Raw genomic sequence first — 1,153,433 nt, forward strand, 5'->3', positions numbered from 1 at the left:
CGGGGTTCTAGCTCTTCATTCTCAGCTGCACTGCCTGGACTGTGTTCCCAGCCAGCCCATCATGCACGGGAATTGGGCCTCAGATTTGATTTCTCGTCCCTGCCCGGCTGATCACAAAGCACACCCTGCTCGGGTTTCCAGGGCATTTTCTCGTCCCAGCTTCTCTTTCCCAGATCCTCCGTCTGCATTGGCTGAGGGCTTCTCTGTGCTCCTCACCCTGCAGTGAGCATTCAAATAGGATGACGGCCCTATTTTTAAGCAAAGAAAACAGCCTTCTGCAGGAGAACTGAAATGAGATGAGGAATACAGGGCTGGACCAGCCAAGTGCCCTTTTTAAAAGGATGAAAATAGAAAGTCTGAATTTTTTTGTTTGTTCGTTTGCTTAATAAGTAAAGAAGAATCTATACCGTCAGCCACTCGCCAGGGCTAAAATAGTTTTATACAAGTTATAGCTGGGGTCCTCTGAGGAAGGGGGCAGCCCTTTTGGCACCTTAGCTGGAAAACAAATTATTCCAGGTCTAGTGCCCAACACCCCCCACCCCGCCCCCAGGGAAGCACTCAGTGGAGCTTCCTGCTGATCCGCGTCCAAACTGTTGGGCCCACGCCACTGCATTATCCCTGCAGAGGCCAGCATGGTTCACTCCCTGACCCCACCGGAACTTCAGAGAGCCTTCTGAAGCTCCCGAGTACTCCTCACTCATGTATTCACTCCACCGCCATTTTCTGAGCACCCTCCAGATGCCAGGCACAGTTCTAGGCCCCAGATGTGCAAGCTGAACTTCCACATGGCCCCGGATTGTGCACTGCTGCTGGGAAGGTAAAATGCTGCAGCCGCTGTGGAAGACAGCATGGCAGTTCCTCAGTCATTTACAAATAGAAATTTCCACTGGGCGTGGTGGCTCACGCCTGTAATCCCAGGACTTTGGGAGGCCGAGGCGGGCAGATCACGAGGTCAGGAGATCGAGATCATCCTGACCAACATGGTGAAACCCTGTCTCTACTAAAAATACAAAAATTAGCTGGGTGTGGTGGTGGGCGCCTGTAGTCCCAGCTACTCTGGAGGCTGAGGCAGGAGAATGGCGTGAACCCGGGAGGTGGAGCTTGCAGTGAGCCAAGATCACACCACTGCACTCCAGCCTGGGCGACAGAGCAAGACTGTCTCAAAAAAAAAAAAAAAAAAAAAAAAAAAAAAGGTGGAAGCGACCAAAGTGTCTATTGATAGCTGAATGGATAAACAAAATATATGCGTATGTGGCATACACACACAATGAAATAGGATTTAGCCTTCACAAGAAAGGAAATTCTGACCCATGCTGCAACATGGATAAACCATGAAGACATTAGTGAAAGAAGCCAGACACAAAAGGACAAATACCGTATGATTCCACTTACATGAGGGATCTAGTGTAGTCAAATGCACAGAGACAGAAAGCAGAATGGGGGTTGCCAGAGCTGGGTCTAAGGGGAAATGGACAGTTACTGTTTTATGGGTACAGAGTCTCGATTTGGGAAGATGGAAAATCCTGGAGATGGATGGAGGTGATGTTTGCACCACAATGTGAATGTACTTAATGCCACTAGCAGTACACTTAAAAACGGTTAAAATAGTAAATTGTATGTTATGTGCATTATATCACAATAAAAATAATTTAAAATGAATTATATAAATAAAAACCACAGTCCTGGATCTCAAGGCTCTCCAAGTCTTGTGGCTCTGGGCAATTGTCCCCAGGGCTCGTCTGGCACTTGCACAACCACTGTTGTCCACAGGAGTGATGAAGGAAAATACTACAATTTTTATTTATACTTACTTTTATCTCATCTTTTACAGTATCTGTATAGAACTTATGAGTACAATGGCTTGTGGTCATACTTCATAGACAAATAAATGGGCCATCATCAGGAGTGCCCTAAAAGTTCCTTTCTGATGGGGATGAGTGATAGAAAGGAATGTGGAGCCCCCGTCCTGGTGGATAGGCTTTTGTGGAGAGCCGGGGGATGCCCCCAGAATTGGAATCGTCTCCTCCTTACCGTGGGGAGGGTGGTGGCAGGTTCGGGAGTGTCATCATCCAAGATGTGCTAATGACCACAAGTAGGCAGTGAAGTTAGGGCCCGTGGTCCACCAGGCCATCAACCCTGCACTGGGAAGGCCATGCAGGGGTCTAGAAACAGCCCACCACAGGACCTCACACCAGCACTGGCTCCCAGATCCCCTTCCCTTTCTTCAAAAAAGATCATGGCTTCTTTTAGAGCCTTTTCCCCCTGTTCCTGGGACTGCTTGTCACTCTGCAGAACTGCGGGCAGCTGAGCCTGGCACAGCCACTGTGGCTAATACCACTGCCTGGGGCCAGCCTTGCCTGCATGGGCTCTCTCTCTACCAGGATTAGAGTCTGCCATTAGACACCTCACTGTGGTAGACCTTCCTACAGCCCCACTCAGAAGGAACTTGTGTCACGCTTTTCCAGGACAGTGCCGAGTGTAGCTGTCAACCATCCTTTCCACTGTCCCTCAGCAGGGTCCCACACCAGCCACTGACAAGCCTCTATCTTGGATGAGGTCCAGCCCCACCTTGGAGGGAGGGGAATTTGCTGAGGCTTCCAAGGAAGATGCTCTTCTTTGATCTGGGAGATACTTTGCTCAGTAGCTGCGAAGTCCAGAACTTCTATAGCCATCCTCTCCAGAGAACACAGCTGACAGCAGGGAAGCCGGAGTGAATACACAGAAGGCAATCAGGTTCTTGATTTTGGAGCAGCCAAATCAAAGCATCCCTGAGGTCTGCCTTACTACTGGATTCCAGTTCCACATGCAAATGAATCCCAAACTCTTTTAGAATTCAGTTTGAATTTATTATTTGCACCAAAAGCATCCTAATTATACACTGGCTATTTGATTTGGGTCCTGTTTTTTTTCTTGCTGGATTTGATAGACCAGGGAACTCTCCATGGACTTCTCTCAGGTGGAATTATTTTCAGCAGAGCATGGAGTGATGTGTTGGCCTGTGCTCTCCATTTTCTCTCAGAAGCCAGTGAGTTCTGTGAACACAAAATGTCTGAGACAGATCTCAGTCAATTTAGAAAGTTTATTTGGCCAAGGTTCAGGATACATCTGTGACACAGCCTCAGGAAGCCCAAGGTGGTTGGGGGTATAGTTTGCTTCTATACATTTTAGGGAGACACGAGACATCAATTAGTATGTGTAAGATGTGCATTGGTTTGGTCCAGTAAGGCAGGACAACTTGAAGTGGGGGCTTCTAGGTTAGAAGAAGATAAGAGACAAAAGGTTGAATTCTTCTGAGTCCTTGACCAGCCTTCCACTGAATACACAATTTAGTCTGGCTCAGCGAATCTGCATTTTTACATAAACAGTAGGGGAGAGGGAGCAATCAGATATGCATTTGTCTCAGATGAGCCTCAGAGGGATGACTTTCAATGGAATGAGAGGAAGGTTTGCCCTAAGCAGTTCCCAGCTTGACTTCTCCTTTTGGCTTAGAGATTTGAGGGTATTTTTGTTAATTATTGTAGATGAGATTATTTTCTTGATTTTTTTTTTTTTGGTCACTTCATTGGTAGAGAAACACTACTGATTTTTGTATGTTGATTTTTGTGTCCTGCAAGTTTACAGAATGTAATTAATCTAACAGTTTTGGTAGAGTCTTCAGGATTGTCCTATATTTAAGATCATGTCATCTGCAAACAGAAACAATTTAACTTCTTCCTTTCTTATTTGGATGCCTTTTGTTTCTTTCTCATACCTGAGTGCTCTGGCTAGGACTTCAGTACTATGTTGAATAGAAGTGGTGAAAATGGGCATCCCTGTCTTGTTCCTGATCTTAGAGAAAAAGGTTTGCTCCAATGGTGAATAGGATGATGTTAGTGAAACAACATAGTTCCCTTGACCCTTTTGTGGGACTCGCAAAGGGGTTGGCTCATTTACTCAGCCCACAGTTCTCAACCCCTCATGGGAGGGGGAGCATCCAGGTGAGCAGGTGCAAGGGCCAGGACAAGTGCTTCTGGGTGCCAGGAGGAGTAGAACTCTTTGCGGCCCTGCAGCAGCATCTGGGGGATACCTGCAACCTTCAAAGCCCCAGAGGGTGTGTGTTACAGTGTGCTTTTTCAGCTTTGGCACACTGTATGGCTTACATGTTTAACAGCTCAGTGGAGGGTCAGTGTGACAGCCTTTTGCACTCACCCCCTTGGTATGCAAGTTCTTGTCTTGTCCAGCATCTAGCAAAAATCAGGTCACACAGGTAAATTGAAGGGTGGTGAATGTGGAGAATGTTACTGAGCAGTGGAAGTGGCTCTCAGTGGGATGGGAGCTGGAAAGGGGATGTAGTGGGAAGGTAGTCTCCTCCTGGAGTTCAGTCGTCCCCAGCTGAACTCTTCTCTGAAGTCCCACTGTCAAGCTGTCCCTCTGAAGTCAAGCTGCTTCTCTCTGCCCACTGCCCAGTGGAGCCTGGGGATTTTATGGGTACAGGATGTGGGGCTGGGAAGGGTGGGGCAGGGTGGGGCAGAGTGGTTTTGGAAAAGGCAACATTCGGGCAGGAAAACAGTTATGCATTTCTCACTTGGTCTGCAGGTCCAGGCTTGAGGGTGGGGCTTCACCAGGGACCCTCACTTCTCTGCCCAGTATTTCCCTGCCTCCTGTCCATATCATTAGCTGTGGGCTTATCATATATTATCTTTATTTTGTGGAAGTACATTCTTTTTATACCTAATTTATTGAGAGTTCTTATCATGAAAAGTTGTTAAATTTTGTCAAGTGATTTTATGCATCTATTCAGATGACTGTATGGTTTTTGTCCTTTATTCTGTTAATGTGGTATATCATATTTATTGATTTCCCTATGTTAAACCATATTTATGTAGCTGCCCAATGAGTTCATCTTGCCCGCTGCCTAGACAGAGCTGATTTATCAAGACAGAGGAATTGCAATGAAGAAAGAGTAATTAATGCAGAGCTGGCTGTGCGGGAGATGGGAGTTTTTTTATTACTCAAATCAGTCTCCCTGAGCATTTGGAGATCAGAGTTTTTAAAGATAATTTGGTGGGTAGGGGCTTGGGAAGTAAGAAGGGCTGATTGGTCAGGTGGGAGATGGAATCAAAGGGGGTCAAAGTGAGGTTTTCTTGCTGTCTTCTGTTCCTGGGTGGGATGGCAGAACTGGTTGGGCCAGATTACTGGTCTGGGTGGTGTCCACTGATCTATCCAGTGCAGAGTCTACAAAATATCTCAAGCACTGATCTTAGGAGCCAGAGGCTGCATGACCCCTGAACCATAATTTCTAATCTTGTAGCTAATGTGTTAGTGCTGCAAAGGCAGACTGGTTCCCAGGCAAGAAGGGAGTCTTTTCAGGAAAGGGCTATTATCAATTTTGTTTCAGAGTCAAACCATAAACTGAATTCCTTCCCAAAGTTAGTTTTGCCTATGTCCAGGAATGAACAAGGACAGCTTAAAGGTTAGAAGCAAGATGGAGTCTATTAGCTCTGATCTCTTTCACTGTCATAATTTCCTTAGTTATAATTTTTGCAAAGGTGGTTTCACTTACATCTCAGGGATAAATCCCACTTGACCATGGTGAATGATCCTTCTAATGTGCTATTGAATTCAGCTTGTTAATATTTTGTTTAGGATTTTTGCAGCTATGTACATCAGAGATATTGGCCTGTAGTTTTTTTTTATTGTAGTGTCCTTGTCTGGCTTTGACATCAGGGTAATGCTAGCCTCACAAAATGCGTTTGTAAGTACTCTCTCTTCTTCAATTTTTTGGAAGAGTTTCAGAAGGACTGGCATCAGTTTTTCCTTAAATGTTTTGTAGAATTCAGCAGTAAAACCATCAGTTCCTGGGATTTTCTTTGATAGGAGACTTTTTTATCACTAATTCAATCTCTTTTCTTGTTACTGGTCCACTCTGATTTTCTATTTCTTCATGATTCTGTTGTGGTAAGTGGCATGTTTCTTGGAATTTATCCATTTATTTTAGGTTACTCAATTTGTTGGCATGTAACTGTTTATAGTAGTACCTTATGATTCTTTGTGTTTCTGTGGTATCAGTTGTAATGTCTCCTCTTTCTTTTCTGGTTTTATTTATTTGAGTCTTCTCTCTTTTTTTCTTTGCCTAGCTCAAGTTTTGTCTGTTGTGTTTATCTTTTCAAAATATTAACTCTTGGTTTTATTGATCTTTTCTATTGTTTGTTTAGTCTCTTTTATTTATTTCTGCTCTAATCTTTATTATTTTCTTTCTTCTACTAACTTTGGGCTTATTTTTTTCCTACTTCCTTGAGGTATAACGTTAGGTTGGTTTATCTGAGATCTTTCTTTTTTGATGTAGGTTTTCATTGCTACAACCTTCCTCGTTAGAATTGCTTTTGCCGTATCTCGTAAGTTTTGGTATGCTGTTTCCATTTCTGTTTGTCTCAAGATATATTTAATTTTCATTTTTAATTTCTATTTTAATCCATTGGTTGTTCAGAAGTATGTTGTTTAATTTCCATATATTTGTAAATTTTCCAAAATTCCTCCCATTATTAATTTCTAGTTTCGTACTATTGTTGTCAGAAAAGATATTTGATATGACTTCAATCTTTTAAAATTTGTTAAGACTTGTTTCACGGGCTAACATATAATCTATCCTGAAAAGTGTTCTGTGTGTACTTGAGAAGAATGTGTATTCTGATGCTGTTAGGTGTAATGTTGCATATGTCTGTTAGGTCCATTTGGCTTAAAATGTAATTAAAGTCCAATGTTTCCTCATTGATTTTTCTCTCTGAATGATCTGTCCATTCTTGAAAATAGGGTATTAAAGTCCTGTACTATTATTGTGTTGTAGTCTATCTCTCCCTTCTGATCTATTTATATATTTAGGTGCTCTTGTGCATATATATATATATTCCCATTAGGTGCATACACACACACATACACACACACACAACTGTTATATCTTCTTGATGAATTAGCCACATTATTACTATATAGTGACCTTCTTTGTCTGTTTTTATGGTGTTTTGCTTAAAGTCTGTTTTATCTAATATAAATATAGCCACTCCTGATCTTTCTTGGTTTCTATTTGAATGGAGTTATCTTTTTCCATCCCTTCACTTCCAATCTATGAGTAACCTTAAAAATGAAGTGAAAGTGAGTCTCTTGTAGGCAGCATATAGTCGTGTCTTTCTTTTAACCTATCCATTCAGCCACTCTATATCTTGTAATTGGAAAATTTAATTCACTTATATTTGAGATAATTATTGTTAAAGACTTGGCTGGGTGCGGTGGATCACGCCTGTAATCCCAGCACTTTGGGAGGCCGAGGCGGGCGGATCGTGAGGTCAGGAGATCGAGACCATTCTGGCTAACATGGTGAAACCCCGTCTCTACTAAATATACAAAAAATTAGCTGGGCGTAGTGGTGGGCACCTGTATTCCCAGCTACTTGAGAGGCTGAGGCAGGAGAATGGTGTGAGCCCAGGGGGCGGAGCTTGCAGTGAGCCGAGGTTGCACCACTGCACTCCAGCCTGGGTGGCAGAGTGAGATTCTGTCTCAAAAAAAAAAAAAAAAGACTTACTATTGCCTTTTCGTTTATATTTTTCTGGTTTTTTGTAGATCCTTTGTTTCTGTCTTCCTCTCTTTCTGTCTTCCTTTGTGATTAAATAATTTTCTATAGTGGTATCCTTTGATTCCTTACCATTTATCTTTTTATGTATCTACTATAGGCTTTTGCTTTGTGGTGGCCATGAGGCTTACATAAACCACCCTTTATACTCTGGTCATTATTCATCCTTCTGATTTCAACACCACTTCTGTCTACACATGAACCCAAGTCCAGCCACAAGAGACAAATAATGGTAGGGAGAAATTAGATTCTGTGCATTTACTTGGGGCAAAGGAAAGAAACAAACACCATGATTTCAAGCATCTCTATTACTCTCACTCAATTTCCCATAGCTGCCTCATTTTATATCTCACCAGTCTCTCTATTAGTAGATACAAGGAACATTTTAATGTTTTCTTATATCTCAGCCAATTGTGTTCACAGGATGCTTCTTCCAACACTGTGATCTTTAATCTAATTAATAGGCTTAAGCCCCATTTTTATTTTCTCTTGTCTTGTCCTGCATTTGTTCTGCTTTTGTTCTATCAATCAAGTTACTATGTAGAAAGTCACTGAACTAACCGCAGCGTATTCTTCTCCAGCGCATATATCCTGGTGTCATTTATCTTGCTGTTGCTCTTTCACCTCATTTCTTTCAAGAATTACGTGAACATTCACATGTGTTAAATTAAAAATATATACAACCTTGTAACAGGGAGTTATCATTTGCATAAAATACTGCCACCTGACAGGCTTGTAAGCCATTACAGACAAGACAGGACTTAAACATGAAGCTCAAGGCTGCCTTGTCATGCACAGCAGATGTCTCCTGCAAAACTCACTGTAAGTCAAAAATACTACAGTTTGGGTCATGCTGGAAATGCATAAAAGGATGGTTTTTTTTTTTCCTCAACAAACTGGTAGTAAGTTGTTTTCTACAATTAATAATGCTTACAGAAATATTAATTACTTGTGGCCGGGCGTGGTGGCTCACGCCTGTAATCCCAGCACTTTGGGAGGTTGAGGCAGGTGGACCACAAGGTCAGGAGTTCAAGACCGGCCTGGCCAACATGGTGAAACTCTGTCTCTACTAAAAATACAAAAATTAGCCAGGTGCAGCAGCGGGCGCCTGTAATCCCAGCTACTTGGGAGGCTGAGGAAAAGAATTGCTTGAACCCGGGAGGCAGAGGTTGCAGTAAGCCGAGATTGCGACACTGCACTCCAGCCTGGGTGACAAACTGAGACTCTGTCTCAAAAAAAAAAAAAAAAAAAAAAAAAATATATATATATATATATATATATAAATTACCTGCAAAGGTAGCTCCAAGTTTAAATTGTGGCAATATTTTCTTAGGCAGGTTCTAGCTAACTGACAGCTTGCCTCTCCATAGGAGTGGCCCTTAAATCACATGATCTTTCTTGTGAGATAATTGGATCAGGGGTAAAAGTTCAATTCAAGCCTAGCCAATCAAATTCTCTCAAAGTGGCTTGGTAATCAAAATAGCTTTGTCTCTCAAAGACAGGGAGACTCAGTCAATTAGCCCTGAGAGACCAGTCAGGAAGGAAATATAGACTGAAGCCTGCCGTTTTGGGCCAACCAAGACAGAACCATGTGCATGGGTGTGATCTGAGTCTGGGCAGCAGAGAGAGCAGAAAAAAGCAGTTTGGCAGCAATAATGAAAGGGGAGAGGAAGATGCCAGAGCACCTTACCCAAGCTCACCTGCAGTTACTATAGTTAGAATCCAAAAATACTCTTTTATTCTAACTATAAATCCTGCATTACTTAGGCAGTCACACTGGCTAGTATGACTGTGTGCATCAGTGATACATTGGATGATGCTTTAGACAGTGAAGCACAAACATCCAGTGGCCTCTTATCCACTCATCTTTCTTGACACTAGAAACTTCTCCCAGGCCGTCAGCTTTACTCACTCTGCCTTCTTTTTTTCTTTCTTTCTAATTTACCAGCTGTTCATGAATGGCCTCTGGAGAAGCCTTTAGTGACACACTGCCAATTGTCTTCTATGAAAAAGCCCAAGTCCTCATGATGGGAATTTCCAAATCTTAGTGCACTCATGCCTCAGTTCTAATTAACAGAATTTTAAAGTTCAAAGGAACTTTATATGAAAGGACCATATGGCCCAAATTTACAAGGTAATCCTCACATCAAATATTCTGTTTAATTTGCAATGAATCTATTCGCATTTTTGTTTCAGAAAAATGTTTCCCTTCAGGCCAGCCATGGTGGGTCACACCTATAATCCCAGCACTTTGGGAGGTCAAGGCAGGAGGATTGTTTGAGCCCAGGAGTTCAGGACCAGCCTGAGCAACATGGCAAGACCCCATCTGTACAAAAAAAAATCTTTAAATTTCAGGTGTGGTGGTGTACATCTGTGGTCCCAGCTACTCGGGAGGCCGAGGCAAGAGTGATATGGTTTGGCTGTGTCCCCACCCAAATCTCATCTTGAATTCCCACATGTTGTGGGAGGGACCCGGTGGGAGAAAATTGAATAATGAGGGCAAGTCTCTCCCGTGCTGTTTTCATGATACTGAATAAGTCTCACGAGATCTGATGGTTTTAAAAAAAGGAGTTCCCCTGCAAGTTATCTCTCATTTTCTGGCTGCCGCCATCCAAGTATCATGTGACTTGCTACTCCTTACTTTCTGCCATGATTGTGAGGCTTCCGCAGCCACGTGGAACTGTAAGTCCAATTACACCTCTTTCTTTTGTAAATTGCTCAGTCTTGGGTATGTCTTTATCTGCAGCATGAAAATGGACTAACAAAAAGAGGATCACTTTAGTCCAGGAGTTTGAAGCTGCAGTGAGCCATGATTGCACCACTGCACAACAGTCAGGGTGACAGAGTGAGACCCTGTCTAAATAAAAAATATTCCCCTTCCTTCTCCTGAGGATCAAAGAATAAGTGTGGACCCAGTAGCTAATCTCAAGAAGCTTACAGCCTAATGGAAGATTAAACAAGTACATCTTAGTCAGGATTCCTCAGGTTACAAATGACAGAAACCCACGTAAACCAGGCTGGACAAAGAGAGGAACCCATTGGCTCAAGGAATCCAAGGATAGTTTAAAGATTCAATCTGACAAAAATGCAAGAACTCATCAAGGAATCAGAACCAACTGGGTTCTCCATCCAGACTCTTCCTCTGCATACACCAGTGAGGTTTAATTTATTACTAATAAAATGGGAGGATAATGTCTACCTTAGACGTCTGGGGTAAAGATTACATTTTAAACACCTCGAGGAAGTGCTGAGAATCATGCAAGGAAGGAGCTCAATAAATGTCTCTATTTTCTCTTATAGATGTTCCACAGTACTTGTAAAACACTGAGCACCAAAATGCAGCAAATCCCAGGAACAAAGAATTTGTTACCGCATATACTTTAGGTAGGATGAAATGGAAAATGGAAAACTGAAGAAAAGGGGGAAAACAGAGATAAAGAAACTTTTGAGTAATTAGGGAGAATCTTCCAGGCATCTTCCAGTCCAACAGAGATATTCTTTCTTCAAAAACCAAAGCGGTATATTCAATTTCTCCCCATCCCAGGAAAGTTGCAGGAAATTATCTTGAAGAAAGTGTTATCAAAAAGGAAACCACACTTCCTAAATTTCCAACAGTTGCACAATAGCTAAAGTATTAAAATGGAATATGTAGAGCTAGAAAAATAGGAATACATTTATAATGCCTATGGATCTGAGTTAGAAAACTTTTATAGATTCAAGAATGAATTTGGAACCACTTAACTGAGAACTCTCTGGAATTAGCATATAAAAAATAAGCAAGTATTCTGAAATCAAGAAGCATGGACTGAAGCTGATTAGTACATTAGGAGTAGAAAAACTCATGAAGATTAACGTGGATGCAAAAGGGCCCAGAACAAAACTGCCTCCACCATCCACAGCTAAGGATTCACCAGTAACCTGATAAAGAAAGATCTGAAGGAAATAATGTGAAATGATGAAAAACACATTTTTTAAACTGTCAAAGGTGCTAATTAGAATATTTTTTTAAAAACTGAAATGTCTAAATGAAAACATGTAATATAAACTTGTACACACAGAGAAAGCTGTTTAAATGGAGTATGCTAAAATAATAACAATGGTCTGTTTGTAGGGTGGCACTATAGACAACTTGCTCTTCATTTCTTTTCTGTAATGAATATGCATTACTCTTCATTAAAAAAGATTTTAGGAATAGACAGTTCTCAAAAGAAGATATACAAATGGCCAACAAACATATGAAAAAATGCTCAACATCACTAGTGATCAGGGAAATGCAAATCAAAACCACGATACAATACCACCTTTCTCCTGCAAGGATGGCCATAATCAAAAAAATCAAAAAACAGCAGATGTTGGTGTGGATGCGGTGATCAGGGAACACTTCTACACTGCTGGTGGAATGTAAACTAGTACAGCCACTATGGAAAACAGTGTGGAGATTCCTTAGAGAATTAAAAGTAGAACTACCATTTGATCCAGCAATCCCATCACTGGGTATCTACCCTGAGGAAAAGAAGTCATTATACAAGAAAGGAACTTGCACACGCATGTTTATAGCAGCACAGTTCGCAATTGCAAAATCATAGAACCAACCCAAATGTCCATCAATTAATGAGTGGATAAAGGAACTGTTGTATATATATACAACGGAATACTACTCAGCCATAAAAAGGAATGAATTAACGGCATTTGCAGCAACCTGGATGAGACTGGAGACTATTAATGTTAGTGAAGTAACTCAAGAATTGGAAACCAAACACCACATGTTCTCACTGATATGTGGGAGCTAAGCTATGAGGATGCAAAGGTATAAGAATGATACAATGGACTTGGGGACTTGGGGGGAAGAGTGGGAGGGGGTGAGGGAAAAAAGACTACAAATAGGGTGCAGGGTATACTGCTCGGGTGATGGGTGCACCAAAATCTCACAAATCACCACTAAAGAACTTAGCTGGGCGCAGTGGCTCAGGCCTGTAATCCCACCACTTTGGGAGGCCAAGGCGGGTGGATCACCTGAGGTCAGGAGCTCGAGACCAGCCTGGCCAACATGGTGAAACCCCATCTCTATAAAAATACAAAAAATTAGCTGGGTATGGTGGTAGACACCTGTAACCCCAGCTACTTGGGAGTCTGAGGCAGGAGAATCGCTTGAACCTGGGGAGGTTGCAGTGAGCTGAGATTGCACCATTGCTCTCCAGCCTGGGTGACAAGAGCGAAACTCTGTCTCAACAACAACAACAACAACAAAAAGAAAAGAACTTAGTCATGTAACCAAATACAACCTACCACCTGTACCTCAATAATCTATGGAAAAAAATAAAAAAATAAAAAAGTTATAAGGGAGGTAGTCAAAAAAATAAAAAATAAAAATAAAATAAAGTTATAAGAGAGCTAGTCAAAAATAAAAGAAAATAAAAAGAAAAAGGAATACAGTATAAGTAATGGGATGTCACTTCTAATAGTAGGTTACAAAAAGACTTCCATCTTGAATTTTTTCTTGCTTTCTTGCTTTGAGGGAAGCCAGATGCCACATTGTGAGCTACCTTTTGGAGAGGTCCATGTGGCAAGGAACTGAGGGAGTCCTGTGATCAACAGCCAGCAAGAAACTGGACCCTAGTAACAGCCACATGAATGAGTGTGGAAAAGGACACTCACCCATCCAAGGCTTTGGATGAAAACCCTAACCTTTGCTGATAGCTTGACTAAAACTTTAAGAGATAATTTGAGCCAGAGAAAACCCAACTAAGGGCCAGGCATGGTGGCTCATGCCTATAATCCCAGCACTTTGGGAGACCAAGGTGGATGAATCACCTGAGGTCAGGAGTTTGAGACCAGCCTGGCCAACATTGTGAAACCCCATCTCTACTAAAAATACAAAAATTAGCCCGATGTGGTGGCATGTGCCTGTAATTCCAGCTACTCGGGAGGCAGAGACAGGAGAATTGCTTGAACCTGGGAGGCAGAGGTTGCAGTGAGCCGAGATCACACCACTGGACTCTAGCCTGGGTGACAGAGTGAGACTCCGTCTCAAAAGAAAAAAAAAAAAAAACCAACTAAGCTGTGCCCAGATTCTTGACCCAAAGAAACTATAAGATAATAAATGTTTGCTATTTTAAGTTGCTAAAAAAACAAAACAAAACAAAAACTACTTTAGGAAAATGTTTTAAAATTACTTCTGTCATTGCTAAGACAGGGACATGGAAAATCAGACTGAAGTTTCAAAAAAAGTACCCAGAACATAAATTTGAAGGCACAACATTCTAACTAACACCTACTGGGTGTTCCAGTGGCCAGGCACAGTGTAGAGAGAGGGCTTAGTGTAGAGGACCAGCACATTTCATCTTCACAACGACCCCACAGGTTGATGCTATGGCTCCCCCCTATGCTATAAAAGGATAAAGTGAGGCACAGAAAAGGGAGTGATGTGCTCAGGGTCACCCACCTGGGTAGAGGCACAGCCAGGACGTGGACTCAAGTCCATCTGACCTGGGAGAACACACCCTCTAAACCTCTACTGGGGCAACTCACTCCATCAAAGCCCATCGGTTCACATGAGATGTTCCATTAAAACTATTGCAAAAAATCATTCATTCAATTCTCATGAGAGTCCTGGGGCAGGTACAGAAGCTATGTCTCAAAGAAGTCAGGCTACTAGACCACACTCACACAGCTGGTAGGGGTATAGCACTCATGTAGCCCTCCTCTTTCTACACTGTGGCCACAACACTCATCACCAGGAGAGCTGGCATTCCAACTGTGCTCTTCCCACCCAGGATCAGGACTTTTGTTCAGGAAATTCAATAGCACATTCAACAACTCTCCACAAAGCACTGCCCCGGGGGCTGATCACCAGGGATCCAAAGACAGAGCTTTGTCAATGTTCCTCTTTCAAGGGGCACACATTCTGTTGGGTTACACACATAAGGCACACACAGTCATAAGGTGATATGACAATGATTGTGATGATGGCAGCTGTAAGATTTACATGTTTTCCATGGAAGACCCAGGAGAGTGCCCAAGAGGTCCAGACAATAAGAAAAGAAGCCTGTTAGACTCTGTTGCAAGCCAGCAACAAAGATTGATTCTCTTGTTGAATTGAAGACAGTACCCCAAGCGTCTGTAAACAGAACACAAGGAAGAGATTCAGCTAAACATGGAATCCAGAGGTGCATTCTTCCTTGCTCCACCTCCCATCCTCCCCTGTAATCCGGTTAGCACCCTGTTAATCTTAGCTTTGTTCATTGGTAAGTGCATTTTAGCCTATGGGATATGCATGCATAATGCTATGCAGAGCACAAGCATGGGAGCCAACCTTCTTTCTGATGTTTAGACTCCTCATTCCTGACCTCATGCTCTAGAAGGGCCAAATGCAGCTGTTCCTCAGTGGTACTGAGTCAGATCTGTGGTTAGCCCACAGGATGCTGATCCAGATGGGTAGAGAGGAAAGAACAAGGACACCGGGAGCTGGGCTCCTGATTTCAATTCTGTTCGTGACTGGGTTATCTGCCCTCCCTATACCTTTTACTCCCTTTTCCAAAATAAGTGGTCTTGAATATTGGACTCACTAATTTTATAATTGGAATTAGTCTTAGAGCTGGCTGCCTCCTATATTGAATGCAAGAGAAAACCAAAATATAAAAGAGTCAAGCAAAATACTCAAAGCCACATAGGGAATTAGGGATACCCTTTCTATTAATTCTAAGTGGACACTGTCTGGGTGTAAAGGATCCCATTCTAGGGATTACTTCCAGGACGAGAAGCAGAAATGGGTTGAGGAGCCATGGCTTCACCTGCAGCTCAGGGAAACCTGGTCACTGGGGGGCCCAGAGGTCAAAGACGTATACTTCTCCTTCCCTGCTCTGCCCTCACCACCCTTGTTGTGATTGGCCCCTTTCCCCTGCACATCTCTAGCCAAGTTTCCTGCAGTAAATTCAAGCAAGGAAATGCTGATTTCTGGCTTGAAGGAATAAGGGAAGATTGTGTAGTCTGCAAAGCTAAAAGTGACTCCGCCAACCAGAAATCAGGTCTCAGCAATGTCATCTGTTGTATGGAACAGAACAATGAAAGCCTCAGTTTCTTTTCAGTGAAATAGGACTAATGTTTGCCTTATTCACCTTAGAGAGTAGCCTGTTAAATAGAAACTTATTCTGACACTTGACAAAAAGATAAGGAAGACTTTATTCAAGACCACTGCAACAGAAGTCATCTCTATGCAATAGGGAAGAGAGTGGGCTCAACTTCAAATATAAGGACAAAGGGGCTTGACAGACAAGAAGCAGGGTAAAGGGTGGGGAAGCATGGGGTTCAGTGGATGGAAAATTACTCAGAAGAATATCAAGGATCAGGGGGTTCTTGCTAAACTCACCTAGCAGGATTCTTGTTAAAGGCAGGCCAAGGACTTAGACCTCAAAGTTGGGTGATGAGAAACTTGATCAGATATCAAGGGTAGTGAGAGCCTTACTAAGGCTGGGCTGGGCAGGTAAAGGACAGGACAGGGGCTAAGCTCAAGGCCTGGTCAGAAGGAGAGGTCAGAGAGCCCAATCAAAGTTTGGCCAAGGAGAGAGTCTTCGTCAAGCCACAGGAATCAGCTGAGACTCTCACTGTAACATGCATGCTAGGAAACTGTAAAGAACAATTCTTATAACTTTGCTATATATATCTTACAGTCATTTGCTATGAGGATTATTTAGAAATAATTTGTGTTTAATAGCTGGTTAAAATACAGTTGGTATTCCAAGTGTAATCAAACCAAACACACAAGATACAAACCCTGGAAGCTCTGAGAAAGGAAGGATTTCACAAGCCAATAATGTTATGACCATCTGATTAACTGCTTTTAGCCATCATCACAGCTAACAGCCAGGTAGTCAGGGACCACTGGGAAGCTGGTCCTATCTAGGCATCTGAGTGATGAGCCCAGCCAGTCACTGGCAAGACCCTTGGGATGAGTCCCACTTCACAGCTGGGGAGGTGGCTCAGGGTTCAGCCCACACAGAGCTGTGTTAATCAATCCTGTACTTCCAGCCTGAGGAAGAACAAAAGGAGGAATAACTCAGAGAAGAACTTTCTCATCCTGTATCAATGTCTTCCTGCTCATTTTAAAGACTGCTGTTTAATAACTGCCAAGAATTTAGGAGGTGATTTTGAATTCTTTCACAGATTTGAGAACATCACTAAGAAAACAGATCACCTGGACCAGATGCAATGCTGCATTTAATGCACTTTTATTCATCCAGGAAGCTTTGAAATGTGCCCAGCAATACAGCAGCAGATGAATTTAAAAGGTCCAGAACCCAGAACCCAGAGAAGCAAACTAAATCTGAGCAAGGGCAGTCATTGGTCAGGGGTAGGCACTAGGCTCTGCAAGTGTGCCGATGGGGTCATCGGTCCAATACACCACCACGCAGACCACACAGGTGTGAACCAATGGAGCCCTTGGCCATTCTTCCACCTGGCACATTGGACGCAGATCTGCTCAATAAGCCATGTGCTTTCCTCACTGTGCAACTTCTCCCTTTAGACTTCTCAAACATGGATGCCTGGTAGAAACAGAACTGCCTGTTATCGTATCTTTGGGAAATTCAAAATTACTAAAGATTACAGATGCATTAACACCATAACGCAAACCACTCACACAAAAATAGGAGGTAAAAGATAAAGTTTTGTTCTAAATGAAGCCCCTCCTTATTCCCCAAACCCAAGGAAAAATTTCTCGCCCAAGCATGTGATATGCTGCCAGTCTTCTTCTGAGCACGTTCAGTTTATCGTGTCCTGGGGTTATTTCTGTGCTTGCCTCACCCGCCCACTCTACCACTTTTCTTTCAGGGCCCATGGAGCCCTTCTGAGCCAATCAAGACTTAGGTTCTGCTGGCTCTGGATGCAGCCTCAGAATCCTCAATCACTTACCCAGGCAGACACAGCCAGTGAGCCAGAACTGGCACAGAAAGAACTCAATCTGTTGCCATCCCGAGTCTAGACAAGGAGGCAGGGAAAGCCTCGTACTGACTTTGTTTTTATCCCCCTTGGGGCCACAGGAAACGGTCTCAACACTATTCATTTGCCTGCCTTTGCCTTAAGTTCTCACCTGCATTCAAATAAATAAATAAATAAATAAATAAATAAGCCAAATCTTCTTATCAAAAGCAAATAGAGCTTGGGAATGCTCTAATCCAAATGTCCTAATCTTTCTGAGAAGAGAGCATACAGCCAGATCCGGAGGGGCCACCTACCCCGCTTCCCCCTTGCTCACTTTATTCCTGCAGGACACGAGAGCTGCTCTCTCCAGAGGGTAAGGGAGGAGGTGCCAGCCAGCTTCTCCAACAGGTCAGTGTGGTCACCTTTTGGGAAACCCTTGACAGAATTCCACCTTCACAGATATCTAATCCTATAGAGCTATGGTTCCCCCAAAGATTTTGGATGTGAACAGTGGGGGCTCTTGTTTATCCTCCAGAGTGAACCCACCAGGGGTTTTCAAAGCAGAGCCTCAGCAGTACCGGATGCCACCTCACTTCTGTAAGGAGGAAGGATGTGGGGAAGCCCCGGACCATATAATGGGTATGAATTCCTACTGGGAAATGCTTTTTCTTCTAGATGTAAAATATCCAAAAGAGACTGTGATCCTCCTCTAATAGACATCCATGAAATAACCTGTGCGATCTATTGAAAGCATGTTCTCTGTACTGAACTTACAGGTGGAGGCTGGCGGCTCTTGGTCTAATAGAATCAGAATCATCTGGAGGGCAAGGATGGGAACAAAAGAGGCTTACGCTTTTTGAAATAGTTTTGAGCACTGAAGAGTTGATTCCATTAAACCGCTGAGTCTAATAAAAGGAAACTCCCTTCAAAAAGAGGCAACACAAGTATTTATATGAAAGGGGAAAAAATACATCCCTCAGGAACTAAGCAATAAACACATGTAAAAATGTGATAAGGAGACATTAAAAAATCACTGTGTTACACTCAGCTAGTTTCAATGACTTTAGTACTACACAAACAGGAACAAATCCGTGGATCAAGAACAAACCCCAGGCTGCCAGTGCACTTTCCAACTAGCAAAGCCAGAGTGCTGTCTCAAGAGGCAGTGTCTGGAGCCTGAGAATCCAAGTCCACTCAGTGTGTTGAGATGGCCTGGCTGTCCTTCACAGTCAGAGGTCACCTGGTTCCAGTGGTTTAGCAGGGCAGAGTGCCCAGGAGCTGCCAGCCCTGATGCCAGAAGTGGGGAGCTGCTGTGACCAGATACAAGGTCAAACAGGCAGTGATGCAGAGTAGGAGCAAGATTGGGTTTAGAAACCAGAACCTGGGGACCGCTGTGAGGGCAGAGCCAGCAGGGCCAGCAGGCAGGAGGCCAGAGAAGCAAAGAAGCTTGCCAGCCAGGCCACTGTACCTGCTGGGGTGGTATTTGGTTATGGCAGGATCTTTCCAGAGGCATGCTCCACCCCACCCTACCCTCAGACCCACTGCCTCTGTTCTTGAAGACACCTGACTCCACACCCAGGACCTGCAAGGGGTCATAGAGAGGAGGACCTGCCAGCTGCCTCTCTATGTGGGGTGGGAGCAGCTGACACAGGGACCGCTCTGAGGAGGAGCACGGAGGCCCACAGCCAGTCCAGACACCCACTGATCCAGGGGCAGTGAGAGCAAGTTGGTGCGACCACAACCTCTGTCACCTGAGGCCAGTGGTTTACAACTGGACACAATTTTGCCACCCCTTTTCCCCACCCCCCATTTGACAATGTCTGGAGGGATATATGGTTGTCACAACTTGGAGGCACAATGGGCCTCTGGTGGCTACAGGCCAGGATGCAGCTAATACCTTACAATGCACTGTATGGCCCCCACCACAAATAATATCCGGCCCTACACATCAATAGTGCTGACACTGACGAAGCCTGCCTTACACCAACCAGTAGGTCATGAAATGTTTCAGATGCAAAATGGTGCTGCACTTCACACATAGTGAGGACATTGCTGGAAGCCTCTGCCTTCCTAGAATTTCTTCTTTGATTTCCAGATATCCCGTAAAGCTGTGCGAATGTCCCGATTCTCAATCATACTGTGAAAAAAGTGATCTGGAGGGTCTCGAGACCCGGCTGACTGCTTCTATTTCACCCACCAGACTGTTTCCATACACGTGGGGGGAGATACCCCGAAGAAAACCAATTTAGGAGAAATGAATATGAATTATTCACTCCCCTTACAATGAAAAAAAGAAAGCTGCAACTTGACTAAACAGGGGCCGTTACCCTTTGAAAGATATCTTCCCTTTTGTCTGATTCAAAGTAGCCATTTTTCATGTAAAATATAAGCTAACCGGGGAAATTACATTTCTACTCTTTTATAATACAGATTAGAAAGATGAAGAGAAATCTGCCATAAACAATAGAAAAAGCCATTATTCAGATGAAGAGCAGCCTGCAGGAGGCCAGTTTGCTGGAGATGCAAGACCTGTAAGCAGCAAGTGGCTCAAGAGCAATAATTCTCAGGCTGGGCTACACATTAGAATCACCTGAAAAGCTTTAGAAGCACCTGCCAAAGCTCAGGCCACACCCCTGAATAATTATATTAAGATAAAGACCGGGTTCTCAATAGCTTGCATCAGAATCCCTGGCTGGCTTGTCACAGCTCAGCCGGCTGGCCCACCCCAGGGTCTCCACTCTGTAGGTGAGGGTGGAGCCTAATAAGTTGCATTTCTCTCTCTCTCTTTTTTTTTCCTTTTTTTTTTTTTTTTGAGACGGAGTCTCGCTCTGTCACCCAGGCTGGAGTGCAGCGATGCAATCTTGGCTCACTGCAACTTCACCTCCTGGATTCAAGCAATTCTTCTGCCTCAGCCTCCTGAGTAGTTGGGACTATAGGCACGTACCACCATGCCCAGCTAATTTTTGTATTTTTAGTAGAGACAGGGTTTCACCGTGTTGGCCAGGCTAGTCTCAAACTCCTGACCTCCGGTGATCCACCCACCTAAAGTGCTAGGATCATAGGCGTGAGCCACCGTGCCCGGCCATAAGTTGCATTTCTAAAAGTTCTCTGGTGCCTCTTGTGCTGCTGGTCTGGAAACCTCACTTTGAGACCCACTGCTCTCGGGGAGAGATCCAGGTATTACAGGAAAGGGGTCCCGATCCAGACCCCAAGAGAGAGTTCTTGGATCTCACACAATAAAGAATTCAGGGCGAGTCCACAGAGTAAAGTGAAAGCAAGTTTATTAGGAAAGTAAAGGAATAAAAGAATAGCTACTCCATGGAGCAGCCCCGAGGGCTGCTGGTTGTCCATTTTTATGATTATTTCTTAATGATATGTTAAACCAGGGGTGGATAATTCATGTCTCCTTTTTTAGATGATATGGGGTCACTTCCTGATGTTGCCATGGCATTTGTAAACCGTCATGGCGCTGGTGGGGAGGGTAGCAGAGGATGACCAGAGGTCACTCTCATTGCCATCTCGGTTTTGGTGGGTTTTAGCCAGCTTCTTTGCTGCAACCTGTTTTATCAGCGACGTCTTTATGACCTGTATCTTGTGCAAACACTTATCTCATCCAGTGACTTAGAATGCCTTAACCATCTGGGAATGCAGCCCAGTAGGCCTCAGTTCATTTTACCTAGCTCCTATTTAAGATGGAGTTGTCTGGTTTACATGCCTCCTCAGGAAGATGGATTTGAGGTTTCCTCCTGTCTCCTTGTTTGGTGGTCCTATGATTTGTGAAAAAAAATACATTTGGGGCCCCAAAATCACTCAGCTAAAGGGAAGAGTCAAGCTGAGAACTGCTTAGGGCAAACCTGCCTCCCATTCTATTCAAAGTCACCCCTCTCTCACTGAAATAAATGTATATCTGATGGCCTCCTTTGGAGAGGCTAATCAGAAACTCGAAAGAATGCAGACATTTGTCTCTTACCTACCTATGACCTGGAAGCCCCCTCTCCACTTCCAGTCATCCTGCTTCCAGTCATCCTGCCTTTCCAGACAGAACCAATGTTCATCTTGCGTATGATGACTGATGTCTCACGTCTCCCTAAAATGTGTAAAACAAAACTATGCTCTGACCTCCTTGGGCACATGTCATCAGGCCCTTCTAAGGCTGTGTCACAGGTATGCGTCCTCAACCTTGGCAAAATAAACTTTCCAAATTAACGGAGACCAGTCTCAGATATTCGGGGTTCACAGATAAACCTGTTTCTCTGCTGCAACCCAGTGTCTTGGTGTATTGCCTTGCTCTGTATATTGGGCAATGGTACTTGTTATTGTTACAAAGTAACATCACGCATAAGGTGAGGTGACTGATAGCAATAGCACTGGGGGCAGCACTAGGGCAAATGTTTGAAGTTTAGTGGTAAGATGCTCGTTTATTAGGAAAAAGGACTAGTGATCTATGACTCTGATAATATTGAAGAGGTGTTACAGAAGTGGCACAATGTGTGAAATACAGATATAATGCAAAGATCTAGGCATTCCTGACCAGGTGCACTTGCTGAACCTCAGTTTACCCAGCTACAAAATTGTTGACTGAGATCTCTTTCAAGGTCCTTTCCACTCTCATCTTCAACAATACATGTGTATATTGAGATGTTAAAATAATCGACTTTTTTGAAAGCAAGCCATGCTTGTTTTAAACACATTGGGAAATTCAAAGGGACATCAGTAGTTATCTTTAAATGATATTACCAATGATACAAGTTTCTTCTTTATTCTGTCATATAATTTTGCAAATTTTGCAAAAAGTGATATGTAGTATTTTTATAAATCAGAAAAAATTAACTACAGCAAACACACATACAAATACAGAAATATCAGTGTCCAAGATACACAGAAACAAATCATGTGAGAAGGCCACAGATGATTTGGGATTGCTAATGAAGTTCTTCTCCAAGTGATATCCCAAATTGATAAAACGTGTAAATATCAATGCCTGAAGGCTCAATAAGATGCTAAAAGAAATGAGTTTATTCTATTTTCTAGAATACAAAATTGGTTTTTCTCTTGCCTTGAAGTCTGAAATCATGCTGTGTTCTATCTTTCCCACCAGCACTTTTAGCAGGCTGTGGATGTGACTGAACTCAAAGCACACGACACTACAAGTTTTTTTTTTTTTGAGACGGAGTCTCGCTCTGTTGCCCAGGCTGGAGCACAGTGGTGTGATCTCGGCTCACTGCAAGCTCCGCCTCCCGGGTTCACGCTATTCTCCCGCCTCAGCCTCCCGAGTAGCTGGGACTACAGGCGCCCACCACCACGCCCGGCTATTTTTTTTTTGTATTTTTAGTAGAGACGGGGTTTCACCGTGTTAGCCAGGATGGTCTCGATCTCCTGACCTCGTGATCCGCCTGCCTTGGCCTCCCAAAGTGCTGGGATTACAGGTGTGAGCCACCGTGCCCGGCCAACACTACAATTTAAATACGGTGTTTTGGAGTAAAATAAAAACTAAGCAGAGACTACCTTGTCTGGCCATGACAGAGTAACTGGTGTCAGATGTACCTCCTTGCTATAAATAGGTGTTATGGACTAAACGTTTGTGTCCCAACCTCAAAACTCATAGCCTTAATCGCTAATGTGATGGTATTTGGAGATGAGACCTTTGGGAGGTGATTAGCATTAGATGAGTTTCTGAGGGTGGGGCCCTGATGGATAGGATAAGTGCCCTTAGAAGAACAGATACCACAGGGCTTGCTTCCCTCCACACACATACACAAACAAGAGGTCACCACCTACAAGTCAAGAAAAGAGGCTGAAAAATAAAACCTATCTTGCTAATATCTTGATCTTAGACTTTCTAGCTTCCAGAGCTGCAAGAAATAAAATTATATTGTTTAAGCCATGCCATTTACAGTATTTTGTTATAGCAGTTTTGTTACAGACTAAGATAACAGCTAGCCACGACACTGAGCAAAATGTATGTGGCAACTGTTTTGAGACAGTAGACAAGAGGCAATGCAGGAGAGTAACCCATGAGAGACAAGAAACATACCAGGTAAGCTGCACATTTTCTAGGAGCAATTTCCAGAGTTCAATATGGGAAGTGAAGTCCAAACCCTGCAGGGCTAAGAAGTTTGGGGTTGCCAAGACAATTGGAAGTTGTGGGGAACATGCAAGGAGAGAGGAAGTGGGAGCTCGCCTCTGGTTCTTTAGCAACAGCTGGACTCAGCATACACAGAATAAGCCTGCGAAATTTAGCAAAGAGCTAGGAGATGAACAAGATGCTGTAGGTTACACAGAGCCAGGCATCTAACAATCGGAAAAAAGGTCACAGACAGGGAAAGGGGCAAAATCAGGGTGTACCCCATGGTGCTAGATTGGAATTGGAGTGGTCATTATGCACTGATGCATATACGCATGTATTCATGTATGTGTGTGTGTGTGCACGCATGTGTGTCTATGCACAAATACACATATATACACACACAGAATATCTATAAAAATAAACATATTGGCATACATATGTGCTCGAAGTATATGTATTTGTATGTTTATGTATATGCATGCATGCATTTCTTAGCTCTGTCCACTGAGAAGATCTAGAATCAGTGACACACCAGTAGCAACGAGCATATCTGCTGTTTAGATTTTGGCTTCTAAATACCATTCTTCACTAAAAAGAACAAAGAATCCTAGGCTGATCTCAGGGATGGGACAAGTAAAATACAAATAAGACTGTGGCATCATATTGTACCAGAAAGCAAGAAATTGCTCAAAGAATGATGGGGACATATCAAGAGGACATAGGAGCCACACAGAGCTTTCAGTGACTAAGTCTGTGACAATTTGAGCACCAAAATTTATAATATTAGTAATGGTTAGTAACTCATCAAATAAAATAAGAATACATGAGTCCGTAAACAAGTAGATGAATACATACAGTAAGCAAGGAAAAAAAGAAAAGCTTTTCCCTTCTGCCAAGTGCCAACTAATAAATATAAAGGCCTTAGGGGGGTTAGAAAATCATCAATGAGTGCTAAAACTAGTGGATAAAAGTTGCAGGTGGTACAGGATATTTACATAGTCTCAAGGTATCTCCCTTTACATTGCCTATTAATTTCAAAGGAAAATGGTAAGTTTACATAGAGAAAGTTGGCAGATTCTACCTTTGCCAAGTGATCAAACTTAACGTCGCACATATTGAGACAAACAAATATCACATGCCTTCTGATATTATGTGCTATGAAAGACAGAGTACTGTTTCTTGTGTATTTCTGCTAAAACTGCTGAATCTGAATATGAACGTGGGAAAACATCAAACAAACCTCAACTGAGAAAGTCCATAAAATAACTTGAAAATATCTAAGGTCAAGGAAATGATAAAAAGGACAAGAGACTGCTTCAGATTAAGGGAGACTAAAGAGACATGAAAACTGAATGCAAGAGTGGTCCAGAACTGGGTCCAGGCCTTGGGGAAAAAACTACAAAGGACATTGAAGGAATGATAAATATGGACTGTGGTTTAGATAATAGTATTATATCAATGGCAAGTGTCCTGAATTTGTTAATAGTACTGTGATAATGTAAGAGAATGTCTTGCTCTTAGAAAATACACACTGAAGAATTTAGGGGTAAAAGGGAGTGATGTCTCCAACTTACTTTCATATGGCTCAGAAAAATATTGTTAATAGATAGGTAATGATAAATCAAATGAGAATAAAATGTAAACAATTGGTGAATCTGGGTAAGGAGGTATTGGATAATTTTTGTATCGTTTTCTTTTACTTTAAAGTCTGAAATTATTCAAACTAAAGAGTTACCAGAGAACTTGTCATCACTGGAAGGAACAAGAGCTTCCCTCAAAAACATGATTCAGACTGCCAGTCTCATCCTCTAAGCCATGAGTCCCTGACTCCCCAGCCACGGACCAGTACCAGTTTGTGGCCCATTAGGAACCAGGCCGCACAGCAGGAGGTGAGTGGTGGGTAAGTGAACAAAGCTTTATCTGCATTTGCGGTCACTCCCTGTCGCTCACATTACCACCTGAGCTCCGCCTCCTGTCAAATCAGCAGTGGCATTAGATTCTCATAGGAGCACAAACCCTACTGTTAACTGAGCATGCAGGGGATCTAGGCTGCCCTCTCCTTATAAGAATCTAATGCCTGATGATCTGTCACTGTCTCCTATCACCTCGAGGTGGGACAATCTAGTTGCAGGAAAACACGCTCAGGGTTTCCACTGATTCTATATTATGATCAGTTGTAGAATTATTTCATTATATATTACAATGTAATAATGATATAAATAAAGTACACAATAAGTGTAATGCATTTGAATCATCCCAAAACCATCCCCCTACCCTGATCCATGGAAAAATTGTCTTCCATGAAACCAGTCCCTGGTGCCAAAAAGGTTGGGGATCATTGCTCTAAGCTCACTTCCACCAGTGAAACATGGTACCCTGCACATGGCTGGTTGCTCAGGATGATCTAGGGAACTGAATACTAACTGGTTATAATACACCCAGTGCATAAGCCCAGGAGAATAATTAAAGGCAGGTCACACACTAACATTCCCTTCCTAACCCCTGCACATTAACCCACTGAGTAAGAATGTACCACTTCCTGGTCCGCCATAATATCAATTATCCATTCTCTGGTCACTTAGCCTGTGACATACTGAGATACTGGGTGTGACAAATGTTAGTAAACTGAGAAGTGGTGTCTGTGTGTGTGTGGGGGGGTGCATGCACGTGTGCAGTAATAGTTGTCATTTTCATCTACTAACCATATGCAATAATGCAACAGAGGGGTGAGCTTTTGGAAATCAGGGAATATGTCTTCCTTTTGGAATCCTACATAAATCCTCTCACAGCATCTGGCACACACGAGGCATCCACGAGACACCCAGTGTGGTGTGGAAGAAAGCTGAGTCAGAAGACCTGGAGTTTACTGGCCAATGTTCTCCATGTGGTCCGGGACTTCTTACTTTACCTCTCTGGACTCCAATTCAGTTCCATCAAGCACACACTGGTGCTGTCTGTAGCCAATCTTAAAAGTAGTGTCTGAGGCCGGGCACAGTGGCTCACGTCTGTAATCCTAGCACTTCGGGAGGCCAAGACAAGTGGATTATTTGAGGTCAGGAATTCAAGACAAGCCTGGCCAACATGGTGAAACCCCATCTCTACTAAAAATACAAAAATCAGCCGGGCGTGGTGGCAGGCACCTGTAGTCCCAGCTACTTGGGAGGCTGAGGCAGAAGAATTGCTTGAACCCAGGAGGAGGAGGTTGCAGTGAGCCGAGATCACATCACTGCACTCCAGCCTGGGTAACAGAGCGAGACTCTGTCTCAAAAAAAAAAAAAAAAAAAAGTAATGCCTGAAGAGTTATTTTATCAGTCAAGTTTTAATCAAAGGAGCAGAAACATTTTGAGTATTTTGGATTAAGGGATTTATAGGATGAGGCTTTACACAATTGTGAGAAAAGCTGAAGAAATAAAGTTCCGAGGGGAAGTTGGTAGATCAGAGAAGAGTCATTCCCCAGCTCCTAAGAAAAACTCCAGAGTGTGCAGAGAAGGTCACGGAAAGCTGCAGCCTTTGCACTGAGTTTGCATCCATCAGTAGGGCCACCAGTCAAGAGCTTGATACAGAGCAGAGGAGGGCAGAAATCAGCTGAACTCTGCTGGAACCTCACAGCCTCTAACCAGGACAGTCTTTAAAGAGTCCTACTGGCAGCTTCATTTCCATCTCTGTCACAGCTGCCCGCCAAGAGAGACAGACCCCCACTCAAAGCTTGGTTCCAATGTGGAGACTGATGATGCACACACAACAAGCTGGTATGAAAAAGTTTATTGCTCACATAATTGAGCTCTCTGGGGGGAGTAGGCAGGCCTCCCCAGCAGGCCTGACATGGCTTGAGGGATCGGGGAACCTCTTCCCCGATCGGGGGTTTTATGTGGTTAGGGGGTGGGGCCAGCGGGGAGCTCCTTTTATAGCACAGGCAAAGGCTTGTGTGGTTTGAATTTCCTGCACTAAAGGGAAAGAGAAGTGGGCTTTTCCATCAGCTTGTCCAGCTACGGGGATCAAAAAGAAGAGGGAGGAACGAGGCTTAGAGCTGTCAGCAGTCAAACATCAAAACATGGAGACACATCAAAACATGGAGACAGACTTCTCATTATAACCTTCAGATCTCACAGAAGTATCTCTTCACCAACTTTCACTTGGGGCCATACAGGAAGGAAGAGTCTAAAAAACATAACTTCAGTTTAGCCAAGTTAACCCCATGCAGAGACACCACAGATATCGCTAGGCAAGTCCATGATTAACCAGAGCCAGTTTTGTTAGATTGGGAACATCCTATGGCCCACTAAACTGAAATTCGTTATTGAATAATACAAAATACAGAATAGAAGAAAACTCGTCTTCAGCTTGGCTCTTGAAATATACAACTCTTCCCTTAATTTGCAGTATAAAATAACATCCACCATATCCTGGGCAGGAAACAAACCTTGCCCTCTCCACTCACTGATCTCTATCAAGAGGACCATTTGCAGTGGCTGATGCTTACGGGGATTGCTGAAAAGATACACCAAGGCTGCCTATCCAGTTCTCAAGCTTTTCCCAATTTTACCCCTGGATCATGCCAGCTTGTCAGGGAGCTGCACACTTGGCCATTGTCCTGCCTCCTGTGATGGATTCATGGCAGCCACCTATTCTTTTCTATTTCTCCTGTCAAGAGGTGGAGTCAATTTCCCATTGATATAGGAGCTAGAAAGTAATTATTTAGGCAGATAGGAAGGGCAATAGAGTCCTTGGCGAAATTTCCCTTTTAACGAAAAGCAGCCCCCAAAATCATTTCTTTTCTAACAAAGAGCAGCCTGAAAAATCAAGCTGCAGACATAGACAAGCAAACTGGAAGTTTGCACAGGTGAATGCTGGCAGCTGTGCCAATAGAAAAGGGCTACCTGGGGACCAGGTATGTTCAACATGGAGGCTCCATCTTCCCTTTTCTTTGTAACCATGTGTAAAGTAAGAGAATAGGCAACATGGTGCCAGCCAGGTAGAGAATCCATGTGCATAATAAAAGATTAGGGTGGGGTAGCCAGATTTTCACGCACTATGCAAATGACACACCTAGTTCTAACCAATTTTTTGCGCCTTATGCAAATGGCACACCTTGTCCAAACAATCTTTCATGCCCTATGTAAATCAGACACCACCTCCTCAAGCTAATCTATAAAACTTGCTGCATTTCACCACGGAAGCAGCAACCCATTTTTCTGGGACCCTTCTCTGCTACAGAGAGCCCTGCTCTTCTCTTTGCCTATTAAACTTCCACTCTGAGCCTCACCCTTTGTGTGTCCATGTCCTACTTTTCCATGGTGCGAGGCAACGAATCTCAGGTATTTACCCCAGACAACAACGCCATTTCACCATTCTCTTGAATCTGGACTAACCTCACAATGTGTTCTTACCAATGGAATGTGGTGGAAATGATGTAAAATTTCTGAGGCTGAGCCTTAAAACACCTATGCCTTTCCCTTCACATCCAAGAGGATGGTCCTCTTGGAACCCTGCTGCTGTGTGATGAGAATCAAGGCATGGAACCCCAGCCCACAGCTGACAGTGGTGTGGGAGGGAGCCATGCTGCATGCTCCACATCCAGTTGAGCCCATGGATGACACCACCTCGCCACTGCCTGGCTGAGCCCAGTCCAACCCACAGAATTGGTAGAGATCATAAATTGGACTGGTTATACTAAGTCACTAAGTTTGGGGCAATAACCAAAATGTCCACTACCCCCTCAATGCCACCCACCCCCTTTGTGGGATCTTTCACTGAAATATGCTTTGGTATTGGGTCATCTGCTAGCATTGAAGGATACTTCAATGAGAGACTGGCTTTTATACAAGGTCATTTCTGTCTCCAGCAGAGCTGCTTTCAAGGACAAAGTTTGCAACAGCCAACACTGTTGCTTTGTGAGCACCTGAAGCAGAAATTCTTCTCAGGTGTCAGCCATAGAAAAGGCTAGGCATCTCCTAAACAACTCAGCTGTACACCCGTATTTATCGTACTGTCTTTTTCCCTCTCTGCTTTGTGAGCTAGGAAGTTTGGAACCACACTAATGAATCTCGCTTCCATTAGCAGTGAACTAGCCCTCTATAACTTCATTTTTTTTTCCTTCTTAAAATTTTCCTTTTCTTGTTTTCCTCAACTGCTCTTCCTGCAGCTTGCATTTCTTGCATTTTTGGAAGTTACATCAAACTCTCTGTGGGCTGAGGCAAGATATAAATAAAATGTAGAGAAAACACAGTTGAATAACCATCAAAATGTGAACCTCTAAATTTGCCATTCCACATTTCTCTATAAAATGTCATAAAGTGACATTAAAATAAGAATATAGAAAAATGAATGATGTCTTGTCTACCATGGGGGCAGAAAAAGGAATTCTGTGGTTCTGTTGGTAAACCTGCTCCCAAGATCACCTTTCAGAAACTCTGATCTGACTCTGTTGCTCCATATTTTAAAAGCCTTCAGTGATTAGAAGATGCAAGGGCAGAATGATGGCCCCCAGAGTTGCTCATGTCCTAATCCCCAGAACCTGTGGATATCCTATGTGACACGGCAAAGGGGAACTGAAGTTGCAGACGAATTAATGTTACTAATCAGCTGAACTTAAAATAGGAAACTATCCTGCATTATTTCAGTGGCCCAATGTACTCTTAAGGGTCCTTAGAAGTAGAAGAGAGAATCAGAGAGAGACAGTGTGAAAAGGACTCAACCCAAAAGCAACTCAAAGTTGTGGCATTGAAGAGCATGGAGGGGGCCCTCCGCCAAGGAAGTCAGCAGCCTCTAGAAGCCGGGTAGGGCAAGAAAAGAGATTCTCTCCTTGAGCCTCCGGAAGGACACAGCCCTGCCAACACCTTGATCTCCACCCCAGGAAACCCATCTCAGACTTCTGACAGCCAGATTGGTAGATCATAAAATTGTATTTCTTGAGCCACTAAATTGTGGTAATTGGTTACAGCAGTCATAGAAAACTAATACATGAGATAACGAACAAAGAGTAGGAATGCACCCAGGACTTTTTGTAACCCGCCTAACTTTCCCACCTCATCTCTGATCCCCTTGCCACCCAACTATTCTCCATCCTGTCCCATTCAATGCCCACTGGGCCACTCGGGCTTCCATGTCTGGCTTTTCCTCCCCACTCTTATTCTAATCTGTCTACCTGCTAATCACCTATTCACCAATTCAGGCCCAGCTTGATGGTCACCTCCACCTTGGAGCCCTCCTTGATTCCTTTCCTGTTTCACCCATCGCTCCAGGCTATGCAGAAAGAGCCCCTGGCTGAGAGCACCCAAGTGTTATATTGTTCTATCAGCATTATGGGTTTTTCTGTAGCCCTCCCCAGAACCAACACTTTGAAGGCAAGGACAGTGTCTTGATCCCCTTTGTTTTCCCAGTGCCTGGCTCTTTCTAGATTCCTTATGAATGCGGCCGTAATAGGACAGAATGGAATTGAACAAAAACACAAGAACACACCCACAGTACCCACATTGGCAGATCTTTCACCGTCTGTAAAAATTGTGTCAACGGGGTCAGGAGGCTGGCCCCGCCACCAGATCACCTGGACTCCCTCCAGCTCTGCCACCGCCAGCTGTGGGCAAGTTCCTGGGTGTCTCTGTGCCTTTGTTTCCTGCCTTATAAACCCAGGGGTGGTAGGAAGCAAGCATCTATGTTTCAGAGTTGCCAGAATAAAATGCCAGGATTAAGCACTCAATAAATGCTATGTATTATTATTTATTGCCTACTAGACAAGTCTCCATTTTTACCAAAGTCCAAAAATGACACATTTCAGCTTTTGCCACCAATGGAGAGAAATGTTTTTGCCACCATAAAGACCTGCCCTATTGCTTGCAGAAGTGCTTCTTCCCTTTTTAGATCCTCTCCTCTCCCAATACATATTTCAGGCTTCAACACTCCTCGTCATTGGATGCAGTTTGCTACACACCTCGGGAGTCCTGGAATATGAAGTTCATGGAGGCAGAGAGCAGCCAACACATTGCTTTGAAATCAAGAGGCTTGAAGGGCAAACTAGGGCCACAACTGAGTTCACAGACAGATCACCGACGAAATATGCTAAAATACAGATTCTGAGCTCCTCCGCCAACACCCCAGAAATTCTGATTCCAAGGAGCGGGGCGAGGCCCAGGAATCTGCACTTTCAACAAGCTTCACATGAGATTCTGGTGCAACGTGCATCCATGGAGCACATTTAGAGAAACACTGAACCGTGATCTTAAATCCTTTCTTGCTGGATATCTTAATAGAATTCATTCCGGAAGCCTAAATGCCAAAGAATCCTGACTCCCTCCTGAAATTCATAGAAGACAGCAGGTGCACCTACCTACTTGCCTGCCTCTGCTACCCTTCTTCTGAAACAGCGGCCACACTTGGCCTTTGGCACTTAGCCCTCCAACACAGAGTGTAGTGGTGGTGGGATCACCAGCCAAAGCCCCCGGCCTTTCTGCTCAGCCAGCTGGCATTGCTTTCTCCCAGGCTGGTGCCCTGCAGAGGCCACCATTCACTCCTGCTCCCAGCTGGGCAGAGCACACCCTCTGAGCCCAAGGTTTTCGGCTTTCCATCCCTACATGTGCTGCCCCACCCCCTCCTAGCAAATCCCTTTATTTCATTCCAGCTGATGTCAGTTTCCGTTGCTTGCAAACACCTGAACCAGTGCAATGCAGGGTTTGTGACCTGGTCCCAAGAGGAGGAACCATGGGCAGGAGGCTGACACGTGTTTGCCAAGTAAGGGCTTCCCAGGGAGGGCTGTCTCCAAAACAGGCATGAAAAAAAAAAAAACACCGTGTCCTGTTCTAGGCTTCTACAACAACACCTATCAATATTCCAGCTGCTTTTGGATGATTTAACATGAAAGAGCAGCCCTCCAAGGCAATGACTTGCCTCTTGTGAGCAGCATTTTAAGAGGATAAAAAGCACCCAGAGAGCCAGAGTGACAATGGGTGGCAATAAGAGAATTGTGGAAAAAAATAAAAAGCAGATTGTAATTCTTGTGGTGCCTTGAGCCAGAGCTTACCAAGGCTGCAGGCAGGTTGGAACCCCAAGAACCTTTCCTAGGTTTAGATTCCATGTGGTCGGTGCCACTTGGTGACGGCAGGAGGTGACTCAGGAAGAAGACACCCAGGAGGTAGAACCCAGTAGGAACAGTCCCTGCCCGTGGGAACCAGAGTGGGCTTTTGGAACTCTGTGGGGATAAGGAGAGAAGGAGTCCACCCTCCTCAGTGTCACCCACAGAAACACAGAAAGTCTGATGGAGCAGGAGGTGGCCTCTCTTGGACCAAGTGCGGCGAATTCATTCCATAAGCAGGTTCTTCCTGAACTCCTACTTCCCACCAGATGCTGTCCTGGAACCTTGGAATACAACTGGGAAGACAAAAATGAGTCCCATCTGCTAATTAGGATGGTTATCATTTTGGTTTTGTTAGAAAAGAACAAGAAAATAACAAGTGTTGACAAGGATATGAATAGTAGGAATGGAAAATGGTGCAGCTGCCACGGAAAACATTTTGGTGGTTCCTAGACAAGTTAAACATAGAAAGAATTACCATGGGACCCAGCAGTTCAATTTCTAAGTATATACCCAAAAGAATTGGAAACAGGTATGCAAATAAAAACGTGTACATGAATGTTGATAGCAGTATTATTCACAATAGTCAGCCTAGATGCCCATCAACAGAAGAGTAGATAAATAAAATGTGGCACAGGCATATCACGGGATATTCTTTGGCCATAGAAAAAAATAAAGTCCTGACACAGGCTGCACCATGGATGAAGCTTCATAACAAGCTAAGTGAAAGAAGCCAGATACCAAAGACCTCATATTGTCTGATTCCATGTATATGTAATATTCAGAATAGGCAAATCCATTGAGACAGAAAGTAGATTGGTATTGCCAGGGGCTGAGGAGAAGACTATGGAGGTTGGGCGAAGGTGACTGCTAAGAAGTACAGGGTTTTGTTTTGGGTGCTGAGAATGTTCGGCAACTACATAGAGGTGATAGTTGGACAATATTGTCAATGTGCTAAGTGCCACTGAACTGTACACTTTTAAATGGCTAAAATGGTAACATTTATGTGTATTTTACGACAATAAGAAAAAATGGCTGGGCGTGGTTGCTCACGCCTGTAATCCCAGCACTTTGGGAGGCCAAGGCAGGCGGACCACTTGAGGCCAGGAGTTCAAGACCAGCCTGGCCAACATGGTGAAACCCTGTCTCTGCTAAAGATACAAAAGTTAGCTGAGTGCGGTGGTGCATGCCTGTAATCCCAGCTACTCAGGAGGCTGAGGCACGAGAATTGCTTGAACCTGGGAAGTGGAAATTGCAGTGAGCTGAGATGGCGCCGCTGCGCTCCACCGTGGGCAAAAGAGTAAGACTCCATCAGAAAGAAAGAAAAAAAGAAAGAAAGAAAGAAAGCAAGAAGGAAAGAAAGAAAGAAAGAAAGAAAGAAGGAAGGAAGGAAGGAAGGAAGGAAGGAAGGAAGGAAGGAAGGAAGGAAGGAAGGAAGAAAGGAAACTCTCCTGGCCAGAGCTTACAATTTAAAGAGAGAAACAAAAAAGGAGCCAACCATGATGATCTCTGTGTTAAAGGCATCAGCAGGGAAGACCAGACACCCCCACGCCAACAGAAAAGGGATTCATAGCTTGAATATGGGGAGGTGTCAGCCAAGAAGACTTCTTGGAGGCAATGTTATCAAAAATGGAAAGGAAATATTGGAGTTAACCAGACTGGGTCACGGAAATGCAGGTAGGAGGTGTGGAAAAGGCTGCGGGGGAATAAGGTGGGGAGACTTTGGCAGGTATAGAGGCCCAGGGGCCCGAGAGCCTCAACATCTTCCAGGAGATTTGGAGGCTACAGAGTGCCGGATGAGGAGTGTCAAGGAACAAGGTCCCTGGTGTGCTGGGACCAAGCACAGCACAGCTCTGTGTGCAAATATCTTCTGGACAAGACGTCTGTCCATTCTCACTGGCTGTCCAGTCTCAGCCAGCCTTGGAACAGAGGAGAACTGTCTGAGAAGCGTGTGCAGAAGCCAGAAGAACATTCTCATCTTTTCAGCACCTCTGCTCTTGTTTTCCCACCCATGCCCTTGTCTTAGGGCACAGAGCGTAGAAACAGGAAGAGGGGCGATCTCTCAAAGGAACAAATGACACAGGGACTCAAATCCTGATGGAGTGCTGCCGACTCATTCAGATACAATCTCTACTCTACAGGTAGGAAAACTGAGGCTCAGGGCTTTTCAAAGATTTTCTCAGAGTTATGTGGGTCATGAGTGGTGGGGCAGGGACTCAACCCCAGACAGCCTGAGCTCAGACCTGCGTGCCCAGCACACAGGGCCAGCTGGGGGATGGAGGTAAGAGAAAAGGAGAATGAAGTGGGCACCCTCCCTTGACCCTACCCCCCAGAAGGCAACCCTGGTGCCCATGAAGGCTTTGCCTTCCCCTCCATCACCTTCAGGCTCCCCTGAAAGGCCAACATTCAGCTGTCCTGCAGGACCTGGCCCTAGCGGCTGCTATTTCCCCCCACAGGGCTTCCCTTCTCCGATGCTAAAATACAGATTCTGAGCTCCTCCGCCAACACCCCAGAGACTGTGATTCCAAGGAGTGGGGCGAGGCCCAGGAATCTGCACTTTCCTGCCAGGGAAAGCGAGGCAGGCTTCCTGGAGGAAAGCCATATGAGCTGGGACTTGGTATTTGAGTAGAATTTCCCCAGCTGCACTAGGGGGTGGTGGGTGGTGGAAGATGGAGAATCAGAGGAGGGAACAGCATGTGCCAGGCCACAGAGGCAAGCTTGTTTTGGGAGTGGCGAGCAATTCAACTCTCCCTTGTGTGTCCTGGTGGGCCTGTCTCCTCACACAGGGGCTCTGGAGAGCCAGAGTGAAGGGCCTTGCTTCTAAGATCAGGCAGGAATTTCCCAGGGTCCTGGAGACTTTCTGCTGCCCTCAGAAGCATTTGCTGCTCTCAGGAGCTCTGAGACGCCGTCATGATCAGCTGTTCCAGCGCATTTGGATCTGCATGGCCTCAGAGCATTAACAGAGCTTCCTAAGGTCACACGCAACTTCTGCCTTTCCTGTCTAGGGCAGGTCCTGACCTCCAGTGCTTCCCAACAGAGATGCTCTCTGCACAGGGCAGATAAATTATCTTTAGAAAATTTGAAATTATTATGAATCTACAGAGGCTTCAATCGAGTTAAAATAATGAAAGCAGCAATAATGCTGTAATTATTTAATTAGGGAAAGAAATGAAAGATAAGAACCTTTATCTAAGACTTCAAAACACAAATGAGAAATTCACCCTAGATATTAGGTAACTTAGATCTCCATCCTTGAGCCAGAGGGTCCAGTCGTTCTGAATTGCTCGTCGCTCCCAAAACAAGTTTGCCTCTGTGGCCTGCCACATGCTGTTCCCTCCTCTGGTTCTCCATCTCCCCCCACCCACCACCCCCCAGTGCAGCCGGAGAAATTCTACTCAAATACCAAGGCCCAGCTCACATGGCTTTCCTCCAGGAAGCCTGCCTCGCTTTCTCTGGCACAACAGGCAGCTCCCTCCTGTAGCAAGAACACACCAGGACCCTGGTGTGTTACTGTGCTGTCTTGTTGGCACCTACCTTTCAGGCTCCTGGTGAGAGGAAGCCCTTTTGAGATAAAGATGGACTCCTCTTTGTTTTCCCCATACCTGGCATTGCCTGGCACACAGAAAACACCCCACCCACAATTGCTGAGGTGAAAAAGCCAGGGCTTCTGAAGAGGGGACAAGATTTTCCAACTATAAGATGGTTATAGAGCAAACTGGAGCCCGAGTGTGTACTCCAGTTCAAAGCTTTGACTCGAATGCTCTATGTGGAATGATCAGATTTGGTAGGTAAAGAAAGATTGGCAAAGTTCTACAGGTCTAGCTAAGCAGGAGGCAGAGCAGGTTCCTGCCCTCAGGGAGCTCACATTCAGTAGGGAGCAGGTACAGACAGGCAGCAAAATAAATATAGAAGAATTTTTGGAGAGACAAAGCACCTACGTGTGCAGACACTGAGCTACAAACTGGAGGTAGAGAGGTAATAACGACCTTACCCTAAAAGAGATTATCATCTACTGAGGAATCCATAATCCTTCTTACGAAAAATTAAATTATCCCCCTGACTCCAGATGCCGACTTCTCAAACCAAAGTGCAGGCATGTGAAAACATAACTTTTAATTTTTCTTACTTGAACTTAATTTCTATCTTAAGCTCCATCCACCAGTGGCATGAATGTAACTTTAGAGAGTTCAGGTTAAGCCCAGTTGATTCGAGGACCCCTCACTGCCCTTTCTCCTCAGAGTAGCATCTAAATTCAGGGAGGAGGGTTTATATTGGGTCAAGCAAAGGAGGAGGGAGGGGAGGGGTCCTTGGTGTCATCTGTCCAATTGACAACTTTTATGATGTCCTCATTCCCTCTAGTCACCGATCATTGGCATTGATTTCTGCTAGCACTGATGAGACATCTTCAGGGGCATCTGGGCTGCCAGTAAGTTTCAACAAGGTCAATGTGATGCCTTCTCACCCCAGCCTCCAGGACTCTTCAATCAGTAGCCATCTCCATCTCCATCCCTCTTTCAGTAGGGTTGCCAGATTTAACAGATAAGAATACAGGACACCCTGAGTTTTATCTGGCAACTTAATCTTTCAGGGACTCCAGAGGTTTGGGGGATTCTTTTCCAGTGTTCTGGGGCTTCATAAATGAACCCCTGTGGGGCATTCTCAGATCTGCTCTGCCCGGACTCACACGGCACCCCATCTACCCTCCGGCCACTGCACCCCATCTACCCTCTGGCCGCTGCACCCCATCTACCCTCCAGTCACTGCACCATTCATGGATGGAGGACTAGGCCTTCGCTGCTTCCCTGGGCCCAGCAAAGCAGTGGGACTCAGGCTTCTCTGGTGGCTGCATCCTCCCCCACTCCCCTCTCACCCCAGTGGTATTTACCAGCTGCTCAGGGTGGGGAGGGAAGACAAGGAACATGCCCACTTCACCGTTCCACACTAGTAGCAAACTCTGTGTTTCTCCCTCTGATTCTCCCCGGCTAGTGTCCAGTGAAAGATTTTTTCTTGTCTAGAGCAAGAAAATTGGCCCTTTGGGTCCTCTTCATGAATCCTATTTATCTTATATATTCACCTCAACTTTTGAAATAAAAGATGAAAATTGACTCCCCATTTTCTTTGCATTTTGGCTAAACTAACAGGGGAGTAGAAAAATATTGGGAAAAAGGAATAGGAGTCTTTGAGGTGTTAGCACTGTTTTGTATGTTTATTGCAAGAATAGTTTTTTAAAATATATACTTTAATTTCTAGGGTACATGTGCACAACATGCAGGCTTGTTACATAGGTATACGTGTGCAATAGTGGTTTGCTGCACCCATCAACTCGTCACTTACATTAGGTATTTCTCCTAATGCTATCCCTCTCCCAGCCCCCCACCCACCAACAGGCCCCAGTGTGTGATGTTCCCCACCCTCTGTCCAAGTATTCTCACTGTTCAATTCCCACCTATGAGTGAGAACATGCGATGTTTGGTTTTCTGTCCTTGTGATAGTTTGCTGAGAATGATGGTTTCCAGCTTCATCCATGTCCCTGCAAAGGACATGAACTCATCCTTTTTTATGGCTGCATAGTATTCCATGGTGCATATGTGCCACATTTTCTTAATCCAGTCTATCATTGATGGACATTTGGGTTGGTTCCAAGTCTTTGCTATTGTGAATAGTGCCGCAATAAACATACATGTGCATGTGTTTTTATAGTAGCATGATTTGTAATCCTTTGGGTATATACCTAGTAATGGGATGGCTGGGTCAAATGGTATTTCTAGTTCTAGATCCTTGAGGAATCGCCACACTGTCTTCCACAATGGTTGAACTAATTTACACTCCCACCAACAGTGTAAAAGCGTTCCTATTTCTCCACAACCTCTCCAGCATCTGTTGTTTCCTGACTTTTTAATGATCGCCATTCTAACTGGCATGAGATGGTATCTCATTGTGGTTTTGATTTGCATTTCTCTGATAACCAGTGATGATGAGCATTTTTTCACGTGTCTGTTGCCTGCATAAATGCCTTCTTTTGAGAAGTGTCTGTTCATCTCCTTTGCCCATTTTTTGATGGGGTTGTATGTTTTTTCCTTGTAAATTTAAGTTCTTTGTAGATTCTGGATATTAGACCTTTGTCAGATGGGTAGATTACGAAAATTTTCTCCCATTCTGTAGGTTGCCTGTTCACTCTGATGGTAGTTTCTTTTGCCGTGAGGAAGCTCTTTAGTTTAATTAGATCCCATTTGTCTATTTTGGCTTTTGTTGCCATTTGCAGTAGTATTTTTTATATTAATCTATAAATGTGTTGAAATTCATAAGACTGCATACCAAAAGAAAAAGTCGATTTTATTGATCATAATTTTTTAATTTTAAAAAATTTTAATAGATGAATTGTATGGTATATGAATTATATCTCAAGCTGTTTTTAAGAGTTTTTGAAAATTCAACACTCATTTATGAAAAATATTATTAGCAAACTAGTAATATGAGGTATTCTCTTAGTCTTATAAAGATTCCCTTTAAAAAACACAAAAAAGGCATATTTAATAATGAATTATTAAAATTTCTTTCTTGAGATTAGAAACAAGATAAAGGTGCCCACTACTGTTATTTCATTAACTTTGTACGAGAATTTCTGGCTAGTAAATTAAGTCAAGAAAAAATAACTGCATGAGAGTTAGAAATACACATATTGGGAATAAACAAATGAATCAACACAAACTATTAGAATAAATGGACTTTGCAATATAGTTAGATATAAAGTATATATACAAAAGTCAATTGTATTTCCATGTATGAGAAAAAAGTAATAGAAAATGGGATTTTTTAAATTACCATTTATAAGGACATCACAAGACTTTGAATGCTAAGAGTATTTTAAAACTATGAAAAATATCTACACTAAAATTTTTAAATCATACTTAGATACATTAAGTAAGAACTAAAAATATGGAGAGATATACCAACTTTATAAGCTGGAAATCTCAATGTTGAAAAGATGTCATCTGTCCCAAACTGATGTATATTTACGATAATCTCAATTAAAATTCCAATACACCTTTTGTGAACACTGACAAGCTGAATCTAAAATATATATGGAAATGCAAATGGCCAAGAATAACTAAAGTAAATTCTAAAGGAGAAGAACTCTGTTGGGGGACTTATATTCCCTGATACTAAATCATATTATGAAATTATATTAATTAAGACAGATGGTATTGTCACAAAAATAGACAAATAGACCAATGGAAAAGAACATAGTTCAGAACCAGATCCACGCATATAGAGAGGCCTAATTTGTGATTCTGTTATGCAATGAGAAAAGAAAGAGTTTTTCAGTAAATGGTGTGGGGTCAATTGGATATGTATATGTCAAAAAAGAAGAAGAATATTGATTATACCCTTGTCTCCCACCATTTAAAAAAAAGTTTTTCAATGGATTGTATATATCAATTTTAAAGATAAAGCTTCCAGAAGACAACCTACAATATTTTTATGATTTGCAGGTAGAAAAAATATATTTTAAAATTATACACAAAGTTCTAAAAATCAATGAGAGACTGATTCATTTGGGCTGCATTAAAATTTAAAACTTCTGTTAAATCAAAAGACGCTGTTAAAAGAATGAGAAAGCAAGCTACAGAGTGGGAGAGGATAAATGCAATACACATATCTGTGCAAGGACTCATTTCCAGAATATGCAAAGAATGTCTACAAATCAATAAGAAAAAAAACCCAATTGAAAAATGGGCAAACACCTTGAACAGGCACTTCACAAAAAAGATATCCAAATGGCTAAGAAGCATGTGAAATGTGGTCCATTTCACTTGTCAATTGAGAATGGGAAATTAGCACCACAATAGTATACCAATACACATCCATTGAAATGGCTAAAATAAAAAAGACAAACATCATGAATGTAGATCAACTGGAACACTCATACACTGCTCATGGGAACATAAACTGTTACCATCAATTTGGAAAAGTGTTTGACTCTATCTTTTAAACCTGAATATATACAATTGTTATATTGTATGATTGCCAATTTCATTCCAAATTAAATATTCAAAAGAGATGCCTATATATTTTTACTAAAGATAAGTACGAGATTATTCATAGCAGCACTTTTCACAATGGCCCCAAATGTTTAACAATCCAAATGTCCACCTACAATATAACAGATACATTATGATACATACATACAATGTAATCCGTTGCCATATTAAAAGTGAATAATCTACAGCTAAATAAAACAACATGCATGAATCTTGCAAAAGTAATGTTCGGTGAAGGAAAAAACAAGAATACTGCTGTGGTCTGAATTTGTCCCCCAAAATTCACATGTTAGAAAGTTAATCCCCAGTGCAACAGTACTGAGAGGTGGGACTTAATGGGAGTTGTTTAGGTCATAGAGGCTCCACCCTTGTGAATGGATTGATGCTGCCATAGAAAGGGCTTGTGGAAGTGGGCTGGCATTCTCTCTCTATCTTCTGCTCTTCTGCCATATGAGAACAGCTTCCCTGGAGGATGCAGCAATGAGGTTTCCTCTTGGAACCAGAGACTGAACCTACTGGCACACTGATCTTGGACTTCCCATACTGTAGAACCATGAGAGAATATGTTTGTGTTCTGTATAAATTATCCAGTCTCAGGTATTCTGATATAGTAGCACAAAATGGACCAAGACAAATATTGTGGTGGTTTCAGGTCCACATAATTATTTGGCATACCCTTCAAAAAGTAGGACCTAAGTCCTCTCCCCTTAAGTGTGGGCTAGACTAGCAAATAGAAGGAAAGTGCAAGTGACAGTTCAAGACATTGGAGACTAGATCATAAAAGACACTGAAAATCCCTCTTCTCACTCTCTTGTATTGGTTCATGCTGAGATCAACCAGCTGCCATGTTATCAGCAGTCTTAGGAAGATGTGCACATAACAAGGAACTGAGCCCTCCAGCCAATAGCCATATGAGCTAAGCTTTTCAGAGTATTTCTTCCAGCCCCAGGTAAGCCTTCAGATGACTCCGGTTCTGATGGACATCTTGACTGCAACCTTATGGAAGACCCCAAGCCAGAACTGTCCAGCTAAGCAGCTCCTGAATTCCTGACCCTCAAAAACTGAGATAATGAATGTTGTATTAAACTACTAGGTTTGAGGGAGTAATTTGTCACACAACGACAGATAACTAATATTATACATACTACATTATTACATCTGTAAATTTCCAAAACAGGCAAAACAAATCAATGGCACTTGAAGTGAGGACAATGGTTATAATTGTGAATATGCAGTAATGGGATGGGGACATGTGAAAAGCCAGCTCCAAAGACGGCCATCATCACTGCCCCATTTCCTGTGCACACATGGTGCCCCCTTCCCTGGGCTGACTTTGTGACTTGCTCTGACTGTAGAATGCATCAGAGAGGACACTGTGCCAATCCTGAGCCTGCCAGAGGCCTGGAAGCTTCCACTTTTTCACTCTATGGAGAAGATAGCTGGCATACTGTTATGAAGCTCAGGCTAGTGCACTGAATAATGAGGACCTGCAAGGAGAAAGGGAGACCACATGGAGAAGCGCTGAGGCGCCAGACATCTGCACAAAGCCTTCTTGGGTGTGTATAGCAGTGGAGATTAGCTGCTAACTGAATGCATCTGGTTGATTTACCCAAACAACACTAGATACAGCAGAAGAACGGATCAGCTGAGACCTGCCCACATTCCTGAGCCACAGAAGAATTAGAATAAATAAACAGTGTTTGTTTTAAGCCACAGAGTTTTGAGGTGGTTTGTTATGCAGCAATAGATAACTAAAACAGGGCCTAATGGGGTTGACGGGGTTCTCGTAATTTTCCACTTCTTAGTCTGTGTGTTCATCTTATGAAAATACACAGATCTGTACGCTGTATGCACAGATGCACTTTTCTGTATGTTATACTTCAGTTAAAAAAACCTCTAAAAACCTATCAATCTGCTTATTTATTTATTTACCCATTCATTTACTCATTCATTCACTTAGTATCCTGGCACACAGGTGTTCAAAGTCCTACGAAGAAGTATTTCAGAACATAGACAGTGGAAACGGGAAGAAGGAACTGAAATTTACAATAAATCCTAAAGGTTAAACATGAGCTTGTTAGATGAAGGGGAGAATGGAACATTCCACATGGAGCCCTGTACAAGAGCATCCTGTACAAGAGCCCTGAGGTAGAATAGTTCTCATTCTATTCAAGACATCAGGAAAGGTCCACATTAATAGATAGGGCAGAAAGGTGAACACCGGAGTGACCAACCACCCCAGTTTTCCCAGCATTGTCCCAGTTTTAGCAGAGAAAGTCCCATGTCCCAGGAAACCTCTCAATTTCCAGCAAACAGGGGCAGCTGGTCTCCCTAGAGGCTGGAGATGCAGACAGGGCCATAACAACTGAGGCTGAACATGCAGTGTCTTCTAGACTATAGAAAGGATGTTGGTCTTTATTCTAGGAGCTGAGGATTTAAGCAGACAATGGGATAGTGGTATTATTTCTCCCCTTAAAGAACTAATTTGGATGACTGCTGATTATGTGTGGACTTGATACTTTCCTATTCACCCCTGAGTTAATTGGTGAAAAAGCACTGATATCACAGACACACCTCTGGCCACAGTTGCTGCCTGTAACATCTATAAAAGGGGGGTTGTTATGAGGAACCCAGGAGCCACTACTGTCTACCCCCTAAACACTCATCTGCCCCCAAAAATTTACCTCTCATCTCCCATTATCTCTTCCAGCTGCTTTTCCAATTAGGAGATGGGCTTGGTTGACACCAGGCCAGTGACAGCCCTCAGGGGCCATTCCAACTGCTTCTCACTAAGGGTCAGCAAAATCTTCTTTGTAAACCTCTTATAAGTATGAATTTTCCAAAGACCTCTTTTACTAACAAACTCGAGCAAACCAAAACAAACCAATAACTGTGTCAGCAGCATGGTGTTGAAAAGAGCATGGTACTTTCAGTCCTGGTTCCATCATGTGCAACAAGTATGTGTAGTCTTGGAAATACCCCTGGGTTTAGTATTGTTATCAGTAAAGCTGAGAGAATAATCGTAATAGCTGCCCTGCCTCTGTCACAGAGATGCTGCAAGGGATAAATCACATGATGATATTTGGCCAACTGCAAATCACAAGACAACTGCTACTCTAACCAGTCATAAAATGGGGACAATGGTTTATCCCGCTTAGGGTTATTGTATGGATTCTTCCATGTTTTATATCAGGCACTTACTAGGTACTGGGAACACAGTCTGTGTGGGTTATAACAAAGTCTCTGTCTTCCTGGAGCTTACATTCTAGTGAGGAAGACAGATAGTGAACAAATATATACCTTAATGTCAGGCAGTGATAAATGAAAAGGTGTGGTAAAGAGATAGTGAATCATGGAGTGATGAAGGCAGTTGGCTGCATGTTCAGGAAAGTCTCAGTGAAACATATTTATGTTTACATTAGACAGGTACAGAAATGAAGAGAGACTGTGGGTAAAGCGAAGAATGGGGATCTGCATTTCAAGCAACAGAAGTGACAAATACAAAGGCCCTGTGGCAGGAATAGAAGGAAGACAAACATGGCTAGGCCACATAAGCAACATGCAGGAGAGTTCTCAGAGGTGGGCAAGGCAGCAACCTGTGGGTCTTCCTATCCAAAGTAAGAAGTTTGCATGTAAATCTGAGTGTGTTGGGAAGCTTTTGGGGTTTGGGAGTTGGACAAGAAATGATGCAATTGGATTACATATTTTGAAAACAGGCTTTGGCTGCTGTGCAATGAACAGATGGGAACATGAGAAAGGGGAAAAGAGTGGAAGTAAGGAAAGCAGCAAGGAGGTCACTGCAGAAGTCTCAGCAAAAGACAAAAGTAACAGTGAGGGAGGGAAGGCAACATAGTCCAAAGGGCAATGCATTCTACATGCAGCACTGATGGGAGATGCTGACAGATTGGGTGATGATTTTGAAGTAAAGTCAACAAGAGCCACACCACTTACTGATATTTAGATAAAATAATGCATGAAAATCATTTCACACAGTGGCTGGCATACAAGCACTTAATGTGCTATGATAGTTGTTCACCATAATTATTATTTATTTTTATTACGACCAAGCTGGAGACTAATGACAGGTTCTTGGGTTGGCAGAGCTGCTGGAAGTCTCCATTCTCTTGCCATCACCCACAATTTCAAACTTGCACTGACCTATCCATGCCACAGACCTCACTTTCCAGCTGTATGGCAAACCCAGTGCTCCTCTCCAGCAAGGCAGCTGTTTCACTTGGACCTCCAGGAAGCAGGAAGACAGGCTCTTTGGCCACACCTGGAGGCAACACCCATTGTTACCTGTGGGATCTGCCGCTGCTCTTCATGATCTGGACAGACTTCCTTCCCTCACAATTTGAAGTTTAACCCTTTCTCCTGCCCCAGCGTTCAACCCCCTACAGGGTCTGCTCCCAGGTCCTCTGTGAGACCCTCCCCACTCGCATCCCATAGGGCGAGTGAGCCTGATGCTGCTCCCACCTCAGAATAACTCAGCAGCCCAGTTGTGCCTGCTTGAGGTGCTAGGGTCTTTCACAGCTCACAGCTCTCCCTCCTAGCTCCACTTTAGAATCACGTGGGGAACTTTTTAGAACACATTGATGCCTAGCCACTTCTGGGATGACTTAAATCCAAGTCTCTGAGGGAATGAACTAGACATCCATGTTGGCATTTAAAGGCTTTTCCAGGTGATACTAATGAATAATCAGATACATTATTGTGGCTTTGCTTTTAAGATGCTGAGATTCTCAACATACTCTAAAAGGGAGGCAGAATTCCTGCCAGGGAAACAGCTTTTCATGAGGGTCTTGAGTACAGATGCTCATTTAACTCAGCAATTGTCAGAAGCACATAGAAGAGTTTTTACAAAGAGCATGTTATGGGGCCAAGAAACCAGCTTTCCTTTCTTTTTCTTTAACGCTGGAGAAGGCTTTGACTGCACTATCCAAAAAACAGAGGTCCTCAACTTCACAAATGAGAAATACGTGTGTAAACTGCAACAACAGCTTGAGTGATACGGACAAAAGCTAAAAACTTGCATTGTTATGTAAATATGTCAGTAGATTCGGCCAAACTACAAAGATGCCAAAAGAAGCATACAAAATGGAAAGTTATCAAATTACTATAAATGATTTCCAGACTAGAATTCTTTTATTTTTATTTGAGACAGTCTCCCTCTGTCGCCCAGGCTGGAGTACAGTGGCATGATCTCAGCTCACTGCAACCTCTGCCTCCCGGGTTCAAGCAATTCTCATTCCTCTGCCTCCCAAGTAGCTGTGATTAGAGGCACGCACCACCACGCCCAGCTAATTTTTGTATTTTTAGTAGAGACGGGGTTTTGCCATGTTGGTCAGGCTGGTCTCAAACTCCTGGCCTCAAGCAGTCCCCCCACCTTGGCCTCCCAAAGTGCTGGGCTTACAGGCATGAGCCACCACACCCGGCCAGACTAGAATTCTTGACATATAACAGGTGCTTAATAAGTACTAGTGACCGGGTGAGTGAATGGGATTGAAGCAATTCTGCACACTCTCATAGAAACACACAAACTACTGTCAGAAGCTTTAGCAGTTTCACAGACCTTTGAAGTCCCAATCACCAGGCCTATGGGTCTCAAGTTAAAACTCAAAAAAGACTATGGCTCCAGTGAGCAGGAGCCTGCCCTTCACATCCTATAACACCAGCTCCAAGCACATACCTGGCTTGCTGGATGAAAGAAAGAACCCTGCCCCAGCCATTCATTTGACCTTCTGGCAAGGGATTATGATTTCCACAGTTGTCAAGCCAATTCTGCTGGAGTCCTGTTCTTTTTTTCCGAGGAAATATTAAGAAGTAACCTGTAATCTAGATGAGCTCAACAGGTAAGAGAATGTGGCCCAATGAACTCATCCTGAGCTTTAAAATGCTTAGCAGCTCCTGCACCTGGTGAGCCAGCTCACATCTGGGAAACATTTACACACTTATTTCTCACTTTGGAAGTCGAGGACCTCTTTTCATTGGGTAATGCAGTCAAAGTCTTCTCTAGAGTTAAAGAAGGGGATAAGGAATGCTGGTTTCTTGGCACTATAACATGCTCTTTATGAAAATATTTTATATGCTTCTGACAAGTCATCAGGGCAGCTGAGAATGACGTCACCTGGCCACCCTTTAATCCACAAGTCTCAGCAGCAGAAACATGTCATGCACATGTGGCAACAGAGCCGAGAGTGTGATGAGGTCCAAACAGAATGTTTCTCTCTGAAAGTGCTTGAGACAGAAGTCAGGGCTGCCTCAATACTGTATGACATTCTGCTGGGCTTGTTTTTAAAAGCTTTATGAAATGCTTTGGGGATGTCCAAACCCAGGTATGGACTTTCTTTAAAGTCATTTTTGAAACATGAGTGAATGTTAGAGTAGCAAAAAGCACAGCTATTCTACACTCCATGTATCTCATGTTGCAACATCCACTCTAGGAAAGAACCAAAAATTCCCACTGTGCTGCTACTGCCACTCCTACTACATCTACTGCTAGTAGAAACAATTAGAATAGAGAGGGACATTCTCCTGAAACACCTTCTCCTATTTTCCTCCCCAGATGTAATCACTGCTAACTATTGCTGTGTACCTTTTTATTAAACATTTACAAACATAGATCACTACATCTACAAATGCGTAGGGTTCTTTATTATGTAAATACTATGTCTATTTATTTGCAACGTGCCTTTTTATCATCTTGACGATATGCCAGAAGACCTTCCCCGGTCATTACATATAGGGTAAATACTAAGAATCGCAATTGCATGGTCAAAAAGGTTGCACCTATTTTCACTTTCAAAGATAACATCAAATTGACCTCCAAAAAGTTCCAAAGCCCTGAAGTAACCACTTGGCAAAATAGCACACAGCTCTGGTAAGCCGCTTAACCTTTCTGTGCCTCAGTTTCCTGACTTGTGAAAAGATGATTAGTAATCCATCCACTGCCTATATCCCAGGGTGGTTGTGAGAACCAAGTCAGACCAAATATGTGTCTGTACTGTGAAATGTACAACACAAAGTACAAATGTTAGGGATTACTCAACGAGAGACTTCAAAGGCAGCTGGCAGCTTCACAGATGGGCTGGGCAGGCCAGAGCACAGCCGCCTGCTCGTAGTTTGGGCATTTGGAAATCACAGCACTATGTTGTCACTGGCATTGTTTAAGGAGCACCAATCCTCCTCAACTGCAGAAAGAACAAGCACAGGCTCAGCCAGGCATACAAATTGCAGGGCTCCCTTCATATATTCAGAGCATGTATACTTGGCATTAATTTGAAATAATACATTGCACTTCTTATCAGGGTAAAGGACATTGTGCATTTTGGTATTATCTTGAAGTTAATTTGAGGCTTTAAGTATTTAAGTGTTTGATAACTTGTAGTCTGAAAAGATGAAACACGAAAAGAGCTATAGATTGTATTTATCTCCAGGTAAGATTCAGAAAGCTCCCCCCTGCCCCAAATAACACTGACTTTTTAAAAGAAGTATTGCTTAAAGTTCATTTTTTGGCAATTGATTCTTTCAGAATGAAGATGCTCAATCCAAGAGGCAAAAAAGTCACTTGTGAATAGCTTCCTATTCTATGAAATGCCTGGGTTGGAGCAAACACTTGGTGATTTCTGCAAGTGTGAAGGATGCATATTTGTAAAATGAACTATTAGCATCTTAGAACCTAACCCTGTCACCTCTTCATCCCATTTTAGCAGAGCCCTTACTCCGCAACATGGTTATCCTGCCAACAAAATGTGCCAGGGAGCTGCTTCTCCTGTTGGAAGGCACATCTTTTGTGTTGTTTCCTAGGAGTGACGATCTCCATAAAACACTCTTCTCTTCCCAGTCAGGTACCCTTTGTACAGTTCCTTCATACATTCAGGAGAGCTGACAGCCCCTTGAGTGTAAGTAGGGCAGGGATTTGGAGAAAAAAATGCATGTTTTTGAAACATGAAAAGACAGTTGGGGACACATTCACAAATGCTGCCCCATTCCATGGAAGGATAGATTTGGACCAGAGAGGGCAGTACCGTGAATGCCAACTGAGACATAAGACTTGATTTGGTCAGAAGGGGGGCTGCTGATTACCTTTAAGCAAAAAGAGCAGTGACATAATCAGAGCTGGGCTCTAGGAAGAGAAATCTGCTAGGGTAATATGGAGAACAGCTGAGAAAGGAAAAATTTAGAAGCAGGCGATCAGGTGGAATCTCACGGGGATGCTCGCTGATGCATGATTAGAATGGGGCTGGTTAAATAAATAATGATGCATTGCTCCTCTGTCTGCAGGACCATTCCCAGCAGCCTTCAAACATGCTGTAATTTCCAATATGCAAGGGGGAGGGGAAGGCCCATTGGCCTCAGAGGAAAAAAATTTAAAAGATCAATTAGACAACAAGCAAATGAAAAACATGAAAATGCGCCTTTCTACTGGGAAACCTAACATCAATGATTCGGTGTCAGGCAAACAACATCATCTTTCCTAATACTGTTGTGATGTGAGCTTTATTGGTACCGTCATTTTATTTGCACCTAATGAATCATTTGATTCGTTTTTAGAGTTGTATATGAGCTATCAACATGAGAATTTTCTACTCTGTTCCATGTTTGTATATATATAGTGTAATTATAATAAGAGAATGTAAGTCATCAAACTCCTCGACCTGTCAGCTCCTGCAACCATTGATCCTCTGTTGTTGCTTTACACAAAATTCACGACCAGAGATATCTCAGTGGCAAGGTCCAATTCCCCACCTTCCATTTCCTCTGGCCTTCATTCCCATTGGACGTTCACTTCAGGCTTTCCTCAAGGTCACCAGTGACCTTCTAGCTGCCAAGCTCCATGATCTCATCTCAACCCTCATCCTACTTGAGTCATCAGCAGCATTTGTGTCTGCTGATCCTTCCTTCTCCAGGAGCTGCTTTCTCCTCCTGCCTGCTGCTGACCTGGCCCCTCTCCATTCTCCTCCTTCTCTCTGCTGCTCCTTCCCAGGCTCCTCTGCTGGTTCCTCTTTCTTTTTCAACCTCTAAGCTTTGGAGAACTCAGTCTTCAGACATCTCCCCTCTATCTGTATTCACTCCCTAGGTAAGAAGGTCCATCATGTGCCAATGACTCCCACGTTTATAACTCTAGCCCAGACATCCCAGAACTTCAGATTTGCATTTCCATTTGTCATTCATCCTCTCCATTTGCATACAAAACGGGCATCTTCAGCTCAAAACGTCCAAAACCAAACTCCCGATTTCCCGCCGTAAATCTGTTCCTCCTGCAATGTTCACAGCCCCGTTAAAGGGCAGCAGCATCCTTCCTACTGCTGGGGTCAAAAGCCTTGGGGTCATTCTGTCTCTTCTCTCTCTCTCCCACCTCATGTCCAGTCCACCAGCAGATCACCCAGATCTTCCTCCAAAATTAATCCACAATCCCATCACTGCTGGCCCTTTCCACAGCAACACCTGAGCCATGCCACCCACACCAGACCCCCGGGTTATTGCAAGAGCCTCCTGCTGGTTCCCTGGCATCTGTCTTTGACCCCTGCAGTCTCTTCTCAACAATTCAAAAATGTAAGTCAGATCAAGTCATTCTTTGCCCAAGACCTAACCAAGTCTTTCCATTTTACAGAGAGAGAGAAATAAAAAAGTTTTTACACTGGCCTACAGAGCCCTCTGTGACGTGGCCCCAGGCTGACCTTTTTAAAAATTATGATAAAAAACACATAACATAAAACTTACCATCTTAACCATTATTAAGTGCACAGTTCAGTAGTGTTACATATGTTCGCACTGTTGTGAAAAAGATCTCCAGAACTTTTTCATCTTGCAAATCTGAAACTCTGGACCCATTAAATAGCTTCCTTTCTTATCCTCCCCCACCCCCTGACAATCACCATTCTACTTTTGATCTTTACAAATCTAACTTCTCTAGGTACCTCACATACGCAGAATCATACAGTGTTCGTCCTTTTGTGACTGGCTTCTTTCACTTACCCTGGGGCTGCCTTTTTAATTCCTCTACTTCTCTCCCCCTTGCTCAGTCCACTCTGGCCATATGGTCCTTCTGGTTGTCCCTGCACCACACCAAGTATACCCTCTGCCTCAGTGTGTGCAAGCCAGCTTGCACCTGCTCCATCTGACTCACAGAGATTATAAGCATCTCTTTCCTACTGCACATTCAGTGACCTCATGTTGGTGGCTAGAAATCAGCCTTGGAGGGAATGTTTATATCCTAGAAATCAACAAATGTTGCAAATAAGGCCTTTTTTTTTCCAGAGAGCTGGTTGTTAGTCATTTGCCAGCACATCACTCCGTTGCCTAGACGAGCCTTCCCTGATTAGTCCGCTTACCTCTTCACTTCTTTTATGTCTCTGCTCAAATGTGCCAACTCTAGAGGGGTCCTCTCTGACTACACTATAAAAATAGTAACCACTACAGGCTCCCCTTTCCATTTCCCCTATATTAATTGTTCACCACCTGACAAACTATGTAGTTAGCAGTTTGTTGATTGATTGTCTGTCTCTTCTAGAATGCTACCTCCACAAAGACAAGGACTTTGTCTTGCTCACTACTTTATCTCCAGCACCAAGAACCACACCTGGCATGGTGAAGGTATTCAGTAAATATGTGTTGAATGAATAAACAATGCATTTTAATGAATTATTCCATAAACATATTAATTTTTAAGTCACAATTCAGTACACTGAAATATTGCACAGTAAAAGAGTAAAATAGATGGATCTATATATACCGACATGAAAAGACATCTAAGATTTAAACAGCAAGTTGCTAAATGTCAAAATAATGTGTACAGTGTGTTTACATATACACACATATACTTAGAAAAATATCTAGAACATAGAAGTCTATCACATTTTAATCTTGTATACTTTTAGAATGGGATTTCTAAAACAATGAGCATGCATCACTTTTGTTTTCCCAAATTTCAAATCTGTAAAAGCAAAAAAGAAAAAAAAGAAACCCACTATATTGCAAGCTCCATGAGTCATATTTCTTTGAACATCTTTAGTGTCTAGAAGCTTCCTGGTAAACAGTAAGTGCTCAAAGATGCTATGGAATGGATGACTTCAAGAGAGAGGGAACACAGCCTGAAGTCAGGAGGAAGGGAGGGGCCAAGTGGCACAGGATCTAAAGTGGGGGGTGAACTGGCAGCCCCACGAGTCCGTGAGGGGACACATGGGACTTGAAGGATGAGGGAAAGTAGGTGACAGGCATGTGCTCACTTACGAGCAGGTGTTGGACATCGCCTGAGTACCAACCTCGTGCTGAGCACCATGCTGGTATCTGGGGGCCAGAGGATGAAGAAGGCCTGGTGCAACCAGGCCCCACAGATTTCCATGCCATGGGTGGAGCATAAAACAAAAAACAAGTGAGCTTGGGAGGGAAAACAAGGGGCTTCCTCCTTTGAAAAGTGTTGCACTTACAGAGAGCAGACTTGAGCCACACATGCAGCAAGTAGCCAGTACTTGGAGAGGGAGCCTGTGTGTTTGGCCTCAGTGTCCTCCCCACCATGGGGCTCATCCTTGCCAGGACTCACTGCTCATCCTTAGCGTGGACAAGGTGGCTACCATATTGAATCTTAATTTAGGATTCAAGACCATTAACTTGGAAATGCCTCTTAACCAGCCGAGTAAGTTTACAACATGAGAAATGGACAGAACTAGACACAGACAATAATGCTTTTCTTCTTGGGAAATCAAACTGTTTATTCTTGTCCTGGGTCCCTGATGGCACCCTATTGCACACACCATTATCTACACAGTCAATTTAGGAGACATTTATCTTCTATTTTAAGAAATCATAATAACTTATGGGAATGAAAAAGATTGGGCATACTTCATTATGTGTTTTCCCTCAATTAATTGGAGATCTCAGTGAATTAATATTTTTAAAGGTATAGGTCTTTCTTCTGACCTGGATTTACATTGGGTTTTCTCAAAATTAGTCAGTAGATATCAAGATAAAAATCAATGATACATGGTAAAAAAAATTATATATTACTGCATTTTAAAGTTTTCCCAAGTCAATTGTTTAAACCATTATAACTTGTTAAATATAAAGAACTTTTCTACTGTTTTTAATGACTTTCTTTCTAGAAAGGTGATGGATACGACAGTAAAAGTCCTAAGATAGGCAAAACAAGCTTGATTCTGCAACTAACTAGCTGGGTAACTTAAAGCAAGTCATACGACTTCTCGACAACTCATTTCCTCATCTGTAAAAATGGTTAGAATAATTATCCCCTCCCAGGCTGTTGCGAAGGTTACTAATGTACTTTATAAAATCCCATGACAAATTTTAGCAAGAGCAATTATGACTTGTGTTCATTTGTTATAGAAAATAGTTTTAGTTGTATAGATGCGTTATTAAAAATCACTGTGTCTTAAGCTTGTTGTAACTACCAGTGATGCATATATTCCTACAACTTCTGCCAAATAACCTTTAAGAAAAAGCCAACAGGCAAATCATATTTACTTTCCTGAGTGACCTCAATCAACCTTCATGTTTTCTTCTCCTGATGTTTTGTCAATTCCTACATTCATCATACAAACATCTCTCACGTGACCCTGGTATGTACTGCATTCATGGCTAATTTTCAGGTATTTTGATATTCTTTAGAGCAAAGAATACATGAATAAGATGGAAAGGCAAGAGCCTGTCAGGCAAAAACACAGAAGTCTACTCAGGAACCCACAGCCTCCATGGCTTCTTTGGTGGGTAATTGAATGTGTAAAAGATGGCTTAAGAGCTTGGATTCCATGAAAGGGGATTTTCTCTCACCCTTAACAAAAGATTTCCATTCATACAATTTTGTTCTAAAGCAAAGCAGCCCTATGTTTATGAGACAAGCAAAAAAGTGAAGACAAATTGGGAAGAATGGCATCGTCAGTGCTCCAGAGATGTAGGGGGGATGGCATGATGACAATGAGCCTTCCATCCTTTTGGCAATGTAACCCCATTTACTTTTTTGAAGGAATAAGAACTGTGCCCCACATAAGCACCCACTTCTTTTTCTCTCTACTAAACCTTTCACCTTGTCTCCTTGCATCTTTCTTTTTTCTGCTTCCAAAATTTTTAGCCTCAAAATCCAAATGGTTCAGAGAAGAATTAGAGGCTGATAAAAGGGAGCCATGGGGATGAGGTGCAGAGAAGAGACACTGTAGAATCTTGAGTTGTTCCCGCCCTCCTGACATCTTTATTTTGTCATTTCCGTTAACGTCAGATCTCGTCTATTTTCCCAATTAGGTCTTAGCTTGTACTTGAGATTCTCTTCTGAAAAGGTTACAGTGCACTTGCGTATTAAGGAGTTTAAATGATCTACACTTCAGCAAAATGTTCATCTTTAAAAGCGACCCTCTTGTCCTTGGCCTTCATACTAAATCATACTAAACCAAGGTAAGGATTAAAATTCAACTGTTTCCACCAGTGCTTTCTTTAATGAGAAAAACAAAACTAGGTTTGAAGTGGATTAAATAACTCATTTGATGTCACTCAAGGTGAAGCTGGAACATGAGGCACTCACTAGAAGCAAGTGCATGTGCTTAGGCTTGAGGCTTCAACTCTTTCAGCATTTGGTGACAGGTTGACCCTGTTGCTCTGTTGACCAGACTAGAAGCTCCCGAATGGCTCAGACTTGCTATCACTTCTTGTATCAGCAATATACAGGATCACAGGATATGACACCTTAGGGAATATCCACAGAGTCCAAACTTTAATGTGTTTGGGAATCATCTGGGGAGTTTGCTCTAAATACAGAAAGCCTCCTTCATTAGGTCTGGGAATAGGCAGGGCACACCAGAATTCCAGTGCACAAGTCCTGCATGTGATACTGGTGGAGAAACCCTGTGGAAAGCCCTGAATGATAGGATGGCAGTTTTCAGGTACGGATGCACTTCCCCCATCCCACAGCCTCCAATGTAATCAGTGCCTTAGAAACATTCCACACTCAGGATCAATTTATAAAGAAAACAAACCCAGCAGGAAAAGGAACTTCATGGTATGAACCCTTCCCAGGTTTTAAGCATCACTATCACCTTCCTTGCCTCATACTTCTTTACACAGGACTTGACGTATTAGAAGGATATCTTACCCATCTATTTATTTCATCCACACACAGATTCCCTGTCAGGGCTTCAGAACAGAAGAACTGAACTAATTTTAGTAAATCAAAATGTCATCTCTCAATCTTGCCTCCCAGCCTGGCTTCTTTCAGAAGACTTGGGATGTTTGAGGGCTGATGAAGGGCAGCAGTCAGCAGCTCCAAAACACATCACAGTGGAAGCCAAACTTTGGGAAGTACCATACCTGCAACCCTGAAGAGATGTAGCTCAAAAGTGGGCAACCCTCTTGCTTAGGGACTAGAAAATTTCCCAAATGGATGTGATTAGCCATTAAACATTGGACCAGTGACACAATTTATAATTGCATAAAAATTCATTTGCAATGTGTTGAATGAGCAAACCCTTCAGCTGTGCTTTATGGTGTGTTGGGACTTCTTGAGGTCTGACTGTGCTACGAAATGTGCCAAATGCATGAAATGAACAAAATGCATTCACAATAGGGACCGAGAGGGACAGGCACTCAAATCTTTGCCTGTCACTGACTCACTGTTGGGATGCCCGAGGCTGTGGGTTCCAATCACCAGCCTTTAGAGTTCTTTCCACAGTGACTCCTGCACTTGATACTTCCTAGGATCAAAAGTACGTCCGTGTGAGGTGGTTTGTTGCAATATAATTATTAAACGAAGGGCACACACTTTTTCAAAGCCAATCAAAGTCGCCTCTTGTCTGAGATTTTTCCGGTGTGTTCTTGACAAAAGATCTGAAAGGAGGAAAAACAAATGTACTGGCTCCTAACCTGCTCACATCTCAGGACAGAGATTCACAGACACCTGGCTGGCTTCTCTACAGCTCCACTTTCATGCACATGTGCATGCTCTCTCACTCGCTCGCTCTCTCTCTCTCTCTCAAAAAGAAGGAATCCCTACTGCTCTTTCTGAATAACAGGACGACCTTGATCTAAGGCTCCATGGTACTTGTTCCTCTTATGAGAATGACAATCATCCTTTAAACAACATGCCAAAAGATCAAAGATCTGTGTGGCACTTTACTCAAATCAGAATGTCGGTTCCTGGGGGTATGAAATGCACTTTTCATAATTCCTACTGACAACGCTCTGACTAGATGAGTTTGTCCTCCCCACCCTGGTGGATTTGCTCTAGGGAGAGCTCCTGGAAGCAGAACGGAGGGACCATATACCTTCTGCTCAATGAAGACAACCCCCACTAAGAGTATCAGGCTTAAGTGCGTTTGTCTGCAAGTTGAGCCTCTCAAAGTGGGATTTCACTAAATCAGTGTTAATCCCATTTACATAATCCAGTACTTGGGGCTTTCTAAAGACTGTGATTTAGTACAAGGCTGCTCTGGGGTATTAAACGGGACCCCAGTAAAAGGGAACTGTTGATGTCAACATCAGCTTTGGCACCTAAGAGCCTGTTCCTACAGCAAATGGACTTCCTACACACCCACTCTTAGGTGGGTTAGCGAGTGAGAAGGATACAGAGGTGATTCATTCTATTGCAGCTCACACACTCAAATGCCTATTAGAAACAAAGGAAAAGGAAATGAGGGAAGTTGGCCTGTTTGGGACAGTGGTAAACTTGGTAAGGCAGGTCCCATCCAAAAGGATGAGAAGCTATGGAGCTCCATTCAATGCTACCGTGCAAGATGGCAGCCCTGAGCTGTCAGACTTTCTAGTTTTTCCAAAGAAAAGCCAGAAATTTGTGTTTTAGGAGAAAGCCACTATATATTTTTCTTAATCAACTTAATGTGATGCATGAATATAGCTTAAAAATCAAAGGCTTATAATAACACTGGTCTTTGACCCCTCCCTCTCCAAACACAATTCCCATTCTCAGTAACTACCACTTTCAATACTTTTTTCTGGTATTTTCTTCACTATAACTAAACATTATGCTTATGCTGCTCTTAAATTAGTTATTCTAAACATTACCTATTTACTCTCTGCATTCACAGAGGTGGAATTTTTTTAGCTCTTATTGCACCCAACCTTCCCAATACAGCCATGCCCCCTTTTGGGTGAGACTTCGCCCGAGGCTCTTCAGCTCTGCTGCCTCCAGCTGTCACCATGGGGCTTCCCTATACCTTTCTGCTGAGCTGGATCCCTGTCTTCTGGATTCCATGTTTTTCTCAGATGTCATTTTGCTGGAACATATTTCTGATGACTTCCTAAAACGGCTAGTTAGGAGGTAAATTTTTTGAGGCCTTGCCTGTTTGAAATGTCTTTACTCAACTCCCACACTTGACTGGGAATTTGGCTGGCATATTTCTGCATTGAAAATGATTTTTCTTTAGAATTTTGAAGGCATCTCTCTATTGACTTTCAGTTTCCAGGTTTGCCATAGAGAAATCTGATACCATCTGATTCATGTTCTTTGTGTGTGTCCTGTTTTACTCTCTGCAGACCTTAGGATCTTCTCTTTATGCATAGTGTTCTGATATTGCACGGTGACAGAGAGAGGTAGAAGTCAGACTACTGGGGTCTAAAATCTGGCAATGTCACTTCTAGTTGTGTGACCTTGGACATATAACTTAACCTCACTAGGCCTCTGTAAATGAAGATAAATGCCCTTTGTGTAAAGTGGTTGTGCACATTAATGAGATAATACATCAAAGCCCTTAGAACAGTGCTTGACATGTGGTCAGCAATAAATGAGCATTTGATTTTGTGACCATTGATACTATCATCTCATTCTTTGTTCCAGCTGGGCCTTCTAGCACAGTGGTTTGTGCCCCTCTTGAATTATCTTTGATAGCTTCCTCCCTCTATTTTGTCTCTTCTTATTTCTTGTCATTCTTATTAGGCAGATACTGGACTCCTGGATTCTTCCTCCCCTACTCCCATGCTTTCATAGTTTTCATTTCTTTTTTATTATTTTTCTACTTCCTGAGATATTTCCAGGCCCTTCATTCCCTATTTGATTTCCACTGATTTCATTGATGGCTATTATACTTTCCATCTCCAAGAGCTCATTCTATTTCCAGTCATTTCTTTTCCATTCACATGTTGCTCTTGGTTTCTGGATGCAGCATATTCTGTCTTTGAGAACAGCAAGTTGACTTTTGTTGACATTGTCTTCTGATTTCTACAGTCACATCTCCTCAAGGTTCCTTTCTTCTATTTATTTGTTTTGTTCTCTCTTTCTTAGCGGAGAATTTCTACCTCAAAGTTCTGGCCATCCCTGGCTGTTTATTCATATACGAGAGGAAGGTCCTAAAAGGCTGAATGGACCTTCACGCTTATGAGTTGTCTCTGTTGACTGGTGGGCTTCACCCCAGGTGATCAAGCCAGAGCCCTTTCCATTTCCCTAGGGTAGAATCTTCCAGGGTCCTACCTGGGGGACACAGTCTAGCTGCAACATTCCAGAGGCAGAGTTGGGGGTAGGAGCTGGGGGTCCCAGGTTCAAGATGCAAACTTCCATTGAACCCCCATGTTTAATCCTGCACCTCGACTCTGCCTTCTGAAGTCCAATGCTCTCCATTTTAATACCTTTAGAGAATGCACTTTCTAGCTGTCTAGGGGACCAATGGTGCCAGTATCGGCTTCCCACCAATCCCACTTGCCACTCTTCCACCTCCTGCCCCTCACATCCTAGGGCCTCCTGGTGCTGTGCCTGTCAGGGCTTTCTGCAGGGCACTTTGGCTGTGTCTCCCAAGCCTGCCCTCCATAGGCACATTAGGCTGCAGCTTCTTTTGCTCTAAGTCAATTTCCACTCCTCCATCCACTTTCTGTGTCCAGAAAAAAAAAAAAGAAATCCTGGTGTTTAAAGATTGCCAACTAATTCAAATTTTATCATGTTCTTTGGCACAAGTGAAGAACAAAAAATGTGTCAGCAGGTCGCAAGCAGCCCCCGGTCAGTTGTTAGCTCAGGACAAGGCAGTGATTCTTGAAGTATGGGACACTTCCACCCAATCCCACCCATCGTAAGAATGACTCAAGATGTCAGTAAAGATACAGATTTCTAGACTCTGCCGCAGACCCACCTAAACCAGAAGCCCTGTGAGTAGGGCCCAGGAATCTGCATTTTTAACAAGCTGTCCTGGGAGGTTTTGATGTGAGTGGCCTGGAATCTGTCCTATGATGATCAATTCTCCTCAGAGGAGAGTCAACCTGGAGCTGAGCCTGGAGGCCCCATCCTAAGGCCAACAACTGCTCACCTGTTCGTAAAAGATGGCCTCCTGATTAGACCTGCTTAGTCTCTGGCCAGCCAGCATTTATGCACTGAGTCTATTTGACACTGGCCTCCCTGGGTAGTTCTTGTGCACCATGAGCTGTAAGGCATAACCCAGTGATCCTTTGCTTCCATCAAGGCAGACAGTAGGAGGTCTAGTCAATGCTCTGCTTGGCCCCGCACTGGAAAAGCTTTCAGCAGCAATGAGATAAACGCCATCTTTAGCAGCACCCTTAGAACAGGTGAGTGCATCAACAAGCTCATACCGGAGAGGAAGGAAGTCTGGATGAACACCACACACACAGCAAGAGGAATGGGCTGTACCAGTTGACAGGTACCCTTAGAGAGTGTGCCGTTGAATTACGATTTCCAAGAGAAGAGGTCTACAGCAGAAGATGGATGGTGCGATGTAAAACAAATGTTTCTGAGCAACAGAATGCGCCCAAAGCCACCTTAGGACCTCCACCAAGACTGGAATCAGAGGGAGGGAGGATTAAAAGGAGACGGAGGATCACTGCCCTGTCTCTTTGGGCTTCCTGGTACCTGGAACAGCCCGGTGGATGAGCCAGCCTGAGGACCAGACTTTAGAAGTAGCTCCCAACCAAGGCAGTGCTTCTGAGGACATCTGCAGAGATGGTCAACTAACTTCCCCATAGGACCCCACCATGGCACGAGGGAATGAGCACGAAGCAGAAGGCCTGGCTCCAGGTGGAAAACCAACTCCTTGACTTCCCTGTAACTCAGCCTCTTCCTCTAGTAAATGGGGTCTCATCACCTGTTGCAGGGTCTGTGAGCCTTCCCAGGTCTACACCCCGCAACCTTTTCGAGGATGGCTGTCTTTTCTCCCCAGCAGCGTATTTCACTGCGCTGAGGACACAGTCTGTCTCCATAACTTCTGCACGCCCAGGACTTAACACCGCGTGGCCTTTAGCAGGTGTTCTATGAATGGTTTTTATTGACATGTTAATTAATATGCCGGGCTCGGTGGCTCACATCTGTAATCCCAGCACTTTGGGAGGCTGAGGCAGGTGGATCACTTGAGGTCAGGAGTTTGAGACCAGCCTGGCCAACACGGTGAAACCCCATCTCTACTAAAAATACAAAAATTAGCCGGGCATGGTGGTGGGCGCCTATAATCCCAGCTACTTGGGAGGCTGAGGCAGGAGAATCCCTTGAACTTGAGAGGTAGAGATTGCAGTGAGCTGAGATCATGCCACTGCACTCCAGCCTCAGTGACAGAGTGAAACTCCGTCTTTAAAAAAAAAAAAGGAAATAAACTGAAACCTGTTTGGTAACCTCATAACAGTTAAATGCACATGCCTTTCCATCCAGCAACTCCATGCATTCCAAGATATTTGGAGAGGTTGTTCACACAGCCTTGATAGTAAAGGTGAAACATTGGAGACCTCCTAAAAGTCAACCAGTAAAAATTGACCAATTAATTAAGATACGGCCATGCTAGGGAACTCTGTGCCACAATCAAAATGAATGAGGTAACTCTCTGTTCTTACTGGGAAGGGTACCCCTATGGTATCATCAGGAGAAGACCATTATTGTTAGTAAATAGACAACTTTGTTAAAAAATTAAAAGAGTATGTGCCCAATATAATATATGTAAGTTTCTATGCATAGAAAAACTTCTAGAAAAATAGAGATTATCCCCGGAGAATGTAGTTAATAGCAAGATGGGTGGTAAAGTAGTATACTTTCATTTTTTTATTAGAATGTTCTGATTTTATAATTTTTTTAAATCCCCAATCCCCTATTAAAATGCAGATTTCTATGGGGAAGGGTCATTCCATGCTGCCAGGCAGCAGCTTGGCTGGAACCCAGGTGAGTCATGGAAGTGGGTATTTATTAGGCCAATGTCTGAGAACCAGCCCCAGGAGCCTGGGAGCAGCCTGCAATGGAGGGGCTCAGCCACAGAGTCCACTCAGTCTTTTACAGATGGGGAAACTGAGGCCCGGAAGGAAGAAGGATTTTCACAGGAAAGTAGGGACCAAATCCACATGGCAAGGAGGCTCTGACCAGAGCCATTCCCCACCTGCAGACCAGAGCACAGCAAGAGTCGAACAGCAGGATTTGTGGAGTGCTGCCCCAGCAGCCTGGACTTCTGTCGTGGATGGACAGTGACACATCTTCAGCCAGTTGCAGTCACGCTGGGTCCTGCCTCTACCACAGCATTCACTCTCTCAAGGTGGCTGCCCATGCACAGCATATCAAAACCAATGGACCAAACTGTAAAAGAATTGGCCCAATATCCATCTCATGTTTTCCCTTCCAGAATGTTGACATTACTTTATATTTTTCAACATCAGAGTGTCTACTAGGTCAGAAGAATTTAAAGCCAGTTACATCTGGGCCGCTTGATACTAGGGATAAAAGCAGTTTCCATTACATAATGAAATCCTTGGCTTTCCCCATCCAGAGCCACAGCTCCCCTTCTAGTTGATTGAGCTGCTGACTGGCACATGAATACTGTATTTAACTAAAATCAACAAGGACCAGGAGGTATAGGATTTTGCCTGCAATTCCAAGCAATCTGCTGACCTTTCTCTGACACTACTTACTATATTTTAGTGTCGGAATCAATTGAACGGTGGGTTCTAAAGAGAGCAAGTGAATTCATTTGTGCTTTGGGAAAAGGCAGCCCCAGCGATCCTCATCCATCACTGTTAGATGGAAGGGGAAATGCCTTAAAGTGGCTCGTTTTCTTTCAACTGCAATATGCCAGCAGAGCACATAAGGATTCTATAACATGCAGCAGTCACTGTGATTCATCCTCATAAGGCAGTGTCTGGGCCAAAAGAGAATGTAAATCTCAGAGAATCACCTTCTTCTGCTGAGTAAGTGGATAGGGCCATTTGTCCTCTAGGTACCAACCATGTAAGGGGCACAGTGCCCTCTGGTGGTAGCTGCTTTTTCCTGCGCTGCGCAATTGTACGCTCCTCCTACCTGCCCCATGGAAGAACAAGGCGGCTCTGTTCAGAGCATCCCATGGCTGGGTGGCTTGGGGAGTGGGGAGGCCCACAAGACTGTATGTGCTGGGTGAACCTCACAGGGCCTGAGGAAGAGAGTCTGAAATTGACAGTGAAGCAATCAACCTTAAAAAGTATGGCAGAACAGGCCAGTAGGTGCAGGTCTAGCTCCTGTGGGTTGTGCTGAAAAATGGCAACCAACCATCCAGGCAAGAGGCTCTACAGAGTTCTGATAACCTCCTCTCCAGACCTGCTGAAACAATATGGAGAAATGCCCAGCCAAGAAGAAAGACAGCACTGCCTGGTGGAAGAACATGGGCTTGGAAGTCAAAGAAGCTGGATGTGGGGCCCAGCTCAGCCACTTGCTGGTTGAGTGACAGAGGACAAGTAATTTACATTCTACAGTCTGCAAATCCGTTTCTTCATCTGTGAAATGGGAGGGAAGAAATCCTACCTCAAGAGGTCATTATCCAAACAAACAAGACAATCTGCGTAATGGCTCATGGCAGGGTCTAGCAGAGAACAGGTGGTTGTCAAGTGGCAAGTGTGGCTGAGAGTGGGCTGCAATTCAGTGCCCTGTGTTCTATTCCTTTTTTGTAGAATTTATCATTATTATTATTGTTTTATTTTTCCATAAGTTATTGGGGCACAGGTGGTATACTTGGTTACATGAGTAAGTTCTTTAGTGGTGATTTGTGAGATTTTGGTCCACCTATCACCCAAGTAGTACACACTGCACCACATTTGTATTATTTTATCCCTCACCCCCCCTCACTCTTCCCCCCAGGTCCCCAAAGTCCATTGTATCATTCCTATACCTTTGCGTCCTCATAGCTCAGCTCCCACATATCAGTGAGAACATACAATGTTTGGTTCTCCATTCCTGAATTACTTCACTTAGAATAATAGTCTCCAATCTCATCCAGGTCACTGCAAATGCTGTTAATTTGTCCCTTTTTATGGCTGAGTAGTATTCCATCATATATATATATATATATACACACACACATACATACATACAGTTTCTTTATCCATTTGTTGATTGATGGGCATTTCGGTTGGTTCCACGATTTTACAATTGTGAATTGGGCTGCTATAAACATGTGTGTGCAAGTATCTTTTTCGTATAATGACTTCTTTTCTTCTGGGTAGATACCCAGTAGTGGCATTCCTGGATTAAAGGGTAGCTCTTTAAGGAATCTCCACACTGTTTTCCATAGTAGCTGTACTAGTTTACATTCCCACCGGCAGTGTAGAAGTGTTCCCTGATCACCGCATCTATGCCAACATCCGCTGTTTTTTTTATTTTTTGATTATGGCCATTCTTGCAGGAGTAAGGCAGTGTCGCCTGATGGTTTTGATTTGCATTTCCCTGATCATTAGTGATGTTGGGCATTTTTTCATGTTTGTTGGCCATTTCTACATCTTCTTTTGAGAATTGTCTCTTCATGTCCTTAGTCCACTTTTGGATGGGATTTTTTTTTTCTTACTGAGAAGATTTTCCCCCACTCTGTGGGTTGTCTGTTTACTCTGCTGACTGTTCCTTTTGCTGTGCAAAAGTTCTTTAGTTTAATTAGGTCCCAGCTATTTATCTTTGTTTTTATTGCTTTTGCTTTTGGGTTCCTGATCATGAAATCCTTGCTTAAGCCAATGTCTAGAAGGGTTTTTCCAATGTTATCTTTAGAATTTTTACAGTTTCAGGTCATAGGTTTAAGTCCTTAATCCATCTTGAGTTGATTTTTGTATGAGGATCCAGTTTCATTCTCCTACATGTGGCTAGCCAATTATCCCAGCACCATTTGTTGAAAATGGTGTCCTTTCCCCACTTTATGTTTTTGTTTGCTTTGTCAAAGATCAGTTGGCTATAAGTATTTGAGCTGATTTTGGGGTTCCCTATTCTGTTCCATTGGTCTATGTGCCTATTTTTATACAAGTACCATGCTGTTTTGGTGACTATGACCTTATAGTACAGTTTGAAATCAGGTAGTGTGATGCCTCCAGATTTGTTCTTTTTGCTTAGTCTTGCTTTGGCTATGCAGGCTCTTTTTTGGTTCCACATGAATTTAGAATTGTTTTTTCTAATTCTGTGAAGATGATGGTGATATTTTGATGGGGATTGTACTGAATTTGTAGATTGCTTTTGGCAGTATGGTATTTTCACAATATTGATTCTACCCATCCATGAGCGTGGGATGTGTTTCCATTTGTTTGTGTCATCTATGATTTTTTTCATCAGTGTTTTGCAGTTTTCTTTGTAGAGGTCTTTTGACTACTTCGTTAGGTATATTACTAAGTATTTATTTATTTATTTATTTATTTATTTTTGCAGCTATTGTAAAAGGGGTTGTGTTCTTGATTAGATTCTCCACTTGGTCACTGTTGGTGTACAGAAGAGCTATTAATTTGTGTATGTTAATCTTATATCCAGAAACTTTGCTGAATTCTTTTATCAGTTCTAGGAGCTTTCTGGAGGAGTCTTTAGGGTTTTCAAGGTAAATGATCATATCATCAGCAGAGAGTGACAGTTTGACTTCCTCTTTACCTATTTGGATGCCCTTTATTTATTTCTCTTGTCTGACTGCTCTGGCTATGACTTCCAGTACTGTGTTAAAGAGGAGTGGTGAGAGTGGTCATCCTTGTCTTGTTCCAGTTTTCAAAGAAAATGCTTTCAACTCTTCCCCGTTCAGTATTATGTTGGCTGTGGGTTTGTCACAGATGGCTTTTATTACATTAAGGTATGTCCCTTGTATGCCGATTTTGCTGAGAGTTTTCATCATAAATGGATTCAGGTTTTTGTCAAGTGCTTTTTCTTCATCTATTGAGATAATCATGTAATTTTTGTTTTTAATTCTGTTTATGTGGTGTACCACATTTACTGACTTGCATATGTTAAACCATCCCTGCATCCCTGGCTTGAAACCCACTTGATCATGGTGGATTATCTTTTTGATATGTTGTTGGATTCAGTTAGCTAGTATTTTGTCAAGGATTTTAGCATCTATGTTCACCAAGGATATCAGTCTGTAGTTTTCTTTTTTGGTTATGTCCTTTCCTGGTTTTGGTATTAGGGTGATGTTGGCTTCAGATAATGAGTTAGGGAGGGTTCCTTCTTTCTCTACCTGGTGGAATATTGTCAAAAGGATTGGTACCAATTCTTCTTTGAATGTCTGGTAGAATTCTGCTGTGAATCTGTCTGGTCCTGGACTTCTTCTTAGTAATTTTTTAATTACCATTTCAATCTCACTTCTTGTTATTGTCTGTTCAGGTTATCTAATTCCTGATTTAAGCTAGGAGGGTTGTATTTTTCCAGAAATTTATACATCCCTTCTAGGTTTTCTAGTTTATGTACATAAAGGTGTTCACAGTATCCTTGAATAATCTTTTGTATTTCAGTGCTTTCAGTTGTAATATCTCCTGTTTCTTATTGAGGTTATTTGGATTTTCTCTCTTCTTTTCTTGCTTAATCTTGCTAATGGGCTAACAATTTTATTTATCTTTTCAAAGCACAAGCTTTTTGTTTAATTTATCTTTTGTAATTTTTTTTGTTTCAATTTCACTTAGTTATGTTTTGATCTTGGTTATTTCCTTTCTTCTCCTGGGTTTGGGTTTGGTTTGTTCTTAGTTCTCTAGTTCCTTGGGGTGCGACCTTAGAATGTCAGTTTGTGCTCTTTCAGTCTTTTTGATGTAGGCATTTAGTGCTATGAACTTTCCTCTTAGCACTGCCTCTGCTGTATCCCAAAGGTTTTGGTAGGTTGTCATTATTGTCATTCAGTTTGAAGAATTTTTTAATTTCCACCTTGACTTCGTTTTTGACCCAATACTCATTGAAGAGCAAGTTATTTAATTTCCATGTATTTGCATGGTTTTGAAGGTTCCTTTTGGAGTTGATTTCCAGTTTTATTCCACTGTGGTCTGAGAGAGTGCTTAATATAATTTCAATTTTCTTAAATTTATTGAGGCTCATTTTATGGCCTATAATATGGTATATCTTGGAGAAAGTTCCATGTGCTGTTGAATAGAATGTGTATTCTGCAGTTGTTGGATGAAATGTTCTGTATATATCTGTTAAGTCTACTTGTTCCAAGGTATAGTTTAAATCCATTGTTTCTTTGTTGACTTTCTGTCTTGATGGTCTGTCTAGTGCTGTCAGTGGAGTATTGAAGTCCTCCACTATTATTGTGTTGCTGTCTCTCATTTCTTAGGTCTATTAGTCATTGTTTTATAAATTTGGGAGCTCCAGTGTTAGGTGCATATATGTTTAGGACTGTGATATTTTCCTGTTGGACAAGGCCTTTTACCATTATATAATGTCCCTCTTTGTCTCTTTTAACTGCTGTTGCTTTAAAGTTTGTTTTGTCTGATATAAGAATAGCTCCCCCTGCTTGCTTTTGGTGTCCATTTGCATGGAATGGCTTTTTCCACCCCTTTACTTTATGTGAGTTTATGTGAGTCATTATGTGTTAGGTGAGTCTCCTGAAAGTAGCAAATGGTTGGTTGGTGAGTTCTTACCCATTCAGTGGTTCTGCATCTTCTAATGGAGCATTTAGGCCATTTACATCCAATGTTAGTATTGAAATGGGAGGTACAATTGCATTCATCATGCTCTTTGTTGCCTATATGCTTTGGTGTTTTTGTTTTGTTTTTGCTTTTTAACTTGTATTTTTGTTTTATAGGTCCTGTGAGATTTATGCTTTAAAGAGGTTCTGTTTTGATGTGTCTCCAGGATTTTTTTCAAGATTTAGAGCTCCTTTTAGCAGTTCTTGTAGTAGTGATTTTGTAGTGGCGAATTTTCTCAGCATTTGTTTGTTTGAAAAAGACTGTATCTTTCCTTCATATATGATGCTTAGTTTCACTGGATACAAAATCCTGGGCTGTTAATTGTTTTGTATGAGGAGGCTGAAGATACAGCCCCAGTCTCTTCTAGCTTGTAGGGTTTCTGCTGAGAAATCTGCCGTTAATCTGATAAATTTTCCTTTATAGGTTACCTGGTGCTTCTGTCTCACAGCTCTTCAGATTCTTGCCTTTGTCTTAACTTTGGATAACTTGATGACAATGTGCCTAGCTGATGATCTTTTTGTGATGAATTTCCCAGGTGTTCTTTGTGCTTCTTGTATTTGGATGTCTAGGTCTCTAGCAAGGCCAGGGAAGTTTTCCTCGATTATTCCCCCAGATATGTTTTCCAAACTTTCAGAATTATCTTCTTCCTCAGGAACGCCAATTAGTCTTAGGTTTGGTCGCTTAACATGATCCCAGACTTCTTGGAGACTTCGTTCATATTTTCTCTTTTTTTTTTTTTTTTGTCTTTGTTGGATTAATTCAAAGACCTTGTCTTCAAGCTCTGAATTTCTTTCTTCTACTTGTTCATTTCTATTGCTGAGACTTTCCAGAGCATTTTACATTTCTAAAAGTGTGTCCAAAGTTTCCTGAATTTTTTATTTTTTCTGTAAGCCATCTATTTCCTTGAATGTTTCTCCTTTCACTTCTTGTATCGTTTCTTGGGTTTCCTTGCATTGGGCTTCACCTTCCTCTGGTGCCTCCCTGATTAGCTTAATAACTAACCTCCTGAATTCTTTTTCAGGTAAATCAGGGATTTCTTTTTGGTTTGGATCCATTGCAGGTGAACTAGTGTGATTTTGGAGGGTGTTGAAGAGCCTCATTTTGCATATTACCAGGATTGGTTTTCTGGTTCTTTCTCACGTGGGTAGCCTCTGTCAGAGGGAAGGTCTAGGGCTGAAGGCTGCTGTTCAGATTCTTTTGTCCTATAAGGTATTCCTTTGATGTAGTACTCTTCCCCTTTTCCTATGGATGTGGCTTCCAGTGAACTGAGCTACAGTGATTGTTATCTGTCTTCTGGGTCTAGCCACTCAGCAGGTCTATCCGGCTCCGGGCTGGTACTGGGGGTTGTCTGCACAGAATCCTGTAGTATGAACCGTTTATGTGTCTCTCAGCCATACCACTGCCTGTTTCAGTGGATTTGGCAATGTCGGGGGTCGGGGGGGGGCGGGCGGCGCAATGAACTCCGTGAGGGTTCTTAGCTTTGGTGGTTTAATGCTCAGTTTTTGTGCTAGTTGGCCTCCTGATAGGAGGTGGCACTTTCTAGAAAGCATCAGCTGTAGTAGTGTGGAAAGGGATCAGCAGTGGACAGGGCCCTAGAACTCCCAACATTATATGTCCTTTGTCTTCAGCTACCAGGGTGGGTAGTGAAGGACCATCAGGTGGGGGCGGGGTAGGCATGTCTGAGCTCAGACTCTCCTTGGGCGGGTCTTGCTGCAGCTGCTGTAGGGGATGGGGGTGAAATTCCCAGGTCACTGGAGTTGTGTACCTAGGAGGATTATGGCTGCCTCTGCTGAGTCATGCAGGTTGTCAGGGAAGTGGGGAAAAGCCAGCAGTCACTGTCCTCACCCAGCTCCCATGCAAACCGAAGGGCCGGTCTCACTCCCACTGTGCCCCCGAGTCCCCAACAACCCCTAGTCTGTTTCCAGGTGGTGGGCGAGAGGGGCTTGAAAACTTGCCCCAGGCTACCCAACTCCCAGCTGTGAAAGAAAAGGGCTTGGTTCTTCCCCTTCTGTGGAGTCTGCACACTGGGTTTGTACCCTCCCCCAAGTTCTGGCCAGGAGGCTTCTCACCCTATTCAAATTGTTACAAAGTTCAGCTAGAGCCTTCCTTCTCCCTGTGAAGTTTTGCTCCCTGCTCCTCTGGCCACCCTCCTGATGGAACCCTGTGGTGCCAGCAGGAATGACCTGCTTGGGGACCCAGCAAGCTCCTAGGGCCTTTCTGCTGCTTCCTCTACCCCTGTATTTCACTCGGCTCTCTAAACTGACTCAGCTCCAGGTAAGTAGGAAACTTCTGCAAACAGACCTTCAGCTTCTCCAGCAGGGGTGTGTGTTCAGAAGAGGAGGGTCTCCCTTTCCCATTTCCTCAGTTGAAGTAGTCACAGTATTTGGGGTGTCTCCCAAGTCCTACAGGAGCAGTCTGCTTCCTTTAGAGGGTCTGTGGGTCCTCTCGGGATTGCTGAGTTCTTCTTGCAGTCGATCTGGAGCTAAAATTCACAATGCGAGCCTTCACACGCTGCTCTGTCCAGAGCTGCAGTCTAGTCCTGCCTCCCGTCCACCATGATGATCCCTGTTTTCTTTTTCATTTTTTTTTTTTTTTGAAACGGAGTCTCACTCTGTCGCCCAGCCCTGGAGAGCAATGGTGTGATCTCGGCTCACTGCAACCTCCTGGGTTCAAGAGATTCTCCTGCCTCATCCTCCCAAGTAGCTGGGATTACAGGTGAGTACTGCCACGCCCAGCTAATTTATATATTTTTAGTAGAGATGAGGTTTCACCATGTTGGCCAGGCTGGTCTCAAACTTCCGACCTTGTGATCCATCCACCTCAGCCTCCAAAGTGCTGGGATTACAGGTGTGAGCTACCACACCCGGCTGATGATTCCTGTTTTCTATTCTTTAAGCAACTTGATGAGACTATGGAAGATAACGGGCACTTTAAAATCACAGACGTGTATAATAAAGTCATGCCTCTAAAGATGAGGTCTAAAAGTCTGAAGAACGTGATATGAACCATTATGCATGTTCTTTATTTTTCCTTTCCCAGTTTTCCCACCGCTTTCCACATCTCATTCTAAAATTAAGAGACCTCAATAGCTCTTTTTAGAAGACTCTCACAAATTACTTTTCAGAGGAGAATTTCATATTTTAGACAACCCTACTTGCTCAAGTTAATCCAGAGCATTTCAAAGAGTCAAGGTCATCAACTATGTGCCCACCAATCTTAAGTTGCAAATAGCAGCTGTTCTATAGGAGTCATCTATTTGAACACTGAACTCACGTGTATAAAATTTATTGTTAGTGCCACGAAAACATATAATGGTTTGCATCTTAACTGGGGTGGTAGCTACACCAATCTATACATTAATAAATTGTATAGAGGCCAGGTACAGTGGCTCACACCTGCAATCCCTGCACTTTGGGAGGCTGAGGCAGGCAGGTCACTTGAGCTCAGGGATTCAAGACCAGCCTGGGCAACTTGGTGAAACCCTGTCTCTACCAAAAATACAGAAACTTAGCTGGGCGTGGTGGCATGTGTCTGTGGTCCCAGCTACTTGGGAGGCTGAGGTGGGAGGATTGCTTGAGCCCAGGAGGCAGAGGTTGCAGTAAGCCGAGATGGTACCATTGCACTCCAGCCTGAGCAACAAAGCAAGACCCTATCTCAAAAAAAAAAAAAAAAAAAAAAAAAAGCACAGAAACACACACACAAATGAGTGTGTATAAAACTGGTGAAATCTGAATAATAATTGTAATATTATTCTAATAATAGTACCAATAATTGTTAATATGGTATGATCTGAATTATACCAATATTAACTCTCTGGTTGTAATATTGTATTTGAATTTTCATTAGTGGATACTGGTTTAACTGTACATGAAAGTTCCCCCATTCATGTTTTTGCAATTAATTGTGAACCTGTAATTACTTCAAAATAAAAAGTTAAAGGAATAACATACCAATGGGTTTGCTCTAACATACAGTTACTTATAGGCATAATAACTATTCTATGCTGAGGTAATAAGAATTATTAACAGCTGTGAACATGAGTTATTATAATTATTACTTTTCATACTCAAATACGATGCTTTCCTCCAGCATCTTTCATATTTCCTCAATTTTAAGTTTCAGTATTTTTATATTTTAACTCCCTTGAAATCAGGATGAGTCTGATAATGGATAGCATGTCATAGTTTAATTAGCAGCATTCTTCTTTCTTTTTGGCACAGGCAAAGATTCTCTCCATGATGAAACCCTAGCCAGGTTCCTCTGAGCACCCTTTTCAATGAGGCCTCAACCTGAGCCCATGAAGACTGGAAAACACTAACATAGTTTCCAACAACTCAAGCTTACATCCCTAAAATGACCCTATCCCCCTTTAAAGTTCCTGCCTGAGAAAACTCAAAGCTGCCCCCCCAATTTTCTGTTTGTTCCAGCCATCAGCTGAGGATAGGGCCTCTGTCTCCCAGTCTCCATGGAAGGATCGCATTGTCACGTCCATAATTGCCAGCCAGCAGACACAGCTGGCCTGGTTGCATTTACACCAACTGAACCTTTGTACTTCCACTTCCTTGACTCCACTGAGCCCCCACTCACCCCTTCCCCACTCCCTCATTCTCCCTTTAAAACTCCCAGTCACCTCTGTACAAATCCAAGTTGTACATGTTGGATTTCAGTTCACACTGGACTCATTTTCCTATTGCCATAGTTATTACTGATTAAAACCTGTCTTTACCACTTTAACTCAGGTCCAGCTTTATTTATATTTGACAGTGTATAAAATAGTGACGTATCTTCAACTGATGGCATGCTGGAGTCCATGGCATGTAATGAATGTGATGGTCATTAGTGCCATTTACCCAACATTGGGTAAATATCTACCCCTTCTCCTGGATATGTGGTGCAATTGCCCTTGACTGCCCTACAGAAACTCACTGTGGCTGTGGGATTGACTTTGGGCAACAAAAAGTGGGCAGAAATTATGCTCCTTCCAGAATAATTCTTTCAGTACCTGTGATCTACATGTCCTTCAGTTACCATCATGGCCAGCAATGTCACTGTTGGTAGGGGCTCGGTCAGCCCATATTCCAGAGGAAAGGAAGTAAGGACAAGAGCCCCAGGTGCCCAAAAGGAACAGGAAACATGAGCAAGAAACCAAATCTTTACTACCCTGAGGCACTGAGAAGGGAATGTTGTTACTGCAGCATAGCTTAGCCCATCCTAGCTAATGAAGTGATGTTCAATGTGGGCCATTTCCCCTTTTATGGTTGATTCTCATTATCCAAGGTGGTTATGGTTTATAAAGTCACCACAAACACTGAATTAGCAAATTAAAACACTGAATCATCACCCACAGGGGAAATACAGGGTTAGGTAGCTGCAAGCCTGGGGTCACAATATGTTCATCAACTGATCAATATATAACCTTGTTTTGGCCGGGTGTGGTGGCTCATGCCTGTAATCCCAGCACTTTGAGAGGCTGAGGCGGGCAGATCAGTTGAGGTCAGGAGTTCAAGACCAGCCTGGCCAACATGATGAAACCCCATCTGTACTAAAAATACAAAAATTGCCGGGAGTGGTGGCAGGTGCCTGTAATCCCAGCTACTCAAGAGGCTGAGGCAGGAGAATCTCTTGAATCTGGGAGACAGAGGTTGCAGAGAGCCAAGATTTTACCACTGCACTCCAGCCTGGGCAACAGAGTGAGACTGTCACAAAAATAAAAAATAAAAAATAATTTGTATATATATATATAAAACCTTGTTTTCAGTGCACTTCTATTTAAAGACGCCTTATTTATTACATATTGTTGATTCAGTAACATTAAACTCAGCCAACTCAAGCCTGTAAAAGCTTATCTAATAACATATTCTCTCTGTGAGGCACAGCACAGCTTCTTGTGCTTAAGAACACTCACCAGCACTGTTGGCACTCTGCTTCGGGGCCATTTTAAACAGTAAAATCACCAAAAAAACACAAAGGTGTGAAAAACATGGCACTAGATAAACCGTGGAAAAGTCACTTGTTTACAGATGACAGCTGAAACAAGAAGGCAGAGCATCGCCTTGCTTGACCTCAGCTGAAAACACGCATGTCAGGTGTCTCAGATTTAAGCAACTCTGCATACATTTTTCTGCAAGTGACCACAAAAGCACATGAGTATTGATTTTGGTGAATTTGCAAATATTGAATCTGTGAGTAATGAAGTTCAACTGTGCCAGAAGTTCAGCAAGTGGGTCTTTGTAGACCCTGGATATCCCTGAGATTCTTTCAGAGAGTCGGCAAGATCCAAACAATTTCATGGTGCTGCCACGATGCAATTTGACTTTCTCCATGCTGACATTTGCACTGATGGTGTAAAATGGTGGTGGGTAAAACTGCAGGTGCCTTAGCGACCACGGAAAGCCATGGTATCACATCCAACTGTGCTACTCATCATTGTGTTCTTCACCACCCTGCACTCACAGAAAGGGAAAAAAGCCAGTTTCACTCAAGAAGTTTCTTGATGAAGTAAAAATCATGAATTTTATTTTGTCTCTACCAATAAAATCACACCTTTTAATACCCATTGTGACAAAATTGAGAACTACATGTAAAATATTTCTACTGCCTGCCATAGTACCATAGTTGTCTTGAATAAAATATCTTGTGCAATTATTTGAGTTGTACACTGAACTAGCCATTTTTTCATAGAACACTGCTTCTATTTGAAAGAATCTGACAAACTATGGTTATTCAGACTGGTAAACGATGGGAACTTCCTCCAGAGTGAATGAGGTAAGTGTGTCACTTCAAGGAAAATAACTGATATTATGCATTGTCAATGATAAAATTCAAGCTTTCAAGTAAAAATTAGATTTTGGAAAGTTTGCATATGCTACCGTGAGCTGTACAGCCTTCTAATATTTAAATACTTCCTAATGTGATCAGGGCTGATATTAACAAATGTAGTTGGTGATTGTGTCTAACGAAATGCATCAACATTTGGAAGAGCTGCCTAACTTAGGAAACTAGTATCTTCCAACTGGTTAGTTCATGATGTTACAAAACCATGCATTGGTAAAAGGCCTATTCAAAATACAAGATAGAAAAATTGTTTTTAATATAGCCAAGAATAATAAGTTCATCAATATCATTCTTTATTCCACATTGTATCTAACTTTTGGGAAACTATTACTTTCAAGTTTTTTTTTTAATTAAAAATTTTTTTTTTTTTTTTACTATACTTTAAGTTCTGGGATACATGTGCAGAATGTGCAGGTTTGTTACATAGGTATACATGTGCCATGGTGGTTTGCTGCACCCATCAACCCGTCACCTACATTAGGTATTTCTCCTAATGCTATCCCTCCTCTTGCCCTCAACCTCCTGACAGGCTCCAGTGTGTGATGTTCCCCTCCCTGTGCCCATATGTTCTCATGATTCAACTCCCACTTAAAAGTGAGAACGTGCAGTGTTTGCTTTTCTGTTCCTGTGTTAGTTTGCTGAAAATGATGGTTTCCAGCTTCATCCATGTCCCTACAAAGGCCATGAACTCATTCTTTTTTATGGCTGCATAGTATTCCATGGTGTATATGTGCCACATTTTCTTTATCCAGTCTATCACTGATGGACATTTGGGTTGGTTCCAAGTCTTTGCTATTGTGAACAGTGTTGCAGTAAACATACATGTGCATGTGTCTTTATAGTAGAATGATTTATAATCCTTTGGGTATATACCCAGTAATGGGATTGCTGGGTCAAATGGTATTTCTAGTTCTAGATCCTTGAGGAATTGCCACACTGTCTTCCACAGTGGTTGAACTAATTTACATTCCCACCAACAGTGTAAAAGCGTTCCTATTTCTCCAAATCTTCTCCAGCATCTGTTGTTTCCTGACTTTTTAATGATTGCCATTCTAACTTGTGTGAAATGATATCTCATTGTGGTTTTGATTTGCATTTCTCTAATGACCTAAATTTCTCTAAATGTAATGATGAGCATTTTTTCGTATGTTTTTTGGCCACATAAATGTCTTCTTTTGAAAAGTGTCTGTTCATATCCTTTGCCCACTTTTTGATGGAGTTGTTTTTTTCTTGTAAATTTGTTTAAGTTCCTTGTAGATTCTGGATATTAGCTCTTTGTCAGATGGATACATTGCAAAAATTTTCTCCCATTCTGTAGGTTACCTGTTCACTCTGATGATAGTTTCTTCTGCTGTGCAGAAGCTCTTTAGTTTAATTAGATCCCATTTGTCAATTTTGGCTTTTGTTGCAATTGCTTTTGATGTTTTAGTCATGAAGTCTTTGCCCATGCCTATGTCCTGAATGGTATTGCCTAGGTTTTCTTCTAGGGCTTTTATGGTTTTAAGTCTTATATTTAAATCTTTATCCATCTTAATTTTTGTATAAGATGTCTAAGGAAGAGGTCCAATTTTCTGCATATGGCTAGCCAGTTTTCCCAACACCATTTATTAAATCGGGAATCCTTTCCCCATTGCTTGTTTTTGTCAGGTTTGTCAAAGATCAGATGGTTGTAGATGTGTGGTGTTCTTTCTGAGGCCTCTGTTCTGTTCCATTGGTCTACCTATCTGTTTTGGTTACTGTAGCCTTGTAGTACAGTTTGAAGTTAGATAGCGTGATGACTCCAGCTTTGTTCTTTTTGCTTAGGATTGCCTTGACTATACGGGCTCTTTTTTGGTTCCATATGAAATTTAAAGTGGTTTTCTCTAATTCTGTGAAGAAAGTCAATGGTAGCTTGATGGGAATAGCATTGAATCTATAAATTATTTTGGGCAGTATGGCCATTTTCACGATAGTGATTCTTCCTATCCATGAGCATGGAATGTTTTTCCATTTGTGTCCTCTCTTATTTCCTTGAGCAGTGGTTTGTAGTTCTCCTTGAAGAGGTCCTTCACATCCGTTTTAAGCTGGATTCCTAGGTATTTTATTCTCTTTGTAGCAATTGTGAATGGGAGTTCACTCATGATTTGGCTCTCTGTTTATTATTGGTGTATAGGAATGCTTGTGATTTTTCCACATTGATTTAGTATCCTGAGACTTTGCTGAAGTTGCTTATCAGCTTAAAGAGTTTTTGGGCTAAGACAATGAGCTTTTCTAAATATACAATAATATCATCTGCAAACAGATATAACTTGACTTCCTCTCTTCCTATTTGAATATCCTTTATTTCTTTCTGTTGCCTGATTGCCCTGGCCAGAACTTCCAATGCTATATTGAATAGGAGTGGTGAGAAAGGGCATCCTTGTCTTGTGTAGTTTCTCAAAGAGAATGCTTCCAGCATTTGCCCATTCGGTATGATATTGGCTGTTGGTTTGTCATAAATAAGTCATATTATTTTGAGATACGTTCCAATACCTAGTTTATTGAGTGCTTTTAGCATGAAGGAGTGTTGAATTTTATTGAAGGCCTTTTCTGCATCTATTGAGATAATCCTGTGGTTTTTGTCATTGGTTCTGTTTATGTGATGGATTATGTTTATTGATTTGCATATGTTGACAAGCCTTGCATCCCAGGGATGAAGCTGACTTGATCGTGGTGGATAAGCTTTTTAATGTGCTGCTGGATTCGGTTTGCCAGTATTTTATTGAGGATTTTCGCATCGATGTTCATCTGGGATATTGGCCTGAAATTTTCTTTTTTTGTTGTGTCTCTGCCAGGTTTTTGTGTCAGGATGATGCTGGTCTCATAAAATGAGTTAGGGAGGAGTCTCTCTTTTTCTATTGTTTGGAATAGTTTTAGAAGGAATGGTACCAGCTCCTCTTTGTACCTCTAGTAGAATTCAGCTGTGAATCTGTCTGGTCCTGGGCTTTTCTTGGTTGGTAGGCTGTTAATTACTGCCTCAATTTCAGTACTTGTTATTGGTCCCTTCAGGGATTTGACTTCTTCCTGGTTTAGTCTTGGGAGGGTGTATGTGTCCAGGAATGTATCCATTTCTTCTAGGTTTTCTAGCTTATTTGCATAGAGGTGTTTATAGTATTCTCTGATGGTAGTTTGTATTTCTGTGGGATCAGTGTTGATATCCCCTTTATCATTTTTTATTATGTCTATTTGATTCTTCTCTCTTTTCTTCTTTATTAGTCTGGCTAGTGGTCTATTAGGTTAATCTTTTCAAAAAACCTGCTCCTGGATTCATTGATTTTTTGGAGGATTTTTCATGTCTCTTTCTCCTTCAGTTCTGCTCTGATCTTAGTTATTCATTGTCTTCTACCAGCTTTTGAATTTGTTTGCTCTTGCTCCTCTAGTTCTTTTCACTGTGATGTTAGCGTGTTGATTTTAGATCTTTCCGGCTTTCTCATGTGGGATTTAGTGCTATCAATATCCCTCTAAACACTGCTTTAGCTGTGTCCCAGAGATTCTGGTACATTGTGTCTTTGTTTTCATTGGTTTCAAAGAACTTATTTATTTCTGTCTTAATTTTGTTATTTACCCACTAGTCATTCAGGAGCAGGTTGTTCAGTTTCCATGTAGTTGTGTGGTTTTGAGAGAGTTTCTTAACCCTGAGTTCTAATTTGATTGCACTGTGGTCTGAGAGACTATTTGTTATAATTTCCATTCTTTTGCATTTGCTGAGGAGTGTTTAACTTCCAATTATGTGGTCAATTTTAGAATAAGTGCTATGTGGTGCTGAGAAGAATGTATATTCTGTTGATAGGGGGTCGAGAGTTCTGTAGATGTCTAATAGGTCTGCTTGGTGCAGAGCTGAGTTAAAGTCCTGAATATCCTTGTTAATTTTCTCTCTCATTGATCTGTCTAATATTGACACTGGGGTGTTAAAGTCTCCCATTATTATTGTGTGAGAGTCTAAGTCTCTTTTTAGGTCTCTAAGAATTTGCTTTATGGATCTGGGTGCTCCTGTATTGGGTGCATGAATATTTAGGAGAGTTAGCTCTTCTTGTTGCATTATTCCTTTACCATTATGTAATGCCCTTCTTTGTCTTTTTTTTTTTCTATCTTTGTTGGTTTAAAGTCTGCTTTATCAAAGACTAGGATTGCAACCCCTGCTTTTTTTTTTTTTTTTTTTTTTTGGCTTTCCATTTACTTGGTAAATCTTCCTCCATCTCTTTGTTTTGAGGCTATGTGTGTCTTTGCACGTGAGATGCACGTATTCTCCTGAATACAGCACACCAACGGGTCTTGACTCTTTATCCAATTTGCCAGTCTGTGTCTTTTAATTGGAGCATTTAGCTTATTTACATTTTAGGTTAATATTGTTATATGTGAATTTGATCCTGTCATTATGATGCTAGCTGGTTATTTTGCCCATTAGTTAATGCAGTTTCCTCATAGTGTTGGTGGTCTTTACATTTTGGTATGTTTTTGCAGTGGCTGGTACTGGTTTTTCCTTTCCATATTTAGTGCTTCCTTCAGGAGCTCTTGTAAGGCAGGCCTGGTGGTGACAGCATCCCTCAGCATTTGCTTGTCTGTAAAGGATTTTATTTCTCCTTCACTTATGAAGCTTAGTTTGGCTGGATATGAAATTACGAGTTGAAAATTCTTTTCTTTAAGAATGTTGAATATTGGTCCCCACTCTCTTCTGGCTTGTATGGTTTCTGTAGAGAGATCTGCTGTTATTCTTTGGGATCTTCCCTTTGTGGGTAACCCAACCTTTCTCTCTGGCTGCCTTTAACATATTTTCCTGCATTTCATCCTTGGTGAATCTGACAATTATGTGTTTCAGGGTTGTTCTTCTCGAGGAGTATCTTTGTGGTGTTCTCTGTATTTCCTGAATTTGAACGTTGGCCTGTCTTGTGAGGTTGGGGAAGTTCTCCTGGATAATATCCTGAAATGTGTTTTCCAACTTGGTTCCACTCTCCCTGTCACTTTCAGGTACACCAATCAAATGTAGGTTTGGCCTTTTCCCACAGTCTCATATTTCTTGGAGACTCTGTTCATTTCTTTTCTTCTAATCTTGTCTTCATACTTTATTTCATTAAGTTGATATTCAGTCTCTGATATCCTTTCTTCCACTTAATCGATTCAGCTATTGATACTTGCCTATGCTTCATGAAGTTCTCGTGCTGTGTTTTTCAGCTCCATGAGGTCATTTATGTTCTTCTCTAAACTGGTTATTCTAGTTAGCAGTTCCAGTAACCCCTTATCAAGGTTCTTAGCTTCCTTGCATTGGGTTAGAACATGCTTCTTTAGCTCAGAGGAGTTTGTTATTACTCACCTTCTGAAGCCTACTTCTGTCAATTCATCAAACTCATTCTCCATCCAGTTTTGTTCCCTTACTGACGAGGAGTTGTGATCCTTTGGAGGAGAAGAGGCCTTCTGGTTTTTGAAATTCTCAGCCTTTTTGCACTAGTTTTTCCTCATCTTCGTGGATTTATCTACCTTTGATCTTTGATGTTGGTGACCTTTGAATGGGGTTTTTGTGTGGTCGTCCTTTGTGTTGATGTTGATGCTATTGCTTTCTGTTTGTTAGTTTTCCCTTTAACAGTCAGGCACCTCTTCTGCAGCTCTGCTGGAGTTTGCTGGAGGACCACTCCAGACCCTGATTGCCTGGGTATCACCAGCGGAGGCTGCAGAACAGCAAAGATTGCTGCCTGCTCCTTCCTCTGGGAGTTTCATCCCAGAGGGGCACCTGCCAGATGCCAGCTGGAGCTCTCCTATATGAGGTGTCTGTCAACCCCTGCTGGGAGGTGTCTCTCCATCAGGAGGCATGGGCATCAGGGACCCACTTGAGAAGGCAGCCTGTCCCTTAGCAGAGCTTGAGCATTGTGCTGGGAGACCCACTACTCTTTTCAGAGCCGTCAGGCAGGAACATTTAAGTCTGCTGAAGCTGCGCCCACAGCCACCCCTTCCCCCAGGTCCTCTGTCCCAGGGAGATGGGAGTTTTATCTATAAGCCCCTGACTGGGGCTGCTTCCTTTCTTTCAGAGATGCCCTGCCCAGAGAGGAGGAATGTAGAGAGGTAGTCTGGCTACAGCAGCTTTGCTGAGCTGCAGTGGGCTCCACCCAGTCCGAATTTCCTGGCAGCTTTGTTTACACTGTGAGGGGAAAACCGCCTACTCAAGCCTCAGTAATGGTGGACGCCCCTCCCCCCACCAGGCTCGAGCATCCCAGGTTGACTTCAGACTGCTGTGCTGGCAGCGAGAATTTCAAGACAGTGGATCTTAGCTTGCTGCGCATCATAGGGGTGGGATCCACTGAACAAGACCACTCAGCTCCCTGGCTTCAGCCCCCTTTTCAGGGGAGTGAATGGTTCTGTCTCACTGGCATCCCAGGTGCCACTGGGGTACAAAAAACTCCTGCAGCTAGCTCTGTGTCTGCCCAAATGGCCACCCAGTTTTGTGCTTGAAACCCAGGGTCCTGGTGGTGTAGGCACCCGAGGGAATCTCCTGGTCTTTGGGTTGTGAAGACCATGGGAAAAGCATACTATCTGGGCTGGATAGCACCATCCCTCACAGCACAGTACCTCATGGCTTCCCTTGGCTAGAGGAGGGAGTTCCCCAACCCCTTGCACTTCTCAGGTAAGGCGACACCCCACCCTGGTTCTGCTTGCCCTCCATGGGCTGCACCCACTGTCTAATCAGTCCCAGTGAGATGAACCAGGTCCTCAGTGCAGAAATCACCTGCCTTGTATATTGGTCTCACTGGGAGCTGCAGACTGGAGCTGTTCCTATTCGGCCATCTTGCCCAGGAATCTACTGTCCAGTTTTAATATAGTATAAAAGGAGAATATTCATACTTATCTGAAGAGACTATTAGAATAGTAGTCCTTTTTCCAAGTACACACCTCTGTGAAACCAGATTTTCCTCATATAGTTCAACCAAATATATCACAACATATTACCTGAAGAAGAAGCTATGAAAATGTAGCTGTCTTCTATTAAGCCAGACATTAAAGAGATTTGCAAGCTGGGCATAGTGGCTCATGACTGTAATCTCAGAACTTTGGGAGGCTAAGGTGGGAGGATCACTTGAGCCCAGGAGTTCAAGACCAGCCTGGGCTACAAAGCGAGACCCCATCTCGCCATCTCTAAATAAAAATAGAGAGAGAGAGAGATTTGCAAAAATGTAAAACAATGCCACTCTTCTTGCTTTCTTTTTCTTGGAAAATACAATTATCTTTGATGAGGACGTCATTTTTGTGAACAGCAATGGCTTTGTTATTGTTATTTTTAAATTAATTAATAAACTTTTTAACATCTCAGTTATAAGTTTTAATGTGGTACATCTCAATAGATGTAACCACCTTAACAAAGGTTTTCTGGGTTCTCAATAACTTTTATGAGTATTTTAGAACTGCTGCCCATGCCATATCCTTCTTAGTCAATACCATCATCATTCCATATACACACTGAGCTTTCCATTGGCTGCAAGAAGAAGGTTCCAGTTCTCACCTCCCAACCGAGAAAGGATAGCAGAGAGAAGCTAGGTGCTTGCAGAACTGGAGGCCCTGGAGACAAATTCTCAGCCTTGAGGCTTTCATACCAAATGGGCTTTGCTTATCTAAATCCGCACAGAACACTAGAAGCCATGTAGCAAACTACTTTATCCACACCATGGAGAGAACCTTGGTCTTCACAGGTAAAAAGTCTCTGAAAAGCCATAGACAGCAGTCCTTGAGGGCCAATGAAAGGAGGATTTCCATGCCATGTCCTCACCCTAAGCTATCTCATCACCCTACTAACTTCCAACTTCTATCTTTAGAAAGATTTCTCAACATTGTACTGTCAGGCTGTCAAATCTCTTTCTGTTACCCCAGTGAAAAGGCAATAGAAATGGAAGACCAGGCCAGGTGTGGTGGTTCACACCTGTAATCCCAGCATTCTGGGAGGCCAAAGTGGGCGGATCATTTGAGGTCAGGAGTTTGAGACCAGCCTGACCAAAATGGTGAAACCCCGTCTTTACTAAAAATACAAAAATTAGCCAGACGTGGTGGTGCACACCAGTAATCCCAGCTACTTGGGAGGCTGAGGCAAGGAGAATCGCTTGAACTCGGGAGACAGAGGTTGCAGTGAGCCAAGATTGCACCACTGCACTCCCGCCTGGGAGACAAAGTCAGATTGTGTCTCAACTAATTCACTAAATAAATAAAGAAGTAAATAAATAAATAATTAAATAAAAACAAAACAATACCAATACCCAAAACCTGAAAATCCATTTCAGTTGTTAATGAAGTCTCCCCAGCCTCTGCCAAAAAGAGAATGGCATTGCCTGGCACTCCATAAGATGAGCAAACTCTCAAATTCCACTCCTCAAGGCAGCCACACCCTCCAAAGCCTCTTGCCTTTTTTATCAGGTTTTTCCTGCACGTTTCTTCTCCTTCCTCCCTCATAAAAAAAACCCACCAGCTCCTCTTGGCTTTAGGGCTCTATCTTTTCTCTGTATCTCTCCCATTTTCCTACATAATTCAGTCTCGTTTTCTTCCCTTCTCTTCTTCACTCATTACATAGATCAATACAGATCAATGAAACAGATCAATGCAACAGAAACCTCAACACAAAAGTATCAGAGACTCCCCCTTTGAAGGAGAATGAGATAGGCTGAGAATACTAATATGCAAATCTTTTTGGACAAATCACTTTCTTTTCTAACAGACAAATGGCATGCAACTCCAAAGTCTTTTATATTTTTTAAGTGGTTACCCATGAAAGGTGTTTCTAAATTTGGATTTCTTAAATGAAATTCAGCCCCGTATCAGCTTTTACTGAGGGCTCTGCTTCAGTATTTTTCTTGACAGTATTGCTTCTCTGCTATTTCCTGTGCAAATAAGCACTTGGAATTTTCAGGGACAATGCTTTGTCATTAATGCATTGTCAGTGTTGTCTTGAGTTGTTGTCGTTTGGGCTTGCTGCTATTATTCCGTTTTAATTAGAAATCTTTATTAGTTTGACTTCATCATTATCACTTTAATTTCTTGTGAGCTATTTGGTTTGTTATATAATGAGATGCCTATTAGCATCCATAGCATTTTTGGCCCATAATTTTTCAGTGCTCAGATTTAGGACAATGTGTAATGGTACAAATATGAACCCTTCAAACTCCTATTGCTAAGATTTGTGAGATGTTATTATAGATAATTATATAATGATAAGTATGCCACTTCTATTATTTTGTTGTTATATAAATAATCCCCTTGGAATGTCTTTGAACAGTGAAATTTTCTGGATGTTAGAAATGTTTCTTCAGCCGAGAAGTTGGAACAGGGCAGTTGGGAGTCACAGAGTTTGTGTCCCAAATAACTGATGTCAAAAATGTTTTAGATGCAATGATTTGTAGCATATGTTGCTAATTGCTAAATCAAAATCTCTGGTCTGAATTTTCCTAAGCCCTGGTCCCATATATTCGCCATGTTCCAAAAGCAAACCCATCATTTCCCCAATAAAAACCATCTTCCCTCTCCCCACATCTAATTGACCCTGTATAGCTATTCCAGTCTCAAGAGACAGCATGTACAAGTCACCCACTTACAGACCTGGCTCCTTCCTCTTCCCCAGTCTAAGTCCCATGAGTTCTGTCTCCTAGATATTTCTTAAACCCGTCCTTTTCTCCCCACCCCATCCTTTTCACAGGGTCATCATGGGCCACTTCATCCTAGCTCTTGTCCAACACCTCTCAGTCTCTATGCCAGTGTATCTGCTTCCTAGGGCTGCCATAACCAAGTACTGGATGGCTTAAAATAACAGAAATTTACACAGCTCTGGATGCTTGAAGTCTGAAATCAAGTTGTTGGCAGGGCCATGGTCTCTCTAAAGTTTCCTGGGGAGAATCTGTTTCATGCCTCTCTCTTAGCTTCTGGTGTTGCCAGCAGTCCTTGGTATTCTCGGCTTGTAGATGCGTCACTCCAGTTTCTGCTTCTGTCATCCCACAGCTTTCTCCCTACATGTCTCTGTGTCTTCTGCTCTTATAAGGATATCAGTCATAGTGGATTAAGGGCCCACCCCACTCCAGTATGACTCCATCTGAACTAATTACATCTGCAAGAATCTTACTTCCAAATAAGTTTGCATTCTGAGGTTCTGAGAAGAGCATGCACCTTTGGGGAGTCACCATCTGCTATGGTTCAAATGTGTCGCCCAAAGTACATGTGTTGGAAACTTAATCCCCAGTGCAACAGTGTTGGGAGATGAGGCCTAACAAGAAGTGATTAGGTCATGAGGGCTCAGCCCTCACAAACAGGATTAAAGTCATTATCACTAGAGTAGGTTAATTATCACAAGAAAGGGTTGGGTGTAAAAGTGAGTTCAGCCCCCTCTAGCTTCTGGCTCCCTCACACATTCTCTTGCCCTCTCGCCTTCTGCTATGGACTGACACAGCACAAAGGCCCTTACCAGATGCCAGCCCTGGATCTTGGACTTCTCAACCTCCAGAATTGTAAGAAATAAATATCTGTATTTATAAATTACCAGGTCTGTAGTTATTTTGTGATAGCAGCAAAAAATGGACTAAGACACTCTCCAACCCGGAGCACCCATGACTGCAACTTCCTCTGACCAAAGGATAGGGGTGTCCTTGCTGTTTCCATTCTGGTTTGAAATCCAGTCTTCAACAAGTACTAAATTTCCATATGCAATTAGGTCTGTTTCCAGGTTTTTCTACTCTGTTCCATTGGTCAGTCTACCTAGACATGTACCAATTCCACACCATTTTATTTGTAGAGGCTTTATGATATGTTGTAATGTTTTACTTTTAGAGGCTTTATTGTACATTTAGCCTGTGCTCCCCACCCCTGCTGCTCATCTTCTTCCAGGTTCTCCTAGTAAATCTTCTGCATTTGTTGTTCTAAATAATTTTTAGAAGGTACTTGTCAAACTCAAATTAAAACAATAACTAGTGCTGATTTCTCTGGTTTATTGTGGTCAGAGAATGCTAGTTGTATTATTTGTTTCTTTAAATTCATTTAAATCTTTTTTTATGGGATGATTTGATCCACTTTTTAAATGTCTTATGTATTTTAAAATAAAGTGTCATATATATATATATATATATATATATATATATATATATATATATATATGATTTACCTTACACACGCTAATTAGATCTATCATATTCTCATTAACTTTTTTGTCCATGTGATATTCCTGCAATTGAGAGAGGTGGATTCTAATATTAATGTATTTAACAACTTCTTCTTGACTTTCTCATTGATTCTGCTTTATCAGTAAAGCAGAGGTTTATTACTGGATGCCTAAATATTAATAACTGTAGTATCTTCATTGTGAAGATTATAAACTATGTTTATCTCTTAAAATGCTTTCTGATCTGAATTCTACCTCACCAGATACCAATCTTTCTTCCTTGAACTTTTATCCTTTTTATTTTATTTATGTATTATTTTACATAGTATAAGTTTGTCTGTTCTTTAATTGTTAATGTCTCTGAATCTCTTCATTTTAGGAGTGTCTTCTATGTAGAGCATTGTGCTGAATTTTTGTTTGGTAGCCAAAACTCTAAATCTTTTTCTTTTAATAGGGTAAGACTTTCTCCTTCTCCTTCTCCTCCTCCTCCTTCTCCTTGTTCTTCCCCTTTCTCTCTCTCTCTCTCTCGTTCACTCTCTCAATCATTTTCTTTATTTTTCTTCTTTCTTGATGGGGTCTCACTATGTGGCCCAGGCTGGTCTCTCGGCCTCAAGTAATCCTCCTGCCTCAGACTATCAAAGTGCTGGGATTACAGGCATGAGCCACCACACCTGGTACATTTGCTATTATTATCAGTATATTTTGTCTCAGTTCTGTTATATTATATGCTTATGAGTATATATACAGATACTCCTTGACTTATGATGGAGTTATGTCCAGATAAACCTATAATAAGTCAAAAATATTGTTAAATTGAAAATGCATTTAATACCAAAGAATACCCACAGAAAAGTCAAAAAATTTTAAGTTGAACCATTACAAATTGGGGACCATCTATAAATACGTATATATGGGCCAGGCGAGGTGGCTCATGCTGTGATTCCAGCACTTTGGGACGCCGAGGTGGGTGGATCACTTGAGGTCAGGAGTTAGAGACCAGCCTGGCCAACATGGTGAGACCTCGTCTCTATTAAAAATAGAAAAATTAGCTGGGCATGGGGGCACATGCTTGTAATCCCAGCTACTTGGAAGGCTGAGGCAGGAGAATTGCTTGAACCCAGGAGGCAGAGTTTGCAGTGAGCTGAGATCATGCCATTGCACTCCAACCTGGGCAACAGAGCAAGACTCCATGTCAAAAAAAAAAAAGTGTATATGTATATGCATGTGTGTATATACATATATATGTGTGTGTATATATATATGTATGTATGTACACACACATTTACATGTATTTTTAAATATACATAACAGTCTTCCAGTATATAGTCTTTTTTTTAGAGACACGGTCTTGCCATGTTACCCAGTCTGGTCTTGAACTTCTGATCTCAAATGATCCTCCTGCCTCAGCATCCCAAACTGCTGGGATTGTAGGCGTGAGCCCCCACACCCAGCCCTCAGTATATAGTCTTTTTTATTTTTTTTATCTTTCTACTCTTTATTTTTAATCTTTTGGGATTCAGGAAGGTTTGTATTTTTGTACAAGTAGTTACTTTTATGCTAGTACCATTTTATGATACTTTGGTCTCTCCTCTTGTGACTTTTATTTATTGATTGCCTACTATTTTAAAAATATTAAAATTAGCTAGTAGTCTCTTCTTTACACTCTCATTCTTCTCCCTAGCTTCTAATATGAAATATCATTTTGCTCCCAGTTAATACCAATAAGTCCAACAATGAGCTTATCCTTTTCTTCATAAATGCTTCCCATTTTTGATAGCTGTACAGCATCAATATGGTGAGAGACCTGGGCTACCTCTCTCCTTATAACCATGAGTTATATATTTAAGCTCGCCAGCAGTCCTTTTGCCAATGTCCCTCAGTCATTTTAGTTGCCCACAACTCTTTCTCCATTAGAGCAAGGCTCAAGGTAACAATTGCCCTAAGTTCTTGCATATTCATGAGAATTTGTCTGCGGCCGTATTTATCCTTGAAAGAGAGCTTGGCTGGATATAAAATTATTGGTTCACATTTTCTTTCCTTGGGTATCTTAAATATGTAATTCTGTTGCCTTCTGGTATGAATTGTTGCTGTTGAAAAGTCTGATTACAATTTGAGTGTCTCTCCCTTAAAATGACTTGACTTTTTCATATGAATGTCCAAAGATTATTTTCTTTTTCCTGTCATTTTACATATTTTTATTAAAAGTCCTTAAGTTTTTTTCTCGAATATAGCCATTCTGTGTCAATGTAGACACATTGTTTGCCCTTTCAACTTTCAGTTTCAAGTGATTTATTTCAGGAAACTTTTCTTGCAAATTTTATAAAACATGGCCATGTAGACACATTGTAGGGGCCCCTTCCAAGGTCTTGGAAGGGGACAGTACAAGTGCTGGTCCCTGATGCTGAGGCTTTGTAATAAACCCACCTCTGTGGGGCCATCAGGGTTAATACTTCTAATTTCTATACTTCAGTAAGCTACTATTTTATTGAACAGTCCTTTCCTGGGGAACTCCTCTAAATCCTCTGCATCCTAAATTGTACCAAGAGGCAATTATGGCCAAGGGCTACCTCTTACTAAGCTGCAAAAATTTTAAACAGTAGGAGCATAATATACTCCAGGAGTGACTGTTTTCCCACACCTCTGATGGTCATGCTCTCTCAGGGCTCTGTGTCTTTGGGCATCTTTAAACAGTGGCTCCAAGTCAGTGGATGTTTATTGAGAGGTCAATTATGCCCAGCACTGTACTAGTCACATATGAAAATTAGTTAATGGGAATAAAGTATATGGAACAATGTCTAGCACAGAGTAAATCATTGTTATTATTATTACTCTGAACAGACATAAAGGCTGATCCCAAGACATTGAGCGTCCTGAGCGACCAGTATTGGTATTCGCTACCTTTCCAATCTGACCCCCGGACCCTCTGCCTGCTGTGGACATTCAGACTTCTTTTCCATTATCTCCTGTAGTCTATTCTACTTTTTTTGTAATCACGCCCTTATTTGTTGCTGGAAAACCACCTCCACCAAACTCTCATTCCTTGTTATTGGAAGAGACATGGCCTCATCCCAGCTCCAAGGGAAGCACATGAGGTAAATCTCAGCCAATCCGTGAAGATCACATTGTTTTGGGCACAGTAATTGATTGAAGGATGAACACATGACCAATCAGAAGCAACAAGATGTAACAAGATGTCTTTTAGCTATCCAAGGAAAGATATACTATTTTCTGCTGAGAGAATTCAGGGTCTGACTTGCACACGTATGTTTATAGTAGCACAATTAACAATTGCAAAGATGTGGTACCACTGACTAAGTGCCCATTGACTGAATGGATAAATAAAATGTGGTGCATATACACCATGGAATACTACTCAGCCATTACAAGCAACGAAATGATGTCTTTCTCAACAACCTGGATTGGAGCTGGAGGCCATTATTCTAAGTGAAATAACACAGGAGTGGCAAACCAAAAACCATATGTTGTCACTCATAAGTGGGAGCTAAACTGTGAGTAAGCAAAGGCATACAGAGTGGACTTAGATGCTCAGAAGGGGGAGAGTAGGAGGGGGACTAAGAATTTTAAAACTACACATTAGGTACAATGTACACTACTCAGATGACAAGCGCACTAAAATCTCAAAATTCACCGCTCTATAATTCATCCATGTAACAAAAACCACTTGTACCCCAAAAGCTATTGAATTAACATTAAAAAAATTAAAATAAAATGTTTCACCCTCAAACTCACAACCATTTAAAAAAAAAAGGGCCAGGTGCAGTGGCTCACGCCTCTAATCCCAGCACTTTGGGAGGCCGAGGCGGGCGGACCACTTGAGGTCAGGAGTTCAAGATCAGCCTGGCCAACACGGTGAAACCCCGTCTGTACTAAAAATACAAGAATTAGCCAGGTGTGGTGGTGTACGCCTGTGATCCCAGCTACTCAGGAGGCTGAGGCAGGAGAATCGCTTGAACCCGGGAGGCAGAAGTTTCAGTGAGCGGAGATGACACCATGCACGCCACCCTGGGCAATGGAGCAGGACTCCATCTCAGGAAAAAAAAAGACAGAGAGAGAGACAGAGAGAATGCAAGGTCTGGAGCTGTTGCAGCCCCTCTGTGACATGAGAGAAAAGACTGTCTGGGATGAAGCCCATAACTGAAGTCAAACAATAAGAAGTAGAAACACAGGGTCTGGACATTTTTTGATGAATGTCCAGATGGATACCTAAAGCTATGCCTGGCTCTCACTCATGTGAAACAATAGATTCCTTCTATCTTCAGCTGGTGGGTGTTGGGGTTTGTTATTTACAACCAAAAGTATTAAGTGGCACACAATTTGCTCTTGTTTTCTGTTAATTTTACTATTAAAGAACACTGAAATATCCCTCTGTAAGACACTGGGGATTTTAGCTAAAGTTAAAAGGTTGAGACACAGCCGCACACTCTGCCCCTCTCTCTGCCTTTATCAGCTCAGAAACAGAGCTCTGAGATAGCAGTGTCAGAGGATCTAGGAGCTGACTTCACTCTCCCCATAAATTTTCTTTCCCACATTGTCTTGCCTTATAGAAGCCTGAAAATACTCTCTTGTCTTGTCACTATAGAAGATTTATGGTTCTTTGTTAAAATACTACTTAAGCAAGGCCCCTAAGCCACTGCCTTGAGAAAGAAATACTTTTGAAGTGAGGCCTCTCCCCCATGATGGGTAGAACATGCATTAACAAAACTTTTTCTTTTGTTTATCTGACTTTTGCTTTCAGGAAAGCATCTCAGCTAAGAACCTATAAAGGGAAAGGAAAAAAATTATGTTTTCTCCCTACACTATCTTCTGTGTGTCTCCATAATGTTCCACTTTTCTACCTTTGTTCAGCTTAATCCTTCTATCTGGGATGGCCTTTTGCTCATTCCTGCATATCTGAAATTCTCTTCATTTTTCCAGAGTTTAGGTCAAATGATGCCTTTTCTATAAGGAATTTAGTAAAGTCTTCAGGGAAGATGAGGCATCAGCTCAGCAACTGACTCCCAAATGGTTTAAGAGACCAATGTTCTGTGTGTTGCACTTGTACCTTTCTTATAACTGTGTAACTGTTTTGAATTTTTCATAGATTCAAAGAGTGTAAGCTCTTTGACAGACTTGTCATCAATAGAGAGACCTTCACAACCATATTATTAATATAATAACACTCGGTCAGGCGCAGTGGCTCACGCCTGTAATCCCAGCACTTTGGGAGGGCGAGGCAGGTGGATCACGAGGTCAGGAGATCGAGACCATCCTGGCTAACATGGTGAAACCCTGTCTCTACTAAAAAAAATACAAAAAATTAGCCGGGCGTGGTGGCGGGTGCCTGTAGTCCCAGCTACTTGGGAGGCTGAGGCAGGAGAATAGCATGAACCTGGGAGGTGGAGGTTGCAGTGAGCTGAGATCCTGCCACTGCACTCCAGCCTGGGTGACAGAGCAAGACTGTGCCTCAAAAAAAAAAAAAAAAAAAAAAAAAAAAAACATATATATATATATATATATATAAACATTCTTCCTATTGGGGTGGATTTGAAATGGCCCAAAACATGTCTGTTCTCTTAGACAAGGTAGATGGGCCCCTTGTCAAATGCGCAAAGTATTCAGGATTTATCCGCATTCCTCACACACAGTAGGTACTCCACAGATGCTTTTTGAATGAATGAATGAACAGGGATGGGTTCTACACACAGGCATCAATCCATTAGTTGTGTTTGGAAATCCATAAATCATTTTTCTATTTTATGTGATGTAAGAAAAGATTATTAGTGTTCTAGGGTCTTATCCCTCCATTCAAATAGGAGAGTAAAAAGGAGATTTTTTATCAACTGAAATAACTTTGCTTCCTCACTATGTAACGGGATAATTGAAGATGCACGCAAGAATAATGGATTCTTGATGAAAGAAAGGGATGCATGAAGAGAGCCTGATATCATTGCACAGTGACAAGAGCAGCAGTTATTTATCAGAAAAATAAATTGGATTTGCTTGGCTCGTGGCACTGCCCCATTGTGATGCTAAGTACACCTTTGCAGCAACTCGTCTCGTTCTCCTGGGCCTCCCTCTGCTTTGTCTTCTCTCATTTGTTGGTGCTTCTTGCATCAGATGGCCCCTCTGCCTGACCCTATGTACGAGTGCAATGAGGTATACGGGCGTAAAACCCGCCAACTCCATCACGGGTATCGCACCTCAGAAAACAGAAAATTCCCACTCTTTGAGTAACCAGCAGGAGATCATACTCAGCCTGGGCGCTGCAGGGCTGACCTCAAATTCTAATTCCACTTAGAAAGCCTTGACTCTGACTACTGTCTCAAAAAGGTGCTGTCAAAGTGCCTGGCAGGGAACTCTCACCCCGTATCTCATGTTGCAGAAAGAGAATTACATCAGGAGTTCAAAAGACCCCATATCCGGTCCCATAACAGTGCTTGTATGACTTTGATTAATTGTTCAACATCCCCAGGTTTCAGGCTGCTGATCTGGGAAGTGGATACAGCATTAACAGCCCTAAGTTCTTCACAGAGTCATAGTGAGGGTCAAATGTATGTGAAAATGCCATGAAAGAAAAGCAGCTTCCAGTACTCAAAAAAATCTATCAATATGTAGATGCTAGAGCAGTAGTTATAGAGGCATGAGACATCACAGCAAAGATAAGATAGAATTGATTAAGGAACTTTGCACCAATCTCCAGATGAAATGGAATGGTGGCCCTCCGCCGAGATGAGCCTGGCCCTCCCCCATGTCTGTGGTTGATAGTATCACCAAGAAGGTGTTTATTGGACAAAGCTGTATAACATAAAGTCTAATTTTAGCATACATTAATTTAACCTGCATCTCCAACAGGTAACATCTGTGGCATCTGGTGATGTTTGGGACAACAGAGAGGTCATCTATGGAAATGGTGTGTGGTGTCTTCATTTCTCTCCCCATCTAGGAAGACATGGCTCTTGGCATCTTTTCTCACCTGCTTTTACATTCTGCTCGGTTGTGGCTCTCCCTCTTTTGCGTATTTTCTCTTTCACTACTTTCCTGTCTTCAAGCCACAGACACACTTAGACACCCCCTGCACAGAAAGTCAAACCTCTGCAGTGCCACCTTTGCAAGCTGAAGGAGTCTCCCCTTCCTTTCCCCATCCCTTAGGTGCGTGTTCCACAGTCTAAACATTCTGCCTCCTCAGTCTCTGGATAGCCTTGCACCAGAACTGCTTCCTCAAAGCCCCCACTGACCTCCTCACCTCCTCATCAGGTGGTCTTTCGCCCTCACCGTCCTTGACCCTGCTGACCAGCCACCCCTTTCCTGGTGCTTCCCCTTCCCATGAAGCACCCTGTGCTCCCCTCTCTGGGCGTTCTCCCAGCTTTCTCAACTGGACTTCTTCTCTATCTTCCCCCATGGCCTCCTAAGTAGAGAGCTGTCCCTTGGCCCAGCTCTTTCCCACTCTCTCCATGTCGACTTTCTTTGACCTTCTGAGACCTCCTAGTCCCCAGCTAGCACTCTCTGAAGAGGACTCCAGCGCGTGAACTCTCCTGGCTCACTGCCAGCTGTGTGGAGTGTCTCCCGTGTGTCCTAACCTGTGTGTGCCAGCAGACACCCCTGCTCACCATCAGCCCACTGAGATGCTTATGCCCCTCACACCGCCTTCTACCTCGAACTCTATATTTCTATCAGGTGAGCCAACATCCTTCCAGCCACCCAACCGTGGAGTTACCTGCGGTCCTCCTTGCATTCTTTGCCAGCCCTGGAAATTATTTCATTCTTTTTGCTGCGAATCATGCTCAAGCCATTATTGCAGTTCTCCCAAACACTAACCTTCCAACTGCCTTGCCTCCCACCCCAAGTATCTCTCTTTTTTCTTCTTTTTTCTTTTCTCCCCCAAGCCTGTCTTGCAAGACTGCAAGTGCAGCTTTCATATGAGGTGTCAGAAATTAAAGCAATTCATCACAACCTCTGAAGTGTCTATTTTTTCTAACACAACTGCCTGGTCCATCTTCCTAAATTATAACATACAATTCCCAAATTCAAAAGCTACTGTCAGCCCCCACAGCCACTTCTCACATTGCTCTGTGTAGAGTTCAGTCTCCTTCTCTTGGCATCTGAGCCCCTTGTAAGTCTTGTCCCAGCCATTTTTGCAGCTTTATTTCCTACTCCCCTTCACATGGACTGCATATTTCCTCATAAATGGAGTATCTGCCACTACCCAAGCAGGCCCTGGACTTCCCTACCTCTAGGCCTTTGCTCACACAGGTTCTTCCCGAAGTACCCTTCCTCACTTTCCATCTCTATTTGTCAAAATCATTTGAGGCCCAGCTCTAATCCACCTGCCAGGAAGCCTTCCCAGATTCCTGCTTTTCTGTCATGCTCATTAAAACCATGGGCATACATGCCCCATCTTTTCACTAAACTATAAATTCCTTTAGAGAGCAGGCCATACCTCACCCACTGATGAATGAGTGCCACCCAGCCCATGCTACCGATGCAATAATTATTTGCTCTGATAAATTCATTTGCTGAAATAAAATCTCCTGGAGTCAATTCAAAACCTCCCCTGAAATTAACCTTGATCCCTTTCTTCCAATGTTCTCAAATTTTTCTTAGACCTAAATTTCCTCTTTTGAATTATCTAGGTAGACTTGCTAGGTGTCCGGTGACCACAACATCCATCTTGAAACTTCAGGAAAGAATAATAATCCAATTCAGATGAAATAATAGAATAATGTTACATGAAGGGATGTTTGAACTATAAAATGCCCAAAGGAGAAATGCTGCTTGAATATTTAATTAGCAGTGATGCAAGTGATATGGTTTGGCTGTATCCCCACCCAAATCTCATCTTAAATTGTAGTTCCCATAATCCCCACGTGTTGTGGGAGGAAATTTAATCACGTGGTAGGGGGCGGTTACCCTCATGCTGTTCTCGTGATAGTGAGTGAGTTCTCACGAGATCTGAGGTTCTCATAAGGGGCTTTTCCCCCTTTTGCTCTGCACTTCTCCTTGTTGTCACTATGTGAAGAAGGATGTGTTTGCTTCCCCTTCTGCCATGATTGTAAGTTTCCTGAGGCCTCCGCAGCCCTGCGGAACTGTGAGTCAATTAAACCGCTTTCCTTTATAAATTACCCAGTCTCCAGTATTCTTTATTAGCAGCATGAGAATGGACTAAGACAGTAAGAAACTGAAGGAGCCACAAGGAGAGCCACTCCTCCTGACATTTCAGTTCCCTGAAAGCTTGGGGTCTCCTGTTTCTATGGCCAGGGAAAGAGACAATTCATTTCCAGTGTAGAAATAGAAGATTTGCTAAAGTAAAATGAATTGGGCAAGTCGGCACATTGATAGGGTAGAGAGAGCCAAACAGACTCTGAACGGGACCAGCTTCAAGAGCGTGCAACTTGGGCAGGCGTGCACAGCCCAGTGCTCAGAACAGAGCACTGGCTTAATGCTTGACTGTTGCCATCTTGAAATTTCTAATTTTTGAACAAAGACCCCACATTTTCATTTTGCACTGGGCCCCACAGATTACACAGCCAGTCCTGGTCTGGGCCTTTGATGTCAGTCAGAGGACTGAAGGATGAAGAAGCACTGAGGAGGTGATATCAGTGAGCTGCCACATATCTAATGTCACTTGATTAGCACGGAGGGGAATTCTTGCCCTAAGGAAAAAAGTTACATATTTGCTAAAAAACGTGATTCAAGCTACTGCTCTTCTCTTTTGTAAGCCAGCCTGTGAAGACATTATAGGAAACTTTCTTGTCTAGAGGAGGGAGGAGTAGAATTTCCATTCAACTAAAGGTTTCCATGTGGAATCACAAGACCAATTAAAAGTTATAATATGCAAATGTCTCTGGCATGTATGCTCATAAATGTGTTTACAAATACTCCAGGGTGGCATGTCTTGACTGCAAATTATGCAGCCTCTAGTCTTTTGGAATATTTCTCAAAATTTCCTTTCAGAAAATGGCATTATATGGCCATAAATAGCTTACATCCACAACCTGCAAGTTTCCTTCAGTGGAATGTCTTAGTAAGGGATCATGTATGTCTATCACACCTGTGAAAGCATTTTTCTGTTAATTAGAAGAGCTAAGAAACCTACATTTTCTAGGCAAATGCCTGAACTGGAGAAACTACAGGGTTTAACTACAATATTTGTCTTGTGACTCATTTTGGCTTTGACAGTTTGACTACAATAATTATCACTTTCTTAGGCAATATTTAATGAAGATAATAAGATAATCCTGTGCACTACTGCACTTTCTCATTGAATCTTTTTAATCCATTATAGTAATGATAGAAAAAAAAAGTGAAGTTGTTATTAAGCTAACTCAAGACTGAATTTTTATATACGTTACCAAAAAAAAAAAGGTGCTTCATAATATATAATTTTAAAGTGCAGATATACCATATTTATTTGTGTAGTGGGATTTTAAAAGTTATCTGAATGAAAACACTAACATTCTCTTTTGGGGTGATGGGAGCTTGCTCTCATTATTTAGGAAAATATCTTGATCAGCTTCTTGTGGGGTTGAAGGAAAGATCCTCTCACTCAGGTTGACTTAGAACAAGTTAACAAGACACAGGTGAGCTGCTCTGTATGGGGGAGTCAAGGAGACGAGAGAAGCCAGGAGAGAAAGGTTGAAGGAGAGCACCCCAGGGACTTTGAAGCAGAGAATGGCTATTATAAGATTAAATTTCAAGTTGCAAATCAATTCTGTCTCCCCAACTTTCCTTCAAGTCCACCACCCCTACACATGCCTCCAGTGTGAAAATCAAGGGAGGGACAGAGTTATGCACTCAGAGTGGCTGTGAGCAGACAGACCCTTGGGGCCTGCCACAGCAAAAACTGGGATTTGCTGAAACCTCGGGGAACATGTCCAGATCCTGGGGCTGCCCTGAGTTTCATATGGCCTCTCCTTCAATATTACCTCTAATTTTCAAAAAGAAAATATGTTCCCCAGGAAATTCTCCCCAGTGAATTTTCTTTTTTTTTTAAGATGAAGTCTTGCTCTGTCATCAGGCTGGAGGGCAGTGGTGCGATCTCGGCTCACTGCAACCTCTGCCTCCCGGGTTCAAGCAATTCTCCTGACTCAGCCTCCTGAGTAGCTGGGATTACAGGTGCACGCCACCACCTCCAGCTAATTTTTGTATTTTTAGTAGAGGCGGGGTTTCACCATGTTGGCCAGGATGGTCTTGATCTCTTGACCTCGTGATCCACCCATCTCGGCCTCCCAAAGTGCTGGGATTACAGGTGCGAGCCACCGGGCCCAGCACTTTTTTTTTTTTTTTTTTTGAGACAGAGTCTGTCTCTGTTGCCCAGTCTGGAGTGCAGCGACATGATCTTGGCTCATGCAACCTCCACCTCCTGGGTTCAAGCGATTCTCCTGCCTCAGCCTCCCGAGTAGCTGGGATTACAGGCGTGCACCACCACATCTGGCCAATTTGTGTATTTTTAGTAGAGATGGGGTTTCACTATGTTAGCTAGGCTGGTCTCAAACTCCTGACCTCAGGTGATCTTCCTGTCTTGGCCTCCCAAAGTGCTGGGATTACAGGCATGAGCCACTGCACCCAGCCTGTTTTTAATGATTAGAGAGATCTACTATGACTGTCAACGGAGCTTCCCACTCCTGCTCTACCTCTCCCCCAAGGGAAGACTTTATCTTGAACAAGCCCACAAAAGATGAGAGAGGAAATGGCCCCCACCTCTGCAATGGGTGCCTTCTCTTCTCACTTTCTCAGTAGGAACTTCAAGCTGGTTAGATTTTCTGTACTCCCAAGCCCTATGGAAAAACTCTGCAAGAAACTGGGGGGAGAGCAACCACCAGCATCTTCTTCACTCAGGGTTAATTAAAGTCCTTAAGGCTCAGTCTTTCCTTCTCCCTTCTTCCCCAGCTGCTCCCTGGAAATCTTAAACACACTCACCGAGTGGGCCCTCTTCCTCAGCTTCCTCTCAACCACCCCATATTTAAAATGTGTTTTTTGAGCACCAACTCTGATTAAGGTACAGACCTAAGGCAGTCTTGCTTAAAAGCAATTTTTTTTTCCTTTTTAGGAAGAAATGGCTGAAAGAAGAGAAAAATATTGGAAAACTCACCCACTAGAGTAACTGTACTAAATAATCTTATCACTGTAACTTGCAAACAGCCTGAGGCTAAGGCCCCTTGCTCTAAACACCCATGACTCACCACCCACTGGTACACTCTAAAATCACCTCCTCTACATTTCTGGATGGTTCCTCTCTCTAGGGTCTGGGAGATGATGACCAAGTCCATTTCACTCCAAAACTGCATAACAAGATAGCCTGAGGTGAAATGGGTGGCTGAGGGTTTTTTGTACCTAGATGAAGAGAAACTGGGAAACTCGTTTCCATGTGTGAACAGTTTTCTTCCTGAGTGGGATGTGCCTGAATTTGCATTTTGATGTAATCTCTTCTTAGTTCTAGGGAAACGTGCCAAAGGTCCGTACGAAATCCATGGAGCAAAAAGACTTTACCAGAAAGGAGGGGTTTGAGAAAATGTGGCTTTGGAGTGCCACGTAGCACTGCATAATCATCCCAGATGCTGTTATTTTTGTGGGCAGAGCTGCCAACTCCGCAGGGTGTTGGTGCTAGGAAGGCATTTCCCTCCTAAGTGATGGTTGAAACTGCCTTTTGCCCATTCTTTCGTGTCTTACAGCGCTGCAAGTATGTTCTTAGAGCAACTGTTGGACCATGAGGATGGGATGTCGAGGTCTAGAGGAAGGATACACAAGGGTCGTTCCTCACCTCACCCCAACAGGGGAGACTCACCAAGACTCCAGGCTTACCTCTCCCAGCCAAGCCTGGAACAAAGGCAGGATTTAAGACCAGGTAACCCAGCTTGGAGAAACGTATGCATTTCCTGTGGCTGGCAGTGGGGCAAAACAGTGGCCCTAAAGAAATCAAACCTGGGTGGACTCCTGACTCAGGTGAGGGGGGGAAATGTCCTCCTAGTCCTGGGGTCCAGGACCAGTTTGGCTTGGAAGCGCACAGCTGTGAGACAGAAGCATGCTGGGAGCCCAGGTCGGGTGGGGCTGAGAGGACCTGTGCAGGGGTTGTATATGACATTGGATTGCCTATGGGCAATCATAAGGGTCAATCACAGGGGTCAATCATAGGAGTTGCCTATGATCATGGATCACTCAATATTTTTCTGGAAGTCGGAAATTGGTCTTTGTTGTGCTGTAGGACCTAGAGGAGCCCATGGGAAAACCCAGCTCAGCCCTTGTACGAGTTTCCTATTGCTGTTGAAACAAATGACCACAAACTTAGTGACTTCAAAGAATACAAATTTACTCCTACACTTTTTTAGGTCCAAAGTCACCATAAGCTGTCTCAGAGGGCTGAAATCAAGGCCTATGTGTCTCCTAGAGGCCTTAGAGGAGAATTTGTTTCTTTGTATTTTCCACCTGCTAGGGGGCTCCTGCATTCCTTGGCTCATGGCTGCCTGACACCGACTCTGCATCCACAGTCACATCTCTTCTGACTCTCACCTTCACGCCTTATGAATATGTTGGGCCCACCTGAATAATCCACGGAAGTCTCCCCAAGAAAAGATTCTTAACCACATCTGCAGAGTCCCATGTAAAATAATCGTTTCAGCTTAACAGTGAATCATTGTTTAGTATAAGAGGACCCAAATATTGCATGGGGCATACTTATACTAAAAATTTGTCATTGTTTATGTGATATTTGAATTTAATCAGACATTGTGTATTTTTATTTGCTAAATCTGGAAACCCTTGAGGAAATCACAGAAATAGTCTGGAAGCATCTGGAAAAGAAGGTACTTTGAGGGAGCTAATGTCCTACAATGAAGCCATTAGACAGTTTTGCTTGTGCAATTTACATTATACAGGATTCATCAGTTTTATAAATTACATTCATAGTTTCCTGAACACTTTATTTCCACATTAATATTTTTCTGATCTTAATTGTATTGTCTTCTGTAACATAGGCTTTTCTGCATTTTGAAATTTGCCCAGTTTTACCCAGATACTAAATACATATTTCAAAAATGTGATTCCAACGAACATATCCAGTTGATTTTTTTTATTTTCATAAAGCAAAATAAAGACACCACCTGTTGCCTTTTATAAACAGATGTGTAGCCCCTACAAACTTCTGAAGGAACCATTTACTGTGGAATTCCTCTTGGTCATCAGGAAGATCAAGACAATATGACTAACCAGCTAGGTTCCTTATGCATCGGAAAATTCCCAGAGATCTTTTACAAAATGCTATGATTCTTCAAAAAGCATTATAGCCTGGGTATTGAAAAGAGTTTCAAGTAAATTGATACAGCAAGGAAGCTTCCCTATGCAGTGGGTAACCAGAAGGGTGAACAAGCCTATGGTGATGATTGACATCGTTTTTGAAGAGGTTTGAGCTCTTCCTTGAATTACACAATAACCTGAGCTATCTAGACCAACCCTGTCCAATAGAAGTAACTTTAGCCACACACGTAATTTGAATTTTCTAGTAGCCACATTTTTAAAAAAGTAAAAGGAAACAGGTGAAGCTCATTTTAATGATGTATTCTATTTTACTCAACATATCTGGAATATTATTCCTATAACAAGTAATCAATATAAATAATATTAATGAGACATTTTTACATTTTCTTTTTCCCACTAAGTGTTAGAGATCCAGGTTGTATTTCATACTTCCAACACATTGCCAGTGCTCCAGAGCCACATGCAGCTGGCGGGCTCCATATTGGATAGGGCAGCCCTAGATTACACCAAACACCCAACCAACACAGTACATTTTCTAAACACAGAAGCCCAAGCAAGCCAGGCACTGGTGCTGATGTATGCCATTAGATTACAGAATTCTAAAAAATCAGGGAACTTTTTTTTTTTTTTTTTTTGAGACAGTGTCTCGCTCTGTCGCCAGGCTGGAGTGCAGTGGTGCAATCTCGGCTCACTGCAACCTCCGCCTCCCGGGTTCAAGTGATTGTCCTGCCTCAGCCTCCCCAGAAAAAACCAGGGAACATTTTAAAATCCAAAACAGTTACCCCATTTGTTTCCATTGTCATCCCTTCACATATGGAAGATGAGTGCTCCGACGCACAAAGGCAATTAATTGCAATCAAGGAATTAGGAGAAAACACTATGTTAATTTATTCCTTTACACCTACAGGAAGAGAGATGCAATAAATTCAACAGCCCGAGGCTGAGGATGAGAAAAGTCATCTTTTTAAAAAAGAACAAGTTTCTAACCTGCCTCAAACATAAAATAGCTCTCAGTCCTGTGACAGTGACAAGATATGGCATTTTAAAGCTTCTGGAAGAAATTGAAGTTTGGGGTCCCGGGGACCAAAAGCCCTAGAGAAGAGGGGCTCAGGGGGAACCCTTGACCTTCCTGGATGATGGCATCTGGGAAGAAGAGTAACATGGGACCACTGGGGAGGAAAAAATGGCTTCTGTTCCCTAGATGGCTCATGAGTATGAGCCTGCACTGTCCTCCCAGGAATGAGACTGTCCGACACTCTCAGACACTTGGGAGACTTGAGGCCATGGCTGGGAGGGTGAGTGGATGACATATAAGGTATTCAGTGAAACTCCTTTATCACAGAAAACCAGTTGTTCCAGTCAGACCCATACCTGGAATTTTTACCAAAGCCTCTCTGTTAATGGCATCCACCAGGGAGGACGCTGGTGTCCAGTTTAAGCAAGCACTTAGCTTTGCTTCCACGTGGCAGTACCTGTATATAAGAATTCACTGAAGTGTCAAACAAATGCTCCCAAGTCTACAGTTCACATATTCCATCTTGAGGTTAATAAAATATGCCTTCGAAGTCGGAACAGTTTCTTTGGAGACAATTTCTTTGGAGACAATACCTTGAGGCGTGAGGGTTTTCACCATGTACAAGATCACTTGAGCAGACTTAGAATCATAGCTATTAGAGCATTCCTACAATGGTAACAGGAACAGAACTCCCATGGTACTTATTTGAGGGAATCTCCACGTTCCATAGAAGAGAGGCTGGTCTAACTTCTCAGATATCCTTAGATGCCATGACTTGTGTTCCTGGTCTGAGTGCCTCTTGCCAATGTATGTGACATTTTGGACTCATTTCCATGTTTCTTACCAAAAAAGTTAACATTAACTGAGCTGCCAGCAACATTCTGAATATTTAGGTCTTCAAAGCACCAATTTGTGTGGGCAGGGGCACAGATAATTAGCATTACAACTGCTGGCTAACATCCTGCTCTGTAAGATCTAAAGGTGTCATCTGCCTAGTGATAACAGCTGCATTATATTTAAATAATAACATGGAAAATAGAAGCTTCTCACCCAGAAGGCTCTTCACCATGAGATGCCATCTCCAGGTCCCCTTCTGTCCCAGGAAAAGAGGCCAGTGTCAAATCACTGAGCCTAATCATTTAGAATACATAGCTTTCTTTTGGAAGATTTCTGTTGAGGGTGATTTTTGAAAGAGGAAGTACAGAAATAGGATTCATTGACTCCAAGCTTCTTCTTGTAGCAATATGGCCTCCAAAGTTCATGGAGTAATCTTCTCTTCGCAGTTGGTTTTGGGGCATAGAAAGAGTTGCAGCCTTTCCTGGCTTTACACCATCCTAATCTTAGGAAGACTTCTGACTCCGGGTGGAGCTGGTTGTACACTGACTCATGGGCCTTGATTTTGGGAATGAAAGCCACTTACATTGGTGCTTTTAGCAACTTCCCAGGGACTCAAACTGCTATAGTCTAAAGGGAAATAAATGCCTTAGCCTGCTGCCATGGCTGCTACCGTGCACCAGAAAAACCTAGTGAGTAGGACATGGAGCTGCTACTTTTCCCAGGGAACCACCCAGCTTTTTAAGGCATCTAATATAAAGTCAGAGAATGAGCTAAGTCAGAGCTACTCCAGGTGTGACCCAGGGACCCACAGCTTCAAGATCACCCGAGAGGATGTTAGAAATGGGAAATCTCAGGTTCCAAGCCAGACCTGCAGAGTCCATCTTAACAACTCTCCAAGTGACTCCAATGCTCACTAAAGTTTAAGAAGCACTGAAGCACTGGGCTAAGTTACAGGTTCATGGCTTCTCTTCCATAAAACATTAAGCCCTAATATAATCAGCTTCCTGGGAAAAAAAAAAGTAAAACAAATATTCTTTATTTCTATGTATTCATTCAAGATTTGGTTGGGGCCAGGAGAGGTGGCTCACACCTATAATCCTAGCACTTTCGGAGGCCAAGGCAGGCAAATCACCTGAGGTCAGGAGTTCGAGACCAGTGTGGCCAACGTGGTGAAACCCTATCTCTACTAAAAACACAAAAATTACCCGGGTGTGGTGGCGGCCATCTGTAATCCCAGCTACTTGGAAGGCTGAGGCACAAGAATTGCTTGAACCCAGGAGGTGCAGGTTGTAGTGAGCCGAGATCACACCTCTGCACTTTAGCCTGGGTGACAGAGGAAATTCTGTCTCAAAAAAAAAAAAAAAAAAAGAATTGGTTGACAACCACTATATGTCAGGCTATGCTAGACGTGGAGATGCCATGAGAGCCCACCCTGCTCATGCCCGGTGATGGCTGTACAACACTGTGAATGCACCTGATGCCATTGAATTATACAGTTAAAAATGGTTAAAACCGGGCGGGAGGGGGAATTATATGGCAAGGCAAAAGGAAAAAAAAAAACCCACAGTCTAAAAAGAAAAAGAAAGAATCAGAACCCGACTCAGGTATACCCCTAATGTTTGAATTATCAGATAAGCAATGTAAAATAACTACAAATATTTTCTGAAGGACTCTAATGGAAAAAGTAGACAACATGCAAGAACTGATGGTAAATGTAAGCAGAGGGATAGACATTCTAAGAAAAATCAAAAGGAAATGCAAGAAATTTTTTAATTGCTGTTAGAAAAATGAAGTTTTTTTTTTTTTTGAGACAGTCTCATTTTCTTTTTTTGAGACACAGTCTTGCTCTGTCAGCCAGGTTGAAGTGCAGTGGTGATATCTCAGCTCACTGCAGTTTCCATATCCTGGGTTCAAGCGATTCTCATGCCTCAGCCTCTGGAGTAGCTGGACTTACAGGCACATGCCACCACACCCAGCTAATTTTTGTATTTTTAGTAGAAATGTGTTTCACTGTGTTGGCAAGGCTGGTCTCGAACTCCTGGTAATCCACCCACCTCGGCCTCCCAAAGTGCTGGGATTATAGGCGTGAGCCACCACACCTGGCAGAAGAATATTTCTGATGGGCCCCTCAGAAGACTGCACATGGTCAAGGAAAGAAATCAGTGAGCTTGAAAATAGGTCAATAGAGATTTCCAAACTGAAATGCAGAGAATGAACAAAACAAAACAAAACAGAACATCTGAGAACAATGGGATAATCTCAAAAGGTGTAACAAAGACACAATTAGAATAAATGGAAGAAAGAGAAAATGGAGTGGAAGAAATATGTGAAGTAATAATGGCCAAGAACTTTCCAAAATTAATGACAGACACCCAATCGCAGATTCAAAATCTCAGAGATCATCAAGCAGAATAAATAACAAAAAACTATACCTAGGCATATCATATTCAAACTACAGAAAACCAAAGACAAAGAGAAAACCTAGAAATAAGCCTGAGGGAGGAAAAAAAAACCAAACACACACACTTTACCTACAGAGGAACAAGGATAAGAATTACAGCAGATATACATCAGAGACCATAAAAGCAAGAGAGAATAGAATGAAAAATTTTCTGTTGAAAGGGTAAAATAAATCCGCCAATCTAGACTTCAATATTTGAGAAATTATCCTTCAAAAGTGAAAAAAATAAAGATTTTTCCTATAAATGTAAACTGAGAAAATTCATCACCAGCAGACCTGTCCTGCAAGAAATATTAACAGATTTTTTTTCAGGCAGAAGAAAAACGATATAGGTCAAAAACTTGAATCTACACACGAAAAAAGGAAAAGCACTGGAGAAGAAATAAATGCAAGTAAAATAAAATCTTTTTCTTATTTCTAATTGATATAAGTAATAACTATTTGTTTGAAGTAATATTAACAATGTATTGGGTGATTATAGCAAATGAGTAAGTGAAATGAATGATAGCAATGTCTCAGTATGGTAGGGAGAAATTAGGAATTCACTTTTATAAGATACCCTTACCACACATAAAGCAGAATAATTTTATCTGAAGGTAGACCTGGATGATATTGTAAACTCTGAGAGCAACCACTAATTTTTTTTAAAGGTGTGTAATGATATCCTGAGAGATTAGATAAAATAGAACCATATAAAATCTTCAAGTAAAATCAGAAAAGGCAGAAAAGAAACCCCTGGCAATGAACAGAAAATAGTTATAAACATGACTGACATTAATATTAACCCAAATATAGCAATAATCATAAAGATGAATTGTTTAAATATTATAATTAAAAGACAGACTGTCAGAGGACAAAAAGACACAAGTATATATTATCTGTATGAAATTGACTTTAAATATAAAGTTCAATGTAAAAGTATAGAGAAATACAGACCATGCTAACACTATTCTAGAGAAAGCAGGAGTTTCCATTCCCTGCAAGCCACTGAATAACAAAGAAAAAGTAATGAAAAATTTAAAAAATAAAAAAGAAAGTTGGATTAGCTATATAAACTTCTAACGAAGAAGATTTTAGAACAAGGAAAGTTTTTAGTGATACTACATAATGATAAAGGGGTCAATTATCTAAGAGGACAGAACAATCCTTAATGTGTATGCACTTGACAACCAAGCATCAAAATACACAAGGCAAAAATGGATATAAATGAATAGAGAAATATAACAAATCCATTACTATAGTTGGAGAGTTCAATACCTTCCTCTCAGTAATTGATACATCAAATAGATAGAAAATCAATAAGGATATAGTAAACCTAAACAATACTACCAATCAACTTGAATTATCAGTTAATTTGATTTAATTGCCATTTATAGAATACTCCATCAAACAACAGCAGAATACACATTCTTCTCAAACTCACATGGAGTATTCACCAAGATAGATACATTACGGGCCACAAAACACACTTTAACAAATTTCAAAGAACAAAAATAATATAAAGTGTATTCTTAGACCACAAAAGTATTAATCTAGAAATTAGTAATAGAAAGATAGTTGGAAATCCTTAAATATTTGGAAATTAAGCAACACACTTCTAAATAATGCATAGGTACAAGAGGATGTGTCAGGAGAAATTTAAAAATATTTTGAACTAATTGAAACTGAGACTACAACTTGTCAAAATTTGTGGAATGCAGTAAAAGCAGTGTTTAGAGGAAAACATATGGCATTAAATGAATGTATTAGAAAAGAATAAAGCTATAATATCAATAATCTAAACTTCCATCTTAGCAAACTAGAGAAGGAAGTACAGTTTAAATCTAAAGAAAAGAAAAATGAATAATAAAAATTGGAGCAGAAATCAATAAAGTCAAAAATAGGAAAAATAATAGAGAAAATTCTATGAAGCCAAAAGCTGGCTCTTTGGAAAGAGCAATAAATTTGATAAACCTCTAGCCAAGCTAACCAAGAAAAAAAAAGAAGACACAAATTACCAGTATCATAAATTTAAAAAATTTCATCACTACTGGTCTCATGGATATTAAAAAAGATAACAAAAGGAGACTACAAACAACTCTTTCTATGCCCACAAACTTGATACTTTAGATGAAATGAACTCATTCCTTGAAAGGTACAGACTACAAAAATTCACACGGAGGTATAGGTAGCCTGAATAGCCCTATATCTTTCAAAGAAATTTAATCAATAATGAATAAGCCTCCACAAAAAAGCACCAATTCAGATAGCTTCATAGGTGAATTTTACCAAATATATAAGGAAGAAATAATGCCAATTCTCCACAATATCTTCCAGAAAATAAAAGGAGTAAGATCACTCCTAATCATTCTATGAGGCCAGTATTACCAAAATAACAAAATCATATAGTAAAAACATTACAAGAAAGGAAAATTACAGACCAATATTTCTCATGAACATAGACTCAAAAATTCTCAAAAAGTATTAGCAAATCAAATCAACAACATATAAAAGAATTCTGTTTCACAACCAAGTAGAGTTTATTCCAGGCATGCAAGGCTGGTTCAATATTTGAAAATCAATGTACTCCACCACATCAACAGACTACAGAAGAAAAATTATATGATCATATCGATTGACACAGGAAAAGCATTTGACAAAATCTGATACCCATTCATGATTTTAAAAAAAATAACTCTCAGCAAATCAAATCAAGAACTCAATCCCTTTTATAACAGCTGCAAAAAATAAAATACTTAAGAATATACTTAACCAAGGAGGTGAAAGATTTCTACACGGAAAACAACAAAACACTGCTGAAAGAAATCATAGATAACACAAACAAATAGAAACACATCCCATGCTCATGGATGGGAAGAATCAGTATTGTGAAAGTGACCATACTGCCCAAAGCAATCTACAGATTCTATGCAATTCCCATCAAAATACCATCATCATGTTTCACAGAACTAAAAAACAATCCCAAAATTCATATGAAACCAAAAAAGAGGCTGCATAGCCAAAGCAATACTAAGCAGAAAGAATAACTCTGCGATCATCACATTATCTGACTTCAAATTATACTACAAGACAAAACAGCATGGTACTGGATAGAAATAGGCACACAGACCAATGGAACAGAATAGAGAACCCAGAAATAAAGCCAAAAACTTACAGCCAACTGATCTTCAACAAAGCATACACACACAAAAATTGAGGAAAGGATACCGTATTCAATAAATGCTGCTGGGAAAACTGGCAAGCCACATTAGAAGAATGGATTCCCATCTCTCACCTTATACAAAAATCAACTCAGGATGGATCAAAGACTTAAATCTAAGACCTGAAACCATAAAATTCTAGAAGATAACATCAGAAAAATTCTGGACATGGGCTTAGGCAAAGAATTCATGACTAAGACCCCAAAAGCAAATACAACAAAAGCAAAAATAAATAATGGGACCTAATTAAATGAAAAAGCTCCTGCACAGCAAAAGAAATAATCAGCAGAGTAAACAGACAACCCACAGAGTGAGAGAAAATATTCACAAACTATGCATCTAACAAAGGACTACTATCCAGAATCCACAAGGAACTCGAACAAATCAGCAAGAAAAAAAAAAAACAAATAATCCCATCAAAAAGTGGGAAAAAGACATGAATAGACATTTCTCAAAAGAAGATATATAAACAGCCAACAAACATATGAAAAAATGCTCAACATCATTAATCACGGTAAATGCAAATTAAAACCATAATGAGATACCACCTTACTCCTGCAAGAATGGCCATAATTAAAAAGTCAAAAAACCATAGATGTTGGCATGGATGTGGTAAAAAGGGGATACTTTTATGCATCTGGCGGAAATGTAAATTAGAACAACCACTATGGAAAACAGTATGGAGATTCCTTAAAGAACTAAAAGTAGGACTGTCATTTGATCCAGCAATCCCACTACTGGGTATCTACCCAAAGGAAAAGAAGTCAGTATATGAAAAAGACACAAGTGCATGCCTATTTAGAGCAGCACAATTTGCAGTTGCAAAGATATGGAACCAACCTAAGTGCCCATCAACCAATAAGTGGATAAAGAATATGTGATGTATATACACCATGGAATACTACTCAGCCATAAAAAGGAATGAAATAATGTCTTTTGCAGCAACTTGGATGGAGCTAGAGGCCATTATTCTAAGTGAAGTAACTCAGGAATGGAAAACCAAATATCATATGTCCTCTCTCATAAGTGGGAGCTAAGCTATGAGGATGCAAAGGTATAAGGATAATATAATAGACTTGGAGGACTCAGTGGGTAGGGGAAAGGTTGGGAGGGGAGTAAGGGATAAAAGACTACATATTGGGTGTAGTGTACACCGTTCTGGTGACAAGTGCACTAAAACCTCAGAAATCACCACTAAAGAATTTATCCATGTAACCAAAAACAACCAGTTCTCCAAAAACTATTGAAATTTTAAAAAAAAAATACCTCTCAGCAAACTAGGAATAGCAGAGAACTTCAATTTGATAAAGTACATCTACAAAAGTCTATAGCTAATATCATACCTAATAGTGAGAAACTGAACACTTTCCCCCTAAAACCAGGAACAGCTTAATATAGATATAGATGGTTACATATAGCAACATTTATAAATGTGTACATACATGTGTACATATTTATATTTCTATATGTAACCATCAGTATATATACATCTGCTGCTCTGTCAGCTGAGAGGGTATAAGAGATGACACACCAGTAGCAAGAAGCACAACTAACATTCAAATTTTGGTTTCTAATATCATTCTCCAGTGAAATAAAACAGGGCTCTTTAAGACATGGTTGGTTTTAGGGCTGGGTCAAGAAACACACAAGATGAGCCTGGAGGAACCTGTAGTGCAAAAAAGTACTAAAAAAAAAAAAAAAAAAATGAAGAATGCAGGTGTGTCAAAGAGACACAGGAGCCAACTGAAAGAGCACCCAGTGGCCAGCACTGCAAAAATGTGAACAAAATAAATAAAGTAGCATTGGATTATAACCCGAAGTATAAAATGAATATGCAGCATTCATATCAATGTAAAAAGAAATGACTGAATATATAAATAGGAAAGAATAGACAAAGCTTCCATTCAAAAGAATTCTAAATAACTTATGTGGATGCTCTGCCCTTAGGGGAGGGGCGTAACTCCTCACTCCTTAAGTGTGGGCTGCATATGGTGACTTTCTGCTAAAGAGCACAGTAGGGAAAGGGAGAGAATTGGAAAAACCTGACAAACATGACCTCAGCCAGGTGATCAAGATCAATATCAACAGTGAGAAGTCATGTTGATAGTATGTACACTTGATGTGAGAATCTTATAATCTTAATAAAGAGGGGAACTAAGTTCCTATACCATCCTTGCAATGATTCTGTAAATCTGAACTATTCTTTAAAAAATTTAGTTTAAAAAAGAATCAAAGGGACAGGAAAACCCAAGGTCAAAGTTCAAAGAACTCACACAACTCTGAAATCCAGCCAACTCATTTGCAAAAAAATAAAAAATAAAAAGTCTATCAAGTTAATTAAGAGTGACAAAGAGTTTTAGCATCACGCACACCATAATGCTTATGCTGAACTTGATTCTGAGCTAGATGGGCTTAAGTGTATCAAATTATAGGCAAGGTGCTGATACATACCATGCTGTTTAAGAATCAGGTGGAGTGGGGATAATATCTTAATAGAATGAGGAACTTGTTTTTTAAAATGCTAAATCGGAACATGGAAGCCCAGATATTTATGCTGGCCAAATCCAAACAGTGATGGGAAAAGAGAATCCCAAACATTTTGCTGCTAATTTGTGGCATTCTTGTAACTAAATTGAGCAGTTTAAGGAACACCAGGGAAGAAAGATAAATAATAAAAATGGACCTAAGGAGATTATAAACTGAGCCAGGCACTAATTAGCCCCCTCACCCCTAACACTTGACATTGCCCCATCGCCCCTCCCCACAGATTTACACCACAGCACCCGCCTCCCTGACAGCCACTCTCTGCTCCAGAGAGAAGGGTCACGCCAAGGCCTAAGAGCTCCACCACTCAGGGAACATTCCAGCACATGGCAGGGCTCTGCCAGCATGTGATGCCAACCAGAGGCCAGTTCAACTCATCTTTCTTGGACACCATTCCTTGCTCAAGGGGGTCTTGGGAATAGCCCTCTTGCTAGGAGAGCATTCACGTTAGGTGGGAAGTTTCTTTTTCACTCCAGAAACATTAATTAAGTATTATGTGCCAGGCACTAGTCTGACACTGGTGCTATCAAGAAAATAATCTAGGACACCTACTTTAAGAAAACCATGCAGTGGAGGAGGCCATCATGTCAACACACTGTACAAGAGAGGTGCTTCCAAGAGCAGAAGGCCTCGAGCTCTGCATGGGGAGCAGGGATGGCTCCATCAAGCCAAGAACATCTCAGATCCATGCACACATGGATGTATAATCCACAATGAAAGCCCGATGAAGGATAATGAAAAATAGGAAGCAATGGTACAGGGTGGAAGTAATTGGGTCCAGACACTAAGAGAAAAAGGAAGGAAAAGGAGAAACAAGTGATCATGTGAGCTGGAAGGTGAGTGAGAAGGCTTCCCTTCAGCTGTGACGGGCACCTGGGATGTAAGTAATCATGGATAAAAGGCACAGATGATATTCCATGTGGGCAACATGGGGAGCAGGGCCTGAATTAGCACTGCCTGAGGGCATGAGGGAGAGGAGGAAGAGGACAGAAGATCAGTGCAGACTTGAGCATCATGGAGAGCACCGTCCAGCTCAGAGGGGCCTCGGGAGAGCTGGGAGAGGCCAGGGCTGGGACTCAAGTCCGCACTGGCATCCACCCCAGACAGACTCAGAACCCTCACCAGGTACACAGGTGGACTCAGCCCCTGAACAGCCTCTTGGTACTGCATGGGAAGCCAAGACGGGCCCAAACTTTCAGGTCACTCCAAGGAAAGCAAAGATGACCCACTCCCAGCCACTAGAGGCCAACTTTGCAAAAGCTCCTAACCAAAGGTCAGAACAAAATAATGCCAGGTGACATCCTCACTTTAGAGGTGATTTTCCACAGTCATAGAGTCCCTTTGCGGGAGGGGGCTTCAAAGTCATCGGATTGGTCACCTATTCTTGCAGAAGGTGGAAATGTTAATGACAAAGGCATGCAATGTGACAAACAGAGAAGGAAATGGCCAGTCTCCGCTCCAGCCCTGCTCTCTGGCATGTCACCTACCCGGTGACAGGTACTTTAGGGGGTGCTGGAATATAACAGGGGATAAAACAGACAAAAATTTATGCCCTCCCAGAGCTTATATTTTAATGACATCTATAAATTGCAGATACCGCTAGTGCCTCCTTTATAGAATTGTCATAAAGTTAAAGTAAGTCATGTACCGCCACAATGATTGCTTGATGGTGAAAGAAAAATATCCCCAAGGCTGGTATATATTCTCTGTAACTGGGACTCAACAAACAGGGGAGCTGGTGATTGGATCCCACTGGGCTTCACTGCTGGAGCACCTTACTCCTGTGACCCCACTGGCTGCACTCCCACCCCACCAGCCGTTACCTTCCCGGACTCCTCTCCAAATGTATTCCCGCGCATCCTAGGAGCCCCGCAATCCCTTTCTCAGCCAGCTTGCATCAAAAAGAAACCTTTTTTTTTTTTTTTTTTTTTTTTGAGACTGAATCTCCCTCTGTCGCCCAGGCAGGAGTGCGATGACACAGTCTCAGCTCACTGCAACCTTTGCCTCCCAGGTTCAAGCGTTTCTCCTGCCTCAGCCTCCCAAGTAGCTAGGACTACAGGTGCCCACCACCACACCCAGCTAATTTTTGTATTTTTTGTAGAGACGGGGTTTCACCGTGTTAGCTAGGATGGTCTCGATCTCCTGACCTCGTGATCCACCCACCTCGGCCTCCCAAAGTGCTGTGATTACAGGCGTGAGCCACCGAGCCTGGCCGAAAACATTCTTTAGCAACCAAAAAGAAAAAAATTTGGTGTTTTGCCCATAACGTGTCATTTTTTTAAGTAGCCTTCCTTTATAGACACTTCCATTTACACCCTGTAGGTTTTAAACAAAGATAATTAAATGGCTCTTTCAAGGCAAAGACCAACTGGTGTGATAGAAAATTATAGTTAAGCACAAGCTTCTAATTGAAATATGCAACTTACCAGACCAAGTACCTTTTGCCAAAGGCAATAGCTGCTGAGTCCATTTTCACCATCAAACATGGGAACTAAATAGCTGAAGGACCTTGAACAAGTCCAAAAGGTGATCTCATCCAAACACACTTGCAGGACTTTCTCTGCGTCCTCACTTTCAAGCATTGGGTGCCTCGAAGCAATGCAGCTTCGAAGTCTTAAGCTTCTTGTCTGGGCAAATCGCCAACCCAAAGGCCCGGCAAGGAGTTTGTTTGTAAAGGTGAGCTCCTGCTGGCGGTCACAGGACGCTTCAGCTACGCTTTCCTGCTTTGTTCTGGAGAGAATGCCAGGCCTGGGACCGACAGTTCCAAGAGAAGGGCTCCTGGGAGTTGAGGCCCAGCCAAAAGAAGCCGTGTGTGCAGGTGAGCATGACGAGGACAAGCACAAGGCCACCGCACCCATGCTCCGTCCCTTGTCTTGTTCCTCATTTGCAAAATTCTCCAGCTCAGCTGGGACTCACAACCCAACCTTCCCCACTGATCGCTCTCTGCTGTATGTTCCCAAATGCTCACACCTGTTCCTGCTGGCAATGATGAACTTCACCTGAGCCCTGTGTCCCAGAAAAGAAATCCTGCCCCCATCGATGCTTTTGCATTAGGGGAGGTGGCTCGCTGCAAAGAGCCACCCTTCTGCATAAGATTTAAATAAACAACCCCTTGTTTATCTGTGACAAAGCCAGACACAGACCCTCACAGACACAGAGAATCCTGATTCTCTGTCTCATAAACGATCAGCTGAACTCTTCCTCCCCACTGACCAACCTGGACAAAAATGCCCACGGACTTGACTTGAGCAGATGTTCCTCAGGCTTCTCTCCCCAGGCCCCTACAGTTTGGTTTAACCTTGAGCATTGGAGCAACAAACAACCCCTTCTTAACGGCCCCTCATGAGAATCAGCTGACCTCATGGAAAAGTATTCCTTGATGCGCTGTCAGTCATCGGGCGCTGGATCCACTGTCATTCACACACCCAGTTCTTTCTAACCTTGTTTACTCCTCCCTGTAAAAGAAAACCATTTTTCTGCTTGACCTTAGACAGCTTGCAGAGCTCATGGTTGGAGTATTCTCTTTATTACAATAACCCCCACCCCTCCATTGCAGTACCCCCCTCCTCCTATTACAATAGCCCCCTCCCCCTGTTGTGATAGCTCCCCTCCCTCTCTTGCAATTGTCCTCTTCTTAGTCCATTCAGACTGCTATAATAAAAGACGGTAAACTGGGTGGCTTATAAGAGAAACGCATTTCTCCCAGTTCCAGAGGCTGGAAAGTCCTATATCAAGGTACCAGCAAATCTGCTTTCTGGTGAGGGCCCATTTCCTGGTTCAGAGCTACTAGTGCCTTCTCACTGAGCCCTCATTTGGCAGAGGAGATGAGGGAGCACTCTGTGGCCTATGTCGTAAGGATACTAATCCCATTCATGAGGGCTTTGCCCCCATGACCTAATCACTCCCCAAAGACCCCACTTACCGATACCATCACCTTGGAGGTGAGGATTTCAAATAGGAATCTGGCAGCAGACAGAAGAGTTCAGACTATAGCAGTCCCCTTCTTCTTAGTCCAATCATCCTAAAGAAGGTCTCATTACAGTCAGGTCTCTTCCTACCTAAATCCAGATGCTAATCTGGATTTCTACCTGCCACGCTAGTTCCCATCTTCCACACGCCCTTTCTGTCAGCCTCCCTTGTCCTTGATGACCTGGAAAGATCTGATGTACCTTCCATGACTCAGCTCACCTACTCCTTAGAGCCATCCCTGAATACCCCACCTCCCCAACTCAGCCCAATGGAAAGTGGATGGTTAATACCCAGGTTGGGGGTCTGGCCGACCATGGTACCAACTATTGCATTTTTGTAAGGGCACACAGCCTCAAGCAGGTCTTTTCACCCCTCAGAGCTGAGCCTTCTCCTTTATAAAATGCTGTTAAAGATGCTTTCCCCCTGGAGGAGTAAATGGCCATGAAACCCAAAGCCAGCAGACACCTTGGGGCTTCCCAGTGCCTCCTGGCTAGTGGTTTACACACGGTGGGAGCCTGACAGGACAATAATGATAGTCTATTTTGTCGATTTGTTATGCACTTGCCTGAGTTAAGGCTGCATAAACTCATTAAAATATCCATTTTAGGCCGGGCACAGTGGCTCACACCTTTAATCCCAGCACTTTGGGAGGCCGAGGCGGGTGGATCACCTGAGGTCAGGAGTTCGAGACTACTCAGACCAACATAGTGAAACCCCATCTCTATTAAAACTGTAAATATTAGCTGGGCGTGGTGACGGGCGCCTGTAATTCCAGCTACTTGGGACGCTGAGGCACGGGAATCGCTTGAACCTGGGAGGCGGAGGTTGCAGTGAGCTGAGATGGCGCAACTGCACTCCAGCCTGGACAACAGAGCAAGACTCTGTCTCATCAAATAAAATATCCACTTTAAAAACTATTGTTGGTTGGTGCCATAACTCACTGTGGTAGCACTATTAACTGCTCCTTCATAAATGCACTATGTATACAAAGTCTTTCCCAGCATGAGATCTATGGGGAGGAAAAATTCTGGAAGATGTTCCAAGATGGACAAAGGTGACCCCTCATCTTACGCTGAAGCCAGAGAAATTGAGGGGCTTGCCATGTTCACATCACAATAACCAGGGTCACGGATATGCCTCTAAGGTAAGTTTTACTTGGCTAGCACTGTTTTTGTTTTCTTATAAAATATGGTTTTTCAAATTTTATTTGTATCCATTTAAGGGGTAGTAGTAAAGTCTGAGCTTTTAGTGTAACCATCACCCAAACAGTGTACTTCATACCCATTAAGTAATTTCTCATCTCTCACCACCCCCACCCTTCTGAGTCTCCAGTGTCTATTACTCCGCAGCCTGTATCCATGTGTAGACATCACTTAGCTCCCACTTATAAGTGAGAATATGTGGTATTTAATTTTATGTTTCTGAGTTGTTTTGCTTAAGATAATAGCCTCCAGTTCTATCCATGTTGCTGCAAAATACATGATTTTATTATTTTTATGGCTGAGTAGTATTCCATTGTGTACCATACTTTATCTAATTATCCATTGACATACACTTAGGTTGATTTCTTATCTTTACTATTGTGAATAGTGCTGCAATAAACACATGAATACAGGTATCTGTTTGATACAACGATTTCTTTTCCTTTGGGTAGATACCCACTAGTGAGATTGTTGAATCAAATGTAGTTCTGTTTTTAGTTCTTTGAGAAACCTCCATACTATTTTCCATAGAGGTTGTGCTAATTTACATTCCCACCAACATCTCTGCATCCTCCCCAACATCTGACATTTTTTTATTTTTGAATAATAACCACTCTATTATAAGATGGTATCTCATTGTGGTTTTAATTTTCATTTCTCTGATGATTAGTGATGTTAAGCATTTTTTCATATATTTGTTGGTCATTTGTGTATCTTCTTTTGAAAAATGTCTATTCACGTCCTTTGCCCAGTTTTTAATTGGGTTTATTTGTTTTGTTCTGCTTGTTGAGTTGCTTGAGCTCCCTGTAAATTCTGGATATTAGTCCCCTGTCAGTTTCATAGTTTGCCAATATTTTCTCCCATTCTGCGGGTTGCCTGTTCACTTGGTTGATTATTTCTTTTGCTGTACAGAAGCTTTTTAGTTAATAATTAAGTCTGATTTGTCTATTTTTGGTTTTGTTGCTTGTGTTTTTGAGGTCTTAATCATGAATTATTTGCCTAGACCAATATCCAGCAGAGTTTTCCCTAGGTTTCCTTCTAGTATTTTTACAGTTTCAGGTCTTACATTTAAGACTTTAATCCATCTTGCATTGATTTTTGTATACTTTGAGAGACAGGGGTCCAGTTTTAGTCTTCTGAATATGGCTGTCCAGTTTTTCTAGCAGCATATGTTAAAAAGGATGTCCTTTCCATAGTGTTTTTGTCACCTTTGTCAAAGATTGGTTGGCTGAAGATACATGGCTTTGTTTCTATTTGTTTCTGTTGTTCTTTATTCTGGTCCATTGGCCCATGTGTCTATTTTAATGCCAGTACCATGCTGTTTAGGTTACTACAGCCTTGTAGTGTAATTTAAGTTAGGTAACGTGATGTCTCCAGTTTTGTCCTTTTTGCATGGCATTGCTTTGGCTGTTTGTGTTTTCTTATAAATCTGAACTTGAGCAATCTCAATTCTGGTGGGCTAATCATTCAAATGTATGTCCTCTATTGTTCCACAGGCCCAACATCCACTGACTTACCCCCACCAGATCCCCATGGTTGGCATCTGCAGGTATCCTGTGGACATTTTAGCTTATGACTTCAAATCAGGTCTCCTGCCTCTTCAATCAGTGGCTTTGCTGTGAGACATGATGTCCCTGGCTGGCTGGGAACACCTTCACCTGTTACTCAGAAGAGCTCTGCACCAAGTCTGCATTGCAGGCCAAGAGAATCTATCAGGTGCTCAAGAAATTCATTCAGAAGTCCAACATGCAAAAATTCATTTAACTTCAAAAGCATGATTTTCCTTTCTGACATAGCCTTTCTACTTTTAGAAACATATCTTAAGGAAATATGGTCCAAAGAAAATGTGTATAATGATGTTCATCAGAATGAATTGAATACCCCAAAAAATGCAAACAATTTAGACGTCTAGCAATGTGGCACTAAGCACATAATTTATAGCCAATCAGAAACTATATTGCCATTAAAAATCATATCTATGCTATAATCTGATACATGTTTAATAACATATTAATAGCACATATTTAACTGGGAAAAAATTGCAGTAGATCCAGTTTGCTTAGATTCCTGATTCCCCCACCTCAGGGGCCTTGGCTGCTTGCTCAATGGGAGTCCCAGCTGCTGCCACCATGACCTAGTTTCCTGCTGCCTCAGCCTCCCCAGGCAAAGGCTGGGCTCAGGCTCAGGCCCCACTGCTCCATCAATAAACCCATATAGGCCATGGAACTGCCCACCACTCCCAGGCCCAGATGAAGCCCTGGGCCATGGGGTGGGAGCTGGTTTTACCAATGGCTCCCTGTAGAGGGTGGCAACAAAGCACAGAAATGCCAGGAAGCCGATATACCATAGGGCAAAATTTGACCAATAAGAGGCAAAAGATCAGAAAGAGGCTTGGATAAGAATCCCTCCCTCCCAGTCCCTAACCAACTGTCAAAAGACAGCCAGCTGAGTGTTCCTGCAAAGTTCTTGAAAGCTCAATAAGGTACCACATCATATTTGGTTTTTGTTTTTTCCTGCCTCCTTCCCTTTCCCCTCACCGTTGTTGCCCTGGGATTGCACTTCCCAGTAAAGCCTTAGCAAATAAGCTGGGTGTCTGGACTAAAACAAAAATCTAATAAATATTATACATGTATATATATACACACACATGTGTATGAGGGAGAGAGAGAATTGGGGTCATGGATGATTTTTATTTCATTTTACATTTTAAATTTTAATAAATTTTAATATTACATTTATAATATTTAAAGTTTATCCTTATGAGTGTCATCCACTGCAAATTTTAACCACCCCAACAGAGGTAGCCAACTGAGAGCTGGAGAGAACAGTCTTCAAAATTGTCCTCACTTCTCACACCAAGTGCAAGTTTGAGGAGATTCCCAAAACCACCCTCAGGTTTGAGAATTCTCTAGAAGAACTCATAGAACTCACTGAAAACTGTTACATTCACGGTTATCATTTACTACAGATAAAGGATACAAAGTAAAATCAGCCAAGGAAAGAGGATCCTGAGCAGAGTGAAGGAAAAGTCCCTTCAAGTGTGGAATTTCTGTTGTCCTCGCCCTGTGGACTTGTGGACATGCACACTGTGTGATGAAGATATACACAAAGTATTGCCAGTTAGGGATGCTGACCCATGTCTCAGTGTCCAGAGTTCTTACTGGGACTCCATCGTGTAGGCATGAGTGGTTGTCCATGTAGCTGTGATCTCAGTCTCTAGCTCCCTGGAGGTCGACTGATAACATGTGGCTCAAAGCTCCCAGCCTACATCACATTGTACTCTCTGGCTTAGCCTGAGGCTCCCAGGTAAACAAAGACACTTGCAGCAGGCATGGCATTCCAAGGGCTTAGAGATGACCTCCTGGAAGCTGAGGCCAGGCCTATTTTGGGGCATCATTAAACTCTACACTACACAACCCTTTAAAATTCCTCACTGGTCCTCCACTATCTTCACATCAAAGGCAAATCTTTGCAGACCTCTCTATGATCTGGCCATCTCTTTGGTCATGTGCCTCCTTCCCTCAGCCCACACGTGTCCCTCTCTTTCCATCATGGGCAGTTGTATGTTCAAGCTGTCTCTTGTTTCCAAGCCCTTGCACAGTCTATTTCCTTTGCCTGGAAACCTGGCTAATCCCAGCTCAGGCTTTGACACACTAAGGGTCTGCATGCTAAGCCTGGGATTCTTAGACCCATAAGACTCTCTTCTTCCCAGTAGGCCATTTCTCAGGCAGCAGCTCTCATGAGGTGATTTTTAAAAAAATATTGTTTATTTGGGGAAAATAATACCAGAAAGCAAAACAGTGCTGGTGACGGAAGCAAAACATCTAAGAAAGGATGGTTCTTGGCTAGAAGGTGGAAGTGTGGGATAGATTAAAGAGGAAAATGTTGGACATGGCAGAGCTCCATTTCTACACCTGTTATGACTTTACTCTTTTTCTGGAAAAGCAATTCATGAGTTGATTCAACAAGAAGTCCTACCACTGCAAAAATTATAGATTGAGTTAAAGAACAAACTTTAGTGGTATTTAAAATAACAGTTAACTTATGGTATGTCAATATGCAGAGAAAACATGTGATGGTCGATGGACTTCAATAATCTGTTTACTTAACAAAGTCTTCTTAAAACCCCTTGTTTTAGGTATTTCCCCAAGCTCTTTATAAATCACTTTCCAAATTACTTATTACTCCTCTGAGCAATTCTATAAGGTTAGTTCTCTAAATGTCCTCCATTTCATATGAGGAAACTGACTCACAGAGAATTTAAGTAACTTGCCCAGGGTCACACCGCCTGTAAGTAGGAAACCCAGATGGACATATGCGTTCTGATTCTACAGTAATGTTAAAACCCTAGATACGAACGCCAAGACACCAGGAAGTGAGATTCATTTGTTCACAGCTATATTCCCTGTTATTAACATAGTTTTTGATCACTAATAGATAATCAAAGGTTTGTTAAGAAGATTAAACATTTTTAAATGTCCATTTATTAATTAATCACACTGATGGTCTAATATGTGGAACATTTAATAGACATTTGAAGATATTAAATTATTTGCCCAGGTAAAAGGATTCCATAATTTTGAAAATGTCTTGTGGATGTGAGGGAAAGTAAATGAGTTAGACTCAGGGAAGGGATTCATGCAAAGGAAAAGTCTGAGAGCCCACTCCTTCTAGCAAGTAAGTGCTGGCAGATGGCTTTCCAGCGTGAATATAGCTAGGATACAATTAAATAAATTGCTTGTTGAATTCTTGAGTATACAGTCAGGTTGTTAATCAAGGCCCATAAAGCTTAGGTCAAGAGAATCACAGAATTTCAAAGATGCAACTGACCTTAGAGGTCATCACATTTAATTTTCTCATTTTGCCTGCGATTTTCACAAAAAGAAACCAAGACCTAGCATATCCAAGTGGCTGGCTCATGACGCTCCCTTTACGTAGAAATTGCCTCCCTCCCCTCCCCAGGGCATCCTGGTCTAATACATCCTACAAGGCTCTTCTCAACTCTCGTCTACCACATGTGGTCTTTCCTGTACCCACAAAACCATGAGAAGCCATCTTATCTCCTTCTATCTCCCATAACACACAGTTTGTAGTGCTCTTTAATTAGTTATTTTCAACAGCTGAGTATGTGTTTAATTTCCCCAGATAGGTGTAAGGCTAAACAATTATTTGTGGAGTGAATGACTGCACACTCCATGCTGTCTGGCACTGCAGCGCACACCTGGTTTCATACTCAATGACATGCCAGCTCAGGCACTTGCCCAGGGATGGGGCCCAGAGAATGCTTTGTGTGCGAACTTTCACTTATCTGGGAAGTAGGTCACTGTGGCTAACATCCCAAGCTCTAGAACAGACTGCCTGGATTCACTCCTTTTTTCCATCATTAACTAGCTGAGTTATTTTTAGGCATTTGCTGCATTTCACTGTCCTCTTGGTCTGTAAATGGGGATAATAACAGTCCCTACCTCATAGGGCTTTCATGAGGATTAAGTGGATGATGTTATTATGTAAAGCACTTAGAACAGTATTTAGCACAATGCAAGTGTTCAATAGATGCTAGCAAATATAATTATTAATTTCTTGTTGTGTCTAGAATAAAGCCTGGCATATAGTACGTGTATAATACATGGTACCTGCTATTCATTCCCTTGGCATCTGGAATCTGTCACTAACCTTCAGAAAAGAAAATTTCAAATTATCAGAAGGACAAAGAATTCAGAATAGACTAATGAAACTGTACCTCAGACAGTAGTCAAATAACCAGGCAAGGGGTAGAAAGGCCCATCTGCGCAGGAAGAAATGTGTATAACTACTACAGACTTTAAAATTCCATAAAGTTGCATGAGCAATTAAAACACATTAGGGACCAATTCCATATTTGCTCCCAGAATGAAATAGCATAATTGTGTCGCTACACTAATATCATCATTTCCATTTAGCTGAAAGAGTTCTCAGGTCATAAACACAATGGTTTTTCATTCTACCATGGCCAACTGCTATGAGCATAACGGAGTCCTAATGACCCAGCCAGCTTAATCAAAGCAAGGAATTTTCTTTCCAGAAGCTTCTGTCATGTGAATTGTATGATCTTAACTTAAAATTATGGCACTGCCCAAACACAAAGCAATATTCATTCACCTTTATGAAGCTCTTGGCTCTGAAGATTTAAAACACTCTGAGCCAAGTACTTAGAATTCAGGGAAACAAGAGTTTCATCAGAGTTACATCATGGGGTGATAATACTTACGAAGAACTGATCATCTTTCCTGCCCTGTAACCACATTTCACAGATGACGAAGAAGGATTTCACCTTCTGCCTTTGACATCAGCATCTTTTCTCACATTATAAATATTAGTCTCAGGCTCTTGTGGGCCCTGGTAAAATGACAAGATGCCCAAATTTGTCATGTTTCTTCCTCATTTTTATATTTCCCAAATTTTGGCAAATGTCTAACCAACAGCCTTGCCAACAGCCATGGGGTCAGTGAGACCTAAGAGATGGCCACATCCTCTACTTCTTCCTTACATCAGGCTCTGATATAACAGCTAAATATGTGACTTTGGGAAGGTCTTGAAGTCCAAGTTTACAATTCTGCTTGGCATGTGAGCAGCACTTGCTGTTGAAAGACAGAAAGAGAAGTGCTTGTCAGAAATAACTTCTTTAACAGGACATTTCTTGAAAAGAAATAAGACCATTTAATCCCATTGTTAAGCTATACTATAAGGGTCACTGCCTTCTTCTCAGGTAGGAAAATTTCATTACAAGAGACATTCTTGATGTATGTCGGTCTGAATTTTATTTGAAGATAATTCTGCACTTGTAGAAAATCTCTTTCTTCTTCCTTGAAGAAAAAGCAGCCCTGCTGTACTCTGCCACTCTTGCTAAACAGGAGGGATGTCACGAATTGCTTTGGAGTTTGACAGGAACCTGAACTTCCTGTGAATAAGATCATTATTAGAAGAATACAACTGAATAGGAAATGAATTCAAACAGGCTAAGGATGCATCAGCCTCAACTGGTTGAGTAAATTATGGCAGTCATACAATGGGACATTACCAAGCTATTTAAAAGAATGAGGCAGTTCATGAACTGATATAGAATGTTCACCAAAACAATATATTACTAAGTGCGAATAGACAGGCTATAAATTGTGGGTACAATAAGCCATTATCTGTGTGTGTGTGTGTGTGTGTGTGTGTGTGTGTGTGTGTCTGTATGTGCATGCATTTAAAAAGGAAATATATATGCCTATGCTTATATATGCATAGAATTTCAATGGAAGAATACATTAGAAATTGCTAACAGTGGTTATCTATGGAGGTAGGTAACCAAGAATCTAGTGCACTGTAGTAAAAGGGAGACTTACTTGTTAACTATATACTTCATGTATTTTTGCTGAGCTATTGTATTCTATTCAGAAAGCAAGAGTATGAGTTATATTTTTTAAAATAAAGATGATTCTACAAATGATGTTAGAACAGCTGCCATCTGTATGCCAAAATAAATAAATCTTGACCTATATAAATGTTAACCCAAAATTAATCAGAGGTTTAAATGTAAAAATACAAAACTATAAAACCATTAGATTTAAAACCTAGGAGGAAAATCATCAAGACCTGAGGTTAGGTAAAGACTTTCTTGAAATGACACCAAAATCATGATTCACTAAAAAACATCGATAAATTGGACTTTATTAAAATTAAAGACTTGTGGTCATCCAAAGGTATTGCCAAAAAAATAGAGACAAGCTATAAACTGGAAGAAAACATTTACAAATCACATATTCAACAAAGGATTTGCATCTGGAATATATACAAAACTCTCAAACCTCAACAATAAGAAATCAAACAACTCTTGTCTGGGTAGGAAGAAAAAAATAATCAGAAAAAAAGAAGAAATCAAACAACTCAATTAAAAAAAAATAGTTTTAGAGACAGGGTGTCACTATGTTGCCCAGTCTTGTCTTGAACTCCTGGCCTCAAATGATCCTTCCACCTCAGCTTTCCAAAGTACTGGAACTAAAGGCATGAGCCATCACACTTGGCCCTCAATTTTTTCAAAAACGGGAAAAGGACTTGAATAGGTACTTCACCACATACTAAATAAGGATGGTAACTTAGAGAAATACAAATTAAATCATGATAAAATACTGCTATAAACCTCTCAGAATAACCAAAATTTTTAAAAATACTGACAACATCAAATACTGGAAAGGATGCAGAGCAACTGGATCTTTCCTGCATGGATGATAAGAACACAAAATGGTATAGCCACTCTGGAAAACAGTTTGGCAGTTTCCTATAATGGTAAACATTGACTTACCATATGACCCAGCAATCCCATTTCCAGGTGTTTGCCCTAGGAAAAAAAGAAAACACACAGTTACACAAAAATCTGTACAAAGGTGTGGTGGCTCACATCTGTAATTCCAGCACTTTGGGAGGCGAAAGTGGGAGGATCACTTGAGGGCGGGAGTTCAAGGCCAGCCTGGGCAACATTTTTCATATCTACAAAAAAATAAAAATGTTTAAAAACTTAGCCAGGTGTGGTGGCACGTGCCTATAGCCCTAGCTACTTCAAAGCTGATGAGGGAGGATCACTTGAGCCTAGGAATTCAAGGTTACAGTGAGCTATGATCATACCGCTGCACTCCAGCCTGAGTGACAGAATGAGAACCTGTCTTAAAAAAAAAAAAATCTGTACAAAAATATTTATAGTAGCTTTATGTGTGACATCCAAAAGCTAGAAACAATCTAAGTGTTTTGCAGTAGGCAAATAGATAAACAAAGTGTGATACAACCATACAATGGCCTATCACTCAGCAGATTTTTTTTTAAAGCAAATTATTGATAAATGGAACAACACTGATGAATTGCAAAGACAGTATGCTGAGTGATATGGTTTGGCTGTGCCCCCACCCAAATCTCAACTTGAATCGTAGCTCCCAGAATTCCCACGTGTTGTGAAAGGGACCCAGGGGGAGGTAGTTGAATCATGGGGCGCTGGTCTTTCCTGTGCTATTCTTGTGATAGTGAATAAGTCTCATGAGAGCTGATGGGTTTATCAGGGCTTTCCACTTTTGCTTCTTCCTGATTCTCTCTTGCTGCCACCATGTAAGAAGTGCCTTTCACCCTCTGCCATGATTGTGAGACCTCCCCTGCCATATGGAACTGTAAGTCAAATTAAAGCTCCTTTTCTTTCCAGTCTCAGGTAAGTCTTTATCAGCAGCATGAAAATGGACTAATACACTGAGTGAGAGAAGCAAGCCTCAAAAGCTCACATGTTGTATGTGACCATTTATTTGAAATTCTCAAAAAGACAAAACCAGAGTTATGGAAAATAGGTCAGTGGCTGCCAGGAATGATAGGTGAGTGGAAGTTGTCACTACAGAAGGATAGGATGAGGGCATTTTGGAGGGTAAGGAATCTGTTCTGTATCTTGATTGTACTGTTTAAATGAAGATACACATGTGTTTAAACTCAGAGAACTATACAGCAAAAGAAAAATAGTAAGTTTACTGTATGATAATATTTTTAAATTAAGTTGAAAAAGAGGAGGGTGACTTTCAACTTCCAAAAACAGTAGAGTAGATTGGTGGAATCAAGCTACTATTATAATGTTCCACATTATATATGAAGTAACAAAAAATTGTCTAAGTTGATAGTGATAAGTTAAAGACACAAAATGCAAAATGTCGTCCCTGGAGAAACTACTACAAAAAATTAAAATAGACATAGCAAAAAGGCTTAAAAGGAACCAAAAATAATATCGTATTTACCCAAGAGAAGGTAGAAATGGAGAAACAGAGAAACAAAAAGCAAATGAAACAAACAGAAGACAAATAGCAGAATTGCATACCTAAATCCAACCTTACCCCTAATTATATTAAACGTAAATGGACTAAAAGTTCTAATTTAAAAAACAGAGGTTTCTCAGACTGGATAAAAAACTAAGACTCAAGTACAGGCTGTCTACACAGGACACACTTTAATACAAAGACATAAATATGTTGAGTGTGAAAAGATAAAAATAAGGTATACCCTACAAACACTAATTACAACAAAGATGGACTGGTTATACTAATATCCAATGAAATAGATTTTAAGATGAAAAGCATTACCAAAGATAAAAAGGAGCATTTTATAATGACAAAAGTCAACATATCAGGGAGGAATAATATGTTTACAATTGTGTGCCTAATAATAGAGATAGAGCTTCAAAATACATGAAGCAAAAACTGATTGAAGAAAAGAGAGAAATAGAGTCACAATCAGAGTTTTGGACACTTTAATTCTCATCTTTAAGTAATTGATAGAACGATTAGAAAAAACCTAGCAATAATATAGAAGATCTGAATGACAACACAAAATCCCCTGGCCTAAGTGACATTTACAGAACACCACAGCTAATAGCTATGAAACACATATTCTTTGCAAATATACAGGGAATATTCATGAAAATAGACCATATGGTGGGCCATAAAGCAAGTCTCAATTAATATTAAAAAGTAGAAATCTTACAGAGTATGTACTATGGCCAAAATAAAAGTAAATTAGAAATTTACAAGTCTCAAGTACTGGAAATTAAATAATGAACTTCTAAATAACCTGTCATTCAAAGAATAAACCACAAGACTTAAATCATTTCAGATTTTATCTTACAAATCTAGAAAAAGAAGAAAAGAGTAAATCCAAAGTAAGTAAAAAAATTAAAAAAGAACTGAAAAAAGAAGATAACACAGACAATGAAGAAAATAAAGTCAAAAATTGGTTCTTTGTAATATAAAGAAAAAGGTACTAAGCACTAGTAAGACCATTGAAAGAAAAAAAGAGAAATCAATCTCTAGAAACAGGAGCAAAGGAGGTGATATCACTGTAATTCTTACATACACCAAAAGAACAATAAAAAAATTATAAATAAATTATGTCAATAAATGGAACAACTTGGAAAAAATGAACAGATTTGACAAACACAACTTATTAAAATTAGAATGAGATGAAATATAAAATTAAATTTGTTATTAAAAAAAAAAAAGTAAATGCCACCCCAGATATCTTCACTGGTGAATTCTAGCAAATGTTAAGGCCAAAATAATGCCAATCTTACGCAGACTCTCTGAAAATAGAGAAATAAGGACAACTTTTCAATTCATTTAATAAGACAAGCATAACTTTGATTTAAAAATCTAACATAAGAAAAAATATTATAGACTAATATCCCTCACATATATGCATTCCTAAAACATTAGCAAAGTATATATATCATTATATATTGCTATATATAACAAGTAACATAATAACTATATTTGTAATGTATGACTTTATATTATATATACTATGTATACATATTTTATATATCTAACATCTAATATATTATTATGTTATCTATATATTACATATGCTATATATAATGTTAGTATAGCATATATTTAGCTATATAATTATGTTATATTATATAGCTAAAACATAACTATATATTACAGTCAAACATATTACATATATTACATTATGTATTTATGTAATAAAATATTACATATAATGCAATACTATTTGGCAATAAAAAAGAACCAACTACTGAATCAAACAATGTGGATGAATCTAACATACATTATGCTGAGAGAAAGAAGCCAGATACAAAAGTTACATCAGTCCATTTTAATTAAATTCTAGAACAGGCAAAAGTAATCTAAGGTGAGAAATAAATCAGAAAAACAATTGCTTGCAGGGGTGGGGGTAGGGATTCACTGGGAAGGGGCCTAAGGGAATCTTCTGGGGGAGATGGACATACTCTACATCATGATAGGGACATATTATTGGTTTATCCCTTTGTCAAAATTACAGCTAAGATTTGTATGGTCCACTGTTTGTAAATATTACCTCAAAAAACAGTAAAAAGTAATTGAGTGTGTGGAGAGTGAGTGAAGATATCAATTTTTAAATTATGACTGAATGTTCCTAATTGTTGAAACTGCGTGATGAGTACAAGAAGGTTCAATATAACATTGTATTTATTCTGTATATGTCTTAATCCATTCTGGCAGCTGTAACAAAAATACCATAAACTGAGTGGCTTATGAAGAACAAATATTTATTTCTCACAATTCTGGAGGCTTGGGAAGTCCAAGATCAAGGTGACAGGACATTCAGTGTCTGGTAAAGGCACAACTCTCAGCACTAATCATTTCCCAAAGGTCCCAGTTCTTCATATCATCACCTTGGAGGTTAGAATTTCTATTTTATTATTATTATTATTATTATTATTATGAGACAGGGTCTCACTGCGTTACTCAGGCTGCAGGGCAGTGGCGCAATCATGGCTCACTGTAACCTTGACCTCCCAGGCTCAATCGATTCTCCTGTCTCAGGCCTCCTGGGTAGCTGAGACTACAGGCACGCATCACCATGCCCAGCTTACTTTTTGTAGAGACTGAGTATTGCCATGTTGCCCAGGCTGGTCTTGAACTCCTGGACTCAAGCGATCCACCCACCTCAACCTCCCAAAGTGCTAAGATTACAGACGTGAACCACCATGCCTGGCCAGTGTTAGGATTTCAACACATGAATTTCAGGGGAACACGAACATTCTTATCATAGCAGTATATGTTTGAAATTTGGCATGATAAAAGCTAAAATAAAGGTTTATGTCAGGATGTATGGTTATTAATGGATGATTTTTAAACTTTACACACACAAAATATGGCACCCCTGGCTCTGATGGTAGAAGCATGGGGAATGAACTTGCGGTAAGCAGTGGCACTCACTTGCTCCCTTACTTGTTCCCTATGTCTCCTTAGATCTTCCAACTCTCTAGGCACACCAGACACTTGTCAACGACCACAGAATTGTCCATCTCCCCACACTTTCCTCTCCTCCTCCTTCACATGGTTGAATCCTGCCAAAGCTAATTCAATCCCACGTCTTCCTGAGGACTTCTCTAACCACTCACCATTCTCCACCAGGAGATGTTGCTTGTAACTTTCCATGACACTCACTTGATATTTAAAACATGTTGTCTAGTAAAGCTAAATTTCTTTCATTAAGTTTAATAGTTCAAAAAACAGACACTAACTTTAAAAACTGTCAGAATCTCAGACCAATATCCTGAAGTATTCCCCCATGTTTTCTTCTAGTAGTTTCATAGCTTCAAGTCTTACACTTAAGTCTTAATTTATTTGAGTTGATTTTTATATATGGTGAGAGTTGGGGGTCTAGCTTCATTCTTCTGCACATAGATATTCAGATTTCCCAGCATCGTTATTGAAGACACTGTCTTTTCCCCAGTGTGTGTTCTAGGTAAGACCTCAAGACCACAAAAGCAAAATAGACAAATGGGGCTACATTAAACTAAAAACCTTCTGTCCAGCAAAGGAAACAATCAACAGAGTGAAGAGACAACGTGGGCGAAAATATTTGCAAACTATTCATCTAACAAGGATTAATATCCAGAGTATACAAAAGACTCAAACAACTCAAGAGTAAAAATAATAATACTACAATTTAAAAATGGGCAAATGGGGCCAGGCATGGTGGCTCACGCCTGTAATCCTAGCACTTCAGGAGGCCGAGGTGGGCAGATCACCTGAGGTCAGTAGTTTGAGACTAGCCTGGCCAACATGGTGAAACCCTGTCTCTACTAAAAAAAAAAAAAAAAAAATATATATATATATATATACACACACACACACACACACACACACACACACACACAAATTAGCCAGGCTTGGTGGCGGGCACCTGTAATCCCAGCTACTCAGGTGGCTGAGGCACAAGAATCGCTTGAACCCAGGAGGCAGGGGTTGCAGTGAGCCAAAATGACACCACTGCACTCCAGCCTGGGTAACAGAGCGAGACTCCGTCTCAAAAAAATGAATAAATAGCCTGGGCGCAGTGGCTCACACCTGTAATCCCTGCACTTTGGGAGGCAAGGTGGGTGGATCACCTGAGTTCAGGGGTTCGAGACCAGCCTGGCCAACATGATGAAACCCTGTCTCTACTAAAAATACAAAAAATTAGCTGGGTATGGTGGTGTGTGCCTGTAATCCCAGCTACTCAGGAGGCTGAGGCAGGAGAATCGTTTGAATCCAGGAGGCAGAGGTTGCAGTGATTGCGCCACTGCAGTCCAGCCTGGGCAACAAGAGCAAAACTCTGTCTCAAAAATAAATAAAAAATTAAAATGAAATAAATACATAAAAATTAAAAAATTTAAATGGGCAAATGATTTGAACTGACATTTCTCAAAAGACAACATACAAATGGCCAAATATATGAAAAAATGTTCAACATCACTAGTCATCATGGAAATGCTAATCAAAATCACAAGATATCATCTCATCTCAGTTAGAATGGCTATTATCAAAAATACAAAAAATAAAAACACTGGCAAGGATGCAGAGAAAAGGAAACTCTTATACGCTATTAGTAGGAATGAAAATTAGGATAGCCATTATGGAGAACAGTATGGAGGCACCTCATAAAACTACAAGTAGAACTACCCTACAATCCAGCAATCCTCCTAGTGGGCATTTATCCAAAGGAAAACAAAAATCACCATAGAATGGAATACTATTTCGTCATAAAAAAGAATGAAATCTTGTCACTCACAGCAACATGGATGAACTTGGAGGACATTATGTTAAGTAAATTAAGCCAGGCACAGAAAGATAAATACTGCATGTTCTCACTCATATGTAGGAACTAAAAAAGTTGATCTCACAAAACTAGACAGTAGAATAGGGGTTCTTAGAGGCTGGGAAGAGTAGCGGGTAGGGGGGACAGGGAGATGTTGGTTAAAGGATACAAAATTACAGCTAGACAGGAGGGGTAAGTTCTAGTGTTCTGTAGCACTGTAGGGTGATTATAGTTAACAATAATTTATTGTATGTTTTTAAATCACTGGAAGAGATGATTTTGAACACACAAAAATGATAAATATGTGAGGCAACGGGAATGTCAATCACCCTGATTTGATCATTATGCATTGTATGTATTGAAATATCACTCTGTGCCCCATAAGCATGCACAATTACTGCGTGTCAATTAAAACTTAAAAAAAATCAAAAAAATTGTCAGAATCTTCATATTCGGGGTAGAAAATTGCCAATTTGTTTTTGACAAACACATTGGTGAATTCTCTCCTTAAGCAAAGATAGCTGCCTTTAACCTGTGCTGGAGAGGAAAGATCATAACGCAGGAGGTTTTAACAAGTAACAAGAATCTCCTACCTTCCCCTTGGTTCACCCTAATGCTATAGTAAAAATTCACACACACCAGCAGGGAGTGGAGGAGCTGGGTCTGTGTCCACCCTCATAGCCCAGGTTGTGGGGGAGAGAAGAGCAGGAAAAATGGAACCTAGATGGCAGAGTCAATCAAGATGAATCTCTGAATTCTGCTCCTCCTCAGGGTTTCTTTATTTTCTTTTCTGTGATAGATAAGCTTTGGCTAAAACAGCTTATAAAGTCTCCAGTTATTTTCTGATAATATGAAGTGTTCCACATTGGTACATAAAATATTAATCACTCCCACTTCTAAAGCTGACGCACGCATCAAACCTTTCTAAACACGCTTAGCGAGCACCCTTAGCTCCCGCATTGTCCTCAGCCTACACTCAGCTTTCGGAAACAAAAAACAAAAAGTACCAAGAGAAAGAAACGCTTTTATTGTGCTCCCATCAAGCCTCAAAATGTATATAGATGTCTTAGGGAAAATATGAAATACATTCCCATTTTCATGTTTTAAAACTTTCTGGAACATTATGCATATAGGCAGTCCTCATTTTGCCTATGTCATGGTCTAAATGTGTCCCCCAAAATTCATGTGTTGGAACTTAATCCCCATTGCAACAGTGTTCAGAGGTGGGGCTTAATGGGAGGTATTTTGGTCATGAGGGCTCTACCCTCATGAATGGATTAATGCTGATTTTAAAAAGGATTGCCAGAGTGGCTTTGCTCTTTTCCACTCGTCTGCCATGTGAGGATACAACTTTGGTCTCTGCTTGCCCTTCCACCTTCTACCATGTGAGGACATGGCCCCAACAGATACCAGATGCTACCACCTTGATCTTGGACTTCTCAGCCTCCAAAATTTTGAGAAATTAATTTCTTTTCATTATAAATTGCCCAGTCTGTGCTATTCTGTTATAGCAGCACAAAACAGACAAAGACAGCATAGTACTGTGTAACTGAAACTTGTGCATATCAGGACCATGCAAAAGCAAGACTGCCTATGCCCTTACTTAGTAATTTATGACTGCCTAAAATGAGAAGCAAAGGGACTATGTGATTAATGACAGTTGTGTAAAGTTACTTCTCTCATCCCTTTCAAAGCCCTCTCAAACAACATCAAGAAAAAAAATAGAGGGAAAACATCTTCTTAAAAGGAACAAGGAAAGAGCCACAACACCAAAGTATGAAATGATGCATACCTGAAAAATACCATAAAATCTGTCTAAAAAGGGGAAGATGGACAAGAGATAATGCATGTCTTCAACTTTAAGATACTCACAAATGTCCACGGAAGTTACTGTTGCAGTCCTGAGAGGCTACTCCATTCATTAACCTTTGATTAGATCTTTTGAATAGGGTAGGGCATGAGAAAAGCAAACTGATCAATAGTCAAAAAGAGGTCAATGTTAAGGAGAAACCATGGTGAGACACAATTTTCATTATCGAGGACATGGCATCTGAATTGAAGTATATTGCCAGGAAAAAAGAGGAAAGAGATACAGCCATTATCAGATGATAAAACAGAGAGGCTATGACTAAGGACTTTATAAAAGCTCCACTAACGTTTTGGTTGCTGAAAATTGAAAGACTACTTCTTCATCTCAAAGATATCACAGGCAACCTGATTCTCTGATAAAGGAGATCAAAGAGATATAAAGATTCAGAATAATATTACAAGAAATCAGAAGAAGATAAGCTAGTTGGAAGAGCTAAGAAAAACATGGAAGAGAAAAAAAATAAAAACATTTATAAATTCAAAATCATATTGGAAACAATCAAAATTAGTATTCAGAAACATAGCAGGGACAAAACAAAATGCAAAAAATAAAGCTATCAACTGATGAGACTGCTGCCTTCTAGTAATACAGCGTAGCTTAGGTCAGATTGACCTTTATGTTTATGTAGTAATTATAAACATTGAACAAAATATTTTTACAATGTTTGAAGGCATTGGAGAATAACCAAAATTAGGTAGAAACTTTAGGTAATTCAACCCTTGAAAGAAAGGAATTGCACTTGTGTAACCCATGTTTATATTGCCTTTCCTGCAAGAGCATTCCCACTTTCCATAACGACAGTCTGGTACATTTCAAGCAGAAAGCTGTAAGACTATTGGTAAGAAGAGGTAGAGGAGAAATTTGGGGTTGTTAGGGTCACTAAAAATTAAAGAGGAAACCCAACAAAGAAGGGAGGCACAGAAAAGGGAACCCCTGTGTCTAGAAAAAACTCCCCTCCAAATCATTGGCTGGCCTTGAATTGCATTAGCAAGAAGTGAGACTATCAGTAGCAGAAAGGAAGCAACGACAAAAAGCCAAAAGGAGCTTAAGCAGAGATTTCAGCAGCTGCCTCTCTCAAAGGAAATGGAGTTTGGGAGTTGAGTCTCACCAGTTAGAAAGACTTGGTAATCACTTGAGGGTTTATGTTAAAGACCAGAAAGACCACACCGTGAAAGTAAAGCTCATGTCCCAGGACTAAAATATTTGTCCTAAGACTAACGGCAAAATTGAAATCCATCACTCTAGCAGTATCTAAAATCGAGCCCATACAAAGCCTAAGTCAAGCCTATGAAATTCAAAGTGATTTATCAGTAATCTAACTACTTACTGTAACAAAAGTCAGCACTCTTTAGAGAAACACAGAATACAGATTCTCTAAAATGTATTAATACAAATTAATAAAAATATTAATAAAAATGCCAATATCCAATATTAATAAAAATAAGAAATGTAATTCATAGTCAAAAGAAAAAAATCAGTAAGTAGAAACAGAACTACAAAATCTCAGATGTTAGATTAGCAGAAAATGACTTCAAAATAGCTATGATAAATACGTTAAAGAATCTATAAAAGAATTTCTCACCCTTGGCACTACTGATATTTTAGACTTACTAATTCTTTAACATGCGAGGGGCTGTCGTGTGCCTGGCAGATGTTCAGCAGCATCCCTGGTCTCTACCCCTTGATATGGTTTGGCTCTGTGTCCCCACTCAAATCTCACCTTGAATTGTAATAATCCCCACATATCAAGGACAGGACCAGGTGGAGGTAATTGAATTGTGGGCATGGTTCCCCCCATGCTGTTCTCAGGATAGTGACTGAGTTCTCACAGATCTGATGGTTTTATAAGCATCTGGCATGTACCCTGCTGGCACTCATTCTCTCTCCTGCCACCCTGTGAAGAGGTGCCTTTCTCCATGATTGTAAGTTTCCTGTGGCCTCCCCAGCCATGTAGAACTGTGAGTCAATTAAACTTTTTTCCTTTATAAATTACCCAGTCTCAGGTATTTCTTCACAGCAACGTGAGAACAGACTAATACACCCCTAGTTAGTACTTTCTCAGATATGATAACCAAAAAATGTCTTCAGACATTATTAAATGTTCCTTGGGGAAGGAAATTGTCCCTGGATGAGTACCACTGGTATATAGGAAAAGAACTACATAACAGATGAAGAGGTAGGGAATTTTAGGAATGACATGGCACGTATAAAAAAGAAAGAAAGAAATTCTGGAATTAAAAATACGGTATCTAAAATTTTTCAGTTGGATAATATTATTGAAAAATTTTTGGATGGAATAAGTAGATCTGCCTGAAGACAAAAAATTATCAGTAACATAAAGCAAGTCAATAAAATCATCTAACCTAAAGCACAAAGAGGGAACAAAATTGCAAAACATGACCAAAGCTTTAGTGACTTTTGGGTCTGTACCATGCCATTTAACATACCTGTAATTGACATCTCTAAAGAAGAGAAGCAGAGAAAGGAGCTGAAAAATGTTTTGGAAAAATATTAACTGAAAATGGTCCAGATTTTGATTTATAAAAATAGCAATTTCCTAATCCAAGAAGTTCAGTAGCCCCCAAACAGGATGAATACAGAAAAAACTACACTTAGACAAAATTGCAGTCAAACTGCTGAAAATCATAAGCAAATTTTTTAAATCTTGAAAGAAGAAAAAAAGATACATACTACACACAAAGAAATAATGATAAGAATGACAGCTGAATTCTTACCAGAAATAATGGAGGCCAGAATAAAGATGTCATTGAAATGACATCTTAAAAGAGCTGAGAGAAAAAAAATCTCTCAAACTGGAATTCTGTATCCAGTGGAAATACCCTTCTAAAATGAAAGTGAAATAAAGACTTTTTCAGATGAATCAAAAATGAGAATGTCATTTTTGTCAACAGCATACCTACAAAACAAAAAATACTTAAAGTTTTTCAGACTGAAGGAAAATGAAACTAGATAGAAATTCATATCTAAAGGCAGAAATGCAGACTACTATCAGGAAGTGTTGATTATATGTATTGGCATAAAGGACTTATTTTTCTTAAATTATTTAAAAGTTAATTCGCTGTTTATAACAAAAATTAAGACACTGTAGTATCAGATTTATAACATAAATAGAAATAAAATATATTACCACACTATCACAAAGGATAAGAGATAAATTGAATTACTCAGTTTTATGTATTTATATAACAGCAGTTTATATAAAAACATAAAACATTTTATATTCAGCTTATATCTGAAGCTGTGTGATAAATTAAGATTGCATACATCATTTCCTAGAACAACCATGAAAAACACATTTCTAGATAGAGGTATCACTAACGAGCCAATAAAGGAGATAGAATGAAATACTACAAAATACTAAGTTAATGCCATAGAAAAGTTGAACAAAATACAAAAATTAGCTGGGTGTGGTGGCACACACCTGTAGTCCCAGCTACTTGGGAGGCTGAGGCAAGAGAATCACTTGAACCCAGGAGGCGGAGGTTGCAGTGAGCCGAGATTGCACCACTGCACTCCACCCTGGGGGACAGAGTGAGACTCCATCAAAAAAAAAAAGAAAAGAAATAGAAGAGCCAAAATACAAAGAAGAGTCAACAAATAGCAAATAAATGGAGGTTGTGAATGTTAAACTCAACAGTATCAATAAGTACATTAAATATATATGAACTAAATACCCTAATTAAGAGGCAGGGATTGTCAGACTGGATTAGAAAGCAAGATTCAACAACAAACCGTTTACAAGAAAACAACTTTAAATATGAAGACATATACAGATTGAAAGTAAAAATATGGCAGGGAAAATTCCATGCATACTTTAAGCATGAGAAAGATGGCATAGCTATATTAATATCGGACAAAATAGACTTCAAATCAAGGATAATCAGATACAAAGAGGGACCTATGTTTTTTCAGTCGAGGTCTCACGCATGTCATCCCAGCTAGGGTGCAGTGGTAGGATCATAGTTTACTGTAATCTCAAAATCCTGGGCTCAATCTACCCTCCTGAAAGAGGGATATTTTAAAATGATAAAGGAGACAATTCATCGAGAAGAAATAACAATCCTTAAAAATGCATGCACTTATAAACAAAGCTTTAAAACATATGAAGCAAAAATTGAAAGATATAAACAGAGAAAAGAGAAATCCACTTCTACATTACTTTTTTTCCCAGACCATCACTTAAAAAACCCACATCCTATAATAAGCAATAGGGAACTGTATTAAAAGCATTCTTTGTGCCAAGGACCTTATATGCATTATTTCCTCTTCTTTGCTGGAGTGCTCATTGGGCAGTAATCCTGTGCCACCTTCTAACAATCCTTATATTGTTACTCAGTTAAGTTCATTTGCTAATTTGCCAACATATTTATTGGCTAACACTATGTGTGGTCATTATTATGTAATTTCTCACTTACACAGTTTTCTTATCTCCCCTTCTAGTATAGGAGTCAAGATTCTTGAGAACAAGGACCTGTCTTCCCCACCTCCCAAATTATTTCTCTTTTCATCTATCACAGAGTTTAATGCACCATCTGGAGCATATTAAGCTCTCGAGGGTGTTTGATTCACCATTTATTGCTGTCTCCTACTAGCCTCCTCCAGGAAATAATCTAATTCCAGTCCAACTTGAAGAAGGGAGTCTCATTAGCTTTTGGATTATAAATTATCATTCAGTCTGTTGGACCTGAGCACAGCAATGGACACTATACATATGACATCAATGACAGGATGTCTTTCGTGGCAAGGGACGGGGAAAGGACAGAGAGGAACTTGGGTAAGCCAGTCTGAAGTAGGCTGGAGGGAGAGAAGAGACATAAGTGAGTGGGGAGGACTTCTGATAGGGACTCTCACCCACCACCCCTCCCTAACTATTACCTCTTCTCATTGTACAGCTTTTATGGAGCCCTGCCAAGCAATAAGCAGTGTCCAAAAGTACTACCATGGGGGTGGGTTGAGCTCTGCCAAGTGCCATGGAGATGGCAATGAGGACAGACTATTCAAGCACCATCAACTTTATCAACCCCTAAAGTTATTCTACAGATATACCAACAGCCGCAAAGATGACTGTAGAAGGATAGTCACTGAAACACTGAAGTAATTATGACAAAACTAGAAATTTTCATTCCTATCAATAAAAGAAAGGTTAAATAAATTATGAAACAGACATAATGGAGTACTATACATTCATCAAAAAGAATAAGTGGCTGAAATAAAAAGAGCCCCCAAAATATTATTAATTGAAGAAAAGCAAAGTGGAGGTCAGTTTTAGAATATGGTCATCTTGAAATAAAAATTTAAAATATACATGTATAAGATTAAAATATATATTTTGGAATCTATAAAATCTATTATTTTTAGTATATTATGGAATGTGTATGTGTGCATATATATTTATAACTTATATTCCAGAAGGATATATAGAAAAGCATATATATAACAAAATGGTGACTTCTGGGGCATGGGGATGGGACTGGGAATTAAACGAAGATGTATTTTTCATCATTAACCCTTATTTAATTTTTTACTCAATTTATGTGCTATTTTAATAATTTTTTAAAAATTGAATAATTTTTTTTTGTTGCAAACAGTTTAGCTGGAGGACCTTACAGAAAAATTCTACTAAAAACCCACTGATTTAACATAAGAGAATAAGGCCATTGGAACTCAGGGACTTCTGTAATCTGTTCCAAGTCCTGGAGGCAGTTAGAGCAGAACTGGGCAAAGAACCCAGATCTTGCTCCACTATACCACATTTCAGCCGTTAAATATCAGTATCACCTGCCAGCATACTGCTCTTAAGGTCAACATTCATGAAGTGTATACGATACCCACGGGAATTTCTTTTTTTAAAAAAATTTGGGTGGGAATGGAAAATGGAAAACAGTTTGGCAAGTTAAACCTGGAACGCCTCTGTATTCCAGCAATTCCACCTCTGGGCATATACTAAAGAGCAATCAAACCATAGGACCACCCGAGCACTTCTACAGGAAGGTTCAAAGCAGCCTTATTACCAACAGCCAAAAAGTAAAAATGACCCAAACATCCAGCATATCAGACAATAAAAAAGAAGTACTGATACATGGCACAATGTGGATGAACCTTGAACACATGCTAAGTGAAAGAGGCCAACACAAAGGGCAACATATTATATGATTCTATTTACATGAAATGTCCAGAATAGACAAAGCTCTAATGAGAGAAAGTAGACTCATGGCTGCCTAGGGACTGGGGATAGGACAGTAATGGCTGGGGGCATAGGTTTTCTTTTAGTTATATTCTAAAATTAGCAATGAACTCATTACGAATATCAGAATATTAGTAATAAAAATATTCTTCGATTGTGGTAATGGTTGCACAAATTGTGAATATACTTAAAGGTATTGGATTGCCCATGTTAAATGGGTGAATTGTGTGGTATGTGAATTATATTTCAATAGACTGTTAAAATTAAAATCTTGGTTCTGGAACTTTCCATAGGCCTGAGAGAAAGGGTAGAAAAGGGGATTCTACCAAGAATGAAAAGGATGACTGGCTCAGACCAAGGCCCTGAGACTTAAATGAGCAGCTCTTCTTTACCCCTTTCTGCCCAGGGAGATGGAAGAGGAGGGAGCCAGACAGAAGGGATGGGAAGAGTCCTGAGAAGACCAGCAGGCCACATTGGGAAGCTGGACCATGAGGGGCTCAAGATTGCAGCTGCAGTTATCAAAAAGCGACAATGAGACCAGGCCAGAAAATGGACATCCACCCTGATTCTACATTATGGGTACCACCTCTTAATACTGTTAAAATGGCAATTAAATTTTAACATGAGTTTTGGAGGGGACATTCGAACCATAGCATGAAGTAATGACAAATTGTGTTACATAATGGACGGATCTGCTCTCCACAGGGGACTTGTTAAAATTCTTATTTCCTCTCACATACATGTCTTTCCCATTAAATACAAATCAACTAGGGATTTTTCCACGAATTTTAACACTCTTCTAAATATCTATTTCTGTGATGAGTTCAAAGAGTAGAAAGACGTTTTGGAGCTTTCTGAAATCCAACACATCTAATGACTTTTAAATGTATCTTTATGGCTTTACTTTTAAGAATCAGAAAAACACATGTTTCTGGAATGACCTTTATTTATTTATTAATTCAAATGTCCATGCCCTGTTTGCAATAGATTGATTCCAAATTCATACAAGACAAAGCTAACAGTGTGCTTAGCTGTGTAACCCTGGACAAGCTATTTATTGCTCTAAGTCCCTGCTATTCTATAAAATGGAAATGAAAATGCCACATACTTGATGAAGGTGTTTCACAAATAAGGGATGTATGGAAGCATTTAACCTACAGCTGGCACAGTGGATTACACAATAGAAGTCACCTGTCATATTAGTTTATCTCTATAGAAAAGAGTTAGTGGAAGAAGGAGCAAGGATTTGAACTCATGGTGCCTAACTTCAGCTCTGTAGCTCTGAAATTTGTTACACTTTCTGTAGAGAAAATGAAGCCCTCAGCACAATGCCTAGCAATTGGGAAACATGCAATAAATCATAGTGACATGGTGACTATGTTCATGAACCTGGCCCTACTCTAGGCAGGGATTTACAACTGTACCAAAATCAATGTGCAAATGTGCTAAGACCCCAAAACAAAAAAAAATGCTTCAGATTATGAATTATGGAAGAAAGATGGCTAACTAGAGACACCTGGCATTCACCACCCCAAACAAGAACCAAGGCAATTAATAAACAGCTAAGGGAGAGTGCTGACATACAGCAGGGGAGTAGAGATGCACCCGTGGTGATTGGAAGTTCAGGAGGGCAACGTGGAGCCCCATATCCTCTGCCTGGATCAGATTTGCCTGGGGTCAGGAGGGCCTTCCCATTGCTGAGAAAAGGCAAGTAGAAAATCCCCACCAACCCTCCTTGCCACCACAAATACCTATAGTGCTTACAAGAATCTCCATGGTCCTCAAAATCCTTAAACCCACTTTGGAGAGCTGCTGGGAATTCATACAGCCACACTGCCCTAGATTAGGAGCACAAGGTATGCATTCCCCACTCCAATCCACTCCTGTGAACCAAGCAACTATAGCACAGCACCATCTTGAGACCAGAGCCACTTTTAGGGTACACCCTACTCTGGAGGCCAGTGCACCTCTGGAGCACTAGGGCTCTGTCTTCATTCCACCAAGCCCACACAAGTAGCTGAATGCCACAATCCTAGCTGCACAGAGCTTGGGCCCAGGATTGGCTGTGACTCTGGTTTTGCAAAGCAGGGGAACCAACCTCCACCACCACACTACCAGCCAGAGGAACAGTCTGCCAGTACTACCTAGAGAGAACATGCTCTTGAGCCAGCCAAGCCACTGCATGCTATCTCCCAAGCAGGAGAGGCCCCTGAGCCTCTGAGCAGCTGATATGCCCCACAGCCAGGAGGTTGGTTATATCCCCATGCTCAGGATTTGCAAAACAACTCCAAAGTGCTACACTACAACAGACAAGACGTGGCCTGCCCAATGGCCCTGTTCCCCCAGTAAGGACCTGAAAGACAGCCCCATGGCTCACCCCTGGTGGACATGCTGCAGGCTGGCCAAGTAGCCCTGCACCTGCATACTGAGCCTGAGAAAGTGCTCTGTGCCTATCATTGGCCTGAGAAATCACTCTGTGCCTGCCATGAGCAGACATGTCCCCAGGCCAGCCAAGCAGCCACGTGTCCATGTCCCAAACCTGAGAATAGCCCCATGGGCTAGCTGTAGCAGACACGCCCTTAGGCTGGCCAAGTAGCTGTGTGCTTGCATCCAAGACCTGAGAAACAGCCCATGAGCCACTCCTGGTACACACACACACACACACACACACACACACACACACAAACACACACACACCCAGGACATCCAAGTAACTCTGTGCCTATGCTTTCTGCCAGAGTAACAGGGCTGTGTTCCCAACCCAAGTGAGCCAGATCCTAAGTTGGCCAACCCATCATGTGCACACATGTACTCTTGACCTGTTGACCTGAGAAACAGCCTGGTGAGCCCATCTCTGGCAAAGCCACATCACCATCACCTACAAACTCTATCAGCCTAAGCCACTGAGAAACTTGCAAACACCATTAATGTGTGTTACAATTGAAGAAACTATACAGAGACTACACTACTGTGTTCACCTAGAACAAAGGTGAATGCACTGCTGCAAACTAACACCCCAAGACCCATTCAGACAAATAAATCTTTCCCTATAAAACCCACTTATAAAATTGGAAGAGGTGACTCTTCCACTAGAAGCATAGAAGTCAACACAGGGACACATTAACCATGAAAAAGCAACAACAAAAAAGCCACCTTCAAAGGAAAACAATAATTCTCCAGCAATGGACCCTAATCACAAGGAAATATATGAAATGCCAGAAAAAGAATTCAAAATAATAATCCTAGGGAAACACAGTAAGATAAAGGGAACATAGACAATTCAGTGAAATCAGAAACACAATTCATGATTTGAATGAGAAATTCAACAAAGCAATAGATATAAAAACAGAAATTCTAGAGCTGAAGAATTCAATGAGTAAAATTAAAAGTACAGTCAAGAGCTTCAGTAACAGATGAGACCAAGCAGAAGAATTTCTGAACTTGAAGACAGGTCTTGTGAAATAGCACAGGCAGACAAAAAGAAAAGAATAAAAAATTATAAAGAAAGCTGACAGAATTTATGGGACATCATTAAGCAAACAAATATTCATATTATGGTCATTGCAGAAGGAGAGGAAAAAGGAAAAGGTAAGAAAAAACACATTTAATGAAATAATAGCAGAAAGCTTCCCAAGTCTTGGGAGATATATGGATATCCAGGTCTAGGAAGCTCAACGAATTCCAAATAGACACAACCCAGACAGGGTCTGTCTGAGGCACATTATAGTCAAATTGTCAAAAGTCAAAAAGATAGAAAGAATTATAACAGCAGCAAGGAAAACATATCAATCACATATAAGAGAATTCCATTAGACTAACATCAGATTTCTCAGCAAAACCCTTACAGGCCAGGATAGAATGGGATTATATATTTAGGATACTAAATGAAAAAAAAAAACCTGCCAGCCGAGAATGTTATACTCAAGAAATCTATCCTCCAAAAATGAAGGACAAATAAAATATTCCACAGAGAAGCAAAAACCAAGGAAATTTTTTACCACCAGACTGGCCTTAAAAGAAATGTTGAAGGGAGTCTTACATCTGGAAGTGAAAAGACAATGATGATCACCATGAAAACATGCAAAACTAAAAAACTCACCAGTAGAGCCAATACACAAGAAAAAGAAATCAAACCTGTCACTGCAGAAAGCCACTCAGCCACAAAAATAAACAATAGGATATCAGGAGCCTGAGACACAAGAATCACTTAAACCCAGGAGGCAGAGGTTGCAGTAAGCTCAGATCACACCACTGCACTTCATCCTGGGCAACAGAGTGAAACTGTGTCTCAAAAACAAAAATTAATTGTAATTTTAATTTAAAATAAAAATAGAAAAGGAAGTAAGAAACAAGGGATATACAAAACAACCAGAGAACAATCAATAAAATGACAGGAGTAAGTTCTCACCTATCAATAATAACCTTGAATGTAAATGGATTTAATTCCTTATTTGAATGACATAGGTTAGCTGAATGGATTTTTAAAGGACCCAACTATATGCTGCCTGCAAGAAATTCACATCACCTGTAAAGACACACATAGACTGAAAGTGAAGGTTGGAAAAGATATTCCATGCAAACAAAAACCAAAAGTAAGCAGAAGTAGGTCTGCTTATAACAAACAAAACAGACTTCAAGTCAAAAGCTATTAAAAAGAGACTAAGAAGGACACTATATAATAATAAAAAGATCAATTCAGCAAGACAGTATAACAATTATAAATACATATGCATCCAACAATGAAGCACCCAAATATATAAAGCAAACATTATTAGATCTAAAGGGAGAGACAGACTCCAATACAGTAAGAATTGGGGACTTTAACACCCCACTCTCAGCATTAGACAGATCGCCTTGACAGAAAATCAACAAAAAACATTGAATTTGAACTTCACCATAGACCAAATGGACTTAAAAGACATTTATGAACATTTCAGCCAACAGCTGTAGAATACACATTTTTTTAATCAGTACATGTAACATTCTCCAGAATTGACTATATGTTAGAACACAAAACAAGTGTCAAAATATTTTTAAAAATTATATCATATCAAGTATCTTATCTGACCCCAATGGAATAAAACTAGACATCAATAACAAGAGAAGTTTTAAAACTAAACAATTTCATAGAAATTAAACAACAGGCTCCTGACTGACTAATGGGTGAAGAACGAAATTAAGAATAAATTTTTAAAATTCCTCAAGACAAAATAGAAACACAACATACAAAAACCTATAGGACAGAGCAAAACCAGTATTAAGAGGCAAGTTTACAGCAATTTACATAAAAAAACCAGAGAGATTTCAAATAAACAATCTAATGATGCATCTCAAGGAACTAGGTAGAAAAGGAAGAACCATCCAAACTCAAAATTAATAAACACTAGGAAAGCAAGAACAAATGAAATTCAAAATTAATAAAAGGAAAGAAATAATACAAATCAGAGCAGAAATAAATGAAATTGAGACTCAAAAATACAATAGATCAACCAAACGAAAAGTTGGTTTTTTAAAAAGATAAGCAAAATTGGCAAATCATTATCTAGACTGAGAAGACCGGAGGAAATCCAAATAAATGAAATCAGAAATGAAAAAGGAGTTAACACAATGGATACCACAGAAATACAAAGGATCATTAGTGATTACTATGAACAACCGTATGCCAATAAATTTGAAAACCTAGAGGAAATAAATAAATTCCTGGACACATACAACCCACCAAGATTGAACCAAGAAGAAACAGAAAACCTGAAAAGACCAATAACAAGTAATGAAATTGAATCAGTAACAAAAAGTCTTACAACAAAGAAAAGTTCAGGATCGACAGATCCATCACTGATTTCTATCAAACCCTTAAAGAATTAATACCAATTATTCTCAAACAATTCCAAAATATTGAAACAGAGGGAATTCTTCCTAACTCATTCTATGAGGTCAGTATAATACCAAAATCAGACAAGGGCATAACAAATAAAGAAAACTACAGGCCAATATCCCTAATGAACATAAACACAAAAATCCTAAACAAAATACTAGAAAACCAAATCCAACAACACATCAAAAAGATAACACACCAGGACAAAATGGTATTTATTCCAGGAATGCACGAATGGCTCAACATGTGCAAATCATTAATGGAATATATACATCACATTAATAGAATAAAGAACAAAACCATATGATCATCTCAATAGATACAGAAAATATTTTGTTAAAATTCAACATCCTTTCATGATTAAAAAAAACTTGATAAATTAGGTTTAGAAGAAAAGTGACTCAACATAATAAAATCCAAGTATGACAAACACACAGCTAACATCTTACTGATGGAGAAAAGCTTTTATAAGAACTGGAATAAGTCAAGGATGCCCACTTTCATCACTATTATTCAATATAGTACTGGATGTTCTAGCCAGAGCAATTAGGCAAGAGAAAGAAATAAAGAACATCCAAAATGGCAAGGAGGAAATCGAATTGTCCCTGTTTGCCAAGAATATAATACAATCTTATACATAAAAAACCTAAAGACTCTACCAAGAAAACACTTAGAACTGATAAACAAATTCAATAAAGCTGCAGGATGCAAAATTAACTAACAAAATCAGTAACATTTCTATACATGAAAAACAAACTAGCTGAAAAAAGAAATCAGGAAAGCAATCTCATTTACAATAGCTACAAAAAATAAAATAAAATACCTAGGAAAAAATTTAACCAAGGAGGTGAATAACTTCTACAAGAAAGATGACAAAACACTGATTTAAAAAATTGAAGAGGACACAAACAGGTGGAAGGACATCCAATACTCACAGATTGGAAGAATGAACAGTGTTAAAATGACAATACTACCCAAAGCAATCTACAGATTCAATGCAAATCCTATCAAAATACCAATGCTATTCTTCACAGAAATGGGGAAAAAAAGTCCTAAAATTTGTATGGAACCACAAAGACCCCAAATAGCCAAACCAAACCTGAACAAAAAGAATAAAGCTAGAGGTATCACACTCCCAGACCTCAAAATACACTACAAAACTGTAGTAGTAACAAGCACAGCATAGTACTGGCATAAAAACATACACCTAGACAAATGGAAAAGAATAAAGAACCCAGAAGTTAATCCACATATCTACAGCCAACAGATTTTTGGCAAAGTTTCCAAGAACACTCATTGGAGAAAGGACAGCCTCTTCAACAAATTGTACTGTGAAAACTAGACATCCATATGCAGAAGAATTAAACTAGATGCCCACCTCTCACCCTGTACAAAAATCAACTCAAAGTTGATCAAAGACCTAGATGTAAGACCCAAAATGATAAAACTACTAGAATAAAACATAGGAGAAATGCTTCAAGAGATTGGTCTGAGAAAAGATATTATAAATAAGACCTTAAAAGCAGAGGCAACAAAAGCAAACATAAATAAATGGGAATATATCAAACTAAAAAGCTTCTGAGCAGCAAAGGAACCAATCAACAGAGTGAAAAGACAACCTACAGAATAGAGAAACTATTTGAAAACTATTCATCCAACAGGGGATTAATATTAAGAAAATAGAAGGAACTCAAACATCTCAACAGCATAAAATCAAACAATCTGATTTAAAAACGGGCAAATGATCTGAACAGGTATTTCTCAAAAGAAGATATACAAATGGCTAACAAATACATGAAAATATGTTCAGTGCCACTAATCACCAGGGAAATCCAAAACAAAACCACAATCAGGTATCATCTCACGCCAGTTAGGACGGCAATTATCAAAAAAACAAAAAATAACAAATATTCATGAGGATGTGGAGAAAAGGGAACTCTCATACTCTGTTAGTGCAGCTGTAAACTAGTATAGCAACTATGGAGAACAGTATGGAGTTTCCTCAAAAAGCTACAAATAGAACTGCCACATAATCCAGCAATTTCACTACTGGAAATTTATCCAAAGGAAAGGCAATCATTATATCAGTGACACATCTGCACTCCCATATTTATTACAGCACTCTTCACAATAGCCAAGATATTAGATCAACCCAGGTGTCTAACAACAAATGAATGGATAAAGTAATTGTGGTACATATACATAATGAGTTACTATTCAGTCATTAAAAAAAATAAAATCCTATCATTTGCAGCAACATGGATGGAACCGTAGGACATTATATTAAGTGAAATAAGCCAGGAACAGAAAGATAAACACTGCATGTTTTCACTCATACGTGGAACCTTTAAAAAGTTGATCTCATAGAAGTAAAAAGTAGAACAGAGAATACTAGAGGCTGAAAAGGGTGGGAAGGAAGGGGTGTATAGAGAGAATTATATTGAAGGATATAAAACTGCAGCTAGATAGGAGGAATAAGTTCTAGTGTTCTCTACTGCTGCAGTATGACAATAATATATTTTATAGTTAGCAACAATATATCTTATAGTTTCAAATGGTGAGAAGGATTTTGAACATTCCTAACACAAAGAAACGATAAATGTTTCACATGATAGATATGCTAATTTCCCTGATCTAATCACTATACACTAGATGTATCAAAACATCACTATGTAACCCATGAATATATGTAATTATTATTTGTCCATTAAAAAGATAAATTTTTGAAAGAATTATGAATCATGGCCCTTTTGCTCCCCCTTTCTCTTAGTTTTATGAAGTCAAATAAAAACTTGGGAGGAAGGAAACAGTTGTTCTAATTATTAGTTATAATCATGCTAAGTGGAGAGAGATGTAGGACATTCCGGAGAATGTGAGCATTCTTAGTTACAATAACAGAACTGCTACTCCCCAAAGGAAGCTAAGGGGAGTCTGCAACCATCATGATTCTAACATGTAAGCCCTCTTTAGATAAGCTAATATTCAAAACCATTTTTTTAACTCAGCAATTTCTGCCTGCTTTTTATTTTGAAATGTTGACAAAACACCAATTTGGAGATAGTCAACAATCACAAAAAAAATTAGACATCATTTACCATTTTTTCACTGTGCTATGGCCATCTCTCAATGATTGTGAACAAGAATGAAGCTTTATAAGAAAAAAAAGACTAATAGTGCTATAGTTTGAATGTGTTCCCCAAAGTTCATGTGTTGGAAAATTGATCCCCAATGTGTGGGGAGGTAGGTCCTAATGAAACTTGATCCCCAACATGTGGGGAGATAGGTCCTAATGTTTGGGTTATGGGGACACTGCCCTAGTGAATGGATTAATGTTGTAACTGCAGCAGTGGGTTCCTTATAAAAGGATGAGTCTGGCCCCTTCTTTGTCTTTTGCCCTCTCTTTGCCCTTCTGCCATGCTGTGAGGCAGCTAGAAGACACTCACCAGATGCTAGCCCCTTGAACTTGTACTTCCCAGCCTTGAGAACCATAAGCCAATGAATTTCTATTCATAATAAATTACTCATCTGTGGGATTCTGTTATAGCAGCACTAAACAAACCAAGACAAAGAGCGCTTTTTTAAAAAGAAGAGTTAGCTCTCTCAAGGGTCAGAACACATAGGTTTCTGAAACCTAGAAGCCTAGTAGCATACATCAAGTCGTTTCCTGCTCCCAGAACCCTGAAATGCTCCCCTTTACTTGACAAGTGCCTAGTACCACGTGGCTACTGTTTACTGAGCTACTGAGCACTCACTATGTGCTAGGCAGTACTGTAATAAATGCTTTCTTGTCATGGTTCTTACCACCCAGTCACAGTGTTAACTAAAGTCAGAACCAGGATGCAGACTCATGCTGGTTTGATTCCAGTGCACGTGTCCTTATGGCTCCACCCCAGGGCATAGAACTGCGTGTTCTGCCTCATTTCCTATTATTAGGTATCACTTCCTAGCAGCATCCCAGGCTTTCCCGTCGCAACCTCTTGCTTCTGCTGTTCTGTCTGCAAAAATGCTACCTCACCACTGAGTCTGTGGAAAGCTGATCATCCTTCAAAATGAGACCATGTGACTCCCTTCAGAGAGACAATTTTGCAATCCCCCCATTCTCTGTGTGTCCACACCTGCTTTTCTACATGTGTTAACACCTGGTAGCTTCTTGACAAAACCACAGAAGTATTTGGAGGCTCATGGTGTCCTGGAAAGTGCCAGGACCTTCCCAAAAGAGTTTGAATCCTATTCGTGATCTGTGTTCACTATGTGAGCTTGAGTAAGTTCCTTAGATATCCTGTATATAAAGCAGGCCCACCTGGAAGTGTTCCCATGAGTTCTAATGAGAGACCACCTATGTGGCCCTCACTTCCTTCCCCTTCCCCACTGAGAGCACTTCTCATTATCTGCCTCACCTAGTAGTGAGTTGGGTATTTCTCTTGCTACCTGTATTAAATTGTGTAAGATACATGCATAGGTCATAGATCAGTCATTGTGTGTTTCCTGCTTAACTCCATATGTAGCAGGGCCTCTATTACTACCTATCAAATTGAATGAAATGCACATCTCCCCCAGCATATGGAGTAAAACACTTAGATCTCCCTCATTTATTCAATCTGGATCTCAGAATATACATTCTTAATGGGGTAAGAATTATTCGGAGTTGCTAACTTTCAGAAATAGTCTTCACATGGAACCTATAAACCTTTAGCAGGAAGCTGCATTTATGTAAATATGTGATGAATTGAAAGATTTCAGTGTATATTTTATTTTTTTTTTTACTTTTTTCTTTCTTCTCCACCCCATGGTTCTTTAGCAGTATATATTTTAAACAATGTTTCCAAGCAGAGTTCCTATGACAGCGCAGGATAGATTGGATTTAATTTTTAATATTCTGTTCTTAGTTATTAAGGACACCCCACTCTGCCCCAGCATCTCTGGAGCTACCAGCATAGAGAAGCCAAGCAGAGAAAGGAAGAGAGCATGATTCCCAGATTCTTGGTCAATGTTAACTCTCACCAGCTGTGGAATATTACACAAGTGAATAAATTCATCTAAGCCTTTATTTCCCATCTGTAAAATGAGGATAATAATAGCACTGTTCTTGCAGCAATGCTGTAAGAATTCAATTAGAAGCCGTACACAAAATCACTTGCTAATATGTCAGAAATATGATGCTAATGCTAATTATTGGTGAGGCACTATTGCAGTTCACCATAGTTCTGAGCTTCCTGAATACCTAGTAAATAGGGAAAGCCAGAGTTTACATAGTTTTTAGTGTTTAGTAAACTTAACACTTCAAGTGTTAAGAGGAAGCTTAACAGTTCTTTGAAAAAGAAACTTTAACCCTCTATACACAGAGAAATTTGTCCTGTGGATACACACAGGAGACTGGGAATTTCCTAATGAATGATGTATTTGGGGCCATTTTGGAAGGAACAAAGACCTTCTTCCTGGGAATGTTTTTCACAGTGATACCTGGTAAAAGTTGAGGGTACAATATTGGATTGCCATTCAGTAAAGGAGTTCCTTGGCAGTCAGACTTTTTGTTTCTTGCAAAGCCCTTTCTTGGGCTTCAGAATTTCTCAGTATCAGAGAATGGCTTCATTATCTATAAATCTTCCACATGGTAGAAGAGGGTGGGGGAGAGAAAAAAAGAGAGCGAGAGCTCATTTTCCTTCAGGTGTCAGCCTCACCTATCATAGGGCAGAGAATCAAGCATCCATGATTCCCTATAACTATCTTATTTGACAAGCTGGAAGAATATTAAAATCTTTACTAGAATATAGCACTTCACCAAGAGAAAAATCCCTAAGTAAAATGCTTTCTTGCTCCAAAGTAAATTATTAAGTCACAAATTTATATCAATGAGCACAAGTCTCCTTTGCCTAATGCTCAAATGTTTAGCAAATATGTGTTGGGCATCTATTATGGGCCTAACAATATTACTATTGATAAGAAGCATATAATAAAAATAATAACAAACACTTACTGGATGCTTTCTATGAGCCAAAAAACAATTCTGGATATTCTTGGTCTTAAAATATTGACATATCTCTCTCACACACACACACACACACACACACACACACCTCTGAGCTGTGGAATTCATTCAGGACTCAGGAACAGCCTCTTCTCCAGGCACTCACTCCCAACAGTGGCTTTCTCCTGGATTGTGGGCAGTGAGTCCTTCCTCCTTGCCGTTTTCTCTCACGTGATGAGGCAACACCACATGGATGCAGTGTCCTTCCCCCAGAGAAAAAGCTGTTCCCTTGTCTAAGCACAGTGACTTCAGACTGGAAGAACCAGACTGGAGGCAGCCTCCCAAGGGACGAGGTACCATTCTGGGCCACCAGCAGGCTCTGGGGTGCCCATGGAGAGAGTCTCACTCACCTGGTTGACCATACAGGTCCAGGGCAGACAGAAGTGTCTGAGGTCCTGAAGGGAAAGACCGACACCCTGTTGGAGCCATACTCTGGGGATGCAGAAACCTTTCCTCTTACTCCCATCAGCCCATAGAGGGCAGGGGTCCTGGTGTCTGCCCTTGCAAAAGGAGCAAGGAGATGCTGATGGCTGAGATGGTAACCTTGAGAAGATAGGGATGTGCCTTGTAGCACCAAGGCTGGCATGGCCAGTCAGCACCATCCAAAATCACTGCAGGAAAGGAGGACACGTTCAGGAAGGAAAGGTGAAGGACTGCCCGTGTTGGGAAAACACAGATTCCAGCATTGGCCCCACATCCCTTCAAAGCGCATACCTACACTTGAGAATCTCATTTAAGTCAAATATCACAAACATGCACTCACGTGTCTGGAATCTTCCTTTCTATTGGAACTGCCTGTTGAAGTCATCAGCCTCTCTCTTGGACAGTGATGGTGATGGCTACTTCCTAATTGCTCCCCCACCCCACCCATTCTCTGCACTGCAGCTAGAGGGAGAATTCTAGATTGCAAACCTGACTTCATTGCTGCTGCATTTGAAATAAACCCATAGAGGTTCCCCAGCATCTCAGGATAAAGGTGGAATCCCATAAGGATTTCTAAGGCCCTACCTGATCTCTTCCTGCCAACATCCCAGGCTTTGGTTCCAGAGTTCTTCTTTTCACCCTCAGACCCTCAATCTTCCACAGTTTCCTTCTGAACTCCCAAATCCAGGCCTGGCATAAGCCTCATCCACTCCTTCCCCCACTTGTCTAACTCCTGTCTTCTCACCCCTCAAGCCTCTGGGTCCCATCAGTGGAGAATCTCCGCATCCTCATGGGGTCTCTTACCATGAACTTGTCCACTGTTTCTAAGGCCTGGCCAGCTGTAGACAGTGACAGCCCTGTGGTGAGCCCAGCATGGGCTCTTACTGGAGGCTCAGGAAGTTGGCAGAATGAACATATTAAAGACTGGAGGCAGAAGATGTCAAAAGATGGTAGGCAGAAGACCACCCAAGAAGCTAGCTCCCAACCGAATCTAGACCAACACAAGAGTAGCTTCAAGGGCTATTAAATGGCCATCCCAGATCAACCAGCTCCTCACCTCTTCCTGAGGCCAAACGAACCACAGGCACAGCTTCTGAGAGAGTGCAAGATGAGGAGGAACTCACCAGAGTTCTTGCACCTGGTCGCAGTCACGTTCTTCTCTGATTGTGCTCAACAGGAACATCTGTCTCCCCCTTGGTGCTGCCTCTTCCTTTGAGATAAGTGCTGTGATTGTGTTTTATTTCTGTTTTTATTTTTTTTGAGAAGGAGTTTCACTCTTGTCACCCAGGCTGAAATGCAGAGGTGCGATCTCGGCTCACTGCAACCTCCGCTTCCCGGGTTCAAACGATTCTCCTGTCTCAGCCTCCCGAGTAGCTGGGACTACAGGTGTGCACCACCACACCCGGCTAATTTTTGTATTGTTAGTAGAGATGGGGTTTCACCATGTTGGCCAGGTTGGTCTCGAACTCCTGACCTCAGGTGATCCGCCTGCCTCAGCCTCCCAGAGTGCTTGGGATTACAGGTGTGAGCCACCACGCCTGGCCTGTGATTGTGTTTTAAACGCAGGCACACTGTAGATGCAGAGTATCTTCCCTCATAAACACTGATAGACATGCACAGGACGATACAATGCATATTCTAGGCTCCTATGGCCTGGGTCCTACTGGGGGTATTTTCCCCATATTTCTGAAATAGAGTCATTTTTCCTTTAGGGACGTACAGCTCAGTGCATCTGTCACTGCTGGGTTTAGGTCATAATCCCAAATAACTGTGCAGCATAGCTTGCAAAGTACCAACTTCTCAGCATTTTGATGTTGAGGGTGTACTAAAGTGAAAATAATGGAATTGAAAAGCTGTAGCTTTAACTGTAATCAGCCGAATCCACCTCCCTTCTCCAGACACCCACCGGTGTGAAACCTCCAGTGCAACACTTTACACCAAACTCAGCAAGCCCCACGAAGCTCACTGGGGAGCCAGAGGAAAATGGATCGACTCCCACTATGAATATGATCAAAAAAATCTGAGCAGAAAATACAAACAATGCTTTGTTTCCATACAAAACTTAGCCCCTGGGGAAATTACACTTAGATGATTTATGGAATGTGGGTCTTTAGCTGTATTACACTTTGCAGTGCCGACAAAGACAACAATAATGTATAATTGATTCCACTTGGATCTCAGAGAGTCAATAAAGGACTTTGTTTATCCATAATTTTGTTGGGCAAATCTCCCAGATGGTACTGAAATGTTGCATTTTTAAGATGTTGAGTTTGGTCCAGGAGGATCATAAATTATAAAGATAATGTGTCTTTCGTATCGTTACAGTCATCTAATCGTAATCACAATTATAGTCACTGTGAAATCTAACTACATTCTATTTTAGTATTACTGTCGACATTTTTAAAGCTTCATTTATTTAAGAGGCAGAAGTCAACATACGGGCTTCCGTAATCCCAAAGCTCCATTTGCTAATGCAAGGTCAAATTTATAAATTAAAACCTTTCATGAAAATAAAAATGTTATATTCTTATAATAGGAATCAGCAGTACAAATATACACTCTTCAGTAGGTTTTAGGTTCACTTTCTCACTCCATAGTAAGAGGCTTTAGCTACTACATTCGTAGGAAACTAACATTTTATCTCTGCAACAATTTTCTACTTTCCAAAACATGTAATTTGTGCTTTCATTAAAGATAAAATTGTTTCTCTCTCTTATTGTTGCATCACACAAAAATATTTAAATAGAGAATCACAAAATTGGGAAGGGCAGGTTTGGAATGGCATGACTTAAATATAAGATTCTGGCTTATGAGATGCCTCTGGAGGGCCCTGGTGGGTGCAGCTCCCCGGGCCAGGCAGGCCTGCCAGTGCCACTGAGACGGGTGCACCAGCATGGCCCACGTGATTCCCTCCCGAGGGAGCGACAGGACCTGCATATTAAGACACTGTGGACAGAGAAAGCAAACAGTACTTTCAAAAACAAGCCCCTGAGTGGAAAATTACCCTGGCAGAAGTTCCAGATTGCAGGCATTGGCTTATAATTGAGCTGCTTCTCCTGAAGACAACCCCCTCTCACCTGTTCCAGGTGAGAGGCCTCAGGGATTTAGGTATCAAAGAATGGTTAATGATTCTCTCAAGTAATGGCAGGAAGCCCAGCTGGCTTCTGAACAGAGGGGAAGAGACGGGGGCAAGGGAAGGACATAGAAGAGACTAGGGCAGCAGTTCCGAAACTCTAGATGCCTCCGAATCACCTGCAGGGTTTGTTGATACCAAATTGCAGGGCTACACCCCCACAGTCTGCTCCATGGGTCTGCGATGGGGCCCGAGTATTTGCATTTCTAATGAGTCCCCACAAGCTGCAGCTGCTGCTGGCTTCAAAACCACACTTAGGGAAGCACAGCGCTAGGGCCTGCTTACTCCAACTGTGGTCCTTGGACCAGTGGCGTCAGGATCACCTGGAGACCTGCTGGAAATGCACAATCTCAGGCCCACCCCACACCTATCATTCAGAAGCCACAGCATAACAAGATTCTCCAGGTGGTTCGTGCACACATTAAAGTTTGTTAAGCGCCATACTACATAATTTAACGTCCTTCCCACTCCTGGATTCAATGACAGTATTGCACTGCATAATGATGTTTCAGTCAACAACAGGCTTTGTACATGACAGTGCTCCCGTGAGATTCTCACACGGCTGAAAAATTCCTATTGCAAATACTTGCCATTGTGTTACAGTTGCCCACAGTATTCAGTACAGTAACTTGCCGTCCAGGTTTGTAGCTGTGAAAGGAAAATATCTCAGGCCCCCAAAATCACTCAGGAAAACCCCAGCCAGGAACTGCTCAGGGCAAACCTGCCTACCATTCTACTCCAAGTCACTGCTCTGCTCACTGAGGTAGATGCATATCTGATTTGTCTCCTTTGGAAAGGCTAATCAGAAACTCAAAAGAAGGTAACTATTTGTGTATCACCTGTCTGTGACCTGGAAGCTCCCTCCCCGCTTGGAGTCTTCCTGCCTTTGCCTCAAGTTGTCCCACCTTTCCAGACACACCCGTGTACTTCTTACATATATTGATTGATGTCTCATGTCTCCCGAAATGTATAAAACCAAGCCGTGCCCTGACCACCGTGGGCACATGTCGCCAGGATGTCCTGAGGCTGCGTCACAGGCACATCCTCAACCTTGGCAAAATAAACTTTCTAAACTCACTGAGACCTGTCTCACATTTTCGGGTTTCACATAGCCTAGGAGCACTAGGCTGTACCGTATGGCCGATGTGCGGAGTAGGCTATACCTGTCTGTATAAGCACACTTGACGATGTTCATACAATGTCAACATTTTGCCTAATGATGCATTTCTCAGGATATATCCCCATTGTTAAGCAACACATGACTATAATTCCACGTCCACATGACTCCTGATGTGTGTGTGTTTGTGTGTTCACGTGTTTGCAGGTGAGGAAAATAGGGTGTGGTTTCCCTTTAACCTCTGATTTACTTCTCTTTCTCACTCCCTCTCCCACTAATAATGTACTAAAATAAGGGTTTGCATTCCGTGCCAGCACAAAGCATGCAAATTAGTGCTGAGCTGGCTGTACCATCAGAACAACCTGCCCATCTGAGATACGCCCTGACCCTGTGCCTCAGAGCAAGTTGGCAACTGTCTTGACTCATTGATCTTTTTGCCGCAGTGTGGTCTAGGTCAAGGCCTTGTACACAGTTGGTGCTCAATAAGTGTTTTTGGGTCGATTGAGAGACTGCTGGCCAAGGACAAGTGGTGAAACACACAGCACCTGCTTGTGCTATAATACTTTCCACATTCTCATCTCCACAGCCAATCCCCCTCTTTCCCAGGAACCATGCAGATCCCAGCCCAGCCTCCCCAGGCTTAGCCTGCTCCTGGATTTCAGGCCAACAGCTCCTTTCCAGAAAGTCTCTGGAGAGCCTCTGGTTCTATACCCCCACAGCCTGGATGCTGGGGCCCCAGCCTGTCTAGAGCAGGGGTCGGCAAGCTTTTCCTACAAAGAGTTAAATGGTTAATAGTTCAGTCTTGGTGGGCCATACAGTCTCAGTTTTGTGCACCTACTCCACCCAGCTGATTTTGCTCAAAATTATCCAAAGACAATACATAAACAAGTAGTCATGGCTGTATTCTAAGAAAACTTTCCTTACGGACACTGAAATGTGAAAGTCATATAATTGTAATGTATTGTGCAATATTCTTCTTCTGCCTTTTCCCCACTATATAAAAAGGTAAAAGCCATTCTTATCTTACTGGCTGCACAAGAAACAGACCCGATTTAGCATCTAGACCATACTTTGCCCTCTTCTAGAGGCTAAGGGCGAGGTTAAGATGACATCCTGGCTCTGTCTCTGACTCACCGTGGAATTAAACCACCTGCCTAACCTCTCCCTAGCACCCACCTCAGAGGGCTGCAGTCAAGGTCAACTGGGAGGGTGCTTATGAAGCCTGTGGCCTGTAGTGAATGTCCCATCAACGTTGGGGTAGTTGTTGTTGTGGCCAAACTCTAGAATAAATCAATGGAAACAAGGATCAGGAAAAGACCAGGATGCACCAGTCAGGAAACAGAACCCTTCTGATAAGCACCAAGGGGGATGTGGACCCTTCCGAGGAGACTGAGGTCTCCCCAAAGTGCCCCACTTGAAGGGTCTTTGAGGACAGTGAGATGCCTGCCCAGTGGGCACCAGGAAGCTGCCAACTTCCCAGGAGTTACATGGGCAAAACCAGCACTGCAATGTGTTGGAGAGCATGAGGACGTACGGAGGGCGCTACTGTGGGCAGGGCAAGCTCCACTCCCAACCTTGACCTGGAGGTGAAAAAGAGCCACAGAGTCCCTAGGAGGTTGGGATGTGGGCCTGACTCTCCCACTTAGAAGCCTTATGACAAGCAGGGAATGGGGCCTCAGTTTCGTCATCTGTAACATATTTGTTAGTTGGTCTAACAGATACTTAACTGAATACCTACTCTGTGCCAGGTAATGTGTCAAGCACTATAAACACAAATGTATCTTTTACAAAGACAGATGAGCTAGAAAGATAGAATAGGTGGGTAGAGAGATCAGTCAATTGATTGATCGGCCACTGATCGATACTAACAGCTGTCATCAGAAACTTTGCTTAGGAGAATACTTTCATTAGCCTCTTGAGTTGGGCAAGGTGAGGCCCAAATGCCAGGGGGCCAGCCAGAAGAGGGGGGATCTCCAGCTGGCTGCTGTGAGGTGGCAGGCAGACACGGACCCCTTCCTGCAGGAATCATTCTGCAGCTTTGAAGGGGCCCACTCTTGCCAACTGGACCACAGAGTCAGACCATATAAGGAGATCACAAGTGTGGAAGAGAGGTCACAAGTGGACAGAGTGGGCCACTTCAAAGGGGCAGAACAATTCTGCACGGACCCCTGCAGGAAGGAGTCCGTGTTGCCAGATTGTCCAAGTTTTTAAAAGAAACTAGAATTCCAGATTTTCATGTGCAGTGAACCAAATGTTAAAATTGGCCTCTATTTCAAAAATGTTCAAATGCTATGGGCCAAAGAAGGCACACCTGTGAGCCACACGTCTCTTTCCTGGAGCCCACCAGTTCGTGATCTCCGATTAGAAACAGGCAGCAAAACAAAGAAATCGCTGAACCCCTGCTGCACAGGAAATGTGGAAAGGAGAACAGCCTGAGGGCGAGTGGCAGGGGAGGGAGAGACAGGAGAGACAAGGAGGCTAATGGGGCGGGTCCAGGGCGCCTTGGCCTCGGGCTCTGAAGGACAAAGATGGCTCCTGCTTCCCGTGACATCAACCCCCTTATCCCCAGCCAGACTTAGAGTAGATTGGCCTTGTGTGAGTGGTCTGGACAGAGACCCAGAAAAGGGGCCGAGTACAACCCCTGAGGCAGGGAGGGCTGGGAGCTGAGGGGAGAGGATGGCCATGCGGTGGCTCACTCAGAACCCTGAAGCCCCTTGGGAGTGGCAAAAACAGCCTAGGCAGGAAATAGGGGGCTCATGTCCATTTAATCTCAAAGGACAGGGTCACTCCAGCCTATGGCCAGTTAAACAGAGGATAGCAAAGTCCAGCCCAGTCCTCAAGGAATATTTTAAGGGAGACAGATGAGGCTTTGTGGACCTCAGCATCAGATAAGTAGCCAGGCGCCATCACGCATGCCTGCAGTCCCAGCTACTCCGGAGGCCTGAGACAAGAGGATCACTCCTAGCCCAGGAGTTCCAGGCCAGCCTGGGAAAAAGCAAGATCCTCATATCTGAAAAAAAAAAAAAAAAAGATCACATAAGGAAGCATTTTACTGAGCAGCTCCTATGTGCCAGGTATTTGCACGTCAGAACTTTGACCCTCACAGCACTGTGGGGTGGAGAGTGTTACTCTAGTGCATCCATAAAGCAAGCCAGGAGCCGACGCTTGGATAAGGAGCCTTGTAAAAAGCAGACACAGGAATCCTAGCCGGGTGTCGGAGGTCCAAGTCCACCTTGCTACTTAGCCTCCTGCAAAGTGTGATTTGATAGGAGGAGTGGTTGTTGCTGTTGTTGTTGTGTTGTCATTGTCTCAATCCAGCCCTATCTAGAGAAGAGAGACAGTGTCTGGTCACCAACAAAGTATACCTAAAAGTGAAGAAAGTGCAAGAGCTGCTGCCTGATGGCTCACGCACCAAGGTCTCCCGGCCCTTCCCATCACTCTGTTCACTGGACAAATCTTTCTGGGGAGCAGAGAACAAGCCTGGAGTCCAACTTTGTGAGGGTGAAGCCCCATGTTCCACTTTTATCTTCTGGATGACCTCAGACATATCGTTTAACCTCTCTGAGCCTCAGTTACCTCATCTGTGAAATGGGAATAATACCACCTTCTATCTTGAAAGGTTATTTTTGTGAAAGGTTATGTGAAAGAGAATATGAAAGTCTACATCAGGAGCTGGGCATGGTGGCATGTGCCTATAGTTCCAGCTACTTGGGAGGCTGAAGCAGGAGAATAGCTTGAGCCCAGGAGTCAGAGGCTGCAATGAGTCATGATCCCGCCATTGCACTCCAGCCTGGCTGGCAGAGCGAGACCCCATCTCTAGAAAAAATAAAAAACCAAAAGAAAAAGAAAGTTCTACATCAAGGATGCTTTGTGCTTCTGTTGGGTTTTGTCACCATGGCTACTGGTGATAACATGTGCAGTTCCCCACGGACTTGGGCATCAGGGAAGGAAGCTCTGACTCTCTTCCACTGTTGGGACCTCCTCGTGTGGTCTGACTCTGAGTCATCACATCGAGTCACCTGCCCTCCCCCTGGATGACCTAATCACTGGCCTTTCAGGTGACCCCACCATGGAGTAGTGGCTGTTGGGATCTCAGAGAACTGGAGCCACTTGAAGGACTGAGCAGCCTTCTCTGACATTCGGGGCACTACACTCCTGCTTCTGCTGAACTCTCCGTTTCATTCCACGTGGACTCCAGGGTGGGCCCCTGCTCTCTGCTGCCCCACTGACCTGCACCTGCCCAGTGTTCCAATTCCCCACGACCTACTGGAGCACACACATGACTATGTGGAATTCTGCATTGGCTAGAACTTGCCTACAAGAAGACATGGGACATTCACCTGGGCAGTGCCTCTGGCTTCTTAATTCAAACAGTATCCAACACTGGAGTTTGAGAGCAAAGAATGAGGAAAACAGGACTTGGTCTTTGCTGTGCTTATGGGTAAGGTTCTGCCCATTACCATGGTGTCAACTTTGAGTGGAAATCCCACGTGCCTCTCCAAGAAGACACCACTTACACACACACATGCCATCATCCTTATGGCTCTCAGCAACAATGTCACATGCACTGATGGCAAACATATCTAATGTTTAAATTTCTCACTTTTTAAATTTATATATTTATTTATTATTTATTTTTGAGACAGAGTCTTGCTCTGTTGCCCAGGGTGGAGTGTGATGGTGTGATATCAGCTCACTTCAACCTCTGCTTCCCGGGCTCAAGCAATTCTCCTGCCTCAGCCTCCCAAGTAACTGGGATTACAGGTGCCTACCACCATGCCTAGCTAATTTTTGTATTTTTAGTACAGACGAGGTTTCACCATGTTGGCCAGGCTGGTCTTGAACTCCTGACCTCAAATGATCCACCCACCTCGGCCTCCCAAAGTACTGGGATTACAGCCGTGCGCCAGCATGCCTGGCCTAAATTTCCCACTTTTTAAATGTAAGTACATCTACTGGTCCTGTATTTTATGACATCTTATGATCCTACCCACCCTGAACCATGTTCTGGACAGCAGAGGGGTGGCAGGTGCCAAGCACTGTGAGTCCAGTGTTGGGAATTTCTATCAAGCCCCAAAACTATATGAGGAGAGGGACTACAGGGGTACAGTTGCAGGAATGTGTGGGGTGCCTGGGCATTGCCCACCTTGTTCACAGTCTGTCTGCCTTGTCAAGGCCAACCAGCTACCTGCACACACATGCTGCAGCCGCTAACATTAAAATAAAAGGTATTTGTCTTCACATCGCCTCAAATCATTGCTCATAGTACATGTGCCACACTGGGAATCATTGGCCCACACTAAAGAGTGTATAATTCGTCAGTTGCACTCCCTTCTTTTACTAATTTTGCAATTTAATTTTTACAAAATTAACTTTCCTTGATATGATCCATCCTTTATATACCTAAGGAATAGGCATTACTGCTTTAAATTAAATATAATTTTGAAACATGCCACCTGGATGCCACCATCCCTTAAGTCCTTTAAACTACCTTCTCTTAGAAACAACGTGACATTTTAGCTGAACATAAGTGTCTTTTTTTTCCAACTGTAAATAAGCATTTTATGCTCTCCAAAAATCAAAACGATATTTTTACTGTTATGATTTTATTATGCTCCTTTATAGGGTAGTTTGCTTTTGTGAAGTTAAAGAATGCAGTGAAGTGGAAACTTGTAACAAATAGGGCATATTGGAACTGGGCTGTGTGTTTTAAATTTTCCATTCATTTAATTGGGGAGAAAAGTGTGTGTTTGTTTGGATATCTAATTATTGGGAAAGGAGAGGTTCATTTGTCTGAGTTAATATCCCTTAACCAAGTTAAAAATTAGCATACATCTCTTTAATTATACCTTGAAGTGACAGCATCATGCATCAGCCACTCACTCAGGCCCATTTTCCGCAGTTCTCATCCACCTGATCCTGGAACAGGGACGGGAGGGAGTGTCCTGCCCACCTGCCCCCTACCAACCCTCCCCACACACACACTGCCCTGTTGCTGGAGGGACATCCCCACCCCATCGCTGACTCAAAGCCCCCATGACCTTGTGTGACCAGTCCCCTCGGTGTGCTCGGCCTCTCTGACTTTCTGGTGGCCTAAGGAGGCACAGGCATCGCTCCCAAGTCAGACCCTGCACCTGCCCCTGCTCTGCCTGGGTAGATCCCACTCCTGCTCCCCTGTAGGCTTCTGCTAATCTCATGGACTAGTTAAGAGCCCTCTAGTCCACCCCATCCCCGTCCTGACTCCCCACTCCTCATCATTCACTTCCACAGCCTCGCCTCTCTCCTAATTACGCATTCAATGACAACTAGATGCTGTACTCCATGAAGGCAGAGGCCTTTTCTTCATTCTCTCTCGAATTCATGGCGTATCCTTAGTGCTTGTGTGTTGCTTGGAGCATAGCTGTGTTCAATAATTGTCTACTGAGTGAAAGAATGAATGAATGAATGAATGAATGAATGAACAGAAAATGGCAAATTTGTGAATGCTTGTGAGCTCTCCCCTGTGACATTACTGGGCCCATATTTGATTTCAGAAGCCGAGCCACATGGAAACCCCTGTGGACCCAGTGAATGCACCCCCTGGAGGCTGAGAAGAGAGGGGATCTCTCCAGCTGTAGGAGTACATGTCAATTTCTAAGCACATCATCTGAAGATTTCATTCATTCACTGCTTCTTATTATTGCCAAAATCAAATGGTCTGTAGCTTAAATGTCCGACAATTGAGAAGTGGTTGAGGAAATAGTAGAATTGCAATGTGCTAAGTTGCTATTTAAAATTATGTTTATACAGAGCTTATAATAACATGAGAAATTGCTTATAATATTAACAAAAAACCAAATAGTCTATGCTGTGCAACATTATATGAAGACTTTGATGGCAAATGCATATTTTAAAACTCACAGGATTCTAATATAATGCAAGAAGAAAATAGCAAGGAGGCTGATTGTTTCTGGGTGATGAGTTTAGGATGCTTGTTTCTTCTTTCTGCTTCTCTGTATTTACCAGATTTTCTACAGTGAGCATTTATTACTTTCATATTATGTAGAAAGAAATCATAATGCTTTTTCTTCCCAAAGAGAAGAGGATCTATAGTTGCCTCTACTCCCACAGCCAGCTTAGAATTGCCATTTTTTATTTTTCCAAGGATGGCCTCCTGGTGACATCTGTGTCCTGGAGGCCTTCTCATTCCTGGGGGGCGCGGCAGGGGTGGATTTGCACCACAGAGGAGTCCAACCAGCTCACATAGACTGGCTGGAGGCCCCACGCCTCACTACAGCCACTCCCTTTCTTTTTTTTTGAGACAGGTCTCACTATGTTGCCCAGGCTGGAGTGCAGTGAAGTGATCATGGCTCACTGCAGCCTCAACCTCCTGGGCTTAATCGGTCCTCCCGCCTCAGCCTCCCGAGTAGCTGGGACCACAGGTGTACATCACCACATCCAGCTAATTTTTCTATTTTTTCTAGAGATGAGGTTTCGCCATGTTGCCCATGCTGGTTTTGAACTCCTGAGCTCAAGCAATCCGCCCGCCTCGGCCTCCCAAATTGCTGGGATTACAGGTGTGAGCCATCACGCCCGGCTAACCCCTTTTCCAACATGCCCATGTGCTTGAGTGTGGGGACTGAGTTTCCCCATCATCTGAGTCAGGGGTGGCACCAGCAACAGCTCGTACCTATGTTTTGCCTGTTAATTATTCAGGCCCTGGTGTGGCACTGCAGCCCACATTTCACTTCCAAAGTGTTTGGAAATCAATAACTAATTTATATAGAGTTCTCTTAGAAATAGGTACTATTTTCCATCTCATTAAAATGCAACTTGAAATGAAGCCATGCCTGCCACTGGGATTCGACTCTGGTTGGCCTGTCTCACCCATGGGATAGAGTGTCCAATGGGAGAGGATGAAGAGGGTCACCAGGCCCCACTCAGAGGTGGGAAATGAAAGGCAATTGGGCAGAAAGTCCTACATGCTTGGCCCAATAGCAAAGCCCCTGTGGTCACAGCCGAGGGACCATTCTGAGTCCAGCATGGTGGCTCTCGCTTAGGAATTTTTCGGTGTGCCTAGGTGTGAATTCATTTCAGGAATTAGAGTAACCAGTGATAATTGTGTATGTGGGTGTGTGTGTAGAAAGGATTTTTCAAGATCCTACTGGAGGTCCTCTGATAGCCAGAAACACCCAATGCTATGCGGTTCTTACGGTTCATGTGCCCCCTAATGCACCTGCTGGATTGGATGCCCAAGGAAACCAGCATATATTCATAGACTTCCTGCAATGTTTCATTTTTAAAGAAAAATCTTTAAGGTTTTAATAGGTTTTATTTAACAGCATGTAAAACATTGGCATCATGGGTACAAGATCTCTCTTTAAATTGCTTATTGAAACATCAATCATTTGAGTTCACAAAGATAGGATAAAAAATTTATTAAAATACCATCTAGTTAGAAAAGCACTGGAATGCATCTACCCCAAAACTCTCAGTGCACATTTTCTTTGATTTGTTGATATTTCTGAAACCCAGCAACTAACTTGCTTTGACAAGGGGCCAGGTAATGTTCTCAACCTGGTCCCAGCATCTCTCTCACTAGGTCCCACCCGGCCAGTAAACTCAGATACACTGTCACCTCCTCCCATGCTCCAAATGGAACTGGGGGCTTTGTTCTCTGAATTTCTTTGTTCTCCATCTTCATCTTTAACCCTCTGACTCTCCTGAGGGGTGCGTGTGGACCCTCCACCACATCACCCCTTTTGCTGACATTACACAGTGGGGCAAGGGGTCTCATCTTCAGGCTGGTTTCTGGGAAGAGGACAGGAAGGGAAAAATCAATGTTCAGAAAAGAGATGGTGAGACCATCAAGTTGAAGTATAAATTGAAGGAGGGAGAGGCTGTGAGGTCTTCCTGGAAAGGCAGCATGGGGCCACTTTTGAGAGTCCTTGAATGCAACATCAAGGCATCTGTACTTTATTCTGCAGGTAACAGGGAGCCACTGATGGTGTCCCACCAGAACAGTGAGGCGATCAGAGCTTTAGTCTCAGAAGATCTTGCAATAAAGTTTAGAGCTGGAAGAAACCACCCCTTCCCTCCAACTGGAAATCGAGTCACCTTATTTTAGATCCTTCTGGTTTCTTCTACTTTTTCTGTTTATGGAGACTTCTTTCTCCCCTGTGGCATGGCTTCTCTGTCCTAATGGGTCTCACCATTCTGCTGGCCTGCCAGCTCCTTGTGGGCAGGGTTTGTGCCGAACATACCTCCCCCAACAAGCACCTAGGGCAGCAGTTGGGGCCACTGGTGTTGCCTGTCTGACTTATTTCATAAAGGATTCAGGGTACACTGTTCATAGTCAAGAAATTAGATGAATGCATGGACAAATGAACAAATAAAGGAACAAATGAAGTCTTGAGGGAATGGCAGCACTAACTGTCCTGGAGGCCTGTGCCTCTCCGGCAGCCCACAGGGGCCACAGGTGGACATGCCCTGGAACCTCTGGGTGAGAGAGATAGGGGATTGTAGGCCTAAAGAGGAGGAGATTCCTGGACTGCTGGGACTGAGGGGCCCCTTTTAGAACAGAATGTGATGGCCGGGCGCGGTGGCTCATGCCTGTAATCCCAGCACTTTAGGAGGCCAAGGCGGGTGGATCATCTGAGGCCAGGAGTTCGAGACCAGCCTGGCCAACATGGTGAAACCCCCTCTCTATTAAAAATACAAAAAATTAGCTAGGCAAGGTGGCGGGCGCCTGTAATCCCAGCTACTCGGGAGGCTGAGGCAGGAGAATCACTTGAACCCGGGAGGCGAAGGTTGCAGTGAGCTGAGACCATGCCACTGCACTCCAGTCTGGGGAATAAGAGCTGGACTCAATCTCAAAAAAAAAAAACAAAGAAAAAAGAAAAAATAAATAAATAAAACAGAATGTGCCCACTTGTCACTGGGCACCAAGTGAATCTGTCCCACCCACCCTGGTGGCCTGTATTCTCACTGCGTCCCTCGACACCTTGGTCATCCTCCCCACCTCTTCCCTTAAGAGCAGCTTATGCAAAGAACATTACAGCAGAAGGGTGGCACCCCAGTCAGGTCACCTCCCTGGATCACGCCTCCCAGGACCACACTCCCTTAGAAAAACAGGAGCAGTTTTTGCTTAGACTCAGCCAAAGTCCACGGAGGTCCACTGAGTGGATTCTTTTCCAGCTAAGCTTTTGAACACCAGTCTATCCCACACCCAATTCCGAGGCAGTGTTTTTTCTGCTCCTTCAAACACCAGTCTATCCCACATCCAATACCAACATAGTGTTTTTGCTGCTCTTTTGAACACCAGTCTATCCCACCTCCGATACCGAGGCAGTGTTTTTTCTGCTCACAGTACTTATTCCAGGTAAACTGGACCCTTTGGGTGAAAGAGCATTTTTAGAAATTCCACCTCCATACAAATATTATTGAAGAAACTGAACTGAGAAGAAATATGATGTGTATTAGAAAGATAAGCAGGTAATGGGTCTCCAAGTTAAGTCTATTTTTACAAATAGCCTGTACCCAAGGCTCTTTATTTATGATACTGAAAAGCACACTATTTGGAGAGCTGTAATAACTTTGCAGTGTAAAGGATGGTAATATGTAGCATGATTTGCCTGCCATTACATTATTTGTACTGTATAAATACAAAATTTCAGAATCAGATATGTTATGGGGAATCATTACACTTCTGAAAGTGTGACTGACCTTTCCCTAAATATATCAAAAATGGAATCATTTCTGAGTGTGCATAATTGAAAACAAAGTTTATGACGCAGTAGATGTCTACAAATATCAACAGAAATTTAAAAGAACTGTGTCAAAATTTGTACTTTGTATATTACGCTCAGAAAAGCAGCTCTGCTGCATATGTCTGTTGTTCATGTGCTAGATGGTACTGACCCCTTTTGCAGATGGATAAAATTGGTGGACAGGAAGGTCTATAGGGTTTGAGATGGATGGGGTCACCATGTACAGCCATGCAGGTTGTGCACTGAACAACTGCAGGAGGCCTCTTTTTCATTGAGAATGATGTGGAAGGCACCTGCTGGAGCTGCATAGTGAACAACCCACACAACTGTCAGGAGTGAGCCGTCACCTTGAGGGAGAAGTAGAATCTGCCTGTGCACCCCCAAAGAACATAGCCAAGAATGAAAACAAATTTCAAATCTTAGAAAGAATTGCCTACCCATCAGAACCACCTTCAGTTCATTCTTTCTTTCTTTCACTTATTTCAAGTTGTGAATTTCCCCCACAGAACTTTCACAGGGGCTGCCAGGAGATTCCTGCATCCAATGAGCGAACACGGCTCCTCCGTCTGCTGCCACTCCGGGGTCTGGGATGTTGCCAGGAAGCCAGGAAGTGTTTCTTGTGCCTCATTGCTCCTGGGCACATCTTCCTTTGACTCTAATGTTTGTGGGTTGGAACACTTGCGCCTCCTGATGAACAATCAGGAGGGTTATTTTTCTGGCCAGGTTTGGATTTACATTTGAGAAAAGGCTCCCCCACCGCCTCCCCTGTCATAAGTGATGGCTTCCTAACTCTAACTAACAGAACATTAAATGGTTTCTTGAGAGTTGCCCCTGCTAATAACCTAGAACAACTCAATGAAATGTGCTCCTGTTTTAGGCCCAGTAAAAACAATTCACTTCCAACAAATGATTTAGAACTGACAAAAAAAAAATCTTGAAAATAAAACAGAAATGAATAAGCAATGAATTGACACTTTTCGTTTTAAAAAATGTCCAATTGGGTAGGGCTAGGCTCTGGGGATCCCAACCTTCATAGAACAAAGACTATCTCTTTGGGAGTCCCCCAGTCTGGAGCTGGGTTAATTTAGCATTGGGGATTTCTTTGCTGATTCTTTCCTGCCTAACTAGTATTTAATACCATCACATACAGCAAATAATTGCAAGAACTTGAGTCTTTTCCAGAGAAAAGAAGCTCAGACAATTTAGACATTAGAAAACAAGACCTAAGAGAAAAGTTTGATGGAATTAAGACTATTTCACCCAGAGAAGAAAAAGACTGTGTGATGGTTCACTAATTGTGGCAAGTTTATTAGAAGTTATTTTACATAGGATACTGACCATCTGGTCTCCCTTTCCTGAGCACAGAGAGAAAATGATTTTCAATTGCATTGAGAAGGATTTAGATTGGAAAATAAGGAAGAATTTCCAGATGATTAAGGTTATTAAATGCTGATTGCAGAGACAGGCTATAGATTCACCTTTTTGGAAATAATTCAAGGGACAACGACTCGTCCATCCAGGCTGTTTTAGGAATAGTCTGAGCAGGAAGTAAGATAAGTGAAATTATCTCTTTGAAGTGCCTTCCAGCTCTATTTGTTGTGCTAAAAGTGCCTCTTGCAAGAGTTTACATAATTTCTAGACTTCGAAACATTCTTACTGTCTATCTTCTATGCACGATTCCTAGGGCCAGAAAGGGGGAGATAAAAAGGTGTAAATTTCCCAAGCAAAGATCTGGTTCTGGCCTTGCCTCTGTTGAAGGTGAATAATGGGGCCTGCAACATGTCATGAGCTGTCTAAGCCCCAGGCTCCTATCCAGAACTCACCATATGCACCGGTGGTGATTTTTATTCCTCCAGCCTTCTATTTTATTTTATTTTTATTTTTATTTTTATTTTTATTTTTATTTTGAGATGGAGTCTCGCTCTGTTGTCCAGGCTGGAATGCAGTGGCACGATCTCGGCTCACTGCAAGCTCCACCTCCTGGGTTCACGCCATTCTCCTGCCTCAGCCTCCCGAGTAGCTGGGACTACAGGCGCCCGCCACCATGCCCCGCTAATTTTTTTTGTATTTTTAGTAGAGACGGAGTTTCACCATGTTAGCCAGGATGGTCTTGATCTCCTGACCTCGTGATCCGCCCGCCTCAGCCTCCCAAAGTGCTGGGATTACAGGCATGAGCCACCGTGCCCAGCCTCCTCTAGCCTTCTTTTCCCTTTTATTGGGATATGAAAACTGCTTCACTAATTACAGGGAAGGGTGCATGGCTCAGGTTGGACAAGTCATAACACCCTGTTCCTCTGTCTACCATGACTGGTCCAGAAGGGGGCATGTAATTCAAGGTGCCAAGAAGAGCTCTTTCCCCAGAGTGCTGTACCTGAAAGTGCTCTCTTTCTGGAGGCAGGTTAGCCAGGATGGGAGTCCATGGCTTCCTGAAGCCACAGCCCCATAATCTGGAGACAGTTGTGAGCCTATGAACCCAAGAACCTGTGATAGGCTGGAAGAATAAATGCACAAAAAGAACTCTCAGGCCTTCAAGTCAACCCTCCAGCCAGCCCTCCCTTGCCAACCCTATATATCCTTCAGTTTTATGAGTAGGTAGAATACTGTATTCCTTTTTTTTTTCCTTAAGCTAATATGAGTTGGTTTCTGTCATTTGCAATCAAAGGTCCTGATTAATATGGGATAGGAATGAGGTCCCAAGGATGCAGGTGCTAGCAAGAACAAAGGCACAGGAATACAGAGCTAAGCTGTTCTGCATTAGAAAATGATGGCAATATCTACTTATCCCTCAGAGGAAGAGAAGAGAGAAAGGGGGCAGGAAAAGGAGGGAGAAGAGGAGCTTGGAAGATGACAGAAGGCAGGGTACTGCCCCTCGTGAACCAGCAGAGGGGCCAAGAGGGCTCTGAAGATCAACAACACAGAATATATGATTTTAGAATGCTTGCTGCACACCATGCCTGTGATTATTCCCCATGACCTGTAATCTTGCAGAAAAGCTCTGCTCCATGGAACCAGCTTGTAATCACGGTAGTTGGAAGGTAGATGATGAATCAAGGAAAAGGGCCCAGGGTCACAGTTGGCCTCTCCACATGGTAGAAATAAGGAACAACGACAAGAGGCACAGCGTGTAGACCTTTGAGGCAGGACCCACTCCAGGCACTACAGAATTCAAAACCCCTTCCTTTGAGTCCTGCAAATGGCATGGCTTACCTACTCATGAGGAAGTCAGACTCAAAGGGAGGGGTTTTGATTTCCACAGGGCGTGGAATGGGTATCTGAGTTGCTGTTCGCTAGATGCCACGGGACCTGGAGACCTCAGAAGACATCTGGATTACAAAGGAATAAGTCTTATGATCAGACGAGACGTCAAAATGTGGACCAGATTACCTCTTCGGGTGTTATTATTGAGTCTACTCTCAGAAAGTTCTGTGTAGGCAAGTAAACAACATGTTTTCCTTGATGAAATACTGCTGCAGAGTGATCCAGGATCTAGACATGAGGGTCCATTAACAATGGTTAAGCTAGGCCTTTCCCATTTTGCATGGGGTGTTTTATAAACAGTGAATATGCAACAACAAGGAAAGGCTTTCCCCAAGTCTCTCCGGGAGCTGATCAGGAGTCAGGGATCGAACAGGGATAGTGAACAGGACAGCGTCAGTAAAGCAGACACAGTAATTGCACTTAAGTTGTGGGATGGAAGGAAGTAGCTTCCAGAATGGAATTGATCTGGACTAGACTTACCCAGAGCACTGTTTTAAGGCAGAAGCTACCTTTTTAACATGCTAAACTTATTCTGAAACTCCTTTACTGTTACATTTTAACAAAAAAGATTTAATGCGGGAGAAGCTAAACTTCCATTAAGTCTTCCAAACACTCCCGATTCATATTTACTAATAATTGATGATTTCCAAAAGCTCATTTCTGCAATCAAGAACAGGCAGCACAGCAGGCGAGATGCTGTGCACGGAGCAATCTCCGTGAATAATTGCCTGTCTGCACGGCTTCTTAAAGAGAAACAGCAAGCTTACCAGATGATGCTTGGGCTTGTTGTTTAACCTGAACATAGAAAGCAGAAAACTGGGCTTGAGAAAAATGCTTTTAGACTTTCAAGTTTACATGAAACTTGGGAGCCTTAACCTCTAGAGAGGGGCTTAAATGGATCAATGGACGCCCTGAAACTTTGCATCAGACGTTTTTGCATGTCTCTTCTGTCTTTTTTCTAGGAAGAGATGTGTAGGGGGAATATGACCCCCTAAACATTTAAGAACCGCTAAATAAATGTTCTTTCACTAGCACTGTGCGACAGAACTTTCTGGAATGATGAAAATACTTTATATCTGCATTGTTTAAAATGGTAGCCATTAGCTAAATGTGGCTATTGAGCTTCTGAAAGTTGAGCTTATTGGCCGGGCGCGGTGGCTCACGCCTGTCATCCCAGCACTTTGGGAGGCTGAGGCGGGCGGATCACGAGGTCAGCGTACCGAGACCATCCTGGGTAACACGGTGAAACCCCGTCTCTACTAAAAATACAAAAAATTAGCCCGGCGTGGTGGTGGCGCCTGTAGTCCCCGCTACTCGGGAGGCTGAGGCAGGGGAATGGCGTGAACCCAGGAGGCGGAGCTTGCAGTGAGCCGAGATCGTGACACTGCACTCCAGCCTGGGTGACAGAGCGAGACTCCGTCTCAAAAAAAAAAAAAAAAAAAAAAAAGAAAGAAAGTTGAGCTTCTTGAGCTTATGACTAGTGCAACTGATGAATCAAATTTTTTATTTTATTCATTTTAATTAATTTGCATTTTAAAAGTCAAAACTATAAGGATAAAGAGTAGATGAGTGGTTGCCAGGGGTTGGGAGTTGGAAGAAGGCTGACTACAAAGAAATGAGAGGATATTTTTGTGAGATGGAACTTTTCTGCATCTCCAATATAGTGCTGGGTACTTGACTTCATGCATGTGGCAAAGTCAATGGAAATGTACACCAAGAAGAGTGAATATTCTAATCTGCAAATTGAAAATCAAAAATTTTTTTTCAGACAGGGTCTCACTATGCTGGCCAGCCTGTCTTGAATTTCTGGACTCAAGTAATCCTCCCACCTCAGCCTCCCAAGTAGCTAGGATTACAGGCATGTGTCACCACACCTGGCTGAAAGCTAAATTTTAAAAGATTTAGTTGGCTACATGTGGTTAGTGGCTTCTGTATTGGATGTGCAGCTCAAGACCATCACTTTAAAAAACTTACATATATATGTACCAGCAGCCATTTAGCTGGACTTTCCTATCAGATTCATTAGCTTACAAACTGTTCCCCAAACCATCACCTTAATCAAAGGTGTTCCTAACTCACTAATAAGTGCAACACACTAAGTGCAGGATGTTGACTCTCTGCCCATTCCCTGCATCCCTACTAAGCGCAGCGCTCCTTGGTTACTGTGAAGTCAGGCACAGCAATCTCATGAGAAGCCTAATGCCAGCATCCCAAGTTCCAAATTCCAATCTTGGGACCAAGCCGCTGCCTTCACACTGTCCAGAGACTCCTCCAGGCAGTGGGACAGGCAAGGTGACCTGAGTGTGCATGAAGGGTCCCTACTCAGAAGCAATCCTGAGCTCATAGGCTCATGTTAACCCTTTCAAACACAAGTCCACGCCTTTTCCTTATGACCCTTTATTAGTTTCCTAGGGCTTCCCTGACAAAGTGCTAAAAACTGGATAGCTTCAAACAACAAAAAATTGATTCTCTCATGGTTCTGGAGGCCAGAAGTCTGAAAGCAAGAGGCCAGCAGGTTGGTTCCTTCTTGGGGACTCAGAGGGAGAATCTATTCTATACCGTCCTTCTAGCTTCTGGTGGTTGCTGGCAGTCCTTGGCATTCCTTGGCTTGTGGCTGCATCCCTTCTACTCTGCCTTTGCCTTCACGTGGCCTTCTCCTCTCTGTGTCTCTCTGAGTCTCTGTCTCCAAGTTTCCTTCTTCTTTTTAGGACACCAGTCATTGGGTCATTGGGTTAGGGCAGGGGTCCCCAACCCCCGGGCCATGGATCGGTCCATGGCCTGCTAGAAACCGGGCCCTGCAGCAGGAAGTGAGTGGCAGGCAAGAAAGCAAAGCTTCATCTGTATTTACAGCTGCTCTCTATCACTCGAATTACCGCCTGAGCTCCACCTTCTGTTACATCAGCAGCAGGAATGGATTCTCACAGGTGCGCAAACCTTATTGTGAACTGCACATGCCAGGGATCTAGGCTGCCAGCTCCTTGTGAGGATCTAATGCCTGATGACCTGTCACTGCCTCCCATCACCCCCAGATGGGGCCATCTAGTTGCAGGAAAACAAGCTCAGGGCTCCCACTGATTCTACGTTATGATGAGTTGTTTAATTATTTCATTATATATTACAATGTAATAATAATAGAAATAAAGTGCATAATAAATGCAATGTGCTTGAATCATCCCCAAACCATCCCCCAACCCCATTCCATGGAAAAATTATCTTCCAAGAAACTGGTCCCTGGTGCCAAAAAGTTGGAGACCACTGAGTTAGGTAGGGCCCATCCTAACACAGTATGACCTCATCTTAATGACATCTGCAAAGGCCCTGTTTCTAAAACAAGGTCATATCAATGGGTCATATTGATGGGTACTTGAACATATCTTTTTGGGGGCCGCAATTCAATCCACAAGAGACTCCAATCATCATTGGGGCAGAATCCTTTCCCCTACAGTGGAGCAAACAAGACCAGGTGTGGCTTCATCTCTGACCATCTTTAATTTCATTTGTGTATGTATGTGAGTGTGAGTGTGTGTGTGTGTGTGTGTGTGTGTGTGTTTTCCTTTGCAGCATTTTTACCAGTGTGAGTGTCCTGTTCATGGCAACAGCAGTGGGATGTGGCCAGTGTTCACCTGAGCCCTTAACATTAAGGAGGGACGGGGTGTGGTGTCCCTCATGTCTGTGGCCCTCGAGTTTGTTGGCAGAACACTGGGCACATTGAAACATGTGACACGATGGAGGAAGAGAAACTGGATTTGATTCTTATTACAGGTTACGTTAAAGGAGGAACTTAGGTTTTTAAGTCTTAATTTCCTCATTAGTCACGTGTAAATGTCATGCCTCCTTCACAGGGTTGTTTTGCTCATTAAATAATCTACATATGGAGCACTGAGTAGCTAATTGATCAATGTTACTTTCCAAATACATTCTTTTCTGACTATTTTCGTTTTTCCACACACATAGAAGCCTTATAATATAAAAAGAATTTCTATTTAATATAAAAATGCAGACAAGTAAGAAGAGTAAATTAAAGTATCTGTAATTTCCTCACCCAAAGATAATTATTATTTAAATGTGGGCATGTTTCCTTAGTCTTTTTAAATGCATATATTTACACACACTATTTCTGCAAAATTGGTTTCATTCTGTACATATTTGTTTTGTAGCCACGTTCCCTTAACAAGATCATACATTTTCATATTTAATTAAATGGTCTTCTAAAGCATGGTTTATATTGGCTGCGGGGTAATTAATCATGGATAGAACATAATTTCTTCAATGACAACGCTCTTGTCTGCCGTTTTGCCTGTTCCCAATTTTTCACGATTTTAAACAATATGGTGAGACACATTCTCACAGATACAACTTTGGGGATCTCCCTGATTATTCCTTTTGGAAAAGTTACAGGAAGTAGAATTACTTAACTCCATTTTTGGTTTTTTATGTTTGTTTGTTTGTTTGTTTGAGACAGAGTCTCGCTCTGTCGCCCAGGCTGGAGTACAGTGGCACAATCTTGGCTCACTGCAACCTCCACCTCCTGGGTTCAAGCGGTTCTCATGCCTCAGCCTTCCCCGAACATCTGGGCTTACAGACACCTGCCACCACACCCAGCTAATTTTTGTATTTTTAGTAGAGATGGGGTTTCACCATGTTGGCCAGGCTGGTCTCAAACTCCTGACCTCGGGTGATATGCCTGCCTCAGTCTCCCAAAGTGCTGGGATTACAGGCATAAGCCGCCACGCCTGGCCTTAACTCCACTTTTGAACTGAGCCTTTTATAACTTGGCCTTCTCTCCTTCCCTCTTCCTCTTCATCTCCACTAATAACCTTCCCCATTTATTTCACGGAGGGCACCAAAGCAGTCAGAAGGGGACTTCTTTATCACCTTTGACCAATTAACCCCACAACCTACCTTCCTCTGGACCCAAACATTGTTCGGCCTACCCCCTTGTGCCAGGGCAACCCCTCCACCTGGGTCCCAAGTCCCCACCTCTCTTGCCTACTCCAGGAGGCAGCTCCTCCAATTCTCCCCTTTCTCTCCTGCATCTTCAGTGTTTTTCTCTCTGCTAGATCTAGATGGTCCCCCGCACCACACAAACATGCCGATTTATCTCCCAGATTCCTTCCCTAGTGCTGCCACAGCAAATCGCCACACACCTAGTCACTTCAAACAGCATAAACAACATTCATTACCTTACAGTTCCGGAGGTCAGAGGTCCAAAATGGGTTTTACTGGGGTAAAATCAAGGCAGGGGCAGGGCTGCACACCTCCTGGAGGCTCCAGGAAGAAGCTGTCTTCCAGTTGCTTGCACCTCCGCAGGCTGCCCACATTGCCATCACCTCTACATAGCCCCTGGTTCGTGGCCACATCTCAAAGCCAACAGTGGATCACCTTCTAGTCTCTCTCCAACTCTGACTTTCCTGCCTTTCTTGTAAAGGTTCTTGTAATTACCTTGGGCTCACCTGGATAATCCAGGAAACATCCCCATCACAAGATCCTGAACTTCATCCCATGTGCAATGACCCTTTTTGCCATGTAAGCTAACAGACCGGCCCTGGGGATTTGGATGTGAACATTTTTGGGGGGCCATTATCCTGCCGATCAATCCCGCTTCTTTTCTCTCTGTGCCCTCTCTGGTGGTGGACTTTTATCCCACCAGAGTCCTGCACTTTCTGAGGTCACCAGTGATCTCCATGGTGCCACACTCAACAGGCAAATCTTGGAACGGCTGTGACCCAACATCTGCTACACTGGATCAGCTGGTCACTGTCTTCTTCATGAAACTCTTTAGCATTGGGGATGCCAGAATTCCCTGGTTTCCCCTTTACTCACTTGCTGCTCCTTCTCAGTCTCTCTTACTCAACCCTCCCCTTCCTCTTGACCATTAAACAAATACCCCAGGACATACTTCTTCATCTGCGTGTCTCCCTGGATGACCTCATCTGGTTCTAAGACATCATATATTTACTGAGCACACCCAACTCCATATTTCCAGTTTCAACCTCTCCTCTGGGCTTCCAGACTCATTGGCACAAGTGCCCCTTTGACATCTTCCTTTGGATTCTACTAGTCCTCTCTGATTTGAGATATCCAATACTGAACCCAAGGTTTCTCTACCTCCACCTGCTCAGCATGCTATTCACACCTCAGTAAAGGGCGCAGCACACCCAGATGCTCAGGCAAAAAGCATGAATTCATCTTGACTCTGCTCTTTCTCTCTAAACTAAGCTGTATTAGCAAGTCCTGAAATTGCATCCCTACACTGACCTCTTCCACTTTGCGGTTCTCCTCCCACTGTCCCCTTTTTCCTGGGCTACTGCAGGTACCTCCAGTTTACCTGGATTACTGGTCTCCCTGCTTCAGTCCTGCTTCACAGTCTGTTTTCCATGCAGAAGCCAGAATAATCTTTAACTTTTAAAATCAGATCATGTCATTTCTGTGCTCAAAACCCTGCAACAGGAGCATGTGCAAGATAGGGACAGTGGCTCATGGATTTCAGGCAGGGATTAAAGGACTTTCTGGATGAACAATGAATGCATAGAAGATTCAGTGCAGTGTTAGTTCTGGGGGGGCACTGGAAGTGTTGCAGGAAGTAAGCTGGAAACTAGATGATGCCAGTCTGAGACTAAAATAAAGACTTAGGAGAATCCCAGAAATGGGGCCAGACAGTGACTCAGAGCCTTGGCCGGGCATTAGAAACAGCCCAAGATGGTTTTGACAGTACTGAAGGCCTGGGACCGCCCCAGATTCTTTAAGTCAGAATCTATCTCTGGGTATCAGTACATTTTGAATCTCTCAAAGCTAAGCATGATGGTGCACACCTGTAGTCCCAGCTACTCACGAGGCTGAGGCAGGAGGATCACTTGAGCCCCACAGTTCAAGGCTGCTATGTGCTATGACCATGCCTGTGAATAGCCACTGCACTCCAGCATGGACCACACAGTGAGACCCTGTCTCAAAAAACAAAACTAAAATCAACTCTTCACATGATTCTATAATGAAAACTGAGAATATGGGAGGATGTGGATGGGGTGAGTAGCAGGAAAAGATGGAGATGACTGGACATGAAAAGATGAAGCAGCTGAGAGGCCTTAGTGTCAGAAGTCATTTATGTGGACACTGAGGTCTTCATGATGCTGCAGGGCACAGAAATCCAGTTCTAATTACAGACTCCTTCTTGAACTGATCTCCTAGGCATTTTGTAGAGATAAGGTGGGCAGGTTGTGGTGATAGCTGGGAGTGTCGTCTTACCAGGGGCACATGGTCCTCCTAGGGTCTCCCTCAAATTCTTCCGTGGGCAGTGCGCAGCGCAGCAGTGGGGTGACCTAAATTGGATCACTCTGAGCTCTGGAGCCTTTTTTATGTCTGTGTTAGACAGAAAAATGTCCCCTCTCCACCCAATGATGTCCACATCTAAATCCCACATACGGTGAATATATTATGTGGCAAGGGGGAATTGAAGTTGTAAATTACATGATGGTTGCTCAGATAGTTTGGATGTGTGTCCCTTGCAAATTGCGTTAAAATGTGATCCCCTGCAAGGCTGGTTCAACATATGCAAATCAATAAACATAATCCATCATATAAATAGAACCAAAGACAAAAACCACATGATTATCTCAATAGATGCAGAAAAGGCCTTCAACAAAATTCAGTAGCCCTTCATGCTAAAAACTCTCAATAAATTAGGTATTGATGGGACATATCTCAAAATAATAAGAGCTATTTTTGACAAACCCACAGCCAATATCATACTGAATGGGCAAAAACTGGAAGCATTCCCTTTGAAAACTGGCACAAGACAGGGATGCCCTCACTCCTATTCAACATAGTGTTGGAAGTTCTGGCCAGGGCAATCAGGCAGGAGAAAGAAATAAAGGGTATTCAATTAGGAAAAGAGGAAGTCAAATTGTCCCTCTTTGCAGACGACATGATTGTATATTTAGAAAACCCCATCGACTCAGCCCAAAATCTCCTTAAGCTGATAAGCAACTTCAGCAAAGTCTCAGGATACAAAATCAATGTGCAAAAATCACAAGCATTCCTATACACCAATAACAGACAGAGAGCCAAATCATGAGTGAACTCCCATTCACAAATGCTTCAAAGAGAATAAAATACCTAGGAATCCAACTTAAAAGGGATGTGAAGGACCTCTTCAAGGAGAATTATAAACCACTGCTCAATGAAATAAAGGATGACACAAACAAATGGAAGAACATTCCATGCTCATGGATAGGAAGAATCAATATCGTGAAAATGTCCATATTGCCCAAGGTAATTTAGAGATGCAATGCCATCTCCATCAAGCTGCCAATGACCTTCTTTACAGAATTGGAAAAAACTACTTTAAGGTTCATATGGAACCAAAAAAGAGCCCACATTGCCAAGACAATCTTAAGCCAAAAGAACAAAGCTGGAGGCATCACGCTACCTGACTTCAAACTATAGTACAAGGCTACGGTAACCAAAACAGCATGGTACTGGTATCAAAACAGAGATATAGAACAGAACAGAGCCCTCAGAAATAATGCCATGGCCAGGCGCGGTGGCTCATGCCTGTAATCCCAGCACTTTGGGAGGCTGAGGTGGGCGGATCACGAGGTCAGGAGATTGAGACTGTCCTGGCTAGCATGGTGAAACCCCGTCTCTACTAAAAATACAAAAAATTAGCCAGGCTGGTGGCAGGTGCCTGTAGTCCCAGCTACTCAGGAGGCTAAGGCAGGAGAATGGCGTGAACCTGGGAGGCGGAGCTTGCAGTGAGCCGAGATCATGCCACTGCACTCCAGCCTGGGTGACAGAGCGAGACTCTGTCTCAAAAAAAAAAAAAAAAGAAGTAATACCACACATCTACAACCATCAGATCTTTGACAAATCTGACAAAAACAAGCAATGGGGAAAGGAATCCCTATTTAATAAATGGTGCTGGGAAAACTGGCTAGCCATATGTAGAAAGCTGAAACTGGATCCCTTCCTTACACCTTATACAAAAATTAATTCAAGATGGATTAAAGACTTACATGTCAGACCTAAAACCATAAAAACCCTAGAAGAAAACCTAGGCAATACCATTCAGGACATAGGCATGGGCAAGGACTTCATGTCTAAAACACCAAAAGCAACGGCAACAAAAGCCAAAATGGACAAATGGGATCTAATTAAACTAAAGAGCTTCTGCACAGCAAAAGAAACTACCATCAGAGTGAACAGGCAACCTACAGAATGGGAGAAAAATGTTGCAATCTACCCATCTGACAAAGGGCTAATATCCAGACTCTACAAAGAACTTAAACAAATTTACAAGAAAAAAATCAAACAACCCCATCAAAAAGTGGGTGAAGGATATGAACAGACACTTCTCAAAAGAAGACATTTATGCAGCCAACAGACACATGAAAAAATGCTCATCATCACTGGCCATCAGAGAAATGCAAATCAAAACCACAATGAGATACCATCTCACACCAGTTAGAATGGCAATCATTAAAAAGTCAGGAAACAACAGGTGCTGGAGAGGATGTGGAGAAATAGGAACACTTTTACACTGTTGGTGGGACTGTAAACTAGTTCAACCATTGTGGAAGACAGTGTGGTGATTCCTCAAGGATCTAGAACTAGAAATACCATTTGACCCAGCCATCCTATTACTGGGTATATACCCAAAGGATTATAAATCATGCTGCTACAAAGACACATGCACACGTATGTTTATTGCGGCACTATTCACAATAGCAAAGACTTGGAACCAACCCAAATGTCCATCCATGATAGACTGGATTAAGAAAATGTGGCACATATACACCATGGAATACTATGCAGCCATAAAAAATGATGAGTTCATGTCCTTTGTAGGGACATGGATGAAGCTGGAAACCATCATTCTCAGCAAACTATCGCAAGGACAGAAAACCAAACATCGCATGTTCTCACTCATAGATGGCAATTGAACAATGAGAACACTCAGACACAGGGTGGGGAACATCACACACTTGGGCCTGTCAAGGGGTGGGGGGAGGGGGGAGGGATAGCATTAGGAGATATACCTAATGTAAATAACAAGTTAATGGGTGCAGCACACCAACATGGCACATGTATACCTATGTAACAAACCTGCACGTTGTGCACATGTACGCTAGAACTTAAAGTATAAAAAACAAAAATGCGGACAGTAGAAAATTTTTAAAAAAATGTGATCCCCATATGTTGAAGATGGGCGTAGTGGAAGGTGTTTGGGTCATGGGGACAGATCCCTCATGAATGGCTTGGTGCTATCCTTGCAGTAATGAGTGAGTTCTTGCTCTATTAGTTCACACAAGAGCTGGTTGTTTAAAAGAGCATCATGGCACCCCTCCCTCCCACTCTTGCTCCTTTCCTCAGCATGTGACACGCCTGCTCCTTCACCTTCCACCATGACTGGAAGCTTCCTGAGGCCCTCATCAGAAGCAGATGCAAGCACCATGCTTCTTGTACAGGCTACAGAACTGTGAGCCAGATAAACCTCTTTTCTTTATAAATGGCCCAGCCTCAGGTATGTATTTATAGCAAAACAAAATGGACTAATACAGTTGCTAATCAGCTGACTTAAAAAATAGGGAGATTATCCTGAATTCTCTAGGGGGGACCAAGGTAATCACAAATGCACTGGGTTAAATAGTGCTCCCCCAAAATGCATGCCCACTGGAGCCTCAGAATGTGACCCTATGTGGAAATAGGGTTGCTGCAAATCTAATTAGTTAAATTAAGATGGGGTAACGTGCATTAGGGTGGCCCCTAATCCAATGACTGCTGTCTTTATCAGAAGAGGAAACAGGAAACACAGACACATATAAGGAGAACGTCATGCAACAACAGAGGCAGAGATTGCATTTATGCTGCTACAAGCCAAGGGCTGCCAAGGATTGCTGGAGGCCACCAGAAGCTAGGAGAAGGCCACTCAAGCCTCTGGTAGGACCACCTCTGCTGAAACCTAGATTTCAGGATTCCAGGCTCTAGAGCTACGAGAGAATAAACTTGTTTTAAGCCACTTAGTTTGTGGTACTTTTTTTTTTTTTTTTTTTTGAGACAGAGTCTTGCTCTTGTCACCCAGTCTGGAGTGCAGTGGTGTGATCTTGGCTCACTGCAACCTCTGCCTCCTGGGTTCAAGTGATTCTCCTGCCTCAGCCTCCTGAGTAGCTGGGATTACAGGCGCACATCACCACACCCGGCTAATTTTTGTATTTTAGGTAGAGATGGGGTTTCACCATGTTGGCCAGGCTGGTCTCGAACTCCTGACCTCAAGTGATCCACCTGCCTCGGCCTCCCAAAGTGCTGGGATTACAGGCATGAGCCACCGCATCTGGCCATTTTGTGGTACTTTATTAGTATGGCTGCCCTTGGAAACTAAAGGGTCCCTATGTGTGGAAGAGGGAGGCAGAAGAGTCACGGGCAGAATGATGTGGTGTGACAAAGACCCCGCTGAGTGCTGCCAGCTTTGGAAATGGAGGGAGGGCCCAAGAGTCAAGAAGTGCAAGGAGCGTCTAGAAACAGAAAACCGGAAAAGGGAAGAAGGCAGATTCTCTCTGGAACTTACGGAAGATTTGCAATCTTGCCAACACCTTGATTTTGGCCTACTGAGACACATTTTGGACTTTGTCTTACAAAACTGTCAGATGATACATTTGTGTTGTTTAAGCCACTAATTGTGTAGTAGTTTGTAATAACAGTAGTGGAAAACTAACTCAATATCAAAAAGAAAATTTACCTTATTCTATCAATTTTTGGTTTAACTTGGCTATTTTTTTAATATACAATTTTTTTTAGAAAGCCAACTCTCTTATATTTTCTTTCATGTTTCTATCCTTTCCTATTATGCTTAGAGCTCCTCACCATGGAGATGAGATAAATGCTGTCTTTTCTTTGTTTTTCCTGATTTCTTTTCTTTTCTTTTTTTTTTTTTTTTTTTTTGAGACGGAGTCTCTGTCACCAGGCTGGAGTGCAATGGTGCGATCTCAGCTCACTGCAACCTCCGCCTCCCAGGTTCACACCATTCTCCTGCCTCAGCCTCCCGAGTAGCTGGGACTAAAAGTGTGTGCCACCACTCTCGGCTAATTTTTTGTATTTTTAGTAGAGACAGCGTTTCACCGTGTCAGCCAGGATGGTCTCTACCTCCTGACCTCATGATCCACCTGCCTAGGCCCTGATTTCAGTTTTTACATTTAATTTTATAATTCAGTAGCCCTTAACATTCCCTTCTTGTTGCAGATACTTTGGGAATCTGATGAAAACCACAGATGCCCCACCTATAGAACACAGATACATACATGTATAATCTGTCCACTAATATTTGTGGGTGGAGCAGGATGTTAAATCGTAAGCAGATCTCAATCAGAGTGCGGAGAAATGTTCTATCTGGGTGAGAAGAGGCGATTTCAATCAGCTGGCGTGCGGGTGGGACATCTGACAGGAACATTGAAGGATGGAAGAACTCTGGTGGCCACAGGTGGGAAGGAGCTCCCCAAGAAGAGAAAGGGATGAGCCAAGGCAGGAAGGGTATGTACGTTCCACCTGCTGTGACTGGGCCAGGGTACCTGAAGGCAGGCTGCAGAGGTAAAGGGTGTCTCGTGCACCTGTTTCTGATCTGACCTTGGTCCAGCCCAACACCTGGATGACCAAGAAGACATTATTCTGCAAAAAAAGTCAAGAGAGATGCTAGGCCCTGAGGAAGATCAGGAACTTTGGAGGAAAGAGCTCAGGAAGAGAAGCACTGAGTGTTGATATTGGAGAGGTGGAGAAAATGATCTGATGTGATGAAATGCTAAAGGAACAGTAACACCTTGCCCGGAATGCTTTCTTTCATAAGTTCCATTTGGATACATACAGTGACCTGCAGGGAAAAAAATGGGAAGGCATTATTTCTAACAAGGCTTTTTTACAGATAATGATTCAGACAAAGGCACAGAGAGAAGTTAAGCAATTTGTTTAAGGCCGGCGATTTGTAGAATTATATTCCCACAGAGTAAAGGGGGAGAATAGCAGCATATCTATGACCAGCATTGATAGAATTTATAAGTGTATGGACTTTTGGGAAGCTTTAAGCATTCTTAAAAGTGATTCATATCGTTCACATGACAAATAAAAACACTGAGATTCAGGAGGGGTAAGTAACTCATCTAAGACCACAAAGCTATTAGAACCAGACTCAGTCCCAATTCTCAGGAATTCTTAGCATTGCAAAGGGCATGTTACCCTAAGCAGTTTTGGCAAAGTTTGCCAATGACATAGTAGAATTTGGCACTGAATCCTGCTTTGGGTTCAGAGCAGCTTTATAAGAAGCCCAACAGATACTATGCTTGACTGGGTCCCTCTGACTGGTGAGCAAACCATTTCCTTTTGTATACTCTATTGAGATCAGGAAAATTTTAATGTGGTCCACTCCTGGGAAATAAGGCATCTAATTACCACCTTCACATAATGACATCTTGTGGCTTGGGGCCCTCTCTATGGCACACAGACCTGTTGTGGTCCCAGCTTAATCTGTGGTCCAGCCTCATCTCCCTTCACTCTGAACCACGCGCCTGAGCCCCAGCGACATAGAATCCCATGCCATGCCCACGCCCACCAAGTTGGGATGACCCAGGGCCTTTGCGCGTGCTGTGTGTGTTCCCTGGTCCCTGCTTTCCCCTGCCCTGCCAGCGAAATCCTACCTCTTCAAGACTCATCATTTAAAAACCCATCTTCCACACCCATGTTCATAGCAGCATATTTATAAGAGGTGGAAACAACTCAAGTGTCCATCAACTGATAAAGGAGTATGTACGATGTGGTCTATCCATGCGACGGAATATTATTCAGCTGTAGAATAATAGAAAGGATGGAAATGCTGAGGGTTGCTACAACACAGGTGAACCCTGAAGACACGATGCTAAGTGAAATAAGCCAGTCCCAACAGGACAAACCCTGTGTGAGTCCACTGACAGGAAATCCCTAGAGGAGTCAAATTCATAAAGGCAGAATGCAGAATGATGGCTGCCAGGGGCTGGGGGGAGGGAGAATGTGGTTTAGCGGGTATAGAATTGCAGTTTTGCAAGATGAAAAAGTTCTGGAGATGTGAATATACTTAATGGTACTGGAATGTGCACTTAAAATGGTATATTTTGTTATGTGTATTTTATCACCACTTTTTAAAAACTATTTTTAAAAACCCTATCCTTGCCGGGCGAGGTGGCTCACACCTGTAATCCCAGCACTTTGGGAGGCCAAGGCAGGTGGATCATGAGGTCAGGAGATCGAGACCATCCTGGCTAATATGCTGAAACCCCGTCTCTACTAAAAATACAAAAAATTAGCTGGGCGTGGTGGCGGGCACCTGTAGTCCCAGCTACTCGGGAGGCTGAGGCAGGAGAATGGTGTGAACCCGGGAGGCGGAGCTTGCAGTGAGCTGAGATCATGCCACTGCACTCCAGCCTGGGCGACAGAGCGAGACTCTGTCAAAAAAACAAACAAACAAACAAACAAAAACCCTGTCCTTTATAAAGGCTTTCTTGAGTCCCCATAAGGAGTGAGCTACATCCCACTTCGGTATCTGACCACAGCCCTCTGGGCACACTGACCATGGACACCAGGTAACTACTTACTGAGGTGTTTCCTTCTTCTGCAAATGGCAGGCCTCTTGAGGGAGCATGGCCTGACACTGACTGGTCTGTATAGCCGCACACTCCAGCATGGCTCCTGGTTTATGGCTAGGGCTCCACACATCTTTGCTTACCAATGAGGACTCTAAGTAGGATGTTACCATGAGGCATCCAGCCTTCCCCGGCTCTTTGATAGAATCACAGATCCATGAAGACATCACCTGATGCCTTGACAACTGACAGGTCATTTATAAAGAATTGGCTTTATAGATTAAACACTTTCCCCTTGAAAAATGGAGATAAATATGAAAACGTTGTGCATCCTGAAGCAATCGCATGATTTACAGGGACATCAACGAGAGCTGCGTCCTGTCCAGCTCAACTTTGCATTGTCGGCATCTAATTCTCCTCCATAGCCTTCCTCCCCTGATTGGGATCTGCAACCCAGGAGCCTATAAATATTGTGGTAGCATATGACCAGGGGTGTCAGAGATGTCAGCTGTGGGGATAAAAGTGTCTGTCTAAGAGGCTTGAGGATGCATCACAGTGAAGGATGGACTGGAGACAGGATGGCGAGTGGTAATTACAGGGCTGGGGTTTGGGATGCAGAAGCAGAGGCAGCTTTGGAGGGCAGGAGGAAGGAAGAGGCTGAAGAGCTGCTGAGGCCAGGCATCATCCCTGGGCCTTCCTCCTCCTCCAGAATATCTGGCAGCTGTTTGCTGTTCTCAGTGCTTATGCTTTGGACCTGGTATCAAGGATGTCATTGACTCTTAACCCGAGTCCTAGCACATATTCATAGTTCCCTAACCCTATGCCACATCCCTCCCACCCCCATGGTCAACTATCTGGCCTCAGATTGGGATATGAAGTGGGGCAAGTGCTCCAAAGAGGGTGTGGAGGGGGCTAATCAGTGGAAAGTGGGTGAAGGGTTTGGAGTTCAATGTAAATGAGAATCTGAGAACCAAGGTTTCACAAAAGGTCTGGCAGGATTCATAGGGAACCTCCTGGGGGAATGAGACTTTAAAAAAGGTCCAGAGCTGGGCACAGTGGCTCACACCTGTAATCCCAGCACTGTGGGAGGACAAGACAGCAGGATCACTTGAGGCCAGGAGTTTGAGACCAGCCTGAGCAACATAGCAAGAGCTCATCTCTACAAAAAATGAAAAACATAGTTGGCATGGTGGTGCACACCTGTAGTCCCAACTACTCAGGAGGCTGAGGCAGGAGTATCATTTGAGTCCATGAGGTTGAGGCTGCAGTGAGCCATATTGGCGTATTGGCACCACTGCACCCCAGCCTGGATGACAGAGTAACAATTGTAACTCATGTTGATTGAACACTTGTTCAATGTCAAGCACTGTACTAAGCACTTTTTAACGGACTATCTCATTTAATCCTCCAATGACTCTACAGAGTATATCCCATGATCTCCACTTTCCTATTAAGGACATTAACACATGGAGAGGTCAGGTGACCTGCTCAAGGACCTGTGTGATGTCAAGATAAGGACAAATGTGGAAAGGCTGCATGGCCGCCATCATAAACCAAGATAAAGAGCCTCAACCCTGAGCCAAGTCACCGTGAAAACATGCTAATGGTCACCAGACATGGGCCAGCGATTGTAGTCATCACCAGGAGGCACATGGTCAGAAGCCAGAACTAAAATATCATCTAGGTATCAAGCACTCATGATACCTTGGTAAAGGGGGCAGGGGAGGAAGTGGGATCAAAGTAGGTTGGCTTCTCTGGTCCCTGTCCCAAGACGACAGCTTCTGGCAGTGAGGCTGAGCACACTGCACGCAGGATGCCTAAGGGACACTGAACAGCTGCTGCCGCCACGGAAGATTGACTCCTACCCCAGGTCCATTCCCGCACACTCCAGAAAAATTTGGGCCACACAGAGAGAGTGTCCTGATCTGGTAGCTCATTCATCTGTGCCCTTTTAGAAAGGGAGAAGACAGTGCCCTGGGAGGAATCCTCCACCTGCCTCTTCTCCAGGATCTGTGATGAAATCCACCTGAAATTCACAGACTTAATTTTTAATGACCACTCATTAAACTTGCAATGAAAAAGATCAAGTGCATTGTAAAGTAGATACTGGGGAAAATATACTCACTTTGATTATTTTAACCCTGGGGATAGGCCATGTGGGTGAAGCCCACACTGCATTTAGCACTCAGCAGATTTTCTGTGGGTCCCACTTCAGGCCAGGCACTGTGCTTGGCACTGGGGCGGCTTTCATGTCAAAGAAGACATGGGCTATGCGCTCAGTTTCAGGAGGTAGGCAAACAGGTCAATCAGTCTGCAGTAAGACTGCAGGAAGCCCCATGGTGGGAATGCACCCGGGGCTCTGCAGGAGCACAGCCCAGCTTTGCTGTCTGGCTTGGGTGTACCCAGAAGCCAATCCTAAGACTGGAATTAGGTCGGGCGTGGTGGCTCATGAATGTAATCCCAGCACGTTGGGAGGCCAAGGGGGGCGGATCACCTGAGGTCAGGAGTTTGAGACCAGCCTGGTCAACGTGATGAAGCCCCTTCTCTACCAAAAATACAAAAATTAGCTGGGTGTGGTAGCACATGCCTGTAATCTCAGCTACTCAGAAGGCTGAGGCACAAGAATCGCTTGAAGAGGCAGAGGTTGCAGTGAGCTGAGATCAAGGCAGAGGTCACAGTGAGCTGAGATCGCGCCACTGCACTCGCCTGGGCAACAGAGTGAGACTCTGTCTCAAAAAAACAAAAAGACTGGAATTGAAATGCAAGAAGCTACCCAGGAGGCTCCAGGTATGCTGTAGGAGAGTGAAGAAATGAGACGAGGAAGAGCACGTTATCAGCCAGCTCCCCCATGAGATGGAGCGTCATCCTGCTGGGAACTCCAGGGGCCAGTGTAGAATACCCACCTCTGAGTTATCCACTGGAGGACCAGGGAGCTGGGGTGTTTATGTGCCAGCTCTCACCAGTTGCCAGATGAACCTGCCCCCAAAGGCCTTTAATTCCCTGGCACTTCTGACCTGCCATGCAGGTGGCAAGCAGAATCCCTCAGGCCATCAAAAGCTCATGCAGGCCCTGGGGGGCTGGCTGGTGAGCACTGGAGTGCTAAAAGTGAGTGGGTACGTGGGGCCCTCATGGGGTCTGGCCAAGGGCCACACACCTCCCAGGGTTTATTTTTAGGGGGTTCGTCTTGCTTCTCAAACAAGACAATAAACCTGACCAAGGACAAAGGCCACTCGTACGCCTCTCAGCATCCAGCCACACAGCATTGCCACACGCTTGACCGATACCCTATGCCAAGATCAGGAAGTTTATATGGATAACAATCTCGCCAACAATTCTCATGGTGTGAGATCAACTCAGTTTTACAGAGAAGGAAACAGACTCAGAGAATCAAGCCTGCTGCATGTGAGCTGTCGGTGTTATGCACAACACATCCACAGGGCATTCTATTCATGTGGATTTCTACATGGATAGAGCCTCCTAGGGTTGTGCAGTGTGCAGCCTGTGCAACCATACACAGGGGACCCACGTGAGAAAGGTTATGCCACTTGCCAAACGTCCCACTACTAAGAAGGGCAGAGTGGAATCCTCACCTGTCTGCTCCAAAGCCTGACTCCTAGTCCTCAGCCTCTTTGCAACCACAGCCTGGGGAAAGCGCTTCATAAATGCTTAAAGACAGCACAATGCTCCAAAAAAAAAAAAAAAAAAAAAATCTTAACTCTTTTAACTCTTTCAGTCTCAGTCCCTGGGGACGCCACTGAGTCGTTTAGCTTCATGGCTTAAAGGATCTGCTCACAAAACCAAGAAGAAACCAGACCCAGCCAGGGGGAGGCATGAGTCATGCCAGGCAGAGGGAAAGAAACAAGCAAGAATCAGAGATGGGGAAGTGGGCCCAAGAAAAATGCAGAGCTCTTTAGAAGACAACAAAAAAGCCAAAGCCATTGGAAGGCAAATGGATACAGAGAGAATGAGGGAGGCTTAGAAAAACAAATCCCACAGCATCGCAAGGAACTCAGGGCCCCATGAATGTAAGGGATTTCTTTTTGACTCTGGCTACCTGTAAATACACCTCCCTTGAGGCCATCGCTGGGGTGGAGGGCCTGGTCAGAGGTGTGCAGGGTGATCCTGGGGACCTGGCCACAATTCCACATTAATGTCTCTCTGGCGAGAAGTTGAAGCAGAATCTAGCCCAATTCCGATGGAGGATCTGAGGCTCTCTGCCGCAGGGCGGGTGCCCAGTGCTGTGGCCAAACAGGAACACTGTTGCCAAGAACAGAGGCTTGTCTGAGCCCAAACCAACACCCCCTCCTGCTCCCCTGGGGAAGACCCCTGCTCTTGGCTTCTAGGGCCCCCACTCTGGGGTTTCCTTCCAATTCAGTGAGGGCCCCTGAGACTCTGCACCCCACCCCTCTGCTTATCTCAAGGTCTGGACTTCCCTTCTCTTTCCTACTTCATCAAGTTCTTCTGCATCAGCATGCAGGCCCTGCACTTGCAATTCATTCCTATGCTCTGTCTCCATCTCTGGCCTGCTCCAAACAAGCTCCGAGCCCCACAACCCCAGCGAAGTCATTCTTATCAAGGCCACACTGGAGCTCCATGTGGCCGAGTCAGTGGTCCCTGCTGTGTGCTTGTCTTACCTTCTCAGCCCCCTTCCCCACGGTGGACCACTCCTCCCTGCTGAAACACTTCTCCCCTGGCTTCTAGGACCCCACCCTTTCCGGGGCTCCCTCCTGGTCTTTTGAGTGTGCCTCCTCAGCTCCCTGAGCTGGCTCCCCCGGCCCCTTTTTCTGGCTCTAATTGATGGCACACGTGGACTCCGCTTGGGACCTCCTTCCTTTCCTCTCCACACAGTTCTCCCAGATAATCTCATCCTGTCTCCAGGCTCCAAATGCCATTGATTGTACTCTGTCGTCCCTCTCTCCTGCCCCCACCTCCTCCTGGAACTCCAGACTCCTTGATCCAACTGCCCATTGACATGGCCTAACAATGATCTCAGGCTGAACAGGGTCAAACAGAATTTTTTATTTCCCTCCCTTACCCACAGCCTGTGCCTTCCTTCATCCTGGTGACCTCCACTACCAACCACCAGCCTCTTAAACCAAGCATCTCAGAGGCCTCGTGGAATCCCCTCTTTGCCTCCCTCCCCACTTGCAGCTCATTACTGAGTCGTGTTATGTCCCTGGCTACCACTGTGAGCCAAGCCATCCTACTCTCCGGAAATCTCTAGCCTAACAGATTCCTACCTTGATTCCTGGTCCTCTTCAGTGTACTCTCGATAAAGAAATCGGAGGCTTTTTTAAAAAAAACATCAAATATGTTACCCTCAGCCTAAAACCCAAGACTTGCCACTACATTTAGAATACAACCCAACCCTCTAGATCCCCTATGCCTGTCTACCTCTCAGCTTTGATCTGCCCCCCCTCTGCCCTTGTTCACATCTCTCCGGCGATCAGCTGTGTTTATCCCTTAAATACACCGACTTTATTCCTCTTGGTGGGTCTTGGCTCTCCCCAGGACCTCTCCTCAAAATTTACGCCTGCCATCTTATTTTAAATGTCCTCTTTCCAACCTACTCTCTCTCTTATCTCCCCTTATTTGAATTCTCTGCAGAACCTTAATGCTGTTTCCTTTGCTTTCTTGCCCATGGCTCGGAGCAGTGACTGCAGTAGTCACCGAGAAGCATTTGAGTGAATTAAGAATGAACGAATGGTTGAATTGACCCAAACAATGGGCCTTGAAGTATCTTTCAGAAATGGGTATCCCCAAGAGTCTTCTGAGAAGTAAACCACCCACAAAGACAATGAGATGACGATTCTTCTATCCTCAAAGACAAATGAGAAAATGAAAGTCATGTCCAGAAGTCCAGTTAAGGGGCAGTCCCTGCTACTTCTAATCCTTCTAGTTCCTCCTCTACATCAACCTCATCATTTCCATGAGAACATTTTACACCAGTGACACCAGCAATGACAGAGAAAAATGGTCCCAATTTACAATCCTCAGACTCAATCTTCAAAGAAATGTTTATTTCCACCTTGACCCTTGACTCTCATCGCTGGCCACTAAACGCCATGCAATGAGCAATCGCTTGGCAGTCGTGCCACACTGGTCAGCTGCCTAGGTGTTCCTTCACCCAGAATTTGAATTTTGATCAGTCACTTTGCTATTATTATGTGTCAGGACTATATTTTCATAAGACAACCAATTTGAAGTCAGAAGTATAGGTCCTAATGTAGAGTTTTAAAAAATGTACCAACACCATAAGGGTTTGTGAACCTCTATCAGATAATAATCAGAAGTCAGGGTGGCCCAGAGCTGTGCAAAGTCAAAACTTGGTGCTATTGTTGTTCAAATGGGTAACTCTATGTGTTTGTAAAAAGCACAGTCTAATAAGGAAAGGACTGGGCTAACGAAAGGGGAATATGCAGGGCTTTCTCTGCTAGAGGTAGGTTTTGCCCTTTGGTGTCAGCTGATGCTCTCAGACCCCACGTAACCTACAGCTATAGCCTACAGACCTTCTCCCTAAAATTCTGACTTTAAAACTAATGCATTTTATCATATGTGTTGGCTTAAAGCCTGATGAAGATAGCATGATTCATGTTACGCTAAATATTAATAACCACCTTCTCCCCATCATTGCACTTTACATGAGGATTTTGTGACTTAAAGATGAGCATTTCAATGCAGCCACAAGCTCACTGCTTTACGTGGGAAATCTCTCCTGAGGGTAGGGCCACCCCTGAATGGCTTAACGTTCAGGTGATTTACTGTGCCAACAACAAGAATCTTGTTTAGAAGGCTCTTAGGCTGGGCGCAGTGGCTTACACCTGTAATCCCAGCATTTTGGGAGCCCAAGGTGGGTGGATCACTTAATGTCAGGAGTTCGGGATCAGCCTGGCCAACGTGGCGAAACCCCATGTCTACCAAAAATAAAAAAATTAGCCAGGCGTGGTGGTGTGCGCTACTCAGGAGGCTGAGGCATGAGAATTGCTTGAAACCAGGAGGTGGAGGTTGCAGTGAGCCGAGAACATGCCACTGTACTCCAGCCTGAGTGACAGGGTGGGACGCTGTCTTAAAAAAAAAAAAAGAAACTTCTTTGCTGCCCCTGTGAAGCCCTCGTTGCTTCTTGCCAAGTGAGACCTGCCTGCACCCTTCCCACCTTTCCAGATCCATCCCATCACTCTCCACCTTTCCTTCCCACCCCACACTGAAGCTGTACTAGACACAGACTGATTTGTGTCTTCTTAGCTTTCCTCACATCATGTTCTCTCTTCTTGTAAGGTGTTTCCTCTCCTGCCTCACTTTCCCCATCAGTGCCCTTCCACTTACCCCCCAAAGCATGACTTCACCACCTCTGGCAAGTTTTCCACAACCCGGGACTTTGCTCCAGGCCCCCTCTCTGCAGTCACCACACCCGGTGCATGCTCTGGGTTCCCAATAGACTATTGACTGGTCCACCTTCCCCAGCTGGTTGTGACATCTTTGAGGGCAGGGGCAGGGTGGTTTCTGGCACATAGCAGTCATTCAACAAATGCCAATTGAATGAATCCTGAATGAATGAATGAGACAGGGCCTGTTTTACAGTTATTGCCACTAGGCTTTTCTTTTCTTTTCTTTTCTTTTTTTAACAAAATGCCTGCTCTCATGATGTGGGCCACAGGAACCATAGACAAGAAGTCGGTGTCCAAGCCTGGGTGTAGCATTAGAAGGGAGGTAGATTAGCTCTCAGAGGCCATTGTGGAGGTGGGCACAGGAATCAAAAGGAGAAACTGCCCTTATGATGCTGATATGGTTTGGCTGTGTCCCCACCCAGATCTCATCGTGAATTGTAGCTACCATAACTCCCACGTGTTGTGGGAGGGACCCTGTAAGAGATCATTGAATTATGGGGGTGGTTTGCCCCATATTGTTCTTATGGTTGTGAATAAGTCTCACGAGACCTGACGGTTTTATAAGCGGTTTCCCCTTTCACTTGGCTCTCATTTTCTCTCGTCTGCCGTCATGTAGGATGTGCCTTTTGCCTTCTGCCATGGTTGTAAGGCCTCCCCAGCCGCATGGAACTGTGAGTCCGTTCAACCTCTTTTCCTTTGTAAATTACCCAGTCTTGACTATGTCTTTATTACCAGCGTAAGTATGGGCTAAGACAGATGCCAAACATGGAAGGCTCTCACTTGAGTTTCAGTGAGGAAAACAAATTTTCCGACATACCTACATTTGTTCAAAGGTGCCACAAGTAGAGACAAAAGAAGGAAAGGACTGGTAAAGGAATTTGAAAGCAAAAGGCTAAAAAACTCAGATATTTAAAAATAATAACTGAATTAAAGAAGAGCTGCCAAGATATATGAATAGCATGAACTGATGAGGAGCCATCCATAGACCCCTCAGTGCGGTTGCACCTGAGCAGGGACCTACTGGTGGCAGGAGCTTCCCTCTAGGGGGAGTAACAAGAGAACTCTCCATTCACCTCGTTAGCTTTAGGGCTGTACTGAGGATCAAAAGCCAATGGACATCTTCAAGTTCCTGAAGCTATAAGAAAAAGGTGAGACTTATCTACCACCTAGGGGGCCAATATATATGTCAACAGGCCCTCACAGGGGTACAAGCTAGATATTTCCTAACTGAGCTTCTCATGTGCTGGGTATTAGACATCAACTTCGCAGATACAGAAACTGAATCTAGGGTTGACATGAGGAATAAATTAACGTTAACCAAATTTCCAAGAGGTGGATGAATGCATCAAACAATATACATGTTCATTTAAGTCAAGAAATAAAATAGGGGCTGGGTGCAGTGACTCATGCCTGTAATCCCAGCACTTTGGGAGGTCGAGGCGGGCAGATCACCTGAGGTCAGGAGTTCAAGACCAGCCTGGCCAACATGGTGAAACCCCAACTCTACTAAAAATAAAAAAAAGTAGCCAGGTATGGTAGAACATGCCTGCAATCCCAGCTACTTGGGAGGCTGAGGCAGGAGAATCCCTTGAATCTGGGAGGCGGAGGTTGCAGTGAGCCAAGATCGTGCCACTACACTCCAGCCTGGATGACAGAGTTAGACTCTGTCTGAAAAAAAATAAAATAGGAAGTAGCCTCCATGAATATCCATGACTATGGATCTGTGCATACTTTCCCTGGAGGGGAATCTGCAAGGGAGGTCACGTGGTCAATTGGAGGGCACTGGGGAGCGCAGAGTGAAGCGGACGTTGCTGTTCCAGCTGCCATAAAGAGAAGGCCTGGGCGCTCTACCAGCCAACGCTCCCATGTCTACAGTAAGGCGGGGTTGAACCCACTCCTTAGAAGCGTAGATTGGAGTGGACCCATCCTGGCTCTCTGTCTGCACCTTCTCTAGCCCATCTCCCTTCCTCAGACTGGACATGCTGGATTAGGTTTAGGACTTTTGGCGATAATACTCAAATTTGTTGGTGTTACATTTCCAAAAGCCAGCGGTCCCCAGCCTTTTGGGCACCAGGGACCACTTCTGTGGAAGACAATTTTCCCACGGAATGGGGGGCAGATGGCTTCGAGATGATTCAAGTGTGTTACATTTATCATTAGATTCTCATAAGGAGCACACAACCTAGATCCCACGCATGTGCAATTCACAACAGGGTTCCTGCTCCAATGAGAATCTCATGCTGCGGCTGATGAGACTGGGGAGCTCGGGCGGGAGTGCTGGCTCACCCGTCGCTCTCCTCCTGCTGTGTGGCCCAGTTCCTAACAGGCTACAGACCCATAACCAGTCCACGGCCTGGGGGTTGGGGACTCCTGCCAAAAGCCATATTGCAACAAAGACTTGAGTGAAGGCAGCTTTGGGGGAAGGTGATCTCAGGAAGCACAAGAAGAAAGTGAGGAGAGTAGAGCCAAGGAAGAAAGAAATAAGTCTATGAAGGTTCATTAATGAGCAGGGTGTGCCTGTGGTCCCCACGCAGACCCATCTGAGACACCACACGAAGCATGCCCAGTAGAGCTTTTATCCATAGATTCTCTTCCCCACTGGGTGACGTTTAGTCCTTGGGGAATTTACTCTCCACTCCACTTCCAAATTGTGCCATGTGCGCCTAGGCAAGCTTCAAGATGCCAAAGAAGGCTTTCAAGCAAGGGGAAGAGAGAAACCAGAGCACAAGGCTCGAGCTGTCAGGTCACAAGCGGGGTGTCTGCAGAGGCAAGTGAGTTCACGTGGGCCCACAGCCCATGCTACAACTGGGAATTCTCAGATCTCTTGGGCCACACATTTACAATGAGCTAAATTGCTCTAAAAATGGAGAACTGTCTGATAATTGATTCTTTTTTTAATTCCCAGGAGGAGTCATCTCCTAATGACCTCTGCTGAGGCCCCCAGCTCACGATCACTTGGCACTCCACCAAAGAATTCAACCCCAAGAATTAAAATCATATTCTATGAAAAGATTGTTCTCTTTTCATAATTTGTGCATTCACTGTGGCATATAAATGATTCATAACTTGATTTTCCCACCTGTCACAAAATATGAATTTTTCAGTTCATTTTAAAGATTAAATTTTAAACTTAAATCAGTCCCTAAAAAAGCAGAGTATTATTTAAAATAATTTTTCAATTCTTTTCTATTTTAATATAGAAATTAACAGAGATATCAAAGATTTAAGATTTTATCTTTTTATGCAATATCTTAGCATTAAATATTTATTATTAATGAAAACCAAAAAATTATTAATTATCCCTAAATTACAATCAAGCCAAAATTTCCCAAATTAAGATGTGATACTAAAACAAACACTTACCACTCTTTTCAGCTGATAATATAATTACAGAGACAGTCAAACTGCTATTTATGTAAAGTGTTCATTCAACCATACCATAAACCATTAATTTTTAGGGAAAGCTTAGTTGCCAAGTTCTTGGCTTATGCTTGAGCATCTAGAATTTTTTTTTTTTTTTTAGATGACGTCTTGCTCTGTTGCCCAGGCTGGAGTGGAGTGACACAATCTCAGCTCCCTCCTGCAACCTCCGCCTCCCAGGTTCAAGCAATTCTCCTATCTCAGACTCCCAAGTAGCTGGGATTACAGGCGCACATTACCAGGCCCGGCTAATAGAATATATTATTTGCCCCTCTACCCACTGTAGCAGCAAATGATGGTGACAAAATTTCGGGCATCTGCTACCTCTAACTGGAATGCAATTATGGATGGACTGTACCATAAGTAAAAGCCATATTTGAGAGCCAGTGTTGCTGGATATAAGATCCTTGCCTTACTATTCCCCCCCATCAATTTCTTAAATATGTGCTCCATTTTCTTCTGGCATGAAACACTGCAGTTAAAAATTGTGAAGATTATCTAATTTTTTTAGATTATCTAATTATCAAAAAGCAAAGGTCAAGGGGAATTGTGAGAGCAGCTGTTGAAATCAGGAGTGCTTTAGTCAGCTCCAGCAACTGGTGACTGCAGGGGGCCTATGGAAGGAGGGTCAGAAGGGGCCGGAGCAACCCAAGTCCTGAGAACCCCCAAACGTCCTTCCGAGCTCTCTTTTAGCACAGAGGAGACACTTCAGACGATGAAATAAAAACTGACAAAGGCAGAGATAATCGAGACAAAGAGATGATCCAGACCACAGGGAAGGGGAATGGATCCGGAAAAGCTCCGTAAGCAAGCTGTTTAATACACAAAAACTGCATGATGAAATAACCTGTACAACAAACACCCATGACATGGGTTTACCTATATATGTAACAAACCTGCACATGTACCACCAAACCTAAAATAAAAGTTAAAAACAAAACAAAACAAAACACAAAACAATGCACGAAAGCAAGAGAGGCAGAAGTTCTGTGGAGTTAAAACGGTTTTCCTAAATGGGAGGTTTGGGAGAACTAATTTCACTTAAAAATAACCACAGATGAGTATCGAGATCAAATGCCGTACAAAATGACTATAAGAAAAGGAGAATGAAGGCCACAGTAAACACTCCTACAGACCATCAAAGCATGCCAGGAAGATGTGACCACAGAACAGAACCAAATTAACCAAATCAACCTACTCATTCAAAATGAGTTACAATGACACAACATATGAGTCAAACAACATTTGGGAAAAGTTGAAAATGAGAGAACAGAACTCCTGAAAGAATTCGAAGTCAAAGAGAAGTTTATAGCAAAATTGAAGAATAAATTAGAAGGAACACAAGAGTGAATGAACAAAAGATAATGCCTGAAAAGAAAGAGTAGATTAAAAAAAGATAATTTTACATTTAAAACAAATGAACAAATATAAAAAGATTTGAGAAAAAGAAACAAGTATTAAAGATAGGCAAAGAAGATTAAACATGTAGATAGCAGGAGTCCCTTAAGATAATAATCAAAGCAAAGGAAGAAAACAAATATTAAAAATATAATTCAAGAAAAATTCCCTGAAATTAAAAATAAAGATGGGAAACTACATATTGAAAAAGCATACTGCACATCTGAGACTACCAAGTCAAAATGACCAACGCAAAGGCAAAGTCTAGTAGAATTGCTGAGTTAAAAAAATAAAAACATAAGATTTTGTGTGTCTAGAAAAAAAAGAACATGGGATATGTAAGGGAAAGAAAATTGGGGCTGGGTGCAGTGGCTCTTGCCTATAATCCCAGCACTTTGGGAGGCCAAGGTGGGCAGATGACCTGAGGTCAGGAGTTCAAGACCAGCCTGGCCAACATGGTGAAACCCCATCTCTACTAAAAATACAAAGAGGTTGGAGGGAGTAGCTAAGATGGCCAAATAGGAACAGCTTCGGTCTACAGCTCCCAGCGAGAGTGAGGCAGAAGATGGGTGATTTCTGCATTTCCATCTGAGGTACCGGTTCATCTCACTAGGGAGTGCCAGACAGTGGGCGCAGGTCAGTGGGTGCGCGCACCTGCGCGAGCCGAAGCAGGGCGAGGCATTGCCTCACTCGGGAAGCGCAAGGGGTCAGGGAGTTCCCTTTCCTAGGCAAAGAAAGGGGTGACGGAAGGCACCTGGAAAATTGGGTCACTCCCACCCAAATACTGCGCTTTTCCGACGGGCTTAAAAAACTGTGCACCACGAGATTATATCCCTCACCTGGCTCCGAGGGTCTTACGCCCACGGAGTCTCGCTGATTGCTAGCACAGCAGTCTGAGATCAAACTGCAAGGCGGCAGCGAGGCTGGGGGAGGGGCGCCTGCCAGTTGCCCAGGCTTGCTTAGGTAGACAAAGCAGCCGGGAAGCTCGAACTGGGTGGAGCCCACCACAGCTCAAGGAGGCCTGCCTGCCTCTGTAGGCTCCACCTCTGGGGGCAGGGCACAGACAAACAAAAAGACAGCAGTAACCTCTGCAGACTTAAGTGTCCCTGTCTGACAGCTTTGAAGAGAGCAGTGGTTCTCCCAGCACACAGCTGGAGATCTGAGGACGGGCAGACTGCCTCCTCAAGTGGGTCCCTGACCCCTGACCCCGAAGCAGCCTAACTGGGAGGCACCCCCCAGCAGGGGCAGACTGACACCTCACACGGCGGGTACTCCAACAGACCTGCAGCTGAGGGTCCTGTCTGTTAGAAGGAAAACTAACAAACAGAAAGGACATCCACACCAAAAAACCATCTGTACATCACCATCATCAAAGACCAAAACTAGATAAAACCACAAAGATGGAGAAAAAACAGAACAGAAAAACTGGAAACTCTAAAAAGCAGAGCACCTCTCCTCCTCCAAAGGAACGCAGTTCCTCACCAGCAATGGAACAAAGCTGGACGGAGAATGACTTTGACGAGCTGAGAGAAGAAGGCTTCAGACGATCAAATTGCTCCGAGCTACGGGAGGACATTCAAACCAAAGGCAAAGAAGTTGAAAACTTTGAAAAAAATTTAGAAGAATGTATAACTAGAATAACCAATACAGAGAAGTGCTTAAAGGAGCTGATGGAGCTGAAAACCAAGGCTCGAGAACTACGTGAAGAATGCAGAAGCCTCAGGAGCTGATGCGATCAACTGGAAGAAAGGGTATCAGCGATGGAAGATGAAATGAATGAAATGAAGTGAGAAGGGAAGTTTAGAGAAAAAAGAATAAAAAGAAACGAGCAAAGCCTCCAAGAAATATGGGACTATGTGAAAAGACCAAATCTACGTCTGATTGGTGTACCTGAAAGTGACGGGGAGAATGGAACCAAGTTGGAAAACACTCTGCAGGATATTATCCAGGAGAACTTCCCCAGTCTAGCAAGGCAGGCCAACATTCAGATTCAGGAAATACAGAGAACGCCACAAAGATACGCCTCGAGAAGAGCAACTCCAAGACACATAATTGTCAGATTCACCAAAGTTGAAATGAAGGAAAAAATGTTAAGGGCAGCCAGAGAGAAAGATCGGTTACCCTCAAAGGGAAGCCCATCAGACTAATAGCGGATCTCTGGGCAGAAACCCTACAAGCCAGAAGAGAGTGGGGGCCAATATTCAACATTCTTAAAGAAAAGAATTTTCAACCCAGAATTTCATATTCAGCCAAACTAAGCTTCATAAGTGAAGGAGAAATAAAATACTTTACAGACAAGCAAATGCTGAGAGATTTTGTCACCACCAGGCCTGCCCTAAAAGAGCTCCTGAAGGAAGCGCTAAACATGGAAAGGAACAACCAGTACCAGCCACTGCAAAATCATGCCAAAATGTAAAGACCATCAAGACTAGGAAGAAACTGCATCAACTAACAAGCAAAATAACCAGCTAACATCATAATGACAGGATCAAATTCACACATAACAGTATTAACTTTAAATGTAAATGGACTAAATTCTCCAATTAAAAGACACAGACTGGCAAATTGGATAAAGAGTTAAGACCTATCAGTGTGCTGTATTCAGGAAACCCATCTCACGTGCAGAGACACACATAGGCTCAAAATAAAAGGATGGAGGAAGATCTACCAAGCAAATGGAAAACAAAAAAAGGCAGGGGTTGCAATCCTAGTCTCTGATAAAACAGACTTTAAACCAACAAAGATCAAAAGAGACAAAGAAGGCCATTACATAATGGTCAAGGGATCAATTCAACAAGAAGAGCTAACTATCCTAAATATATATGCACCCAATACAGGAGCACCCAGATTCATAAAGCAAGTCCTGAGTGACCTACAAAGAGACTTAGACTCCCACATATTAATAATGGGAGACTTTAACACCCCACTGTCAACATTAGACAGATCGAGACAGAAAGTCAACAAGGATACCCAGGAATTGAACTCAGCTCTGGACCAAGTGGACCTAATAGACATCTACAGAACTCTCCACCCCAAATCAACAGAATATACATTTTTTTCAGCACCACACCACACCTATTCCAAAATTGACCACATACTTGGAAGTAAAGCTCTCCTCAGCAAATGTAAAAGAACAGAAATTATAACAAACTATCTCTCAGACCACAGTGCAATCAAACTAGAACTCAGGATTAAGAATCTCACTCAAAACCGCTCAATTACATGGAAACTGAACAACCTGCTCCTGAATGACTACTGGGTACCTAACGAAATGAAGGCAGAAATAAAGATGTTCTTTGAAACCAACGAGAACAAAGACATAACATACCAGAATCTCTGGGACACATTCAAAGCAGTGTGTAGAGGGAAATTTATAGCACTAAATGCCCACAAGAGAAAGCAGGAAAGATCCAAAATTGACACCCTAACATCACAATTAAAAGAACTAGAAAAGCAAGAGCAAACACATTCAAAAGCTAGCAGAAAGCAAGAAATAACTAAAATCAGAGCAGAACTGAAGGAAATAGAGACACAAAAAACCCTTCAAAACATTAATGAATCCAGGAGCTGGTTTTTTGAAAGGATCAACAAAATTGATAGACCGCTAGCAAGACTAATAAAGAAAAAAAGAGAGAAGAACCAAATAGACGCAATAAAAAATGATAAAGGGGATATCACCACCAATCCCACAGAAATACAAACTACCATCAGAGAATACTACAAACACCTCTATGCAAATAAACTAGAAAATCTAGAAGAAATGGATAAATTCCTCGACACATACACTCTCCCAAGACTAAACCAGGAAGAAGTTGAATCTCTGAATAGACCAATAACAGGATCTGAAATTGTGGCAATAATCAATAGCTTACCAACCAAAAAGAGTCCAGGACCAGATGGATTCACAGCCGAATTCCACCAGAGGCACGAGGAGGAACTGGTACCATTCCTTCTGAAACTATTCCAATCTATAGAAAAAGAGGGAATCCTCCCTAACTCATTTTATGAGGCCAGCATCATCCTGATACCAAAGCCGGGCAGAGACACAACCAAAAAAGAGAATTTTAGACCAATATCCTTGATGAACATTGATGCAAAAATCCTCAATAAAATACTGGCAAACCAAATCCAGCAGCACATCAAAAAGCTTATCCACCATGATCAAGTGAGCTTCATCCCTGGGATGCAAGGCTGGTTCAATATACGCAAATCAATAAATGTAATCCAGCATATAAACAGAACCAAAGACAAAAATCACATGATTATCTCAATAGATGCAGAAAAGGCCTTTGACAAAATTCAACAACCCTTCATGCTAAAAACTCTCAATAAATTAGGTATTGATGGGACATATTTCAAAATAATAAGAGCTATCTATGACAAACCCACAGCAAATATCATACTGAATGGGCAAACGCTGGAAGCATTCCCTCTGAAAACTGGCACAAGACAGGGATGCCCTCTCTCACCACTCCTATTCAACATGCTGTTGAAAGTTCTGGCCAGGGCAATTAGGCAGGAGAAGGAAATAAAGGGTATTCAATTAGGAAAAGAGGAAGTCAAATTGTCCCTCTTTGCAGACGACATGATTGTATATCTAGAAAACCCCATTGTCTCAGCCCAAAATCTCCTTAAGCTGATAAGCAACTTCAGCAAAGTCTCAGGATACAAAATCAATGTACAAAAATCACAAGCATTCTTATACACCAACAACAGACAAACAGAGAGCCAAATCATGAGTGAACTCCCATTCACAATTGCTTCAAAGAGAATAAAATACCTAGGAATCCAACTTACAAGGGATGTGAAGGACCTCTTCAAGGAGAACTACAAACCACTGCTCAAGGAAATAAAAGAGGATACAAACAAATGGAAGAACATTCCATGCTCATGGGTAGGAAGAATCAATATCGTGAAAATGGCCATACTGCCCAAGGTAATTTACAGATTCAATGCCATCCCCAACAAGCTACCAATGACTTTCTTCACAGAATTGGAAAAAACTACTTTAAAGTTCATATGGAACCAAAAAAGAGCCCGCATCGCCAAGTCAATCCTAAGTCAAAAGAACAAAGCTGGAGGCATCACACCACCTGACTTCAAACTATACTACAAGGCTACAGTAACCAAAACAGCATGGTACTGGTACCAAAACAGAGATATAGATCAATGGAACAGAACAGAGCCCGCAGGAATAACGTCACATATCTACAGTTATCTGATCTTTGACAAACCTGAGAAAAACAAGCAATGGGGAAAGGATTCCCTATTTAATAAATGGTGCTGGGAAAACTGGCTAGCCATATGTACAAAGCTGAAACTGGATCCCTTCCTTACACCTTATACAAAAATCAATTCAAGATGGATTAAAGATTTAAACGTTAGACCTAAAACCATAAAAACCCTAGTAGAAAACCTAGGCTTTGCCATTCAGGACATAGGCATGGGCAAGGACTTCATGTCTAAAACACCAAAAGCAATGGCAACAAAAGCCAAAATTGACAAATGGGATCTAATTAAACTAAAGAGCTTCTGCACAGCAAAAGAAACTACCATCAGAGTGAACAGGCAACCTACAAAATGGGAGAAAATTTTCGCAACCTACTCATCTGACAAAGGGCTAATATCCACAATCTACAACGAACTCAAACAAATTTACAAGAAAAAAACAAACAACCCCATCGAAAAGTGGGTGAAGCACATGAACAGACACTTCTCCAAAGAAGACATTTATGCAGCCAAAAAATACATGAAAAAATGCTCACCATCACTGGCCATCAGAGAAATGCAAATCAAAACCACAATGAGATACCATCTCACACCAGTTAGAATGGCAATCATTAAAAAGTCAGGAAACAACAGGTGCTGGAGAGGATGTGGAGAAATAGGAACACTTTCACACTGTTGGTGGGACTGTAAACTAGTTCAAGCATTGTGGAAGTCAGTGTGGCGATTCCTCAGGGATCTAGAACTAGAAATACCATTTGACCCAGCCATCCCATTACTGGGTATATACCCAAAGGACTATAAATCATGCAGCTATAAAGACACATGCACACATATGTTTATTGTGGCATTATTCACAATTGCAAAGACTTGGAACCAACCCAAATGTCCAACAATGATAGACTGGATTAAGAAAATGTGGCACATATACACCATGGAATACTATGCAGCCATAAAAAATGGTGAGTTCATGTCCTTTGTAGGGACATGGATGAAGCTGGAAACCATCATTCTCAGTAAACTATCACAAGAACAAAAAACCAAACACCGCATATTCTCACTCATAGGTGGGAATTGAACAATGAGATCACATGGACACAGGAAGGGGAACATCACACTCTGGGGACTGTTGTGGGGTCGGGGGAGTGGGGAGGTATAGCATTAGGAGATATACCTAATGCTAGATGACGAGTTAGTGGGTGCAGCGCACCAGCATGGCACATGTATACATATGTAACTAACCTGCACATTGTGCACATGTACTGTAAAACTTAAAGTATAATAATAAAAAAAAACAAAAAAAAATACAGAGGTTGAGACAGGAGTATCACTTGAACCTGGGAGGCGGAGGTTGCAGTGAGCCGAGATCATGCCATTGTACTCCAGCCTGCCCGATAGAGCGAGACTCTGTCTCAAAAACAACAGTAACAACAACAACAAAAAATTAGATAATCTTCACAATTTTTAATTGCAGCCTTTCATGGCAGAAGAAAATGGAGCACATATTTAAGAAATTGAAGGGGAGGAATAGTAAGGCAAGGATCTTAGGATCTTATATCCAGCAACATTGGCTCTCAAATATGAACATAAATTACTCTGAACATGCAAGAACTCAATAGTGTTCTTGCTGGGCGCAGTGGCTCATGCCTGCAACCCCAACACTTTGGGAGACCAAGGCAAAAGGATCACCCGAGGCCAAGAGTTTGAGACCAGCCTGGGCAACATAGGGAGACTGTTTAAAAGAATTTTCTTTTTTATTGAGATGGAGTCTCCCACTGTTGCCCAGGCTGGAGTGCAGTGATGCGATCTCGGCTCACTGCAGCCTCCGCCTCCCAGATTCAAGTGATTCTCCTGTCTCAGCCTCCTCAGTGGCTGGGACTACAGGCATGTGCCACCAGGCCTGGCTAATTTTTTTTTTTTTTTGTATTTTTAGTAGAGATGGGGTTTCACCATGTTGGCCTCAAGTGATCATCTGACCTCAAGTGATCTGCCTGTCTCAGCCTCCCAAAGTGCCAGTATTACAGGTGTGAGTCATTGGCACCCAGCCTAAAAAAAAATTTAATTAGCCAAGCATGGTGGTGCATGCCTGTAGTCCCAGCTACTCAGGAAGCTAAGATGGGAGGATTGCCTGAGCCCAGGAGTCCAAGCCTGCAGTGAGCTGTGAGCTTGCCACTGCACTCCAGCCTGGGCAACAGAACGAGACTCTGTCTCAAAAAAAAAAAAAAAAAATTAAAACAAAACAAGAAAAGAGTGTTCCCACAAGCTCTTCCTGAGGAGTCTAATAGAGATTGAGCCTCAGACCCCTAAATGGTCAGAGTCACCAGCACAAGGACTGGTGGTGTACGTTACATTTATTGTTCCCCATAGAACTATAACAAAGTGAGGGCTCTCTAAGGAAATTAAAGAGATGAAGGAAGAACCTAGAGATTAAAAGATACTTAAAAGACAAATCAAAAATATTTTAAATGTAAGACTATAATATGTACAGAGTCTTTCTGGGTGATAAAGCATGTATGTAGAGTCTATTTGGGTGATAAAAAATATTTTTAAAAAGCACAAGAAAGTCATTCCTATAAAAATCAGCATAGTGGTTGGTTATGGGGCTGGAGACAGGGCTGTGAGGAGGACAGGTTCATGGATGAAGGGGCTTCTGGACTGGCTATCAGAGTTCTATTTCTTATTTCTTAGCTTGAAGGTGTTTGCCTTATAATAATTCACTAAGCCATACATTTGATTTGTGAAGTTTGCTGGATTTGTCATTTATTTTACAATAAAAAAGATTTAAAAGAAAAACAGAAGCAAAGATTTACTCCATGAGGACAACTTTGTTTTTGAAAGCCAAAACTTAATTTGTCTTATGTTCTTTTCTAGAGTTTATAACATAACTATTTCTATAAAACAAAGGAGGAAACAAAACCTCTTAGAAACTTGTATCCCATATCAGAATGAACACACAATGATCTCCTTGCTCAGTTTCACAGGGCTCTGTGTGGCTGTTCCAGTCTGCAGAACAGAGAAATTCACCCACACACCTCCTTCTCTCAGAACAGAATTAAGTCACGTTTCTTCAATAGAACAAAAATGTACTTCTCCATTTTCTGCTTGAGACTAACAGAGAGACAGTCTGAGATTCTTCAGTTTCCTTAGAAAAGTATAGCTCAGCTTGGTAACTTAAGGTCATCCATGCTGGGTTGGACTTGAGCTAGCCAAGGGCTCCCTGGCTCAAATTGATGAATGAGTCTAAGCAGGTTTGAGCATACCTTTGCACTCTGAGACGTCTTGGCTCTGCCTGAGCTCTCCTGCCATGCCCTTGAGCTGGATACTTCCATTGGCACCTTGTTTAAGAGCTGCTAGTGCCAGTCATTTAGTAAACAGACGTCAGGGCCCTCCAAATATGTTAGACTTGAACTTTGACTCCCCAGACCCACCAGGGAGGTCAAAAACAGCCCCTTGCATTTCTCAAGGACAAGGAAACCAGCAGAAATGTAAGATGTAGGTCTGCTTTTTTGAAGTCAACAGCACTTTCTGCATTTGTGCTAACCTAACCTCATCCAAATGGGTAGTACTGGTGGTGTCTGCCTATGTACATTTCCCTGCTGGTGCGGCCCTTCCCCAGCTGCAGTGAGTCTAACAGTGAACTTGAAAAATAATGAGAATCTCTAATCTTGTCACTGGAAAATGGAACTATACCTTTAAGGCATACCTGAAAAAGGTCAGGATGCTGGGCTCTGGGAGCTTCCGGACTGTGGGTGGAACCCAGGCCTCCCGCCTTTCCAGAGCCCCGGCCTGCAGTACAAGCCTACACAGCAGAGGCCCTCAATACATGCTAATGTGCAATAATAAATAGATACTCTATGGCACATATTATAAATGTATATTTATGTACATATATCAATGATAATATGTAATGTTAAGGTGTGGGTTCTGCCTTGGAGAGTAAGGGTGTCTAGTTGGGCTGAGGATCCTCCCACACAGGCAGTAACCAAGAAACAACTGAACACTGAGCTACCTCACCCGCCCCTTGCCTGCCGTTCTGTTGCGGGAAGTCAGGGACCCCAAACGGAGGGACCAGCTGAAGCCATGGCAGAAGAACGTGGATTGCGAAGATTTCATGGACATTTATTAGTTCCCCAAATTCATACTTTTATAATTTCTTATGCCTGTCTTTACTGCAATCTCTAAACATGAATTGTAAAGATTTCATGGACACTTATCACTTCCCCAATCAATACCCTTGTGATTTCGTATGCCTGTCTTTACTTTAATGTCTTAATCCTGTCATCTTGTAAGCTGAGGAGGATGTATGTCGCCTCAGGACCATGTGATAATTGAGTTAACTGCACAAATTGTAGAGCATGTATGTTTGAACAAATATGAAATCTGGGCACCTTGAAAAAAGAACAGGATAACAGCAGTTGTTCAGGGAATAAGAGGGATAACCTTGAACTCTGACCACCGGTGAGCCGGGTGGAACACAGCCATATTTCTCTTCTTTCAAAAGCAAATGGGAGAAATATCGCTGAATTCTTTTTCTCAGCAAGGAACATCCCTGGGAAAGAGAATACATGCCTGGGGGTATAGGTCTATAGATGGCCCCCCAGGTGTGGCCGTCTTTTATGGTCTGTAGACTGTAGGGGTGAAATAGACCCGTCTCCCATAGCACTCCCAGGCTTATTAGGAAGAAGAAATTCCCGCCTAATAAATTTTGGTCAGACCGGCTGCTCTCAAAACCCTGTCCCCTGATAAGATGTTATCAATGACAATGGTGCCCGAAACTTCCTTAGCAATTTTAATTTCACCCCAGTCCTGTGGTCCTGCGATCTCGCCCTGCCTCCACTTGCCTTGTGATATTCTATTACGTTGTGAAGTACGAGACCTCTGTGACCCACACCTATTCGTACACTCCGTCCCCTTTTGAAAGTCCCTAATAAAAACTTGCTGGTTTTGCGGCTTGTGGGGCATCACGGAACCTACCGACATGTGATGTCTCCCCCGGATGCCCAGCTTTAAAATTTCTCTCTTTTGTACTCTGTCCCTTTATTTCTCAAACCGGCCGATACTTAGGGAAAACAGAAAAGAACCTACGTGACTATCGGGGCAGGTTCCCCAATACCGTTCCACACGCCTGCTGCCGGCCCCGCCATGCTCAGTGCTCTTGAGGCCTTTCTGATCCTATGATCTGCCAGACTCATTCCCGCCTTTGCACTTGCTGTTCCCTCAGTTCTAAATGGTCTCACAACACTCTACACACACGACACACACCACACACACTACACGCACCACACACATTACACACACCACCCAGGTTTTGCAATCCTCCTCTTTGTCATGATTCAGGGCTCAGCTCAGTATGTCATCACCTCCCAGAGGCTTCCCTGAAAGCCCCCAGCTAAAGCATGCACACACACACACCACACCAAAACCACACACATACACCACACACACCATACACACCACACACAACATTCACACACACACCATATACAACACACACAACACACACACCATACACACACATCATATACCACATACCACTCACCCACATGCACACACCACAGATATGCTGCAACACACAGCACACACACCCCACAACATACCACTCAGCACACAAGACACCATAACACACATACACCATATATACACACACCACACACATACATACACAACATGCACACAGCACACTTACACACACACACACACACACCCGGATTTTCCCCTTTATGCAGTTTCATTTTCTCTCTGGCACTTACCAGCTGCCGGGATCTGGCTGATCTATTTGTTCACTGGTTTATTTCCTGTCCCCCACTGGAGGACAAACGCCCTCAGAGCAGGCATCCCTCCACTGTCATATCCTGAACTTCTGGAACACGACCAGGCTCCAAGAGCTGTTCAGGGAACCAGAAGTTGCAGGGAGGCCCCTGACCTTTGCCGTCACCATCCCCACTCCCATCCTCAAGTCCTCACCCCCCTTACAAATCCCACAGCCAGGGCTTGTGCTGAGCAGCAAAACTCAGGGATGGGATTCCCTTTGCCCAGTTCTCCTGTCAGTCTAGGGGACCTCTCTTCTCCTCCCTGATTCAGCACACACCTTCCCTTTGTACCTGCTACCAGACACTGGCCTCTGTCTTTCCAAACGTCATAGCTTAGTGTCTCCACATGAGATGGCGAACCTTGACAGGTGCATTGAGGGCGTGTGCTCAAGAAAAGGGCAGGGAGGAAGCAGGAGGTGAGGACACTAGGGCAAGAAGTGGTGTCCCTGGAGACAGAGCAGCCTCCCCTGATCCTGGAGACCCCTGGAGCAGGAAAACCCCCACAGACCTGTCCCACTTGCAGGCAAGAAGCTGGCGTTTAGTGCCTCCGTGCCCATCAGTCAATGGCCTCAGCCTGGGGTGGGTGGAGACGAGCTCCCATCCAGCCAGGACAAGATCTGCCAATGGGGGGCAGCCAGAGCTCGCTGCAGCTGGGGATGCCGCCCTGGCAGGGAAAGTTACCTAGGCAGGCTCCACGGGCTTCCACCTGTAGTGTTTAGGTTCATACAAACGCCCAAAGGGCCGTGGACATCAAGCATCCCCCTGCTTCCTGCTGGGGAAGCCCCTCAGGAAAGGAAATACTGAGGGGGTAGCCCTGCCCCAGTGGAGCCCAAGAGAAATATGCAGCCCAAATCGCTATCTCACATCTCATGCATTAGAAGCAAGTGTTCAATAAATGTTAGTTCCTAGCTGTCGGCGTGGCCGCTGCAGCAGGGAATAAAGAGGCCTGGTCTCCCCACCTGCTCTCCCAACCCAAAGCCAACCCTGCAGGCTTGGCAGCCTTGTCCGCTCACCTTCCCATGGGGTGCTCAGCTCAGAGAACAAGATGGAGGAGACCCCTTTTCCCTGCAGCGCATCTGCTCTGCAACGGGCTCTTTTCCAAGCAGCAGGAGAGCCCGGAGCTATAGATTTGATAGCCTTAGGAAGTTCCATTCAGGTGGTGCTGTTCTCGCAGAATTTCTTCATTACTATTTTTACTTGTGGAAAGAAAATCAAGCATGCCTAAAATACACCAAAAGCACCTGTTTCATAAACCTGTTTTATTCCACTGCTTAAAAAAAAAAAAGAATGAACTTCAGAAAATGAAGATCCCTTTTTAAATCTGGATTCATCCAGAATAGGAATTCTACACATAGTGCAATTATTAGATAATTTAAATAGTTTGAAATTTTAATTTTTATAACATTATCACAACCTGGTATGTGTCACAGGTCAACCTTGGAAAACATTCATGGGTCCACCTGGGGGTGGGGTGCGGGTTCCTCATAACTCAGTGAGTTCAAGTGGAGTGTGGCAGAGGCTGAAAGAATTCCTTCCAAAGTCTGCCCCAGAGGGAGTCTAACTCACCCGGAGGGCCTTGCCTGTTACCTGCAGCCAGGTCAGAGGGGCAGCCAGGAGCCAGGAGGGCACAGGCACCATTTTGTTCAAGGTTTATCTCCCTGTATCCACAGTTCCGAGACCGCGCCGGGGCCCAGCATGTTCCTGGCCCTCTCCTGGTCCTTGTCATGGCCGAATGGCTGGAGGCAGGCAGCCCCCAGCCCTGCTGCCTTGGCCACGTCCTCCTTATCTGATTAGAACCCCTCTATGTATGGTCTTGCCCCTCCAATCCAGCAGAATGCACTTTCTAACGCATGGCTTTGTCAAGCGTGCCACTTTCTGCTTAAAACTCTCCTGGCTCTGCCTGCTTCTAAGACAGAATCCAGATGTCTTAGCCTGGTCCCCAGACCTTTCAGGGTGGATGCTTCCACACTGACCCTGTGAATGGTCCCCACTAGAGACTGCAGGTACCTGTTGTGAACATACACATGTGCATGCACACATGTGTACACACACCCATGCATGCACACATGCACAGCTTCCCACTGCCAGTCTGCGTCTGTGCTGTTCGTTGCTGGTGGAGCTCATTTCTTCCTCCCCACAGGTGCTTTTTCTTTTTTTCTGTTTTAGACGGAGTCTCGCTCTGTCCCCCAGGCTGGAGTGCAGTGGCACCATCTTGGCTCACTGCAAGCTCTGCCTCCTGGGCTCATGCCATTCTCCTGCCTCAGCCTCCCGAGTAGCTGGGACTACAGGCGCCTGCCACCACGCCCGGCTAATTTTTTGTGTTTTTAGTAGAGACGGGGTTTCACCGTATTAGCCAGGATGGTCTCCATCTCCTGACCTCGTGATCCGCCCACCTTGGCCTCCCAAAGTGCTGGGATTACAGGTGTGAGCCACCGCGCCCTGCCCAGGTGCTGTTTCTTCTTTGCTCATTCATTCATTCATTCATTCATTATTTCTGCAGCCCCATTACCACTGCAGGGCTGGGCCCCTACAAACCCCTCCCCTGCAAACTCCTCCCATGTCCCCTCCCTGCTTCTCAGCCCTGCCTCGCCCTCTTTGGGGCAAAAGCCCTGCAGAGGGCATAGTGTCCACGGTGTGGGACGGGAGAGGATTTGAAGTGTGCACATTAATGAGCACTTCTTTCTTCGGGTAGTCAGGCCTTTATTTTTTGTTATCTTGAATTTGTGGCAAGTAATACTGGTTCTCCTTCCTAAAAACAACTTATTTCTTTTTTCATTTTAAGAAAAAGATTAAGCAAGCGATATTGGATGTGCCCAAAGTCCTTCAGATGGTGGAACAGTGGCTCGTTTTCAGACTCATGGCCCCAGCTGTATCTACTCTACCTTGCATGCACACCTTTCCACTGTAGCTTTTCCTAGTCTCTTGTTCCCTCTGGACCAGGAGCTCCCGGGGGGAGGCAGAAACATCTCTTGGCCATCATTGTGTCCCCAAGGCCTGCGATGCCCAGCACTCAGTGCACTGTACACTCAGTTCCCACCTGAGCTGGGCCCTGTGTGCTCCACAGCCTCCTGCTAGGCCTGGTTGTGCATCTGGCTTGGCCCAAAAGTGACTTCCTCATTTCCTGTGGTCCGGTCCTGGTTCCTGGATGACAGCCAAGCAGGGAGCAGTGTGTTTACCTGCCTGCATCTGGCTGTGGTCCTGCCTCAGATGTTCTCATGACTCCACCGCTGACCTTGGGTCCCCTGGGTGGCTCTGCAGCGCCTGATTCAGGGCCCAGCCATGGAACCAGAAAGACAGAGCCCAGTAACGGGTTTGCGAATATATTTGAAGGTCCTTGGCGTGTTCTCTTCTGGGAAAAGGTCTGGGAGTGGGTGCCCTGTGATGCTTACTTTCAGATGGCTTGTCCAGGTTCAAAAAAAGGTTAATTGGGATTGCTACGTATTCTCCACTGTCAATCAGCTGCTCCCTTACATGGGCCAGGTCAGCTGGTGCCCAGGGCAGGGCACTTGGGCTTGTATCTCTCCGTGCCATACACAGCCCCTGCAGCACCCAGAAGGGAGGCCGAGTTGCTCAAGACCCCCATTTATTCAGTCCTTCCTTCCTTTCTTTAGACATTCATTCCACAAACACCTTAACCCATTTCCCGGATTCCAGTTTTTTCCCTCCGCAGTCTATCTTCCCTACTGCCACCAGGGTGAGCTCCCTAAGGCATAGTTTCAGATTGTGCTACTCCCTGGGCTCAGTGATCTCAGACCCCAACCCTCTGGCCCCATATCCTGCCACTCACTGTCCACCTACCCCCATCCTCCAGTCCCAGGCACTGAGCACTCTGCCAACAAGGACCGTTCCTTCTGCCTGGAATGACGTGTTTCCATCACGCCCGCCCTTGCCCCCAGAGGTCACCTCTTGGTCCACTTTCCCCAGTTCCTCCAGCTAGTAGGAGTTTCTCTTTCTTCTGGACACCTTAAGCCTGCAGTCATGTCCGAGGAGGGGAAAGGTGTGGGTTTGTGTGTTGGACTTCCTTGAATCACACCTCTGGAGCCTGCCCCCAGTGTGCCTTCTGATGTATCAGCAGAACCGTGGGATGAATGTTAAGATCTGGCACGCAGTAGGCACTCATCCAACCATGGGAAGATGGGAGGTCTGGCACACGGTAGGAACTCATCCAGACTCTGGCAGTAACTGGGAAGCTTGGCATGTTCACAAGGACCCTCCTGGGTAAAGGAATCAGGCTCCGAGGCTCTGAAGAGGAAGCTGCAGCAGCTGTGGTTTGAACCTTCAGATGGTGACAGCCAGACCCTGGAGTATGGCCAGCCCCCAGCTCTGCAGCCCCCATCCTGTCCTTAGCCTTTGGGATGGCTCTGGGTGAGGATGTACGACAGAGGGCAGCCTCACAGCTCCTGTGCAGGGGACTGCAGAGTCAGCAAGGAGAAACGCCAGCCATGTGTACTGAGCACCTACGATGTGCCAGTGCATTCTTTTTTGTTGAATCTTTCCAACCATCCTACAAGGCAAGGATTAGTTCAGAATTGGAGACTGAGGCTGAGACTCATTCATTTAAGGTGTTATGATTAGGAGGTGGCTGAACTTGGAGCCTCCTGACATCTGTTTGACCCAAGCCCTGCAATTTTATAGTCATGGCTTTTTTCTACCGTTAGTGCATAAACTCAGTTCAAATAGTTTTAAGAAAAAAGGCCAGGCGTGGTGACTCACACCTGTAATCCCAGCACTTTGGGAGGTTGAGGTGGGCGAATCATGAGGTCAGGAATTCAAGACCAGCCTGGCCAATATGGTGAAACCCTGTCTCTACTAAAAATACAAAAATTAGCCAGGCATAGTGGCGGGCGCCTGTAGTCCCAGCTACTCGGGAGGCTGAGGCAGGAGAATCGCTTGAACCCAGGAGGTGCAGGTTGCAATGAGCCGAGATCGTGCCACTGCACTCCAGCCTGGGCGACAGAGATTCTGTCTCAAAAAAAAACACAAAAAACAAAAAACAACAACAAAAAAAGTCATGCGTGTTTCATGTAACTGAAAAGTCCACGGAAGAGAGTGTCTTGTTCCTTCAGGTCCATCAGAAACTCTAAACTGAGTCAATAGATGGGTCCCTGAATTAAGTGCTGGGCCAAGAACAATGGCATTCACTGATTGCCAGGACCTGGGTCATGAGACAACCCCTAGCAGGCAGTGGGAAGGGGAGGGTCTGTCCCTCCTGAACTTCTTGGACTGGGAGTAGGGGAGGGTGGATGTACTAGTTTCCTGGAGCTTCTAGAATAGAATATCACAGACTGGGAGGCTTAAACGACAGAAATCATTTTCTCACAGTTCTGGAGGCTGGAGGTCTGAGATCAAGTTGTGGGCAGATCGAGTTTCCTCTGAGGCCTCTTCTCCTTGGCTTGTAGATGGCCACCTTCTCCTCACATGGTCTGTATGTGTGTGCAGCCCTAGTGTCTCTATGTGAGTACAAATTTCCTCTTTTTCATTTGTAGAGACAGGATCTCACTATGTTGCTCAGGCTGGTCTCAAACTCCTGGCCTCAAGTGATCCTCCCACCTTGGCCTCCCGACGTGCTGGGATTACAGGTATGAGCACCTGGCCCAGCCCTAAATTTCCTCTGCTTGTGATGACATCAATCAAATTGGATTAGTGCTCACCCATTTTACCTTAATGACCTCTTTCAAGGCTCTATCTCCAAAATACAGTCACACTCTCAGGTACTGGGGATTAGGACTTTAACATATGCATTTTGGGGGGACATCATTCAGCCCATAATAGTGGATCCCCAAAGAACAATCAGGATGGTGTTACCAAAAGAGGAGTGAGTGGGGACACAGTTACAGTAGGCAGCCACTATAATTCGCAGAGCTCAGAACAGTAGCAACAGTGAGTGCTCCCAACCAGAGATAGGAAGGATCACTTCTGCCTAAGTTTAAAAGGAAGAAACTGAGAATACCAGAATTTGCTGGCTAGAATTAGGGACCTCAGAGATCATCTACACCAGTCCCACATGACAATCGCAGCTCCCATGAAAGCACTGGCTCTGGCTTCCCTGGCCTCTGGTTCTTTCCTTATTATGTTCATAGTTTCCTCTATCTCTCTGGTCACATAGAGTGTATTTATAACACTGTTTTCAGGCCTCTGTCTGCTAATTCCATCATCCTTGTCATTTCTGCATTTGTTTCTACTGACTTTTTCCCCTGGTTGGGGGCCATATTTTCTGGCATCTTTGCATGGCTAGTAATTTTTGACTGGATGCTAGACATTGTGATTTTACATTGTTGTGATTAAACACTGCTGTACTTCATTCCAGCATGCAGCAAGTAACTTGAGCTCAGTTTCATTCTCTTGAGTTGGCTTTTAAGTTTTATTACTTACCAGAGTAGCCTTTGGTTTAAAGCTGTGATCTTTTGGAGGACTTTGCCTGATACCCTCTATATTGTGAGGTATTTCCACACTGGCTGGAGGGAACATTGAGTACTGTGTGAGTTTTCTGAATTATTCCAGGCCTGGTACTCTCTGGTGTCCTTTCTGCTGCCAGCCTCACGGAGCTTCACTCCACAGATGCAGAGATCAGCATTCAGACAGAGACTTAGGGTGGCCCTTCTGCAGAACTCTGGTGTTCTCTCTTTGGGTGAGCAGCTCCCTCATCCTGGGTACTCTGACCTGCGAATCCTAGTGACTTCGCTTCTCTGAACTCCATTATCTTTTTCCACCCAGTGAGACTCAGGGTTCAGTTGAGTTCTCCCTCCTGTGCGCAGCCCAAAGCTGCCTCCAGGAAGGAAGCTGGGCAACCACAGGGTGCACCTCAGTTGTTTTACTCCTTTCAGGGATCACAGTCCTGCACCACCTGATGTCCAGCGTAGGAAAACCATTGTTTCATCCAGAGTCCTTACCTGGGCTAAGCTCTGCTACCATTATTTCATTAAATCTTCACAACACCCTAGAAGTCACACTATCTTAAAAATGAGGAAATCTTGCCAGTCAGAATGGCAGTGATTAAAAAGTCAAGAAACAGTAGATGCTGGTGAGGCTGTGGAGAAATAGGAACACTTTTACACTGATGGTGGGAACGTAAATTAGTTCAACCATTGTGGAAGACAGTGTGGCGATTCCTCAAGGACCTAGAACCAAAAAATATCATGTGACCCAGTAATCCCATTGCTGGGTATATACCCAAAGGAATAGAAATCATTTTACTATAAAGACACATGCACACATAATGTTTATTGCAGCACTATTTACAATAGCAAAGACATGAAACCAACCCAAATGTCCACCAATGAAAGACTGGATAAAGAAAATGTGGTATATACACAACACGGAATACTATGCAGCCATGAAAAGGATGAGATCATGTCCTCTGCAGGGACATGGATGAAGCTGGAAACCATCATCCTCAGCAAACTAACACAGGAAGAGAAAGCCAAACACCACATATTCTCACTCATAAATGGGAGATGAACAATAGGAACACATGGACACGGTGGGGGCCAGACAACACACACACCAGGACCTGACAGGGGGCCAAGGGGAAGGAGAGCATTAGGACAAATATCTAATGCATGAGGGGCTTAAAACCTAGATGAAAGGTTGACAGGTGCAGCAAACCACCATGGCACATGCATACCTATGTAACAAACCTGCACGTTCTGCACATGTATCCCGCAACTTAAAGTAAAATTAAAAAAAAAATGAGGAAACTTAAGAGTGGCCAGGTAACTGTCTCAGAGTCAGACAACCGCTAAGGTCTTCAACACATTTGTTTCTATGAACTCTCCCTGGCACTGTCCTGGACCCAGAGGCCCAGATGTAGAAGGTATGAGAGCATCCAGGCTCCAGGGACAAGGCCTTGCAACCAATATCCAGGCCTCCTTTCACTTCAGAATTCTCCTCCTGCAGATGTCCTGGCTCCCAGTTCCAGAGCTCCTTTCTTTGTGTACACAGTGTGGGAAGGACTGCTTGGTCTGCATTTATAGTCACCATCACATTTGCCCATAAGGCACACTGACGCAGCACACAGCAGTCTCTATTTAACAGCATATTTGCTCAATGAAACTGATTGAAATTTAACACGTAGGGTCTGCCTTAATGATCTTCTTGGAGAATGCTGAGCAGTGCACCTGGAGTGTGGAGGCAGCGTCCAGGCTATTAGAGTGAAGCCAGTCAAGGTGGCTGCTTCTCAAACTGATTTTTCAATCTCAAGCTCCTCCTTCCTCCACTTTGACTTTATTTTACCAAGGATTTCAAACATGGAGAAAAAAGTAGAAAGATGAAACACTCATAGACCCATATCTAGACTGAGCAATTTTGCTTCATCTTGTTTATTCCTGTAGTATTTTAAATAACAAATACAATGACGGTTCACTTCTAAATACTCCAGCATGCAGCTCTAAAATTTAAGGATCTTTTCCCACCTAACCATAACAACTATTATTATACTTAACAAAATAAAAAAAATACATCATCTAACACCAGTCCATAGTTCAAACCACCTCTTGCCCTTGACATTTTTTTAGTGTTGGATAATTAAAGCAGTTTCCAATTAAGGATAACACAGTGCATTTAAATGTTGTATTTCTTTTCTTTTCTTTTTTTGAGATGGAGTCTTGCTCTGTCACCCAGGCTGGAGTGCAGTGGCGCGATCTCGGCTCACTGCAAGCTCCGCCTCCCGGGTTCACGCCATTCTCCTGCCTCAACCTCCTGAGTAGCTGGGACTACAGGTGCATGCCACCATGCCCGGCTAATTTTTTCTATTTTTAGTAGAGACGGGGTTTCACCATGTTAGCCAGGATGGTCTCGATCTCCTGACCTCATGATCCGCCCACCTCGGCCTACCTAAGTGCTGGGATGACAGGCGTGAGCCACCGCGCCCGGCCAAATGTTGTATTTCTTACATCTTTTAAAATCTAGAACAGCTCTTCTCCACTGGCCCCTTCTTGCTCTATAATATTGACTATTGAAGAGACCAGACTACTACCTGAAAGAATATTCTACCTTCTGGCTTTGTTTCAGTGTCTTTTTTTTTTTTTTTTGAGATGGAGTTTCACTCTTGTTCCCCCAGGCTGGAGTGCAATGGCACGATCTCTGTTCACTGCAACCTCGGCCTCCCGGGTTCCAGTGCTTCTCATGCCTCAGCCTCTTGAGTAGCTGGGATTACAGGTGCCTGCCACCATGCCCAGATATTTTTTTTTAGTAGAGATGGGGTTTCACCACGTTGGCCAGACTAGTCTTGAACTCCTGACCTCAGGTGATCTGCCCATCTCGGCCTCCCAAAGTGCTCAGAGTTACAGGCATGAGCCACGGTGCCTGGCCTGTTTCACTGTATTTCTTATGGTGTCACTTGTTCCTCAACCTCCTCTATTTCCTGTAAGCACGAAGTTGGGTCTAAAGTCTTGAATATACACTTTTGGGCTGGGTGGCATTGTGCATTGTGACTACATGCCTGGTCATCCAGTATGATGCCCAGATCTCCCACTGAATCCAAGAGGCAGTGGGCATAGGCCTTGTTCCTCTCCTTTCAAAGGGCAAAAAATCTGTGGTCAGGCCCCTTTTCCTGCATAAAATCTCCACATCCCTGTTCCATTCTCATCTCTCCCCACCGACTGAGAAACATGCCCCATTGACTCACTGTGCCTTCTGGTACCTCCACCAGGCAAGATTTTGCTGAATTTACCTCCTGAATTTGCAGTGCACATGTGTGAAATTTTTTGGAATTAAAAAAATTAAAACTGTACTTTTCAAGATTTAAAACTGTAATATTGATTGTGTTCTTCATGGCCCCAAAGCAAGATTCTGTTGTATCTTGGAGGAGGGGGGTCACTACTCTGAAATCCCAGTGATGGGCAGCACTGAGCAACTGAGAGCCTCAGCATTCTTGGGCTTGTTCACACCCACAAGCTTGGCACAGATCCAAGTCCTGCAAGATGCCTGGGAGGGCAACTGAGACCTGTGGCCCAGCCACATTGACTCAGGAGGTAAAAATGTCAACAGGCCACAACCTCCAGGGCTCCTGGAATTGGAGACGAAGCCAGTTCTGAGCTTATGCAACCATAGGACAGTGAGAGAGGGCCATGGACTCGATTTAGAGCCACAAGATGAGAGCACTGCTGGAGCACCGTGGGGATGCTGACAAATCTTCTCAGGGCTTCAAGGACCGTGGCTACAGGTACATCTCAGCCAAACTTGGGCACATGTTGCAATCAAGGGACTGAAGCTACAACCACCTGGCCCGTGGTCCACCTGGAGTTTTGTTTTGTTTGTTTTTGAGATGGAGTCTCACTCTGTCACCCAGGCAGGAGTGCAGCGGTGCGATCTTGCTTCACTGCAATCTCCACCTCCTGGGTTCAAACAATTCTCCTGCCTCAGCCTCCTGAGTAGCTGGGACTACAGGTATGCGCACCCACGCCCAGCTAATTTTTGTATTTTTAGTACAGACAGGGTTTCTACTAAAACCCTGGTTGGCCAGGCTGACCTCGAGCTCCTGACCTCAAGTGATCTGCCTGCCTCAGCCTCCCAAAATGCTGGCTGGGATTACAAGCATGGGCCACTGTGCCCGGCCCCACCTGGAGTTTTAAAATTCTGATTTATAAATTTATTATATGACAGTCTACCAAAAGTATGCAAATCCGGCACTACACTTATTTATGCATTCAGTGAGTCACCTTTATCTGAGTGCAAGTGGCAACTGTTCTAGAAAATGGGAACCATGAGGTTATCAAAGAACCTGGAGGTAGGGTCAGATGAGGAAGCACATCATTATGATGTCTTACACATGCAGTCATGTCTCCTCTTATAATCCTAAGACTCACCTGTGAGATTCCTATTACAGCCCCTAGTTTACATGTAGGAATATCAGAACCCCAAGGTTTAGAAACAGAACGGCCAGAAACAGGAGGAGGATGGCCATGCAGCTGGGCGTGGCAAGGCCAGGCCTCCCAAGTCTGCATGACTCTTAAGCTCCTGGCCATTCGTTACAGCACGCCATCTCCAATGCAGAATCACACCAACAGAACTGAAACTGCACATTAAAGAGAAGGCGAGTGTCACCAAAATCTGTTTCCCAGGCTTCTTTGCAGAATTCCAAATTCCTAGCACGACCAATAAGGCCCTTCTTCTACCTCTGCAGCCTCAATTTATGTCACTTTCCTGTTGTTCCCTATGCTTCGGCCATCCTGGCCTTTCTGTGCTCTGAAGGAGTGGTGCTCCTTCCTAAACCAGGGCCTTTTCACGTGCTGTTCCCACTCCAGTTCACCTAGCTGGTTTCTGCTTATCCTTAAAGTCTGGGTTTATCTTATTTCCTCAAGGGAGGCCTCCCTGCTCTGGAGCAGGTCAGGCCACCATGTCCTTTACCGTAGAGCACCCTACTTGTCCTGGACAGCACCTTCACAGATGCTTCTCCTTCAAGGGGTCAGAGTCACCAGGCCACCACTACAGCGCCTGAGCCCCGGAGGTTTCTGATTTCCACAGAAAGCTTCAAGTGCATGCTGTGTGTGAGTGAGCCTGGCCACTTCCTCTGTGGGACTTCAGTTCCTTATCAGTAAAACAGAGCCCGTGGCTTTCCATGAATGTGGGGTTGACTTACCAGAATGCTCAGGTCCCACGTTATCCTCTTGAACGCAGCAGCTTTCCTCTAACCCACGAAAATGGAAAAGCTCCTGTGCCATTCCCAAATACTTATTTAATCTGCATTCTGGGTGGCCCCTAGGGCAGGTGACGGGCATTCTCTACCGCAGGATGGTGCCCCACCTGGTCCTCCCCAGGCCCTGTGGCCATCCTGGCCACCTCCCTGTGGGCTCTCCCAGCCCTGCTGTTCAGCACTGTCCCTACCTCACAGAGGTAGGGACCTCTTTTTCTTACCTTCTTCCTTTTCTTACCTTCGTTCCTCCAATCCCTGACGGCCCCCAGACCTACTGTAGTTGTCTCTGTGTCTTCGGAGAGAAGACACCCCATTAATGTGCCATGAAACCAAATTTATTCCATTTAAAGGGCTGCCTTCATTCGGAGGCTTTGTCCATGTCTTGGTTTTAACCTCTCTTTTCTGAAATTACAGTAAAAATAAATAGGTGTGTGTTGCTTTAACTTTTCCCTTGGAGAAATCTGAAGCCCCCACCTTTTACTGTCATGGGAAACACCAGGGCCTGAGAAGAACTCCCACCTCGGGCGAGGATGCCGTTCCTGAGCCCCACGCGTGGCCTGGGCTTTCCTTTCCCTACTTCTCTCTTCCCCCGACTTCAGCAGATCCTGAGTCCCACAACTATTCTAGCATTAGCTTCTGCAAGCCCAGCTGGGCTGAGGTTTCTGCGGCTGCTTCCTCTTGGTCTCTCTGGAAAACTCCACTCATTCAGCACCCAAGCAAGAGGTCACCTGTCTGGAACGCACTCCCTCGGCAGCGCTGTGCCACCTCTTTCCACCCCATTTGAGTGGCCGGCACTTACCTGTGCTGTTTGTTACCTGACGTGTCCCTTCTCCCACCTACCAGGCAGTTGGTGCGGCGCTCCCAGCACACTCGGGCAATGAGTGGGCAGGCGCTCAGGTAACGTTTGTCGAATGAATGAATGAGCCACGTGCTCAGGAGGACCCTTTCCAGAGCCTCTGCTGGTTTGTTCTGCTCCGGGACTCTCCACCAGGGAGAAATCCGAGCTGGGGACCTCGCACCACCAGGCTCCGGCCTAAGCCCGCGCCTTGCAAGCCGCCCGTTTCCTACCTCCCGTAGAAACCCCCCGTCCGTCCCGCCCCCCTAAGGGCGCACCCCTCTCACGGCGTGAGCGCCAGCCCCGGGAGCTCCAGGAACTCAGGAGAACCCCGCGGGGGTGCCCGGGTGCGGAGCGCGGGGCTGGGCGCACTGGGACAGAGGAAGGGGAGCCCCGGCGACCGCGGGGTCGGGGCCCAGGGTCCGCGCCGAGGGCGGGCGCAGAGCCCGCGGCCGTCCCGCCTCCCGCCGGCGCTCCCGGCCTTTCCCATCCGGCCCGCGACGCTCCGCCCGCCCCGTCCCACATGACGCCGCCTCCGCCGCAAACTTTTTCCTCCCCATCCTGTCGCGGCTCGAAAGGAATGGAAAATGGCGGCCTAGACGCGGAGTTTCCTGCCCGACCCGCGGCGGCTCCGGCGGCGCCATGACGCGCTGGGTGCCCACCAAGCGCGAGGAGAAGTACGGCGTGGGTGAGCAGCGCCGCCGCCGCCGCGCCTCTCGCCCCAAGCCCAGGCTCCGGCGGGGCGGGTGTGCCGGGCGCCTGTTGCCGCCGCCCCGAGCGGCCGCCGGGCCGGGGAGAGGCGCTTCCGCCCGCGCCCGCGCCGCCGCCCCGCTCGCAATGCCCGGCGACCCCGGCCGCCCCGCGCCCCCGGCGGCGTCAGCTCCAGCCCCGGGGATGCGGGTCGGGAACACGAGGGGGTGGGGTGGGAATGGGGGCGGGCGCGTCCCTCCCTAGGGTGTCCCCTCCGACGCCCGCTCCTCTGGACCTCTGCCGTGGAGCCCCCCGGGCTACCCCCAACTCCCCGGCCCCGGCCGCTGCTATCTGCGCGGCTGGGCCCGTCAGGGAAGCCCAGGGGTCACTGTCTCGCGGCGGCTTCTGCTTCTTGGATGAACTTGCGTCCCGCGTCCGGGCTCTGGGTGGGCGGGCTCAGGTCGGCGCGGTCCCAGCGGATAATTCCGCCCTTTCCCGGCGGGGAGGAGGGGGCGCGACCTGGGTGGCCAGCGCCCCTTGCCCCTCGGCGGTCTCGCTGGGGACCGTGTGGGACCTTGGAGAGAAGGCGAGCGGCCGAGCGCCCCAGTGGCCCCAGGCCTGGAGACCCTTCCGGGAGAGCGGGGGCCTGTTTTTGCTCCGCGGCTCTTTGTCGCTTCCGAGGGGGGATGGAAGGAGTCGGGTTGCAAGTTTACATTTCGGACCCGAGTGCGCATTCCTGAGAGGGAGGCTTTCCCTTGCGGCTGAATAGACGGGCCCGTCCGCGTGGGACCCGCATCCTTGCGCCCCGGGGACCCGCAGCCGGTCGCCGAGGCCTGCGGACGCCCACCTCTTCGTGATCTGCGCGCCTGGTGTCGGGACTGGGCCGTGGCTACTCTCCTGCTCTCCCGGGTCCGGGATCTTCCCAGTTGGTTTTCGGGCTTGCTATTCCCCGTCCCACCATCCACAGACATCCTTGACCGCCTGCCTCATCCAGGCCACTCGACCCGACTGGGAAGACCTTTGGTGGTCTCGCCTCCCACAGCCCAGGCTGTGTCCTCCAAGGGCACCGTCTCAGCAGCAGCCCCGCGCCCATTCTGTGCCTGGCCCGTGCTGGACCTGCCCGACCCTCTGCTGGTGTGGTTCGAATCCTGGCTCTCTGACTTTTGGGAAGCGCCCTGGCAGCCCTTGTCCCCGGAGCGCTCTCCTTTCTGTGAACAGTTGCTTCTCTCTGCTGTCAATGACTTACAGTATGCCCTGACCACGGAGCCAGCTGGACAGTGGTCACGGGGACAGTCCTGGGACAGCCCTGGGTCCTACCGGGCCTGCACTTAGCTTGTTCCACATGCTGGGAGGCATAGGGGGCCTCCTTGCTTCAGGACCATTATGACTGAGCTTCCTCCCCATCTCCCCATTTTGCAGATGAGGAAACTGAGGCCCAGACACATTCACAAAAGTGCAGGAGAGCTCATCTGACTGCAGACTCAGTGTGTAACCTGCACCCTGTGCACCACCTAATGGATTCAGTCTGGGGCACTTGGCACGGGCCTTCAGTCTGCATCAGAGGCGAGAGGTTCGGGGTGGATATTCCACCTGAGAATGCTTGGGTTGTGGCGACAGTGGGGGTCCCTGCGGGGGTAGTGTGTAGAGGAGAGAGCTGAGGACTGACTCCCAGGGAACCTAGCACCAGCACACGCAGAGAGAGAGGAAGAGGTGGATAGGCAGGAGAGGCAGGAGGCTGGCAGAGGAGCAGGCATCCCATAGCCCTGGCCCTGCTGAGGAAGCAACTTAGGTGCCCATGGCCAGGGTGCAGTAGTGGCCATTGGGGGTGTAGTGGGGGCCATCGGGGTGCAGTGGGGGCCATCACTGCTCCCATTCTACAGAGGCAAGGAAGAGGTGGATTGCTTGCCTGAGGTCACATCACCAGTAAGTGGTGCCTCCTGGGTGTGAAGTGTGGCCGCCCTGGGTTCAGCTGCCACAGTGTCCTGTGCTTGCCTGCAGATGGGGAGGGCTTCTCTTTGGGACGCCACATTTTAAGAGACCTTGTTACCCTTCGTCTGCCCCCAGAGAGACCTGGATGGTGTCAGTTAGGATCCTATAGTGTAGCTGGATGGTCTGGAGAAGACTGAAAAGAATGTTCGTAGATGGGAGAACGGGGTCTCCTTGCTGGGGAGGAGGCTGAGGGCCAGAACAGGGCGGTGCGCTTGAGTCTCACACCTTCCAGAAGCTTCACCAGCGCTCATGGTGGTGACTTCTAACATCACACCTCTTGCTAATACTTTGGTTTTAAGAAAACTCCATGTTTGATTATTAAGAAAAAATAAATTTAAAAAAGTTAAAAAAAGAAAAAATAGAAAACTGTTGGAAAATTTTAAAAGGCGAAAAGTATCTGGGATGGTTTTGCCAGGAAATGCTAGGAAAGATGTGAAGGGCTGAAGGTAGAGAAGAGAGTGGCTGCTGTGCTTCCTCTCACTGGGTGCAGATGACAGCTTGCTGGGTAGACAGTAATGAGACAGCACCACTCCATCGGCATCCAGAGGCACTTTAACCAGAGTCCCCCATCAGGGAGGGTGGGAGGGGAGCTGAGCATGAGCGCAATGGGGCCATCCCAGGCTCCCCACTTGTCTGCAAGTGTGCAGTGGGAGGATTTTAGTGGTTCTCACGAAGGATGCTGACTGGGAAGGATGTAGGTGCTGGGATGTAGGGATTTATTGCCAGTAGGTGATTGGCTGTTTCCACCTAAGGGAAAATTACTGGAGGACCCCTCCACCATCCTTACCAACTCCAGCATTTTTCGGAGCTTAACAACAGGGCTGTGTTTCCCTGGAGGCGCTCTGGTGGCTCTGTGGGTGGACCACACTTCCACTCTGGCCACTTGGCCCATGAACGAATCACGAGGGGTAAGAAAATGATAAAACTCCATCTCATTTGGAAACATGAATCACAGCTTATTGTTTGCAAGTACTTGGAATCTGTTAGAAGCATTGTTTGTAAATGAGATACTTCAGTTGTATATTTATTTTGTAAAATTGGGAAAGGAGTAAACAGCTGATCTGGGGTTCCTTCTGCAAAGGCAGGAAATGCTGGTTCCTCCCAATTCATTCCACTGGGGGCTGCCTGTGAAATTTACCAGCCCGCGTTTCCCCCTTGGTTTTGAGTTGGTGGGTCATGTTTACGGGCCTGGCATATTAACAGGCATAAACCTTGACTCAGCTGTCACACTGGCCAGATGATCTTTTCTCTCACAGCCCAGTAGGCAGTTTTATGTCCCGACGTCAATAAAATTATGTTGCCATGGATCCTGTTCCTAAGATTAGGTGAAAAGATGCAGTATGTTCTAGAATCACACGTGAGGACCATGTGCTCACTCACTCACATCTCAACAATGGTGTTGAAGGCAGAATAATGGTCCCCAAAAAGGTCCACGCCCTAATCCCCAGACTCTGTGAATTCAATATGTTACATGGCAAAAGGGACTTGGCAGATGTGATTCAGGTTACTTGGAATTCGTAGATGGGAGATTATTCAGGACCATCCACGTGGGCACAGAGAACTTTGGCTGTCAAAGTTGTGAAACAGGCAGTCAGAAGATCCTATGTTTGGAAGCACAGTTGCTGGCCCTGAGATGTAGGGGCTCACTTGCAAGGACCAGAGAGAGGCCTCAGGGAGCTACGGGAGGCCCCTAGCTAATGATCGGCAGTTACAAAGAATTGGATCCTGCCAACACCCTGAATGAGCTTGGAAACAGATTTCCTCCCCAGGGCCTCCTGCTAAGAGCCCAGCCAGCCAACACCTTGATTTTGAGACCCTGAGCTGCTGGGCGTGTGGCCTGTGGAACTGAGATAATACATTTGTGTGGTTTTAAGCTGGCTGGGTTGTGGGAATTTGTTACGGCAGCAGTGGAAAACTAATACAGATGATGGGAGAGAAGCTTGCAGGGTGAGGCTCTCTTGCACCCTTGAGATCTGTTACTAAGTTCATTGAAGGTAGTGAACCCAAGTGTGCTCTTCACTTTGGCCACTTCCAAGTGCAGCTCTCAAATGGGATGGGGCATTGGCACTGCTCTTACTCATAATGGGACCCTTGAGCAAATTACTCATACTTTCTTAGCCTTGGTTTTCTCATCTGTGAAGTGGAACCAAGCCTGCTTGCTGCCGAGTCGTGAGGACTCGCTGAGATGATGTTGGCAGAGAATTTAGCCCTGCGTTTAAGATATGCCAAGTACTCAACGAAGCGTTGCTTTTGTTAACTTTTTATTTAATAAAGCATAAAGTTTAGAAACATAGTGACAAGTGACTTCTGTGTGCGGTTAACGGGTTGCTGGAAAAATGCCTTTCTTCAAAAGTTGGTTTCTTGATAGTGTGTTTTGCTTCCTAATTGGGGTAGAAGTCACATTTGCTCAGTGTGAGGAGCCTGACTTGCGTGCCTTCACATTAGCTCTAAGCAATGATAATTGCTAGGAATAGTGTGATATCCAAATAAATTTGGGAGCGTGGGAGTTGATGAGAGATCTCTTTTGTTATCTAGAGTAGCAAGCAAGCTGCTACTTTGGGGAAGAAAAATTAGATTTGATCATAAGTAAATAGAAATGCAGGCATTTTCATTCACTGGAATTGCAGCAAAACCAAATCAGGGCATATTATATTTCTACAAACCTGATTTTACTTTGGAAACATAAGAAATTTAAATTTATTTCTATGCCATTGTTTGCCTAGGATACCAGACATCTGATCAGGATTGTCTTAGTGTGTGTCAATAGTTCTGTCTCTTTATCACCTCTGTGGATGCAGGTAGTGAAATGGGGAGGAAGAAATAGGCCACGTGGTGTCCTTTGCTGGGTGTGGCGCTGACGCCCCAGGGCCATCGCTGTAGCAAGCGCACACTTGTACGCTGTTCCCACCCTCCTTCCCTCCCTCCCTTTTCCCTTCTTTCTTTTCTTCCTCTCTGTACTTTGTATTTTCAGATGATTGCATTAAACTTTGTATTTTCAGATAATTATAGCCAAATGCGGGTGTAAAATATAATTCAGGGAGATCATGAGTAGCCATTACTAGTTTCACCTAAGGTTACGTCTTGTAAAGCTGTAGTACAGCATCACGACTGGGATATTGACATCGATAGTCAAGGTACAGAACATTTCCAGCACCACAAGCACCACGCCTACCTCCCTCCACGCCTTTCTCCCCTCAAATCCTGGCCACCCTTTGCCTGTTCTGTGTTTTTATAATATTGTCCTTTAAAGAGTGTTCCGTTAGTGAAATTGCATAGGAGGTAAGCTTTCGGGATTGGCTTTTTTCACTCAGTATCTCTCTCTGGATATTCATCCGGGTGTTGCTTCTTTTCTTTGCTGAGTATCATTTCATGGTCTGGATATGCCCCAGATTAACTGTTCACCTGTCGAAGGACATCTGAGTTTGGCTGTGACAAATACAGCTGCTGTCAACAAGCACATACAGGTTTTAGTGTGAACCTAAGTCTTCATTTTCTGGGATAAATGCCCAGGAGTGCAGAGGCTGAGTCGTCTGGTAGTTGGATGTTTAGCTTTTTAAGAAACTGCCAAACTTTCCTGGAGTAACTGTGCCAGTTCACATTCTCACCAGCAGTGTATATGTGATTGTAGATTTCTCGGAATCCTTGCCATCATTTGTCACCGTCCTTATTGCTTGTGTAGGTGTGTAGTTGTCTGTCATTGTGGTTGGAGTTTGCATTTGCCTTGGTTTCATTTGGGAGCCAGCGTGCAGCTCCCTGTGCTGCTGCGGTACAGGAGAAGGCAGCCCACCCAGGGGGTGCTGGTGGGAGCGCTGTATGAGCGGGTCCACTGAGCTGTGAAATTGTCCAGTGTATTCAGGGAAGGACTTTGATCCAGTTTGAAGAGACATCATGGAGTGGAAGGCTGACCGGGCACATGCACCAGTGTGGAGACCACGGTTAACACCAGGTGGTCGCTTGTCAAGATGCGGTTGTCAAGATGTTCACTTTTCAAACCCTTCAGTGCATCCGGAAGGCCTTCAGGGAGGAAATGAGGAGGCGCCCGAGGAGGGGTCAGAGTTTGAGTTTTAGCCCTGACAAGGCCACTGTTCATGCATATGACCCAGGGTGAGTGTTTGAACCTCTTCCAGCCTGGTTTCTGCGTTTTTAAGCAGCGATGTTCTGGATGGTACTGTGGGCTTTGCTTCACTGAGGTTGGGCTGATGGGAGTTGACAGGAACTAATTAATGTATCTTAAGGCAGTTTGGAAACATTGTTATGCAAATGGATTGCATTTGCCATCAGCCACTGTTCCTCAATTTGCTTTTATTGATATGATGGGAAGTGCTTTGGAGCTGACGTTGAAATCACAGTGTGGAATTTGTGTGTTAGTTGACTGGAGCTACCATAACAAAGGACCACAAGACAGGGTGGCTTAACCAACAGGACTGTGTTTCTTCACAATTCTGTAATGCCGGAGTCAAGGTGTTTTGGTGGTTGGTTTCTTCTGAGACCTCTCTCCTTGGGTTACAGACAGCTGTCTTCACCCTGTCTTCATAGGGTCTTCCTTCGGTGTGTGTCAGTGTCCTCATTTCCTCTTCTTACAAGGCCACTATGGCCAGCCTCGGTGGCTCACACCTGTAATCCCAGCATTTTGGGAGGCTGAGGTGGGCGGGTCACCTGAGGTCAGGGGTTAGAGACCAGCCTGGCCAATATGGTGAAACCCCATCTCTAGTAAAAATACAAAAAATTAACCTGGTATGGTGGCGGGCGCCTGTAATCCCAGCTACTGGGGAGGCTGAGGCAGGAGAATCACTGGAACCTCGGAGGCGGAGGTTGCAGTGAGCCAAGATTGCGCCATTGTACTTCAGCCTGGGCAACAAGAGCAAAACTCCATCTCAAAAAAAAAAAAGAGACCGGGCGCGGTGGCTCACGCCTGTAATCCTAGCACTTTGGGAGGCCAAGGCGGGGAGATCACGAGGTCAGTAGATCGAGACCCTCCCGGCTAACACGGTGAAACCCTGTCTCTACTAAAAATACAAAAAACTAGCCGGGCGTGGTGGCGGGCGCCTGTGGTCCCAGCTACTCGGGAGGCTGAGGCAGGAGAATGGCGTGAACCCGGGAGGCGGAGCTTGCAGTGAGCCGAGATCGCGCCACCGTACTCCAGCCTGGGTGACAGAGTGAGACTCCATCTCGGAAAAAAAAAAAAAAAAAGAAAGAAAGGACACTAGTCATGCTGGATAAGGGCCTACCCTACCGTAAAGACCACACTTTGACTTAGTCACCTCTTTAAATTCCCTGCCTCCAAATACAGTCACACATCCAGGATGCTGAATTTCTGAGGTTAGAACACTGACATATGGATTTGGAGGGACACAGTGTAGCCCATAACAGTATGATTTTGATAACATAAGACTTTTCATCTACAGTTTCCCTCTGTCTTTAGTGGCCTTTGAATTTTTTTTTTTTTTTCCTGCAAGCCCATGGGTCCCTGGTGCTACTGGACTCGAGGGAGGTAAGGAGCTTTCTAATGGGACTCCAATTTGTTTCTGTTCAGATCTGGAAATTCCTTGTAATCAAATTAGTGACAGAACAATGCAATCAGGTAGTTTGAGATCCAAACAGGAACTTCAGAGCAGTTCTTTAAGTGTGATCATTCTCCTGTGAGTGTGGCTCAGTCTCTGAGCTCAACCTACCTGGGCTTAAGCTGCATTTAGCATTAGGATATTCACACATCCTGCTTGGACTTAATTCCAGTTTCTTACCATTTATGTTTTTGTAGCATGAGTAGGGCAGCCTCATATTGGCTCTGGAATCCCAGTTGGACAGTGATGGCAAAACCCGGGCTTTGGTGCTGGTGTCACACACTTGGTGACCCAGGGCTGTCCCACACAACTCCAGGGGGCACTGTTCTTCTCCACAGCCCACGAGGCTGGCTTCTGTCCTCCACTCGCACCTTGCGTGGCCCTCCGTGGCCTTGGGCCGTCAGAAAAGCGCTTTAATATCAGGAGCTCATGGGGCAAGGGAGGGGGCTTGGCTCGTGACAAATAAATGACACCGGGCTTCTTGATGATGACTTACAAGCTCAGTTTTGGCCTGCCACTCTGCAGTTATCCACATGCCCACATGCACGTGGGAAACTGAGTATCCACGCAGGCACTCCCTGTCTTCAAAAGGCAGATGGTTTCACCCCAGACAGATGTCTGTCAGTTCGTTGAATTTTCATTTGGGTGCCTTGAGGAGAAAAAGATGCTTTCTCTTGGCATATAGTGTGTGCTGTCAAAACAGCTCAGGTTAGGGGTCATAGAGATCCGTCTTTGAATATCAGCCTGGTGTCTTATTAGGCATGTCACCTTGGGGGTTATTTACCTTAAGCCTGAGTTTCTCCTTTGTAAAACTGGTGATAACACCAACCTCTTTGGGCCCTTCTGAGGAGAAAGAGATAACCTAGCCCAAACCGGGCCCATGGTCTGTGCTTGATAATGTTAGTTTCTTTCATCCTTTATTGATTGCTTTGTAAGTAGAAGGCTGTGTTGCTTGGGACTGAATCTCTAGCTTAATTCAGGCTCTCCCCAGCCCTGCTGCATGGGCCCCATTGCTTCTGTAGCCCCTGCCTGTTGCAAAGTGCTGGTCAGAATTTTAATGTTAGCTCTGAGGTTAGATCAGGGACTGTAGTTCTTATTGATTGCTGGGGGGTCCTGAAGGGACAGGATGAAGGCAGATCTCTACATCTCTCATCAGAAATGTTACCTTGAGTCTTTATCTAGATGCAGTTGCTGTTTAGACCTATGATTTGTTGCTGCATCTCCTGAGGAGTGTGATGCAAGATTTTTATGCCATCCTGAGTGATTTGTTTCAGTTTTAAATTTTATTTTATTTATTTATTTTTATAGACAGGCTCTTGGTCTACTGGCCAGACCAGAGTGCAGTGATGCGATCATAGCTCACTGCAGCCTTGAACTCCCAGGCTCAAGTGATCCTCCAACCCTGGCCTTCTGAGTAGCTGGGACTACAGGTCTAGCTAATTAAAAAAAACTTTTTTAAGGAGATTGGGAGAGGGTCTTGTTATGTTGCCCTGGTCTCAAACTCTTGACCAAAGTGCAGGGATTAGAGATGTGAGCCACCACACCCAGGGGAGTGATTTAACTTAATTGGTTACACTAGGTAAACTTAGGTGTATTTATGTAACAGTCATGATTTCCTTTCTGACTGTTAGCTAGCTGCTGTAACAAACAGCCCCAACATTTTGCTGGCTTCATACAATACAAGTTTGTTTTTCATTTGTGTCAAAGTGGGCGGTGGGGAGGGTGAGCAGGGGCTCTGCTCTGCCCAGCCATTCAGAGTCTCTGGCTCCTTTGACCCTGCCAGTCTGCCCTCCACTGCCCTTCCCCATTCAACCTGTAGATGGGGAAAGAAAGAGATGAGGATGGTGCATAGATTTTCTTTCTGGCCTGGTCTGGGGGTGGTGCCCATCCCTTCTGCTCACATTTTCTCACCGTGACCTGAGTCTCTGGTCAGACCTGCAGCAAGTGGGGTGGGAAATGTAATCTGACTGTGTGCCTCGCAGGAAGAGGAGAATGTGGATTTGGTGGTCTCCTCCACGTGTTCCTATTGATGCTTATTTTCCATTACCAGGAAGAATGTTAGTCTGGACTCTTCAGCTTCATTGGCGTTGAGCATAGAGGTTGTACATCCTCAGGACTTTCACCCTGAAAGTCACTTGGCAGAACAGATGTTCATGTCCCTATAAAGACGGAAGTGATGCCAAGGACAGACGCCGCCTTTTTCCTTGGGGTGTATTTTGCTACTTATGTCCTATAGATTTCAGGATATTCTTCAGGGTATACCAAGCCCGAGAGCAGTGCTGCTTTCTCAATGTGTCTTTTTCTTTTTTGGGGGCGGGGGGGGGATGGAGTCTTGCTCTGTTGCCCAGGCTGGAGTGCAGGGGCACAATCTTGGCCCACTGCAACCTCCGCCTCCTGGATTCAAGCAGTTTTCCTGCCTCAGCCTCCCAAGTAGCTGGGATTACAGGTGTGCACCACCGCATCTGGTAATTTTTTGTATTTTTAGTAGTAACACGGGGTTTAGTTACTAACACGGGTTAGTAACACGGGGTTTCACTGTGTTAGCCAGGATGGTCTCGATCTCCTGACCTCGTGATCTGCCCACCTTGGCCTCCCAAAGTGCTGGGATTACAGGCGTGAGCCACCGTGCCTGGCCTCAGTGTGTCCTGTCCTTTTCATATCTGTCTGGCTGTTCCTGTTCCCACCATCCAAAAACACATGCACACCCCAGGCCCCTTTCCTGTGCTGTTTAATTCTTTTGGCCTCAGAAGGCTGTGTACTAAAGCTTGCTAATGAGAACCGTGTCTTTGTTTTTAAGTGTTTTTTGTCTTTATAGAATGGAATCTCTATATTCTGAAATAACTCTTGTCTATGAGTATGTATGCAATGAGAAAGGCTATAAAGTTAAATCAAGGAGAGCAACAGTGACTTAAAAGTTAGGCGTTGGGACACTATGGTGTGGAGTTTAGAGCACTGGATTGACAGCCTGAATAATAGGGTCTGGTATTCCTGGGTACAGCACTTAACTGCTGCCACCTCTGCCCTCCCTGAGCCCCAGGCCCCTTACCTGGAGTTAGGGCATATCCTAGCACATCTGTGCATCTCAGCTCTGCCCAGGGGAGAGAGCAGGACCGTGTGTGTGGAAGAGCTTTGAGAAGAGAAAGTACTACTTAGTGTTGGGTTATTCATGTTAAACTATTATACAGTCAATATTAACTTCTTATAGAGAAAATATATGATTTCTGGTGATTGTTTTAAATTGGAAAAGGACAGTGTGGCATTGTGAGTTTCACTTTCCTCAAAGTTTTATGATTTTTATTTTACTTACTAGTAGACAAGTTTTCTAGTAATTGATTATGTTGTGAGTAGATGAACATCTTGCATAAGCAGCTAGCCTGGGCTGCTGTGTAACCTATGTATAGAGACGAATGGTGATGAAGCCTGTATGTTTCAGCCTCGGTTAGGAAACCTTCTGTCCTAAGCCACAGAAAAGTTAAAGAAGACTCTGCCTCGAAATAACTCATTTCTTCCCTCCCTTCTCCCCTTCTTCCCTCATTCCTTCTGTCCTTTCTTCCTCCCCTCCTTCCTTTCCTCCTTCCTTTCCTCCCCTCCTTCCTTCTACCCCTCCTTTCCTTCCTTCCCTTCTTTCTTCCTTCCTTCCTGTTTGCTTGCCAGCCCTGTTCTTAGACATTGGTATCTGGAGCTGCCCTCATGGGGTTTATAGTCTGATACAGCCAACTCTTCCATATCTGAAACTCTCGAGGCCAGTGGTGTTTCAGAATTCCAGTTTGTCACAGTGCAGAGAGACAGGTGGGAGCTGTGTGAGGCCAGCGGTGTTTCAGAATTCCAGTTTGTCACAGTGCAGAGAGACAGGTGGGAGCTGTGCGAGGCCAGCGGTGTTTCAGAATTCCAGTTTGTCACAGTGCAGAGAGACAGGTGGGAGCTGTGCGAGGCCAGCGGTGTTTCAGAATTCCAGTTTGTCACAGTGCAGAGAGACAGGTGGGAGCTGTGCTTGTGGCTCCTGTGCCAGACACCCCGAGCAGCTCTGGGCAACACCCTGGAGTCGAGCATATTGATTCTGCTGCCATGAGCGTGTGAACATTCACAGCACGAGGGAAGCCATCCGTAATTAGCTCCTCTCCGCTCAGGTTAGACTTTTGCAGTTAAATGAATTACAGAAATCTCTTTGGGTTTGGGAACTTTGTGGGTATTTCGGGCTTGTGGGTAATGAACTGTCGATGTTGTATTTTTTCACAGCTCAACCAACATATTCAGGTTTTGTCTTCTCAGGGCCTGTCATTCATTCTGGTTCTCTGATCAGATTTCCTCAGACTGTGGGTGCCTGCAGCCAGCCCGGAAGCCCTTTAAAATGCCCTTCGTGGCCATCCTGGCCTCATTCCCAGATCCACTCCTGTCCAGCTGGGTGCCTGGCTGGTCCCCGGTCACAGTCTGCAATTCCCACTCCCCTGCCTCAGCTTCACAGGGTCTGTGGCTGATCCGAGTCAGGCCCTGGGCACTGCTGGCCTCATCACATTGGCCTCCGGACCCCTTCTGGAAGAGACTTATCCCTTTGTTCCACCCCGGGCTGTGGGGACAAGATTTTGCGAGAGCTGAGGGCCCAGTGAGAATGGTCTTGAGTCCTTAGGGCCTGGGAGCCCTAGGTGGAAGTGGGAAGGAGGAGGAGGAGAGTGGGGAGGAGATGTGAGGACTAAGCGCACCCAGGGCCAGTTTAAGAGGTCAGGGTCGAGGACATTAGAGGCCTGTCTCCCCCAGGCGCATAAAGCTGTGAGTTTTCCTTCTTCAGTTCCTTAGGCAGAACCCCTAAAGCAGATTCTGGGGTGATGGAACTCTGGGTATGAGTTCTTGTTAGCCAGGCATAGTTAGGAGCTTGGGCCTGCATCTGGACGAGAGAGACTCAGCTGTGCCCATTGAGAGCTTGTGCTGCCTGCAAAGTGACCTGCCTGAGGCTCATTGCCTGGTCCCTGTGAATATTAAGTGGCTTCAACACAAAGAAGGGACTTCCAGGGGAGGCTGCCCGGGATTGCCAGTGCAGTGGGGCTCCGCTGATGCTCAGGATCACCAGCGTGCAGCGGGGACTCCACTGATGCCTGGGATTGATTGCCAGCATGCAGCGGGGACTCCACTGATGCCTGGGATTGATTGCCAGCATGCAGCGGGGGCTCCGCTGATGCCCGGTATCCACCAGCGTGCAGCGGGGGCTCTGCTGATGCCTGGGCTTGCATGCCGCTGCCGCTGCCTACTGGTGCGTGGCGGTAGCCGCCTGTGCCCAGCTGGTGTGCTTGTCCAAGGTGATGACGGTACTTTTTATTGCACAGAGTTGCTGGAGAGTTGAATGACCTGGGTCATGTCAGCACAGTTTCTCAGTCCCTGCACTGTTGACATTCTGGGCAGGATAATTTTTCACCCTGGGGAGCTGTCCTGTACCTTGCTGGATACTTAGCAGGGCCTGCCCAGTAGATCCCGGTAGCAGGATCCCCCTCCAGCTCTGTATGTTCTTCAGATGATTTGGGGATATCACTGGTATTTTAATAAGTTCTAGAATTTCCCCCATTGACATTGCCAGGATGTCAAGCCAGGATGTCTCAGCCATTGCCAACTGTCCCGGGGGTAAGTGGGGCGGGATGGCCTAACTCATGGTAAACACTCAACAGCTGCTTACTGTTACTAATGATACTGTGTTATTAGCAGCAAAGTCAGCGAAGTCACTTCTGTATATTTGGGAAGAAAAGCTAGAAACCCCAACGACTTGGTCTGGCAGGGTGTGCAGGTGGGCACGGAGGATTCGGACAGGTGGGCACGGAGGATTTGGAGGAGGAGAAAGTCAAGGTGCAGATGGGCACAGAGGATTTGGAGGAGGAGAAAGCCGAGAGGGAGTGTGGGGGCCCTTCGGCCAAGCTTCTTGGCTGTCTAAAGATCATTAGGAGCTGGCTGTGTTTCATTCTCCTTCTGAGAGACAAACATGAGTTTCTCTTGAGGCCAGGAGTGATGTGCAGATGAACACGAATTGTGTGGCTCATCCCAACATGTCCTTTAAGAAACCCCATGCAGGCTGCTTAGAGACCTTCCTAAACGCAGGAACTCAAGCATTTGCTTCTTGGAGTTTTATTTGCTGGAATAAAGGCACTTATCAACCTCTTTTTTATTTTTCGAAAATAATAACTTATTTTCTTTAACATAATTGACTTCACCAGAGGCAAATACCGATTTAGCAGGAAGGAAATGTGATTATTTTCCTTTCTAATTGCTGTGCTTCTATTAACTTCACAAGATTTGTTTTCAAGTCCTCCTAACGTCATAAGTGTTTTCCTGACAATTTTTCAAAGGCAGGAATCGTCCTGTTCCTCCAGGCACCGTGGCCAAGTGGCCAGATTTCTTCACATTATTCTTGGGGGTTGTTGCTTTGAGAATCAGCCCAGTGAGGCCAAGGGGAAGGGGAGGTGGGGGTGTGTGCAGGAGGCCTGAGACTTAGGTGACCCCGATGACGGTCTGTGCTATTTCCATACTCAGGCTCTGTGGCCGTCAGCCCGTTGCTCTGAGGGACAAAAGCTTTCTTATCCCAACCCAGGCTGGATGACCCCCCGATCCCGCGTTGCTCTCTGCAGTTCTGCGACATGCTTCCCCTCCAGTCCCCCTGGGGGCAGGTGGTGGCTCCGTGTCCCCTGCTAGACGGAGGGCCCTCGAGGGTGAGGCCTTAATCCTGTTGCTTTCTCTCTTCCCAGCACCTGCTGTGGTCCCTGGCACACCTTGCCGTACATTGAATGAAGGCAAAGGGAGAGATTTCATCATAGCAAAATGTCATGAACTGCCTGGAGAACCATGAGTTTTCTGTTGGTGGGGAGTTACGTCTTGGAGGGGGCACCACTTCCAGGACTAAGGCAGTGTCGGCTCAGCTCGAGAATGCAGTGGGTGACGGGGTCAGCAGCCCTAAAACTCCCTCCACCCCGGCTGTGGGAAGCACCCACTGGGGGCTCCATCCCGATGGGCTTCCTGAGCTAAAATGGGTGCTTTGTCCATGCTGGATAAATATGTGGCGATGTTGGTGGGTTGGGCAAGTCAGTTACACGACTCTGTATGTTCTTCAGATGATTTGGGGATATCACTGTTATTTTAATAAGTTCTAGAATTTCCCCCATTGACATTGCTACAAGGCAATTAAATTAAATTAAAGTTCCTTCTTAATAAAATGTTCCAGTAAAACACTTTCCTAGTCCCCTTGTTGATACGTTTGTCTGCAGTGACTGGATTAGCTGGCGGGAGAATAGAAGAAAAGTGGATTTTGAAGGGAGATTGTGCTTGAGTCACGCTTCCAGCTCCTAGTCATTGTGGGACCCCAGTGGGGCTCCCCAGAGCTTTCGGGTCTTGATCATCTGTAAAATGAGGGTCCTGCCACCAGTCTTTTCTGCTCCCAAATGCAGTAATGAAAAGCCAATGAAATCAAAGTATATAATATATATGCTAAAGTACTTTGTAATTATAAAGCATTAAACAGCTAAAAGGAATAATAAATTCTGTTCAGAGCACAGATTGGCAAGCTTTTTCTGCAGAGATCTAGAAAATAAATACTTTAGGTTTTGCAGGCCAAGAGGCAAAATGGAGGATACTATGTTAAGACATTAAACCTAGAACTACCATCTGACCCAGTGATTCTTCTCTTAGGTGTGCACCCAGAAGAAGTAGAAACAGTTCACATAGGCTGGTCCGAGTGCAGTGGTGTTTACAACTAGCTGATCACAACCAGTTACTGATGTCATTGTTCCTTCTCCACTCCCACTGCTTCACTTGCCTTTACAAAAAGTTCAGGCCGGGCACGGTGGCTCACACCTGTAATCCCAGCACGTTGGGAGGCCGAGGCGGGCAGATCACCTGAGGTCAGGAGTTTGAGACTAGCCTGGGCAACATGGTGAAACCCCGTCTCTACTAAAAATACAAAAACAATTAGTTGGGCGTGGTGGTTCGCACCTGTAATACCAGCTACTGGGGAGGCTGAGGCAGGAGAATCACTTGAATCTGGGAGGCAGAGGTTGCAGTGAGCCGAGGTCGCACCATTGCACTCCAGTCTGAGCAGAAGAGTAAGACTCTATCTCAAAAAAAAAAAAAAAAAAAAGTTCAAACAAGTAGTTATTTACAATTGTTCGTAGCAGCATTAGTCACAATACTTAAAAGGTGGAAACAATTCAAATGTCCATCATTGGATGAATGGATAAACAAAACATGGTATGTCCCTATAATGGAATATTATTCAGCCATGAAAAGGAATGAAACACCGATCATGCTACAGCATGGGTGAACCTTGAAAACATGCTAAGGGCAAGAAGCCAGTCACAGAGGGACATACATGATTCTATTAATAGGAAATGTGATTCTGTTTATATGAAATGTCCAGAATAGGCAAATCTGTAGGCACAGAAAGCAGATTAGTGGTTGCCCGGGACTAGGGGAGGGCGTGATGGGGAGTGGCCTCTTAGTGGGAGTGTCAGTCTGTTTGCATTACTATAAAGGAATACTTGAGGACGGGTGAGAGAGAGAGAGACAGAGATTTGTTTGTTTGTTTATTTGAGATGGAGTCTCGCTCTGTTCCCCAGGCTGGAGTGCAGTGGCGCGATCTCAACTCACTGCAGCCTCCACCTCCTGGGTTCAAGCGATTCTCCTGCCTCAGCCTCCCGAGTAGCTGGGACTATAGGCATGCACCACCTGCCTGGTTAATTTTTGTATTTTTAGTAGAGATGGGGTTTTGCCATGTCGGCCAGGCTGGTCTCAAACTCCTGACCTCAGGTGATCCACAAGGCTAGGTAATTTATAAGAAAAGAGGTATAAGGCTGGACACAGTGGTTCATGCCTGTGGCCCCAAAACCTTGGGAGGCCTAGGCAGGCTGATCCTTTGAGCCCAGAAGTTGGAGACCAGCCTAGACAACATGACAAAACCCCATCTCTACAGAAAATTTAAAAATTAGCCAGGCGTGGTGGCACACACCTGTAGTCCCAGCTATTCAAAAGGCTGAGGTGGGAGGATTATGTCCCTGGAGCCCAGGAAGTGGAGGTTGCAGAGATTGCATCACTGCATTTCAGCCTGGGTGACAGAGTACGACCCTGTATCAAAAAAAAAAAAAAAAAAAAAAAAAGGAAAGAGTTATAATTGGCTCATGTTTCTGTAAGCTGTACAGGAGTCATGGTGCTGGCATCTGCTTCTGGAGAGGCATCCGGAAACTTCCAATCATGGCAGAAGGGGAAGGGAGAGCCAATGCATCACAGGACAAGAGCAGGAGCAAGAGAGGGGAGGAGCTGCCACACTCTAGTCCAGTCTAGACCACACACTGGTCTAGAGTCTTAGAATCTTTTAGTTTTAGAATAATGACCATTATTTTTGTAACAACCAGTGTCTCGGGAACTCACTGAGTAAGAACTTGGTCCTCACCAAGAGGATGGTGCGAAGCCATTCCGGAGGGAGGCGCCATGATCCAAATCCCTCCCACAAGGCCCATCTTCAACATTGGGGATCACATTTCCACAAGAGATTTGGAGGGGACAGACATCCAAATGGTATCAGTGACTTTGGGGTTTCCTTATGCAGTGATGAAAATACTTAAGAACTAGACAGAGGTGGTGGTTGCACAACATTAGGAATGTACTAAATATTACACACTACTAAATTGTATACTTTAAAATGGTTAATTTTCTGTTATGTTAGTTTTACCTCCTTTAAAAAAAAAGATGAGGACCGGGTACGGTGGCTCACGCCTATAATTCCAGCACTTTGGAAGGCTGAGGTGGGCGGAGCACCTGAGGTTGGGAGTTTGAGACCAGCCTGACCAACATGGAGAAACCCCATCTCTACTAAAAATACAAATTAGCTGGATGTGGCAGTGCATGCTTGTAATCCCAGCTACTCGGGAGGCTGAGGCAGGAGAATTGCTTCAGCCCGGGAGGCGGAGGTTGCGTTGAGCCGAGATTGTGCCATTGCACTCCAGTCTGGGCAACAAGAACGAAACTCCATCTAAAAAAATAAAATAGAATAAAAGATGGGAACCATTCTTAGCTTATGGGCAGTATAAAGCTAAGCTGTGGGCCACATTTGGCCCATAGGCTGTAGTTTGCTGACCTCTGGTCTAGAGTCTTAGAATCTTTTAGTTTTAGAATAATGACCATTATTTTTGTAATAATATTGTATGCTAGTTATTAAAAGATTGCAAACTATATTAAAGTTAAAAGGATGTAAAAAACTTAGGCATGGCTGGGTGTGGTGGCTCATGCCTGTAATCCCAGCACTTTGGGAGGCCGAGGTGGATGGATCACCTGAGGTGAGGAGTTTGAGACCAGCCTGGCCAACATGGTGAAACCCCATAACTACTAAAAATACAAAAATTAGCCGGGTGTGGTGGCAGGTGCCTGTAATCCCAGGTACTCGGGAGGCTGAGGCAGGAGAATCGCTTGAACCCGGGAGGCGGAGGTTGCAGTGAGCCGAGATGGCACCACTGCACTCCAGCCTGGGTGACAGAGCAAGACTCTGTTTCAAAACAACAACAAAAACAATAAAAATCCTAGGCATTCTCCAAGCAATCTGCCACGGAGAAAGGAGCGCCATTCTCGGCATCTCTCTCCATGTGCGATGGTCCGTACCCTCCCCCTCCCCACTTCATACACAGAAACCTAATCACCAAGGTGATGGGATTAGGATATGGAGCCTTTGGGAGGTGATTAGGTCATGAGGGCTGAGGGTCCTTCTAAAAGAGGCCCCGGAGAGCTTGTTCCTTCTACCCTGTGAGGACACAGTGAGAAGGTGCCTTCTATGAGCCAGGAAACAGGCCCTTGCCAGACACCAAATCCACCTGCCCCTCAGTCTTGGACTTTCCCAGCCTCCACAACTGTGGGAAATGAATTTCCATTGTTTGTAAGCTGCCTGGTTTATGATATTTTGATATGGCAGCCCGAACAGAGGTAGATACCATGTGTAGAGAGAAACAGGCAGAGAAATAGGAGAGTTGAAGGGTACCCCACCCTCCTTGATTTCTAGTTGAGGAAATGGAGGCTGTGAGTGCTGGAACTGAGCGGGGGGACTTGAGTGCTGGAACTGAGCAGGGGGAACTGAATGCTGGAACTGAGCAGGGGGAACTGAATGCTGGAACTGAGCAGGGGGAACTGAGTGCTGGAACTCAGTAGGGGGAGGCTGTGAGTGCTGGAACTCAGTAGGGGGAGGCTGTGAGTGCTGGAACTCAGTAGGGGGAGGCTGTGAGTGCTGGAACTCAGTAGTGGGAGGCTGTGAGTGCTGGAACTCAGTAGGGGGAGGCTGTGAGTGCTGGAACTCAGTAGGGGGAGGCTGTGAGTGCTGGAACTCAGTAGCGGGAGGCTGTGCATGCTGGAACTCAGTAGGGGGAGGCTGTGAGTGCTGGAACTGTCTCTGGGGAGCCCTGTCTGGAGCCTTAAAAAAGGCAAACGGCCCTTGAAACGGCAGGGTGGGGAGAGTTGACCAAAAGGTTAAAAAGCAATTTAACAGAAATCCAACTCTTCAGGATTCTTGCTTCTTCCACCGTGTTGCCTCCAGAAGAACAGAAAATGAAATCTCATTTTGCAGTTTTCGTCTGACCAGCAGTTACCATGGAGGGCCAGGTGTGGTCAAGGGCTCTAGAACGTTTGTCTGCACAGTTTCCCTCTTTGATCTCTGTGATTTATAGACAGGCACTTAAAGGTGGGATTAATGTGTAAAGAGCCTTCAGAGTGAAGGATCTAAGTCCCTGGAAATGAAGGATTGGATGAAAGTGTTTCTTAAGGACAAACTTTTAATAATTGTGGCATACATACTGTAGCATTAGTACTTCCATTGTACAAACTCAGTATTTGACTTACCTGCCAAAGTCTACTGCTTACCTGCACATAGGTGCATCAGCTTTGCAGATTCTTTTTAAATGTGTCAACCCACGTTTTTAAAAACTGGTTTAGAAAATTCTCACTGGGCTTCCCGCCTCTATCACTGATCTAGTCATGATTCATCTTATGGCTGGGAAAGCATCACTAGCCTGGAGAAACTGAACGGTGGTGTTGAGTCTTGTTTTCAGTTTTTATTAGTATTTCCTGTTTCATACAGCCCACCTTTCTGGGCAATAAGCCTAACATACCATAGGCTGATTTTCTAAAACACTTTTATTTATGCACACACACATATACATGTAGTTAGAGCTGGGTGAAGTCCTGCCAGTAACCAGACCTGCTTTTTCATTTTATCCATCAGATCTCTTGGTGTCTTCTCTTACTACTCAGGGTACTCATGTGAACATTTTTGTTTTGTTTTGTTTTTTGAGACGGAGTCTCGCTCTGTTTCCAGGCTGCAGGGCAGTGGCACGATCTCAGCTCACTGCAAACTCTGCCTCTCGGGTTCAAGCAATTATCTTGCCTCAGCCTGCCAAGTAGCTGGGATTACAGGCGCCCACCACCACGCCCAGCTAATTTTTGTGTTTTTAATAGAGACGGGATTTCACCATGTTGGCCAGGATGGTCTCGATCTCTTGATCTCGTGATCCGCCTGCCTCGGCCTCCCAAAGTGCTGGGATTACAGGCGTGAGCCACCCTGGCCGGCCTTATGTGAACATGTCTAAACACATACACACACATTGCAGAGTCTGTGTGTGTGTGTGTGTGTGTGTGTGTGTGTGTGTGTGTGTGTGTGCGCCTAGGTGCATCTGCAGAAATAGGTCTACAACTCCAGGCTATAGCTGGAGAATCTCCAGGATGGGCTTATGTCACAGTAGGGTGTGATGTGGGGTGTGCCTGCTATGTGTGTTGGGTGGGGTTGGAGTGGGATGGGTTGAGCTGGTAACACTGAGAATCTTTGGCCCTGAGCTCCATAAACTGAACCCGTGAGGGAGGTGCCTAGCTGGGTGCAAACTCCTTAATTCCTGTTTGACTTTGGCCCAGTTAGTTAACCGCTCTGAGCCTCAGTTTGCACATCTGTAGGGTGGGGATAAATAGTACTTGCTTCCTGTGACTGGAGAAAAGAGTGATGTGATAGGGGTAAAATGTTCAGCATCGTGCCCGACACCTGGTAGCCACCTGCTACATGGGAGTACCATCGGGGCACCATGTAAGCCTGAAAATTGATCCGGTGACAGAGCCACCGAAGTGTTTTGTCTTCTGTTTTCTTTTCTTTCTTTCTTTTTTTTTTTTAAATACTAGAGAGCTGTTAAGAATCATCAGATTTCCACATAAAACACTTGATGTTTGCTCTCAGCTCGAAAATAGGTACAAACGTCAGTGTGAATTGAGATTTCCAGGAAAAGTAGACAAAAGAAAAAAAAGAACTTTGAACAACATTTTCCCGTAAGTATTTTCATATATTTACATGTCAACTTAAGGGAAAACACAACTACTTATCTTGCAGTTTTACGACTGTATCACTTAATAAACATTCTATGCCAGAGGAGGTTATGGGTTGAGTCCCCTGAAAAGACAGGTTGAAGTCCTAACCCTTAGTGCCTCAGAGTGTGACCTTACTTGGAAATGGGGTCATCACAGATGTAATTCGTTAAGATGTGGTCATACTGGATTAAGGTGGGCGTTTAATCCAATATGCCTGGTGTCCTTGTTAAGAAGAGGAGGGACACGTGAGAACTCAGCCAAGTGAGGATGGAGGCAGAAGTGGGCGTTACACGGCCGCAAGCCAAGGAGTGTCCAGCAGCCCGTAGGGCTCCCTGGAGCTGGAAGAGGCAAGGAGGAAGTCTCCCCCAGAGGGTTTGGAGGGAGCATGGCCCTGTAGGCACCTTAATTTCTGACATCTGGCCTCTGAAACTGTGAGAAAATAAATATCTGTTATTAGAAGCCACCAAGCTTTGGTACTTTGTGTGGCAGCCCCGGGATACTGACACAGTCGTAGAAATGCAGTTGAGACACAGGGGAAAAAGTATTTCTGTTAGTGGGCAATTGAGAAGGAGAGACTTGTAGGCTTTTAGTGCTCACTTCAGACCATTGGCGCCCTGCATCTTGTCTTATCTCCAGTCATTGAGGAAATAAGGCTCAGAACAATTGTGCTCCGGTGTATTTTGCGTCGTCTTTTTAGAAGAAAACTGCCTAGAGAGTGCGGTGGTGACTACCACGCCAGGTGTGTGACCATGATAGCAGATTTCCGTCTCTGATCTGCTTTTTCTTTCAGTTTGGATTTGATGTGAATGTTGTTGACCAGAACTGGAGGTGAGCAGGAGAGAATTAACTGCCTTCCGTCCAGAGGGACTAGGCATTGAAATGTGCATTCCAGATTCCCCTGGAGCAGTGAACTTTGGAGTTAGAGGCCGAGCTGATGATCTCTTCCTTTCTTTCCAAAGAGGATGTCCGTGAGTTACTGTCTCATTCTTTTTTTTTTGAGACAGGGTCTCACTCTGTCGCTCAGGCTGGAGTGCAGTGGCCATCTCGGCTCACTGCAACCTCCGCCTCCCGGGTTCAAGCGATTCTCCTGCCTCAGCCTCCCGAGTAGCTAGAATAACAGGTGCCCATCACCATGCCCAGCCAATTTTTGTATTTTTAGTAGAGACGGGGTTTCATCTTGTTGGTCGTGCTGGCCTCGAACTCCTGACCTCAGGTGATCCGCCCACCTCGGCCTCCCAAAGTGCTGGGATTATAGGTGTGAGCCACCGCGCCCGGCCTGTCTTCATTCTTTCACGTGTTCATTCAGTAGACGCGTAGTCAGAGCTGCCCACGTGGCGACACCCTCCCTAGGCGTTAAGGACTCAGTGAAGAACAACACCAGCTTGGTGTCCACCCTTGGGTTGCTGTGGCTGCCTAGCAGGAAGGACTTGGGGCCAGGCAGTTACCATGCTCGGCGGAGAGGTGAGTGGTCTCAGGGAAGACACCTGCCGTGCAGGTGAGGGGCACCTACCCAGGTGCCACCTGGTCTGCGAACGCCAGTGAGGGGTGTATTGTTTCTGGACTCTGACAGACATACTGAAGATACTCAGGGGAAGAGGGGCTAAGTGTTCTCAGCAGTGGGAACGGCACATCCTAGCCTCGTGTCGCTCGTTGGAGAAGCTGAAAAAATGAAACATGCACAGAGTGAAGGCGTTCAGCAGAGTGAGAATAAGCCGTGAATGGGAGAAAGGACTCGGAGCCTCCCAGGTCGAATAAGGGCCTGGAGGAACAGCATGAGCTCGTGGGACCCATCTCCCTGGGCTCTTGCTGTGGGCCAGGGTTCAGCCTGATGAGCTGCTGAGAGCCGTGTCCACGGCTGGTGTCCATGCGTCCCAGGCCCTGCCCCCAGGGACTTCAGTGGAGCCCGCAGCCTGACTCGTAAACTTGCTCAGTATTCTTAAGCCTCCAGCTTAAGATGTGGTCATGCTAGATTAGGGTGGGCCTTTAATCCAGGATGCCTGGTGTCCTTGTTAAGAAGAGGAGGGACACATGAGAACTCAGCTGTGTCCTGAGAGCTGTGTCCTCGGCTGGTGTCCATGTGTCTCAGGCCCTGCCCCCAAGGGCCTCAGTGGAGCCTGCAGTCTGACTTGTGAACTTGCCCAGTATTCTTAAGCCTCCAGCTTAAGGTGTGGTCATACTGGGTTAGGGTGGGCCTTTAATCCAATATGCGTGATGTCCTTGTTAAGAAGAGGAGGGACGCATGAGAACTCAGCCATGTGAGGATGGAGGCAGAAGTGGGTGTTACACGACCACAAGCCAAGGAGTGGAGGCTCTGGGGCAATTTACCACCCAATTTACCAGAAACTAAAGAGAAATGGGCTTCCTTTCTTCCTCTCCTCTATTTCTAAGCGTTATTTTGTACAATCACCCCATAGCCACTGTTGGCGTGAGCCAGGAGGCTTGATCTGTTGGTCTAGACTGGTATTACAGTTAAGTATTTAATCAGGTCACTTTCAGAGGCTTGGCGGGAGGCCTTTAATCTCTTGGGCATTTTCACATGTCTCATTTGACGAGGGCCTCTCTGTCTAGAAAGACTGTAGGCTGGAGGCAGAGCTTCCAGCCGTGTTTAGATCCATCAGGTACAGGTGGAATTCCATGGAAGCTTATTTGCATTGGAATTGATTCTGCAATCCAGGATCAGAGCCTCTTATGGGCTACATTCCATTGACCTGGAATCCCAGAGGGTTAAGAGATGGTTTGCAGTTGGACTGATCTGGGGATGAACCATTTTCCCCAGATTGCTGGTTGTAATTTTTGGAATTTACCTCACCCTCTATGCTTTGGTGTGCTCACCTGTAAACTGGGGAGAAAAGCAATTGCTACCCCTTAGTGTTTTCATGAGGATTCAGTGTTGACACCCAGGAGATATTATCATTTATTGGACTTTGCTCCCTAATCTAGTAGAGAAGTGGACCACAGGGTGACAGTTAGGAGCTTCAGAGTGTTTGCTGTTGGCCAGAGAAGGGGCCTGGGGCTCAGTACTCATGGTGGAGTCTCTGGGAAGCTTCACCAAGGAGGCTCCTGGCGAGCCTTGGAGGACGCCGAGGATGTGGAGGGAAGCAGAGGGAGAGCGGCAGACTGGGAGGAGCCTGAGGGAGGCGCTACCTGGGCTCCAGCTTCAGATGCATGGGAGAGAGGTTGGGTGAGGGCCAGGAGTGCTCAGGCCCGTTTAACAGGTAGGACTTTTGTCCTGAGAACCTCAGGATGGAGGGACCATTGCGGGGAGGGGCAGGGGAAGCAGGCGGGAGGGCACTTCAGGGCACAGTTGTTTAAGTTCATGAATCAGTTGCATGATTTAAAAACAAAATAATGAAGGTGAGAGTCACATAACATGTAGCTAACCGTTAACAAGAACAATTCAGTGGCATTTAGAAGGTCACAGTGTTGTGCAGCCACCGCCACTGCGTAGTCCAAGACATTTCTATCACTCCAAAGGAAAGCCATGTACCCATTTAGCAGTTTCTTCTTTTTTTTCCTCTTCCCCCAGCTCCTGGCCACCACCAAACTGTGTTCTGTGTCTCTGGATTTATCTGTCCTGGTTAGTTCATAAAAATGCAGATCCCACGTGTGTGGTCCTTGTGTCTGCCTTCGTCCATTTAGCGTGCTTATCCACACTGTGGCATGGATTGCTGCTTCATTCCTTTCTGTGGTGGAATAGCATTCTGCTGTATGAGTAGACCACGATTTGTTTGTCCGTTCCCCTTGTGATGGACTTGTGGGTTCTTTCCACCTTTTGGCTCTTGTGACTGGTGCTGCTGGGAACATTCATGTCCACATGTGTGTTTGAGCAGGTGCTCAGTTCTCTTGGGTATGGACCTCGGAGTGGAATTGCGGGGTCACGTGGCACTTCTGTGTTTCATTTAGTTGCACGATTCTTGGACACAGCAGCAAAGGCTGGCTGAACTTCCTCTGGCCCAGGCCTGCACTACGTGCTTCACTTCTTACCTCCCTGAGCCTTCCCCGTGACCATCGGGGTGGGGAACAGGTGCCCTTCCCGGGTGGGTTGGCATGGGCGCCGGTGGTCCTCTTGGCCGCTTTGCTGTTCTGTCTCCTTAGAGGGGATGCAGCGCCTCCTCCTGCATTTCCAGGGCTGGCCCTCTCCAGCCTTGTGAGACTGGAGATTCTGATTCTGTGGTTGAAGGCCTTGCATGGGCAAGGCCTGGCCTGGGGTCACTGGCCTCGTGCACAGGAGTCCAGGCCAAGGCAAGGTTTTGCCAAGGTTGGCATCTAAGACATGTAGAGACAAAGCTGCCTGTGCTGCCCCGATTGCATTAGCCATGGCAGAGAAGTGTGGACATCAGCACAAGGACTCGGGGCCCAGTCCCTGGTTTTCTCTAGGTGAGTACCCCCTACTGGGTTTTTGGCTATTTGGACATCAGGTGGTTTCTGACAGTTTTGAGATGCTTGACCTGAGGACATGAAAGGGGAGCTGATAGAGGACGGACTCCCTGTCTCTTCATCAGATCCTGCAAGGGCCCATCTCCCCTGCCCATGGGCAGTGCCAGCATCAGATTCCCTGCGTCGAGGATGGGGGCCCCAGGAAGCCAGTTTATTTTGGAGTTGGGAATTCTCTTGGGCTAGTTGCTGCACGCCCACCGAGCCAGGTCTCTGACCCAGGAGGGATGGAGTATCTCGGAAATAAGATCTGGGCAGTATAATCCCAGAGGATGGTGGGTGGGAGAGACAACAGTGTGTTTTCACTGCAAGCCTCTCATGAGCTTAGACTTGGAGAGACATGGATAGAAGCCAGGGGGAGAAGTCCAGACGGGATACTTTCACTTTCTATAAAATTAAAATGAATACCATTCCAGGCTGTCCTGGAGGAGCATTTGCACGCTGTGCAGCTGTGAGGTTTGGAGGGGTGAAGACACCAGGATGCATGGCTGATCCTTCTCTGTGTGGAAGTCTGTCTTGGAGCAGTGGGTGGTACCTGGTCTGGTGGCACCGGGGGAAGCGAGGCCCAGAAGTGCAGGTTCAGGAGCCCGAGCTGAGCTGAGCACAGGGAACACAACAGTGTGTTTTTGCTGGAAGCCTCTCATGGGCTCAGACTTGGAGAGGCATGGATAGAATCCAAAGACAGAAGCCCCCACTGGGGTTGGGGTGGGGCCTCATCTGTTGAATGGGGTGGTCGACTTTCCAGGAGTTTTCCAGCTCCACATTCCCATGTATTTCAGGGAAGCCATTCTGAAGCGGGAGGTGGTACAGCACAGAGTTTATGCAGTCAGGCTCTGGCGGACGGCCTTCCTGTCACTTCCAGGAACCAATGTGTCTTCATCTATCGACTGAGGATATGCGTGGCCCCTGCTCTCCCTGGGCTTCGGGAGGATGCAGAGTCACTGGAAAGTGCTTAATCTTGTGCCTGGTACAGAGTACCTGGCATTATTATTAGCCCAGCCAGCTCAAACTCAATCTCCCCTTCCAGAGGTTACTTAGAAAGGTAACAAAGAATTGTCAGGTAGTAGAAAGGCATTAAGTCTTTTGTTAGCAAGATGGAATAAAAGTGGGCCACTGAGACAGTTCATAGAATATTGATGGAGACGCTGATGACTCCTGAGATGCTACGTATTGGATGTGTGGATTCTGGAAGGTTGAGGATAGTCAAAGCTGAACTCCAGAATCAGTATTCAGAGTGCTTGATTATCTGAGCCCACAGGCCTAGCATTGAAGGAACCTCCTGCAGGCTAAATGTGAAGTTTAAAATTAGGGACTTGGATCAGCTGATGACTGCAAAATAGCAGAGAAGGGCCTTCAAAGCCATGCTGGGGCGGGGTGTGTTGGCATGCGCCTAGTCTCAGCTATGCCGAAGGCTGAGGCAGGACGATTATGAGTTCAAGCCCAGCCTGAGCAAAATAGTAAGACCCGTGTCTCCAAAAAACAGAACAAACAAAAATCCTGTCCTCCCGGGAAGACCTAGAGATTGCTTTTGACTAAACCCAATCAACAGGCTGATAGGATTTCTCGAAAAGTAAAATTAGCACCATTCCAGGCTGAACTGGAGGAGCATTGGAACACTGCAGCTGTGAGGTTTGGAGAGGCGGAGACACCAGGATATGTGGCCGTGTGGGACTCTGTCTTGGAGCAGCGGGTGGGACCTGGTCTGGTGGCACCAGGGGAAACAAGGCCCAGCAGTGCAGGTTCCAGAGCCCCTGTTGAGCTGAGCTTAGGAGGCCCTTTGTGGTAGGTAAGGGGTGGACCGTCGCTGAAGTACCACGGCCCTCACTGGTAGAGGTGGGCGCACTGGGCCACTGGCTGATGCACAGGGCACAGGCGACTGCAGAATATCTCCAAGTCCCTCTCCGCTTGACATTTGGTTCAATTACTGCCAGACTTGGGGGAACTTTCCCTCACCGCAGGTGCCCAGAGTTCAGATCAGGCCAAGAACTGGGCCCAGTGTCACCGTCAGCTCCTGGCCAACTCCTCCCCTCCTGCTCTGGGGTCTCTCGTATATGTGTCCTTCAGTCCTTTTTCCATAGGTTGGCCTGGATATATGTGGAGGAGTCTGAGGCATTTTTGAGCTTGTGGAGGAGGACTGGGAGGACCTTGGCTTTGGATGTCTGGACAAGCAGAAGGCCCAGGGCCAGGGCCTTGATGTGGGGACCTTCCTCTGGGAGGCTGCCAATGTGGCAGGGCTTCCCACAATCAGGACAGATTCTGTGGAGGTGTTGAGATTTGCAGCTCTTGTGGGTGCGTTGAGGTGAAAGTACAACTTTATTTTAGGGGAAACAAATGTTTCTGATCAAAATGGTTAATGTTTGTGCTGTGTAGTAGATGCCTACAGCGGCAGCCTCTCCCAGTGGACACCTTTCGTTGGGTGAAGCTGTTACTGTAAGTGCCAAGATGAGAAATGATACTGTCTGTCCTTAAGGATTTAACTTTTGCCACTGTCAGAGGGGTAAGGAAGAAGCCAGCCTGGGCCCTTCGGTGTCCTCTAGAGCTGGGTTGCCTCCTGCCTGTAAAAGTTAAACAATGTAAGAATGCACAAGGATTCTGTAGAGCTCCCTGTACTTCCTGGGTTTTGCATGTGGCATTTGCTGAGGGTTCCCTGTCCTGCCTGCTGGCCTAGGGAGGGGGTAAAAAGATGGAGGAAGCAGGACATTGATTTTGGAGTGCCCTGAGTCAGCCCCCCGGATGAGCAGGAGGACATACATGCAGGGCAAACGGGAGGTTCCGCCCCTGGAAATGATGAGGTGTGTATTCCTTCTGCTTCTCTTTGAGGCATTGATGTTTTGTGGGAGGAGGGAGACATTTGCTGAGGGGCCATTTGAACCTCTCCAACATGAATTCTCCATTGATCTTATAATAGTGAATTTGAAGCTATTTTAATCTTTTTTTTGAGACAGAGTTTCGGTCCTGTTGCCTAGGCTGGAGTTCAATGGTGTGATCTCCACTCACTGCAACCTCCGCCTCCCACGTTCAAGTGATTCTCCTGCCTCAGCCTCCCAAGTAACTGGGATCACAGTCACCCACCACCATGCCCAGCTAATTTTTGTAATTTCTCAGTAGAGATGAGGTTTTGCCATGTTGGACAGGCTGGTTTCGAACTCCTGACCTTGTAATCTGCCCTCCTCTTGGCCTCCCAAAGTGCTGGGATTACATGTGTTATCCACTGCACCCAACCTATTTTACTCTTAAAACTCAGATTTTTTTTTTTGAGACTAAGTTTCACTCTTGTTGCCCAGGCTGAAAACTCAAATTTTATATATAGTATTTCTATTGTCTTTAGTCTAAACAGGATCTAGATTTTTATTACCAAAACAAAACAGCCTGGCACCTGCCTTGTCATTTGTGCTTCTGAGAAAGGGGCACCGTTGATGTTGAGTCAGAACCTGTGTGACAAATGCTACGCTCAGGGGTAGCCTTGAGTGTGACCCACGTGCTGTGGGGCTCGCCCCGACACCACTGGGGCTCTGTTGCAGGCTCCCACCTTCGGAGAGAAGCCGTGCACCATTCGACTCACTTTTTCATAATCGTAACACTTGGTCGTTTAGAATCCAAAGCTGATAAATTCTGCAAATACCCAAAGACGAGTTATAACATTATCTTTAAAAATCACTGATACCTGACATGGAGCCATACATTTGGAGCAAGACTGGGCAATCTCTTTAAATCCACATTGCAGGTTTTTTGTTTTGTTTTTTTCCTGTTGAAAAGATGTGTGTCAACTTAACCTACTTTCGTACCTGCTGTGAGTCTAACTTTGTGCATGGCTTGCTAGCACAGCTAGTCACAGCCTATTTGGAATTTACGAGTTTTTTTTTTTTTTTTTTTTTTTTGTCTTCTTGATAAAGCCCTGTGCACATAGGGTAACAATAAGGATTATGGAAAGTATAAAACTAGGCCGGGTGCGGTGGCTCACGCCTGTAATCCCAGCACTTTGGGAGGCCAAGGTGGGCGGGTCATGAGGTCAGGAGACCATCCTGGCTAACACGGTGAAACCCTGTCTCTATTAAAAATACAAAAAATTAGCCAGGCATGGTGGCAGGCGCCTGTAGTCCCAGCTACTCAGGAGGCTGAGGCAGGAGAATGGTGTGAACCCAGGAGGCGGAGCTTGCAGTGAGCGGATCACGCCACTGCACTCCAGCCTGGGTGACAGAGCGAGACTCCGTCTCAAAAAAAGAGAGAAATATAAAACTTTTTTTGGAATGTAGACTATTATATCATAACCACATAAAAAGCCTCAATTAGGATGTTGCTGATTTTTATCTAGAGATTGTCCATGAAGAACTCCGTGAAGTTGGAAGAACAGCTGTAAATATTAATATACTTTGCTTAGTGATTGTGTGGCTTTAATCTACACTGTGTTCATGTGTGCTGGGTTTGTGCAGCCCCCTGCAGTAGGGCCGGAAGTTGGAGATCATAATTGCTCTATGCCAAATCTTGGCTGGCAGCCCCCAGAGGAGTTCTGGCTTGCATCCATGTAGGAGGGCCTGGGAGATGCAGATTGGAGGCTTGTTCTTTAAAGGCCCAGTGGGGGTCTGGCCTGCCCTGCCCTCTGTGCTGCTGCTGGGACGTCCAGCCAGGCTGAGCCACATCCTTGAGCTGTCAGAGAGTGATGATGTCCTCTTCTCTCAACCTGGAATGCACCTTCCTCACCAGCAGCTCTTCCTTCCTTCCGCCTCTCTCCTTTCCTTCCTGTGTGTTCTGCTGTTTGCCTAACTTCTCTCTATCCCTTGGATACTTGCCTTCCTGTGGTTAAGGTGCCCCTACTCTGAGCTGTCCCAGCATCCTGTGAATCAGAGGGCAGTGCTGAATACTGCCTTGGGATCGCCTGGTTCCTGGGCCATCTCCACCATCTAACTCCATGAGGATAAGGGCAGCATCTGCCCTGCAGGCATCTACTGCCATCCTTGCCACAGGGCTGGTGCTTAGTAAATATTTGTTGAATGGACGAGGCTGAAATGTGTAAACTGCATGAACTTTTTAAAGATTTGTGTGAGCACTGTTGCAAAATGTTTGAAAGTAGGGCTGTTCTGGAAAACAGTGGCATTTTTTAATTTTTTTAGACAAGGCCTCACTTTGTCATCCAGGCTGGAGTGCAGTGGCACAGTCATAGCTCACTGCAGCCTTGAACTCCTAGGCTCAAGTGATCTTCCCACCTCAGCCTCCCCAGTAATTGGGACTACAGGTGCACACCACCATACTTTGCTAATTTTTAAACATTTTGTACAGACAGGGTTTTGCTATGTTGCCCAGGCTGGTCTCAAATTCTTGGCCTCAGCTCAGGTGATCCTTGTGTCTCAGCCTCCCAAAGGATTGGGATTGCAAGCGTGAGCCACTGTGCTTGGCTGTAGACTTTTTGTGTTAAAAGGCCAGAAAGTAAATATTTTAGGTTTTGTGGGCCATCATGGTTTCTGCTGCAGCTACTCAGCTCTGCCATTGTAACACAAAAGCAGCCACAGACAGTGCATAGGCTCATAAGCATGGCTGTGTTCCAATAAAACTTTATTTATAGACAGTGAAATTTGTATATACTCTATAGTTTTTGCATGTCATGAAACATTCTTATTTTGATTTTTTCCAAAGTATTTAAAAACATAAAAACCATTCTTAGCTCACAGGAGTACAAAAACTGGTGACAGTGAGATTTGGCTTCTAACCTGTAGTTTGCCCACCTCTGGTATTGGTTCAAAGTATTTCATGACAAAGACTCCCATTTATAAAGAATGCAAAACATTAGTGTAAAATCAGAGAAAAATGATCAAACTTATTGGGAGAAGTAGATTCCCAAACTGTTCCCTGGTGAACATGTGTGCTTACTTCTTTTTCCTTTATTTTATAAAATTGTGGCAAAACATACATACCATGAAATTTACTGTCTTAACCATTTTTAAGTGTACAGTTCAGTGGTATTAAGGACATTCATGTTGTGCAAACAGCAGCACCATTCGTCACCGGAACTCTTTTCATCTTCCCCAAAGCAACTCTGTGCCCATCAGACACTAACCCTCCCTTCCCCCTCTTCCTAGCCTCTGGCAGCCACCATTCTAGGAACGAATCTAGGAACTTCATAATCAAATGGCATTTGTCATTTTGTGAGTGGCTTATTTCACTTAGTTTAGACGACTCTAGGAACTTCATAATCAAATGGCATTTGTCATTTTGTGAGTGGCTTATTTCACTTAGTTTAAAGCCCTAATGGTTCACTGTATTTTAGCATATGTCGTAATTTCCTTTCTTTGTAAGGCTGAATAATATTCCATTGTTTGTATATGCCAGTTTTGCTTATCCATCCATTGCCAACGGATACTTGGGTTGTCTCCATGTTTTAGCTCTTGTGAATAATGCTGCTATGAACATGGGTGTACAAATATCTCTTCAAGACCCTGATTTCACTTATTTTGAGTGTGTACCCAGAAGTGGAATTGGTAGGTCATATAGTAATTCTATTTTTAGTTTTTTGAGGGACTGCTGTACTGTTTTCTATAGTGGCTCTATCTGTTTTACATTCCCACCACTAGTACACAGGGGTTTGAGTTTCTCCACACTTGTTTTTCTCCAACACTTGTTATTTTCTGTTTTTTTTTTTGTCTTCTTTTTAATCATAGCCATTCTTATGGGTGTGAAGTGGTATCTTACTGTCCTTTTGATTTTCATTTTCTTAAGGGTTAGTGATGTTGAGCTTTTTTTTCATGAGCTTATTGATCATTTGTGTATCTTTTTGGAGAAATGTTTATTCAAGCTCTTTGCCCATTTTTAATGTTTCTTTGTTTTTATTGAGTTGTAGGAATTCTTTATTCTGGATATTAAGCCCTTAGTGGATATAGGATTTGGAAATATTTTATCCCATTCTGTGGTGTTGCCTTTCTACTCTGTTGATAGTCTCCTTTGATACACAAAAGTTTTTAATTTTGATGAAGTCCAACTTCTTTATCTTGTTATTGTTGTTTTCTGTGCACTTGAGGTCATATCCAATAAATAATTGCCAAATCCAGTGCCTCGAAGTTTTTCCCCTGTTTCCTGCTAAGAGTTTTACAGTTTTAGCTCTTGTGCTTAGGCCTTCTGTCCATTTTGAGTTAACTTTTGTGAATAGTAGAAGAGTCCAGCTTCATCTTTTTTTTTTTTTTTGAGATGGAGTTTCACTCTTTTCGCCCAGGCTGGAGTGCAATGGCACGATCTCAGCTCACCACAACCTCTGCCTCCTGGGTTCAAGCTATTCTCCTGCCTCAGCCTCCTGAGTAGCTGAGATTACAGGCATGCACCACCACGCCTGGCTAATTTTTTGTATTTTTAGTAGAGACAGGGTTTCTCCATGTTGGTCAGGCTTGTCTCAAACTCCCGACCTCAGGTGATCCGCCCGCCTCAGCATCCCAAAGTGCTGGGATTACAGGCAAGAGCCACTGCGCCCGGCCTGGCTTCATTTTTTTGCTTGTGAATATCCAGTCTTCAGCCATTTGTTGAAACCATTTATTGTTCTTTCCCATTGAATGGTCTTGGCTCTCTGTTGAAACCGTTTGACCTTATACGTGAGGATTTATTTCCGGGCTCTCTATTCTCTTCTATTGGTCTCTGTATATCTGTCTTTACGGCAGCTGTTTTGATTGACACTTTTGATTATGAGTTCTTTCTTAGTCCATTTGTGCTGCTAGGACAACATACATGAGACTGGATAGTTTATAAATAACAGCAATTTATTCTCATAGTTCTGGAGGCTGGGAAGTCCAAGATCAAGGCACTAGCAAATTCTGTGTCTAATGACGGCTGCTCCCTGCTTCCAAAATGGCACCTTGCTGCTACATTCTCCAGAGGGGATGAACACCGGAGGGGATGAAGACAGGAGGGGATGAACACCAGCGGGGATGAGCACCGGAGGGGATGAACACAGGAGGGGACGAACACAGGAGGGGATGAACACCAGAGGGGATGAGCACTGGAGGGGATGAACACAGGAGGGGACGAACACAGGAGGGGACGAACACCTGAAAGGATGAACACGGGGGGACGAACACTGGGGGGGCGAACACCTGGGGGGACAAACACCGGGGGGGATGAGCACCGGAGGGGACGAACACCGGAGGGGATGAACACCTGAAGGGATGAACACGGTGGGGGGATGAACACCGGGGGGGGGACGAACACCGGAGGGGACGAGCACCGGAGGGGATGAACACAGGAGGGGATGAACACCGGAAGGGATGAACACTGTGCCCTCACATGGCAGAAGGGATGCAAGGGAAGGAACCCCCTTCCTTAAGCTCTTCTATAAGGGGCCTGATTCCATCCGTGAAGGTTTCATCCTCCTGATTTAGTCACCCCTCAAAGTCCCACCATTTAAAACGATGACATTGGCTATTGAGTTTCAACACATGAATTCTGGGGGACATCAGACCATAGCAGTAGCTTTGTACTAAATTTTGAAATCAGGAAGTGCAAGTCCGCTAGCTTTGTTCTTTTTCAAGATTGTTTTGGCTATTCAGGGTCCTTTGAGATTTCATCTAAATTCTAGGATGAATTTTTCTATTTCTGCATGTACCTGTTTACTTTTGCTGTATTTCTTAGGCTGGTAGGTTAAGGGACATCAGTGTTTTTACTTTAACTTAAAGTTATCTTTTAATTTTTCTCTCGTTTGTAGCAGCTTGATTTAGTAATCACTCACCTCAGGTGATCCTCCTGCCTCGGCCTCCCAGAGTGCTGGGATTACAGGCGTGAGCCACCGCGCCTGACCCAAAATACCTATTTTAGAAAACAAACTCTTCAGTCCAGATGAGTCCGAGTCGTCACGAGACCAGTGTTCTGTGATGGGCTGTAGTTCAGGGAAGTGGATTAGTGCTGCTGCTTTCATTCCTTTGGATGCTTTGGTTTGGTGTTTGTTAATCCCAGAAGTCAGATTATTAGGCCTTTCTGTATTTGGGTCCCTCTCTCGGCAGCTGTAAGTGTGACGCATGTCCCCAATGAAGGAGACTGCTTCCTTTGTCCTTTGAAGGCCACGCCTACCTTGTTGCCTGAATAGGAGCCTCCATGAGCTGGTGGCTGCATTTAGCCCTGAGTTGGGGCTGGCATTGGGAGAGTCTAGGGTAAGACAGATTTGGAGGAGAAGCAAGAAGGAGAAGGGTGCAACTCCTCTCTAGTGCCTTTCCAACCTTTGAGAATTGTTTTTCACAAATGATGTTTTTGCCTCTAATCTGGTTATTTCTTTGTAGTCTCAGTAATGGATAAGAAATTTGCCCTGTGAATTAATCACGGTTTACAGGGATGATGGCAGAATCAAAGTATTTGGGGATTCAGTGATTTGCCTTGCTTTGTAATTTTGGTTTAATTTGCAGTTGGGAGTTGATTGAGAATAATTTGGAATAAAACTGTTCTAGAAGGAAGACATCCATGCAAACCATTCTGTTTATTCTTTCAAACCAGGTGGTTTTCCATATTAGATGACAGGAGTCTGCAGCACTTCGTACTCAATATTCAGAGTATGTGTTTTATTTATTTTGTGGAGACAGGGTCTCTGTCACCCAGGCTGGAGTGTAGTGGTATAATCTCGGCTCACTGCAACCTCTGCCTCCCGGGTTCAAATGATTCTCCTGCCTCAGCCTCCCAAGTACCTGGGATTACAGGCGCCTGCCACCATGCCCGGCTAATTTTTGTATTTTTAGTAGAGACGGAGTTTCACCATGTTGGCCAGGCTAGTCTCGAACTCCTGACCTCAAGTGATCCACCCACCTCAGCCTCCCAAAGTGCTGGGATTATAGGCGTGAGCCACTGCGCCTGGCCCAAAGTACCTATTTTAGTAAACAAACTCTCAGTTCAAATAAGTCAGAGTGCCTTTTTTTGTAGTTGGCCAGGGTTTGTGTAATTAGTTTATCAAGTAAAATTTGACTTGTATTGACAAGAACTGGAGTTGTGATAGCAAACAGTAATTGCTAACTCTATCTTATCAGGGAAATCAAAAGCGTCTATTGAATTACAGTGACTCTATTATATTGCCCTGTAACCTCACCAAGATGATTCTTCGGAGGATGATTAAATGTAGTCATGAATCCATATATATGAGAAAGCAAACAGATGGATAAACAACCAAAGTAATTATCATCTGTACATTCACATTTTTCCATCACAATATTTCAGGGACCTGCTGGTCCAGAGTCATCTGTTTGGTCATTGTCTGGGAGGATGACATTCTTCATAAAATGTGCTCGGTTGGTTTATCTGCCGTGCAGTGTTACCAGAGGGCATTTCAGCTGTTTAAACTCCCAGAAAGTGTTGGTAGCTTCCTTGTTTTTATTGGTGTCTAGTGGACACAGGGGACAAGAGTAAGTTTGATGGGATGTATCCTGTGGTTATGAGAGGAGATGCTATACTGTGTAAAGAAACCTCTAAAAACCAGTTTAAAAAGATTGTTTTATGGATAGATTGCATTACCTAAATTCTGATGAAATATTTCATTTCATGGTGCTAGTTTTAACTTTAGTCTTTTAAAACACAAAAGTAAAACCAATCCAACAACAAAAACATCTTCAAAACCGCAGTTAAACAGCATCTGTGGGCCGGGCACAGTGGCTCATGCCTGTAATCCCAGCACTGTGGGAGGCCAAGGCGGGCGGATCACGAGGTCAGGAGATCGAGACCATCCTGGCTAACACGGTGAAACCCTGTCTCTACTAAAAGTACAAAAAATTAGCCAGGCGTGGTGGCGGGTGCCTGTAGTCCCGCTACTCGGGAGGCTGAGGCAGGAGAATGGCGTGAACCCGGGAGGCGGAGCTTGCAGTGAGCCGAGATCGTGCCACTGCACTCCAGCCTGGGCGACAGTGCGAGACTCCATCTCAAAACAGACAAAACAAAACAAAACAAAACAAAAAAAACAGCATTTGTGGATTGTACCTGTCTGAGTAGTGTATAATCACCTTTCCTAGACAACTTTGCCTTTCTCAGCCCGCCTTTGCAGGTGAGGTGCTCAGACTTAAAAGTCCCATGGGAAGATAATTTTGCCAATTATTCTCTTTTAAGCTGCTTTGTTTAAAGGATTCTAAAGTCACATCATGAGGAGGGGAGAGCCAAGAGGGTGTCGGATGTGTGTTGTCACTCTGATATTTGCTCTTTTTCTTTTTTTTTTGAGACGGAGTCTCGCTCTGTCGCCCAGGCTGGAGTGCAGTGGCACGATCTCGGCTCACTGCAAGCTCTGCCTCCCGGTTTCACACCATTCTCCTGCCTCAGCCTCCCGAGTAGCGGGACTACAGGCGCCCGCCACCACGCCCGGCTAATTTTTTGTACTTTTAGTAGAGACAGGGTTTCACCATGTTAGCCAGGATGGTCTCGATCTCCTGACCTCGTGATTCACCTGCCTCGGCCTCCCGAAGTGCTGGGATTATAGGTGTGAGCCACCGCGCCCAGCCGATATTTGCTCATTTTCTGAGTGTTTTGTGAGTCCTGAGGAATGAGCTCAAGGAGGAGATGGGTTCATTCCTTCTTCTAGGTTTCTTTTCGAGTGGGGTGAAGCTCACTTTTAGTTTCAGGTGGAAGCTGTGCACTGGATTCATTTGGGAGCAGGTTGGCAGGTAGAACAGTAGAATAAATCGTGAAGACCTACAAGCGTTAGAATGCGAGAGGAATGGATGGAGCTGCTCCTTCCTTCTGATTTGCAGGAAGTTTCCTTAATGGAACGAGCCAGCCCCGAGGGAGCCGAGCCAGCCCCGAGGGAGCCGTCATCTGGGACCCTGGGATCTGCGATGCAGCAGAGTTCCATTATCCCGTTTATTTTTACTGTAAATACACTCAATGTTACACAAATTCATTAAAAGATAAGCATGATCTGTCCTGTTGGGAAGCTTCTAATGGAAAGTAGGGGATAGCTGATGATTCCTCTGGATGGGCGTTTATTTGCAAGATGTTTCTTTCCAGAAAATGCTTAACTAGATTACATGTTTCATGACCTCAGTATAAATTCTTTTAGTTTTCCTGACCTTTTGTGATTTTAGTTACTATCCTAAAATATATTGATTTCTTTTTCTTGTTCATCTAGAAATGATCATTAAAAACAAACAAATAGGCCGGACGTGGTGGCTCACGCCTGTAATCTCAGCACTTTGGGAGGCTGAGGCTGGTGAATCATTTGAGGTCAGGAGTTCAAGACCAGCCTGGCCAACATGGTGAAATCCTATCTCTACCAAAAAAAAAAAAAGCCAGATATGTTGGTGTGTGCCTGTAATCCCAGCTACACTGAGGCAGAGGCAGGAGAATCATTTGAACGTGGGAGGCGGAGACTGCAGTGAGCAGAGATTGTGCCACTGCACTCCAGCCTGGGTGACAGAGAGAGACTCCATCTCAAAAAATAAAAACAAACAAATGAAAGGTTTAAGACCTTCTTTGAACCTGACTGCCTTACTTTCTTTGGCAAGCTAATTTTTCTGAGGTCAAGAGAGTAGGTGCTGGAACCAAACTGCTTGGGATCAGATCCTAGACCTAGCACTGGTTGACCTGAGGCAAGTTAATCTCTGTGTGCAGCCTTTCTGTTAAATGGGAGTAGTAATAGTGGTTGTAGCATAAGATTGAGGTTAAACGAGTAAGTGTATGTAAGCACCTACTGAATGCTATTTAAGTTAATGCAATCATTCAGTGGATTTCGGCTAAATTCATGCATTCAGTAAATATTTACCCTGTGCCTGCAAAATGACTGCTGTGTGCTTGGCCCTGGGATACAATAGGGACTGAAGTAGATATGGGGGATTGGCAAGTAAGTAGGCAGCCACAAGACAGCTGTGAATGGTAGGAGGGAGAAAGGACTACCAAGGGAGGCTTCCTGGAAGAAGCGGCTTTTTAAATAGGTGCTTTGAAGAGATTAGATATGAGTTAATGAGATGAAGAGGGGTAGGAAGGAGTAGCATCAGTTTAGCTGAGGGCCCTGAGGTGCAAGAGTGCACAGACCACTGAAGTTCAGTCTGGGTGAGTCGAGGCGAGGCTGGGTGCCAAGCAGGGTCGTCCCAAGCTGTCTGGAGGAATTTGGACTTAATGCTCAGAGCAGTGGCTGGTGATTGAAAGGTTCAGAGTGGATGATTCTTGAAGGGTCCAGAGCTATATCAGATTTTGTTGCAGGAAGAGTTCATGGGCAGTGGTTTGAAGAACGGGAAGGAGAGGAGACAGGTGATGGGGAGGCATGGCAGCCGTGCAGGGGAGGTGATGGGGCCTGAGTGGGGTTGATGGTGGTGGGGGTGGGGAGGAGCCAGTGGGTTTGAGAATATTAGGAGGATAAGGAGTGCCATGTCCTGACTGATTGGTTGTAGACGAGGGGAGGGAAGTGTCTAGGCCTGGATGCAGGGGCTGCTGGTCTCCGGTGGTCCTGGAGAAGGATGAACTCAGGGTACAGTTCTTCCCCAGCACTGGGCACAGGGTGCAGGGCTGTGCCCGTGGTAGACAGTAGGAAATGCTTGCTGCAGGAAGCCCTCAGCACGCAGAGCCATGTGTGGTCTCTGAACCTTGCAAGCGGACCTGCCGAGGCAGCTGTTGGGTGGCTGGAGCAGTTTACGCAGTTGGGAGTCAGCACGAAGATGCGTATGGAAGCCTCCAGAGATGACCTGTGTGGGAGGGTTTGGAAAGTGAGGAGAAGCTGAGGAGCTGGAGTCCCAAAGAACAACTGCGCAAAGGACTGAGATGGAGGAGACCGGGGAGCGGAGGCCCAGGGAGGACACCAAGCCTGAGGAGGAAGTGACTGGGAAGGAAAAGAAGGAAGAGTGTCATTGCTAGGGTGCCCTCGGCTCTGCAGGGCACGTATCAGTGGCGAGGTGGATTGGGGCTCGTGTGGGCAATGTCGCCACAGAGACTTGGCTGCAAAAAGACAAGAGAGCTCTCAGTAAGAAGCTGGAGAGGGTGTTATCAACAGCTGTGTAACAGATCACACCAAAACCTAGGAGCTGAAAACAATGTTTTTGTTTTTGAGACTGATCCTCTCTCTGTCACCCAGGCTGGAGTGCAGTGGCAGAGTCTGGGCTCACTGCAGCCTCTGTCTCCCGGGTTCAAACGATTCTCCTGCCTCGGCCTCCTGAGTAGCTGGGATTACAGGCGTGCACCACCATACCTGGCTAATTTTTGTATTTTTAGTAGAGACGGGGTTTCACTATGTCAGTCAAGCTGGTCTCCAACTCCTGACTTTGTGATCCGCCTGCCTCGGCCTCCCAAAGTGCTGGGATTACAGGTGTGAGCCACCGTGCCTGGCCAGAAAACGTTTTTTATCCAGTTTCTGTGTGGCTTAGCTGGGCCCCCAGCTCAGGCCCTCTGAAGGGCTGTATTTAAGGTGTCCACGGGGGACAGAGTCATTTCAGGGTCTTACTGGAGGAGAATCAGCTTCTGAGCTCACATGGTGGTGTTGGCAGGATTCACTTTCTTGGTGGCTGTTGGCAGAGGGTACTTGCATTTCCTTCCCACGTGGGCCTCTCCATAGGGGCAGCTCATGTAGGGCTGGTTTTGTCACAGCAGGTGAGTGGGAGGCAGAGGGTGCAGCGGAGAGGGGGAGAGGGAAAGAGGGGAGAAGGGGAAAGAGAGAGAGAGAGAGGGAGAGAGAGAGAGAGAGTGCACACAAGGCAGAAGTCAGAGCCCTTTTGTAACTGAATCATGGAAGTGACAGCCCATCACTGGCAGTATTTTATTGGCTAGAAGTGAGTCACTAGGTCCAGCCCATACTCAACGGGATCATTTTTATGGATTTTCTTTTAGGAAATGAATGGAGTGAGTCAAATACTCTTTACCTGTGGACATGCTCAGCTGTGCATCTGGTTTTGCTGCCACCGGCCTCTTTTTCCAGTCCCAAGAAACACGTGTTCATGAATCCACTTGGGTGCAGGTGCACATACTGTATGGCTGGCGGTCGTGAGCAGTTTCTTCGAAGTTTCTGGCACTTTGCTGATGCAGGCAGTTCAGTGTCGGAGTGGCCAAGAGCAGGGGGTTTTGGGCACACCTCTGCCGTGCATCTCATGATTGCCGCAGTGCTTTATTGAGCGTAACAACTTGGAATGCTCAGGTGTGGTTTGCGGCATTCACTTGCTGATGAACGTTCATAGGCAGAGACGCTCTGGACTCTTTTTAAACAGCTTTCTCGAGCAGTTACTCACATACCATGCAGGGTATCCACTGTAAAAGTCTGCCATTCAGTGGTTTTTGGCATATTACATTAATTTTTTAAATTTATGGGAAAAATATATATAACATAGAATTTTCCCCTTTAACCCTTTAAAAATGCACATTTCATTGGCATTAAATACATCTACAGTGTTGTGCTACTCATTCTCTGTTTCCAAGACTTTCACCGTCCCAGACAGAAACTTTGTATCCGTTAAAAGCTAATTCTTGGCCAGACACGGTAGCTCATGCCTGTATTCCTAGCACTTTGGGAGGCCGAGGTGGGTGGATCACTTGAGGTCAGGAGTTCAAGACCAGCCTGGCCAACATGGTGAAACCCCATTTCTACTAAAAATACAAAAATTAGCTGGATGTGGTGGCGGGCACCTGTAATCCCAGCTACTTGGGAGGCTGAGGCAGGAGAATCGCTTGACCCGGAAGGCGGAGGTTGCAGTGAGCTGAGATCGCAGCACTACACTCCAGTCTGGGCAACAGAGCGAGACTTCATCTAAAAAAAGAAAAAGCTAACTTTCCATTCCCTGTCCCCTCAGCCTCCGTTAACTTCTAATCTATTATATTTTCTGTCTCTGAATTTGACTACTCTAGGAGCCACATAGGAACGGAATTGCACAGTATTTGTCCTTTTGTGCCTGGCTAATTTCGCAGAGCACAGTATCTTCCGGGTTCATCCATGTCACAGCACACGTCAACACTTCCTTGCTCTGAAGAATATTTCACTGTATGCATTAGCCACATTTTGTTTAATTTGTTCATCTCTTGATGGACACTTGTGACATGGTTTCTTCCCAGCATTTGACTGTTGTGAACAACTTGTCCACTCTTTGCTGGAGGAAGTGCGTTAGTGCCCATCTCACGGTCACAGCGGACAGGCTCACTTCTTGGATCAGACGCTCATTGTGAAGCAGATCAATGCAGTGAGAATGCAGGTCTGATCCTGTCCCCCCATCCCTGGCCCATGACTGGGGAGAGATGCGGTCCAAGGACTGGTACCTGGAGGCTTGGCAGCAGCATGCCCTCCTTCCTCCTGCTCTTTGCCTCAGTCTTTGCGTGCAGAAATGGGATTGCTGTTAGCCCTATTTCATAGGGTTGATATGGGATGATGTGGTATTCCATGGTGTTTCTGGTCTTTCTCAGGGCAGAATAAAGTTTACCTCTGCCATGATGATGGTGGTGCTGGTAATGTGGTTGATGATGGTGGTGGTTGGTAGTACTACTGTTGGTGGTGATGGTGGTGGTTGGTAGTATTACTGTTGGTGGTGATGGTGGTGGTTGGTAGTATTACTGTTGGTGATGGTGGTGGTTGGTAGTATTACTGTTGGTGGTGATGGTGGTAGTTGGTAGTATTACTGTTGGTGGTGATGGTGGTGGTTGGTAGTATTACTGTTGGTGGTGGTGGTGGTGGTTGGTAGTATTACTGTTGGTGGTGATGGTGGTGGTTGGTAGTATTACTGTTGGTGGTGGTGGTGGTTGGTAGTATTACTGTTGGTGGTGATGGTGGTGGTTGGTAGTATTACTGTTGGTGGTGGTGGTGGTGGTTGGTAGTATTACTGTTGGTGATGGTGGTGGTTGGTAGTATTACTGTTGGTGGTGGTGGTGGTGGTTGGTAGTATTACTGTTGGTGGTGATGGTGGTTGGTAGTATTACTGTTGGTGGTGATGGTGGTGGTTGGTAGTATTACTGTTGGTGGTGATGGTGGTGGTTGGTAGTATTACTGTTGGTGGTGATGGTGGTGGTTGGTAGTATTACTGTTGGTGGTGGTGGTGGTGGTTGGTAGTATTACTGTTGTTGGTGATGGTGGTGGTTGGTAGTATTACTGTTGGTGGTGATGGTGGTGGTTGGTAGTATTACTGTTGGTGATGGTGGTGGTTGGTAGTATTACTGTTGGTGGTGGTGGTGGTGGTTGGTAGTATTACTGTTGGTGGTGGTGGTGGTGGTTGGTAGTATTACTGTTGGTGGTGGTGGTGGTGGTTGGTAGTATTACTGTTGGTGGTGATGGTGGTGGTTGGTAGTATTACTGTTGGTGGTGATGGTGGTGGTTGGTAGTATTACTGTTGGTGGTGATGGTGGTGGTTGGTAGTATTACTGTTGGTGGTGATGGTGGTGGTTGGTAGTATTACTGTTGGTGGTGATGGTGGTTGGTAGTATTACTGTTGGTGGTGATGGTGGTGGTTGGTAGTATTACTGTTGGTGGTGATGGTGGTGGTTGGTAGTATTACTGTTGGTGGTGATGGTGGTGGTTGGTAGTATTACTGTTGGTGGTGATGGTGGTGGTTGGTAGTATTACTGTTGGTGGTGATGGTGGTGGTTGGTAGTATTACTGTTGGTGGTGATGGTGGTGGTTGGTAGTATTACTGTTGGTGGTGATGGTGGTGGTGGTGGTAATACTGCTGGTGGTGATTGTGTTGGTAGTACTGATGTTGCTGGTGAGGGTGATGAAGGTGGTAATACTGTCCAGCCGGGCCTTTTGAGGGCATCTGGATGAACCTCTTTTTTACGTGGGGTGGGGTCGGGATAGGCACCCTGAAACAGGGCCCTCAAAATGCTCCAGGCCACAGATGGAGAAGGAAAGTTTCCCGATGTGGGGTTGCAGGGTCAGGTATGCTGAGCCAGAGGCACTGCTTCCCAGGAATCCTCACCTCTCGGAGCCTGTGATGCGGGCGCCCAGCTGTGCAGCTGCCATCCAGCCTGGATCCCAAGCTTCCCCTCCCTGGAATCATTGTGAGCTGCTCTGATCCTTTGGGCTGGATTTTCCATCCTCTCCCTCAAAGGGAACCTTGCCCCCTATGCCTTTCCTGAGGTTGGGGATATGTGTGCTGGGCCTGGCCCAGGGTAGTACTGGGGTTGCGTGAGAAGGCAGGTCTGGAGCTGGTTGTATGCCTGGGCCCCGCAAGCTGGGCTTTCAGAATCCCTTTCAGTGGCCCGGGCCCACCCCCTGGACCCTGTTCCCTTTGTAACTGAGCTTTCGTCTTTGCTTTGGTTCCCTGGCCACCCTTCGGGATCCTGGCCTCCCCTTTCTGGGAGTGGTGCACGTTCTGCTGGGGGGAGGTGCATCCTGCCCTTGCTGCCTGCCTGGCACTCTGGGTTCCCCTCTGCACTTGTTTGCTGATCCATCTCCATTGATTCCCGAAGGTGTTTATTGAAGGTGACCTGGGTTGGGGGACATGGGGTTAACACACCCAGCTCCTGCTCTCCTGCAGCCCTCTCCCTGTGGGGAATGGGGAGCCGCAGGACAGCCCCTAAGCTGTCTAGTGCCTCTGGGGATTCCAGGAAGGCACTTCTTGGTTGGACATGTTGCTTGACAAGTGCAACCCAGGCAGGATTTCGGCTCCCACGTGTCCCTTCAGCCCTGAGCCTTTGGCAGTGAACACACCTACCAACTATACATGGCAGTCCAAAGTGGGTAGGTGTGTGAGGGAGGGTTGGTCCTATGATGAGACCCATTCTTGTGAATTCCTTTTTCCCAGGGCATCAGTACATCCCCTGCTTAATTTCAGAGCAGCAAGGGCAGAGCTGGGACATGGTTGGATCTCTCTGTGATGAGAGCATCGGGTGTTGAATGTCCTTTCTGTGCTATAACTATAAATTCATGTTAGACAGCAAAATGTAGGCGTTTGACTGATGCAGGAAGGATCTGGAGGGGAAAAGTATTACTCAAGAATATTTCACCTAAAAAGGACTTTGTGACAAGGTTTGCTTGTGACAGTCCTTGTATGATATTGGGTGATATTTCTTGTGACTTTTGTTTTGACATGTCTCTGGCTGGTTTTATGAGGGCTATTTGGGGAGCACCAAAGGGAGAGTGGCCAGAGAGGCAAAGCTCTGTCTGGCTCTCGATGGGAGGGCTGTGCTTTTTTAGAGTGTGGAGCCGCGTGTTATGCAGCATGCAGTGTTGTGGCTAGGGACAGAAGCTGGGTCAGAAACATTAGCCCCCCAAAGCAGGTTTCTCCCACCTTCTAGACCTGCGTCTTTGAGGAGCCATCTAACATCCTCTCTAAGCCTCATTTTTTTTTTCCATTTGTGAAATGGGAATGAGTAGTAATCCCTCCCTTGTAAAGTTTTTGTGATAATGAAATTAGATAAATTAGGTAGTCCACGAGAAGCAGTCAGTGGCTGTTCCATGGTAAGGGGCTAATAGCTCTCATTACAGCTTTTCCTAGTTGTGTTATTTGGAGAGCAGGTTCCTAATTCGAGTTCGCCACAGCTTATCTGTGTCATGTCTTGTCTCCTCTTTGGGTGGCAGTTCTTACCTGGGATCTTGGGTGGTAAATATTGGTTTGTTGGTCTGGATTGACTGGATGATTGGAGGTCTGGTCTGTGCTTGCCTGCAGGGTCAGCTTAGCCTAGCTGTGACATGTAAAGGCTCTCTCTCCTTTAGACTGGGGTTCCATTCATGGGATTAATGGAATTGTTATTTCATCTTGTCTCAAGGGCTTTCTGGAATAAGGGCAATGGGGCCTTTGACAGTGCCCAGAATTGTCACTGTCCCTTTGAAGCAAAGGGAAATCGGTTGCAGAGAGAGGGACTCTGCAGCCTTTGTTGTGGACGCAGCAGTACAGTTACTCTTTGTTTGGGATGTGCTGGGAGTGCTGTTCTCAGAGCAAGGCCACATGATGCCTGGAGGTGGGGCGGCAGCATGCCCTCCTTCCTCCTGCTCTTTGCCTCAGAGTCTTTGTGTGCAGAAATGGGGTTTTTGTTAGCCCCACTTCATAGGGTTAATATGGGATGATGTGAGGAAATGCGTCAAGTGTTCGTTGGAGTTTCTGGTCTTTCCCAGGGCAGAATGAAGTTTAACTCTACCATGATGATGGTGGTACTGGTGATAGCGGTGGTGCTGGTGATGTTGGTGATGTTATTGTTGATGATGGTGGTTGGTAGTATTGCTGTTGGCGGTGATGGTGGTGGTGGTAACATTGCTGGCGGTGATTGTGTTGGTAGTATTGATGTTGGTGGGGGTGGTGAAGGTGGTAGTATTGTTGGTAGTAGTAGTATTGGTGATGGTGGTGGTAGTATTGTTTTTGGTAGTGTTTTTAGTATTGATGATAGTGGTGGTAGTGTTGTTGGTAGTATTGTTGGTAGTGTTAGCATGGTTGTTGGTGGTAGTATTACTGGTAGTAGTGTTGGTGATAGTGGTGATGGTGGTAGTATTGGTAGTGGTGGTGGTAATATTGGTGATGGTGGTAGTATTGTTGGTAATATTAGTGATAGTGGTGGTGGTAGTATTGTTGGTAGTATTGGTAGTGTTAGTAGTGGTAGTATTGTTGGTAGTATTGTTGGTGATAGTGGTGATGGTAGTATTGTTGATAGTATTGGTAGTGGTGGTGGTAGTATTGGTGATGGTAGTAGTATTGCTAATATTAGTGATAGTGGTGGTGGTAGTATTGTTGGTAGTGTTGGTAGTATTGGTAGTAGTGGTAGTATTCGTAGTATTGTTGGTGATAGTGGTGATGGTGGTAATGTTGTTTTTGTTGGTATTATTGCTGTTGGTAGTATTGTTGGTGATGTGTTGGTGGTGATTGTGGTGGTGGTAGTATTGTTGGTAGTGTTTTTGGTAGTGTTGGTGGTGGTATTGTTGGTGGTAGTATTGTTGTTTGTAGTATTGGTGACAATGGTAGTAGTAGTAAGTATTGTTGTTGGTATTACTAGTATTGAGGCAGAAGAATAGAGCCTGGAGGCAGAAGACCTAAGGACTTCCTAGAACTAAATCAAATGGAAACACGCTGTGACAGGAAATAATCTCTTCATTTACATTGGGTGTACACTGAGTAAATGACTATGTAACTTTACTTCAGCCTCTTCATTTTTTTTTTTTTTGAGATGGAGTTTCACTATTGTCACCCAGGCTGGAGTGCAGTGGTGCGATCTCGGCTCACTGCAACCTCCGCCTCCTGGGTTCAAGCGATTTTCCTGCCTCGGACTCCTGAGTAGCTGGGACTACAGATGTGTACCACCAGGCCCAGCTAATTTTTGTATTCTTAGTAGAGATGGGATTTCACCATGTTGGCCAGGATGGTATCAATTTCTTGACCTTGTGATCCGCCCACCTCGGCCTCCCAGAGGGGTGGGATTACAGGCATGAGCTACCATGCCTGGCCAGCCTCTTCGTTTATATAGGGTGTACACCAAGTAACCAATGGTGGTGGTAGTATTGTTGGTGATACGGTAGTATTGTTATTGTTGGTAGTGTTGTAGGTGATGGTGATGGTAATAGCATTGTTATTGTTCATAGTATTGTAGGTGATGGTGGTGGTGGCAGTAGTATTGTTATTGTTGGTTGTATTGTTGGTGATGGTGGTGGTAATATTGTTACTGTTGGTAGTATTGTTGGTAGTGTTGGTGATGTGGCGGTAGTATTGTTGGTAGTGTTGGTGATGTTATTCTTGGTAGTATTGTTGGTGATGGTGGTGGTGGTAGTATTGGTGGTAGTATTGTTGGTGATGTATTATTGGTAGTGTTGGTGTTGTTATTCTTGGTAGTACGGTTGGTGATGGTGGTGGTAGTATTGGTGGTAGTGTTGTTGGTGATGTAGTATTGTTGGTACTGTTGGTGATGTTATTCTTGGTAGTATTGTTGGTGATGTAGTATTGTTGGTAGTGTTGGTGATGTTGTTATTGGTAGTATTGTTGTTGTTGGTAGTATTGTTGGTGATGTGGTAGTATTGTTGGTAGTGTTGGTGATGTTGTTATTGGTAGTATTGGTGGTAGTATTGTTGGTGATGTGGTAGTATTGTTGGTAGTGTTGGTGATGTTATTCTTGGTAGTATTGTTGGTGATGGTGGTGGTGGTAGTGTTGGTAGTATTGTTGGTGATGTGGTAGTATTGTTATTGTTGGTAGTATTGTAGGTGATGGTGGTGGTGATAGTATTGTTATTGTTGGTAGTATTGTTGGTGATGGTAGTGGTAGTATTTTTTGTTGGTGGTATTGTTGGTAGTATAGTTAGTGATGTAGTGTTGGTGGTGGTAGTATTGTTGGTGCTGCTGGTGGTGGTAGTATTTTTGGTAGTGGTGGTAGTATTTTTGGTAGTGGTGGTAGTATTTTGGTGATGGTTGTGAAGTATTGGTGATGGTGGTGGTGGAAGTATTGGTAGTAATTTTCGTAGTGTTGGTGGTGGTGGTATTGTTATTGGCAGCGATGGCAGTGGAGGTGGTAGTGGTGGTAGTACTGTTGGTAGTATTTTTAGTAGTGTTGGTAGTGGTGGTATTGGTGATGGTGGTGGTGGTAGTGTTGTGGTGTGGTGTGGTGGTAGTGGTGATGGCAGTGGAGGTGGTAGTGGTGGTAGTATTGTCAGTGATGGTGGTTGTGGTAGTATTGTTGGTAGTATTTTTCATAGTGTTGGTAGTGGTGGTATTGGTGATGGTGGTGGTGGTAGTATTGTTATCGGTGGTGATGGCGGTGGAGGTGGTGATGGCAGTGGAGGTGGTAGTGGTAGCAATATTATTGATAGCAGTTTTGGTAATGTTGGTGGTGGTAGTACTGCTGATGGTGGTGGTGGTGGTAGTATTGTTAATCAGTGGTGATGGCAGGGGAGGTGCTGGTGTTAGTACACTGTCATCAGTGGAGCTCCCATTTTTCAGCTGAATGCCTTCGTGGCATAGGCCTCCTGGGAATGAGTGTGGGTAGAACGTCCCTCATTTGTGGTTGAGATTTTTCCCTGGAGCTGTGTTGGTGGGGGAAGCCTTGTTCCACGTGTGTTGGGGTTAGAGGGTGTGTGGCTGCTCAGTGGTCAGCTTTGATGTCACCTGAAACATGTTACAGGTGAGTCAGGTGGAGCATTGGGGAACTGCAGGGAGAGGAGTGTTTTCTGATGTCAGAGCCGATGGAGCTTTAAAAGCTAAAAATGAAACAAACAGAAAATGTGGAGAGATGTTCAGTAGTTTGCTCGGTACATTTTTAAAACTTCCGAGTGGTCCTGTGTGTTGGGTGTCATGGTGGACACACTGTCGTGGGCGCTTTCTGGGCAAAGTCTCCCCTGCCTGCCCTTTATCCTTGTGTGCTTTCGTCCTGCCCAGCAGCACCTCTGTAAGCAAGCAAACAGGGTTTTATAGCCTCTTGCTGAGTATTTCTCATCTCTTGCTAAGTATTTCTACTGTGGTGCAAAAGCAATCTTATTATGTGTTGCTGTATTTTTATAGTCAATTGAAATGACTATTAAAATATAACATTGCTCATCAGGCTCAGAGCAGCACTGCTGGAGAGGCCTGCCCTTGCAGATGAGGCAGCTGAGTCCTGGAAAGAGAGGCCTTCTTGGGAATCACAGCCGATGCAGGGGCCTGAGGCCTGGGCTGCTATGTAGGACCCTCCACAACCTCAGAACAGTCCTGGGCTCTGCTGTCACATCTTGAAATGTTTTTTCTATTTTCTTTATTGTGGCAAGATATATATAACCTAAAATTTCCCATTTGAACCATTTTTAGGTGTACAGTTCAGTGGCGTTAAACACACTGACGTTGTTGGGCAACCATCACCACCATCCATTGCCAGAACTCTTTTCTTCTTCCTGAAGACAGACTCTGTTCCTATTAAACACTAACTCCCATTCCCTCCTCCTCCCAGCCCCTGGCAGCCGCCGTGCTATTTTCTGTCTCTATGCAAGTGACTACTCTAAGAACTTCGTGTAAGTAGGATCACACGCTTCTGTCCTTTTGTGACTGGCTTATTTCACTCAGCACAATGTCCTCAAGGTTCATCCACATTGTAGCATGTGTCAGAATTTCCTTTTTTAGGTGTGGGTAGTATTTCATTATATGTACATACCACGTTTTATCCATTCATCTGTTGATAGACATTTGGGTTGCTTCTGCCTTTTAGCTATTGTGAATAATGCTGCTGTGAACCTTGGTGTACAAGTTTCTGTTCAAGTCCCCGCTTTCAGTTATGTTGGTATTGCCTGATCATATAGTAGTTGTATATTTAACTTTTGAGGAACTGCCAAACGGTTTTTCCGCGGCTGCACCATTTTACATTCCTGTGACCAGTGCACAAGGGTTTCTGCTGCTTCAGATCCTTACCAACATTTGTTATTTATTTAAATAATAGCCATCCTAATCATCTCCAAATGTATCACAGTTTTTGTTTTTTGTTTCTTTTTTCTTGAGATGGAGTCTTGCTCTGTTGCCCAGGCTAGAGTCAGTGGTGCATTCTCAGCTCACTGCAACCTCTGCCTCCCAGGTTCAAGTGATTCTTGTGCCTCAGCCTCCCAAGTAGCTGGGATTATGGGCATGCACCATCATGTTCGGCTAAATTTTGTCCTTTTTGTAGAGAAGGGGTTTCACTATGTTGGCCAGGCTGGTCTCAAACTTCTGGCCTCCAATGATCCGCTCACCTTGGCCTCCCAAAGGGCTGGGATTACAGGCGTGAGCCAGTAATTTATCATAATTTTTGAACAAAGGCCTTTACATTTTCATTTTGCCTTGGGCCGTGAACATTTTGTAGCCAGTCCTGCTGGGAACTGATGCAGCCTGGGTGTTCTGTGGAGCCCCGCCCATGTTCGGGGCACAAGGGTTTGGCCAGGTGTCAGTTTAAGCTGCTGGGGAAGACAGGCTGGCGCTGTCTGGGGTTAAAGGTGGTTCCCAGAAGGCCCAGATCTGGGGCAGAGTAGCTCTGTGTGCAGTGAGCTGGCAGGCAGGAGGGATGGCTGTCTTGGCTTCCGCTGTTTTATTTAGTGCCTTACCTAGAATCTGTATTCCTGCCGAGTGGTCACGTTGCACAGGGGCTGTGAGCAGTTCAGTGGCTCACTCTGTGAAGGGCGGCTTACCACACACTTTTTGGGTGCTCTCTAGGGAAGGAAAATTTATCAAGCAGTTAACTAAGGAAAGATTCGTTTGTGTCCTCTGGGAACTGACACTGCACACTAGCTGGCTCAAATAGTGGTGTTGAGGGTAGCCTTTGGGTGAGACCTGTCCATATGCCTGTTAAAACAGATGACAAAGGCAGGCAGCCCAGGTCTGGTCAAGTCGGGAGCCTTGGCTCCCTCCTCCAAGGCTGTGCTGGGATGGACTCTCTGCCACTGTTCAGTTTCGGTCTGCAAGTATGGAAATGCCCGCGTCTCTGCAGCCGGCGCATCTGGGCCAGGCCCAGGCTGCCACTGTGCAGTTGCTGATCTGCCTGGGAACAAGAGGGCTATGTCTGGGCCGCCTGTGCCTCAGAAGAGCTCATCAGCAGTCAGCATCTGAGGTGTGCAAACACATCTGAGCAGACTTCTCCCTCCAGAGCTCTGCCCCGTTGGGACTTCTGGAAGCCTGAGATTTCACCAGCAGAAGGTCCTGTGTGTCCTGACCTTTAGGATCTGAGAGTGACTTCGTACCTTCTTGTGCTAAGGCCTACAGCCTACGAGCATCTACCCTCTGTCTAGTTAGAAGTGACTGTACCAGGTCCTGGTGCAGCTGAGTGAGTGGGAGGAGAGGGGCTCAGGAGGGGAGCACAGGAACAGGAGCTGGGCCCGGCTGAGCTGCTCAGTGGGAAGATGGCAAGACACTGCAGATCCTTGCTCCCCGCCCACGTGCCTTGCTGGGAGAGAAAAGCAGCTCCTCAGCTCGCACTGGGGCCGTCTTAAAATCTAAGCAAATGTTTATTGTGCACATGTAGGGTGGCCCCGGCTGGATGGACCTTCATATGCAGGAGCTAATACACACTCACCAGGGACCCCTTTGCTGTCATCCTCCCATTTCATGGAGGGAGAAACTGAGCTTCACAGAGTTTGTGTTGCTTGTCAGGGCACAGAACAGGGGTTTGGGACCGAGTCCATGTCTTGATTCCAGAGGCTGAGTGCTTGGCTCAGAGGGAGGGAGTGGCCAGGCTGGTCTGCAGAGTTCCAGAGATTTTGCCTGAGCAGTGGGGGGCCACCAGCCTTGAAAATGGGCATTCTCTCTAGGGTCCTAGAGGAGGCTCAGGCCAGAGCCCACAGGGAGGAGGCAAAGTGCTTTGTCACCTGAGAAGCCCCCACATTGGAGGGAACATGGGCTCTCCCTGGGCACAGGCTGCACCCGACGGGGGAAAGCGGGGAAGGGGTCTCTGCAAGGGGGTCCTCTCCAGCAGCCTGTGCCAACAGGCACTAGGCTTTATTGTTTTCCTCACAGAGGGCTCGATTGGTTTTTAATCTTCAATTTTACTTTTTTATCAAAGCTAAATAATGTAACAACGACAGAGGAGGAATTTCAAGCAACTACAAAGAAACCAAATATTTTTTGGCGAGTCCCTGGCGTGGCTGCCTTTCCCTGTCTTCTCCCTCCTGGTTGCAGTATGGACAGAGGTGTCACCCTTCAGGCTTGGGGACGGCACTGGGCTGCTGGCTCACCTGAAGATGCCTTTGGCATGTGCAACTTCTCCAAAAGTGCAAACGCCTCCCATCAAAGTGGAAATTCCATGGGCCAAAAACAGATTCACAAAACAGTTCACGCTGGAATGTTCAATCCAGCCTTATTTATTTATTTATCTTCGTTTTTATTTTTTTCAGAGCCAGAGTATCACTCTGTCACCCAGGCTTGACTGCAGTGGCACGGTCATAGCTCACTGCAGCCCTCAACTCCTGGGCTCAAGTGATCCTGCCTCAGCCTCCCAAGTAGCTGGGACTGCAGGTGCCCACCATCATGCCTAGCTAATATATTTCGTTGTAGATACGGAGTCTTCCCATGTTGCTCAGGCTGGTTTCGATCTCATGGGCTCAAGTGATTCTCCCACTTCAGCTTTCCAAAGTGCTGGTTTTACAGGTGTGAGCCACTGTGCCTGACTGCAGCCTTATTTATAATAACTCAAACCTGGAAACAAATAACTCAAATGTCCATCAACAGGAGAATGGATAGACACATTGTGATGTGTTGATATGATGGAATACTATTCAACAATAGAAAATAACAAACTACTGATACAACACCATTCATGTGGCTCAAAATGTTGAGCAGAAGAAGTCAGACATAAAGGAGCACATAGGATTCCGTGTATTTGAAGTTTAAGCATTGACCGTTATTTATGACTTATCTATGGTAATAAAAATTAGAAAATGGTGTTTTGGGAGAAAAATCTCCTAGAGAGGGGCTTGAGGGTACTTTCTGGATCTCTTCCTATCTTGGGTGTACACGGCGTATAGAATTATATAAAAGTCACTGAGCTGATCACCTAAAGACTGTGTGTTTTATTATACCACTAACATACATGTGAGTGTATACATGTAGATGGATGTGAGCATATTTATGTCTGTATATATGCCCATTTGTTACATGGCTCATGGTGTTGAACTTTTTTCTGTAGTTAGAGATATTGGATGTCATGGTCCACGGTCTTTGTGTAATACGCAGGAATGTTGCTGCTTTGGCTCCGTAATTTTAAACTCACAGGGTTTGTTGGGGCTTCAGAAGCCAGCCATACAGAGGGTAGGTTGACAGGGAAGTCACAGCTCATGGAGACCAGAGCAGGGACTCTGTTTTGGCATTTTGGCACAATGGGTATTCCCACATCTGTACAGAAGGTGATCGAGAGGTGATGATGTCTTGATTTACAGGACCGGAGGCTGGGTATTCTGGAGCCGTTGGTGGGGTCAGGGCTCTGTTAGGTAAAGCAGGTAGGTTTTCTCTAGAAGGCTGAGTCCTTTGGGCACCTGGGTATTAGTATACTAGAATATGTGCCACAGGGCTCTATGACACCTTCCTGATTCTAGTGGGTTGGGGACCTATGAGGAATCTTCTTCATTCTGAGGGAGGCGCTGCTTAGTTCTTGCTGTTTCACTCCGCTCAGATGTGTTCAGGGGAGGGTCACTGCTGAGTGTTTTTGTGTCAAAAAGAGTCGAACTCTGTGAAATATTTGAAGAGATTTATTCTGAGCCAAATATGAGTGACCATGGCCCGTGACACAGCCCTCAGGAGGTCCTGAGAACATGTGCCCCAGGCGGTCGGGGTGCAGCTTGATTTTATACATTTTAGAGACGCATGAGACATCAATCAAATACATGAAGAAATACATTGGTTTGGTCCAGAAAGGCGGGACATTCCAAAGCAGGGGCTTCCAGGCTGTAGGTGAATTTAAACATTTTCTGGTTGACAATTGGTTGAGTTTGTCTAAAGAACTGGGATAGATAGAAAGGGAAAGTTCAAGTTAAGATAAAGATTGTGGAGACCAATGTTCTTTTGAAGTCTTACAGTGGGTGCCCTTAGAGACAATAGGTGACAAATGTTTCCTATTCAGATCTTAATCTTTTTAGGGTCTGGAATAAAAAGATCTAGCTATGTTAATAGAGATTCTTTACAGATACAAGTTTTCCCCCACAAAACAGCTTTGCAGGGCCATTTTAAAATATGGCAAAGAAACATGTTTTGGGGTAAAATATTTTGATTTTCTTCTTTGTCTCATAATGTTATGCCAGAGTCAGGTTGGAAAGTAAATCACGATATATAGGGTTATATAAAACCCATCTGATGAGAATTTATGATTTGTGGGGCATGACTTCCCAGACCCCTTAGACACGAATTTGGACTAGATAAAAAAAATCAGAGTTTAGCCCACACATGGAAGGGGAGACCCTCTGACGTGCCAGGCTGCATCTTCCCCAGGTGGGCCCTGGATCAGAGCCAGCGTGACCTCCTCAGTCTTTGCTGCTGCTTACAGCTCCTTGAGGGTGTGTATAGCTGCCCTGGGGAGGATCGTTAGCACCATTTGTTCAAGTGAAATAGAGTGTGCTTTGTTTCTGGACATAGGGGTTGGATCTCCAGGACATGCCTACCTGGTTAGACTGTTGGAAGTTGTCTTTGCTAGTCAAGATCCTGGTCTGCTCTTTAGTTTCTTTCTTTTTTTTTTGAGTCGGAGTTTTGCTCTTGTTGCCCAGACTGGAGTGCAATGGTGCAATCTCGGCTCACTGCAACCCCCGCCTCCCGGGTTTCTCCTGCCTCAGCTTCCAGAATAGCTGGGATTACAGGCATGCGCCACCATGCCCGGCTAATTTGTATTTGTAGTAGAGATGGGGTTTCACCATGTTGGTCAGGCTGGTCTCGAACTCCTGACCTCAGGTGATCCGCCCGCTTGGGGCTTACAGGCACGAGCCACCGCATTTATTTGCTTGAAGTAAGTACAAGCAAAGCCGCAGTGGTTTCCAGTGGGTTTAACATTCAGGTAATAGTTTTACTGCCTTGACTTCCTCTATTTATTTATTAAGTGATTCACTCAGTGAGCATTTGTGGCACTCCAGGTGCCAGGCACTGTTAGGCATGGCTGCTGAGATGGAGAAGATGCAGGTGTGAGGTACAGAGAGGTCAAGGGGTCACCAGCCATGTGGTATTGTAGTGGGGGCATGGCACAGGAGGCTAGAGGAGGGGTCCTCAGTGGTGGCTGCACTTGAGAAGCCTTTATTGGGCACCTGCTATGTGACAGGCACGGACAGCAGTGAGCAGTCGCCTGGCGGTATATTGTCGGGATGTGCAAGGCTGCTGTTGAGCGCTCACATGAGGCCTCTGACTGTCGTGGGGGAGTGGCAGGGAAGGGTTTCATCCAGAGGTGATGGGGACCTGGAGAGCCAAGCTGGGGAGAGGTAGGGCTGTGGACCAAGGCCTGAAGTTGGAGGGCGCATGGGGACTCTGGTTTGGTTTGGCAAGAACTCATCTGTTTATATTTGCATAATGACAAAGCCTCTTCTGGGATGATTGGATGATTGCTGGCTTTATTTGTGAATTATAAACAGACCTACCCTCAAATATATATATATATATATATATACACACACACACACACAGACACATATATACGTATATATGTGTATATACACACACACACACACACATAGATATATACGTGTGTATATCTATACGTATAGATATATACATGTAGATATGAACCCAATAGAAAAAAAAAAAGAAATAAGATAGTTGCTGCTAGTTGTGGATAAGGCATACAGAGATATTTTATTCCGAAGAAAGATATTAAAATGTCTTTTACTGTGTCTATCAGTTCAGTTAGAATGTGAGGAAAGGCTCTTTTGTATATTTCTTTTCACATTCTTATCTTCACCATCCCTCCCACCTGTTTCCAACCAAAAGCCAAAAAGAAATATTGAATAACAAATGATGGTTCCTCTGTCTCACCAGGCCCAGCTAGCTCTGTTTCCTTAATTAGGTAGATGACTCCTTGATTCTGTTACCCAAACATTGCATGAAATACTGCCTCAGGGGATTCTACTGGCAGAGCCACAATCTTTCTGTTCCTAAGAAAGATATGAACCCAAAAGGAGTGACTTGGTGACTTTGAAAGTGGTGTCCTTTTTAGAAATGTGGGGTGGGGCCAGGCGCGGTGGCTCACACCTGTAATCCCAGCACTTTGGGAGGCTGAGGCGGGCGGATCACTTGAGGTCAGGAGTTGGAGACCAGCCTGGCCAACATAGAGAAGCGCTGTCTCTACTAAAAATACAACTCTGTCTTCCCCAGTGAAACTCAGCACCCATTAAACACTAACTCACTCCTTCGTCCTCCCAGCCTCTGGCAACCCCCTTTCTTACTTTCGTTTCTTACTTGTCTCTGAGTTTGACAACTCGAGGAAGAGGAACCTCATGTAAGTGGAATCGTACTGTATTTGTCTGTGACTGGCTTATTTCATGCAGCATAATATCTTCAGTGTCTTCAAGGTTCACCCGTGTTGTAATGTGTCAACATGTCCTTTCTTTTAAGGCCGATGGATATTCCACTGTATGTATGTGTAACATGTTGTTGAGTAATTTACCTGTTGATGGAAACTTGGGTTAGTTCCACTTTTTGGCTGTTGTGAATAATGCTGCTGTGAACATGGATGTGCAAATATCTATTCCAGACCTTGCTTCTGGTTCTCTTGGGTAGGTATCCAGAAGTGGAATTGCTGGATCTCATGGTAATTTGCTGCTTTCCACAGCAGCTACACCATTTTGGAGCCCACCAGTAACTTGCAGAGTTCCAGTTTCTTCGTGTCCTTACCAAGGTTGTTATTTTCTGTTTTGGTTTTTGCTTTTTTTATTTTTTTGAGACAGGGTCTCACTCTGTCACCCAGGCTGGGGTGCAGTGGTGCGCTCTCGGCTCACTGCAACCTCCGCCTCCCGGATTCAATCCATTCCCCTGCCTCAGTCTCCCAAGTAGCTGGGACTACAGGCATGTACCACCATGCCCGACTCTTTTTTTTTTTTTGAGATGGAGTTTCGCTCTTGTTGCCCAGGCTGGAGTGTAGTGGCACAATCTTGGCTCACTGCAACCTCCGCCTCCCCGGTTCGAACAATTCTCCTGCTTCAGCCTCCCAAGTAGCTGGAACTCCAGGCGCGTGCCGCCATGCCCGACTAATTTTGCATTTTTAGTAGAAATGGGGTTTCTCCATGTTGGTCAGGCTGATCTCTAACTCCTGACCTCAGGTGATCCACCCACCTTGGCCTCCCAAAGTGCTGGGATTACAGGTATGAACCACTGCACCCGGCCAGTTTTGGCATTTTTTTTAGTAGAGTTGGGATTTCACCATGTTGGCCAGGCTGGTCTCTAACTCCTGACCTCAAGTGATCCACCTGCCTCAGCCTCCCAAAGTGCTGGGATTACAGGCATGAACCATGGCGCCCAGCCCCCAGGAATTCTTTATATATTCTGGATACCATTCCCTTAACAGATAGGGGATTTGTAAATACTTTCTCCCCTTCTGTAGGTTGCCTTTTCTCTCTGTTAATAATATTCTTTAATGCACAAGAGTTTTTAATTTTGACGAAGTCTAACTTAGCTATCTTTTCTTTTGTTGCCTGTACTTTTGATATAATATCCAGTAAATCATTGCCAAATCCAGTGTCATGAAGTTGTTCCTCTGTGTTTTCTTCTAAGAATTTTATAGTTTTAGCTCTTATGTTTAGGTCTTTCATCCATTTTGAGTTAATTTTTGTGAATGATATAATAATCCAACTTCATTTTTTTTTGCAAGTGGATATCCAGTTTTCCCAGCACCATTTGTGGAAAAGACTGTCCTCTCCCCATTGAATAGTCTTGGCATCCTTGTTGAAATCATTTGACTTTCTATGTGAGGGTTTACTTTTGAGTTCTCTGTTCTATCCCATTTGTCTGTATATTTGTCTTTATGACAGTACTACACTGTTTTGATTACTGTAGCTTTGTAGTAGGTATTGAAATCGGGCCTCCAATTTTGTTTTTGTTTTTCAAGATTGTTTTGGCTAATCTGGGACCTTTGAGATGGGTTTTTCTATTTCTGTGGAAAGTGTCATTGGGATTTTGATAGGAGTTGCACTGAATCTGTAGATCGTTTCGGATCAGCATTGACATCTTAACAATATTAAGTCTCCCACTCCATGAACACAAATATTTTTCAGTTTGTTCATGTCTTTTATTTCTCTCAGCAACATTTCGTTAGTTTTAGTTTACAAGTCTGTACCTCCTTAAGATTATTCCCAAGTATGTTATTGCTTTTATTCAGTTCATCTTTAAAAAAATATTAGAGACAATACTTTTAATAACACCATTATAACCAGGCTCTAAGAAACTTCCTTCCCTCTCTTCCCTCCCTTCACTTCCGTCCTTTCGCTTCCCTCCTCTCCCTCTCCTTCCCTCCCTTCCCTTCCCTTCCCTTCCCTTCCCTTCCCTTCCCTTCCCTTCCCTTCCCTTCCCTCCTTCCTTCCTTCCTTCCTTCCTTCCTTCCTCCCTCCCTTCCTCCCTTCCTTCCTTCCAAGGCCTGCTGTGTGCCAGGTGTTTTTAGATGATTGCGAAAAATAAGATGCAGATTTTGTCCTTGAGAGGCTCACAGTCAAGTGGAAGAGGCACAGGTGATTAAATGGTGGCAGTGTGATACAGTAAGTGCTACCATTCAGGCTCATCTCTCTAGGAGGCTCTAATCCAGCCTAAGGCATTTGCCCCCAGACAAAAGCAGTGGAAGGATTTTACTACAGGTCGTAGAAGCTTGGTGATGGCGTGGCTGCCAGTTTGATTTTGAAGATAGAGTTTAGGAAACCCAGCCTCCAGCTCCAAGTGGGTGCCATCTAAAGCTGCCTGATGAATTTATCCTTTTATTTGTGGCTACTGGGATCACATTCTCGCTAGTAGTACAGTGGGTAATGTTGGGTACTGAGCCGTTTGCAACAATACAGTTGACTTGTTCTCCATCTTCACCAAGTTGCTATAAACGGCTGGTCTCTGCCCCAGGGTCAAGTTGAAAGGGTGTGTATAATGTTCTGTTTCTCTCTACATGGTGTTTCCTGAATGGCTCAGTGAAAGGTTGTTCCTTGGAGACCTAGCTTAGGCTGATTTCCTCTCTGGGGTTACATCTGGCTTATCTCCTCTCTCCAAGCCCAGCTCAGTGTGGACCAGCGCAGGGGCCTATGGAGGCTTAGGAAATGCAAGGTACCTGCATGGACCAGGCAAACGTGTAGGGTGTGTGAAGTTCGAGACCAGGCGGATGGCCCTAGGGTGAAACCCTGTAGGAGCACAGACAGGGAGGGCCCTGGCATTGGGCCGTGTGAGGACGTGGCCTTTGTTTTCCCCAGCCCTGAGAAGATGCATACCATTGAAAAGCGTTTCCAACTGAAGGCAAGAGAAAGGAAATGAGAACACAGAGCAATTAATTTTCACAAATTGACTTTAAAAGAATTAATTAACGTTTAAGTTGCTACTTGAAGTCTTGAAATCATGTTTCAGTGGTGTGTGAGACAGAGAGTGACTGAGCCGAGTTGATTTCAAGGAGTAACGTATGGCCACCCCTGGCCTTTGATGCTTTGGGGAGGCTATGGACCTGAGCACTGATGGCAGGTGGGCTATCTCCTTAGATCAAAAAGACCCACAGCAGAGCTGGCAAAGCTAATATTGTGTTTCTCTTTCTTACTGATTAAGTCTCAGCCTCTGTATCTTTTTGCAGAGGGCAAGAGCATTTTGAAGACGAACAAATGCTACAGCTTTTGCTTTTCCTCTTTCAGACTGCATGAGGAAGAGTACTTTGGGATCTGGTTAAATTCAGTGCATTTTTATTGAGTGCCTGCAAGGTATGGTTTTAGCTACTGTGGGAAATCCAATGATTAATAAATATTTACCTCCCTCAAGGAGTTTGTGTCTGATGGGAGAGACAGACTTACAGATGAGCAACTCTACAAGGTTGTGGGGTGGCACAGAGTGTACAGGGAGTTCAGAAGGAAGCCATTCATTTAGGTCTGCGTGTAACTTCTTCTTGGTAGGGGGAGAAATAATTCTGTTAGGGCCTGGAAAAGGCTGTGGAATTAAAGGCAGGCCTTGTAGACAAGTGGGGCAGTCGGAGGCGGAGGGAGGAAGGATTTTCAGCTGCAGAGGAGCGTGTGGCAGGCCTGGCAGGGCAGGTGGAGCCGAGGAGGGTGAGGGGGCTGAGATGAGATGGAAAGATGGGTTGTGTGCTGGAGAAATGAGCCATCATTCAGAATGCTCGGCGAAATGGTCCCAGACTTTGGAGTGAGAGTTCAGGAAGGTAACTGGTGATGGAGAGAAGGGAAGACAGTCTGTACATCTCACCGAGGGGTGATGAAGTCTTGGGCCAGGCAGTGTGGAGTGGTGAGATATCCTGGGAGGGAAGTCCCAGGATCCCAGGGCTGCCATCAGCTCACTGTGTACCTTGAGCCAGTCACAACGCCCCTGTAGACCTCTGTTTTCATCTGTGAAGTGGGCTGATGGGCTTACTATGTTTTTTCTCAAGTGAGAGTAGTCAAGTTGTTTTTTTTGCTTTTCCCTGAATGGGTGTTACATTTCATTAAATGTTTTCTCTGCATCAGTTGAGATGATATAATAATTGTATGTATTTATGGGGTACACCTTCATGTGGTACATATGAAGTATGGTGATCAGATTAGGGTAATTAGCATGTCTCTCATCTCAAATGTTTATCATTTCAGTATCTTCCTTCCAGCCATTTAAAACTGTATGGTATATTATGGTTAACTATAGTCATCCTAAGGAGCTATAGATCACTAGAACTTAATTCTCCTATCTAGCTGTAATTTCGTATCCTTTAGCAAATTTCTCCTGTCCCCACTTCCCCCCTACCCTTCTTAGGCTCTAGTATCCTCTGTTCTCCTTTTTACTTCTATAAGCTCAGTTTTTTTAGCTTCCACCTATGAGTGAGAACATGTGGTGTTTAACTTTCTGTTCCTATCATATTTCACTTAATGTCCTCCAATTCCATCCATGTTGTTGGGAATGACAAGATTCTATTTTTTTTAAATGGCTGAATTGTATTCCATTATGTATATATACCACATTTTTTTGTATCCCTTCATTTGTTGTTGGACGCCTATGTTGATTTTCTTTATTCATCTGTGTGGGACACCTAGGTTGACTGCGTATCTTGGGTATTATGAATAGTGCTGCAAGAACCTTGGGGTTGCAGATGTGTCTCTGATACACTGATTTCCTTTCCTTTGGATAAATGCCCAGTGGCGGGATTGCTGGGTCATGTGGTGGTTTTATTTGTAGTTTTTTTAAGGAACCTTCATATTGTTGTCTATAATGGCATATTCCCACCGAGTGTCTAACAGTTCTCTTATCTCTGCACCTCACTGGCATTTGTTATTTTTTTGTCTTCTTGATACTAACTATCCTAACTGGGGTGAGATAATACCTCATTGTGGTTTGGTTTGCATTTTCCTGGGCAGCTTTTTTATAGACAATCAGGAGACTGAACAGAGGTGATCGCAATACCTTTTTAGGTCTCTGATAAGGCACAGCTGCATGAGGCATGAGTGCAGCCTGTTAATTTTTTATTTTAGGGAAAAGATCCACTCACTGTAGGCTGTTTCACACTCTCCTAGAAAAAGAAAAAAACAAAAAACCAAAACATCATCCAAGCAAAGAACTTGGCGCTTGGTTTATCTCTGTCTCTTTTCCCACTTAACATCTCACACAATGTGTCTAGCTTCTACGCTGGAGTCTGCTGTCCAGGGTTGAGAAATTCATGTGGACCTGAAGATGCTCATTGGCAGCCAGGCCATTATAAAATGAAGATGGACTCGACCAGGGAGAATGTAGTAGGCATTCAGCCCACCACCCAGAGGGAGGCTGGTGCTACCCTTGCCAGGATGTGAATGGGACGCCATGAGCTTGTTCTCTATGGAGTTGTTCCCAGACCCTAACAGATCAGAAAATTGAAGCAAAACTGAGCGATCAGCAAAAAGGCCACCATCTTTGTAGTACGTCATATGTCAGGTGACAACATCTTAGATGCCATTTGTCATCCTCATCCTTCTTAAAGGAGACAAGAAGTCGTTGCCCTCAACCCCTAAGAAGGGGCAACTGTGAAAGGCCAAATAATCAGAATAAAGGATAGCCTCTCACATTACATACTTTTGGATTCATTTAAAAAAATTCCCTACATGGTTCTTGTTTTTCTCATGTCACTCAAGAATTGGGAACCACAGCCCTGGACTTGTCTGGGTTTAGGTGCCTGCAGTGGAGACCCCAGTTCCAGAGTCAATCAGTGAACCACAAAGTACCACTTTCAAATTGCTTTTCACACACCTCCTTGTACTAATTTCCTATTGCTGCTGTGACGAATTGCCACAAACTCGGGCTAAGATACGAGATTCAGCGTCCTAAAGTGTAGGTGTCAGTGGCCCATGCTCCCACGGGGCTGTGGGGGAGTCTGCGCTTCCTCACCGCTTCCAGCTTCCAGAGGCCACTGTGTTCCTCGGCTTGTTTTGCCTCTTTCTTGCATCTCTTTGACCTCCTCTGCTTCTGACTCTGACCCTCCCGTCTTCCTCTTATAAGGACCTTTGTGATTACATTGGGCCCACCTGGATTGATCCAGGATTAACGCTCATCTCAAGATCCTAATTTTTTCTTTTTGTTTTTGAGACGGAGTCTCGCTCTGTTGCCCAGGCTGGAGTGCAGTGGTGCGATCACGGCTCATTGCAACCTCTGCCTCCTGGGTTCAAGCGATTCTCTTGCCTCAGCCTCCCGAGTAGCTGGGATTACAGGTGCGCACCACCACGCCCGGCTATTTTTCTTGTAATTTTAGTAGAGACGGGGTTTTGCCTTGATAGCTAGGCTGGTCTCGAACTCCTGGCCTCAAGTGATCTGCCTGCCTCAGCCTCCCAAAAGTAATCCCCCCAAAGTGTTGAGATTACAGGCATGAGCTGCCACACCCGGCCAAGATGCTGAATTTCATCACCCTCGCAGTGCCCCTGTGGCCGTGAAAGCTTTTGGAGTCGTCTTTGGAGGGCTGTTACTCTATCTGCATCCTTCCGCTCCTCTCTCCTACTCCCTTGTCAAATACCCTTGCAAGGCTGGCTTTTAATTTGTCTTCATATATGGGATTATTTAATCATTAGTCCTAAAATGAACAAAGGGCTAGGGGCTGGGCATCTGGGGTTGTGATCTTGACTGGGTTGCATGATTTGGGGCCATGTGCATAACCCCTGAGGCTCTTTTTTTTCTTACCTACAAAATCATGGGTTGTCTGGCTCATTTCACAGTTAAATGTGAAGTTTCCATATCCATGTATGAGATTTCAATCACTGCTTTCCACTGTCTGCTTTAGGGATTGGGGAGTAGGGTATTTAGAGGTGAAACAGGAAGAAAGGAATTATGTGTATGTGCTTTACAAATTCACAGGTGCTTGAATGTATTTACCCTTGATGTGCTCATTTTATTTCATTTCTATGATTTTTGACGTGTTTATTTTTCCCACGTCTAGAACAGAATAGGTGTGCTGGCAGGGATGCTGTTAGGAACTGTGATAGATGTATTTATGGTTCCTGAAGGTTTACGAATACGGTCATGCTGAGCTGGGGAAGTCCAGCCTCTGCCCTGGGCTTCCTTCACCTGATGCAGTTATTTCTTGTTAAAGATTCACTGTAAAATGCCAAATAAACTTAATAACTAACTAATAACCATCTTTGTCAGTTGAGGACACTTACATTTTATGAATTTTGGGGAAAATATAGGAAGATACCTGAGGAAATAGAATTTTCAATATCATAGGTCTAGCTTTTGATATTACAGAATTTTTGTGCACATGTGGCAATGTGCTTGCTTTGGCTTTCTAAAAAGAATTCAGGTAGCGGTAGACATCTTGATAGCAGTAAAAAAAATACAACCAAAAGGAAGGCCTTCACCGTTACCTGAGTGTTCACCATGGACCCCATTGTGCCAGATCCAACAGGGGCATCATTTTCTCTAAGACACAAAACACACACGCAATTCTACGAGGTCAGTATCCGGTCCTTATTTTGGCCATTGAAAACCTGAAGATAGAGCAGATCGTTTGCCAGAGGGCAGGCACCCAGGGGCTCGGGGAGGGGTGCTGCCCTACCCACTTTAGCTGTCTGTAGAGACCATGAACGTGAACACCAGGAGGCTGCGTGCGCCTGAAATTCTGGACTTTACAGCCTGAGGTGCAGCTCAGGCAGCTCAGGTTTATGGAGGCCATTCCTTGTACGGCTAAGCACCTTCCTGTCCTTGGAGGTGTGGGCAGGAAATGTTGAAAGGTGGGTGGCTCTGCCCTCTGGTGGCTTTTCTTTAGTTGGGGATGTCTTAACACACACATCTGAAATAAGACTGGCTCATGCAGAACAAGAGATGGGAAGCTTTGCGTGGTGCCAGGGCTGTTTGGAGGAGCGGAGTTAAAAGATCAAACACAGACTTGGGTCTGGCTTTCGTGATGAGGTGCACCCAGTGGGAAGGCCCAGCTGGCGAGGGAGAAGTTGGTACCCAAAGATGTGGGCTGGACTGGCTTCTTTCCTTCAGTAGAAGCAAGGGCCCAGGGAAGGGAGTGTGTGGTGGGAAGGTACGGTGGCCCGTGCTTGCCAGAGGAGTTTGCACATGACATGGTTTAATTTTAGAGAATTTTAGAGGTGTGCCACAATGCAGGTGCCTTTTGTGCATAGCCTCGCCTGGCTGGGCTGTGCAGGATGGATGGATGAGAGCTTTGATCCGCGATTTTGAAGATGAGTTTTATATTGAATGCTATATCCTATTAGGTAGAGGCTGTTGGGTAGGAGGAACATTAATATATATTTTTTTAAATTGAGAGTGGGCTAGTTGAATACTTTTTGGGCCTTAAACACTTTGTAGCATCCTTTTTACACCTGTGACTGCTGCCTTTATTCCATAATGCATGAGCAAAAGTGTGGTTGGAATTTAATGGTGTGACTTTTTAGGGGCTTATGTAGGAGCACTATGATCCTTTTGCAAAATAGGAGCAGCTTTATGTCAGGATAAACATGGGATTTCAGACATTTCTTGCTTATCATTGTCAGTTTTAAGGATTTCTTCTAACACAGGACATATTTTTGTCTACTGTGATTGTAAAATCTATTGGCTTAATATCAACATTGCTATATGATAATTTTTTTATTAATTTGGTTTCCAAAGAATATTCACTCCATGTGCAATTGATTCATAGGCAGATAAAAATCTATTAGTGGAAATAAAAGATAGTATTGAAGTGTCAATCAAAATACTGTTAACAATGTCTTCTTATGTCACTTATGGTCATCTGGTGTCATGGGTAGTTATGAATTTCTCCTCCTTAAACTATTGACCCTTTATATTTGTCTGAAAGAAAAGGTCACTTCTGTGGGTATCAGAGAGGATGATGCAGGCAGCGACTGAATGTATTTCAATATTAAAAACAACAACATTAAAACAAGCCAACACGACTCAGCATGGTCACTTCTATCTTTACTATTACTAATATATTTCCCCTTTTTTCATCACAGCTTTTTATAACTATGATGCCAGAGGAGCGGATGAACTTTCTTTACAGATCGGAGACACTGTGCACATCTTAGAAACATATGAAGGTGCGTATGCATCTTGGTATCTTTTCTCTTACATTTTGGGCAGATGGCACACCTTCTCAGTGCCTGCTGGGCAAAGCATTCCTCTGTTACAGACACATAAGACAGTCATGCTTCCTTCTCAGGCTCCCTTTTCTTGCAGATGGATACTGTTTCAGGTAAGGGTAGTAGTGAGGCTGTTGTTTAATACTTTCTGAAGGTGAACTTAAAACTGAAATTCCCATTTTTAAACTCCTTGGCTCCTTATTTTCAAGCATGTGTAAATCTTTTTTTTTTTTTTCCTTTTGAGACAGAGTCTTGCTCTGTCGCACAGGCTGGAGTGAGGTGGTGTAATCTCAGCTCACTGCAACCTCTGCCTCCCAGGTACAAGTGACTCTCATGCTTTAGCCTCCCGAGTAGCTGGGATTACAGGTGCCCGCCACCATGCCTGGCAAATTTTTTTGTATTTTTAGTAGAGACTGCATTTCACCCTGTTGGTCAGGCTGGTCTCGAACTCCTGACCTCAAATGATCTGCCCACCTCAGCCTCCCAAAGTACTGGGATTACAGGTGTGGTCCACTCTGCCTGGCCAAGTGTGTATAAATCTTGATTGTTAACAGTTGACCACTTGATAAAAAATAGGTTTAAGATAGTTTACTTCGTTGTTTTGAGACAGGGTCTTGCTCCATCGTGCAGGTTGGAGTGCAGTGGCACAATCAGAGCTCACCGCAGGCAGCCTCCCCATCTTGGGCTCAAGCAGTCTTGCCACCTCAGGCTCCCAAGTAGCTGGGACTACAGGTGCATGCTGCCACACTCAGCTAATTATTTATATTTTTTGTAGAGACAGGATTTCACCATGTTGCCCAGGCTGGTCCTGAACTCCTGAGCTCAAGTGATTTGCCTGCCTCAGCCTCTCAGAATGCTGGAATTACAGGCGTGAGCCACTGTGCCTAGCCTGCTTCATTGTTTTGATGTGTTTGATGTGAACTAAGATTTCTTCTTTTAATGTCCTCACTTAGATTTGTTAGCAGTATATGTCTCAGAGGAACCCCAATTTTCATCCTTTCCTTTTTTTTTAAACCTGTAATCCCCATTTTCTTGGGATGAACAGAGATTTATCATAGTTATATGGGATGCCGTCCAATGAAGCAATATTTTTTTTTGTTTTTTTTGAGACGGAGTTTTGCTCTTGTTGCCCAGGCTGGAGTGCAATGGCGCGATTTTGGCCCACCACAGCCTCTGCCTCCCAGGTTCAAGCGATTCTCCTGCCTCAGCCTCCTGAGTAGCTGGGATTACAGGCATGTGTCACTGTACCCACCTAATTTTGTATTTTTAGTAGTGACGGGGTTTCTCCTTGTTGGTCAGGCTGGTCTTGAACTCCCAACCTCAGGTGATTTGCCCGCCTCGGCCTCCCAAAGTGCTAGGATTACAGGCATGAGCCACCGTGCCCGTCCTGAAGCAATTGTTATAATTATCCAATAAATAAACTATTGGTGACAGTGGTTTTCCAATGTCCTTGGCTTTTCAGACAATTTGTTTTTATATTTTGTGTTTGCAAATAATTTGAGCATGCCATATTTCATTTTATGCTGTGGTTATTGTTGCACAGAAGGGAAGAAATGATGGGCTTGATTTTTTAAAGACTGTTCAGATCTGGAGGTTTTGGTGAGATTGTGTTTTCTTATTGTTGTCGGCTTAATTTCCTGCTTGAAAGGGTGGTTCCCATATAGCATATGAATAAAAAGGATAATTTCAGTAGAAAAACTGCTTTTTCACAGAGGTTTTTTAGCAAAACCCTTCCACATGGGAGGTTGGGGGTGAGAGGGGAAATTGAAGACATCCCGTAGTAATCAGCAAATTGAACTTCCAACTTGAAATCCACTTTACAAGGAATGAAGTATGCCCAGCTTCCTGCTCGAGGCAAACTGTGACCAGCTCCTGGTAGACTCCTCTGAGAAACACAGACCTACTAACAGATCCATGTTCATGGCCCTTATTTCCCCATCTGATGCATGCTGTACCTTCCCTAAAAAAGTCCTGTCTGAAAAAAAAAATCGACTTTAGTGGCCTCTGCGTGGAAGCCAGTGCAGCTCTGCAAAAACCAGCCCCAGTCCTTAAGCGGATGAGTAGTTGTGATGGGGTCTTCTGCTTGTTTTCCGTGTTTACAGCTGACAGCTGTGTTCCCTTATCTCCTCTCAGTATATACTGCATGTGTCTGAGAGGAGACAGAGAGAAATTAAGTAGAGGTTAAGGATCAAACCGCTCATCTCAGACACTTTTCTGATTTGAAGGGAAATGCTCTTGTATCTTGTTTTACTTTTGCTGCCGGTCAGTTGAAGTTGAAATCCTGGTTAATAAACACTGGGCAATGATGTCATTCCTGAATAGTTAATGATTTCCTGTGGCCCCTGGGCCTGTGGAGACTGCATTTTTGTTCTTTGCTTCATAAGAGGAATGCGTGTGTGGTGGTGGTTTTTTTTTTTTTGAGATGGAGGCTCGCTCTGTCGCCCGGGCTGGAGTATGGTGGTGCAATTTCAGCTCACTGCAACCTCTGCCTCCTGGGTTCAAGGGATTCTCCTGCCTCAGCATCCTGAGTACCTGGGATTGCAGGTGCCCACCACCATGCCCAGCTGAGGAATGTGTTTTTTAAACAGTGGACTCCTCGGGCATGTCAGTGGTCCTTGTAATACGTGTAACTTCAAAAATATCTGATTGCAGGCATTTGACTTTTTGGCTGACATCATGATAAGAGATCTACAGTGAACATTAATTTTCTGGGCTAGTCATTCTTTCTAGATTCTGATGAAAATATTTCAGTCTTTGTAAAGACTCTTTAGCATAAAATGAATTTCCGTTCCTTGACAACTAACTTTTTGGTTTTAATCTGAATCTAATCAGAGAAATGCATTTGGAGAAGTATTAATAGTTTTGACTTTGGGGAGTGTGGTGACTTTTTGTCATTAAATAAAAAGAGAATAATGTACTTCCATTTGTTTTCCAATATCTTCCTCTTGTTTTATCTAAATTTCATGGCTTGTATTAGAGTCTGGCATTTTCTTTTTCTTTCCTTGGCTCTCCTTTTCCTCTAAGATGACTTTTTGGTTTAGCAAGTTTGATTTTCTTTTTTTCTATGATCCTTTCCAGGATATTACAGAGCTTGCTCCAGAGGCTATAATTTCTAGATGATAAATCTTTATTTTAGGGTTCAAAGACTAAATTTACCTTCAAGTTGTGGTTAATTTCTCTTTCTTGAGCTCACGAAGGCTTACAGCATAGAACAAAGAAAATGAGCTTTCTAGCTCATGGTGGAAGTGGAAAGAGCTTTGAGAGCTCATTCGTGCAGACCCCTGCCTTTAAACAATGTCCTACCTCCAGATAGGAGAGGTGAGGCCAGGCCCCAGTGTTGATTGAGTGACTCTTGTCTGGTCAAGGGCGTGCCAATCCTGCTGTCGACTCGTTTCCATAGGGTCCCCAGGGCTTCCATAGCGTCCCCAGGGTGAGATGCTGCACCAGAGGCAAGCTGCAGGCATTGCCCAAAGTTGAGGAAATTGTCCTTTTGATTCAGCCACATTCAAACTTAATTTATTCAACTCTTTAAAAGGGATAGTGATGCATTTTCTTCTAAAATGACTAGACCGCCATTTTCCTGTGCTGGACTGTGTCCTCCCCGAGTTTGGGACCTGTGTCTTGCCTGTATTTGCCTGTTCCCTGGGTGGATGTCTCTTTTTTTGGAGCAGGTTGGTTGACTACGTGGAGGCCACTTGCAAGCCGTGCCAGGGAGAAGTTAATTCTGTAACAGCTGTGAATCTTTCTCCTTCCAGCCTCATCCCCTCTTTGCTGTGCCCCAGAGCAGCCAGGTAATCGTTCCGTTCTGTTCTCTTACTCTCCGGTGCAAAACCTCTGCCGGGACATCCTCTCTCCTTCATGCCGAACTCTGTCATGCAGCAGGGTTTGTGGTGTGACCCCTACTTGTCTTAGGGCACTTCCAGTTTCTGAGCTCATGGAGGACAGAGATTGGGTCTAATCTCTTTCTGTATTTGTGGCACCCAGTGTGGTCTCTGGTACATGGTGTGCGGGCTCACTTTGTTGAAGAAATAGTGCATGCCAAAAATCGTGGGGAGGAAAACCATGGTTTTCATTTTGCTTAGGAAGGCCATTAGAAGAGGAATCGACTGCCTATGAACATTAAATAAAGACACAAAACTCCTTGCCTTTCATGCCTACTGCTTGGCCCTTCCTCCTCCTGCCTCCCATAGAAAACCTTTCTACTGTGTGTGAAGTGGCCTCTCGTTTGCCTGTGTTCTCGTGCTGTTTGGTGTGCATCTGTTTTTAACAGATGTAAGTGTGTCATTATAGTCTTGTTCTGTTTTTTATTTTCCCTCGTGCTCCATTTAAAATGCACTGTGTTCTCTGTGTCCCTTTAGTCCATGGCTCTAACTGCATCGTGTGCACATTTCATGTTTTACTAACTGCCTGCCTCCCCGGGTATGAGCACTTAGGTTGTCCCCGCTTCCCACCACCCAAGATCAAGCTGCCCTGAGCATCCCATGTCCATCTCACTCTGCAGGGCACACAGATGTCTTTGGGCTGCGTTCCCAGGAGGGGGTTGCTGGGTCTTGGGTGTGGAGATGTAGACTTTGGATAAGCAGGGCCTGCTTCTCCCAGGCTGGTTGCCGCAGTGGACACTGCCACCCACGGTGACCAGGGGCTTCCTGCATCCTGCAGTGTTCTGCCTTCTACCACTCTTAACTGTGTACTTTTCATTTCTCTGACTATTATTAAACTGAAGCATCTCTTCATACATGTTGAGGTCTTATGGGTTTCTTCTATACATAGTTTATAAACTTTGCTCATTTTCTTTCTTTTCTTTTTTTTTTTTTTGAGATGGAGTCTTGCTCTATTGCCCAGGCTGGAGTGCAGTGGCATGATCTCAGCTCACTGCAACCTCTGCCTCCCTGGTTCAGGTGATTCTCAGCTTCCCGAGTACCTGGTATTACAGGTGCACGCCACCACGCCCAGCCAATTTTTTTTTTTTTAGTAGAGACGGGGTTTTGCCATGTTGGCCAGGCTAGTCTTGGAACTCCAGACCTCAAGTTATCTGCCCTCTTCGGCTGCCCAAAATACCAGGATGACAGGAGTAAGCCACCACTCTTGGCCTCATTTTCTTACTATACTTAGTTGCTGTCTTTTTGTGTCTCTGTATTATTTCCTTATGTATTCTAAGACGTTAATCTTTGTCAGTTTCAGAAAAGAAAGGACATATTAATGTTGAAAATGCAGGAAGACTATAATAGGATAAAGGACAGTTGTTGAAACTGAGTACACAGCTTTGCATAACTCATTCAACTGACCTTTCTTTTTCCTTTTTGATATATGAGCACTGTGTCATAGATGGGCTTTGATATATGAGCACTGTGTCATAGATGGGCGCTGATACTGGGCCAGCTTATCAAAACCACTGAACTTGACAATATGGCTATCAGGAGATAATCCTTCAAATGTGTGGCTGAAGTCTAGGCATTTTGTATCTGAGGTTCCCCCAATCAGTCTGTTGAGTCTCCAGTCAAGAGAGTGAAATGAGTTCAGTTCATCATAACTGGGTCTTAGCAAAACCTTTGCCAGAGTCCTGGCAGTTTCTGTCCTCTTTTCTGGATATGCAGAAAACAGCTGGTTAGTCATCCCTTGGGGATTCTGCTCATCTTAACACCATCACTTTCTGGTTCACAATCATCCTTTTCATCCCTGGTTGTGAAAATTTTCACCTTTTGAGAGAGGTGGAGGCCAGTTGCTGTGACAATGGCCCGTTTTCACATCTGTCTGATCTTTGGTTCTGAGGTTTGCCTTTTTAATAGTGTAAAGAAACCCAGTATTTGGTTATTCTCTGGGAATTTACCCAGCTCACGTTTTCCAAGTGCCCTCTGTCACTCTCTGACAGGGTCCTTTGTTCCTATGGGGCAGAGTTGGGATTTGTCTTTAAGCTTTTTTTTTTTGAGATAGAGTCTTGCTCTCTCATCCAGGCTGGAGTGCAGTGGCATGATCTTAGCTCACTGCAACCTCTGCCTCTCGGGTTTAAGCAATTCTCCTGCCTCAGCCTCCTGAGTAGCTGTGATCATAGGGGCTTACCACCATGCTTGGCTAATTTTTGTATTTTTTATTAGAGATGGGCTTTCACCATGTTGGCCAGGCTGGTCTTGAACTCCTGACCTCAAGTGATCCACCTGCCTTGGCCTCCCAAAATGCCAGGATTATAGGCGTGAGCCACTGTGCCTGGCCTCTTTGAGCTTTTGATTAGCTTTCCAGAAACTAGATGGCCTGGAGTGACTTCAGAATGTTTGGGAGTAAAAAATCATCCATCTGAACTCACAAATGGTGGGGTGCTTGGAGGCTGGATACTGACGGTAGACCCCTAGGCCTTTGCAGGGGCAGTTCCTGTCCTCAGCCTGAGAGGGGTGCCAGGGGTGTGGCTGGGTCTGGTCCCTTGTTGAAGGGACTCTTCTGTGTGGCATCCATGGCATGCGGATGGTTCGAGTGTGTCTTTCTTTCTGCTCTCACTATTTTCTTTCTCTCGCCACTTGGAAGGAGCGAGAAGTGGAGCCTGGGCCAAACCCAAAGGGCAGGTGTGTCCTGTGCTTGGCCCTGGAGCTTCCTGTGGGTTGAGGGCTGTATTGTTGCTACAGAAGTACTTTGTGAGGTCGTGGCTGCTCCAGGAAAAAGTGCCCTGTCTTGAAGTGGGAGGAAGTTCTCTCTCAATGGGTTTTCTGTTTTGGGGCAGCGAGATGCTGACATGTGCCCTTGGAGAGATCTTGGTCTAAATCAGGCAGAGGGAGAGTGAAGAAAATGCATACACAAGGAGCCTACTCAGGGCCAGTGGTTGAAAGGACAAGTCCTGCTCTTGGAACTGTGCATCTGAACTTCAAACTGCTGCTTCCGAACCACATGAGATGACGGAGGTGAAGGTATGGAGGCCCATGTGTGAAGGTTGCCAGCTGGGCTCCGGGTGCGCTGTTGAAATGCTCTCTGGGAAACCACGTAGTATATCTCCAAAGCCTTAGGTTCACTGAAAAATGCTGGTGACAAACTGACCTCACTGGTTCTGCCAAACAGTGAGTTCTACACATCATGAATGTATTGTGAGGACCCTAACATGTCTCTTTGTACTAACTGTTTCAACTTTGTGTTTGTTTAGGGTGGTACCGAGGTTACACGTTACGAAAAAAGTCTAAGAAGGTAAGTCCTTCTTCTTAAACACAGTGCATGTCTCTTCATAAATCACACCTTGAGAGGAAATCAATTCCATCTCATTTGTGTCTGAGGGTTTTACTTCTATATCTCTTTCTCTGAATTTAAAAAAATATATGGGTAGGAATGTGAACGAGCTTGGATTGTTTTCTTCTGAACAATATGTGTACATAGAAATTGTAGCTTCATCTCCGTGAGTGAATTGCTAGTTTGTGATATAGTGTTGGCCTGTTGTCTTCTGTTCATGAATTTTGTGTCCTTTTTAGGTCTGTGTGTGTCAGAGAATGATCCGAGTAAAGCGACTTCAGGAAAAAAATTATTTCTCACAGTTGTCAATCTTATGTTGTCCTTAATAATAGATTAGCAAATTTGCAAGCTCATGCATGCTGTTTCCCTCTTGCATATAACTGTTTTTACTCTGCCTAAGTCAAGCTGTGAAAAAAGGAGTTCTGCTCTCCTAGAGCAGTTTGCATGAGTGGTTGTTTGAATTTCTGAAACTAAGACATGTAATTACACCTCGGATCATTGTGGTGGGCACTCCCATACACAATTCTGTTGTGGCTTTAACATTCTTAGCTTCATGGAACCTAATTATGGCTCTTCTGTTTCATTCTACGATGTTAAGATTTTGAAGTAACCTCTATTCTAAGCTGTGGTTGGGCTGTCCACGTTACCCAATATGTTTTAATATCTAATTATGTTTGACCCGATGTGTTTTAATATCTAATTATGTTTGACGGATGGTTCATTTTACTTTTGTGTCCTAAATTTACCTCTCATTATCTCCTTATTGGGCTGGACTCTGGATTGTGGTCCTGAGCCTGTAATAAGTCCTCCAAAGTCTAGTGGCCCAAGTGCCAGGGTCCTTCCACTCTGCCTTCCCCAGAGCCCCTAACCCAGGCTTTGCTGAGCAGGTCAGAATGGGTCATCCTCTCGCAACACCAGCACTTGGGAAGGATCCAGGGTGGTCCCTATGGCAGCCATCCTCTGGCACAGTCATGTCTAATGTGAGAGACAGTGTTAGGAAATCAGTGAGCCAGATCTGCAAATTGGGACCAGGACCTCTTACCTCCACCTTGCCAACCTCAGACTGGGCTACAGGTCTCTACACATCAGTGACCTATAGCCTTGAAGTTTGCACAAGATCGATTTCAATCCAGTGGATGGTGGAATAGATTTCTCCAAGGAAAGTTCTATTTTCACATTGGTTTTCCCTTCCCCAATCAAGAGTGAATTCCAGCCAGGCCCAAAGATATGCACCTGTAGGCCCAGCTACTTGAGAGACTGAAGTGGGAGGATTGCTTGAGCTCAGGAGATTGAGACCAGCCTCTGCTGGTCATAATGAGTGAGATCTATCCCTAAAAAAATAGTGTGTATCTGCAGATGAAGCTCTGAATTTAGGAAAGCTGCAGTTGAAACCTTTAGTAATAAGAGATTAAGATCATGGACTAATATGCCCCTCCCCCATCACATTCCTACATAGGACACAACTGCCACATCCTGGGCTGGATGTGCCCCAGGCAAGCTGTTCCTTTTTCTTTGAATCTTACTTGGTATTTGTTATCACCTTCCCCAATTTGAGATCTCTTCCATTCCCACAATGCCTCCTGAAACCACAGTATTTCTGCACTACACCTGGGCACCTAGACATCATAACTCATTCATAACTCATCAACACAGTAGCGCTGGGTAGGGCATAGCTATTTTTCCATCTAAGATCTCCACTGGTAGATGAATAAATCCAAGCTTTACAGAGATTATAAATTTGTAAGGGGCCTCCTAGGCAGTAGCAGAAAAGGGATGTGGGCCCTAGGAATCCTGGCACCACGTGTCTGTAAACAACTTTCCTGTAGTTATAAGTGTGCAGTTGATTGGGGTGGTGCTGAGCAGGCCCAGCGGAAGTTGCGCATTTCAAACCTGCAGGTGTGTCCAGCCTCACTCAGTCATTATCCTTCCTGTGGCTTCATGATTCTCCAGTGGGTTTGCTGAGATTGAGGGTTGTCTCCACCTGTGGACATGGACAAGACTGGGACTGGTTTTTTGTTTTTCTCCCCCATCTGGGTGGACACCTATTGCTATCATGGAAAGAAACCCAGGAGGGTGTACCTGGGATTTGGAGGTGTCCCGGATAACCAGGACCTGAACACAGCAACCCAGCGTTGGGTCCCTTCAGACTTCTGTTTTTTTTAAGTTAATGTTTTATTTTTTTGGAGACAGGGTCTCACTTTGTGGCTCAGACTGAGTGCGGTGGCACGATCATAGATCACTGCCACCGCGACTTCCTGGGCTCAAGGTATTCTCCTCCCTCAGCCTCCCAAGTAGCTGGGACTACAGGTGCACACCACCATGCCTAACTAATTTGTAAAAAAAATTTCGGCAGTGAAAGGGTCTCACCATCTTGCCCTGGCTGTTGGTGAGCTCCTAGGCTCCTAGGCTGAAGTGATCCTCTCACCTTGGCTTCCCGAAGTGCCGGTTGCAGGTGTGCACCTCTGAGCCTGGCCCAGCCTTGTTTGTTGCTCAGCCTCTGACTCTCTGCCTGACGCCTTCCCTCTCTGTGATAATTCTTCTTTATATGGAATTTGGCCACTTTCCTTGTTGGCAGAAGCAACATGAATCATTGGTGCCTGCTAGACCAGTTCAGCCCCCTGCCTGCCCCCTGCCCACCCCCTGCCCTTCCCAAACTTGATTAGTAGCTTGTTTTCTGCATCATTCAGGGCTGAATGCCGGGGAAACCCATGCAGAAGCTTCCATTCCCACAACAGGTGCCTTGAAGCCACAGGGGTGCCACTTTATCAATTTCTGCTGCATGCACTAAATCTCATGCAGGAAGCGGTAGCTGGGCTGCGTTGCACTGCCCAAGACCCCAACCCCGTTGCCTCTTTTCTTACCTTTGCTTTATTCCAGTAAGGGAGTTATTTTGCTTGCTCAGAAAGCAGGACCCTACGTTTTTTTTTTTTTTTTTCCTGAGGCGGAGTCTCGCTCTGTCGCCCAGGCTGGAGCGCAGTGGCGGGATCTCTGCTCACTGCAACCTCCACTTCCCGGGTTCAAGCGATTCTCCTGCCTCAGCCTCCTGAGTAGCTGGGACTACAGGTGCCCGCCACCACACCCGGCTAATTTTTGTATTTTTAGTAGAGATGGGGTTTCACCATGTTGGCCAGGCTGGTCTTGAACTCCTGACCTCAGGTGATCCACACACCTGAGCCTCCCAAAGTGCTGGGATTACATCGTGCCTGGCCTCGGACCCAAACTCTTGATAAAGCTCTTTCTGGCACTTCACAGAATGTGCCTGAGGCTGAATGTCCTGTTGAGAAACTCTCCCCAGGCTTCATTCTCTTGGGCTCACATGTGCATTGCACTTGAGGGAGGCCGACCAGCTTATCAGCGGAAGCTAGGGTGTACCCCCAGGTGTTGTGCAGATTGGGCGAAATTCGGCCTGTCTTTCTGTATTTTACCAGAGGGCCCCCCTGTTGGGGAAGTCTCTGAGAAAGTCTCTGTGGGTCTGGGTACGTGGTCAGTGCACAAGGGACAATTGGTGGTGTAAACCAACTTTCATCATTTTGAAAGAGGAGACCATCATCAAAAATTGCTTTTGAGACATCAGTTGGCCTTTGTTCTGCCTGCATTGAGGCCAAAAAGGTGTGATCTATGGAGCAGCCTGCAAATTGCCTGTATCTTTGTGGACTTTTTCCTTTGCAAGTGTGTTGCCTGTTTGCTTCTAAGACATCGGCAGACTGCAATACAAGCCAAATGAGTTGCCGTCTTTTCTACTTCTTTGTGTTTTCTTTGATATGTTAAGACTTAAAAAATTAAGAGCGATCTAGCCACCCCTCACCCCACCTTTTTGGGAACTATTGTTTGATTTACATTCAGCAATCCTATTGATAATAAAAGCTACTGTTTTTTTTTTCCTCCCAAAGGGTATATTTCCTGCTTCATATATTCATCTTAAAGAAGCGATAGTTGAAGGAAAAGGGTGAGTCTGGTCTTGATGTTTAAATGAAGAATTGCAAGTACTATATTTGGCCTTGCTGCTCTTTTGTACGATGGCGTAATATGAGAGGGTCAAGACAATGGGTGTGATTGACTCCTGGGGGACAGGAGTTTTGGGGAGAGAAAGGGGACTTGTGATTCAGAGTTGTGTTTAACATGGCTTTTATCCTTTATGGAGTCTGAAGTCAGCACCATACTTGGCAGTTACTGTCCTTGAACCTGGGGTCACTATTGGAAAGCATTCGCCCTGGTGCTCTGTGCTTCCTCTGTGAGCTACTGACTTCATTTGGCAGAGACTCCAAAGCCCCCCAGCTCTGAGTCCCCTTTTTTTTGGGAAGACATTGCAGGCTGTGATATAAATGGAGTTTAGGGTGAAGCAACAGTTGTTAAATTGGGACATGCAGGAGTTTACATTTTGTCTAATTGTGATGTATGTTTCCTAGAGGTCATAAAACTGATGTATAAGATCATTAAAAGGACATTTCTAGAACAGGAACCCATTAGGCAGGAATGGCAGATGAATAACCAGGTGTGAACTTGGAAGAAGGAACATTAAAATGTTTTCTTTTTTTGTCTCTGCTACATCTTCACACTCAGTTAAATATGTAAATTATAAAATTACTAATCATATGATTACTGCATAATGACATCTCTTTGGCTGATTACAAAATTGCCTTTCCAAGCACTGTACTTTTAACATATGAAAAGAACCGTTCGGGTTCCATAGTTCCATGATGCATACTTAAAATGAAGAAAATAATTTAGAGGCATGAATGATGATGACCTGCAATATGGTACTTTTTAGACAGATAAAGTGTTTTGTATGCAAAGTTTTAAAGGGAAGAAAAAGAAAGTTGAGACTTTTACTCTGTGGAAGTAACTGGATCAAGTGTGCATTTAGTGTACTTTATATCTGCATTAGAATCCTTATACAGGGCAGACTGTGTATGATTATTTAAAAAGCACTTTGATGTATACAAAAGAATATATGTAAAATGTAATTATGAAGCATGATAATAAAGTGAACAACAGGTTATTCTGAGTCTCAATAAGTAGAGTCACACCTAACCAGACAGGCAGACAGAGACACATTTGGTTCCTGTTCCTGGGCCTTCTGGTCCAAGGTGCCCCACTGTGGGCAAATGCATAGAGCTATGGTGAAATGAACAGTTTAGAAACAATTTCCCTGCCTTTGCTTTGGGTTCCCTGTGATTGTTCTCCACACTGTTTTCCTGGCTCTATCTGTCTCCCTTGCCACGGCCACTCAAGCCTAGCTGCCCAACAGCTCCTTCCCTGAAGAACCCCGGCCTTCAGGCTTGACAGGTGATCTCATCCCTCTTCTTTTCCTCCAGGTTGTTGTAGACTTCCACCTTCCCTTCTTCTCCTGGTCCTTTCCCCTTTCTAGTGCCAATGTGGGCCACGCTTTCATCCCACCTCTGCCTGCCTTCTTGCTCTCCAAGTTTATTGTCCTGTCTCTCTTGCAGAGTCTGTCTCTTTCAGGATCTGTCTCTTGCTGGTCTCTTGCATGATCGTTCTCATATGGCCTCTGTCTTGCAGGCTGCCTTGTAAGCCTCTCTTTCTTGCATGAGCTCTCTCTTGCATGATCTGTCTCTTGCAGGCTCTGTCTTTCTCTTGCAGGCTCTGTCTTTCTTTTACAGGCTCTGTCTTTCTCTTGCAAGGCTCTCTCTCATGTGATCTCTCTCACAGTATCTTGCTTGCATTGACTCTCGTGAAGGATCTCTTTTGCTTTGTCTCTCTTCTCTCTGGACGCTGACTTCATTCATTCTCAGACATCCCAAATGATTACTCTATGCCTGTTACCACTGATTCTGTACCTATTCCCCCATAACCAAAGCAATTCCCATTTTGTCCTCCATGCTTTTCCCAGTACTGACATGGTTAGCAATGCCTCCTTATGTCTGGACCTCACAGTGTCTTCTCATCCTCTGCCTCTGGAGCTCCACTGCAGCCTTGGACACGTTGGTCCTTGCTTCACTGAAAGCCCCTCTTAACGCCGATGCTCTTATCCTCTTCTTATTATGCTGACCTACTGCTCAGGCATGTCACCGTCTCCTCTGTCCTGTGTCCGCTACTCTGAGGGTGCTGTCCTAGCCTTCTCCTATTTCTTTGTTGCCCCTCCCTGATTGACATGGCCTCTGTTGCGTTTCCCTCTTCAGCTGATCTGTCTCTGTGGGTGATGCTCACATCGGGACCACCAGCCCTGATTTGTCTCTTGACCCCTCATTCAGTTAGGCAGCCAAGTAACTAATGAGAATCATCCCCACTGTTGGGTGAGCATCTGCTATGTCCCATTCATTCTCTTTTCAAAAAAAATTATTATTATTTTTATTTTGTATTGTGTATTTTTATTTTATGAGATGGAGTCTTGCTCTGTCACCCAGGTTGAAGTGCAGTGGCGAGATCTTGGCTCACTGCAACCTCTGCCTCCAGGTTCAAGTGATTCTCCTGCCTTAGCCTCCCCAGTGGCTGGGACTACAGGCATTCACCACCATGCCCAGCTAATTTTTGTGTGTGTGTGTGTGTGTTTTTTTTTTTTCAGTAGAGATGGGGTTTCACCATGGTGGCCAGGCTGGTCTTGAACTTCTGACCTTAAGTGATCTGCCTGCCTTGGCCTCCCAAAGTGCTGGGATTACAGATGTGAGCCACCGCACCCGGCCAAAAAATTATTTTTAGATTTGACAAATAAAAATTGTATGTATTTATGGTGTGCAACATGATGTTTTGAAGTATGTATACATTGTGGGATGGCTAAATCAAACTATGTGTGCATTACCTTACATACTTATCATTTGTTTGTAGTGAGAACACTTAAAATCTACTCTCAGCAATTTCGAGTATACAATACATAGCTATTGTAGTCACCTTGGTGTAGGATAGGAGGCCTGTTGAACTTATTCCTTCTGTCTAACAGAAACTCGGTGTCCCTTTGACCCATCATCTCCCCACTCCCCTATGTCCCATTCTTTTTTTTTTTTTTTTTTTTTTTTGAGACGAAGTCTTGCTCTGTCGCCCAGGCTGGAGTGCAGTAGCATGATCTCCGCTCACTGCAACCTCTGCCTCCTGCGTTCAAGCGATTCTCCTGTCTCAGCCTCCCAAGTAGCTGGGATTACAGGCGCACGCCACCATGCCTGGCTAATTTTTGTATTTTTAGTAGAGACAGGGTTTCACCACGTTGGCCAAGCTGGCTTTGAACCCCTGACCTCACGTGCTCTACCCGCTTTAGCCTCCCGAAGTGTTGTGATTACAGGCGTGAGCCACCGCGTGGAGCCCCATTCATTCTTAAAGATGCTCTGCCTTGATGCACTTTCCCTCAGTCTTACCAGCAGCCCTATGAGGCAGGCATTATTGGGGTTACATATTCTTGAACACTGGCAGGTAACAAGGTGGTAACAAAGGTAAGACAATAAAGCCAGATCAAATGTGTTAATGCCAGCTGGCACATTAATCCCAGGGATCCACTGGGCCTACCAGAAGGGAGGAACCTAAGGTGGAACCAGAACCAACAGCAGGACATGGTGCATGCACTGAGGCCCTATTCACATGGTGGAAGGGAGGTCGTTGAGCTCCAGGCTTCTCATAGCCAGTGTGAGGAGCACCAGTGCACTCAACCCAGGATCCGTAAGATGAAAACAGCCCAGTCGTTGTTGCAGATCCTCATACTGTGAGTGGAAGGAAATTTCTCCCTGCAGACTTTATAGGGATGACACCGTAGCATGTAATGAACCGCATTTCCATCAGCATCCTTACTGGGAAACTTGGGGACATCCTTGGCAGGGCTGTTTTAATAGTCATGTTCTTCAGTAGACACTGATGGTGGCCCATGAAAGGGTCATTTTGTTGTTGTTGTTTTTGAGATGGTGTCTCGCTTTGTTGCCCAGGCTGGAGTGCAATGGTACAATCTTGGCTCACTGCAACTTCCGTCTCCCGGGTTCAAGTGATTCTCCTGCTTCAGCCTCCTGAGTAGCTGGGATTACAGGCCCGCACCACCATGCCCGGCTGATTTTTTGTATTTATTTATTTTTAGTAGAGACGGGGTTTCACCATGTTGGCCAGGCTGGTCTCGAACTCCTGATCCACCCACCTCGGCCTCCCAAAGTGCTGAGATTACAGGCGTGAGCCACCACACCCAGCCCAAAGGGTCATTCTTCATAGCAGTTTTCTAGGGGATGGTTTTGCCTGCACCCTTCCCTCTGATGTCTGGTTCTGGAACTATCCATGAGACCACCGTTCTTCCAGGGTCCCCGTTGTCTGTTGCTTTGGGATCCTCCCCTCCACTGTCAATAAGTCATCACAGGCCTGATCTCCAATCGTGAGCCAGTCAGGGTTCCTTCCACAGGTCTGGGCTCTGTGCACATCAAGGGTTGTAGGTGGGAACTATTGTAGCATCCCTCGGCATCCCATGCTGGCCACATTCTTGCCTGTTCAGGACACACAGACAACCTGTGGGGCCAGCTAGCCTAACTACACCAGCCACAAATTCACTCTCTCCCCCTAACCCTCAGTAGTCTGAGTCTTACTTAGCATAGTGCCTGACCCAGAGCACATGCCCAGGAAGCAGTGGTTGATTTGATGAAAACGAGCGCATAAATAGGTAATGAGTTAAGAATAAGTCAAGGGGCTGGGCGCGGTGGCTCATGCCTGTAATCCCAGCACTTTGGGAGGCTGAGGTGGGAGTATCACCTGAAGTCAGGCGTTCAAGACCAGCCTGGCCAATATGGTGAAACCTCATCTCTACTAAAAATACAAAAATTAGCCGGGCATGGTGGTGGGCACCTGTAGTCCCAGCTGCTTGGGAGGCTGAAGCAGGAGAATCGCTTGAACCTGGGAGGCAGAGATTGCAGTGAGCCGAGATTGCACCACTGCACTCCAGCCTGTGTGACAGAGCGAGACACCGTTTCAAAAAAGAAGAGTAAGTCAAAGGTTAAACTTTTGGGGCGGAGGAAAAAGGATAAGAAAGAGGATACAGAGTTTAATCAGAGTTGGCATCAGATAGAGTAACCATGGACATTTGGAAGCTGTAACCTCTCTCATATTTCGCCAAGGATAACTGCTTCCTGTATTATCATGTAATGAGTTTTATGCGTGATGGAAAATGTAAAAGTAATCTTAACCCAAACCTGCATTTTAATGCCACATGGACCGGCTGTAATTTATGGCATCTTTAAGATAGATGGGTACACATATTATGAATATACTTTCCTTTTGCCAGACCTTGACATTCTGTAGACTTTTAATGGAATATTATTTGCCTCTTTCATCTTACTTTGACGTATGAGGTGGATGGCTTACGTGCAGGGTAATGTATGAACCTTCCCAAGCTCTGTACAAATATAACTTGTCATTCGTAGAGACGTATGTATTTATATGTGTGCATGCAGTCTTATTTGTAGATTTTCTTCCCATTTGCTTAATACTGAACGCTATGGCCTAGATGTGAAATTTACCAGGTACTACTCATAGCAGGCAGTGAAACCGTGGACTCAGCTGCTCTTTCCTTCTTTCCTCCCAGGCAACATGAAACAGTCATCCCGGGTGACCTCCCCCTCATCCAGGAAGTCACCACGACACTCCGAGAGTGGTCCACCATCTGGAGGCAGCTCTACGTGGTGAGAAAATGAGATATTCATTCAAAGCTTAGAAATAGAGAGTGGGCTTTTTTGACCCTGATATGCCAATGGGATGTTTTTTTTTCTCAGCGAAACTTAAAAGCAGAGCTTCCGAGACAGAGTTTTACTCGGAATTGGCAAAGGAAGCGACATGGCTGAGAGTTTAGCCCCTGCTGGGGGCTGTGTGCCCTTCGACCTGCCATGTATTTGGGTGTATTACAGTGAGCTGTAGCAGAAGGGACTGTAGGATGTGTCTTTCCTTGCATTGGAAGGAGAAATGTGGTTGTTTCAGGCCCCTGGAATGCAGGATCGGGCAGTGGGTGTTGATGTCACCTTTTAAACAGTAATAGGTGCTTATTTAAGGATCCGGTAGAGGGCAATTACTATTTTTTTTTTTTTTTTTGCCGTTGTCTGACAGTAGGTAATACCTCTTATCATTTAAGAAAAACAACAGTCTTCTAGATTTACCTGTGTTTGTGACAGGAATAGGGAAATATTTTACATTCTAGCTTCGTGTGCAATTGTCCAGTTCTCCTGATCACAGAAGAAGTCTTATTAATGCAGAGAGGTTGAAGCTCTGACATCTTCCATTTCGTATTCCCTCGGGGCATTTCTTTGCACATAAATTCATATTTGCAGTAGATTACCTTTTGTTAAGCTTGTATTTCTATTCAGAGTGTTGATTTCTCATATGCTAATGTTATTACCACCAAGCCAGGGCTCTGGAAGGAAGTCGGTACGTTCATTTCTTGAGAACATAGAAAACTTCCTAAAGTCCTGCAGCTGCTTGTTGGGCAGGCTTGTTGTTTTTGATTATACAGTGGTTTCCTATAAATGCACAGTAATAAGCAGTTGCAGTAATTGTCATCAAACGTACTGAAAAACCTAAAAGCGTAAAGTTAGCCATGAATGTTTTGTGTAAATCTGAGCAATTCTGTAGTCAGGGTTTCATCTTCAACTTAGCAATTTTTAAACAAAAATATGGCAACAAAACAAACAGGAGTTGATGCTCATAGTCAGTGGACCTACTTAAGTCTGTAACCCTAGAGTAGGTATTCTTAATGAGCACCTTGGTTTCCTTTTACAAAACTTAAATTTGCCTCTGATAGACTTACATGGTTGGATTTGTGCAAAGAAAGCTAACCCCCAAAATGGCTATAATATTTTTATATGGGCTGGGCGCAGTGGCTTATGCCTGTAATCCCAGCACTTAGGGAGGCCGAGGCGGATGGATCACTTGAGGTGAGGAGTTTGAGACCAGCCCGGCCAACATGGTGAAACCCCGTCCCTACTAAAAATACAAAAATTAGCTGAGCATGGTGGAGCATGCCTGTAGTCCCAGCTACTTGGGAAGCTTAGGCAGGAGAATTGCTTGATCCTGGAAGGCGGAGGTTGCAATGAGCCAAGATTGCGCCACTGCACTCCAGCCTGAGTAACAGAGCGAGACCCCTTCTCAAAAAAAAAAAAAAAATGCATTTTTTTGCTGCACATTGTAGATATTAGCAAAATAGTAAGGATTTTAGATAGTTGATACAGCCTTAGAGCAGTGGACAAGAGAAGGCAGCGTGGATATTAGAAACTCCTAGAAAGAAGGTTAAATACCAGAGTGAGCTCAGTACGTGGTTTAGATATGTAGAGGGGGAGTTTTTTAAAAAAGTGGCAGTGAACAAATTTAATGTTTTAAAGGGACCATGACATTTAGATACCTTTTTATTTATTTATTTTTTGAGATAGGGTCTTGCTCTGTTGCCCAGGCTAGATTGCAGTGGCATGATCACAGCTCCCTGCAGTCTTAACCTCCCAGGCTCAAGCAATGCTCCCACCTCAGCCTCCTGAGTAGCTGGGACTACACCTGTGAGCCACCATGCTCAGCTAATTTTTTTAATTTTTGAAGAGATGAGGTCTCCTTATGTTGCCCAGGCTGATCTCCAACTCCTGGACTCAAGCAATCCTCCCGCCTCTGCTTCCCAAAGTGCTAGGATTATAGGCCGGAGCTACCAAGGCCAGCATGCTTAGAGTTTTATCACATTAGGTTCCACCTAAATTTCTTTTCATGGAAAGAACCACTGAGTTATTTTCCTTCAGATAATCCCTAATCTCCTTGATTATTGTACGCTTGTAATTGCAAGCTGCAAACTGTTGCTTTTCTTTGAACCGTCAATCCCATCAAAATTCTTAGAAAGTGGTAAGAAGTGTGAGTTTTGCATCTTATTTGCATTTTCCTCTTGTCACAAAGCACCAAGAGCTTGTAGATTGAGATTTGGCCTCTTGCAGAAGTGTCTCTTGTGGGTTGTACACACCACAGTGTGCAGCAGCCCGCCCAGGGTGGAATGCTTCTTCTTCCCTATAGCTGAGCTGAGAGCGAGGCCGAGGAGTTCAGGTTCTCAGTGTGCTGAGAAGGGTCCAGGGTGCAGGGTGTTCTGAAGACCGTATGTAGGTTGTAGGATTCAGATCTTTAGGCTCAGACTAATTCCGGAGGAGCTTTAGACTTGCCCATCTCTGATCCAGATGCAGGAAGCTCACGAGCAGGTGTTGACGCTCAAGGTCTAGCCCCTGTTGGGATCACCTTTTTGCTTCAGTGGGACACAGGATGTTGGATGAAGTCTTGGGGATTATGCATTACTTTTTGTTCCTTTAATCTTTTAATGTCGCATGGAAACCAAATTCCGTATAATATGTTTTAGTTTATGCTGAAAGCACCTTTTAATTCAACATTAACTAAATCTCATGATCTAGTGCTTATACCTCATGCGTATTTGAAGAGATAGCCATTCTCTACCATCTCCACAATGCTGTTTTATAACAAAATCTTTCTGATTGGGTTTTTCCCCGTATAGCAAGATAACAGGGAGATGTTTCGAAGTGTGCGGCACATGATCTATGACCTTATTGAATGGCGATCACAAATTCTTTCTGGAACTCTGCCTCAGGATGAACTCAAAGAACTGAAGAAGAAGGTCACAGCCAAAATTGATTATGGAAACAGGTTTGTTTATTTGAAAGATGATTTTACGCTTAAATTATCCAATGTAATAACATCACTATAAGTCTTCAGGAGACCAAGATCATATTTTATCATAAAACAAAATTTCTACCATCAAAGTAATGGCATGTTTTTCATTTTGAAAAGGATGAGGTATTTTCCACTGGATTCTGAACTGGGGAATTTTGTGAGCCATTCTTGAAACCTTGTCATTCTTCAAGGGATAGAGTCAAGAAGCCAGGGAGCCTGTCATTTTCACCGTTCTGGAGGGAACCCCATCATTACTCCCCTAGCAAGGAACTTTTACTTTCTGACCATAGTTTTTGACTTTGAGTCCAGATCTGGGGGGCCTTGCATAGTGACAAGCAACAGGTTTCTTTCTGTGGAATCCCAGGTTCTGAGCATTGGAGTGGACATTAGATCACTGGAAAGTTTGTCACCTGTGTAGGCTTGCCAGTTTTCACAAACAGAAATACAGCCCAGTTAAATTTCACTGCAGATAAACAACAAATAGTTGCTTTGTGCAGTTATGTCTCTTGCCAGAGCAAGAGTTCTTCCCATCCATAGCAGGCATCCCCCCAGCTCTGCATGAGTGCCTTTAGTGCTCACCCCTGCCTACAGCTGTACCTTCTATGTTAGCACGTGTTTTTTGATGCTGAAAGCAAACAAGCTGCTCTGATCCTAATTCTGCTGGGTCCTGTAACTAGAATGAGGCCATGCCCTTTTCCACCTGGTAATATTTAGTTTTCATAGAATAGCAGAGCTGCAAGAAGCCTTAAAAAGTATCTGGTCACATGGTTCCCAAATGCTCTTCTATTTCAGAATCACTGGGATAGCTGTTGAATTATAGAATCCCAAGACCTACCCCTTAAGGCTCTGATTTGTGATATCTGGGATGCTGGCTGGAAATCTCCAGTGTTTTTTTTTTGTTTGTTTGTTTTTTTTTGAGATGGAGTTTCGGCCTTGTTGCCCAGACTGTAGTGCAATGGCATGATCTTGGCCCATTGCAATCCCCGTCTCCTGGGTTCAAGTGATTCTCCTGCTTCAGCCTCCCGAATAGCTGGGATTATAGGCATGCACCACCATGCCTGGCTAATTTTGTATTTTTAGTAGAGATGGGGTTTTTCCATGTTGGTCAGGCTGATCTCAAACTCCCTACCTCAGGTGATCCACCCGCCTTGGCATCACAAAGTGCCAGGATTACATGCGAGAGCCACTGCTCCCAGCCGGAAATCTCAAGTTTTAAAAATAGAGTTGGGTTGTGCTGGACAGCAGATTTGGAAAACTTCTGGTTTAATTCAACCCCCTCATTTTACACATTGGAATGTGGAAGTCAGAAAAGGGAAGGGGTTTGCTTCCAGCCATTCAGCAGAAAGGAGTCCGGGTAAATCAAGGAACCTTTCTGTAAAATCAGAATTATCACATAATTTTCTGGTAATTTATATTTTGAAGTGTGAAAAACTTCTTAAAGCAACGTTATGAGCAAGATGTAGGGTTTGGATTAGAAATGCTGTAGGAGAGATTTTTATTTTTTTTTCCAGAAAGCCTGAGATATTAGCTATTGTTGCAGCAAAACCCATTTCAAGACCACCTGCTTAAAAAAGCAGACTTTTGGAGCTTTGATTTGATTTTCTATTGGAGTATCATAATTTAAACTTATGTTCAGAGACCACCTGCTTAATTTGGCTGCAGGAAGCTAGCAAAGTACATTGTATCATGGAAAAATCTAGTTAAGGAAGGAAGTGTTTCCAAATACAGTTTACTACTTTGATAGGAAATACAGTCCTTAATAAGACAGGTTTTTTGCCCAAGGATCTCCAGGCTCTTCCATAATTTCTCCAAAGCCCAGCGCTCTGCATATATCTTCCTAGTTCTTCCTTCAGAAAACCTAAATGATGCAAAATGATACCACAGTGTTGAATGTTTGATTTTAAGGTGGGTGGATTTAATAAGGAAAAGATGTTTTGCGTCTTTTTCATTGATCGCTTAGGCATTCTTGCTTTTTTGATTGATTTTTAACCTGGGTGGAGGGGTTTGAGGAGCTGTTTGAGAATGTGATGAAGGTCTTGGACCATATCTCTAGAAAAATGTACATACACAATACACAAACACAGGCACACAGACCCCCCCAACACAGACACACACACACACACACACACACACAGACAGACACAGACACACACACACAGACACACACACACACACAGTTCTACACATGATTTCAGGTGGGGAGGTCTCCCACCCTGTCCTCATAGATGCATTGGGCTTCCATGGACTTCATCTCTCCATTGCCTTGCTGTGATAAGTTGCACCTTCATAATGGAAACTCACTCTGATTCAGAACCAGCTGAACACTGGTTGCTGAGAACAATGCGTAGAAGGGTTGACTGCACAGGCCACTTCGTTTGATGGTTTGCATGTGGCATTCTGGAAGGAGCATGGCTCTGCCATTGGAGAGTTCTGATACAGAACCCAGGATCTGGTTTTGGAATAAATAACTTCTCCAAGCTTAGGTTTCCTCCTTTGTGCAATGGGTCTGACGGTCTGCCCTGGCAGGTGTGAGGTGATGATGTGGCAGGACGTGCACAGCAGGCTGGCACAGGGCCGTCCTCTCGTGTGTTCCCTGAGGGAACCCAATTCTGCGTGGCCTGTAGGACCTACTGGCTGGGCCTCCTAAGCTGGTTCTTTGTAGCTGCCCTGGCACCAGCACTGACGTGCCCATACCAGAACTGATCATGCCTACACTAGAAGTGACCATGCCCTACCCACAGTAGTACTGACTCTATCCACGCATTACTGACCCCTGCCCATACCAGTATTGACCCCACCCACACCAGCACAAACCATGCCCACACCGTCACTGACCCTGCCTGTACCAGCACGTTCCTAGGGGCCGGTTCAGGGATAGGATAAGGAGTAGTATTTGGGAGGGAGGAGCTTGCTTTGTTAGTGAGACATATTACAAAAATAACTAATGAGACCTTAAAATGCTTTTTACATTTTCTCCAGATGTCTTTCTGTTGGTCTTGAGGCACCCTGCTTACATTGCAGCCACTGCGGCTGTTTTCATGCAGTGCAAAAAGCCTCTATTTGTTTAAAGTCTGTTTACCCTGATGCTGTTGACAGGCCCAGTTGGTCCTCCTGCTTCACTGTCAGTGGAATTTGCTCAATAGATATTAAAAGGAAAAAATCAGTTTTCTGTATTTGTCTTCCCAGTGGTACAGTGCTTGAGCAAAACTCCAAAGACTAAATATGTTTGAGATGCTGGCAGACTCGTATCTGGCTTTAAGGTGTGTGACCTCAAGACTCGAAGTCTCAGGGTAGTTTTTTAGATGGAACATTTATTGGCAATTCAACTTTCCTCTTTAATTTGTAACTATAAAGATGTTCTCTAATTGAAATTTATCATTCTTTCAAATGACTCTGTTTCCTTTTTCATATTGTTAAAAAAGCCTGTTTCCATCGGCTTGTTAATTACAGGAATATAATCCTAACGGGTAAGAGGCACCTATGGTTAATTTTCTGCCCTTAGACCTGCGTGTTTTGTTAACAAGAAAGCCAGAACCTACTGCCAGATCACAACTCTTGATCTCTTTTGTTACACAGTTGTCTGTGTTCTTTAAATAAAAACTGTGGTAAAAATCATCTTACAATTTTGTTGGATTTGAGGAATCAGAGAGAATATTCCCCAAAATATGTACTGTTTATTTATTTATTTATTTATTTATTTTTAGTATTTATTGATCATTCTTGGGTGTTTCTCCGAGAGGGGGATTTGGCAGGGTCATAGGACAATAGTGGAGGGAAGGTCAGCAGATAAACATGTGAACAAAGGTCTCTGGTTTTCCTAGGCAGAGGACCCTGCGGCCTTCCGCAGTGTTTGTGTCCCTGGGTACTTGAGATTAGGGAGTGGTGGTGACTCTTAAGGAGCATGCTGCCTTCAAGCATCTGTTTAACAAAGCACATCTTGCACCGCCCTTAATCCGTTTAACCCTGAGTGGACACAGCACATGTTTCAGAGAGCACGGGGTTGGGGGTAACGTCATAGATTAACAGCATCCCAAGGCAGAAGAATTTTTCTTAATACAGAACAAAATGGAGTCTCCCATGTCTACTTCTTTCTACACAGACACAGTAACAATCTGATCTCTCTTTCTTTTCCCCACATTTCCCCCTTTTCTATTCGACAAAACCGCCATCGTCATCATGGCCCGTTCTCAATGAGCTGTTGCGTACACCTCCCAGACGGGGTGGCCACCAGGCAGAGGGGCTCCTCACTTCCCAGACGGGGCGGCCGGGCAGAGGCGCCCCCCACCTCCCGAACGGGGTGGCTGCCGGGTGGAGGGGCTCCTCACTTCTCAGATGGGGCGGCCCGTCAGAGACGCTCCTCACCTCCCAGACGGGGTGGCGGCGGGGCAGAGACACTCCTCAGTTCCCAGACGGGGTCGTGGCTGGGCAGAGGCGCTCTTCACATCTCAGACGGGGCGGCAGGGCAGAGGCGCTCCCCAGATCCCAGACGATGGGCGGCCGGGCAGAGACGCTCCTCACTTCTAGACGGGATGACGGCCGGGAAGAGGCGCTCCTCACTTCCCAGACTGGGTGGCCGGGCAGACACGCTCCTCACTTCCCAGACGGGGTGGCGGCCGGGCAGAGGCTGCAATCTCGGCACTTTGGGAGGCCAAGGCAGGTGGCTGGGAGGTGGAGGTTGTAGCGAGCCGAGATCATGCCACTGCACTCCAGCCTGGGCAACACTGAGCACTGGGTGAGCAAGACTCTGTCTGCAATCCCAGCACCTCGGGAGGCTGAGGCTGGCAGATCACTCACGGTCAGGAGCTGGAGACCAGCCGGGCCAACCCGGTGAAACCCCGTCTCCATCAAAAAATACGAAAACCAGTCAGGTGTGGCGGCGCGCGCCTGCAATCCCAGGCACTCCGCAGGCTGAGGCAGGAGAATCAGGCAGGGAGGCTGCAGTGAGCCGAGATGGCGGCAGTACAGTCCAGCCTTGGCTCGGCATCAGAGGCAGACCGTGGAGAGAGAGGGAGAGGGAGACCGTGGAGAGGGAGAGGGAGACCGTGGAGAGGGAGAGGGAGAGGGAGAATGTACTGTTATAGACTGGACAGATTTATTAGCCAGATGTTGCTTGTGTTTTTAGTTGGTGACTACATTTAGCCATCTGGCCAGGAAGTTGCTTAACCTTATTGTAGATAACGTCCATATGTTTGGTGTTCACATACAATAGAACATCTGTATTGAAAATCTTCCTGTGGCCTCATGTAAGGACTCGAAGTAGAAGGGGAGACATGCAGGGATCCCTATTGGGGTCAGTGGGGAGTAAAAAGGTGGTGGATAGATCTCTCCTCCAAGTTTTCTTCCCTCTCTCCTTCCTCAACTCTCTGATGATGTCACAACTGCCAGCTATGTGTTTGGGTTGATGGATGTATATGTGATTGCATATATATGTGAATGTGTGTGTGTGTGTACATATGTAGTATGCCTTAGGTGGGGTGCAGTGGCTCACGCCTGTAATCCCAGCACTTTGGGAGGCTGAGGTGGGCAGATCACCTGAGGTCAGGAGTTGAGACCAGCCTGGCTAACATGGCAAAACCTCATCTCTACTAAAAATACAAAAATTAGCCGGGTGTGGTGGCACACACCTGTAACCCCAGCTACTCGGGAGGCTGAGGCAGGAGAATTGCTTGAACCCGGGAGATGGAGGTTGCAGTGAGCCGAGATCGCACCACTGCACTCCAGTATGGGCAACAAGAACGAGACTGTCTCAAAAAAAAAAAAAAAAAAAAAAAAAGTATGCCTTAAAACTTTTCATATTTTACATAATAATTAGTAATACATACTTCACTTGGGCCTTGTAGATCTGTAAAACTTCTCCTTGCAAGACAAAGCCACTGTTGATTGCAATGGAAATAAAAATTGAGGATTTTTTTTTTTTTTTTTTTTTTTACTTCTCCCAAGATGACACATTTTAAGCTAAAGAAAGCAGCCTCCAAGAATTTTATATTCCTAATATTTTGGGCAAGCCCGAGTTTCTAGGTTGTTTTTACCTGCCCAGTTGCTGTGGTGGAAGTTGTGCTAGAAAATTCAGCCTCCTTGGTCTATGTCTGTGAACTTACTAAATTCTTGTTGTTCTAGAATTCTAGATTTGGACCTGGTGGTTAGAGATGAAGATGGGAATATTTTGGATCCAGAATTAACTAGCACGATTAGTCTCTTCAGAGCTCATGAAATAGCTTCTAAACAAGTGGAGGAAAGGTTACAAGAGGAAAAAGTAAGTTTGACTCTGTCATATGCCATTCACGTTTTCTCAGTAATAAGTTTTCAACATTAGTAAAGTATCAGTCAAGCCCAAAATTGTCACTAAGAAAGAACCTGAAAAGGAGTAGCTGCAGAGTTTGTGTCCTACAGTCATGAGTGGAATGGAGCCTGGTGGCACAGGATGTCACCCATGACATGAAAGGGGGTCGGACAGCATTGTGTTTCATCGTAGGAGACAGGATCCTAATGATGTTGATTTTGTGTTCTCATCTGTCAAATGAGACACAAGACTTGATTCTGCATTTCCTCTCGGATAATGGTAGGCAGGTCATGTATTCCAAGCTCATTGAGGGCAGAGAGTACATGTCTTATTGTCTTTTCGTCTTCTATGATCTTTAATGGTATCATGTATGCATTAGCCTGTTCTCGCCTTACTATAAAGAAGTGCCTGAGACTGGGTAATTTATAAAGAAAAGAGGTTTAATTGGTTCATGGTTCTGCAGACTGTATAGGAAGGATAGTGGCTTCTGCTTCTGGGGAGGCCTCAGGAATCTTATAATTATGGTGGAAGGCGAAGTGGGAGCCAACACTTCACATGGCTAGAGCAGGAGGAAGAGAGAGGGTGTGCGGGGGGGTGCTACACGCTACACTTTTAAACGACGAGATCTTGTGAGAGCTCACCATCATGAGGACAGCACTGAGAGGATGGTGCTAAACCATTCATGAAAAATCCACCCCATGATCCAGTCACCTCCCACCAGTATATATATATACACACACACACAGTAGATACTCAGAAATTGACTAATTGAATCATCTGTTAATTCAACAAGTACTTACTGAGCATCTACTGTGTACCAAATGTTGAAGACATAATGATACATGAGACAGATGTCCTTGGAGGGTTTAGTCTAATGAGGGAACAAAAAATTAAATAACTACACATATATAATCATTATTTTGATTTATTGGATGGACACCTGAAAGTTTTGTATCTCTGAAAATACTCAGCACAGCAGTTGCACAGGATACAATTTTTTGTCTGTTGTGTGAATGCATGATTTAAGAATGTGCAGGGGAGATAAGAAAGTGACTGCACCAAGGCCTTTGCTGGGTTATGCCAATGAGTTATTACAATTTTCTATTCTGTAGGGAATAAAGAAAGCAAGTGTCAGTGATGAGTGTTGCTGGGGTTGACTTTCTGTTTCCTTCCATACACAGTCTCAAAAGCAGAACATAGATATTAACAGACAAGCCAAGTTTGCTGCAACCCCTTCTCTGGCCTTGTTTGTGAACCTCAAAAATGTGGTTTGTAAAATAGGAGAAGATGCTGAAGTCCTCATGTCTCTATATGACCCTGTGGAGTCCAAATTCATCAGGTGGGTGACATTTCTTGGCTGCCGTCTTTCCTCTTTGGTTAGTGTTAGGAACTTGGGATCAGAACCACTGAAGCGTCCCATTCATGCTGAGAGGCCTTGGATGAATGGCTGCTGGACACGAGCAAGCAGCCGAGTCAAGAGCTGTCTTAGACAGTGTGATGGCAGCCAGGTTGGGCTCTGGGTCAGGGTGAACCTTCTTGCGTGTAGATTGCTATTTGCTCGTAGAGTTATAGCAGTTGCAGGTACACTCTGGCCGTATCTTAAGAGTGTAGCTGAAGATTGAAGTAATACTTTGTTTCCTAAGTTGTCTTCGTAAGATTTTATATATCCTGGTCCCTCAAATATCACTATTTCCATTTTTCAAAATTTGGTTTCTATGAATGCCATTTCTGTGAGTTTTGTCTTGTTTTTTCTGCAAGATGATTGGCTGGAATACATCATTTAGAATGGTGCCTGCCACATACAGACTGTCAGTTAATATTTGTTAAATGAAAACACTGTAAGTCTATTTTTTCCTGCTTAGCCTTCAGTATAACTTTCTCTTTGCCCAGATGGAAACAATGTGGTTCAACTATGTATGAATTATGTGTGTGTCTGTGTATATGTTAAAACTCTAGTATCTTCACTTGTATTATTCAAAATTTGAAAACTTAGTGTATGAATGATACAGAAAAATACGAGTGGATTTTATTCTCACTTCTGATAAAGACTTTGTTTCCTCTTGACATAGGATGCAGTTTTTATTTTACAATGTATTTGGTTTGTCATAGGTTTTGAAATAAACATGCATTGTGCTGAATTTTATAGTATTGTCATTCTAAATGAACAAATAGGCTCTTAAAAAAAAAACCAACTTAGAAATACCATTTGCAAGTAGTTCTATTACAGTGACAACCCAAGACATTGCACATTAAAACTTGGCAAGGTTTTTGTGCTGTGGATGTTAATTGATGAGTAGCTGTATGTGATACTTTTGATATTTATAAACTCAATAGTTGTCTGTATAGTGCACGTACATGGTATTAATTATGAAGCAATGTGGATGTACATTTGGTACCCTGTTATTTGGAAAATTAACTTGCTTTTATTTCTCCATTTTTCAAGTGAGAACTACCTGGTTCGCTGGTCCAGTTCAGGATTACCTAAAGACATAGACAGATTACATAATTTGCGAGCCGTGTTTACTGTAAGTGCACCCAAAGATGCTTAGTTGAATTGGCTACCATTCTAAGGACTACTTTTAGCCATTTCTGTCTGCCTTCCTGCGACACTAGAACATGGGTCCCTGGGATGCCTGTATACAGGTTAATTTAGTATTACTAAGTAGAGCGCATTTCCAGAAATCATCTGAGTCTCTAGCCACCCTTAGAATCACCGTGACAAAGATTTACCCCATTAACATGGAATGTGCCTCTTAAATGTGTATCGTTTTTATTTTTTTCCTTGAGACGGAGTCTTGCTCTGTCACCCAGGCTGGAATGCAATGGCGTGATCTCGGCTCACTGCAACCTACGCCTCCTGGGTTCAAGCAGTTCTCCTGCCTCAGCTCCCGAGTAGCTGGGATTACAGGCATGCACCACCACACCTTGCTAATTTTTTGTATTTTTAGTAGAGATGGGGTTTCCCCATGTTGGCCAGGCTGCTCTCAAACTCCTGACCTCGTGATCCACCCTCCTCGGCCTTCCAAAGTGCTGGGATTACAGGTGTGAGGCACTGCCCCTAGCCCTTAAATGTGTATCTTAAGCTCACTTAACAGTAATTGACTATTGTTATTAAATTCCTTTTTGTCATATGAATAACTGATTAAAATGATAAAAACTGGTCTGAGAAGAGTCTCAATCCATTTTTTTACTGTCCTTTTCATTGGAGCTTGCATTGAATAATGGGTCTCCAAAATAATTTATGGAAACTAATATTTCTAGGACCTCGGAAGCAAAGACCTGAAAAGGGAGAAAATCAGTTTTGTCTGTCAGATTGTTCGCGTGGGTCGCATGGAGCTGAGGGACAACAACACCAGGAAACTGACCTCGGGGTTGCGGCGACCTTTTGGAGTGGCTGGTAATCTATTTCTCTGTGTTTCCTTGAGAGTTTCAGATCTTCACAGTCACTTTCAAAAGAATCACTGTTGAATGTTGATTGGACAATGCACAGCTGTGATTTATAAGCTTTTCTGCTGGAGAGAAAAAATATATTTATTAGTTATTTTCATTGTGGCTTCAAGTTGACCTGCTAGGCTCAGGATGCTCTAGTCCTCAAGTTTCAGATATAAATCATATATTTGGTTTTAAAGTGGATCCCATCTTTCCCTGGGAGTGATCCTGACCCATATTCTCAGTCTGTAGGGAAGCCAGTCAGTGGAGGTTTTCAGGTCTTGGTGATGGACATAAGAATGGATATGTGCAGGACGGTCAAAGCAACGAAGAAGAGGAAGAAAGGCAAACTGTGAAGAGAACGCGGTTAGCTTCATGTTGGTGCTCTTCATCCGCCATGTTGGTGCTGTTTCTCCGCCATGTTGGTGTTCTTCCTCCGCCATGTTGGTGTTCTTCCTCCGCCATGTTGGTGCTTTTCCTCTGCCATGTTGGTGCTCTTTCTCCGCCATGTTGGTGCTCTTCCTCCGCCATGTTGGTGCTCTTTATCTGCCATGTTGGTGCTCTTCCTCCACCGTGCTGGTGCTCTTCCTCCACCCTGCTGTTGCTCTGTTATTTTTGGTGACAGCACGAGGAATGTGAAAGACCAATTATCTCTGTTGAGGAAAGATAAAGGCATACCCAGGAAGTTCTGATTATTTGCCCTAGTTCACTGTGACTCTCATTTTTCATAGTTTTGGGAAGTGGTTTTCTCTCTTTTATGGTTGCAGTACAATTTCATTACCTAGCACTGTGATATTTATTTTAATTTTTGTGATTTTTGGGATTCATATGGATATTTATGAGGGAAAAGTTCCTGATTCTTGACACATAGCTGGATTTTTTTGTATGAACAGCTATGGAAGACATTCTTTCCCTTGGCTACCAGGAAACTCTGAACTTAGTCCATCCCCCCTGCCTTTTAAATAAACATTATTTTTAGAAGAGTTTTAGGTTCAAGCAAAATTGAACAGAAAATACAGACAGTTCCTATATATTTCTCCTTCCTTCCCCCTGCCTCCCCATTATCAGTATCCACCATAGATTGGTACATTGATTACAGTTGGTGAACCGCATTGACACATCGTCGCCCTGTGAAGTCTGTAGTTTACATTAGCGTTCATTCTTGATGTTGTGCCTTCTGTGGGTTTCGACAAATGAATAATACCGTATATTCACCATTGTAGTCTCTCACTGGGTAGCTTCACCATCCTAAAAGTCCTCTGTGCTCCGCCTGGAATTTTTGGAAAAATATTTCAAATCATTTAAATAAATGACTTACTACATCATAAGGAGTAAGCAATAGCAGCGATATAGACATTATGAGAGCAGCATATTAATTCAATTTACTTGAATTCAATTTACCCATAGAGCTAACTAACGGAGTGTTCCAATGATTTTACCATTTGTGAGTGAAAATGGTGAGGGTGAGGTGTTCTTTCTGAAGTCCCCACAGCCTTGGGCTGGGGAAATCCTTTTGCATTTTCATCTTTCTGTCTTTTTGTTTTTATGAGACAGAGTCTAACTCTGTCACCCAGGCTGTGTGATGACAGCTCACTGCTGCCCCGACCTCCTGGGCTCAAGTGATCCTCCTGCCTCAGCCTCCTGAGTAACTGGGACCACAGGCACATGCCGTGCTAACATTTTCATGTCATGACTTGAATACATACTTGAAAATTGCCCCTCTATTTGTCAGAGCCTGTAGCATCTTTTACATGTAATCTAGTGTTATATTTAAAATGCCTTTCATTTTCCAGGATTGTTTTTTTTCTTTTCCACCTTGATGGTAGTTTTAAGAAAATATTTAATTTTTGTCTCAGGCATAATTGGCTTCATTTGAGCAATCAGAGACATCTTTGACAACACACGGAAGTCGCTCCTCTTTTCAACAGCAGAGCTACACATTCTCTGGTTATTAGATTACAAGATGGATTGTGTCATAAGTTCCTACGAATGCGTAGTTATATTTCTTAAAGATGAAATGTAGACCACAGGCTGACAGTTTTTACCTTCTTTTGATTAAAATTTTTGGAATTTAAAAATTTGGAATATTTTTCAGTTTTCATTGGGTTGATATTCCAGGAAAGTCTAGGTACTAATGGATGGAGAGGGTGATGGGCATGGGCTCAGCTGACACCACTGTGGCCTTCCACTGTTTCTTACATGCTCACTTATGCTTGCTTGGTGGGGTCTAGAGTTAGGTTGGGCCCCCCAGCTCCTGGAGTTCTCCATGAATTACAGAAGCCTGGGTTATTCACTGGGGCAGGGCGGGCAGCCTGGACATAGTTCCTTGTTTCTGGAGCCCCTACCTGTGTAGTGTTGGCTGAGACACTACATCTGGTCCCTGGAGTTTGGATGCCTGGCTGTGTGGCCTCCAGGGACTTCTGTCCCCTGATATCTGCTGATCACATGGACACCCCCTTTGGTCCCTGGTTCCTCCTGTCTGGACTGGTCTCTGGTTCCTTCCCTTCCTGTCTTGTGTCTCTGGTACCCACTGATATCGGGGCTTCTGAAAACCCACCTGGGGCCAAGTTCTAGCCTTGTCGTCTTGCTCGTGAATTTTCCAGAGTGTGGCTTCTCCTCACTGCTCTGCTCTGACTGGCACATGGGGTGTCCCCCCTCACTTAGGGGTTGCAAAGAACCTGTGTGAACCTGCATGAACCTGTGTGAACCTCTATAAACCTGTGTGAACCTGCGTGAACCTTTATGAACCTGTGTGAACCTGTGTGAACCCACGTGAACCTTTATGAACCTCTGAACCTGCATGAACCTGTGTGAAACTGCGTGAACCTGTGTGAACCTCTAAGAACATGTGTGAACCTGCATGAACCTGCGTGAACCTGTGTGAACCTTTATGAACCTGTGTGAACCCACGTGAACCTTTTTGAACCTGTATGAACCTGCGTGAACCTGTGTGAACCTGCGTGAACCTGTGTAACCTTTATGAACCTGTGTGAACCTGTGTGAACCTGCATGAACCTGCGTGAACCTGTGTGAACCTGTGTGAAGTGCTTCAGAGATACCCATAGGCATTTGTTTTCCTCTGTGGGAAGATTTCAGGCCTGCAGCTGTTAATGTTGGGTTGCCGGGTCCTTTGAGTTCTCTGTCCCTTCTGGTGTCACAGTTGCCTAGCAGTTGCTGGTTTGCCTGGCTCCACTACATGCCCTGGGTGGGGATGTCCTGTTCATCCCTTGGTGCCAAGCACTGAGCACTGAGCCTTTGTGGCCTCTGTGCTCACTCCAGAGGGGCCAGCCTTCCTAGCCCTGCTCAGCTGGTGTGTGTCTGTACATTATAAGTAAGAAACTGGCTGGGCGCTGCCTGTAATCCCAGCACTGTGGGAAGTTGAGGTGGGCAGATCACATGAGTTTGGGTGTTCGAGACCAGCCTGGCCAACATGGTAAAACCTCCTATCTACGAAAAATAAAAAAATTAGCCAGGCATGGTGGTGCATGCCTGTAGTCCCAGCTATTTAGGAGGCTGAGGGAGAAGAGTTGCTTGAACCTGGGAGGCGGAGGTTGCAGTGAGCTAAGATTGTGTCACTGCGCTCCAGCTTGGGGAACAGGGAGAGACTCTGTCTCCCCTCCCCCCCAAAAAAAAGGCCAGGTACAGTGGCTCACACCTCTAATCCCAGAACTTTAGGAGGCCGAGGCAGGCAGATAATGAGGTCAGGAGTTCGAGACCAGCGTGGCCAGTGTGGTGAAACCCTGTCTCTACTAAAGATACAAAAAATTAGTTGGGCGTGGTGCTGTGTGCCTGTAATCCCAGCTACTCAGGAGTCTGAGGCAGGAGAATTGCTTGAACTGGGGAGGTGGAGGTTGCAGTGAGCCAAGATCACGCCAGAGTGATGGGGCGAGACTCCATCTCAAAAAAAAAAAGAAAAGAAAACAAAACAAAACAAAACAAAAGTAAGGACCTGATCGTTCTGCTTGTGGAGTTTCCAGTTTCCTACTAGAAACTCTTCTCTGAGACATTTCATTATGTGATCTGGCTATGTAAATTTTTGGCACAAAAAGTAAATATCTTAATGCAGTGGTTCTCAATCCTAACTGAATATGAGAAAAATCTTGCGAGCTATCAATAAAAATTCTTGGTCAGGTGCTGTGGTTCATGCCTGTAATCCTAGCACTTTGGGAGGCTGAGGAAGGCAGATCGCTTGAGCCCAGGCATTCAAGACCAGCCTGACAACATGGCAAAACCTCGTCTCTACTAAAAAATACAAAAGTTAGCTGGGCGCTTGGTGGCTTGCACCTGTGGTCCCAGCTACTCAAGAGGCTGAGGTGGGGGGATCACCTGAGCCTAGGGAGGTTGAGACTGCAAATGAGCCATGATCGTGCCATTGTACTCCAGCCTGGGCTACAGAGTCATCCTGTCCCCCCCAACGGCCCCCTGCCCCGCCACCCCCCCGCCCCAAAAAAAAGAAAAAAGTCTTGCACAAGCCCCACTCCTGTCCAGGTAAACCAGAATCTCTACTTTAACCAAAATCGCTTGTTTGTCACTATGGGCCACTCAGTGACTGGCAGTTTGCTGCCACCAGACTACCTTGCCCTCCCTGCTCTGCCCCGCTTATCACATGGTGGCATTCAGCACATCTGGGGAATTTTTTTTAATAGGACTTGCTTCTAACTTATTCAGTGTGTTGTCCAACCAGATGTTCTCTTTGTTACTAAGAAAGGATACTTGGTCGGGTGCAGTGGCTCACACCTGTAATCCCAGCACTTTGGGAGGCCAAAGTGGGTGGATTGCTTGAGTCCAGCAGTTCGAGACCAGCCTGGGCAATATGGTGAAACCCCATCCCTACCCAAAAAAACTAAAAAACAAAAATTAGCCGGTCGTGGTGGCGCATGCTTGGGGTGGCCAAGGCAGGAGGGATTGCCTGAGCTTGGGAGGTTGAGGTTGCTGTGAACCGTGATTGTACCACTGCACTTCAGCCTAGGCAACAGAGTGAGACACTCAAAAAGAAAAAAAAAAGGGATAGAAGGGATGCTTCCCACATCTGAGAAGGTTGATCAACATTTTGGTAATCGTATTCTATCTGTTCATAGGCTACTTCAATTTCCACATGCAAATTTAATTTTGAGGCTTTCTTTAGAATGACTTCTGCGTGTCTGTGTTAACAGAGTTCAGTTCCTTAAAATGAGAAAGTGTCCATGGACCTTTAAGTCTACAGTTCTTAGTCTTCGGTTGAAAAGAATGTGTCACATTTCTGTCTTTTAACCTTTTTATAATGTAACCTTTTCTATCTTTTTCTAAAAGATAGAAAATTGTAAAAATAATGGAAATTTTATGGAAAAGTGTAGTTAAATAAATTATCCATAGTTTTACATAGCCAGGGTAGTACCTCATGTTTATTCTGATATGTTTGTTTCCAAATTATTTTTTCTGTGTGTGGCATATGATTTTTAAATACAATATCCCGTCCTACCATGTATTTGTTTATTTAACTGATTGATTTTTTAATGTCTTTTTAGTCCCTTTTTTGCCATCTTAACCATTTTTAGGCGTGCAGTTCAGTAGTAAGTATGTTTGCATTGCACATACTTTTATCTTTCTAACAAACCTAGCATTATCTTATGAACATGTCCTTTTATTAAGCATTATTCAAAAATTCGGCTTCTCAATGGCTGCAGCCTGTAGTCCTGTGATTCCAGCAGTCCTTTGCTTTGGGCTCTGAGGTTATCTCAGCCTTGCGGTGTAGTAGCTACGCAGTGAGCATCCTGGGGCTTGAAGCATCCCACCTGTGCCTGTTTGCAGGCCAGCCCCTGCAGCGGAGTTGCTGACTCGCAGGGTGTGGGGGTCCATCTGCCGTGAGCAAGTCATCCTGATGCAGCCCCACCAGTGGGACTGAGCCATCAGCCCCTCTCCCTGCGAGACGTTTCTCACCTCCTGCCTTCTGCTCTCCTGCCTGTGCTGGCCCTGGGCCTCTGTCACTCTTGTCCCAACGCCACTGCCTCCTTCCTTCTCCTGCCCTCTGTCTTCCAGCATCACGCGGTGCCGTCTGTCTACCCGGCCTCTCCCTCACACAGCTGTACTGACTTCAGCTGGACTCTGTCTTTTCACCATCCTCTTCCCTGAATGTAGAGACCCTGGGCTGGCTGGCTGGGGGAATTTTTCCCCCAAGTCCTTTATTTCCTCCTTTGGTGTCAGGGACATCTTGTCCAAACTGCAGGGAGCACTCCCTCTGCGTGGGGCTGTGTGCGGAAGAGCAGTCAGGGGAGTCCCTGGGAAGCGCGATGAGCGGTGATGACTGGTGACGTCAAGGCCTTCTCCTCGAGGCTCAGGATGGGTGCGGGACTCGGGGTGTTTTCCACCTGTGGGTGCTCAGGCTCTGATTGCGTTTCCCGCTTGTTTGCTGCCTTCCTGCACATGGTCCTGTGTTCCAGGGCTGGGCACTGGGGATGTGGCAAGGGAGTCCCATGGTCAGCTGGTGAGATGAGTCCCATGGCAGAGCAGAGCTCTGCAGGCACCCAGCAAGGCCACCCAGGACCAGCTGGCATGTGAGGGTGGGCCTGCTCGGGTCAGACTCCCTTGGTTCTGGCTCATCGTGGGCTGCTGCCTAAATGAGTTTATTGAAGGATGCTGAACTGGTGGTCTCGGGCATCTTGGAAAAAGGTAAAAAGGTGGGTGCTGCAGTCAGTCGCGTGTGGGTCAGTCACCCCCAAGAGTGCTGGAAGCTGGGAAACGCTTCCCCCAGGCCAGGTGAGGGCCCGTGTCCAGACCATGCATCCTCTGAGCAGCTGTCATTTGATGTTGCAAGTTATTTGGGATTCTTTGACCTGTATCTGCAAACACAGCCGTGGGCTCCTGGCTCTTTGAGGCCCCTTGGTTGAGTGGAGTGAGTGTGGGTGTCGTCTCTTACGACACTGCTGAGGCCCCTGGGGCCCCACCAGACCAAACAGGGGATGAGGATGCTGCTTTTTTGGTTCTATGTATCCCTCCTCCTTTTTGGAGGGTGGTGATGGTGATGGTAGAAAGGAAAATTTTCAATATATGATTACTTACATGTTGGACAAAATATATTTAGACTGATCCTCTTACCTGAACGCAGAGCTGGGCTACAGAGAGACCCTTCTGGGGAAAGGTCTTGTGCGAAGAAAATAAACAAGGCATCTTCCTCTCAAGTCCAGTGTGGCGGTGGAGCAGTAGCAGACACAGGGAAAGTGACCCGGGCCATCTGGGGTTATTCTTGGACTTTCTTGTTCTGTCATGACCAAGGGCAAAAGGAATTGTTTGAAAGGTAGACAGTGTGTCTGGGTTTACCCCTGAATGTCATCAGGGAATGTCTTTTAACACAAGAAGATGGCAAAGGATATTAGCCTTTCTTGTGATGTTAGCAAGCCTGGATCTCCCGGGGGGTGTGTTTGTGAAGGCAGTTTAATAGGATTGAAAGAGCTTGGGTCTTGGAGACTTTCTCGCTGTAGACTTTGAGCATGCTTGTTCATGCCTGTCTTTGAGCCTCAGTTTCTTGTCAGTATGGTAGGTTACTGAGGATTTGCCTTGAAGTGTCCTCTTGAAAGAGCGTCCACAGATACCAGCATGTGGTGGGTGCTTGGTAAATGGTAGCTACTTGTTGGCTTAATTGTTTGCGGGAAAGCAAAAGTGTGAGGCTTCAGAACAGTGCTGGCCAGCGTGGTAACCACTTGTCACATGTGACTAGTTAAATTTAAATTAAATGAATGAAATAAAAGTAAATTTTCAGTTCCTCCATCACGCTTTCTACATTTTCTTTTTTTCTTTTGTTTTGTGGCAGGGTCTCACTCTGTCACTCAGGCTGGAGGGCAGTGGTGTGAATTCTGTTCACTGCAACCTCCACCTCCTGGGCCCAAGCAAGTCTCCCATCTCAGCTTCCTGAGTAGCTGGGACTACAGGTGCACACCACCACGCCTGGATAATTTTTGTATTTCTTGTAGAGATGGGGTTTTGTCATGTTACCCAGGCTAGTCTCGAACTCCTGGGCTCAAGCACTGTGCCTGCCTTGGTCTCCCAAAGTGCTGGGATTACAGGTGTGAGCCACTGCGCCTGGCCTATGCTTTCACATTTTCGTTGCTTGTTGTTAATGGAACATTTTCCATCATTACAGAAAGTTCTATTGGACAGGGCAGCTCTAGGGTGACAGTTGGGTAATAGGCAAAGGAAATTATTAAATGGAACTCTGCCATTTGAGCCCCAATTCCATTTGGGCCAGCATTTTCTGATAACTTAATTTGTCTTTCAAGCATGGAAATAATTTAGACTTGACTATGAGAAAACAGCTTTTGCTGTTGTTTGCCAGAAGATATTCTGATGTTCCTTTGTTTGTTTGTGTTCTGTGATTATAGCATTTAAGCCAAAACAATCTCTGTTCTCTTTTTGTCTCCAGTGATGGATGTAACAGATATAATAAATGGAAAAGTAGATGATGAAGATAAGCAGCATTTCATTCCCTTTCAGCCGTAAGTATGGAGCAATTCAAGTACTTAGCCAGATATAATGTGGAAAACATAGGCTTGTAATAATTATCTTTATAATTAAATGGATAAACATAACTAAGGATTGATTATTTTGTAATTATGAAAAACCTCTTTAGTCACTGCTGTAGTACATGGAATTTTTTGTAGCCATAAGAATCCTGGGTCAAAGTTTGTTTATGGTCCTGGAAGTAGGAGATTTTACTTGTAATCACTGAATTGCCTTATATAGAAGGCACAGAGTTACAGCTCTGCTCTGAGCCTGAATGTTTCTTTACATAATTGATTTATTCTAGTAGCTATTTGTATTTTCAAAGCACAATACTTCCAAATTCATCATAGGAGGTTGCTGTTTTTAAAATAAAAAAACAAACAATTATGATGAATTATTTTAAAGCGAGAAATAATGCTTTAAAGCATATAATCACACTGCTGATTTTTGTGTCTCGGTTTTTGCTTAGAGTGGAGCCTATCTGTGTTCGTTTTTAGGCTTTCTCTAGTTCTGACCTGAAGTCTTTAAAGAGGCACGGAAGCTGAGAAAAAGCTCTTGGAGGAGATTCATTAAATTGATTATCTGATTTGTGGGTAGAACCCAGGGAACTGGTGGGAAGAACTGGCGTTTATTTCCCTCGTGTGGAAGCAAGAGTGTACCCAGATGATGGTCGTTGGCCACTTAAGCACTCCTACTCCTCACAGAGGAGGAGAGAAAAAGGAATCCAGATGGTTGAGGTTAATTGTAAGAGACAGCTTCCTCCTGGGCGTGGGGTTGGGTGGCGATGTTAGGGGAGAAGGCATGGTAAGGGCAGTGGAAGCCACCTGCCATAGTGCTCTGCAGTTTCACTTTTCCCTCATTTTTATTCTTAATCGACTTCAGACTTGAAACACATTTCAGATTTTAGAAATTTTACGGTTTTCAGCTGTTGGCTGAAGGGTTTAGGAGGCGGGTAGTAATTGGGTGGCTGAAGGAGCCCTGTCCTTGGGGGCCCGGAGATGTGAGGTTGACTTCCCTCTGCCCCACGCATCCTTGGTGATGGACCACCGCGCTCAACCCCACCCGACTCCTCTGGGTCTTGAGTGCCACTGGCTAAGACAGGAAGAGTATGGCTTTCTTTGCAGGCGGGCGATGTGGTCACATAGCACCCTAAAGCTTTTTGTACAGCTCAGTAGGAGATTTTGCTATCTTCTTGACGTAAGAATAACAGCAAACCCTGCGTTATTGAGCTGGGAGTCAGGGTTAAGTTATATGTATCTCAGCATGCACAACTAGAGGCAAAGGTCTCTTTGTGGCTTAAATGCTTTAGGTTTACTCTCCTGTCCAATATGGTAACCATTAGCTCCATGTGGCTATTTAAAATACTTAAAATGAGCTGGGCGCAGTGGCTCATGCCTGTAATCCCAGCACTTTGGGAGGCCGAGGCAGGAGGATCACCTGAGGTCAGGAGTTCGAGACCAGCCTGGCCAACATGGTGAAACCCCATAACTACTAAAAATACAAAAATTAGCCGGGTGTGGCGGCAGGTGCCTGTAATCCCAGCTACTTGGGAGGCTGAGGCAGGAGAATCGCTTGAACCCGGGAGGCAGAGGTTGCAATGAGCCAAGATCACGCCACTGCACTCCAGCCTGGGCGACAGAGGGAGATTCTGTCTCAATGATAATAGTAATTAGAATGAAGTAGCATTAAACATTTAGTTCTTCAGTCACATTGGTCCTGTTTCAAGTGTTCAGCAGCAGGGGAGGTCAGTGGCCCCGTCCTGGGCAGCACATACATAGCACATCTCCAGCACTGCAGAAAGCTCTGCTGGATTATGTTGTTTTGTAGTCCCATCCAGTGAGGAGAGTTTATAAAGGGAACACAGTGCTGCAGAATCTGGAAGTTTCCTTAGCAAACAAGGGGAACAGTATCATGGAACATGGGCAGATATTGAGGTCATAAATAAAATACACCTTTGTAAAATTATAATATTAAATTGCCTCATTCTCTCATGAGAAATAATGCAGCCCCCTGCTGTTTTGAATGCTGTATTATATATTAGACCTCAGAGGTTCTTGATGCCCAGATGTAACACTAAGTTGAAATTACCTGTTGCCTGCTAGTGTCCTCTGTGAAAAGTCAAAAACAAAAACAAAAACAAAAACAAACCCAACCTGAGGGATTGTTTGAAAGGTTAGGGAGGTTATTAGTTTTAGATTCACTGATTTTCACAGAACATGTTATGAGTTGTTTGAGATTGCCTGTGCTTTGACGCCATCTTTTTCTATCTTGTAGTGGAATGTCCACTTGAAAAATATGTTATTCCATGTGTAACTCTTATGTAATTTGTGACTCCATGCTCCATTAAAGGAAGACTAATAGACAGATGAATATTTGAAGTGTTGGAAACAAAAGAACAGCATGATTTTTAATAGCAAAATAAGCAGTGAAACCAGTTCTTTGGGAAATGTCGTGCTAATGAAACCATTTTTTGCTCCATTAAAACTGATTTATTATCTCACAGGGTTGGTTTTAGAGAAGGAAGCACATTGCACATCTCCCTCCCTCCCTGTCTTTTTTAACTTGGTGACGTAAATGACAACAGTCTTCAGTTCCCTCGAGTCATGTGGCTCAAGTGATGGATAGCACTGTCCTTGTTCCCAGGATTGATTTTAAACATTATGGCCATGCTGTCTATTTTCTTGCTCATTTCATAGTGCACTTCGCTGTGCTACATGGTATTTCTATTTGGGCATATGCCCCCCGTTTGTAGCCAGTCTCTCGTACAGCGCAGCATCTGTCACAGGCTCCTGGTTCATGGGCCCTGAAAACGTGGGTGGTCTGTGTTCATAACAGCGCCACACGTGGGACTAGGCAGTGGTGTTCTCCACACACGGTACCATTCTTCTCACATGTAGTCACTTGAGGGACTATTGTGTACGTAGTCCAGGAGGGTAGAGTAGAAAGCCTTTGCAAGCAGTTAGGTTCCAGGGATTTTTTTTTTTTTAAATCTTGATTTTGCTTTTCCCTTTAGATCAACCTGCCCCTTGACCTATGCTATGTTCAGAATTAATTGAAATTGGAGGAATGGCCATAAACATTCTTTGGGATTAAATGCCTTTCAACCATGTGGCTTTCAGACAAGCTCCTTTTTTTAAACACAAGAGTCTGATGGAGATGCAGTGGAGGCCTGGTGCACGTTTATTCCTGGGGAGAGGGTTGCCCTCATTTGCTCTGTTCCCTCTCGTGGTTCAGCATTTTCCTGATCAATGCTTTTCCCTGTTTCTCTTGTCACCTCTCCCATCCTTTGTCGTGCGTTGACTCATGATGCCTCCCTCTCGCACTCGGTGACGATGATCTCTTATGTTCCCTTGTTACCGTGGCCCATGGGTCTCTGTGCCCCTTTGTCTCCTGTGGTCTTGGTCGTCCCGTGCCCTCCAGGCTCGCGTTGGACGACGCCATTCGACACAAGCCGCTGAACATGTCATCCCGTTTTTCACCCAGGGTGGCAGGGGAGAATGACTTCCTTCAGACTGTTATAAACAAAGTCATCGCTGCCAAAGAAGTCAACCACAAGGGGCAGGGTACGTATTTTCCTATTTTGTTTCTATCAGCGTGTATTTGCATGCGTTGGGGCAGTGCTGTCTGGGTTGGTTTTAGTTTGATGTTGATCATGATGGTGGTGATAATGATGGGGATGACAGTGATCGTGGTGGAGAATGTGTGTGACAGTTGCCCCTGTGTACAGTGCATGATGGTTTTCTTGCCCGTCACCTTTGTGAACATTGCTGAGAGCCCACTCCTGGATGGAGAGTGGGGTCAGATTAGAAGTTTAGAGGAACATGCAGGCGGTAGGCGTAACTCCCTCTGCCCGTGTTGTGTGCTAATCTTTGCCTGTTCTGGGTCTTCCCTGCTGGTCTCCCTAAGAAGGTGATTTCATTTGTGCAGACTTGCTCCCCTGAGTTCTGTCATTTAAGTGATTTCTCCGCCCCTACACTCCGCCTCACACTCACTGTTTTTAATCCTGCACTGACACGTTTCTGAGCAGCTGACCTGCTGCTGGCAGAAGGAATGAATCAGTCACCTCGGGCTGGTGACAGTTGGCACTTGGCTGGCCAGGAGGGCTGCCAGGAAACAACTGTGACTGAGGCCCCGCCTCCAGCCCAAGGGGAAGTCACCTTCAGAACTTGACCGTCTCACTCCCTGATCCATGCAGACTGCCCGTAAACGCGGTAGAGCTTAGGTGAACAGACCTGCTTCATCGTCCAGCTACCTTATGTCACTAGACTTTTAAAAAACAATTATCTTGATTCATTTCCACTGTTCTAAAGGAGAATGTGAATTGAGCCTGAAGAATGTTTTAGAGAATGAGCCTTCCTAGGGATCTGCAGGGACCTCCAGCTTTCTTCTGGTGTGAACTACCCCCCTTTCTGGCAAACAGTAGCAGGACAAAAACCCCAACCCAGAACGTTAATGAGATGTGGCCTCTGCAGACAGAGCGATTTTCAGCTGACCCAGGACCCATCTTCTCCTAAATTAACAGCCCTCCCAATTTACACTTTAATTGAAAACCACGGGGAGGTCCAATTAGGGCTGTTTAGATTGGAGTCACTCTCAGGCTGGGAGTGCCAGTGCAAAGGTTGCCAGCCGATCCTTCAGTGCTTCGAGCTGGGACTGCCCTCGGATCTCCAGTTTCTTTTGCAGTCATCGGAGTTTTGATAAACTTTTATTAGAGTCATTCAGGGAAAGTGGAGTTTGGTGTCAGGCCAGCAGGAAATCACTGGGAAAGAGGACCAGAAGCCTGCCTCTGCCAGGCTCACTGGTGTGTGGCCAGGATCTTTGAAGCCGGCGAACCTTGGGCTCATGTCCGGGGGTCCAGTTCCTTGAACTTCTGGGAGGAGTGGGCATTTTCAAGTCACAGTGAAAACTGAGGGAGAAGAACAGTGATAGTTTTGTCAAGGGGATCACAGGTGACTTCCTGAATCAGAATGGCCTTAGGCAACATGACTAGTGCTTGTTTTCCTTGAACCTGAATTTTCTCCAGGGCACAATGGTGGGTGGAATTCAGGTCAGAGGTGAGTGATGTGGCCAGTGAGGGCAGCCACACAGATCGGCCGCCGGGACTGCAGGGCGCTGCCCACCGGCGCTCATTTTATCACCAGCAGCCCAGGCTTAACCTGATCCTTGCTTGTCTGTCAAGTGACTGTTAGCGGCCCCAGGAGTGGAAGGGACATGGAGGAGATACTCATCTTCAGAGAGAACCACTGGGTTTTTTCACACCTCTGTCCACATGCGCCTCCTGTCTCTTGAGCTCACCACTTGGCCTTGGCCAGTTTTTGGTTTATGCCAACATGTTTCCTCTTCACAAGAGACAAAAATCCTGAATATTTAATCCAAATTATTCTGATCCCTGAACCCAGAGGTGTGGGACATTTTATGTGGACAGTGAATTCATGAAGACTCCAGACATCTGGTTCTGTTGTTTGAGATAGAATGTATGCTAATCCTCTTTGTTTTTAGTTATTCTGCTTAAGCAAATGTCAACCCCAAATGCACTTTTTTCTCCTGTGAGAAAAGCATTTAAAACACAGCATAATCAGGAACATTTAATTTCCATTTTTAAAGCGTGTGGTAATAAATTTAATGTGTCACTAGTGCATTAGTTTATGTATTAAGATATTTGCGCAGGCCGGCGTTTCTGAGAAAGGTGTTTGAAACACAGGATTTCTAATATTAAGTGTTAAGTGTTCCATCCTCATGTCTCAACCTTTGACCTCTGTAGATAATGACCTCACCACATCCTGCAATCCTTCAAAGAGCATCTTTCTGTAAGATATATTTTGTGGACATTCATTCTCCAGGGAGGCTTTTGGACTCAAACTCCTGAGATTTGAGAAACTCTTAGCTGCATCCTGGTGTCCCAGGGAAGACCAGCTCCCTGTGAGCCACGGTGCCAGTTCCTCAGGCTCTTCTGTCAGGGTCTGGGCTTTGGTTTGCTCTCCCGGAGGCCAGGGCTGGGGGTTAGGGTGAGGAAGTGCCTGGCCCTTTGCCCATCTGTCTGCTTACCTATTCTGCAGGTCTGGAGCTGCTGTTAGCTCAGGGTGCTTTTGTGTGAATTAGAAAAAGGGGCCTCATCAACCAGGTGAGTAGGGAGATGCAGCCAGCGCCAGGACCTGTGGCTCTGTGAGCGAGTAGAGGCAGGGTTTAGCTCCCACTTGCCTTTTGTGGTCACTTGTCTAGTGAAATGCACATTCTGGGCAGTGGTACATGTGCTCCTGTCTGGGTGCCATCCCCGATACCTCTTTGGGGACCGCTTTCTATTGGTGGTTCTTCCTTCTTCAAACTCTCCCTCCCATGATCTGGAATTTCATATCTTAAAAAGAAAGGAAAAAGAAAAAAAATATTTAAAAAAAAAAAGGAAAGAAAAGAAACACCAAGAAGCAGTCCTACCCTGAGTAATACATCTGTCTCTGTCTATGTGGCCTCTCCCTCTGGTCTTCGTCTCCCATTCATCTTCACCCTTCTGCCTCCCAGCATCGGCCCTCTCCCTGAGCGCCCCCGCCCCCTCTGCCCCCGTCTCCCACCAGGAGCCCTGTGGCTGCATGGGCACCATCTGTCCCAGTTTTCCATTTCCCCTGTTATCTCTGAGGTCTCTGTCCCCTTGTGAGCTCTCAAAGTGGGCCTTTCTCCTGCCTCTTCGGGGCTCTTCTTTCCTTCCCCACTCTGGGTGCTTGCCCTTCAGGCAGCTCTGCCTGGAGCGAGCGGGTCTTCCTATTTCAAGGAACGGTGCCCCCGGGACTTGCTAGTGGTTGTGCCTGCAAGGGGCACCGTCTCTGTAAGCTGCGCCTCCTCCTACCCCAACTCCCCGTGGTTCTGCTGACTTGACCTTCACGCTGGTCCCTCTCCCACCCTCCATAGTGGCATTCACGTCCTGCCAGCCAGCTAGGATCATGCGGTGGCCTCCCTGCTGCGATTCCATCCCCACTGTGCTCTGTTCTCCTGCCTACCCATTCCCTGTAGCCACAGGGTGTCAGGTCAGAGCCTGACTCTTGTTCCTGAGCCCCACTCTGGGTGCCCCCCATCCTTCAGATAGACCACAGTCCCTGCCACCCCAGCCTCCGCACTGTCTTACCACAGCGTCTGGGGGCTCCACCTCCCCTGGGTGAGGACAGGCCTGCAGTTCCCTCACTTCCTGCAGGTCTCAGCCCCGAAGTCCCTTCCTCTGTGACCCTTGAGACTGTGGTCCCAGGATGCCTTGCAGTGTGCTCAGGACTTCTCCCGTGAGAACTTCGCAGTTGCATATTTCTCTAAGAGACCATGGAGTTAGTGTTTGACCGTTGGCAATGGAAGCTAAACACCTGTCAGGGGAGGTCGTGAGGGTCTGCCCTATGTCTCCAGTAGGTGCAGTGCCCAGTATTTGCCTGGCACATAGTAGGTGCTCAGTAGCTACTTTTGAATAAATTAGAGGGACTCACTAGATAGCAAGAGGAAAGGGGGTTTCACCAGCTGGCAAAGAACAAAACATCATCAGTGACTTTTGACTTCTCAGCTCCAGCTAATGGAAATCTGAGCAAAGGAGAATGCCATTTCCAGGATAGCGGATATAGGAATGGGCAGCCAGAGGACAGGGCGTGAGGTGCGGGATTGAATCAAGCAGGGCTGCTCCCGTCAGGGACAGCCGGAGGTGCCGGCACCGCTGTCGGTTACCTCCCAGTGCTGCTCAGAAGGCAGGCTGCTGGAGAACAGGCCTGTGACTGTCTCAGTTCCTTCCACGCAGGGCAGGGCGCTGAGCTGAGGGTGATGGAGGGCAGGTTCTGCTCTGGAGGCATCTGAAGAGGGGACAGCTGCACACACACACACATACACACACACACATGCACACATACACACACACAGATACAAATACCACAAACACAGACATACGCACATACACACACACACACCACACACACACACACTAACACAGATATAAACACCACAAACACAGACACACGCGCACACACACAGATACAGACACCACAAACACACACACAGATACACTACACATACACACACACAGATACCATAAACACACACACAGATACACCACAAACACACAGATGCAGACACCACAAACACAGATACACCACACACCACACACACACACACACCACAGACACACAGAGATATACCACAAATACATACACACGCACACACACACAGATACAGACACCACAAATAAACACAGATATGCAGATACAGATACCACACACACACACACACACACACAGATGCAGACACCATAAACACAGATACACCACAAACACATACACACCAACACATGATACACCATAAAAACAGACATACACACACAGATACAGACACCACAAACACACACACACACACAGATACACCACACATACACACGCACACACAGATGCAGACACCATTAAACACAGACACACACAGATACAGACAGCCCCTTCCACTCAGATATACATATAGACACACACAGACACACACATGGGTATAGACACAGACACGCACACAGACATATATATATACACTCACACAGATACAGATATACACATAAGCACAGATACAGACACAGACATACATACAGATACAGACACAGACATACATACAGATACAGAAAGACACAGATACAGAAACACAGACAGACACAGATTTAGCCACACGCATACAGATACACAGACACAGATACACAGAGACACACACAGACACACACGTGTACAGACACACATGGACACACAGACACACACACACACATGCACAGATACAGATACACAGACACACAGTGACTCACACAGACATACGCACAGCCACAGGCATGCGCGCATACCCATGCTAGTAGCAGAAATGAGGACAGAGGCTTTGATGTTCTGAGGGGCAGATGAGGCCCTACCAAGCTGAGTGGGGGGAAGCAAGCAGGCAGCCCCCCCTGAGGCCTCAGGGACAGAGCACCCCCATGTGCTGGCTTATAGTGCCAGCCCCTTCCCATGGGGGGAAAAGATGCCGTCGTCGTAGAAGACAGCTCAGGCCGAGCCCCTGCCTGCCCCGCCTTTGACTTGTTGGAATGTGTGGCTTGTTTCCTTGTACTGTCACCTCCTATTTGGTTGCTACTCAGTATTTATACAAACCACAGTTCTTTGTCAGCCTTGCAGGGAGGAAGATCCCGCGCACATCCCGCACACACGCCCTTACACATAGACCCCACCGGGTTTACTGCCCTCTCCCCAGGATACCCCTGGCATCTAGGTTTAGAGGCTTTGAAAGTCTTCATTTCTCTCTTGGAGAAAAGAGCCGAGAGCGGCTGGGGCTTTGTTTTCTTTTGCGGTGGCACTGTGGTACAGAGGGCCTGGGCTCCACAGGCTGCACCTGTCCTGGCTGCGGAGGGCTGTCCTGCTGGTGGCCCTGCAGACTGGTGCTCCACTGCTCGCCCAGGTTGTGTGATGCTGCTTAGCTACTTGAAACTTTGATGGGTTCTCGAAGCTACGAATTCACCTCCAGAATCCTCCCCTGCCTTTGTCTTTCCTGGGAGACTAGAAAATGACAGACTTCTCAGCCACCTCCTAGAAAAAGGTGGCCTGCTGATTTATCTTAAATGTCTACCCACTCAAAAGAGACATTGGTCCTTGGCATTCCTCAGCAGCACAGTGGGTGCACAGCAGCTGCTGATGTGCGTTCAGCTGTCTGTGAGTCACCCTAGGGCAGGGCTGGCATCCCAGCTCGTTGGATGCATGGAGTCCCCACGACAGGCACCTTTTGCCTTGCCCCTCTCTTTCTCATATACCCACCTTTTCTCTCAAGATGTTGAATTGTGAATTAAAAGTCTCTCATTCATTGAAATTGGTTTCGTGAAAACTTCTAAAAATGCATAGGATAAAATGCGACTTAAGAGCATCCATTGTTTTTCCAGGTTTGTGGGTAACATTGAAATTACTTCCTGGAGATATCCATCAGATCCGAAAAGAGTTTCCGCATTTAGTGGACAGGACCACAGCTGTGGCTCGAAAAACAGGGTTTCCGGAGATAATCATGCCTGGTAAGAACTGGCTTGTTCAGGGCTTCTCAGCATGGCATGGGGGTAGCCGGCCACGGAGGATGACGTGTGGGCAGCATCATGTATGAGCTCTGGCAAGGAAAGGGCTCAGCTCCTGGTAGGTGACCCTGTAAGCCCCAGCATGGTTATGGATCATGGGGCTGTGACCGGAGTGGTAGAATATGCTCCCTGGCCCCCTGTACCCCTGGATGGATCAGCTCTCCCCAGCTGCAAGGATTGTGTGAGGGGGGCGTGGGCACCCAGCAAATGTCTGGGTAGACATCAGGTCAAAAGAAGAAAGAGGTCAGAAAGGGAGCTGCCCATTGTGAAGCCCACTTAGGGCAAATGGCAGGGTTGGATGGTCGCTGAATGGAAATGCCTGTGCCTGCGCCCGCTCAGCTAGTGTACGTTATACTGGCATTCCTCCATGAATTCTAAGTCATGAATTCTAAACTGACCGATAACAGGATTTGCGTGTTAACATTAATCTCATATTTACATAATACTTTTCATTTTCCAAATAACGTTCCTAATAATCTGATTTGATCATCAAGAGATCTTTGGAAGCATGTTAATTTGTATCCTTTATATCCGTGTGATACTTTTTGGTTTGCAAGTAATGCTTACGTGGCTTGGCAGGGCGTAGTGGCTCATGCCTGTAATCCTAGCACTTTGGGAGTTCGAGGCGGGGGGATCACTTGAACTCGGGTTCGAGACCACCCTGGGGAACATGGCGAAACCCCGTCTTGACAAAAAAATAAAAAAACTAGCTGGGCGTGGTGGCATATGCCTGTCATTCTAGTTACTTTGGGGGGCTGAGGTGGAGGAATCACTTGAACCTGGGAGGCAGAGGTTGCTGTGAGCACAGATCACGCCACTGCACTCTAGCCTGGGCGACAGATTGAGACCCTGTCTCAAAACAAAACTAACTTGAACCACGTGAGGCTCTTGGAAGCCCACAAATTGGTGTTGAGTGAATTCCTATCCAGATTAAACTGTAGCCTAAAGTCGCTCAGCTAATGAGCCGTGGAAACGGGGACAAACTCCCCCATATTCAACGCGGCCTCCTTTTATAGGCCTGTGCTGTATAGCCAGGAGAGTGGTGGCTATTCAGGGTGCATGCTGTAGGAGTTACTGCTTTGCTTACTTTAGTGCAACTTCAAGACACATTCTTTCTACTCCTTTTGTCTTTCAGGGCTGTTGTGGGTCATTGAATAGTCGGTCTGGTAAATCCATATGAAAGACATCTAAATTGGTTAGGCTAAATAATAGCTAGGCTTACCTGTACAGAAAGAAAAGCATGACGTTTAGTCAATTCTGAAGCTATTGCTTGTGTGTGTCCAGTCTATATGCAGGAAATTAATTTAGGTTTATTAATGGGAGTGGACTAATTTGTATACTTATTATTTGTATTTGCATTTGAGATACAGATTTATAAATTAGGATGAAGCAATTGGCAATATGCATTTATCTTGGCATCCTTAGGATGTCCTCATGTTCAAAGGGAAACTCAGAAGCTTCCAGTTCATGCCAATAGTGTTTCCCTTATGATGGATAGACTTAAAAACTAAGTCTAGGCCCGGCGTGGTGGTGAGTGCCAGGTAGTAGCTGCTAGTAGCAGGTACTAGGGAGGCTGAGGTGGGAGGATCCCTGGAGCACAGGAGGTCAAAGCCGTAGTGAGCCATGATCACAACCACTGCACTCCAGCTTGAGTGACAGAGAGAGAACCTGTCTCAAAAAAAAAAAAAACTAAGTCTAAACTTGTAGATCATCTCATGATAGATTCATAGGGAAATGATACAGTTGACCATTGTTCTGGCAGGTTCCATGTGCTGAGTCCTCGGGTATATATCTCACAGGAAGTGATTCTAGCTTGGGTGGGTCATCTGCGTTCTCTGTTGGCCGAGTAATCACTGGCCGCGCTGTGGGCACCAGAGAGAGAGAGAGTATGGGCGGTTATCAGTCTGTCTCGCTGTCTTTAGCCTGCAGAACCTGTGTATCACCCGGTTTTGTCACTGTCTGCAGGGATGCGCGTCTTCTTTGGACAGCGCAGAGCCTGTCCCATCACCCAGCGGCCTGCTCTGCTACTTTCTCATAGCTCGTTGGACTCCTGGAATCCTTATGAAGGATCCAGGCAGGCGATGCCAAGTTTTCCTTTGAGCTGGGAAGGTAGCAGGAGTCCACTATGTCTGCTTCTAGTTCCTTCTTCCCCAGAATGTTCTGTAACCTGGGGAGGCATTTGATGAGGGTCTATGGTGAATGCCCATTTGTGGGGTTTGCTTACTGTAAATGAGGTCTTACTTCTGTGCTGGCCCTGGAGTAACGCACTTGAGGTGTACTTGGGAGTGAGGCTGTGGGAGTTTCGCCCTGTCACCCGGGCTGGAGTGCAGTAGCACGATCTCAGCTCACCGCAACGTCTGCCTCCCAGTTTCAAGCAGTTCTCCTGCCTGAGCCTCCGGAGTAGCTGAGATTACAGGCACGCACTACCATGCCTGGCTAATCTTTTTATTTTAATAGAGACGGGGGTTCACTGTGTTGCCCAGGCTGGTCTCAAACTCCCGAGCTCAGGCAATTCACCCACCTGAGCCTCGCAAAGCGCTGGGATTACAGGCGTGAGCCACTGCACCCGGCCTTGAAGTTCTTTTTTGATGATGGTGTTTGTGCCTTGATAGAATTTTTAGGCTGAGAGATCATGGAGTTTATGCCTTCCTTATCAGTGAGGCTGTTTAGTGGTGCTGGCCTTGGAGGCTAAGTGACTTGTCCAAGGTCACACAGCAAATGAGCAACAAGTCTTGGTTGGGTGGCCTTGCACCTGCCCCTCGTCCTGTGCTCCACGGTTCTTCTCGTGGTCAGTATCAGTGGGCGGCAGCCGCGCCTCCTTCCACACAGCTACTGTGGCTGTGGTGGCAACCCACTGGGATTATGATGATAATGACTTTTAAATGAAAGCTTAATTTAATAGTTGGATACATTAAAAGCCAAAATAGAGCAGTTTAAAAGAAAAAAAAAAGCCAAAACAAGAAAGCAAGGAGCAAAGAGAGTTATTTTCCTTAAGGGATCCTTGGTCTTCAGCCAGAATGGGCATTTGCTGCTCTTGACGGAACCGCTCTTTGGCTCCTTGGGAGAGCGGGTGGTCAGGGCGTGGGAGGTGGCCAGGCAGGCAGCAGAGGAGCAGTGGCTGGGAACGAGGCTTCCTCTAAATCATGTTACTAATGAAGCTTGTGAAGTTCTCCCAGTTGGGCCATTACCAGGGGCTTCCTATGTTCTCAGTAGGAAGAAGAGTCTTGAGCTCATTTCTTGCGTTTTTTTTACCCCCTACAATTAAAAGCCCATCTCACTTTAAAACAGACAGGTCTGTTTTGTTCTTCTCTCTGTGGTCCCCATTCGGGATCCTGATAGCTGCCTGCCAGAAGGGAAGAGCCATGCAGAAAGTTTCTCCCTAGACCCGTTTTTCCTCCCTGATTCTAGGCTGGTGATCCTCATTCTTTTTTTCTTTATTTTTATTTTATTTTATTATTTTAAGTTTTAGGGTACATGTGCACAACGTGCAGGTTTGTTACATATGTATGCATGTGCCATGTTGGCGTGCTGCACCCATTAGCTCGCTTTTGAGACGGAGTTTTGCTCTGTTGCTGAGGCTGGAGTGCAGTGGCAGGATCTCGGTTTGCGGCAACTTCTGCCTCCCGAGTAGCTGGGATTACAGGCCTGCACCACCACGCCCAGTAGCTAATTTTTGTATTTTTAGTAGAGATGAGGGTTCACCATGTTGGCCAGGCTGGTCTTGAACTCCTGACCTCAAGTGATCTACCCACCTCGGCATCCCAAAGTGATGGGATCACAGGGGTGAGCCACCTCGCCTGGCCGGTCCTCATTCTTAATCAACTTTTAGTTCAACTCTTGGAGTCATGCTTTTAAGAAGAATGCATAGGAGGCAACCTTGCCAGTTACCTGGGAGTGCCAGTGGATACTGCGATAGTCCTTGGCTACTGAGGACTCAGACAGCCGTAGCCAGCCGTCTAACAAGGGACAATGGTGTGGGCTGCCATGGGTCATGGATGCCATCAATAGTATTGGAGCCCCTCTGGTTGTCGGCTACCCTGAGAGGGGTAGAGTGTCCTCTGCCCAGATGATAACCAAGCAGATCATTGGAAACTTTGAGATTTTTCCTCTTTCTAGAAAACTTTATCATGATGAAAATTGCTCTTGTCATGTATTTAAATGGTGAGACTGTTTTGTAGAAAATATTTCATAATCATCTAATATGTATTTGTAATAATCTATGAGGATAGGTAGACAGTCTTGCAAAATTCACAATTACGCTATTAATAATGGATTGTTTTTTAAATGTATGATTTCTCCCCCCTCAGGTGATGTTCGAAATGATATCTATGTAACATTAGTTCAAGGAGATTTTGATAAAGGAAGCAAAACAACAGCGAAGAACGTGGAGGTCACGGTGTCTGTGTACGATGAGGATGGGAAACGATTAGAGGTATTTATTGTGGCGAGGGCTCATCTGTAGTGTTTCAGTTTTACTTGCCAAGTGCTCACCTTGGCTCTGCTACAGCATAGATGTCGTCAGGGTGGGGCTTTGGAGTCCCGTTTCTTGGGATTGGCGTTGGTTCTTGTTTCCTTTTCTCCAGCTTGCCATGCAGGGCCTGGGGTCCTCTGGTCCTGGCAGCTGGCCTATCTCAGGAGGTCCCTGTGGTCTTTTTTTTTTTTTTTTTTGAGATGGAGTCTAGCTCTGTTGCCCAGGCTGGAGTGCTGCAGGTGTGTGCCACCGTGCCTGGCTAATTTTTATATTTTTTAGTAGAGATGGGGTTTCACCATGTTGACCTCAAATAATCCGCCCGCCTTGGCCTACCAAGGTGCTGGGATTACAGGCGTGAGCCACAGTGCCCGAGCAGGTCCCTGTGGTCTTGACCACCTTTGCCCAACCTTATCGTGGAGTCTCATTTGCTGTCACAAGCCCAAGGCCTAAAGGTCTAGCAGTCACACTAGAAGTACAGATACCATTGTTACGATTTGAGAGATGAAGAAAAATGAAGGCCCTAAGAAATCAATTAAATTGCTCAGCGTTAGAGAGCTCTAGGGGTGGAACTGAGCACCTGCTCATGACAGCCAGAGCTCTGACCTCGTGCTCTACCTACCGGCGATCATGAAGATCTGCTTCCGTGGCCACAGCAGCCTGCAGGGTCCACCTGGGAGGTACTTAGAAGCTATTGCCTCCTCTGATGACCAGAGGTCAAATCAGAGCTGCTGTCCCTGTGAGGTGCCTCTTTGCACCAGTGCTGGAGGACTGGGCTTTTCTGGGCCCATGGGGTTGTGCCTAAGGCTCAGTGTCGCCAAGAGAAGCATTATGTCTTTCTCTCTGGGTGAACTCTGTCCAGCATCACTGCCTGCCTCGTCTCCCTGGAAACATAGGTGCTGCCCTTGCCACTGGTCTTTCTGGTTGGAGTGAAGCAAACAGTGTTCATGGCTGGAGGAAGGGGAGGGGAGGGTTCCCACTTTTTAGTCTACAGTCCCTCACCCTAGACCTATGGGACGGATCAGGCAACTTCCTGCAGATCCTAATGTTAAAGTTATTAGGGTTGAGGGTCTGGGGAACTGGAGGTCAGTGTCATCCCCATGTGTCATAACCATCAAGATCTTCAATGTGTGAGAACAGGGGTTGGAGCTGGCCGCTGGCTTCAGGTGGATCTGTGCTTCCCTTGCTGGGAACGTGTTCATTTGTGGTGGGGGTGTGTTGGTGTTCTTGGAGCGTACCTGTCCCCCCACATATATAGTGGGAGATGTATATGGTGTCAAGCTCTATGAGGTCTTACGTGAGCTCTTTATGTCTTCTTTTAAAGCATGTGATTTTCCCGGGTGCTGGTGATGAAGCGATTTCAGAGTACAAATCTGTGATTTACTACCAAGTAAAGCAGCCACGCTGGTTTGAGACTGTTAAGGTATTATTTACATGGTCATTTTATCACATGGCGCTGATTATGAAATGCTCATTTGTAACCCAAGGAAACATCCTAACATCCTCCTCAGCCCGGGAGCTGCTCCAGGCAGGCAGAGTGTCTCCCAACAAAGTCATTCAAGGTTGCTAAGGAACCACACTGGTGTTTCTTAGAATACATTTACTCTCATCTCCTTTTGGACGTAAAAATAGGACGTTCATGGAGACAAATGACAGAGTCTTTTTAAGATAGCTATTGTCTTTCTCTTCCCAGTACTGTTTTATGTGTGGCATGCTGTCTTTACACCAAACAAAAAAACCGAGCTGCCAGCCTGTGGAGGTCATTGCTGGGGAGTGGGATCCTGTTCTGTAGCTCTGATATGGTGCCTTTTCATAATGCAGCGTGCTCACATCTCCACGATGGAGTAAACACCGTCTCACCGCCAAGAGCTTGAATATTTGAAAACCAGGCCAGGGGTTGGCTCTGGAATACAGATGTTTGATGTGAGAATTAGGGACAATTTTTGCTTAGAGGCAGCATGTATTAGGTCTTTTTTCTTTGAGTGTAATGTGACAACAGGAAAGCTTTTTTGGCGCAGCTGTGGGCAGGTCACCACAGCTGTGGAAGGAATATAGACCCTTCCAGGTTGGGGCTAAGAAGAAAAACGGCAACTTTTCTTTTTTTGAGACGGAGTCTCATTCTGTCACCCAGACTGGAGTGCAGTGGTGCAATCTCGGCTCACTGCAACCTCCACTTCCTGGGTTCAAGCGATTCTCTTGCCTCAGCTTCCTGAGTAGCTGGGATTACAGGCATGTACCATGATGCCTGGCTAATGTTTTTGGTATTTTTAGTAGAGTTGGGGTTTTATCATGTTGGCCAGGCTGGTCTCGAACTCCTGACCTCAAGTGATCCACCCTCCTCGGCCTCCCAGACTGCTGGGATTACAGGCATGAGCCACCATGCCCGGCCCAAAAACAGCAACGTTTAAAAGTAGAATCTTGGCCGGATGTGGTGGCTCACACTTGTAATCCCAGCACTTTGGGAGGCTGAGGTGGGCAGATCATCTGAGGTCAGGAGTTTGAGGCCAGCCTAACATGGAAAAACCTTCTCTACTAAATACACAAAATTAGCTGGGTGTGGTGGCGCATGCCTGTAATCCCAGCTACTCGAGAGGCTGAGGCAGGAGAATCGCTTGAACGCAGGAGGCGGAGGTTGTGGTGAGCCAAGATCGAGCCATTGCACCACTCTAGCCTGGGCAACAAGAGCGAAACTCTGTATCAAAAAAAAAAAAAGAAAGAAAAAAGAATCTTAACAGTAATGGTCAGAGCATTCAGAAAAAAAAATTCAGCTGTGTCACGGAGTCAGTTGGCTTGGCAGCTGTTACAATATGATACAAAATTTTGCAGAGGCATTTTGTCTTTGGAAAAATCATATAGGGGACTAGGTGTACAGTATTTTCACCACTGCAGTTAGAAATGTTTACAGTTGTACCTGATAGCTCCAGTTGAATAAAGCTGTTACGCTGGATGATATTGATAACAGTGCTTAAACTTCTTTTTCAATTCTTGAAGGTGGCCATTCCCATCGAGGACGTTAACCGCAGTCACCTTCGGTTTACCTTCCGCCACAGGTCATCACAGGACTGTGAGTAGTCAAGCACTTTCTTCCCCCAAGTATTTTTAAGGGAGAACTGGGGGAAAGCGCGAGAGGCCACTCTCAGTTGTTCTGGAACTCGCTATCATAACACAATAAGGCTCATTTCCCACCGGAACCTATTCCTTGGAAACATTCTTCTCTCTTTTCCTTGAGCAGATCTCAGGAGGAGATCTTAATTTCCTTCTCCAGTTCCTCCTACCCAGTGTTGCTGGTCCCCTTCTTTCTTTTGCTTTCCAGTCTTCCGTGTTGACTTGCCATCCATCCATGCCATCCATCAGAAAAGTTACTGAGCTGTAACAAATACCTCTCAAACATGGGCTCTTAAGGTGCCTGTCTTAGAATTGGAAATCTTGAACCCTTTTTGTCTTCCTTGGTGGCCCTTGCTGTCTGGAGCTCAGGGATGGCTTTTCTCATAGACATTTTTGTGAATACTGACCATGGTGCCAAGACTTTAGGAGGAAAGAACTGCTATTTGAATCACTCTCCTTCAAAAAGAATTTATTATTGATGACTGAAATTTGTTCCATCACATTTTGTTAAATTAATTGTCAACTAAAGCTGTAGCCCTGTGCTAGACAGTAAGATATCACAGAAGGAAAACATGATTCCCGTCTTTCAGGGTGTGTGTCTCTTTGGCATTGGGAACTGAGACATATTCATATTTGGGACAATAAATGACAAAGAGAGTTGGCTACAGGCTTGTGTGCCGCAGGCAGTTAAAGGAAAAGAGTGGTGTGGAGGGCAGACCGCCCTTTGTCACTGATGACCCCGTGGGGGTCACACCGTGCAGTGGGCAGTTTCAGGTTCTGTGTGCTCTGGATGGAGCTTAAGCATGAGCCTCTTCTGTATCTTCATTTGAGGATAAGAATACCTTTCTGGCTGGTGCCGTGGCTCACACCTGTAATCCCAGAACTTTGGGAAGCCAAGGTGGAAGATTGCTTGAGCCCCGGAGTTTGAGACCAGCTTGGGCAACACAGTGAGACCCGATCTTTACTAAAACAGTTATCCTGGTGTGATGGTATACCTGTAGTCTCAGCTGCTCAGGAGGCTGAGGCAGGAGGATTGCTTGAACCCGGGAGGCAGAGGTTGCAGTGAGCTGTGATTGCACCACTGCACTTCAGCCTGGGGAACAGAGTGAGACCCTGTCTCAAAAACAAAAAGCAAAACAAAAAAAACATTAAACCTTCCTCCTAGGGTATTCTTGAAGGTCAGGCAAGGTGGAGGCTGGCCACCTTCTGGCACGCTGCCTGGTATGGATAGGGGCTCCATTGTAGTTGCTGCTGCTGGAATAATGTGTTCATTCACCTGACTATTTCTGGGGCCTGGCCTGCCCTGGGCCCTCCATGTGGGGTGGGTGTGCCTGGACAGGGGGGCTGCAGGAGAGCAGCCTGGAGAGCAAATGCACGAGCACGGTCATGATGTTATGGTGTGCAGATCATCGAGAAGCTTGGGCCTGCTGTTGTTCAGGGGAGTTGGAGAGGCCTGGTGTGTGGTCTGCAGAGCTGGGGTGCCGGCCCATGACTGTCAATGGCAGATGTGTGTGTGGTGGGGCCCGGCCTGGGATGTGGCTGACTGGAGGGGTTTCAAGCAGCATGGAGTGCCTGGTGGTGGGTGGTGCATGGCGGGGGAGTGCGGGGGGTGGGTGGTGGCTGGCAGCTGCCGAAAGCATCATTGCATTCCTGTCCTGTCCCAACAGTGCATGCAGGCCAGGGGTTCAGTTACAAGGGCATCAGGTTTATGTCTAACGGGAGAAGCAGGGGCAGGAAGGCCGCCAGCTTGGAAGGCAGTTCCCTGCCATCTCATCCTTGCCCCAGGATCAGATCCAGGCTACCAGACCCCAGACCAAGTCGGATCTGCTAATGGTGCACAACATCCTTGGTGGCCGAAGCTGTAGGATAATAACAACTATCAGCAGATGTTGGCCATCGTTCACTATGCTCTTATCATGTGCCCGACACAAGAAGTTTATTGTGTTATTTGGATTCGTCCTCGCAAGATTCCCATGTGGTATCAGTATTATTACTTCCCACATTACAGATGAGGAAACTGGGGCTTGGAAACCCCAGGTCAGGGGCTGAAAGGCACCCAGGTAGTCAGTGGAAGAGCTTTGGTTCTAAGCCAGGTCCTTGTGCCCGAGCCTTATGCTCCAATGCCTTGGGGGAGTGGCGAGGCCACTTCTTTCCTTTGGCTTTTATTGAGTTCCTGCTGTATACACAACAAGCTGCTGGGGTTTCTCCTCTTGCAGAGCTTAGGTTTGAGTTGAGGTTTGAGATTAGTTTGCAAGAACCAGCTAGGGCGTGGCAGCCTGTGAGTATCACATGAATTAGGCAGAGGTATGATGTGAGCGGAGGGTGCTGGTGGAATGGGGGTGGCTGTGGGCACAGGTGTGTCCTCGACCAAGGCATGGAGGGCATGGTGGGGGCCAGCCTAGTGGGCTGCAGTGTGCCCCAGACCCTCTAGGGCTCCACGCATATATCACCTTGAGGCCCACGGAGGAAGCAGGTTAAGAACGGGGTTCTGGAATCCACAGAGGACTCGTCTCAAAATTACGCTCCCGTCTTTTAACAAGCTCATTCTCTCTAATTAATAAATTACACTAGGGCAGAGCGATAGCTCCTGTAGCATTTTAATTTTCAAAATCCTTGTTTTTCTTGTCAGTTTTAAGTACTCATTATAGACAAGATGCTATCACCCAACATACCAGGACACATCTGCATAATAAATGAAGTCTCCGTGGCCACAGCTTGTGGGATTTTGGAAACATGTTGAGCATCGCAGGTGCGATGCCGATGAAAGCCTGGATGTCGGCCGCTGACCATGGCCTTCGGGGCCTCCCCAGCCAGCCCTGCATGCAGATACCTGGGGCAGAAACAGGTAGAAAGAGCTGAGGCCACATTGGTCCCCACTTGCTACCCTGAAGAGGAGGCTAGCAAAGGGAACAAGTGATGGGATTTCTCACCTGGGATCTGACCTTGGGATTGGAAAGTTTGGTGTCGATGGGTTAACATAATACCTTTCCAGCAACCTGTCGGCAACTCCAGCTGCACCAGACCGTGTGGTCCACGGAGCCAGGCAGACTTGCAGCTCTCAGGCCCAGCTGGCCAGGAGCTGAGTTTTCCTTGATTGTAGTGGGCTTGTTGGGTAGGGCGGCCTAGAGAATGGGCAGCTCTACCCACACTCCAGAACACACAACCCCTACTGCTGTTCCTAAGGTTCTGTAAACTTGTCATATAAACCATCCATCTCATGATGGCTGCTAGTGAGCATGCAGTAAAAAGCGGTCCATTCCTCGGATGTGAAGATGCAGAATGTTAATAAAAGGTGCACTTACTGTACTACTTACTGGTAGGGTCAGTAGAAGCCTTCTGCTGACCATTATTGTCACACATCCTTCTGAACCCTGGCTGTTTTCCTGGAGGCATGTCTTTTTTGTTGCCGTTGTTTCCAAGTCCACCCAAACTTAGGAGGAACTGTTCTGTTCTTTGCCATTTGAACATTGAAATATTTCATGTGCTCTGGTGCCCTTTTACAGAGTTATTTTTTTAGAATCCTAGGGTACATATATTTTACTTCTGTTTCTTCCTGTGTTTTTTGGCTGGTTGATTATTCATGGAACCATTTAATTTGCCAGGATGTATTGAGCACAACCAGGAAGGCAAAGGTGATAAGCCATGTTGTCTTGGGTAGTGGGATCCGACGGTAAATATTTTGAGCCGTGGACTCAAGGCGGGTGGATGTGTCATTCTCCCTCTCTGATCTCTGTCCTTTCATCTATAAAGAGAAAGCTCGGAATCTGTAATTGTAGAGATAGTTTCCAGCTCTGGTCCTCTGTTTCTGTGCTCTGCTGGGATTGCAACTTGAGGAATTTCTGGCAGATCCATTTCTTCAGTCCATGTTCCTCATCTGTCCTGGCTTATCAGTCCTTCCCCGCCTTTGGCCCTCGCTGTCTGTCACCAGCCACACTGGACTTCTGTCCCCAGATGTGCCACACTGGTCCTCGTGAGGGCCTCTGCGCTAGGTCCCCCTCTTCCTGCAGCATTGACATCTTGGCTTATGTGCTGTCCAGCTTCTCAGAGAGATGTCTTCTGACTAATAAATTGGATTGTCCCCGTTGTCACTGTGACCCCTTAAGAAACCACAATGTTTTGTTTTCTATATCATCTGAAAGCTCATTTGTTTGTTGACTGTCTCCCAAAGTGGCACAAATATGGATTGAGTACCTGTTGGGCACCAGGCTCTATTTCATGTACTAGGAAATGGCAGTAAAACAAAAGGTCACTTACATTCCAGGGTCTAGTGGATGAAACCAACAATAAATAGCAACAAGATCAACAAGATTCTCTATCAATCTATCTCTATCTCTGTCTCTGTCTCTGTCTCTGTCTCTATCTCTATCTCTGTCTCTCTGTCACACACACACATAAACACAACATCTGGTAGTGATAAGAATTATCACGAAAATAAATCAGGTGAGAGGAAAGAGGGTGATTGGGTGACTAATGGGCTATTTTAGACAAGATATGGTCACTTTGGAGGAGGTGACATTTTGGCAGAAACTTGAATGAAGCGAGTGAGCCCCACATGCAGATACCTGGGGGATGAACTTTCTCGCCAAAGGCAGCACAATTTCACATTGGGGTCGTTAGTCCATTGGTAATTCACATGATGGATATTGCAAGGCAGGAATTGATTTTAGTTTTCTGTATTGACCCGCAGTTTCCTTGGTGGAATGGTCTGCCCCTTCCCAGCCTCTGTCGTTTACTGTGGCCTCTTGTTTCCAGGCCCTGTTGATTTCCGCTGGTCTGGGCGTCTTAGGTTGAAAGCACACAGTCTTTCTCATTGTCATTTTACAGTTACTCTCGCTTTCTAGTGTTGCGGGCTTTCCTCTGCCTTCTTCAAGACCATGCTGCTCTTCTTGGCCCTTTATCCTGGAATCCGTTTTCACGTTCCAGGAAAAATCTCTTCTATGAGATTTTGATTAGAATGGCTTTGAATTTATAGATTAATTTGAGAACAACTGATCCCTTTATGCTAGGAGTCTTCTTACTTGTAAACGTGGTCCATTTTTCCATATATTTATTAGATTAGCTTTAATACCTGTTTGTATAATTTTGTAATTGTTTTCATAAAGGTAGCCTTTGTAGCTTCTTATAATGTTATTTTGTCATGATAATTGAAAGCAATCATCAATTTTTTTGTTTTTTGTTTTACAGCTAAGGATAAATCTGAGAAAATATTTGCACTAGCATTTGTCAAGCTGATGAGATACGATGGTACCACCCTGCGAGACGGAGAGCACGATCTTATCGTCTATAAGGTATCTGGTTGCATTGGTGCAATATTGCTGCTATAGACAGTTTCAGTCTTTTCTGGGCTCCCTGACCTGGACCAACCTTTCCCATCATTGTGAGGAAGCTGCTATCTAGCTACATTTAATTATGCAAATGAACATTTCCAATGACCAGCCCTTTTGTTGTTCCTAACGGGAAAAGATGATATACAATATAACAATAGGTGCCATCTAAAAATGCCGTGAACATGAATTATGCTGCAGTAATAAGGGAAATTATTAAAATGTGTATTTAATATGATACAAAGCAATTACGATGGTTACAAGGATTAGGGATAACAAAGGGTGGCAAAAATGGTGTGTTGCTGTTTGTGAATTGCCTTTGACATACGGCATGACTAAATCCACAGGCCGAAGCAAAGAAGCTGGAAGATGCTGCCACGTACTTGAGTCTGCCCTCCACGAAGGCAGAGTTGGAAGAAAAGGGCCACTCGGCCACCGGCAAGAGCATGCAGAGCCTTGGGAGCTGCACCATTAGCAAGGACTCCTTCCAGATCTCCACGCTCGTGTGCTCCACCAAACTGACTCAGAACGGTGCGTTCGAGAGGAGAAACACACTCACCCCAGGAGCTCTGCCCCAGTCCTGTCTTTTCCATGCTCCTTCCTATGTGGAGGTGTGCTCCGTAGGTGCATGAACGTCACCCATAAGGCATTCATTGCATCGGGCTGTGATGATTTATCAATGCATAGAAGGTGGCATTTGTTCATTTGTTGTAATTTAAAATTCACACTTCTACTCTGGTCTAAGGGTTATTCTTTTATTTTTATTTTTATTTTTTAAGACAAGGTCTCAGTCTCGCTCTGTTGCCCAGGCTGGAGTGCAGTGGTGTGATCTCAACTCACTCCAGCCTTGTCCTCCTAGGCTCAGGCGATCCTCCCACCTCAGCTTCCCATGTAGCTGGGACCACAGGTGTGCAGCATCACGCTTGGCTAATTTTATTTTTATTTTTTATAGAGATGAGGTCTCACTTTATTGCCCAGGCTATTCCCAAACTCCTGGGTTCAGGCAAACCTCCCGCCTCGGTCTCCCAGAGTGCTGGGATTACAGGCACGAGCCACTGTGCCCAGCTGTATTACTCTTAAAGGGAGATAAAGCAATGGATTTACTTCTTAAAATGATTTTTGGCCAAAGGAAGGTAGCGTGACATAAAGGAAAGTGCACAAGATTTGGAGTCAGACTAAAAACCTGGAATCGGACCATAGCCCTGTGTTAACCCTGGGGATGCCCTTCAACAAGTCTTCTGCACATTTCTGGGTCTTATCTTCCTTGTCTGTCGATACGGGAATAGTGCCTGCCTCAAAGGGCTTAGTGAGGGTTACATGAACAGTGGGCTGGGAGCTCACCTCCCTCTTTATGTCTTCCCCATTCTCAGCTACTCTCTGAGATAATTACTAGTTATCTTTATTTTTAAAAGCTGGTTTGGATGTTACTTTCTAGCCCTACTCGTGCTGTGGGATAAGGCACCCCCTGCTGACTCCCACACCCCAAAGCTCAGCCCTAATGTGGCAGATCACTCATCCATCAGCTGGTGCCGTGCCCTTGTGTGGGGTTTGGCCGATGCTTTGAGTGCCTGCACCACCACTGCTTGCAGCCTCTCCAGTGACATTGCTGTCCAGCCAGGGGTACTTCTTATTCAGAGCACACTGATGTTGTTGCTGTCACTCCGTCTGGAAGAGGCAGAAATCCTACATTTAAAAATTGAATCTTCCAAATGCAGCCGTATCACAGCTGTGCAGAGTGACTTTATGCTCTCTTGAAGCAGAGCTTGAAAATCCAATTTTTTCCTCTTAACTGCCCGATACAGATTTTGATTATTACTGTCTGTTGCTATCATGAGTTGTGTCTCTGGGGGATTGTCCGTAAATCATGGCAGTAGTTTTGGATTTGCCCAAGGGACAGTCATCGTTTGGACTTTAATAGGATAAACACAGGACAAAAGTAAAGCCATTGTCTGGAAGTCAGGACATTGTAGTGGAGCGTGCACTGAGTGTGCTGCATGTTTGGGCATGCGAGCCCTGGGTCAAATGCTTTTGGATCTTTCCGTTTCTGCACTTTGCACTCTGTTGTTCTGGGCTACACTTTCCCACTGCTGGTCTGCTGAGTAAACTGCTTGGTGTGGGAGCAGTAAGTCTCTTAAGTGCCTTAAGCCTACTGGGGCACTTTTATATTCCATTTGCATGCATTTCTCGAACCATTTATGAAGGGTCCTAGCTTGTGGTTGTGTAGTGGTCTCCATGAGCATATGAAAAGCCTTACCTGGGTGTGGGATCTATGCAGCCGTGCAGTGGGGAAGGGAGAGAATGCACAGGGAGCCTGCTAGTGGCATGCCCGAGGCATGTGCAGTGTATTTGTCCCTGTTCATGCTGCTGATAAAGACATACCTGAGACTGGGCAATTTACAAAAGAGAGAGGTTTAATGTACAGTTCTGTGTGACTGGGGATGCCTCACAATTGTGGTGGAAGGCAAGGAGGAGCAAGTCACATCTTACGTGGATGGCCGCAGGCAGAGAGAGAGAGAAAGAGAGAGAGAGAGCTTGTGCAGGGGAACTTCTCTTTTTAAAACCATCAGATCTCATGAGTCTTATCACTCTCATGAGAACAGCACAGGAAAGACCTGCCCCCATGATTCAATTACCTCCCACCAGGTCCCTCCCACAACACGTGGGAATTCAAGATAAGATCTGGGTGTGGACATAGCCAAACCATATCATGTGGTCAGCAGTGCGGGGCTCAACTTGGGACTTGGTTATGGAAAGGATGCTCCCCTGTGACATGTTAGTCTCTGGATGTGGCCTTGATAGCTCCACTCGCCTGACAGATGACAGCATCCAGAGCCTAATTTAACCCAAAGGTGACATCTCCAGGTGGGCCACACTTTAGCATTTCAGTAGGTGCCATGTGTTGCAGTGCTCATGGTGCAGGAAGCCATCATCTCATAATTGGGTCATGTTCCGAAAGCATGCTCGGAAGTCATTACTTAACTTGCTCATCTTTCCCCATTCAAAGCAATGCTCTGAGCTGCGGTTAGGTGATGAGGCCCATCCACAGAATCCTTCTTAACCCTTATGACCCTGGAGAAAGGGGACTGTGGACCAGGACATCCCCCCGGGGGGTGGGGTCAGTGGCAATCCCTCCTTTCACCCTCAAGCTCCTTAAGTCTCACCAGCTGCAGAGTAATCCCCTCCCCAGACTGAGGGAGAGGGCACCCTGCTCTCAGCAGCAGCTGTTGCCAGGCAACAAGGAAATTCCGATGTGATGCCACTCACCAGGACTGATGGGAAGTCTGCCTTTCATTTCTCACCAGCCACGGTTCCCCTTCTTGGGATTGTGGCATGTCAGGTGTGTACAAGATGGAGCTGCCCCAAATGGCGTCTAAGCATCAACTCCCACATTCTCATTTGAGGGAATCATTTTTCTGAAACCATGATTTGTTCCTGCGAAGTTCCATTACTTAGGGAAACGCAGTGGCTGAATTATTCATTGAGGTTGGTATTAAACTTCTCTGTCCTCAGCATTATGCTAGATGCTGTGGGGGATATGAAAGAAGTACAAGATGTGATTCCTCTTCTCAATTAACTGACTATATAATTAGAAAGGAGTCATGAATATGGGCTGTGAGTCCCGGTAATAAGGGCCTGGGGTGGGACTCATCTGCCTTGGGCAGCCTCATGGGGGCTGGACAAGCCCTGTTTTCTTCCAGCACTCCCTTTGCTCCAAGGTGTTTTACTACTCATTAGCCCAATTGGACTTTGTCTCAAACTTACAATACAGCGTGCCACCAACTTTGAATGAAGGGGATCCAGATTATTACTGTCTATTAAGGAAATACTGGTAATTCTTGTGAGATGGAAATCTCCCTTAACCCTAGGACCAAGAGTGTGTCTGGGCAGGATGGAGCCTTTTCCATTACTTCACTTTCACTTAGAAATGAAGACATGTTGCCCAGGTGCAGTGGCTCACATCTGTAATCCCAGCACTTTGGGAGGCTGAGGCGTGAGGTTCACATGAGCCCAGGAGGTTAAGACCAGCCTGGGCAACATGGCGAGTCCCTGTCTCTACTAAAAATTAGCTGTGCATGGTGGCGTGCACCTGTAGCCCCAGCAACTTGGGAGGCTGTGGTGGGAGGATTGCTTGAGCCTGGGAGTTAGAGGCTGCATTGAGCTGTGGTTGTGCTCCTGCACCCCAGCCTGTATGACAGAGTGAGACCCTGTCTCAAAAATAAATAAATAAATAAATAAATAAATAAATAAATAAATAAAAAAGAGTAGAGTGCTCAATTCGTCATCCTCTCCTGGGATGACTGCTGCCATTTGTGCTTTGGACTAGGCATTCTGCTAAGTGCTTTCTACACGTCATGTCAGTTAATTCTTACAACCACCTTGTGAATCAGGCAACACTGTACCCATGGTTCAGATGAGAACACTGAGGTGAAGTTACCTCCCCAGGCCAAGTGGTTGCTGCATGCTGGTGGTTAGGCCCACACTTGGGCGTCTTCCACGGGATCTTTGGGTGCTCCTTTTTTGTCTCCCTATTTTTAACTCTTCCCTTTGTCAGCTGTACTTGTTTTGGAGCTTATTGCCTGCATGCCTTTTGTACAATTTGATGCTGAAGTTATAATGGATGTCTGTATTTCCTGATTTTCTACCTATAGTCACAATTAGAGTTTGTTTTTTTTTTCTTCTTCAGTATTAACTAGAGTTTTGTTTTTTGATTCTTTCTTTTATGGAGACAGTTTCTGTAGCTGAAGTTGGTTCATGAGCATAACGGTAAATTAGATGTACTTTGTTAATGGTATTTTTTCGAGTAATGGGATGTTAATATAACTTCAGGTGAAACTTGGGTAGGCATATGTACTTTCCTAGAGAGCTTTTGGATCCTGACTTCTTACCTTAAAGAATATCTTGGGCCAGGCATGGTGGCTCACACTTGTAATCCCAGCACTTTGGGAGGCTGAGGCAGGTGGATCACCTGCGATCAGGAGTTCGAGATCAGCCTGGCCAACATGGTGAAATCCTGTCTCCACTAAAACTACAAAAAAAATTAGCTGGGTGTGGTGGCGGGCGCCTGTAATCTTAGCTACTTCGGAGGCTGAGGCAGGAAAATCTCTTGAACCCAGGAGGCGGAGGTTGCAGTGAGCTGAGATTGCGCCATTGCACTCCAGCCTGGGCAGCAAGAGCGAAACGCCATCTCAAGGAAAAAAAAAAAAAAAAGAAAAAGAATATCTTGATGCCTTAAACAAAAACATTTCTGGACACTGTCTTCTTCCACATTGACTCTTTAAAAACCAGTATATTCATTCCTTGCTTTTTCTATATAAAATGCAACAAACAAAAACACAACCATAACAACCACAAACTTCTGTGGAAGCCCAGACATGGTGAGGGCCGGAAGCTCACTCAGTGCAGGCGTGAACCTCAGTGCAGGCGTGGTCTCAGTTGTCCAGAGCTACTGTAGCTGTGGGGACTCTTAACCTTGCAGTCTCAGTACTTTAATTTGTGTTAGTTATTTTATTTATATTATCTATAAAAAAATAGCAGCTTGTTCTTGAGCAGGAGAAACAAACCATTTGGTATCCAGTGCCTGGGCAGCGCTTTCTGGGTGAGCAGGCCTCTTCAGGCCTTGTGGTGCTCTGAAACTGCCTTCCTGTAGAATGGAAAGACAAGTTCTTTTTTAGTTTCCCAAATGCACTTTTAAAGCTTCTACATGGAAATCATTTCATGGTAAATGTCGTTGGGAATAATGAATTCAAGTGTACTAGGTGTTAAGTATGTTGCTACAAAGGAATGGAATATTTAGCAGGTGAATCTTTTAAAATAGGGTTGATTTCTCTGTTCACAAAATTTTATAGAGAACCTCACATAATGCATGATTAACAGAGACAGAACAGAGTTTCTTGCTTGTGAAGATCTGATTGTCATTTTCTGTTTCCAGTGGACCTTCTGGGGCTCTTGAAATGGCGCTCCAACACCAGCCTGCTGCAGCAGAACTTGAGGCAGCTGATGAAAGTCGATGGTGGTGAAGTAGTGAAGGTAACATGGAGCCCAAAGGGACTTTTTGGGTCTTTTTTTTTTTTTTTTTTTAATGTATGTTAACAGAAGTAGGCAGTGACTTCAAAGGTAGTATAGGATTGTGGTTATACTCCCTTTAAAAAATAGTGACATAGGGATTGGGTGCGGTGGCTTACGCCTGTAATCTCAGCACTTTGGGAGGCCGAGGTGGGTGGATCACCTGAGGTCAGGAGTTCAAGACCACCCTGACCAACATGGAGAAACCCCGTCTCTACTAAAAATACAAAATTAGCCGGGTGTGGTGGCGCATGCCTGTAATCCCAGCTACTCGGGAGGCTGAGGCAGGAGAATTGCTTGAACCCAGGAGGCGGAGGTTGCAGTGAGTTGAGATCGCACCATTGCACTCCAGCCTGGGCAACAAGAGCAAAACTCCGTCTCAAAAAAACAAAACAAAAAAATAGTGACATACACCTCTAGGTGCACAGAGTGCTTCTTGGCTTCTGGTTTGGGGGGACTCTCTGGGTTAGCCGTGAAGGGGACTGGCTTTGCAATCAACCTCATCGTGGGTTCTGCGTCCTCTTCCCATAGGTCCTCACTACAGGACTCACAACAGTTCAGTGACCTCTTTAAGCCTCTCTTTCCCCTGCCATGAGAAGTGGGGTAACAGTAGTGCCTTCTGCAGGGTCGTTGTGGAGCCTCAGGTCTTTTTACTGTTGTCATGATCCTTGTTACTGCCATCAGCATTCGTACTAGACTCCCTGAGATCCCCTTTAAGTGACCAGGAGAGGTCTGTGGTGTGGTAGAAAGATCACGACACTGAGAGGCTTGCCTGGGCCGTCTTCTTCCCACGGGACGCTCTGCAGCAGTGTCGGGTATAATTATTCATTCAGACCCTTGTGGCCTCAGCATCTTTATCTGTGAGAGAGGGCAGTCAGATTACATGGCCGGAGGTCCTGGGAGCACTCAGCTTCTGGAATTCTTTACTCTGTAATTGTTTGTGGTTCTGATGTTTTCTGCAGTATTAGGCTCTTCTCTGCTCTCAGATACCCCACAATTTGCTGGGGCAACTTTTCCTTGTACGTGAGGAAGCGAATTTCCATTTTTAGTCGATTCTGTTTTTGGCTATGGGACGATAAGGGGGTCACTGGCATGTGGCGTTCTATAAGCATAGACTCTCCAGCAAGGTCTGTGTGTTGCCGCCTCAGTTCCTCACTCTCTAGGAGAGGTGATTGCAGAAAGAGACGACCTTATCTCTGTAAAAACTAATTACTTAAAATGGCCTTAATTAACCAGCAGTGTGCTTCACTTCAGTATCAATTAATTTGGTCGCACCAGTTTCCTGAATCGTATAACTCTTCAGACATATACTCACTAATCTTAAAATTTTAATCATCTTCTCAGTCCTGGTGTTCTCCCAATGGCTTGGACAATGTTAATTGCATTTTAAACTTCCCTGTGTTCTGTAAATTCCCTAATTCAGGTGGAAACTAGGTGAAATACATGAACGTAGTTGAGAAGAATCCAGTTAATGAAATTTTGTCCTCTTTCATTTTGAAGTCCCTGTATCATATTAGGAATGAGTTGTATTTCTGGCGACCAGTTACCACAGTTACCTGGAAGAATGTAGAATGATCTTGTCCCGTCATTCTCCCCCATTCCCCTCATCTCATAGATTCTCACATTTGATTATTCATCCCTAGACATGGCCTTTACACCTTTCCTTTCTTCCTGTGCGTGCTGGTACCACGCAAGCCTGGGTGACCTGTCCAGCCCTTACCTACCTTGCCTAACTTTGTGCTTTTTCTCTGCTGGCGTGTCTGACATGCGCCGTGAGCCTAGAGAGTGGAACTGACTTGAGGCCACGGGGCTGTTAATGGCCAGCCAGGACTTGAGGAATTCCTGCCTGCACGGGGCTCCTTTTGCTGATAGGGATGCTGATAGATTGTGGGTTTGGTTCCATTTATTCAGGACCTCCCTTCTGAGTATTGATGACTGATAGCAGAGAGATGGCATTGCTTGGTAGATTGAGGAAGGTATTTGTGTATTTAGCAAAAGATACGCTGTCCCATTAGATGGAAAATGGAAATGGTGACTTTGGTGCCCTTGAACATGGTCTTAGAGAGAGGGTGGGGTGCCAGATGAAGCCCTTTCATGGCTCCGTGTGAAGGCCCTCCTTCAGGTGCTCGCCCCTGCCCCACTGCAGCTCCGCAGCCCAATACGTGCAGCTCCATCTCCCTGTGGTTCTGTTTCTGTGCCACTGACCATGTCATGTGTCTGGGTGGGACCAGGTGGTCTACTTCAGGGACTTTGCATGAACCGTGACAGGCCAGGTCCTGCCACCTGGGAGCCTGTTGGCAGGGAAATATTCGGCTGTTAGCAGATGGCATCAAGTTTTGACCTTCGCAAAGAATCTACATTCTGAAAATGATGGGAAATGGTGCAAAAGTAACAAAGTGGTACAGATCCACATAGTTAGGAGTTGATTAATCCCTTGACATCCAGACCAGCATGCCTTTTGGTCAGGTTGGTTTTGTTTCCCACTGTTTGCATGTGACATTTTCTGGTATAAAGTAAGTGGTGGCTGGCACAGCCAAGCATGGAGAGGATTTTACTCCTTAAAGGGTCTCTGATCTCATGCTGGGCATGCTGGGCGTCCTCTCTCCCAAAGGAAACGGATGAGGCTCATGCTGGGCATGCTGGACATCCTCTCTCCCGAAGGAGGCGGGCGAGGCTGTTGCTGCTGCTGTGGTTCCACAGCACTCCTTTGCGAGCAGGAGTTTGTGGTTTGCTTCTTTAATCTTGGGGCTATAGCAGTTTGAGATCTTCCATGCCATCCCAAAAGCCCCCTGGGTGTTGGGAAGAGGCTGCACAGTCCAGGAGGAATCTGAACCAAACACCTGACCCAGCCTTTCCTCTGATGTCCTTGCTGTGTGATCACCTCACCCATTTATTTTTATTTTTCTTTAAATTACAGTTTCATTGAGATATAATTCACATACCAAAAAATTCATCCTTTTACTCTGAAGTTTTTAGTGTCTTCATGGAGTTGTACAACTATTACCACTGTCTAATTTCAGAACACTTTCATCATCCCAAAAGAAACCACATAGCTATTAGTAGTCACTTTCTCCTCTTCCTGTAACCACTAATCTGCTTCCTGTCTCGATGGATTTACCTGTTCTGGATATTTTATGTAAATTGAATCATACGCCCTGTGGCCTTTTGTGTCTGGCTTCTCTCACTTAGCCTTGTGTCTTCAAGGTTTATTCATGCCGTAGTGACTATCAGTGCTTCACACCTTTTTTTGTTTTGAGATGAAGTTGTGCTCTTGTTGGCCAGGCTGGAGTGCAAAGGCGCAATCTCAGGATCTTGGCTCACCACAACCTCCACCTCCCAGGTTCAACTGATTCTCCTGCCTCAGCCTCCCAAGTAGCTGGGATTACAAGCGTGTGCCACCATGCCCGGCTAGTTTTGTATTTTTAGTAGAGATGGGGGTTTCTCCATGTTGGTCAGGCTGGTCTCGAACTCCCGACCTCAGGTGATCCGGCCTCCTCAGCCTCCCAAAGTGCTGAGATTACAGATGTGAGCCACTGCACCTGGCCTGCTTTTATGCCTTTTTATGGCCGATAACATTCCATCACATGGATAGACCGCAGATTGTCTTTCCATTCATTAGTTGACACACATTTGTATTGATTCTGCTTTTTTGGAGATGATGAATAATATTTGTGTACAAGTTATTTTGTGAACATATGTTTCCTTTCTTTTGGAGAGATGGCCAGGAATGAAACTGTTGACTCATATGGTAAATCTGTGTTTAAGTTTTTGAGGAATTGTCAAACAGTTTTTCATAGCAATTGCACAATTGTACATTTCTACCAGCAGTGTGCAAGGTCTCCAATTTCTCTGCGTTCTTGCCCACTTCTTATTAGTCATCTTAAATTGTAGCCCAGATAGTGGGTGTGAAGTGATAGCTCATGATGGTTTCCCTTTGTATGTCCCTAATGAGTAATCATGATAGATCAGTACTTCATCATGTTTATGGCCAGTATTTCGTTGTGTGGCGTTCTGCCTCTTCTTGACCTTCTCTTCTAATACGAATCATCACTTCCAACACCGTGATCTTCAGTCCGTCTTACATTTCCTGCAGGGGAGGATGGGGTGGGACTTGAAGCTGACTTGTAGTGTGACATGCCTTTGAAGTCTCTTCCTAATTACATGTATGATGCTTTGTCCTTCTTTGCAGTAGTATTTATTTGGTAAATTTTAGTCAACTGTAACTGTAATTTCGACATTGTTGTTGAATAAAGTAAGCACCTTCTGGTCTCAAAACTGGGATACTGCTGTGTATTCCAGTTTCAGAATCACGATCCTCTTCCATGCCTGGGCACCCTGGTTGGTAGAAGGTCCTTCCTTCCACTCAGCTGGGTCCTGTCCCTGTGTGGCTTCTGCCCATTCACTAGCTGAAGTCCTGTACCCAGTGTGTAGAATGAGTGAGATGCATCTTCCCAGAGTTGCCATTCAGCGCTTTGTCACCAGCCTTATGAAAACCGGAAAGAGGGTTGGAAAGGCCCCCTGGGGGAAGCAGTAGGCCCTCTCCTTGCTTTGACCCTCTCCATTTAACACTGGTGGCATTTCTTTGTTCTGAATTCGCTCATCCAAAATTTTTGTCTTGTGTATCTAGTGGCTGAAAAGGATCCCGAATGGCTTTATAGGTAGTGCTGGGGGCAAAGTGGGTATTTGGAGTACTGCAGAGATGATAGTTATTCCAGTGTGTGGGGGAAGTCCGGTGGGTTCACATTGTCACCCGACCTTCTGTGTCTATGCAGTTTCTTCAGGACACGTTGGATGCCCTCTTCAACATCATGATGGAGAACTCAGAGAGTGAGACTTTTGACACGTTAGTCTTTGATGCTCTGGTAAGAGAGCTTTCCTTCTCATATGCTTGGATAACACAGCGTTCTTCCATGCTGCAGCGTCTGAGGCTGGAGTCGGGGGCTTCGTCACAGTGACCTTGAACGCATTTTCAGTTGTAAATCCAATCAGAGATGAATTGGGGTGGCAGATTTTTTTTCTCTTTTTTTTAAATGTAAAACTGTAGTTAGGCAAATGTCATTTCTAGGGTAAGAAAAGGTAAACTAGCCACCAACTTCTATCTGAAAATGTTATGGTTCATATCCTAACACAGGGGTGCAGATGGTTCTGATGAAGATTATAAAATGGCTTACATTATGTTGCTAATGAAAATATTATTGATTAATTTGACAGGTATTTATCATTGGACTGATTGCTGATAGAAAATTTCAGCATTTTAATCCTGTTTTGGAAACTTACATTAAGAAACACTTTAGTGCAACGTTAGCCTACACGTAAGTTCCTACTTTGTTTTAAAACCAATACTTCTTTTTTTGGTATTTGTGTTATTTAGAGTCTTTTTCATGTACTTTTGTCTATGACTGTGTATTTACTCCTGCTCAAAACTCTGAGTTTACTGGAATAATTTTTAGTATTGTTTCCCTCTTAACATACCTAAAAACCTTGTTGAAAGAGATATGTGATAAATCATCGTAATATTCTGGAATAAATTCTTGTTCTCCCTCACACCTTCCATTTATCTTTGAAATCTTCACTTTATGTTCGATGAAACTGAGCTTTGGATGCGGAGTGTCTGACACCGCGGCTTCCTCGCGAGCCTTTGATGAATGGATAAATGCATGTGTTCCCGTGTTAAGGAGATTGGTTGTTTAGTGTGAATTAGATGCAGTTTTGTACTTTGCAATGTATCTCCTTGCTCTTTAAAGAGCACCTTCCCTTTTCTTTGACAAGCTTCAGCTGTCACTGTCTTGGATTCCTTCTATCCACCCCTCTGCCCGTCTGTGCCCCAGAGGTCTAGGAAGACACCAGAGGCTATGCATGGTGCCTGGGCCAGCTTAGCAGTGTGCCTGGTATTGAAGAGCAGAGCCCTGGAGTCTGGAGTCAGGCTGCCTGGGCTTGATGTGCAGCTCTGTCCCTCACAAGCTCTGTGATCTTGGGCAAGTTGCTTAACCTCTCTGTACCTCAGCCTTCTTGTCTGTAATCAGAGCATGATTGTAGGCTTGTGTGGAAATTTTAATAAGTTATTACGTGTAGAGTGCTTGGACTAATCCCTGGCACTTAGAAAGCACTAAGCAATTATTGGGTTTCATTATCATTAGATTTATTATGATGACTTACCGGCTCTTTCTTGGTGGAATTTATTGGCATTTATTCAGACTTTTTATTGTGTGAGTTACAGCAAAACATAAAGATTTACATAATTTCTTTAAGAACATCCCGCTTAGAATCAGTAGAAAGGATTCTTTTTAGTGTGAGTAAATTTAGTTAAAACTCCCTTCTGTGTCTTCAACATACTTTGCAAAATACCTGTTTTTCCTCCCTGTGTGCAGTCATGAACTCAGGTCAGAGGACTCTGGCCTCCTGAAGCCAGCTGTTAATATACCCTGGTCCTGCACCTGGATTCTTTCATATCTGCCTCGTGTGCGTGTTTACTGTAAGGTGGTGGGTGGAGCTCCAGGAAGGCTAAGAGCTGTGAGGTCCTCAAGCCTGCGGAACAAGCTGTGACTAGTTCTTTGCACTTGCTTGCTAATAAACGTTTGTTTAAAACATTTTGTTCGCTGAGTGGAGATGCCCAGTGTGTGGGCATGTCGAGTAGTTCCTTACAGACCGTGGGGAGGGTGCATTGCAGGGCACTTTTCCTGGCTCTTGTGACCAAAACAGGAGCTTGTGGGGTTTGCGGAAGTGGCCTGTGGACTGCAGCAAACGTAGCACGGCCTCCACGTGTGCTCATTTTCAAAATTCTGCCTTTTGATTGAAATGTGGCCAAAGAACTCTTCTCAGATTAGGCTCCGTGCTTGAATTTCAGAAGATGAGAGGCATGAATCAGCTTACCACACTGCAGCCACATCTCTTCATTGGCGCCAGCCTTTCCATGCTGTGCTGTTGGGGAAGGAGTGATGCAGCCATTCTCATAGGTGGAGAAAGAAAAATGGGAGATTTTGATGAGTTTCCTAATGAGACAAACAAAAAGTACCATTTTTTCTTTATGCTGTGATGGGACTGAGATAAGAATAGTATCCTCATGGCCGGGTGGAGTGGCTCACACCTGTAATCCCAGCACTTTGGAAGGCCGAGGTGGGTGGATCCCATGAGGCCAGGAGTTGGAGACCAGTCTGGCCAACATGGAGAAACCCCCATCTCTACTAAAAATGCAAAAATTAGCTGCGCGTGGTGGCACGTGCCTGTAGTCCCAGCTACTTGGGAGGCTGAGGCAGGAGAATCACTTGAACCCGGGAGGCGGAGGTTGCAGTGAGCCGAGATCGTGCCATTGCACTCCAGCCTGGGCTACAGATCAAGACTCTGTCTCAATAAAAAAAAAAAAAAAAAAAAAAAAAGGATCCTGTCATTCAATCTATGGAATCTGCTGAAAAAGAAATTTTTATTGTGGAAAATAAGTATTGTTAGCATGTTTTGGTAAACTGGCAACCTCACGTGGTTCCTCAGCAGCCTGAATTTGCATGTCTGCACCTTGAAATTCCAAAGGAGTCAGTGGCGACTGAGATAGCTCTGACCACATCATGGAAGGTCGCCTCCGCATTGGTGATATGCTTACAGTATTCTCTGGGCCAGGCGAAATTCCAGTAATATTATCCCAGAGTGTCCTTGTCCTCTTCTCCTCTAGAAGGCTTTGGTAGGTACAGGCTTACTTTAGACTCTTGTCCATGTAGCCTCTCTCCTTTGGTAAATGTTGAGATCTTTAGCCCTTCTTCCCAACAACACCAAGAGAAGGAATGAAAGATTTTGGCAATGGGCAGTCCTCTTCCGCACCTCGAGCTGTGTCTGCGGCTCCCCTGCGTGGGTAGTTCATGGATGCTGGAGCCCCACTGGACTGACCAGCACTGGTACAAGTGAGAATGAAGGGAGGCATCGGCTTTGGGGGCTGCTCTTCCATAAAACCAGCATGACTGGGCTCCTTTTTGTCCACCCTATGGAGCTGCTGCAGGCTCCTCACTGGCAACTGATGCTCCATCTGCTCCGCCCCCTCTAGCCAGTGCCAAGGGGTTGCTTTTTGTGCAGGTATAAGATGGCCTGGCAGATTTATTTTTATTTATTTTCTTTTTGCTGTCTAATTCCAGGTTAAGATTCATTTGCTGGTTCTAGGTCCTTCTTTTATTTATTTTCTTTCTTTTTGCTGTCTAATTCCAGGTTAAGATACATTTGTTGGTTCTAAGTCCTTCTCTTTGCAAATCATTATTATTTTTCTTTTTTTAATTGGTTTGAAGAATTCCCAAAATGTGTTCTATGGAATGTTTATTCCCTGGGATATTAATATATGTAATAAGAGGTGCGTGGTCCAGTAAGTTTGGGAAAATAAGTAAAACTGAGTGAAGCAGGCTTCATGCCAGGGTGTTGCATGCTCTCTTGTGCAGTGAGCACCACCCGCAGAGGCCTATATGGCAAGGTGTGTTTTCCAGCCAATGGAGATGGACACCGTAGCAGGAGGATCTGCAGACTTCGCCTCTTCAGAACAGCGAGCAGGAGTGTGACTCTGAGAGCATCAGGGCTCCCTACTAGAGCTCTGGTGCCTGATCGGTGTTAGAAATGGCTTCACATCCACTCAGTCTCCCAAAAAGCTTTTCAGGCCATGCATGGTGGCTCACACCTGTAATCCTTGCACTTTGGGAGGCTGAGGTGGGCGGATCATTTGAGGTCAGGAGTTCAATACCAGCCTGGCCAACATGGTGAAACCCCATCCCTACTAAAAAATAAAACCCAAAAAGTTAGCCTTGTGTGGTGGCAGGTGCCTGTAATCCCAGCTAATCAGAAGGCTGAGGTAGGAGAATCGCTTGAACCTGGGAGGCAGAGGTTGCAGTGAGCAGAGATCACAGCACTGCACTCCAGCCTGGGCAGAGCGACACTACGTCTCAAAAAAAAAAAAAAAAAAAAAAAGATTTTCATTGTGATGTATTGGTAAAATAGGTACTCTTAGCTCATCCATAATTGCAGTGAAGGTTGCTCTTCTGAGTGTCTTATTCCATAACCTGAGTGAGCAGTCTGGCCTTTACTGGCTCACAACTGAACCAGACATGCTGTCAGTACCCCAGCAGATTGCTTTTATGAACATAAAAATCTTTCATGTGGCTTTTAAAAAGCCTCAGTGAATTTTGTTGGATGCGTAAGATGTTGGTGACTGGAGAAGTTTGGGTGGCGGATATTCTTCCTGGTGTCTTACTGGCTGCACGCATGGTGCTAGTTTTTGGAGAGTTGCAGTGCAGCTCAGTACATTAAAAAATGACCGTGTGTTGTTGTTAATTCAGTTGTTCTTTTATTATGTGTAAGCTATTGCTTGAGGGTCATCCTTATGAACAAGATTATTATTTGATGAGTCAGTAATGGTTGAAAGTGTAGAAGTGTGGATAGAATTAAAAATGGCAGATCCTCACTACTGCCTCTATCATTTAAAAATAACACATGCTCAACGGATAAAAAATAGTAAAGAAATCTCACATTACTCAAATGTTATAGTGCAGACGATAAAAGTTCCCTTGTATATAATGCTACATATTGGAGATATCTACTGTGCCAGCATTTATTTTCTATGTTTATATTAACATTGTTATTAAGATTATGACTAATATGTCTGCATATTTTACAAAACAGCATTGTTATTTTTGCTTGCTTAAAATTTAAAAACTTAAAAATTGTTATAATTTGCATACAACAAAATGCTCATTTTAATTTTGTTTGGACGGTTTTTGTATACCCTTGGAACTACTGCCCAAAACAAGACATAAGACATTGCCATTCCCCACAAACATCCCTCTTGGCCTATCTGAGCCCATCCCACTCCCAGACAAGCAGCCACTCTGTGGTTTCTGTTAGGAATGTGTTTTGCCTGTTCTTAAACTTTACACCAGTGGGGTCATGCACTCTTTTTGTATCTGGCTTCTTCCCTTCCACATAATTCTCTTGAGATTCATGCATGTTGCTTTGTGCATCATTAAATATTTGATTTTGCTCCTCTCTATTTCTGAGCAGTATTTTATTGTATGAATATTTCATGATTTGTTTAGCCATTTTCTTGTTGATGGATACATGAAGTGTTTCTAGTTTTTGGCTATTCCGAATAAGGCTGCGATGAATATTCTTGTCCAAGTCTTTGGTGAAGTTTGTTTTTGTTTCCCTTGGATAAGCACCTAGCGGTAGAATTGCCGGGCTAAAGGATACGTGTATAGTTTTCTTTGTAAGATATTGCGAGACAGTTCTCCAAAAGGGTTGTACCATATTGCATTCCCACCAGCAATCTGTGAATGTTCTTTTGCTCTGTATCCTCATCAACATTTAGTAGTGTCTGACTTTGTAGCTATTGTACTGGGGGCAAAATTATATCTCTTGGTGATTTTAATTTGCAGTTACTGGATAACTGATGATACTGAGTACCTGTTTATTTTATTTTGATTTGCCATTTGTGAAATGTCTGTTCAAATCTCTTTTTCATTTTATATTTTGTTGTCTGTTTCTTATTGATGTTTATGGTATGTGTGTGTATGTGTTTGTGTGTTTATACACATAAATATATGTATTTTTTTTTGTCAGACATGATTTTTGAACATTTTCTTCCTGCCTCTGTTTATCCCTTTTCTTAATGGTGTCTTTCGATGAGCAGAAATCTTTTATTTTGTTGAAGCCTAAATCATCATTTAAAAAAACAGATAGGGATTTTCATTTTGTGGCTAAACAATCTTTGCCTAGCCAAAGGTCTTAACAATGCCTGCACTGTCTAATGTCACAGCACTAGCCTCGTGTGGCTATTTAAATAAAATTAAACTAAACAATTACTTCCGCAGTTGTGCCAGGTGTGTTTCAAGTGCTGAGCCAGGTTGGACAGCTCAGAAACAGGTTTCCATCACTGTAGAAAGTTCTGTTGGGCATCACTGTTTCAGAAGCTTTATGCTTTATGCTTTTGACAGAATTCAGCATCTGTTTATGATAAAACCTCTTGGCAAACTAGGAATAGATGGGAAGTTCCTTGATCTGATAAAGCTCATCTACGAAAAGTCATAGCTAACCTTATACATAATGCTGGAACATGGAAAGCTTTTCCTGTAAGTTCAGGAACAAACGTGGCTGTCTCTTCTTACTATATCTGTTTATTATTGCGCTGGAAGTAGTAAAGCAAGAAGAAATAAATGCGGGTATAACAATTGGAAAGAAAAACTGTATTTTCACGTTGATTTTGTATATAAAAAGCCCTCCTGAATCTATTTTATAATTTATTTTAAAACAAACATAAAAGGAAACTTCAATTGTATATATACACATAATTGAGAGGGAATTAAAAGTACAGTAGAATTACAGTATGGTACAGTACAGTACACTTTAGGGTCTTATCAAAAAGTCATAGGCCGGGCATGGTGGCTCATGCCTATAATCCCAACACTTTGGGAGGGAGGCCTAGGTGGGTGGATCAGTTGAGTTCAGGAGTTTGAGACCAGCCTGACCAACATGGTGAAACCCCATCTCTACTGAAAATACAAAAATTCGCCAAGTGTGGTGGTGGGCACCTGTAATCCCAGCTACTTGGGAGGCTGAGGCAGTAGAATCTCGTGAACTTGGGAGGGAGAGGTTGCAGTGAGCCACGATCACGCTACTGCACGCCAGCCTGAGTGACAGAGTGAGACTCTGTCTCAAAAATAAATAAATAAAATAATGAGGGATAAATTTACTGGTAGATGACTGAAAATTGCAAAATTTGCTAAGAGAAATATAAAAAGTAAATAATTTGATAATATATACCATGTTCATGTATTGAAAAATAAAATATTGCTTGAATGTTTATTTCAAATTATAGTTTGAACACAGTCTCAATGAAAATTCTGTATGCTTTTGTGAAAAAAAAATGGACTAATTTGAATATTTATACTTTCAAAAAGTCTAAAATACCGAAATAATATTTTAGAAGATCAAAATTTCAAGATTTATTATTAAACATCAGTAACCAAGATAGCATGGTATTGGCATAAGGACAGACAAAAAGTTCAGAAGGAGAGAATATAAAATACAGAACAGATTCACAATAGACCTTCGATTTTGTAACTGCTGTTTTCTTTTAACAGCATAATGACAAAACTGGCCTCTTTTTTTTTTTTTTTTTTTTTTTACTATAGTGATGAGGGAGTGCCCACCTAGTGTATTGAACTGCTGTGCAGTATTTCATTGTAGGGATGTATTACCATTTATTGAACCGGCTCTCAGAGGTTGGGCATTTGCATTGTTTATGTATTTTTACTAGTCAGATCATGCGGCAGTAAACATCATTTGATTCATTTGTAATTGTTTCTGTAGGACAGTTACTAGAGTTGGAATTCCTGGTGTCAAAGGATTTGAATATCCTTAATTATAATAGATATTTCCAATATAATAGATATTTCCAATATCCTTAATTATAATAGATATTTCCAAATATAACAGATATTTCCTTAATTATAATAGATATTTCTTAATTATAATAGATTTTCCAACTATTATATATAATAGATATTTCCAATAGATATTATAATACATATTGCCACTTTACCCTCTAAAAAATTTTTATGCCCTGCTGGGTGCAGTGGCTCACACCGGTAATCCCAGCACTTGGGGAGGCTGAGGTGGGTGGATCACGAGGTCAGGAGTTCGAGACCAGCCTGGCCAATATGGTGAAACCCTGTCTCTACTAAAAATACAAAACTTAGCTGGGCGTGGTGGTGTGCATCTGTAGCTGTGTGGGAGGCTGAGGCAGGAGAATCGCTGGAACCTGGGAGGTGGAGGTTTCAGTGAGCTGAGATCGTGCCACTGCACTCCCGCCTGGGCAACAGAGCAAGACTCTGTCTGAAAAAAAAAAAAAAAAGTTTTATGCCCATTTATCCAACAGCAGTGTTATGATACCCCAAAGTTTGTCTGTACTAGGCAGAAATTTTATTTAATTTTCATGTGTTTATTAATGAAGTTGATTAATATATTTCTAGATTTTAAAAAATTAAGCTTCTCACATTCCCTAAAACTTTGAGTAGATCTATTATCATTTGAACTTTCTTGTTATTTGAATTACAGTAAAGTAAAAATAATTTAATACATTTCCCTTCATCTTTAGCAAGGAATTAAAAAAACCTATCTATGAATTAAACACTGAAAATATTTATGAAGCCATGAATTAATATTAAGCTCCTAATATATAGTTTATTTATACCAACTGTCTATAATTACTTCTGTAGTAGGATGAAAAATTTACAAATAATTTTACTCAATTTTTGTGTATTCCAAAGTGTGTAAACTTTTTTATCATGGAAAAGATTTTAAATGTTTTCATATTAGGATGTTACTTGATTTTAGATCCCAATTTATAAATAAACAGACTAAGAGTATAGTAGTCATTGTGTTTTTAAAACTAAATGTTTTTGGGGAATCTTATTAGGAAATGTCAATATTTTAAAATCTTCATGTGTCCACTGATAGTATTCTTACTATTCTTATATATTGTTTATAGTCTTCTCTATAAGGATTTTTACAATATTATTAAAAATTTAAGACTGCTTCCTATTTGAAAGACCATTTGTAAATTTTAATTTTCGGTGTAAGAACTCTAGTTTTAGAAAATCAACTAAAATGAATAAAAGTGTCTGAGATGCTTTCCAATAACAAATACTGTTTCATGCCTTTAAAAAAATTGTTGTAAAATACACATAACATAAAATTCACCGAATCATTTTATTTTATTTTATGATTTTTTGAGACAAGGTTTCACTCTTGTCGTCCATGCTGGAGTGCAGTAGCGCGATCTTGGCTCACTGCAACCTCTGCTTCCTGGACTCAAGTGATTCTCTTGCCTCAGCCTCTTGAGTAGCTAGGACTACAGCCATATGCCATCCTACCCGGCTAATTTTTGTATTTTTTCTGGAGGCAGGGTTTCATTTTGTTGTCCAGGCTGGTCTCAAACTCCTGAGTTGAAGTGATTCACCTGCCTTGGCCTCCCAAAGTGCTGGGATTCCAGGTGTGAGCAAGAGCACCTGGCCCCTACCTAATAGTTTTAAAGTGCAATGTTGAGAAAATCGTCACCACTATCCATCAGAGAGTATTTTTGGTGTCATGCCTTTATGAAAAAAATTTTTGTGTCTCTGTTTGGCTGTAATGAAAATCTCTTCGATTTTATTGTTTAACCTTGGGGAAGCTAGTGTTTTACCTGTGGAAGTCCTGGTTTCCTCATCCATTAAATAGGATAATACTGCCTCATAGTGTTGCTGTGAAGGCTAAGTTAGATAATGCATTTCACCTGCTTAGAACAACGTCTACACTTAGAAAGGGCTTATTAAATGCTCAGCCTTTGCTCTCAGAGGTATTTTATCAGGCACATTTACTGATTAGAAAACGTTTTACAGGCCGTGCAGTGGCTTACGCCTATGATCCTAACACTTTGGGAGGCCAAGGGGGGTGGATTGCCTGAGCTCAGGAGTTTGAGACCAGCCCGGGCAAATGGTGAGCTCCTGTCTCTACTAAAATACAAAAAATTAGCTGGGCGAGGCGGCGTGTGCCTATAATTCCAACTACTTGGGAGGCGGAGGCAGGAGAATCACTTGAGCCCGGAAGGCAGAGGTTGCAGTGAGCCGAGATTGCACCATTGCACTCCATCCTGGGTGACAGGGTGAAACTGTCTCAAACAAAAAAAAAAAAAAAGAGAAAACGTTTTACAGATATTCATATACTGATAGATGGAAACCAAATAAAAGTAACCTACTTGTATATTTCCTTAGCAGTTAAGATTTGAGATATTTTCCTTTCCTGAGCTTATTTGTGCGTGTTTGCATTGTGAATAGGAAGTTGACAAAAGTGTTGAAGAACTACGTGGACGGTGCTGAGAAGCCGGGAGTAAATGAGCAGCTGTACAAAGCCATGAAAGCGCTAGAATCCATCTTCAAGTTCATCGTGCGCTCCAGGATCCTGTTCAATCAGTGCGTACCTATCCCCTCCATGCCCGGGCTCTCAGAGGACTGGCAGGAGATCCTTCACTTCTTTCCTTCCCCTTCTCTCGTCCCCTTATTCTTTCCTTTCTTCTTCCCCCTTTTTCCCCCTTGCTTTCTAGGCTGAGAGAGCACTGTTGATCCTGGGGTGAGCTGCCCACTCTTTCCTTACCCGCCTGGGTCCCTGCCGGTGCTGAGGCGGGAGCCCTGTTCCTGGTCTGAGATGTGTGCCTGTGAGTCGAGCCTTGGCTCCTGAAAGCATTGGCGATGACGCAGGTGCAATCCTGGGCGTCTACTGAGGGCTCAGAAGCCCTTTTCAGGATATCTTTATATGGCAAAAAGTCCCAAAAGAAAAACAACAACAAAAATAGGCCGGGCGCAGTGGCTCACGCCTGTAATCCCAGCTACTTGGGAGGCTGAGGCAGGAGAAGGGCGTGAACCCGGGAGGCGGAGCTTGCAGCGAGCGGAGATCGCGCCACTGCACTCCAGCCTGGGCGACAGAGCGAGACTCCATCTCAAAAACAAAATAAATAAATAAAACAACAATGAAAAGGCAAAACCAAGTGAAATTGCCTCACTTGGGCAGACTCTGGGATTTCCTCCTCCTCTTTTCCTCAGTAGAGTGATGTTTCATTTCGGGAGAACTCTTCCTACATAGGGTATTTCCGTGAGGAAGGATACTCAGGTGCTTTAGCCTAGTGACAGTTTTCACACGCTGTGTGGATGAACTTATGAATGATTTTTGAGCTTTAAAGTAAATCGAAGGGTTAAAGGGGAACAAAAAATGTATTTATTACCATTGAACTGTATACTTAAAATGGTAAAGATGGTGAATTATATATATGTATATTTTGCCTCAATAAAATACATAAATTGGGATATTTATGGCTTATTTTATAGAGAGCCTTAATATTGTATAGATACAGATGCAGGTTAAGAGCTGCGCTAAAATGAGGACTTTCTAAGTTGGCCCACGCCTCTTCACTGTATGATTCAAAAGATGTGAAAAGTAAGTGTGTTGAGGGTGGGGTGTGGAATTTCACTCCCTCTGCTTGTTTTTTTGGGGGATGGCTATTTTGTGGGTGACCTGCCATGAGTGATGTCAATGGATGTTGGTGGTTCTACGTTGTTATTGTTCTTGTTGTGAGTTCCACACACAGATGGGATTCATGAACCTGTGTCCCTCTGAATTAGCGAATACATTTGCCTTTGAAAAGCATGGTGCCCTTGTAACCTATTAACGAGAATAAGGAATTGAAAGTGTGGGCCCACATCAGTGCCTTCCCGTTTCCTCCTCACTGTGTTTTCGTTTGTCTGAAGCAGTCGTGTCCAGAAGAAGGACTCAGGAGAAGGGGGAAGAATTCAAAATCTAACCATGTGTCTACCATGATAGTAATAAGGACAAAGCAACAAGTTATTGACTGTGTGTTGACCTATCAGAGTCATAAACAGGGTGGTAACCACTAGTGATGTGTTACTGGTCAGGGACTGGAGTGTGCTTCTGTTCACTCTGGCGTGTCCATGGTCAAAACCACAGTCCTCGTGCTGCCATTTTTGCATACAAATATGGCATGTTTGAGGGCATCATGGTTTTGTCCTTGACTTAGATATTACACTCTTTTATTTTGCTTATTATGGATATGCATGACCTTTGGTGTGGATTGAAGCTTTCCCTCAAGGATCTAAGTTGTGATTTATTTTCTCTTTGTTAGGGTGAAACACAGCATGGTAAGCTAGGTTATGTTTTCTTGTATTTTAATTCTATTTCAGTAAAGTTAATTCTATGAAAATGAACTTCCTGGCCCCCCCTGCCTTGCTGTTATATTTTCCTCACTGATTTTAAATCTCTGATTATGCTAAACCCAAGTCAGTACTAGGGTGGGAGGATGAACTTGAAAGATGTTACAGATTTTTGTCATGTTTTATTTGAAAAATGTTAATTTTGTGCAGTTTGTGATCAATATGACATTGACTCAGGCATTTGATGATCTGCATATTCTCACCCGATAACACTGGACTTTCCCTTTCATTCAGAGGTTTGTACTTAAAACGATCGTGCATTGATAATGGTGTTTCTGCTATAGTAGTAAATGCTATAGTCTTTTATACAATAATGCTGCTTTAGAAAAGATTGAGTTACCCAGGTTGACCAGTAGCAAATTATTTCTCTGCCTCGTTCTTTAATCTCTTTCAATTTCAAAATACAAATGGCACAAAATCTTAGATTCATGGTCCATAATTTTTTTTTTCGTTTGATCAGTCTAATAGTGCTTAGGAATATGATTGGCTGCATGTAATAGAAAAACACCATTTATGTGACTTAACCATATGGGGTTCACTTTTTTTTTTTAGTCACATAATGTGCAGCCCGGAGGAAGAGTTCCGAGTTCATGCACCTGCGTGAGGACTCAGCGTCCTGATGTCCTTGGCTCCTTTGATCTCTCTGCCCCACCATCCTTAGTGGGGTCTCTTTATCTCCTAATCCTAAGATGGCTTCTGCCCCTCCCAGCATCAGCTCTGCATTCCAGGTGGAGGAGAGGGGAAGGCAAAGGAGAAACAGCTGTGCCAGCTATTCTTCTTTGAAAGAGCTTTCCTCATCCCTAGAAAGTGTCATGTGCTTTCATCTTATTGGCCAGAACCATGTCACATGACCACCCTACCTGCAAGGAAGCTGGAAAGGATTTTTAGATGGGCTGGTTGATGCTTTCTACAATACCAGAGTGATTTTAGTAAAGGAGTTAGGGAGAAATAGATAATGGATGGGCAGTTAACATTCTCTTCCTCATACCTTCAACCCAGATGGTCTGTTCCCTGAGAGCTTCCCTAACTCATTCTGGGTTACTAAATCCTACTTAACTAGGTTTTGCAGAGCCTTTCTTCTCCATTAGTTTGGGAGTCAATCTCTGAGACTTCTGTCACCAGTATCTCTTTGGCTTTAAGTATCTCTTTAGGCCCTAAGTGATCCACTGGCATGGTTTAGTCCTACCAGGTTACATAGAAATGGACTGAAGTACTCAGCTGCTCCTCGTGTTTGGGACAGGAAGTGTTTAGTGCTAAAGTCCTCTGAATGCCTGCATTCTGGTGCTCAACAGCATGGCACAGAACATGATCGCTCTACCTGCCTTTGTCCTGGTATGGACCCAGCAGGAGCCAGGCATGGTCCACAAACTGAGTTTCTTTGCTGGTATAACTTGTTTGTTAGAAGAGTTGAGACTGTTGAGGACACAAAGTGGTCACAAGACAAGTTGTAGCAATTGTTACAACTTAGTGAGGCTCCCTAAGCCTCTGAGGCCATTGTCTGGGCATTCCTGACTTTAGCTAACCGAGTACTGCAGTGATTCTGGAGATCCTGATGCTGCTGCTGCTGCTCCTGATCATGATGATGATGATGATGATTTGAGACAGGACCTCCCTCTGTCACTCAGGATGGAGTACTGTGATGCAGTCATAGGTCACTGCAGCCTCAAACCCCTGGGCTCAAGCCATCCTCCTGCCTTAGTCTCCCAAGTAACTAGGACTACAGGCAGGTGCCAGCATGCCTGGCTAATTTTTTGTAGGACATGGTCTCGCTATGTTGCCCAGGCTGGTCTCAAACTCCTGGCCTGAAGCCATCCTCCTGCTGTGGCCTCCCAAAGTGCCAGGATTCCAGGCATGAGCCCCTGTACCCCACTGATTCTGGGGATGTTGATACTCATGTTCCTTCTCTCCCTCCCTCTTTTCCTCCCTTCTTCCCTAGCTTCTTCCTTCTCTCCTCGCTTCGTTCTTTCCTCTCTCCTTCCCTCCTTTTTTCTCTCTTTTGTCCCTTCCTTCCTTCCTTCCATGAATACTTAATGAGTGTATGAGCCCCAAGTGTATCCCAGACTTTCACAGTTTGACTTTATTATTTTTTCTCTGAACGTTTCCTGAATGTGGATCCTGGCTGCCTACCCTCATTCCTGAGGGGAGAGAAGGACATAACGTTCTTTGAGATGTGGAGCACCTAGCCGCATTGTGCAGAGACAACAAATACTTCAATTTAAATCTGTGTTCTAAAATGGCTGAGAAGATATTTCATAGATTTTATGAGAGGAAAAAACCCATGCCCTTAGAATATTGGACGGTAGGGCAGAAGTCTTCTAGTAATCCCTCCCCTTCTGTCCTCCCCATCCCACCCCTGCTCCCCATCATCCCACCACAGCATGTCAGTTGTTACTTCATCTGTGCTATCACAGGTCTGAAATGTAGCTGAAATCGTTTTCCTAGCTTGTATAGGCTACTTAAAGGAAAAAGAGCCCCACGTCCCACACAGATATCTAGGATGTTTGATCCGTGACAAGCTCCAAATGAGTCTCCTGTGTGGTGCTGTCAGAGGTGGGGAAGAAAACAAACTAGGACTCTCATCTTCTTACCTGCAGCATGTTTATTACCTTGAGAGAAAAACAATTGTGCTCACAGCTGGAATTCATGAGTGTGTTTTCCTTTTTGCAGCTGGGATAAACTTTTGAGATCTTATTTTTCTTTGGCTTTCAAAATGGTCTATTGTGTTTTCCTATAGTGCAATAGCTTTGTTAAATTCCAGTATAATTGACAGTAATTATTCTTCCAAAGAACAAAGAGGTGAAACTTTGAAGATGAAGATATTGAAGCTTATGTTGTTAACTTACTATCTTTCTTGCTATGCAGTCTCATATTTTTTGTTTTGTTTAGAAAGCTCATTTTGTTTTGAAATGAGAACAACAGTTTAAAAGCTATGGCCCAAAGACATTTGGTTCCTGGGGAACCCACTGAAAGATTCCTGACAGCCGGGGGCACTTCTCTACTGGTTTTTGTTTGTCTGTGTTTTCTGTGTGGGTGGATCACATTAACTAGAAAGCCAGAAAACAGATATTCTGCATCAGAATCAAATTACTAAATCTAGTTATTGCCTGCCTTCTCTTCTGGGTTTCTTGTGCTTTGTAGAGTTTTTGCCTGTCATCTGGTGTTAGCTTTGTAAATAATTAGTTATTGATCATGAATAAGTTGTACAGACCTTTTTGCTATCATTCCCTGGGTCACAAAATAGAATGTAGTTAATAGACAAAGATCCTGTCATTCCTTGTTAATGAACACTTATTTAAGTAGAGCAAGGAATGAGCAGGTCTTATTCATCTGTTTATTTATCGATAAGTTTCTGAGTTGTTTTTTCTCAGTTTTTTATCCACTTCAGGGTGGATCAAAAAAGTGGTTCTCCCTGGTTTATCTGGGAAAATGAAAAGGGAAGATTCTAGAGACTTTAACAGTGATCTTTTGTTACAGAAAGATGCTTCAAAAGGATCACGGCAAAATGCTATGTTCTAAACATGTTGGTTGGCACAAGAGAAACTGTTTTACATTTTTACTCATGAGAGGTTCTGGTAGAATTTAAAAAATATTAAAGATTCATTAATCATGCCTTATAGATTTTGAAGCTGTGTTATTGGGGGCATACAGATTTATAATCATGATATCTTTCCTGTTGGTCTATTCCTTAATCAATATGAAAAGTTTCTCTTAATCTTTTGGCTAGTATTTGCATGGAATACCTATTTCCATCCTTTTATTTTCATGCTTTCTGTGTCTTTATACTTAAGGTGTGCCTCTTATAATACAACATATAGTTGTATTTTTCTTTCATCCAGTCTGACAAGCTTCTTAATTGAGCATTTCATCCATTTATATATAGTGTAATTAAGTAATGTTAGATTTATATATTATTTTTGCATTAATTTTCCCTTCCCCATCTGTATTATTTTCCCCTTTTCCTCCTTTTTTGCCTTCTTTTATACCAGTTACACTTTTTTTAAGCATCTCATTTTCTGATTTTTAAACATATTATTTGAATATTCTTTTACTATTATTTTTAACAATTATTCTAGAGATGGTAACATCCATGTTGGACTTATTTTAGAGTATTTCAAATGATTACTCTTACCAATCCACTGATAATGCTAGATATGGCCAGAAAAATAGCACGCTGGAATTGCCATTTTCTTCTCCTCTGTTTTATATTATTATTGTATTTCAATTCTATGTTTTATATTCCATAAGACATTACTGTTATTTTATACAGTTAGTATTCATTTGATGTGTTTTATGTTTGTAATTGTTTTTCATCCTTCAATTTCACTTTTCCTTTGGGATCATTTTCTTTCTGTCCAAAGAACTCACTTGTATTATTTCTTTTAGTGTTGGCCAGTTATGGGACTCTGTTTGTATGAAAATGATTTATTTCATCTTTGTGTTTGAAAGATATTTTCACTCACTATAGCATTCTAGGTTGGAAGTTATTTTCTTCTTCCATGTATTCTATTCTATTTTGATTTCCTTCATTTATAGTAAGTCATTAGCTTTCAGACTTACTGTTACATCTTTGAATTTAAATGGTATTATTTTCTTTCTTGCTGCTTTTAGTTTGTCTCCTTTTCTGTGGTTATTGACAATCTTACTATGGGTTGCATAGGATTGTTTTTGCTTTTTATTTATCCTGCATTGAATTTCTGAATTTTTTGATTGATATCTTTGATCAGTTTTGGAAGATTTGTGGCCATTGTCTGTTCTAATGTTACTTTTGTCTCATTATCTTCCTCCTTTTCTCCTGGCACTTCAATTACATGTATGTTAGATCTCCTCAATATGCCTGCACATTCCTAGCCCTCTTCTGTATTCTCTTCCTCAGTACTTCTGTTTAGTTATTTTCTGTGGATTGTCTTCCATTTTACTAATTCTGCCTCTTGCTGTGTCTACTCTCTATTTTGTTAATCCATCTAATAAATTTTTAATTTTAGAGAGTATATTTTGTAGTTTTAGAATTTCCAGTTGATTTTTTCATAGATTCATTTCTCTACTGAAATTTTTCTCTTACCTTCTATTTGTCATTTTTTTATCTTATTTTCCCTGTTCTCAAATATGATTATAGTTGTTTTGATGTTCTAGGAAATTGTAATATCTAGATTATCTGTGGGGCTGTTTCTGCTCTCTTTTTCCTCTTTCACTTGGACTGTGGTCTGGTTTTCTGCTGAGTTTAATAATTTTTGTTTGAAGTCAAGACTGTTTGTATGTAAAACTGTAGAAGCTTCAGATGATGTGATCTTCTTCCAGAGATAATTCATCCTGCCTTCTTCTAGACAAAGTGGGGCTGACCATCTTATTTTAATCAGAGACTGTGCTCAGTTTTGAGGCTACACTGGACCTTTAGTATGCCTCAGTCTCCATTTACTGTGCCTCTGGCTTTCTAGGATTTTCATCTGAGAGTCGGCTCTGTTACCTGGGGACTCTCTCCCTGGCGTTTTCCAAACTCGAGTCATTTTCTCTGATGATTGGTGCAAATTCCACTTTGCTTTATAGAGGTTTTCGTTTTGGTTTTTAGTCTTCTATCCCATACAGGTCTAGGAATTACAGATGTCCTGAGGGGAAAAATGATTGCAGCTTGATGGCTCCCGAAGGGTTGCACCAGTCTACCAGGTGTTCTTCATGCCACTTGCAAGCAGAAGTTCATGATTCCATCATTTTAATTGTTTGGTACATCATTTAAGCAAACCCCATTTGAAAACCCTTATTTACAAAACAGATCCACTAGGTTGCAATTTCCCATTTTACACAGAATTTGTTGCTTTACAGTGGAATTCATTTAAATATCAGACTACCTCTAGGGTAATTAATTATCACTTAGTTTACAAAATTTTCCATTGTACACAAGTTTTCAGGTATCGTATATTTTTAATTAGGCAGCAAACTAGTATTAGTAAACACTGTATTAATAAAACATCTGAGTCACAATATTTTAAAATGCAAATGTGTTGCTTTTTAGTAACACAGCAACTTGAAGTAACTGCTAATAAATAATTTACAAACGAGACTTATTTTCAATTAGTAACATATATTAGCATACATGTAACCAATGCACAACTTCCTTATTACCTATTTATTGAATATGTCCCACCTCTTGAATACTTTTCAGTTACCACTGATGTTGAAATGAATGCGTTTGTAAAGCACCATTACTCTGGAATAAAAAAGCAACTCTTGTGATATCATTTTAAAGGATTAGAAGATCATGGTAAATTTAGGCAATGGAGTGTGTTGTTGATTTTCAATTTGTGACATAATGGGTTTAAAAACATTGGTAGTGGCCGCCTGGCGGCTCACGCCTGTAATCCCAGCACTTTGGGAGGCCGAGGCAAGTGGATCACCTTAGGTCAGGAGTTCAAGACCAGCCTGGCCAACATGGTGTAACTTCTTCCCTACTAAAATATAAAAATTAGCTGGGCATGGTGGTGGCCACCTGTAATCCCACCTACTTGGGAGGTTGAGGCAGGATAATTGCTTGAACCCAGGAAGCGGTGGTTGCAGTGAGCCGAGATCATGCCATTGCACTCCAGCCTGGGTGACAAGAGCAAGACTCCATTACAAAAATAAATAAATAAAATAAAAATAAAAACACTGGTAGAAAACACAACTGCATCTTAATAGTGTAATTTTTGTGGGGTAGAAATAAAGCTGAATTTCCCCATCCTCTTTCCCTCCTTCTCTTCCTCGGCCCTTTCCACCCTCCCTTTCTGTATATTTTCTGTGTTTTTCAGATTTATAAGATGTAGTATGTTACAATGAAAAATGCAGTGAGTGGTAGCATTAAGGGTCAGCCTCTGTATGTGGAGGCACGCTGCCTTGGCTGAGTGGTCTGCATGAGTCTCACTGCCAAGTTACCTTCCTTGCTTCATAGATGTTGAGGATGTGGTCTCTCATTCTAACTTGTCACCCAAGTGATTCCCTTCATGGCTATAGACATGGATTCAAAAAATGTTGAGGTGTTTCTGCCAGGCCCCCACAGTTTGTGTGTTTCTTTGCAGACTGTATGAAAACAAGGGAGAGGCTGACTTCGTGGAATCTTTGCTGCAGCTCTTCAGGTCCATCAATGACATGATGAGCAGCATGTCAGACCAGACCGTCCGGGTGAAGGTGAGTGCCGGCCACTGCCAAGGCAGACTTCTCCTTCTTTTTTTCTTTCATTATCTCTTTTGGAGGTAGGTATTTTGATTACAGTTAATTAACTTGCCCCAAATACCATAGTTGTTAATGTCAGAGATCTCAATTTGATTTCAAGAGCTGTGCTTTTTTTTTTTTTTTTTTTTTTTTTGAGACAGAATCCTGCTCTGTTGCCCATGCTGGAGTGCAGTGGTGTGATCTCAGCTCACTGCAACCTCTGCCTCCCGGCTTGAAGCAATTCTCCTGTCTCAGCCTCCCGAATTGCTGGGACTACAGGCGCATGCCACCATGCCTGGCAAATTTTTTTGTATTTTTAGTAGAGATGGGGTTTCACCATATTGGTCAGGCTGGTCTCCAATTCCTGACCTCAGGTGACCCACCCACCTCAGCCTCCCAAAGTGCTGGGATTATAGGCGTGAGCCACTGTGCCCGGCCTTTTTTTAATTTTAATTTTATTTTTAGATGACACATAAAAACTGTACATATTTATGGGACATACGCTGATATTTCAGTACAGGTATACGATGTGATCAAATCAGGGTAATTAGCATAGCATCACCTTGAACATTTTTCATTTCTTTTTGCTGTGAACATTCAGAATCCTTTCTACTTGCTTTTTGAACATATACACTAAATTATTGTTGACCGTCTTCACTCTGCATTGCTACAGAACACTGGACTTTATTCTTCTTATCTAGCTGTAGCTTTGTATCAAAGTGGACTTGTAGATGAAGGGCTTCCTGTGGCTGAGCTAAGGGGCTGTGGGCCCTGCCAAGCCTGAACTCGAGGGAAAGGCCCCGGAGCCTCTTTTGTAGTGAACATAATCATGCTCCATGTGTAGTGAAATCCCTTCTTCCTCCTCCCTAGGTGCTCTTAAATATTTTCATTGCTTCTCTCTTTGCTGTTTGGCAAGACAGATTCTGAATTCACTTTATTTAAATTTGGGGGAATTGATGAGAATCATGTTTTACACCTAATTTCTCAGGGTGTCCATGCCCTGGAAAGGGTGGTGAACCTTCATGCTTCAGTGGATCTTTGCCTGTGCAGAAGAGCGAGCCTTCCAGTGCCCCTGTCCTTCTGTCCTTCTTCCCTCTTTTGATGACCTGGTCTCACCCTGTTGTCCTTTGGAAGAAAGATCCCTTCCACTCACATGAGGCCTGAGTGTTCTTTAGGATGCTCACTGGTGTGGAAGTGCCTGGGAGGCCCATGGAGCAGCCGCAGGACCCCCACAATCTTGGTTATCCTAGTTATGGCGGTTTTCACTGGGCTGACTTATTGCAGAAGGAGCTGTACAACTTGCAATTTGCTGCCTGCACTAATTCCTTCAAAGAACAAGAATCTTCCAAATGATTAGCTTACATCTTTCACTCGACTGATCATGGTAGACGCCTCTGTTCTTCCTCTTTTAATGTTTGTTTAACGTATAATTTTAGAAGGCATTCTTATGGCTAGTGTCTTAAAAATATTTTGGTCAAGTCGCTTCCCAGCCTTAAAGCTTTGCCATATGCCCTGGAACAAAGATGTATGTGTGCTGAGACGTGGCTGATGGTTGCTGTGACCAAGGAAACCAGCATAAGTAGACATGAATCAAGTCGGAGCCTACCTTTCATCTCAGAGGTGGTGCAGCTGTTTGGTGGAGCCATTTGGACTCTTCACTACGATTTCTTGATTTTTTTTTTACATGATTTACTATAAAAATTGGTGATTTATACAGAAAGAAATGTAGGTGGTGCATACATTAAAATTTTAGGTTATTTGGGCAACTTGATATTGCCCAAAGCTGTCTTATTGTCCCAAGGTTAAAATTAGCAATGTGTTTGGTACATTTACTACTGAATTCAGTGGCATTTTAGAAAAACAGACGTGTGTAGTGTAAGAATAGATAAAAATTACAGGAAGTTTTGAGCCCAGCAGTAATTTTAGATTGCTAAATATATCCTTACATTATTAAATTTGATTGGGCTTGATTTGTGTCTGCCTCCCTCCCTTGAAGTCAGATTACTTAGTGACTAGGGACCGGGAAGACCATGCTTCAGTGGGTGTTTTATTATAAGACACAAGTGAATTGAGTGACGTGTGTGCATTGATGCAAACCTTACATCTGCAAGACAGACGCACGGCGTTTTATTAGGCATGTCACCTCCCTTCTGGTAATTGGTATCGTATTATTTCACAATAGGTGCTTTCTCGATGACGTTGGAAATTTAAAGATTCCCATCGTGGGAGCCTGACTTTTGTGTTGTTTTAACTCTTTCAGTTTTGCTGTGTCTAAATGGAAGGAAATACCTTGTGAACCATCTTCCATAGACAAAGTATATTTTCAGACTGTGACATTTAAAGGTTAAACATTGTTTCCCCAAGTGTGGCCCTCGTTGGTACCAAACGGTTGGTACCTTCCCGGTTCAAGTGATTCTCCTGCCTCATCCTCCCAGTAGTTGGGATTACAGGCACCCGCCAGCATGCCTGGCTAATTTTTTTGAATTTTTAGCAGAGAAAGGCTCCATCCCCTTCTTGGTACCAAACCTGCCACTGGCATCAACTTTGCGGATTAGAGTCAGCCACGGGGTTTTACGCCTCATTGAAGAGGGAGGGCAGGAGGAACTTCAGAAGTAATTTATTGCAGGATAAGCATGGTCTCCAGCTAGAATTTTCAACAGGACTGTTTTCATTGATTTAGTGACAAAATTTTTCCAAGGTCATTTAAGTGAGAAAACACAAATGGAGGACGCGTGGGCCAGTTTTTATGTTAAGTCAAATGTCCAGGAAACTCCACTGAGTGTGTGGATGCTGCCTGCCTTCACTCCCCTTCCCAGCGGCCGTCTCCCGTCACCCCCGCTCCCCAGGCGCCCGCCGTGCCCAGATGTTTCAGTACCGCCTCACCGTCCCTCAGTGAATGGCCCTCAGCCCTGGGGCTGCAGCCAAATACTTTTTGAAAACATACTGCCGTGGCCAAATAACATGAAATTCCCCATTTCTAAGTGTCCCGTTCAGTGGCATTAAGTACAGTCACACTGTTGTGCAACCATCATCACCATCCCTCTTTAGAACTTTTACGTCTTTCCAAACTGAATGGAACTCCAGCCCCATCAAACACCAACTCCCTGCAGCCCCTGGCAGCCACCGGTCCACTTTCTGGGTCTAAGAATTTAATGGCTCTGGGAACCTCATGGAAGTGGACTCATACCACATTTGTCCTTTTGTGTCTGGCTTTTTTTCTTTTTTTTGAGACGGAGACTCGCTCAGTCTCCCATGCTGGAGGGCAGTGGCACAGTCTCGGCTCACAGCAACCTCTGCCTTCCCGGTTCAAGTGATTCTCCTGCCTCATCCTCCCAGCAGCTGGGATTACAGGCACCTGCCACCATGCCCGGCTAATTTTTTTGAATTTTTAGTAGAGACGGGGTTTCACCATGTTAGCCAGGCTGGTCTCGAACACCTGACCTCAAATAATTCACCCGCCTCGGCCTCCCAAAGTGCTGGGATTACAGGCATGAGCCACTGTGCCCGGCCGTGTTTGGCTTCTTTTATATGGCATAATGTCTGCAAGGTTCTACCAGGTGGTGGCATGTGTCAGAATCTTCTTCCTTTTTAAGGTTGTCATGTTGCTGTGTGTCTCGTGCACATTTTGCCTCCGCACCTGTCCCTGGATAGAGGCTCGGCCTGTTCCCACCTCATGGTGGTTGTGGTTCATGCTGCTGGGAACTGGGGTGTACAGATGCCTCTTGAAGACCCTGCTGCCAGTGCTCCAGAAGTGGAATTGCTGTTTCTCGTGGTAATTATGCTTGAATTTTTTGAAGAATCATCCTGTTTTTCCCAGCACCCCACCATGCTACCGAAACCTCACTTGAAATTCCATATTGACTTTCCCTCAGCAGCCCTTTCCGCAGCTCCTCCAGCTCCAGGCATATCCTCTGCCGCACATCACCTACCTTGAGTGAATGATGCGGCTCCGACTGCTGCATTGAAAAGGCCTGGGGTCAGAGGCGGAGGTTGCAGTGAGCCGAGATCGCGCCATTGCACTCCAGCCTGGGCAACAAGAGCAAAACTCCATCTCGAAAAAAAAATGATAAAAGAAAAGACCTGGGGTCTCTCGGTATCACCTCTTCCTGTCTGTTTTCCTCTGAAGAGGAGAAGCCCACCTGCTGTGCAGTGCTGACCGTCCCCCTCCCTGAGACCCGCTCCACCCCTAGCTGTTTCCTCACCATCTCAGATCTTCTGTCTTCACCTTGAGCTGCCCCTTCACCCGGCCCAGATGTTCTGGAAATTCAACCCGTGCCTTCTGGATTCTTCTTTGCCCTCGGCGTTTCTCTCTCCTACCTGACAAGAGGGTCCTTGGCCCCATTGCCTCTGCCCTCGAGTCGTGTTCTGTGTTCTGCCCCAAGAGATTGTGGCTGCTGTTCCTCCCAGGTGCCCCCGCCGCCCCCAGCTGCGGTGTCTCCAGTCAGCCTCGGAATTCCCTTCTGCTGTCTTCTCTTCTCTGTGCTACTGTGACTGTGGTTTCATGAACCACTGGGCTTGCTAGGTCCCCAGTTCTTCGTCTTGAAATTAGGGCAGAAAAGTCTTGGAACCGTTTCCTGCATGCTGATGCTGGACCTGCCCCTTTTTTCCTTGGCATCTCTTTTGGTGTTTTCCTGAAACTCCCATCTGGTGATGACTTGCTGTTTCTCAGAAAACTGTGCTGTTCTTCAGCTGCCAGGAGAAATGGGTCAGATTCCAGTGTGTGACATCCAGACAGCTTCATAGGCAGCCCACCTGGCTCTCCAAGCCTTTTTCCCTCGTGGAGACCCAAGTAGAACCAGTGCGTTCCCCAGGAAACACCAAACATCTGGGTGTGAGGAGCCTCCTGAGGGTTAGCTCCCCCAATCAGTGGTTGATAGAAATAGCATGAGCGCCTAGTGCCAGAGTAACTGGAGCTGATACTTATTGATCGCCTGCTGTTCAACGTGCTTTGTATTTCTCAACTGATTTAGTCTTTACAATAGCCCTATTAAGTAGATACTTTGATTGCTTTCTGATGAAGACACTGAGGCCTAGAGACCTTAATTAACCTACCCAAGGCCACAAGAGCTGGGATGGGGTAACGCGCTGGTTTAAACCCTGGTTGGCTAGTTCCAGAACCACTCTCTTTCCCATTTGGCTCCTAGAGACAGTGTTGCTAAGTCCTGGCTATCCCGTGGTGTTTGGAAACAGGGCCCATGCCTGCCATCCACATCAATGGAGAACAGGCTGGATGCTTTGGGCTGGAAAGATGCCGACATTATCCCTGGTGGAGCTTTCCATCGAAGTGGACATGCATAAAGCAACTTAAAAACTCTGGTGAAATGCCACAAGAATTGGGTGAGTGTGAAGGGGAGGGAGGAGAGTTAGAAGGGGCTGGTCACGAAGGCTTGTGGGAGGAGACCTTGGCGATGGCCCCACTGTGTTGGCAGCAGGTGGCTGTATCTTGGCCACTCGTGGATTGCAGTGCTGGATTGAGGCGTTTGGGGCTTTGCAGTCAGTTCTTACAGGCATTGACATCATTTCAAGTCCACAAATATTACTACCTTCCCTTAGGATGACCCTGGGAAAAGACTACTGCATGCAGGACCTTGGCATAGTCTGTTCCATCTGGGGCTGAGAATGCCAGAATTTTCTATAGAAGGAAACTTTGACCATGATCCACAGTAGGAAATTGATGCTTACTTGGTATATGTGTGTGAGTGTGTCTGTGTGCATTGTATGTGTGTGTGTGTATGTGTGCGTGTGTGTTGTGCATATGAAGCTGGAAAATGCTCATGAAGAAGTTCTACACTGATTCCCTGTGATGCATTCTGGCATTTTCTAGTCTAGTCTCCTTTAGTCTATTCTAGACTAATGTATTTCAGTTAAAAAAAAATTGCTGGTTGACAGGCACTAAATTTATTTCATGAGCACTAATGGATCTCAACCTGCACTGGAAAAACACTCCTCTTTATTCATCTCAGGACTCTGCCCCTCTGTCTCCTGCTTAGTTTATTATGAAAATATTGTCAGCTTTCTGCATTTCTTCCATTGTCGTGTAGAGCCCCAGGCCCCTGACGCTCAGGCAACTTTCCTGACCAGCATGCGGATTGAACTGGGGTGAAGATTAATTGAATTTGAGGCCCCCCAAGCTGAGGTTGGCACACAGATGCAGAAGGTTTGTCTTCCTTCTGGGGCACTGTCCCCAGGGAGCAGGCTTCCCCATCTCTTTCCATTCTAACCATCACATGGCGCCATTTCCATCTGGCTTTCTTAGAGAGGAGCTGTGTTGAAATAAGCTATTCTGTAATCTCAGTAAATACAGCTGATGGGTGAGTTCTGCCCTCCAAGAGGCACATTTTTTGATTCCCTTAAAAATAATTTCCTGATTTGAAATGAACTGTATTTTCTTGCCTTAAATCTTACCCAGAATTCTTCCTTATGAGGAGTTTTTGCTGCTTTTTGTGTATTTATTTCCGGGCTAGCATCTGGGATCCACACGGCTACTCACAGATTTGTACACATAGAACTTTACTGTCCTCAGAACAAATGATCTGAATGTGTTAGGGATGATGATAATTTAAGATCAGATGGAATAGGATTTGCTGGCAGGTGAGGAAGTCACGTTTCACTGAGTAACTTTGGGCCTGTCTGGCACCTCTCCTACAGCAGCTCCTGCCTTCGCCCCTTCGTCTTTATATGTGTTCCAGATTTTCATAAAGGTATCAAGTCCTGGTTTGCATTAAACAAAGCAGCCATTTATTGTGTCCTTGCCCTCAGTTTAAAAGTAATATGTGATCTGGTTAGAAAAATGCCAAAAAGTTAATTAAGAAAAATAAGAATCATTTATCACCCTACCTTCCAGAGATTACACTGTTAGCATTTTTGTTTTTACAGTGATGAGCTCTTTTTGCTTATTTAGCATTATCCTATATATATACACACACATATGTATACACCCACACCTATATATACACACATATAAATGTAACATATGTATAGTATAAATTCTCATGTGTATACACACACACACACACTTTTACAGTGTTGCATTTTTCTGTATATATCTACCTGTGTCCTTCAGTATTTTTCAAGCACACATTTTGAAAGGTTACACATTGCCTCATGGCTGTATGATAACTTACTTAACCAGTTTTCCATTTGAGGGCACATAGCTGGTTTCTAGTTTTCAGTTTTCATGAACAGTGCTTGGCTGACCTCTCTGTCTATGGCAAAGGCCTTGCTCCATCTGGTTTGCTCTGAGGCATCCAGATTTTCAAATGCTCTAAAGTCCGATGAAAGTCATGATCAAGGCGATTAGGGCTTGATTCCTGGGTGATGACTCTGTGCTTCTTTCATTGGCGCCGTGTGTCTGCCCTGCCTTGGTTTCCACTAGAGCTCCCGTCTGTTTCTTTTCCACTTCCTTCTATGCTTCTTGTCATTGGGCTATGCAGCTGCCATGGTGGATGAGTCGGGAGCCACTTCCCTCTCTCAGAAGCCACCTGCTTCTGTGACCTTTGTGTTTCTTGGTACAGGATTGTTGGCCAAGTTAGGTAAGGAGACGAGAACTCCGGTGCGTTCCACTCCCTCTGACCTGACGAATCAGGGCCTGGAGCAAACCAACCAATGAGATGTTGGCACCGTCATAGACCAGCAAGCAGCTTAAAGAAATTTGGGAGTATTTTGAGTCAGAAGGGTTTCCCAAGAGCAAGTAATAAAATATTTTCACCTTCTTGATTTTGAGTGGAGGAGGGGGTGCACTGATGGTGTTAATTGATCTGAGGATGTCATGGGCATGAGTCAGGAATCTATTTGAGAGTCTCTCATCATTCGTGGGGACACAGATGCGGTGGTTTGAATGAGGACCGTCTAGGTCACATTGTCTGTATGGAGACAGACTTGTTGAATTAGAATATTGGGCAGCTGAGGCTGGCAACTCAGGTGAAGCCAACCATGACAGGAAGGACTACACTTGTTGAGAATCAGCAACAGGCCAGGCCTTCTGGAGAGTTCTCCTGCAACAAAGAGAAGAGAGGGAGGTCCCAGAGTCGAGGAGGTGAGTAGGCCAAGTTTGGAAGTTGCTCTAACAAAATACTACAAACTTGGTAGCTTAAAACAGTGGTTTTTTTCTTCTCTCAGAGCCTTGGAGATTAGAAACTTGAAATCAGGGTGGCGGCAGGGCAGGTTCCTTTTGGCTGCTCCAAGAGATGATGTGTTCTGTGCCTTTCTCTAGGTTTCTGGTGATCCTTGGTATTTCCTGACTTGCAGATGCCTTGCTCCAGTCTCTGCCCCCGTCTTCACGCAGCACTCTCCCTGTGTGTCTGTCTTTGTGTCTCTTCTCTTCTTATGAGGTTGTTAAATTCAGGGCCAACTCTACTGTGGCGTGGCCTCAGGTCAACTTGATTATATCTGAAAAAAGACTGTTTCCAAAACATTCACAGGTCCCAAGGGTTGGAACTTGAATTTAGCCCTTTTTTTTTTTTTTTTTTTTTGAGATGGAGTCTCGCCCTGTCACCCAGGCTGGAGAGCAGTGGTGTGATCTCGGCTCACTGCAACCTCCACCTCCCGGGTTCAAACGATTCTCCTGCCTCAGCCTCCCGAGTAGCTGGGATTATAGGCACCCACTACCACGCCAAGCTAATTTTTGTATTTTTAGTAGAGACAGGGTTTCACCACATTTGCCAGGCCGGTCTCGAACTCCTGACCTTGTGATCTGCCCGCCTCGGCCTCCCAAAGTGCTGGGATTATAGGTGTGACCCACTGCACCTGGCCTGAACGTAACCTTTTGAAGGACACAGTTTCACCCACGGTAGACGTCATCGTGGACGTCAGTGTAGAGTTCACTGGCAGGTCAGTGGTGAACAAAGGACTGGAGAGGAAGTGGGTCCTTAGCCAGGCACCCACAGTCAGTTTGACATGGGAGCTGCAGGACTGGAAACTTCTTAGAATCTAGTGTGCACATGAGTCACCTGGAGGTCTTGTTAAAATGTGATTCCGACTCTGTAGGGAGGGGGCCTCAAGATGTTTCATTATAATCAACTCCCAGCTGATGCTAAGGTTGTGGGTCCCTGGCCATATATTGAGTCAGAAGTGGCCACGCCTCGCCTTGCACAGACAGCTGCTGTGTGAGCAGTAGTGTTTGTGGGTAGGGCACCTGGTCTCAGTTCTTGCAGCCTTCAAGGCTGGCTTCATTCAGGCTGCCTGCCCTCAGCTGTCTGACGTTCTGGACTATTTTGATTTGATAAGTTTGCCCTACACACAGATGATGACACACTTGCAAGTGTGTCATGTTAAGAAAGACTCAGCAGAAGAAGGAACGAGGGAAGTGAAGAAAATATTTTATGGCTTGCTCTTAGAGGACCTGTGGGTCCAAATGCTCCCCATTTCACTATACTGCTTGCTGGTCTGTGGCCCTGCAGAGGGTTGGGTAGTCTGGCTGAGATCTGAACTCACCAGGTGCTGCAGCATTCCAGTCTTCTTGGTTGCTTCCTAGGATTCTTCCTGCCCGCTCTGGAGGGAACAATACCACTCACATAGGCAAGAATTAATCAGGAGAGGTCTGGATAAATACACTTGTTTCCTTGAGCACCTCTCCACCCACATTTATACTGTGCACAGTACTTTGCAACAGTAGCAGAAATGCAGCAGTAGCACTACCTTGCAGAAATGCAACAGTAGCTGAAATGAAAATCATCTCTCTTCCACCGTTTCTTCAGCAAACCAAGTATTTCTATTGGTTTTCTTCCAATTCTAGTGCATGCCCATCAAAATGTTTATGCTTGCAACCTGCGTAGTTTTTGGTTTACTGATTTTTTTATCATTTTATCACAACACCTTTCCATTATTAATGTGTAGTTGTAATTGTAATGGCTGTATGCCAGTTCAGAACATGTGCCTGAATTGATGTGCAATCATTTGCTTAATCAAATGATTTTTCCTCAAATTAATTTTTCTATTGTTGAATACTACCGTGTTGCTTTTAGCATTTTAAGCCTGCAACAAATTATTTCATTGATAAGTAGTGTGTGTTTATGTTTTCTTTAATTTTATGATCCATTTTTCCATGTTGATTCCTTCACATTGCCACTTGTTAGAGGACAATGCTTTAATTTGAGATTGCAGAATTCTAGGCACTTGCTTGCCATCCCTCCTGCCTTGTCCCCAGTAATGATGCTCACTGGTGGAAAATCTCTCCTTTGGCCATGGTGGCTTCAGTGCTCAGGAACCTGAACTTATTTTCTTCTCCCACCCCTGATCTTGTTCAGAGATCTCTCTTGTTAGGTGCTCCTCCCACATCTGTGCCCTCGGTCTTGGATTCTGCCTGCTGCCAACATGCAAGGTGCCAGTGAGCCCCTTTCTCCTTCCTCCATCATGGTCAGGATTTATTCAGCATTTCTCTGAAAGTGAGCAGGTCTCAGAGTTATGCTTAGTACCTCATTGTTGAGTTATGTATTCACCTGTTTAAAAAATTCCTTCAATCATATGTTCATTCTCCTGTGTGCCAGGCACTGTGCTAGGCACTGAGGAGTTACAGCACCAATCACACAGATACGCTCTGTATTCTCATGGTGGTTCCATTGGAGTGAGCAAGGCAGGCGTGAACTCAGTAACCATCCCCTATGTGTATAGTTGCATAGTTGCAATATGTGATTTTAAGCAAATCACAGACATAAAATTATCATTGTGGATTGTAGTCACTCATTTTAAGAAAAAGTAAAGGTCAGGGTGACAAGGTATATCGGGGCATTGGAAGTAGTTTAGGGGTTCAAAGAAGGTGCTGATACAAAGGTAGTCACCATGAGGTGCTTGGATATGTAATACAGCAGAGGAAAATGCCAAACCCAGACTCTCGTATGGTTTGGAGAGAACTGTGCTGCCACTTTTGTCCAGAGGGGTTGTGGAGCATGAAGTAATCCTAATCCCTTCTGTTCGTGCAGTACTCTCAGGCACCAAAGACTTTGATGCGTGTTATCTCTTAGGATCCTCCCAGCACTGCCATGGTGGTTGTTAAAAATAATGAGAAAGCTTTCTAAAGGGACGGGCAGAGAACATCATCATGCAAAGTCTGTGCGTCTTAATAGCTGACTCATTGATGGAAACATTTATATCCCACATCCACTGGCTCTTGTCTGGCTTCTTCAAATGCACCTGTCCCTAGGACCCCTTCCTAGAGATACCAGCATTTAGAACAGACCAGTCTAAACAAGGTCTTCTCAAGTGAACTGAAGATACTAGGCCTGCAAACGCTCATCTGCACTTCACTTACGATGTGGCATTTATAAATGCATTCACCGTAGGTGTTTGTAGATTCTTTTTATGTTTTAAGTTTTAAGTTTGCAGCATTGAGGCCTATTTTGATTGCAAATTGCATAAACCTCAAATAAGATCTAAATCAAAGGAAAGGTATTGCATGCTTATAGGTGACTCAACATTAAGAATTCAGTTCTTCCCAACTTGATCTACAGATTCACTGCAGTCCCAATCAAAATCCCAGCAAGTTTTTTTGTGGCTATTGACCAACTGATTCCGAAGTTCATGTGGAAAGGCAAAAGACCCAGAATAATCAACACAATATTTATGGAGAACAAAGTCAGAGGACTGGCACTACTCGACTTCAAGTCTGCTGGAAAGCTCCAGTAGTCTAATTACAGAAACCCAACTCCAATTCACATTAGAAAGAAGGAAATTAATTGATTCATGTAGTTTGGGAGTCCAAGTGTTAAGCATGAGTGAGTTTAGGATTTAGAAGGTATCCTCCTCTTGGCTTAGTATTTATTTCTCTCCATTTGAGGGAAAAGTGGCTGCCAGTAGCCAGAGGCTTGCAATTTTCTTTTTTGTCTAATAGTCTTCGAGGACACAGAGTGACCGTCTCCCTCTTTAAGGCAATGTTAATCTTCAGACAGAACCATCGTTAACCTTCTTTTAAGCAGGAGGCTATCCCTGAAAGGAAAAGACTGTGAAGTTGAAACAGAAGTAGAGCTTCATAATGCAGAAAATGGAGAAAGAGGGATGAGAGGACTCACAGGAAGGCTGAAGGGACATTTGTAAATGCAGCTGAAGCCAGTGCAAATTGGCGACTTTGTGAAATGGGTTTTGCAGCTATTCTTTGGAGCTGTCTGCTGAGGTGATGGAAAGGGTAGTTAAAAGCTTCATTTAGGATTGGTGTTCTGCCAGCATGCCAAGTAGCCCAAACCAAGGCCTGGGAGGAGAGCAGACTTTAAATATGTCCCAGGAAACGTTTTATTGAGAAACATGTCAACTACCACTATAGCATTATCAAGAGGGAAAAAGGAATATTTCATATGTGAGCTTAAAAAATCATTAGCTCTGTTATATTGAATACTTGCAAAATTTCATTAAAATTGTTTTTGCAGAATTTTATGATAGAATAAATTACTTTTGTGTATGTATTGATGAAATCATGGAGTTATATGAGTTTGGATTTCTCAAGCACCCAAATAGTCAACATCAAGAATCAGGGAATTAGGAGGTTAGAAAGTCACATCTTTAGTTTTTTTCAGGAACTTGCCCAGGAACAGAGGGGTCCTAGGTGGGATGACCAGACCCCAGTTCTCTGTTCTTCAGCCCAGTGCTTTTTTCATGACATCACTCAAGTCAGATTTTAAATTTGTGCATTACACTGGCTTTATTTAGAATCCTGTGCCAGGCAATATAGTTTTGATTAGAAGCTGAACAGTATTATTCTCCATGAACTGTGAATGTGACACTTTTATAATTCAAGTAGAATTATTTTTCCCTTGGGAAATCCTATACATTCAATATGGTACATTGAATTAGCAAAGAGGTAGAAGAAAAAAGGGGCTATAAAAAGTGTATCTTATTAAAACAAAGTAGGTTTTCTTCTTGCCTGTGTCACCTTTAGATAGTAATTCTTAGCATCACTATTTTTTAAATCACAAATTGTCTTCTATCTAGTGAAATGATTAAGAAAGAACAGTAGTCCTCATTTGATTAGGTGAAACGTGACACAAGTCTCGTTGATTTTTGAAAAGGACATTTTCATATAATTCCAAGAAATACACATTCTGACATTAAACATTTTATATGATCCCTATTGAAGATTAAAAGGAGAGGTGTTTGGCCGGGTGCGGTGGCTCACACCTGTAGTCCCAGCACTCTGGGATGCTGAGGCAGGTGGATCACCTGAGGTTGGGAGTTCGAGACTAGCCTGACCAACTGACCAACATGAAGAAATCCTGTCTCTACTAAAAATACGGAATTAGCTGGGCTTGGTGGTGCATGCCTGTAGTCCCAGCTACTTGGGAGGCTGAGGCAGGAGAATCGCCTGAACACAGGAGGTGGAGGTTGTGGTGAGCTGAGATTGCACCATTGCACTCCAGCCTGGGCAACAAGAGCGAAACTCTGTCTCAAAAAAAAAAAAAAAAAAAAAAAAAAAAAAGGAGAGTTGTTATGTCTGGGAAATTAGGTGGCCATCAAGTTTTTTCATGGTTTTTCTTTCATTGATTGATTGATTGATTTGATTGACGTACTGAGACCGAGTCTCACTGTCACTTAGGCTGTAGTGCAGTGGTGCAATCTTGGCTCACTGTAGCCTTGACCTCCTGGGCTCAAGTGACCCTTCCGCCTCAGCTTCCAAAGTAGCTGGGACTATAGGCCAGCACCACCACAGATGGCTAATTTTTGTAATTTTTGTAGAGATATGGTTTCGTCATATATTAGTCTATTTTCACACTGCTATAAAGAACTACCTGAGACTGGGTAATTTATAAAGAAAAGAGGTTTACTTGACTCACAGTTCCACAGGTTTAACGGAAGCATGATTAGGAGACCTCAGGAAACTTACAGTCATGGAGGAAGACGAAGGGGAAGCAAGGACCTTCTTCACATGGCGGCAGGAGAGAGAGCGGAGGGGGAAGTGACACACACTTTAAACCATCAGATCTCATGAGAACTCACTGTCATGAGAACGGCAAGGGGGAGGTCTGCCCCCGTGATTTAGTCACTTCCCACCATGCCGCTCACCCGACACGTGGGGATTACAATTTGAGATGAGATTTGGGTGGGGACACAGAACCAAACCATATCACTCCATGTTGCCCAGGCTGAGTGCTAGATTCCTGTGTGTTATTTTAGGGCACTTTATACTTTTATTATTTACCAGTGTTTGAGAAGTTTATGATGGTTCACAAAACTTTCTCTTCCTACGTGGGTCTTATGTGTGTTTTTGAGTGAGCTGATGATACACTCGTGGCCAGCACTGTTCTGTGCTGTGTTTCTCCACCCAGTGTGTGGACATCTTGCTATGTGCACAGGTAATATGTCCTTCTTACACAGAGGGGTGCAAAGGTTGAGTCAAATCAGCATCCAAGGAGTTGCTGATAAATTGAGAACTTCCTGACAGCAAGTGACACCAAAACCTCAACTAAAATGATCAGCAAAGATCCATTAAGAAAATATCGGCCAGGCACGGTGGCTCGTGCCTGTAATCCCGGCACTTTGGGAGGCCGAGGTGGGCGGATCACAAGGTCAGTAGATCAAGACCATCCTGGCTAACACGGTGAAACCCCGTCTCTACTAAAAATACAAAAAATTAGCTAGGCGTGGTGGCTGGCGCCTGTAGTCCCTGCTAATCAGGAGACTGAGGCAGGAGAATCGCTTGAACCCGGGAGGTAGAGGTTGCAGTGAGCCAAGATCACGCCACTGCACTCCAGCCTGGATGACAGAGCAAGATTCTGTCTCAAAAAAGAAAAGAAAATACCAAGAACCAGAAAACGGGTCGTGGCGTAAACCTTGGTGAGGACCTTGGAATTCAAGGTGAAAGGCAGAGTGTGCCCCAGGGAGTGGTGAGGGTTCCTGCAGCATATGCAGCTGCATCCCCCACCCCAGCACCCTGATTTCTCCTCACTGCTCAGCTCCTCTGGAATCCTTGCCTTCCCACCTCATTGGTGGAGCTGCTCCATTGAAACCCAAGACTCCATTCCAGGCCTGGCCTCAGCCCCATCTCTGCCCAGGGCTGACAGGGGGGCTCCGTCATCTACCCCAGGGCCTGTGCCTTCCTTCTTCCTCCTGGTGGCATTTCCATGTTGGGGGCCCCTGCTTGTCCCTGGGGTGCAGGAATTCTTAAGCACCTCTGGCATTTTGCTCCTGCCTTCTTGCCTGGAGTTTCACTGCTGTCTGCAGGCCTTTGAGAACAGAGGCAGGGAGGTGCCAGAAGCCCTTGAGAGTGTGGTGATTAGGGGTTGGATGCCCTGTGCGAATGGCAAGGAGGATGATTCTTGAAAGAAAATGTCAGGGTAACTTAAATTTCTCTGAGGTCAGCTTGCTTGTTGTTAATTAAGTTCTTACTACGAGGGCCGAGCGCGGTGGCTTATGCCTGTAATCGCAGCACTTTGGGAGGCTGAGGTGGGTGGATCACTTGAGGTCAGGAGTTTGAGACCAACCTGGCCAACATGGTGAAGCTCCATATCTACTAAATATACAAAAATTAGCTGGGCGTGGTGGTGGGCTCCTGTAATCCTGGCTACTCAGGAGACCGAGGTGGGAGAATCACTTGAACCCAGGAGGCAGAGGTTGCAGTCAGCCGAGATTGCACCACTGCACTCCAGCCTAGGTGACAGAGCGAGACTGTGTCTCAAAATAAAAATAAAAAAAGTTCTTACCAAGAAAGCAGTGCTAAGTACTTCTCCAGCACTGCTTCATGTCGGTTGGCTTCTCCAGACATGGGCCTCTTTGTGGATGTTATTGGAAAGGGTAGTGTTTTAATATACGTGCGCTTTTCACATGGATTCAAGGATGGCATGGGTGGGTGGGATTACTCGACTTTATAGCATATTAAGTGCTTATTTGGTGCCAGTTATGGACTCGTACTGGGCAGATGCCATGAGGAATGTACAGTGGAAGATGTTGGATTCTGACTGCAGGAGAGGAAACCAGGTATTCGACCCCCCAAATAGATGACAGATTGTGTGGTACATCACTGCATCATTGGGTGTCCAGACGAGAGATTGCAGGCAAGACAAGGACCTAAAGAAAGTGGCAAGTGCACTGAAACCACCAGTTAAGGCCTCCTCAGAGCAGGTTGGACTGCCCTGAGCTTTGAGGGGTGGGTGTGAGTTGAGATGGGGGAGCATTCCATGGAGGGGCAGGAGGGTATGGATGGGAGGGAGAAGGACAGTGGAAGGAGGTGGTGGGGATGGGTTGTTCTCTTGGGAGCCCAGGGGCAGGAGTGGAGGCAGGCAGCCTCGTTCCACCCCTGGTATTCAGAGCCGAGAAAAGGAATTTGGACGAGGAGGTGCTGTGCTAATGAGAGGCAGTATTAGAGATCCTGAGCTGACACACTGGAAATTGACATATGGGCTTATTTATTTATTTATTTTATTTATGTTTTAAATAAAGGTTAAGATCTTCCAGAGAAGACATAGGAGGAGAAATGGGCATTATTTTTCCAGGGGTCTCTTAGTATGTAAATAACCTGAGTTCTTAAAAGTTTTATCTTATAGAATTTTTTTATTAGTTCTTTTATTTTTGTCATGGGAAAAATTCAGAAGCTTTCCTGGAAACTTGCATGTCTGCTTTCAGAGTTTTGTGGCTCTTACAAGGAGCCCCTTTGGGGGTGTGGGGCAACCTTGCATCCCAGGAAGCCGCCTGGGAGATTCTAGGGCTGGTACCTCCTTTCCACTCAGCTGCCTGGGAGATTCTGGGGTTGGTACCTCCTCTGCATTCAGGCTGCCTCCATCAGCTGAAGAGGCGAGAGTGTCATAACATGACATTCTGTGTATGCGCAATGTATTTGTAGAAGATACTGATCTTTGGATCCGGCAATCCCATTCCTGGGTATCTACCCAGAGGAAAAGAAGTCATTATATGAAAAAGATACTTGTACATGCATGTTTACAGCAGCACAATTCACAATTACAAAAATTGTGGAACCAGCCCAAATGCCCATCAGTCAACAAGTAGATAAAGAACATGATGGAGTACTACTTAGCCATAAAAAGGAATGAATTAAGGGCATTTACAGCAACCTGGATGGAGTTGGAGACCATTATTCTAAGCGAAGTAACTCAGGAATGGAAAACCAAACATGGAATCTCCTCTTCATCCTTTTTCTGTCTGCCTTTCCTTGTTCTCATACTTAAAGACAGCGTGTTGGGAGCGGTATATTGCTGTTGTTTTTGTCTTCTCCAATCTGACCACCTATGTCTTTTATTTGGAGTATTTAATCCCTTGCTTTTTGTTTGTTTAATAATCCCTTTATAAAACAGCTGAATTATAAATTGATGGATAAATTTATAGATGTTGAAAGGCACAAATCTGAAGTATGCAGCTTAATCAGGTTTGACAAATGCTGACACTCATGTAACCCACACTGGCATGTTTGCACCAGATTAAAGAACATCTCCATCACCAGTCTCTGAACATTGGATGCATTTACCGGTGGTGTTGGGTATATTTCTTCCATACTCCCGTCTGGAATCTGAACCTCTTGATCCCATTTGCCTCAGCAACTCTGACTCCTTCAGACTGAAACTTTCTATCCCACAGTATTTTCTTGTTTCCATCAAGAAAGGAAGAGATTTAAACTCTGTTCTGCAATTCTGTCTGCATTTCCTCTCTGGAATCCTTCTCTCTCTCCAAACAAAGTGGTTACCTCTTTAAAATAGGCAGTGAACATCAAGGAAAACCTTGCATAGGCTGAAAAGGGCAAAGTGCTCACCTTTGCTTGCATTGGGAAGTAATTTCTTTTAAGTGTGCATAGAGACAGACTAATAAAAAAATCTGTTGAGTGTGTCATGTGGCAGTCAGTCTTTAGAAGTGTTGTTCCTTTGTCTTTTAATCATTCTCAGAATTAGCACACCAGTTGTGTGATATGTAAAAGTCTATTCCTGGCAGGGTGAGGTGGCTCATGCTTATAATCCCAGCACTTTGGGAGGCCGAGGAGGGCGGATCACCTGAGGTCAGGAGTTCGAGATCAGCCTGACCAATGTGGTGAAACCCTTTCTCTTCTAAAAATACAAAAATTAGCTGGGCGTGTAGGTGCATGCCTGTAATCCCAGCTACTCGGGAGGCTGAGGCAGGAGAATTGCTTGAAGCTGGGAAGCGGAGGTTGCAGTGAGCCAACATTGCGCCACTGCACTCCAGCCTGGGCGACAAGAATGAAACTCTGTCCCAATAAAAAATAAATAAATAAATCTTTTCCCTAGCTCATTTTTTTTTGACTGTGTTAAATTCAGTGGAGCAAGGTCTCATTTATATCCTCCTTATTCATAATTTGGGGTAATTAGCATAGTGGTTGGGCTGCCATTCACCTCTTACAGCTAGGAAAATGAGGCTTTGCGAGAGGAATGCAAAAATATAAACAGGATTAAGTCATTGATGGCATGCTCATACTTCCTAGGAGAATTAAGTCTTTTCAGGTACCACAGTATGTATGAGTCCTTCTTAACTCTCATTTCCACCAGATCTCCACCAAGGAGTTTAGAACTGATGGACTCCAAGTCTCCCTCTGGATGAGACATTCTGAGTTCTTGCCAATATCATGCTAAGCTGGGTTGATAATTTCCTTTGAAAAATTTCCTTTGAAAATGAGTAGCATTTCATCTTTTGGAAATTTATCATTCTTCAGACTTTTCACTGACCTGTCCCCTCCCATAGCCGACCCCCTCCTGTACCCCAGGGTTTGATTGATATTTGCTTTTGTATTGTAATTACTATTTAATATCCAGCCCTCCTGAGGTTTGCTTCACTGCAGTCACATTGTATTGCAAGCAGAAAATGTCACGTCGCCTGGAGCTGTTGGGGTAGTGTGGTTGTGGTCCTTTGGGTATTTCCTGGCACACCTGGCTCATGACATCGTGCAGAGCTGAACAGGCTCTAGGAGGAGGAAGGAAACCTTGCCTGGGTACTTAAAATTATCTATCACAGTGGATCCTGAGTCTGCCTCTCAGCCTGTCTTGAATGCCAGGCTATTATAAATCAGCTTTATTTATTTTGTGTTTGAATTTTGACTTTCCTGTTCAATAATTTAATATTTTAAAATGACACCTTTGGTCTTTTATTTGTCATAAGCGAGGGCCGAGTTAGCCACCCTGCAATTTGCCTCTGTACTCTCCGCCCCCCAGTGTGTAGTCGTTAGCTCATAATTGTTTTCTTAACCTCCTCAGAGCCTGGTGTGATCTTGCTCTCAACCTTCTTGACCTTCCAAGGTAGTTAAATGAGGTTTTGCTTTCTCTATGAATTAATTATGTCATCTCTATTTGAAATGTTCCTGAACCCATGGTGCTGTATTTTGGCAAAATAAATACTATTTTCAGAGACTGTAAGACCCATCCATTTTATTTCCTTTTATTAGAAGATAGAACGATTTTCTTAGATGAGCAGTTATCAGCTGATGTTCACCTTCTTGGAGGAAGGGACTGCTGGCGGTTTTACTTCAAATGCAGCCATTTGAAGTATCTGATTTGGAACATTCCATACCTGGTGCAGAGGCCACTTGTTTCTACAGGTTTGTCCTGGTGGTCTGTCCTCTGTGCCATTGAACTCCCAGAGTCCTCTGCAGAGGACATGTAATAATTCTTGCCTATTAATTTGTGGACCCTGTATGTGGGGCTTTTTTTTTTTTTGCCTGTTTGAGACTTCCTGCCTTTAGGAGTAGACAATGACCTTTCATACGTTTAATGCTTCTGTTGTTCTCAAGTTTGAGAATGTGGTGTGTCCCCTGGGTCCCCTCCTTACATGAAATCCAACCCAAAGGGTCAGTGTGTTTCTTGTGTGTTTCTGTCTTCACTCCTCTGTCCGCTTTCATCTCTTTCCTGGTGAGTCTCTGCCCTGTCATAAGCAAATAACCTTAGTTGTTTCCTCCCCAGTAATGGTGGCTTCAATTGCTGTGGATTTCCTGGCCTGATTTCAAGGCTAGGGGAAAATGCCTGTGTCCTGGTTCAGAACAGGCAGTCTCTTTATTTCTTCTGTCTTGCCGTGGACAAATAGAATCGTGGCCCTTACGAGTTCTTTCTAAAAAAATCACCTTTATTGAGGTAAAATTTATATGAACAAAAAAATAGAACCATTTGAAGTATCTGATTTTGGATCATTTTGAAAATGTCCCAAATGTCCTCTCGTCACCACCGTAATCAAGAGCTGGAACATTTCGCCACCCCAGTGATCTCCCTTTGCTGGCCCCTGGCGATGCTCATACATGTGGTGGTTCTTCACGCGAAAGCAGCTGACCTCAAAGAGGGTGAACATGAGCCCTGCTTTCCTTTCCTCTTTGACTTCCTCTCTGATCCATCCCTAAACTACAGGATTTTGTCATGTTAGTTCCTATTTTCTATTACCATGAATGACTGTTGGCGCCTCAGGCTGGGGAAGGTTAATTGTAGTAACAAAGAAGAGGTTTTCCTGGCAGGAACCATTTCCTTACTCAGGAAACAAACGCTTTCCTTTCTCACAGTCATCTTCTCCTTCTTATGTAAGTAGAAATATTAAGCCATACTCAGTCTGTCCAGGTCCTGAGAATTGGTGTCTGCCCGGGTCTGGGTTTGTATTAGTCTATTCTCACGCTGCCAATAAAGACACACCTTAGACTGGGTCATGTATAAAGAAAAAGAGGCTTAATTTAAGGGACTCACAGTTCCACATGGCTGGGGAGGCCTCACAATCATGGCGGAAGGTGAAGGAGTAGCCAAGGCATGTCTTACATGGCGGCAGGCAAGAGAGCGTGTGCAGGAGAACTGCCCTTTATAAAACCGTCAGATCACATGAGACTTATTCACTATCATACTGTCATGAGAACAGCATGGGAAAAACCCATCCCCATGATTCAGTTACCTCCCACCGAGTCCCTCCCACAATACATGGGGATGATGGGAGCTACAATTAAAGATGCAATTTGGGTGGGGAGACAGCCCAAACCATATCAGGGTTGCAGAGGCTTATGTGGGAGGATCAAGAGTGACAGCAACTGTCTGGCTGGAGGGGAAGGAGACAGAACCTGTCCCTGGGCCTTCGTCTCCTTTCCCCGTGCCCCACACCTAGCCCTGGGGAGCCCGATTCCCTCCTCACACTCCCTTGGCTCCCTTCTTGTCTCTGTACACAGCCCCAAGCACAAAACGACTGCTCATTTTCCTGGCCATGCTGTGCTTTGCTGTCTCCATGTCTTTGTGAGCAGGGATCTTTCTCCTTGGAAGGCCTGTTCTCTTCCTGTCTTCCAGGACATCTGCCTGTCAGCAGTCAGCCTTCTATATCCACTGCAGAGGCCATTTGTTTCTGCAGATTTGTCCTGGTGGCCTGTCCTCTGTGCCATTGGACTCCCAGAGTCCTCTGCAAAGGACACCATGTTTTCATTAAACACATAGAGGAGGCATGTTGGCAAATGTCATTTGCAGATCTGTCTTCTCTAGCAGGGCAATGCTCTTGGCCATTGAACATTTTGCCTGGCATGCCACAGGTTCCAACACTTTCTGGACAAATGAATAAGTGAACTGGAGATCAGTAAGTTATTTTGAAAATGCACCTGCTGTGGCATTTGAGGAGATGTAAAATACCTGGTGCCCTCCCTTCCCAGGACCCCTCCAAGCTGGACGAGCAGTCCTGGCTCCTTGGTGGGGCATTGTCTGGTGAGCCTTGAGGGCGTGCTTGGGTGCCAGCGATCTCCCCACCCTTTGCTTTGTTAGTTTTTGCTCCTGACCTACTGCTTTGATTTGAGAAACCCTTCGGCTATTAAAATATGAGTTAATCATCTAAGAAACTCACTAACTGAACTTCATAGTGAGGAAGTATGCTTCCTGTTGATAGATAATAAAACAGAGTGGAATAATTTGAATTCTTTATAATGGATGTGATTATAAATGATTTCCCCATTTACTCATATAAAAGGCTAAATGGAAGATGATTAGTGAGTTCTGTTTTCTGTTTTTCCTAAGGTGATTTTTTAATCTTCCCAACAAATTCCTGCGATACAGGGAAGAAAAAGAAAAACCCATTAAAATTTGCTTAAAATCTTTAAGAAGCCATTTAAAGCTTCAGAACTGAGTAATCTTTCTGCCCCCTTAGTATATTATGGCACAGGAGAGAAAACAAATTACAGGCAACCACTCTACCTTGCTTTAACGTAGGGTTAGGATTGCTTGACATCTTCTGATCACATTATTGTGCTGCTGATACTTGTCATAAATGTAGTGATGAGATTCTGGATGTAAAAATATTTATAATTTCCCATCTCTTGTTATCCCTAAAAAATTAATATTTGTAATGGGTCTAAATCCTTCTAAATCCCATTATTTAATATTGTTCTGCAATTTGATGATTAAAGAATTGTTATTTTTTTACCTCCTTTATCCTTAAATCCTTCACCCATAATCTCCTGTTTATAATTGCAGGTGTCTAATGATTCATAATTAGTTAATTCTTGGTTGGTGAGTGATTGTTTCATATTGCAATTAGGAAGATCATGCATAAAGCCATTTCTAGTTAAATGTGTGTATGTTCTTTACCAGGCTTGTGTTCAAGAGTTCTGTAGTTACCACGTTATAGTAATCTCTGACCTTATTTTTGTTAAGCAAAGACATCTGGTTCAAAGACCCTCTCTCACCAGCAAGCGGTTCTCATTCAATCTAAGCATGTTGAAAAAGGCCCTTTCCCTAAATGGGCTTGGGAGCAATACTGGGGTCGTGGCTGTCCTCAGGGTGTCTGAGCGCTTCTTTGGTAGTCTGCAGGGGAAAATACCAACACTGGTAATGCCCCATTCAGATGCAGTATTCTGTCCAACAAGGCACAATTGCCTGCCTGGGAATAGGAGGCTGAGATACCATTGATTGTTTCCTATGTCACTTGTCAAGTGGAACACAACACAAGTGAATGTCTGCACAAAATGTACTTTGCTATACCTTTCTAACGGGTTTACATGAGGGAATGGAGCTCAAACTTCACAGGATATTCTATGCAGAGTAGGTCTTACCCTAGGGATGCTCCTGCTGCTCTCACTCCACCTGTCCTCCACCCACCAAGGCACAGAGACTCCAGCAAATGTGAGGAAGAGGGTGGGGATTGGTTGATGGGCAGAGCTGGCTCTGTGAAAGGGGGTTAATCTGAGGCATCTTACCTCCTGAAGACTTGGGTGATGGGAGGGAGATGTTTCTGGAGCCCAGGGCAGCTACTGTGGCATTGAGACCACCTTAGCCTGGGTTGGCATGGAAGACTGGAAATCTTGCCTTTATTCCTGTCTTGTTCGTTGTCCTCTGATTGAATCTCTGCGTTTTAGCCCATTGTCTTCCCAAAGCTTGATTCTCACCTCTTCCTCTCAACTCCTGGCCTCTGTAATAATGGAGAAGCCTTGGGCCTGGAATTTGGAGGGGAAGAAAGGGAGGTTAAGAATCCTTATCTTTTTGCTTTCTTCATTATGTGGCTTCCTCGATCTTTTTGTACAACAGTAAGCAGGCTTTTATGAACTAGTAGATATTAAAAACCACATCAGTGCCAACTAAACAAATTATATCCACCAGATACTTTTGAGCCCTCTGGTATGTGCCAGGCAATATTCTAGGCATGGAGCTCTATCAGTGGGCAGGGGGTACAGGTGGCAGTAATATACAGCTGACCTTATGTTCTCATCATGGCAAAGAGACAGTAGAGAATTGCATTATCCATCAGTTAGGGATAAAACAACAAATACCCACTGCTGTTTATTATCTCTGTCCTCTTATTTAAGAAAGGAACTCTTGGCCGGGCGCGGTGGCTCATGCCTGTAATCCCAGCACTTTGGGAGGCCGAGGCAGGCGGATCACGAGGTCAGGAGATTGAGACCATCCTGGCTAACATAGTGAAACCCCATCTCTGCTGAAAATACAGAAATTACCAGGGCATGGTGGTGGGTGCCTGTAGTCTCAGCTACTGGGGCGGCTGAGGCAGGAGAATTGCTTGAACCCAGGAGGCGGAGGTTGCAGTGAGCCGAGATTGCGCCACTGCACTCCAGCCTGGCAACAGAGTGAGACCCCATCTAAAAAAAAAGAAAAAGAAAGGAACTCTTTGCCTTCTTAGAGCAGGAGGGAACTGAGTTCTTCATAGAGAACAGATCTAAATTATAGAAGCCATTATTATTATTTTTCACCATTTTTCTTATTGTATCACAGTCCAGTTGTGGGACATTGTGGATCACTGCAGGCTGCACACAGGCATTTGGGAGGCATGACTTCTTTCTGGGTACTGTGCCTTTTTAAAGCCTTTGGTGATTTTATTCATACTTGCTTTCATTCAACAAATGTTTTCCAGCACCAACTGAAGGCCAGATGCTATGGGAGGTGCTGGAAAGGTATTAGAGCCTCATCTCTTCAGGAGTTCGTGACTCGGTGCGGGGATGCAAGAGGGATTCAGTGAGGGAGACACACCCCCCGCCCCTTACAGTCCTGTTCTGTGCTGCTGTTGGATGAAACTGCTCTGCAGGTCTTAGGAACCAGCCCTGGAAACCCCACCTCCCATCCCCCCACCCCCGGTGCAGGAAGGGAACTTAGTCTTCATTATGTGACCACCCACTTATGTAGACTTCCCACATTTCCCCCCAAATTAGTCCCCAGGAGCTGAGTAACCTTCTCTTTGAGTCCTTATAACATTTTTATCTGAAATGCAAAAACACATTTGCTTGAAACCTCCATGCTAGTTTGGCATGATTTTAGAAGTTACCTGGCAGAATGAATACAAAAGAAGCAAAGAAATTTAACATGAACTTGGCATTTTCTTGCTGGCATGAACATAATTATTGGATGTCATTATAAATAAACCTTTTAAAAGTCACTTTAAAAATAGAATAATTGGCTACATTGCAGAGATCATGAAAGATCATGAATATGTATATAACAGTTAATTAAAAAAAACTGCTAATATTATTTAAATGGGTGATTGTGGCTTGGGAAAAATTTTTCTGTGGTTCTTAAAAAGTCCCGTGTCTTAAGCACTTCAGATTGACGTAAAATGATGACGAAAATGGGTCTTGGTGATGATGGAGACACTCACGTCAAAGGGACATGTAAAAAGTTAGTGTAAAATAGTTTTATGAAATGGAGAGTGGACGAAACTACTTTAATATTCCTATACATGAATATTAGATAGGCATGCATAATTAAATTAATAACGTGTTTTAGTAGGCACTTGGCTTTTATCTGTATCTATAAAAGTGTAAATACTTGAGGTGGCCAAAACTTGACATTTTCTCATTGTAATGCAATTCTTATTTAATCCAGAGTCACCTCACTCATAGGGACAGAAAGCATTTCTATAGAGCGGGATTGGTAGAAGAGGGGTTCATGGACTACATAAGCCTCCAGAAGGCCAGGGGATGTGGTCAGGCTGGTGGAAGGAAAAGCACTCTGCAGCTTGTTCTTAGAGCACCAGGTTTATTAAATATCTAAGTGGGCATTTTTCTAAACGAGTGACTTTCTTCATGATATGTGTGTGCTGAATTCAAACTATACTTGGCAAAGTAATGTGAGTTTTCAGGAGATGGGCTTATAATTTTTCATGCAGCAGAGGGAGCATCAGCTTCTCAAGTGGATGCTGAGAAGTTCTGTGATGTTTAGAGAATCCAGTTAGATGGCTCACTGTTTTATGACATTGAACCTAGTTTTGACTGAGTCACAGAAATTCATGCCGGGCTCAGACGCTGATGCTAACAGGGGCAGGGGAGTGGAGTAGAGGGGTGCTGCTTTGTGGACCTATCTTGGGGAGAATATTGGGTAGAGTGTTGGTCCCCGGAGCCTTTAGGGTAGATTGTGGTCCTGCGGGCACTTCCAGAAAACAGTCAGCGGCTAACCTGGGGTGGGCGAGGGAGACTCCTTAAAGTTAGACCACAGTCCCCATTCTCAAGAAACATCCCCCACTCTTGCTGAAGTGTCCCTGTGCAGTTTAGGGTAGTAGCCAAGCCTTGATGAGGTTACTCTGATGAAATGTAAGTAGCATTGTAGAACTAGGAATTGGCATCATTTAGGACCATTTACCCGAAGTAGAACCAAAATAATTTGGTATTAATTGGTCATTAAATAGATAAGGAAACTTTGGCTACAAATACACATCTTGGAATTACATGGGGACTCTCACCCTGGACTTCCTTTGTCATAGCTTTATTTTTATACACAATTGTATTGATCAAATTCTAGACCTTACAAGCTCCACAGCTGAATTATTTAATTCTCTCTGATGATCGTCTCAATTCATTTTCCAATAAATGTAATTATTTTCTTGCCAGCGTTCGTATTTAATTGCTAAGTTTTCTCTGATTTGCTCTAAATCATCTTTTACAAATGCGTAGTGAAAGGCAGCAGGTTTTCTCTTCTGATGGTGGCAATTATAAATGTAATTTTATTTAACTTGATAACCAGTTCGCTGCCACCAAGGGCCTCATATTTTTCTTTATCATATGTTTGGGCACACTGTGAAATCATCAAACACCAAACCTTTTATAAATTGGATGTGCATGCTTTTGTCCTTTTCGCTTATTATTGTACTGTTTACCGTCGTCTTCTGTGACATTTTCTCTTGCCTTCAGTCAATTTTGGAAGCAGGCACATTCTTCTGCAACAAAACACCATTTTTTTCTTGATTGTAAGCAGAGATGTCATTCCCGTGCTTGTGTTAGATATACCCTTAGAAATTATTAAAAGCTGTCCAGCTGCCTAGTGGTTATGTGCATGGTAGATACCTCAACTGTGTTTGTTTCGTTTGTCCTGGATATATGTCTCTGAACTCTTGCTTTTATTGAAATTAATCTCTTGTTTCTGTTACTGTCTCTGAAAATAACAATGATTATGGTGCTTTTTAAGTAACTCACAATGTGTTTAAACTATGTGGGAAAGAGAATGTGAAAGGTATGTTATATTTATTTTAATGTTGCCCCTCAAAATGAACTGGAAGCCGGGTTTTGGGAGGATTCCATTTAAATGCATTTATGCTGACCTTTTCATGATTCTCATGTTTAATTGTATTGCACTTCAGAGTCACCCAGCCTGAAAGGGACTTAGAATCCCATGGTTGCCAGTTGGTGTATGACTGCGCCTCCCTCAGTGGTCAAAACTGAGATTAAAAAGAAAGGGAAAGCCCTGTATTTGGAAGGTTATATCCAGAGGAGTTCAGCACCCCTCAGAGTCTAAGGGGCTTCCTGGTGATACGGCCCCACCGCTGCAGAGAAATGCCCCCAGCCTCCCTACTTAGTGCACCAGGGGTCTGGAACCCTCTCTCCCTAACACCCAAGACCATCCATAGCTCGGTCACTCCCCACAGACTTCACCCGCAGCCATGCCGCAGCCACCAGCACCTAACCTCCAGACTCCTGAGGAAGCTAGGCGGCTCCCCTGTGTCACCTCGGCTCTGCCATCCTTTTCCCTGCCCATACACATGGAGCCCTGGACACGGTGGCCCGCACTGCCCTTGATGGAGTGCCTTGTCCCTGGACCCCTCCCGTGACTCAGCTCTGCTCCTGTTGGCCTTCTTGTCTTCTGTCTCTGGTCAGCCTCTTTTGGTCTCTCCTGTGGACTTTGCTTCTTGCCCCTGTTCTCTGTGTGTTTCTTGATGCTCTTTCCCATGGCCACTCCCTGGAGGCCCCCACATCTGGATTCAGACCCCCTACCCCTCGGGCCTCTTGCGCCTCCTCCACCTAGCCCCTTCCTTCTTTTTTTCCTTGGCTTCTCCTGTGCACCCACTTTGTTTCCTTCCATTCTGCTGTTCACTCCAGCCTCAATCTCCACTCTCAGTGACTTACTGCTTCCTTCTCCTGGGGACCTCAGGAAAACGGAGGATTCTGACCCCCACACCTAAGATAATAGGAAAGAGCCTCCCTCCCCCAGGAGAGGGGGCTGCCCCTGCCCACTGCCCCTGGCCAAGTCCAGGCTTCAGGCTGGCTCTGCCTTTCCAGGCCATGGATGATGTTTGAATGAGGCCCTGGGCAGGGCGTGGAGATGGAGTGAGCCCTCGAGTCCTGGGTGGTGGATGCTCTTGTCTCCAGGAGAGATGCTGCCCAGTGCTGGCGTGTGGACACCGTGCCATTTAGTCTTCCCCAACTAGCTTTTCCTTTGGAGGAGAAAAGATTGTCTGACTTGTGGCAATACTTTTAGTTCCATAACTGTAAACTTTTCTTTCTCTTTTTTGGTGGCATTTATAAAAATTCCCTGTCCTACATATCTGACCACATTTTTAAAACATTTATTAGTTTGGATGTTCATGTTTAAATCACATGATGTAAAATGTTTGTTGAGACACAGCTGAAGGATTGTTGAAAAGCAACTGTAGAGAAGCAGCAGGAGCTTGTTTAAGGGGTGGGAGGTGTGGGCGGCAGTTCTGGACAGTGATTGCTGTTCGGGACACTGGGATGCTTCTCCTTTCTGGCTTCCTGGGATTTTTTTTCCTGGGCAGGTTCTATTAAACCTTGCTTAATGAAGGCACTGGCACTGATAGTGGCTTGCATTTGGCAAGACATGGCTGTTCCTGGGTACCAGGCAGTGGCACCGGAACTCATTAAGAAGGTGACTAATTTCAGGGCCGTGTTAACATAGACTGAGGCTCCATCATGGTTCCCAGGTGTTTGTCGGTCGCCGCTGGAGACCATTGTGTGGATCAGTCACATGGTCTGCTGCAGTGTGAGTGACAGACGGTGACTTGCTATCAGTATGCAAAGGTCACCCGGTGACTATTCCAAGAAGTGTCATTTTCCAGTGGAGAATGGGACTTTTTTTTTTTCCTGTTAATAATTTATTTCTTAATTGCGGTAAAATACATATAACATAAAGTTAATCCTTTTAACCATCTTAACACGAACAATTCAGTGGCATGGGGTACATTTACAGTACATCACCACTAGGTAGTTCTAGATCATTTCCGTCACCCCAGAAGGAAACCCCACAGCCGTTACAGTCACTCTGTTTCCCCCTTCACACTGCCTGGCAACCACGAATTTGTTTTCTGTCTCTACGATTAGCTTCTTCTGCGTATTTCATATAAATGGCACTATAGAATATGTGGCTTTTTTTGGTATATGGCTTCTTTTACTTAGTATATTCTCAGGGTTCATCCATGTGTTGGCACCCCATTACTGTTCATGGCTCGGTAGTATTCCATTGTATGGACAGACCACAGGTGTTTATCCATTTATCTCTGGATGCACACCTGGCTTACTTCACCTTTTGGCTGTAGCGTATAGAGCTGCTATGAGCATTCCTGTACAGGCTTCTGTTTGAACGTCTATTTGGTTTTTTTTTTTTTTTTGAGACGGAGTCTCATTCTGTTGCCCAGGCTGGAGTGCAGTAGTGTGATCTCGGCTCACTGCAAGCTCTGCCTCCTGGGTTCACACCATTCTCCTGCCTCAGCCTCCCGAGTAGCTGGGACTACAGGTGCCCGCCACCGCACCTGGCTAATTTTTTTTGCATTTTTAGTAGAGACGGGGTTTCACCATGTTAGCCAGGATGGTCTCGATCTCCTGACCTCGCGATCCGCCCGACTTGGCCTCCCAAAGTGCTGGGATTACAGGCGTGAGCCACTGCGCCCAGCCTGAACGTCTATTTTTAATTCTTTTGGGTATACATCGAGGAGTGAAACTGCTGGGTCTGTTTCTGTTGAGTTGACTGAAGAAAGGATATTCGTTTTATTGCTCTATCTACATGGACCTCTCCTGCATTACTTCAGTGAGTTGTGAAGGTTGGTCTGGATCGCTTTCCCTCTTTCCTTTTTGAATTGTGCCTTTAGCTGTAGGTTGAACACAGGTGCTATCTTTCACGTTTTCAGATCTCTGAGATCTTCACTGGGGATCAAGGTCCAAGGAATCAAAGCTCATGCTGTGTTTGCTCCTGAGCAGGAGAGAGCGTTGTTTAGAGGGAGGGAGAAGGGGAATGCTTGAGGTCAGAATCACAGGACAGCAAATCCGTCTTGAGATTTCAGAAATCACCATAAATCTGTGTCCCTTCCCAGAGAAGAGCGTGTCAAAATGCAGCATTCGTAATTGAAGAAAGCAAAATCAGCTGACTAAGTCGTAAGACCTAGGATGGTGAAGAGTCTCAGAGTGACCAAAAACACACAGACCCTGTTCTCAGGGAAGCTCCTGTGCACCGACTGCATGCTCTATAGACCCCTGCCCTGTGGGGGCCCATTCATGCTTACAGGGTACATCCTCTGGGAGAAAGCATGACAAGTTGGTACCGGGGAACCTGAGGGCCGGGATGAATTTCAGGATAAAAAGAGCAGACTTAGGGATGCTGCCATAGTATATCGTCTAGATTTGTACTGCCCTATTGAAATTCAAATAAAATACAGCTAAATGTTCCATTTCTCAGTCACCCTACCTGTATTTCAAGTGCCTGATGGACACCTGTGCCCAGTGGTGACTGTACTGGCCAGAGCTGCTGTAGAATAGTCCCATCACTGCGGAAAGTTCTGCTGGTCAGGTCTGGCTGGACCGTAGACACAGGAGTGGCCATAGCAGTAGTGCTGGGAGCTGAGAAGGTGCCCAGTGCACAGAGGAGGATGAGCTGGATCGGGGAGGAGAGGTCAGGATTTGATCCTGGAAAGGTGTCATTGTAGTCCTGGCTCTGTCATCGCTCAGCAAGGCATCGCTCCCGCCACAGGGCCCCAGCCTCCCTGTGTGCCCACCACGGGCCTGGCACTGGCCGCCCTCTGTGCCACTCAGGGCAGGAGAGTGAGGGTTGTGCCACACATGGGTCCGATTGCTTCTCCATGGCGAGAAGAGGACAGACACTGGGAGGAAAAGTTGAGGAACCTTGACATCCCATGCTGCTCTGTCATCCAAGTGGCTTTTTGGTTTTCTAGGCATTCTTTTTTTTTTGAGACTGAGGATCGAGCAGTTCTCCTACCTCAGCCTCCCAAGTAGCTGGGACTTGGTACCCACCACCACGCCTGGATAATTTTTTTGTATTTTTAATAGAGACAGGGTTTCACCATGTTGCCAGGCTAGTCTTGAACTCCTGACTTCAAGTGATCCGCCTGCCTCAGTCTCCCAAGGTGCTGGGATTACAGGCGTGAGCCACCGCGCCCGGCAGACATTCATTTTTATTACAATTTACAAAGGTATTGGTCAGAAACAGAATGAAAATGGAAGGAAATCCTAGTCTTTCCCCAGGTCATGGGAGAATCCTTGCTTTAAGTGTCTCATGGGGTGGGGTGATGTATTCGTCCCTCAGGGCTGCTGTCACAATACAAACGAGGGGCTTCAAACAACATCAGTGTGTTCTCTCATTGTTCTGGAGGCCAGAAGTCCAAGAGCAAGGCATCACCAGGGCCGTGCCCTCTCTGAAGGCTCTAGAAGGCTGTAGGGCAGAATCCTTCCTGGTCTCTTCCAGCGTCCAGGGCTGCTGGCAGTCCTCGATGTGCTGTGGTTTGTGGCTACATCATGCTCGTGTCTGCCTCTGCCTTCCTGTGGTGTGTGCAGCTTTGCATCTGAATCTCCCTCTCCTTTTTCTTTCTTTCTTTCTTTCTTTTCTTTCTTTCTTTCTTTCTTCTTTTTTTTTTTTTTTTTTTTGGAGACAGGGTCTCGCTCTGTCATCCCGGCTAAAGTGCAGTGGCGTGATCTCGGCTCACTGCAACTTCCACCTTCCAGGCTCAAGTAATCCTCCTACCTCAGCCTCCCGAGTAGCTGGGACCACAGGCATCCAGGCTGGAGTGCAGTGGCATGATCTCAGCTTACTGCAAACCTCCACCTTCCAGGGTCAAGTAATCGTCCTACCTCAGCCTCCCAAGTAGCTGGGATCACAGACGCGTGCCATTGCGCCCACCTAATATTTTGTATTTTTGGTAGAGACTGGGTTTCGCTATGTTGCCTTGGCTGGTCTTGAACTCCTGAGCTCAAGCGATCCTCCTGCCTCAGCCTTCCAAAGTGCTGGGATTACAGGTGTGAGCCATCGCACCCATGGCCTTTTTTTTTTTCTTATAAAGATAGTCATCATTGGATTTAGGGCCCACTGTAATTCTAATTGGAGTTTATCTGCAAAGATTCTGTTTCTAAGTTCATTTGTATTCACAGGCACCAGAATGTCCTAGTCCATTTTGTGCTGCTATAACAAAATACCTGAGACTCGGTAAAATACCTGAGTAATTTATAATGAACAGCAGTTTACTGGCTTGCAGTTCTGGAGGCTGGCAAGTCCAAGGTCAAGGTGCTAGCATTAAGGGCCTTCTTGCCTGGTCATCCCATGGCAGAAGGTGAGAGTGTGAGAGAGGATGAGAGGGTGCCAAACTCTCCCTTTTACAATGACCCAGTCCTCCCTATGTGGCTGAGTCCTCATGGCCTAATCACATTATTCCTAAAGTTCCTACCTCTTTGCCTGCCTGTAGTCCCAGCTACATGGGAGGCTGAGGTGGGAGTATCACTTGTCCCCAGGAGGTAGAGGCTGCAGTGAGTTGTGATCATTCCGCAGCACTCCAGCCTGGGCGACGGAGTGAGAACCTGTCTCAAAAACAGAAAAACAAACAAAAAATCCCACATCTTAATAACTGTTACAATGTCAATGTCGATTAAATTTCAACTTGAATTTTGGAGGGGACAGATATTTAAATGATATTACACAGGTTAGGTCTTGAAATTTTTTTGGCAGGGTCACAATTCCATGCACTGCATATGGGAGTGGAAGGGGTATGCCTGCGGGTGGGGAGCCAGGGGCTTGAGCTCCACTCTGCATTCACTTTTTGCTCTACCCCAAAGCCTTCCCTTCCCCTGTCCTGCTCCCTCTACCTGTGAGTGTCTGTGTACCCTGGCCATCCTCGATGGCAGTGAGTCTGAGTATTGGTAGGGTGGGCTAGAGCCTGGGACAGCGAGGCAGCTGGAGGGTGGTTGAGGGTGGACGGGTGCACGCTGGACAGGCAGAATATTCTGCGCCATTTTGCCTCGTTCCTGCATCTTTCTTCCTCTGCTGTCCTGCACACACTTATCTTCTACCCACTTCTGTTCCCGAAGGGCTCCATTTTGTCAGATTATTCAGACCATGAATAAAACACAAGTGTGATGTGCTTCATTCCCCACTCACTGTTTGCAAAACTATTTTCCTGCAGTTCAGACCCTTAAGATACTGTGGAACTGGACCGTTTTCCTGTCTGTCGACTTCTGAATTTTAAGTGTTTTTCAGAAAGTCTCCATCATTTGGAAGTCACGCTTTGCCTCCTGGAAGCTGTCTAGACAGGTGACCAGTTTTCACCAATTTGGGGGCTATGGAGGCCTCTTCCAAGGCTCTCTGCCCTCTCCATGAGCCACTTTAGCTAGATGACTGTGCTGGTATCAAGTGAAAAAACAAAAAGAATACTTCAGTAATTTAATTCAAATTTGTTCTTGCCTAGATTACGGTAATGCTCCTATTTAGAATGACTTAATTCCTGGCAAGTGGATTGTGGGAGGTTAAGGAGAGCACCCTGGCTCCAGAGCAGAGAGCAGAAGAGGGTGTTCTTGCTGTCTGTGCTGAGGTTGGCTAAGTCTTTCTCTTTTTCACGCCTCGTGCTTTTTGCTACGTGGTTTCTGCTGCCTAGCTAGTCATCTGCAAGGCATCACTGTAGCCCTATCCTGATGCCCTGAGTCCTGGTGGCTTCTACTCTGACCCTTCCTGTTCTTTTATAGATTATTCCATCCTTGACCACATTTTCTTCTGTTCTCCTGTGTGCCTAGCTTTGGGGAAATAAGGATGAGTCAGGTGCAGGCTTCGGTTGCTCATTTGAACAGTGATTCTGACTACTGTTAGAGAAGGGATATGGGAGAGAAGTGCAGGGGATTTACTTAGCCAAGGCTGAAGGCAGAGAAAACGGTCATTGCTGCATGGCACAGCTACCTGTGGCCAGAGAGGAGCCATGGCCCAGCTCTTGCTGGGCTGACCCAAAGGCCGAGGAATTTTGTGTGCCAGGCACCCATCTGTGACACAACCACGTGGGCCAGGAAGCTGTGTGTGTGTGTGTGTGTGTGTGTGTGTGAGCAATTAATGGACAGGATCCAGAGATGCTGAGAGCAGTCCTGCACAGTGAAGACAGTATCAATATCCCTCTCCCTGAGAAACCCAGGAGACCCGTTCCTCATCATCGATATGCTTCAAGGAAGGCATAACAAATTGATTTGTGTAGGAACTTGAACTGGATTCACTGAAGAATCTCAGGAAGTTTGTACTTTTTTCAGTTTGGGCTTTGTGATACAGAAACACGCAGATACTTGTGGGAACAACGTCCCTCAGGCGTTAAATTGACATTTGGGATTGAGTGAACCGAAGCATTGGTGGTAGAGATGGGGAATGCTATCTGAAAAACCAGAATCAGCTTTAAGGAAGCTGATTACAAAGAGAATTGATTACAAAAAGTATTTTTGGATTTAAAATACATAAGATGTAGGCAGTCCTAATTTAATAAGATATAAGGGATTGAAGCAATTGTTGCCATCGTCTTTCTTTTTGTTCTGGACTGCTGTCACACACACCATAGAGATGCCTCCTTGAGTGTCTTCAAAGTGCTGTGGATTTCCTTTCTTCAGCCGCCTCCGACCATCACGTCCAGCCATCTGTCCTGTTTGATCAAGTCCGCAGAGTGGGTCGAGGGGCACCAATTGGCAGAACTGGTCTTGGTGCATTTTCCCCTATCAAGTTTATCTGTTTTTCCGGAGGCTGTTTGGCTCTTCCCCAAATCTTCCAAAGACAGAACACTTAAGTCTAAAAGGAGGATTTGTGGACCATATATATTTTAGCTCAAAACCTCCAAGTGGAATCATTTTAATGTGCGTTTTCTTGAGAAATATGTAAATTAATAATTGCTTCATACATTATTCAAGAAAAACTTATTTTGTATCACCCATAACTCTTCTAATCTTATATAAAGATATGCTAATGGATTTAATTAAAATAATTATACTGAATAATGTAGCCTGAACTTTATTCTAAAATAGCATCTATTAATCATCATCATCAGTAATATTTTTAGCCAGAGAGACACTTACAACCTTAAGCTGATACTAGATGGAAAGTGCATTTATTGTTTTATTTTTCAGTTTGGATTAAGTTGGCATTCTCATGAGATCTGGGACAATTACATTTGCTTAGAGACGAGTATAAAATTTATTTCTGGGCCGGGCATGGTGGCTCACCCCTGTAATCTCAGCACTTTGGGAGGCCAAGACAGGTGGATCACGAGGTCAGGAGTTCAACACCAGCCTGGCCAACATGGTGAAACCCCGTCTCTACTAAAAATACAAAAATTAGCTGGGCATGGTGGCACACACCTGTAATTCTAGCTACTCAGGAGGCTGAGACAGGAGAATTGCTTGAACCTGGGAGGTGGAGGTTGCAGTGAGCCAAGATTACACCATTACACTCCAGCCTGGGCAACAGAGTGAGACTCTATCTCAGAAAGGAGAAAAAAAAAATTATTTTATTTCTTTAACCTGAAGTATTTCAGCAATTAGAAAACTTTTAGCCTCTTCTGCCCTTTCCTGTTTCTTCTTTTCCCTCTAAAGCTTTGGTTTCAGTGTGTTCTTGTCCTTTTGGTTCAGTTTTGACCTCAGTTTCCCTCCCAAGAGTTGTGATTGCTGAATACGATGAGTTCCTGATTGCCTGGATATTAAGAGGTGAACCAAATCTTAAGAGGGACACTCAGCAGCCTGCCTGTCTTAATATAAATAGAAATAGTTTTACCACTGGCTGTGATTCTCTCTGATTTTGTTTGTGTTATCTTTCTGTGGCTTGCTGGCTTTCCATCAGTGCTCAATGAATGGTTGGGAGCCCTTATGCATTTGGTGGTAATTTCAGTTTCTCCTTAGGCCTCTCTCATGCCTGAGTGTGCATGGGACCCAGGTATGTGTTCTTGGTGTGTCAGTGGGTCCTGCACACGTGTTGATTGGTCCGAGGACTAAATGCAGGTAGAATCAGACCGTCCCCCCACTGGTGGACAGACGAAAGCTTTACCAAGTTGATAGAATAACATAAGCCAGGACTTAAACTGCCATTAAGTTATTTTACCTAAGTTTAAAATAAAATCTGAAGAAATTACTTGCTTAAATAGCAAACATTTATTTGGTAAGTTCACTTATAACTTAATGAACAGGCGAAGAGTAAAGAAAGCTAAAATCAGTGACTTCCTCTAAATTGTGTATAGAGTACTCTTCTCTGTTCTTGGCTGGGCCAGGCCATAATGGTGTATTCGTACAGTTTCATGGTCCATGGTTCATACCTCTGGGGTTGGGGAGCATAAGTGGGCCTCACTCCAAACTCAGCTCTGTCTTTTGGGGACATCCCACGGACTTTGTCCTCCTTCCCACTTTCGTCCCTCACCCCCAGTGAACTGATTAGTGATTATCCCGCTCTGCTGCAGGGAACCTTGCCAGTGCCTGGGAGGCACCGTGGAGCAGATACCTGCTGAGGGACTGGCATCCTGGCCTCTCACCCACAATTCAAAACAGCTTTGCACATTCTGAGCACAGTTTTATTTAAATAAAGATCTTCACTGATTTACAAAAATAACAAAAGGCAAACAAAAACAGGAAAAATCTTCAATGTCCTCAATTTCTATCACCCTGATCTTTTTTGTGATTTGGGAACTGATTCTACTCAGTATTTGCCACAATGAAGATGGCACTTTACAAATGGAAGTTTGCACCGAATGAAGATTCAGGTTTGAGAGATGTGCACGCTGAGGAGGTTTTCCATGTCAACACGTGCATGGGTCCACACGCTGTCCTGCCGCCACTGCTGCTGGTAGCTGTGGCCAACGTCTGTTGAGCAGGAGCAATGAGTCGAGCTTATCACATGCACAACACGTCATTCCATTCTCCCACAGCCCCTTGAGGCAGGCCCTGTTGATCACCACTGTTTTGCCCATGAGAAGCCCGATAGGAAATGCTACCTTCCCAAATTCACATAGCGAGTGATGGAGGAGCCCGGACAGCACCCCAGAGCCCTGACCTTGTCTACCATGGTGCTGCCTTCCTTTGATGGTGCTGGTTAGGGTCCCCCACATGCATTCATAGATTTTTATTTTTGGAGGTGTCTTTCGGCAGATAAGATTCCACGCAGCACCATCTATCCACAGGGCAGATGTCCCCTGCTTCGTCTGTTGGGTGCTCTGTGTCTTGACAAGCTATTGAGGCAGGAGCTGTTTCCACTCGAAAGAGACCTGAATTTAGTGAAGCAGCCAGACTCCACAGAGGAAACTGAAGGTTTTTCCTGCAAGCACAAGCAGAATCCAAAACACTTGAAACTCTGACAAATAACCAATATTAGAAATGAATCAAGCTAGGTGTGGCTCTTACAATAGTGGGTAATGGAACCCTCCTGCCAAGGAAAGCCAGAGCCTGTGGTAGGAAGGAATCTGAGTTCCCTTTGCATCTTGTCCTTGTCTGGCTAATCAAACTGGATGGGGAAGACAACTTTTTCCCTTAGTTAAGGAGGTGATTTCTGTGGCTGAATGCAGAGAGAGGAATGCTTCTTGAAAATAAAGAGGTCACGACTATATATGAAGTTTGCAGTCAGTTTGGGAGTCATGGAGGGTCGACTTCCCAATGTCCTCTGTGAGGACAGAAGGAGACAAAGCAGACTGAAATAGTCTCTGTCCTTACCTGTGAGGAGCTTATTGTCTATGGGGAATACGGACAAATTGACCTTCCATTGCAGTCCAAATAGGAATGTCTCTAGATGCTGTATTCATCTCTTTTGCGTTGCTATAAAGGATACCCAAGCCTGGGTAACTTATAGAGAAAAGAGGTTTATTTTGGCCCCGGTTCTGCAGGGTGCACAGGAAGCATAGTGCAGTCATCTGCTTCTGGTGAGGGCTTCCAGAAGCTTCTGCTCATGACAGAAGGTGAAGGGGGAGCAGGCGTGTCACATGGCAAGAGAGGGAACAAGAGAGAGCGCAGGGAGGTGCCATTGTCTTAAACCGCCAGCTCTCACGTGAACTAATAGAGCGGGAACTCACTGGTTACTGCGAGGAAGGTATCAAGCCATTCATCTGAAACCCTCCCCTATGACCCAGACACCTCCCACTGTCCCCACCTCCAACACTGGGGATCACGTTTCAGCATGAGAGATGGAGAGGACACACATCCAAACCATATCTGATTCCTAACCTGGCACCTGTGTGTCCTGGACGAAATGATGTCTAAGCTAAGGACTGAGGGGTACCAGAGTCTAACTGTGTGTTTGGGGTGGACTTGGGTGGGGCGGCAGAGCAGTGACTCCAGAAGAGGGAATAGCATGTGCTCAAGCCTCTGAGCTGGCAGAGGGGCCTGGCCCACCTGGGAAACTGGAAGAGGCTCGGCTTGGTGGGAGAGAGTCCTGCAGGTACCAAGGGTGAGTCTGGGGTGGTGGGGCCAGAGCCCATGGCCCTCCATGGGTGTGGGATAGGTTCCCTGTGTCCCATGAGCAGGGGACGTTGCCACAGTATCTAAATTCCATTTGCATTTTCAGAAGGCTGCTCTGGCTGCCCAGTGAGGAGTGTCCTTGAGGGGTCAGCGTGGAGGCAGGGAGGGCGGGTAGGAGGCTGTGGCAGCAAAGCCAATGGGAGGCAGTAGCCGTGCGGCCCAGGTGCTGTTTGTTCCGGGGGGAGTTAACAGCCTGAACCGAGGGCTCTGTCGCTGCCTAGAAGGGGGCTGTGAGGAAGAGAGAACACCCGGTGTGATGCCCAGGCCTGTGGCATGCAGCTGGGGCTTGGCGGTGCAGCGCCTGGCACTGGAATCCCTAGGGAAGGCGAGGCAGCGGTGGCTTCCACCAAGGCAGGGGGAGTTTGCAATGTCTAGGGTCAGCCAGGGTGGACCCCGGTGGGTGTGGGGTGTGGGTGTTGGGCTCAGGAGGAAGGGGAGCCCTGGAGATGGATCAGAATTGGGAGTCATTGGCATGGCAGGAGGTGAGGTCCCTTGTGGGATATGTGGAGGGACCCCGAGGAACCCACAGGCAAGGGGCTGGGGGAGCAGGGCCCTGCGCAGGGAGCTGGAAGGAGGGTGGAGAGGCAGGTGGCCACCCTGGGAGTGAGGGCCACGCGTGCCCCAGAGGTGAGGTGGCCAAAGTGTCATCAGAAAGGCCACTTGAGAACAGCCTGAAGTCATCGTGGCCTTGGCAGGAACAGAGCTGTGGTGCGGGCCGGAGTCAGGCTGCAGTGGGAGTGAGGAGGGGTCGTGTGGGAAGTGGACGCAGGCCTTGCCCACACTGTGGGGTATTGTCCGATGGAGCAGAGGCTCGCAGGGCCTGGGGCTGCTTTTCCGGGTGAGAGGCTGGTGTGGGCTTCATGATAGAAAGCAGGAGGCAGAGGGGTGAGAACTGAAGGCTCTGAGGAGAGAGAGAGGACAAAGGGCAGGAGGGCCTTGAGCAGACAGCAGGGGAAGAGGTTGGAGCCCCACAGGGCAGGCAGGTGCCCCGAAAACCCAAGGCAGGGGCAGAGGTTGGGAGCTGGAGTCTTGTGTTTGGTTTGGGTGGTTGGAAGCTTAGCGAGTTCCTTTCTTGTGGTGGCTTTTGTTTTTCTCTGAAGGAGGTGGTGACATGAGATGGGAGGGGTGGGGGTCAGGCTTGAGAAGAGCAAAGAAAGACTGAGTCAGCCACAGGGGAGAGTGGAGAAGGAGAGGAAACCCGGCCCTTCAGGAGAACAGGTGGACCCACAGTGTAAGACGTGCCTCTCCTCATGTTTCTTCTGAATTCCGTTCTCTCTGTCCTGTCTTTGTTCTGTCACCCAGGACTGATAGCAGATGCGGGTTCCTCCCAGTTCTTGCTAAACCTCATTTACCGAAAGACACAAAATCATCTTGGTCGGTTAAGCAGAATTCTGGTTTAATCAGCATTTTGGGATCACTGGCATTCCATGTCCCCGCCTCAGGGGGCACAACCCCTTCTCTGAGGGTGTCATCATGACATTTTTGATGCTAGGAGCTCGGGAAGACCACGGCAGGGAAGACTTTGGGAGCCCTCGCCCCGCTTGGCGGTCTGTCGGTCCCGATTCACACAGTGTCCGGCAGCCCAAGGGGAGCCAGCAGCAGGTGGGCCATAAAGGCCTGTCTTGTTTGTGGCCGATTCACCCTGGTGAAATGGTATTTATGAACTTGCTACAGGCGGTTGATGCTTTGCTGGGCACAGTATAAAATGCATGAAGCCAGTTCGTGCCTCACCCTCTGGGCGTTCGCAAGCGAAACGAGAGACCGGGAGACTGAGCAATCAGCCTGTGTGAACGCTGGCTATTAAATGTCACAATAAATGTTTTCTGTTTTTTTTCAAAGCAACACTGAGGTTGTGGAAGCAGAACATTTGAAATCAGAATGAAATTATTACGATTTAGTGCTCTTTTGAAAAGTTGCATCCCAAAGCAGACGGTTGGGATCTGGTGGGCCTTGAAGGACAGGGCAAACACTGAGGTGAACAACAGCATGGATCGTTCTGGAGTGGAGATTTATGGGGCTAAAGTTGCTTTATCCTCTACTCTATTTTTGGTGAAGTTGAAGTGTGGCGGTTTTGCAAAATTAGCTTTGGGGCTGCACAGACCAACCCCAAATCCCAGCAGTGCTGACCTGGGCCAAAGACTTCACTTTCACATGTCTCCACTGTCTCCTCCGTGAAAGGGGATAGTAATAGGCCTCCTTCATCAGGTTGCCATGGGGATGTAATGTGTCCATAGAGCCCAGCACCTAGAAACTTGTCTGACAGGTGCAGAATACTTACGTCATAGATGAGGCAACATGAACTCACTTGAAATGACTTGACCTGTGCACCAGAGTTGAGACACCAGCCTGCCATTCTTTCAGTCATTTCCCATCCCAGATAGCTATGGAAATATTCCCAGGTAATATATTCTTAGTCACTTAAAAAATTAAGGTATAGGCTGGACACAGTGGCTCACACCTGTAATCCCAGCACTTTGGGAGGCCGAGGTGGGTGGATCACTTGAGGTCAGGAGTTTGGTTTGGGTGTTGACCAGCCTGGCCAACATGGCGAAACCTCGTCTCTACTAAAAATACAAAAATTAGCCGGGTGTGGTGGCGGGCACCTGTACTCCCAGCTATTCAGGAGACTGAGGCAGAAGAATCACGTGAACCCGGGGGGTGGAAGTTGTAGTGAGCCAAGATTGTGCCACTGCACTCCAGCCCAGGCGGAAGAGTGAAACTCAGTCTCAAAAAAAAAGGTACAATTTACATACAGTAAAATTTATTCTTTTTTAATGTACAGCTCTGCCAGTTTTGACAAAGGCATAATGCATTCATCCCACGGGAGGGCCCCTGAGCCCCCTGTATTCCCCTGCCCGCTTCCCCACCAGCCACTGACATGCTCTCCATTTCTGTAGTTTTGCCTTTTCCAGAATGTTATGAAAATTGAGTCACATGGGATGCAGCCTCTTGCATATGTCTTGTTTTATTTATCACTGTGTCGTTCACGTGCATCTGTGTTCTAGGTAACAGTGGTTGGTGCTTCTTGTTACTGCGTCGAGTTCCATTGTATGAATTCCCCTCTTGAAGGGACATTTGGGTTGTTTCTAGTGTTTGGAGATTACAAATAAAGCTGCTAGAGACGTCCACATAAGGGTTTTGTAACCGTCATAGGTTTCCTGTCCCATGTACGTGCCAAGTCAATGTGCTGCGACTCTGGGTTGCAGCAGAGAAAGAGTTTTAATCGTAGGACCGCCAAAACAGGAGAAGGAGGAAACCTCATATTGTCTGCTGCAGGAGTTTGGGGCTAGGTATTGTTAAGGTTTTCGGAGCAGGCCTAAGTGGGTTGAAGAGCGTGGGGTGAAGGGACAGGGAGATGAAGAAACTGCATTGCATTGCTGATTCCTTTCCTCTGTCGGGGGTTTTCAAACCAGTTGGCAGCAGCAGTTTCCCTGGAATTCAGGATCTGAGAAACACCTTAAGCAATTCTTAAACAAAAGACTTATGATTCTAATGTCAGAAATCCTATCTGCAGGAACGTTGGGGATGCAGATGACCAGTATCTAGTGCTGCGTGACTTTGGATTACGAGTAAGTGGGCTGAAGTGCAGCCTGTTCCGTGCTTAATTATCACTGTATTGCTGTCCAGAGTTCTTGTTAACCTTATGAGGATGCCTTCAGTTTTTGTGAATGTAGGTTTTCACTTCATTTGAGGAGGTGGCCAGGAGTACAATGGCTGGGTGCTACGGATTATGAATGTTTACCTATGAGAAACTGCTGAACTCTCTTCTAAAGTTGCTGAACTATTTTTGCATTCAGACTAGCAGTGTTATACAAAGAGCATGTTGTAGGAATTCTGTTTTGTTTTCATGATTCTTATAGATGTTGCTTGTATCTTATTGTCATTTTAATTTGCATTTCCCTGATGAGTAATGGTGCTGAGTGTCTTTTCAAGTACTTATTTGCCATCCATCTATCTTCTATGGAGAATTGCCTCTTCATCTCTTTTGCCCATTTTGCAGGGAGGGGAAGATTGTTTTCTCATTATTGAGTTTTAAGGGTTCTTTGTGTATTCTGTGTACTAATCTTTAGCAGATATATGATCTCCAGTCATTTTCTCCCTGTGTAGTTCATCTTCTGTTATCTCAGTAGTACCTTTCAAAGAGCAGAAATTCTTTATTTTGATGAAGTCCAATTTATCAATTTTTTCTTTTACACATTGTGCTATTTGTATCATATCTAAGAAATCTTTGCTTAGCCCAAACTCACACGTATTTTCTTCCAAAAGTTTTACAGTTTTTGAAGTTCTACATTTAAGATCGGTGATCTATTTAAAGTTGAGTTTTGTACAGTGTGAGAGAGGAGGGCATGAAGTTTATTTATTTGCTCATGGTACTGTGTACCTTTGTTACAAATCCATCAACCGTCTGTATATGTTCAGGGGAATACTTTTGAAGTGAGTTTCTGCCTACTTGCTTTTGGAGAACAATTGTAAAAATTGTTTCTGTAATTGCGTAGTATTTTCCAGTGTTCAAAGTGTTACCCTATTCATTTTCCAATTTGATTTTGAGCTTTATTGCAATTCCTTGAAGTATCTGGCGTGAATGTTATTTTCCCTCTTACTTAAAGACACAGGTAGAAGGTGGCAGAGCCAGAGTCAGATCACTTAAAATCTGGCAACTTTTCCCAACAGAAGAGAGCAAAGGGACTCAGGGTCTGACTTTCCCCCGACTGAATTTAATTCTAGCTTAGTTCAGTACTAGCTTTGTGAACAGGGACAAAGTAATTAATGTCTCCATTGTTGGTTTTTTCCTCCTTCCTACTCAGCTACCTTCTAATAGGAGGTGATATGGTTTGGCTGTGTCCCCACCCAAATCTCATCTTGAATTGTAGCTCTGATAATCCCCATGTGCTGTGGGAGGGGACCTGTGGGAGGTAATTGAATCATGAGCAGCAGGTTTTTCCTGTGCCGTTCTCATGATGGTGAATAAGCCTCCTGAGATCTGATGGTTTTATAAGGCGCAATTCCCTTGCACAAACTTTGTTGCCTGCTGCCATGTAAGATGTGCTTTTGCTCCTCCTTCACCTTCCACCATGATTATGAGGCCTTCCCAGCCATGTGGAACTGTGAGCCCATTAAACCTCTTTCCTTTATAAATTACCCAGTCTCAGGTATTTCTTCATAGTAGGATGAAAATGGACTAATACAGGAGGTCTGTAAGAATTAAAGATCAAATATACAAGGGTCCTAGCACAGTGTGCAGCATGACAGGATCTATCATTAATATCATTACTCTGTTTTTTGAGGGTGTTTGTTTTCTAGAAGATACATTACTAAAGAACAAAATGATTCATAATTAAAATATATGCAGATATACAGGAAAACATTTTTGGAATGGAACAAAGACAGTTGACTTTAATCATTGAATGTAGAAGAGTTGAAGTGAATTTAATGGAAGAGGATTATTCTGAGGGGGACAGGTCTTCATTTTGCTTTATCCTCACAGAGCTCTGCAGGGGTAAAAGGAGAAAATCACATGCATGCTTAGCACACAGTATAGGCACTTAGGCCACAGGTGATAAGTGTTGGCTTCTGTTAATAATAATTTTATTATGTGTCAGGACAACCTGTGAGAAGTTAGCATTGTTTGAGCATTCTTTGTAGGTTAGAGATTCATTTTCTTTTTTGAGACAGGATCTTGCTTTGTTGCCGGGGCTGGATTGCCATGCTGTGAACACGGCTCACTGCAACCTCTACTTCCTGGGCTCAGGTGATTCTCCTGCCTCAGCCTCCTGAATAGCTGGGACTACAGGTGCAAGCCACCAATGCCTGGCTAATTTTTTTTGTATATTTTTGTAAAGGTGGAATTTCGCCATGTTACCCAGGCTGGTCTCGAACTCCTGAGCTGAAGCGATCTGCCTGCCTCAGCCTCCCAAAGTGCTGGGATTACAGGTGTGAGCCACTGCGCCTGATGACTTTTGTTCTTTGCTCTATTTTCATCGTGTTAGCCGTCAGCCCCTCATCTGGAAGTGATCTTTCTCTTCTCAGTATTTCTGCGGTTCTTCTCATAAGGATTACAAATTGGTATGAACACTCCCTAACCTGCATGCTGCTCAGCCTTCTTGTTTCTTGATTTGCAGGGGGCAGCACTGAAATACTTACCAACGATCGTCAACGATGTGAAATTGGTGTTTGATCCCAAAGAGCTCAGGTAAGTATGCAGCCCAGGCGAATGCTTGTCACGTGCCGTGTGTGACCTCCTTCTCAGTGTGCTTAGTTTATGGGATGCTCAGGGTTCTGCCTCATGTCTCCATATGTCAGTGCCCTGGATCATTCTGGAACATGTGTTGCTGGTGGTGTCTGTGACTCTTTGATAATCATGACATTATGTGGAAAAGGTATCACCAGTCAACTATGACAACATTTTTTAAGAAGATTGTTTACAGTCTAATTGGTATATAATGTCCATTTGGCATTTTGCATACTTTGAGGTTTGAATTTCAGTATGTGGTTGTTGGTTTTGCTCTTGTTTTCAGCACCTAAAAATCCTGACATAGGAGCTTTAATATTCCTGCGCCGGCTTCTGCTTCTGTAATAGAGGCAACTCCTCTTTGGGAGGGGCCCTGAGCCTCAAGCAGAAGACTCAGAAGTTACTAAGAAAATAATTTTTAGAAAACCCCACAAACAAACTTTGAGAAAGCTGGTCACTGGGCTTTCAGACCAAGGAGTGAGATTGGACACCAAATCCTTCCTTTTCTCTCCCTAACTTGCCGCCTCTCAGTGGCCAGGTGTGCTGTTTGTTTCCTAATCTGTTGGTATCACTGCATTCTGAAAGTGCCATTGTGAGCAAATGGGATACACAGCCTTTTTAATTTATTTTTTAAGAGATAGGGGTCTCACTCTGTTGCCCAGGCTGTAGTGCAGTGGCGCGATCATAGCTCACTGCAGCTTCAAACTCCTGGCCTCAAGCACCCCTCCCGCCTCTGCCTTCAAAGCACTGGAATTACCGACGTGCGCCACCGCTCCCACCCCAGGGATGCACAGTCGTTTAAACCCCAGACATTCAATAGCACAGTCCTCAACTACTTTTTGTTTTGGTTTTGATTTGACACAATAAACTACCTGTGGGTGAAGACACCATTTTTTACCGGCCAATGAAGCCCTCCTAAATATTAGTAAAGGGCCATCTGTCCACTGAGCGGTGAAACGGAATAAAAAATGATTATCCTTCCTGTACTTTATGTCTACCATAGGTCACTCGTGCCCTGGAATTGAAGGGCGAGGGGCTCTCTGGGAGGCGCTGTCCCCCACGAATCATTGTGAATCTGATGTTCCCTAGGATTTAGTGTCCTGCAGGGAAACATTTATTTTCTGCTCCCAGGGCACCAACAGTGCTGGTCATAAGCTTAGCAGGTCCTACATGAGAAAAGGAGAAACACACAGGCTCACGGGCGGTGTCTGCCCACCTGGCGCGCTGTAGAGTCCTCTCCTTGGCACATGCTTCTCCAAGAGCGGGCCCCAAAATGGCAGCTCCGGTAGCCCTTGGGAACTTGTTAGAGAAAGCCAAACTTTGGCTTCCTCCCCAGACCTTCTGAATTAGAAACTGCACAGTGGGGCCTGGTCATTTGATTTTAACAACCTCCCTCCCCGTGCAGGTGCTTCCAGGGCTCTCTCATATTTTAGTAGCTCAGGTCTTGAAAAACTGAGAGGAAGCAGAGAAAGCTGCAACTGGTGTGGGCTGTGGCCATACTCTAGGCCTGTCTCATGGTGCACACAGATCAGCTCCGCACCCGCGGAGGGGTATCGTCGATACTCTCAGTTTGCGCTTGAGCCGGGCCTGTCCTCACTGTACGCACAAATTAGCCCCTCACCGATGGAGGGTATCATTGACGCTCACAGTTTGTGGTTGAGCCGTGTGCTTGGAGGTCCTAGGAAGACCTGCTTGGCCAGGGCCGATGCAGGCTGCTGCTGGCCTCTCTCAGATTTGTGCATCCCTGTGTTCCTCCTCAATGCCTGTTACACTGATTTTTAAAAATGACATTGAAAATCACATACATATTTGTTTCTATTTAGAAAATTGGTTCATGTTTTAATAAACAGAAGAGATGACAGAAGAGGGTAACTCAAACTTAAGTCCACTACCCAAAAGAATCAGAAAGTGCTGGATCCCTTACACACATACGTACACACACACTTAAAAAAGTCACCATTTTTTGGTTAGGCATGGTGACTCACGCCTGTAATCCCAGCACTTTGGGAGGCCGAGGGGGACAGATCATGAGGTCAGGAATTCGAGACCAACCTGGCCAGCATGGTGAAACTCCATCTCCACTAAAGATACAAAAAATTAGCTGGGCATGATGGCGGGTGCCTGTAATCCCAGCTACTCAGGAGGCTGAGGCAGGAGAATTGTTTGAACCCAGAGGCAGAAATTGCAGTGAGCCTGGATCGCGGCATTGTACTCCAGCCTGGGTGACAGGGCAAGACTCTGTCTCAAAAATAAAAAAAAGAAAAGTCACCATTCTTTGTGATCAGCTCCTGCACTTAAGACATCTTCCTCTCCCATGCCACGAGGGCATCTTCTGCATCATCATTGTTAGTAACTTTCATGCCGATCCATCCCATGCTGGCCTATCTTTAAGCAGCAACAATAGACGCAGCATCTATTATGTGCTTTCACCATGTAAAATAGGTTTTGCACAAAGCACTTGTATTAGTCCATTAATCTTTACAACAATGGTATGACATAGGTTCTATTGTTAGCCGAATTTTATCCTCAATAACTTGTCCATGATAATTCAGCTGGTAAATGGCAGTGGTTCAAGGCCAACCCGGGCTTTTTGAATACAAAGAACAGGCCTCTAGCTACTGTGCTACCTGATGGCTGTTGAGTTGTATTCAAGTTTTTTTAAAAAAAATATATTATAAAATGCTAGGATAAAATTTCCTGTAGCTTAATTGTAGTTTCTGCTCCTATTTTATATCATTAGGATAAAAAGAGAAATGGCATTACTTGGTTTTGCATTTTCTTAAAGGATTTTCAGTAGATTTTATCTACTCGTCCCCCTCCAGAAGGTAAAACCAACATTCTACCAGTATACGTTGGTGTCTGTTTTCCCAAAATATTGCTGGTACTGGGAATTACCATTTTATAGAACCTTGCCAGTATGACTGGTGAAACCGTATCTGCCCATTTTAATTTGTGTTTATGTAGTTACTAACAAGAGCTCTTCTAAAATTTCTTCATAGGTCTGTTAGCCTTTTGTAAAAGTGTATTTTTAAAAAATTGCTTTATTGTGGTATTATTTACAAACGATAAAGTCACCTATTGTAGACGGTTCAATTCAGTGGTTTTTAGTATATTTACGAAGATGTGCAGTGATCACCAGAGTCCAATTTTAGAACATTTTTATAACCCCAGCAAGATCCCAGTGTCCATTTCTGGTCATTTTTCCTTCCTAGCCCAGGTAACCCCGAATCTCTTTTCTCTCTCTACACATTTGTGTTTTCTGGGCATTTTACAGAGCTGGAATCATACAACGTGTGGCCTCTGTACTGGCTTCTTCTACTTAGCATAAAGTTTTCAAGGTTTCTCCATGTTTTAGCATCAGTGCCTCCTTGTTTTTGGAAATGAATTGTGTGGCTATACTGCATTTTGTTCATCCATTCATTAACTGATGGACTTCGTGTTTTTTTTACTTTTTCAGTATAATGAACAATGCCACTTGGATTCATGGACAAATTGTTGTGTGGATATATGTTTTCATTTTTTCTCGGGGAGGTGGTATATGCCTGGAAGTGGATGGTGACTATGTTTGACATTTTGAGGAAATGCCTAACTGTTTTCCAAAGTGGCTGTGCTGTGTTACCTTCCCACCAGCTTGGTGTGACTGTTCTCATTTCATTATATCTTTACCAACACTTGTTATTGTCTGTCTTTTGGATTATAGGCACGTTAGTGATTGTGAAGTGAAAACGAACACTTTCAAAACATCATTTCTTGGAATGAGTTATTGACCCCATAGTGCATGAGAGGCTGTGTTGAACATACTGGTGACATTAATGACCATGTGATGACCTATATCTCAGTATTGTAACAACATTGGATCCTTTTGCTATGTGTCTCAAAATTATTTCCCTTGTGTTTTTCCTCACAGCAAAATGTTTACTGAATTCATCCTCAATGTTCCCATGGGCTTGCTGACCATCCAGAAACTCTACTGCTTGATCGAAATCGTCCACAGTGACCTCTTCACACAGCATGGTGAGTGGAACCCCAAGAATTATTCACTTGTCCTGTTATTTATTTTCTGAAGACATTGACCCTCTGAATTGCCTCTTCTTGACAAAAGGAGTAGAGGCTGCAACCAATTAAAACTGCTGTATTACAAGACAGGAAGATTTAGCCCTTACAAGAGAAGGGTAATTGACATGTAATGCAGGTAATAGATCATTGAGAAATGAAGGCAAAAGCTCGTAGTTTGTAATTTAGGTATACACCAAAGTCCTAGGGTAATCAGCATACATTGTAGCCTTTAAGATATGTGGTTGTCTGTCCTGGGGAGGCAATCACTTCGCTCCATTGTGATGATTGCAAGGAAAAGAATTCGAGTTTTCTTTAAATCTGAAAGTAATGGTTTTATCTTATTCTGAACTTTGCATTCTTTGACAGCATTTCTTCAAATCCTACTCAAAGTAATAAGAATTTCAATGATTCTTCAACTCATTTATCCTGCAGAACACTTTATATTTCCCTATGTTATCTCCCTGCCCTTTTTAGTAATCATTTTTTTTCTATTTGGACAGATTAAATTAATATTTTACCCTTGTCAAGCAGTTTTATTGAAAGCTTAAAACCTCTGCATAATTCCACAAACTTCCTCATTTATTGGAGGCAAATGTGAAGTCTGTTGAGTGACATTCTGACTGAGAAGCATGGATTTATTCGATTCCATTTGTGCCTGGACATTTGGCTGCTCCATTCATTTTCTGTTGTCCTCATTCTTGGTGTTGTTCTCAGTTCCCCTGTGCTTTCACGGATCCCAGACTTGGGATGTCCCTGTTAAGTTACGGGCTGGGTTTGGAACACACTCTGTGCTTGGCTTGGTCCTTTGTGCCTTCTGGGATGCGAATTTTAATCTTCTTTCTTGGCTTAACCTTATAAAATGCACCAGAGTGTACACGTGTTGCTAAGGCTAATATTGAAAGAAAATGTTGACTTCATTTAGGTGAGAGTGTTCTTCTCTAGAAAAAAACACATCAAACCAAGAAGTGGGTGACTTTCTGCAGCCCCTCCATGTAGACCTCTCTCTTTAGTCAGAAACCACTTCTTACTTTCATAAAAGAAAGTCAGTTCTCACCATGGTCTGGGACTCAAAGCACATGACGCTCCATTGAGCTATTATTCCTGACTGTCCATATTTCAGTTTCTCACTGGAAACTGAATTGCCCACTCACCAGGTGTTTTCCAAGACTTGGGTACTCTAGGGGGCTTAAGGAAAGGCTGATGATAGAGGTGATGGCCAGGCACCCTGCTTCAGGGTTTCCTCCTACAGTGAATAAGCTTTGTACCACAGCAAGTAAAATCCTCCGAAAATTTTATATCTGGGTCTTATTAGGTGGGTTACTGATGCTCCTAACCATTCAATGCCAAGACACACACAGCGACATACTGCATCACCAGCACTACCGTCATCAGTATCTTCATCAAATTAACAGCTGTCAATGAGTGTCAACCGTCCATGAATAACAATTGTTGTAAATTGTCGATGAATTGTGCTTGATTTTTCTTAAGTGTTGATTTAACGAAGATCTTCTTCAGGATATATTTACATATATTTTTAAATTTCTGTTGCAAAACTTTGTTCTGTATGTCATTTAGTTTCTTTGAATAAGGATGTAAGCCATGAAAGATTCAATTAGATTTTTTTTTTTTTTTCGAGACATAGTCCTGCGCTGTTGCCGAGGCTGGAGTGCAATGGCACAATCTCAGCTCCCTGCAACCTCCGCCTCCTGGGTTCAAATGATTCTCCTGCCTCAGCCTCCTGAGTAGCTGGGATTATAGGCACCCACCACCATGCCTAGCTAATTTCTGTATTTTTAGTAGAGATGGGGTTTCACCATGTTGGTCAGGCTGGTCTCAAACTACCGACCTCAAATGATCCACCCGCCTCGGCCTCCCAGAGTGCTGGGATTACAGGCGTGAGCCACCGAGCCTGACCCCAGATATTTTTTCCTCTATTAAAACTTGCTCATTTCTTTAGGTCGTAGAAAGCTTGAAGGAAACTTACTGTTTATATTCGATGATTTTGTTAGCTTAGGTGTTTGTAATTGTGTTCTGTCCCTCTTTCCTATGCCCCATTTCTGTTTCATTCTTGTTCTCTAAGCCTTTTATCTTAGACAGCCTGAAGTCCTGTTTTGGAAGTATGCAGGATGTGAATAACTGCTTAGCTTTGTTTAATATGGAATTACCAGGTCATGTAATATTTTGAAATAATTAACCTGCTGTCATCTTTTTAAGTACGGAATTAGGATTTTGATCTTAGTATAAGCAAGTTGTACCCAATGTAGTAAATGAGGTTGTATGAAATATATGAATCCCAAATTATTGTGGGCTAAATGAACCAAAATTAGCCCGAAGCTTCGTGTCTTACAAGCAGCCCCAGAATTGCCCCATCAGTAGAAGTTGTCTAAGCTGTAACTGGCAGCTCAAATGTACTTCTAAATGCTTAGTGGTTGCCTAGAAGCATTTCGGAATGCTTTGGCCAACGTGAAAATGGTCCCATTTACTGTCTTTGAGTTTTAAGCGTTTTTCTTAAAACAACCTGTTTTTCTCATCTGCAAGCTCTCTGCTTGTTCAAAGCAGCCAACAGACATCTTACCTCCTGGTCAGGAGAGATTTATCACCAGAAATCTTCCAGTTGGTCCATTCTTACAAAAGATGTCATTACTTTTGCAAAATATTCTGTGCCACCTTTGGTATAACAATTTAAAGCCAAACTGTTTTCTGATGAGACATGTTGAATCTGATTTTCATGCTTTTTTCCTGTTTCTTGTTAATTTGTACAAATGTGGTTGTTTTTGTCCTGTTTCCTGATCCCAGTGGAATCAGTCAAATGAACTCTCTTTGTGTTCAGATTTCTAGAACTTGGTATAACTGGATTTAGCTGCATGTGCCACTGAATGCACTTGCCCTTAGTAAACATCCTCTGGAGGATGTGTTCAGAATGTGTCACTGTATGTGTCCTCCAGGCTCCTTCGTGGGGGCTCCCTGGGTGAAGTGAGATTCCCAAGTCTTTGCTTCTCAGCTTGTGTGTTGCCTTACTCACTGAAAGAGACCCACTGGTTGCTTTGCACTAAAACATTTCTTTTTATCTCCGCCTGATATAATGACAAGTAGATCTGTTTGCAAGAGGCTGGCAGTGAATTCTGAAACTGGTGTTGTTCCTCTGCAGAAAAGCCTTTCGTTGCCAGGTCTGGGTCCCAGTAGGCCAGGCCTTACAGTGCCTTGGTTGTTTCTGGCCTTGTTTTCCCCATTTCTCTCTCTTGGAGAACATGGAAACCGTAGGTGCATCCTGAGTTTGTTGGGCTTCATAGGAGGCACGTCTTTGGGCTTGTCAAAGCAAGACAGCTCTGTGTGGTCCAGTCCATGTGGGACTGGCCTGAATGAGGACACCAGGCCTGCGTCACTGCGGCCATTTGCTCACAGAGCATTCAGCCTTCCTCTGCCCTTCTGTTCTATCCAGGCCCTCAAGGATTAGATGATGGCCACCCACACTCTGCAGGATGGACATGCTTGACTCAGTCCCCCAATCCCAATGCTAATCTCTGCTGGAAACATCCTTACAGACACACTCAGAAATAATGTTCAGCCAGCTCTCTGGGCATCCGTGGTGCAGTCATTTGGCATTTAAAATTAACCATCACAGAGTATTTCTTCCAAGAGGCCTGTGATTGCCCTGCTTAAAAAGCCCCCTACATGCCACCTCATGGCTCCTCATGGCACGCCCCCCATGTGGAATCATTGTATTTCTTACTTGCTTATTTGTAGGCCTTCCATAGGATGAGAACTTTCCAAGCTGGGCCTTGTTCATCTAGATTTTGCTCTTCTGCTGGTACCTAGCGCATGCCTGGCTTCAGCATGCCTGTAATGGATATTTATTGAATGAATGAAATGCTTATGGGTATTCCTAACCAGGAGGCAGTACAGAGAAAGAAGCAGGACCAGCTACACACATGTGTAGTTGACTTGATTGAAGGGAGGTAAAGGTTTGGATTCACATGGGGAAATTGGCAATCTTTCCTTGTCTTAGCATTGAATGAATTGATCATAGGGGAGAAAGGAGAGGTCTTAGAGGAGGAGTAACATCAGGAGCAAAGGGAGAGGGAGAAGAGTGAGAGACTTGAGGTGTGAAGAGTCTTCTCTGAGCAGTTTTATAAAATCAAGATGCTCTTCTATTTGCATCTGATCTAATCATTCCTGTTTTCTGGAAATAGGAGGGGGGTGCAGTTCAGATCTGTGCATTCAAGATACCTTTTGGCTATACCTTTGGCTAAAACTATGGAAAATTTCAAATATACAGGAGGGCAGAGAGAAGAGAGTAATGCATGCCAGTGTACTCATCACTCAGCTCCACAAATTATCAACTCATGATCCTTTTTTTTCTTTCTTTTTTTTTTTTTTTTGAGATGGAGTCTTGCTTTGTTGTCAGGCTGGAGTGCAGTGGCACGAACTTGGCTCACTGCAACCTGTGCCTCCCGGGTTCAATCGATTCTCCTGCCTCAGCCTCCTGAGTAGCTGGTACTACAGGCGCATGCCACTACACTCAGCTAATTTTTGTATTTTCAGTAGAGACGCGGTTTCACCGTGTTGGCTGGGATGGTCTTGATCTCTTGACCTCGTGATCCACCCTCCTCAGCCTCCCATAGTGCTGGGGTTACAGGCATGAGCCACCGCGCCCGGCCAGTCCATCTTTTCTTATCTATATGCCCGTCCCCCAGATATTTTGAGGCAAATCTCTGCCATCACAGCATTCCATTTTTTGTCATTTTAAATGTATGGTGGTAATACAGAGGGCAAACAGTGTTCCTAAGAAGAGGTTGTGCAGAGGAGCTGATCCCCATGCTGATAAGGCATCCACCTTGGATGTTCCCACCCCTGGCCCTTTGCTGAGGTAGAGGGCCTGTGATGCATTAGCATACTGTGTGTGAGTCAGTGAATGGGCAGTGTGTGTGAGAGTCAATAGGCTGTGATGGCTTTAAGCTTTGTCTCGCCATGTGACTTGACTACTTGAAAGCTGGTTGATAGATTACATGCTTCACCAAAAGATGACTCTTGCATATAATCTGTGGTGTGGAGTGAGCAGATTTTCAAAGCAAGATAGATACAAAGAGAAGGAAAAGTCAAAGCTTCATCATTTGTGCATTTGTAGCTTTGTTTCCATGTGATTATATTGTTGCCCACATAGCTGACAAAAGCTGTGAAAATTAAAGCTTAAATCTTATAGAAATGAAAAGTTTTAGTGTAATTAAACACTAGAACACTGACGTTTAGGATTTAAGCTCACAAAATTGTGTAACATTAATGTTATAGAAATTGGAATAAAATGAATCAAGCTGAGCTAACATTGACTTTTAAGTTAGTAAAGAGCATTGGCTATACTTGTAAGAAGCCTTTGAGTGGAGGTGAGAGTCCTCCTGGAACATGTTCTCTCACCCACTGGCCCCTTTCTGAATCTGACAGCTTTGGGAAGCTTGTTTCAATGAACACTGGGTCACTTATTTGCTTTGCAAGGTATAATTTTTCCATATTCCCATTTCTATAGTGGCCAAAGCAGTGGACAGGTTTTCTTTGGAGCTTACTGTGTACTTATCATTTTGTCCTCACTTAGTTTGTTTTGGATGGGAGTATGAGACTTTGAGAGTAAATTTTAGTGGTAAGGCTACCCCTTTTTGGTCTTGCAAATAGTTGGATACTCTAGATAGATTGCTTTTCTGTAAGCCTGCTCTGTGTAGTTTTCTGTTTGTCTGTTTGTTGTTTTTCTGGTGGTTGGACTCTGGCAGTGAGTAGGAATGGGAAAGAGGCCATTCCCTCATACCCTGGCTCTCCTGGGGCTCCTCCCTTCACTATAGCAAACAGGCTCCTTGTAGACAGTGTTCATGAGTCTTTTCAAACTTCATTTGCTTTCATTTTTGAGCTTCTTGAAAGTGTAAGCCTGGTAAGTTTAAATTATTTTCCTTATTCTTATTTTCAAGGTGAATGATTCTTCTAGTTATCAAGCAGAGTAAAACTCTCCTTTTTAATGGTGGAAACATTAGTTACAGCAGCCCTTTGAAATCTGAGGGCAAAATCCCAGACACTTACTGGGACTAGCTATTAGGAAATATTGAAGTCAGATTTCTACACTATTATCATTGTGATTTGATCCATGATAGAAATTTATATCTCAAAAATTACCCTATTAATAAACTTATTATGCCTTAAATTATAGAAAAGTTGCGTGTTTAAAACAAACCCATAATATACCTTCTTAATGTTTTGATAAAAGCATTTTTGATTAAAAAAACCAAAATAAAATCTCTTGAGCTTTACTGTTGTGGAAAATAGAAATATATCGAAAGGGATCTTAAACCTGGAGCTACTCTGCAGTAGTTTTGTTAACTTGATAGATGTTGTGCAGAAGGAAAAATTGGGGTTGGGGTCAATTTTGCCACATTCACTTAATGTACCACTCATATAGCATTCTGCAGTACTTTAATTAGATAGTTGTGCTGATGACTTCTGATGAACGGTACCAGCTGTGAACCCTGAAGACTGATTCTTTTAAATAATGGTGGAATGTAAACATCATTTTCTCTTCTGTTTCTTTCATGCCTTGAGAAAACTTTTTATCTGTAATACTGCACCTTTTTCATCCCTCATTCTGTATATCATTCTCTGTCTTTCATTATATATGTTTTTGAAAAGACCATTTGTTATAACACTGCAGGATTTTAGAAATGACTTATTGAATGTAGGAGGGTGAACTCAATTTCAGGTTTTTAATTGTTTCTGTTTCAATTCCATCATAATTCATTGAATATCTTCCGTGTGCTCAGAACCATTGATTAGCGAGTTTGCTTCCTTTGAGAGTCTTCAGAGTCATCTACTTAAAAATGTAGAATTGGAAAAGAGTGATTATCTCAATGCTCAGATAAGGACACCAGAGTTCAGCCAGAAGCCTGGCAGGGAGCTGTCCACCGCCGTGGTGCTGATTGAGGAGGTGGCTTCTTACAAATCTATCAGCCCACTCTTTTCTTAAACTGTTTCACACCCACCATATGAGTAATGCATTCTGAAAACTGAATTTACTTCAAATGCCATATGGAGCAAGACAAAATACAAATAAGTGAATAAATAAACATACAAATAAATTAAATGTATAAAGTATACAGTGTTGTGCTTATATGTTCATGGAGTTTTAATAGTTTTTCTCTTCTTTCTGTGTGGGACCTTTATCTGTGATCAAATTGGTGGTGCCAACAGTTTATGGTATAGTTGGTGTAAACTTTATCATCGTCTGTTGAGTTCTGCTGTCACTTCTGGGTGGGCTTCTGTTCCTGTTGCTGGATGTTGAATGCAAGAAGAACGATCTGAGAAGAGACTGTGTTGGTTGTGCTGTATTTAGTCATGTGCACACTGGGCACCAGGAAAGCAAGTCCCTGAGTCTCTTTAGTACATGATTTCTTCTAGCTCCTGGTAGCTGATTTCTGTAACTGCATGATGTGTTGTCTACAGTAACTAGCCTGGGACAGTGGAAAGAGCCCCAGGTCAGCATGCAGTCTCCTAGGTTCTGCTTTAGGACCTCTGTCTTTTCTTGGGCATAAACTCCTCCCTGGGTGCACAGTCCTTCCGCTAAGATGAACTGCAACACAATATAGGGTTTTGACATATGTATTTTATTGTCAGAGCAACCAGGAGGGGAGTTTGTGCAGGACCACATGGGCCAAGACCTATGTTTTTTTGCTACCTTTATTCTCCTGGTTTAAAAAATACCCACCATTCCACAGCCCTGTATATTCTCTCTCAGTTTTCTCATCCTCCATGTGGTGAGATCCTGCCTGCAGACTGACAGCCCTGTAAATTCTTTCTGAACTTAACACAAGCCACATCCTTGATGTACCCCCTTCCACCTAGAAAACAGACTTCCTGCCTGACCAATTCTTCTCACACAGTGTTTTCTGCATTTTTCTTGCATCTTGCCAATTTTTTCATCTACTGATAAATGGGACTCATTTGCAATTTTTCTCCATTGGCTCTTCTTTAATTTCTTCCCTCTGACAACTTGTTACTAACAGAGTAATGGAAGTTTAATCCTTAGTTTTCCAGAGTAAAAGATACAAAATATCTGCTCCCCCACTGCCTTCCTTTAAAGGATGGCTCGCTTTTTTACAAAGCCTTGTGCCGATGTCCAGAAAACATATATTTGACAAACTTCTTTTTCCTGTTGTTCAATAGTCCACGTGCTACTGTGCCCCCTCCTTCCAATTTCCAACACCCTTTTACTTGCTCTGTCACCTTTTCATTTCAAATTCCATGATACTGAATACCTCAAGAGTGAAGTGCAGATTACCGCATTTCTAACAATTTCAGCCCTCTGCCCAGTGGCCCTGTTCCAGTCAGAACACGTAAAAGGTACTGTCGGGCAGCTTGGAACAGAAACACTGTACAGGCCATTTGTGTTTACTCCATTTTACAGACTAGGAAACTAAGGTGCAGAAAGGAAAAGTGACCTACCAAGGGTAACTTGATGTTGATTTATTCTCTGGTACTGCTAACTTTCATGACTTGTTAGGTTAGAATGATTCTTGAAAAATTTGCTTTGCGTCTGTTATGTAAAAATGCCTGAATCATACAGGTTTACACACACGTGTACCTGCATGGGTCCTTTACTCTGGGGGCTCCAGCTGAGGAATCAGGCTTTTTTTTTTTTGAGACGGAGTCTCGCTCTGTCACCCAGGCTGGAGTGCAGTGGCGCAATCTCGGCTTACTGCAAGCTCCGTCTCCCAGGTTCACGCCATTCTTCTGCCTCAGCCTCCTGAGTAGCTGGGACTACAGGCGCCTGCCACCGTGGCCGACTAATTTTGTTTTTGTATTTTTAGTAGAGATGGGGTTTCACTGTGTCAGCCAGGATGGTCTCTATCTCCTGACCTCATGGTCCTCCTGACTCAGCCTCCCAAGTGCTGGGATTACAGGCGTGAGCCACCGCGCCCGGCCGGAATAGACATCTAATAATTCTGACTCCGATGGTGCGTAGAGGTGCAGTCCTGAAGGTCCCTTCACTCAGCTCCCAGCTCCCACATCTGTGAAGTGTGGGGCTAAGGAGATGGCTCTGCGATTCCTTCCAGTGTCGGCACCGTCTTCTGTATTTCTGTTGTTTGAAGACTTGAATGGAGGGAGGAAAGCACGTGAACATGTTGAAACCTGTGGGTCCAGGATTCTTAGATGGTTGGAAAATAAGACAATTGACTATACAAGATGAATAGCAAACACCCCCCATGTATATGATTCTTACTGTTTAATTCTTAGGAAAAGTGTTATTCTGGATCTCAGTTCTATGTAACACAGAGTTATTAAATGCACTTTATGGATCATTTATTTAATGTGACCAAACTAAAAATTAAGAAGTACATTACTCTGTTCATAAAAATGAATGTTTTCAATGGACAAATTCATTCTTGTATTTGCATCTTGCTTTAATGTAGAGCTGTAATGGGGTTATGGTCAGATATTCTGCTTGGGCATTTATAAGCTGATAATGCTTATTGAATACCTTTTATAAAGATTAATATTTTTTACTCTGTCCTCATTACCAGAGCATTAATCATCCTGGCTTCGGCCCTTGCAGCTGAGGATGAACAGATGTTGAATTATTGCTGTCTGTAATCATTGTGGATCACACTGGGGAAGGGCCGTGAAAGGGTGGCTGGTGTGATCCTCACAGCTGATTTGCATGGAGCCTGGCTACCTTTATAGCTCTGTGCATGGCAGAGGAAACCAGGATAGCTGTGCCAGCTGATTCTAGCTTCCTCGTAGGTCACCGTAGCCTAAGTCAGCACTGACAAGCACTGGCGGTCCTGGAGTCACGTACGTGTGACAGGGTGTCTGATAAGAGAGAGCTGTGGCCATGACTCTGCTTACAATAAATGCCAGTTCATAAAAATGAGAAGTCACATACAAGGTCTTTAACATCGGCTTTCTAGCATTCTCTGAGACTGTGCTGTCCAGCAGAAATAGAATGTGAGCCGTGTATGTAATTAAAAATATTCTAGTTGCCACATTTTAAAAAATGAGGCAATTGATGAAATGAATTTTAGCAATGTATTTTGTCTAAAACATCACTGCAACGTGAATTCTCTCTAAATATTACTAATGATACATATTTTACATTCTTTTTATGATATGAAGTCTCTGAAGTCCAGTATTTTACACTTACAGCACATCTCTGTTTGGATGTGAAATTTTCACCAGACACTTGATCTTTATTTTCATCATTGAATATAATTTACCTTTGAAAAATGAGATTCACATACCCCAATTGTTCCAAACATTGGTTTCTAACAAGTAAATCAAGTAGCACTTTTTACATTTGAGTTTATATTAATTACAATTAAATAACATTAAAAATTCCTTTCCTCCATGGCACTAATTAGATTTCACATGCTCAGAAGTTTCCATGTTGGGTATCACAGCTCTGAGGTATTAGTTTTCTTTTGTGTCCTTTTAGTTGAACAGCTGACTTTGTATAATACTATACCTTCTGTTAACCACCATTTGTTGTAGGCTCATATTTGCTAAATACACACATCGTATCATTTAGTTCTCAGTCAACCTGGGAGACGACCAACAGCATCCCCATTTTGCACATTAGAAAAATTAAGACCTAGAGAGTTTAAGTAACTCTTAAACGCTCTAGATACAAAGCAAAGAGCCAGCAGGGGGGATTGCATTATTTCTTTATACGTGTGGGTAAACTGATTAAAAGGCTTTCCCCAAATCCCATAAAGTGACCCAGGTTCCTGGACTTCTGGTCAAGTGTTTGTTCCAGAGTATTCAAAAGATGATGTGTTTTTCTTTAAAATATAAGACCCCTCCTCCTTTTTTTTTTTTTTTCTCCTGGTGGATTATTTGTTGGCTTCCCAGGCCATCTGTTTTGGAACTAATGGGACTATCAGTGCCAAACCTGTAGAAATGACATTTTGTCCATGGGAAAAGTATTCAGGACATTTAGGTGTGTTGTCCATAGGAAGATAGGAGATTCCTCTTCCTTGGCTGCCAGAGACAGCTGTTCATGCTTTAAGATAGGTCATTGTAGGGTATATGTATATGTGTGTGTGTGTGTGTGTGTCTATCTGTCCGTCTGTCTGTCCATCTGTCTGTTTTTGTAGTATACGTTCCTCAGTGCTCTTGATTTGCTATCTTAAGACAAAATTCAAGAGTCTTACTGTTACTTAAAACGTGTACTCCCACCACTTCTTGAAAAAACCTATCTGTAGACAGAAATATAGAGTAAGAGAAGTCCCTTAAAAAATGAGGTTTTAAGAAATTTATGTTTTTGCTTTTGGGGAAGGCAGCTGAGTGGCTACTGTACTGGATAGTGCAGCTGTAAGGCTTTAGTTTTCTTTGTATATTTTTAGTTGAAAAGGCTGACTTTGTATACTGATATTTGTATTATTGTTATTAACAGCTACCATTTCTTGAGGGTTGAGAGTGGCAGACCTGCTTTTAACTGCAGACTTTAGTTTGATACCACATGTGCGTAATTGCAAGTTAATCCAAGACACACACACTCATACCACCACTATCATCAGGCCTTGGTTTATGTGCTTGGATATGCCATTTAAGAAAAATAGGAAGGCTTCTGCTCTTATGGAGATTGCATATCAGCAAGGAGGAACAGATAATTAAAGCAATCAGTATTTCAGTGTTCCGATAACGGGGCATTGGAGGCCTTCCTGTACCTGGGTCCAGTGGGGGCTGTGCTGAGGCCAGCAGATCACAGGTCACCAGGGAGGTGCACTCCTTGGCTTTGCTGCCTTCAGCTTCGGTCCTCCCACCCTCTCCTAGTGGCTCTGGGGAATTGCCTTTCTTTGGGGGCCTGGGATGGGTTGCTGTGGACCAGGTGACGGACGGTACTGTAAGGTGCCATAGCCTGTGTGACCCTCTGCCTGGAGGCATGGTTGAAATCCCTGGCATGGGCAGACTGACCTTTGGCCTTTAGGGAAAGAGCCTCGTTGCCAGCCTGGTCCTCCTCAGTGACCTGGTTCTGTTTTGGGGTCGGGGTGGAGTTTCCTGATGCTGATGGTGCCGGGGGAGACCTCTCACTGAGGCATGTTGGATGGCTTTTTACACAGTCCTTCCTCAAGCAGCATCTCATTTTGTCTCGACAGTTAAAGTAGACATCGCCCCACCTCCCCACTTGATCTTGACTGGCCATGGATGGCTGGGTCATGAAGGCTGAGGTGCAGTTGGATTCTGGTCTATCAGGATGGTTATAACAATTTTTTTTTTTTTTTTACATCTTCTTGGGGGCTTAGTGAATGAAATGTCTGTATTGGGACAAAATGACAGTGACATTTCTAAAAGTTTTGTTGTTTCTCATCAGGAGAGGCTGGATAGCAAACAGGTGAAGGTAGCGCAGTCCTCCAGGTGGGGTGGATGGTGAACGTTACCACCAGGTAACCAAAGATGGTTGATAGCATCCTCCAGCCAAAGATGAACAGACAGACACCTCTTTCTTCTCACCAGAGTAATTCTAACAAATGAGACCAGCACACTCAATTAGCTCTGAGAATAGCACAGATCACAACTGCCTACCCAGCATGACAGATAAATGGTGCGGTGAGGGATGAATTTAGGCCAGGACATCTGGGTACCAGAGCCTACAGGGCCAGCTCTGCTGTTTCTGAGCCCAGTGCTATGTTCCTCTGATTTTCTGGAATCACTTATGGACACACCCTCCTTCCAGCCTGTACTGGCTGGTCCGTTAGACCTTTTCCCTCTCTTGGGTCCGTCCTAAGCTTGCTTCAGAAGACGGCTTCTAAGCTTATGTAGTCATTTTTTTCCTTAGTCACATTGTCAGGGGCTGTCATTACCTGCTCAGGTCTTAGTGGTTCTAACTGCTGCCTCTGAGGTTTCTTGGAAATTCAGCTTGTTTTCCAGAATGGTGGCAGTGCTAGGGATGACCAAGTGACAGGGTTGGGCCAGGGCTCTCCCCATGTTGAGGTTGGCACAGTGTGTGATGTGTTTCCAGCCAAAGGGCAAGAGGACTCATTTGGGAGATATTATGGTGGGCACCACGAGGAAGAGTGCTGGCAGGGCGGGGCTCAGATAAGGGTGTGCTGAGGAAGCATTCCAGCCAGCTGGGCTAGAGCATTTGGAGTTAAACCCTACGTCGGATGCTGTGTTGTGGTTAAGGTCAGCAGCTCAAGAGTCACTAAAGTTGGATGTAGTTTGTAAACATCGAGGTTCTATAGGAAAGGCATTGAGATTTGGGGGTATTTGTGGAAATAGTGTGTCCCATGTGTTAGCGTTTCCAGGCTGGATTCACTCCCATGAGGTCATTTTCTTGTTCATTTCTCTTAGACTGGCTTTGTTCTCGGGTGGCTCTAACACTAGGGCAGTCTCCTACACGGGCAGCCCATCTTGGCACTGTGCTCTCCCTCACTGACCTCCTGTGGGATTCCAGACACCACAGCCTTCGAGGCTGACCTGGCCTCTTTCCAGAAGATGTGCAGCTCTTAGCACGTCATACATTTCTTCTGCCTAAGTGTTGACTACTGGCATTGTGAAATTAACAGGTACATTCTTATTTTCCTATATTAATTGGACAAAACTTCTTGTAAAAATGGAGTTGCTCTCACTCCTTTCTTGGCGAATCAACAAAAAATGGAATTGGGGAAGGCCTTGGCCATGAGCCGCCCACATGTGATCCGCTGGAGACAGGGGAGTAGAGGGGTTTGTGTTTCTTCTCAGTCTTTGTTTCTCTCTGCCTGCTCCCCAGTCCTTCATTACAGTGTAGTTCTTGGGAAAGTTCTAAGTGTGCTCTGTGTACTTAGAGGAACCATTCCAATGTTGCATGCTTATAGTTTTCTTATATAAAAGAAACATTAATGCAAAACATGTTTTAATGTATCTTTAATGTTGTAAGTCTTAAAATATAAAATCCTGAAAACCGGCTAAGTCTGTTTAAGGTTTTAGAGCACTGCTGTCTCCTCTTGTGCTCTGCGTTTAAAGGAAACAAGAATGGCTGGGCTAGTGTCAAAACACAGAACTGGTGTTGTAAATAGATAGTCCATGCTGGAGAGTGGATGATGCTCCAGCTAAGCTGGATTTCCCAACTGGAAGAGACAATTAGGGATTGCATTTCACCTTTCATTGTATTTGTATCTGTTTCCCTGTTGCTCTGTTATTTTCTGAACATCCTTCCTCTGCTCTTATTGAAAGAACAAATGGAAACCCAAACCTGCTTTGCCTCTGATCCTTACACCATGGCATCCCTTCATTTTATAGCCATGCGTCCCAGAGTGGGGCCTCTGCACCTGCTTTTCATTTCCTGTTCCTCCTCAGCCCACTCCAGGAAGCTGTCTTGAGAAGGATTCTGTGTGCCTTAAATTGCCACATTCCAAGATTGGCATCTTCTACCTAGGAGAAGGAAATCATACTTTGGCTCACCTTGGCATAGATGAGAAAAGCTGCAATTCAAATAATTTGTGTTGTAGGAAGTATTTCTTTTAATGTTGCAAATTAGTGAATTTGTAGTTAGAGAAAATTCATTAAAAAACCCGTGTGTGGCTAACATGGTGAAACCCCATGTCTACTAAAAATAAAAAAAAAAAATTAGCTGGGCGTGGTGGCAGGCACCTGTAGTCCCAGCTACTCAGGAGGCTGAGGCGGGAGAATGGCGTGAACCTGGGAGGCGGAGCTTGCAGTGAGCCGAGATCACACCACGGCACTCCAGCCTGGGCGACAGAGCAAGACTCCGTCTCAAAAACAAAACAACAACAAAAAACAAAAAACCCATGTGTGTTTGTGTCTGCATTTATGTGCACACAGTGGGATATAAGTGTGTGTGTGTTTATATATATCATGTATGCTTGCAAATTATTATCTGTTTACCTGGGATACACACATAGATGCATGGAAGTGTGTTTGTATGTGAATTATTTACAATAACAGCAGACACGGTGTTCTCACAGTCAAGTAATTGACCCCCCTCCAGATGTCAGTTCCACGTGTTGCACAACGTGAATGCAAACTGCTTGAAAGGGCAGACAAGCTTATAGCAAACACGAGTTGCGTCTTGGTGGGTTTCACACTGACTGGCAATGCTGTGTCCTGTGTAGACTGCAGAGAGATCCTGCTTCCCATGATGACCGATCAGCTCAAGTACCATCTGGAGAGACAGGAGGACCTGGAGGCCTGCTGTCAGCTGCTCAGCCACATCCTGGAGGTGCTGTACAGGAAGGACGTGGTGAGTGTTGGCTCTGTGCGTGACGTCCTGCCATTTGCCTGAACCTGCCATTTGCCTTGCAGTACAACTTTATTCAGTTAAAAATGAAAGGTCTTGATTTTAAGGTCTAGCCTCTCTTTTTGTCTCGGTAGAGTTGCACCCTTAAATTATTTTTATTTATGTATATATGGTGATTATTACAACATTTATCCTTTTGCATTGAAAATTGTTCTTTATTTCCTGTGTCTTCTCGACGAAATGTCTCTCAGGACCTAAATTTTCATCCTTAAGGTCAGACAAAAAGGCTTTGATGCTTAAAGTTGGCTAATTATCTGCATTCTTTCTTCTTATTTTTATTAAAGTAATACATGCACAAAGTTAAAAATAAATAAATAAATAAAGCCAGGCATGCTGAGGGAGTCGTAAGGAGAAGAGCAGCTCTTTTCCTCCCCTCAGGCTCTCTTCCCCTAGGTCAGTGCTTTGCTTTTGTAGCTCTACCCTATTCCTTTTTTTTTTTTTTCTTTTTTCTTTTGAGACAGAGTCTTACACTGTCGCCCAGGCTAGAGTGCAGTGGCACAATCTCAGCTCATGGCAACCTCTGCCTCCCGGGTTCAAGTGATTCTCCTGCCTCAGCTTCCCAAGTAGCTGGGATTATAGGTGCCTGCCACCATGCCCAGCTAATTTTTTTGTATTTTTAGTACAGACGGGGTTTCACTATGTTGGCCAGGCTGGTCTCAAACTCCTGACTTCGTGATCCACCTGCCTCGGCCTCCCAGTGAGCCACTGCACCTGGCCTACCCTATTCCTTTTGCATTTCTAAATTGTATGCTTCTTTCAGGGACTTTTTTAAAAATCAGAAGTTGGTGCCAGCCCAGCGAAGTAGCTCACGCCTGTAATCCCAGCGGTTTGGGAAGCCAAGGCAGGAGGATCGCTTGAGCCCAGGAGTTTAAGACCAGCCTGGGCAACATAGTGAGAGCCTGTCTCTAGAAAATGAAAGAAAAAATAAAAAGCAAGTTTGTGCCAGCACATATGGAAAAGTCTGACCCTGTGCCTTTCACTCCCAACATACCATTCCTGTTGGAGCACACACATGATGCTATTGATCTTCCAGGTGTGCCTGGAAAGGTGAAAGCAGGGCTTTGTCTGTCCTTGCCCCTAGCCCTGGACAGAGTGGCCAGGATTTCTAAGTAGATAAGGCTTGTCCCTGGCCGTTTCCTGCATGACCTTGAAAATCCCTCCTAGTCACCACGCCCATATACCTGGCCACCCACTCCGCTGTAGCCCTGGCTCATTCTCTCAGAGCCTGATTAGTGATCTGGAAGAAAAAGATCGGATTAAATCTGTTCTTGGTGATGCTGGAAACCTCACCTCTTACAGGGGCATTGCCTTTGGAGAGGTCTTGGAGGCCTTCACCCAAAGGCCAGCCTCCAGTGGTCCCACTTCAGGCTCTTCCCTGTTTTTATTGGAGAAAAGCTTGGGGTAAGAGCTTGTATGGCCAAAGCTCACAGAGGAGGTGGTGATGCTGGGAAGGGCCTAGAGCATGTGTTTAAGCAGATTCATAGTTCACGAAGAAGAATCAACAATCGCATCCCACACTAATAAAAGAGTTAATTTTTACTGAATGCCACAGCAGTGTGAATTTTAGATAGTTTGCTAAATGCTGTTTAAACATTCTATCCTGTGTGACTGTTTAAGTTATTTGCATTTGACGTGCAGAACCATCTAGGACTGTTATCTGCCTGCCTTCCATTTACAGATGGCCAAATATCTTTAGAAAACTAATTGGTGGGCTAATCAGGGATCATAAACATTATATTGTTTAAACAGATTTTCTTTTATTTTTAAGGTTTGCTTAAATTAAATTACTATGATTATATATGTAACAAATTATCATTAATGGACTATAATTAATAAAAACCCCTGAGTTTTTTTGTGAGAGCTTTTGCCTTTGACAAGGGCCATTTTTCATCTCATTAAGGGTTATAATTGATTTACTCTTTACAGGGTAAATGGATTCAATGACAACCACTGGGGCTTGCATGTTAATGTTTCTCTGGTGTTGGTGTTCATTGGTGTGTCCTTCCCCAGGGGCCAACCCAGAGGCACGTCCAGATTATCATGGAGAAACTTCTCCGGACCGTGAACCGAACCGTCATTTCCATGGGACGAGATTCTGAACTCATTGTAAGTGCTTGGTGACATATGTTTGGATATTTAACTGGGGCTGACAGCATCCTTCTCCAACTGCTGTTTGAACATAGCTTATTATACTGCAATGTAGTGAGCAGTTGAGATACAGCTTGGTATATAAAATGTCCTCATTTTCCAAATGAATGTCAAAGTTGAAGGGTAAGCAAACCAACTTTAAAGATGGAAACATTTGGCTCTTGTTTTCTCATTACTTACTTATAGCAAAAGACATGTATTTTCTGCTGAGTCGTCATTCTTCTGGCAGTTTCTCCATAGTGTTTACACTTAAGGTGCCATTAATAAAATTTTATGAAGGACCCTAAAAAGTAATTGAGATTCTTCACCTTAGTTATTTTATTGTCTACTCTAATGTATTGTAGGTGTTTTTCTTAAACAGTAATTAGGCAGGAGCCTATTCATTTTTTTCAAGAATATTTTACTAATTTAGACAGTCCATCAAGTTTCTGATCATGGTGCCTTTTCCCAGGGTTCACTGCTGTCCTCTGCACCCCCTTACCTTAAGTCTGTTTCCTTCAGCAAAAAATGCATGAGTAGATCTCGTTTAATTTTTTTTTTTTTTGAGGTTCAAGGGGTTATAATTTCTTTCCTTTTTTTTTTTTTCTTTAATTTCTGGGATACATGTGCAGAACATACAGGTTTGTTACGTAGGTATGCGTGTGCCATGGTGGTCTGCTGCACCTATCAACCCATCATCTAGGTTTTAAGCCCTGCATGCATTCGGTATTTGTCCTAATGCTCTCCCTCCATTTGCCCCCCACTCCCCAGCAGGCCCCGGTGTGTGTGGTTCTCCTCCCTGTGTGCATGTATTCTCATTGTTCACCTCCCACTTATGAGTGAGAACATGTGGTGTTTGGTGTTCTGGTCCTGTGTTAGTTTGCTGAGAATGATGGCTTCCAGCTTCATCCATGTCCCTGCAAAGGACATGAACTCATTCTTTTTTATGGCTGCATACTATTCCATGGTGTATAGGTGCCACATTTTCTTTATTCAGACACATGTACACGTATGTTTATTGCAGCACTGTTTACAATAGCAAAGACTTGGAACCAACCTGAATGCCCATCAAAGATAGACTGGATAATGTTTAAAATATTTAGCACATGTTATCATTTAAGTCATCTTGGTGGATCCTTTCCAAAAAATGACTTGAAAGGAGAAAACGTCCTTTTGGAGTTTTCCCTTGACATCAGAGAAGGCACCCTGGTCCTTCCTGGTGCGTGACCGTTGTTCTTGTTGCATATCTGGGGTGTGAACAGGGAGGTGATGTGCGTCTTCTTGGACAGCATAGTCAGAACGGAGCACTGGGGTCCTTTGCGTTTTTATGTCTGGTGTCACCACAGAGGACTCCGTGTCGTGTGCGTCACAGACAGGTCGCACAGATGGACAAATGCTGCCTTAGTGTGTTTCCATCCAGTGAAACAGTTCATGTCTTAGAGCTTCAGCACATGTGAGGTTCAGATTTTCCTTTTTAAAGTGTTTAAACTTAAAGTTTAAACTTAAACTCACATTTTCCTTTTTAAAGTGTTTAAACTTAAAGTTTAAACTTAAACACTTTTAAGTTTGGATTACAACATGTATGAATCAGGAAATAAAATGTTTCCATGTAAATTGGCTTTATTTACAGTAGACTTTTCCATTATTACATAAACATAAATTTGCCTGCCTTTTCTTATTCTCCATGATAATTATTCATAGTCTTGAAACACATTTGGAACACATTAATATGGAATGGGCACTGAGCCCATGGAGAAGGATTTGCAGTGACTCCACGAGCCACCTGTTGACCCCTGAGGTCTGGCGTTGACCCCTGATGTCCAGCGTTGACCCCTGACGTCTGACGTTCCTGTCTTCTTGGAGTCGTGCCGCAGGTGCACTCTGCACAGTCTCAGGAGTGGAACTGGAAAGGGCCTTATGTAGAGCAAAGAGCATGTGGCTTGAACTTGAACCAAGTGTGGTTCTGCCAAGACCCTCTTGGGATGGGCGGACTTAGAGAGGCTGGGGATGACATGATGGCATGCAGGGGTGGTGGCAGATGAGGGAGAGGGTAGAAGTGGAGGCAGGTGGTCTCATGAGACTGTTTTGTCTCTGTTTAGGGGAGCATGGTTCTGCCTGTGCTTAGGGAAACATGGTTCTGTCTCTGGTTAGTGGGTCTTGGTCCTCTCTCTCCGATTAGGAGGTCCTGTCTCTGGTCAGGGGGGCACAGTCCAGTCTCTGGTTAGGGGGTGTGGTCCTGTCTCTAGTTGGGGCACAATCCTGCCTCCAGTTAGGGTCTTCTTTTTTTTTTTTTTTTTTTTTTTTTTTTTTTCCCCTGAGATAGAGTCTTGCTCTGTCGCCCAGGCTGGAGTGCAGTGGTGCAATCTTGACTCACTGCAACCTCTGTCTCCTGGGTTCAAGTGATTCTTGTGCCTCGGACTCCCGAGAAGCTGGGATTACAGGTGCACATCACCACACTCAAGATAATTTTTGTATTTTTTAGTACAGTTGGGGTTTCACCATGTTGGCTAGGCTGGTCTCAAATTCCTGACCTCAGGTGATCCATCCGCTTCGGCCTCCCAAAGTGCTGGGATTACAGGCATGAGCCACCATGCCCAGCCTTATTTAGGGTCTTTATGCTAGGTGTGTGTTCACTTGACTTGTAGCCCACTGGTCAACAGTTAAACTGGAGGGAAGAGGGCACAGAAAAAGCTCATAAAGTTTGGATGGGAAGCTGGGAATGTGGAGAGATTATAAGATGTGCTCACAGCTTCATCAAAGGGTAGAATAGACCCTGCAGGGAATGATATCTCCTCTCAGACCATGTGGTCCAGGATGTCTTTGAGAAATTTCTCCTATCTCAGGCATGATAATAAGTGTGGTAGTAATAATGGCACCTCTTCACTGAGCATGCATTTACGTGCTATGCACTCTATAATGAACAGGAAGATTCTCATTTAATTCTCACAGTGCCCTGCAGACAGACAAGAAACAGTTCAAGATCCCACAGCTAGCATGGCAGCACTTGTTTCCAGCCTGGATTTGGTTCCCATGTATGCTGTCAGTCCCTTCTATAAGACACAGGCACACGATGCTGATGGCCGTGGTCCACTTCAGAAGTCATCGAAAGGACTGAGCTGCTCCTAGATCCCTGTCCTGCTTAGGGAGACAGCTGTTCAGGGAAATAAGCACCTTTCTATTTTCTATCATGTCGTATCCATGGTCCAACTCTAGGATCTCCTTGCTAGAAGGGCCAGACCACAAGCTAGGTGCCCATTTCCTGAAGGGCTTGGGATGCTCCAGCTTGGAAGAACCCCTGTGTTCTAAGGAACCCTGAGGAGTTCCTCAGGAAGAAGCCTTGCATGTTCTAAGAAGGGGGTGTGACAGCGAGGACCCATGCTTGGTCTTATCCAGAGCCACATTGATATCAAGCATTTGGCATAGGGGTCTAAGCACTGTCCGGGAATGGAAGAGGTAGAACAAACTTCCCACCTCCAGAACCATCCTCCACAGCCCTGATCTTCCCAAACAGAAGCCTCAAAGTGGGAAGAGGAGAGAGGTCTTAAACGGACTCCTCCCAATTCCACCATCTCTAAGATCTGTAAAGAAGTAAAAAAAATCCTTGGAGTTTCTTTTATAAAATGCAGCTGTCTTGAAAGGACTCTCAAAAAAATTCTGAATAAGCTATAATCATTTAATGAGTGATGACAACATCAAGATGTTTTCAAGAAGGGTGTTTGCCACTGAAAATTCGAGTTGTTTAGTGGGACCTTGTAATCCCCAACCAGCCACGAGCCCCCTCTCTGGAGTCAACAGAGCAGTGTGAGTGAAATGCTACCCTGTTTAGGATGCCTGCCCTTGCTCTTCCAATTTGCATCAAATGTAGATTTGTGCATTAACTTTTTAAAGTCGTTGCTCTGTGAATTTAGATTAGAGGAAGATCAAGGCAAAAAGTATCCCTGACAAGGTGGACAAAAACCTTAATCAGTAGACCTTCTAGAGTGGAAAAAGAGTAGAAAATAGTTCATAGGTCTGTTTTGGGTAGGCTGTTCCATTCCATTATATCTTAGAGATTTCAGCCTTTATGTGTTACTCATTTTTGCTAAATATAGTGGAAATTATGTAACTATGAATCAGCTTAAAAATTCTAAGTAATCACTGAAAATGAGTTTTTAAAAATTAAAGTGATTAAAAAGAACTCTGAAATTAATATACTTTACTTAATGATTTATTCCATGATGTTGTCAACAACAGTACTAGAAATGTGGCCTCTTTCCATCGGAATAAGGCATTAACTGGGAATGTGATTATGCCCTGACAGCTTCCCCCTATTAATGTAAGGAATAGAAAACTGGGGAACTTCACACTTAATTAGATAAATTGGGATATGCAATATAAGGCTTTTCTTTATCTGTGGGATTTTACAAAAACTCGACTTTGCAGTCAGTTGTATATTGTTTGCTTTAGTTGATTATATTTGAAATGGGTGATTGGAATGCGTCTCGTGCCTAGGATAATAATGTGCTATGATCCGAAGTATTACATCCTTAAGAAAAAACCAAAACAACTCTATTTGGCAGTTGCAGAATTGTAGACCATGTGAATACCTAGCACATGCCCAGAGACAGAAGCGTTGCAATAACCTTGCCACAGAACAAAAAGGTCATTTTATCTTTACTCTGATGTAGTCTGATGCTGTAGAAGCATGGAGTGAAATACTTATTTTTATATTAAGTCAGACTTCAGGATTTATTTCAGCCTTCCTTTTTGAGAAGCTTTCTAAGCCCTCAGCATTAAGCAGCATTTTTCCTCATCACACACGGATCTGAGCAGGTGACCGCGGCTGGGATAGGTGCTGTTGTGTTGTGTGCAGGTGGGCTGGCCAGCCATTGGGTGTGTGTTTTTCCTAGAGTAAGAAGCACTCCAGGCTGAGATGAGAGCTGTTGAAATGAGTAACATTTCCGTCTCCTGTGATACGCGCTGCTGTTGCTTCTTTCAAATGATCAGATTTACATTCTTTTAATGGGTCCTTTAAAAATGTAATCGAGTGAGAAGGACTTCTAAACATTTTTCTTTGGCCTGGATACACACGAGGGGATTGGAAATTACTAATTCATGAAAATGAAAATGTGGGCTTCTTTTAAGGAAAAATTCCCTTTGAACATTGACAGAAGTGGGCATAGGGAAGGGGAAGATTTTGCCTGGATTCTCCACTTAACTCTTGTCACCACTGGAGCATCCTGACTCCCTAGACACAAGTGATGGAAGTTATTTTGTTTCCACTCTAAACACTGTCTCAGGGGGACATTGATGGGATGGTGGAGGGTGTGTTTCATTGTGACAACAGCATCTTTGGTGGGGAATTTGCTGTTGGTGAAAACCCAGTGCTTTCTCTGAGCATGGGTGATTGATAAGGGCCTGACATGCTCCTTCATTTGGAAAATGGTATTAATAGAATTGGTTTCCCAGTGAATAGTGCCTTTTACCCAAGACTCATAACCAAATATTTTCACAAAGATGTTATATCCCCATGCATGAGCATTCATTTTGAGATGTTCATTATAATAGAGTTTAAGTATGAATGTGTTTTAAAAATGATTTTAAAATCATCTGCAAAAAAATGTTGTGTTTCAAATGGACAGTGTCTGGGTTTTGTATAGTCATCATAAAAATGTCTATAATTGTACTGTTTGCTAATAAACCTGCCTGCTTTCAGAAAATCATCCTAACGTGTGTGTGTGCACCAATGGTTTTATAAGTTCATTTTTCTTTGGGGCAGCTACAGCAATTTTAGGTTTGTTTTCATATTCCTGTGACCCTGGTATTTTTTCAAGGTTGGTTACTAGCTATGGGTTTACTGCAGAAGAAGTAAAAACCACATTGTTGAATGGGCACAATATGCTCTGCAATCCTTACATATTCATACCAAACAGCAAAGATATTTGCAAAACCAGACTGCCTTAAGTTAATTTTTGCGCAACTTAAAATGACCTTGTCATTGACCAAAATGTATAGGATCCACTGTAGCATGATGACTTTATGCCAGTTCATGAAATGGATGTTCTTTCTGATCTTTGTACCACAGAGTTGTTTACTTTCAGTAAATAAAGTGGCTGCACATGCAGTGCCTGCAAATATGCTAGTGATAGAGTTTCTGTAGGTCAAAGAAGACGTGCTGGTGTGGGAAGCAGCTGCTGTGATCTTTAGGTGACACTGCTGCAGCCAAACTGCCCTGATTCATAATGAAATCAACTTTCACTTGCTGATAAAAATGCTAAGGAATGAGTCCACCAGTGACAGGTTTTCTAAACAGGCCATGGTGTTACTAACACCATGACATAGAAAAGTTCATGCCTCTTTCTTGTTTCCTTTTCTTGCTGTCTTCTAGGAAAGGCCAGTATTTGATGGTCTGTCTTCACAGTTTTAATTAAGAGTTGTGTATCTTGGTTCTGATATGCCCATGTGGTTTCCAAGGAAAACAGTGTTGCAGGCCATCCTCCTTGTGACTGTTTATAGGTTGGAGTTGGTCTGCCTGAGGCTGGGCCATGACTGTGACACCATTTACACCCAGTAGTCCAGCCACATCTCAGATCTCTGTGGCTGTAGATAACTAACTGCCTCTCAGGGTACATGGGAAATGCTGCCAACTGCCTAAGTTGTTTCCAAGGTAGCAAGGTTTTCCCATACTTTGAGCCCCTCCCCATTTATCTTCTGCTGGAGGGTCAGAGATTGAAGGAGCAGATGCAGGACTACAGGACTTCTGCTTCTTGGAAGTGAGTTGCACACTTGTAGAGTGACTGGTGGGCACCCTTCATTGTATCTGGGTGTCTGTAGAACAGGACCTTTGAGGCAGCACCAATAGTTGGCTCAGAAATGATTATAGAATGAGACAGAACCCTCCCTCTGTCTGCTCTGGGCTGTGCATTGGGCCTTCCTTCCCTTTCTGCATGTGTCAGAAGAGGAATCCCCTTCTTCTCCCTGAAGAACATGCGATGGTAGCAGGAGCCTTGAGTGTCGGTCTGCAGTGCCCTCTCCCTTGCACATGGACTCTGTGGTTGCAGATACTGGGAAAAAGCATTGTGGCCTCTCCTCTCCTAGGCCGTCCAGGTGAGGCAAACACCAGCCCACGTGTGCAGATGGGTTAGTATTAGGCTAGTGTCAGCAGGAGAGGTAGGCGCTCAGCCTATCTCCCACTAGGGAGGGGAAGAAGAAAGGAAGGAGGCGGCTGATCCCTTGAGGCTGGGGATGTGCTCAATGGAAGATCTAGAGAGAAGCTACCTCCCCTGGGCCATGGAGGCAAGATTTACATGCCACAGTGTACTGTGGCAACACTCAATGTATTTAGCCATTTCTTCTGAGGTTAAGAATTAAACCTCATATACCTCCTGCTATGAGCCTGTGTGCATCCTAAAATGCCACCATGTGTTCCGGTGGTGAAACTCCATGCCAGGGTGCATAGGTGGGCAAGCGTCAGTCCCTTCCCTCCCCAAGCCAGGCCAGCTCTGGCTGGTGGGTCAGGCCCAGGCCTTACGATGCTCTTGTCTTCTGCAGACCGGATGAAATGCCTATCGGCCCAAACATTCTTCCTTTATTATTATTTTCTTAGATTACTTTTATGTTCCCCAATTTTTGAGGCCATGAAATAAGTTTAATAGCCACATAAAACATCTTTGATTTTTTTATTTAAAAATTAATAAAGAACTTAACGACAAGTATAATAATTTAATCTCTATATGCAATGCCATGTGTACATCTACATAAGGGAACCCTGTGCGTTTTACCTTGCTTTTGTATCAGCGTTTTTACTTGAATCTTTCCAAGAGAAGAATCACCATCTGTTAGTGACGTGTTGCAATTAAACTATGAAATGATTTTGACAATAGTTTTTCTATTTTGAACACACTTTAATTTTTAGGGATGAATTAATTTATCTTCAGAAGTTCCTTTTTGACTCTGAACATTTTAATTTTATTTTTTTTTGGTCTAGACTGGTGTGAAACAGTGACATTATTTTGTGTACTAGGATGTCCTCTTGTTTAGACAGATTTGTGTTACTAATTAGAAAACTGCTAATACCCTTATTTCAATTTACTGAGATAGTTGGGATTCTTAAAACATAAGGAGAGAGAACTTGTTGGAAACATTTTTATAACTTTAGTTAAAAACAGTATAAAAAACATGAAACCCATTTTTAAATATTTAGTCTACGTGAAACAGTTACACTTCCTTCATGTTACAGGATCAACTTCCTCATTGTTCTTGCACCAAAATATTTCTCAGTTCCTTTTATTGATATTCAGGGATTCGAACTTCATATAGTGTTTCCGCAGAGGATGTGTGTGTGCACATGTGTGTTTTAAATTAAAGCATACAACTGCAGTGTTGTTTGGCCCCCGAAGAATGTTTACACGACATACTCTTCATTTTTTTTTCAAGGCCCGATCTGGTTACTGATCACTAGGTCCTTGTAGAATCAAAACACTTAGAACTAAAACAGATTTGCTGTTGAGTCAGGAGGAAAATACATGGCAAGAAGCAGCTCCAATCTGACAAAAGCAGGTGAGATCCTTTTACCAAGGTTAGCCACTGTGTGTTTGGCATCTAGTCAATGAGGTGTGCATGTCAGCACTCCACTAGATGTGAAACTGCTGGACAGAAACTTCAAGACTAGGTTTTCCTGTATGCTCACAAACTATTCAAAATTTAAGTTGTACAAAAAAAAAAAAAAAGGCAAAGTAAGATCCCTACTTCCTATTGTGAAAATCAAAAAATTGATAGACAAAGTCATTAATAGACTAGGGGATTTGATTTCTATAAAAAGATACTTGCAAAGGTGCAAAGAAATGAGTGAAAAAATAAAGGAACTAAGATTTACATTGCAATGTGTAATCAAGAGAGAACTCTAAGTGTTACTGTTGATTTAAAAAATACCTAAAAACATTTGATTCACAGCTTTCCCCTAAGTATGTTGTTTAGTACAACTTACTAATAGGTTAAATGTAGGCGACATTGTCCCTTGGTAGCAGCTAAACTAAACGCACTGTTTCTCTTTGAGATGGTCAGGGCTTCCACCATTAATACAAAGCATAACGAATTGTACATAACGTCTGGCTGCACTTACCATGGCTAACAGTGTCTCGGAGGATCGATCCACAAAAACACTGTCTGCCATGGCACAGAATGCCTGTGATTTATTGGTGGGTGGATTATCCATCGTGTATCTCTATGTATGTTCTCAGATTCTTGCCAGAATGTATTATTTGGCCTTTGGGTACCAAAAGATTAAAAATGAGATCTAAGAAAACTTAGTGTCCAATAGCTCTGACCCTGTCTACTTGCAGTGATTAAAGGCATATCCTGACTTTGGGGGACTCCTGGCTGCTGGCCATTTGGAAAATGAGCAGTAAACATGTCGTAAGTCTGGAGATGAAGAGGATGCTAAATTTGAGGTGTCGTTGTGACACTGAGATGTGGTCACTTGGCTTAGCGCTATAGCACATGAAGGCAAATATACATATAGTCACATTTTAGAGATTATTCATGGTCTCCGACCACTTGAAAAAATTGTGCTTTCTCCGGAATTTGATGTGCTGAAAATTGCACTCGCCCCCTGCTTATTTGCAAAATGAAACATAAAAATGAAGTCCTTCGCAAACATAAGGCTTGCTTTTTCTTCTCATTATTTAAAAAAAAAATCAAGGCTTGAAAATAATTATGAGTTATAGCTGTGTACAGGGTGACAGCCTGCCATCTCGCAGGTTGATAATGTATTACTTGCAGATCGGGGGTGGGGGAAAATTTTTACTTATCATCTTTGACTACGTAAGTTTCATTTCAGATTTTACATCCCACATCAGTGAACTGCAAAGAACAGCTGGCAAGGAGTGACACAGAATACCTTGCTTCTGTTAATTATCTATTGGTACAAAGGCCTTTTTGGTACGCAGGGCGAGAAGTGGGAGGTGCCTGAATGGGCACCACAGTTCCCTCGATCCTATTCATTTTGGAAAAGTATTGACTTAAACTCCAGTGGGTTCTAAAGACGGCCTCGAGACTCCAGACACCGTGAGTGTTAAAGGAACCAGAGTTTCCATCTTCCGTGCTTTTTAGATTCAGTTTTGGATTTTTGCTTGGGAGTTGAGGAGTAAGTCTCCTGAGAGTAAGGCGAAGGTATGACCTGAGTTTCCTCAATAGGGTGGAGTTTTCTTAGAACCGGCTGGAGTTTGTCTTCTTGCTGCTTAAAATCCAGCTCCACACTAGAAAAGAGAGAGAGTGAAGACTTTAGCATTTGATCTTTTCCATATGAAGATCCCTCTTAGTGTCAGCAAGATTTGGGCATGATCAGTGTGTGTTTGTAATGTAATTTTATGGTTTAATAATAGCAATTCGATATACTATGTTTTAGCTCTGTGCTCCCGTGAAATAGTTCAAGGAGGCTCACTTCCTTTGGAAAATAACTTACTTGCTTCTGTAGGTGAATCTTTAATATTGTGTTAATGTGCACAGTTGGTGTATGTATTTGTGGAAATGAAAAATGTGAAATATGAATAACCCCATTGTTTGTCCACAGTCTGTTCACATGGGCCTCATGGAGTAAAACAGAAAACCAAAAGTATGAGTGGGCAGGGGTCACCTTAGTACATCTATACCAAGTGCACGCAAGGTCCGTTCCTGTGCAATGTATCACAAGATCAGAGAAATCTATTTCTCTGATCTCCCACCTAAAACAATTCTGGAAGGAAATGACCTTGGCTGACATTCTCCTTGTAAAAGCTTATCTGTCTGAAAATCTGATAAGGGCCATAGTGCCCAACGCTGGGGAAAATAGTGTGTTCATGGAGTCAACACCATTGAACGGTACTCCGCCATTACTAACCACAGTTTCTTTGGGAGAAGCGTGGGGAGTGTTCAGTAAAGACAACACAGAAGTAAAATTCCATCACTCAAGCCATGGCGTGCAAGCACAGAGCCAATGTGGAAGCACATTTGCCAAGCAGTGATAATGTTTGCATTAGAAGATGGTGTTAAAGATGATTTTTGAACTATGTTATTTCTTACAGCATTTCTCCGAAAATTGCTGTCAACTTGTCTAGAGCCCTCTCGTCTCCATGTCTTTGAAAAGGACCACATTTGATCTTCTAACTTGGAGTCCTAACAGGTCTGCTTGGCAGCTGGGATAGGACCCCCGGTCCATGCATCGTTTTTCTGTGATGATCTCTGCATTGAGGAGTTCTGCTTCCCTTCCCACTCACCCTGTCCCTCCTTGGGACCTCTGCGTTCTGGGCCAGGCCTTGGGAGGATTCCGCTCTGTCCTCCTTCCATGTCTGGTCTGGATGCCAGACTAAATGTCAGTAGATTTCAGTAAAGGCTCAGCGTTGATGATAATGCATGAGCTCATAACATTTTATAACCAGTGGAACCGTAAACCATTTATAAACATGAAATCCTATTGATTTAGAGAACCATTAATCCTAGACAAATTTTGACATTTTGGAAAGACAGAAACAGCCAAGCTATATTATCTGGAGTTTTAAAACAAGTTCAGGACCCATCTAATGGGCCATTTCATGTTTTAAATCCACTGTTCCATTTTTCTCATTGTCAGTGACTCTAATATTACTCAAAAAATTAAAAAAAAAAATTGCCAGAGAAGTTTATGGCTAGTGACCTCCTGCTCCCAAAACAAGTTATCCTTTTCCCTTTTTTCGAAGAGCCTCTTTGAGTTATGCTCTAATTTATAGGAAGTAGAATAAAATCTCATGAATTTAAGTCTTGCTAATCCAGACTACGTGATGATGGAGGCATAGTCTCTTCTAAGGACAGTTGTGAAAAGTGCAGTCTAAGGCTGTGCTGCATTAATGAAATCCGGGCCTCAGTTCCGTGATGTGGTGCACTAGAAGGACATGGGGTTTCCACCCTGCCTCTTCCACCTGATGCTGGTTTGGGAGTCGGGGGCTCCTTAAACTTCAATTCTTTCACTTCAAGGGGGAGAAAATAGTTCCTTCCCAGGCTGTCGTAATTACTGAATTGTGGTGACAATCTCTCCCCACTGAAAAATGCCCATGAACGAGCCTCCTAAACTGTAAGATGCAATTTAAATATTATTGTACCATTATTATCTATTGATCACTAATCTTATAATGGAAACAAGAGCTAAGTAATAAAGATATCTATTAGGGATCTCTTCAACTTGGACATTTAACAAGGAAAACAAGAGCCTGTCAATCGAGTCTGTGAATATACGGTATGTTAGGTATAGAAGCGTAATTCTACCAAGGTGCTTTGGTAATATTGAAGGTGTGTTCTCCAGATCGTAACCGTTTCAACAGCCCCAGATTGGTTTTGGGTTATTAGAACAGAGAGAAGGCGCTAGCATCTCCTAGGCTAACAGTACAATTTCGGCTACCTGTAATTATTGAATTCCCATTAAGCAACTACACTGGGAATCCTGTTATTAACCAATTTATCACACCAAGGAACCATGTAATCACAGAGTAATCTAATCTGAGTTCTTGTTAACAAAATGACTCGACTTTATCTGTCGAGTTGATTCCTGTTTGCACTCCCCATTATGCTGCCCTGGGAATCTGCAACCAGAGGCAGGTTCCTTGGTAGAGGGCACTTATGAGTCTGTGAGTGCCCACTTGGAAACGCCTGCCAGCAAGTTGACCCTGAGGTCCGCCCCCCAGCCCATCTCCCCATCTGTCACATGTGAGTTGCAGTGGATCTGCGTGTGGGATGACGCCCGTGCACCAGCCAGGCAACGTGTGCAGAGGTGTGAAGGAATAATGTGCATTGTTCTGGACACTGCTTCCTGCTCAAGGACTTTTCTTGGGGAAGCACACCAAGTCTCTCGGTTGAGTTTGACACACCAAGTCTCTGGGTTGAGTTTGACACACCGAGTCTCTGGGTTGAGTCTGAAGCAGAAACCTGACTGGAGGAGGCAGCATCAGAAGGTTAACGGTCTGGCCAACTCTGGCTGACATCGAACAAAGGTCCCTTTAGTCTTAATAGCTAAATGGATCAAAAGGCAGCAACACCTGCTCTTCTGGTTAGAGTAGTGGACTTGGAGAAAAGCTGCCGGTAGATGTTCCAGGGCACTGGGACTGCCCTGCACACAGACCTCCCTCTGTATTTGAGACAGCGGCTTGTTCAGATAGTGCCTGGGGGCCTGCCTGGTGGAGGGCCCATGGCTCTTGCTTCAGCTTCCCCTTCCTGCTGCCCGGCAGACCTGTGGTGGGAGTGTTGGTTGCCCTACCTGGGGCCACATCTTTGTCCGGTGCTGCCAGCTTCATGATTATCACTTTCTCCCCACCTGAAACGCCTTTCTGGGCTCATGGCATGGCTGGCATTCCTTGGCCCACTGTTTCTCAGGTCCACATAACCTCCTTGTTGTCTGACCACCTTCCCAAATGTTGCCCAATCCATCCTGTCTTATTTGTTTTTGCACTAACCACAGATAATTATTCGTTCCCATATTACTTGCCTTCATCTTCCTAAATGCATCTTCTCGAATGCAGGCACCATAATCAGAGATGCCATGCGGTCATCCTCTTTCTGTTTCCAGCAACTATAGCAGGGGCTGGGTCCTAGCAGTTGCCTACGTAATATTGCTAGAATTAATGAATGAGAACAGAGTCTTAAAAGGCAAATTCTGGCCAGGCACGGTGGCTCATGCCTGTAATCCTAGCACTTTGGGAGGCCGAGGTGGGCGGATCACTTGAGATCAGGAGTTCAAGACCAGTCTGGCCAACATGGTGAAACCCCATCTGTACTAAAAATATAAAGTTTAGCTGGGTGTGATGGTGCATGTCTGTAATCCCAGCTACTCGGGAGGTGGAGGTTGCAGTGAGTTGAGATCGTGCCACTGCACTCCACCCTGGGTGACAGAGTGAGACTTTGTCTTTAAAACAAAAAAAAAAAAAAAGCAAATTCTACCTCACTTTTAGTCCCAGTTGCCCTGGACTGCTTTGTTTTGGCCAAAAATTATGTTGTGTCCTCCCCTGTGTCCTCCCACAATGAGACCCCTTCCTTGCCACAGACAAATAGGGCTCTGCCTGGAGGCATTGTCAGAACCACTCCAGATGGAGTCTGTGGCCTGGTTCTATTCTATCAGAACTTATCGAAGATCCTGAAACATTTTCTGCAAGACATACTCCAGGATCTTTTTGGAGCCTGGCTCCCATGCCACGGTCCCCTCCTTTCCGTCTTCTAGGATTCTACAGTAAGATCTTGGATAGAATGGGTGGGGCCAGCAGGGTCTGCTTGTGAGTGACCAGCTACCACAGTCGCTGTGCTAAGGGGAGCGTGAGAGTTACTTTGTCCCCTTTTCACTTGCCTGTGGACAGCAGGTGGAGGTCTAGCTGGATGTTTTCTGGGTGATGTTTGTTCTGAGCACCATCACGGTCCCAGGCCACCAGACGTGCTGTGTGCACCTGCTTTCCCAGGGCGGCTCCAGTGCAGGGGCTCATTCTACAGCCACACGGGCACGTGGGAAGCCGGGGCTCCAAACCTTGTTGTGGTTTCTGAGGACTCTGGCTGTGGCTTTGCACAGTCCCCTTGCAACCTCCCAGGCCTCACTCTCCAGCAGCTCAGGAGGCAGGAGGCTGCAGGTGGTGCTGCTGCCCTCCTGCTGGAGGGATCTGGTGTTTGTAAAGCATGGGCAGGGGAGTGTCCATGTCATGAGGAATTCTTACTCCTGGGGAGGAGCAGCAGCCTGGAAAAAGTCCTGATTCTTGAGATTCAAAGCATGAGTCTGAAGCAGCTGGAGCCAGGCCAGCCTTACCTGTGCGGGGTGTTCTGTCCTATAAACACCTGAGTCAAACACAGGCTGTAGATTTTGCTGGGTGAGAAGGGAAGATCCCTGGATGGCTGGGGATATTGACAAGACACGAATTCCTGGGGACTGTAGGGATTTACCTTTGTAGCCCTCTCGCTGCCTGCACCTCCATTCTCCCTCCAGATAAGGGAACCATCCACCCAAACACTCTGTGCCCTGGGGCTGTGTCGCCCTCGCTGTGCTCTTGGCAAGTCCCTGTGATGCATGATTAAAGCAACTGAGAGTAGATTTAATTTCTTGGTTGGTCTTTCCCTTTTCAAAATGAAAGTTTTAAGTGTGGGGACTTTCTTACAACATGATTATTCTGTACATTTCCAAAGAAAGAAGAATCTGCCCTACATCTCAGGCTGCTCTCCAGCCTGCACCTAAGCTTTATTTTCTTCCCAGAGACTGTGCTAGGCTTTGTAGTAACACTTCTCCCCGCTGCCGCATGTGATTTTGCAGAGCGGCATCCTTCTTGCTTCTCCAGCTTATTCTCTGTTTGTCTCATGCTCCTATAAATACTCAGGCCCTGCCACAGTTTCTTTAGCAAGCTGTCACTGAATCCTCAAGATAATTTAAGAGGAACACATTTTTAAAGTTGCCTTCTGCAGTCGTCCATGTGTAACAGTTAAGAGTTAAAAGCAGGACAATCTGGTGCCCCGGAGCTTGCTTTCTGGAAGGGAAGAAAACCCTTTGTCTTTGGGGTCTCTAGCCTCGACAGGGCCATGTGGCTCGGTGGCCAGCAGGTCAGAGGCCTCTGCCTTTAATTCTCTTTGAATTAGATCTCAGAGTCTTCCCCAGTGCTAACCGTGGCTCTGTGCTGACTCAGGCTCTACCACTGTGGATAAATCACCTCACCTTGGGGACCTGAGCTTGCTTGGCTGTGAAGTGATGGCTGAGATGTGCTCCCACTTCTCACAGCAGTCTCCTGGAACAAGGCCTGGGCCCAGGAGGGCAGGTGCACCAGGATGTGGGCTGGCTTTTATTGTGTAGCTTTGGGTAGGACCAGCCATGTCCCCAAAGCACAACAATTTATGTCAACTGACATTGGCGCCAACTTGGCCGGTTTTATGTGAGTGCCATGGGCAACACCAGCATTGTCCAGAGGAAACTAAAAGTTGGGATCTGGATCCCAGGCCTGGCTCTCCCCCTTGCATGGGAGGTGAATTCAGGCAAGTCCTTTCTGGGCCTTGGTTTATGGATGTGACCCTGGCCACCTCGCCAGGCAATAGAAGAACCAGGACCCCAAATATTTGTTGTTCTCTTCTGAACACATCTCCGTGTGCATATCTGAGGGGCACTGGAAATCCAGCATGTCCAGAACCAGATCTTTCCCCCAGCCTGCATCTCTGTCCTTCCAGACTCAGCCTGCAGCCCCCATTCATCTCCCTGGATGACTGCAGACCCTGGAATCAAGCTCAACTTGCTCCTCCTGCCTCAGCATCCCTGGGTCGAGTGGATTTACCCTCAGAACACCCGGTGTCCTTCCTCTCCGCCCACCTTCCACTGCTCTAGTCCAGAACTCCAGCAGTTTCCTCCTTGGCCATTGAAACAGCTTAGTCTCCCTCACTCTCTGTATTCTCTCCCTCTCCAGTTACCAGAGTCACCTTAGGAAAACTGGCAAACTCCTTCTCAAATCCCTGCTTATCCTTCAAAACCTAGGTCACACGTCACTCCTTCTTTCTGTGGATTTTCTAGAATAACAAAGTCCACCCTCCCCCCTGCCTCATCCACACACCTCTGGGATGAGTTACTGCTCTGGCAGCATTGTCTCTAGGTTTCCATGAGAGCCTGTCTCCTGTGGGATCGTAGCTGTCTTCCCCCAGGTCTGTGAACTCATTGAAGGATGGACCATGTTTAATTCATCTTTTGTCTGCAGTGCATTTAGCACAGTGCTGGCTCTGAACCTGCTCTATTTGTTTGTTGAATTACAATAAACTGATGAACTGAACCAAATCCCCTCACTTCTAATCTCAGCAAAGTGCTGCCGCCCTATTTTCTGTTTTCATTTAAAATTTATACATTTGTATAATTCTATTTATTCTGTCTATAGAATTTGTTATATACTATTTCTATATTATATACCTACATTAAATATATATGGATCTCATCCTAATAGTTTAAAATATCAGTGGTTTGTAGTTAACTGGCTTTTCAACACTTTAAATATAGAAATGATTCACCGTAACTTTGTATCCTTCCTTTACCACTATTTTACATGGTAGGTGCATTAATCAATGTTTATGGTATCACTGTAGGGCTTCAAATACCAGAATAAATGGCTAATCCATGATAGTAACACTCAAACTGTAAGATCTGTCCCCTTTTCCTGGTATACTATGAACAAGAAATTATGATTATAGTTTTTTTAAAAAAGCATTAGCCAGATATCCTAGCTGTATATTTTACTATGAAGGATCCAAAGTTAGAGTTAGACGATGAGCTGAGCTTTCCAAATGCATCTTGGATGTTTTCCGTGACCATACTGGAGAACTTGCTTGACTGAAGCTCATCCTAGGTGCCCATCTTACCTGTGGCACTCTCTGGAGTGCACCTGCGGCTCTGGGTCCTGAGCCTCATCTAGGTGCCTGGGTCTGAGGGCAGGTCAGATGCACAGGGGTCAGAGAACCTGGCATCCCATAAAATAGTGCCACCGAGGAGCAGAGGCAGACCCAAGTCATTTGGATTGCCTCTGCCCATCGTAAGTTCTCCATGAGGAAAGACACCCCATGACTAACAGCACCGCCACATGTCTATGAAGCATATCTTATGCCATCCCCCTAGGAAGCCAGGAAGACGAGTCATGATAATCAGAGGAGTCAGTCCTTTCTGAGACGTAGCCTGCAGAACACTGCTGTTCCTGACCTCAGTGAAGAACAGCCAGTTTTCCAACTTTTGACAGAAACTGTGTTATAACTGCCTTGAAAAGGAGATGACACAGGGCTGTTGTCCTCCTGTTCTAAGCTGGTTGCTGTGAGTCCCTCGTGGCCAACCCAACCCTGAGTGGGATCCCATGACCCAGGGCCATCACCTTGCCTGCCTGTCTCCTTTTGAAGATGGGAGTGCGTCTGTCTAGAGACATGGGTGACGTCCCGGGCTCCCAGTGTTGGTGTGAAGGCTACAAAGCCACCCTGCCTCCCTGGGCCACCAGCCCGGAACCCTGGTTTCTAGATGTGGTCAGGAGCTCCCACTCCATCCTGATACCCATTGAGAGCATCATCTCCACTAAACGTAGCAGTGATAGTTCTCATCACACACGGAAACCATTAGCTGCTTGTGTGTGTCATCTGGTGTCACCAGTGACCGGTCTAAACGTCAGCCTGTGCATTCCTGCAGGAGGTCCCTTCTCAAACAGGTTCTTTCAAGACGCCTATCTGTGAGGAAGAACCTGCCCTGGGGACCCCGCACCCTGAATTCCCTAGTCACTCTATTCCCCATGGAATTTCATACGACCCAGCCCTAGACATCGTGGCCAGGACTGCGTCCCGTATTTACCCCCAGAAAAATCTCCATACTCATCTAAACATGAATTATCTTTATCTTCCCATGAAACTGACAGCGTAGTCCCCTCATGCTGTTTTGGACATTGGTAAATGCCTCCTTAACTTTGACCTTGGGGTATAACCAAAGGCTGGGACTATCAGTATAATTAGCCTTTCTCTGCTAATAAATTTTAACTAATTGTTTCACAAATAATATGTTGAGATGGGTAATCAGTTTTAGTTACAGTTAATGGCTGTAACAAGTTTCCTAGCATCTAAATAAGAGAATTAAGGCATTGCTAAACATTAGTAAAAATGACTAAACCTAAATCCGTACATATTCGAGGGACATAAATAATATATTTTTGGATTTCAAATAGAAAAGAAAAAACTTGGATTATTAGCTTTGGGAATTTTCAAGAAGAATTTAGAGATCTGTCAGAATCATTCTTTTTTCCTGACTTCATTAAACAAAAGTATTTCCTTACCCCAGAATAACATTGTGTATGTAAGGTGTTATCCAGGGATTCCTTTCTCTCATCTTCCTACCCTGTCACTCACCATAAATACTAAGAACAGAGCACTAAACATTAGGCAAAAGGCGAATTTCCCCCACCTCAGTTCATGCTGCTAAAGAACTTAATATGCACAAGTGGTGGTCATTGAAGCAGGGCTGGAAAGGGCACTTCCATGAAGAGATAATCGCTGAATGACAAAGGCTGCAGAGACTCCACTCCAAGTGGGCTCCGGACAGGCTGGAATTGGCACGGATTCTGCATACAAATGCAATTACCACTCTTAACAATAGGTCTCCATTAGTCAGGAGGTGCCCGGTTCTGCCGGCTGTCTTGATCGTGCACTATCCTGACCAGCTTTCTTTTTGCAATACACTCGGAATCAGTGAAGTGCCAGTGTGCGTGATTTTATCTAGAACTCTTTGCACCCTCTGTTTTGTGGTCTTATTGGTGTTGTAATACATTACCAAGAATGATGTGAGAAAATACAACCCATCACTTTTGTGAATTCTTCATTCAGTCTCATAATGTTAGATATTTTCCTCATCTTTCCTGAAATCCTCCAGTCATTTGGGGAAGGAACTTGCCTTCTTTTGGAGCTTCCTACTTGAGAAGCCGTCAAGGATTGTGGTGGACTGGGATGTTCTCCAGCCTGTCTAAGGGGGAGTGTTCACGGGTCGCGAGGTTTCCCATCCATCCTTGGGGGTGCCCTGGCTGTTTGTCCTCCTAGTTCCTGCCAGTTGTTCCTAACGCCGTAGCCTGGAGGGCTCTAGAGAGGCCATCCAAATCCTCCCTAACCTGGCCTCCCTCCACGATTATCTTGTTTTCTTTGGAGTCTGCTTTGCCAGGTCGGGCACCCTGGCTTCCTTCACCTCCTCCTCGCCTGCCTTTTACGTCCTTGCACCTGTGGCTCTCACCTTCCATACAGAGGGCTCTCTCTCGCCAGAGCTCTGTCCTTACCCTCATCCCGGGGTCCCAGGGTAAGGGGCATGCATGGAGGTGTCTTCAGCAGCTTCACACTCCTCCCAGTCTCCCAGGGCCTGGTGCAGAACTTGTCCTTAGGAGGTCCCTTGAAAAACACCTGTTCAATTAATACCCTTTAGGACCCCAAATGGAAAGGGCTAAGGCATTTTTATCAAAGTGGTTGTTTAAAATTCCACCTGTCCTTGTCTGGGCACGGTGGCTCATGCCTGTAATCCTAGCACTTTGGGAAGTCGAGGCGGGTGGATCATGAGGTCAGGAGTTTGAGAACAGCCTGGCCAATATGGTGAAACCCCATCTCTACTAAAAATACAAAAATTAGCCAGGATTGGCGGTGCGCGCACGTAGTCCCAGCTACTCGGGAGGCTGAGGCAGAAGAATTGCTTCAACCCAGGAGGAGGAGGGTGCAGTGAGCCGAGATTGCACCACTGCACTCCAGCCTGGGCAACAGAGTGAGACTCTGTCTCAAAAAAAAAAAAAAAAAAAAAAAAAAAAATTCCACCTGTCCTTGACCATCATGGATCATATCAAACAGTGAAAGCATGGAGTACACAGCAATGCGTTTCACAAGCTCCCCCTCTCTGATGTCAGACAAGTGGTGTGGAGCCTTGTGGCGTTCCCATCCAGTCAGGTTCCAAGCCCACTCATTGATCCACTGCAGAATTATTAGTGTCACTTGAGGCCACTTTGTGTGGTGGCTGTGATGATCCAGAAATGAAGCAGACACAGCGTGCTCCGGGAGGATGTGGTCACTCAGGGCTTGCAACTGATGGTAGGAATTCTACCACTTGACGAGAAGATTCTAAATTCTGGGAGAGATGCTGTTTAATGAATCTGAGTCAGAATTCCTGTTATGTTTTAAATCTTGCTTTCATCTCCAAAAGCCCTTGGATTGCAGTTGGTCCATGTTATTTTCATGAAAATGTACACATTAGAATTCAGGCCATTTTGTCGCAGTACTATGTTACAAATTAACCATTTCAGCGAAGGAGAGAATGGCTGGTTTGCCGATGATGTTTCATTGTTCCTTTCTGAAACCACATCCGAACAAAAGCTGAATCATCCGTGGTGTGACTCATCAGATTAGTCCGACAAAAGAATTACCAAAATAGGGCTGGAGAGAAGAAATTTCAGCTGCTTATGAGCAAAGATTATATTAGTAATTTATCCACAAAACATTTTCTGAAATAATTACGGCATATTTTGACAAGAAATATGGAAGATAAGCCAGAAAAGTTTTCCTAAAGAAAACGGAAACTGGAATCTCTTTTAATCTTCTTTCATGCTGAGATGGTTTTAATTAGAGTAGCACAGTCGGTCTGCATCACAACCGAAGGGATGTCTGTCATCTTAGAAAAAGATGTAGCTGTGTCAACCATCTCAAAATTTGTCAGAAAGATCACGTTTGGTACTTGGGGTTTCAGTGGTCTAGGAGGAAGCCCATCAATCCTCTGCCGAAGAAGTGTTACTCAGCTCTGAGTCAATAGATTTGCCAATAAGGGAGAGGTGTTTTTCAGCTGAGGAATGCCTTGTGACTCTCCACACTTTTACCCTTCTGTGCAGTCTCTTGAAACCCATAGTTACATCCCTTGCATAATTGTAAAAAGCAGCTCCTGGGATTTCAGATCTGGAAGGGACCTTGATGATCCCTTAGTGCAACCCCAGAGGACCTGGAGACTGAACAGACACCCCACCCAAGAGAGAGGGCAGAGAAGCTCAGCCCTAACCTTGCAGGTACGCGGCAGGCTCTCACGGGCTGATGTTTCTCACCTTTCGCTTGTCGTACTGGTGGTTTTCCCCCCGCCTTGAAATTGCATCAAGACCGTTTGTCCTTTTGATGCTTTTCCCTAGTCCTCTATATTTCCATGACAGAATTATTTTTCACAGAGAAATATGTACCGCCTCCCATGGCAAAGGTACCCATTTATTACAGGCCTGTGGTGCTAAAGCCCCAGGCAGCCGGGTCTTGAACACAGTATCCTTTTCATCTCCCTGGGCCAGGCATTACTGGAAACACGGTGGATAGCTATGCTGCTCGGAGAGGGTAATTGGGTTTCGAGTGAAAAGTGGTGTTTAAATGCAAGACAGGCAGGGTCAAATTCATTTCCCTCCAGGGCTTTTGGCCTTCCAGAAAGCAGGGTATGACATTACAATGTGTGAACACTGGCAGCTGTGATGGCCCCACGTGTTCTCAAGCCTCTGGGACAACCACAGTCATGTGACATTTTAAGATTTATTTTGAAATTCCTTTAAGCTACCCAATCCCGGGGTGTTCCAGGCATCCCATGGTGCATATGGAGAAGTGGGTTGTAATGGTGGTGTAGGGACTCACAGGAAAGTTCCTGAACTCCCGGATTCAGGTCCTTGCAACTAAGAGCCAGGCTTTGATCTGACAGCAAGGACTGTAACCTGAGCTATACTTTCCCCTGCTGCTGGAATTGTGTTTCTACAGATTCATATGCAGGAATTCAAGGAGGACTTGGCTGTAAGTTTGCATGGGAGAACAAGACATGGATGTAGATTTGTAAAGCCTTTGAAATTTGGAGACACCCTCTGGCTCACTTGGAGTCTATACTTCCGAGATGCTGTGGCCACCCATGTACACTGCTACTGAGTCACCTGAATAGGTGACTCCTCCTGCCCAAGGAACTCACTGGGTTCTGAACACTTTTCTACCGAAGAAACTTCTATTCTTAAGCTTCTGACATTTGGGGGTGACTCACAGAACTGACCGCAAGCTGCGAGGTCATCCAGCTCAATCCCCATTGCTCACCCTCCCCTTTCTCTTTGCTCAGTGGGACCCTGAGGGAAGTGACCCTGTGTATCAGCAACTCTCAGCCACCAGGGCAGAATCACACAGACCAGTGCTTGGTAGTCAGATAGGATTACATAAGCCCTCTTAGCTGATGTGCTAGATTAACCATATGGCCCTGTCCTTTCACGACATAAGTGGTGCACCCATGATGCTGGGACCCTTAACTAACTGGCTTCTCTGTCTTTGTCCTGTGACTCTCTGTCCTTACTTCTCAAGGTTCATGCTTACCAAGAGGATGCTAGATTTGTTCCTGGACCTGTTTATACAATTAGTACTCACTATTGAAATGATGTGATTATTGAATGTCATGCAAACCACTGAGGCATGAGAAGATAGTCATTGCTGTGGATTCAGTGCTTTGGAAAGAGTGGGGTACCACAAAATATTCAATGAAAAAGGTAGAGACAGGTCAAGTATGGATTCAGAAGGATTCTGATCTCAGATTCTGCCACAGGACTTTGCTCCACTTTAAAGACAGGAAAATTGGTGTGGCTCATGGCAGATCATTTGAAACTGTAGTGGGGGTGCCACATTCAAAGAAAACGTCTGGGCCTCACCTCTAAAGGCTGCCCTAACTTGAAATCATTCAAATGGGAGATTTCAATTCATGCGATTCAAATTAAAATAACATGTTTAAGTTAGGTACGTGTCAATTTTTTATGATTTCCCCATTGATTGATTTTTCAATTAATGGACCAGAAGTGAACTTTCACTCCCTTTATCATCTCTTCCTGCAGACCTCAGAAAACTCTTATCCAACATAATAACCACCTTAAGAGTAATCGTTAAACTTTAATTATTTCCATTATAACATGATAGGGAGTTTAGGAAGCAGCATTTGATGAGCTATGTTCCACTTGGTAGTCACAGTGCAGTCTTTATTTGAATACTAGTTCATTTCTTGAGTTTCACACTAGTTTATTTCATTGACAGGACTCAATGAAATAAAGACTTTGGGAGGCAGCAGGAGTCCAGCCGAAATATTACTCTGCAGACTGTCCTGGGACCAAAAGCCTTCCAGTGTAACTTCTGTTTGTAGCAGAAGTTTGGCTGTTGTAGGGATGTTTTGTCATTGTGACCACTCCAAAGGGAGTGATTTTAAAAATCAGGAAAGAAAGATCTAAAACTCCACTCTTCCTCAAACACTACCTCTTCTAGAATGCCTCTCCCATTTATAAGGGGGTGACAGTCGGGTCTGCAGGCTACCGAGGGCCACATCTCTATTCAGTTTCTGAAGATGCCACCCAAATCACCCGTCTGTAAAATCACATCTGCAGTAAAAGTTCTCGATGAGTAGTCATGCATTTTCCCTGCTCGTATGAGATAACCAGAGCGATCACAGTGCCTCGCCCTCTACCTAGTGAGTCTTCCTAAGTCTTGGCAAATTCCTGTGGTGCTTGGTCACTCGCAGTTCTTCTAGCAAGTGGACCAGTGGCTGATGTATTCGGATTCATGTAGAGTGATGTTTGAGCCAGTTCAAAACAGTGACCACTCGAGTCATTCCTGAAAGGACAGATTTCTGTCCTTCAGAGACTTATTCAGTCACTTTTAATGTCACTTTTTATAGGAGTGAATTCTGGATTTAGAGCTAAGTTCATTTAAATTATTTCAGTTAGGTTAAACAGTGTTCACATATATATATATATTTTTTTTCGATCACCCACAGAATATTACGTAGGTTTAGGCTGAACAGCTCATTCTCTGAACCTACCCTGGATGTCTTGACTCACTGTTGCTTGGTTGCGTTAAAGACGGTATGAGCTTTAGCTTCCAAACTAACAGAAGCTGAACTCTGAGTACGTGCCAGGTCATCTACACTCTGCACTTCCTAACGTACTGATGTTCACGGAGGGTCATTTTATGTCAGTGTTACAGCCCTTTGTTGTTGATTCAAAATTCTCTTTTGCAAGATGAGTGGAGTGAAAAGTTTCCCATTAAGCAAACTTCTCTGATCTGTTGCTATCATTGAGTTTCTAATTTGGAGGAATTGTTGAAGAAAAGACCTGCATGGATGCCTCATTTTAACCTCCTCACTGGCAATTGCCAAGAACAGTCAGCAGCTTGGCGTGCCATGCCAGGCTGCTGCAGGGGCCCCTCCTCCCTTCCTGCTGCCAGGAGGCCTTACCAGCTTGTGTGTGCCTCTTACAACACTCTAAGGTGGGGGTGGTTTCAGTAAGGTAGGCTTTCTCAACCTCAGCACTATTGACATTTGGGACTGGATAGCTCTTGGTTGTGGGGGTTGCCCTGTGCAGGCAGCATAGGATGTCAGCAGCATTCCTGGCCTCTACCTGCTGCATAACCGGCAGCAGCTCCTCAGTTGTGGCAACTGAAAACGTCTCCTTCCAGACTTTGCAAATGGCCCATTGGTTCAGAACCTCTGAGGTTAAGGAATGTGCTGATGTGGCCTTCGGTGCCTATCTCTACCTGTGGTTTCTTCTGCCTCCTCCCAGACAAGGTCTCCAGGTGACCCAGCTTTGCTTTTGCTTTTAAGGAACCTGGGCCCTATCTGGGATGCTCTGTCTGGATCGGAGGCATGGACGGCCAGGTCTAGGCTTTCCCTTGGGAGAGAACCCTGATGGGTTGAAGATTGTGTAGCCTCAAGCCTCTTTGCTCTCCCCATGTCTGTGTTCTTAATGCAGAGGACAGTAACTTTGAATAACTTTTTAGAGGGTTTTTTGGTTTGGTAATTGTTTTTTGATAATTTGGTGGATCACTAAAATTATTCTCCAGTCTAAACTTTAGAAAAAGAACTTACTCATAACATTTCTCACCGCTTTTATATTTTGTTTGTGAAAAATTACATTTGCAAAAAGAAAAGAAAAAAGGATAGCCATCCTTCTGAAGGTTTTGACTATATCTTAAAATCCTAAATTACTGATGCAGGCCAAACACAGCTTCTTCCTGTTGGGAGTTTCTGCTGTATTCTTGTTGATGTCAGTCATATAAACAAACTTCAAATTAAAAACCACAAGGAACAGCTGTAGGGGCTCTGGAGCAGGGATTCTGCCCGGAGACAGGCAGGCAGCACAATCCTCGAGAGTTCCCAGGAAATGAAATTCCACATTTGGTGTGAGCAGCCCAGGTCTTTCCATGGTATTCCTAGCACATACGGTGTGCTTTCAAGCCTTTGATCTATACCCTCTGAAGGGCCTATGTTTTACAGCCTTTCCAGAACACAGAGCCCAGGGCTCACACCTATCGATTCCAAGGGAGCAAGCCATCAAACTTATACCAATTCTTGAAACCACTAAGATACATTTGCAAGATAAATGGGTTCAAGCTCTCCTACATCCCACGGTTCTATACTTGGGGTGGGGTATTTAGAGGTAGCTTAGAATTACAGTCAAGTAAGGTCCTTCACTTTTTGTCTGATAGAATCATCCCAGCATGGCCCCAGATCGTTCTTGCATTTGTGGGTAAACATCATTTGTCACTCATAATAAGAAAGTGGGAAGAGGAGAATGTTAACATACCTATAGATAATACATGCACTGTTCCTGCATGTGTCACAATTAGCTGTGTCTTGCCCCGTCCGATATGAAAGCCTACAAGATAAGAACAGGAGAGCATTACAAGCGGTGGCTGGGGGTCACTGGCTTTATAGAGCAGATGCCTCAAATCAAATGCCTTCCCAATGCCAAGCTCATCATGGTCATGGAAATTGATTAATGCATGCTTCCCAGTTTGCTCCTGTCTCTGCTTTCGTTGTACAAAACCAATGCAACACCTACAGCTAAGATGATATTTAAATTAAATTTAGAAGTGAACATAAGCTCCTGGATGAAGTAAATAATATGATTTCGTTATAAGCACAGGGAATGTGGGATGTTTCAATGCAGATTTATGGTGTTTTAAAGAAACTTTGAGGAAAAACCAACCACATACACATATGCTGACTCCATGGCTTATGTTTGCTCTACCCCACCTGTCCTGCTACAACTGGGACTGGCAAAGTGCGGCCTGCAGGCCAAATCCCGCCGGGGCCTGGTTTTGTCCAGCAAACTAAGAATGGATTTTACATTTTTAAGCACTTGAAAAAAAATTGAAAGCATATAATATTTGTGACACATGGAAATGATCCGAAATTCAAATTTCAGTGTCCATGAATAAAGTTTTTACTTTTGAAAATAAAATGGTGAAAATTTTTATGAAAATACCTATTTCTAGTATCCTCAATTTTGCCTCTTGGTCTGCAAATCCCTGAACATTTACTCTCTGGCTCTTTAGAGAAGAAAATGCCAAGCCTTATGTTAGAATGTCTTACTCCCATTGCCATAACTTCTGAGTTACTTTCCCTGGCTTTATTCTCTGGTCAGTTCTGTCAGACCCCTGAGGCCGGGCAGATTTTGGCCTTTGTAGGGGAGGTTGCTAATTCTCCCCCCTAATTAAAAAATTAATAATAATGATCTTGGGGTCTTTCTGTAGTATATTGTTGAAGGTTGTATAAACATAAAGGGTTGATGATGAGAATTTTCTGGACCAGGCTGGAGTTGCCTTGGCTGTTTCTTGGTCCAGCCACGTAGGAACAGCTGGGGAGTGTTTCATGCCTTCACAGTTTCTCCTATTTTATCCAGCCTTTCCTCTCTGACATTTTTAACATGCAGATGTGTATTTTCTGGATATTATTTTGTGTCCAGGCACAGACATGATAACCGGAATGTTAAATTTGTGGCAGGAGAAAAGCTCCCATCTGCATTAGCTTATAAACACTCTGGGGGCAAATTTCCACGTACAGAGCTACTCACCAGAGTAACAGTGTGCACAGAAGGTCTTCTGTCAACATTGCTAGTCAGTACTTTTTATCCCCTTTGCTGTGTAAACTTCTCTGCATCATGGGTTTTAAATTGAAAATAACTTTTGTTTTCCTCATTATATTGTCTGTTACATCAACATTTGACAAAAGGATTGTCTGCTACATGCCGTGATTGTCTCAGTGGGCTTGCAAAACTCAGACGTGACCTCATGGTTATGTGCAGTTTGTTGATCAAGTGACCATATTCTGCTCCAAAGTGTTGCCAGGCACTTTCTGTGATTCATCATATTTCAGCCAGAATTGGAATTACAGTATGGCTGTCTCTATCGTCTTTCCATCATCACCTCCCACATGAGGTGCCTTTGGAACCCCACAGCAGGCCATTCCGTTCTCCCGTTGGCTTTGTCAGGAGAGAGGGGGATGAACAGCCTGTGCCTTATCCCCTCCCCTTGTTCCTCACCAGACACGGTGATTTTGTAGTCCTTACCCCTTTCCTCCTCATGGCAAGCCCCAAGAATGCATTCCTCCTGCACCTTCCCACCTGGCTCCAGATTTGTCCACCCTATGGCAAGGCTCTTCCACATGATGACATCACCCTTCTCCCTTCTCTCTTGCCCTATATAGACTTACAGCCTTTCTCCATCAGCTAATTCTACTGGAGCTCGGCTCTAAGCTCAGTGCTGACCAAGGTCATTTTGCACAGTGAAGTCAGTGCCATCCTTGAGCTCAGGTGCTGGCAATGGCACGGTCCACGCTGAATGTGTTGTTAAACTGTTGGCTTGGGTGGCAGATGAGGTACTGCTCTACTATTGTGTTGTGCTAGTGGGTATAAGCCAGCAGTCAGGAGAAAGTACCTAGTACTTGTCTATATGTGCTAGTCATATCCAAATTTTAGGTTCTTACAGTGGGCGAAACCAGGGATATTTACAGTTTTCTGAAGGCACTCTTTTTGTGCTCATAGGAAAGTGTGAATTCTAAGCTTATAGAACCTTCCTGCCCTAAACCTCAGGGGAAATGTCTATCAAGCCTCATCAACATCAACACTCCTTCCTTGCCCAGTGTCCAAGTTTCCCAGTGCCTCACTTGCATTAGAGCCCTGAGCCTTCTAATTATGCTAGCCCCACTTACAGAGGAGCATACAGTCACACTTCAGGTCCAGGATCTCATTATTCTTAGGCCCCAGGCTTCTGATGCTCCCTGTCACCTTGCTTGTATGCTGGGGCTGGTGTTCTGCACCACATGTAATTGGCAGCTTGGGATAGGCAATGAACCTGACAATGAGAGGACAAAGGCTTCAGGCACCTGAAATGTACAAGAGGAATCTTCCAGGACCTTGGAGTACTTCAGTAAGAAATTGCTTTTCTGAATCTTTTCTTCTCTTTTCTTTACTTTTCTTTTCTCTTTTTCTTCTTCTTCTTCTTCTTCTTCTTCTTTTTTTTTTTTTTTTTTTTTTGAGACCAAGTTTCGCTCTTGTTGCCCAGGCTGGAGTGCAATGGGCACAATCTGGGCTCACCACAACCTCCGCCTCCTGGGTTCAAGCGATTCTCCTGCCTCAGCCTACCGAGTAGCTGGGATTACAGGCATACGCCACCACTCCCGGCTAATTTTGTATTTTTAGTAGAGACGGGGTTTCTCTATGTTGGTCAGGCTGGTCTTGAACTCCCAACCTCAAGTGATCTTCCCGCCTCGGCCTCCCAAAGTGTTGGGATTACAGGCGTGTGCCACCATGCCTGGCCCGAGATATTGCTCTTCTAAAGCCCTTCCTGAAAAGACTTTACTGCAGTCACTTTGTAGAAAGCACATATTCCTCCATTACGGTCAGTAAGCAAATAGTTATTAAGTACATACTAAGTGTGAAACATTTTTCTGGCTCTACAGGAGACATTTGCGAATAAGATGGAGTCCTTGTCCTCACAAAGCTCACAGTGGCGTGGGAGTGGCAGAAGGGCAACATAAATGCATAAATGAGCGAACGGTTAATTTTTGATACTGCTGAGTGTTAAGGAAGTGTTGTGAAGCAGTATTTTGGTCTAGAATGAACTCTAAGGAGGTGACATTTTTAGTGAGACCTGGATGGTAATGAAAAAGCAGTCAGTCATCTGTTGACCCAGGGTTGGATGTTGCAAACACAAAGACCGTCACGTGTTAACATCCTGCAGTGGGAATGATGTTCCTCTGTTTGCAAGTCAGAAAAAAAGGCCAGTGCTGCTGGAATAGATGCAGCAGGTGAGAGTGGGGAGAGATGAGGACATGTGTATAAAATGAGAGGCCCTTTGGGCATTATTTTAAATTGAATGGGAAGCCACTATAGTTTTTCTTATAGGTGGTTGAATGACATGGAAACACTTCTTGACTTTTACTCTCAATCCTCTCCTTCTATAACATCATTTTCACTCAATTTTCTTTCTCTTGCTTCTTTTATTTACAACCCAGCCCAATTCACCAATTCCTGAGAAATGGTTTGGCTGACGTTTGTTGGTAAGAACCAAAGGAGTCATTGTGTTTTCTTTGGAGACATATCTGTGGTCATTCTTTTTTTAGCTAGTTGAAAACAGTGGGTGGTCTGTCAGTTTCTAAATATATGTATGTTTCTCCCATGTGTGAGAATTATTTTTAGGACTTCATTACCATGAAGGTGAGGTTTTGTTTAAGTTTTGTTTGGGATCTTTCTTTTGTTTAAAGGAATCAGTTGTTTGGAGTCCATGAATGTCAGCAGGAGATTAATTTGTGAATAAAATTTAAAGTGTTGACCTTGTCATGTGGTTAATTCACAGGCAGCTGCCAGCAGCTGGTGTCAATCAGGGTATGCCTGCTAAAATTTTATTAAGCACGAGAGTGTTCTCAATAGAGGGCTTAAAACTATGTAATCCATTGTGCTTACTGCTTTCATAATCCATCTAATTGTCCTTGAAGCTTCCAAGCTGTAGGGTTTGGCTTCACTGATAATTTTATGGTCACATTAATAATTGGGCTGCAGCATCTGAATATGTTCTCCAAATAGAGATGAAACAGATAAGTTATTTCTACAGGACAGGGAACACAGAGTGCTGTTATGGAATTTCCCTATTTTTTCCTTCTCAACTTGGAAACACATCAGAAAACAGTACTTTGAATGATTCTCTATATTGCCATTGCCATAAGGAAGAACAACCTAAAAACTTTAAACTGCTAGAGCAGATTCTTCTCCAGTGACAGTAGGGCTGGAGATCTTTTGTAGATTAGAAGTTTAGAGAGGAGAAAGCTTAGGTTATTGATGTAAAACCTGCAGTGGAAGAACATTTGGATCACAAATTATAAATTTTCTGTCTTGCAGATTAATTGCTACCTTTGTAAAGCACTCTTCCCTTTTGCTTTGAGGAGCCTGTATTATATATACATAGGCTTGTAACTCCATGCGTGATACAATACCTGGTACCTTCTGGGCGTTCAGTTAATGTTGATGTAGCCAAGTCATAGAGTCCATATTTGTATTTTCATAAGTCCAGAATAACACACTTACCTATTTAAAGAATTCCAACTGAGTGTGGACAAAAACCCTGACAGGTATAAATTGTGAAAAGTTCTAGTCTTCATTTTTCTCCCCATATGAACTCCTTTGGGTGCTAATGATAAGCATGTTCATTGTAGATATGGATTTTGTGGCATTCACTATGTATCGTCCCATGGCAGTTAGTTGTAAGTATTCTCTTAACAATGCATATAGCTTGGAAAACATCGCATTCAGCACCAGGGACAGTGTTAAAAGTCCAAGGAGCTCTCTTTTTTTGGTGCTTTTGTTTTCTGTTCTGTTGACCCTCTAGCCTCCCATCCTTCTAGAACTGGGTTTTATCCCAGGGACCAATTTGGGGACCCTGGACCTCTCCTTGCTTGATGCCTTTTGAACACTCCTTGGTCAAGGTAGGCTTGCCTGTTAGAGGAGCCTGGACATGAACTGTTAATAGGGAAGCTATAAGAACATAGACTCTGCGACAGTGCATGAAAGAGAAGGTGATGCTCTGTTAGAAACAGAAGGGATCTGGACAAGCCAATTCTACAAGGTGGTTTTTGTGGAGTCCAGTTTTTGAGTCATTTACATTTCTGTTTTGTAGTGAACCACCTTTCTTCACAGGACTTTGCTCTACTTTAAAGAAAGGAAAATAAACTTGGCTTACAGAACACAGCGTGGAGCTCTAGTCAGGGCTACCTCTCTGTAATGGCCTGGACCTCTCAGGTTTAGCTCAGCATGCAGTTCCCCAGTTTCTCTAGCTACCTTATACCTTTATAATAATCGGCTCTAATTCTTCAGTTGTTACTATCAGCAATTCCTGAATGTATAAATAAATATATATACTTGTATACTTACAAGTATATAACATACCTGAATTTTTTTGTGTGTAAATACACACACATACATACCTTTGTAAATTTATTTTCAAAAGTAGTGACAATTCGGGGCATGCAGGTCTTCAGTTAATCCTTTTTGGACCAATAGCAAAAGAGGGAATATATGCACCTTTGTATATTTATTTTAAAAACTGGTGACAATTTGGGGTATACGTGTTTTCAGTTATTCCTTTTACGGACCGTTGGCAAAAGAGGGCATCACGGGTAGACATTTGAAAAGAAACAAAGAAGGGCAGGCCCATGGCAGAGCTGGTGCTGCAGTTTTTGTGACACCACTGCAGGAATGATAAAGGAGGAGGGTGGCTGCCGGCCTCAGCCTGAGAGCCGCACCATGGCCACGTCCTGGGTGGCAGGGACTCCGAGGAGCAGGGCACGGGAGGGCTGGACGGCATCTGCTCTTTCATGCTGACACCACAGGGAGATCTAAGTCAGCAGGGCCCTGGGTGTTAGGAAGGGTGTTGAGAAATGTCAGAGAAAGATCACTGCAAGCTTTCTTCCCGGCCACATATCCAAGCTCTGCTTAGTGTCTCCGAGACCTTGAAGATGGGGCCTGAGAGGCAGGACTAACAACTCTGAGGCAATCATAACAAAACATGAATTGTTTGGTTAAAAGGTCAGGAAAGAAAAAAAAAAAAAAGTCTCTCACTGTGCTGTCATTAGAAGCAAAGACCGAGAAAGTGACAAGCATCTCCTAGAGGAATGGTTAGCAAGTGGAAACTAATTTTACAGTACCTAATAGTAATTACAGTACTAGTATTGGGTTATTGGATTGATGTAAATGTGCTGTTTTTACTGCCATAGTCTCACAACACTGTTTCCTTCATAAGATCTTAAATTCTCAATGGAAAGTTCTCTTCTCACATTCCTGGGTGACTGGATGGGGCATTTGTGTGTGCCTGGTCTGGTTGCAGAGTTCAGCAGCATGCTGTGGGCCCCTCCCTGGAAGATGTGTTCAGTACTCAGTGCAGGGGAGGGCAAGTGACCCAGTTGTTGATTTGCTGCTCTTTTAAATGCCTTGTTAATTTTCAGCCAGTTCAGAGCTTCTAGCATGTCAGGGAGCAGCACGTTGGATAGTGCTGAAATCAAAGCATGACCTTCTAAGTGTGGTCTTCAAAATGTTCATTACATAGGGTATGGCAATTGTCACACTGAATCAATTCAGAGGCTGTATCCTAGGTTTACCTGTATGGACCTTAGCTAGAGATGGTGGTTGTTGCAGATATAAAAAAGGCATGGTCTCTGCTCTCAAAGAAAATGTTTTTGCCGTTAATTTATTCTCTTAAGTTTGATCTCTCTTGTTCTTTCAGTTTTCTTACTGGATGCAACAACCGTTTTTTTCTTCTGCATTCTTACCCAGGTTTGTGCACTAGCTGTCTCTTCTCGATAACTAAGCCATCATTTATGTCAGCATCTTGAAGGGCTTTTTCACTTAATAGTCTCAAAGTGACATTAATTAGAGGCATAAAATGATACCACCACTATTGCTGGGAGAAATTAAGTTTCAAAAAGTAGTAAAGGCACTGTTTTCAGTGATTCCCTCCTATGTTTGAGAGCCACTCTGAGCAGTAGATTTGGCTTGTTTCTGAATCTAAGGTCTCACCAGGAGTTTGCCAGATTATGCCCCGGACATGTACTTATTTTAGATGTCAGCTGTTTACAGCTAAAGTGGATTTAGACTTCACCATATACTCATGGAAACGCAAGTACATTGTCTTAGCATTTGAGCTGTTAAATGCTAGAATTTGAGGGAACAGCCAATTTATGGTTGCTAAAAGAATATGAAGTTGATTTTCATAACCAACTCCCAGGATCACCCCTTCATTAGTCAAAGGCGGTACTGGCTTTTGGTGATGGTTTGTCTGTTCCCTTTTTCCCAGTAGCTGATAGGACCCATCTGTCAGCCAGCATCCAACTTGCTGAAGTGAGGCTGAGCAGTTATGAGATCCTTGCTGGCCTTGGATCTCCAAGTAGACAAAGTAAGTTGTTAGTGGTAAAAACTGAAGTTGCAATTTGAAGAGCACAAATTGTGACCCTCCATACTGGCAAGGCTGTTTGGAGTACTGCCTCTGTTCTCCCCTGCTTTTGGGATGTCGAACAGGGGTGAGTGTTGACACCTCTCCAGCTGCCCGGCTGCCACCTTTTGAGAGTTCTGCTGGAGCAGCTGTTCTTTACGGATCCTTTGGCTGGCTCTCCCCCACTCTCCTCGCCTCTGCTCCATTTCCTCTGCCAGAACACCTGTCTTGCCATGTTGTCATGGCAGGCTAATCTTTCTTTGTTCGCCAGTCACAGAGGAGATGGCAAGAAAGATCTGTGGGTACATGGAATGATGAATGAAGGAACAAATGAAAAAATATAATTGAGAAGGTGTCTTTGTCTCAGATCTATGGGGGTTGGATTGACCCCTGTTCCAGAGAAACTTAGCAGCTTTTTCCTGACAGTTAAGTAAAACTCTGGAAAACTGTCTCCCATGTTTTCTGCTCAGGACGTTGATGATGGGACAGGCAGTGTCTGTGGTAGAGTTACTTTAATATAACCACCACTCATGGGTTTCGAGAACGTTAATGCGATTTGATATTGTCTGATTGGTTTCTCTTTTCTCCAGCTCTTTCGCCTGCAGATATATGTCAGGTGGTAAAGCTGATCCCATTAGCTCTCAGTATTCTCCATTTGTCTAGAATGTCTTTCTGGGGAAGGGCAAATACTTCTTTTTCAGACACCCGTGTAATCTCCCTGAATATGAACATGCATTTTCTATAGTGTTTCTTGTATACAGTTGTGTCCCAATTGATTAGTTTAAGGGAGATCTATTTTTGTCATCCCATGTGAGAACTTGGAAGTAATATATCTCTAAGAACATGATAGTTAGATCTGATAGCATTCTAATGCTGAATCTCCATATAGATTAAAGGATTTTGAGGGCTACCCTGGCAACCTCAACACAAATTACTTAGCAATGATGTTTGGAGCACAGCTAATTCAGAAGTTGAGTTGGGTCTGTCTTCATCCCATTTCTCTTTACCTTACTTTTTTTCCATGGTAGGGCAAAGTTCTCAGAATCACACACATCCCATTCCCCTAAAGCCAGGAATCGAGATTTAAACCCTGGAAGGATCACCTGTACATGTAAACTCCATGTGGTCTCATTTAACATGTCAGGATAATTTTCAACAAGCCTAGTTATTTCTACTTAGTGTTCTAATCATAGACCTTAATGGACTTTGCTACAAAGGAGCCGACATAACGAGCCGGCCTCCCCAGGCCTGCCAGTCCCAGTTCATCTGGGGCTTGCTGTGTGTCAGCACTGTGCATGGCCTGTGCTGGGGAACAGTTGCTTGGAAGAATAAAACACAGGTCTCGCCCCCAGACACTTAAAATCCAGAAGACCTTTGTTTCCAAAATGAAGGAATTCTTGATGGGTTAAGGAAGCAGAGTCACAGAACCCTGAACAGTAGCACTCCTTCCATGGGACTGTTCTAACCCGCATGCAAACCTGCATCCTTGGTCCGGGCCCGGCTTCTCTCTTCCCTCCGGGGCAGCACAGCACATCCTCAGTGCAGCACTCCCAGCACCTTGTTTGTGGCTCTCTTGCAGACCATGCCACTGTGGAATCTGATGATCAGATGCACTTTCTCTGTCCTATGGGACTGGGCATTTTGCTGGCTGGGAACATGTCTTTGTTCCTCTTCACAATCCTAGCTGATAGCTTGGTGACTTCTGCAGATCGGGGCTTGAGGTGCATCAGCAATGCCTGGTCCTTTCATGCCCAGTGAAAGTCAGTTTCCTTCCCACCTCTCCCTCCCTCCCTGCTTGAGACTTCTCCGCCACATTTATCGCCATGGAGTATACCGGGAGCTGTAGCTATTTCGCTTTCCCTGTCTCCCTCCACGAGAAGGTCAACACAATGTGGGCAGAGGTTTTTGTCTGTTCCCGGGCGGGCAAACTTTCAGTGCCCACCTCAGGGCCAGAAGTAGAGTAGATGACTGAGAAATATCTTTTGAATAATGCTTGAGTGAATGAATGAATGAGTGAATGAATGAGGAGTCTGTGTGAGTGCCCTTTTGGGTGAACTGATAACATGCCCTTTTGCTTCTGAAAGGGAAAATAGGACTCTCACAATTTTGTGATGCGTCTGTCTAAATAGTATTCATATTAGCCCATTTTAAATTTCCTCAAACAAGTAGAAAAAAGATCAGTCGTCTTCTGCTTCCGACACCCAGTTTTGAAAATAAATAGCTTAGTCTTGCACCTAAACCAGGCCCACTTCCGTGTCTGGATAAAGCCTTCCTTTTTTTTTTTTTTTTTTTGCCCTGAAGCAATCCTGGTGGACGTGTTCCAGGAAGAAACACCCTTAATGAACTCAGTGGCTTTCTTTCGATGGTGTGGACAAATTAACTTTTATTGGCCTCGCAGCTCCCCAGATGTGGTGACACTATAATTCTGGGGAGGCTCTGGCTGTTAGGGAAGTTTTAATGCTTGTTTTCATTATCAAGAATTAAAGGGTAACAATGCTGGTGGATCGTGGCAAAGCATCACAGTTAGCAGGGAGATTCCAACCTGGGTGGCGTCCCAGGGGACGCAGGGGTCAGCCGGGCTCCCTCTCCTCTCTTTCTCCCTTGGCCCTTTGTCTTCCCTGTCATTTGCCTCCTTTTTTTTTTTTTTTTTTTTTTTTTTTTTTTTTTTTTTTTTTGAGACAGAGTCCTGCTCTGTCACCCAGGCTGGAGTGCAGAGGTGCGATCTGGGCTCACTGCAAACTCCACCTCCCAGGTTCAAGTGATTCTCCTCCCTCAGCCTCTTGAGCAGCTGAGATTACAGGTGCCCGCCACCACACCCCACTAATTTTTGTATTTTTGTAGACACGGGATTTCACCATGTTGGCCAGGCTGGTCTCAAACTCCTGACCTCAGGTGATCCACCCGCCTCGGCCTCCCAGAGTGTTGGGATTACAGGCGTGAGCCACTGCTCCCGGCCCTGCCTCCTTGTTTTTGTTGCTCCTCTCTGTAGCCCTGTCCCAGCAACTTGTATGCTTCCTTTTTCACAGAGCCATCATGCATGATGAAGAAAATGGAATGCATCAGTATTTTATAGACATTATTATTGTCAGAAATACATGCAGATTTGGACAGGGACAAATACAGAGATGAACACTATTATTAAGGCAGGACTTTTTATTTTTTAGCTTTAGTGCCTTTTAATCATATTTTCATAATATAAAATCATAACATAAATATCAGGAAAGCTAGTAATTATTATTTTGTGTGTGGACTGCCTGGCTATATTATAAACAGGGCAAAGCTTACATTTTCCTTCCTTCATTCATGCAGTCAGGGAAATACTAAGTTGCAAAATGATGACAATGATACAAACAAGTCATTTGGCCCAGAAGGCACCAGGAGCAGCTATTAATAAGGAAAACAACTTTTTCCAGCTGAGGCCGAGTTGATTAACTTATTTTCCTGGAGGAGAGATAAAGCTTAAGCTATAATTTATTGAAAATTAATGAAAATGAATTTTGGTGGCACTGGCTATCAAACTAGAATGAAAATAAGAATGTGAGTATACTGTATTAAACCAAATTTTCCTTCAGGACTCCCATATTTCTTCAGCTCTTGTACTGTCACAGAGGTTCGAATTTGAAAGCATTAATGTTGTCATTTTTTGCCAGTGGTTCTGATGGTAAATATCCACAGAGTCTTTTATCTTTAATTTCTTTTGATGTGTGTTTTTAGATCAAGCTTAGTTAGCAATTTTTAATGAGAACTTATACATCTTGGAGCTTTAGTGCTTTGTTTCAAAAGCCTGACCTTGCATTTGCTTTTTAAACAAATGTCTCAGAGCTCTTGTTGCCAAAGACTAAAATCTTGAAATTTTGGTGTGATCATTTATAAATTTCTTGATGTCCAGTTATGAGACTTTGCTAGGGGGATAACCTAGTGCTGTAACCAATGACATACTGATAGAAAAAACTTTACTGCCTTTTTGGTTGAAGGATGCTCGTTGTTAGATCATTTTTTCCCCCAGGATCTCAATTTTCATGAATGTTCTTTCCAGCCTATCTTTAAGGTTTATTTTTATATTGCATTGCAAACAATGCAGTATCAAATGTTTGTTGTTCACATGGATGTGGACATCAATATGAGGAAGGAAGAGCCAGACAGGCATGTGACGGTCCTCTGAAGGACCACTGATATTACAAATGGCCTGTGAACTGGGTTCCCAGGCAGGTTCCTCAAGGAGAGACGTTGCATCCTGGCACCCAGATCCCTGGACTTAAAGATCAATGGCCTTGATTTGTCTGAAATTACTTCACAGAGAGGATTCCTGTTAATGATTACAGATCCTTCCCAATACACTTTATTTATGGGACCCTCTCAATGAGGGGATCTCTGCTGTCTCTAGCACCGGAAAGATGCTTTCTCCAGAAGATGAATTGGCATGAACCCTACCAGGCCTGGGAGGGTAGGAGCTTCTGTAGCCTTTTCAAGTAAAAGGGAAAATCCAGACTTGCATTAGCAAAAAAATTAAAAAATTTAAAAAATGCCTGCATTTTCTTATTTATTTATTTATTTTCTGAGACAGAGTCTCGCTCTGTAGCGTAGGCTGGAGTGCAGGGGCACAATCTCGGCTCACTGCAAGCTCTGCCTCCCGGGCTCACTCCATTCTCCTGCCTCAGCCCCCCAAGTAGCTGGGACTACAGGTGCCTGCCACCACGCCCAGCTAATTTTTTTTATTTTTAGTAGAGACAGGGTTTCACCGTGTTAGGCAGGATGGTCTCGATCTCCTGACCTCGTGATCCACCCACCTCGGCCTCCCAAAGTGCTGGGATTACAGGCGTGAGCCACCGCGCCCGGCCCAAAAAAATGCCTGCATTTTCATTAGTTCATGTTGGTTCCCCATTTTCAGGGGAGAGAGAAGATGAGTGGGCCGGTCTGACAGCCCAGATGTGAATTCTGGCATTAACATGTCTTACCAGCTTTTTGACCTTGGAGAAGGTACTGAGCATATCCAAGCTCTAGCTTCCTCATGGAGGGCATTCCCACCTTGGATTGTTACTCTAAAGATTAAAGAAGATAATACCAAATGGCTGGCACATTGTAGGTGCCCAAAATAGGTGACCTCTGTAGGTCATCTGTATGGGGATTCTCATTTCACTAGAACGCTCCCTCAGCTCCAGTGGGAAATAGAGCTCAAACCATTTTTGCATAGCTTAGCAGGAATTGCATGGAGTTTTTAAAATTATTTGAAAATTAGAACTTGCATTTCATTTTTTTTTTAAATCCAAATTCTGGGACACAAATCCATAAATTCCATAAATGTTCATGCCATGCCTTGAATTGCTCATTTTATCTGCAAATGGGCTGTCTGGATTGCCTAGTGGCTCGGTGGTGAGGCTTTTATTCACCTACCAACTTAAAAGGCTGAGGAGGTATTTGAAATCTATTTTGGCATTCTGCACAGGAAGATTATTTAAATTACATTTTCATGTATGTGTGATACCTACATGAAGCCCAAAGCAAGAATTTGAAATGTGTTTTATATTCTTTCAAATATATTTTGCTTTATTTTTCATATTAGAGATGGAAAGCCTTATTATTTTTTAAGAACTTAAAAGTAGTGTTTACAAAGTTATATAAATATAAGCTATAAAAAAGGCTTGCTGTGACCCTGTGAATTAAATGAAGAAAATGATAGAAAGAATATGAAATGTGCTTCCCATTTCAAAATTTCAAAGAAATGATAACTTATATTTGGGGTTTCGAACTTGAATATTCTATTGCAAATAAATAAAAGCCATTAGTTTCAACAGAAAAAGAAAAGAAAATGGCTTCCCTGAAAACAATTCAAAGGATTGCAACCTTGCAGGACAGAGACCAACTCTAGCATTTGTAGTACTGGGAGAGATAAGGAATTGATGAAGTGTCAAGAGGAAAAAGAAAACAGAACAGTGGGATCATTGCACACTTTTATTGATGGAGATCTGCAGCGAGGTTCCCCCCCGCCCCGAAACTTTTATGAATATTATAAGGCAGTGGCTGAAATTGTGATGTTCTCAGACATCTCTATAGAATATGTTCTTGGAGCAGAAAGGAGCCTCTAGGGCCTCTCCTCTCATTTGGACCATGTTCCTTTCATATCAAAAAATGTAGCTCAGAGGCTAGGCCAGGGTGAACTAAAACAAAATCCAGGTCTCCTGACGCTACATCAGCTCCCCTGCCCGTGACACCAAATGAACTGGTCCTGTCCTTTTCTCTGGAAACCACCAAGACAAAGCTTCATGTCTCCATTTAGTGATCCTCACCACCACCCCCCATCCCCAAAATACACCACCCTGTAAAATAAAGCAAGAAAATCTCTTCCCTGTGTTCAAGCTCCTCCCCTGGCTTCACCTCCCTGAATCTTAGCACTTGGAGGGTTGCTTCCCAGTAGCAAAGTAACCTCAAAGGTAGTAACTTACTGAGTGCAAACATAGCCTGAGGACTGAGACCCTCTTTGTCCATAATTCATTTCATCTCCAAGAGAAGCCCAAGAGGCAGGTATTCTCAGCTGTTTGTTACAGAGAAAAGCTGAGGTCCAGAGGGGTTAATAAGCCTGTGCACGCAGGTCAGGAGAGGGAAGGTCAGCATCTCAGGACCTGCAGAGTGGAGAGCCTGGTCACCCCACCCTATCCCTCTCCTGAATCTCACTCTGGAAAAATGGAAGAACCAAGTGCATGGGAGGCTGACCTCAGCCAGCTGGCTGGAATGATTTAAAATGTTTTGGGTTATGATAAATGTGGAGAGAGACATCGAAACTGATTTATCAAGAATATTAGAAAATGAAGTGCTGACATTTCCATGCCATTCAAATAGGGAGTGCTAAGGCACAGGAGAGCATTTGGCAGCAACAACCTTTTTGCTTCTGATCTCAGCTCAGCGCTGCTTTCTCTCTGCTGCTCACAATGCCCTGCTTTTCTGTGATGCATCTGGCCAGAGCCAGGGAACACGGCACTCAGTATTCCAGAGAAGAGCCACAAGATCATTTTCAGGACTGCAGAGGCTGTTGAGAGACTGTCTAATGTCACCCACCTCCTCTCCTCAAAATTGGGCCATTCTCAGCTAACCAGGTGGAAGACTTTGATCTCTATTAAGTGGGTAGGTTTTGGCAAGAACAACCTAATCATCCTGCTAGAGAGTGCATAGCCAAATTGGGATGGGATCACCTCACTGTGCCCAGCTTTCCCCTTGGCTCTTGGAGGGGTGAGCCTGGGAAGCCAGGAAATCAGACTCTAAGCCCACACCTTCGTGATTCCTCAGCGTTTATGCACAGCTGCTGCAGCGGTGCACAATTTTCCATGTGGGTTCTTTCTGCTCTGTAACTTAAATAGTCCCCTTATGCTTCCTCTGTAATTGTGATGCAGTATTTATTCTGTTTGGGCATTGGTAATTAGAGCAAATTCAGAGATTTCTTATCCCCTGACAGGTCTCTCTGATTCTGAGTGATTTGTCAATATGAGGACATAAGATACAGCAAGTATATCATTTCTACCCATCTAGCATCAATATTCTAGGTTAACGCAAGTCACATCACGCAAACATGTTCTGTGATGGCTTTTTATTTCTGCTGCTGGGAGAATGAGACCTTTTTCATGTTTCCAAGAGATGCTGTCATATACATTATACATACATATTAGGTATATGTGTGTCATACACACACAGAGTTCCAAAGCAGGACCCCAGGTTGTATGGGCTGATGAACAATTAAGCGTATATTTGAACAGCCTGAATGCCGATGAACTGTGAACCCCTCAAAGGCTGGGCCCGAATTCCTTTGACTCTCACATCCCCTCATTGCCTGGCACAGTGTCCATCACTTCAGTGATGTTTGGCAGAAACCTTCTAAATGTGTGAATGAATGATAGGCCGGTGTGCTTGGCAGTCACACACCTTGGACTGCCTGCACCCATATTCTGGCCTGAACATTTTTAGCTGTATGAATATGGTCACTGTATTTACAAACCATATATCAGGAGTCCATAACCTATGGCTTGTGGCCCAAATCTGGCTACCACCTGTTTTTGTAAATAAAGTTTTATTGGAACACAAGTATGCCCATTCATACAGATTCTCTGTGGGTGCTTTCAGGATACAATGGCAGAGTTGAATCATTGTGACAAAGACTGGCTGTCAATATGTATTTACTATTTGGCCCTTTGCAGAAAAGTTTGCTGACCTCTGCCATGTAGGAGCTGACCCTGAGCCCCTGCAGTAAACACAGATGTCCATGAGACTAAGTCCTTACCTCTTAAGTATGTGTATGTGCACATGACCTTCCATTACTTGTTGGCTATTCATTGTTTTTGGTAAAGTTGAGCAAACCTTGGTACAGGATACCACACTTCGTCTGTATTAACTCGTTCCATCCCTCAGCTCTTTCTTCCTCTCTCCCTTGTCTTGAACACCACCGTAAGCGGCACCCTCACAGAGCCCCTGAACTCAGGGGGTTCCTTTAGCTTCTTTTTTTACCACTGTGTGCCCGAGACTTGGGAGAGCTGGCCTCACACCACCAAGAAACCACCCTTTCTCAATGAGGATGAACAGAACCCCTGCTGACAGGGAACTGCCCCCATGATGGGGTGGCAGGGATGATGGGAGGTGATAAATGACTGGGTTTGCCACCCTTCCTGCAAGGTACTAGACTCTTTGGGTTGGTGTGTTACTTAGGATTTTCTGTTTTTAATCATACTCTTGCCTTTGCTCTGAATTAGTAAAGTCACAAAGCCCCGAAGCCTCAGGGTCTTATCACTACCTGCTGGTCATGTTTAAGGGCCTGGGGTCCTCTTGCTCTCTCCCCCTACCCCAAGCCTGCAGGTAACACCCAGCAAATGCTGAGGGAGGCCTGGCCCATAGAAGAATCTGCTTCACTCTGGGCAGTGACAGATTCTGATCATGTGCTTGATATCCTCAAGTAAAGCTTCTCACGATCATTTCTGGTCTTCTCCAAATAGCAGAGTATCATTAGGCTGTCACCAGCCAATGGACACTTCAAGAGACTAAATGTTTGGCGTAGGAAATCTAAGAGGCAAAGAGCGCTGTCGGGGTTGCCACACTGTAGTTGCTGGTGAGTTTACCCAATGAGCCACCAAGACCTACACCCCATTGGTCTGAGGATCTCCTGCCCAGGAATCCCATAGCTGCTACAGTGAATTAGCACTGTTCTAATAATTGATTGGGTTTTTTAAATCCACTGTCCCATTTGCCTTGTTCTTAGCCTTCAATGACTCCCATTAGTGACTTATTTAGGTAGCCTGTGTGACCCTGAACTTCCCCAGAAGACACAAGCATAATACTAAGAGCTCTGAAATAAGCAGGATAATTCTTGGCATTCATGCAAGCCCGCACTGCATAAAGCAGAGTGATTTTAGTGAATTGCCCCAGTGTTTTACAAGGGACTAAAAGGCGTGATTTTGCATACTTTTTGCACATCTAACCTACTTGCAGAATTCATCCCACTGAAATGCTCGTAACAGGATATGTCCTTTATTCAGCGCCAACTGTGTGCTGGTTATAAGTGGGAGCTTTGTAGATACTGTATTTCAGTGTCTACCACCCCTAGTTGATTTCAGACAAAATTGAAGCTCACAGAGGTTAACCTGTCTCAGCCATAAACATTCTCTGCCGAAGCCATTTGGAAATCTACATAAGCAAATGAAAATAATGAAGGAGAGTCTCTTACGAAAAATAATTTGGAAGCTACTGAGAGCGGTTGTAGCCAGTGACACAGAAATTCCTGCACAGGTTAAGAACTACAGGGAAGCACTTGCCTGACAAACTCAATAGTGAAAAGAAGTCCTATTAAAGAGATTTTACAATAAACATGTTCTAAGAAACATACATTGCCCAGGGCCATCAGCGGGATTCAAAGAATACTGGCTTCCCAAGGAGCAGGCCCATGACCCCTTTGGGCCAGGTCAGACCTTAAGTATAGTGTGGAAATGTGGGGGCAAGATTTGTCACTTGTATTCAAACTCATGGGCTCCGAGGTGCCTGCCCTCACTAGGACTCTTCTGAATGCAGATGAAATTCTGTTGGAAGCCCCTGTATGCTTTATTGGGGTGGCAAGTGGGGAGAGGAACTGACTTTCCCCAGCTTCAAGAGTGTTCTCCAGCTCCTGATTTGTAGGCTTTAGAATATTTTCCAAGAAAAGTTCCATTGATTTTATTTTTATTTTTTTGAGATGGAGTCTCGCTCTGTTGCCCAGGCTGGAGTGCAGTGGTGTGATCTTGGCCCACTGCAACCTCCACCTCCCGGGTTCAAGCAATTCTCCTGCCTCAGCCTCTGGAGGAGCTAGGATTACAGGTGCCCGCCACCACGCCCGACTAATGTTTGTATTTTTTAGTAGAGACGGGATTTCACCATGTTGGCCAGACTGGTCTCAAACTCCTGACCTCAAGTGATCCACTCGCCTTGGCCTCCCAAAGTGCTGGGATTACAGGCATGATCCACCGTGCCCGGCCTCCACTGATATTTTAACTTGGTCATTTGAGTTCATTGTCGTATCATATAATAACTATGTATCAGTGTACACAGAGTGCATTTTCCTGTTTTCTTTTTTTGTTTGTTTGTTTTTTTAAACCATGAGATGCAACTAAAATACCAACTTCCCAGTTCAGATCTGGTACATAAAGTAAGCCCTGTGAATCCCTCGTTCTAAAGTCCTAGAACTTGCCCTTCAAGGGATTGGTTGGGTGCTGAGTGGAGCAGAGTGTTACATTTTTAGGATTTCATGAGATTGAAATTGGCCACGGTAGCAGTATTTACACCATGGAAATCAGCAGATGCTACTTCCCTTCCCTCCAGAGCCTGTTGTTCCAGATGTCCCAGCCCAGTGCTGGCTGCCACTGCTCACAGCTGTCACTCCTGGGACTCTGTGCTGTACCCAGGGTCTGGGAAGGGATGGAGAATGAGCTTGCATCTTATCTGCCTGTCTCTGAGGCTGCAGTCCTCTCCTATGTTCTGACATGGAGAAGACGGGTGGGAAATTTGAATTTCAGCCAAATTAATGACCCTGGGGCATTGAGCAAGAGGGGGCCCCATAAGGTGGCCTTGAATTTTGGAGCCCATAAGGTGGCACTTGATTCTTTGCTATCTGAGTCCAGAGGGCTCTGAGAGAGAGGAAGTGAATGTTCCCAGGAACACAACAGAGACCTGCCTTTCTACCTTCCACCGTGAGCTTGTGCTGGCAGCAACTGAACTAGGATTGATTTTAAAGTAAAACCATCCTTTGTCTTGATTTAAGGTGCCCAAGTCCTCAGATGCTTAAGAACCAGGCACTGTGCCATGTTCTGGGATACCGGAGTGAATGACATTTCGTGATGATGGAAATGTTCCGTAGCTGCACTGTCTTATGTATGTGGCTATCGAGCATTTGAAATGTGACTGCTGTGACTGTGAAGTTTCAATTGTCATTGAGTTTGAATTTCAATAGCCACGTGCAGCTAGTGGCCACTGTATTGGATAGAGCAGCTCCAGAGTTTCAGGGACAGTCTTGTGTGGCAGCCTGTGTGCCGGGCATATAGGGGATGCATTCATCACATTGGACGCCCACAAGACCACTAAGTCCTCCCCAGACCCCTGCTCCAGCATTGCTGGCCAGCAAGATCAACACTCATGCCACTAGTGGACATCTACCCATTCAGACACACCTGCCACTAGGCTGAACACATTAGAAGGTCACCCCATGTCATTCCATCCCCTGTCTGCAGGACAGACAGTGATCTCAACTTACAGGTGAAGAAAGAAGGCACAGAGACATACAGCCCTTGCCCAAGCCCTCAGTGCCAGATTCCTACCCAGACATGTCTTAGTAAACTGAGAACCACACTGCTAGATGGATGGCATCTCAGAGAACCCTGAGGATCTTATTTAAAGCAATCTTCCATACTTGTTCTAAGAGGAGTGTAAGAAGGCGCTCCCATATATCGTACGGTTTTCCTTTCTTGTGTTCGTGGGTGTTCAGCCCTCTCAGGTTCTTCTTTGGGCACACACTCCTGTGAGTATGCACATTAGTGTACATATTTCATTTTACACCATTTGGTGAACTTTATTTCACCAAAGATGTTGGCATCTTTCTCTTTTGCTGTCTGGTTTAATTCACTACCAACTATATCAACATCAGTGACTGGGTCAATGTTTGACCTTTTAATTTTTTTGCAGGAATGTGGACTACTGATCAGTAAATCACTGGTCTCCCCCACCCCACGCCTGATGAGTGTTGCTTTTGGATCTGTACTGATGGAAATGGGATGAAAATGGAGATGTAAACCCAAGATTGAACAAGGCCTTTTGGAAATGTTATATGGTGTTAGATTACCTATGAATCTACTGTTAAGATTTTTGTACATTTGGCTGGCAGTTCTTTTTGCTTAAGAGCATCAAGCTGTAGACAGGCCTCCTGCACCAAGCTGGAGCAGCCAGAGCCCAGGGCAGGACCTGCCCCAGCCTCTCCACTGCTGGAGCTGGGCCTTTCACCTCAGCCTCCACCTTAAGGCAGGAGGTGTTTCCTCCCCATTCTTTGCAGTCAGCAAACTGTCTAACTCAGCCACAGCAATCCTCTTAAGGAAACTTTGTGCCCAGGTGGTTTTCTGTCCTGGAAATACATTACTTGGCTTATTTCAGGCTGGCTTCTAGCTTGCTAAACCCAGGGCTCAGGGCTCGCAGAGTGAAGGGTGCACATCACATGAGGCAACAGGGCGCTGCCTCCGATGTTACCTCCAGTACACAGGCTAGCAGGAACACAGACACTTTCAAGGGGCAATGGGCAAGAGAGGTCTCGGCAATCCAGGCGAAGTCCGATAACCCCCAGACCCAGAGTAGAACAGGCTGCTTTGTATCAGCTGAGCACATGCCGGCCTGTAGGAGGCTTCCGCACTGGGGAGCTCAAGAACTAAAACCCCACCTTTAGGTCATTTGTTTTTAAAGATGCTGCTGCACAGTTTAAACTTCAAAACATGAAGTGCAAGATGGTCTTATCAACGCAATAAAGTATTGGCCGTGAAGTTAGTATCATTCTTTCTGCAGCCCCACTGGACACATAGGGCAGCCCGTGGGGAAGGGCATCTGTCTCCTAATCATATACAGTCAGGACTGGTCTCACAATGCCCATTGCTTCTTTGGGTTCCAGGTACAGAATGGAAAACACACTGTCTATGATGTAAAGCCTTGTACAGTCCTGAATACCAATATTATTTCAATTATTTATTATAAGCAAGTCAGCATTTACTTTTCCAAATGTCACATGAAATTTCCTTTCTCTTCCTAATACGATTCCTAAGAGGCCTGTGGCCTCTTCTCTTCCTGATTCTCTTCTTATTTAGAATAGATATTTTGGACTGGCATATGTTGTTATACATTATCAATATCATAAACCTTTAGCCCTAGCAGAATAAAAGGAAAGGTCTATCAATTCATTCTAAGCATAGGTATGGTTTGAATTCAAGGCCAGAAAGATGAACATTAACCAGAAAGCGTATCGTGCAGGATGCAGTGACGTCTAGTATCATAAAATAATCTGCGACCCCTTGGAGCTCGCCACGCCCTTAGACTATGACCTGTTTACGGAAATGCTGGCTTTAGTCTCATTACAGACTTGGGTTTGGGGCTACAGATGGACTCTGTGGTGATCAGCCTGCATAGCTTCCTAAGACATGGGTGAACATACATACCCTTCCCGATGGGCCTCTCCTTTTTCCAACTCCTGAATGACCCCCAAGAGCACTTTGATGGTTTCTTGGCTTGAACTGATCAAGTTCTCCATCATCTGAAGTTGTGCTTTGAGGTCGACCACTTCCGTATGAGGCACGATTCGTTGGCATTCTTCACCTGCAGCAACCGCTGTGGGACTAGGCTGGTTCCCCAGCCCCGGCGGGGTGTGAGTCTGCGACGGCTGCTCACTACATTCGGGGGACAGGCACTGCATCGGGGGTGAGCAGGCCAGGGCAGTTTCCGAGGGCGCCTGGAGCCCGTTGAGATGTGTGGCTCTCCTCCGCTCGTCATCTGCCGGGCAGAGTGACCACTGGCTGGCGGCTGCAGAGTCTGACAAACCAGGCTCGGGGGCCCTGGCACTGAGGGCAGGTGCGTAAACGGTGGCAACCTCCGTTTTAAACACCCTCCTGAGGGCAGGTGGAGCGGGCTCCTCGGAGTTTGGCCTCCCCCGGTCCTGCTTGGCCCTCCCGAGCAGCTGGTAATCGGGCTCTTCGGATGGAGGCCGAGTGGAGTTTTGGAGCGCAGCTTCTCCATAGCTGAGCGGCTCCGGGCTTTTACAGGGCTCTGTGCAGTTGACCCCCAAAGGCTGGTCCACTGTGTTCATGTGTTGGTTGGAATGGAAAACCAAGGCTGTGGTCTTGTGCACCCGCCCCGCGCCACATGGCCGGGCCTCCTCCATGGGTCCAGCCTCGTTCTTCTCTTTCGCATCTGTTAGAAACCCATTGTTTTGGCTTTTAAAGGGATCTGCAGCTGGGAGGCTTTTGAGGTTCCCCTTTTTGCGGTCCAGAGGGAACGTCTGGTAACACTTCTTAAGGTCGGGCGAGGTCTGCACGCCTGTGCTCTTGGTGACGTTGGGGATGGACCTGCGTGCGGGCACTGTCATGTATTTGCGGTAGGCTGCTCTGCAGGACACGGGCTTGGCCTCCCGCTTCTCCCCCAGCTGGCCCGAGGACAGCTGTGTGTCCCTCTGCTCATTCTGTGCCTCGCAGATATCCTTAAACCGCACCTGCAGGGCTTTGTTCCGTTTTTTAATCTGCCGGTTGGGGTCCAGGGCGTATTTCATCTCCAGGGCCAGGCAGGCGGCGGGTTCCACTTCACTCTCCGACGTTGTGAGTATGCATTTGCCGGTGTCCTTACTGACCATGGTTCCTGCATTCAGAAACAGCAACAGAGGTGTCAGTGGGACAGAAATACACACTCAAGCACCGGCCGCACAAACTTTTAGCCACCACGACGACTGCCTGTTTCCTAATTATATTTAAGCAGGTGAGGTCGGCCTTTATGTTAAGGAAAATCACACGGGCTGAGAGTCGCTGGCAGCACAGCTTGAAATGCTTCTCAGATATTAAAGCCTGCTTGCTTTTCCAGGTGGGATACACTCGCTTTCCTTTTGACAGTAATGCATGTTTCCCCATTAGACAAACCTGTTTTACTACATTCATCAAGAAACCCAATGATGCTGCCTCTTCTGCTTTGCAAATTATCTTTTCACACGCGTGACTCCCCTTCTTAGGCAGATGGTTTACCAAGTGCTACTTATTTGGTTTGCGTTTTGACTATTTTTTGAGGATGACGTCATTAATCTATTGCTGGAATCTGGGAGAGCTGCTGTTTTAAAGACTTACTGGAGCTGCCACGTCTCGAGCAGATAAATGTGGAGAGCCCTCCGAGGAGGAACGGAAAGAAATCTATTTGCGTGAGCCGTTATGGATTCCGGGGGAGAGTTGGCCGTGCTCCTGGGTGGGAACCGTGAAGGAGAAGTCGTCGAGGGGTGGTCGCTTCTCATGGGTTAACATCAGCTCTAAAAGGAACGTGGGTTTCCCTGCATCTACAAAGGCCATGTTTGCAACTCCTTTTATTCCATGGAGAGTGGTACTGGAAAATAATTCTTAAAAAAAAAAATAAAAGAAATTACTCATTCTAGAATCAAGTTTTGTGTTGTGATCACAACCTCCGAAAATGAAAACAATGGTGGTGGTTTCAGTACTTAAATTCTGAAAGCAAATAAAACTATGAGGCTTTATGTTAATCATGCAAATTCATCCTGGGCTGAATTATTAAATGCAGCTAAAAAGATGCAGGTGGCCAATGACTCCTCTCGGGGAATACCAGTGGGGTAAAATGCCTTCACTTTATTAGGCGGATTCACAGCTGTTTATTGCACATGGAAGAACTTATTTGATGGCTGCGCTTAAAGCAAGAAAATAGAGTTAAGTGTGTTGTTTGTGAGTGAGGCTTCGCCTTTTCCCCCCTTGTGTTTGAGAAGAAAACAGTCAAACGGAAGGCACTGAGGGTGTACGGGGCCCGAGTGGCTGGAGCTGAGTGCCCAGAGAGGCAAGGTCATGGACATGGGCCCGTGAGAGCTGCACAGAAACAGACTTCGTCCACATTGCCCCCAGCCCAGCTGCCGACCTTGTGCCCTGTCCTGGGGGTGTCTGAAAAACCAGCCCAGAGACCTGTGGCAGCACTCATTGGAAAATGCCACAAGAACTATGACATGCGCAGCATGGCCACTGCTTCTGGAGTGAGGTGGTTCGAGTGCCAGATGCTCTGCTCGTTCACATACAGAATGCCTTGCTTACAAATGTTCCTGAAGGTCAAGGCTACACTTCCCATTTCAAGGAGGATACTAGGGTTCAGAGATGTTGCGTCATTTTTCGGTGTCACACAGGAAATAAGCAGCGCAGGCAGGAGCAGGACCCTACTTTAGTGGACCGCTGAATCCATGCTGTTCTCATAGACCCAGCTGTCCAACAGACAGAGGCATGACCCCTCCCCACATCCTTAGCCCTTACTGAGTTAGCATGACAGGCCGAGGTGCACGGTGGTTCCATAAGGGGGAAGAAGAGACAACTTCACAGCCACCATCTAAAAGTAAGTGACATGACTAGCCCTCTATTAAAATGACCTCTATGTCTCAGGCCAGCCTGGTCTTGTCACCTTGCTGGCCTCCACTGCTGTTCACTGGATGAAAGAGTGAAGGAATCAAATTCTTCATACATTATGCTATGAACAACTAACAGGTAATCATGTGTAAGAACAACAAAAAACAATCTCTGCAGCATTTGATTTAGGTGGGACCAGAGTTTCTAAATCCTGGCACTACTGGTATTTCAGGATGGATCATTTGCTGTTGGAGGGGCTTTGCTGTGCGGTGCAGGGTGGTCAGCAGTCCCTGGCTTCTCCCCACTGAAGAAGTAGCACCGCTCCCTCCCAGTGTGACAACTAGAAATGTCTCCAGCCATTACCAGATGAGCCTGGGAGCAGAGTCTTGCCTGGCAGAGAACCACTGCATTAGCCCTTGCACCTCTGGATGCCTCGGGCTCTTGTTCGATTATCCTATAGTGTGTCCTGAAAGGTGAGGCTTGCGTAGACAGCAAAGGAAGTCCTTGGTGCTTTACTAGGTGCTGGGGGTATTTGGAGATTGCTGCAATTTGAAACTTGAAAAACTGGGCAGTTTTAGAGAGGAGAGAAAAGGCAAGAAACAGACTGGAGATGCACCAATATCTTGGCCCCGTTTGGGATGGCTAGATGATAGGTGGAAGGAGGGACAAGGCGTGCCTGCTCAGGAGAAAGCATCGATGGCTTTTAGAGATTCTTATCCCAGCAGGTTAAACAGATGCACACAAGACAGCTTGGTGTGGGGGACAGTATGGGTAGCAGTGGGGGTGGAATAAGAAAATTAAATCTTAACCTTCACTCTGATCTCCTATTCATTCTTTAACTGCCTTTGTTGTCCAGGTATGTCAGAATGTATTGTGCCATCATTCTGCAGAAGACCTTCATACTAGGGAAAATTTGAAAGAGAGAGCATTTTTACAAAAAGCAATTTACTAGTAATTTATCAGCCTTTTCCCTGCTACTTCTGAAAAATGTGTGTCTGAATAAGTTTGTCCTGCCATGCTATTCATCATCACCATTTGCTAGGGACTGCACTGAAATAATTTTCTTACATCAGTTGGCTGGGGTAAGAAATATTCTAGGTCTTGGACGCAACCATCAAACTAATACAACAAATCAGAAGAATTAATTGCTGGTGGCCAAATAATAATAAAAAATTCTAAGCTCTTCTCTGTTTTATAGAGGGTTGCTGGTACATAAAAATCATTTCGTTGTTAGTAAAAAAATGATGGTAATACTTAGGATTTTTAATCACTTTAGTTTGTTATTGCTGACTTAAAAAACAGTAATAGTAATTGAGTTCTTATTCTCTGATAGGGAAAACACCAAGGAATTTTTGTGGCTGGTTTATTTTGGCTTCAAATGAGGTTATGAGTTCTTTCTGACGGCTGGATGACATTTTCTAAAGCTTTAAAATTGAATTTCTGGACATTAAGAATTACTAAGGTGGACACATCTTTTCGGGGTGTTCATTTGCTCTTTATTGGGGGTGGAGGGTAAGGCTTACAGTGATTACCATTAAGAAAATGATTTTGTTATGAAAGGAAATGGGGCATTCTACAGAGGACTTTCCCTAAGACAAGTGGAACCTTCTCCCACACTATTTCATTCATCATTCCTTCATGCATTTATTCAGCAAGTGAATGTACATACGTTACAGTGTAGCATTAACATTCAGTAAGCATGCAGTTAAGTGCTCCTATGTGCTAATCAAATGTCACCATTCCCCTATGCATAGCAGTTGTGTTTTCTAGATTTGATCCTCATCATATCCTTACAAGGCAGCCACTATTGATACCCTCATACTGCAGATTGAGAAACCGAGGCACACGATTTTGGGATTTTTTGCAACTTGCTCAGAGTGAGGAGGCTAGTGGGCCACACCCATTGAAACAGCTGAATCCGTTTGAATCACATGCCCTAACCCACTACCCCTGCTCAAGGAACTCTGTAACTTGAAGTGATCCATGATAAACTTGAAAACATCAAACAACTGAAACTCATCTGAGCAATGCCCTTGTCTTGTTCCCACAGTGTATCTGGGTGCTGGTTAGGCAAGGACATCCAGGTAGTTCCGGTAACACAGTGGGTGTTGGAGCACTGAGTGAATGTTGCCTTGAATTCTGGACTGAGCATGAAGCTGCAATAGGATTCTTCATGATGGCTTGCCTTGGCTGGGTCACCCTAGAGAACCATGGACTCTGGTTTGGGGAGCTGATCTCTTGGCTCTAAAGCAGCAGGAGTTCATAAAGTTTATTTTTCGTAAGAAAATTGTGTTTTAGAATTCATTGGACTGTGCTGTCTTGAGGTGAAAATGGCTAGTCATGGTTGTGCCTGTTTGGCTCGAGAGAGCTAGATGTCGAGGAGCTGTTTGGAATATAAATGTCTTAATTACCCTCAAATTAAATTTCATAATCAAAGTGAGCTGTAAATACATAAACCCTGCATTTTTAGATTAGTGACGGAGAACCATCTCTGCATGCTGCTTTAAATTAATGGCTGATATGAAAATGTGCATTCCAACTTAAATAAGTGAAAAATGGAAGCAACTTAATGGCTAACAATAGGTAAACAGTTAAGTAAATTATGGTTTACATTCACTCTGGGCGGCCATTAAAAGGATAATTATAGAGATTATTTAGTATCATAGAAAAACACGAAATAATGTTAAGTGAAACAAAGCAGTCTACAGATTATACTGGAAAAAAATGAACAAAAACGGTCATCGTTGTGGTATTAAGATAGCACATTCGGAGAGATTTATTTTTCCTTCTGTTTTCCAATTTGGGGAGAATGGAGGGAGGTACAGCGTCGTTCTGGTTTTGCCAATGAAAATAACACAAGGTAAAATCTAATCCACACCTGAAGCAGGCCTCTGGAAGGCATAACCACTAGTATCAGAATAAGAAAAACCCAGAAATGATGAGATGGGGCTATAAGTAATTTGTCAAAGGTCATCTTTTATTGTTTTGAGGGAGCCCTGATAAAGAATGAAAATGAATTTCAAGTGTGTATATGTATGTATATATGCATAGGTATATACGTGCCTGCGTATGTATTTGGCTATGTATAGTTAAATGTTTAGCAGAAGATATGTCAATATTTGAGCAAACGTACTGTAAGGAAGGAAGTTAGCATCTGTTTTAATTAGAAATAAAACAGACTCAATAGTCTGAAGGCAATTTTGTGGGGTTCCATTAGCTGCCAAGAGAAACTCTCCATTGGATTCTGTCCATTCTTAAAATGTCCGTGCTGATTTGCAGGTTTGCAGTTTGACCCTGTGATGGGATTTGTGGGGGAAGATGCAGGCAGCTGCCAGTCTGACCGAGACACCTCCCAGGGCCCAGCAGTCTCCGCATATAGTAAGATAGCTAGGCAAGCAGTCAGAGGAGTGCCACAAGGGATTGTATGAAATTATGGGTTTTCCTAGTGGCTTTCTCACTGTTCAGACACCTTGGAGTCAAAGATGCTGGTGGGGATTCAAGATGAACTGGGTCAGCATTTTCTTCCATATGCCAAGGGGGTGCCTGAACATGAGGCTACTCAGAATGGGAGAATGGTGAAAATGAACATCCCATTCTTCACCACCGGCTTCCACCGGAAGGGGAGGTAAAATAGAACCTCACTCACTAAATGAAGTCACTCACATTGTGAAATAGTTAACTTAGAGACCTGTTTCATAGGTGCCAATTGAGTCTTCAGAACTGGAAGTCCTCTTTTCCTTGGGGCAAAGCCAGCTGCCATAGATGGTGGACTGTGTCTTAGATTCATTATCCGGTTTAATTTTCTTTATATAGTGAAATGTTATTTTTTCCCTACATTTGTTGTTTTCAGCAGAGGTCACTGATGAGGACCAAAAAGGGGTGACTGGATGAATTCAGACACCCTTGTGTGACTGAGCAATGCGTGAGGAACTGTTTTCTTGCAGAACTATGGCTCCTTGGAGGAAACACGGAGATGGCACGCCCCGTTCCCTCGATGTGTAGAATATTGCAGTGAAACCTCTGTCATTAAGAACTGATGACCACCTAGTCCAAAGCAGGGAAAAGGGGCACTCACAGAGGTTAAATGTAGGCATCGAGGCAGAAGAAAACCTATCTTAGGTTCAGCCCCCACTCATGCATATCTGCGGTTTTAGAAAACACTCTTAACGAACAAAAAAACCTATGGTCAGTTGCTTTAGCCACATAATGTAAACCACAAAGGCTCACACTGGCCTACTTCGGGGAGTGAGAACAAAGGAGGGCAAGCATGCATGCTTGGGGCTTGGTGCTTGGTGCTCATGTTTTAAAAGAACCAGGGAATGGCCCTCTTAAATGGTCCAGACTTTTAATTTATGTTTCACTACCCAGTTCTTTGATTTTCAGCTTATGTTGATGTTAACCTTTGCTCATCCTGCTACATTCATAGAGATGAATTACCAAAATTTTATGATGTTGGTGAAAATCAACTGGAAAATATGCCTCCTTGAAATGAGACATTATGTCAATGTAAAAAAAGTTTTATTTGCAGCAGTTAGCTATGCCAGCTAATAATGGCCAAAAGGAGTTCAGTACAGTTGGTTCCAACAACTCACCAAAATCACCTGTGAGATTGGTAAAAGGAACTAATTTCCCTGCCTCCCTGTTTCCCATCATCATGACAGTGACAGAGTGTGAGACAGGAGGGCTGTGCTTTGAACACAGCTCATGAGTACCTTTAGTTACGATAGCAGGTGTCCCACTGACCCTGGAGGCTTCCTGGTGATGAAGCAACAATCAGCTGGTAGTTTGGGGCCCATCAGAGGCGGGAGTTGGCAGGACACAGAAGAGGTGGTCTCCCTTTTTTAGACTTAGTGGGAATCTCACTCACATGAAAACACAAAGATACATACTAGAATGTACTTGGGGAGTGCTTTGCCTTCCTGATTATGGTGAATCTTTTTTTTTTTTTTTTTTTTTTTTTAACTAAACAGCATGTTTTGACTCATGATTTATCTGAAACTAAAACTAGGACATTGATTTTTTCCCCCCTAAAAATGACTTATATCAAAGGAGTCTGTTTTCCCTGACACTTCCCAGTCTTATTTGAGGATACCCTATTGGGACAATCAGGGCAGGATATCTGCTTGGAGGTAATGGTCACTACAATGGAAGTCATTTAGAGTTGAAGATGCAGTCTGTCTTTCTGGCAAGGCCATGGGAATGCCCATCAACTCGACCATCAGAATGGATCCCTCTTGTATTTTCATCGTAGTATGAAAATGCCACAATGTTTCTTTGGTTTGGCCAAATCCTAAACTTTGCATGGTCTTCGGTTCACTGCAGAGGTAGCTGTGCCAGGAAGAAAAGGAGACTTGAGCATTTCTTGTAATGAGCTTCTATTCCTAAGCTGATAGCCAAATGTAGAGAAAATAACCTGCACTTGGGGTCCATGTACACAATCCTAACCGAAGTCTGCAGAAAGAGTTAGTGCTTGTAATCTTCTCGGCCCTCATACAGTTTGCAGTTCATGGCCTAGTCTGAAAAGACTGTCTTGGTTTGAATGAGCTATTCATTGCAAGTGTGCACAGAGCGAAATTTTAGCATTCATAACACAAAATGTCATTTTTGTTGGGGGGCTGGTGAAGAGAAAATAAACAAAAGGTCTATATATTGTATACTTGAAACTGTATATTTTATTCCTTAAAAATCTACCTCTTATCAATCCTGGTGTTACTCTGCCAGGTTAGTTGGTTGTTTAATTTTTCCCTTGACCAGCAGCTGTTGTGAACCTCTGTCTTCTCTGTGCATGATAATAAGTAGCTACTTTTTAAAAACATGAAACCATATCCTTCCCTCACAAAGTTTCATCTAATGTCTTCGAAGGTTTATCTCTTTGTGCATGAAAAACTTGGCAGTGTCTCTGGTAATCTGGAGGAGGAGGACTCAGTGGTCTTTCTTGGGAAGCAGTCTGACATGATGTAATGCCTGAGACCCAAGGGTGGCCTGGACTCAACCCAGCAACACAGCTACTGTGCTTACCCCAGCTGAGCTTGGAGCAAAAGACACCCCATGTTAAAGGCAGGACTGGACTTGGTTTGCATTGGGGTCACGAGACCCATCTCCAACTTAGTAGATTCTGTCAGTATTTTTATGCTGAAGGCTTCCAACAAGTGCTGCCAACGGCTTGCTCAATTCATTCCCCCCCCAGTCTAATCCCCCAAATCAGTCGTCACCATGCCCTATTCGTTTTTGTTTTTCCTTCCTGTTGCTTCTCCTACTGATTTCTTCCCTTTAGTTCCACACTGTTCCCACCCTGATCTTGGCCTTCATAACTCTCCTGCCCTCAGCTCTCCATTCCCCCATGCCCCACCCCCGTCCCCCATCCTGCAGGTCCTGCTAGTCTTGGCTTCAAGTGCACACGTCGCTTCTCTGTGCATATACCTGGATACATCCCAGTTGGTAGCACTTCCAAAGAGTCTCTTATTATAAGATCATCTATACTTTTTCCTACCTGCTCATCTTTCTAGATTTCTCTTGGCTACTCAGAAATGCTCCATCTGCTGACTTCCATTAAGCCATTTCCTGCACTGTCTCCTGAACACACCATGGTCAGTCTCTACTTTGTGTCTTCACTTCCACTGGTTCATTTTCCAGGACCGCGCCCTGGTCCTCCTTCCTCATGGATAGTCTGTGTTTGGTGGTCTAGATCTAGTCTTATCTTCTATGCCTTCTCCAGTCCTTACCTGTCACCTTCATTTACTCACTGAACAGTGCATGCCTGGGGTGACCTAGGCACCATACTGGATGCTGGGCACACAGGAAAAAACAAGGCATACTCTTTGGCAGTGTCTAGTCCAGCAGGAGAGAGACACGTTGATGCCTGACACCAGTCCACTGTGCACAAGACCATGTAAGAGGAGGGAAGTACTGAGAGTGCTCCCTGGGGAGTCAGGGTAGGCTCTACCTGGGAGATGTGCAAGAGCAGGCCTGAAGGATGCTCACTTTGCTTTGCTTTGTGTCGGTTTTCTCTCCTTAACACAAATATAAGTGTTCTGTGGAGTAGGTCCCTCTAAGTCTTCCTCCTATGCTCAGTCATCCTTCTTTACTTACTGGTTTAAGAATCTTAACACTGGCCAGGCACGGTGGCTCATGCCTGTAATCCCAGCACTTTGGGAGGCTGAGGTGGGTGGATCACAAGGTCAGGAGATCAAGACCATCCTGGCCAACATGGTGAATCCCGTCTCTACTAAAAATACAAAAATTAGCTGGGCGTGGTGATGCGTGCCTGTAATCCCAGCTACTTGGGAGGCTGAGGCAGGAGAATCGCTTGAACCAGGGAGTGGGAGGTTGCAGTGAGCCGAGATTGCACCACTGCACTCCAGCAAGAGAATCTTAACACTATACATCACAGTATCCTTAGAGCTGGGACCTTAGCTGAGATACAGCAAGAAGACTTAGGATGAGTGTACAATATTAATGGCTTCCAAGGAGTCTTTTTACATTATCTGGATCCTCACATTAGGTAGAACCTGGCTGTATAATGAAACATGAGTAGGAATTAGAGAAGTGGAAAGGAGAAGGGATAGTTTTGTTCGTTGAGGTAAAACCATATCCAGAGATCTTTATCTTCTGAACTTTGGCATGACTACCTTGAGTGGTTGTTGTACAAATGTTTCCGGTGCTGATGGGAGAGAAGGAGATGGCACACACACTCACAAAAATGAGTAGATGGCACAGAAATGGTACAGGTTCTATATTTAACCATGCAGTATATTGGGGCCCCATACTGTTGTAGAAAATGTGACTTGCTAGGAATTATCAGAAGGTTTGTTCTTATATTACTCAACTTTCTTCTTGGGTACTCCCAAGATATGGTAGTGGCAAAATAAATTGAGTTTAATTAAAAAATCTCAATAGCTTGGAATAACAACGTTTTAGAGCATGGCACCTTTCCTAAACTCAGTTGTCTAATCTGCTCTAGAGGATGAATCACTGGCTTTCAGAGGGAAAAAAACAATAGAGGGTCTGGGGCATACCCAGGGTTCTAGTGACTTCCAAGGGTGTATTAGTCCATTCTCACACTGCTATGAAGAAATGCCTGAGACTGGGTTATTTATAAAGGACAGGTGTTTAACGGACTCTCCGTTCTGCATTGCTGGGGAGGCCTCAAGAAACTTAAAATCATGGCAGAAGGCAAAGGAGAAGCAGGCACCTTCTTCACAAGGCTGCAGGACTGAATGAGCGCAAGCAGGGGAAATGCCAGACACTAGACATGGTGGTGCGTGCCTGTAATCCCAGCTACTTGGGAGGCTCTCCTTAACACATCCGATAGACAACCATCAGATCTCCTGCGATTTCACTCACAATCATGATAACAGCATGGGAGAAACCGCCCCCCCGCCCCCCCCCGATCCAGTTACCTCCACCCAGTTCCACCCTTGACACATGGGGATTATGGAGATTACAATTGGAGGTGAGATTTGGGTGGGGACAGAGAGCCAAACCGTATCAGAGGGGCATAAACATATGAATGAAATAGCTTTCATTTTCCTGTTCTTTAGACTGAGAACAATGAATATAAAATTATACTAAATAAGGAAGCGCAGTACTTAGGAATCTCATGCCACACTGCTGTTGTCCATTGAGATGAACGTGGAGAGGAAGGAGAAGGGCAATGGGGATGTATAAAGAGAGAGAGGTTGTTAGGGGAACGGTGAGTCGAGAGAAATGCACAGACAAACAGACACATGCACACACAGATACAGGAGGGGAAGGGGATGTGTGCTGGAACATAAGTCCAGGTCAGCTGTGGGACATCTGTGGGCTGTTCCTTGAATCAGGCACATAGAGTTTTGATAGCCTTCAGCCATGACTCCCAGCGTTTTGGTTGCTCTTAAAGGGCCAGTTGCAGCAACCCCATCTCCTGTCCAGAAGGGAACGTGACAATTCACCCCGGGGCAAAACAAGAGCCCAGGCTCGGGCAGGCACCCAAAGCAGGACATCATACAGTTTCCTGTTCTATGAAGCACCCAACACATAACACATTAAGTGTTAAACTCAATGAAGAGTCCCATTTTCAGCAAATATTCCTGCGTTTGCCTCTATCTTTTTATCTCTCCAGCACCTCCTTGGAACAGATGCCCTGCTACTTTACAAGGCTTGTGGAAAAGAGAAAGAGAACAGTAGCAAAAGCCTGTGTAGTTCATGAATAGAAGTTAGCATCGTAGTGAGTAAGCAGTACTGATGATCTGTGAAATGATTCTCTGTGGACTTGAGCATGCTAAAAAGATCTTGAAAAAGGAAAACATAAATCTTTCCAAAACCTCACATGACCCCTGTATGCTTTCGCCTTCTTGAAGCTTTGGAGGAGAGCATAGGTGTGGATGAAATGGAGTCTTTTAAAAGTTGTTTTGGTTTTTGTTTTTGTGTGTGGGTTTTTAAAGAGAGCATATCCTGCCACGTAGAAGAAAATCCAGGGGGTGGCTGTCCTCCTACAGGAAGGAGGTAAACAAGCATTTTTCCTTAAGGGCTCTATTCCCTCAGCCTCGCTCCCTCGAAGGCCACACTTGGAGGCCAGGAAGTTAATCCATTAAAAAACAAGGAGAAGAAAGAGAGAAAGAAAGAAAGAAAGAGAGAAAGAGAGAAAGAAAGAAAAGAGAGAGAAAAGCAAGCAAGCAAGCAAGCAAAAGCAAAAGCATATTGGTCTCTACCCCAGTCCAGGTAAATCAGAACTTCTGGAGGATGGAGACTGGGTTCCACTGTTTGTTTTAAATGCCTAATATAATTTTAATAATGCACATACGATAAAGAACCACTGGCCTTCTTCCTTTATCTTTTTCACCCTTTGTTGTCTTCTATTTCCTGCTGTATCTCCAAAGCTTAGAGAAGTTTGTGGCATACAAAAAGTACCCAGAAATATTGACTGAACGAAGGGCTTAATGAATGAGTGAATGTCACGGGGGAGCAGGGAGGTTGAGCCCCTTCCATTTTTTTCTAGAATGAACCTGGACATCAGCCAGGTGTTGGGATGATCACCAGCAGATCCCACACAGGCCCACAGAGTGTCTGTGCCCTGGCCTGGCTGGGCTGTGCTGTGCACAAACAGATGGGGTGGATTCATGTTCCACAGAGGAGAGAGCTAGTGGCCAGTTATTGTCATGGATGAAAATCCAGGTCTTTCACAACATCCATTAATTATGGGATGGCAAATTCCAAGTAAATTGTCACTGAGCAGACCCATAGTAGGAATAGGGCATATTCACACTTTTTTTTATGTATATATATTTCTGGTTGGAGACGCAAAACATTTAGAATTCTGTTCCCTTCTAGAAATTCCATGGCTTGGGGCAGCTCTTTTCAACCATGGATCTGGGGTTTGAGACCAGTCATTCGTACATTGACAGTCTTTGCACAGTGAATAACTCTGGAATTTCTGCATTAGAGAGGGGGTGCTCAAGGTCTTCCCATGCTACCATGGTTTGCTAACGTGGTTAATTTCTGGCCGTAGTCCTTACGAACTGGGGCTTTGAGACCACCTGCTTGGATTTGAGTTCTGGCCCTTCCCCTCCACTTAATAGCCCAGAACTCTGGGCAAGTGATCTAACCTGGGAGAGCAAAGATCAGAAAAGGTAACACTTGTGTATAACACTCAGCACAAGCTAGGTACCGTTCTGTGCTTTGTGTATGTCTGAACCTTTCATTCTCCAAACACCCTCTGAAGGAGAAATTACTATTTGTAATAAAGATGGGGAAACAGAGGCACAGGTAGTGGAGTCACATGCCAAAGGTCACACAGATACTGGCAGAGCCAGGAGGGCAAAGGAGGACAGCCTGGCCTGGAGCCTGTTACCGCACCACCACGCTGCACTCCACTGTGAGCTGGGTCAGGGCTCAGGTGGTCGGCTCCTAGGAAGCGCTCAGTACACAGCCCTGGTGATGAAGTGGATGTACACAAAGACAGCACACCTTGGGATGTGTTGTGCATGTGGATGACACTGGATGCAGGACCTACGAGACACAAGCTTGAGAATCACCACCAGAAGGTTCCAACCTTGAGTGGCTGATTAAAAACTGTACGGTTGTCTTAGACTTATACTTTAAAGCTGCATTTGCTAGTGGTCACTCTCACTGACTCTTCAGATACAGTTAGAACTGATGCTTCCATGTGGAATTATTTTAAATAATTACTAGGAGTGAGTTGGGGTCCAGTCTCTGCCACTCACTCAGTAGTTGACCTGCCCAGTGCAGTGTGGGGCCAACCCTGCCAGTGAGCCTGGGCACTCTGTCTGAGGCTCCAGTGTCCAGCCACCTGCTAACTTCTGTCATTCAGCCTCACCCTGGGTGTTTTTGCCACATGGACAAATGTGATAGACACAATAAATAAAGTAGATATATATTCAGAATAAATATTATATAGCAAGACTAAAATATAAATAGCAAGTGCAAAACAAATTAAATGAGGATATGAATGACTTCAGTGAAGCCACTGAGCTAACAACTACCTTTAAAACTAAAACAGTAAGTAATTGAGAAATGCAGTTATCATTGGGCAAGAAGTCAAATGAAAAATACGGTTTGAAAGTGAACAGCATATTTTCAGCATTCCTTTAAGTTCACACAGTACGTTTGCACATGGCACATTATCTAAGCTATGGGAGTCTCAAGTGCACGGTTAAGTGGACACTGTGCAGTGTGATTTACGCAAGGAAAAAAAGACAAAAATAATCTTTATGCAGCGCTGTCATTGATTTTTAAAATGATAAATTGGTGGGTCTGGCACAGAGATCAATGGAGTTGAAGTCACGACGTCAAATTGAGATGTGAGGTTAAGGCTGAGAGACAGACATCTCCTTCTCTCATGCTGGCCCGATGAACTCTCCAGTTTTTTTGGTGAGCTCTGGTGAAAACTCTTTTTAACCCAGAATGTCAGCATTTGGGTTATAAGAACATTAATTTATCTGACTGCAGTGAGATACATTTTCTCAATTCTCCTTATTTGCTTCTTTTACCCTAATACTAGGTCACCAAATTCAAAGACATTCTTTCTCTAAAAACTCAACTTCTACCCAACTGAATTTTCACCAAAGGAATCGCTGAGGTTGAGTTTGGTGGTAAAGAACCCAACCCTTTGGTGCTTTTTTCTTTTCTAAACACTGCATGGCCAGACGTCAGTACTGTTCAGCCCTGGAAGCCGTCTTCCTCTTTACTGCCTTCTCACGGTGTTTCCTTTAATTCCTGCTACACAAAAAGTTACAAGTGGAAATGGAAGAAAACAATTCTTTCCCAATCAGGATTCCCTGAGTTGGTAGCAAAATCACTGGCTAGGTTTGTGTTAGTAGCCTCATTAAATATTTATTAAGCACCTGTTATAGATACTACTATGCTTAGTCATTTAAGGATTTGCGCTGTGAATCGCTTCATCCAATTTCCTCCTATTTCAAAGTATTTCTTGTGGACATTCTAGGACGTAAGAGATAATGAAAAACTTATTTTTTAAATAATATTTCCAGTTGAAAATTCACACTCAAATATTTAATAGAAATCCTATCTTCCCCCCCCCCCCCCCCCCGTTCCTGCTGGCTCCCAGATTTCTGTTGCCATTAAAATCCCCCACCGCCTTGCTGGCCTTGGGTAGCATCTTTAATCCCTTCTTTCTATCTTGCCACATTACAAAGACTTGTCTGCCAGAAGGTTTTACTCATAGCTGCCCCCTAACTTACTTCCCAGTGCTACTGAGACTGGCACATTCTCATCTGTGACACCTTCTCAACTGGTCTCCAACTCCTCTCCTCTGGTTTGCCTCTAGTTATACCGCCTTAATCTTCTGAGAATATATGTTCTTGTTTCAAACATCAACAGAGGACCCTCTTGCCCTGCTGGTTCCTCCTCAAACTGACTCCAGACTATGCCTCCACTCTCTGATTCCAGCACCTCAACCTTTGCTGAATGTCACTTCTCACTCTTCCCATACAAGTCTGTAGCCCTGAGCACCCTACCACTTGGCTTAAGCTCCAGGACTAATGTCTGCTGGGCTCAGGAGTGCAATCTCAAGCATCACCCACGAAGTGAGCCGGGGCATCACTCTCTGCCTGTAATCTCCTATCCTGATTCTACCTGGGAGTCTTTAGGCTCCTGCCACTTCCTTGCCACCTCCTCCCCTCCTCCTGGACTTGAGCTTCTTGGAGTCCTCTCACTTGGTCTTGTAACACCTTACACATTGCCTTGGCCACTGCTGCAACAGCTCAGTACATATCCACAAATCAGAAGTCCTCTCTGAACAAAGCCATCTGCATATCCATCTACCTTCCCTATGCTTGCCCCATTTAAAAATCCCAGGTTTTATATCTTTGCTGCATTTTTTAAGGATGCTAAAATCACTTACTACAAAAATAAGCAGATTTCACTGTACAAAATGCAGGTAGTAAGAGGTATCTAAAATGTAACCACTAAGTACACATAGAAAAGATTTTTAAAAACATGAAGAAGGACCATTGACAAATACAAGATCCTTCCTAGAGAAGAACAAGGGTGGGGGATCTCACATCACCAGTGGAATGACCTAGAAACACAAAGACTGCTCAATTTCATTAAGGTTGGCAGTGAATAGGATATAGCCCCATGCTGCTTCCTCAACTGAACAGCTGTAAAAAGGCCCTCATGCCATCAGCCTGTGCTTTTTCCTCTTTCTCTCTGGGATGTGCCTGTCCATGGAACCCCTGCTTTGGGATATAGCTGTGATCATCTCTGCTGAGATGGAGTGAGAGCAACTTTTATTTGCAAGGCTGCCTGTAGTATTTTCAGCATTCCGTAGCCTCCTTCCCATGTCTCTCATATGTTGTAGTTTACTGCATTTCATTTCATGGCCAAAGCTAGATTATTAAGGGCTGAACTGGAATTTTCCATATTAAGTAGAATATAAACTTCAACAAGCATTTTGATATGGTGGGGTTTTCTTTTGTTTCTTTACCATTCTATTGGATAGAATAGTATAATTCATATGAATGTATGCTGTGCAGAGATGTAAGACTCTCTTCTTTTCTTTTTTTGCTCAAACTTCCTAACAGCAGGATAGTGTGGTAAAGAGAACATGTCTATGGATGTGCAATACTTTGAATAAACAGTTCAGTGCTCTATAAAATAAATATTCACAAATAATGACTTTGGGGAGAGTTATTTCCAAATCCCTTTGAAATATGTTGTTAGCCAAAAGGTTTATAGAGTAATTTAGAATCATAATTCCTGCTTGTCCCTAATATCTGCTGTTCTACATTCAAGTTAATTTTCTCTCAGTCCCAATTAGAGCTGGGAATACATACTCAGCAGAAAGAGACACATTTGTCAGGTTAGAATGTTTTGTTTTTATTCAGGTAGTGATTTGTCATCTGATAACATCTTTATACACCTCAAAGTCCCTCAACCCATTCATTATGGTTTGAATAATGTCTAAAGCACGTACGACTCAAATGCACACTGAATATCCTGTGACTTACAGTAGAGGGGTCTCTGAAAGGACTTGAATTTGGAGCCAGGAAATGTCTCTGAAGTTATGGTTTTTCTCAATGTGAGAGGTAAGATCCTTGGTTGCCTGGAGATACCTTAGTTAGTGCCTTCAGGATCTGAAACAGACACATTATCACACATGGTCCAAAGGTTCAAACCTATCCTTTCATGGCTTAGTGCTTAACACAAGACATTGTCCAAACAACTTGTTTACAGCAATCCTGTCAGGGTCCCTATAGTTTGGTTCCTGCAAGTCTGTATTCTGTCCTTAATGTATAAGAACAATGTACATTTTAAATAAACTGATTAAAAGTCATGAAGTTTCACTACATATATATCATAGGTTAGCTCCAGTATTGGAATAAAGACTTCTCTCAATGTTTGTATGAGAATTTCATGGTAATGAAAGTGTCGTCATGTAGTATCAATCATATTAAATTTTGCTTTAAAATATTGAAGTCACCCCATAATGTTATGAAATATTAAAATCAAATATGTGAGACAAAAAAGGATCTGCTTCATAAATCATGCCAGCTAATTTCTGGTTGGGGAATGTAGGTCTCCAACCAGTGGAATCATGGTGGGGAGGGGTTGTGGTGCTTCACATTTATGAAAGACTGTTGAAAATGACGATGACACTGGTTTTATCTGGGGAGTTTTTATGACCTCACACTCCCAGAATGACGGTGGTTTGCCTCAAGTATGTAGAATTTGCCTGCCTTCCCAACTGAGCTTCTTGGATGCTATGGACGCGTTGAACAGCATCCTTCACAAGCGTTAAAATCCGTGGTGAACCTGTCACTGCCCTCCTACGTAAATATCTGACCACAGAGCTGCTGCTTTGGGAGGTAGCTGTGATCATTTCTGTATCATGAGTCTCTGAGAAGCATAAGTCACCTGCTTCTCATATTCCAGAGTTCAGTAGTTGTCTCTAAATGAGATAGCCATGGCTGGGCGCAAACAAGAGAATACAAATGTCTACGTGAACGGGTCTGTCCTGCCACTCCACTGCGATCCGTTGTTATTTCTGAGAATCATTTTGATTTTTGGACTGCTTATTTCAGTGTGTAGGAGTCTTCCTTGTAGATGAATGCCTTTCACGTACAAGTCTTTCTCTTATTTATTGATTTATTTAAAAATTTTTCCCTACAGAGGGAGAAACAAAACACAAAAATTCCCTTTCCTGCCACAGGGGAAAACAACTGTGGCAAAACAGAGAAGCCCCCGAAGTAAACAGAGTAATAGAGTACCCAGCCTCCCATAGAGCTTGCAGAAATCTCATTGTGCAGACATGGAGCTTCCCAGCTTTTGCCTTGTTAGCCTATTTCTTAACCAGTAATTCTGTTTCTTAATAGGATAAAGGGCCTGACTTACATGAAAGCTCAAAGTCTTAATCACAATGATAAAATACAAAGTCGTGGCAACTGTAATAAGTTTAAAGACATATGTAGCTTTTCAAGGACATCTTGTCTTTAAGGAAAAGTCTTTCATTTAGCTAAAGAAATTAAACTGAATTGTTTAGTCTTTTAAACAAAATGATGAATTTAGTGAAGAAAACAAAACTCTCCATGGCTAATGTAATTTATGCAAAATCATGCAATTAGTGATAGCTGTGCTAGACTTTTTCTTTTCCTTAACCAAATGCGCCTCTAATAAAACCATCGTGAGGAGCAGTGCCATCTAATGTAAGTAGTAAACATGGATAGTAAATGATTAATATCTGGTGAGGCATGCAGATGGCAGGACTTCCATTTTTTCTTTGAGCTCCTTGTGCATGTTTGCTAATCATTCTTGCAAAAAAATTGCAAAGATAAATATGAACTTTCAAAAGTAACATTCAACAGGATATGAATGTAAGAAATAGTACAGTGTGGGGGAATAGTAAAAACCAGCACTTTCCGCCTCTGCATAGTGAAATGACGGTAACTTGCTGTAGCGTAAGCTTAATAAGGGTTATATCATTTTCATGTATGTACTACTCTGGGAATGGCCCGGGTCTTGTGAGTGGTATTTTTTCATCAAGTACCCAGCCAGCGCAGTCACTCTGACAGTCCCCCCACTGAGATAAGGCATGGAAAGGTAACCCTCTAGCAAGTCCTCGTTGAGGGGGGAGCGTTCAAGTGCACAGACGTCTACCCTGTGCTATCCTGAGCTGTAGTCTTCTGAAATGATCGTTTGGCTTCCCAGCCAAGGCAGGGCTCCCCCAAAGTTCATTCCCACTCTTGCAGTTTCACCTCGGGATGCTTCCGCAGAATTTCAGCGCCTAAGCAGACAAGGTCAAAGTAAACCGCTTCACCGCTGCTTCTGGCGCAGGGGCCCAGAGCGCGTGCAGCTCCCCAGCACAGACCAACAGCAGGAGAGGGGTCCGGGCGGGAGCCCTGGGCTGTAGATAAGCAAAACGCACCCATTTTCTCTCCTATTTACTCCAGAGGCACCTCTCCTCCCCCACTCCTGGCATCTCTTTATCACTGGCTCCCTCTCCCTGTGGCATATTTTTGGGTAGTAGAATGCTGAGGTCACAGGGAGCGGCTCTTTATCCAAGCAGTGGGGACATCAGCCTGGAGCCCTGAGCATGAACCAGCAAGATGCAGACTCTCGCTCTTGACTTTGGGCTCCAGGAGCTGCCCCGACCCCGGGCTGCCCGCGGGCTCCCTCCTCCCTCCTGCCCTCGCCCGCCAGCTCGCAGTCTCTTAGGTCTGCAGCGTTGGTTGGTTTCCCACGCCTGTCCCGGTCTGACTCGGGCTGCCAGGCACCGGGAAGCCCCGCGGCGCCGACCCCAACCCGCAGCCCCGGGAAGGTGCCAACCCCAGCGAGTGGAGGAGACGAGCATTTCACGTGGGCATCTGCCTTCACTGCTGCTCGCGCCTCTCCTCAACGGCCGGCGTCAGGGCCCCTCTGTTCCAACTCATCCCCCCCCCGAAGTTAATCAGCCGTACTTGTACTTTCCAGGGCGCTTTAGTTTGGAAAATACTTAAAAGCCTCGAAACCTTCCGGGGAGACGGCCGCCCCCAGATCTCCCAGTTTTGCCTGGCTAGGGCTGTCGGGCGCTCACGAAGCTGTGGCGTCTGTCTGGAACCCACATCGCAGAGGCGCAGCCCCGCTCCTCCCTGACGTCGCCAAAGTTGCCAGACGCCCCTCAGCGACCCGGTCGCGCCAGATGCAGTTGCATAACCTTGCCCCCCACCTGCGACCGCACCGGGTCCGCTCCCGGCTGCACCGGGGTGTCCCGGCCCCGGGAGCCGCCGAGTTTCCGGCCAAGCCGGTTTGGGGCCGAGTGTGTGCGCCCGAATCGGGGTCGGCGCCCGTCCCAGCGGTGCTCTGCCCGCGGCCAAGTACGACGGGCGCGGGGGCGCGGGAGGAGGGCACGCGGGGCTCCGCTTACCTTCCGCTGCTTACAGATAAGTCGAGGTCGATGCAGCGCCTGGCTCGGGCATGTCTCGCTGCGGACCCTGGCAAGCCTGGGGCGGCACGGAGCACTCCGGACAGGGCATCCGCGGCCAGACTCGCCGCGCTCACGCGGAGGAAGCCTCGGCTCCGGGGACTTGGCCCGCTGCGCGCCTGCTGCCCGCCCCCTCCACCGCTGCCGGCCCGGCCCTGCTGGCCCGGCCGGCCCCCGCGCCGCAGCTCGCGTCGCTCGCGTCCCTCCGGCCCCGCTTAGCGACGCGCGCGGGGAGGCAGCGGCTGGGCCAGCTCCGGGGACGCCCGCGCGCTCGCTTGCTCGCGACGCGGCGGAGCCAGCCACAGCCACCCGGCTTCGCGCTCCTCCGATGTCCTCATTTACTGCAATTGTCTTCGGCGAGATCTCAGAGCCAGGGCCAGGAGGCGGGGGCGGGGCAGAGGAGGGAGCAGGAGGGAAGTCCTTTCCGCTGCTCCAGGTCCCAGCTACTCCGCGGAGCCGGGCGGCCAGAGGCGAGGGCGCCCCAAGCCGCGCGCCTGCCGCCTGTGCGCCCGGCTGGCACCGAGGCGGGCGGAGCCCCGGGCCCCGCGGGGCGGAGGTGGGGCGGGGGCGGCGCGGGGCCGGGCCGGGCCGGGCCGCGTGCGTGGGGTGGGGGATAGGGAGGGAGTGGAGGAGCCCCCTCCCGCCGCCGCCAGAGCTGGAGGAGGAGGAGGAAGAGGAGGAGGAGGTGGAAGGAGCTGCCGCCGGCTGCCGCCGGCTGCCGCCTGCGCGCGGGGCTCCGCCACAGCGCGTCCTCCGGGTTTCTGGGCTGCAGGCGGCGCTGCATGGCCCGGGAACTTGTTGAGTCTACCCTGGAGCCGCCTCCGGAGCAGCTGGCGGGCGGGGGACTCCGTGTGTTCTCTCAGGGATGGGGGGTCGCTGGGGACCCTGCTGCATGACTGTCTGCTGTGCCAGCCAGCCTGGCCCGGCGGGGCTTTGGGAAGCCAGGCTTGAAGGGTGCGTGTCTTGTAGGTGCCTGGCCGCTCACCTGCGGATGCTGCCTTGTAGAAGCAGGAGTTCGGGGATCCTTTCAGTGCTGGCTCCAACCTGGTGTCAGCCTCTCTACATGGGGACAGGAGGTCCTATGAGTGGCCTGAGGACTGAAGTGGGAGGGCCTGCCTGGTAATGTTGCATGCTGACATTTAGGGACACTCCAGAGCAGGCGCCACTGCCACTCCTAGCCAGGAACCCTACCCCCCATCCAGAGCACACACCACCCGTCAGCAGAAGCCACAGGGCGCAGAGGCTGAGTTCCTTTGTGGCAGAGTAGAATTCTCTTGGGAGAGGAAAAGACCTAGGATGCACACGGAGCTATCCCCGCCCTTAATTTCCCACCCACCAAAGAGTATTGGGTGTTTTGAGCTCAGAGCAGCAGACCCAGGGGCCCCTCTGATGCCTGTCAGGCCCTGGGGTCTGGGCCAGGGACTAAGCAGCCAGCCGAGTGCAGGGCTCCTGGCCCCCTGGATTTGCTCCTAGAATGTAATGTAAAATGTAAGTAGCCACATTTATTAGTCTGTTTCTCAGGAAAGGTCAGAGAAGTAGTGGACCCCAGGGAAGGGACAGGCTTCGGAGAGGAAATTGGGAGGACAAATGGAAAGTCCCTTCACCCACCCACCTCTCCAGACACATCAGTGGGCAGTGAGACCTCTTTGCCTATACATCCCTGAGTCTCTGCACCTAGCACCAGCTCTGTGCCTGTGACCAAGCCATAGCTCCATCCTTGTTCGCTGAGCTGAACTGAGCCTATCACTGCCTTATAGAGTGTCTGTTTTTTATAAATGACTTTATACGAAATACCTTCTTTGTATGTGGATGCTTTGGGCAGTGTGTCCAGACATTTCAGAAGAAAAAAAAATCTAAAATGTCATCTATTTCCCTCTTTACCCCGCAGCATCCTTTGGTATACAATTTTGCCAGCCTTGGGGATCCAGATATGCCCAGGACGGGAGTCCTGAGCCTGTGGATCCAAACTCTGCCCACCTCACTCTTCTTGTTGTTCTTCTTAACTCAGATCCCCCAAGCTGATTTTCCAGCTTACCAGGGAGGCTGTTGGGAGCTGGCTGGAAAGAGATGCTTAATTTTGTGTGAGCAGTATGGAAACTGCAGTCCCCTCTTCTGCCTGGAAGGGGCCTGGGAAGGGAATGTATAGGAGTTGGGGACGTTTAAAACCAGATAGGAGAAGTTGCCACTCTCCAGCATGTTCCCTTGGGGATGTGCTGTTGCAGCTGTGGGCTCCAGTAATTTTCCCAGTGGTCTGGGGAACTTCTGTAAATCTTACTTTATTGGCAATCCATAAAATTGAAATCTGCCTTCCGTCTTTTAAAGTGACTGTAAATAAAGCTGCCAGGAAACTTGGGCATTGGGCTGGTAGTATCAGAAGGCTGAAGTTTTCCGGGACCAAGAGTGAAAACAGGTCAACATAAATGCATGCCCAGCAAGGCAGTGCTCAGCCACAGGTGGCACTGTGAACTGGCAAGAAAACAGCTCCAAGGACAGTGCTATCTGAGATTCGCATGATGTATAACTCCAGGAAGAAAATGGAAAGCCGTAATTGGCAGGTTAGAAAATCCACTTACATGAAGAGGAGAGTATAACGGAATTCTGTAGCATCATCAGGACTGCTTAGAGTTGTTCAATTGTGTAGTAGACTTACAGTTGTTTTGCTAAGTCTATTAAAATCATTGGCATCGCTTCTTTTTTTTTTTTTTGAAGTAGGAAACCATTTACATATTGTAGTGCTTAAGTGCATGTCTTCAGCATCACAAATCAAAATATTGGTGAAAACTTGCCTCACCTTACCTTTGGCTCTGGAGAGATATTCCACATGGGTGAGGTGTGTGTCATCATGCTCCAGGCTTTAAAGCAAGCATCATGCTGGGGGCTGGCTGGAGAGAAGGGAGTTTCAGCCATCTTCCTGCCCACAGATCCCTCTTGCATTTTTTTTTAATAGATGGGATGTAGGCATATTTTTAGGGTCTAGAATGAGTCAATATGCTCGGCTTCCTCAGGAAAAAAAAAAAGTGAAACTTGATAGATTCATTTTAGGAATCAATTGGTATTGGCTTTTTATATTTTGCTTAAGATTTTTGTTGAAAAAGATAGACTTGCAAAGGAGAAAATAGCTACTTTTCAAGTGGGATTTCCTAAAAGCAGAGGAATAAAAATAAGGGAAAGTTCAAGACGGCTAACTAAGCAAAATATCCACGTCTCTCTTCTTTTGCCTTCTTCTTGGAATTGTGCAGGGGTTGTACAGAGAATTGCTGGAATTCCACCCCTATGGTATAGTGAGTTTGAGGTCTCAATTTCCACATTAAAAAGTCAAGAATATACAAGTCAAACATGTTCAAGAATGTTCATAACAGGTTTATCTATATCTGTTCCAAACGGGAAATAATCCAAATACCAGTCAACAGTAGATAAAGATTTCTTGGTTCTTCGTATAGTGGAATACTAGACAGCAACCCAAAAGCACTAACTGCTGATGCATGCTTTGGCATGGAGGGCTTCTACAAAGGTGCAGAACAAAGGAAGCCAGACGCCCAGTGTTTATGACATGATTCCCTTTAGATGAAGTCCAAGAATGCGACAAAGTTATCAATGGTGGAAAATATCAGAATGGGGATTACCTTTGAGGCATACTCGTTGCCCGGGACCACAGCAACTTCACTGGTGCTGGATCATTCTGTCTCCTGCACTAGTTGCTTATGCAGTTTTCCACCTATATAGAAATTCATGGAGATGCTTCCTGTCTCAGTGTGACCTCATTTGTCTGAGCATCATCACTGTGTCATTGCAATGTCCACATGCATGCTCCCCAATAACCCTTACCCCTCAGTGAACCAGTGTATCTGTCAGTGTGATTAACCTGTATCCTCTCCAGTGTGCAAGGCAGGAGAAGAGAAAAGTGTCTCCAAACTAGCAACTGCAGAAGAGGAGCCTTCCAGTTTAGCTACACAGCAGAACTTCCTTCTTTAGGAGACTGCCGATGAAACGCCTGCCCTCCCAACTGTCCGATGTCGCTGTGACAGAGCTCGCTATGGACGTGAATTTTTCTTTCCCATGTCTTTGTTACACAAAAGCGGTCCCGATCCAGATCCCAAGAGAGGGTTCCCGGATCTCACACAAGAAAGAACACAGGGCGAGTCCACTGTGCAAAGTGAAAACAAGTTTATTAAGAGAATAAAGTAGTGAAAGAACAGCTACTCCATAGACAGAGTGGGACATTCCCAAAAGTAAGAGGAGGAATGCGTCCAGCCTAGGTACAATACTCATATATATGGGGAGCTCTGCTCTGCTACGAGGGTTTGTGATAAAGGATTAAATTTCTTAATTATTATATTTTGCAAGAATCGATATTATCTGTTTTCGTTTTTGTTTTTGTTTTTGTTTTGGAGACAGAGTTTCGTTTTGTTGCCCAGGCTAGAGTGGCGTGATGTCAGTTTACTGCAACCTCCATCTCCCATGTTCAAGCAATTCTCGTGCCTCAGCCTCCTGAGTAACCTGTAACCACGCCTGGCTGATTTTTTGTATTTTAGTAGAAATGAGGTTTCACCATGTTGCCCAGGCTGGTCTCCAACTCCTCAGCTCAGGCAATCCACCCATCTCAGCCTCCCAAAGTGCTAAGATTACAGGCGTGAGCCACTGCGCCCGATATTATTATCTTTAAAGTAAAATTAGGAACGCCTTTGTTCTCAGGATGTCTGGATATTAGGACACTCCCAAGTCTGGGTCTGTTTAGTAAACATCACCAGTGTGTTCCCTTAACCTTAAACATCTAGAGGTGAGGAATGCCTAACTTTCTAAGAATGCAGCCCAGTAAGTCTCAGCCTCATTTCTCTAGTCCTCACTCAAAATGGAGTCGCTGTGGTTCGGATGCCTCTGACATCTGCATATTCCAAAGAGACTCATAGATGAGCCCAACCTAAGTCTGTGATGGGCAGGTTACACCCGTCAGTTCAGAAGCTGTGGTAGCAGATCAGCCAGTGCTCAACGCCTACGAGGGAAAAGTAACTCATATCGCCTTCGACCTGTAGGGTCGAGATCATTCCCTTGGGGACACTTTAGCCTTGTCTTTCAAGAACAAGACAGACACAATCCTCAAGGTGCCCCAGTGGGGCCTCCTTTTCTGCCGAGAAGCCCTGCAGGAAGGCTTTCTGCATCATTCCCCTTGTCATATTCTGCTCGAGCCTTCACTCTCCTCTTTCTGGGCTTATTTCTGGTTTAAGACTCTCGCTTTGTGTAAAGCCCCTTGCCCGTGGCTCTTGCACGGTCCTGGCAGCCGAGCCGTGTTTCCTTCTGGTGGGAACCAGAGCTGTTTCTGAGGTGCTGGTCCATGTTCCAGGGCCATGCCACTCCTCTGGCTTTCTTTTCCTTTCATGGTAAGAAACTAGAGATGGTTTATTGGCCTGAAATACAAATTTGTTTTGGAAAACCTGAGCATCGTGAGGACTCGTTGAGATCCCTGGCTTTCTATGATGCATCATTGTGAATCTGATTTATCCACAGAAATGGAAGGTTTTCCTTTTGAAAGAGAGGGAAGTAGCTCTAGGTTTTTGTTTTTTTCTAATGCTCCCTGCAACTGAGGCAGTGATGTATGGGAATAAGGAAGAGCAGGCGTGCACTCTGGCTCTCCCCTCTCCCCTCACAATCCCTCATTTTCAGGGCTCTGAGCAAACCCCAAGGCTTTCCCCTCCCAACTGCAGCCTCTCCTTTCTTTTAGGCGGACTCCTGGGGAATGAAACAGAAACCCTTTATTTTGTTGACCTTTATTTGGTCAGTCTTGGGTGCTGGTTTCTATAGGGTTTCTTACTATCCCATTCTCGTCACTGGGGAGCCAACCTCTTCAGCACAGGTAGATGGCTCAATGGGCTTGTCTTAATCCTTGCTGGTAAGGCCACCAGTCTCATTGAGCCTGCTGAAGCCACCTTCTCATAAAGTGGCTGACATGCCCACAGAGAGTGACACTTCTGATCAGAACTAGGGCAGGAAGGAGCCAGGCACGGTGGCTTATGCCTGTAATCCGAGCATTTTGGGAGGCCAAGGCGGGCAGATTGCTTGAGCTCAGGAGTTCGAGACCAGCCTGGCCACTATGGTGAAAGCTTGTCTCTACTAAAAATAGGAAAATTAGCCAGGCATAGTGGCTCATGACTGTAATCCCAGCTAGTCGGTAAGCTGAGGCAGTAGAATCACTTGAACCTGGGAGGTGAAGGTTGCAGTGAGCCAAGATCGCGCCATGGCATTCCAGCCTGGGTGACAGAGCGAGACTCTGTCTCCAAAAAAAAAAAAAGAACTAGGACAGGAAGGGGTAAGAATGGATTTCACACTTGAGTTTCCACCCACCAGCGCTGTGTGCTGGTGCTGGAGCTACTGGCTGCCCTTCCCAGGCCTTCTGCCCCGGTGCACAGGAGGCTTTTCTTTAGGGAGCTGCTGCAGGGAGGCCTGCAGTCTTCTCCCAGCTGGGGGGTGTAGGAACTTCCTTGTTTGCCCTCCATCCCCACCTTAGGTTCCACAGGCATGGAAGAGGGATGGGGTAAAGGGGAAGGCAAGGAACATGGAAGCCTCCTTGTTGTACTTTTTTCCTTCCCCAAGCCCTGACTGAATATGAGACTTCGATGAGAATGATGCTCCGCTTCGGTTGTGCGCCTCCAGGGTGGCAGGTACTCGGTCCATTGTGGATTATATACTTTGGTTCTTACCAGATAACTGGGCACTCAATACTGTTAAACTGTCTCCACAGATGTGGATCAGAGAACGTAAATGATCTCTCCAAGGTCACACAGCTAGGAAGGGGTGGAGCCTGGATTCAAATCCAGTTCTGTCTGATGCAACCAGAGGACAGATTCTGACCAAAAATGCCAACTGCTCATGCCAGGCTCTCAGGAAGCTGATGCTGCGTCCAGGCTGGCTGGAGAGTAGCTTTGACCAGCATTCTTTTGTCGTCATTAGCCGTCCCTCATTATCTCACTGTATTAGTTACACTTTGAAATAAAAACAGGCACTGAAACAGCAATATACTCAAATCATTTTGCATTTCGATAGCACTCTAAGCTTCCCCAATATAATTTCAGTGATATTCTCACGTTTTCTTCGTTGAATAACAGCTATTAAAATGATTCATCACAATATACGTATCCCATCTATACCACAAGAGGCCACTTCACACCCTTCTGGTGCCATGTATAATGGCATCGTATTACCATGGCCTTTTGATTATCTTGAACACCTCTTTGGTGCTGTCATTTGCTGAGATTCAGTCATAGTGGACAGGATATGTGTTTTTATTTTTTTTAAAGATGACTAACACACTGTGCATATAATTCTAATTACCTACCCTTGACATTTTATGCGCTTAGTGCAATAAATTATTTTGCTAGTTTGGTCTAAGAATTGACGACCTGACTTTAGATGTATTTATTTCGCAGCGTGGCTCATGGGTGATGTGATAACAAGCTATGAAACATTGGAAAGCAAGCATTTTATTCTTTAACACCAAGTTCCAAATGGGAAAAGTACAGAATTAAAAATAAAAAAATCTCTAGTTATGTTTGATGACCTCTGAGTTCCTGGAACTGTCAGTTCCATGTTTTCCGTAAACGTTTTTTTTTTTTTTTTCATATTATTGAGTCTTTGGAGAATTAAACAGTCTTCGCTTTAATTGCACTGCACGGTAGGGCTGCGGATCTCCCCGTGTCCAATTCACCTAATTTGTGTTTTGGCACATTCTGCAGCTGTGCCATACTCTAAATGTGTGTGCACCCCTCACTTCGGGGTTCTCATATATTAGTCCACTAACTAAAGTTAAAGTAAAAAATCAAAAACTTATTTTAAGACATTTCTTACACAATTTTGATTTTTTTTTTTTTTGAGATTCAAAGAAAGGCAGGGAATTTGGCTTGTAAATGTTGCTTAATGTTTTTTTCTCTTTTTAGAAACTCCAGTGTCCATAGTTTAAAGTGAATATGGCTAGAATGTTGTACAAACGCTCCTGGCTTCATCCACATCCCTGTATCTCGGCAGTCACAGCTCCCTGGCACCTTCTCCCCCTTGCCTGGACGGAGGCTTCTGAGTGATCTCCTAGGCCTTCCTAGATTGAGAGGGGAAAGGGAAGATCTTAAGATTCCAGAATATTCATTTCATTTAAGCGAGGGAGGCAAATCCTACAGAGCTTTTTCCCATTTGTGTTCATTTATTGGCTGTTTCCGTGGATTCGAGAAAGAAACTTGAAAATCTGTTTTGTTTTGTTTGGTTTGGTTTTGAGATGGAGTCTCACTCTGTCACCCAGGCTGGAGTGCAGTGATGTGATGTTGGCTCACTGCAACCTCTGCCTGCCAGGTTCAAGCAATTCTCCTGCCTCAGCCTCCTGAGTAGCTGGGATTACAGGCATGCACCACCACACCCAGCTAATCTTTGTATTTTTAGTGGACTTAGGGTTTCACCATGTTGGCCAGGCTGGTCTCGAACTCCTGACCTCAAGCAATCCACCTGCCTCAGTCTCCCAAAGTGCTGGGATCACTGGCGTGAGCCACCGTGCCTGACCGTTTTTTTAAAAAAAAATAGAGATGGGCGTTTGGAAACTGAGTCACTCAAAAGGTGAAGTAGCTTTGTCCCACAGATCTGTTACTCAGTACAAAGTTGAAAGGAAACCTAAATTCATTTTATTTGTGTTTCCAGTGTGCATCCCAGACATTTGTTTCAGAATTTGTTAAACATTGAAGAAGATCACCTAGGGTTGAGTAGGTAAGAAGTAAATGTGGCTTTGAGAGGCCGTGATAGCCGATACCCTCAATGGCTGCTCTTGGCCTGTTGGACAAGCCATCCTTGCACATGACTTGCTATCCTATGACCCGCCTCCAGATCAGTCACCCTCCCCATTTGACTGTGGGTGGCCTGGCTCTGTTTGATGACCATGAGCAATAAAGTTACCCTTTCATTACCATGCCTTGGGCTATCTGAGCTGGATGCCCCTAAGTTCTAATAGAAAATAACATTTATTGATGGTTTTTTTTTTCTTCTCTGAACCCAAATATGACAATGAGGAAATTTATTTTAAAGGTACTGATTTTTTCCTTCCCCACAGAGTAAATATTGTCACATGGAACTGCTGATGATACTTCTGAGTCCCTTAAAATAAGACTTGTGATTCATTCACACCATGAAAATGGTAGAGAACCAACATCTTCACCTTCAGATTCATACGTTATTGGCTCTTTCCTTTTTGGTCCGTGGGTGTTAATGAACATTTTCACTCTGGAGCTTTCTCTGCTTCCGACTCCAGCGTGGATGAAGGAGTGCAGCTTCTGGCCTGCCTGGTTCATCCTCTGGGTCTCTCAGCCCTGGGATTTCCACGTTCCATCTCTGTTGTGGTGGGCGAGTTGCATGATGCATTCGATTTGATATTTTACAGAACCTCTACTGAGAAAATAGGGTAAGCAGATTAAAGCTGAACTCAGACACGTGTTTGGCAACCACCCACTCTTGATGGCGTAAGTGGATGGAGGCAGGTGGCCACAGCAAACACCATGTGGCTTTACGAAGAAATGTTCCTCTTCCATACGTTAGGCCTGTGTAAAGTTCCTTGTTGGACTTTTGCTTCTTCGATGACAATACATATTTTGTTAGTATTTAAAGGACATTTTTAAACATTGCTGAAGTGCAATCAGCTTAAATTGCGATTCATATGACAAGTGTTGAAACAGGGTGATGTTTGCCATGAAATTTAAATAAGCTCCGTTAAAGCAGAAATGTCTATATACCATGTAAGACACAATGGTCTCCCATAGCCTTCCCCTGTTCTTTACTTCTTGACAAGCATGAATAGTCTCTCTGTTTGAATACAGAGTAGAGTCAGTTATTTTAAAAGAGTTATCATCTATGGGTATAATGCACTTTAAGCAAACTCTTTACATGCAAGTATGACTTATCAACAAGTAAACCTTACCAAATAAATGCTCATTTTGATTAAGGCTACCTTCAGATAACCACTGTTTATCATGCACTTAGAGGGATTCAGTTTTCCAAAATAATTTAAAAGGTGACTTTTTAGAACATCATCTATTACATTGTCATCTACCATATATTCTTCTTCTCTTTTTTTTTTTTTTTTTTTTTTTTTGTGACAGAGTCTCACTCTGTTGCCCAGGCTATAGTGCAGTGGTGCAAGCTCAGCTCACTGCAACCTCCACCTCCCAAACTCAAGCAATTCTGGTGCCTCAGCCTCCCGAGTAGCTGGAATTACAGGCACCCGCCACCATGCCCAGCTAATTTTTGTATTTTTAGTAGAGACAGGGTTTTGCCATGTTGGCCAGGCTGGTCTCAAACTCGTGACCTCAAGTGATCTGCCCACCTCGGCCTCCCAAAGTGCTGGGATTAAAGGCGTGAGCCACCGCGCCCGGCCTACTGTATATTCTTATATATACATGTGTATAAGAATATGCATTTACTTAATACGCTATCAATGTACAGAATTGTTTGTTGTGGATTTCTGCACATGTTCCTTGGGTAAGAGAGTCTTGATGTGATTTGCGCTGTGAGAGCAGAACTTAGGTGCTCTATGTTCTCCAAAGTCCCCCTCCACCTCCTGGATGGCATTTATTCAGTAGAATCCGAGCTCAATAAATAAAGAACCTCGTGTACTTCCCAAAGAGCCAGACACTGTGTTAGCTGCTTTATACATACATCTCTTAATTTTCATTTTTTGACAACATTATGAACTATGAAATATTGATAGGACATGAAAAATCAAGAGCTGGTCTTACGGAATAGTGCAGGATTCCTTCCCTGCTCCATTTTTCAAAGCTTTGCTCCATTGGAACTTAACAATGTGCTGTCTTTCAGTACGTCTGAAGGTCTTTTTCAATTTAAATCAGTTTATTCCTGTTTTTACCATATCCAGCTCCCTGCTACTCCTAATATAAACAGACTTAGTGGCCTATTAAGTATTTTACTTCTAATGCTTTTGAGTTTTTTCTTGGCAGTGGAGGTGTAATCTCTCCCAAAACCTGCCTGCACTTCACAGAGAATAGGACCGCAATTGCCAGAAGAAACTGAACCTTTATGGGGGAAAAAGAAAAATACAGCCTTCCCTCATTCTCCAGTCTTAATTGAGCTAACTCAATTTATGCCAACCAGTTCTTGCTGGTCATAGTTCTAGAGCTTTATGAGAATTAAATCCTGATCTCACCTTAATCCTCCTAAAATCTCCGTGAAACTGGGCACTGTTATCAGCACCATTGTGAAATGAGGCAGCAAGTACAGGGCGGTCCCTAAATGTGACTAAGTCAGGAATCTTATGTAGAAAGCTTACAAGGAAGTTGGGGGGTGATTAGGAATTGTCTCCAGAAATACCAGATAAACAGTTCAAATTTTAGTGAAGCAAAAGATAGGCATATTTTGGCCTTGTTTAACTTGTACCTGAATGTACCAATAACACTTTTGGAAGACTTGGACGTACTCTTCCTCTTTTCCCAGGAAAATGGGAGAGTATTCATTCCTGTACATATTGAGAACATGGACAATTCTCACATTTTAGGATTGTCTTAATAGGCAACTGACTTTATTATCTACGTGTTGATTGAAAGAATAGCTCATAGCAGGTGTTAAAAGTTTTTCCTAAAGAGCTACATTATAAATATTTTGGACTTTGAAGGCCATAACATCGTAACATTTCAAAGGTCATGAAAACCCAGCTCTGCTGGTGAAGCAGGGAAGCAGCTGTAGAGAATATGTAGACAAATGGGCAACTACTGAGTTCCAACAAAACTTTATTTACAAAACCAGGAGGTGGGCCAGATTTGGTCCACAGGCTATAGTTTTATGACCCCTGGCTTATAGCATAAGTTGTTGGACAGAATTTTGATACCATATGTAGACCCAAATTTTAAGAATGAATTGATGCGTTTGATTGATCACAGGAGAATTCAGTGTTTTTCCCCTTTGCTTCTTACATACGCTAGATTGTAGGCTCACCCGGCCTCCTCTGCGATTTGGGCAGAATTAGAGCAGTATATCCTATCAAGAATTACTTCTGGCAGGGGATATGGTGAAGGGGCCATTCATCTGTTAGTATTTGAGTAAGAAACAGTTCCATACAAACAATTGGGAATAGTAATGTCTTTGTCATTGTGAAACGGAAGAATTTTGCTGTCTTAGTTATGGGAATGCTCCAGTTATGGGAACTAAAGTGCAGTAATTGCTTTAAATGGACGGTCATATATGTTTGGCTCCTTAGTCCAATAATTTTATTCACCACGTTCCCCTGAGAGAAGACTTGACAAGACAATCCTGGACAGTCAGCATTGGATTTTCATCTCCAGCTGATTGATTTAGTATTTCATGCAACCCAATGGAGTATCTTTGCTGTAGGGTTTTAATACTGGAGCTATTATGATGACTGATGTAATTTAGTTTCCTGTATTGATGGTTTCCAAACAATTGAGATGAATAGTTAAGTTTCTATAATTGTTCTCTGTAACCATATGAAAAATGATTATATATTAGCTTAACATGAGTTTTTTCACTAAAATAAAAATCAATAATCAGTTGGTTATCCTTTTGAATATTATATTTAATGCCTCAGATTTGAATATTATCAGGAAGCCAAGATTTCAAGACCCCGTTTCATTTTTTTAAAAACATGACAAAATGTGACATAGTGAACATTGAGATCACTGAGCTTCATTGTGGATTAGCACCCCACTTTCAAATTTGTCAACACGATATCATCTGTTAGATGATATCTAACGTTGAGATGTTCTCTAAGATAATAACGTTGAGATATTCTCTAAAGACCTAGGATAAAGTTCTAATTTAATTTCCTATTGCAGTATTTTTGTGTTGCCTGTCATTAAGACTGTGGAGCTTCCTTATTAATTAAATTTAGTTCACTGTGTATATTGCTACCACTTACCAAGTGGTCGTTAATACAGCCTCTCTTAGGTGATGGCTTTTTGTTTACCTAGCGATGAAAAGCTTAACCTACACTGCATTTTTTTCATGTGTGTTTAACCGAAGGAAACATCTTTGAATTTATCTTCTCACTGCATAACTGGAAACACTGAAATTTATTTGATGATCCAGAATCAGTTCCTTGGTTTTTAACTTTATTTCCATCCACAACAAGTGGCAGCTTTGAGAAGGTTTCAGTTCTTTACACTGAGATTCCAGTGGATGAGTCTGAATGTTTAACTCCCAGAAGTTAGGAGAAGATTGAGCTTGCTTTTGGAGTTTAAGAATGAAAATGCAAGTGCATGTGCCTATTTTAGGGCCTAAGTTGGATTTTCATAAAATAAAGCAAAATCTGAGGTCACCCTGTGTGGGAAAACCTCATCCGAGACTGGAGATTGAAAATAGGAGCAAGGGCCAGAAGTAGCCGCCTGGAGAGCAGAGCTAAGGACTGGGTGGTGCCTGTGTGTCCTTTGGGCACCTGGTGACTTTCAGGACATCATAGACGCAAGGGTGAGGGCCCATCTCATCCTTACTGTCAGAGGCAACAGTACAGCCCTGGGGTGTATTTCACATTATACCACTAGAGCTGGGTGCTTAAAGGGCATCATCAAATCCATTTTTCTTACCTTGAGTGGAGGTGCCTTTCATTTGTAAATGATGGATTTGAAAAACGGACAAGTAGTGAAAATGCAGGAAAATGATTCACATCAGTAGGTGCTCCAGCAGATGTGGAGTAAAAATCAACATGTCCCACAAATGGGCAATTAAAGGTTACACATAGAATTTATGGAAAGAACTTTGGAGTGTCCCAGGGATTGCAAAGGTGGTTATAAATGCATGTGCTCACCTCTTCCTGTTAGCACACACACCTAAATACGCAGAATCTCTCAGCAGAGACATTCCGTTGAGAGCCTACTTAATAAACCTCATTTTAATTTTATTCACCTTAGTAAGGCTGCAGGAGTTGGTAAGTCCCGTGGACTTGGAGACTTAGGTTAAGGAATTCCAAACTTGACTGCTAGGCTGCTGGTACAAATCATCTTTCTCTCTTTCTAGTCACCTGGATACATTATGATGCGATGCCAGACTTCCCCAAAACCCCAATCAAGAAATAAGAAAAGATTTTTCTCCATTTCCTGGTTCCCTCACAGTGAGAATGAGATTTTTTATGAAGTCTTACATTTGGTGGTTATTGGCCCATTACCTATGGAAACCACTGTAAAGACCTCACAGTGCTGCCATCAGCATGCGCTCTGGACTTCGGCGGTGCCACATAAGGTGGCCCCAGTGCTCATCCCAGGAAGAATGGCCCCTGCTTGTCTCGGCAAATGACTCCCACGGAAGCTGTGGAGAGCCACGAAGGTGGCAGGCGGCATTAGAGGGGCTGTAAAGGGACCGATGCCTGAGAATTTCTTCTGCAGGATGTAGAACCGTGTGCATTTGGATGATAATGCAGTCAGAGGAGGGCTTCCTGTGATTACGGTGGAATAACTCTCAGGCTGAGCCCGGGAAACCAGGAAATGCACGTCTACCAGGAGCCGAAGCAGAGGGGTTTCTTTTTCCCTCTTGCTCTGTCTCGTTGAACCTTGGTTCTTCTATCTGTCCCTGAGTCCTGCCTCTGAGCCACTGCCTGTTCCCTGGGTGGCTCCAGCCATGGACTGCATGGGTGCCAGGCACATAGCTGGTGACTCTGCCCCTCTGGTGAGTGCAGCATGGCCTCTGCTCTCTCCCCCTGCCTCTTTTTGTTTTCCTTTTCTGAGGGTTCCTCAGCCTCATGAAGTTTAAAGCCTAATGCAGATCCTCTCCCTCCGCTGCATTGTTCTAGGTGTCACTGAATTTCTCCAAAGAGAAAAATAAAAACTCAGAATATTCTTGTGACTGATTTCTGAATGTGACACGTGGCGTAATGACTTAAACGTATTACAGCCAGCAGCTCTTGGTATAGGACCCATGATATTTTATTATATTTTGTTTAGCATTTTGTTGTACTTTATTATTTTATTGTCTTTGTTTTATTTAGAACACTTTATATCCACCCTTTTCACAGAGTTTTAAATGTACGTTACGGTACTGTTAACTCTGGGTACGATGTTGTGCAGCAGATGTCTAGAACTTACTCATCTTGTGGAAGTGAAACTGTACAATTGTGTCTGTGATCCTTCTTAAAGCCTTAGCTGGGCTGCTGAGTCCTGCACTCTAACTGCAGGAAGGGCAGCTAAGGAAAGCCAAGTGCAACTTGCCAGACAGATGGGATTTTCATGTCTCATCTATCAGGCAAGACATTGTCTCAGTGTACTCAGCAGACTCCTAGACTCGGGTTCTGGGCTGATGCTGTCAGACATCATAAAAGGAGAGACACTCCTCTCAGCCATGCTCCTAATACCCCTGATAAGCATGCTCCTAATTCATCTACTGCCCTTAGCAAAGCTGCCGTTTGTGTCTCCGATTTGGTGTCTTTATAGACATCGCCATCCCCTGTTAGTGAATTTGGGGTCTTGAGACGTCATCTGATGAGGACCTGCTGTTTCACAGAGGAAATATAACTGTCTGTGTGCTTTTTATTATTGTCATGTTTGCTGCTGACATTTCACAGCTTTCATTTATTGAATTTTGAAGACATTGATTTTTTCTTCATAGCAGAAATTATGGATCAGATAATTGGCCAAATAAGAAAAATTCAGACAGCATTGTTTTTCTAAACATACTGAAAATAACGCATGTACCTGGTGAAAAGTGAAGACGTCATGACAGAGGGTCCAGCCCTGCTGTCCAGGCCACCCCCAGGATGGGAGCCCTGAATCCTCATGGGATGTGCGCTGAGATACAAGGAGGTCCCTGCACACACCTGCCTTTCCCCGCTGCTGGACTCTTGCAAATCATTTCCTGTGAGTGTCAGCCAGCCCACTGCATGTTCCGAAAGCTCTGCAGAGTGCGCCAATATTCCAGAGTTTCAAAGTAGTGCCCTTTGAAAAGATTTAAACCTGCAAATAAAATTAAATTTGCATTTGAGAATACAATGTGTTTTCCTTCTTGAAGGACTTGATGCTTTGGTGAATAAGCATATATTACAAAATTATTCAATCACCCATCACAAGTGGGTGTGTCATTCCAGCTCTGTGCATCCTTTCAATGACTCCGAGGATGATATCCTCACGGAAGCAGAGTTATTTAACCCCAGTTCACTGATTTCTCAGAGTTGTTTACAAGGCGGCTTTCCGTGATGTGTCTGCTTGGGTAAGGCATTAAATTATTTCAAGAATCATTTTGGTCTTTGCTCTCAAGTAAAAGTGGTTTTAGAAGGAAACTTCTACCTGGCCATCGTGTGACAACACTGGCTGCATATCAAGAAAAGTGAGACTTTATTTTTTGCACATGATTTTATACTCATGTATGCTTGAAGGAATATGCAAGCGTCGTGAGATCTAATCCATACAGAAGTTGAGAATGTGTTTCCATTAGAAGGTAAAGAGCCTCTAGTATTCAAAGCCTTTGATTCAGCGGGCAGGTGCGAACGGTGGAGGACTGTGCTTCTCGCTTGCAGACACCTCGAATTATTTTTCTTTAGCTCCCTCTGTGCTTTCAGGGAGCCTGCGTGAGTTAAGCCTCTCCTTGTAGTGATTTCCCGATGCCCAGCAAGGCCGAAGCTCTCATTTCCTTTAGGAGTGTTGTTTTTTTTTTCTCAATGAAGGATGAATTTTCTAAATCCATAATTACACCTGACCATGATGGCAGCTTCTCTGTTAAGGGCTTGGAAAGTACCTTGTTAATTACTTGACTTATTTTGTCAACATTTTTTCATGTTCTCCCCACCCCTTGCCAAAAAAAAAAAAAAAAGGATGGAGAATCTCATTTTTGCTTCAGCGTCTCTTCTGTGATGATTTCTTGCTTTTCAATTCACGTTTGGAAAAATGTTTTCATTTAAACAACCTCCCTATTTAAAAAATTTAACAGTAATACCTGCTTTTTGTAATGAGTGAAGATAATACAATAAGGATGTATGAAGTCAAAGCTAATTAATCATTCTTCTCCCCCATCCCCTTTCTATCCATCCCCTTTAGATTACTCAGTAATGTCGACAGCTTGCTGTATGTCTTTAGACACCTTACTTCTTGTTTGTGTGTACCCATGAAAGCTTTTATATGCATAGATATTTCTTTTACATGTATTTCAAAAAGCTCAGAATATTGTTGGGAAGGGAAGAGAGAGAAAAATGTTTTCTTTGATTTTTAAGACAGTACTTGGAAGTTAAGTGTGGGCATCAGTGTAAGTAAGAAGTAGGATGCTAGAGACAGAAAGAACAAGATGGGTAGTTTTTCTTTTTATTCAAAGCAATCAGTGATATGTTCTAATGCTTTGGAAAGGTTCTATGCCTAGAATGTTCCCAAGAAAGGTCTGATTTATTCTTCATAAAGTACTTTTGTGTACTTCTGAGCTAGGGTGGAATTTACATGGTTTGGAATCATTTTTGGGGGTGTTTTTCAAAATGTTTGATTGGAATAGTGATAAGTTCTCTTTAAAGAGATTGATCACGTGAGATTGGGTAACACCAAGATGAACAGAATGAAAAATGTTTCCCTATAGCAGTGCTTTCAGAAACGTGAATACATTAATGTACACCAAGCATTTGTAGAAGAGGGATTAGGGCTCAGCATTACAGTGTTTTCCTAACTTTCCTTACTCACAGGCTCCTTATTTATTTATTTTTTGTTAGGCTGCCGTGGCCAGCGTTCCAGGAAACACACTTTGGGAAATGACGCTCCTTTGGCTGTGTAGCGCACAAGGGGCTGTGAGCTTCCCCTGTAGACGTTTCTGCCTTATTCCAGCTGATCAGTAATATTCATCAGCATCATTTCATTCTTTTTTTTAAGACGGAGTCTTGCTCTGTCGCCCAGGCTGGAGTGCAGTGGCGCCATCTCAGCTCACTGCAAGCTCCGCCTCTGGGGTTCACGCCATTCTCCTGCCTCAGCCTCTCAAGTAGCTGGGACTACAGGCACCCGCCACCATGCCTGGCTAATTTTTTTGTATTTTTTTTCTTTAGCAGAGACAAGGTTTCACTATGTTAGCCAGGATGGTCTCAATCACCTGACCTTGTGATCCACTCGCCTCGGCGTCCCAAAGTGCTGGGGTTACAGGTGTGAGCCACTGCACCCGACCTTTTTTTCACTTTTAAATCAAAACAGATCATTCATACAAGAGAAGAAATACATATGTAGAGATGACAAATCATTCAGTGGGCCTCTCTGTAATGCTTCCCGCTCCAGTCCCTGAGTAGCTCCCCCCGCCCAGCTGTGCACGTCTTCTTCTTTGTGATGTGGTCTCTACACAGATTTGGGATTCATTTTCCCTCGCTTCTCTTTTTAGTTTTACCACATATTAATGTATCCTTAAACAATATGTTCTTAAGCCTTGCTTCCTTTTGCCGTTTATAGAAGCAGAGTCAAACAATATATATTTTTCCATGACATGCTTTTAGCTTTCAGCACTGTGGTTTTGCAGTCTCTCCAGGTTGATGGGTGCAGCTGTGGTCCATTCGTTTTCTTAGCTGAATAATACTCCTGTTGTAGGAATAGATGGCAGCAAGCGTAACCCCTCTTCATGGATGGGTACCTGGGTGATGCCAGTGTTTGCTATTAGGACAGCGTGTTAGATCCTGCATTTAGCGATCTCCAGGCACACCTGCGGGAGAGCGCCTCCAGGAAACACACCCCGGGGTAGGATTGCCAGGCCAACAGGTCCTTAAGGCAGATGATTACCTTAGGGAAACAGAGGCCCCCAGTGTTTCTTAGGCTTCAGAAGTGTGGTCTACACAGCAATAGTAATATGAAGACTCAGCTACCGTGATTCCTTCTCAGCCACTCCTCCTCTTGTCCTAACCCAGAATCATATTTATGATATTGTCATTTTAAACATATGCGTGTAGTTTCTATGTGATGGAATATGGTAGTGAGAATCTAAGTATCCAGCCTGGTCACCCGCTCCTTTCCGCCTCACGTGCAGGATGGTTGCCCTCATTTAATCATCGTGTACAGTCTCCCTCGGGCACCCTGAGCCCTGCATCTGTTTCACCCAGGGCCTCCCTTTGGTTCTCGTTTTGTTCTTTGCCTCTTCCAGGACTCCTGCCTCCCTTCCTGCCTCGCTATCAGCCTTCTTTAGAATACATCCCCAGCCACGTTCCACACCCAATGGACAGCTTGTGTAATCATGTTCTCCCACATCCCTAGGAGTCCTGGGATCCATGAGTGGCTGTTTGTAAATCTCAGGAAGCTTTCCCTGTCTTCCTGCCCTGCCCTGTCTTCCTTCCCCTGGTCCACTGGCCTCGGGTTTCCTGCAGCATCCATGGAGCACTAGGGAAGACCCAGCCACGCAGCTCCATGTGATCCCTCTGTGGTCCGCCTGGTGCTACTACTGAAAGGAGGGTCTCTGTTACTTGGCGCCAAGCATGGCAGGTCCAGTTCCCACGGATAGCCGGGGCATCTAACCAAGATAATTTAGAGCAGAAGCTGTAGCTACATTCTGTACCTGTTTATCTTGAGTTCCTGCTAGCAGGTACCAATAATGATGGATTGTGAACAAACAGCTCTGCCTTGTTTTTTTAGACCCTGAAATAGACAGATTGGCTTTGATAATGCTTTTTGACTGATGGGCACTTTTTGTAACTAAATCCCATTCAAAGGCTTAAAATATGCCGCCCAAGGTTGATTTCAAGATATATTAAATTGACCTAAAGAAAAATAAGTAGGAAAAAAAGTCCTACCTACATATGGGATGATGTATGGACATTTTCAAAATAGTCACAACCCAACTTTACCATAGCAAAAACAAGCAAACAACACCCCCCCTCACCCCCCAGAAAACAACAAAAGCAAAAACATCAAAATAATCCCTGCAGTGAAACAAGATTTCCCCTTTATTACTAAGTACCTTCAGCCAAAAGGAACTGCACCACTTCATTTAAATGTGGTTCTGAATATTCGTTTGTGTTTGCATTGCTGGATTATCTAACTGCTGCTTTCCATCTGAAACGTAAGCCTTCAGAGATGTTGCTCCCCAGTAAACTATCTTAGCTTTGCCAGGACCGGGCCTTCACTGAGTGTAATAGAATCCCTGATCCCCAGGAGGTAGGGAAGGGGCTGACAATGACATGCATGAATGAGAATGTTTTCTAGAGAGGATGTAGTCTGCCACGTCCTGGAGCTGCTTTAGGGAGAGCAAAAACCTGTTTGTATCTTTCATTATATATGCTTTTAAGTACCCAAGTTAGGAAGTAGCTATCTGTGAGCTTTTCTACCAGTCTTCATGCCAAAGTGATAATTTAGTAAAAAAAAAAAAAAAAGAAAAAGAACAAACAAGCCCTCGAAACCAACCTGAAAGCGCAGGATACAGATACTTATGGGCAGAGAGAGACTATTGCCTGTCTTTGGAAGCATTGCCAGCTATTGCTGGGAAGACCACTCCTGCTTAGAGGGGTGGAATTCTTTCTGAGCTAGCTTGTCCTGGAAGTCTCCGCCCCAAGAGTGTTCTTGATGCGTGTGCCTTACAGCCATTGGGCTGGGCAACCTCACCTTTCCATTGGCTGGAAAATGAAGAGGATAAACCCCACTCTCATATGTAGGCAAAAGGTTCCTTTTGATAAAGTCGTGATTTCTCCATCTCAATAATAATAGTAATGCACCCATCCCAACCGCCCCAGAGCTTTGCTGTTCAGGAAACATAGGCATATCTCAAAGTACCCTTTACCTTAATTTTCAAAATCAGTGCCTTGTCTCATGACTTTTCAAGGTTGGTGAAGTTCTGAAGTACTTAAAAAAAATTGCTGATTTAATAAACTTGCTAGTTGAATAAAAGAGTCAGACCAAGTAGAAAGTCGTTTTACCACAGATGTGACTTTTTCTTTTTGTGGTGAGTACATGTCGTGGGCAGTGCATGGGGCCTGTCACAACTGGCATCATTTCCATTTGGTTGAAATCCGAGCCTCTGCATCCTGCCTTGAGATCAGGGCAGAGCCCTTGCTTTTTAGTTTCATGGAGGCTACATTATAACAGAGAGGAAGAGAGGGAGAGGGAAGGAAAGGAGGAGAAAGAAAGAGAAAAGAAGGGAAGGGGCACAGGCAGGAAAAGAATAGGAACATTCCAAAGCCATGTCTCAGGACATTAGAGCTAGAACCAGTGTCTGTGCTAATGGGACTCTTGCAAACACCCTCTTATTTCACTTTACCTGGGGTTAGTTTTTGGTTTCCTGCTTTAACAGATGAAAACAGGTTTTTTAATTGGATTCTGCACATTACCCCTGTGAAACTGCAGAACATAAGCGGTTTAAGTAGTTTCACACTGGGCTTTATTTCATTAGTGATATGCTGTATGGATTGTAATTCTCATAAACTGATAATATGCTGATTTACTGGAAACCAAATTGACAAGAAGCCTATCATGTGTATTGGCAGTCTGTTCAGCTTGCTGGACTTGGCCAGGAGACCTTGAGCTCCTAAGATTTTTTCATCCTTCTCTTAAAAAATAGCAAAAACATATCTTTATTTTCAGTTATTAAATTTTGAGTTCACTTAACAGTTTCTTATCTGTTTGCAGAACCACATGGAAGTAATGATAAAGTCTTGTTTCAGATATATAAGGCCAACATACTAAAAATCTGAGCATATTCAAATATGCTTCTGCATCTTGAAGAATAAGGTTGTCTATATGCTAGTAACATTTATCTGAAAAACATGCCACATAGAAATACCTTTATGGGGACTTGGCCATAAATTCTTTGCCAAAGCCAATGTCAAGAAGGGTATTAACTAGGTTTTCTTCTAGGATTTTAATAGTTTGAGGTGTTAACATTTAAATCTTTAATCCAACTCAAGTTAATTTTTTTCATATCACGGAAGTTAAAGGGCCAGTTTTATTTTTATGCATATGTTAAGCCAGTTATCCCAGAACCATTTATTGAAAAGGAGTCCTTTCCCCATTGCTTTTTTCTTTTTTTTTTCTCAGCCTTGTTGAGGATCAGATGGTTGTAGGAGTGCAGCTTTATTTCTGAGTTTTCCATTCTATTCTGCTGTTCTAAATATCTGATAAAATAAAAGTTGAAATTTTTAAAAAAGTATCTTTATGAAATCTAAAAATTGTGGAAAGTAATTAATCTCATTAATCTAAGAGAATCCTTGTTAATGTATTTGAATACAGATATTTATAGAAATACAACTATAATTTGACCTAATATGCAGTAGTATACATGAGACTTAACAATTGAAATTGTTGTTTTATCTAAACAGAATCTGCTCATTTCCTTTTTACACCAGCAATGGTAGAGCCAGAGAACTTTGGTTCACAATGGAATCATCAAGTCATAAAACTTTTGAACTTCAAGGGATTTTTCCATTTTTTTTTGGTTGGAGGTGGTGATAGGGAAATCTTCTTCAATGACAATAAGTTAATGACTTGCATTACTTCTTGGCCAAAGTTAAGACTAGAACAGAAGTTTTCCGACTCCCAGTCTGTTCAGTATTTTCCCCATCATACCTGTGATTATCAACCTTTTCTCACTCTGCCAACCAAAAATGTTCCCTTGGAATGACTTCTGACTGTTTGTGCTGAAATGAAGCAGTGGTTTTTCAAAGCTCACACATGACCGTATGGACTCTGCACAGTTGGTGCCATATTAAAATACAATGTCTCTTACCTTTTTTTCCCTCCACTTTCTGTTGTTATTTCCCAATCAAAGTAAAACCAGTATTAAGGTCTGTCTTAGTTCACTTTGTGATGTTATAACAAAATTACCTGAGACTGGTCATTTATAAAGAACAAAAATTTGTTTCTCGTGGTTCTGGTGGCTGGGAAGTCCAAAATCAAGGCACCAGCAAGTTTGGTCGTCTGGTGAGGTCTGCTCTCTACTTCCAAGATGGCGCCTTGTTGCTTCATCCTCTGGAGGGGAGAAAGCTGTGTCCCCTCCTGGTGGGATGGAAAGGGAAGCCAACCTAGGGCTAAGTGAAACCTCTTTTTTAAGGGCCTTAATCCCACCTCTTAAAGGATGCACTTCTTAATACTATCACACTGGCACTGGCAATTTTGGAGGGGGCACATTCAAACTGTAGCAAGGACTAACTTCTAGCATATTGTTTATTTAATTCCCCAAATTAAGTAGTGGGGACTGCAGATTAGTTCTGAAGTTTTCCTTTCAGGAGAAAGTAGAATAAATGGGTAAAGAAGAAACCATAAATTCATCTTGGGTGGAAGTGCAGTTTCTGAATATATTCTACACATCCCAACAATTGTGAATGTGCTTTGCCATCTTATCAAAGCAGTATTATATTATAGAAGGAAAGGCTTTGGTTGAGCATATGGCTATTTCTGAGTTACTTAGCTTTATATTAACTTTCTCATCAGCAGTTGGCCTACTTGCTTAGGCCAATTAGTCCTTGGCCATTTTGTCTATGTGGGCATGCTAGGTCATGTCAGGGCTGATTTTTTCTTCTCAAAAATTTTTAATTGTGGTAAAATATATATCACATAGAATTTATCACCTTTGCCATTTTAAGTGTACAGTTCAATATTGTGAAGAACATTCACATTTGTGCATGACTAAATTCCAGAACTCTTTTTATGTTATAAGACTAAAACTCTCTACCCATTAAATAACAACACCCCATTTCTCCCTCCTCTCAGCACCTGTAGAACCACCATTCTACTTCCTGTCTCTATGAGTTTGGTTACTCTAGGTTATTGGGCCAATTTTGACAGCCTTTCTTGAGGTGGAATCCTCTTCCCAACATACTTATTTCCATTGCCAACCATGACCCTGCCCATGGAGCTCTATCCTACACTCTATCCCATCCCCGTCTTCAGCCCATCCTGTTTGGTGACACCCACCATGGCCCCAGCCCACATCTTCAGCAGGTGCAGAATGTCTCTTAGTGTTGACTTACACCCTGGCAGTCCTGTGCACCATTCACAGGATAGTCTTACTTACAGATTGAGAATCTACAGTTTTGAGATCATTATCTTTACATTTCTGTATCCTCCATCCTTCACAGAGTCTTCAGCACAGAGCATGAGTTCAAAATCAATGCTGGGAGCATTAGGAGAAAATTACAGAGAAAAAAATGTTCAAAGATTTCATGTAGTTAAACATTCATTCCTTCCACTTTTGCATCCTAGATTGACCCCTCTTGTGTCTTCCTAGATAAATGGGAAGTTGTCTGTCTCAGTTGATGTGATATTTAAATATACCAGAGTTTGGAGTTTGCAGAGAAAGAGTGTGGAGAAGCTAAGTAGGGAAACTTGATGAGTCCCTAGACTGAGGATACAGGAGAATGAAGAGGAGGCAGGAGTGGGGAGGAAGGAACAGAGAACCAGGAGGCCCAGGGACGTGTGTGTTGCAGCAGCTTTGAGTGTGAATGGGCAAGAATGAACTGCACGTGGGGCTGCCACATTTAACAAATAAAAATATAAGATATGCAGTCAAATTTTAATTTCAGGTAAAAAAAAAACTTAAGTCTATCCATGCAATATTTAGGATATACTTACACTAGAAAAAATGTTGCTTATCTGAAATTCCAATTTTACTGAGTGTCCTGGATTTTGTCTTGCAACCCTAGCTGTAAAGGGAAGAAGGAGCTTTGTGGGGTAGAGCCAAGCATTGGACAAAGGCATGGATGGAGGAGCGATCGGTGTCCCCAGTCCAGTTCAGTAATATGGAGGGCGGAGGGTGGAGATTACAAGAATTACAAGCAAAGATGGGGGCCGTAGAATTCCATCTTCTACCTTTAAAGAATTTGCCCTTTTTTTTTTCCCTTTAATTGATTTTTCCCTCTGTTTTTAAGTTGTTCTCTTTTGAATACTCTGCTTATAGATTTATTTCCTAAACAAGTGCTGTTAAATGGCCTCCACTTCACAGGCTCCATGGAGGAGCAGAGCTCTCCTCTCTCTATGCCGATGCTTTCAGCATCCTCAGAATAGCAGCTGGAAGGCAGTAGGTTTTATGGGGATAACTGTGCACTCACCAGTTTAGATGTGTGGTTGCTAAGAGTCACGGTATTTGTTTGCAAACCTGTTGGTACCATTGGTCCATGTTTAGCTTTGTTTAATATACATAAACAAAAAAGTGTAACTGGAAGCTATGGTATTTTATTTTTCAATTAGCTATGGAAAGTACAAGAAAATCAAGTTGCTAAGCAATTTCTGTTGAATTGGATGTGGGTGGAACCATTATCAAAGGTTGGAAGAAATCGTAAAAATGGAGGAGCATTTTATATTCACGTTGTTTTTCCTATGTCTTCAAGTTCTTTAAAGGAACTGAAACTGGAAATTGCAGAAAATGCATTATGGGTGTGATTTATGAGGTAAAGAAGAGTACACAGTGCATGGTGTGTTGTTATGGCAACCCTAGGAAACTAACATCAAGATCTTAACTCAAGATATTGATCCTCATGTATGTTAACGTGAGAGACATGTGTGTCTTGTGTGGAGGGCCTCTCCAGGTGAGAGGGTGGCTGTGCTTTCACTCATGGTCAGCTCCAGTCTGCTCAGGGAGCTCTGGGCATCCATGTGCCCATGTGTCATCCTTGTGACATCCCTTCAGTGTCAGCTACTTTTATCCTTTGATCAATTGCTCCAGGGCTCATAATACATGATGTAATTGGTTGGAAACGTGGATGTCCAAAAAGTGCATCAACGCTCAAGGTCATGTGTCCTTTGTTTTGAGGTGTCACTCTGGGCAGAGCTGTCCGGTGCAACTCAGGGGAAGTGGTGTCCTGGTGAGAACCAAGTCAGAATGTGGCTTGAAATGAGCTCTTGTATGAAGCTGGCAAATTATGGCTTATCTTTCCTTTAGTAGGTTTTCTTCATTTATTTCCTTAATTTAATGGAATGCCTTAGTGCTATTTCAATTAAAAAATATTGATGGTAAATGTTTGGGAGGACATTCTGCATCCTTTGATGCTCAAGATTTTCTGTTCTCCAAAGCAGTAGAGACATTAGCCTCACTCAAAGGAGAGTAAAATTATGTTCAATGTGTAAACTTGCTTGCTGCGTAACAAAGTAATATTATGGCAGGGTGTTTGACAGAGACTCTTTAGCTTAATGAAATTCTATCAGGGAGATGCAGTTTTAATAGCGTCGTTCATTGCTTTTTGTCCCTGTAGTCTTTAAAGGCTCACATGTGGGGAGGACAGTGGCTGCATCTGAGCTGCCAGCAGCAGTGCAGGAGTTCAGATGTGAAATTTCACTCATGCCAGCATTTCCAGCATTTATTTTTAATCAGGATCTGCGCTTACCGATGGCCTGTTAAAAAGGAATTGTGTAATTAGCCTACTAAATCACCTTTTCTTCCTCAGTCTCTTCACATCTCTGAAAAACAGCCCCCATATCACTGTGGCTTACTCTCTCTCTCTCAATATGTTGTAGGAACTACAGAAGTTTCAGCATACCCACAAATACTGGGTTGAATACCTCTTTTCAAACATTAGTTTTTGAAATTGTAGTCAGGTTTTTAAAAAACGGTTGAATCAGAGTATATCAAATTGTCATGTTAACGTGGTAACATCATAAACAAGTTTCCTTGGGAGATAAATTTTGTGGTTTCTGTACATAGAGACCACCTTTCTTTTTGGTCGACATTTCATTCCTCCTGTGTTTTTGTTTTGTGTTGTGTTGTGTTGTGTTGTGTTGTGTTGTGTTGTGTTGTGTTGTGTTGTGGAGACAGGATCTTGCTCTGCCACCCAGGCTGGAGTGCAGTGGTATGATCGTGGCTCACTGCGGCCTTGACCTCCTAGGCTAAAGTGATTCTCTCACTTTAGCCTCCCAAGTAGCTGGGACTACAAGCACTTGCCACTACGCCTGGCTAATTTTTTTCTTTCTTAAAAATTTTTTGTGGAGATTAGGTCTCACTGTGTTGCCCAGACTGGTCTCAAACACCTGGGCTCAAGCGCTCCTTCTGCCTTAGCTTCCCCAAATTCTGAGATTATAGGTGTGAGCCGCTGTGCCGAGCCAGTTTCTCCTAGGTTTTAAAAGATTGACTTTATAGTTTGGATCTGCAAATAAGTTTTAAAAAATTGTAGAACCTGTTCCCATGTATCCTTCATTCAGTCTCTGCCCTCATTATTGACATTTTGTGTTACCATGTCACAGTGGTCACAACTAATAAATCAATACTGAAAATCTCTTTGAATTTATAACAATGTCTGATTATTTAGTTTTACTAATCTCAAAATTTGGAACAACATAAATCAGCAACTTTCAAGGTTTTTTTCTGAAAGAAAGTAGCTTAGAAATGTATACAAAAGCAAATCAACTCAAAGTGTGTGTTTATCATTTAGAAAGGTAAAAATCTATTTTTCCTATCAAAATTATCTCTTAATGCTTTTTAATTTATTTTCTTGAGTTTAGTAATTCTATCTTGCTAATGTACCTTCAATTTCTACTTACTTAGTAGAATGTTAATATTACAGATCGAGCATCCCTAATTGGAAAATTCGAAATCGGAAATGCTCCAAAACCCCAAAATTTTTGTGTGCTAACATGATGCTCAAAGGAAATGCTTATTGGAGCATTTTGGATTTCAGATGAGAGATATTGAACCGGTAAGTATAATGCAAATATTCCAAACTCTGAAATAATCTGCAATCTGAAACATTTCTTGTCCCAAGCATTTTGAATAAGGGATACTCCACTTTTATTCTTATTCACCAAGAAACCACCAGAGAAGACATCAAGCATCAAGTGAAAGCTACAGATGAGCACTTTACTTTTTTGGGAGTGCTGTTTGTTCGTATAAAGAAGTGAGGCTTTTTAAGAAGTGGCCTTTTTAGGCCTTAGCACCTTTTTAAGCTGATCACTGTCTCCTTGTCTATAGAGGGGACCCAGGAAATCTTAGGTGACAGTGAGGCTCAGGGTGGAGCTTGGTTACTTGTCTCAGCATCAAGGGACAGGATCAGGGGAAAGGATGCTGAGCTGTGCTTGTGGGTGAGAAATGAGTTAATTAAGCCCTTTCTGCCATGATAACTCTGGTGTTTGTTTTCTGCTATTTAGGCTATCAAAGTTAGTTAGTGACTCACAGCAAAAAGAAGATACTGATATTTTCTTGGGTTTTGTTTATAATCATGTTTTGAGCTTATATAGACATGCTCTTTCTTAAAATTCATTTATTTGCTTTTCATCCATGGAAAACCAGTTTTTTTTCAATGAGTTATAAAGTATTTAATAAGAAGAGATTCTGATTTAATTATATCCAGAGATGGCTTTGGATCATGTTATTTAAGATGGAGAATGACTATTTAGAAATATTAATGTTTGGCCGGGTGCAGTGGCACACACCTGTAATCCTAGTACTTTGGGAGGCTGAGGCAGGCAGGTCACTTGAGGTCAGGAGTTCAAGACCAGCTTGGCCAAACATGTTGAAACCCTGTCTCTAATAAAAATACAAAAAATAGCCAGGCATGGTGGTACACACCTGTAATCCCAGCTACTTGGGAGGCTGAGGGAGGAAAATCACTTGAACCTGGGAGGAGGTTGCAGTGAGCCAAGATCATGCCACTGTACTCCAGCCTAGGTGACAAAACAAGACTCTGCTTCAGAAAAAAAAAAAAAAATTGGTGTGGTAGTGCATGCCTGTAGTCCCAGCTGCTTGGGAGCCTGAGGTAGGAGGATCACTTGAACCCAGTAGGTTAAGGCCGTGGTGAGCTCTGATCACACCCCTATACTTTAGCCTGGGAGAGACAGCAAGACCCTGTCTCAAAAAAAAGAAAAGAAAAGAAATATTAATGTTCATATGTATCTATATATTATCTATATCTGTATATTTTTATATTATAATTTAAATTATTTCAGTAGAAATTTGAAGTAGGAGTTTTAGGGAGAGGCAAAAAGGAGTGCATGCATTAAACATTCCTTTAGGGTCAAGACGATGGAGCCATTGAGTACATTTTAATGAATGTGAATGTTATCTGGGCTGCTAGAAAAGAATGAAAAAGCCATACTTAATTGTTTAAGGAAACCATAGAAGAATCTACTGTTGGGTAAGTTGCTACCCAAATATACATACATTCTTTTTCAAAATATATCCTGAAGTTCATATTTTCCACCATTAAATCTATTCTCTTCCTGCCAGGAAACCTGAACTAGAGAGGTTTGGAGGTCTTATGTTGTTACGTGCCAAAAATATAGAAAGTAATTTATGAGAAGGACAAGAATTGTGATACATTACTAAGGCGCATGTAATTTTCTAAGTACTAAACTGACAGGTGTTTTATATATATATTTATGTTTTATTGGTAAAGACAGAAAACAAATACATCTTAGTCAAACAGTGTTCCCCGACTTACCCCATCAATGCCAAGGGCACAGGAGGGGGTCTGCAGTAACTTCCTGAAGCAAAGCACGGAGGAGAGCAGGTAACCCATGACATGACCTGGCTTGCGAGCCTTGATGTTTTCCGTGGGTTTCATTCTTTCCTTTGAGATCCCAGGCAAATGACACAACATAGGTTGTAATGGAACCCCTCCTTTTCCTTGTTTAGACTCTTGAACATCTCATATTGCTCCTGACTGCCAGCAACCAAATGAAGGGCTTCATTAGTTATAGCTAATTAACTACACACCAGACTGAAGGATTTCTAGCCAAGGAGTTTGGGGTTGCTTTGGAATAATAGCGAGAAGCTAGTCTTTTGAGTTTTAACTGTTGGATCCCTAGCTTAGAAAGTTACCAGTACCCTTTTTAATTTTTTACTCTGTAATGGGCAGGAATAGAAATTATGTACAACAGTGGAAAAGTAGAAGACCATATCAAACCTGATGTACCCATAAGAAGTAGTTGGACGGGCATGGTGGCTCACGCCTGTAACCCCTTCACTTTGGGAGGCCGAGGCAGGTGAATCACGAGATCAGGAGTTGGAGACCAGCCTGACTAACATGGTGAAAACCTGTCTCTACTAAAAATACAAAAAGTTAGCAGGGCATGGTGGCGGGTGCCTGTAATCCCAGCTACTTGGGAGGCTGAGGCAGGAGAATCGATTGAACTTGGGAGGCAGAGGTTGCAGTCAGCCAAGATCATGCCACTGCACTCCAGCCGGGGCGATAGTGCGAGAGACTCTGTCTCAAAAAAAAAAAAAAAAAAGATGTAGTTAATAGCATATGCTTCTCCTTAAGTGATCACCCAAGTTGTTGGAGTTTCCTAATCATCAGTTTTTTTCTCTGTCATTTTGAGCTTCCTGGAATAGGACTGAATTTGCAAGTTGAATGATTATGCATAAGGCTCAAGAAAAACTTGAAGGCAGATAAAATTGATTTATACTCCTTAGCTCTACCCTACCCTATCTACAGGTATTTCTTGGCGGTCAGTGAAGGATCAAACAAGAACAGGGTTGGGTAATGCTGTCAGCAGGCCCACTACATCCCATGCCAGGCGCTCATGGCGTCCTGTCTCTGCTCCTGCCTCACTTTCCACCTCTCTGCCCAGCCCCCATAAATAGTATGTGGGAAGCTGGGCACAGTGGCTCACACCTGTCATCTCAGCACTTTGGGAGCCGAGGTGGATGGATCGCTTGAGGTCAGGAGTTCGAGACCAGCCTGGCCAAAATGGTGAAACCCCATCTCTACTAAAAAATACAACAATTAGCTGGGCATGGTGGTGCGTGCCTGTAATCCCAAGTACTCAGGAGGCTGAGGCAGGAGAATTGCTTGAACCCAGGAGGCAGAGGCTGCAGTGAGCCAAGATCGTGCTACTGCATTCCAGCCTCGGTGACAGGGGAAGACTGGGTCTCAGAATGAAAACAAACAAACAAACAAACAAAAAAAAGAGTGGGTGGGGCTCCTGATGCCTTCGCCATTGTGATTACACAATACTTCTACCTGGACTGCCTTTCTCCCGCTCCCATCCCCACCTTCACCTGGGAGGCATGCTATTGCGTTCCCCACAGCACCCAAGTCACCCCGTCATGGCTCTGTCATGCTGCATACACCACTGCTCCTTTAAAGGGTCATTTCTCACTAGACACAGGGGCAGAGACCATGTTGCGTATTTTCTTCCATGCCCCAAGCCCCAGCACCGGACTTGGCCTATAGCAAGTGACAATGCTTGTTTTTATTAACGAATGAGTACACGATCCCAGGAATCTCGTTGAAGTCCAGTTCTCCACGTGGCCACCCTTGACTCCCACAGCTGACCTGGGATTGACACCGTGGCCAGCCCTGTTCCTCACCTGATGCCTGCCTGTAGTCTTCGGCCTTGCTGCTCCAGAACTTTTCATCGTGGCCCCTTTAGGGCCATGGCAGCACAAATACACTTAGTAGGTGAGGCCATGAGGACACCTACCACCATTAAGGATGCCTGTGGGGAGTAGGGAGATGGAGGATAGGCTGGTAAGACCCTGCCAGTGCGGGCCTGCCTCAGTGCCTTGGAACGAGGTATTCCCAGTGCCTCTGAGCTGCATCCCAGTGTGTCCTGAGCACCCATCTGGCCTGGCAAGAAGCAGGCACGAAAGGCATATGGGCCGTAGCCTCTAGCCTCCTGCCACCTGCATTCCAAGCCACGTTCCAGTAGCACTTTAACTGAAACATCTAGCTACACAAGATGGGCTGAGCACTCTACACAGATGCTGGTCCATGCAGAAACAACCCTACCCCTTCTGCACCTGAAAGGGTTCCCTCTGATTAGAAAAGGTTTGCTTCAAGTTCGGTTATAAAGGAAGGCTTGTGCATAGTTAGTGGGGAAGCCACAGGGATGTGCAACTTTTCCCTACAGCCCTGAGGTTCCAGGCACTAAGAACTTGGCACGTCTTTCCATGCTGGCTGAAATCAAAATGAAACCTTCTTTGACTTTTGCCCCTTCTGCTGGGGCATTGACATTGGGGTTTGACACTGGCTCAGACAGTCAAATCTGGAAGCCAAACCTTAGAAGCCAAATCTTAGGGTGGCATTAGGACTAAGCTGAGAATAAATTCTCAGTGATCCCATTCATCTGCCTCCCAGTGTACTAAAGTAGGACTTTGAACCTTCCAGAAACCTGATATGTTGGCAATTTCTCAAGCTTTGACTCTTTCTTCCCCATTGCCTCTAAACCCTAGCTTGAATTTTACTGGCTGCCTTATAATTGCTATTTGTTAAAAATCAAAACGATTTTCCATCCTGGTAAAATGGTAAAAATATCAGTAGTTTGCAGACAGTAAATATCTGTCTTTAATACTTCAAAAACAAGCCATATTTGCCTCCTGCCTGTTTTCCTTATGAGGGAATTATGCTGTGGGGTGGTAGAGTGAGAAGGGTTAAATCACTGGGGACCCACCTTCCCTCGTTCCTCATGGAATTTAGATGAATGTGCTCTTGCTAAATTCTCCAGAACGTGTATGTGCGTCACCCCCACGCTGCCCGGCCCGGAGGTGGCTGGAAGTCTCACTTTGTTTTTCATCTGCTGGGTGGTGACCAGCAGAGAGCACTGAGCGGACTGTTCTTTCCAATGCTATAAAAAGCCTGTTTGCAAAATGAGGATTTCTGCTTCCAGGGGCTGAATTCCACGTCTGCATTATGCTTGCTGGGTGGGTACCAGGCACAGTCTGTGGCTTGGTCGTAGCCTTTGCCATGTCTTTTGATGATGTGACATGCCTGAGACACATGGTGGAGCTCTGCAGGTGGTGAGCAGCCACGAGGCTGTGCTTGCATGCTGGAGCAGAACCTTGTTACTGCTGATTGAATAGTCTCGCAGACCCCTTTTCTGTCAAACGCAAAGCCATGTGTTTTTGTTCCATGTGGAAAATCACACACATTCTCTAGCATATTACATTGTCATTATGTCAACATTTTTAAATTTTATTGTTTAAATTGACGAATAAAAATTATGTATATTTATGATGTACGACATGATGTTTTGATGTATGCTTACATTGTGGAACAGCTAAATTGAGCTAACTAACATGCATTCTCTCACATACTTATTTTTCACGTGTGGTGAGAACACTTAAAAACTACCGTCTTTGGCCGGGTGCAGTGGCTCACACCTGTAATCCCAGCACTCTGGGAGGCTTAGGCGGGTGGATCACCTGAGGTCAGGAGTTCGTGAGCAGCCTGGCCAACATGGTGAAACCCTGTCTTTACTAAAAAATACAAAAAATTAGCCGGGCGTGGTGGTGCGCACCTGTAATCCCAGGCTGAGGCAGGAGAATCGCTTGAACCCACCAGGCAGAGGTTGCAGTGAGCCGAGATCGCATCACTGCACTCCAGCCTGGGTGACAGAGCAAGACTCCATCTCAAAACAAAACAAAACCAACCAACCAAACAAACCTCACAAAACTACTGTCTGCAGTTTTCAAGTGTGCAGTATATTGCTATTAACTGAAGTCACCGTGATGTAGACTTCTTGAACTTATTCTGCCTGTCTAAATGAAATTTTGTTTTCTTTGACCATCGTCTCCCCGGTCCCCCCGCTCTCCAGTCCTTGGTAACCACAATTCTACTTTCTGCTTCTATGAGTTCGACTTGTAGAGTCCACTTAGAAGTGAGATCATGCTGTGTTTGTCTTTCTGTGCCTTACTTATTTCCCTTAAAATAATGCCCTCCAGGTCCATCTATGTTGTTCCAAATGATGGTATTTCCACCTTTTTTAAGGCTGAACAGTACTCCACTGTGTTTTTAGATCACATTTTCCGTATCCATCCATTGATGCACGCTTAGGCTGTTTCCCTATTTTGACTATTGTGAATAACGCTACAGTGTACATGGGAGTGCAAATATGTCTTCAACATATTGATTTCATTTCCTTTGGGTATATTCTCAGAAGTGGGATTGCAGCATCATTTGATGATTTTAGTTTTAATTTTTCGAGGACCCTCCATTGTGCTTTCCGTAATGGCTGTTTACAAATTTACACTCCCATCCACAGCACACAGGGGCTCCCGTTTCTCCACATCCTAACACTTGTTCTTATTCCTTTTGTTGATAGTAGCCATTCTAACAGGTGTAAGGTGATAATTTATTCTGGTTTTGATTTGCATTTCCCTGATTATTAGTGATGTTGAGCATTTTTTCATACATATGTTGGCCACTTTTTATTTTGAAAAATATCTATCCAGTGATCACCTTAGCCACACATGTACTAAATATGTCTGTCCATTTCCTTTGCCCCTTTTTAAAACAGGTCATTTATTTTCTTGCTATTAAGTTATCTGAGTTTTTTATATATTTGAGATATTAATCCCCTTTCAGATATATGAATTGCAAATATTTTCTCCCATTTTGTAGGGAGTCTCTTCACTCTGGTGATTGTTCCTTTTACTGTACAAGAGCTTTCTAGTTTGATTTAACATCATTTGTCTATTTTTAGCCTTATTTTTTATTGTGCTTTTTAAGGTTATATCCAAAAACTCATTGCTCAGACCAATTTCAAGAGGTTTTTTTTCTTTATGTTTTCTTCTAGCAGTTTTACAGTTTCAGGCCTTAGGTTTTTAATACATTTTGAGTTAATTATTGTATATGGTATGAGATGAGGTTATAATTTCATTCTTTTACATGTGGAGATCCAGTTCTTCCAGCATCATTATTGAAGATTATCCTTTCCTCATTGTGTGTTTTTGGCATCTTTGTTGAAAATCAATTGACTGTAAGTGTGTGGATTTATTTCCAGGCTCTCTATCCTGTTTCATTGGTCGATGAGTCTGTTTTTATGGCCAGCACTATATTGTTTTGATTACTATAGCTTTATATTAGATCTTAAAAAATCTGGTAGTCTGATGCCTCCATCTTTGTTATTTTTGCCCAAGATTGCTTTAGCTATTCTGGGTTTTTTGTTTTTTTTGTTTTTTGTTTTTTTGTTTTTTTGTTTGTTTTTGGTGGTTCCAAACCCATCTTAGAATTGTTCTTTTAATTTTAGTGAAAAATGTCATTGGAATTTTGAATAGGACTTGCGTTGGATCTGTAGATAACTTTGGGTAATATGGATATTATAGCAATGTTAATTCTTCTAATCCATGAACATAAGGTATCTTCCATTTATTTTTATCATCTTCAGTTTCATCAATGTTTTATAGTTTTCAGTGTACAGATCTCTCTCTTTCTTGGTTTAATTATTCCTAAGTCTTTTATTTTTTGAAGCATATTTTATCACACGTTTGATTACTTTTATTAATGCAACTTTCATTAAACAACCAGAAATTTTTGTTTTAAGACTCATCTGGTAATTCTTTTCTATCAGAGCAGGGTTAAAGTTTGCTTTGAAAATGATCACATGGAGATCAAACTCTCTTTAGCGAATGGGTAGACTGAATCCAAGGCTTTTTTTTTTTTTTAACATTTAAATGCCCTCTCCACAAGCCCCACCACAAAGTTATTTTGAAAATACGAATTCAGTACTATTCGATACAAGAAAATGTTGGTGTAGTCAGTGTCTTACAATGTATATTTTAAGTGTATTGTAAAAAAGAATATTCAGTGCATGAATTTCTTTTTCTTATTCTTTTTTTTTTATTTTGAGGTGAGGTCTCTCTCTGTTGCCCAGGTTGGAGTGCAGTGGCACAATCATGGATCACTGCAGCCTCCACTTCCTAGGCTCAAGCAATTCTTCTTCCTCAGCCTCCCCAGCAGCTGGGACTTCAGGCACACACCACCATGCCTGGCTAAACACATTTCTTTGGAAGAGTGCCATTTAGCTAGAGGCTTGGGGATCTTTAAAAATACTAGAAATGACATCTATAACTTTGTCAGAAGCACATTCACTCATTAATTGATAGAATCATTGTCCCCTTATTTAGACTCAAGGCTTTTGTTGGAATAAATGTTTTCCCTTCCTTCTTGTTTGTGTTAGGCTTTCTTCTTTTCTTTGCCTTTTAATGTTCTTTCAAACAAATAGAAGACTGAGTGCATTCGCTCAGACATCTTCATTTGTTCAAATAAACTCCATTTTTTCAGACAGACTTGAACAAATGGAGAGACAGTTCGTGTGTCACCTAGGTAAAGGCTGTCTGCTAGGGGTCCTTCAACAAGCAAAACCAAGGTCCCTGCACACATGGAGTTCATATTCTAGTGAGGAGAGACATAAACAATTTATGCAATTTGTGTCAACCTGATTGGTGCATGGAGAAGGCAGAAAAGGAGGGAAGGAAGTGAGCCAGGTGGTCAGCTGGCAGAGAAGCGTTCCGTAGAGGGTACAGGTAGAGTACAATCCTGAAGGGTGCAGACCTTTTAGTTCTGCATCTTGGTGGTCATATGTATTGGAAGAGCTTGAGAAAAATGAAAATACCATTTAGCTTAAGAAGTTGTGAGTTATCTGCAAGTCAACTCATTTCAGGAGTGGAAGAATCCCCGGAATGATTTCCTAATATCAAAATGTATGCAGGTTTCTCTTTTGAATGTCTTGTATATTTAGAGAGGGTGCTGTACAAAGTCTCTTGTTTTCCATACAGCAAATTCCAGGATCCCTTGCTGGATACTGTGGCTGGAGCAATGTGAGCAACAGAGGCAGAGTCCGGGAGGTGATGTGGGGCTGGGGCACTCATCATGGCCTTATAGGTCTGCGCCTTGGTCCACATTCGTACTGCAGTTATTGTTTTTATTTGTGATAATGATTTTATACTAAATAATGGTGATATTCCTACCATATTTACCACGTAGTAGTGTCTGAGGTTTCTGATTCTTTCGAACAAATGCCTCCTGTTGACCCTGTTTCCATTTAACCAATCAACCTAGATTTCTGCTTTTTGCCCCTTCATGACACCAACACAGTGGGTTGAAATTCAAAACAAGTGGACTTCATTTCATGATCTCATGTGCTTCTTATTTAAACAGGAAATAGGAGCATTGCATTTGACAACTTTTAACTGTGTAGCCAGATAATTAGCTTGTGAAAAACATACTCAGTTTTACAAACAAGTTGTGATTCTGGAAAGTAAAATTAGTCATTATAGTACTACTTTGCGGATTTACCTCCCACTGCATGCTGTTAAGATCTCATCTAAGCAAGATTAATAAAAAATAAAAAATCTTGACTAAACATCTGTTGCAAAGTGACTTTCAATTTGGCTCTTCACCATGTGACTGGTGATTAGAGTTTTTGGTTTAGGTTAAGGGGATTTGATTTGATTTGGCATGGTCCCTTTTTAATTTTATGTATGAGGCAAATAACTGAAATGTCCCTGATTGTCATAAGTGAAAAAATATCATTAAAATATTTGAATTTTGTTCAAGGAGATTAATCTCTATAAACCAATGTTTTGTATTCCCTAATTAGAATTATGGTAGTCACCAGTATGATCAATGCTAAGTGTTTATTTGGTAATTAGGAAGTGCAAGCTCTAAATTTTGATAAGATTGATGAAATGGCCTCTTCTCATATTTTCATTATGTCCGTATAAACATAACTTAGAAGTTGGAAATATGAATTTTGTCTACATAACAGTGGACATGCTACAACAAACAAATATATAGCTACAAACAAAGCTATATATTTACATTGATATCCCCTTGATTATTTTTCTCAATGAGCAGACATTCAAGAGATTTTTTTCCCCCACAAAATGTGATGTGAAACATCTACAATGTATACTTGCCAAGTGCATAACTATTAACTTACTCCAGGTACCAGATGGTCTTATTAAGATACTAATTAATGTCAACTCTGACAAGTGAAGCTAATGTTTAAATTCAGCTGCCAGTAAGTTCTCTGTCAGAGCACTCCCAATAGAATGTGAGTTATATGCGGGCTTCTAGAACAATGTCCAAAACACAGTGTGCCTTCGCAAAGGTTTCAGCGAACGGATAAATACTGTGGCTACATTCCCTTTCTAGGAAATAAGAATTATAAAAAATGTTGATCTTCTAAGTTTAATTTTATTATAGTTTGACCTTACATATAAGTTGTGTTTTGAAGGTACCATTCTTCCCTTCTTAGTAAAAATGTAACAGCATCCATACGATGTGATTTCGGCTGCTCCATTTTATTGTTGATCTACTTGTTCTTCAATAATAGAACTCTTGTTTTATAATAATTTCCATACCATGTTTGTTAACCAATAATATCCATAACCATAACTTGAGGCACTTTGTTATAGCTGATCCTGAGGTTAGGAATACTTCCTTGACATGATACATACAGTATATTAAACCAACATTCAAAATAATAGTTAAAAATTAGACACTAAAAGCGTGCCCATTAAAATCACTTAAGAAAACAGGCGCTTGCTGTCATTATTATAATTTGACATTACCGTGATAGTGCGGCCTGAGGAGTAAGTCTAGAAGCAGAATTAAGACCTACAGTGATTAGAAAAGACAACACAAAAATATTGACAGATGTTGGCTTGATGTATTTAGAAACCCTCTCCAAAGTGGGGGAAAAATAGTTTGGAAGTAATAGGAGAATTCTGTAGGTTCAATTGCAAAATGTACACATCAAATTCAATAGTTTACCCTAATATACAAATAAAAATACACAAAATGTTCAAAGGGTTATTTAAAAAAGCACTCCCTCCAAAAGACACAAAAATAAAAGGAGCTGTTAAAGATCCGTATGATGAAAACCACAAAACATTCCTGAAATGGCATAAAAATAGACTTGAACAAATGGAGAGACAGTTTGCATGTCTAAGTGGGAAGGCTGATATTGTAAGCCTCTTCAATTAATTTAAAAATTCAATGGAATTCCAATTTGAATCCCAATAGGACCTTGTTTCAGACTCAATAATGTGTTTCTAAAGTACATGCAAAAGAATAAATTGGCAGGAATACTCAAGAAAAATGTGAAAAACAAGGGTAATGTGAAGTAGGCCTTGCAATACTGAATAGCAAAACCATTTGAAAGCTACAATAAAGTATTAATTAAATTGAAAGTACTCTGTTTCTATATAAGTGTAAGAGCAAGAAGGAATCCTTTCAAATACAACATTAATTACATATGGCTTATAGGACATGGTGATTTTCAGATTTTCTTCTTTATTTTAAAATATATAAAATATATACTTTATATTTTATACATATAAAGTATATGGATTTTATACATAAAAAGTAAATAATATATGTACATTTTATACATATATAATAAATACATATAAGTATATATACTGTATAAAGCATATATACTTATACATAAATCTATATAAAGTATACTTTATATACTTTGTATGTATAGAATACTTTATATATGTATACTTTAAACATTATATACTTTGTATACTTTATAAAGTATAAAATACGTATATTTTATACATTATAAATGATATACTTTATATTTTATATAGTAACATCCATTCTTCTTCCTTCTAAATTTTGACAGACAATACAGTTGTGTAGCCACTACCAAATACAAGATTTAGAATATTTCCATTTCCGTAAAAATATTTCTCATGCCCCTCCATAGTCAGTTCTCTCTTCTTTGTCACTCTAGTACTGCCTTTTCTAGAACGACATTAAAAATGGATTCATACAGTGTCTAGCCTTCTGTATCTGGCTTATTTTGCTTAGCATGATGTGTTGGAGATTCACTCATGTTTATTTACCAGTAGTTTGTTCCTCATTCTTGCTGAGTACTATTCATCATGCAGATATGCCATAATTTATTTGTTTATTTAGTAGGTAGTAGGTGTTTGGAGTGTCCCCTATGTGTGGCAATTATGAAGAAAGCTCTATAAATACTTGTATAGAAGTCTCTGTGTGGGCATATCTTTTCATTTCTCTTGGGTGAATTCTTAGAAGCAGCGTGGTTGGGTCATGAGGTGAGTATATTATCAGCTGTATATGAAGCTGCCAAACTATTTCCTAAAATGGCTTTACCATTTTGCCTTCAGACCAGCAACATGAGTTTCCATTGTTCTGCATCTTTGTGGTGGTTGTTTTTTTTTTTAATTTTAGCCATTCTAATAGGTATATAGTTATATTTCAGTGTGGTTTTAACTTGCGTGTTCCTATTGACTAGTAAGATAGACCATGCTTTCATGTGCATCTTGGCCATTTGTGTTCCTTTTTTGATTAAATATCTGCTCACATTTTTTGCCAATTTTTGGTGGGTTATTTTCTTCTTATTGGTTTTTGAGAGTTTGTCATATACTGCGGATGGAAACCCTTTGTCAGATAGGTGTTTTTAAAAATATTTTCTCCAGTTCTGCAGTCTGTCTTTTTACTTTCTGTATAGTGTCATTCAAAGACCAAAAATTTTTAATTTTGATTTAAGTTCAATTTATCAATTTTAAAATTTTATGTTTCATGCTTTTTGTATCCTAAGAAATATATTCCTATGCCTAGGTCACAAAAGTTTTCTATGTTTTCTTTAAAAAGTTTTGTTGTTTTAAGTTTTGCATTTAAATCTATGATACATTTTGAGTCAATTTTTGTATACGGTTTAAGGTATGGCTCCTTTCTTTCTCCCTCCCTCCCCCTCTCCCCTCCCCTCCTTCCCTCTCTCCTTCCCTCCCTCCTTTGCTCCCTCCCTACTTCCCTCCCTCCCATCCTCCTTCCTTCCCTTCCTTCCTTGGTATTTGGGTATCCAACTGTTTCGGCACCATTTGTTGAAAGTACAGTTTGCACATTGATCCTTCTTGACACGGGTTTTTTTTTTTTTTTTTTTTTTTTTGAAATCAGTTAACCCTATGTGTGCAGCCAGTTTGTTTTATTTGTCTGTCTGTCCTTTCCAGTACCACACTGTCTTGATATCTGTAGTTTTATAATAAGTCTTAACCATATTGAGTCTTCCATTCCATGAATATGGTATATTCCTCCAATTTTTAGGTCTTATTTGACTCCCGTGTCAATGTTTTGTGTGTTTCAGTATACAATTTTGTGACTTTAAAATATTCTTCTGTATATGGTTTTGTGTTTTATTCTTCATCACCATCATCATCACCACCATTCATTTATGTAGCCAGCCACTGTGCAAATATCCTTAAATACATATCTAATTAAACTTTTCAAGAATTCCAGATTTTAGAATCATGATCCGAGTTTTACAGATGAGGAAAACGAGGCTCAGAAAGGTTAAATAGCCTGTTAAAATTTATACAGCAAACGTACCCTTGGTCAAGTGATTATTCCAAATTGTCTGCCTTTGAAACCTTTACTCTTGACTCCTAAACTAATTTTGTATCATTTATCTATATAACTTTTGCCTTAAGACCAAAAAATATTGGCCGGGCGCGGTGACTCTCGCCTGTAATCCCAGCACTTTGGGAGGCCGAGGCGGGCAGATCACCTGAGGTCTGGAGTTTGAGACCAGCCTGGCCAACATGGGGAAACCCTGTCTCTACTAAAAATATGAAAAATTAGCCGGGTATGGTGACGGGTGCCTGTAATCCCAGCTACTTGGGAGGCTGAGGCAGGAGAAGCACTTGAACTCGGGAGGCAGAGGTTGCAGTGGGCCGAGACCACACCATTGCACTCCACCCTGGGTAACAAGAGCAAAACTCCATCTCAGGAAAAAAAAAAAAAAAGACAAAGAGTATTATAAACTAATGAAAAGAGCGAGGGTGATGTTGGGATCCATATTTGGCAGGGAAGCAAGATATTTGTACTCTTTCTTACAACTTCCACTGTATTTTGTTAAGACCTGAATACACCTCTACAGTGGACAGTCCAAATAAATAAGCCATTCCCGTACTTAAGAAGCATGCATATGGTGGAGCTTTATGTGCAAAAGCAACAAAGCCCTCTAGTTATATTTTAGCTCCTCAGATACTTTTCTGAGTGATTATTCCTGCTGCTTAAATCTCTGTACTACTCCCTTTTGCCCAAGTTAAAATACCTAAATCATTGGTTGTAGTTCTATTATTGTATTCAGTAATAGTTCCTTTGATTGGAAAAGAAATACCTCCTTTTTAGAATTCCCTGGCAGTCTGTAATAACTCCCTTTTATAATATTTGTAACATTGTGTCTTAATTAATTGTTGTCATATAAGTCTTCTCACTAGATTGTGAGTAGAAGCTGTTTTCCTTTGGCTTTTTGAGATGTTTCATATGTACAAAAATGTTGAATCAGTATTAGTGTTAAACACACGTACCCACCTAAATTCACTACATATTAACATTTTGCCATGTCTGCATTATCCCTGCATGTGTAAACTTTCTTTTCTGACATACCAAAAAGTTGGTCACAGACACAGGGACACATCATTCCTCGCTTCATGCAACTCCTATGAATAACTGCTCTGTAGGCACAGGAATATTATGATGCCTATGAAAATGAACAATGATTCCCGAATAGAATGTAAGATCTCTTCCCTGTGAGGTTTTCCCTTTGACCTTAAGGGTCCCCACCATTTGTCTTGTCAAATGCTGTATACTCTGAATCTGTCTATTCATTTCCTCATGATGGAACATTTTTGGCAAAAAAAGTAACTACTTAAGTGATCCTGTGTGCTTAGCATTCTACCTAAAGGCCCATACTATAATTAGGAAGAATCTATAGGGTGTTGTTTTCAGATTGAGTGAGTGTCTTCGTCCCCAAAGACCTTTTACCTCGAGGTTTCAGTGCCCATTGAGGAGCCTCCTCTGGACCAACCATTCCTTTAGGAGTTGAAACCTTCAGTTATCAAGTTCTCTTCTTCATTCCGTGTTTTTTTGGCTCATAGTCTTCCGTAGGTCACAGCTTTACTTTTGCCCTCAACCCTGCCACGTCGCCTATATGTCTGTGTAGACACATGGATTTTTTTCTCATTCAATTTGCTACATTTGTTTGTTGTCATCGTTCATTTTGATATTCAGATTGTCTCAAGCATCCCACACGTGGCCAGGGGAGCCTCCCCACACCACCTCCTGTGTCCTTTTGACATGGCCCCACTAGCCTAGAAGAAAGACGTGACCCAGCCTCCCACTGAGGTCATTCTGGTCAGGGGCTGTTTTTATCTCCTGCTGACCTACTCTTGGGAACTCAATGATGTCAACACACTGCACACTCATTGAATGTTGGTTGAGTGTTGCACTTGGCAGTGCTCTTCATGGTTTTGAATCTTCTTGTCATTTTAGCCTTATCCCCTCCATTTCTCATGACCCATTCTAGAAGGACCCATTTAGGGAAGCTTCAATTTCCCCTGGGGTGTGGGGAAAGTGAGACAAGGGGTGGAAGTAGAACCTCAGTGGGTTGTGCTTCCTGTGTTGATGCTTTCCTGCACACCCTGCTGGACAGGTACAGGGCTACTGCAGAATTCCTCGTGGGTTCCCACAAATTGAGTCTCAGTCCACCACAGTAGGCGATTTTGAAAATAAGCATTAGGCATTTATGACTAAAATCACTTTGGTAGCTTATGTAGTTGTAAGTAGATAAGCTATTGGATGATCACTTGTCATGTGCAGTGTTTGAGCATACAACCGCATACAACATATGTATGTATTATGAGTACATACATATTTATAAGAAATACCATAAAAGATTATCTATGTTTTTATTTACTATAATCTCATATTTCAAAGTATCTTTTATTCTCCTTACGATTCATTTATTTAATGTTTTAATACTTTATAATACTTAAGTATCATCATAAACATTTAATACTTAATATTTAATGATGTGTGTGACATTTCTCCTTAATACATCATCCAACCAATGTTAACAATGTTGAGGACAGTATCCTTTTATGATTTATGTAAGGCATTCCATTTTAGCTAAGAAAGAGTTTCAACTTTCATTTATAACAATGATAATTGTAGTGTCCTTTATCTATGAAAGTCAGTTTAAAAACACGTATAGACATATTGATCTTCTCTTCAATAATAAGAGTTTTTTTAAGACCGAGTTACGCTCGTTTCTATTATAGTGTGTTTTCAGATCCTCTATATCATGCGATAAGACTTCGAAAATTCTAAACTCTCTAAGGCTCTATTATTACGTGATATATTGAGTATATAAAAATAACGTATAAAATTTTCTGCTTTGCTGTCTTGCTTTAGGATCAAATGAATTATATTAAGAAGCTGCAAACAAAGTATATAGTCCTCATTACACCATAAACTATAATTTTGTATGTAATATTTGATTATAATTTATTTTTATACTTCATAACAAATGTGAATATGTGTTTAAATTATTATACTTTATAAGTAGCAAATAACTGTTATGGGTAATTTAAGATCCAGATATTCCCTTTTGGTATATTTGTCCAATAAACATCTTCTGCAATTACTGCCACTATAAAAATGAAATCGATTTTGTTTTTAAATTATATTTCTTTCCTTATAGTGCCTGGAATGGTATGAGATACTAGTACTCTATAAATTCAACTAAGCACTCAGTTTAAATTTAAGATACAGGTTTAATTTTGTTGTTAGTAGTTCCAAATAGCTAAAAGATGACATTAGTGTAAGTTATTTTCTGTTTTATATAGTTTTGGCTTTTTTTTTTTTTAACAAACATTCCTCACTCTAAAGTTCTTTATAAAATAAAGAAATTGTAATATTTGGGAGATTAAATGAGTAAAAATTAATTATATATTGAATAAAGGCATCATGGGAATGAATTCATCTTTAAATGAAAAAAGGAACAATTTCACCATGGGTTGTTTATATGGGAAAGGTTTTATGAGTTCACTGATGAGAATGGACACCCATTTTCCGGTGAGCTTCAGTTTTAACAATAATACCTGAATCAGCCTTTTTATTATGTCTTATGCTTAATCAAATATTTAATTAATAAAACGTGACATACTTTTTGAGGGCACAGCGATGACTCCTGACATTCAATGTATGCGGCACTGCACACTATCCTCTGTCCTCATTTTACAACATCGTTCTTTCTATATTTTTAATTATTCTTTCTTTCTTATACTCCCCGCCCCCTTAATCTTAAAAGGATTTTGAGGTAGCTTTAAAGAAATTCTATATAATATGAAAACACATGTGTGAGAAAATCAAAGCAACAAGGAGAAGCTATCTCATTTCTATTTCAACAAATATAAGTGAAAGAACAATGTTACAAGGATTATAGAATTTTGCAAGATTTTTCCAAGTATGTTATTATTTTAAATCTGAGAAATATGATAGTTATAAGGGCAAATCGTTTGACTTGTCCTGAAAATCACTAAGCTGGGGGAGGAATATAAGGAAGATATGATGATCATGAATATAATCTCATATCTACCTGAGGATAGTAATTATAGTTCTTTGGCTGGGCGCGGTGGCTCACGCCTGTAATCCCAATGCTCTGGAGGCCAAGGCGGGTGGATCACCTGAGATCAGGAGTTCGAGATCAGCCTGGCCAACCTGGCAAAACCCTGTCTCTACTAAAAATACAAAAAATTAGCCAGGCGTGGCATACCTCTAGTCCCAGCTACTCCGGAGGCTGAGGCAGGAGAATCACTTGAACCCAGGAAGCGGAGGTTGCAGTGAGCTGAGATCGCACCACTGCACTCCAGCCTGGGAGACAGAGCAACCCTCCATCTCAAAAATAATAACAATAATAATTATTATTATTGTAGTTTTTTTACTTCTCTTACATTTTCTAAATGTTCTTCCTTTCCTCTGGGTTCTGTTTTTGTTTGTTTGGGCCTCCTTTATTAATGCTGGATGAATTTTTTTCACAAGGCCCAGTACTCTTGCTCAGACCCTCTGTCTCCAAGTTTGTGCACAGAGCATGGAGGCGCATGGGCTTTCCTGCATGGCAAGCCTGGATGGGCTGAGCTGTCATACTTTTGGAACCTCCATGCTTAGTATTAGTGCTTATGTTCTCTTTGGCTGGTCATTTTCACCAAAGAGGATTCTTCTGGTCTTCTTTCTAGGTTTGGTTTGGGACTAAGGTTAGGAGGGGTTAGTTTAAGCCTCCTTGCTGATATGCTGGGAGCTGAGCAGAAAAGAGAGAGGGGAGTATACTGTTTGGTTTGACATCAAACTAAACAGGTGTTTCTTCCAGGTGGTTCTTGTCATTTTCTTCTGCTTTTCAGGTACCTCCCTTGTCCAGAGAGTAAACATGTGGTCCTCTCCCCAGGAGTGAGTTGGAGAGCCCCTCACTGGACATGCTGGGCATAGGCAGACTGGATATAGGGTCACATTTCAAAGCCATCAGCACTGTTGTTTTTCATCTCACATGTAGCCTCCTGAGTACCTGGCACCCTCCAGTTTCTGGGCCTTCCTTGGGTTTTGCACCAGGGATTCACAGACTTCCTGTTAAATGTCACCACGTTCTTGCCTTGAGGGCAGTTGGTACCCACTCATCACCCTCTTTCCTGCTTCCAGAATTCTCTTGTCTTTAGTTGCATCTCCTCAGAGTCCCCTGGTCCTTGTGGGCTTGTGCAGTTTTAATATGTGCCTTACTGTCATTTAATGTGAGGAACTGGGAATGCATGTTTTAAATAGTTTCTAATTTGTGATGTAGGCAACCCCTAAGTATATTTTGAAAAACTTCAGCTCTGTGCAGACTTTGCAGGAGTTTGGGGCTAATTTATAACATTTTGAGGTTTTGTTTGTTTTTTGGACTCCCTGTTTTTCTCTTTCATATTTTCTCACAGAAAATACCACCTATGAACATTTTGCCATTGGCTTTCCCTCTACAAAAGAGAAAGCCATTGTGCTCTGTTGGCCTTCTATCTTATCAGCTCTAAGAACTCACTCATACTTGGATTTATTTCAAATCATTTTAAAGAAGGACTTGACTCTCAGTTACATTCCCTTTTCCTATATTCTCTTCTTCATAATATTGCTTTACAGTATTGATTCTTTGGCTTGAATGCGCCCCAAAAGAAAAATCATCCAGAAGTCATCACCATTATGTTTTTTTTGTTGTTGTTGTTTAGTAATATATTTTAAAATGTTACTGGATAATTCATTTTCATTGCTTTTTATGATGATTATAAGATGGGTTTATTTTCATTAATATATTTGAAATTTAAGCATTTGAGTGAGATTTCCTCTTCAAAGTCCTTGCCTTAGTGAAAACACGGTTAAACTTTGTAACAAGACCTCAGTTGAAATCATGAAGCATAATCCCGGATTCAGTCTTCAGGGTTCTCCTTTTATTGAAACCGGGCACCTACCGTCCACACTCGTCACTCCTGTGTCTCTGTTTACAGCTCCAACAGCTTCTGAGGCTGGGAACTGCCCAGAGATCCTTTGGAATTTAGAGAACTTAGAAGAACGTTAAAATTTCTGCCTGTGTTGTGTGTCCCAGAGAGCAAATCTGTGCTTTGTACAAAGTGTGAGCTCCAGGGTCGATTGAGACAGCTCTTGTCTGGCTGATGAAATTACCAGGAGCAATTTTATACCCTGCTATCCAAGTCACATGGCTAAGTCCATTTTTATTACACCTTCACAGCTCCTCAAGAATATGAATTAAAACCCTTTGGATTTTTTTCTTCTAATTCATACTTAGACCTTCCACTAGGCATAGTTGACAAAGGCACTGTTTAAAAGATATGTCTCATCCTGAGTTTCCATTCACCAGTCTGTGCTTTTGTTAGCCTTTTGTTTTTATATCCTGCAATGACATCCTGCATTCAACTTGCCTGTCACTGAATGTCCCCCTGCTCCACCACCAGCACCCCATTCTACCTGTGCTGTTTTCCTTCTACTGAGACTCACTTCCACCTGTGCCCAGTTCCACCTGCCTTTCCTTCTACCCAGCCTCAGTTCTACTTGTGCTCAATTCCACCTGCCCTTCCTTCTACCTGTGCTCAGTTCTACCTGTTCTCCATTTTTCCTATCAACCTACCTAGTGAAATGGGGGCCCAAACACATTTAAAACTGGGGCACTGAGGTACTTCCAGGAGGGCTGGGGGTGTGCGGGGACGACTTCTGTCCAGGGCTCCCTCCAGGAGCAGTGCCAGGCAGTAGCCAAGGCCACACCAACAGGGGGAGCCCTGCGAGAGAGATTTTTTAAGACAGGAGCTTAAGAAATGGAACTAGATCAGGGGCAGGCAGGGAGAGTTTGTCCCTCCTGCCAGATGGATCCTTTTCTTTCTGGACCACCTTTAAAAATATTAACATACTTTCTCTTTATAAAAACAATCTGGGCTTAGTCTCCCTCCACTCATGACTATCTGGTATCTTTTCTAGTCATTTTTTGTTTTTCTTGTACTATATATTCTTTATATTGGTCAAATGTGTATACATAATTACTGCAGTTTTCCTCTTCAATTATTTTCTCATGCTATTAAAATATTCCATATTTGCATAATGTTTCTTGATTTAATGGTTGCACAATATTTCATCATAACACAAGTTATGATTGCTTGACTTGCCAAATAAAAATATAGGACCCCCAGTTCAGCTTGAACTTCAGGTAAACAACAGTTTTTTTTTTCTAGTATATGTATCTCTCATGTAATATTTCATTGCAACGTTTGGGACATATTTATTTTTCTTTGTTTATCTGAGATTCAAATGGAACTGGGCATCCTGTACTTTATCTTGCAACCCTACAAAATATCATATTATTTACACAGTTTCTTGTGGTGGATGTTTAGAATTTTCAGCAATGCTATGGACATCTTTGGGTATGAAATTTTCTATTTTGAATTACTTCCTTTGGTAGATTATCAGAAGTAGAATTACTTAGGAGATGAGTATTTATTTTCAAGACTTTTCAAACCTATCTCCAAATCACTTTTTAAAAAGGTTATAGCAATTTATGTTCCCACCAACAGCACACAAGAGTCCTCGTTCCCTGCACCCTTGCTCACATTATCATCATTGAAATACTTCTTTGCTATTTTGGCAGGCAAATAATGATGTATCATTTTCATCTTTGATTACTAATGAGGTTCACTTTTTTTTGTTGTTTATTAGGCATTTAGTGTCCTGGTTTTTAAATTTTCTGCAAGTATATCCTGACTTCTGTGGCCCCATTTTGCATTGCTTTGAAGTTATAAGGAATATGTCTTATTTTTACTTATTGACTTATTTTTACTCAGCTGCTGGTGCTGGAGCCTAGTCCCTATGTTCAGGCTCAGGGATGGTTCTGCACAGTGGCTTTTGCTCCCAGCCTACCTGCTAGCCTACCCATTGTCTAGAAGATAAAAGCTTCATTTAGGAGTCATCTCCCAAATGCATTTAAAATAAATCAGTTAAAGCACAGAATAGTAATTTTCTTCTGAGCACACAGAATTAAAGTTTTATTTTCACAGAGCTCGCTCACTTTTGTTCCTAATAAATGACTGGTTTCAAAAGGCTTCCATAAATACCCGTTTTATCCACCCTTATAAGCCCACAGATATGCTGCAGGGTTCTGCTGTGTTCATGGAAACCATAAGGCTTCATGGTATCTGCAGTATTTGCCCAAAAAAATACTGATAACCCAAGGATGGGACTCCATTCCCAAAGGGCAGGGAGGAAGGGGAGGGGCATTTCAGTGAATTTTAATATGCAGATCATCCGTTTCCTAATGGAGTTCATGCTTCACCTTAGAGCTGAAAAAGCAAGACTTACTTTCGCTAAGAAAGGAAAGACTGAACGATGCACATGACTTCTGGAACATTTCCTTAAGTTTGGTAAAGAGGGCACGCACAGTGCCCGGCAGCACCGCCTCTAACTTGTGGAGATGGCCCATCCTTCTGGCCCTTCTGGGCCTCCTGTAATTAATCCCCATCGCAGTTAAACAAGGGGCCGCGTGGTTGCCTTCTCTGATATGCTCTTCCAGAGAGACTTCCCCACGGGGCATTTACATCCTCCCAGGACTTGTTTTATGGAAATTGCTGTGTTCGCTTCAGTTTTTCGTTTTCTGTGTTACAACGGTTTTGGCATTTGTTGCCTTGCATGAATTTCTCCGCATGACGTGACAGTCTGCTGCCTGAATTCAGTATGTCCACGTCACCTGTTCACGTCATCTGGCCTGAGTCTGGCTGCACTGATGTTTCTCATTAGTGTTACTCTGTGCTCATACCCTCAGCATTTTGAGACCCCCTCAAGGATTATGCTTTTCTTTCTACTTTCAGCCTGATCATTTAAGCTAAGCACATTGATACATTGCTTCTGGTGATAAATAGCTGACTTTGTGATTTCATTTATTCTAATGTGTAAGTCTCCATTGTGTAACTGGTTTGACCTGCAGAAAATTGATTTCAGCACCTACTAGGTTCACCTAGGCTGATATAGGCCTCTTCTTCAGCGGGAAAAGCTCCTCCTCTCAAGGGGAAGAGTCCGGGTCAGCGACTGCATCAGGGTCAATTGTGGGCAGAGTACTTCGAAGCCTCTTCTTCCTCACCCTCTTCCAGCTTTCTCTGATGACTGCAAGCGTAGAGGAAAGTGAATCTCTACCTTGTGTTGGTCATCAGAAGTGGCTTCAGATTCCTTAGAGGAAGAGTTAAAATGTGCATCTGGATGAGGGGTAAAGAAATGAGGTCAGCCAGTAAGTACCTGTCTTATAGTCCTAGAGTACAGCCTCCACACCCAGCTTTGCCATTCACTCCTTCAGAGAGTGAAACCTCTAAGCCTCAGTTTCACTGCCTGTAAAGTGGCACAGGAAGAGAAATTTGTGTGTGATTGAAAGAGGTCGTATTCTATTAAAGTGACAGTGTTGTTATTAAGACGATTATCCACGGGACACATCTCATTGTCATAAGGAGTAGACAAGATACAAAGGCAGCCTTTCTTGAGCTGAATGGTATGCCAAATATTTATATGTTTCAAAAGTTCACAAATTTTGCCATTTTACTAATCATTGCCTCAATGGAAAACAAGCATTATTTAGCTGTTTCCCTGAACACCAACTTGGAATCTAAATCTCAGCAATTATCATCATTCACAAATAATTTATATTTCTGGGCAAATGGAAGATATCATATCATCATTATTGTGTTTGTTCAATTTGAGTAATGCGTCCTTCGAGGACTCATTTGGAAGTAGATATGTGTACTATAGGTATAAAATGGATTGGAGAAAATATTGGATTTTAACATTTCACTGTAAAGCCTGTATTCCAAATTAATATAAAAGACATTTAGGCATTCTGATATATTGCTGGTAAAAGGAGAGTTAGTAAAAGAATGCAATTTGAGAGCTCATTTAATAGAGAAAAAATAGGGACATGTCTCAAAGTGTGTTTCATGCTATAATTTTACCAAACTTGTACTGGCTTAATGGGAAAAAATATATATCCTGTGTTTCTTAAAATGTCATTAACTTAGGGGGCAATATTTAAAAGCAAGGAAGGCTTTACAATGTTGTTAGCTACAAAGCCTAGCAGTGAGCAATTGCAGTTAATGGCAACAGAACTGCCTAGCTCACAACCCGCCACCAAAGCAAACACCCTTCAGGGCACGCAAACAAACGTGTGCACACCCACGTCCACACACATACTGGCTGCCTCCATTTGCAACAGCCGGAGAGACGTTTCAGCTTTGGCCCTTTACCTTCCCCATTCTTGATTTTCTGTGTTGCTTTCTTTTTTCCTCCTTCTTTTCCTTTCCACCCAGCTCCGTCTGGTCTGAGAAACTCCCAGCTCTCCCACTTGACATTCTGATGAGCCCACATTCCTCCTGTCCTTCTTCTCGGGGAGGAGAATTGGGCCATAACTCATTGTGGAGTTGTGGTGATTGCCTCCACATCGGGCACAGGGGGATACAGGCTGATTTTGAGAAATTAGAGGCCTTTCTTTGCCATGGCCCAAGAGGAGAGGCTGCACACACATTTTGCCGGATAATAAGGGCAGCAAGTTTCCAAGAGAGCACAAAACAGAAGTTCCCATGATTTCCATCCTGTCTTTAATTTTCTTGTATTTAATGCAAAAGTATTTCAAGCTTATTTTTCCAGTCTGGACAACCCTGTATCAGGAAACACTTGAGGTATTAATAGTTAGAGAGAATAAAATACAGCCCTGAGTGTGAGTGCACCAGTGTTTCTCATTCATGTTACTGTGTACTCATGTCCTCAGCATTGTGAGACCCCCTCAAGGGTTTTGCTTTTCTTTCTACTTTCAACTTGATATTCTAAGGACCCCCTACCAAAAAACATTCCTGAGGTTGGAAGTGACCCATGCCTTATGCTGATCTTCCCTGAGAGAGGGGCAGCAGAACCCAGGGCTCCCTGCCCATGCCCCGTTGCTTCTCCCTGACAGTTTCAAGTCCCAGAATCTGGGATGATTTCGGCTTTTCCCATGAGTGTTGCTCTGTCTCATCTAATTCTATCTTTTGATTCATTTACAGGGAAACTTCGTGGCTTGCATGACAGCTATTTTACGACAAATGGAAGATTACCATTATGCCCACTTGATCAAGACTTTTGGGAAAATGAGGACTGATGTGGTAGTAAGTGTCCCTTTCACCCTGTTCACATAACCATGTTTTAGGGCCAGCACTTTAGACAAAAGCCTGATATCAATATATTCATTTAAAATAGGATTTTGCATGAGAACTTGTCTCTGATTGATTTCAAATGCCTCCTGGGAAGGTCTGACTGAAGCCTTGTTTCTAACAAGACAAGGGTCCGGACTTGCAGACTTGCTTCTAGGGCTGAATGGAGAATGACTCAGGGGCTGAGCCCAGGGAAATCTCTTGTCTTTCTTGGTGACAGTTTCTTCTCCTGTGCTTTGGGATAATTGGAAATTTGGAGATGTTATCCATGGATAGTCTCCCATTAACTCCTATTCATTTATTGGTTGACTTTTTAATAGCAGAAGCCAGAGTGACTTTTCAGCTTTAAGTTGTACTCCATTATTAATTAGCTGTAATCATGGAAGCTCATCAGCATTTCTCCAAATAATTCTCTAGTCATCCTCAGTAAAACTATGATACAACTTAATTAGGAAAAGTATAACAGAGGGGAATTTATTGCTTATGAACTACCTCCCTAATGACCTGAAATTACATTGCCATATGGCAAATATCCTCTGCAAAGCTGCAACCAAACTTGTTGGCAGACTTTGTGATTACATGTTGACTTGAACTCTAAGATTCCATTTCTAAGGATCTGTAAGGTCCTGTAGAACAGGGTCCCCAATCCCTGGGCCACACAGCAGGAGGTGAGTGGTGGGCAAGGGAGCATTAGTGCCTGAGCTCTGCCTCCTGTCATATCAGTGGCTGCATTAGATTCTAATAAGAGTACGAACGCTATTGTGAACTGTGCATGCGAAGGATCTAGGTTGCATGCTCCTTATGAGAATCTAATGCCTGATGATCTGAGGTGGAACAGTTTCATCCCGAAACCTGCCCCACCACCCCCTGGTCCATGGAAAAATTATCTTCCACGAAACTGATCCCTGGTGCCAAAAAGGATGGGGACCGCTGTAAAAGAATACTCATAGATACCTGCAGAACATGGCAGTGTACTAGTGTTTCTAGAACAGGGGTTGTTGCACTTGACATGTACCTTATTAAGAAATGGGAAGAAGAGAATGATCTGTATGAGTTTTTTCAAAGGATTATTTCTAATACATAATTTTCTTATTGTTGCCACTATATATATAATGCATAGTTTTCTTATATATCTATAGTGGCAGCAATAAGCAAATTATGTATTAGAAATGATCCTTTGAAAAAATAATATTTTTATACTTATATATACATATATATACACATATGTACATATATACACACATATATACATATATATATACATGTACATATATATATACACACACACACACACACACACACACACACGCAGTCGTGTGTTGCTTAACAATTCTGCCAAATGCATCGTTAGGCAATTTCATCATTGTGCAAGCCTCATAGTGTGTACCCTTACTTAAACCTGGATGGTGGAGCCTGCTACACACCTAGGCTAGATGGTCTAGCCTGTTGCTCCGAGGCTACACACCTGTACAGCATGTGACTGCACTGAATACTATAGGCAGTTGTAATACAATGGCTATGATGTCACTAGGTGATAAGAAGTTTCAGTTCCATTACAATTTTTGGACCACTGACATATACACAGTCTGTCATTGACCAAAATGTTATTACGCAGCACGTGACTGTACTTCAAGATTTCTAAGGAGAACAAAAATGGATCTAGACCTTAAAGCTCTAGCAGTTTCCTCTAAATAAAAGTAAGGGAACAAGAATATGTATATGTTTGTATTTCTGTGTCTGGTTTTCCCTGAATATTAATAAGTAGTTGATAGTAGGAGTATATTCAAATGTGTAACCTGTATCCTGTTTATATCCCATGACTCTTTGGAAATCATGGCATAGCGAAATCAAATTTTACATTTGTAACATTTTATTCCATAATTGAATCTAAACTACACCCGACCCCCTGCTTTGGTCAGTGTAAAGCATAGTTGTAGCTTAAAGCTAGAGGAACAGTTTTGCAGATAACGTTCCAGGTTGAATAATAAAGTCTTCAGAAATAGAAGAATTACTCACCTGGAAAAGTCAGGACTCCAATTAGTACTTTGCCCTTTTTCAGAACAATCACTTCATAAAAGTCCCCACGTGCAAACATGTAATCTGAACTATTAAGTGCTGTAATTGATAAGGATCCTTCAAGGTAAGTGAAAAGCGATGATGCCGAATGGCATTTAAAAATTACTGTAGCTTGCTGAATTCCAAGTGTGTGCCCTCTGTCTTTGCTCACATCCCAGGATCAGATGTTTACTGTGTGTTGTGGTCCCAATTTCCCAGGGGATGTTTTTCCATAGACACAACAGTTTAGAAAAATCAATGATTTGTAGACAATTTGACTTCCATTAAGAAATGATGTTGGCCGGGCGTGGTGGCTCACGCCTGTAATCCCAGCACTTTGGGAGGTGGAGGCAGGTGGGTCACCTGAGGTCAGGAGTTCGAGAACAACCTGGCCAACATGGCAAAACCCCGTCTCCACTAAAAATATAAAAATTAGCCAGGCATGGTTGGGGGGCACCTGTAATCCCAGCTACTGGGGAGGCTGAAGCAGGAGAATGGCTGGAACCCGGGAGGCAGAGGTTGCAGTGAGCCGAGATCGGGCCACTGCATTCTAGCTTGGGCGACACAGTGAGACTCCGTCTCAAAAAAAAAAAAAAAAAAAAAAAAAAAAAAATGACGTTTGTGGTTTTTTATACCACAAATTTAGACTGGAAAGTATGTGAACTTTTTTACTGTTGTTAATCTGACAGAACTTTTGTAAAATGTGTTTCTGTTTGTTAACTATACCGAGTATATGACTGTTTTTCAACTCTGACAACGATTTTTTTTTTGAGACAGAGTTTCACTCTTGTTGCCCAGGCTGGAGTACAATGGTGCAATCTCGGCTCACCACAACCTCCTCCTCCAGGGTTCAAGCGATTCTCCTGCTTCAGCCTCCCGAGTAGCTGGGATTACAGGCATGCACCACCACACCCGGCTAATTTTTTTTGTATTTTTTAGTAGAGATGGGGTTTCTCTATGTTGGTCAGGCTGGTCTCCAACTCCCAACCTCAGGTGATCCTCCCGCCTCGGCCTCCCAAATGGCCTCCCAAAGTGCTGGGATTACAGGCATGAGCCACCACGCCCGGCTTACTCTGACAACTATTAAATAAAAGATTATTTTGTACAGAATTATTTGATGTTATTTCGTATTTCAATATGAAAGTGGCCAAAACACTTTCCATTTTTTTTTAAATTTTATTATTATTATACTTTAAGTTTTAGTGTACATGTGCACAATGTGCAGGTTAGTTACATATGTATACATGTGCCATGCTGGTGTGCTGCACCCAATAACTCGTCATTTAGAATTAGGTATAACTCCTAATGCTATCCCTCCCCCCTCCCCCCACCCCACAAGAGACCCCAGAGTGTGATGTTCCCCTTCCTGTGTCCATGTGTTCTCATTGTTCAATTCCCACCTATGAGTGAGAACATGCGGTGTTTGGTTTTTTGTCCTTGCAATAGTTTACTGAGAATGATGATTTCCAATTTCATCCATGTCCCTACAAAGGACATGAACTCATCCTTTTTTATGGCTGCATAGTATTCCATGGTGTATATGTGCCACATTTTCTTAATCCAGTCTATCATTGTTGGGCATTTGGGTTGGTTCCAAGTCTTTGCTATTGTGAATAGTGCCACAATAAACATACGTGTGCATGTGTCTTTATAGCAGCATGATTTATAGTCCTTTGGGTATATACCCAGTAATGGGATGGCTGGGTCAAATGGTATTTCTAGTTCTAGATCCCTGAGGATCTAGAAGCCACACTGACTTCCACATTGGTTGAACTAGTTTACAGTCCCACCAACAGTGTAAAAGTGTTCCTATTTCTCCACATCCTCTCCAACACCTGTTGTTTCCTGACTTTTTAATGATTGCCATTCTAACTGGTGTGAGATGGTATCTCATTGTGGTTTTGATTTGCATTTCTCTGATGGCCAGTGATGGTGAGCATTTTTTCATGTGTTTTTTGGCTGCATAAATGTCTTCTTTTGAGAAGTGTCTGTTCATGTCCTTCGCCCACTTTTTGATGGGGTTGTTTGTTTTTTTCTTTTAAATTTGTTTGAGTTCATTGTAGATTCTGGATATTAGCCCTTTGTCAGATGAGTAGGTTGCAAAAATTTTCTCCCATTTTTTAGGTTGCCTTTTCACTCTGATGGTAGTTTCTTTTGCTGTGCAGAAGCTCTTTAGTTTAATTAGATCCCATTTGTCAATTTTGGCTTTTGTTGCCATTGCTTTTGGTGTTTTAGACATGAAGTCCTTGCCCATGCCTATGTCCTGAATGGTAATGCCTAGGTTTTCTTCTAGGGTTTTTATGGTTTTAGGTCTAATGTTTAAGTCTTTAATCCATCTTGAATTAATTTTTGTATAAGGTGTAAGGAAGGGTTCCAGTTTCAGCTTTCTACATATGGCTAGCCAGTTTTCCCAGCACCATTTATTAAATAGGGAATCCTTTCCCCATTGCTTGTTTTTCTCAGGTTTGTCAAAGATCAGGTAGTTGTAGATATGTGGTGTTATTTCTGAGGGCTCTGTTCTGTTCCATTGATCTATATCTCTGTTTTGGTACCAGTACCATGCTGTTTTGGTTACTGTAGCCTTGTAGTGTAGTTTGAAGTCAGGTAGTGTGATGCCTCCAGCTTTGTTCTTTTGGCTTAGGATTGATTTGGCGATGCGGGCTCTTTTTTGGTTCTATTTTCTTGAGACTATTTCCTTTTAACAAGTACTAATTCAGGTTCTCAAATTTAGCCCTTTTTGGTTGAGTGAGTCATTTTCATACAAAATCACACTTACTATCAACACCAGTGACAGTGAGCATATAGAGCACAAGCGGAATGACTGATCCAGAAGAGAAAAACAATAGACATGTTCAGCTCAGAACTCTGAGGACAGAGACCATCCCAACCCTTTTGGATTCGAACCACAAAGAATCTGTAGAATCTTCTACACTGGAGATGCTGACCTGCCCAAGGGGCTGCTGGCTGCCACGTGTCCACGTCTCAGTAACAGAAGCAGAGAATGTGCCCCGATTCTCTGTAGTTAGCTAGAAGGGAACAATGACGGCTTTGGTACTTCTAGCGGAGAATGTTGTCTTGCCACTTGTCACAAATTCCCACTCTGTGGCTTTGGAAAACACACTACATTTTCCTACACTCTCACACTTCTGTGACCAGAAGTGTGTGGGTCTCTCCCACCGCATCCCATTCCCTGACACCAGCTGGATGTCCTACAATTCAATTCAATTCTGACACCATCTACCTGGAGTTAGCATCAGATTCTGCAAGGAAAAGGGCTTATCTGACCTTACTCAGATTTCACCAGTGTTTTACTTATTCTCTTTCCACTGTGGATCACAAAAAATTTTACAAATACAGAAAAGCTGAAAGAATAATACAATGGAGCCAGGCTCAGTGGCTCATGCCTGTAATCCCAGCACTTTGGGAGGTCGAAGCAGAAAGATCTATTGAGCCCAGAAATTCAAGACCAGCCTGTGCCACATAGTGAGACCCCATTTCTACAAAAAATATAAAAAAATAGCCAGGTATGATAGCTTATGCCTGTAGTCTCAGCTACTTGGGAGGCTGAGGCAGGAGGATCACTTTAGCCTAGGAGTTTGAGGCTGCGGTGAGCTAAGATTATGCCACTGCACTCCAGCCTGGGTGATAGCATGAGACCCTGTCTCAAAAAAAAAAAAAAAAAAAGGAAACCATGATTCCTGCCACCTCAATTCATCCGTTGAAAGCACGTTGGCATATTTGCTTCCGTCATGTGTCTCCAAGTGTCTCTATCTATACAGCCAACCCCTTTCAGTCAGTGAGAGACAGGGATGCACCTGCCCTAAGCTGTTCAGCAAACGTCTCTGGGGACTAAAGACATTCTCTATTGGTCATATTGCTCCATGAGAATTCAGCAACAACCCCTCATGCCATTTGTATTCAGATTTCCTCCATTCTTTCCAAATTTTTTTGTCCTTTTCACGCATTGCATTTGATGATTGTGTCTCTTTAATCTTTCTTTTTCTAAAATAAATCCATCACCATCACACTGTTTTATTTTCTTTTCATAGCATTGCTTTTCAGTTTTTTTGAAGAGACCAATCCATTAGCTTTTGTAGACTATCTCCCATTCTGGACTTTTTTTGTGCTGCCTTGTAATATGCCTTTCGACTGGTTTCTTTATCCCCCTGTATGTTCTGCAAACCAGAAGCTTGTTCTGAGATTCAAGCTCAACTCCTTGGCAAGAGTGTTTCAGCATTGCTGTCGAAAGCTTCCTGCTGTGTTACTTCAGGAAGTAACACAGGAAGTGGGCTTGTCATGCTGACCCACTACTGGCGATGCTGAATTTCACCACTGGGTTCAAAGCTGGTAACTTCCAGATCCCTCCATTGTGAAAGTATGTACCTCTTCCTACCTTTGCAATTGTCAGATAATCTTTGGATAAAACTTTGAATCCACAAAAATGTGGCCATGTCCTATTTCCCTAACAATCCTTCATCGGATGGGTTGAAAATCTGTGGCTGGTCCTTGTCCATAATGGTTACTCCTTTGGCTGAGCAGAATGGAAATTTCCTAAGTCTAAGAGTGAAGATGCTTTGTCTTTAGTCTAAGAGCATTGGGAAGCCATTGGGGAAATGGGTTCAGTGTGATGTCTGGAAAGCATTGATGCCTTGATGAGATTTGTCATTTGAAAAGTGAAGCATGGGGACAAGAAAGGACAAGGATGGACCTAAGTTGATGGATTTGGAGTCCCCTGTGGCAGTCCAGGTGCGAGAGGATGGCTGTTTTATTCTAGTGGGTGGGCACAGGGATGGAAAGGTGCAGACAGAGGTATGACACGATTTTGCCTCTGAAGCAGATGGATGGCTGCTATTAGAGCAGCCTGCTTATTGTATAAGACATCCTGTGAATAGTCAAACTAAAACATGCAGCCGGGCACAGTGGCTTACACCTGTAATCCCAACACTTTGGGAGGCCGAGGCAGGAGGATTCCTTGAGCCCAGGAGTTCAAGACCAGCCTGGGTAATATAGCAAGATGCCATTTCTACTAAAAATAAAAAAACTAGCCAGGCATGGTGATGCACACCTGTGGTCCCAGGATACTCAGGATACTGAAACGGGAGGATCACTTGGGTCCCAGGGTTGAAGCTACAGTGAACTAAGATCGTGCCACTGTACTCCAGCCTGGGTGAGGGAATGAAATAAATAAATAAAATAAATAGAAACTAAAACAAAAAATGCAACAGGAATAAATCCACATTGAATGATGAAATTTTCACAAAATATCCCTTGTTGACTTGGAGACCCTAGTGGAACAGTCCGGTAAGCCTCATCAGCTGCTCAAGGCAAACACAGTTGTTAGGGGCCACCGCCATGGCTAGTGAATTATGCAGAAAACAAGGACGCCTTGCAGAACCTCATCTCCCACTAGATGCAGCATTTTGTTTGATCAGCAAAGTACCAAAATTTAACAGCTGAGCCATACTAATGAAGTATGGGACTGTGTCTCTTAGAAAAGAAAGAGAATTGGGAAAATATGCTTCTCTTCCAGAATAATAAAAACGAGAGGCTGTAGCTCAATTATTAGGCTTTGAGAAGTAATCATCAAGAAAGCCAGCAATTTCATGCAAATAGAGATGTGACTGAATTACGGTACTCAGCCTACAAAATATGCAGCCTGGTCGTTAAAATGGGAAACTCTTGACAAAGTGAGGAAACTCAGTAGTGAAATATGAATTTCAATAATTAAACTGGAAAAGAAGCCATTTGTTGTGTCGGAAGGGAGGACTGGGATGCTCCCGCTCCTGAGAGCAGGTGGACACAGTGCCCACGTACAGAGTTTGGAGGACATCTGGACTGACTTTTCCAACTTGATTTTGTCTGGGTCACTAATGTCTCCTAGACTGGAGGCATCTGCTCTAATAGAGTGATCAGGATCACTCATTTTATTTATGGTGGGGGCACACCAAACTCCTCACACTACAGACTTCACCTGCTAGGACCTGACTTTGCCATTAGAGTTGGAGAGAAAGTATCTTAACTTTGAACATTAGCTTGTTAGTGTCATCAATTTTAACTTGTGCCTCTTTGCAGGAGCTGCTTATTTAGAACTTCGTACTGGGAATTGCTTTCTTGGCTGCTTAAATTCTGTTCACCACCTTGGCCTTCACAGCCATTGCACCTAATTATGATTCAGGAGATTAAATAAATGAGAAATATCCACTCATTTGGCAATCCCTGACCATGGCCTCATTTTTCTAAGACAGTTCTCGGTTGTCTTTTCATTTCCTACCTTGAGTGTTGAGTGAGCTTGGGGCTACCAGGGATGTGTGCTTTTTGGGATAGCCACTTGTTTTGTTCAGGTTAGCTCAGAGCACCTGTCAAGCTCTGGAAAGTAGGAAACCTTCTAATTCTGATAGACACATACTGGAGTCCCTAGGAACCGGCTACCCCTTCCTGATGTCAGGCACATTCCATGGAAGCAGGGTAGAGCAGCTGGGTGTGTACGGAACCCTGCTTCTTTTCAGTTGCCCTGCGAAGTACACAGCATCATCTAAGACATCAGAAGCATAACTCGGTAGCTTTTGGGGATGTAGCTGCCATCTAGGAGAGTTTGGCAACACGGCTGCACACTCAAATGGTTTATTGCATGCCAAATCTGTGCAGATGGTCAGGAGTACCTGTTGGAGCCTTTCGTTTTGAAATTCCGTAAGAGAAAGGAACAGACAGTAGTATCCCGTATTCAATCTGATGTGTCCTGTTCATCATGAAAAATTGATTTAGAGCAAACATAAGAAAAAGCTGTAACCTGCAAGCCTTGTTTGTTAAAATCATGTTTTCCTAGAAGCAGAAAGGGCTTGAATGCCTATTCCTAACCTTTGGGGATTTACTCTTTAACTATTAGAGAGACATGCTCAGGGACTGTTTCAGAATATATTCTTGAAGAAGCCGTCTCAGACAGGAGGTGCTCAGGTAAACAGAAAGACAGGTCTAATTCACAGCTCCTATGAAATATATCTTCATTACTTTTCAGGATGTGTTCATTCAGCCTTTAAAATGGGGTATTTTATAATCTAATTGACAGGAGGGTATCATGTTTACCTTTTTCTTTGTGGGCCATTTCAGTGTTTTGTTTTTTTATTTCAGGATTTCCTAATGGAAACATTCATCATGTTTAAGAACCTCATTGGAAAGAACGTTTACCCCTTCGACTGGGTGATCATGAACATGGTGCAAAATAAGTAAGTGTGGGGAAAACGGCTCTCACCTTTTCTATGGCTCCCAATTCATGTCTGCTGGGAACAGTGGTGTTGCCTGGAGACCAAGCTGGCTTCAATAAAATGCTCTGCAAACGCTGTTCCTAATTCTGTGCTGCAGACAGTTCTAGGGAGACAGGGACTCTGAGTTTGTGGTGACTTCCTTATGACAACACAGGGCTCTGGCTCTAAGAACTTGAGCTCCGTCCCCTGGAGAAAAACAGCCTGAAGCTGGATCTCCCCTAGCTGTCATCATGGGCACAGGGGTTCTGCTCGACGTCGCTCTGCGCTCTCATGTTACCCACATATTTGTATCAGCCCTAGGCACTGTCAGCTCCATGCAAGAGGCTTTTGCAAAGTGTTGACATTTCACATATTTCAGTTTTTTTAATCATGAGCATTTTCTTCATACTCATTAAATATTGAACTTGTGCCTTGTTTATAATCTCCAGTGAGGGCTGTTGGTTAATTTTCTAGCACATTGGGTTTTATCATTTCTGTAAGCACTAACAATGACCATAGAATTCTCAATCACGTGGGATTTTTAAAAAGAACTTTCTGTTCATCTCTGTTTTTCTTTCTCATTGCAATTTTTATGGAGATAATTGTGGGTTCATGTGCAGTTGTAGGAAGTCATAGAGATCTTGTGTATAAGGGAGTCGATGATGCGATTCACTGATCTTACTCAGATTTCCTCAGTTTAATTTGTATTCATTAGTGTTTGTGTTGAGTTGTGTAGTTTCAGCACATGCATATACTGTGGACTCCACCACCACCGTGAAGCCACTGAGTGTTTCCATCACCACAAATGTTCCTCTTGTTGCCCAATTATACCCACATATACCTCTCCCCTCCCCACTCCACCATCCGTAAGCTCTCTCGACCACTCATTCGTTCTTCATTTGTATAATTGCTTCATTTCAAAAATGTTACATAAGTGTAATCATACAGTATATAAGCTTTCAGCATGGCTGTTTTCACTTTGCTTAATTCACTGGAGATCCATTTAGGTTGTTGCCTGTATCAATAGCTTATTCCTTTTTATTGCTGGGTAGTGTCCCATGGTACGCCTGGACCAAGTGTGATGAACCATTTTCCTGTTGAAGGACGTCTGGGCTATCCCCAGTTTGTGGCTCTTACGAATAAAGCTGCCACCAGCCTTCGTGCATCAGTTTTTGGGTGAACATGAGTTCGGTTCTGTGGCATAAATGCCTTCCTGGACAAATGCTGGCTTGTTGGGTAATTGCACATTTCGTGACGTAGGAAACTGCCAATCTATGGCTGTACCATTTTACGTTCCCACCAGCCATGTAAGTGATTCGGTTGCTCCGCATCCAGCCTTTGCCGTTGACACTGTTTTTGCTTTTAGCCATGCTGATAGGTGTGTAGTGTATCTCCCTAGGATGTTAAATTGAATTTCCTGTGATGGCTTTGCCTCTCTTTAATGCCTATTGTCCTTCCCTTCGACAAATCCAAAGCAGCACGACCTTTCCTTTGGCCTCCTCTGGGTTTTTCTGCTTTCTGGGGCAGCAGAGACAGATTGGCCTTGTGTACCGTGGCTGCGGGAGTCCTACAAACCTCCCCGAGGGGTAAGCATGAGGGAGGGAGTGATGTTCACCCCGCGTCAGATGTTACTGAGCTGGAAGTCTCCTTCCACACATCAAAGATGGCATCTGAGAGTAGATGGTGAGGAAGCCCCGGAGACCCTGGCATTGCTGTAGCCTTAGCTCTGGCCCGGGGAGCAGAGTGGGGGTCTTGACCTCTGCTCCTCCTCACTCTTCCACCTGCTGGGTGACTTTAAATTATTCCTGTGGCCTTCTCTCAGCTTCTCAGTCGTCATCTAGAAAATGGTGGACTTAATAGAAAGCACTGGTCTTTTCCCTTTTTCTCTGTTAGGATGAACTTTTGTGATTGACAGTCTAGATTTCCTCTGAAGAGCTCTAGAGCGTTGTGTCTTTAATGGCTGTATTTTGCACATAGTGAAAACAAGCAAACACATCAGCAACAATAATCAAAAACCCCGCTGTCCTGGAGCCATAGATCTCATGACATCATTGGCCAGGAGCAGAGGTGTGGCTGAGCAGGCGCCTGAGCACAGGGTGTGGAGGCGGCCCGTGTGGATGCTGCTCTCCACCTCTTGACTCCTCTACGTGTAGACCTGACCTTCTGGGTCTCCCAGCAGAGCAGCACGTCCTGGCTCTCAGGCTGTGGATTCCGTGGCCCTGGGTGAGCACTGCTCTGACAAAGGTCAGGCGGGATGGGCTCCCTGAAGTTGCATTCATGTCGCTCCTACTCCGAGGGTCTCCCGTTTAGGAGGGAATAGTCAAAATCTACTTAGTTCATGATTTTTTTTTTTTTTTTTTATAATTGAGAGCCTGTTTTCAGTTGGAACATCATAGCCGCATCATTCTCTCTTCCTACTTCACTGTCTTCCTCCTGCCGCCAACCCTGCGCTACGTAAGGGTTGCTGCAGCACTGGCCGTGATGCAAAGCCACACAGTAAGTGGTCTGGGGCTCAACCCTGGGAGTGCTATGGTTCTGGTTTCCTTCTCCAGAGACCCTGTCCAGCTTCTCCTGGGATATTCTGTTGTTTCTGGGGTGAGCAGGTGGCTTGATCCACATTCCTTGGAATCATGAATTTGCTGCAAACCAGTGGCAACCTTCCCTGGCCAGCACCCCTACTCACTAGAGCCCCTTCACAGGGTATGGCGCCTGACAGAGGTACCCGCGCTGCAGCAGCAGGTTGGTACAGTGGCATTTTGGACCAAAGCCTTTGCGTCTTAGAAACCGGGAAGAGAGTCTTTTGTTTTGAGGACAGGGAAACTCTGGGGAGAAGCCACAGTGCTCAGTGTCCTCTCAGCAGTTGATTGGATGAGACTTCTGAGGATAAAGTCTACCTTGGTGATAATAAAGTCCACCTTGTTCTCTTGTTCATCGTGTACACGGACTGCAGCTGGAAAGACGTCTTGACAAGGGAAGCAGCCTGAATGTAAAATCCCTACAGTTTATTTTCTGTTTTACATAAAATGTTATCCTGAACCTTCTAATCAAGGATTCCAGTACTGTGAGGCCAGGTCGTTGAGCAGTGTTTCCTCCATGGGAGCTTCCTGCAGAGAAGTGATGTGTGCCTGTGTGTGTACCCATGCTCATCTGTGTGTGTACCTGCATGTGTGTGCATGTGGGTGTGCGTGTGTGTACCCGTGCTCATCTGTGTGTGTCCCTGCATGTGTGTGCATGTGGGTGTGTGTGTACTCGTGCTCATCTGTGTGTCCTTGCATGTGTGTGCGTGTGGGTGTGCATGTGTGTACCCGTGCTCATCTGTGTGTGTGCATGTGGGTGTGTGTGTGTACCCGTGCTCATCTGTGTGTCCCTGCATGTGTGTGCATGGGTGTGCGTGTGTGTACCCGTGCTCATCTGTGTGTGTGCATGTGTGTGTGTGTGTACCCGTGCTCATCTGTGTACCTGCACGTGTGTGCATGTGGGTGTGTGTGTGTACCCGTGCTCATCTGTGTGTGTGCATGTGGGTGTGTGTGTGTGTACCCGTGCTCATGTGTGTGTACCTGCATGTGTGTGCATGTGGGTGTCTGTATGTGTGTACCCGTGCTCATGTGTGTGTGCATGTGGGTGTGTGTGTACCTGTGCTCATCTGTGTGTGTACCTGCATGTGTGTGCATGTGTGTGTGCCTGCATGTGTGTGCGTGTGTACCCGTGCTCATCTGTGTGTGTCCCTGCATGTGTGTGCATGCGGGTGTGTGTGTGTACCTGCATGTGTGTGCATGTGGGTGTGCGTGTGTGTACCTGCATGTGTGTGCATGTGGGTGTGTGTGTGTGCCTGCATGTGTGTGCATGTGGGTGTGTGTGTGTGTGCCTGCATGTGTGTGCATGTGGGTGTGCGTGTGTGTACCCGTGCTCATCTGTGTGTGTGCATGTGGGTGTGTGTGTACCTGCATGTGTGTGCATGTGGGTGTGTGTGTACCCATGCTCATCTGTGTGTGTACCTGCATGTGTGTGCGTGTGTGTGTGCCTGCATGTACCCGTGCTCATCTGTGTGTGTGCATGTGGGTGTGTGTGTACCTGCATGTGTGTGCATGTGGGTGTGTGTGTACCCGTGCTCATCTGTGTGTGTACCTGCATGTGTGTGCATGTGGGTGTGTGCCTGCATGTACCCGTGCTCATCTGTGTGTGTGCATGTGTACCTGCATGTGTGTGCATGTGGGTGTGTGTGTACCTGCATGTGTGTGCATGTGGGTGTGCGTGTACCTGCATGTGTGTGCATGTGGGTGTGCGTGTGTGTACCCGTGCTCATCTGTGTGTGTGCATGTGGGTGTGTGTGTGTGTACCTGCATGTGTGTGCATGTGGGTGTGGGTGTGTACCTGCATTGTGTGCATGTGGGTGTGCGTGTGTGTACCTGCATGTGGGTGTGCGTGTGTGTACCCGTGCTCATCTGTGTGTGTGCATGTGTGTGTGTACCCGTGCTCATCTGTGTGCATGTGGGTGTGTGTGTGTGTACCCGTGCTCCTCTGTGTGCATGTGGGTGTGTGTGTGTACCCATGCTCATCTGTTTGTGTACCTGCATGTGTGTGCATGTGTGTGTGTGTGTGTACCTGTGCTCTTCTGTGTGTGTGCATGTGGGTGTGTGTGTGTACCCGTGCTCCTCTGTGTGCATGTGGGTGTGTGTGTGTGTACCCGTGCTCGTCTGTGTGTGTACCTGTATGTGTGTGCATGTGGGTGTGTGTGTGTGTGTACCCGTGCTCATCTGTGTGTGTGCGTGTGTGTGTGTGTGTACCCGTGCTCATCTGTGTGTGTACCTGCATGTGTGTGCATGTGGCTGTGTGTGTGTACCTGTGTGCTGAGGTGTTGGTTTCAAGTAAAGACACTTTTATTTGCAGAGATTCTTACTCTCAGAAGCTCAAACAAACCCATATTCCTATCCCAGTTGACACATTCAGCAGAAACAAGCTCCCAAGCCCACACAGCACAAGAGTCAGCCACCGAGGAGGCATTTTAGGTCCTGATTGGAGTTGGTCACTGATAACTGTAACTTTTATTCCCACATCCTTCTGCCCCCATATGCTGCCCTTTGTGTTGAATAAACAACATGAATGTTTAGAAGCTGGATCAGGTGGGTTTTTGAAGAAGGTTATTGCCTTCATGTGGTAAGATACTTGAAACTGTCTGGAGACAGCTTGTTGAGAGACCCTTAAGTATTCTTTGACACCTTTGCTTCAATACCAGCTTCAAAATGAAGGGTTTGCATCACTTTCCCTGTACATTCCCATTCTTTGTGAGGCATTGCACGTTTGCGTTCTGGAGCTGAGAGTGAGCTAACATTGGGCATGCCTCCCAGCACCAGGCACTGCTGTGGGGATGTCACGTGCCATCACGTCCTTCATACCCTCAGCAGCCCTCTGGGACAGCTGCTGTGTTTAGGCCCACTTTACACATGGGAAAATTGAGGCATGGAGGTTGGGTCACGTGCCAAAAGACAGAGAGCTGGGCGGTGTTAGTGCCAAAATTTAACCCCAGAGCATCCACCCCAGAGCCGTGCCTGAGCCACCTAGCTACCCTGCCTCTTGGTCTTAAGTAGGTCTCCTATTTCCCAAGAGAGTGTTAGGAGTTTTTGTTTTGTCTTTATTCGAGTGTCCATAAAACATAACAACTTTTCCACAAGGTTTACTGCTTACGTGAGTGAATTTTGAGTGTGGAATTCATTACATTGCTACTTACTTTCTTCACCTTTAGAAGTGTATGCACCATTTATCAATGTGTTTTATAAGAGCGAATCTTACTGTGCAGTCTAGAAAAATCACGTCTCCCTAGCATTGTCATAAAGTAATCCTCTTATGGAAATTGCAGATACCATATTCTATGTCTTTATCTACCTGCCATATATGTGTATATATAGATTGCCTCTTACTAGATTGGTGATATAACTTGTAAATCAAGAATCAAAATTACAGGATTTAATGACTATCCCAAAGTACGGTGTTCACTTGGTTATGTCCAAGATGGGAACTGATAGGCGATGGCCTGACATTATAGCTGTGCTCTAGGATATGAGAGTACCAGATGGCAAGATGACATTTAAGATGAGCACAGCACAGAAACAGTAGAAGTGTGCTTTTGTGCTAGCACCCAGAAGTGCTTTATAATCTTCCCAGAGGGGAGCAGCTGCTAAGGTTTCACTGAAGCTCTCAGGTTCTGTTGGAAGCACAGACCTTTCCCTGTTGGCACCTACATGCTGGTATCCATCCTGGAACTCTTATTAGCTGACTTGCTCGGATTCACGCTTTGTGTGTGCAGCATAGTCTAAATGGCCAGCAATCATACCATGGCTATCATAGAATTCTCCTTGGTTGTTAATGAGAATGTGACCACTTGCTTGAATTTTTGTGTCTCTTCTAGTCTTAGGGTTTGCCTTCGTGCTCCAGTAGGGTGCTTGAGTTTATGTACTAATAACCCCTACTAGAATTTTAAGTGATAGGAATGACCTGGTAGGAAGTGAGTCTGCCAGGTAAACCGAATCCCTTTGTCACCTCGAAGAAACCGTTTCTTATTAACTGCTTTACTTTTGCTTGAGAAAGGCATTTCTACAACATGTGGTGGGTGAGAGAGAGGCCAGTACTGAATGTAATTTTCCCTATTTTGGAATTAGACTTTCTTGTTCGTATTGACTACATAGCGTGTAACAAAACCTTATCCACAGTTGTCAGCTACTGAGACTTGTAACGGAATTTTTAAAAATTCAACTACTCCAGCTCACAGCTTCCCTAGTCCTCCCTGCCTACTGTACCCTCTGCTCTCAGGATAATAAAGACATGAAACCAGCATTTGCATTTCCTCAGAGCTAGTGTAGTTTGCAACTGTGATTATCAATCGCTTCCAGGCATTCCTCTCTGTTGGCATAGGTTTTGTGTTTGAGACTTCCTGTTCTTTTTCAGGCTAGGCTGGGACCTACGGGAAATAATGATTAGTGTTTTGAAGCCCACACACTTTCATAGAGGACTTGGTATGTCTTGCAAGTAAAGGTTCATATAACATGAATATAAAATAGAATATGTAAAATTGTAGAGAAAACGATGCTTTCTAGAAGTTGAAATACTCAAAGCTGACTGCAGGATAAAACATAAAGGCAAATAAGACGGTTGCCGGGTTCTCACTGGTTGGTGAAAATGATCCTTGCCATTTATCACGGGAAGCTGGCAGTTTACAATGTAGATTTTTTTTTTTTCCAAGACAGGGTCTCACTCTGTTGTCCAGGCTGGAGTGCAGTGGCAGGATCATGGCTCACTGCAGCCTTTAACTACTGGGTTCAAGCAATCCTCCCAGCTGAGCTTCCCAGGTAGCTGGGACTACCGACACATACCACCGTGCCCAGCTAATTTTTTGTGGGTTTATTTTCTTGGAGAGATGGGGTTTCGCCATATGGCGCAGGCTGGTCTCGAACTCCTGGGCTCAAGTGATCCACCCGCCTTGTCCTCCCAAAGTGCTGGGATTACAGGCATGAGCCACCACACCCGGCCATGATGTAGATCTTTATATAGGAGACACTGAACAGGAGAAGATCATAGGGAAGGAATCAGTTGAGAATTCAAAATTCTGCCCATAGAAAACAGAAGAGATTATTCTCTCAGTTAGGAAATGCGTAAGATGTTACCAGTCAGCATGTTGGTTATAACAGTGGTTGGTTATAATTGGACTTGTCTGAAAGACTAGCTCATCAAATGAAGGGGATTTAGCTGACCTGATCCATTCAGTCTTGTCTAGTCGTTGACCATTTCAACATCAGAGATTGTCAGTCAAAAACTATTGTTTGGTTTTGTTCTATCTGCAATCAATTAATCTTATACTTGTCCTTTCAAACTTTGAAATTTCATCCCGATTTGGAGTTTGTGAGATCATGTTGCTATTTATTTCCAGTGTCTGTGTGTTACACATTAAAAAAAAAAAATCATGGCCATATGGAGACCATCCCAAACAGATCAGGATGATGCTTGCAGTCTGCAAAGGATGGAGGATTTTGATCTCTTGACCTCATTTTGACAACCACCTTGGCTCATTTCTCTGTGGCCTCTCCTCCTCTCCCCATGATTCATCCTTCTTTCAACCAGGAAGTGTTTTCCTCAATCCATTGACGTAGCATATTACATTTTCACCAGCCTGCCATATATGATGTCTATGGACACCTCATAATCACATGCAGCTCCTTTCATGAGGAAAATCGTCCATGCTTATTTCTGTAACTTAACAATTTCTCCCTTTTTAAATAGAATGCATTTCCTCACTTATAAGTATTATCTACCAGATGTATCAGAGTCCAGGATGGCAAGCTCTCTGCTATTTCTGCCAAAATTAATTTGGCTTATAGTCAGGACAGGAAAGGGCCTTAAGCCCTAGAAAGGGATTCCACCTTGGAGATGCCAGTTCCTTAAGGATAAGTCGTGTTGGTGCTCAGAAGGCAAATTTGCAGGGTAGGCTGTTTGTAGGTACTTTGCCATTTGCTTTCGTTGCCGTGAAGGAATTTGAGTCGTTGACCACACTGAGCTGAGGGCTTGGATCAGGGGAAAGGCACCGCTTGCCTTAGGATGGGAGAGAGGGAAAAATTAGTGCCCACGTGCAGGGGGCCTGCCCCCAGGACCATGGCACCAGTGGCAACCTGTGGATGGCCAAGTCAGGAGGACTGCGTGTTTTCTTTCCTGTTCTACCTCCGTCCAGAGAAGCACCTCTGCATCCCAATTAAGGGTGCATAGTTGAATATTCTTTGTGCAGGTTGAAATCATGGTTATAAAGCATTTGGGGCTTGAGAAACTCTTGGATTATTACTTCTTAACATCTTTTTTCCTTTCTTTGAAGCCTGGATTTTAGTTGATGTTGTGACTTCTCATTTAATTTATTTTTAATATTTATTGGCTTACTATTGAGGTTTTGCACAGCCAATGGCTTGATGATTTTAGGCACACTTTAGAATTATTTTTTTCCTTTGAAACAGTATACAGCAGTTGTTGACAGCAAAACACAACTAGCTAAGTACCAAAACACACACACACACACACACACACACATATATATAGACTGTACTGACTATACATTTTGCTTTGCACTGAGAGATGTTTCATGCATAAAATAGAGAGGGCACTTGGCTTTGGTCCTCATAACATGAAGTGCCTCCTCTGGCATTAAGTGCCAGTGGAATGTGGCATTAACGCCAGCCAGGTGCTCACGATGAGATGTGCATGGTCTCTGAGAATTTGGGGTGAAAAAAATAGCAATTGAAACTCAGTATAGTGAAAACATTCTGGAATGAAGATTTCCCTAGAGTTCTCCATACCTGCATTTTACTACAGCTCATGCACTTAATAATATTGCTCTTTGAGCCTTCTTCCTCTCCAAGAAAACTGGCCTAACCTGAGACATTTCACAGCCCAGAGTCCCCAGTTTGCAGGCACCAGGGCCACAGTTCTCCTTCCTAGGCTGGTTAACTTGGGCTGTACCTGAGTGCATTTCTGGCAAGTCACCCAGAGAAACACATGAGACTTTTCTGGGGGCTGTGTTGGCCATTGTGATGCATCAGGATTTCAAGACAGATACTGACTTGGATCCAGTAATGATGCTCTGGACCCTCCAGCAGGAAAAGGACCCCACTGGGGCTACATTGCTATGTCTATCATTTTAGTTTTATCTCCAGAGGTTGCTTTTAGAGGGGACACAGGGACATTGGCAGTTCTCTCTCAGCAGCTTTTGGGCCTAGATATGGTTGCAGATGGTGTATCAGAGCCCACTGCACCTTGGGATGGAAACTGACCTACGACCAAATGCTACCTGTTCGAGTTCTGTTCATTCTTAAGGCCTAGTCATAAATTATTTCAGATACTTTCCATAACAGTTATTCTATTTCATGTCTGCTTTTGCTCTTTGCTTAATAACTAAAACAAATAATTTCCAGAGTTTTACCTGGTTGTTTATAACCAATGTATTGCACATAGCCTAGATATTTTAAACTGTGTCGTCTTATTCAGATTGCCTGTTTTAAATTTTAATTCAGAGATGAAAAATCAACCTACTCTCAAAGGAGTGGCAGTGATGAAGAGCTCTCAGCAGGACTCTTATTTAGGGAAGCTTGCTTTAAAGGAAAGTTTGAAAAGGGCAAAGTCTGTTTAAGAATTCTCAGAGATCACGCGCACCTCGTCGGGAGTGCCTGGCTGGTACTGATGCCGCATCCCGCTGGCACTTAATGCCGGAGGAGGCACTTCATGTTACGAGGACCGAAGCCAAGTGCCCTCTCTATTTTATGCATGAAACATCTCTCCGCACAAAGCAAAATGGAGGAGATACACTTTATTATGATCCTCCTCCCGGTCCTCTCATGCTAAGTTTTAACCTCCTGTGCTACTGGGACTTGGAAGAAGGTCTGTGCAGTATAGGACCCTCTGGTGTGGTGCTTTTACGTCTAGAACAGGAGGAAGAGGCAGCCAAGTGAACTGAGTCCTCGCAGGCTTGCCAGGCTGTGTCTTCCGTGTCTTTTTGATAGTTCTCAATGAAGGACAGTTGTTTCCCCTAGAGGAAAATCGACAATGTCCAGACACGTTGTTGTCACAACTTGGGAAGAGAGGGCTGCTGGCATTTAGTGGGTAGAAACCAGGGATGCTACTAAACATCTTTTCATGCACGAGACAGCCCCCTGCCGCAAAGAGTCATTTCATCCATAATGTCACTAGTGTCTCCATGTGATAGATGAAAAAACAGAGTCCAGAGTCTCAGTGATGCTCAGTAACTGTTAGAAATACATAGAAATATGTGTGCAGTGGCTCATGCCTGTAATCCCAGCACTTTGGGAGGCCGAGGGAGTTCGAGACCAGCCTGACCAATATGGTGAAACCCTGTCTGTACTAAAAATACAAAAAAAAATCAGCCAGGCATGGTGGCATGTGCATGTAGCCCCAGCTACTCAGGAGGCTGAGACAGGAGAATTCCTTCAACCCAGGAGGCGGAGGTTGCAGTGAGCCGAGATCGTGCCACTGCACTCCATCCAGCCTGGGTGACAGACCGAGACTCCACCTCAAAAAAAAAAAAAAAAAAAGAAGAGGAAAGAAAGAAAGAAATATATGTGATTTATTGCAGTGACTCTCTTCTCCTTGTTTCCCCATTTCTCAGCCACCCTTCTCTGCCATGTGACCTCAGCCAAACCAGCGCCCTCTAGAACAAATAATAGCAGCTAGCTGCTGAAGATAGGACTGGTCTTCACTTATTAGGGGGGTGTCCGAGAATTGGAGGTGGTTTCCCCAAGTCGCTCTGCCAGGGGCTCCAGTGTCTTTGCAGGAGATTTTTGTGGGCTTTGATTTGGGGTGGTGTTTGGGAGCAAGATGGCATTGGAATCACAGTGACATGAATGTACATGCCAGGGCTGCCTCCAGTCCTGCCTGGCATGTGGGACACACGTTGAAAATATTAGCAAGAGCCTGTTCTCAGGGTGCTTGGGCTGCCAGCCTCTACACCCCAATTCTGCCGAGCCTGGGGTGAAAGAGTAGCCACAGGCCTTTCCTCTCTACCTCTCCCAGCCAGAGGCCACCTTCAGTACAAGGGTTGGAAGCTGAGCCCTGGAGTCAGTTTGTCAGGTCAAATCCGTGCTCCACCACTTATGAGCTTTGTAAATTTAGTGTTGGGCAGATTTACCCCGTGCTGTAGTTTCTTCACCCGTAAATTAGAGACAGAAGTCAAGCCTCGCTGGAGTGTTTTGGGGGAATAAATGAGAAAGCGCATGTGGGGTGCTTTGTTCAGAGCCTGACCTCCAGTGACCTTGCAACAAGCCATGTCTGTGACCCCCTCCATTTTTATGAAGATGACATGATAGTGTGTCATTGTCCCTCTGAATCTGAGAATTGAGCCCACAGGTAAGGGTGTGAAGCATAGACATTGCCCTGGAGATTCAGAGCACTTTGTACATGTATTGAGAAATTACATTATAAAAAAATACAATTCTTTGCTTTCATAGATTCACTCTCTTCTTGTGAGGATATTTGTATATATTCAAATTGCGGTTTCCCTTGATTTATAGGTAATTAAGTCAACCCATTTTGCTTGCTGTTTTCCTAGAAGCAGCATTTGTGAATTGCTTTATGTGACATGGCTGACACTCTGTCAAGCATAGGTCTTGTGCAGTTGTCTCTGTTCAGAAGCCAGTCACCAAAATGGTGGTCCTGTCTGCCCTGGCATCTTGGAAGGACAGAGCTGCAGTCCCCAGAGAGGATCCTGTGTTGTCCCTCATGTGCAGATGAGGTTCTGAGATTCAGGGGGGTTGAATGAGTGGCTCCGGGCCCCCTGTGTGAGTAGCAGGAGAGACTGCAGAACTGGTTGCTCTTAAGCCACATCCAAGGCCAGGCACATAAAATGTGGACAGTGACGCCCACCACCCATGCAGTCCTTGGGAAGCCCCGTTGGCATAACGAGAATAGAGAGCTTGACGAGGAGGTCCTCAGTGAATGAATGCCAGCTCCTGACCACGCTCAGTTTTGGTAACAGTAAGTGGCACTGTCTACAGAGCCTCTCAGGAACCGGGGACTCCACCTGCCTCCTCTCCTTCTCCCACCCTCAGAGCCAATCATACACAGGACCCAGTGGATAGGACTGGAGTTCCGGAAGCCAGCTCCCCAGCGCCTCCTCCGAGCTGCCATCCTTCTCTCCTGTGGCAGGGGTGTCTTCCTCTGAAATCAGTGTCCATCTCAGTCCTGGCCGCACCTCCACAGGCTCCCGATGTCTGGCAAGAAAAGCTAAGCAGGGACTTCCAAACGTGTTTGAACAAAACTCCAATGAAGAAAAACATTTCCAATCACTGCTCGATGCACTTCCCACCCCCATCAAGGTGTAACTCAGCGAGAATTCCTTACTGTGCAGAGCCCTCCGATGTTTTTATTCTGTTCTGTTCTGTTCTATTCCATCCCATCCATTCTATCCCTTTTCACTTAATAAGTAAATAAATACAATTTCACATTCTTCCCATTCTATTGATTTCGTGCTCCACTGAATGAATCACAGCTGATGCCAGCCTGTGCCACCCAGCACAGAAAATGCCACATGGCTGACTTTCCTCCCTCCCTCCCTCCCTCTCTTCCTTCCTTCCTTCCTCTTTCCCAGTGTCCTTGCCTGTGTGTGGCGTGGTCATTATTTTTCATTTTAGCCATTCTCATGGATGTGCAGTGGTGTGTAGGCAGGGGAGCTGTGTGTCTTCAGCTTCTGTAGGAGCTGCCAACTTCCTTTCCAACAAGACTTCAGAGAAGGCTTCACTGCTGTCCAGAGTTGTTCATTCTACCTTTTTACACGTCCCTGTCCCCCAAGCAGTGTTCATGTTGCTATGCAGCCTCAGTCATACTTTGTAACATCAGACTGATTTTTCTTTATCCAGTCTGGTGGTGTGTAGTGAGATTGTGTTAAACTCGCCTTTCCTTAATATCTGATTAGGTTGAGCACATTTTTATTTTTGAGAAATTATCATTATTTTCTCTTGTATTCAAGACTCTTGTCCCTTTTTTCTATGCTTAACAAAAGTTATATATGTGTGTATGTGTGTGTGTGTGTGTATGTATATATACACACACACACATATATAAATGTATCTGTGTTCTAGATAAGATCCTTGGGTCAGGTATCTGTGCTGTAGATATCTTTCTCCACTCAGTGACTGCAGGATTTTTTTTTTGTCACTTAATAGTGTTCTTTGTTGGATGACATTTAAAATGTCTTTTGAAGACACTTGCAGAAAGAACCTGAATGGACTCACCTGCTGGTGACTGTCTGGGTAGCAAGGCTCAGCATGCTTGCTATGTGGAAGCTTCACGAAATGCCGTTTAAAAAATAAAATTATCTTCAAAACCAAACATGCAATTCCACCATTCTTTGTCAAGCTCCTGCTATTTTTTCAACACGAAATTGGAAATAAAGTTGAATAATATACTTTCTCCATCTTCAAGAAAGCCTGACTGTGATATACTTAAATTTTTAAAAATTCACTTATGTAATACATCTTCAGGTCTATAAAAAAATGATAATGTTTAATTGTAATTTTTCCATGGAACCGAAATGTTAACAGCATTGTGACATTTTCTATACATTGTTTTTCATGCAAGACCCTTCTGTGTGGCACTTAATATTTGTCATGTGCGATTTTGTGCATTTGTGCATGGGTCTTTGGCACTGGGGGGGATATCTCTTCTGAACATTTCAGTGGCTGCACTGTACACTGTCCCATTACCCAACACACAGTAGGTGCTCAACAGGCAGTGACTGTGTAACTGCTGGGCTGAAAGAAGGTGTATCCCTAGGAAATGTTCTAGGAACAAAGTGAACCAATAAAATACATGAAATACTTTTGTAGCAGTTCATTTTGGAGAATAAAAGGCAGTTACTCTTTTTATATTTGAGTCCACAAAGAAACAATTGCAGCTATAAATATGCAGTGAACAAATACCTCTTATTCTCTTTAAGATCTATTAGCCAGAGCTAATTCCTTAATTGAATGTTGTTCTAAATTTACCACCAAAATGCATGAGGGCGATCTGTGTTTGTACGTTTCAGCCAACTGCATGACATCAGTTCCATCACAACTGCAGGAGGATGGAGGAAGGCTGCTGTGCACGATTACTTGCTGTTTTGTGGTCAACCTTTCCCATAAGACTTCAGAGAAGGTTTTTACTTAATACTGTACCTGTCAAATTCCCAGAGCTGCAAGTAAATTGAAGATACAAATTATGTTGTAAAGTGAAATATTTTGTGTTATTCGCGTTATTCTGCAGTTTGGTTGATTTAGGAAGAAAATGAACTCTGACAGCTTGATCTTTTCAGTTCAGTGGATTCTAATGTTTCAAAACAAAAGACCTGCACTGAAGCCTCTTTCCTCCATGCTTTGGCAGAGACACCACTGTGAGCTCTTCTTCATGCTCAAACCTCGGCAGCTACCGGCTCCATGTCATGGACACACAGAGTCCTAGGAAGAGATAGATTCTGCTAAATGCTAATGTTTGTAAATATAAATATTAACCATACCCCGAAAGGGAAGGAGTTCTTTTGCTGGCTGACTGAATGGGTAGCTTTTAGCACCTGCCACTTTTCTCAACATGCAATCTATTTTTTATAGACAGAAAAAATCTCTTTTTCTAGCTTTTCTGGTTTGCTGCTGTTGCCTCAGTGATATTGCTTGGGATGCAGAGGTTTGGCAAAGAGGTTGGAGGAGCACCCCTGCATTAGTCCGTGTTCACGCTGCTGATAAAGACATACTTGAGACTGGGCAATTTACAAAAGAAAGAGTTTATTGGACTTACAGTTCTATGTGGCTTGGGAGGCCTCACCATCATGGCAGAAGGTGAAGGGCATGTCTCACACGGTGGCAGACAAGAGAAGAGAGCTTGTGCATGGAAACTCTTCTTTTTAAAACCCTCAGATCTTGTGAGACATTCACTATCAAGAGGAACAGCACGAAAGACCTGCCCCCATGATTCAATTACTTCCCACCAGGTCCCTCCCACAACATGTGGGAATTCAAGATGAGATTTGGGTGGGGACACAGGTCCCTCCCACAACACGTGGGAATTCAAGATGAGATTTGGGTGGGGACACAGCCAAACCATATCAACCACCTTTCCTCTTCTGTTCTGTGGTTATGCTAGACGGCCTCACCTTCTTTTCTTATTCTTATTCAGGGGAAAACACTAAAGTGAAGTTTCCTGCAAGAGCCAGAAAATCCTAAGTTAACAAATTGAATTCTGCAACTGAGATGCAGTGGGTGGATGTAGGGCTGGGCTCCTTGGACCGAGGCTGAACCATAAATACCTCCCACTTTGGTATTGCTTTGAGGAGCTTCCCAGCATTCACCCTTCACCCTTTTGCTGTGTGCCTTCCTTTACCTTAGCTAAGGAAGTCTAGGCAGCTGTGCAGGATTTGATAGGTGGCAGCTTTAGCTCAGACTCTGGAAGTTCCCTGCTCCCTGCTAACTCCAAGCTGGCTCCTTGCAGCTGTCCCCAGTGTCCCTTGGACTATGGGGCCAGGCATCTGATTTGATTCTTCAAACTGAATGTTACTGCTTCTACTTTATTTAAGTAAATGGCCATCTCATTGCCATCTGATGCTGTAGCATACTGTGCGAAAGGTATTTTGAATTAGCTGTTAGCAGCTGGGTGCGGTGGCTCACACCTGTAATCCCAGCATTTTGGGAGGCTGAGGTGGCCAGATTGCCTGAGCTCAGAAGCTTGAGACAAGCCTGGGCAACACGACGCAACCCCATCTCTACTAAAAGTAAAAAAAGTTAGCCGGGTGCGATGGCAGGCACCTGTAGTCCAGCTACTTGGGAGGCTGAGACAGGAGAATTGCTTCAACCTGGGTCGCAGAGGTTGCAGTGAGCGGAGATTGCGCCGCTGCACTCCAGCCTGGGTTACAGAGGAGACTGTCTCAAAAAAAAAAAAAAATAGCTATTAGCCTGCAGATGATTTGGATATGGGACCTAAAAAGCAAGCTGATTAATTGATAGATGTATTTATTTATGATATTCAGCCTGAGAATTAAGCTGGATTTAGAATAAAGTGTTTCTTATGAGATACGCTTGGGGGTAAACATGATCTGCATGTAATTCACAGGTCCTGGCATTTCAGAGCAGTATTCAAATGCATGTCTGCCATGGACTGTGAGCTCCCAAAAAAAGTGCATGATGAAGTGAGTTTCGAATACTGACAGAAACGGTAGAGAAAGGGCATGTCCTGGTCCTGGCTACCGTTGATATTCTGCTTGGAGCTTGGATTTGGGGTTGTGTTTTAGCTTAAAGAAACCATATATACCTCCAATGAGAAAGAGACTTTTGGGTGAAGAGGGACTGGAGGGAACCCATGGAACAGAACAAAGGCTGGGCTTACGGTGATAGCCCGCATTCATTTAGAGATGGAAAGTTGCTGGAAACTTTAAAACAGAGCACTGCTGTCACTGCCTGATGTTTTTCAGGGACTGTTTGGGCCACTGTGCAGAGCACAGGGAGTAGGAGATTTGTGTGCAAACTGGAGGGCCAGCGAGAGCCCTGGGGATAAGCTACACCAGCGATGGCCATGTCTTTGGCTAAGGTAGTCATTGGGAAGAGGGAAACAATGAGAGATTTGGGGCATGTTTTGCAGGCCACATGAACCTGTACAAACTAGATGTAAGAAGTGAAGAAAAATGAACAATCAAGGAAAAGTCTTAATATTTTTGGCTTGAGCCAAAAGTGATTGGTGGAAAGTTTAAAGATAAAGAAGCGGGCTTGCGAGGTGGGAGTGTTCCCGAGCTCTGTTTTGGCCTAGCGCAGTGTTTCTCAACCCTGTTTATTTTTTTTCCCATTATGACCCTCCTAAGGAGAGAAGTAAATTCACTTTAATTAAGAAGAGAAATTTAATGCTAAGGAATAAGAATTTGTGGGGTAGGGTGTGCTTTGGAGGACCACAAGCAGAATAATATCTAAAATGTTCTTTACCCTCCTCCCAAGAATCAATTTCACCCCCTTAGTGGAGATGTTTCCCCCAGTGTGGATGTGTGGCCTGGTTAATTCTCAGGTGCCCAGGAGGTGGCCCAATAGAGAAGTTTAGCTAGCAACTGGAAATTCTACACTGACGTTCAGAAGAAAGGTAAGGCTAGAAGGTACAATTTGGGATTTAGATGATGATATTCAGGCCACCTGGGGGGCAGTGTCTCTAGGGAAGAGAAGCCGACCCAGGCTAATGCCTCAGGGCTCTTTGATATCTAGGGGTTTAGCAGTGGAAGATAAGTCAGCAAAGGAGACCAAGAGCAGGAGTCAGTAATAGGAAGAAAAAAAAAAACACAGGAGAGAGAAGACAGTGCTGAATTTCTGAGAGAGAGCATAGAAATTAACAGAGAAGTAACCAAAGGATTTGGCCACATAGTGGTCACTGCTCCCATGGACCAGAGCTGCCTCAGTGGAGTGGAGTGGCAGAGGAGGAGGCCAGCCTGCTGTGCGGCATGGAGGAAGGCATGGAAGGAGGTAGGCACCCTGGCTGTGGGCGTTCATTGGGTTTTCATGGCGCTCAGGGTCAGACAGATGGTGTGTCGGGAGCTGTGATACCAGGAGAGTTTGTAGGAATTTGCTGTTGATTTAGGGCATGTTGGGAACACTGGTGGAGATGAGCGGATGATGGGTGAAGGTGGAAACGCTGGGATGGAGGAGGTTCATGAGGGCAATGAGTTCTAGATGAAAGGGATGGTACAGGAGGGGCTGGCCTGGAGAGGAGCAAGGTCAGGTGATTTGTTGCAACAGGAGAGGACAGAGGGAGGTACAGGTGTCAACCTGTGTGTAGATGTAGGTGGTGGTTGGATGATGGAAAAAAACCCATGTGACTTCTGCTTTCCTACTGCAGAATGAAGTCAGGTAATTAGTGAGAAGGGGTGCAGAGAATAGTCAAATATTATGATCTCTATATCTCTGTGATGGCCATATTAATATTTCACCTTTCACCAATTTCCCCGCTAATGCCCACGCATGGCGTACAGGCCGCGTTGGAGATCCCTGCGGCTCATGCTGCCTTATTACGTAATGCCCTGGAGAGGCCTCACAAGTAGAAGAGTCTAAAACGATAGATTGCTTTAAATAACTCATGCTAAATCATCCTCCTGTGAACATTTCTCGATGGATCTTGTCTTTTAAGCTTCAACAAACCCTATTAGCCATCAAAATCCTCCAGTCTCTCAAAATAGCCCTCATCAGACTTGCTCCCACATGCTTGCGTCATGGCTGGGTGGCCACTGGAGAGGTTGGGTGGAGATGCTGGCTGTGTACATAGGAACCAGAGCCCCTAGAGAGATGACTTGTGTCTGAGCACCATTCTTAAAGCTTTCCAATACATGGGCTGTCAGTGGCTGTATGCATCTTCTCTGTTTGACTTGGCTTAGGGATATTTGGGAGGGGACAGGGGGGACAGGCAGCATTAAGCATCCTTTTGCTGGTCCTCTGTCTTTGAGTGCAGTTCTGTGATACTCAGATGTCTTCCAGAACTATCGGCTGTTTGATTGTGGAAATTCCTGGAAGACAAGGGCTCCTGTTCCTTCTCTCGCCACCCGTGCTTTTTGTCTTTCTCACCCTCTGTTCCTTTAAGACCACAAAGCAGGGACTCGGACACTGGTGACACGGACATTTCAGGCTCTAGCTGTGGGACGCTTCAGGCAGGCAGCCTGATCTTTTTTCCATTTTGTTTAGAGGTATAGATTGTACACCTCTGCTCCGAGCTCCTTTATCAGGCCCCAGAAATCATGGATGCAGCAAAAATTTTGAAAATGAAATTTTTCCTATATTATCCCAATTACTCTTTGGTCTCCATGAAGCCATTGTTTTTCCAATTCCTCTATTGCAGAATGCATGCAGGGAATTTAGAAATCACATGGTAAACGTTATGGGCCATTTCCTATTGCTGACTTTACCTTCCTAGTTCCTCAGAGATGTAAGATGAATGTCCCTGGTGCCAGTGAGCAGCCAGTCAGTGTGCACAGAGCTGGAAAAACTAATAGACTAGATGCATCTTACTGATCACGTTGATGTGGAGGGGCCTCATCTCTCTGGTCCAGCTGGAAATGTGATTGCTGCCTGGGGTGGCCATGACTAAGGGATTCCTGTCTCAGCTGCCTCTATATGGAGAACTGAGCTGAACTGGTAAACGCTCAGTTTCCCTTTCAGAAAAGAATGTTACTCTCAAGAGCAGCAGTGATTCAAATGGCCTTTTGACTTTAAAAAATTCTCCATTTAAAAATGTAGAAGCATTTTATCCTATACAATTATAAACATTATTGGTAGCTAATAAAAAATTTTGATGAGGCAGCAGATCATTAAGAAAATACATATAGACCTTGCACACTTCATTTTGACTTCCAATAGATAAATAGATCCATTTCACAAAGCATGTGCATTTGTCAGGTTGCTTTTTCTTGGTTTTGTTTTTTTATTTGACTTAAGATAGGTCTATAGATGAGTGTTTGCCTTCGTTTTCTGTGAGCCAGTTTTCATACCTTTAAAGTTGAATAAGGGCTGGGCATGGTGGCTCACACTTGTAATCCCAGCACTTTGGGAGGCCGAGGCAGGTGGATCACCTGAGGTCAGGAGTTCGAGACCAGGCTGACCAATATGGTGAAACCTCGTCTCTACTAAAAAATACAAAAAATTATTAGCTGGGTGTGGTGGCGGGCACCTGTAATCACTGCTACTGGGGAGGCTGAGGCAGGAGAATCGCTTGAACCTGGGACGCAGAGGTTGCAGTAAGCCAGAACTGTACCACGGTACTCCAGCCTGGGTGACAGAGCGAGACTCCATCTCAAAAAAAGAACTGAAGACAATCGATGAAACGATTTGAACGCTTTTTAGATTTAGTGAGTCTTTTAAGTTGTCTCTCACCCATCTGACTTGACAGCAGTTTTTCAAGTGAGTCATCTTTTTAATCTTTTCAAATCTTTAGAATTCGTTTTCATGTAAAAGTCAACTTTCTTTTCATAGCCCTATTTTATATAATATTTCATTAAAACAGTTATAATAACAGATTTATTTGGTATAAAGCAGGTATGGAGCACGCACACAGCTGTGTCCACTCACTAATCCATGCGCACACGCTTCCCTCTTAGCTGTAGACACCACATGATCACATCACTAGGGGAGCTATTCAGTGGAACCCCATGCTGTCCTTGTTAGGTGGATTTTTAAACACTCTGTTAAACTAAAAAAGTATATTCTCACTGGCCAGTGTCCAGTGTAAGCAAATTTGCACATGGCTGTCCCTTGAGTCACTGTAGTTACCTTTTAAAAGGAAAGAGAGGGAAACTCCATTGTGTAGATCTTTCCCCAGCCAAGAGACCGTTAGCATGCGGTACAGTAAGGCAGCCACTCATTAACTGTTTGTTTACCTGGCAAAGAGGGCAGGTTGGTGAGCTCCCAGGTCCTCAGAAAATGAGACTAAGTTTTATTAAGATCTGAGGGGAAAAAAATAAACCAAGCAGAACTAGAATTCACTGGACCAGAAGGTTTTGTTCTCCCTTTTCCAGCTAATCTCTCTCATCCAATCTGAGAGAATTAAGCAAGGGTGAGGGAGTTGCAGCTGGCTGAATTCAGGAAGTTACCAAAGAAGGCTGATTTAACTGAAAAGACATATATTCTTCCCAAAGCCCAGGCTATTGAGCCAGAGTACCTGATCACCCAGCAAAGCACCACTCAGGCTGTGAGGCTGGCCACGCACAGGGAGGCAAAGAGAGGAGGAGAGAGGAACTTAACTTTGTTTTTCTTCAAAAAGATGTGTTGTTTCTTGGCAAAATGTAATCACCATTGTTAGCAAACCCATGAGATGCTCTCAGCAATGTTTATCAAATAGAAAGAGCTTCCTTCTGTGTGACAAGCAGGGGATCAGAGTGACAGTGTTTAGATCTGTTACTTACAAGGTGATAGGGGCAAAAATTAATACCTGCACAGGCTGACTCCTGAAGTCTTCATCACCAGAAATGCCAGCATGATGTCCAGGCCCTAAGGTGCCTACCATGTCCCCATGAGAGACACACAGTGCCATGAACAGTCTGGGTTTTCCAGAAATACTTGATTTGGTTAATTGACAAATTCTGTTGTTCCTCCTTTATAGTTAATTAATAATTTTCCAGTGTAGCGTTTCCTATCAGGGGGTGTGAATCCACACACGTGGCTTTTTCACAATAAAATAGCATTCATGGTGCCTTAAAACAGCTTGAAATGCCCCAAATTACTAGACTTGTAGGTGGATTTCTCACAAATTATTATTAAAGGTAATGAAAATCAAAATCAAAGCATTTCATATTTATTGTGTCTTTAGGGCAGGCCATACTTTACAAGTACCATTTTAAGAAATCCTCTCAATAGCCATAAGAGGGCAGGTCATATGATCTTTATTTTTCAGTTGAGGAAGCTGAAGGCAATACTGATTTAGTATCTCACACAAGGTCACATGGCTAATAAGGCAGAGAAGAATCAGCTTTGCTTGACTCCAGAGTCCGTGTTCTGTATAGACAAAGGCATGAGGTCATCCAATAAGGTAATCGCTTGGAGAAACATTTTTCCCTACTTGTTTTGATGTAGAACTTCTGTACCAATTGTAACCCTCTGCCGGTTGAGTAAATATTTGGGGTTAAATATAAAGCTGAAATTCAAATAAAGAAACATGTTACTGTTCTCTACAGGGCTGGTCCTCACCTTTTCACAACGCACTTTGGAAAACCAGCACAGAACAAAGGCCCCTCCCAGCCTGGTGTATTCAGACCTCAGTGCTTTGCCTGGGCTGCAGCTCTGTTGGGAAAAGGTGGCAGTTCAGTTCCCGAGGCTGGTGCCCTCGGCAAGAATGGGAGAGCCTGGTAATTTATAAAGGATTATCACATGCAAAGGCAATGTTTGTTTTATTCCATCATCTCTCATTCTTTCAAAGCAGTGGCGTTTTCTTAGTATCGCCATGTAATAGAGTTCGAGAAAAGTGACCTTAAAATTGAGGCAAGTGTCACACTTTGAGAATGCATTAATTTTTTTAAAGACATTTTAGTGGTTTTAAAATTTTATTTCATATATATATATATATATATATATAATTTTTTTTTTTTTTTTTGAGACGGAGTCTCGCTCTGTCGCCCAGGCTGGAGTGCAGCGGCGCGATCTCGGCTCACTGCAAGCTCCGCCTCCCGGGTTCACGCCATTCTCCTGCCTCAGCCTCCCGAGTAGCTGGGACTACAGGCACCCGCCACCGCACCCGGCTAATTTTTTGTATTTTTAGTAGAGACGGGGTTTCACCGTTTTAGCCGGGATGGTCTCCATCTCCTGACCTCGTGATCCGCCCGCCTCGGCCTCCCAAAGTGCTGGGATTACAGGCGTGAGCCACCGCGCCCGGCCTTCATATATTTTTATGTTGTAAAAAGGGGAAACCTTTGTTCTTTGAGTAAAATGCCCTGGTAGTGAACATTTTTTAAGGTTTTTTTTATTTTGACAGACATACCCACATTTCACGCAGCATCATGCTTACCCATTCACCTCATCTTGCATTCAGAGAGCTCTCAGGCACTTGCAAAATTGAAGGCCAGAATGAAGGGAGCTCAGTCATCCTTGACAACTGCTGGGGACAAAGTTGGCAATTTGTTCATTGTTCTTGCAAGCACTTAGCCTCTTGCCGAGCACTTTAACATCAGAGAATTCTGGGCATAGATCAGAAATCAGTGGCTGCAGAGGCAAGCTACGTGCAGGTAAGTTAAGGGCTTACTATAGAAATGCAAAATGCCACCATTCTTCACTGTGTTCTGAGAGGTTTCATACTGTTGTCGACACCTGTGCTGGTGTAGAATTGCAGATCTCTTTCTGTCTTTTTTTTGTTGTTTTTCTCCTTTTCATTTTTTCATTTTTTACTCCACGCTAAGAACATCGGAATATTTTCAACTTTACCATTGGTAAAATAGTGCAAAGGAAGTGAAGATCACGTCAGCCCATGGTCCATATTTTATTCCTTGAGTTAGCAAATCACCAACACTATTTAGTTTAGCGAGTTACTCCTTTGGAATTTACAGTAAAGCCATATTTAATATATTTCCATTTAGCAAGTATTTGTTTTAAATAACAGCCTTGGCTTCCTTGTTTGGTTTGTGAGGGAGACTTTGCTTCTGTGTTTCCAACGTGGCTGGAAGTGGAGGCTCCAGGGCTTTGCCTCACTCATACAGTTTTATTTTTAAATTGAAAAGTGGATTTGTTTAACATCCTCCAAGAAGCAAACTCATAAAGCTCGGGCTTTCCTAAAATGCATTGCCAAAATCATAATTGGTAGAAAGTTAGCAAGAAAGAAGGATTAGCTCATCGAGCCGTGGCCTAGCAAATTGTAATGGGCTCAAGTAGTTTTGTGGCTTGTTGAGAAAATGATACAGAGTTTAGGAAGCAGAAGGACACAGCAATGACACAGGAGAGCCTCACAAACAACAAACACTGCCTTTGCCAGGAGAATTGGGAATGGGACCATTCTTGACCTTCCTGGAAGAACTCAGAAGGACGTTTCACTCCAGGAGGCATCAGGAGGGAAGTCTTTCATTGTTTTCAAGGAATCTGTTGTCCCTGGGAGTGGGTCACAAGTGCTGCACACACACTTGGTGTCTCTGAAGGAGCCTCACCACATATTAGAGATGAGGTTCCTCCTTGCCTCAGGACCCCATGCCTCATTGGCATTGCTGCAGGGAGACCCCAGGGGCTTGTGGCAGTCAGAGGTCAGCAGAAGACACGCAGGGTTGATCTGTGCTCATGGACTCTGATCTCACATCAAGAGCCAGGTTCCTTTTGACCGGGATGATTTGAGAAATGGTGGGAGCAGGGCAGTTATCAATTCAGATGAGTAGATGCTGACTTAGCTCTGTACAGCTCCCTGGCACCACCCATGGTACAGGGAGGCAGGGATTAGGAGAATGCTGGCCTCCCTGTAGGTCAGTGATGTTGCATCAGTACTGGGATTAGGCTGGGGTGTCCAATCTTTTGGCTTCATGTTGGAAGTATTGTCTTGGGCCACACAATAAATAAATACACTAATACTACAATAGCTGGTAAACTAATAAAAAGATCTGTGCATAAATCTCATGTTTTAAGAGTTTACGAATTTGTGTTGGGCTGCATTCAAAGCCATCCTGGGCCACATGTGACCTGTGGGTTGCGGGTTGGACAAGCTTGGATTAGAGGACAGAAGAACTTGCAGCTTTCAGCTTGGTTGGTTGCTTGGGTAAGGGTGCACTCTTGTGTTCTCTCTCTCTCTTTCTCTCTCTCTCTCTCTGTCTGTCTCTTTTCTCTCTCTCTCTCTCTCTGTCTCTCATCTCTCACTCTGAAAGAAGTCCTGTTGGGGGAGTCCCAAAAGCTAAACCATTGGCCTGGGGGAGAAACGTGTGCTGGATGGAAAAGAGGACAAAGGCATAGACTTGTTGACTTGCATCTCCGAGGTCCTGTGATGTGGCCAGGTGGCCTGCAGCTCACCTGAGAGACACAGGCAGGATTTCCTCTCGCTTTAGAAATTGAGCAGCCTGCTTGGAGCAGGCTTGTTCTCAGATTCATTGACACTTCTGCCCATCAGGGTGATCTGCAGGAATGAAAAGTGGTTAGAATTCTGTTGCAAAGGTTAATTTTAAAAGGCCAGTGAACACCCACAAGGGGGTCACCAGGGCAAAACCACAGCACACACCCGCCTCTCCGTTTAACTCACACTAGTCCAGGTGCTCTGCCTGCTCTTACCTGCTTTTCCTCTTGGTTGGGTAACAAGCATTCAGTTGACTGCATATTCTCCTCCCTCAGTTTCTTCTGACATCTTCGTGAGACCTGAGAGCAAGCTCTGCCTTGGCGACAACCAGTTGTCATTTCTTAGTGGCAGCCTTTATTTTTCAAAAAATGAAGAAGGATAGGCAGTCTCTGCAGAGTGATAGTGGGGAGCTGCCAGAGGGGCAGCAGGGTCCTGCGTGTATCCTACCAACTGTGTTTCCATTCTCTTTTCTCCCACCACAGAAGAACAAGTAAGCGTAGAGCTGACAGGGAAAGGTCTCCCCACCAGGGCTGTCTGTCCTGAGAGTTTAGAATGTGCTGGGAGAGCAGAGCATTCTTTGGGGCCTGTTTGGCGCCAACAAGGAGCGTTACGTGGTCTGTGACCAGCTGCTGCACCTCCTGCTTTGCTCTGGAAGGAGGCCTTGAAGGCCAGTTGGAAGTTCTGCTCGGCTGCCTTGAATAATGAACCATCAATTCTGTTTCCCAGCTGTGCTTCCACACCCTCACTCTTGGATGGGACTGCTGGGTTCCTTGTCTGCCACAAGCAGCAATTGCTGGAAGTAGCAGGTCAGAAATGGGAAAGGAGGCCTGGACTGCATAGCCAGGCAAGCCAGTGAGGTTGGAGCAAACCCTTGAACAGGGGCTGGGCCCACCTTTGTAGTCTTGTCACCAAGGAGGTTACTGAAGCCTCCAGAAGGCACACTGTCTGATCCAACTCACATGCCAGAGGAACACTGAATAGTTTCCTTCCGATGCATTACATTCATTAGTTATAGAAGGAATAAAGCCATCCTATATCTTCTCTGAAAAATGAAGGAGTGAAAAGAGCACAATGTAATCCTATTATGGTTGCAACTCTTCCCAGTTTGGTTTTCTGCAGATCTATTTACATGCATACTTTATTCTTTCATAATCATGGTGTAATATCATCTGTGTACTGCATTATTTTACTTACCATTCTATCACAAGCATTTTTCCATGTTACTCCAGCATTTTCATTGCCAACTTTCTTATTGGCTGCATGAGAGTCTATCCAGTGGGTATACCATAACTTGTCAGTACATTGTATCATTTTCATAAATTTAGGTTGCTCTCAAGTTGTATCTGTTGCAGATAACATTGTAGTGAGTGTCTTCATGCATATGGTTTCTATATTTTGCATTATTTCCTAGGACACATTCCCAGAAGTCGGATTACTGGGGCTCGATACACATTGTCAAATTGCTTTCCAAAAGGATTTTACTGATTTTATTGCACTCTCGCCAGAATTCAATATTGTCTTTTAAAAAAATTGTTAATGTAATGGCAAAATGTTGTTTTATTTTTACTGAATTTTCATGTCTTCAGTGATTTGCAAGATAAAACAGTTCCCAGCCATTTTCTTTCCAAATGTAGTTTCTGTTTTTGTAAACTATTTACATCCTTTGCTCATTAATCTATTGGTTTTAGTGTTTTTTCTTGAGAACTGTCTTAACATTGTTATACTATGCTCATAGTAACCTATTTCATATTTCCAGTTATTTTTTCTGTGGTGGTGTTTGCCCATCTCATTCGGTTAGGTTTTTAAAAATTTGTTTTTATTATTTTACATACAAATATTTAATTTATATCTTTCCATCTTTTTTAATGATTTCTCTGTAATAGCACCCTCCCTCTATAAATTTGATAGACCATTTTAGGTTTTATTATTTTATATTAAACTTTTTGTTTGTCTAGAATTTAATGCTTTGTATTAAATGCATGTAAGTTGATTTTTTAAATTGCAACTAGTTATTACAGCACCATTTATTAAATAATTCTTCATAGTTTAAAAGTGGTTCTTCCAGTTAAGGTTTTAACATAATGTTAGGGATAATTTCTGGGCAATTTGTTGCTTCAATAATAACATGTTTGGCCAAGCACAGTGGCTCATGCCTGTAATCCCAACACTTTGGAAAGCCAGAGTGGGAAGATCACTTGAGGGCAGGATTTCGAAGTTATGGTGAGGTATTATCATGTCACTGCACTCCAGCCAGGGTGAAAAAGTCAGACCCTGTCTCTAAATAACAGTAATCATCATCATCACCTTTTATTCTTGGGTTAGTACCACATTGTTTTAATTACCATTTCTTTATGGTGTGTTTTAGATATTTGGCATCGGCCAGGTGCGGTGGCTCACGCTTGTAATCCCAGCACTTTAGGAAGCTGAGACAGGTGGATTGCTTGAGCCCAAAAGTTCAAAACTAGACTGGGCAATATAGTCAGACCTTGTCTCTACAAAAAAAAAATTTAAAAATTAGCTGGGTGAGGTGGTGTGCCCCCTGTAATCCCAGCTACTCTGGAGGGTGAGGCAGGAGGATTGCTTGAGCCCAGGAGGTCGAGGCTGCAGTGAGTCGTGATCGTGCCACTGCACTCCAGCCTGGGCGACAGAGTGAGAACCTGTCAACATAAATAATAAATCAATATCTGGCAGCCCTTCTCTGTTTTACTATTCATTTTCTGATTTTTCTTCTGTAGTTTAACCTATTGTTCTACCAAATGTAATTTAAAATCATTCTGTGAAATCCAGCAAAAATAGCTTTTTATTTTAATTTTGATTAGATTTGCATTAGAGCTCAGTATTAAAACATGCACACCTTTTGGTGCCAGATTTCATACTCAACATACTTTGTTCCTTTTGTGCGAAGGAAATTATGTTTATTATGGAAAACAGTGAAAGATGAGAAGTAAATGGCTCATCCTCCATAAATGGCCATCGCTGACTGTTTCATGTAGAACTTTCTGGCCTGTGCCCATATCTTCTCTCTTCAGGCTTTGGCAGTGGGGCTGATACTTCACAGGCTGTTCCAGTACCACTGCACCTTCACTCTGGAGGTGGGAGTGGGACTCCGTGCTGAGGACCCTAGATGCACATCTGTTCCCTTAGCAGGGAGCCATGTCCAGAGAGTGAGGCATGCAGGGAGTGGTCATGTGGAAGGTGCGGTCAGACCGCCAAGGTCATGCCATCTTCTGGGCACTGGTAGTCCCTATGGAGCTGCTGCTGGCCAGTGGGAAGATTTGGAGGATTTGAGGATACTCTTCAGAGTGTGCTTCCACAGTCTAACCCTCCTGCTTGACGACCTGTTATGTGTGAGATGGTGGCTTTGTCACAGGAATCACCTGAAAGACCTCTATCTGGGCTCCGTGAAACTACCTAAGCAGGTCAGTCTTTCAGTGAACTGATCTGATATCATTGGGCTATCACGAGCCTGAGGCTGGCTCCCCACTTTCAAATCATCCTCAAAAGGCAGGGCAAGTGTTTTCCTCTGGTTGGTGATGGTGTCCTAGCATGCCCTTTTTCCAGCTGGCTTCCCACTGGGCTCAGCCCGATGCGTCTACTGCAATCCCCCTTTCCTGTGTTGCCCTCGGATAACTCCATGTGTAGGCCTGAATCGTGTTCATTTCCAGGAAAAGTAAATGATGCATATCTTACTTTCCATCTGTGGTCATTTTTTTTCTGCTTGAGAAACACCTGGGTCTGCTTGTTTTTGAATTCTCTTTTTGTTTGTCTGAAAAAGAAATCTATTTTATTTCAAAAATTCAATATTGAAGGATAATTCAGATTTAGAATTTGAGGCTAGCAGTTGATTTCTTTCAGCACTTCAAAGATAATTATTGCACCATCTTTTAGCTTTCATTGTTTCTGTTGAAGGTAACATATCTTTTTCTCCAGTGGAGATATAATCTCAGTGCTTTTTCGTCTTTGTTTTTAAACTTTTTATTATCAAAACTTTCATACATGTACAGAAGTAGAATAGTAGTTATACTATTACTATTATATTATGTAGTATATACTACAGCTCTGTTTTAACCATCGTTCACCTTTACCACTGTCAACCATAGCTAAGTTTCTTAGATTTATCATCCCAGCTTTGTCTTTCTCACCATTATGTTGAAGCAAATCTTAGGCATTATATCATGTCGTTCATAAATATTTCAGTTGTCATTCAAAAATATCTCTTAAAAATAAGAATTTTTTAACACCTCTATATTATTACTCCTTAGAAAATGTTGTTTTATACATAGTTCCTATAGTTTGCCCAACTTAGTATCTAAACAAGGTAAAAATATTGCCTTTGGTTGTTATATCTAGTAAGTTTCCGATAATCTTTAGGTTGACACCCCTACTTTTTTTCTTTTTTTTTTTCTTTTTGTTTTTTTTTGAGAGAGAGTCTTGCTCTGTCGCCCAGGCTGGAGTGCAGTGGCACAATCTCGGCTCACTGCAAGTTCCACCTCCTGGGTTCATGCCGTTCTCCTGCCTCAGCCTCCTGGGTTCATGCCGTTCTCCTGCCTCAGCCTCCTGAGTGGCTGGGACTACAAGCACCTGCCACCAAGCCCAGCTAATTTTTTGTATTTTTAGTAGAGGCTGGTTTTCACTGTGTTAGCCAGGATGGTCTTGATCTCCTGACCTCGTGATCTGCCTGCCTTAGCCTCCCAAAGTGCTGGGATTACAGGCATGAGCCACTGCGCCTGGCCTTTTTTTTTTTTGAAGTACATGATCTCACTCTGTTGTCCAAGCTGGAGTGCAGTGATGTGATCATAGCTCACTGCAGCCTCGAACTCTTGGGCTCAAGCAATCCTCCTGAATAGCTAGGACTATAGGTGTGCACCACCATGCCCAGCTAATTTTTAGTTTTTTTGTATAGCTGCAATCTCACCATGTTGGCCAGGCTGCTCTTGAACTCCTGGCTTCAAGCGATCCTCCCACCTCAGCCTCCCAAAATGCTAGGATTACAGGAATGAGCCACTGCACCAGGCTCCCCATTTTTTTTCCTTATAATTTATATTGCAATGTTTGTTCAAGTTCTGTAGGAAATTCCACATTCTGGATTTTGCAGATTGAATCCACATGGTGTTATTTAACGTGTTCCTCTGTCTGCTATACTTTTGTAAACTGATAGATCTACAGACTCAGTGAGATTCAGGTTTTGTTTGTTTGTATGTTTGTTGTTGTTTTTTAGCAAGAATACCTGATAAGTGGTGTGGTGTTCTTCCCATTGCATCACACCAGCAAGCACATCATGTTTTTCTGTCTCTTATAACGTGAAGATTGATTAGTGGCATCAGGTGCTGCCAGCATTTATCCAGATTCCTTCAATATACAGTAGTTTTTCACCTAATTGTTATGGCAGCCAATGATGATCATTGACTAGACCCATTATTCCTTTGGAGTTAAAAAAATCCTTACTCTAATTATGTTATTCTGTCTGCTTTCATTAGCCAGAATTCTTTCATAAGATGGAAACTTTTTTCATAAAATAGATGGTACCCTGAGAGTGTTTATTAAAGGAAAGGAAGGATAAATGCTTGTCTCTTTCATTTTAATTATCTATTTGCTAAATAGTGAATTGGTTCCCTGGCATCCTCCAAGGATGACCAGTAAATTTTTTTCTTTAATACCTTCATGAATTTTCATGTGTCTAAGTCCGTTGTAGTTATGATTCTTTTTGCTGAACAAATTCTTCCATCTTGTTCCACTAGGAGTCTTTTCAGGTGGATTCCTGGGTCCTTACCACCCTGCTTAAGTAGTCTTTGATAATGGCTTTCTTTTTGATGTGACAAAATATCTCAGGTTGATCTTTTACATTTTCCATCCCAAACCTGGAATAAGCCAAGAATATATAGTTGCTTTTAGTGGGAAGTGGTATTTAGAAATCATAATCTGGACAACGAGGGTGCTCACTGCAACTGAGTTACTCATTCTTTCCAAGCCTTTTAGTGGGCAGAGCTAGGAAATACATTTTCTTTTTTTTAATTCTCTTTTCCCTGCACCAGGATGTAAAGTAAGGAAATACATTTTCCATAGGAAAAAAAATCAACATGAATTCATACTATATTTGCATTTCCAATTTAGGATTATGGAGATTTTAGTTACCTTCTTTGATTTTATATGTGTAATTTGTCTCTTACACTGAAAATTTGGGTCCCTAATGACACAAACATGATGTCTTGTTGCTTTGTATGTATATATAAAATATATAATAATTTGTAATATACAGCATAATATAGAATACATAGTATATACTATACTATGTATATATTTCACACACACACACACACACACACACACACACACATAAAATAGTTTCAGAATAACAATACCAATTGTTACTTTAAAAGTTTGTTTTCTCCTTAGGATATATCCTGCAGACATACACAATCAAGTCATGTTTCTCAGGCACTTGAGATGAATCCTTGCATGTAGCTAAACTCATCAATTTGATATTTAGGATAATTTTATTTTGTTTTTGATTTTTAGTGATTGCACTTTTTTATTTAGAATAATGTGTCTCAGATATACTAAGCAAGTGTTTTCATAGTATTTTCACTTCTGCCCCTACCTTTCCCTACAGGAAACCACTTTTATTCATTTGTTGTTTATATATTGTAACTTAACTTTTAATATCAGTAAATACACACCACACAAACACGCACACACAGATGCGTGCAAACACATACTTGTATTCCCATCCCTTTCTTATTAAATGGGAACATCAATACTGCTTTTTAAATCTAACTTTGTATTCTGGAGACTGGCGTGTTGTAGTATATAGAGATATTTCTCATCACTTTTTACCACTGTGCAGATTCCATTGCATGCATATTCATATTTTCTTGCACCTGTCCTCTAATAATGGGCGTGTGATGGTTTTTCATCTTTTACTGTTATAGATGGTGCTTCATCTATAGCCTCATGCACACAACTTTACATGGTTTTGCCAGTGTGTCTTCATGATAGATTCTTTGCAGTGGGTTGATGTAATTGGAAGGCAAATGCATATGACAATTTTGGTAAATAATACTCAATTGAATGCCATAAGGTTATTGAATTGTAACATCTCACCAGAAATAAACGAGCCTGCTTATTTCTCCACAACCTTTCCAACCTATTATGTTGCCAGACTTTTGTACCTTTGAAAATTTATCACATGAGAAATGGCATCTGAGTGCAGTTTTATAGATCTCAATGTATGTTTTTTGGTTTGTTTCTATACTGCTTAGAGTTTATAATATTTTGGAAAATTCTCAGACAGTATCTCCGTTATCATTACTTCTACCTCATTCCCTTTCTCTTCTTCTTTTGGAACTCAATTACAGATTTGTTAGACCTTAGGCCCACATCACATACATGTCTTATGCTTTTTTTTTTTTTACTTTATTTTTCATTCATTTTCTCTCTGTATTTTATTCTAGCTATATATTTCTGATATATTTTTTACTTTTGTATTTCTTTCTTCTGTCCTATAATCTGCTGGTAAATTCATGCATTTTTGTTCTCTGTTTCTGTTATGGAGTTTTCATTTGGTTATTTTTGCTAATTGGAAACTAAAATTTCCTATTCAGTCTTTTGGTCCCTTAAAGACTCTTGGTGGTTCTGTTTCCGTGGATGTGTTTCTGTTGAGTTTTTTGGGAAGAAGTCAGTCTTGTTTTATGATCACGTCCTGGTTTCTGGTATGCCTGGATTTTCCTGAAATGAATGCTGTAGATCATATGTAAAAGATATACAGACTTAATTGAAGGTACGATGATGTTATCTTACTCCAGATAGTGTTTATTTTTTTCCATAATTTCCTGTGTTTTTATGTTGTGTATATTTGTTTAATACCATGAAACTCCTTTTCTGTGATATTCAAAATGAAGGTCGTGGTAGTTTTGAGTGGAAGGCAGTTTTGTATTGTGTTTTTAAAACTTTATTTTCCAGCAATTAAAGATGTCCACAGTTATGAGAAATAATACAAAGAGATCCTGTAGCGCCTTCTCTCAGTTTCCTCTAGTGGTAATATCTGGCATAACTGTAATATATCACAACCAAGAACTTGTGTCACTCTTTTATAGGTCAAGCCTCTTTTCTCCTCCTCGCCCTACCCCGTTTCTGACAACCACTAATGCCTTCTTTATCTGCGTAACTTTTTCACCGTATGAATGTTACATAAATGGGCTCATACAGTAGGTAACCTTTTGAGACTGGCTTCTTTTCCACTCAGCATAATTCCCTTGAGGTCCATCCAGGTTGTTGTATATAGCAATAGTTTGTTCCTTTTATTACTGAGTAGTATCCCATAATATGGATATAGCATAATTATTTTCAACCATACAAGGCCATTTGGGTTGTTTCTAGTTTTGGGTTATTTTGCATAAAGCTGCTTTGAACATTTGTGTGCAGTTTTTTGTGTGTGCACAAAAGTTTTTATTTCTCTGAGTTAAATGCCCAGGAGTGCAGTTGCTAGATCCCATGGTAATTGCATGTTTAGTTTTGTAAACGTCTGGGAGGCAGGACTTTAAGGTTGCTGGGGCCTCAGGGATGCATAGGACAGCTGGGGCTTTGCATCCTCGACTGCTTCAGCTGAAGACACAGTCTAGAGTCTGTGTACTCTGGCTTAGGTTGAGATTGGGAAGACATCCCTTGTTCTCACTTCCAGCCCTCTCACTTCAGTCAAGACTTTTGCTTACAAAGGGCAGCACAGAGGCTCACCGTGCTTAAGTGTCACGTGGATTTACTGGACAGACCATTTGCACACATGTGAGGCAAGTGGTATCGAATTTTACCTGGTAGCAGGTGCCAGCTTCCTTCCTGCATGCCCTGTCCCCTTTATCCTCAAAGCAGGCAGAGAATATGGCCACTTGGCATTCTCAGTCTCAGCCCCCACAACCCCACCCCCAGACAGAGATGTACACTAGCCCCTTCATTTGAGTTCCAGATGTCCTAAGGCAGAACTCTGAATGTCCCTTTGGGTCCTATGTCTAGTTCTGTCCCTGGTGGCCAGTGCCAGAGTCTTACAGCACAGCCCCATGTGTTGGGAGCGCCAGCTTTGGGGTAATTGTCATAGACAGTAGCGCCCTGTCGGGTCAGTTCCGTGTGAGAACCTGAGAGGGAAGGAGAGTTGCTCACGGTCAGACAGGAGCTCTCATCAGCAGCTGAGCCTGCATCCCCAGGCGTTTGCCTCCTTCCTTTGGTTTTGCTGATTTCGCTTCCTTGTGGGGAGACAGAGCTCGGCCTTTCTGCTCTCCTGTTGCGCTGGCTGTGTACTGTTTATTATAGCCTACGTAGAGAGAATAGAGGGACAGACAGCATTTCTGGTGACAGGGCATATCCAGTGAAATGCAGACATAAATCATCTTTTAAACAAGGGTGGGTTTGCGGTAGGAAGGCCTGTGTGAGGAAATAGGCCCTCTCTGGGCTCCCTCCGTCCTTCACAGAGTGCCTCCTGACCCAGGGTCGCAAGCCAGGTTCTGTGCCAGGCACCACTCCAGAGCAGGTATCTGTGGCTTGACAAGGATGCACAGGGCAGCCGATCCTTGGAAAGTCTGTGTGTCCAAAGTGCCTCTGGTTATATTTCAAGGACCTGCCTGAGCTGAGTCACAGTTAGCCTCTGACAATATTTCTAATAGACCACTCTGTTGTTGGACAGTTTTTACCATTTGCACTTCCAGTATGACCACTCCAGGTCTCTGCATTAATTTTTCTTTTTAAATCCTCTGTTTTAATGTTTTCGGGGGAGGGGGGGCCCACTTCTATCTGAAAATGCCCATCCAGACACTGTGGGTTCTGTGCCAATGCCAGGGAAGGAAGCTCAGGGTTCTGCCCTGGGCCCTAAGACCTTAGTGACTCAGGCAGCCCTGCTACTGGTTGGGAGCGCTCTCCACTGGCCACCTCTGCTGCAAAGCTCTTTTCTCTTGCTTCATGAGAAGTGGAAGAGTGTGAAACAGTACACGGAGGCCTTTCTGGCTGTTTACAAGGGAGATGGGCCACCAGTGTTTGTCACCGGAGCTTCAGGGTAGCATGCCTAGGAGAGGAGCAAACAGGGGCCTTGGGGCTGTGGAGTCATGCTGGGAAGATGAAGAAAAGACAGTTGGTAACTGACAAATTGCAGGTGTGATCATTACTCTCTGTGACTCCCTGTTTCTCAGATGCACTGTTGCTTACATCTTTGTATGCTTTTGCATTCCTGCTGATTGATTCAAGGTGCAACGTGCCTGCTTGTCAGGTATGCTGTTGATCACATTATTTAAGAAGAAATAAAGTCGTTCCCGCAGCTCCACCTGCAGTGATGGGCTTTAATGTTTTGTGCTTCCCGAGGAAAACCTGCCGATGATGTGAAGTGACATTCAACCCGCCGAGAGCTGATACTGGCAGACAAATTTCATGTCCTGTCTCCTGATCACCAGTTTGCTGCCTCCAAGTTGTTAGGGATATTAAAAACAGGGGTGGGAAGTCCCCACTTGACAGGTTCAATTTGTAATGTGAAAGGTGCTGAGAAACAAAGCAAGGACCCAGGCAGCTTTCTGCCAAGGCTGCTGGCCCCACACTCAGCAAGGCAAAGAGAAAGGGGATCTATCTGCTAGTAGCATGAGTGTGGGAGAGGAGGGGGCTGTTGTAGGGTGCCGTGGAGGACTCATACATGATCCTGGGAAGAGCGCTGCTGCTAGCCCAGGGCCACAAAGCGTCAAGGACGTTGAGCTCCTGTGCATGCTCCTGTAGCCTTGTGTCATCTGAAGAAGCACAGAAGTGGCAGGAATGGCCTTTTCATAGGGCATGGGATGCTGTAACTGATGTGCAATCTGTTATCTCAAAGGAGACCTTAGCACAAGTGGGAAAGGAAAAACTGCCCGACCATGGAGAGAACACAAGTGGGCTGAGTGTAGCTGCCTCTCCTTACCTGTGGCTGGTGCCATGAAGGAGTGCTGCTGTCATTGGACACTGTGGGGCCAGCACCGGGTTTTGTGTGTCACTTGCATTCTCCCTTGGTACACAGAGCCCAGACTGGTTTCCTGGTCCCTTCCCAGCGAGCACTGTGATGGCTTTGCCATTGAGGTGGATGGAGGTCCTTGACCAAAGCATGCTTCCCCCTGACCCCATCCCACCCGCAGGTTGGCAGCTCATCCTCTTCCACCTGCTGTGAAAGGGCTGGGTCTGGGGACATGGGATGAGGGCGACTTGCCTGCCCTATGAACCAGAAGATCAACCCCTCTGAAGCCAGGCAGCAGATTCTGCGGCTAGATCACCCTTAGATACAGCACAGGGCCTAACGTGTTGGTGGCACCCACTGTGTATTTGTGGGATGCTTGAGGAAATCAAAAAGAAACCAACACAAAAGAAAAGACTCTTCATTGTAAAAAGCCTGATGAGAACAGACAGGATGTGGCCTCTGCCAAAACCACCATCCACTTCCCCACCCAACTCTCTGCCTCCAGTATGCCCTGAGAACCCGCCTAGTCATCTGATCTGCCTCCATCATGCAGGCGTACTGAGCTCCTTCACTCCTCAGGTGAAGCCACCCGGAGCACACCGCGGATATGCAGCTTGAGAAAGCCAGTGTGTGCTCGCCCACGTTACCCTCCAGGGCAGGTGCAGGTGACCACTTGTCTCAGCCCACCTGGCCCCTCAACTCATTTTGTGTTACTGACCCTCTCTCTTCCATCCTCATGGTACTTGGGGTGTCCAGTTTAAGGCCTGTCTCAGATATACTTATAATGCAATAGAACAGATTTTATTTACCAGTTGAACTTCCTTTTCTCCCAGAGACCATTATTTGCACTAAATGTGGTTTTGTTTTGCTTTTTGTTGTCGTTTTTTGTTTTGTTTTGTTTTGTTTTTTGTTTTTTGTTTTAGATGAATTCTCACTCTTGTTGCCCAGCCTGGAGTGCAATGGTACCATCTTGGCTCACTGCAACCTCCGCCTCCCAGGTTCAAGCAATTCTTCTGCCTCAGCCTCCCCACTAGCTGGGATTACAGGCACTCGTCACCACGCCAGGCTGATTTTTGTACTTTTAGTAGAGATGGGGTTTCACCATGATGACCAGGCTGGTCTTGAACTCCTGACCTCAGGTGATCCACCCACCCTGGCCTCCCAAAGTGCTGAGACTACAGGCGTGAGCCACCACACCCAGTCAAATGTAGTGTTTCATGTGAGTTGTCCTATTTTTTTTTTTTTTTTAAGATGGAGTCTGGCTCTATCACCCAGGCTGGAGTGCAACGGCGTGATCTCGGATCACTGCAACCTCCGCCTCCCTGGTTCAAGTGATTGTCCTGCCTCAGCCTCCCAAGTAGCTGGGACTAAAGATGCATGCCCAGCTAATTTTTGTATTTTTTAGTAGAGACGAGTTTTCGCCACATTGGCCAGGCTGGTTTCGAACTCCTGACCTCAGTTGATCCGCCCGCCTCAGTCTCCCAAAGTGTCAGGATTACAGGCGTGAGCCACCACACCTGGCCAAGTTGTCCTATTCTTAAATAAGGATAGCACATATAGAATTATTATGGGGATTCAGGTGTAACCCCAGGGCTTTGGGAGGCCTAGGTGGGAGGATCACTTGATGCCAGGAATTTAAGTTTTCAGCCTGGGCAACAAAGTGAAACCCCTTCTGTGAGTCCATTTTGTGTTGCTCTAGAGGAATACCTGAGGCTGGGTAACTTGATAAACAAGAGGTTTATTTGGCCCATAGTTCTGCAGGCTGTACAAGCGTGGTACCAGCATCTGCTCAGCTCTCAGAGGCCTTAGGAAACTTTTACTCCTGGCAGAAGGCAGAAGGAGAGCAGGTATGACACATGGCACGAGCAGGAGCAAGAGAGGGAGAGGAGGAGGTGCCAGCTTCCTTTGAACAACCAGCTTTCGTGTGAACTATCAAACCAGACCTCACTCATTGCCACAGGGAAGGCACCAAGTTATTCATAAGGTATCCACTCCCATGACCCAAACACCTCCCACTATGCCCCATCTCCAGCATTGGGGGTCACATTTCAACATGAGATTTGGAGGGGACAAAACGTCCAAACCATATCGCCCCCTCCCTACAAAAAAAATTTAGAAATACCTAGGTGTGGTTGTGTGCACCTGTACTCTTAGCTACTTGAGGGGCTGAGGCGAGAAGATTGTTTGAGCCCAGGAATTTGAGGTTACAGTGAGCTGTGATTATACCACTGCAGTCCAGTGAGACACTGCCCACCCCACCCCGATAAAAAAAAAAAAAGAACTGTGATTGGGAGGGTTTGGGGCCAAGGTTGCTTAAACAAACACAGCCCACAGCTCTGTGCCAATTGAGGTTTGGGATTCCTGCCTCACCCCTAGATAACCAATAAAGTAGCTATGATACATTAAGTTCCTTTTGTTCTTAAGAGAAGGTGATGGGTGTAACTAGAGTGTTGACAACATGAAAAACCTAAAATCAGGTTGGAGATAAATATTTAAATCTCCTCTATTGGATACTGATAATGATGCTCTTAAGTAAAAATAAATATAGCAGGGGCCTATTAGGGGAGACAGGCTCTGGCTTTCTTACAGCATGCTGTTGCTGTGTGGTTTGGGTCACGTTTCTTAACCTCTCTGGGATTTCCTTTCCTCTGGTCTGAAATGAGCAGTTGTTGTACTTGCCGTATAATTTCTGAGGCCTCTTCTTACTCAGAACTTCTGACTGTTTTTAAAAGATGGAGCATTACCTCTCTATACCTGACTGTGCCGCATGCCATTCGATTTTGTTATCGAAGCAGGTCAGCCCGTTGTTTTTCACATAGATTCTTACAATGCAACAAAGCATCACAGTTACTCACAAGGGAAGGCAGGGGAGGAGGGGGAATGTGGTGTCAGAAGCCAGACCCATCCTCACGTAGTGGAGCTGCACCTGCCCATCTCCCAGAAAGTCCTTCAAGCCCCTTTCAGCGCCTCCACCTGCAGGCCTGTTCTTTGCAAGCCTGGCTGTGGTCTGTTTTGCATAAAAGAAGATTATCCAGCAGTGGGGTTTGCTCTTCTCTTTTTACATGGCTGCCATAGCAAGCCAACAAGAAACCTGCCGTGTGGAGTGACGGTCAGGAACCTTGCAAGATGCCGTCGAGGCTCTGTCTACACCAGGCAAAGAATCTTCCAGATTCCTGCTCTCTAACTCAGATGAAAGTAGTTGCTGCAGAGTGTGTTTGCTTCTCTGTCTGCCTCAGGGCTGAGCTTCTAAACATACCTGGTCTAGTGGGTTGCACAGCTGATTCCAGGACAATGGGATGAGGGAAGGGGAAGATAGAGGCTGGCAGAGGTGGCTTTTTGTGGCATGCATGGGAAAGCGGTAGGGGGTGCTCTTCACAGTTGTGGGGGAGGCTTAGCCTGAATCTCAGGGCACAGCTGAAGAAGGAGAGCAGCCTGGAAATGCGTCCTAAAGAGCCGCTCAGCCACGGCAGCTGTGAGCTGTGGCCCATCAGTGGCTGGAGGTGGGACCATTTGAGCTTTTCACTGAGATAGAGCCTGTGTCAAGTGTTCTGAACAACTTGCTGTGGCCTCATGTGAGCTTGGCTGTGGAATCAGGGAGGCCAGCACAGAGCGTGGGGCAGCTATTCCCAGTTCATCAGCATCAGCCACGGTGTGCAGAGGAGGGGTGGGAGTGAGGGATGGTCGAGAGGGAGAACCTGTTGATTTGCCCGCAAGCTAGTTGTGGAAGACAAGCACAGGCCAAGAAATGTGGGTGGACACCATTAATGGAGATGGAAGGAGGTGTTGGAATGGAGGAACACGGTCATTGACTTTTTGCACATGCTTAGTCTGAGATGCCTCCAGGGCAGTAGGATAAGCTAACCTGTGGGAATGTGGAGGGACGAATCCATAGCTCAGAAGCAAGCGGTATCTGCAGGAATGGATTATACTGGCTGGATCATAGGGGGTCAGTGAGTCATGAGAATGAGCCCTAATTGTAGAGAGTAGGATGTGTGATGAGAGAAGTGGGGACGCATCGTCATGGGGACCATCTTGATGGAGGGAGGGAGAAAAGAGAGGAGAGATAGGCAGTGAGCACAGAAGGAGGAGAGGAGAACCAGGCAGGAGCTATGCCAGTGACACCAAGGAAGGGTGCGTTTGCTGTGATGTGTTTTCATCACGTTTTCATAATTAACCAACAGATTAATATTCCTCAGAAATACAAAGCACCTCTCAATCATGCTATACCTTCTTCCCAACTTTACAGTAATACATTTCTTAACTTTCTAGTTATGTTTTAGCACCTTAGAATATTGAAAACATAAACCAAACCCTCATGGCACGAGCATGGGAAGCCCTTGTGATGAAAATCAGCTCAATGAGAGGGGAAATGCGGGAAGCATTTTTAGCAGAAAGTGATGACAGCTTGGAGCATCCCAAAGCTATGCATTATTCAGACGTGTCGGAGCGAGAGTGCCCGATTTCACCACCCATTACCTATTGGGATGCCTTCTTCTCTGCTTGCTAATCTGAATATTACTCATTTCAAGGTTTTGTTTATATTATCTTGAGGGGAAACAAACAGTACCTAATTAATCCCACCAAACATAATATTGGAAAAGCAATTATTCCCACCACGTGTAATAAACCATCTGTAGGGAAAATAATCCATTAAGTGTGAATCAGTGTGAATTTTAAAACTATTATTAAGATCAGATTGGTTCCTCGTTATGAGCACCATAATTTTAGTATTTGTTCATGCATACTGTGTTATGCCATGTTCTGTAACCTTAAATCCTTAATGTCCAAACAAATAATATCTATATGCTAATTAGTGTCAAAAATCACAGGTCAGCCAATCAGGTGTTTCACAGATGAGCCCCTTTTTTGGGGGTTAGCTCGAATCTGTGATTAATTAGAAAGTGAGTCCCCTATTTTGAAATTCTAGTGATAATTGTAGCAGAGGGCTGAATTTATTTGCATTTTCAGTAAATCATCCATTAACTGAAATGAAATCTTTTTGTTAAATTACTGCTCCTGGTTCAGTTAGGAGGGAGTTTTCCCTTCATTTTTAAATGTACTGGAGTATCCTTCAGTTCTCCTTGAGTGAGAAGCAATCGCTTTGACCATTGTCAACCAGAAAGAATTTCCCCACAGCATTTCTCTCTTTCCCAGCTGGGCCATAAATTGTCTCGTGACTGAGGTTGCTGTCTGCTCCTGAGCAAGCTGGAAGCAATGATGAGCTCAGAGCTGGGCTTTATTAAATCCTAGGAAGACACATAAAAATTGTTAGCAGTTGATTTCGCAGGAAACACCTAGCAAACTTGTCGGGGTTTATATTACAAAGCCCAGGGCCTGCAGTTAGCAGATCATCTTTTTTGAAAAGCATTTGGGTACCTTTGTCAGAGCTTTTCTGCATTTTGACGTAGGAGGATACCTGAGGGCCATGGTTGTGAGAAAGGAGAGAACCCACCCAGGTGTCCTGGGGATTGTTTTATTCATAAAGTAATTCGGATGATCTCGAGGTGGTCCAGGGAGATGGGATAGAGTCAGCCAAGGTGTCTATTGTAAGATAGATTGTGAACCCCTCAAAGATAGGCTGAAGTCCTTATTCCTGTCACCTGTGATTGTAACCTTATTTGGAAATAGGGTCTTTGCAGATATAATCAGGTTGAGGTGGGTGCATGTTGGAGAAGGATGGGCTCTTTATTTTTTGTTTGAGACCATGTCTTGCTCTGTCACTCAGGCTGGAGTACAATAGCATGATCTCAGCTCGCTGCAACCTCCACCTCCCAGGTTCAAGTGATTCTCGTGCCTCAGCCTCCCGAGTAGCTGGGATTACAGGCATGCGCCACCACACCTGGCTAATTTTTTTGCATGTATTTTGGTAGATACAGGGTTTCACCATGTTGGCCAGGCTGGTATTGAACTCCTGACCTCAGATGATCCACCTGCCTCGGCCCTCCAAAGTGCTGGGATTACAGGCGTGAGCCGCCGCGCCCGGCCAAGAAGGGTGGGCTCTTAATCCAATGGCTGGTCTCTTATAAAGAAGAGAAGACACAGACACACAGGAAAAATGCTGTGTGACCGTGGAGGTGGATCAGAGTGAAACATCTGCAAGTCAAGGAGATTGCCAGCAACACCAGAAACTAAGAGGAAGGCATGGGACAGAGTCTTCCAGACGGGCTTCAGAGGGAGCATCGCCTTGCCAGCACCTGGATTTGGGACTTCTGGCCTCTTGAACTGCAAGAATAACTTTATATTGCTTTAAGCCCCCCAGCTTGTGGTCACTTGTCATGCCAGCCCCAGGAAACTGACATGTCATCTCTCCGTGTGACTGGTTAAGTCTTGATGTGATCTCCTAGACCTACGTACTTTGGAGCTAGCCAGGGTATGATCAGCGAGAGGCTTAGGACTTGGTTAGTTCAACCAAGCTGTTGGAGCCCATTCTTGCCTCAACCTAGTGAAATCAAACCTTGCATCCTTTTCTCTTGCCTTTCTGAAGATGTGGATTTGAAAAAAAGAAAAGTATTCCTGCAAAGTTCCTTATCTCAGGCTCCATGGCATTTCTCAGAGCATCCGGCCATTGAGAACTGACTCCGTTTCTCCAAATTCAGCCTTCCCATGTGAGTTCTGTCCTGAGATGTGATTGGGGATTGGAAGCCAAGCAGACCCAGCAAAGGGAAGGTGACCAGTGGACTCCACCTGCTCAGCAAACACTGACCTGGCTTTTCCTTTCTGGGAAGTTCCGCAGGCCAGCTGGCATCCTCCCCGATGGCATTTCCTGGAGTCCTCACCTGAACTCTTGGGAATTGCCGCCTAGAGACCACCATGCAAAGCAGGATGTTGAAGACAGATTAGAAGGCTTCTTTCGCGCTGCCTCTCCTGTGCGGCTTCTCTCCGTTGTCTGTCTCCTCTCTTGTGCTTTCTGGATCTCTTCTAAAGCTTCTTGGGAAAAGCCAAACAGGAAATGAGCCACCAAGAGACTGGGCTTAGACAATGATGGCCAAGTAGAAAAGATTCTATGTTCTAGCATTGGGGACTGCAGAGGAGACAGCTGCCCCTTTCCAGGACCTGTCGAAGGACAAAGTCTAAGGTCCGTGGGGATCACCCTTCAGGAAGATGGCATCAGGCCACAAAAATAGAAAAGAGATATCGCCCTCCCTTTTATAGCACAAATGTTACCAGTCATGCTAGTATCAAAAATTATATTCCAGTTTACTTTCTGCTTCCCTTTCAGGCCTGAGATGCCTGGTTGATCCATCTTCGAATACTTTCAGGGAGCTAGTTTTTCTTGGGCCTTTTTCCCTCTTAGGGGCCACCACAGAATGGCCTCCCCAGCCGTTTTCTCTCCCTAATTCTGGAGCCTGGCCTGCCTGTCCTCCCGAGAGCCCCACCTGACTTTCTTTGCTTTGCTTTGCCTCTGTGGCTCAGCTTGTTTCATCCGTTCCTCCTTGCCATTTTGAAGGCAGTGCCAGCACTGGAGAACCCTATCAGTGCTTGCAACCCCACCACGAGGCCGGCAGCCGGGAGGGCTGGGCGCATCCGCTCACTGTAATCTCCAGAACAGATACCAGCTTTTCCTAACCCCCTAGCCTGTTCTAACCCTTGAACTGCTTGAGAGATGTCAAAATCATAACTCTCTGGGGAAGAGGAGTCAGTGTTTCTGTCCTAGCAGCACGCATCAGTGCAATCAGAGCTCTGTAAAAGCCAGGATCCACCAAGGGGAGGATTTGTGAAGCTTTTTCCAGTTACAGTGAGAACTGGGCAGGCATCGAGTCTCAGTTTCAGTGCCGCTTGAATACAGGGTGTCAGTGTCACTTGAGTGCTAGGCGGAAGTGCAGGTTAGGCCTGGATCGGAGGGTTAATGATTAGGTTTCTCCCGGGCTGCTTTTCACATCAGTGCTGTGCAATAAGCACTTTTACAAGTCAGGCTGCTTCCTTTGTTTGAGCTGCTAACCCTGTGTATTGAGCCTAGCTAAATAACTCCGATATTAGGATAATATACAAATGAATGTGTAAAACACACTTCAGTGAGTACTGTGCTAACCGCTTCTTTTGGTGGAGGGAGGAAAGAAGGGTGTTTACAAAACGGCTTCGCTTTGCTATTGTCATGAGGAGAACAGGAATTTCTCCAGGCTGTGTGGTCACCGGTGAATATATGCATCTAGGTTTTAGTATTTATTTGGAAATCAAATGTATTATGGGCAAGGGTATGTAATGAACCAGCCATTTAAAGATCCCTGGACATAAAATGCAAGCTTTTGGCTGCGCGCTGTGGCTCATGCCTGTAATCCCAGCACTTTGAGAGGCCGAGGAGGGCAGATCACTTGAGGTCAGGAGTTCGAGACCAGCCTAGCCAATATGGCAAAACCCCACCTCTACTAAAAGTAGAAAAATTAGCTGGGCATGGTGGCGGGTGCCTGTAGTCCCAGCTACTCGGGAGGCTGAGGCAGGAGAATCACTTGAACCCAGGAGGTGGAGGTTGCAGTGAGCTGAGATCGCACCACTGCACTCCAGCCTGGGTGAGAGAACGAGACTCCATCTCAAAAAAAAAAAAAAAGAAAAAAAAATGCAAGCTTTCGACAAAGCCTGCCTGCCTGCTTTGTGTGTGCCTTCCCTTTTTCTTGCAGTGGCCCTGTGGGTTTGCATGGCCCTCTGTGGCCAGCCTCAGGATCTAGGGTCCTCTCTGCTTGTAGTATAAGCTTTGAATGCTGTGGCCCGGAGCTTTTCCACAGCCTGTGTTTCCTGCTTCTGGTCTGCTCTAGAGAAATTCAAGTCAGGTTTGGCCTGGCTTGGCCAACCCGAGCTTGCCATGTACCTGAGTCCCAAGGGTGTCTGTCCCCTAACTCTAGCCACCTGTTGGGGAGGTAGGAAGGTCTGGGAGGGAGATGCTGAGGAGAGCAGAGTCGTGTGCAGACCAGGTGGGACTGGACTACAGGAGAGACCAGGTGGGACTAGACTACAGGAGAGCCCTGGGGGGCCACTCCTGGGGCCAGGAGCTGCTCCCTGAGGGAATTCTGAAGCTGGTTTGTGATTCTGTGTCACAGCCACCTGCATCCCAGTGAAAGCTATGGTTGCTTTCCATAGGTAAAGGCAATTTGAGGACAGCAAACATATTTTCCCCCACACAATCCGTCATTGTCTGGTGATGGGCTGTCAGTCCAAACCGTAGCCTAGAAATCGTAGCTCAGGAAGTAGAGTGCTGAGAGGAACAATTCAAACAATTTTGTTTCCTAAATGTATTCTTCAGTTGAAGTCTTTGTGGTTAATGTTGATAGTTTGTAGGCACAATCACTATTCTATGCATAGGGACAGCTTTTCCTAACTCTGGAAAAGAGGGGGTGTGTGTGTGTGTGTGTGTGTGTGTGTGTGTGTGTGTGTGTGTGTATTGTCAAAAACCAATGGAAGAGAAACACTTCAAAATGGGTGAGAACAGAGAACAGCATGAAATATGGACAGCAGACAGCCCTGTATGCAATGAAAATGCAGGTGCATGGTCACTAGAAAAGATGCCTCATTCTTTGAATTTTTGGCTCTTTGAAACACCTGTGTGACATTAAATTTTTTACTGAAATGTGGTATTATTAAGTCTTGCGTTTAAGTTTATAATCAGAAACAAAAACACCATGTCCTGTTAAGGAAAGAGTTATTCTGACAACGGTTAGCAGGATAAAGAAGATTTTACTCAGGAGTATTGCAATAGGTGTCAAGATTCCACAGAAGAGGAGAGAGATCAGTCTCAACTCGAAATACAGTACAAAACTTGGGATTTATAGCCAACAACCTGGGTGGGGCAGGTGACAGTCAGTGGATGGAAAATTACTAAGAGGACACCTCAAGGATAGGAGGTGTCTTGCTAAATGAACCTAATAGGATTCTTCCTGAAAACAGGCCAATGACTTAGACAGCAAAGGTGGAGGATGAGTAATTTGATCTCATGTCAAGGGTGTGGATTCACTCCAAACTCTCTTAGCAGGATAGAGCCAAAGTCAATGCCTAGTTGAGAAGAGAGCTCAGAGGAGCCTGGCTAACATTTAGTCAAAAAGAGTCTCTGTCAGTGCTCGATTTAGTTTTATTACTCAACACTGATACTTTCTGAGCTAGGCACTGGGTTAAACACTTAAAAAAAAGAAAAAAAAAGGTTGGCCAGGCATGGGTGGCTCACACCTGTAATCCCAACACTTTGGGAGGCCCACACCTGTAATCCCAACACTTTGGGAGGCCACAGTAAGAGCATCATTTGAGCTCTGGAGTGCAAGGCCAGCTTGGGCAGCATAGTGAGACCCTATCTCTACAAAAAATTTTTAAAAATTAGCCGGATCATGGTGTGTGCCCGTAGTCCCAGCTACTTGGAAGGCTGAGGTGGGAGGATAGCTTGAGCTTGAGAGGTTGAGGCTGCAGTGAGCTGTGATCCCACCACTGTACTCCAGCCTGGGCAACAGAGTGAGATCCTGTCTCAGAAAGAAATAGTTTAGTGGCAGGTGAGAGAGCATCATGTAATCGCGATGTGTAAAAACGTGCAAGAATGGAATTGTGCAGAAAACCCAGTGCGGGCTTATCAACCCGAAGAATTCCCTCTGGGCCCCAGGGAACATTCAGCAAAGAAGCTACCTTGGGGATTGTTCTTAGATTTTAACAATTTGCTGGGATGAGAGTATTTGAGAGTGGAAAGAGCACTGGGCTGAGGGAACAGCACGTGCCAAGCGATGGGGAACACAAGAGCCGGGTTCTGTGGCTGCTCAGGGGGCAGAGCTCCAGCCAGGCCTACAAGGCACACAGGATGGGGGTGGGGGCCGGAGCTGAGGCTGCGGAGCAGTCGGGGAACCTCTTCCATCATTGACAAGTGAGCCCAAACCATGCCATTCCAGGAGTGTTACCCTAGCCGCTTGTTATGAAGCCCTCTGTTACTTGGGATGATCTGAGTGGCCTTCCACGCACTTCAGAAAATAAATTCCTTTTTTATGGTGAGCGAAATTCTAATATATATTTGTATTTTCACTAACCTTACCAAAGAGAAAAATGTCAGCCCTTTTCCTGAAGTTTCTTTTGTCCACTTGTGACTTTCAATTAAATTTTAAAACCTCCAGAGTAGGAGGAATCCCCCACAGAGACAATAAGTTAGCTGATTAATTGAAAACGTGGAAGCTATTTTTATGATTACCACATACCTTGTATTTTATTTTTACTGAAAACACATAAGTGAGGTCAGGTGTGTTGGCTCATGCCTGTAATCTTAGCATTTTGGGAGGTGAGGTGAGAGGCTTGCTTGAGCCCAGGTGTTTGAGACCAGCCTGGGCAACATAGGGAGACCTCATCTCTACAAAAAATAAAATTAGCTTGGTGTGGTGGTGCATGCCTGTGGTCCCAGCTACTCAGGAGGCTGAAGTGGGAGAGTCACTTGAGCCCAAGAGTTCAAGATTGCAGAGAGCCATGATCATACCACTGCACTCCAACCTGGGTGACAGAGTGAGACTTTGTCTGAAAAAAAACAAAACAACAACAACAAAAAAACTCACATAAGTGTACCTTAGGCTTTTTTTGTTTTTTGTTTGTTTGTTTTGCTTACCTTTTATGTAAGTCCAATGCTTCTTTTTGAACGTGGTTCCACTGATGAGCTTCTATAATGCCTCATCAACAGTTCTGCCTACAATTTTTTAAAGTGGAGTTAGTCACATTTTTCAGGTTTTCCAGTTGTCTCACCCCAGTCTAATTTTGCATATTTTTTTTAGCTCTTTACCTTTATTATAGCCTTTGTAAAGCATTCCATTTAGTTTTCCAAAACTGGTTCTTTTTCATGGCACTAATAATTCATTTTCTCATGTCACATTTATTTGAATTACGTAATTATAGTAGCAAGGAGAATTGGTATTAAGTAAGTTTTAGGTGAAACCCATCGACTTTGGGATTGTGCACTCTGATGAGTCGGGCAGAAGAGTCCAGGTGTTCTAGGGGAGCCTGTCACTGGTCAGTGGTCAGTGTATCCCGAGGCATTGCAAATCCTCGCTTATCTGAAGGACTTGCTTCCCTGGAAATCTTGTCTGAGGATTTTTGTGTTCCTCGAGTGCCCAACACACATTGCTGGACCTTAAGGGGACACTTGGATATACATGATCTGGTCCAGCCATAAGGGCACACAGTGTGGGAGACAAGGGGCCATTCTGGGAACAGTAAAGAAATGAGATGTGCCCTCAGGGAGCTCAGACAAGGAGCTGCTGGAGACCAGCAGGGAGGAACAGTGACTGTACTCAAGCCTCAACACAGATCCTCAGGAACATCGTGTTGGGTTCATTGGACTCTGTATACAGTCAGAAAAGAATCCAGAGGAAGCACAGCTAAGAGAATTGAGACAGCAATTTGCTGTGGCATCTCCGCACAGAGGTAGAAGTTTATTGATTTGTTTCCTCTGATTTCAGAAGTAGTTTTTCGTTTTGTTTTTTCAGTTTCTGTTCATGTCATAGACCAGCGACCCCTGCTCCTCCATGCCCCTTAGTCTGCTGGGTTGACCAGATGGCTGGCACCCAGCACTGTGGCATCTATGCATTTAAATATTATTATTAGAGGCTGAGGGTTTTATATGGTTAGCTCAAGTACGTTTTATGCATTTTTTTTCCTGGTTTTTTTTTTTTTTTTTTGAGACGGAGTCTCGCTCTGTCACCCAAGCTGCAGTGCAGTGGTGCGATCTCAGCTTACTGCAACCTCCGCCTCCCAGGTTCAAGCAATTCTTTTGCCTCAGCCTCTCAAGTAGCTGGGATTACGGGTGCCCAACACCATGCCCAGCTATTTTTTGTATTTTTAGTAGAGATGGGGTTTCACCATGTTTGTCAGGCTGGTCTCAAACTCCTGACTTCAGGTGATCCGCCTGCCTTGGCCTTCCAGAGTGCTGGGATTACAGGTGTGAGCCACCGTGACCGGCCCATTTTATGCATATTTGATTTGGAGTTGGTGAATCAACTCGAAAACCTCAAAAGGGGGCTGTGAGAACACTGGGCTTTTTAGGGATAGGTTTCCACGTTCACCGATTTCATCTGAATGGACTGTTGATGCTTGGTGCTGTGGCCATGCCCTTGGCTCCTGCATTTAGGAGCAGTGAATGTGGCGTCCATCTGCAGACGTGGCTCAGCATCATACGTTACAAGCACAGCTTTTGGTACAGGAGCTCTCGGGTCGCTGGGAGATTGAGGATTATGAGAACTTCCTTCTTTCACACAGGGGTTTATCCCCTATTCAGCATTACATCAGCTTTCTCTGACTTTGGCATGGTGTTAGGAATTTATCAGGGAAATACGTTCTGTTTATACTGACTACATTACGGGAAGCTTGGATAACTGTATGGGGGACTTTAAAATTTATCTCTCTGTGATAGTTTTTCAGCTATTATGAAACTAAACCAAACGAAGGCAGTGGGGGCCATTATAAAGGAAGTTTGAGAATCTGAAAGTCTTGATTTCTTAAAAGGAATTTTACCATAATCTCTCTCTCGATAAGAATTAAGAAAAATACTTACATGTATTATGTGCAAAGTGTACCCGTTAAATTCACCATAATTGAAAGATGCAATACTCTGTCAATAGTTTGGGAATTGTTTTAGGATTAAAAGTGAGATCCATTTGTAAGAAAATGTTTTCATTTTAGTAATGTTAATTTGATAACTTCATTATATTACTTCTCAATATATTACTTTGAGAGCAGGTAAAAAGAGTTTTCCAGAGCCTACTGGAACTATGCTAATCAGATTTATGGTACCTCTTATTTTCCTGGCCTTTCATTTTGTTTTTGTATTTAAGTCTTCTGTGTTGACAGCTGTCATTTGATGTGAGACAGGTGAAGCTCCTTCCTGCTTTGGCCCACAGTTGGGCAGCATTGTCCCCGGCCTGGGCTGGCCTCATCAAGTGAAACATCATGCTGCCATGTTTCGACATTTTACCTTTTCAGGTTCTGCACTTTTTCTGTGGGACCATCCCCTCTTCCCCGCCTGCCCTCTTCTCTCTGGGGTGTTTTAGATTTTAACCCAGCCTCTAACACTGGACACACAAGTCCTCAGTGGAGTTCTGTCGTTCAGTCCGCTGTCTTGGCAAACAGTGCCCAATCAAGAAACAAACGTGCTCTGCTGGCTGCAGGCTGCCTCATTTCTCCCCGATCCGAGGAGGTGTCACATAGTCATGATCCTTCCCGGGCCTGGCCTGGGGCAGAACAGGATGGCAAACACCTCTGCAACCTCTGGGTTTCCAGTCCTGCCCTGGGTGGGCCTGGCTTCGCCTCATGAAACCCCGAGTACTGTTTGACTCCCTGCCATAGCTGAGTGCCTGCCCCAACCCCACTCTGAGTTCAGCGCACATCCTGGTGTGAACGCCACCATCTCAGGGACATCCTGCTGCAAAGCTCCTCTCTGTCTCCTTGGTCTCTTGCCACCTACAGTCTTTCTCATGGGAGCCCCACCCCTCAGAAGGCTCCCCGTCTCTCCTGTCCGTGAGTTTTCCTGGAATTGTCACAATGCAGAGAATGAGTTCTGTGGGGAGGGTGGGGAATGTAGCCCTGTGGCTGTCCCAGCAAGTGGCCCCTGTGGGCTGGTGGCTGGCTCCATTTGAGACTGCCTTGAACCATGGGGTCTCCTGGGGAGGGGCTGGAGCTGTCAGGCTTCTTTCTGCTGGATGACGTTGCTGTTTCTGGCAGCACCATTGGCTGCATCTCAGACTGTGTCCCTTCCTTCAATTCTGTTGATGTCTCAGTTTGTGGAAATTCGGAAACCACATGCCTTTCTCTCTAGGGGTGACAGCATTGTTGGCCTCCATCCTCCTGTCAGTCCTTACGAGTGTCTTCATGCCAGGTGGTGCCGTCATGGCATGTGTTGGGCAGCTAACCAGTCCCTTCAGTGTGGGGCCTGGCCTCCTCCTTGCCACCTCGTTGGTGGAGGTGACCTGGGATGCTGGACCCACTCTTGTTTGGACTCAGTGTAGGATTCTCTACCTCTTTCTCCCAGTTACACAGCCTTGACCAAGCTTCTTTATTCCTCTGATCTTTTTTGTTTGTTTGTTTTTACTTTAAGTTCCTGGATACAAGTTCAGAAGGTGCAGGTTTGTTACATAGGTATACATTTGCCATGGAGGTTTGCTGTACCTATCAACCCATCATCTAGGTTTTAAGCCCCACATGCATTAGCTATTTGTCCTAATGCTCTCCCTCCCCTTGCTGCCAACCCCCTGACAGGCCCTGGTACGCGTTGTTCTCCTCCCTGTGCCCATGTGTTCTCATTGTTCAACTCCCACTTATGAGTGAGAACATGGAGTGTTTGGTTTTTTGTTCCTGTATGAGTTTGCTGAGGATGATGGCTTCCAGCTTCATCCATGTCCCTGCAAAGGACATGAACTCATTCTTTTTTTATGGCTACATAGTATTCCGTGGTGTATATGTGCCACATTTTCTTTATTCAGTCTATCATTGATGGGCTTTTGGGTTGGTTCCATGTCTTTGCTATTGTAAATAGTGTCGCAATAAACATACGTGTGCATGTGTCTTTGCAGTAGAATCATTTATATTCCTTTAGGTATATACCCAGTAATGGGATGGCTGGGTCAAATGGTATTTCTGGTTCTAGATCCTTGAGGAATCACCACAGTGTCTTCCATGATGGTTGAACAAATTTATATTCCCACCAACAGTGTAAAAGTCTTCCTATTTCTCCACAGCCTCGCCAGTATCTGTTGTTTCTTGACTTTTTAATAATCGCCCTTCTGACTGGCGTGAGATGCTGTCTCGTTGTGGTTTTGATTTGCATTTCTCTAATGATCAGTGATGTTGAGCTTTTTTTTTTCACATTTGTTGGCACCATGAATGCCTTCTTTTGAGAAATGTCTGTTCATATCCTTTGCCCACTTTTTGATGGGGTTGTTCATTTTTTTCTTGTAAATTTGCTTAACTTCCTTGCAGATTCTGGATATCAGACCTTTGTCAGATGGGTAGATTGCAAAAATTTTCTCCCATTCTGTAGGTTGCCTGTTCACTCTGATGATAGTTTCTTTTGCTGTGCAGAAGCTCTTTAGTTTAATTAAATCCCGGTTGTCAATTTTTTGCTTTTGTTGCAGTTGCTTTTGGCATTTTGATCATGAAGTCTTTGCCCATGCCTGTGTCCTGAGTGGTATAGCCTAGGTTTTCTTCTAGGGTTTTTATCATTTTGGGTTTTACATGTAAGTCTTTAATCCATCTTGAGTTAATTTTTGTATAAGGTGTAAGGAAGGGATCCAGTTTCCGTTTTCTGCATATGGCTAGCCAGTTCTCTCAGCACCATTTATTAAATAGGGAATGCTTTCCCCATTGCTTGGCTTGTTGAAGATCCCTCTGATCATTTTTAAGGCTGGTTGAGACCAGCCCTGTGGAGGACTTCCTTAATTTTCAGTGGCAATGTTTTTAATCAGTGAGATGACTCACAACACTAAACAATTCCCCATATATCTTGTGTGTTAGGTTAAGGGAATACCATGTTCTTTTTTTTTTTTTTTGAGACACAGTCTCACTCTACTACCCAGGCTGGAGTGCAGTGGCACGACCTCAGCTCACTGCAGCCTCCACCTCCCAGGTTCAAGCAATTCTTGTGCCTCAGCCTCCCAAGTAGCTGGGACTACAAGCACGTGCCACCACACCCAGCAATTTTTGTACTTTTAGTAGAGACAGGGTTTCACCATGTTAGCCAGGCTGGTCTCGAACTCCCAACCTCAAGTGATCCGCCTGCCTTAGCCTCCCAAAGTGTTGGGATTATAAGCGTGAGCCACTGCGCCCGGCCTGCTTTACACTTTTTACATAGATCCTGGTGAGAATCGGACCTGGGATTTTTCTATGAATGAGAGCCTGTTGTATGCCATACCCCCACCCCACCCCCTTACCCCCACCCCTACAGCCTTCCTAATATAAGGAAGAAATGAAGCAGCCGAGCCATCATTAAGCAGATCACCTCTGAAAATGAAGGAAATTGGATGAAAGCTCTGCCCCGGCAGCTGAGTGCTAAATTAGGGAGAATCACGGGAGGCCAAGGGCATGGCCGGGCTTTGTCGCTGCCTTATTATGGATTTGATAAGAAACAACTTTTTTGACTGTTTACATTATGGAAATGTGATAACCCGTTTGTATTACTTAAACTGTGCATTTTGTAAGTGTTGTCAAAGGGAGGGAGTAATTTGTAACAGAAGCAGAGTATGTAGAAACTGTTCTCGTAAAAGCGTTCTCTAAATTGCTTTGCTTGCAGCTGTGGAGGTTGCCATAAAGAATGATTTCTCATATTGGATTTTCAAAGCCGCAGGAGTGGCCACAGAGCAGGCAACGGACAGCCCAATGATTTAAGATTATTTAATGCCCCAGTTGTCGTGAAATAGAAGGAAATAAACTCCAGTGGGCTGCTAGAACACATTACTACAATCTCTTAATGCCCCAAACTAGGAGACTGATTTATCTCCTGTTATGTCTTATTAAGTGACATTCAGAAGAAGAAAAGAAAAAAAAGGACAGCCAAAGCTGATGGCTGAAAATTACCCTGAAATGAGTGTGATGCAGGCAGGCTTGTATCGTTCTTAAGTTCAAGAACCCAAACTTGAACTCAACACTTTTTCAGTGTGTTTTATTTGTTAGTACAGAGATATTTGAAGATGACAGATTGGGCATAAGAATAGGCCAAAAGGCTGTCTGCCCCAGTGCTTCCCAGACTTCATTGAGCACACGAATCGCCTGGGGCTCTTTTAAAATGTAGATTCCAATCCAGAAGGTCTGGGAAGGAGCCTGCAACTGCATTTCTACCAAGCTCCTCCATGCTTCCAAGGCAGCTGTTCCTGGGGCCATGCTTTGAAGGAGCAAAGTTCTCATTCATCCTGCAGAAGGAACCTGCAGAAATTCTCATTCATCCTATAGAAGGAACCTGCAGAAATTCTCATTCATCCTGTAGAAGGGACCTGCAGAAATTCTTACTCATCCTGCAGAAGGAACATCCTCCAGGCAGAACCAAAAACAGCTCATTGTCTTCCTTTATGCAGTACACTTAGGGCATCCCTATTCCAAACATCCGAAATCCAAACTGTTCCAGTGAGCATTTCCTGTGAATGTTATGTCAGTGCTCAAAAAGTTTCAGGTTTTGGAGTATTTTGGAATTTTGGATGTTCAGATTAGGGATGTTCAGCCTATAAGCATTCCAAAATCCCCGCAAAAGAATGAAATCTGAAACACTTCTGGTTTTAAGCATTTCAGATCAGGGATACTCAGCCTGTTGTTCTTTATTTCACAGTCGTCCTTTCGTCCTTTACATAACTGTTGTCCCTGTCTCTGCACAGCTGATTGTGAGTGATCGGATTTGAACTCCCTACACCCTCTATCTAACCCATTCCCCTCTTGCCTCATCCTCAGTGAGGACAAAGAAGGTTGCTCTGGGCTGCTTAAATTGACTCCTACATGCTCAGTATATATCCTGCATGTACCTGTTTTTTATTTTTTTTATTTTTATTTTTTTTGAGATGGAGTCTCACTCTGTCACCCAGGCTGGAGTGCAGTGGGGCGATCTCATCTCATTGCAACCTCCGTCTCCTGAGTTCAAGTGATTCTCCTGCCTCAGCCTCCTGAGTAGCTGGGATTACAGGCCCACGCTACCACACCTGGCCAATTTTTGTATTTTTAGTGGAGACGGGGTTTCACCATGTTGGCCAGGCTGACAACATATATTCTCGTGGTTCAAATGGTGGCTTTTGTTTTCATGGCATTCTGTCATGAACCCAGAGCTCTTGATGCCTAAGAGCTGCCTAAGGCAGACCCATTACTGCCTAAGAAGAAGAGAATTGGGGCTATTAAACTTGCAGGTTTGCAGGTATCCCAGCCAGCACTCTTGAGAGGCAGTGTCCATAGAAATAGCGGTGATGATCACCAGGCTCTCCAGTACGGATTCCTAGGACGGGGCAGCAGAGCCATGCACTCCCCAGTGCACTGGCTGGTACTGGGGCCCTCAATGCCCCTCTGGGGGCTGCAAACACAAGAGATCTGGGCTCCCAGGCCCTATGCACTTCTGCAGGGCACAGGCTGCTTCTTGCATTCTTAAGTCCCCATGGATAGGAAAGCCCAATGAATTGGGATGGTCTCCAGTGAGGGCTTCACACTTCCTTTATAACATGCAGCATTTTAGGTTGGTGACTGGTGTGCACTGGGCCAAGGGTCCACTCTGTCTCTGTCCTTACCCCCGGGCTTGAGGACTAGCCCCTGCCAAATGTCTTACGGGCTCATCCCAGTGGGCTTGTTGAGTGGGCTGCTGAGTTTGCAATGCCTGTCCCTCCTCTATTTACCAAAAGCAATGTTTTCTCTCTTCACTTGCTAGGGTTTCCCATTCTCCCTGTGCCTCCACCCCCATCCTCCTGGCAGCCAGATGGTCTTCCCCCTCACAGCCATCACTCCCTCCCTCCTTCCCTCCTTCTCTCCCTCCCTTCCACTGAACAACTCACCTGCTGGTCTCTGGACCTCCTGCCACATAAACCATTTTCCACACTGAGACCACTTCTCTCTCCTGCTGGAAACCTTTCAAGGATTGCCATTTAGGAGAGATGTTAAGTCCACTCCCCTAGCCTGGCCATTGAGGCCTTGGCTCCCTGGCCCCTCCCAGTCCTGGGCTGCAAACAAACTGAAGCTCTGGGCTCCCTTGACCCTCAGCCATTGCCCGTGCCATCCTCTCTGCTAGACATCATGACTCAGCCAGACCTCAGCTGTGTGACCCACTCCAAACACCAGCTACTCTATGAAGTCTTCCCACCTGGATGCAAGCACCAGACCCTCGTCTTCCTCTATTTCCATGAGGCACCATGGGCACCCCTCACCTCCCCTCAGAGTGCCACCCATATGCGATGCAATCACTCTCAATAGCCCTGACACACACAAGCAGGGACAATGTCCTAAGCATCTTTACATCCCAGGACAAGCTCACGAGTAGGCATGCAATGACGGAATGGAAGAGTGGGTAAATGGACAATAGATATCACTGCTTGGTACCTTCCACTACAAGCACTGGACTTTTAGGGAACAGCATTTAAGCCATAGCGAGAAAATAGCTAATGGGATTTCTGAAATCCACAATGAAATGTCAAGTAAAATGTTTCCTCCTTGGGTCAATCAATGAGCTGATTTCTTATTCTCTGATATTGTTGTGGGCTTGCTTTAGACCTAACCGTACCCTTCAGGGGGCTTACTGCAGGTGCACATTTTCAGAAGGATGGAGTCCTGAGAGAAGGCCCTCGTTCCTGGTCCTCACCCATCCTCCACCCCTCTCGACCCGCAGCAGACACCCCCAGGTCTCCTCTTTTCCCCCCGCCTCCCTGGTTTCCCTTTGGAGGTGCTTTCAGGATATGCTGCCTAATGCTGGTTCCTGTTAGACAGGTTCGCCTGAGGGCTGAGGGATTTCATCTAGAACTACAGCCCCTCGAGGGGACTCCAAGAACTCTTGGCTCTTTGGCTCCCATCTGGCTCCCAGCTTGCTCGTATTTGTTTGATCCGGGCCTGTGTGTGTTACATTTTTATAGGATCTCCCTCCGATGTGCACATCGATTTGTTCTGTTCAGATGCTTTGTGTGGAACGTATTTTATGTGGTGGTTTTTGGAGTGTTGCACCCTCTAGAGAAAATGACCTTTCATGCCCGTGAATAATGAGGCTGGAAATATTTCTCTTAACTCAGAAGCATCTGCACGCACTTGTTTTCACACTTGAGTTGATGAGCCTGCTCATGGCATGACTTTCCTCCAAAGACCTGGGGATCCGAATAATGCCTATTTTTAGTGCCTCCTGAAAACAGGAAAGGGCAGACCATGGAAATGTTTCCTTTGTGGGAGTATTTAGCTTCAAGTTTAGCACTGGGCAGGAGTGTGTGTGTGTTTATAAGTATGATTTGATAGATCATTTTTCTCAACTACACACTGAAGAAGGGGAAAATGAATCATAAAGGACTACCTGGAGACCAGTAGTGGCTCCAGCAGTGGGTTCTGGGCAAGCTGTGGCTGCGCAGTGCCTGCCGGCCTCCAGATGAGCATCCCATTCATGCTGGGGAGAAGCCGGGACAGCTTGAGCAACTTCCAGTGTAAATGGGCTTCATTCACTGTGAGTTATTTTGAATGCCCTCTTGGCCCTGTAGGGAGTTGCAGACGGTAATGTATGCATGTACATAGAGGCAAAACCTCATAGATCCTGTTTTGTTTTTGTTGAAACACTAGGTTTTTGTTGAAAATTAGAGGTCACAATGTGACAAAATCCCTCTGTTCTTAAAGTAAGAAGAGCCACCCAATCCCAGAAGCATATTCATGGGAAGCCAGTTTTCATAGTCTTCCCAGACTTCTTCAGAAAGTAGCTGTTGGAAAGAACCCTGTCTGTCAGTGTCTGGAAGCTCATTGCCATGTGTGTGCTGACCTCGCACCCTCCTAGGGGAGGCAGGGGGCTGAGACCATCTGAAGCCACCAGCATTGTAACACACAGTAGCAGTGGTGTGTTCAGAAAGCACTTGGACTCCAAGATCAAGGTTTCTGCCACTCACATGGGCAGACAGATATCTAGAAACAACCATGACTGTAATAACAGCAGCTGGTCACCACGGAGCAGGGGAGTGCCTGCAGGGGAAGGAGCAGCCCCTGGGAAAAGCAAATCCGCTCCTCCTGGCCCAGGGCCTGAAACCTGGGAGGCTCCTCGTCATAGGGTGGGCTAAGCCAGCTCTTTCTTCCTAATGTCAGTGAGGTTATGCACTTGGCATGGCGGAGAGCTGCCCCCTCCTCCGTGAGAGTGGGTTAGAAGATGGTGGTGGTGTTAACAAGGAAAAATAACACCTAATGTACACAGAGCTATATCCACGGGAACCTGTTCTGTGGACTATTAAAAATCCAAAATTCATGTTGAGGTCCTACCTCTCAGTACCTTAGAATGTGACTGTATTTGCAGATAGGACCCTTAAAAAGGTAATTAAGGTTAAAGAAGATCATTAAGATATGGCCTCATCCCATCTGACTGGTGTCTTTATAGCAAGAAGAGACTAGGACACAGACACACACAGAGGAGAGGCCATTTGAGGACACGGGGGGAAGATGACCCTCTACCAGCCAAGGAGAGAGGCCTCAGAATGAAACCAACACATCTCACACCTTGATCTTGAACTTCAGCCTCCAGAACTGTGTGAAAAGAAGTTTCTGTTGTTTAAGCCCCACTACCTGTGGCCTTTTGTTAGGGCAGCCCCAACGAACTAATACGGAGTCCTATTACCAATCTTTGTTATGAGAGCTGCCCCTGAAGTCACATCAGTTGCATTTCCGGATTCCAAATACCTTTTCCACATAGCTGGGTTGGGGTCTCTCTCTGTCGCCCAGGCTGCAGTGGCGCAATCTCGGCTCACTGCAACCTCCGCCCTCCTGGGTTGAAGTGATTCTCCTGCCTCAGCCTACCGAGTAGCTGGGATTACAGGTGCCTGCCCCCATGCCGGGCCAATTTTTATATTTTTAGTAGAGACGGGGTTTCACCATGTTGCCCAGGCTGGTCTCAAACTCCTGACCTCAAGTGATCCACCCACCTCAGCCTCCCAAAGTACTGGGATTACAGGTGTGAGCCACTGCACCCCGCTGGGGACAGGCTTTTGAATCCTTACTCTTTAAAAAGAAAAAAAAAAGGTGTATATTTAAGGCCTACAATGGGATGTGTTGATACACGTAGTGAAGTGATGGCTACCTTCCAGTAAATTCACGTATCCATCATCTCACATAGTTACCTTTCAGTTTTTATTTTTTGTGGTCAGAGCACCTAAAATTTACTCACGTAGCAAATTTCCAGCATATGATACAATATTATTAACTCTGGTCCCGTGCTGTACCTAAGAGCTCTTGACTTGTTCATGGACAGACTGCAACTTTCTACCGTTTAACTTATATCTGCCCATTTTCCCCACTCACCCCGCCTTTATTTAGAATGTGGGGGAAACAGAGACTGATGCACTGTATCTATGTGACGATAAAACTCCATCATATTAGTTAGAAGGGAGGAGAGTAACGTTGCTTTTTTATTTCTGGAAATCAGAAATCATATTGAGACAAAGTTAGAAAAAGCCATCTGTGTTTTGTTTGGCCTTGTATTGGATTCATTCTGAATCGACTACTAAAAACAAAAGGCTTTGCTTCATTTCTTCTTTCCTTTTTATATTTGAAAGCACTGTTTGGGTTGTGATTTTTGTGATGCCTTTATTTTATTTTCTGGGACTGTGGGTGATTTTGGCAAAGATGTATGACCCTTAACTCAAAAGGGCGCGGTTTACAGGCTAACTGAGGGTGGGTTTATGAGCAGCATTATTCTGCAGGAACACAGAACTGTACAGACAAGGCGGACCACAGAGTGGGGCCTGAAGCAGCAACCTGTCAGCCTCCCCTTGCTGCAAACACCTGCTCTGCCCCACTGGATCCCAGGTACACTCGTGGCCATGTGTGTGGGTGGGCTTGAACATTGCCACTCCCCCTCCAAGAACAAACACCCCCTCTCCAACACTAAGAAAAATATCAGCATGGAACATAAACGTTCCCCTCAGATAATCAAATAATTCACCCCAAACTGTCCACTGTGCCGTCACTGGCTAAAGCGAGCTGACTTTTCTGTATACACGCCATATCATTTTCCTGGATTATTTCCCAAAACTTGACAGACCTTAGGAAAGCTATTTTTGAGACTTTGCTGACAGTTTTTCTGGACCCACAGTATGTATTTCAGACATTTCAGTAATAACTCTGTGACCTCATTATATGCGTATTTTTGTATGATCCTGTGGGTATTGGTGTGAGGACACACCTTGTATTCTTATTTAAAAATCCCAAGTTAAAAACAGCCCTGGCCTTTTCGAGTCACGTCCGTACATCTGAGTTTGGACTAGGAGAGTGACTTAGTTCACTACAACATTTTACCAAAAGATATTGAAGCAATGTTTTTTCCAAAATATGGCATAACACAGAATTCTTGGATTTGCTGAAATCCTACAGATTTTTCTGTGTTCGTTTGTTTGCCATATTCATGCAGGTGATTTGCAGGTGTGCAACCTGGAGTCCAGCTGTCTTGCTCTTCATGCTGGGCACTGTTTGTTCTCTGCTCGCCCAGCACAATTTATATTACAGAACTCACAGCGAGGTGGAGAGAAGACACAGTGTCCGGAGTCAGGAGCTCTGGATTCGAGTGCACATTCACCCATTGATAATACTGAGCAGGCAATTCACCAAAACCACCTTGTGCTGCACCCTCTTGAATAGCAACTTAATACATGTCCGGGAGCCGCCTCATATAGTTGGGTTAGTTGAGATAATGAACTTGGCCAGCTTTGAAACAGGAAGTTTTTGAAACTTGCCGGTGTGCCTGCATGTTCTGTGTGTGCCACTCTCATGCTGCTAGCAGTGCCTTGCCTGTTCTTGGTGTTCTTGGAAGATACCTGAGCTCTTACTTTGACTCCTCAAGGTGTTTGGTTCGCATTCATTGACAACAGTGCAGTTTGTACCCAGAGGCTCTGACTTCACTCTGTTGAAGGTTAAAGAAGATAGTGGCCTTAGGGGAGTCATCAGGCCATTCTACTGAAGGTGGGTGGCATCTTTAATGCAGCTGGCAGCCTGTCTGGGGCATGGTCCTTGCTCAGGACTTATTTCCCTTCTTTTTTCTCACCTTTAAGTAGAAATGTACATAAGGACACAACTAGATATTGATTTGCTAAGTTCAGTGATATTCAAAGTGAAAATGATACATATACTTCTGGATTATTTTCGTTGCAAAATTTGTTCATTCTTTCCCTATTCGGTGTGCATTGAGTGCCTGCTAAGGGCTGGGCAGAGTGCTAGAAGACGGGAACTGTGTGAGCCAGCACAGGTGTGGAGCCTGTTTTCTGGGAGCTGAGAAGTTGGGGGTGGAGAGGAGGCACACTGGACATTGCTTGAGCAGCCAAATGAGATGACAGGTGTGATCCCAGCACACTGAAGGAGAGGCACACGGTTCTCTAAGAGTGTGTGAGGAGACGAGTAGGGCTGGGATGGCTGGGAGCTGTGACATTGGAAGGACTTAACCATGTGTGCAGGAGGCAGTAGCCTCCTGGGGAGAGGCAGCAGCATGTGCAAGGATGGGGGCCCAGCACTGGGTTCATCCTACAAGCATGTGTCCGGGCCTCAAGGCCACTCTGATGACTGCTTTCCCTCCCTGAGCCTCCTGCAGTGAGAGTGAAGCTCACGAATGCTTTGGGTGTGGCATGGCAGTGTGGTCTCATTGTGTAAGGTGTTTTGATTATGTGTGGACTTTTGCGCCAGGACTATTTTAAATGCTGGGGATGTCGTGCTGAATAAGCCTGACCAAGCCTCTGCCTTCGTGGAGTTTGCCTTCTACTTAGGCAGGGGCTCAGATAGTAATCCAGCAAACCTATAACTGGGCCCTGCAATGTCAGAGACTATGAGTGTTATGAATAGAAATAGATACAGTTTAACAAGGGGCCAGAGGGGCCTGAAAGGCTGCATTGCTGTGGGCAGGGAGGTCTGGGAAAGGCTTTGGAGTGTGGGTGCTGGGGCTGTCCCTTGACCAGAGACTGGAATGATGAAGCCAGCCTTGCCAAAGGGTCCCCTCTGTGACTTGCTCTGACACCCTAATGGCAGGGATCTGCCTCCTTGCCTCCTCTCTACCACACAAAACTGATTGCCTTCCCCAAGGACAACAAAGGAGAAGAAAAGAAAACGAAGAAATCAGAAAGGATAAAACCAAGAGAGATCACCAAAGGCGCGTGGTGCAAATACTGATCACATCAGTAAGAAAACTGTTTCCATCCCTGATTTGCTTTTCTTTTAAATAGGATATTCAGTCATAGCTTCACTATAAAATTGATTTATTGTGTTGAAATAATTTCCGTAGCAGGGGAACTAATTGGATTGTGTAGCATAAAGAAAATGTATGTGGGACAATGGGGAAGAATTGAGCCAAAATGAATCCAATATATTTTAATCTCTGCAATACAGATTATATTTTCAATTAAGAAGCTTAACTTGCATGTGTTCGGCGGGCGGGAGCTTCCCAGAGCACTTCCCGCATGTGTTTATGGGTAATAAATCACTTAGCATTAAGAAGGTAGACGATCATTAGCCCATGATCACTCAGTTGCCTCCTGTTAATAGCAAAGTCAATGCACACCATCACTGTGGCCATATTCGGGTGGTAAAATGTGGAGTTACATGGAAAGTGGAACTGTTATATTGGTGAATACGATTTACTAGACGGAACAAGGAAAACCTGAATTCCATCCCCTGTGGGCCATGGAAAGCCCATATTCACAGTCAAGTGTGAAAGTGGCTTTTGGGCCACCCGTGCCCTGTCTGAAAGCAGAGCATCATGTGGCCACGTGTCTGCTCGGCTCTGCCTTACTAATTGTGTTTAACCTGAGCTCTGCTACAGACAGACTTTGGTCTTTGCTCCATGCGTGCTTCTGGCATGACCTAGGAGTTGCTTGCCAGTGATGGGCAGAGGGCGAGGGCAAGACGCTGGCTAGCCTTTGTCCAGTGGTCCACTTGTCTGGGATCGCATTTCATCTTAAAGCAACCCATGAGGTGGAGGAACCATGATCATCATATTATATAGGCCATGGAATCTGCCTCGTGGGCTGTCGTAGCAGAGCAGTCAACAAGTTAGAAGCCAGAGCCCTTGTGCACTCATCGGTGCCCACAATAACTCATTAGGTTTTTTCCTTTTCTTCCTCTCAGTCCCAGTAGCCGTCTAAGAGCAGAAGCTTCTGGGGCCTGGCCTTGCAGACACTGACCTTTGACTCACCTCTTTATGATTAAGACAAGAGCATGGAAGAAATAAAGGGGTCATTAAAAAAAAAGAAAAGGAATCTGGCAGGAAAAGCAGAGGCAGATGTGGAGCTGGTTTAAAAATCTATTTCAAGTCTTTCCAGTGGCTGGCTGGGTAGGCAGGGGCCGCCAACACGCAGGGGCCAATGCAGCCAAGGAGCAGTTGCGTAAGTCCTTGCGTAAGTAGAATGAGATGCCCAGGGCTCCCTTGAGCGCGGCCACGTGGCTGGGAACCTGTCAGGTTTTATAGCATCCAATCAGACACCGTGCACCAGGATGGAGAGCCCGGAAAGAGGTCAGAGCTGGGGAAGGCAGGTGGGGGCTGTAAACCCAACAGCAGTGTGAGGAATGGGCTCAAGGCGGATGGAGTGAGCAGAGGTGTCCCAGGGACAGTGGCGAGCCTGAAACTAGACATGGGGAGAGAAGAGACAGAGACAAGAATAACAATGGTAGTAAGGTGGCAGATCCTCAGTTTAAAATCTGGCCACGATGCCATTCACTTAGGCACTTGCTTGTTCTAGAAATATTTATTAAGCACTAGGTGTGGCAGGTGTAGAATGGATTTGCCCCCAGGAAACCCTGGATCTGGGGCTCCGAGTCATCTGTCTACGTCCTCTGGAGCCTTCCTTGTCGATTGTCCCTTCACCTCCAGATTCTTCTACTGCAGGGAAGCTCCCTTGACCTCACCCTCACCCTCACTGTGGACACCTCTGTTTTGTCCTTCACAGCCAGACCACACAGAGTGGTCCCCTAGGTCCCCAGCCTTCACTCACTCTTCATCTCCCCATGAGGCTAATGAAATCTGTTCTACTGCAGTTATCAATGGTGTCCTCATCAATAAGCCCACATTACCGCCCTCCCCAGTCTCAGACACTGTTGATGGCGCCCTTGCTGTTAAGTGCTCTTGTCCAGTAGCTTCCATGACCCCGCGTCTTGCGCTGTTTCCCTCTGGCATGTCTCATTCCTTCTCTCCCTCTCGCTCTATCTCTCTCCCTCTCCTCTCCTCCCCTCCCCTCCCCGTCCTCCCCCTCTCTCTCCTCCCCTCTCCTCCCCTCGGCCCTATCCTCCCCTCCCCTCTCCTCTCTTCCCTCCCTTCCTCCCTTCTTTCCTTCCTCTATCCTCCCTTCTCTCGCTCTCTCTCTAGCTCATTTTTTTTTTCTTCTGCCCGGAAGAAATACTGGCATTCTCCAAGGCTCTTTTCTCAGCCTTCTTTTTTAGGTTCTTATTCTAAAATCTCTCTTCAGTGCTCTCTCATTGATTTCCAAGGATTTCTTTATAAGTGGACTGAGATTGAGTACAAAATGTACCTTCAACTCTTGACCTTCACCTGATCCCAGACCCCACTTTCACCTGGGTCCCCAAGGCTGAGCACAGGTCCCTCCTATCCCCAAGGAGGTGCTCTGAACCCACTCCCCATGGCTGTGGATGGCTCCCCAACCTTCTGCATGAGGTAGACACCCAGTTACCTCTGCAGCGTCCTTCCCTTCAGCCAAACCCCTCCCCCCGCCGCCCCTGCTAAATTTACTTTGTCACCCTTTCTAGACCAGGTCAGTTCCAGACATGACCTGGATGCTCCTTCTCCTTAAAGAGTGAATGAGCAAGAGGCTGGGCGCAGTGGCTCACACCTGTAATCCCAGCACTTTGGGAGGCCAAGGCGGGCCAATCACCTGAGGTCAGGGGTACAAGACCATCCTGGTCAACATGGTGAAACCCTGTCCCTACAAAAAATACAAAAATCAGCCAGATGTGGTGGCACACACTTGTAATCCCAGTTACTTGGGAGGCTGAGGCACGAGGATCACTTGAACTCAGGAGGTGGAAGTTGCAGTGAGCCGAGATCATGCCACTGCACTCTAGTATGGGAGACAGAGCGAGACTCTGTCTCAGAAAAAGAAAAAAAAAGAGAATGAATAATGAGCAAGAATGATAGGCCATGGCAGATTGGCACACACATAATTTTATAATTTCCCTTTTTTTTTTTTTTTTCCTGGAGACAGAGTCTTACTCTGCTGCCCAGGCTAGAGTGCAGTGGTGTGATCTCGGCTCACTGCAACCTCTGTTTCCAGGGTTCAAGTGATCCTCCCGCCTTAGCCTCCTAAGTAGCTGGGATTACAAGCATGTGCCACCATGCCTGGATAATTTTTGTATTTTTAGTAGTGATGGGGTTTCCCCATGTTAGCCAGGCTGATCTCAAACTCCTGACCTCAAGTGAACCACCCATCTCAGCCTCCCAAAGTGCTGGATTACAGGAATGAGCCACTGCACCCAGCTGGCACACACATAATTTTCTAAACCAGGGGTTGACAAGCTGTAACTGATGACCCAATCCAGCCCTCCATCTGTAGTGTGTATGCATGTGTGTGTCCCACAAGCTAGGAATAGATTTTATGTTTTTAAAGGATTGAAAAAAGGCAAGAATACTATTTTATAACAGATGAAAATTATATGAATTTAAATTTTGCTGTCTATACATAAAGTTTTATTGGCACATAGTCATACCCATTCACTTTTTGTATTGTCAGTGGCTGCTTTTGCGCTGTTATAATAGCAGAGTCTATTAGTGAATGCAGAAGAGACCATATGGCCTGCAAGGCCTGACTTCTTTACTGTCTGATCATTTACAGAAGAAGTGTACTGATCCCTTGACTAGACTGTCAAGAATGGAAAGTGCACTGTTAAGAATGGGCACATCTTATTCACAGACTGCAATCAATAATCAATAATCAATCACTCTGATGTAACCTGAGAACATACTGTGTAGAAAGCATGCTGTAGAGGATAGCGTGTGCTTCCCCTTGTGCTCCCCAGTCTGTTTCACAAGTTCTGGATGATTGATCAATGCTCGATCAATGCGAGCTCCCTTCTCCATCATGGGAAGAATGGGAAGCCTGCCCCTCCCCTGTGGTGCATCTGGCATCCGAGCTGGTGTTCATCGCTTCCCTCTCTGCTGGGTGAGGACCTCGTGGGTGAGGACTTCCACATAAAAATGAGGGGTAAGGCGCAAACATCAGACCAGAGTCACAGGAGACATTATCTTCCCCGTGGCCGCCCTGCCTGGTGAGTTTACTGATTTGCCTAAGGGTGGTGCTGGTGTGTGTCTTGCACCATGCCTCCCTCCAGCCTCTCAGATATGTCCTGTCCGGTGGGGACGTCTCTCCTGTGTATATTTTTGGTGGCTGAGCAAAGTGCTTGTGGTTCCTTTCAGCCAATTGTGCTGAGGCAAAGGCGGGCCACTTAAATTGCAGTTTCTCTGATGTATCTTCTAAAAGCCAAAGGTCGTTATCCACAAAGGGTACTTTTGTGTAACACCAGGCACTCGAGTAGATCTGTGGGGTCTTCCCTCTGTGGGTGATGAGTCTGGGTTTCAGCATCCCGCTTCCCCAGACCACATGGCCACTGATCCGTGGGGTGCACAGAAGGACAGGCAGTCACATGCCTGCTTCTTTGAGTTCTGCCACCTACGAGCTGAGTAACCTGGGCAAGTGGTGAACCTCATGGATTCTTTGTTGCCACCAGCAAATTGGGGAGAGTAATTGAGAGGGCATTTCTGAGCTCCTGGCTCAGCAGGTAGCATGTTAGAGCTGCTTGATCAATGCGAGCCCCCTTCTCCTTCATGGGAAGAACAGGAAGCCTGCTCCTCCCCTGTGCTGCATTTGGCATCTGAGCTGGTGTTCAGTGCTTCCCTCACTGCTGTGTGGTTGCCAAAGCCTCCTGTGGAGTAAGGCCCTGCACTGCTTCATCCTCCTGGGAGAGCAGGCAGTGGAGCAGGATGCTGCATACAGAGCTGGTTCTTGGTTCTTGAGGAGGGGGAGCGGTGGCTCTGCCAGCTCAGCTGTGAGTGGTCCCAGGATGAAGGAACAGCAGGAAACAAAGATACTCTCAAGGCCATGGAGAAGAAGTGTGAGGTAGATGCTGGCGCAGGAGCCCACGGTGGGGGAGAATCCGCTTCTGATGTCTTCCACCCTGGACCTCAAGTGTCAAACAGCAAGAGATGGGCTGAGCAAAGATCACCCGTCTCAAATTCAGTTGACAATCAGCACCAGCCACGTCTCCTGGGAAACATGAAGTGGCCTTAACCGTCACCTGCCTGTCATCTCAGGCTTGCCATTAGTCAGGCATTCGTTAAAGAATTCTGTCAATAATAGAAATCAGAAATGCCTGGAAAGTAGATTTCTTGCAGGGCAGATGGAGAAGACAGCCTCTGGGTCTCCAAACCCCTTTGGCTCTCACTGGGGCTTCTGGGCAGGACTGGGGACCCATGTACATGTCATCTCAGGGCAGCTTTCTTTCTAAACCCATTTTGCAGATGTGGCGGCTGAGGTCTCATCCAGCACCCAGTCACGCCTCTCTTGGGGGAGAGCCCCACCGTTGGGAGCTGAGCAAAGGCAATATTTCGGTTTTTTTTTTAAAAGATACTGTGAGTTGGTCATCACTAGACTTGGGTGTAAGTTAACTGTTATCTCACCACTTTGCTACCAGGTTATAATCAAAGAAAGTCTTAGATCAAAGTCAGCCACACACACAGACATTTATGAAAAATAGTTTTGCACAATCAGTGCATACTGTCTGTTCTTAGGCTTCATAAAACCCCCTTCCCTGTCATTTGAGGTGCTCTGCCTGAGCCTTGATAAATGATTCATCAGAAGCAAATGAGAAAGTATTCTGGAGGCAAGATTCAATTTGCATGGATAGTCATCTTAGGGAACCAGCATCCTCCAGACCCACAGCTTCTTGCCACTAGAACACAGGGTCCAGCGTTGGGCACTGTCCTTCAACACTGGGCTTCCTACACACACACATCCAATCCACGCACAGCCCGGGAGAGTCCCTGAAACATTTTAGCTCATCCACATACCTTGCATGGTGTGGAATTCAACAAGGAGAACCCATTTCTCTTAATCATTACACTCATTAAGAAAACACGAAGCTCACAACAGAAAATAATTTCTAACTATTATTATTCTGTGGTTTCTGCTTTTGATCAAGATAAGAATAGCCGAAGCACCCACCCAGGTCACTCTCATGGAATGGGGTTTTCTGATTAAAGATTGGCAAGCAACTGACAAGCTTGTAGCACATCCTTTAAGCTGGCACTCGCTGTTTGAGTACTTGAGAGTTATTTGCAGACTTCCTAAGTCTTTCGTTTTGCTAACTGTGTGTCAGGAACTGTTCTGGGCACTCTATGCAATGTGAGCTTATTTAATGGTTACCACCTAGGAGGCTGATGTGCTCTTGACACCCATTTCACAGATGCAGAATCTAAGGAAATCTGCTCAGTGTTTACACAGCCAACTGGTCAGTGGTACAGCCTGGATTTCATCTCTGGGTGTTTATTCCTGGAGTCCCTGCTTTAACCACCATATTAACCTGCTTCTGAACACCAACCAAAGCTTGAATCCAGCCTTCCAAATCTCAAGCCTGGGCTTTTGTTAAGGAGGACGCTCAGGGTTTCTTGATAGCCGAACTCCTGTATGTCCAGGAAAGAATAAAGACCAGATGGTCTTGATATGAAAAGGCAGCAGATTTTAACTACAAAATGGGAAATGAGTAATTCGTTTACGAGGACAAAGTAGTGAAAACTGTTCTTAGGCTTAGGGTAGGTGATTATATCTTAACTCTTTGAATGTTCAGTCAAAGCTATATATTCAAGATATTGTGGGTTCCCTACCAGACCACCACGAAAAAGTGAAGTTTGCAATAAAGCAAGTCACACAGATTTTTTGGTTTCCCAGTGCATATATGTTATGTTTACACTATAAAGTATTTTATTAAGTGTGAAAAGTATGTCTTAAAAAAACAGTGTATATACCTTAATAGAAATACTTTATTGTTAAACAATGCTAACAATTATCTGAGGCTTCAGCAAATCTAAATCTTTCTGCTGATAGAGAGTCTTGCGTCAATGTTGATGGCTGCTGACTGATCAGGATGGTGGTTGCTGAGGGCTGAGGTGGCTATGACAGTTTTTTAAAATAAGGCAACAGTGAAATTTGCCACATCATTTGATGCTTCCTTTCACTCAAGATTTCTCTGTAGCCTGTGATGCTGTTTGGTAGCATTTTACACACACTAAAACTTCTTTTCACATGGGAGTCAATCTTCTCAAACTCGGCCAACTGCTTTGGCAACTAACTTTATGTAATATTCTAAATCCTTTGTCATTTCAACAATGTTATCAGAATCTTCACCAGGAGTAGATTCATCTCAAGAAACCACTTTCTTTGCTCACAAGCATGAGTGGGAACTCCTTATCCATCCAAGTTGTATCATGAGATTGCAGCAATTCAGTCACATCTTCAGAGTCCACTTCTAATTCTAGTTCTCTGCTATTTCCACTACATCTGAATTTACTTCTTCCTCTGAAGTCTTGAACCGGTCAAAGTCAACCATGAAGATCAGAATCCACTTCTTCCAAACTCCAGTTAATGTTGATATTTTGACCTCCTCCCATGAATCATGACTCTTCTAAATGGCTTTTAGAATGCTGAATTTTTTCCAGAAAGTTTTCAATTTACTTTGGTCAGATCCATTAGAGAAATCACTATCTCTGGCAGCTATAGCCTTATAAAATATATTTCTTAAATAATAAGACTTGAAAGTCAAAATTGCTCGTGATTAATGGACTGTGGAATGGATGTTGTGTTAGCAGGCATGAAAACAACATTCACCTCCTTGTACATCTCCATCAGAGCTCTGGGTTGACCAGGTGCATTGTCAATGAGCAGTAATATTTTTGAAAGGCATCTTGTTTCTGAGTATCAGGTCTTAACAGTGGGCTTAAAACATTCAGTAAACCATGCTCCAAACAGATGTGCTGTCATCCAGGCTCTCTTCTTGCATTTATAGAGCATATGCAGAGTAGATTTAGCATAATTCTTAAGGGCGCTAGGATGTTCAGAATAACAAATAAGCATTGGCTTCAACTTAAAGTCGCCAGCTGCCTTAGCCCCCGGCTATAGAGTCAGCCTGTCCTTTGAAGTTTTGAAGCCAGGAATTGACTTCTTCTCCCTAAATATGAAAGTCCTAGATGACATATTCCAATATAAGGTGGTTTCATTTACATTGAAAGTCTGCTTTTTAGTGTAGCCACCCTCATCAATGGTCTATCCTAGGTCTTCTGGAGAACTTGCTGCAGCTTCTCCATCAGCACTTTCTGTTCACCTTGCACTTTTATGTTATGGAGATGGCTTCTTTCCTTAAGAATCAACCTCTGGTAGCTTCAAACTTTTCCCCTGCAGCTTCCTCACCTCTCTCAGCCTTCCCAGAATTGAACAGAGTTTAGGGCCTTGCTCTCAGTTAGGCTTTGGCTTGAGGGAATGTTGTGGCTGGTTGGATCTTCTATTCACACCACTGAAACTTTCTCCGTAAAAAAGTTTCACCACTAAACTTTGCCCACTGCAAGCTGAGAAGATCCTTCGGAGACCTCTTTGGAAACACATAGCAAAGAAAATGACAGAAGCCGCCATCTCTTGTATCTTTACCATGCTTTCAACAGTAGCTACCAATTATTGAACAGCTGGTAGGACCCAGCCTCTCTATAGACACTGAGGCTTCTAATCTCCTTCTTCTCAAGACCTCAATAAGGAAAATGAGTTCAGAGCTGTTATTAACTTGAGGAAGGTTGCACAGCCTATAAGTGACAGGACATGAATCAATATGACCTGTCACTTATAGATCACTTATGACCTTGAGGCTCCTGCTCTTTCTAGTTCTTCATTTCTTTGTGTGTTTCCTGTAGCTCTTCTCCAAGGGCACACCCCACATAGAGAGACCCACCAGGCCTGGCTTGAGTGAAACTAAATGCGTAGTGAGTAGAAGTTGCCAAGCACCAGTGAGAATGGGAAAATGTGGACAACGTCACCACCTGCCAGGTAGCAAGCACCTAGGCTCCTACAAATGGGCAAAAAAAAAAAAAAAAAAAAAAATCGGTCTCAGTTTTCAGCCTATGGCAAATGAGCCTTCAGCAAATGACATGAGCATGCTAAATGATTGCAGTGTCCATAGCAGGTCTTGAAAATGAACCCGGATAAATTTTAAGCATCACTGGTGTATGCTGAGCGTGAAATACCTTGAAAGCAGCATTCTCTTTTGTAAGGATCCTATTTTCTCTTAAGCATTTCTGCCTTGAACCGTATGGTTTGCTCAAGGCCTCTGACTACTTCCTTTTTTTCTGGGCTGACTAGGATTCATTTACACTGTTTTTGTAAGGATGCGTTGCTGGATGCTGTGGGGAATAAAGATTCTGCACAGATGGACCCTCACTGTATTGTTGTAGACCAGGGGCCATTGCCTGCAGGGACCTCTGTCCTGGGTGGTGTTTGGTGATCAGAGGCTTGCCAGGGATGGCAGGGACGCCAGGGACAGCAAGGACGGCAGGGACGCCAGGGACGGCAGGGATGCGAGGGACGGCAGGGACGAGAGGGATGGCAGGGATGGCAGGGAGGCGAGGTCTCTGGTTGTCGTGATTGGGCGTCTGGGTGTGTGTTTGTTTATGCTTGTTTATTAATGCCCCACCTACTTCCAGAGAGATCTGGTTCTCTGGGAAGTGAAGGTTAGAGATTCTTATTCCCGGGTTGTTTTGATTTATTTTTTAATCATGAAACTGAGTCACACCAATGGTACAGATATGAACAGAAAAATTATGAGTCCCATGCCTGCAGTTTCTGAAACATGCCCTCTTTCCTTCTTGTGTTTTTTCTTTTTTATTGTGATTTTATATATATAAATAAATATTATATATATGTAACCACAATAGAAAAGAAAAAATACATACATTACAAAGTTTGCCATTTAACCGTTTATAAGTGTATCATTCAATGGCATAATTACATCCACAGTGTTGCTCAGTTATCACTACTGTTGATTTCCAGAATGTTTGTTCACCCCAAGCAGAAACTCTCAACTCCCTGTTCCCATCCCCCATGTATATGGAACTAGGAAAAGACTCCAGTGGCAGCTGATGACACACATTCCTACACCCCGGCAAGCAGAGCATCCAGGACAACCTGTCCTGTGCCCGAGGGGTGGGGCACGGTCACCCTGACCTCCCCTGCTTCCCCTGCCCATCCATGGCTGTCCTTCACTCACCCAATTAGTGATCATAGGACAACAGGAGGAGCCTGGGAGAGGAAGGAGGAGGCCTGAGGGATGGACACTGGGGTGCTGAGGCGGAGGTCTCTGGGGTGAGCAGACACTGGGGTGCTAGGGCAGGGTCTCTGGGGTGCTGTGGTGGGGATCCCTGGGGTGAACGGACACTGGGGTGCTGGGGCAGAGGTCTCTGGGGTGAGCAGACACTGGGGTGCTGGGGCGAGCAGACACTGGGGTGCTGGGGCGGGGACTCTGGGGCGACCCAAGACCCTTCTTTATTTGCCGGGATGGAGTCTTACAGTCAGGCTTTGCCCTCTCTCGCGGCCTCCCCCAGCAGTAGAGACTTCTCACTTCCTGATGTTCGCTGCTGGACATTTCTGATGTGTTTGTCTTGGAGATGGTTTTTTCATTACCCAAGCTGCTGCTAAATCCGTCAACATTTATTTTGTGAAGTTGAAATAGGTGGACGAGGCAGGATTGGGAGGAGGTAGAGGCGAATAAGAAGGACCAAGTAGTGGAGAGTAGAGGGAGAGTGGGTGGCCTTATGATATTGAAAACACAATCCTGAAATTAGACTGTTAGTGATGACAGGCTTGGTGCTCTGGAGGTGAAGCTGAGGGTACCTGCCTACCTTGATTTCCAGACTGGTTTATCCCAACACTTGCTAACTCCACGTTAGGGCTCTTAGTGGCTAATTGTCTCTAAGCTTGATTTCCAGACTGGTTTATCCTAACACTTGCTAACTCCGCGTTGGGGCTCCTAGTGGCTAATCGGCTCCAAGCTTTGGAGGGAGCATTTTAAGGTCTTTTCAATCAACACATTTTATTTTCTGATGACCTAGAAACAGGTGTGAACTCTCCGACTCCCCACCAAAAGAAAGTAGATGAAGAACTCTTCAAAATTTGTAGAGAGGACATATCAGAATTGAATCACAACTTTTCAGGCCTTGGCAAAATTTTCTTTAAAGAACCAACACAGGCACACCTACTCAGCACTGCTAGTGTAGTGGGGAAATGGCTGGCTAATCCCTACTAAAAGAGTTTTGCTGTGTTCTAATAAAACTTTATTTAAACCACCTCACACCGATTAGGATGGCTACATCAGAAAAAAAAAAAAACAGGGAAATAACAAGTGTTGATGAGGGTGTGGAGAAATTGGAACCCTTGTGTACTGTTGCTGGGAATGTAAAATGGCACAGCCACTATGGAAAATAGTAGGATGGTTCCTCTAAAACTTTAAAATAGAATTACCAGATGATCTGGCAATTCCACTTCTGGGTATCATCAACTGAAGAATCATAAGGTACATAAATTTGGAAAGCAGAGCTTTATTTCTCATAAAGGGTTGCAGCCTGCAGGCCAGCCATTCCGCAGACCAGGAAGCGTAGCCTCCAGCTTCTGCCAAGAGCAAGCACTTCCAGGGAGGAGGAATGAGACAGGAATTTATGCTGAGTGGGTTGGCTAAGTATACATAATCAATAAGCTATAGAAGAAGTCATGAATATTAATGAAGGAGAAACACACACATGTGTGATTGAGCCATGCCTCTTCGTGGGTCCCGTGTTCAAAAAAATACCAGCATTAGGATGACCCAAGGGTGGAGGTTTTGGCCCTCTGATGTCAAAAGTTCAAACAGAGGCCACGAAAACCCTCACTGCACATCCTCCTTCGACTGGCCAGAGCCACCCTGCAGTTGGTAGCCTCTCAGCAGGAGGGCATGCAGTGTCAAACTGGCAAGCTGTCACGTGGAAACTGCAAAGAGGGAGGGGGAGTCCACTTATGGCTCAGACAAGTGGCTAAAGGTGATATAGGAATGAGTTGTCTGCTTCTTGTTTTCTAGAGCCAGTTTCTGCTTCCTCCTTAGGAGAGAATTCTGGTTAAAGGCTATTAAGGAAAGGGTATACTGAAGCGGGTCCAACCTCCCATCTCTTCATGGTCATGGGCTGACTCAGTTTTTGTTGTTGTTGTTGTTTTTGTTTTTTTTTGTTGTTGTTTTTAGACAGAGTCTTGCTCTTGTTACCCAGGCTGGAGTGCAGCGGCGCGATCCAGCTCTCTGCAACTTCTGCCTCCCAGGTTCAAGCGATTCTCCTGCTTCAGCCTCCCGAGTAGTTGGGATTACAGACGCCTGCCACCATGCCCGGGTAATTTTTGTATTTTTAGTAGAGATGGGGTTTCACCATGTTGGCCAGATTGGTCTTGAACTCCTGGCCTCTGGTGATCCACCCACCTTGGCCTCCCAAAGTGCTGGGATTACAGGCGTGAGCCACGGCGCCCGGCCCGGATTCAGTTTTTAAGTCTTCTCTGGGGTCCCTTTGGCCAAGAAGGAGTCTGTTCAGTCCATTGGGAAACTTAGGATTTTATTTTTATTTCTCAATATTTATCCAAAATAATTGAACATAAGGACTTGAAGAGAGATCTGTACACTGATGTTCATAGCAACATTTTTCACAGTTGCGAAAAGGTAGAAGTACTCAAGTGTCCATCAACAGATAAATGGGTGGTATACACGATGTGGCATATGCATCCCAAAGCCTCCATTTCCTCATTTGTAAAATATTGTGTGATTCATACCCCGCAAGACTTGTGAGCATGAAATAACATGATCTGTGTGAAAGCAATGACAGTGTCTGGAACTTAGGGGGTGCTCACCAAATGCCTAGCAGCAAAGCAGCAGAAACTAGAGGTGGTCGTGTGGGAGAGGATGGAGGAACCGGTGGCTGGGAACTGCCTACTTTCAGGATTTCTTACCTTTGGCCCACGACAATTCCTTGGCCAGGAATGCTGTTTTGGTGGAAACTGGGATGGTATGCATCCAGCACGTCACTCTGTTTATTAGGCATCAGACTGGTAGACAAGGGCCCAGTAATCTCGGCTCATGGAGACCCAAGTGGGGATGACACGGCCTCAGGCTAGAGCAGACGCACCCTGGGAATCCTCTGTATTCTTGTTGGCATCACAGCCCAAGCCTGTGTCCAGCAGGGCTGACCAGAAGAAAGGTCTGGGGCATTTTAGGTTTTAGTTAAGAGTTTGATGGAGGCTTAAGCTTTTATTGATTTGAAAAAGAAAAGAAAGGGAATCTTGGAAAAAAGTAACTCGCTGTAGTGCAGACAGGAAATAATAGCAATGAAATCTTTTGGCTTCCCTGCTCCTGACCCCAGAGGTCCCTTCCTCGCTTTAAAATCCTCAGGCACCCCCTCCACCCCTGTTGCCCACAAGCAAATATGCAGACTCCAGAGCCCCACATCCCCGTCTCTCACGGTCTGGCCCAGTTGATCTCTCTCACCTCATTCCGAAAACTTTCTAGTGACATTGGTCTTCCCACCGTTTCCCAAATCCCAAAGACACGAGGCAGATCCCACCCAGTCCCCCAGCTTTGCATTACTTTGCCCTTGTGATACTGGGGGACGTTCTTAGAAGTCACTTCTTTCCACATATATGGTTTTTGTTTCCCAGTCAAGGTCCCAAGGTAGGAAGTTTCTGGCCATGTGAGTCACCACCTGGATGAAGGAGCCACCCTGCCAAGTGTGGGGAGGTGCCAGGAGACGGAGCGGCTGAGATGAAGCATTCATTATCTCTCCTTCCCATGGAACTGAAGTGACATTCTCTGCATCTCTATTATCACTTCACCTCAACTTGCCTCTTCCCAGCATCCCTGAATTATGCAGAAATCATTTGAAGGCAAATTCCCAGCTACTGTTGCTAGACTCATTTTTCTGCAGGGATGGAGGAATGTGTTGCTAGACTCATTTTTCTGCAGGGATGGAGGAATGTGTCACTTTTAATTTGTTTCCTTTTTTCCCACCCATTTTGGGTAAAACATTGTGTTAAAAGATACATCGTCTCCACCCCCAAAGCAGCCTGTCTTCATGCCCAAGGGATTTAAATGCCCTCATATTGAAGTGTACAAGCTAATTATGTAACTTAAAGTAAGTTTAGGGAAGGAATTTAAATACCCCCACAGCTTCACAATGTGAGAAATGGGGCTGTGCAAGCCCCTGGAAGTTCCCTGCCTTTCTCCACATTCTCCCTCTGTAGTAATGAGGCTCCTCATCTTTCTGTTTTATTGGCAGCAAACACTGGGTAACAGGGGTGCTAGAAGGGCCTGAGGGTCTGTCATAAGCAAGGGCCTATAATTGTGCCAGGAGCCTGGAATAGTTAAATTGGTTCCTGATTACTTTTCACTCGCTAAGTTCCCCTCAGCTCAATTAACATATAATTATTTAGGACTATGCTACTTTTGTTACTGGCACATGGCTTTCCAAATAGGCAGCTTTGGGGGATGATCTCCCTCTGGAGCCCACGCACTGCATCCATCCACCCGCCCTTTTTGTTCAAGAACAAAAGCAAGGCTGGCGGGACCTCCTCCAGAACCTTCATGCTGCAGAGAGGCTTGGACCTTGGCAGGTGCCTCCTGCAGGCAGAGCCTCGCCGGCCACACCAGCCTGTCTCCCAAAGACGCGCAGAACTGCAGAATTCACAGGGCTTGTCTTTCTCTTTTACCAAATGCGACTTTACATTTTGTAAGGTGTCAGTGGAGATCATATCAGTGTTCAGATAACTTTGTATCATGTGGTGATGCCTCTTCCTTACCTTTAATCTCAAAAATAAAAAAACAAAACCTGTAGGTTCAAAGTTCCAGGGAGCTTAGAGGCACTGGGGTTGAGTGCTTTCATTTGTCAGTGGAGAAGATGAGGGTCTCGAAAACTTGAGCAACATTTTTTTTGTTTTAACATTTTTAAAATTCTATTGTAAATTGACAAATAATAATTGTGTATGTGTATGGTATGCAGTCGATGTTGTGATACATGCATTCATTGTGGAATGATTAAATCAAATGAATTAACATGTCTGTTCCCTCACATACTTCTCATTTCTTGGTGGTGTTGAACAACGTTCCGAAGGTCAGGTAGCTCCACGTTTAAATGGACATGAAGCCATTGATAGATAGATAGACATACTTGAATTAAGACTTTAATTGTACAAATGTGTGTATGTGTAGGCTACAATTAAACTCATATTTGACACTGTCAAGAATTAGTAGTTTTTGTTGCTAATGGGGTTAAATGTCCAGGATAGGAAAGCTTACTGGTTTGTTGTTGCTTTAATTGCATTGGCTTGGGAGTGAACCCATCTCCCTTTCTTATTGACCTCACATTTTTTTAAGTGGATAATGTTATGACAAGTTTGATAAAAATGATGCTTCTGACTTTCTGGAGACAGGAATCAATTACCAAGAAGAGATAACATTTCTCTCCATTGAGCCATTAAAAATAAAATTCACAGGCTTCTAGACCTTACGGCTTTTTGAATCTTTTTAGGTTGACATAATTTGCCTGTGATTCTTTCTGGATTATTTATTTGTATGTTTGGTTTTATCTCCTGAATTTTAGATTACAAATAATCCTTCCTTAGATTTTGACCATTTTTAGGACAGCATTCCTGAAAGCATTTAATTCTCACAGCATTTGTTATTGTTTTTTAGAAATTAATTAATTAATTCTCCTGGCTCAGAATAAGACATAATTTGTGTGGTTCACAAGGTGGTTGATCCCTTCCCCCTGAGTTTCTGGCATTTCTGGTGGAATCCCTAATGAGAAGTTTGCATAAGAAGAACCTGAAGAGAGCTGAATCCCACCGCAGAAAACCTACACGGTTTTCTGCAAGGACTCAGGGAGAGCCAGGGGCAACCAAATACTCTAGCCTCCCTGAGGCCTCTCATTTGGGCCAGAGCCTGACCTTCTGAGCCAGCTCTTTCATCCATTCATTCATTCACTTACTCTTCCATCCACTTATTCATTCATTCCTGTGTCAGTTACCTAGTGAGCATATACTGTGTACCAAATGCTGACTTGGCACTGAGGACACTTAGGTGAACAAGCAGGTGTTGCCACTGCCTTCGAGATACCTATGCTTTACTCACAATCTGGAGGGCTTCTCTTACCTAAACCCAACTCCAGCAGTGTCCAGCACAGATAGAGTTGTCAGGATGCAGAGTCAGGCGCATTCATACCCCACACGCCCTCGAATTGCCTGCTGGGCAAAGGACTATGATCCTGCACTGTGTGGAGCCCCTCATTTCATTTGGCAAGGCATCCTCCCATCCAAACACTTGGCTTAGCTTGCAATCCTTCTCATATTCCTCTGTAACAGAAAGCGGATTGGTATGCAAAAGCTTCTAATATGATTTTCTTATTTTCCCTACTTTCACATTTATTAGAAATAACTTATGAATTACAGTAACTAATAGATTTTTTTTTTTTTTGAGATGGAGTCTTGCTCTGTCACCCAGGCTGGAGTGCAGTGGTGCAGTCTCGGCTCACTGCAACCTCTGCCTCCCGGGTTCCAGTGATTCTCCTGCCTCAGCCTCCTGAGTAGCTGGGATTACAGGTGCACACCACCAGGCCCAGCTAATTTTTTTTTTTTTTTCTTGAGATGGAGTCTCACTCTGTCGCCTAGGCTGGAGTGCAGTGGTGCAATCTCGGCTCATTGCAAGCTCCACCTCCCAGGTTCATGCCATTCTCCTGCCTCAGCCTCCCGAGTAGCTGGGACTACGGGCACCTACCACCATGCCCGGCTAATTTTTTTGTATTTTTTAGTAGAGACGGGGTTTCACCATGTTAGCCAGGATGGTTTCGATCTCCTGACCTTGTGATCCGCCTGCCTTGGCCTCCCAAAGTGCTGGGATTACAGGTGTGAGCCACCATGCCCAGCCTGTAATTTTTTTTTTTTAGTACAGACGGGGTTTCACCATGTTGGCCAGGCTGGTCTTGAACTCCTGACCTCAGGTGATCTGCCCGCCTCAGCCTCCCACACCACACTCGGCCGACTAATAGATTTTCTTACCTAAAAGTTAGTCTCTGGTTATGTTTCTCCTTGCCTCATTGGGTGATTGGCCCGGGGCATAGCTGTGTTTCCGTCCCGTCAGGTGTGGGCTGTAGGATATCATTTATGCATGTCCTGGAAGTTTCTGTGCAAGTGACGCAGCCCTTGATGCATTGAGCCCAAGCATCATCTGATCTTTGTTTACTGCACTGATTATGGTTTTATTTGATCTTTCCTTCAGCTTTCCTCATGCTACTTGAATTTCCACGTTGTTTTTGTCCCGGCATTTAAAAAAATTTATAGGGAATCTGAATTACAGAATCTACCTCTCAGCCCTGCACTTTCTCAGTCGTCAGTTTCTTAAAAGGTTTTTGTTCAGCCTTCACATTATTTTAGCATGACATACATAGTTTTTTTTTTTTTTTTTTAATTTGAGACAAGTCTCACTCTGTCACCCAGGCTGGAGTGCAGTGGCGCAATCCTGGCTCACTGCAAGCTCCGCCTCCCAGGTTCGCACCATTCTCCTGCCTCAGCCTCCCAAGTAGCTGGGACTGCAGGTGCCCGCCACCACACCCAGCTAATTTTTTGTATTTTTAGTAGAAACGGGGTTTCACTGTGTTAGCCAGGATGGTCTCAATCTCCTGACCTCGTGATTCACCCACCTTGGCCTCCCAAAGTGCTGGGATTACAGGCGTGAGCCACCGCGCCCAGCTGACATATTTCTTTAAGTCATTTTGAGAACTGTCTTTATTTAACTAGCTGCAGTTGTCCCAGAGCTTAATTCGAAGCAGCATATTGCAACTGTTTGGGTGCTATCTTGAGGCACAATAATTACCCTATAATAATAATGTGTGTTTTAGTAAACTGGTCATTATTGTCATAGAGGGCTGGAAAGAGTGTCTTCTTAAAGCTCATAAGGACCCTAGGGTACTCTGCAAATAGCAGAGTTCTAAACCTGAAGGAAAAAATTAAGGGGAAAAAAAATTGTGTTAGTGGTCAGAAGCCCCGTGTCCTTATGCATCACGGCACAGCCCACCCTGTAATGACAAGAAGGTGTTGTATTCCACTGACACTTGGGGGCTTTTCTGTGATCTCTGGGGTTGCTGCATGTACATCCTCAGAGGCTCTCTCAACACAGTTACCAAGGGTCAGGTGGGTTACTTAGACCATCTCTCTAGCTCATACTTTGTACTTCTGGGGGCTGAAGGTGACAGGACAGACCCCATCCCAAGACTGGGGGGCTGATTAGAGTTGCCAGGCATCCCGTATATGCAAAGCATGTCCTGAATTTTGCAACTTTTGTCCTGGATCCTTTATTAATTTGTCAGGATGCTCTAAATGTCCTGTATTCCGCTTTTTTTTTCTAATCAATTACAGAATTCAGCAATAAGAGCTTTATTCAAATTTAACTGGGCATCCTATATTTGCAAAATCTGGCAACCCTGCGGCTGAGGAATGTTGCTGCCCAGCCTGTGTTCTTGGTTAATGGACAAGGCAGCAATGCCTGCGTCCCTCCATTAATAGTCACTTAGAAACACTAATTCCTCCTTTCTGGTTATATTTTAATGTCCCCGGGGAAGAAGTCAAATAACTCCACCTGCAGTTTTCTTTAGTGACCAAAATTGCAAACTCTGTCACAGGCCCTTTGTCACAGCTGTTTTGGTCCCAGAGCTAGCCGATAGGTTTCTTGATGAAATAATGTCTGCGAATCCCTTTCTCAGAGCGGCACGCAGTGTGAGCGTGAGAGAATCTGCAGTGACAGCGGGTGATGGGCGGGAGGTGGTGGTGGCAGGTGGCGATGGAGACCTCCTTAAAACCCCAGGTGGTGAATTTCTTCTTCCCTCCTCCCTGGCTCACTGCCTTTTAGCGGCTGTGACATGGCCAGGGCGTGGGGAGCTTCTCCAGGCACGCTTGGCTGAAGAGATAATGCTGTCAGAGGACAGCAGTTACTAGTAAGTAACCTACATTTCCCTTCTACTCTGGCTGCTCCTTGCTGTCTAAATAGAGAAAGTGGAATTAGGTTTATCATCTGTGACCTAATACTAATTCCTCTTACATCCTGCCTTTGTGCAAAGGGAAAAGGGCCATTTAAAAAGTAGTGGACGAAGCTTTAGTATTGTAAGCACTTTCAAGCGTTATAAAACAAATCTGTTGAATGAACAAGCATGTGAGAGTTGGTATTCTAGAGTCACGTGTGATCGCCCAAATTGTATATTTCATTACAAAAAGTATATAAAGTCATGGTATTATAGAGTGTTAAAATTATACTTTATCAATGAATCAAGAAATTAAAATTTCTGAGAAAATTCTTGTCAAATCACTTTCATGTCTACTAAAGCTTTTAACTTCTTCTCTAGTAAAATAGTGGTCAAAATTAGCATGTGGAAAGTAGGCCAATGATACTGAAGTCGTAAGCCATGCTTCCAAGCCTGGAGATATTGCAGCAACCTCTTCCAAGCCTGACAGCTCCTTGCGAAGAGTGCTTTCAACTGGGTAGCTTGAAAAAGCCAGCTAAGCAAAGATCAGTGGAATCATAGAACATTAAGACATGGCAACTTGAGAAAACGATTTAATTTGCACCTTTTTTTTTCTTTTTTTTAATTAGATTTTGTTTTAAGTCATACTTTTCAAATGTTACTTTCAGAAGCTGTTATTTTGGTCTGTTTCTTTCATCCTGCATGTGCTAATTTCCTTGATTAATTTGGAGAACATCTGCATATAATTCCGTGATCTTTTCGTTGGCAAAACCTCACAGCTTTGCGCAAGACTTGGAGAGTTCACATTCCAGACAGTCTGGGATTGTATCTAATTGAAATGCCAAACCTACCGAAGTGCCAGAGCGTAAGTGTGTAATTATGTAATTTTCTCTTGATCTTTCAGAGTCTTCCTGCGAGCAATTAATCAGTATGCAGATATGCTGAACAAAAAATTTCTGGATCAAGCCAACTTTGAGCTACAGGTAAGAGAAGAGGTAGACACGACCTTTGTGGAGAAATCATGTTAAAACAAATTGCTGGTCCGAGCCAGTATCTTACAGTATTTCTAATCCTTGAACTTAATTGGTCTCCCATCCAAGATGCGGAAACGGAATTTGTAGTATGTACTATTGGAACCTGAGGAGTGAAAATTATACTTTTGGAGTATTCGCTTAATTTAGCAAGGAAAGAGATAGAGTTGTTTCAGAGAGAAGCTATTGAATCAGAGTGACAAGAAGGGACTCTTCAAGCAGGGAGGCCACCAAGTCCCGGTGTGTGTATCTGCCAAGATTGTCTCAGCCCATCTTACTGTGGAGGGAGGATCAGCAGAGGAGGAGACCCAGGTCTGCACCTCGAGCTCAGCTTGCTTTTATAACTCTGTGTTCCCTCCATATCCTCTCTCGGCCTTGTGCTACTAGCAGTGGCTTTTACCAGGCCAGAGACCCTGCCCCCCAGACCCCATGGTCCTCAGAAATGCTCCTTTGGTGAATGCAGTGTGTGAGAGAGAGAGAGAGTGTGTGTGTTTGTGTGTGTGTGTGTGTGTGTGTGCGCGCGCGCATGCATGCTGTAAGGATTGATTTTGCCTGGCCTGATTTGTGTGTGTGTGTGTGTGTGTGTGTGTGTGTGTGTGTGTGCATGCTGTAAGGATTGATTTTGCCTGGCCTGATTTCTTACTGTGCATCCAAAATGTGTGGCTCTCACTTCCATTGTACTCTGGATGTGTTTCTGCTAATAATGATTTTATCTGTCATTATTATTACTTAGTTTATTTTAGTAAAGTATACAAATTTTTGAAAAGCATGCAGATACAAATGGCATGTTTATTTCCTGGGCAAGATGATTCACTCTCTCAAAAGGAACCCGAAGGATTTTTGTTCACCCATTGGGTGATCCAACCCCAAAATAAGTTACCCAATAGCAAATAATAAGTTTACCCAATGCTCTTTCATTTGCATTGCCCTTATTTTTATAATTTTTTAATTTTAAGTGTTTGTTGTATTGGCATTACAGGATATAATTAGATAATAATATATCAGGTGCCATATATCTAAACATGTTACTTGTTTATAAAATTTTTTATCATTTTCTCTGCTGAATGCCTGTTTTCATATGTCATAATAACATACTTTCTCTTTATACAATATATATGTGCTGAATATCAGTTTAGCAGGTAAAATAGGAAACATTCCTTCCTAACCCTTTGCTGCCTCTCACTGCCCCTCTGCAGGGATAACTTTTAACTCATTGTTCTGAATTCTTTGTCACGCTTTCAGCATTTATATGGGCCTGTGTGTGTTTTTTTTCAGCCTTTAACATGAACTGGATCATACCCTGTGTTTTTCAGCTCTGTCATATTCCACGATATGAATGTACCAACATTTATTCAGCCATTTCTGCACTGATAACCTAGAGGCTGTTTCCAGGTGTTTACAATCACAGGCTGTGCTACCGTGAGGGCTGTGATACATGTGTCTCTTAGTACACGCATTGCTATGGAAAAGGTTGATCTCTAGGCCAAATGATATGACATTTTAAGTTTGATGGAAAATGATCAATTTCCTTCCTAACATGATTTTAGCAATTTGCCACCCCACCAACCTTGAGAGCAGCCACTTTCTATCTAGAATCTTCTTCAACACTGATTTAAAATGATTGATTTTTGTTTTTATTGTCATTTTTCTGATGATTATTTAGGCTAAGAATACTTAGTGGCCATGTGGGTTTCTGCTGTGAATTCTCTGATCATTTCTTCTCCTAACATTCGTATTTGGCTGTCTTTTTTATAAGTTGGAATTCTTGATATAGGCTAGGCATGGGTTTAGGCTTATCATATAGAAATATTTCATTTTTCTGTAGTGAAATCTGTTATTTCTTTTACAGCTATCTGGTTTCATGTTTTACTTGGCAAATCTCTCCTTGCCTTAATATTATATACTTCTAAATTTTACTGTTTTGTGTTAGTTAGGATCTGCTAATACCTGTGTGGTTTTGTGTTTTTGTTTTTATCTTTCAGGTGTTTAATCCATTTGGGATTTCTGTAGTTAGTATAGGGGTAAGGATCTAACTTCACTTTTTCCCACGTCATTTCATGAATAGATGACTCTTTCCCCAATGATTGGAAATGCTACAATTAACATAATTATAAATGTATGTGTGTATAAATTCCATTTTCTGTGTTATTATCCTAGAGGCTTAATCCTTATACCTTTGTACCCAGCTAGCAGAGTCGCTACTTTTCCACTCGTTTTCTACTGCAGAATTATCTTGGCTGTTTTTGTGCATTTCCTGTTCCATTTGGAGTTTAAAATCAGATAGCTGAGTTTCTCTTTTAAAAACATACTGCTTGGATTTTAGCTGGAATCCCATTGAATTGATAAATAAATTTGGAGTAAGTTTATGGTATTTGAGGGAATACTTTGCAGTATTTTTTTCCCCATCTCATACTAGACTATTTAAGTATTTGTTTTGCCATTTTTCTGGTTTTTTTCTAGGTCAGGTCTCACACATGACTTGCTGGGTAGATTCCCGTGTGTTTTAGTTGTGGCTGCTCTGGTGGGGGAGCCTGTTTCTCAACATGTTGGTTCTCCCTGGCTTTCGTCCTGTTTCATGAGGATGGCCCCTTGGACTCTCACCGTGAGCCCGCACACCTTACAAGCCACGTGCTTCAGGGCCCACATCGAGCGTCGCCCCTTGGCAGGTGTGACACACATATTTATTGTTGTTTGAGGAGGGTTTAGCAGGAATCGCTGCCTGCTGTCGGCTGCATTCTGAGAGTCACAGTCAGGGGCCCATCTAGCATACGACCCATGTCTGCATGTACCCAGCACAGATCTTAATTTAAACACCACCGTCACCACCATGAGTGCTCTGGCTCAAAGGCAGCCCTGGTCCTATGTAGGAAAAGAAAGAATTAGGAGTTGGTGAAGCTGTCATTTAAAAAGAAGCATTCGTGTTTTGTTGTTGTTGCTGCTGCTGTTGCTGTTGCTGTTGTTGTTGCTGCTGCTGCTGCTGCTGTTGTTGTTAAAGGGAGCAGGTAGAAATGAAGATCTATTGTGAGTCCTCGCAGGCATGGGTCCTATTCTGGCTGAGCCCCTGACCATGATTCTCAGAATACAGGTGGCTGCAGCCAGTGATTCCTGCCGGTGCTGTGGCAAGGCTGAAATCGGTGGGAGGTGTCAGTCCCAAAAACAAAAGGAACGACTTGTATTTTATTGACTGGCACTCCCCTTTCTTTATAAAGGGGGCTAAAAAAAAGAGAGCCCCATTGTGGGCTCTGAGGTTGGGGGTGCCTGGCTCAGACCCCCATTCTGCTTCATGTGTTACCTGTAGCTTTGGGCTGGTCTCTAAATCTCAGCTCTGCAATGGGGATAACAGCACCTACTTGGTTATTCTGTGGTGATCAAATGAGCTGGTGTATTACTATAGAAAGTGTGCTGTTCATGGGAAGTGTTGGATAAATGCAAGCCCAACAGACTTTTCTCAAATCCTACAAATGCTCTTAAATTTCCCCTTACTTCTCAGGTAATTAAAAATAGAGTCAATATAATGTTCACACTTTATTTTTATAGAACTCTTTGCAGCTATCTCCTTTGATATAATACATATTATCCCTGGTTTGTAAATGAGAAAACTGAGACCTACAACTTTCTTCTTCTAAAGGCCGTTGTCTTTTAAACCGCATATATGTAGTCCATAAACCCTTGAAATATGGGTTTATTGAAAGAAGAAATGTTTGATCTCTTTACATTTGTTTTCCTTGTCTAGTGTATGTGTGATTTGGGGGTAAAGAGTCCTAAATTATGGAAATCTATACTATTCTTAAGTGAGGAGCTTCATAATTACATTAATAAAAGTTAACATTGGCCAGGCATGGTGGCTCACACTTGTAATCCCAGCACTTTGGGAGGCTGAGGGAGGTGGATCACTTGAGGTCAGGAGTTCAAGACCAGCCTGGCCAACATGGTGAAACCCCATCTCTACTAAAAATACAAAAATTATCCAGGCATGGTGGTGCACACCTGTAGTCCCAGCTACTCAGGAGGCTGAGGCAGGAGAATTGCTTGAACCCAGAAGGCAGAGGTTGCAGTGAGCCAAGATCATGCCACTGCATTCCAGCCTGGGCAACAGAGGGAGACTCCATCTCAATAAAAAAGAGCTAACATTGATGAAGTGCTTACACATGCTCTGTACCGCCTTAAATTCTGTGCATATATTTACTTCTTTGATCTTCTGAGCACTCCTATAAGATAGATACTCTTGAAATTCACATTTTATCCATGAGGAAACTGAGGCAGAGAGAGGTTAGAGTCTGAGTAAATGGCAGACCCGGGATTTGAATATGTGCACCGTGACCTCTGAGCCCACACGCTAAGGCCTGAATTACACCGTGGGTGGCTGGTTAGCAACATGTATAGAGTGAGTGTGGGTTTTTTTTTTAACTTTTCAGAAGTGTGTGCTGAGCAAATGATAAATGTCTGAGAGCATTGTTGAGATCCTATATCAAGCTGTTCAACAACTTAGCATCTCCTCCTTTTTGGTTTTCAGCTGTGGAACAACTACTTTCACCTGGCTGTTGCTTTCCTTACTCAAGAGTCCCTGCAACTGGAGAATTTTTCAAGTGCCAAGAGAGCCAAAATCCTTAACAAGTAAGTTCTCATCTAGCTCTGAAACTGCAGGCAGGAGCCTCCAACTCTAATCGCATAATTTTCATGTCATTTCTAAGCCAACTTGATACAAATTGAGATGTAATCACGGTGTAATGAAAGGGTGGTTTTAAATCACCAATCAGGTATTGCCTTTTCTAACCCATGAATCAAGATCTAAAATTGCAGGACTCATCCTGGAAGGTTCCAGGTCAGTGTAATCCAAGACTATTAGTGCAACACAGAATTTCAGCTTCCGGAGATAATTCCTTTTGCTATGCACTATTCTGATGTCATTTCACATGTGGTTGACTTTATTGCTTAATTCTTCAATTCGAAAGGAGCTTCTGATGAAAGCTCTTGGCTCTATTGGGATTGTTGAACAGCTCACTGGGGAGTTAGAGCTATCGGGGTTCCTTCTTGGCAGCAGATAACCCCTGTCTTCTTCCGGGCAGGAGCTTTGAATGGACTGAAGCGGCACCTTCTATCATTGTAAATAAACCTCTCCAAAGCTCCATGAAAGCCGAGATCCTTGCCGGCCCCTCCAGCTCTGTAACCCCAGTTTGCATCATGCACCGCTCATGACTCAGTATCAAGAAGCACCATTGTTGCATGGGTTTCCTTCCCCTGTTTGGACACCCGGAGGGTCTTGCTTCGTCTCTTTCTGCCTCCGTTTCACTAATTTCTCACTGCTGTCGGTGTTCCTTTCATAAGTCCTTTTGAGAAGAGTTCTGAAATTGCATTGGTGTTGCCACGTCATCAGTCTCTGTTTGTCATTTTATAAATACCTCTGCAATATCTCGACTGTTCTAAGGCTTGGCCAACTCCATGCTGCTAGCTGAGGTTAGAGATTCCAGAAAGAGTTTCAGAAGGTGGCAGCTGCTCTTATATCCTGTGAGTCTGTATCTCACTTTCAAGGCAAATCCAAAGCACATCATCTCTGGAGAGTAAGAATTATAGTCATAAGCTGGGCTCTGGTGCTCAGCCAGTAGTGGTAATACCAGCTACTTAGGAGGCTGAGGCAGGAAGATCACTTGAGCCCAGGAGGTCAAGGCTGCAGTGCACCACGATCATACCTGTGAATTGCCATGCACTCCAGCCTGGGCAACATGGCAAGACCCCCTTTCAAAAAAAAAGAGAAGAAAGAAAGAATTATAGTCACGTACTGCATAACCACAGACTACATGCTGTATTTTTACTGTAACTTTTCTTTGTTTAGATACACAAATACTCACCATTGTGTTACATTTGCCTGTGGTATTTATTGTAGTCACATGGTACATTACAAACATGTTGTACGGGTTTGTAGACTAGTAACAGTAGGCTATACCGTATGGCCGATGTGTGTAGTAGGCTGTAGTATCTCAGTTTGTGTAAGTTCACTCAGCAGCGTTCACACGACGACAAAATCACCCAGTGACATATTTCTCAGAACATATCCCTGTCATTAAGCAAAGCATGAGTATATTTCAGCAAATCATTTACTCAGCCTGTACTTTATGTCAGTGACTTTCTAAGCATTTCATGTGCATTTTTCTTCTATAATCATTAAAAAGCAAAACCATTCCTTAGGCCCTCGTATCTGCCCTAGTTTCTAGATGAGGAAGGTCACACACAGTGACCGAGCCACTTGGCCAGTCCCACACCTAGAATGTGGCAAAGCAGCATTCTAATCTAGGCGATTCAGGGCCCACGATTTTCACCTGGGCTGCTTTTAGAACCTTCGAGCTTTTGGTCTGCACCTATCTAAGTAAAGATCACCTTTCACCTGGCCATCTTTCCTTCAGGCCTCCTCAGCTGGGTGATTCCTGCCTGACAGCCATCTGTGTAAACAGTGATCATTGTTCAGAAACAAGAAATGCACTTGCTGAGCCAAGCACTGAGAATGGTGTAGGCAGAGTGGGTGCTCGCCTGTGACTACCGAAGCGGCACGCAGCAGCTGCAGCCCACCACCTTGGGGCCTGCACAGGTGTCTGTCGCTCGTCCTGGCTTCCAGCATCAAGAGACAGACTTCTCCAGGCTGCATCTTCTGGAGACTGGCTCAGCAGGGGCGCAGGCTCCTGCTTTGTGGAATGCACGCTCCCTCAGGGCCCAGGGGAAGGGAGGGATGGTGCTTTGTAATTGTTGCTGTTCTTGTTGATTTGCCTTTGTGCTGGGAATTGTAGTGCAGACGGTAGTGACCAACACACACAAAGCACAGTGCGGCACAACGCACTTCAACGCACTGTAATCCACCAGGTGCGGACACACCTCCTTCAGCACGCGCCCCTTGTTGTCCCGTCCAGCAAAAGGACAGCTCGGCCACAGCAGGTGAAGCCACCTGCCCAAGTGTCCAGCGCCCGCTATTGGGTGAAGCTGGGACCCGAGCCCAGCCACAGCTCCTGGCCTCGGAGATGCCTGCGGGAGAAGAGAGGTGAATTTAAACTGGAAATCTGCCTCAAAAGAGCTGGCATCTTCTTAGTGGTGGGGCCGAGCACCCCGCAAGCCCCAGCAGGGCAGCTGTGTGCTGGGCCCTTCCTTCTGTTGGTGTGAGCGTTAAGAGCCTAAGGCAACATCAAGACATGCACTAACAGCGGTGCGGTGGCTCATACCTGTAATCCCAGCACTTTGGAAGGCCAAGATGGGAGGATCACTTGAGTCCAGGAGTTTGAGACCAGCCTGGACAACACAACAACACCCCTTTCTCCACAAAAAATACAAAAATTAGCCAGGTGTGGTGGCGCGCACCTGTGGTGCCAGCTACTCAGGAGGCTGAAGTGGGAGGATTTCTTGAGCCCAGGGGGTCGGGGCTGCAGTGAGCCATGATCACACGACTGCGCTCCAGCCTGGCTGACAGAGTGAGACCGTCTGTCTCAAAAACCAAAACGAAAAGAAAAAAAAACATTAACCTCGAAGGGCCTTGGCTACTAAAGAAAACGTTTGCTTCCCACGTAGTGGCGTGGATTCAGAATCTTCAAAGCCACGGAAAATTACACACAGCCAGCTGGTGTCGCCCCCTCAGGAGCCACCCAGGGCCTCTGCCTAGGGCTTTCGTATTCTCTTTGTCACAACGATAGCAACAGGAGACTCTGGATTTCCCCCAGGAAAGTCCCCAGGCAGTTCAGAAGTTGTCTTTGCAAGACACTGGCAGGACAGCCTCAGGGCTTTGTGCTGTCTGAGGGGCCTCTCCAGGGGCATGAGTTCTGCTCCGCTTGTGGAGGTGACAGGAGATCCAGGACAAAGCCCCCGGAGCCTGAGATAAGACTGCCTTGACCTTCAGGCCACGCGGCACACACGTGTGGAGGGTCAGCCCTATTTGTTGTAGTCTTCATGCCACTTGATAAGCCTTCAGCCCTTCATAGTCCATTTGCAAATTTTATTTCTAAATAGCAAAACCTGCATAAGAAATACATGACGATGTCCTACCCCAATGCTTAAATTTTCTCAGGCACATACAGTGCCTAGAAATGTGATTTGTTTAAAATTGTCCGCATAAAAGGGATTCAGTGCCCACTCTGTGCTCAGTCGGGCCATGGTCCCGGTGCCGGGGACAAAGACACAGACCTCGTGACGAAGAAGGTCATGGTCTAGTGGGGTAAATGGAGAAGCAAAAATCATGAGTGGAGTGGGGCACGCATGCAGTGGTGACGGAGGGCCTTGGCAGCCCGGAGACGGCCCGTGGGGCTCAGCCGTGGGAGACAGAGGCCTCCTGGCAGCTTGGGCTTCCCGGCTGGGTGGTGAAGGCAGCTGAGAGGTTTGCCACGGGACATCGAGTGCCAAAGGGCATGGCGCCATCTACATATGAGCAGAGACATGATCTGGGTTGTCGAAGTGTAAGGGAGCAGCTTGGAGCTTGGGGCGGGGTGTGGGGGCTCGTGGTCTGGGAGTCAACCTCACACTCTGGGCAAACGATGGGCGCTGACTTGGAGCCCCGTGGAGCTTGATGCATGCACCTGTCTGTTTCTCGGGGGAAAGGCATGTGGTATAAAGGTGGAGCCATGACACACCCACTTAGTAGGCTCAGCACTGCCTCCATCTGGGGCCTGTCTCTTACTCTAGGGCTTGTGAATCCAACCTAAGGCATCTGAGGGAGCATCCCCAACCCCTCAGCCTTCCCTTCCCTTCCCTTCCCTTCCCTTCCCTTCCCTTCCCTTCCCTTCCCATCCCTTCCCTTCCCCCTTGCTAAGCCCTTGCAGCTCCTCACATCTGCTTGGTCCACAGCTTTGTGGCTCAAAACAATAGAAATTCCAGCATCAGGAAACCTGCCTGCTCCATCCTCCTAATGACTGAGGTTGGGGAGATAATTAGGATTTTCATTCTAAAGACATTCCCCAAAGTGCATGGGAGTAAATAAAAGAATGGGCCATACCACGCAGAGAACTGATTATGTCAGACCCAAATTGAGTATGAGATTCGCCAGTGTACCACAAAATAAATAACCCCTAGGAATCAAGTCCATAATATGAAAATTTAACTGGCTCAACCTTCAGACATCCTTGGTGCTAGTGACTCCCAAGGAAGGACAGAGATGTCAACAGAATTCTAAGCCTGACCAGCAGCTCTTCCTCCCATCCCAGCCCCCTAGCCTTTTTTACATTATTGGGGTGCAGGAAATATGTCTAAAATGTAAAAGGAATGACTTTTGATTAGCAGCCAGCTTGATAATTTTGTTATGTAAGACACGTGCATCCTGGTGTGGGACAGTGTGTTGAATGACTGCAAAGGAGCTTCTGTGTTCAGGACCGGAAGAGGAACAGGGTTCATGAATTGGGCCTCCCACATATCTAAGCATAAAATGCTCACTTAAAATTTCAGCGCAAGAGGTTAAGTTTGATGGCAAAGTCCAGCTCAGTGCAGAGAGACCATCCACAAAGACCTCCCCACCTGGTCCCTAGGCTGTTTTCAGTTTTGGCGGGGTGGGTGGGTTGTTTTTGTTTTTGTTTTTTTGTAATTATAGAAGTCTGCAGTGTTCTAAGAGGATAGGTTTCACAATGGGACCAAAATATCCCCATCTGACCAAACACTGGGTTCTGCAGAATCTTCTCCAGAAGATTATGTCAAACTCTAGATACTACCTTTAAGGAAACTAACAGGAAATAAACATGCCATGCATGCCGTTTTGCAGCGTGACCTAATCAGAAGCTGCAATTGTATATTCCTGATTATAACAGGAGATACGATCAATTTAATTTGTGTCTGTGCTCATTTTTTTCAAGAGACTGAAATTATTCAAAATTAAATTCACTTATTAGAAGGAGACTCAGGGAGTTAGACTTAACAAGTGGTGACCTGTGCCAACTTCAAGTCAGAAAAGCTCACTGTGTCCCACATGCACCGGTGGTGTTGTTTTTGATGTCCCACCCCCTCTCACCTCTTTAGGAACCCACCAGTCTTTCCCATGAAGTTAAAAATGCCTCACCCCAGCCATGAGCTCCCTCCAGCTTCCTTTAGGTCCATCTCAGCCCTTTCCTTGTCTCCTTTCCCCACCTCCCACCCACTCCGATGCTGGCTCTGGGCACTGCATTGCCCCAGAACCTCAGCCAGGTCCTGGCTGCCCCCAAGCAGATGGAGGGTATTCAGCTCCCTAGATGTTCTCCCCACATCCTCAACATGTTTCTTCTTTCCCTCCATCTCAGAACATGCTTTTCTTCGCTCTCAGGACTCTCCTGAGCTTTTCTCCAAGCTTTTTGGTGTCTGCTCTCTCTTGTCAGATTCCTACCCCTGCACCCCAGCATCAAGTGGCGGTGGGGGTTCCGCACACCTTGGTCTTAGGCCTTCACACTCTATTCTCTTTCCTTAGGAAAGCATTTTTCAAACTGCAGGTCTCAACCTTTGATTGGGTCAGAATATTCACTTAAAGGGCCATCATATCCATTTCCTAGGCTGGTCTGCCATAACAGTGAACACAAACCGGGTGGCTTGAATTGATTGTCTCACAGTTATGGAGGGCAGAATTCCCAAATCAAGGTGTGGGCAGTGTTGGTTCCTTCTGGAGGTTCTGAGGGAGAAGCTATTCCCTGCCTCTCTCCTGGCTTCCGGTGGCTGCCCCGGTCTTTGGCATTCCGTGGCTTGTGGCTGTTTTACTCCAATCCCTGCCCCATCTTCCTGTGGCCTTCTTCTTTGTGTCTTCCTATGTGTCTGTGTCTCTCAATCTCCCTCTCCTTATAAGGACAGAGGTCACTGGATCTAGAGGCCACTCTACTCCAGTATGACTTCATCTTACCTTGAGTACATCTGCAAAGACTCTATTTCCAAATAAGGTCACAGTCATGGATACCAGGGTTTAGGACTTCAACATAGCTTTAAAGGGGAGACAATCCAACCCACACTAGTCATGACCAATAGACTTTTCTTTTCTTTTTTCAGTGAAATAGAATCTAGGAAAAAATATCAGCATTCATTGCAGGCAGTAAGGTTAAGCATCATTTCATAAAACTTTATACACATGCATGTATATTAATATATGTGCTGGTTAATACATGTATTTTTTATGTCAGAAAAGTTTATGAAACTTAAAAAAAAAGTGGCGGCAGCGGGGACGCTTTAAAAAAAACCTGCCTCCTGCAGCCTCTGCTCACGGTGCACCCCTCACCCCCTGGTCTCTCAAACAGGAGCCAGCTCTGTGTTCTGTAGCCCCACCCACCAGGCACTCCCCTACTCCCTCCCTGCCATGGGGCCTTGGCGCCTGCTGGTCCTCCTGCCCAGAATGCTCTTCCCTACCCTCTTCGTCCAGATTTCGTCTCTCCTTCAAATCTCAGAGCAAATATTATTGTCCTAGAGAACTCCTGCCAGAGCCAAGCTGAGCCCACTGTTACATTTTCTCACAGTTCCCATGTTTTCCCTATAAAGCCATGATCCTGGCTTTTGCAGAAACAATTCCTCTATGTATCTATCCGTGTTTATCTTGTGTGATTATTTTATTAATGTTCGTCTCTCCTACCATGCTCATAGCCCACTGTGGTTTGTGAGTCTTGTCTGTTCTCCATATCATAGTAATATTAATATTCCAATATGAATATTCATATTTCCACATTAGCTTTGTGTCTGGCCCAAGTGCTCAATAAATGTTCACTAAATGAATCGATCTAAATGACCATTGCAACCATGAGAGGAATATTGTGCCCAGCCTGAGATTTTAAAGGAAGGACCTAGAGTGGCTCCAGTGCTTGCCAGATAGACAGGGACATCATCACTCTCTTGTTGTTCACAAAAGCCTAGGATTGAGCACCATGCACCATTCTGGCAGCACTACAGATGAGGAGACTGAGGGTCAGAGTGGTCAAGTAAATTGCCCGGTGTGCTTAGATTCAGGCTCAGGCTGGCCTTACCCCCAAGCCTGAGCTATCACTCGGGGGTATGTTTCTTGGAGTGAAGGTGCAAGAAACCAGGTGCTAAGATTAGGCCACAGGGACCAAATTCACACGATTTTATGTCCGGGTTACAGCCTGGATGTGGGATCCCAGATCTCCCTGGACGATAGGAAGTGTGCCTCCTAAGCGTAGGTTCTCCTGCTCACTCACACCGTGGGTGGGCTCAGGTAAGAAGCTCTGGGCAGAGCACGGTGACCCCAGCTCTAGGCCATCCTGGCTCGGTGGAGTCGGGCATGTGTGTTCCCCACTGTGAATCTCAGCTCTTATTGAGAAAATGGGCACAGAAATGTCAGCTTGCTCAGCTCATAGTCTTATTCCAAAATCAAGTGAAAGGAAAGCACTTTGAAAGATGTGACGCTGTGTCGTGCTGTGGAGGCATGGAAAGTCCCTGTCCTGGGGGTGCGTGCTGTGGGTGTGGGAGTCTGAGGACTTGGATTCTCTACTCTCCTTCCCGGTGAGGATGGCCATGTCATTTTGCTTCTCTCCTGTATGACTAGTGCAGTCCCCTTGGCTGTTTATTGCTAGAGAGGAACTTAGTTATGGTCCCCAGGACTGCCACCAGCCCGGGGTTCTGCTTCCAGGCAATAAGCTTTATTAGCCCTACGCTCTCAATTATCCTTTTTTCCTCCTCCATGGGAAGAACTAAGAAATGGCTTGGGAAGCCCCCTTGAGGTCTGGTGACAGCTGTGACTTTATTTGGGGATTACTCTGGGGCATGTATAGATTCATCAAAGCTCCCTTCTTATTAAAACCAAGGAAAAGATCCCTCTCACTGCCAGGGACCTCCAGCCGGCCCTTCCCCTCACAGCTCCCCACTCTTCCTCACTGCTGCTGCTCCCTTGTCCTATTTGACAATTAAAACCGCATCTTTAGCACCTTGATGCCCGCAGGCCCGGCTCTCCTGAGGGGTGGGCTCTTGTATCCTTGCTAATCCCCCAGTTCTCAAATACTACCAGCAACTGTCATCTTCCACCTACAGGACAGTAAAGTCTATCTGAGAATGGAAATCCCTCACCCCTCAGCCTCCTTCACCACCCAAGGGAGAAGCACTGTGCAGGGAGGCGGGGAGGGGTGGGGAGCATCGGGGAGGGGTGGGGAGGAGCAGCATCCGGGAGAGGTGGGGAGCATCGGGGAGGGGTGGGGAGGGGTGGGGAGAAGTGGGGAGCATCGGGGAGGGGTGGGGAGGGGTGGGAAGCATCGGGGAGGGGTGAAGAGGAGCGGGGAGGGGTGGGGAGGGGCAAAGAGGATGGGGAGGAGCGGATGCACCTGGCCTCCCAAATCCAGATTGTGGTGCCAGCTCTGGAAACACAGCAAGTCACTCCTGAATTACCCAAACCGCAAGTGGAAAATCCACTGCAGCTGAGTATCATGTACTTTAGGATGTCTGAACTTTAGGATTTCCCTGGGATCATTATCATTCTAATCATTCTGGGACCTGAGAGAAGTAACTGAGTCGGGGGCCAGCAAGGCACAGACACTGATGAAGTTCAGCCTAGCAGTGGCCAGTTTTTTTTTCTTGATACAGAGTCTTTCTCTGTCGCCCAGGCTGGAGTGCAGTGGCGAGATCTCAGCTCGCTACAACCTCCGCCGCCCAGGTTCAAGCAATTCTTCTGCCTCAGACTCCCAAGTAGCTGGGATTACAGACATGTGCCACCACGCCCAGCTAATTTTTGTATTTTTAGTGGAGACGGGGTTTCACCATGTTGGCCAGGCTGGTCTTGACTTCCTGACCTCAGGTGATCCACCTGCCTCGGCCTCCCAAAGTGCTGGGATTACAGACGTGAGCCACCGCACCTGGCCTGGGCCTTCCTATTTTGAGGGAATCATCCCAGAATGAGAAGAACTCTGTGTAGCTGGGATGTGAGAAGCATGTGCAGAGCTTGAGTGGGTCAGTACATGCTAGGCCGATCCCACTGTGAGCATTTCACCTCTGCTGGGGGACATGGGCGCAGGGGGTGTTTGTGTTCAGGGGGGCCACCTCTTTCTGATGCCACTTTCCTGGGCTTGTCCAACCCCTGCTTGGCTGGAAGGGGACTCACCCACCTGCACATCGAGAACCTCACCAACCTCAGAGGAAAGATTAGAACAGGGCTTCACCACAGTTTTGCTTTCTGTGTGTCCCACCCCTGGGAAATGCTGCAAGGACGTCAGCCTGCCAGGTCACCCTGCAGCCAACTGCATCCTTTCCCAGCCCTGGCCGCAGCAGCTGCTGGGATCCCTTTGTCATTAGTGCAGGAGCAAAATGGGAATGGGGGAGCCAGCACTACAAGCCTCCAAGCAGTGTTCAGGTCGTGTGTTTCCTGGGCAATTGGGGGGCGTGAGTTATGCAGGGCGCTTTCCTCTCTCCCACCCACCCAAGTCCAGTAGCTTTGCTGCCTGCGTGCTTTCCCCAACCATGGACGGGCCTCTCCTACCATGGCCTCAATGCTGGGCCGTCTCCCCAGCTGAGATGCCCCCTCCTTAACCGAGTCTGCCTGCATCAGTGCTCACCTGGTTTAGGGCTGCGCTTAGAGCTAGCGTGTCCTGGTAGGGAGTGGCCTAGGCTCCAGTTCCTTTTCTTCACCAGCACTGTGGGCCAAGGCGCATGGCCTCCCACGCACCACAGCAGAGCTGCCAGGTGAGATTGATCTTCTGTGGTTGAGATGATCACTCTTGGCTGTAGCCCACTCATGCCGTGAGTGACAGACAGGTGCTTAGGGCACCAGAGTCTTCTCTAATAAGGTGGCAGCTGGCCGCGGTTGTTGATTTACCGGCCAGGATCTTCGCCTCAAGAACCACAGTGCGCTCTTCTGTAATCAGTGCTTTCCTTCTCACATCTCCTGACACGAGGATGAGCAGAGCAGGCTCGATGACACAGCTGCTCAACTGTAATCCTGTATGATAATTTTGCAAATTATTATTTTTAATATCAGCTTTTTCCTTAGGCAATAAAAGAAAAAGTTAAATTGCTCACAAACTAATAAAGGTTTATCTTCTGGAGCATCAAATTCTGTTTACTCATGAAACACACACCTCCTCTATGCACCCATCGAGAGGAAAATTAGCATTTATTTTCCCTGATAAACAAAAACAGTGGAAGATTTGTTGGCATCTTTTGGTGTTAAGCCCTTCCTTACATTTAAAATGACATAGAGGAATGCAAGAACTTTGGAAGAGGTCTGCCCTGACTCTGGATTTAATTTTAACTTTGGAAAGCAACCTGTTGTGTGCAGTAGGATGTTATGTGGTGTCTGCAGTGCCTAGACGCTAACGACATGCATGGAACCAAGCTCCCCCTTGGGCCCAGGAGCCAAGAGATTGAAGAAAGGGAAATGCTTTCATGACTCTCCACAAGTTCCTCCACGTTCCCACCGGGGGGAAGATGTTGTGTAACCCTCAGTGATGAGAAAGTGAGATTTCCCCCAGCTAGATTCCTCCTCCTTTGATTCATTTTGGTGGCAAGAGAAGTTGAAGCTTTGACACTCTCTTTATTTGCCTCAGTGCTAGAAGGCTTTAATTGCACTTAAAAATAATTCCAGTCCGATTTTCAAATGCCTTCCGGAGTGATTCAGCGTTTTTCTTTTCCCTGATTTCCAGGTACGGAGATATGAGGAGACAGATTGGCTTTGAAATCAGAGACATGTGGTACAACCTTGGTGAGTAGCCTGGATGTGGGGGCATAGTGAATATCTTGCATCCCTGGTGGGTCATGGCACTGGCCGTGTTCATCAGTGTTGGGATGTCTTAAGATCTTAATGGCTTCTGTTCCTTGGACAGCAGTTGCTACTCTTTGTAGTAACTGTTTTCAGGAATTAAGAGATAGAAGACCAAAGGCAAGGAAAGAAAATCTCACGGGTGGGGCAAAAAGAAAAATCCACAGAGCACCCTCTTGTGTTGTGTGGACACGTGGCTTGGAGCTCCTCCCTCCCTGGTGTTGCCTCCCTCCCTCAGTTGCCTCAGTTCCTTCTGCGTCAAATAGGAAGCTCATCCTGCTGTGACATTTGCCATCACTTACCATATTCAGTTTTACAGACTCTGCCTTCTAAAGGGTTAATTCCCCTCCTCAAAACCAGATCTACCTGGTGGCAGCCTAACATGCTCCTGCACTCAAAGCAGTGAAGGGTCTGTGTGTGTATATGAAATTAATAGGAGTTTATTTGTAAATTAAGTAATTTTTTCCAACTACTTTTATCATGAACAGTAAGAATAAATTCTCTATTAAAATTTTAACCAATGTGACATGTAATTCTTATAGATAAGCCCCTTCAAGAAATCAATGACTGACAATAACTTGGTATCTTCCCAGCATCTTTACACTACCCTCTAGGAATCTGGCCTCACTCCTCGTTGAGATGAAGCTCTCTCTGGCTCCTGCCGTCAGCCCTCGGGCTTGCTTTGTGCCGAGGTGTCCTAGGCCATGGGGTGCTGGTGGCCTTGCCTCAGTCCTGAGCAAAGCATCAGTTGCTTTTCTGCCCCAGGATCTCCAGGCCTCTGCTTCCTTCCTTCAAATGGACACGAGAAGCCTGCATTGGCCTGTTGCAAGAAACCCTCCACTCTCCCCTCTACCTCAGAGAATCTTTTCCTACTAGAAGGAGGCAGGGGTCTGTCCGCATCACTCTGTTAGCCTCGTAGCATTAGGGTTTCACTTGTTGCACCAGGGTTGGGACAACTTAGCTGCACCCCAGCCTGCTTACTTCCCAAGCAGCTGTGACTCCCTGCAGTGGCTGGAGAGCATGGCAAGAAAGAAGCAGAACCCAGCGAGCCACGCTTCACTTCTAGCTCACTGTTTGCTTTTGCATCTTCCTTGCCATTCTTTGGTTTGACATGAGGCCCAGTTAGGTTCTCAGGAATGGAAAGCCACAGCAGATGCTCCTGGGTGGGGATGAAGAGCGGGTCAGAGTGGCCCTGTCTGCCTGTGCCCTCCCAGTACAAAGAGAACCTGCACCATTGCATCCTTTCTGCGTGTCAGTCCTGGAGTCAGTGGAGGACTCCTCGAGGAAGCTCTGTGCTAGGTCTCTGCACATGATTTTGCTGCAGTAGCTCCTATGTCCAGAATCTGAGTACTGGGTCTCAGCTGTCAAAGGGCCTGCTGATCTCTGCAACATGATACCTACCAGGCACCATCCTGTCCTTGGCCTTCCTGCCATCCCAGGGAGGAAGGTAGGGGCTCTAGGCTCAGAGTCAAGAGAGATGATAAGTCCCACCTTGAAGTTTTCATCCTCTCCCACTCCTGCCTCCCCGTGAGGCCTGATTCACATGGCTCAGTCTTTCTGGGCCGTTAGATAAAGTGGTTGGACTGAATTTTTCAAGAGCCTTCCAATTCCAAAACTCAATAATTCTATGACATATATATACGATGATCTCAGTAATAACGTGCTAAGGCTTTTAGAACAGGGAGGAGGACCATCCGTGATTCATTCCAATTGATCTCTCTGTGTTCTTTGTTAAAATCCTGCTCTGACAGATGCATCTGTCATTTGCTCTGTTAGGCCAGACGGCAGGCCCCACACCAGGCAGGGACCCAGTGTGGTCCCATGAGAGAGAGAGAGAGGCAGGAGACGGGGGAGGGCTTTCACAGCAATGGCATGGAGGGGGGCTGTTCTCTGTTGGAACTCAGTGAGTCCAGGACTTTTATAGGCACCAACGTTCATGAAGGAGGTGATATGAGCTCCACCTGCCACAGTTGGGCTCTCAGGGCAGACCCCAGACCTCTTCTCTGGACACAGGCTCTCTCTGAGGCCATCTTTTACCCTGGCCCCTCCTAAAAGAGTGAGTCCATTTTCTTCTGTGTTGTTCCATTTCAACTCTAAAGTATAGACAGGGAATTGCCTATTTCCCCCAAGAGGACACTTGCACATATACTTTCAAATGAAGGTTCTCATTCTGGAATGGCTCGGTAACATTTCACATCATTTATGATAATTAGAGACACCACCCTAGCGGAGGGTCTGATGGGTCATTACATACTGAAATGCTTCCTTCTCCCCGTACACAACTGCAGCCACCATTTGACTCACCCTGGCCCCTGAGCACCCCCAGGATCCTCCACTGCTCTCCATGTGCCAAGGTCATTGCCTAGCACCAAGGGAGCCTCTAAAACTCAGCTCGAGCCACAGCTGGCCAGAGGTCACCCTGACTGATGGGTGCTCCTGCCTTTCTAGTTTTCTGATTTGGGATTGTTTTTGTTTTTGTTTGCAAGTATAGTTAATGTCACCTCTGTAGTCCCTGAGATTGATCACCACTGAAAGTGGCTCCATTTCAATTTGTGCTACGTGCCATGATAACAATGAAGGAAGGAAAGGCGGGCCCAGAAAGGGTGAGTTTCTCCGCGTGCCCTCTCCAAGTGCTTGGGCAGGCCTGGCCTTCTGAGGATACACTTGGGTCTGACACAGAGCACTTGGTTCTCTTGACGTTATCTGTCATGCTCCAGATAGGCCAAGTCAAGCGACAGGAGACTTTTGATTTGGAAAAGGTTGCAGTGAAGTGAGCAAGCTCCCCCCTTCCCTCCTATCAGTGGCTGATTTGAATATGGTGATTAATGCATGAGGTGTGTGTTTTGCAGCTTTTTAGCCAGGAACACTGACTGTGGCCTGAGAAGCGGCCAAGAGGTCAAAAGTAAACCAAAGCCAATTAGGGTCAGGGACTTGGAAACAACAAGAAGTAACAGTCAGCCACCAGACTTGGGTTCCTTGCTGGTAAAATAAGTTATCTTTCAAAGTGAGGGAGGTGATCTTAAAAGCACCTGCAGCCCACAGGATCCTCCCCAAGCAGCCCCTCAGGATGGCTAAGGATAGCACCACGGGGTGGCCTCCTTCCTGCCATGGTGCCAGGTGCCTGAGTGTCTTTGCCAAGGCTGTCACACTCCAAATTTATGACAGCACATCTCAGTTTCCCAGGATGTATACAACCTACTTTCTACATAGTTTTTTTTTTTTTATTTTAATTTTACTTTTTGTAAATGGGTGCAGGTTTGGGAACATATTGGCAGGATGATAGCACCGACTCTGCCAAGAAAATAGAAATGGAAATCAGATCTATTTATCTGCTTACAATTAATAAACTGTCACTTGAGCAGACCTTCAGCTGAATGCTCCATGAGTCTCCTCCTTCAGTCTTTCCAATAGTATGCATGGCCCATAGAGAGGAGCATCTCAGCTCTTGCCTCCTCCTTGCCCAGCCTCAGAGCAAGGATCTGGGGTCTGTTTTGCTCAATTTAATGCAAGGGCAAACATGGCACTGCCCCATGGGACAGAGTGATGTGTTTCTTTCCCTCCCAAACCTGTCATATTTTGAGTCTGAAAGGGGAAATCAAAAGCAGGCTCTCTCTCAAAAGAAAAAAGGGGGGAAAATGTGCTTATTTACCCAGCTCCTGAGTTATTTATCAAAGCGCACTCTGTGCAGCAGCCTGCCGGAGCACCTGATCTCCTTGCCTGTGCCGCCTCAATTTACATTTTGTTTATTACATCCAGCACACTGGAGCGAGCACTAGACCCCAGCCAGCCAGAACGAATGTGCTTGGAGCAAGATCTTTATCCACCGCGTTGGGTTTGGGATATTTTTCATGCAGGGATTCCCTTCATGGGTGTTTTTTGGCGACTGGGCAAATTGTGTGCTTTTCATTAAAACCCGTATACATTGTGGCCTAATGGGTGTGGCCAGGTGGTGGAAGCTTTTGCTCTGCCTGCTCTTGTGTATACAGAGATTTTTCTGGGATAAGTCTATGTTTAATGTCCCAGATTTTTGAACACCAGTGATTGCAAAGAGATAATTTAAACACCCACAGGGAGGCTTCTGACTAGGGAGGCCTTGGCTTCGTGAGAAAACAAGATGTTGTTCCCAGGGGAAAGAGCTCCACGTTCTGTAACTAAAATAGACTCTAGATGGGCTATGAGACCGGCAAGGACTGGAAGTAAAATATTCTCCTCGTCACCTTCCTTTGGCTCAAAAGTGTGTCCTCTTTTTCTTTAAGTCTACACTGCAGGAGTCACCTTGGTCCTCATTGGTTCCAAACCTGAGTTCATCATTAAATTTGAGCAAGATATGCTCCAGGGGAAATCTATAATGCAAATGTCAAAAAAAAAAAAGGTGGCTACCAGAGAACATTCCCCACCCACTCCTGCTCACCTTGGGGACCACTGGTTTACGAAGAGTCAGTGCCCAGGGCTGTCACTATCCATAGAACCCAGTACCAGCTCCAGGCCAGTGTGTCTTCTGTACTAATAAGGAGGGTGATAATAAAAGGTTAAGCTACTGTCGTTTTGGTAGCTTCTTTTTCCAATCCCTGCTTCTACAACCACTTGTGACTGCTTTCTATGTTTTTCCCAGCTTGGAACAATAAAACCTGTTGGTGACAGACAGAACTTTATGACGCTGAAATTGTGGTTGATGAACAACTCGCTGTCACCATCATCTGTTTTCTGAAACATTGGCTCTGACATTTTTTAGGCATAATACAAGGAAAGTGTCACCTGAGAGATGGAATATAATAGCATTTTCAAGAGAATGCTTTGCAGCAGTTACAGGACTTTCAGAAACATTAAGCATTTGGGAAAGTGGTGAGAATCACACAATGATAGCCTTAGTCAAAATATTAATTATTTAGTAAAAGTTGAAAATAAGATGTTAATTACATTTTGTGTGTATGTCCACCCAATAAAAAGTAATTCAGTCTAATTATGAGGATTACGTATTCTCTTAAGTATCGTTATAGTAGCCACATTTCTTTAATGATTCTCTTTACAGAAATGTATATTCACTGAGTTGCAAAGAAAACTAAAGAATTTGGTTTCCTGATTGTGTAGAAATATTAATAAGATTGGTTAATTCGGGATACATTGCTGGTGTTAAAATACTGCACATATTTTATTCAAACATTTAATTTCTCAGGCATTCTTCTGTTATATGTTGGAAATGAAATGGTTTTAGTTGCAGTGGGGTGAAATGAAAACAAAATCAAGATTTCTGAAAGACAAGAGGGTCAGCTTTTAAAAGATCACCTTTTTGATAGGACCTGCCTCTGAGTTTCATTATGTCACCTTAACTAAGGTTCGCAGCCCCATTTTTAGAAAGGAGTCTTCCAGGAGCTTCATTCCAGAGGTGCAGTGTCCAGGCAGTGAAAGAAGCTTGGCAGTTGCTGTGGTTTCCTCCCTCTCCCATCTCTCTGAACTTGCCTGGTTCACTTCAAGCTCTTTAGGAGCTCACCCTGATCCTCAGGAGTACCGCAGCCACGCACCCACAGGATATGGGGTCCCCGGCTGGGGTGAGCACAATGGCGGCCAACCCACAACTAGCAGGAGGGGGAGGGGCTGGCCACCACATCAGGCCCAGCTGCCAGCTGCTCTGCCCAGTCGCCAGATTTCCTGATGGTGATCCTGCGCTAGCATCTTTCTAAGTCAGCGACAGAGACCCAGGAAGGTATGATACCAAGATTTCCAACAAAAACCATTGAAATTAAAAACATAAATTGAGTGCTTGTGAGAAGCCAGTCTCTACCTTCTGGGGGCTTATTTAGCATTGTGATGTCTCAACAGTGAGGGATAAAACGATGGAAAATGACAGATCACTGACCTCTCTGTTCATTTTGCAATTAGGGGGGACAAATAAGGGAGTGGACAGCTCAAACGATTTCTCTTTCAGAGAGTCGGGTAGGGTCCGAGTGCCATGCAAAGATCCTGAGACAAGCAAACAGGGAAGGAATTTGTAAAATGAGGGTCACAGCTAAGCCTTCATAATCTCAGACCCAGGTTCAAATCCTGCTTCTCCACTTCTCTGAACAGCTCACAGAACAGCTTTGGGTACAGCCCACTTTCCTCGTCTGTTTAACAGGTTAAGAAGGTAACCATCTCGTAAGGTTACCGTGAAAATTCAGTGAGATGATGCTTTATCTTGAGCTTGTCATGTAAATTGTAAATGCTAACTAATATGATCATATTCAGTATTATTCACATTTGAAAAACTTTTGAGAAACATTTTTCTGAGTTCTTTAAAAATCATATCTGGAACAAGATAGGTGAAATGAGATTAATAAAGTAGTTCTTTTTTTTTTTTTTTTTTTTTTTTTGAGACAGAGTCTTGCTCTGTCGCCCAGGCTGGAGTGCACTGGCGTGATCTTGGCTCACTGCGACCTCTTCCTCCCAGGTTCACGCCATTCTCCTGCCTCAGCCTCCCAGGTAGCTGGGACTACAGGCGCCCGCTACCACGCCCAGCTGATTTTTTTGTATTTTTAGTAGAGACGGTGTCTCACCGTGTTAGCCAGGATGGTCTCGATCTCCTGACCTCGTGATCTGCCCGCCTTGGCCTCCCAAAGTGCTGGGATTACAGGCGTGAGCCACCACACCCGGCCTAAAGTAGTTATTTAAATAAGCATTTTCCTATCAAACAATAGCTCGAAAAGGTAGAATCACTGCTGTTTTTAGGGTTTCAGCCTCAGATTCCGGCGCCTTGATTTACTTTGATTGGAGTCGTTTGGCATGTTGCAGAAATCACCCTGCATTATTTACAGAGGTGTCAGATAGCAAACTCATCTTCATAAGATGTGGGAGATAAAGAGGACTCAAGAGACTATCTGCTCTCTCTCATTTGTCGGCTCCTGTTCCTGTCGCTGTGCACAGAGTTAGAGGCTGAGACCCCCGACTCGCAGCCCCTGCTCTATTCAGAATTGGGAATTAGCTGCATGTGTTCTGAATCTGTGTGATGGAACTGGCTACTTATAAAACAGTGTTCATCTTCTCTGACAGAGAAGTCATGATTACAGGCTTATACCGCGCGGATCTTTGAAGAGCTTCACTTATAACATGTGGAATACAGGCCACTTCTTATACTAATGGCTGGGAAAGTTCAAAATCATCATCTGCAGACGCGAAATGGATGCACATTTTCGGGATCCTGCTGCTCAAAGTCACAGTGATCTGTGTTGTGTTGTTTTATCCATTTAAGCCCATTTTAGAATTCTATTTTTCTTTATTTCTGAATATTGTACCTCTTTTTTCCAAGGTCAACACAAGATAAAGTTCATTCCAGAAATGGTGGGCCCAATATTAGAAATGACATTAATTCCCGAGACGGAGCTGCGCAAAGCCACCATCCCCATCTTCTTTGATATGATGCAGTGTGAATTCCATTCGACCCGAAGCTTCCAAATGGTAAGGACGTAGATGTGCAGCGAGTGGCCGGGGGACATGAGGGAGGCAAACCTGAAAACCTTCAAAGAAACCTGTAGACAGTTCTAGAGTTAAAGGTGCCAACGTGGAAAACACATTTTCCTACAGCTTGAGAGAGAAAAAGCCTATGATTTTCCTTATTGAAGAAGCTTATCATCCCTTGCACTCAATTTTTGGGAGGATTATTCTCAATTTTTAGCTCTTACTTACTTCTTTTAATCTGGGTTTACTTACACATTGCACCCTGGATAAAAGTCTCTTGCTCCCACTTCTTGGTACGTGCTCTTGTAGAGCGTTTAATCAAATGTTATGTGTTACATTCTCTCAGACCGGCTGCTTATTGCAGAATTGTGGTATTTTGAAAGCTAAAGTCTTTGCTTTTATTCTCTTAAGTGTGTGTCTTGTTCTTTTGCCTGTGCAATGGAACTGATGAAAATTCTCTAAGAAAGTGTATATAAAGTGCTCAAAACATACTGTGACAAACAGCATGAGGGACAAACTCTGCTGCATAACTTATGCTCAAGAAGTAACAAAATCTCCTTCTGGATCCCAAGAAAATAAGTATACTGTTTATGTATTCTTGGGTTGGCACCCACACCCACACATACACACACACACACACATGTACATCCCCACACACACACATACACATCCCCACACACACACACATGTACATCTCCACACACACATATACACATGCACATCCCCCCACACACATACACATGTGCATCCCCACATACACATACACATACACATCCCCCCCCACACACACACGCACATCCCCACACACACACACACATGCACCTCCCCCCACACACACACACGTACATCCCCACATATACACATATGTGCACACATACACACACATGCACATGCTATGACTTTCTCCTTAGTGTACTAATGGTTTGGCCATGATGCTTTGCAGGAGACCTGGGAGAAGCCCAAGTACTAGGGAGTCCTCTGAATTGAAAGATACCTTTTAAAAATCATTATACTGGACCGGATGTGGTTGCCCACGCCTGTAATCCTAGCACTTTGAGAGGCCAAGGCAGGCAGATCACTTGAGCTCAGGAGTTCGAGACCAGCCTGGGAAACATGGTGAGACTCCGTCTCTACAAAAAATACAAAAATTAGTGAGGCATGGTGGTGCACACCTGTGGTCAGGGAAGTCAAGGCTGCAGTGAGCTGTGATCACGCCACTGCACTCCCGCCTAGGTGACAGAGCCAGACCCTGTCTCTAAATAAATAAATAAATAAATATTAAAAATTATTATAGCAATTCAAGTAAGTCAACATACTAAGCATTTTACATAGATTTTAGAGGAATTTGGAGAAAAATTCCTATAATGAAAGGAAATCAAAACTTCATCAATCAAGATAGCTTAATGTTGGTGAGATCTAATATTAAAGGGTATATTATCCTTACCCACCTCTACAGTTTATCATTTAAGGGAGCTTTGAGTAGTTTATAGATTTTCATTGGTCATCTTCATCATATCACATGAAGGCGGTATCCACGAAGAATGATTTTGCTGTTTCCTAGAACAGAAAAGAGAGATACGAAACCAAAACAGTCTCCACACTGTGAGTTGAGTTTAGATACTGAGGGCAGGGAGACTGAGATTCACAGGCTTAGCCAGGTATTATCTGGGTCCTCAGCAAATCACTCAACATCTTTTAAGTCTCCAATTCAAGCTTGTAACATTGGCATGAAATAGAATCTACCAGAAAGGCGTGTTGTGAGAATGAAATAAAATCAGACCTGTACAATCCCTAGCACGGTGCCTGGCACTATAAAAGGTGGCTGTGGATGCTTCTCTTCTCTCAAGGCCGGAACCTCCCTTGGTCTGGGTGTTTGTGGAGTGCAGGGGGCAGCCTGCAGGGTGAGCCCCCAGTGTCTGCAGGACCATGGGGCCCAACGCTGCATACAAACCTGGGCATGGCCATTTCGTCAGGGTTGTTCCGGAAGCCGGGGAGGAGCACACAGGAGATGAACAGAGTCTGACTGCTGGAGCCGTTTCCTTTAACCTCTACACACCCACAGCTGTGCTTGAAAACCCATTGCAGAGGAGCCTAACACCTGGCTCGGAGATCATTATTTGTTTTTTGCACTTTGCTCCACTAGGCAGTTTTTTAATTTTTTTTTTATTTTTTTGAGACGGAGTCTCGCTCTGTTGCCAGGCAGGAATGCAGTGACGCGATCTCAGCTCACTACAGCCTCCACATCCCGGGTTCAAGTGATTCTCCTGCCTCAGCCTCTGAGTAGCTGGGATTACAGGTGCGTGCCACCACGCCTGGCTAATTTTTGTATTTTTAGTAGAGACGGTGTTTCACCACGTTGGCCAGGATGATCTTGATCTCTTGACCTCATGATCCACTCGCCTCAGCCTCCCAAAGTGCTGTGATTACAGGCGTGAGCCACCGTGCCCAGCCCTAGGCAGTTTTTTATAAGGTGACTGGTGACTGTTATTTTCACATTATTCCAACCGTGGACAGTAGAGAGGGCTTTAGTTTAACTTCCCCAGTGTAATGTCAGTTGGACTGGAATGAGTGGTGTTAGTACCTCCTCCCTTCTTCCTTCCTCCCTCCCTCCCTTTCTTCCTTCTTTCCTCCCTTCCTTCTTTCCTCCCGTTCTCTCTCTTTTTTTCCATGATAGCAGAAGGTCTCCCTGTATTTATTTTTAATAATATTAAAGATAATTCATTTTTGAAAGAACAGCTGTTTTTGTTTCTCTGGCTCACTGTCAGTCTGTGTATATACAAAGTCTTTGTATAAAGACTGTACTAATACAACATTGTAAATATTATACCTAGATTTTTTTTATTAATGTTCTTTCTGTTTGATAATATATCAAGGAGCTTTCCCTTAATTACAACATAGCAACCATGATATTAATGATGGCATAAAATTAACTATCACTTTCTTATCCATCGCCTATAAATGGGCATGTAAGTTGTTTGCAGATTTTCACTGCTGTGAATAACTGTGCAGTGAACACATTCATGCATATAGCTTGAATTTATTTTGAAAATTTTCCCAGTATACATTCTTATAAATGTAATTACGGATTTCAAATATTTTTGTAACTTTTGAAATTATTGCCAAATGGTTTGATGTTAATACGATAAGATTTGCCCCATCTCCATTGCTGCTGGCACTATATCATGGCCCCAGTTTCACTGCCAACTCATTGGAACTACAAATTATAATTTAAATGCTTTTTCCTAGGCAGAAAATTCATTTGACTTTTTGAATTTTATATAAATCTAGCCCAAAGAAGGACTTTGTGAAAAATTGCTATTAAAGAATCAGGTTAAGGGGGAAAGTGTATTTATATAGATAAATGTCACTGGCACAGAAAACTAAGGTCAAAAGTGTTTAAAACATCATTCTATTTGTCATTTTTTAATCAGTCTTTGGGTCAAAATAAGGTCAAGGGCAGTTAGAATAAAGAAGAATGAGAGTTTGGTTTCTGAATTGTTCCCCTTTTCCCTCACATTCTTTTGTCTCATGGCTGCCTTGTGGTAGTTTAAAAAATCTTACAACAATCTTCTGAGGAAGTGCTTCATTTTCTCCAGTTTGCAGGGGCCCCAGGTTTGCTAGGAAATGGTCCGAAGTTAACGAGAGCCACAGAATTTGTGCCACCATTTTAAACACCGCCTTCCCATTGGGGCTTCAACATTGACCCAGCGTCAGGAGACATCTTTCCAGAAAACCAAATTGTTTTTGAGTAATATCATGAAGTAATTGGCACATTTAGTTCCATCTCATAAACAACAAACTATTTCACTAGCATGAAACATGCCGTGCTTGGATGTATGTAAATCCAAGCATAAGCCTGAAGACACAGATTCACCCACAAGAAGGACCCACTGTCAGGCTGAGCGTGGTCAGCTACCTGAACTGTTGGTTCAGAGTCACCTGTTTCTCTGTGTTGTCATCTGCTTGAACCTCTGCAGACGAGGGATAGCGTACATTAAAGATCTTTAAAATGAGGGCAGAAAAACTAACCCTTGTTTTAAAAAAATCCCTCTTGTATGTTAATCTGCTTCTGTAATTGGGAAAAGATCAGTTTTCTTCTGTTTGATGTGCCCACCTCAGCTTCCCAGCTGGAATCTCCCAAGCCTGCAGCATCATCCCCTTTTCTGCCAGTCTCCTTGTCACTGGGTTTTCCGGCTGCGGGTCATGCTGGACTGGCCTTTGCTTGCTCCCCTGGCCTCCGTGGCAGTCGGTTGTGAAGCTTCATCAGTCCTCCCTCTGTCTCATCTGCAGCCTCCGTCCTCTGCGCAATCACCATTGCACTAGTCCAGGATTATTCCTGGGCCACAGTATTTGTCTCTTGACTTGCTCTATCTATGTTTTCTAAGTCCTTTCTGACTCCAGTTCCACCTGTCCCTCTCAGCTGGTCTTCCTAAAGCACAAGGGATGGCCCCTATTGTCGGTGATGTGGGCGAATGTGTAGAGTGGACATGTGTGTGGCACATTGGTGCAGGGTTGGCCCCACCTGCTTCTCCATCCACGAGCTTCTGGGATGGGGATGGTCGGCTGCTGCCTAACTCCTCTGCCATAAGCCCAGTTACCTCACCTTATTAGTCACGTCAGCAGGGGCTTAAGTTTTTTTTATAGCTTTTATAGCAGATGTGCAAACCCTACTGGAGTAGGGGGAAGATATTAGGGGGATTTGTTTTTACAACACTTTAGTGTTTTGAACCCGTGATAGAGCTTATGTTTTAAAGGTTGCTGTGTCTTTTGGAGTAGAGCTGTCAATATGCTACTGTTTATGGAATATGAAATAATATATATGTCCAGGTGTATTTTACTCTTACAATTGGAGTAGAGAGGAGACCTGCTGGATTCAGAAGAAAAACCTGCTATTTTACTCAGGATTAAACTGCACCAAACCATTACTGGAATTTTAAAAGCATGTGTTACAAATTGGCTTTTCTAACGTTGCCCGGAGTTTCTGCTCTTGTGCTCGTGCTCTTCAGCCGCAGTGGCGGGCATTTCATTAGAACGTTCTTTCCCTTACACCTCCCCAAGAGCCTACTCCTTTCCTGTCTCCACTTGTGCAAGAAAGAGCACAAATGTTCCTTCGGAATAGGCTCAGCCTTGCCCTTATCCTGCTTCTCCAGGGTCCATGTGTTGAATGGGCTCTCTTGGTGGCGGGATGGGGTGGCATGGAGTTATCCTTTCATGGGCCATGTCCTCCTTGTGGCCTGGGACTCTCTGTCCAGCGCTGCAGTGAGTGCCTTAGGTCAGCTTGACAGCACTCGCTCTGGGGAGGTGGCGATGAAGCTCCACAAAAGGCTCCAGGCTGAAGGTCCCTGATGCTAGTGGAAGCCTGCTGTGAAGTGTCGTGTTCTGCAGGAGCTGGGCCAGACAGAAGCCTGTGAGATGGGAGGCCCCAGATGTGCACAGCGGCCTTGAATTCTTTTTAGAAGTCCCTCCTACCTTCAAAGTCATATGCTTCACTGTGGGCTGGGTCCATAGCCATAGAGCTCCGGTCCGTTGACAGGAAGGCGTTCCCAGCGACTGGACGCTGCATGACGCTCTTGCAATCTCACACCTCTCTGCCATCCCATCCCTGTTTGTGTACGGCCAGGAGGCTGCTGCCTGTGGGGTTTCTTTTCCTCCTAGTGCTTGCAGTGTGGATACTCCAAGCCAGGGGAGGTGGGGATACATGTGGGAAGCCCCAGTGGATGCCCACTGCAGCCATGCCCCTGGGGTGGCCCCCAGCCCTGTGGCCACTGTCAGCCACCCCCTCCATCACTGGGCACTCTTGTGCCACTTCCCTGCCCTGTCCATACTCAAGGCCACTGTGGACATCTGGGGCCTCCTATCTCATAGGCATCTGTCTGGCCAAGCTCCTGCCAGAACATGGCCCTTCACAGGGGAAGTTCCATTAGCATCAGAGACCTTCCGTCTGGAGGCCTTGGCAGAGCTTCATCACCACCTCCCCAGAGCCAGCTCTGTCAAGCTGACCTAAGGCACTCACTGCAGCTCCTCAACAAAAACCCATTTCTTATTTCTTCTGCCTCTTTTGTCTCTGGGTGCTCCAGCTGTCTGTGGTCATCCTGGCTCTTCCAGCACTTTCTATGAATCTTTTATGATCCGGATGCCCCAGCCATTCTCCTAAATCATCCTCCCCTGCTGCTTCTTCCTGTCCTGGTGCCTAAGGGCACATTCTCTGCCCCCTTTCCTTACAGCTGGCCAACTCCTCGAGACACCACCACAGCTGCGTTCATCCCACCCCCTCGCCCTGTGCCCACCCCAATCCAGAGAGTAGCATGCTTACCCCTAAACTCAGGACTCTAGGAATCTCCATTTGTTTGAAAGGAGAGGTCCTACTTGGGAAGATTTCAGGACTGATAAGCTGGCAGGGGAAATGTGGAGAGGCATTGGGGTCTTCGCGCCCCTTATCCCATCCACCTGGATGAGCCTGCCCTTGGTCACAGGAGATGAGCCCTCTCCTGGCCTTAAGCTGACTCTCCCTGCCTCACCAAGAACCCTGCCCTCCCGTGGACCGCACTCCAAGTCTCACCCTCATACTGGATTTTGCTTCATAATAAAAAGCATACTTTTAAATTCCCTCCTGGCATCTTTTTAAAGAATTCCATTTGTTACGCCTTTGGAAAATACAGAACTAACAGCTGAGAATTGCAGCAAATGACCATATGGGCCATAGACCATTAATAAAAATGGAATGGAAAAAGCTGCCCAGCAAAAATAATATTTTCAATCATGGAGCTATTTTCTGTCATCTTTGTGAGGCTCAGTAAAATGCTGCACAACTTCCAGAAATTCCCATTTAGTTGTAACAGTATTAGAACATGAATAATCTTTGTGTCATCAGTGTTGCCGAGCTCCTGTTTGAATAATCTCTTCACACTGCCCATGCCAGTAACCGGAAGCCAGTAATTGAATAGCCGGGTGAATGTCAGCGGCTCTGCCACTTGGTGGAAAGGCCAATGTATTTTCCACTGTAATATGAATGTGAATGAGTTTGGTAGCAATTCTATCTTGTGTATTCTTTAATTCATTAGGATTTTATTTGTTGGTTTGTTTATTTTTGCTTTCAATGTCAAAATAATTCTTGCCTAAAGAGGAAATATGGCACAAGAGGCTTCTGTTTCATTGAATCCAGACCCAAAGATGGTCTGAGAGGCCATGGAAACCAAGATCCTTGACTCCAGGAGCTGCGATTATATTGAATTTCATTCTTAAAAGCCCTCCAGCAAAGAGATTCTTCCATAATCCCCTTTAACCAGATTAAACAGGACTAATTTTGAGGCCATGTTCCCAGAGTCCTCTGGAATTGCATGCAGCCCTAAAGTCACTCTTTAATCTGTGTCATGTAGACATAAGGAGCCGCTGCACCTGTCTCAGGCATCAGCAAGGTGTCATGGCCTGCGATGCAGCCATGCATCCCCAGCCAGGCAGCTCCAAGTGAGTGGCTCTGGGTCCTCCAGGCTCATGAGTGTTTCACAGGAGCTCCAAGGTCAGCAAGCCCCTTGCTTGACGGACGTAGGAGGATGTGGAGGTTTTTGAATGTGGGATGAAGTGCCACCGATTAATTAGTGTGTAATTAAGTTTCCAGAGCAGTTAGGCAAGAGGAATGCTCTATACATAAAGATATGAATGTGTCTGAGCACAGGTACTCAAGGCTGAGTGATGGATCGGGAGGGACCAGTCACTTGTAGGATGTCAGCATGGGCGCCTAGAGCCCCAAGGGTTGTGCGGTGTCACACTTCTCTCTGCTGAACCTTGCCTGTTTCATCTTCTTAACCATGTTTTCCACCCAGATACAGTCCAGCAACTTTCTCCCACCCACCTCCCCCTGCACATGCTCAGGGGGTAAGGTGTGGTTGCGCAGTTTCATCAGATTGGCCCCGACCCAGGGAGAGAAGGCAGAGAGAGTCTGATTCCTTGGTGCCCTCTGCCTGCAGTATCTTCTGAGCATTTCTTCTTTAAATACAGGAGAAACTAGAGCACTCTGGGCAAAGAGCAGCATTGTACTAAGGTTTATTTTTAAAGGGTCAAATAAGCCCTTCTGCTAATGTACTTAGCAGATCATGTCCATAGATTTCAGATCTCACCCGGCTCTTGATAACCTCGGAGCCCTCCATCAAGGCGGTGAGTGGTCTGTGCAAACCTTTCCACCCTGGCCCAGCCTCCTGCTGCGCTCCCACAGAACCCTAGAGCTCTTCTGGTATATAAAGCATGGTCCTGGATGTCTGGCAAGTGCAGGCTGATTTTATACATTACAGATGTATAAAATTATAGATGCATTAGAGTAAGAATAGTAAATCTCACCCAAAACAAAAATTATGCGTTCCAAACCAAATATAATTGGCTTTTGGATTAGCTACTACTGGGATCCTTCTCTCCATGATCTTTCAAATAGGTGCCAATAGCCTATGGTTAGCTGTGGCAGTGAGTGGTAAAAGCAGTGTTTCCTTTTTAAGTTAATTGAATTAACAAGACGTCAATATCGCTTCGAGCACAGCCCCCTGACTCCGTCACGTCAATTTAACAGCAACTTTCCGAAAGGCCTTCTATTCATAAGTGTTCTCTTGTTTCATGTTCTCAGAGGGCTGCTGGTATCAGACACTGAGAGACTCTCTGTTCAGTATTTTCAGTTGGACACCCTGTGAATATTTTTGGAGCAATATTAGTGATTCAGAAAAGAGAAGAAAATATAATGGTTTTGCTTATTACGTGAGTGAGCCTCTGCCACCTTTTGAGCAACACAGTAAACCCTTGCTAATTTTATCCCAGCCATAGAGAACCTTGTTGCAAATCACCAGACAATGTGCATTTATGAGGAAGATAATAAGCATGATTTTGATAAAACCAGCTCTGCTCTATCAGCAAATGTACTATCTCCAATTTAGTGGGACAGGATCATTTAATTCTGATTATAGTAACAGTTCATAGCACACTAGCGAATCAATTCGAGTGTATTCTATAAAAATGAACGAGGATCCTGGAATTAGAGGCTAGTTGTGGATCTCTGGTACTGAATCCTTGCTAATAAACAGATCAGGGTGGCCAGGTGTTTGTGTAAATTACTTAGTTTGGACTAGGGTTAGTAAAATTAGAATCAGCTGTGTTGTGATTTACTTACCACTCATCCACCTTTGTTGGAAATCATTAAGTTCATCAGTCAGAATTTGATCAGCAGCATACCTAGGTAGCTGTAGCTTCCTCATTGCCTGTGTTTGTGACAGCTAGATTTACATGGAAGCAGAGAAAACATGCCGTTTTCATAACCTACACTCTGTGTTCAGATCCCTTTGGCTTGACCATTGATGGGCATTTTAAATGCCTGTATGTTTGCCCATGTCAGGAGAAGGCACATTTCTCTGCATTCTCTGTACCTTTCTTGTTGTCTGTACTCATTAAACATACATGAAATTGAATCATGTTTTGATTAAATTTAATTTAATTTTGTGTCTCTATTATTTGTCCTGAAGCATCAGCCCTCATCAAACATTTAATCTTTGAAGTCTGTCTGGATCATGGCACCATCTGGGAGATGGCACTGCCTTGAAATGCCAACTTTTGGGCTACTACCAAGCGATCTCCCTTGTATGTGATTCCAAAAAGAACTACCTTTTGCAGAATTCTTTTCTGTAAAGGGCAGGATAGCAGTGGTTAGTATCAAAAGGTTGTTATTTTACAGTAAAAATCGTTAATGTGAGATTTCAGGAGAAAAAAAATCTAAAGCAATTCATTCCTCCTTCTTCAATAGAACCATCTGTCTGTGCTGCTAAAATCCTTGAACTTCTTAGGCCAGACAGAATCAAAAAGAAGTGTTTATTTGGGGGAGGAGACCATGGAGAAGATCAAGAAGAAAATTGGAGAGATTCACTAAGGTCCGGGTTCTGGGGATGTTGCTGAGTCCTTGATGTCAGGCAAGAATCAGTACTTCTCTCCAGCCCTGAAAGCCTTTGTTTCATCTGTAGCTGTGGCTTTGGGCAGTGTGTACTGATCGAGGACAGGCAGGGCGTCTGTGTCCATTTGGAGGCCCCTCCTTGGGTTTCACCGTTCCTTGCTAATTGCTTCTCAGGGGTCCACAGTCAGCTGCTCCTGCAGGGGCATCCCCAAGTCTCTGGTGCCCACAGTGTCTGTCACAGGCACTCTGGATGAGCAGTTTTCACGACTGGGCTTGGCCTGGCCAAGAATGCAGGTTGTGATTTATCAACCCTCTAGACCGCTCCTTTGCTGACATATTAAGCCCTCTCCAGCTTTATCCAGTCTAAGCACTTTAATCCAATCTAAGTTGGTCTAAGACCAACTGTATTCAGTAGTTTATGTGCACACAGCACATTCATTCCATTAGAGCATCAAAGGCACTGTTTGAGGTTTTGGGGCTGGCTAGAGCAATGACCAAAGAAAAATTCTTCCTCTCACTCAGCTTAAATTCCACTGGGATCCTAATAACAGCAGGCGGCTTGAGAATTGTTGCCTGAGAAAGTAGGTGATTGAACATGGCTTTAGAGAGATCCTGGAGACCCTTGCATACATGCCCATGGCGTACTTGCTTTCTGAACCCTGGATTCAGCTTTCTTCAATTCTTCCTTTGTCCATCTTCCTTCAGTTTAGAGTGTGCATGTCTCATCTTTATGGGAATGAACAATCTCACAGCCCCTCCTTGCTACTGGCACAAGTTGATGGTAACCTCAGGGCCCCCTGCAGCATGGCTAGTCACCAGGCCGGAGTCCCAGTACTCAGATGGCTATGAACTCTGCCAGAGATGGGGAACTGGGCAGTGAGGATGGGGAAAACATGTCCATTGTTATCGAGGTTTTTTTCAGCCTGATCAGACACTTGAAGACATTTTAGAGATTTCCACCCCCCAGAATTTAGAGTTTTTCTAAAAGCATGGATCTGAGACATAATTAGCTGGTACTGGCGACCCTTCTGCACCCTGATTCCCAGGAAATTTAATCAGAAGCTTTGGGGATGGAGGATAGGCTGGAGATGGACCTTCTTGAGGTGCCTGCTGGTCTGTCTTTAGGGACATTGCTCCTCTTGCTCTTTAGAACATTTTTTCAGCCAGAGTGAGGTATTTCACTAGGATCTATCAAGGAATGGCAGCTAAGTGGCCCCTAGGATGTTTTCAGATTGCCGAGAACTCTTCACTGGCAGGGGAAACACCATCTGTTCATTTCAGGAACCAACAAGCTATTTTAGATGTTACGTGTTTGTAGAGATGAAGTTTGAGACTTTTTTTCATGCTGCGCTTTGATTTTTTTTTCCCCCTATGGTTTCCTTGTCTTTCTTCCCCTGGTTCTTGCTCCTGCTATCAGGACGTGCAGGTTCAGGCTCCATTAACCAGAAAAGGAAATGAGAGGTCCCCCTATGGCAAGGGATCATCAGAAACCTCCAGGGGTTCTGTGTTGGCAACTCTTAAATGAGGCTTCAAAGGCAGAGGGTAGCCATCTATGATGATCTCTCTTGCCGATTTATGTTCTATTGACACTCAAGTCATAAAATGAAATACTCGCCATGCTGATTATTTACGCTTCCTCTGTTTAATTATAGTTTGAAAATGAGATCATCACCAAGCTGGATCATGAAGTCGAAGGAGGCAGAGGAGACGAACAGTACAAAGTGTTATTTGATAAAATGTAAGTGTTGATTAGCAGTGGGATTTATGTCTGAGAGATACAGAGACAGAGAGACCGTAATTAGACTACAATGAACTTTGTAACCCAGAAATAATTAAAATGTGTTAATAATGGAAAATAGTTAAAATTGCACCTCTGTTGAGTTTCTTTTTCTGAGTGTGATTAACAAGGTGTGTATAATTATTTTTCAGCCTTCTGGAACACTGCAGGAAGCACAAATACCTCGCCAAAACAGGAGAAACTTTTGTAAAACTCGTTGTGCGCTTAATGGAAAGGCTTTTGGATTATAGAACCATCATGCACGACGAGAACAAAGAAAACCGCATGAGCTGCACCGTCAATGTGCTGGTGAGTGAAAGCTTAATCACGTTTTTTCAGTTTTCACAGCACACCAGAAACTGAAGCGGGGATTGCCCCAGCCCTTATCTATGACAGTCAGCCACGAAGCTTTCCACCGCAGAACAATCTCCTTCGCTTGTTTCCTCATCTGCTGCAGGGAAGGAATCATGAAGTCGTCCACTCTGAATAAGTCTGTAAAATTGTCCCATCTCTGGACGTTTTAATGTCGCTCTCCTTGTCGTTGTGAATGATGACTCACCGTATCTTGCAGCCAGGGTAGTGCCTCATGGATTACGGCCTTAAGGCTTTGTGATTAGGAGACCATAAACGCGTGCTATGTAGTACATAGGCTGAATGGTGGCCTCAAAGGTAGAGCAATACCCCAGTCCTTAGAACCTGTGAATGAGACCTTATTTGGAAACAAGAGGCCCTGCAAATATAATTAAAAAGAATCTCAGATGGGATTATCCTGGATTACCTGCAAGGGGAGGGGAGAGGTACTAACTCCAATGACAGGTGTCCTCATAAGAGACAAAAGAGAAGACACAGAAACAGGCTAGACCTTGTGAAGATGGAGGCAGAGATTGGAGGGACCCAGTCTCAAGCCAAGGAATGCCTGGAGCCACCAGAAGCCTGCGGAGGCCAGGAAGGATCCCCCCCTAGAGCTTTCTAGGGGAACGTTGTCCTACTCACACCTTGATTTCAGATTCTGGCCTCTGGAACTGTGAGAAGAAACATATCTGTTGTTTTAGGTTTATGGTAATTTGTTACAGCAGCCACAGGAAACCAGATCTGGGCACCATGGAGAACAGACGCCTGGGCGACCTTGGCTGCTGCCATCTGTCTGCCTTTTGCATTCCTGCTGTTGCCCTGATACAGCTGGGTTCTGTGGACACCCCCTTCCTGATGTCATTGTGGTCCCTAATCCAGGAAATCCATTAGTACCAATGAGCTTTTGGGAAGCTTTACCACAAGCTCAGATCCCGGCCAGCCTCATGGCTCTCAGCAGCGTTGTGATTCCCACAGCCTGGCTCCAGAGCTCTCTGCTTCTCCCTTTGCTGCTTCTCTTATAAAGAAACACAAGGGCTGACTCGTGGCCATAGTAGGGCTTTCCTCAAGTTTCCTTGCCTGTCCCATGGCAAGAATGCAAGAAAACACTACTCCTGCTTTGCTCTACTTACCTCCCTTCTCTGCCCAGCCACTGGCCTCAGGATTTCAGAGTCGCCAACAACATGTGGATACATAGTCCTCACTGCCACATCCACCCCTTGTGTGGACTTGTGGGTGCTTTATGCTCATGGAAATGGACTTTCATGCCAGGAGGAACATGACACATCATTCACTCTTTAAAAAGCCAGAGTTGTGTGGATTAAAAAGATAAACGAAAAGGAATGCTTTCACTTTTCATCGACTATGGTATCAGTGCTGGATCTGTGCTTTGCCATGAGGAACTTCACAGCTGAAAGCTCATGAGCAGTCTTCGCCCCTTCATTGCATGGCTGGACAGCTTGTTTAGGCTAATGATAAACATTTCTGTAACAAGTTTTCTTTTCCTTAAAAATCTAAATATAGGGGACCAGTTTTTGGTCCAGCATGTAAAGAGCTTGCAAATTGTCACTCCTGTCCTCACAACAAGAAAAAAGCTGAACAAATTGAAAACAATCAACAATTATTAGTTCCGTCTTCTTAGATCTGTAGATAAACTTCTGACCCCAAAGTCAAAGAAACAGGAGGATACAGAGAACCACAGAGTGGAAGCCCAAACAGAAACCACCACTGGAGCCAGTACTAGATTCCTTTTACCCAGTCCATCATATTCACTTTCAACGCATTAGTACAATGCACGCTAAAGACAAAAACACAGTGAAGGGGCAGAGCAGGCATTAGAACCAGACTCTGATACGGCAGAGGTTTTGAAATCATCAGACCTGCAATTTAAAACAGCTGTGATGAATATCCTAAGGGCTCTAATGGGAAAAGTAGATAAAACATAAAAGAAGGTGGGTAAACTACGTAGAAACTCACAGAAATCATCAAGAAGAAATTCTGGAAATCTAAAACACTGTAACAGTGTGAAGAATGCCTCTGATGGTCTCATCAATCAACTGGACACAGAATCTGTGGACTTGAAAAATCTGAATGTTTGCAGATGCATCATGTGTCTTAGGCTACTGTAGAAATTACTGGTCTCTGATGTCTGGCCCTGAGGTCTGGGCTGTGGCTGTGTTTGTCTTTATATTCACCTGGAGACTGACCAAGTGGTACAGCAGCAAGCTCTGCCCCAGGTCAGTTGGTCTGATCTTACAGACAGAAAAGAACCTGGCGCTTACTTCACTGTCTTCTTGCATTCTGACCAACGTTCAAAGTAATTTGTTGTCATGGTGCCAATGTGATTGACGTGAAATAGGAACTATTATTTTTCTATGGGAAAGAAATGGAGAACTTTACAAAATCCTTCCCTACTATGGACATAACTTTATAGTGTTCCTTCTAATCCTTAAGGGGATCTAAGAGGCTGATAAGTGCCCAGAAGGAAGAATTATCAATAAGTTTATTAGTCTTCCAACTTTGATGATTGAGACTTTTATTTGTTTTAAGCAAGATCTCTTATGCTCACCAGGACATGAAACAGTGGAGAAATGGTGGTGTGCTCTGAATATGGGCTCTTACTACCTGAATCTAGGGTCAGGAAACAAACTCTTGTAATAAAACCTACAATCACGGTTTCTAATGTGAACCTGTGTTCCTCTTTAATTCAGAGCCAGACTCAGTGCCCACGTACTTTTACTGTGGTCAGCACTTGCTCAGTTTTAACTAAGAAACACACCCTGGGTTCTCAAGGTTATCTGACATTATTAACTTTCTTCAAATGGGAACGTCCTGAATCATTTGATGAAAAATCAAATGTTCTGCTCTTAACCATTTCCTGGGGATGATAAAATGGATCCCAACTGTCACAGTTTTTTCATTTAGAAAATAAATCTGTGGAATAAAGGGAAACAAGAAACCAGAGTTTTAAAGATAGGTAGATAGGTGTCCTAACCATAGATACTCACTGCCCAGCTCAATTTCCTGGTCAGTTTTTCCCTTTTCTCCTGGTACTTTTATTACAGAAACAGAGTGTAATAGAGATGGGTATGTATAACCATCTCTAAATGAATATAGATGTATACATATTGGAGATGTATAAAATATACTCTGTTAGTCACTAAGAAGAAATGAAGCCTAAAGTTAAAAAATTAAATTAATAAAATAAAGAACATAGAATTTACCAATGCTCTGTAAGTCTGTTGCCAAGTTTCCTTTAGAACCAGCTTCGTGGTTTCTTACAAAACACAGTTAGTGGAACATTGTAAGTTGTGTAGGCTCCTTCATGTCCTATTTTCTTGCCCTTAAAAAAACAAAAATAGGTCCGGGTGTGGTGGCTCACGCCTGTTGCACTTTGGGAGGCCAAGGAGGGAGGATCACTTGAGGTCAGGAGTTTGATACCAGCCTGGCCAACATGGTAAAACCCCATCTCTACTAAAAATACAAAAATTAGCTGGGCATGGTGTTGGGTGCCTGTAATCCCAGGTACTCGGGAGGCTGAGGCAACAGAATAGCTTGAACTCGGGAGGCGGAGGTTGCAGTGAGCCTAGATCACACCACTGCACTCCAGCCTGGGCAACAGAGGTAGACTCTGTCTCAAAAAAAAAAAAAAAAAAGAAGAAAGAAAATGAAAAAGTAAGAGACGCAGCAGTCACTCTGCTTGGCCACCTAAGTCCCCAGGACATCTCCTGCAAGGATGTCTGCATGTATGTTGGAACTTGGATGTATATTTGTAATTCTTTAACTAGAATTTCACTGACAGCTCATAATCGAGCATCTTTAATTATTGGTCACTAATGTTGCTGAGTGTCACTTAGTGCTTCTGTGCAGTCATCCACACGTCCCATCTCTGTGACTGGTAGGCGCATCATTACTTTGCACATGCCAGTTACTTCTCTTCATAGCCCCTTGGCAAGGCTAATTAAATGCAGAGTGGGGTCCAGTATTTTTAAAATCTTGGTATCTGTTTTAGTCCAAAATGGAAATATAATGCAGATGTCTGCGTTCTAAAAGATCAATGCCTAGCGGTGGATTGGAGTTGGGGGGCCGGTCCCAATGGGGTTCCTCTGGGAGCTGAGCTGCAAGCTTGGCACAGATGTCAGTCAGCGCTGGTGTGGGGGGACTTGAGAGACAAGGCTGCCCGCGGAGCCCAGGAGGAGTGGGAGCACCGCGTGAACCTTTACGTAAGAAACACAAAGGTTTTATATAGAAATTGGGATTGGAGATGAGTGTACTTCGGTTGTGGAGAGGTTTTGAAGTCCTAGGAAGGGAACAGGACTCAGCACAGGCAGAAAATAGAAGACATTTCGTATCTCCGAGAGAGGAATGAAGGTCGCATGATATTCCCGTTGTGAAATTGTAAAGAAAAATGATCAAAACCTTAGAAAGGATTAAAAATATGAGTACAAAAGGGGATGGTGTGAAACCGTAGCTTGTAAATACTGGCAACTTTGAGTTGGAAATGAAGGGCTTATCCTCTGCCTTTGATGCAGATTCTCTTTGTTGCGACAGTGAGTTGTCAGCTGAAAATATCCTCATTACTGAGCCGTGTCATATGAACTGGAGGACAGTAAAGTGTCAGAGGCAACAGAACTTGAAAATCTTGGTGCATTTTTCTAAATGTGCCCCCGCTTATTTTCTAGACTTAGTTATCATTTCTTTTCAGAGACATCAATTGTAGAAGCAATGCTGGGTTTTGCTCATGAAATTAAAGAGCCTATGCCATTTCTTGGATAATTGTATGTCTCTGTAATGGTGATATTCACTAGTTACTTCAGGCTCCGATTCTAGAGGGCTAACATCATTTTTAGGTGCTAAATTTCACATTGAAAGTGACTCTGATGTTTCCTTACCTTAGGCCTTGTGAGGTGACTTCTGTGCCTCTCTGGTGGCTCCTGTGTGAAAAAGATTTTAAAGTGTTTATGGAGATGTTCACCTTAAGAAATATAATTTTGATAGAAATGTTATTGCTCAACCAGACGATATTTTCCAGTAAATATGTAGAAATAATCCATTGGTTTTAATCTACTAATTAAGCTTTCTCCATCAGTGTTTATACACAGGGGGCTTTTTCAGAGGCAGCCCTCTTTTTTTAACTGTGGTTTGGAAGGTTTGCCTGTCTGGAACAGTGCTATCTACCAGAAAGTTCTGGGATAATGGAAATGTCTTGTGTAGACTGTTTGATACAGTAGACTAGCCGCATGTGGCTGTTAAGCGCTCCAAGTGTGGCAAGTGCAGCTGGGGAAGTGAATTATTTATTCAATGTTAGTTAAATTTACTTTACCTTTTAATATATGTGGCTACTGGCTAGTGTATTGCATAACTCAGGTCTGTATTATCATATTGTCTTTGTAGCTCTTGCTGAGGCTGGGCCCAGAAAGCTTTAAATCATGTTGATGATGCTTATTTGCTTATTCCCAAATTTGGGATATTTATTTATGTATTCATTTATTCTGATGAGATTACTATGGCTAAGATATCATGTCTTCATGTCTTTTTGGGCAATACCTTGTTTTAATTGAAGACAAGTGACTTTCAAGTGACAGAAGTTGATTTTAGTCATCACAGTGTTCAGTGTAGAAATGTAATTGTGTTTGACTAGCAAAAAAAAAAGTGAAGAACTGTGTAAGATGGTTTTGCAATTTATGTGAATTTATGGTTCTGATCCAAAGAGCTGGGTCCATTTGGCTGTGTTTGACACAAGATGAAGTATCTTGAATTTTTATTGTGCATGTGATACCTTTTGTGGAACAGATTTCTTAAAACAGTATTATGGTTTAACTTTTCAGAATTTCTACAAAGAAATTGAAAGAGAAGAAATGTATATAAGGTATGTATGCATCACGCTTGTCTGCATGTTAATTATAAATAATAATATATGTTGTATGTTTACGTATGCTAAGAAATGTGTTATAGCCGCAAAGGTTTATTTTGTAGAAAATTGTGAAACGTATAAGGTAGAGTTTGGTGGAGCTCCCAGATACATTCTCAGCTCTTGCATAGCTTGTCCACACCAGTGCAGAGTTCTTGGTGGTCACCATTAGCCAACTCAAAAGCAAAACTACAAATAATTGTTTCACAGCGTTTTGTACCTGTTGACCAACTCATGTGGCCCTTTTGCAAAAAGATAAGCACATAAATTTTAATGTTTCACAGTAAGTTATATGATCCAGTGAGAAATCCAGTTATAACTTTACCAGACATAGGGGAGTTATAATTTTTCAGTCTGCTCTTAGTTAACTGACGCCATAGTCCCGTGTTTTTTATGTCTTTCTTCCATGAAGAAGAGAAACATTTTGCATTGCCTGCTGGATTTTGCTTCCCTACTCGCCTTGCTCCCTGGAGTGAGGGACTGTGATTGAGCCCTTCTCTCTTGGTTACTTCTAAAGTCTCGTGTCAAATAATTAGCAAGATTACCACTCTGGAGACTAGGAGAAGGATGTAACCTACACAGCATGAGTTTTTAGTGATGTGTTTATTACACTGAGGGTGATTGTCTAATTTTCTATTTCTAAGATTGTTTTTACTTCTCCTTTTTAAGAACATACTATGTGAATTTAATAACTCAGTTACCTTTATTTCTTTATGGCAAAGAAATTCTTTCGATCACATTGACTGTAATCATTGGAGCTCTTTATTCTGATGGATTTGTATTTTTACGGATTTTTTTGTGCATTTGGACTCAGTAGAAATGCAGAAAATCACAATCAAGTATTGTGTGTCTCATTAAAAATGTTTAAGGGAAAATGAAAAGGAATGAAAAATTTGAAGGAAAATTCTACCTTTGTGTATCATCTTTATTTTTTTCCTGAGTTTTTCTTAGTGCTTTCTGTACCAAAAGTTTTTAAGGCATTTTGAATTATGAACATTGTAAAAAGGAAGTGTAGCCATGATTTACTGTTGAACATAGAATTTAGCTCTTGCAATCCTCAACACAAATTATTTAGTGACATTTTAAGAACATACCTCTGTTTTATTGTCTCAGGTATTTGTACAAGCTCTGTGACCTGCACAAGGAGTGTGATAACTACACCGAAGCGGCTTACACCTTGCTTCTCCATGCAAAGCTTCTTAAGGTAATGTCAATTACCAGTCACCTTGATGATTCTATTGTTATAAATTCTAACAATATTCAGAATTGTATTTTTCCATGGCAAATTTTAGTAGGCCTATAACTTAAGGTTTTATGAAATTGACTAAATAAATGCAAGGATATGAACAAAAATATTTAGGAAGTACTTTGATTAGAGATTTGTCCCTGCTGAATGCAGATTTAATTAGATGTCATAGCAGGTGATCACTGAGCATTATAAACTCCCATCACTTGGCTGTGAGCTGACAGCAAGTTAGAGATTCTACAATTCCTTGTTCAGGACTACAGGACTCCAGGATGGTGGAGAACAATATCAAGAAGGAATTTTCCTGGTAGAACAGCTAAGAGATAGGATGAGACATACCCCTAATTGTCTTAGTAAAGAGTTAGGGACCAGATCATGACTTTTCACTCTATCAGTTCACGTTGAGACCTCCTGCTAGTGCTCTCTGCCTGATTCTTCTAAGGAGTGTTGCTCCTAGCACAAGTCTGGCATGACAACTGTCTACTCTTAGTGGTTCTTTTATTACTCAGATAGCTTCAGACATTGACTTTCTTTGTTTACAGTGACGTATGGATGGATGGATGGATGGATGGATGGATGGATGGATGGACAAATTGCTATACAGCCTCTAGTTTTATATTTCACAACCTCAGTAAGTTATTAGATGATCTTGCTCATGACATCCTTATAAAAATTTGAAAAATTATGAACTGGATAAATAAGAACAGTTACAAGAATTAGAATTTAGTTTGGTGGCATTCCACAAAGACTGCTCATTCAAGGAGTCATGTTTCCAAATCCAAGCCAGCCTCCCAAAAACCAAAAATGTAATGAAAGAAAACCAGAGAAAATTACATTAAATGGGCATTCAGTAGTGTCAATTAGGTAATAGGAGTTAAGGAAGACATTGTGTTATGGAGTAAAACTCTGGTAAGACTCTTTCCATCTTTGGCCCGATCCTGAAATTTCTGATAGTTTCTGTGACACAAATATACACAGGCTGCCCTAGAGACCTGCGAGTATGGAAATTTGCCTCTGCCTGGAAACAGCAGTGTCTGTTACAAATAAAACACACAAAGCTCAGCTCAGTCTGGAGGGACCTCATCAGTTGTCCTCCTGAGGCTGGCTGTCTGAGGACCCATTTTGCCCCGTGCCACGTGGGCTCTCCCAAGGAGCATAATTTATAAGGATGGAAATTTCAGTTGGTACATCTGATACCAGCTATCCCACTATGAATTCTGATGGCCTTCATTTATTCAAAACTCAAATTTCAGTAGCAAGGTGTTTTTTGCAAATGTGAAGCTATTTCTTTTACCCCAGGGAAATTAAAATGGGGTTGACAAACTGCTCACTCAACCCTTACTCCGTCCCTCATAGAACGTAAACTTTTATATGCATGTGTGAATGTAAAACATATATATGTGCATAAAGGCATCATTTGTTTAATCATTGGATTTATTGAGTACAGATGGGTTTGTCACAAACTGCATGATGGTTTGTTTCACAACTCAAATCGATAGGCCCAATTGCATTGCTGTTTCCCCTGGGCTTCTGAATTTTCCAGTTTAATGGGGAATGCTACATAATCTCTCTCCATATCTTTTGCCCCGTTACATTTTGCAATTTTTTCTAAATATGTTTTGATATTACTGTAAATGTGAATTCATGCTAATCACCTCACTAAAGAACATGATTTATGTTGTTGCGAAAATTCTTCAGTATGACAGATATATTATTGTTTATTAACTGAAAATCCTCAAATAGAATCTTCTTTTTTGGTTAGGCATATCTTTCGTCAAAACCAAGAGCAATAAAAACTTTAGTTTTTCGCCTAGCAATCAAATTATTACATCTCCATGTGGAAGTGGAAGGTAGAGAGGATTTTTGCTTCCCTAGTCCATGTTTTCATTTGCAAAAGTGATTTAAAAATGCAAGGAAGTCATTTGGATTCTGAACTTGCTTGTTCTTAATTTATTTTATTGTGGTTACATTTCAGAATCTAGTTTTGCTTTTATTCTCCATCCTCCAATAAAAGTAGACCAATTATGTTGTACAAACTTCAAAGTTAAAGAGTTTGTCCAATTGTGATGGAGATATGCAAGTTCAATTTTAAGGTGAAAAATCTTGCAGACCGCTTAAAGGCTTCTCACTCTTGCCTGACCTTTCTGGAAAGGCAGAGCCATACAGGGCCCGTGCCCTGTGCCTGGGAGCCCTGATGTCCAGCGGGAGGTGCTCCCCAGCCCGTGGTTTCAGGAAAGTGGGGCGGGACCTTTGCTAAGACAGTAAGCAGCTGACGGAGCCTTGCCCCGTTGCCCGGACCCCAGCTTCCCACTTAGTGCCTTTGCAGCACCCTCCCTGGCCTGGCTGAAAACAGGGTCAAGCTCCCTCTCCTAGGGCCAGCAATAAGCAAGCCCATGCTCACCGTGTCCTCCCGTGAGCCTCCAGGCTGCCCAGTGGGAGCACATGCCTCCTGCCCGTAGGTGCCCATGGAGTCTTTTTCACAGTGTTCTTTTTCTTGTTCTGTTTTTTTTTCTTCTTCTTCCTGTAGAAGGGTCTTGCTCTGTTGTCCAGGCTAGAGTGCAGTAGCCTGGTCCTAGCTCACGCAGTGTTGTTCTGTGTCATTATTCTCTAATGTAGAATCGCACCATCCTGGGAGTCAGGCATCTTCCGCCTCCTCTTTGACCTGGTTTGTGGCACACAGCAGGTCCTCATCAAATAGCTGCTGAATTTTATTGAACCTTATACTTAATGCCACTGATGTGTTGAGCCCAAGTTCAGGAGCTGACACGTTGTATCTGTTAAGTGGCCTTGCCTTCCCTCTGGCATGTCTCCTCGTGCATCTTCAGCTCACACGCCGACTGCACCAATGCTTCCAGGAATACTGGCCAAACCCTGACTCTGTGCCCAGCACCTTGCCTATGGCTGATGGTGCAAAGACACCTCCCCATCTTTAAGGAGCTTGACAGCCTTTCTAGTCCCTTTCTGGGTGACTTGTGTGTTCCATGTACCATCTTTGCTGTTGATTAAAATGCCAACCCACGCAGCACTGAGACCAGAGCCCTGGGGTGCCGCTCTTGGGATGGCCCTGGATCACCTGGCTCCTGATTTGTCCCGGAATGTTAGGAGGTGTCATTTGCAAGCTGCCAGTTCCGTGCTTTGCAGAACCTGCTGGGTTTTTCTTTTGTCTGAACCCCACTGCAGCTATGCCTCCCCTGTGTCTTTTATGCCTGTCGGTATGTCCGGACAGAGGCTCTGCCCTGGCAGTCCCCAGCCTGTTGACAGCAGCCACACATGTCTCCAGAACCGCGGCCCACACGCGTGTCCGATGCGAAGCTCACACCATTCTGACGTCCCTGGGTGTTTCCGCCTCGGGTCCGCTCATGCTATGCTTCTCCCTTAGTGGTCGGAGGATGTGTGTGTGGCCCACCTCACCCAGCGGGACGGGTACCAGGCCACCACGCAGGGACAGCTGAAGGAGCAGCTCTACCAGGAAATCATCCACTACTTCGACAAAGGCAAGGTAAAACACAAAAAGCAATTGTCCTTGTTTTCCTCTTTCCATGCACCTACCTGCAGTGTTGTAAACACGTTTTTTAGCGTGTGATTTTTGCAGAACCAGAAATTTGTTACAAGTTGTATATTGAAATGTTTTATGCATGTTCCTTCAGCTTGCACTTAAAAGTAGAAATCTTCTTTTAAAAAAAATCAATAGCCCTTTTATAGATGCTCTAAAAAAGCACCAAGTATTTTTATAACCCTTACCAGAGGGAACTAAGTCTGGAACACTGATTCGGAGGTGTTTCCGTGCCCACAGAGCTAATGTATTCCTTTGACATCCTGCATTTTTCTGTTGGCACGGAAGAATTAATCCCATGGTAGGATGGATATTGCTCCATCCTGGTGGCTTCTAGTTTAATTGGCTTAAACAAAATTATAGATTCCACTTGACTTCCACTAAAAGGAAACCTGCTGTCATTTTAATCAGCCAGTATTATATCTGATCACTGTAGTTCTTCTGATTAAGGTATGCAGTAACTATTTAAAAAAAAAAGCTGTTTCAGTTTCAGAAGTTTTTAAAACCTGCCACCGAAGTGACATTGGAACTCCTTCTTTGGTTTCATCAAGATTCCTAACTCATTTCAGAACCTGTTTTATTTTTCTTTTTTTCCTTTGAGAAAACTGACTAGCACACTTTATGAAGGTACCGACGTTCACATCCTAGGGCTGCTGTAGCACAAACTGGGTGGCTTTCAACAACGGGAATGTATTCTCATAGCTTAGTGCTGGGAGCTGCAAGCCTGATGTCACAGTGTTGGCGTGGCCGCCCCCTCTGAAGGCTGCAGGGGAAAATCTGCCCCGTGCCTTTTCCTTTGGGTGTGTTGCTGGCGGTCTCTGGCACTGGTCATCTGTAACCACATCGCTCCAAGCCCTTCCTCCGTCATCACAGGCCTTCTCCTCATGCGAGTTTCTGTCTCAGTCTCCTTCTCCTTAGGAGGTACCAGCGGTTAGACGAGGGCCCACTCTCCTCCATCAGGTCCTCATCTTCCCTTGATTACATCCAAATACCCTGTTTCCAAATAAGGTCAGATTCAGAAATATCAGGGGTTAGGACTTTAAATATTTCTGGGGACACAGTCCTACCCACAATTGTACTGATGCCCGGGAGTGATGATGGCTGCCCCTTTTTGTGGCTGTTGACGTAAACCAAACCCCATTGAAAACAATGACTCGACAGAGTCCCCGTGGTCACGAGCTTGGGATTCTGCTCACATTTGGAGTAAGCGATGCGGCATCCTTTATTTGTCCCTGCCATTCTTGACACAGGGAGAAAGTCTGACGTTTTCAGAATGGCATGTGGGCTCCCAAAGGCTGGTTGGAAATAAGGATTGGAAATGTTCTGTGAATTACACCCAGTCCTGTAGTTTAGGGGTCCCCAAACCCCAGGTCCTCAGCCTCTGGTACAGGTCGTGGCCTGTTAGGAACCAGGCTGCACAGCAGCAGGTGAGCAACGGGTGAGCAAGCAAAGCTTCATCTGTGTTTACAGCCGTTCCCCATCGCCCGCATTACCACCTGAGCTCCACCTCCTGCCAGATCAGCAGCACCATTAGATTCTCACAGGAGAATGATACCTATTGTGAACTGTGCGTGTGAGGGATCTAGGTGCCATACTCCTCATGAGAATCTAATGCCTGATGATCTGTCACTGTCTCCCATCTTCCCCTGATGGGATCATCTAGTTGCAAGAAAACAAGTTCAGGCTCCCACTGATTCTACATGATGGTGAGTTGTATAATTATTTCGTTATGTATTACAATGTAATAATAATAGAAATAAAGTACACGATCAATGTAATGCCCGTGAATCATCCTGAAACCATCCCCCACCCCGGTCCATGGAAAAATTTTCCTCCCTGAAACCAGTCCCTGGTGCCAAAAAGGTTGGGGACCGCTGCTGTAGTGGAACAGGATATATTTTTGTTCTCTGGAATGAGAAGCTTTGAGGATTAGGGCCAATTACTATAACTGTACTAGGTTAGCCAGGAGAATCCTGTTTCTCAGCAAACTGGTAAAGAAATGGAGCAAATGCAGCCATCCCTTCCCGGCAGTGGCTTCTTGGCTCCAGGGTGAGCAGTGCTACAGAATGGGCAGGGCAGGGCAGGGCAGGAGGCAGGGACCCTGGGGTGGCCGGGAGGCCCGAGGGCCAGAGGTCACGGGACTGAAGGAATGTGCGCATTTGTTGATGGCTGTTGCCGGGCTCTCTTTGTGGCAGCACATCCTCTGACCAGCGTTGGCTCCCGCGACCTCTCCACCCTCATTCCCTCCCTTGCCCTCTGCATTCCAGCCACACTGGCCCTTCTGCGTCCTGAAATGCACCAGCCCTCTCTGCCACTGCCCAGCGGGTTTCTGCTGCACTGCCTTGAGGACGTTGCTTGAGTCAGTTTTCCTTTTGCTGCCTGTACCATTTTGTCACTTGAATTAGCTTTTTCTAAGCCAGGCTTTCTCAATCTGGGCATGATTGGCATTCTGGGCTACCTGTTACTTTGTGGTAGAGGACCACGCGTGCATGGTGGACTCAAGGAATGTCTCCCTGCAGTGCCCTGGGCATACTCCTTCCTGTCTCAGCTTAAATGTCACCTGTTCTCCAGCCACGGAAACATCCTCTTTTCTCCTTTATGGCACCCACTATCATTTGCAATGATAGATTTGCTTGTGTGTTTCTTTAATGAGTTCCCCAGTAGGCTCTGAGCTCTGTGAAGATAGAACCTCACGCGTCAATTCCCCACCATGCATCTAATGCTCGGAACAGTGCCTGGCACACAGCACATGCTCATTACATTATGGACGTGTGTGGAAAGAATGAACAAATGAATGAAAAGTCAGCATTTAACAGTGCTTCCTGACAGATGAGAAATGCTCATGTATGGCAGGACAGGTGGCCTTCAATAAATGATAAATCAAAAAACAGAGTCTTTTTTTTTTTTTAGCAAAGGTAGCCAAATATCTTTTCCTACATTGTGATAGTTCATCAAAAAAATCATATGGAGGGGCAAAACGAATGTGTTCGGTTCAGTACAGTGGTTCTCAACTGAGATCTGCAGGAGGCATTGTGGGTTCTCCTGACTGGGGGAAGAGAAGGTGCTGTTAACCCTCCAGCAGTGCACACATGGCCCCCACACCACAAAGAAATAGCCCAGAATCCCTGTCGTGTCCAGGTTGAGAAAGCCCTCCTTAGAAAAAATGAATTCAAGTGATGAAATGGAATGGGCAGCTAAAGCAAAACAGACTCAAGGAATGTCCTCAGATGTCCCTGTGTTTTGGTGGAGACAGAACAAAGGCTATGGCAAAGTGATCATTGGCTGGCCTTGAATCAGAATGAGTTTTAGGAGGATTTTCTTCGTAGTAGCTGCATTGATAAAACCGATGGAAAAGCCACTTCTGAATATCCATAATATTTCCACGAGAATGTTAAAAAGGAACAAAGCCTCCTTATCCCTCTAAAACTAAAGTAAGATGAAGAACAGGTGCTGGAAAGAATTTGATAAAATGAAATTTGAAGTATCTGAGTGATCAGCTGCAAGGCAAAAAATTCATTTTAACATCAACAAGCATTACATTTTCTGGGAGAAAGAGCAGTAGGAAATAATTCATCTTCCGTAACAATCTGGATGGCCTGCACTAGAGTTTGAACCTCTCCGAATCTCCATGGCTCCAAACAGCACAGGTGTGTTTCTCACACATGCTCCGAATCCTCCTTTTGGCTCGGAACCCAGATGAACAGAGGTTCCGCCACAGAGGAACACAGCCGGAGAGGACAGCAAAGAGTCCCCCGCCCTGGGGCTTCTGCCCCAAAATGACAGTGTTCATGTCATTGGCTGAAGGAGATCACATGATCACCCCAGACTTCAAGGGGTGGAGAAGTGCACTTAGGGGCAGGTGAGTGTGAGCGGCACCCACGTGCACCACACAGCTTGTTAGACAGGTGAGTCTAACAATCAAGGGCACCATCCAATCTAGATTAACAAAAGTTCATCTAGAAATCCCCTAAGTATGCATGTATTCTGAGAAAGACGACGTCCACACTAGTCTCCCAAATAACTCGGCTTCCCCACAACTAGAGATGTGAGAATAACATCTCATAAAACTTGTTGGGCCTCAATCCTCGTTTCTCTGTCGTGGAGTTTCCTTCTTCCGTTAAAGAGGGGGCTTAGGTAGGCAGAACCCTGCAGGAGAAGCAGCCTGAGAGAATGGGCTCCTGACCCCCGTGACTGCGATGTGGGGAATCCCACCAGGTGGCCAGTGCAGGAGGAAGGGGGCACACAGTAGAAGCTCGAAGTGTGATGTTTTGTGCCGGACTTAGAATCACTTTTGTTTAAGAAACAAGGCTGAGGCCTGAGTATCCCCGGCTGCTTTGGGGATGTGCCATCATTTGAGAAATAACGTCCTCCTGCCTTTCCTAAATGCAGTGGAATGACAAAGGCCACGGCTGAAGGTTGAGAAGCTTGAAGTTGGGAGGGCCCAGGGCACACCTTTCCACACTCCATTCCCAGACTGTAATTATCTTGGGGGAAAAATACTTTTTAAATGGTCCACAGGTCATCACAGGCCTTAGTGGGCAGGTGACACAGCCCAAGGAAACTTGAAGGAGGGCCTTGATTGGTGTGGAGCCCTGATATGGTTTCGATCTGGGTCCCTGCCCAAATCTGAAGTCGTTGTAATCTCCAATGTTGGAGGTGGGGCCTGGTGGGAGGTGATTGGGTCATAAGGGTGGATTTCCTCCTTGGTGCTGTGTCGTGAGAGTGAGTGAGTTCTTGTGAGATCTGGGTTGTTCAAAAGTGTGTGGGACCGGCCGGGCGTGGTGGCTCATGCCTGTAATCCCAGCACTTCGGGCTGAGGCGGGGCAGATCACCTGAGGTCAGGAGTTTGAGACCAGCCTGGCCAATATGACAAAACCCCGTTTCTACTGAAAATACAAAAATTAGCCCATCGTGGTGGCAGGCACCTGTAATCCCAGCTACTTGGGAGGCTGAGGCATGAGAATCGCTTGAACCTGGGAGGCGGAGATTGCAGTGAGCCGAGATTGAGCCACTGCACTCCAGCCTGGGCGACAGGAACTCTGTCTCAAACAAAAAAAAAAAAGAGGGGCTGTGAGACCTCCCTGCCTTCTGCTCTCGGTCCTGTGCCTGCTTTGCCTTCCGCCGTGAGTATAAGCTCCCTGACGCCTCCCCAGAAGTGGCTGCTGCCATGCTTCCTGTACAGCCTATGGAACTGTGAGCTGATTAAACCTCTTTTCTTTATACATTACTCAGTCTCAGATATTTCTTTAAGCCCTCTGAGCAGCTGAGCACCAGAGAAACCAACTCTCAATTAATTGGTAGGACTCTAACCCTCACTGTTGTCCAGTACTGAGTCCTGAGCCACATGCGGCCATTGGGCCCACGTGAACCATCTTTCTAAGACCAAGTACAAAAAAACAAATGTTCTTATGGGCTGAGTTGCATCCCCCCAAAATTCCTATGTTGAAATCCTAACCTTCAGTATTTCAAAATATGGCTATATTTGGAGATAGGGTCTTTAAAGAGGTAATTAAGGTAAAATGAGGTCATTAGGGTGGGCCCTAATCGAATCTGACTGGTGTCCTTATAAGAAGGGGGATTAGGATACAGACACACACAGGGAAGACCATATTGAGGATACAGCAAGAAGGCAGCCATCTACAAGCCAACGAGAGAGGACTCAGAGGAAACCAGCCCTGCAGACACTTTGATCGCAGAATCCTGGCCTCCAGAACAGTGAGGAAGTGAATGAATGTGACTTGACGCCCCCAGCACCTACTCAGTGCTTCATTATGGCAGCCCTGGCAAACTAATACCAATACCAGGTGTCTCATTCATTTGTTTGTATAGATTTCATGTTGAAATAGTAATATTTTAGATAGAGTCAATATTACTACAATTAATTTTACTCTTTAAAAGGTAGCAGCTAGGAAATGCAACATTCACGGATGTGGCTCCTATTGGACGGTGGTTCCTGTTGGACGGTGCTGCTCTGAGTCAAAGACTTTGCTCTTGTTGAGCGCCAAGAACATCGTCAGACCAGCACTGCCGCCCACATGCGGCTGGGAAGCGGAAGCTGCCCACTGTCCTGTGGGGCCTCACAGGCAGTAGAATTGCCTGCCTGCCTGTTGGTATCTACTCCTTAGACTACAGGAATATTTAAACAGCGAAAATATTTCTGAAAGAGTTACAAAATGGGGACTCAAGTCTGGAAAGAATAAAATGTATGTCGAAATGGCAAGGAAAAAAGCATGATCACAAGCACCAAGATATGATGTTTTTTTCCTGTGACTCAATTTCATTTCTGTAGTGGTGAAACAGCTGTCAAGACTACGGCAGTTACCAGCGGGAACCTGGAGGGAAGGGTGACTTGGGAGTTCTCACATGGCCCTTAAGGAAATACAGATGAGGCAAATAGGAGAGAGGTAGAAACAGGCAGCTGCCAAGATAAGGTGTAAGAAATCAAGAAAAAGCAGCATCTTCTTGTTGGAGCAAGACAGAGTTTTCCGATACCTATTTTATTATTAAAATTTAGAATTATGCGCCTCGGTGATGTTGTTTTCATTTGTGCTTTGGATAAATCCCATTATAATCTCATTTTTCATTTCCCGGGCTTAGCAAGGATAAGTCACGTTTGCTCCTCAGGATCTGTCTATGCACGTGCCTTAGGGAATAGCGAGCCTTCCCCGCTGACAGACTGGCTCTAAGATCTGCACCATCTTGACCCACTTCTACCTGGGCCACTTCTGAACAACTCGGGCCTCTGGGCAGAAGCCCTGCTGCTAGATCCAGTTCACTTTGTGTCTCCTTGTAAGCTCTCGGTCCCTCTCACCTGGGTCTGTCTGAGATCCCTACCCACTCTCCTCCCCAAGGCCCCATGCCTGTCTCCACCCTTCCGCTCCTGCAGATAGATAGCAGTCTGGTTTCTAATAAAGTGGCCTCTGGATCACAGCGTGAACTGCTTCAAAGATGCCCAAACCTCAGGGATTCTCCCATCTCCTCTGCAGGCGATCCAGGCCTCTCACCTGGCATGAGGCCCCTTAGAGTAGGAATCGAGCCTCCAGATGTACCCTCTCATCACCCACAGCATCTGGCCTTCTGAACATGCCCTCTGTTCCCCAAGCCCTTGCACCTTCCCATGGTCTGCCCCGGCGTGGACCGGCTGCTTCTTGCTGCTGTCTCGTGTGACGGCTGCCATGACAGCTGCCTTCCTGCCTTCTGGGCATATTTCACTGCTCTCAAACTTTCGTGGCTTTTGGAGTTCACCGGCGAATCTTGTTAAAATCCAGATTTTGATTCAGCTGGTCTGGGGTGGGCCTCGAGGCTCTGCATTTCTGAGAAGCTCCCAGGTGATGTCCCAGCTGCTCCAGGGACCATCCCTGAGTCCCCAGGGCCTGTGCTGACTTAAGCTCCTGAGAGCAGAGGCAGTGGCTGTGGCTGCCACCTCTGGATCTCCCTCTGAGGGAGCTGTGCCGTGGCCTGGGCTCCACTCCATTTTTTTAAATAGCTTTTTAAGAGTGGTTTTAGGCTCACAGCAACATGGAACAGTGAGTACAGCCAGGTCCCAGACACCCCCTGCCCACACACATACACAGGCACGGGGCTTTCAGGGTGGTCATTTGTTAGTGAGTTGAGCACATTCTGGCCAGCACTTGAGCAAACAGCACACAATCAAGAAGGTGGCCGTCACCCAGACTTTCCACAAAGTTCCTTATTTGGGGCATATTTTGTTTGTTAACGGATCTTGCATCCTGACTCAGACTGAGCCCCTGGGAGAGCGAAAGGCCATGCCTCCCACCTCCCCACCCCCAGCGCCGGGTCGGGGGCAGATCCCACCCCACTCTGCCACGTGCCGCATCACAGTTGGGTTTTGTCAGTGTGCTCCTTTCCCAAGGCTAACACTAACTTGACTTTAGCACGACATTCACTGCAAAGGTTATGGATCAGACGGAGACAAATTCTTGCAAGAGCAGGGCTGGATTTTCCTGTCTAGAATCTTGTATGTTAAAAATAACAATCTTCCGTCCAAATGACTACAGCAGTTTATTAAGTGACCGAACGGGCAGACAAGCATGCAGGGAGGGCCGTCAGCATCCACAGAACTTACCGACCTGACTGAGAGCGCCACGTGCACCAGGCTCACGTCCTGAGCGTGTGCCCACAGCCCTTGGAGTGTTTACAAGAATTTCCTTGGTTCGATCTTACATGTATTTCATTTTAGGGGAAACAACGCAATTCCAGTTTTACAAATGTATTGGGGTAAGGAGACTTAAGACCTCAGTTAAGCTTGGAGACCAGTGATTACCGGGGCTTGCAAGATGATAAAATGGAAGCCAGGTGGGACGTCAGTCTGGCAAAACCATGACCCGGCTACAGCTCCACTGATCCAGCCTGTCTCCTCGTGGCCCATTTCCATATGCAATTAAGGAAATCTTCATTACGTACTTACTCTGTGGGAAGGATATACACCCTAGAGCTCATTCACTGTTTGAAATGTCTACAGCTTCCTACGGGAAATAGGGGCTTCCAGAATCCAGGACAAGCTTGCCTCTGGACAAGGCTGAGCAGGCTGTTAAGGGAGCAGGGGTCCCCATCCCAGGCCCCCTGCGATGGCATCTCTCTGTGCTCCCCGGGAGAGTGGGCGGGGGCAGGGAGAGACGGGAATCGGGTGATATTAAAGTTTCTCTGCCTTTGTGCTTGGAAACCAGCAAGGCAAAATGGATTTGCTGCTGTTTTATATTGGACACGGGCTTTTGAATGATGTTCTGTTATCTTTCTGTATTTCTTCCCCACGGAATCATTCTTCTGTTTTTGCCTTTCCACCGTTTTTTAAAGTTTTGAATGTCTTTCAGCCTAGCTCTTGGTTTCTTAATCTTTTTCTTTCTCTCTGCAAAATGTCATTTCCATCTGTTTCCATTTTCATTCTTTTACGTTTCCTCCTTCCCGAGCTAATAATGACTCCTTGCTCTTTTTCCATTCCATTCTTGCCGCCCGCCTGAGTGTGCCCCAAAAGCCTTCTGTTTGGTTTTATCATGGCAGACCAGTGTTCTTTTCTGAAGATGCTCTGAATTGTCTGTCTTATTGTGTTTGGTTGAGGCCTAGTAATTTTCGATAAAGCCCTTAATCCAAGTACTTGACTGAAAATTACCAGGCTTCTCTGTGGAGGATGAGGGTCAAAAATAGAAGTCCTTCTATGAGGAAGATGCAGTCAGAGTGAGACAGTCAGTATTAGCCAACACCAGCCACCTCTGAAATCAAGAAACAGCCTGGCAGGTTGACAAATGCGATACATAATTTGTAGCCCAAGTGATATATGAAGCCCTGTGACTATTTTCAGCTGGAGCTCTGTTGTATTTTCCCTTAAAATAACCTTCCCTTGACAAAGTTCACACTTTGCCTTGCACCAATGTAAAAAAAAAAAAAAAAAAGCGTTTTACATCATTGTGTAAACTAAAAATAGGAGTTTGGAGCAAATTTCCATTTTTGGTCAAATGTTTGCATCTCTTTTCCAAGTATTTGGGGTGAAATTTTCACATCTTCTAAGTTTCCCTTTGGAAACACAGTTGTTATTAAGAGGGACTGCAGGTCAACATAATGAAGCCCTCATATGGGTTTCTTGTTGGCATTTCTAGAATTTTTGAAAATGTGATATTAGCAGAACCTATTCAGCCAGAATTTGGCCTGAATATTCAAAGAGATCATATGTTCATTATGATTTGCTCCTATGCAGTAATTGATCATCAAAGCATGAGAAAGTCCATTTTCGAGTCAGTAACAACAATGCTCCCTTAGCTTATGTGGGATCACTAACAAGCTTTTCCACCCAAAGCCCACAGTGTGCCCAGTGCCGTCCTGCGCCGTGAAATACCGAGATGGAGCCAGGCCCACCTCGAGGCGATTCTAGCATCAGGGCTCTCATATGAGCAGATAAATAACAAAACCCACCTTCCGCCCATCACACAGGTGGGCGCTGGGTCTCCCTATCCCACAGGTGCAGGAGTGATGCCTTCTTTTGGAGAGCTAGAGAAGACTTCACAGAGGTGGTTACATTTCGTGCTTCTTGAAGAGTAAAATTAAGTTTGCCAGATGATGGCTGGGAGGAACAGGAATTTCAGAGTGTGAGAATAGCGCCAGAAGGGGAAGAGCTCCTGATGACATCTCGCTTTTCCGGGGAAGTAGAGCCATTCTGGGAGATAGCAGTGCAGGGGACTGTCTTCGTCCCTTCATGCTCCTATAACAAAATGCCACAGACTGGGTGGTTTATAAACCACAGATTCATTTCTCACCATTCTGGACCTGGGAATTCCTAGATCAAGGCACTCACAGATTTGGTGTCTGGAGAGGGCCCTCTGCCTGCTCCACATAAGTAGTGCCTTCTCTGAGTAGTCATGTCCTGGCAGGTGTGGCGGCGCTCTTCCGGGCCTCTGTTTTGAGGCCACTCATCCCATTCATGAGGGCTCCACCGTCATGACCTAATCACCTTCGAAGGCCTCATCTCCTAATGCCAACACCTTGAAGGTGAGGATTTCAACCCGTGAATTTGAGGGAGACACAAATATTCAGAGCATAGCAAAGACATTGGAGCTAGTTTGTCAGTGGCCCTGTATTGTCTCCTGAAGATTTGGCTTACAAGGACCCAATGGAAATTTCGTGAAAGTAGAAAATAATGATTTCATTTTCCTCTTTTCAGGGGGTAATTCTGGCAACATGGTGGCAGCAGACTTAGAGGAGGGAGGGTGGGAGCCAGAGACGAGACGAGGGGTGGGGCATTGGGCCAGGCCTGAGCCCCATAAAGCCAGTGGCAGATGGAAGTGATGTCATGAGACTTCAAGTTAGCAGATTCCACAGTGTCAAAGACCCTTGAACAGGGTTAAAGCCAGAAAAGCAAGTGCCAGGGGTGGCTGGGGCACCCACTGGCCTAGAAGCCAAGAGTTCTTGCCGGGAGGAAGATGTAGGAAGGGAATGCTTCACTTGCTGCAGAGAGCAGATGGAGGTCCTTTCATCCTTTCAGCATTGAGCAAGGCAGCGAGGGTGCACACTGAGCAGTCCTGTGCAGGGCATTTAATGGAGGGTGTCAAGGAAAGGGAGAAATGAGCAGGGTCACAGCTGCAGTGATGCTGGGTGCATAGAGAGCCCTGGGCCAGTTCACAGCTGCAGTGATGCTGGGTGTATAGAGAGTCCTGGGCTAGGTCACAGCTGCAGTGATGCTGGCTGCATTCAAGAATCCCGGGCCAGGTTACGGCTGCAGTGATGCTGGCTGCATTCAAGAATCCTGGGCCAGTTCACAGCTGCAGTGATGCTGGGTGCATAGAGAGTCCTGGGCCAGGTCACAGCTGCAGTGATGTTTGTTGACTCCCCAGCCTGTGCCCTGGATCCCCCTATCCCAGGACATCTCACCAGCAAGTCTGCACTCTCCCTTTGCAGCACCCATGTGTTGTTCTCTGTCAGCTCCCACCCTCCCACCTGCAACCATGCCATTATTGCTCTCACCTTTAAGAAGAGTTCTTTCTTGTTCCAACTCCCCTGTCCAGCCACTGCCCATTTCTCCTCCTCTTTCTACAACACTCCGTAAAGGATGGTCTGCACTTGCTGTTCCTCTCCTCCTGTTGTCTCTGGAGTCCACTCCCTCACCAGTGGCCAGTAGCTGCCTGTGGAAGGCAGGAGTGAGCAGCACGGTGTCTCTTTCTGTCCAGTTAAAGCACCGAGCAAGAGGCAACTGTATCTCTTGCTGCCTGCTTTAGTCTTTTCAAGGTCTTTCTTTGCAAAACTACAAATGTCCTGGCCTAAAGAAAAAATGTCATATCTCTGTTACAAAAAAAAAAAAAAAAAAATCTTCATTTTTTTATCTAGGGCATTACAAGCTCAGTGAGTAGTTTTCTGTTTTGACTAATAAGGACTTGCCGTGGAATAAAGGAGACATGTTGATGAACATAAGTGACCCGGGCAGTGACTCCTATGTGATCTGAGCATGAGTTACACGGGCAGCGACTCCTATGTGATCTGAGCATGAGTTACACGGGCAGCGTCTCCTGTGATCTGAGCATCAGTTACACGGGCAGCGACTCCTATGTGATCTGAGCATGAGTTACACGGGCGGCGACTCCTATGTGATCTGAGCATGAGTTACACGGGCAGCGACTCCTATGTGATCTGAGCATCAGTTACACGGGCGGTGTCTCCTATGTGATCTGAGCATCAGTTACACGGGCAGCGACTCCTATGTGATCTGAGCATGAGTTACACGGGCAGCGTCTCCTGTGATCTGAGCATCAGTTACACGGGCAGCGACTCCTATGTGATCTGAGCATGAGTTACACGGGCGGCGACTCCTATGTGATCTGAGCATGAGTTACACGGGCGGCAACTCCTATGTGATCTGAGCATGAGTTACACGGGCGGTGTCTCCTATGTGATCTGAGCATGAGTTACACGGGCAGTGTCTCCTATGTGATCTGAGCATGAGTTACATGGGCAGCGACTCCTATGTGATCTGAGCATGAGTTACAAGGGCAGTGTCTCCTATGTGATCTGAGCATGAGTTACACGGGCAGCAACTCCTATGTGATCTGAGCATGAGTTACACGGGCGGTGTCTCCTATGTGATCTGAGCATGAGTTACATGGGCAGTGTGTCCTTTGTGATCTGAGCATGAGTTACACGGGCAGCGTCTCCTATGTGATCTGAGCATGAGTTACACGGGCAGCGACTCCTATGTGATCTCAGCAGCGTCTCCTGCATGACACAGGTAGTAGCTCCTCTATGACCCGGGCAGCGACTCCTGTGTGACCCGGGCAGCGACTCCTGTATGACACGGGCAGCGACTCCTGTATGACACGGGCAGTGACTCCTGTATGACACGGGCAGTGACTCCTGTATGACCCGGGCAGCGACTCCTGTGTGACCTGTGCATGTCCTGGGTAGTGGGTGCTGCATGTCCTGGGCAGTGACTCCTCTATGACATGGGTCATGGCTCCTGGATGACACAAATAGTGGCTCCTGGATGACACAGGAAGCGACTCCTGTATTACACAACAGTGACTCCGATTTGGCAAGGCAGAGGTTCCCGTGTGATGGGGCTCCTGTGTGACATGCAGTGGCTCCAGTATGACATTGAAGTGGCTGATCCATCTTGTGCACACTTGGGGTGACTTTGGCATCATTACTGCAAGATCAGTCAGCTTTGAGCTGCAGACCGTCTTTGCTGGTGCAGGGAATCAGGCCTGAGTCTGTGTCAGAAAGGTCTTTGCAAAAAGTCAATCCTGCACCCACATCAGTCAGTGCCGGTTGAGCACTCCAGGAGGACCAAGGATGAGGCTTGGCTCAAGGAAAAAGCGAGGGGCCTGGAGAGAGTGGTGATGCTTGCAAAGGGTCTCCATTCCTTGCAGCGTAGTTGCAGGCAACACCAAGACTAGCTGGGCCCTTGGAATCATCCAGGCCCACCTCACCAGGGCCGCCAGCCCCACACCTGGAAGGGATGCTGTCACTCAGCACGCATTGAGCAAAGAACGGACTGAACGCAGCCTCCTGCTAGTCCTGGGCCTCCCTGGCTCCTGTGCTGCTGAGGGACCTCCCCCAGAGTTCCAGATTCTTCCGCACCAGTGATTTTAATCCATTTTGATGTCAGAGACCTGTGTGGGACTCTGGAAATTCAGAAGGTAATTGAGTATGACTCTTTTCCCAATAACTGCTGTGAAAAAACAGAACAGATGAATTTTAGAAGAATGTCTGAAATTCAAGCATCCTGTGAGGTATCTCCACTGGTGAGTTACTTACAGCTAGTCAGCAAATGAAACCAGAGTCGCCCACCAGTATCCTGGTGAGTCATCGCCAGCCTGAATTATTAGAAAGGGATGGCTGTCCCGGCTGGCATCTTTCCTTTCATCTGCTGCTGTTCCCTTGTCCTGTGACATCCGTGTTGTCATCCTATCAGAATTGTCAACATCACCTCATGGGTAAGAAATCAATTCCTGCTGTGTTCTCTACAGCTGCTTCTGTCTGGGAACTAAGGAAGGAGCTTTATTATAAAAGAAAATTTTTATTCAAGTTTCTATTCATGGAACTTGAAGAAATGGAACTTCCTGAAACCAAGAGGTTCAGAAGAATAGAGAGAAGATTATCATCTCAAGAGAACACGTCTCGTATCATCTGGGGGAAAGCAGGGTGGGGAGACCGTGCTCCGTGCTGCAAGTCAACCGGCAATTTCAAGAATGCCGTAAATTGGATTAAGGATTTCGCATCAGAAAATAAAGCTTTCTGCTGATATGGGGCTTTTTCATTTGGGGCTGTGGCAAACCTCATAAGCCTGTAGCACTTCTGAGAACGGAGCCAAACCAGGGTGTTCAATCGCAGAGGTTAAAGTGATTCTTTCACTGAGATAATCTAAATCTAGATCATATTGAATCTGCCTTCTCTCTGGCACGGAAACATTTTCCAAGGTATTCACGTTGGAAGTATGAATTACCCACACTCTCTTTAAAGCCCCATCCAATTAAAAGTAGATGAAAATCTCCTTAATGCAGAGTCCTTTAGAACATGCCAGGGGTAGCAGGGAGGGATGAGAGATATATATTTATAGGAAATCTGATAGAAGATACCACCATGCAACCTGAGGGTGAGTCTGAGAAGATATTTACTCATGACTTGTATTTCTTTTAAAAACAATTACTTTTGATATGTATCTAAAGTATCTTCTCTGTCATTTAGGATAAAAACAGATTAGGCTTTTACTCAGGAATGAATTAGAAGCCCTGGCATTCTAGGCAGCTACAGAGTTTGTATCCGCTTGCAGAAAATTTAAAAAAAAATAAGAAGAAGAATCCAGTGTAAGAGACCTACAAGGAAAGGTAATGTTCTCTTTGAAATGGAAATCTGCTCAGAGAGGAAGTGGTCACTGGAGCTTTAAAAAAACGTTAAAAGTAGGGAAGTTCTCCCTTCCTAGAAAATGTGAGCCGGGGCTCTGGCAGAGGACATACGAAAGACTTAGAGCAGCAGACTGAGATATTCCAGGAATGGGAGGCAACTTTAAACCTTCAGCAGGATGGGGGAGACAGACAGATGGGGACTCTGGGAAGGGACCAGGTAGCAGAGCAGGGACCGTAGGCAGGATGTCTTGGGCCACCTCCTACCCTCCCTGGACACTGGTCCCAGCTCTGAAACCTTTGTCTTCTTTGGGCTTACTTTTATTTTGTTATTCAAAGTATTAAAATGCAGCTCTGATTGTAGAATAACTTTTACTCTCATCAAAAAAAAAAAAAAGCAGATGGTTTCTTTACGTCGTGGCTATGACAAGAGTACTTTGGGAGCATTTAAGTAAAACAGTGTTCTTAAGTTTATTGGGTGGCTCTGAAGTGAGTGAGGACTTCAGTGGGGTCATCCTGGAAAGGAAAGGCAAAGGCCAGTGAGCGGGTGGGGGCTCAGTGCCATGGGTGACCCAGGTCTGGGGCTTGGCAGTCTGCCTCCCCTGTGGGAACCTGCAGTTCAAGGCCAGCCTGGACTCTTTTCAAATCCATCCTGGCAGGAGGTGGGGAAGCAGCTTGGAAGTGCTGCTATGTGGCCATCAGGAGCAAGGACTTTCAAAAAGGCCACGCTGGGTCAAGCCCACCGCTTATCTGCTGTGTGTCCTTGGCAAGCTACTTACCAGTCTGATCCCTAGATTCCTTATCTGCAAAATGGGTATAATGCAGATGCCCACCTGACAAGGTGATTGGAGGCCTTAAACCGGAGAGCACAGGTGGCTGGACATAGAGTAAGCTGGGAAAAGCCAAAATCACCTTTGCAAAAAAAATTAACAGTGAGGAAATGATGGCAGTAAAAGAGATCTGATCTAAATCCTCACCCACCTCCCACCCCCAGTCATGCCTCTCCTGTAATCATTCCTGGGCTTTGGCTAAGCCAACTTTGGGAGACCTCTAGTTTAAGGTTTAAATGATAATAGGCCTTCCCTAAAACTCAGCTGCCTTGATAAAGCTAATGAAAGGCCATCAGGCTAGGAAGAGGGGAGAAACCTGAATTCTGCTAAGGTGTAGACTGCTCACAAAATATACAACTTCACTATCGTAGATGAGCCTTTTGAGATCTTTTCAGGTTTTTTGCATGTCTGACACCTGGCTCTACCCAGACCACCAGCCCCACTCCTATGGCCCACCTAGAAGCAACTCAGCTCAAGAGGACAGCTCTGACCCCCTGTGATTTCATCAGCAGCAAGCATCCATTACCTGGCCGCCACCACCCCTTCTCCCAAACTGCCTTTGAAAAGCCCCTCCCCTAGGAACCTTTGGGGAGATTGATTTGAGTAATGACACCGTCTCCCACGTGGCGGTGTTACTGGCCGCAAATCTGTATAGCTCTGCAGCAACCTCAGTTCTCACCTTGTCAGAAGAAGGAATTCGATTGAGGGGCATAACGCAGAAGAAGAGACCGAGGCAAGTTTCAGAGCAGGAGTGAAAGTTTATTAAAAAGTTTTAGAGCAGGAATGAAAAGAAAGTACACTTGGAAGAGGGCCAAGCAGACATCTTGGAGGTCAAGTGCCCCATTTGACCTTGGACTTAGGGTTTGATATGCTGGCCTACTTCCAGCGTCGTGCACCCCTTTTCCGGTGGAATGCCCCTGGAAGGTTACCAGTTAAACTCCGCCATTTTGCCTCTCAATTCACATGCTTGGGCCCACTCACCCAGCTCCTGAGATCTTATCAGGAAGCTGCTGATCACCAGCTTGTGTTTCTAGCTCTTGGGAAACTGCCTTTCCCTGGCACTGTCTGTGACCAATTATTATTTTAGAGAGACAGTGTACACCTGCCTGACCATCATCTGACGGTCACCTGACTTTCCTGGTAGGGTGTCAGGACAGCCCTCTCCTGCCCCGCTCATGCCTGACTAGCTACCTGCTGTAACAGCATGGCTGGCCTTATGTCAATTAAACTCTTTCTTTACTGCAATGCCTTGATCTTTTTTTGTGCAGCAGGCGGGTGGGGGCTCAGTGCCAAGGGTAGTCTAGATTCGCGGCCTAGAAAGCCTGGCCTGTTGGGTGGTTCCAAAGCTGCGTGGTTCCCCTCAGGACTGGCGCTACCGTCTTGTGGGAATGATGGAAGTTGAATGCAGCATATAGGAAGCTTTCCTGATTGTAACTCAGCATCCTGCAGTTCTGTTCACTAAACCTTGTTAAGCAGGCCCTGGATTAAGGTCCAGAGGTTTTACAGGTTGATAAAGCTGAGCCCCTGTCCTCAAGGGCTTATATTCTCTGAGGAGGAATGACAAAGGGTCATGCTAGTTTCAGTACCTTACCAAAAGTTTTGAGGCAGCAGGATCCTGGGTCTTTGTGGGAGCACAGAGGAGGAGAGTGGGCGGCAGCTAGGAAGGCTTCCTGGAAGAGGTGGTTCCTCTTACTTTTCCATGGTTTTCTCCAGTAATCCGCTTTGTTTTTCCCAAGAAAAATAAGGGAAATTCAGGCCAACTATCTATCAAAAAATTATTCCACATGTGTCAAAAGCTTATCAACATTTTAATCACTTATTTGGAAAGTTACTTACCTTACAAAGTTCCCCCTTTTCAAAATGATAACAGGCTTTATATCCATAGCATAGTCACACACATACATCAAACTTTCTGCAAGCTTTAGTTTAGAGTCGAAGTCTGCCCTGTTATTTCTGATCATTGGTGATATTCGACATAGCATTTTTTAGGTGGACAGCTTGGGAAAAGAGCCAAGTCAGGCGCCCAGTTTCTACATAAATGGCACCCCACAGCCTCTCTTCACCCTACGGTTCCTTTTCCCTGGCTCCAAGGCTGCTCCGACAGACGGGCTTCGGGCCACAGCTGGCAGCAGGAGAGCAAAGACAGGAGCAGTGAGGACTGGCTGACAGACTGCTGTTACCATGGCCAGAGGCCTGCGTGATTGACATGCCAGTGATTGACCTCTTTGGCCAGCTGATGCCGCAGGTCACGAGCCAAAAGACATGAGACTCAAGAAAATATTTGTATTTTTTCGGTGTTATTCCCATAATGTTTCATTCAAATGTACTTCTACACTGTTTTATTTTGAATGATTGCATTCCTGTTTGACTCTTTGCACAATTCAGGCCTCGGCTTCTCTTTCTTTTCTTTATTTTAACTCACAGATGTGGGAGGAGGCCATTGCCTTGGGCAAGGAGCTAGCCGAGCAGTATGAGAACGAAATGTTTGATTATGAGCAACTCAGCGAATTGCTGGTGAGTCTTTATTTCTTTTTATTTAAATGAACACAGGCAATCTCAGCTGGTTTTTCAGGAATCTCTCTTTCCATGTCAATGTTAGGGTTCACCCCAGGCACTCTGGGACCTTGGCCATGTCCCTCCGTTTTGCCTAGGAAGATGGTTTTAGTTAATTTGCTGGTTGATATTTGGCCCATAAATATTTACTTTTTAGTCCCAAGTCAGCTCTTATAACCAAACTCTTAAGGCTTCTATGAATAAATTGTACGTAAACAACTGCTGACCTTGTGTATAGCGGTCTTGACAGCCCAGGAGTCTGTGAACATTTGTACTAGTTTAAAACTGACCCCAGGCCAGGCGCACTGGCTCACGCCTGTAATCCCAGCACTTTGGGAGGCTAAGGCAGGCGGATCACGAGGTCAGGAGATCAAGACCATCCTGGCTAACACGGTGAAACCCCATCTCTACTAAAAATACAACAAAGTAGCCGGGCGTGGTAGCACACGCCTGTAGTCCTGGCTACTTGGGAGGCTGAGGCTGGAGAATCGCTTGAACCCAGGAGGTGGAAGTTGCAGTGAGCTGAGATCGCGCCAATGCACTCCAGCCTGGGCAACAGAGTGAGAGTCCGTCTCAAAAAACAAAAAAACCTGACCCCTTCTATGAGAGAGGGATGGATAGATAATGACCAGACCTTTCTTCTGCCATGGGAATGCTGTTAGTTTCTAATTGCTACCTCCTCCACCTTGTCATTTTTGTATTCAGCAGATCACCTTAATGATGTGGGAATGTCTGTCATGAATTTAGAACAGAACGATTCTGTTCCTTTAAATTCTCTTTGAACGTATCCCACTATCTGACCTATACCTTTTAAAAAATACTAAGGGCCAGCCATTTCTATGGCACTTCTTTGGTTATTGAAAACACCCATAAGTCACAACTTTTTGCTGAATTTGGGCTAGTTGGTTCAGATTCCCTTGCGGAATGATGGAGAATGAGTGAAAAATAATGTCAAAACGATGGAGTGAGATGAAATTCAGGTGCAAGCCTCAGTACCCTCTCCCACCATCTCCCTCTCCCACCATCTCCCCCTCCCACCCTATAGAAGTTGCCAGAGCTTTTAAAGAGCCCGCAAGAAGAATCCAGAGGCACACATGCTTGAATACTCAAACCTGAAATGCATTTTCTTTTTTCCTTCCAGAAAAAACAGGCTCAGTTTTATGAAAACATCGTCAAAGTGATCAGGCCCAAGCCTGACTATTTTGCTGTTGGCTACTACGGACAAGGGTTCCCCACATTCCTGCGGGTAAAGTTTGGTTCTGCCTAATCTGAGCCATGATTGTTCCCCCAGCAGAAAATCCCCTTCCCGTTCTGAGGAAGGGTGGGGAGTTTGCATCCGCGTGGGATCGTGCAACTCTCTACACTGCCATAGCTCGGTGGTTAGCCCGGGGGGCAGAGAGGGGTTGACAGGATTTTATTTGGTTGCATATAACCTTTCTATCTGATTTTTCCGTAAAAGGACCCTCCTTCAGAGATTTACACGTATTATTTTAATTGAGGTGTGATATATGATATGTGATACTATTTGCCATCTTAGCCATTTTTAGGTGTGTAGTTCGGTGGCATTAATACAGTCACGTTGTTGTGCGGCCAGCACCACCATCTACCTTCAGAACTTTTTCATCTTGCAAAACTGAGATTCTGCATCCATTAAACACGAACTCCCCATTCTCCCTCCTGCCAGCCCCAGCAGCCACCGTTCTACTTTGTGTCTCTATGAATCTGACTGTTGTAGGGACCTTGTATTAGTGGAATTGTACAGTGTTCGCCCTTCTGTGTTTGGCTTGTTTCACTCGGCCGAATGTCTTCCAGTTTCATCCAGGTTGTAGCATGTGTCAGAACTTTATCCTTTTTGAGGCTGAATGGTATTTCATTGCATGGAGAGGCCACATTTTATTTATTCATTGATCCACTGATGAACATTTGGGTTGTCCCCGCCCAATGTGCTGCTATGAAGATGTATGTTTTTAATTATATGGGAAATTGGAAATGGATCTGTATGGCCACGGTGCTAGAAACTCCAAACCAGGCTCCATCCCTGAGACAGGCATGTGCTTTCAGACATGTAATTGAAGCAGTAACCGTGATCACCTGCCAGGTGCCCATTTCCCAGTATTCACATGAGGCCAAAGGAGAAGTTACATAAATATTAATAGTGCTGCCTGGCCTACCATAGAATTGTTTATACATTTTCTCAAGAACACATTCTTTGGATGCCATTGACCAGTGGGTCATGATTTCCTGATATTTCTTATGACTTTTTTTTTTTTTTTTTGGACACTTGGTTTTCTCTTATCCTAGGAGACTATGTGTGATTGCTCTGGCTTTAGGAAGCAGAAGCTCTGTGTCTTGAGCACAGCCGTCTGGGGCAGTTGAAACCAGTTGGGAGATTCCCCTGGTTCCAGACGTTGTTCATTTGGGGTCCTGTGTTTCCGACTCCACGGGAGTCACTAATAGTGTGACATCTCTTCATCACGGCACCCAGAGGATACAGACCTCCCCTTAGGAAGGGCATGTCACTGTTGACAGGGGAGCACCACAGTTCTGGCCTGCTCTAGGAGGTGAGGCTGGCTGCCCACTCAGTGTCCTGCCTGGTGACGGAGGCGTCTGGCCCTGTCCTGGTCACTCCTGGTCACTGCTGGTCAGCTTCTCCTCTTGCCTTCATCGTGCAGCAAAGACAGCGGTTGATCAGAAGCACAGATTCTGAACAAAGTCTTCCCTTCCAAAGAATGAATAAAGGAGGCTTAGTTACAAGCTCTAAATTAGAGACAAATTTGAAATTAGCTTCATTCTCAATAAAAAACAAAGCTGAAGGGTGGAATGAGCTTGGAGTTAAAGCCACTTACTGTTGCTAAAGGCTTTAATTCGAGTGTGTGTGTGCTCCGGAACATACATCTTTAGGAAAGGGAGGCAGGTGGACCCTAAGCCATGCAGCCTTGTGCAGTGCTTGGTGTTAGATGGTGCGTGTGGCCCCTGTGGATGGAGATCTACCTCTGGTATGTAGGCACCAACTCTGGATCCGTGCAGGATGGTTATCCCAGAATCCAGAGCAAGGGAGCAGCCTGCGTGGAATATTATGTGAGGGCAGTGCCGGGTGCGGAGGACACGTTGCAGCTCCCGAGCCAATAGATGCCAGGTTGTGCCAGGAGCTCACACACAGCAGGCTCCAGGGGCGGTGCTGGGTCATCTCCACCACCAAAAGGACAAAATGAAAAGTCTGAATGGAGGTTAACAGGCTCGATTAATATTGAACTGACTTTCCCGCCACACCTGGATCATTCTGTGGGTCTGCAGCAATATATTTATCACACTTCACAGATGAGCTGGCAGGGGTCAATCTGCCAATGACACTGGCAGTTACCAAAACGTGGGCAGAATGTTTGCGTGCTTCATGCCCTGCTGGAGAGGAGCCTCCAAGAACTGACTAGCTGTCCCTTTTGCTTTGTTTTTCTCTAAAAATTGGTCTCACTGTTTTTTGTGCTCATGTTGATATTTATAGACCTTACAAGGAATAAATATCTTTGACTATATGTACATTTCCCCCTTGTTTTCATGTTCAAAAGGATCACTTCAGAATGCAAAGTAACTGACATTTTCAGAAAATGTTATTCGTGTTTTTACCTATAACTCACTAGCTTTTTTCTATTAAAGTCTTTATATACATTTTTATTATTATGTTTTCTCATGTAAAGCATAAGAAAAATGCTTGCTAGTTTGATAGTAGTCTGTTATCCATTAAATCTTACTGAATTTTGGAAGTGCGTGGCTTTATATAGAAGCCTTAGAAGTTGCTCAGACTGTATTTAAGATGACATATTATCTGGTTTCTGCTTGACTTTTTTTTTTCGGGGGGGCGGTGGGGAGAAATAGAGCATTTTTCTTCCATAATGGTACTTCTAAGACATATCTAAGCACAAAGTGAAAAAGAATTCAATTCTTAAACTGGTTCTTTTTTTAGCGATTTAGGAGAACTCAGAATAAGCTGGGGCAAGGGAAGGGGACTGTCTTAGTCCACTGGGGCTGCTGTAACAAAATACCTTAGACTGGGTACTTTATAAACAACAGGAATGTATTGTTCACAGTTCCGGAGGCTGGGAAGTCCAAGATCAAGGTGCCAGCAGATTTGGAGTCTGGGGAGGGCCATTCCTCATAGATGGCGCCTTCCACCTGTTCTCATGGGGTGGAAAGGGCAGGCAGCTCTCTGGGGCCTCTTTTCTGAGGCACTGATGACTTTCCTAAGGGTGGAGCCTTTCCAGAGGCCCCACCTTCTAATACTATCACCTTGGTGATTAGGTTTCAACATCTGAATTTTGGGGACTACAAACGTTCTGACCACAGCAGGGATCAATTGATTCAGTGTCATAGAATCTCTCTTAATCCTTTTGAAAATCCTTTAGTTAGACAAATTTTAATTTGACTTCAATCTTAGTCTTTAGGGGGTAAGTGTAAAAATATGCAGCAAAATGCTGTCCTCTCTGTCTGTCTCTGTCTCTGTTCGTCTCCCTCTCTGGCACCTGTCCAGGAATGACTGCAGATGGGGCAGGGCTGCAGCTGACTTGGGAGCAGCCAACCTGGAGGTTCTTCCCCCGTGTCCCCTGATCAAAGAACAGAAGCACCTCAGCAACCACGCCCCGTCCTGGAAAGTGTTACCCCCCCAACCCCAGACTTCTGTTTCTTGTACCCCTGTGGCTTCTGCTCGCTGTCTTCTCCTTGTGGCAGTTTTCATTTCGGTTGAGACAGCCCCAGATGGGACAGGATGGGTGGGGGGAGGCAGAAGGCTTCCAAAACCAGCAGCAGCATTACACTAGGTACTCATTGGCCCCTTTCTGTGACCGAGTTCACACTCAGAACACACGTGTTGAAATCGGGAAAAAAACGGAGACCTGTTGTATCTTGCAAGGAAAACGTTCCTTACAGGTATATTTACAGAGGACTGTGTCACACTCAGGCAGAAATGACCTCAACAAGACAGCCTCGTGGAAGGAAGAACACTTACCTACTTAACTCCCCTCCCCGCCCCGGACTGCCTAGTCTAGCCTAGCCGTCTATAACAACCCCAGTGGACTGACATTCCATCTTGGAATTTATGGAGGTGACAAAAGTGTCATTTGAGATGGACCAAACCCAGCCCTTCCAAGAAGAGCTCTGTATGTTTTATCTTGACATGTGTTGATGAATAATGACCTGCACACACATTCTGAATGCAGGAAGGGAAGTCCTGCTCTCCGTCCATCGCCAGTCACTCACTCGGGGGAGGCCAGGAACTTAGTAGCTCTCGGCTCTGGTCTGCATCCCTTCCCCTCGGGTTCTGCTCGCCTCGGCTGTGTCTCACAGGAGTCAGCGCCCGGCGGCCGTGTGCAGGTGCTGGGGCCCCACCTTAGCTCAAGCTCTCTTAAATTCCTTATGGCAGAATGAAAACAACTTCATTAGGGCCTACCTGAGAAGAAAACAAAAACAAGAAAAAGTGTGGACATCATTATCCACTTGTCCTGGCTGCCTTGCCCCCTTCTAACCATTTCATGCCCATTCTAGTGTGGGCTTCTGAGTGCTCATTTGGTTTTTCATATAGTTTTTAAATCAGTTGTTACTGTCAAGATGAAAACATATCACAGATGTTAGTAGCGCAGTGCTGAGTGCTTCTTAAACAGTATTAACTTACATGCTTGATGACCATGTGTTCTTGATTAACAAAGCCAACGCAAGTACAAAAAAAAATAAAAATTACAAGTTGTTCTTAAATTTAATGACATTTTGTAAGAACCCGTAAGGCATATTTTAAGGCCAGCATATTGCATGTGAACTCTTCCTGGCCCTTTCTCTGTGGTGTTATGAAATGAATGTCACCCTTTTCAGGGAAAAGTTTTCATTTACCGAGGGAAAGAGTATGAGCGCCGGGAAGATTTTGAGGCTCGGCTCTTAACTCAGTTTCCAAACGCCGAGAAAATGAAGACAACATCTCCACCAGGCGACGATATTAAAAACTCTCCTGGCCAGTGTATCCTTTAAGACAACCTCATCAACTCTGAAACCATGGTGATGCCATTCATTTGGGTGGTTGGGTGTGGTGGGGGGCCTCTCTCATGGTTGATGTCTATGCTGCCTTAGTGATCCTTAACCCCCTCACCTCAGATATTCAGTGCTTCACAGTGAAGCCCAAACTCGATCTGCCTCCTAAGTTTCACAGGCCAGTGTCAGAGCAGATTGTAAGGTAATAATCCCATTTTTCTTACCCAACGTGAGGGTTGTAAGAGGCTGTGTACAGATCTCTTGCTAATAATTCCACCTTTTAAAGGACGGACTTTGGCCATGGATTCGCTTTCCAAATGCTCTTTCTGTCCTCTTTGAAGAGCAAGGGAAGCTAATTATTTTCAGCATCCAAAAAAAGTGACAGGAGATGTTAATCCATGTGCTGGGAGCGTGCAAAGCCTATTCCTTTCCCAAAGTCAGCTGACAGCAAAAACCTAAGAGGGCAGTGGAGGCCGTCTGGTCTCCTTTATAGACCTGCCCTGTGGGGTACAATCCCCTAGGGAACTTCACAGCAGTGCACAAGTCCTGCCTGTTCCCAGCAAAGCCAAGTTCATACATGTGAGTGTGGCCTGAATGTTTGCATTTTAGAAGGCGGGAAATGGGATTTGCACATTTGCTCCTGGTGACACACAGGAGAACCCTTCAGCCTTACAGCACAGCAATTCCATAATGTAGGGTTATGAGGGGGCTTTTAAACCTCCTGAGTCAACTGTCCATATTTGAGTGAGATTTTCTGCCTGTCAGTTGTATCGCACCTGACTTAGCAATGGCATAGAAAGACCTGCTTTAGCAGATGTGTTTGATATTAAGACTTTTCTGTTCTGTTTGATCCATGTTCTGGTGAAAATATTAATCTCTTTGATGACCTCATATTCCTTAGGATCAGCTTCATTTTGCTTCCTGAAGTTTGGTGGTTTCTTTAACCTTTCATCGTTTCTTTGACCTTGCATCAGCAATAATGGGAAATAAACTGGGACCCTGTTTATTTACAAATGATTGCTCTCGCAAGGCATACATTTTAAGGGTTGCAACATTTTTTTTCAGAGGCCTTAAGCAAATAGTGACGCTTAGAGCCTTCTCAGATGCAGTAGTTTCTTTTGCTGTGGAAGCCTGCCTGCATTTCAGTGCAGGGGAGAAATCAGTCTCAGTCTCTCCACGCCCTGCCCTGTGCATGCGGAAAGCCTGCCTCGTACCCCGACCGCGGAGGCAGGTTACTTATGTTTCCTGTGTGTCACTCTTGGGGTGGTTGCAAAATCTGTGCTTTGTAGATCTGAAACTAAGGTATGTAATACTTTTTTAAAATAATAATAAACACATACGTTGAACACAAAAGCTTTTTTCTCTCTCCTTCGCTTCACCTTTCCTCTGTTTTTGCTCATTTCACTCTTACTCAGCTTCTGTTTTCCCTCGAGGGTTGGCAGGGACAGGGAAGAGGCAAAAACTCAAGTTAATTTTTCCACCTGCCAACATTTCCCTGGCTGGGAGAGGACACCAAGGCGATGGCTTCAGGTCAAGGTTAGGGACATTTTACAGGAGGCAGTGACATGTTCTAAGGCCAGACCCCGTGTCCAAAAGCAAATTGGCTATTTGCCGGGTTAAATATCTAATGATCTGTCTGTCTCTGTACAGTTTTTACAGGGTGAACGAGGTCCAGCGATTTGAATATTCTCGGCCAATCCGGAAGGGAGAGAAAAACCCAGACAATGAATTTGCGGTAAAAAACAAACAAACCACCAAACCAAACAACAAAAAATATCATTCCGCCACCAGTAGAACTGCCACTGGAGAAGCGTGGCCTCAGAGGCAGCCACGGAGCCATATTAAATGTCTTTGTGTATTATGTGCAGAAATCTTAATCTATTACCCCCTCCAAAGTTAGAAAAACTAATTGCCATTTCACTAACAATATGACTAAGGTCACTGAGATATTTAATAAGGAGACTGTGCCGTCCAAATGCCGGAGCTCCCATATGAGTAGCGCACTGCCTTCCCTGCGAGCCCCAGGTGAGAGAGCAGGTGCCTGTCATCTCTAGTTAAAAATGGACCCACCGAGTGCTGAGGTGCGGGGTGCTGACGTGGCTTTCTGCAGGTGACACAGCAGTCAGCACATGAACTGGATCTGGACCCGGGTGCTCATTCCTCATTCAGTATCCAGCACCTGAACTTCAGTGGAGCACAACACACAACTGCAGGGTTGACCCCAGCACTACTAGCAATACGGACCGGGTTATTCTCTGTGGTGGGGACCATCCAGTGCATCCAGGGATGTTTGGCAGCATCCCTGAACACTGCCTACTAGGTGCCAGTGCCACCACCCCAGTTGGGACAACCAATCAAAAAGATTTCCAGGCCAGGCATGGTGGCTCACACCTGTAATCCCAACACTTTGGGAGGCTGAGGCAGGTAGATCAAATTAGTTCAGGAGTTCGAGACCAGCCTGACCAACATGGTAAAACACTGTCTCTACTAAAAGTACAACATTAGCCGGGCGTGGTGGTGCACGCCTGTAATCCCAGCTATTTGGGAGGCTGAGGCGGGAGAATCGCTTGAACCCAGGAGGCAGAGGTTGCAGTGAGCCAAGATCGCTCCATTGCACTCCAGCCTGGGGAACGAGAGTGAAACTCCATCAAAAAAATAAAGTTTCCAGACATTGCAAAATAAAACATCTGCCCCTTGTTGCAAACCACGGCATTCGAGTTGTAGAAATAACAGCAAACATCTTTAGAGCCTTTTTTCTTTATTTTTTTATTTTTATTTGTTTATTTTTTTTGAGACAGAGCCTCGCTCTGTCGCCCAAGCTGGAATGCAGTGCCATGATCTCAGCTCACTGCAAGCTCCGCCTCCCAGGTTCACGCCATTCTCCTGCCTCACCCTCCCAAGTAGCTGGGACTACAGGTGCCCGCCACTACGCCCGGCTAATTTTTTGTATTTTTAGTAGAGACGGGGTTTCACGGTGTTAGCCAGAATGGTCTCGATCTCCTGACCTCGTGATCCCCCCGCCTCAGCCTCCCAAAGTGCTGGGATTACAGGCGTGAGCCACCGCGCCTGGCCCTAGAGCCTTTTAAAAATTCTACATACAAACTGCTTTCATGGATTCATTTGTATTTTTATTTTATTTATTTTTTTATATAGAGGTGGGGTCTATGTTGCTCAGGCTGGTCTTGAACTCCTGGGCTCAAGTGAGTGGATCCATGTTGAAAAGGCATCAAATAAGCCATAATTTTTTTAAAATGTTAATGTTTATCCGTCTTGCCTGGGAAACCTCCGGAAATCCTTCTGTACTCCTGTATTGCAAGGAGGCATTAGCCCGGGGACCCCCAAGGAGGACCGGCTCTGCTGAGAATGGCTTCTCTTGTGTGCCGTCCGAAGGCATCTAGGCTGCAAAGGTCAAAGGTGAATTAACACCCTACTCCTGACCAGAGCAAAGCTCGGAACCCTTCCAGCAGGGTTGCCTCAAGTAAAGAGTGGTGGCTACCCAGTCTCCCTCCCAATCCCTCAGGGGTCTGCCAGTCATGGGATCCTCAGGGCAGTACCTGTGAGTCTCCTAGCTCAGCTCTTAAGAGCCATGGGGAAGTTCCTTCCAGCCCCGAGGCCAGATTCCTTGTGTGTCACCAAGGAGCACAAAGGAGCTTGGAGTTGGTGAAATCTGCAGTATTGTGCAGTCCCAGCAGGCTGGTTGTTTGAAGATTATGTTCACCCTATTTGTTGGTGAACCCAGCACCCTGGACCTCCTCCAGGACTGGTCACTACAGTGTCCATTGTCTGCAACAGTGCGGGCAGAACCTAGGCACGTCCAACCTGGACACCCTCGCTAAGGGCAGTGGCTTTCAGAGCAGACTGCACCTGTTACTGTCATCATAAGCACTAACGCTAGTGTTTATATGGAGTCCCTCAACTGTGGGATTTATAGGCAGTTCTTGAATTTCCCTCACACCTCTCCCATCTGGCAAGTAGATATATTCTTAGACTATAAAGAAATAGACACAAGGAGGTCAAGTGAGCCACTGGAGGGTGCGCGGCCAGTTGGGTGCAGAGCTAAGAATAACGAAGGCTCTTGACATTTTGAGCTATGCTGAGCCTCAGAGGCTATGCTTCTTCTAAATGGCCCTGAAATCCCCTAATGGCCCTGTTGAGGTCCGGGCACTTGGACAAAGTGTTCGGAAGCTGCAGGATTTGGTCCTTCACATGCCCCACAAAGCCTTAGATAAGTGCAACGTCTTTTGCTCTACTGGGAAGCCAGCCTCGGCCCCTCCAGCGGGGAGCCTGGCTCCAAGTGCAGGGGGCTGGGGAAGCTGCCCACCAGGCCGAGAGCAGTGCGAGGTGGCTCATCCCTGCAGACCTGGCAAGGGGTGACTGATGTGCTGGGGAGTGAGGGCACTGACGAGGAGGAAGATGAGACAGGGCCTGCGTGAGGAGGAGCTGGCCGTAAAGCCCAGGATGGAACCCAGAGGTCCGTCTCAGGGCATGTTGACATGAGAGAAAGCACTGGAATCTGGTCTAGAGGTGGATGTGAGAGGGCCAGACCTGTTTCCATTGCCAGGACAAAAACCTGAGGGAGCCGTCCCCATGGGGCAAAGAGGACTGGTGTGGGACACGGAGGCCTTGCCTGTGTCCTTATGGCTTCAGCCAGCTCCTTCCCTTTCCTCCTATGGAACGTAAGAAGTTTGGGATAAATGCTTTCCAAGATCCAAGTCAGTTTTCTGAAAATTTTTTTTTTTTGAGAGAGAGTCTTGCTCTGTTGCCTAGGCTGAAGTGCAGTGGTGTAATGTCAGCTCCCTGCAACCTCCGCCTCCCGAGTTCAAGCGATTCTCATGCCTCAGCCTCCTGAGTAGCTGAGACTATAGGCACATGCCACCACATCTGGCTAATTTTTGTATTTTTAGTAGAGACGGGATTTTGCCACGTTGCCCGGCCTGGTCTCGAAGTCCTGAGCTCAGGCAATCTGCCCGCCCTGGCCTCCCAAAGTGCTGGGATTACAGACGTGAGCCCCCCACGCTTGTCCCAGTTTTCTGGAATGACTGGCATTCCATTATCCCATCTGCTTAAGTCTAGATTCCTGTTGACACTCAGACTGCTCAGTGACCCTGCAGTGCAGGGAGGTTGGAATGGCAGAAGATTGTTGCAAGCTAGACAGTACGAACGAGGCAGTAGGATAAAGGATTTCCAGTTGACCCCTGCATTGGAGTTTTTGTGCAATCCTTAAAGAGTAGTAGAATTGTATTTATTGGGTTAGAACAGTTTCCTGCAATAGGTAATATACTGTTTTACAAAGAACACATTGTCAAATGATGTTTTTATTTAAAATATGCATAGACACACTTTTTAATACTTAGTAAGAAGTCTTGAACAATAGATACTAAAGCATATAGGTTATCAGCTTCAGGTAGGGGATGGTTTTTCCTCCTGCTCTTTCCATATCTTTATGTTCTCATATAAACATATATTAGTTACGTCAAAACATTTTAAAGTTTAAAATACCGACTGGTTTTATCAGAACATCAGAGGTCACTTTGATTAAATCCAGTCTCCCAAAGATGTATTTGCCCCTTTTAGTTTCTTATGAACACTGTAGCTAATGTAAGACTTCTTTGGAGCCTTCCTCAAAATCTGTTTGCTCAAGAGGGGCTCCCCATACCTCATTTTGGAGTATACACATCTTTCTCACTCACCTAGTATACTTTCATTGTCAAATACCAGAGTGGTGGGCAATGTTGGCTAGGGGACAGGGGATACTTTGATGTATCCTGAGCGACCGTTAGGTAGAGCGTGGCTTGTGAGGTGCTACCTGAAGGCACACATGCCCTGTGCTGAGCACCACAGACCCTGTCCTGCTGAAGGACCTGACTCCTTTGGAGTTATTCTATAAATCCCCCTTAGGGCAGAGCTGTCCACCTGCTGACATCCTTCTAACCCGTGTTGTGTGTGTGTGTTTCCTTTGCAGAATATGTGGATCGAGAGAACCATATATACAACTGCATATAAATTACCTGGAATTTTAAGGTGGTTTGAGGTCAAGTCTGTTTTCATGGTAAGGATGGCCCCACCCCAGAAGGAATTGTCCGTTCCCTTCCTCAATACAGTCTGCCACGCCTTCTTCACCTGCTCATGCCCCGTGGTCACTGTGGCAGCGTGCACACAGCAGACTCTACAGTTCCCATAACCACCCCACCTGTTCTTGAGAGCATCGATATCTCCTCGCCTAGCCATATTTTAGTGGAAATGCTGTGTAATCACGACCAACTCTAGCTTATCAAAAAACCAGAATGAAGATTTCATTTCTTCTTACAATGTATTTAAATTCAGTCATAGCTGTGCTGTTTTGACAATGCTTTGTGTTAACCAAGTGAAAAGTTGAAGACAAATTCCAGTCTACATAAACTTTTTTAAAGATTTTTTTCCTGATGGTTTTATTGCCATTTACATGACAAACAACTATTAATTAATAGTCCTTGCCCATTTCAAGTAAAAATAGCCTGAGAACATACCCCTCCCTGACCCTTTTTAAAGAAATAACGATTTCCAGCTCTCAACAAAGCTAAACTTTGCTTTGAGATGGGGCAGTTTCATTTACGTGAAACTCACATTTGCAGTGAGCTATTGGACAGTTTCATTTACATGAACCAGAGTTGGGCTGCAGATTTATTGACAGTATTGAAATGTCAGGGCCAAGGCAACTGGCAATATAAAAACATCTGATTGAAATCTGTACGTTTTTGTTCATGTGTCTCAGTGCCTTTTGTTTTCACCTGGCAAGAACTCACTGAGGGGGTGGCACTTGCCATTTAGTTTTCAATGAGTCCCCCCGAAACACCTGATTATTTGTCTCTAGGGGCCGGCATCTCTCTGCCCAGCTGCGTGTCCAGCGCCGAGCCTTCTCCTTTGCCCACACCAGCATGAGCTATGGGCAGCTATGGGCCACTCTCTGAGAGGTTGCCCGCAGTCAGAGCCACTGCTTTATACTCAAAGCACCCAGGGCTCTTCACCTACCCCTCCTGGGGTCACTTTCTGCTCTGGAGTTCCCTTTCTGTGCCCCTAGCAGCCAGGCAGTGCCTGACAGATAGAAGGCTGTGGGAGTTATGTGTCAGGTGGTAAAAATGCACTCCCTTTGCTGGGTCCCTTTGTAGCTAGTGAGGCATTGTACATGTGAGAGACAACAGAAGAGCAGGCCCTCCACCTAAACAGGCCGTGATCCTCTTAATCACCCTCTGCCCATGAGCCCTTTGTAATCGGGGCCTGCCAGCCAACAGCTGCCGGATGCAGGAGCTTAGGGAGGTGGAGAGGGGAGCCCTGACCTTTCGTGAGGATGCAGCTTCTCCTCGGGCTGCTTTGGCCATTTTGAACAGACTAAGAGGGCAGGAAGGCAAATAATCCCAGAATGGCAGGACTCACGTCCTGCTACCAAACCCTGATGCCCTCCTCGTGCCACCTGGGACCAACCCCCGTGGGATATCTGTGGGAGCAGCAGCTAACCTTCTTCAATAAAAATAGGAAGGGATTCTTTCTCAGTGCAAATGAGATTAGTAACAGGGAGGTAACAGTCAGTCCTGGTGGAATACTGCCCTGGAGTGTGCATTTGTTGAAGCTGTGTGCCCGGGATGAAATGTCGTAGGGCCTGGCAAAGTAAGTTGTGGGGTCAGGACAGCATGGCTATGCCTGCTGTCCAGGACACCGGACAAGGGGCCCTCTCAGCAGGGTGCACGTGGCTGGCCACACCAGTGCATCACAATCTCCCCAAGGCTGTCCCTCCATCAGTGCAAGGACAGTGACATCAGTGGGCAGACAACCTCTGTTATGTCCACAGCCACCTAGGAGTGCCAGTCTAGGGTTGCTGACGGACAGAATCGCCCATTCGCTGTTCATCTCTGCCCTGCCCCACCCCCAGCTCCCAGGCAGTCCGCTAGAGGCTGTAGCAGGAAGAAAGCCGGACATGAAGATACCAAGGGCTCTTGGGCATGGGTGGGGGCCCATCACGCTTCCTTTGGAAGGAGCAAAGTTATTGCTGAGGTCACCCTGGGACATGGTCCCCGTGGCCCAGTGTGAGGAGGAGGTTTGGTCTGCTCAAGCAAGACCTCAGGGCAGCTGTGGTCCCTGCCTTAGACCCAGCCACGTTGCCCTGGCACCTTAGGGCTGAGCTGGAGGGCACTGGGCTGGGACTCGGCCAGGCCAGGCCCTGTGGGGCCCTCAGAGAAAGAGGGTGGAGGTCCCTGAGAGACACGCACTGGAGCCAGGAGGACAGTGGTCAGTCCCCTACCTCCTGCACTGAAGGTGTCATTAACCATGGCAAGTGTGCAAATGAAGCCTGTGAGGGTGGCCTGGAGTGCTCCAAGCAGCCTTTTCCTCCCGACCCCAGGGGCCATGAGCTCTCTTTGTTGTTGTTTGTTTGTTTTTTGGAGTCTCACTCTGTTGCCCAGCCTGAATACAGTGGCTCAATCTCGGCTCACTGCAACCCCTGCCTCCTGGGTTCAAGTAATTATCCTGCCTTAGCCTCCCGAGTAGCTGGGATTACAGGCATGCACCACCACACCTGGCTAATTTTTGTGTTTTTAGTAGAGACAAGGTTTTGCTATGTTGGCCAGGCTGGTCTTGAACTCCTGACCTCAGGTGACCCGCCCACCTCAGCCTCCCAAAGTGCTAGGATTGCAGGCAGGAGCCACCACGCCTGCCCATCACTCTTCCTTCACATGATGGTGTGTGGTGCCATGGCGGAGCCCTGCCTTGACCTCCTTTGCCCTCCCTAACCGGACAGGTAGTGCAGGCTGCCCGGGCTTAGATTCCTCAAAATTCCCGAACATCTTCTCCCTCAGCACAACAAGCAGAGAACAAGAACAGGATTGGAAGTGTCTGTTCTGAAGCAGGTGTATTCAAGCACTCAAGGCTGCGTGTTTTCCTGGGATGACCACATATGTGCATAGCCACATGCACACACACAGCCCCGCCCCCAGAGCTGAGCAGCAGCTTTGCTTTGTTCCTTTGGAATTTTCATCTCTGGGAACAAACAATAATAATAAAATGCCCAGCCACCCAAAAATTCTGTTTGGAAGAAAGGTTCACGGAGGAGCAGGAAGCCTGCCCCAGAGCACGTGGCTCCTCTGGTGAGACCCTGGGAGTGGAGGCAGCTGTGGGGCTGACATCGGGCTCTCCTCTCTCTTTGCAGGTGGAAATCAGCCCCCTGGAGAATGCCATTGAGACCATGCAGCTGACGAACGACAAGATCAACAGCATGGTGCAGCAGCACCTGGATGACCCCAGCCTGCCCATCAACCCGCTCTCCATGCTCCTGAACGGCATCGTGGACCCAGCTGTCATGGGGGGCTTCGCAAACTACGAAAAGGTACGGGACCCACCAGCTTGCTCTGGGCAAGCAGTCCTGCCCGGGGACAGACTGAAAATTCCCGAGAGTCCCCAAAGCCCAGAAACGCCCCTGGTCTCATTGAGCAATCTCAGCAGTGGCCCAGCCAAGGCCAGGCAGCAGCAGCCAGTGGCGGCCCCTGAAGCCTGCAGCAAGGTCAAGGCCGGAGTCCCGGCAAGGCTCCCCTGGGCATCCCCAGACAGCCAGGAAGCCCCCACTGACCCACCCAGGCTGGGCTTATCTGCACCCAGGCCTCCAGTGGCTTTTACAAGGTCTGGGATCTTACAGGCCAAAAGATAAAGTTAGACAAAAACACCAGAATATCAGGACTAGGGAGGTAGCGCTTTGACGGTGGAGGGGGCCCGGCCAGCTGGTCTCCCTGGATCCTAGCTCTGTAGGAATGGGCAGAAGTTGAAGGACACAGGGTGTATCCTAGACCACCCCTGCCTGTGTTTGTAACTGCAGTTCTTTTGGAAGAAGGCCACGCCTGTGCACTTACTTACGCCTGAGGCTGTTTTCCTGATACTGTAACTGGCGAGTTGAGTAGTGGCAGCATTGAGTAGTTGTGATAGAGACCTGTATGGTCCACAACACCTAAAATGTTTACCATCTGGCCTTTCACAAAAAAAGCTTGTTGACCCCTGATCTAGACAGAGCAAAAACTGAGACAAAAAGGATACTGCCTGAGAGAAGGCTGCGAGGAGATGATTACCCACCCTTGCACAAAGAAGTTTGTTGCCTTCAGGTGTAGGTCAGGCCTGGGCAGGTGCAGGGGCTAGGCAGGAGGCATGGGCGTGTGAGTAGCTGGGAGGGCTGTATTCACTGCCACCCAGCAGGACCAAGCCACCAGGTCAGCTGTGGCCTTCCTGGACCCCAAGAACTGGGGTTGCTGCTGTAGACAGCCCTGTTAGCTCCACTTACAGTGTTTGACCTTGTGGGACATTTTGTCCTGGGTGCTGCGAAGGGTGTGACCCTGAGTCTGCAGTGAGCTTCGTGTGGATCTGTTTTATGCACAGCTCTATTCTCAGGGCCTGGCACACAGTAAGTGTGCAAAAACCTGTGTTTGCTGAGCAGGTGCACTGAGCAACTCTCCTTGTCTCCACCAGGCCTTCTTTACAGACCGGTACCTGCAGGAGCACCCTGAGGCCCATGAAAAGATCGAGAAGCTCAAGGACCTGATTGCTTGGCAGGTAAAGTGTCCAGCAAGAGTCCTGCATGGCTGGAGGGAAGGAAAGCTAGGAGGGTCTAGGCTCAGCACACACACCAGCCAGCATGGAGGTCCCTGGGCTGCAGTCCTGATGCACGTGGCTGTGATTGTCCCTGGGTGAACCCACCCACTGCTGTCGTGATCAACTCAGCTCCTGGGCTGCAGTCAGGAATTTGAACACCCAGAAAATTATCTCTTGCAAATGAACAAGGTCTCTTTCCTCCCCTTGGTCAATTCTGCCGGCTGCTGGAAAACTTTTTCTCTGTCTGTATTGATAGAACATTGAGGTGAGCTCAGAGCCATGAAGCCTTGAGCTCTAGCCTGTGCCAGGAAAGGCGCTCGGGCCAGTGCAGTCCCTGTGAAACGCATGTACGTCAGAAGCTGCAGTGCACCCTCTCCCTGTTCTCCGTGCACCTCTGGCGGTGGTGTGCGTCCTCATCTGTGTTTTCCCAGCTGAAGTTGTGCAAGTTATTTCACTGTTCTACTTATGCTCCTGGGGCCTCGGGAGCCTTTCCCAGAGGGCCAGCATCTTGAAAGGGCAGACCCTGGGTGCCTTGGGTTTAAGTGTCAGAACCGGACGGATGCATCTGTGCTTCTCAGAGCCTTCCTGAGCCTGGAAGTGTAGGGGTCAAGAGCCAGTCCTCACAAGAGCTTGGCCGGCACCAGCCTGCTCTGCTGCTTTAGGCCACTGCCTCTTTAGGCTTCCTTTTCACATGTGGGAGGCAAGGAGGGTGCTGTCCCCGAGATCTTGCCACACTGTGTAAAGAGAGTTGAGGGAGGTGGGGGCAAAGGCCTGCATGGGTTTGGACCAGGTGTCGTAGCCCAGGCCACTTTGCTAAGCTGGGGTCCCAGGCTCCCAGTCAAGGCCCAGAGATGCTGTGCAGTTGATCTGCACCCAGTCCAGAACAGGGCAAGATACAAAATTAGCTGGGCGTGGTGGTGCACGCCTATAATCCCAGCTACTCAGGAGGCTGAGGCAGGAGAATCGCTTGAACCCGGGAGGCGGAGGTTGCAGTGAGCTGAGATCACGCCACTGCACTCCAGCCTGGGTAACGAGCAAAACTGTCTAAAAAACAAAAAAAAAAGGAACAGGGCAAGGCTGTTCCTCTTATGAGACATCACCGTGAGCAGTTTATTTGTTTGTTTGTTTGTTTGTTTGTTTGTTTTGGAGGTGAAGTCTCGCTCTGTTGCCCAGACTGGAGTGCAGTAGCGTGACCTCAGCTTACTGCAACCTCCTCCTCCGGGGTTCAAGTGATTCTCCTGCCTTAGCCTTCCAAGTAGCTGGGACTGCAAGTGTGCACCACCATGCCCGGCTAATTTTTTTGTACTTGTAATGGAGATGGGGTTTTGCCATGTTGGCCAGGCTGGTCTTGAACTCCTGACCTCAGGTGATCCGCCCACCTTGGCCTAAGTGCTGGGATTACAGGCATGAGCCACTGCACCAGGCCACTGTGAGCATTTTTATTCTGACATCCCAGCAGGGCCTCTTCTTAGTGGCCTCTCTGTCATCAGCACATTGGCCAATGAGACGTCTTAGAGTGGAGCAAGGCTGAGCTTTGGTTGTGAGCCAAGGTACGAGTCCTCTTAAATTTGTGTTTAGATATATAGGATGGGTTGGATTTTTATAATTCTAAGTGCTTATACTGATATGTAAACATAATATACATTATGTATATATTATAAATAATTGTGATAAAATATACATAACATAAAATTTCCCATCTTAAACATTTTTAAGTGTCCAGTTCAGAGGCAATAAGTACATTCACACTGTTGTACAACCAGCACCGCCACCATCCATCTCCAGAGCCTTGTCATCTTGCAAATCTCCAACTCTCTACCCATTGAACGACTTCCCCATTCCTCCCTCCACCCACCTCCTGGTCACCACCATTCTACTTTGTGTCTCTATGAATTTGCCTACTCTAGATAGCTTATATGAGTGGAATCATGTAATACTTGTCCTTCTGTGTCTGGCTTGTTTCTCTTAGCAGAATGTCTTCCAGATTCATCCATGTTGTAGTGTGTGTCAGAACTTCATTCCTTTTTAAGGCTGAGTAATACTCCATTATAGGGCTAGACCGCAATGTGTTTCTCCACGGATCTGTCAAGGAACAACATGTGGGTTGTTTCTACCTTTTGGCTGGTGTGAACAATGCTGCTGTGAATGTGGGTGTATAAATACCTGCTCAAGTCCCTGCTTTCAATACTCCCATAGTTTGGGGTATATACCCAAATTTAGAATTGCTGGCTCATGTGGTATTCTGTGTTTTCTTTTTCACGAAACTGCCAAACTCTTCTACGGTCACAGCACCATTTGACATTCCCACCAGCAGTAATGCATGATTCCAACTTCTCTGCACCCCCAACAAGACTTGTTATTTTGTTTGTCTTTTTTTTTTTTTTTTTTTTTTTTTTTGAGATGGAGTCTCGCTCTGTCACCAGCCTGGAGTGCAGTGGCGTGATCTTGGCTCACTGCAACCTCCACCTCCCGGGTTCAAGCGATTCTCCTGCCTCGGCCTCCCGAGTAGCTGGGACTACAGATGTGTGCCACCACACCTGGCTAATTTTTGTATTTTTGGTAGAGATGGGGTTTCACCATGTTGGCCAGGATGGTCTCGATTTCTTGACCTCGTGATCCGCCCACCTCAGCCTCCCAAAGTGCTGGGATTACAGGTGTGAGCCACCGTGCCTGGCCTGTTTATCTTTTAAGTAATAGCCATTTTAATGAGTGAGAAGTTTTATTTATATGTATATATAAACAAAAATTATATTAAAAGGGAAGAAATCAGACTTTGTCACAAATCTGCATTTGAAATCTGTTTGCTTTGGAATTATGGTTTTGAACGTCCTCAGAGTTTGACTGAAAGGGACATTGTTGGCCAACTTTGGCTTCTTTGTATGGATTGTAAGCCTCATGTAGACAGTCTCCCTCTGTAACTAAAAAAGTGGGAGAGAGTTTAAAATTGTGAATGATTCCATTTTAGATGTTGTAGATTTTTTACTAAAGGGTACGAAATTCAAAATTCCTCTGCAGGCTATAAAACTATTGCTATACAAAAACTAGTTTGGTCTGCAAAAGTTCTATTGATTTTTTTTTTCCTATAAGCTTTTACAGCAAATTGGATTTTAAGAGTTTCAAGTCCTACAGAGGAAAATAATTTGTTCCCCAGAGAGCAGCTTTATGTCAGCACTATGTCATCATTCCTAATAACTATATTAAAGGATGAATTTTAAAGCAGGTCACAGGAAAGGTAAAAGAATCAGTTTTCTAGTAACTTCATTAAATCAAAGAGTGATGAAAAATGCATATTCCAAACATTACCTGTGATTTTGCTTTCATTTGCAAATGTTTGGAAAACCCGTATCTTGGTATTGGCAACTGAGTCATATGTTCATTAAAAATAAGAAGTTTGAATTTATCAGAATGCTTTGTTCTCTTTTTGTTTATTAGTTCATCTGGTTTGGTTTTTTCCTGAAACTATCAGGGCAGAGTGAGGTTTTTCTCCTGGGAGTCCCAGGACTCATGTGCAGAGTTTTCATCACCGATATATAATAAGCTCAGCTCTGATGCATAAAATGGTTTGTGAAGGTTGGTTAATAAGTCCCAGGCAGCTCCTCCTCAGCCCTGCTTGCTGCCTCAGAAACAGAGGATGGGCTGACCTGCTCCTCGCTGGGTGGGAGGTGGCAGTCAGGGTGCACACTGTGTGGTGCCTCTTGTAGGTTTGCGGCTGGCACCAGGTCATGAGTCACTTTCTCAAAGGCACAATTCCATCTTTCTCCATACACAGCTGTCATTGTGGAGCATCCCTGCCGAGTATCCAAAGACAAATCCATACAGTCTCATATTAAACTGCTGTGATGTATACATATTTCTCTTTTGAAATGTACGAAGATGAAAGGCTGAACTCAGCCATCATCCCCAGCTGATGACAAGCATGACTGTTGTGTCCAGGGGTGGTGCTCCTGGAGCATTAAGCAAGGCTTCCAGATGTTCTGTGCTGCTTTCAGGGCATGAATCTGTGCAGGGGACAGACAGGAGCAAACTTCAAATACGGCCCATCAGGAGGGCGTCTTTGTAGAGCAGGCTGCAGGCTCGCTTTGATTAATTAGAGGTGTGACTTAGGGAAAGTCCTCTCCCATCTCTGGGCTCTGAGAAACTCTTTAGGAATGCAGATTCCTGGGATCTGCCTACAGCAAATCAGGGCTCTGGAGGTGGGGTTCAGGAATCCACCTGAGATTCTGATGCTTAGCCAGAGTGGAACCCACTCAACTACAGGGTCTCCAGAGACCATTTCAGACCCTCGGTCTATGTTAAGTGCTTTTTGTGCATTGGAATGTGTTTACTCAGGGCATCCTCTTATCTTCTTTCATTTAGAATCACACCTGCAGTTCAGCCCCAAGTAGACATATAACAGGGAACCAGTTCCTGTCCTATCAGAAGGTTATTTCCCATCAACGTCAGGAACTGCTGAGAGTGGTGAATTCTCACACCTGGTAAATTTCACCTATCAGATTGCAGTTCGAGCAGCACAAGCGTCCTAAACCAAAAGGTCTTAACTCTCATCTGACAAGTACCTTCTTTGACAGAAAGAATCTGACCATTAAGAGTTTTATCACACCACCATCAACACCAACAACAGCAAAACTCAGGAACTAGATTACATTTTGTAGTTTGAGAAAGGCCCGCCCTAAATCAGAAATGCTTTTAGTATCTAGGGTGGCTGTGCTTTCACCTTGCAACAGCACCTCCACACATCCCTGCCTTTGCATCCAGAGAGAGACCCAACACATTCGACATCCCACCAAAAGTTGTCCCGGTCTGTCTGCGTCATCCCCCAAGGCGGAACTCAGGAGGCAGAAGGCTGACAGTGAGCATTTTCTACTGCTGGCCCTGAGTAAACCGCGGCTAGCCCCGGGGAAGCTGCCATCTGCACGAGTAATTCATAGGGAATATTAAAACATCCCAAGTATTTTGAAATCTCTCTGTATGCTGTCCTTTCGGTGATAACTGGCCAGAAAGGCCTGACATGTGCCTAGGGTTTGGGGCCAACTGTCAGCAAAACAAACTTTTGTGTCGGTGCAGCCTCCAAGCAGGCTAGGAGGGCTATGAGCGAGGAGAGCGCTGCTACTCCCTCCTTTCCTGGAGCACCAAGAGAGGCAACAGCTGTGTGCTATAAATGGTAACCAAATACATTTGATGCGTTGATTCATCTTGATAAGATTTCTTGAATTTGCTCACATGAAATTCAATTGTGTACTTATTATCGTTCATACTAATAAATCTGCTCATTTAGATTGGTGTTCTGTCCTATTAGGAAAATCTGTTTTTAATCAGTATTTTGATTTAATTATAAATTATTGAGAGGAAGCCTCTTAGCTTGATTACATGGAAGAATGTCTAACTGAGTCCAAGCCCTGGGGGGAAGCAGAGACCAGGGACAGAAAGGGAGACTTTTCCTTCTCCCACCCCACAACAGCAGCAACTCTGGTGGGTCTCTGCAGCTGGGAGAATGAAAATGTCTCTCTTAGAACGTTTTTAAAGGTCAGCTTCATCTCCACTCTCGGAAGTGAAGTGTTGGCATGGATATTTTGTGACAGCAGTGTCGCAGAGAAGCGATTATTTTTAGTTTTAAAGAAGAATAAATTTGGTTTTCACTTCCAAAAAAGGAAGATTTTTCAGGACTATAGATCACATGTAATTACCTTTTGGAATAGGGTTCTCGTAAAGGCAATATTCTTAGCTAAAAAATGTTCGCACTCTGACATGACCCTTTGCTAATAGAACAAGTTACATCTAAACAAATTCAAGGTGTAGCTCTTCCCAAACTCAAGTGAAAAGCACAGATAAGTCTATTCTGGGAAATTAACTGAGTAGCCGTGGTGTAGGGCGCACCACACTGGACATAGTCAATTCAGAACACAAATGGTTTTCATGTAAACATTTTGGTCTTTGGTGGTAATATGCCTGCTGGTAAATTGAATCAGCTGGTTTGATTTGGAAACCAAAGCAGATCGTTTTGCCAGTTCCCCTTTCCCCAAGTGTGCATTGCTCGTCCTAGACCATTATCCAAGAAATAAGGAATGTCAACCTCTCTGTTTTCCAGATTCCTTTTCTGGCCGAAGGGATCAGAATCCATGGAGACAAAGTCACGGAGGCACTGAGGCCGTTCCACGAGAGGATGGAGGCCTGTTTCAAACAGCTGAAGGAAAAGGTGGAGAAAGAGTACGGCGTCCGAATCATGGTAAGAGGGTAGTATGCGTAGTGTTGCAGAAGAGTGGGTGTCTGGGCATCCCACTGTTGAACAGGGACAAGCTTCCAGAGCAGAGGAACTCACATGTACACATGGTGCCCGCTTAGGAAGTGGGATGTGAGGGAGCTCAGCCCCCTTGGGCAGTCTTGTCTACCGGCAACTCAGCAACCTCCTTTCAATAACTGGAAATGTCAGGGCGAATAAACATTCATGAATTTCCTTGATTACCAAATGCCCCCTCACCTGCTGTGAACACAGTCCAACCTTATTGTTGCAGAGCAATGGAGAAATCTCACAGCGCCCAGGCAACTCAGCTGGTTGACAGTGCACACCTACAGTCATACAATACACACAGAGGGTTCGGTCATCCACAGGGCAACAGCACTCACGACGGCCCATGGCAGAGGTAGCCCAGCCCAAGGTTGACATCAGAGGATCATGGCCATCGAGGAAGAAGTGACCAACATCTGGAGTGTGAAATTATTAGTGAAGATTTACCTATTGTAGGAAGGGGTAATTGATCTAGACCAAGGAAGATAAGCCAGATGTGGTCAGGGGAGGAGATCAAGAAGACACTGCCTGGGGAAAGGACTCCCTCAACAGAGGCTGAGAGGCAGGAGTTTGAATGGCAGGCCAGGGGCCAGTGCAGACACAGGCATGCTTTGGGCAGAAGAGAAAATTCAGAGCGGAGATGGAAAGGCACCCAACCTCCAAGAACAAGGGATGCTAGGCTGGGGCAGGAGGCTCTGCTCGGGATGAAGGGCAGAACTGAGCTTTTGCAATGAGTTTATGGAAGGTTTCTGAGCAAAGGCTGGCATCAGGAGCAGGGTGGAGAGCAGCTTGAGTTTTAATGATGCAAAAACCTTGCAGTTCAAATCTTACAGCCCACTTGAGACTGTCCCCAGGAGCCATGCCTTAGCAGATGTGGGAGCAAAGCCAGGCACCGTGAGTCACAGTGCTGCCCTGCTTTGCAGCTCAGAGTGGTGCTCCCATCTTTACTCAGTCTCTGGGAGCTTTGCTGGGCCTACCCTGCCTGCTCGGGAACTGTGGAGACACCAGACACGGCAAAGGGTCCCCACTCCCCATTGTTCAGGGATGAGGGGCAATGTGGCACAGAGAAGCAGGGAGCTCTCTTCTGTCTACTGGAATTCCATGCCTGCCGGCACTGAGGGGGTGTGCACAGGGCTTCAACTCCCCGGCAAAAGGAAGGCGAGCTGTGGGAAGTCGCGCTGCTTCTCCCAGGTAACATACGGCACTTTCCTCTGCTCCTTGAAGACCAGGTGTCGAGTGGGGTGTGCCATTTTGGTTTTTTTCTGGGCCCAGGGCCGCCTGTCCACCAGTCCCTGAAGTTCTCAGCTATTCTCTATTGAACCCTGTTTTCTTTGACACATTGATCTCAATAAGCAAACAGTAATTTAGTGCTCCCCACGTGCCAGGGACCTTCCTAAGTGCTGTATAGATACTCAGTTGCTTAATCTGCCTCACACTCTGTGAAGCAGGCACTGCAGTCACCTGCATTTTACAGTCAAGGAAACAGGGACATGGGAAGGTAAGTAGGTCACACCCTAGCACGTGGCAGACCCATGGTTCAAGCCCTATCCATGTACCTCCAGGGTCTGTGCTTTTAGCCCCTACTCCAGGGGCTGACATTTGGCACCACAGAGCTTCTCCGCCTCTTTCCCACATGGTAGGAAATGCATATGAGACCTGGGCAACCCCTGAGAGAAGGTAATTTGGTTATGATCACACTGCATGCTCTCCCAGTCTCCCCGCCTCTGCCGGGCATGACCGAACCTTGGTGCCTCCAAGCCTAGGACCTGGTGTCCCTCAGATGAGAGGGTCCCAGGCCCAGCAGGGCTTGAACCCAACAAAGCCAACATAACACAACTGCTGCTCTGAGGTTGAAAACTCAGCAGGTGGGAGTCTGGAACTGCCAGCCCAGCGGGAGCTGCTGCAGGTGAACAGGCCTGGAAATCAGGGCTCTGTCCTTCAAGGCTGGGCTGGAGGATCCTTTGTGCAAGTCAGAATGCTAGAGTAGCGCTTGATAGCTTCAGAGCCTGCAACTCATTACAGTCAGAGCTGAGTGGCAAGAAGCGTTTCGGAGTGCGTCACATCGCATCTCTTTCAAAGTTGATGCCTGTATTAATTCATTCTAAGAAACAAACACTTGTGAAATCTTGACATTTTCTTCCTAAGTGAAAAGCTTCCTCTTTTCTCAGTCATTTAATGTATATTTCAAAATCACAGAAAGCTGTCTGGCTCACCAGACATCCTGCATATTCCCTTCTCTGCCACATTCATGAGTTCTGAGTGTGCTTGCTTTGGGCACAGGTGGAGAAAGCAAGGGCAGGAAGGTAGGGTGCTGTGGATTGGTGTGCTGTGTGGATTGGGGTGCCGTGTGAATTGGGGTGCCGTGTGAATTGGAGTGCCTTGTGGATTGGGGTGCCGTGTGGATTGGGGTGTCATGTGGATTGGGGTGTCGTGTGGATTGGGGTGCCATGTCGATTGTGCCATGTGGATTGTGGTGTTGTGTGGATTGGGGTGCCATGTGGATTGTGGTGTTGTGTGGATTGGGCTGCCATGTGGATTGTGCCATGTGGATTGGGGTGTCATGTGGATTGGAGTGCCGTGTGGATTGGGGTGCCGTGTGGATTGGGGTACCGTGTGGATTGTGGTGCTGTGTGGACTGTGTCATGTGGATTGTGGTGTCCTGTGGATTGGGGTGCTGTGTGGATTGGGGTACCGTGTGGACTGTGGTGCTGTGTGGACTGTGTCATGTGGATTGGGGTGCCGTGTGGATTGGGGTACCGTGTGGATTGTGCCGTGTGGATTGGGGTGTCGTGTGGATTGGGGTGCCATGTGGATTGGGGTACCGTGTGGATTGAGCCGTGTGGATTGGGGTACCGTGTGGATTGTGCCGTGTGGATTGGGGTGCTGTGTGGATTCGGGTACCATGTGGATTGGGGTGCCGTGTGGATTGGGATGCCGTGTGGATTGGGGTGCCGTGTGGATTGGGGTGTCATGTGGATTGGGGTGCTGTGTGGATTGGGGTACCATGTGGATTGGGGTGCCGTGTGGATTGGGATGCTGTGTGTCCTTGGTTGGAGCTTATTTCCAGCACATTGTGAGGCAGCACCGTCTCCATCAACCTCCCCACCCTTCTCTGTAGCACCAGCTGGGTCACCCCGTCTAGGGGGTGGGAGGCTTTTACAGAATGAAGGTTGCATTTTCCACCCTGAGATACTTTGTTCCCCGGACCCACCTTGCAGAGTCCTGCTCCATCCTTTGACCGCAACAGCAGGCTCTGCAAGCATCCTTTGAGAGTCAAGGGGACTGGCAGGTCCCCTTGTCCTTCCCTGAGAAATGTGGCAATAAAACGCAGTCTGGGATGTGCCTTTCCTGTCTTACCTACTTTGGAAACTTGCAATCATCTCAGAGCACTTTGAAAAGCAATCTAGTATCACCCTGTTTGCAAAAAAGATGGATTTTAAAATTTAAAAATAAACCCATAGAAAGGACATAAACCATTTTGTCAGTGTTTCTGAGCCAGCTTAAGCCATAGAAAGAGAAGATGTGGACGCCCTCTGACTTCTCGATACCCAGGCCCCTCTGCCACTCTGCCTTGGCTTTCATCGTGTTCCCAGTCCTGGGGCTCCAAGGAGCTGCCATTCCCTGGATGGGAGCTCTGCAGCCCAGCTTCTCCTGACCTTTAGGGAGCGAGGTGTGCAGGGCCCCAGGGATGAGCCCGTGAGCACCTGCCACGTTCGGCATTGGCCCCCGTGCCCTCACCGGCCCACAGCGCCACGTTCGGCATTGGCCCCCGTGCCCTCACCAGCCCACAGCGTGCAGGAGGCATGTGTGTTGGCCTTCAGGCTTGTGAAAAAGAGCTTTAGGTTTCTCACCAAAACTTCATCTACCTCTTCAAGTCCGATTAGGAGCAGGGAAATTGATCCTGGTTCTGCATTCTCTCTACTCCCATCCACCTCATCACTCCAAACACCATGGAGAGCCATAACCCCAAGATGCCATCGTCCCCCTCTCCCCTCCCCACCTACAGTCACAACACCCGCTGGCCACCCAGACCCGGGAGAGAACCAGGAGTCACCCTTCCTCCCTCAAGTTAGTTCTAGCTGTGGTATCCCCTGGTGGTGCTGGGGTTCACCCCACCATCTTTGCCATCACAGTTGGCCCCTGACCTGGCCCCCAGCTTCCAGGATTTCTCCTCTCTCGCCCTCCCTCCACAGCTGCCGGGGGGACCCATCCCAGTAGTTCTCTTAACTGGGATCCATGAGACCCTGGGGTTCCTCAGAGGCTGTTGGGAGGGGTGTTGACTGGGAGGTGGAGCTGATAGCCCCTGCCTCAGCAGGAACATTTAGCTTCACCTATTCCTTGTGCTGGAGTTCCATGGTGAGGAGAAGCAGTGTGGCATGGCCTACAAGAACAGCCAGGGACCAGGGTTCTGTTTCAGATGCAGAGCTGATGGTGCAGTTGTGTCCTTCAGTCTTGTGGCCTCTGAGGGCCGGCCAAGGTTCTAACATCACACTCGCACCCTCCCTGCTGGGCCTGCCCATCTTCTGCCCCACCCCCCAGCCCCTCCTCCCCCACCTGCTCTCTCCAAAGGAAAATGTGTCACCCTCTGTGGATTTCCAGGCTGTAGCTGGCATTTGTATAGCATCTGGAAAGGGACATTCCAGATCACGATGAAGTGTGCCTGCTTCTTACCCTTCCTTGTACAGCACTGGTCCCTGTGATTAAGTTCAGCCAACCCCTTCAACCCAGCCCATTCCCATCCAAGACTCTGGGCAGTAAACACCTGTGGCTGGCTCAAGGTGGGACGTTACAGCTCAGCCGGGAGACAGCGACGTAAAACTCAGGGTCATTAGGCAGGGCCAGAGGATCGCTCCTGGTCAGAAAACTGGAATGAGTGTTTGCTCAGGCGGTGAAGACAGCAGCAGCCATCAGGGTAAGGAGCCCTGTGGGCTTCCCCGGCATCATTTCATTTAGTTCTAATGCTGGCCCTCTGGGCAGGGAAGACTGCTCCCTGTGTGCTCAGGAGGAAGCTGGGGCTCCGAGTGGCTCGGGGTTTTATGGAGGGTCACACCATCAGTGCCAGGGCCACAATTCCAGCCTAGTTCCAATGTCCCCAACTCCTACCCACCAGCCCTACTTTCAGTCACAGTGTCTGGCCGTGGAGTCCCACCTCCCAGGACTGGTTGAGACCCTAATTGCATCAGATGAAACAAAAGTAAAGCCCTGATGTCTTGATTTCTAGAGGCTCAATCAAGAAGGAATTATGCGGCAGACCGCCCAGTAAACCCATGGTCGCACCCAGGGAGTGCCCTCTGTCTCTCCTTGACGGGAGTCATCCTCCTGCCAACCCCCTTCCTTTATTCCTTGAAATCCATACTCACACATCTCAACCAAGACCTGAGGTCACCTTCTGAGATTATGTATGGGGTAAGGTTTTCACAGTTGGGGATAATCCCCAAGCAACCATTTCCCTTTTAGTTTCTTCTAAAGGCAGAGTAATTACAGTGAACATCTCCATGAAGCTATCCCCTGGCACCATCATTGGTGCAGGTCCAAGACTGACCAACCCCTCTCTGCTGGCAAATCCCAGCTGCACGTCACTCAGAGCCAGTGGTCAGCAAACTGTGGCCCCTGGCGTGGTTGTGTAAATAAAGTTTTGTTGACAGGCAGGCCATGCTCATTCATTTCTGTATTATCTGTGGCTGCTTTTGTGCTGTCGTGGCAGCGCGTGCTAGTTTCCACAGAGACCATATGTCCTGCAAGCCTAAAATACTTACCTGGTCCTTTGCAGCAGAGGTCCCAGCCCTCAGGCAGTGGACTGGTATCAGTCTGTGGCCCGTTAGGAACTGGGCCCACAGCTGGAGGTGAGCGGCGGGTGAGGGAGCATTACTGTCTGAGCTCTGCCTCCTATCAGATCAGTGGCAGCATTAGATTCTCATGGGAGCATGAACTCGATTGTAAACTGTGCATGTGAGGGATCTGGGTTGTGCACTCCTTATGAGAATCTAATGCCTGATGATCTGAGGTGCAACAGTTTCATCCTGAAACCATCTCCTGCTGGTCTGTGGAAAAATTGTATTCCACGATACCGGTTCCTGGTGCCAAAAAGGTTGGGGACAACTGCTTTACAGAAAATGTGGGCCAATTCCTGCCCTTTTACAATTTTGAGCTTCTTATTATGAAAGAGATAGTTTACACATCAAATGCTGTTTTATTTGGGATCACATATTTAAGAAAAAGGCCCACTTTTCAGAAGGGGAAGTGGCGTTATATTAATCTTACCTGTAATCTACCGCTTCTGGCCTTGGAGGGCTGGAACCATGGTCCACAGCAGGTCTTCTGTAGTTGATTGGCTGAATGAGATGGGCGGGGTGGGGTTGCAGGGTGGGGAAGTCAACGCCACACAGAGAGGAGGTGCCCTACAGGAACTTAGTTTCCACATCCTCAGGTTAAAGGAAGGTCCTTGTGCAGCAGCTGCAGTCCCAGATGTGCCAACATCTGGCTCGGGGTGCAGGTACCCTGGAATTTTCTAGCTAATGAGATGTGGACACATGCTGTATTTCAAGGACACTTGCTTCTGTAATATGTCAAGAAGAAGATGGAAAAGTCCATCTAGAGATCTTTTTTTTGTTTGTTTTTGGCACAATGCATCACTAGTTCACTACCTAGCAAGTGGGAGAAGCTTTAGCAACTTCAGCAGCGGTTTCACCTACTCAGTGGCTTCAGTCACTTGCAGAAAGGAAACGTACTCTTCATTAAGCAGCAGGAGCATGTTATTTTTGTCTAGAGGAGGTCAGTCATTATGGATTCATGCATTTTGATGGCCCGTGTAGTCTGTCAACCTGCAGAGATACACAAAATGCATCTAAAGATCGAAAGACTCTTTAATCACTCTCTAGGTGTTACTCTACATTAAACTTTCTGGTCGGCACATTCTCCTGTGGCTTTGGAATGTGTTGACGCATCGCGGTCTTTGAAGAAAACTTGCACTGTGTATTAAAAGGCTAAGAAGGTTCCTTCTGATACTTTCACAGTATTGGGTTAGGTTTTAAAAGACTCAAAAATAATCATTGTTTTTGTCTTCCACTCAGAACAAGAACATGTACTGTTTACAGAAGTCTGAACGATGATGGTCTCGATTCCACACAGCTAAGGCCACTTTATCTCAGGAGTCTGACCATGGCAGGCACAGGCATCAAACAAGTCTCCTTCTCTCTCTTTCTCGCTCTCAGCCCTCAAGTCTGGATGATAGAAGAGGCAGCCGCCCCCGGTCCATGGTGCGGTCCTTCACGATGCCTTCCTCATCCCGCCCTCTGTCTGTGGCCTCTGTCTCTTCCCTCTCATCGGACAGCACCCCTTCCAGACCAGGCTCCGACGGGTGAGTCAAGCTCACAGCAGGGCTGAGCTGAGCAGTGAGGGCTTGGGGGATCTGGAAGGAGCCACCCAGGGCTCTGGGTTTATTTTCTTACAACTGAGGATTTTGTGTTCATCAAAATTATCTTTGAAACTGAGACCCTCCGAGACTTTCTGACCGTAGTGCCCAATATTACTTTGAGGTCGTGTGAGTTGTTGAGAAAAACATCCTCTCTTTGGGTACCACTTTGGGTGAGGTTTTCATCCAATTTAGAACCTCCAGTGAGTGTTCAGTCCTCTTCAGCATGGCTTAGAACAAGCTTGTCCACCCGCGGCCCACGGGCCACATGCAGCCCAGGATGGCTTTGAATGTGGCCCAACACCAATCCATAAACTCCTTAAAACAGTATGAGATTGTTTTTGTGATTTCTTCTTTTTTTTTTTTTAATAGCTCATCAGCTATTGTTAGTGTTAGTGTATTTCATGTGTGGCCCAAGACAATTCTTCTTCTTCTAATGTGGCTCAGGGAAGCCAAAAGATTGGGCACCCCTGGGAAAAAGCAAGGTGCAGTCCGGGCTGGCCAAGCACTTTGTACTTTTCATCTCCTGTTCACCTCCAGGGTGTTGTGCCCGGACAGGAGCTGGTGTGGTCTGACCATGACACAACCTCCACTGTCCCCCTGTGACACCATTCTGCCAAGCCAACTGTCACAGAGTCAGGCTTTCATGATGGATGGCCGGGCCTTCTTTTTTTTTTTTCTTTTCCTCCCTTCCTCATTTTTTTGGAGAGCAAATGTTTTGTTTATTTTTGTTTCTGCTGAGGTTTATTGCCTTTTAAAGGGAAATGGTGTTTAAGTGAATGCTTCTGAGAATGACCATCTGTCCCTACTTTTTAGGACAACTCTGGAAAATAAAAGGCATATTATCCTTTTTAAAAAATTTTGTTTTTGAGGCAGACTCTCACTCTGCCACCCAGGCTGGAATGCAGTGGTGTGATCACAGCTCACTGCAGCCTCCACTTCCCAAGCTCAAGCGATCATAACCATTTGTAAGTGAACAGTTCGGTGGCATTGCGTACGTTCACATCGCTGTGCAGCCATGACCACCATCCACCTCCAGAACTCTTTAATATTGCCAAACTGAAACTCTGTACCCATTTAACAACAATTCCCCACTCTTTACCTCCCATATTGATTAAACACTAACTTTGCATTCTTTCCCCCCACCCCTGACACCCTGACAATGTCTACTTTCTTTTTTTTTTTTTTTGAGACGGAGTCTCCCTCTGTCGCCCAGGCTGAGTGCAGTGGCACGATCTCGGCTCACTGCAACCTCCGCCTCCCAGGTTCAAACAATTCTTTTGCCTCAGCCTCCCAAGTAGCTGGGCCTACAGGCACATGCCACCATGCCTGGCCAATTCTTTGTATATTTAGTAGAGACGGGGTTTCACCATATTAGCCAGGATGGTCTCGATCTCCTGACCTCATGATCCGCCCGCCTCGGCCTCCCAAAATGCTGGGATTACAGGTGTGAGCCACCGCGCCTGGCCAACGTCCACTTTCTATCACTATGATTTTGACTATTCTAAATACTCATGGGCCACCTTCTTTGTACAAGGCCACTTTGGAGATGCATTTTTGCTCTTGAGTACCCAATAGTTAACATTTATTGAGCACACACTGTGGCTCTGGCATTAGCTCAGGTTATTGCAAAGAGAACTGCAACATTGGTATTTTTTTGTATTTTTGAGCGGCAAGCATGTAAAGTTTGTTCTTCTACAAAAAGAAAAAAATGTTGCATGCAATTTAAACAACACAGAAGAACCTCTAATTGTTTTACTGCTGATTTGTACAGTTGTTTGTGTGTCCAATCCCATTTTGTTTACAATCCATCACCCTATCAAACCCACAGGCATCTGGCCCCCTCAACACACAGAAACAAACTTCCAGAGAGCCCCAAGGGACGGCTCAACTCGGATTGCCCTTTGTTGCCAACGACTGATGTGCCCGATGGAGAATTGCAAACTATCCCCATATTTTTTCTTAACAGTAATTTTTATCAGCGTCTGATATTTATAAGGCCAAGTCCATATGGAAATTCTCAATTTAGAGGTATTTAAATCATGTGTGCTTGTCACTTACAGCAAGATTGCTAAAGAAATTTAATTCAACTTCTCCCCGAGAAAATCCCCGGACTGGTTATGGAAAGGTTTTTATATTTCTAGGAACATAGGGGTTAGGGTGGAAATTAATGGAGAGGTTTTAGACAGAAGAGTGGTGAATTGCACATGTGAGCTCAGGCTGCTGGCTCTTCCCCAGAAGGCATTTGTTTAACCTTTAACTGGAAGGCGTCTTTATTACAGTCCAGATTTGTGTTCATTCTTGGGGTTACCACCCTTTGCTAGCTAACTAATGTGGAGAAAATGAGGCTTTGGTCTCAAATGGCACAGGTTACATGCAGAATAAAGTTCATCCTGTAGGCAGTTGCTTCTCGTAATATGAAAATTTAAAACTCCACCTGCCTTTCTCTGGGTTCTTTGTATACGCATCAGGATTTCACAACCCGGGTCTTCTCCCTGAGCTAAACAGCATCTACTAATCCTTTTCTTACCTACATTATCTCAAGTTCTGCTAAACCTAGAATAAAATCATGAAATGTTTGGTTGTTGCTTATAATAGATAAAATATTTCTCACCTAATGGATATGGATGTATTGTATATCCAGTGTGAAAAGTCCAGATGTCCCAAAATGCCTTAATGATCTAAGTCAATATTGGTATATTTTATCAATCAGTTTAAATTTTTTAAGCATTTTAGTATAGAAAAATGTCAAAGCTGAGTACAGTGGCTCATGCCTAAAATCCCAGCACTTTGGGAGGCTGAGGCAGGTGGATTGCTTGAGCTCTGGAGTTCAAGACCAGCCTAGGCAACATAACAAAACCCCATCTCTACAAAAAAATATAAAAATTAGCTGGGTGTGGTGGTGCATGCCTGTAGTCTCAGCTACCTGGGAGGCTGAGGTGGGAGGATCACCTGAACCTGGAGAGGTTGTGGCTGTAGTGAGCCATGATTGAACCACTGCACTCCAGCCTGGGCAACAGAGTGAGACTCTGTTTCAGAAAAAAAGAAACATTTCAGATATGTACAAAGTGGGCCAAACAGTGTAATGAGGCCCCCATGCCCCATCATGCAGTCTTGACAATTATCAGCTTTTAACTAATCTTTTTTTTTCAATCTGTATCAATCATATTTTCCAGCAAATCTCAAATATCATATTTTATCTATAGCTATTTCACTATGAATTTCTAATTTAAACTCTTTTTTAAAACCATAACTCGGTTATATTATATAAACTATAGTAATATAGTTTATTTCACACCAAAAATATTGACAGGAATTCCATATTATAATAATACATGAGTGTTAATTTCCCATTGTCATGTCTTTTTTTTTAGTTTGAGGCAAAATCCAAATAAGGTTCCCACCTTGTACCTTGCACTTGGTTGATATTATCTCTTTAAGTCTCTTTTAGTCCCCTTTTCTCCCTTGTAATTTATTTGTGGGAAATCCTAGGTTGTGTATCCTGTCATGGTCCCCACCATCAGGACTCTGCTGATAGCGTGCCCTATCGCATTGTTTAATTCGCGTCTCGATTCTCCATATTCCCTGCATATTGGTGGTTGAATCTAGCGATTTGATCAGATTCAGATTTGATTTAGGGACAAGATGACTTCATAGGTACTTGTGTGTTCTTCCATTCAGAGGCACATCATAACCTGTTCTCTCTCTTATGGAGATGTTAACAGCTATTGATAATCAGTGCTTAGATTCAATACCATTATTGTTTACATAGTGACCTGCAGCAGATCCTACTGCACAGCCATATTAGATGAGAGAAGCAAAGAATAGGTGGTGGTCCTTGCTCTGGGTAGTCTGCATCTTCAGCAGATTTAAGCGCAGTTTTGCAAATGATCCTTCCCTTCCTGGTTCATCTTACTCCCCATTATGGGACACACAACATGGAAATAATCAACAGTGAGCAAATCAATGGGGAGCAAGATTGCTGCAATGACCATCTTTTTTTTTTTTTTTTTTTTTGAGACAGGATCTGGCTCTGTCACCCAGGCTGTGCAATGGCACAGTCTTGGCTCACTGCAATTTCTACCTCCCAGGCTCAAGCCATCCTGCCACCTCAGCCTCCTGAGTAGCTGGGACTATAGGTGCACACCACCATGCCCAGCTAATTTTTGTACGTTTTATCGAGACTGGATCTTGCCATGTTGGCCAGGCTGGTCTCGAACTCCTGAGCTCAAATGATCCACCTGCCTTAGCCTCCCCAAGTGCTAGGATTATAGGCATGAGCCACCATGCCCGGCCCTGCAATGGCCTTCTTAATGAGAACAGTGGCTTTCTTCCAAGTGTCCCATTCAGAAATACATGTAAAAGAAACTAGAGCTAGGATGAAAATATGACTGGCTGGCTAAATTATCTTCTCTTGAAATCATGCTCCCCTTGAAGAAGCCAATTGCTTCTCCAGGCGGTCAAGGAAGTCAGGTTTGGAAGTTGCTGTGAGGCTCAGAGCTCCAAAGAGCAGGCTGTATTTTGAAAATGTAAGATCCTAGTAACAGCACTGCCTTCCACGTGAGTTATGCTATATGGTTTTTCAGGCGGGCCCATGCCTTCATCCATTCAACCATCTCTCCTGACTCCTCCTCACAGCAGGAGCTGCTAGGGATGAGACTCCAGTCTTAGAGTTGGATCCATTTCTTCCACCTCCTGATAGGACTTCTAGGACCAGAAACAGGATGGACATGCCAATCTTGTGTTGGAGTGACAAATCACAATCATGTGTGGATATGCTTGCACACTAACCTTTTGGTACATGCCTTAGACACTAGCCTAAGATTCATTTACTCCATGGTATAACCACGAATGTGTCTTTACAGCAACTGTGGGGTAGGCAGAAGGGTGGTGGTGTCTTTATACCCTTTTATAAGTGAGACAGCTGCCAGAGGTTACGAGGACATCAAGAGTCACCCACAGTGGCAGACCTAGAATGCAGGTCTTCTGTCTCCAGCTTAGTTGCTGGCTGGAAACCTCAGGGCATCTCCAAGCACCTGTGAGCTGGCCCTGGCTTGCTTCTGACTGAGCCATGCAAAGTGCTTTCACCTGAAAACAACCGTCTATCTGTAATCATAGAGCCTTGGTCAGGATCAAGGTAGCAGACATTTCTTTGCATTGACGTCTATTTTTCCCCATTAAAAAATAGACAAAATATTTCTATATAAATCTCTAAAAGACGAGGGTTCCCCTTTTGAAATATGCCCTAAATACCATCCTCCCATCGTAAATGAACAATTCCTTAATATCATCATCAAATATCCGGTCAGACTTCACATTTGCCCTATCGTGCTAAGTGTTCTATCTTTTTCCAGTTTATCTGTGTTGGGATTGAAACACAGTCCTTGCATCTGGTGACTGTGTATCTGAAGTCACCCTTGGCCTCCCTTTTAAATCACTGCTTTCATTGTAAATGTCTTCGATGGATTGTGAGTGACTTTACACGTGTCTGTGGGCTGGAAAGCAATTGCTCTCCTATTAAGACGTCATTGACCTTTCCTTTAGGTTTGCCCTGGAGCCTCTCCTGCCAAAGAAAATGCACTCCAGGTCCCAGGACAAGCTGGACAAGGATGACCTGGAGAAGGAGAAGAAGGACAAGAAGAAGGAAAAAAGGAACAGCAAACATCAAGAGATATTTGAGAAAGAATTTAAACCCACCGACATTTCCCTGCAGCAGTCTGAGGCTGTGATCCTTTCGGAAACGGTAACCCGACAGGGTATCTTTCCTCGCTCTGCGGTAGCTTCAGGGACCTACCTTTGCCCCACCTGTAGCCAACAGGGCTGACGGTGGGCTCTTATTGAACTTGTTATAAATTAGCAACTCAGAAACCTGGGGTCCTCCTCCCCTAACCTCAAATGTCCCAAGGCAGTAGGACAGCCAGAGCCACAGAGAGACCTGGAGGAAGGTGGGCTTAGCATTTGTCCCCCTTCCGCAGGGCCTGGGGCGAGGCCGCTCTGCTGCTAGGCTCTGCCGCTCTGTTGGACTTGTTTCCTACACATGTCCTAATATCCCAGAAGATGAGCAGGAGTCCTTTTGTTGTCAGGAAACAGTCCTTGGTGTCCGCTAATGCCTTCCCCTTGCCCCTTGCTGACTGGAACTCTTCTAAGCTAGTTACGGCCCAAGTGTTAAAATCAGCGGAACTAGAATCCAAAGACCTCTTCCCACCGGGCCCCAGAAGCTGGACCCAGTCCTGGGGTATCCTGCTCTGTCTCATCTGCTCCACCTTTAAATCTCCTGGCCGTCTTTCACAAGGACTTAACAGGGACTTCACATGACCCGTACTGCTGAGCTGACCTTGAAGACGGGTCCCAGTGAGTCTCGTTCATTCCACAGTCGTGGGCGTGTGAGGGCGGTGAAACCCAGGAGCCGGCTCTCATCCTGGGGCTGGGCCTGAGGGCTGATCCTCCCAGAAGTGCACCACATTGGGAATCTGTGTTCGTCTGTTTTGTGTTACTGCAAAGGAATAACTGAGCCTGCGTCATTTATGAAGAGGTTGATTTGGCTCATGGTTCTGCAGGCTGTACGAGCACAGCACTAGCATCTGCTTGGCTTCTGGTGAGGCCTCAGGAGGCTTTTATTCTTGGCTGAAGGCAGGGGAGGGGAGCAGGCGTGTCACATGGTGAGAAAGAGAGTATGGGTGGGGGGTGGGGGGTGTGTTCCAGGCTCTTTTAAATAACTAGGTCTCACATGAACTGATAGAATGAGGACCCACTCATTACCCCCATTACTGCAAGGACAGCACCAAGCCCTTCACGAGAGATCTGCTCCCAGGACCCAGATGCCTCCCACTGGCCGCACCCCCAACATTTCAACATGAGAGTTGGAGAGGACAGATATCCGAGCTGTATCAGAGTCTGAGTGCGAAGATGAGGCACAGCCCACTTCCAGGGCGAACTTGATTCCAAAAGTGCTAGCTGTAGTGGGAAACAAAAATAAAGAAGGAGTTCTCATGGGCTGTCAGCATCAAAGGTGAAGTCAGGATTGGAGCCGCCCTCCCTGGAAATGGGTGGGTGTCTGCTTGTCTCAGCCCTGGGCGTCGGCGGGCTGTGATTAGAGGGTTAGACATACTGCACTGCTTGTTTATAACTTAAAACCCAGAAGGTACGTTTTATCTATACTTCATGCCACTCAGAAAGCAGTCACATGCTACCTGGCTATCTAGAGGTGGAAGGCAAACGCCCCAGCCATGACTTGACGTCCAACAGGCCAGCGCTGCTCTGCGGCCTGTGGGTAGGTGCTGTGGCTGCAGCTGGGCTGGAGAATTCCCATGAGGGTGGCCGAGGATGTCAGACCAGGGGGGCACTGGCTGGAGGCTGGCCTGAAGTACCCAGACGCTCAGCGTCCAGCAGATTGAGGGGTTCCTGACCACACAGCATGCTCTGTCTGCTATTCTGGAAAGTTGAGATGCCCACCACCCCAGAGGCTGGCTGAAGTCTCCATCTCTTAAGCCCCAGGTAGATTTCTCAAGTCTCAAAACATTATAGCTGGGTAGGGGAATGAACAGAAGCATTTTTGAATATTACTTAGTGCCAGACACTGTGCAAGTCTTTCATACATTTTAATTTAAGCTCCGTTTTAAGATGCTAAATTGGAGGGCCTCGGAGCAGTTGTGCCAAGTGGCAGAATTGATCACAGCTGACTTGTGTGAAAAGAAGTCCAAGGACACAAGCACACACGTGACAGGCACAGAGCCAGCACAGTGCATCTTCTGTCCCTGCCCTTGGTGGCCCAAGCATCCTTCTAGGGTCCTTGCAAGCAGCAGGGCTAGGGGCAGCCCCACGAGGGCTGCCTCCCCACGGCTGGCCCTAGCACCCTCAGCAAATCCACAGGAACTCACCAAGGTCAGAGCACAGAACCTTGGCGGTGCTTCTCAGCATCTGGCCCAGTGTCAGCTTGAACCTTCCAGCACCAGGAGGCGGAGAATCCGAACCTCCCACTGGGGGACAGGCTTACTATTCTTGGTCCAGCCCAGCAACCTGTCTGTCTACGCAGAGGGCACCTCCTCCAGGGGACGGGTGCCGGCAAGGTCTGTGAGGACAGTCAGACACCTGAAGTTTCCTAGCAGGCGGCTGCGTGCCAGTGACCAGCCATGCGCAGGAGGGGAGGTGCGGGGGAGGAGGTTCACAGGAACAGAAGCAGCAACCCATTCCCTGGGGACAACACCAGCCACCCCCCCACCACCCCCACTGTAGTGTCCTCCTTGCCCTTCCCCCCTGCGGGCCTCCCCTGCACCCCAGCTTCTGCAAAGGTTTTCCCTCCTCACCCCTGTGGCTGGGTTCGGTTTCCTACTTGATTTGCATCATCAACAATTTCCTGACCTTTAGCTGAGCCTCTCCAGCCAGAGCCTCCAGGCTGTGATTTGCATCTCAGCAGTCCAGCCTCCTCAGCTCTCTGAGTCAGAATGTGCCCTCCCTGGGATGCAGGGAGGCCAGGAGAAGCACCTTAGGAGACCCCAAATCTCTCTTGCCAGCACATTCACCTTCAGAGAGCCCAGCGCTTCACCCGGCCTTTCCTGACTTCCCACAGCAGTTTTGCTGCCTGGAACAAGGCCATTTCTTCAGAGGAGGTGCAGCTCCTGGGCGCTTGGCTCCCCCGACAGCACAGGACAGTTCTGGAAATAGACCTGTTGGCCTGGCTCTGTCACTCATTTACCAGAGGGCCTGAATCTTCCTCCCAAGCCTAGTTCCCATTTCCTCCTTCCAGCCTCAGTAACCTCCAGACTGGCCCTGGCACAGCTGACTCCTCCTGGGGCAGACATTGAAGCCTATGTGCTCTGTTGCTCACCCAAACCAGCACAGCGCATCCACCAGGCCCCCAGACCCAGCCGCAGCCCCAAGCCCAGAGCTGCCCACTCACCTGCCTGCCCTTCCTTGGGGGAGAACGTTGACCCCTCCTTTTTGGCTGGGTTAATACGTTTTCTAATTACTCCTGCGTCAGAGTATTTTGTAACTGCTCCTGTTCCCCAAAGCCTGATGATCTGAGACCAACCTGTAAGAAATATGTAAATACAACTTACTGATGGAACAAACAGGGAAAGGGCTTAGGTGGGGGAAAGTCAAGTGCCTCCAAAAGCCAGAGATGAGCAGGAAAAAATGCATTGAAAAGGAGAGAAAAAGAATCCCTGCCCAGTAATGACCTAGGATGAGAGAAGAAGCAAAGGAAAGGAATAGCAAAAATCCTTCAGCCAATTCCTAGACTTTCAGGTACACGCCAAGGAGACCAAAGCATGCTGAGCACAGCTGGGAATAATTCTGCCATGGAACAGGCCATTGATTTTGTTCTTGACCGCACGGATGTTGCCCCGTGTGTCCTTGCTGGCTATCTGCATGTCTTGCAATAATACTCAGCCACTTTTGCATCTATATTCAGGTCACCTGCGATGTGCTGTCCAGCCCAGGCTGTGTGAGGACAGCAGTGCCAGCCCCTCGTGTGGGGGAGGTCTGCTGTAACCACATGCTGGGCGGCTCCAACCCCAGAAACTCATTGTCTCCCAGTTCTAGAGGCGTCGGCAGGGCTGATTCCTTCAGAGGCTGTGAGGGAGAGTCTACACATGCCTCTCTCCTCCTGTCTGGGGGTTTGCTGCCATCTCTGGTGTTTCTTGGCTGATAGAAGCATCACCCTGACCTCTGCTTTCATCTTCACGTTGTGCCCTCCCAAATTTGGACACGTCCATGTCCAGATTTCCCTTTTTCATAAGGTCACCTGTCCTGTTGGAATTGGACCTGTTACTGGGAAGTGTGCAGGTCCTTGGTTCTTAGTCTTCTTAGAGGAAAGAATTCAGCCAAGAGACCAATTAGTAAAGTAGGTAAAGTAGGCTTATTAAGGAAATAAAAGTAGCATGGACTCTGGGAGAGGAGCAGGCTGACCCTGTGGAGAGCAGCCCCCAGGAGTTCTGTGTTGTGGTTTTTATATTGGACTGTTTTAAGCTCCCACCTCTGTCTTAAGCCTCTCCCTTTGTCTTTGTCTGTTTTCCCTGCTCTGTCTTAAGTCTCCACCTTTTCCCTGCCTAGTTCCTGCCCAGGTTTGTGGGGCTCTCCCTTGCTGCTAGTTGATGTGCACACGTGGGGCTCAGTGATCAGTAGGAACCTACCTAATGGCGGCATTGCTCATTACCGCCACCCCAAGAAGGTCATACAGTGGTCAAATCTGTACATACTGTGTGTGTGTATCTCTTAGGCATTCATCCCTTGCCCTGTTTCCCTCCTGATCAGCATGTAGCTAGTTACATTGTCACACGTTAGCTACAGAGGGAGCAATTACTGGGTGTCTTATGGGGTGTTTCAGGATGCTGCCTCCTGCCTAGGTATTCTCCTCCCCTCTGCTCACACCTAGCATGTGTGTTTTGGGGGGTCTCTGGGGCATAAGGTTTTCCAGAGTTTCCTCCCCCGGTCCCCCATTCCTTTTCATGTCTTACTATCTGCCCACTCTAACAGGCCCACCCTAAGAGCCACACCTTAGCTTGATCATTTGCAAAGACCCTATTTCCAGTTAAGGTCATATTCTAAGGTAATGGGGGTCAGGACTTCAACATAGGAATTTAGGTGGAAACGCAACTCAGCCCATAACAGACCGTAACTGTGCTCTTTCTGTCCTTTTGATGTAGATAAGTCCCCTGCGGCCCCAGAGACCGAAGAGCCAGGTGATGAACGTCATTGGAAGCGAAAGGCGCTTCTCGGTGTCCCCCTCGTCACCGTCCTCCCAGCAAACACCCCCTCCAGTTACACCAAGGGCCAAGCTCAGCTTCAGCATGCAGTCGAGTAAGTGGAACGCTCCCCACATACGAATCGTGCTATAGCTCCGTGACTTCCCCTCACTGAAGGCTCTGAGGTTAGAAGCGCTTCCTCCCTCCCCTTGCAGCAGAGGGTGGGAGTTTAGATAAACACCTGGCTCCCTGGGAGTGTCCCCTGGGACAGGCTGTAGAGTCTGGACTTCCGCAAATCAGGCCAAAATCCAGAGCCCAGGTCTCCAGCACTGGAGGGGCAGAAAGTGCAGGGTCTGTCCCAGGGTCCATGTGGAGGGGACCTGTGAAGCACGTGGAACCACCACACTTTCTATCCCAGGACGCAGAGCTGCAGGAGGCCGTGGGCCTGCTTGTGTCTAGGACTGTGCACTGGAGAAGCACCTTCAGGCAGTTGGCAACAGCTAAGGGGCACAGCTTATTTTTCTAGTTTTGACCAATGTTTAAATTACCCTAGAAGTTCCCACAAAACTGGTGGCTCCAAACAGCAGAAATTTGTTCTCTGAAGGTTTTGGAGGCCAAAACTCTGAAATCAAGGAGGTAGCAAGTTGGTTCCCTCTGGTGGCTCCAAGGGAGAGCCTGTCCCGGGCCTCCCTCCAGCTTCTGGTGGCTCCCAGCAGTCCCTAGCCCTCCTTGGCTTGTGGCCACATCACTCCCCTCTCTGCCCCTGTCTCCACGTGGCCTCCTTCTCGGTGTCCTCTCTTCTTACAAGGACATCAGTCATTGGATATAGGGTCCACTGCAAATCCAGGATGATCTCACCTTGAGATCCTTCACTAATTACATCTGCAAAGACCCTACATCCAAATAAGGTACATTCTGAGGTTCTGGGTGGCCCTAAGAGGTCTACATTTTGGAGAGACTCTACTCAACTTACTCTAAGTGGCAGACAGCTTTTCACCACTAGATTCAGAGCCAGCAGAGAGGAGAAATCTTGGCAGGGAGAAGGTGCTGAGGATGGGGACGGCAGCAGAACCGGGGAGCCCACTCTCCTTCCTGTGGCACAGAGAGGGGTCCCAGGCAGGAGAGCTCTGTGCCCTGTGGCGAGGGCTGTGCAAGGCAGTGAGTGATTGTCCTCTGCTCCTGATTTTCCTCTTGCTGAAAGGGGAGCAGTCATGATTCTGGAGACTGTCAGTGGGTGGGGAGGCTGGCTGCAGGAGTGGATGCGTGAGTCTAATTGAGTAGGCAAAGAGCTTTCTGGGCACTGGATATGTCTTTGGAGGGTGCATCTTCACATCCTTGCACTATTACTACATGATCTTTCTAAAAATGTGTTTAAAATCTATTTTAATATTGAAAACAGACACCATCACTGCTGCTGCGGAAAACAATTTAGTGGTTCCTCCAAAGTTCAATGTAGAATAAACCTATAATATCAACTGGCAGTCCTGCTTCTAGGCCTGTACTCCAAAGAATTGAAGACAGGGACTCAAACAGATACTTAATATTCATAGCAGTATTTTTCAAGAGCCAGTAAGCAAACACAGGCCAAATGTCCATCAACTGATGGCCAGATTAACAAAATGTACGTCCAAAGAAATGTCCGTGCAATGGAATATTACCCAGCCGTAGAAAGGAGTGAAGTTCTGACACGTGCTACAGCACGGACGAACCTCAGAACCATGATGCTGAGTGAAATAGATCAGTCACAAAGGGACAAATATTATATGACTCCACCTAAATCAAATATCTAAGGCAAGTTCATAGAGACAGAAAGGCATGGCTCACGCCTGTCATCCCAGCACTTTGGGAGTTCGAGGTGGGTGGATCAGCTGAGGTCAGGAGTTCGAGACCAGCCAGTCAACATGGTAAAACCCCGTCTCTACTAAAAATACAATAATTAGCTGGGTGTGGTGGTGCGTGCCTATAATCTCAGCTACTCAGAAGGCTGAGGCAGGAGAATCACTTGAACCTGGGAGGCGGAGGTTGCAGTGAGCTGAGATCGCACCACTGCACTCCAGCCTGGGCGACACAGCGAGACTCCATCCCAAACAAAAAGAAAAGAAAAAAAAAAAGAAAGTAGAATAGAGGATACTAGGGGCGGGAGAGAGGAGTGGAGAGTTACTGTTTAATGGGTACAGAATTCCGTTTGGGGTGATGGAAATGTTTCAGAAATACATCATGGTGATGGTTATCCCCCACGGTCGATGTGATTAATGCCACCAAATTGTCCCCTAAAGGATGGCTAAAATGGCAAATTTTATGTCGTGTATATCTTACCACAATAATAGCAAAGAAGTAGGCAGCAATCATGAGGACAGTCACTCACCGAAGCCTTCGTATTTCCCTCAGCCCCATGGCAGAGCTTCCTTATAAGCTTACAGTGTGGCCTTCCTAGCATGCATTTTCCTAATAAAGGATTTTTCATCAGATGAATCCTAGGGGAAAACTCCAAAAGAGACTCATCAGTAAAAATGTCCATTTTTCTCTCTTTAATATAAAAGAAAACAAATTATCTTTAAGAGTCTCAACAAGGTTTGAGAAAATATCCTGCCTTAATGATTATTCCTCCGTTTGAAAACGGCTATTTTTTCCAGTTTACTTTAAAAATCAATTGTACTTCCCCTTGGCTTATTTAAAGCAACAGCCACAGTGACTGCTATGGCTAATGACTTCATGTCATACGACTGTGGATTTTCCTGTGGAAAGAGATGGGAAGCTGGGTGGCTGGTCGGCGTGTTAGACTTTGCTTAGTGAATCTCTCCAGGTGATAACTGCAGGGGTGACTGCAGGGGCCTGGCTTGGCTTCGAAAGCAGTAGCAGCAGCAGCGGAGACGGTCCTGTGGCACCCAGCTGTTTAACTTCCACCGAGGCAGGGGGCCCGAGCAGGGACAGAAGAGGCCGGGGTGAACATCACCCTTTCTACAGTGGCTCGATGCCTTGCTTCACACTCCAGTTTTAGTGTTCGTGTGATACTTGCTATTCTCTTTCTAGAACATTGCCGTTAGGAGAGGGTCCCACCCTTTGTGTTCGCTCCCTCCCTGCCCTCATCTGCTCTGTTGACAAACGTTTTCTGCCAGATGAAGTGTTTCTGCTGTGCCTGCCTCTCTGGGAGGGAACGTGGAGCAGCTCCCTGAGCATTCAGGCTCCGTGGGGAAGTCGGGCTGATTTTAAATAGATCCCGGTTTTCCAGGCTTGGAGCTGAACGGCATGACGGGGGCGGACGTGGCCGATGTCCCACCCCCTCTGCCTCTCAAAGGCAGCGTGGCAGATTACGGGAATTTGATGGAAAACCAGGACTTGCTGGGCTCGCCAACACCTCCACCTCCCCCTCCACACCAGAGGGTAAGTCGGCAATCTGAAACACAGGCTTTCATTGCTTCGCCTCCACAAAGTAGGACGAGTCCCTCATTCCAGATACTAGCAGGTTTACTTCGGGCTAGTGAGCACATGAGGAAAACCATGTATGATGGGCCCGGGTTTGATTTTGCAAAAAGATATCGAAGCAGTAAGGACTCCAGTGGGTAAGATCTGTGGCTCTGCGTCATTATCAATAACTGCATCAAAAAGCACATTTTGATATCATGCCTCAGAACGAGGAAGAGGATAGACATTCCAAGGTTGTCATCGGTTATCATCACCATGGAGATCATTCCACTGGAGATGCAATTCTAATGACATTTTGATTTTTGAGAAGTAGCTTTTCTATCAAGAGGTCTGACTTTTTAAAGAGGTTGGCCAATATCGCCCTGTATGGCAGGCACCTGTTGTACACCTGCTTGGCCCTGGAGAAGCTTGTCTCCAAACATCCCTCCAGGCAGCCTCACCTGGTGCTGGGAGCTCCTGGGTGGTGACAGGCACTCACCTTACGGAGACTGCAGAGGACAGCCAGGTTTGGCTCCTGGGCACAGTCATCCTCACTGTGCCCCCACCCCTGGGCACCCTCCCCAGTGCTAGTTCGGGGGTGCTGACCTGGCTTCCTCCAGCAGCACTGGCCTTTGTAAGCCTAAGCAACCTGCTGGAACCCCTCTTCAGCGTGAGTCCCTGAAGCTGGTACCCCCCAGCAGCTGTTTTAGTCATTCATGCCACCCAAAGTGCCTTGTGCCAAACAGCCCCTGGGCCTGCCTGCCCGTACAAATATTAGTCAAAGTCATGAAAAGCCATTTAAACAAGCACCTCAGTTACCAGTTGACAGTTCTAGAAACATTCTTTTGAGATCCACCCCGTTCCTCTCCTGGTTCTCAAGGATGCTGTCAGGCGTCACTCATCCCTGCGGGTCCCAGCCCCATCCTCATGTCGGGCCCAGGCATGTGTGGAGGGCAGCATGAGTGGGATGGAGGCGGGCGAGCGATTGACTCAGCCACGGCGGGAACTTCTGCTTCTAGGCTCAGGCCTCCCCAGGCCATGTTATTCACAGCCTTTGACAATTAAATCAGTGGTGTCTGAAGGGTAAAATATCCCTCTTCATATGTGGACAGCTGGCCGTATTTTTTTTGCTATCCAGCCTTAGTGAAGTAATTATATGGCCGCAAAACTCCTGTAGAACATTGAAAACATGAGATTGTTGGGTGGCTCTGTTTTTTTCATAATGGTGAGACATGGTTTTTTTTTTTATTTTTCTTTAATAAACAATATAAATCCCACGTGCCATTTCTTTTTCTTTTTTTTTAATGGAGACTCGTTGACGGAGTGTTCCACAAGGTCATTACATCCCTTATGAGAGGAGTGGAAGAGAGAGGGTGTTTGTGTACAGCATACGTATTTCATCATTCCCTTTGTATCAGAAAACTAAACAAGCAGTCATCTTTAATATCAAAGAGGCAGATTGCTCTTCTGAGACCCAAGTGCCATTTAAACAGGCTCCCTCTCCCTAGAGACGCCTCGATGGGGAACCGGTCCTGGAGGAGGCACCAGGTTCCCCTGTGAAGAGGGCTTTCTGGCAGGCTGGAATGGTTTGTTGCACCACAGAAATGGAAGCCGGACCTTCCCCGGCCATTTCTAACTACTTGTGAGAGTAAAAGGAGATTCGGGGGGGTCTAACAAGAATATTGGGTTGCTTGGAGTATTGTTTCCCTAACAGCTTCGTTAATTGGTCACATTCTCTTCTCTCTATTTTATTGCAAAGGCAGGAATGTTCCCCCTAGTCTCCCTACACTAGTAAACTGAAAATTCTAAACTTAGAATTACAGCCAATTCCTCTTCTTGTTACAAATCAACTCCGGGGTAACATTTTATTGTCTCAATTTCTTGGATACACCATTGTGGGTTACTGATGCCACATACAGTTGATTAAGTAAGGGATAACATGGATTAGCTCTCTCTCAATTGATAAAGGGCGTGTGAATTCAATTAGATTAATGACCCAGGTGTCTTTGGTCTTTGTTTCTTGTTTAATTTACTTGCAGCCTGAGTGCATGCTCAGGTGACACGCTGGTGGTTAGTATGTCATCATTAGGCAGAAGCGGTTGCATTTCCTGGGGTGCCTCCCTTTGCACAGGCCCTGAGAGCTGTTCTAGGATAATGATCATCCATCTGCCATGATGGGGGTGTGATCAATATCCTCCTGTCACTCTCATTGATCAGCCTCAGGCTTGTAGGCAACTCTGTCTTTAGTTGTTGCCACTAAGCTGTCATTTCTTTCCAAATGGCTCTTCCTGTCAGTAATCTGAGCTTACTGAGTTTATCACCATTAATCATTTTGCTTAATGGTGATAAACTTTTGACATGCTCATACTTGGCATAGAGGTCATTTGCAGCGCTGTGTTGGTATCAGGCTGTGTTAGTGTGGTCCTTACCTGCTCCTCATTGGCCTATCAGTGAGTGTGGCTTTCACATGTAAACAAACAGTTTCATCAGACCTCAAAATAGATGTCTCTTTTAACGGTTCTAACCAACCTTAAAAAGACTTAATTGTTGTTTTACCTTCCTTAATATAAGGTCATACACTCATAGGACATCTTTATATCAGCTTTACTTTTCCACATTTATTCTCCTCTCTGTGTTAAGCATTAGGTCATTTTTGTATTTACTAGTCTGTGAATCAGGAGGAAATCTGGGCGATGAGTGAGAGACTACTGCGTCACTGTCTATCCTTGAAAACCTCTTTTCTCACATTCAGCTAAATGCAAACCCACACTGAGAGGCTGATAAAAATCCACTCTTACCCTTAAGTTAGACGATAGTGTTCTGTGATTTCATTCTGGTTCTTCTGCCTGTGGCATGCTCCCACTTACCCTGGTCTGTTCACTTCTTCATTCATTTGTTTACTTACCTGTTCATTTCTTCATTTATCCACTGACTCGTTTATTCACTCATTCATTTATTCACTCATTCATCCATTTTTCTATTCGATTGACCCATATTTCTAGAGAGTCTCCTGCACATCAGGTGTGTGTGATGGGCATGAGGGTCCCAAAAGCAATAGGGTGCAGCTGCCCTCAGTCATAACACTCCAGCCAGGTCCATCAGCAAGGGGTTTGCTATTATCTTCACATTGGAAATTAATGTTCTTTTTTGGAATCTAAAGTAATATATGCCCATGAGCTGAAGCCAGCCAGCCAGCCACCTGTTTCTGTGAATAGTTTTCTTGGAACACAGCCACACCCCTTTCTGTACACACTGTCAATGACCGCTTTTCGGCCACACCAGTGGCATTGAGTGGCTGCAACAGAGACCGTGTGGCCTGCCAAAAAGCTGGAAATATGTACTGTCTAGCCCTTTCCAGGAGAAGCTTGCTAACCTTTGCCCGAAGCTCAGAAAGCAAAAGAAGGTCTCTCATCTCACCCCTGGAGAGTGCCTCTAAGGACTTATTTATCCCTTAGACAATAGATGGATAACTTGGTCGATAGCATCTAGATTTAAAAAGGCCACGCAAAGGGCAATGGTACCTCTCAGGGGCTGTGCAGACGGTGGGAGAGTGCTCAGAGGCGTCAGAAAGGCCCAGGCCCATAGCAGCCCAGTCTTGAGCCTAGTAGACCTGCCAGCCCCAAGTCGGACAGGATGGAGCCCAACTCATGTGGGGAGGATGGTTCCGGCTGAGTGGCTGTGCCAGGTCAGACCCCACCTGGAGACGGTGTCTTTTCTGTCAGGACATCAGTTATGTGACATCTTCCCCATCCTCATGTTTTTTAGCATCTGCCACCTCCACTGCCCAGCAAAACTCCGCCTCCTCCCCCTCCAAAGACAACTCGCAAGCAGGCATCGGTGGACTCCGGGATCGTGCAGTGACGTCGCAAGCCTCTCTGGAAAGAGTGTGCTGCCCCTCCCCATCTCCATGCCCTCTCCTTCTGTGTCCCCTGAGTCTGCTGTTTACCTCATTGGGCCTGTGATGTTAACATTTCGTGCGACTGCTTTTTCTTCAAAGGAGTTCAGTTCTCACCATGGAGTGAGTGGCCTTTAGCGTCATGGAGCAAGGTGGGTCTGGGAGGTAGATATGGGTCCGGGATGTGCTATCGTAGTTATCAGAGTTGGGGGCCTCTGAGTGTGTCTGGCTCTGAGAGAGTCTGAGTCTTGCCCAAACATTCTTTCTTTTTGTGCCAAATGACTTGCATTTGCAAAGAGCTCAATTGCTCTGAGCTCAGCCAAGTAGGAGAGGCTAGGCCATCACTCTTAGGAAGCTGTGTAGTGATGATGTATAAGAATCCTCCTCACTGTCATGGGATGTTGTATCCAGCCCCTCCTTGTTCCAGCCGGTGGTGTGACTTCGTTGGTTGAGGTGTGTCTCCAACCTACATCAGACCATGAAGTTCAACCCCTCCAGGGAAGCTCCTGATTTCCCCTGCATAATTGAAAATAGGATATTTCTCAGCTATTGAACAGTTACTAATTTATGGGGTGGAAACAGCATTAAGAATACTGAATCAAATGGAAAAACAAATGAATACAGGAAGATAAGTGTTCGTTCTTTTCTGAAAAAGAGTATGTGTACCACAAGAGCTGGTTTTAATTGGGTGAATTGTTTTTGTCCTCATTCTGTACAGAAATTTGTATATATGATGGTTCTTAGAACTTGTTTTAATTTTTGTGGTCCTTCCGTTTATTATAATAGGCGTCCACCAATGATTATCCATATGTGTTCTTAATTTTTAACTGCTGGAAGTGTTAAAACACACACACACACACACACACATTTTTTTTTTGAGAACTCCAAAGTCCTGAAAATTTTGGTGGACAATGATTTTTAAAAAACTAACTTTGTATAACCTAATATTTGTATTCTCTCATCTATATTTTTTTATTCACTATAATCATGATACTCTTCTAATAGACTTAAAAGTTAATCATTGACAACGAAAAATAAAATGTTATTTTAAAAGACTCACAGTGTCTGACCAATTATGTTTTCATCCTTGATTGTAAAATACAGACGCTGCTGTTTCTGTTCTGCTATGTTAAAGTGCTTGGTGACACACATTTATATATGCACCTCTTCCTCCAACATTGTTTTTAATCCTCTCTGTTAATTGTGTCTGATCTGGAGCCCAGATGGGAAGTGCCCGTGTCCCGTGCATGGCTGCATGTCCTGATAGACAGGAGCTAAGCAGAGACCAGCTGAGTGCTTCCCCATCACCAAAGCCAGAGGGCTGTGGGGCTGCAGATCATGTGGGCCTCTTTTCAGCTGCTAATTTAAGAAAGGGCTTTGGTTAATGGGTGTGTGATTTAGCTGTAGAGGTCTGGACATGGAGAGCTTTCTCCAGGGCCTATCTGGCTGGATCTGGGGTGGCAAGAAACAAGGAAGGCAGGGGGTTCTCTTCTCAATGGACGGGGCTCTCACCTCTGCTCCTGCCAGACGTGTGGAAGCCATAAGGATGTGCCCTCTGCCCATCTAACCCGGCCTAGAAGGAGGCTGCTGTGGAGCCCAGGAAGCTGGGAGGCTCTTCCTCCTACTCAGGTGCTGTCCCCAGCGTATTCATGCTTGTAAATATCCAGTCCACCCCTGAGAAACTGTAGGCCTGTGTGAATGTGGGATTTTTTTCTTCAAGAATCTTTACTGTTTCAACTGTTGCACCAAGATAAATATTCATCTTCTGTCGAGTGTGTGAGAAACTGAATATTATCCACAACCCTAGAAATCATCGAATGGGCACACCCATGTAGGCGACCACGGAGAGCCCAGCCTGGGGACAGGTTGTTTTTGGGCAGTCTGTGCCTCACATTGTATAAGCGGCCACCAGAAACGGAAAGAATAGGCCGGGCGCAGTGGCTCACACCTGTAATCCCAGCACTTTGGGAGGCTGAGGCGGGCGGATCAGCTGAGGTCAGGAGTTCAAGACCAGCCTGGCCAACACGGTGAAACCCCATCTCTACTAAAAATACAAAAATTGGCCGGGCATGGTGGCAAGCGCCTGCCATCCGGTAGGCTGAGGCAGGAGAATTGTTTGAACCTGGGAGGCAGAGGTTGCAGTAGCTGAGATTGCACCATTGCACTCCAGCCTGGGCGACAAGAGCGAGAAATCTGTCTCCGTCTCTATCTCCATCTATAAAAATAAAATAAAAGTATTTATTTTTATAAATATAATTGTATTTATAAAAAATAAAAATTATAAAATTTATAAAATGATATAAAATATAATTGTATTTATAAAAAAATAAAAACACAGAAAGAATAGTGCCTGGCCCTGTGATAAATGATGGTTTTCTTGTGGAATGACGTGTGGGCTCCTGCTCTTCCCCCATCTACCGGGTTAATCCTCGCGCTGCACAACCCTGGCTGGAATCCCCGCCCCACAACCCCCCAAGGACCTTATATCCGTCGGGGATCTCTAGAGCTGGGAGGTTTGCAGAGAACACAGAACAGAGTTAAAGAAAAGTGAAGACAGCCAAAAGGTTGCAGACATTTCCTATTTATTAATATGAATTACAAATATGCTAATATATTCACCAGTGAGTAAACTTCTCAAACGTTTCATGCAGATGCAACATTTCCTCAGCTTGTAAATCCGTGGATGGGCTGCAACACAATAATCAGAGACAAACCGGCCTCTGCGCACAGTGCCTGCTACATGCATTCCTTCTGGAATGTGGATCCAGGGGAAGGTTTGCCTCTGTACATGCGGGGACATATCCCTTCTACACAGAAACACTATTTCTTAACCTTTTTTTTTGTTTTCACAATTACCTTTCAAGGAGCCTTTTTAGACATTTTTTTCCCTCCATCACTCTTATGATGAAATTTTAATAGTACAGCCATACTGTGTATCACTTAGACTATATACTGCATATCTATTATGTACTTTATGTATACCTATGCTTTTTTACATTAAAAAAATAAGATTTTTTGTTTGTTTGTTTCCCAAGTACCAGTTTTCAGGGGGTGATACTGCCTTTTTGCAGACTCATGCTCCAAAGCAGGAATTGTGAGCTTCTTAGGCTCTACTTTTGCTCTGGTTTCCAGGATGCTCAAAGCCAAATTTTGCCCTCACACGTTCAGTTAAATTTTCGTTTTATTCTCCTGCCTTCCAAAAGCTTTCTGGACTATTAAAAATCCATCTTTACTTTAACTACCTAGTTTCATATGCACTTTCATCAAATCTTTATTCAAAGTAGTTAGTATATAAACTGTATTTTATAAATGGAAAAGTCTTTTTCTTACTTGAAAACCACCCTTGGTGCTTGAAGATTGCTTCCTAGTATTTAAAGAAATTATTTTTTAATCAATTTTAAGATTATTCTTTCATGCAAAGATTTGATCGTTTAAATTTCTTACAGATTTCATTATCTTCTGCTCTGGATTCTTTTATGTTATTGGACTTTGTTTCATGTCCACAGAACTCTTTGTTGGTTTAATGGATTTTCATTTTTGCTTTTTAGTTCCATCTCTAATTACTTTTTAATATTTTACTTAACTTTTTAAAGTCTGTTTGGGAACTTCTGCCACCACACTTTTTGGCAATCTGCCTTTTCAGAATTATTTAAACATCTACTGTTTCATTGATGATGGCTCAAAAAAATAGGGAACCTGTAGGCCAATAAGCCTTTGTACCCAAACAAGCTAGAGTTGTTCTGCCCTATTTGTCTCCCACACACGAGGAAACCTCTGCTCCTCCAGGTTGTACAGTGGCCTGAGTGCAGTGTCACTAGCTGGAGAGGGGAGTGAGGACTCCCTGGATGTCTGATGTGTGGCAAACCTCCTGGGTTAGTTTCAGCCCCGGACAAAAGAGTTCTGATGTGGTCTTAAGTGTCCACCTGGCTGGACGGCAGTAGCCAGTTAATCAAAGCAACTGTAAGTGTTGCTGTGAACGTATTTTGTAGATGTGGTTAACATCTATCATCAGTTGACCTTACATAAAGGAGGTGACCCTTGATAATGTGGGTCAGCCTCATCCCATGCGTTGAAGAGGCCTTAAGAACAAAAACTAGAGTTTCCTGGAGAGGAAGGAATTCTGCCTCAAGACCGCAGCATCAGCTCCTGCCTGACTTCCTAGCCTGCTGGCTTGCCCTACAAATTTTGGACTTGCCAGCCCCTACAATGGCTGAGCCAATTCCTTAAATCTCTCTGTATACACACACACACACACACGCTCTGACAAAGGACAGACCATAGCAAACCTCCTCTCATAAAGTGGTATTTGGCAGAAACAGGTGACTTTAGGGATACCTGGAGTAGAATCCAAGAATCTAGAGACCCCCAAGCAAGCCACTTATCCTCTCCAGTCATGAGTGTCTCTGTGGGTCACGTCATAATATCTGCTGCCACCTTGTCATGGTGTCTTGAGGCTGGAACATCCAAGATGGCGTCCTTCACGCGCCTGGCACACTGCTTCACTGCAGCTGGCTGGGCATTCTCTCCTCTCTCTCTCTCTCTCTCTCTCTCCCTCCCTCTCCCCCTTTCTCCTTCCATCCCCCTTGGGTTGTCCTTCATTTTCCAGGGCTGTTTCATCTGTAGGAAGCTACTTTGTATGCTCAGGGTTTCCCTGTTTAAATTCCAAACAGAATTTCATTTTCCTGGTAAACCATTGTGAGGTTGCCACCGTGACCTACCCTTCATCTCAGTTTGCCTTGGTCACGGCTCTGTGGCTTCCCCGTGTTGCAGCCTCTCATGCTGAGCTCTTGGGTGAGCCTGTCCTCGTTCCCCTGGCCCTTGGCAGGTGGCTTGGGAGCTGGTCCTGAACCAGCTTCTCCAGGCCGCCCACGCAGCTCTGCTGGCCTTTCCTTTTTTGACGTGCTTCATCTGCAACATGAGACTCCGGAATTTGCCGTGCAGACTCCAGTGGCCATGCTGCCCTCCTGCCACTAGGAAGGGCTCCATGCCTTTGTCTAGCCCCAGAGCACTATCTCCTTATCTCCTTCCTGTCCTGTCACTTTGTTCAACTGTTGGCACCCGGGTTTAAGCTGTTGCTACTAACTAATGTTTCTTTTCACTTTGGGGAAGTGCTTAATTCCATCTCTTCTTTGGCTTCTAAATACCATTCTCCAATCAAACAAACCAAGGCTTCTTTAAGAAAGATCATCCTGGCTAACACGGTGAAACCCCGTCTCTATTAAAAATACAAAAAATTAGCTGGGCGTGGTGGTGAGCGCCTGTAGTCCCAGCTACTTGGGAGGCCGAGGCAGGAGAATGGCGTGAACCCGGAGGGAGGTGGAGCTTGCAGTGAGCTGAGATCGTGCCACTGCACTCCAGCCTGGGTGAAAGAGCGAGACTCCATCTCAAAAAAAAAAAAAAAAAAAAAAAAAGAAAGAAAAGAAATATGGCTGACTCTGGTCTGGGAATACAAGACAGCCTAGAACATTTTGTACCAGAATACAAGGAAGTGTTCAAGAAATAAGGGCCACACTTCAAAAAGACATTGGGGCCCATATGAAGTGGCTTCTATGTGATGGCCCACATCTGGGACAATTTGAGCATCAAAATCAATGATGACAGTAACAAATTTTAAAGCAGTTGAATGAAGTAGGCCTTTTCTGTAAGTCCATGCGGATATAAATCAATAAATGAATAAATTGAATGTTTAATGAAGAACAGGATATCTACATAATTTCAAAGTGTCTTCCCACAAAACACTAATTACAAAGGGAAAAACAATTTCATAGTGGAAAAGACTGGCAGATACCACCTTAATCAAGAAATAAAAGAGAACATCATCAGTGTTGGGACAAATTAAAATTACATGCTCCCCCCACCACCACAGTACTGATGCTCTGAGAACACATCAGCTCTGCAATATTCCTACCAAAGATGCATAATCAGAATGAAATCACAAGAAAACATCAGCCAGACTTAAATTTGGAGGCATTCTATGAAACTGACCCTTCATATATGATTCCATTTACATGAAATGTCCAGAAGAGGCAACCTCACAGAGCTGGGAAGTAGATTAGTGTTGGTCAGGTGCTGGGACGAATAACTGCTAACGGGTACAGGATTTTTCCTTCGGATGATCAAAATGGTCTAAAATCAGATTATGGTGATAGTACCCAACTATATGACAAAACTAAACACCATTGAATTGCACCCTTTAAAGGGGTGAAGTTTATGATTATTGAATTAATTATATCTTAATAAAGCTGTTATTTTTTTTTAATGGCCTATAATCTTGGAAAGGGTCAAGGCCATGAATGACCTAGTCCTCACTACAGGTGACTAAAGAGACACGACAAGTAAACGCAACTTGTAATTTGGAGCTGGATGTTCTCTACATTGGACGTATTGGGACAACTGGCAAACCTTGAATGGAGTCTGAGGATTGGACGACGGAGATATCTCAGTGTTCATTTCTTTACTGTGTTGGTTGTACTCTGGCTATGTAGAAGGATGTTATCATTTAAAGAGAAGGAACACTGAGCCATTGGGGATAGTGCGGTACCAGGCAGGCAACTTAGTTCCAACTTACTCTGAGCGGGGTGGGGGAGAATGACCCATATTGTACTTGTGCAGAACGCCATTCCTTTTCCACGCTAGAAATACTTTTTTTCCGCAGGGAATAATGATATCATTTCACTTGCTTCTCTGACAAAGCCTTCAGGCCATGCCTACATGCTGGATTTTGCAAAAACAGTTTACAGGCACAGTGCCACTGTAACAGGAGGCGGGGACTCTAGCCAGCAGCCACCTCTGTGCTGCTAGAACAATCAAGGCTCCACATGGAGCCCAAAGGAGGGAAAAGTGAGTCCCTATCTCAGGAGCATTGGGCAGGCCACAGTAAGGGCAGTGTTTTCTTGTCTATACTAAATGTTTACAGAGTCCCTGCCAAGCCCAGCCCGGTTCAGACTTGGTACCGAGGTGGGCAGGACAAACGTCTCCAAAGTTCCTCCAGGAGACGACAGGCAATATTCAAGGAACCAAGTAAGGCCATTCCACATGACCATTAGAACTAGAAGGGGTGAGACAGGGTAGTCATCCGAAGGGCAGGGCTCACCTCCCCTTCCAGGGGTCCTCCCTGAGGCTGGGAGACTTCAGCAGAGACCTGTGAGCTCAGTGAGAATCCAGGGTACAGGGTGGAGAAAGAGCAGGCACACAGGCCTTGCCTGGGCTTGGACTGACCTGGGAATATCTGCAAAACAGAAGCAGGAGGTGAAGGAGGGTCGGGGGAAGAGCCAGTGGATGGCACTGAGGGCAGGGAGCTTGGCCAGGGCATGCCATGGCCTTGTCCTCTAGAAGAGCTTGAGTTTCATGACAAAGGCAGGAGGAGGAAGAGATGACCAGCCTTCCTCAGGTGAGGGCCAGGTGGGAGGGAGTGCTCCCCCTGCAGTGGGCTGCAGAAAGTAGAAGGTGCGGCCATAGGATCTCCTCACCCCCCCACTGTGTGTCCGGAATTGGTTCCTTCTGGTGGCTTCTTGGTCTTGCTCACTTCAGGAGTGAAGCCGCAGACCTTCTCAGTGAGTGTTACAGCTCTTAAATGTGGTGCATCCAGAGTTATTTGTTTCTCCCCGTGGGTTTGCGGTCTCGCTGACTTCAGGAGTGAAGCCACAAACCCTCACAGTGAGTGTTACAGCTCATAAAGGTAGTGCAGACCCAAAGAGTGAGCAGCAGCAAGATTTATTGCAAAGAGCTAAACAACAGGCTTCCACAGGGTGGAAGCTGACCCCCAGCTGCCACTGCTGGTTCGGGTGGCCAGCTTTTATTCCCTTATTTGGCCCCACCCACATCCTGCTAATTGGTCTATTTTACAGAGTGCTGATTGGTCCATTTTACAGAGCGCTGATTGTTGCGTTTTTACAGAATGCCAATTGGTGCGTTTACAATCCTTTAGCTAGACATAGAGCGCTGATTGGTGCCACCCACATCCTGCTAATTGGTCTATTTTACAGAGTGCTGATTGGTCCATTTTACAGAGCGCTGATTGTTGCGTTTTTACAGAATGCCAATTGGTGCGTTTACAATCCTTTAGCTAGACGTAGAGTGCTGATTGGTGCGTTTTTACAGAGTGCTGATTGGTGCATTTACAAACCTTTAGCTAGGCACAGAGTGCTGATTGGTGTGTTTTTACAGAGTGCTGATTGGTGCATTTACAATCCTCTAGCTAGACAGAAAAGTTCTCCAAGTCCCCACTTGACCCAGGAAGTCCAGCTGGCTTCACCTCTCAACTGGACAAAGCAGGGGTCCACACATCAGTGGAAACGAAAAGCCCCCAAAGCAACATTTGGTGTTGGGATTTTTGTCCCCACCCTGAGAGTTCCTGATGTTCTTGCTGTGGGTGAGAGGGGAGAAAGGAGCGCCCTCAGTGGGAGTCAGTGGTTTCTCCCATGGCTGCCCTACCCTGAGAGACAAGGAGGCCCATGTGTCCTCGGAGTTGGAAGCCCCATGGTGCTGGTGATGTCCCCCATCCTCCCAATAGTCACGACAGATCATATGCATAGCGTAAAACTAAACACACAAATTTGTTGTCCACGGGGTTCTGAGGCAAGCTGTGCATGTGCACCCGTGGACACCTCCCCTGCACACCTCCCATGGAAGTGACCAGGAGCCCAGAAGCCACACAGAGGCTTGACACAGCACCCTGACTCATCAGCCTTCAATGAAAAAGTGTGGCAATTTGGGAGGTAAAAACATGCAGTTTGGGAACGGGAATCTTTTTGAATTAGCATAAATTAGACTATTTTAAAATAAACGTTAACAGTTAATTTAGCATTATGTACACTTGCGTTGGAGAGGAGGGCACTTAATATCAAATAAGGAGCTTCCTGCAAAATGCAGGGTTATTTTTAAGCTCCTACATATTTTTGGGTTTTTTGCAGGGAACACAGATGACATCGTGGGGTTTCACTGCCTTGCTAAAGCTTTTTCACATGAAAAGCAAACTTTGGAAGGCAAAGCAATTATCATGGAAAAGCAACATCAGAATCATTCCTCAGAAATGTTTCATTTTTCAGAAATGTTAGTGAAATGAGTGTTCTTTGACAGGAAGACCATATTATTTCAGCGCTGGAGCGAGGAGGTGCTGCTGCTTTTGGTCCTATGCCTCCCGAGGAGGCTCAGTTGGCAGCCTGGAGGTGAAATGGACAGAAAGGGCCTGTGGGTCACAGCTATTTTTTTAATGCTCCTTGGATAAATGTTCCCCCTCCCCAAGGGAGGACTGCCAGGGATTAGAACCAAAAACTGACAGCTAAAAACGGTGCACTTCCCAAGTACCTCGGTCCTCCTGGCTGAGAAAAGAGATTTGCATGGAATTGTGGAGACTGTGAAGTCATCCTAGGAAGGGATGACCCAGCAGAGAGCAAACGTGACCTCCAGAGCCCTGCTTCCTGGCAAAGCAACCTGGAATTTTCAAAATCTGTCATGCAGTGAAGACTCAAATGCATTAGCCACCTTAGTCCTTCCAGCTGAATTTGTCATCAGAAGTAAAAGGAAAGGAGGGATCCACAGCTGGAACAGGCTCATATTTTAGAAAAGCCAAAAATGAATTCCAGTATTTGTCTCAGGAAGGACCCTGAGAACTCACAGTGCTCAATGCCCTCAATGTTTAGAGTCTTTATTCATCATAACACTCCATGTGAGCCTGGGAGGGACAAGATACAGAATGGCCACACAGTACGCCAAGTCACATAGCTGGTTTGCTATTTGATGACATTTTTAGAGCTCACTTTGGATTAGAAATGGACAGTTGAGACTTCAAACTATACTACAAGGCTACAGTAACCAAAACAGCATGGTACTGGTACCAAAACAGAGATATAGACCAATGGAACAGAACAGAGCCCTCAGAAATAATGCCACATATCTACAACTATCTGATCTTTGACAAACCTGACAAAAACAAGAAATGGGGAAAGGATTCCCTATTTAATAAATGGTGCTGGGAAAACTGGCTAGCCATATGTAGAAAGCTGAAACTGGATCCCTTCCTTACACCTTATACAAAAATTAATTCAAGATGGATTAAAGACTTAAATGTTAGACCTAAAACCATAAAAACCCTAGAAGAAAACCTAGGCAATACCATTCAGGACATAGGCATGGGCAAGGACTTCATGTCTAAAACACCAAAAGCAATGGCAACAAAAGTCAAAATTGACAAATGGGATCTAATTAAACTAAAGAGCTTCTGCACAACAAAAGAAACCACCATCAGAGTGAACAGGCAACCTACAGAATGGGAGAAAATTTTTGCAACCTACTCATCTGACAAAGGGCTAATATCCACAATCTACAATGAACTCAAACAAATTTACAAGAAAAAAACAAACAACCCCATCAAAAAGTGGGCAAAGGATATGAACAGACACTTCTCAAAACAAGACATTTATGCAGCCAAAAAACACATGAAAAAATGCTCATCATCACTGGCCATCAGAGAAATGTAAATCAAAACCACAATGAGATACCATCTCATACCAGTTAGAATGGCAATCATTAAAAAGTCAGGAAACAACAGGTACTGGAGAGGATGTGGAGAAATAGGAACACTTTTGCACTGTTGGTGGAAATGTAAACTAGTTCAACCATTGTGGAAGTCGGTGTGGTGATTCCTCAAGGATCTAGAACTAGAAATACCATTTGACCCAGCCATCCCATTACTGGGTATATACCCAAAGGATTATAAATCATGCTGCTATAAAGACACATGCACACGTATGTTTATTGCGGCACTATTCACAATAGCAAAGACTTGGAACCAACCCAAATGTCCAACAATGATAGACTGGATTAAGAAAATGTGGCACATATACACCATGGAATACTATGCAGCCATAAAAAATGATGAGTTCATGTCCTTTGTAGGGACATGGATGAAGCTGGAAACCATCATTCTCAGCAAACTATCGCAAGGACAAAAAACCAAACACCGCACGTTCTCACTCATAGGTGGGAATTGAACAATGAGAACACATGGACACAGGAAGGGGAACATCACACACCGGGGACTGTTGTGGGGTGGCGGGAGCGGGGAGGGATAGCATTAGGAGATATACCTAATGCTAAATGATGAGTTAATGGGTGCAGCACACCATCATGGCACATGTATACATATGTAACAAACCTGCACGTTGTGCACATGTACCCTAAAACTTAAAGTATAATAATAATAATAATAATAATAATAATAAAAAGAAATGGACAGTTGAAAGGTGGGTCTTTTATTTTTCTTAAGGATCCAAGCCTCCTTCACTGGTGTGAAGCACAACTCATAATTAAAAATCAGCAGCAGATTGGACTACTAGGCTGCCACGTTGTTTTTCTCTCTACAAGTGTAACAAAGTAGCTGGCCAGGCTGCAGTTCCTTTTCTAACAATGGTGTAATTATGAGCCAAAGCCACAGTTACCAAAGGTGATTGTTCATGCTACAGTGCCTTACCAAATTGTGTACATATTAATTACTCAAAGCTATCATCCTGCCAGTGATTGGAGTAGTCATCCTTTCACATCACCCTCCACGGATAACCATGTTGAAAGAGAGAGAGAACCAGTTCTTTCCTTCCTCACCTTTGTGAGGGAAAGGGGAACACCCAGTTGGCCAAGGTCCAGGGGAAGACAAATAGAGTTCTTAACCCAAACAGGCTGCTTCCGAGTAATCTAAATGTAACCCAGGGCCCCAGAGGAGCCAGTCTTTGAGAAAAGCGGACTCAAATGAACAACATTTGAATAGAAAAAAATAATTAAAACCAAGGGTCTTGCAGAAATCCACTGAACTTAAGGGCCGGGAAGGAGTAGCAGGTACAGTTCTTAAAAGCCCTACTAGTCAACTTAAAAACAGGCTTTCTCCTTTGTGGTCACTATTCATCAATGCACGTAGCAGCTGGGCCTCTCACACTCTGCCCCACTCCCAGTTCCCTCCAAAGCCCTCTGGGAACACTCACCCTTCCTATTCCAGACATTTCATTTGTTTCTACCTGCCATTCTCCCTGCTTTTGAAGGTAGCTCTCCTCCTCCTTCCAGGACTCAGCTCTTTGTTCCCAGGGTCCTCCCAGCCTGCCTGAAGCCCATAGAGGGATCAGGCGACCAGAGCCCCTTCCTAGGTGAGTATGGACACCCCAGAGGGCTGTGTCTCCAGCACCGTGGTTCCTGCCACATAGATCATGCCACGTGTGGCGACAGGGAAGAAGAGACGATGCTGTTGGAGGAAGGACTCCATGTCCTTTTCTCCCTTCCTGCATCAGGGGTCCCTGCTGTCCCTGTGCCCTCCCTTCAGCTAAGCGCCCCCTTCTCCCCCTGAGCATCCGTCTCCTTCACTGGAGCAGCACTCACAGGACCCTCCGCAAATCCTCACATTCTTACTGGAGCTGGGGAAGCTGAGTGGCCACCCAGCCCGATTTCATTGTGTGCCTTTGCCCCTAGTACCATATCCTCAGAAGCCGTCTGGTCCTTCCCCAGGTGAAGGGGAAGATGGGATGCAGGGAGCCTCCACCCATATACACTGGAGCTTGGGTCACCCAATGGATGACGCCAATGGATGGAGAGCGTCACCAGATGGATGACCAGGAAACCCTCCTTGTCCTTGTCCTGCCCTGGGTGAGACCAGCAGCCACCAGTGCTCCTCCCCTCCTGTTACCAGCAATTTGCCTTATTCTTATCCTCCAGCCCTAGCAACACCCTCAGTTGGAGAGTGAGTTTGCAGGGCATACGGGCTCCGGTTCCCATTGGTTGAGAGTCGCCTGTGGGGCTGTTAAGTGCCCCAACCCTCCAGGCTGAGAGAAAGCCTGAGAAGCTTCAGAGAAGCCTTGAGGCAGAAAGCTGAGAGCAAAGGGGCAGTCGGCATGGGTCCTGTCACTTCTTCAACTGTGCTGAGGTCATAGCTGAGCCAGGGAGCATGGCACGGCATCCTGAGAGTGTCCACTGTACTTGACAAAGACACAGGAGGCAACGTCATCAGCCGTAAGCATGGAAGGTGAAGAGGGGGAGGGTCAGCAGGGGTTGTAAAGCACCTGAAAAGAAGAACAGGCATTGAGGTGGCGAGAAAGACCAGACCCCAGGGTCTGGAGTTGCTAGCAACTGAGGGAGAAGATCAGGAGGTCAGCAGAAGACAAAAAAGGAAGGGATTGCAGATGGGGGAACCGGCTGGGATGAGGCATCTGGTGCCAGATATAGCTCAGGGCCAAGTACTGGTAGTGGTGGACATCATTTCTTCATAGGAGCAGGAGGAGGATGGGGGAGGAGTGATCGGGAGGTGGCAACCAGGAGCAAAGAGGACAAGTACATGTTTAGCACCCCTAGCCCTGACCAGAAGCAAAGAGGACGAGTACCTGTTCAGCACCACCACCCCTAGCCCTGAGGTATAGGGGATGTGAGAGGAAACGGGGTTTGTTAAAGACGGTTGCAGGGAGTCAGGGTCTGCAGGAGTCAGGCGGCAAAGCAATCCAGGTTCAGATTAAGGGAGCTGTGGAGGCGGTGGGGAGGGGCTTCCAGAAGGTGGGTGCGGGTGCAGACCCCGAGAGAGCACGGGGCTTCCAAGTCCAGAGCAGCAGCGGCAGGGCGATGTGTGTCTTTGAGAACGCCTGTTACCACAGGCCAGCCCACAGAGGGAGAGAGTGGGATTGACAATAATTGAAGAAGAGAAAGAAGGAAGAAGGGAGGTAGAGGAAAAAGGAGAGAAGAGGAGAAAGGAAAAGAAGGGAGGAAAGAAGACAGAAGAGAAGAGGAGAGGAGAAAGGACAAGAGAAAAAGAACACCTGGCCCAGCTGTGCAACGGCAGCTCTACCTAATTCACACACTCTGGGGACCTGTCATCGATTTCACCGACTCAGAGGATGCCCAGCCAAAGAAAGAAAAAGAAAGGAAATCCCAGCCAGTGCCCACCGAATGCCCAGGCTTGCCTCTTTCTGACAAGGCTAATTCGCACCCGTCTCTGTCACTTGTTCCCTTCCTGATAGATTTCTTTGGTGGGGACAGGAAATGCCATCTTGAGTCTGAGGAAATGAAAAACAGAAAAATCTTAAAACTTTAATCACTACCATCAGCTTCCTAGAGCCCCTTAGTCATGAGCCAAGAAAATTATAATTATAATGTTGGCGAATTATTATTGTACATAAAATACAATAATCCGCATTATTGTTATAGCAGTAATCGTTCTACTTTTTAAAATACCTTCACCTGTATTATCTCATTGAATTTTTTTTTTTTTTTTTGAGACAGAGTCTCACTCTGTCACCTAGGCTGGAGTGCAGTGGCACGATCTTGGCTCAGTGCAACTTCTACCTCCCGGGTTCAAGCGATTCTTCTGCCTCAGCCTTCTGAGTAGCTGGGACTACAGGCACGCGCCACCACGCCCAGCTAATTTTTGTATTGTTAGTAGGGACAGGATTTCACCATATTGCCCAGGCTGGTCTCAAACTCCTGACCTTGTGATCCACCCGCCTTGGCCTCCCAAAGTGCTGGGATTACAGGCATGAGCCACCACGCCCGGCTATCTAATTGAATTTTTATAAATATCTTGCAAATAGATAAGAAGAGTAACATATTTCCTTCCCATTTCATGGAGGAGGTACTAAAACTTGAAAAGTTCGGGTCCCTGTGGCTGTGGCAAAACCAAGCCCCCAGACTTTCCAGCCAGGCCTCCCATGAGGCTTAGAACAGGTAATGTCTCATTTAATCTTCTCAACACCCCATCAGGTGGCTGCAGCCTGACATATTCATTTATTCCACATAAGTCCATTTTTTCTAGGTGCTAGGATAAGGCGATGGGAAAATGCCCATCCAAAAAGCCCTTCACCTTAGGGCTTACGGAGTGGTGAGGACTCCACCTCTGGAACCTGACAGCTCAGTGTAAATCCTAGTTCTGCCACTTACCACTTGTGCAAATTATTCACCTTGAGCAAGTTAATGAACCTAAGTCTCATCGTCATTATCAAATCATGATATAAGTCATTTGAATAATAATATGAATCTATGTCCTGAAGAATGGGATTGATGTGTCAGCTGGTCATTATCCCAGCCAATCAACATGAGCATCCCCTGGCAATTTTTATTGGTCCAGAGATGGACATGAAACCTACATGGACCCAGTCAGACTGAAGGGAGATTTTTTTTTTTTAATCCTTGGGGAAGAGGTTCTCCTGCTCTTGATGGTTGTGAGAATGACAGCTTTTGTTCCCAGTCATGACTATGCATGGACCCTGTTGTATAGCTCTCTTGTAATCAGGAGAACCAACCTTAGCACCAGGCTGGCCCTGTATATAGTCTCTCAGTCACATGCAGTTATACACTACCCTGAAATCTAAGTGGCTTAAAACAACACATATCACTCGCTCTTGCTACCTGATCCGCTGTATTCAGCCCTCCTGGAGGAGAAAGGGGAGCTACTCGCTGCAGAAACTCAGTGGCCCAGGCAGACAGAAGCCTCCTCCAACAAGGGGCTTCCACAATCATCCCAGAGAGGGGAAAAGAACATCCTGTGAACATACCCTCACTCGTAAAGCAGCCTCCCAGAAGTGACCCATGCCATTCTGCTCACACTTCACCGGCTAACTCAAGTGGCAAGCAGGAGGGTGGTGAAATGCTAGCAGAGAGTGTAGAAATATTGGGTGAGCATGGAGTCGCAAAGCAAAGAGAGCCCGTGTCCCTGATGGCACTGCTGAGCTGTGGTCCTCAATTTCCAGTTACTGTATGTGAAATGGTGATTTTGCTTATTCTTTGAGCTGGGTATTTCTTTCTGTGAGGTCGGCATAGCCATGCCCCCTCTTTCCTGCCCGACTTTAATACTTTGAGTCCTCTCTCTTTTGTTCTTGGTCTGTCTAGCAAAAGGTTTGTCAATTTTGTTGATCTCTTCAAAGAACCAACTCTTGGTTTTGTTGATTTTCTCTATTGATTTTCTCCTCTCTATTTCATTTATTTCTGCTCTCATCTTCATACTTTCCTTCCTTCTGCTTCCTTTGAGTTTAGTCTGCGCTTCTTTGAGCCATTTGTTGTTTACAGCTGTGAGCATCCTAACTGGTCACCTACCTTGTGGTGGCAGTCAAGAGGCATAAGTGATACAACATGCATGGAGCACTCAGCTCTGTGCAGGGCATGGTGAATGGCAGCTGTCATGACTGACATCCAACTCATCATCCACAACCTATGGAGGCAGGCACTGCCATTTCACTGTGTCTGAGAAGACTGTTCCCCAAGTTCCCAGAGCTCTCTGGGGGAAAAGCTGAGATTTAAACCGGGATTGATTCCCTAAGCTAGACCATCCAGGCCCACAGCTTGCCATAGCACCATGTCCTCTGCCTCCCTTGCCTTTGTCTGGGGAGGCGTGTCCCTGAGCGGGAGGACAGCTTCCCCTGCAGATAGAAGCTGATGGGAGGCTGACGGGAGGGCAGCATCTCTAATGGGCAATGCCCACCGCTGTGGAGTTCCCGACAGTGCTTGCTAACCCATCATTATGTGTCTTCCCTGGGAACGGTTGCTTGTTCTTCAGGTCACAGTTACACCAAAGACAATTTTCCTCTTAGAACTGCCTTGCCGCCACTGCTCTTATTTCTGCCTGACAAAGAGCATTAGCGACGGGACAGCGTAATTGGAAGTGACTCTCACCATGGAATCATGTGGGGGTGGTGCTTCTTGATGAAGGAAGACACGTGGATACAAAGAACTCTCCTGCCTTTGAGGATGTTGGGGGATTGGCTGAGATGGGACAAGACCCTTATAGGGCCACTACCACCTGTGCTTAACCCAGGCTGGTGAACAAAGTCCTCCTCAGGGGTCTGATGGAGCCCAGCCCCATTCATCCTGAAAGTTCTGAGTATGCTGCTGAGTTTCCCAAATTATCCTGAGAAGTAACCTCCATATTATGGGTGTTTTCACACTAACAAAATACTGGGGACCCAGTGGGGGCTTTCCTAGTGCTCAGTCATCTTTTTCACTTAGAAAGTGGCCCAGGCTGCCTCATCGACGCAAGGTCCCCATCAACACACCCACGTGCTGGGTAGTGTTTTACTCGGGACACACGGGCTCCAGTGATGCCTCAGAGCGATCACAAGTCTTTCTGAGCAGGAGTTAACGTTTCTGAGCTCCAGAATGCCCCTTGTCCCTGCCCATCTTCCTGATGTGCCCCTGCTGCCAGCCAACCTGGGGAACAGCAAGGGATGTCCCTACCCCTGCACAGAATAAGGAGAGTGGTTCTCCTCTTCTTCTTTTGTAAGTGAAGATCACAGGGGAGAGGCAGGTGCTCTGAACAACAGCTGACGACTCAGGAGACTCACGGCCCTCCTTGCTTAGTTCCCGGGAAATGACAGGGCAGCTTATCTACTGTGACCTTGGGCATCTGAGTGTGTACTTTGTACCTATGTGTGGGCACGTGTTGTGTGCACACATGTGTCTGTGTCTCTGTGTGTTGTGTGTGTGTTCATGCATGCAGGGTGCTTTAGAAATAGCTGTTAACAAATAGCTATTCCAATGGACAGGCCATTTCTTGACTTCCTGCTTTATGTTCCTCGGTGCACTAGACATTTTCTCCACATTATTAGGCAAGATTATATCCCCTTGACAGGAGAAGAAGTGAGCATAGAGCCGGCCCTTCAACCCAGATTAGAGGGGCTTCAAGTTCAGCCCTCCATTCCACCCTGCCCTCCAGCTGTTTCCAGGAGGTGATACAGTCCATGCTAAACCCAGCTGGGACCCAGTGGCAATTTCAGCCTCCCTCTCCATCCCGCAAGGCCTGGATCCCACACGCAGGGGCATAGCAGAAGCCCTTTTGCCCTTAGCAGCTCAAAACAGAGAGAAGGCAGAGTGACAGTGCCCAGGAAGGGCATGAATTGGTGATCCATCTCAGCACCACACATGATCCAGTGGGCTCATAGATGCTTGCCCACGAGGCTGGGCAGACAAGAGCTGGTTCCATCACCTCCTTCCACAGGTACATAGATCCTTCCAAAAACAACCAACCGGTCTTAAGCATCCCTTTATTGAGAGGACCTGTGCTAAAACAGAGCTGTGGCCCCAGTGAATTATGGGTCAGTGTGGGCAGAGGCCACAGGAGTGGGGTCCCCCACCTACCCAGTGGGGGCAGCTACATGAGGATGAGCACAGTATTAGGAGCTAAGGCCAGCCATGCCAGCTTAGACACAGGCGGGACCAGTGACCAGGACAGAGCCACGTGCCACTTGGCCACCTGCAGCGAACACTTCAGAGCTCCTCCACCTGAACAAGGAGCAGCCAGCAGTAAGGCTTCATTTTTTTTTTTTTTTTTTTTTTTTGAGATGGACTCTCACTCTATTGCCCAGGCTGGAGTGCAGTGGCACGATCTTGGCTCACTGCAAACTCTGCCTTCCGGGTTCAAGTGATTTTCCTGCCTCAGCCTCCCGAGTAGCTGGGACTACAGGTGTGTGCCACCACGCCCAGCTAATTTTTGTATGTTTAGTAGAGACGGGGTTTCACCATGTTGACCAGGATGATCTCGATCTCTTGACCTCGTGATCCACCTGTCTCGGCCTCCGAAAGTGCTGGGACTACAGGTGTGCGCCACCACGCCCAGCTAATTTTTGTATTTTTAGTAGAGACGGGGTTTCACCATGTGGACCAGGATGATCTCGATCTCTTGACCTCGTGATCCGCCTGCCTCGGCCTCAGAAAGTGCTGGGATTACAGGTGTGAGCCACCGCCCCTGGCCAGGCTTCAGTTTTTAAGGATGGAGGCAGACTGCCTTTGGAAACTAGTCAGGGCTCCCCTTAGCTCCTCGCCCCTGGCTCTTTACACGTTAAGCACTCAACAAATAATTGCTGCATGACCAACCCATCACACTAAATTATGAAGGAAAAAAAAAGTCAGCAGAAGCCAATGTCGTCAGCAACAACAATAAGAAAAAGACCCTCTAAAACATCATCTTTAATATTCGGCTCTCTGCTGAGCATATCAACTTTGGAAACATCCCATACCTATCTTGCTGAACTCCTTATAATAAAACTTTAGGCTCCTCAGTAATGAATTTCAGAATCTAAAATATGTCTGTGTTGAGCCCTGCCCTACCTTGACAGATAAAGTGAGTCTTATCAAGGGATATACATTACACAACGTCTTTTGTTTCAGATCTAACACGAATCCATGTGTCCAGGGAAACTCTCTGAAATTCATGGTTCAGAGCCTTTTGTCTCACAAACTAAGTCATGGTCCAAACTCCAGTTCCTTCCCTCTGCCCATCCTAGAATTTGCTTGTGTGAAGGACTCTTTCTTCAAGACCTGAGAAGATGACAGCTTGGTACCAAAGAGCAGGCTGGAAAGACCCAAGAACAGATCCATCCCTGGCCATGGTGAGGGCAGCTGTTCTGGTCAGCGCTAGCTAGGGTCCACACACACCACCGTCATCCTCTGACTCCTGATTTCTTTTGAGGGTCTTCTGCAGGGACCCCAGTGGTCCATCTCTCTCTGGTCACATGGCAGGCCTTCAGGAGGCTCTTCGGGGGTGGTTCAGAATCCTGCAGGGAAAGCTGCCCCCACATAGGCTCAGCACAGAGAAAGAACTCACCCTGCAGTTCAGATGGGCTGGCACTGATTCACCAGCTGAGCCCCTCCACAGGCAGACAGGATTCCCTCGTATTCCCCGGTCTCTGATCTCAAGCACCGTTCCTTCCCTCGCAGCCTCCTGAGACCTGCCTGATCATTAAGTGCACTCTCTGCCCAGCATGAAAGCAGTGCTCTTAGGAAGATGGCAAGCTGTGTCCTCAGATGGTCTTAATAGTCCTAATTTCCAGGGAAGCTATACATGGTGCTAAGGCTGGATAGTATTTGTCAGTGAGAAAACTGTTTGGTTACTCCAGAGTGTGTATCACTTGATTACTTAAAGGATGAAGTGTGTGAGATTTTAGCCTCAGGAGGGAAGGGTCTCCCTATCAGGGCAGGCCAGGGGCTAGTCTATCCTACAGCCCTCAGCACCTAGATCTTTGTTCATAGGGGTGCTTGGTCAAAATGATGAGTAGATGGACGGATGGATGATAAGTGGCTCTGAGCAGCATCTTCCAAAGTGGGCTATGTTGAAAAGGGAGGAAATCTACCTTGGGAAATAGAAATAATGAACAGAATAGAAATGCAAGCTTGATTCAAAGAACTACACGGCAGGGCTGCTTTGAAAGCACTTCCTGCTGCTCTTTTTTGTGCTAGGAGTTAATCCAACCAGGACTTAAAACTTTCCCCAACAGGTAAATGACCCAGGGAGCTACTTCCTCAGGGACTCCATTCCCAGGTGCATGGCAAAGCTGTTCTTTTCCAGTCTCACGTGCCCAACCACCTGAAGGGATGAGATCATCAGAGCACAGAAAGTTTGATTTGGGGATAGTGAGTCCGCGTGAACCATTGGCTTTAAATAAAAGCATCTTTTGGCTACAAATATATTTCTGGAAATCCACATGTAAAGCAAATCTGGGTGAATCAAACCAAATCTTGTCATGAGAAATAATGGTAAATGGAGCGTTATAGGGACATCCCTCAAACTCGCAGACATGCCTGCATGTATTTTCCTGGCTTATTTCAATATAATGAATAATTCATTGCAGAGTAAACCAAGAATTAGAACCTAGAAAAGAGGAATGTAGACAAATTTCTACAAAATAAGAAAAGAAGATGCACATATGATGGCACCACCCATTTGTACAAGTGTGTGGGGCTGTGTCAGGAGGGTTGTGAAGAGTATACAGGAGGGAGCAGATTATGGCAGAGGATGAGGGAGGATAGAGGGAGGGAAGGTGGACAAAGGAGAGAGATGAGGACAGGATGGTGCAGGGGAGAGAGAAGGGAGGGCAAGGTGTAGGAGTTCTGATGATCTCTTCCCTTCAGGTGTGTAGGGGCAGGTGAGACCAGGTAAGTGGGGGCCACCATTTGTGGTAGATGGTGACGACATTAAACATGATGAAGAGGTTACTTTATAGTATTACTTCTTGTTGCCTTCAAAGACTTCTTCAGCTTCCAAAAAAACAACAAATGTGCTGCTCCCTCCATGTCGGTTCTAGAATTATGGCTCACAGTGCAGTCTCAGGGTTGCTCAAGACATGCCTGATGGCTGCAGAATGTTTGCAGTAAAAAATCTAATTTCTTTTTTGTAGAGATCTCTGGAAGATAGAGGTAGCTTCTAGAGACAGCAGTTCTCTCCATGCTGATTCTTCTTTTAGCCTCTTTTCTTGGCTAATATTACCAACTTAGCCTCCCAAATATATTTTCACCAATTTATTTTTCCAAGTGACTTTGAGGATAATTTGGTCAATGTATTGGAAAGGAAAAGGTATTCACTAATTTCCTATCATTGAACTGTAATTTTATTTCTACAAATGCCTTCCTTGGTCATGAAGTAGTATTCGTATTCATTTAATAAAGTTACAGATTCCACTTGCTAATATTATCACTAGAATTTTTAATTTCACCTTCATAAAGGAGATTTGTTTGTAGTTTTATTCTGGGTGAAATGTGGGCTGTTGGTTTCACATTTTGGTATTAGGACCATTGTGTGACTTTATAATATGTTAATTTGGCCTGGCTGAACTAAGGTTAGGCTGAACCAATTCCTCAAATTTCCTATTCTGTAGTTTTGAGCTAGGCTGGACCACAGACATTTTTGTATGAGATGTAATGAGGCCACAGCCATTTTTATTTGTCCACGTGGATGGTCAGGGCAGGTGCTTTTGGAGTTCACATGCTGTCACTTGTCTGTTGATTCACCTCATTGGCACAGGGCAGCAGCTGGACCAGCAACTGCTCCACCCTCCCTCAAACCTTCCTTGGGTTCTCTGACTCCAGGGCCAGTTGTGTGCTTAGTCTCTCCATGCATTTTACCAAGAGAAAAGGCAGTGGGACTGTCACAGGCTCTCGTCTGTCCTCATGGGTTTGATCCAGCTTGTGCCCAGGAACTCCAGCTCATGTTTGCTTTACTCCATTTGATATCTGTGCTCCCTTCCCAACTGCCTGCCCTGTGGACTTGAAGCTCCACCACCAGACACAACCATAATACAGACACAATTCAGTCAGCTCTCACAGACACCCGATAAAGTCAGATCCTTTTAGATATGTTCCAGTGGCTCTAATCTGCTTCTTTAATTGAACCCTAATGGATACAGCATTTGATACCAAGAGTAGGGTGCTGTCATAACTAAAGCTTAATATATGGAAGCAGCTTTGGAATTGGGCAGTAGGCAGAAGCTAGAAGGACTCTGAAGTTAGTTAGTGAAGAAAGGTTGAAAGGCCTTGAAGAACCCAATTTTAAAAGCATGATGGCTTTTGACATAGGTGTTAAAGGAAAGTGAGGAAAATATTTCTTTTTTTCAAAAGGGACGTCTCTTCATTTATTGAGGCCGCTTCAACATGTTTACACACGCACACAAAACGCCTACACACAAAGTCAATGTCGTGATAATGCACTTCCATGAAGTCACATTAACAACAACAAAATGCATAAAATGAATTGGAGCTTTCCAAAAGTGGAAAAATCTTATTAAAAACTGGAGGAAAGGCCATCTTTGGTTATATGTTGGCAGAAAGTTTAGCAACACTGTCACCTGTGATAATGTGGGAGGTAGAATAAAGGACTAGATAATCTAGCTGAGGATATTTCCAGGCAAAGTGATACAGATGCAGCTAGTGATAAATAAGGATTCTTATTGCTGTTTACAGTAAAATGTGAGAGGAGAGAGAGAATCTAAAGGAAGGGCCATTAAACATTAAAGGAGCTAGGACTCGTGTTTTTGGAACTTAGCCTCTCCTGAAGGCAAACAATGCTAAGATAAAGAAATGGCTTCCAGGTAAAAATCACATTCAGGGTGCTCATGGGCAAGTACTACCTCCAGATAAATTTAGGAGTATTACTGTAAAGTCCTCTGTTTAGACCCCAGAAAGATATAACGTGGTGCCTCGGAGAATTGTTCAATCCAATAGTAGAGCTTCCAAGAAGCTTAGGGGAATTGTCCCTTAGCAGAAGCTCAAGGTAGAAAAGGATTTATCCTGAAGATATCTGTGGCTATGGCTTTTGTATAATGGAATGAATGTTCAATTAGATTTGCAGGAGACCCCCACATTTTTAAAAAGAAGTATATTAGCATAAATACCACCAGTTTGGACTGCAAGGGAGAGAGAAAATAGAAAACAAAAAGTAAACATTGGACCCACAAATGCTGACTGGAAGCAGGCTGAGAAATTTTTGCAGCTGCAAACATGGTTACCATTTATGAAAATGAAAGTACGATTCAGAAGGCAGAACCAGAGTTCAGAGGACAGAGCCAAGAGCCAAGGCAGGAATGGGACTGAGTCCTAATTTTAAAAAAATCTACGGCTTGCCTGGCTGAATTTTAAAATTAGTATGGCAAATCCTCCATGCCTTCCAATTTCCCTTTTTGAGCAAGTATCAATAGCAATTATTTTATGCCCACCCCACCATTGTACATTGGATGTGTGAGGGTCGGGTAACTTTTCTCTTTGGTGCACAGGTCTCCAATCGAAAGAATCAGAAGGGAGTGCATTTGAGAAGCCGTATTTCAGGAATTGCATCCAATGAGCCCCATTCAATCTAGACTTGACTTAGGGGAAAACATTCTGGACATAGCTAATGATATAAGGGAATGGATCTTTGAGGGGGTCTTGGGGAGGGGTGAGTATATTTTGCCTGTGGAAGAAATGTAAATCATTTGTGGCCAGAAGGCAGGCTATGCTGGATTTAAAATATATCCACAAATTCTTTGACACACTTCCTTCAAGATGTGCAGCTTCATTCCCCTCCCTTTGAATATGGACTGGACTTAGTGGTTTCATTTTAATGAACAGAATAAGGCAGAAATGACAGTGTGTGACTTTTAAGCCTAAGTCATAAAAACCATTGCAGCTTCACTCTTGTTCTCTCTCTCAGATCACTCATTCCTGGAGAAGCTGGCTGCCATGTCATGAGAATGTCTAAGCAATCCTATGGAGTGCCTTACATGGTGAGGAACTGAGGCTGCTTTCTGACAGCCAGAAAAGAATGAGTCCTCCTCAGCCAACAGCCATGAAAATGAACCATCTTGGAATTGCAAACTGCAGCCCCAGAGAAGCCTGCAGATCAGTGCTTCCCCAGCCAACACCTTGACTGCAGCCTTGTAAGAAACTCGGAGGTCGAACTACCCACCTGTGTTGCTTCTGAATCCCAGACCCACAAAAGCTGTGAGCCAGTAAATGCTTCTTGTTCAAAGCCACTAAGTTTTGGGGTAATTCATCATAAAGCAATGGATAACTAATGTAGCTCTGTTATATCAGAAAAATAAATTGGGACAGTTTCCATATTTTTTATGACATGGAATGGCTAAAATCACATAGAAATGGTCAATTTCTTGGGAGTTTGATAGGACTCACTCACAAATCCATTTGGAACAGGAAGTTTTTTAAATTTTATTTTGAAAGTAGATCCTTGATAGACATAAAATTTTCTCTTTGGCTTGTTTGAGTTTTCACTGTAAGAGCTCCTTGATATATTTAAAATGACTTTGGCTTATTTGACTTTCAACCTCATTTTAAATTGATCTTGGTTTATTTATGCTTTCCTAGGAAAGGCATGCATTTCATTCAAACTTTAAAATGTCTTTTCAGAGAGTTGTTTATACCCTACCTTTAAAATTATTATATTTGTGTCTATATCCTTTTGTCATTCATAATGATGTGCTTTTGTTGGAAATAATTCTTCTTGATTAGATTTTCCAGAGATTATCTTTTTATTCTCTTTTTAATAGAAACATTGGTTGGACTCATTAATGTTTGCATCTTCTTTGTATATTCCAGTTCCATTATTTTCTCTTTTATTTTGATTAATTGTGTTATCACAGCTTCCTCAGGTTTCTCTCTCTCTTTCTTAAGTCTTTGGTTGAAAGATAAGCCTATTTTTAATTTTTTTGATTTAATAATTAAAAAGCAAATGAGAGCGTGACCTCATCTAAATAAGGTTTTTACATTTGAAGTTTCCAGTATCATTATTGTATAAATACTCTGCAATGGCAATTTGTTATTTTTTAAATTGATAAAAGCTACATCCATTTATCATGTACAACGTGATGTTTTGAAATATGTATACATTGTGGAATGGCTAAATTGAGCTAATTAACATATGCATTACCTCACATACTGTTTCTCGGGGGTGAGAACACAAAATCTACTCTTTTAGCAATTGTCAAGAATATATTATTAAGCATAGTCACCATTCTCTACAATAGATCTGTGGAACTTATTTCTCCTCACTGAAATTTTGTACCCTTTGACCAACACCTCCCAATGCCCCCACCTCCAGCCCCTACTGATCACCATTCAGCCCGCCACTCTCATGACTTCACTTTTTTAGATTCCACTTTTAAGTGAGATCATGTGGTATTTGTCTTTCTGTGCTTGGCTATTTCATTTAACAAAATGTCCTCCTGGTTCATCCAGGTTGTCACAAATGACAGGATTTCCTTCTTTTTGAGGCTGAATAGTATTCCATTATGTACATATACTCCATTTTCTTTATATATTCCTTTGTTTTTTTTTTCCTTCCAACATTTTTTATTGCATTAAAATACATATAACATGAAATTTACCGTCTTTTTAAAAAATGTTACTTTAAGTTCTGGGATACATGTGCTGAATGTGCAGGTTTGTTACACAGGTATACATGTGCCATGGTGGTTTGCTGCACCTGTCAACCCTTCATCTAGGTTTTAGCCCCAAATGCATTAGGTATTTGTCCTAATGCTCTCCCTCCCATCGCGCCCCACCCCTCAACAGGCCCCAGTGTGTGGTTTCCCTCCCTGTGTCCATGTGTTCTCATTGTTTAACTCCCACTTATGAGTGAAAATGTGTGGTGCTTGCTTTTCTGTTCTTGTGTTAGTTTGCTAAGGATGATGGTTTCCAGCTTCATCCATGTCCCTGTGAAGGACATTAACTCATTCTTTTTTATGGCTGCATAGTATTCCATGGTGTACATGTGCCATATTTTCTTTATCCAGCCTATTATTGATGGGCATTTGGGTTGGTTCCAAGTCTTTGCTATTGTAAATAGTGCTACAATAAACATACATGTGCATGTGTCTTTATAGTAGAATGATTTATAATCCTTTCGGTATATACCCAGTAGGGGATTGCTGGGTCAAATGGTATTTCTGGTTCTAGATCCTTGAAGAATTGCAACACAATATATTCATTTGTTGATGGGCACTTAGTTTAATTCCATTTCTTGGCTATTGTGAAGCATGCTGGAATTCACATGGGAGTGCAGATATCTCTTCGACATACTGATTTAATTCTCTTTAGATATATACCCAGTAGTAGGATTGATGGACCATATAGTGTCCTATTTTTAATTTTTGAGGAATCTGCACACTGATTTCTGCATGACTGTACTAATTTACTTTCCCACGTACAGTGTATGAGTTCCCTTTCCTCCACATCCTCACCAGCACCTGTTATCTTGCATCTGTTTGATATTAGCCATTCAAATAGATGTGAGATGCTATCTGATTGTGCTTTTCATTTGCATTTCTGTAATGATGAGTGATACTGGGCATGTTTTCATATACTGGCTGGCCATTTGTATGTCTTCTTTTGAGAAATGTCTATCTGGCCCTCTGCCTTTTTTTGAAATCAAGTTGTGTGTTTTCTTGCTATTGAGTTGTTTGAGTTCCTTATATATTTTGGATATTAGCCCCCCATTAGACATAGGATTTGCAAATATTATCTTCCATTCCATAGGTTGTCTCTTCACTCTGTTGATTGTTTCCTTGCCTGTGTAGAAACTTTCTAGTTTGATGTAATCCCACTCGTCTACAATAGTCCGTGCTTATCGATGAGGATACGTTTTAAGACCCCAGGTGGATGCCTGAAATCTCAGAGAATACCCAACCCTATAAATACTACATTTTTTCCTACACATACAATCCTATGGTGAAGTTTAATTTATGCATTGTGCACAGTAAGAGCTTAACAACAGTAACTAACAAAATAGAACAATCATAACAATATGTTATCATAAAAGTTATGTGAATGTAGTCGCTCTCTCTCTCCCTCTCTATATATCTCACTCAAAATATTGCACTGCACTGAAACTGTAACTAAAACTGCAGAACGCAAAACCATGGATGAGGGAGGACGACTGCATTTTCACTTTTGTTGCCTGTGCTTTTGGGGTCATATCCAAAAAAATCATTGCACAGATTAACATCATGGAGCTTCCCCGTTATGTTTTCTAGTCGTTTTGCAGTTTCAGGTCTTATGTTTAATTCTTTAATCCATTTTCAGTGGATTTTTGTATACGGTGTGAGATAAGGATCTAATTTCATTTTTCTGCATGTGGCTATCCAGTTGCCCCAACAGCATTCCTTGAAAAAACTGTCCTTTCCCCACTGTGTGTTTTTGTAACTGCAATTTTGATTTTTTCTTGTGTCAAGTGTTATCTATAAGATTGAAATGTTTTACTTCTCAATGGTTGAATTTTCATCATCCATTTTTATGTGGTCTGAGAAAGTGATCTAAACACTCTTAACTTTTAAAAATATTTTAAATTTTTGCACATGGCCCAGGGATATTTCAAGATAATATGTATTATCTAGAGTGCAAAGTTTTATATATTTCTATATATTTGTGTGTGTTTAGATATACATAAGCATGTGAATAAATATAAATATATAAAGCTATAGATATTATATATATAGTCACCCTGTCCCTTCTGCCCCAAACATCCCCTCTCTACTTGGCATACTTCTAGTCTTCCTTCAGAAACACAATCAAACATCATCTCTTCTGCAAAGCTTTTTCTGACTCTCAGCCACAGGATACCATTTTCTCAAATCATCTCTGGGTCGTCAGAATACTTAGTTATTTTGCTGTGATTGGAGTGATCCCATCCTATGCTAGTCAGTGTCCGTCTTTCTCCTTGAGGGCAGGCTATGTCTCTCTCCGTTCTGCATTTTCAGGGATTAGCACTGCACTGGGCATCAAGTAGGAACTTGGTAAATGTTTGTTGAGTAATATATTTCCAAGGTCAATGACTCTAGTGTCCGTTGGGCACACATTTTCTTTGTGAAATGTTATATTATATTAAAAACATGCAGATTAGCTAACTTTTCATTTAAAGCATAATATTACCCTTGTGTTAAAATTCAGAGCTTGTAGCAGATTCATTGTTATCAACCCTTTTTCAACTTTAGTCTCGGCAAGCTTCATTATTCCAGTCTGACAATCCAGTCTGATATTTGGAGATTAGAAAGACATCCCCTGCCTGTCCCTAATTACCTGGTTATGCAGGTAGCAGACTAGGAGAATTGCTGCTGACTTTGAAGGTCCTGTGGACAGTGACTTTAAAATCCTCAGAATGTTCAGAACTATTTACCCAATGCTTGCCTAGTGGCATTAATGCTGTTCCATATGGTATATGCAAGTTATTTTCATTTTTTAAAATAGCTTTTATTTTTAAAGCAATTTTAGATTCACAGCAAAATTGGGCAAAAGGTACAGAGAGTTTCCATATACCCCCAGTTCCCATGGGCAAGATATTTTCTAAGAAAGAATATTTACCATTTTCTTCAATGTTGTAAGAGGACAATTCTTTTTATACATTTATATTCAGGGGCTTAGGTTGTAACATTTTCTTCTTGATGCTACTCAGGCATTTTCAAGGGCTTTTAACATGCAGAGTTTCTTTTTGTTTGTTTCAATTTACACATGGTCCATGGATCAAAGCAAGGCTGTTGTCATCCTGCCACTTCCCTGAATGCTCATTGGGTCATCTCTGTCATGGACGGAAAGGCACAATTGGAGGTAATGTATACAGAAAGTGTCTAATTATTGCTTGAACCCTGACCTGAGAGCTTTCTTTCTGCAAAAGAGAAGTGGCTAACACTTTGGCGGAATGATCATATTCTCATGTTCCTATCCCAGGCTCACGTGTGAGATAATGACATTTATAGGTGAAAGAAAATGTTTCCGTTTACTTCCTTGTGCAATTAAAGTGATGTTGAGACATATAATCCTCTCTCTCTGACAAAGATTACTGTCCAAAGAATACAATGTAATCAACAGGCGGCTGGACACTCATATTTTTTCTTCTAGCAGTTTATAATGGACACAGCTATGCCCTCTACAGAATGTCAGAGGTGAGTTTTGATTAAAAAAAGTAGATCAACTAACAATAATTTTGGAGTGTTTTGATCAATGATGGAAAGTTAAGTGTTTTAAAAATGTTTCCCTAAAAGGAACTTTATTTCCTATCTTTTTTTTAATGTGGTTTTATCATTTCTTTCACTTTCATAGGTCAATAGGCACGAACAATCTCACAGTGCTCTGTCCTATTATATGAAGATGACTTCTAAATGTCCTAAATATTATGCTCCCATCCACAGACATGAGCGGCTGTTCTTGATAAGTTCGGTGGAGTGCATCATTCTCCCAGAAGCTCTCCAGGGAAAATGGAGGAACTTCCCCATAAGAGGCTACTTTGAACAATTTCTTCAAACTCCTTCACCAGAAAATGTTCCCAGTGCAACAGAAAGAGGTTAAAATGGTTCATAAATTTGTAACAAATCTGTTGACAATAAAGTAATTCTTGTCAGACCAGAACAGTTAAGAGATAATGAAAAAATAGCGTGCCCTCTTCAACTGTTTCCTGGTAGCTAAGTATTTTTTTTTTAGCAAGTTTGTTTTAATTCTTTCCTCTGATAATTTAGGTAGCTTGAGCTTGAACTAATTAAAACAAACATGGAAACAAGGATGGAATAGCCTGACAAAAAGATGTATTCCATTTGTATTTTAAATGCCAGCTGAAAGGCTGTGTGTTAAAGCATTCTTCTTTTTTCGTTGTTTTTGTTCTACATCATTAAAGATTTCTATTGTCAGAAAGATTATAGATTAAACTGTCCCTCCAAAAGAGACATTTGGTTATGTATTGTCTTAGAAGAAGGGTGAACTATTCTCAACCTTTCTCTATCTTGGTGAACAAGTTATTTCTTTTGGGTTTACAGCTTTTAAGGCTTCTTTGTTGATGGAAGAGGCAAGACAAGTATTTTCAGAAGCACACATGGAGTTTGGAGAAGCAATGAACATGTATTGTGCCACTACTAGACATCAGTTCCTTCCCGGAAGTTGGTAATCATCACCCCACCTGATTGTCACCCTCACACTTGGAGCTGGAGGTACGACCTTCAGTTAATGAACGGAGTTAGGGCAAGACCTGAAGGGGCTGAGGAATTTTCTCAAGGTCATAACACCTATAAGTGGAAGGCATCTCTGGGTTTTCTATGTAGCCTGGAAAATCTTGTGTGTTTACATAGTCAGTGTTCTCCCATTTTCTGCAAAGCTGTGCCCACTACATCCTCCTTCCCTTCCACTCTCTGTACCCCATGAAGGGACATTGCTTGTTACCCCCAGTACCCACAGCATGGAAACAAGGGATTGGACAGATGAGACGTTCCACTCTCCTTTACTGAAGGTTTTGGTGGTTTATTCAGATCTAAACCCATAGAGTGTGGAGCTCATTAGACCAGGGAAGCAAGAACTTCTATGGGGCTACGTCTCTGCTCTGCTCAGCCCTCCAGGGAAGCAGGAGCCTTGTTCTTGACTCTGTATTCACCACTGGGGCCACACCCTCCAGCACGCAGGGAGAGCCCCCATTGTCCCTCAGTTCTGCCACGTCTACCCCTTCACGACCAACCACACCTGATGCCTTCGCTTCAGCTGAGTGCAGATGGGCTTTTCCCTCCCTCATCCAGTAAGATCCCTATGCTGAGCTCACTGATGGCACATCTTTAATTATATCCATGGGCAATATTTGGTCCTTGGTTTCACCTCTGCCCAGCACTCCATGCGGTTCACCTTCCCTTTGAGGGACCTCATCTTCCCTCGCACCTCACCGATAGCTTCTCCTAGTACCTTCGTGGAATTTGCCTGTGCTTGTCCCACATCTCGGCTGATGGCTCCTCTTACTCCGTGTCTGACCCAGACATTTCTCCTGAGTTTAAGGCGCGTATATTCAACCACCCAGGTAAGGTGACACGAGGATGTCCCCTGGGCCCTCAGTGTCCCCGTGTCTGTGCTGGCTGCTCTCTGCCTGGCTCTCCCCCATCTCCACCCTGCTCCGTGCCCGGGCAGTGACCCTTGTGGACTGCACCATGGGCCCCTCACCCTTGGGCTTCCACAGGAGACTTGGAGAGCCCAGGCAGAGTTGGGGGCTCTCTCCCTCCCTGTGGGGCTGGGGATTGACTTTGTGTCCCCTTCTGCACAGCTGCTCCCTCTGACTCAGTAACGGATGCTCCCTTCACCTTCAGGCCTGGAGGATGTGCTGGCCTCCTGCCCCCATTTTCCAGCAGCTTCATTGTCCCTGGTTGCCCCTTCATCCCTGCCCAGGCCAGTGCCATTGGTGCCTTTGCTACCCTCCCCTGGGTTCCCTGACAGGTGTGCCCTCTGCTTCTGTGGCCAGTGTGATGATCCCCCTGTGTCTCTGCCTGCTCTTGCCCACCTTCCCCCTTGTCCACTCCCTGTTCATCCCTGTTTCTGAGTTTAGTGACTGGCCCCTCACCACCCAGTTGCCCCAGCCAGGGCACTGTGACCCTTCCTTGACGTTTCTCTCTCCCTCACCACCAGGATTCACCCCATTCAAGCTTCCAACCTCTGTTCTTGGGCTCTCCATCCTCACGGCCACAATCCTTGTCTAGACCACTGTTATCTTCCAGCAGGACATCACCTGGTCTTCCTCCCTCCCCTGCCTCTGTGCCCTTCAATGACTCTCCACACTGCAGTCAGGACAAGTCTTTCTAGAATTCAAGCCTGATTGTGTCAGTGCCCAGTAAACCTGTGTTGAATTCCCACTGGAGAAACCCCTCATGTGCCTTCTACATCCCTGACGTCCCTGCCGGCACTTTCTCCCCTGTGCTCACTCCAGCCATGCTGAAATGGCCTCCAACGCACCATGCCTCCTCACTCTGACTCCTACATGAGCTATTTCCATGTAATTGTAATTGTGTGGAACTGTAATCCACCTGGCTAACACTGATCCTTCAGATAGTCATCGCAGACATCACTTCTTCCAGGACGCCTTCCCTCCTGCCCCCATAGCTGCTATTCTCGTGCTCCTATGGCGTTCCACATACCGTCCCCCTCCTCATCATTAACAGCTGTGACTTCCCAGACACGATGTGGCAAGAGTTGCACTAAGTACTCTGCATGAATTACCCTTTAATCATCACAACATCTCTAAGAGCTGGTGTGGCAGCTGTACACTAGATGCAGCCCATTTTCTCATCTAGAGCATGGATTGGCAAACTTTTCCTGAATGTATTTTCAGCTTTTTGGGTCTCAGGGTTTCTCTTGCAACGATTCAACTCTGCCAGTGCAGCCTGGAGGCTGCCCGGGACCATACGTAAATAAATGAGCCTGGCTGTGTGCCAAGAAAGTTATTACTCAACGAGGTGGCAGGCCCAATTTGAGCTGGGGGCTGTCGCTGAGCCCTGCTCTAGACTAGACTACAAGACTCATGAGGTTAGGGATGCTGCGTCTCCAGCATGGGGACCGGCACACAATGGTGCTTCAATACCATTTCTCCTCCCACTGCCTCCAAGGACGGATTTGGGGTGGGATGAATATGAGGAAGAATCTAGGTGTTGGCAATTGCTGAGCAAGTTGACTTCTCTGCTCAATATGCCATCATGTCCCTAAGAAAGTCTCCCTTTTGCTGAGCCCAAGTTTGCTCCACATGGCTCTTAGCCCTGGTCCTTCCTCTGCTTTTGGGAGCTGCAGACAGAAGGTATGATTCATCTCCTGCGGGGATTCCTTCTTTGGGGTTCCGGCTCCTGCAGGCCCTTCTCGGATTAAGCCTCTCCCATCAGTCCCCATCCCCATGGTGTCCAGACTGTCCTCATCCTCTCTCCCTCCTCTGCAGGCTCCCTACTGGCAATTTCCCCTTTAAAGGACACTCTCCCAGAGGGCAACAGAGCTCTCCAGACTCCTGGGATGCCATGGTCTAAACTCTGTCCAACCTTCTATGCAGTCCGGGCACTCCCAGCCTCTAAGAAGTCACTGCCTGGGCTCTAATGGGGTCACTTGTGGGCTCTACCAGGACCAGTGTCTTGGCAATTCCCAGGCCTTTCTTAGCAGAGCTGCTGCTTTGAAAGCAGGGCTTTCCCCACCACCCCATTTTTCTGAGATGTTTCTTAGTTCCATTGATTTTTTTTTTTAAATTCTACATGCAGAATCATGGCAGGATTTTCATCTTGGGGCGATATGGTGAAAACACTGTTAGGAAAATTCATTCAGCCCTGGATTCCAGGATGGATTGTTTAGGGGAGAAAGGGAGGCAGAGGGGAGATCTAAATGCAAGATCACACTTTCTTACTGAGTGGTGTTGAGATGATTTCTGCTTGAAAATATGGAAAACCATCTCATATTTCAGAAATTCTTATTGCAACATGAGAGGGGCTCCATTTAAAATCACCCTCATCAGTCAAGGGCTCTACCAAAATGCCAAAGCTTCCATGAAGCCTCGGTCACCACGAGACTCCATTGTCATTCCCTGTCTCCCCTAATACCTTTTCAGCCTCCTGTCACACACCCGCCAGCACCTGATTTGGGCTAGAGCTCATTAGATGTGTGGCTTTTGGACCTATGGGTCACTCTGAGTTCTTCAAGAATGGGACTTGTCCCAGCCCAGGGTCTCGGCCTTGCACAAGGTTGTGGACTTGCGTGGGCTCCGGTGAGTGATGGGACGCTGCCACAGGTAGAGAGCTTGTGGCTGGGACCAGCGGCAGCAGCCTGCCCCCTCTGTGCTCTGCTTCCCTGGGAGCAGCTCAGCACACCTGCTGTCCCAGCCCTCCTGCCTCTGTCCCTGGGCCCCATCCTGGCTCAGCCTCCCTGCTGGAGCTGCACTGCTGACCTTGGTGCTGAGTCTCCCGTGCACGTCACTGAGTAGTGGCCTCTGCAGGACCTCATCATCCCTGCTGCTCTTGCTCACGCTGAGTCATAAGACATAGGTCTTAAACCTCCTGGCATGAAGCTCTTAGCAAAATAATTTTGCAGAGGTGACTGCTCTGTGTTCCCAGCATTAAATAACACAATCACGGAAGCTTCTCAAGGTTCTCCCTGCTTTTCAGTCTCTCAGCATGTGGCTTGAATTTTCCCAAATCGCCTCCATGGACAGGTTAACTATGCCTGGAATGTGAAGCTTTGACAAACTTGTACACAATCAAACACCTGCTTGGCATGTGGGAGGGCTCAATAGAGGCAGGCTGAGTGAGTGAGTAAATTAGTCGATGATCGAATGAATACTTTCTCCTGGTGACCTTTCTTTCGATAGTCATAACCGGACACAGAGTTGAGCAGCACTAAGCGCAGTGCATCAGTGTCGTTTCAACAATTTCCACATTCTTTCTAAGGGCTCCATTCTTTTCCTTGAAATCCATTCACTATATTTCCCATTTATTTTTTCTACTGATATTTCTGCTTCTCTGATGTCTCCTTGAACAATTGAGCTGCCAGATTAATTTTTCAGGAGTGCAACTTCCATCCCAGAATTATCAAATCACTCACTCAAAAACTTCTAATGCCCCACTGCCTAGATGCTTGTCACAAACTCTGGGGCAGGTCTTTGAGGCACCTCAGTTTCCCCCAGGCTGCCTCTCTAGCCCTTCTCACACTGTTCCTTCCTCCTCTGTGCAGCTGCTTCTTTCCAGAAACTTCTCTCTGTTTTGTTGCCTCCAGACCACTACTATCCCCTTCAGCAATGAGGCACTCATTCCCCGAGCTGCTGCTGGGACAGCTCACACCTGAGCCCCTGCCCAGGCACACATGCTCCAGTGGCTGACCGACGCAGGGGTAAAAAGGTCTTGTCTCCTTGCCCTGCAGGTACCTCTGAAAGGCCCACCAGCTCTCAGTATGATGAGCTGAGGCCTAACCGCAGCTACTCAATTCTCCTTCTTCCACATCCTTCCAGGTGTTGGTCCTGAGTGTTCCCCCCAGTAAACCTCCCGAGCAAATCTCAGTCTCTCATCCGATTCCCCTGAGGCCTGAACTGCTGTGTAATATTTCACTGCATGGCTGCACCACATGTCATTAAACAGTGCCCTCCTTAGGCGCATTCAGCTTATTTTCAGCCTTTGACTATTTTAAATGTTGTTGAAAGTAACATCTTGACCACACATCTTTGAACAAACTTCTGATGACTTCCTCGGAATAGCATAACAAGGTGCGTCTGAAAGTGTGGACTCTGAAAGTCCCTGAGACCCTTTCAGGAGGTCTGTGAGGTCAAGATTCTTTCCACAATAATATAAGATGCCTTTTCTCTTTCACTGTGCAGACATTTGTACTTATGGTACAAAAGCAGTGGTGAGTAAAACAGTGATCTTTAGCAGGAATCAAAGCAGTGGTAGCCAACTACACTCCTGGTCATTTTGTGTACTCACAATTTTTTTTAAAGCACCAGCCGTACACGGTGATTCATGCCTGTAATCCCAGCACTTTGGGAGGCCAAAGCGGGCAGATCACTTGAGGCCAGGAGATCGAGACCAGGCTGGCCAACATAGTGAAACCCCATCTCTACTAAAAATGCAAAAAATTAGCTATGCATGGTGGCACACACCTGTAGTCCCAGCTACTCAGGAGGCTGAAGCCTGAGAATTACTTGAACCCAGGAGGCAGAGGATGCAGCGAGCCAAGATCGTGCCACTGCACTTTAGCCTGGGTGACAGAGTGAGAATCTATCTCAAAAGAAAAAAAAAAGCACCAGTTTCACTTAAGAATGTTTTTGATGAAGCAGCATAAACTATTAATTTTATTAAACCTTGCCCCTTGTGTACACGTCCTTTATATTCTCCGTGTTAAAATGCGAAGTGTGCATACCCGGTGTGCACGTTATCTCAAGGAAAGGCACCTGTGCGATTGTTTCTGTTCTGAGCTGAATGAACTGCGTCTTCCTTGGACCGTCATTTTCGCTTCAAAGAAAGACTGACAGACATACCATGGCTATTCAGACTTGGGTATTTGCTAGACATTTTCTTTAAAATGAACAAAGCAAGCCTGTCACTTCAAGGAAAGCAACTGACATTATTTTTTGCCCGTGATAAAATTCAAGCTTTCAAGTGAAAATTGGAATTTTGGAACATTCCTTCAGCCACCATGAGCTTAACAGTCTCCCTTGACTTAAATACTTCACTGATGACACAGGTGGTGATTTTAACAAAGATGATTTTTTAATCCTGTACAATGAAATGTGTCAACATTTGGAAGATCTGCATAACAGTGACCTGCCATTTTCCAAAGACCAATGCCTGCTGTTATGTGGAGAAATGATCCTTTCAAAGCACAAGATGGACCAAGAGTTTAATGTAGCAGAGCAAAAAATATTCCCTGGTGGGGTTTCTGATTCTACATTGCAATATACTTTAAGAACCTATAACTTGCTGAGTTTTTATGTAGTCTGTAAGAGGAATATCCACAATGATTGGAAAAGGCTATTAAAATACTTTTCCAACAGCATATCTGAATGAGGCCTGAATTTCTTATTATACTTCAACCAAAACCACAGATCACAACAGGTTAATTCTGAAGATTCAGCCATCTTCTACTAAGCCAGACATTAAAGAGATATGTGGCAACGCCACTCTTTGCATTATATTTTGTTTGTTTTGGGAAAAATAGCTATTTTTTAAAATAAAATAGCGTATGTTAATACATCATGGCTTTATTAGTATTATTTTAAACTCTATCAAGAATTTAGAAGCATTTTTAGTTTTATTTTCTAATACGATAACATTAATAGATATAACCCACATTAACAAAAGTTATTTGGGGGTCTTCAAACATTTTTGAGAGGGTAAAGTGCTTCTGAGATCCAAAGGTTTAAGAATTACTGGCCCAGTTAATCCTTGTCCTAATCCCGCTCTCACCTAGGGAGGAGAAGACAGTAGGCTGATAGGACAGTGACTGCATCGCACCTGCCACTAAGCCTGGGGATCAGCGTGCATTGCACTAAACACAGAAGCACAGGATGCCCCCACTGCTTCCTACCCAGTGTGGATGGGGCACGAGCGCCTGGTGCTGGCTGCCTGCCTGTCCTCTTGCCTCTCTTCCTGGCAGCTTCGACATCACATGGGTCCGGCATCCTTGTCGTTCCCGTTCTTGGATCTCCGAGGTCCCAGGAGTCCCAGTAGTTTTTTCACTTCTCACTTCATACCCTAGACTACTGTTTTTCATGAAGTCCCATTGTTTTCCAAATATGTTGCAGTTTTTCCAAGTTTGTTGTTTGCTTTTAAACTTTTTTGCTGGTGTCTTTTGACATACAAATCATGTCGATGTTTTATATAATGTAAATTTTTTTTTTTTTTGGAGATGGAGTCTCACTTTGTCACCCAGGCTGGAGTGCAGTGGTGCAATATTAGCTCACTGATGCAACCTCTGTCTCCTGGGTTCAAGTGATTGTCCTGCCTCAGCCTCCCACCAACATACCCAGTTATTTTGTATAGTAATCATTTAATTTATAGCTTTTGCTTTGCTCTTTCATGTTGACTAAATTATTTTTTTACCATAAGGTTATAAAAATATTCTTCTAAATTTTCTTTGGAATTTTAATGTCTTCTTTTTTTTAGATTTATCCCTTTAACACAATTGGAATTTTAAAAAGTTATTTTTTGAAGTTAATCGGCATACGATAAAATGAATGCACCCATACTAAGTGTAGATTTGATGTATTTTATATTTCCACTTAATATATTAAAATCTATATACCATGCATGTACACACTGTCAAATGTAAACATCACTGTATACCACTATTTAGACATTCAACTATTGAAGCATAATTGAGTTGCTTCTGTTTTGGATTAGAAATAATGTTTTGTTATATTGTTAATAAAGCTGATAGGAACATTTATATACAAGTCTTTTTGTGAACACAGTTTTAAAGATTATATATTCAGGCCGGGCGCGGTGGCTCCGCCTGTAATCCCAGCACTTTGGGAGGCCAAGGCGGGCAGATCACGAGGTCAGGAGATCGAGACCATCCCGGCTAAAACGGTGAAACCCCGTCTCTACTAAAAATACAAAAAAAAAAAATTAGCCGGGCGTAGTGGCGGGCGCCTGTAGTCCCAGCTACTCGGGAGGCTGAGGCAGGAGAATGGCGTGAACCCGGGAGGCGGAGCTTGCAGTGAGCCGAGATCCCGCCACTGCACTCCAGCCTGGGCGACAGAGCGAGACTCCGTCTCACAAAAAAAAAAAAAAAAAAAAAAAAGATTATATATTCAAATTGGTTGTTACTGATATAAAGGAAAGTTGCTTTGAAAATGATTTTAACGTTATATGCAGGAATTTTAAGAAATGCTCTTGTTAAGGAGTTTTAATCATGTTTCTTAGAAATGCTCTTAGATTTTTCTGGGTAGACATTGAGGTAATCCTCTAATGATGATCATCTTGTCTTTTCCTTTGCAATAAACATTTTGCTTCGTGTTTTTGCCTTATTATATTAGTTACAGCCTTCAGAGCAAAGTTGAAGAATAGCAATTATTCTTGTTCCCAACTGTATGAGTCATCTATTGTTGTGTGATGTTATGGTTGAATTGTGTCTCTTAAAATTCATATGTTGACATCCCAACCCCAACAACTCAGAATGTGATCTAATTTGGAAATAAGGTCTTCAAAAAGATAAGCAAATTAAGATGAGGTCATTAAGGTAGGCTGTAATCCAATATGACTAGTAGCTCTGAAAAGGAGACATAGACACACACGCAGGGAGAACGCCATGTGAGCCTGAAGACGGCCACCCACGAGCTGGGGAGGGAGCCCTAGAAGGATCTCTTCTAGCCCTCAGGAGAAACCAGTCCTGCCAACACCTTGATCTCAGACTCTGGCATCCAGAACTGTGGCTCCCCATAATGCCTGTTGTTTAAGCCACCAGTTTCTGGTACTTTAATACTGCAGCCCTAGCAGACTAGTACATTTAACAAATCACCCTAAAACATAGTGGCATAGAACAGTCTAATGATCTGTTATTAAGTCTGATGCTTGTGGGATGTTTCTAATAGATACTCTTAATTTTAGAAAATTTAATTCTACTCTTGGAATACTTAGAATTCGTATCAGAAGTGGATTGTGACCATACTAAATGTTTTTTTGGCACCCATATAGATGACCATATGGTTTTCTCATTTAACCTCTTAACATAATGAATTGCAGCGATGGCTTCCCTGATGTTCTGATTCTGCCCGTAGTACAGTTTATCTTCTCTCCCCTTAGGTGAGTTCATTGAGGGTGTAGCCGTCCCTGTATCCTCCGTGCCTGGTGCGGGGGCTGGCACACAGCAGACTCACAGTTAATGCCTGCTGAAATGCATTATATCAATTATCATTTAAATTCAAGGCCATCTTCTTCAACTTAAATCAGATGGACCACTGGAGGTGACTTTTTTTTTTTCTAGTTTTCAGCACAGCTTATTCCTAGACATCCCTTGAGCAGCCCACCTGTGCAGCCACAAGTTTTTCCTTCTTCCCTCCCCCTCCCCAGTCCCCTTTCCCTACCGAGTACCTTCCTGTTCTGCAAACACAGCTATGTCTTCTCTTCTTCATTATTCAACAATGAGAGGTGTCTATTAAAAAAAGCTAAGGGCAAAGTGCATTATTTGTATTTATAATGGCCCCTCTTTCTCACCTGAAGATGAATTTGCCTTTTTTAAAAAACTGGTTTTGGGGAATAAATAATTCTCCGGAGTAGTCTGAAATTCACAAAGAAGTAGCCTCTGGGAGACTGTAATGGGAATTTTGGTTCCAAAGTTTTTATTTGTCTCTTATGATTTTACTGTTTTCAAAATTTCATTGGAAAAAAATGGGGGCAAAGTAAGGCAATTTCCAACTCTCTTTTTTTTAAAAAAATAATTTTTTAGCAGTTTAATCACTGTTGTACCTTCATTAGGAGAAAAGAATACGATTTAATTACCGTGAGTCACTGCAAGGGCCAAAGCAAAGCTGTCTGGAGGTTTGCAGGCATCGGGCTTCGTGCACTTCAGCTGCCTGCACAGACACGCCCTTGACCAGGAGTAACGATGGAGGCCCAGGAAAATGCATGCAGATTGCGCTCGAGTGGCAGAGTGGGGACTAGAACCCCAGCATCCTGATTTTACATTTTCACACTGCTGGATTCAATGCAGAGAACAGCTGCTGAGCCAGGCAGTAGAGAGTCAGCATTGCTTTGGAGGAGGATCAGCTGTGAGCTCATGGGCCTGGGAGAGAATCAGGCAAAGGAAGAAACGGTCCAGGAGAGATGCCTTGGGACCAGGAGCCAGGACGGCTCGAGGCACCCAGCCATGCTCTGCGTGACCCAGCTTCTTCTCTTTCATGAGTCTCCTAACTCAGCCTAGAAGAGTCAGAGCCTCTGACATGGTCTGTAAGCCCCCCTTCTCCTCCCCTCTCTCTAACTGCAAACCCTCATTGGAAGCAGGTATGCTCCACAAACCCACAGTCAGCAATAACCTCTCTATAACTCAGTTTCTTCACCTCTAAAATGGGGTGAATAATGGTGCTCTTCTAGGATTGTCGTAAGGATAGAATGAGGAGACACATGAATGCCTGATAGACAGTGAGTATTCAAAAGTATTTGTTGAGTACTCACTGTCTCAACTAATATATATTCCTTATATATTAGTTTTTTATTGCTGCTATAACAAATTGTCACAAACACAGTGGCTTGAAACAACGCAAAGTTATCTCATACTTGTGTAGGTTAGAAGCCTGATACAGGTCTTACCGGGTTAAAATCAGGGCATTGGCAGGGCTGCCTTCCCTTCTGGAGGCTGTAGAGGAGAATTCGTTTCCTCGCTTTCTCTACTTCTCCAGGCTTCTCACATTTCTTTGTGTATGGCCCCTTCCTCCATCTTCAAAGCCAGCAACAGCAGGTCAAGTTTGCATAAAGAATATCTCTGATCTCCTCTCCAGCCTCCCTCTTCCACATTTAAGGACCCTTGTGATTACATTGGGTCTACACAAATAATCTAGGATAATTTCTCTATCTTAAATTCAGCTGATTAGCAACCGTAATTCCATCAGCAACCTTAGTTCCCCTTGCTTATAACCTAATATACCATAGGATCCAGGGATTAGCACATGGACATTTTTTTTTGGCGGGGGGCGGGGGGCGGTGGGGGGAGTAAGCATTCTTCTTCCTACCACCTCTCATAACTATTTTATAATTGCTAAAACAAAATAATAAAATTAGCACAATAGATATGGTAAGAATTACATTGTACTCACTCTTGACAAGTGGCTGGATTCACAGTGTGATAACTGAGAATGAAGACTCGGGCCAGACAGCCTGGGTTGCGATGGCAGCTCCTGTGTTTACCCACTGTACAGTTTGAGCAAGTTACTTACTCTCTTTGTGCCTCCATTGTCCAATGTTTAAAGTGGAATGACAATCACTGTTCCTCCCTTATACAGCCTACACGAAAAACCCTCCCAGGATGCTGGAGCCCAGCACTTGCTAAGTACTTTTTAAGGACTAGTTGTTAGTTGTTAACTGAATAAAGCTCCCTCAGCTCTGCCCTCTTGTGTGGGGCTCAAGGCCACACTCACCCTGGCCGTCAGAGGGCAGCTCCGAGCCCATGTCCCTGCTGTGCCTGCACCAAGCACTCACTGCACAGATGTTTCTTCTTGGTGTTTCACTTTGCTTTGCCCCTATTTCCAACACCCTCTGTTCCCAACGAGCATCTCAGGAGGGTCTCCTGATTCTCCCATATTTGAATCCAAATCCTTGCAGTTCCCAAAGCCGACTGCTATGGTTTGAATATCTGCCCCCTCCAAAACTCATGCTGAAACTTAATCCCCAATGTGGCAATATTGAGTGGCAGGGCCTTTGAGAGGTGATTGGGTCATGGGGGCTCTGTCCTCATGAATGGATGAATCCACTAATGGATTAATGAATGAATGAGTTATCACGGGAGTGGGACTGCTGGCTTTATAAGAGAGTGAGGGAGACCTGAGCTAGCACAATGAACCCCTTCACCATGGGATGCCCTGTGCCACCTCGGGCTCTGCAGAGAGTCCTCGCCAACACGAAGGCCCTCACCAGATGTGGCCCCTTGACCTTGGACTTCTTAGCCTCCATAACTGTAAGAAATAAATTCCTTTTCTTTATAAAGTACCCAGGTTCAGGTATTCTGTTATAAGCAACAGAAAATTGCCTAAGACATCAACAGAAGTGAATTCGTAGACACAGACACCTGTATCCTTCCTGACAGGTTGGGTTCTAAAGACTGTTCCTAAGGCCACATATACACATCCACATATACAAAGACTGTGCACACATGCACATATACACATATAAATGTACTCTCTTGTCATCCTTTTTCAATTAAAAAGATCATCTTTATTATTATTTGCATGACCATACCTCCCTCTGTCTTCACCTGCTGCTGTATTAAAATACCATAGGCTGGGTGGCTTATAAACAATAGGTATTGACTTCTCATAGTTCTGGAGGCTGAAAGTCCAAGGTCAGGATGCCAGCATGGTTGCATTCTGCTGAGGTACTCTTGCGGGTTGCAGACTGACTTATTCTCATTGTATCCTCTTGTGGCTGAAAGAGGGGCAAGTGCTCTCAAAGATCTCTTTTATAAGGGCACTAATCTGATTCATGGGGTCTCTACCCTCATGACCTGATTACCTCCCAAAGGTCCTAGCTCGTAATACCATCACAATGAGGGGTAGGATTTCAACATAGGAATTTGGGGGGAAATGGGGCACAAATATTCAGACCACAGCACCTTCTCATTCATAGTCTCAGCATTTGTTTACATTCTGATTGGCTTGGTGCTTATCAGACATAATGAAGTTAAAACTATTATAGCCACCCCCCCAAACTTGAGCATGAGTTTATCCAGCCAGGGAGCAGCCCAATGGAGGTCTTGAAGACAGTGTGACCACTAATGCCATCCATTGATAGTGGGCAAGTGGGTGCAGACAGGCTCTTGCTGTAGCTTTGTTCATTAGATGAAAGACCCTGTGCAAAGGCACGTCGGTGTTCAGATGTCACGGTTGAGTGGGATTGCTTCAGTAAGGCTACCCAGGGAGCCCAGGCAGCTGCAGACTCATTTTTAGCATCTCACTGAAGGGTTTCATCTCTTCACCAGCTTTGAGATATGAGGGGGATCTTATTGTCAAACTTCTATGATGCTCCCTCTGCTATAGAGTGGTCTCACAGGCACTGTAAACCCCAATAGATCAGAAGGGAATGAGAGAGGCAAATTGCTCGGCATAATCTAAGTTCAGGAGCAGAAAAGTAAAACAGGGAATTTAAACATAACCGTGCTTTAGCAGAAATAAAACCACTGTGAGATACACACTAGAAGAACATTGTCAGTGTCATAGAAGGATGTTTGTTTGTTTTCTGCAATTTAGGGTTATGCTAGGTCTTTTGTGTGTGCATTTGTGAGTTGAATACAGAATTGACATTGTGAAAGTTTTAGAAATTTTGCTAAATTTCTATTTAGTCTGGCTTATGATTCCAAACGAAAAGTTCAGTGATAAGGTATAGTTTTAACAAGCTATTTGGCAGGGGAAATTCCATCTGAGTTTGGGGACAAGTTCTATACTCTTCTGGCAGATGAAAAATGATGGAATTATTTTGCAAAATCTCCTCCTGTTTGTGTATTATCTGTCCGACAACAAGATGAAAACATTAAGTAAATGAAGTCCTTCATCAAGCAGGGAAACAAATATAAATGTCAAATCTTGATGCAAGTGTTCTGGAATCTGGAAAAGATAAAACCAAATTAAGTACATTTATTCAAATATGGAATTGTTTTACTGTAAGATTAGAGCAAAATAAGCCATACCATGAGCTATGTGGTGATTCAGGGGTCACTAAATAAGGACAGTGTCACTTATATTTCACATGGCCTTGTCAGAGTTAAGAGCTTGATGCAGGCTCTCAGTTGAGTCCTCTTCATTCCCATACAGCTGCCTTTAAAAAAATTAACAGCCTTTTTTTCTTAGAGCAGCTCTCAATTTACAGAAAAGTTGAGCAGAAAGAACAGAGTTCCCGCATTCCCACTCCCTAGTTCCCTCTGGTATTCACCTCTTGCATTGGTCTGGTGCATTTGTTACAGCTGATGAGCTGGCATTGCTATCTGATTATTAACTGAAGGTGTTGGCTTACATCAGCGTTATTCCTTGTGTCTTCTAGTTCTATAGGTTTTGACAAATGCATAATGTCACATATGCATGATTACAGTATCAACACAGGATCATACCACTGCCCTGAAAATGCCCTGTGTGGGCTTCCCTTTGTTGGAGCCCTGTGGCAAGCATGCATATTTGTTTTGTCTTAGTCTCCTAACGATCGTCCGTCTCAGGATCTTTGTTCCTGGGAGAGCCTCATGTCTGTGCTTTAGTCCCAGTCCCTCTCCTGGCTCTTGCATATCGTGCGAGGCTATACTGCTCCCAAAGTCCTCGCAGCCTGACTTTCCTTCTCTGGCACTGCCTTGATTACTTTTGCCCTCCACCCGCACTTCCATGCTCCCTGTCAGTCTTGGGTGGGAGACTGACTTGCTCTAGACGCTCTAGACAGCGCATCCTACAGCCTATTGGATGGAATTTGATTCGTATTTTGCACCTTGCCAGTCTTTCCATCAGTGGCCCTGGCAAAGCGTCAGTTCGGCTCCTCCATGGATAAGTAACATCTGTTTTATGTAACGATCCGGCACTGTCTCCATTCTCATGTCCCTGGTTGTATCCCCAGGGCTCATTTCCTGTGCAGGAAACTGCCGCAAGGAGCTGTCTATCAGTACCTCTTCTGAAGAATCGAAATAGCTGATTCTGTATGCACCGTCACTGGCCACACTTGAAGCCCGCCTGGATTCAAGGACATTAGTTCAGCTCCCATGCTGACCGTGGTACCCTCGCCTGCACTTTCCCGCAGAGGGGGTTTAATTGTTTTTTCATGATGCTGGGAAGTAAGTGGCTGGGCCTGCATTTATACTCGAAGCGCACGTTCAGGCCAGGTCCCAGATGTGGTTCCCCTCTTAGCCAGCCAATCCTGAACTGTCAGAGTTTAAATCCACCCTGCTTCTGTCTCTGGGCCTGAGAGTCCTGAACTGAGATCTGAGCCCCTGGCAGTGGTCCCAGCACTTGTTAGGATTTGCGCTCCACGAGAAACCAGCTCTTCAGAGACTCACAGTCCCCTTTTCCTGCCCAGTGGCCTTTGCCTCTCAAAAATTAATCTTGTCTGATCGAAGAGGCTTGTTAGCCTCCAGACCCCAGCAACAGCCGCAGATTGGCGAGGTCCAGCGGGCCACTCAGTTTCCCCGTGTGGACTGCGGTAATCACAACTGCTTAACAAGCACTCCTCGCCTCTCCCGCGGGCCCTGGCTAGTAGCACACCATGCAGCTGGGCCCAGGTAGACCCCAATTCCGCCCAAGCCCAGGACTTCACCTCTCCATGCTTGCTGAGCCCGAGCATATTGTGAAGGTTTCCAGAGGGGGAGACCATCTGTCTGCTCGCGAACGCACATGGCCCTCAGGCAGCCGCCTCTTCCTAGGATCCTGCTCTCATACCCTGTGGGGCTGGAGCAGCCGCTGCACAGCATTTGGCAGCTGGTGCAGCAGTCAAGGGCACAGGCGCCCACAGTGAAGACCCCTGACCTGGCTGCTGTTTGCATCCCAAGTGCAAGAATGCAAGTGGAAACATCTGCAGCGATGAAAAGGAGAACACAGAGGGCAGGGGCTTCGCCATCTCATCATGCCTGGGGTGAAATTTTGTGCCAAAACTTGTCGGAAAGATTTGGGCTGTCTGAAAGATTTGGGAGGTGCAGGACTTTGCAGGTGAAGGAATGAGGACAGAAGTCTGGACAGAGATGGAGACATTCTGAGATCTCTTTTTAAAAACCAGAAACAGTTGCCACATTGTAAAGATGAGGAAGTGATTGGATGTGTGGACATGCTCTCCCCAGCGACCCAGTGAAGGCTGAAATGTGGGTTCATGTTCTTCATATTCCTTCTGTTGCCTCGCTAAGGTTGACAAGGCAAAGAGTCATGGAGCCAGGCTCTGGGCTGCGCAGGTGTCTGCCTGCCCCGTGTAAGAGTAAAAAGCCACTGGGGCTGTTTGGGCAGGGTTGGCGTCATCTGCATTGGGTAATCATGTGCAGGATACATGGGAGGTGGTGAGATGGATGGCAAAGGCCTACACAAAGGTGGTGGCAGCATCCACAGGAAGAAACAGGCAGCCTGGAGAGCTCCGGAGGGACAGGCTGACATTTCTAGCAAACTGTTAGATATTATAAAGAGCACTGTCAGTGACCTCTGGGTGTGACAAGGAAGACAGCAAGGCCATTATCAAAGCTAAGTAGCTCAGGATGGGCGGTGGGGTGAGGACACAGGCAAGAGAGGGTAAAGCGTGGGCGGGCTCGCTAAGTGGGAGCTGCTGTTAGGCCCCTGGAAAAAGTGGCCGTGGAGCTCAGAGCCAGGGAGGGACACGATAGGTAGACAGAGCAGGAGCAGAGGGATTCATGGTGGAAATCGTGGGGCGGGCACATGATTTCTTCAATGGCTGCAGGTTTGCAGGAAAACTTGATGGCTAGGAACACAAAATCTTGAAGGCCCTGGTGAAGGGGACGGTGGCCCACCCTGAGAAACAATGACAGAGATGTAGGACAAGAGCTAGCGGAGGCTTCCACGGAGGGAGTGACCAACCATGTCCTGCGCTTCGGGGAGGTCTGGAAAACCAGCTCAGGGGTGGCTGCAGAGGGCTGCTCCAGTACGTGCTGGAATGTGTCCAAATACTAATAGACGGAGGGCTGAGGGGGCGCAGTGATTCAGAGGAGACACGTTGCATGGATCCTCCCATAAATGTCAATTAAGCACTGAGGGGTTATGCCTCCCAAGGGCTTTCAATTAGGAGGGGAGACAGACATCTGAACAAAATAGACGAGTGCACAGCGTCGATGGGGCCACGGGCCCAAGGCAGGCCGTTCCTTTTTGGAGCATGAAGAGAGGCTTCTCAGAGAGAGCGTCTTCTGAGCTGAATTTTGAAAGCTTTCTAGCAAAACTGGAATAAACAAAGCTGTCTACCATAACATAGATCTCTGCTGTGTAAGCTTGTGTGCATTCCCATCCTCTCTAAAGACTGAGTTTCCTTATTTAAAAATATGCAGGGCCGGGCCTGTGTTCTGTATGAGTGTTTTTTCCTCCAGAAGTGAAGAGTTAAAAAAAAAAAAACCTTGAAATATGCAAAACATTATGGATGTTCCTGAAAAAACTAAAAATAGAATTATTATATGATCCAACAATTTCATTCGGGTATATTCCCAAAAGAATTAAACAGGGACTCAAACAGGTATCTGTACATTCGTGTTCATAGCAGCATGATTCGTAGTAGCTGAAAGGCAACCAACAGCCAAAAGGTGGAAGTCACCTAGGTGTCCATCAACGAGGGAATGGATAAGCAAAACATGGAATATTCATGCAGGAGAATACTAGGAAGCCTTAAAAAAAAGTATTTCTGATACATGCTGCACCACGGATGCACTTTAATGACATTATTCTAAGTGAAATAAAATGGTCACAAAAACAGATAGTGTATTATTCCACTTCTAAGAGGAACCTAGCATAGTCAAATTCACAGACATAGAAAATAGAACGGTGGTCAGCAGGGGCTGGGGGAGGTGAAGAGAGGGGACTTGTTGCTAAATGGGTACGGAGTTTTCGTTTGGCAGGATTAAAGAGTTCTGGGTGGATGGTGGTGACGTCTTCACCACAATGTAAATGTACTCAATGCCGCTGAACCGGACATTTAAAAAGGATTAAGATGGTAAGTTTTAAGTTATATGTATTTTATCTCAATTTTAAAAAGTGACACTTGGGACTCCAAAAGGCTGGAGGATGGGCGGGTCCTGAGGGCTAGAAAAATTACCTGTTGAGTACAATATTCACCCTTCGTGTGGCAAGTACACTAGAAGCCCGAACCTCACCGTTCTGAAATATATCCAGGTAACACACCAGCGCATGTAGCTCCTGAATCTAAAATTTTTAAAAAGTGCTGAGAATACAGATAGAACTCATGATTCCTAAATTTTTGTAAAATTGGGATTTTGAATTTTTATGAAAATGAAACCATTGAAAAAGGCAAAGCACCTTAGACTTGGTGTCAGAGACTTGAGTTTTATTTAGTTTATTTAGTTTGGTTTGATCTGAGGGTTGGGTGGGCAGCTGTGTCAGTGGCAGATCGGCACTGTGGCTCCAGGCTGAGGGTTTGGCACCTGTCCTCTTCACCTGTTGCTTCTTTGACCCCTGCTACCTGGGGCATAGCTTTCTCATAGCAAGAGTCAAGAATACAAGGGGCCGATCCAAGTGTACTGTGCTGGTAAGGCATCCGCTCAGGTCCCATTCACTAACATTCCATTGAGCAAGGCAAGTCACATGGCCAAGGCCAACCTAACTGGAGAAGAAGAGTCTGCTGGCAGGGTAGGGGCTGCAGAGTAACCTGGCAGGGGTGGAGAGGCGCAGAATCCCATCACAGACGGCGAAGGAGCAGAATCAGTGGTCCAATCTATCTCCATCACACTCCAAAATGGAAGTGGTTTTCCTCTGACTTCAGAAACCCAATACTATTTCACAGTGAAGATGGCCATTTTTTGTTGCTCCAATTTATTTGATTTCTTGGACGATCTTTTCCATAACCAGCCCTTAATTTTCATATGACAGCGTTCGTTTTGCTATTTGGGTAAACAAATCACGGCCTCCTGGAGAAGCCACTGCTTCTCTGTTTGTTCTATTTCTGTCTGTGAAAGTGGCTCACAGAATCTGAACTCCCTGACTTACGTGTGCTCCGCCTGCATCCTTCCTGCCTACTGGAGTCACACTTTTAAATTCTTGCCAATAGCTATTTTGTGATTTTCACAGTACATCAACTTCATCACAGTGAGTAGCCTGACCCCAGTGTCTAGCTCTCGTTAATTTCCTAATACCATCTTGGTCATTAGTTGGAAACAAATCTAGACATTAAGCATTCCTGAAAATGCCTCTGACATGTAATCATTTACCATATTCGTCATTTCCACCTTCATTATGCTCTGTGTCGGGAAAGTTCCCCAATTAACATTGGGGAGATTGAAATCAGACATATTCTCATCACAGCTGAGCTTTCCTATCAGGGCTCTCCTGTTTCAAAGTAACTGCATGGGCAGACATGCAGATGGCAGAATTTTTATTAGATGGTATGGCCCAATTTTCCTGGCTCACAGAAAGTAAAAGAGGTAGCAACTCAGGAAGAACATAAAATGCTAATTCTTCTACTCAATTTCTCATCAATGGCAAACATTGGCGAACATCCAGGTGCCACTTTATGTGTCGGCACTTAGAGCTTCACCTGTTAATTCTGGGCTTCAAAACAACATTTTGGGACATGTTGTCTTGGTTTATTGTGAAATGAATAGCTTTCCAGAGAGAGACCTTTCCCTTTGCCAGGATGCAAACATTGCTTGTCGGGGGATACACACCTGTGTGCTCCCGAATTCAGCAGCAGGAGAATGCAGTGTAGAGGCCAAGACAGGGCGTGGACTCTGCAGATATTAAGCAGTAAGCTGAGCTCTGTGATATCAAGTGACCAAGCCAGAAATACCTTGCTTGGAGTGATGGGTTCTGGTGGAACATCCTTGATCATGTGGTGACACTGCAGAGTGTCAGTTGATGCAGTGCTGAATGAGGACCCAAGCAGACACAGTGTCTTTGCAAGATGCTTCTTGTATGAGTGTCAGAGTAGAAGAAAGACAGTTGGTGATGATCAGGTCTGCAACTCTTGATCTCAGGCAGTCGAAACGATAGAAACATTAAGTTTGTGCCAGGAAGGCCTTTACATACTGGGCTCCTCTGTGAGCCAGGCAAGCCCCCTGCTTGCTCAAAGCAGAGATGCCTCTCTAGGGCAGATTGCCCAGCAATAGGACAATCGATATTCTTCAGTCCCCATCCAAACTCACTCTCCTGGCACAACCTCTGTGCTGTAGCTGGGCAAATGCCTGGCTTGAAAACACTCATTCAAAGATGAGAAGCACCAAAAAGGAATCTGTATGGGTCTCAGAAGTAAAACTGCAAAACAAAAGGATAAAAAGAACATTTGATAAAAATCAGATGTAGGACCAAATTTATCAAATTGATAAAAATCAAATGTAGGACCAAAATACACAAATGAAAGAGTTATGCCCTGAAACAGCACATACTAGTAAACAGGCACTTCTCTGTGATAGCAAAAAAATAAAAGACAGTGTGGTCACATGGAAACAGGCACACATAAGTGAGCTATAAAAACTCAAAAGGAGGAATGAATGTATTGGAAATATGGAATCAGAAAACTAATCAGTTAACTTTTTTTTTTTTTGAGATGGAGTCTCGCTCTGTTGCCAGGCTGGAGTGCGGTGGTGTGATCTCGGCTCACTGCAAGCTCGGCCTCCCTGGTTCAAGCTATTCTCTGGCCTCAGCCTCCCAAGTAGCTGGGATTACAGGCAGGCGCCACCACGTCCAGCTAATTTTTGTATTTTTAGTAGAGACGGGGTTTCACCATGTTGGCCAGGATGGTCTCGATCTACTGACCTCGTGATCTGCCCGCCTCAGCCTCCCAAAGTGCTGGGGTTACAGGTGTGAGCCACTGCACCCGGTGAAAACTAATCAATTAACTTTAAGAGATGATTCTTTGCAGTGGGGGAGAGAAAGCCTAGCTAGCATAGTTAAGAAAAAAGGACAAAGCATAAATATAAAAAATCAGAAATGGGAGTGAAAAATTAAAAGCAAGTACAATGTGATAAAAATAATTGTTATGGAAGTATACTTCATCAACACTATGCATAAATCTTAAATACCTGGATGGAATGGATTTCCAATTGGAAAGCATAAAATTACCAACATTAGCCCTAGAAGACTGTGGTCGCATATCTAAAACACTCCCCAACCCCTACCAAAGATACTCCACTCTAATCCCTGGAATTTGTAAATATGATGAAATATTTGTAAATATGATGTAAATATTTGTAAATATGAAATATTATTCCCATCATGATGCTCTCTTGTATGGCACAGTTGATCTTAAATTATGATGAAATATTTGTAAATATGATGTAAATATTTGTAAATATGAAATATTATTCCCATCATGATGTCCTCTTGCATGGCACAGTTGACCTTAAAATACAGAGCTTTTGGGTCATCTAATCACATTAACCCTTAAAAGCAGAGCACCTTCTCCAGCTGGTGGTAGAAGAAAGTCAGATCTGAAGTGCAAGAACTCAGTGCACCATTATGGGTGTGGAGATGGAAGGAGCCACACAAGAAGGGATGCAGGTGGCCTCTAGGAGCACAGAGTAGAGAGCCCTGACAGGCAGCAAGGACATGGGGCTGTCAGTCCTACAGCCACAAGGGACTGAGCTCTGCCAACAACCTGAGTGAGGTTTTAAGCAGATTATTTCCCAGAGCCTTCAGGTAAGTGCCCAGCTGGCTGACACCTGGATTTCTGCTTGGCATAACCCTAAGAAGACGACCCAGTTGAGTCTACCTGAAATGTGGTCTACAGAACTGTGTGATCGTAAATGGGCTCTGTTTTAAGCTATGAAAGTGTGATAATTTGTTACAGCAGCAATAGAAAACAAAGATACAGAACATCAAAGTCGATAAGTTTCCAGGAAAGAAACAGAATTATCAAGAAGTCTCAGAGGCAAATTTTGTCAAAACTTCAAAATACACATAATCAAACTTCTTTATCAAAGCCAGAGTAACATGGAAAACAAAACTTGTCAAACACAGCAAAACAAAACAATACAGATGACTAGGGCAATTTCACTTAAAAATATTGATACAGTAATTCGAAATTAAATATTAGCAACAGATTCCAGCAACTTATTATACAAATGAAATCTACTACTATAAAATGTGTTTTTCCCAAGGATGTATGGATAACATGACATATCAAAGATATGACAGAAGACTAGGGCAATTTCACTTATAAATATTGATACAGTAATTTGAAATTAAATATTAGCAATAGATTCCAGTAACTTGTTACAAAAACTGAAATCTACTACTATCAAGTGTGTTTTTTCCCCAAGAATTTATGGATAACATGACATAGCAAATCCACTCATATAATGCAAGATATTAATTAATCAAAGAAGGATCAAATGACCTTCTCCATGGATGGCAAAGTACATACACGAAAAAGTTCATATCCAATTTTTACAATACAAATACTTCTTAATAAACTAAGACATCATGGAAATCTTTCTACATTGTACAACCAAAAGCTAGCATCCGGCGAGTGGGGAAAATACAAGAAGCAATCCAGTTAAGTTATGATAAAGATGCCCCCTGCATTAGTTTGCTGGGGCTGCCATAACATAGTGCCACAGACCGAGTAGCTTAAACAGCAGAAATCTGTTTTCTTGCAGTTCTGGAGGCTGAAAGTCCAAGTTCAAGGTGCTAGCAGCTTTGTTTTCTTCTGAGGCCACTTCCCTTGATTTACAGATGGCTGCTTTCTTGCCATGTCCTCACACAGTCATACCTCAGTCTGTGTTGTCTGCCTCTCAATCTCCTCTTCTTATAAAGGCATCCACCATATTGGATTACGGCCCGTCCATATGACCTCATTGTACCTTAATTACTTCTTTAAAGACATTGGCTCTAAATCCAGTCCCATTCTGAGCTACGGGGGGTTAGGACTTCAACAAATGAATTTGGAGGGACACAGTTCAGCCTGTTTACTCACTATTATTGCCATGATATTACGTTCCTCTGGAAAGTAGTAGATGGTAATCTGGCCACATTATTAAAAGTCAGAATGCATGTAACCTTTGAATTTGACATTCCAATGCTATATTATTATTTTAAAGATAAAATGGCACATGTGCACAGACTGCTATGTTCCCTGCAGCTTTGTTTGACTAGTAATTGGCTGGACCAAAGGTCTCTCATTTGCTGAATGGATAGACAAAATGTGGGTTATCCATACAATAAACTATTAACCAACCATAAAAAGGAATGAAGTGCTGGTACATGCCACAACATGGATGACCCTTAAAAACATCCTAAGGGGAAGAAACCAGTCACAAAAGGCCATATATTGTCTGATTCCATTTATATAAAGTTTTTAGGATAGGCAAATCTAGAAATACAGAAAGTAGGTTAACAATTGCTTAGGGATGGGAAGGGGAAGTCAAGGGAGCAGGGGGACTGAGTACTAATTGCATATGAGGATACTTGGGAGGGGCTGCTTTATACTCAGAGGTACATCCCCTGAGCCCTCCCTCATGGGTTTCAGTTAACGGCAACTTTAGAGACAGAACCACCGGCAAACCTTGGAAGGCTGAGCTCCTCTCCCTACCTGCTCCCATCACCTGCCTGACAGATGTACCAAGAAACACTCCCAGAGAAGATGGCAGTGGGGACAGGGTCTGTTGCTACCTTGTGGTTCCCGTACTAACAACATGAGAACTCATTGTTCACACGGGAATCTCAACATGAAAAACTTGTAATTGATTTCATTCACCTATCATTATCTCCAACAAATCAAGCACCTACAAAGGGAGAATGACAATTGGGAGGAAAAAGAGGTAGGATGCTTTCCTAGATGGCTGAAGTTTCTAGAGCTTGCCATATACTTCTGTCCCAAATCTACTCGGAAAATAAAAAAGTCTGAAGAAACCACAGGAAACAACTTCTCTGGTCCACTAGACTCAGATTTTAAGCAATTCCTTTTCTGAGACATCAAATGTCAACCTCAATACAATATTCAAAAATTATTTTTTCTTTGAATAGTTCTCCTGGAATGTCCTGTCAATCAGCTGGAGTTGGCAGGAGTGATGAAACCTATTTGTCACCTGAACTGTGATCATCTGGGGATACTGACCATTCTCCAGAGACTCTGTGGCTTTCAGTCTCCTGTAAAAAGATCAGAACGAGGAAGCTATATTTATGGAACATTCACCTGGAGCCTGATGCTGTGCTACACACATTACATGCACAGCCTTGTGGAATCCTCACAGCACCTTATGAGGAAGACATCCTGACACTTTTATTATATCCATTTTGCAAATGAGGGCACTGACCTTTAAAGTGATCAGTCACTTTCTTAAGACTACAGAGTAAATGGCTAGACCAGGATTTTAACCTTTTTCTGTCTGCCATACCCAAGCACACTATAAACCTCACACCTGTATCTCCCTTGGAGGGTGAACTCATGTGTTAACTTACGGAGACTCCTAGCACAGGGCCCAATGCTTCTGCCTCAGTACACATTCAGAAGCAGGAATGCTGAGTGAAGGCAACCCTCTGCTATAGCCTGTAATAAGGGCTGGCATACAGGACACATATTTGTTGAATGAATAAATGAATGAATGATTATCTTTTGGGCCATTAACTCAGTCTTAGATAGCTGAGATTCATTAAAATCCAAAATTTGGGAGAGAGCAGTGAACTGGACTGCTTTTAACACCTGGTCACGTAAGCTTGTTCTTAAAAAGGACTTGGGCATCTCATGAATGACAGCAATGGCCTTGCTGTAATCTTGTAACCCCTTTGCAAATACCACAAGTTTTTCCAATGTTATATTGCAAGGGAAGATCAGATTTGATATTTAAAACCTTGTTACAGATTCTCATTTACTAAAACACTTTCTGTAAAGTAAAATTTTCCTTCTCTTTTTCCTTGCGATCTTGGCTCTTTAGAAGATGACTTAAAAGGATGGACGTAAGTCAACCCTTCGTGCAGCTGGAGCATTTGCAAAAGGAGTGTTGATGAGAGCATTTCCTCCATAACTCTCAGGAGAGCAGAGGTAGACGGCGCCCACACAGTAATCACGCACTTCCGCCTTTGGATGTGCAGATTAGATGACAGGAAGCGGCGTTCTTTGGAATTCAGTGAGGTGGATGCTTTAAGCTCATCATGGCTAGAAAAGTGACTCCACACTGCTCAGAACTAGAGATATATGGAAGCATCAAACAATATGCATTTTCAAGAAATTAAAAATGTTTTATGTGTTTATTTATTCTGAAAATCCCCCAAATGAAAAAAAAAATAAGAATATTTCCAATGTTCTTTGATCACTAATTCTCCATCAGGCTCCTATGAGGAAAAGGTCATATCTGATTTACTGATGTTTTCTGGCAAGGACCTGCAAGGTGTCTGCACAGTGTAGGTACTCAGGTGTTCAATAAAGCCACATTAAATAAGGAAAGATTCTTGGAAGAAAATGAGATATAAAATGACTTAGCATGGACTCAGTTAGCCCATTCAATTTCATCTACATTGTTTGGTTTTCAAAGGAGAAACCTAGATCTGAGCTCATTTTTTTTCTTGATAAACAATCCCTCCACAAATAGCAAAACAGGCCCTGCTGGCATCTAGATAATCATTTATAGCTGTGGTGCTTATTAAAAAGACTCAGATTTCTGGTCTTTGTTCCTAGAGATTCTGATTCAGTAGACCTAGGCTTGTGTAGAAATCTCTACTTTTAAATACCTTTTGGGATGATTCTTAGCAGAACTGTATTTGGGGAGCACAAATTTATAATTATTCAAAACCAGCAGCAGGGTCAGCAATACTTTTAAAGAGGATTAAATCACGGCAAGGTAAAAGTTAGATCACCTTAGAGCTGAGCCAAGCAGTCAAAGCATCTCGGTCTTGAGTGCACATTACAACCACCTGCAGCAGCTTTTTAAAAACAGCGCTTTGCCCTCTTTCCAAACCACTTAAGTCAGAATCCCTGTGGTGAAGCCAAGGCATTCCTCATCATTTAGAGCTTTCTTAGAAGATTCTAGAACAGCCAGAATTGAGAAAAACTGAGTTAAATAAAACCCTGTTCAAATGCATGTCGATTTGGTTGCCTTTTGCTGACTTTTGAGGTCATCCCAGAAAAAAGTCTTGCTTGTCGATTTCCTTAATCATATTCAATACCTTACAAAGTACACAGTGTGCACTCTGAATTAGGTAGGGCTGATCTTGCCAACTACATTTTACAGATAAAGAAAGTGGTGTTCAGAAAAGTAAAAGCATTTGCACAAATTAGCCCGGCTGCAAGTGATGGAACAAACATGCAGGTTTTCGGAACAGCCCAAGCCCAGTGGTCTTGCTATTGCACCACGTGGCCTGCAAACTCTTAAAGGTTTACTGCTGAGTTGAGCTTGCCCACGTTAGAAGTTGTTTGATAATTGCTTTTTATGTGAGTCTCTAAGCTTGACTGAGTAGGGGGTAGATGTCCAGGGTGTGGGTGAGGAACTACACAATCACATACGCTCATAAAAGACAGGCAGCCGAGGATGGACTGGCTTCCTGTGATGCTCATCATTTGCATCTTATTAAAAGATGCTAGGAAAAGAGAAAAAAAACCTTCAAAGACAAGCAGTTAAGTGAATCAAAAACTTGCAAGGAAAGGGATAAATGACTCAGGGAAAGAGAGAGCGAAAACAAGATAACATAATATATATATTTAGGATCAGGCTTCCTAATTTACTGCAATCTGTGATTCTCTGAATCTGACTACATTGGGTATAATTATTTCTGTCTAAATAATTTTGCAGACTTGCAGCATAATAACTCAGGATTACAAATAAGAATCAACTCCACTGTGCTCACAACACAGCAATAATTATGTTCTTGAGTTGGTACAGCTCCTTACAGCTTAGTGCAAAGTAATTATGTTTTTTCTTGGTGCAAAGCATATTAACCTGTGAAAATTACAAGCCGTGAAGTGTAAGAGAAGTCTGTGTTTCGAATGGGAAAAATGCCTACAGAAGAATTAGCTGGCACTGGAAGGACTTCCTGGTGGAAATTTCTGGTCACTGGTAAGGTCATCAGCTTCCCACACAGACAGACAGAACTTTCAGTGAATGAGATATAAAAGCAGCTACATTCTGCCCAGTTAAGATAGAAATGTGTGGCCAGGTGTGGTGGCTCACACCTGTAATCCCAGCACTTTGGGAGGCCAAGGCGGGCGGATCATGAGGTCAGGAGATCGGGAACATCCTGGCTAACACGGTGAAACCCCGTCTCTACTAAAAATACAAAAAGTTAGCCGGGCGTGGTGGTGGGCGCCTGTAGTCCCGGCTACTCGGGAGGCTGAGGCAGGAGAATGGCGTGAACCCGGGAGGCGGAGCTTGCGGTGAGCCGAGATCGCGCCACTGCACTCCAGCCTGGGGGACAGAGCGAGACTCCGTCTCAAAAAAAAAAAATACATACATACATATATATATATATAAATATATATATATTTAATGTCTATCTATCTATCTATCTATCTATCTATCTATCTATCTATCTATCTATCATCTATCTATCTATCTATCTATCTAAATAGAAATGTGCATTTGATTGTGGAAAGAGCACGGGAGTTCTTGAAATCTATCTAGGTGGATACCTGTGGTTTAAGCAATTCCTTTTCAAAAAAAGCTGTATATTCCATTCCATGAATATACCACGACTTCTTTATCAATGACTGGCTGCCTCTGGGGAGTGGTGAGGATTGGCATGGTGAGCTATGGAAAGTGATTGAAGAGGGATCCCCGGCAGGTTTCTACTATATTTGTGATGCTTTACTTCTTAAGCAGGATGGTGATTGTACAATATTTATCTTATTCTCTACATTTTTGTGCATTTTAAATAATGTATAATTTATTTTTTTTTTCAAAAGAAAGAATGCAATTCAGAGAAGCTGTCGGGGACATAGCTTTTGAATTTTCCAGAATCTCCACATAAAAACACATAGAGCAACTACATAGCAAATCAAAACCCATGGACAAAATTTACAGGAAAACTAGATAACAAGGTATTCCTGCAATTTCAAAAATGCAAGCAAATGGAGAAAAATCTCCAGTGGTTGCCAGACTTTTGGAGTCAGTACGGGAGAAAGTGGAAGGAAGACTTGAGAACAGGGGGACCCCAACAAGGTCAGCAGGTATTCATGGGTAAGCACAGTGTGAAAATCTGAGAACAGTGGTTGAAATGTGGAGAGATTTGGCTTGTTCCAATAATGAGCAATGGCAAGAGACAGGGATTAAGAAGAATCTGAGGCTATCTAGCTCTGATGAATCTTGAAACTGACTCTTAGGAACCTCTAGGACAGAGCTTCAAATAGAGAATATGCTGTTAGAAGTGCAATCAAAATTGAGCAGGAAAGGGAGCCAGGGATAATAGAAATGGAAAGTGAGATAAAATTGTAGACGTGGAGGACACAGAGCCAGGAAATATCAAAAAGTAAGCAGTCGTATTTGAACACCATATGAAAACAGCAGAAGTTAGAAAAGCTGTATTGGAACAAGCCACCTTCTAGAAGTTCAGAAAAACTAACTTCATGTAAAGAATGACAACAGATTACTATCAAGATCAAATCCCATGCCAAGGTACAGTAAGGAAAAATATATTATGGAGCAGAGTAACCTCCCCACCATGAAAGCACTCCAAAAAGCCATACTAAGAAAAAACAAAACCATTTCAAAATGTGCTAAGACATTAAGAAAACAACACATGGCACAAAAGAACAACATAAATCAGAACTAGAAAAACTCGGAATGAGGTAACAGAACTCAAAAAACAATTAGAAATACAAACTTTAAAACGTAATTAGAAATTAGCATTAAACTAGAAGGAATGCAAGAGTAAATAACCAAACAAATAATGTCTTATTAAAAATAGTAGGTGAAGGCCAGGCACAGTGGCTCATGCCTGTAATCCCAGCACTTTGGGAGGCCAAGGTGGGTGGATGATTTGAGGTCAGGAGTTCGAGACCAGCCTGACCAACATGGTGAAACCCCGTCTCTACTAAAAATACAAAAAAATTAGCTGGATGTGGTGTTGCATGCCTGTAGTCCCAGCTACTCAGGAGGCTGAGGCAGGAGAATCACTTGAACCCTGGAGGCAGAGGTTGCAGTGAGCCAGGATTGTGCTACTGCACTCCAGCCTGGGCAACAGAGCGAGATTCCATCTCAAAAAAAAAAAAAAAAAAAAAAAAGGTAGGTGAAAAATACAGTCTTAAAATTAAAAAAAAAGAAATGCATAAAAAATATATATTTTTTAAATTGAAGATAATGCATAAAGGATTAAAGATAGACAAAGAAGATCCAACAGATAAGAGTAGTCCCTAAAGAAGAAAACTGAAGGAAAGATATAGAATAAATAATACAAACTCTAATGCAAGGAAACTTTCTTGAAATAAAGATATATAAAACCACTTGCCAAAGCAGCACACTATTTGCCTGAGAATATCAACACAGAACAACCAATAAGAAGATATATTCCAGTGAAATCACTACACTTATTTTTTTTAAAAAAGGAAAAATCCTCTGGATATACAGCCAAAAAAGAAAATACAATTTAAAAGGAAAATAAACATAGATTATTAGCAGATGATTCTTTTTTCAGAACATTTTGTGCCAGAAGAAAATGAAGTAGCACATTTAAGATATTTAAGAAATGAAAATATAAGTCAGGATTTTACATCTGACAAAGTTTATCTTCAAGTACAAAGAGCACAGGTAAATGGTTACCAATGTAAAAAACTCAAGGAATCTTGTTTAAGTGAGATCTTCCTAAGGAACTAGTAAAGAACATACTTCAGACAGTCAAAATGACCCGAGAGTCTCAGCCTGAGGACTGGCAGTGTGCATTACATATATATTTCCTTGTAAATGAAGACTCAATAAAAGCTGAAAGGGAAATATCATAGTGTGTAATGGCTATAGGTAGAATATAAGCAAAATAAAAAAATTAAAATGTTTTCAATGATGATAACTGGTGATGATAGTATTAGAATACTTACCATCTAACAAGGGGGTATAGCTGAGGGGTAGATCATTTGACTGCAGAATAATTACCATCTGACTCTAGTATGTGTAAATAAGATGAAACAAGTGAGTAACTATAGGTATTCTAATTTTACCATCTCCTTTGTCCTTTAGAACCAATACTCTTAGTGTAAAAAAAAGGCCGGGGGGAATTTCAATGTAACAGAGTTCAAAACCCTGTAACTTTGAATGTAATTTTAAAATATCAGTATGAACTTACAAGTTATTTTATTTTTACTTGCAGTGGGGAGTGAGAAATCTATCTATCTATCTATCTGTCTATCTATCATCTATTGATATAGCCCAACTCTGTCCATTGTAACTATGAACATCCAGTAGCAATGAAAATTGTAAGAACCCAGATTGTGGTCTTGAAATATCACTTTCCAATAAAAGAAACAAGAGCTTAGAGAAATAATTGATTCCAGGTCTGGAGCAAGAGATGTATAAGATGAATCTGGAACATCACATAATACTAGATAGTAAGGGATATGGTTTGCTGTGTCCCCACCCAAATCTCATCTTGAATTCCCATGTGTTGTGGGAGGGACCTACTGGGAGGTAATTGAATCATGGAGGTAGGTCTTTCCTGTGCTCTTCTCATGACAGTGAATAAGTCTCACAAGGTCTGATGGTTTTAAAAAGAGGAATTCCCCTGCACAAGTTCTCTCTCTTTGCCTGCTGCTATTCATGTAAGACGTGACTTTCTTCTCTTTGCATTTGGCCATGATTGTGAGGCTTCCCCAGCCGCATGGAACTGTAAGTTCAATTAAACCTCTTTCTTTTGTAAATTGCCAAGTCTCAGGTATGTCTTTATCAGCACTGTGAAAACACAGTAATGTAGTAAGGAAGCTTGTAAGACTAATTCCTCTGGCTAAATGTGGAACAAGTAAAGAGGGCTTTGTTATGAATGAGAATTGCAATGGATTGAACTCCAATAAATATGTTTATATCTATGAATTTGCAATGACTTTTTAAACAATTAACTTGTCACCTTTGGAAAATGACAGGAACCAATTCATTATCTTGGAAGCTGGGAAAAAATAGAGAAAAGAATCAAGCATTTACTTTGCCTTTTCTTTAAGAACTATGCCACTGATAACCAAACAGTGGGAGAAGAAAGCATCTTCTTATAAAATTATTCCAGTGAGGCTGGGTGCGGTGGCTCAAGCCTGTAATTCCAGCACTTTGGGAGGCTGAGGCGGGCGAATCACGAGGTCAGTAGATCGAGACCATCCTGGCCAACACAGTGAAATTCCGTCTCTACTAAAAATACAAAAATTTAGCCAGGCACAGTGGCCCCTGTAATCCCAGCTACTAGGGAGGCTGAGGCAGGAGAATTGCTTGAACCTGGGAGGCGGAGGTTGCAGTGAGCCGAGAATGTGCCACTGCACTCCAGCCTGGGCGAGAGAGAGTGACTCCATCTCAAAATATATATATATATAACTAACTAAATAAATAAAATTATTCTAGTGAAATGAAATGATAGAATGAAATGAAATGATGGAATGAGAACATCAGTGTTCTGTAACGCCCAGGGAATTAATGGATACAGGCATTAAGCAACATGGCTGCTAACATTTAAAAAGACCATAAATCAGACCCTCTCTTCTCCTGATAAAGGAACACAACCTGTAGACTTGCCAAAATGTTCCAACCTGAGTCTGACCTAGCTTTGAGATCCAGCTGACAAATTCCAGGAAATATAGAGGCCCAGGAACATGATGAACCACACCAGGATCTTGCAATCAGCAAAGCCCAATCTATGGGAAACTATAAGTCAAACAGCCTGGGTTCTTCTCCATATAAATTGTAGGAAAAGAAAAAAGAATATGGATTACTGAAAACTTAAAAAAAATCAAGTTTCAAAATATGGGCAAGATTAATTGGTAATATCTGAAGATAATGCAGGTGACAAAAACATAAGGGATCCCAAGGACGTGATTACTTTAAACATTAGAGAGTGGTGACTTTTAGAGCAAGCAAGGGTCTAGGGTTGAAAGGGGGTGACTGGACAAGTTCATGATCGCAGTGATGGCTGCAACATTATTTGCCTTAAAATTATTCACTAAACTATTCAATCAACAAATGAATAAATGGCAAAAAGGAAGAACGAATAGTAGACTTGGGATTAGCCCACCTAGGATTAAAATCCCACCTCCTGCCCTTGTTAGCTATTTCACTTGGGCAAGTCACTCAGCTTTGCTGACTTCGTTTTTCTCATAAAAATGGAGTCCAACTTGCAGTGTAGTGGCAAAAATGCTTCCTGCCTCCATATTTTTGTCAACATGGAATAAAATGTGATAACGTAAGTACATTTCCCGGAGCCTCGCTGACTAGCACTAAATAAGACCCTGGGAAATGATCTTGGGATATGAATATGGATCTTAACTATCTAGAGTCAGCTTTGCTTTGGAAACAGGAGAACTGGGTCTGCCAGTCATACCCTTTGTGATGAGGGAAAATCACTTTTAAAATAGGAATAAAAATAACAATACCCACACACAGCCCTGGGTGACTGTGACAACTGAGGGCAAGAACAGGTGTGGACACCCCATCAGTGGTCAAGAGAAAGAGCCATCGTTCTTACCCTCCAGGGCCTGGGGAGGAGTACTGTGCCTAATGGCATGTGGGAAGGGTAGCTGTGCTTCAGTGGCTGCTCTAGTCTATGCAACATTTTAAAGTTCACTTACTAAACAAAATTTAAAAAAAAACATAATGAGAAGCCTTTATTGGCCAATTGCTATGATTCAGGTAGCAGTGTGAGGCTATTTATATCGATATAATTTATACCGATTGAAGCATAAGCGACAGTGTTATTTCCACCGGTTATGAATGGGGAGACTGAGATACCCAGGATTAAGTCAGAGGCACAAGACCAGAGCCACAGAATGGGGAAGCAGGATTCAGACCAGGCTGGTTAGCCCCATGGCCTGGCTTTTCATCCCTAAGAGGCCCAATAAAGGATGTACAGAGGAAAAAGAAAAGCCCCCAAAATCTCATCCTCTTCCAGATCCTCCAGTGCCCCCACCTCTGAACATGCTTCTGTGGGGAAGACCTTGCTCAGGGAATCACAGCCACAGCTGGACCCGCGGACCCCACAGCTCCTTATCCTCCTTAGCACCAGATCACCTGGGAACCGTGGCCTTGTCTGAGTTTTCAAGACAGCTTGCTGTCCTCTGAACTCCAGGGCCACGTTTCTGGCTCCCCAAAGGGTGGTTCCTTTTCTCTTCTCCACCATGACGCTTGGACAAGCTGCTGCTATGTGAACACAGATGGACTCTGGCAAGTGCTTTTATTGGAAAATGGTCATTCTGATCTAAGGCTTCCCTTTAGAAGTAGGAGGCAAATAGCCCAGAGGTTAAGGGCTTCAGGTTAGGGGTTAAATTAACTGGGGTTCAAATCCCATCGCCATCCTCTGCTAGCTGGGTGGCCTTGGACATGTGCCCTAAATTGTCTGTGTGCCTCAGTTCCCTCACTGGTAAAAAGGGAATCATACTGCCTACTTCATAGAGTTGGTGGGAGAATTTAACATAAAGTGCTTAGCTTAGCACGAGGCTCATAAGAAGTGTTCAATAAATGGTAGCTATTATTATCATTTATTACAACGAGGTCCAAATTAGAAAGCACAATCTGCCCTTCCTCTCCAATGCTCTCAAAAGCCACGGCTCCAAGGATCCTAAGAAAGAAAGCTCTTTACATTTCATATTTTATGTTCAAAATTCATGTGATTTTTACATTCTACTTCTGTGTTTTCTGGGAGAAAGCATTTCCATCTTAAACCCAAGGCAAATGGTTAATATCTTAGCATATAAAAAGTTTTCTAAAATAACAAGAATAAAAGATTCATAAACCTGATTTTGAAAATAGATGCCAAACACAGAGTTTAGATTAAAAGAAAGGTAAATGGCCACTTGATATATAAAAATAGGCTCTGCCTCAGTCCTGATAAGAGAAAGATAACTGGCTGGGTGCGGTGGCTCATGCCTGTAATCCCAGCACTTTGGGAGGCTGAGGTGGGTGGATCACGACGTCAGGAGATCGAGACCATCCTGGCTAACATGGTGAAACCCTGTCTCTACTAAAGATACAAAAAATTGGCCGAGCGTGGTGGCGGGCGCCTGTAGTCCCAGCTACTCTGGAGGCTGAGGCAGGAGAATGGCGTGAACCTGGGAGGCGGACCTTGCAGTGAGCCAGGATCGCGCCACTGCACTCCAACCTGGGCGACAGAGCGAGATTCCGACTCAAAAAAAAAAAAAAAAAAAAAAAAAAGATAACTAAAACTACCCTGAAATGTCATTTTTTACCCATCATTTAAAAAATGCAGACATTGTAAAACACAGTCTGTTGGAAAGTCTGTGGACAGATAAGCTTTTATATATTTCCAGTAGGAACACACAATTATATGAATGCTATGCAGCGGAATGTGGCGTTAGCCAGCAAACCTACTGTATTTGTCCTTGACCAGACTATCTCCTCTCTAAAAAGCTACCTTGAAAATAAACTTCCACAAATACAAAAGCACATATGGTCAAGCTTATTAATTGTGCTGCCTTTTGCAATAGCAGGTAATTAGAATCAATCCCAATGCCATGAACAAGAGACTAGCTGAATAAATGACGACAGAGCCTGCAGCCATGAAAAAACGTAGTAGGAAGACCTCTCTGGATTGATTTGAAATGATGTCAAGCATATGTCGTTCCATGAAAAAAAGCAAGGCACAGAACAGGATATCTAAAATACTACTTTGGGGATAAAAAGTAAGAGGAAATAAAAATGATACGTGTGTTTGCCTACTTTTGAAAAATTAAAAGAAACCCCCCAAGAATTTCTAGAAATGAATGGAAGTGGCTGCCCACAGAGGCAGGAAAGTGGACTAACGGTGGGGCTGGTAGAAAGGCAACGCGAATTCTCAAATAATACCTTTTATACAGTCATGTCTTTGAATCCTGAAAACGATTTATATATACAAAAAGTAAAATTTAATCCTAAAAGGCAAAAAAAAAAGAAAATCTAAAAAGAAAATTCAAATAGAATCAACGAAACTAACTAGACTTCAAGTTGGTTAAAAAAAAAATCTGCAGAAGTGAGCTATCACTGGTCACATTTAGATGTGACTCTCTCGAGACGGCCAGCACATGGTGAGAGTTATCACCTCAACAAAAAGAACAACAAAGAAAGTTTGAATGTTCCTTAGTGATTTCATGAGTAGAAATTATATTGGTATTGTAATTTTGAAACAGTTTAATCTACATTGTAGGATAAAGTAAATAGTAAATACATTAATGTTATTAGAAACTAAGATATTCATGATATGGGAAAAGAAGTACAACTATAAAGTCTAAAAGGTTAAAAACAAAACCCTATAATGTTTAATTTGAATTGGAATAGCAATATGAACTCAGGCTTTTTAAAAATAAAATCCTACCTTCGCCTTCTGAGAGAGCCTAGAGACTGACTCTTCAGTAGCAACAAAACTATCTAACACCCAGACCTTGGTTTCTAAATACCATTTTCCCCTAAAAGGAAATAAGGATTCTTGGGGCAGATAATAATGATTTCAGATAAGAAAGATGGATGGTAAGCCTGGGACATCATTTTGATCCAAAAAACATGGAAATACTCAAAGGCTAAAGGGGTCTTACTAAAATGACTGGGGCTCTACTGGTTAAATGAGATAGAGGGAGACAAGCTGAACTTCAAAAAAAAAAAGACTAATTCATAGAATACATAAAAATATATGAGTCCTCCAAGTGGTACACCATGAGAGGGGGGCTGGTGGAGGGGGATAAGTTTTCTAGTGGCTTTACATTAACTCTTTGCTCTGAAAATTGGTAATTGAAGGGGAAAAAGCATGAACTGTGCATTTTTTGAGAAATGATCTTTATCTCCAGTTTATGCTAGCAAGCTCTCCTTTCAGAAGAATGCTGGCTAATAAATGTAGAAATTATGATGAAAGTTGCAAATCACCATTTTACAGTCCTCGAGGAAATGACTGATATAAGCAAGGAGACTTGAACGATGCTAAAACCATTCAGAAACGTTGGGGAAAAGAATATTTGCATAGTGCCAAAGTATCCCATGTGGATTGCTGACTACTCACAGTGGGGAATCCAGCCTTTACAGGGGGAGATCCCAGGGCCACCCTTTAACCAGTGGTCGGACTTAGCATCACTAATAGGGACATAGGCTGACATCCTAGATCTCTTGATGTGATGCAACGTGACCCACACGGTATCGCCTTTGAAGCATTCTTGCCAAAAATGTTTAACCAGAATCTAACAAAGCCCTTTGACCTAACTGTCAGTTTACAGCAAATTTAGTGGATGAGAGAACATAGACAACATCACAGGAAATAATAAAAGAAATCCAGAACATTATAGAATTTAGCAGAAGGCTATATTCACTCAGCAGTCCTGTTTCTGAATCTGTACTGAGGCAGAGGCACTGGGCCCTGTGCTAGGAGGCTAGCAAGGTTAAGACATGACTTTAAGAGCAATACAAGTGTGAGGCTTACAGTGTGCTTGGGCTTGAGAGACAGAAACAGGTCAAAATCCTGGTCTAACCATTTACCCTGTGGCCTTAAGAAAATGACTGAACACTTGAAAGACTAGTGTCCTCATTTGCAAAATGGATATATTAAAAGTGTCAGGATGTGTTCCTTGTAAGTTTCTGTGAAGATTCTATCAGGTAATGCATGCAACACACTTTGCACAATTACCTGGATCAGAGTAAATTTTTATCCTTTTTATTATAATTATAAATAAATTACAAAGATTATAAAAATATGTACATATGAAAACATGACTTATAAAAGCTTGGCAGTCCGTGGATAAAGAAAAAATTAAGCAAAACCTCAAAGAAATAATCAGACCTAGAACATGGAATATTTTTCAAGACAACTGGAATTATCTTTTCAAAGAGTCAATGTCATTAAAACCAAGTAAAGGGGCAATTTCAATTTAAAGATATAACAAAGAAATGCAGTCCGTGAAACTTGTTGGGATCCTGGTTAGAAAACAAATGAGCTATAAAAGACATTTGCCATAGATTAAGTATGAACATGACCGGGACATAAGACAAGAAATTACATCATACTCTTAGCTGTGATAGTGATCCATACTTTCAATGTTCATATTTTCTTTTTCTCTTTCTTTTTTTTTTTTTTTTTTTTGAGATGGAGTCTCGCTCTGTCGTCCAGGCTGGAGGGCATTGGCACGATCCTGACTCGCTACAAGCTCCGCCTCCCAGGTTCATGCCATTCTCCTGCCTCAGCCTCCTGAGTAGCTGGGACTACAGGCGCCCACCACCACACCAGGCTAATTTTTTGTATTTTTAGTAAAGACGGGGTTTCACCGTGTTAGCCAGGATGGTCTCGATTTCCTGACCTCATGATTTGCCTGCCTTGGCCTCCCAAAGTGCTGGGATTACAGGCATGAGCCACCACGCCCAGCCAGTGTTCATATTTTCAAGAGATCCAGTTGAAATATTTAACAGTAAGGCATCAGGATATGTGCAACTTACTTTTCAATGGTTCAACAACAACAACAACAACAACATCTGTCTGAGCCGGTAGGTTGATTTGGGTGGTAGGTATTCAGTTGGACATGACATTCTTCCTTCAATGTCTCTGTATGTTGATTATGCTTAAACTCTTTGTATGTTACTTCAAAATAACGAGAGCCATCTATGACAGGTCCACAGCCAACATCATACTGAATGGCCAAAAGCTGGAAGCATTTCCCTTGAAAACCAGAACCAGACAAGGATGCCTTCTCTCACCATTCCTATGCAACATAGTATTGGAAGTCCTAGCCAGAGCAATCAGGCAAGAGAAATAAATAAAGGCATCCAAATAAAAAGAGTGGAAGTCAAACTATCCCTGTTTGCAGACAACATGATTCTATATCTAGAAAACCCCATAGTCTGTGCCCAAAAGTTCCTTGATCTGATAAAACAACTTTAGCATACAAAAATGTACAAAAATCAGTAGCATTCCTGTACACCAACAACATCCAAGCTGACAGCCAAATCAGGAGTGCAGCTCCATTCAGAACTGCCACAAAAATAATAAAATACTTAGGAATACAGCTAACCTGGGAGGTAAAAGATATCTTCAATGAGAATTATGAAACACTGCTCAAAGAAATCAGAGATGACACAAACAAATGGAAAAATATTTCATGCTCATAGATAGAAGAGTCAATATCATTACAATGGCCACACTGCCCCAAACAATTTACAGATTCAGTGCTATTTCTGTCAAACCACCAATGACATTCTTCACAGAATTAGAAAAACTATTTTAAAATTCATATAGAACCAAAAAAAGCCCGAATAGTCAAGGCGATCCTAAGCAAAAATAACAAAGCTGGAGGCATCACATTACCTGACTTCAAACTATACTACAAGGCTATAGTAACCAAAACAGCATGACACTGGTACCAAAACAGACACATAGACCAATGGAACAGAATAGAGAGTCCCGGACACCTACAAACATCTGATCTTCGACAAAGCTGACAAAAACATGCAATGGGGAAAGGACTCCCCATCCAATAAATGGAGATGGGATAACTGGCTAGCCATATGCAGAAGATTGAAACTGGACCCCTTCCTTACACTATATAAGAAAATCAACTCAAGGTGGATTAAAGACTTAAATGTAAAACCTAAAACTATAAAAGCCCTGGAAGATAACCTGGGAAATACCATTCTGGACATAGTAGGGAAGGGAAAAGATTTCATAACAAAAACACCTAAAGCAATTGCAACAAAAACAAAAATTGACAAATGAGACCTAATTAAACTAAAGAGCTTCTGCACAACAAAAGAAACTATCAACAGAGTAAACAGACAACTTACAGAATGGGAGAAAATATTTGCAAGCTATGCATCTGACAAAGGTCTAATATCCAGAATCTATATGGAACTTAAACAAATTTACAAGCAAAAAACAAACAACCCCATTAAAAAGTGGGCAAAAGACATGAACAAACACTTTCCAAAAGAAGACATACATACAGCCAACAAGCATATTAAAAAAACCCAGCATCACTGATTATTAGAGAAATGCAAATCAAAACCACAATGAGATACCATCTCCCATCAGTCAAATGGCAACTAATAAAAAGTCAAAAATAAGAGATGCTGGCTAGGTTGCAGAGAAAAGGGAACGCTTATACACTGCTGGTGGGAATGTAAATTAATTCAGCTATTGTGGAAAGCAGTGTGGTGATTCCTCAAAGAACTTAAAATGGAACTACTATTTCATGTAGCAATCCTATTATTGGGTATATACCCAAAGGAATATAAATCGTTCTACCATAAAGACACATACACGAGTATGTTCCTTGCAGCACTATGCACAATAGCAAAGATGTGGAATCAACGTAAATGCCCATCAATGGTAGACTGGATAAAGAAAATGTGGTGCATATACACCATGGAATACTATGCAGGCAAAAAAGCAAGATCAAGTTCTTTGCAGCAACATGGGTGGAGCTGGAGGCCATTATCCTTAGCAAGTAACTCTGGAACAGAAAACCAAATACTGCATGTTCTCACTTACAAGTTAGAGCTAAACAAAGAGGATGCTTCGGGCGCAGTGGCTCACGCCTATAATCCCAGCACTTTGGGAGGTCGAGGCGGGTGGATCACTTGAGGTCAGGAGTTCAAGACCAGCCTGGCCAACATGGTGAAACCCCGTCTCTATTAAAACTACAAAAAAATTAGCTGGGGGTGGTGGCAAGCGCCTTTAGTCCCAGCTACTTGGGAGGCTGAGGCAGGAGAATGGCTTGAACCCAGGAGGTGAGGTGACAGTGAGCCAAGATCACTCCACTGAACTCCAGCCTGGGCAACAGAGCAAGACTCCATCTCAAAAAACTAAAAACAAACAAACAAACAAAAAAAAAAACCCACACAAAAACCAAAAAAAAAAAAAAAAACAAACAAACAAAGAGAAAGCATAGATGTAAAGAGGGGAACGACAGACACCTGGGCTTACTTGAGGGTGGAGGTCAGGAAGAGGGAGAGGATCAGAAAAAAAACATCTATCAGGTTCTATGCTTATTACCTGAGTGACGAAGTAATCTGTACACCAAACTTCCATGCCGTGTAGTTTACCTATTTAACAAACCTGCACATGTACCCCTGAACCTAAAATAAAAGTTAAAAATAAAAAAAAAAATGCATTCATAACCACAAAAACACTTTGGGTATACTTGTTTACATTCTTAAGAAAACATGGAAATCATTTTCTAATTAAATACTTAATTGTTTTTTTCCAAATCTTAAAAAGAAAATTGGTGCGTGGGAAGATGTGCAATGTGTGTGTTTTGGAAACTTTAAGAGCTGCCCCTACCCCAAAGCGGGCACAGTAATGTCAGAAGTGGGGAACAGAATGGCAAACTGTTGAGGCTCAGATACCTTGGACACTATATTACCAGGGCTCAGGAAGGTTAACCTTGAATCCCTGGCTCAGGGTCTCCCCTCGTCCTGTGGCCTCCCCCTCAGATGCCCAAGGCCAGCTTCCCTCTTCAGGACTGTGTGAAGACAGACCCTTTTAAAAAAAATAACTCCAGACACAAACTGGTAAGATGAAGAATTCCTCACTGTGTGACCTGGGGCAGTGACAGCTCCTTTGAGCCTCAGCTTCCTCATCTGTAAAGCAGACTCAATGACAGAACCCACTTCATAGGCCTAAGGTGGCGAGTCGCTGAGATGACGCATGTGAAGTGGTTGGCCGAGTGACGATCCCATGGCAGATCCTCCATCAATGCTCGCCATCCTCATTCTCGCTCTCCCCTACACCCACACGAAACACTGGGCTAACACTTTCAAAAAGCATTAAGGGGCCTTACAGAACTGGTGATTGCCAAATGACAGAAAAGACTGCAGCTCTCAGGCCAAACATTACCTCCCATGAGTGACCCTCACTGTACGGGCCTAGACCAGGATCTTCCCTGAACATCCTTTGAAAAGAATTCTGCATCACTGTCCATAGTTTAGGTGTTTTCTCAAACAGAAATCACCTGCTCCCATTTTACTTCAGTCTCTGTAAAAATGACCTTGTGGCTTCTTGCTTTAAATGTGGTCAAAACGAGGCTTAAGCTGAAGCAACTCAGGGTCCTCTTCCCTCTTTGTCTCCCACTTCTTTGGGTTGCAGTCCAGACACCACACTGGGGTGGGTGGGGTGGTGAGGGGCTTTGTGTCACCTGGCCCTGGGGGCACGGCCTGGGCCAGGCTGCTTCCACCCTGATTGATGACCTCCTCTGGATGTAGCTCATCCACCCAACTGCTGTGCTTGTCCATCAGTTATGGCTCCTGAAGGCTGACTTCTCTCTTTTCCTTAGACTTTGGGCCCTCTCATTCCTTTTCAGCCCTTCTGTTCCCATCTTGAGGGAAACGAGAACATCTCAGGTGCATTTCTGCCCCACTGTGGGGTGCATGGAATTCCAAAGCCCTTAGGATGAGAGGCCGGGGAGGCACCCACACCTGGCTGTCCTTGGAGAAACGCAAGGGCAGCTTCACAGTCCCGTGGTGACCTAGTGGTTCCCATTGCCCAACCTTCTTTTGGAGTTTTGACCTAAGCAGTGGGTCAGGGCTTCAGACTTCTCAAGGTCCTACAAGTTCTAAATTCATGCCAGTCCCCTCTGGTCTTTCTCCTATAACCAGCTGGGCAAAGCCTTATCCCCTTTTGGACAGAAGCAAACACATTCTCTTTCTAATCTATTATATATGGATTAACTTTATGCCTTCATCCTTCAGACTTCAGGTTTGATTTTCCCAACGAAGGTTTTTGGAATTCAAATCAGCCTTTTCTCTCTCAAGGGCGTAGCTCTCACCATTCAGTGCTGTGGCTTTCAAGACCATCCTTTGCCCCAGCTTCCTCTCATCTTCTTAGAGCTCCTCCAGGGCGAGGGAGGCGTTCATAAAAAAGCCCTTCATGCTGCATGAGTGGTGGAGGGGAGGGAAGAAGTAAAAGGAACTCAAAGGAAAAACAGACGGTAATTATCGTAGGCTAAATAATAGCCCCCAAAAGACGACCACATTCTATTCCCTGGAACCAGTGAATTTACCCCACATGGCAAAAGGGACTTTGCAGATGTGATTAAGTATCTTGAGATGGGAGATTATCCTGGATTATCAGGGTGGGCCAAACGTAATCAATGGGACCTTATAAGAGGGAGGCAGGAGGGTCCGAATCAGAAAAAAAGGAGATGAGACGACAGAAGCAATGGTTGGAGGGATGAGCTTTGGAGATTGGGGGGAGGAACGAATCCAGGAATTCAGGCAGCCTCTGGAAACTAGAAAAGGCAAGGAAACAGATTGTTTTGCTGGAGTTTCTGGAAGGAATGCAGCCTGCTGACACCCTGATGTTAGCCTCATGAGACTCATTTTGGACTTCTGCCCTCCAGAATTGTAAGATAACAAATTTGAGCTGTTTTAAGCCACTAAGTTTATGGGAATTTGTTACAGCAGCAATAGGAAACACGTGTAGTAATACGTCAAAATTTTATGTGGTGACACGTCACTATTGGTGGGGTTGGGTGAAGAATGCTGCCTTTCCCCTAGTGGACTGTCAGCATCACAGGGTAGAATCCAGGTTAATTTTGCCTGCTCTTGTAGTCTACCTGGGGTAGGCACACAGAAGGTATTTACGAAAGGCATGAGTGAATTGTTCTCTTTCTCAAAGATAACTTTTGCTCTGATGATAACCATCTGCCAATCTCAAGGACCTATTTCCTTTTCACTCTCGTGGTGTCTGGCCTGTAGTCTCTGCAAGATGTGAGCATCTTACTCCCCGCTATGTTGTTATCTGTTTTCCAAAGTCAAAACACCCCCATCTCATGCCTCCCCACAGGGCCAGTTTCTGTCCCAAGGTGACATGCTTTATCTCAGCCAAATGGTAGCACTGGGATGCTTGCCATGACAGTGAAAATGCCCCTTCCAAGCAAGACTACACTCTCTGCCAATCTTTAGAATTATTTGTGAGGACTCAGGTAAGACCCTCTCATCCTATCCCCTCTTCAGTGGCCTGGTCCAAGTGGCTTTACCTCTCACTGGGATGGAACCATACCCTAGACTTCACATAACATCAGGGAATCTAAGGTTGCCTGCAGCAATCATGACAGTCCACTAGGGGAAATCCTTCCATGCTCAGGCATTTTGCTACAAGGGTTAAAACCCTTCTGTTGCTTCCGACTTAGCTCAGAAGAGGTGTGCTGACTGGCCTTTAGAATACCAGTAGATATGCACCAAGTCTGCCCAGAAGGCTCAGAAGGCTAAATGAATATTATCCCTGATACCTGCCACCCCCCTATTAATCAGTGGTGGAAGAACTATCTCAGAACTGTTTGTTTCAATTGGCCATTTCAGTTTAGTAGTAAAAGACTGGTTAATGATAACAACGCATTGTAAAACTTTCAGAAGGAAAGGAGAATGTTTTGTGGACCACTTTGGTTTTCTTTTTTGCATGTGGCAGTTTTAAGTTATTAGTTTTTAGGATCAGTACTTTTTAATGGAAAAAACTTGACCAAAAATTTGTCACAGAATTTTGAGACCCATTAAAAAAGTTTAATGAGAAAAAAAGAAAAAAGAATATCAGCAGACACAGATCTGTGGAGGAGTCTCCTTCTTCTTCCCAGCACTGACAGTATACCCCAGGGATGGCACACAGGTGTCTTTGTACACAGCTGTAACTGATTCATAGTGGCTGCCTGGAGGACCACGCTGGGGAAAATTCTGAAGCGACATCTCAGTTCAGACACAAAGAGTGCTACAATGAGTGATTCCTGCTGTGGGCAGGAGGGGTGGGGAATGAATTTCCCATTTCCGTGCCACCCTGTTGGCACATTTATGCTGCTATGAGTCACCCATTTTCTTTGTGCATTCCTCTCTCCAGCTGTGTTATAAACTTTTGAGTTCAGAAACCAGGGCGTAGGCTTCTTTGAGTCCCCAGTCCATGACACAGTGACTGGCACACAGTAGGGTTTTTATAGATGACTGTTTCATCACTCTCTGAGTATTAAAATATGGACTTAGAAACAGAGTTTCTTACTGTGTGTTATTAAACCCTTTGGAGAGCAGCCTTGTCTGGTTTCTATCCTCCCTGTTCACTGCCGAGAAGCCCAGGCACAAATGGGCGTGCTTTGATCACTGCTGACAATGTCCTGCTGATTTCCCCCAGTTCCACTTACATTCCTTTTATTCTGCCCTCCATGAGTTAGAAGGCTTTCCTATTAGAGTTTGAGATATGCACAAATAGCAGAGCTCTAATTCTGGCATTCAAGTTGTTGTGGACAGGTTAATTCTCTAGGACAACATCTCTAAACTGGGTAGCGACATTGGTAGTTAGCAACTTGAAGAAACAACCACTGAAAATCCATGTACACACTAATAGGGTTCTTTATTACATATTTTTGAATTGAGCATGTGGAATAGGATGCCGATAAAGTAGCAATTGTGATGCTGGATTGAGCAGAAATAATGATCCCAAATTGTTAACCATGTTGTGGTTAAGAATGAATCAACTATCATACAAATGTCAATGGAGACATTCTCCTCCTAAATCATCCTCCCATATTTAACTGTCATTCATAGATGACTCAGCTCAATGAATAGATGGAGTTTAATTCTCCTAAAACCTTTCTTTAGCCTGACTACTAACCAGCTGTCTTACCTCACAGAGTTCTTTCTGGCTTGCTAAGTATACACCAGATGGCTTAAGCCCCATCTTTCCCCCCATTCCAGTTGGGGAGACGGACCTGTAACCAAGATATTTTATTAACTGTTGGAAATGCGTTGTATGCAGGCTTAAAGCTTTTAGCACTGCTTTGAATGTCAGGAATTGACAGTTCATGCTAAAAAGGGTTAATCAGATTTAGTGGATTGCTATCCAAGTTTTATCAAATGTCAGGCTTTTCTCAATATGCTGCACATCAGCAAGATGAGAGTATCATTGAGAGGAAATTTATAGAATATGTCTGTGCTGATCCCAGGACACAAAGGGAGTCATCTCCCAGGCAACAGAAATGTCTTCATATTCATCGGGTTCAGGGTCCTTTCTCAGACTCTTTGTTTCCTAGACTTGTGGGTTTTGTTGGGCGTAGGACACATCCTATTTGTTAGGAGGAAGGTGGGGCTCTCCTGACCTAGCTGACCTGGGCTCCCAGCCTCCCATGGCCAAACTTTCAGGCAGAAGGGAGGGGGAGTATTGCGGATGGTCAGAATGAGGGGCAGATTGAATCCAGGCCAGGAAGGTTATTACGCTCTTGCCTGACTGCAGATAAGTGGATTTTGGAAACAGATGGTGCTGTCTGCAACCCAAATTACAAGAGGCAGGTACAATGAAGAGGTAAACAGTACTTACCTTCTTTGCCAACAGATGGACAGATTCTTGACTTATTACCCAGCTACAAGATACAGTTTCAATTACTTCTATTTAAAATTCCAACTGGGAATGGTTATATTGGTACAAAATAAGGGGAGGCAATATCAAGTGAGAGATTAAATATTTAGGAGCAAAGAAGAACTTGAAAATTAACACTATGCATAACCATTTCAATCACAGATTTTAAAAAATGAGACATGTAGAGACAAGGCTCTTATGACAACATATTCGAAAGGCCTAATTTAATGGAGCGGTGCCCCAAACCCTTCTGGATGTTTCCGTAGTGCAACAAACATCAACCGTGATTTCTTCTCACATAGGCATGGCCTCCCTGAGCCCTCGCATGTGACTGATGATCTAAGGCCCTCAAGGCACAGTTCTCTGGGTCTTTCAGATGGGCAGTGACTGACCAGAGGTGCCTTCAGATTCTTCTCCTAGCCCACGGAGCCACATAATTCATATCTCAGCAGAGATGCCATTCTTCATCAAACCACATTTCCTCCCCTTCCCCAGGAAGGAGAGAGAGACAGGGGAGTGGCAAGAAAGCCAAAGCTCAGTTTCACACATATGAATTCAGATCTCCCAGGAATATTCTTGTAGACATGCCAAACAGTTTGAAATATGAGTCTGGAATTCAAAGGGGAAGCTTTCGTTTTAGATGCACTTTTGAGATGATCAAGTTTGGAGTGGAACGTTATGAAAGCCACTATCAAAGTTCTAATAACAGCTCAGCCACCAGAAAGTGATTTCAAATTAACCCAATTCCTTTCTTGTCTTTTGCACTCTTGTTGAATGGCATGAGTCATGCAGGGCGGTATTTCTCCCAAGCCTTCCTCTTCCTCTGTCTGCCTTTCTCCCAGGCTCCAGTTCCCCAACATCCCTTCCCTACACGCCTCTCCCATGACTTCTGCATGTACCTATGCCATCTTTTTCCAGCTCTGCAACACAATGCAAAACCCTACAAGAGCTTTTTGGCAATTCCTCAAGGAGAGGAAAGAAACCTAACTCATAAAACCAGAATCTTTTAAGAGTAAGAAAAGCTGTCCCAGCAAATGAGCAACAGAACTTCTGATGCCAAAGTTTCTTCTGGGTAGAAAAGAGCACCTTTTCCTTACACAAGATAGAAGGAAGTTTTCAGAGGCAGCAGGACAACCGGCTTCCTAATCTGGCTAAGGGTCCCATTGAGATGATGAACCGACCCTACGATTTACAACTTGTTCATCTGTGTCGGATGAAATGGTTGTAAGAGAATCCACATTCACAATAGAAAGCCAAATAAAATGTATGAGAAGGTATCTTTGCATCTTTTTGGCATATTTTGGAAAAGCCGCTTCCTGTTTCAAGCCATCATTGTTTTCATGAGAGGAAGTGATCAGCATGGGGCTGTGGTGTGGAGCCAGGATGTTCACAGCCAGCCAAGCTCTATCGAGAGAAGAGCCAGCTGTGGGCGGGACTGCCACGCTAGAAACAGTTCAGAAAACCAGACTGCATTGAAACCTCCTGAAGTTCGTCTGAAAATGTGGCCCTGACTGTGAGCTGTGAAGTGTTACTAAAAGAAGAAAATAATACAGCAGTTGTCTGAAATCACGAATTAGCACTCCGATGTGAAAATAGGACTTGAGAATGTCAAATAGCTACAATAGATAAAAGACTGGAAATTCTCGGTTGTACTCATTTGCCAAATTGGAATAAAGATTTGGTCTTGCTGAACCAAATGTGGCCTGCTTCCCACATCAGCAGAAAAAATTCCTCCTCCTAGTTTCTAATGCTTATGACAGTGAAGCATTATGAAGTGTGTGTGTGTGTGTGTGTGTGTGTGTGTGTGATCAACCACTTTGCTATGGAAATAGGGAGTTAGAGAGGTCCTAGGTCCTTATTAGAGATTGCCAGAATGTTTGGATAAACTGCAATTTTGTGGATTTAGTTGACTTTGAAAAGTACATCACATTTTCAAAGAACTGTCAGATTGTCATCACATGACAGAGCTCAGAGATTTAACAAGATTTTATTACAATGGGATGAGAATGTGATTTTTAATATAACCCTCAACTGATGCATTTTTGGAAGTGCCATCCCCTTTCAAAATCATCATTTTTTGAGTCTACTCATGTTTTCCAGGGCTTCTATGATCACTCAAACAGCCGTTTGATCTGGTGTTCAGAGCTACATTATTTGAAACTCTGGAAACTCCAGAAAATCATTCTCATCTCTTCCCAGCCGTGCCTCTATTTTTAGCCTAATCATACTGTATTGGTCGGTTTGATCCCCCACTGAATTCACAGCCCTGATTCGGAATGACTTTTCCTCTTTCTGAAAGTCAGCACCATCCTAGGCGAGATGGTTGAAAGCCACAAGGGAAATTCAAAGGTATCGTGTTTCTCATTTTCCCAAACTTGGAATTAAGCTCTAGGTTTTTTTCAGATAATTGTTTTTTGGTTAAAATATTGTCTGTAGACTTTAATTTATCACAAAGAAGTATTCATGGATGAATGAATGAATTTAACAAGCATTTGTTTCAGTGTTTATATGTGTCCTTTATTATGGGTCCAACACATGCTTGGTGGTTGGGACACACACTTGGACAAGGCGTGTCTTGGTCTTACGGGGTTCTTAGACAGCTGGGGACAGGCTCACACATGGATAAGAGTGTGGGGAAACATGGGTGAACATGGGTTCTACAGACACCGGGGCATCTAGGCTGGCGAAGGGGGACGCAAGCAGAAAGCTCTCCTGGGAAATAGCAGCAGCAGGTGAGGAAGCAGCGCAGGGACCTGCAAGGGAGGGAGCTCCGGTGACAGCACCAGAGGCAACTTCTGCCCAGGATCAGCTCATCCAGGAGGCACAGTGGGACCTCTGCCTGGGGCCTATGGCATTTTAGAACCTGTGAAGACGCTTTAATTGTTTTTAGAATCAGAAGACTATAAACCAGCTTGATTATATTTGTCTTTATGCCACCATAGTCATAATATATAAATTGTAATATTCCTTTAAAACATTTTTTTTTGAAGAAAGGGGCCTATGAGGACAATAATGGCTTTGACCCATGAAAGTCACAGCGTGGCCTTGCTTCAGGCTGACCATCAAAGAGACATCTCAGAGTTGTCCCTAAGGGAGTCGAGAAAGTTGGGTTTTTGCCCTCGTGCAAGGACTGTCTCTGATTAGCAATTGTCCAGGCAATGTGAACTCTTTGCACGTGGCTCTCTACTCCAGGATCTCCCAAGGGCAGCCTCTGAAGGAGAGCAGCAGGTGCTGGCCCTGGGAGCCCGGAGGAGGAGCTGGGGCACAGAATCAGCAAACAGGGGCCTGAGGGCTGCCAGGGCCGACAGTGGACCCCGTTGTTTGCATTGCAAGAGAAGTGCTGAGGGCCGAGCTCACACCTGTAATCCCAGCACTTTGGGAGGCCGAGGTGGGTGGGTCACCTGAGGTCAGGAGTTCAAGACCAGCCTGAGCAACGTGGTGAAACCCCGTCTCTACCAAAAATACGAAAATTAGCAGGGCGTGGTGGTGCACGCCTGTACTCCCAGTTCTTGGGAGGCTGAGGCCTGAGAATCGCTTGAACCCAGGAGACGGAGGTTGCAGTGAGCTGAGATCGCACTGCTGCACTCCAGCCTGGGCAACAGAGTGAGTCTCTGTCTTACAAAAAAAAAAAAGAGAGAGAGAGAGAAGTGCTGAGAAGTTACAGGGGGAAGCTGGGACCAGGGCAAGGATGGGGCTGTTATGGTCACCAGGGACCCAAGCTGATGAGCAGCAGCGCTGAAGCTCAGCAGGAAAGCCGCTTCATTATTCTCTTTTGAAAAACACTGGGGACATGGGAGACTGCACCAGAGGAAAGGACATGCATTGGTTCTCCTCTGACTTCCAAGAGATGGTCTCAAATCACTAACACAGACAAAATGGGACCCAGCCATCCAGAAAGACACCTGAGAAATAGAAGTCTGAGATTTGGTGAAAAGGGGACTGAGATGGGAAGCACTCCCTGGCCCAAGGTGTATGATATTCTTGGACAAGTGTCTGCTCCTGAGTGGAAACCAGGCCAGGAGCTCAGACCCAGACAAGGTGTCACTTGGGCTGGGATTATGCTGCCGTGATGCTGGCTGCTTTCTCTTAAGGGGACCTTTTTGCAGAAGACGATAGGCATCAAATCCTGGGCTCCCGCTGACATTTTCCGTCACGTGGCTCTTTCTCCTACCAGTCACTTCTTAATAAAGCCTGTCACCTTGAGATGGTGAGGTGCCAAGCTGCTTCTGGCCTTTCTTGCTCCCTCATGACCTTCTTTCTATCACTTGAAACCTAGCTCTGTACCCACAGCCTTTTCTCCCCAGAACCCCAAGCTGGAGAGCTTCTGGAGTGGCTGATTTTGGTAACTAAGCCACGCCACAGTCACTCTGCGGTCATCCGGAGAAAGCAGCAGCTTCATCTCGGCTTCTCTTTCCGGGTTTGTGTGTCCCTGAGCTCATCAGAGAACCCTGCTAGTTCCTGTTTGTAGTTCTTTAGAATGAGAAGAGGAACCCTATAGAGAGGTGATATGGGGGAGCCGAGATGGGCCAGCATTTTATTTCCAACCTTGGGTGGCTCCATGGGTGTGTGAGCCATGCAGTCCGATGGGCCCATGCTCAGATAGGCTCCTCGTTTGTGTAATGCTCTGCTGTCCTTGTTTGGAAATTCTTAGTAATGTTTGAACAAGGAGCCCCATATTTTTATTGTTCACTGGGTGGCTCTGCAAATAGGCCACAGGTCCTAGATCTCAGCCAAGATGGTGACAATAATAGCGACCCCGTTGAGCTGTGCCAGGCACTGTTCTAGGCACTTGTGTCTGCATGCATCTCACTGCAAGTCTATCAGGTAGTTATTGGTATTTATTATTAGCTCCACTTTACAGATGAGGAAACTGAGGCACAAAGAGGTTAAGCCACTTGTCTAAGGTCACAAAGCTAGAAGGTGGGAGTTCAAGGCTCCAGAGTCTAATACTCATAGCCTCACACACTGCTGCTTCTGAGGCAAGTATCCGATCTCCCTGAGCTCTCTCTGTGCCTTTGCCCATCTGGCATTCCTGGGATTCTGAGGTAGCAGCCCTCTGCGTGAACTCTATGGAAAGGCCTGGCTACCCTCCCAGATGCTCTAGTGGAGTAGTTCATGCTTGCCCTGAGCCCACCCTAGCAAAGTCTTATGAGCCAGATAGGCCATTCTAACCTTTTGCTCTCTGGAATTTTCCTCAGGGGCAGAGTTGCTAAGTGGTCTATCACCTTGCTGCATCCATGCGTTTCTGCTACCAAGATCCCTGGGTCTGCCTGGATCTGCCAGTGCCAGGCCCCGTTGCTCAACTCTTTTCTTCCTGTGAGCCTCCCACAGACTTCCCTGGTCTGGTTGAATGAGCCCATCTCTGTGTCATACAGTGGAAAACCCCACCCTGTACAGGGCCTGGGGTGCTTGTCTGTGGAGCATGGTGATAATAACTGCCATGCTGGATTGTGGCGACAGAACAATGCCCGCCATGTGCCTGGCTCAGACCCCGCACACAGTAGGTGCTCAGAAAAAGATGGCCGTGGCCATTTGTGCTGAAAGTCAAGGACTCTGCTTTTCACATTCCTGCAACTTTACTGGCAATTTATTCTTGTGGCTGCTCAGAGAAATTCCGTGTTTATCACATGTTCAGCTGAGAAGCCAAAGGAGCTCTTTACTCTAAAGTGTGATGAGGCTTCATCTTTGACAGGTGTCTTTTCCATAGCGCTGACATCTTTCTCAAGCAGCAACTTCCCGTAGAATCTCTCTGAGCTGCCTGCGAAATCATCATCCGGGTTGGTGGACCCAACTTCCCAGGTTCTCTAGCTGCTGCCAAGTGGAGGAGGCACATTCTGGGCCTCCTAAGCCATATTCCAAACAGAAAGAATGTCCCACTTTCTACCTGTAGCCCCCTGCCTTCCTCCCAGAGCTTCAAATATGAATGTAAAGGAAATGAATAATCTGCCATGTAGATGTGTTGATTCTTTAGACTGAATTGGCCAAGTCTTTAATGGGCTTTCATGGAAAATAAGTAAAATAATTCCAAAAGGAGTGAAATTCAAAAGTCCTCACAAATCTTTCAAAACCAGGTTATTGGTGCTATTCAGACATGAAGTTGAAGTTGGCTGTTGGAGGCCCTGCCAGCTCTTGGCTACCAGCAAGGGCGGGCTTGGCACAGAGCAGCCCGGGGAAGAGAGGAGGGCAGACATTGGCGGTTTCACTTCTCCCATGCCGGTATGAGGCCTGCGTGCCTCTGTGCTCCTCTTCCTCTAGAACTGCCTCAATCTTGTAGTTAGCAATCTCTAAAATATGGTACACCCTTCCTCCACCTTGTTCATTCTTGAAGATTCACCAGAAATCTGTATTTACAAGAAGAAAAAATATGCAACTACCAGATGGACTTTGAGGCTGATAAATCTCTTAGGCAAGCTTGTCCAATCCACAGCCTGGGGGCCACATGTGGCCCAGGATGGCTTTGAATGTGGCCCAACACAAATTCATACACTTTCTTAAAACATTATGAGATTTTTTTGCAATTTAAAAAAATCTCATCAGCTATCATTAGTGTCCTAATGATATTTTGTGTATTTTATGTGTGGCCCAAGACAATTCTTCTTCCAATGTGGCCTGGGGAAGCCAAAAGACTGGACAGCCCTGCTTAGGAATCACAGACTATCAGGGAAGGATGAAGCAGTGCTAAGAAGCCGTAAACACCTCCTAAAACTGAAGGCAAGTCCCTTCAGGAATGGCCACAGCACAGAGGAAGTGTGGTCGGTTCCTGGGGGTGGGCCTGGCATCAGGCAGCCAGTGAGTGCCATCCTAATGCGATTCCTCCCCAGGCTGGAATCTTGCCTCTTTCCTTTGCAGTGTCCACCATGGCTGTTTTTGCTGCCTATTTCTCAGGCCAGCAGCACTCAGATAGGCTGGCAGAGCTCTGGCTGCTGAGATGAGGTGGTTGGCAAGGCTGTTGGGCAGTGCACTCCAGCGGGAAGGGGCCCCCGCCCCCAGGCACTCCTGAGTAAGTGCAGAGTCTAGCACTAAGCCTGGGGGTATGTTCTGGCAGGAGGAGTGGGCATCCTCCACTCTCAGGGAAGTTGAAAAGCAAATGTAGGCCTGAGGACTGACCTGCGGGCAAATCCCCACTAGCTCCCAATGGGAAATCAAGAGAACTCAGCCAGGGCTGTGGAAAGGGGTGTGAGGAACGTTTGGGACAGAATATGTCATCAACAAAAGACCTGCAATTTTACCCTCCGGAATCCTAAACCATATCTGCTCTGACCCTCAGGGGCCTTCCCCTTGTATTCCAGTCTTTTGGGCCAACTTGATCAAGGCTACAATCTAGAACTTACCATTGTCAACAAGAAACCCTAACATTTTTTCCCCACCTAAGCTACATATTGCAGACATACAAGCAAGTTTTAAAGAACTTTGCCAATTCCGCCTAATTTCAATGCGCTGCAGTGGTCATCGTTGCTTTCACAGGCACAGGAAACTCTGAAATGTCACCAGTTAGAAGACGTTTCCTAGTTGGCTGACCTAGTGTGATGTGTATGTTTTCAGAGACAGTTAAGTAAGGAAGCTTACATAACTTATCAGCCATGTTTGTCTTTTGCAATTCCACTGGGGAGGGCAAGCATGAATGCCACCTTACAAAGGCAGAAGCTATGACTTAGGGGATTCCTTGTAATTCAGAAAGTGAAAGTCACACAAATCCTTTCCAGTTCCGAAGGAAGGAAGGAGGCCAGTGGTGAGAGGTCAGCCCTCTCCCGTCTCCCCTTCCCATCCACAGCTCTGTCCACAGTGGAAACTTGGTGGCAGAGGGGATCAGTAGAAAAGACTCATATAAATAGAAATGGTGCAGAAGCAGAGGGGTTTAACCTCTCTTCTGAGTCTCTGGAAGGGCTTCATTGTTGATTCCGGAACCAGAATGGGTGACCACAGGAGAACAGAAACCACAACTTAGGGTTTTCTAAGCCAGAAAGAGGACCAAAGATAACTCCCCAGGGCTCCATGCACCATCAGGTGGACAGGGAGGAATAGAGAAGTTTCTATTGCTCTCAGTGGAAGGCAACTGAAAGTCAAAAAGCCATTGTCCCTGCCTGAGAGGACCAGAGCAAGATGGGCCAGGCTGCTTGGTGAGGCTGCAGGTGAGCAAGCTAGGGGCAGATGGAGCTGTCAGGACAGGGTGGGGACAGGAGAACACACTAGTCTCAGATGCCTGTGGGATGGCCCTGCTCCAGGAAGGAGCAGCCAAGAAACAGGAATCCCTTACCTGCAGCTACCACAGAGCTGTTCCTACCTTACCCAGGTGCCTCTGGGAGAGGAGCAGGAGATGGCAGAAAAAAACCCACCAACACGTGGCTGACCTACAGGCTACTGTTTAAATACAAGGAGACCCTTATTGGCAACTGAATTAGCTTTCAATGCTAAGTTTAAAACATTTCCAGATGCCTCATCCCTTGAAGAATCCTGGTGTGAGCATGATGAGGAAACAGATAGAGAAAATAGAGAGACAATAGTTATTTCTCATTTACCTCTCTGTGTCTCAGGCGCCCCATGTGTAAAATAAAAATAAACATTACCAAATATATTTGTCTGTTTTTATGCTGCTCATAAAGACATACCTGCGACTGGGCAATTTACGAAGGAAAGAGGTTTAATTGGACTTACAGTTCCACGTGGCTGGGGAAGCCTCACAATCATGATGGAAGGCAAAGAGGAGCAAGTCACTTCTTACATGGATGGCAGAAGGCAAAGACAGAGAGCTTGTGCAGGGAGACTCCTGTTTTTCATAACCATCGGATCTGGGGAGACCTATTCACTATCAGTAGGACAGCATGAGAAACACCTGCCCCCATGGTTCAATTACCTCCCACCGGGTCCCTCCCACAACATGTGGGAATTCAAGATGAGATTTGGATGGGGACACAGCCAAACCATATGACCAAATTTACAAGTTGTTTTAAGGACCAAATACCTGAAAGAGCTTGAAAAAAAATGAGTGTGTTATCCAAATGCAAGACTCGAAACACACTATTGTTAGTGGTTTTCAGGTTGGAGCCCCGCAGGCGAATCCTCCACATATCTTTTTGCCTTTCTTGCAGCACAAAGAAGAAAGCAGGTGACAGCCATGGCTGATCTCTCCCTCCTTCTTTCAGGGAAGGGGGCCACTGGGTAGAATCTGTAGATCACAGTGACACATCCTCGGCTAGAGGAAGGAAGGGCCAGGGAATAAACACAGCAGCCCCAACACCAGCCGTCACAAACCTTCTCCCTCCCAGGAAGCCAGACACTGCCCCCGTCCTGGTGGAGGGATTCCTGTGCTCTGGCTCTGCTCCCAGCTTGGTAAGATTTTCTGCCAAAGCAACCCCATGCCTGAGCCTTCCTGTTTGCTCATCTTTGCCTCCAGCCACACCCACTCTTATTAGGCATTTAACTTTTCCTTCTGGCCAATTTCAGATGTGTATTTCAAATTTTTCCCACTTAAGCATCTGACAAGGTAAGAATAAAGAACATAGATATTTAGAGGAAACAAGCTGCTTTTATTGGGCTCAGCAGCCTCTCATTTGTGCAGGAGTGAATTGTGGTATCTGTTACTAATTGTGTGGTTAAAATATTAGTTGGATGCCCTTGCAATTTTCACAAGCAACTGTATTCATAATCTGTCTAAAAATGCAAGGTGGCAACCACCGGAAGTCCGCTCGAAACCCAAACCACATGTAGTGTAGACGTCATGTTTATAATCAGGCTTTAGTGTTCATTTCACAGGGAAATTAATTATACTTAATAGTCGCAGATAGCTGCAGAATTCTAAATAAAAAATTCAAAAATGGTAAAAAAAATTCACAAAATAACAAGAGGGAGTTTGAGTGAAGAGATAAATTTATCGCTATCTTGTTTAGGGGTCTGAGATTCAGAAAGCTCTGTCTTTCAGAGGAGCTTGATAATGACACAAAATTATTTTAGCTGGGAGATCAGGATCATTCTGTAGGCCAAAGCAGAAGCTTCCAGTAGATAAAGTTTCAAGTGCCTGGTATTTATGTGTCCATGAATACAACCCTAATAAAAGACTGTAAAGTTTAAAGGGGTATGTAGTTGGAAGATAACTATGGTACTCATAAAAACTCGGTAGTAGAATCTATGGATGAGAGGTCTGAAACCTTGCAAAAACAAAAAAAGAGAGAGCGAGAGATGAGGACAGAGGTGGAAAACAGAACATAGCCAGCAGGTTTGTCCTGAGAGATGGGATTCACTGGCATCACTGAGGCCTGGAGCACTGCCTCCAGGGAAGGGGCTTTGAAGCTAGCAGCCCCCGAGGGGCCTGAAGATTGTTGTTATGTTGTTTCTGAGCCTTTTGGCTCTGGAGGCCAGACAAAATTCTGTCTGGGATGCGAGAAGGTGAGGGCTGATGGGGGCTGGCTGGGCCTCCCTGTCCAGGCCAGCGTTGCTCCCTGCCCCGTCACCTGCTATCTGCATTGCCATGCTTAGGGAGATCATTCTGGAAGCTGTCTCTGGAGCAGGAAGGAGGGAAGCAGGAAGGGGAGGCAGCGCTGGGCCCCTGGAGCTGGTGGCTCCGCAGGCTCCGGTTCTTCCTCTGGCACAGCTGTGTGGGGTCACGCTCTGGCTGGGGCATCGTGAGAGTGACCTGGATGTCTAAGCCGGACTCCAGATGATGCCTGGGTGTCCACATCTATGAGCAGGGATGAGAACAGCCCCTGCTTCCCATCACCATGGGGAGGATGCAGTACAGAAGTGAGTGTGAAGCAACCACACGGCGCCCGGCACACACGGCTGTCTTCCCCAGTCATCTTAGTCTAATCTCTGAGAGGCACAGAAGGAAGAGGAAGGTTCTGTACCTTCCAGCGGGACGCCGCACCTGGCTCAGTTCTGCCCCTCTGCCTGGCCCACAGATGTCTTGAGAGGCCGTTCATGATCCTGGCTTCCCCTTCTCCACGGTGGGACCTTTACATCCCCTTGGCTTCTCCAACGTTGTGATGCCCACCAGGCGAGGGGCTGCAGTTTCCTCCTGTGGCCATGTCTCCCATTCTTCCTCCTCATTTCTGCCCCTTACATCTGTGGCACCCTCTTCTCCCTCAACCCCATTGCCACCCTTAATCAATCTACCTTGTCCCCTAACTCTGGCTCTACTCAGCCATGACACTCACCTGAAGCATCCTGGGCACGTCCTCATGGCTACCCTAGGTTACCTCTGAAGACTCTTGGACACCCATTGCCAACTCCCAGGGGCTGTTTCCAGTGCTGCTGTCTTTGCTGGAGAAAATATGTAACACACTTATGCGATGTATCCCACAAAGGTGACTCTGGTCTCCCCAGACTTTCACGGCAGTTTGGCCTCCTCACCCATGTCGAGCCTGGCCCCCACCATGGCTGGAAGAGAGTGGGGGTGGGTGATGGGTGGCACATCAGGCAGGCAAGGGAAGGGAGGAGGAAGAAGACAATCCCTGTTGCTCTCATCGTTTAGGCTTCCTCTTCGTCCACCCTGTGGCTGGTGAGAACAGGGCACGGCCCCGAGAGAAGCTCTAAAAGTACTTGTTGCATAAATAAACACACACTTTCTCTAGAGTAAAACTGAACATATGATCTCCCTTGTGAAACAAAACTTTGCCATAATCCTTTTGCTGTTTACGATGCACTCATTCTCTTCTCTTTATTTCATTAATGAATTCATTTGACAAATGACTATTGAGATATTTCTGTTCTGGTCTGCAGAATAAAGCAGTGAACAAGATGGTAAACTACCTGTTTCTGGTTGGAATAGGGCAGGATACCAAAAATAAACAAACAGAAGAAATGAAGACATCAATGATGAGGGTGAAGTGTTGTGGGGCAGGAGAGCATGAGGGGTGGGTGACTGGGAGCACTTCAGGTGGAAAGGGACTGAGTTGACATTTGGTGGGGGCAGGTTTTTGAGTGGCTGCAGTGAGCTGGTGATAAAGATCTCCTCATCACACCCACACATCCAATTAGTAACAGTGTCAGTTTGCTCCTGTGCCCATCTCATTGCCACCGCCCTGGTCCACGGCCCCATATGCTCACCTGGGTTCCTACCACAGCCTGTAGGGTGGGCCCTCTGCTCAGTCGCTGACCCTCCCATCCCACTTGCTTCTGGCAGAGCGCGCTTCCAAAACACAGATCTGTTCTGGCCCCGCCCCTGCTTACGGCCCTTTTTGGCCTCTGTGGCCCTCAGAATCAAGTCCAGATGCTCTGGCCTGGCGCATATGCACGATGGGGACCTGCTGGGGCCACCCAAATCGGCCCTTGCAGCAGTGAGACTGAGCCACATGCAGGTCCTCAGATCACTGTGGGCTCCGTCCCTGCCCTGGCTGTAGCACATGCTGCTCCTGCCCCCTCCTGTGTTCTGCTCCACCCCAGTCTCACCCTGACATTCCCATATCTCCTGCTTTTACCCCTCTTTGGTGTTTGCTTATCACTGCACCCCAGAACCTCATCCAGTCCCTGGCACGTAGAGGACCCTCACTGGTTCTTTGAGAAATGCATAAATTCAGTGTTGGTTCCTGCGAAGAGTCTTCCTTGAAAATGCTTTCAGGAGGCTGTGCTGTCCCTGGCAGGGCAAGGTGCTTTGTAGCAGGATTTTCCCCTCTTATGGTGGTTCTTTAGAAAGGCCATTACTTGGCTATGCCTGTAATCTCAGCACTTTGGGAGGCTGAGGCGGGTGAATCACGAGGTCAGGAGATAGATACCATCCTGGTTAACATGGTGAAACCCCATCTCTACTAAAAATACAAAAAAAAAAAAAAAAGCCAGGCATGGTGGCACGGGCCTGTAGTCCCAGCTACTCGAGAGGCTGAGCAGAAGAATCGCTGGAACCAGGGAGGCAGAGGTTGCAATGAGCCAAGATGATGCCACTGCCTTCAGCCTGGGCGACAGAGCAAGACTTCGTCAAAAAAAAAAAAAAAAAAAAGGCTATTGCAAGATCCAGGCATATACATAGTAAACCATAGATACCACATCAATGATTGATGGGAATTTACTAAACAGAATGCCATTTAGGATACGATGAAATCATGCCTAGTGTAACATCTGCCTTCTTAAAAACAAATTCAGAGTATCATTAAAAAAAAAAGTACAAGAAAAATAAGACCATATGTAGAAGTTTGTAACTAAGAACATATGTCAGTGAAAAGAAAACCTAATAGCATATTTTATTACTAATTGTTTAAATCAATATGTAATACATAAGCCTTTTGTCCCAAATGCTGTTGCCTTCCATAGCATCTAAAAATAAATACCATCTTTCATTGAATCTAAGACTCCATCAATCATAAGATGAGCTGTTATTTTATGTTCAGCACTGCCCCGCTCATTCACCCTCCTATTCTTTTCTGCCTGCTTCTGGCAGCCAGATCATTCTTCCAAAACACAGATCTGATTAGGCCCAATCCCTGCTTGTGGCCCTTTGGTGGCTTCTGGGGTCCTCAGAATTAAGTCCAGATGCTGTGGCCTGGCACCCATGCCCTGCACTGTGGGAATCCTCTGTGTCCTCCCACTCGGCCCTTGTGGCAGTGAGACCCAGCCATCTGCAGGTCCTCAGATCGCCATGCGCCCCTTTCCTTATTTTATGCACTATCAATAAAGAAAAATATGCTGCCAATTAACTGTGACCCCTGATTGTAAAGCATTATGACTGCCCTGCCTCTTCACCTCCACCAGGAGAGTCTGAACATAGAGTTTCTCTCTAGAATAGTGGTTCTCAACTGGGGGTGCTTTTGCTTCCCCCTTGCCCGAGGGGATGTGGGCAACGTCTAGAGACATTTTCACTTGTCACAACTGGGGTACTGGTGGTACTGGCATCTCGTGGGTAGAGCTCAGGGTTGCTGCCAAATCTCCTCCAATGCACAGGGCAACTTTCAACAACCGAGAGTCATCAGCCCAAAATGCCAGTAGCACCAGTGTTGAGAAATGGTGCTCTAGAACGTACAAGAATTGCTTGCACATCTCCTCCAATGCACAGGGCAACTTTCAACAACCAAGAGTCATCAGCCCAAAATGCCAGTAGCACCAGTGTTGAGAAACGGTGCTCTAGAACGTACAAGAATTGCTTGCACTTTTTGTATTCTGCTGCCATGAGTACTATCATCTTCTGGATTTTCTTTGCTTTTTTTTCTGTAGAGCATTGATCTTAAGCACTGGGCCCATTCAGAATGCATATATGAAAACTCTAACAAAGCATTTTAGGAGCCTCCGTGAGTTGGAGCCATGATTTATTTCAATAAATTAAACTAAGCTCTGCACAAGCCTTTATTTCTCCCACTCTAGTATAAAACCAGAAAATGCACTTAGACACATTCTGCATTTTAATTATACTTTCAGAGGATATAACAGTTGTATGAATTAAGAAGCAGTAAAATTAAATCGATTTTTCCATACATGCAGAAAGATGCAGGACTTAATGTGCATTATAATTAGGGACAATGAAATCAATTGTAGAATTTGTTTCAAAGTCACTAAAACCCTAAATTATATTGAACTGCCAACCTCTTCCAGCTTGTCACTTGTTTCCTTAAAATCAGTCTAACACCTGTTTAAGTCCTGCTTTTGGCAAGCTGCTAAACCCAGTAGCAATAAAGCTGGCCCTTGTAAGAAGTTTTTTGGTATGACAACAGGAAACTCTGGGAATAAGAAAAGGCCTCCTCTGATATTTTCAGTCCAAAATATGCCTGATTTGACGTACTGAACTTCTGAGGGGTGATTCAGAAAGTGTCTCAAACACTTTAGCATTGACAAATGAGAAGCAAAAGTCAAAAACAAAAAGGAAAGAAAGAAAGAAAGAAATTGCTCACTCTTGGTCTCACACTGATGTTAGGAGGAAACGTGTGAAGAGGGCTTGGGTGACTCTAAGACAGTTACCTCATGACAAAGAAGAGGGTCAACGTTCCATGAGAAGTCTGGCAAATTCCAGGATGGAGCTGGGTGCTGACCTTCGCTTTTGGTGTGGACAGTTGGTCTTTGCACATTCTAATTGCACCCTAAATACTCATTGTAGACATCACACATCAGAAGTAGCACCAAGAGATGGTCCAGTGCCAGGCAAACCCTCATGATCTTGTACCAGACAGAATCCTTTTGAGGTTCCTGACACTCCGTTCCCATTTCTACCCTCCATCGTGTGTGACAGGTAGTCACCTATGATTTTAAACATCCAGAGCACAGTTTTCTTTCTCTCCTCCCCACAATTAAAACCTGGTTGAAAGAAATATCTTGCATTAGTCATTTGCAGCAGAGGGTGACGCTGCTGATGGTTGGGACGTTCTGATCCTAGACCCTAATTAGAGTGGTGAAAGTCTCTGCTTCTCATTGAGGAAGCCAAGCCTCTATTAATGATTTGGGAAGGAAGCTGAGATGCTGAGGTCTTGGCCTTGCCTCAGAAGTCAGGGCCATTTACGTAACCTGAGCCCCATCCCTGCTCTCTCCCAAAGGTATGCACAGCTGCTTCCTGGGTGCTGCTTTTAATAAGCTCAGAATTAAAAAGCAAATCCTGCTATTTGAGCCTTCACTGAGTGCTCCAGGAAGACAAGAGATAGGGGTCGAGGGCATCTTGTTCACTCCAAGTCCCCTGCATCTGGCACAGGTCCTAGTATGTGGGTGATGACCAAACAATATGGATCCAATGAGTAAATGGTAGACTGAACGCCTCTTGAGCTAAACATTGTGATTGATTCACATGGCATAGGTTACTTTCAAAGGCAGGAGGTGTTCCTGTGGGCAGGCCCAGGCCTTGAAAACTTAATTTTATTATTTATTTATTTATTTATTTATTTATTTATTTATTTATTTATTTGTATTTTGGTAGGTCTTTGGGGAACAGGTGGTGTTTGGTTACATGAATAAGTTCTTCAGTGGTGATTTCTGAGATTTTGGTGCACCCATCACTTAAGCAGTGTACAGCTGCTTCCTGTGCACTCAGTGTGTAGTCTTGTACCCTTCACTTTGTCCCAAACTTTCCCTCAAGTCCTCAAAGTCCATTGTATCATTCTTATGCCTTTGCATCCTCATAGCTTAGCTCCCACTTATAAGTGAGAAAATACGATGTTTGGTTTTCCATTCCTGAGTTACTTCACTTAGAATAATGGTCTCCAATTCCATCCAGGTGGCTGCAAATGCCATTATTTCTATCCTTTTTATGGTTGGGTTATATATATATGGTTGGGTTTTATATATATATATATATATATATATATATATATATATCTCACATTTTCTTTATCCATGTGTTTATTGATGGGCATTTGGGCTGGTTTCATATTCTTGCAATTACAAATTGTGCTGCTATAAACATACGTGTGTAAATATCTTATTCATATATTGACTTCCTTTCCTCTGGGTAGATACCCAGGAGTGGGATTGCTGGATCAAACGGTAGTTCTACTTTTAGTTCTTTAAGGAGTCTCCACACTGTTTTCACTGTGGTAGTACTAGTTCACATTCCCACCAACACTGTAAAAGTGTTCCCTTTTCACCACACCGATGCCAACATCTATTATGTTTTGATTTTGGCCATTCTTGCAGGAGTACAGTGGAATCGCATTGTAGTTTTGATTTGCATTTCCCTGATTATTAGTGATATTGAGTATTTTTTCACATGCTTCTTGGCCATTTGTGGGTCTTCTTTTGAGAATTGTCTATTCATGCCCTTAGCCCACTTTTTGATGGGATTGTTTGGTTTTTTTTCTTGCTTATTTGTTTGAGTTTCTTGTAGATTTTGGATATTATTCCTTTGTCAGATATACAGATTGCAAAGATTTTCTCCCATGCTGTGGGTTGTCTGTTTACTCTACTGATAATTTCTTTTGCTGTGCAGAAGCGTTTTAGTTTAATTAAGTCCAATCTATTTATCTTTGTTTTTGTGGCATTTGCTTTTGGGTTCTTGGTCATGAAGTCTTTGCTTAAGCTAATGTCTAGAAGGGTTTTTCTAATGTTATCTTCTAGAATTTTTATGGTTTCAGGTCTTAGATTTACGTCTTTGATCCATCTTGAGTTGATTTTTTGTATATGGTGAGAGATAAGAATCTAGTTTCCTTTCTCTACATGTGGGTTGCCAATTACACCAGTGAAAACTTAATTTTAAGTCGTTTCTACTCTGTAATCTTTATTACTATGTATGAGGGGTGATCATTCTTTGGTCAGTGGTCAGTGTTAGGAGAGAGGTTCCTAACCCTATTCATGATGCCAAGTGTTTGTGTTTGGGGAAGGAAGGCCAGTGGGATTACATTTGAGGAGGAGCTGCATTCAAGACTTTCAGTGATTGTTTACTGAACACCTACTGTACCAGTCTTCTGCTACCAATAGTCCCCAAAACTCAGTGACTTAACAACAGCCATTTATCATGGCTCCTGAATCTGCATGCTGGGGTGGCTGATCTAGGTTGGCCTGTCTGGGCAGCTCTTCTCCATGAGTTTCTTGTCTTCCTGGGATCAGCAACCTGACATGGGCATGTTCTTCTCAGGGCAATAACAGACGTGCAAGAGAGCAAGTGCCTTTCATACCTTTTGTAGCATTATGTCTGGCTGAGATCTATACACTAAAACAAGTTACGTGGCCATCCTCAAAGTGGAAGGGTGGGAAAGTACACTCTGCATGGAGAGGGGAGACAGGAGGGAGTGAATATGTCTGAACAAGGATCTCATCTATCAGCCCAAATACATGCCAGAAATATCCCATTAGCCTCATTCATGATAAGACTTTGTACTCTTTGCTCCCTTTATGAACCTTGTCCTATGAATGAGTGAATGCATGGATGCTGTGAGGACGATGGCAGAGGTGAGAAGAGCTGTCATCTGTCCAGCTTCCATCTGCCTGGGGGTGAGATGATTTGGATTGGTTATAGGTGTATGTCTAAACCAGAAGTTGTTATCTTGGAGGGAGGCCCATTATTATTATTTTGTATTCAGCCTGGGGTATGTTAGTCAAATTTTTTCAGTTACAATCACTAGTTTGTATAAAGGGAGTGTGGGAGCTGGTGTATGTAAATGGGGAATCGAAGGAGAGAAATCAGTTTCAAGCATGGTTGGAGCCAAAAGTTTAAACAATATCATCACCTCTCATTTTCTCTCTCTCTATCTCTGTTTCTCTCTCTCTGTGTCTCTCTTTCTCTCTCCTTCTCTGTCTCTCTCTCTCTCTATGTCTTCATCTTTCCCTTTCCCCCTCCATCCTTCCAACTCTCTCTACTTCTCTCTCTACCTCTTTCTCTCCACCTCTCCATTTCCTTCTCTCTCCCAACCTCTCCATTTGTCTCTCTCCCCCTCCATATCTCTCTTGCCTCCTCTCCCTCTCTCTCTTTCTCTTCCTCTCCATCTCTCCCTCTCTCTCTCCCCCTCTTCATCTATCTCTCTCTCTCTCCCTCTTGCTCCCCTCCCTCCTTTTCCCTCTCCTCTCCATCTCTCAGTTCTGGCTTCTGGTGTACGCTTCCTTATCAGGCAGGCTTTCTCAATGCAGTTGTACAGGTGCTTTCTGGCATCTCCAGGCATACCTAGTCCATAATGATGTAATTTTTCAAAGCTTTAGTTTCATTGCAGTTAATGGTGCACCATATTTAAGGAATCAAATCTTTCTAAGGGGCATTTTTACAAAAACAGCAGTCTCTGCTTCTTGTTCAGTTTCCTCCCCCGGAGTCATCACTTTCAAACTTTTAAGCTGATTACCTTACTATTCTTTCTAAATTATATAGTACATTTTGATTTTTAATTTTTCATCATGTCTTGAATTCCTTCTATAGAAGTTAGGCAATTCACCTCACCACAGAAATATACCCTTCCCTAAACCCAGCTCCCACTATAGTTAAATTATTCTATTGTTAGATTATTATTTGGTAATGACATTATTATAACCATGTAAATACTACTACAAGCTGAGTCAAGTGGTTAACTGTGAAATACACACTTCTTTTTTGTGTATAATACTGTTTCATTGGAGTGAATACATGTTCCTCTTTTTTCTTTTCTTTTGCTTAGTTTTCTATAGATTTATCACTAATTCATTCCCAAGTTCTCTAATTTTCTGATTCTCCACTCAAGACGTTCAGACATTCTATGGCTTTCATACTTCTGCAGAAGTGTCTCCCAGAGTTTTCTAACCCACAGCAATATGGATCTGTTGCCCTCTAGGTCTTGTGTGCACTTCTCATTGGAGATCTTTCTTTGCTGTCATCCTGAAGTTTTTCTTTTGTTTCCTGTATTCATGGCCTGTTTATGTGTATCTCATGTTTTTCTCTTTATTGGTTTATGTACTTATTTTGTTGGAGTACATCCTGAAGTAGCTTCCTGAGAAAGGGTTGGGGGAAGTATAATTTTGAGATCTTACATATTTGAAAATATTTATTATAGTATTAATGGAGAGTAATACATTCTGGTTATTCTTGAATCATTGGGAATAAATTCTTGATTAAAAATATTTTTTTTCTCCAGGGTTTTGAAGACATTGTTCCATTGTCTTCTAAGCTCCCAGGGTTATTTTTAAGAAGTCCAAAGTGTTTCTGACTTCTGAGACTCTGTAGGTCATCTGGAAGCTGGTAGGATCCAATTTGCTGAAATTTTATGAGATGTACCTTGGTTTGGGTTGAATGTTATTCATTGTGCTGGAAACTTGATTAGTCCTTTCCATCTGGAAAGTCACAGCCTTGTGTTATGGGACATGATACTGATTTTTTTTTTATTGATAATTCCTTCCCCCCTCATTTTTCTATTCTTGTTTGTAGAATTCTTTTGTTTCTGTGTTGGACCTGTTAAACTATTCTTATTTTTTTATTATCTTAATTTTCTCTCATTTTTTTTTCTCTGATATCTGGGAGATTTATTTAACCTTATCTTTTAATTCTTCTAAGGTTTTAAAAATCATTTTATTTTTTCATGAGCTTTTTCATGAGTCCTCAATGTTTCTCTTTTATAGCTTTCTTTTCTTATTTGTAGATACAATATCTCAGTATCTTCCCTTTTCGTGAACAATATTAAGGTGTTTCTTTTTAAGGTTTTCTTCTCCTATGTTTTCTCTTACTTCCTTTGAGTTATTTTTTTCTGCATGTTTTGGTCTCCATTTTTCATGATAAATTACTATGGCTATGGAGTTCTTATCTTCTTTGTTTTTGTTAGATTATGACTTCATAAATATCCTTCATTCATTTTAGTGTGTCTCTGGGTTGTCTGCTTAAAAGTGGACACTAAAAAGCCCATGGCAGGATTTTGTGTGTTATTGGGAATTGTCAACTGTGGACTTCTGTGTACTGCAGTTGGCTGAGATATTTTTACTAGAAATCTTAACGTCTGTATCTGTAGATTTTTCCTCTTGGGCCTCTCATAGGAGGATCTTCCATTGACTTGTCTTGAAGTTTAAGACCTGTCTGGCAGTGTGCTGAGAGTTGTGTCAAGGAAGAGATCCATGAGTCTTGGCATTGAGTGTAATCCTTATTCAATCTTTGTTTTTAGAAAGATACTCTTTCATTTCACTATACCTGATTCCTTCTCTTTACCTTCTCCTTAGAATAAACCTTTCTGACTAGATGCAGTGGCTCACACCTGTAACCCCAACTCTTCGGTAGGCCAACGCAGGAGGATCGTCGCTTGAGTCCAGGAGTTTGAGTTCGAGACCAGCCTGGACAACACAGTGAGACTCTGTCTCTACAAAAAAATTAAAAAATTAGCTGAGTATGATGGCGCATGGTCCTAGCTACTTGGAGGCTGAGGCGGGAAAATCACTTGAACCTAGGAGGTTAAGGCTGCAGTGGGCCATCATCATGCCACTGCACTTCAGCCTGGGCAACAGAGGGAGATCCTGTCTCAAAAATAAAAAATAAAAATAATAAACCTGTCATCTCCTGCCAATTCTAGAGAGTAGACAGTGTCTGGCAATGGGAAGTTGGGAGAGGATGTGCTATTGATTGAGTTGATTCTTAAACAAATTTCCACTTAACCCTCCATTTTGGTACCATCTTCACTACATGCAAAAATAACTTGAGTCTTTTGGGGGTATTTCAGTAAGCACCTTTCTCAGATCCACTTGATCAATTGTTTATCACTTAATAAAATCCTTCTGCATTCTTTTTGGGTTCCTGCGTGTGTGTGTGTGTGTGTGTGTGTGTGTGTTTTAGCTAAAACAACCAAAAGTAAATATGTGTGTTCAGTCCCTTTGTGCTCTTAGGCCCTTTGTCTCCTAATATCCACACTATGTCCCATAAGAACACTGATCAAAGTAGTTTGGATCACTTCCTCAGCCCCTCAACTTGGCTCTAATCTTGTGAGCTTGGTTCTCTTGAGAGTCCAGGTCATCTGCTTTTCCTTGTGATGGCAAACTGTGACTGTATGATTGACAGCTACATAAAAATCATGCAAATGGCAGTTCCCCAAAGAAAGAAATGCAGTGCCAACAAATTGGCAGCAACTGTCCCAGACACAGGGCAGCTTTGTCCTCCAAAAGGTGCTGATCTCGAGGAGGCACGGATTATCCTTGGTTGCTTTGTATTCAAAAACTGTTGGCATCATCTCAGAAACACTAGTTATCCAAGCAGAAAGCACCTCCCTTGGTGTTTTTCTCCATTGTAAGCCTCAGCAACATCTGTTCATACTTAGAGCTCCTGAATCCATTTATTAATGCAGATGCCCATTGAAGTGCAAGGACAGCAAAGGCTGCCTGAAGAAATTCCATACCCTGGGGAGAAAAAGGAAGCCATGAAAAGCAGGCTCTCCCAGAACTGTGGGCCTGGGACTTTGGGAGCCCGTGGGACTTTTGGGAGTACATGGCATGGACAGGGGATACACAGTGTCCTTCCTTTATTTCGATGACTAGCGGAAAAGGTGTGACATTTATTTTCCTGCTTTAACTGCTGAAGTCCTAAAGGAAAGAAATCTAAGGTAGAAAATGTAAATAATCTGCATGAGTTGTTTGGGTAAATGTGTTTTTTTGTTTGTTTTTGTTTTGTTTTGTTTTGTTTTGAGTCAGAGTCTGGCTCTGTCACCCAGGCTGGAGTGCAGTGGGGCAATCTCGGCTCACTGCCACCTCTGCCTCCCGGGTTCCAGCGATTCTCCTGCCTCCTGCCTCAGCCTCCCAAGTAGCTGGATTACAGGTGTGCACTACCACGCCTGGCTAATTTTTGTATGTTTAGTGGAGATAGGGTTTCACCATGTTGGCCAGGCTGGTCTCAAACTCCTGACCTCAGGTGATCCACCTGCCTCGGCCTCCCAAAGTGCTAGGATTACAGGTGTGAGCCACCGTGCCCAGCTGGGTAGATGTTCTTTATTCCTGTAAGTATTTCTTTTGTGTTAGTTTCTGAAACATAATGTCTGGGACATTCAAGGAAAGAATGTCATCCTTCTTAAAGGTTTAAATTCTAAGCTAAAAAAACCTTTTGTTTCCTTTTGAGACCTCTGGCCACCCATGCCACAATGATTCAGTCTCGAAGACAATGGTTTTGAAGGACATTCTTAATGGCAAACTTTAAATGAAGTCGATCATTGGCAGCTCAATGACAATGCCCATATGTTATGTCCTTTTCTTCTTAACAAGAACAAAAGGCCACAGACAGAACAATTAGTCATATAGGAGGGATGAGATGACATTTTTACTCCCGAACTTTTCTGGTATAAAAGGGCCACCCAATGAGGGTCTGAGAGTAAGTGTGAGAAATTTGGCAATAAAACCACCTATCTTTACAGATTTTGGGAAGTCCAAAATGATTAGGTAAAAGGCTACGTTTTTCTGCAAAGAAAAATGTTGCATTTTCATATGCTGTTTTACTTATTCTTGCCTACTTGAGACTAAATCTTGATTGTACTTTTTTTCTACTTTGCAGCTCAGTAAAACTCAATCTCATCCTAGTTCTGTCGCTGTCCACAATGCATGTGTTTTGGTGTTATCCAGTTCCATCTTCTAAGGTAAGGATTTGCCTCCGTTGTGGATATTTAAATAGATGACTAGAATGGTAAATTATGTAAATTCCAAATACTTTCAAGGAATATGTGACAGAAAAGTAATTTCCTTTATTATTAGAGTTCTCAATGGGAAAAAGTCAGCAGATTGATGACATTAGTAAAAGAAAATATTAGTGTGACAAGTAACACTGGACTATATTCAAATTTGTTTTGAATTATTTAGGGTTGGCTCCTGCAAAGGGAAATATTCATCTCAATCTAAAGTAATTTTTTTGCCAATGGCAATTTATTTATTCCACATGCATTCATTCATAATCAAAGTGAACACTTAACCATGGAAACTATATTAAAAATAAAGTGGTCATTTTTCAAAAACAGTTTAATTTTTTCAGATGCAGAATATAGATAAAACGTTAGCTCTAAATAAAATATCACATAAAATATTAATTCATATATTTATTAGAGAATATTGATTGAACTCCTACGTTCATTGAACTGTTCAAGACATTCAGAAAATAAATATCTTTCTTTGGAATATTTAATATTATTTCTACATAATATTTCAGTTGCCTTTATGTCAATATTTTGTTTATAATTTTAAAATATCTTTTGTCATTGACGGCATTTTGAACTTGAACTTTTTTTCACTAAAACGTAACCTGTCACATTATAATGACTGAAATCAATGTGATTTATGAAACTACTTTTAGGATAAAGGGATGTCGCATAAATCCTAAGTGATAAATATATGTCTGAACATAATGATCTAGTTATTTATATTATTGGCCTTTTCACTAATCTTTGCATCTGTCATTTTTCTATTTCTTGTTTATTTAATATAGCTTCTTTTTTTTGGTTTCCTCCTATGAGCATTCAACACTAATTTAGTCATCAATTCTATAAGACACCACATTGATCAAGCTGATGAGTCACAATCCATATACTGGTATATTTTCTCAAGTGTCTTCCTAATTACTTTCTGTTCTTTCCCCAAAGGTTTACTCATGACATTTCTGTTGAATAACAGGCTCTTCTCTGTAGCTTTTTTAAAAGAAATTAAGAATGTACTTTGTTCTAAAATACTTATGAGACTTCCTTGTCCATAAATGAAATGTTTCTCCTTTCACTGCATTTTCCTTATTTCTATTTTTGCACGTGACAGTTTTGTTCTTGTTATTACCTAGTTCCGTAGTAAGAGTGTGGATGCTATTCATGCCAATTTGATTGCTTAGGGTGAATGATTATGCAGGCAGACGACACATAGGCTTTTATAATATTTGTTGCGAACTTCACTGAGTCCATTAACCAGGCAAATATACAATCTTATTATGTTAATGAGTCTGCCCTGGCAAGGGCTGCCTTCGACGATCAGCAAAGTGCATCAGTGTCTTTTTAGGGATGTTTCAGGAATCTCATAACCAGAACTGATACATTCCTTTTGCAGTATAAAGGTGGCATCATGAGTATTTCTGGAAAGAACTGGCTTGCTTCCCTTCCTGCAATGACTCAGAGGCCCTTCCCTGCTGGGGATTTTAAATAGAAGGCGTTCTCTCTATCATGTTTAGATTTCCTCTGTTAGCACACGGAAAAATACATAGTGGATGTCCGACTAAGAGTGTTTGATTGGTTTTCTCATGACCAATATTTCTGAAACTCTCTGACCAAACTCTCTGAGATGAAAAAGGGGGGAAAAAGCCCATTTTTTTTCCCCAGAGGCCAGTGGGAATGATTTGTCTGGGTTGCACTGAATCTTCAGTAAACCACCCACGCGTGGGTGAAGAATTACAGGGAACGCTTTATGCACTCTGGCCCCGTTTCGACTTCCATACAGTAACCTGAGACCACACTTGTTTTCCTGCACCAAGATAGAAAAAAAAGTATGAGTTTTACCTTGTAGTATGTCTCTTTATTGATAATAAAAGCACTCAGTTTCCTTTTCCTCTTGTAGTTCTAGTATAGTTGAGAAACCTAAACTTAGAGTCAGATGCCTTGAAAATAATAGTATCTACTTCACAGAGTTTTGTTTAGGAGTAGGACAAGATGATGCCCATAATGCAAGCAGCACACAGATCATGGGTAAATCTGTGCTTTGCATTATTGGTGAAATTTGTATTAGCATCTTATCAGTGTGTTATAATTCCTCTGAAACCATGCAAGAGGGAAAACACAACAAGTGTTGATGATTCGTACCCAAGCCCTGGGTCAGAGCTGCCTCTTGGAATCTCCAGCCCTGTCACATGGGGCATGCACCTTTGGTCTTGTACTTAGTTTTTTTATCTGCAAAATATGGGGTTGAACTTCAGGTTCCTGAAGGCCAGTTTGAACTCTAAGATTGCAGATCTGTTTCTTCCACCACTAAGCACCCTACACTCTCCTACATTATCCAGCCTCGAGCCAGTGATGAGGACCTGAACTAAAGTCAGAAGTTGAAGATGCCATTGTTCAAGTATCAAGACATCCTTATGGGGAAACTTGGCAAATGGCCCAGGACAGGCCCCAGGAGAAAAGTGGTTCTGATTGACACCTAGAGTCTGATCCTTATGGGTTGTTTTTCTAAGTGAATTTCAAAAACAATTCCCAGGGCTAATTAGTGCTGCTTGAAATATTCTTTTTAAAATAACAGCAACAAGATAACTTATGTGTAGTGCATGATGTAAATACGGAATAGCAGCAAGTATATAAGTAGTGTAAAAATTAGACAAGTGGGTAGATCACCCCAAATAATATTTTGTATCTAGATAAAGTAGATATTGTGTTTTAGCAAAACTTCTGCCTTTAAGATGATTGATATATTGGATTTATCGCCATACGATTTTGAAAATTGTTACTGTTGAAATATACTTTTAACCCTAAGGCTGTATTCTCTTTCTCCTCACCCATCTGAATTGCCAGGTGTCTGGAAAATCTGATTACTTTCTCATTCTGCTGAACAGCTGCCCAACCAGATTGGACAGGAGCAAAGAACTAGCTTTTCTAAAGCCAATTTTGGAGAAGATGTTTGTGAAAAGGTCCTTTCGCAATGGAGTTGGCACAGGGATGAAAAAAACTTCCTTTCAAAGAGCAAAATCATGACTAAGTGTGCAAAGGACTCGGGGAATTAATCTAACTGTAGAGTGTGACTGACGTACTCAAAGTCCATCGTCTCTTTATCATTGAGTGTTGGCATGCTCTCTATTCTCAAATATCTTTCCTCTCCTGACTGGTACAGAGTAAATTGAGTAAAAAAAGAAAAAAAATGTAAACATGTCTCAAACCTGTCTCAAACTTCCACTTGTGAGAGAAAAAACAATTTATGTGGTCCATTAGTAACTTTTTCCTGAATGGGATGGACACTTTTGCTTTGCTTTTAACTTGGCCAGAAAGCATGAGCATGTTGACAGTCATCACGATAGTATGATTTTTTTTTTCCTGCCTGTAATATCATAACACGAATACTGTGATATTTGTTTTTCTTTTTAATACCGTTTTCTCAAATGACTTAACAGGCTCAATTCTTGGGGTGGGGGGATGTGCTATTTCTGTTTCTAAGGGGCTTGTGAAGTTAACCAAAATTAAGGTGAATGGTACAGCTGTATCAATTGATTAATTAATTGATACCAAGAACAAACATCCCTGGAGCACTCTAGATGTAATTCTTGTCTCCCTTTTCCTATTCCAAATATACTTAGCTATAGGGTGTTGTTTTGTTGTCTTGTCTTGGAAATTTGTTGCCTTTTAAAATCTTTAAGCACAGAAATGCTGCCAGTAACAACAACAACAGAGAGACTGAGAGTGCCCTGTGTTGTCAGGGCAGCCATTTGGAAACCTGTTCCCCAAACTATGCTGATTAATGCCCTCTCCTTTCCCCCATCCTTCCAGGAAAGACTGCCCACTCTTTGCACTGAAACTCCTGACACTCCTTTTTTAAAAGGATAATGCGACATTGGTTGACGTGTTATTTCAAATGCATAATGTTAATAAATCTGTTCACGCATATTGGATTCTGCAGCACACTAAGGGTGTTCGCTGTAAGCCACACACAGCTCCTAGACTGGGGGCAGCGGAAGCCTTAGGATGACCTGTCCTTAGTCATCAGCTTCAGATAGAAACACATCAGAAAACAGTACTCATGGTGAGCTGGTCTCACAGTAATCAGCTAGGTTCACACAAACAAATCGGTTTCTACACAAAGCAGTCTTTACACATGCCATATTGTTGGTGATGTGCCAAGTGCCCACCGAAAGAAACAGAGGCCCCTAAAGGTCTTCTGTGATTTGTTGCTGACTTCTATGAAAACAAGTGGTTTCATGGTTGTGGTGTATGCTTATTCTGCTCTTGTTACACAGATTCATCCTAAGTATTGGGGGATGAAGTAACATAGATCATGCAAATACAAGTTATGGGAAGCAGCATTTATTTTAAGGATCAGGGAACTTCAGGGAAACACATTTTGGGAAGCACAGAGGAGCTTGGTAGAAGTAGAAGCCATCAGGCAGCATCCCTGCCCTCCGGGGTCCTTTGCGCCCTTCTAGCTACGTTTTCTTCCCTGCAAACCGGATGGTCTGCAAGACCTTTGTTTCTGCTCTCCAATAACTTCCATCTGCCTGGGGCTTTGTGTTGCTCTATAGGGCCTCACAACATCAGGTCCAGCACCTCCCGTGGGCCAGCATTTTGTTTTCCCTTTGGGGTCAGGTATCCACTGCTGGTTCTCTCTGCAGAAGCCAGAGATGCAGACAGGGTCATGTGTGTGTGACTGCAGCATGAGCTGTGGCAGGGCAGCCCCCTAAGAAGGGGTATGAGAGAGCAAGAAGAGGAGGACATTGCTCATTCTGCTGCATCACCCACTGCACCCTCACTGTTCCCTGGATCCAAAAGGACACACGTGGCCTTCCGGTCTGGTCCTTCTTTCAGCAGATATTCCATGTATAGAAAAGCCAGATATACCCTTCAATACTTTTTAGAAAGTCTGCTTAAACAAATTCATATTTTCTTTCTAAGATCACCTCCTTCACATCAGTGTTCCCCTAAAGACACACACACTCACAGGAACACACAACAGAAGGGGCAGCTATGGGCTGATTTTCTAGTTTCAAAGTCATGGGCTTGAGTCTTGATGCAAACATGGCCTTTGGGCATCTGCGAGGACAAGCAGGTGGGGATGCAGGGCGCGGGCTTCACTGGGAGAGGAAGAGCTAGCTCAGGATGGGCGTCCTCCACCTGCTCCTTTGCTGCTCCCTCGTCTGCTCATGGGCCTGGTCCTTTCTCGATCATGGTCACATTAGCAGTGGCCCTGGCATCTTCCCCCACCAGCAGCCACATAATAGGTCATACCAGCCCACTGCCATCCCTTCAGCAGCACCGTGGCCCCTGTCTCTGTTCCCAGGGTGTGTGGAGTGGGGCAGGTGGGAGACTTCTGTGCAGGTGTTGAAATGAGAGATCAGCCCAGCAGTGCTCCAGGTGTTGGAGTAGGATCTGAAGGCATTTCCCTTATCCATTAATGACATCCAGTTACTTCCTGCTTGATGGCCACACAAGTGGCTGAAGTCATTGAGATTTTAAAGAAATATTTGAAATCAGAAACAAGCAAAACCCTTTGAAGTGGATGTACCTTTAATTCTTTTTTAACCCCAAACAATCATTCCGTTTCCCACTTCTCTATATGTATGTGGACACAGATGCAGTGAAGTACTCAGGCAATCCTGTGTCCCTCGGTTTTCTGCCGCTATGGCCTCTGCCTTTGTTCCTATGAGGTGGCTTTAAGAATCTAAGCCATCAGCCAGTGGCAGCACCACTCTCCTTACCCTCGGCCCTGAAACTGGAGTTCTCTTGGAGCATCTGCAAATGCGGCAAAGGGCTCTGCAGCTCCGTGAGGTTTCAAGGGTAACATGCAAAGTAATTCCAATAAAATGTGGAAAATCTGACAGAAGCTTGTCAGGGAAGTTGGCATTTCTTATCTGCCTAACGTTATTGGCAGGGAAGCTAATTAGATAGGCTGATAGGCGTTATTTACTCCTGCGGAGTAGAAAACAAGTTACTTCATTAATAAGCTCATGGTTAAGTGTGGTGTAAATGGGGCATCTTGTGTACAGAAAAGATTGCTATTTCAGGAGAATCTTCCTAATTTTCTATTATTTGCATTTATATGGATTGGCTGGAATAATAAAACACCAAAAACATAATTGGAAAAATTCACTTCCCACTTCTAGAGCTAAAATATCATTTTAACGTCAGGGGGGAAAAGGCCTATGAAAAACTATTTGCACTCCAAAAATCATAGCCGATGAAAAGCTGGTAGGAAGGAGTATTTTCTTTCTGAAGAAAAATTGCGCCTCTTGCTAAAGTTTTAGGAATAAAGCATTTAAAAGCAAGGCCTGCTCTCAAGCCTGCATTGGCAAGTAGGAAAGTGGCTTGGGGTGACGGGGGCAGTGATGAGAGAGGGCCCTGGTGACCCTCTACCGTCCAACACCAGGGGTGCTGCTGGGGGCCTGAATTTCACCTTTAGATTTGGATGCATCGGGCAAAGCTTTGGAAGCCCTTGGACTGCAAGCATCCCAAGGGATGAATAATCTTTTAGTCAATTTTGGCCAACTCTATCTGAATGTGATTGATCTTCATATTCTATCTGGAGAGATTTTATTGGAGAGGAAAGAAAAGAACTCATGAGGGCCATGGATACCTGGAGAGAGAGAATGCTGGTGTGGAGGAGAGGAGTGCAAAAGGAAGCTTAGGAGGCCAGATACCAAAGGCACTGGGCCACATGAACTGTACTTGAATCCTGGGGTCCTTGTTCACTCAGTGGTGCCACCTTGCTCTAGCTTCTAGAATCCTTTTGAGCCCCAAGCTTAATCACCCTTAAAATGGGGCCTGTATTACTTACATCTGAAGATTGTTCATTTACTAATTAATTTATTTGTTTGACAAATATTGAGCACCTTCTGTGTTCTCGGTACTGGGAATACAGCAGTGAAGAAAATAGAGCCCAATTATTGGGGTGGGATGGCATGATGGAGTTAGAGAAAATAAGAATATATATTTAATATATAATCCTATATATGTGTGTATATATATATGTGTGGGTGTACATAGTATTTCAGATGGTGATAAGGAGAAACAGCAAGGAAGGGGGAGCTGCAGTATTGTGAGGTGGAGATGGGGATGCGATTTCTGATTCAGCGCTCAGGTAAGGGATCGCTGAGAATTGCGAGAATCCCAGTTTCCTGGCTTGGAGTGAGCAGGGTGAGGGTGGAGAGAGATGGCACCTTACAGGTAGGAGGGCTTCTGTGTGGCCTTGCAGGACTTTTGTTTTTCCTCTGAGTGAAAGAGGAAACCACTGGAGGGTTTTTAAGCAAAGAAATGACATATCAAATGTATTTTTGGTTTTCATAAATTCCTAAGAGTGAAAACGAAAATACACACCTAGCAGGTTTTAATAAAAGTAGGAGTGATTCGTGGTGTGAATGACATCCAGCAACACGAATTCTCTCCTTGCTTGCCTGCTTTGCGATTCTGCCCTGAGAAGTAATTAAGCGGCGATGTGAAGCCCTGGATTGGATCAGGACCCTGGGACAGGAACGCGGCTGCTCTCCAAGGTGCTGAGGGGATTTGGGACAGTAGAGCAGATTCCTGGCCCATCGTCTGAAAATGGTTTTGAGGCTAGAATGTCATGCCCCTGGATTATTTTTCATGTGCGAATGAGGAACGTTTTGTTCTCACAAATATCTACTGAGATTATCATAGAAATATCCCCCATTATTTTTTGGAGGGATGCATGTTGTGATGGTTAATACTGAGTGTCAACTTGATTGGATTGAAGGATACAAAGTATTGACCCTGGGTGTGTCTGTGAGGGTGCTGCCAAAGGAGATTAACATTTTAGTCGGTGGGCTGGGAAAGGCAGACCCACCCTTAACCTGGGTGGGCACCATCTAGTCAGATGCCAGCACGACTAGAATATAAAACAGGGAGAAAAATGTGAAGGACAGACTGGCCTGGCCTCCCAGCCTGCATCTTTCCCCTGTGCTGGATGCTTCCTGCCCTTGAACATCAGACTTTTCAGTTTTGGGACTTGGACTGGCTCTGTTTGCTCCTTAGCTTGCAGACAGCCTGTTGTGGGACCTTGTTATCCTGTGAGTTAATACTTAATAAATTCATGTATATATATATATATTAGTTCTGTTCCTCTAGAGAACTCTGACTAATACACATGAGTATGGATGGAAAGTCTGTGGGTTAAAGCTCAAGCAAAAAAATAAAATATTTAAGATCTCTACTCTTGTACCTGACTTTTTAGGGTGCTCCTCTCATTTTTTTCTGTTGGCTATTTATTTCTAATGCTAAATCCTTAAAAAAAAACAAAGAGGTCTACTATAAAATTTCTACCCCAAACATTCATTCCCATTCATCTTTGAGTACTTGCAGTAAAAGATCAACATTTTAAGGAAGGAAAATCTGAAAACAATTAGATTTCATCTCCCACATGCAGTAAGGCTGAGAATATGGCAATTTGATATTAAAGGCCTGTTCCTACACTCAATATTCTCATTTCTCCTTTTGTCCCATCTGAAAATAACAGTGAGCATCCAGGAGCCTCCTCTCCACTCTTTCCCTCCTGAACTCCTCGTTGTTAATATTCAGACACACTCACATGGTGAGGAAATAGGCAGGCTTCTCTGTTGGTGGAAGATTTTGTCTTGACTTCTCCTTTATGGGGTAAAGATGGTCTTTTGGTTGACCGTGATGGCTCTCTCGGGGCTGTCTGGGATGGACTCTCACCTGTGCTTCTCCTCTTCATGTGGGCTGTGCACCCTGTCAGCTTCCCCCAGTGTCACCTTCCCCCAAGCCAAGTGTGCAGCTTTTCTGAGCAGTTGACTCCACCAGCTCAGTGTTTGTCCCCAGCTTGCAAGGTCATTCTCATGCTTGCCTTACACAAAGGGAGATGAAAGGCAAGATGCCTCTCCTGGAGCGCAAACCATGATGGAGCCACAGATGCAGCCCATGCAGCATAAATATCTCTCTCCAGAATAGCAAAGACCAAGACCGAGTCCTGCAGGATCGTTCCACCTACTGGGCTTTGCGCCTGTGAGTTCCATCTTGCACTGTGCATTGTTTAGAGTGTGTCTGAGCCTCTGGTTGGCACCTACCTGGCTGACATCTGCCTATCAAGTTTTAAATCCAGCTAATGCCCTCTATGGAGAAACTTTGCCAAGGAATCTAACCTAAGGAGATAAGTGAGGCTCAACATGTGGGTACAAACAGGCTGCTCTTCAATGTTCACCTAGCTTCTACTTGACAGTTCTGAAGTTTCTACCAAGTGCTTTCCACATAGTGTCTCATTTGCCCCTCCACAGCCATGTGAGGGGCACTAGGATGTTCTTAGTCCTGTGTGCAGACAAGGAAACCAAAGCTTACAGAGATGCAGTGATTTTCTTGTGGTCACATATCTGGTAAGTGGCAGGTCTGCCTGGCTTCAAAGCTGGTGCCCTGTGATCTGTGATGTCCAACTACTCACAGTATAATCTCAAGCCTCAGTTGGGGGGAAATTTTGCTTCCAAACTCATGTGATCGTTGGCAGCACTCATTTCTCTGTGGCTTAAAGCCTGAGTACCTCAGTTTTTTTGCTGGCTGTTGGCAGAAGGTCACCTTGGTTCCTAGAGGCTGCCATCAGTTCTTTGCCACATAGGTACCCACCGTGGCTGCCAGCTTCATCAATACCACCATGGGGGAGAATCTTCTAGCAAAATGGATGCTGCAATCTTAGGTAACATCATCATGAATGTGACATCTCATCACCTTTGCTGTATTCTAATGGCTAAAATCAAGTCACTAGTCCTGCCCACACTCAAGAGGAGGGGCTTATACAAGAGAATGAACGCAGGGACATAGGGACCATGGAGGGGGCACTGTGGAGTCTGTCCAGCACTGACATTATGAATGGCCACCTCAGCTATGGGAGAGGACCATCCCATGCTGGAACAGAGCCCTAAGAAGTGAGATCCATACCAAATTTGAGTAGTATGTGAGTAACGTCTGCAAAAAAGAACCTGTGAAGTGTTAAACCACAAGTATATGCATTATATTAGCCTGTTATTACACTGCTAATAAAGACATACCAGAGTTTGAGTAATTCATAAAGGTAAGAGTGTTAATTGACTCACAGTTCAGCATAGTTGGGGGGGCCTTAGGAAACTTACAATTATGGCAGAAGGGGAAGCAAACATGTCCTTCTTCACAGGGCAGCAGGAAGGAGAATGAATGCACAGTGAAGGGGGAAGACCCTTATGAAACCGTCAGATCTCGTGAGAACTAACTCACTATCGTGAGAACAGGATGGGAAAAACTGTCCCCATGATTCAATTATCTCCACCAGGTCCCTCCCACAACACATGGGGATTATGGGAACTACAATTCAAGATGAGATTTGGGTGGGGACACGGCCAAGCCATATCACACATGAAAGCAAGCTTCTCCTTCGTAGGGTTTGTCTGTGTCTCTGCGTGCTGTGGAACAACCTTGAGGCTCAGACTTAGATTCTTTTAGGGCCTAAACACATATAAATAATTGAGTTATTGGAGTCCTACTATGTGCCAGTCACTGGCTGAAGAGTTTACATAAGGTTTCATTCAATTTCCATAACAACTCTAAAAATACAACAAAATACCTGTTAGGTAGATACTCTTGTTAGCCCCATTTCACAGATAAGCCATTAGGTGCAAAGAGATTAAGTTCTCTGCCCAGGGTCATGTAGCTTGTGAGCAGTAAAGCCAAGTTGGGAACCCAGGCAGTCTGACTCCAGTATATGAACATGTCCCCAGCCCAGTGTCTGAAGCCTTTATCTTACTTGAGTGTCCCAACATTTTTGAATGGCACAGGCTGGTGAAGAAAAGTTGGCTGCATTTGATTACAGGAGAGACAGGGTGGAGAGTAAGTAAATAGAAATGGCAAAAAGGACACAGTGAGGGGAAACGAAGATGTCTTAGAAATTTTCAAGATATATTTCACATGGTGAAATGTATTCCCATGGGAAAGAACAAAGGAGCAATTAGAAAATGACTGGATCCAGTTCAAATAGAAAATTATGAAATTATAAAGAAGCTGCCCACGCACTTGGTAAACACTGATATAACGTGGTAAGGTAACTCTTCTGTAAAGAATGGATCTGTGGTGTCTTGCCATCTACAACAGTAAATGCACTAAAAGTTTTACTGGAGAAGACAGCCTGCGGGGGGTTTGTAACTCTTGTTCCCCTGTCCACGATGGGACTCCGTGCATCCTTGGGCAAGCAGGTTAGTAATTATCAAAGTGAATTACGGTCACTGCCAAAGGATGACACTAGCTAGAATCCTGCTTCCTGCAACCATGATGGAAACTCTCCAGGTATATAAAAGAATTATGGGTTAAGATTCCTTTACAGTCTTTAAGAAGAAAGGTCTGCAGCTCAGAGCTGGTGCATTGCATTCTCTCCCAGGCTTCTCTGGGATTTGGTAACCCAGGCCGGATGTCGGATGTGTGGTCAAATCATTTTACGCGGTCTCACATTTCCTGGGATTTATAAGCTCCGGCTTTACAGTCAGACATAGCCGAGCTAAAATGGCATTCCACTTAACAAGGTCCATGACTGTGGCCATGTTCCTGGACCTCTCCAAGCCTCAGTTTCCTCATCTGTAAAATGGAACTCAGTGACATCCCAGTGGGACTGTAGTGAGAGATAAGATAAATAGTACATGCTATGCACTCAACCCAGTGCTTGATCCCACGTGAGTGCTCCATAAATGGCAGCCAGCCACAGCAGGGGTGTTATGAACATTCCAGTTTAATGCTGAATCGAAAGTTGGCTATATAACTCATATTTATAAACTAAATCAGTAAAGAATAGAGGCAGATAATACTTGCTGATAATGGAAATATGGATTAGATATTATTCTGAGTATATTGCTAAGCTAATATAGATGCTGGTATGGCTGAGTCCCAAGGGAAGAATTCTGTATTTTTTAGAAATGATGTGGCCAATAATGTAAATTAATTGCAGTGCATTGAGAGATGAATATACAAACGGGCAATGGTCAGACCATGTACAATGATGCACACCCGCAAGCCTGCAGCAGCCAGTTCAGGAAGCCAATCGCTGCAGTAATGGGCTCAGAACAGCCAGGACATGGTCAATGACTGCCAGCATTCCTAATTCCCACCCACCGCCCCCAACTTCCAACTCAGAACCAGCAGAAAAAGCCAAATATGTTCTCCAACCAATCACATACGACGTCTTACTTTACATGACTCCACCTCCAGTTTCCCCACACCAACACCCTGCCAGCATATCACACTGGAAGCCATTCCTTTTTTCACTATGAAACTTTCCAGCTCCTCGCGTGCCTTCAGGTCTCTGCCAAATGCAAGTGATGATGCCCGACCCTTGCCACGGAAGTTCTAAATATATAGCCTCTGTTTGTCCTAATTTGGGTGCTCTTTATTTCTGGAACACTAATATGGTAAAAGTGGCACACAGCAAGACCAACGTCACAGGAACTCCCCAGTGAAAGTCACAATCTTTTTTCATAAAAAGATTAAGTAGTTTTTTTCTTAAATAAAGGCAGTTGTATTAATGACTCTTACTGTAAATTTAAAAGTTGTACAGTTAGAAAATTTACACTAAGAAAGGACAAAGAAGTAAAAATGTAACCCTTATCTCTCTTCCCATAGAGAACGACCCTCATGCGTTCAGATACCTGTGTGATATGGGTGGGACTATGCGTGTGTGCACACACACATACTTTTTTTTATAAATAAAAGTGATTATAAAATTCTCATTCTGAAATCCAAAATATTGATGGATATCTTTCCAGGTCGAAGAATGCTGAAATACCGCATTGTGCTGAACATCTGTATGATATTCAGTTGAATGGATATATCATACTTAATTAAGCTATCATCTATTAATGGACATTTAGATCATTCACAGCACTATGCTAATGGGAAGATTGCTACAGTGTATACTACTACACATCTATCTTCTTCTTTTATAATGATAGAATGCTAGAAGTGGGAAAGCCAGTCAACAATTATACACATTTACAATCTCAACACTTACTATAACTTACCCCCCAGAACAGTCATATCACTATAGGAACACTGAACATTGTCTATCCTTTTCAATTTTGCCAATATGTTAAGTAAAAAGCAATATCACATTCTTGTTTGAATATGTACTTTTTCATTATGAGTAAGAACAAATATTTGTACACACACACACGCACACTTGGAATTATTTTATAAATTGCTTTTTCATGTATTTGGTCCATTTTTCAGTTGGGCTTCTTTTCTTACTGATGTTAAAACTTCCTTATGTAATTGGATATTAGCATTTTTGTCACATTTGTAATTATATTTTGCATTGTTTGTGTTTGCCTTGCAAATATCTTTCTTTTTTCTCCTTTACAGTTTCTGGCTATTGGGTCATGGGAAATAAAATATGTTCCTATTTCAAGATAATAAAAGGTTTTAAGGTTTTATTTAAATCTCTGTTTCAGGACAGTATCACTTATTGGGTGAGATTATATCAAGTGCATTTCAAATATTAATCCCTTTTGCATATTTTGAGTGTCCTTCTGCAGACTTCTCATGTAAATAACAGTTTCTTGAGTATACAATCTTCAGACTTGCATTTTTTTCTGTCAAAATATTATAGACATTTTATTGCTCCGTTTTATCCTGCAATCCTATGTTGTTGAGGAGACATTCTACCCAATCTTTTATTTTTTATTTTTGCTTATGAGCCACCTGTTTCTTCTTATTGAATATTTATATGTTTCTTTTAGTTGTTTTGAAGTTTAGTAATCTTACCAGGATTAATCCCAGTATTTATTGTTCCCTAATACTATTCTAGGCCATGGTACATTTCTTGAAAGTCCTTTTCTCTTGCATTTTTATTATTAGTTCCATTGGCCCATTCTCCATTCTATTGTATTCTCTAATTCATAGGACCCAATATCATCTCCATTGTCATCACATTTTGATCATTATCTAAGTCTGAATTAACCCCAAAACAGAATATGAGCAAAACTTCATGGCGACCCTTTGGAATCCAATCCCAGGACAACAAGGATGAAAGAACAACGGCAGTGAGAGAAGCAAAGGAAGAGGCAAAGCAAAAGCAAGGTGCATTCCTGAGCTGGTCTCACATCCATAGAAGACAGCTGGTGTTCCGCGGCTTCAGGAACCACTGTGTCCTGGAACAGTTCACCAGGCAGCGGGTGGAGATACAAATCATCTGTCACCAAGTCTTTGGTCACATTTGTCTGCTTGCTCCTTTCCATCCAAGTTTGCCACAGGGTTCACCACCTACTCCTTCATACTGGGATGTGTTACCTGGGCCCTCTGGCAGCTGCTGGACAGTCATAGTCCTAGCCCCAGCCATGATTCTTCATGTGAGTCTGGAGGTCATGGGAGGAGAAGGGGGTTGGATGCAGATGTAAACCTAAGCTTGTGGTATTAGGAGAAATGCCTGAGGCCCTGACCTGGTGCCAGGTGTGTGTGTTGGTTGTACCGTGTGTGTGGCTGCAGCCCCTGATGCAGGCTGTCTCCACTAGGGGGCAGCGCAGCCTCCCTGCTGAGTCTCCCCAGGGGGCCCAGAGGTGTGCAGCCCAGACAGTTTGGGAGGCTTAAATGTCCGGCCCCCGAACAGTAATTTTCTCTGTCATTTTTTTGTTTCTTTGTCTTCTGCCTCTATGTTATCTGTGACTTTTCAGTCTTGTCCTGAATGTTATTCAATTGGTTTCTGCAGTGTCGCTTCTGGTAACTGCAGCTTCTAAAACATTTGGGATTTCTGCAAAGGCGCTGTTTTTCTCTTGGTTATCTTTACTTAGGCCTGCCAGGTCTATTTTAATCTTATTCTATTATCTTCTTTAGGCTTTTATCTTTTGTTCGTTTTACTTTCTAAGTATGTGAAGAAATTCTCTGATTTATTTGATTTTCTAAAGTGACCACTTTGTGTCTTCCTTTCTCCCTTCTTTCCTTCTTTTCCTCCTTTCTAAAAGTAAAATTCCAGAATAATCATGCACTTTTGAGTGCTTACTAATGGCAAGTATTTTGGTAAGCATTCTGAATCCTTACGACAATAGTATGACACAGGTAGTGTTATCTCATTTAAGCATAGAGAAGTCCATTAAATTGCCCAAGCCACACAGCTAAAACACAGAGGAGACTTCAACCCAGCTGTACTTGCCTCCAAATCCTGTTTTCACATATTGAGGGCTTTCTATGTATAAGCGCTTATTATGCCTTCCCAAATAGACCTTTTAGCCTTGTTTATTCATCTGATTAGCTGCAGAACTTTGCCCAAGTCATTGCACAATTTATGCTCAATTTCCTCATCTGTGAAACACCGAGCTTAAATTAATTTTCCTCTAGCTTTGAGTTTCTTGGCTCTATTTTCTCCCTACCCCATATTGTATCGTTTTGGAGACACAAACTGTACTTTCACTATGGGCTGCTGGTTGTCCAGGATTGAAACAATGGGGCTGCAATCTCAGCTCTTCATCTGCCAAAAGGAAGGTTTAAAAACCAGATAAAAATGCCCGACTTTCCTCCCTGTCCCCAGCATTCATCTCGATTGGGTAGCAGGGTGCAGTGCATTGCTGATTACCAGACACAGAAAAGAACTGCTAGAATTTTGCTTCTCAGCACTCAAGAGAGGAACAAAGCTTTGGTGTGGACTCTTTCTTGGTTCCCGGAAGAACCAAGCCCTTCTGACCACCAGTGTAGGCCAAGCAGTCACTCTGTGTCCTCTGCATTGCTGCAGATATTGAGTGAACACAAATTCAAAGGCAAGCACCTCAGGCCAGGATAGTGAGTGGAGCATCTCTTTTAATAATATAAAATACTGTCCAAAGGGAGAGGGTGCATCTCTGTGGATTTTTTAAAAGTTTTAAAAATTCTTTTAATTGCAGGTTTCCTCTGGTTTTCAAGAGAAGACACTGGACGATGCTGGGGATATGGGTGGGGACACAGCTGATGAGATGGGTTCTCCATTAAGGACAGGAACAGGCCTGATATTTAATCACAAAGTCCAGGATTTAGACTTCATTTGTGGAAGTTAAGAAGGAGGTGTCATGAAGTGAGCTGGTCGTGATGTCCTTATGCTTTCTCCAGGTTTGCACAGTAGATGCTAGCTGTTTGTCACCACCTAGTATCCATTCCCCCTTCTGGTAATAAAAGATTGCACGTCAAGGACCCACATTCCTGTACTCTTGGCCCTGTGGTTTCTCTGGGCTTGGCCTCAATTCCAGGGGTGGCCATGTGACCAAGGTGCAGCTGGTCAGCCTACTAAGCTCCCTTCTACAGGGATGGGTGCAGGGATGATCACGTGGAGCCCAGACTTTTGCTGAATCCGCCTAGAAGGAAAACTCCTTTCTTCCATGGTCTTGGGGCTGTTGGTAGCCATTTTTCCACAGCAAGGGAAAACTTTCAATAGTATTGCGGGATACAGATATTCGGGGAGACACAAGTCCCTGGAGACAAATTCTGGGGCTCTGGAGTCCATCATGCCGGAAGCCATATCCACCCTAGCCCTTCACTTGATGTGATCCAATAAATTCTCTTCTTATTTAAACAGCTTTGAGTGGAGTTTTCTGCAGTTTGCTAACGAATGCTTCTACAGTACACTGTTCACCTTGGCTGCTTGGATGCTTAAGCAGGAGCCTTATTGTTCTTTCTTTCCATTGAAGTCAGATGTCAGTGTGCTTTCTCCAATGTCTTGGTTTCTACTAAACAACTTTAATGTTCTCTAATAATTTGGCCACAGCATTTCAGTTGCCCAACGCACCTGCCTTAGAGTGTTATTTTACGGGAAGTATTACATAAAACTTTCAACAAGCACAATTAGTATAAATTTGCCCTCTTGTTATGTGGGAGACTTCCTTTCCTTAGCTTCCGGGGCATGTGGGTATGAGAAGGTTCTGAATTACCCTCCATCCGAAATGTGTACTGACTAGCTCTCTCACATAAATTGGGAGCAGGGAGGGTGAATAAAGGCAGTGGCATCTTTGGTTATAAAATCCTGCCAATAAGCACGAAAAAAGATGATATACCAGAGGACAGGAGTAGGAGTTGAATGAGGCTTTAAAAATTCTTTTGTTTTATTTTGTGGTGATAACCATGAAAAAAATCACTTCCATTTGGATAAGGCTTTTTTCTTTTTATATCTCAAAAAGCTTTCACATCGATATCTGAATTGATCCTTATAATTCTGTGATGTAGGGAAAGAAGATGCTGTAATTTCAGTTTTTACAGTTGATAAAACTGAGCTCCATAGAAATAAACCAGGGACATACTCTTAATTATTAATCCATGCTCTGTAGGTTCTCGGGATAAGAACTTCTCTGTTTTCTGACTTACAGATGATATGTTATATTTCAAAAAGATCATGCATAAACTTACCACTGAGAATATGAACTGTCTTGTCCACGATCCCAGAAGTTCCAAATTATGAAAGAATTTTGCAAAGGACCAGTGTTACCATTGATATTATGCTTTCACTAGTAACTCCTCAAAATAATTAATTTTAAACGCTACATTCAATTTTTTTATAATAACTTTTGGAAGGTTTAACTCATTATCCTATTTCCAAGCTCTGCTTAAGTTTACCATTTCAGAAGCAGCAAATTGTATCAGGTCGGAAGAACAGATATTTGCAAGATTCCAGTTAAAGTACAACTGCACTTTACTTAAGAAACAGACACAGCCACATTGCAAATCAAGGGTGGGTAGGCAGATCTCCCTGGGCTCCTGGCCTCAGATCAATGAGCAAAATCAGGTGGGACTGGAATGCATTGGTTGCTATCCAATCCCCATCAGGGTCATGGGCACTGGCATTATAGACCTAGGAGTACTCCCAGCTCACCATTCACTAGCTGGTTGCCTTAGGCAAGTTACTTACTTATCTAGGAATTATGTCCTTACTCTGTAAAATGTCCTGAATAACAATAACGGTTTTACAGGGTTTTGTAAAGATTAAACGAGGTAATACACATACAGTACTCAGTACGGAGCCTGATACTCAGTAAGTACTGAAAAAATTGCTACTTTTAGCATTATTCTTGGCATAGCACTCCCCCCATCCCCTGAATCACCATCAGCAGTAGCAGCAGCAGCAGCAGCATCACAGTCCTGGAAACCATGTTAGGTCTCTCTTTTGGGGACTCTAGTTATTGACCTTCCTGAGATCCAACAGTTTAGTGTCTTGACTCCATGGCCATGACCTTGCCTGTCTGCTTGTGATATAGAGGTATGCTTTGTGTTTCTTACTTTCTTTTTCTTTTTCTTGAGACAGGGTCTTGCTCTGTTGGCCGGGTTGGAGTGCAGTGGTGCAATCTCGGCTCACTGTAATCCCCACCTCCTGGGCTCAAGCAATTCTCGTGCCTCAGCCTCCCGAGTAGCTGGGATTACAGGTGTACACCACCGCACCCCACTAATTTTTTTTTTTTGTATTTTTAGTGGGGACAGGGTTTTGCTATGTTGGCCAGGCTGGTCTTGAACTCCTGGCCTCAAGTGATCTGCCCACTTCAGCCTCCCAAAGTGCTAGGATTACAGGCATGAGCCACCATGCTTGGCTTGTGCTCTGTGTTTCACACTCCCAACATCACACACAGGAGTCAACATAAAATATGACAAGAAATATAATTCTCAAATGGTGTCTTACGTAATTCCAGTTGAATGACTCAGTAGCTCTATAAACACTCCACTAACAAATTAGGGACTCATTTGGATATTTACCATTTTGTAGTTATAATCCTAAATGATGGAAATTGGAAATTGGCCTTACTTGCTGACTGTAGTCACCTCTGTATTTTTCTCTCATTCTGCTTTGCACCAGGCTCTAATACTGCATAGCCCAAGAGAAAATCCAGGACTTTTCATTAGGACCCCAGACAGTCAAGGAGCATATTTTACTGGAAGCAGCTACTCCCAGGTGCAAATCTGATGACTTTATTTGATGATTATATATTTTAAATAGCCCTGGCTTGGAAAATCACTTGCCATTATGAGACCCCTCCATCTGTGTATTTTCATGAAGAAAACACTGTTAAAAGCTTTTAAATTTTCAAAATATAATTTGGTTTAATGAGAGAAAAGAAAGTCTTTCTACTTGGTGAAATGGTCTGAGACAGATGTTGGAACAAGGTATGCTAAAAATTTTTTTAATAGATTAGAAAAATCTATTCCATTCCCACTTTCCTCCTCTCATCTATAGTAAGATATTCAGTTGCTGGAAGGAAGGAAAGCAATTGTAAGATTTAAACTACATATTTTTAAAAATCATAAGGTTTTAGAATTCTTATAGTAGAGTGGTTGTGTGGGATGTCTGTTTACTTTCAGCTAAATTTTCTTTGCTTAAGTTATGTGCACGTTTCTTTTTCCACGTTTAATTTTAGAATGGTGCTCAAGTTTGCAGAAAATATTTACACTAAAAAAGTAAGCATATTGCACTATTATTAACCCCAAGTCTTGTTGACACTCATAACACTTCTTTGTGAGCACACAATCCATAATTCCAACCTTTGTGAAATTGTAGCCACAGCCCTCTCAAGCTGGTTTGGGGTAGGTTTGGGGATTTGGTGCAGGAGAAACATCAAGACATCATAATTCTTGTTCCTCAGATATAGGCATAAAGGTTTTTCATTAGGGAGCATCAAGAGATACATTTGGCTTGTTGCATGGTAACCAGTTCCTTGATGAAGGAAGACAGTTGATCTACTCATGTACAAGGATCTGTTGTGCGCCTCCTCTACTCTATATCACAGTATTCAAAGAAGAAGGAGGAGATGGGGGAGAAGAAGAAGATGAATCCCTGTCCGTCAGCAGTTGGCGCTGAGTAGGAGGCATATTAAAATAGTGCATGAGCTGAGTAAGTGAACCAATAAAGAAAGAAATGTGACAACTCACCCTCATTTGGCTCCATGCTCCAAAAAGGGACTCTCTTACAAGCAGAGGGAGAAGCATCCCCTCCGAGGGTGGCTTGACCACACATGCCAGTTGGACTCTCATTGTTGCTGGCTCAGAGAGATGTTTCCTGTGTATTTCAAAGCAACTTTGATCCCAGTAGACTCTCTCTTTTTCTTTTGTCTCCCCTTCTTTATTCTAATTTGAAATATCACTTGATGTGAACTCTGGAAACAGAACAGTTTTTGAGAAGCTTTTGGCTCAATGTGCTTGAGGAAGAACCACAGGAAATAAGCAACATCTGGTTCTAAGGAAGACCAAACAGCATGTGTTGGGCTGGGGTGGGCTATCGGTCAAGACTCCTTCAATGGCAGGTGGCGAGAGCCAAGTTCAATGGAGTTTCTGAAACACAGAGCATGTTCTCAGACATGGAGGAAGGAGTGTGGTCGGGCCTCAGAAGCCACTGATCTCAGGCCCAGCTTCAGCCAGACTCTGTCTGGAAAGTTCTCCTCCATTCTCTCTCTGTTGGCTTCTCTCTTCTCCCACTCAACAGAACAGCTTCCTTCGTGTAGCTGGACCTGGGGATACCTTGTGCTCATCTAACAGCTTCAGCGGCTCAGGGAGAAGGAAACTCCCTGAGAAGGAAACCTGTGCTCTGAGTCCCTGGTATTTGGGAAACTCTGGTGGAAGGATTCTGACTGGCCAGGCTCCAGGCGGGCACTCTCTCCTGGCTCAATCAACTGTGGCCAGGAAAGACCCTTCTGTGTGAACACAGTGTATGGCATGCTAAGTCTCATTACATATGAATCTCATTTATGAATCACAACCACAGAACCATGATGTGGAGGATCAGCCTCAGGAGGGAGCCATTCATGGAAGACAATCCCATGGAAGTCCACTGAGGGTGAAGTGTCCACTGGACTTCTCTTCAAAGACAGGCTTTCTCTGTGTCTTCCAGAGAGTCTATAAAACATTTAAACACCAGGAAGAATCGGTAGGAAAGATAAATACGTCTGCCTGTTGCTAGAATGTCATGTGGACTGGACTGGGTCTTCAGGATTGATCATTCTTGATGTCTAACCACCTTCCCTTAGCTTTTTGGAATAGGACAGGTGGCCTGAGTGACAGGAGATGGTGGGTATCACCTTCACAATGACCCCTGGGTGGGCCATCTTTCCTTAAAAAAAGCATATTTTCAGGGAGAGGAGGCAGCACCCAGCATTGCTTGCTTCAGGGAATATGGCTGTACCTGGATTCCAGGCCATGCAGAACATTAGGCACATTAGGCATGGGTAGTCACTTCCATGGGGCGATTAGGAAATCCTGGGGCAATGTTACAGCTAAATATATCCACCAAAACCTCATAAGGACACATTTATTTCTAAATTTCAATATGGTTCACATATTTCTTGCTAGGTGCAAGTTTTATGCCAGTTTTCTAGCCTGCAAAAATATAGCAAAATGCAAAATATAGCACTTGCAATGGATTTTTTCATACACTGTATTCTCAATTTTTATTATATGTCCTTATAATAACCATGTCCCAAACATGGTTCCTATAAATACATAAATGTCTTAACATAGTTTTTAGTGGCAAGCCAATATAAATACATTACATAAAATGTTTTTTGAAAACTGTAATTAAAGATGATAAAATAATATAAGGAGATGCTTCTTCTATTATGTAACTATTAGAACTTGGGAAATAAGCTTTGTGAAGTGGAATTTCCATATTAATGTAAATATAACTAATGTGCCAAGAGGACCAGTGAAGTTTTCATACCAAACTGATGGAAACCAAAATCTAATCTTCCCCCCAAATAATGACATCCAAAACAATTACTTTTCTCTGTGAGAATTTTTTGACATGTTAATGGGATCCTTACACTGCATAAGAGAACTTCAAAAAAGAGTTCAAAGTGACAGCAAACACTAAAGAAATAGCCAGTCAGAAAAACATATGCTATGCCAAATTTTAATAATCAGTTTAGAGAATGACTACTAGAATTTAAGCTCCACTAGAACAGGAAATAAGGTCCCTGTGCACAAGACATATTTGTCTAATTCCCTGTTGCTATTTCTGTACTTAACACAGTGACTGGAAAATAATAAATACTTACTGATTAAACGAATAAATTATTTACTTACTTAAACCTTGCTTTAAGAAGTGACTAACTAGGAATAAGTAGAACTAAAAAATATCTAAGGAATCACAATGGATTGTAAACTGCACTTAAGCACAAATTAAAAGTTAAGATGATTCTTAATGAAAAAGAGGAGTCACTTCTATTTATGTTTAATGGTGCCTTAATGGAGTACTTGAAAATGTGCATAAGGAAATCATTGATTAGCTGTCTTTCATCATCATGGAAAATGGGACAAGAGAAAATGAGTTTAAACATTAATACATATTAGAGGTAGATATAAACAAATGATTTCTCATGACTTCAACTGTTAAAGGGAAATCTTGGCTGACTTTCCACTAAAGGTGGAAGATAGAACATATACATCTATGTTTATAGCCTCCAGAAGCTCCACTAAAATAATAATAAAAGGATGTTTAAAACAAGAATAAACCTAAAGGATAAGGAGAATGAGGCAGGAAACAACAGCAATAAAATTTTGAAAGGAACAAAAAAGATAGAAAAGGGGTAAATTACCTATCAGATCCTGGAAAACTTAATCCTAAACTGGCAATGGAAAAAACTGAGAATTAAGATGATTTGGCCAGACATGGTGGTTCATGCCTGTAATCCCAGTATTTTGGGAGGCCAAGGTAGGTGGATCACTTGAGGCCGGGAGTTCAAGACCAGCCTGGCCAACATGGCAAAACCCGTCTCTTCCAAAAATACAAAAATTAGCTGGGAGTTGTGGCACCTGCCTGTAATCCTAGTTACTCAGGAGGCTGAGGCACAAGAATTTCTTGAACCCAGGAGGCAGATGTTGCAGTGAACCAAGATTGCACCACTGCACTCCAGCTTGGGTGACAGAGAGAGACTCCATTTCAAAAAAAAAAAAAAAGATGATTTATACCTCAAAAGACTTAATATTTAGTGGCATTGGATACCTCTGGAAGTAGGGTTAAAGTGGATGACTAAAATAAGGAGTATTTTCAGAAGTTGGTTTAAGAAGCAATCAGACCCCAGATTCCCTCCTTCGTTCTAGGTGACTACTTTCCCCTGTGCCCATTGCATGATACAAGACTGGAAGTTTATTCTTTGTCAATAATAAAAAAGAGGGTTTCTGGACTGGAGGAACTAGGTATAATTGAATGCAGAGATACTCTACTGAGAACTTAGAGGTCAGGTGAATATGGACATCCTGGGTGCTGAGAATCTCTTTCAACCCTCTATCTTCACTCAGTTCCCACAAGGCTGGCACTTCACCCTCCAGTCATAAGATTTGGAGATTCTTGCCTTGGTTATTTGGCCACCCGAAGGAAAGACACAAAGATGCTAACACTGGAGGTTCCCCAGCTGATCAGTCATCCATCCCACTTAGCAATGAGGCACATAGAAGAAAACCTCCACCTAATGTGTTTAGAGCTCATGGCCAGCTCTGCAGTGCATTCTACTTAATAGGAGAAGACAAACAAATATTAAGGGACATCTGAGGAAAGCCTCTAGCATGGAAGATAGAACATTTACACATTTAAAAAAAGCAACTTTTAGGAAATAGAACTATACAGGAAGAGGAATACGACAACATCAAAACCAAACTGGACCAAAGCAACATCAAAAAACTATCAGTAATATCCTTACACGGATAAGAGGATATAATGAAACCATGAAATAAGAACTGGACACTATAGAAAAGGAATATTCAAAGAACAGCAACAACAACAAAACATTATTGGGAATAAAAAACATCACAATAGAGATCACAAGTCATTAGAAAGTTTGAAACATAAGTCAAGGGAGTCTTCCAGAGAGCAGAACAAAAGATTTAAAAAATACAAAATAGAAGAAAATAATTAGTGGACAAGTCTAGGAGGTTCAACATTTAAATAATATGGAAATAGTGGTTCCAAAAAGAGAGAACACATGGAAAGAAATAATCAATGAAATAATGCAAGAAAATTTCCAATAATGGAAGAACATCAGTCTCTAGTTTAAAAGAGCTTGCCAAACATGTAACATAATAGTTGAAAATAGGCCTCACCAAATCTATTCATGTATCATAAAATTTCAGAACATTCAGGAAGAAAAAGAAGACCCTATCTATAAGCTTCTGTAAGTTAAAAAAAAAAGTCACATGCAGATCCAGAATCAGAAAGGCTTCCGTCTTCTCAATAACACTCATGTATAGCTGAGAGCCAATTGCATGAGATCTTTGTAATTCTGAAGGAAATTGTGGGAGTGAAATAAAGATATTTTCAGGCAAGCACTGTCTCAAAGATGCACTTCTCATGCACCTTTTCTCAGGAGTCTGTAGATGGATGTGCTTCACACCAAAATGGAGTATAGATCAAGAAAGTGACATAGGAATAAAAGAGCGTGTGATGAAGACAAAAGATAAATGGAGGAACCCTGCAAATAATTCTGAAGGGTGATTCTAGGGGACAGCTTTGCCCCAAGCTTACAGGTTGACTGATTCAGACTGGAGTGGCTTGGAAAGCTCTGAGAGAGGTTTCTTCAGGAAGACTAAACAGACAAAGATCCAGATGTGTCTGCATGTCTTAAGAGGAGATTATTCCACTAATGAAGCTTTTGTTGTTGGATTAAGGATGAGTACATAGACAATTCATCAAATTAAAGAGATAAATGTATTAACTCCAGAGAAAGCAAAAGTTGTGCAGGAAAAGACGAGTACTCTTAGCTTACTATATGGTGTCCCTGTGTCTGATGTTACAAAGTCACAATATGTAAACAACTGTTGATCTCACGAAAATGATGACTTAACCCTATAATGTCTGAAACAGAAAAATAAAGAAGGAATACAGGCATATTTTTGGAGATATGGAGGTGATAAAATAATCAGCTGAAGGTGTTGAAAGTGATTGCTTCTGGGAAGGGGAAGGAGGAGTAAGGAAATGTGTATGATTAATTGGCTCTTTAACTTATATACATGTGTAAGTTTGATAAAACTAAAAACTAACTGACAAGCAGAGGAAAAGGACGAGGGGATGAAGGGTGGAAGACAGGAAGGGAGAAGTGGGAGAAATGGAAAGAATGAAACACAAGAGAAGGAAAAAGAGGGTGCACAGATTCTTTTTTCTGAGCAGATGATGTTTTGGCTGATTGATACCTGGTCTTGATCATGTATAGGATTCTGAACTTTAGGCAGCAGGGTTTTCAGAGTGCACAATTTGATCTGCAATGTGTACATAGGCACATTTTCTCCTGTCTTCACAACACTAATTGTAGGGTTTAGATCACTCTCAGTCTGCCTGTAATCATTTATTAACAAACCAAAGGAATATCACAGGAAAATTTTTCCAATTCATGCTGGGCTGTGACAGACATGTCTGAGACAAGTCCATTTACACCAGTGCAGCTTTTGCCCAGCTGTTCAGACATTCATGATACACTTGGGAGATCACAGCTGTGTTTGTAGAATTTATACTTCAGATTAAAGTAGAATTTAATAGCTATTTAGAGCGTATTTTAGAAGACAACCCTTTGATCTTCTCAAGCATTATACACTTACAGGTTTAGCTGCTATGTACAGAAAGGAGCAGGGCAGCTCTGTCAAAGAGTAAGAGGCAAACAACCTTTAAACTACTGCTGATCTCCTGGTGTGACCAGATTTCAGTGGGTGGAGACTTATAGGAAGATGTGCACACTTCTCTTCCATTTTCTTTCTATTCTGCATTGCAGTGAACCCTATTGGAATCACTGGGAATAACCTTTTCCCTTGACTAAGCGGGGTGTATGGGGGACCCAGAGAAGATAAGAGCCCCCATAGATGTGGGTTCCAGTTTCAGGGATGCCAGTCATCTGGGCAATTTACTTCACATCTCTAAGCCCCACTTTCCTTACCTATGAGAATTCCAACATTCTTTCAGAGGTTCTTGAGAGGATTATCTGAAATCATGTAAATGAACAATACAGTTCAATGAATAATGAATGAAACTATTATTACCCTATGAATTCCCTTGCTAATAACCTTGGTAACCACTGGCTCTGCTTCTTAAAAATGATGCCCACTTCAGGTGACAATATTTACAGTTCAAATTGGGACCCATCACATGCATTTGAACTTGACCACCATAACAATTCTGAGGAACAGAATGAGCAGGTGAAAGAGATGACCAGAGGGGTTAAATAACCTCAAGGTCATCCAGCTGGGAAGTAGGAAAGTGAAGATTTGAACCTGAATCATTCTGGTACCACATTTATGAATGTTCTCACTTGTGTACTATCAGGAGCAGTTGGAATTGTTCCTTATACTGAGTGGGAATTGGCCATTCATTGACATTAACCCCTTTCTTTGAAGCTTGACAGTCTTTCAAGCTTTTGAAAAAACAGCTACTCTGCCCTGCAATGCCCCCCTGACCTGCTGCTCAACGGTTTGAAGCTAAGACTCAATTACCCCACTTGCAGGTCAAATGCTAAGTGTCTTCCAGGCACCAGCATCCGTAAAGACATGAGTGTCCCAGGTCATTGGCAAAAGTCCCAGCCAAGGGCATTGGAAACTTCGGGTGGCCTTGTGTGGGTGGTGGAGGATACTGGATGCTTAGATCTCTCAGAAGGCCTTGCCACAAAGCCCTTTGTGACAGCTTGTCTTATACACATTAGGCTTAGTTAGTCATCTTTGCAAGCTTCTAGGAGGCTGGCCAATGTGACGATTGGAGTAATCACCTGATAAAAAAGTGTTCAAGGCCCATTTCCCTTGGCCAGACTGCTCCTGTTCTTAGGGCAGGCTATGCATTCCCACTTGATTAAATCAACAATGTGCATTTCATTCACATACAATAGTTTTCATGAACTGAAAACTGCATCCAAGGCTGCCAGTTTCATTTTCCTGTAAATTTGCTGTGCAGCCCTCAGTTAGGTGACCCCAATCCTTCATCTGTATGGGCCTGGAGGGCTGTGCATCTTGGAGGCAGCAGGGAAGGGCAAGGGAGTTTTGCCATACTAATTGGTAAAGATCATCCCAAATGCAATGCCAGTTAGAACAACATACCCTTGGAAATAAAACTCTGAACACAAAATAACACAATTCAAATCCCAGGGAGAGTAAGAAGGCACAGGTTCTGGATGAGGAGGGAAAAATACAGACTCTGACAAATTACTTTGTGCTGCTCTGTGTCTCCCCCTGGGCCAAGAGGTCAGAGTATCTACTGGGTAGAGACATTGGCTTTGAGTACATCTGTGTGGGCTTAGGATCCAATTCCCAGATGGAGACAGTCCAGATGGTGCCAGCAGCACATGAGTGGGAGGGTTCAGTCCCTTGGAGAAGGAGTAAAATCATATTCCCAGATGGAGAGGTCAAGGCTGTGGATATTTTTGGTGCCTTTCAGTAGGAGGACAACGTTATTCCCACACCTGATTGGCAATCTCTTTTGGCGTAATGGAATTTACATGTTGGCAAGGATGTTGTCACGTGACTCTGTTACAGAAATAAACCTCGGGGTGCTCTGCTTGTCTGTGACGTATGACTCCCTTCCCTGCAGGCAGACTTCCTTGTCTGCAGGGAGTGAGTGAGAAAAGCACTCGTTGGATAATTTTAGAGAAGAGAGCTGAATATGACTTCCTTTCTCCTCTTTGATAGAACACAGGAAAGAGGAACTGTTAACCTGTTAAAAGCGCATCTTATCCGTATAGCTCAAGTCAACTTGTAAACCAATCAACAGAAGCGTGTTCCCAGCCAAGCAGTGCTGTTTACCATTTCTATAAACCTTAGCAAAGAGGCTAGCAATAGAAAATATAACAAAGATTGAAATTTCGCATCATGTACTTTATGTAATTTCCTGGAGGTAGAAACTTACTCAGGAACTCTTAAAAACTCTGTTTCCCATTGGAATTCCAAATCCTGTTGGAAGTTGCAAATATTGCTGGAATTTTAAGCATATTAGTGAGAAATACCTAAAGTCCATCCTCTTAAACATTTGATAAAATGAATCAGAAGTAAAGTGTGCATAATATCTTTTCTTAATGAAAACACTGCCACCAACTGGTTAATAAATGGTTTCGTCTACTTTTTTATTGACTAGAATAAGCAGTCTTTTTTTCTTCATTTAAAAAGGGATCCCAATTTCTATTAAAAGTAATTGTTTTCTCTTTTCATAAAAATTAATAGCACCTCATAACTGCTTGTCATTCTTCAGTCGTTAACAGAGTAAAGATGACCTGAAAAAAGCATATGCTTGCCATTCCCTAAGCAACAGTGGGCAGCGCTTTAGAGGGCACACCGATGGTTTCCAGGGGGATGTGTTGAATTTCACAATTTCAGTCTAGTGAATCACACAGCCCAGTTCATTAAGCTAATGGGACAGTTGTCCTTGTTTTTATAAAAGTAGGAAGAGCCCAGCTTATAGAGTCGATGACCACAGAAAATACCTTTTAGCAGCCTAAAGATACCCGCATGCTGGGTGGGTAAGTCCTTTGGTCCTTATTGAAAAGGAGTCCAGCTCTCTCTCTGCTTTTGTACTGGATATGCTCCAGAGGACTTATGTTGACTTTAGAACTTTAAGTGACCTAAGCTGTCTTGAAGTGTTAAGGCACAAAGAAAAAAAAATAAAACAGAAAAAGAAAAGGGAAGAATCAAAACAGCTACATCGGACGAACATAAAATGAACTCAGGGCTTCCACCTGATCAGATTTTGTAAAATCTGAACCATTGTCTGGACACTGACATGCATTCATCCAGGTCAAGTGTGGCAGGAGCCAAGCTGGTGTGCCTGTCACTTTGCTGGGAAGCATCCCTCACTGAGGAGGGAGGGAGCTGTGAGAGGAGCTCTTGTTCATGGGGAGCACAATCATGATGTTTACGCCAGGCTCAGTTCCAGGCGCTGCCTCAAGAGGTCTGAGCTGTACCTTCAAGGTCAGCAGGTGAGGTCTCCAGGGGTGGGCGTGGGAAACGTCCCAGAAAGTACCCACTGAATGTGGTGCCCCAGGTGAAGTCAGGTTCAAAGAAGAACCAAGAACAGATCTTGGGGTGGAGATCACTATGGGCTTGGGGTCAAAGGAGCATGAACTGGGCCAGCAGCCCCTCTCAGCCATGAAGACAGTGGAATAGGGAGAGGTGACCCACATTCGAGAATCTAGCCACGGAATAGTCTTGGCTTTGTTTCCTTGAAGTTTGGTTTTATTTTTAGTCACCCATGTCTGGAGTAGCAATTCCTGAGCTGTTACTGACTATGCTCATTCAGCAGGATGTTGGTGGGTGGGGTCCAATCATTCCAAGATCTGCCGAATTACACAAAGCTGAACAATGTGTTGTGGCCCGCACACTTATTCCACTATGAAGTTCCTTTTAACAGAGCATGGTGTGGTACTTGTGCCGAGGAACAGGCACCAAGAGACTGGCAGCGCCTACTGCCTCCCACCCACTGGGTCCCCTCCACCTCACCCCAGTACCAGCGGGATGGGCCCTGAAGGCCAGGGCCGGGTAACCGCACCGAAGTTCCAGGAATCTGCTTTCACTGAGGCACATCGAAAGCCTTGTAAGGAAGATTACCTCACTCACCTCCAGCCTGGGGGTAGGTGACCCCAGCACCACTGTGGGGTTGGGAAATGGGCTGATATTCAAACTGACGTGTTCCTGCTCCTTCCACACCACACAGTGCAACAGAAGGGCACGGAGTCTGCACAGTGACCCCAGGCCTGCTGGAGACCTTGGCCATCTCACTTGTCTTCTCTGAACCTCAGTTATCTCACATGGAAAATGAGGGCTTTGGGCTAGAATGATCTCTTGAGGACCTTAGCTGTTCTCACATTCTGAGGTTCCCCCAACCACGACTGTGTGTGGCTGTGTGGTACACACTCATCCACACACAGGGTGCTCACTACAGTAAGAGCTTGGTACGGGGAAGCGTGTAGCTGCGTGGTCATATCAAGTGAATTTTCCTGCTAAAATTTGATTCCAGTTGTTTCAATGGAACACAGTCAGATAGAGGCAGTGGCAGAGTGGAGAGAAAGAGAAAGAGAGAGAGGCGGCATTCACTTTCACTAGAGTCCCTTTTCTTCCAACGAATGAGGAAAATGGTAAGGACTCCCTGAATAAAAATATTCATTTATCAAAATGGCATTAATAAGAAAGGGGGAGGGATCATTAAGAATTTAAAATATGAAGATAAAAAGCTCTCAAAGGTTCCTAAGCACCAACATTAAGCTGTAACATCATTTATTAACTACAAGATTTTGTAGGACTCTTTACAGTTAATATTTAACTCAGTTGAGTTCACAGGCATAAAAGTATTTATGCAGCACAATTACATTATTTCAGGGCAAGTGTCCAGTTTAGGATATTCGAAATGCCTGGCACCACTGGAATTCTGCAGCAGTTAATGTTCAAATAAGGTGCAAAGCAAACGTGTGGACTGGTAAGAGTTTCCCATAGGCTTTCAGATGATCCTGAGAAATAAAGCATAGAGAAATATTTGTATTAAAAAAGTCCATTCAAAAATATGCATTTTGATGGCACAGTGGGGTGAGTGTAGTCAATAATAATTGTATATTTTAAAATAGCTGAAAGAGTGTAATTGGGTTGTTTGTAACTCAAAGGATAAATGCCCGAGGGGACGGATACCCCATTCTCCATGACGTGCTTATTTCACATTGCATGCCTGCATCCAGACATCTCATGTACCCCATAAATATATGCACCACAAGGTACCCACAAAAATTAAAAATTAAAAAAAGAAAAAACTCAATACCATTCAATATGAAATTACTCTGTGAAATATGTGAAAGACCTGTCTGTACACAATAACAATCAATGTTCAAGAAGACATAATAAAGAAAAAAAATTGTCGTTAAAAAATAAAATATGGCTTGGTAAGTTTTTTAAAGGACAATTTGCTTGAAACATTCTTGCTTGCCTACTGGGATTTTTGCCACCCTTTTCTCTTAACACCATGTCAGCCTGACACTTTAATAATATCCAGACCTCATAGGATTCATGGTACTGGTTTTAGCAAGAGACGCCCTCAGTTACTCGACCCTCCCAGCTACCCCGCTGGCATCCCAGGTCTTCCCCGGCCACAGGCCCCTGGCTCTCCCTGTGGATTCTCCCAGACGTGTGACATTGACCTCCTTAACGCTGCTCAGCATCAGCCTGACTACTGCAGCTTCTCTACTCGAGTCATCAAATCCTCCATTAAGAGGAATCTCCCAAAGCAAACACACCCAAACACTTCCCTGAAGAGCAGTTTCCCCAAATTGGATGCTCTTGGCCTCGCTGCAGCATCTCATGACCTCGGCTTTCGGGCTCCAAGCCTGAGAAAAGCCGAAGCATCCTCTCACTGTGCGTCCTGTGGCCGGGGTCCCTGCACAGCCCTCCCTTCCGGGCGGTGAAATGACCTCAGCCGAGCAAAAGGACTTTTCTGAAATCTGAGACCCACGGGGCTCCACTGGATGACCTAGTCTTGATCTGCAGAGACCGAGAACCAGGCGCCCAGGGTTCCCCACCCCAACACACCCTGCAGCAGAGCCTGTCTGGAGACGCAAGGGGCCGCCAAGAAAACGCTGGAAAACGGGGCAACGATTTTTTTTTTCTATTTCATCTGCTTTGAAGATTTAATTTTACTATGTTTTTAAATTCTAAGGGTAATACCCAATTAGAAAATGCTATCATTTTATTAAAGCATATTTGAAAATGTCTTCTTAATGAAGAGGAAGAGAACAACTCAGTGTAAGCCAGAGGTTTTGACATAATAAGGTAAATAACTGTGAATCAATGAATCCATCGAGGATTTGTTGAACTCGTAGAATGTCCCTATGGTCTCACCCATGTTGTCGTCTTACTTACAGAGACTTGTTTTCAGAAATTCTTCTATATACACTGTTTCCTTTCTAATGCACTGCATTGCTAAACTCAAAAGCATTTTCACATGTTGATGTGGCAAAAGTAAAATAAAAAAATATACTCAGCATAGAAAATTGGGAAATAGAGCAAAGTATAAACAAAAAATAAATCCCATCACCAGAGACAACCTCTTTTAACTTTTTAGTGGATTTTCTCCTAGATTTTCTCTCCATGTATTAAAAAATACGTTTTTAGAGGGCTGGCACGGTGGCTCACGCCTGTAATCCCAGCACTTTGGGAGGCCGAGGCGGGCAGATCCAGAGGTCAGGAGATCGAGACCATCCTGGCTAACATGATGAAACCCCGTCTCTACTAAAAACACAAAAAATTAGCCGGGCGCGGTGGTGGGCGCCTGTGGTCCCAGCTACTCGGGAGGCTGAGGCAAGAGAGGGGCGTGAACCCGGGAGGCGGAGCTTGCAGTGAGCTGAGATTGCGCCACTGCACTCCAGCCTGGGCGACAGAGCCAGACTCCGTCTCAAAAATAAATAAATAAATAAATAAAAGTTTTTAGAAAGTAACTTCATACGTACAGGTTTTTCATTTTGATTTTTTTTCACTTAACATAGCATAAGCATTCCCCATGTCATTAAATATTTAGCAAAACATGTTTAATATCTGCATAATATTCTATTACTATACCATAGTTAATGTCTGCATAATACTCCATTATATGACTATGCTATAATTTATTTACCCATTATCCTTTAATGCAAATGCTCATTTGTTCAATAGAAATTGATTGAGTTAGGTGCCATATGTTGTTGGGCATTTTGGTACTTTCTAATTTGTTAGCTTTATAAATTTTATAGTGTTGAGCATATTTTCCCCACATCTTTGTGTATACCTTCAATTATTTTATTAGGACAAACTTCTTCAAAGCTCACTGTTCGATGAAAAAGAATTAACACATTTTTCTGCCAACTTTTTATTTGAAAAGTTTCAAACCTACAGAAAAGTAGAAAGAATAGTATAATGAAAATTTCATTTAGATTCACCAAATGGGCACATTTTTCTCACTCCTTCTCTTCTCTCTCTCTCTCTCTCTCTCTCTCTCTCCCCCCCCACACACACACACACACACACACACACACTTCCCTGAATGACTTGAACCTTTAGAAAATAACTTGCAAACACCACAATATTTCGCTCATTCCTAAACTCTTCAGCCTTCAACTCCATCTCCAAAGAAAGGACATTCTCTTAGATGTTCATGCTACCTATATCATCCTGAAGAAATTTAACATGTGTTCCCTAATATTAACCCATATATAGGTCACTTTGATTTTTTTCCTACCTGTTCCAATAATGTCCTTTATAGCTGTTGGGTTTTGAAATGTTGTTTTGTTTATTCATTTGTTTGGCTTGGGATCCGATTGTTTTGCTTCCACATTGCACTTGGTTACCCCCACCCCCACAAATTTGTTGAGGTAGAATTTGCACTGAATAAAATTCCGTCTTTTTAGATGTTTAATTCTATGAATTTTGACAAGCTTATATAGTGATACAACTACTTTGGTGGTAGTTTCAAGGTATAGAATTTTTCCATCACACCAAAATGTTCACTCTAGCCCTTTCATAATCAGTAATGTTGCTTTCCCCTTCTCACCCCTGGGAAACATGGGTCTGGTTTCTATTTGTAATGTTTCCCTTTTTCCAGAATGTCATATAAATGGAATTGTACAGTATGATGATGAGTCTAACTGTTGAGTTTGACTTCTTTCAATTTGCATAATGCTTTTAAGAGTTATCTACATTGTTGCATGTTTCAGTGGTTCGTTCCTTTTAATTTCTGAGTAACATTTCATGCTCTAACAAAATTTGTCCATCCATTTGCCAGCTGATAGACAGTGGAATTGCTTTCAGTTTTTGGTGATGATGAATAAAGCTGCTATAAACATTTGTGTGCAGGTTTTTATGCACTACATTTCTTTTAGGTAAATACATAAGATTGGGATTTCTGGGTATAATGCTGAAGATATGTCTAGTTTCATGAAAGACTATCAAACTGCTTTTCAAAGTGGCTGCATCATTTTGCATTCCTCCAGTAATCCACTTGCTGTGAATTCTAGCCAGTATTTGAAATTGTTTGGGTTTTCTAAAGCTATTCTAAGAGGGTGTCATGGAACTTGTTGTAATTCTAATTGGCAGTTGATGCTGACCATCTTTCCACATTCTAATTTGCCATCCGTGTATTTCTTTGGTAAAATGTTTTGCATGGTCAAAACATTTGTTCAGGGCAGGGGAGACGTTTGTTTTCTAATTACTGAACTTTGAGAGTACTTTATATTTTCTGGTTATTAGTTCTTTACCCATTATATGTTTTGCAAATATGTCTTCCCTGTCTGTGACTTGTCTTTTCATTTCCTTAATGGTGTCTTTCAAAGAGCAGAAGGTTTTCATTTTGATGAACTCCAATTCTGATTCCCAGTTTTTTCTTTATTGGTCATACTTTCGGTTGTATCCAAGAAATCTTTGCCTAATTCCAAATCACCAATCTCCTATGTTCTCTACTGGAAGTTTTATAATTTTAGTTTTTATATTTAAGACTAGCCACTTTGACTTCTTTTTGTATATGGTGTGAAGTATGAGTCAATGTTTATTGCTTTGCATATATATGTCAAATTATTCCAGAACTGTTTTTTGAAAAGAATATTCTCTCTCCATGGAACTACTCTGCTTTATAAACAAAAGAATATGAAAACAAAGATTGTAGAAGGAGTGATGTAGATTCAAAATTATTTGATTTCATGGTACCTTACATGTGAAACCACTGAAAATGGACAATTCTAATTCATGAAGACTACAGATGCAAGACTAAAAGCTAGATAATCCACTATTCTTAGCTGTCCATTTGCTTGATGAGAGTTTGGATTAAAAGGGTATTTAATTGCCAGTCCTTTAGTACCTAGAATTTAATGTTATATAACAAAAATTAATAAGCCTTTATATATTTCTTGACCCTTCCAAAATATTTATGCTACTCTTCTGGTTTTTATAGATGAAAAGAAAGTTAATGTATAGAAAGTACTCATTTTCCAGAAGAACTGTTAGACTTTAAGGAAAATTTTATACCCACAGGACCTCTTTGCATTTCACCACACACCTTAGGAAATACCAGTTCATTCCCTCCACCACAAGGGATAATTGGATGGAAACATTTTTAACTCCTTTTGATTTTTTTCCAGTTTTTAAAATGTTTTTTCCAGTTTTGGTTTTGTTTTCTCCCACCAATTTCCTATTGCCACCCAATAGCAGTGAATCCTATATTCTAATTTGGTGTTTAGGCTTCCTTTAACATGAAAAATAATACTTTAAATATACCATAAAGAAAAATAGGAACCAAAGGTTTCCTTTATGCTTCATTGTTTAGCAGATGAAATGCTGTAGCAGTGAGTCTACCAATTTCAAAAACCTAGGCTCAATTGGATTTTTTTTGTAGAGACGGGGTTTTGCCATGTTGCCCAGGCTGGTCTTGAACTCCTGGGCTCAAGCTATGCCCACCTTGGCCTCCCAAAGTGTTGGGATTACAGGTGTGAGCCGCTGCACCCAGCCTAGGCTGAACTGGAAGAAGCTATCTATGAGATTCTATAACCTGGTCCCTTCTCTTCCCTGACTTCTTAGCTCAGTATTTCAGAAATCCAGGCTGGCATCAGTATTTTTTACTTTTCTACCACCCATGTGAGTGTGATTGCCCATGAGAGGGAACTGCAATGCTGCCCAAGATGCTGCACAGTGCAAAGTGTCCCGGCTTCCACACGTGCGGATCTCAATGACTGCATCTTCTGAGTGGGGGCCAAGTGTTTGTATGTATGGCAGACTGAAGAGGTCTGTCACCCTCTCTGTGTTCATCCATTCCATAATATTTACAAGCCCATGACATGGCTAAGGAAAGGGATAAAACAGGAAATAAGAGAGCCACACCTCATTCTCCTGGAGCTCAGGGCCTGGGGTGGGGAAGACTGGCAACCACACCTGCTACAAGCCACATAATAGGGAATCTGCAGACCTCAAGAGACATGGGAGAGAACTCCTGGTCAGTCCTTCACACTGCCAGCAAGACTATTTCTTGGTGAGGAAAGACGATTGATGATTTACTTTATTTTGCTGCCAATGCAGTAAATCTCATCACATGTAAATGAGTGAGAGTCCCCAGTGATTAATCGTCCCCATGACAAATTGTCTTCATCCGGTTCCCAAGCTCATCTTCATTTCAGCAATCTTGTCATCTGCAATAAACATATTCCATTTCGCCTTGCAATTGTTGATTAAGAATGTTAAACATCTGTTAAAATAAACCAAATCTGTGAGCCATTCTTTATTGTTAGGATGAACAATGAATTCATTTCCCTTATCCAAGTGGTGCCTATTATTTTTCCTCCTTGAAAAAAAAACACAATCCAACCATGAATTGGAAAACACTGACCAGTCCAAGTCAGCTAATATCTACAGAGCAGGACAAACATTCAAGGCCACTTCCCATTTTATTAAAAATTGACCAAAAATAAATAAAACCTACCACCTATTTTATTAAGTGTATTTTTTTTTACCACCTCCATTTAATGCAGCATTGGTTAGGAGTAATTTCAGCCTGAAATAAAAGAAACTGACTAACATAGCTTAGTTCGAGATGTATTTAACCCACAGCACAAGGAGTTGGCCATCTAGGGCTGATGCAGGGGACTCCAGGAACCAGGCTCTCTCCATTCTTCTGTTTTTGCTTTCCACTGTGCTCATGGCAGACCTCATTGTCATGCTTGCCATCTCTTGTCACAACATGACCTCCATACCAAGCAGGAGGGAAAAGGAGGGAAAAAAAGGGAAGGCAGAGAGGTGAAGGTGCATCACATCAGCCATTTCTAGCTGCAAGGGACTCTGGCAATGTGGATATTTTATCTGGGCTGTCTGTGCCTAAGGTGCCATCAGGATTCTATTAGTGAGGAAAATGGGCAGAAGAGATGTTGGCTATGCAACTAGCAGACTCTGCCATAAACACACAGAAATCAACAGACAAAGGTCTTGCAGGTGAGGTGTGCTTAATATGCTTAGAGTGTGCAATGGGTTGGAGCAGCTGCATCAGCATCACCCACAGCCACTGCTCCTAACAATTTTCATGCATACCTGCTTTCACTCCTGAAAGGAAGCACCTATGTCTCTTTGTTGAAAGATTGCCTCAGGCTGCTGTAGCACCTTGTTTATATACAGGAGAGAAGACAAGTGTCTGGGAATTTACATGCCCTCAGGATCCGCCCTTAACCAATAGTGTAAATGCCTCCATTCTCTTTACACTAACTGGAATATTTCTGACATGTGAGTTACATATCTCTACAGTGTCCTGGGATGGAGGTGGGGGTGTGGGTTTAAACCAAAGTTTCACTGCTCAAGCCTCAGACTGGCATTGCCTTTTCTTGGCTTCCTTTCCTTCCTGGTACCACTTCCCCATTCCTCTACCAGTTTTTCCTGGGATCACTTCCTGATAAACAACTTCCACAAACATCATCTCAGGGGATGTTTCTCAGGAACAAAAAGTGTCATAATTTTAAGCACATCAGTGCCTCTGAATGCACGTGTCTTCCCTAGTCAATCCTGCCATAACTAAAAACACTCACACATTTAAAATTTCTGTGTTATTATCTAACCATCAGGTGCTTTGCATTGTAATTAGTGTTTACAGACATCATCATTATAAACATTGTAAACACAGATCAATATGATGGTCTTATCATTAACATGTTTGTGATCAACCAACTGCAAGGTTAAAGCATTGAATTAAACTCAATATCTTAACCATTTATTTAAGCAAAAGGCAACTCAATCTGAATAAAATGCATTTTTACCATGCCATTTGAGAAGGCTATGTTTTCCAGTGGGACTACTTATATTTGTTCCAAACTAGAATCAATCATACTGACATGGAAGGTTGTCATCAACTTCTCTCTCATAATGTGAATTTCACCATAAGACATTTCTGAAACTGAGCTTGACGGAAGAGTCAAGCAACTTCTTATTTTAGGTTTTATTTACTTGTAGTTTTCATTTATTGTTTCTAGTCAAAACACCACTTTTTCTGGATTCAAAAAAAACATTCTTACTCATAAATACATAGACCTACTATGTACCCACAAAAATTAAAAATAAAATAAAGAATTTTTTTCTGACCTCAAAAAAAATTCTTAGATTTTCTTTAAAGCCAGCAGGTTTGTTTTTCAAACACTACATCATGATCTTGGTTTTGTATAATTTATTGCTCAGTTTTTTTGAACAGATGACAATAATATTTGAGCTTATTTGCATTGACACAGTGATAAAAATTCATCTCTGAAATAACATTCTAAGAACACCTATGCATTCTGGATCGGTGGCTGCTGCTGCTTTTGGCTGTGTTTGAAGTGCCTTCTGCAACGTCAGCTTCAGTGTCAGAACTGCACAGACAAAGGCATGTCTGTCTTAATCCTCAGCAACTCCAGGAAGCTCCAAATGTCTTCATTACCTGGCATATTTTCACTCATTTCAAGCTTAGGCTTCTAACTTCCCTTTTAAAAGTAATCTGTTTCAAGTTCTCAACTGAAAACATAATTTTAAAAATTATAATGGTTTAATTGGGAAAATGAAGAATGGTACTAACTCAGCAAAAGCCTGATTTACTGTCCTTTTTGTCATGAGAATTCATTGCAGCTGGAACCAGACAAAGTTGCATTTTGATAAACAAAATCTTGAGCCAACGCACAATGGCAGGAAGCTAAACTGACTTGTGTGGGCCAGTTTTATTTTCTATAATCAAACACTGGCTCAGGAAGTGACGCATTCACTTTAAAAATGGCTTCTAGTTCAGGATTTTGCACTGAGAACATATTTTTACTTCCTCAAAATAAACTTCCAATGACAGTTTTTTTAAAAGCAGAAAAAGGAATAAATTCTTAAAAATTTACACCTTAAAATGGCAAATAATATCATTTATTGGCCTTTTGGCTAAGACCAAGTGTAAAACGGCAAGTGAAGAACAAGGAACTCCTAAACCCATCACCTTTTAGTTTTTTAAGGTTGTCAGGGGGCTCCTTGTGGCTGACCCTTAACTAAGTCATGTTTTTTGATGAACAAATCATTGATGGAACACAACTTCTTCTAGAAGGTGAACTGATTGGCAAGAGCCAATAGCATTTTCTGATTCAACAGCAGCCCATAAGTGACGATCTCATGGCTTCTTAAACCTCCACTTTCAGTTCAACATGGGACCCTGATCCACGCATTTGCCTCCCTCCAATAGTGATCACACTTAACTGAAAGAAAAAGGTCACACACTCATGGGGACAATTCAGTGGGCCAAAGACTTTGATGAACCTCTGGATGATCTAAGCCAGAGGGCTCCTACTTCAGATCACACTTAGGGAGCTAGAACCAAGGGGCAATGTGCTTTTCACAGCAGATAGCTCCAAGCTCAGTTAGGAGCTGGAGGCAGGGGCAGAGGTTCAAAGGCATGGGTCTTAGGGCAGGACCATCTGTGCATGGGGTTGATCCCACTTTCTCCATGAGCCCTGCTGCACCCCACCTTCCAAATCACAAAACTGAGACTCCCTACCCTAACAAAAAAGAATCATCAGCAGGGGAGGAGTTTGGCTTTAAACTCTAACTGAGCACCTACTAGAGAGTCAGGCACATGCTAAGAGCAGGGGTTAAGAAAAGCTGATTAACACATACACCATGGAATTCTATGCAGCCATAAAAAATGATGAGTTCATGTCCTTTGTAGGGACATGGATGAAATTGGAAATCATCGTTCTCAGTAAACTATCGCAAGAACAAAAAACCAAACACCGCATATTCTCACTCGTAGGTGGGAACTGAACAATGAGAACACATGGACACAGGAAGGGGAACATCACACTCTGGGGACTGTTGTGGGGTGGGGGGAGGGGGGAGGGATAGCATTGGGAGATATACCTAATGCTAGATGACGAGTTGGTGGGTGCAGCGCACCAGCATGGCACATGTATACATATGTAACTAACCTGCACATTGTGCACATGTACCCTAAAACTTAAAGTATAATAATAATAAATAAAAAATAAAAAATAAAAAAGAAAGAAAAGCTGATTCTGATCACACTGGCTTCATCCTGTGCAGCTCTCTGTGGGCCCCCTTTAAGGCTCTGAGCAGTCACAGCGGATTTAGCAACTAGGAGCCACCGCCCACCCTCGATTTCAGAGCAGTAAACCACTGAAATACAGCAAGAGATTCTCCAAACACGATCTATTTCTAATGAACCAATTGAGCCATCTGTTGGGTACCTTTTTAACCACTGCCAACCAGCCAAGAAGCTCTCTCTCCAAATTTATATGCGTCAAGGGTTACTGGGCCATGCCAATCAGCAAAGAGCTCAGAAAACTTGACTCGCTTTAGAAAATTGAAGGACTCTTATAAAAGAATTTTGTGCTCTGCCCATCTGTTTTGGGGGAACTTAAAACATCCCATGACATGAATAATGATTAACCAGGAACTTATCACTAATTATGATTACACTGTCGGAATCCACTTTGATTTTCCTGTGTTTGAATTTATCACACTGCAGCGCTCTAGTCTGTCCCACAGTCTTCAGTGAGCTCTCAGTCCTCACTGAAAGCTCCGTGGAAAGCAGGCAACGTGTTTCCCTCCTCACTGAGACTCAGCTCCCAATCCACTTGGTTTTCAGACAGCCTCTGAGATAATTTGGGCACCTCAGGACAAATCCAGAGGGAAAAAGAAGTTCTACCTTCCCAGAGCATCTTTGTATGCGAAAGAGACTTAAAATTTCTGTTGTTAAAACTATGAAACCAACACAAAACTGTGTTGCACATATTCCCCTTGGCTCAATTCCTAAAGAAATGTGCTGTGTCTTAACCCTCCTCACTGGGGTTGGTTTGAAGATGGCCTGAGGCTGGTCTCACTTTGATCCTTTATGGCACTTAGTTTCCTGGAGTGGGGCTCCAAGTCACTTAAGGAGTGCTGTCAGATGGTATTAGAAAATAAGGATTTCTTGTTTGTTTGCCTTGTCTTGTTTGTTTGCTTAGTGAGAGAAAGTAGAGTGTGTTTGGTGATTGTGTGTTTATGGAACAACCCAGCGGATGAGGAGATCTGGTAACTGGGAGAGAGTGTGGTGTGGAGCACCCCCTCCTGAGTGGTGAGGGAGGCCTGCAGTGCACCAGGCGGTGGTGCTGGCTTCAGATGAGGCACAGGCGGTTCATCCGTGGAGACGTGAATGGTCTTCCTGATAAGGTGTGTGCAACTGTGGAAATTAAACAACAGCGCAAAGTTTGTGTCTTGCGTGGGCGTGGAGGATGCTACATTTCCTCCTGATCTCCAACTGCAGTGTTTGGTTGTGATTCTGATTTCTGCCTTGAGTTTTCTCGGGAGGTACAAGGACTCCCCTGTATCTGATTTGGTGATGTAGAAGATGGTGGTGACCTTGCAACATGAGCCCAGCTTGTGTGGGTTTTTGGTTTTTATTTATAATGAGTAAATGTTTTCTTCAGAGTAAATTTACAGAAGCTACGAGAAATATTATTCATGGCTAAAATATGGATGTTTTCCAATAAACAATTGGGAAGATGGAATTGCCATTCTCAAGGTGGGGAAGACCATGGACAAAGCAAGAAAGGAGGAGGAGGAGACCAGGAATTTTGCTTGTGGAAAAATTTAGTAAGAAGGCAACCTGAAAAAGCTACATACCACATGATTCTAACTATATTACATTCTAGAAATGGCAAAACTATGGAGACAGTAAAATGATTAGTGGTTGCCAGGGACCAGGGGGAGTGGAGGATGAATAGGTGGAGCCCAGGGGACTTTTAGGACAGTGAAACCAATCTATATGATTCTACAATGGTGGATCCATGGCATTATATATCTGTCAAAACCAGTAGAATGTATACCACCAAGAGTGAACCCTAATGTAAACTGTGGACACATAATGATGTGTCCATGTAGCTTGATACATTGTAACAAATATAAAACCCTGGTGGAGGATGTTGATAATGGGGAGGGCTGTGCATTTGTCGGGGGATGGAAGTATGTAGTTGTATTAGTTCATTTTCATACTGCTGTAAAGAACTGCGTGAGACAGGGTGATTTATAAAGGAAAGAGGTTTAATTGGCTCACAGTTCAGCGTGGCTGGGGAGACCTCAGGAAACTTACAAATATGGCAGAAGACAAAAGGGAAGCAAGACACCTTCTTCACATGGTGGCAGGAGGGAGAAGTGCCAAGTGAAGGGGGGAATCCCCCTATAAAACCATCAGATCTCGTGAGAACTCACTTGCTATCACGAGAACAGCATGAGGGGAACCACTGCCATAATTCAATTACCTCCACCTGGTCTCTCCCTTGACATGTGGGATTGTGGGGACTATGGGGATTACAATTCAAGATGAGATTTGGGTGGGGACACAAACCCTAACCATATTAGTGGTAACTCTTCCTTCTGTTCAATTTTTTTGCGAACCTAGAACTACTCTAAAAAAATAAAGTCTACTACAAAAAGAAAAAGGAAAGAAAGAAAGGAAAGAGAAATATGCAGTCAATTATTTACTAAATTCAATTTTTTAAAATTTAGCAAATATATCACAAAAAATTATCCACATTAAAAAAGGCAAATAGCTCAATATAAAAATACGTATAAATATTTAACAGACAATTCATTTATTTAGAAAAGGTAAAGGGGAAATAAACCAATGAAAAATTGGATCTTCATAATTAGGAAATTCTATATAAGACATTAATGGGCACACATTTCTGTCCCTATTTGATTGACCAAATTAAAAAGGGGAGGGAGAGAGAATATCAAGTGCTGGTGAGGATGTGGTAACTGGGCAGTTTCACAGATTATTTAAGGAAATATTAATTGATAGAGATCCAGGATATGTTTTGGAAGCTAGTTTGTGTTACTAAATCACTTGGGATAAAACGTCTTCACAGTAATTTTGATCTTCATGTTTTCTTGAACTCCTGTGAGGTAACTTTGTGAGAAGGAAGATTTCCTTTCAATTAGTTGCTCTGTTAGTCAGATAGAGCCTGCCTGCAGATAAAACACTAAGTTAAATTCTAAAAATAAATGTGAATCTTTTCTTTACTTTGCCAGATTCAATTCTATTAAACAAGCCATTGGGACATCAGAGAAACTCAGTGGCTGGAGGGGATTGTAATATTGTCCATTACAATCCAGAAATGGCACATTCTCGAACCTCCCACCGTTGGTCAAGAGGGCTTTGCAAGCGGGCACAGAAGCAAGTGAGGTTTGGGGTTAAGTCTGGAAGCAATCACTGTCTGTTGCTGCTGCTGCTCCTGCTGCTGACAGGTCTAGAGGAGGTAGGTGTCTAATCATTGTGAAGTGGAGACAGCCCTTCCCCGTGCGACACCAGGAAAGAGTCTAAATTGCCCTGTTCTCCACAAGCCATTTTCATTAGATAGATGTCTAATTCTCCTAGTGGGCACGTGGCCCTGGCGGTCTTATAAAGCCCAGGGTGTGCAGACAGAGTTCCCCCAGTGAGACTCTAAGTTCTGTATCATCCCTGGATTTCTAGACTTATTACAGTGTCTGGCGTAGAAATCACAGAGGCATAAAGAAGCCACTAAACTAATTTCTAATAAATAAATGGATGGGTGGGTGGATGGATGGATGGACAGATGATACCATCAAAAGACAGAATGAATCTCTCACTGCATAGCAAAATTGGTTTTAAATAGCCCAAGGAAAAAACTGGTTCCAAAGAAGTGTTGAAGGACCTATGCTTAGGAAAAACAAACACACAAACAAAAAACAACAAAAAAACCCCAACAACAACAACAACAAAAGACCCAGGTAAGTAATCAATTAAAAGAGGACCCTTCAATGATCAATTCTGATACTTGAAAAAGCTCAAGCTTAAACGTGTTTTTGCATTGAAAATGTGTCTGTGAACCAGTATTTCCCGTATTCTGCAGATTTCATTATAAAGGCATTTCTTATTTTTAAATAATCAGATAAAACAAAAAGATTTTATTTTGACTTCTCAGACTCCTAACTTGTTTTCAGAAAAATGCTGGCAATGGCTATTTTAATTCTTATTATTTTACAGAGGAAAGCAAGCTGAAATTTGGAGGTTATCCTGAAGCAAATGACATTTCTTTCCTGGCCTTATTAGTTAGATGATGAATCTAGTGTCCCGTGTGTGAGGCAAATTCAATGTAAAGGCTGATTGAAAATGCTTCCTGCGTCGTTAACCACAACACCTTTCTCACTGCCTGTGGTGATACTTGCAGGGCACAAATGAAGGATATGTGAGCAATTCCTAGACATGTTGCACTTCTCTGAGATTTACAGCTCTGAACCTTCAGTAGAAATTTGTGGAGCAAACTCTAACCAAACTTTGCAATATCAAATTTTTACAATGTTAGTATAAATAAAAAGAAACTCAAGTGAAAATAAATAGGCAGCTTCGGTTTCTTCCCTCCTTTTTCAAAATAAATGGTCTTGCGAAGGAAAACTCGAAGAATTAAAGCCAAAATAAGATATTCTTCTCATAGGCTGTCTCTGGCCTTGGAAATTGTTTGTTTGATAAAAGAGCATGGAGAGAGGAAATGGACAGGGTGAATGCTTTGCAAAAGGTGGGTGTTAAGTAAGCATATGTTTGTTAGACTTAAAAATATTTTTTGGACCCCTTTTAAACAAAGCATTTTTAAAACTAAATTTTAGCATCTTTGTTTTTATCAAAGTTATGGAAATTAAATTTTCTCTTCTCCAAATTAGGGGAATATTCAGGCTAACGTGTGAAGCATGCAAAGTGAATACCTGGTACAAAGTGGAGAATGCCTGGTACAAAGATTTTCACTGGAGTTGAAAGCTTGGGATAGAAAGTAGAGCCTCAGCTGACAAAGACTATGGAGTATGGGAGGAGGTGTGTGTGGGCACTTCCACTTCCCATTCCAGGTGGAAGTTCAGAACACCTGGTCACCTAAAAGGAGTGCAGCATAACATGTATGTAACAATCACCCTATGTTTCAATGTACAGTTTTTGGTCCCCAGTCGAAACATTCTACCACATGTAACTTTAACATTTACCTTTGACAAGAACTAAAAGTAGATCTACCATTCCATTCATCAATCCCCTACTGGTATCTACTCAAAATAAATTAAAAAAATCACTATATCAAAGAGAAATCTCCTTGTGCATGTTCATCACAGCACAGTTCACAATTGCAAAGATATGGAATCACCTAAGCGCCCATAAATTGATGAGTGGATAAAGAAAATGTGATATATATATATATAATGTCTCACAGAATACTACTGAACCACAAAAATTAGCACTATAAGGTCTTTTGCAGCAACTTAGATGGAATTGGAGGCCATTATCCTAAGTGAAGTAACTCAGGAATGGAAAACTAAGTATCACATATCTCATAAGTGGGAGCTAAGTTATGGTATGCAAAGGCATACAGAGTGGTATAATGAACACTGGAGACTCAGAAGGGAAGGGTGGGCAGGGGGTGAAGGATGAGAAATTACTGATTGGGTACAATGTACACTATTTGCATGACCCAGACACTAAGAGCTTAGACTTCACCATGATACAATTCATCCATGTAACCAAACCCCCCAGAACCCCTAAAGGTATTGAAATAAAAAATTTATCTTTAACAAATCATGCCTTTTCTTATAAAATCAATTGAAAGTAAACAAAAATGTATGCATCTTTTGCTAAATGGAAAGAAGCCAGACAGATTATAAATAACATTCAAGATTATATTGAAATTAATTTGATAGTTTAATTATCAAATAATAATATACGAATCAAAGCCAAAATTCACAACTTAAAATACGTTTAAGGTAATATATTTATAAAAAACATTAAATGATTATATCCTTAAGCGGTTTCTTATGACTATGTATTTTTGAGAATAACTTCGATGAGTGAAGATTGTCAGGAAATCTTATTCCAGAGAGAATTGGCAAGGAGAGGAATTTCTTGTGTCTGATCTGGGCCAAGCCTCAATTCCACATCACCCCTTTCTCTCTGCACCGCACCCCATTCCTGTCTCAGTCTGCCTCATCCCCTGGGGTCTTCAGAGGGCACAGTCTGGGGTTGGCTCATCAAAAAGCAGATTCACTATTTATTAATTAATTGTAAACATTATAAGCAAGGACATTCCTAACATAGATGCAGTTTAAAAACATAACTTTTGGAAAAATAAAATATTTGCTCTTCAGTGTAGGCTAAAAAATACATATTGGTTATCAGTCTCTTTAGTTACTTAAGGAGTGAACCCACTTTAGGTTCTTTGTCATAAGCCCCTTTTGTACTAAATTAGTTCTCTCTTATATCAGAGAAAAAATGGTAGCTACTGTTTCAGGACAGCTCTTCAGTAAAAGCACCCACCACTAATTGTGTGGTACTTCAAATTGTAGGAGGGGAAATATTCTAAAATTAATAATTGCTTAAAATGTAAGACCTCCTTAAGAGTGACGAATGATTTCCATATCCATTCATGTATTTTTCTTTCTCTCAAAGTCAATAAAGCTGCTTTCATGCCGGACATGTGGAATCACTTCATCCCTGCATCTGTTTATTGCACATCATTGACAATTCTTAAAATACCAAAGGTTTTCCTTTGTCTCACTGCCATACGGAAAGTGAATTTTCTAAATGAAAATGGATCACACTGTTGGTTATAAGTATAAACAAACAGTTAAAACATATCTATTGTCTGTGTGTGTGCAAGTATGTGTGTTTTTAGCCACAAGACTAGAAACACTGAGATTATTTGGTGCAAGGCTCCATAACATGGTGCTTTCTCCACCACGCCCTTGTGGAAAATCTGCATCTGTGTTAACTTCTAGAACAGCAGGAAAGCTGGCTTGCATTCCCGAAGACCAAGCTGAGCAAGAGAATTAGAAAATTAAGCTTTCATCTCAATTTTTATTTCAGAGTTAGATCTTTATGTGTTCTTTTTAGACACCGTTTTTGTTTCTTTTTTTATTTTATTTTAAGTTCTGGGATACATGTGCAGAATATACAGGTTTGTTATATAGGTATACATGTGCCATGGTGGTTTGCTGCACCTATCAACCCATCATCTAGGTTTTAAGCCTGATATGCATTCGGTATTTGTCCTAATGCTCTCCCTCCTCTTGCCCCCAACCCCCCAACAGGCCCCAGCGTGTGATGTTCCCCTCCCTGTGTCCATGCGTTCTCATTGTTTAACTCCCACTTATGAGTGAGAACATGCGATGTTTGGTTTTCTCTTCCTGTGTTAGTTTGCTGAGAAGGATGGTTTCCAGCTTCATCCATGTCTCTGCAAAGGACATGAACTCATTCTTTTTTATGGCTACATAGTATTCCATGATGTATATGTGCCACATTTTATTTATTCAGTCTATCATTGATGGTCATTTGAGTTGGTTCCAAGTCTTTGCTATTGTAAATAGTGCTGCAATAAACATACATGTGCATGGGTCTTTATAGTAGAATGATTTATAATACTTTGGGTATATGCCCAGTAATGGGATTGCTGGGTCAAATGGTATTTCTAGTTCTAGATCTTTGAGTAATCGCCACACTGTCTTCCACAATGGTTGAACTAATTTACATTCCCACCAACAGTGTAAAAGCATTCCTATTTCTCCACAGCCTCGCCAACATCTGTTTTTTCCTAACTTTTTAATGATTGTCATTCTAACTGGCATGAGATGGTATTAGATACCATATTCTATTTTGCCTCTAGATGAAGTGCCTGCATTATCAGTAAAATAAAATGAAGACTGAGTGACATTTTGAAGACTGTTAAATGAACAGAAGATAATTAAAAACAAAACATCACTAAACAAGGCTTTGTCTGTATCCAAGTCACAATTCCCTGGATGGAGCAGTACTCAGGGCACGTGAGTTCTGGTACTGGGGCTCCATCTCCAGCTGGCCCATCCAGGGCACAGTTCTCCATGATTGCACACCACGCTGCCTTCATATATAAGATGAAGATGCTAATACCTAACCTAGGGGCTGTCATGATGTTTAAACAAAATTGCTTAGCACACAGTCAGTTCCACAGTAAGTTCTCAATAATGATAGTTAATTCTTGAACTCCTGGCCTCAAGTGATCCTCCTGCCTCGGCCTCCCAAAGTGCTGAGATTACAGGCGTGAGCCACCGCATCTGGCCGTGATAATGATAGTTAATTCTATTGATAAGACTGCTTAAGCAATCAAAGCGTGTCCATGTTACAGGAAGCAAAGTTGTAAAGAGGATTCCTGAGCCATACTTCTATCCCAAGACCAGAAGTGGGCTTTGGGGATACTAAGTTATGTGTTTTCCACAGATAAACTTTGGATGGACTTAGATATGAATTTAAGTGATTCACACCAGCCCATGTATTTCCCTAATCTGCTGGGCAGAAGGTTCCCTCTTTACAAAAGGACAAAATTCTGTGTTTCAGATACATTTTTATACAAGAAAAAGGCATAAGAGAAGGGAGATAGAGTCTGGATACAACACTGTGTTGTTCAGTTAGAATGGGAGCTGGGAAATTGGGTTTTGTCAATTATTCAATTGTATGATTGAAAAAAATCTGCTATATGAACAGGCTTCAAAACAACCACCGGATGCAAAGTCCATTTCAAGCAATTCAGGAGGGTGTGTTATGGGTGGGAGAGAGAGATACCCTGTTTCCTTTTAAGAAGATTAGCTGATAAATCTGGAAGGGATCTTAGCAAAGTGGGCATCCTAATGCTGAGTAAAGAGGAAGCTCTGGTGGGATTCTCACCTTGGAAGGTGTTGATCCAGTAACTGACCCATTTGTAAGGAATGGGTCAGGGATCCTTCCATGGCCTTCTTTAGATGGGGCCCCTTACTCTATTTCTTCATCCTTTTCTGTGTTTGAGCTGAAAAGAAGGAAAGTTGTAGGACCTGAGATCTTTGCATGTTTTAGGGAGACAGTCCCAGGGAAGGGTGCTCCACACAAAAAGTAGTTTTGACAAACAGGAAGCAATCTTGCTGCAATGGAGAAGGAGCAATTCCCACAGCTGTGGTTCCCAACTTCACTGCTGGGCTTTTGGCTACCTGATGTATACAAGGAAGAAATTGAAGATTTTTCTGTAGGTCAGAATGGGGGAAACCAAAGTCATATTAAATGATAATAGGTGGCATCTGGAGAACTTGCAAGAGGATGTAACAGACACATCCTAATTGCACAGCTTTTAATGTTGCCCCATATGGCATTTCTTTGCTTATGACTGGACAGACAAAGATATTGAGCCAATTGCATGTTTAAATGCTGAGGTAACGTGTTGTTTTTATTTGCTTGGCGTGGGTTGTGCATGCTCCTTCTTCTGGTAACAATGCTAACTGCCCCTCACCCACTCAGCCTGATTACTCTCTGCCTTGCCATGGAGTGGATGTTAGACGCAGGTCTGGTAAATCCTAGTTTCCAAATGCCAGCAAAGTGACTGCCCAGGTTTGGGTACATGGCCAAGGCAGCCCACTCTAAGGTGTGCCATAGGAAATTGGCAGGGAGAAGCTGGCTGGCTATGTGACCAAAGCTGCTGGTGTCCATGTCCCCACCACCTGGAGGAGCCTGAGAGGTGAGAACAACACAGGGACAGAGGCCCCATGGAGATGAAGAGAGATGAACAGAGAAAGCAGAACCTGATGGCTCAATTTGAACCTCTGGGTCAATGGTGCCTGAGACCTTCTCCAGCCCATCCTTCCCAATTATATTGGCCAATAAATCCTGCTTTTTGCTTAAGCAAATTTGAGTTGGGACTCCTCCTCATCATAAATTGCCATTTTAATAGTTATATTCATACGTGTACAGCCTATTTCTGCTCCTTTCAATTATTCAATTCTGTCAGGTCTCGCCACTGGTTCTACACATTAATAACCAAGGCCTTCATTTACCTGCAAGAGCAGCCATTGGAACGATGGCTGCAGAGAGGGCTCCTTCAGGACTGCCTTTCAACACTAAAACTGAATATATTCATGACATGAAATATCTCTCAGGGATTTCTACTTCTGAAAACACAAACATTAAAAAATATTAAGCAATTTAATATGTTTTGGAATTCCTCTTTTGTGATTTAGAAAGCACACCAGCACCCATTTCATTTGTGTTTTTAAAGGAGGCCAAGGGTGCATCTCACTCAGCCAGAAAGGCAAAGGAAGAGTAAGCCAAGGTCATCACCATCAAGCTGGGAAAGTGAGATGCTGATGGGAAGTAGTGAGGAAGGTCACATGGCTCTGACATGAATGGTTCCAACAGCAACAGCTACATAAAGGAGTGTCCAGAGTCAGGAGCCAGCCTGGGCACAGGGACTGGTGGTGGCTGATTGGAGGAAGACGACAGGAGCTGGTGCCTGAAGAGCTGAGCCTTTGCCTATCAGTCATCATTGATGGACTGATGGACAGATGGACTGGAAGGAGAAGAATCCTCATGGAGGTGGAGGGAGTAGCAGGAAACAAAGCATCTGGACTCAAACATGAACCAGTGATGTCCTCCACCCCGGGAGGAATGATGGCTCAAGTGGATTCTAGTGCTAGGAAAAAACTGAAAGTTAAGGCTGCAGAGAACACAGAGAATGGGGAGGGCAGGAATTTGGGCATTATCCTGTAAACAGACAGGGGGAATCGAAGGTACCTGGTTGTTTCTGAGCCAGGAAGTAAAACAGTACTGATGACGATTGCTCATCCCAATGTTATGTCCACGTCACCGTCTGTCAGGGTCTAGGGCTGTCTCAGTGTGGGTGGAAAAACAAGGGCAATTGCAAGACTCTGCAGAGACTGAAGAGGCTCTTCTGAGAGACCCCATTCTGGGTGAAGAAGGACAAAGATATGATCAACAGGTCTTAGCTACAAAGCCACAGTCACAGGTGCAGGGGATCCTCAGCAAGATAGTGGTTGTTCTCCACTCTGCCCCAGCACCTTGATGCAGGTCCAGATATAGGAAGAAAGGGGACTGTAGGTCAACACTGAAAGGGGCTGCTCCCAAACTCTGCACCATATAAAGCCCTGAGCGTCCTTGCCATAGCACACACCAAGTGAAGGCAGCATGCAAGGAAGAGCAGATCTCCCCTACCCTGGCCATGGGAGCCTGAGCAAGGGCTCAGGGTATCATCACCTTGGGGAGAACCGTTACCCCAGGCAGAGCAGCCGGGTTGCTCTGTATCTGAGATCTGCAGACTGCCTTGCACACGTGTGGGCCGCACTTCACACTTACAGCCTACGGGCGGGACAGGTCATCTTCAATCCTCACCGCAATCCTCCCTTGAACAGGGGACGAGGCCCTGTCCAGGGTTCTGAAAAAGGCAGTGGAGAGGAAGTGGATTGGAGGACACTTAGACGGAAGGACAGTTAGAATTCGACGGCTGACTGTGTTGGGGATAAAGGAAAAGAAGGAGTCAGGGGAGAACCCACATTTGGAGCCAGAAGAGCACTCAGTGCCTCAGGAATCATTACGAGGGTCAGGTATGATGACTGCACTCGGGGAAATTGAGTGATGTGCTGCTGAGGTGTTCTATGTGACTGAACGGCATAACGAAGTTGATTATCAGCTTTGATCACCTGAGCTCTCTCCTCTACAAATTGGAGAACTTATTTACCTGTCATAGAGTTATCCATCATTCCTCCTTCCTTGCATTCAGTCTTTTAAAAGCATGCTATACACTACACTAGACATATACCACTGTACACTCTAGCACCAGATTAACTCACGTGGTAGGAATGCCTGACCTCATCCTTTACCTCTATTTTTGCTATTTGCTTGCTTCTTACTACTGCCACGGACCAGAGCGCAGCCCCCGTGCCAGGGTGTGCAACCTGTCATCCCAGGACGTCTCCGATTCAGTGTCACCTGGCTTTCTTTTCATTGCTGCTTTCTGTGTTGCCCTTAAATTCAATTACTCAAAAATTTCTAATTGTGTCCTTCTGTGGCATAAACTTAAACTCATAAATGGGCTGTATCTGACTTTCCTCATTACTACTCCTGCCCACAAATTTGCTCAGCCTCTTTTATAATATCATTTTTTTCCTTCAAGAGGTGATCTGTTTTTGCCTCATTTGCACAGACCGAATTCTGTTAACTCATTCTTCCCTCTTCTTTAACATCAGTGCTGATGAAGACAAAGGCCTTTATACTGTGTGGAATGGGATCATAAAATAAAGAGCAGGCATCTCTCTCAAGAGTTGTCTGACCTCCTCAGTCCTCTGCCTCCTCTTTTCTTATTGTCCCCACCCTCTCTGTCCCCTGCCCCTCTCTTCACCCAACTCTCCTCTCATCCTACAGCCATTTGGAACCTCATGAGAAGCAGGCTGGAAACAATACACTAAATAATCTCATAATCAATTTGCAGGAACTGTCTGCCTGGATTAATGTAATGTGAGCCACGTTTATTATTTCAAATTTTCTAGTGAACACATTTTAAAAAGTAAAACAGAAATACATGAAAGTAATTGTAGTTATATACTTTATTAACCTAATATAGCCAAATATTGTAATATGAACATATAATTAGTATAAAATATGCCAATGTGGAATGTTACATTCTTTTTTTTTTAGTAAGTCTTTGAAATCTGGTGTGCGTTTTACACTCACATCACTTCTCAATGTGCACTGGCCACATTTTGAATGCCCAGTAGTCACAAGTGGCTAGTGGCCACCATATTGGATTGAGCAGCTCTATCTAGACTAGGCAGATAATCCGGTCTTCCTTCTGCCATGGTGGGCCAAAATTTATTTTTTATTACTGGTGACTTAGGAAAGTTCCTTTTAGCTTCTCAAACTCACGAAATGTCTAGGATTATCGCCATATTTGGAAAAACTTCTATGAAGTCTTTCACATATGAGTTGTAAAATTTCAGGGCACTTGAGGTTATCTTCTGCAGGGATTAATCTTATATTCTTTTTAAATTGAAGACCTTCATTAACCAGTTTGTTGTCAATATTCACATTGTAGTGGCTTTTTTTTTGTCTTATCTTTGATGTCAATATTCCATGACAAATCTGCAGGAAATTTGAAAAGAACCTATATAGATGTGCTTGGACAGGTGAATTTACATGACTGATGTGCAGGGAGGTAGAAGGAGACAGGATAAGATTAGAAAAGTGTGCTGGCCTATAGTCCCAGCTACTCAGGAGGCTGAGGCAGGAGAATGGCGTGAACCCAGGAGGCAGAGCTTGCAGTGAGCCGAGATCGTGCCACTGCACTCCAGCCTGGGTGACAGAGCGAGACTCTGTCTCAAAAAAAAAAAAAAGAAAAAGAAAAAAAGAAAAGAAAAGTGTGCTGGACTCAGCTAGGGAGGTGAGAAAGGCTGTCAGCTGCTAGTGAGAGGCTAAGGAGAGATTCTCCCGCCTTTAGGTTAAGGAATCAACGCCTGTGGATATAGCACTGTACTGGAGATATTTCTTCATGGATCTCTAATATTTCTGCACACCTTTTCAGCAAAGAAACTGATGACTTTTTTACCCCCTGGATTATCTTTCCAAGAATGTTAGCATAACAAGTGACCTTGGAAGACAGCGATCATATCTCCCTCCAGGTCAGAGGGCAGATTTGTTTCCTGACCAGGATAGTAAAGATAATGTTTCTTCTAGGTAAAGGTTGGGAAAGTTTGCTAATAGTCTCTTAAAAGGGGTGCATCTCCTAAACTTGGTGATCCTCAGATGTGATGCAGACTCGCTCTCTGCATGGCATCCACTAGGGCCACTCTGTGTCACCCCTATGAACCCTAGGGAACAAAAGGAACTGATAGGAACAGGAGTTCATGCTGCCTGCTCTGCCATGACTACTGAAGTCCTTTGTCTCTGGCCCAGGAGTCTCATGTCTTCTACCAACATCCATGAAACTGGGAGGCTCATTTGTGATCTTACAAGTAAAGTAAAGCCTCAGACCCCTCACAGTTCCTGGCACACTAGCAGCATAGGAAAGGCCTTATAGTGTAGTAGTGTTATCTTTAGCATATGATAACTTCAAACCTGGTTACGGATCTAACAGTGTGTGTTGCTGGCTTAAAACTGTGGCTATAATAATATTTTTACACATGAAAGCCATTGCAAATCATGTGTCCCACCAAACCCAAGCTAAATGTATCTCCAGCTCAGCTTCCTTGAGCCAACCCCAAAATTGCTATCAGCCACTCCACATCACCCAGAGTGAGAAGAAACTGGAGTAGAAATCAACAGTGGTCTAAGCTGATTGGAGCATATTTGACTCAGGCAAGTTTCATGTGGTGAACACATTTGTAGACCCTTCCCATGGCCTGAGGGGGCCCTTGCAGGCAACGTAAGTTCATAGCAACATGCAGACAGCCATGCTTCCTGAATCCTTCTCCCCACAGATGACAGGTTCCAGAACATTCTTCCTCCACCAGCTGAACTGTCAGCTCACCAAGGATCAGTTATGTCTGCTCCCAAGTTGGTTTATGCCAGTTCCTTAAAGTTTTTATTATCATGTTGCAAACTGTTGAAATGTAAATGCAGAATTAGTTATGGGTTTTATGAAAACCAAGTTGGAAAAGACAAGTCATTCAAAAACTTGCTGTCAAAAAAGAAGTGTACAGGAGAACACTTTAAAAGTTTAAGAAAAAACATAAACTTGTAGAATTTTAGTTGCAAAGTTTCTTCCAGCTACTATCCCTCTCAGCTTAGAAATCTCAGAAGTCAGTAGTCCAAATCAAAACTGCCTACAAAACAACCACCCTAATAATGATTTTCTTTTTTTCCTGTCTTCATACTTATTATTTTTCTTTCAATATAGAAACAGCTGGTCAGGGTAAAATGGACTTCACTGGAATGTACTGACTTTCTTCAAAAAAATTCATTAAAACCCTGGCAAGGTTGATCTGCATCAGAGACAGCTATGACTAGTAAGTTTTATTACAACAGCATTAGGGTAAACCAATCTATTGCAAAGCCTTTGGGCATAATTTATTCTCCTTGGTCCTCCCACTTACTTATCACAGTACCTGTATTCAAAATGTATTCCTTTCCCCTTGCTGCTGTAATGAATTAACACAACTTAGTGGCTTAAACAAACAAATTTATTATTTTACAGTTCCATAGGATAGAAGTTCAACATTGGGAAATCCTGCCATTTGTGGCAACATGGATGGACCTGGAATGCATTATGCTATGTGAAATAAGCCAGACACAGAAAGACAGATACTTTATGTTATCATGTATATGTGGAACCTAAAATAAATGAGGTAAACCTATAGAAAAACAGCCTAGAAGGGTGGTTGTGGGATGGAGGAAGTGGGAAATGTTGGTTCAAGGTGCAGAGTTTCAGGTATAAGATCAGCAAGTTCTGGAGTTCTCACACAGTCCGGAGACTGTAGTTAACAACGCTGTATTGTGTACTTATAATTTGCTAAGAGAGTAGACCTCAAGGGTTCACTCCTGTCAGCAAAAGGTAACTATGTGAGGTGATGGCTGTGTTAATGAACTTGATTGTGGTAGTCATTTCACAATGTACGCGTATGTCAAATCATCACATTGTACACTTTAAATATATGCAATTGTATTTGTTAATTATAATTCAATAAAGCTGAAAAAAAGAAGCTTGACATTGGTCTCGTGGGCTAAAATCAAGGTGCAAGCAGGTCTGGGTTCGGGTCTGGAGGCTCTGCAGGAGAATTCCTTCACCTGCCCTTTCTGTTTCTGGGGGCTGCCCACATTGCTTGGCTCATGGCCCTTTCCTCTACCTTCAAAGCTAGTAACATCGTCTCTCTCTGCCCCTCTCTCATTCCATATCACCTCTCCACTTTACTGTCTTTTTCTGGCTCCCTCTTTCACTTTTAAGAACACTTCTGATTACACTGGGTGCACCTGGATAATTCAAGGTACTCTCTCCACGTTGGGGTCAACCAATTCATAAGCTTAATTCCTTCTGCAACCTTAAGTCTTTCTTGCCAGGTAGCATGACACATTCACCGGATCTGGTGGTTAGGGCATGAACATTTTTACAGGCCATTATTCTACCTAACACCACACGCAATTTTGCAGAGAGTAAACTTTGTTGTTTTTAAAGATAACTTCCATTCCACCCCGGCCTGCTGAAGGCTTCTTCTACCAAAAGCAGCAGGCCTGAGATCCTGGGAAGAGAATGTCAAGGTGGTCCTTAGAGCAACACTTAGCACACAGACACCCTAGTCCAAGGCTGGCCTGAACTAGGGGTGGTAGCTAGGGGTGGTAGCTGGGGGACTTGGGGATGAGTAGGAAAGACCATTCCAGTGCTTCCTTGATGACTTCTATGAGCAAGGAGGGTGATGTCTGGGCCACTCAGGAAGGAGCCCTCTTAGCAAGCTTCCATGTTCTCTTGCTGCTCTGATAACAAGTGAGGCTAGGCTGGGGAAGAGACACAGAGAAAGATTGTTGTAAGAATTGTGGGCCGGGTGCGGTGGCTCATGCCTGTAATCCCAGCACTTTGGGAGGCCGAGTCGGGCGGATCATGAGGTCAGGAGACCGAGACCATCCCGGCTAACACGGTGAAACCCTGTCTCTACTAAAAATACAAAAAATTAGCCGGGCGTGGTGGCGGGCACCTGTGGTCCCAGCTACGCGGGAGGCTGAGGCAGGAGAATGGCATGAACCCGGGAGGCGGAGCTTGCAGTGAGCCAAGATTGTGCCACTGCACTCCAGCCTGGGCGGCAGAGCAAGACTCCGTCTCAAAAAAAAAAAAAAAAAAAAGAAAAGAATTGTGTTGGGGTGGAGGGTCAGGGAGCCAGGGAGGATGTCAAAAGATGAGGCAGGGAGGGGCTGGAATTAAAGTGGCTCAGAAATTTAATGCAAGACCAGAGCCCAAGTAGAAGCCACTAGTGGAGGTTCCCAGGGGTCAACAATGGCTGAGGGACATTTAAGGACAGGGATACCCAGTGTCCAGTTTTAAGTTGGTGGGTGGTAGGTCAGTCACACACAGCCATGTGGAAGGACAGAGTCCAGCTGAGCAGTGGAGAAAAGGAACCACCCAGGGTTCACCATGTGAGAAATTCAGCAAGGGTTCAGTTTAGAACTGGAGGAACTGGGAAAGCAAAGCTGCTGCCCCTCCATAAGCTCCCTAGAGGATCAAGATGAATGATATTTTTTCCACTATATCTAGGTTGGGGGTGAGGGGTCTTTTACTTAATTTTTTTTTTTTTTTTTTTTTGAGACAGAGGAGTTTTGCCCTGTTACCCAGGTTGGAGTGCAGTGCTGCAATCGTGGCTCACTGCAACCTCCACCTCCTGGGTTCCAGCAATTCTCCTGCCTCAGCCTCCCAAGTGGCTGGGATTACAGATGTGCGCCACCACGCCCAGCTAATTTTTGTATTTTTAGTAGAGACGGGGTTTCAGCATGTTGACCAGACTGGTCTCGAACTCCTGACCTCAGGTGATCCGCCCATCTCGGCCTCCCAAAGTGTTGGGATTACAAGGTGTGAGCCACCGTGCCTGGACTTTATTTAGTTTTTAGTGTAAAATTTACAGACAATGTGCACAAAGGCTAAGTGGCCATTTGCTGATTTTTGACAACTGCACACACCTGTGTAACCCAAGTCCCTATCAAAGTATAAAAGGTTACCATCACCCCAGAAAGCTCCTTCAGGCCCCTTTCCAGTCAAATCCTCCTCTGCTATAATTTTAAAGCTATCTTAACTAAACTTTTTGTTTTGAGATCATTGTAGCTTCATACACAGTTATAAGAAATAATTCAGAAGGAACCTATGTGCCTTTTATATCCCTTCAATGGCAGCATCTTTTAAAACTGTTAACAATTAATTAATACAACAATTACAGCCAGGATACTGACATCAACACAGTGATGATTCAAAGGCTCTGTCTCTACTAGGATCTCTCCTGCTGCCTCTCATAGCCACACCCAGCCCCCTCCTGCCCTTGCTTTATCCTTAACCCCTGGCAACCACTAAGCTGTTCTCCATTTCTATCATTGTGTTATTTCAAGAATGTTCTAGAAAGGGATTTATGCAGCATGTAAACTTTTTGGGATGGCTTTTTTTTTTTCACTCAGCCTAATTCTCTGGAGATTAACCCAGGTTGCTGCACAGATAGTTCTTATTTTGCCAAGTAGTAGTCCATGATACAAATGCACTCCAGTGTGTTTAACCATCCACTGTGGAAGGACATCTAAGTTGTTTCCCATTTCGGTTACTGCAAATGGAGCGGCTATGAAACATGCGTGTACAGGTGTTTGTGTGAACATAAATCTTCATCTCTCTGAGATAATTGCCCAGAAGTGCACTGCTGGGTCATGTGGGATTTGCATGTTTATATTTTAAGAAGCCACTGAAGTGTGTTCTAGAGTGCCTGTGCCATTTGGTATTCCTACCAGCAATGTGTGGGCCATCCAGGTTGCCAGCTTTTTCAGCTCCAAGCTTGGGATATATGAGGCAAAAAGAAAACCCCAAGAACCCTCCACTGTGTTGTTGCTTGTGATGCAAGGCAGGTTAGCCCACAAATTGGGGCTTAGCCTGGGAGGGTTCTTGGCTTTGCACAAGAAAGAATTAAAAAGAATTTAAGGGTGAGCTGGTGGTGAGAGAAAGCAAGTTTATTGAAGGGGCAGTGCCTGGCAGAGGTGCTGCTCCTTGCAGAGCAGGGCTAACCCATAGGCATTCTGTACCCAGAGTACCCAGAGTCTATGGGCTGTTGGAAGCCATATTTATATCCATTTTTAATTACATGCTAATTAAGTGGAGGGTTATTTAAATCTTTCTGGATAAGGGAGTTTCTAGAACCATATAAGGTAACTTTCAGGTCATTGCCAAGGTGCATTGCCATGGCATTTGTAAACTGTCATGGTGCTGGTGGGAGTGTCTTTATGTTAACGAGCAGTGAGGGCAGCTAGAGGTGACTTTTGTAGTCATTGGCTGGTTTCTGCCAACTTTCTCCCTGTACCCTGTTTCCACCAGATCCTGCTCCCATTAACTGGGTCACAACCCAGGTCATGGCCAGTGCTTGAAAAACAAGTCCCACTGATCTCCTGCCTCACTTGGTCTCAGGGTTCCCACTGTTCCGCCTTCTTTTCTTCACATTTTAGAGTTTTAAAATTTTTGTTATGTATGTGTAATGTTCTGGGTATTTAGTTGTACATTATGAAAAGAATAGGAGAAAGTATGTCTACTTCATCTTTTCAGAAGCAGAAATACTTCTTTTTAAATGGGACTTTATGGGGTATAATTTACATATAGAAACATGTCTACTTTTTAAGTGTGCACTGGTTACAGTTTTACACATATGCGCCCATTATGCCCTCCACCCAGCTCAATATATCAGACATCTCTGATCCATTCTCTAGAAAATTTCCCTGTGCTCTTTCTTATCAAGTCACCGCCTTCCTCCCCACCTTTCAGGAGACCACAATTCTGGCTTTTCCCACCATAGCTTAGGTTTGCCTGTTTTTGAAATTCATATAAATAGAATCATACAGTAAGCACCATTTTGTGCCTTGCTTCTTTTTGGCAACATATTTTTGAGATTCACCCATGTTATTCCATGTATTAAAAGATCATTACTTTTTACTGCTGAGTAGCACTTCATTATGTAAATATACCACAATTAATTTGTCCTCTTCAAGATATGAATCTTAAAGGGGAATTTTATGCCAGTAAGCTGAGGAGTTGGAGCTGAAATTTGGATTGGTAAGGCCAATGACACATGGGTCATAAAGGTAAAGGTTGGAAATAAAAATCATGGCTGTTTTTAATACTTTGAGACAGGTTAATATGAAATGTACAGTCTACCTTCTTCAAACAGTCATTTTACGAAAATCTGATTAGGCTCTCATCTCCTATGGCTATCTGTACCTTTTGAAATTGGGATTAGTTGCTAGCTATGGGCCTCTGTGAAATCTGCTGAACTCATGCTGTCAGAATTCATTATATGATCACCACCATTTTAGCAGTAATATGCCTGATATCAAGTGATAAAGAGAATGTGATGCCATTATCGATGAGAAAAGACTATTCACATTTTGCTTTATAAAATTTAAAAAGCCACTTCATATTGCTTTGCTTTTAAAATGAAACAATGTAAAATAATGAAACATTAACTCAATTATAGATTTGTATTTTGTTTGCAGAGATTTTAATCTGTAATGCTCAATAACAGATATCTCTGCTGAAGATGGGGAAGGGATGATATGCAATGGTCTCAGCCTGCGGAAATATACCCTTATGAGCCACAAAAGCAGTGATTGGCTCAGAAAATTATTCACAGTGTGCTTATTACATGCATGTTACTGGACAATCAGCACATACAAAGAGGGTTACAGCAGAGATCCTGCCCAAAAAGAACTTGCAAACTAGTTGACAGAAAAGACTAATACAAGGAAAATGAAATAATACAAGATTTCTTAATAACCACTCTCTATGTGAATAAAGCTACCTGCAAGTTTGTAACTTCCTCACAGAAGATCTTGCCCAGAAACCTAAAGTTGTGATGCAGGGGAGATATTCCTTTCATTTTGAAGTAAGTAAGACTCAAAAGGAACAAGTGGCTTGCCCAAGTCACGTCAGGTGAGTGTGTGGAAGAGCCAGGAGCCTGGATATGCACCCCCACTCCTCTTCCCATGACAGTCTTGCCTTCATGCTGAATCCCACTTATGGAAGGAAGGATAACCTCTGTCCTGGCTTCCTCAGCACTGGCTCCGAATGGAGACACCGGTAGAGGATGTGCAGGTCTGTGCTGAAGCAGCTGAGTCCTCAAGGGTTGGTTAGATTTGGTAAAGTAGATTCAAATGGTACCCCCAGAAGACGGAATAGCATGAGCTAAACTTTTGGAGCCAATGAGTACAAGGTTGAGGGGAGAGTCATGTTTGGATTTCCTAACCCGCAGGGCCAGGATGGAAAAGAGGAGAGGATACTCCCATAGAAGAGGGCTGAAATTAGAATTGGAAAATGACCAAGCTGAGATGGCAATGTCTGGGACCAGAGTAGGAGCAGAGGAAACAATAAGCCAAGGGAAGGGTCTGATTGTATGTGCATGCGTGGCTTTTTCTTGCACTCCTTTCTGCTTTTGTTTAGTTAGTTTTCAATGTTTTGATTGGAAGCTATATGTGATGTGAGGTGATGGGTAAAAGGAACAGAGGTGCAGAGGCCTTCCAGGAAAGGTTATATGTTTATCTGGCTAGGAGCTGGGCTGTGTCTGCTGTCACTGGAATGTGTCAGGAGCTACTCTCTTTGGGTGTCCCAGCTCCTGGCTCCCCGTCGTCTTTGGGACTTGCTAGAGATTTCTTCTTAAAGCAGGTTGAGAGGTGCCATTCTTTCCGCTGCATTCCTGTTATGACACAGGAGTCTGCTGGGGAGATGGTCAGGTATGGGGAAGGGAAGCATTCTCTGGTCCTCTGATTTGGTCTCCTTCCTCTAGTGGGTCTGTATCCCTGGGCTGAGACCTTCACACAGCTTCTCATTTTGTTTTGTTTTGTTTTGTTTTTTTCCCCCTTAGGCAGGAAGGGTAGAGGGGGCTGGAGTTGGGCATTTCTCTTGCCCAGGCAGGTTACACTGTGGCAAAATCCGAAGTGGTTAGTAAAATAGTTTTGCTTGGGGGCAGTCTTTTGCTACTGAGAACAGAACACTCTGGGCATATTTCCAAATGGTTAGTTCCCTCTTACCTCTGCCAGAAGTGTGATTTTTCTCTGATCTACACTATAAGAATCTAGTAGAGCTCCTGGGAGTAAAACTCATGCAAGTGTGGGGTTCCCCCTACAACTGGGTCTCCCTGGAGTTTCTGAGCTTGTCCAGCAATTCCTCAGTTACAATTTAGGTTTTCTTACTCCAGGGTGGGTTCCCATGGTGGCTTCTGCTCCCGTAAGCTGTGATTCTCTGTATCCACTCATCTGTCCCTCCAATTTAGGGGACAGCAGTTTGCCCTGGGAATCAGTTCTCTGATGGATTTAACAAGAATTTGTTCATCTTTTTTCTTGTTGTGAGGCCAGGAGTGACAACTTCCAGTCTCCTTACGTGAGACCAGAAACCATAGTTTTCAATAATTTTACTGAAAAACAATTCAACATATATAATTAGACATGCCCCCTAAACCCATTACCCAGTGATTATTGACTTATTCTCAAGCTCGCTTCCTCTATACTCCTTCCCACTCTTTCCAAATCCCAAGGCTGTATTCCAGAATTATATCATCTCATAAATGTGTATTTCAGTATCCCTCTCTAAAAGATAACATTGAAAAACAAAACTGTAATACCATTTTTTCATAGTTTAAAAAACACCACTAGCTCCCTAATATTACAAAATATGCAGTCATTTAAATTCCCCTTCTTACCTCACATATTTTTTAGTTTATTTGAATTAGTATCCAAACTAGGTTAAGCCTCTTTTTAAAACTGTAACCTTTATTTTTGCTTACCTCTACTATTCTTCTTCTTTCCGTATTTCCCTGACTTTAAACCAATATTAACAATACCATATACATACGTATATATATATATATATATCTATATATCTATATATATATCTATATATATATCTGTATAGCATATATGTATATATACATGTGTATGCATAGACAGAATATTCATGTGACAGAAATTTGGTCATCAGTTTACAAAAGTGGAAATAGACTATATGTTTATATGGTTTGGATCTGTGTCACCACCCAAATCTCATCTCAAATTGAAATCCCCATGCGTGAGGGAGGGACCTGGTGGGAGGTGATTGGATCATGGGGGAGTTCTCATGAGAGCTATTGGTTTTAAAAGTGTTTGGCAGTTCCCCTTCTGTGCTCTCTCTCCTGCTGCATTGTGAAGAAGGTGCCTGTTTCCCCTTTGCCTTTCACCATGATTGTAAGTTTCCTGAGGCCTCCCCAGCCATGTGGAACTGAGTCAGTTAAACCCCCTTTCTTTATAAATTACCTAGTCTCAGGTAGTAACTTGATAGCCACATGAAAGTGGACAAATACACATGTATTTAAAAAAGACGTCAGTTCTGCAAAGGAAAAACAAAGGAGAACTTTATTTTCTTTAAAAAAAGAAAAAGAATCTGAAGATTGGGAGACACAGCTTCCAGTGTAAATGGAAAGGACTCTGGAGAACAAAGTGTGGGTCTGGTTTAAGTAGGAAAAGTTTCCACGCCAGCCTCAACCAAATCTGTTCATGTAAATGAAGAATTTAAACTCGTTCAGTCCCAGGTGGTTGAAAACAACTGAGTCCAGATTGGTTAGTTCTCAACTGCAAGACCAGTAGTCTCTGCTGGATGCCCCTTTTTGGAGGCTGATGGGAGAACATTTCTGGACACCAAGTCTCAGTTCTGGTTACAGGAACCATCTTAGCTCAGAGGCTCAAACAGGGTTCCTCTGGAGCTGCCCTCTCTGGTAACAAAGGAGGTGTGACTGCCCTGCTCTCACTCACTGTGGCCATTGGATTAGCTTCATCTCACACACGCATTGCTCTGTGTCTTAGCTTCCTCCCTTCACAGCACATCCAGTGGATCCCTTCCTGTCAGCTGCTGGACAAGAGCTCAATCTTTTTAAAGAGCTGAATAATGTTCCAAGGTAGGTATGTGCCAGAACATATTCAACCACTCATTTGTTAGCATTAGGATAAACATGGCGGTAATATCCCTTTACATGATCCTTATGTACAGGTGGTGTAATTTTTAAAGCATAGCTTCCCAGGAAAGGGATTACTGAGTATAAATGTAGGTGATATATTTTTAATGGCTTTATTGACGCATAATTGAGATGCAATAAACTGCACATATTTAAAGTACACAATTTGATATGTCTCGACATTGTATATATAGTCACGAAACCAACAAGACTGCAAATTTGATTTCTTTTGGGACGAGCTTTGGTAGTTTTTGTGTCTTTCAAGAAATTTGTCAATTTCACCTGCTCTGTTGCATTTACTGGCATAAGGTTTTTATGTTTTTTAACGTGTAAAATCTAAAATCTGTTGTGGTGTCATCTATTTTAATTCTGATATTGGTTATTTGTATCTGCTCTCTTTTTTTCTCATCAGCCTGGCTAAAGTTTTATCAATTTTATTCATTTTCTCAAAGAACCAGCTTTTCGGTTCATTGATTTTCTCTTTAGAGTTTCTGTTTTGTATTTCATCGGTTTCCATTATGATCTTTATTATTTCTTTTCTTCTGCATACTTGGAGTTTGAGCTGCTCTACATCTAAAATTTTCTTAGAGTGGAAGCTGAAGTCATAGATTTGTAATTGTTTTTATTTTCTAAGATGTAAATTTATTACTATAAATTTACCTTTAAGTATTGCATTAGTTGCATCCCACAAATTTTATTATGCTATATTTTCAGACATATTAGTGTGGTTTTAGTATGTTAAAAATATTTTCTCATTTCTCTTTTGTTTTATTCTTCAACCCATGGGTTATTTTAAAGTATGTTATTTAGTTTCAAATATTTGAAGATATACTTGATGTCTTTCTTTTATAGATTTCTAATTTAATTCCATTACTGTCAGATAACATACTTTATATATATTGAATCCCTTTAAATGTATTAAGACATATTTTATAGCTCAGAATTTGGTTAATTTTGGTAAGTAGTCTGTGTGTACTTGATAAGAATGTATATTTTGCTAATGTTGGGTGGAGTGTTCTAAAATTGTAAATTGTGCCAGTTTGATTAATAGTAGACTCAATCACATGCTGCCTACAAGAAATCCATTTTAAATATAACTATACAAGTAGGTTGAAAGTAATAGGATGGTGAAAGATATATTTACACTGATCAAAAGAAAGCTGAATTGACTATATTAACACAAAAATACGTTTCGGATTTCCTGTCTACTTGTTCCAGCAATTATTGAACAGGAGTGCTGAAATTTCTGACAAAAACTATGGATTTGTCTATTTCTCCATGCAGTTCTATCAGGTTTTGCTTCATATATTTTGAAGCTCTCTTATTAGGTGCACCAAGCGTTTAGCATTGTTATGTATTCTTGTTGAATTGACCTCTTTTTTGTTATGAAATGACCCTCTTTATCTCTGGTAATGCTCTTTGCTCTGGAATCTACTTTGTCTGAAGTTAAGGAAAATTGGGGCCATTATTTCTTCAAATATTTTTTCTATCTCCTCCACTTTCTGTGCTTCCTCAGGGACTCCCATTATTCACATATTAGGCCATTTGATATTTCCCTACAGTTCACTGATCCTCCATTAATTTTTTTCAGTCTTTCCCTCAGTGTTTTAGTTTGGATAGTTTTGATAGCTGTGTCTGCAACAGCTTTTCTTCTGTGATGTCTGAGCTGCCATTAATGCCATGCAGTTCTCATCACAAGCCAGACAGCATGGCCCCGTCAACAAAATGGGAAACTGTCAGAGATGAGGAGTCTCAGACAAGTCAGAGCTCGCAGCAACAGGGACGTGGAGGGGCTGAGCCATGGCTGGGCAGGCTGAGATGATCCATTTACATTGGATCAGTCTGGCAGGCTGAGATGTGTCACATGCAGAATGCCGAGAGGTTCAGCAAGCACATAGACTGGTACACAGTGACAGTCAGGTTAGGGAGAAGGGACGAAAAGTGAGATCACAGTGAGGCTTGGGACTCTCCCAACCTATGGGACTCCTGTATCGTGCTGGCCAAGTCTTTAGCAGGTTATTCACTCGAAGTCTATCTCCCTGTCTAGATTGATCCACGAGGGCAGGAACAAAAGTTTGTTCTGCTCATGCCAAGTACTTGGTACAGAGAAGCTGCTCAGGATATATTTTTATTAATTTTTACTTTTTATTTTTTTGAGACTGAGTCTCACTCTGTTGCCCAGGCTGGCGTGCAGTGGCGTGATCTTGGCTCACTGCAACCTTTGCCTCCTGCGTTCAAGTGATTCTCTTGTTTCAGCATCCCGAGTAGCTGGGACCACAAGTGAGTGCCACCATGACCAGCTAATTTTTGTATTTTTAGTACAGACAGAGTTTCACCATGTTGGCCAGGCTGGTCTCAAATTCTTGGCCTCGGGTGATCCATCCGCCTTGGCCTCCCAAAGTGCTGGGATTACAGGCGTGAGTGACTGCGCCCGGCTTAGGACATATTTTTAAATAATGAAAGAAGCAGGTCCATGGACTCTCAAAGCCTTGAGAGCTTGGTTTAGGGAAAAAGACCCATGACACAGGCTTTTGGAGTTTGGGATTTTGTGACTTGGAAGCAAGGAGACAAAAGGATGTGACGCCATCCCATCAGCTCTCCCCTCTAAAAATTTCCCTCCACCCTAGTTTTCTGGCAATATTTTTTTTTACAGAGTGAGAAAGGCATGAATATGGGGTAGATATAATTATGCCCATAATGCATAATAGCTATCAGACTGATCCAATGTAAATGGGTTATGTTTATAATTGTAGTGAACTGTAATTTTAAGTAAAATGAAATTTGGGGTTATACAACACATTTCAAAATATCTAATTACCAGAAAGCAATTTTGTATACAAATGCTCTAATCTATTATTCAACACAAACACAATTTTAAAGTATAACTACTAGTCAATCACAATTGCTCTGACATTACCATACAAGTCTCTTGCAAAGACTATTCAAAGCATTTCAACAGTGTTGGAAGCTTCCAGTATTAAGTGGTTAGAAATAGGAAGTCTGGCAAATGAGGCCATTAACAAGTGTGAAGGCCTCGAAACTATCAAGGTCATCAAAAACATGGGAAGTCTGAGAAATTGCCGCAGCCAAGAGGAGCCTGAGGAGACGTGAGGACTAAATGTGATATGGGGTCTTTGATGGGGTCCCGGAAGAGAAAAAGGACATTAGGTAACCACTAAAGCAGTCTGAATAAAGTATAGACTCCAGATAATAATAATATATCAATATTGATTTATTAACTGGAACGAATGTACCATAAAGTGTGAAATGTTAACAACAGGGGAAACTGGATGTGAGCTATATGGGAATTCTGTCCAATTCTCCCAATTTTTCTGTAAATCTGAAACTGTTATTTCTTAAAAATCTATTTTAAAAAAGAGATTCACAAAACTACTGGAAGCCTGGAAGCCATGTATAGCTGCATCAAAGTGGTTTTAGTTTGCCAGTTTTATTATTTAGTTACCTTTGTTGCTTGAATTGTGTTTTCTTTGGAGTATCACATTCATACAAGTATTAGTATGTGCACTGTTATCATTGTGATACGTGTACCTGTGGTATATTTCAACTAAATGAAGCAATATTTACACATATAAGTATATTTGGTTATACTGTTGTGTACATATATATTTGCATTGAATATTCATGGTTTTGCTGTGTGTAATTTCAGTGCATTTTTACTTAGGATATATGTATACATGAATCTTCTACAATATCATGTCCATGGTTAAGTAATATTCCACCTTGTGATGTATTGTAATTCAATGTTTTGGGCTTTCTCAAAGTTTCATATTTTTCCTTATTATAAAGAATGATTTGATGAAAGTCACTGTAGATTTATGCTTATTAATGTTTTAGCCATAGAATCAATGTTGCAGGTATGAAAGCCTTTTGTGTTTTTTGATTCACATTCTTAAATTGCCTATCAAAATTTTCTTATTAATGCCCCAACCAAAAGATTATTGGAATGCTTATTTTTCCAGCGACTTGCTAATATTTGATATTGATAGTAAATTGATAATTTTGTGAGCAAGAAAATATATATGTACTAAATCACTCACTTCACTTTGCTTAGTACTTTAGCTGTATGTACACATGTATGTGCATTCCCATTCTCAAACATGAAACAAAGACACGTGGCTTCAACCCAGAACGTTTAAGTTTATTTTTTGTTAGTTGAGCGCGTGGTCTTAAATGTTCTGTTTTACATGCAGATGCCTCCCGATTCGGTGTAATGTCATTTTATAGGCGCAGTGGGTCCACGAGAAAACCAGAATGTGCCAGGAAAAAGATGACTTTTGAGCTTTTCTGGCCATCTTCAAATCAATCATGTCACATTTATGATGACTTGTTGTCACATCGAAATAAGTTTCACTTGTTTAGAAACAATAAATTATAAAAAGGATAGTGGTTCTGCTGACGCAATCAAAAGAACAGTGTCATTTTCACACCTTATTTGCATTTTTTAAAATTTAAATCAAATGATTACACCACTGAAGACATCGACACCTCATCTAAATATTCAAAATCTGCTCACCGGTATCATCTGAGTGGTCTTTGCGATCTATCAGATTGGACAGACAGAGTTTATTTGCCAACGCAGGCTGCTGCTGAACCTCATAACTCAGCCCTCACTGAAGGGTGAGGCACCAGCAAAGCCGTCGGGATGCTGCCCTGAGTCTGTGACATGGATCACGGAGGCTGGGCAGAAAGGTGGAGAATGGGACTCAGAAATATAATATTTCAGCTTAAAGCTTAAGGATAGTAGTACCACTACCTAAGCCCTAGTGTGTGTCAGGCCACGCATCAAGGGCTTTAAATGTGAATTCTGTCATTTCATCTTCCCAAGAGCCCCGGGAGGTTGGCAGGTCTTATTACTGCATCCATCAGACAGATGTGGAAACCAGTGCTCAGGTGGCTTGAGTATCCTGTCTGAGGCCCCATAGCTCTGGGGTGACGGAGCTGGGACTCTTAGTTAGAACAGACTGTTTGCTAGTTGAGGGAAATCCCTAGACCCAGAATCCTTAAAATGCTAGGCAGATTTACCAACTTGTCTGTACTCTGTGGTAGAATGAGGTATTCTTTTTTAGTCGCACTTTTTATTGTGAGAACTCTCAACTTTCAAAAAGTTAAAAAAACACAATGAGCATCCATATGTTCTTCCCCCAACCTTGACATTTGTTAATGTCTTGATTCTTAGTGTGATTTTTACTCCTAAACTCCTCAACATGCACCTCCTAAGAATGAGGACATTGAATCAAGGGTATTCTGGTTCCAATTTTTTGAGGGAGAAATGGAACCTAAGATAAGCATGCGGAATCCCACTGCTTTTGGAAAAAATTTCAATCTCTTGACCTGGCACTTCAGGTTCTCCCACGAGCTGGCCCTATCCCTATTTGCTGCACCTACCCAACTCAGCAGTCCTTAAAAACACAGGCAACTCGATGCTGTGAAGCCTCTGCTCATCCATTCTGTTCTTCAACAAAATAAAGCCAATCTAAATCTGCTCATTCTTTTTTTTTCTGAGACAGAGTCTTGCTCTGTCACCCAGGCTGGAGTGCAGTGGCACGATCTTGACTCACTGCAACCTCTGCCTCCTGGGTTCAAGCGAATCTCCCACCTCAGCTTCCTGAGTAGCTGGGGTTACAGGCGCCCACCACCACACCTGGATGACTTTTGTATTTTTAGCAGAGATGAGGTATCGCCATGTTGGCCAGGCTGGTCTCGAACTCCTGACCTCAGGTGATCCCCACTCCTTGGCCTCCCAAAGTTCTGGGATTACAGGCATAAGCCACCACTCCTGGCCTAAATCTGCTCATTCTCTAAGGCTTACTTGATGCTGCTCCTCTGTTGAGCCTCCCAGATGTCCAACTCCATGGGTGCAGCTAAATCTCTATGATCAATCACTCACAGAATGTTCTGCTTTGCTTTAGGAGTGGCTCTGTTCCTGTCTGACTCTCTTATTGGGTAGCACTCTCCTTAAGGTCAGAGGCGGAGCAAGTCATCGTTGAATCCTCCCCAGCATGAGACATAGAGGCTTGCACATAGCAGGTGCTTAATAAACAATCATTGAATTGTATGGCTCTCCCTGCTGAAAATAAGTGACACATTGTAATTACTCCAGAGTTCAGATCCTGAAAATAATTTTTATTACAAGAAAAAAATAATCATTCGAATTAATTCACTGTTACAAAGGCAAAATATCTACAGCACTGGGAATGGTATCAGTACATCAGACAGTCATAGCACTTAAAGACTGAAGTACTTTCATTTCCCTTAAACACCATCATAATGAAAAGAGTGGGTCATGTTATAAAGTCATGGAGGCCTTTTAGCATCGCAGGTAGTTCCATTCTCTTTGTTGGGAATTTTAAGCCATGCGAAGAAAAATGAAATGCCACTAAAAAGGATATCATGATTGACAAAACGACGGGAAGGGGAAACATTTCTTTCTTCACAAGTGCCTGTAACATGAAAAGAATGCCACAAAAAGAAGGTTGTTAACAGCAGATAGTTCAACAGTTACGTTATTATACCCAACTGCCAAAGTTGTAGAAAAAAGCCAGCAAATGAAGCAGTTGAGATGAACAGAGCCTATTTAGAAGAGGAAGAAATATATTGTATTTCTGAATGCAACAGCTGCATGTAAGTGTAACAAGATCCTGGCTCAAATTATAGCTTTGGATCCAGCCCCCCCTTTGCAGCATCTAATCTGCTCTTGTGAGCTCTGGCACAGGCTGTTAGTAGACGCATCAAGGATGTTTTTCCCAGCATGGTGATGGGGCAGCTGTTTGATGAGCAGCTGCATCATGTGGATTTTGTGTCAGCGTGCATGGGAACACAGCCTTTTTGGTGGCTAACTGTGGGGGAAGTTAATGTCAGGCTGTACCAGCCTGCTGGTTTTCCCTGGCAAAACCCTCTGAGATGACCCCATTCTGTACAGCTGGGAAGCCGTGGCTTTGCTTTTGAAAGATATAAACAATCTGCTCCTTCTTTAACAGGGCTTAGTAAGGAAGAACCTTCAGTCAATAATACATGCAACCTGAAGAACTAGCACCTCAGTGTTGGAACATGTCCTTGGCATTCGTCCACTGATCCTGGGCAAAAACACCCTGGGGGAGAACCCCTGGAGCCCTATCTTTCCTCTGAATAGGACATTTACAAGACTTAGCAATGGATGAGGTCCCAGCATACAGACACATTACACTCCCCAAAGCAAGAATTAAAAACTCATTGAGCACTTAGATCCCGCCTGCTTAATTGTCCTCTTTCCTCTGTTCCTTTTTTTCCTCTTGTAGTGGGTGATGGGAGGACATGAGAGAGTCTATTATCAGTATTAAGATGCAGGCAAGTGCTATGGAAATAAAGCCATGTGCTAGATGGTTTTGCTTGACCAGCTTCCCCATCCTGGAGAGCCCAGCTCCCACCCCCCACCGCCCCCATTTCATTGTAATCTCATCCAATGCTTTTGCTTGAGGCAAAGCTGGACTCACTCCCTTAGTCCCAGGAGTGGGCATATAACTCAAACTGGAAAATCCGTGTCCCCTGAGCCACAGTGATTAGTTGGGAGTCAGGTCCCAATGACTAGATCTGGTCAATGCGAGCTTTCCTGGAGATGTCTGCTGGGACCACTTGGAAGGGCCATTTCTCTTGCTCTGAAAGGGAATCTGAAAGGGACATGTAGGCTTGTTCAGAGACATCTTGCTACTGGTGTGAAGGGAGAATTTGAAATGAGCCAAGCAGGGCATAGTCAAGTCAAAGAGGGAAAGGTAAAGGCCCCATGACATTTTATACCCTGAATCCCAAAGCGGATTTTGCCCTTGAACTTTCCAATTACAGGATCCAATAAATTCTCTTTTAGCTTCTGTGATATTGAAGTGGGCTTCTGTGCCTGCCACTGAACTCACCTTGTTTAAAGATTTGCTTCATGTTTTGTGTCCCCTACTAGGATATGAGCTCCAGGCAATCAGGGACTTTGTCATTATTTTTCTTGTTTTTCTCAATTCCCAGACATTTCATTCTTTTATTTTTTTGAGACAGGGACTTGCTTTGCCCACCCTGGAGCTTATCACAGCTCACCCAACTCCTAGGCTTAAGTGATCCTCCTGCCTCAGCTTCCCGAAGTGCTAGGATTATAGGTGTGAGCCACCATGCCCAGCTGTTTATTTTTTATTTGCTCCCTTCAACTACAGCCTATATTCCATGAAGCTGGGACTTTGTTTTTCAAGGCTTATTCCATTAGCTCCATAAAAAGTTGTTGAATGAACATGTTAATCACAAGGTACAACTTTCATTCATTGAAGCAACCATTAAACTTTTATTAAGCACAGACTCTGCTTTCAAGTAGCCTCCAGTAAGTGAATAAATTGCAAAATGAATGAAGACAGAATTAAGGAAGAGCAGAGGAATGCAATCTCTTAGGAGTGGAGGACAAGGGATTTTAGGGGACTCTTGGTGGAGGGCAGGGTTAGTGGTTGGCACTTCAAGCCCGAGGGGCTCAAATGTCTTCAATCAATGAGACAACTGCACTTGTAATGTGTGCAAGGAGTGGAGGGGGAAACAGAGAGGTTGGAAAAGAATCCAAGATTACTGGAATAATGGAATGGGATATATTTGAAGACAAATTAACATTTTATTGAAATTAATAAATATTTAAACAATATAATCTGAAAGGTCCTTATTTGGAAAACATTGATGAAGAGCTCACCAAAATATTATTTTATGCCTTTCTTTATAACATATAATTTTAGCTCTGCAGGGAAAACAGTCAAATTGATGGATGAAGCCATTGGCATAAATATGGCAAAGGCAGATACATCCAGACCTAAGACCAACGAAATCTGCCAGGCTCCGGGGGAATTTTGGAACCAAATCTCTCTCTCTAAAAACCCATGAAAAACATAATCTAAAAATGATACATGGGAAAATCTCATTAATTTAGATATTTCTATTCTTAATTTGTAGCCATTTGAATTTTATCTGGGTAACGAAAAATTTGCAAAGCAAATTAAAAATGTAAATAAGATTAGAGAGGGAATGTTTAAGCTACTCAAGAGAACAAAGTGTTTTCATGCATTCATTTACATAAAAAATGGATAGGCAAATTAAAATATCTTCTCATTATTAGAGCCACTTATTGCACATATTTATTTATTGCCTGATAAAATAAGTTTAGTTGAAAATAAGTAAATTTGATTTTTCTTGAGATAGTGACTCTGGTGTTAATTGGTAAAGTTATTCTCATTATTCAGTATTTAGGATCAATTTTCAAATCCCCCTGATATTTCCTCTTTAATGTTTTTATTATTTTTTGAACCATTTTGTATCAGGGTGCTTTTGTTTTTGTTTTTAGCTCAGTTTTATTGATCAGTTAATAGACACTTGGATTATTCACAGCTTTTGGCTATTATGAACAAAGTAGGTCTGAATATTCAAATAAAAAATTTTGCATGGGCATGTAATTTCATTTCTCTTGGTAAATGAATACTTAACAATGAATGATTGGGTCATATGGTAGATGTAGGTTTAACTTGTAAAAAGCTACCAAACTCTTTTCCAAAGTGTGCCATTTTGCATTCCTACCAGCAATGCACAAGAGTTCCATTTACCCCACGTCCTCACAAACATTTTGTAATTTCAGGTTTTTAAAATTTTAGTAATTTCTGTAGATATGTAGTCATATTTCATAATAGTTTTAATTTGAAGTTCCATAATAACTAACGATGTTGATCATCTTCTTATGTACTAATTTGTGATTCAACTATTTTTTGTGGTGAAGTGTTCAAATCTTTTGTCCATTTTAAAATTTGGATTGTCTATCCTCTTATCATTGTGTTGTAAAAATTATTTATATATTCTGATATATATTTTGGAATTTTTTTTTCCAATATGTATCTTGCCTTTTCATTTTCTTAAAAGTATTATTTGAAGAGCAAAGATTTTAAATTTCAATAAATATCATTTTTTAATAGTTTACACTTTCTGTGTTCTATTTAAGAAATTTTTGCCTAACCAAAGGTCATTAAGAATTCTTTAAAATGTTTTATAATTTAAGGTACATTCACATCTATTTTTTGTTCACTTTTGTTATCTGGTATAAGAGTTTTTTTTTTACATATTGCTATCCAGTATTTTAGCACAATATATTGAAAAGATCATCTTTCCCACAGTTGAATTGCCTTGCCAAATGTTATGTGTCCCTTTCTGAACTCTATTCTGTTTCACTGATCTATGTGTCTGTCTTCTGACAATACCACACAGTCTAAATTACTATAGCTTTATAATAAGTCTCGATATCAGTTATCATAAGCCCTCCAACTTTGTTCTTCTTTATAAACATTGTTTTATATATTTTAAGAATTCACGTGTTCATTTCTTTAAAAAAAAAAGCCTGCTTGAATTTTAGTTGGTATTGCATTGTATCTGCAGATCAATTACAGGACAATTGACATCTTAGCAATATTGAGTCTCTTGGTCCATGAGCATGGTATATCTCTCAATTTATTAGAACTCCTTTAATTTCTGTCAGCCCTGTGTTATAGTTTTCAGTGCATGAATTCTTTATATATTTTGCTATATATATTCCTGAGCATTTTATACAGTTATACTGTTGTAAATGATGTTTTATTTTAATTTTAAATTTCTAACTGTTCAATGCTAACATAAAGAAACATAGTTGATTTTGTATATTGACCTGCAATTTGATATCTCATTAATTCTGATAGTTTTTTGCAGATTTCTTAGGATGTTCTACAAAGAAAATCACATTTCTGTGAAGACAGTTTTATTTTTTCCTCTTCAGCCTGTAAGACAATTATTTGCTTGCTCATTTGTTGTTTATTTGTTGCCTTATTGAACTGGCTAATACAAGAGTAAATAGATATGATGAGAGTAGACATCCTTGCTTTATTGCTGCTCTTAGGGGAAAAAATCAGTTTGAAGTTTGATGTTAGCTATGGGGTTTTCATAGATGTCCTTTATCAGATTGAGAAAGTTTTCTTTTATTTCTGGTTTAATAATAATTTTTTAAAATCATAAGTTGATGTTAAATTTCGTCAAATTTTTTCTGCATCTATTGAAATTATCATATGGTTTTTCTTTTTAGTCTGTTAATGTGAAAATTTCAATAATATTTAAATGTTAGGCTAATTTTGCAATCTTAAGATAAGCTCAACTTGGCCATGATATATTATTCTTTTAATATGTTGGTGGGTTCTGTTTGACAATATTTTAAGGGTGTGTGTGTGTGTGTGTGTGTGCGTGTATGTGTGTATCTATTTTTATGAGGAACTATGGTTTGTAGTTTTGTTTTCCTTGGAATATTAGTCTCATTTTGATGTGAGAAGAATGCTAGCCTCATAAAGTTAGTTAGAAAGTCTTTTTACTTATATTATTTTCTGGAACAGTTTGTGGAGAACTTATATTACTTCTTCCTTAAATGCTTTGTAAAATTCACCAGTGATGTCATCTTGGTCTGGAGATGTATGTGTGTGTGTGTGTGTGTGCATTCTTTTAAGCACAAATTTGATATCTTTAATAAATATAGGGCTATTCAGATAATCTAATTTTTCTTATGGGAGTTTTAGTGATTTATGTTTCTCAAGGAATTTTTCTATTCCATCTAAGTTGTTAAGTTTATTGACTTAAAGTTGTTCATAGTATTCCCATATTATGTTTTTAATGTCTGTAAGATCTGTAGTGATGTTCTGTCTTCCATTCCTGATATAGGTAATTTATGTCTTCTGGATTTTTTTTCCCCATGCTCACTCTCACTAGAGGATTATCAATTTTATTGATCTTTTTCAACAACTAGCTTATTGTATCTCTTTTCTTTTTCTATATTATTGATTTCTGCTCTTATCTTTATTGTTTCTTTCCTGCTATTTACTTTGAGTTAATTTCATTTTTTTCTAGTGTTTTAAGTTGGAATATTAGGTAATTGCTCTGAAGTCTTTTCTCTTTTCTAATATTTTGGGTGGTGTGCCTTATAATTGTCACTTAGATCGAGTTGCTTGATAGTGTTTTTCAAGTTTTCCATTTTCTACTATTTTTTAATCTACTTATTCTATCAATTATTGAAAGAAAGCCATTGTGTTCTCCAGTTATAAATGTGTGTTTTCCTATTTCTTCTTTTGGTTCTACTATTTTTATTTCTAGTATTTTCAATCTTTGTTATTAGGCTTATACACATTTAGAATTATTATGTCTCCTTGATGAATTAAGTCCTTTAACATAATGAGATGTCACTATTTAAAACAAGCCTGAAAAGGGTCAAATTGATTTCATGTAACTTAACTGCATCCCCAAATCAAATCCAAAAATAAGAGGAATATAATAAAATTCAGCACCCTACAATGTAAAATTCATAAAGTCTGACATCCAAGCAAAAATTGCTATGCATGCAAACAAGCAAGAAAATGCAATTCATAACCAGAAAAATAATCAATGAATAGTAAAAGACACTGAAATTACAGAGATGATAGAATTACCAAACATAGATGTTAAGACATCTATTATAAACATCCTCCATTCATTCAAGAAGGTAGAGGAAACCGTGCACATAATGAGAAAAATGGAAAACATGTAAAAGCTCAAATCAAACTTAAGAGATAAAAAACAATTTATAAAATAAAAAGTACACTGAACAAGATTGTCAGCAAATTTGGTACTGAAGAAAACATTAGTAAGTCAACTTGAAGATAAAGTGAGAAACTTAGCTTCCACATCCATAATCTTATGCTTCATCTATTTAATTGTTCAGTTTTAGTATACACGTATTGTGGTATCACCATACCTCTTGTTTACCTGTGCCTCCATGGGTAGACACTTTATCAACTGGAGTACAATGATTATGCACAATTGTTTTTGTCTTTTGTCTTACAGAATCCGTTCATGTCCAAAGTTATTTAGGTCAGCACATTTTCTCTCCAATCTCTTCAATGAGTTTGTGTCACATATTTTAAAAGAGTTAGATTCTCTTGTCATATTCTGCATTATATCCTGGGATCCCTTGACTGCCTAAGTTATATTTTTAAAATTCTTTGCATCGCTGCTCACTTGTTGTGCTGTAAAGTTCTATGGATTTTGACAAAAGCACAGTCATGACAAATGCCTCACAGTATCATACAGAATTGTTTCATTGCCCTAGAAAAATCTCTTTTGCTTCATCCATTTAATCCTTCCCCCCCTACCCACTAAGCCCCTGGCAATCACTGATCTTTCTATTATTGCTGCAGTTTTGTCTTTTCCAGAATGCCATGTAATTGGCACCATACAGTACATAGCCTTTCCAGACTGACTTCTTTCACTAAGCAAAATGTATTTAAAGATTTATCCAAGTCTTTTTGTGGCTTGTTAACTCATTTCTTTTTATTCATCTGTAGTGTTTTTAAAAGGTATTCATTATTTTCTGGGGACTGGAACAGAGAAATGTATATTTGTCTGGAAAACAACAAAGAATATCTTCTTTTCTTTAAAAAAAAAAAAAAAAAACCTGTCAGTTCTATCCATCTAATTGCCCCGGCCAGAAAACTGAGAGCCATCCCAGCATATTCTTCATCCTTCCTCACAGTCAATTCATCACTTATTCCTGTGGAGACCCCCAACTTATATCCTGGATGCATTTATTTTCCTCCATTGGTACTCCCAGCATCCCATCCAATTAAACATATCTCAGCTATGCTGCCTTAATAGATTTCTAACCATTCTTTCATCTTTCCCTCTAATTAGTGCTTCAAGCAGCAGTCAGTGACATAAATTGGTTGACATCATACCCTTGCCTAAGATTCTCCCAAGTCTTTCTAATGGCTTGGAATAAAATTCAGAAAATCCAATGTAGTTTTGGGCTGTCTCAAGATGGAGATCCTAGCCACACCTGTAGCTCAGCTGCCGTATCTTTTCCTCTTGATTACTAGGTCCTGCTGTCCTGATCTTTCAGCTCCTAAAGCAAGCTCCTTCTCACATCAGAGTCCTTCCACATACAATTCCCCTTGTAAGAATACTCTTTCCCTAGCTGTTTGTATGGCTAACTCCTCATCTTTCAAGTTTCCATTTTCTAGTTACCACCCCAGGGGAGTCTTCCTCATTCAGCAGATCTGAAGATACATTCCTCTAGTTATCTTTGCTTTTATGCTTATTACAAATTTTAATTATACACATTTTTTGTTTGTCCCTCTCAGGGTCTTGTAAGAGCCATTAAGGCAAGACTATGTGATTTTTGTTTACCACAGTACCCCAGAATCTAGAACTGTAGCTGGCACATTGATGTGCTCAAGAAACATGTACAGAATGAATGGATGGATGAGTTGTAGTGACAAAAGGAAAAGCTCGGGCCAATCTGGCTCTGAGTTCTTGCTCTTATTCTCAGTGAACTTGGGTAAATTATGTAACATCTCTGACTCACAGTTTCTGTTTTTAAAATTAAAATTTAATATCTGTGTATATTTATGGGATACATGTGATATTTTGCTACATGCATAGAATGTGTAATGATCAAGTCAGAGTATTTGGGGTATCGGTCAACTCAGGCATTTATCATTTCTATGTGTTGGGAACATTTCAAGTCCTCTCTTCTAACTATTCTGAAATACACAATACATTGTTGTTTACTATAGTCACCCCACACTGTTATTGAACATTCGAACTTATTCCTTTTATATAACTGTATGTTTTTACCCATTTACCAAGCTCTCATCATCCTCCCTGCCATACACCCTTCCCAGCCTCTGGTATCTGTTATTCCACTTTCTACTTCCATGAGATCACAACTTCTTAGCTCCCACATATAAGTGAGGACATGAGATATTTGTCTTTCTGTGCCTGATTTATTTCACTTAACATAATGACCTCCAGTTCCATCCATGTTGCTGTAAATTACATGATTTCATTCTTTTTATGGTGAATAGTATTTCATTGTGTGTATATACCACATTTTCTTTATCCATTTATCCATTGATGGACACAGGTTGATCCCATGTCTTTGCTATTGTAAATAGTGCTGCAATAAACATGGGAGTGCAGTTATCCCTTTAATATATTGATTTATTTTCCTTTGGATAAATACTTAGAAGTGGCATTTCTGGATTATATGGTAGTTCTATATTTAGTTTTTTTGAGAAATCTCTATACTCTTTTCCATAGTAGCTATACAAATTTACATTCCCACCAAAAGTATAATCAATATCATTTACTGCATCCTCACCAGAATCTGTTATTTCTTGTCTTTTTAATAATTGCCACTCTAACTGGGGTGAGATGGTATCTCACTGTGGTTTTGAGTTGCATTTCCCTGATGATTGGCGATGTTGAGCATTTTTTCATATATGTGTTGATATTTTGTATGTCCTATTTTGGGACATACATAAAAAGTTCTTTGCCCACTTTTTAATGGGATTATTCATTTTTGGCTTTGTTTTGTTTTGTTTACTATTGAATTGAGTTCCTTGTGTATTCTGAGTATTAGTCCCTTGTCAGATAAATAATTTGCAAATATTTTCTCCCATCCAACCAGTTGTCTCTTCATTTTGTTAATTGTTTTCTTTGCTGAGCAAAAGCTTTTTAGTTTAATGCAGTCCCATTTCTCATTTTCGTTTTTGTTGCCTGTGTTTTTAAGATCTTAGCCATAAAATCTTTGCCTAGACCAATGTCCTAAAGTTTTTTATATTTTATCCTAGCAGTTTTATATGTTTGGGTCATATGTTTAAGTCTTTAGTTCATTTTGAGTTGCATTTTGCATATGTTGAGAGATAGGAGTCCAGTTTCATTCTTCTGCATATGGATTAAGTTTCCCAGCACCATTTATTGAAGAGTGTGTACTTTCCCTACTGGGTGCTCTCAGTGTCTTTGAAGAAGATCTGTTGACTATAAATATACGGATTTATTCTGGATTCCTTTGGTCTGTTTTCATACCAATACCATGCTGCTTTTAGTATTATAGCTTTGTAATATATTTGAATTCACATGGTTTTCTGCCCTCAGCTATTGGCAGAACCCACCCCCAATATTTCAACGTAGGTTCTTTCTATTTTCCATAAGTGTTGGCTGGCTGAGCAATAAAGAGAGACAGTACAAAGAGAGGAGTTTTACAGCTGGGCCACCGGGGGTGACATCACATATCAGTAGGACCATGATGCCCGCCTGAGTCTCTGATCAGCAAGTTTTTATTAAGGGTTTCAAAACGGGAGGGGGTGTAAGAACAGGGAGTAGGTACAAAGATCACATGCTTCAAAGGGCAAAAAGCAGAACCACTGATAAGGGTCTAACAAAGATCACATGCTTCTGAGGGAACAGGACAAAGGGCAAAAGCAGTACCACTGATAAGGGTCCAACAAAGATCACAGGGCAAAGGGCAAAAGCAGAACCACTGATAAGTGTCTATGTTCAGTGGTGCACATATTGTCTTGATAAACATCTTAAACAACAGAAAACAGGGCTTGACAGCAGAGAACCAGTGTGACCACAAATTTACGAGGGTGGAGTTTCCCCAACCCTAGTAAGCCTGAGGGTTCTGCAGGAGACCAGGGTGTATCTCAGTCCTTATCTCAACTGCATAAGACAGACATTCCCAGAGCGGCTGTTTATAGACCTCCCCACAGGAACGCATTCCTTTCCCAGGGCATTAATATTAATATTCCTTGCTAGGAAAAGAATTTAGTGATATCTTTCCTACTTGCACTTCCAAAGTTTATAGGCTCTCTGAAAGAAGAAAAATATGACTCTTTTTGCCCGACCCCACAGGCAGTCAGACCTTATGGTTGTCTTCCCTTGTTCCATAAAAATCTCTGTTATTCTGTTCTTTTTCAAGGTGCACTGATTTCATATTGTTCAAACACACATGTTTTACAATCGATTTGTACAGTTAACACAATTATCACAGTGGTCCTGAAGTGACATACATCCTCAGCTTATGAAGATAACAGGATTAAGAGATTAAAGTAAAGACAGGCATAAGAAATTATAAAAGTATTATTTGGGAACTGATAAATGTCCATATTAAGGTGAAATCTTCACAGTTTATGTTCCTCTGCCACAGCTCCAGCCAGTCCCTCTGTTCGGGGTCCCTGACTTCCTGCAACACCCAGCTTTATTCTTTTCACCGAGTATTGCTTTGGCTATTTGGGCTCTTTTTGGTTCCATACAAATTTTAGAATTGTTTTTTCTATTTTTGTGAAAAATGACATTGGTATTTTGATAGGGATTGCATTGAATCTGTAGACTGCTTTGGGCAGTATGGTCATTTTAACAGTATTAATTCTTCTGATACACGAGCATGGGATATCTTTCTATTTGTTTGTGTCCTCTTCAGTTTCCTTCATCAGTGTTTTGTAGTTTTCTTTGCATAGGTCTTTCACCTCTTTGGTTATATTTATTGCTGGGTATTTTACGTTATTTTTTGTAGCTATTGGAAATGAATTGCCTTCCTGATTTCTTTCCCAGCTAGTTTATTCTTGGCATATTGAGAAGCTATTAATTTTTGTATGTTAATTTTGTATTCTGCAACTTTATTTATGTGATCTAAAAGTTTTTTGGTGGAGTCTTTTATTTTTTCTAGATATATGATTATGTCATCTGCAAATATGGACAATTTGGCTTCCTCTTTTCCAAATTAGATGCCTTTTATTTCTTTCTCATGCCTGATTGTTCTGGCTAGAACCTTCAGTACTATATTAATAAGGGGTGATGAAATTGGGCATCCTTGTCTTGTTCTAGTTCTTAGAGGAAACGCTTTAGACTTTTCCACATTCAGTATAATGTTAGCTGTGGCTTTTTCATATATGGCCTTTATTATGTTGAGGTATGTTTCTTCTATGCTTAGTTTGTTAAGAGCTTTTATCAAGAAGGCATGCTAAATTTTACCAAGCACTTTTTCTGCATCTATTGAGATGATCAAATAGTTTTTGTCCTTCATTTTGTTGATGCGATATATCGTGTTTATCGATTTGTGTATGTTGAGCCATCTTTGCATCCCTGGGGTAAATCCCACTTTATCATGGCATATTATCTTTTTGATGTGCTGTTAGATTTACTTTGCTAGTATTTTGTTAAGGATTTTAGCATTAATATTCACTAGGAATATTGACCTGTAGTGTTCTTTTGTTGTGTCCTTGTCTGGTTTTGGTATCAGGATAGTGTTGTCTCATAGAATGAGTTAGGGGAAATTCCTTCCTCTTCAATTTTTTTTTGCAATAGTTTGAGAATAATTGATGTTAGTTTTTATTTGTAAGTTTTATAGGATTCAGCTGTGAAGATTTTTCTTTGTGGGGAGACATTTTATTCCTAATTCAATCTCATTTTTCAATTATTGGTCTGTTCATGTTTTTTATTCCTTCCTGATTCAGTCTTGGTAGGTTGTATGTATCCAGGAATTTATTTATTTCCTCTAGGTTTTCCATTTTGTTAGTTTAGAGTTGTTCATAATGGTCTCTGATGATCTTTTATATTTTTGTGTCATCAGTTTTAATGTCTCCTTTGTATTTCTGGTTTTGTTATTAGGGTCTTCTCTTTTTTTCTTGATAACTCTAGCTAACATTTTATTGATTTATTTTATCATTTCAAAATACCAACTCTTTTGATTTGTTGATCCTTTGTGTTTTTTTAAAGTCTTTATTTTCTTTAGGTCTGCTCTGATCTTTATTCTTTCTTTCCTTCAACTAATTTCAGGCTTGGTTTTTTCTTGCTTTTCTAGTTCCCTGAGGTACATCATCAGATTGTTTATTTGAAATCTTTCTACTATTTCAATGCGGGTGTTTATTGCTATAAAATTCCCTCTTAGCACTGCTTTTGCTGTATCCCTTAAGTTTGGGTATGTTGTGTTTCAATTTTCATTTGTTTTAAGAAATTTTTTTTTTATTTCCTTCTTGATTTCTTCCTTGACCTGGTAGTCATCCAGGAGCTTGTTGTTTAATTTTCATGTATTTGTACATTTCCAAAGTCCCTCTTGTTATTGATTACCAGTTTTATTCCAGTGTGGTCTGTGAAGATACTTGATAGGATTTTGATTCTTAAAAATTTGTTGCAATTTGTTTTGTGTCCTATCACATGGTCTATTCTGAAAAATGTTTCATGTACTGATGAGAACAATGTATATTCTGTAGCTATTGCATAAAATGTTCTGTAAATATCTATTAGATCCATTTGGTCTAAAGTGCAGTTTAAAGTCAGTGTTTCCTTGCTAATTTTCTGTCTAGATAATCCGTCTAATGATGAGAGTGTGGTGTTGAAGTCCCCAACTATTATTGTATTGGAGTCATTTTCTCCCTTTGGATCTAATAATATTTGCTTTATAGATCTAGGTGCTCTGGTATTGGTTGCATATATGTTTAAAATTATTATATCATCTGACTGAATTTAACTTTATGATTATGGAATGATCTTCTTTTTTCTTTTTACTGTTTTTACTTAAAGTCTGCTTTATCTGATATTAGGAAAGCTACTTTTTGTGTTTTCTTTCTGTTTGCTGGGGATATATTTTTCTATCCTTTCACTTTCAGTCTATATGTGTTTTTACAAGTGAGATGAGTTTCTTATAGGCAGCATTTTGTTGGATGATTTTAAAGACCAATTTAGCTGTATCCTTTTTTTGAGATGGAGTTTCACTCTTGTCACCCAGGCTGGAGTCCAATGGAGCGATCTCGGCTTATTGACACCTCCTCCCGGGTTCAAGCAATTCTCCTGCCTCAGCCTCCTGAGTAGTTGGAATTACAGGTGCCTGTCACCACATCCAGTTAATTTTTTTGTATTTTTAGTAGAGATGGGGTTTCACTATGTTGGCCAGGCTGGTCTCAAACTCCTGACCTCATGATCCACCTGCCTCAGCCTCCCAAAGTGCTGGGATTACAGGTGTGAGCCACCATGCCCAGCCTCAGCCATATCTTTTAAGTGGAAAGTTTAATCTGTATATATCCAAGGTCATCATTGATACATGAAGGCTTATTCCTGTCATTTTATTAATTGATTTCTGATTGTTTTCTATATGCTTTGCTCCTTTCTTTCTTATTGTTTATCACTGTGGTTTGGTGGTAGTGGTAACATTAGTGTCCTCACTTGTGTGTTTTTTCAATCAGTGGATTTCATACTTTCATGTGTTTTAATGATTTTGGATATCATTTTTTCACTTCCAGGCATGGGGATCCCTTAAGAATTTCTCGTAGGGTCAGTTTAGTGATGATGAATTCCCTTAGCTTTTGCTTGTCTGGGATAGCCTTTATTTCTCCTTCAGTGATGAAAGATAATTTTCTAGTTATTGTATCCTTGGCTTACAGGATTTTTTTCTTTCAGTACTATGAATATATGATCCCATTCTCTCCTGGCTTGTATGATTTCTGCTGAGAAATCTGCTGTTATTCTGATGGGAGTTCCCTTATAAGTAACTAGGCGTTTTTCTTTCATTGCATTTAGAATTATCTCTGTCTTTGACTTTTGACAGTTTGACTATAATATACTGTATTAGTCCATTCTCACACTGCTATAAAGGACTACCTAAGACTGGGCAATCTGTGAATAAAAGAGGTTTAATTGACTCACAGTTCTGCAGGCTGTACAGGAAGCATGGCTGGGAAGCCTCAGGAGACTTACAGTCATGGTGGAAGGATGAAAGGGAAGCAAGCACATCTTCACATGGTGGCAAGAGAGAGAGAGTGAGGGGGGGAAGTGCTACACACTTTTAAAAAACCAGATATCATGAGAACTCACTATCACAAGAACAGCAAGTGGGAAATCCACCCCCATGATCCAATCACCCCCCACCAGGTCCCTCCCCTGGGGATTACAATTCAACATGAGATGTGGGTGGGGACACAGAGACAAACCATATCATTCCACCCCTATCCTCTCCCAAATCTCATGTCTTTCTCACATTTCAAAATGAATCATGTCTTCCCAACAGTTCCACAGTCTTTACTCATTCCAGCATTAACTAAGAAGTCCAAGTTTAATGTCTCATCTGAAACAAGACAAGTCCCTCTGCCTATGAGCTGATAAAATAAAAAACAAGTTAGTTATTTCCAAAATACAATGGGGGTACAGGCATTGAGTAAATGCTCCTGTTCCAAAAGGGAGAAATAAGCCAAAACAAAGAGGCTATAGGCCCCATACAAGTCCAAAACCCAGAAGGGCAGTTATGAAAATCTTAAAATTCCAAAATAATCTCCTTTCACTTCATGTTTCACATCCAGGGCTCACTGATGCAAGAGGTGGACAGCTCTGCCCTTGTGGCTCTGCAGGGTACAGCCCCTGCAGCTGCTTTTCTGGGCTGGCATTGGGTGCCTGTGGCTTTTCCAGATGCACAGTGCAAGCCGTCAGTGGATCTACCATTCTGAGGTCTGGGGGACCCTCTGGGGGACCCTCCTCTCACAGCTTCACTAGGCAGTGCCCCACAGGGAACTCTGTGTGGGGGATCAACCCCACATTTTTCCTCTGCACTGCCTTCATAGAAGTTCTCCATAAGCACTCTACCCCTGCAGCAGACTTCTGCCTGGACATCCAGGCATTTCCATACATCTTTTGAAACCTAGGTGGAAGCTCCCAAACCTCAACTCTTGTCTTAGGCCCAACACCACATGGAAGCCACCAAGGCTTGGGGCTTGCACCCTCTGAAGCAATGGCCCAAGCTGTGCCTTGGCCCCTTACAGCCACGGCTGGAGTTGGAGCAGCTGGAATGCAAGGTGCCATGTCCCAAGGCTGGACGGAGCAGCAAGGCCTTAGGCCCAGACCACGAAACCATTTCTCCCTCCTAGGCTTCTGGGCTTGTGATGGGAGGGGCTGCCATAAAGGTCTCTGAAATGCCCTGGAAGCATTTTCCTCATTGTCTTGGTTATTAACATTCAGCTCCTCTTCACAAATTTCTGCAACCTTGAATTCCTTCCCAGAAAATGGGTTTTACTTTCCTACCACATGGTTGGGCTGCAAATTTTCCAAACTTTAATGCTCTGCTTCCCTTTAAAGTATAAGTTCTAGTTTCAGTCATTTATTTATGCAAATGAGCATAGGCTTTTATTAATAGAAGCAGCCAGGTCACATGTTGAATGCTTTACTGCTTAGAAATTTCTTCTGCCAGATACCCTAAATTATCTCTCTCAAGTTCACTTTCACAGATCTCTAGAGCAGGAGGACAATGCCTCCAGTCTCTTTGCTAAAGCACAGCAAAAATGACCTTTGCTCCAGTTCCTAATAAGTTCCTCATCTCCACCTCAGCTTGAACTATACTGTCCATATCACAATCAACATTTTGATCCACTCAACAAGTCTCTAGGAAGTTCCAAACTTTCCCTTATCTTCCTGTCTTCTTTTGAGCCCTGCAAACTGTTCCAACCTCTGCCCATTACCCAGTTGCAGTGTCACTTCCATATTTTCCAGTATCTTTTTAGCAATGTCCCACTTCTCTGGTGCCAATATTCTGTATTAATCTGTTCTTACACTGCTATAAAGAACTGCCTAAGACTGGGTGATTTATGAAGAAAAGAGGTTTCATTGACTCACAGTTCCACAGGCTGTACAGGAAGCATGGCTGGGAGGCCTCAGGAAACTTACAATCATGGCAGAAGGATGAAAGGGGGAGCCAGCACATCTTCACATGGCAGCAGGGGAGACAGAGAGCAAAGCAGGAAGTGCTACACACTTTTAAACAACCAGATCTCATGAGAACTCAATCACTATCAAGAGAACAGCAAGGGGGAAATCTGCCCACACTATCTAATTACCTCCTACCTGGCCCCTCCTCCAACACTGAAGATCATAATTCAATGTGAGATTCAACTGGGGACACAGAGCCAAACTGTATCATGTACCATGGAGATGACATTTTTAAATTGTATCTATTTGGGGATCCCTGAACTTCCTGTATCTGGATATCTAAATCTCTTGCTAGACTTAGGAAGCTCTTAGCTATTATTATGTTAAATAGGTTTTCTATCCCTTTCATTTTTCTCTTTGCCTTCTGGGAAACCTAAAACTTGAATATTTGGTTGCTTTATGGTGTCCCATGTGTCACATAGGCTTTGTTCATTCTTTTTAATTATTTTTCTTTATTTTTTTGTCTGACTGGGTTATTTCAAAAGACTTATTTTCAAGTTCTAAACTGTTTTTTTAATGCTTGATCTAGTCTATTGTTAAAGCTTTCAATGGTATTTTGTGTTTCATTCAATAAATTCTTCAGTTCCAGAATTTCTGTTTGGTTCTTTTTTGATCATGTCTATCTTGTCGGTAAATTTCTCCGTCATATCCTGAATTGTTTTTCTGATTTCTTTGTATTCTTCATCTGTGTTCTCTTGTATCTCATTGAGCTTCTTTAATATTATTATTTTGAATGCTTTGGGATTTCATAAATTTCTTTTTGACTGGAATCTGTTGCTAGAAAATTGTTGTGTTTCTTTGGAGTGTCATATTTCCTTAATTTTTGATGTTTCTTGTGTCCTTATGTTGGGTATCTGCACATCTGGTATAAATAGTTGCTTCTCCAACTTTTTGAATTTGCTTTCATAGGGTCAGAGTTCTTCCTGATGATGTGTCTATGATGTTAGTTGGATGGGACACTTTGGATTTGATTCTGGGTACATGCAGTATTGTAGTCTTCATATGATTTCTTCTGTGGTAAACAGCATCAGTGCTTTTGTAATTTCATCAGTGGCTTAGGGTGTGGTAGCTACTGGAGGCTGTGGTTGCTAAAGTTTTCCTGGGGATGAGAATGCTAGGTAAGCCAGGCTTCAGGCAGCTGTGGTGGCAGTGGTGGACTGAGTATGCCTGTCCTTGGGCCCTAGGGTTATGTATGCTGGCACTGGTGTTAGTGGGACCAGACAAGCCAATTCTTGGGCCTCCAAGTGGCTTGTTCAGGTGCCAGCAGTGGCAGTGGTGGTTCATGTAGTTGGACAGGTCCTTTGGCCCCTGGGCAGTGGGTGTGGTGTGGGCAATGGTAGTAGCTGTGATGGAACACCCCTCTGGTTCCCAAGTGATCCACACTGCTGTTGGCAGTAGCTGCAATAAGCTGGCTAGGCCAGTGACCAGGCCCATAAGTGGCAGGTTCTCGTGGGTGCTAACTGTAGTGATAGCAACAGGTTGGGTGGGTTCAATCTCAGGCCCCCCAAGAGGATTGCTCAGGTACCAATGGTGACGAAAAGGGCTGGGCAATCCCCAGGCCCCCAGACATCAAGCTCCATCACTGGAAGGACAGAGCCAGGCTGAACAGACCTGACTTCAGGCCCTGCATTGGCACATCCAGTTGCTGGCTGTGGTAGGCAGGAGAAGGGTGATCCTCAGGTCCCCAGCAGAATGCTCAGGTGGGGGCAGCAGTGGCTGCACTGCGTCCCTGCTACTGGAGAGGGCGAGTTTGCTTTCAGTGGCAGCAGCCATAGGCAGGTGGCTGGGGAGCACACACTTCAGCCCCAGGTGGCGGCTGCATGTGGGGTACCCTATCATTAGGGTGCTTGTAAATGCATGGTGCCTCCACTGCTGGTGGATTGAGATTTGGTCCTAGTGATGGCAGCTGTAAGCAGGGAAGCCTGTCCTTGGAGTCCCTGAAAATGTGCAGCAGCCCTGCTACTGAGGGTGGCTGGGTCACAGCCAGTGGCTTATGCTTCGGCCCTGATGGCAGCAGCCAGATCTGGTGGCAGCCATGGGCAGGGGATATCAATGAGATGGGGCTCCAGGGATGTAGAGATGCAGGGGCTGTTGGGCCCCAGGGCAGGGTGCAGTCTGGTGGGGCCTAGGCTTTCAAAATGGTGCTGTTCTGCAGCTGCTTAGGACTTGGGGTGAAGTGTGGGACTTAGCTTGAGCTCCCTTGCTGAAGCAGTGCTGTCACATGGTCTACACACAGCTCCCTATGTTAGTCTCAGTGTTGACGAGGTTCAAGGGCCTCTCCATGGCTAGGATTGCAGGAGTCTGTGGTGGGACTTTGGACAACTGTAGAGTTTCTCACTTACCCTTTCCCTGCACTAGGGAGTCTTCTGTAGGCTCCCAGAAGATCCTAGCTAAGCAGTCTGCCTCACTTTTCTCTCTTTCCGTCCTTTAGGTAGGAATAGACCATCCTCTCTTGGATGGTCTATTTGAAGTGTGATTATCTGCTCACTATTTTGGCTCTTCTTTGTGAAGGAGGCAAGCACCAGATGCCTCTAGTCAGCCATCGTGAAATCCCTCCCACAGTTTCTTAATCTATTAATTAAATACAATACTTTTCTCTGGCAAATTGAGGGCAAGGAGGGAAATAATATATATACACAGATAACCTAATCCTTGGCTACATTTTAGGAATTCAGTAGGTATTAGCTAAAAACATTCTAATAATTTATCTTTTAATGACAAATGCTAGTATGAACTGTAATTTTTGCTTTTTAGAATTCATTGACTTGTTCATTTATTCATTTTTATTATATATTATATGCTTTTAACTTCTGTAAATGTTTTCTGGTTTTAGGATCTAAAAGTGCTGGAAAGAGGGAGAGAAAGAGAAAGAGAAAAATTAAGGGCCCTTGTAATAATTTGTCAATATTTTGTTTAATATATTTTCATTTGCATTAACATGGTTTATTAATTTTTTCCCTTTGTGAATGACACCTTTTTTAGATATCAAATTACTCCGTGTCACATTTAATAGTTTGGGCCTTAAATTCTGCTGTTTGAGATCAATACGACCATTTCTTCCTTTCACAATTATATTTGCCCAATAAATTTTTCACTCATCCTTTGATTTTTAACATTTCATTGTAGTTTTATTTTCAGTGTGTGTCTTCAGGCAGCATGCAGCTGGATTTTCTTATATCCAATCCAAACTCTTAGGAATACATAAGGCAAGGTTCTCAAACAGAACTTTTTTTTTTTTTTTTTTTTTTTTTGAGATGGAGTCTCACTCTGTCGCCCAGGCTGGAGTGCAGTGGTATGATCTCGACTCACTGCAAGCTCTGCCTCCCGGGTTCATGCCATTCTCCTGCCTCAGACTCCCAAGTAGCTGGGACTACAGGCACCTGCCACCACACCTGGCTAGTTTTTTGTATTTTTAGTAGAGACAGGGTTTCCCTGTGTTAGTCAGGATCGTCTTGATCCCCTGACCTCGTGATCCGCCTGCCTCAGCCTCCCAAAGTGCTGGGATTACAGGCGTGAGCCACCACGCCCAGACTCTCAAACAGAACTTCTAAGAGTATTAGTTCAATCAAAAATTTGTGTCCCCACTTTTGTAGATCCTACCTCAGCAAAGCAGTGTGGGGCCCAGGGCTTTCATTTCCATTGTGAAAACCAGTTTTCTGAAACATCCAACAACCCATAGAATACTGTGGTTATCATTAACTAAAGATTTCACTTTTTGCCACAGCTAATAACTTCCACTCCAGTTTTTTTTTGGCTTGTTTAGTTTCTTTCCTTTTCCATGGGCTAACTTTGTATTTGGTTAGTTTTCCTCTGTGATTTCCATCATTTTTTAAAAATACTACTGGAGTGTATCTTCAAGCATTTGCAGAACTTTTAAAACCTGCATTTCTCTCATTATAAAGTCAAGAATGAATTTATTTCTTCTTTTTCCTCCTTGCCCCAGGTAAAAGGAAGAATTTACCATATTCTTGGTTTGAGACCATTAATTATTATTATCGTGTGCATATTTTATGATGTAGCTTTCTGGTTTCCAAAATGCTTATCTACATTTACAGTCTGTCTCGAACCGTTTGCTTACCAGTATTCACAGTTAGCTCTCTATTGGCTTATTTCCTACAGGATGTCCTTTAATCACTTCCCCAATCTGGAACATTTAGTGAAACAATGTCTCTCTGTTAACAGGAGAGCATACAGCAAGGTAGATTTGTAAAGACCTTTTCTCAGACTGTGCACAGCTGAGGACATCATTGCATTATTTCTACACGTGATCAGAATTTGGCTGGGTATAAAATTTGGCCTTACAATGTTTCTCCCCTGAGAATCTGAGGACAATAATCTTCTGTTTCCTGGATCGTAGTTTTTCAAAGAAGTCTGAGACCAATTGAGTTTTCTGTCTTTACGGTCTTATTGATTGATATGGTTTGGCTGTGTCCTCACCCAAATCTCATCTCGAATTGTAGCTGCCGTAATTCTCAGGTGTTGTGGGAGGGACCTAGTGAGAGATAATTGAATCATGGGGGCAGTTTCCCCCATACTGTTCTCGGGTAGTGAATAAGTGTCTCGAGAGCTGATGGTTTTATAAGGGGAAACCCCTTTCCCTTGGCTCTCATTCTGTCTTGCCTGCTGCCATGTGAGACATGCCTTTCACCTTCTGCCATGATTGTGAGGCCTCCCCAGCCACGTGGAACTGTGAGTCCATTAAACCTCTTCCCTTTATAAATTACCCAGTCTCGAGTATATCTTTATTAGCAGCATGAGAACAGACTAATACATCAATCTAGGTGCTTTTAGGGCTTTTCCTTTACTTATTTCATTCAAAACTGTGATCATTTTTTCACTCATTTTGTCTGGGACATCATGGGCATTTTCAACTGTCATATAACCAGCCTCTTTCTTTCATTTTGTTTTTTTAAGCTAAGGAACTGTTCTTCAATAATGCTTACCTTTAATTGCAATTCTCATCCAAGCATTCAGGTTTCTTCATTTAACCCTCTTATTCTTAGAGTTATTCTCCTGCTGCTCATAGAATGGCTAGTTAGGTGCCCAAGCTCTGTGACCCTGGCCCTCTGCCAATTCTGTGGAAGAAACCCACCGCAACCCCCACATCATCTCCAGCCTATTATCCTAAATAACAATGAGAAAGGAGGGGGCTCCATGAGTAGAAGGAAGATCAGCATCATGAAAGAGGAATTTGAAAATAAATAGAAAATCTACTCCAGAGGAAACTGAGACAATTTCAGAGAAAGTTAAACAACAACAACAACAACAACCACAACAATGGAAACCCTCTAATTAGTCAAATAAGAAATTGGGGAAAATCAATACATTTTATAAATCAATGACCCTGTGCTAAGGGTAAAAATCAATTAATCAATCATAAAGAGATGATCATTGGATTGTGGTATCACTTAGGCTGCCTGAAGAGCTCAGCAAAAGTGGATTAAAGTGATAGGGCCTATCTCCTAAAATGATTTTCAGAGACCAGGTACCCTCTTTGTACATTTTAAGCTACTTTCTAACATTTTAAATTATATTTAAATACTTGAAAAGAAAATAACTTCCAGCATATTTCAAATATTAACATTAAAAATGTCTGCATTTAAATGTCTCCAAAGGAATCAAAATTCCACAGTAACTGCCCACCGTCACTCACTTAGAAGATCCAAGAGTAAGCCTTCCTCTAAAATTAGAACAGTCATAACTTTTTTTACTCCTTGAATTACTGTCTTTTTACTTTTATCCAAATATTCTTTTATGAATTAAAGACTTTATTGTTCACCTCATCATTAGTTCATATAACAAAGATGTATATAAATTGAATTGTTTAAATCTTTTAAATTTTCTGAAATCATGGGCTCTAACATTTTTGCTAGCTTAAGGTATAATTTCAAGTGTTTGTGTATATTTTACAAAAAAAAAAAACCCATGTTGGCCAGGCACCATGTCTCATGCCTGTAAACCCAACAATTTGGGAGACCTATGTGGGAGAGTAGCTTGAACCCAGGAGTTCAAGACCAGCCTCGGCAACATAGTGAGACCCCCATCTCAACAAAAAAATTTAAAAATAATTGTCAGGGCATGGTGGTGCACACCTGTAGTTCCAGCTACTCAAGAATCTGAGGCGGGAGAATTGCCTGAACCCAGGGATTGAAGGCTGCAGTGAGCTATGATTGTACCACTGCCCTCCAGCCTAGGCAACAGAGCAAGACTCTGTCTCTATAAATAAATATAAAAACAAGCAAATATGTTACTAATTAACTTTTAATGGAATATATAATTATTGACGATAAAGACAACTTTATTGGAAATATATGTCTTAATGAGATGAATGCAGCTTTATCAAATTACTTCACATGGCTGTTCATGAATATGACTTATTGCTAGAATGAGACGGAAATCACACCGAGTCTATTCCTGAGTCTTATTTTCATGGTCATAGGCACTGAGAAATCTTCACATAAAAGAGTAGATACTAATAATGAGCCGATACTCATAAGTGAATAATACTAATTAGTTACATGTCATAAATCACAGTGAATTCTCATAAAATAGAATTTTAATGATTAATTGGCTATCAACTACTTCCAATCTTCTGTCAGTTTTGTTGTAAGCAAAATCATTGGTACCATTTGATCTGCAAAGGATTTACAACTTTCTCAAATTTTGGGAAACACAGCAAAAATGTATAATAAAAATTATGAAATCACTATTAAGTATACTCCTACTCTTTCATTTAGAGGCAATTTGTTTAACAAGATACATTTAGAAGGGATGGGAAAATTAAAATATATCAATATGCTTTTGATAAGATAACATTACTGATAAAAATACTTTTTACTACGTGCTTTAAATATCCTTAATCAAATTGAGCTGCTGACTGAACTCATTAAATTTTATGGACAAAGCCCTTTCTACATCCTAAATAGTGAAGTCAATGTTCACTGTCAAATACATTGGCTAAATGAGATTTGCTTTCTATCACAAATACCTAACTTTACATTTCAGTTTGTAATTAAAAATACGTTATTTCACACATGTGCGAGCTTCCTTGGGCTGCTGAAATAAAGCACCGCAAACTGGGTTGCTTAAAGCAACAAAAGTTTATTGTCTCACTGTTCTGGAGGCTGGAACGCCACCTCAAGGTCAAGGTGTTGGTAGGCCAGGCTCCCTCTGAAACCTGTCGAGAATACCTACCTTTTCCTAGCTACTGGTAGCTTGCTGGAGATCTTTGAACTTCTTTGGCTTATAGCTGCATAACTCCAAACTCTGTCTCCATCATCACGTAGTATTTTCCCTGGGCCTCTCTGTCTTTGCAGGCCTGTTTCTTACAAGGACAGCCATTATGTTTAATTAGGAGTCCATCCTACTCCAGTACAACTTCATCTTAACTAATTATTTCTGCAATGACCCTATTTTCAAATAAAGTGATATTCTGAAGTACTAGGGGTTAGGACTTCAACATTTCTTCCTTTTGAAGGGGGCGGGGTTGATAAAACTCAACTCATAATAGCATACTAAGAATATTTTTTAAATCACCAAGAAATAAATTACAGAATGCATTGTACAAAGTAGACAATTAAAATCTGTTAAGGTTAAAATGGCATTAACCTTGCCAGGAAATATTCTAGGTATATTCCAGGTATATTCTAGGTATATTCCAGGTCCCAGGAAATATTCTAGGTATATCTAAAGAAATCATTGTTTTTCTTGGTGAAGCTATTGGGAAATAGACATTTTTACATATTGCTAATGGAAGTATAAAATTGTGGAAAGCCTATTAAGTATATTAGGCAATATCTAACAAAATTACATATGCATTTACCTGTGTCTCAACAATCCCTCTTGTAGGAATCTACCTTGAAGAGATATGTCCACAAATGCAAAACATCCTATACCTAAAATACATCTAAAAGGAATAATCTGTGTATTAATTTTTTAAAAAAGATAAGTCAACACGCCACATCTCATTACTTAATTTATATTAATACAATATATATAACTAAAATTATAAGAAATTATATATAATAATTAACTAACGTGTAACTAAAATTACAAGTCAGTTACAGCAGGAAGAGAAAAAGGCATGGCATCCTTTGGTAAATGCATTTATATGCTCATGTGTCAAAGTCTGGTATTTGGCTTTTGGGCATAATTAAATAAATATCAGATATAAAAGTAGCAATAATGCCACTAACTTCAATATACTTCGTGATTAAACTTTTCTACACATTTAATTAAAGTGAAAATGATATATTACCCAAACCTAATCTACCCAACAGCTAGCTTATTTTACTTTTTATTACCAGGAGGTTGAAAATATGAAATATTTTTTGAGTTATAGTGATCATTTATGTGAAAATAACAAGTACTTAATTATATGATTTAAATAGGATAGGTTTTAACCACCAGTTATGGTTCGAAGGATGGTGTCCCCTCCAAAAATTATATTGAAACTTAATCCCCAATGCAACTGTATTAAGAGGTATGGCCTTTGGGAGGTGATTAAGTCATGAGCGTGAAGCTCTCATGAATGGGATTAGCACCCTTGTAATACGGCTTGAAGTTGAGAGGAGCATCCTCTTGCCCTTCTGTTCCTCCCACCATGTGAGGACACAGTGTTCCTCCTCTCAGAGTGATGCAGCCAAAATGTGCTTTCTTGGAAATGGGGAGCAGCCCTCACCAGACACCAATCCTATTAGCACCTTGATCTTGGACTTCCCATCCTCCAGAACTGTGAGAAATACATTTCTATTGTTTATAAATTACTCAGCCTTGGGTATTTTGTTACAGCAGCACAAACAGACCAGACACGACACTCTCTCATTGAATAATCCACATCAATTTATTTTAACCACAACTTGTATCTTCAGGCTTTACTCTGTGTACCTTGAAAAATGTGGTGGTCCCAGGAGATATTCTAGGTATATCTAAAGGGATCATTGTTTTTCTTGGTGAGGCTATTGGGAAATAGACATTTTTACATATTGCTAATGGAAGTACAAAATTGTGGAAAGCCTATTAAGTACATTAGGCAATATCTAACAAAATTATATACACATTTACCTGTGTCTCAACAATCCCTCTTGTAGGAATCTACCTTGAAGAGATATGTCTACAAATGCAAAACATCCTATACCTAAAGTTATTCATCATGGCATTCTTTGTAATAGCTACAGATGTAAGACAACACAGAGGTTCCTCAGCAAGATGCTGGTTGAAAACCTCCCAGTATACCCATCCAAAGAAGTATTATATAGCTGTAGAAATGAATGAGAAAGTCACCTATACAGTTGGCCTTCTAGATCTGGATCTGTATCCATAGATAAAACCAACCATGGATTAAAAAAAACTGTATATATATATATATATATAGTTTTAAATTACATCCATTCTGAACACTTACAGACCTTTTCTTATAATTATTCTCTAAACTATACAGCATAACAACTACTTACATAGCACTTACATTAGGCATTGTAAGTAATCATGGAAGAAAGTGTATAGGTTATATGCGAATACTAAGCTGTTTTATATCACAGACTTGAGCACCCACAGACTTTGGTGTCCATGTGAGGTCCTGGAACTAATTCTCCATAGATATTGAGGGATGACTATATACTTATATCTAATAATCACCAGGATATATTTTTAAGTGATAAAAGCAAGATGCAGAACAGTGTATGTATGGTGCTAAAGTTGTAAAAGAAAGGTGGGGAAATAGGAAGCCATAACTGCAAAAAGAAACACTTTCAGAAGGAAAACGCAGAGGCTAATAAAAATAATCCCTGTATGAGAAATAGTGGAAGTCATGGGGAAGCGAGACTTCTTTAAGAGCATATAATTGGGCTTCTGAGCTGTCAATATTAAAAAACTGAAATTAAATCAATAGACAAAATCAAACCTTAAAATTGGAAATAAATGGAATCAAATAAACCCGGCATTGTATTAAAAGAGTAAAATAACCACACAGATATGACTTCAATTGACTTTTGAACTCAACACATGCGCTGTACACATTAGTGGGACATATTCTAGAGTCAAAATGCCATTCTCCACTAAAGAGAAACCAGAGTTACTCTCAGAAAAAGATAATTTCATTCCAGGCCTGGGACAGGAAAAGTACCTCTCACTCTGTCAGAAAAACTATCAATCAAACATTTAAAGTAAGGGAGCATGCTAAAAGGATACAGAAAAGGACTAAAAAGAAAATTTGAAACATCATTCTATTTATGGAGGAATCAAAAGGAAAATATACTTAGGAATAAATTTAAGAAAATATATGCAAAACCTTTTCATTGAAAACTACAAAACATTGCTGGGAGAAATTAAAGAAGACCTAAAGAAATGGAGAGATAAACCTAGTTCAGCTAGGGAGATTTACTATTATTAAGATGTTACTTCTCTAGGACATAGTTTATAGAGTCAGTGTCATCCCTATCGAAATTCCAGCAGACCTGTTTTTTTTTAAATTTTTTTGAGAAAAAGCTGTTTATAAAATTTATATGGAAATGAGCTAGAATTACCAAAGCAATTTTTAAAAGAATAACAAAGTTGGAAAGTTAAAGTACATGATAGGGTACTTACTATAAAGTTACAGTTGTAAGAACAGTTTGACATTGGCAAAGGGATAGACACACAGATCAATGGAAACCAATAGGGCCAGACGCAAACCCTCACCTGTGTGGTCTGTAGATTCCTGACAGTTACCAAGGCAATTTTGGGGGGAAAGGAAAATCTTTTCAGCAAATGGTGCTGTAACTATGGGATATCCGTATAGAAAAAAAATGAGCATCAACTCTACTCAGACCGCTTATGAAACTGAACTTGAAATGAGTCAGAGATTTAAATATAAAATCTAAAACTTCTAGAAGAAAACACAGGGGGAGTTTTGTGGCCTTGGTTTAGGAAAATATTTCTTAGCTAGGTCACAAAAATTTAGAAATAAAGAAAATAAAGAAAAATGTTACAAATTGACCATTATCAAATTTAAAAATTTTTAGTATCTAAGACATTTCTAAGAAAACAACAAGTCAAATCATATAATGGGAGAAAATATTACTTACTGAATACTATATATATATATATATAGAGAGAGAGAGAGCGCAGTAAAGAAAAAGAGAATACAACTCTTTTGACAGATAGACATATATATACACATTATAAAATATACATTATATATAATGTTACACATATTACATATATACATATATATATCTGTTAAATACAAGTATTTAAAATATATTCAGAACTCTTAAAATTTAACAATAAAGACATAAATAAATCCTAAATAAAATGAGCAAAAGCTTTGAGCACATATTTTACCAAAGAAGATAAGGACTTGAAAAGAAGCTTGGTAGGAATAGTCATCAGGGAAATGAGATGCCAGTACACACCTGTAGCATCGCTAAAATTCAAAACACTGAAAACCAAGTGCTGGAAAGGATGTGTAGCAACTGGAATGTCATATATTGCTGGTGGGAATATATATTTGTATAGCCACTTTGGAAAACTGTTGGGCTGTTTCCTAAAAAGTTAAACAAACTCTATAACATAACCATTTTGAACGTAGGTATTTACCCAAGAGAAGTGAAAACATATATCCACATAAAACTTGTACACAAGTGTTCCTAGAAGATTTATTCGTAATAGGCAAAAAGTGGAAAGCACCCAAGTACCCATCCATGGACAAATGGATGAACCAACTGTGACATATCTATACAATGTAATACCACAGAGCAATAAAAAGGAATAAACCATTGTTACATGGAACAATATGGTGAATCTCAAAAGCATTACATGCAGCGAAAGAAACCAGACACAAAAGAATATTACTATATTACTCAATGTATAAAAAGTTCAAGAAAAATCAAACAAATCCATGCTACAGAAACGAGATCAGTGGTTGCCTGGGGGCAGAGGAGGGAGGAGAAATGGATTTCAAAGGAACAGAAGGAAAAGTTTGCTCCTGATGGAAATATTCTATATCTTGATTATGGCAGTGGCTTTATAGGTAGATACATCTGCTAAATCTCATCACATTGTGCACTTACAATGGATGCATTTTATCATACATGTATTACACCTCAATAAAACTGAGAGAAAATAATGGCACAAGAATCAGCCTCAAGGAACTCCCACTGGCCAAATTTGAGATAATATAAGCATAAAAAATGATTCAGTTGGTAGTAAAACATGGACTATATATACATATTTTAAACTGAACCATAATCTGACTAGGCCTCTAGCCCTAACCATACCTTTTCAGGGAATACAATGGACACAGGAAATATTAAACTATGAAATGGGGATGCAGTCATCACAATCTAGACTGAGGGAAGGTCTGCAGGGCAAATGATTCTGTTTCTTCAACAAATAAGTTGCATAGAAGAGAGAGAGAGACTTATGAATTAAGAGATTTATCAATGAACTGCTATCTATGGTCCCTCCACAAATCTTGATTCAAACAAAAAACTTTAAAATAATTATGAACCAATTAATAAATTCAAACTTTGGATATTTGATATTAAGGAATTATTATTAATTTTTAAAAGATGATAATGGTACTGTGGTCATATATTTTAAGGAGATAGTTTAGTTTTTAGTGACACATGCTGGCATTTTTATGGATACAAGGATATGTTTAGGATTCGTTTCAGAAGGCTCCATGGGGGACGTGGGTGGTTGAAACAAGTCTTGGCTGAAAGCTATCCATATCTTAATGCACCTGCTCCTCACAACACACTGGTGAGGTGGACCTGATGGGTGTACTCATCTTACAGATGACAAGCTAAGAGAAGTTAGGGAACTTGCCCAAGGTCACCCAAAGCCCACAGTGATTTCCAAGCCCATGCTGTGGGAATTCTGCCAGCTGTTGGGTGTCTCAGTCTCAATTATGTATTCTTGAACTGGAGACACGAGCACAGGATGGGTTTGAGGACCCAATGGGTCCCCTTTGAGACAAATCTGAGCTAAAACTCCATCAATCACCTGCCCTCCATGAGCCCCTACTCTGACTGGTGGGCCACAGTGACTTTTTGGATCTCCTGGAATTAATGTCAGTTCAGAACCCGTGTCCGGCAGCCTCTGATAAACCTGTCTATTTCCTCTTCCCCAATGCACAGCTACCCTGGTAAAAGGCCAAAGTTGAACAGTATCAGTTTTTGGCAGTGTACCTGGGTCCTTCCTCCAAGGGACACAGCCTCCTTTTTATTCAAGGGGTTTTGGGTCTGTAAACTGGCTCAAGTCTGGGGATTAATTGAGGGGCCATGACTCTGTTTTTTATGATTTGAATTAGACGTTTATTCACTTGACCTAGAACTTTTCTGTTTATACAGATCAAGTAGGAATTTAGTAGGCTTCCTATATCTATTTCATTTAGGATCACCATGGTGGATCAATTTGCCAATGCCAAAGGTCTGCTCTAGTCAGACTGCTGTATTCTGACTGCTGCTGGAATGCTGCTATCCCCTATAGTCACTACGCCCACCTGCCTTTTGGGGTTGAGTGCTCCTGCCACCCAGGATCCAATTACTCCCTTGTGTGAGTTTCCCAGCTCAGTGACTGCAGTTTCTGCTGTGAGGTCTGGCCTGCAGAGAAGAGCGATCACAGAGCTCTGCAAAGATGCCAGGGCTCCCCTCACAAATTTATTTCTTATACTTGTGGTGAGAGGTGTGTTTTCTGGATCCTCCCGGTGTGAATAGAACTTAAGTGACAAGTCCATGCTAGTATTCCAGTCTCTCTAAGCCTTTGAATTCCTTCCTCCACACTAACTCAAGACAGCTCCTGCACTTCTAACTCACTCACTGTGGGCCGGTTCTGGTCCACACTTCAGCCAACCAAGCAAACAAACTTTTAGAGCCTCTTCTACTTCCCTGAACTGCAACATGAAATGCAGAATCTGTGTTCAGTAACCTCATGTCAATAAATTTGGATCAACTTCATCCTCCTTCCACATCTGTGCAGCACTGTCCCTTACCTTCTTTGCTTAGGCAGCTGGTGGGAAAGTCAGGAAAGAAGCAAACACCGCTCTATAGAACAGTGGGGCCAAGGAAAGGAAGCCAACTCCTTCTCAAACTGCATCTGCACTGGATTATTCTAAAAAATGAGGAACTGGTTTGGAGAGGGATGCACCCGCTCATAGGTGAGTTTGTGTGCTGCGCAGGCAGCTGGACTGCTGCAACACTGCAAAGGAATACAGCCGGGAGAATCTATGTCCTCTTCTGACTACAGGAGTTGGTGCTCCGTTCCCCTTCCTCTTCCTCAATAGATCTGGGAACAGTGAGAAAATCCACAAGCTGACCATTCAGTAGGGGGCAGCCTTGAGACAGAAAACAAGCCAGAGCTCCCTACTCAGCCCTGCGGGTTTGGGAAGGGTTCCCTTGGAGGGGAGAAGGGAGGCTCACACCTGAATTACCAGGAGGCCACCCCGATACCCTTCTAGAAGCTTCCTGTCTCCAGCATATTAGATAGTAAGTCCCTCAAGGACAGCAACCATGGTTGCTAGCAGATAATTAATAAAAGTATACTAAATGAATGGGCTCCATTTAGCACCATTAAAATAAGGGGACACTTATATTTTCTTCTGCTGGTGAGGGTGAGGTGCCATGAGCATACTCATGCATTGTTTTAATTTTAAATGTTCATACTCCTTGACTCTATAATTCTACTTGAAATTTAGCCCAAAGTAACAATTCTAAATATGGATGAGGGGGAGAGAGGAAGAGAACCTGTGTCCATAAAGATATACAATACAGCATTATTCATAATTTAGAAAAACTAAAAATAATTTATAGGCTGAGCAGTGTGGGGAGAATTGAATAATTTTTTTTTTTTTTGAGACAGGGTCTCACTCTGTCGCCTAGGCTCACTCTGTCGCCCAGGAGTGCGGTGGCGCGATCTCGGCTCACTGTAACCTCTGCCTCCCGGCTTCAAGTGATTCTCCCATCTCAGCCTCCCAAGTATCTGGGACTACAGGCGTGCACCACCCCACCTGGCTAATTTTTGTGTTTTTAGGAGAGACAGGGTTTCACCATGTTGGCCAGGCTGGTCTTGAACTCCTGGTCTTAAGTGATCCACCCACCTTGGCCTCCCAAAGTACTGGGATTATAGGTGTGAGCCACCGCAGCCGGCCTGAATAAACTCTTATGCAATCCTGAAAACTTATAATTAAGAGTGTGTGTGTTTGTTTGATTGTTGGTTTGTTTTAATCTAGGCAACAAGGGAAAGAAGTGAGAGAAATATTCCAAAGTTGGGTTAGGTCTTTTGTTAGGGTCATATGACTTTGGGTGGTTTTCAGTATTTTCAATTTTTAATTAAATATGCTTATATTACTTTTATTTTGAAAAATATGTAGTATGTTTAGGAAAGGAGAGAGGGAGAGAGAGAATAGAAAACTGACCTATATCAAACCAAAACCCATCATTTTCTCTGATATTTTAGAAATTTATAGGACACAGCGTCAAGTGAGACAAGTACGACCCAAGTGGATTGACTGCACTTCACATTTTTAGAAGCTTTTGTTTTATATAACCTTTCTTTGGGGCATGGGAATGCTCACCTTGTCAAAAAATGTCCCACTTTTTTTTTTCAGGCTGTTCTATTCATTCCATGCTAAATTGCTTGCTGTATTAAATGCTTAAGGGACTATATTTTAGTACCACTTAAAGAGTGTTAAATAATCCTCATATTTATTTCCTTTCCTTACTGAATGCCTTTAAAAAAGTGTTTGAAATATGAGGTTGGGGAGTTTATGCATAAAAATAATTATAATAACACTTAGAAGCTCTTATTCTAGAAGCAAAAGCAGCCCTTAGCAGGCTCCTGAGATACCTGAGTTCGGAACCTGTTGTTTTCTTCCTCGGGATGTTAGCACGCTGGGAATCACTGGTGTGGGATGCTGTCAAATGCACACCCCATTGAGGCTTTAGGACCTGGAGGATGTGCTTTATCTTCATGATGGGAATGTCCCATGTTACATGACTGGGTATGACTGTTGTGGAGCTGGTTCTAACAATCTAATCCAATGTGCTCATATGGAATGTTTGGTCTGCTCGTTTTGTTAAGAATAATTGTTTTCACTGAAACAATGTATCACTTACAAACATACAAAATAAGCAATTTGAAATTTACTAAATACAATTTATTTTATGGTCAACTGACAGGTTTAAAGTACCATGAACTGTCTACTGTTTATCTGAATTTTTTAAAACTAGATGATAAACTCAAAAATATTTGAGAAAAATGGAGACATTTAAAAGGATATTTTTGGTTGTTTTTAAGCTTTTACCAAAAATCAGTCTCTCTCTTTCTCTCTCTCTGTGTGCATTATATAATACATTACAGCCTAATAAATGAACCCTGTGAAAAATATACTTCTCTAGATATAAATCTACCTTACAGTAGATAGAAACGTTACTTTCAAATGTAAACCCTGGAAATAAATAACTCTGAATCACAGAGACAGAATACTTACAAAACCTTTACATGAAATATGCACATATGAGGGAATATCCATTTTACACCAGTTGTAAACACTGATCTCTGATTCTTCTTTTGGTAACCTGAAAATATGGCTATTGTTTAAAACTGCAGCTTTGAATCTCAATTTTGTTTAGGGGCAAGTACATAGAACATGGCAAAATATATTATAATGGATACTAAGTTTGCACATCAAGTCATAAACTCTGGCATCTTATATTTGAAGCTAAATCTGCCCTTTTTTCATACATTATTTGGTTGTTGTTTACATACAGTTTTTAAAAAAAATATTGTATTAGTCGGTTCTCAGGCTGCTAATAGACACATACTTCGGTTTTTTATAAACTGGGTAATTTATAAAGGAAAGAGGTTTAATGGACTCACAGTTCCACATGCCTGGGGAGGCCTCACAATCATGGCTGAAGAGCAAGGGATTCTTACGTAGTGGGAGGCAAGAGAGAATGAGAGCCAAGTGAAGGGAAACCCCTTATAAAACCATCAGATCTCGTGAGACTTATTCACTACCAAGAGAACAGTATGGGGGAACTGCCCCCATGATTCAATTATCTCCTGTGGGGTTCCTCCCACAACACTTGGGAATTATGGGAGCTCCAATTCAAGATGAGATTTGGTTGGGGACACAGTCAAACCATATCAAAGATTTTAAGACCAAAGGATTCAAGTGGCCATGGCTAACATCATCTAGTTAATTGCTTCCAATATTTACAAAGGACCACGTGGGCCCCTTTGCTGCATGCTGGGGTGAGGAAGGGATGCAGTGTGAGTGAGATGTGAGATACAGTTTCAGCTTTCTGGATTCAGCACCTCTCATCTCCTTTCTGTCTGACTTTTACTATTCACTTAGCACATGTTTTCTGAGCTCTTGCATGGATCACACCCTGTTGTCACATTGGAGTCATAAAAGTGAGTGAAACAACAATGCCACCCTCTGTTTCTTAGCTTTTGTTAATTGAGTCTACCTGTGCTCACTTGCAGAGTTTCAGTTTTGTAAGATGAAAAAATTCTGGAAATCTATTATACAACAATGGGAATATACTTAACACTATTGAATTATACACTCAAAAATAGTTAAGATGGTCAGTTTTATGTTATGTGGGGTTTGTTTAACCACAATTTAAAAAATACTAGAAAAATATTGAATTAAAAAATATATATTTATTCTTTTGACACCCCCCCTAATTTAAATGCTGGAGTCTAATTTTTCTCTCCTTGAATGTGGACCAAACTTCATGCCTCACATTTACTAAGTAGAATGTGGTGGAAGTGATACTATGTAATTTTCAAGGATAGGTCATTGTGAATATGCCTTCTGCCTGGCTTTCTTGCTCTTAGATCCCTTGTTCTGAGGGAAGACAGAGGCCATGCTGTGAAGGCACTCAGCAGCCCTGTGGAGAGGCCCATGGGGAAAGGACTGAGGCCTCCCACCAACAGCCAGCACCAGATTGCTGCCCATGGGAGCACACCTCCTCCAGCCCTGGTCAGGCCGTCAGATGACTGCGGTCCCAGCCAACCTCTAACTGAATCACATGGAAGATCCCAAGTCAGAAGAGTCCACAGATTCACTCCTGGATTCCTTACTCATAGAAGTCATAAGCCATTGAGTTTTGAGGTGGCTTTTTACGCAGCAGCACATAGTCTACATCAGGCAGGGGAAAGTGCAAGTTGCTTGCAGGGGAAAATCAGGGCCATTGTCATTGACTGGGCCTAGAGTTCAAGTCCTTTTTCTGACACCTGCCATCCTCATTCCCATTTCAAACTTTACAATTCCCCTTTGAAAAATGAGCAGATTGCCATCTATTTTTGTCTTGAACTCCTGGCCTTAAGAGATTCTCCCACCTTGGCCACCCAAAGTGCTGGGATTACAGGCATGAGCCACTGCACCTTGCCATTTATTTTGTAAAGTTGATGTTAACGTTAAACAGAATGGTGAATGTCAAGTACAGAGTGCATAGTAGGAGCTCAGCAAATGGTAGCTTTTATTATTTGAGTTCATAGGACACATCAAAGATGGGAGATCATATTTGTCTCATCCCAAAGTTAGTGTAGTTCTTTTATAGTCTAATGTAGTCCAATGTAGTCTAAACCCAGATCTCTTCTTCAGTTAGTGGAGCCCAAGAATATTAAAGCTAGAAGGGATCCTGGAGCTCGATCTGTCCAATGCCTTCATTTAGCAAATGTCTACACTAAGACCTGGGCTGGTTACAACAGTTTACCCAACATTCACACCAGGCCAGGCAAGACTAAGACCTGGATGGCTGACTTGTAGCCTAGTGCACTGTGCATTGCATACTGATGACGTCAAAGGCCTCGTTTTGTGTTAGGCTGATCTGCCAGTCATATTCTCTGTGGCTGGAGTGCCTTCATTAACTCTGACAGAGAGGCTGTTAATTAGTCCCAGAAGCCACGCCCTGCTCAGCACCTCCAAGAGCCACACTCTGCATGGAGGTGCTGGGACTGAGCCCATACACAGCTTCTCAGTCAACACAGTGTGGCCAGAAATCAAATGAGCCAAGGGAAAACGGACAATCAGTCTAGTCTCTGCAGGGCCAGCCTTGTAATCATATTACTATGTAGATGCCTCTGAAGACTGATAGACTTATCACCTCACCTCCTTCCCTCTACCACTCCTCTCCTCAGCACTGTAGCCTGGACAAACGTGAAGATAATTCACATATTGAAAGGTAAAAGCAAGTATCAATACACTTGGCCAACTTCCCAGAAGCTCTTCTTGAATGTTCTGGTTAAAAAGCTAAACTTTGATCAAAAGCACTAAGAAAGAGTGTTTTGTAGACACTTTTAAAGAAATCAGAAAATTTAATTAACTTAATCATTTCTAAATCCAAGTTCAACTCAACGAAAGAATTTTTGAAATTTAGTGTCTTCTAGATTTTTATTTCTGAAGGAATTGAATATGATTTCTTTTCTCTTTTTCTTCCTCCCTCCCTTCATCTGTTCCTTCCTTTCTTCCTTTCCTTCTTTTTTTTTGTTTCTTAACATTTAGATCTCAATAATATTTATCTGGTTATTTATTTTACCTTGTTATTTATTCACCCATATTTCCCACAAGGTTCATGACATGCTCCTGAATTTATTTATCTTCTTACTGGATGACATCCATCAAGAGTGTTTTTAAAGAAAATCTTTGAGAAATAAGCTTTCTCAGCTTTCTATGTCTTAGAATATATTTACAGTGTCCTCGCAGTTATATAACTTATAACTTAGCTGCCTATGAAGTAAGTTCTTGTTTCCAAGACTGCTGATGGGAAATTGAGTGTCAATCTGATCCTTGTTAGCCTGAGGGCCATGAGCTCTTTCTACACAGAAGCTCTTAGGTTTTTAAATTTGTCTTTGATGGTCTTAAATTGCATGTGTGTGGGATTTGTTCTTATTCATAAAGTCTAGATTCTATCAGCCTTTGCAATCTGAGATCTTTAAGTTTTTGCTTCTGCAAAATTTTTACTCATTTCAAAATACAAATTTTCTTTCTGTTTTTCTCTTTTTTTTCTGGGACATCATATATATATATATATGCCCTCTTTTCATCATATATATGCTCTTTTTACATATATATCTACACTATTCTTTGCATCTCAATTTTTCTATTGTATTTTTTCATCTTTTTATTATTTCCTGATGCCTTGGGGAATTTTCTCAATTTGAATTTCTAGATCACTGATCTATTATTTGACTGCACCCACTCTTTCATTTATTCTTGTGTTTTCTTATTCATTTCAACTATTACATTTTCTACAAAGAGTATTTCCATTTAGTTCTTCTTGCTCCTGCTTCATGTTACCAATATCCTCTTCAACTCTTGTTGCATTTATTTTAAAGTCTTGATCGCTCTGCCCCATTTGTTCTTGTTCGTCCAGTACATGTTGTTCAGTTTTTCTTTTCTCTTTAATTTGATGGTATCCTCAGGCATTTGGTTAACTTTGCCTTTGGAATCATTTCCCCCTTGGGAATATCAGCTTTTAAAAGAGGTAATATTTATCCTGGAGTATGAGGCCAAGATTATAGCTTGCCCTGCTGCTGGTGAGTTAAAGAAGGGAGGAAACTAGTCCCTAGTCTACCCAGGGACTAGAGCCCATGAAGACACAACCCGAACTTGATGCCCTATTTGCTGTTCCTTTATAGGGGACTCTAACACTCATGGCCTCTCTTTGCCTCCAGCCCATTTCTACTCTCTTTAGAGAGACATTCCTTCTTCATTTTAATCACCCAGTGTGCAAAGGGTGAAGGGCCATCCGGAATGCCCCTGCCTCCGGCAGGAGGGCTCCTGCTATTCCAATATCAGTCTCTCACCCTTGACCCTGTAGTGCTAGGTTGTCACTGCTGTTTTTCTGTCTCACACTGGTGATGGGGAAGACAATGACCAACCTAGGGCAGTGCAGCAAAGAGAAAATAGCACAACTAACCAGCTCTTGCCCCATTTAGCTCCCCCCTTCCTCCCAGCCCACTACCTGCTCCTCCTCAGCCTCATTGCTGTTTTCTCCCCACAACAGGCCACAACTCCATCTGGTCTCTGGGGGTCCTCATGGGCTTTTTTTCCCTTCTCCAAAGCCATAGAGATTAGTCCTCCTTTCTTAGCCTCTTTAATTCTGGATGGGGAAGGGAGCTAGTAATCCACACTAACTCTCTTATGTTTTTCTAATGGTGAATGGTCATAAAATAATATTAGCTAAGTCTCTCTTCAAGCTTTTATTCTCAAGATAAGCTATTCATTCAAGTAAAGCCTTCTTCATTGATTAGAGTGAATACATTGATTGAGCTGCAGTCTGTCAAAAATTCCAACATTCTTCCTGAACGTCAGTCCCTGCTTTTATTTACCAAGGAATATGCCTGAACCATTCACAATGTATTCATTCAATCAACAAATATTTATTGAGCATCTACTAAGTGGCAGAAACTGTTTTGCTGTTTGGAATACCTTAGTGAGCCCAAAAGTCAAAGTCCCTGATGTTGTGGAGCTTAAAATGAACTATAAATATAATGAGTAAATTGAAGTATGTTAGAAGATGCTAAGTACTAATTTTTTAAGTAGAAGAGAGGAAGGGGTGGTGAGAGGTGTGGATTGCAATTTTAATTGTGACAGACTTATTCTCAGTAAGAAGGTGACTCTTGAGCTAAGACTGAAAGGAACAATAAAGAGTGGAAGGAAACACTGGCTCCTACTCAATGTTAAGGTCAACAAAGAGCTTCTAGAGTTACAAAGAAAGCAAAGAGACAAGCAGGAAGCAAAATGACCAGCCCCTCAGTGCTGACTTTGCAACTGCGGCCATGAAGGTCCCACACTCCTCCTCTCTTTGTCAAAATCTTCTGATGGAAATGAGTAGAATGAAGACTGGTCAGAGGAACTGAAAGTCAAGATGGAAACAGACTTTTTAAAAGAGAACACTAAGGTGTTCTAAGACATCAAGTCTTGGACTGAGGTCATTTAGGTACCAGGATCTTGGTGGAGGTGTGGTTTCTGAGTGCTCATATTACCTCTTGCTGCCTGCAGGACTCCAGCCCCACAGTGTGGATTGCAGTCCATAACCTACTGGTGCCCTCAGCTGCACACACCACAGGTGTGAGGAATTAGCATTCCCGGAGGTGCTCCTGAGTTTTGAGCACAGGTGAGTGACTAGGAAACATCATTTGTAGGGTGCCTCTGAAAGTCCCTGCAAGACAGAACATTGGCTATCCCACCAGTGGCCAACTCCATAAAGCAGCTGTACTCCTTGCTCCCTTGTTCTCTTACTCCTGCTTCCAGGGATCACTTCCCAAACAAGCTCCTTGATGCAAGCCTTTGTCTCAGGCCCTGCTTTTGGGAGAATGCAGACTCAGGCAGGAACTCGACTGGAAAGAAGTAGCAATTGGATTTGAATATAGGTAGCTCAACTGTACAGCCTGTGCTGTCCCCCACTGTGACACCACTGCTTCATCTCTGAGCAAGTATGGTGAATTTCAGATCTTCAGATGGTGGAAGAAAGGTGACCTCGACATTATTCTTGGATGAGATGCTACAGTCAGCTACTTAAAGACAACTTGAATCACCCAGGAGGGGCAGAGTATAGTGACTTAGAGGAGGGTAAGCCATATTGTTCCCAAGACAGGAAGAGCACCTGGTACTCCTTGGTAGCTCATGTGCCTGGACCATGGTGTATAATATGATGGGTATTCACTGAGAGTTCATAAGAGCCTATTGAAAGGCACTTACTGCTTTCTTAAGACTGGAAAAGTTGAGAACCTGAAAGATGTGGTATATCAAACCTTTATATCCTTCTATCCTTGGAGACAAGGTGGAGAAATAGAGTATGGATACTAGTTTTATTAGGTAAATTGTGTGAACAACTGGATGCATTTAATGCTGTTCCCCTCAATATTGATGGAAAGACCTCTATCAATATAGAAGGAACTTTCTAAGCTGATTTTTAACTCTATTTTGTTTATCATTCTCATTTTTATCAACTTTTATTCAGAAATTTCTCTTAAGTCACTGAATGCTAAGAACTAGAGGATAAATATAAGTCACATATTCCCTGCCTCAAGTAAAGAAATAAAAGAGATTGGAAGACTAGGGAAGAAAATGAGAAGTAAAATAACACTTATCAAGGATTTGCTAAATGCCCAGACACTGTAACAGCTTTACTTACATTATTTCACTAAATTCTCAAAATGATAAATCATGAAGACAATGAGGCTTAGAGAGGTCCAGCTGTGGGCCTAAGATCCACACAGCTACTAGACAGAGAGTGAAGATTCCGGGCTGGGACCAGGTGATTCCAAAGTCCATCTGTTTTCCCGTGCTCCAGAGTTCCTCAAAGGGTGACTTATCCGTGACCTCCCTGCATCTAAATCACCCGGGGGTGCTGTCAACTGCAGATTCCTGGGCTGCCTCCCAGACTTACCAAATCTGAATATTAATGAGGAATACAAGATAAGGGGAAGAGGGGACTTGGCCACAGACTTATCTAACCAGCTCTTCCTGGCCCAAATCCAGTCCTTTCGCTTACACGCTGAAGCTTTTGAACCTCAGAGCATCCCCACCTTCCCTTGGCTTGGCCATCTTCAGACGGGGTTATTAGACCCCCGGGGTTCTCAAGGAATATACAACCAATTATGGTTTTAAGAAAACGTCAATCCCACATTTACCCTTTCCTAAAATAGGTCTTGAAAATGGAGGTTCTCCTTTCTTTTCCCCTTCTTTATCTAACAGAAAAAAAAAGACGCATCTCTTACTTTGGTATATTGCTCTGGGGTGTGAAGCCAGCCCCACATGAGGAATGACTGGAAAAGTCCATATTGCTGTTGAGAAAGTGAATGACTTTAATGATTGGGTGATTGGGTTCCAATTTCTTTTTCAATTCAGATGTTTTCCAAATCTTTGCTTTTTTTTTTTTTTTTTTTTTGAGACAGTCTTGCTCTGCCTCCCAGGCTGGAGTGCAGTGGTAAAATCTCCACTCACTGCAACCTCCACCTCCTGGCTTGAAGCAATTCTCCTGCCTCAGCCTCCTGAGTAGCTGGGATTACAGGTGCATGCCACCATGCCCGGCTAATTTTTGTATTTTTAGTAGAGACGGGGTTTCACTATATTGGCCAGGCTGGTCTCAAACTCCTGACCTCAAGTGATCCACCCACCTTGGCCTCCCAAAGTGCTGGGATTACAGACATGAGCCACCGCGCCTGGCTCCAAACCTTTGCTTTTAACAGAACTGAAGGAGAAAATAATAGAGCTGTCAGCTGAGAGATCATTCATTTAAAAAAATTTTTAAATTGGCATAATTTTTGGCATATAACCCAGGAGCATTTCAAAGAATTGCTATCACAAAACTCCTTTTATCTATGTATTTATGTTAACAGGTGTTCTCAGCACTTACATCTACTTGAAAGTGTAAGATTAACTCTGCCACACTTTGCTCATGCATATATAAACCAAATGGGAAAATCCCCATCCATTTTAGTAAGAGTTATATTTCCAATAAAATTTTGTAAATAATTAATAATTACTTAAAAGTTACATATGGGCCAGGCACAGTGGCTCACACCTGTAATCCCAGCACTTTTCGAGGCTGAGGCAGAGGATTGCTTGAGACCAGGAGTTCAAGACCAGCCTGGGCAACATGATAAGACCCCCATCTGAACAAAAAATAAAAAAAACTACCTGGGCATGGTGGCACACACCTGTGGTCCCAGCTACACAGGAGGCTGAGGTGGGAGAACGCTTGAGCCCAGGAGCCATGTCTGTGTCACTACAGTCCAGCCTGGGTGACAAAGTGAGACCCTGTCTCAAAAAAATAAAAAAGGTATATATGCTGTGTTGATCAATTTCATATTAATAATACTTTTAATAGTAGCTTTAGCCACAATATTTTAATGAAGACTTACGGTCATAATAAAATTTTTTAAAATTTAAATTTAAATATACATGCTTTTTTTGCAAAAAAAGAATTATAGATTGATCAATAACAGATTTTCAGTCATACTAAGAGAATATTCTAAGCAGAAGTGGAATGATAATGCAAGTTTAGACAAAAAAATAAAAATATAAAATTTCTATATGTTAAAAGATAGCTTATACACCTCTTAAATGTATCATGGTGGATATCAAATCACTATGGTATCAGATTCCATTAGGTTCATTAAAAAGAATGATAAAATTATTTTATTTTAAAATGTGAATACTTATAATCTTCTGGAAGTTATACCTATTTGCATCTTTTATATATACGATGAATGCATTTGGGTGTTGAATTAAAACTATTTCAGAGGATAGGTTGTTTTTCAATTTTTGGGGGAGTGGGTAAATGAGCCAAATCAGTTGGAGACAACTGGCTTAGAGTCTCAAATGTTCACAGCCTGTGGAACTCACATTGCTAAAATAATAATGAAGCCCTAGGGATGGCCGACTGGGGAATGAGGGAGGGAGATTTAAAACATACTCAGACCCAAAGGCAGGTTTTTGAGACTAGAGAAGACAAAATTTATGCCAGAGTCCAGGTCTCTAAATGCAGTTGGAAGATTAATTCAGGAAAGATGAAAAATGATCCCAGAGAAATGAAAGTTTCTAACTTAGAGAGACCAGTGATATAAATTGAGTTATATCAAACATAAAATTTTAAAGGTAGAAATATTCTAACAGAATTCTAATAGTATTCAAAGGAGATTTTAAAAAGACATATTTATACCCTACATTTAAGGAAGATTTAAAATATCTAAGTATTATATTTCATCAAAATTAAACGCACACACACACAATTTTCATCAAGTTGTAGAAGACAAAAACCAAGATCAACTGTCTAAATTATCCAACCTGCTATAACACAAGGGCCTATTTCTACCCACTTACTTTTTTCCTATCATTTTCAGCTTATCACATGTACAAGAATGCCAAAGTCCAACCTCCAGGAAATGAATTCTTTTCTTTTTCTTTTTTTATTTTTTATTTATTTATTTTTTCCTATTAACATTTTTTTATTTTATTTTATTATTATTATACGTTAAGTTTTAGGGTACATGTGCACAATGTGCAGGTTAGTTACATATGTATACATGTGCCATGCTGGTGTGCTGCACCCATTAACTCGTCATTTAGCATTAGATATATCTCCTAAAGCTATCCCTCCCCCTTCCCCAACCCCACAACAGTCCCCAGAGTGTGATGTTCCCCTTCCTGTGTCCATGTGTTCTCATTGTTCATTTCCCACCTATGAGTGAGAATATGTGGTGGTTGGTTTTTTGTTCTTGCGATAGTTTACTGAGAATGATGATTTCCAATTTCATCCATGTCCCTACAAAGGACACGAACTCATCCTTTTTTATGGCTGCATAGTATTCCATGGTGTATATGCGCCACATTTTCTTAATCCAGTCTATCATTGTTGGGTTGGTTCCAAGTCTTTGCTATTGTGAATAGTGCCACAATAAACATATGTGTGCATGTGTCTTTATAGCAGCATGATTTATAATCCTTCGGGTATATACCCAGTAATGGGATGGCTGGGTCAAATGGTATTTCTAGTTCTAGATCCCTGAGGAATTGCCACACTGACTTCCACAAGGGTTGAACTAGTTTAGAGTCCCACCAACAGTGTAAAAGTGTTCCTATTTCTCCACATCCTCTCCAGCACCTGTTGTTTCCTGACTTTTTAATGATTGCCATTCTAACTGGTGTGAGATGGTATCTCATTGTGGTTTTGATTTGCATTTCTCTGATGGCCAGTGATGGTGAGCATTTTTTCATGTGTTTTTTTGGCTGCATAAATGTCTTCTTTTGAGAAGTGTCTGTTCATGTCCTTTGCCCACTTCTTGATGGGGTTGTTTGTTTTTTTCTTGTAAATTTGTTTGAGTTCATTGTAGATTCTGGATATCAGCCCTTCGTCAGATGAGTAGGTTGCGAAAATTTTCTCCCATTTTGTAGGTTGCCTGTTCACTCTGATGGTAGTTTCTTTTGCTGTGCAGAAGCTCTTTAGTTTAATTAGATCCCATTTGTCAATTTTGGCTTTTGTTGCCATTGCTTTTGGTGTTTTAGACATGAAGTGCTTGCCCATGCCTATGTCCTGAATGGTAATGCCTAGGTTTTCTTCTAGGGTTTTTATGGTTTTAGGTCTAACGTGTAAGTCTTTAATCCATCTTGAATTAATTTTTGTATAAGGTGTAAGGAAGGCATCCAGTTTCAGCTTTCTACATACGGCTAGCCAGTTTTCCCAGCACCATTTATTAGGGTTTTCCACAGACAATTTTCTTGATTAAAAGAATTTCAGCCACAACTCCAAAATTTTAGTGATTCAGTTTTAACCTAAGTACATAGAATGCTGGCAAAGCTATTTTATGGCCTATGTATAAATTGAAAGCCCTACTATTCCAAAAAGGTAAACTTAATGGATATCAAGAAGCATATATATCTTTTGTGAGATGAGTATGCTGCATACACAAAGAAAATGTGTCTCTGCCCCTGAATTATCTTTGCTTTTAGACCAGTAGAGAAAACAGGATTTTTATATTTGTAAACTTAGATCAAAATATTACTCCAAAACATTCTGGAGAGATCCACTTAAAAATATTAATTATAGCTGCCATTATAACACAGCCAGCAATAATGTGACTTGTCTAACGTACTTGGCCCTGAATTTTCAAATACCAAATTGCTGTCTCTGAAAAATGCATAAATTCTATTCTGATAAATCAAGGGTTATACTCTGTGTAAAATATCTGTCTAAAACATATTCCTATGAGTAAGCTATGAATCCAGAAATTGGGCCTTAACTTCCAGTGCACATTTCCTGGTATAGTGTAAAAGAAATAACAATAAATATCTTTACTTCCCTGAATATTTTCTCTGAAATACTGACATTAAAGCCTACATTATAGTGTAAGTCAGTGTAAAAATGCTTTAACACTGAGTCTTTTTTTTTTGCCATGAGTCTCTTTATCCTCATTCACTTGTGTGAGTGCATGTGTGTGTATTCATGAGTGTGTGTGTGTGTGTGTGCGCGCATGCAAGCATTCTCCTGTACACTGGGTTTCAGACCACAGACCAGATCTTTCAGCACTGACGTTGCTTAAAGAAATCTGACTACAGATTTGAAACTCATCAACTTCTTATTACTGACCCTTCTTTTGCAGAAATCAAGTCTGACTCTTCCTTGGGTGAAAATAATAAGTGTCTATTACACATGACAAAAAAATATGACTTTCGGTGTGCACTATTTTGACTTGGGAAATATACTTTTCCCCTGTTTTAAAGATAGATTTTCCATAGTGGAAAAATATAAAAATGATTTAGATGAATGTGTCAGAAAGTGTGAGCATTGGGTTCATATTGATCTGATCAAGACTTACGAGCAGAGGTGAAATTTGGTCCAGAAAGCAGTTTGGAAGGAAATGCACTGGGCATGGTTTTAGAAGCTCAGAATTTCAAGGACTTTTGGTTCTTTAATGGAGCATCCAAATTGCAGCTCCATCACAAAATGAGGGTAACTCCAATCTGACATTCTGGGTTTACGTGAGGATTAAATGTCTCTTCCATAGTTGGATGATCAATAATTACTTCCATTCCTTCACTCACTGTTTTCTGCTCTTCATTTCACAATCTCTATGAAGTATAAACAATTTAGAAGCTAAGTGAATAAAGATGCCTTTGTTGTAATACTTTAGTCCTAACTTCCTAAATACATGCTAAGTAGAGAGTGCTGCATCAATTTGCAAGCAATGAAGCTGAGGGTGATAGTTGAGAGAATGCTGGTTGAGGGGACAGAAGATGAATTCCCCAAGCCCAGTTATCTTAGGCTGCCAAGTGATCCTAGCAAGTCACTTAGTTTCAGATTCCCCATCTATCAAATAGGGGATGAAAATGCCTATTTTACATAAGTCCAGGCAGAGCATTTGAAAGTGTACATAAAGGCACTTTAAAAAATCCAAAGTATCACCGAAAAGATGTGCAGCTAAACATTTCCTTTCTGCCTCCCTGTGCCTATACATTTTCTGAATATTTCAGGAAAAGGTATGATTTAATATCAGGTGAATTGATCCTTTAGTCAACACTTGGTTATTCATGGTTAGAGAATAAATGTCACATATAGATAGTGCCTTTCAGTCAATAAGGTTAACCTCCTTCCTCGGGTGTCATTATACTAATCACACATCTCACAAGGAATTATGGGGTCCATAGGGAAGATGCATTTAATCAAGACTTCTCTGTGGCTAGAAAGAAATGCCACAGAAACCTTCAGGCTGCCAGGTGTTGTTCAAAATCATTTTAATCTGAATTACTGCCAAACTCAAAGATTCATGCAAAACCTATCACTTCAGCTTTTATTCATATATTTTATATGTACAAGGATTTCCTCCATGTTTAATTTTCCTAATTCATGTATTTAGAATAAAGCTAGAAAATAGTCCATTATATGGTTAGAAACTTGTCTGTTATCTCTATTGTACATTAATTTTATTACTACTCACTATCAATGCTTGTAATGATTCCCATGAGGTGCCTGTTTGTGTGTGAATGTCTATGAGTACATGGAAACTTGTGTGTGTTTAATAGTAATGTTACACTGTAGGAAGATGTCAAGGAAGATTAATAAGGCATAAAATTTATAGTAACAATGGGATATTAGAAGAAAATAGGAGAATAATTACTTGAGTACATAAACAATATGGTTCAAACTTATTTTGTATTTGTTGAATCCATAATTTAAATATTTATTAAACTTCAGCACTTTCTCCAAAGTACATTCCCAGTTGTCTTTATTACTGCATAATGGGAAAGACTCATTATGCAATGTAATTATATTATATAAACCAAATTCTAGTCACTGTTAAGAAATTATTTATGAGCATGTAACACTGAAAAAAAAATCAGCAAGGTTAAACCCTACAGATTGTATAGTTTAATCCTATTTATTCCTTTTTGTTTCCACTGCTGTTACCTCTCTCTAGACAGCATGATAAATATTATATTAACAAAGCTTGTATTGAGACCTAGTTTAACTACTTTAGAGAGAATTCACATGCAGTCTAGAATTTAAAATGTCACAAAACACAGAAATATGAATGAAGCATCTGATTATGAGTTTTTTTCAAGAGAAAGATACACAATATTTTCTGCTATCTTAATTGTATTAAACATTGAATTTATGTTATATGTTAAATGACTTTTGTTTATACAAGTTTTGTGTCTTACAATCAAATGTTTTTACTATGTTACAGAATCAAATTTTGAAAAATATATCTTCACTTATTTTATATATATATACACATATATACACATATATATACATATATACACATATATATACACACATATATACATATATATTTACGTATATATATACACATATATATACGTATATATATATAAACTTTTCCCCTTCTGCAGCAGTCTTGCATGAACAAACAAAAGCTAAAGAGGGAATACATGGGAATTAAAATTTCACTGAGGACATTTCCCGGTAGCCAAGGTAATAGAGACTACCTAAATAAGAATCTCTCCACACATACCCCAGAAACATTACCAAATTACAAAAAGAGCAAATAAAATCACATAAATCTTATGCTTTCTGCAAAATTAAAAAAATAGAGAATACTGAATACTTCTAATTACATGAAAAATAAACATCAAAATTCAAAAAATAAACAGCAGATTATTTCTTGAATTTCTACTACAAACCTTTGCTAAGAGAACTGGTAGAGGTTCTGGAAAAGCTGCATAAGATTGAACAAGGTGAAGTGAGATAAATCCCTCAGAAATAAAGAGTTCACTGTAAGTGTGATAATACTGAAAAAGAATCCTTGTAGATAAGAGTGCTGACCAGAGGAAACACACTAAAAGTGGGCATGGGACTTCTATGGGCAGTTTGAAAAAAATAATAATGTTTCTGAAGGAAAAAGAATATAAAGAGACTTTGGAGACTGGATGAGGAAGGAAAAATAAACAAGAAAGAAAATTTAGGGCTCTGCAAGACTAAATGAAATAAAAATAAAATCAAAGTATGCACACCCTCTCCCCAAAAAGAAGCCATTCATTGAAAAAACTGCACTACACATAAGAAGAGAATGGTCTTGTAAATTATCCCAAGCCACCAACCATGTACATGTATAATGGGAACATAAGGAATCTTCATCTCTAAAGCTCCTCTAAGAAGCAAACAACAACAAAAAATCAAAGTATATCACCTGATAGGAAGTTTCCTCTTCTCTGCCCTGAATAGCCATAAAGCAGAGGAAAAAATGTAAGAAAAAATTCTAAACTAAATTAAGTATCATTAAACCAGTATTGGGGGATGTAAAAAACATAATGAAAAATAAATTTTCTAAGATTTAAAACAGGAAGATGTAAAACAAGGGTTGGCTAAACTTAGAAAATAAATATTAAAAAAGACAAACATCATATCAAAAATAATATCTCAGGTTCATGGTGCCTAAGAGAGAACGTATATGAATGAAAATTTAATAAGGAGTATATAGGAAAAGAAAATTTGAAAGCTGAGAGGAAAAAAAATTGAGATTAAAAAAGAGAAAAAAGGGGAGGAAGAGAAATGTTTAGAGGGAAAGTGATTGAAATGGAAGACAGGCAAAGGAAGTCCAACATACATACTATTGGGGTCCCTGAATTTGGAAACCAAATATTGAAAGAGAACTAATATTTAAAACTATATTCCAGTTAAACTTTCTGGAAAGAAAAGACCCTACGTTGTATAGGAAAGAGCTCCCAGGCTACCTGGGATAATTGACCCAAAATGATGAATTCTGATACCTACCTATTTAAATAAAATTGTTAGATTTTAAAGATAAAGAAAAATATTCAAATGCTGTTCAAAAAAATATCAAATTGCTTACAAGGGCAAGAGAATTTAACTAGCAACAGGCTTCTAAATAGTAATAGGCAAAGAGAAGCAAAATTGAATAGCATTGTCAAGAAACTTAAGGAAATAAATTATAAGCCCAAATTGTGATTTTTCAGTCATGCTGTCCTTCAAATATCAAAGCCACAGGAAAAATTTTAAACATGCAACAACTCAGAGAACGCTGGGGAAAACAGCAGCAAAAGAATTGACTGTGTGCATTTAATTATAGATGTAACACTAAAACTAGGTGGAAAAGTAATATCCAGATGTTATACGATAGGAGGAGACAGAAATAATGCAGTTAAAAATAAGGACACAAGGAACAGGGCAAGAGAAAGTAGAACAAGCTCATTTTTAATTGTGTGGGTACTAAGTGGGAGTCAAGGATACCACTAAAAAAGAATAACCAGACAGCAAAGTTAAATTGTAAAAATCCAGGGAACTAAGTACATTAAAGCAAGCATTCAAACAAAAAGAGACTCTTCTAAATACCAAAAGAAAAAAGCAATTAAAACACATCCTGTGGAGACAAAAATACAGCAAATATTACATAATACATATAGCAATTATAACAGAGTATGACAAAGGTGAGACCGAACATATCAGTAATATTAGTAAATGTGAATGGATTTAACCCACCTGTTAAAGCAAAAGATACTTTTCTCACAAAGAAAGACCCAACATTATAATGTATATAAAGGATACCTCTCAAAGCACATGTAGAACCCTGTTATTTAAGAAGGCTGAAATGAAGGGACAGTCAAAAGAATACTAGTCAAATGGAAGAAATAAGAAATCAGGGCTTGTATTTCTGATCTTAGAAAAAAGTAGAATTCAAGCTAAAAAGAAAGTGAAATATGACAAAGGATACTTCTGAGTGTTAAAAAATACCGTAATTAATAATAAAGACAAAAAACACGAATGCCTGTGGATGAAAAAGGTAGAGCAAGCACTTCCACGTTTTTAGAGTGTATATATTTTTATTATTTTTATTTATTTTTTTATTATTGTACTTTAAGTTCTAGGGTACATGTGCACAACGTGCAGGTTTGTTACATAAGTATACATGTCCCATGTTGGTTTCCTGCACCCATCAACTTGTCATTTACATTAGGTATTTCTCCTAATGCTATCCCTCCCCCAGCCCCCCACCCGTGACAGGCCCCGGGGTGTGATGTTCCCGCCCTGTGTCCAAGTGTTCTCATTGTTCAATTCCCACCTATGAGTGAGAACATGAGGTGTTTGGTTTTCTGCCCTTGTGATAGTTTGCTGAGAATGATGGTTTCCAGCTTTATCCATGTCCCCGCAAAGGACATGAACTCATTCTTTTTTATGGCTGCATAGTATTCCATGCTGTATATGTGCCACATTTTCTGAATCCAGTCTATCATTGATGGACATTTGGGTTGGCTCCAAGTCTTTGCTATTGTGAATAGTGCTGCAATAAACATATGTGTGCATGTGTCTTTATGGTAGCATGATTTATAATCCTTTGGGTATATACCCAGTAATGGGATGGCTGGGTCAAATGGTATTTCTGGTTCTAGATCCTTGAGGAATTGCCACACTGTCTTCCACAATGGTTGAACTAATTTACACTCCCACCAACAGTGTAAAAGCGTTCCTATTTCTCCACATCCTCTCCAGCATCTGTCGTTTCCTGACTTTTTAATGATCGCCATTCTAACTGGCGTGAGATGGTATCTCATTGTGGTTTTGATTTGCATTTCTCTGATGGCCAGTGATGGTGAGCATTTTTTCATGTGTCTGTTGGTTGCGTAAATATCTTCTTTTAAGAAGTGTCTGTTCATATCCTTTGTCTAGTTTTTGATGGGGCTGTTTGTTTTCTTCTTGTAAACTTAAGTTCTTTGTAGATTCTTCATGACTAAAACACCAAAAGCAATGGCAACAAAAGCCAAAATAGACAAATGGGACCTAATTAAACTAAAGAGCTTCTGCACAGCAAAAGAAACTACCATCACAGTGAACAGGCAACCTACAGAATGAGAGAAAATTTTTGCAATCTGCCCATCTGACAAAGGGCTAATATCCAGAATCTCCACTTTTATAAAGTGTATCCTACAGGCGGTATTAGGGGACAGAAACAAACACACCAATAAGTGGAGTCTTTACAATATCACTCTTAGTGCAAGTTAGATCAAGGGGACAAAATAAATTTAGTAAGGATGTATAATACTTAAACACAATATGGTGAGCTGTATCCTCTCTTTTTCTCTCTCGCTATATCAAATTTTATACAATAAAACAGAGGATTCGATAGGCCCCTCTCATCTTTGGATTCATTGCAATTTCAGTTATCCAAGGTCAATGGAGGTCTGAACTTATGAAATGGAAAATTCCAGAAATTAACAATATGTGAGTTTAAAATTGAATGCTGTTCTTGGTAGTGAGACGAAATCTCACGCTGTCCCGCTGCATCCCACCCGGGACGTGAATCATCCTTTTGTCCAGCGTACCCTTGATGTCTATGCCACCTGCCCATTGGTCACTTCATAGCCATCTGGACTATCAGATCGGCTGTGATGGGATGGTAGTGTTTGTGTTCAACTAACTCTTATTGTCCTTAATACTGGCCTCAAATGCAAAAGTAGTGATGATGGCAATTCAGACTTGCCAAAGAGAAGCCATAATGTGCTTCCTTTAAGGCAAAAGGTGAAAGTTCTCAACTTAGTAAGAAAAGAAAAAAAAAAATCCTATGCAGAAGTTGCTAAGATCTCCAGTAAGAATGAGTCTTCTATTGGTTAAATTGTAAGGAAAAAAATTATCCCAGTTTTGCTGTCACACCTCAAATCACAAAAGTTGCAGTGTGTGATAGGTTAATTAAGACGGAAAAGGCATTACATTTGCGGGTGGAAAACATGAAAATTCCAACTGATGATGACCATGTGTTGCGCCAGAAAGTACTGAGCCTATATCAAGACTTCAGCAAGAGATCCCTTGCAAAGAGTGACACCAAGCCATTTATTGCAAGTAAGGAATAACTACACAGATTCAGGTGTGGACTGAAAAATATAAAAATTACTGGAGAGGCTGCATCTGCTAATGAAGAAGCTGCTGCCACGCTTCCAGCAGAGCTGAAGTTGATTAAGGAGAAAGGATACCATCTAAAGCATTGAAGTGAGCTCTACTGGAAGAAGATGCCCAATAGAAATAACATTTTTTAAAGTGCAAAAGAGGCACCAGGGCATGGAATATGGAAGGACAGATTGCCTCTGATACTATACAGCAAACCGTATACAGGATTCGGTACTATCTGTGGTTTCAAGCATCCATTGGGGGTCTTGGACCGTAACTCCTGAGGATGCAGGGGGTGGTGTATGGTACTTCTCAAGTGCCAAGGGGATACTTGTGTTATGGACTGAATGTGTGTGCCTTCTTCTCCCACACTCCAACTCATGTGTTGAAGCCCTAACCCCCAGTGTGGCTGTATTTGAAGACAGGACCATGATGGAAATAAAGTTACATGAAATAAGGCCATAAGGGTGGAGCTCTGATGCATACAATCAGTGTCCTTATAAGAAGAGACACCAACTCAGTGTGCATGCACAGCGGAAAAGCCATGTGAGGACGCAGGCAGAAGGCTGCCATCTACAAGCCAGGAAGAGAGCCCTTACCAGAAACCCACCATGCTGGCACAATGATCTTGGACTTCCAGCCTCCAGAATTGTGTTTAAGCCCCTCAGTTTGTGATATTTAGTTATGGCAGCCTGAGCACACTGATGCAATTCACAAAGAGTAATCATATGTTAACTTACAAAGACAGATTAAGTAAATTTTCTAAAAAATAGTAATATTACAAGCAATACTGTTTTATTATAATTCAACAAGACTAGAAATAAGAATGGAACTTAAAAAGACCTTACCACCTGGAAAGTAAGAAGCCTTCTCTTAAATAATTCCCGAGTAAAACTGTAAATACAGAAATTACAAAATTTTTGAAAAATAATGTTAATGAAAACAGTGCATATCTGTTTGTATGAAACACATTTAAAATAGTTATTAAAGGGAAACGTACAGACTTAAATACTTATATTTTAAAATAAAAGGATGAAAATAATTAAATTTCTAACCCCAAAAAACTAAAAAATGAGACTAAAGCAATCCATAGAAGGAATATGGAAGAAAACAATAAGGATAAAAGTAGAAATTGATGAGGTAGAAAAGAAAAAAAAATCTAATTAATAAATCAAAATACTGTTTTTTATTAACAAACTGCAAAGCCACTAGCTAATATAATCAAAAAAGGAGAAATGACTTCATAAAATAAGAAATAACTAACGGAGGCAACCACTGGGACTGGAAAACAGTTAAATTCACATATTCATCAGACTCTAAATAAATGAGCTGGAAACCCAGATGAAATCCCTAACTTACTTGAAAAACACAGTTTGCCAAAATTGATCCTATTAAAGAAAAAGACTTAATCAGATTAATATTTGTGGAAGCAATATAAAGTTAACAAGGAACTATTTCACAAAGAAACACCAAGATCAGACGGTTTCATAGGGGACTATTACCAAACCTTTAAAGACATTTAAAGAGAGGAAAAAAAAAGTGAAATATAGAAATATAAAAGAGGCCATTACTATAGACAAAAATAATTACCTACATTAAGGTTATTTTACAAACAATTTTATAGCAATAAATTTTACAATTAGATGAAATGGGCACATTCTTCGAAAACAAATTACCAAAATTGAAACAAGAAAAATATTTTAATACATAAATAGTTCTACGTCCATCGAATAAATTGAATTTATAACCAAAAATCTTTCTACAAAGAAAACTCCAGGCTAAAATGGCTTCATTGGTGAATTATGTTAAACACTTAATAAAGTATTAAGGGGGCCAGGTGTGGTGGCTCACACCTGTAATCCCAACAATTTGGGAGACTGAGATGGGAATACTGCTTGAGCCCAGGATATCAAGGATACAGTGAACCATTACAGTGCCACTGTACTCCAATCTGGGTGACAGACTGAGATCCTGTCACAAATATATGTATATATATTATAGTGCTTATATAATAAAAGTTGCATATATATTATATATAGAATTATATATAATGCTAATATTACATAAATTCTATGAGAAAATACAAGAGGGAGGAAAATACCCTAATTCAGTTTACAGAGCTAGCATAACTCTGACACTCAAAGCTGACAAGGACTTTACAAGAAAAACAATTGATCGATGTAACTCATCAATGTAGATTGGAAAATGATAAGATATTAACAATTTGAATCCAACAGTATATAGAAAAAAATTCCACATGACAAACTGATTTTACATTTTAAATCAACATACAGATAACCTAGAATAACTAAAAAAATTTTGAAAAAGAACAAAAGTGAAAAACTTGTTATCAAGCATTACTGTAAAGCTACAATATTCATGACAAAGTGAAATTGCTATGAATATAGACATATGGATCAATGAAATAAAGAATCCAGAAACAGACCCAAAGGCATGTTCAGTTGATTTTTTGATAAAAATTCCAAGGAAATTCAATATGAGAAAAGGATAATTTTTTTCAAAAATGGTGCTGAAACAAAGGGATAGCCATATGCAAAAACATGAACCCCTACCCTTACCTCATTCACAAATAGTACCTCAAATTTTACCATAGACCTAAACATAAGGGTTGAAGCTGTAAAACCTGCAGAAGAACACCACCGAATAGAATCTCATTATGACCATGGGTCAAATAGATGAAAATGCACAAATTATCAAAAACCTGATAAACTGGACTTCATCAAAAATTGAGATTCTTTTCTTTAAAATATATTATTCAGGCAGGTTCGGTGGCTTACGCCTGTAATCCCAGCACTTTGAGAGGCCGAGGGGTGCGGACTACCTGAGGTCAGGAGTTTGAGACCAGCCTGGCCAACATGGTGAAACCCCATCTCTACTAAAAATACAAAAATTAGCCAGGTGTGGTGGCACACACCTGTAATCCCAGCTACTTGGGTGGCTGAGGCATGAGAATCACTCAAACCTGGGAGGTGGAGGTTGCAGTGAGCCGAGATTGCGCCACTGCACTCCAGCCTGGGTGATAGAGTGAGACTGTCTAAAAATATATTTACACGCACACACACACACACACACACACACACACACACACATTTCAGAAAATAAAAAGAAAAGTCACAGAATTAGAGCAAATATTTGTGAAACATATATCTGATAATGTTTCTGTAGCCAGAATATAAAAAGAACTCTTATAATTCAGTAATTACAAAACCACTTCATTAACATGGGCAAAATATTTAAAACAACATATCACACAGCAAATATGTGAACCGGGCGCTGTGGCTCATGCCTGTAATCCCAGCACTTTGCGAGGTCAAGACATGTGAATCACGAGATCAGGAGTTCGAGACCAGCCTGGCCCACGTGGTGAAACCCCATCTCTATTAAAAACACAAAAATTAGCCAGGCGTGGTAGTGGGTGCCTGTAATCCCAGCTACTTGAGAGGCTGAGGCAGGAGAATCGCTTGAACCAGGAGGTGGAAGTTGCAGTGAACTGAGACTGCGCCTTTGCACTCCAGCCTGGGCGACAAGCGAGACACTGTCTCAAAAAAAAAAAAAGAAAAAAGAAAAAAAGAAAATATATGAAGGGTCAATAAGCACATAAAAAGATGCTCAACATTATTTTACCCACCAGGGAAATTCAAATGAAAACTACAGTATGATTTACTATACATTCCCTAGAATGATTAAAATGAATATTACTAACAATACCATTTTTAGTGAGGATGTGGAACAACTAGAACTCTCATAAACTGATCATGGTCATGTAAAATTGTACAAACACTTTGGAAAACAGTCCAGCTGTTTCTTAAAAAGTTAACATACACTTTCCAAACTACTCAGGGGAAATTAAGGCATGTCCACAAAAGACCTGTACAAAAATATTCAGAGGAGCTTTATTCATAAGAGCAAAAGTTAAAAATAACCCAAACATCCAATGGTTAAACAAGTTGTGTTTATTTATACAATGGAATATGATTCAGCAAAAAAGGAACATATTACTGATAAATGCAATAGTGTGGGTGAAAGAAGCCAGGCAAATACAGGCACATAAAGTTCTAGAAGAGGCAAAATTAAAAGATTGTGAGAGAATTCAGATCATTCCTTGCCTAGAGGTGAGCAAAATGGCAGGAGAGAACTTTCTAGAGTATTGAAGATATTTTATATCTTCTTTGGTGTGATATTTAAATGGGTATATATGTTTATCAGCCTCTATACTAAAAAATCTGTTTATTTTGTGGTATATACATGACATTTGAATAAAAATTGATTTTTAAAAATAAAGACCAAGTAAAAGTGTTTTCACACAAGTAAAAGCTGAGAGCAATTACCAGAACTACCCTTAAGAAATATAATAAAGCCTTCAGCTGAAGAAAAATGATTTAACAGGAAAGCACGGATGTGCTAGAAGATATAAACATTATCACAAAGTTTAAAAGGTGTTTCTTCAAAACAACAACAATAGTAATGTCTGCAGGGTTTAAAACTTATGTAGAAGTAAAATGTATTATAAAAGTTTCACAAAAAATGAGAAAAAAAAAGAGTTAAATTTTTATAAGGCTTTTCATTGTTAGGGATGTAGTAAAAGCACTAATTTAAGAGATGATGTAAATAGGTCAAAGACGCTTCTTGTATTTTCTAGGGTAACCACATATATATATAACTAATATATATATAACTAATATATATGTAAAACTAATATATATATGTATATACATATATACATATAACTAATAAACCAAAAGAGGAGGCAATGGAATAGTAAAAAATATTTAATTAATCTAAAAGAAGCAAAGAAAAGAGGAACAAAGTACTAAAGAACAAAAAAAAAAATACAGAGTAAGCAAGCATCACGGTCCATTTAAGCCCAACTATATTAATGATTACATTACATATGAATCAGCTAAAATTTTAAATTAAAGGACAAAAACAATCAGACTGGATTTTTAATTTAAAAAGCAAATAATGTATTTTTATAAGAGACACACTTTAAATGTAAAGACACAAAAAGTTCGAAAGTTAAATTATAAATAATGATACGCCATGAAAATATTATCTTAAGGAGATCTAATGTCGCTATACTAATATCAGGCAAAGTAAAATTTTAAGGCAAAAAATATTTCTGGAAATAAAAAGGGACATCGTCTATGATAAAATTACCAATTTAACAGGATGTTACAAAAATCTTACATTTGTATGCACCAAATAAGACATCTTCAAAAGAGATAAAGCAAAATGTAACAGAACTAAAGAAGAGCATTAGGCACATAAACAATTGTAGGTAAAGACTTTAGCATACCTCCCCCCTCAGCAGGTAAAAGCAAACGAACCAATAAAGATATAGAATATTTGAATAACTTAACTAAACAGCTTGACCTAATTGATGTGTATAGAATACAACTACAAAATAGGCATCATTTTCATGTGCACAGAGAATGTTTACCAAAATGAAGCATATGTTGGGAAAGAAGGCAGGTCTGCATAAATTTCAATAGATTGAAATCATACAAAGTGTGTTCTATGACCACAGCAGAATTATTAAAATAAAAACTGATAATGAAATATACCTATGAAAATCTCTAGAGAGATGGAAATTAAGCAACCCCACTTCCACATTAGCCATTGTTGAAGAGGAAGTTGCAATGGAAATTAGAAAATATTTTGATCTAAATTATAATGAAATGACAACATATCAAAATTTGTACAATATACTTCAAACTGTTGCATGAAAAAAATTCTACCTCTAAATGCACATGATAAAAAAGAAAAAAAGACTAAAAATCAAGAATATAAACTTTGCTTTCAAGAAGCTAGAAAATGTACAGCAAATTAAGCCCACATAAATTAGAGGAGAAGAAATAATAAAGTTTTTTATCAATAAAATTGAAATCAAATACATAAAAGAGAGCATCAACAAAGCTAAAAGTTGATTCTTTGAAAAAAATTAATAAAATTTATAAACCTCTAGAAAGTTTGGTCAGGGTGAAAAAAGAAAGACCTGTTTTCAATACCAGGAATTAAAAAAATGTTGGCCAGGCATAGTGGCTCACGCCTGTAATCCCAGCACTTTGGAGGCTGAGGCAGGCAGATTGCTTGAGCCCAGGAGTTCGAGACTAGCCTGGGCAACATGCCAAAACCCCATCTCTACAAAAAATACAAAAATTAGCTGGGTGTGGTGGCACGTGCCTGTAGTTCCAGCTACTCAGTAAGCTGAGATGGGAGGATGGCTTGAGCCCAGGAGGCAGAGGCTGCAGTGAGCCAAGATTACACTATTGCACTCCAGCCTGGGTGACAGAGTAAGAGCCTGCCTCAAAAAAAGAGTTAAGAATAAAAAATAAAAATAAAAAATAAAATAGTCACTAGGGTTACTATAGGTCTTTAAAAGATAAGATAATGTTATAAATAAATTTATGCCAACAAATTTGACAACTTTGAACATATACACAAATTTCTTGAAAAATAAGACTTATCAAAACTGACAAAAGAAGAAGTATAAAATTCAAACAGCCTTATATTTAATAAAGGAATTGGATTTATAATTTAAAACTTTCCACAAAGAAAACACTTGGTCTAGATGGATTTACTGTTGAATTCTTCCAAACACTTATGAAGGAAAAAGTATTAATTTTACACAAACTCTTTTAACATAGTATAGATTCAAAACCTAACAAGTAGACAATGTAAGAAAAGGACAGCATAGTATAGATTTAAAACCTAACAAAGCTATACCAGAGTAATATTGGTGCAAGGACAGACAGACAGTGGAATGAAATGGAACAGAGTCCAGAAACAGATCCACATGCATGTACATTTAAATCCATTACTACGAAGGTCCCCCAGCAATTCAGCAGGAGAAAAGGAGTCTTTTCAATAAACAATGTTATGTCAACTGGATAGCCATTGTCTTAGTCTGTGTTGTTGTAACAAAATACCTGAGACTGGTTATTTACAAAGGATAGAAATTCCTCACAGTTCTGGAAACTGGGGAGTCCCAGTTAAGGCACTGGCATTGGTGTCTGGTGAGGGCTTTTCTCAGCTTCCAAGATGGTGCCCTGTTGCTGCTTCCTCATGTGGCAGAAGGTTTTGTTAATAAAAAACAGTATTTTGATTTATTAATTAGATATATATATTTTTCTTTTCTATCTCATCAATTTCTACTTTTATCCTATTGTTTTCTTCCATATTCTTTCTATGGATTGCCTTATTCTCATTTTTTAGTTTTTTTGGGTTAGAAATTTAATTATTTTTATCCTTTTATTTTAAAATGTAAGTAGTTAAGTCTGTACATTTCCCTTTAATAACTATTTTAAATGTGTTTCATACAAACAGATATGCAGCGTTTTCATTAACATTATTTTTCAAAAATTTTGTAATTTCTGTATTTACAGTTTTATTCAGGAATCATTTAAGAGAAGGCTTCTTACTTTCCAGGTGGTAAGGTCTTTTTAAGTTCTGTTATTATTTCTAGTCTTATTGAATTATAATAAAACACTGCACTCCAGCCTGGGCAACAGAGCAAGACTCCGTCTCAAAAAATAATAAATAATAAATAAATAAATAAATTCTTTGGCAGTATTCACCAAAGCTAAAGATACGTCAACCCTGTAACCCAGCAATCTCACTGCTGGAGAAATTAGTGCAGATGTTCAACAAACGACATGTATGAATATGTTTATAGCCACATTATTCATAATAGTTAAAACTGGAAAGAACCCAAGTGCCCATCCGGAGTAAAATAGATACATAGATTGTGGCATAGAAGCTACTCTACGGAATACTGCACAGCCATAAAAAGGAATGGCTCATGGCTTCAGGCCACAGCATGGACGGATGCCACAGACATAACGTGGAGGGAGAGACGCCAGACAGAAAAGACTACATATTCTGGATTCCTTTTCTATGAAGTTCAAAACCAGACAAAAGTAGCCTAGGGTGATAATCGAATGGTAGTTTCCTTTGAAGGACTAGCAACTGTAAGAGGCTTGAGGGAGCGTTTTGGGGCACTACAAACGTTCTATGTTTTATTCTGGATCTTGGTGACATATTAGAAATGTATCGAGCTATACACTTAAGATTTGTGCACATAACTATACCTAAGAAATACTCAATTTAAAAAAAAATCAAAAGAGAAGCTTTAAGGATTAAAGAAAAAATGAGGGCAAAGTATGGACATTTTCAGACAAATAAAAACGGAGGGAATTTTATTACCAACAGAACCATACTAAAAACATACCAAAGGAATTTCTCCAGGCTGAAGGAAAGTCACATTGGATGGAAGCGAAGAACTGCAGGAAAGGAGGGAGAGCTTCAGAAAGGAACATGTGAGTAAATATAAATTAATATGGCCTGTTTAAGGCAACATTCAAAACAATGTCTCCTGGCATTTAGAGCATATGCAGAAGAAAAATCGATGACAAACGCACAAGGGATGGGACGGGAGAGATGGAGCAGTACAGTCCCTGCAGTATCCAGAAAGTGTTTAAAGTACCAAATACAGGTTGTATTAGTCCGCGTTCACGCTGCTGATGAAGACATACCCAGGGCTGGGAAGAAGCCCTCTTAATTGGACTTACAGTTCCACATTGCTGGGGAGGCCTCAGAATCACGGTGGGAGGCGAAAGGCTTTCTCACATGGCAGTGGCAAGAGAAAATAAGGAAGATGCAAAAGCGGAGCCCCCTGATAAAACTATCAGATCTTGTGAGACTTACTCACTATCACGAGAACAGTATGGGGGAACCTCCCCCATGATTCACATTATCTCCCACCAGGTCCCTTCCACAACACCGGGGAATTATGGGAGTTCAATTCAAGATGAAGTTTGGGTAGGGACACAACTAAGCCATATCAAGGGTGGATTGTAATAAGTGAATGGTGCATATTTTGATCTCTGTTGTAATCGTTATAAATGACAAAAGAATTTCGGACTAAAAACCTAACAGTGGAGAAGATATTTAACGTTGATATGCCAAGAAATGAAGGTATATGCATATTACCGAGGGCTATGACGGTAACCTTAGAAATAACTAAAACAGAACCGGTTCTAAGAGCTCACCTCTGGGAGGAGATGGGGACATTGCTGCGTTTTTAAAAGTTCATTATTACACTGTAATTTTCGACTATGTATTTGTAATACTTTTTAAAGAGTGTAAAATTAGGCCAGATGCCATGGCTTACACCTGTAATCCCAGCACTTTGGGTGGGCCTAGTCAGGAGGATCTTTTGAGCCCAGGAGTTCAAAACCAGCCTGGGCAACATAGTGAGACTCCATTTGTAAAAAAGAAAAAAAAAAGTTTAAAAAAATTAGCTGAGCATAGTGGCACGCATCTGTAGTTCCAGCTACTCAGGAGGCTGAGGCAGGAGTATCACTTGAGCCCAGGAGTTTGAGGCTGAAGTGAGGTGTGATTTCACCGCTGGCCAACAGAGGGACACCCTGTCTCAGAAAAAAAAGGTGTAAAATTAACTTTGTTCCAAGGATTGAAGTTGAATTGTTGGATAAATGTAAATGACTGCCTGAACCCACTGTGATTCCACAATCATTCCAGGACAGTGGGCTTGCCTTTGTGGGCACTGACACTGGCTCCTCCTAGATTAAGTGAAGGCAGCAGAATATGACCCCCCAGAATACGCCACTTTGGCAGGATTGCTTTGAGCTGCAGGCACCTGTGAAGCAGACACAAAAAAAGCTGTTTGTCCTCCCCACTATTTGCTTAAAGGTGGGACATAACTTTAAAGATTTCCCTTCTCCCCTCTTATCATAGAAGGACAAAGACTGATCACTCACCAGAAACCTGACACCCTTATCAGTCTGAGGGCAGCATCCAAGGACTCTCAGTAACAAAGTTTACTAAGTGGTATTTATCTACCTTGAGTTTCCCATCACTTGCCTCCCTTACACCCTTCTTTTTTTGTTTTAGTTGAAGATGCTGTATAAGCCAGAGATCTAGGCTACCTCTTTGAGATTTACTGTTTATTCCTTGGGTATCTGCCATGCATACATGAGGTATACACACTAATAAATGTCTCCTTGTTTTTCTCTTATTAATCTGGTATTGTTATGGGGGTCCCAGCTAAGAACTATGAAGGGTAAAGGAACAATTATTTTTGCCTCCTCTACATAAGCAACCACTGTGCCTGAGGCCAGGAGAGAAAGGAGAGAAACATGGATGCTGAGCCCAGTGAGTCTGCTTTCTTCCAGTTAGGTGAGGACCAGATGGTAGCTGGAGTGACACTGAACAGTCATGTATGAGGGTGGAAGGGCCCTCACTTCCCGTGGGTAACTAGGACAGTTTAGTGGTAAGCCTGGAGTACCATGAGCTATACCTGGTCGGTGATGCTTAGCAGGGGAGAATGGCCCCAGGCAGGATCTGATCCAGGGAAGCCAGCTGGAGGAAGGATCAGTCAACCCTTAACACACCTTAATTAAACAGAAGCAGAGCCTGTGGTGTCCAAGACTTGGGCATTATTTATCCATAAGGGGCAGAGCAGGATGATGTCAGCCTGTCAAGTTTCAAGAATATTTCTAAGTGAAAAAAGAATATATTTTTAGCTGGATACAATAGGGATTTTAAATCCGCATGTATCTCACTCCAATTGTGGTTTCAGCAGCTTTGAGTTCCTTCAGGTGCTTTGAGGTCCCTGGTTACTTCGCTTTAGACATTTTAACTTCAGCTAAAATAACTCCACTAACTCCAGCACGTGCCCTACACATTATTTTATTTCACAAAGCTGTGGCTGATTCTCCCAGGGATTTTGCTTTGAAGGATTGTTAAAGGTTTCAGGGATACTGAAATGATTCATTGGTGAAAGGGGCAGGCAGGTGGTACAATGGGCAGAGGCGGGGCTTGGTGCCATGGAGGCGTATGTCCAGTGCTGGCTTTGCCCAAAGGGGCGTGGCGTCAGCTCCTTCCCTGTAACGGAGGTTGTAATACTGACCCGATCTATGTGATAGGTGGATGTGCAGGAGAGCCATCCACATTGCATAATGATGTGACTGTCCTTTTAGAATTTAAAACACTCTATACCAGGAGGCTACTGTTGCTCTTAAGCATTTTAGAGGTGATTCAAAATGTGCAGGCCAATATATTAAAATACCCCTTGAAATACTCTTAAACTACAGCTATAGAGCGACATCCAAAGTGGGGAGAAAGATGCCCCAAGTTTGACCTTGCACTACCAGCCCCTTTTAAAAGAATTGCATGGATTTGGGGAAACATTGGTTGATTTATTAAATGGCATGCTGGATGATTATTGAAAGCAAGAGACTTGATGTGGTATAAATGGCACCCACAAATGAATATGGCACCCCTCTTTCTAAACCCCAGGATGTGCCTGTAATCTACAGCTAAGCAAGGCAGAAATTCAAGCCCTGCTTATGACTGATGGCGTTGGACTTTGCAGAATGTCCTGCTTACCTAAGAGTAGTGCTCATCTGTTAGAAAATAGGGCTACTAGAACTCTATTTGAAAATGGGTATATGGGTATATGGGATACCAAGAGTAACACATTCACTGAAAATCAAAGAGAATCCATTGTTGCTCCAATAGCCGAGGCATCTATCTCCTACAGAGGTGACTGTCTTTCAAACATTCAATATTGCTTACCCAAGATCCTGGCTTTTCAGACTCTTGCTGGGTGCAGGATTTATATGATTTCATCTGGGATGATCTACAAGGAACCTCCACTGGAAAGAGCTTCATTTGTGCTTCTGTAAACAAAACCCACTCAGCAGCCTGTCCCTTCCCCTTCACAAAAGACCCATGGGCAGTACGGTGAGTATATATCAGAATAAGGGAGCAGTCCATCATGGACAGAATGGCACCTCTCAGACTCTATTAGCCATCCATCACCAGAGCAAGTTGTTGCTCTAATGATATATTAGTGTAATAATCTGCACAGGACACGCCAATGATGTATTACTCAAAAGATGGCCTTACTTAAGGAGGCGAGGTTCCAGGAAGTGCCTGGGTACCTTTGGAGGCGATTGGAAGGCTTCCACCAAATCTAAAGTCAGCCAGCAAGCACCATTCAATGGAAGCCACTTTCTCAGCAGCAGAGAGGAATACTGGTTTTAAATTACATCTCCTGTCATCTTTGTAATAAATCTGCAGCCCTATTTGACCTTGGTGTCTTGGCTAATTCTAATTTGCAGGCACCATCTTGGTTGGCAGAGAGAAATATGGAATTTTGCTCTGAGGAGTTTCTGAATCAGAAGATAGTCATGCTCTCTGTGTGTCTCTTTCTTAGGGAGGCTGTGGTGCAGAATTCCTTAGAGATTGCCAATTAGTTTGGAATAATTGAAATCACCTATAATGATAATTTTATTGAACACATACTTGGCCTTCTCATATGGTGTTTCTTTGCATCTCCTGCTCTATAAAAATAGATCTATTTTCCTCCCTGTTTCTCTTCCCTTAAAATGTTTCATGTTATTGAAAACAGAAGATTGCTTGTCAAATGTTTTATTGGCCACATGGGTGTGACTGTCAATCCTCTTCCTCGCTCCACGTGCGCATATGCACATCATTAGCTGAACTCCACCAGTCATGCTCCTGGAAAAATGCTGCTAATTGGGTAAACAGATACACAGAAACTAATTAAAACATAGCATTTACATCATAATAACTGCACTTGGTGAAGACTAATAGAAACCTCACAGCAAGTGAAAAATTTCACCCTACAAATTGTTCTCTGTGGACATAATTGCTGTCCTGGTAGAGGTGAGTGCATTAGGCAGTGTTTACGACGGTGGGGGCATTTGTCTGTGCCTGGCAATGAATTAGGTCTACAACTGCTGTGAAGGAGGCACAGCATCAGAGAACAAGCAGCATGCCAGTCCCATCATTCTCAGAACGCCTCCCTCGGTGAGGCTGGGCTGTGCTGTCCCTTCCCACTCAAGCCTCAGCCTCTTCCTCCAAGTGCACCTGTAACAGGGCCTCTGGACCATGCTTGGGCTGTGTGCTGTATTCTTAGGAAAACAATCCAGGACCACCGACCTGATGGATAGTGCTTTAGGCTGGTAATCACAGGTAATATTCTAAGAGAGTGCGAAACCATGGAATTATCCTTTCATGCTTGGTTGTCTGCGAGGGGCACTCTAGTGGAACAGAAGTGTGGTGTCAGGGAAGCTGTGCTCTGGGCATTATCATTACCTCAGGGTCCTTACTGCCTGGACTTCTTTTCCTTGGCTGCCTCAGCTTCTGCTCCCTTTTTTTTTGAAGCCCCAGCCAACCTCACTCCAGTTTCTTGTGCAACCAGCCTGGCTCCAGGTTCCTTATCACAGAGGGTCCCTGAATAAACCAGAGGCTGGGAAGGATAGGGAACAGATACAGAAACTTTCACCACTCCCATGGGCTGACAGCTTCCCCGGCAACCTGCCACAGAACACTGGGTGAGCCCCAGCTCTCCAGCGAACATGACAGTGGTGTCGTTGGTGATAGTGATGGTGATGCTGACGGTGTACACAAAAACAACAACAGCAACAACGAAAACCGAGCCACAGCACCGTCCTGGTAAAGGAAATTAAGTCATGTATTCAAAGACTTATTTATCTCGATGAAGCAAGTTTTATCCCAGCAAATCAGGATGGCTTGAAGTAGCGACCACAAACTGATTTTAAAATCCAATGGGAAAAGATCTACTTGTCCAGTGCTAGTTTGTGGCATTGTAAATTGGTACCGTCCTTTGGGAAAGCCATTTGGCAACACGTGGTAAGAGCATAAAAGTATGCATGGGATGGGCCCACTCATATCACTTCTGAGCATCTCTCCCGAGGGACCTGTTTAAACGCAGACTCTGCACTCTCCTCCCTCACTGCATTTCCCACTTGGTGCTTTTGTCCACAGTGGCAGCTTCAGCTTCACCCCAAAGCTGCCAACTCTGGAACAGACACCTCCAGCGTTGCCTTGAGGGTCTGTTCCAAACTTACAACCATCTGAGAACTTCCCATATGGAGAGTTTTTTTTTTTCTTTTTCACAAAATTCTGAATTCCAAATGAAGCCCCAACAACCTCTCCTCCTTGCTCTGGCCAGGCTGGGACCTCTGAGCCTGGTTCACCACCTCCCCGCCAGCACACTCAAGTTCATCAGCAACCAAGTCTCCTGTCCCACTGACCCTCCTCTGCCCAGGTCTTGCATCTCCTGCCTGGACCACAGGAAAGCCCACAGGGCTCCCAGCCTTCCATCCTGCCCATGCCAATCGGGTCTCCCCCTGCCATCTTCCTGGAACACAAGGCCTACCCTTCTCTTTTCTACCCCGAAGCTACCAGTCTTGTCTTTTCTCCTCTCTACATGTCATTTCTATACAAAATATCCAAATTTCTTGATATGGCCCCAGATTGCCTTTCTCAACCACCTATCCTATTACACCCCTCCTGTATTTTTTTGCCAAGGCTGCCACAAACTTGATGCCTTAAATCATAGTAATTCATTGTCTCACAGTTCTAGATACTAGGAGTGCAAGATCAGAGGGTCAGTAGCGTTGATCCTTCAGAGGGAAGGATCTGTTCCAGGCCTCTCTCCTTGGCTTGTAGGGGGCCAGCTTCACGTTGACATGATGTTCTCCCCGTGTGTGTGTCTGTGTTTAAATATCCCCCATTTCACATGGACACCAGTCATATTGGATTAGGGGTCCTCCCTCCTGAGGTGTGATATCATTCTAATTACATCTGTAATGACCCTATTTCCAAATAAGGTGGCATTCTGAGGTACTGAGGGTTAGGACTTTTAGGGGGAAATGCAATTCAATTTATAGCACCTTCTCAAACAATCTTTATTTTAAAACCCCAGTGAACTTAGCACCATTCATGAATAGACCATGAACTTTCTTGCCTTGATACTTGCTCATCTTTTTCCAGCTGCTAAAATCCCACCATGTGTCAAATAGTCCTTCCTGTGTTGACGAACAGCTAGAGTAACACATAGGACCATTTCATGAAGAATGTTACAATTTACCAATCACGCGGCTCAGTCAAGTCCTGCCCAAGGCCAACGTTAGGTAAGTGTTCACAAAGGTTCCATAAACTAGGCTGTTAAAACATTTCCTCCAGCTTCCTCCATATTCAGTACTCTCCTCTCCTTCACCTTGTGCCCATGTAACACAGTGCCCATGTAACAAAGAGAGAGAAAAAAACTTTTCTGACAGGAGATTATCTAGTGGTCTTATCTTGGTCTTTGAGAGTCCAGTGTGTGTAACAGCAGCACTAAATTCTACACAATGTTTTGATGATCCCAAGCTATATAAATTGTACACATAATTGGGACTGAGTCCTATTAGAGGAAGTTGGTATGTAAGGTTATCTTCCAAAAACATTAGTTGGGACAACAGGGATAACAAAAATCCATCAACAAATGGTTGGCCTTTTGATAGCTTTCTGCCTTAATGCCACATAAGGCAGGCAGACAGATAAGCCAAAAATTTGTCTGCATTCACCTCTAATTATGTTTTGGTGTTATAAATGATTAATAGTAGCCCTCAACAAAATGCGTTTCTGTCTTCCTAATCAAATAATTGTCACGTCTGCTGTACTGCTCAAGAAATTGTTTTGTTGGTCTTATGGCATTTAGATTGTTTCGCACCCATTTCCTAGATAGACTCTATGCACCTTCCCAGCAGAGACCTAGCTGCTAATATACTCATGTTACATATGCCAAGCACTGTTCTTGGTGCCAGAGATAGAATCGTTGATGGATGCAGTGAGTGGACTTTCAGCATCCATGCCTACCTCCTTCCAGTGTGCCTTTCTTTACTACAGAGGCTGGAAAAGTAAGAACGAACATTTTTAAAAGTCCCCAGCAGCTAGGAATCTTGGTGCAAATTAGGTCCCAAAAGTTAGATGCACACATGTGAAACTTGGAAAGCAGAAGGTGGGTGGAGGCCATTCTTAGTTCCACTTTTGGGCCATTCCATTGTTAGGCCAGGCTATAGGGTCGCAGGTCTTAAGAGGTGGGGTAGCAGTGGCAGCAGCAGCTTTCTAACCCAGCTTCATGGAGTGTTCTCTTCTTGAACAACAGTAGTTCCTGATAGTCTTCTGATTCCCCTGTCTTTAGCCTTTAGCCTTTATGACAACTTTGTGAGCACCAAATTCCTGTATTAAGCTCCTTTCTGTTTAAAATACCTAGAGTGCTTTCGGGTTGCTTTCTAAATTATTATTATTATTATTTTATTTTTATTTTTTTGAGACACAGTCTCATTCTATTGCCCAGGCTGGAGTGCAGTGGCATGACCTTGGCTCACTGTGACCTTCGCCTCTCAGGTTCAAGCGATTCTCCTGCCTCAGCCTCCTGAGTAGCTGGGATTGCAGGAGCCTACCACCACACATGGCTAGTTTTTATATTTTTAGTAGAAACAAGGTTTCACCATGTTGAGCAGGCTGGTCTCAAACTCCTGACCTCAAGTGATCCACCCACCTCTGCCTCCCAAAGTGCTGGGATTACAGGTGTGAGCCACCGCACCTGACTTGCTTTTGGTTCGCATTGAAACTTAACAGTTACACATGGTAAGTAAGATTATTTTGCCCTCTTGGCATTTATAGTCAGGTCCAAGGGGTTAAAATATGAGAAACATCTAAATATCCACTAACAGGAGACTGTTTTGGATATGGTGTATTAACCCTAAAGAGATAACCTGCGAGAGATACTCTGCTGACATTAAAATTTCTGAAAGAGAAAAGAAAGCTTAAAAGGCATTTTGTTGCTAAACATTGACTTCATAGGTAAAAACACAAAATACTTATCATGATTACATAAGTCATTTTATACATGAATAAATATTTGTAACTGAGACAAAAAATAATTGCTTGTAAATTGTAGGATGTAAGTGCAATTCTTGTCTATTTGAAGTTTCAGTTGAAGATGAAGTAAAATTGTTTTAGAAAAAAAATTGGGAAAATATAGATAATTTGTAGCAGGCTCCATAAGAAAGTCATGAAGAGGATAAAATGGCCTGGAGAATAAACCAGAGGAACTAGGCTGTAATTTAGTTTAAAAGTTATGGTGATAAAATCCTAAATGTAATATTCTACCTTTCCTATATAAATGTGCTTCCAGACGATCTGTTCAATATGCACCTATTGAACTGTTTTTCCAATTTATTCATATAATCAGCAAATACATGCTCCAGACACTATTCCCACTGAGGCTGCAGCAGCAAATTCTTTGCCTGCACAGTTGTACTCCCCGCCTACATTTTCATATTAGCTTGCACTGCAGCATATTTCTACCGATCCATTTTACACAGAGAAAATGGATCCCAGAAAGGGTAGGGAATCTCCTAGTCTCACACGTGGTGGATGACGGCACCTGTGGAATTAAAGCCCAGGGCTCTCAACATATTTTCAGTCTCTTTGAAAAAGTAAACAAAGGCTTAACCCATTAAAGAAGGCTCTTGGGTTAGGGATAAGGAAAACGTCCCATTGCAAGGTCCATTGAGCACCAGTTCAAGTTCTCAAGGTGGAATTGCTAGAATATGAAGTAGCTGAAGAGGGAAAAAAACACGCAGGGAAAAGAAGAAAACAAGGGAAGAGTCAAAAATGTAAAAAGTTGAGTTTCATGCATTGATAACAACTGGATGTGACTATTTTAGTATTTATCGTTTTGTTTGTTTTTATCTGGAGGGTAGAAAAATAATTGTAAATCTGTGCAACGTGTAAACATATTTTATAATTTAAGAAACCCTATGGCATTTCATTATTTGAGAGTCATTAAAAAAAGGACTAAAATGTTCCTTCTTTCCCTGGAAGCAGGGCAGCATTCTACATTTTTTCTTAGCATAATATGCAAACATTTTTATCCAAAAGTATAAGGATACCAGGGACACATAAAACATGTAGTCACCCAGCAATAGCTCCTCTTGCACCCCTGCTCTGTGTCCAGGACTGGGGCTCTAATTCTGCCCTGTCCAACAGCACAAATGGATGGAAACCTCTCTGGGCTAAGCCATGCCAAGATGATAGGGAGGCTTTCTTAGAGCCTGTGGCATAGCTTGGACAGCCTTGGCTTAAAGAAAGAACAGCAGAGCAAGCTTCTTCTCAGTGTCAAGAGGCTATGACTCCTCTCTCAAGATGCGACTCATGGTAGCCAGCGGGCTAAGATGAAGATCTCTGTGCTTGAAGAGTTGGTCAGTCCACAGCCTGGCAGGCCTGGAGGAGACAGGGTTTCTGGAATGCAAGTCCAGTTCATTCTCTAAACCAGAAGTCTCCAACTATAGTTCACAAGCTAACTTAGCCTGCAGAGGTGTTTTGTTTGACCCTCACGATAGGGACCACATTTTAAATTCAAAACACAATTGATCCTTGAACAACAGAGGGATTAGGGACACTGCATCCTACCCCTACTCACGCAGTCAAAACTTTGCATATTACTTTTGACTCCCCAAAAGCTTAACTACTAATAGCTTACTATTGACTGGAAGCCTTATCAATAACATAGTCAGTTAACACATATTTTGTTATTATATGTATTATATACTGTATTCTTACAATAAAGTAAGCTAGAGAAAAGAAATGTTCAGAAAATCATAAGGAAGAGAAAATATATCTACTATTCATTCAGTGGAAGTGGATCATCATAAAACTCTTCATCCTTGTGGTCTTCAAGTTGCATATGCTGAAGAAGAGGAGGAAGAGGAGGGGTTGGTCTCGCTGTCTCAGGGGTGGCAGCGGCAGAAGGAAATCCAAGTATGAGTGGACTCACGCTCTTTAAGAGTCAATTATAGGCTGGGCGCAGTGGCTCACGCCTGTAATCCCAACACTTTGGGAGGCCAAGGCAGGCGGATCTCTTGAGGTCAGGAGTTTGAGACCAGCCTGGCCAACATGACGCAACCCCATCTCTACTAAAAATACAAAAATTAGCCAGATGTGGTAGCTACTTGGGAGGCTGAGGCAGGAGAATTGCTTGAGCTGGGAGGCGGAGGTTGCAGTGAGCCATGATTGCACCACTGTACTCCAGCCTGGGCGATGTAGTGAGACTCGGTATATATATAAAAAAGAGTCAACTATAATTTCACACAAATATATGCCTTCTGGCTTCTTTTGAAAAGCAGGAAGAACTGCCACCCTGGGCCTGCCCTCCTATAGAGTAATGATGGCTGGCGCTGGGTGGCAGCTGTCCCCTTTGGATAGGACATGAGCGCTCCAGCTTACCAAATCCTCACCACTCCCTATTGTCTCCCCAATATTGAGATGAAGAGTCACCTTATGCCTGGCTCAATTTACTCCTTAATACACCAGATTTTGTTCGGCAGTTAAGCTTGCAATCGCTGTTGCGATGCCTCCAGATCCCCTTGCCGCATCTAGTCTCTATAACTTGTAGGAGGTTCAAGCCTTTATATTCAGTGTTGAATAAGACTGGTATACAGTCCAAAAGAACAACACGCTAAGGTATGATACATAACCATCCAGTTACTTCCCCACAGCAACTGGATTTCCTTGCCCATAAAATGGGGCAGAAGCTGTAGATACTCTCTGAAGCCCTTCTAGTTTCAACCTTCTAGGGGTTAATCCACCTCACTGCTCCCCTTGTTCCTGTACACCAACCCTGTTAAAATTCATATACCTGAAAATTGGAATTTTTCCCCTTTTTCCTATGTTTGGCATTTGTTGAAATCTTAATTACTTGAAAGCTAGCCCGAGTTGTCAGTGACAGAACACTGCCCGTGTAGACGACCAGAATCCCCCTCAAAACCTTATCATGATCCACTAGACAGGAGGCCACCATATGTGCAAAAAAATTCTCCTAACCTGTCAGAAAGCTCTACTGAGGGCTGGTGGGTCTTATAAAGAGGCCAGAGATTCAGTGGGCCTGAAAATTAAGCTTCCTTCTCTCTCTTGGAATTCACTTGCTGCACTCAGGTCTGAGGCAGCTTAATCCAGGAGAGATGGAACCGGAAAACCCTCTTGTGTGAGGTCCTGTATCCAGTGTTTCAGTCCTTTACTAATGGAGTTGCCACTGAGAGCTATTAAGCACCACCATGGCCCCGTGGCTCATTCCAGGCATGGGGGAAGGTGGGAAGAAGGTGGAAGGCACAGCTCCTGCAAAGTGATTTTGGGGGAGAGACTCTAGTGAGAAAGAAGTTTCCATGGAACAACACAAATAGATTCTGCCTCATGTAAATACATTTTTCTAGCAAATAATGTCCTTGACTTTTTTCCCTTCAAAAATGCCCAAGAGTACAATCCATCTTGTGGCTTGTTACTAGTTATGCAGCATGTAGGGAAAATATGACTAAAAGGTATAATTCCAAAATGCACAGCAGAATACATCTTCTCTCTTCAAAATGAATTTATTTGGTCATTGCCCAGCTCAAGTCTGTTTTAAATGACTCTGTAATACATAGTTTTGACAAAGAATTGAAAATGAAGGGAAAAAATGCATCACATGAAATGTGATTCAAATGAGAACATATTTATTTTCCACACTAAAAAATCTAATGAGAAGAGTGGATATCTAGTTTGGAGTTTTTATGTATTTGGTTTTGGACTCAGACTACTGATCATTGTAATATACACTAAAAGCAAACAAATAAACAAAACCCACTTAATTTGTTTATCCGTACCCAAGAATCACTCTGAATAATGGTAGGTGAGACCACTGTTTTTAAGTACAGAAAGTAGAAAGTTTAAAAATATTGGCTTTTATTTATGTAATATATTAGATCAACCTTTCTTTTTTAACTAAAATATATAAAATACTTTGTGGCTTTCTTGCAAATAAAAATGCTCATAGAATACATTTTATCTACTAAGGCTGTCAGTAACATTTGGGCTAAAAATGATTTATTTTTCTTTGGCCTCTTTGGATCTTCTGGCTTCAACTTCTCTGTTTTATATCTGCCTTCAACAAATTGCTGGATTTTTCAGGATGAGGAGTACATGGTTGCTTCTAGAAAAATGCTTCACAAAACAGTACAAAAACCTAGCTTGACACTTTCATCACATCGTAAAAGAACAACGATTCCAGGATCCTTCCCCTTTAAGGGAAAGTGGAATTGAACACAGGCCATGAGCTAAGTGAAATTGAATCCCAGACAGTCCCCCAGTTCTGCCATTTTTAACCCATTGTTACTTGATAAACATTAGAATCATCTCGTGGCAGCAGAGCTCTGTGGTAAGGAGTGCATAGGTAAAAAGTGCATAGGTGTGTGCCCAATGGACACAAGTGCATTGGGCTGGGGTTTCTTTAACGTCATGTTGAGCCCTGTGATTCCTTACTCTCGCTTTTTCCCTAATATCCTCACAATTTGAAAATAACTAATCTACCTTCCCTGATATTAAAATTAGCTCCTGGAGCATTTCACTAATTGTACCATCATCGATATTCATGCTCTTTTAAATAAATAAATTTTACCTTTTAGGATAAATTTATAATTACTTGCTTTGCACATTTCCCCCCTTCTAGGCAATGACCTATTTTTAATTGAGGTTTTCTGGTCTCCTATAGGGATAGATCATAAAATCTGAGCTCTAAATGAAGAATTGCATTTTTAATGTTATGTAATTTAACCACTTCTGAGGAGTAAAATAGATGAAAATGATTGCTTTGCCTACTGGGCCAAGTAAGGGTCCTGTCTGCGGAATTCCCCGCTGTGGGAAAGTGGGGAGGTCTTTGCTACTGGAGATGCAGGTGTGGTCTTGATGCTTCCAACAGCCCCCATTCCGAAACGTGCTTAACAGAGCCATAGCCAGCACCTTGCTGAGGCTTCCTAATCATGCCTGGATCTTGTTGTAATGGGTTTCCATAGTTTCAGGGAATAGAAAATTCTTTCTTAACTTCAACACATAAAATTGTTTTGGGGAGGGGGGTTCTGGACTATGCTTTCCCTGGCTGGCTCTGCCACTTATTTTCTGAGAGTCCTGGAGCAAGTCATCTCGCTGTATTCAGCTCGCTTCCTCACCTATGAAATGCCAAGAACATCATCACGTACATGCAGCTGGGTTATAACAAAGATTAAATGAGGTATTAATGTGGAAACTGCTTGACCCCTTGATCAGCACATGATGAGCACTGATATAAAATTAGATGACAGAACTTATCACTATTCACCTTGTAGAGACAAGGTCTTAGAAAATACATTTAAAGAGCCTCCTCCCTCTCCAATCCTGAAAGTCAGTCCATGGAAAGCTCCAAGCCTTGTCAACCTAATGTCAACAGCACCTTGAGGATCTTTATACACCACGTAAGAGGCCTTTTAAGAGGACTGTTTATTCGTCACATTTTAGGTCTAATAATAACATTAATAATTATTCATGGTGGATAAAGGTAATCAGGAAACAAACTGATTGCTAGCGACATCGGGAAGGACACATCAAGGCCATGGCATGAACCATGACGTCGTCTTGCTCAGGGAAATCGACACCAGAAACAACTGAACTGACGAGAGCCTCGAGGACGGGGCTGAGTAGAGTCCATGGGGAGAGCGAGGCCCTGACGCCCACTTCTGTCTCCACTCAGAATACCCTGTTGTGACATTGAATCTTGGTCAGTTCTTAAAACCTGGAAGTCCTGGGCAGAGGGGCCATTTGTAGATTATTCTAGGGGGTCTACATCTGCCTCATGCATGCCTTCATTCATTCATTCATTCACTCAATACTTACCAGGCCTCTGAACACACACCAGGGCCCACACTGAGTATTGGGAATATAGTGAAGAACAGAACTTACCTGGTCCCTGTCCTGGTGGGGTGCTTACAGTCACCTGAAGAAGACAGATATCTTCCACAAATAATAACCACACAAATAAATAAATCATTGCAAATTGCAATACAGGTTATCAAAGGGAAAGACAAGTTGCTATGGGGGTCACAGAGGGACTGTTTCCAGAAGGTGGGGGTCGTGAATGCTGCTCTGAGGAGTGACTTTTAAGTTGAGACCTGAAGAATGAGTAGGAGTGGGCGGGTAAATCCTGGGAGCAGAACATTCAAGGCTGATGGGTTTCATGAGTGGAGGACCTGGTGTAGTTTAAGGAGCTGGAAGGTCAGCAGCATGTCTGGGGCTGGGGAAGGGAGCAATAGTGGCTGGCAGGTGACATGGCAGTAGCAGGGCCAGGAGCCAACCAGGCAGGGCCTTTTGTATATGGCATAGATCTGTAGTTTTGTCTTAAGTGTAAATAGAAACAACCTAAAGTCTGAAGGAGGAGAACAAAGTGATCAGAATTGCAGTTTGAAAAGATACCCAGTGGGCCAGGCACGGTGGCTTGTGCTTGTAATCCCAGCACTTTGGGAGGCCGAGTCAGGCTGAGTCGCTTGAGCCCAGGAGTTTGAGACCATCCTGTGCAATGTGGTGAAACCCCATCTTTCAAAAAAAAAAAAAATTAGCCAGGCATGGTGGTGCACACCTGTAGCCCAAGCTCCTTGGGAGGCTGAGGTGGGAGGTTCACCTGAACCTGGGAAGTCAAGGTTACAGTGAGCCATGTTGGCAACACTGCACTCCAGCCTGGGCATGGGAGTAAGAACTTGTCTCAAAAAAAAAAAAAAAATCCCCAGTGCTTTATGAAAGCTAATTCAAAGAGGCAGGACAGCACATGGTGGGATGGGGTGAGGGAGTAACCGAGGAGGCCAGGCAGAATCGGAAATAATTAGTTATCATTTTTGTTATTTAGTCCAACCTCAGTCCAGACTACTGGAACTATTGAAGAGGTAGCATGATAATGCCCTGGTGAGTCTGAGATTTAATTCTAACCAGGTTCAGAATAGCCCCTTAAAACTGCCCTCTGGATTGAGAGAATTCTCATATTTGAAACCCTGGTGAAGGCAGAGACAGCCACAGAATCGCTCCCCTCGGGGATGAGCGTTCAATTCCTCACCCCCGAAACCACGTTGTTTTACTCCTTTGCCAACTGGAGACTAAACCAAGAGAAGTCAAAAGACACCTTGCTCCTTGGTGCTTATTAAAATGGCAAGTAGACTGAGGGCGGAAATGAAAATGGAAGAATTTGACCTGTGATCCAGATGGCCTGGCAGTCAGGGTCCAGTCAGGAGCTGGACCTGCAGACGGCACTGCAGTTATTTTAACAAGTGAATTTAACATAAAGAATTATTAACCAGGTATTATAGAACTGAAAAGACGAAAAGTAAACATGAAGGTATAGAGTGTGGAGAACAGAAAGAAGCGGAATTATCAAAGCTTAGAAGCTTGGAGGAAGGTCTCTGTGAGACTGGGACCCAGATTTTTAAGCAGGAGGGGCTGCTTGGCTGGTAGGGCAGGTAAACCTAGAGGTGACACGGTGGGGCTGATTCTGGGGACGTTGGTGGAAGAACTGAAAACGAATCAACTGCTTCTCCTGGAACAAACTGATGCTGATAGGAACAGAAAGCAGAGTCCCGCCTCCATCTCTCAGCCTTGCAGCCTCCCGCTAGCGCCCTCTATTGGCAGTTCCCCACAGGGAGCAGCTGGCGAAACAAACATGGGGTTTGTTGGGTCCCAGCCCCAGCATCACGAAGCAGAGAAAGCAGAGTGGGTATGGCTGGAAGACAAGAGCTTAAGTTTTAAACTGGGTTATTTGCCTACATATTGAGTTGTCAGAGTTCTTTATATATTTTTACATACTTAATGTCCTCCTAGAGAAAGACATCTCAACTAGGTAATAAGGAAAAGTAATACTTTATATTTTCCATCTATCTGAAAATATATGTAGCATTGTACACATATACATCTTTACAAAAGAATAGAAAATTTTTAAAATTTTGAAGTTGGTGGTTACATTTTTCTAAATGATTAAATGATTGTTTGGGACTCTGGTTTATTATGATTATTATGTTGGAGTTACCCAACATCTGGGTCACTTGAGAGAATCAGTTTCTATTGTCTTTCCTTCCTCTTCACTATGGGTCATGTTTGCCTGTTTCTTCCCATGTCTAGCAACTTTTCATTATATGCTGAACAAATAAGTGGATGATAATAGCAGAGACTCTGGATTCTGTTTTGTTGCTTTGAAGATTTTTGATATTTTTCCTAGCATGCAATAAACTTGGCTGAATTAAACTGTAGACTTCCCTGGGGTGAGCTGAAGCTAAAATCTCCACTCGTCTTTTTTCCATCTCCCATCTGTTGCTTTCTCTCAGGTCTCCTTCTTATGCATGGGTATTTCAGATGTTCGCCAAGAATTTGAGTGGGGTTCATATTCAGATTTTGGGTTTCCTCCCTCTGCAGCTCCCTCTTTTTCAGGATATCCTCTTCCCTCCCACCCTTACATTCCAGCCGCAGGGGCAAGCCTGAATTCTATCATTTGAATACTCACACCAATTAAGTCTGTGGATTCCTGCTTCATCGCCAGCTACCCCACAGCACAAAACTTCAAGGAAAAGGCTGTATAAAGGCAAATCTCACCCAATGTATTTCCTTTATTTCAAAGATCAACCCTTTCCACTTTCTGCCTTCTTTTGGTCACTTTCTAGTGTATTCAAATAGTTGTTTAAGAAATGTTTTGTAACAGTTATGTATGTATACTGTAACTGCTATGCTTGTAGCTGTTATGTGACTATATCTAACTGTAGCTCTTAAGTCTGAAACAAGGGACTTTCTCATTGCTGAAAGCAGATCTCTTGGTTTATAATTTTTTTATTTTAAAATATTAGAATATAGCCCTATAAAAATTGTTGTCCTAAGTTATATTCTGACCAACAGTAGCTGCGGTTTTAAATTTCACATTTAGGCTAGCAGTGGATGCTGTCAAATTCTCAGCCAGTTAGATGAAAAAAAAAATGGTATATCATTATATTTATTTGCATTTCTTTAACTATGCATAAGATTTTCTTAGGTTAATTAGTCAGTAGACTTTTTTTGCCATGAAACTCATGTTTAATTACTTTGCTTGATTTCCTAGTGGGCTGTTTGTCTGTCTTTATTTTATAAGCTTTTTGTAGATTAAGAAAATTAGCTCTTTATTTGCCATATAGGTCACAAATACTGCTTCTCAGTTTGTCACTTGTCGTTTGACTTTAGTTAAGATTTTTCTTTTCCATGTGAAAATGTTAATTTTATAAGTAATAAAATGTTTCAATTTTCTTTTATGGCTTTTGCATTTAGTGTTTTGCTTAAAAGCCTTTCCATACTGCCAGATTTTAAATAAATTCGTGTGTAATATTTTTTCTTTTTGGTTTCTTAGGGCTTGATTTCATTTTATTTTGCTTTACTCCTCAACTGGCCTGGAATTGCTTATGATGTAAGAAGTAAACAGATCTCTCTTCCCACCCCCACTCATGCTCCCTTACTTAGACTGGCCTTTAGAAAGAAAGAAAGGCCAGTCTATAATTTTGTTGTGCATTTTCATAAATTATCCTTCTTTCCCCTGTTTATTGGAAGAGCTTATCTGTATTATATTGTAAATTACCTTTTTAGTTGATTCTTTTAGTAACTTGCTGTTCTGTTCCACCGGCTGTTCATTGCTTTTTCAGAACTAAATTATTTTGATTATTATTATTATTTTCTGAGACAGAGTCTCACTCTGTTGCCCCGGCTGGAGTACAGTGGTGCGATCTCAGCTGACTGCAACCTCCGCCTCCTTGGTTCAAGTGATTCTCCTGCCTCAGCCTCCCGAGTAGCTGGGATTATAGGCATGTGTCACCACACCCAGCTACTTTTTGTATTTTTAGTAGAGACAGGATTTCACCATTTTGGTCAGTCTGGTCTCGAACTCCTGAACTCAGGCAATCCACCCACCTTGGCCTCCCAAAGTGCTGGGATTACAGGTGTGAGCCACTGCACCTGGCCTATTTTCATTATTGGGGCTTCATCTACACATTAATATCTATTCGCACTAGTCTCAAGGAGTAATTGCTTTAAATGCATTGTACTTGAACAGTTCACTTCCGTGAGTATTTTTCTCCATTTCGTAAATTTTAATCATAGACATGAAAGTGGCTGGGCTGCAGCATGTGCAGCTTGGTGCTGACGATGTGCATCTGTCAGCCCCAGCTGTCCCCATGCTTCTCACCTCACAAGCTAAAGATATTCCTCAGAGCTACCTACCCAGTAAGAGGTGATGCCATTTTTGGATAGAAGAACCTTGTTGTGGAGTATCCAGGCAATGGCCCTCCCCCATACATAAGCTCAATGACATTTTCCCAGTCCATATTTTAAGCAAAAATAGCTCTAATATTATAAAATAAAAAGACCTATGGGCTATATTTTGATTATCATAGTAAGTGATCATGATCAAAGTTCAATTGAAAATAATTTAACAATATTAATTTTAAAAGATTGTAATCAATACAATATTAATTTAGTTTATAATAATAAGTTTATTTGCTAAGTAAATAAATATCACAAAGATTCCACAAACCCCTAAATCAAACTAAAATATGCTAGAAATTAGATGCACAGAGTAAAAAACGTTAAGAAAGATTACAGACTTAAACACAATACTGAATAGTGTATGCTTTTAGGAGGCTTTATTTCATTTCAACACAAGATGTTTGTTTGCTGACATTTACTCAGAAGCAAAAACATTCACACTGGAGAGTATAACTCGGAGGCAGGGAAAGGCACAGCTCAATTAGCTATAAACATTCACAGAAATTTTATTTTTAGACGAAATCTAATTCTTGGTAGGATGAGTTAAAACATGTAAGTTAAAGGAATTAGAGATCAAACAAAATAACTAAAAGCACATATTGAAATCTGCAGAGGATGTGAGTCATTTTTCCTATGGCTATTTAATATTTTTAATTTACATTCAAACCCATCCTCAAGAAATAATAAGTCAGGGTTTCAATACCAGCAAATAAAATGTAATAACCCCCTAGGAGCCCACTAAGAAACCAATCCACTCCGGCAAAGTGACAGATGACTGAGATCTTGTGAAACAAAAAAATGGAAATGCCAAGCAAAAGACATAACTTTTTTAAAAAAAACTATGCGTACGTATATATTTGTGTATGTGCAAATGTATGCCTGTATATAGGTATGTGTTTATACATATATTCTTATAAACTGATGTGTATGTATATATTTAAGTTTTACCAAATATGGCATTTTTAAATGGTACTTTATATATTTTTTCAATTTTGATATTAATGTAAACATTAATATCAAAAGTACATTACCTGGCATTTAAAAATACTGTTTACCATAATTTTGTCAACATGCCAGTGCCCCTGAGATGCAAATTAAAGGCCCAGAGAACATTTGGTAGTGGTAGATAATGCTTAAATATACATTTCTTTCTTAAAAAAAGAAAAAAACACTTACCTCAAGAATGGAATTCAAATGATTGGCTCATTAACTTTGAAATACTAATATATAGAGAGAGTACGTCTGACCATTTTTTATAATGATAGCCCACAAGTCTTCCAAAAATACTGATTCAGGCAATTCTCTGTAAAAGTGTTTTCATTCTTTATAAAAAGGATACAACATCTCTGAGAGGTATCAGGGAACAATGGCAGTCTTTCGCCCATATAAAATATAATGCCAACGATGCAGGGAGTTACCTGTTGAGTAAGAATTAGATGAAGCCATCGAATTGTGTGCTAAAAAGAACATGCCACACCAGAGGACCCTGTCACGAGTACACCTGTGTGTGTGCAGGAGTCCTAGGGAAGGGGAAAGCAGAAAAAAAGAAAAGAGAAAGCAAGTGTTAGATGACAGTGGAAAAAAATGACTTGTCAGCCTCTCGACTGCCAAAATAACTCCATCAAGAACTTACAACTACTATTGGCTCATGTTGGAAAATGGGAGTGAAGACAGCCAATTCAAATCACAGGAGCACACCCATCACAGCCGCGCGGAATGTGCAGGAGGGGCCCGAATCCAGGGCTTAGAAAATACAGCACAGGGGAGATGGGGAGAAATTCTGAAATAGGCAGCATTCATCAGTGCCCTGGATATTTTCAGGTTTTGGCCTTTAAAGCAAGACTTCCCTTCTTCCTGAATTCCCTCCTAAGTCAGAGTGCTTCGCGACACACTATTGTTTTAATTTTCCCCTTATTATAGCATTATTCATAAAATATGAAGAAGAACTGGCACCAAACAAGTGACATGCGTCTCCCTTCTATGGGCCATATAAATAATGATGCATTCCAGTTCTCTTCAGGGTTCTTCTATGACTAAGCTGAGCACTAATGAGGCGTCAACTGCCCTGGAACTCCTTCCAGAGTGGGTGGCTGCCATCCCAATCCTAAACTTCTAGCTTCAAAGGTTGCAGAGAGAATACTGCCACTTCTCTGCCCCGGAATTCGGGGCCAACGCAGAGCACCCTCCATGGGCCACTGTCTCTGAGACACCTAGCATCTGAGACACCTAGCACCTAGCATCTGAGACACCTAGCACCTAGCACTGGCTCTCGAGTAGGTGGCTTAGGTCTCCCTGCCTGGTGTGTTCAAGCACGATTGTCAGAGAATTCCAGCAGAGAGAAATTAGTGCTAATGTGGAGTTTTCATAGGATGAGGGCCAGCTGGGTGGAGTGGGGTGGGAGCGGGGCGGAGGATGTGTCCAGCGAAGCCTGAAGTCATTGCATAGAAGCCGCACAAAGAACATGGCCAGGACCATTAGCCACCCAGCTGGACCTGCTTTGTGTCTGGTGGGCACAGGCATTTCAGCAGTGTCTCTCCCTCCATGGCATGCCTTTGCTGTATATTTTAATTCTTGTCTTTGATTAAACATTGATCATAATGCATGAGTTCCTGATGTTTCGTGACATGAGAATTCTGCAGTTACCGCTGAAAAATTTTATGACCATGCTCTGCAGAGGAATTGATCATACAGGGTTTACTAGCCTGGAAGATGGATGACTCGCAGCGGCACCCAATCTGGCATCAGGAGCTCAAGGAGAGGCGTTTCATGAAGCGCCGTGAGACTGCGCCCAGCCACCCACTGTCCTGCTTCCTCTAGAAAATAAGATATAGGGCTCACCGGGCTAAACGTTCTGTCATTTCTGTGTTAACGTCACACATGACTGTAGAATACTGAGTTTCATTTGACTCCCAGGAGGTATACATTTTGGACTCTTACATCCCATCCTCCATTTGTGTCAAGGTCAAACTATATTATTACTCAACTAGTACACAGTACTTGACTAACTTTGATCTGGGAGTGAAGAAACGGTGAAGTTCACATATTAAAGACTCTTTATGGAGCTTCCAAAAGGCCTATCTCGGCCAACAAGGAATTACGGAGAAAGATGCTAGAAGGCTTCATTTACTTACCAGCCTTCACAGTCTCAGTGCCAGAGTGTGAGTGAACACTCCATTCACAGGCAGGTTTAGAAATCTCTGTGTAGGAGACATCTGTGGCTTCTCAGATGGGGCATTTACAAATAAGCACACCATTTATATGGAATGGCACATTCTAGATGGTTTCTGCTTTCCGTTTTTAATAAAACCATAGATTTCTGGAATCAGAGCGTAATGAACAAATTACAAATCTATGCACTTCTCAAGCAATTTTAGCACTGATGTGACTTCTAAATTGTGAGTTCTTTACTTCTTATTCCTGTATTTGCATATCTGTTCAAATCCAAGTGATTAAAAAGGAGCTGTCAAGGTTGATAGGCCTAAAATTAGAGCTGACTGTTCGTTTTGAATGTACACATTAATATTAGATGTGTCTACTTCCTATTTTTCTCTGAACCTTCAGGGAAAGGAGACTGAAATGCATCAACAGATTGGGACATTTTATTTCTTAAAAAAAATTTCAAAAGGAGACATTAACAACATGTAAATAAATCCGCAATAAAGTGCCACTCCACTTTAGCAAAGTGGATAGGACATTTTTAAAAACCCAATTTTAAAGAAAAGCAAATTTCTACCAACTTGATTTAAATTGCCCTCCAATGGCTTCAGTCCAAAAGAAAAAATCAACAATCTCTTGCCTAAGAAGTGATATAGATGGTTTTTAAAAATCCTTTTATTCAATATGACTAACCTATAAAAAAATATATTTTAACCTGTGTCTTTAAACCTATAAAATGCCTTCTGATTACCTCATCCTTCACAGCAATTTCATATAGATTTATCCACCAGAAAAATTACTATGAGATACACTTTTTTAAATCTTTTTTCTTCCTGTTTGAAAAAAGGTAATTTGGTATTTAGAGGAATTATACAATATTTATGGCTCCCTCTTTGAAATGCCGTGTGTGGAAATAATACTGCTTCAATAAATAAAAAGCTCTTCAAAAATCACTTTGTTTGGGCCAGGTGTGGTGGCTTATGCCTGTAATCCCAGCACTTTGAGAGGCCAAGGTGGGCGGATCACTTGATGTCAAGAGTTCAAGACAAGCCTGGTCAACATAGTGAAACCCTGTCTCTACTAAAAATACAAAAATTAGCCAGGCAAGGTGGCACACACCTGAAATCCCAGCTACTTGGGTGGCTGAGGTAGGAGAATCGCTTGAACCAAGAAAGCGGAGGCTGCAGTGAGCCGAGATCACCCTACTGCACTCCAGCCTGGGCAACAAAGTGAGACTCCATCTCAAAAAAAAAAAAAAAATACTAAATAAATAAAAATAAAACCCTTTGTTTTGGCACATTTCTATAAGATTGCCGAGGGAGGACAGAGAATCAGTCCCTTTCCCCACCCAGTCTTGTAGGCTCAGGGCAGTGTCCACAGGAAACTGTCTCAGGACACTGCCCTGAGCCAGAGGTGCGCTGCCCTGCCCACTTCTGCACTGCTACCCTAAACCTGGCAATGTATGTGTTTTTCAATGACGCCTCAGGTAACATCAGAACCAAAAGGATCCATCTGGTTTTTGACAGCATTTAATCAGTTACCATACAGGAAACATGATATGGCTATTGACTTTTTCCAGAAAGCAGCAGTTTTGTAGAGTAAAACGGGGTACATCCACCTTACTTAAGCAAAGGTTGAGCTCCTGACCTTCTTTTTTGGGAAGAACGCTGTTACTGACTCAAGCATCACTGATGTTTATTTCAGAGGCTGGAGGTCCAGCCTGCAGGAGCTACAGGGTTTTGAGAGGTTCAGACTGCTGTAGCCATGGGCAACATTACAGTCATGCACATGACAGGAACCTAATACAGCCATCGTTCCAAGTGGCTGGCGTTGTTAGCTCTAATCTGCTCAAATGTCCTTTGTAATTAGTAATTTGATAACCCCTGGTCTTAAAGGAATGTACTTGGAAGGTAAAACCCCAACTCCTTCAAGGCAGGTTCTGGACCCCAGGTAACTTTTTGAAAGAATTTTTGTATTCATCTTGCTTTGACTTGATGTAAGATTTGATTTTGTTCAAAATGAGTGATTGTTTAAAAGTCCTGCCATGTGGAACGGCAGTTCATTGGAAAAGTGCGATTCTCTGTGTGAGCAAATTGCCTGTGTCTGTCTTCGAGCTTTCCATTTGCAGGGCTTGTGGAGCAGCAGTTAAGGTGTCTTGATGATTAAGTTACCTGTGGCTGGCCCAGCTCGGCCGAGGGGGCTCCCCATTAGGGACAAATGCTGTAAGGATTCCCCAAAAGTCTTCAGCTGGGCTACTGAGTGCTCGGGAGGTGCTGTCTGTCAGGGGCTTTCTGGAGGCAGCGTGTCCACTACCCACACCACTGCTGTGCCTGCAGTAGAACCAGATCAAGAATCCTTCCCCCAAAGAACAAGAGGAATTCTTTTCTACTCATTTCCTTGTCTGTGACACTCAAGTGTCTGAGGATTACCCTGCCTTCTCACAGAAGGTTACAAACACGCACTCAACTCCATACACATTTTGGTTTCCACACAAAATGGTTTTTCCTGTTATCTGGTAAAAGAGTCTTTGAGTCTTACCTCAGGGAGGTCTGGGTCTAACGCTTAGACCCACATTCCACAAGACTAGGTCAGGAGATCTGGTTTTAGTGATTGCTTTATAAATACTGTACCTTCTCCTGAGGTTTGAAGCTTAGATGTTCAGGGATAGAGGAGCTGATGATTAAGGTGGGGGTAGAGGTTACAGGAAATGCTGAGAATAGGCTCCCCAGATGCTTAAAGGACTTGTCATTTTATAGAATTAATACAATTTGCTGATCTTTAGAGAATTTTATGCTTAACATGCCATTGGGAACACACTAATAACATCTTTAAGAATTGAAAGCACCAACTGTCAAGTTAGGTGGGGATGAGGTAGGGGTCTAAAGACAAAGGGATGGCTTTAAAATCCATGTAAAAGAGCAGTCAGGTCCCCATATTTCCATTGCCAACCAATGTTTTCAAATCAGTACCTCATACCCGTAAAAGATAACACATTACCAGAGAGTCTCAGACTCAAGAGTGTGAGGGACAGAGGAAGTTGGAACAAATGCCTGACTCAAGCCAGGGGGATTGAGTAAAAGTCGCAAAGTGAACGGTGAGGTACAAGTCCTCTTCTTCCCCCCAGCTCCATAGCATTACTAGCAGTCCCTGCACCCAGGCAGAAAAACAAGAGATCCCTCTTTGAAAATTGCTCATGCCTGTAATCCCAGCACCGTGGGAGGCTAAGGTGGGCGGATCACTTGAGGTCAGGAGTTCAAGAGCAGCCTGGCTAACGTGGTGAAACCCCATCTCTACTAAAAATACAAAAATTAGCTGGGCATGGTGGTGAGCTGCTGTAATCCCCAGCTACTTGGGAGGCTGAGGCAGGAGAATCACTTGAACCTGGGAGGCTGAGGTTGCAATGAGCAGCTGAGATTGTGTCACTGCACTCCAGCCTGGGCAACAGAGAAAGATTCTGTCTCAAAAAAAAAAAAAAAAAAAAAAAAAAGAAAGACAGAAAAGGAACTTGCCTTCATATTTTTTTCTGAATTGACATTTGAGGGTCAACTCAAAAGATGACCTGCTTTCCACATGTGTGTACACACACACAAGCACATAAACACACACATACTGATGCAGCTTTCAACCAACTCTTTATTGTCTCACACCTAAATATGATCAGCCAAGGCTCACCTTTAATGACAGGCTCCACCATGAAAGATAAATATCAAAATGATTAAAATGTAAAAAATAAGAAAGGAACTTAAAGGAAACAGAGGCAACATAGGATGTGAAATATTATTTCAAAACAATTATAGTTAATATCCTTAAAAAGGTAAGAGAGAACTTTACAACCATGAAACAAGAACAGGAAGCTACAAAAAGGAAAAACCAGGAAGCCAGGCATGGGGGCTTATACCTGTATTCCCAGGTTCCTAGGTACTTAGGAGGCCGAGGCAGGAGAATTCCTTACGCCCAGGAGAGCTTGAGGCCAGCCTGGTTAGCATAGTGAGATCTTGTCTTTAAATATATATATTTTAAAGGAACAAACAGAAAATATGAAAGTACATTGATATATATATATCGATATATATATATATAGAGAGAGAGAGAGAGAGAGAGACAGGGTCTCACTCTGTCACCCAGGCTGGAGTGCAGTGGCACGCCCTCAGCTCACTGTAGCCTCAACAGCCCGGGCTCAAGCGATCCTCCCAATTCAGCTTCTCCAATAGCTGAGACCACAGTCATATGCTACCATGCCCGACTAATTTTGCTGTTTTTGCGTTTTGTAGAGACGGAGTTTCACCATTTACCTCAGGCTTATGCTGATTTTTTTAAGTGTTAAAAATATCTGGGAAAACAAACAAAAAAATCAATAGAAGGACTGAAATGCAAAGTCAAGGAATTCTTCCAGAAAGTATAACATTAAGAAAAAGAGAGAATGGGACAGAAAAGATAAGGAAATGGTGGATCAATCCAGGATGTCCAATATGTGACCAGAAGGCATTATAGAAAGAGCAAGCAAAGAAGAATGATGTAAGATTTTTTTTTTTAAATGACAATACGATTACTTCCCATATTCAAAGGATCTGAGTCTCTGGAAAGAAAAGGCCCTCTGTATGTTCAAAATAATGAAACAGAAGCTTTATAATCATGAATCTTTAGAACACCAAGAACACAACGAAGACCTCAAAAACTTTCAAGTATAAAAAAAAATACATCCTAACCCAAGATTCAACAATTAAAAATAGCATTGGACTTCTCAGCTGGTTTTGAAACAGGAGTGCAATGAAAGAAAAAATCTTCAAAATTCTGAGTAAAAATAATTCAAATCTGTAAGCCTATACCCAAACAGACTACTAATCAAAGTAAGGGTAGAATTTTCAATTTATGAAATTCTCAAAACCACATACCTCCCTTTCTTGGGAAGCAACAGGTGCTCTACTTTAAAAGAAGCGAATAACCCAGGAACAAGACAGATAAGAGACCCACAAAGGAGGAGATTCAATAAGCAAAGAGGAGAAAGAAATTATCTGGATTATGGCAAAGGAAAATCCCCAGATACCTTCAGAGCAGCCAGCCTGGCTTAAAGAAAGTTAAAAGGAGTCCAGAAGCAGTTTCTCAGACACACACACACACACACACACACACACACACACACACGCACAGCTAGTTAACTTCTTAACTGACAGGTAGATTGTGTGAAGAATTGTATTGATACATCTTCAGAGAGTACAGGAATAAGGAGCGTCTTAGGCAAATGAGAAGAAAACCTACGTAAATTGAAAAGATGAGGCACTTGGAAACTTGGAAAAGTAAATGTCTACAGAAAAGAAAATGTAATCATACCACTCTGCATCATCAGCAGTGAATAATATTTACACTATTAAAATAGTTAAAAACCCTGAAGGTAGATTTAAATAAAAATAAAGATGCTATACCAGAAAAATGGGTTGGGAGTTAGGATAAATGAGCCAGAATCTCATCTCTCTTAAATGAAGCCAATAAGACAAAGCTAAAGTCTTTGAATCAAGTCATAACATGTGGAGATAAATATTTTTAAAATCAGGTGAAAGAGTTTAAAAGTAATCATCTCTGTACAACAGAACAGGGCAGGTGCGCAGGAAAGGCAACAAGTTCGTGTTCTAAGCTTTTGGTACTGCTTTGATAAAAATAGCAACTAATCAAAAAAAAGAAAAATGGTATAAGTATATCATTTAGAGTTAGAGAGGAAACTTCAGAAGTTCTATCACAGGAAGAATTAAAGGGAGTTACCTCTAGGGAATAGGTTGGGTTACAGGGAAGAAGGAGATTTTGATGTTTCACTTTAAACTGTTTAGCATCATGTACATATTGCTTTAATAATGAAGAAAAACAAAAAAATTATAGAATTAAAAATTAACATATTTAAGGTTATTATAGCAATTTAAAAAGATGTCACAATATCTAATAACCGCCCAAAGAAAAATGTGATAGCTAACAAATATTGAGGGCTTCCTGAGTGCCAGTTACTGAGCTAAATGCTTTTCCATGAATTATCACATTTGGTGTTTATAATGCCCTGTGGTAGTGACTGTCGACTAATCCCCAATTTAACACATAAGGAAGTTAAAGCTTAGCAAGGTGAAGTAACTTGATTAGTAACAAGTCATGGTGGAGCAGAATTGAAGACTAGATCATCCCAAACACAAACCCTACACTTTCAGCCACTCTGCCAGGTTACCCTCGCTGCACGCAGCAGTCTGCAAAACTGTGCTCAAGGACTTTCTGTTCTCTGTGTCAAAATGGAAGCAGCTGTGAGTAGTGTTATGGAGAACATTTGTGGCTACCTTTTCAAGTCTTGTATTTCACTTTTGCTCAAGTCCTTGTTCACATCTTTGATTTATGCTGAAAAAATGTTCCCCTAGAACCTGGATTTTGGGTCTGTGTTAGAGTACTGTATATAGCTGTGTTAGGCTATATAAAGCTCTCCTTTCAGAAACAGGAGCTCTGAGCGCCTCTCTTCCCCAAAAGGAACACAGCTCCTCACCAGCAATGGAACAAAGCTGGACAGAGAATGACTTTGACGAGTTAAGAGAAGAAGGCTTCAGACGATTGGTAATAACAAACTTCTCCGAGCTAAAGGAGGATGTTCGAATACATCGCAAAGAAGCTAAAAACCTTGAAAAAAAGATTAGATAAATGGCTAACTAGAATAAACAGCATAGAAAAGACCTTAAATGACCTGATGGAGCAGAAAACCATGGCACAAGAACTACATGACACATGCACAAGCTTGAGTAGCCGATTTGATCAAATGGAAGAAAGGGTATCAGTGATTGAAAATCAAATGAATGAAATGAAGCAAGAAGAGAAGTTTAGGGAAAAAAGAGTAAAAAGAAATAAACAAAGCCTCGAAGAAATATGGTACTATGTGAAAAGACCAAATCTACATCTGATTGGTGTACCTGAAAGTGAGGGGGAGAAAGGAACCAAGTTGGAAATACTTTTCAGGATATTATCCAGGAGAACTTCCCCAACCTAGCAAGGCAGGCCAACATTCAAATTCAGGACATACAGAGAACACCACAAAGATACTCCTCGAGAAGAGCAACTCCAAGACACATAATTGTCAGATTCACCAAAGTTGAAATGAAGGAAAAAATGTTGAGGGCAGCCAGAGAGAAAGGTGGGGTTACCACAACAGGAAGCCCATCAGACTAACAGCTGATCTCTCAGCAGAAACTCTACAAGCCAGAAGAGAGTGGGGGCCAATATTCAACATTCTTAAAAAAAAGAATTTTCAACCCAGAATTTCATATCCAGCCAAACTAAGCTTCATAAGTGAAGGAGAAATAAAATCCTTTACAGACAAGCAAATGCTGAGAGATTTTGTCACCATCAGGCCTGCCTTACAAAAGCTCCTGAAGGAAGCACTAAACATGGAAAGTAACAACCAGTACCAGCCACTGCAAAAACATGCCAAATTGTAAAGACCATCGAGGCTAGGAACAAACTGCATCAACTAACGAGCAAAATAACCAGCTAACATCATAATGACAGGATCAAATTCACAAATAACAATATTAACCTTAAATGTATATGGGCTAAATGCTCCAATTAAAAGACACACAGTGGCAAATTGGATAAAGAGTCAAGACCCATCAGTGTGCTGTATTCAAAAGACCCATCTCACATGCAGAGACACACATAGGCTCAAAATAAAGGGATGGAGGAAGATCTACCAAGCAAATGGAAAACAAAACAAAAAAAAAGGCAGGGGTTGCAATCCTAGTCTCTGATAAAACAGACTTCAAACCAACAAAGTCAAAAGAGACAAAGGAGGCCATTACATAATGGTAAAGGGATCAATTCAACAAGAAAAGCTAACTATCCTAAATATATATGCACCCAATACAGGAGCACCCAGATTCATAAAGCAAGTCCTTAGAGACCTACAAAGAGACTTAGACTCCCAAACAATAATAATGGGAGATTTTAACACCCCACTGTCAACATTAGACAGATCCACGAGACAGAACATTAACAAGGATATCCAGGAATTAAACTCAGCTCTGCACCAAGAGGACCTAATAGACATCTACAGAACTCTCCACACCAAATCAACAGAATATACATTCTTCTCAGCACCACATTGCACTTATTCCAAAATTGACCACATAGTTGGAAGTAAAGCACTCCTCAGCAGATGTAAAAGAACAGAAATTATAACAAACTGTCTCTCAGACCACAGTGCAATCAAACTAGAACTTAGGATTAAGAAACTCATTCAAAACTGCTCAACTACATGGAAACTGAACAACCTGCTCCTGAATAACTACTGGGTACATAATGAAATGAAGGCAGAAATAAAGATGTTCTTTGAAACCAATGAGAACAAAGACACAACATACCAAAATCTCTGGGACACATTTAAAGCAATGTGTAGAGGGAAAGTTATAGCACTAAATGCCCACAAGAGAAAGCAGGAAAGATCTAAAATTGACACCCTAACATCACAATGAAAAGAACTAGAGAAGCAAGAGCAAACACATTCAAAAGCTAGCAGAAGGCAAGAAATAACTAAGATCAGAGCAGAACTGAAGGAAATAGAGATACAAAAAACCCTTCAAAAAAACCGATGAATCCAGGGGCTGGTTTTTGAAAAGTTCAACAAAATTGATAGACTGCTAGCAAGACTAATAAAGAAGAAAGGAGAGAAGAATCAAATAGATGCAATAAAAAATGATAAAGGGGATATCATCACCAATCCCACAGAAATACAAACTACCATCAGAGAATACTATAAATACCTCTATGCAAATAAACTAGAAAATCTAGAAGAAATGAATAAATTCCTGGACACATACACCCTCCCAAGACCAAACCAGGAAGAAATTGTATCCCAGAATAGAGCAATAACAGGCTCTGAAATTGAGGCAATAATTAATAGCCTACCAACCAGAAAAAGTCCAGGACCAGACGGATTCACAGCTGAATTCTACCAGAGATTCAGAGGAGCTGGTACCATTCCTTCTGAAACTATTCCAATCAATAGAAAAAGAGGGAATCCTCCCTAACTCATCTTATGAGGCCAGCATCATCCTGATACCAAAGCCTGGCAGAGACACAACAAAAAAAGAGAATTTTAGACCAATATTCCTGATGAACATCGATGCAAAAATCCTCAATAAAATACTGGCAAACAAAATCCAGCAGCACTTCAAAAAGCTTATCCACCACCATCAAGTTGGCTTCATCCCTGGAATGTAAAGCTGGTTCAACATACACAAATGAATAAATGTAATCCTTCATATAAACAGAACCAAACACAAAAACCACATGATTATCTCAATAGATGCAGAAAGGTCTTTGACAAAATTCAACAGCCCTTCATGCTAAAAACTCTCAATAAACTAGGTATTGATGGGACCTATCTCAAAATAATAAGAGCTATTTATGACAGACCCGCAGCCAATATCATACTGAATGGACAAAAACTGGAAGCATTCCCTTTCAAAACTGGCACAAGACAGGGATGCCCTCTCTCACCACTCCTATTCAACATAGTGTTGGAAGTTCTGGTCAGGGCAATCAGGCAAGAGAAAGAAATAAAGTGTATTCAATTAGGAAAAGAGGAAGTCAAATTGTCCCTCTTTGCAGATGACATGATTGTATATTTAGAAAACTCCATCGTCTCAGCCCCAAATCTCCTTAAGCTGATAAGCAACTTCAACAAAGTCTCAGAATACAAAATCAATGTGCAAAAATCACAAGGATCCCTATACACCAATAACAGACAAACAGAGAGCCAAATCATGAGTGAACTCCCATTCACAATTGCTTCAAAGAGAATAAAATACCTAGAAATCTAACTTACAAGAGATGTGAAGGACCTCTTCAAGGAGAACTACAAACCACTGCTCAACGAAATAAAAGAGGACACAAACAAATGGAAGAACATTCCATGCTCATGGATAGGAAGAATCAATATTGTAAAAATGGCCATACTGCCCAAGGTAATTTATAGACTCAATTGCATCCCTATCAAACTACCAATGACTTTCTACACAGAATTGGAGAAAACTACTGTAAAGTTCATATGGAACCAAAAAAGAGCTTGCATTGCCAAGACAATCCTAAGCCAAAAGAACAAAGCTGGAGGCATCATGCTGCCTGACTTCAAACTATACTACAAGGCTACAGTAACCAAAACAGCATGGTACTCGTACCAAAACAGAGATATAGACCAATGGAACAGAACAGAGCCCTCAGAAATAATACCACACATCTACAACCATCTGATTTTTGACAAACCTGACAAAAACAAGAAATGGGGAAAGGATTCCCTATTTAATAAATGGTGCTGGGAAAACTGGCTAGCCATATGTAAAAAGCTGAAACTGGATGCCTTCCTTACACCTTATACAAAAATTAATTCAAGATGGATTAAAGACTTAAATGTTAGACCTAAAACCATAAAAACCCTAGAAGAAATCCTAGGCAATACCATTCAGGACATAGGCATGGGCAAAGACTTCATGTCTAAAACACCAAAAGCAACGGCAACAAAAGCCAAAATTGAGAAATGGGATCTAATTAAACTAAAGAGCTTCTGCACAGCAAAAGAAACTACCATCAGAGTGAACAGGCAACTTACAGAATGGGAGAAAATTTTTACAATCTACTCATCTGACAAAGGGCTAATATCCAAAGTATACAAAGAACTCAAACAAATTTACAAGAAAAAATCAAACAATCCCATCAAAAAGTGGGCAAAGGATATGAACAGACACTTCTCAAAAGAAGACATTTATGCAGCCAATAGACACATGAAAAAATGCTCATCATCGCTGGCCATCAGAGAAATGCAAATCAAAAGCACAATGAGATACCAGCTCACAGCAGTTAGAATAGTGATCATTAAAAAGGCAGGAAACAACAGGTGCTGGAGAAGATGTGCAGAAATAGGAACACTTTTACACTGTTGGTGGGACTGTAAACTAGTTCAACCATTGTGGAAGTCAGTGTGGTGATTCCTCAAGGATCTAGCACTAGAAATACCATTTGACCCAGCCATCCCATTACTGGGTATATACCCAAATGATTATAAATCATGCTGCTATCAAGGCACATGCACACATATGTTTATTGTGGCAGTATTCACAATAGCATAGACTTGGAATCAACCCAAATGTCCATCAATGATAGACTGGATTAAGAAAATGTGTCACATGTACACCATGGAATACTATGCAGCCATAAAAAAGGATGAGCTCATGTCCCTTTGCAGGGGCATAGATGAAGCTGGAAACCATCATTCTGAGCAAAGTATCACAAGGACAGAAAACCAAGCACCTCATGTTCTCGTGGGAACTGAACAATGAGAACACTTGGACACAGGGTGGGGAACATCACACATCGGGGCCTGTCGTGGGGTGGGAGGAGCGGGGAGGGATAGCATTAGGAGAAATACCTAATGTAAATGACGAGTTAACGGGTGCAGCACATCAACATGGCACAGGTATACATATGTAACAAACCTGCACGTTGTGCACACGTACCCTAGAACTTAAAGTATAATAATAGAAATAAATAAATCAACTATTTTCTTATTAAACTTGTATTGGAAGGCATTAAAAAAAAAGTTCCTGAAGAAAAAAAAGAGAAACAGGAGCTCTGAGTGAAGAAAATGTCAACGATTTTAAAATTCAGTGATACAATCCTGCAAAACGAAGCCCACTACCAATCAGACTATTAGGGTTCAGGGCAAGATACAGTTTATGGACCCTGACAATTATAAATCCTGAAGATAGAATCCTACATTTACCACCCACCCAAAGTGTATGGAACCAGTAAGATGAAAAGTTAGACAATATCAAGAGTTGGAAAGGATCAGAGCAACTATTATAATAGAAATCTTACACATGATATGTATGTCAATTAGTACAACCATTTTAGAAAACTGTGAATATCTAAGAAATCTGAACATAAACTTACCCTACGACTAGGTAATTCTACGCCTTGAAACCCATACATATATTCCTCAAAAGCATTGTACAGGATGTTCCTGGCAGTGCTATATTTAATAGTCAAAACACTGGAAACAATGAAAATATCCACCAACGGGAGAGATGGATAGTTAAATTATGGCACAGTCACACAATGGAATAGACGACAGCAAACAAGCAAACAAACAAACAAAAACCCTATCAATACTTGCAACAATGTGGAAGAATTTAACAAACATTGTTGAATGAAAGATCTAGATACAAAATAGTACATATTAAAGATTGTCATCGTTTTACAGTGATATCAGGGATTGCAGAGCTGCCACCTCTCGCTAGAGCTGGAACTCACCGGATCCCGTGCCCATTGCCATCCTGTGCAGGGCTCCAGGAGCTGTCTTCTGCCGGCTGCCACCTTTGCAGGAAGAATCCCATGCACCTGCCACTGCGACAGGTGCTCCTGCCAGACCTGCAGCTTTCCACAGTCCCCTGCTACTGCCCCTAGCAGGGATCTACAGCCCTGCCTCACCAGAGGTGCCGTCAGAAAGAGAATGGCTCCCACCTTCTCCTGCCTAATGCAAGAGTCTCAAATTGGCAGAAGCTAATGGAACCCCAGCTGCTCCTGTAGGTTTGTATCCCCGCAGAACAAAAGAGCAGATACAAAGGCCTGGAAGAGCAGATGGAGAAATGTGTGCTGCAGACGATATCTGGCACAGTTTTAAATACTTGTTATTCTAAAATGTATGCAGCCCTGGTCATTGTAACCACACCGATATCTAAGGAGAAAGTGAGACTGAGTAGGCTGCACTTCATTTTAAGGGGACTTCAAAAAAATATGTGTAAGAAGAGTAAATTTTAAAAATTTTTCAGTTTTGGTAAAAGGCTAATTGAACATCATTTCTTTTTAAGAGGTGTACATATTCCTTCAGTGTCTCCTGCGGAAGAAAAAAAAACCAATATCCTTGTGTAGCACATCACAAAGTACTTTGACGCATCTCTTTTTATTCTTTATAAAGCCTTTCTGAGATATGACATGTTTCACCATTCAGAGAAACGGAGGTGCCCCAGGGCACCTGGATGGTAATTGGTGAAACGGGAACCTGAAGGCCGCCCACCTGCTCCCTGGTCAGAGCTCTTCCCATTGCTTCTCTAGGGTCTCCAGGGTGGTAAAGGTCTCAGGACACAGAAGCTGCACTGTGTAAGGGACTCTGGCCATGGCTACTAGACCTGGTCCTCACAGACCAAGAAGGGTGAGTGAGACCCACCAGCCCAGTGTGGTGCCTCGGAATGAACTGGTCAACCTTGTACCCAATGCCCCACCCACTCCATGTGCCGTGGAGATACACAGATGATTGCCATATTGTAATTAGATTGGTTTTCTTTTCTTTTCTTTTTTTCTTTTTCTTTTTCTTTTTTTGGGAGGGAGTCTTGCTCTCTCACCCAGGCTGGAGTGCAGTGGTGCAATCTTGGCTCACTGCAACCTCTGCCTCCTGGGTTCAAGTGATTCTCCCACCTCAGCCTCCCGAGTAGCTAAGATTACAGACATTCATCACCACGCCTGGCTAATTTTTGTATTTTTAGTAGAGACGGGGGTTTTGCCATGTTGGCCAGGCTGGTCTCGAACACCTGACCTCAGGTGATCCACCCACCTCAGCCTCCCAAGGTGCTGGGATTACAGGCATGAGCCACCACGCCCTGCCTAGTTTTATTTTCTTAATGCAATTCTCTAGAAATGTATAACAAACCTAGACAGATGTTGGGCATTTGGCTTTATGTCCCCAGAGCTGACATTCTGTTAGTAGCTACCTAAAGGTAGCTCCCTGGCGCTCCCTGCTGCCACCACGAAACTGGATGAGCTTAGGTTCATGATCAGTGAGACTTTATTCATTTAATATACATAACATATAACAGTTAACTTTTAATAACAATGTATTAAGCACTAACCAGATGTCAAGCAATATGCTAACCGTTTAGCACATATGAGCTTCCTCCTGTGGCTGGAGGAAGCAGGTGCTGTTATTACACGTGCGTTACACACCAGGCTAATGAGGTTCATCACTTGTAACCAAGGAAAGGGCACAGAGCAAAGAAATAGATTCAGAGCCAGGACCCCCCCAACTATCCAGAGCCCACACTTAAACACGAATTTCACCGCCACTTAGGACAACATTCGGGCTCTCATGTCCTTTTGATCCCTGCCACAAGGGATCATCTCTGAGCCAGGACAGGGGACAGGTGTCAACAATTTGTGCAGCAGCAAGATCAAGAAGACCACGTAGGCCTTCCTCATTTCTGGAGAGTCAGTAACCTTCAGACATGACAGCTGTACTTTCTTTTTGTGGTACCTAAACACAGCAAGTGCCAACGCTGGAGCAATGGTACCCTCATTAAGGTGTGTCTCATGATCTCCATCTGCATCTCTGGCAGGAAGTTGGGAGCCGGGCCCCCTGGGCCCTCCTGCATATGCTGGCCCAATTCAGCAGCAAACCCAAAGCAAGGTGGCTGGAGTCAGGAGACACTGATTCAACTAAAGCAATAAAATTAAAGTAATTCAAACATAAAACAATTTCTGAAGTCTAGTCAATACAAGGTGTGGCCAGGGTTACATCTGGGTAGCAGCAAGGAAGGGGTAGAAATGCCCCAGCAGCCAAGAGCATCCTAACAGGATGGATAGATTACCGTAACTATTTCAAAGTAAAAATCAGGACTTAGACTCCCCTATAACTGGTAAGCTACAGTGGTAAAGAGCAGGTCTCACTCTCCTTTACAAATCCGAAGCTAAGGATTAAAGGATGCCACAAGATGAAATGTGAGAGAGCTTCTCACCCAGTCTGATCATGTGCACGTGAAGTGGGTGTGGGGCTCTACTCGAGGTCACACTGGATGGAAAAGCAGGAGCCCAACCTGACCCCTGGCTCCCTGGCGCTCCCTGCTGCCACCACGAAACTGGATGAGCTTAGGTTCATGATCAGTGAGACTTTATATTCATTCCACATTCAGTATTTAAAAAAAAATCAAGGCAAAATAAAAAAAGTGTTTAACGACAACAGGTCTTTCTCTTAAAAAGAATAGTCTTACTGCAAGCTCCTGCGTATTTGCTAGCATTATGTTACAACAAATTCAGTAGATTTATCATAAAAATTGACATGTAAAATCTTAAATACAAATAAAAAATACAAGAGAAAAGTTTGAGAATAAAACAAACCTACCCTCTCTGTAGGAAATTTTTCACCCATAAAATACTAAAGGCTATGCCCTTAAAATAAATTTCACCAAAAATATCTTTATTGATGACTATGGATTCTGAACATTTCTTTAATAAGGAAGGAATGGAACTTGAGCCATCTATTACATAAAATAAACATGGGATTTTTTCCTTATCAAATGAAGCTACTTGAGGAAATAGACTCTGTCACCTTCCACTAGATGGCATTAAAGTCACATAATTAAGGACAGAAAAATTCACAGAGGAATGATCAATACACAAAACTACCATAGGGAATTCATTCTCCTTCTCACCCTCACCCCCAGATTATTGGAGTTTGCTGTTTGTTTGCTATTATGAGGACAAACCATGCTCATTATAAAAACACTTTTTTGAAAAACCAATAGAATAATTAGAGAAAAAGTGCAGTCTTATTTACCACCCTAATAACATTAGCTACATGTATGGTGCCGGGAAACGTGCAAAGTGCTTTATATGCATGGTTTCATTTAACCCGGATGGGAAATGAAGCCCTGTGAGATGATTATTATTACTGTGTTACAGATAAGAAAATTGAGGGTCCAGGTTAACTCATCCAGGATTACACAGGTAATAACTGACAGGACTAGGATTCTTGCCTGAGTCAATCTGACCCTGCAGGCTGACATCTCAAACACTTTTTCTCATCGCCAAAGTCAAGCACGCTTAGCATCTTCCCTCTCAGTCTCTGAAAGGGTCTGCTTATCTGTGGAGATACAACACAACAAAGGTTACCACGAACCTAAAAGTCCTTAGATGATCCCAATGCTTGCCATAAATTTTAACACTCGATCAACCTATATAAATTCCATCACACCTAATTATTTAACACATACGGGGAAGAATAGAAATATTGTGTAGGTAAATGACCAACTGTGTTTTCCAACTTCTTATTTCTTAGCAAATTTAAGGCTTTAAACTTAAGTGGCATGAAATGAAATGACCCTAACTATATGCCAAAACAAGAAACCACTGAGAAAAATATTTCAAGTGACTCTGTAACATAGTCCTTTGACTGTATGTCATTACTGGGATCTATTTTTTAAAGACAGGTCGGGCGCAGTGGCTCATGCCTATAATCCCAGCACTTTGGGAGGCCAAGGCACGCAGAGCGTTTGAGGTCAGGAGTTTGAGACAAGTCTGACCAACATGGTGAAACCTCATCTCCACTAAAAATACAAAAATTAGCCAGGTGTGGTGGCGCATGCCTGGCTCAGCTACTCAGGAGGCTGAGGCGGGAGAATCGCTTTAACTCAGGAGGCGGAGGTTGCAGTGAGGCGAGATGGCACCACTGCACTCCAGCCTGGGCAATAGAGTGAGACTCCATTGCAAAAAACAAAAACAAAAACAAAAACAAAAAACTACCAAGGAATCTTAAATCTCTTAAATCTCATTTAGTAGTTTGTTAATACTAACACTTATAAGGTAATTTGAAACTATACAGGTATACTGTAAGATAACACAAGAGATAATTGTGTTGATATTATTAGAAACCAAGATTTTCAGTATAAGAGAAATGAGATACAAGTAGAGGGTAAATGTAGGTTTTTTAAAGGCCTGTAAGTATTTAATTTAAACAAGAAGCATATGATTTTTAGAAATATGTTTCCTAGTTCTGTCCATTGAAAGGTCTAGAAGCAAGGTTACCCCTTCCCCAGGAAACTTAGACCGCCAGTCCCATCATTTGGTTTCTCTTACTGTTCTTTCTGAAAAGGAATCCAGGACCACTGGAGAAGTAGCCTATTTAATATCAGGGTCAGGGACTGTACAAAGCGAGACTGGGCCAGCTCGTGTCAGAAAAGAAGGAAACATCTAGAGACTAGTAGAGCCACGTCCAAAGGACACGAGAGCCAGTCCCCGGGGACTCCACATGACCCAATTTGTGATGATATAAGCATCACAAAAATAATAATAATTTATTGAAACATTGAACATATTAAAATGTTTAAGTCTATGCTGATACTCAAAAGAAGAGAAATCCCATACAGCAAAACAAAAAGTTGTGACCAATGAAGATGACTGTTTCACCAAATACATTACTCTAAAAACCAGTCAATAAAAGAAAAGAATTAAGCAATTATTTTGCCTTTTTAATAGGAATTGTATTTCAGTGAAACCAAATAAGTTCAGTTGAGATGATAGAAAGCTCGTTTTTACAGAAAAATGCCAGTTAGTGAATGTTAAACTAATGAAAGAACTAGAAAATTTCAATTTTGCAACTCCCAGTTCCTACGTGAACAATTGATTCAGGTAGAGGTCATTAATGGAAAACAAAAGCAATAGCAATTCTTATCGGGAATTACCTGTGGAACTGGATTTTCACAATGTATCCAGGCATCACTCCATGGACTAGTGGCTGATGACCTTTGCAATGAAGAGATCAGCTGTCATTCCCTAACCCAATGATCAAACCCCATGTCAGGAATAGTAGACGCGCCTGACATTATGTGCCTTCTATTGTGATGAGGTAAATAATTTAACCTGAATCTAAACACAGCTTTAGACCTGTTAAAGAAAAATAAAAATGGAGGCCAGGTGCCATGGCTCACGACTGTAATCCCAGCACTTCGGGAGGCCGAGGCAGGTGGATCATCTGAGGTCAGGAGTTCAAGAGCAGCCTGTCCAACATGATGAAACCCGCCTGTTTAACATGATGAAACCCAGTCTCTACTAAAAATACAAAAAATTAGCCGGTCGTGGTGGCAGGCACCTGTAATCCCAGCTACTCGAGGGACTGAGGCAGGAGAATCGCTTGAACCCAGGAGGTGGAGGTTGCAGTGAGCCGAGATCGCGCCATTGCACTCTAGCCTGAGCAACAAGAGTGAAACTCCGTCTAAAAAAAAAAAAAAGAAAGAAAGAAAGAAAAGAAAAGAAAAAGAAAAATGGGCCGGGCAAGGTGGCTCACTCATGCCTGTAATCCCAGCACTTTGGGAAGCCAAGGCAGTTGAATCACGAGATCAGAGGTTCAAGACCAGCCTGGCCAACATAGTGAAACCCTGTCTCTACTAAAAATACAAAAATTAGCTGGTCATGGTGGCACGTGCCTGTAGTCCCAGCTACTCAGGAGGCTGAAGCAGGAGAATTGCTTGAACTGGGACCCGGGAGGCGGAGGTTGAAGTGAGCCAAGATTGCGCCACTGCACTCCAGCCTGGGCTACAGAGCAAGACTCCGTTTCAAAAAAAAAAAAAAAAGAAAAAGAAAAATGGAGACCACAGGTTAGAGATAACCTAAAGCCAACTGCCCATAACCATGTAATCAAAACTTTAAGTCATCCTGATTTCCCCTAAATGCTAGTTCTCGTCACAAATGAAATACAAGATGTAAGTCTTATGGCCTTGTCAGCATGATTCAGTGAAATTAAATCAAACAGCTATAAACAGATTGGCTAAAACAACTCTATTTGCCTTCCAAAAAAAGAAAATATAATAGCCAATCACAAAAAATATCAAAATACTTTCTCCTTAAACTCTGTGGAAACTGCTAATTAAACAGTGCACTTCCTACCACTTGGTTTGAAGTCTCCTGGATTGTGATCTGTAGTTTTAAATGACAATAAAATTTTAAATTTGTCCTACTTGATCTGATTTTATTTTTCATAGACTAAACTTTCAGTGTATAGAAAATCCAAAGGATAGAGCAATAAGTGAAACATCCCCAGAAGGAAACAATCAGACAATTTCAGATTGTGGGACTCTTATTTTTGAGACAGAATATCACTCACTCTGTTGCCCAGGCTAGATAGAGTACAGTGGCATGATCTCTGCTCACTGCAGCCTCTGCCTCCCAGATTCAAGCGGTTCTCCTGCCTCAGCATCCTGAGTAGCTGAAATTATAGGCGTGCACCACCACGCCTGGCTAATTTTTGTATGTTTAGTAGAGACGGGATTTCACCATGTTGGCCAGGCTGGTCTCGAACTCCTGACCTCAAGTGATCCACCCGCCTCGCCAAAGTGCTGGGATTACAGGTGTGAGCAACCATGCCCAACCCAGATTGTGGGACCTTCTATGAGTTGAGTGGACAGCTCTTTTCAAAAAATTAACTCGTTTTGCCTGACCAACAAGAGGGAAACTCTGTCTCAAAAAAAAAAAAAAAAAAAAAAGAATAAAATAACACATTTAAATAAAAAATTTGAGAGAGAGGTGGAGTAAGATGGTGGAATAGAAAGCTCCACTGATTGTCTCCGCCTTCCCCACCCTCACCAGCCTGGGCCCAGCAAGGACATTAAGTTAACTGTCTACACAGAAAGAAACACCTTCATAAGAACCAAAAATCAGTCCGTAGATTTAACTTCATATCACTGAAAGAGGCACTGAAGAGACAGAATAAACAGTCTGGAATTGTCGATGCCACCCCTCCCACCCCTGGTAGTGGCAGCATGGTGCTGAGAGCTTCTCTGGGTGCTGGGGGGTGGAGAGCACAGCAACTGAGAGGAATTGAACTCAGTGCTGTCCTGTTAGAGCAGAAAGGAAACCCGGACAAAACTCAGCTGATGCCCACCCACAGAGGGAGCATTTAAAGCAGCTCTAGCCAGAGGGGAATCACCAACCCCAGGGGACCAAACTTGAGTGCCTGAAAACCCCTCCATTGAGGGCTACAGCACTCTATGTCTCCAAGTAAACTTGAAAAGGAGTCTAGACCATAAGAACTGCAACTCTTAGTCGAGTCCTAGTGCTGAATTAGGCCCAGAGACAGTGGACTGAGGGGGCACGTGGCACACTGAGACACCAGCTGGGGCAGCCAAGGAAGTACTGACATCACCCCTCTCCTAACCCCAGCCTGCACAGCTGGAGGCTCCAAGAGACCCCTTCCTTCCATCTGAGGAGAGGAGAGGGAAGAGTGAGGACTTTGTCTTGCATCTGGGATACCAGCTCAGCCACAGCAAGAGGGCACTGGGCAGTCATGAGGCCCCCATTCCAGGCTCTACCTCCCAGATGGCATTTCTAGACACACCCTGTGCCAGAAGGGAACCTGCTGCCTTGAAAGGAAGGACCTAGTCCTGCCAGCATTCATCACCTACTAACTGAAGAGCCTTTGGGCCCAGAATAATCAACAGTGATACTCAGGTACTACATCAGGGTCTTTTGCCTCTCAGGCTTGCAGGCTTTGAGTGAGACCCAGCACATTCCCAGCTGTGGCGGCTATGGGGCAAATTCCTTCTGCTTCAAAAAAGCAAAGGGAAAAGTAAAGGGGACTTTGTCTTATACCTTAGGTACCTGCACAGCAAGGGGGGTAAAGCACCAAGCGGGCCAGATGCCAGGGCTTGACTCTTGGATGGCATTTCTGGACCTCCCCTAGGCAAGAGGGGAGTCCACTGCCCTGAAGGGGGAGTCCTGGGCCAGGGAGCGTCTGTGACAAACTGACTTAAGAGACTTTGGGCCTTAAGGGAACATGGGCAGTAGTCTGGCAGTACTCCTCATGGACTGGGGTGGCAGAGGCTACAGGGTGAGGCTCTTCTGCTTTGGAAAAGGGAGGAAGGAGTCAGAAGGACTGTGTCTGGTGGTTTGAGTGCCAGCTCAGCTGCAATACAGTAGAACACCAGGTAGACATCCACAGTTTTTGACTCTAGTTCCTGACTCCACAATGGCACCTGACTCCCCATTGGCACTTTTGATCCCACCCAGGGCATGGGGGACCTCACCTTCCTAAAGGGAAGGAGACAGGCCAGGCTAGCTTTGCCACCTGCTGATTGTAGAGCCCCATGGCCTTGACTGAACATAGGCAGTAGCCAGGGAGTGGTTACAGCAGGTCTTGGACCAGACCCAGTGCATTCATAGTAGTGGTGGTGGCCACAGGGGTTCTTGTGTCACTCCACCCCCAGCTTTAGGTGGCTCAGAACAGAGAGAAAAGGAAAGAGAGAGAAAGAGAGAGAGAGAGAGAGACTCTGTAAGTGTGGGAAAAATTAAGGGAAGTGAACAAGTCTCTGTGGTAATCCGGAGAAAGCTCCCAGGTCTGGTCCAAGATCACAAGGTGGTACCTCTACTTGAGTCTGCAAGAACTACAGCATAACTTGACTTGGGATTCCCCTAAAGCAGATGCAGCTTATATCACAACATCTAAGTCCTTTCAAATATATTGAAAGCCTTCCCAAGATGGATGACTACCAATAAGTCCAGACAGTGAAGACTGCAATAAATGCCTAACTCCTCAATCCCCAGACACCAAAGAACATCTGCTAGCATCAGTGCCACCCAGGGAAACATGACCTCACCAAATGAAGGAAATAAAGCACTAGGAATTAATCCTGGAGAAATAGAGATACGTGATCTTTCAGACACAGAATTCAAAATAGCTGTGTTGAGGAAACTCAAAGAAAATCAAGATAACATAAAGAAGAAATTCAGAATTCTATTAGACAAATTCAACAAGGAGATTGAAAAAATTTTTAAAAATCAAGCAGAAACTCTGGAGCTGAAAAATGCAATTGGCATACTGAAGAATGCATCAACATCTTTTAGTAGCAGAACTGATCAAGCAGAAGAAAGAATTAGTAAGCTCAAAGACAGGCTATTTGAAAACACACAGTCAGAGGGGACAAAAGAATAAAAAAACAATGAAGCATGCCTACTGGATCTAGAAAGTAGCCTCAAAATGGCAAATCTGAGAGTTATTGTCCTTAAAGAAGATGTAGAGAAAGAGATAGGGGTAGAAAATTTATTTAAAGGGATAATAACATAGAACTTCCCAAACTGAGAGAAAGGTATCAATATCCAAGTACAAGAGCACCAAGCAGATTTAACCAAGAAAACCAAACAGATTTAACCCAAGAACTACCTCAAGGCATTTAATAATCAAGCACCCATATGTAAAGGATTAAAACAAGGATCCTAAATGCAGCAAGGGAAAAGAAACAAATATCATACAAATGGAGTTCCAATATGTTGGGCAGCAGACCTTTCAATGGAAAACTTACAGGCCAGAAGAGAGTGTTTTGATATATTCAAAGTGCTGAAGGAAAATAACTTTTACCCTAGAATAGTATATCCAGCAAAAATATCCTTCAAGCATGAAAAAGAAATGAAGACTTTCCCAGACAGACAAAAGTTGAGAGATTGCATCAGTGCCTGTCCCAAAGGAAATGCTAAAGGAAGTATTTCAATCTGCAAGAAAAGGACGTTGATGAGCAATAAATAATCACCTGAAGGTACAAAACTCACTGGTAATAATAAGTACACAGAACAACACAGAATATTATCACACTGAAACTGTGGTGTAGAAACTACTCTTATCCTAAGTAGAAAGACTAAATTATGAACCAATCAAACATAATAACTTCAAAAACTTTTCAAGACATAGTACAATAAGATACAAATAGAAACAACAAAAAGTTAAAAAGAAGTTAAGATGTAGAGTTTTCATTAGACTTCTTTTTCTTGTTTGTTTATGCACATAATGTTAAGGTGTTGTCAGGTTAAGGTAATGGGTTATAAGATAGTATTTGCAAGCATCATGATAATCTCAAACCAAAAAATACAATGGATACACAAAACATAAAAAGCAAAAAACTAAATCACATCACTAGAGAAAATCACCTTCACTAGAAGAAGACAGGAAAAGGAAGAAAAGAGAGAAGGAAGAGAAGACCAGAAAACAAATAACAAAATGGCAGAAAAAAAGTCCTTATTTATCAATAATAACATTGAATGTAAATGCACAAAACTCTTCAGTCAAAAGACATAGACTGGCTGAATGGATGAAAAAACAAGACCCATTGACCTGTTGCCTACAAGAAACATACTTCACCTATAAAGACACACGTAGTCTGAAAATAAAAGGATGGAAAAAGATATTTCATGCCAATGAAAACCAAAAAAGAGCAGGAGTCACTATACTTATATTATAGAAAATAGATTTCAAGACAAAAACTATAAGAAGAGACAAAACAGGTCATTCTATAATGATAAAGGGGTCAATTCAGCAAGAGGATATAATAATTTTAAATATATATGCACTTAACACTGGAGCACCCAGATATATAAAGGATATGTTATTATATGTTATATAAAGGATATATTAAAGAGAGAGAAGCCCCAGTACAACAATAGCTGGAGACTTCAACACCCCACTTTCAGTATTGGACAGATCTTCCAGACACAAAATCAACAAAGAAACATCAGACTTAATCTGCACTATAGACCAAATGGATCTAATAGGTATTTACAGAACATTTCATTCAAGAGCTATAGAATACACATTCTTTTCCTCAGTATATGGATTATTCTCAAGGACAGACCATACGTTAGGTTACAAAACAAGTCTTAAAACATTCAAACAAATTGAAATAATATCAAGCATCTTCTCTGACCACAATGGAATAAAACTAGAAATTAATAACAAAAGAACTTTTGAAACTATACAAATACATGGAAATTAAGTAATATGCTCCTAAATGACCAGTGGATCAAAGAAGAAATTAAGAAGGAAATTGAAAAATTTCTTGAAACAAAGATAATGGAAACTCAACATACCAAAATCTATTGTATACAGCAAAAGTAGTACTAAAAGGGACATTTATAGCTCTAAGTGCCTACATCAAAAAAGAGGAAAAACTTCAAATGATGCATCTTAAAGAACTAGAAAAGCAAGAGCAAATCAAACCCAAAATTAGAAGAAAATAAATAAGAAAAATCAGAGCAGAAAGAAATGAAATTGTAATGAAAGAAAACAATACAAAAGATCAAATCAAAAAGTTGTTTTCTTTTTAAAGTTAAACAAAATTGACAAACCTTTAATCAGACTAAGAAAAAAAGAGAGAAGATCCAAATAAATAAAATCAGAAATGAAAAAGGAGACATTAAAACTGGTACTGCAGAAATTAAAATGATTATTATTGGCTACTATGAGCATTTATATGCCAACGAATTGGAAAATTTAGTAGAAGTGGAAAAATTCCTAGTCACATACCTACTGAGATTGAACTAAGAATAAATGCAAAACCTGAATAGACCAATAACAAGTAACAAGATCAAAGACATAATAAAAAGTCTCCTACTAAAGAGAAGCCCAGGACCTGATGGCTTCACTGCTGAATTCTACCAAACATTTAAAGAAGAATTAATACTAATCCTACTCTAACTATTCAAAACAATAGATGAGAACAGAATACTTCCAAATTCATTCTATGAGGCCAGTATTACCCTGATACCAAAACCAGACAAAGACACATAAAAAAAACTACAAGTAAATATCTCTGATGAATACTGAAGCAAAAATCCTCAACAAAATACTAGGAAACTGAATTCAACAATACATTAGAAAGATCATTTATCATGACCAAGAGGGATTTATCCCTGGGATGCAAGGATGGTTCAACATACACAAATCAATCAATGTGATACATTGTATCAACAAAATGAAGGATAAAAGCCATATGATCATTTCAATTGGTGCTGAAAAAGCATTCGATAAAATTCAACTTCCTTCATAATAAAAACCTTCAAAAACTGGGGATAGAAGGCACATAGCTCAATATAATAAAAGCGATATATGACAGACCCACAGATAGTATCTTACTGAATGGGGAAAAACTGAAAGCCTTTCCTCTAAGATCTGGAACACAACAAGGATGTCCACTGTCACCACTGTTATTCAACATAGTACTGGAAGTCCTCTCTAGAGCAACCAGGCAAGAGAAAGATATAAAAAGTATCCAAACTGGAAATGAAGAAGTCAAATTATCCTTGTTTGCAGAAGATATGATCTTATTTTTGGAAAAACCTAAAGACTCCACAGGAAAACTATTAGAACTGATAAACAAATTCAGTAAAGTTGCAGGATACAAAATCAACATACAAAAATCAGTAGCATTTCTATGTGCTAACAGTGAACAGTCTGAAAAAGAAATTTAAAAGTAATCCCATTTACAGCAGCCACACATAAAATTAAATACCTAGGAATTAACTTAACCAAAGGAGTGAAAGTTCTCTATAATAGAAACTATAAAACACTGATGAAAGAAACTGAATAGGGCACCAAACAATGGGGAAAATTTTCCATGTTAATGAATTGGAAGAATCAATATTGTTAAAATGTTCATGCTACCCAAAGCAATCTACAGATTAACTGCAATCTCTATGGAAATACCAATGACAGTCTTCACAGAAATAGAAAAAAAACCCAAAATTTATATGGAACCACAAAAGATCCAGAATAACCAAAGCTATCCTAAGCAAAAAGAACAAAACTAGAGGAATCACATTACCTGACTTCAAATTATACTACAGAGCTATAGTAGTCAGAATAGCATGGTGTTGGCACAAAAACAGACACATAGATCAACGGAGCAGAATAGAGAACCCAGAAACAAATCCACAACCTACAGTGTACTCATTTTTGACAAAGGTGCCAAGAGCATACACTGGGGAAAAGACAGTCTCTTCAATAATGGTGCTGGGAAAACTAAATATCCATTTGCAGAAGAATGAAACTAGACCTCTATCTATCACCATATACAAAAATCAAATCAAAATGGATTAAAGATTAAATCTAAGACCTCAAACTGTGAAACAACTACAAGAAAACATTGGAGAAAATCTCCAGGACATTGGTCTGGGCAAAGATCTTTTGAGCAATACCCCACACGCACAGACAACCAAAGCAAATATGAACAAATGGGATCACATCAAGTTAAAAAGCTTCTGCATAGCAAAGGATACAATAAAAAAAGTGAAGAGACAACTCACAGAATGGGAGAAAATATTTGCCAACTATTCATCTGACAAGGAATTAATAACCAAAATATATAAAGAGCTCAACCAACTCCATAAGAAAAAAGTCTAATAATCTAATTTTTTAAATGGACAAAAGATTTGAATAGACATTTCTCAAAAGAAGACATACAAATGGCAAGGAGGCTTATTAAGAGGAGCTCAATATCATTAATCATCAGGGAAATGCAAATAAAAACTAAGGAACTCAGTATCATTAATCATTAGGGAAATGCAAATAAAAACTACAGTGAGATATCATCTTGCCCCAGTTAAAATGACTTATATCCAAAAGACAGGCAATAACAAATGCTGGTGAGGATGTGGAGAAAAGGGAACCTGTGTACACTGCTGGTAGGAATGTAAATTAGTACAACCACTATGGAGAACAGTTTGCAGGCTCCACAAAAAACTAAAAATTAAGCTCCCATGTGATCTAGCAATCCCACTACTGGGTATATACCCAAAAGAAAGGAAATCAGTATATCAAAGAGATATCTGTGCTTCTATGTTTGTTGCAGCACTGTTTGCAATAGCTAAGATTTAGAAGCAACCTAAGTGTCCAATAGATGAATGGATAAAGAAAATGTGGTACTTATACCCAATGGAATACTATTTGGCTATAACAAAGAACGAGATCCAGTCATTTGCAACAACATGGATGAAACTGGAGATTATTATGTTACATGAAATAAGCCAGGCACAGAAAGACAAACATTGCATGTTCTCTCTTATTTGTTGAATCTAAAAATCAAAACAATTGAACTCATGGACATTGTAGAAGGACGGTTACCAGAGGCTGAGAAGGGTAATGGAGGGCTGAGTGGAGGTAGCGATAGTAAACAGATAAAAAAAAAAAAAGAATGAATTAGACCTACTATTTGATAGCACAACAGAGTGACTATATTTAATAATAACTTAATCGTACATTTAAAAATAAAAAATGTAATTGGATTGTTTGCAATTCAAAGGATAAATGCTCGAGGGGATGGATACCCCATTTGATACCCCATTACCCAAGTGCTGATTTCACATTGCATGCCTGTATCAAAACATCTCATGTACCCCATAAATACATACACCTGCTATGTACCCACAACATTTTTTTAAATAAAAAATTTGAGGTGGGGTGAAGAGCTCTTCTAGAATAAAAGAAACATAATGAACATGACAAATACATGAGCAGTCTCATAAATACACTGGATTCTGATTTGGAAAAAAAGGCAAGAAGTTATTTAGAGAAAATTGAAAAAATGGAAATATGAGATGTGTATAAGATAATATTAGGGATTGCAGCTAATGTGTTAGTTGTGATCACGTACGAGAATGTCTTCCCTTTTTTTAGATGGATGCCGAAGTGTTTAAGGGTAAAAATTTAAAAGTTTATATTCTTAAAGGCTCCAACAACAAAATACATATATAAACAGAAATGAAGTAAATATAGCAATTATTTACGAATTTAAATTTAATGTCTAGACTTTTTAGAATATAAGTTCAAATATATATAATTTAAAATAGTTTTGAAATCAATTACATGGGATACTCTTAAACATTGTATTTTGGTACAGTCAGGTTTTTCCTAGTAAATGGACACTAGCATATATTTGGAGAAAAGATATTGTAAATAAAGTCTTTTCTCAGTTTGATATCAAGAATATAGACAACATATTTGAATAGAAGAGTGTATTTAACATATAGAGAGCCAAACTTTAAACATAAGATTCATTCTCTAGGTCAATGAATGATTGACAGAGAGAGAGAGAGAGAGAGAATACCAATAAATACTATACATAAAGTACTTAATACTTGTGCTTAAGTGTTTTGCATGCATTATTTCATTTTCATCCTCACACTGTCCTATGAGGTGGGCACTATTAGTTCTACTTTACAGAGGAAGAAACTGAGACTTGTAGGGACTAGCAGTTTACCCACTTAGCTGCTTGAAACTAGAGCCAAGATTTGACTACAGGTCTACCTGTAATTAGAACTGAGAAATTCACCAGCTGAGAAAAGTTCCTGAGAGTCTACATAGGCCTAATGTTGCTTTAATATAGTTTTTCTCAATGAGGAGAGTTTGAAGCAAATTTTAGTTATGATTACCAGGGAGTGGTAAGGAAACAGGATATGGACAGGCATACCTCAGAGACATTGGGGGTTTGGTTCCAGACCATCGTAATAAAGGTAATATTACAATAAAGTGAGTCAAATTAATTTTTTGGTTTTCCAGTATGTATAAAAGTTTTGTCTACACTTTACTGTAGTCTATTAAGTGTGCAATATCATTACGTCTTTAAAAAACAATATACATACCTTAATTTTAAAATACTTTCAAAAAATGCTAACAATCATCTGATCCTTCCGTGAGTCATTAATCATTTTGCTAAGGGAGGGTCTTGCCTCAATGTTGATGGCCGCTGACTGATCAGGGTGGTGGTTGCTAAAGGTTAGGGTGGCTGTGGCAATTTCTTAAAATGAGACAACAATAAAGTTTGCCAAATAGATGGACTCTTACTTTCACAAGAGGTTTCTCTGTAGCATGCAGTGCTGTTTGATAGCATTTGCCCACAGCAGAACCACTTTCAAAATTGGAGCCAATCCTCTCAAACTCTGCTGCTGCTTCATTGACTAAATTTATGGATTATTCTAAATCCTTTGTTGTTATTTCAACAATGTTCACAGACTCTTTACCAGGAATAGATTCCATCTGAATAATCTGCTTTGTTTTTTTTTTAATTTTAATTTTTATTTTAAGTTCTGGGGTACATGTGCAGGATGTGCAGGTTGTTACACAGGTAAACATGTGCCATGGTGGTTTGCTGCACAGATCAACCCATCATCTAGGTATTAAGCCCAGCATGCATTGGCTATTTTTCCTAATGCTCTCCCTCCATTGACCCCACTGCACAACAGGCCCCAGTGTGTGTTGTTCGCTTCCCTGTGTCCATTTGATCTCATTGTTCAGCTCCCACTTATAAGTGAGAACATGCGGTGTTTGGTTTTCTGTTCCTCTGTTAGTTTGCTGAGGATAATGGCTTCTAGCTCTAGCCATGTCCCTGCAAAAGACACTATCTCATTTCTTTTTATGGCTGCATAGTATTCCATAGTGTATATGTACCACATTTTATTTATCCAGTCTATCATTGATGGGCATTTGGGTTGTCAATAATCCACTTTCTTGGCTCATTTGTAAGAAGCAACTGCTCATCTGTTTAAGTTTTATCATGAGATTGCAGCAATTCAGTCACATCTTCAGGCTTCATTTCTATCTACAGTTCTCTTGTCATTTCTACCACATCTGCAGTGACTTCCTCCATTGAAGTCTTGAACTCCTCAAAGCCATCTATGAGCACTGAAATTCAATTCTTCCAAACTCCTGTTAATGTGCTATTTTGACTTCCTCTCATGGATTATGAATGTTCCCAATGGCATCTAGAATGGTGAATCCTTTCCAGAAGGCTTTCAATTTACTTTTCCCAGCTCCATCAGGGGAATCACTGTCTATGGCAGCTATAGCCTTATGAAATGTATTTCTTTAATAACACTTGAAAGTTGAAAATGTTCCTTGATCCAGACTACAGAATTAACATCGTGCTAGCAGGTATAAAAACATTAATCTCCTTGTACATCTCCATCAGCGTTCTCCAGTGACTAGATGTTTTGTCAATGAGCAGTAATATTTTGAAAGAAATCTTCTTTTCTAAACAGTAGATCTCAATAGTGGGCTTAAAATATTCAGCAAACCATGCTGTAAATAGATGTGCTGTTATCTAGGCTTTGTTGTTCTATTTATAGAGCTCAGGCAGAGAAGATTTAGCCTAATTCTTAAGGGTCCTAGGATTTTCAGAATGGTAAGTGAGCATTGGCTTCAACTTAAAGTTCCCGGCTGCATTATCCCCTAACAAGACAGTCAGCCTGTCCTTTAAAGTTTTGAAGCCAGGAATCAACTTCTCCTCTGTAGCTATGAAAGTCCTAGATGGAATCTTCTTTGTCTACATTGGAAATCTGTTGTTTAGTGTAGCCACCTTCACAAATGGTCTTAGCTAGATCTTCTGGATATATTGCTCCATCTTCTACATCAGCACTTGCTGCTTCACGTTGTACTTTGATGTTATAAAGACAGGTTCTTTCCTTAAATCTCATGAGCCTTCTGCTAGTTCCAAACTTTTCTTCTGCAGCTTCCTCACCTCTCTCTCAGCCTTCATAGAATGGAATTGAGTTGGGGCCTTGTTCTGAATTGGTCTGGTTTATGGGAATGTTCTGGGCTGGTTTAATCTTCTATCTAGACCACTAAAACTTTTTCCATATCAGCAATAAGGCTGTTTCACGTTATTATTCACGTGTTCACTGAAGTAGCACTTTTCATTTTCTTCAAGAATTTTTCCTTTGCATTCACAATTTGGTTAACAATTTGGCCCAATAGGCCTATGTTTTGGTCTGTCTCAACTTGCAACATGCCTTCCTCACTAAATTTAATCATTTCTGGCTTTTGATTTAAAGTAAGAGATTTGCAACTCTTCCTTTCACTTGAACTTAGAAGCCATTGTAGGGTTATTAATTGGCTTAATTTCAATATTATTTTGTCTCAGGGAATAGGGAGGCCCAAGGAGAGGGACACAGATGGGAATGACTGGTTGGTGGAGCAGTCAGAACACACACATTTATTAAGTTCATCGTCTTATATGGGCACGGTTCATGGCTCCCCAAAATGATTACAATAGTAACATCAAAGAACACTGAACACAGATTACTATAACAGATTAATAATAATGAAAAAGTTTGAAATATTTCAAAAATTGCAAAAATGTGACACAGAGGCATGAAGTGAGCACACACTGTTGGAAAAATGATGCTGATAGACTTCCTGAGTTAGGATTGCTACAATTATTCAATTTGTAAAAAACACAGTATCTGTGAAACATAATAAAACAAAGTATGCCTGTGCTAACTGAGAAACTTACTATGTCAAAGCACTTCACAGGCAGGGAAAAAAATGAGGCTCAGGGATGCAATGGTTGACCTCCAGATCTCATTGCTGGAGCCCAGTTTCAAACCAAGATCTGGTTGTATCCCCAGACTAAGCTCTTGGCCACAGTAGCCCCTGACCTGATCCTTTCTAATGTGAGAAACCAGAAGTCTACATAAAATTCCAAAACCTGCAACATAATTTGAAAGAAAAAAACTGCAAAGGTCAAGGAGAGTATCTGAGGATGTTGCAAATTATCCCTTCTAAGACAAAAGCCTCTTGAGCTCTCTCTAGATTTTGAAAGTTTGAAAATACTAAGTAGACTCCTCCAGCCAAGTTGATTCCTGCACAACAGCTGTAAATTTCAGCAAACACACCTTGCTTGGGATCCCACACTGGGGATGATGAGAACACAGGCTATAGGGACAGAGCCGTGTCCTGGGGAGGCTCAGTCACACTGAGAAGTGGGAATCTTCTGAGACAAGGGGAGTGTCTGTCCTGGAGGGTGCATGACCCGATTTCTTTTTTAGTTTTTGATTGCTTTGTGACAAATTACTACACATTCGGTGGCTTAAAGCAATACTCACTTATTAGTTCACAGTTCTGTAGGTCAGAAGTCTAGCAGGATATGTCTGAGTTCTCTGCTCAGACTGAAGTCAAAGTGTCAGACACTGTGTTCTCATCTGGAGCTTGGGGTCTTCTTCCAAGGTTATTCTTGTGATTGGCAGAATTCATTTTCTTTTGGTTGTGAGATTGAAGTCCCTGTTTCCTCGCTGGCTGTTAGCTGGGACCACTCTCAGCTTCTGAAGGCTGCCCACATTCCTCCTGTGGCCTCCATATTTAAGCCAGCAATGGTGCATCAAATACTTCTCTGACTTCTGGACAGGTGCGGTGACTCACGCCTGTAATCCCAGCACTTTGGGAGGCCAAGGTGGGATGATCACCTGTGGTCAGGAGTTCAAGACCAGGCTGGTCTACATGGTGAAATCCCATTTCTACTTAAAAATACAAAAGTTGGGCAGGCATGGTGGCAAGCGCCTGTAATCCCAGCTATTTGGGAGGCTGAGGCAGGAGAATCATATGAACCCAGGAGGCAGAGGTTGCAGTGAGCTGAGATTGTGTCACTGCACTCCAGTCTGGGCAATGGAGCAAGACTCTGTCTCAAAAAAAAAAAAAAAAAAAAAATTCCTTCTCTGACTTATGCTGCTACTGGCAGCCAAAGTAAACTCTGCTTTTAAAGGGTTCACCTGGCTGGGTCAGGCCCACTGGAATAACTTCTATATCTTAAGGTCAACTGACTTAGGACTTTACATCTGCAAAATCCCCTCACAGCAGTAACTAGGTTAGTGTTTGGTTGAGTAATCTGAGAATCTTGGGAATCATCTTTGGAATCCTTCCCACCATGGTTTTAGAAAGGTCAGTCTGGCCATAGTGTGGATAATATATTGGGAGGGACAAGACAGACAGCAAAGGGGATCTACTAAAAGCTGTTGCAATCATCCTGAAAGACAGAGGAATGGGCTTTGGATTAGTGAGAAATGATTTACACACAGCATAACGACTTCTTGCTGACTGATTAGTTGTGGGAGGGAGGGAAGGGAGAGTCAAGGAGGACTCCCAGGTTTTGCCTCAAACAACTGAGTAAGTGATGTTGCCATCCACAGAGATACTATGGATAAACAGGTTTTGGAGTAGAAGATAACAAATTATTACTCTTCATGTTGAGTTTGAAAGGAAGACAATCAAATGGATGATAAAAATGGGGGAATCATTGGTTAACGCAGGAGTTCTCCATGGGAGTGATTTGGCTCCACAGAGGACAGTTGGCCATGTCTGAAGACATTTTTGGTTGCCATAATAGTGGAGGCGTTGTCCACATTGAGCAGGTAGAAAGCAGGAGTACTGCTAAAAATCCCACAACACACAGGACAACAAAGGTTTACCTAGCCCCAAATGTCAATAGTGCTGAGGTTGACAAACCCTGAACCAGAGGCCAGAAATTAAAGCCACAGGAGTGAAGAAGAGGACCCAGAATGGAGCCCTGCAGAACCCCAGCCTCAGAGCAAGGCAAGCCAGCCCAGAGCCCGAGAAGAAGCCAGAGAAGGGGAGGTCAACCAGATGAACAGTGTTGAAAAGCAGGCAGAGAAAGAGGTGTTGATTCTGGCGGGTGTCAAGGGCTGCTGCGAGTCAAGCAAAATGAGGAGTAAAAACCATCATTGGATTTAGGGTGACCAAGGCCACCAGAGGCTGTGCCTGAGCAGTTTCAGTTGAGTCGTGGGGGTGGACGGCTGTCTGTGCTGAGTGAAGAGTGTGCTCTTGAGAGAGGAGGTTGGGGCAACAGCCACCAGAGACCAGGCTTCTGAAGACCTGGAGACACCTCAAAAGGGATGTGGGCTGAAGGGATTTGTTGCCACGGAGAGAATTGAGATCTGCAAATGCTGATGGGAAGAAGAGAGAGGAGGAGATCACAGAGTGAGGCCCCTGAGAAAAGTGTGAGAAGAGAACTAAGGGCACAACGTCTCTTCCAGGCCCAAGCAGTGAGTGTCCCCTAAGTGCTGCATCCCAGGTGTGCACCTGAGTCCCAGTCCTGCCCAGGAGAGACTGGCCTGATGATGGAGAAGGAGAAGAGGTGCCCCCAGCAACAGGTGTAGGTGCAGCTGGAGGTGGGCTTGGCAATTTGAAAGGTGGGAGGTTGGGGAGACTTATCCTCCATGTAGGCAGCGGGGGTCACTTTTGAGAATAAAGGAGAAGAAAATGGATCAGAGGCCTGAGAGGGGTGTGGAGGGCTGCTCTGTTTAGAGAACCCCAGCAGGACTCCCAGACAGGGCACAGTCTTTGTCCTTGTGATTTCTCTCCCGATATTTTTTTTTTCTCTTAGAAAAATTCTCATCAAAGTTCCATGCAAGACCATTTAAGGGTTAACACATTTTCCCCCAAAATGACTGCAGTCCCTCTACTGAAATTCATTTTATGAGTCCAGTCTGTTGAAAGATAAGAAAACTATCACAGTGGAGATGGAAGATGGAAATTGGGCTCAGAGAGCAAAGAAGGGTGAAAAAGATATGGACACATATATCCATGGCACAAATTTTAATGATTTCTGTAAAGTATAATTAAAGGAAATTACAGGAAGTTTCATTTGATTTTCTTAGAGGTCCTGAAACTCACGAGTGTTACAGAGTTATAGTATTTACAGAAAGAAAGGCTATTAAAATTCAAGAGAATGTGGAAGGAGCTGCCGTCTTTTTTGAAAAAATTCCTTTACATTGCAAAAGATGACCCAAGCTATTCTTTAAAATTCAACATCTCTGATATTATTCTCACAGTAGAGCAGTTAACTGCAGATAAAATTAGTTCTTCCTGTCAAATCATTGTGTTATTCCACCAAAATAGGTGTCTTCTACGTACACAGCCTTGGACAATGGAAATCCTTGACAAGGAGCAGCTGCTTTTGTCCAGTACTTCACGTCAGCCGCTAGAAAGCAGGGACGGCCAGGCGGGCTCTTGCAGAACCTGCCATGCCGGTGGCCCTGCGGGTCCGGCTGCAGCTCCCACCTTCGCACTCTCTCTGGGATGATTTGGGTCAAGGCAGAGCTGTGCAGCCTCTGTACATCCTCATCAAGCACGGACTCAAAAACTGAGTCCTAATCAGCAGCCGTTTCAAAATTCCTGAAGGTGTGGAGTCATCCCAGACCCTCTGGCAAGCTCCGGAAGGGTGTTATGGGAGGAAAGTGGGTGTCTATAGGCGGTGATATGGGTTTGCACCATAAGGAGAGGATCCAAGTCCTGTTTGCTACACATGTGCTGAGGGAAAGACACTTTCTTCAAGAGGTAGTCACCAAAAAGCTGGTCACACCTACGGACAGCAGCATGGTTTCCCCTGAGGGGGGCACTGGAAATCGCTAAGCTGAGTGGCAGGTGGCACTGGCTGCTCTTTTGGGTGGAAGCAATAGACTGTGTTCACCTGAGACTCAGCAAGAAGAGGCGTGTCCCACCCCGAGTACTTCCCGTTGACCCCGCAACCGCCCCTGCAACGACGGGGATGGAAGGGGAGGGCGGCTTCGTAAAAGGCACCTGGGACCCCCACAACTAGCATTCCTTTGACAAAAATCAGAAATCTTTGGGAAAGGGGGAAGGAAAAGGGGGCAGAGTCCAGCCGAAAAGCCGACCTCAAAGAACCATTTTGGGGTATTTCTTTTCTCTTGACTGCTTGGGAAATGCCTTCGGTTCACCCACCACTTCTGAAGGGGCTTCACTTCTAAGGCGAGAGGCCAACGTCCCAACAGAGGGACTCTCACTTCTTTCTGCCATTTGTTAAATTGTTCCATAAATTAGTTGTTTTACATAAAATTTGGAACTACGATCTGGGAGGCCGAGGGGCTGCACCACCAGTAAGTCGCTGACTCAAATGGGCCCTTTAATCCCCAAACCCAAACTCTTTCCTCGATCGAACCGCTGGCCTCAACCTACAAGCCTCCTCCACCGCCAAAAGTCGGGAAGGGTTGGTCCTTTTGTTTTACAAATGAATTAAAATTAGATCCACAGGCCCGCGTAACGCTGGGGAATACCCAGGGCGAGGCCAGCTTCCAGGAGGTCAGCGCCAACACCGCCGGCAGGAATCTGGGGGGATGGGGAGGTCTCCTCATCTCTGAGCCTTGAGCACCAGGCCTGAATTTTCGCCTCTTTCGCACAGGTGCCCGACTCGGAGTCCGGGAGGCGGGCCCTCTTTCCAGGTACCCAGCCCAGCGTCAGCCTGGGTCCATCCTCCGCCACCCCACAGCGCGGGGAGCAGGGGAGGCCGAAAGCCGGGCAGCTTGGGGGGCCGGGATAACCCGGGCTGCAGCAACCCCGGGCGGCAGCAGGACTGGAGAGCTGGTGTCGGACGCACTGCAGAGACGTCCCTGTTTTCGGCGCGTCCTCCGACACCCAGCAGAGAGCTTGGCGCTCTCCGCTCTGCGCGCCCGAGGTCACAGCGCGGAGAAACCTGGCGGGGCCCCGGACTCCCCGGCTTGGGAAAAGCGATGACTGCCCTGAACTGCTGGGGCGTTCGAAATTTCCAGGGTCCCGACCCTCCGTGGGGTACGCGCGACTTCGGCGCAGATGTCAGTCCGCTGCCTTCCGGGTTGAGGGAGCGAGGACTCCAGACGACCCCAGGGCCGCTGTCCAGGCCCAGCCCCGCGTTCTCCACCTCGCCACCTCGCTCTGCGGCTCCAGCCTGGAGATCTACGGACTTCATTGCGATCTCTTGCGCAGTGTAGTCGCCCTCTATCCCTAGCCCCGAGTCCCGGGTAACCCAGGGGCCCCGGCGAGGCGAGTTTCTTTGGGGCGAGATGTCCCGAGCCGAGCAAAGGGGCCGCGCATTGGACGGGGCTCCCAAGCCACAGCCCTGGGGGCCTTGAGGAGTCGTGGTACGGTCCAGGGCAGTCGGGGCTGCGGGGCCCGTGAAGCCAGACGAGGCTACGGACTTAGGGTCCCTGCAACCAAGACCGCGAGCGACTGTGGACTCGGGACGGATCGCACAAAGGAGGAAGGGGGAATCAGAGGGGCGTCCGGTCCAGGACGTGTCAGGCCTGGGCGGGGCGGAAAACTGACACCAGGGCGAGGACAAGGATTTCGCTCCTCCAGGGCTGCCAGGGGAGGGGCTCGCCACCGTCACTCTCCATGGGCTCTGGCCCCGACGGTGTTTAAAGGGCGGAGGGCTGGGCCGGGCTGGTCGCACCCGGGCGCTGCTGGCGGCCAAGCTGGATGGGTCGCCAGTGAGTTTCGGTGCGGCACCGCTGGCCCAGGCCCGGGCGCGGCTGGACATGGCCACCTACTGCGACGACCTGGGCCCCTCCTCGGCCCCGCCCGGCCAGGCCCAGGCCACCGCGCACCCCCCGGGCTATGAGCCAGGGGATCTGGGCGCGGTGGGCGGGGGCCCCCTCCTGTGGGTGAACGCGCCAGCGCTCAGCCCCAAGTCCTACGCTTCGGGTCCCGGGCCTGCGCCGCCCTACGCGGCCCCGAGCTACGGGGCTCCCGGCCCGCTCCTCGGCGCCCCGGGCGGCCTGGCGGGCGCCGACCTCGCCTGGCTGAGCCTCTCCGGCCAGCAGGAGCTGCTGAGGCTGGTGCGGCCGCCCTACTCCTACTCGGCGCTCATCGCCATGGCCATCCAGAGCGCGCCGCTGCGGAAGCTGACGCTCAGCCAGATCTACCAGTACGTGGCTGGTAACTTCCCTTTCTACAAGCGCAGCAAGGCGGGCTGGCAGAACTCCATCCGCCACAACCTGTCGCTCAACGACTGCTTCAAGAAGGTGCCCCGCGACGAGGACGACCCAGGTAACAGCGGCGCGCCGGCTCGCTCCGTCCAGGACTCCCCATCTTCCCGCCGGGCCGCGGGCACTCCGGGGGTGGGAGCACCTTAGACAACCTAATTTCTCCCTGCGCGGTTGGGGATACCCGGGGAGGAGGGAGAAGGGGAAGAAGTGCTTGGGCATGGACAGGTTCTCAGACAGCGGCTGAGCCCACCACAGGCCCGCGTTTACAGTGCGGCGGTCCCGGGGCTCTCAATCTCTGTGCGCTCCTTCGGAGGAAGAAGCGGGAGAGCCAGCAAGCTGGGTGACCTTGGGAGTGACTCAACTTCCCTGGGCCTCAGTGCCCTACCTGGTAAAATGGGGAAGACAGCGCCTACCCCAAGGATGGGCAAAACAAATAGGATGCCCGTTTGGAAAGCTCTGGAGCCTACCTGGGGGCCTGGCGTGGTCTGCGCTGTCCTTGGCAGAGCGGCTGGCGGAGTCCCACCATTAGCATCTCGCAGGCCTTCCTTCACCTTAACGGGGCTCGGCCTTTCCCAGGGCTCCCTTCCTCCTCCTTTCTGGATTGTCACTTTCTTCCCAGTCCTGCTGTGGAGGCCCATCGGGTACAGAGTGCCCGTCAAGGGTGGAATGGGGGCGAGGACTCAGACCCTCTGTAAGGGCCAGCAGGGGATCTTTCTGAAGCTGACCTCCTCGCTGGCTCACACCACGGCCCGTCAAAGCTCGAACCTTCTGAACTGGGCTGTTTCTTCTTCTGCAGGTAAAGGCAATTACTGGACCCTGGACCCCAACTGCGAGAAGATGTTTGACAACGGGAACTTCCGAAGGAAGAGGAAGAGGAGAGCTGAAGCCAGCGCGGCCGTGCGCTCGGGAGCCAGGAGCGTGGGAGGGGCCGAGGCGCCAGCGCTGGAGCCCCCGAGCGCGGCTTGCCTGGACCTGCAGGCCTCGCCCTCTCCATCCGCACCCGAGGCCGCCACCTGCTTCTCCGGTTTCGCTTCTGCTATGAGCGCTCTGGCTGGCGGCCTTGGCACCTTCCCCGGGGGCCTGGCGGGCGACTTTTCTTTCGGGAGGCGGCCACCGACAGTCGCCACCCACGCTCCCCAGACCCTTAACCCCTCCCCTGGCTTCGCCCCTGGCCACCAGACCGCGGCCGCCGGCTTCCGCCTCAGTCACCTCCTCTACAGCCGGGAAGGGACCGAAGTTTGAAGGGAGGCTGGAGGCTAGCCGGGTGCGGGTCCAGAGGTGCTGAGCTCAGGCCTCCGGTTTCCCCTGGTGACAGCCCCACGTGTTGGCGTTGAAGGCCTTGGTGCCCTGGGAGGAAGCGCAGAGCCGGGGGCGGCTCGGCCAGCAGGGAGCTGGGCTGAGCGGCTCTTGGGCTTTGGGGTGGGTGGCCCTTCTGCTGTGCACCCCTCACCCAGGCGACCTTCGGAACCTCCCTGCTCTGCCTCTAAGTCCAGCCGCCCTGGGCGTCTAGAACCTGTGCTCTCGAGGGATTTGCCTTGAAGGGGCGGCGGGTCGGCCCTCAGCTCCAGCGTTTTCCAAGGAGGCTGGCTGACTCCAAAGAGCCTTAGAGCAGATGGGAAGAAGGTGGGCTGCCAGAGCGGCCCAGGTGGTGGGGGCCCTTTCCACCTCCACCCAGCTTGGCCCACCTGGCTCAGGGCCTTCCCTTCTGCTTCAGGGAAGCTGCCGCAGGGGCTGGGGGACAGAGCTCAGGAGCAGCTGCAGTGGGCTCCAGGTGGGCCAGGAGCCTGCAGTGAGGGGATCTGAGACAGTTGGCATTGGGTCCTGTGTAAGGAAGGTCTTGCTAATGGTTGGAACTGCTGGTGGTGGGAGGGAGAAGCACTGCGTGGGCAGAAAGCGCCCTTGGGATACCAGCTCCCTTCCCTGTCACTCAGCCCTGGTCCTTGATGACCCCCCTCTAGGACAAGGCAACTCCCCAGGGCCCCGCCACCACTGACCACAGGAGCGGTGCCCAGCACCCAGGAGTTCCCCAAGGGTCCAGGTTTGTGCCACCCACACCCACACTCACACCCACACTCACACCCACACTCACACCCACACCCACACCCACACCCACACTCACACTCACACTCACACCCACACTCACACCCACACTCACACCCACACCCACACCCACACTCACACACACTCACACCCACACCCACACTCACACCCACACACACTCACACCCACACACACCCACACTCATACTCACACTCACACCCACACTCACACCACACCCACACTCACACTGACACCCACACTCACACCCACACTCACACTGACACCCACACTCACACCCACACTCATACTCACACTCACACCCACACTCACACTCACACCCACACTCACACCACACTCACACCCACACACACCCACACTCATACTCACACCCACACCCACACTCATACTCACACACCCACACCCACACCCACACCCACACCCACACCCACACCCACACTCACACAGGCTCATGGAAGGCCACACTTGTTTTGGTCTCTTTCCCCTCCAAACCCACAGTTTGAGCCAAAGCTGTGCGTGTGTTCAGAGCTCCTGAACAGCAGCCTCCTGTGTAAATTGAACCCTGCCCCACCCAGTTCCTTCTTAGGGATGGTATCTTTGTGAAGGACAAGGAGCCCCCAGTCACTGGGAAGAGGAATTTTTTGGCCTCTGTACTCCTTAGAGGACCTAAGTGCCCCAGTCAGATGCCCTGAGTCTTTGTGGCATCTGGGACTCCCTGGAGATGGAGACGTTGGTGGGGGGGGGGTACCCACCTTGTTGTTGATGGGGGTACCTATCTTCCCTGCATTTTGGGGGAGGGTGGGAGGGGTCCTTCCCAGGAAGAGAGTGGAGACAGGTTACTGTTACTTTGGAGTGGGACAGGCTGGTTTAGCAATCCTAAGCCCCAGCCACGCAGGTATTCCTGATCTGCCTGCAGGGCCCCTCACTGCAGCTGCCACCAGTGCTGGAAATGAGAGCAGGGCTCCTGACTGTCCCTAGAGCTGACTCATCATGGCCCTGCTGAAGAGTGAGGTGTGTGTGTGTGTGTGCGTGTGTGCGTAAGACAGAGAGGGAGGGAGAAGGAAGGAGGCGGGGGAACATGGAGAGAAGGAGCCAGGAGTTGGGATAAACCTGGCCCTGGTCATATGTTTCATCAGCAGTGGCTCCTAACTCCACGTGCCATCTCTGCTGCTGCCCTCCACAAGCAGGTGAGCAGAGTGCCAGTTGTGTTGAAGGTGATGATGTCGCCTAACTAAACTCACAACCAACCCGCAATCTCTCTTGGGGGGACACTCCCCATAAGCAATACAATTAAAGAAGACCAGGAAAGGAAAATAAATTCCTTAGCTTATACATTTAAAAAGTATCCCTTGAACCTATTTTAATAGAATGAAATGCTAAAAATAAAGACCAATATAACATACATAGCTGGCATGTGTATGCTATTTCGTATAAGAATTCCACTGCTATGACAAACATCCCCATTTTAGAGTCTGAACTTGCAGGAAACTTGGAAAGATCTTTTCCTAATTAAATTTGACAACAGTTGGAAAATGCAATGGACAATTGGACAATCAGTGGAGCTTTGAGAAAATTGGCTGACACGTGTGGATGTAAACATGGAATGTCATGGCTGCATGACTGCTAGATGTTGGGAAGCTGCTTTTTTTTTTTCTCTAACAATGGTATTTATGTTAAAATTGAGAAAAAAATATTTAAGATTTTTCAACTTTTGGTTTGTTGCCCAAAGATCGTTTTTTACCGTTTGAAAGTTGCTCATTTATTCAAAGCTTTATACCATTAGTAGGTAATAGTATAAACAAATAGGTGAAATCTTCATGAGAAAAGCTTGGTTAAAAATACTTCCAGCAGTGCAAGGTATTTGGACATGGGTGGGGTTAGATGGCCAAACCATTCTCTCCTCCAAAACAGCCCACATGCCTGGATGTGCTTAGGAGAGGGGAAGCCAGGCCAAAATGCATTTCATAGGCCCAGGCATGGCACAGTCAGCTTCAGACTCATTATCCCAAAGAAACATTTTCCCATAGCAAAGAAACTGTTGAAATCAAAACAAAAAAATGCAGCTTGAGGTCACTTTATGGTTAAATACTTTCTTCTGGCCAGGGCTTGGTGAACTTGACCACAGTCCCTAGAGCTCACTGAATGCAGGCAGCAGAAGGACGTGGTCCTGTTGGTCAGGCCAGGGCATTGCTGCCAGGTGGCTAGGAGGGTGCTCTAACCCCGGGGTTCTGAGCCCACTGTGGCACTCAGATCCCATCTGCTCCCCTGCCCTGTCTTGTGTGTGTGTGTGTGTGTGTGTGTGTGTGTGTTTGAAATCGTGAATCCTGCAGACAATTCCAAAAGTAACTGTGAAACTTCAATGAAAGGAAAACCTCTGCATCGTGGCATAGGCACGTGGCAGTGTGCCATAGGAATATCCAATTCTTAGTCTGAATAAACAACTTGGTGGCACTGAATAGTTTCAAATATAGAAGCAAGCTTCAAAATTCAGAGGTGAAAGACAATTAAAACATGCCAAAATATTGGGTGATTGGGAATTCTTTGCATTGCCAAGCAGCAGTGGTAATTTCCTAGTGACTGAAAATGAAAGAGAATAATAATACAGGAAACTGTAATCTGTCCTAGAAACCTTTGGTCACTGGGTCAATTATCCCCATACAAAGAAGAACCATTCATGAAGAAGACTCAACATTTGTTAGAAATGTTTTGTAAAGTGCCATATATAGTGTTTTAAAAAGTGAACATTGGATTTCAAGATATTTCACATATTGATTAAACATTGAGTATGTTTTTTTCTGATGAAAAAGTTTTGCATTTTAGCAATGCTGCCTTGGGATATTAATCCACCTTCAATCTTTAGTCTTCTAAAATGTATCTGCTGGTCAAGTGACATTTTTCATTCAAAGAAATACCATTATAGTAATTATTAGAACTCTCTCTTCAGTGAAACAGAACACTGAAGTTCATCCCCATTTTGCAGATAGAAAAGCTGAGTCAAGGGGCTAAAAGATCTCCAGAAGCTAAACTGATGAGAGCTAAAAGGGACTTCAGATGCACCTGCAACTTTTACGTGGCTCATATTCACAAATGCACCTATTGATGGACATGCGCACACGCGCACACGCACACACACACACACCCCACACACACCACCAAACCCCATCTTGGGTAGGATCTTCAAGGGAAAAGCCACAGATTACACCCCCTACCCTCCATACCTAAAGGCATAGTATTTTCAAATAACCCTTTGAGTTCAGGATTTGACTCCAGGTAGGAGAGAAACATGTGGAACCGCCACAGAATGCAATAGAGGTTGAGTCACTTGTATCCTAATAAAATGTGACTTGTTCAGTCTATCTCTTTTGAGTGTTAACTATGTGGTATTAAGTCATGCAGTGAATAAGCTGAGCCTGTTGCTACCCTCACAGAGCCTCCTTCCAGTGGTCGGAACAAAGATGAGTGAGCAATTACAGGCTGGACGTGGCTTTTTGGCTCTATAAGGATTACTTATAGATGATCAAGTCATCAACCATCTCACTTGTTAACACAAGTAACATATTGTGTCTTATATACAGACCCCAGTGTGTTCCACACCCTGCTAACTCAGGAAGTGTTTGATTTCTCAGTTTCATAACTTCTTTGTGATTTTAGGCAGGGAGTTAAGCACTGCCCCGGGCTGGTGTAGGTCCCATCTGCTCACTTTTCCACAGTGTCATTTAGGAAACTTAAAACCTGTCCTCATATTAGAAGATCTGTCATTTGGCAGTGACAGGGGAGACAATTAATGTGACCAGAGTTGGCCCTTCCCCAGGGCTTCTGAGTGTGCAGTCCATCTATAGGTTAAAGTTTTTAGAGCTCTTTTCTTTTAATCTAATTTAAATTTGCGGATCAACGTTATTCAGGGCTAACCCCTGGGTACCTGCAATAAACTACTTTCTTTGGTCAGATTTCATCAGTGGCTGAACACAAAGAATTAAAAATATCTTTAGTTTCACCCATTTCATGGAGGGCAATAAATAGTATATTGAATTGGACCTTCACCAAGAAAAGAAAGAAAGAAAAGAAAATTGGAGTTGCGTCCCTGCTGTAATCTAGAGCAAATTAAACTTACAAGTCATTGAGTCTTTCTCTACCCCTAAGAGTCACCCATTCATCCATCAGACAGATTGAAGGTCAAGGAAAGCGTCAGGGACTCTGTTAGATGCTTCCTGTGCGTTTTTCATTAAGCCTTCACAGCAACCCAGTGATGCCCCTATTATCATCCCCATTTTACTTATGGGGAAACTGAGGCTCAGACAAGTTAACTGACTTGTTTCTCAGAGGCCACAGATAATACTGAGCTACGTCAGTAGCAGCCTTCCTACTCTCTGTTCCTGACTTTTCTGCTTCCCCCTTCATCCCTCAGGTGCTAGAGAGACCTCACTTTTCCAGACTCCTTCTGACAATCCAGGTCCAAGTTAAGTGCCCTTTGGTGTGTTCTTGGGGCCTTGGATGTATTGCATCACACCCACAGAAGACCAAGTTCCTTCCTGCCTCTTCTCCTATGGTTTATGTGGGAAGGGACCAGCTTGCTTTCTTCCAGAGTAACATCCCTAGAGCCAGGAAGACTGTGGACAGGTGGTAGCAGTTGAACGATGGACTGACTGACTGAATGACTGAATGAGTACATGTGTGAGTGAATACAGTTACACCCTCAGCTTTTCATAAACCCTTCTACCCACCACCCAGCCCCCAGACTCCTATGATGGGTGTGATTCTTCCTTACCCAGGGCCAGGCCTACTGCTGGACCCTGTAGGTACAACACTGAGTGGGCCAAGCCCAGAAGGCCATTGCTGTTGAATACCCATGCTGGAGGGCTGTGTGCCATGCTGGGGGAATTTGTAGTGGGCGCAGAGCTGGGGGATAGGAATATTCAGAGATAGTGTTGACAGTGAGGCCAGTAGGGTTTGGTTAGTCCATATAAGTTTCACTTTGAACATGAAAGAAATCGTGATCATGTAAATTATGTCCTTGAGAATCTAGGCTGACACCCCCGCTTTCAAGTGTTGATCAGTGGTCAGACATGTATATTTTTATCTGAGGGATGATTTGTTATTTGCCAATGATGTCCAAGCATTTTCCAGATCACCCTTCCCCTTTCCTGCTGCACTCCCTGGATCTAAACCTCCTCATCCAGAACAGGGCTTAGCTCCCAAGGAGGCAGGAAGAATTTGAGGTCAGGAATGGAGTCAGGCTAGTGTGCTCCTTTCACAGGGCCAGGGCGCAATCAGACTGAAAGATGAGAGAGGCATTGAAGATGCTTGTGAGGGATCATTTTTACTGCCTTCTAGAGGTGTTGAGGAGTCGCCTGTCCCCAGGCCCCTAATCCGGTCTGGCAATCCATCACCTGCACGGAGGCCCCCAGACCTGCATGCACGGGTGGTTCCGATCTGCCTAAGGCACTCGTTCCCTTCGACACCTGAACCAAACAACTCCACCCGCTTTGACTGAACCTCCCTTTGCTGGGCTGAGACCACTTTACTGTGAGAAGCCTAAGGGCAGGTCAGGTTATGGGAAAAGATGGACTTCTGGAGTGAGTAGAATTAATACTTTAATGGAAGGTTTCTGTTTCAGCATTCTTGAAAAGTGTGGAGCTTAATTCTCTATGTTCTTTTTGTAATCCTGAATGGTATAGGACTGCCTCCTTGCTCTGTTTATATTGACTACTTTGATTTAAAAAATTTTTTTTTCCTTTTGCTAAAAAGAATACACTACGTTGTATATTTCAATTGGAGGAAATTAAAGACAGTTTGGTTTACTGTTTAAATAATGCAACATCTAAGAAAGGAATTGCAAGGGGAGGAAGAGGGAAAACTTAAATAATCATTTGCTATGCAGTTCTTAAGAGATACTTTGCTCGTAGTCTTTTTCTTTCTGTCATTCACTGTTGCTTTAATTTCTCTACAATGCCCTAGTTAATATACATAGTATGCGAAAGAAAATTTGAGACATAAAAATTTAAGAATCCATAACAATAATACTCTTTTATCGGCAAGTTTATTTTTGTTATCATTGGTGAGAATATTTTCTTCATTTTCAGGTTTAGAATGTGTAAGGCTGTTAGTACGCATAACCATATCTCCGCATTCACTGCAGGAACAAAATTAAAATGAGATTTATAACAGGAAAAAGCCATACATTTTCAAGTAACTGGTAAGATGGATGCTCGCACATTCTGACCTGGCAGGAGGGACCCACTCTCGAGCTCAGATTTCACACAGGCTCATTCATACAGCACATCAAAGCTCCCTTGATGGCCTAATGGGGTGCCCACAGTAAAACAGACTTTCAGCACAGCTGAGTGTAGAATGATGAGTCTTTGCTGAGATGTCCAGTTTACCATCCACCAGAGCAGTCTTTCACGAAACCAGACGTGGTGTTGTGGCCTTTGAGAAATGGAGATGTTCCATTTAGAGGTGATGTGTTGCTTGCTTTATAAATGTTCTTGCACAACAGACTGAGTGAAATCTCCAAGACAGAGCAAAAGTTTAGAGCTGGATTGTTGTATTGAGGAATGCAGACACCTACAACTGCAACTAATGTTTCTAAGATACAGCACACTGGCTTGAGTAAAGTTAGGGTGATGAGGACATTTCAGTGAGTGCCTAATAAGAACAGAGATTTATAGATATGATTTCTAATAAAAACTCATAGTCATTGTAAGTATTACTAGCTTAGCTTTACAAATGAATAAAAAACTATGACTCAGAATGGTAAGGTGAATTGCCCAAAGGGGAGGGATTGGGGAGGACCAACATTTTTTTTTGTAACAACTCTACTTTTAATTTTTTCTCACAAACATGTTTTTAAAAATTTGTTGGAAATATATAGTTTTTTAAAATATATACTTAAAGTTCTAGGGTACATGTGCACAATGTGCAGGTTTGTTACATAGGTATACATGTGCCATGCTGATTTGCTGCACCCATTAACTTGTCATTTACATTAGGTATTTCTCCTAATGCTATCCCTCCCCCTGCACCCTACCCCCCTACAGGCCCCGATGTGTGATGTTCCCGCCCTGTGTCCAAGTGTTCTCATTGTTCAATTCCCACCTATGAGTGAGAACATGAGGTGTTTGGTTTTCTGTCCTTGTGATAGTTTGCTCAGAATGATGGTTTCCAGCTTTATCCATGTCCCCACAAAGGACATGAACTCATCCTTTTTTATGGCTGCATAGTATTCCATGGTGTATATGTGCCACATTTTCTTAATCCAGTCTATCATTGATGGACATTTGCGTTGGTTCCAAGTCTTTGCTATTGTGAATAGTGCTGCAATAAACATATGTGTGCATGTGTCTTTATAGTAGCATGATTTATAATCCTTTGGGTATATACCCAGTAATGGGATTGCTGGGTCAAATGGTATTTCTGGTTCTACATCCTCGAGGAATCACCACACTGTCTTCCACAATGGTTGAACTAGTTTACAGTCCCACCAACAGTGTAAAAGCGTTCCTATCACTTCACATCCTCTCCAGCATCTGTTATTTCCTGACTTTTTAATGATCACCATTCTAACTGGTGTGAGATGGCATCTCATTGTGGTTTTGATTTGCATTTCTCTGATGACCAGTGATGATGATCATTTTCTCATGTGTCTGTTGGCTGCATACATGTCTTCTTTTGAAAAGTGTCTGTTCATATCCTTCACCCATGTTTTGATGGGGTTTTTTGTTTTTTCCTATAAATTTGTTTAAGTTCTTTGTAGATTTTGGATATTAGCCCTTTGTCAGATGGGTAAATTGCAAAAATTTTCTCCCATTCTGTAGGTTGCCTGTTCACTCTGATGGTAGTTTCTTTTGCTGTGCAGAAGCTCTTTAGTTTAATTAGACCCCATTTGTCAGTTTTGGCTTTTGTTGCCACTGCTTTTGGTGTTTTAGTCACGAAGTCCTTACACATGCCTATGGCCTGAACGGTATTGCCTAGGATTTCTTCTAGGGTTTTTATGGTTTTAGGTCTAACATTTAAGTCTTTAATCCATCTTGAATTAATTTTTGTATAAGGTGTAAGGAAAGGATCCAGTTTCAGCTTTCTACATATGGCTAGCCAGTTTTCCCAGCATCATTTATTAAATAGGGAATCCTTTCCCCATTTCTTGTTTTTGTCCAGGTTTGTCAAAGATCAGATGGTTGTAGATGTGTGGTATTATTTCTGAGACCTCTGTTCTGTTCCATTGGTCTATATCTCTGTTTTGGTACCGGTATCATGCTGTTTTGGTTACTGTAGCCTTGTAGTATAGTTTGAAGTCAGGTAGCGTGATGCCTCCAGCTTTGTTCTTTTGGCTTCGGATTGTCTTGGCAATGCAGGCTCTTTTTTGGTTCCATATGAACTTTACAGTAGTTTTTTCCAATTCTGTGAAGAAAGTCATTGGTAGCTTGATGGGGATGGTATTGAATCTATAAATTACCTTTGGCAGTATGGCCATTTTCATGATATTGATTCTTCCTATCCATGAGCATGGAATGTTCTTCCATTTGTTTGTGTCCTCTTTTATTTCGTTGAGCAGTGTTTTGTAGTTCTCCTTGAAGAGGTCCTTCGCATACCTTGTAAGTTGGATTCTTAGGTATTTTATTCTCTTTGAAGCAATTGTGAATGGGAGTTCACTCATGATTTGGCTCTCTGTCTGTTATTGGTGTATAGGAATGCTTGTGATTTTTGCACATTGATTTTGTATCCTGAGACTTTGCTGAAGTTGCTTATCAGCTTAAGGAGATTTGGGGCTGAGACGATGGGGTTTTCTAAATATACAATCATGTCATCTGCAAAGAGGGACAATTTGACTTCCTCTTTTCCTAATTGAATACCCTCTATTTCTTTCTCTTGTCTGATTGCCCTGGCCAGAAGATTGCCCTGACCAGAACTTCCAACACTATGTTGAATAGGAGTGGTGAGAGAGGGCATCCCTGTCTTGTGTTGGTTTTCAAAGAAAATGCTTCCAGTTTTTGCCCATTCAGTATGATATTGGCTGTGGGTTTGTCATAAATAGCTCTTATCATTGTGAGATACATTCCATCAATACCTTGTTTATTAAGCGTTTTTAACATGAAGGGCTGTTGAATTTTGTCGAAGGCCTTTTCTGCATCTATTGAGATAATCATGTGATTTTTGTCTTTGGTTCTCTTTATGTAATGGATTACGTTTATTGATTTGCATATGTTGAACCAGCCTTGCATTCCAGGGATGAAGCCAACTTGATGGTGGTGGATAAGCTTTTTGATGTGCTGCTGGATTCTGTTTGCCAGTATTTTACTGAGGATTTTTGCATCGATGTTCATCAGGGATATTGATCTAAAATTTTTTTTTATTGTGTCTCTGCCGAGTTTTGGTATCAGGATGATGCTGGCTTCATTAAATGAGTTAGGGAGGATGGGGAGGACCAACATTTAACATTTAAAGCCAGACTTGTCTGACCCCAAAGTTCATGTTTTCCCCACCGCTGTCTGCATGGCCTTTCTATGTAATAAATGGAGATGACTGAGAAATGCTGTGTTCCTTGTCCTAAAGCTCTGATCTGGAGACCTTAGTCTGTTGTGTCCTCTTATGAAAGATCAAATACAGGATAGAAACATGATTAACTTTGGATTTACTATAAACAAGTATAATTTAGTTTTAAAAATAGAAATATGACTTTGTTCTTTATTATAAAAATAGTACACATGATTTTAAAAATTAAGAGAGACTACTAAAGGAATACAATCTATAGCTTCCAAGCAGGAGAGATGGAACAAATTTGCAGCAGGAAATTCTAAATTATTTATGATATCTGGCCCACCACCTATTTTCGTATGGCCTATGAGCTAAGAGTGGTTATTACATTTCTTAATGGTTGAAAAACCTCCAAGTCCAGGTGCTATGGCTCATGCCTGTAATCCCAACACTTTGGGAGGCTGAGACGGTTGGATAACTTGACGTTGGGAGTTCAAGACCAGCCTGGCCAACATAAGGAAACCCCATCCCTACTAAAAATACAAAAAATTAGCCAGGCGTGGTGGTGTGTGCCTGTAATCTCAGCTACTTGGGAGGCTGAGGCAGTAGAATTGCTTGAACTTAGGAGGCAGAGGTTGCAGTGAGCCAATATCACACCACTGCACTCCAGCCTGGGTGACAGAGTGAGACTCTACCTCAAAAACAAAAACAAAAAACAAACAAACAACAAAAAACAAAAACAAAAAAACAGAAACAAAAAACAAAAAAACTGAAAAGAAGAATATTTCATCATTACATGTAAAAATTGTATGAAATTAAAATCCCAGTGCCCATAAATATAGTTTTGCTGGAACATGGCAATCCCATTCATTTATAGGCAATCCATGGTGGCTTTAGTGCTACATGCACAGAATTGGGCAGCCCCATCAGGAGACTCGTGGTTTTCTCCTGGCCATACGCTGAAAGTTTTGAATGGAAACCATACTGGACAGGTCACCAAAAGTCATGGCCTGTCAACACATGTGACTCTTGAGACGCTACGCTATAGCATATGACATGTAGCATATAGCTATATATGATATAGCCGTGGCTATAGCCTATGGCATATAGCACAGCATGTCAACAGCCACATGTGTTGACAGGCCATGACTTTTCTTTTACTGGTGCCTACCCATCATATCAAAACAAGAAAAAAGAAAAAAGTGGACTTCACATGTTGCAATTTTAAGGCAAGGTAGAGTATGGATTATTTTGTTACTGAGTCAGCTGGCTAAGCTAAGCCTTGTGTATCTTAGGCAATGATGTCATGCTGCAGCTCCAAGAACCCACTATCTGCCAGCATGGCCAGACTAGGCACCCTTCACAACACTGCTTCTCATGGAAGCTATGGTGAGGGAAACAAGGACATTAGAACAGGCTCTCCCTTACCACAGCAAAATTTCTTTACAGAGTTAAGAAAATGGACTGGGTGCAGTAGCTCACACCTGTAATCCCAGCACTTTGGGAGGCCAAAGCAGACAGATGGCCTGAGTCCAGGAGTTTGAGACCAGCCAGGGCAATATGGCAAAAACATCTCTAAAAAAAAAAAAAAGAAAGAAAAGTAAAAGAAAGAAAGAAAATGAAAAAAGGCTATGGCCACAGTAAGTTTCCAAGTGTCTCCTTTGTTGGCCAAGCAGGGAATACATTTACCCATGAGAAGTTAATTAAGTCATGTTTGATTGCAGCAGTTGAAGAAATGTGCCCAGAAGTGGTCCAGGAAAAATAAACTTGTTTAGAAGTATTAGCTTTTGTCCTCAACTTTGTTCTATTATAATTATATATTACCATTTGAACACCATCAATACAAATTTTGTGGAAACTTGTTTTCTCTGTTGTTGTATAAGTATCACAGTGCATCTTTGCCTCTGCCCCTTGGTACACAAAGCCCAAAATGTTTGCCATCTGCCCTTTATAGAAAATAACTGCTTACTCCTGACCTATCAGATAAGAGAAAAGGACATTGGGAAAAAATATTTAATAGCAAACAAAGTAAGATGATAGCAGTAAGTCCAAACATGTAATTAATCATAACAAATATAAATTGTTGAACTCTTCTAATAAAGACAGAGGATTGGATATGTATTTTTTAATCTAGCTATACATTGCTGACAAGAAATAGATGTAGAATAAGACCTCAAAAAAAATTGAAAGCAAAGAAATAGAAGAAGACATAGCAGGCACATTCTAACCAAAACAAAGCTATAGTGATGTTAATTTTTAAAAATATAATTTAAGTCAAAAATGCTAATATGGATAATGAAGAAACCAACATAATAATAAAAATAATTGACCATAAGGAAGATATGGGAATATTGCAAACAACAAGGAATAAAGAAAAACTGACAGAAACAGATCCATTGAAGAAATCCACAGAATAGTCAGCTTGAACTCACGTTCACCTAGTAGATCAAGCAGACAAAAAAATGAAAGATTAGTAAGGTTATAGATTTGAACACCAAAATTACCAAACGTGATATCATAGCTACAGAGGCATGTACCAAATATGATAATAACATACAGTCTTTACAAGTAAAATATAGTGGTTTATTTTATAGGTTAACCACAGTCTAGGTCCCAAGTGGAAATCTCAATAATGATTTAAAAAAAAACCTTTTATCATATAGATAATGTTCTCTGATCACAATGCAATTAAATTAGAAATCAACAATAAAAGATCATTAAAAATTTTTGGACACTAACATAAATTCTTAACATTCTGAAATTAAAATTTAAAAAAATTGCATGAGTTAAAGACAGAATAGAAAAAAGCAATGGTGAAAGTGCTGGTAGTGGGGCATGGTGGCTCATGCCTGTAATCCCAGCACTTTGGGAGGCCAGGGCAGGAGGATCACTTGAGCTCCAGAGTTCGAGACCAGCTTGGGCAACATAGTGAGACCTCATCTCTACTAAAAATAAAAAAGAAATTAGTCTGGCATGGTGGTGCATAAACGTAGTCCCAGCTGCTTAAGAGGCTGAGGCAGGAGAATAGCTTGAGGCCAGAAGATTGAGGCTGCAGTGATCAAATCACCACACTCCAGACTGAGCAACACAGTGAGAACCTGTCTCAAGCAAAAAAGAAAAACTTCTTGTGAGATGATTGATAGAAGTATATATTTAGCATTATGTTTAATGAGTTATTTAGAGAAAAGAATATCAAAATAATTCAGTTACATTTTAAATAAAAGAAAAATTATTTCAAAAAACAATAGTGGAGATCACAACAGTAAGAATAAACTAATAAAATAGAAAACAGTCCTGGTGCGGTGGCTCATGCCTGTAATCCCAGCACTTTGGGAAGCTGAGGCAGGCAGATCACCTGAGGTCAGGAGTTCGAGACCAGCTTCACCAACATGGTGAAACCCCGTCTTTAGTAAAAACAAAACAAAACAAAACAAAAATACAAAAATTAGCCAGGCGCAGTGGCGTGCACCTGTAATCCCAGCTACTCAGGAGGCTGAGGCAGGAGAATCGCTTGAATCCCGGAGGCAGAGATTGTGGTGAGCCAAGATCGCACCATTGTACTCCAGCCTGGGTGACAGAGCAAAACTCCGCCAAAAAAAAAAAAAAAAAAAAAAAAAAGAAAGAAAAGAAAAGAAAACAATAGAGATGATCAACAGAGCCAAGTGTTGGTACTTTGAAAAATAAAGAAAGCAGGCAAAAGGTCAGAAAGATGGAGAGGAAAGAAGGAAACAAATGAACACTCTTGGAAAGATGAGTCCCTCCCACCATTCTGTCCCTGAGAGGCTGGTTGTCCTCAGAAGCCCAGTGCCATACATTTTCTCTGCTTGCTCCACATCTGTCTCCAAGGGTCACACTGGTGTCTACTACTGCTTCAGCTCATCTCCTGTTTCTTCATCCTTTCCATCGCTCCTAAACATCACACATGGATATCCAACTGTCTAGTGGACATCTCCGCATGGACGTCCTCCTAGAACCTCCACCTCACCATATCTGAAGCAGAACTCATCATCTCAGAGGCAAGAGTTTCAATACAAAGGTGGGAACCAGATAGTTTTAAGGGACTAGGAGGTGAGGCAGTGGGGTGGGGTCTGAGGATGTGGACAAGTATTTTAAGTGCTGATCCCAAAGAAGATGGAGGAAAACGAGTTCAAAGTTTGTTTGAATTTTGCTTGGTGTGTAGAGTGAGCAAGTTTAAATTTAGAGGATAAAGGACCAACGGAAAGGAAAAGTAAAAAATAGAGACAAGACGGGGAATCCTAGATAGAGAAAGACCTGGGAGAGCAGGAGGCAGCTTAGAACCCAGGGAAGGGGCTGAGCTGGAAGAGGAGAAGGCCACCTCCTCCTTTTTCACTGGAGGGAAGGGGCTAGAAGGATGCAGTCACCACCTCCAGCAATGGTGGAGGAGCTCCCATCTGAGGCTCTGCCTTTCTCTGAGAAGCATAAGGTGAAGTTACTTGTTGAGAGGTATTAGGTTGGCATAAAAGTAATTGCAGGTAATAGAAGTTAAGTATGAGAGGGAGTGAAGGAAGGATTTAGAAGGGACGGCATAGAGGAATATAGCGGTGAATGATAAAAGGAGGTGACTAAATAGCCCTAAAAGTTCTGGGGACTATCACCAAGGGTCCAGGCAAGGGCAAGAATAGGTCCCTTATTTGGGTCTAAATCCTAGTGTCAAGCAGAGAGGGGCAGAATTATCAAGGCTCTATCTAAAAATTAAAAGCTATGTTATCTTCAAACGATTATTTCCAATTACAAACTATGAAGTTGTATTGGTTTAAAGTGATCTTAAAATTCAAGCATTTTAGAGCAAGAAGGACCCTTTGACACCATTATTCCAGAAATGGCAAATCCGTTGCAGGCGTTTCTCCCAGAGAAGACATCAGTAATCTGTCACTGGATGGTTACCTGCCCTGTCTTCAGAGCCTTTCTCATCATTGCTTTTCAGGAAGTCATTGCCTGTCCATCAGAGTTCATATGTGTAATTAAACCTGTTTCCAGCCATGATAATATAAATGAAAACTGAAAGAGGTCAAGTAATTTGTTCAAAGTAGGACTACTGCTTAGTGGCTCAGCCATACAAAGACTCTAGGTCTCTCCATTCAGTCTGCCATCTGTCATTCTGATGTGCTGTGGAAAAGGTGGCAGACATCTCTGTATTTCAGCAATAACTGTATAATAGACCCAAATCTCCTTGAATATCCTGGTTCCAGCATTTTGTGCAAATTGGACAGACATCTTTGAAAAAGTCAAAGAAGCATTAAGAAAACCTCCAAAGGATGAGCATGGTGGCTCAGGCCTGTAATCCCAGCACTTTAGGGGGCTGAGGCAGGAGGATCACTTGAGCCCAGGAGTTCAAAAGTAGCCTGGACAACATGGTGAAATCTTATCTCTTCTAAAAATACAATACAAAAACTAACCAGGCGTGGTGGTGTGTGCTTGTGGTCCCAGCTACTTGGGAGGCTGAGGTGGGAGGATCATCTGAGCCTGGGAAGTTGAGGCTGCAGTGAACTGTGATCATGCCACTGCACTCCAGCCTGGGGAGCAGGAGTGACACCCTGTTTCAAAAAAAGAAAAAAAAAGAAAACTTCCAAAACAGAAGTGCTGTTGGCCCAGTCAGGCTTGGTTTTAAATGGCCACCCAGGCATACCCTTTGTGTTGGAAATTTCAGTTGCTGCTTCATATGAGTGTCTCTGAAAGTTCTCTCCTAAGTGCAATTCCCAAGAGCTGATATTTACATGTCACAAATGAGCAACACTCTACTTTGAATACTTTAAATTTATTATATAAATTTATATCATCCTACCAATAATCTTATAAAGAGATATATTATTTAATTATCTCATAATAACATATCCAAGTAGATATTATTTATTGAAAAGATAAGGAAACTGAGGCACAAGGGGCTTGTCAAGGGACTTGCAGAGAGGTCACACAGCTGGAAGGTGACAGAACCAGAATTCAAGTTCAGGCCACCTGATTCAGAGCTGGACCCTGAATAATCCTTAACACATCCTCTCAGCAGAGTTCATAAGCCATGACCAATAACATATTTCAGCAAGTATCTTCTGTTTTAAAGGTCATCCTGGGTAGCTTAAAATTTTTTCTTTACCTTAAAGAAAGAAACTATCAAATACAGGATTAGAAGCTACTGATGTTCCTTCCTTTTTAAAAAAAAGACAAATTTCAAAACAGTGAGTCTGTAAGCATTTTAGTCACCCTGGCCTTCAAGAACCATGTATTTTTTAATATGCTTGGTAGGAGCTACACACTTTGTAACAAATAGTTCCCTCAAAAATCTCTGAGTTATAAAGATGTGAACATTAATCTGACTGAAACTTGATGGTACGATAATACCATCTGATGACTTTCCAGTGTGGGACCCTTATGGATAAGGGGGCCATGCTGCACTCTTGGTCATTTTCATCCAATTCCAACAAAGACTGGGAGAGAAGAGCAATCCTTCTGTTTTCTTTGATTGTGCACATTCCACACAGTTCTTTATTGTCTTCCAACTTCTCTTTTTCCTGCCATTTTCAGTCTAGAGAGAGGTTGAACAAATGGAACTCCATGCCTGGGCCAGTGTGAAACTTCCCTGTTCTCTTACACAACTCTGCTAAAAACCAAGCTTGGGTGATCCTGGAGCCAGTTCAATGTTTCCCTCTAACAGCGGAGTTCAGCACTGCCGCTAGGAGAAGGGACTCTGCACTTCACAGCACTGCAAGAAAGAGGAAGCCCACATACTGAGTTCAAGTGCTCTCTCACCCAAACCTGGATCCTCATTTCACCAGCTCTCTTTTAACAGCCAGGTCTTGGCAAAGTCTCTAGAATAGAAGAGGCACTTCTCTCTGGGGACAAGGAGTAGCGAAAGATCATGACTTATTGGAACTAAAGGCAGAAACATACTTGCATGCTGCTGAAGAAAAAATGAATCTTTTATGGAAGTTGTTTAATAAGTGCATCTTTTTAATCACTTCCTTAATTCACCAGTCCACCAATTGATATCTGAGATGGTATTTGAGGATCACAACAGAAATGTCATACATCTTAGCCTCAACTTTAGAACTTAGCCATAATTAGTCCACCAAGTTCTATCGTCTTCATTTTCTTGTGATTCTCTAGCTATTCCAGAGAGCATAAGAATCCTGGTTGTTGTTTTTGTGTGTGTGTGTGAAAACACATATATCTATTGGGAAACTTAATACCCCTGGCAGTTTGCCAAATGCAGTGTAAGAAGAGTTACACAAAGCTGACTTCCCCTCTCTAGAGAGTATCATTTGAGAAGGGCACATGGATGTGAAGTCACCTGTGCTCAGTAGAGACAGAATTGGGATAACCAACATAGGTATGGAAAGTCATTGTCTTTAACACACACGGACCTATTGGCAAAAGGGCTAAGAGTAGAAAATAAAGAATGAGGCCATAGGAGAGCCAAGTGTTGATTTAATCCATTTTAAATCACATATAACTAATCAAACAATGCTTCATTAGCCAAGTTCAAGGTTTTCCTACTTTGTCATTTTTAATTGCTAATTAAGTATAATAATATTTACTTCTCAATACCTATCACCTAAATGATAAGCTCTTTTCAAGTAAAAGGCAAAATCTAAGGAAATCTGTATTTAGCTCAGTTATGTTTGTTCTGCATTTTATGTTCCAGATCATTATTTTAGTTAGTTACATTATTATTACATTATTTTATACTGTATTATAATGTAATAGCTATTACATTATTTTAGTTAGCTACATGGGTACATGACATCGCCTGTTACGTCAGAAACTCCATAAAGGAGGAAGGAGGAACCTTGCCTTATTGATCTTTGCATAGGGGCCTTGTCTGAGGGTTCCTAGGAGGATGTTCAATCGGTGTAGCCAGGTGGTGGGTATAAAGGAGGCTGTTGTTCATCTAGAACAACTGAGTCCACCACATAGAGGGAGGAGCTGGCCATCCTGCTGAGTTACCCTGCTGCCCACCACAAGGAGGCAGAAGAGCAAAGCACGTTGGGCCAGGGAAGACCACGTCTTGAGTGACAAGTGGATACTAGGCGCTGTGCTAGCAGCGTTTTGTTTTTTCTCGGTTCTCCTGGAAGACTCACAACAATATCACGCATCTCATAGGACTTTGGAAAGACTCTATCAGGAACACACCAAGAGCACCTGGGGCAGGCTTGCTGGAGCCAGGCCCTGCAAAATAATGTTTTTCCTTGGCTCCACCAAGGGCTTCCAGGCCTGCGGAGTGTCCCCAGGTCTCCTGACCTCCAGCTCAGCGCCTACTTTGAAATGGAAGCTCCTCTACCTCCTGCTCACTAGTCCCCTGACTGCCCAGCCTTACCTGCTGGGACCCTCCCAGCAAAGCCTACTCTTGATCCCCCTCCTGACTGCTCTCTAGAGCCCTCTGTATCCCATAGGTGCAGACACAGAAAGAGAAAGCTGGGGGAATGGCATGCATGGTGCCCTTCACGCTATTGAGCAGAATTTTATTGCTTTGCTGGAAAGTTTGGAGAACAATTAGCAATTGATTCAAAAGAATACAAGTTGTACAAGGCAGAAAATATAATCTTAGAATTTTACAAAGTTCAGCTATAAATAATAATTAACTTGTTAAAGTAATATGAACAATGCACATTAATTTAACCAAAAATCATAATTTGAATGGAAGAATGGGGTCAAGAAGTGGAGGTGAGGTAGGGGTGGGACCAAATATACGCCTATGTTGTAGGAGGTCAAAGGAAAATGTCTAAAAATTTTTTAAAAAAAGAAAGAAAGAAATGGCAGTGAGGACATATTATTTGGAAATACGAAACAAAATACAAAAAAAAAAAAAACCCAGCTAGAAGAACTATAAATACAGCTGACCCTTGAACAACCTGGGTTTGAACTTCAGGGTCCATTTATACATGGATTTTCTTCTACCTCTGCCACCCTTAAGACAGCAGGACCAGCCCCTCCTCTTCCTCCTCCTCCTCAGCCTACTCAATGTGGAGATGATGAGGAAGAAGACCTTCATGATGATCCACTGCCACTCAGTGAATAATAAATACATTTTCCACTGCCACTTAGTGAATAGTACATATATTTTCTATTCCTTATGATTTCCTTAATAATAATTTTCATTTCTAGCTTATTTTAAGAACACAGCATATATTACATATAACGTACAAAATACGTGTCAATCGACTGTTTATCAGTAAGGCTTCCAGTCACCAGCAGGCTATTAGTAGTTAAGTTTTGGGGGAGTCACAAGTTATACATGATTTTTAACTGTGCAGGAACTTGGCACCCCTGATCCCCTCTGGCGTCAACTGTAGTTACCACCTAGGATTTGGACTTGAAAATGGGAGGAAATTAGGGTAAAAACTTTTATAAAAGCTCTGTAGCAATATTTAGCTTTCTAAAATATAAGCATATATAAGCTTGATGAAAATGAAAGTTAAGGAGAATGGAAAGTCCAGTACCCACTCAGAGACTTCCGGGTGCTTTGCATCCTTGCATCTTCAGAATTCTGTCCCCTTAGCTGTTTCTGGGCATCTGCAGGCCACAGAGGGGACAGTGCTTCATACCTCAGAGCAGAAATCTGAGACTCTAGGATTGGGCATCTGTTCCTCAAATATCCCTCTGCCCCTGGCTGCGGAAGACCATGCCTGCCCCCGTGGATGCGGGCTCAGCTGGCCTCAGCATCTCATTTCCCAATCCCGTGTCTTTTCTCATTATGTTCCTATCCTTGAAGATTGCCTCCAGCCATCCCAATTCGCTTCCCTCTGTTGTGCAGAAGGTTTCATCTCTCTTGGACCTTATTCCTCAACACTGCTCCTAGCTCCCATTAGGACATCCAAAGCCTATCAAGGTTGCTGAGATGATGAGGAACCCATGGGCTTGTGCAATGCATGTCCAGATAGCAAGCTGTTCTGAGCTCTCCAATATTTCATGGTAAGTTACCTTCTCAGCGTCCCCCTCCCCAGTTAACACTTCCCTTACAATCACATTTAGCTATTTTTAGAATTTTTCTTGCTCCTTTAGAAGATCCACCTTCTGGGAAAGCTCCTGAAAGTTTGAAATGCTCTCCCCTCCCAGGTTCCCTCCTAAGTGCCGACCTTCTGAGGCATTCCACACTCCAACCCCTTCCCCCCTTGCCTCTTCCTTCCATGTCTCTGGGGACTTTGCTTTCTCTTGTGTTCTAATTCCTCAGCTTCTGCACCTCTTGATTGGCCCTTCTTCTCCTACATTTTGCTGACGTTCCAAAAAAATTCCCTTTTCTGCCCTCTATGAGGTCTCCATAAAGAGTGAGATCTGCTCATCCCTCTATCCACTTCTTTTTCTTTTAGAGCAGTTTTAGATTTACATAAAAGCATGAAGATAGAACAGAGAGTTCCCATCTAGCCTGTAACCAGTTTCTCCTGTTACTAACATCTTACACTGGTATGGTACATTTGCTACAATTAATAAACTTTATTATTAATAAAAATTATTAATACTTTATTATTTTATAGTTTTACCTAACGTCCTTTTTCAGTTCCAGGATCCCATCCAAAAAAAACCCACATTACATTTAGTGATCATGTTTTCTTAGCTTTTTCTTGCTGTGACAATTTCTCAGACTTTTTTTTATGACCTTGGCAGTTTGAGGAGCACTGGTCAGGTATTTTGCAGAATACTCCTCAGTTTGGGTTTTCGGATATTTTCCTCACAATTAGGCTCAGATTGAGTTATTTAGAGGAAGACAGCAGAGATAAAGTGCCATTTTCATCACATCATATTAAGATTTATCACAATGATTTATCATCATGTTGACCTGTAACTTTAATCACCTGCCAGAGGTCATGTTTGTCAGGTTTCTTCATCGTAAAGTTATCCTTCTTCTCTCCCACACTGTCCTCTTTGGAAGCTATTTTTTACATATGTCTGTCTAATCATTCCACCACTATTTATTGAAAAGACTGGACTTCATCCATTTGAATTGCCAAAAGATCAGTAGATTATACTTGTAGAGGTCTATTTCTGGGCTCTCTATCATATTTCATTGATCTATGTCCCTATTCTTTCTCTAATATTATGCTGCCTTGATTACTTGATTTTATAGTAAGTCTTGAAATCGGGTAGCATGAGTCCTTCAACATTGTCCTTTTTCTCAGCATTGTGTTGGCTATTCTTGTGTTGACATATAAACTTTAGAATAAATTTGTCAATATATACAAAAATAGCTTGCTAGATTTTGTTTTTTTGTTTTGTTTTGTTTTTGTTTTTTAAGACAGGGTCTCACTCTGTCACCCAGGCTGGAATGCCGTGGTGCGATCTTGGCTTACTGCATCCTCAGCTTCCTGGGTTTAGGTGATCCTCCTACCTCGGCCTCCCAAGTAGCTGGGACTACAGGTACACACCACCAAGCCTGGCTAATTTTTTGTATTATTTGTAGAAATAGGGTTTTGCCATATTGCTCAGGCTGGTCTCAAACTCCTGGGCTCAAAAGATCTGCCTGTCTCAGCCTCCCAAAGTGCTGGGATTACTGGCATGAACCACCGCACCTGGCCTTACTTGCTGAATTTTGGGATTGCATTGAGCCTCTAGAGAAGATAAAATTGATATCTTAATATTGTGTTTTTCAGTTCATGTATATGGAATCTCTTTCCATTTTATTTAAATCTTTCTTGATTTTTTAAAATCAGAGATTTTTAATTTTCTACATATAGATCCTATATATATTTTGTAGGATTCATATACAAATATTTATTTTTCCATGCTATTACAAATAATATTTTTTATTATAATAGTTTTTATTTCTATTTTGTTTCTGATATTGGTAATTTGAGTCTTCTCTGTTTGCTTGGGTAGCCTGACTACAGGCTTATCAATTTTATTGAACATTTCAAAGAATCAGATTTGCATTTGATTTTCTCTATTGCTTTCCTGTTTTTAATTTCACTGATTTTTCACTCTAATTTGTGTTATTTCTTTTTTTCTGTTTGTTTTAGGATTTAATTACTAATCTTTCTTTAGCTTCCTAAGGTGGAAGCTTAAATTGTTGATTTTAGATCTTTTTTCTTTTCTAATATATTCATTTTGCATTTAGTGTTATAAATTTCCTTCTAAGCACTGCTTTAGCTGCATCTCATTTATAATAAATATATGTTTAATAAATTGTATGTTTAATTTTTATTTAGTTCAAAATATTTTAAAATTTCTCTTGGAGACTTCTTATTTAACCATGTGTTACTGAAACTATCCCTAGGAAATTTTTATAAATTGATTAAAGGAAAAAAAGATTAAGTAGGCTTGAAGAACAATTGGCAGCAATCAATAAGCCAGCTCGCCCTTCGGCCCCTTCTTTGTAGTTAGTTGCCACTTTACTACCCCAGGATAACGTAGCCCTTGTCATGAGACTCTTTGTTCCTTTTCTGTTCTACATATAAGTTCTATATAAGCTTTCCATTCTGAGCCTCTCCTTTAGATTCTGCATACCACCAACACCAGCTGGTTCAAAGGGCCCAGCAAAAACCTAACTCATGAAAGAATGTAGTTTCTATATCCTAATTATCTCCTCCCCCCTTACCTCAACCAATTAATGACCCCAATTTTCCAGTCCCTCATCCTCCACAATCCCCTTAATAACCCTTGCCCAGGACCCCTCATAGAGAAAGATTTTAGGCTTGAGGATTCCTCCTACTCCTGTTTCCTTGTTCAGTGTCCTTGAGATTATTAAACTCCTTCTCTGCTGCAAGCCCACCGTCTCAGTGTACTGGTCTGTTGAACACAGTAGTCTATGAATCTAGCAACTCTATAACATTTCTTAAAATTGCATCATTTAATCTCCAAACATTTTGTTATTTTCTAGCTATCTTCTGTTACCGATTTCTAGCTTAATTACATTGTGATCTGAAAACATACTTTTATGATTTCTATTCTCTTAAATTTGTTAAGGTGTGTTTTATGGCCCATAATGTGGTCTATCTTGGTTATTTTTTTCCTCTGCTATCTCTCAATATTTTCTTTTTGCCTTTGGCTTTTTGCCTTTTGCATATGATACACTTAGATGCCAATTTTTAAATAATTATCCGGCATGGTGTTCACAGAACTTTCTAAATCTCTGATTTGGTGTCTGTCATTAATTTTGAAAGTTCTTCAACCATTATTGCTTCAAATATTTACTTGGCTCATTTTCCTCTTCTCAGGTATTTCAGTTGTTTGTATGTAATTAATTGTATTACATTATTTGTATATAAAATATCTTCTGCAATGGTCCCACAGTTCTTGCATGTTCTATTCTGCTTTGTCGGTTTTATAAAATTTTTACATTTGAGTTTGGAAAATTTCTAGTGACCTATTTTTAAGTTCACTGATTATTTCCATGACTAGTCTACTGATGAGTTAATCAAAGGCATTCTTAATTTATATTATGTTTTTTATCTCTAGCATTTCCTTTTGATTCTTTCTTAGAGCTTCCATCTCTCTGCTTAACTTACCCATCTGTTCTTACATATCATCTATATTTTCCATTAGAGTCTTTAAACTATTAATCATAGTATTTTAAATCACCTATCTGATAATGCCAACATCTGTGTCATATCTGAGTCTTGTTTTGATGCTTACTTTGTGTCCTCAAACTGTGTTTTTTTGTTTGTTTGTTTGTTTTTGCCTTTCAGTATGCATTGTAGTTTTTTGTAAAAAGCCAACTATAATGTCTTGGGAATTCAAATAAATAGAACCTTAGTGTGAGCTTGTATATTTATTCGGCTGGGGATTTGGCTGTGTTTAATATTTGCTATAGCTGTAGGTGCCAGAGGCTTCAAATTCCCCTAGAGTCCTTGTTTTTGGCTCCCCTGCTGACTTTGGGCTTACCTAAATCTTCCTCCTGAAAGACAGCCTGTGTCTTGCAGCTCTTTCAGCTGGAATCCATTGTGATTTTACTGACTCCCTGTTGGTGTGGTGGTGAGGTATGCAGGAAGGGAAGCATTCTACAATCTTATGATTACATCTCAGCATCTTAATTGGCCTGTGTCCCTGGGTTGTGATCTTCACAAGTATTTCTTAATAATCTTTATGCCCTTTCTTAGACAAGAATATCCAAGGGGGCTAGAGTCAGAGAAATGCTCTTCTCCCATCTGACTAAGGCTGTGGTGGTCTTTTGCCCTGGAGAATAAGCTTGTCCTATGAAGAACACTGCTTGTACTTCGGAAAGAATACTCTTCCCCTTCCTTTGCCAGAACCATGAGGGAATATTTTCATCTCCTCACCATGGTAATATTAAAATAAAATTCTTAGCCAAATTAAATTTAATAGAGTTTAATTGAGCAAAGAACAATTCACAAATCAGGCAACCTCCCGAGCCAAAGTAGGCTCAAAGAGGCTCTAGTACAGCCACTTGGTGGAAGAAGATTTATGGACAGAAAAAGGAAAGTGGTATACAGAAAACAGAAGTGAGGTGCAGAAACAGCCAGATTGGTTACAGCTTGGTATTTGCCTTATTTAAACATGGTCTGAACAGTTGGCCCCCTTGGATTAACCAGAACTCAATGATTGGCATGAGAGTAGGTTACAGTCTGTTTACACATCTATTTAGGTTATAGTTCACTATGTACAGAGAAACCTTTAGGCCAAACTCAAAATATTTAAGGAGGCAGCTTTAGGCTTAATTTAACAACAGCCTGGTGGGATTCCTGGAAGTCAAACCCAGGAAAGTCTGGGGATCCCCAGTAGTTTCTCACTCTCACAGTAGTTCACACTCAGCCTTAAGCAATTTGTTAAAATTCCCATTTAAATTGTTCCTACCGGTTTATGGCCCCAGCAACTTCTGCTCCTGGCAAGCAGATCTCTAGATCTGCTTCAAGCTGTGACTCTAGATTTGCCTGTCTCTCCAGATTTTAGGGTAGCAGTTTGTCCTGAGGCCTCAGTTCTCTGATGAGTCTGAGAAAAGTCATTGGTCTTCAGCTTGTTCAGTTTTTTCTTGTTGCAAGGAGGGGAGTGATGACCTCTAAGCTTTTTGTGTGTCAAAGCTGAAACTAGAAGTCCCATGCATTTTTCCCCGATATTTATTAGAAGCCTACTCCATATCATGCCACATGGCAGTGAACACAAGACACAAAATCCCTGCCTTTGCTGAGCTGACATAGATATCTGGGAACTTCTAATGCTTCATTTCCAGCCTTGCCTTTCCTCCTAAATCAAAGATACATGCCTCTAGCTGTTAGAAGGGTGTCCCATTGGCCCCTCGAACCCAATATTTCCAATCTGGAGCTCGGTTTCTTCTCCACCAAACCAGCTGCTAGTTCTGCATTCACTCTGGTCCTTTTAGACACTGATCACTTCCTCCCCCAAATTCCTCTATTTTATCAATAAACCTGTCACTTGCTTCTTCTTAGCTCTTAACTGAGACCTGTGCTCTTCATCCCCATAGCCATAACCTTAGTTTGGGTCGCAGTCACCTCTGTCTGGGATGTTCCGGTGGTCTCCTGACTTCAATGCCCTCCAGTCCTTTGCCTACATTACTACCCTACTTATATTTTTAATGTTCCCTTATTATTCTTAAAATATCATGAATATAAGACAAAGTCCAAGTTTCTCACCATGCATGCAAGATCCTTTACCTTCTGGTCACCAGCTGCCTACTCATCTTTCCATTCTCATCTCCATAACTCCTCCCACCCCTTGCCAACTGTGCCGGGGCAAGTCCCTTTGCCCACATTGTCCTTGCTCTCTCCCCATGTCCCATGGACCCCCTAATAATCCTTAAGCAGCTCGTTCATCTTTCCTTAATTCCTAGGCAAAATGAATTCATTCCTTTTCCATGTTTACACACATGCATGTTTTCTGTGACGTTTAACTCTCTAAGGTGATTATAAATATATATTTTTTCTCTTCTGCTAAAAAATATGTGGCTTTTTAGGAGACACAGCTCACCCTCAGTTACTTCTTGTGGCCTGACAAGCCAGAGGTATACAGCAAGCAATAAGTATTAGTTCTCACACCAAGAAACCATATGAAAATTGAAATATTTGATTAATATTTGTTGCAAGAAAATTGAAATATTTCATCAATATTTGTTTCAAGAAAACAATGTTTACTATTATAAAATGGAAGGATCTGGGCTTTTCACTGACTTTTATCTTTATCCTGGTCTTGAGATTACCTGGCTGATTTCTACGTTTACTCTTGCCCACCTGACACCCTTATCATACCCTCATTAGAAATACACTAAGCAAGCAACCAAATATTTTATTAACTAATAATATAACAGGAAAAATAAGCAAAACCCCATGCATCTTCAAACATTTGTCTCATTTTGCATGCCTTCCTCTGTTTAGTAAATTATATGATTTAAATGTAGAAGTCCCACCATGAAGGAAACCTCACTATTCACCAAGGAGGAGAACAGAAGGAAAAACAAACTCTCCACTAATGTGTTTTAAAATTAAACCAGGTATGCTTCATAAAATAATAGACAGCAGCTTCTGGTTAGTTAAGCTGGAATTACATTATTTTTTAAAGAGTTGAGACAGGGGCAAAAAGCAGGCAGATTAATTACTGTTTTACTTAATTGATGTTATATTTGAGGGGCTTGAATAAAGCTTACCAAATTATGAACAGGCCTATGTCTTCATTCTTTCAGCAAACTCTGTCTAGTATATACTTGAGGCTCTATGAAAACAGCTGAACAGCTTGCAAGTGAGTTGGGAAATGTCAGTGAGTAAATCAGGGAAGACAATAAAATTGGAGAAGGGGGGCTATGCCCATCTACACGGTAGCATGTAGCCCACAGAAGACTTCATTATGAGACAATGTAACGGCCCAACAGGTTCACCTTGTCCACTGCCTAGACAGAGTCCATTTATCAAGACAGGGGAATTGCAATAGAGAAAGAGAATAATTCATGCAGAGCTGACTGTATGGGAGACCAGAGTTTTATTATTACTCAAATCAGTCTCTCCAAAGACTCGGGGATTGGGGTTTTTAAGGATAATTTGGTGGGTAGGGGCCAGTGAATCAGGAGTGCTGATTGGCTGGGTCAGAGATAAAATTATAGGGAGTTGAAGCTGTCCTCCTACACTGAGTCAGTTCCTGAGTGGAGACCACAAGATCAGATGAGTCAGTTTATCAATCTGGGTGGTGCTAGCTGATCCATCAAGTGCAGGGTCTGCAAAAATATCTCAAGCCCTGACCTTAGGTTTTGTAACAGTGATGTTATCCCCAGGAGCAATTCGGGGAGGGTCAGAATCTTGTAGCCCCTCGCTGCCTAACTCCTAAACCATAATTTTGAATCTTGTTGCTAATTTGTTAGTCCTACAAAGGCAGTCTAGTCTCCAGGCAGGAAGGGGGTTTGTTTGGGGAAAAGGCTGTTACTATCTTTGTTTTAAAGTTAAACTATAAACTAAGTTCCTCCCAAAGTTAGTTTGGCCTATGACAGGAATGAACAAGGACAACTTGGAGGTTGGAAGCAAGATGGAATGGATTATGTCAGCAATGGCGGTTTCAACCCCTACTCCTGAGTCCTGAAGGGCAAATTGTGCTTCCCCACCTGGGCTGGGTGGAAGGCATTCCTGGTAGCAGGGACTGGATGAGCACAAACGTAGTGGCTTGAAACAGCAAACAAATGTAGTGGGGTATAGGGAGTGAATACGAGGGTTCGTGTTGCCAAGGTTCTGTCAGCTTTGTAGTATGGCACTGAAATATGAGGTGACTTTAGTCACAAGCATTGATATCAAAAACAACTTAAAATCAAGTCAAAATAACATTAATGCTGGCAGAAAAGTCTTGCTTGACCACTCAGGAAATCTTCCCGTGGAAATTCCTACTGCAGTCATTAGTTTTTTTTTTTTTTTTTTTTTTGAGACGGAGTCTCGCTCTGTCGCCCAGGCTGGAGTGCAGTGGCGGGATCTTGGCTCACTGCAAGCTCCGCCTCCCGGGTTCACGCCATTCTCCTGCCTCAGCCTCCCAAGTAGCTGGGACTACAGGCGCCCGCCACTACGCCCGGCTAATTTTTTGTATTTTTAGTAGAGACGGGGTTTCACCGTTTTAGCCAGGATGGTCTCGATCTCCTGACCTCGTGATCCGCCCGCCTCGGCCTCCCAAAGTGCTGGGATTACAGGCGTGAGCCACCGCGCCCGGCCTAGTTTTTTTTAAGATTTTTCAACTTTTTATTATGATCATCAAATATATTGTCATTTTCCAGTTTCACTTTTTAAAGAAAATTCATTTTTTTAAATTCAAATTTTGATAGATTGAAATGGAATAGAAATTCAAATTTTAAAGAGTAAATTTATTTTGTAAATATACACAAAAATTAGGACAGAGAAACTTAAGGGTAGTTTTTTTAACTTGAGCTTGTATTGAAGTTGGAATTGCCAGTTAAAATTTAGGACTCCAATTAAATTTGAATATTTATTCACTATTTGGGACATACTAAAAAAAGTGTGTATCTGAAATTCAAATTTTGGGGGGCATCCTCCTCTATTTTTATTTGCTAAATCTGGCAGCTCTAACTGGAATATAACTTAGTTGTATACCCCCCAAGCTTTATTTGCAGTTAGGCATTTGAAAATGATGGTCATATAACACAAAGCAGAACTGAACATACAAGCAATCAACCCATTTCCAACATGACTGAAAATTCTCTTAAGATTTCCTGGTATCACTTCTATTCAACGTAGTACTGGAAGTCCTAGCCAGAGCAATCAGACAAGAGAAATAAATAAAGGGCATCCAAATCCATAAAGAGGAAGTCAAACTGTTGCTGTTTGCTGATGATATGATTGTATACCTAGAAAACCCTAAAGCTCCTAGATCTGGTAGATGACTTTAGCAAAGTTTCAAGATACAAAATTAATGTATACAAATCAGTAGCTCTGGTGTACACCAACAGTGACCAAGCTGAGAATCAAATAAAAAATTCAACCCCTTTTACAATAGCTGCAACAAAATAAAATAGTTAGGAATATAACTAACCAAGGAGGTGAAAAACATCTACAAGGAAAACTACAAAACACAGCTGAAAGAAGTCATAGACGACACAAACAAATGGAAACACATTCCATACTCACGAATGAGTAGAATCAATATTGTGAAAATAATTATACTGCCAAAAGCAACCTACAAATTCAGTGCAATTTCCATCAAAATACCACCATTATTATTTACAGAACTAGAAAAAAAATCCAAAAATTCATATAGCACAAAAAATGAACCCACATAGCCAAAGCAAGACTAAGCAAAAAGAACAAATCTGGATGCATCACATTACCTGATTTCAAACTATACTGTAAGACCACAGTCACCAAAACAGGATGGTACTTGTATAAAAATAGGCACATAGACAAATGGAACAGAATAGAGAACCCATAACTAAAGCCACATACTTACAGCCAACTGATCTTTGACAATGCAAACAAAAACAGTGGAGAAAGGACACCCTATTCAACAAATGGTGCTGAGATAATTGGCAAGCTGCATGTAGAAGAATGAAACTGGATCTTCACCTCTCACTTTATACAAAAATCAACTCAAGATGGATCAAAGACTTAAATCTAAGACCTGAAACCATAAAGATTCTAGAAGATAACATGAGAAAAACCCTTCTAGACATTGGCTTAGGCAAAGACTTTATCAAGAACCCAAAAGCAAATGCAACAAAAATAAAGATAAATAGATGGGACTTAATTAAACTGAAAAGCTTCTGCACAGCATAAGAAACAACCAGCAGAGTAAACAGACAACCCACAGAGTGGGAGAAAATCTTCACAATCTATACATTCAACAAAGGACTAATACCTGGAATTTACAAGGAACTCAAACAAATCAGCAAGAAAAAAAAACCAATTCTATCAAAAAGTGGGCTAAGGACATGAATAGACAATTCTCAAAAGAAGATATACAAATGGCCAACAAACATATGAAAAGTGCTCAACATCACTAATGATCAGGGAATGCAAATCAAAATCATAACGCAATACCACCTCATTCCTGCAAGAGTGGCCATAATCAAAAGATCAAAAACTAATAGAAGTTGGCGTGGATGTGGTAAAAAGAGAACACTTTTACACTCCTGGTGGGAATGTGAACTAGTACAACCACTATGGAAAACAGTGTGGAGATTCCTTAAAGAACTAAAAGTGGAACTACCATTTGATCCAGCAATCCCACTACTGGGTATCTACCCAGAGGAAAAGAAGTCATTATATGAAAAAGATACTTGCACAGGCATGTTTATAGCAGCACAATTTGCAAATGCAAAAATATGGAACCAGCCCAAATGTCCATCAAACTATGAGTGGATAAAGAAATTGTGGTATACATATATACACCATGGAATAATACTCAGCCATAAAAAGGATGAATTAATGGCATTTGAAGCAACCTGGATGTAACTGGAGACCATTATTCTAAGTGAAGTAACTCAGGAATGGAAAACCAAACATCATATGTTCTCACTCAGAAGTGGAATCTAAGCTATGAGGATGCAAAGGCATAAGAATGATACAATGGACTTTGGAGACTCGGGGGAAAGAGTGGGAGGGGGATGAGGGATAAAAGACTACACATTTGGTACAGTGTACACTGCTCAGGTGATGGGTGCACGAAAATCTCAGAAATCACCACTAAAGAACTTATTCATGCAACCAAATACCACCCGGTCCCCAAAAATCTACTGAAATTTTTTTTTTAAATTGCAAAAAAACAAAACAAAACAAAAAATGTCCTGGTACTCCATTTTCCCAAACTTCTCGCTTTGTACATGTTTTTTGATGGTTAATTCTATATGTCAACTTGACTGGGCCATGGGGTGCCCAGATATTTGGTCAAACATTCTTCTGGGTGTTTCTGGATGACATTAACATTTGAATTAGTAGACTGAGTAAGGCAGCTTGCCCTCCCCATTGTGGGTGGGCTTCATCTGAGCCTTGGAAGTCCTGGCTACAACAAAAGGCTGACCCTGCCATGAGTGACAGGGACTTTCTTCTCCTTGACTGCCTTCAGGCTGGGACATCAGTCATTTCCTGCCTTCAGACTCAAACTAAAGGGTTAACTCTTTTGATGTCTCAAGCCTGCCAGCATTCAGACTAGAATTCTACCATTGGCTTTCCCAGTTCTCAGGCCTCGGACTTGGACTGGACCTGCATCATTGGCTCTCCTGGTTATCCAGCTTGCTGACTCACACTGCAGATCTTGGACTGTCAGCCTCCATAATCATGGCAGCCAATTCCTCATGATAAATCCATTTCCATCTATAGGCATCCTGTTGGTTCTGTTTCTCTGGAGAACCCTGACTAATGTGCCTGTGGAACTAAAATTGTATTCTACGTGAAACTTGCTTCGTGGGTCTCCACTGCAACCTGAAAATACATGTTCCAAGTTCTGCCTCAGTCTCTGGGAATATTCACTGCCTGGACTTTTAGCTGAGATTACAAACATTCTATTTATTCTTTCTAGCTCTGTTGGTGAAGTGGTCACTTACAGGTCACTTTTCAATCAGCAATTTTGTTCTTCTGCACTTTAAAATAGACATTTTCTTTGGCGTCCAAAATAATATTCTATTAAAATAGCCACTGATTGGAAGGGCCTTAGTATGTATGTCATGGTCTCTGCAAAGAGAACCTCAAGTTCGAGAGACGTGAGTCCCAGTGAAAAGCACACCTGTGATATATAAAATGCACAAAAGACAGTGGTTGTTCCCGTAGCCACACTGAGGCAACGTCCTTGTGTTCTGGTCTCATCTCTAAAATATCACATATCACGTCGGGTCATCTCCTCTGGGCCTCCCCTTGGGATAGACATTTTCCCCACCAATCAGACCCAATAGCCGCTTCCCCATGACTCCCTTTGCACTCTACACACATGCCTCTGGTGTGTATGCCCCATATTGGGATTTCATTATTTGTTTGCATGTTTACTTTTTGTGGAAAGAGTCTGGAATTTCCACTTCTCTGCAACCCCAGCATGTCACACCATTCCTGATGTCCAAAATACATTCTATAAGGGTTTACTTTGTACTTATCTTACCTGACACTTCCATTTTCTTTTAATCAAGGTGTGTCTGAGTCATCACTGTGTCCTCTCTGCACATGTTATTGGGCAGCACCTTCATCCCAGGCCCACTGCTAAGCACTTCCATGGAAGAAGCCTGTGACCAGCAACGGGAGAAAAGAGTCTTTAATCACTGTCATTCATATTCTCATTTTTCTCCAATTTCACCTGGGTCTGGGCAGTTCTCACAGGTGTGTTTATTCTGTCCATAGGCTTAGACACTTAAATTTTTATGCGAGTAATAATCCAATAGTCAGACACTAGATAAATTTGTCTCTGTTTCTTTTTGCTAGTGATATATCTCACTGGTCAGGCCATAGGTGGTATTGCCAGCTTCAGCCACCATAAGCGTTCAATATCAGCCAAAGTATAGTGTTCAGAGCTGGCAGTGCAACACAGCTTCTGCAGGTGATATTTGATAGGCAGAATTCCTTTCCTAAATGCACCCTACTGGCTTCAGATATTTTACCGCAAATAATCATAATATTGAACTTAAAGCTTCTACAAGTTCACAGTGAAAAATCTGATCAGATTACATATATGCTCAAGTTTTATTGTTCTCTTAAAGTTGGAAGCAATAAATATGTAATAAAAATGAAAATATATTTTAATATTAGTTTCCCTGATGTCATTTCTCTACAGAATATCCTTAACTGTTACTTACAGATAGGTTGATAAACAGTGGAAATAAAAAGTCTACACCTACAAAAACCTCTTTTAAACGGAATTTATATTAAATACTTAGGATAGCTCTATTCAGCCCTACTGGCTGAAAACCAACATTCCTAACCATTTGTTTGTCCAAACAGTGGTCCTATGTACCCAGGCGACCAGTCTGATGGTGATGCTATGTGCTGATGATGAAGCAGAATTGATGCTGGGGGAAGGGGCTCAGGTTAAAGTTTGCTTCTCTCTTCCTTCCAACCCAACTTCCCTCCATCAAGCAAGCCTCCGGAAAGCTTGCTTTGAAGTGTATCTTTTTCATTTCTCTCCCCAGCTGGAGGCTTGTGGTCCATGGTCTCACTGTTTCAAATTCACTGTGGTTTGTAAATAGAAATATTTCATCCTAGCAGGGTAACTGAAAACAGAGGTTTCTATAAGTACCCAGGCCCACCACCCATGGAGGCCACAGGGTAAAATTACAACAGGACCCACCTCTCTGGTTGTCCCAGTCAGCCAGAGAATTTGCCTCTGCATTTAGGATCTTGATTTTTCCAGGAAAGTCACGAAAATTGGTCATCTTCCTCCACCCTGAATGTGAAAGTCGAGTAGGAAGTCGCATTGAGCTTATCCTCCACCCAGGCCCCAGTTTAGTATCAGACTGACAATCCTGTAACTTTGGAGAGAACACATTTGTGAAAAGCATAATCAAGGAAGGCTCAGCTGAACCATATTGCATCATTTTGAACATTTCTTCATAAATAGATAACTGACTTAAGTAAGACCTAGAAGTTTATGGGGTTTTATTGACTACAAACCTAACTGTTTCTTTAAAAGTGTTATACAATAGGAACACAAAATTGGGAGAAGCTCCTTAATGACCTCTTACTATCTTTCAAGCATCATCAACGAGAAGTTTGGCACAAAGTTTCTGTTTGAGGGAAAAAATTGTCATTCGTTTCACTTGAATCATTACTATCACTCAATAATGAATGAGAGTCATTATCATCCAGTAGCTCTTGTCTCTCTAGCTGGGCTTGGTTAATGAGTCGCTCCAGCATTTGGGATGAGGGCTGTGTTGGGATAGACGAGGATGAGAGGGAAGGTCCATTCCCACAGTTGCCCACATTGCAGGCATTGCCTGATGGACAGGCAGTTAAGTTCATCAAGATGAGTAAAATAAAAGCAGAAATCAGAGAGATGGGTTCTCTGTGCCATAAATCACTCCATTTTTGAACCCATTTCCCATAGTGTGGCCAAGATGGTTTCCCAAAACAAAGATCCCTTCATTCACCTCTGGAAATATCCAGAGTCTCCAAATAACAGGAACTTGAGTCCTAGAATGCAAGTTCTGTCCAGCTCAGAGCACCATAGCTTGTGGGAAGCTGCCTTACCATCTATCCAGCATTCTACCTCCTCCCACAATGCTTTCTTCCTATTGCTAATTATCAAGATTTTTAAATTACTTCTTGTATTTTTACTGCATTGCCTGTCTATCTCCCTGAGTGGATTGTTGGCTCTCTTTGGACAAAGCAGGCTAACTAGTCTTCAGAATCCCAGGGCACAGGTGTGGAGCTCGCCAGTGGACTCTTAGGACCTGTAAGACAAGTGCACAAGTTAGCTGAACTTGGCTTTCCATTCGCGGGTCAGTAGGGTAGATGGTGATGTATAATAATGTTTTGTAATCCTAAATCTTCCAAAATGGAGTCACTTATAACGAGTGACTCATTTCGCAGTGAAGTTGCTGACCCCTCAGAGTGAGAAGCATGTGTATGGTGGACTGTGGCGATTAGATGACACCTGCTGTGGCCAGGCACCCCCAAGACCTGACTAGAAAGTGAAGCCAACAGGAGACTGAGGTCATGGTCATGGACACTCCTGCAGAGGCCATAAAAACAGCAAAGGAACTGACCCTGGTGAGATGCTTGCAGAAGCTCTGCCCATGAGAACTCGGGCCTCTTTTCCATCAGGCGGCGGCCAATGGAAGCTCTGCTGGGAGAAGGGCACTCCCTGCCTAAGAGTTAGCATAACCAGGCTGATGGCACCTGACACACTAGATGGAGACTTGGTTCATCTTTGGAAGGTCCAGGGGCTGTGGGAAAGGTGGAACAGCCCAGGATAATCTCAAAGTCCCCCTTCCCCTCCCCAAGCAATTCCTCTGTAAAGAGGAGGCTTGGTATCTCCCAGACAAACTTCAAGATCAGTGGAGAAGTCTCAGCCCTGTCCTCTCCCTCTTGCGTCCCTGCACAGCCTGTCTCTGGACAAGCTTCTGCCCTGTCGCTGCCTCCGTTCATGCCCCTCTGCAGCCAAGGTTGGAGAATGCTCATCCCTGCTTAACTCTTTCAGCTGCTCCCTATTGCCTTCTAACCCCAAATCACTGGCACATCCCACAGGGCTCTGAGACTTCAGGCCTCTGCCTCCTCTCAGGCCACACTCACCCCTCAGCCCACAAATTTGAACCATGCAGAGCCTTCCTCTTCCTGCTTATTTTGCCTGCATCCTCCCCATTGAAGCTTCCTCCCAGCCCCACTCAGCCCACGCAGCAGCATAGCTCCTCCAGAAAGCCCTCTCTAAGTTTGGCCTGATCTTCATTTTCACAACCCCTACTTCCTGGGATAATGGTCAGCACACTCCTAGTTACTCTTTGCGATAGGGAACATATTGAGTTTTTTCCTCAAAGTGTCCCCTTGAAATAGCACCGGGGCAAATCCAGCCTGGTGCCTGCTTTTGTATTGCTCTGAGGTAAGAGTGGCTTTTATATTTGTAAATTGTTTTATGAAATTAAAATAAAATCCTAAGCCCCCTGACTGACTGAACAGACCAGTCTTAGCCAAGTAGACTCCAGAAAACTTTAAAAACTAAATTTCAGGGCCATCAAAGGAGGGAGATTGGTTGTGCCTCATTACACACCCTTTCCCAGCTAACCATTGCCAGACCTTTTTTTTCCCCCTAAGAGTTAAACAGAAACCCGCCCTGGAAAACAAAGAACAAAAGACTCCTCCACTGACCAGTGCCTGACACTGCAGCCAGACTCCTTGCACTTTTTGTGGGTTTGATATTGACAGCTGACCAGTTTCCTTCCTGTTAAATGACCCTGACCACAGGCAGCTTTTGCCAGTTTACAGAGGGTGTTGCACTAAGCGCCCCTACGTCTAAAGTTTCACCTTTGGAGGTAAACAGCCTAGGTTTACAGCATTTTAATGTTAAGTCTCCACCCCAAAGTAAACACTGGACATATGTAACACATATGTTTGCTTACCACACGTGCACATGATCCCCCCACAAAATATTCTAGTTCTAGTTCATCCTATTGTAAGAATCGAGTAGCAAAAGAACTGTTGATGAACTGTCATCTTCCCCCCGCCCCCATTCCCTTAACATAAAAGAGTCTAAAATCTGTGCTGACTTAAGATGATACTTTAGAATGCCAGTTCTCAGTTTCGCTGGCTCTCTGAATAAACCTGCTTTTCCCCCCACCAACTCTCCTCTCTCCTGTTTGGTTTCTGAGCAATGAGCAGCCAAACCTGGGTTCGGTTACCCTATAACCTGTTAAATATGTATGTTTAGCCAATCCGTGTAGCATGAAACTCCTGTTCCACCCTTCCTCCCTCGAAGTGCCTTTCTGTCTCAGCTGGAGGCCCTGATTCCCAACCTGCAGCACCACACTTCTGAGAAATAAAGTGCTCCTTGTGAAATTTATAGATCTTGTGATTTTTAAGCTGACAGTTGTAACAAAACAATACACACACACACACACACACACACAAAACAAAAACAAAGAAGAATATGTGGGAGAGATAATGTGTGGTTTGAAAAGCCTAAAATATTTACTCTCTGGCCTTTTAGAGAAAGTTCGCTGACCCCTGACCTAGAACGATGCCTTGGCATACAGTAGGTGCTCAACTAGTATTTAATAAACACGTGATTATCTGTAGCTGAAGGCATGCTGGAGGCTGTGCTGTCTGTAAGGACGTGCTCTTTGGGCCTCATTAGCAAACTGGCACAGACTAAACTTTAGATTCTGGGAGTGACAGTTGGAAGCATCAGAAAATTGTTCTTGACACACGTTGAGTGTATTTATGGCGGGGGGGTGGAAGAAAGATATCTTTCTGGTATATTTGTGAAGGAACCCAGGGAATTTCACCCCAACATATGGCATCCTGGTATGCTGATTATTTTAAATTAAAGGCCCCTGAAGGTCAGCAGATGCTGAAATTGGTCTACTCAGATATGCGCTTTTCTACCTTAAGAAAATAGAACACAATCACCTTCCATCCCCTCCCTGAAATCCCATCATGTATTGAAGAAAAGAAGAGTGAGAAGGAAGGAATATAACCACACCTTGATGGACTTTTTCACAAGATAATGTCTGCCTCCTGAGCTCATTCAAATTCCAAAAAGAATTATTTACAAGATGATTTCTGTCTCCTAGGTCCATTCATTCACCTAATAATTATTTACTACCCCTCCAAAGAATTGCCTGCATTCCCTATCTCCTCCCTACCCTATAGAGAAGGCATATTCACACCTCTACCTGGTTGAGTTGCTGGGTTATCAACACAGTAATCAAATTGCCTTTTTTTCTGCTAATCTGTCTATTGTCAATTCATTTCACCAGACTTAGACTTGAAGCTTCAGAGAGAAAAGTTGAACCTCCCTGTATTTGCATCAGAAACTGCCAGAGACATTTTTAAGTACCGTCATGTGTACCTTAATGATTGAAACACATTCTGAGAGCCATGTCATTAGACAATTTCCTTATTAGGTGGACATCATAGAGTGTATTTACACTAACCTAGAGGGCATAGCCTACTACACAGCCAGGCCATAAGGTGTAACCTATTGCTCCTAGGCTACAAACCTTTATGCCATGTTATTGCAACCACCCAAGCGGTTCACCTTGCCTGCTGGCTAGACAGAGCTGATTCATCAAGACAGGGGAATTGCATTAGAGAAAGAGTAATTCATGCAGAGCTGGCTGTGCAGAAGACTGGATTTTTATTATTACTCAAATCAGTCTCCCTAAGTATGTGAGGAGCAGAGTTTTTAAGAATATCTTGGTAGGTTGGGGGAAGCTAGTGAGCCAGGGGTACTGATTGGTCAGAGGTGAAATCATAGGGAGTCGAAGCTGTCTTCTTGTTCTGAGTCAGTTCCTGGGTGGGGACCACAAGATCAGATGAACCAGTTTATCCATCTGGGTGATGCCAGCTGATCCATCACGTGCAGAGTCTGCAAAACATCTCAAGCCCTGATCTTAGGAGCAGTTTAGGGAGGTTCAGAATCTTGCAGCCTCCAGCTGCATGACTCCTAAACCATAATGTCTAATCTTGTGGCTAAAATTCATCCTACAAAGGCAATCTAGTCCCCAGGCAAGAAGGAGGTCTGCTTTGGAAAAGGGCTGTTACCGTCTTTGTTTAAACTATAAACTTTCTCCCAAAGTTAGTTCAGTCTACGCCCAGGAATGAACAAGGACAGCTTGGAGGTTAGAAGCAAGAAGGAGTCAGTTAAGTTAGACTTCTTTCACTGTCTCAGTCATAATTTTGCAAAGGTGGTTTCACTACTCTACTGAATACTGAAGACAGTTGTAACACAATGGTAAGTATTCGTGTATCTAAACATATCTAGGCATAGAAAATGTAAAGTAAAAATGCAGTAGAAGAGATTTTTTGCTTCGTTTTGTTTGTTTGTTTTGGGGATGGAGTTTCACTTTTGTTGCCCAGGCTGGAGTGGGGTGGTGTGATCTCAGCTCACTGCAACCACCACTGCCTGGGTTCAAGCAACTCTCCTTCCTCTGCCTCCCAAGAAGCTGGGATTACAAGCACCTGCCACCACACCCAGCTAATTTTTTGTATTTTTAATAGAGATGTGGTTTCAACATGTTGGCCAGGCTGGTCTCAAACTCCTGACCTCAGGTGACCCACCCGCCTTGGTCTCCCAAAGTGCTGGGACTGCAGGCATGGAAAAGATTTTTTTTTTTTAAAGTCATCTGTTGATATGGTTAGGCTCTGTGTCCCCACCCAAATCTCATCTTGAATTGTGATCCCCACAATCTCCATAATCCCCATGTGTCAAGGGAGAGACCAGGTGGAGGTAATTGAATCATGGGGTGCTTTCCCCCATGCTGTTCTCAAGATAGTGAATGAGTTCTCACAAGATCTGATGATTTTATAAGGGGATCTTCCCCCTTCACTCAGCACTTCTCCTTCCTGCTGCCTTGTGAAGAAGGTGCCTTGCTTCTCCTTCACCTTCCGCCATGATTGTAAGTTTCCTGAGGCCTCCCCAGCCAGGCTGAACTGTGAGTCAACTAAACCTCTTTCCTTTATAAATTATCCAGTTTCAGGCAGTTCTTTACAGTAGTATGAAAACGGACTAATACCTCTGATAGGACACTTACAATGAATGAATGGAGGTTGCAGAACTGGAAGTTGCTCTGGGTGAGTCAGTGAGTGGCAAGTGAATGTGAAAACCTAGAACATTGCTGTACACTACCGAAGACTTTATAAACACTGTACTCTTAGGCCACACTGAATTTATGTAAAAATATTTTTCTTTCTTCAATAATAAAGTAACCTTAACTTACTGTAACTCTTTGGCTTTATACACTTTCAAATTTTTTAACTTTTTGACTCTTTTGTAATAACAGCTTAAACACACATTATATAACTGTTCAAAAATATTTTATTTCATTATATTCTTATTCTATCAGCTTTTATCTATAAAAAAAATTTTATAATAACTTTTTAGAAGTTTTGGAGAAAGCAAAGACACAAACACAAATGGTAGCCAAGGCCTACACAGGGTCAGCATCATCAGTATCACTGTCTTCCACTCCACCTTGTCCTACTAGAAAGTCGTCAAGGACAATACAATGCTTGGAGCTGTCACTTCCTATGATAACAATGCCTTTTTCTGGAAGACCTCCTTCAAGTCGTACCTAAGCCTGTTTTACAGTTAACTTTTATTTATTATTATTATTATTTTTGAAATGGAGTCTTGCTCTGTCACCCAGGCTGGAGTGCAATGGTGTGATCTCAGCTCCCTTCAACCTCTGCCTCCCAGCTCCTGCTCCAGCCTGCTGAGATTACAGGAGGGATTACAGGCATGGGATTACAGGTGTGCACCACCACGCCTGGTGAATTTTGTGTTTTTAGTAGAGATGGGGTTTCACCATGTTGGTCAGGCTGGTCTTGAACTCCTGACTTCAAGCAATCCACCTACCTCACCCTCCCAAAGTGCTGGGATTACAGGTGTGAGCCGTCACACCCGGCTTAACTTAATTTGTAATAAGTAGGAGTATGCTCTAAAATAACTATAGAAAGTATGGTATAGTAAATAACAAACCAGTAACATAATCATGTATCATTATCAAGTATTATGAATTGTACGTAATTGTACGTGCTATGCTTTTACAGAACCGGCAGTGCAGTAGGTTTGCTTACACCAGCATCGCCACAAACATGAGAGTAGCACTGAGCTACAACATTATGACAGCTATATCACTAGGCCATAGGAATTGTTCATTACGATCTTATGGGACCACTGTCATGTATGCAAACTGTCATGAACAGAGACATTATTGTGCAGTGCATGACTGTACAAGTTGTGATGGAGCATTGCATTTTCTCCTCTCCAGCAAGCTCCCAGTATACAGCCATATTTTTAGAGGAATGAAGAGAAAAAAGGGGGGAAAGTCTGGGCTATAATTAAACCCAGTAATAACAGGCATCTTTTATGAACTACCACTACATATCCTGCTATCCTGTAATAAACATTTTTATGATTTCATGCTTGATATGGTTTGGCTGTGTCCCCACCCAAATCTTTTCTTGAATTGTAACTCCCACAATTCCCACATGTCATGGGAGGAACCCAGTGGGAGGTGATTGAATAATGGGGGCAGATCTTTCCTACACTGTTCTCATGATAGTGAATGAGTCTCATGAGAGCCGATGGTTTTAAAAACAGGAGTTTCTCTGCATAAGCACTCTCTTTGCCTGCCGTCATCCACGTAAGACTTGACTTGCTCTTCCTTGACTTCTGCCATGATTGTGAGGTCCCCAGCCATGTGGAACTGTAAGCCCATTAAACCCTTTTTCCTGTATAAATTACCCAGTCTTGCATACATCTTTATCAGCAGCATGAAAGCAGACTAATACAATGCTGTTTTTCTAATACATGTGTGGCCAACTTTAGAGTTAATATGAGCCTTTTCTTGAAAGATTATATTCTTTAAAAATAAAAAAGTCTCCATAATGAAATAATTTGTCATTTCAGGGAGCCATTTCTTCTGTATATTGAGTGTCCAGGAAGGCAGAAGAGGATCTCTAATGATAAAGAACACAGAACAGACCAAATTTATTCTTGCTTAAGCCCATTGCTTCAACCTGATTAGTCAGATAAACAGACTTCGAGTTCAGCCCACAGAGCAATAAATATTCTGTCTCCTTGTCTACTTTCTCTTACACAGAAAGATAATTCTCAGCAAAGCTCACGAATAAACAAAATAAATGTAGGTCCTTGAGATTGTTTTCCAAACCTTTTGCCTGTCTTTATGACCTACAGTTTTGTTCAAATAAAAAATACTGAACAAGAATGTAAGAGTATTCCAGGTAGTGGGGACCTACAAAGCCTTAAAGGCAATGGAGAAGTTGGCATGTTTCAGGGAAAGGACAGCAGATCAGTATGGCTGGCGTCCAGCATGGAAAGGGGCACCAGATGTGGCTGGGAGGCTAAGCAGGTCCAAGTCCTGTAGGGAGTTAGGACTTGCTTCTCAGGACAAATCCGTAGAGCAGATGCTTCTGGTGCCAAGAGGGGCTGGCCCAGTGGGGAGGGGATTACTTGGAAATGGTTGTGCCCACTTGCTTTTGAAAACAATCATGGTGGAGTGAAGAGGTATGAGCATCGGCTTCATACACTGGCTCTGTATTTACCATCAGGATGACTTTGGGAAAATTGTTTAATTTGTGAGATTCCTGGGTTTCTCTTTCTGCCATGGTAAAAGGCACACGACCTCATAGGGTTTCTGTGAGGACTGAATAAGAAACTACGTACAAAGTTCCTGGAAAATGTCCTGCAGTTGGTAGGACATTTTTTATTTATTTAATTTTTTATTCTGCAGCATCTCTCTCTAAACATCCTTTCATTTTTAGTGATCATAGCTAATATCCTACATCCCAGACTTTATTCCCACTGATCTATATGAATTATTTCATGTAACCCTCACACCCTATAAACTAGGACTTATTGTTATCCTTGCTTTATAGAAGGGGAAACTGAGGCACAGAGAGGATTGATTAAAGTGCCCAAAATGACACAGCAACTAAGTAAAGATATGGGATGTGAACCCAAATAGTCTGGCTCAAGTTCTCTCACAACCACAAAGCAGTTTTGCCTATTACACAAAAATTATCCGTCAGAGCCCCACAAACAACTGCTAAGGTGCATACATTATTTTCATCATGATTTTCCACATACAGAAATTGAGGCTGAGAGTCCAAGTGGATTGTCTCTGATCAATTAGCCACAAAGAAACCAAACAAGGGCTCTGACCTAAGCCTGAAGATTTCAAATTGTGGGTCCTTCCCACCATACCTCATGGGAGTCCCACCCTCCTAAAGATGAACTAAAAGCAGGTTCCAATTTAATTACTAAAGGACACAGCTGTTCACAGGCCTCGTAAATCATTGTGTAATTGGAGGATATTCCAAGAGCATCACTCTCCCCTAACCTTAGTGCTTGTAACATACTAAGACAATTTGAATTAGGGCCTCTGACTGCAAGATCCTCACATAATCCAACACTTGCAAACCATAGGAGTTGTGATTTATACAAATTACTTCCACATGTCTCATTTATACATACACAGTTACACCTAATTTTGACACATGTTATTTGATAATAACAATGGTTATCCAAATCAATTTTGTTTTCTAAAGAAACAACATAGCAGTAAATCTTGTGTAAAAGCCAGAAAAGATAGAAGACAGATAAAGTATGTGAGTGTGTATACGTGTATATGTGTTTTCTAAACCTAGAAAGTGTGTTCTCTGCAAAGAGCAAAATATTAACTGTACTATAATAGCTTCTATAAAGTGAGAAACTTAACCAGGATCTCAATAGTGCCATATAAGTTATAGTTATGAAAAGTCAGACATGGAACCCCCTTGGAGTGGAGCGTGTGGAGATTCCTCAGGCCCTACTGCTGTCTGCCTGTCTCACTGCTGTCACGTAACCTTACCCTTCTTCATGCTGGTGGGCTGGGCTCCACAGCATGGAGCCACACATCACCCTGGCTGGACAGGTATGAAAGACCCTCTGAAAGTCACTAATAACAAAGAGGAATACGATGACCTTAACCACGCTGGGAAGCCAAAATCACAGCTCTGCACTTTCCAGAAATGATTCATTCTCAAACCTCATCCTTGCAGCTTCCTGCTCATTTTAAAGTAACCCACAAGAAAACTGTGAGGAGCCTGAGCTATTTCACACTTGCCAAATTTCCCTCCCCTTTGATGCTGAAAACAGAAGATATTTGGGAAGTTTTGTTTTCATACCTTGAAATTTTTTGCTGATTATTTACCATGTAAATGCAACTGAAAATACAATCATTCTTAACTACCAAATGTCATTTTGATTCAGTTATGCGGAGTCAGGACCTTTTACATATTCTGAGACAAAAATTTCTTTTTTTCCTATTTGGATGCCCTCTATTTCTTTCTCTTGCTTGATTGCCCTGACCATAACTTCCAATACTATGTTGACTAGGAGAGGTGAGAGAGGGCATCCTTGTCTTATGTTAGTTTTCAAGGGGAATGCTTCCAGCCTTTGCCCATTCAGTATGATGTTGGCTGTGGGTTTGTCATAGATGGCACTTATTATTTTGAGGCATGTTCCTTTGATACATAGTTTATTGAGAGTTTTTAACATGAATGGATGATGAATTTTATCAAAAGCCTTTCTGCGTCTATTGAGATCATCATGTGGTTTTAGTCTTTTGTTCTGTTTATGTGATGAATGACATTTATTGATTTATGTATGTTGAACCAAGCTTGCATCCTGGGGATGAAGCTTACTTAATTGTGGTGGGTAAGCTCTTCAATGTACTGCTGGATTTGGTTTGCCAGTGTTTTGTTGAGGATTTTTGCATCAATATTCATCAAGGATATGGCCTGAAGTTTTCTTTTTTTGTTGTATCTCTGTCATGTTTTGGTATCAGGATGGTGCTGGCCTTATAGAATGAGTTAAACTATCCCTGTTTGCAGATGACAGGATCCTATATCTACGAAACCCCGTAGTCTCAGCCCAAAAGCTTCTTAAGCTGATAAACAACTTCAGCCAAGTCTCAGAATACAAAATCAATGTGCAAACATCACTAGCATTCCTATACAACAACAACGATCAAGCCGAGAACCTTATCAGGAATGAACTCCCGTTCACAATTGCCACAGAAACAATAAAATCCTTAGGAATACAGCTCAGCAGCAGGGTGAAAGATCTCTACAAGGAGAACTACAAACCACTGCTCAAAGAAATAAGAGATGACACAAACAAATGGAAAAACATTCCATGCTCATGGATAGGAACAATCAATATTGCGAAAATGTCCATACTGCCCAAAGCAACTTGTAGATTCAATGCTATTCCTATTAGACTACTATTGACATTCTTCACAGAATTTGAGAAAACTATTTTAAAATTCATATGGAACCAAAAATAAGCCCAAATAGCCAAGACAATCCTAAGCAAAAAGAACAAAGCTGGAGACATCATGCTACCCGACTGCAAACTCTACTACAGAGCTACAGTAGCCAAAACAGTATGGTACTGGTACCAGAACAGATACATAGACCAATGGAACAGAATAGAGAACCCAGGAATAAGACTTCACACCTACAACTATCTGATCTTAGATAAACCTGACAAAAGCAAGCAATGGGGAACGGATTCCCTATTCAATAAATGGTGCTGGCATAAATGGCTAGCCATATGCAGAAGATTGAAACTGGACCCCCTCCTTACACCATATACAAGAATCAACTCAAGATGGATTAAAGACTTAAATGTAAAACCCAAAGCTATAAAAACCCTGGGAGACAACCTAGGCAATACTATTCAGGATGTAGGCACAGGCAAATATTTCATGACAAAGATGCCAAAAGCAATTTCAACAAAAGCAAAAATTGGCAAATGGGATCTAATTAAAGTAAAAAGAAGCTAAAGAAAAGAAATTATCAACAAAGTAAACAGCCTACTGATTGGGAGAAAATTTTTGCAAACTATGCATCCAACTAGGTTTAATATCCAGTAGCTATAAGAAACTTAAACAAATTTATAAGAAAATAAACACAACCCAATTAAAAGTGGGCAAAGGACATGAACAGACACTTTTCAAAAGAAGACATACATGTGGCCAGCACTCACATGAAAAAAAGCTCAACATCACTGATCATTAGTGAAATGCAAATCAAAACCACAATGAGATACCATCTAACACCAGTCATAATGGCTAATACTAAAAAGTCAAAAAAATAACAGATACTGGCAAGGTTGTAGAGAAAAAGGAACACTCATACACTGTTGGTGGGAGTGTAAATTAGTTCAGCCATTGTGGAAGACAGTGTGGCAATTCCTCAAAGATCTAAAGACAAAAATACCATTCAACCCAGCAATCTCATTACTGGGTATATACTCAGAGGAATATAAATCATTATGTTATAAAGACACATGCATGCATGTGTTCATTGCATCTATTTTCATATTAGCAAAGGCATGGAATCAACCTTAAAGTCCAGCAGTGATAGGCTGGATTTTTAAAATGTGGTACATATACACCATGGAATACTATGCAGCCATAAAAAAGAGGTGAGATCATGTTCTTTGCAGGGACATGGAGGTAGCTGGGGGCTATTGTCCTTAGCAAACTAACACAGGAACAGAAAACCAAGTATCATGTGTTCTCACTTACAAGCGGGAGCTGAATGATGAAAACACATGGACACATAAAGGTAAACAACACACACTGGGGCTCTTCAGAAGGTGGAGGGTGGGAGGAGGTTGGGAGGAGAGAATTAGGAATAATAAATAGTGGGTACTAAGCTTAATACCTGGGTAATAAAATAACTTGTACAAAAAAATCCCATGATAAAAGCTTACCTACGTTACAAACCTGTACATATACCCCTGAACTTAAAATAAAAGGTAAAAAGAAAATAAAATACAGTAGAGCCATAATTTTTTTTTTCTTTGAGAGAGAGTTTCACTCCGTCACCCAGGCTGGAGTACAGTGGTGCAATCACAGCTCACTGCAGCCTTGCCAGGGCTCAGGTGATCCTCTCACCCCAGCCTCCCAAGTAGCTGAGACTACAGGCGCAGGCCACCATGCTGAACTATTTTTTGTAGAGACAGGGTTTCACTATGTTGCTCAGGCTGGTCTTCAACTCCTGGGCTCAAGAGATCCACCCAGCTCGGCTCTCCCAAAGTGCTGCGATTACAGGTGTGAGCCACTGCACCCGGCCGAGGCAAAAATTTCTAATGATTATTCTATATTTTTTTATGTTGGTGAAACAGGATCAGAAATGTAAATGTAAAAAAAAATGAAACCTTTTAAGTACTAGAAGAAACTGTGAGTGAATCTGTCTTTAATATGGGAGTGGAGAAAAGTCAAAACCCAAAAACAGTAAGAGAAAGGATTGACAGGCCAGGTGCAGTGGCTCACGCCTGTAATCCCAGCACTTGGGAGTGCCGAGGTGGTTGGATCTCTTGAGCCCAGAAGTTCAAGACCAGCCTGAGCAATATAGTGAAACCCTGTCTCTACAAAAAATAGCTCAGCATGGTGGTCTGTGCCTGTAGTCCCCGCTACTTGGGAGGCTGAGGTGGGAGGATCACCTGAGCCCTGGCAAGGCTGCGGTGAGCTGTGATTGCACCACTGTACTTCAGCCTCTAGTAAAAATACAAAAAAATTAGCTGGGTGTGGTGGCACACGTCTATAGTCCCAGCTGGGACAGGAGGCTGAGACAGGAGGCTGAGGCAGGAGAATCATTTGAACCTGGGAGGTGGCGGTTACAGTGAGCTGAGACCAGGATATTGCACTCCAATCTGGGCGACAGAGTGAGACTCTGTCTCAAAAAAAAAAAAAAAGAAAAAAAGAAAAAGGATTGATAGATTTGATCTCACATATACACAATTTCTTTTCATAGCAAAATGTAGTTATATTGTCTTGATGTACAAAATGTTCCTCTTTGTAGTAATATGTCCAGCCTTTAAATCTATTTTGTATGGTATCAATGTAGCAACTCCCGTTCAAAGTCTTCATAGGGTATCCTTAACCAGGCTGTAACTTTCAGTCGATTTGTTTTTATATTCAAAGTAAATATCTTGTAATAGTATATATTAATAGTTCTTGAATTTCTATACTGTCTTTTGAAAAGTATCTAGTTCATTTCAATTATTAATATTATTGTATTTAAGATTGCTATTTTACTATTTTTAGAGTTTGTCTTATTTGTTTATTTTTCATCTCTTCTTCATGCCCTGCCTTGAGAGAGAGAGAGATTGTGTGTGTGTGTGTGTGTGTGTGTGTGTGTGTGTGTGTCTGTGAGAGAGAGAGAAATATATAGAGAGAAATATTTCAATATTTCATTTTAATTCCTTTAGTGGCTTTGTAGCTACCTCTTTGCATTACTTTTTAGTGGTTGCTCTAAGAGTTACAATATACATCTTAAATTTTCATCAAACTACTTAAAGTTAATATTGAATTATTGCAAGTAAAATACAGGAAACTCAAAACTATATATTTCTGTGTATCCCCACACACCTTCTTTGTGATATTATTGCCTTATAGATTTCATCTATAGGTGTTACAAATCCATCAATACAGTGCCATCATATTTGCTTTACAAAGTCACAGATCTTTCAAGAAAATTAAGAGACAATGTATATATTAATAATGTCTTTCATGTAGCCACATACTCAACATTTCTGGTACTCTTCATGCCTCTGGTAAATCAGCGTTATTTGTGCTGTTTTCCTTCAGCCTGAAGAATTTGCCTTACCAATTTGTTGTTGTTGTACGTGTCTGCTTCTACCAATTTCTCTCAGTTTTTTGTTTATCTGAACATGTTTTTATCTTACCTTTATTTTTGACAGATGATTCCACTGGACATCAAATTTTTAATTGAGAGAGTTTTATTTGTTTGTTTGGTTTGGTTTGGTTTTATTCAGCACTTTGAATATTTTTTTCCAATGTCTTCTAGTTCCCAAGGTTTTGAAAAGAAGTCAGCCCTTAATCTTGTCACTGCCCCTCTATCTGTGATATGTTTCTTTGTTTCTTAACGCTTTCAATATTGTTCCTCTGTCTTTTTGGCTTTCAGCATTTGACTATGTATGTTTAGAAACAACTTTTTGGTGTTTGTACTGCAAGAGGTTTGTTGAGATCCTTGAATCTATAAAATAATGATTTCCACCAAATTTATTTTATCAAATAGATACTTTTTCTGTTTTCTCTCTTTTCTTTCCTGAGATTCCCATACACGTATGTTGGGCCGCCTCATATTGTCCATAGGTCTCTGAAGTTTCGTTCATTAATCTTCAATACTTGTTCTCTCTTTTTGTCACATTTTTATTTTTATTTTTTATTAGTAATTTTTATTAATCCATCGTCAAGTTTATTTATTCTTCTGCTCTTTATAAAGTGCTGTTGCACCCAACTAGCAAATTTTTATTTCATTATTGAACTCTTTGCTCCAAGACTTTTTATTGTTTGCTTTCCTCTATTGAGTTTGTCTATCCATTCATTACTAGCATATTTTCTCCAATTATTTAAATGTATTTTATTTTAATTCTCTGAATATATATATCATAGCATCTATGAATTCAACAAACAGCTCCAACAATAAGGAAAGAAGTCAATTTCTGTTGACTTCTTTTCTTCCTATGTGTCATACTTTCCTATTTCTTTACATGTCTAGTGATTTTTGGTTTAAAACTAGAAAATGTAAATTACATGTGGTAATAAGTGTATGATAATTTTTCTGAGGATTATTGGTTTTTTTCTGGATTCATACTGCAAATTCCATCTCCCCCCAGTAAGCAGCTGCTGCTGTGTATTCATAGGGCTTCCTCTGCTCCGTTCGTAGGTTGCCACCTGTATGTCTCCCCTGTGCTTGTGAAATTTGGTGGTCAGACAATAATTTAAGCAGAGATGAGGCTTCACCTCTCTGTTTTTCTTCCTTGTAGAGATTCTCATTTTCAGTTACTCTGCTGGATTTGGGCTCTGCATTGTAACATTTCAAGCCCACTCAACTTCAGCTGTCACTCAGTCTCCTCATAACTGGAGAATACAGACAGTTTTTTAAAAGTATCAAACTCACTTCTGTGTTTCTACATAGATGTGTGGATTATCTTTCAAGAATCTAGTTCTCTCCATCCTCTTGTTGCTTTTTATGGGGTCCCTTGTGGTCTCATCTACAATGGCATATTTAGCATCAGCCAGAGTTTTGGAGCTTATTCCTGAATTTGGGTCTTACCTTTTCTGAGGTGTTGGTATTGCCATAATTTCCACTTTCAATTTTCAGCTGTTTTTTCAGCTCTGAACTCTGACTTCTGGCAGGAAGGCCATGTTTTGTCCAGCCATCATTCCTAAGAGCCATAATTGGGGTTGATCATCCTTCTGGTGCTCATGAGCCACAAACTCAAAATTGCTGCCACTTCCCTTTGCAATCTTTTGAAATTAAACTCCCTTGGCTTCTATTTGTTTTTGGATGCTTCCTAGTGTCTTTAAAGAGTTGGTTTTTCTATTTTAACCCATTTTTTAAAGATTATTATCTTCAGGGGCTCAAGTGACTGCTTCCCTTCTCTGCCTCCTATGAAGTGGATGTTTGCCCAAAATTTATATGTTGAAATCCTGGCCCCCAATGTGATGGTATTAGGAGCTGGAACTTTTGGAATGTAACTAGGTCAAGCAGTGCCCTTATAAAAAGACAGGAGAGCCTCTGCTTTCCCACTTTCTACTCTCCCCGATGAGAGGACACAGCAAGAAGATAACTATCTGTGAACCAGAGAGAGAGCCTTCACCAGAACCCAACCGTGCTGGCAACTTGATCTCAGAATTCCAGCCACGAGAACTGCAAGCAATTAATTTCAGTTATTTAAGCCAGCCCGTCTATGGTATTCTGCTATGAAAGCCCGAACTGACTAAGGCACTGTCAGTACAAATAGTTGAGAGATTTTTCTGAAATTTTAAATATTTTAAAGTACTTAAAATTTCCTTGAGTTTTTCAGTTTTGTATTTGTTAAAAATACAATATACTCGTTAAAAATTACAAGTATATTGCATTATGCCAGAGGGTCTGCATCTGTTCTACATTTGGAAGGAATTTATTGAGCTATTTGTAGTCTAACCTACATCAATGTTTGTTAATGGTGCATCATAAACAGTGAAAAAATAGATGTATTCACAGGTAGAATGGGATAAAGTTTGATATATCTATTAGGTACTTTTATCAATTATGTTTTTAAGAACGACCATGTCACATGTTATTTTTTCTCTGTTAGGTCTTTGATCAGCTATTAGAGGTTACTTAAAGTCTCTTGCTACTATTATGTTTCTATCCACTTTGTTCTTACATTGTTTGCAGTTTACATTTCATGCATATTGATGCTATTGTATATTTTACGCACAGTGGTGGTGCTAACAATATTTTATATTATTCGGTACATAAAAACTCATGACAGTTATAGGTTTATTTTACAATGTATCTTCATTGTAAAATAAGTCTCAGTCATGCTTTTCAATGATATATTTATTATTATTGTTTTTTGGCCATTTGACATGATTTTAGTTGTTTAAAACTAATCTGTGTGTTTCTTTTCTAATACAAAAGTATCATTAAGTACTAGAGTTTTGCTGCAAGATTTTATAGAAATGTGTGGCAAGATGGAAAATATTCTTATGTCCTCATCAGCTACTTAATCATTCTGAATTTTCTCACTTCCAAGGCTGAATCAGGCTCAACCCAGACCCAGAGCACAAGGAGTTCAGCATTATTGTACACCGTCTAGGTTCACGCAGGCCCCCTTCTCTTAATTCCATGAACATTCATATTTAAGGCAAAATATCCTTTGCTTAGCCATTTCTATAAGCTAGGCACAATAAAACACACTGTAATTATATAATATTGAAACTGTCAACAATTATGTGAGGAAAGTATTATGATCAGCAGTTGTACAGATGACAAGATGAGGACTTGAACATTAATTTGCCCAAGGACACAGGTTCTTTCAAGGCATTTTACGGATGTTACATGCCAGTTAGACCATGCATTGTAACTAGTAAGGGTGAGAGCCAGAGTCAGACAAAACTCTTGACTTCAAACACACTCCCCGACCTACCATATCTACCCTCCTCCCTCTCATACAACTTCCGAAAAAGAGGCTTGGCTTGCTGCAGCGTTCTGGCAGGAAACCTCCATGTCGGGCTGCTTCCTGCTCAAGCACCAACTCTGGTTCCATCAGCTTTGAGTGAGGTGCCATGAAAGCACTTGTGCATGGTGAATAAGCCATTCGCCACACAGAGCATGGGCCACAGAGAATCACTTGGGACCATTTTCTTTGCAAGGAAGTAGGGCACTGGCATTCATCTGGAGGCTTCTGCATTGTTGTACGGAGCTTTTCTGTAACAGGTTCCTCATTTCCAGAGCCTTTCAGTCCATTGCTTATCTGTCTTCCCTGCAACCAGCTCCTGCAGAGCAAGGGCCCCTCTTTGGTTACTGTTGTATTCCCAGAGCTCAGCACAGTGTGTGGCCAGGCACTCGGTGCATGTCTGTGGAGTTTTAAACACTGTGTGTCATGAGAATGCATTCTCTGTTCAAGAAAACATCATTGCTCAGATTAGCTGAAAGAAAAGCAAGTGTGAATTTTTAAAAACTTGGTATTATAGCTTCTATGCTGTTTTGTAAATTATAAATCTAAACAATAGTGAATGGCTAAATGGAGAATGCCTCCCAGGGCTTTTAAAATGATACATACAGATAGAGGTCAATTAGCACAACTTTTAAAATAAAAATGGTGTTGTTGACACACTTAAACATGAAGATCTCTCCTCTTTAAAGAGTTAAATATACTTTCTGATCTCCAAAGTCATTTCATCTTTGGGCTGAAGTTCTGAATTGATAAAGTTTTACTGACTATTTTAGCCAATTGCATCTGTTACAGATTTCCTTTCTCTAATACCTCTCTTAATGAAAGATCACATAGAATGTACTAAACCTTAAAAACAAAGGGCAGGCATCATGTATTTTAAGAACTTACAATTCTAACTTCTTTTTCTTTCTGTTTGTTTTTGTTTGCTTGTTTGTTTGTTTTTGAGATGGAGTCTGGCTCTGTCGCCCAGGCTGGAGTGCAATGGTGCGATCTCAGCTCACTGCAAGCTCCACCTCCCAGGTTCATGCCATTCTCCTGCCTCAGGCTCCTGAGTAGCTGGGACTACAGGTGCCCGCCACTGCGCCCAGCTAATTTTTTGTATTTTTAGTAGAGACGGGGTTTCACCACATTAGCCAGGATGGTCTCGATCTCCTGACCTCGTGATCTGCCTGCCTCGGCCTCCCAAAGTACTGGAATTACAGGCGTGAGCCACCTCGCCCAGCCCTGTTTTGTTTTTTTAAGACAGAGTTTCGCTCTTGTTGCCCAGGCTGGAGTGCAATGGCGTGACCTTGGCTCACTGTAACCTCTGCCTCCTGGGTTCAAGCGATTTTTCCTGCCTCAGCCTCCCAAGTAGCTGGGATTACAGGTGCCCGCCACCACGTTAGGCTAAGTTTTTGTATTTTTAGTAGAGATGAGGTTTCACCACGTGGCCAGGCTGGTCTTGAACTCCTGACCTCACCAGCTTCTTTGTTTTTTAAATCAATATTTTCTTTTTAAAAATACTCAACAATATCACCTGATTGGTTTTAAAACAATTCATCCTTTTCCAATTGATTTCTTCTCATTTTATTCTGACTTTATGACAGCTCATTTTAATGAACTGGGATACAATTACATCTGCACATCTATGTGCAGCACCTGTTGTTATAGCATCTGGGGCAAAAAGATCTGCTTGGAGCCATGCACTGCAGCCTTGACGATTGCATCAAGAGGCTTCCATGCCGAGGTTGAAGGAACAAGGGATTTTTCTAATAAAGAAAACCCAAACTCATATTTTATTTCATCAAGCACAGTCACCATGCTGTGCAGTACTCTCTTCTCCTTGAGAACTTAACAGGGGGAGCTAGGTCAACCTGTATAATTGTACATGTTTATATTTTGTTTCCTCTTTGCTCCTCATTGACCCTGAGTCCAGTGCTCCAGCCACTGCCTGTAGAAGAAAGGAAAAAGGAAAAAACAAGGTCCTTAGATGATGGGGACACCAATAGGAGGAATTCGAACCAATAGCCACAAAGGTGCAAGATCAACGTTCTGCCCCAGGCTCGGAGAGTGAAGAAAGATTCTGTCCAGTGGCAGTGGAGGTATTCTCACAGGGCTCAAAGAGCTTTATCCATGAAATAAGGACCTTTATCTTAGAATATTGTTCATAAGACTTAAAAGAGATAAAGTATCTGTAGCTCCCTGGACATGATGAACACCCAGGAAGTGCTACCAGTGGTTGTCAGAGGTAGTCAGAAGCTCATGGGCCAACTGGACATGGGCCAAACAGAGGGGACTGGAGGCAGCTGTTGGTCTATCCTGGAAATATTTTTGGTCTTTCCTATCAAGCAAGAGGCATAAAGGTGCCAAACCAAAACAACTTCTTTGCAGGCCCATCTCAGAAAAGAAGGGGGTCTAGACCATGGTAACAGGCTTTGCTTCACTATCAGAACCCCAGTGGAATCAGCTACTGCTAGGCACCATCCTGCTCAGTGTTTCTCCTTTCAAGTTCAAGACCCCAGAGCCATGTGGTAGGAGATGGAACTGTGCCTAGAGTAGATGGCTCTCTTATTTTCATATTATTTTTTTAAAATGTAGTGGGTTATATATTTCATGTATATTGATTTATATTCACTTTTCTTTGAGACAGAGTCTCGCTCTGTCACCCAGGCTGGAGTGTAGTGGTGCAATCCTGGCTCACTGCAACCTCCACCTCCTGGGTTCAAGCAGTTTTCATGCCTCAGCTGCCCAGTAGCTGGGATTATAGGCAAACACCACCACGCCTGGCTAATTTTTTTATTTTATTTTTTTATTTTTTTTAGTAGAGATCAGGTTTTACTATGTTTCCCAGGCTGGTCTCAAACTCCTGGCCTCAAATGATCCACCTGCCTCAGCTTCCCAAAGTGCTGGGATTACAGGCATGAGCCACCATGCCAGGCCTAAACCTTCATTTTTAATGTTCATCAGTGAAAAGCTTCAATTGAAAATAAAGACACTTAGTTGCTTTGATAATATCTAGTCTTGGCCAGGCATGGTGGCTTACACCTGTAATTGAAGCACTTTGGGGGGCTGAGGCTAGAGAATCACTTGAACCCAAGAGCTTGAGACCAGCCTGGCCAACACAGCAAGACCCCCATCTCTACACAAAAATTTAAAAAATATCCAGTTGTGGTGTCACATGTCTGTAGTCCCAGCTACTCAGGAGATTGAAGTGGGAGGATCTTTTGAGCCCAGGAGTTCGAGTCTGCAGAGAGCTATGATCACACCACTGCACTACAGCCTGGGGAACAGAGCAAGACTCTGTCTCTAAACAAGCAGGGAAATAGGTAACAATTTTTGAAACTCTAGTCTCCCTTCTTTTTTACTGTATCTACAAGATCTCACTATTACTGTGGGTGGAGGCAATGTACCTGTTTTTTTTAAAAAAAGAGAAACCTACATTTCTCATCATCCTGTGCAAATATGGCAGCCCAGTGACTAAGTTCTGGCCAATGAAATATAATGAGAAGCTGTTTGGTGAGGATTTGGCAAATCTTAAAATCATGATAAGGGTGTGCGTATTTGGGTTGCATACTGGCTTTGTGCCCTTTGCTCTTTGTCTTCCTCCTGCTTGTAAGCAGACACGGCTGGAATTCTAGGAACTGTTCTGAAAGCATCAGGATGGGGAGGACCCCTGAGAACAGCAGAGCAGAAAGGTGGAAAGAACCTGGGACTCAGATGAGTTTGTGGAACCCCTGTACTGATACAGATAGGAGACAGGGAAATACTGGGTAGAAGAGGGCAGTTCCTCAGCAAAGGCCCCACCCTCAAGTCTGCAAACCCACAGCCCTAAATGGAAACAGAAATTCTTGTTTTCACACCCAAATGCTGCCTTTTCCAAGACCATCCTGGCCTGCCACACCCCCATCCTTTACACATAAAAACCCCAAACCCCAGGCTCCACCAGCAGAAAAGCAGCAGAGTGGTGCAGCAGAGAAGGAGAGAAGAGAAGGAAAATCACAACTTCGAGAGGAATTCGGCTGGGGACAATCAGAGGAGAGATCGGCCACAGGATGACCAAATTCCAAGGGAAGATGATCTTCCCACTCCATTCCCTTTCCAGCTCCCCATCCATCCCACTGAGAGCCACCTCCAACACTTAATAAAATCCCCACATCCACCATCCTTCAAGTCCATGTGACCTGATTCTTTCTGGACACTGGACAAGGACCTGGGTACCAAGAGGGCATGGTGTAAAAGGCTGTGCCCCTGACTCTCCACTGAGCTGGTTTAACACTTAGCCGTCCATGGATGGCAACTGCTAAAAGAGCATTAATTGTAACACACCCCTAGATGCGGCCATGGGGCTGAAACCCAAAAGTGCTCACCTGGGTCCTGCACTTGCCCATCTGCATGCTCCCCTTCCTGTAAGGGATTTGAGTGTGCAGCAGCTGAGCAAATGAGCCACACACACCTTGTGGATTTTCAGTCCCACAAGTCCCACAAAGGGGTAAGGGAACTCTCCCATTTCAGTATCAGGCTTCGTTGGCCACTTCCAGATGGTTTTTACATCAGAGAAATTTAGTCTACTAGAGTGTTCAAGCTCTTGGCTCATCTTAAACATGACCATTAGAAAATAATTAGCCAAAATTAATATAACTATGTGAGATAGGAAGAAAGTTCTCGGCTGGGCTCGGTGGCTCACGCCTGTAATCCCAGCACTTTGGGAGGCTGAGGCGGGCAGATCCCGAGGTCAGGAGATTGAGACTATCCTGGCTAACACGGTGAAACCCCGTCTCTACTAAAAATACAAAAAATTAGCTGGGCATGGTGGCGGGTGCCTGTAATCCCAGCTACTCGGGAGGCTGAAGCAGGAGAATGGCGAGAACCTGGGAGGCAGAGCTTGCAGTGAGCTGAGATTGCACCACTGCACTCCAGCCTGGGCGACAGAGTGAGACTCCATCTCAAAAAAAAAAGGAAAAGAAAGAAAGAAAGAAAGTTCTCCTACTCTGTAAAGTGGGGGGTAGGGAAGGGGTGATGAAGGCACACCATCAGCTGGTACCCAAGCTCTGCCTCACTCATTTGGCAATCCTGGATCAAATGAAAAGAGCCAGGCTGGACCTCCATTCTATCATCATGAAATTCACGGCTTCTTTCAGCAGGTGTTTGCTAAGTATCTCACACATGAAGCACTGTGCTTTGTGTCTCTAGACTCGGTGATGAGCAGTGACATGCAGGTCCTACTAGCATGTCACTCCGGCTTGGATCCAAGCTTGGCAGCAAAGAGAGTGAAGTCATTATTTTATGCATGTCCTGGAGAGATACTCCATGGGTCCCTGATGAAGAAATGTGAGAAGAAAGAAAGGAGAGACCTCAAGGGGAGTGGGGTGGGGTTGGGGGGGCGGGGGAATATCCTCCTCATCAACCAGGTAAACAATAACTTTGAAACTCTGTCCACCCCACCAACTACACATGCGTGCATGCATACAAACACATATACACACAGGCATACAGCCTCAGAGGAAGTTCAGCTCTGTGATGCTGGCAGGGTTTGACCCCTCAGAGCAATGGGCTTGACTTTGACTAACAATTTGCATGCAACCAGGGCAAACTAGTTGTTGCTCCTCAGGCTCCTAAACTGGTATTTACCTACAAAGCACATGTTATTTATTGATACTTTTCAACTGAAATTTGATGCCCATAGGCACTTATGCCAAGAGTGGAGCTTAGTTACTCTTGTCTTTGAAAAACTCCAGATTTACTTTTTTCAAGGCCATTTATTGGCTTTCTCTTCTAGCGCAGCCTTTTAATTTTCAGGGGTTCTGGGAAACTAGGAGAAATCCTTTGCTATCGTGGAGAAAATTCGCTAGTGTCTTCATAAGTCAAAGATATTAGACATCCTTCTTCCTGAGAATTCCTACGTCGTTGTAATGGTGGATATTTGCTTTTCCTTAAAATTTCACACCAAATCAATAGTATGAAAAGATGACAGAAGGTAAAAAACACTCATAATTATATTATTGATCTAGAAAATGTCAGAACGTCAGGAAAATTAGACCCAAACAACTCATGTGTCCAACCAGAATAAAAATGACCAAAGAAATGGCCAATTCTTAGAGGAAATACGTCCATTTCCTCTAAGGCCTTAAAGACCCAGGCTCATTTTATGATTTTAAAAAATTCACGAATGCCACCGGGAAAGAGGCTTTAGTCATTTTTTGGTGATCTTCTGAATCGATATGCTGAGGAAGGTGAAACACAAGTGTGAACAAGGCCAGCTAAGCCATCCCCTTAACATAAGCTAAGTCCTTCCTTGTGCTGGTGATAACTGGAGAAAATTGCTCACACTCTTGTCAGCCCAAAAGTAATACAGACCTGGCCATTGTGCATTTCCATTTAACTATAACTGAGGCTGTAGACACTCAGCATGTGGGTCTGGGAGAGAAGAAGATACAAGTAGACCAGTTAGTCTAAAAGTGTCTTCTCCCATCTGGTACTCAAGTTTCCATGTTTTGACAGTTACTCCGCTTGGTCAAAACCATATATCTATCTACCCTCCAACCTCGTCCCACCACACACAGTGTTTAAAGTGTTAGATGGAGAGCACATGGCATGGTTAAGCAAGTCCTGGAAGAGGCTTGTGACATGGGGCTGTGTTCTGACTCTACCATCCACTAGCTTTGTGACTAGAACTAAAAGTTGACATCTCTGAATCTTTATTTAGAAAACAGAGAGATCTAGGCAAGGTTGTCTGTAAAATTCTTTTATCTATGAAGTACGTCAGCTGGTTGATAAATTACCAATGATTAAAACATGTCTCCGAATTATGGGACCAGATGGGTCTGCTTTAGAAGCCAAGCTAGGAAAAACGTAAGGAGGAAAGATACCCCTAAGGGATGAGGGGGACCATGTTTTTCAGGATTGGAACAGAGGTTTCTCACTGCAAGTTGTGCCCAGGGAGGCCACATGCCCTGTTGCACCCTCTGTCCTGTGGAAGAAAGGCTCAGGCAAATTAGCTTCCCTCCTATCAGCCTGCGAGAGCCCACACCTTCCATCCATCCCGCATCCTCCATCCATCCCAAACACTCCATCCATCCAGCATCCTCCCTCCATTGGGCAGCCTCCCACCATCCCACACTCTCCCTCCATCCCTCACCCTCCATCCATCCTTCACCCTCCATCCATCCTGCACCCTCCCCCAGCCCCCACCCTCCATTCATCCCTCACCCTCCATCCATCCCACACCCTCCATCCACCCCAAACCCTCCATCCATCCCACAGCCTCCCTCCATCTCATACTTTCCATTCATCCCACACCCTCCATCCATCCCTCACCCTCCATCCATCCCACAGTCTCCCTCCATCCTGCACCCTCCCTCCATCCCTCACTCTCCATCCACCCCACAGCCTCCCTCCATCTCATACTTTCCATTCATCCCCCACCCTCCCTCCATCCCAAACACTCCATCTAACCCGCATCTTCCATCCATCCCCCACCCTCCCTCCATCCCGCAGCCTCCCCTCATCCCTCACCTTTCATACACCCCCCACCCTCCCACCATCCCGCAGCCTCCGTCCATCCCACAGCCCCCCTTCATTCAGAAGCCTCCCTCCATCCCCTACCCTCCATCCATCCCACACCCTCCATCCATCCTACTGCCTCCTTTTGCAAGGGTGCTTGAGCAGGTCAGGGAACAGCCCAGGGCCCTCCTGTAATACCCTGGCTGTGGCTGTTGGGAAGCTGGAGGCTTGGGGCAGGCACTTGTAGTTCCAAACAACCATTTTTGGATTTGTGTTGTTGTTATTGTTTTGCTTTACCTGAATTTGATTTTTGCAGAGAAACTGGTGCTATATTTTTTTTTTTAGAAGAAAAAGGTGGCCTTGGGAAACTTCATCTTGGGGGTTTTGCCTGAAGGCCAATATCACACTCGAAATGGTTGAGAGAGATTATTTCTACCAGAGGAGTTGGCAGCTTCCCCAGAAACATAGGAAAGTTTCTGAGCACAACAGGAAACCAGACTTCAAAAACAAATTCTGCTGCTGCCTCCTGCCCTGGTGAGCCAGGGGCACGGAGTGAGAGGGAGGGAAATAGTCCAGCAAAGTGCTTTTTGCCATGGTCACCAGCCCAGCGAGGTCCCCGGGGTGGAGTGTCTCAGCCCAGTGCACCTTCACCGTGGATACAGGGGCGATGGGGAAGACCTGTCCTAGCACTCCCAGGCCCGCACTTGGGTCTTCACTTCTGCAGAACACAGTCACATTGAATGACTTCAGTGACACGACACTGGGACTGTCGCTGGAATGCAAGGCACTGTAGAGGGACTGCCTGTTTTTCTCAGGTAAAATAGTTCATTTCAAGTGGTGTCAGGGCCTTAAATACTTCCTTATCACTCAAGACAGAAACAGCCCCAGGACTAGACAAGGAATCAGTCACCTTATATGAATGCTCCTCCTGCACACCCAATGCAAATGCTTCACACCTTCAAACCCTCCCTGCCAGTCCCCTCAAGCAGTCAAATTAATTATCCTGATGATTGCATCACCTCAAAAAGAGGCAATCTCTTATAATCAATTACACTCACGGTCCTCCAGCATTCAATTCCTGTCAACGTACAATTTAAACCAGCACTTCAAAATCATTTATTTTTGATTCCTGGGTCTACTAAAATGGCTTCTCAGAATACATTTCTTGCAGAAACATTACCAAGGTCAATGCTAGAAAGGAAGGATTATGTGCAGGAGCTTCCTCCAAGGGCACCCCTCCCCAGCAAGATCTTCTGTGAAATGGGGTAGCAGAAAAGATGTGCACTTTGAGGGGTATTTCCACCTCCGATATTATGCAATTCTCATCTCAATCTTTCTGCACCCTCCCCCACCAACATATACCACCTTGGCTTACCTCCCATCTTGCTCTAGACTGCTCAGTTTTATAATTCAAATGTATGAGTGAATTTTGTGTCATTAATCAAATGGCATCCAGTCAAGCCTCAGCTTACAAATGGCAAAAACAAAATCTGATGACCTCACATTTTCAGGGGATATCTTTGATCATTTTATTCTGAGTTTCTACCAAAGCACTTACACTCTGTAAGTGTTCTGAGTGTAAGGATTTTAATAAAATTGTTCTCAAGATTTTTGTTTCCCATTATGATGATGTATTACACTGGTAGCAGAAAAAAACAGATATTGGAGCCAGTCTTTTCTGGGCTCGAGTCCATCTCAGTTCCACCATTTACTGTGTGACCTTGGGCAACTTACTTAACCTTACTAGGCTTGAAGATTCTCATCTACCTATTTAAGTGCCTAACACAGTGTCTGGCACAAAATGCAAATCAAAATGGGAAATTTCCTTCTCTTTCCTTATTCATTTCTAGATAAGTAAACAACAGTCCTGAAAGTTAAATATTTTGTCTGATATTATATAATAATAATTATTGTTATTTATTAATTATTATTTTTATAACTAATGTTCTTGGAGCACTTTTTTTTTCTCCCAGACATTATGGTCAGTTCTTATCTATGCATACCAGAAGGAGTATACAGAGGGAACTATCCAAAATTTCAAAATCATTTATAATTAGGTTTCAAAACATAAGTGAGCAGAAAAGCAACAAATAGATAAATTGGATATCAGCAAAATTAAAGACCTTTGTGCTTCAAAAAACACCTCCAAAGGGTAAAAAGACAACCTCCACAATGGGAGAAAATTTTTGAAAACCATATATCTGATTGTGATGATTAATACTGAATGTCAACTTGATTGGATTGAAGGATGCAAAATATCCATCCTGGGTGTGTCTGTGAGGGTGTTGACAAAGGAGATTTACATTTAAGTCAGTGGGCTGGGAAAGGCAGACCTACCCTTAATCTGGGTGGGCTCCATCTAATCAGCTGCCAGCAAATATAAAGCAGGCAGAAAAACATGAAGAGGTGAGACTGGCCTAGCCTCCCAGCCTACATCTTTCGCTCATGCTGGATGCTTCCTGCCCTCAAACATCGGATTACAAGTTCTTCAGTTTTGGGACTTGGGCTGGCTCTCCTTTTTCCTCAGCTTGCAGATGGCCTATTATGGGACCTTTGAGTTAATACTTAATAAACTCCCCTTTATATATATATATCTATCCTACTAGTTCTGTCCGTCTAGAAAACCCTGACTAATACACTGATAAAGGACTTGTATCTAGAATATATAAAGAATATTTACAATTCATTAGTAAAAAGGCAAATAATCCAATGAAAAATGGGCAAATGATCTGAATAGACATTTCTCCAAAAAAGATATACAAATGATCAATTAACACATGAAAAGATACTCAGTGTTATTATCTCTCAGGGACATGTAAATCAAAACTACAATGAGATACCAATCCACACCCAATAGGAAGGCTATGATCAAAAAGAAAGATAACAAAAAGTGTTGGCAAGGATTTAGCGAAATCAGAACCCTTATACACTGCTGGTGGGATGTAAAATAGGGTAGCTTCTTTGGAAATGAGTGTGACATTCCTCGGATTATTTTAGAAAAACCTATGACCCAACAATTTTACTCCTAGATATATATTATCCAGTGAATTGAAAACATAACCACACAAAAACTTATGCCTGAATGTTTACAGAAGCACTAATTACAGTAGCCAAAAGGTGGAAACAACCCAAATGTCCATCAGCCAAGGAATGGAGAAACAAATGTGGTCTATCCATACAATGGAATATTATTTGGCCATAAAAAGGAATAAAGTGCTGAAGCATGTTGGCAATATGGATGAACCTTGAAAACATTATGCTAAGGGAAAGAAGTCAGTCACAAAAGGCCACATCTTATGTGATTTCATTTATGTGAAATGTCCCAAATGGGCAAATCTGTGGAAAGTAGCTCAATGGTTTCCTGGGGCTGGGAGGATGGGGGAAGATGGTGAGTGACTGCTAATGAACACAGGGGGACCCTTTTGGGGTGATAAAAAAATGTTCCAAAATTGACTGTGGTGATGGTTCACACTGTGAACACATGACAACCAATGAACTACACACTAAATAAGTGATGTTATGATGTCATGTGAATTATATTTCAACAAAACTATTATTTTTTTAAAAAATAAGCAAGTAGTTTGTGTATGTTGTTGTTGTTGTTACTTTGACAAGCTGGACTCCAGTTTTAAAGTGGTCTGAGGTCCCTGGGCACACCCTTTATGCGTCCTCTCCCACTGAATGTCAGGGAACTGTCCTGGAAGTATCGGTGCTGAAGGGTGTTGAGTGAGTAATACCTGAGCCAGAGAGTCCACATCACACCCAATGAGGTAGCCCACCCCAATCATGGAAGCTTCTCGATGCACCAAGAAGTTCCCCCTCTGCACTGGTGCCCTTCTGGCCAGGAGTGACCATTCAGCTACTTCTCCATCTGGTAAACTCTAGAGCTTCTTGTAAGGCATGGTTTGGGGGCCCCTCCTGATGAGCCTTGCCCAATTCTTCCTGCAGGGAAGCCGCCTTGTCCATTCCCCCACTTTCAGATGGCTTGTACTGCATCATCATTGGATGAATTACATGTTCGCCCCGCATTAGGCTTTCAGATCCTTAAAAGTAGGGGTTGAAACTTGCCCATTTGAGCGCCCACATCACCCTACAAATACCCTATAAACAAAGAATGAAAAAGCAAAGAAGTCTCTGAGCATCCACTGTGTGTCACACACAATGATGTAGTGCTCACACACAATAGTTAAGTCTCACATAAACCTACGGGAGTTAGAATTATGAACACTCTTTTCCAATAAGGAGACTGACATTCAGAGAAGTCAGAAAACCTTCTCAGAGCTACAGAATTAATACTTGGCAGGACCTACATTCCAGTCAGGGCCATGTCGTGCTGAAGACCACAGCCTCTTATGGATAATTGAGTGACCTTTCCAGACCACGACTACTCATCTCCTCACCTAAAACTTTCTCCTATTTTCTTCTTTCTAGCTGGCTCTCACTCCTGCTTTTGCGCTGGAGTCTCTGCAACCTCTGGCAGAGTCTCTGGGACTCGTGTCAGGTCCTGGCTTTTTCTTAAAGGTGACTTCACCTAGGATGTATGACAAATGCCTTCTTGTTTGCTTGGACCCATTTCATGCCTCTCCAGTGGAGAATGTCTTGACCTTGTGACCCTGCCTGTCTGCCAACCTAGCCTTCTCACAGGCTTTGGACAAACCATTGCTTTTAAAATTTTTACTTTTTGGCAAGATTTCCAAGGTGAAGCGTTTCTGAATCTGAGGTGCAAACTCTGCATGAGCTTTCTGGCAGATATTCTGTAAGTGTTACGTTGGGTCAAAATGTCCACTGCAAAATAACTCTCCAGACACTTGCGGAAAATGGTTCCAGCGAAGCAAAAGTGGCATCACAGAGAGGGACAAGAGCATCTTGTTGCCATGGTAACAGCAGCTGAGCTTCCGGCACAGCCTGCAGCCCTGGTAAATGCCAATATGTTGTCTCACCTCCAGTGAAAAAAACAAAACAGCTTCCTAAACCCATCCCACTCCCTCAGGGTGCAGAACTGTGATATGACAAAGAGGCAGGTCAGCAGGGTTTCATTTCTTCATCAGAGTGTTTCTCTGGAATGGGAAGTATTAAGCTATGCAATAACTGAGATTTCTTTAATGACACTGGAATTGGAGTTTCTGTAAATTTCCCCTTTCACCCAATGCCAAGAGCTCCTGGGAGGAAGAGAAGCTTGAGCCACACAGTGGCTTACTCAGAACACACTTTCATAATGGAACAGAGTGCTCGATTTCCTTTTTGAACGTGTTTGAAAGATATGAAGTGACCCAGAATGATTTGAACGGTTTGAAAGATATGAAGTGACCTAGAATGATTTACAGTAAATATTATTTTTACACAGATAAGAATAGCACCGCGACACCTGCCTTCTCTGACATTCTCAACAGCTGAGACAACTCCCCTCATTGTTGACTGTCAATAGAGTGAAAACAACAAGAGGGTACTTCCCAAGGTCACCCCCAAGGTCACCTTGAGTGGGTGTCCGTAGGGCCTCAGCTTCCAAAGGGCACTCAGATCACTGCATTTGTTAAAAAGTCAAAAAGATGGTTTTTTATTCTAGAAACTCCTGCGGCATTCCTTCTTGGAGATGTGGGAGACCAAACCCAGAGGTGGGCTGGGGTGGTGGGGAGGGAGGGCAATGCAGTCCATGAAATGGTGTCATAGGGGTTGATGCCCTGTGGCTCTGAATGTTCACAGGCCTTTCTGGGAGAAAAGAGAACCCAGGAATCCATTTATTCCAGATTCCAGCAAACCAGAAAAATACGCAAAAACCAATAGACCCGCCAGAGCCCTGGCCCAGGTGGGGCCTTCAGAGGCTCCCTCCAAAGGCTCTAGGCAGACTCCCGACCAGCTCCCTCTGTCATGCTTTCTGCTCAGTCATTGGCTTGTCTCCTGGCAACCACAGAAAGCTACTTCTCCCCAACTGTCCTGTCTGGAGGGGCTGGTGCAACATCAGAACTGCGTTCCAAACACCACCCACTCCGTGCCCCACACTGTACTGCATTATCTGGGTAGTATTGTTTGAACTTGTTGAAAACATTACACTATAAAAGTTTCTTCTCCTTCTGGACAAGAGCACTGTCTTCTCTTTTCATTTTAATCCTAAGCAATAATGCCATATTCTATCCTTGGTCAATGTCCTGGAGTTGATTGATTGATTTGGGACATTTCCACTACTGCTCCCACTGGGTCTTCTCCATCTGCATTTTTAAAATGCCACCTCCATCATCCACACATGCTTTCTGCTAAGCAGCCCTCCGTTCTTCAGCCAGTGTTTGTGGGTCTGTTCCTCCTGCATGTGCTTTTTCACGGAACCCTAGATTTTTAATCAGATGTACTTTTTGTTGTTATTGTTAACAGCCATGAAACCTATGCTCTAGGAACCATGTGAACAAGCATTTTAAAAGGCACAAGGGGCTGGGCGCGGTGGCTCACGCCTGTAATCCCAGCACTTTGGGAGGCCGAGGCGGGCGGATCACAAGGTCAGGAGATCGAGACCATCTTGGCTAACACGGTGAAACCCCGTCTCTACTAAAAATACAAAAAATTAGCCGGGAGCGGTGGCGGGCGCCTGTAGTCCCAGCTACTCGAGAGGCTGAGGCAGGAGAATGGCGTGAACCTGGGAGGCGGAGCTTGCAGTGAGCCGAGATTGCGCCACTGCAATCCGGCCTGGGCTAAACAGCGGGACTCCGTCTCAAAAAAAAAAAAAAAAAAAAAAAAGGCACAAGGTTTGTTTCTTACAGTCAGGTGTACTCTAAGGGATTCTAAGTGTATGTTTGGTTCCCTGAAGAAAGGACACGGGAGCTTTTCCACTGTGGTTGGGTTGACCTCCCCATCACACAATGTTGCCATCATGGGAGAAGAAGACAGAAGGAGAGGGAAGGGGAAGATGCATTTTCATCTCTACCTATCCCCAGCCCAGAACACATGATGGATGCCGTATCCAGTTCTATCTCTCATGTTTACTGGAGCGTCGCCCACCCTCTGCTCCTGCCCCTAGACAAATTCAAACAGCTTCATTGTTTCACAAGAAAAATGAAAACCACCCCAAGCTGCCCTTTTGCACTCATGTGAAATTACTGCCGTGACCCAGTGCTGTCTCAGACCAACAAAGCTGAGATGACTGCCAGCTTCCCAATTAGCTCTGTCTGCCACTGATGCATCCGATGGTGACATGGAGACCCGGGTGCTACACCGAGCAGACTTGTCCAGCTGCATAACTGAATGTGATTCTCAGATGGAGCCCGTCCCTTTATTATAACATAACAACCACTGCAATTAACAGTGTGCTGGCTGCCTGGCTGGTGCTTGGAAAAGCTGATGTGCAGAGATAGTCTTAGGAAAAGAGAGCTAAAAATCACCAAATTCCAGAACAGCTGTGAATCACCTGCTCTGATGTGGGAAAATGAGAAGAGATCATGACTGTAGGAACTTGCAGGCATGTCTGGCTGACTTTATGGGCCCAGTGCAGAGCTCTAGGTTCATGCTTCTAACTGCAATGCCAGGTGAGACAATCTTCACCTTTGTGGGTGGGGATCTGTGCAGGTAATGACTTCACCTTCCCTAAGACTAATGGGGTATCCAAGGCCCTTCCTGATAGGCCTGCAGCCCATGGTCGTATGCACCAAACTTTCCCATTTGCCCTTCACACTTTAGACACATGGATTGATTTCGGGTTCCTGAACCCCACATCTGGTCTTGCAGAGCTCCATGCCTTATGCTTAGTGTCCACACTACCTGGAATGCTTTCTTGTCTTCTGTCTGATGAGTTTCCACTCACCCCTTAAGACCCAGCTTAAATATCACCCCCTCCAAAAAGTGTTCCCTGACCCCAAGCCCAAGTTGGGCTCTTATCTCTTTACCCTGTACCCATACAGGAGTTTGTTTCTTATCACAGTTATAACACTCATCAAACAGAACTACAGCTATTTATTCATGGGTCTGATTCCCTATACTGTACTGCAAGCCCCATGGAGGGTAAGGATCATGTTTTATCTTGTTCCTCTTTGTACCATCTGTGCTGGCATATAGATGTGTGTTGAATTAATAGAGGTTTGGACCAATATGATGTGTTAAGTTTAACAGTATTTAGGGTTTAATACTATCACCTTATGAGCTCAGCATATAAGGAAGGGGTACCTTCTTTTGACCCCTAATTTCTCTGATGGTTGAACAGAAAACACATAGCTCTTTGTTTATTCAAAGATACCATGGCAGCCCACCCAGGCTCCATGGGCTTGCCTGATAGAATGTTGATGACTCGCCACTCTGCAGAACATAATATTTTCAGCAGAAGAATCCCAATTACTTATACACGTCAAACTCGGCATCTGCTCTTTTCAAAGCAGATGGAAAGAAGGCTTTAATACTTGACACACATTATAAAACTACAAAGAGAAGAGCCAATCCATTCAACATCATAACTCATGTTGGTTGCTGACACTTCTGCTGGTATATAGAGATAACAGACATGTGCAGAATACTCTACTTGTAAATCCCCTCCCACCCAAAGATCAATGCCAGTAGGAGTTTATATTACAAGTGTGCGAGGGAGAACACACTATACCTTCTCTGAAAGGTAAATTAGGCTGCCCAGCAGCCTCTGGAATTCACAGGGAAGATCACCTTCTCATCCTCAGAGAAGATCATTTGTGTCCTAATGCCAAATTCCAGCCACTTCTGAGTCTGGGACAATGGGCACAGTTGTGCCAGCTTGCTTGTATTTTGGTTCCTGACAATGATTAGAGGTTGCTCCATAAGCAATCTACATAACTATGGAGTGGAGACAGGTGGACTTTGTGAGTTCTCAGGGAGAGGTCATTAGACACAAGTGCCATGTAAGACGCACAGTGTCCTGGTCCTATGACTAAGCTGAGACAAAAGCAGGGCAGTTAACATCTCAGGGTTCAGTTTCCCCACCAGTAAAATTAATACAAAAGTAGCTTCTGCAAGGTCACTACCAGCCCTAGCACTTATTGACTTTGTACCCCATACCCACGTCTGGTCCAGTGTGAAATACAAGTGGCCTAGGTCCCACTGGGAGAAACTTTGGCATGCAAAGGGAATAACTACCACTGAAGCTCACATGTGACCTTTTCAACCAGTACCCCAGTTTTCCTGACCCCCTTCCCTGCTTAGTTTTCTCCAGAGCACTTACCGCCACCCAATGCACCTTGTGTTTTCTCAAGTATGTTATTTGTTTGCTTATGCTATAATGCAGGGCTGATGGCCACAGAGATTGTTCTCTGCACCTAGACTGTTTCCTGATACATAGTAGGTTATTAATAAATATTTGTTGAAGTAACAAATTGAATTGCCCTCTGCTTTGAAAACCTTCTGTGTTATCTTAGGAGCAAATGATCAGGAAAAAAATATCTTTTTTACCCTAAATAATATCTGTTTCTGAGAACAAAGCTTCAGAGGTTAAATTATGGAGTGAATGACACTATAAGGCAGCTATTTACTAAACAGTCTGGAAAAATCTGGAAACATACATACAAAAGAGAAAAAAAGGTATGCAGTAAGTAGTAGGTAATTGGGCTATTACAAATAATTGAAAAATGTGTCATTTTATGCTTTGGTCCATTTGTAGAAGAGTCAACGGATAGAGCTGATTTTAACCTTTCATAACACACCCGAATCTCTATTTCCTGGGGTTTTCACTCTTCCTGGGACTTTGTCAACCTGCCTGTCCTTTAATCTCAGGTTTGCACAGATGAGAGAAGGATAGAAAGTAGATAAAGTTAAATTCTTGACTTTCCTGAGACCTAAGCAATGAGTCTGTAAGGCCACAGCATAATTACTTTAAGGTTTTCTAACATGATATGCACCCCCGCTTTGGGAACCAGAAGTCTTTGGAAGAAGCAGCCATGACCTCCTGCTAATAGCATGATATAAAATGTAAGTTTAAACCCAGGCTTCCCCTGTCTCAGGCCTTGGCTCTCAAATGTCTTAGCAGGGCCCCAGAAGCATGGGATCTGAGCCCTAAAGGCAGTGGTGATTGAACAGGAGCAGGGTTTCTGCTTAAACTCCCTGGGTCTCAACATTCCTTAGAGCTCACAATATGAGAAATTGATAATGGGAAAACAGGAAATCAACAAACTATTATTTAGCCCAAAAATGTAGAGTGTGTTTATCACAATAAAGTGGAAAACGCTAGAAGAGATGAAAAATCATCCTATTAGAATGCTGACCACATGATTTGAAAACAATAGCTAGGTTTTAGACTGCTTTGAATTTTTAGTGGGAACCACAAGTTTGGTCAGGGACTCCAGGGTAAACACCTCTGAAAAGTGGCCCGGCATCCCAAGCAGATAAACAACAGAAAGAGCTTAGCTTCCTTAAGCTGCTCAAAGCAAACTGGGGATACTCAATTGCTCTGGAAGAATGACTGTCAACTTCACGGGGATTTAAACAAATAATTCCCAAGAGTCTGGGCACTTTGAATCTGATGCGTGGCTTGCCAGATGGTTTCCATGTGTAGGGGATGTTTAGAGTCTCCACATTTAGGTTATTTGACGTTCTAGGCATTCCTTCTAACTCACATTTCAGACTTTGCTCTGGGTTTCTATATGAACTTTAAAACTATAGCATCGTCCAGGGTGGGATAAAAGTTTAGTTTCTGTTCATTCATTCACTCCCTGCAACAGCTGGGTAACCATCTATGCTCCTTTCCCTAAGCCAAACAGTGAATTGAGCCATACACTGTGCGAAAAAATAAATAAATCTTGGGACCCCAAACTCACTAAGCCAAAGGGAAAAGTCAAGCTGGGAACTGGGTCTTGCAAACCTGCCTCCCATTTTGGTTCCTAAACAAGATGGCTATGCAGATGAAAATCTACATACCTCCCTCACATCTTGCCCACAAGGAAATTCCTTGTGGGCCCCAAGATCTTTACCCTAAAGCAGTTCTGTTGAAGTTCACCATGATGATGTAAATTGATAGCTTACCTTTACAGGTGTGGGAAAAAGGACAGGACTCAAAGTCAACCCTCTGCTCACCTGAGACAAATGCATATCTGATTGCTTCCTCTGCCCTATTGTCTATGTTATCTTATGTAAAGATACAGATTCACTAAGCCAGACAAAGGCGTAAATAACTATTTCCCTACCTTCCCTCATATGAAAATTGTGTGTTTCCCCAATATCCTGCCTTTTCCCCTTTAAATATTGAAGCCCTCAAGATTATCTCTGGAGAAAAACACAGATCTGTCTCCTGGGCACATATCCTTGACTTTGCCAAATAAACCTCCTAAAATGTTTAAGGCTTGCCTTGCTCATTTTCTTTGATTTATAGGTGTCCTCCAGGCTAAAAATATAGATTAGAAATACAAATGGCTATGGTTAGAATGTGTCCCCCAAAGGTCATGAGTTGGGAACTAAATTCCCAATGCAACAGCGTTGAGAGGTAGACCTTTGAGAGGTGATTAGGTCATGAGGGCTCTGCACTAATGACTAGATTAATGCCATGATTGCAATAGTGGGTATATTTTTGGGAGTGGGTCCTGATAAAAGGATAAGTCTAGCCCACTTCTGTTTGGTCTCTTACATGCCCTCTCACCATTCTGCCGTCTGCCATGGAATGAAACAGCACAGAGGCCCTCACCAGATACTGGTGCCATGCCCTCGGACTTCCCAGCCTCCAGAACTGTGAGCCATATAAATTTTTCTGTTTATTACAAACTACCCAGTCTGTGGTGTTCTGTAATAGCAACAAAAAATGACTTAAGTCATTGTTCAATTGTGTTCATAAAGCATATGTGGTGTCCCAGATATGCATAAGCCCCATCAGGACCAACTCATGTTAGAAGAGGTTTTTCCTGGTTTGCCCACTCTGGGTACCAGAATTTTGACTTTAACAGTCTTTGAGAATCCCTTATGTAAAAATAAAAAATCAATGTGCAAAAATCACAAGCATTCCTATACACCAATAACAGACAAACAGAGAGCCAAATCATGAGTGAACTCCCATTCACAATTGCTTCAAAGAGAATAAAATACCTAGGAATCCAACTTACAAGGGATGTGAAGGACCTCTTCAAGGAGAACTACAAACCACTGCTCAATGAAATAAAAGAGGACACAAACAAATGGAAGAACAGTCCATGCTCATGGATAGGAAGAATCAATATCATGAAAATGGCCATACTGCCCAAGGTAATTTACAGATTCAATGCCATCCCCATCAAGCTACCAATGACTTTCTTCACAGAATTGGAAAAAACTACTTTAAAGCTCATATGGAACCAAAAAAGAGCTCACATTGCCAAGACAATCCTAACCAAAAAGAACAAAGCCAGAGGCATCATACTACCTGACTTCAAACTATACTACAAGGCTACAGTAACCAAAACAGCATGGTACTGGTACCGAAACAGAGATATAGACCAATGGAACAGAACAGAGCCCTCAGAAATAATACCACACATCTACAACCATCTGATCTTTGACAAACCTGACAAAAACAAGCAATGGGTAAAGGATTCCCTATTTAATAAATGGTGCTGGGAAAACTGGCTAGCCATATGTAGAAAGCTGAAATTGGATCCCTTCCTTACACATTATACAAAAATTAATTCAAGATGGATTAAAGACTTAAATGTTAGACCTAAAACCATAAAAACCCTAGAAGAAAACCTAGGCAATACCATTCAGGCAATAGACATGGGCAAGGACTTCATGTCTAAAACACCAAAAGCAATGGCAACAAAAGCCAAAACTGACAAATGGGATCTAATTAAACTAAAGAGCTTCTGCACAGCAAAAGAAACCACCATCAGAGTGAACAGGCAACCTACAGAATGGGAGAAAATTGTTACAATCTACCCATCTGACAAAGGGCTAATATCCAGAATCTACAAAGAACTTAGACAAATTTACAAGAAAAAATCAAACAATCCCATCAAAAAGTGGGCAAAGGATATGAACAGACACTTATCAAAAGAAGACATTTATGCAGCCAATAGACACATGAAAAAATGCTCATCATCACTGGTCATCAGAGAAATGCAAATCAAAACCACAATGAGATACCAGCTCACACCAGTTAGAATGGTGATCACTAAAAAGTCAGGAAACAACAGGTCCTGGAGAGGATGTGGAGAAATAGGAACACTTTTACACTTTTGGTGGGACTGTCAACTAGTTCAACCATTGTGGAAGTCAGTGTGGCGATTCCTCAAGGATCTAGAACTAGAAATACCATTTGACCCAGCCATCCCATTACTGGGTATATACCCAAAGGATTATAAATCATGCTGCTATCAAGACACATGCACACGTATGTTTATTGTGGCACTATTCACAGTAGCAAAGACTTGGAACCAACCCAAATGTACATCAATCATAGACTGGATTAAGAAAATGTGGCACATATACACCATGGAATACTATGCAGCCATAAAAAAGGATGAGTTCATGTCCTTTATAGGGACATGGATGAAGCTGGAAACCATCATTCTGAGCAAACTATTGCAAGGACAGAAAACCAAACACCACATGTTCTCACTCATAGGTGGGAATTGAACAATGAGAACACTTGGACACAGGGTGGGGAACATCACACACCGGGGCCTGTTGTGAGGTGGGGGGAGGAGGGAGGGATAGCATTAGGAGATATACCTAATGTAAATGATGAATTAATAGGTGCAGCACACCAACATGGCCCATGTATACATATGTAACAAACGTGAACGTTGTGCACATGTACTCTAGAACTTAAAGTATAATAATAATAGAAAATAAATAAATAAAAATAAAAATACTTTGTAGGATTTAAGGATTCCACAATGATGACGAAAGGATTTGTAGCCAGTGATGAGACTCTAGGCAGTTTTTAATGAGAACTGTGTGTGTTTTATTCAGCGTTCCTATATGCAAGGTGGTGTGAAGTGTGTGTGGTAGTTCTGAGGTTGAATTTTCAGTTTCTTCTCACTGAGGAGCTGGTGATACCCTACTCAGAGACTGAGGGCACAGTTCTGGCTGAGTTTTCTTCTTTGTGCTCCATGCATACATCTTAGCCTTTGCTTACACATTGTCCAGATGAGTCTTGAGGCACTATGCCTTTTCTTATTGCTTCATGTAGTAAACCTTGCTTCTTCTCCATGCACTCTCTAGCACAAACTTTATCTTGGATCTTCTGCCATGTTCAGGGTTCCATGGGCTATGGTGATGTTAGAGATATTTTGAAATCTCCTTGGAAATCTATATGAAGTCTTAGTGAAAAATGAACCCTCTTTTATGCTGTTGCTCAGTCCATGTCACTTTCTGCCTAACACCATTAAACTCACCCCCTACCTGCCAAGAGCAGCAGCTAATGAACATTCCTACCTCATTACCCCCCTGTGCCCTCAGTGCAATGGGCTCATAAATCCTGTCAGGAGTTACTCTAGCTTGTAAGAAATGAAGATCAAGGGAAGAGCACCAGAGCATAGCCAGTATCTCTCTTAGAGGCCCTGGCATCTTCTGTTTTCAGGTGCATGACATCAAATCCTTCTCGGCCAACTACCCAAGGACCAAACTCCAGGAAGCCTCTCTCCAGCTCCTTTTAAGTTGTTGTCATTGGTAACTGGTTTAGCATGCATGTGTAGTTCAACTGAGTGTAAAGGGATTGGAACGAACTCAGTAGCAATGGGGAGTTGCCTGTGTCCTGAGTGTCATACTTTAAACATATTAAATGCAAGTTCCTCAGCCAAACTTACACACCAAAGTGAGGTTGAGTGAGTGTGTTGTGAGCTGAGTTGTATCACAAGAGGCAGCTTAGAGTAGCTGTTAAAAACCTGGGCCCTTTAGATAGGCAACTACAGTCGGACTGTAAGCTGTATGGCTTAGAAGCTGCACGTCTTGCACAGACTGCTTAACCTTGATTTTCCCAACTATAGTATCAAAAGAAGATAATGTATGGGAAGTACTTAGCTTGGAGAAGTGGATTTAGGAAGTACTCAGTAAATCTAAGCTCTTTGTGATGTACTTAGGGCGAGAAACCAAATGGACTGTCATCCAGAGAAATGTGCCACATGACGCCCCAGGCAAACTGCTCAGACTCTTCCGGGGTTATAACATCTTTCTGCTTCCTGACTCTGCCAGTCCAGTTTCTACATACACATCTCCTGAAGTCCTTCCCAGTTCTCCCCACTCCTCCATGAAGCTTTCTCTAACCTCCTGAGTGGTGGACTCACAACCCAGCAAACCGGAGGCCCCTGGACAGCCGTTGATAACTTCAGACCATTCTCAGAATCCTGCCAAATTCATGCAGCAGTAGTCCCAGGGTATTTATGAAACCCCTTTAGTCTGTTGCAAGTCAGGTTTTGATAAGGAAGAGCTAATAATACCTGGATCTCAAAGAGAGGCTAGTGTCCAGTGTTGCCCTTATCATTTATTAAGCTAACACATCAGAGGGGTAATAAATACAAATGGCAGCATGACAGGCCAGCACTGGGCATCTGGATCTTGGCGGTGTTGGTGTTGTTATCCTCATCATGGTGTGGGATGCATAGCTGATTGGCATCCTTATATCTCCGTGACTGTCTCCCACACCTCTCCAATGGTCTCATGTCACTGTGGAATCTCTCCAAATATTGTGGAAATTTATAGCCCAGAACAATCAGTTGTGTCGTTCTCTCAAGTAAAAAATACCTTGCATCATTTCAAAGGAAAAGTATGACCTCTGCTGGAAGAATCATGGGACTGACCATTACCAGAAAGGAAGGAAGGAAAAAGAGGGAGGAAGGAGGAAAGCCCTTGATGGCAACTCAGAGCCCTCTCCTCTGTGAAATGCCAGGCTGATAGAACTATCTGCTTGACTGCCTAGTTTCATTGCCTTTGATTTTTCTTTCCTGATGCCCCCTAGCATGCCTCACAAGGGTGAAACCAGCCTTCTATCACCCCCAGAAAGCAGAGCTACTATAATCTGATCTTAACCATCCTCTACTTACCATTTGAATGACTTTTTTCAAACAAGGTTTTGGAGAAAAATATTCTATTACTGTATTTTTATATTCAATTTTGGCTTGTTTTATTTTGACAGAGGAAGTGAGTACAGAAGAAACGGAAAAATTGTCATGACAACCATTTAAAAATCACAATTTGGGCTGGGCGTGGTGGCTCACACCTGTAATCCCAGCACTTTGGGAAGCTGAAGCAGGCGGATCATCTGTGGTCAGAAGTTCAAGACCAGCCTGGCCGGCATGGTGAAACCCCGTCTCCACTAAAAATAGGAAAATTAGCTGGGCATGGTGACGGGCGCCTGTAATCCCAGCTACTTGGAAGGCTGAGGCAGGAGAATCGCTTGAACCCAGGAGGCGGAGGTTGCAGTGAGCCGAGATCATGCCACTGCACTCCAGCCTGGGCAACAAAGAGTGAAACTCCATCAAAAAAAAAAAAAATTGAATGGGGACTAGTATTTAATTGTGGAAGTTGATTTATCATAAATCTGTTTACAAGTGAAAGATTTTCTCCATATTGGAAGATAGATGCTATTAGCAAATATTTAATTGTTAGGATGAAGGAAGGAACAGCAACTGAAAGATTAAATGCTTCCCAAAATTTCAGAACAGGTATAAACTGAAAAGGTTGAACCTATACTGTTGAAAACAATTTCTCCCCTAGTGGAACTTCTCAAGAGTTGGAAAGAATGGTTTGAAAATGAGAAGGTATTTACCATTAAACCTGTCTCCTCTTAAATTTCAACAATTTGCTCATGTCACTCCTCTTATCAGATCTTCACCCTTACTCCTCCTATTCCAGATACTCAGGTGCGAGAAATGCTGGTCATTTCCTCCTCAGCTTCTCCTCTGTCCTACAGACTTTGGGAGAATCTGCTTCTCTCAGTCCTAGGTGCTCAGGTTATAGCAAGGACTGGGCTTCTCCTCCCCATATATCCACAGCAGACTCCAGGCAAGTTATCAGCTGGACTGGGGCAGTCCAATCTGTTCACTCTGGAAAACTTGAAGATACCCAGCTCTTAACTGGATGGTGATGTGCACCCAGGGCCACGGTGGTTAGTTTTCAGCACTTGACACAAGACAGTGCAGCAACAGAGCAGAAAGAAGCAAAGATGAGAAACCATGAGCCTCCAGAGAGACAAAAAAAAGTAGCCTCACTGGTTGACTTCCCATGTCCCAGGTCTAGCCCCTTGTACGACCTGATTCTCCTTTCCACCATGGAATCCCAAAGATACCATCCCCTCCCCCATCAGTGTCATAACCACCATCATCTTTACCATCATCAGTATGATCTTCACCACCTTCACACCAGCACTACTTTCAGCACTATCATCACCATCACCATTTCCACCATCATCACCATCACCAATCAGTATCATCACCAAAGCCATCAGCACTATCACCATGACACCAGAACCATGACCACGATCACCATCAACCATGCCCATCACGACCATCATTACCACCACCATAGCCACCATCACCAGTTTCTATAGCAACATCCATACTGTCACACTATGAGCAAAGTGATCTCTTCTGGATTAAGCTAATTTGAGTGAATTTCTGTTCCATGTAACTAGATGATCCCCTAGTGGACAAAGAAGAAACAGAAAAGTTGTCGCTGTGAACCATTAAAAATCACAATTTGAATAGAGGTCATAAATGAAGAGGTCCTGAGATTAGGATTTCCGAAAGTTAACACGGTGACAAAAATATTGACACTAACCCAAAACTCACATGAGAAAAGCATTATGTAAAACATTGGCTTTGGTATATTTTCATACAGGAAGTCAATAACATTTTGTTTAATTACAATTTTGTGAGGGGAATGTCACCACAAGCAAAAGCAAAACCATATTTTGCATTTTTCTTTTTAATACATCCTCACATGCTATGGTACAGCAAAAACTTTATTTGGAATCAAAACCTGTGGTGCAAGAGGTCCAAGAATAACACTGGGCAAATTTCCTAGCATCTCCCAGCCTCAATTTCCACTTCTGTGAAATGGGGACAATTGTAATATCTACTTTAAAGGGTTATGGTATTAATAAGACAATAATTACTATTATTAAATACTTGTCACTTGTCAAGCCCAGTTCCTGGCACTAAAAATGTAAGCCATTTTCATTTTGCTTTTATTAACCTTTTGTGTCTTTTGCAGAGTCTACCACATGACTGTTTAATTAGTGTTAAGGATACCAGTAAATGAACATTTAAGTTAGGACGGGGGTAAAATACTGGAGATGGGAAATACACTTTTTGCCATTGAATATACAATGCCCCTCTAAAAAGAGGAGAATCAAACATGGTCATATTTGTTTAATTTTATGCAAAAGCCAAAAGTGCTTTACAGACTGTCTAACAAGTTGCTTTAGGCCTTAGGGAAAATTCCTGTTAAAACTGGACCTAGGGCCAGGTGCAGTAGCTCATGCCTGAAATCCTAGTGATTCAGGAGTCTGAGGTGGGAGGATCTCTTGAGGCTAGGATTTCGAGACCAGCCTGGGCAACATAAGGAGACCCCACCTCTACAAAAAAACATTTTTTTAATTAGCTGGGCATGGTGGCATGCACCTGTAGTTGCAGCTACTTGGGAGGCCGAGGTAAGAGGATGACTTGAGCCCAGGAATTCAGGGATGCAGTGAGCTCTGGTCGTGCTACTGCACTCCAGCGTGGGTGACACACAGTGAGACCCTGAGACTCTGTCTCTAAAAAATAAAAAATATAAGTAAAAAAAGGAAAGAAAGAACACAAAAATCCCAACCTAGAGTTCCTGAATTCCTAAATATCTCTGAGTCACCAGAAGCCTGGTAGGCCTATAAAAATACAATGTGGTTATCTCATATAAGGGACAGCAAATATATTATTGACAGTACATTTAAAGCTATTTGTTTCTAGAAAGACACAAATTAAACAAGGAAAATGTGAATGGCTTCCCTATTCTTAAACCAGATTAGAAATAAATTATAGGTAAATTTAGGCTCACAATAAAATTCAGTATGAAACTGCAAAAGCCCAAACAGAAAACCCAAACAAATATAACCATCTTCTTAACATTAAAACAAATGTTAAGCCTTTTATTTGTTTCACTGCCTTAAGAATTTTGAGATAAGAATAGGTATAAGATAAAATTGACACTGAGACCAAGGGCTGCACAGGAGCAAGCTGAGAATGAACAGAAGAGTGGCCGCCCATTCTGAGGACCAAGGGGTCTTGAGTCCTTAACCATCTTAGTCTCAACCTGAGAACCTTGTACATTCTTGTTAGAGATGAGGCTAATCACAGAAGAAACTACACTCAAATGTCCCCAAGAGGAGGAGGATGGGGAACTCAGAGAGCTGGCAGTTCCTGATATTGACCCTATTTCATGGTAGGATTCCTTCATCAGCCAGTCCACAAGCATTTCTCCATGCGTTGGGTTCAGTATATCATCTTTGTGGCACCAGGCCTCACAGTGACAAATTCTAAAAGTGACAAGCAATCAGACTAAGATAGTGCTGCTGCTTTGTCATTGACTGTTCAAGAGATGGTGATACCTATGTATTAGTCAATCAATTTAATAAAAATTGTTCTGCCACTGTAAAGTCAGCACTTGACTCTCTCATTTGGGGTGTGTCAAGAAAGGTCCCTATCCTAATCTTGGAGAGGGTAGAAAATGGGCTGGGGGGTCAGAGTGGGAAACTATACTTCGATGAGTTGACCAATACGGCTGAAGGTGGTAATTTTCTACCCGTTATCCACTATTCTCCATTTGCCCAGCTGAAAGATGATATACCAAGCTTCTCTGACTGCTAGATACAACCATGCAACTAAGTGCTGACCCGTAAGATGAAAGCAGATGTCAAGCTTTTGGCATACTCCTTAATGGGATCTTAGTGTTTCTACACTTCTTCATTTCTACTGCCTAGAATACTGATATGACTTTTGGAGATTTGACAGCCATCTTGGACCTCAAGGTGATCTTAAGAATGGTTGTCATGTGCTAAGGATGATGGAGTGAAACAACAGAGGAACCTTAGGTCCTTGTACCTTAGATCTACATTTCCAGACATGGGGTACCTAACTCTGAACTTCTTTTACATGAGAGAAAAAAACCCTAAAATTTTGAAGCCCGCATTATCTTGCATTTGCTGTTATTTACAGCTAAAACTAGAAGTTATGACCTCTTATTCCTGTTCTGTTTGTATACACACCTAGAACAAAGCTCATTAAGCTGAATTCTAAAATGACATCTTCACTCCAGTTATCTAAGGTAGCTAATGACAGTCATATGTGAAGGGACTATAGCAGGGCTTCTCAGCTAATTCTGCTCACCCCTTAAGACCCAGCTCAGGGGTTGATATGTTTTGACTCTTTGTCAGCACCCAAATCTCATCTCAAATTGTAATCCCCATAATCCCCATGAGTCAAAGGAAGAACCTGGTGGGAGGTGATTGGATCATGGAGGCTGTTTCCCCCATGCTGTTCTCATGATAGTGAGTGAGTTCTCATGAAATCTGATAGATTTATAAACACTCTCTCTCTCACCTGCCACCATGTAAGACATGCCTGCCTCCCCTTCCACCATGACAGTAATTTTCCTGAGGCCTCCCCAGCCATGTGGAACTGTAAGTCAATTAAACCTCTTTTCTTTATAAATTACCCACTTTCAGGAAGTTCCTTTTAGCAGTGTGAGAACTGACTAATTCAGGGGTCACCCCGGGAAAACTTCCCTAATTTCACCTTCATGCCTGAGCTGCTTAAGGTGCCCTCTACGCTCCCATTTTATGCCGTGCATGACTATGTCTTAATCTTATGTGCTTGATACATCCACATTCCCCATTCCTTGGGGGTAGACACTGTCTTCATTCAGCTTTGTCTTTGCAGGCTCTAACATAGGGCCAGGGATACAGTAGACAGTAGGCACTCAATAAAGGTTTAGAGAACTCGGTTATGTTTATCTGTAGCTGCTTTTCAATGATGTTTGGGGCTTTCTTGACTCACTCTAGAGACAAAAATAAAATAGCCCTTACATAAAAATGAGTGGAAATGGATGGTTTGTTGTAGATGAGTGATCAACAAAATAAAGACCCTCACATCAGAGAGCTGCCACCTCTGCAGGTAGGGCCATGTTTTGCCCACAGATCATGCTGGCATGATGTAGGGCTCTGTAGATCAGACAAGCAATTAAATTCTGCTTCCTGTGAGTGCAAAATTGGTCACCAAAATAGCTTCATCTCTTCATGGCATGCATCAAAAGTGTTTGTTTACAGACAGTCGACAGGCTGCTAATTACCTCCTGACACCCTGCGACGACACTCATTCATCTCCCACGCAGGTCCTGACAACCGTAAAGTGTGTACCTGTCACCCTGACTTACCAAGGAGCAGTTTCTCTGGGTTGAGGCCATTGACCCCACTCCCATTTGAGTGACAGAGATCAGGCCGTTTCTCACTTCAGGCAGCCTGACCCTTGCACAACCCACTCCAGTTTTTTGTAGGAATCCCTTCAACTAATGAACACTGTGTTCCTTGGGCCAGAGGTTCCAAATAATTGCTGTGTGATTGTGTATCACAGTTCTTGGCAGCTCATTATGGGATGGGGAAAAAAAAACCTTAGGATCCGAGTGAGTCTAACATCAGACAACTCAGTTTTATCTTAATTGAGACACTGAGAACTCCTGAGCCACAAATTCTATTTTTCTCAATTTAGGCTTATAATTCTCCACTCAGTCCATTTATAACCTCACTGATTTTAACTTCTTGCCCCCTATTTTGAAGTAATTGATCTAAGAAAGATAATTGAGGTGGGAAAATGGCCTTTAGATATTCCACCTGTTTTTTAAGTAAGAAGTAGAGGGAGGTCATGGACATTGCATGCCCATGAACCAGGCTGGTATGATAGGTCTTCCATCTCAGCTCTCTCGACCACAAAATGGTAGGTGGACATCAAGGTCCTTTAGAAATAAAATTTTCCCACTTGGAGTCATATTTCACTGAATACCATATAAAATACATCCTGGGCCAATGCTTGGAGTTGAGATGTTCCTGTAGACCGTACTTACACGTTCTTTTCTCCCACCTAAGCTCATTCATTAATTTAATAAATATTTGTGGAGTACCTACTATGGGAAAGGCACTATACTCAGCCCTGAGGCTATAGCAGAGATTAAGGCCCTGCCCTCAGGGAGCTCACAATCTAGGGCAGAAGACAGACAACAAGCCCCAAACAGGCTGATCCTATTATGTCAGGAGCAGACTAATGCTATGAAGAAAATGAAGCATACTGGAAGGACAGAAGGTATGAAGAGGAAGTGTGTTCTTCAACATTGTCATACATCAGGAGCATCTGCAGGATTCTGGATAGAGCAGGCAGAACACTTGAAACAGATTTAGCTGAAGAGGGTTATATGAATTAAGAGACTACCAAAAATGCTGAAATATCAAGCAATGAGCTACAGTGGGAAGCCATTACTTCCGTGGACCTGAAAGAGCTTGGGAGAGGAAGGAATTAACAGGCCACGTGACAGCCTGCTCAGTAGGAGAGAGAAGGTTGAGACCAAACTCTGAGGCAAGGGCCAAAGCACCAGTGAAGGCCCACACACCACCACTGTAAACATTTCCAAGTGATATTTCAAGCTAACAAATTATTAAATAAAATTAGTTCTATTCTCCTGCCTTGGTAAGTATATCTCTATAATGACAAAACAGAAAAATACATGTAAAATTTTAGTTGTCTACAATACCCCAGTGGATGGCGCTTGGACATGCCAAGTCCTTTAAACTAGAGCCACAGCCTCATAGTCACAGCCCCTCTGACCTTCTCTCACCTCTCCTGAAGCGCAGGGAGGGGCTTTTCCTGAAGGTCTCTTATCTAAGGGAAGTTCCTCCCTTAAAAGGAATGGGACGGGACAGTTGTGAGTGTTCTTCCTGGGATCTACATGAATTGGAGATGATTAAAGGTCTCCATGCCCAGGTCACCACACCCAGACAGACTTTTCACCTCTTCTTCTGAAGGCTCCTACCTAAGGGACTTTTATTTCTGCATAAGACAGCCTTAGTTCCCAGTGCAGTTCCTCCCCTCACCCTCCCATATCTTGTCACCACCACTCTCCAGCAGCCTTTAAGCTCCTGTTTATTTCTGTAGCTCAAAATGCTATTTAAGCTTCAACCACCTGGACCTTTTTGAGGCTCATGCTTGTGGGACTCCCATGCATACACATTTAATCAATTTGTATGCGGTTTCTCCTGCTAATCTGGCTACTGTCAAATTTATTTCTCAGATGTAAGTATCGAAACACCAGAAGGGACAGAGAAGGTTCTCTTGCCCCTACACAACTGAATTCATTATTATTACACATCTTGGAGTATTCTGTTGATAGGCAAACAATATTTGAATGAGTAGAAAAACCCTACACGATCCATAAATTTCTATACATTTAATCCATACAAGTATTTTCCATGCCTTAATTTCTTCAAACTTACAAATTATGTTTTAAATCAAGCCTTTTAACGTAGTTTATATTGTATTGATGATAATGCCAAATTAGACATTTCTTGAGTTACTGTAGTTCTTCGGTTCTTAAGTTCATTTATTAACTCAGTTGGGAGAAAGTGAGTTCTGCTGAGGCAGTAGCAATTGGAATTGCCAACAAAATTCTAAGCAATACTTAAATTCAGAAATAAATCATAAATTTAACATATCATGTTCAAAAATTATAATGAGTTCTCACACGATAAATTATTATTCCTTAAAAGATTCAGAACATTTTCAGTTTATTACATAAATCATTCTCACGTATTAAGCAATTTACCTATCTCTTAAAGCAATGTGTGTGTGTGTATATAGAGAGTATTAGTTTTTCTTTTCTCTTTCAAATTTTTCAATGCTAGACTTTTATAAAGAAAACTGATAATAGTACAAGAATATTCAATTTATTCAATTTTCTCTTTAATTACAGAAACTGGTTTCAGAATTATTTTATAGAATTCTCTCCTTCATAGTCATGCAAAATTTTTACTTTTGGATTCTAATTTTCTGATATGCTTTTTGGAATGTAACTTTACTTTTCCTGATATCCTTTCCATGTGGATTTTTTCTCTTGAAAATTTAAAAATATTTAAAGTTCTTTAAAAAGTAAAAATAGAGAAACTATGATCTACTTGACTTTTTTTTGGTTTGATTTTGCTAACATTATTAACAGCAAGCAATAATTTATAAGAATTGTAACTGACAGTATCACGAATTCAACACTGATTTTTCATAAAAGACCAAGACGTATTCTTTATTTGAGGACCTCTTGTCATTGCTTAACCATCCAGTGCATCTCTTATCTTGACTAAATTAAACCTAAGTGCTTTGAAGTCATCCATTTGGCATTCTATTGTGTGTCTAAAGCAGTCGCAAAGTCAAATTTGACATGTGTTTCATCACAACGTTCCATGGTGGGCAGATGCAGAAAATACCATTTTGACCTTTGAAGCCACTTTTGCAAAATTATGACAGTAAAAGAAACCTGACATAGTTTACTCCATTTTGCTTCAAACCTCCAAGCTGTCCTTGATCATTCCTGGGTATAGACCAAGCTGGCCTTGGGAGAAATTTGGTTTATAGTTTAACTTTAAAGCAAGAATGATAGTAGCCTTTCCCAAAACTCAGCTGCCTTTGTAAAACTAATGAAAGCCCACAAGATTAGGATTACAAGAAGGTCCTGAATTCTGTTAAGATGTAGGCTTAGTTAAACAATAACCAGTCATTTCTCCAGAGGTCACAAGATTTGTAACTTCCCCAAGTACTCCCACAGATAACATCACTGTTGTAACACCTAAGACTGGACTTTTGAGATGTCTTTCAGACTTTTACATTTCTGATGACCAGCTATCTCCACCTGGACTCATGACTCAGTCCTGTGGACCCTACCCAGAGGCAGACTCAGCACATGAGGACCATTTTCCACTCCCCTATGATGGCATCCCCAACCAATCAGCAGCACCCATTCTCTAGTCCCCTCTGCCCACCAAGCTATACTTGAAAACCCTACCTCTTAGCCTTCAGGGAGATGGATTTGAGTAATAACTCCATCTGCCACCTGGGGTGGCCAGATTTATATCAGTTAAACCCTTTACTGCAATGCCATGGTCTTGGTGAATTGGTTTTGTCTGTGCAGCAGGCAGGAAGAACCCATCAAGGGATTACACCTTAGTACAAAAGAATGGCATTGCTTGGAAAAGCTGGGGCCATGTCTCCTAGTAATAAACGTGTCAGTGCCTGACATGCAAGACCCACTGGAACCAGAATCAGCTGTAGGAGAAGTAAGCAAATGGGTACTGGGCCCTACAGGTGATTGACGCCTCATTATGCATGAATCTCCTACATCTCTTAGCATGAGGGGAGGGATCTGACAAGGTTGTTGATCTGTCTTTTCTCTTGCCTGAGAGCTTCAGCCACTCAAGTCCTCCCCGCTCTGTAATGCAACATCCACCTCTGCCTTGGCAGTGGCACTGCCCCCGAATCCTGATGGCCTTGGGATGAAGTTGCCTTTTGCTGTCAGAACACAAGAAAGAGACGTGGGGATGTATCCTCTGGGACCTGAAGGACATTAGTCCTGAGAGCACATGCTTGTGGGTGTGCCAGTGTAGGTGAGGAAAGTCTTTCCTCCCTGTCCTTCTGGGATCTGTGGCTGGGGCTCAAGAATCAGGCTGGTGAAAAACAGATTAACAAGAGTAAAAGCAGTTTTAATTCTGTATGTGGTATGCATGAGAGTTCACAAAGAAAAATGTAGCTCCAGGAGGTGGCCAGGTGACTGAGGCTTATGCACCATCATAGGCCAAACAAGAGAAAAGGGGTCTGGGGCTTCTGGGAGCAGGAGAAGCCAGTTCTGGGAAGGCAAGTTGGGGTCATCTTGTTACGCAGCTAAGAGTCTGTCAGGGCATGGGAGTTGTCTCCAGGAGCAGCTCCCTCCCTGCTACGGAAACAGCTTTACTTTATAAATGTAAATTTCTTTCACAAGAGGGAAAATGCATACTACATTTTTAGGCAGTTAGGGGGAGGTAAGGAGCTTTTCCAGTGTCTGCTGGTTCTCAGTTGCCTTCAGCTCAAAATAATGTGCATGCCAAACAGACAGATTTTGGGATGACATATTCTGATACCCTGTGTAAGCAAGAGAGGCACCATGTGTTCCTTAATGCATTTGTGTGTGTTTGTGACATGAGGAACCTGCTGAGGCATAGGGGATCAGAACAGGGTTTCCACCTGCCTGGGTTTGTGTTTGGTACAGAAGTGATTGTCACTGAGGGAAGGCAGCACTTACAGAACAGTGTGGGCAAGAAGAGGAGAGAGATGCTTGTCTTCTCATTGCCCACCCTACCATCTTCCACCAGGCTGAGAAAGCAGAGGGAGAAGCAGCATGGGGAGGTGGGATTCTGGGGCACAGAGTGGGGCAGAGGGGCTGGAAGGCATGGGGGGTGGTGATTGAAGACCATACTCTGACCTTTTCTTGCTCACATTTCTTTCTAAGGGGCTTAGGAAGTCTCACCTTACAAACCATAAAATTTCCTTAAGCAAGATTTTTTTTTTTTGAGATAGAGTCTCACTCTGTTGCCCAGGCTGGAGTGCAGTGGCGTGACCTCCGATCGCTGCAGGCTCTGCCTCCTGGGTTCAAGGATTCTCGAGCCTCAACCTCCTGAGTAGCTGGGACTACAGGTGCACGCCACTATGCCCAGCCAATTTTTGTATTTTTTTGTAGAGACAGCCATGTTGCTCAGGCTGGTCTTGAACCCATGACCTCAAGTGATTCTCCCCACCTTGGCCTCCCAAAGTGCTGGGATTACAGGCATGAGCCACTGCACCTGGCCTGTATTAGTCTGTTCTCATGCTGCTATGAAGAAATACCCAAGACTGAGTAATTTATAAAGGAAAGAGATTTAATTGACTCCCAGTTCCACATGGCTGTGGAAGCCTTAGGAAATTTACAACCATGGTGGAAGGCACCTCTTCACAGGGCGACAGGAGAGAGAGAATGAATGCCAGCAGGGAACTCTTATAAAACTATGAAATCATGAGAATAGCATGAGGACAACTGCCCCCATGATTCAATTACCTCCTACCAGGTCCCTCCCACAAACCATGGGGATTATGGGATTACAATTCAAGATGAGATTTGGGCGGGGACACAAAGCCAAACCATATCACAGCCCAAGATTTTTATTGACCCTTCATAATGTGGCCTGTTTCCAACTTGACTCTGGTATGACATCACCTGAGAGATACCAGACCCGCTTATCTTAACTCAAACATTCCCTTCTACTGACTTGAAGTCTTTAGACAAAGCTTAGCTCTTTCAACCAATTGCCAACTAAAGAATTCCTAAACCCAGCAGGGTGTGGTGGCTCAAACCTGTAATCCCAGCAATTTGGGAGGCTGAGGTGGGAGGATTGCTTGAGCTCAAGAGTTTGAGACCAGCCTGGGCAACATAGTGAGACCTTTTCTATTCTATTATAAAATTTTTTTTTAAGTAGCCACGTGTGGTGGTGTACACCTGTAGTCCCAGGTACTGGGGGGCTGAGACAGGAGGATTGCTTGAGCCCAGGAGATTGAAGCTGCAGTGAGCTATGATCATGCCACTGTACTCTAGCTCAGGTGACAGAGTGAGACCCTGTCTCAAAAATAAACATAATAAACAATAAATATTTTAAAATAAAATAAAGAATCCCTAAACCCACCTATGACCTTTAAGTCCCCATTTTGAGATGTCCCATCTTTTCTGGGCAAACCAATGTATACCTTCCATGTATTGATTTTACCCACAATTGCTGTCTCCCTGAAATGTATAAAACCAAAGTAGAACCTGACGGCTTCGGGAGCACCTTCTCAGGGCCTCTTGAGACTCTGTTTTCCTGGGCCATGGTCATTCACATGGCTCAGAATAAACCTCTTTAGCTATTTTGGCAGAGTTTGGTGTTTGTGCCATCACGACAAACGAAGCAGTGATCACACGGTGCTCATTGTTGGCCTTAGGGAGGCCTCTGGCTTTCACAAGTTTGTATTTTCTCCATTTTGGAGAGTGTGAGCAGGAGTTTTGATTCAAAGCTAGGTAAAACAAATCTTCCTCCATCCTGATCTAGCACCTTAGCGGGAGCCAGCCCAGAAGAGAGTGCTTTACTGTTAGGCCTTCTGGGAGGGAGCAGGCTGAGAGGGCTGCCAGCCGGGCGAGCCCCCGAGAAGAGCCAGGGAGGAAGGCGACTTCCTGGCAATAGAGGCTCATTACTTCTGTGGCACTCAGGTTGGCCCTTAGAGGGTTCACGGACTTCCTTGGAAAAACTGCTCAGAGCTCTGCGGAAAAACCCACACAGTTTCCCCAGCACATAACACCACACATGCAGAGCAGGGTGAAGGGATTTGATTTTTCTCACAGGAAGTGCCTTGATGGAAGGGAAATGGAAGCCTTTCATTTTTGCATAATTCTGTAAATTATATACATTTTGCCAATTCAGCCCAAATTGGTATTTTCCTCTCCCTGATTCCTATTTCATTTACACATAATACTTAACATGCAACTCTGGTTTCCAGACTGCCTGGAGAAAATAGGTTTGCCTCTGCTGTCCTAGCCTCCTGCTGGCTGCGTGCTCCGCGAAGCACCGTGCCGTCTCGAAGCATTGCTTGTGTGCATATGTGAAGGAACAAGAGCCTGCAGCCATGTTGCTTACAGGGCTTTCCAAGGCTCTCACTTCATGTTAGAGAGGGCGATTCCCATGCTGAGTATTCATTCGTGTGTCTGAGCAAAGTCAGCCGGAAAGAAGTATTTGTCACAGTGCTGCAGGTCCCAGAGGGAGGCCTGGCCCTCATGAGCAGGCTGCAGTGGGGGCTCCACACTACCAGACCTCAGCCTTCCACTGGCCTCTGCTTCTCAAAAAGTCCAGAGGCCTTGAGTCTGTGTTCTCCAGCCACAGCTAAAAGCCCCCCCCGAAACAACCAAGACATTCCCTTATTTGGAACCTGTCTTTGTGGCTCAGCAAGGCAGATATCTGCCTTTTGTCAGCCATTTGCTATGTCATGAGAAGAACACAGCTGCCAGACAGAGGAAACCCAATTCTTATTGACTCCTGGGAGGTCTTAAGGAATTTATTTCCCCCACCGTGTCTCAGTTTCTGCAGGTGTACAACCAAAAGCTAGGATCCCCAAGGCCTACAGAGTCCAATATGATAGTCACTAGCCACAGGTAGCTATTTAAATTGTGTTTGAATTAATTAAAATTAAGTAAAAGTGAAAATTCCATTCTTTGGTCAACTAGCCACTTTTCAAGGGCTCAATAGCCACGAGTCACCAGCAACTCCCATACTGGCTGGTTCAGGTAACAGAACATTTCCATCAAGGCTGGAAGTCCCGTGGGACAGTGCTGATCCCAAGATTCCTAAGGCCCTTCCAGGGCTGGCAATCCAAGCAGAGGTGGGTGAGCCCTGGTCTGCCTCCCCTCTGGTTGCTGTGGGTGTCCAGGCATGGGTGTGTCCTTTAGTGCTCATGGTTCAGAGTAAGTGTCAGGAAACCTTGGCCTTGTTACTATTTTGAGTGTTCTCAGGGACCCTTTAAGGCACAGTCCAGGAACAAAAGTCCTCAAGTGACCTGGAAGAGGATGTTTCATTGGCCCAGAGAGTACTAGCCTGAGATGAGGAAACTGAGACCCAGAGAGGCTGAGGGTAGAGGGAACCAGGGGAGACTGTTGCTTGCTGGCCCCATGGAGGAAGGAGGGAGTTTTCTGCAGATTCAGGAGGGATGGAAGGAGTGGTGCTCCCAGACCCGAGGCCCTATCCTGAGAGACGGGTGTCTGCATGTGGCAGGCCTTTATCACAATTGTTGCCGGCCACTGAAAACTCTGCCCAGAGTTTGTCAGTACAACAGACTGACATCCTAGGTGCCAGTCAGAGAGGTCCAAGGCTCTGTGGGTCTAGAGGAAGTGCTTGAGCCCCCCACTGGTGGCCACCTTTCTTGAAGAGCTTGGCCAGGTTCAGCCGTGGAGCCTGTCCAAAGTGAGGATGTATGCATAGGCTCTGGGATGCAGGGGCCAGACAGGGCTGGCTACAGTCCCTCCTTGGCTTGTCATGCCTGGGTGGCAGCTGAAAAAATCCTCACACCTGCTGGACAGACCCAAGGCCTGCTTTACTCACCCACACATACCTTGACTTGATTTGTGTGCCCAGGTGTTTGAGAGAAAAGTCCTGAAAGAACAGCACCCAGGAATCCAGAGGGAGTAGGGCCCAGTGTGGGGGCTCCCCTGCTGGAGTGTGGGAAGCAGCCCGGTCACTGCGTCCTTGCTCTCTCTTATTCATCCTCAAAATGTCCCAGAGGTTGCTGTTGGAACCCTCACCTTACAGAGGTGGATACCAAAGCTCAGAGAAGTAACATAGTCCAAGCCACAGCGCTTAAAAAGTAGTAGAGCCAGGACTCAAAGCAAGCTAGGCCAGCCTCCCAGCTGCTTTGTTTCCACTCTTCCACACAGAAGTCTGATGTCTGACCCTATCTGGGATGGATCATTCATTCATTCACTTAATTTCTTTTCTTTTCTCTTCTTTTCTCTTCTCTTCTCTTGTCTTCTCTTCTTTCTTTCTGTCTGCCTTTCTTTCTTTCTCTTTCTTTCATTTGTCTTTCTTTTGTTCTTTATTTTTTTGAGACGGAGTTTCGCTCTTGTTACCCACGCTGGAGTGCAATGGTTCAGTCTCGGCTCACTGCAATCTCCGTCTCCTGGGTTCCTGCCTCAGCCTCCCGAGTAGCTGGGATTACGGGCGCCGGCCACCATACCTGGTTAATTTTCATATTTTTAGTAGAGATGGGTTTCACCATGTTGGCTAGGCTGCTCTCGAACTCCTGACCTCAGGTGATCTGCCTGCCTCGGCCTCTCAAAACACTGGGATTACAGGTGTGAACTACTGCGCCCTGCCACACTTAATTCTATCAGCCCACCTGAGCTAGGTGCGGGGGCACAGCCGTGCACAGCAACATGAGGGCTCATCTCACAGCACTGACAGAAAGCAGCCTCATCCAGTGAACTGCCTCTGCCGTGAATTCTACAGTGACCCAGCTTTCGAAACCGCTTGCAATGAGGACACCTATTCTAATTAAGAATGGTCAAGCTGGACTTCCTTGAGGAGGTCAACTTTGAGCTGAGTTAGGTGGCCTCCTAATGCCTCTGTTTTCTTGTCTGTAAAATGGGAATAATGGAAATCCCCATTGTGTCTCCTCCAAGGGCTGCTCTCAGGAGCCTCTCATGGGAGGTGATGGTAAGGGTCTTTGCAGACATCCTCTGAAAGTAGAATTACAAAGGCCCAGGAAAGAATGCTGGGCCAGGACCTCACATCACTCTTGGTCAAGGCCTTTTAAAATGCATTTACCCACCATCCCCCTTCAGCGAGACCAGAACACACCGGCTTCAGGGACTGGGCTCTCCCTATATTCCTCAGTGTTGAATAAAAGATAGAGACAGAATCTCTAAATTTAAAAACTTTTCTTCAGGAGGCAAGAATTGCAATTCAGGGCATACAGACCAGGTGGTCTTTGTTATGTCCAAAGAACAAAAAGAAGGTTAAAGAATTTAGAGAAATTTTATATATTGTTCTGCAAGAAAGTTCATTAGATTAGCACTAGTAAAGTTTTGGGGAGCTGGCAAGCTCCGATTGGTGAGTGATGGTGGTGGATACAACTAGTCTTAAAGTTGCAGTAGGTTGTTTCAGTAGCTGTTAGATAAAACTGGTTTCAGGTGGCAGCAAGCAGTTTCAGCAGCCAGGCTGGCAGAGAATTCAATCCTCGGAGCAATGTCATGTGCCCTGAGGGCTTTATCCTCCTGGCCTCTGGACTCTGTTTTAGTTGGGTATGGCAAGAATGACCCAATTTGTGTGATCAACTTTTACATTAGTAAGAGCTTGAACCACAGGCCTGGGAGAGCCAAGCCTGGCTCTGACTCCAGCTTCTTCCACTGATGTCTTTTCAGTGACTTTCAATGAGCTCAGGATGCCAGGAGCCCAGATGGCCGGCTCTTCCCCATCAGTATCTTTGTCTTCACTATTTGGTCACCCAGTGAGTCTCTTAGGCTGGGAGTTCAGTTTACATTCCAGGCCCCAAAGCCACAAATAAAGGAGACTCCTGCCAGCCCAGGGTTTCCAGAGATGCCCTGCAGAATCCTCAAGAGGCACCTGTCTCTCAGCCTCCCAAGTCAGAGGCATCTTCACAGAAAGGTAGAGCACTGGTAATTTCTAGAATCCTGATTCCACATGTATCCCTCCCTCTGGCAGAAGACTGAAATTCCACTAGTCTATGCTTTAAAAATGTACTATCCTTGCTGTGATTTTAAACTACATCCACAAATTTGTTACTCCTCTCTCCAAGAAGTATCCTCACATGGCCTCCTTAGAGGACACCAGTCATATTGGGGTAGGGTCCGCTCCACCCCAGCAAGACCTCATTTTGATTGGTTACATCCACAATGACTTTGTTTCTAAGTAAGCTCATATTCTAAGGTGTTAAGACCTGGGATTTCAGCATATCTTTCTTTTTTCTTTTTCTTTTTTTTTTTTTTTCCCGAAGTGGGAGACACGATTCAACTCAGTACACATCCTTTTTCATTTTTTTCATTTTCTGTAGTGAGAAGTCAGGCAAGGCTTCAATGATTCTGCTTCCTTAAAGTTTGTAAAACTGTTGGCAACTGTTGTGAGACCTCGGTTCTTGTCTTCTTAGTTGAAAAGAATTTAAACAAGAGACACACAGCAAAGGAGATGCAGCATAGAGCAATTTACTGCACAGGAGAAAGAGTACTTTGTAAGCGAAATGCAGAGTAGACAACACCCTGAGAGCATGCAGGGTGAATGTTTGTAAAGATGAGACAACATTGACCATTAATGGGAAGATCCCTTATGGGAGTCTTCTGTGATTATTCATAAGGGGGTGGGAGAGGTGTTGCTAGTTAGCATGTTCTGGGTGCTCCTCTGGGTGCACATGCACTGTAGCTGTACATGCTTGCTCATACGTCGCATGTCTCATTAGCATCTTAAATCTCCACCCAGGGCTGTGTTTTTCACTATTATAAAAAAGGGTCAGTTTGAGGACAGGTAAAATCAAAATGCATGTACCCTCTACAGGGGAAAGTCCTTACCGGAGGCAGCTTTGCTGGAATGAGCTTGACTACAGCGCATATTGTGTGTTGACGGTGAGGTCTCCATGGTTGCTGCCTCCCAAGGACATGGTTATGTCCCTGACTATCTCAAAACTGCTGATCTGGTGGGAAAACCCCTGGAAGAAAAGTGGCTCTAGTAAATGCTTGAATGAATGAAAGGGTGAGCAACAGCGTCCCTGCACTGGCATGGCTCACGCCGCACTCCCCGGCAAGTTGGCACCCTGCTCAGGGTTTACGCCCTGGAAAGCAAGATGGACCCAGTCATTCCCAGTGGTGAGGTGATGCCAGGGAGCAGGCTGCATGTCCTGAAAGGAAACCTGGAGTGAAATGCTGGTCTGCCCTTTGCTGGAGGAGAGACTTTCAGGAAATCATTCATTCAACAGATTCTCTTTCATAAATTTTAAAAGAAATTTTGTGGGTACATACTAAGTGTATATATTTATAGGATTCATGAGATGTTTTGATATATGCATGCAATGTGAAATGACCTCATCATGAGGAATAGGGTCTCCATCCCCTCAAGCATTTATCCTTTGTGTTGTAAACAATCCGATTACATTCTTTTAGTTATTTAAAAATGTACAATTAAGTTATCATTGACTATAGTCACCCTGTTGCGCTATCAAATTGGATCAACAGATTCCTATTAAGTGCCTACTATGTGCTGGCAATTGTGACAAATGAGGAATGGATCAGACAGGAAGACTAATCCGGGACCTGTCCCCACGAAGACTACAGTCTAAGGGGGACATGCAATCCCACTCACTTCACAAAAATCCAACCTGCCAAATGCTTGGAAGGAGAGAGGCGTGGTGCTCTGAATGCCTCCCAGAAGCCAGAGCCCGCTCAGGGTTACAGGGCTGGAGGCAGAGTGGCTTCAGTGCAGCGTTAAAGGCTCAAATGCATTCCCTCCAAAACTCATACTTTTGAGACCTCAGAAAGTGGCTGAATTTGGAGAGAGCCTTTAACAAGGGAATTAGAACTAAATGAGGTCATTAGGGTGGCCCTAATCCAATCTGACTGGTGTCTTTATAAGAAGAAGAAATTAGGACACAGGCTTCACACAGAGGAGAGACCACGTGGTGACACAGAGTAAAGGTGGCCATCTGCAAGGCAAGGAAGGAAGACTCAAGAAACCAGCCCTGCACACACCTTGATCTCAAACTTCCAGCCTCCAAAAGAGTGAAAAGGCACATTCCTGTTGTTGCAGCCCCCAGCCTGTGATACTTTGCTATGGCAGCCCTATCAGATTATCAGCTACAAGAAGGGAAAAGCATCCTGGCCAAGGGAACAGCATATGCTAAGTCCCTGGGGTAGAACAGAGAGTGGAGGATGCAGAGGCTCAGAGGGCACTGCAACTGGGGCATAGAAAGGGAGGGAAAATGAGACACAGGAGGGTAGGGAGAGGGCCCAGGCAGATTCCCAGCTCAGGGGCTTACTAACAAATCTTCTCGTAAGAGAAATACAAGGGCATTATGTGTGGGGAGGGAGGAAGACTGGCTGACCAGCTCGGCATTCCAGAAACACCCCCATAGCTGAAGCAGGAGAATAGGGTCTGTGGACAGGGAGCCTAAGGGCTTCCTAGAACTGAAACAGTAGAACCCCAACTTTCTACAACTGAGTATAGAACTTTGTAATTCTGCTTCAGCTATGACAGGAAACATCTCCTTCACTCACATAGGGTGTACACCAAGTAAATCACTGTAACCTCCCTCAGCCTCTTTATTTGCATAGAGAATACACCAAGTAACCAATGGGAAGCCTCTAGAGGATATTTAAACCCCAGGAAATTCTGTAACCTGGCTCTTGAGCCCCTTGCTCAGGCCGCCCCCACCCTGTGGAATGTGCTTTCGTTTTCAATAAATCTCTGCTTTCGTTGCTTCATGCTTTCCTTGCTTTGTTTGTGCGTTTTGTCCAATTTTTTGGTTCAAAACACCAAGAACTTGGACACCCTCCACTGGTAACATATCTGCTGTGTGGAAGGGGGTCAGGCAAAGGCAATGAGGCCAGTGAGGGGGGAGCACGGAGGCACATAGAGGGTCCCAGGTGCAGGCAGGAGGGCAGGTTGGTCTCCACCTGTGAAACGAGGGCAGTATTGTGCACAGTACAATCTCTCAACAATTGCCATTTGTGATTTACTTCATTGTTTGACCCCATTAGACTTGGAGGGGAGTTCTCTTTTCGTTCTGAAGTTATACACCTAAGCTATAAACTAATGCTAGTGCTCATCTTGGTATAATGCAGATAGCCTGAGAAGTGTAGTCAAATGCCTGCTGCTTTCAGCACGACTGCTCCTGACCTCAGTGAATGGGCCTGAGGACTCTGAGGAAGCACTAGGTGTTCGGGATTATTCAACTCAGGGGAAGTCCAGCTTCTTGTCCATTTACATTCTCTTCTCGTTCCATTCTGTAAGTAAGGGTGGCCATGGCTTCCACATTTTATTTGACTGAAAATTTAAGGATTAAAAGCATTCATGTCTAAACTTGTTGATTTATTTCACTAGGCCATCTTGACCAAACAAATGACTAATTCAAAAAATTTTTTTCTTTATAATAGTAATATTGTTTTAGTGGAAAAAGGATAGGCCAGAGTTTACCAAACTGTATTCTAGAAAACATTAACATCTTACAAAATCATAATAGCAACTATTATGGCTGACATTTATTGTTTACTTCAGGTTGGCTATTGGGCTTAGTAATTGTCACATGTTACATAAGGCTGATAGTTTTTTCTTTGCAAAAAAGGATTGTAGAATATTTTCATTTTCTTCTTGGCAACTCATGATACAGATTGTTCCTGAGTAGTTTTACAGGGAAAAAACATATTTCATTTTGTTTCTCTGTTGTTGTCCTTAAAAACACAATTCGGGGAAAATGGTATGAGATTTTAAAACTTGGCAGCTTCACTGAAGGTTTCGACGTCAGTCATGTTGTATGGGTTTTATTGTAACAGATGGTACAGGTAAAAAGCAAAAGGTAATTAAATTATAGATCAATAGTTCCAGAAAGGGCCTCGGGAAAGCCTTCCTTGTTCAACGGCAGAAGCTGAGCGGTGAGATGACTGTCCCAGGCAGGTGGAGTGGGGCTGGGATGGGCTCTACCTCCCCGTCCGCCAGCACCTCCCTGTCCCCACCCGCAGGTGTCAGTGGGAGGCCTCCCCTGGGCTCAGCTGAGCCAGGGTGTCTGGGAGCAGTGCCAGAGAAAATAAAGGACACTCAGTGAAATTTGAATTTCAGATAAACAATAAATAACTTTTAGTATTAATATGTCCCATTTGTTACTTATCTAAAATTCATATTTAATGGAGCTGTCTGCATTTTTATGTGCTTAATCTGGCAACCAGTGCCTGAGCCCTGGACCAGCATCTATCTGCCCTCCAGCTTCCTCCTGCCCAGGGACACAGGGCCTGCTGAAGCTGCTTGGGATGCCAGTTCCCACTGCCTTCTACCCCTGAACAATGCCTCTGACGCCAGGAAGACCCAGACGTCCACTCTGGGGAGCAGGGGTAAGGAAGTCATCTTTACAAAAGTATGTAAGGTTGGTCACATCCGTCCTCACCCATGCTCACATCCTCTCCACACCCTCTGGCCATGAGCCGAGCTATTCCTTCAACCGCCACGGGGACTCCACAGCAGCGTTGTAGGGCTCTGCAGGACCTTCCCCATGGGAAGCATACAGCCCACTGCAGTTTCTCTATTCCACAAGCTCCAGGCTCTGCCAAGCTGGTCCTGTCAAGGACAGTGGGCTGACCCCACCTGGGGCCTCGGCTCCACGTCACCTTCCAGGGATAGGGTGGAACCCCCGGCTCACAGTTCCTCCTCCTTTTGCCATTCATTCCCTGCTGCCTGAGTGGTCTCTGAAACCCTTGCTGGCTTGTTCTTCAACCTGGCCTTGAGACTTGAACAGGCTTGCCCAATGTGTCCATCTCCAGGAGGGTTCCTGAGAGAAAAGAGGCCAGTGCCATCTGCCTCTCCAACTCCACCATAGGCCTGTGTCTGACCACAGCGCTGCTGATGGTCTACCCCCACCCACACACTCAACCTCAAGCCGCTGGAGAGAAGGCACCATCTCTTTCATCCATCGAGTCCCAGCACCTGGCTGGATGCCTGGCAGAGCAGGCTGTCTGTGCTCTGTGGCTGGGTGGTGGGCAGATCAATGAGAAGGTCAGAGACACCCCTGTGCCCGCCTACTCACAGCCTCTCCCACCCAACCTGTACTCCATAAAGTTTGCTCTTTAAGGCTAGAACTGATGATTCCCCTTGAGTCCCTGCAACTGGTCCCCAAAACAAGAAGGCATCACAGTGAGGGGAGGCAGAGGGAGCTGCTCAGTGTGGCTTTTCTTTCCCTGCAAATGGTGCCTTTTCTAGCTTTAAAGAGGCCATGGGGAGAGTGGGAACAGGCCACTGAAGGACCCTGAGCAAGGCACAGACCCCGTTCCGGGCACACTCTCCCTCAGTGATCAGGAGAGTGGCCAGGCAGCCTGCGGACATGGCTACGGGCGCAGACACAGGGCCTTGAGAGTGGCCCACAGGCATCTTCTCAAATCCACACTCCCTGTCACCTGGACAATGCTGTGTTATGGGGACTGTCCTGTGCATTTTAGGATATTGTCCCAAAGAACCTTAAGGACCAAGAGGGGGTCCAGGAGAACAGCTGGGCAGATGGGGCCGAAGGCAAAACCCTGAAAGCCAGGTGAGGACAGCTTTTCCACAACGCATCAGACTCATTTTCCTAAAGACACTGGCTGCCGTCTCTTCCAGAAGGTAAACAAAGAACCTGCTCTACTATGAAACCAGCATCCCTTAGAAAAGTACCACATGGCTGGGGTCAGCTCCACCGAGGACTCTCTAAATATGTTGGCCACTTAAGCTCAATTTTCCATTACCAGTAACACGCACAGCTCACGTGTGTACACACACACACAAATGCCACCACCCTGTCCCCACACAGGTCTCTACTCCAGTGGATCTCACTCAGGGTGATTTTGCTCCATGGGGAGCATTTGGTAATGTCTGGAGACATCTCTGCTTGTCACAGCTGGGGGCAGGGAAGGTGCTTCCGGAATCTAGTAGGCAGGACTAGGGACGCCGCTCAATATCCTAAAATGCCCAGGACAGTCCCTGCAACACAGAATGATTTAGCTCAAGACCTCAGCAGTGCCCAGGGTTAGAAACTCCACTGTAACATTGTGAAGCTGCCTCCAAACTTTTGCAAAAAGAGATCTTGGAATTTCCAGTTGGCTTCCCTGGGGCTGTATAAACCAGATGTCTGTATAAATCAGTTTACATAGACACCTGCAGAAAGCTGTCTGCTTGTGATGAAGCAGCCCCTCTTTTTCAACTACTTTGTAAGTGAAGCTGTTGTAGGGACACACACACACACACACACACACACACACACACATCTCTGGATAATGCATGTTCATTTTTCTCTTCATTTTCTCTCCTGAGCTACAGTCATTTTGGGCAATGCCAAGAATGACTGTGGAGACACATTCGGACCCCTTAATTAAGGACGCTAGAGGATGCCCCCGAGGCCCATGTGTGATGGCAGGATTCCTTCAGAACTCACATGCAGAATGGAAATGGGAATCAGAAGTCTATTTTCCTTTTGTCTGGTGTTTAATGCCTTTTCTTCTGGTTGACAGACTTGAACTTTAAAAGACGGATGATGATGAAAGAACAATTGATGTGTCATTTGACAAATGGCAAAATTTGTCTTTTCACTAATTTAGACTAATTTCTCACTGCAATTACTCCCCATTGTCATGGGGGGATTCTCACTAGGGTGGTCTCCTAATTATTAGTACAAATGAAAGACACCAAGAAATTTTGTGCAAAGAAAAATACTCAGCCTTGTTATTGGTTTGGCGGAGGTGGGTGTTTCTCACTCACATACATCAGAAAGCTCTAAGAAAAGCAAATAGGAAGGGACTTATAATTTTCTTCATTGAAGTGAGTCATATTTTTGAAACTACAGAAACTCATTATTTAATTTGGAAAAGTTTGGAGGAGAAATTCCATTCTTCCTCATTTCTGTGGAGTCGCGGTGACAGAAGCTCAGTGAGCTGACTTGGGTTGGTGATGGTTGTTTTTCCGTTCAAAGAGATGTAACAGAAAGGAGGCTCCAGACATTCTCATTTTTCTTCTCTCTCTTTGCTAACAAGCTTTTCAAATGCTGGAAAAAAAAAAAGAATAAATAAATAAAAAACAAACCAGCAGTGGAGAAATGCTGATTAAGTTGTCATGCTGAAATTATACAGCAGATAGATCCTTGGACACTTGCCAGAAATTGCACTTGGAAGAAAAGAAACCAGCTTCATCACCAGACATTTTCTTTGGAGAAGGAGCACTGCAGAGCGGGCACAGAGAAATCTTTTGTGTAGCGTCTGTGACAGCAAGAGGTGAAGTCTCCATCAGCAGCCGGCGGGCGAGCAGGAGGGTTGGGGTCCAGATGCAGGGTGAAGGAACTTCACTTCCAAGGGAAAACTGGACATGAGTCCCTAGAGGTGACAGCCTCCTGTGAGTGAATCATCTAGGTCTCAATTTGGGAAAATACAGGGATCAAGGAATCCACTGGGGTTGCCCACTCTTGGGGACACAGCAAGCAGACTGCACCCCATCGGCGTCTCCTGTGAAACCCCAGTGCACCCCTCTTCCTCTCCACCAATCACAACAGCCCTTCTTTGAAAACAGCATTTGTAGGCAGGACATTTTTTTGGTTTTATTTTAAAGCATCAGTCAGTCCCGAGTTCTTAGCTCTGAGGTATGCATATTAATTTCATAATGACAAAAACCTTGTCTTGTTCTGTTAAAAGACAGATGTCTCTGTGTCCTACTTTTTATCAACTAAGTGGTTTTATTAACAAAACATCTCTGTAAAATGAAGATCTTTGTTCTGGAAGGCATGTGATTCTAAATGTTTTCTTTTTATGCCTTTTTATTATGCTTTATTAGCTGTGATATCCTTAACCATAAATTAAAAGGATTTAAAAATATCCCTATACATTATAAGGAAGGGGTCCAGTTTCAATTTTCTGCATATGGATAGCCAGTTCTCCCAAAACCATTCACTAAATAGGGAATCCTTTCCGCATTGCTTGTTTTTGTCAGGTTTGTCAAAGATCAGATGGTTGTAGATGTGTGGTCTTATTTCTGAGATCTCTATTCTGTTCTGTTGGTCTATGTGTCTGTTTTGGTACCAGTACCATGCTGTTTTGGTTACTGTAGCCTTGTAGTGTAGTTTGAAATTGGGTAGTGTGATGCCTCCAGCTTTGTTCTTTTTGCTTAGGATTGTCTTGGCTATACAGGCTCATTTTTGGTTCCATATGAATTTTAAAGTAATTTTTTCTAATTCTGTGAAGAATGTCAATGGTAGTTTACTGGGAATAGCATTGAATCTATAAATTACTTTGGGCAGTATGGCCGTTTTCACAATATTGATTCTTCCTATCCACAAGCATAGACTGTTTTTCCATTTGTTTGTTTCCTCTCTTATTCCCTTGAGCAGTAGTTTGTAGTTCTCCTTGAAAAGGTCCTTCACATGCCTTGTTATCTGTATTCCTAAGTATTTTATTCTCTTTGTAGCAATTGTGAATGGGAGTTCATTCATGATTTGGCTCTCTGCTGGTCTATTGTTGGTGTATAGGAATGCTTGTGATTTTTGCATATTGATTAAGCAATACCATTCAGGGCGTGGGCACAGGAAAAAATTTCGTGACAAAAACATCAAAAGCAACTGCAACAAAAGCAAAAATTGACAAATGGGATCTCATTAAACTAAAGAGCTTTTGCACAGCAAAAGAAATTGTCATCAGAGTGAACAAACAACCTACAGAATAGGAGAAAGCTTTTGCAATATATCCATCTGACAAAGGTTTAATATCCAGAATCTACAAGGAACGTAAACAAATTTACAAGAAAAAAAAATGAACAACCCCATCAAAAAGTGGGTAACGGATATAAACAGACACTTCTCAAAAGAAGGCATTCATGTGGCCGCCAAACGTATGAGAAAAAAACCTCAACATCACTGATCATTAGAGAAATGCAAATCAAAACCAAAATGAGATACCATCTCATGCCAGTCAGAATGGCAATAATTAAAAAGTCAAGAAACAACAGATGCTGGTGAGGCTGTGGAGAAATAGGAACGCTTTTACACTGTTGATGGGAATGTACACTGTCTTCAACTATTGTGGAAGACAGTGTGGCAGTTCCTCAAGGATGTAGAAACAGAAATACCATTTAACCCAGCAATCCCGTTACTGGGTATATACCCAAAGGAATGTAAATAATTCTGTAATAAATATGCATTCACATGTATGTTTATTGTAGCACTATTCACAATAGCAAAGACATGGAATCAACCCAAAGCCCATTAAAAATAAGTGGATAAAGAAAATATGGTACATGTATACCATGGAATACTATACAGCCATAAAAAGGAATGAGATCATGTCCTTTGCAAGGACATGAATGGAGCTAGAAGCCATTATCCTCAGCAAGCTAATACAGAAACAGAAAACCAAACACCACATGTTCTCACTCATAAGTGGGAGCTGAACAATGAAAACACATGGACACATGGAGGGGAACTACACACACTGGGGCCTGTCATGGGGCAGGGGTGAGGGGAGGGAGAGCATCAGGATAAATAGCTAATGTATGTGGGGCTTAATACCTTGGTGATGGGTTGATAGATGCAGCAAACCACCGTGGCGTACGTTTATCTGTGTAACAAACCTGCACATCCTGCACATGTATCCCAGAACTTAAAATTAAATTAAATTAAATTAAAAATAAAGAAAAATAAAAAATAAAAATACCCTTAATCTTTCTTTTTTTGTTGTTGTCGGTAGGTTCTGTTTTGTTTTGTTTAGGTCTCACTTTGTCACCCAGGCGGCTGGAGTGCAGAGGCACTATCATGGCTCACTGCAACCCTATCTCCTGTTCTCAAGTGATCCTCCCTCCTCAGTCTCCGAGTAGCTGGGACCATAGGTGTGTGCCACATCTTGCTAATTTTTCTTTCTTTTTTTTTTTTTTTTTTTGTAGAGACAGGGTTTTGTCATTTTGCCCAAGCTGGTCTCCACCTCCTGGGCTCAAATGATCTGCCTGCCTCAGCCTCCCAAAGTACTGGGATTACAGCCATGAGCCACTGCGCCCAGCCCCTAGTCTCTCAATTTGTAATGGGAATAGCAGTTCGCTTCCAAAAGATTAGAAATGAGGAATGACAAAAAATTATAGAGGCAAGAATTATTTTTGTTTCCCTGAGTCAACAATCCAGACAGCACAGATAAACATATTTCTTGTTAGCAATGCAAGCCCAGAAACTACATGAGGAATTTCCATCACAAAGTTTTGTTTTGGGGTTTCTGAAGTCACTTGCTGAAGATGGAAGAAGAAGGTGGCGACTCTGCTGCCTTCCTCTATTTGCAAAAGACAAATGAAGATGCATGAGGTAGGGTCGGCAGGCTCCCCCTGTTAGGTTGATTTAAGGCCTGGTGATGAAGGCTTTCACCAGGCAGCCAGGTAAATCAGAAAGCCCAGGTCGGTAAGGATGGTGGAGGGACCATTTGGTCCTGCATCCTGAAGCTATTTCTCTCGTAACTGCAGTTGTCCATCAAGGCCAAGGTGGGAGCCACTGGGTAGCACAGCTTCAAGTTAAGCTTATTTTCTGAGCCTTATTGTACAAATAAAATTGTATTCCCTGGAGGCCTCAGCTGAAGAAGGAATTTCCTTACATAAGCCTTTTAAGAGCTGAGAACGGCATTGCCGCAGATCAGGTATTGACAGTTTTCGAGGGCTGATAGCACGTGCGTTGCCAAGTGAGCACCTTTAAATGATCAGGAAGTTAGCCTCAGGGCACAGCCCGCTCCAGGTCTTTAGCGTCAGGCATGTTCAACTCAACCACAGGATGAGCGGGAGGAA

General features: G+C 43.5%; 4 protein-coding genes, 6 long non-coding RNA genes and 1 other non-coding gene across 46 annotated transcripts, besides 14 other annotated features; 4 read left to right on the forward strand and 7 right to left on the reverse strand.

The window, feature by feature from the left end:
- Positions 3,132-3,855: an enhancer, noted in NCBI's record as "NANOG-H3K27ac hESC enhancer chr10:128379081-128379804 (GRCh37/hg19 assembly coordinates)". NCBI's record gives its function as "activates a minimal SCP1, AML or CMV promoter by ChIP-STARR-seq in naive H9 embryonic stem cells {active_cell/tissue: H9 hESC(naive)}" and the evidence as "EXISTENCE:reporter gene assay evidence [ECO:0000049][PMID:30033119]".
- Positions 92,322-92,394, reverse strand: LOC124900294 (small nucleolar RNA SNORD60). Its single transcript, XR_007062400.1, has one exon. It is a non-coding gene; the product is annotated as a small nucleolar RNA SNORD60 (small nucleolar RNA).
- Positions 205,127-205,627: an enhancer, noted in NCBI's record as "H3K4me1 hESC enhancer chr10:128581076-128581576 (GRCh37/hg19 assembly coordinates)". NCBI's record gives its function as "activates a minimal SCP1, AML or CMV promoter by ChIP-STARR-seq in primed H9 embryonic stem cells {active_cell/tissue: H9 hESC(primed)}" and the evidence as "EXISTENCE:reporter gene assay evidence [ECO:0000049][PMID:30033119]".
- LOC105378550 (uncharacterized) lies at positions 213,331-217,998 on the reverse strand. The gene is made up of 2 exons (XR_946449.3): positions 217,180-217,998; positions 213,331-217,062 (listed from the first exon to the last, which is right to left on the reverse strand). It is a non-coding gene; the product is annotated as an uncharacterized LOC105378550 (long non-coding RNA).
- DOCK1 (dedicator of cytokinesis 1) lies at positions 218,048-765,136 on the forward strand. 24 transcript variants are annotated; one of them, NM_001377544.1, is made up of 53 exons: positions 218,048-218,183; positions 283,322-283,405; positions 287,203-287,238; positions 290,568-290,608; positions 294,538-294,593; positions 300,141-300,237; positions 303,075-303,223; positions 309,368-309,503; positions 310,712-310,869; positions 311,974-312,055; positions 312,792-312,927; positions 321,352-321,424; positions 324,915-324,994; positions 331,330-331,455; positions 335,820-335,944; positions 337,305-337,403; positions 338,972-339,044; positions 344,270-344,373; positions 344,757-344,940; positions 350,339-350,436; positions 355,245-355,334; positions 355,684-355,784; positions 365,301-365,435; positions 374,288-374,396; positions 418,851-418,921; positions 422,868-422,974; positions 438,094-438,221; positions 440,289-440,384; positions 560,628-560,729; positions 569,955-570,049; positions 651,626-651,704; positions 656,266-656,366; positions 667,289-667,347; positions 674,684-674,832; positions 686,401-686,486; positions 686,678-686,834; positions 692,702-692,742; positions 693,898-693,988; positions 697,410-697,529; positions 715,675-715,764; positions 716,945-717,049; positions 721,657-721,798; positions 721,933-722,011; positions 723,460-723,544; positions 727,772-727,858; positions 730,985-731,161; positions 732,286-732,369; positions 738,494-738,631; positions 745,903-746,048; positions 751,647-751,845; positions 756,746-756,899; positions 760,014-760,165; positions 763,952-765,136. In NM_001377544.1, exons 1-53 carry the CDS (start codon positions 218,138-218,140, stop codon positions 764,045-764,047), a joined length of 5,634 nt encoding a protein of 1,877 aa, NP_001364473.1. In that variant the 5' UTR covers positions 218,048-218,137; the 3' UTR covers positions 764,048-765,136. The 24 variants fall into 24 exon arrangements, 23 of the variants coding, with proteins under 23 accessions (NP_001364473.1, NP_001364472.1, NP_001277152.2 ...); NM_001377543.1 differs by lacking the exon at positions 287,203-287,238 and adding an exon at positions 722,875-723,036; NM_001290223.2 differs by lacking the exon at positions 287,203-287,238 and having other exon boundaries at positions 324,852-324,994.
- Positions 218,351-232,934, forward strand: LOC124900289 (uncharacterized). The gene is made up of 2 exons (XR_007062336.1): positions 218,351-229,650; positions 229,714-232,934. It is a non-coding gene; the product is annotated as an uncharacterized LOC124900289 (long non-coding RNA).
- Positions 219,069-219,817: an enhancer, noted in NCBI's record as "H3K27ac-H3K4me1 hESC enhancer chr10:128595018-128595766 (GRCh37/hg19 assembly coordinates)". NCBI's record gives its function as "activates a minimal SCP1, AML or CMV promoter by ChIP-STARR-seq in naive H9 embryonic stem cells {active_cell/tissue: H9 hESC(naive)}" and the evidence as "EXISTENCE:reporter gene assay evidence [ECO:0000049][PMID:30033119]".
- Positions 223,509-224,009: an enhancer, noted in NCBI's record as "H3K4me1 hESC enhancer chr10:128599458-128599958 (GRCh37/hg19 assembly coordinates)". NCBI's record gives its function as "activates a minimal SCP1, AML or CMV promoter by ChIP-STARR-seq in primed H9 embryonic stem cells {active_cell/tissue: H9 hESC(primed)}" and the evidence as "EXISTENCE:reporter gene assay evidence [ECO:0000049][PMID:30033119]".
- Positions 224,010-224,510: an enhancer, noted in NCBI's record as "H3K4me1 hESC enhancer chr10:128599959-128600459 (GRCh37/hg19 assembly coordinates)". NCBI's record gives its function as "activates a minimal SCP1, AML or CMV promoter by ChIP-STARR-seq in primed H9 embryonic stem cells {active_cell/tissue: H9 hESC(primed)}" and the evidence as "EXISTENCE:reporter gene assay evidence [ECO:0000049][PMID:30033119]".
- Positions 232,388-232,936: an enhancer, noted in NCBI's record as "H3K27ac-H3K4me1 hESC enhancer chr10:128608337-128608885 (GRCh37/hg19 assembly coordinates)". NCBI's record gives its function as "activates a minimal SCP1, AML or CMV promoter by ChIP-STARR-seq in naive H9 embryonic stem cells {active_cell/tissue: H9 hESC(naive)}" and the evidence as "EXISTENCE:reporter gene assay evidence [ECO:0000049][PMID:30033119]".
- Positions 312,635-313,834: an enhancer, noted in NCBI's record as "MED14-independent group 3 enhancer chr10:128798279-128799478 (GRCh37/hg19 assembly coordinates)". NCBI's record gives its function as "activates an origin of replication core promoter dependent on BRD2, BRD4, P300/CBP and CDK7 cofactors, and independent of MED14, by STARR-seq in HCT116 cells {active_cell/tissue: HCT116}" and the evidence as "EXISTENCE:reporter gene assay evidence [ECO:0000049][PMID:35650434]".
- LOC107984059 (uncharacterized) lies at positions 313,525-320,105 on the reverse strand. The gene is made up of 3 exons (XR_001747639.2): positions 320,031-320,105; positions 314,175-314,229; positions 313,525-313,612 (listed from the first exon to the last, which is right to left on the reverse strand). It is a non-coding gene; the product is annotated as an uncharacterized LOC107984059 (long non-coding RNA).
- Positions 326,118-339,113, reverse strand: DOCK1-AS1 (DOCK1 antisense RNA 1). Its single transcript, NR_188215.1, has 5 exons — positions 338,892-339,113; positions 331,208-331,580; positions 328,543-328,717; positions 327,630-327,783; positions 326,118-326,337 (listed from the first exon to the last, which is right to left on the reverse strand). It is a non-coding gene; the product is annotated as a DOCK1 antisense RNA 1 (long non-coding RNA).
- Positions 382,956-384,155: an enhancer, noted in NCBI's record as "BRD4-independent group 4 enhancer chr10:128868600-128869799 (GRCh37/hg19 assembly coordinates)". NCBI's record gives its function as "activates an origin of replication core promoter dependent on BRD2, P300/CBP, MED14 and CDK7 cofactors, and independent of BRD4, by STARR-seq in HCT116 cells {active_cell/tissue: HCT116}" and the evidence as "EXISTENCE:reporter gene assay evidence [ECO:0000049][PMID:35650434]".
- On the reverse strand, positions 448,050-509,211 carry INSYN2A (inhibitory synaptic factor 2A). 12 transcript variants are annotated; one of them, NM_001039762.3, is made up of 6 exons: positions 508,617-509,211; positions 505,225-505,350; positions 489,497-489,759; positions 487,832-489,020; positions 466,472-466,543; positions 448,050-450,640 (listed from the first exon to the last, which is right to left on the reverse strand). In NM_001039762.3, exons 4-6 carry the CDS (start codon positions 489,013-489,015, stop codon positions 450,457-450,459), a joined length of 1,440 nt encoding a protein of 479 aa, NP_001034851.1. In that variant the 5' UTR covers positions 489,016-489,020; positions 489,497-489,759; positions 505,225-505,350; positions 508,617-509,211; the 3' UTR covers positions 448,050-450,456. The 12 variants fall into 12 exon arrangements, with proteins under 12 accessions (NP_001034851.1, XP_005252751.1, XP_016872028.1 ...); XM_005252694.5 differs by lacking the exons at positions 489,497-489,759; positions 505,225-505,350; XM_017016539.3 differs by lacking the exon at positions 505,225-505,350 and having other exon boundaries at positions 487,832-489,759.
- Positions 450,580-451,779: an enhancer, noted in NCBI's record as "BRD4-independent group 4 enhancer chr10:128936224-128937423 (GRCh37/hg19 assembly coordinates)". NCBI's record gives its function as "activates an origin of replication core promoter dependent on BRD2, P300/CBP, MED14 and CDK7 cofactors, and independent of BRD4, by STARR-seq in HCT116 cells {active_cell/tissue: HCT116}" and the evidence as "EXISTENCE:reporter gene assay evidence [ECO:0000049][PMID:35650434]".
- Positions 460,843-462,042: an enhancer, noted in NCBI's record as "CDK7 strongly-dependent group 2 enhancer chr10:128946487-128947686 (GRCh37/hg19 assembly coordinates)". NCBI's record gives its function as "activates an origin of replication core promoter dependent on BRD2, BRD4, P300/CBP, MED14 and CDK7 cofactors, with strong dependence on CDK7, by STARR-seq in HCT116 cells {active_cell/tissue: HCT116}" and the evidence as "EXISTENCE:reporter gene assay evidence [ECO:0000049][PMID:35650434]".
- Positions 592,988-593,515: an enhancer, noted in NCBI's record as "OCT4-NANOG hESC enhancer chr10:129078632-129079159 (GRCh37/hg19 assembly coordinates)". NCBI's record gives its function as "activates a minimal SCP1, AML or CMV promoter by ChIP-STARR-seq in primed H9 embryonic stem cells {active_cell/tissue: H9 hESC(primed)}" and the evidence as "EXISTENCE:reporter gene assay evidence [ECO:0000049][PMID:30033119]".
- Positions 659,320-659,469: an enhancer, noted in NCBI's record as "active region_4196". NCBI's record gives its function as "activates an Ori minimal core promoter by ATAC-STARR-seq in GM12878 lymphoblastoid cells {active_cell/tissue: GM12878}" and the evidence as "EXISTENCE:reporter gene assay evidence [ECO:0000049][PMID:35858748]".
- Positions 676,315-712,811, reverse strand: LOC105378551 (uncharacterized). The gene is made up of 3 exons (XR_001747642.3): positions 709,053-712,811; positions 691,766-691,807; positions 676,315-676,389 (listed from the first exon to the last, which is right to left on the reverse strand). It is a non-coding gene; the product is annotated as an uncharacterized LOC105378551 (long non-coding RNA).
- Positions 704,429-704,930: an enhancer, noted in NCBI's record as "H3K4me1 hESC enhancer chr10:129190073-129190574 (GRCh37/hg19 assembly coordinates)". NCBI's record gives its function as "activates a minimal SCP1, AML or CMV promoter by ChIP-STARR-seq in naive H9 embryonic stem cells {active_cell/tissue: H9 hESC(naive)}" and the evidence as "EXISTENCE:reporter gene assay evidence [ECO:0000049][PMID:30033119]".
- Positions 752,693-754,722, reverse strand: LOC124902524 (uncharacterized). Of its 2 annotated transcripts, none has more exons than XR_007062337.1 (2): positions 754,622-754,722; positions 752,693-753,056 (listed from the first exon to the last, which is right to left on the reverse strand). It is a non-coding gene; the product is annotated as an uncharacterized LOC124902524 (long non-coding RNA). The 2 variants fall into 2 exon arrangements; XR_007062338.1 differs by lacking the exon at positions 754,622-754,722 and adding an exon at positions 753,980-754,048.
- Positions 776,416-776,916: an enhancer, noted in NCBI's record as "H3K27ac hESC enhancer chr10:129262060-129262560 (GRCh37/hg19 assembly coordinates)". NCBI's record gives its function as "activates a minimal SCP1, AML or CMV promoter by ChIP-STARR-seq in naive H9 embryonic stem cells {active_cell/tissue: H9 hESC(naive)}" and the evidence as "EXISTENCE:reporter gene assay evidence [ECO:0000049][PMID:30033119]".
- Positions 861,929-866,160, forward strand: NPS (neuropeptide S). Its single transcript, NM_001030013.2, has 3 exons — positions 861,929-861,996; positions 862,109-862,190; positions 865,080-866,160. The coding sequence occupies exons 1-3, from the start codon at positions 861,989-861,991 to the stop codon at positions 865,257-865,259; spliced, it is 270 nt and encodes an 89-aa protein (NP_001025184.1). The 5' UTR covers positions 861,929-861,988; the 3' UTR covers positions 865,260-866,160.
- Positions 866,161-1,049,804: 183,644 nt separating this feature from the next.
- FOXI2 (forkhead box I2) lies at positions 1,049,805-1,053,803 on the forward strand. The gene is made up of 2 exons (NM_207426.3): positions 1,049,805-1,050,404; positions 1,051,140-1,053,803. Exons 1-2 carry the CDS (start codon positions 1,049,894-1,049,896, stop codon positions 1,051,583-1,051,585), a joined length of 957 nt encoding a protein of 318 aa, NP_997309.2. The 5' UTR covers positions 1,049,805-1,049,893; the 3' UTR covers positions 1,051,586-1,053,803.
- Positions 1,053,804-1,153,433: the final 99,630 nt, after the last annotated feature.

The sequence above is a fragment of the Homo sapiens genome, chromosome 10, assembly GCF_000001405.40.
Source record: "Homo sapiens chromosome 10, GRCh38.p14 Primary Assembly".
Taxonomy (NCBI): Eukaryota; Metazoa; Chordata; class Mammalia; order Primates; family Hominidae; genus Homo; species Homo sapiens.

Coding starts and splice junctions, on each gene's coding strand:
- DOCK1 (NM_001377543.1), top strand. CDS start 218,138: ATGACGCGCTGGGTGCCCACCAAGCGCGAGGAGAAGTACGGCGTGG. Junction 674,833..686,400: donor CGACCCGAAGCTTCCAAATG/GTAAGGACGTAG, acceptor GTTTAATTATAG/TTTGAAAATGAGATCATCAC. Junction 756,900..760,013: donor CAGCTTCAGCATGCAGTCGA/GTAAGTGGAACG, acceptor CCGGTTTTCCAG/GCTTGGAGCTGAACGGCATG.
- NPS (NM_001030013.2), top strand. Junction 862,191..865,079: donor ATCCAGTTCCATCTTCTAAG/GTAAGGATTTGC, acceptor CTGAATTGCCAG/GTGTCTGGAAAATCTGATTA.
- INSYN2A (XM_005252694.5), bottom strand. CDS start 489,015: ATGGTCAGTAAGGACACCGGCAAATGCATACTCACAACGTCGGAGAGT. Junction 466,544..487,831: donor GGAGAGGCCCATCGGGAAGG/GTATGTATGTTC, acceptor CTTATCTTGTAG/GCTTTCATATCGGACGGGGC. Junction 450,641..466,471: donor AGTGCATGTATTATCTATAG/GTATGTTAACAT, acceptor TCTCTTTTCTAG/TGTGGAGCTGGATTTTAAGC.
- FOXI2 (NM_207426.3), top strand. CDS start 1,049,894: ATGGCCACCTACTGCGACGACCTGGGCCCCTCCTCGGCCCCGCCCGGC. Junction 1,050,405..1,051,139: donor CCGCGACGAGGACGACCCAG/GTAACAGCGGCG, acceptor CTTCTTCTGCAG/GTAAAGGCAATTACTGGACC.